The sequence below is a fragment of the Homo sapiens genome, chromosome 2, assembly GCF_000001405.40.
Source record: "Homo sapiens chromosome 2, GRCh38.p14 Primary Assembly".
Lineage (NCBI taxonomy): Eukaryota > Metazoa > Chordata > Mammalia > Primates > Hominidae > Homo > Homo sapiens.
In genome coordinates, this window is record NC_000002.12 from 135,196,412 (window position 1) to 136,349,844 (window position 1,153,433).

Genomic DNA, 1,153,433 nt, shown 5'->3' on the forward strand with positions numbered 1-1,153,433 from the left:
AGAGTCTTGCTCTGTCGCCCAGGCTGGAGTGCAGTGGTGCAATCGCGGCTCACTGCAAGCTCCACCTCCTGGGTTCATGCCATTCTCCTGCCTCAGCCTCCTGAGTAGCTGGGACTACAGGAACCCGCCACCACGCCCGGCTAATTATTTTTTCGTATTTTTAGTAGAGACGGGGTTTCACCATGTTAGCCAGGATGGTCTCGATCTCCTGACCTCATGATCCACCCACCTTGGCCCCCCAAAGTTCTGGGATTACAGGCATGAGCCACCACACCCAGCCTGGATGGGCTCTTTCTTAAACAGACTTTAGCTTCATATAGTTTAGGTGTTTGGCGGCTCTCCAATCTAATGATGACATCTAGTTGCAGGGAAGGCAGATGTGTTAGAGCAGAGAGACCATGAAATATAAACACTTTAGCAAATATGGAATAATTAACAATATTTTTAAGGTGTACCAGAGGCCAGTTTCCAGAAAATAGCTAGAAGCTACTGCTGGAAAGACCCTAGTCAATGATTTGAGGGAGGTAAGAGAGAAACTGCTAGGGCAGAGAGGCAGGTAGTTGGAACACAGAATGTATTTTAATAACAGTGACATTTCTCAATGGTAATTATGAACACAACCAGGGTGGCAAAAACACCCTTAACGATATAAAGCAACTGACAAACTTGAGATGGGATAAACCCTTTCTGGTAGTTGGATATTCAGATAGATTAGTGCAGTGACTAGGAGCCCACAATTTTCCAGTTCAAAAGAACAAATGGTGGAATGAGAGACAGGCTAATAATATGCAACAGAAAATGAGACATTATTTTTATAATTTATTTTTGATGTTTGATATCCATGATTCTGTATCCTATGAGTAAACACAACCTATTTACTGTAAAGAGCTCAAGAGCATTGACTTTTTTGTCTGTCATATAATTTAAAATGCCTCATACTTTTATTTCTAAAGAAACTACATTTTAAATGTTTCACTCAAGAATCTGAAGAAGGGATTTGGTTTATTAGCAAGATGTATGGGCATAAAATCCTTTTCCCATCCAGTTAAGAAAATGTAGAGGGTATTCACTTGTCACAGGAAAATCTCCCCAAGAAATGTACGTTGGGCTGTAATTAACGCCAAGAGTGGGCGTCTTTAAAAATTCCATATGAATTATTCCTCCTGGCTCTGGGGCTACTAAAAGCAACTTTACTAGTCATCAGAATGTGTCTGGGATCAATGTCACCCAGTGACGGGAACAGGAAGGCAGGCCAGCCTGATGCTGGCTGTGCAAGGTTTGAGTGTGTGAGCCCACCATGCTCCGGAAGTCCTCCCCACCCTACCCCTACCCACAGGCATATTTTCATATGGTTCCCTATCGTAAGCGAGTTCCTTCGTCACCTACCACTTCCCAGCTCTGTTCCCTGGACCCAGAGCCTTTTTTCTTTTTTGAGATGGGGCCTTGCTGTGTTACCCAGGCTGGTCATGAACCCCTGGGCTTAAGTGACCCTCCTACCTCAGCCTCCTGTGTAGCTAGGACTACAAGCAAGTGCCATCATACCTGGCCAGAGCCCTTTTTTGTTGTTGTTTTCTTAGCCTAAACTGTATCTTGCAGCTTCTCTGAGTCTTTTCAGAGCCAGGCCTATCCTTTTACACTCATTGTACCCACCTGTGTTTTCACTCCATCTCCATCTCCTGAGTGGCAGCAGCTGTCTTCTTCCTGGGGCATCTGCACTTCCTTCTGCACTCAGGATCTGCCACTTGCTCTGACACTTTCTGTGTCCCTCTGTCATAACCTCCCATTTGCAATACATAGTGGGGAGCTTCTGTTTCAGATTGTGAGGAGGAAAGAACAGTCCTCAAGATGCCCTTTCGGTCTCGGTTATTAGATCAATCTCTATCTTTATTTTCTGTCTCAGAACCCTTCATCTCAATGTGCCCCACAAGTAATGCAGACCAAATTAGGGGAAGGCAGGACACAAAGCTCTGAGACATGTCAGGAAGGGATGGGGACGGGCCAGTCAGTGTCCTGTACAGCAAATGCTCAATGCTCCTTACGGCATTTTTAATTAGTCAGAATTCTGAAACCTGGTATAGACTGAGCCTATCTTCATGGATTGTTTCACCTCAAACCATCACACAGTTCTTACATCTGAGAACTTTCTCCTTAGAATTATCACCTTAGTGTGATCTGAAGAGCAAGTTCCCCTCAAATTTGACCTACTTAGACCTCGCTTGCAAAACCCCATGCTGGAGGAAAGGCAGCGTGCCTGCTTCTTGGCTCTCAACCGTGACAAATCCTAGGTTACCTTGGAAATGAGGCAGAAAACTGCAAAGAGCACCTGACCAACTAAGCAGAAAGGAGGCCAAAGAAAGCCCAACTTCATTTATAAAATAACCAACATGACTTGATCTCATACAATGAAATAGAAACTGAGGAACAACTGTGGTTGTATAATCTTTGATTGTATAATCTTTCTAAAAACAAGTCCTTTATGTTGTAAAACACTAGCTATTAATTAACGTGGGAAAATGCTCAAACTAAAGAGGTATATGTCCTAATAGTATTTACAAACAGCTCCCTTTTGGGAATGTAATTCTTCCTCGGTCCTGTATTTTGTATAGTTCTGACTCTTTGCCCTCATGATTCTGACATATTGCAGGACTAGGCCCTGGGTTTGTTTCATCGTCACTCTTATTTTATGTCAATTACATTTTAATGTTATTATTGTATATTTAAATGCATATAACCATCTGATTATGCCTTATTATAAAGTGTTTTGTCATCATCACTCTTTTTAAAATAAGTACCAGAAACATACCTTTAATAACACAGGGTTTTAAAAACAGAAAATGAGAACCAGAAGACAAAGTGTATTTTGATAGTACGCTTAGTTTTTTTTTTTGTTTGTTTGTTTGTTTGAGACGGAGTCTCGCTCTGTCGCCCAGGCTGGAGTTCAATGGCGTGATCTCGGCTCACTGCAACCTCTGCTTCCCGGGTTCAAGCAATTCTCCTGCCTCAGCCTCCCGAGTATCTGAGATTACACGTGCACAACACCATGCCCGGCTAATTTTTTGTATTTTTAGTAGAGATGGGGTTTCACCGTATTAGCCAGGATGGTCTCGATCTATCTCCTGACCTCATGATCCACCCGCTTTGGCCTCCCAAAGTGCTGGGATTACATGCGTGAGCCACCGCGCCCAGCCAACAGTAAGCCTAGTTTTATTCATTTTTTAAAAAAAGATCTAAAAAATCAAGCTTAAGTGGCATTTTACATTTTATGTTTTCAGTTATTTAATAGTTTTAACAATTACTTTACACAGAACCCCCAAATTGTCCACAAACACCATAGGTACCTCATTTTGAAAAGGATATTTTTGATAAAGATGACTAGCTAAGAAATAAAGCAAGAAAAGCAACACCCAAAATGTGTGCCCCTAGCTCATTCTGGAGGTATTTAGTGGACAGTCTCTCTTGAATCCTAAGCAGGCTGGTCATGCTTGGCCCAGAATTCCCAAATAATGATTTGCGTCTGAAATTTCCCATAAGGTTTTGCAATGTTCCACTCATACCTATGACAGTCCAGAACAATACTAATCCAGAAGCATTTTTAGGTAATTGAGAGTACATTTTTTAAACACAATCTATGCACAATACAGTGATTAGGCATATTAGGGGTAAAGAGCTTTACAAAACATTGCTGAAACATAATTGCGAGTCTGAATCAAATCAAAAAGACCACAGAAATATTCAGTATTGTATCTTAGTTTCTGTTAAGTACTTTCAAAATGTATTTAATACTAAAAGTAATTAGTAGAAGAGAATTTGAATTCTTGATTTTTGTTCTGAAAATTTTTACTCTCGATATATTAAACAAACATGGAAAACTTCTGTATTAAAGTCTTCCACATGTAAACCATTTGTCATTCATTCATATATTTTTCTACTTTACTTCTTTACCAAAAATCGTGTGATGTCTGATCCATGCTTTGATGCTAGAGATTGTCTTCTCACCTGGCTTCTTTCCTTAGCTTGTCTGGCAGTTCTCTAAAAGTTAAAAAATATGCATGTGTACACGTTAGGAAAAAAGCACCGGCTACAAAAGCTCAAAAACTCTTTATATTGTTAGTTTGGAAAATCTACAGTCACTACACCCATTTTCCAGTGGTTGGCTATGGAAGAGTTACCAAACCACAAGGCAGAGTATCTCAGCAGCTCTGAGATCCTGAGGTCCTAGGTTCATAGGACCAACATAGCAGGAGAAAACATACAACTTGGGGGATGTCTTGCTACCCAGCAACAGCATGAATTCCTCATTTGGAGACTAGGAAGGCCCTGATTCTCCCATCCAAGTGGGAGGTTTTTTTTTTTTTTTTTTTTGAGATGGAGTTTTGTTCTTTTGCCGAGGCTGAAGTGAAGTGATGTGATCTCGGCTCACTGCAACCTCCGCCCCACAGGTTCAAGCAATTCTCCAGCCTCAGCCTCCAGAGTAGCTGGAATTATAGGCACCTGCCACCACACCCAGCTAATTTTTGTATTTTTAGTGGAGACGGGGTTTTGCCATGTTGGCCAGGCTGGTCTCGAACTCCTGACCTCAAGTGATCCATCCACCTCAGCCTCCCCAAGTGGGAGTTCTTAAGGCAACTTGGGATTACCCAGCGAAGAAAATCTACCCACTTCCTATTCTCTGATCCCAGAGGCCATTTCCAACTCAACAGATGAGCTGGTGCAGAAAATAAAATGACATAGACCAGAACTGGATTCTTCTGCTAATCCCACAAATAACATTTTTCATGAGAATCTAAAAAAATAATTACAGAAAGGGCTGCATTTTCTTTGGCTATTTCTTAATTCTCTTATAGGTCTTGAATTTGCTAATAACTTGCACATCTGAGAAATCAGATGACTTTTTTTTCCCAATTGAAGTCCATGTGAGGTGTTCCAGGCGGAAACAGTAAGGACAGAAGAGAAGCTTACGGTGGAGGGCGGTGGCTCACACCTGTAATCCCAACGCTTTGAAAGGCCAAGGCAGGTAGATCACCTGAGGTCAGGAGTTTGAGAGCAGCCTGGACAACATGGTGAAACCCCGTCTCTACTAAAAATACAAAAATCAGCCAGGTGTGGTGGCGGGTGCCTGTAATCCTAGCTACTCAGGAGGCTGAGGTAGGAGAATCAGCTTGAACCCGGGAGGCAGAGGTTGCAGTGAGCCGAGATCATGCTGAGATCACACCATCACACTCCAGCCTGGGTGACAGAGCAAGACTCTGTCTCAAAAAAAAAAAAAAAAAGTAGTAAAGAGTTCATACTTTATAAACATTGGCAAAGGATCTGAAATAGTACTCAAAAGTTTAAATATAACTGATTAGCATCTTTTAAAAACATCGATGTCTTTAGCAAACAAAACAATTGCAGGCCATTCTCCCTGCACCACATTGGCACCCACTGACCATACCCAGTGGCAGTTAAATGGGCTTCTGGGGCCATAAATGAGTAAAATTCTTTGGAAAACAGTTTGGTGATAAATTCCTACATTGTCAAAAATATCCAAATACTTGTGACTCCGTGATTTTTACACATGAGAATCTACCTTAAGGAATGACCTCAAAATGTAGAAAACAGGTTTGTTTACAAAAAATGTGCTTGGTGGCATGATATATAAAAGCAAAAAAATTTAGATAAATATTAATCAGTATGGGAATGGTTAAGTAAACTACAGTAGAGATCTGCTCAATAGAATACTGTATTATGCAGTCATTTTAGATGATATAAGTTATGAATGGTTAGAGTACATGAGAAATGCTTAGATCTTGCTGTAAGTGAAAAAAAGTTGAATACAAAGTTGCATATTGAATATTTCTATGATGATCTCAGCAGGTAAATCCCACTACCTTTTACTGGACTGCCTGTAAAAAATTCATCCTGGTAGATAAACAATAGTATGTGTTTTTTCCTCTCATTCTAAGCAACAGGTAACTAACTACCCAAAGATGGGGCAGAGTTAATTGGTTTCATACTTTGGCCAGCAATGAAACCTTTGCATGTTGAACTGAGTTGGTCCTAGAGATAACTTATCAATGTTTTCAGATATTTCAGGATATCCTTAGTTATATGCAAACATGTATCACTGCCCCAATTCACCAAACTTCCAGTTTGAGGATCCGGGTCTCATCAAGACAATATGTAAACTGTATTCATTTCTTTCTTGGTAGTGGTGCAAATGTCTTGGTCCTAGAATGAATGAAAAGGGAAGCAGCTTCTCTTGCATCTGTGACACGGGCCTTGAGAGGAAAGGCAAGTGTTGGGTGATGAAAGGAGTAAAATGTGCCTCGAATCTCAGACCAGAGATAAATTCATCCACATAATCTTCCACAACTGTGTGCACAATTTTCCATTTGACTTCTCAGGATGCAGTCAAAGCTATATGAGAGCTTCACTGACCTCTTTGTGACAGACTGTGCAGAGAGTCTGCAGGTTGTCCAGGGAACACTGTCCTCCTCCCCCATACACTGGCTTGATGTGATCCACCTGCCAGAAATGTCCTTCCCCTGGGTTTCTTATCATTTCATTTAGCTGCAATAAGAATACAAGATCAGCAATTTTCAACATATACTGCAAGAAGTGTTTGTTGGTTTTGCATTGTGCAATCATGTATGTTTATACAGGAAAATCATGGGGAAAAATACATCAGGAGAGCTTTTTATAGCTTTTATTGTGAGTAGAAAAAACCCTCTGTTAGAAGTTTGAAAGCAATAAGATGTGTTTCTGAAAGGTTTTTTTCTCCCTTAACCTAACTCATTTTGAAAAAATTACAAGAAAATATAAAATACCAAGACTCCTGACAGATTGGGAAAAACTGGTTTTTCTACACCTGTAAGTTAGTTTATATATTCACTAAACCAAATCTAAGAAAAGAATAAGAATAGATTAGAAATTTAAAACTTCTCAGCCAGGCACAGTGGCTCATGCCTGTAATCCCAGCACTTTGGGAGGCCAGGGCAGGCGGATCACTAGGTCAGGAGATCGAGACAATCCTGGCTAACACGGTGAAACCCCGTCTCTACTAAAAATACAAAAAATTAGCCAGGCACGGTGGCAGGTGTCTGTAGTCCCAGCTACTGCGGAGGCTGAGGCAGGAGAATGGCGTGAACCCGGGAGGTGGAGCTTGCAGTGAGCAGAGATTGCACCACTGCACTCCAGCCTGGGTGACAGACTCGGTCTCAAAAAAAAAAAAAAAAAAAAAGAAATTTAAAACTTCTCAATACTACTGAGTCAAACAATCTTTAATTGTTGACCTAAATGCTTTTGTCACTATACAATGGCAGTTTAATGTCAATAGCTATTACCTAGAACTTTTATACTATTCACCAGAGAACTTTCCAAGTTATGTGAACTGGAATGAAATTTCTAGAACAAATATCTGTAACTTGCATATTTGGAATAATTAAAGATGACCATTTAAAGTAGCCTTTATTTAGGCCAGTCCATATATACACATTTTATATTTAATCAATGATAACCTACATTAAAATGGGATGTATTTTATCATTTTACCTGAGGTAGTAAAACCAACTCACACCACGGCAATGCAGTTGTCTAAATATCACAAAGATGAGTATGGCACTTGCTTTTATTTCCTTCAACTTCACGGCTGCTGGCCATGGGAACCCATGATTATGTATAAAGCCTGTTTAAGCAAGCCTGTCAGGCACAATGACCTGATCAATAGTGCTGGCCCATGAGGAGTCACAAGAGGCAACAAGTTGGAGCAGTAAACTTTGTCCAGCTGACCTTTGTTACTGCCTGCCTTACCTTCTCTTCTGTGCTGAACTTCCCAACTTCTGTTAGAAGAAATGTATTGATTTTTGTTTTTGAGGTTGGCATTGTTAGAAGCTACTACAAATGGCGGTCTTGTGCATCAAGCAAATGGCATAGTCTTAGGGAAAAAAAAATCCATTTTGGTTTTGCCTTTTTAAACCAATTCCTTCTCTCTGAGCAGCCCCCACTCTGACAGACTCAATAATTCAGAAGATGCTTCTTTAGTTTTTCCAAGCAATTGTAAGGCAAATCACTTGAGGCCACTCTTCAATATCCTAAATTTGCCCACCTCTTGAAGGAATCACTTGATGTGGTAGTGCATGCCTGTAATCCCAGATGTTTGGGAGGCTGAGGCAGGAGGATCACTTGGCCCAGGAGCCAGGAGTTCAAGATCATCCTGGGAAACACAGTGAGATCCCAGACCCAATCTCAAAAAAAAAAAATATATATATATACATATATATATATAAAATATAAAAATATATACAATAATATATATTATATGTTTTATTATATATTATTATAAATATATATTTATATTATATATTTATATATATATTATATATACTTATATATATACATTATATATACATATAAAATCACTCTCTAGTCCTACCCAATTCGAGCCTATTGTGTTCCTTATTCTCAGAGCACTTTTGTTTTAGATGTCTATTATATTACTTCTGCATTCCTGGACAGGTTGCTTTCAATGACCTTGAGTCATTTTGTTGCATGTCTTCTGGAAGCCATCATGCTGAAACAGCAGTAACTGGAGTCTGACTGACATCCCTGGGATGTGTACAATATGTCCCTCGCCAATGAGACCAAAAGATCTTTCAGGAACTCTGGATATCATTAGAGAAATAGTGTATTTCCCTATCTCTCAGAGACATGCTAATTCATCTTTGCAGAAATGCCGATTAATTCATTCTTTCATAATTCAGCAACACTGTCCTAGGTAAATAAAAATATATAATTTGTCAAACTGGCAGGAATTCATCCAATATTTTAGTGGGCACACAGTGGCTGAGGGGTGATTCTTTTTAAATTAAGCACATTACAAAATTACATTTTATTTAGAGATACGGTCTCGCTCTGTTGCCCAGGCTGGAGTGCAGTGGCACCATCACAGCTCACTGCAGCCTTGACCTTCTGGACTCAAGCAATCCTCCTATCTCAGCCAACCAAGTAGCTGGGACTACAGGTGCATGCTACCACACCTGGCTAATTTTTCAGGTTTTTTTTCTTTTGTAGAAATGGGGTTCCACTAGCTGGGACTACAGGTGCATGCTACCATACCCGGCTAATTGTTCTGGTTTTTTTCTTTTGTAGAAATGGGGTTCCACTATATTGCTCAGGCTGGTAACTCTTGGCTCAAGCAATCCTCCCGCCTTGGCCTCTCCAAGTACTGGGATTACAGGTATGAGCCAACGCCTGGCCTAGTTTGAAATTTAGAATTGTTCAGATAGCAAGATTAGAAATCCAGTTGAATTTTGGAAATGAAAGTGAATATTGATGATAGTGTTCTATAAATAATAATTTGTCATAATTTGTTGTATTAAAATTACATTTTTCAATGCAATGAACACATATATGTGTGTGAGTGTATATACACATACATAGCCTCTGATTGTGATGGACTACATTTCTGGGTTATCTGTTTGCCTCTTGTCTTTCAATATTAACATGGAAAGGGGAATCGCCAGACCATAGGTGCCTCTTGATATACTGCACCACCTGTTAAGATCTTTTCCCAAAATAACTGAATGAGAATGAAACTAAGCCTCTAGATCTTACAATTCTTACTGAGAAAATTGGGGGAACAGAAGAACATGTCAAACAATACCTTGCAGATACAGGAAGACAAATCCAGAATGGCAAATGATCCAGTATATTCAACCATTGATAGTATGATAGTATAAAAAAGGAATGGGGTGCTATAATAGATTAAATGAAGCATAAGAGGCATTATAATCAAATATACTATGTGGGTGACATTTTGATTCTAATTTGAACAAAGTAACTATAAAATACTTTTTTTTTTTTTTGGAGACAGAGTCTTGCTCTGTTGCCCAAGCTGGAGTGCAGTGGCATGATCTTGGCTCACTGCAACCTCTGCTTCTCAGGTTCAAGCGATTCTTCTGCCTCAGCTCCCGAGTAGTTGGGATTACAGGTGCTTGCCACCACGCCTGGCTAATTTTTTATACTTTTAGTAGAGATGGGGTTTCTCCATATTGGCCAGGCTGGTCTCGAACTCCTGACCTCAGGTGATACACCTGCCTTGGCCTCCCAAAGTGTTGGGATTACAGGTGTGAGCCACTGAGCCCAGCAAAAGGCATTTTTGAGACAACCTGGGAAACCAAACATAGACTTAGTATAATTAAGGAATTGTAATTGTGTTGGGTGTGATAACTCATACTGGGATTATATTTAAAAGAAAGAGAGGAAAGGAAATGAGGACAAGCAAAGAGGGAAGGAGGAAAGGAGAAAAGGAAGGAAGGGAGGAAGGAAGGGAGAGAGAGAGAAAGGGGAAGAGGGAGGGGGGAACAGGGGAGGGAGAGGAAAAGAAGGATAGAAGGAAGGAAGGAGGTCTTTACCTGTGAGAGATACAGAATGAAAATATTCAAGAGTGAAAAGAAACGTTTGGAATTTTCTTTAAAATAATCTAGGAGATGGCCGGGCATGATGGCTCATGCCTGTAATCCCAGCACTTTGGGAGGCTGAGGCGGGTGGATCACCTGAGGTCAGGGGTTCAAAACCAGCCTGGCCAATATGGTGAAATCCCGTCTCTACTGAAAATACAAAAATTAGCCAGGTGTGGTGGCACATGCCTGTAATTCCAGCTACCCAGGAGGCTGAGGCATGAGTATCGCTTGAACCCAGGTGGCAGAGGTTGCAGTGAGTTGAGATTGCGCCACTGCACTCCAGCCTGGGTGACAAGGGCGAAACTCTGTCTCCAAAATAAATAAATAAATAAATAAATAATAAATAAATAAATAAATAAATAAAATATTCTAGGAGAAACAAACAAGTGAGTCAATGACAGATGAAAATGAATGCCAAAATGCTGTAAACTGTTAAAGCTGGCTGATGGACATATGGGTCCATTATTTTCTTTCCTTTTATATATCTGAATATTCCCATGTTAAAATGTACAAAATAGAGAGTCAATATTCATTACTCAGTACAATGCTGCCTTCTATCTATCACATGATTATAACTTACCTGTTCTAATGGGAGCTTTGAAGTCCAGGTAGCATACAGAAGATTCTTCCTCTGACTTTTAGGGGCATCTCTCAGACGTAAAAAGAGTTCTTGTGCGTTCACATTACAGAGCTGACACACACCATGTTCAGTTTCAAATACTTTGGCTCTCAGGTAACTGTTATTAGATCGAATCCAAAACTCTTCCTGACATTTCAGAGAGCAAAACCGTGAATCCCAAGAGTTCGCTTTACATGCTTGCTTAGTCTGGCAAGTGGGTTGCTGACAGCGAAGGCAAAGTGGATTTCCTTCATTATCCACAGCTTGCAAATAGCCTTTGGATGTAGAGGGCTTCACAGTGAGATCTGCCTGGACTGTGTATGGATTTAGAAATGGGACACAGGCTCCATCTTCAAGAAGTTTTCTACAATTGATAAAAACACTGAATAGGTAACTAATGAATGATTAGGCTAAATAGTAATTGCTTCATATAAAGGTTATCAAAGTTTCAATACGGATAAATAGTAAACACAGATCACAGTGTAGAAATAAAATAGTTACAGTCAGCACTCTATATTCCATGCCAAGTAAAGAAGAATGGTGTGTTACAAAAATTAATTGAATATAAATATGTTGCCTCTCTTGGGAATTAACACAAGGGGATGCCCTTGTGTTAAACGATCTGGAAACATGTGAAACATCTGGAGAAGCTGTTAGAAAATGCTTCTTCAGGCTGGGAAAGGACAGGCTAATGTAAAACCCCAACCAAAGCTTAGTGGCTACCCTGCTCCTTAAATATATGTGGTCACACACCTCATTAGCTCAGAGAGGTAATTACAAACTCTCTCCTCCAGCCTCTGCTAGCTCACAGGAAATAGAGTCACAGCCATAAAGTGACAGAGTGAAATAGCTGACAGTGCTGATAGGAATTAGAACAGAAGACTTGCTCTTATAGGTAAACGCAGAGTGGATGAAATTAAACATGATAGGATACAAAACATGATAGGATATGTGCTCAATTTGTTAGAATAAAAGAAAAGGTACACTACTCAATTTTGTTAGAAAGTCCTACTTGGGAAGTAACAACAGCTGCTTTGTCTGTTTTCCATGGTTGTTTGTTAGAAGAGTTAAAAGAAAGACTTCTAATTATGGAGCTCAAGATTCGGGGACAGAGCCCAGATTTAACCTCAGGTCTCCTGGCCTCTACCCGCAAGCCCTGGGGCAGGTTACTTAGTCCACCTGGTCTCAGTGTCCTTCTTCATCTCTAATGTTTAAAATGAGGACACCAGGTACCTCAACAGGTTGCTAGGACAACTGAAGAGCTACTATCTTGTGAAAGTTCTTTGTAACCTCTAAAGTGGTCATGCAAAGGTGAGATATTATTATGAAAATCAATACATAAATGTAAAGGAGTGGAATTAGTACTACTATATACTAGTAGTAGAAAAACCTTACTTTGTGAAAGGATCCCGTGGCCTGGACTCCTTTGTGATCAGACGGACATGGCCCCCAACATTCTTCACTTTGTCCATTGAGGCTACGGCAACATCTTCTTTGGTTATGTATCTAAAACAATGATATGTTAAATAGATTCCCTCTATCTCATATAAAAATGTCTCTATTGCATGTTTACATTGTTCCTTGCAAAAGCAATAGAAGAAAAAGCAAGCACAATTCTATTAACTGTGCTGAAACTCAAGTTAGAAAATGGAATTTTTACCCTTTATCTTGGTGTCCATTATGTGAGAAATACATCTCTTTGTTCCAAATTAGTTTTCTCAAATTTCTTTTTCTAAGAAATTCAAGAGTCATTCAATATCCTTTGGAGCAATTTTCATTTAGGGGAAAAAGGAGTCGGTGTGAGAATAAGAAATGATCAAATACACGCACAACTGACAGCCTTAAGGAAACTGCTTGGCAAGCTGTGCAGAAAATCTCTAACTGTATTTTACCTCCCTCTTGGCCTTCCCTTCAAGGCTTCTCCAAATCACCTTAGTCAGTTATAATAGTGTATCAGTGTTTGGGTAAACTGAGTTTCTTTTTAGTTAACCAGGTTCAATCACATCTTCTGTAATCTCAAGGTTGTTCCCCTTATTATCAGCCCATACAGGGTTTATGGATTCTTCCACAGAAATAAAGCCACTCTTGATATGGGATTCAGAACCTTATTACCCAACACTAACAATACCACACAATGTTCAGGGACTAGAAGTAAAGAGAAGTTATTCCCATTAAAGGTGATGGGGGAATTTAAGTTGGTAAAATGCAATTACCTGATTAATTCCTTCTTATTAATTGGCCTAGTTTCTCTGGTGGTTTACACCTATTGTAGATTTTTTTGGAAATTAGTTTAAACATGAATTTCTTAATATTATTGAGTGCTTCTTAATTAGGCAGCTTGACAATAAAATTAAAGTTCAATCACAATGGAATTGTGCAATCGTAGGTAAAATTTTAGAAATTTGCTTTATGTTATTAGGATAGATTTAATAATAAACAGGTTTCCTTTTTTAATAAACTATTTTATTAATTTTTGATTAGGTGATATAAGCACATGGTTCTAAATTCAAAAGGCAAACAAGCATGTTTATGGTGATGAGAAATTTTCTCTCTCACTCCCATCTTCCTTTTTCCCCTCCCCAAAAGTTACCTCTGTTGGCAGTTTTGTTTTTATTTTATTTTGACTCAAAATGATCTTGAGTCATTTTATTGCATGTCTTCTGGAAGCCATCACACTGAGACAGCAGTAACTGGAGTCTGACTGACATCCCTGGGATGTGTACAATACGTCCCTCACCAATTAGACCAAAAGATCTTTTAGGAACCCTGGATATCATTAGAGAAATAGTGTATTTCCCTATCTCTCAGAGACATGCTAATTCATCTTTGCAGAAATGCTGATTAATTCATTTTATTTTATTTTATTTTATTTTATTTTTTGAGACAGGGTCTCACTCTGTTGCCCAGGCTGGAGTGCAATGACACTATCTCAGCTCATTGCAACCTCCGCCTTCTGGTTCAAGCTATTCTCATGCCTCAGCCTCCCGTAGCTGGGATTACGAGCACGCACCACCATGCTTGGCCAATTATTGTATTTTTAGTAGAGATGGGAATTTGCCATGTTGGCCAGGCTGGTCTCGAACTGGCCTCAATTGATCCGCCTGTCTCAGCCTCCCCAAGTGCTGGAATTACAGGTGTGAGCCACCGTGTCTGGCTCATTTTAGAAATAGTTTATTTTTGGCCTGGCATGGTGGCTCATATCTGTAATCCCAGCACTTTGGGAGGCCAAGATGGGTGGGTCTCCTGAGGTCAGGAGTTCGAGACCAGCCTGGCCAACATATTAGTCTGCTAATAGTGATAGGTATCTCATCATAGATTTTAAAATTCGCATTCCTATTAAGAGTAAGGGGGAATATCTTTTCACACATTCACATGGTGAAACCCTGTCTCTACTAAAAGTACAAAAATTATCTGGGCATAGTGGTGTGTGTCTGTAATCTCAGCTACTCAGGAGGCTGAGGCAGGAGAACCGCTTGAACCAGGAAGATGGAGGGTGCAGTGAACTGAGATTGCGCCACTGCACTCCAGCCTGGGTGACAGAGAGAGACTCTGTCTCAAAAAAAAGAAAGAAAGAAAAATAAAATAAGAAATAGCTTATTTTTTTCTGAGTATAGGTGTATGCCTTTTATTTACTTACTTTTGCATTTCCATTGACATATCATTCACAGAGCATAAAATTCACCAATTTAAAGTTTACAATTAAGTGCATTAACAGTATATTCACAAGGCTGTACAACCATCATCACTAATTCCAGAATATTTTCATCACTCCAAAAAGAAACCTGAGGCTGGGTGCGGTGGCTCATGCATGTAATCCCGGCACTTTGAGAGGCCAAGGCGGGTGGATCATTTGAGGTCAGAAGTTCGAGACCAGACTGGCCAACATGGTGAAACCCTGTCTCTACTAAAAATATAAAAATTAGCTGGGCGTGGTGGTGCGCACCTGCAGTCCCAGCTACCTGGGAGGCAGGGGCAGGAGAATCACTTGAATCCGGGAGGCAGAGGTTGCAGTGAGCTGAGATCCCGCCACTGCACTGCAACCTGAGCAACAGATTGAGACCCTGTCTCAAACAAAAACAAAACAAAAAGAAACCCGTACCCACTAGCACTCATTTTTCATTATACCTTTTATTTTTAGAAATAAATAATAGCATAGCATATACACTAATCTTCACCTTGCTCTTTTTACCAAAACATGCTTCTCAGAGATCTTTCCTTATTATCATAGTTTCCCTATTCTTTTTAATGGCTCCATGTTATTCCATTATATGGATAAACCATATATTTAACCAGTCTCTCATAAATGGACATTTAGGTTGTTTTCATTCTTTGCTATCACAAACAATGCTGTAATAGATATCGTTATATATGATGTTTTCTACACATTATGTATCTATAGAATAAATCCCCAGAAGTAGAATTCCTTGGTCAAAGGTCTTAGGTGTTTTAAATGTGGGTAGATTTTGACAAATTTCTTTCCTCTAAGGTTATACCAGTGTATGTATCCACCAGCAATGAATAAGAGTATCTGTTTCTTCTCTTTCACTAGCACAATGTCATTTTTAAGAGTCTCTGCTAATAGTGATAGGCATCTCATCATAGATTTTAAAATTTGCATTCCTATTAAGAGTAAGGGGGAATATCTTTTCACATGTTTGCACTCTACTTGCATGTCTTTCTTAGAGCAAAAAGGAAATTAAGCCATCGTGCTCCAGTCTGGGCAGTAGTCGTAGTTAAAGCACAGTAAATTGTTTTAGAGTTCTTTTACTTGCCCTTTTAGTTCCCAAATTTCCTCCTTCTCTGGCCCCACCTCCAACAATTTCTTCAACCATTTTATTCCCTTGAAAAATGCACTTTGGGAAAGTATTTCTGTGAATTCTAAATGAACTCAAAAGCTTCCTAGCTTTGAGGGGCAATGGGATATTAAGCCTTGCCTGAGGTATTATTCAATGTTTAAAAGCTTAAAAACCTAATTCAGTAACTAAAAGATGCTGAGAAATCTAGTCAGAGATTTAGAAACTAAAAATAACCTTTTGCTTTCCTACAAGAGGTTTAAGAATAAATTTTTGGAAACCACAAGAAACAGACGAACAAATTCCAAAAAACGGAGCTGACAACTTTTCAAACGTAGTTGCAAGTTGCCGATACTTAATTTTCTACTGAGGTTTGCTAGGAAGTTCACCAACTCCCAAAAGGATTATGGTAAATCCCAATTTTAGTAAATAGAGAAGGGAGAATGTTGTCTACTAAACAAATTCCTGGATAGGGACGGGAGTGGAAGATGGCAATTTTTGCAAGAAAAGTGTACGTTGCAAAGTGGCCCACATCAATGAACACAATCTTGGGCTCTGGATTTCTGACCTGCTTTTGAGCTCAGCTGTAACCAGAGATTAAACAATTGGCATCCTAAACATGACAGGGCTCCAAGTGAATTAGGCCTGCCTCTGATAAATGGGACTCAGTAACCAAAACAGTGGCTGGTAATCTTGGCTACCATTCAAATGTAAAAGTGAGACATTCAAAAGCTGACTGCAAGCTCTGAGCTTGGATGGGGCCTGCAAACTGTTGGACATCACTGGCGGATAATCTGGTTGGAGACCTTTATCAATGTTTCTGGGGGAGTGCCCAAAGTCAGTTAACTATAGGTCTTTTTTCAGAACCATTCAGTACTTTTAAGAGAGAAATCCTCTAACGTCCTGCTTAGGAAGTAAAATGTCGCTGCTGTCAATCTGAAAGCTGTGCAAAAAAGGGGGTCCGAGGAGTTTCAGTTTTCAATATAATACCTCACTCTTTATCTCTACTGAGCCTGATGTTTCTAAGTCTGGAGACTCTCTGATTCAGTTTCTCTAGAAAGTAAATTGATAGGACAGTGTCTAACTGATCCTTATACAGACTGCCAGTCAATGCTGTTGTTCAACAGCATATTTCACATTTGCTTTCAGAGATACATGGTTATTCCAAATTACTGAGACTTAACTTGGGTTCTGCAGCAAGAATCAGAATGCTTCCCGATAGTATCTCCCTGCTGCAGGTACAGAGGTTTCATTTCATGATGCTGCTAAGTTGGTTTCCCTGGAGGCCTCTCTCTCTCTGCCTCTCTATAATCAGTCACCAAGTCTCTAGATATACCTCCTTAAGAGCTCTCTTCATTCTCTTTCCTGATTCCCATTGTAATAACTTAATACAGATCCTCATCGTTTTTCTCCAGGTATACTAGAATAGTCTTTTAACTTGTGTAGTAGGCAGAATTTTAAGATACCCTCTAGGATTCCTGTCCCTCCGTTATTTAATCAATCACTAATTTAGATAATGCTATAAAAGGACTTTACAGATATAATTAGATTACTAATCAGCTCACTTTAAGATAGGGAGATTACTGAGTGGGCCCAATGTAATCACTTGAGCCCTTAAAAGCAGAAGACGAAGGCAGAGAGATTCCAAGGAGAAAGATGTAGTGGTCCATGTGCTAGGACCACAGAGAGGCCTCTAGGAGCTGATGGTCCAGCCGACAGCCAGCAAAAAACAGGAACCTCAGTCCTACAACTGCAAGGAACTGAGTTCTGCCAACAATGTTAGTGAGCTTGGAGGTGAATTCCTTTCCAAGCTTATCAACTAGAGCCCAGCCAGCCAACACTTTGATTTCTGCCTTGTAAAATCCAGAGCATTACTAGAAAACTAGTAATAGCCAACTTGGACTTCTTACTTATAGAACTGTGAGATAATAAATGTGTGTTGTTTTAAGCTGCTAAATTTGTGGTAATTTGTTATGGCAGCGATAGAAAAATGTAACTTATCTCCCCACTTTGAGTCTTGCCCTTTTTGATCTAATCTCCCAACTGCTGCTAGAGCTAGCTCTTAAAAATACAAATCTGATTAATCTGCTGCTTGTTAACACAAGTTATATCCTTAATATATTATGTATATATAATTTTATAAATAATATTGTGTCTGACTTTGGTTTTATGAATTGACTTTTGCTTTTAAATCTGATCAGTCACCTTTCTCAGTTGGTACTTTAAGTGGTCATCCATGTCCGATGGAGAAGAAATAGTAGGACATGTCCAGAAATAGCTAGAAATTCAGTTATGAAAAGAATTATGATCATGTGAGAAAGAGAAGGTCAACAAAGACTGGTTACAAAAATGAGAAAGATTGAGAGGACTGGAAGTTTTGGGAAAAATAAAATAGGCATTGTGCTTTTTGATATATGTGTGCGTGTGTGCACTTATGTGTAAGTATGTGTATATATGTATATAAATATGTAACACATATATTTTAAATGTATTTTTATAGAAAATGACACACGCCCATGGGAAAAAAATCAACTGTTACAGAAGAGTTCAGGCTAAGAGTCCCAAACTGGCAACTTATGGATAAATTCAATTAGTCAAAGGACTTTACTGTACTCATACAGCATTAATTTACTGTACTCATACAACATTTTACATTTATTTATTCATTTTGAGACAGGGTCTTGCTTGATCACCCAGGCTGGAGTGCAGTGGCACGATCACAGCTTATCGCAGCCTTGACCTCCTGGGCTCAGGTGATCCTCCTGCCTCAGCCTCCCGAATATTTGGGCCTGTGGGCGTGAGCCACCATACCTGGCTATTTTTTTGGGGTTTTGTGGAGATACAGTCTCGCTATGTTGACCAGTCTCGTCTCAAGCTCTTGACCTCAAGTGATCTTTCCACCTTGGCTTTCCAAAGTGCTAGGATTACAGGTGTGAGCCACCATGGCTAGCCAGTATTTTTTTATTTTATTAATTTAATTTTTGTTTTGTTTTATTTTATTTTATTTCTGAGACAAGGTCTCACTCTGTCTCCCAGGCTGAACTGCAGTGGCACAATCATGGGTCACTGCAGCCTCGACCTCCAGGGGCTCAGGTGATCCTCCCACCTCAGTCTCCAAAGTAGCTGGGACTACAGGCACCACCATGCCTGGCTAATTTATCTGTTTTTTGTAGAGATGAGGTTTTGCCATGTTGCCCAGGCTGGTCTTCAGCTCTGGGCTCAAGCAGTCTGTCCTCCTTGGCCTCCCAAAGTTCTGGAATTACAGGCGTGAGCCACCATGTACCAGTATTTTATTTTTAAATCTGAATTTGAATGACTTCAGATGGGTTCCAAATCTGCCAGTTTGACATAGTCTCAGCCCATATCTCATCCTTTTTTAGTTTTATAACTGACCTCATTCATTCATTTGTGATTCTTGTTTTGTTTTTAGTCAAATGAGTTTGTAATCCTGGCATAAAGTGTAAAGTCCCTACTACCTCCAGAAATCCTCAAGTTTTATGCCCTAGAGCAAGATTTCTCAACAGTGGTAATACAGACATTTTGAAATGGATAATTCTGTTTTGGGGGGTGCAATCCTGTTCACTGTAGGATTCTCAGCAGCATCCTGGGCCTCTACCCACTAGATACCCCCTAGTCACATCCCTTACTTGAGACAATTTAAAATGTCTCCAGACACTACCATCCTACGGGACCAAATTGCTCCAAATTGAAAACCACTGTCCAAGAGAAACCCGTGATAAGAATTTCTAAGGTATCCTTCTAGACAATTTCTATGTCAGTAATAGCAAGTTGTGCAAATAGTGAAGTTTGTGTCTCCATCCCTTTTTTTTTTTTTACAATTTATATTTACCCTTAACAATTTATCACAAGTATTATTCCTTGTTCTTACAAACAAATAAATGTACCATATGCCATATGTTGAAACAGTGGAAAAGATTTTCGCTGTATGGAACTATCATAATTTATTTAATCAACCATGTTCTCGGTCCCTTGCTCCCCTCCAACCCCCTGGATTTTTTTCACCTGTGTGCATGGAAAAAGCTAGAGAAAGGAAACCTCTCTGATAAACTGATGAAATATAAGGATGAAGAGAGATTACAGGTGTATGGAGGCAGCAAGAGCTAAAGGGCTTTCTCTGCCAATGCTGCCATTTGGTTTATTGCTTTGCCATCTGTTTTGTTTTGTTTTGTTTCAGACAGGGTCTTACTCTGTTGCCCAGGCTGGAGCACAGTGGTACAATCTCAGTTCACTGCAGCCTCAACCTCCCAGGCTGAAGCGATCCTCCGGCCTCAGCCTCCCAAGTAGCTAGAACTATAGGAGTGTGCCACCTGGCTAATTTTTTTTTTTTTTTTTTATAGAAACAGGGTCTCCCTGTGTTTCCCAGGCTGATCATTGAACTCCTGGGCTCATGCAATCTACCCGCCTTGGCCTCCCAAAGTGTTGGGATTACAGGCATGAGCCACCGCGCGCAGCCTGCAATCTCTTTCAAAAGCAAGGATTGGGCTACAAAACAGCTGATCACTTTTCCTGATAATCCTTGCTTCATGCTAAGAAAAGAGTTTACAAAGAACAGGGATTTGAGATCACACATGGGGAGACTTGAGTGGGATAAAGATGATTGTGATGACAAGGAAGGAAATCAATGTACAGAGATTAGAAAGGAACCTGTAATGATAAGGACAAAACAGTCACAAATATCTGACGGTCAACCTTTCCTTTTATTTCATTTCCAATCATGGACATGATTATAGTTATCTTCCATTACTTGGGTGGTGATGCATTCAAATAGAACCAGCTCCCTTGCTGCACAGCATCATACTCACGCACAGCAGGGCAAAGCAGATGGGGTCCAGAGGCATGCTCTGATGTTCTAAGAGTAAAATGTATTCCTGCTGCTAATAAGTGTCCCAGGCTTGGCAGGTCATAGGTTGCACCATCCTGTGACTCTGGTCTTTTTGTTGATTGATGGGACTCATGGAGAGTAAGATCTGGACAACCTGATCTCTTTTAGCAGATTTTGTCAAATTCACTAGACATATAATTATCTTGTTATGAAACAATATGGCTGTGATTTTATGCATAATTTTCTCATAACTCATCAGGATTTCATTAGTGGTTCCAAAAGATGCCTCAGACCCCCCTGTAGAAAGAACCATGAAAAGTAATATAATACAAAATTTAAAAAAAGACAACTCATACCTTTTGGTGCAATTTTGTTTGGTTTGTTGCTTTGTGATCTCTTCCAAAGCAAGAATTGGGCTACAGAATAGCTGTCCACTTTTCCTGATTATCCTTTGCTTCATGGCAGTTAGACTACTCCATTCTCGAACAAATCTCAAAATCTGGCAGAAAATGAGATAATAAGAGTTAACAGCTCACAGGCAGATATCTTCCTTTGAATGTGAGCCTATTTACAACATCAGAAAACTGCTATTTTGTTATGTCCCCCAAATAGGCTTTTGAGTTCCATAACCTAAGGCTTTCTTCAATTTGATGCAGTTTTCATATCTTTATTGTAAACTACCTACAGCAGTTCTCAAGAGATATCTCTTTTTTTTCTTTTTGATAGGGTCTTGCTCTGTTGTCCAGGCTGGAGTGCAGTGGCATGATCACGGCTTACTGCAGCCTTGACCTCCTGGGCTCCAGCAGTCCTCCTGCTGCCTTAGTCTCCTGAGTAGCTGGGACTACAGGCACATGCCACCATACCTGGCTAGTTTTTCTATTTTCTGTAGTGACAGGGTCTCACTATGTTGCCCAGGCTCGTCTTAAACTCCTGGGCCAAAGTGATCCTCCTGCCTCAGCCCCCAAAGTGTTGGCATTACAGGTGTGAGCCATCTCACCCAGCCAAGAGATCTTTTTCAAGCCAAAGATTCTCTAAAGGCATGTTTCAGGACATGCAGTGTATGCCCTTAACACACATAGATCAACAGTGATAATATGCTCATTGAGACCAAAAAAGGTCTGGAAGTACATACCCTAGCTGGGGTCAAGGCAAAACTGGGTGACAGAATGATAGTGCAACATCTGAGAATTGCTTCGTAAATGATGCCTACGTTTTCACAGGAAAAAAAACATCAATAAATCTGGGACATTTTTAGTAGGGTTACCAGTCAAGTATACACAACTGGCTATTTTCTGGGACTCTGAGAATCAGGGTTAGATGATTCCAAGTAAATAGCTTACTGCTCCCTTTTCATTTAAAACAGGTATAGTTGACCTACGGGCAATGCTTCATTTCCACTCAAATGGTAAAAAAAAAAAAATCACCATTTTCTTGTAAAAATAGCACACAGCATGCTAGGTTAGTCCCTGCGCATGATGACCCTTCTTGGCAGTGAAGGAAAATCAGCCACAGATCAGTGTTAAGACCTCCCTGGCAGGAACTTGGCCTGAAGCTGCATGCTAGTGCTTCTGATAATGAATCAAGAATCACCCAATAAGGTATTATCTCTGCTCTGGGAATTTGTCATTGTTAGAACTTAACCTTAATAGAAAAAATGTGATTCTAGCAGATACAAATATCACAGTTGCTAATAGTGTGAATGAGAAATTAAATAATGTGAGGATGATTCTATCCACAGAAACAGCAACTGTAGGTGTGATCATTTGCCAAGGAAACAGATTTCACATATATTCTTAGCACTGGGTAATTAATAGGCACCACCTAGAATGATGAAAATGCAACCAGTGATTTGACTCTACAACATGCCACAAAGTGCTTTTTTAAAATTAAACTAAAAATGATCATTAAAATTACTAAAACAAGTTTATTTAAAGTAAATAAAGCCATTTTATTTAAAACTATTCTTACCAGTGAGCGATATTGTTTCAGCTGAAAGCTTGCTGGTAAATCTTCCCAAAGGTCTAATTTTATATCCAGAGGAATGAAATTACAGCTCATCTGTTTTCCATCCTGATGATAGATTAGGAAGACACTAATAATCCATTTTTGTATAGGCACTAGTAACTATTTTAAATGAAAATAATTACATTATGACACAATATGCCTAGTCTCCTAAAAGAAAAACTGAGGTGACACATTCTAGACAAGGGTCCACCAAAATGGCTCCTCTGGAGAAACTGTGAGCCAAGAAGAGGAGGCAGGCTCTCTACCGCACTGGATGCCTCCATTGCCCATGCCTAGCCCAAGGCTATTGCCTTCAGCCTGGAATCCTTTGTTTACTGCTGTGTCATACTCTTTTCTATTGACTAATCTTGGAAAGATGTATCAAAACAATAAAATTTGTACACTGCAAATTAATATAGAAGAATATTACATCCTTGAAGTTAACAGTAGCACAACCATTCCAAATTTGCAAATAAACTTCTTTATACTCACTGACAATACAAGTATCACATCAAAGAATGGTATCAAGGAATAGTCTTAATAATCTTCACCAAATGATATGCCTGTCCATTGTTACAGGAACAAGGAAGTAAAGAGAAGGTAGAAAGATCAATTCTAGAGAAATTACTTAAAAATTGGCTCCCCCAAAGCAATGTCACAGTATCAGTCAATGAGGACTGTCTGCCAATGGTACCACCTGGAGAGTAAGTGGAACTGCATTTAGGTCCCATCAATCGGTGCACAACATCCTGAAATCTTTTTTTTCCCTTTTTTTTTGAGACAAGGTATCACTCTGTCACCCAGGCTGGGGTGCGGCAGCATGATCTCAGCTCACTGCAGCCTCAACGTCCTGGGCCCAGGTGATCCTCCCATCTCAGCCTCCCAAGTAGCTGGAATTACAGGCACGTTCCACCACGCCTGGCTAATTTTTTATATTTTTTGTAGAGACAGGTTTTCAACATGTTGCCCAGGCTGGTCTCAAAATCCTGGGCTCAAGTGATCCTACCACCTTGAACTCCTGGGCTCAAGTGATTCTCCCGCCTCCGCCTCCCAAAGTGCTAGGATTATAGGCATGAGCCACCACGCCCAGCCCCTGAAATCTTAAGGGTAGAAAGTAACCACATACAGCGGTGTAGTAGAGCTATTTCCTTTATAAAGGGGAAGAAGAACATCTCATACGAAAATCTATTATATCAACAATAGTTGAACTCATATTCTCTCAGCCAAAAAAAAAAAAAAGTTACAGCTCCCACAATTGCTTTGGAGAAAAACATACAAAAAGTAGGCACTGATTAAAAATTTTGAGGCCAGGCACAGTGGCTCATGCCTGTACTCCCAGCACTTTGGGAGGCCGAGGCAGGAGGACCACGAGGTCATGAGTTCGAGACGAGCCTGACCAACATGGTGAAACCCCGTCTCTACTAAAAATATAAAAATTAGCTGGGCATGGTGGCGTGCACCTGTAATCCCAGCTACTCCGGAGGCTGAGGCAGGAGAATCGCTTGAACCCGGGAGGCAGAGATTACAGTGAGCCTAGATCCCGCCACTGCACTCCAGCCTGGGTGGCAGAGAGAGACTCCATCTCAAAAAAAAAAAAAAAAAAAAATTGATATGTAATTCTAAACCCTGATATAGACTTGGGATTCTAGCTGAAATGAACAGTTCTAATATGACACAGGATGCTAAATGTCTGTTACTACTCTTCCTTTAAAGGGATATCCTTTTAGGCAGTGAACTAGGAATTTATTTTTTTTTTTTTTTTGAGACAGAGTCACACTCTTTTGCCCAGGCTGGAGTGCAGTGGCACGATCTTGGCTCACTGCAACCTGTACCTCCCGGGTTCAAGCGATTCTCCTGCCTCAGCCTCCCAAGTAGCTGGGATTACTGGTGCCTGCCACCATGCCCAGATAATTTTTGTATTTTTAGTAGAGTCGGGGTTTCACCATATTGGCCAGGCTGGTCACGAATTCCTGACCTCAGGTGATCCGCCTGCCTCGGCCTCCCAGAGTGTTGGGATTACAGGTGTGAGCCACTGTGCCCAGCCTTACTTCAGCTCTTTTAAGGTGAAAAGGAAAGCTTTCATCTCAGCTCTACTCTGGTTGTGAAAAGATATGTCAACAACTCATCTGCTTAGTGTCTTGTGTTTGGAAAATTATTTGGGTGATAACATTTTATGGTAAAGGGACATGTAAGTATTTAGAACAGTCATAAAAATATATTTGAGACCATTAACAGAGATGTCAAGAAGAAGCAGGCTACTAGGCTGGTGGCAGAGCCTGAATACGGGTCAGTGAGGTGGTCGCTGTGGTTTGGTTTGGCAGCAGGTGCATTATACCCTCTACCAGGAGCTTGCAGTTCTCTCCGTCTCCACCCCAACGGGGATAAAACATTGATCAGGTAATCCAAGAGGCAGAGCTTTCATTGTATAGAGTAAAAAAAGATTAAAGAATTTAAGGGCTTCTGGATTTCTGTGGTATGCTCTGCCTGGTGTCTGTCCTTTGGTTTCTCTACCCTCTTGGGACCATTTCTCTGTCCCTCTCATGTGATGGTCTGAGAAAGAGGCATGGCCTAAAGATCCCCCAACATGGGGCATGAGGGTGGCTCAGGCACTTAAACCTGCCTCAAGATGAATAAAGGAGTCATTGGTGCTCCCTGCAGCCTGGTTCACCATGTCAGAGGCTCCACTTGGTAGACCAGGCTCCAAACCTATAAGAGGAGCATTGATTACTGCCTGGCTTGGTTCTTGGTGTCTCTCTCTCAGTTATTGTCCATGCTAGAGGCTGCTTGGGGATTCTGGTATTCAAAATCCTAGCCATCTCCTCCTAAAAGAATATTATTACATGGTACACTATCTATCTATATCTATATTCGGTTTAGTAGAAAACCTGTAACTGAAAGTTTGGTCATCTCCAACATATTATCTTTTAAACATCGATATAATGGACCATGAGTTTTAAAAGTTTCAAATACTATCTTATATACTTATAAAGATTAGAAATTTAAAATTTTAGGCTGGGCGTGGTGGCTCACGTTTGTAATCCCAGCACTTTGGGAGGCTGAGGCAGGCAGATCACGAAGTCAGGAGTTCAAGACCAGGCTAGACAACACAGTGGAACCCTGTCTCTACTAAAAATAGAAAAATTAGCTAGGTGTGGTGGTGGGTGCTGCAATCCCAGCTATTCGGGAGGCTGAGGCAGGAGAATCACTTGAACCTGGGAGGCAGAGGTTGCAGTGAACCGAGATCGCACCACTGCACTCCAGCCTGGGTGACAGAGCTAGACTCAGTCTCAAAAAAAAAAAAAAAGAAATTTAAAATTTTAGACCAAATAAAAGTATTCATAATCTATCCAGGCCATAGATTCTCACATGGTTCCTGTGATCCTTTCAGAAAGTCATAAGTGTTTTCATACTAATAGTAAGATACTGTTTGCCTTTTCCACTCTCATTCTTTCACAAATGTATGGTGACTTTTTCCAGTGGCTACATGAAATGCTATCTCAACAAACTGAACGCAGAGATGGATATGGGAATCCCACTGTTTTCCATTAAGACTTTAGAGAAAATTGCTAAACATTTAAAACAATGACATTCTTCTCACTAAATATTTTTTTGACTTGGAAAATATAATTATTTTAAATAAAAAATGTTATTTTTATATATATATAATGGGTTTGTTTCTCTTAAAATATGCATTTACTCACTTAAAAATAATTGTTGGCCAGGCATAGTGGCTCACGCCTATAATCCTAGCACTTTAGGAGGCTGAGGCGGGCGGACTGTTTGAACCCAGGAGTTTGAGACCAGTCTGGGCAACACAGCAAGACCCTCTCTCTCCAAAAACAAACAAACAAACAAAAAACGGCCAGGTGGGTGGCTCACACCTGTAATCCCCGCACTTCGGGAGGCTGAGGTGGGTGGATCACAAGGTCAAGAGGTCGAGACAAGCTTGGCCAATATGGTGAAACATCATCTCTACTAAAAATACAAAAATTAGCCAGGCATGGTGGTGGGCACCTGTAGTCCCAGCTACCTGGAGGCTGAGGCAGGAGAATCGTTTGAACCCAGGAGGCAGAGGTTGCAGTGAGCCGAGATTGCACCACTGCACTCTAGCCTGGGCAACGGAGCGAGACTGTCCTAAAAAAAACAAAAAATACAAAACAGAAATAGAAAAATGTAATTGTTAATTATTCACATTTAAGTGAATAAATGAAAAAAACATTTTTTTTTTTTTGAGACAGAGTCTCATTTTGTCACCCAGGCTGGAGTGCAGTGGCGCGATCTTGGCTCACTGCAACCTCTGCCTCCCAGGTTCAAGCGATTCTCCTGCCTCAGCCTCCTGAGTAGCTACGATTAAAGGCACTTGCTACCACACCCAGCTAATTTTCATATTTTTAGTAGAGGTGGGGGGTTTCACCACGTTGGCCAGGCTGCTCTCAAACTCCTGACCTCAGGTGATCCACCCACCTTGGCCTCTCCAAGTGCTGGGATTACAGGCATGAGCCACCACACCCAGCCATAAATGAGTATTTCTGAGAGGCTCCATTTTAATTTCAAATATAGTAGACATCAATAGATATAACCCATACAAACAAAAGCTCTTTGGGGTTCTCAATAAATTTTAGGAGTGCAAAGGGGTACTGAATCTAAAAAGTTTGGGCACTACTAAGCTAGCCTATGGCAGGAATCAGCAATCATCTGACAAAAAGCTTCCTAACATTTACTCAACACAAATGGGCAGGTCTAGGCTTCTGTAAGGATGCTGCTGCTCCTGCTGCTGCAAGTGATCATTGCAGGAATTAACATTTATGGAGAGTTCATATAGGCCAGGCACTGTGCTAAGTGCTTTACAGGACTCAGCTTGTTTTATCTTTATAACAAATCCTGTCTGCATTTTATTTTTTATTATTTTAACAATTTTTAATTTTTAAGGGTACACAGTAGGTTTATATATTTATGGGATACATGAGATATTTTGATACTGGCATACAATGTGTAATAATCACATCAGGGTAAATGGGGTATACCACATTTTACAGTTGAGGAAATTGATGCACTGAGCAGTTGAGTAATGTGTCCAAGATTACATACTAACAGATTTGAACTGAAGCAGTCTAGCCCTGAAGTCTATGTTCTTAAAGACGTGTGGTTTTACCTCTCATTGTCTGTAGATTTAACACAGAAATTTGAGAATTAGCTTTGAGGAAAATAACTAGATGCTTATCTCAATGTTAATAAAATTAAGTATCTCCACTGAAAAGTGAAAAAAGGAAGTCTTTTTTATGTTTCAAGTTACAGAATCTGCATGACGCTTACCTTAGTATAGATGTGAATCCGGTCAGTATTCCTACTTGCACAGAACATTAAGGTGTCATACACTGGCAAAGTGTCTGAACTCTTCCACTGTTCTATTAAAGAAGACAAAAGAGAACCTGAAGGCTTATCTACCCTCTATCTAAAATAGCTTATTTTAATCGTGTGTAGGTTAGAACGATGAAATAGCTATATCAAAATATCAATATATTTAACAAAAAGTAATTGTCTAGGCTTGAAATAAAACTACCACGGTAGGCCATTGAAGAGCATATTGGCTTATATGGTAACCAATTGTTTTACATTTTTGCTAATGATCTAACAAGAAACAAACAGATTCAGAATTAGCTGAAAAAATACAAGTTGGTAGGCATAAGGAAGAATTTCCACCAATAAGAGCTGCTATTGGTCTTGAAAAAATTTAGACTAATCTATTCCTTTTGCTAGAGTAGATTTGAGACCGAATGAGCATCATTTTGATTATTAGCAGCAACATCGCTATGTTGAGGGCCACTTAAATGCCTGATTCCCTGTAGCCTGGTGCCTGACATTCACAAAAGAAGATAAGCAGACAAGCTTCTTTTCTGATAATCTCTTCTTTTTTAGCCCTTTCTCAGTCCTACTGTCCAATATATTTTGCAGGAGATACAGGATTATCAACGCAGGTCTAAATAACAATTATAGTTAACATTTAGTGAGCACATACAATGTGCCAGGCACTGTTGTAGGTACATACAGTAACACCTTTTAGAAATAAATAGTGCATTTTACATAGGAAGAAACTGAGGCACGTTAACTTACTTATGGTCATATGGCTAGTAAGAGGATGTAAAACCTGCAAGCTGGCTCCAGAGTCTGTGCTCTTACCTTCTCTCACAGTTCCTCAGTGATCTTTTAAAGTACTTTCCCAGACCTAGAAGTCTATGATTTGTTTGCCATTCTACTTGGCAATGTCATCATACTATTATTTTTCTAATCAAGGCATTGCCCACTTTACAAACTTGATTTATGAATTATTCCCTTATTTTGTAAATTCAAAAACGCACTTTAACATCTCTGAAACTGGCATGTCTTACAGCCAATAACAACAATGGCATTTTACAATCATTGCTGGCCATGTGGCAGTTGTAAAATAGTTGTCTTTGCCTTAGTATGGATGAGCTGAGTCATAGCTGTAATACTATTGTCACTTTTACACTACACATGAGGTATATGCATTGTTGCTACTATATGTATTTACTTTATTACCTTTAAAATGTCTTTAAATTTTTTCACTATGATTTGGTATTGAAATGAAAAGTTATCATGTATACCATAAAACTTGGATACAGACCAGGAAAGCATAAACTTGGTATTAAAGAAGCAAATGTGTATCACTGGAGGAATAACCAAAATATCTTATTTTCTTGTAAAGGAATAATGGAGTGCTTCATGGTACTGAAGGAAGCAAGAGCTCTGCAAATAGAGGAAAGTGTCTTACATTGGTTACTGAGATGTTCAAAAGGGTTGCCTATTACATGCCAAAGAAAGCAACTGAAAGCAGGAGAAATTGCCAAATCCCTCAGAATAAATGAAAGAAATGTCCAAGCAACAGAGGATGATGTGGCCTGGCCTGGGCTATCATTAAGGTATTGTGTCATAGCTTAATTGGCAGTTTTCTTTGAAGAACTATGCATTAATGCTTAAAGATCAGAAGCCATTCTTTGATAAAAATAACTGTAACAACAATTCCAAATCAGTTGATATTAATTCTTGATAGCTATCAGCTATATTAGGGAACATATTTCTCTTTTCAGTGTTGCCATGAAGTGTAAATTAATGGTTTGAGACTATAGATGATGCATCTATGGTCATTCTTCCAAACTCCTGGAATTCCAGAGAGAACAAAACTACAGTTCTAGAGTAGTATGTACCACTCTGGTTCTAAAAGAGCATATGTAGGTAGAATAAGCATTTAACATAGTGTGCCTACTTTGTTTTCTGTTTGTTTTTCATGGAAATCCATGTTAGTGGAAAGATGTGAAGCATACCTCTTATGTGGAATTCTCAGCCCAGTGATCTGAAAAGTCAAAAGAGGGAAGCACGACTAGGTAAGGGGTAAATGCTGGCATTGTCTGGAGTGAATGAGGGCAAAGCAAATTTCACTGGCAGAACAAAACTTCAAAGTGATTTTTAAAAAACATTTGTAAGTACAAGCTAACATGTTTTTATCAAGAGATCAATGTACAACTAACAAGCCAATACTTCCCTGCCATAGATGAAGAGACTCATAGCCCAGGTGATGACAATTGCCAGGTGTTGGTTCCTAGTCTCATATTTAGTTCACTGAGCCATATGCTGTCCCATTACCAGAGTTTCATCAGCACTTGAGAGTTTCTCACAGTGAGATCAAGAAAACTAGAGACACAAAAGAGTATAACCCACCTGAGTCTACACTGTCTACTTAAAAGCTGTTAAAATTAACAGATCTAAACAGATCCATTCCAAGACATGCTTTGGGAAGACCTTGAGGAGTTAGAAGGAAGGCTGAGAGAAGAAGAAAGAAGGATGCCTTGAGCTCAGAAATTCTTAAATGAACATTTCATTTTAAAGCTATGAGTCAGACTCTAAATTATATTAGTGTTTAATAGCAACTAACTTAGAAGAAAAGCTTCAACAGTCTCATCCCAACTATTGGGTTTATCTGAATAAGAATATCAATCTGTATGTTACTATGGTCACTAAATGAGTAACAAGGAAAATAACCCAAAAGTACTCAGTCTCTTGCCAGCTAGCCCATAAACGATAGTGAAATATGACATACAGGCTAGTATTTGCTAACCATCACAGCTATAAATAATGAATGGAATCAACCAAAAAGTAAACAAACCCAAAACACTGTATGGTTGGCTACAAATGCAGTCATGATTCATACAGTCTTGACATTATGTTCCCTAAAAACATTTTCTTTAAAATACTTTTTTAAAAATATGCCAATTAAGTATAACTATTTACAAGAATTTTTGTGTAAAGGATTAATGATATGCTAAGTGTTAGTTAATTATCTGTCAGTCTTACTGTTTTGTCCCAAAGCACCTCCCAAATATCAAAACAACACCCTTACTGTGTGAATGAGCTAGGCTTGGTTGAGGCTGGGCAACAGGCCTGGTGGCAGCACATGTAGCTATTTATCGGTTTTGCTCTATGTGTAATGTCTGAATGCCAACAGACACACTCAGCTCTTCTAGACATCTGGTGTTTAAGTATGTGGTTACAAATGGTTGGTATTTTTAATATAAAAGAGAGTAAAAGGAACCTGGAACAAGGTAGTAATTACTAATCTAATAACAGTATTATGTGTGAAAGTATATGGTTATTACTTGGATGCTAGAAATGGAAACAAGACTTACCATTACCTGGCTGGGATGTAAGTCCGTCTTCTTTCTCAATTTTTGGTGTTTCTTCCTTGCTGTCAGCCAACTGGCCAGGTTCTGACTGTGCAAGGGCTTGTTTTTCACAGTCTGAGATAGTTTGAACCTTTTTGGAGGTGTCTTTCTGAGAATCATCCTTCTCGTTTTTATCCTGGATATGGTTGAGGCTATCTATTTGCATAACTATTAAAATAAAAATTATTACAAAAATGTAATAATTTACATTTAAAAGTAAAGTAAAAAGAATGTAACAGTTAGGTCTTATAAAAAGAAAGTGAATAATGTTTATTCATATGTTCAAAACATTTATCAGGAGCATACTATATACCCAGTACTATTCTAGATGCTGAAGAGACAGCAGGAACAGGACAGAGAAATCCCTGCATTCTAGACTCCATTCTAAATGGCAGAGAAAGACAATAAAATTAACAAATAGGTAAATAGTATATTTTCAGATAAAGAGAACACAACTAAGTTTTGTTTTTTTTTTTTTTTCAGTAAGAAGGTTTTGGAGAGCACTACTATAGCAAAAGTCATGAGGACCAAGCTCTGAGAGGAGTCCCATTTGAGCTGAGAGCTGTTCATGGCTCTAGGAAGCTTGGACTCGGGCCTATATTCTTGGTCTAAATATTCTAAATGTAACTGGAAGCCATTAAAGAGTTTTAGGCAAAGAAATAAAGGATCACTTTGGCTGCTGTGCACTGAAGGATCAGATTAATATGGAGGCTATTGAGGTCTGGGAGAAAGATGGTGGCTTTAGAGTAGGATGGTAGCAATAAAGATAAAGTGGTTGGAATCAAGATTTATTTGGAGGTTACTTGATGGGTTGAGTGTGGGAGGCGAGAAAGAGACCAAAGATACAGCCCAAGTTTTTAGCATGATGTAGTAAAGAACAGGGAGGAGAAGATTTGGGTATCAGATGTGGCAGTGGTAGAAATATAAATCTAATAATTATATTTTTTATATATAGTAATATCACTGTTACTTAGACTATGTATTTCTCTCTAATCAGACTTTCTTATTCACAAAAGGTAGTTTTTATTTTTTTAAGTTGCTTGACAGATTCCTTATTGAATCATGGGTCTAGAAATTTTCATTGTTGCTCTTGGTATTGCAAAGGAAAAATCAGAACTATAAAACCCATATTAAATTATGACTTTTGTTGCTAAATCATTCAACTTATACATTTAATGTGAACTAACATTATTTTATAGTCACAATAGAGCTTATTTTTATTGCCTGTAGCAGTTGGGAATTGCATGCAATCATGCTAATTGTGACAGAGATATTACATGGAATAAGCATGTGATTCCAATTTAGTTCACAGACAACAGGTGCCCACATACAAATATAACCACTCAGAGGGCAGACTTGTCAATTTTGGTGGGAGTACCCAGAAGTGAAAGAGGGAAGACTCAGCTCCTCCCTACATTTTCCTTCAAATCAAAATTAAGACAGAGAGAAGAGCAAGGCAAGAGGAAGGAACTGCAATATCAGAATTTATATCTTAGCTGAGTCTTTGTCAATGCCAATATTTTTTTTTTTTTTTTTTTGAGACGGAGTCTCGCTCTGTTGCCCAGCCTGGAGTGCAGTGGCGCGATCTCGGCTCACTGCAAGCTCCGCCTCCCGGGTTCACGCCATTCTCCTGCCTCAGCCTCCCGAGTAGCTGGGACTACAGGCGCCCGCTACCACGCCCGGCTAATTTTTTGTATTTTTAGTAGAGACGGGGTTTCACCGTGTTAGCCAGGATGGTCTCGATCTCCTGACCTCGTGATCCGCCCGCCTCGGCCTCCCAAAGTGCTGGGATTACAGGCGTGAGCCACCGCGCCCGGCCGCCAATATTTTGAAGAGTTAATGTATGATGCAAAATTAGATGTGTACAATTATTACAACTGATAAAATACAATGTGTACTTCCAGTTTCCAAAACTGTCAACTTGGCATTTTTATTACTATAAAAATGCTCTATAGAATTGGAAACAAGAATACGCATGATCTTTTTCTTACGACAACCACGGGTATTAATAATCATTTCAGAAACTAAACATCAGAAAATGGTATCCCATGCTATAAAAACATACTTGAGGTATATTTATGATTTCTGACTTTAAAATAATATGTTTTAAAAAAGAATAAACTCAAAAAAACCAGACATCAAATTGGTTCACAAATGAAGATTGATCCATAGAGGAGTTTTGATGCTTTGACAAGCAAAAACCATGGCACAATGTATACTGACTAGGCAAAGAAGCTACATTAGATTATTTTGCCATTTAAACATAAAAATAATCCACAATTTCCTTAAAAACAAGTATTAGCTACAGAGGAGAGAAAATAGAAGGTCTATGAGTATAAGGCATATTTGCTACCATAGCAACAGAGCTTCTATTCCTGCTCACTGAATTCATATCCTGCTGACATTAATCAGAAATGTCCATTTGTGCCAAATTAATGCCATATCACAGACGTTTGGGGATATACATTCTTGACAGAACTGAGAGCTTTTCACATTCCATAAGGGATAAATTCAGTCTTCACTATAAGAAGCTCTTATTCCAATTTAAAAGCTAAAGTTGTGCTGAGTCACACTAACCCTGGATAACAGCAGTCTCTAAAAGCACAGGTTATCTGAAGACACCACTAACAGCCCTTACCTCCATGGTCACCTTCTATATACTCACCAGCACTGCCTTGAGGAGTCTCACACATTTCACAATAAGGTAACTCTGAATTATTGATATAGGTGCAGAGACTACATTGCCAGCCCTCTACAGGAAAGGCTGGGGTGGTTAACTGGGCCTTGGCCTCCTGTACACTTTCCACGAGTGGAGTTCGGATTTGCTTGGACTGGGATGGTGTCTCTTCCGACGGACTGCAGTGGTCTTCCGAGGCAGCCAATTTCAATCTTTTCGTTTCAGGTTCAACATCACTTTCATAATCGATGATATCTCTTGCAGCTGTTTTTGTAGGGTCTGATGACACTACAGTATTTTCCTCCCGGAATCTCTTTGATTCGTCACAGGAGGTCATCAACTGTCTTTTTTTAGGTTGTGGTACAAAAAATGATCGAATATCATGCTGTTTTTCTTTTTCGAACTAGGAAAAGCAAACAGTAGTTATCAAAGTAAGAAGCAATCTAATATGTTCTTCTTACATAAAAGAGCTTAACAAAATATTTTAATTAACCATATTGCCTTATCCTTTAAATACCTTTTGGAAATGAATTCATTATGCTCTGACTCTTCATATATACATATATAAATATATATATGTAAAACATATCCATGTACTTCCTGTGTCTAACTTTTTTCTCAGCACTTATTGTGTGCCAAGCATTTAACATATATTAACTCATTTAATCCTCACATCAGCTCTATGAAGTCAATACTAGTATTATTATAACATTTCGGAAGAAACTGCAGCTTTAGAGAGGTAAGATAACTTGGTTAGAGCAGTTATATAACAAAAATATACTTAATACATTACCCTAAATATATGTCACGGAAAAAAAGGCAACTGTGTATTCAAATATTTCAGGTCAATCAAGGACCTAAAAAAATGCTTTCACACCTAAAATATAAACACAATGCTCACACATAATGTTATTCATATGAAAATGTTTTCTTGACCAGGAAGCTGTTAATTAGGCTGGGTGCGGTGGCTCATGCCGATAATCCTAGCACTTTGGGAGGCTGATATGGCAGGACTGCCTGAGCCCAGGAGTTCAAGACTAGCTTGGGCAACACGGTGAAACCCCGTCACTACAAAAAAACACAAAAAAACAAAAAACAAACCCCAAAACAAAAATTAGCCAGGAGTGGTGGTGTGCACCTGTAGTCCCAGCTACTCGGGGAGCTGAGGTGGGAAGACTGCTGGAGCCTCGGAGGTTGAGGCTACAGTGAGCTGTGATTGTGCCACTGCACTTCAGCTGAGGCAAAGGAGTGAGACCCTGTCAAAAAAAAAACACACACAAAAAAACGGGGGATGGAGCCAAGATGGCCGAATAGGAACAGCTCCAGTCTACAGCTTCCAGCATGACTGAAGATGGGTGATTTCTGCATTTCCAACTGAGGTACCAGGTTCATCTCACTGGGGAGTGTCAGACAGTGGGTGCAGGACAGTGGGTGCAGCGCACTGAGCATTAGCTGAAGCAGGGCGAGGCATCGACTCACCCGGGAAGCGCAAGGGGTCAGGGAATTCCCTTTCCTAGTCAAAGAAAGAGGTGACAGATGGCACCTGGAAAATCGGGTCACTCCCACCCTAATACTGCGCTTTTCCAACGGTCTTAGCAAATGCCACACCAGGAGATTATATCCCGCGCCTGGCTCAGAGGGTCCTACACCCATGGAGCCTTGCTCATTGCTAGCACAGCAGTCTGAAATCAAACTGCAAGGCTGCAGTGAGGCTGGGGGAGGGGCGCCTGCCATTGCTGAGGCTTGAGTAGGTAAACAAAGTGCCTGGAAGCTCGAACTGGGTGGAGCCCACCACAGCTCAAGGAGGCCTGCCTGCCTCTGTAGACTCCATCCACCTCTGGGGGCAGGGCACAGCCAAACAAAAGGCAGCAGAAACCTCTGCAGACTTAAATGTCCCTGTCTGACAGCTTTGAAGAGAGTAGTGGTTCTCCCAGCATGCAGCTGGAGATCTGAGAATGGACAGACTGCCTCCTTAAGTGGGTCCCTGAACCCCGAGTAGCCTAACTGGGAGGCAGCCCCCAGTAGGGGCAGACTGACACCTCACATGGCCAGGTACTCCTCTGAGACAAAACCTCCAGAGGAATGATCAGGCAGCAACATTTGCTGTTCACCAATATCCGCTGTTCTACAGCCTCTGCTTCTGATACCCAGGCAAACAGGGTCTGGAGTGGACCTCCAGCAAACTCCAACAGACCTGCAGCTGAGGGTCCTGACTGTTAGAAGGAAAACTAACAAACAGAAAGGACATCCACACCAAAACCCCATCTATACATCACCATCATCAAAGACCAAAGGTAGATAAAATCACAAAGATGGGGAAAAAACAGAGCAGAAAAACTGGAAACTCTAAAAATCAGGGTGCCTCTCCTCCTCCAAAGGAACGAGCTCCTCACCAGCAACGGAACAAAGCTGGATGGAGAATGACTTTGACAAGGTGAGAGAAGAAGGCTTCCGACAATCAAACTATTCCGAGCTAAAGGAGGAAGTTTCAGCCAATGGCAAAGAAGTTAAAAACCTTGAAAAAAAATTAGACGAATGGCTAACTAGAATACCCGATGCAGAGAAGTCCTTAAAGGACCTGATGGAGCTGAAAACCATGGCACGAGAGCTATGTGATGAATGCACAAGCCTCAGTAGCCGATTTGATCAACTGGAAGAAAGACTATCAGTGATGGAAGATCAAATGAATGAAATGAAGCGAGCAGAGAAATTTAGAGAAAAAAGAATAAAAAGAAATGAACAAAGCCTCCAAGAAATATGGGACCATGTGAAAAGATCAAATCTACATCTGATTGGTGTACCTGAAACTGATGGGGAGAATGGAACCAAGTTGGAAAACACTCTGCAGGATATTATCCGGGAGAACTTCCCCAATCTGGCAAGGCAGGCCAACATTCAAATTCAGGAAATACAGAGAACGCCACAAAGATACTCCTCGAGAAGAGCAACTCCAAGACATACAATCGTCAGATTCACCAAAGTTGAAATGAAGGAAAAAATGTTAAGGGCAGCCAGAGAGAAAGCTCGGGTTACCCACAAAGGGAAGCCCATCAGACTAACAGCGGATCTCTTGGCAGAAACTCTACAAGCCAGAAGACAGTGGGGGCCAATATTCAACATTCTCAAAGAAAAGAATTTTCAACCTAGAATTTCATATCCAGCCAAACTAAGCTTCATAAGTGAAGGAGAAATAAAATCCTTTACAGACAAGCAAATGCTGAGAGATTTTGTCACCACCAGACCTGCCCTAAAAGAGCTCCTGAAGGAAGCACTAAACATGGAAAGGAACAACCAGTACAAGCCACTGCAAAAACATGCCAAATTGTAAAGACCATCGAGGCTAGGAAGAAACTGCATCAACTAACGAGCAAAATAACCAGCTAACATCATAATGACAGGATCAAATTCACACATAACAGTAATAACCTTAAATGTAAATGGGCTAAATGCTCCAATTAAAAGACACAGACTGGCAAATTGGATAAAGAGTCAAGACCCATCAGTGTGCTGTATTCAGGAAACCCATCTCATGTGCAGAGACACGCATAGGCTCAAAATAAAGGGATGGAGGAAGATCTACCAAGCAAATGGAAAACAAAAAAAGGCAGGCGTTGCAATCCTAGTCTCGGATAAAACAGACTTTAAACCAACAAAGATCAAAAGAGACAAAGAAGGCCATTACATAATGGTAAAGGGATCAATTCAACAAGAAGAGCTAACTATCCTAAATATATACGCACCCAATACAGGAACACTCAGATTCATAAAGCAAGTCCTTAGAGACCTACAAAGAGACTTAGTCTCCCACACAATAATAATCAGAGACTTTAACACCCCACTGTCAACACTAGACAGATCTACGAGACAGAAAGTTAACAAGGATATCCAGGAACTGAACCCAGCTCTGCACCAAGCAGACCTAACAGACATCTATAGAACTCTCCACCCCAAATCAACAGAATATACATTGTTTTCAGCACCACACCTATTCCAAAATTGACCACATAGTTGGAAGTAAAGCACTCCTCAGCAAATGTAAAAGAACAGAAATTATAACAAACTGTCTCTCAGACCACAGTGCAATCAAACTAGAACTCAGGATTAAGAAACTCACTCAAAACCGCATAACTACATGGAAACTGAACAACCTGCTCCTAATGACTACTGGGTACATAATGAAATGAACGCAGAAATAAAGATGTTCTTTGGAATCAATGAGAACGAAGACACAACATACCAGAATCTCTGGGATACATTCAAAGCAGTGTGTAGAGGGAAATTTATACCACTAAATGCCCACAAGAGAAAGCAGGAAAGATCTAAAATTGACACCCTAACATCACAATTAAAAGAACTAGAGAAGCAAGAGCAAACACATTCAAAAGCCAGCAGAAGGCAAGAAATAACTAAGATCAGAGTAGAACTGAAGGAAATAGAGACACAAAAAACCCTTCAAAAATTCAATGAATCCAGGAGCTGGTTTTTTGAAAAGATCAACAAAATTGATAGACCGCTAGCAGGACTAATAAAGAAGAAAAGAGAAGAATCAAATAGACGCAATAAAAAATGATAAAGGGGATATCACCACCGATCCCACAGAAATACAAACTACCATCAGAGAATACTATAAACACCTCTATGCAAATAAACTAGAAAATCTAGAAGAAATGGATAAATTCCTCAACACATACACCCTCCCAAGACTGAACCAGGAAGAAGTTGAATCTCTGAATAGACCAATAACAGGCTCTGAAATTGAGGCAATAATTAATAGCTTACCAACCAAAAAAAGTCCAGGACCAGATGGATTCACAGCCAAATTCTACGAGAGGTACAAGGAAGAGCTGGTACCATTCCTTCTGAAACTATTCCAATCAATAGAAAAAGAGGGAATCCTCCCTAACTCACTTTATGAGGCCAGCATCATCCTGATACCAAAGCCTGGCAGAGACACAACAAAAAAAGAGAATTTTAGACCAATATCCCTGATGAACATTGATGCAAAAATCCTCAATAAAATACTGGCAAACCGAATCCAGCAGCACATCAAAAAGCTTATCCACCATGATCAAGTGGGCTTCATCCCTGGGAAGCAAGGCTGGTTCAACATACGAAAATCAATAAACGTAATCCAGCATATAAACAGAACCAAAGACAAAAACCACATGATTATCTCAATAGATGCAGAAAAGGCCTTTGACAAAATTCAACAACCCTTCATGCTAAACACTCTCAATAAATTAGGTATTGATGGGATTTATCTCAAAATAATAAGAGCTATCTATGACAAACCCACAACCAATATCATACTGAATGGACAAAAACTGGAAGCATTCCCTTTGAAAACTGGCACAAGACAGGGATGCCCTGTCTCACCACTCCTATTCAACATAGTGTTGGAAGTTCTGGCCAGGGCAATGAGGCAGGAGAAGGAAAAAAAGGGCATTCAATTAGGAAAAGAGGAAGTCAAATTGTCCCTGTTTGCAGATGACATGATTATATATCTAGAAAACCCCATCGTCTCAGCCCAAAATCTCCTTAAGCCGATAGGCAACTTCAGCAAAGTCTCAGGATACAAAATCAATGTACAAAAATCACAAGCATTCTTATACACCATCAACAGACAAACAGAGAGCCAAATCATGAGTGAACTCCCATTCACAATTGCTTCAAAGAGAATAAAATACCTAGGAATCCAACTTAGAAAGGAAGTGAAGGACCTCTTCAAGGAGAACTACAAACCACTGCTCAATGAAATAAAAGAGGATACAAACAAATGGAAGAACATTCCATGCTCATGGGTAGGAAGAATCAATGTCATGAAAATGGCGATACTGCCCAAGGTAATTTATAGATTCAATGCCATCCCCATCAAGCTACCAATGACTTTCTTCACAGAATTGGAAAAAACTACTTTAAAGTTCATATGGAACCAAAAAAGAACCCACATTGCCAAGTCAATCCTAAGCCAAAAGAACAAAGCTGGAGGCATCACACTACCTGACTTCAAGCTATACTACAAAGCTACAGTAACCAAAACAGCATGGTACTGGTACCAAAACAGAGATATAGACCAATGGGACAGAACAGAGCCCTCAGAAATAATGCCGCATATCTACAACTATCTGATCTTTGACAAACCTGAGAAAAACAAGCAATGGGGAAAGGATTCCCTATTTAATAAATGGTGCTGGGAAAACTGGCTAGCCATATGTAGAAAGCTGGAAGTGGATCCCTTCCTTACACCTTATACAAAAATTAATTCAAGATGGATTAAAGACTTACCATGTTAGACCTAAAACCATAAAAGCCCTAGAAGAAAACCTAGGCAATACCATTCAGGACACAGGCATGGGCAAGGACTTCATGTCTAAAACACCAAAAGTAATGGCAACAAAAGCCAAAATTGATAAATGGGATCTAATTAAACTAAAGAGCTTCTGCACAGCAAAAGAAACTACCATCAGAGTGAACAGGCAACCTACAGAATGGGAGAAAATTTTTGCAATCTACTCATCTGACAAAGGGCTAATATCCAGAATCTACAATTAACTCAAACAAATTTACAAGAAAAAAACAAACAACCCCATCGACAAGTGGGCGAAGGATATGAACAGACACTTCTCAAAAGAAGACATTTATGCAGCCAAAAGACACATGAAAAAATGCTCATCATCACTGGCCATCAGAGAAATGCAAATCAAAACCACAATGAGATACCATCTCACACCAGTTAGAATGGCAATCATTAAAAAGTCAGGAAACAACAGGTGCTGGAGAGGATGTGGAGAAATAGGAACACTTTTACACTGTTGGTGGGACTGTAAACTAGTTCAACCATTGTGGAAGTCAGTGTGGTGATTCCTCAGGGATGTAGAACTAGAAATACTATTTGACCCAGCCATCCCATTACTGGGTATATACCCAAAGGATTATCAAACATGCTGCTATAAAGACACATGCACACGTATGTTTATTGCGGCATTATTCACAATAGCAAAGACTTGGAACCAACCCAAATGTCCAACAATGATAGACTGGATTAAGAAAATGTGGCACATATACACCATGGAATACTATGCAGCCATAAAAAATGATGAGTTCATGTCCTTTGTAGGGACATGGATGAAGCTGGAAACCATCATTCTCAGCAAACTATCGCAAGGACAAAAAACTAAACACCACATGTCCTCACTCATAGGTGGGAATTGAACAATGAGAACACATGGACACAGGAAGGGGAACATCACACACTGGGGCCTGTTGTGGGGTGGGGGAAGGGGGGAGGGATAGCATTAGGAGATATACCTAATGTTAAATGACGAGTTAATGGGTGCAGCACACCAACATGGCACATGTATACATATGTAACAAATCTGCACGTTGTGCACATGTACCCTAAAAGTATAACTAAAAACAAAAAACAAAAAACAAAAAAACCTGTTAATTAGGACAGCTTCTTTAGTAGACACATTTTAATAATAACCTTGTTTTCAAGAAATGTTATTTCTTTTGTTTAAGAACAGCTACATCATTGCATGTTTTTCATCTTTTCAATGTGTGAATCTCAGTTTCCTAATTAGAGTAAGTAGGATACCTATCTCCATGGTTAATTAGCTACAGTTAGGGCAAATTAAAGGATTTAGTTTCAGAGGTGGAGTTGGGAACTATGTTAGAAACACAGTGTGGCTGAATATATTTTCAATGATGGTCACACCAATTCTTATGTCATTTCACATGCTCTTCATACAATGTGACACTGACATGCCTCCATTGAGAGGTGGGATCTATGTTCTTCTTCCTTGAACGTGAGTAGACCTTTGTAACTGTCTCACCCAACAGAATGCAGTTAAAGTAATGCTGTGTGACTTTTTTTTTTTTTTTTTGAGGCAGAGTTTCACTCTTGTCTCCCAGGCTGGAGTACAATGGCGCAATCTTGGCTCACTGCAACCTCCGCCTCCCGAAAGTAGCTGGGATTACAGGTGTTCACTATCACGCCCAGCTAATTTTTGTATTTTTAGTAGAGATGGGGTTTCACCTGGTTGCCCAGGTGGGTCTTGAACTCCTGACCTGAGGTGATCCACCCGCCCCGGCCCCCACAAAGCGATGGGATTACAGGCGTGAGCCACCGTGCCTGGCCAATGCTGTGTGACTTCTGAGGCTAGGTCATTGAAGGTAATATGGCTTCAACTTGGCTGGCCCTCTGTCTCTCCCTTTCTTTCTCTCTTGGGACACTTGCCTTGGGAACCTAGCCACCATTGGTATGAGGAAACCCAGGCCACATGGAGAAATCCTGCGGTGTTCCAGTTGACAGCCCCAGAAAAGCTCCCAGGTGACAGACAGCACCAATTGCCAGACATGTGAGTGAACAAGCCTTCAGAGAAGTTTTCAGCCCCTGGCATGGGTGTCTTCCATCAAGGGCCACAGTCATCATGGAGGAGACATGTCATTCCTGTTGTACCCTGGTTGAATACTGCACCCATAGAAACTATAAGAAATAATACAAGGCTATTGTTGTCTTAAGACACTAAGTTTTGGAGCAATTTGTTATGCAGTAATAGATAACTAAGACAGACCCTGTAGATAATGATAGCAAAATACCATATATTGTAAATGATATTTTACATAATGAATATTATCTGTACTTCTTAGTGGTACTATATAAGAAAGAATTATAAAATTCATAAAAACAGAAAGATTAGTGGTTACCAGAGGCTGGAGGGGAAGGGGAAATGGAGAGTGATTGCTACATAATTATAGACTCTCTGGGGTAATGGAAAATTTTTGGAAATACTGGTGGTGGGTGCACAACACACTGTGAATGTAATGACACTAACTGTACACTTAAAAATGGTTAAAATGACAAATTTTATTTACCACAGTATAAAAAATCAAAAAAAAAAGGAAGCGAAAAAATAAGGAAGGAAAATTTAGGCTGTTCCCATATTTGTAAAATTAAAACATGTTATCATAGGGAAAAAGCTCTCTCCCCTGCTCCACTACTCCCAATAATGTAGAACTCTTATTTTGCATGGCTGCTAATTTATACGTTCTCAAATACTACAAAAAGTTATCTAATTAGTTGTGAAATATACAGAATTCAGATAAATATAGAGAATGAAATCATTAACCACAAGACACGATTTTTAAAACAATGCGTGAGGGAAATTAAAGAAAGAGCGGGCCAGGCATGGTGGCTCATGCTTGTAATCCCAGCACTTTGGGAAGCTGAGGCGGGTGGATCACGAGGTCAGGAGTTTGAGACCAGCCTGGCCAATATGATGAAACCGTGTCTCTACTAATACAAAAATTAGCTGGGCGTGGTGGCATGCACCTGTAGTCCCAGCTACTTGGGAGACTGAGGCAGAAGAACCGCTCAAACCTGGGAGGTGGAGGTTGCATGATCCAAGACCACACCACTGCACTCCAGCCTGGGCAATGGAGCAAGACTCCATGTCAAAAAAAAAAAAAGGGTGGAGGAAAGCAGAGAGATTAATAGACTGATGAAGTTTGGTGTTTTTTAAAAAAAGGTAACAGGCTGAGTACAGTGGCTCATGCCTGTAGTCCAGTACATTGGGAAGCCAAGACAGGAGGATTGTTTGATGCAAGGAGTTCTAGACCAGCCTAGGCAACATAGCAAGATCCTGTCTCTACAAAAAACAGAAAAATTAGCCAGGCATGGTGGCGTGCGCCTGTAGTCCTAGCTACTTTAGGAGGCTGAGGAAGGAGGATTGCTTGAGTCCAGGAGTCCCACACCAGTCTGGGCAACATGGCAAGACCCTGTCTCTTAAAAACAAAATGGTAACAAAGAAACAAATAGAATTAAACATTTAAAGAAAATATTCTATTCTGCACAATAAAACAGCAAAGAGAGCTTGCAGAATTTTGAAAATACTAGCAAATGTTCAGCAAACATGCACAAATTCTATCAGCTATTTCTAGTTAAACCATACTGTTTTTCTGATAGAGGTAAACTTTCTGTCCTTGCCTGTCTAGAAATGAGTTGATTTTGTCCTCATCTTTATTCAGTAGTTTTGCTGGGCATACGATTCTCCTTGAATCCTTCCTTTTTGAGACAGGGTCTTCCTCTGTCACCCAGGTTGGAGTGTAGTGGTGCAATCACAGCTCATTGGAGTCTTGACCTCCTGGATTCAAGTGATCCTCCCACCTCAGCTTCCCAAGTAGCTGGGACTGCAGGAGCATGCCACCATGCCTGGCTAATTTTTGTATTTTTTTGCAGAGATTGAGTTTCAACATGTTGCCCAGGCTGGTCTTGAACTGTTGAGTTCAAGTAATTCACCTGTCTTGGCCCCCCAAAGTGGTGGAATTACAGGCGTGAGCCACCATGCCTGACCTCTCAAATCCTTAAAGGCATTGTTCTGTTTCTTCCAATATCTGTTGTTGCTGAAAATGTTGTTCCTTGGTAGGCTGCACATTTTTGCTTTCTTTTAGGGCTTTTCAGGAACTTTTATTTTTGGTGTTTTAAAATTTCACAGTGATTTACCTCTATATAGTCTATATTTATATGCCTTTAAAAATTCTGCTCAGGACTTAAGATACCTTATTAATTTTGAATACTATTATCTTTAGCTCTCGAAAATTTCTATTATTCTTTGATAGTTCCTTCCTCTTAATTTTCTCTTTTTCTGGCATTCCTATTAGTAGAATGTTAGACTTACACATTTATGTCTTACCTTTTACTGTAATATTTTCCTTCTTTTTGTCTTTTTACCCTGTAAACTCTTAGTTTTCCTCTACTTATCTTTCAACCCTTCTATAGAATCATTTTAGTTTGGCAGTCATATTTTTAACATCTAAAAGTTCCTTGTTATTCTCTGTTCTTTTTTTTTTTTTTTTACCGTATTCTCATTTTATTTTTATGGGCAATATAATCTCAAATCTGAAACTACTACTTAAGAGTTTTTTTAAAATTATCTTCAGGATCAATTTGTGTATTAGTTTACTTTTGTTTATCTTTTTCATGCTATAGATTTTCTCTTCAAATGTCTAATGACACTTGATCGTCCCTTCCTTGAGGGATGAATGGGGAATGGGAGGGTTTCCTGGGAACTTAGGACACATGGGGCTAGCAGCAAGAAGATCTGATGGGACATGCTGACTGAACATGAGGGGTGAGGAAGATGCAGGGGCCTAGAGTAATCTTCAGACTCCTAGATTTTTGACTTGTAACATGGTAGGGATGATATTTTCAGTTACTGCAATAGAAAATACAGAAAGATAAATAGGTACATTAGAAGACCAAAAAAGAAGAGCTAAGGAAACAAGTTCACTTTTAGAAATGTATGAGAACTAGTGGTACTGGAGTAGAGGATTCCAGGAAGCAGGTTTGGAGTTCATAAGAGAGACAACTGAGGCCAGGCATGGTGGCTCACGCCTGTAATCCCAGAACTTTGGGAAGGTGAGGTGGGCGAATCACTTGAGGTCAGGAGTTCCAGACCAGCCTAGCCAACGTGGTCAAACCCCAGCTCTACAAAAAATACAAAAAGTAGCTGGGCATGGTGCGCACGCCTGTAATTCCAGCTTCTTGGGAGGCTGAGGCACGAGAATCGCTTGAACTCAGGAAGCAGAGGTTGTAGCGAGCCAACTTTTGCCTCTGAACTCCAGCCTGGGTGACAGAGTGAGACTCTGTCTCCAAAAAAAAAAAGAGAGAGACAATTGGATTTAGGTATCAGAGAACAATCATGGACATGCAGGTGGATAAAATCATAAAAGTGGATGTCATGCCACATAGAGGTAGTTCAATAAAGTAAGAAAAGGTAAAAAGGACAGAAAACAAGGGAACAAAATTAATGGCTGAATGAGTAAAAGATATCCAGAAGAAAACTCAAAGCAAAAAATCAGGAGGGTAATGGCTTTAGTGTGTGTTTCGGTTTTCCATTCATTATAGTAGACACTCAGTAGGTACTTTCTTTCTTTTTTTTTTTTTAAAGAGATGGGGTCTCAGTGTTACCCAGGGGGGGCTCAAACTCCTAGGGCACAAGCAATCCTCCTGCTCAGCCTACTAAGTAGCTGGGACCTACAGGCACACCACTGCACCTGGCTTTCGGTAGGTACTTTCAATCAGATCAACTTGTGTCCTTCCGTCCTGGGAAGTTTTCTTAAATTATTTTTTTCTTCCTCTATCTTATCTTTCTAGATCTCCTATTAGGAAAAAAGCTTCTGAACAGATTATTTAATTTTCTTCACTTTTCCTATATCTTTGTTCTACTTCTGGGTAATTTCTTCATTATCCTCCTTTCTTTCCTTATTTAATTATTAATTTCTGGTATTACAGTTTTAAGCTCTAAGAGCTTGTTGTGTTCTCTGATTTTTCCTTTTTCTTATTCATGTTTCATGAGCACACTGTTTTTACTTATCTGTGTCTACTGATGGTAGTTTTTTGTTCTGTTTTTACATTTTCTTCAGCTCATTACATTGTCTCTGTTTCTTTTGTATCTCATTCTTGGCTTACATGTTTGTTTTGGTTTCTGTTTTTCACATGAGAGGTGGCCTTCTGTTATCCACTGATATTTAATAAGATGCTAAAATGCTATCAGGAGTTCCACATGGGAGACTTCACTGTAGGGTCATCACAGACTCTTTTATGATCTCCTTCAGTCTCCACAAGTTTTTGCTTGGTCTAGTCAATTTCTCCACAGATGACACAATGTTAGCTACCACGGAGCTGATCAGAGAAAGGTGCTAAAGAGGCTGGGCGCGGTGGCTCACGCCTGTAATCCCAGCACTTTGGGAGGCCAAGGTGAGTGGATCATGAGGTCAGGATTTCAAGATCAGTCTGGCCAAGATGGTGAAACCCCGTCTCTACTAAAAATACAAAAATTAGCCGTGCGTAGCGTTGGCGCCTGTAATCCCAGCTACTCAGGAGGCTGAGGCAGGGAACCCGGCAGGCAGAGGTTGCAGTGAGCCAAGATCGTGCCACTGCACTCCAGCCTGGGCAAGAGAGTGAGACTCCTTCTAAAAAAAATAATAATTTAAAAAAATTACCATTAATTAAGGAATCTTTCTTAATCTGCTTGTTTTCAATTTAATGCCTTAACCATACCCTCAACCACCTCTCTTCCTGTACTTAAAAAAACTTTTTTTTTCTTTCTGAAGCAGGTTCTTTCTTTGTCACCAAGGCTGGAGTGCAATGGTGTGATCACAGCTCACTGCAGCCTTAGCCTTCTGGGCTCAAGAGATGCTCTTGCCTCAGCCTCCTGAGTAGCTGGGACTACAGGTGCATGCTGCCATGTCTGGTTAATTTTTGTTGTTACTGTTTAGACAAGGGTCTCCCTGTGTTGCCTGGGCTGGTCTTGAACTCCTGGGCTCAAGCGATCCTTCTGCCTTAGCCTCCCAAAGTGCTGGAATTAAAAGCATGAGCCACCATGCCCGGCCTTAAATTTTTTTTTTTTTAAGAAGAGCAAATAAAACAAACTGATGTCAGCATAGCTATATATATAAAATATATAATAGTCCACTATCATCTACACTGAATAATGTTTAAATAATACTTGAATCTTTTGTCCTATTCTATATTTTAAAGAATCTGTTTATTTAATGACTTATGTCTCCATTTCCCCACCAAAAAAAAAAAAAAAAAATTTGCAACATTTGTTAAAACAAAAGGAATCTTCCCAACAACAAAACAGAACAACAAAGAAGGCTGAACGTGGTGGCTCATGCCTGTAATCCCAGTACTTTGGGAGTCCAAGGCAGGCAGATCACTTGATCTGGCCAAACAGATCAAACCACCCTGGACAACATATCAAAACCCCATCTCTACTAAAAACACAAAAATTAGCTAGGCATTGGGGCTCACGCCTGTAATCTCAGCACTTTGGGAGGCCAAGGCGGGCAGATCACTTGAGGTCAGGAGTTCGAAACCAGCCTGGCCAACACGGTGAAACCCTGTCTCTACTGAAAATACAAAAAAATTAGTCGTGCGTGGTGGTGGGTGCCTGTAATCCCAGCTACTCGGGAGGCTGACGCACGAGAATCACTTGAACCCAGGAAGTGGAGGTTGCAGTGAGCTGAGTTCGCACCATTGCACTCCAGCCTGGGTGACAGAGCATACTCCATCTCAAAAATAAATAAATAAATAAATAAATAAATAAACAAACAAAACAACTAAAGAAACCTCCCCACAAAAAAAGAATTCTCAGGGCCTTCAAATACCAGCTTTACAGTTGATCTTCTTAATTAAGCTATTTAATTAAGCTATTTTAAAAATAACTTATTTTACTATTTAAGCAATGACTTATTTTGGGAAAATAGCATTTGAGAATTCTCATTATATGCTGAAGGCAGGTTGAGAGGTAAGGTTAGCAGTGACTGACAGTAATGAGAAACTGATGCTTACTTCTGCCATTATGGTAGTTTATGAACAGTGGCATGGGAGTAATCAGCATAGGTGATGTTCTAAAACAGAACATTCCACTTGGGTAATAAAATTGAGGCTTTAGTACATAAAATCCAGAAAACAAGGGAAAGGATAGAAAGGAAATCATTTTAATAATATTGTGAACCAAAAGGTACTCTTAAGAATACAATATTAGCAAAAGGAGAGAGCAAGATTAGCAATGACTATGGCTAATGTTATGATGGCTAAACTGAACAATGATGAATGCTGTCACAGGAAGTAAACCTTACAAGTTAGGGTCCTGGCCATAGGGCTGCCATAAGCTGGAAGGCCTAAAAGGAGTAAGGATTTCCTATGAGGTAATCAGTGAGAAACCTGATCCATGTCATCAACTGTGCTTTCTGATTGTAGCCTCTGGGCAATCAGCAGGAAGTTGGTTGAGGTCTCTTTGACATTTAGCAGCTATGACTAATAGAAAAACAAGTGAGAAAATCTCTTTGATATATTCTAAAGATAATTATACCTGCTGGATGGAAACAAAGAGGGTCTCCTGGTTTACTGAAAATGATTTTTTGTTTTGTTTTTTGAGGCAGAATCTCACTCTGTTGCCCAGGTTGGAGTGAAGTGGCACAATCTTGGCTCAATGCAACCTCCGCCTCCCTGGTTCAAGTGATTCTTGTGTCTCAGCCTCCCGAGTAGCTGGGACTACAAGCATGTGCCACCATGCCTGGCTAATTTTTTGTATTTTTAATAGAGACAGGGGCTGGGTGCTGTGGCTCACGCCTGTAATCCCAGCACTTCGGGAGGCTGAGGCAGGCAGATCACCTGAGGTTGGGAGTTCGAGAGCAGCCTGACCAACACGGAGAAACCCCATCTCTACTAAAAATACAAAAATAGCCGGGCATGGTGGCACATGCCTGTAATCCCAGCTACTTGGGAGGCTGAGGCAGGAGAATCGCTTGAACCTGGGAGGCAGAGGTTATGGTGAGCCGAGATCGCGTCATTGCACTCCAGCCTGGGCAACGAGATTGAAACTCCGTCTCAAAAAAAAAAAAAAAAAAAAAAGAGACAGGGTTTCACCATGATAAACATCTGAAGGTGGACTTGTGGTTTGAATAGCTCCATTTCTTTTCTTTTCTTTTCTTTTCTTTCTTTCTTTTTTTTTTTTTTTTTGAGACAGAGTCTTGCTCTGTTGCTCAGGCTGGAGTGCAATGGTGTGATCTCGGCTCACCGCAACTTCCGCCTCCCAGGTTCAAGCCATTCTCCTGCCTCAGCCTCCCAAAGTGCTGGGATTACAGGTGTGAGCCACAGTGCCTGGCCATCCTTGATGTTTTGAGACAGAGACATATCACCATCAACTCATGGAGACTCAAGCAGGTATTGGGAACATGTCTGGTTTATAAAAGAAGAAGGTGACCTTAAACAAGATACTAATTTGTAGATACAGATATCAAATAAAAATATGCTTCTAATGACTTTTCTGTTGTCTTTTTTTGTTAATTTTTCATAAAGTGTTCTCTTTTAGTAGAGCTGGCAACATTGCTACAGCTGTTAGTAGATTCACTGATTAAAGCATTTGGGAAAAACATAGTAAGAAATAATTGCAAACAGAATGCTTCCCAAAAAAATGCATATTTTCCAAAAATGTTAGATTCATCAACAACAATGACTCCCTGCTCCTTAAAGAAGGAAGAGTGATCTAAGCCTATAGTAATTTTTATCACAAAGCTTATGAGAAAAATATAATTATAACAACACGCCCATGTCATAAGGAAAGTGGAAGATAGAAGAACATATTCCTCTCTTCAGTTATACAGCTGAAACTCAGTTATTATGTTCCTGTCTTTTGTTCAATATTGTTTTTGAAAAACAAAAGAAAAATACTGCTTTTGGTGAGAAGTGCTGGGAATACAAACTGCAAAATGCTTAAGATGGCAAAATGCATGTTTTTATCTGAAAAGTTCAGAGTCCTAATCTTTTTGCCCTGTTTTTCACCATAGCAAACTACTGGTCTTTACAGACAAATCCCCTGGCTATGATGATAGGATTAAAAGCCAGTTATTAGAACTGAAGGAGAGGGGAAAAAAATCTAGTAAAACTCATAAAAAATAAAGCACTTCAAAGCTTGGTGCCATTCCAGGGAAGCACAGGCTACCAACAAAAGCACTGATGTCAAGTTTAATAGACTTTGATCAAAGGGCAGCTCTGGTAGGAACCATTACTGCCTCGTGTCATTTGGCTCCTGTTCCTAAAAATATTAATAAACCTATTTTACAAATGGGTGATTGGGACATCATGCTGGTCTCTTGAACCACAGAGGATTGATGATTGGAACTGGAACTAAAGAGCCCTCGTGAGCATTTGTAAACAAGCCAACAAGAGTCTGTTTTCAAAGGAGACAGAGTGACACAAGTAGGGTTTTAATCATCTAACTGAAAAAATAGATTTAAATTATTCTAAGAAAGAAATGACTGGTTTTTTTTTCAGATTTTCCAAAATGTTCATTCCCATACAGCTGAATAAAATACTGACAATATCCACTCTTAGGCACAACTACTAGTGTTTCTCTGCAGATAGAGAGAAAACAAAACAAAACACACAAAATAAAACACATTTTGATTTTTTTTAAAACCCAAAGTAGTAAAAAAGAAAACGTTATTACTTATTATTATTTTTTTTTAGAGACATGGTCTTAGCCAGGTGCAGTGTCGCATGAAGTGGGAGGTTAGACTCCTGTACATATCCCTAGGAAAGAGGCTGAATGCAGGTGGATAAGCAGCAACAGCCTGCAGGCCCCATTTCCACGGCAACTCACTTCCATGGCACCTCTAAAATTCCAATCAGCTACCAGAAGTGTCATTGCACCTCCCTAGGAAAGGAGGTCCTGAGGGGAGGGGCTAGTCACCATGTTTGCTGTTTGGGCACCTTAGCTGTTCCAGTCTTCCAGCTTTGGAGAGTCCAAGCGAAAGGGAGTGTGGAGGGTGGAAGGGATCCCCCAGCACAGCACAGCTGATCTACCAAAATGTGGCCAGACTGCTTTTTTTAAGTGAGTCCCCGATCCCATTCCTCCTCACTGGACAGAACCTCCCAACCAGATCACCAGCTACCTCCTTCAGGTGCCTTTGGACCAGCAACAGGCCTGTACCTCCCTGGGATGAAGCTCCTAGAGGGTGGGATAGGCTGCCATCTTTGCTGTTTCACAGACTTCACTGGTGATACCTCTAGGTACTGGAAAATCTGAGGTGACTAGGGACTGGAGGGGCCCTCAGCTACTTTAGTAGCCCTACAGAAAACTGGCCAGACTGTTACATGGGTGCCCATTCCCATATCTGCTCATTGGGTAGGTCCTCCAAGCCTGGGGCTCTAGCCATCCGCCACCAGAGCTATTGAGCCAGTAGCTGCTCGGCAACTCCCTGTACAGAGCCTCCAGGCCCAAAAGTATAAAAGCCCTGGGAGACAACATAGGCAATACCATTCTGGACAAACGAATGAGCAAAGTTCTCATGACAACACCAAAGGCAGTCTTAACAAAAGCAACAGTTGACAAGTGGGATCTAATTAAACTTAAGAGCTTCTGCACAGCAAAATAAACTATCAACAGGGTAAACAGACAACCTACAGAAAGGAATAAAGTATTTGCAAACTATGCATCTGACAAAGGTCTAATATCCAGCATCTATAAGAAACTTAAACAAATTTACAAGAGAAAAACAAAAAATTCCATTAAAAAGTGGGCGAAGGGCCTGGCATGTTGGCTCATGGCTATAATCTCAGCACTATGGGAAGCCGAGATGGGTGGATCACCTGAGGTCAGTAGTTTGAGACTAGCCTGGCCAAAATTGTGAAACCCTATCCTTACAAAAACTACAAAAATTAGCTGAGCATGGTGGCGTGCACCTGTAGTACCAGCTACTCAGGAGGTTGAGGCATGCAACTTGCTTGAACCTGGGAGGCGAAGGCTGCAGTGAGCCAAGATTGCACCATCACATTCCAGCCTGGGTGAGAAAGCAAGACTCTGTCTCAACAACAACAACAACAAAAAAAAGTAGGCAAAGGAAATGAACAGACACTTCTCAAAAGAAGACATATATGCGGCCAACAAGTATATGAAGAAAAGTTCAATATTACTGATCACTAGAGAAATGCAAATCAAAACCACAGTGAGATACGATCTCACACCAGTCAGAATGGCTATTAAAAAGTGAAAAAAATAACAGATGTGGGCAAGGTTGCAGAGAAAAGGGAACACATACACTGTTGGTGGGAGTGTAAATTAGTTCAACTATTGTGGAAAGCAGTATGGCAGTTCTTCAAAGGGCTAAAAGCAGAACTACCATTCGAACCAGCAATCCCATTACTGGGCATATGCCCAGAGGAATAGAAATCATTCTACCATAAAGGCACATGCACAGGAATGTTCACTGTAGCACTATTTGCAATAGCAAAGACATGGAATCAACAGAAATGCATGTCAATGACAGGTTAACTGAAGAAAAAGTGGTACTTATATGCCATTGAATACCATTTAGCCATAAAAAAGAATGATATAACGTCTTTTGTGGGAACATGGATGGAGCTGGAGGCTATTATCCTTAGCAAACTAATGCAAGAACAGAAAACCAAATACCACGTTCTCACTTATAAGTGTGATATGGTTTGGCTGTGTCCCCACCCAAATCTCAACTTGAATTGTATCTCACAGAATTCCCACATGTTGTGGGAGGGACCCAGGGGAAGGTAATTGAATCATGGGGGCCAGTTTTTCCTGCGCTAGTCTAGTGATAGCAAGTAAGTCTCATGAGATCTGATGGGTTTATCACGGGTTTCCGCTTTTGCTTCCTTCTCATTTTCTCTTGCCGCTGCCATATAAAGAAAGTGTCTTTCGCTGCCTGCTGTTGATTCTGAGGCCTCCCCAGCCATGTGGAACTTTAAGTCAAATTAAATCTCTTTTTCTACCCAGTCTCAAGTATGCCTTTATCTGCAGCATGAAAATGGACTAATACAGTAAACTGGTACCAGTAGAGTGGGGCGTTGCTGACAAGATACCTGAAAATGTGGAAGCGACTTTGGAACTGGGTAACAGGCAGAGACTGGAACAGTTTGAAGGGCTTAGAAAAAGACAGGAAAATGTGGGAAAGTTTAGAACTTCCTAGATACTTGTTGAATGGCTGTGCCCAAAATGCTGATAGCAATAGGGACAATAAAATCCAGGCTGAGGTGGTCTCAGATGGGGATGAGGAATTTGCTGGGAACTGGAGCAAAAGTGACTCTTGTTATGTTTCAGCAGAGACTGGAGGCATTTTGCCCCTACCCTAGAGATTTGTGGAACTTTGAACTTGAGAGAGATGATTTAGGGTATCTGACAGAAGAAATTTCTAAGGAGCAAAGCATTTAAGAGGTGACTTGGGTGCTGTTAAAGGCATTCAGTTTTATAAGGGAAGCAGAGCATAGAAGTTTGGAAAATTTGCAGCCTGACTATGTGACAGAAAAGAAAACTTCTCGGGAGAAATTCAAGCCAGCTGCAGAAATTTGCATAAGTAGCAAGGAGCCTAATGTTAATCCCCAAGACCATGGGGAAAATGTCTCTAGGCCATGTCACAGACCTTCATGGTAGGCCCTCCCGTCACAGGCCAGGAGGCCCAGGAGGAAAAAGTGGTTTTGTGGGCCAGGTCCAGGGTCCCTGTGCTGCGTTCAGCCTAGGGACTTGGTTCCCTGCATCCCAGCTGCTCCAGCCATGGCTGAAAGGGGCCGACGTACAGCTTGGGCTGTGGCTTCAGAGGGTGGAAGCCCCAAGCCTTGGCAGCTTCCATGTGGTGTTGAGCCTGTGGGTGCACAGAAGTCAAGAATTGAAGTTTGGGAACCTCCGCCTGGATTTCAGGAGATGTATGGAAATGACTGGATGCCTAGGCAAGTTTGCTGCAGGGTTGGGGCCCTCATGGAGAGCCTCTGCTAGGGCAGTGCAGAAGGGAAATGTGGGGTTGGAGTCCTCACACAGAGTCCCTACTAGGGCACTGCCTAGTGGAGCTGTGAAAAGAGGGCCACCTGTCCTCCAGACCCCAGAATGGTAGATCCACTGACAGCCTGTACCATGCTCCTGGAAAAGCCATAGACACTCAATGCCAGCCTGTGAAAGCAGCCGTGAGGGAGGCTGTACCCTACAATGCCACAGGGGCAGTACTGCCCAAGACCATGGGAACCTACCTTTTGCATCAGTGTTACCTGGATGTAAGACCTGGAGTTGAAGGAGATCATTTTGGAGCTTTAAAATTTGACTGCCTCACTCGATTTCAGACTTGCATGGGCCCTGTATCCCCTTTGTTTTGGCCAATTTCTTCCATTTGGAATAGCTGTATTTAACCTGTACCCCCATTGTATCTAGGAAGTAACTAGCTTGCTTTTGATTTTATAGGCTCATAGGCAGAAGGGACTTGCCTTGTCTCAGATGAGACTTTGGACTGTGGACTTCTGGGTTAATGCTGAAATGAGTTAAGATGTTGGGGGACTTTTGGGAAAGCATAATTGGTTTTGAAATGTAAGGACATGAGATTTGGAGGGGCCAGGGGCGGAATGATATAGTTTGGCTGTGTCCCCACCCAAATCTCAACTTGAATTGTATCTCCCAGAATTCCCATGTGTTGTGGGAGGGACACAAGGGTAGGTAATTGAATTATGGGGGCCAGTCTTTCCTGCGCTATTCTTGTGATAGTGAATAAGTCTCATGAGACCCGATGGTTTTATCAGGGGTTTCCTCTTTTGCTTCCTTCTCATTTTCTCTTGCCGCCAACATGTAAGAAGTGCCTTTCTCCTCCTGCCATGATTCTGAGGCCTTCTCAGCCATGTGGAACTGTGATTCCAATTAAACCTCTTTTTCCGCTGGGCATGGTGGCTCACACCTGTAATCCCAGCACTTTGGGAGGCTGAGGTGGGTGGATCACAAGGTCAGGAGTTTGAGGCCAGCCTGGCCAACATGGTGAAACCTCGTCTCTACTAAAAATACAAAAATTAGCTGGGTGTGGTGGTGTGTGCCTGTAGTCCCAGCTACTCGGGAGGCTGAGGCAGGAGAATTGCTTGAACCCAGGAGGCGGAGGCTGCATTGAGCCTGGATCGTGCCACTGCACTCCAGCCTGGCGACAGAGCAGGATTCCGTCTCAAAAAAACAAAAGAAACAAACAAACAAAAAAACCCTCTTTTTCTTCCCAGTCTCAGGTATGTCTTTATCAGCAGCATAAATGGACTAATACAAAATGGGAGCTAAATAATAAGAACTTATGAACACAAAAAAGGAAACAACAGATACTAGGGTCTACTTGAGAGGGGAGGTTGCATGAGGAAGAAGAGCAAAAAAGATAACTATTGGGTACTGGGCTTAATACCTGGGTGATGAAATAATATGTACAACAAACCCCTGTGACACATGTTTACCTATGTGTCACCTTCCCATGTGCCCCCAAACCTAAAATAAAAGTTAAAAAATATAAAGAAAAGATTAAAAAGATTATTTTGTAGAAAAAAATCCCATGACATCAAAAGTAGTATATGCAAATGCCTTTGGGAATGGCTGTCTCTTCCAATAAGGACAATGAGAATTTATAGCAAAATATCATATAACATATAGATTATTAGAATGTAACTCAGGGGGTTAAATTAATCCACTTATGTCTAGTGTGTACCTATGTACCATTATTTCTCTTTAAGCTCTAGGGCTGAGCTCCAAATGACTCTTGGACAACAGCTGAGGTTCAGAGACACCTCAAACTCAAGATGTCCTGAGTGAACCCTTCACCTCTGTCCTGAAGCCAGCTCCTCTTCTACCACCACAATCTTTTGGCTCTTCACTGCTCATCCAAATTAACTATAAAGTCCTCTGCATGGAAATCTCCAGTTTTAGACTAAATTAGATCTCTTTCTGTTGTTTCAATTTGTCCTCTCCTTATCTACCTGCATGCTGTTGGCTGTGGTGTTTTCCTTAAGTGCCTGCTTCAATCCCTTCTACTCTTTTTGCACTGCTGCTATTAGATAGGATTCCACTCAGGTCTCATTTTATTGATTCTACTGCTGAAATGTCTGGCATTTTTTGCCTCTCTATTGTCACTACCACTATTAGGAATTCAGGGTGGTTATAGTGCCTCAAATCCCCTCTAGGAATCCTTGACAAAGGGGCTTTATACATACCAATAGCCTCATGAATAAAAAGGAACTGGCTTTATTAGTAGACCTGTAAGTGCCTGATAGTACCAAAGTAAAATTCTGGTAAAAGCTATATTGAAGAACCCAGCTAGAACCCAAGGTCAAAAGTAGACTTCCTAACTTGTCAGCACAGATCTAGCGGCAGAGGTGGTGGTAGGGCCTGCCAACGCAGGCTTGTTTGCTGTGCTCACAGTGGAAGCAGAAAGCAAAGGAGAGGCATGCCTCCTGGGGGAACAGTAACTCACCTACCTTGAACTGTGACCCAACCAAGTTCTCAGGCTCTAAAAATCAGGGGGAGAAAGCCTGGACAGGGAGTGGAGAGAGAGAGAGAGATCCCTTCACCATAGGCTGAAACTAGATGGGAGACTATACTATGCTTTGCTTAACAACGGAGATACAGACACACTCCGAGAAATGTATCTTTAGGTGATTTTGCAGTTGTACCAACATCATAGAGTGTACTTCACAAACCTAGATGGTATAGCATACTATACACCTAGACTACCTGGTATAGCCTGTTACTCCTAGACTATAAACCTGTACAGCAGTTACAGTACTGAATACTATAGGTAACTGTATCACATGGTGAGCATTTGTGTATCTAAACATAGAAAGGGTAATACATTGTGCTACCATGTTACTATGGCTACAACCTCACCAGGTGATAGGAACTTTTCAGCTCCATTATAACCTTATGAGACTTCCATTGCATATGTGATCGTAGTTGACCAAAACATTATTATGTGGTGTATGACTGTAATCCATTCCCAAGTAGCACTGCCTCCAAGAACTTCTGTCTCTTCACCCTTCCATTTGTTTTTCACACTACCATTAGGACTATCTTTTGAAGACAGATATCTGATCATGTTATTTATCTGCTTAAAAACATCTCATGACACTACATACTTCCAGAATCAGGTCTCACTTTTTGGCATGGCAAGTGTGAGTTCCTCTCCAACTGGTTACTGCTAAAGTTTTAGGCTTCCTCTCCTTTAACTCACTTCTCATGTGCCCTAAGCTCACATATTTGTGTAGATTTTGCATTCTCAGAACAATTAATATTTGTTCATATCTCTGGGCTTTTAGGCATGCTTTTGGTGTTCCCTCTGCCTGAAATTGGACCTACTGCCTCTGAATTCATCCTTCAAAATCCAGCTCAGATATTTCCTAACAGAAACTTTCTCAAATGCTCCAGGTAGTTATTTATTCTGTCCTGTGTTCCCAGAGCCTGGCTTACATGTCTCTATTTTCATATTTATCGTATTGCATTAAAATGATTTGTTTACAACTGTTTTTTCCTAACTAAAGAGTAAGCCCCAAAAGAAAGTTAGCTATTTTCCTTATCTTCGCATTCTCAAAATTTAGCATATAGTCTTTTAAAAAAAAAACAGCTTTGGCCAGGTGTCGTGGCTCACGCCTATAATCCCAGCTACTTGGGAGGCTGAGGCGGGAGAATCACTTGAACCTGGGAGGCGGAGGTTGCAGTGAGCCAAGATCATACTACTGCACTCCAGACTGAGCAACAGAGTGAGACTCAGTCTTGAAAAAAACAAAACAAAAAACAGCTTTATTGAGATATAATCCATATACCATAAAATTCACCCTTTTATAGTGTCCAATTCAATGATTTTAGTATATTCAGACTTTGGCAACCATCACCCCTGTTTAATTGTAGAACATTTTCTTTTTTTTTTCTTTGAGACAGAGTCTTGCTCTGTCGCCCAGGCTGGAGTACAGTGGCGCGATCTCAGCTCACTGCAACCTCCACCTCCCGGGTTTACACCATTCTCCTGCCTCAGCCTCCCGAGCAGCTGGGACTACAGGCACACACCGCCACACCTAGCTAATTTTTTTGTATTTTTAGTAGAGATGGGAGTTCACCATGTTGGCCAGGCTGGTCTTGAAATCCTGACCTGGTGATCTGCCTGCCTCGGCCTCCCAAAGTGCTGGGATTACAGGTGTGAGCCACCGCATCCGGCCGTAGAACATTTTCATTACCCTCAGAAAGAAACCCTATACTCATTAGGCAATGTTAAATAAAATGTATGTGAAGCCATTGTTTTAGTCTCAGCTCCTACACTAGGACCCAAAAGACCAGACCAAACCAGGATGGAGTAACACATGCTAGGTGCCACTTAATCAAACTGAACTTAAAAACAGGCCAGTTTAGAAAAACAAAACAAAACAACACACACACACACACAGACACACACACACACACACAGCCCCCAGGGATTCATGGCAATCAAAAGGGGCCCAGTCAACCTGAACCAGCATGATGAGGAAGTTCTCTCTGCTTTACCCCTACAAAGAAAATAATTTTGAAACTATTAATCTGCTTTTCCTTCCTTGTTTCTGCTTCCTTTTCTGTTCCTTGTTTCTCCTTTTCTGCCTATAAAACTCACCCACTCTGCTCTGCTCAGCTTAGTGAAGCATCATTCTAGTTCATAAACAGGATGCTGCCCAATTCATGACTTGCTAATAAAAACAAATCAGGGCCAGGTGCAGTGGCTAACGCCTGTAATCCCAACAGTTTGTAAGGTTGAGGCAAGAGGACTGCTTGAGCTGAGGAATTTGAGACCAGCCTGAGCAACATAAGGAGACCCCCATCTCTACAAAAAATAAAAAATTAACCTGGCATGGTGGCATGATGATAGTCCTGGCTACTTGGGAGGCTGAGGCAGGGGGATCACTGGACCAGGATTTCGAGGCTGCAGTGAACTATGACCTCTCCACTGAACAATCCTGGGCAATAGAGTGAGAGTCTGTCTCTTAAAAACAAAAACAACCCTCCTCAAACAAAAAAAACCCAATCAGATATTTAAAGGTCAACTCATTAAAATTTTTTTTTTTTTTTTTTTGAGGCAGGGTCTTACTTTGTCACCCAGGCTGGAGTGCAGTGGAGAAATCACGGCTCACTACAGACTCGACCGCCCTGGGCTCAGGTGATCCTCTCACCTCAGCCTCCTGAGTAGCTGGGACTACAGGCATGTGCCACCATGCCCACCTGATTTTTGTATTTTTTATAAAAACAGGGTTTTGCCATGTTGTCCAGGCTAAATTTTGTTCTTTGACAGCAGTCACTGCCCATCCTCTCCTTGAATCTCTTAGCAAGTACTAGTCTATTTTGTGTCTCTATGGATTTGCCTATTCTGGCTAATCTGAATAAAAAGAGCCATACAAGAAGTGGCCTTTATGTCCTGCTTCTTTCACTTAGCAAATTTTCAGGGTTCATCCATGGTGTAGCATGTATCTTTTTTTTGTTTGTTTGTTTTTGAGACAGAGTCTCACTCTGTTGCCCAGGCTAGAGTGCAGTGGTACAATCTCAGCTCACTGCAACCTCTGCCTCCCGGGTATAGACAATTCTCCTGTCTCAGCCTCCCGAGTAGCTGGGATTATAGGCGCAAGCCACCAGGCCCAGCTAATTTTGTATTTTTAGTAGAGATGGGGTTTCTCCATGTTGGTCAGGCTGGCCTCGAACTCCCAACCTCAGGTGACCCACCCGCCTCAGTCTCCCAAAGTGCTGGGATTATAGGCGTGAGCCACCAGGCCCAGTGCATGTATCCTTTTTAAGGCCAAATAATATTCCACTGCATGTGTCAGAGGCATTTGAACCAGAGCAACTCCATCTTGAACAGGGGCAGGGTAAAATGAGGCCAAGACCTGCTGGGCTGCATTTCAAGGATGTTAGGCATTCTTAGTCATAGGATGAGACAGGAGCTTGGCAGGACTGGTTTCACAACACACAGGTCCCAAAGACCCTACTGATATAACAGCATGCAATAAAGAAGCCAGCCAAGACCCACCAAAACCAAGATGGTAATGAAAGAGACCTCTGGTCATCCTCACAGCTCATTATATGCTAATTATAATGCATTCACATGCTAAAAGATATTCCCACCAGCACCAAAAGAGTTTACAAATGCCATGGAAACATCTGGAAGTTACCCTATATGGTCTAAAAAGGGGAGGAACCTTCAGTTCCAGGAACTTGCAACCCTGGAAAACTCATGACTAATCTACCCCTTGTTTCACATATAATCAAGGAATAACCATAAGCATACTCAGTCAAGCAGCCCATGCCACTGCTCTGCCTATAGAGTAGCCATTCTTTAGTTTCTTTACTTCTCTAATAAATGTCATTTCACTTTACTTTGTAGACTCACCCCAAATTCCTTCTTGCATGAGATCCAATAACCTTCTCTTGAGGTCTGGATCGAGACCCCTTTCTGGTAACATATAGATTAACCACACTTTGTTTACCCATTCATCAATTTATAACTTTTTTTGGTCTAACTTTTTTTGGCTACTATGAATCATGCTGCCATAATGTCCATGTCCAAGTTTTTGTGTGGACAGGTGTTCTCAATTCTCTTGGATGTACGATTGCTGGGTCATATGGTGACTTTATGTCTAACATGTTGAGGAACTCCCAGATGGTTTTACAAAATGGTTGCATCATTTTACATTCCAATCAACAATATATGAGTCTTCTAATTTCTCTACATCATTGCCAATACTTGTCTTTTTTATTTTAGTCATCCTAGTGGGTGTGATGTGATAATCTCATTGTGGTTTTGACTTGTATTTCATATAATCTTAATAGATGTTTATATAATGAATGATCTTTGAATGTCCTGTATGTGGCTCACATCCCAGAAACTTGGCTAAACCAAATTGAAGTTTTTCAATGTTGTATTCATTCCACATACATTTATTGAAGGCCCATGATATGCTAACTCTAATGCACCTAGTATGGATTGGCAAAGTTATGAGAACAGACCTTGAAGCAGAAAGGCCTGGCACTTTCTGCCCCAGCTGTGCCACTTATTGGCTGTATGACCTCGGGCAGATTATGTAACCTTTCTCAGATTTAGTGGGGCAAGTTAATAGTATCTTCCTCATGATGTTGCTCTGAAGGTTAAATAAGATCATGAGCCTGGAGTGGTAGCTCATGCTTGTAATCCCAACACTTTGGGAGGCTGAAGTGGGAGGACTGCTTGAGCCTAGGAGTTCAAGACCAGCCTGGACAACATGGTGAGATCCCATCTTTATTTAAGTAAGTTTTTTTTTTAAAGAAAGATCCTGAATGTTAAGGGCTTAGCACAGTGGCTGCAAGAAATAACAACTCAATAGATGTTAGTCATTATTATTGAGTGTATTAAAAGTCATAAAAGTAAATAAGACAAATGTCTAATAATAACATAATGTTATGTAAGCTATTGAGACAGTGAAGTAAAAAGGGCTCCCTGGAGAATCTCCAACCTGCCTGTGCATTGGGAGGATGTGGTGGAGCCTTGGGGAGTTAGCACCCATTGCAGGAAGGAGGAGCCTGCCCTCTCCTGTTCCTGGGTGGTAAAAGGGGATTCAATCTGTGAAGCGCAAAGCCTGCTAGCAGGACTCTCACCTTTGCTGAGAGTCCCTGTTTCCCTTTTATTTCTTTTCACACAATAAATGCTGCCCTTCTCACCCTACAATGTATCCGCATGCCTAAATTATCTTGGTCGTGTGACAAGAACCCGGGTTTTCCTACAACACTACGACATAGACATTTGTATGTCTCTATCTGTAACAATGAGGCTGCCCTCATGTCCTTATCAATTAGGCTATTATGCAGACTAATTACATAATAATTACAAAGTGCTTTGAATTCCTAAAATATATATTAAATAAATATTCTCATTTAAGATGTGCTGCCCCAAGAAACCAGTTCTTTACCATATTCAGAAAGAAGAGATTTTGGACAAGAGGGATTTAGATTTCACAAGTGCCACAGCTCCTGTGGTCAACTTTCTTTTTGCTGTTACCATGTATTCAACTGGACAATATGCAGGAAAAAAAGTTTATTTTTTGTATATACGAGACATTTTTAACTTGCACTTTTTACCACAACAAAGCAAACATTTCATACAATGTTGGCATTTAATTTAAAAACGTGTTTTCTTTTTGAATTTTGAGAACTTTGTTTCGTTTTTGTTTGTTTTTGAGACAGGGTCTCACTCTGTTGCCCAGGCTGGAGTACAGTGGTGCAATCATCCTCCTGAGCTCAAGCAATCCTCCCACCTCAGACTCCCAAGTGGCTGGGACTACACGTGTGTACCACCATGCCCAGCTAATTTTCTTATTTTTATTTTTTTTTAATGAGACAAGGTCTAGCCATGTTGCCCAGGCAGGTCTCAAACATCTGGGCTCAATGGAGACTCAGCCTCTCAAAGTGCTTGGATTACAGGCAAGAGCCACCGCTCTGGCCTGAGGGCATATTTTAAAATTTCATAATAATGCTAAAGAGCTCTCCTAACTACATACAATCTTTTGCAGCAGACAAGCAACCATTCTACATATTTTTATTTATTTATTTTTTGAGATGGAGTTTCGCTGTTGTTGCCCAGGCTGGAGTGCAAAGATGCAATCAATTTCAGCTCAGCACAACCTCCGCCTCCCGGGTTCAAGCGATTCTCCTGCCTCAGCCTCCTGAGTAGCTGGGATTACAGGCATGTGCCACCACGCCCGGCTAATTTTGTATTTTTAGTAGAGATGGGGTTTCTCCATATTGGTCAGGCTGGTCTTGAACTCTCGACCTCAGCTGATCCGCCCGCCTCGGCCTCTCAAAGTGCTGGGATTACAGGCGTGAGCCACTGCACCCAGCCAGAAAGCAGACATGTCCTAACCACAAGCAGGACTCATTACCCATACTAAATTAGAGTCCTTTTTTTTTTTGGCTCACCTATGAATCATTTATGCACCAAGATTCTCTTAGGATACTTTATAGTTTATATATAATGGATGAAAGGGGGCTTAGACGCCATCTAGTAATCTAGTGACTCAAATGGCTAGATAAATAATGTTGCTGATTATTGGAGAAAGGAGCAAAAGAGGAAAAGAAAAGGCCCTAAAGAGGTTAAGGGAAGGGCCCCAATTTCCCACAGCTAGAGCTAGAGGAAGAGATACTTGTTAGATGAAGGCAGCAAAATGAAAACCAGAGAGAGAAGGAGGCTCCCTATTTGAACACTCCACTCAGCTTGCTTTATTCAGAAACAGCCTTTCGTTGCTTAGAAATAACATACACTAATATTATCTATACCATTCTCCTGCCTGGAGATGACCTACATTATCACTCAATGGAAGCCACTGTAGAGAAATCAAAACACCTCAAAGCCAAAATAGTACTTAGAAGTCAGACACATTCAGATGTAGAAGAAAGGAAGAAGCAGTGGAAATTGGACTGACCACATCTTAGGCAGTGACCCTGGTGATGGACTCCAAGGCAAGACTGCTTACTTATGGGACAGCCAACTGGGCTGTGCAAAAGTATCTTTCCTTGTGGTGGTGGAATTTTTTCTTTTCACTTGAGTTGGACTTCAATTTGAGTTTCATTTGGGTTAATAAATACTGTAATTTCTTAAAAAATGTAAATACATCTAGCATGGGTAAAGAATTGTGACTCATACATTTGTGTGGATTAGTTTCATTTAAGGTATTATTCAAATACTTGAATAATATATATTCAAGTATATATATATTCAAGTATATATAGTATATATGTACTATATATACTATACTATATGTACTATATATGTACTATATATACTTGAATTTATATATACTTGAACATATTTATATATATACTTGAATATATTATTGACTATTATATATTCAAGTATATATATCAAGTATACTTGAATATATATAGTATATACAAACTATATATATTCTATATACTATATATATTCAAGTTTATAGTATATATATACTATATATTCTATATATATACTATATATATTCAAGTATATTTGATATATATAATATATACTATATATACACTTGACATATATATTGTATACTATATATAAAGATTTTGTATTTTTGTATTTTTATTCTATATATACACTTGATATATATATTATATACTATATATGTAGTATATATATACTTGAATATATAATATTCAATAATATACTGAAATATCCACAAGCTGTTAAAAACCATCCAATTAGAACTGATAAAAATTTTTGAGTCAAAGAAGTTTTTGATGTCAAATGGCAAGTTTGGTTAATCTAGGAAAGTTTAATTGAAAGTTGAAAGTTTTCTAAAAATGGAGATGCTGGAAATGTCCTTTAAAAGGCTTTGTAAATGGATAAAAAATAAATCAAATTCATAGGAAAATTCCCGTTGGAAATGCTGAAATTCTGGCAATGTTCAGAAGAAAAATAAGTTAATCAGTAGACTAAATTTCCTTAGTACCTGCCAACAAATTGAACATTTCTTAAACTGCATGAAGCTGGGAGGGTATAGACAGAGTGGTGAGAGGGCACACCCACCTAAAGTCAATCAAAGCACACTTCACTTGTTGGCCATACAATAAATAAGCAAATACCAACAAAGCAAAACTAACCAAAACCAACAAAAGATCCCTACATTCTAAGATTCCAATTTACATCAAACTGCGTCTGTATAAAGACAAGTATTGGAAAATCTATAAGACAACACTAAACTATGAAAGACACATACCTAACTCAAGAAAGTAAAATTTGGTATGGGTGATTTTTTAAAATTGTGTATACAAATATATATTTTTCTTCAGATAAACTTTTGAAAACAATAAACATACACATATGTAGGAAGATTTATTTCAAATTCTTAATATCTAGCTTAGAAATGAACTTGTAAACACAGTTTGATAGGAAATTTTAGAGAAAGAACAGCTACAAATCATAGATTTATTTATATATTTTTAAAATAGCTAGGATTTCTATTGACTTTATTGTAGACCAGAATATAATATAATAAGCATTGTTGAAAGAAACCTTGGCTGGGCACAGTAGCTCATACCTGTAATCCTAGCATTTTGGGAGGCTGAGGTGGGCAGATTGCCTGAGCTCAGGAGCTGGAGACCAGCCTGGGCAACAGGGTGAAACCCCGTCTTTAATAAAATACAAAAAATTAGCCAGGCGTGGTGGCGTGTGCCTGTTGTCTCAGCTACTTGGGAGGCTGAGGCAGGAGCATTGCTTGAACCTAGGAGGTGGAGGTTGCAGTGAGCCAAGATTGTGCCACTGCACTCCAGCCTGGCGACAGAGTGAGACTCCATCTCCAAAAAAAAAAAAAAAAAAAAACAAAGAAAACTCTTTTTTAAATTAAAAGAAAATCTTACAAATAATCTAATTTTTAGCAATATTTGACGGAATTACATTCTAATATTCTAGAAAAAAATTGTACTAGACCTCCAAATAAGATAATTAAAAATTTAATACAATTCTACATAAAATAATGTATTTTTATGCAATTAAACTTCACATTAAATTTTTAATTTTGTATTATCAGAAAAATGTAAATATTAATTTTATTCCTATAATTTCTGATCAGTTCTTTGAAAAATTAAAATTAAACTCTCTATAACTTTGACACCATATTACCTCAAAAAGACTAGAAGGCCAAGAGTGGTGGCGGTTCATGCTTCTAATCTCTGTGCTTTGGGAGGCAGAGGTGGGAGGATTGCTTGAGGCCAGAAGTTTGAGACCAGCCTGAGCCACGTAGTGAGACTCTGTCTCTATGAAACATAAAAAATTAGCCAGAAATGGTAGCACATGCCTGTGGTCCTAGCTACTCAGCAGGCTGAGATGGGAGAATCTCCTGAGTCCAGGACTTTGAAGCTGCAGTGAGCTATAATCATGCCACTGGACTCCAACCTGGGTGATAGGCAGAGAGCCTGTCTTTTAAAAAAATAAGAATTAAAAAAAAAAAAGGCTAGGAAACAGCAGACATTATAAATTACAAATTTCTCTAATATATTATTTCTTATTAAATTTATAAATAATCTGTTATAAGGTGAGACTGGGGGATTTTACATATAGCATTTGTTAGAGGTGAGACTGGGGGATTTTACATATAGAAATGTATAGTGAATATAACAAAAATCTATATATCCACCATTCAAAATTTACAAATATTAATATTGTACTTCTGATCTTTTTATAAAATAAAAGAAATAAAAACATTTTTGCTGAAGTTGCTATCACATTTTTATTCTTCCCCATATCCATTCTTCTCTCCCAGAGGTAACCAATTTTATAAATTTGATATGTATTCTTCCAATGTGTGTTTATGTTTTACTATATATATGTACTCATAAATATAGAATATACTGTGTGTGCTATGTGTTTTTAAAGCAACTTTGTGTTTTCAAGATCTCATCCTGTTGATACATATAAATATAACTCATTCACTTTAACTTCTAAATAGCATTTTATAAGATATGACAATCTACATATCCATTCTTCTATTGATGGGCATTTTGGTTGTTTCCATTTTTTTGCATTCTAAAAAATGACGCAGTAAAGATATTTGTGCATGTATCCTTACATATGTGTGAGAATATATTCTGTATATTGAAAAGAGCCTAGAAGCAACGATAGCCCAGAGGAACAACAACAACAAAAATCCTAATTTCTAAATATCACTCCACAGTAAAGGGAGTAAGTGCTCCTTAAAGAAATGGCCAATTCCAAGTCTGGAGCAAAAAAATTTAGGTGAACCTGTTATATATTGTGTGCCAGAAAGCAAGGAAGCACTCAGAGAATTATAAGGATGTGTTTTTTTAAAAAGGAGCCAGTTTAAAGGAGCTTTCATTAGCCAGATCTAAGTTTAAAAAGAAAAAAAGGTAAAGGATTATAACACATTAAATAATAATAATTGAAACCCCTAAGTTCATAGTAATTTTTTTTTTTTTTAGACAGAGTCTCACTCTGTCACCCAGGCTGGAGTGCAGTGGCGTGATCTCGGCTCACCAAAACTTCCAGTTCCTGGGTTTAAGTGATTCTCCTGCCTCAGCCTCCCAAGTAGCTGGGATTACAGGCATGTGCCATGACGCCCGGCTAATTTTTTTTTTTTTTTGTATTTTTTTAGTAGAAACGGGGTTTCACCGTGTTGGCCAGGCTGATCTCGAACTCCTGACCTCAACTGATCCACCCACCTCAGCTTCCCAAAGTGCTGGATTACAGGTCTGTGAGCCACCACGCCTGGTCCATAGTGGTATTTTTTTAAAGTGGGGAGGTAAATGTCTTCTTTACAGAAAAATGCCAACTAATAAATATAGAAGCAATGATGGAATTAGAAAAACCATTTCAGGCCGGGCGCGGTGGCTCAAGCCTGTAATCCCAGCACTTTGGAAGGCCGAGGTGGGCAGATCACAAGGTCAGGAGTTCGAGACCAGCCTGGCCAACATAGTGAAACCCTGTCTCTACTAAAAATACAAAAAATTAGTCAGGCATGGTGGTGGGCACCTGTAATCTCACCTATTCGGGAGACTGAGGCAGGAGAATCGCTTGAACCCGGGAGACAGAGGTTGCAGCCAGCTGAGATCATGCCATTGCACCCAGCCAGGGCAATAGTGCAAGACTCTGTCTCAAAAAAAAAAAAAAAAAGAAAAGAAAAGAAAAGAAAAACCATTTCAAAGGTGATTCATGCAAATATCATTAATGAACGCTAAAAACACTCAGTAAAAAGTTTTGGGAACGGGGGGTCACATGCTTTGAAAGTGTTATACCGCTACTTACTTACTAATAAATAGTAAAGGGGAAAATTATCTTTACAATTTGCCTTATTTTAGTGAGGTAGAGCTTCTTTTCATGTTTATTGGCTATTCAGGTGTCCTCTGATGCTCATATTCTTTGCCTATTTTTTTTTTTTTTTTCTGAGACAGAGACACAGTCTCACTCTATCGCCCAGCCTGGAGTGCAGCAATGCAATCTCAGCTCACGGGAACCTCTGCCTTCAGGTGGTTCAAGCGATTCTTGTGCCTCAGCCTCTTGAGTAGCTGGGATTACAGGCAGACACCAACACACCCAGCTAATTTTTGTATTTTTAGTAGAGACAGGGTTTCACGATGTTGACTAGGCTGGTCTCAAACTCCTGACCTCAGGTGATCCGCCTGCCTCAGCCCCCCAAAGTGCTGCAATTACAGGTGTGAGCCACCATGCCCAGCTCTTTGCCTATTTTTCTGTTGACTTGTTTATGCTTTACTAATTGAGTTGTATAAATTCTTCATATACTTTGGACATTGTAATGCAAATATCTTTACTGAGTCTGTGATTTATATACAGGACATTTTGTATAACAAAACCTGTGATTTCGATATACTCAAATATCTGAATCTTTTTCTTTACTATTTGCACATTTTAAGGCACATTTAATATACCTTTCCCTATTCTCAGTGTCATAAAGATAGCCTCCTATATTTTCTTTTGAACTCTGAATTTTATTCAGTTTGTTTATCCGAGGAGCTGAACAGTAAGTACTAAAACTGTTGGAAAACAATATTAATTTTTGGCTCTAAGAGGGTTTCCAGCTTTATGTGAAGTCTCCTTTCAACACCATAAATAATTGAGAGTTGCTATTTAAAACCATACATACAAAGTTATAGTTTCAGGATACTAAAAAAAATAGAAAAGAGTAAGGCATATAATCTTACGTGAGTGAACAAAGCTTCCTTCCTTAACTCTTCAGAACTGTCATTTGGAGTCCAAGCTTCAGCAAACTGCAGGAAATCCCATTTTTCCTTATCACCTTCCTCAGCCTGAATTTTTTCTTTCCTACCGTTCAGTGTGCTCCCTGTAACTTGAGCCTACAAGAGGAAAAAGTAAATGAATTTTTGAGCAGTTCACCTCACAGCTGAAATTCACTAAGTAACTTGATTTTGCATTTAAATCATAAGCTACCCACTAAGAAAATCTTACTGTTCCAACATATCATGGGCTTTAGTAATATAATTATCTTTGTAAACCAAAAATAAAATTATAAGCCTCCCAACCAACTTAATGGATTCCTCCTCTTGGCCAAGAGCATTCTAAAGTAAACCTGAAACACGCCAGGTGCAGTGGCTCATGCCTGTAATCCCAGTACTTTGGGAGGCCAAGGGGGGCGATCACCTGAGGTCAGGAGTTTGAGACCAGCCTGCCCAACATGGTGAAATCCCATCTCTACTAAAAATAGAAAAATTAGCCGGGCGTGGTGGCAGGCGCCTGTGATCCCAGCTCCTTGGGAGGGTAAGGCAGAAGAATCCCTTGAACTCAGGAGGCGGAGGTTGCAGTGAGCTGAGATCCTGCCACCGCACTCCTGTGTGACACAGTGAGACTCTGTCTCAAAAAAGCTGACCAGCATTAACATTAAAATAGAGATCTTAAGGCTGACAAAACAGACTCTTTGTAGCAACAAGATGCCAACATGACAGATAGCAGGCCCTAAAACAAATTGAAACCTTTTACTCCCTAACATATTTCTTTTGTATGAAATGGCTCTGCAGAGCTGTCTTTTGTGGGAAAAATTTACATTCTGTAGAGAATCCCCCTTCCATTCCAGGTCTTTATCCTGATCCAGGAAAGAATTAACTAAGGAGTCTGGCACCTTTTAAAGTCTAATAAGAGGCCAGGAGCGGTGGCTCATGCCTGTAATCCCAGCACTTTGGGAGGCTGAGGTGGGCGGATCACAAGGTCAGGAGTTCGAGACCAGCCTGGCCAATAAGGTAAAACCCCATCTCTACTAAAAATACAAAAACCAGCTGGGCGTGGTGGCGGGCGCCTGTAGTCCCAGCTACTCAGGAGGCTGAGGCAGGAGAATCGCTTGAACCCAGGAGGCAGAGATTGCAGTGAGCTGAGATCACGCCACCATACTCCAGCCTGGGCGATAGAGCAAGACTCCATCTCTTAAAAAAAAAAAAAAGAGTCTAATAAGAAACATTTACAATCTATTCTGTCTGAAGCCTGCTACCTGGATGCTTTACCTGCCTAAGAAGAACCTTGGTCTCCACAACTCCTTATCTTAACCCAGGTATTCCAAGTCTTCAGATAAACTCTTTCAACCAACTGCCAATCAGAAAATCTTTGAATCCACCTATGATCTGGAACCAATGCCTCCCTCCACCCCACCTTGCATAAAACCAAGCTGTAGCCCAACCATCTAAGGCACAAGTTCTCAGAATCTCCTGGGGCTGTGTCATGAGCCACTGTCATTCATATTTGGCTCAGAATAAATCTCTTAAAATATTTTACAGTTTGACTCTTCATTGACATCTAGTCTGTTTTCTTTTGCTTATAACAGAATATCTGAAATTGTGTAATGTGTAAAGAAAATGAACTTATTTCTTATGGAAGCTGAGAAGTTAAGGTTGAGGGGCCACATCTGGTGAGGGCTTCTTGCTGGTGGGTACCTGCGGAGTTCTGAGACAGCACAGGTCATCTCATGGGGAAGGGGCTGAGTGGTGCTAGCTTAGGTCTCTCTTCCTCTTCCTATAAAGCCACCAGTCCCACTCCTATGATAACCCATTAATCCCTCAATCCATGAATGGATTAATCCATTCATAAGGGCAGAACCCTCATGACCCAATCATTTTTTTTCTTTTTTTTAGAAGAGGGTGGGAAAGAAGGTCAATCATCTCTCTTAATGGCCCACCTCTCAATACTGCCACAGTGGGGATTAAGTTTCAAAGTAAGTTTTAGAGGGAATGAACATTCAAACCATAGCAATAATTATCCAAAATTATAATCCATTACCCAGTCAATGGTTCCATGCTTAATGAGAAAAGGTTTAACTGGAGAAGTTATACTATTCACTTTCTTCATAAAAACTTTTATTCTAATATTTATATGCTTTGAAACTTAACCAACATATGATCGGCCATTTTAAATATTTATATCCAGTGCTTAAAAAACATTTCATTGAAAAACAGTGCTATGGGCTGAATGTTTGTATCCCCCCCAAATTCAGATGTTAAAATCCTAACTCCCAATGTTGATGGTGTTCGGAGGTGGGGCTTTTGGGAGGTGATTGGGTCATGAGGGTGGAGCCCTCATGAATGGGCTTAGTCCCCTATAAAAGAGACCCCAAAGAGCTTTCTTGCCCTCTTTCCACAATGAGAAAGCAGTAGTCAGCAACTTGGAAGAGGGCCCTCACCAGAACTCAACCATACTGGCATCCTAATCTCAGACTTCTAGCCTCCAGAAGTATGAGAAATAAATTTCTGTTATTTATAAACTACCCAATATAGATTGGTACTTTGTTATGGCTGCCCAAACAAACTAACCCAGAAATAATCTAACCCTTTTTTTTTTCTTTTGAGACAGAGTCTTGCTCTGTCACCCAGGCTGGAGTGCAATTGTTGCAATGGTGCGATCTTAGCTCACTGCAACCTCCACCTCCTAGCTTCAGGCAATTCTCCTGCCTCAGGCTCCCAAGTAGCTGGGATTACAGGCACCTGCTACCATGCCCAGCTAATTTTTTTGTATTTTTAGTAGAGACAGGGGTTCACCATGTTGGCCAGGCTAGTCTCGAACTCCTGACCTCAGGTGATCCACCCATCTCGACCTCCCAAAGTGCTGGGATTAGAGGCATGAGCCACCACGCCCAGCCAGAAATCATCTAATCCTTAGTCAAGTCCTTTCTATAAACATTGTCAAGACTGAGGAAATGAGACAGCTGAGAGGACAGAGCAAGCAATGTCATTCCTACATTTTCTAGAGTCTGGGTACAGGCTACCTTCTGTCCAAAATTAGCTTGGAACTCAAGAATTCTTCTAGAAAAGGTTTATTCTTAGGTTACGCAAAGGACTTGGGGCTTGAAACATTACGTTTCCTTGCTAGCCAACCCCATCATTGTACCTCTAAAGTAGTAGAAGGGCTTGGAAGATAACAGGAGTACGTGGAAGTTCATGCCTCTCTTATTACAGAGGAGAGCAGACAAGGTACTACTACTGAAGCCTTTTCTTAACTTGGTCTCTATTATCATCATTATCTTGATGTGCTTAAGTATCCTTTGCCTGAAAACACTAAAACTCAGCCTCTTAACTCACATTGGCTATGGTTAATAGTAAGTAAGCTGCTAACTTGATTTAAATTCAAGCTTTACCTTGCGATTCAACATTCCCCACATAAGGGTGTCTAGGGTTCCATTTGCAATAAGGTAGTGAATATTCACAGAACTGCACTGGCCAATTCTGTGAGCTCGGTCTTCTGCTTGTTTTATATGTCCAGGGTCCCAGTACAACTCAGCAAATACAACATGACTTGCTGCAGTAAATGTTAATCCCTAAGTGAAATAAAGCAAATAAATTGAGAATGTAACATACAGCCAATATATAATAAAGTATTTCTGAACATGTTAAATGGAGAACACTGAAGGACTTGAAAACAAATTAGTTGTCTATTTTAGGCCAAATTAAGATTTAATTCATGAAAGGCAAATGAAGAATGTTTAATGCAACATAGCTAGGTGAACTACAAAAAACACATTTGAAAGGTATTTCAAAATTTCAAAAGTCAGCTTGATGTAAGTATATAAACTAAATCACTTTATTCTCTGATGATGAACGGATTCACATTACCACTGGAAAATCTAATAAAATACTTTATAAATGAGAATACAATTTCCAACATATGGTATCTATAGCAACCAGGCAGAGAGCATTTACATCCTCTTCATCTAACTCACACTGTCATGTTATAAAGCAAGAAAACAACGTCTCTGGTTATACTACTTTCTTCCTGTGATGTTATATTCCGAAGACCTGAAATTTACTGCCTATGTCTCAATATATACAATGCAATTGCATTTTCTGTACAACTGCATTTTCATGAATTTGAAATAGTGTGACATAAAAATATTAACTAAGTCTTGCTTTATAATCAATATATGAAATAATGCAAAATCCTCAAACTAAAAAATGTGTCAAACTAAAAAATGTGTCCAAAAATGCATGACTTTAATGTTGGTAGGCTGAATGAAATGTGAACCACGCTTATGCTATAGCCATATAGCAGTAAAATGACATTAGGTGGTAAACAGAAATATCTGCCTTTTTTTGAGTATTATTTAATCAATGCTGTTTGTTGTTCATATGCACCAAACTCCTATGAGTGACTTTTGTGACTGCTATGCTATTATTTTGATATGTTATTTTCACTTAAAATATTTTCATGTCACATAACAAAATCATGCTAGCATTAATTAAATGGTGGTACTAGTTCTCAAGCTGAAAAATTTACTGAAAATCAGTCTCTGAAAAAGAAGTTAGAGGTAATAAAAATACAGAGACAAATATATTAAACTGTACTGCTATTTAGGACTGAAAATGCCACAGAATATTAGAAATAATGCTGAAAAAATAAAAAGTAGTATTTAAGGAGAGACATCTTTAATTTTATAAAAAACATCATTTGATTATACAAGCATAAAGGGAAAATATGTTGGCAAGATCAATACCACTCTAAGCAGCTGCTAAACTATAATGTAAGATTCACAGTACCAAGAACAAAGACCTTTCTACTTTCCTTTATTCCTATGGAGATATCAGTCCTCAAGTATATGAGTCTTGATTTATATAAGGTCTTCAGAAGCACAGCCTTGAATAAAATGTAAGTGCCCCATACATTATTAATTTCAAAAGGTCCTAGACTCTCCTGTCTGGCTTTCTCCTACTTAGCACCTCCCCAGCTCTAAGTACTTCATTTCTAATTCTAAGCCCTTTTTGATGATATTCTCTGTGGCTGGAACAGTCTAACAGATAAATAACTCCGATTATTGGAAGTTTAACTGAACATGAGGGAAGCATTGAGACAACCCTCCTTTTGGTTAGAACTCCCAGAGAGTTGTGGAACTGCTTCATCCTCATAAAGTTTCTCTCTGTATATAATTTTATATACTTTAATTAGCCGAGTAAAAGCAGATCTTTGGCATGTACCAGCTTGGCTGAACAGCAGTATGCTCAATTACTTTTCCCTATGTTAAATATCCTAGCTTAGACATTTACAACAAAGTATTTTAGAATGCTGGCAGAAAAACAGTCCAGAAGATCCCCTCTTACCTACTGTGGCAGAGACTGCCATTACTTTCCCTAATATCTATCCTTCTCTTATTCCTTTGTAACATAACACCCAATTTTTAGCAGGGCTACGTGGAATAAAGAATACTCTTCCGAGCTTCCCTTGAAATTAGGTGTGGTTGTGGGACTAACTATAAGAGATGCAGTGTGCTTTTCTCCAGGCAGCTGCTTAGACTGCAGATAAGATGGAGCTCTAGCAGCCCTTTTAGATAAGACATACTTGCTAAGAGTGGTAAAGCAGAAAGCGAGAAGGGGTATAGGTCCTAAGGACTTTGTGCAAACATCAGGCTAGGCCTGGACTGTCTACATAAGAGAATTAAACTTTGTGTATTTAAGTCAGTCTTAATCTGAATTTCTGTTTACTTGCCTTCAAACTTAATCCTAAGGGACAAAACAGAAGCACTCCATAAAAAGTCCTGAGACAAGAGTTCTTTTCCCCCAGGCCACCTTGTCATACAGGTCCTAATGCAACACAATCAAGTAAGTGAAGGGTTGGATATAAGACAGGTATAAGAAAAGCCTATACAAATTCAAAGGAAGGAAAAAAGGTCAGGCAAAAATATTACAATCAAATTAACTATACTCTTCTTACTCTTCTTTGAAAGTATATTCTTTCAAAGACATCCTTTCCTTGAAAATTTAGGAGATCTGTGTCAAAGACATCGAGGCCTCTTTCTATTATACTTTCTGGAACTCTCTGAAGAAGAATTACTATTTATTATACAAGGCATCCAGATACAAAGTTACAAGTTTATAAACCAAAGTTATAGTGAATGGCCTTTTTTCTTATTTCAATGACATTTCATAACCAAATTTAGACTTGAAATTTCTTACCTGGCCAGCAGCCTGAATGCTTAGGATAGCCACGCGAGTGTCAGGATCCTTTTGAAACTGATTAACCAGATGTATTCTTTCTGAAGATGAAACACTTCCATCTATCCTAATGTAACGAGTCTAGCATCAACAAGGAAAACGGCAAAATTAGGACAAGGCCCTATGTACCCATCTCATTTTATATATTTTACAGCTTATTTTTATGGTCACATAACAAAATGGAACTTGGTTAAGGTGACAGATTGGTAAATGTTATACAAGAAGAATCTTAACCAAGATTTTTAATAGCTTCTTATAACAATTTCTTATTTTTTTAATCTTTTAAGCTACTTGAGGGTAGAGTCTATGTCTAATTCATCTTTATCCCATCAATGCCAAGGGCAATGCCTTGTATATAGCAGAAGCTCCACAAATCTTTTATGAATTAAGCTAATGTTGTCTTCAGTAAAATTCTACGTAAATTGACACGCAAACTTTAAACCATGGATCAGACTAACTCTAAAGTTATAAGATCACTAATTCTAAAGTGAAAATACAGCCAGACATGTGAGAAAAGAGAAAGATGATTCTGCCCACAAATCACGGATTCATGAAGAGTAGTACATTTATTTCTGAAATATCCCAAATATTAACTGGGAAAATAGAGCTTTTTTTTTTTTTTTTTTGTGACGGAGTCTTGCTCTGTCACCCAGGCTGGAGTGCAGTGGTGGGATCTCTGCTCACTGCAAGCTCCGCCTCCGGGTTCACGCCATTTTCCTGCCTCAGCCTCCTGAGTAGCTGGGACTATAGGCGCCCGCCACCACGCCCGGCTAATTTTTTGTATTTTTAGTAGAGACAGGGTTTCACAGTGTTAGCCAGGATGGTCTCCATCTCCTGACCTCGTGATTCCCCCGCCTCATCGCTCCCGGCTGGAAAATAGAGCTTTTAATTCTGGTTTTTCACATTATTAAACTTTAAAGAAATATGTGATATGGTCATCTCCAGAGAGGTGGGGCACTGAGGCACCCACACACATTTTTGAAAAGTAGGGAAACATTAAGTGTTAAACCGAACATTGTTGTCTTTAAGAATGATTTGAGTTGAGACAAGGGGGTTATCACTATGTGTTAGAATAGCTAAAAAGAAGTTATTATTGGCCGGGCGCGGTGTCTCACTTCTGCAATCCCAGCACTTTGGGAGGCCGAGGAGGATGGATCACGAGGTCAGGAGATCACGACCATCCTGGCTAACATGGCGAAACCCCATCTCTACTAAAAAAATACAAAAAAATTAGCTGGACGTGGTGGCGGGCGCCTGTAGTCCCAGATACTCGGGAGGCTGAGGCAGAAGAATGGCGTGAACCCGGGAGGCGGAGCTTGCAGCGAGTGGAGATCTAGCCACTGCACTCCAGCCTGGGCGACTGAGCGAGACTGTCTCAAAAAAAAAAAAGAAAAAAAAAAGAAAAAAAGAAATCATTATTCAACTTCTAAAAATGATAACTCCTAAATTTCAAAAAACCTTATTCATGTATGTAGTGCCATAGAAAATATAGCCTTAAATAGTTGGAACATATGAATATTCACTTTTATAAGGGAATATCCAAGTTAATTATTAAAAAGAATGTCCCGTATTAACGTTCTGTCCTCAAAGAGCAAGTATACATTAACCAGTAAACCATTTAATAGCCATTAAGGAAGATTATAAAATTCTCTCAGGGTCTTTCTAAAGAAAATACATTGTCAGGGTAGGAAAAGTTGGGGAAAAATTCACCTCCAACCCCATGAATATCTACATTTTTTTTTTTTTGAGACGAAGTTTTGCTCTTATTGCCTAGGCTGGAGTGCAATGGCGGGATCTCAGCTCACTGCAACCTCTGCCTCCTCCTAGGTTCAAGCGATTCTCCTGCCCCAGCCTCCCGAGTAGCTGGGATTACAGGCATGTGCCACCACGCCCGGCTAATTCTTATTTTTAGTAGAGACAGAGTTTCTCCATGTTGGTCAGGCTGGTCTCGAACTCCCGACCTCAGATGATCTGCCCGCCTCGGCCTCCCAAAGTGCTGGGATTACAGGTGTGAGCCACCGCACCTGGCCTATATCTACATTTTTAACTCTTAGTAAAGCTAAATGGGATTCTAAACATATCAGTAAAATGGATGTAAGAAAAAAAGACTATTATACTTGGAATCGATCCCAGTAGTTTTAAGGTATAATGGAATCAGAATAAGAAAAATATTACGAATCTAATTTCTTGCCCAATCATTTAAAAAATATTTAGGTTAATTAACTCTTAGAGGGTGTTTTTCAGAAACTATATGATAACCAATGAGAAAGTACCTTTTAATGTATAGCACTTTATTATAACTCTTCCTATGAAGGAAACACTAGAAGTATGTCTTTGGTAATATTAATGAACATATTACCTAATGTTTAAACAATGTATACTAAGTTTTTATCTTTGATAGAAACAAAGGAAGATGTTGTCACTCACTGGTGGACTATTGGAAATCAAGGTAGACCTAAGAAGATGCAGTAAAGCCACATGGCTTGATGGAGCTAACCTGATAAATTACTTGGGCCATATGTTTCAAATACATCTACACTAAATTTTAGTAATCATTTTCCATATATTGCCTGGAAGTTTAAATAGTATGACTGCAGTTGGGTACTAACATTGGCCAAGTTCATTCTTTCTTTCCTCTCTATGTCACCCACATTCAAAGGCCACTGTGTAGGTAAATAAAAAGTCTAACGTTTAACTGTCTACACCACTCTAAAACGGTATATCCAGGAACAAAAATAAAATTCACATTATAGCCTATCATGGCAGCATATCTTTTTTTTTAGCAACCTTTTTTTAAATTTTTTTAATTTATTTTTTATTTATTTATTTTTAGTATTTATTGATCATTCTTGGGTGTTTCTCGCAGAGGGGGATTTGGCAGGGTCATAGGACAATAGTGGAGGGAAGGTCAGCAGATGAACAAGTGAACAAGGGTCTCTGGTTTTCCTAGGCAGAGGACCCTGCGGCCTTCCGCAGTGTTTGTGTCCCTGGGTACTTGAGATTAGGGAGTGGTGATGACTCTTAACGAGCATGCTGCCTTCAAGCATCTGTTTAACAAAGCACATCTTGCACCACGCTTAATCCATTTAACCCTGAGTGGACACAGCACATGTTTCAGAGAGCACGGGGTTGGGGGTAAGGTTATAGATTAACAGCATTCCAAGGCAGAAGAATTTTTCTTAGTACAGAACAAAATGGAGTCTCCTATGTCTACTTCTTTCTACACAGACACAGCAACAATCTGATTTCTCTATCTTTTCCCCACATTTCCCCCTTTTCTATTCGACAAAACCGCCATCGTCATCATGGCCCGTTCTCAATGAGCTGTTGGGTACACCTCCCAGACGGGGTGGCGGCTGGGCAGAGGGGCTCCTCACTTCCCAGAAGGGGCGGCCGGGCAGAGGCGCCCCCCACCTCCCGGACGGGGCGGCTGGCCGGGCGGGGGCTGCCCCCCACCTCCCTCCCGGACGGGGCGGCTGGCCGGGCGGGGGCTGCCCCCCACCTCCCTCCCAGATGGGGTGGCTGGCCAGGCGGGGGCTGACCCCCACCTCCCTCCCAGATGGGGCGGCTGGCATGGCAGCATATCTTTAATCAATCCAGATAATTTGGTCAGTGGAAAATTATGAGATCAGTTAAGAAAAGAGAAAATTTAATAGTATATAATCATCATCATATAATATTAATATAATTTTCAAGAAAAATGTGTGATAATTTATATACCATCATCTAAAGAAGACAAAAAACACCTCAACTATGAGACTACAACTGATGTTTAGTATAGTAAAAATATGCATTCTAAAAAGTATTTAGTTAAAAAATGGCAACATACCTTATTTTCGATGACTGCTTCTGTGCAAGCTTGGAGCATGCTTAAATGGTGAGCAAAAACCAGAAATTTAAGCGAATCATTCTGAAGCATCATCTTAATATAATCCTTTACAGCACCTGCCTAAATATTAAAAGGTAAACCTTATTAGTGTCATAAAAATGATTATTTAAAATTTATGTCACTTTTAATAAAGCAAGAAAAATGGCTTGAAAATCAGTAAATATGAACTTTTAGCTGCATTGTTCTCTAGGTAGCCTAAGGAAGTAGAAGCCCACATATAAGGAAAATGTAAAAGAAGAGGGACAAGAAGGGGAAAAACTGAGCAATTAAATGAGAAGAAGACAAGAATTAGAAGAATTAAAAAACAACACAACAATGGGTTTCAATGGAAAGGAGGTAGTCAAGTAGGCTATGGCCAAGAAGGAGTTGGCAGTTTTGTTTAGAAGGTGATTTTCAAAAAAGTTTATATATAAGACCAAGTAGAACAGAGTTAAGGAGAAAACAGAAAGCAAAAAAATCAGATGAAGAGCATTTTTTTTTAAAAGGGAAGATTGAAAACAGTAAGAAATCAGGGACTGAAGCTTAAGGTTTAAGGAAAGTTTTTTTTTTTTTTTTTTTACTTAAGAAACTTAGGTAGACTTACAAATAAGCAGTTCAAGGAGTACACAGATTAAGAGAAATGGAAATGAGGTCATTTAGCTTATCTCTGGGATGGAGAAGGTTCCAGAAGAGGCTGGAGTGATGGGATGAAGACAACGGTAGTGAGGTCTGAGAGAACAGGGGGACATATAGAACAATTATGACACAGAAGGAAGAAAATTTAAAAAGTTCAGATTAACAGGTAACTTGAGGCCAAGTTACTTACTAAGAGTGAAAAATCAATTTGATATGAAGCAAATACGAATTAAAGAGGATAGCATGAATTAAGTTTAAAATCTATGTATCTTTTAACTTTTAAAAACTGGTTATGTAGAAATTGTGGAAAAAGATACCAGGCTGACCACATTTAACTTCTGCTCCTTCTCAATGCTATGTTTAAAAGATAGCAAGTGTAAAGGGACAAAGAGAACTGGAGAAAAGTCAATAGCAACAAAACTTTGGAAGCTAAAAAGCAGATAATGACTGATAACTGATTAACCAATCTCACAGATCCTAAACTGGCTATGGAAAGTGGAGAAGCACTTGATTTACGTTGCAGTCACCTAAAAAGGTTCAGAAAATGACACCTCTGGAATGGGGGGTAGGAGTGTGGTTAGGAGGACCTGCTGAAATAATGTTTAAGTAGTTGATTATGTGCAATACTGCTATTTACCTTCTCTCTACCTATTCCATATAATAGGTAACTACCATAACCATTCTGGTAGAAAACTACAGACTTATTCTCTGGAGTGGATAAAATAGAGGGTATTTGGATGGAGGAATCCTATATTGATGATAGGTATATCCTACAAAACTCATGGGGATTACATGAAAGTTACAAAATAAATGCTGAGATCTGCCCCTCTGTCCCAGCCTTCTTTCCCCTATACTTCCCAAAACAGAAACAGGCTTATGTCCTTCAGGCAAGAGAGCAGAATCATATAAAGTGATTCTTTTCTAAGGAATCTGACCAGCCAAGAGAAAAAACTAAAGATACTGCTATCAGGGGTTTCCCAGGGAGACATCCCATTCAGATCACCATTTATTGAAGGCCACAGTCTATAAATTGTATACATGCGCAGAGCTTCTAGTCAGTGGTTAGTGTCTTTCTTGTAAATATAAGCAACCAACCAAAGATCAATAGATATTTGTAGAAAGCAACATGTATGAACGGATCACATATACAGAGCTAAGAAAACTGGAAGAGATTGCATTTATAAAACAAGATCAGTATGCTACAAAAAAAACAGATATAAAGAAGAAAAACAGTACTATCAGAAATGAAAAATATAATAGCAGAAATGGATAATTCATTGGTTATTAAGCTAAGGAAATCTCCCAGAAAGTAAACAGAAAATATAAAATATAGGCCAGGTGCGGGGGCTCACGCCTGTAATCCAAGCACTTTGGGAAGCCAAGGCGGGCAGATCACTTAAGGTCAGGAGTTCAAGAACAGCCTGGCCAACACGGTGAAACCCCGTCTCTACTAAAAATACAAAAATTAGCTGGGTGTGGTAGCACGTGCCTGTAATCCCAGCTACTTGGGAGGCTGAGGCAGGAGAATCGCTTGAACCTGGGAGGTGGAGGTTGCAGTGAGCCGAGATTACACCACTGCTCTCCAGCCTGGGCAACAGTGAGACTCTGTCTCAAAAAAAAAACAAAAAAAAAAAACAAATATAAAATGTAAAATAATTAGGTAGGGGATCAGGTCATGAGGGCAATATATGAAAATATATGAATAATAAAAGTCTCAGAAAACAAACAGAGAAAACTAACAAAAATCATCAAAGAAATAAAGTTCTACATAACTGAAGGGCATGAGTTTCCAAAATGAAAAATGGAAAAGACCCACTACGTGTCTTTCACATTGAATGAAAATAGACCCAGAACGAGGCTCATTATCAAGAAATTTTAGAACACTGGGACAAAGAAATGATTCTATAAGCTTCCAGAAAAGCGAAGAAAAGATTTCATAGAATCAAAATAGAATAACAATTCTGAATTGTATTGGATTTCTCAATACCAATACCAGAAATGAGAGAAAATGATTTCCCCATTTTTATATCCAGCTAATTAAAAATCAGATAGAATAGTAATATTTTCAAATATGCAAGGAATGCAAATAATTTGCTTCCAATATACCATTTCTTGGGAGGCTACTGGACAAAATGCTCCAACAAAACAAGGAAGTAAACAAAGAAAGAAAATAATATATAAAGGAAAGAGGTAAAAATCTCCAGGATGAGAGCTCTGCAGCAGGCCTAAAGAGTAACAGTTCAGACTGGAGCTAATCAGAAGGAATCAGGTGAAATTTCTTTAAGAAGATGAGATTAATACAATGCTTAATGTTTAAAGATATTGGGAGGAGGTTAAATAACTAGGGGAAACTTTGAGGATGGATTAGTGACAACTACACAGAAAACTAATAAAAGAAGAAAAGAAAAACCTTTATAATTATTAATGCCAAAGAAAATAAAATGAGTTGTGGAAGAAAACGTATCCATAGCATACCATGTTTCACCTGTAAATGTTATAAATATGGTTCTAATAATAAACATGGTGAATACTGATCAAGCCAAAATTGGTAATAAGTTCCTATATAATCAGTAAAACTATGATTATGACTTTCATGGAAGGATGGAAATAACAGGAAGATATGTGTGTGAGAGTGGGGCAATAGGGGACAGGGCTAAAATTTAATCTTCCGTATTAAGAAGCCAATTGATGACAGCTAAAATTACAAAGCAAATAGTAATACAAACAAAGCAGCAATATAAGTATGGTGTTGAGGGATTTGAAGTAAATACTAAAAAAAAAATCAGCTGAAAGAAAAGAAGGTTGTTGCCTTTGAGAAATAAGGTTAGGGGACTGTTATTTTTTGGATCTCTGGTCATTAAACTATGATACTATGTAGCTTTGGCAATAATAAAAAATTAAAAAGGAGGCATTTCAAAACTGAAAAATACCTACTTAAAATTCATACATATGACTATAAAGTCACATGACAGATTCTGCAAACTACATTTTGCATGTCTAAGTTTTCTAAACCACAGAAATTCATCATACAATGAGAGTAGGGGCTGTTAAGAACTTTAGCCTTGGATTTCAGTGCCTTGGAAAGTGGAAGTGAAGTACTGTCAAAATAAGGAGCTATAAATTCTGGATATGTTGTCATGGCAACTGAACCACTTTAATAAAGTGCATATTTGCCTAAAGAGCTATATTTACTGTGATAAGCCTTTCAAAATGTACATGTCAAGATGGAGTACTTTTAAGGTACATTCATTACTATCCAGTCCAGACTTACAAACTATATAATTGCTAAACCTCTAGTCTCGGATGGATTCCCCCTCCTCTTCCCAAGTGAGCAATTTTTCTTAGAGTCTCCTCCACTGATATCACCTGCTTCCATCACAACCAGAGATGCCAATGCCAAAGTTCAAGCCCCCCTTTTCCCACTCCTTTCCACTAGTGCTTCAAAAAGGTTTACGGTTACTAACATTATTATAAAGTTCAATTACATAACTGACTAAATAGGCTCTTAGGACTAACAAAGCAATTTAACCATCATTTGTGATATTGCTTTTTAGGAGAAAATGTGTTGGGAATACCAAAACATCAAAAGTAACAAATGAACTTTTGGGATTCTCTTAGGTTCTTAAGATGGGGATTACATAGATTTTCATTTTAAAATGTACTATGCATGCATTTTAACTATTTTGATTTTATCCTAATAAAAACTATCACTGCATCATCAGATTTTAAATTATCTGAACAGGAATTTGCTTCCAAACGATCTTAAGTACATAGTATGTGGAATAGCAGGTCCTCATAATAATCAGCATCTTGGTAGTGTCGGTTCAGGTTTCACAGAAGTTGCAGAAAATGCATGTATTCAAAACTCTATTTTATTTTACTAGAATTGATCTGTTAGTAATAAGCCTGTTAGTCGAAGATCTAATTTAAGTAATTAATGAAGACTATACATTATATCTTATTTAAAAAAATGCAGGCCAGGCGTGGGGGCTCATGCCTGTAATCCCAGCACTTTGGGAGGCCAAGGTGGGTGGATCACCTGAGGTCAGGAGTTCGAGACCAGCTTGACCAACACGGAGAAACCCCATCTCTACTAAAAATACAAAATTAGCCGGGTGTGATGGCACATGCCTGTGGTCCCAGCTACTCGGGAGGCTGAGGCAGGAGAATCATTTGAGCCCGGGAGGCAGAGGTTGCGGTGAGCTGAGATCACACCATTGCACTCCAGCCTGGGCAACAAGAGTAAAACTATCTCAAAAAATAAATAAATAAATTAAATAAAATACAACAATGAAGAGAATATTCATGATTTTTTTTTCAGTGAAGATGTACACATCTTACTTTCTGAAGTAAAAGTAGTTAAAGAAAAATCTGTATTGCACTAAAGACCTGTTAAAAGTTATTTGATTTCAAATTGTTGGCTTTTAAACAAATAATAAGAAAGAAAAAAAAGAAAGACAAAAACTTCAAACCTGAGCTATGACAAAGACTCTCCTTTGACCTAACTTTAGTTAGGCTCCCCTGAGCCCTCTTTGCAACTAAGCCCTCACCTTGGCCTTCAGTGTCCATCCTGTCCTTGCCAGGCCTGCATAGCCCAGTCTTATAGGAACCCCACTAAGTCATTTCAGTGAAAATCCCCCCACTCTTGATATTGGATCTAGTTCCTTATTCCGTACCTTTGATGTATAAACCCTTGGCCTGTCTTTAGCAAGAATCCCCTTACCCTTGATGTCTCCTCTTAGTAATTTTCCATTCATCAACTCTCTCAACCTACTTGCTGGCTATAAATCTCTACTTGTCCTTGTGTTTGGAATTGAGCTCAACCTCTCTCGTCTATTGCAAAAGAGTTGACCTCTACTGCAATAGTCTTGAGTAGTCTTCCCTACTGTTTTAACAAGTCAGAATAATCTTTTCTTTAACAGCTATAACTTGCAGCTAAGAGAGTGTGAGCACAAAGGAAGCTTCCCTTTAAGTCCTGAAGTCCTCAGAACCCAATCAAATGATAGTTTTGTTCAGGTATCGCATGACCTTTTAAGCTCTTTTTTTTTTTAAAGCTCTTTTAATGTCTTCTTAGTCACAGGTAAATTGTGATTGGTCTAAGCAAACCTAGCATTTTCCTTTCCCCTGCAAATGATTCTGACTAATATGACACCTGAGGAGTCTGCTGGGGGTTTCAAAAAAACATCCTCCCTGACAAAGGCACTCTTAGGAACACTTTTCCTTGCTTTGGACATTATAGGCTGCACTTGATATCTGATATCCCGGAATGCAGCAGTCATCTTGGGGCTATAATAGGAGCTGTTGAGGGCAAGCAGTGAACTGGGTCAGACAACAGAAGACAGAAGAACCTGGGTTCTCTCTCTTTTTTAAAAAATAGCTTCACTGGGATACAATTCACATACCATAAAATTCACTCTTTTAAAGTGTACAATTCAATGGCTTTTAGTACATTTGCAGAATTGTGTATCATCACAAAAATCACAACCTAACAATGTTAGGACCTTTTCATTACCCTAAAAAGGATTCCTTTACCTCTCAGCTGTCACACCCCAGTTGCCCATCATTTCAGCTCTAGGTAAACATTAATTAACTTTCTGTCTCTATGGATTTGACTCTTTTGGACGTTCCATATAAATGGAATCATATAATATGTGTTTTCTGAGACAGCTTCTTTAACTTAGTGTAATGGTTTCCAATCCATGTTGTAGCATACATCAGCACTTCATTTCTTTTTTAATGTCAAATAATATTCCATTGTATGAATATATATGCATTTTATTTACCCATCAGTTGATATACTCTCTTATTTTTATTCATTTATCTAGCTCACCTTATACTGTTCCTTAATAACTTATTTATTTTGTGATAGTTGATTTACTTACTATCCTTTAAAATTATCTTAAATAAGCAGAGCCAAGTACCAAAGTAAAGGAGAATATGCATTGTTTATTTACTCCCCACCTAGCTTCTGCAGCTCACCACAAAAGGAAGGCTAGACATTGTCTTCCGGTATCCCTTCCCCCTTTGCCAATAGTTTTTAATTTAGAAACTTTTTCATTAGCCTGAAAAAACATTTTCAAATCTGTTAGTAAACATTTCCAAATCTGGTAGGAGACAGCCTTCAGGAGAAGACTGGCAGTTTCCATACCATAATGTCAGGGCTTTGAACATTTTTACAGAGCCTCATGCCCAAATTTTCCCAAAGAAACACTAGTTTCACTTCAAAAGATGGTTCCAGTGAACTATCAAAAGTATTATTTTCTTATCTCAAGGAGTATTTTACTTCCTTATAAATATATCTGCAAATACAAATCTAATACCTCTAATACATTTAATCTTTTGACACTGATGGAGTTCCACAAGCAGCATGCTGAAAAGTAGATGGGATACAATACCTTGTGAAGAAGGCAATTCCAATTTAATATCTTAACCAGCATAGTTTTACAAAAAAACCCTGGGATCCTAAATCTTTCCATAAGGTTTTCAGAACAAGTTATAATAAGGCAATCATTATCAATCAATCTATCAATTTGGCAAGGATACATGAGAACATTCCTGTGAATGACCTAATTCCATTTACCCAAAATTTACCCAAATTTTGACAAAGTAAAGCCAATAGTATTATGAGCTTTAAAAAAGTTATTTTCATGGAGGTTTGATCATAAAAGTCACTGATCAAAACAGCTAATCTAGGCCAGACACAGCGACACATGTTTATAATCCCAGCACTTTGGGAGGCTGGGGCAGGAGGACTGCTCAAGCCCAGGAGTTTGAGACAAGACTGGGCAACATAGTGGGTGCCTGTATCTACAAAAAATTTAAAAATTAGCCGGGTGTGGTGGCATGTGCCTATATTCCCAGCTACTTGGGAGGCTGGGGCAGAAGGATTGCTTGAGCCTGGGAGGTTGAGGCTGCAGTGAGCTGTGATTGTGCCACTGCACTCCAGCCTGGGTGACAGAGTGAGACCCTGTCTCAAACAAACAAAACAGCTAATCTAATTCTTTTAAAACTGAATTCAGGCCAGGCACGGTGGCTCACGCCTGTAATCCCAGCACTTTGGGAGGCTGAGGCAGGTGGATCACGAGGTCAGGAGATCGAGACCATCCTGGCTAACATGGTGAAACCCCATCTCTACTAAAATACAAAAAAACTAGCTGGGCGTGGTGATGCACACCTGTAGTCCCAGCTAGTTGGGAGGCTGAGGCAGGGGAATCACTTGAAGCCGGGAGGTAGAGGTTACAGGTTGCAGTGAACCAAGATCATGCCACTGCACTCCAGCCTGGTGACAGAGCGAGACTCTGTCTAAAAAAAAAAAAAAAACTGAATTCAATTTTTAAAAACATTCTTGATTTATTTCTAAACTCCATCCACTAGTCATGACAATAAGATAATCAACTTTGTCCTACTAAAGTACAGAATACACCTTATTTGGGTGTTAAAAATCAAAATACACAGAATGTACAGACTTTAAAGTCTGTATCTTTTCCATGCCTATTTAGGGATGTTGAAAAATCACTAATAGGAAGCCAGGCATGATGGCTCATGCCTGTAGTCCCAGCTAGTCAGGAGGCTGTGGTGGGAGGACTGCTTGAGCCCGGAAGTTAGAGGATGCAGTGAGCCATGATCACACCACTGCACTCCAGCCTGGGCAACAAGAGCGAGACCCTGACCCTTAAAAAAAATCACTAATAGAAAAACAGGTAACACATTAATCCATGGTCACTAACAAATATTATGTCTATTAAGCTATCTTTGTTGAATGATGGCTAAGCACATGGACTGTGGAGCCAGACAGTCTGGGTTTGAATCCTAGCTCCATCACTTACAATGTGAGAGACATTGAGAAAGTCACTTAATCTCTGTGCTTTAATTTTCTCATCTATAAAATAAGATAAAAGTACCTACACCGCATAGGGTTGTGGTGAAAATTAAATAAGTTAGTCCATGAAATATGCTTGGATTAGTGATTGGCACATAGTGAACATTATAAAAGTATTAGCTCTTATTATTAGCATATTTCTCCAGTAAAATGCAAAAACTATTTCAACCTCTTCCACTTCCTTTGAAATCATAACCTATGACTCCTGGCTTTCAAACCACCCCTTGCCCAAAGAAAACAGAATCACATCTGAGAATTCTGTTACCTTTCCTTGTTTGTTTTGTTTGTTTGTTTGCTTTTGAGACGGAGTCTCGCTCTGTCGCCCAGGCTGGAGTGCAGTGGCGCGATCTCAGCTCACTGCAAGCTCCGCCTCCCGGGTTCACGCCATTCTCCTGCCTCAGCCTCCTGAGTAGCTGGGACTACAGGCGCCTGTCACCACGCCCGGCTAATTTTTTGTATTTTTAGTAGAAACGGGGTTTCATCATGTTGGCCAGGATAGTCTCGATCTCTTGACCTCGTGATCCACCCACCGCGGCCTCCCAAAGTGCTGGGATTACAGGCGTGAGCCGCCGCACCCGGCCACCTTTCCTTACTTTACTCATCCTCACTTCCTTTCCTTTTGTAACAAGAGAGGTTATTTCTTCTTTTTTTCTTTTCTTTTCTTTTTTTTTTTGAGACAGAGTTTTGCTCTTGTTGCCTAGGCTGGAGTGCCACGGTGCACTCTTGGCTCGCTGCAATCTCTGCCTCCTGGGTTCAAGCAATTCTCCTGCCTCAGCCACCTGAGCAGCTGGGATTACAGGCATGCAACACCACGCCTGGCTAATTTTGTATTTTTAGTAGAAACGGGGTTTCTCCATGTTGGTCAGGCTGGTCTCGAACTCCCGGCCTCAGGTGATCCACCCGCCTTGGCCTCCCAAAGTGCTGGGATTACAGGCATGAGCCACCGCGCCTGGCAAAGAGGTTATTTCTTCTTTTTCTATGGTAAACTCCTCTATTTGTGATTCCAACCTACCCATTCTTGCCACCTCAAAAACCTTACAACACTCAAGTGGATTATTTCCTTATCTTTAATAAAGCCTTCCTCCATGCCACATCTCCATATAGTTAATATACTCTTTCATCCTCTAAAATGGTAACATTATTATTTTATTTGCACTGTATTGATTATTGCTGACTTTCCTGCTAATGAAGAGGAGGCAGAGTGTCCCCAATTCAGAGCCAGAGATCCTTTCCGAAACTACAGAACTGGCACAAGAAGAAGCACTCTTCAGTCTCATATCTTCCCAGACCCTGTGCAGCAGGGAATATTGCAGTGGCCTCATTATACCTCACTGAATATTATAAATAGGATTCCACCTGTGCTAAGCTGCTGAGGCAATTAAAGAGGAAACACACTTTGTGCATAAGGAAAACGTGTTTAAAGTAATTTGCCTTCTGGAAAGTTGTTAAGGCACGAAGGAATGCTGCCATCCCTCTAGAGATAAGAAATTTTAAATTATGGGTTGGCTTTAATCCTTTTCATAGAAAAATAACTGGCATTTCTCCCAAAATGGTTTCTTCTAAAAATAAGGCATTGTTTTGATGTGCCTGTTGTAATGTACTTGAATTGAGAGATGGCTAGACCATATGTAACACATGTAACTGTTTTTTTTCTAGGAGAATATTATGCTGATCACAAATCTGAAGAATTTGTTTATTTTCATCCATTGTATTCTCAACATACATTACAAAGCAACAAAAATAATGATATAGAAGAAAAGTAATTGTCCTAATTATCAGAGATTCTCCAATAGTTGACTTTGTACTGGTAACATTGATTATTTTTGGTTCATTCCTTTACTATTTATCATCATTATTTTAAAAAATGTTCCATTGTTTTATTATTTATTTTTATTTTATTAGGTTTTTGGGGGAACAGGTGGTGTTTGGTTACATGGATATGTTCTTTAGGTGTGATTTCTGAGATTATGGTGCACCCATCACCTGGGCAGTGTACACTGCATCCAATGTGTAGTCTTTTATCCCTTACACCCCTCTCACCCTTTCCCCAAGTTCCCAAAGTCCCATTGTATCATTCTTACGCCTTTCCATTTTCTTTTTCTTTTTGAGAGGGAGTCTGGCTTTGCCACCCAGGCTGGAGTGCAGTGGTACAATCTCGGCTCACAACAACCTCCACATCCCAGGTTCACGCAATTCTCCTTCCTCAACCTCCCAGGTATCTGGGACTACAGGCACACACCACTACACCCGGCTAATTTTTGTATTTTTGGTAGTGACGGGGTTTCACCATGTTGGCCAGACTGGTCTCAAACTCCTGGCCTCAAGTGATCTGCCTGCCTTGGCCTCCTAAAAGTGTTGGGATTACAGGCGTGAGCCACTGCACTCGGCCTTATTTTTTGATTTTTAAATGATAGCCATTCTTACAGGAATAAGGTGGTATCGCACTGTGGTTTTAATTTGCATTTCCCTGATAATACGTGATGATGAGCATTTTTTCATTTTTTTTGGCCATTTGCATATCTTCTTTTGAGAATTGTCTATTCATGTCCTTAGCCCACTTTTTGATGGGATTATTATTATTATTTTTTTCTTGCTGACTTGTTTGAGTTCCTTGTAGATTCTGGCTATTAGTCCTTTGTTGGAGGCATAGTTTGTGAAGATTTTCTCCCACTCTGTGGGTTGTCTGTTTACTCTGCTGACTGCTCCTTTTGCTGTGCAGAAGCTTTTACATTTATTTAAGTCTCATCTATTTATCTTTGTTTTTGTTGCATTTGCTTTTGGGTTCTTGGTCATGAACTCTTTGCCTAGGCCAATATCTAGAAGGGGTTGTCCAATGTTATCCTCTAGAATTTTTATGGTTTTAGGTCAGATTTAAGTGTTTGATCCATCTTGAGTTGATTTATGCATAAGGTGAGAGATGAGGATCCAGTTTCATTCTTCTACATGTGGCTTGCCAATTATCCCAGCACCATTTATTGAATAGAGTGTTCTTTCCCCACTTTATCTTTCTGTTTGCTTTGTTGAAGATCAGTTGGCTGTAAATATTTGGCTTTATTTCTGGGTTCTCTATTCTGTACCATTAGTCTATGTGCCCATTTTTATACAAGTACCATGCTGTTTTGGTGACTATAACCTTACAGTACAGTTCAAAGTCATGTAATGTGATACCCCTGGATTTGTTCTTTTTTGCTTAGTCTTGCTTTGGCTATGATGAGTCTTTTTTGGTTCCATATGAATTTTAGGATTGTTTTTTCTACTTCTGTGAAGAATGATGATGGTTATTTTGATGGGAATTGCATTGAATTTGTTGATTGCTTTTGGCCATATGGTTATTTTCACAATATTGATTCTACCAATCCATGAGCATGGGATGTGTTGACGTGTTTCCATTTGTTAGTGTCGTCTGTGATTTCCTTCAGCAGTGTTTTGTAGTTTTCCTCGTAGAGGTCTTTCAGGTCCTTGGTTAGGTATATTTCTTTCCTTTTTTTTTTTTTTTTTTGCAGCTATTATAAAAGAGCTTGAGTTCTTGACTTGATTCTTGGCTTGGTCACTGTTAGTGTATAGCAATGTTACTGATTTGTGTACATCGATTTTGTATCCTGAAACTTTACTGAATTCATTTATCAGATCTAGGAGCTCTCTGGATGAGTCTTTAGGGTTTTCTGGGTATACGATCTTATCATTGGCAAACCATGACAGTTTGACTTTCTCTTTGCTGACATGGATGCCCTTTATTTCTTTCTCTTGTCTGACTGCTCTGGCTAGGACTTTCAGTACTATGTTGAATAGAAGTGGTGAAGTGGGCATCCTTGCCTTGTTCCAGTTCTCAGGGGGGAATGCTTTCAACTTTTCCCCATTTGGTATAATGTTCGCTGTGGGTTTGTCATAGATGGCTTTTATTACCTTAAAATATGTCCCCTCTATGATGATTTGCTGAGGGTTTTAATCACAAAAGGATGCTGGATTTTGTCAAATGCCTTTTCTGCATCTATTGAGATGATCATGTAATTTTTGTTTTTAATTCTATTTAGGTGGTGTATCACATTTATTGGCTTGTGTGTGTTAAGCTATCCCAGCATCCCTAATATGAAACCCACTTGATCATGGTGGATTATCTTTTTGATATACTGTTGGATTTGGTTAGCTAGTATTTTGTTGAGGATTTTTGCATCTGTGTTCATTAGAAATATTGGTCTGTAGTTTTCATTTTTTGTTATATCCTTTCCTGGTTTTGGTGTTAGGGTGATACTGCCTTCATATAATGATTTAGGGAGGATTCCCACTTTATCTTTCGGAACAGTTTCAATAGAATTGGTACCAATTCAGTTGTGAATCCATCTGGTCCTGAACTTTCTTTTGTTGGCAATTTTTAAATTACCATTTCAATCTTGCTGCTTGTTATTGGTCTGTTCAGAGTCTCTATTTCTTCCTGGTTTAATCTAGGAGTGTTGTATATTTCCAGGAATTTATCCATGTCTTCTAGGTTTTCTAGTTTGTGCACATAAAGGTGTTAACAGCAGCCTTAAATAATCTTTTGTATTTCTGTGGTATTGGTTGTAGTATCTCCTTTTTCATTTCTAATTGAGCCTACTTGGATCTTCTCTCTTCTTTTCTTGGTTAGCCTCACTAATAGTCTATCAACTTTGTTTATATTTTTAAAGAACTTGTTTCTGCTTCATTTATCGTGTGTGTGTGTGTGTGTGTGTGTGTGTGTGTGTGTTGTTTCAATTTCATTTACTTCTGCTCTGACTTTTGTTATTTCTTTTCTTCTGCTGGGTTTGGGTCTGGTTTGTTCTTGTTTCTCTAGTTTCTTGAGGTATGACCTTAGATTGTCTTATTAGTGCTCTTTCACAGTTTTTGATGCCGGCATTTAATGCTATGATCTTTCCTCTTAGCACTGTTTTTGCTGTATCCTAGAGGTTTTGATGGGCTGTGTCACTATTATCATTCAGTTCAAAGAATCTATAAATTTCAATCTTGATTTTATTGTTGACTCAGTGATCATTCAGGAACAGACTATTTAATTTTCATGTATTTGCATGGTTTTGAGGGTTCTTTTGTAGTTGATTTCTTTTTTTGTTTTTAAGACGGAGTCTCACTCTGTCGCCAAGGCTGGAGTGTAGTGGCGTGATCTCGGCTCACTGCAGCCTCTGCCGCCCAGGTTCAAGTGATTCTCCTGCCTCAGCCTCCCAAGCAGCTGGGATTATAGGTGCCTGCCACTGCGCACGGCTAATTTTTGCAGTTTTAGTAGCGACGGGGTTTCACCATGTTGGCCAGGCCGGTCTTGAACTCCTGAACTTGTGATCTACCCCCCTCAGCCTCCCACAGTGCTGGGATTACTGGCGTGAGCCACTGTGCCCGGCCATGGAGTTGATTTATAATTTCATTCCACTGTGGTCTGAGAGAGTACTTGATACAATGTGATTTTTTTGGCTGGGCTCAGTGGCTCAAGCCTGTAATCCTAGCATTTCGGGAGGCAAAGTCAGGTGGATCACTTGAGGACCAAAGTTCAAGATCAGCCTAGCCAATATAGTGAGACCCCATCTCTACTAAAAATACAAAAATTAGCTGGGAGTGGTGGCGCATGCCTGTAATCTCAGCTACATGGGAGGCTGAGGCAGGAGAATTGCTTGAACCCAGGAGGCAGAGGTTGTGGTGAGTCAAGACTCTGCCACTGCACTCCAGTGTGGGTGACAAAGTGAGACCCTGTCTCAAAAACAAAAACAAAAACATTCGATTTTCTGAAATTTATTAAGGCTTGTTTTGTGGCCCATCATATGGTCTACCTTAGAGAATGTTCCATGTGCTGATGAATATAATGTATATTCTGTAGTTGTTGGGTAGAATGTTCTCTAAATATCTGTTAAGTCCATTTGTTCTAGGGTACAACTGCAGAATGTTATGTACATATCTGTTATGTCCATTTATTCTAGGGTATAGTTTCAGTCCATTGATTCTTTGTTGACTTTCTGTCTTTATGACCTGTCTAGTGCTGTCAGTGGAGTAATGAAGTTCCCCTATATTGTGTTGTGGTCTATCTAACTTCTTAGGTATAGTAGTAATTGTTTCAAAAGTTTGGGAGCTGCAGTGTTAGGTGCATACATATTTAGGATTGTGGTATCTTCCTGTTGGACTAGTCCTTTCATCATTATATAATGTCCCTGTTTGTCTCTTTTAACTGTTGTTGCTTTAAAGTCTGTTTTTTTCTGATACAAGGATAGCTACTCCTGCTCACTTTTGGTGTCCATTTACATGGACTATCTTTTTGCACCGCTTTACCTTAAGTTTATGTGAATCCTTATGTGTTAGGTGAGTCTCCTGAAGACAGCAGATACTTGGTTGATGAATTCTTATTCATTCTGCCAATCTGTAACATTTAAGCGCAGCATTTAGGCCATTTACAGTCAACGTCAGTATTGAGATGTGAGGTACTATTCTATTAATTGTGCTAGTTGTTGCCTGAATACCTTGGGCTCCCCCCCTCCACCCCCACCCCATTGTGTCATTGTTTTACAGGCCCTGTGAGATTTATGCTTTAAGGAGGTTCTGTTTTGGTGTATTTCAAGGATTTGTTTCAAGATCTAGTTTCATGATCTTTTTGCGATGAATTTCCTGGGTGTTCTTTGAGCTTCTTGTATTTGGATGTCTAGATCTCTAGCAAGGCCAGGGATGGTTTCCTTGATTATTCCCCGAAATAAGTTTTCCAAACTTTTAGACTTTTCTTCTTCCTAGGGAACACCAATTATTCTGGCACCCAGGCTGGAGTGCAGTGGTATGTTCTTGGCTCACTGCAACCTCTGCCTCCCAGAGAGGCAAGCCATTCTCATACCTCAGCCTCCTTTTTGTATTTTTACTAGAGATGGGGTTTCACCATGCTGGCCAGGTTGCTCTTGAACTCGTGACCTCAGGTGATCCACCTGTCTCGGCCTCCCAAAGTGCTGGGAATACAGGCGTGAGCCACTGCGCCTGGCCCGGGAACACCAATTATTCTTAATTCTTTTTTTTTTGAGACAGAGTCTCACTCTGTCACCCAGGGTGGAGTGAGTGCAGTGGCATGATCTTGGCTCAAGGCAACCTCTGCCTTCTAGATTCAAGCGATTCTCCAGCCTCAGCATCCCAAGTAGCTAGTATTACTGGCGTGTGCCACCACACCTAGCTAATTTTTGTATTTTTAGTAGATACGGGGTTTCAACATGTTGGCCAGGCTGGTCTTGAACTCCTGACCTCAAGTGATCCAGCCCCCTCGGCCTCCCAAAGTGCTGGGATTATAGGCATGAGTCACAGCACCTGGCCATTCTTAATTATTCTTAGGTTTGGTTGTTTAACGTAATCCCCAACTTCTTGGAGGCTATGTTCATTTTTAAAAATTCTTTTTATTTTTTATTTTTATTTTATTTTATTTTTTTAATTTTATTATTATTATACTTTAAGTTTTAGGGTACATGTGCACAACATACAGGTTTGTTACATATGTACACATGTGCCATGTTGGTGTGCTGCACCCATTAACTCGTCATTTAACATTAGGTGTATCTCCTAATGCTATCCCTCCCCCCTTCCCCCACCCCACAACAGGCCCCAGTGTGTGATGTTCCCCTTCCTGTGTCCATGTGTTCTCATTCTTCAATTCCCACCTATGAGTGAGAACATGCGGTGTTTGGTTTTTTCTCCTTGCGATAGTTTGCTGAGAATGATGGTTTCCAGCTTCATCCATGTCCCTACAAAGGACATGAACTCATCATTTTTTAGGGCTGCATAGTATTCCATGGTGTATATGTGCCACATTTTCTTAATCCAGTCTATCATTGTTGGACATTTGGGTTGGTTCCAAGTCTTTGCTATTGTGAATAGTGCCGAAATAAATGTACGTGTGCATGTGTCTTTATAGCAGCATGTTTGATAATCCTTTGGGTATATACCCAGTAATGGGATGGCTGGGTCAAATGGTATTCCCAGTTCTAGATCCCTGAGGAATCACCACACTGACTTCCACAATGGTTGAACTAGTTTACAGTCCCACCAACAGTGTAAAAGTGTTCCTATTTCTCCACATCCTCTCCAGCACCTGTTGTTTCCTGACATTTTAATGATCGCCATTCTAACTGGTGTGAGATGGTATCTCATTGTGGTTTTGATTTGCATTTCTCTGATGGCCAGTGATGATGAGCATTTTTTCATGTGTCTTTTGGCTGCATAAATGTCTTCTTTTGAGAAGTGTCTGTTCATATCCTTCGCCCACTTTTTGATGGGGTTGTTTGTTTTTTCTTGTAAATTTGTTTGAGTGCATTGTAGATGCTGGATATTAGCCCTTTGTCAGATGAGTAGACTGCAAAAAATTTCTCCCATTCTGTAGGTTGCCTGTTCACTCTGATGGTAGTTTCTTTTGCCGTGCAGAAGCTCTTTAGTTTAATTAGATCCCATTTGACAATTTTGGCTTTTGTTGCCATTGCTTTTGGTGTTTTAGACATGAAGTCCTTGCCCATGCCTATGTCTTAATGGTATTGCCTAGGTTTTCTTCTAGGGGTTTTATGGTTTTAGGTCTAACATTTAAGTCTTTAATCCATCTTGAATTAATTTTTGTATAAGGTGTAAGGAAGGGACCCACTTCCAGCTTTCTACATATGGCTAGCCAGTTTTCCCAGCACCATTTATTAAATAGGGAATCCTTTCCCCATTGCTTGTTTTTCTCAGGTTTGTCAAAGATCAGATAGCTGTAGATATGCGGCATTATTTCTGAGGGCTCTGTTCTGTCCCATTGGTCTATATCTCTGTTTTGGTACCAGTACCATGCTGTTTTGGTTACTGTAGCCTTGTAGTATAGCTTGAAGTCAGGTAGTGTGATGCCTCCAGCTTTGTTCTTTTGGCTTAGGATTGACTTGGCAATGTGGGTTCTTTTTTGGTTCCATATGAACTTTAAAGTAGTTTTTTCCAATTCTGTGAAGAAAGTCATTAGTAGCTTGATGGGGATGGCATTGAATCTATAAATTACCTTGGGCAGTATGGCCATTTTCATGACATTGATTCTTCCTACCCATGAGCATGGAATGTTCTTCCATTTGTTTGTATCCTCTTTTATTTCATTGAGCAGTGGTTTGTAGTTCTCCTTGAAGAGGTCCTTCACTTCCTTTCTAAGTTGGATTCCTAGGTATTTTACTCTCTTTGAAGCAATTGTGAATGGGAGTTCACTCATGATTTGGCTCTCTGTTTGTCTGTTATTGGTGTATAAGAATGCTTGTGATTTTTGCACATTGATTTTGTATCCTGAGACTTTGCTGAAGTTGCCTATCAGCTTAAGGAGATTTTGGGCTGAGACGATGGGGTTTTCTAGATATACAATCATGTCATCTGCAAACAGGGACAATTTGACTTCCTCTTTTCCTAATTGAATGCCCTTTATTTCCTTCTCCTGCCTCATTGCCCTGGCCAGAACTTCCAACACTATGTTGAATAGGAGTGGTGAGACAGGGCATCCCTGTCTTGTGCCAGTTTTCAAAGGGAATGCTTCCAGTTTTTGTCCATTCAGTATGATATTGGTTGTGGGTTTGTCATAGATAGCTCTTATTATTTTGAGATAAATCCCATCAATACCTAATTTATTGAGAGTGTTTAGCATGAAGGGTTGTTGAATTTTGTCAAAGGCCTTTTCTGCATCTATTGAGATAATCATGTGGTTTTTGTCTTTGGTTCTGTTTATATGCTGGATTACGTTTATTGATTTTCGTATGTTGAACCAGCCTTGCTTCCCAGGGATGAAGCCCACTTGATCATGGTGGATAAGCTTTTTGATGTGCTGCTGGATTCGGTTTGCCAGTATTTTATTGAGGATTTTTGCATCAGTGTTCATCAAGCATATTGGTTTAAAATTCTCATTTCTTTTGTGTCTCTGCCAGGCTTTGGTATCAGGATGATGCTGGCCTCATAAGATGAGTTAGGGAGGATTCCCTCTTTTTCTATTGATTGGAATAGTTTCAGAAGGAATGGTACCAGCTCTTCCTTGTACCTCTCATAGAATTTGGATATGAATCCATCTGGTCCTGGACTTTTTTTGGTTGGTAAGCTATTAATTATTGCCTCAATTTCAGAGCCTGTTATTGGTCTATTCAGGGATTCAACTTCTTCCTGGTTTAGTCTTGGGAGGGTGTATGTGTTGAGGAATTTATCCATTTCTTCTAGATTTTCTAGTTTATTTGCATAGAGGTGTTTATAGTATTCTCTGATGGTGGTTTGTATTTCTGTGGGATCGGCGGTGATATCCCCTTTGTCATTTTTTATTGAGTCTATTTGATTCTTCTCTCTTTTCTTCTTTATTAGTCTTGCTAGCAGTCTATCAATTTTTTTGATATTTTCAAAAAACCAGCTCCTGGATTCATTGATTTTTTTGAAGGGTTTTTTGTGTCTCTATTTCCTTCAGTACTACTCTGATCTTAGTTATTTCTTGCCTTCTGCTAGCTTTTGAATGTGTTTGCTCTTGCTTCTCTAGTTCTTTTAATTGTGATGTTAGGGTGTCAATTTTAGATCTTTCCTGCTTTCTCTTGTGGGCATTTAGTGCTATAAATTTCCCTCTACACACTGCTTTGAATGTGTCCCAGAGACTTTGGTATGTTGTGTCTTTGTTCTCGTTGGTTTCAAAGAACACCTTTACTTCTGCCTTCATTTCATTATGTACCCAATACTCATTCAGGAGCAGGTTGTTCAGTTTCCACGTAGTTGAGCAGTTTTGAGTGAGTTTCTTAATCCTGAGTTTTAGTTTGATTGCAGTGTGGTCTGAGAGAGAGTTTGTTATAATTTCTGTTCTTTTACATTTGCTGAGGAGTGCTTTACTTCTAACTATGTGGTTAATTTTGGGATAGGTGTGGTGTGGTGCTGAAAAGAATGTATATTCTGTTGATTTGGGGTGGAGAGTTCTGTAGATGTCTATTAGGTCCACTTGGTGCAGAGCTGGGGTTAACTTTCTGTCGCGTTTATCTGTCTAATGTTGATAGTGGGGTGTTAAAGTCTCCCATTATTATTGTGTGGGAGTCTAAGTCTCTTTGTAGGTCACTAAGGACTTGCTTTATGAATCTGGGTGCTCCTGTATTGGATGCATATATATTTAGGATAGTTAGCTCTTCTTGTTGAATTGATCCCTTTACCATTACATAATGGCCTTCTTTGTCTCTTTTGATCTTTGTTGGTTTAAAGTCTGTTTTATCAGAGACTAGGATTGCAACCCCTGCCTTTTTTTGTTTTCCATTTGCTTGGTAGATCTTCCTCCATCCTTTTATTTTGAGCCTGTGTGTGTCTCTGCACATGAGATGGGTTTCCTGAATACAGCACACTAATGGGTCTTGACTCTTTATCCAATTTGCCAGTCTGTGTCTTTTAATTGGAGCATTTAGCCCATTTACATTTAAGGTTAATATTGTTATGTGTGAATTTGATCCTGTCATTATGATGTTAGCTGGTTATTTTGCTCATTAGTTGATGCAGTTTCTTCCTAGCCTCGATGGTCTTTACAATTTGGCATGTTTTTGCAGTGGCTTGTACTGGTTTTTCCTTTCCATGTTTAGTGCTTCCTTCAGGAGCTCTGGTAGGGCAGGTCTGGTGGTGACAAAATCTCTCAGCATTTGCTTGTCTGTAAAGGATTTTATTTCTCCTTCACTTATGAAGCTCAGTTTGGCTGGATATGAAATTCTGGGTTGAAAATTCTTTTCTTTAAGAATGTTGAATATTGGCCCCCACTCTCTTCTGGCTTGTACAGTTTCTGCTGAAAGATCTGCTGTTAGTCTGATGGGCTTCCCTTTGTGAGTAACCCGACCTTTCTCTCTGGCTGCCCTTAACATTTTTTCCTTCATTTCAACTTTGGTGAATCTGACAATTGTGTATCTTGGAGTTGCTGTTCTCGAGGAGCATCTTTGTGGCGTTCTCTGTATTTCCTGAATTTGAATGTTGGCCTGCCTTGCTAGATTGGGGAAGTTCTCCTGGATAATATCCTGCAGAGTGTTTTCCAACTTGGTTCCATTCTCCCCGTCACTTTCAGGTATACCAATCAGACGTAGATTTGGTCTTTTCACATAGTCCCATATTTGTTGGAGGCTTTGTTCATTTCTTTTTATTCTTTTTTCTCTAAACTTTTCTTCTTGCTTCATTTCATTCATTTGATCTTCCATCGCTGATACACTTTCTTCCAATTGATCGCATCGGCTACTGAGGCTTGTGCCTTCGTCATGCAGCTCTCGTGCCATGGTTTTCAGCTCCATCAGGTCCTTTAAGTACTTTTGTGCATTGGTTATTCTAGTTAGCCATTCGTCTAATTTTTTTTTTCAAGGTTTTTAACTTCTTTGCCATTGGCTCGAACTTCCTCCTTTAGCTCTGAGTAGTTTGATCTTCTGAAGCCTTCTTCTCTCAACTCGTCAAAGTCGTTCTCCATCCAGCTTTGTTCTGTTGCTGGTGAGGAGCTGCGTTCCTTTGGAGGAGGAGAGGCGCTCTGATTTTTAGTGTTTCTGGTTTTTCTGCTGTTTTTCCCCATTTTTGTGGTTTTATCTACCTTTGGTCTTTGATGAAGGTGACATACAGATGGGTTTTTGGTGTGGATGCCCTTTCTGTTTGTTAGTTTTCCTTCTAACAGTCAGGACCGTCAGCTGCAGGTCTGTTGGAGATTGCTGGAGGTCCACTCCAGACCCTGTTTTCCTGGGTATCAGCAGCGGTGGCTGCAGAACAACAGATATTGGTGAACCGCAAATGCTGCTGCCTGATCGTTCCTCTGGAAGTTTTGTCTCAGAGGAGTACCCTGCCATGTGAGGTGTCAGTCCGCCCCTACTGGGGGCTGCCTCCCAGTTAGGCTACTCGGGGGTCAGGGACCCACTTGAGGAGGCAGTCTGCCCATTCTCAGATCTCAAGTTGTGTGCTGGGAGAACCACTACTCTCTTCAAAGCTGTCAGACAGGGACATTTAAGTCTGCAGTGGTTACTGCTGCCTTTTGTTTGTCTTAGCCCTGCCCTCAGAGGTGGAGCCTACAGAGGCAGGCAGGCCTCCTTGAGCTGTGGTGGGCTCCACCGAGTTCGAGCTTCCCGGCCACTTTGTTTACCTACTGAAGCCTTGGCAATGGGGGGCACCCCTCCCCCAGCCTCGCTGCCACCTTGCAGTTTGATCTCAGACTGCTGTGCTAGCAATGAGCAAGGCTCAGTGGGCATATGACCCTCCGAGACAGGTGCGGGATATAATCTCCTAGTGTGCCGTTTGTGAAGCCCATTGGAAAAGCGCAGTATTAGGGTGGGAGTGACCCAATTTTCCAGGTGCCGTCTGTCACCCGTTCCTTTGACTAGGAAAGGGAATTCCCTGACCCCTTGCGCTTCACGGGTGAGGCGATGCCTCGCCCTGCTTTGGCTCATGCACCGTGCGCTGCACCCACTGTCCTGCACCCACTCTCCAGCACTACCCAGTGAGATGAACCCGGTACCTCAGTTGGAAATGCAGAAATCACCCGTCGTCTGCATCGCTCACGCTGGGAGCTGTAGACTGGAGCTGTTCCTATTCAGCCATCCTAAAAATTCTTTTTTCTTTGTCTTTGTCAGATTGCATTAATTTGAAAGCCTTGTCTTCGATCTCTGAAGTTCTTTATTCTACTTGTTCAATTATATTGTTGTAAGTTTACAGTGTATTATATATTTCTCTAAGTGTTTCTTTTATTTCCAGAAGTTATGATTGTCTTTTCTTTACGATATCTATTTCTCTGGAGACTTTTTTGTCCATATCCTGTATTGTTTTTAAAATTTATTGGCTGGGCTTGGTAGCTCACGCCTGTAATCCCAGCCCTTTACAGAGCTGAGGTGGGTGGATAACCTGACGTCAGGAGTTAATATCAGCCTGGCCAACATGGTGAAACCCTATGTCTACTAAAAATACAAAAATTAGCTGGGTGTGGTGGTGCACACCTGTTGTCCTAGCTACTGGGGAGGCTGAGGCATGATAATTGCTTGAACCCGGGAGGCAGAGGGTGCAGTGAGCCAAGATCGTACCACTGCACTCCAGCCTGGGTGACAGAGTGAAACTCTGTCTCAAAAACAACAAAATATTATGTAAGTTGGTTTTTACCTTTCTCTGATGCCTCCTTGAGTAGCTTAATAATTGACCTCTGAATTCTTTTTCTGGCACTTCAGATTTCTTCTTGGTTTTGATCCATTGCTGGTGAGCTAGTGTGATCTTTTGGGGATGTTAAAGAACCTTGCTTTGTCATATTACCAGAATTGTTTTTCTGGTTCCTTCTCATTTGGGTAGACCATGTCAGAGGAAAGATCTGGGGCTCAAGGGTTGCTGTTCAGATTCTTCTGTCTCAGAGGGTGATCCCCTGATGTGGTGCTCGCCCCCTTCCCCTAAAGATGGGCCTTCCTGAGAGCTGGACTGCAGTGATTGTTATTGCTCTTATGGGTCTAGCCACCCCAGTAGAGCTACTGGCCTCTGGGCTGGTACTGGGAAGTGTCTGCAAAGAGTCCTGTGATGTGATCAGTCTTCAGGTCTCTCAGCTGTGCATACTATCACCAGCTCTGCTGAAGATAGTAGGGCAGTGAAATGGACTCTGTGAGGGTCCTTGGTTGTAGTTTTGTTTAGTGCACTGGTTTTCTTGAATGCTGGTTGTGCTAGCAGTGAATTTGTCACATGTACAGACTGAGGATCTCAGGTTAGCCAGGATGTTACAGGCAGTGGGATTACCTGTTGTTTCCTCCTTTTTTGGAGCACGGTTGTTCTGAGTCGCTGTAATGGCTTGAGTTGGCTGGCCTCCAGCCAGGAGGGGGTGCTTTCAAGAGAACATCAGCTGCAGCAGTATAGGGGGCATACAAGCTTGTCTAAAGTCCCTGGACAAGTATTCCACTTTCTCGGGCGATGGACAGGACTATATAGATTCTAAGAGATTATGTCTTTTGTCTTCTCTTACCAGGGAGGGTAGAGAAGACCATCAGGTCGCAGGGTTAGTTGTGTCTGAGCTCAGACTCTCCTTGGGCTGGGACTGCTGCATCCACTGTGGGGGCTTGGAGTGTGGTTCTCAGGCTAATGGACTTATGTTCCTAGGGAGATTATGGTTGCCTCTGCTGTGTCATACAGGTCTCCAGGGAAGTGGGGGAAAGCCTGCAGTGACAGGCCTTATCCAGCTCCCAGGCAGCCAGCAAGGCCAGTCTCACTCCCACTGTGCTCCACGGAAAGCACTGAGTTTACATCCAGGCAGCTCTTGCCCCAGGCTACAAGCCTCCCCTGCTCTGCCTATAGCTTCTTCTGTGCTTGTATCTGCACTTCCCATTCTCCTTGAGCACCATCCCCCTCCCCAGGTTTTTGTCCAGGAAAATTTGCACTAGGTCGAAATTATTAGAGTTCAGCTGGAAGTTTCCTTCTCCTTGTGGCCCTTTCCCAGTTCCACTGGAAGCCCTCCCTATCGTCATTATTTACTATTTATCATTACCATTATTTGTTTTCTTTAAGAACTATCTGAAAAAGAGACCTTGATAATCTAATAACACCACTAAGGAGATAACAAACATACTTAAAATATACTTTGTCCTCCTAAGAAGTACTTCAAAAGGCAGACTAGCATAAATGTTTATATAGCACATAAATAATATATGCCAATACCATAATTCTGTAGCATAGCGTTGTACATATTAAAATTTATTAACAATATGACCTAATTTGCTGACATGACCTAATTTGAAGCCCTGTACTATCCTATTGTCTGCCTAGAACAGTGTGTAAGTTATGAAGCAAAGAAAAGATTACAGCAGAGAAAGAAATCTTTTATCTTGAAGATCTATAAAATTAGGATGGATAGAGACCCATTTGTTTGGAAGGCTTTAGGCATAACTCTGTCTAGAGCAAAGGAAGAGGAAAGATGACTCAATACTCTCTAGGCCCAATGCTCTCTAACCACAATTAGTGAACAGTGTTAAAAAAAAGAATAGAGAAAGTATTCACTTCCTCAGTTTGACAAGAACAAGATTTCATACTGCATACATTTATGTATTTATTATGGAATTATAGCCTTTGAAAAACTAAACACCACAAATAATGAGGAATTCATTTTACTATAAGTAATAATTAAGTATATGCCCTTAAAATAGCATATCCTATAAGTAGCTGCATATTTGCACCCATCTATTTACTTGAAAACTCATTATTCTCTTTAAATTTTTCCTTCTTATTCTTATGAAGATTTTAAAAAAACCATCATCAGGTGGCTTTAAATTATCTTCAAATTCCTCAACATAATTTTTCAAATGATTCATTGAAAACAAAAGTATTTCTAAAATGATGCTACAGAGTACAAAGAAAATTTCTACTATCTAACAGCTTGCACCTTGTTGTGTTTGGCACAGATTATGCTTAATGGGGGTCTGGGCACAAAATATATCTCCTATTTTTTCACAATTTTAATGAATGGCAGAAATATCAACCCAGTTGACCAAGCAAGAAATCTAGATTTGACCTTTTCCCTCCCTTCCACATTCAGTCAATCACCAATGTCTACTGATTGCACTGCCTTAATCTATCATGAATTATTCCTTTCCCAGTTAAGATATGATACAGCCACTACATTGGTTTAGATCACCAGCATTGTTCATCTAGATTATCAGTGAGCATCCTAAGTGGATTCTCTGCCTATTAGTTATTGCTTCCAATACATTCTCCACACAGCTAGTTATTCCTCTAAAGCCCAAATCTGATTATTGTACTCCAATCCACTGTACCTGACTGCTAAGAACCTTTAGAATAAATTACAAACTATGAACTGTGACTTTCATAATGTAGTTATAGCTCTCATTGACCTCCAGCCTAGTCTCAGTCAGAATTCCTCTTCTTTTTGAGAAGAGGAATTCCTCCTCTTCTTCCTCTGTCACCCAGGCTAGAATGCAGTGGCACGATCGTGGCTCACTGCAGCCTTGACCTTCTGGGCTCAAGTGATCCTTCCACCTCAGCCTCTCAAGTAGCTGGGAGTACAGGCACATGCCACCATGCCCAATTAATATGTTTATTTTTTTTTTTTTTTTTGAGACAGAGTTTCACTCTTGTTGCCCAGGTTGGAGTGCAGTGGTACCGTCTCACCCCACCGCAACCTCTGCCTCCTGGGTTCAAGCAATTCTCCTGCCCCAGCTTCCCGAGTAGCTGGGATTATAGGCACGCACCACCATGCCCAGCTAATTTTTGTATTTTTAGTAGAGATGGAGTTTCACCATGTTGGCCAGGTTCATCTAGAACTCCTGACCTCAAGTGATCTGCCCGCTTAGGCCTCCCAAAGTGCTGGGATTACAGGCATGAGCCACCACACCTAGCTATGTTTAATTTTTTGTAGAGGTGTGGTCTCACTATGTTGCCCAGGCTGGAGAATTCCTCCCTAGCACTGTATGCTTCAGGCATGTTGACCTACTTTTGGTTCCCTGAATATGTCTTTCCGGTTATTCTGTGAGTTTCCACAAACTGTTTCAATTGCCTGAAATACATTCCACCAGCTCATCTCCTTTCCATTTTACTCCCTCCCTCTGACAGGGTAAATCTTATTTGTTCATTCCTTGGGATGTCTTTCCTGCACCCTCAAGACTGGGCCAGGTATCTTCTCTCATGTACTTTCATAAGCATCCTGTTTTTGAAGCACTAAATACACACTATTGTAGCTGAATATTTATTTCATGGTCTTCCCCAGTAGATTGCAAGTTCCTTGAGAGGAAGACATTCTGTTCACCATACCTCCCTAGCACCTTGCCACATAGTAGGCAATCAATAAATATGTACTGAATTAATAGGAAAACATTTAATCAAAGAAAAGAAGCACCAACACTGGTATACATACAATATAATAATCAAATTATAATCTATGCTATTTCAAGTTCATTTACAAACTGGTTTGGGAGAACTCTGAAACTCATTTTCTCACAGAATCAACATTAAATGTAGATGATAACTAGCTACCTCCTGAAAAGCCTATTTAATCTATAATGTAGGTAAACTGTATTATTCACAGTTACTATAGACTCTACTAAATATCAGTAATATTTCTGGGGAAAATGTATTAAGAATTCCAATTTGGTCATAGCTTGAATTAATTATTTCTGGCTGTAGCTCAGGAATAGAAATACACAGTTCCAATTTCCATAGGTGGTTGAGGACAGAAGTTCTATTAGAGAGGGAATGAAAAATGACTAAAAACTCTAGGGAACTGGGGAGGCAAGGATTGGCCTTCTGCTGCCATTAATCTTTGGGAACATTACCTAATTTAGGGACAACTACTTTTCATCTCTTTTCTTTTCCTTCAAGAATCCTAGGAATTAGATGCCAGATTCCTATTTATTGTCAACGCTTCTGACTTCAAACCAGGGTTTGTTTTTTTTTTTTTTGAGATGGGAGTCTCGCTCTGTCACCCAGGTTGGAGTGCAGTGGCACCATCTTAGCTCACTACAACCTCCACCTCCTGAGCTCAAGCGATTCTCCTGCCTCAACCTCCCAAGTACCTGGGACTACAGGCACGCACCACCACGCCCGGCTAATTTTTGTATTTTTAGTAGAGACAGGGTTTCACCATGCTGGCCAGGCTGGTCTCGAACTCCTGACCTCGTGATCTGCCCACCTTGGCCTCCCAAAGTGCTGGGATTACAGGCAGGAGCCACTGCGCCCGGCCCCAACTAGGGTTTTTTAACCACAGACAAGAAACGATCTAAAAGGTTCTCATATATGTTCTTTTTCCTTAAGCAAGCATTCTGTATTCAGTATTATATACAAAGAAAGCTAAGTAAGCAAACAAGCAAAAAACAAGAGAGTTATTAACTCTAGGAAAAACAACAGTCAAAGAAAAAAATTTAATTATAGCTCAACAGTGAGATGTTTAACAAAGTTATTATACTGTAAACAATGAACACTGATCTAACAAAAAATTATGATCAAACTGAAAATTAAGACATGGGAAAATGGAACAAGGAGAGTATATTGAAAATATTTTCTTCCAATCTATGTTTTGCATTTTCATTTTCCTAACAGTATTTTTCATACTACGTATATATATATTTTTTACCACCATGTGTTCAAGTTTTTAATCTCAATTTTTTCTTCAAAGTTTGTGCTTTTTGTATCCTGTCTAAAACATTGTCCTACCCAAAAGTTGGGAATATTTTTACATATGTATGCTCCTAAGAATTTTATAATTTTAGCTCTCATATTTAATTCTATGACTCATTTCAAGTTAATTTTTATGTGTGGTGTGAAATAATGTTCAAGACTTCTTTTTTTCCTTATGGATATCCAATTGTCTTAGTACCCGTTACTGAAAACTATAATTTCCCTATTGAGTTACCTTGTCTCCTTTCTTAACAGATCAACTGACAATCTATGTGAGGTTCTATTTCTGGACTCTCTTTTTCTGATTCATTAATTAACTTCTTATTAAGTATTTATATAATGTAGTGTGACTCGTTCAAAATTGTTTTGGCTATAGTAAGTCCTTTGTATTGCCACATAAATTTTATATTTAGTGTGTTAATTTATGCAAAAAAGACTACAAGGATTTTGATTAACAGCATTGAATATAAAAATTTACAGAGAACTGGCATCTTAACAATATTGACTCTTCTGATTCATGAACATAATCTATCTGTTGTTTATTTAAATTTGCTTTACTTATTCTAAACAATGCTTTGTAGTTTTCAGTACATATTTTTTGTTGACTTTATTCTAAATTAGTTCATGATTTTGGATGCTATTTCAAATCGTATTTTTAAAATTTCAGTTTCCAATTTTTATTGCCAGTATACAGAACGAGAAACGATTTTTATATGTTGAACATGAATTCTGGGACCTTGATAAAATCACTCTTCGATTTTCTATGTGGATAATCCTGCCTGTGAATATGGACAATTTTACTTACTGCTTTTTGATATGTACACCTTGTATTTCTTTTTCTAGCCTTAATGCACAGCTAAGACCAGAACCAGAACAATGTTAAAGGGAAGTGATGAGGAAAGGCTCTCTTGTCTTGTTCCTGATCTTAGAGGAAGAGCATCAGTCTTTCTGCATTAAGTATGATGTTAGATGTAAGTTTTCATAAATGCCTTTTATTGTGATAAAGAAGTTCCTTTCTATTCCTGATTTGTTGACAGGTTTTGTCAGGAATGGATATTGAATTTTGTCAAATGCTTACATTGAAATAATCATATGGTTTTCAATTTTTATATTGTTCATGTGATGATTTACAGTGATTAATTCAGTGTTAAACTTTGTATTGCTGGTATACTTTTTTACATACTGGTGGATTCAATTTGCTAATATTTTGTTAAGGACTTTCACATTCATTAAGAACACTGACCTATAGTTTTCTCATTATTTTGTTTGTCTGGTTTTGGTAACAGAGTAATCCTGAAGTTATAAAATTATTTGGGAGGTATTTCTCTTTCATTTCCTAAGAAATTTTTAGAATTGGTTTTACTTTTTATGTTAAATGTTCAATGGAATATAGCAGTGAAACCATTGAGGCCTCAAATTTTCATTATGATTTTTATTATGAATTAAATTTTTCTAGTTGATACAGGGCTATTTAGGTTTTTAATTTCTTTTTGAGTCAGCTGTGATATTTATGGAATCTATATATTCATATAAATTTTGTTGGCTTTCTTGACATAAAGTTGTTAATGATATTCTCTTATTATCTTTTTAATGCCTATAGGGTCTGTAGTGACAGTCTTTTTATTCTATTTTACTGCTGACATGGGTAAATTACTTTCTTCTCTATTTTTGTTTTAAGTTTTACAAGTTTTATTCGTTCAAAACAATCAGTTTCAAGTTTCTTTTTTTTTGTTTTTTGAGATGGGGTCTCACTATGTCGCCCAGGCTGGAATGCAGTGGTGCGATCTCGGCTCACTGAAACCTCCACCTCCCCAGGTTCAAGCAATTCTCCTGGCTCAGCCTCCCAAGTAGCTGTGATTACAGGTGTGTGCCACCGTGCCCGGCTAATGTTTATATTTCTAGTAGAGACGGGGTTTCGCCATGTTTGCCAGGCCTCATATGATCCACCTGCCTTGGCCTCCCAAAGTGCTGGGATTACAGGCGTGAGCCACTGTGCCTGGCCCCTTTTACTATTTGACATAAGGTTTGCTTTTTCTGATAAGTATAGCTATTCCTGCTCACTTTAGGTTTCTCTTTGTGTGGAACATCTTTTTCCATCTCTTTGCTTTCAGTCTATATGTATCTTTACAGATGAAGTGAATTTCTTGTAGGCAGCATATAGTTGGGTGATGTTTTTTGTTTTAAAACAATCCATTCAGCCAGTCTGTATCTTTAAAGTGAATAATTCAATCCATTAACATTTAACGTTATGTTTTACATGTGAGGATTGCCATTTTGTTAATTGTTTTATCGTTGTTTTCTGTATCATTTGTTCCTTTCTTTCTCTCTTATTTTTTATCATTGTGGTTTGGTGGCTTTCTGTAGTAGTAACATTTGAGTCCTTTCTTTTCCTCATTTGTGTATCTGCTCTACCAATGAGTTTTGTACTTTCATGTGTTTTCATGATGGTAGATACAATTATTTTTTTCCAGGTGTAGGGCTCCTTTAAGTTTTTCTTATAGGGCTGTTCTAGTGATGATAAATTCCTTCAGTTTTTCCTTGTCTGGGAAATATTTTATTTCTCCTTTACTTTTGAAGGATAGCTTTGTTGGGTATAGTATTTTTGGCTGAAAGCTTTTTTTTTCTTCCTTTCAGCAAATTGAATATATTATCCTAGTGTCTCCTTGCCTGTAAGGTTTCTTTTGAGAAATCTGCTTTTACTCTGTTGAACATTCCCTTATATGTGATTTGATGTTTTTCTCTTGCTGCTTTTAGAATTCTCCCTTTGTCTTTGACTTCTGACAACAATGTGCCTTGCAGACCTTTTCAGGTTGTATCTATTTGATAAGTCTTTGAGCTTCCTGTATCTGGATGTCTACAGCTCTTGCTAGACTTGGGAAGTTTTAAACTATTACTTAATTAAATATTTTTTCTATGCCTTTGCCCATCTCTTCTCCTTCTGGAATACCCCAAATTTAAATATTTGGACACTTTATGGTATTCCATAGGCTTTCCCCATCCCTTTTTATTCTTTTTTCATCTGACTGATTTTTTTTTTTTTTTTTTTCTGAGGTGGAGTCTCACTCTGTCACCCAGGCTGGAGTGCAGTGGTGCAATCTTGGCTCACTGCAAGCTCCGCCTCCTGGGTTCACGCCATTCTCCTGCCTCAGCCTCCCGAGTAGCTGGGACTACAGGCACCCGCCACCACGCCCGGCTAATTTTTTTTTTTGTATTTTTAGTGGAGACAGGGTTTCACCATGTTAGCCAGGATGGTCTTGATCTTCTGACCTCGTGATCCACCCGTCTCGGCCTCCCAAAGTGCTGGGATTACAGGCATGAGCCACCGCACCCGGCCTTTTTTTTTTTTTTTAAGACAGAGTCTCACTCTGTCGCCCAGGCTGGAATGCAGTGGTGCAATCTTGGCTCACTGCAACATCCGATTCCTGGGTTCAAGCAATTCTCCTGCCTCAGCCTCCCGAATAGCTGGGATTATAAGCAAGCACCACTACACCTGGCTAATTTTTTGTATTTCTGGTAGAGACAGGGTTTTGCCATGTTGGTCAGGCTGGTCTCGAACTCCTGACCTCAAGTGATCCTCCTGCCTCAGCCTCCAAAAGTGCTGGCGTTACAGGCATCAGCCACTGTACCCAGCTTATTTTTGTATTTATTAGTAGAGATGGGGTTTCACCATGTTGGCCAGACTGGTCTCTAACTCCTGGCCTCAAGTAATCCTCCCACCTCAACCTCTCAAACTGCTGGCATTACAGGCATGAGCCACTGTGCCAGTCAAATGTTTTAATTAATGAATTTTATTTTATTTTACTTTATTTATTTTTTAATTTTTGAGACAGGGTCTCACTTACTCTGTTGTCCAGGCTGGAGTGCAGTGGCATGATCATAGCTCATTGCAACTTCTGCCTCCTGGGCTCAAGTGATTATCCCACCTCAACCTCCTGAGTAGTGGGACCACAGACGTGTACCATCACACTGAGCTAATTTTTGCATTTTCAGTAGAGATGGGTTTTTGCCTTGTTGCTCAGGCTGGTCTTGAATTCCTGGGCTCGAGCAATCTGCCTGTCTCAGCATCCTGAAGCACTAGGATTACAGGTGTAAGCCACCACACCCGGCCAGATTTTTTATGATTACATTTTATTTCCACTATTGGCTCATAACTGATACTGTGTTTTCTATTTCTAGCATTTCCATTTTACTGTTTTACAATTTTCATACTATTTCTAAAATTCTCCATCTTTTCTTGCATGTTGTTTATCTTTTCTATTTGATGCTTTAACATATTATTCATAGCTATCTTAAAGCCCTTGTCTAATAGTTCTACAATCTGGGTCATTTCTGCATCTGGCTTTATCAGTTGCTTTATGTCTTGGCAATGGTTGTTTTTTTAAATGTCTTTTTTGTTATTTTGCAATTTCTATTGAATGCTAGGAGTTATGTGTAGAAGGATAGTACAGACTGAGGAAATGATAGTTACATCCAGAATTGAGCATGCTTCTTCCTTTGAGGTGATGATAGTATGGTGGGGGAGGGGACTGAGTGAATGTAGTCAGCGCTGAGTTCTGTTTAGGTTCTCTTGTTACATTTACCTTTGGAGCACCATGAACCTCAAATTCCCCCAGCAATGGGATACTTCTAGCTTGTAATACTGTGTGTCAAGGGTTTTGCTAAGTGTTCCTGCCACATTCTCAGCTTTCAGTAGTCCTGCACGCCTGTAGGATAGTAGGTTGTCTCTCTTTCCCAGTGGTAGATTGATCTTGAAGGTTTCTCAGTGTTAAGTTCATAGTGGGGGTTGGGGGACCTTTTGAGTCTCCTGGTACCAACTCAGCATAAGACAAATTTTTTGCTGCAGCTGAGCCTTGGGGGTGGGACTTTCTTGGTGTTCCTGTCCCCCACCACTAACAAAACTATGTCTTGTAACTGCAGGTGGTGCTAAAGGGGTCTCTGCCTCTACCCTGGCAGTAACAGATCTCTGTCTTATATCAGTGCAGGGTCCTGAGTCCAACAGGGTTTCCTGCCCACTCCCCAGGGGTAGGCAGCATTTGTCCCTATCCCATCACCAGAAGCAGTCCATCATGGACTAGGCTTTGAGGTTGGAGGAGGGGGTACTCTGCCTCTTCCACAATGGCTTAAGGCTTTTGTTTAGTGTAAGAAAGGGGTATTGAAAATAGGCAGAGTTTTGAACTTCTGCTCCACTAATGGATATGCTCTCAGGACTCCCAGCTAGCACCTGCTAGATGCCAGTGGAAATAAAGCCTGTGAGTGAGTATAAACTCCCCTGTGTCAGGACCACTTTTATTGTGATCTTTTTTCTTTCTTTTTTATTTAAATTTTGTTTCTGAAAAAAATTTGTTCTTTTTTGTTTGTTTTGTCTTTTCCTTTGTTTGTTTTTTATAGAATAGAGACGAGGTCTTCCTCTGTTACTCAGCCTGATCTCGAACTCCTAAGCTGAAGGGACTCTCCTACCTCGGCTTCCCAAAGTGCTGGGATTACAGATGTAAGCCACCATGCCTGAGTGAACATTCATAAAAGCCTAATTCCTTCACTTATAGTAGTGCTAGAACATTAGCTATTTTCTTCATATCCACCTTTATAATAACCACCTCTTCTTCCCCTTCTCCGCCAAAGGAAAAAAAGTTCATATGTTCCATTTCTTCTCTAAACAAACTAGTAAAAAAAGGAAGTTTCCTCTACATAAGAAAAGTCATCTAAAAAAACTTAGTAATAACATCATTTTTTTTTTTTTTTTTGAGATGGAGTCTGGCTCTGTTGCCCAGGCTGGAGTGCAGTGGTGCAATCTCGGCTCACTGCAAGCGCTGCCTCCTGGGTTCACGCCATTCTCCTGCCTCAGCCTCCCATGTAGCTGGGACTACAGGCACCCGCCACCATGCCTGGCTAATTTTTTGTATTTTTTAGTAGAGACGGGGTTTCACCGTGTTAGCCAGGATGGTCTTGATCTCCTGACCTCGTGATCTGCCTGCCTCGGCTTCCCAAAGTGCTGGGATTACAGGTGTGAGCCACCGCACCCAGCCGCAATAACATCATATTTAATGGTGAAAGACTAAATGCCTTCCCCCTAAGATTGGCTACAAGGTAAGGCTGTTCAGTCCTATCATTTCTATCCAAAATTGTACTAGTCTTCCTTCAACGTAATAGGCAAAACAAATAAATAAAAGGCATATATATTACAAGGAAGAAATAAAAATGTCTTTATGTGCAGACAAAATGATCCTATATCTTCTAGAATTAACCAAAAATCCACAAGAACTAATAAAAGGAGTTCAGCAAGGTCACAGAATAAAAGGTTAATATAAGAAAATCGATAATAATTCTATACTTAGCAAGGGAAACCTGGAAATTTACATTTTAAAAAATGCCATTTACAGGAGCATAAAAGGACACAAAATACCTATGGATAAATCTAACAAAATGTATTAAAAAAACTAGAGAACATTGTGGGGATAAATTAAAAGTGAACGATACTCTTTTCAGGGACCAGAAGACTAAATATTATTCAGAAGTAAATTCTTCCAAATTAGTCAACAGATCCAACACAATTCCAACAAAATTGTATACACTTAAAATGCTGATTCTAAAATTCATACAGAAAAGCGAAGGACCTACAAAAGACAAAGCAATATTGAAAAGGAATACAGTAGGGTAAACACTATATAATTTCAAGGCTTATTTATTTATTTATTTTTTGGAGACAGAGTCTTGCTCTGTTGCCCAGGTTGGAGTGCAGTGTCATGATCTCGGCTCACTGCAACCTCCACCTCCTGGGTTCAAGTGATTCTCCTGTCTCAGCCTCCCGAGTAGCTGGGATTACAGGTGTGCAACACCACGCCCAGCTAATTTTTGTATTTTTAGTAGAGATGGGGTTTTGCCATGTTGGTCAGGCTGGTCTCAAACTCCTGACCTCAAGTGATCCACCTGCCTCGGCCTCCCAAAGTGCTGGGATTACAGGCATGAGCCACCGTGCCTGGCCTTCAAGACTTATTATAAAGCTACAGTAATCAAGCCATTGTAGTATAAGGCTGATGAATAGACCAATGAATGAGAATAGAGTTCAGAAACAGACCTACACATACATTGCCAATTGGTTTTTGGTGAAGGTGCCAAGGAAATTTAAGGAGGGCAAAATAGTCTTCTGTGTTTTGATGAGTGTTGTAACAACTGAAAATCCATATGTAAAATGACAAACCAAAACAAAAATAAAAAAATCAGAACTGCTACCTTTATTTTGTAGCATATAAAAGAATTATATGCTACAAAAATAATAGTTTATAGACCTACATCTAAGTCATCTATCACTTAGCTATGGGATATGTTCTCAGAAATGCATTGTTAAGGGAATGCTGTCATTGTGAGAACATCACAGAGTGTATTTACACAAACCTATATGTTATATGTATTTTTATTTATATATATATTTTTCATATGAAAAACCAAAGGACCTAGCATCATTACTGAATACCAATTATTTCTCCTACTTGATCTGCAATGCAATGTCAAGTGCCATTTATTATGTTTCTATATATGCTCCATTATAATCTTATGAGACCAGTGTTGTATATGTGCTGCTTTGTTGACTGAAATTTGATTAAGTAGCACATGACTGATAACCTAAAGCTATGGCATTTTTAGAAGAAAATATAAGAGGGTATCTTTGTGAACTTAGATTAGGCAAAAATTTCTTAGGACTCAAAATACAAAAAAAAAAAGGAAGAAAAAAATTGATATACTAGATTGTTTCCAAATTTAAAACTTCTGTTCTCTGAAAGACAATGTTAATAAAATAGAAATCAAATCCATAGACTTGGAGGACATATTTGTAAAAGATATATATATTACAGAACTTGTTTCCAAAATAAAGAGTTCTTATTACCCCATATAAATATGGACTCAATATGAACAGATACTTCACAAAAGAAAATGAATAGACAAAAGGCACCAAAAAACATGCTCAACACCATCAGTCATCGGGAAAAGAAAAATTAAAAGCACGATGAGATGCCACTACATACCGACAATAACGGCTAAAATGAAAAAGATGGCAATACCTAGTGCTCACAAAGATATCAAATGGAACTCTCATACAATGTCAGTAGAAATGCAAAATAATATAGCTACTTTGAAAAACAATTTGGCAGTTTTTTTTATCAAGTTAAATCTATACTTTTATGACTCACCAGTTCTATTTCCAAGTATTTGCTCAAGGAAAATGAAAATATATGACTACACAAAGGCCTGTACATGAATGATTATACCACTTTGACTTACAATAGTCTAAAACAGAAATATTCCAAATGTCCATTAATAGGTGAAAGAATAAAAAAAAAAAAAATTTTAGGGGCCAGATGAGGTAGCTCACACCTATAACCCCAGCGCTTTGGGAGGCTGAGGCAGAAGGATCCCTAGAGCCCAGGTGTTCGAAACTGCAGTGAGCTATGATTGTGGCACTGCACTTTAGCCTGGGTGACAGAGCAAGACTCTGTCTCTCAAAAAAAATTTTTTTAAAGTTTTGTTCCCATACATTGGAGGATGTAAGGAAAGCAATAAAAAGGAAAAGTAATAACATATACAACAACCTGAATCAATCTCAAAACCTTTATGCTAAGTGAAAGCAGCCAGACACAAGGCTACATGCTATTGTTCCATTTTTGTGACATTCTGGAAAGTGTAAAACTATAGTGACAGAAAGCATATCTGTGGTTGCCAAGGTATAGTGATGGGTGGAGGGGAAATGCTACAAAGGCACATGGGGGAACTTTTTGGCATGACAGGAATATCTCTATTTTCATGGTACTGATGTTTATCCAACTATACACATTTGTCAAGCCTCATCCAACCATACATTGTATTTATTTTTTTATTTTATTTTATTATTTTATTTTATTTTATTTTATTTTTATTTTATTTTATTTTATTTTATTTTATTTTTATTTTATTTTATTTTATTTTATTTGAGACAGAGTCTTGCTCTGTTGCCAAAGCTGGAGTGCGGTGGCACAATCATAGCTCACTGTAGCCCAGATCTTCTGAGCTAAGCGATCCTCCCTCCTCAGCCTCCCAAGTAACTAGGATGACATGCACACTACCATGTCTGGACCAACTATACATTTTAAAAGGATAAATTTCACTTTATGTAAATATACCTCAACAATCCTCATCTTAAAAAAGTATGTTACAAAAAAAATCTCAGAATCAAGAGGGGTGACACTCGTCAGTATTTACAGGTTCTACCATGGTGGTAAAAACAACTACCACAAATATATGATAAGTTTACTTGACAGTTACACTAATTTTACTAAATTCTAAAATCCTATATTTTTCACTTTTAGACAAACAGAATGTGAGCAAAATTACCTCTGTAGGGTACTGAACATGGAATATCAAAGGAAGATGACTGACAAATAAAAAAAGATTATTTGCAGTAATAATGTAGTAAAACCATGGGAATACTAATAATAAAGATGAATATAGTTCGGGCACGGTGGCTTACACCTGTAATCCCAGCAGTTTGGAAAGCCAAGGTGGGTGGATCACTTGAGGTCAGGAGTTCAAGACCAGCCTGGCCAACATGATGGACCCTGTCTCTACTAAAAGTATTAAAAAAAAATTTGCCAGGCATGGAGGCACGTGCCTGGAATCCCAGCTACTTGGGAGGCTGAGGAAGGAGAATTGCTTGAACCCAGGAGGTGGAGGTTGCAGTGAGCTGAGATTGAGCCACTGCACACCAGCCTGGGCAAAAGAGTAAGATTCCGTCTTTAAAAAAAAAAAAAACAGAAAAGAAAAAAATGAATATATATATAATTTAAATGAGAAAGTATAACGTATAGTATCCTCCCGCATCAAAATATACCTGTATATTGGAAAAGATAAATATATGGTTGGATACAGCATTACTGTTTACTTTGAGTATGTCTGAATTTTTCCATAAAAAAGAGTTAAACAGGCTGGGCATGTTGGCATGTGCCTGTAGTCCTGGCTACTTGGGAGACTGAGGCAGGAGAATGGCTTGAACCTGGGAGGCGGAGGCTGCAGTGAGCCGAGATCACGCCACTGCATTCCAGCCAGGGTGACAGAGTGAGGCTCCCAACTCAAAAAAAAAAAAAAAAAGAGTTAAACAATAGCAAAGAAATTCTGCAATATATAAATAACTTGCTTAATTAAAAACAGTAAAAGACATTGAATAATTTGTATGAAGACAAATACATGATGGCCCAGCAAAGAGTACCTTGGCAATAGCAGTTTGTTTAAACATGCGAGTTATCAACCCCATGACTGTCTCCATGGCACCTGAATTTGGAGTTCTCATTATTTTTTCCCACTCTTCAAAGCTGGTATTCAATTCCTATGTGGGAAAAAATAACACTGTTTATGAATATAGCATAACGAACAGAACAAATTAATGCAATCATGAATCATGTCCTACTTTTTTTCCTTTTCTCTATAGAAAGATATAAAAAGAAAATCCCCAAAGATTCCAACATGTTCATTTAAAAACATCAATGCAGAGGTAGGTCAGTCACATTTTCAAAATTATAGAAACCAATGATAAGCTGTGGGTGAAAACAAAGCCCTTTGCTAACAGCATAAATCAAACAATTATAATTTCTTCTTTTTTTTTGAGACAGAGTCTCGCTCTTGTTGCCCAGGCTGGAGTGCAATCGTGCAATCTCGGCTCACTGCAACCTCCGCCTCCCGGGTTCAAGCGATTCGCCTGCCTCAGCCTCCCAAGTAGCTTGGATTACAGGCATGCGCCACCACGCCCAGCTAATTTTGTATTTTTAGTAGAGACAGGGTTTCTCCATATTGGTTAGGCTGGTCTCGAACTCCTAACCTCAGGTGATCTGCCCACCTCGACCTCCCAAAGTGCTGGGACTACAGGCGTGAGCCACCGCACCCTGGCCTATAACTTCTTAAGAAGATACATTCTGTAAAATGAACATAAGAAACATAAGAAAGCAGAGTAGTAAAAATGTATAAAGCAGCTAAGTACTTTTGTAAAAAGATGTGGTTTGATTTAAATAAAGATGGGGAATATTAAATAAAATTAATATGAAGTACAAATATAATCATATGTTGATTCCATTTTATTTTTCTTTCTAATACTAATAGATAAGAAAATCAGATTGTTCTTATTTTAGAAGTAACATATTGCTCAATGTTTACAAAATGCTTATAAGCTTTCAAGATAACAATGAAAAACTCTGTTAATAAAGTCATTTTCAGATTTGCAGAAATTTCAGAGAATATATAAGCACTGCAGTCTCCAAAAGTAAACATGGATGAGGATTAGGTAAGGATTAGTAAACTGGTTTTCTGATATACTGAATTTCACGTCTTACAACATGGTCACAGAGTTTTAGAATTTCAAGAATAGGGCTGCATGAAGTTTTTCTAGAAGAGAGTTATTCATACTTTAAAAAGAAATTCTAGAGCAAGGAACACAATTTCCCTTGCTAATTATTGGGTTTCACACCTTCTATTTAGAATTCTTTTTTTTTTTTTTGAGATGGAGTCTCGCTCTGTTGCCCAGGCTGGAGTGCAATGGCGCGATCTCGGCTCACTGCAACCTCTGCCTCCTGGGTTCAAGCTGATTCTCGTGCCTCAGCCTCCCGAGTAGCTGGGATTACGGGCACTCGCCACCACACTCAACTAATTTTTGTATTTTTAGTAGAGACGAGTTTTCACCATGTTGGCCAGCTGGTCTCAAACTCCTGACCTCAGGTGATCTGCCGACCTCAGGTGATCTGCCCACCTCAGCCTCCCAAAGTGCTGGGTTACAGGTATGAGCCACCGTGCCTGGCCGATATTTAGAATTCTTAATACTACATCTCTGTTGCAATTGAAGTTCTTTTTTCAGCAAAAATACTTTTTTTTTAAACCACTAGGTTACCATATCTTTTTATGCATCTGATGAATAAAATTGAATTCTTCCTGCTTTCTTGCTGAAATACAAAACCAATGTATAGGCTCTATTAATTAAACCTATTTTAAGAAAGCAAACCTTTCCTTCTGTGAAATATGAAATACGTATAATCTTTAATAGTGTAATTCAAAATTATTTAAAGTAAGACTTTAAATCAAGCAACGGTTCTCACCTTGGCAGCTGCTGATGGAAGATCAAATGGAATACGCTGTCTGACTTTAGGGGGTAGCTGGGTTAAAACTTCAGTCTTTAATCTTCTAATCATTATGTCACTTAATAGCTGGTGAAGTTCATTAAGATTTGATGCCCCTCTACAATCCCACTGAGGTCTTTTACCAAAATATCTGTTAAAATGAAGACAAAACATGTAGCAAAATTGAATGCTGGAGTTAAGAAAATAATTTATCCAATGTGCTCTTCCTTTTAATGATAAGGAGCCATGACACTGTTTTCATTGATATTTCTGAATGAATATTAGTTTCAAAAAGCTCAGCCTGAAAAACAGTAATGAATAAGATTTGACACTGCTTTAAACTAGAGAAGATGTTAGTGTCTAAGCATACTGTTTACACTGAGTTAATGCAAGGCTGTGATGAACTGATGACTGTGAATTGCACTAGGTCACTGTTTGTAAATGGGGGTGTTATTGGCATTTTGAGTGGGCTCACACATGGTGGTGTTTTAGCAGATCTATCCATAAAGTAGGCATGAACTGCCAGTGCATCAGCCAGTCATTATAATAACCAAAACCACCCAGAACATTTTCTGTGCCCTCTAGGAGGAGATATTATCTCCAATAGGGCTGTTAAAGCATAGCAGATTGATTACATGGTGGTCTCTTCTTCCTTTGAAATACTTCTTCCTTTCTAACCCTTTCCTGGATTGACAGCAAAGGGATAAAATAAAAGAACACAAAATTACTATGAAAGAGAGAATGAGAGGAGACATCAGAGAATAAGTGCTTTGAAGAAATATTTAGAAGGCATAATGCAGATAGAAAAGTGGTAACTGACTTGGCAAAAGAAAGGAAGCGATAACTTAAACTGCTTGCAAAAGACAAGTTATTCTCTAGACCTTTCAGAAAATTAGAAGCTCAAAGCACCAAGTACTGTGAACAAATGTTAACAGAAGGGTTGAAATCTAGTGGATCAATTGAACTTACACATTAGGACAACCGATCCAATAACATATCCCTATCAATGTGACAACCAAAATACCAGCCCATAAAATTCCCAATCATCTCCTAGGGGTCCATACTACCCACTACTGAAAACAGCTGTTAGAGAATAATTAACAAATAAAAAATTCCTGTTAGGTTGGATTATGATTACTAATATTAATAATTTAAGTAACTATCATTTTACTGGATAAAAAATACTGGGTGTATTTTAGCACAAATAGGTGTCAATTTGAGAAATGTGGAACTCGTTAACATTAGCTTTTTAAAAAATAAATATTAAACATAAACAATACACATAATATTAAAAAGATATACTTGTAGCCGGGCACGGTGGCTCACGCCCGTAATCCCAGCACTTTGGGACGCCAAGGCGAGCAGATCACGAGGTGAAGAGATTGAGACCATCCTGGCCAACATAGTGAGACCCTGTCTCTGCTAAAAATACAAAATTTAGCCAGGCATGGTGGTGTGTGCCTGTAGTCCCAGCTACTCAAGAGGCTGAGGCAGGAGAATCGCTTGAACCCGGGAAGCAGAGGTTGCAGTGAGCCGAGATCGTGCCACTGCACTCCAGCCTGGTGACAGAGCGAGATTCCGTCTCGAGAAAAAAAAAAAAAAAAATATATATATATATATATACTTGCATGTAGAGTCAATTACATAAGTATAGTGAATGAATGGAATCTACTGTATGATAAAATTATACACATACCATTTAGTTGTCATCAATAAGAAATTTACTTGTTTAAAAAATCTAAGTGCTGTCACTATATAAAAATTTTTAACGGATTTGCTTATAATTGTTATAAATTGAATTGCTGAAACTTGTTCATTAAAATTTTTTGACTTCCTTTAATGCATCATGTCCCCATATTTATATTAAAAATTCACACACTAATAAAAATGGGAAAATACTTGCCAATACCTGTTCTGCACCTATTTTTCCATTCATACACTTAGGTATACTTTGATCACACGGTCACAAAAAAAATCTAACATTCAGAACTACCAATATTGGGAAGAAGTTGGTAGGTGGTGGTTTTTGTTTTATTTTGTTGAAAATGCAGTGTTTGCCATTAAAATGGATTCTTAAGCACACTCTCCACTTACATGAGACATTGTACAGGTGTGCAGTATGCTAGCTGGAGGCCTTTTGGTATGACTGCTACATGCTGGCAAAGACAACACACAATTGTCTTCAAACAGGCTAACCACATAGGCCACACTTGCCTCCTGCAGAGTACCAACAGTTGTACTCCCAAAATGCAGATCTGTTTTGAAGTCTGAGCAATCTATTTTCAGTGTGTCATAGTGCCAGGACCTGGTCTGTAACAGTGAGGATTTCCTCACTGCTCCAGGGGAGGGTACACTATTGAGAGAAGTTTCAGCTAGTTGCCTCGTGGGTCTTATGCCACTAGTTGATCCTAAGCGCCATATGCCTGGTATGAACCATGGTTCAGAGGAATTATTTCTTGTTACCCACTCTCCCCACCCACATCTCTTTCATCTAGAGCTTCGAATGCTAGTGGTGGCGTTTGTTCTAAAGAGTGGTGACAATAACACATTTGCCAAAACCCCAGCCTCATGTTTGGGGTGCAAAGGGGAAATAAGAGGGATTAGGGAGGACTAGAAGAGGTGCCACCTGTAAACCTTTAGTCTCTTTAAATTTGCTGAATTTGAAGAATTTGCCCAACATCTCATGGATGGTAATAGTGGTGCTGAGATTTGAACTTGGGCAGTCTGACTCCAAAGTCTTGCTTTACTAAAAGCCAACTTTTACCTAATAATATAAAAATTATATTAAATATATTTCTTGGGATTATTTTCCTATGCTATTTACACACTATTTTGTGTGTGTGTGTGTGTGTGTGTGTGTGTGTGTGTGTGTGTGTGTGTATTGGGGGCAGCTACACAAAAGCAGGAGATTCTGAGACTAGGAAACATTCCTAACTTTAGGTTTTGGCCTTTATTTTTCTTAATTCTCAATTCCTACATATATAAAATGGGAAGATCCACTGTTTGGGGGATGGTTGAATAAACTGTGGGGCATGCCAACTATGGATTATTAAGCAACTATTCATAAGAATCACTTAGATCTTTATGTAAGGGGTAAGATGAATGTTGAAGATATATGTTAAATGATAAATGCAAGTCTCAGAGTAATATGTTGGGTATGAAGGATTATGTAGTATGTGTGTAGATGTGTGTATATATGTATGTCTGTATAATAATGGAAACAGTTCCAGAAGAACACACATCAAGATATGATACATTGCTTAACTTCGGGGTCATAGTTAAAGAGACCGAAAAGTTTACGTGAAAAACTGGGGTTTTGTTACCCCATTTTGTTTTCACTTTGTCTATCTGAAAGTTTACAATAAGCAAATAATGCTTTTGTAATTAAAATTCAATGACGTAAAAAGAATCTTAAAAAAAAAATACCTTCAATAGCTCCCACTTCATAGCATTGGTCTCCAAAGTGTGGGGATGGGTAGACTCCAGAGGCGTTCAAGTCAACCCACTGAGGGGCAGAAGGAACTTCCTCTACATATTGTATTCTTATCTCAGCTTTCTAAATTAGCTTCTCTTTCATGTAAGTTTTAAAATATACATAATGCTTAGAATAGTAACATGAATATAATTCATGCATTGGCAGTATGCTAAAAAACAATGCTTTAAAATGGGGTGTATACAGAGTTGAGAAGAGGGGCAAGTGCCTAGCAGGCATGGGCACAACTTGACTGACAGAATTGGCCAGTAAAGATACAATGAGCCCTTTTTAGAGTTAGACACTTTTGTTACTTAAACAGAATTACGAATAAAAAGTGAAGTACAAATATGAGTCTATAATGAAAAAAACACAAGTTACACAAAACAAAAAATTTATAAATGCTTACAGATGTTCCTAAATCCAGAAAAATAACACTTTTTAATTAACCACTTATCACATCTATAATGTTTTTTCAACATTGTCCACTGCTTATGCTTTGACTGCCTCTTCAGGTGACAATAACTTTGTAATATTTGAGAAATAGGATACTTCAGTCTTTACTCAAGCATGGATGATCGAATTTTGTTGTTTATTAATGATAATTTTTTAAAGTTTATTTCAAGTTTATAACTTACTGTCATACTCTGTGTGTGTACATATATTTCTAATTATAATCAAATTTGAAAAAAATCTCTATCAAATTTCTGTCAAATATAAGCTATAAGAATTGAAAGAATTATTCGCAGATTATCCTCTGGCTCTCTACATTTCAACCTTGCTTCTCTTCCAGTACTCACATGTTCCCAGCATCTGGCACCATAAGACACGTTCGCACTGCAATATGTCCACTCACCCATTACCAGGATTATTTCTGGAAGCCATTCCTATACTAGGTTGGCTAGCAATAACCTAACTAAATACATAAATATAACCCACTAAATCCAAACCAAACATACCGCTAATATAATTTCTTCTTAGCCTGATCCCAACAACACTTGGTGATAACTCCATCACAAAACACAAGGAAAAATATGAGAAGAGGAAGATGTGCTGAAAAGAGATCTTTTAATATATTGAAAGTGTCTACTTCTATAAATTTGACAGGGACATATGATCCTGTGAAAAGTGCCAAAACTCCCTCCTAGGGTCTTGAAATGGCCTAAAAAGTGAGTGATTCTTTTTTTTCCCCCCAAGAGATGGGTTCTCACTATGTTGCCCAGGCTAGAATACAGTGGCCATTCACAGGCACAACCATAGTGCACTGCAGCCTCGATCTCCTGGGCTCAAGTGATTATCCTGCTTCAGCGACCTGAGTAGCTGGGACTACAGGCACATGCCACCAGGCCGAGCTAAAAGTGAAAGATTCTGAAGATTAAGGTCCATAGTTGCATGGGAAGGAAAGAAAATTATCAAACAAATTTGTAAATGCATTATCAAAGAGGTAAAGTGCATAGAACAAAGAGAAAAGGTGTAAATGAATAAGAAAAATATGTTTAAGGACAAAGTATAAGCAGTATGCTTTGGGGGTAGGTTTAAAACAAAAGGATACTTAATTCCTAACAAACTAAAATTAGCAACAACCAAAAAATTGTAAATGCCCCTAAAGACATTTATGAAACATGAACTTTCTTTTGAGCTTAGAATAATTATTTTCTCATTCAGTTTTACAGAGTAAGTAAAAATTCATTTATTCTTTTCTAAATTGAAAGAATAAACATACGCCTTTTAATCTCCTTTTGATCATATATAATTTAAAAAAGTCATTTCCCAGTAGCATTTAACATTAGCTTATGATGATGAAACAGGAAGTTTATGGCCAAGAACATATATGCTTATCTGTGTTCATGAACAAACACACATACACATGCAGAGTTAACTTTTGACTTTGGAAATCACCCTCTGGTTTTTTAAAGTTAGGTTCTCTTGTGCCTCTTGTAGCAATCCTTTCCTCTCATCCTTGGCTCCTGGCAACCATTAATCTGTTTTTTGCCTTAGCAGTTCTGCACATTCTGGAATGTTATGTAATATAAATAGAATTATGCAGTAAGTAGCCTTTTAAATCTTATTTCTTTCACTTAGCATATTGCATTTGAAAGTTATATATGTTATTGGGTATATTAATAGTTCATTGCTTTTTATTGTCAAGTAATACATTCCAATGTATGGCTATATCACAATTTCTGCAATCACATTAGTTGAAGGACATCTGGATTATTCCAGTTTTAGGTGATTATAAATAAAGCTACTATAAACAGCTGCATACAGATTTCTGAGTGAACATATGTTTTCATTTATCTTTACTAAATACCCAGCAGTAGGATTTCTGATTTGTATTGTCAGTGTATGCCATAATGTTTCCAAAGTGGTTGAACATTTTGCATTCCCAGCAGCAATGTAAGCAATGTAATTCCCAGCAGAAAGTTCCAGTTGTTCGGTAACCTTGCCACCATTCTAATGCACGTGTACTGGTATTTTAACTCACATTTCTCTAACGACTAAGGTCTTGGGCATTTTTTCATGTGCTTATTTGACTTCTGTATATCGCCTTAGGTCAAGCGCCTTTCTAAATCTTTTAACTGTTTTTAAAATTATTTTGTTTTCTTATTACTGAGTTTTGGGATTTTTTTTTTTTTTTTTGAGACAGAGTCTCATTCTGTCGCCCAAACTGGAGAGCAGTGGCACGATCTCAGTTCACTGCAATCTCCACCTGCCAGGTTCAAGCGATTCTCCTGCCTCAGCCTCCTGAGTAGCTAGGACTACAGGTGTGTACCACCATGCCGGGCTAATTTTTGTATTTTTTTATTTAGTAGAGATGGGGTTTTGCCATGTTGGCCAGGGTGGTCTCGAACTCCTGACCTCAGGTGATCTGCCCACCTTGCCTCCCAAAGTGCTGGGATTACAGGTGTGAGCCACCCTGCCTAGCTGAGAATTTTTAATATATTATTTTAAAAATTCCTTTTGTGTACTTATAAATTTATATATTCCTTTATCAAATATGTAGTTTACAATTTTCTCTCCAAGTTTATGGCTTGTCTATTCACCTCTTAACAGTGTTGGGGAGAGACATTTTAAGTTCTGATGAGGTGAAATTCATCACTTTTGTCTTTTATCGTTCATGAAGTTTGTGCCCCATCTAAAAAAATCCTTACCTAACCCAAAGTCCCAAATATACAATCCATTTATCATTAAATTTTGCATATTGTGTAAGATATGGTTTGGGTTTCTTCTTTTCACATATGGATGTCCAATTGTTCCAAGAGCATGTATTGAAAAGACTAGCTTTTCTCCAGTGAATTGTCTTGCATATTGTCAAAAATCAATTGATCACATATATGGGTCTATTTCTAGATTCTATATGTTCCAGTGATTTACATGTGTCTCCTGATTGACGACTGTAAAGAAAAATAGTGTGAATCTTATTCTTTTCTTCTTTTTCAAAGTTCTTTTAAAAAAGGAACTTTGTCTTTGCATATAAATTTTAGATTTAAAATGTCAATTTCTACAAAATCTTGGGTTTGATTGTTATTGCACAGAATCCACTGAACAATTTGAGGGAAACTGCCATTTAAAAAATATTGAGGCCAGGCACGGTGGCTCATGCCTGTAATCCCAACACTTTGGGAGGTCAAAGTGGGAGAATTGCTGGAGGCCAGGAGTTCGAGACCAGCCTGGGCAACATAGCAAGACCCAATCTCTATAAAAAATGAAAAACAATTAGCTGAGTGTGGTGTTGTGCTCCTGTAGTCCTCCCTACTTGGGAGGCTGAGAGAGGAGGATTGCTTGAGCCCAGGAGGTTGAGGCTACAGTAAGCTATGATTGTGCTACTGCACTTCAGCTTGGGTGACCAAGCAAGATCATGTCTCTTAAAAAAATTTTTGTTGACCAGGCGCAGTGGCTCACGCCTGTAATCTTAGCACTTTGGGAGGCCGAGGCAGGTGGATCACCTGAGGTCAGGAGTGTAAGACCAGCCTGGATAACATGGCAAAACCCCATCTCTACTAAAAATACAAAAATTAGCTATGAGTGGTGGCGGGCACCTGTAATCCCAGCTACTTGGGAGGCTGAGACATGAGAATTGTTTGAACCTGGGAGGCACAGGTTGCAGTGAGCCAAGATCGTGCCACTGCACTCCAGCCTGGGCAACAAACTCTGTCTCAAAAAAAAAAATTTTTTTTTTTTTAGTCTCCCTGTCCACAAACATGGTATACCACTCCATTCATTTAGGTCTTCTTTTATTTTTCATTAGTGTTTTGCAGGTCTTGTAAGTTTAACTTTATAAACAATTATAAACAAATTTTCAAACTGTTTTCCAAAATGGTTGTAGTATTTTGCTTTCCAACCACATAAGTTTAACAATGAAACAGTTTGACACATGATAGAATTGGGGGAAAATTTACAACACTCTGTTCTTATATCAAATAATAGTGCCTTGCAAATGTAACAGAATGTTTAGTTCTGGTTTATCATCCAAGAAGAATATTATAGACTAGACAAGATTTAGAAAGGGGACACAATCTAATTGTTAACATAACAGAGGGAGATAATGGAGTGTGGAAGTTAGAGGAGGATACATTGAAAAACTGAAATTATTCAGAGTGAAATGATGATGACAGATTACAAATAGAATTGACAAAGAACAGCCCAGATAAACAGAACACAAACTTGCTCCCTAAATACTGAACTATCAAAGTGCTCTGAAAGTGGAATAAAGGTATCATCATGAAAAGAGTAGAATGTAAATTACAAAGTAATTGGAGATCATCCCATCGGTCAAAAGAGGGACAATTTGATGATCAATAAGGATTATAAATAAAATTGATTCAAAAAAAACATGAGTTAAAAACTCTCAAATACTCAATAAACTAGAATTAGAAAGGGTCTTTCCTCACCTTGATTTTTTCTCTTTTTTTTTGAGATGGAGTCTTGCTCTCCATCTCAGGAGAGCACTCCATCTCCAGGCTGGAGTGCAGTGGTTCGATCTCGGCTCACTGCAACCTCTGCCTCCTGGGTCCAAGTGATTCTCCTGTCACAGCCTCCTGAGCAGCTGAGATTACAGGCATGCAACAGCCACCTCCAGCTAATTTTTATATTTTTAGTACAGATGGGGTTTCGCCATGTTGGTCAGGCTGGTCTCGAACTCCTGACCTCAGGTGATCCGCCCACCTCGGCCTCCCAAAGTGCTGGGATTATAGGCATGAGCCACTGTGTCTGGCCCTCATCTTGATTTTTTTTTATTATTATTATACTTTAAGTTCTAGGGTACATGTGCACAACGTGGAGGTTTGTTACATATGTATACATGTGCCATGTTGGTGTGCTGCACCCATTAACTCATCATTTAACATTAGGTATATCTCCTAATGCTATCCCTCCCCCCTCCCCTCACCCCACAACAGGCCCCGGTGTGTGATGTCCCCTTTCCTGTGTCCAAGTGTTCTCACTGTTCAATTCCCACCTATGAGTGAGAATATGCGATGTTTGGTTTTTTGTTCTTGTGATACTTTGCTGAGAATGATGGTTTCCAGCTTCATCCATGTCCCAACAAAGGACATGAACTCATCATTTTTTATGGCTGCACAGTATTCCATGGTGTACATGTGCCACATTTTCTTAATCCAGTCTATCATTGTTGGACATTTGGGTTGGCTCCAGGTCTTTGCTATTGTGAATAGTGCCGCAATAAACATACGCGTGCATGTGTCTTTATAGCAGCATTATTTATAATCCTTTGGGTATATACCCAGTAATGGGATGGCTGGGTCAAATGGTATTTCTAGTTCTAGATCCTTGAGGAATCGCCACACTGTCTTCCATAATGGTTGAAACAGTTTACAGTCCCACCAACAGTGTAAAAGTGTTCCTATTTCTCCACATCCTCTCCAGCACCTGTTGTTTCCTGACTTTTTAATGATCGCCATTCTAACTGGTGTGAGATGGTATCTCATTGTGGTTTTGATTTGCATTTCTCTGATGAGCAGTGATGATGAGCATTTTTTCATGTCTGTTGGCTGCATAAATGTCTTCTTTTGAGAAGTGTCTTTTCATATCCTTTGCCCACTTGTTGATGGGGTTGTTTTTTTCTTGTAAATTTGTTTAAAATGTAATACTTATACCCTGAAAGCTACACAACATTGTAGGATTTCTTTTTTAATTAAATAAATGGAAAGACATTACTGTTCATGAATTTGAAAACTTACTATTATAAAGATGCTAAACTCCCAAAGTTAATCTACAGATTCAATGCAATCTGTATCAAAATTCCAGCTGACTTCTTTGCTGAAGTTGACAAGCTGATACAGAAATTTACATAAAAATGCAAGTGACACAGAATAGCCAAAACAACCTTGAAAAAGAACAAAGTTGAAGGACTTAAACTTGCCAACTTTGAAAATAAAAAGCACTGGACACCACTGTAAGTTGCTAACAAAACAACTTATTACATTGAAAATTAATAAATGAGAAGGAAAAAATTTATCCTGCCTTTCTTAAGCAAACTGAACCAGTGAATGTCCACATAATAAATTATGATGAGGTTTTATTTTAAAGAGGCATGCCAACTATTTTTTTTTTTGAGATGGAGTCTCCAGGCTGGAGTGCAGTGGCGTAATCTTGGCTCACTGCAAGCTCCGCCTCCCAGGTTCACGCCATTCTCCTGCCTCAGCCTGTAGCTGCGACTACAGGTGGCTGCCACCATGCCTGGCTAATTTTGTTTTTGTATTTTTAGTAGAGATGGGGTTTCACCATGTTAGCCAGGACGGTCTTGATCTCCTGACCTCATGATTCACCCACCTCAGCCTCCAAAAGTGCTGGGATTATGGGTGTAAGCCACCGCACCCGGCCATGAGGCAGGCCAACTATTAAATGAAGAAAGTGTGTTAGAATATCACCATTCTGCAATGTCCAAAGGCTTAATAATGTACTGAACATTCACAGCTGCTAACATCATAAAAAGAGAGGCTTTAGATATCTCCTAACAGAAGAAAACATCACTACAAAGGAGAATTGTCTCCAAATATTAGAAGTTTCTAGATCTAAATACGAACATGGAAATACAGAGGACAAAGGAACATGTTAAACAACACCATGAGGATGCAGGCAGCAGAATCTAGATTACAAAAACAATTTAGATTCTTCCACAATGGAAAAATAAATAAATAAAACAAGGAAATAAAAGAGAAACCCAAGACTTCAGTGACATCTATCATTTGCTGTATGTGAGCCTTATTTGGGTACTGATCTATACAAACTACAGGGAAAAAACTAAAAAGAACCCCAAAAAACAGTAAAATTATGTATTCACAAAACAACTGGAAATTTCAACCTTTACTTCATTTTTTATAACATAAAAAGTGCATTTTAATTATGTAAAATTAAATATGTTTTATGTGTGTGTGCATGTTTGTGCTTTTCCATAGGTTACTGGGGTACAGGTGGTCTCTGGTTACATGAATAAGTTCTTTAGTGGTGATTTGTGAAATTTTGGCGCACCCATCACCCAACCATTTACTGCATTTTTAATGCAATCAAGGGATTTAATGCAATTAATTTTAATTTTTAAGGTATAATAATGGTATTATAATTAATTACTTTTTAAATGGGGATTAAAATTTATAGTTTTTTTTAAATTTTACTTTTAGTTCCGGGATACATGTGCAGAATGTGCAGGTTTGTTACATAGGTAAACGTGTGCCATGGTGGTTTGCTGCACCTATTAACCCATGACTTAGGTATTAAGTCCCGCATAATTATTTTTAAGAACAGTCCCGGCCAGGCATGGTGGATCATGCCTGTAATCCCAGCACTTTGGGAGGCTGAGGCGGGCAGATCATGAGGTCAGGAGATTGGGACCATCCTGGCCAACACGGTGAAACCCCATCTCTAATAAAATACAAAAAATTAGCCAGGCGTGGTGGTGCACACCTGTAGTCCCAGCTACTCAGGAGGCTGAGGCAGGGGAATTGCTTGAACCTGGGAGGCAGAGGGTGCAGTGAGCAGAGATCACGCCACTGCACTCCAACCTTGCAGCAGAACAAGACTCCATCTCAAAAAAAAAAAAAAAAAAAAAAAAGAACAGTCCTTCCTTACTCTTTAGAGACATATGTGAAACATTTTATAGATAAAATACAATCTCTAGGATTTCCTTCAAAATAATATGGAGTAGAAGAGGTAGATGGGAGCATAGCAAAAATAAAACTGGTCATGAGATAATCATTGTTGAAGCTGGGTAATGAGTACATGGGGGGTTCATTATACTATAGGATGTACTTTTGTATATGTTAATTTTTTCCATAATAAAATATTTAAAATATCAGGGAATAAACTAAGAAATAAAAGTCATGAAATCCAGGAATGTGAGGATCCAACAGAGCAGAATGGCCCAAGGAAATTCAGGGTGACAGCTTTCTGCCATGCCTAAAGAAAAATTGGTTTAGATTGGAGCATAACAGAAGGCTGTGGGAGGAAAATCTCCAGGAAAACGAAAAAAGATTATTTTATGTGCTTATAAGACATGTTGGAAGTTGACAGATTGGTTGGAGTCTTTCAGTGAAAAAGCAGCAATAGCTATATAGAAAACCAAACAGATGGGAAAAAAATGAATTATAAGGTAAACAAAAAGTTGACTAAGAAAGGAACAGTCAACTTCTTGATTTAGTAGAGAATAATATTAATTTATTTAGTCCATTAATTTAATATACTTAGTCAATAATATAAAACTGGACACTGAATTACCAAATAATTCAAATACTGGAAGGAGAACAGAAGAAAACGGGTGTCAAAGGGTGTTTATATTCTTGTTTTTTCACTGTTTAGTTATGTGATTTGACAAGTTACTTAACCGTTCCAAATACAGCTTAACCTTTCCAAATACAGCTTCCTCATCTATAAAATGGACATACTATCATCTGCCTTGTAGGATTGTTAAAGGAATTAAAGATAATACATCTAAAACACATGGCATAGTATCATATATAAAATATAATCATATAGCCAATAAAAATTATGTATTTTAGTTACTGATATCAAAAAATGTCCTAAGATAGTATTGTGATAAAGACATATTACAGAAAAGTGTGTACAATATGATCTTATTTATATAAAATTGCTTATCAATTCATCCTTCTTTATGTACTTAAGTAGAGAAGCTGTCTAGAGGGAAAGTTACGAAAGCACTTCAGTTGACTTTTAATTTTTTTTTTTAGTTAAAGCCAATTTTTATTATTATTATTATACTTTAAGTTCTAGGGTACATGTGCACAACATGCAGGTTTGTTACATAGGTTTACATGTGCCACGTTGGTTTGCTGCACCCATCAACTCGTCATTTACATTAGGTATTTCTCCTAATGCTATCCCTCCCCCAGGCCCCCACCCCCCAACAGGCCCCCATGTGTGATGTTCCCTGCCCTATGTCCAAGCATTCTCACTGTTCAATTCCCACATAAGAGTGAGAACATGTGGTGTTTGGTTTTCTGTCCTTGTGATAGTTTGAGAATGATGGTTTCCAGTTTCATCCACGTCGCTGCAAAGGACATGAACTCATCCTTTTTTATGGCTGCATAGCATTCCATGGTGTATATGTACCACATTTTCTTAATCCAGTCTATCATTGATGGACATTTGGTTTGGTTCCAACTCTTTGCTATTGTGAATAGTGCCACAATAAAGATACGTGTGCATGTGTCTTTATAGCAGCATGACTTATAATCCTTAGAGTATATATCCAGAAATGGGATCACTGGGTCAAATGGTATTTCTAGTTCTAGATCCTTGAGGAATCGCCACACTGTCTTCCACAATGGTTGAACTAGTTTACACTCCCACAAACACTGTAAAAACATTCCTATTTCTCCACGTCTTCTCCAGCATGTGTTGTTTCCTGACTTTTTAATGATTGCCATTCTAACTGGTGTGAGATGGTATCTCATTGTGGTTTTGATTTGCATTCCTCTGATGAGCAGTGATGATGAGCATTTTTTCATGTGTCTGTTGGCTGCGTAAGTGTCTTCTTTTGAGAAGTGTCTGTTCATATCCTTTGCCCACTTTTGGCTGGGGTTGATTTTTTCTTGGAAATTTGTTTAAGTTCTTTGCAGATTCTGGATATTAGCCCTTTTTCAGATGGGTAAATTGCAAAAATTTTCTCCCATTTTGTAGGTTGCCTGTTCACTCTGATGATAGTTTCTTTTGCAGTGCAGAAGCCCTTTAGTTTAATTAGATCCCATTTGTCTATTTTGGCTTTTGTTGCCATTGCTTTTGGTGTTTTAGTCATGAGGCCCTTGCCCATGCCTATATCCTGAATGATATTGCCTAGGTTTTCTTCTAGGGTTTTTATGGGTTTAGGTCTAACATGTAAGTCTTTAATCCATCTTGAATTAATTTTTGTATAAGGTGTAAAGAAGGGGTCCAGTTTCAGCTTTCTACACATGGCTAGCCAGTTTTTCGAGCATCATTTATTAAACAGGTAATCCTTTCCCCATATTTGTTTTTGTTGGGTTTGTCAAAGATCAGATGGTTGTAGATGTGTGGTGTTATTTCTGAGGCCTCTGTTCTGTTCTATTGCTCAATATATCTGTTTTGGTACCAGTACCATGCTGTTTTGGTTACTGTAGCCTTACAGCATAGTTTGAAGCCAGGTGGCATAATGCCTCCAGCTTTGTTCTTTTTGCTTAGGATTGTCTTGGCAATGCAGACTCTTTTTTGGTTCCATATGAACTTTAAAGTAGTTTTTTCCAATTCTGTGAAGAAAGTCATTGGTAGCGTGATGGGGATAGCATTGAATCTATAAACTACCTTGGGCAGTATGGCCATTTTCATGATATTGATTCTTCCTATCCATGAGCATGGAATGTTCTTCCATTTGTTTGTGTCCTCTTTTATTTCACTGAGCAGTGGTTTGTAGCTCTCTTTGAAGAGGTCCTTCACATCCTTTGTAAGTTGGATTCCTTTGTATTCTCTTTGTAACAATTGTGAATGGGAGTTCACTCATGATTTGGCTCTCTGTTTGTCTGTTTTTGGTGTATAGGAAGGCTTGTGATTTTTGCACATTGATTTTATATTGTGAGACTTTGCTGAAGTTGCTTATCAGCTTAAGGAGATTTTGGGCTGAGACAGTGGGGTTTTCTAAATATATAATCATGTCATCTGCAAACAGGGACAATTTGACTTCCTCTTTTCCTAACTGAATACCCTTTATTTCTTTCTCTTGCCTGATAGCCCTGGCCAGAACTTCCAACAATATGTTGAATAGGAGTGGTGAGAGAGTGCATCCTTGTCTTGTGCCAGTTTTCAGAGGTAATGCTTCCAGTTTTTACCCATTCAGTATGATATTGGCTGTGGATTGATCATAAATAGCTCTTATTATTTTGAGATGCATTCCATCAATACCTAGTTTAGTTACAGTTTTTGGCATGAAGGGCTGTTGAATTTTGTAGAAGGCCTTTTTGCATCTGTTGAGATAATCATGTGGCTTTTGTCATTGGTTCCGTTTATGTGATGGATTACATTTATTGATTTGCGTTATGTTGAACCAGGCTTGCATCCCAGGGATGAAGCTGACTTGATCGTGGTGGATAAGCTCTTTGATGTGCTGCTGGATTGTTTGCCAGTATTTTATTAAGGATTTTCGCATCGATGTTCATCAGGGATATTCATCTAAAATTCTGTTTTTTTGTCATGTCTCTGCTAGGCATTGGTATCAGGATGATGCTGGCCTCATAAAATGAGTTAGGGAGGATTCCCTCTTTTTCTATTGATTGGAATAGTTTCAGAAGGAATGGCACGAGCTCCTCTTTGTAATTCTGGTAGAATTCCCTGTGAATCTGTCTGGTCCTGGACTTTTTTTTGGTTAGCAGGCTATTTTTGCCTCAATTTCAGAGCCTGTTATTGGTCTATTCAGAGATTCAACTTCTTCCTGGTTTAGTCTTGGGAGGGTGTATGTGTCCAGGAATTTTTCCATTTCTTCTAGATTTTCTAGTTTATTTGTATAGAGGTGTTTATAGTATTCTCTGACGGTAGTTTGTATTTCCGTGGGATGAGTGATGATATCCCTTTTATCATTTTTTATTGCGTCTATTTGATTCTTCTCTCTTTTCTTCATTAGTCTTGCTAGTAGTCTATCAATTTTGTTGATCTTTTCAAAAAACCAGCTCCTGGATTCATTGATTTTTTGAATCATTGATTTTGGTTTTTTGTGTCTCTATCTCCTTCAGTTCTGCTCTGATATTAGTTAAACTATTTCCTGCCTTCTGCTAGCTTTTGAATGTGTTTGCTCTTGCTTCTCTAGTTCTTTTAACTGTGATATTAGGGTGTCGATTTTAGATCTTTCCTGCTTTCTCTTATGGGCATTTAGTGCTATAAATTTCCCTCTACACACTGCTTTAAATGTGTCCCAGAGATTCTGGTACGTTGTGCCTTTTTTCTCATTGGTTTCAAAGAACACCTTTATTTCTGCCTTCATTTCATTATTTACCCACTAGTCATTCAGGAGAAGACTGTTCAGTTTCCATGTAGTTGTGCAGTTTTGAGTGAGTTTCTTAATCTTGAGTTCTAATTTGATTGGACTGTGGTCTGAGAGACAGTTTGTTGTGATTTCTTTTACATTTGCTGAGGAGTGCTTTACTTCCAATTATGTGGTCAATATTAGAGTAAGTGTGATGTGGTGCTAAAAAGAATGTATATTCTGTTGATTTGGGGTGGAGAGTTCTGTAGATGTCTATTAGGTCTGCACTGTGTTCAAGTCCTGGATATCCTTGTTAATCTTCTGTGTCGCTGATCTGTCTAATATTGACAGTGGGGTGTTAAAAAGTCTCCCATTATTATTGTTTGGGAGTCTAGGTCTCTTTGTAGCTCTCTAAGGACTTGCTTTATGAATCTGGGTGCTCCTGTATTGGGTGCATATATATTTAGGATAGTTAGCTCTTCTTGTTGAATGGATCCCTTTACCATTATAGTAATGGTCTTCTTTGTCTCTTTTGATCTTTGTTGGTTTAAAGTCTGTTTTATCAGACACTAGGAGACTTTTACTTTTTTAAGAAAATGTTTTTTTCTATGTGTGGTTTGTTAAAAATAAGTATGAATAACTTTCCAAAATGAAATAAACTATCTTTAAATCAATAAAAGTAAAGGAAATGAAACAACTTATAAAGACAATGTTAATGCATGGGACAAGGCATTCCTAAGAGAAAATTAGCAGATGATAGCATTCATTACATGTAAGATAGATAAAACTTTGTAAAAATAATTAGATCTATAGACAAGAGTAGAAATAAAAAATGAAAACAGTTTACTTATTAGTATAGTAGAATTATGGTATTTTTCCTTTCCATTTTTATTGTTATAGTGCTTAATACATAAGTACATATATTTTAAAACTTCTTACTCATATTAAGCCAAAATCTACCTCCCTATTAAGTTCCACTGCTTGATACTAGTTTTGCTCTCTGAGGCCACAAAGACAGAAGTCTAATTCTTTTAGAACATGACAGATCTTTAAATATTTAAAAACCTGCTCCCCTTAGGGCTTCTCGTTTTCAAATTCCTGTAGGCTTCATAAGATCAAGTACTATGTCTTATTCATCTTTGTATTGCCGGCAGCTCTGAAATAATGTCTTAAATATAGTAGGCAATCAATAACATTAGACATTTTTGAACTGAATATGAGATTCCTCTCATTATTCTGGTCACCCTTTTCCAGATATGTTTTCATTTGTTAAAATGCTTCTTAAAACATGGCTTCTAGTTCCCTCTTAGTTCCTCACACTCATTGTCTTCAATGACCCTCTAAAACCTACTCCAACTATCCCTATGGTTACAACCAGGTCCTAAGAAACCGTTCTACCTGGTAAATTGAGACATTCTACTCTCTACTTACCCCATCCTTCGAAGGTGCTTGTTCATTCATACTCACTATGTCTTTACTATTGCATCAATACATTTCAGTCAACTGACTCCTCTAATTTCCAAATCCATTATATTTTTTCTGTCTTCACATCTTTCCTCAGCCCTGTTGATTTCTGAGTTCATACATTACCTTTGTTCTTATAAATATAGTTTAAGTTCCCTTGTCCCACAGTCCATGCATCATAAGCTGTTGAAAAAATCCAATCTTGAATGGATCCAACCTCAGGATCAAAAAGGCCTGAAGCCTTTTCCATGCCTGTATCCAGGCTGCTGGGTGTGGCTGGAGAAATTGTACCTTAGAGAAAACTGGTTCCATTACAAATCTGCAGTTGCTGATCTCAAATGATTACTAGAGCTGTTAACAATCCTACCACACTAATCTCATTCTCATTTGGTAAAATTTCAAACCACATCAACTTTCATGAAACCTTTAACCCTCTATTTTTCCATTTCTCTGAACCTATGATTGTCCTTCCCATTCCACAGAGAAAATATAAACTGTACAAGGCAAACTCTCAACTTCCTGCCATCCCCGAAAGTACAGTATATTTCCAATGATACAATGACATGCAACCATAATGTATACCATTTATGTATATGAAAAAAAGACAAAAAGGGAAAGTACAAAACAATGTTTATGCTTATATTACAATCTTTTTAAAACAATGAATTTGCCTGAATATGCACACAGTTTCTGAGGGAAGATTAAAAACTACATACAGTCGCCTATAGGGAGAACTTAGGTAAAAGGGATTTTTCAATGTGTATACTCTTCCATAGGTTAGAATTTTGAACCATGTGAAATATCTTAGATAATAAATCAAATCTATAAATCTAATGATGTTTGTTTCATGCTCTAAGTTTTACATTATAGGGACTAGGGGAGGCGGAAATGGGGTCAATTATTTAATGGGTACAGAGTTTCAATCTGTAATGATGAAAAAGTTCTGATGATGAAAAGTGGTAATGGTTGCACAACAACAGAATGTACTGAAACACATTAGAATGTATTGAAAGTCACTGAATTGCACATTTAAAAATGTTTAAATGGTAAATTTTGTTGTACATATTTTACTGCAATTGAAAAACCTAAAACATATACAGGCAACTGTATCTACTGAACTGTACATTTAAAAATACTTAAATGGTAAATTTTGTTATGCATATTTTACTGCAATTAAAAAACTACAATACTGATAACTAAAAACCAAACTACCCTGCAATGTCTTCTTATTGCCATTATGATGAAGAACAAGACTCTGTATATTATCCCTACCTAACTCCGTCACTATCTTGAAACTCTCTTCTTTTAGTTCTAGAATATTCAACTAGGTTAGTATTTGACTTGAAAACTCAGTGAAGGCTGGACTATGTGGGTCTTGTTCTCTAATGCATATCTGATGGCTACTACATGGCTTAGCATGTAAGAGGCATCCTAAAATACTTTCAGAATGAATGGATAAATTCAAAATTAAACTGTACTCTAAATGCAGTCTAATCAATGAATGGAGTAGAAGCACCCCTTACTCCAATTTAGCCTAAGGTTATTCAAAACCACAAATCTTTTAGAACTGAACTATTGATAAATAGGTGAGGGTTTCTCAAATCCCTTCCACACAAAGCTGACTTTCTAAGTCTCAATGCAGAATACATATTCTATTAATATTTATCTAATTATTTTTCAAACATATCTCTGCCATCCACTATATTAACTATTTCTCTCAGATTCGAACCATTTGCCAATGGAATAGACACAACCTCTATTCAGCCATGGGTGAGAACATTAAATGCAACAATGCTGAGGACAAAGGAGGGACAGTGCAATTCCATGAGAGACATTTTTTTTTAATTTAATTTAATTTAGGCCAGTCGCGGTAGCTCACGTCTATAATCCCAGCACTCTGGGAGGCCGAGGCAGGTGGATCACGAGGTCAGGAGATCGAGACCATCCTGGCTAACATGGTGAAACCCCGTCTCTACTAAAAATACAAAAATTTAGCCAGGCATGGTGGCGCGCGCCTGTAGTCCCAGCTACTTAGGAGGCTGAGGCAAGAGAATCGGTTGAACCTGGGAGGCGGAGGTTGCAGTGTGCTGAGATCGCACCACTGCACTCCAGCCTGGGCGACAGAGCAAGACTCCATCTCAAAAATAAATATATTTTAAAAATAAAAATAAAAATAATTTAATTTAATTTTAAGTTCCAGGATACATATGCAGGATGTGCAGTTTGTTACACAGGTAAATGAGTGCCATGTGGTTTGCTGTACCTATCAACCCATCACCTAGGTATTAAGCCCCGTATGCATTAGCTATTTATCCTGATGCTCTCCCTTGAGACATTTCTTGAAGCTGACAATGACCCATTAATTAACAATCTTTAGGTATGTCTATAAATACTTTTAATTTGTATTATCATGCAGCATTTTTCCTCTCATAAAAATTTAGACAACGAATTCTCCTTAGAGGTGGAAATGGTACAAAATATCAATGACAAATAACATTTTAAAAATTGATGAATTATTGTCAAGATATTCTAGACACTATTCTGGGTGACACAGAATAGTGTCTAGAATATCTTAACAGTAATTCAAACATAACATTACATTAACATAGTAATTCAACAGTAATTCAAACATAACATTAACACACCATTGGAAGAGGCTGGGCGCTGTGCCTCATGCCTGTAAATCCTAGCATTTTGGGAAGCTGAGGTGGGCAGATGGCTTGAGGTCTGGAGTTCGACAACAGCTTGGCCAACATGGTGAAACCCTGTTTCCACTAAAAATACAAAAATTTGCCTGGTGTGGTGACACATGCCTGCAGTCCCACCTATTTGCGAGGCTGAGGCAGGACAATCTCTTGAACCAGGGAAGCGGAGGTTGCAGTGAGCAGAGATTGCACCACTGCACTCCAACCCAGGCAAAAGAGCAAGACTCTGTCTCAAACAAAACAAAACAAAACAAAACAAAACAACAAAAACAAAAACATAATATTAGGGACGACCAATATGTCTTCTCACAGCATACTTTTTGAAGACAGCTGCTGGTAACAGGATGCTTGGCTGGGTTATCTATGTGTTCTCTTTTTCTATGTAAAAGAATATTTATTAAAGTTGCCATTCCCTAAGTTTTCATTACTTCCAGGGGGAAAAAAAAACAACATAAAAGGAAGTGAGATAGAGCAAGCCATTTAAACTCACCAAGTGCTTATAAAATGACAGAGGGGAACTGGGTGATCTCCAAAGTCTTTTAGCTTTAACAATTGATCATTCAATGTGCTAATGGTTGACAACTGAGTATGTTGCCTTCTCCAAATCATATTTGTATTTATAGTTTCTTCTAAATATAACCCTGTGAAGTGAATGATGTAAGGCATTTTGGATAAGAGATGTTCTGGTTGAGTAATACTTCTGCTGTCTGTCTCAAGTCAAACCAGGTAGCTGGTTACCTATACCCTAACTTCTCATCCCTGAACTACATTTGCATTAGTACATTTCTGTTTGTCATTACTTAGGTATTTAATACACTTTATAAAAGCAAAATTATATTTTTGCTGAAGCTTCACTTAACTTATTTTGAATACAGTCATGACATTTCAAATATAAAATATGGGTCTAGAACTGAATAACTAACCAAAATTTGCATTCTGCAAAATTATAGTGTGAAAATGACACCTTCACAGAATCAAAACATTATGGAAAAATATATAGCACTCCACAGACTAACTTAAAATGCCAGGAAGTGACTTGAGCTGAGTTAGAGTCTATGGAACCATAGTGCTTTCAAGGTAAAGAAGTAAAGGAATAACATAAAACTTCTGAAATGGAACCTGAAAGAAAATGCCTTTTGAGAAGCATGATATTAATCTTGAAATGGCTTTCTCCAGAAAACAGAACATGTCCTCCACAATCATAAAGCATTTCACAGAGATGAATTTTTTTATGAAACAGGGTAGGCATTAAGTAAGAAAGAGACAGGTATACTCTCTCTTTCTGTTGTCATATGACAAGTTCTAGTCAGGAAACAAAAAAAGAAATGCTTATTGACCACGTGGGTTGTTCCAGACTCCAAAAGATAAATGCAGGTAAGTATGTTTGTTTTATGTGGGCAAATTTTAGGCATTTACAGTCTGCAACAATTACAATTAAGGGCTTCCCACCAATACCTAGCATCATGAAAAAAAAAGACCTATGATAGGAACAAAATGAATATTTAGAAATGACATGCCAGGAACCATGGTTTTTGGCTATAAGGAACTGAAACTCTGAATCAAGATTGTTTAATAAAAAAAGAAACGTTTTACAACATGAATAAAAGGAATTCAGAGTCCAGGAAGGCTCCTGGATTGGTCAACTCTTGTATTCCTTGCACCTTGTCACTGTGCCATTAAAAAGCTTGCCTAATCTAAACCCGATACCCACCATGGTCAGAAGACAGCTACCAGAAGTAGGTAGGACAACATGCTTCTTTGTTCATATTCAGCTTAAGATGCTTATCTTGTCCTCCATCCTGGAAATAAAGCCTTTCTTCAGCATGCTTGGCACAAGACCAACCCTAGACCGTTAACAGTTGTCTGAAGAATACTATGTGTTAACTGGCTTAGAATGACCAGAATCCATCAGGGAAAAAGGATACAAAGTCAACTTCCCCAGAGTGCTATAGATATGTATATATAACTGAAGTAAATCAGAAACCTGCTTGGAAGGAAGACGGGGTAGACAACTAACAGTGTTAACTACATTTGCTGCTGTTGATTTCCTAGTGGAGGGAAGGGATATTAATTTGTGGCACTGTAGCAAAATCATTATAGTCATTTCCATGCACTGTTAAAAAAAATCACTTGGTAAAGACTAAAGAGTTATTACTTTGGTCAAACTAGCATCTAAATGGATTTATAGTTTAATCAAAACTGATGTTAGCAAATTAATTATGCCCCCAGTTACCAGAAAAACAACTAAGAACTGTGTCACAGAACTCTCTCAGTCCAAGTCACAAAACTATATTAAATTAAAATTCTTAATAGAAAGTAGCCAAATTATACTAGTTTTTCCATTTTTTTCTTTTATACAGAAGTAGTAAAATAAATGTAACAGTGTCAGTTACGTAAGTACTCCTCTTAGTATTTCACTTAATATAAGAAGAATCCCTGTTTTGCTCATGATTTTTAAAGTCAATATGAAGAAACAAAACTTTGAGCTGGGAAAGATTATCCAAATCACTTAGTTCAGCCATTTTATTCCAGAAGCTCCAAATCTAAAGTATAAGAAATGCTTCTCCAAGATGACTGTGCTGCGTATTTTTTAATACTATGTCAATTTTCAGAGCAATTTTAAGTTATATCTGAGTAACCCCATTAGTTTGACAACATCTGTGAATTTAGCAGATGAATGATGTTATTCATGTCAAGAAGTTACATGGATCTAGCATACAAAAAAAACCCAGATCCAGTATTCAATAATTCAATAAACATTGGATATCATGTGCCAGGTGCCGTGTTAGCCATTGGGAATAGAATACTGGAAAAAACAAGTGTTCTGCCCTCAAAGAGCTTCTAGCTAGTAACTCACTCCAATGAGGAATACAATGCAGGTCAAGTTCCCTATCAATCTGATCACTTGCCACTGCAAACTGGTCTCTTCTTATAAATCTCCAGCCAGCTGGGTAATCACACTATGCTGAACAGTTAAACTAACAGCATGCAAAGTGGACACCACAGTGCCGCGTGGCTTCTATAGAGAAGTCTCAGAGACTGTCAGTTGGGTCAGGGGCATCAGAGGCTACCATGTTGACAATTTCAAGACATCCAGGGAAAATCAGTGCGTGTGTTTTACACATATACATTTTAAAAAATACAAAAGATAACACAATTTTCTGTAATTTCCTTTTCTTTCAACACTGTATCTTGGAAATGAGTTGCATCAAGATTACACAGTATTCCACTGTATGGAGGTACAATAATTTACAGTAAGTTCTCTACAACTAGTTGTTATCCAATCATGTATTATTTACTAAACACGCAATTTCAATTTTGCATACATGTGCATATGTGTGTATGTGTATATCTATATGTTGTGTATTTAATAAATATGTGAATAACACATGTATAAGAACACACATGAACAATTACATACAATAGTATATATGAACAAGTGTAAGATAAACTTATATTTTAATTGCTAGAATAAATGTATGGGCTTTTCAATGTTTGGTAGGTATAGTGAAATTTCTATCAATAGATGGTATAGGCCAGGCAGGGTGGCTCATGACTGTAATTCCAGCACTTAAGGATGCTGAAGTGGGAGGATCGCTGAAGCCCAGAGTTCCAGACAAGGCTGGGCAACATACTGACACCCCGTATCTACAAAAAAAAATTTTTTAATTGCCAGGTGTGGTGGCTCATGCCTGTAATCCCAGCACTTTGGGAGGCCAGGGTGGGCGGAACACCTCAGGTCAGGAGTTCGAGAACAGCTTCACCAATGTGGTAAAACCCGTCTCTACTAAAAATACAAAAATTAGCTGGGTGTGGTGGTGCATGCCTGTAATCCCAGCTACTTGGGAGGCTGAGGCAGGAGAATCGCTTGAACCCGGGAGGCAGAGGTTGCAGTGAGCGTGCCACTGCACTCCAGCCTGGGTGACACAGCAAGACTCCATCTGAAAAAAAAAACAACAAAAAAAACAAAGAATTAGCCAGACATGGTAGTGCATCCCTGTAGTCCCAGCTACTAGGGAGACTGAGGTGGGAGGATCACCTGAGCCAAGGCAGTTGAGGCTACACTGAGCCATGATTGTGCCACTGCACTCCAACCTGGGTGACAAAGCAAGACCCTGTCTCAAAAAAAACCCAAAACAGATGGTATAGCCATAACATTCCTTTCAACAATGTAAGACAGTTTGTTTCTTCATATGCTCATGATATACTGTTTTGTTAAATGTTATAATTTTTATAACTGTAATAGGTAAAACTTTGTCTTACTGTAGTTTCAATTTAAATTCCTCTTATCAATTAGATTTATGCAGTTAAAACCTATTTGTATTTCCTTTTCTATCAATTATTTGTTTACATTTTTTGCACATCTTTCTCAGTCGCTGAAATTAGCCTTCTCTTTAATTCGCAACACATAAATAATTTTTCCTTAATTAGAAATTTTTTACTTTATAGATATTTTCTAGAAGGGTGACACCTTTTAAATTCTTACACAATCAAATATATTCCTTTTTATGACTTCCCTAAAACAAAGTTATAAAAGAATTCCTCTATGTTTTATTTAGGGTTTTATTTAATAATGTTTAAATATTTTATTCATCTGGAATTTATTGTTGTGTAAGAAGAAGGGAAAGAATCCCTGTCCCTTTTCTTTTTTTTTTTTTTTTTTAAGACAGAGTCTTGCTCTTGTCGCCCAGGCTGGAGGGCAATGGCGCGATCTCGGCTCACTACAACCTCCGCCTCCTCAGTTCTAGTGATTCTCCTGCCTCAGCCTCCTGAGTAGCTGGGATTACAGGTGCCCGCCACCACGCCCAGCTAATTTTTGTATTTTTATTAGAGATGGGGTTTCACCATGTTGGCCAAACTGGTCTCGAACTCCTGACCTCAGGTGATCTACCTGGCTTGGCCTCTCAAAGTGCTAGGATTACAGGCGTTAGCTACTGCGCCCAACCCCCTTTTTTTAATACTCTAGTTTTTCATAACTTTCTTGGCAATTGTTGCTTATTTATTTTTTCAAATAACATTTAGAATCAATTTTCTGGATCTACAAGAAAAATATTCTTATTTGAATATATTATATCTACCTAAGTTCAGAAAAAAGTAAAATCTTGGCCGGGTGAGGTGGCTCACACCTGTAATCCCAGCAACTTGGGAGGCTAAGGCAGGCAGATCATGAGGTCAGGAGTTCAAGACCAGCCTGGCCAACATGGGGAAACCATGTATTTTTTGTATTTTGTAAAAATACAAAAATTAGCCGGGTGTGGTGGCGGCACGCGCCTGTAATCTCAGCTACTCGGGAGGCTGAGGCAGGAGAATTGCTTGAACCTAGGAGGTGGAGGTTGCAATGAGCCAAGACCGCACCATTGCACCCCAGGCTGGTCAACAGAGTGAGATTCCGTCTCAAAAAAAACAGTAAAATCTTTATAATACCAAGTCTTTTCATCAAACAGGAGTATGTCTTTTTATTTATCTTTTTATATGTCCTTTAGTAATATTCTTGAGTCTTATATCTTTTATCTTCATTGTATTTTAGAAATATTATTTGTGTAGAGAAAGACAACTGACTATTTATTGATTGATTGATTGATTTTGAGATGGAGTCTTGCTCTGCTGCCCAGGCTGGAGTGCAGTGGCGCTATCTCGGCTCACTGAAAGCTCCACCTCCCGGGTTCACGCCACTCTCCTGCCTCAGAGTAGCTGGGACTACAGGTGCCCGCCACCACACCTGGCTAATTTTTTTTCTTGTTGTTTCTTTTAGTAGAGACGGGGTTTCATCATGTTAGCCAGGATGGTCTCGATCTCTGGATCTCGTGATCTGTTGCGGGAAGTCAGGGACCCCAAACAGAGGGACTGGCTGAAGCCACAGCAGAAGAACATAAATTGTGAAGACTTCATGGACATGTATCACTTCCCCAATCAATACTCTTATAATTTCCTATCCTTGTGTTTACTTTAATCTCTTAATCCCATCATCTTTGTAAACTGAGGATGCATGTCACGTCAGGATCCTGTGATGATTGCATTATCTGCACAAATTGTTTGTAGAGCATGTGTGTTTGAACAATATGAAATCTGGGCACCTTGAAAAAAGAACAGGGTAACAGCGATGTTCAGGGAACAAGGGAGATAACCATTAGGTCTGACTGCTTGGGAGCCAGGCAGGACAGAACTGTATTTCTCTTATTGCTGAAAACGGGTAAGAGAAATATCGCTGAATTCTTTCCCCAGTAAGGAATATTAATAATTAACAGCCCTGGGAAAATAATGCATTCCCAGGGCAGGGCGGGGGGCCTCTAAAATGGCCGCTCTGGGAGTGTCTGCCTTATGCAGTTGTAGATAGGGATGAAACACGCCCTGGTCTCCTGCAGCGCCCCCAGGCTTACTAGGATTAGGAGATTCCAGCCTGGCAAATTCTAGTCAGACTGGTTCTCTGCTCTTGAACCCTGTTAAGATGTTTATCAAAGATAATGGGTGCACAGTGGGACATGAACTTAATCAGCAATTCTAGTTTCACCCTGGCCTTATGACCTTGCCCTACCCATTTGCCTTGTGATATTTTATTGCCCTTGAAGCATGTGATCTCTGTGACCCACAGCCTATTCGTACACTCCCTACCTTTTGAAAATCGCTAATAAAAACTTGCTGGTTTTACGGCTCAGGGGGCATCACAGAACCTGCCAACATGTGATGTCTCCCCCGGACACCCAGCTTTAAAATTTCTCTCTTTTGTACTCTTTCCCTTTATTTCTCAGACCAGCCAACACTTAGGGAAAATAGAAAAGAACCTACATTGAAATATTGGGGGCCGGTTCCCCCAATAGTGATCTGCCCACCTCGGCCTCCCAAAGTGCTGGGATTATAGGCGTGAGCCACCACGCCTGGCCGACAACTGACTTTTTAATAGTAACTTTGTGCTAGGATATCTTAATCTATTCTTCTTTTGAACATGTTTCAGCTGATTCTCAGTCTTCCAAATAAATAACATCAGCTGTAAATAATGATAACTTTTTCTTTCTTGAAAATGTTTACCTCTTTTAATAGAGATGGGGTCTTACTATGTTGCCTAGGCTAGTGTCAAACTCCTGGGCTCAAGTGACTGTCCTACCTTGGCCTTCCAAAGTGCTGGGATTACAGGTGTGAGTCACTGTGCCCGTCTTTTTTCTTTTTTTTTAAGTAAAAAAATTTTTTCCTGACAAAATTAGCCTCATATCCTCTTATTGTTCTTTTGAGTAATTGAATTATCAGTTCTCCAGAGTACAGGTAAGCTGTGGTAATAGTGAACATCCTTTTCTGGATTTTAGTGTTTCATGTGGTAGTGCTTTGGGATTGAAAGACACCCATAAACATATATACACTTATATATATGTAAAGACACACATATACATATATACCCTAAATTTATTAAAAACTGTAATCAAGGGTAAATGTTGGCTGGGCATGGTAGCTCACACCTGTAATCCCAGCACTTTGGGAGGCTGAGGCAGGTGGATCACCTGAGGTCAGGAATTCAAGACCAGCCTGGCCAATATGGCGAAACCCTGTCTCTACTAAAAATCCAAAAAAAAAAAAAAAAAAAAAAAAACATTAGCAGGGCATGGCAGCACACGGCTGTAGTCCCAGCTACTTGGAGGCTGAGGCAGGAGAACTGCTTGAACCCGGGAGGCAGAGGTTGCGGTGAGCCGTGACTGTGCCACTGCACTCCAGACTGGGCAACAGAGTGAGACTCTGTCTCCAAAAAAAAAAAAAAAAAAACAGGGAGGGTAAATGCTATATTTTACCTAAGGACTTCCAGCACATATAGAGATGATGAGGTTTCTCTTTGTCATTATTAATATGGTGAATTATATTTATGTCTTTCTTAATATTCAACTTTCCTTGAATTCCTAATGTGAATGCCATTTGCATATAATCAATATATTAGGTTTTTAATGAGTTTCTGGATTTCATTAATCTATTAATATTGAGGATTTCTGCATTTGTAGTCTCGTTTTCATTTTTTGTGCTATCTTGTCTGATTTTGGTATTAAGTGTTAGACTGACTTCATAGAAACAATTTAGAAGAATTCTATCTTTGTACTTTGGAGCCCTTTAAAAAGCATCAGAAAACCATGACCATGTGGTGTTATTTAAAGGAATTATAAAAAAAAAATGCATTGGGAAACAAAACATGAGAGACTCATATCACATATAAAGAGATTATTTTTGTAATATATGAAGATTTTCAGCATATCAAGAAAAAAGCCAATACATTTAGTAGACAGAAGGGCAAACAGCACACATAGACAACTGACAGAAAAAAAGTACAAATTACTCATATGTGTGAAAAAATAATGCTCAAATGCATTTAATGACATAATGGGCAAATGTCACAAGCTACTATCAGTTCACATTGGCAAGAATAAAATAATTCACATTTCACTATGTTTGAAAAGTATGGAAAAAGAAACAATCTGACACTAAGCTGGTGGAAATATAAAAAGCTATACCTTCCGTGGAGTATGATTTGGAAAAATCTAATAATATAAAAATGCACATGCCCTTTAAACTAGCAATTTCACTTCTATAACTTTATCTTAGATTTTTCCCCTATGCATATGGCATGAAATACTAAAATAGCTAACAATTATCAAGTACTCCCTATGTATGGTCACTGTTCAAGCACTTTAGAAATATTAGTTAATATAAGTCTTATAATAACTCTCCAAGGCAGGCATAATAATTTGCCATTTTTTTTGAGCTGAAGAAACTGAGGTATGAGGAGATAAAGTTACTTTTCTAAAATGAAGCGTTCGGCAATAGCAGACGTGAAAATAAAACACAGGTGGTCTAGCTCTAAATTTCCATGCTCTTCAGAACTATAAAATACTACCTCTCAACATGTGCAAAGATATTCATTGCTGCATTGTATGCACAGCTATATACTACAAACGTCCAATAAGAGTAGACTGCATAAATAAATTCTAAACAGTAGAATAGATACAGCATTTAAAATGAATAACAGGCTGGGCGTGGTGGCTCAAGCCTGTAATCCCAGCACTTCGGGAGGTCAAGGCAGGCAAATCACCTGAGGTCAGGAGTTTGAGACCAGCCTGGCCAACATGGTGAAACCCCATCTCTAGTAAAAATAACAAAAATTAGCCGGGCATGGTTGCGCATGCCTGTAATCTCAGCTACTCAGGAGGCTGAGGCAGGAGAATTGCTTGAACATCGGAAGCGGAGGTTGCAGTGAGCCGAGATTGTACCACTGCACTCCATCCAGCCTGGGTAACGGAGCGAGACTCCGTCTGAAAAAAATATGATAAAATAAAATAAAATGAATATCAAAGCTCTTTGAGTAACTGATATGGAAAGATCTACAATACATACTAGACGAAGAAAGCAAACTGCAGAATAATGCACAAATTGTGCTATATATGTTGAAATAAAATGAAATAATATTATACACATGTAATCATACATGCTTGTTCACCCAAAGGGTATCTTCAGAAGGATACACAATAAAGTGCCAACACTGCTTACATGGGAAGGGAAATGGTTTGCTGAGAGACAAGAGTGGAAGAAACACTTAGTTTTTACTTTTGTATAATTTACATGTAAATCTAGCCAATAAAAATAAATAATTTCAAAAATAAAAAGTAGAAAGTAAAAAATAAAAACAAAGGAAAACTTTGCCATTATCTATTACTTTTATTTATTTTACATATAGGTCATCCACCTATATGTATAATAGTCCACCAATTATTTCATAGCTACCACAAATTTGTAAAACACTGGAATAAAGAATGATTAATAACCTGAGGTCAGGAGTTCAAGACCAGCCTGACCAACATGGTGAAACCCCATCTCTATTAAAAATACAAAAAAATTAGCCGGGCATGGTGGCGCATGCCTGTAATCCCAGCTACTCAGGAGGCTAAGGCAGAAGAATCGATTGAACCCAGGAGGCAGAGATTGTAGTGAGCCATGATGGTGCCACTGCAGTCCAGCCTGGGCGATGGGAGTGAGACTCTGTCTCAAAAAAAAAAAGAATGATTAATAAAGCAATGTTCACAGTAAACATGTGAGGAAAAAATTTACGGAAAATAGTTTAACTTACCTGATGTGTGCATTACAGTATCTTTTTGCATAGTCGGTCCATCTTCCAAATTTTTGTGGAAAGAGAGCTTCAATCTGCATAAAAAGCTATAATAATACAAGTGTTTGTAGTATGTTGTAATATTTTCAAGTAAATTATTATTACAATGATAAAACCATTTAACAAAATAGTAGGAAGTATAAAAGAAAATCCAACTGTTTATTCCTCAAATCCCCTCACTACTATTCATCAGGGATAACCGTTATCTGTTGTATAAATATACATTTATACATCTTTCTATGTTGATATAAGCATATGTTTATGCTTTTATTCACATAAGGAGGATCATATCATATATATTGTTACACTAGAATTTTGTCCCATAAAACATGTCTCAGACACTTAAATTACACGTGTCTATTTTTAGTTTTAAAACCTTATATAGACAATAAAATAATAATGCACTGCTTAAAAACTGAATAGCAACCCATTATGATGTAGATGTACTGTAAAAGATTTAAACAGACTCGTGATATTGGACATATAGGCTATTTCTAGCTTTTGTTTTGTTTTGTTTTTTGTTTTTGAGACGGAGTCTCGCTCTGTCGCCCAGGCTGGAGTGCAGTGGCGTGATCTTGGCTCACTGCAAGCTCCGCCTCCAGAGTTCACGCCATTCTCTCGCCTCAGCCTCCCGAGTAGCTTGGAGTACAGACGCCCACCACCATGCCCGGCTAATTTTGTTTTTGTATTTTTAGTAGAGACGGGGTTTCACCTTGTTAGCCAGGATGGTCTCGATCTTCTGACCTCATGATCCACCCGCCTTGGCCTCCCAAAGTGCTGGAATTACAGGCATGAGCCACCACGCCCAGCCTATTTCTAGCTTTTATGAAGTTACTAATATTAACAACTTCATATAACTGTGTGTGTATATATATATGAATATATAGGTATAGTACATATATTTATATCTGTATCTATTAATCATCTATCTATCCATCCATCCATCCATTCATTCATCCATCCATTTGCATTTCTATTAGAGGTGATGTAGGATTATATTTAGAAATGGAATAGCTGATTCTAAGGTACATGCTGTTTTAAAGTTTGATAATGTTACCATGTTGCCCAGTAAGAAGATTATCCCAATTTACACTCCCATCAATAGTATCATGAAATCTTTTCATTTTTACAGCTCTGATAGGCTACACACAGGACTGTCTCACTGTTATTTTAATATATTTTTAAAAACCAACAGCTTTATTGTGACATGTAATTCATATACTATTCAAACTTTGAAAGAACATAATTCAGTGGCTTTCAATAGATTCACATAGTTGTGCATCAATCATGACTAATTCTATAATATTTTTATCACCCCCCAAAAAACCTCCACACCCATTAGTAGTCACTGCCTATTTCTCCTCTCTTCCAATCCTGCCAACTACTAACCCACTTTCTGTTTCTATGAATTTGCCTATTCTGGGCATTTCATATAAATAGAATTATACAATATGTAGCCTTTTGTATCTGGTTTATTTCACCCAGCATAGTGCTTTCAAAGTTAATTCATGTTGTAACACATATAGTATTTTCATTCCTCTTTAGGTCCAAATAATTCCATTGTACGGCTATATCACATTTGTTTATACATTCGTCAACTGATGGGCATTTTACTTGTTTCCACTTTTTGAATATCATGAATAATGCTACTATGTAACTATACACATGAGTATATAATTTTTGGTGAGAATTTGTTTTCAGTTCTCTTTTTTTTTTTTTTTTGAGACGGAGTCTCGCTCTGTCGCCCAGGCTGGAGTGCAGTGGTGCGATCTCGGCTCACTGCAAGCTCCGCCTCCTGGGTTCACACCATTCTCTTGCCTCAGCCTCCCGAGCAGCTGGGACTACAGGCGCCCACCACCGCGCCCGGCTAATTTTTTTGTATTTTTTCGTAGAGACTGGGTTTCACCTTGGTCTTGATCTCCTGACCTCGTGATCTGCCCGCCTCAGCCTCCCAAAGTGCTGGGATCACAGGCGTGAGCCATTGCTCCCGGCCTGTTTTCAGTTCTCTTGGGTATATACCTAAGAATAAAATCGCTGGGTCATACAGTAACATTTTAAGTAACTCCTAAATTTTTCTAAAGTGACTTCAGTGCTTTATATCCATTTAATATGACAACATATTCAGAAATAACCAATGGGCCAAAGAAGAAATCACAAAGGAAATTAGAGAACATTTTGAGATAAAGGAAATTGAGAACACAACATACCAAAACATGAGTTGCAGCAAAAATAGTGCTTAGAGGAAAATTAATAGTTGCATATGACTATGTTAAACAAGAAGAACTCAAATCAATAACCTAATTTTTCACCTTAACACACTGGAAAAGTAAGAGCAAACAACCCACAGCAAATAGAAGGAAGGTCACAATAAAGATAAGAGTGGAAATAGACTGGGTGTGGTGGCTCAAAACTGTAATCCCAGCACTTTAGGAGGCTAAGACGAGCAGATCACTTGAGGCCAGGAGTTTGAGACCAGCCTGGCCAACATGGTAAAATCCCGTCTCTACTCAAAATACAAAAATGTGCCGGGTGTGGTGGCATGCGCCTGCAATCCCAGCTACTCGGGAGGCTGAGGCAGAAGAATTGCTTGAACCTGGGAGGTAGAAGTTGCTGTGAGCCGAGATCATGCCACTGCACTCCAGCCTGGGCAACAGAGTGAGACTCTGTCTCAAAAAAAAAAAAGAAAAGAAAAGAAAGAAAGAAAAAATTAGAGAACTCACACTTCCTAATTTCAAAACTCCAAACTTAGAATTTCTAATTTTATATTCTTTTTCTTAGAAAAAAATCCCAAACACAAATTATACAATCATCAGGACCCACAAAATTGGTATTTACCCTTGCTTTGAATAGTGGCTACCACAGGTGAAGAGTGAAAAGTACTGACATGTCATCAGAGTAGGATGTAAGAGCCACTGTTGTACTGTTAATGTTCTATTTCTTATGCTCGATTATAAGTAGATGAGTATTCATTTTATTATTGTCATTTGAAATGTATGTATCTTTTGTATACTCTCTTTTATTTTTGAGACAGAGTCTCACTCTGTCACCCAGACTGGAGTGCAATGGTGAGATCTCAGCTCACTGCAACCTCTGCCTCCTGGGTTCAAGTGATTTTCCTGCCTCAGCCTCCCGGGTAGCTAAACTACAGGCACAGGCCACCATGCCCAGCTAATTTTTGTGTTTTTAGTAAAGATGGGGTTTCACCATGTTGGCCAGGCTGGTCTTGAACTCCTGGCCTCAAGTGATCCACTCGCCTCGGCTTCCCAAAGTGCTGGGATTACAGGTATGAGCTACTGAGTCCAGCCGACTCTCTGGACTCAGTAGGACTGAGTATCTTGAAGGATACGTTTCATGATTTTTTTTAAGTATATCATCACCCCTATTATTCATTGACATAATTTGTGGACATAATGTCAATTACGTGGAGCTACAGCACTGTCAGTGGGCATCCAAGAGTAAAAACTATAAAAGGTAAAATTAAGCATTTTATCATCACTATCTATGTACTTTTATATGTATCTCACAAGATTTCCAGGATAGAATTGAAAAGCAGAGCTTAGGTAATACTGTTAGACAGGGCAATGACAATAGCTGTCACCCAGGCTTGGCTCAAAAATTAATATAACATTGGCTACCATATGTTGAGTGCTTACTATGTGACAAGGCATAGGGTGAGGAACTTTCAAAGCAGTATTACCTTTAATTCTCCCAGCAACCCTACATGACAGCCCATGTTTTTCTAAGATTCAGTGTTCATTAGTAAACAGAGCCTCCTTAAACAACACTAAACCTTACAGACATTTCTTCCATCATGTCTTCTTCCTAACCCTTTAACCATTCCACGTACTACCCATCTCTTAGAGTAGCAAAAGCTAAATGGGGTATCAAACACATGCCTTATTCTTTCATTCTAAGCAGATACCTTATCTGGTCTGCACGTAAGTTTTAGTTTCTCTTTACTTTTCCAAATGTGACTCTTAAAGTGAAAGAAGAACAGACAGAAGCTCTGAAATGCAGTGTAAAAGAAATAAGGTAGATTCAATCCCAACCCTAAGAAGCTTATAATGTAAAATAGGATAAATGAAGATTAAGACCATAGAAGAACCTCAGGAACACATTATGAAGAATATTATAAAGTTGTACTAAATATGGCAGCCTTATAATAAAGGTAAAAGCTATGTTTTATACATACCTACAAGCTTGGCTAAGGCTTAAATGTAAATATATTAAAATAGCCATGATAAAACATACGTACTATCTAGAAATTCCCAATGTACTCCTCTAGCATTTAAGGCATCTAATTTGAAATTAAAAATTGCAAAACAGGTGGTTGATTCAATACGCCTCCCACCCCCCTTCTCTTCTTTTAAGTTCGAAGTATAAGGATTGTAATACCTCTTCAGGCCTTCCTAAAGCTGGTGTTCCTGTAAGAAGAATGGCTCGTCTGGCTTTCTGTACTATTGGCAATAAAATCCTGCTGCGAGTTGCATTTCTGGATTTCATGTAGTGTGATTCATCCACTATAACTACTTTGAAGTTCTGATTATTCAGTGCATCTATCAAAGTCTTTGCATCTGCGGTTAAGAGACCATAACCCAGAACTGTCACTTTACTGGTCGACATTCTCCTAGAAAAGAAAATCCATGTACTTAAAAAATATCTCAGTAATGACGTTATCATGAACAATACAACTCTCTTGGGAAAAAATACAGAGGAGAAGAAAGAAGAATAGAGGAAAAATAAAAGGAGATGGTACTACTACTGAAACTCTGAAGATTTCACAATCCTCAAATATAATAAACCAGGATCCAAAATTTACAGTTTTGGTTAACCAAAACCAAAATTTTAGTTAAATGATCTTTGAAAGATTTTGACATCCAGCAAGCCACATTAGTTTCTGACAATATTTGCTTCTATGCACCTAGGATCATGCATAAAATGGATACTTAAATATTAGTTGACTCTTCAATGAAACTTTCACACAAATAGGATAGCAGTTTTTCAATCCAGATGCTACTGGTATTTTGAGCAGGACTAAGTGAAGCTCTGCAGTGCACTGAACAGGCCCTCCTGCTCAAAATACCAGTAGCAGAACAGACTTAACAGGGCTGTTCAGTGCACCGCAGAGCTTCATTTCCTGGTCCTACCTATTAAAGGACAGTGGAGTCCGAAGCTTTTGTGACAACAAAAAGCTTCCTGGACCTGAGATGATAAAATGTGAAGTGTGGTTAGAAGAAGCGGGTACCACCTCACATCAAGAACCATTAAGCTAAAATGATCCCTGATCTTTAGATTTCTATAATTCATACATCTGTAATATTCTGTATCTTGCTGTCAATAAATTATTCATTTACATATTTATGTCTCTTACCATATCATGAGATTGGTAAGGGCAGGGAATGTGTCTTATTCATCTTTTAGTAGTATTCATACACAGTGCTATGATCCCAAATAAAGTTTGTAGAATGAAATAATTAGACAAATAAATTCAATAATACTAAGACATATCACTTTTGCATTTTCTATATCACCAGAAAAAAATACAGGACAGAGCCAGTCTTCTTCAATTCTCTATCCTCTAACAGAAAAGGTAGAGCTCCTAAGCAGCCAGAACCACTATGGCTACTGCATTTTAAGCCCTGGATTAATCTACTTAATACAGAGACCTATAATTTTCTTTTTTTTTTTTTTTTTTTTGAGACAGAGTCTCGCTCTGTTGCCCAGGCTGGAGTGCAGTGGCATGATCTTGGCTCACTGCAAGCTCTGCCTCCCAGGTTAATGCCATTCTCCTGTCTCAGCCTCCCGAGTAGCTGGGACTACAGGTGCCCATCACCACACCTGGCTAATTATTTGTATTTTAGCCAGGATGGTCTCGATCTTCTGACCTTGTGATCCGCCCGCCCTGGCCTCCCAAAGTGCTGGGATTACAGGCGTGAGCCACCGTGCCTGGCCGAGACCTATAATTTTCTCACTGTATTCAAACACCAGAAGAGCCTGAAGAAGAAAGTAATAGGTTATTTAATATTACTAACTAACTTAGGTATACTGAGAGCAACATATAGGAGACTGGCTTCAAAGGCCACTGCAGCAATCTGTAGCTTCTATCCTACCATGTCTTGACTTGTAAACAGTCCAGGCATAACTGATATAAGCCAGAAGGAAAGTATATGTATTTGTGGTGGACATATTGGTATACACCTAAACCTGTTTCTTTAAGTACCTGGAAGACATTGGGTAGTTTTTCTGTCCTTAACTAACATCCTCCAGGAAACTTATACTCTGGAGTTGTACTCCTATCTAACATATCCCAAATACTATTCAAATAAAAATATTATCCACCATTTAACTGCAAGAGTGTATTTTCAAAATAATATAAAAACTAGATGCCCTAGTGGCTATAAAAGATGATAGAAGAGTCATTTTAAGAAAATTTAAATGTGAACATTTAAATAAGGTTTATCAGCCAGGTGCAGTGGCTCACGCCTGTAATCCCAGCACTTTGGGAGGCTGAGGTGGGTGGATCACCTGAGATCAGGAGTTTGAGACCAGACTGACCAACATGGTGAAACCCCATCTCTGCTAAAAATAAAAAAAGTCAGCCAGGTGTGGTGGTGGTGCCTGTAATCCCAGCTACTCGGGAGGCTGAGGTAGGAGAATCCCTTGAACCCAGGATGCAGAGGTTGCAGTGAGCCGACATGGTGCCACTGCATTCCAGCCTGGGCGATAGAGTGACACTCCGTCTCCAAAAAAAAAAAAAATTAATTAATTAAATTAAATAAATAAGGTATACCAAACAGATGATGGTTATGGAGGCCTTAAAAAATTCTACATTCTCTAAATTTGTAAGTCTTTTCAATTTCATTCAGTTTTATTGGAGAGGAGATTTATTTATAATAATTAGGATAAGATAGCAGTTTTTCCATTTTAACCATGTAAATAGAGTCCAGATTTTCTTGGGCCCATAAAGATACATGCTACTGAATTAGCATTTCAAGGTTGAAAGTGAAAAGGCCCTCCATACATTTTGTGTTTCCTCCTTCCACATTCGTAAGACAACTTTATTTTTAAATATACCTTTTATGTTAACAGTCTTAGAGAATACAATACAGTACAATAATACCAAAATTTAAAAATCTAAGTATTAACAGATATTTATTTCAGTAGATGTACTGTACTGCTTTTTATTTAAGGTTCAGAAATAGATAACTTTGAACCTCCAGAGACATAATTTGTATGAATCACCTACACATTCCATGTAATAACTCATCAATACTCAAACTGATTGTCTTATTCTAATTGCTAGAAAGCAAAATGAGGAAAAAAATACTAACACTATAACAGATTTTAGAGTGAGAGCTTCAAATAAACACAAAGCAAATATTTTCAAGATATAAAATATTAAAATTATAAATAAGGAAAATCAAACTTACTAATGAGTCACACACAAAACTTGCATATTAATTAACAAATTGGAAAGCAAAATCCACTGAAGTTGCTGATAATAAACGATCACAAAGCTTCAAGTCAATCAATGAAAAGTTGTGAGATTTATTTCTGAACCTTAAGATGGTTTCAAATATGTTTAAGGTATATATAAAGTAGATATACTACATATATCTTTAAAAGTATACGTATTTTACATTTACTTTAAAAATATACCATAAAGGAACTTAGAACTAAAATATACTATTGGGTTTTAGATAAATAATTCATATTTTAAAATGTAAAATAAAATTCTCCATACTACTTACTCCACTTCTAAATTATTATCTATTGGTGATATTGCATTCTAAAACATGAATATATACCAGGTACACACAAGGAAGACTTTTCTCCTTAAATATTAAACAGTTGTTCTTACCTAACATCAGTTTTATTCTGAATAACATTGATTTCTTCTGGACTTAGCTCTGGGATCCATTTTTCAATTTCTTCTGTCCAAGGGTACCTCAGAGACGAAGGGACCACTATTAACAGAGGCCATTCCTCTTTATAGAAGTAAGTAATTCCAATTGCCTGGATTGTCTTTCCTAGACCCATCTAAATTAAAAAATAAATAAATGTTAATAATAGAGCCTAAAATATTTTAAAAGAAAATATTTATCAAACATTTTATTTAAGAGTATTATTAGCTGGGTGTGATGGCTCATGACTGTAATCCCAGCACTTTGGGAGGCTGATGCAGGTGGATCGCTTGAGCCCAGGAGTTCGAGACCAGCCTGGCCAACATGGTGAAACCCTGTCTCTATAAAAAAACGTACAAAAAATTAGCTGGGCGTGGTAGGACACACCTGTAGTTCCAGCTACTTGGAGGCTGAAGTGGGAGGATTGCTTGGACCCAGGAAGTTGACGCTACAGTGAGCCTAGACTGAACCACTACACTCCAGCCTGGGTGACAGAGTAAGGCTGTCTAAAAAAAAATGTATTATCAAAATAATTTTCCAATGTAAAATTAGTTGGATTATACAGTTAATAAAAAGTTTGAGATAATAAGGACCTGTAAAATTCATTAAGCAAATCATATTATGTTCAAACTATTCATGATTGAACTTAAAGAGACAAAATTACTCCTAAGGTTAAATATTATGTTGATTTTATATAATTAGTTTTATAAAATGTATGTAACCATTTATAGTCTCTCCTCTTAGACTATAGTAAATGTCTTAACAGCACAAAACCATGTTATTTCAAAACTAGAGTAAGTCCTGAATGATGCACATTTTACAAAACAAGCAGACATAGAGAAGTTAAATTATTTAAATCACAGCTGGCTGATGCAAAACTCGTATGAGATCCCAGGTCTCAGGTGTCTTCCCACTTGATTTGTATCCACACTGTCACAATGCCTGACTTCTAAGCTGTTCCAATTTAAAAAGTAGTCACTTAGTGAATATTTATAGTGTTTTTGTTCAAAATAGCCAGAAACTGGATATAACTCAAATGTACTTCACCTGTGCATGAATAATCAAATGATGTCATATTCATACAATGGAGTACTATTCGGTAATAAAAAAAGAATGAACTCATGCTCTACACAACATGAATACATCTAAAACGCATTTCGGTAAGTGAAAGAAGCCAGATTCAAAATCTACATACTCTATGATTCTATTTATATGTCTCATTCTGGAAAGTAAAACAAAAGGGAGCCACAGCAGATCCGTGGTTGCCAGGGGCTGGAGGTGGGGGAGGGGAATAGCATGAGGGAACTTTTAGGAATGGAGTCGGTCTATACCTTGATGTTAGTGGCTGTTAACATAACCTATGCATTTTTTAGAACTCAGAATTGTACACTAAAAATGGGTGAATTTACATAAAAGTGTGAATTATACCTCAATAATCCTTACTTTTTTAGTAGTTACTATGGCAAACAATGGGAAAGAGAGACTAAAAGACAGGCCCTGTTTACCAGACTATACAAAGAGAAAAAAGAAAAATGCAGAAACTGAAAACAAAGAGTTTAAAAATGAATTTTAAATGCTGAGCAAAACTAAAGAAATGAGAAAAGAGCAGATTTTGGACTTTAAGCAAGTTTCCATTGAGAAAACTTTATTATTTTGTTTATGTATTTTTCTTTTAACTGCTCCTGTTAACAACAAAAAAGCAATCTTAGAATTCATGCAAAGTTATATTTACACATTCGTTGGATAATAATTAGTATGTTTCCGTGTCTTCAAAGCCCTCCAATTTTCACACCCGAAGCCACTCAAACATCACTGGATTCTGGGAACAACTTGGTTCCAATACAGCAGAACTTTAACAATCACAGATCTTTTTTTTTTTTTTTTTTAAGACGGAGTTTCACTCTTGTTGCCCAGGCTGGAGTGCAATAGCACGATCTCGGCTCACAGCAACCTCCACCTCCCAGGTTCAAGCCATTATCCTGCCTCAGCCTCTGGAGTAGCTGAGGTGGCATGCCCCACCACGCCTGGCTAATTTTATATTTTTAGCAGAGACGGGGTTTCTCCATGTTGGTCAGGCTGGTCTCAAACTCCCGACCTCAGGTGATCCACCCACCTCGGCCTCCCAAAGTGCTGGGATTGCAGGCATGAGCCACCGCGCCCGGCCAACAATTACAGATCTTTACCTGGCTAGAGTTATTCAGTGTGCCACTTCCCCGCCTCAACAACTCTGCCAAAAACAGACTTCCAGGAACTGAGGCTTGGCCCTATTTTTTGTGTGTGGACAATACCACTAACTTTGTGCTATGGTTAGGGGTCTTTGGTTTTGTTTCCTGCCATGGTTTCATAACACATTTTCTTAATTTCAATTTATCTGGAAATAGGATCTGTTTTGCTTCCCTGGTTTTCTGGAAAGCAGAATTCTCTCTCTGCAACCCAGATTCTATCACTAGAACCTCAGCTTCTTGCTGCTAAATTTACTTGGTGCCAGTCACCTGTCTATCTATACATTTTGCACTTCATGTATGACTAACAATGTTCTGTGTTGGCTTGCCAGACAACTCTCTCCCAAAGACCGCCACTCCTCAAAATTTCCTCATCTTGTCTACTGAGATCAGGTATGTAAGCCTTCAATAGGATACGTAGAATTGGGACTTGAAACAATAGGTAGAATTAAAAAAAAAAAAATTTCAGTTAGATAGAAGGAATAAGGTGAAGAGATATATTGTCCAACAGGGTAACTATAGTTAATAACAACATACTACATTCTTAAAAATTGCAAAGAGAGTAGATTTTAAGTGTTCCCATCACAAAAAAGCATGTGAAGTAACGCATATGTTAATTACCTCAATGTAGCCATTCTACAATGTATACATATTTCAAAACAACATAATGTACACCATAAATATATATAATTTTTATTTGTCAAATAAATATTTTTAAAGAAAAAATAAGAAAAAGAAGTTTTAGGTTGACGACAGGCGAAGAAAAGGGAAACTAGCATAAGTATGGGTAAGAATAAGAAGAATCCTGATATGCTGGGAAGTTTATTTGATTAGAAGTTTGAATATTTTTGTCTTCTAGTTCTCTAATTCTGTATTCTTGTATCTAATCTATTAAATCTACTAGAATTAACTCCAGATGTTATTTTTCAGTTCTAAAATGTCCATTAGAATCTGTTTTTGTTGTTGTTTTTGTTCTAACATGTTAAAAATTCTTGGGGTTTTTTTGTGTGTTTGTTTTTTAGATAGGGTCTTGCTGTGGCTGGAGGGCAGTGGCGTAATCGTGGCTCACTGCAGCCTCGATCTGGGCTCAAGCAATCCTCCTAGCTCAGCCCCCTGGGTAGCCAGGACTCCAGGCATGTGCCACCATGCCCAGCTATTTTTTTTGGTACTTTTTGGGCAGGCTGGTCTCGAACTCCTGAGCTCAAGCGATCCACCTACCTTAGCCTTCCAAAGTGCTGGGATTATAGGTGAGGGCCACCATGCCCGGCCTAATAGATTACATTCTATTAATTACATTTTTTACAATCTATTACATTCTTTTTAATAGATTACATTCTCCTTTGAAACGTCTTTTTGTCCACCTTTTTGCTGATTTTCTTGATGATGTTGTTGTTTTATATTTGAGACAGTGTCACTCTGTCACCAAGGGTGAAATGTAGTGGCATGATCTTGGCTCACTGCAACCACCTCTACCTCCTGGGTTCAAGTGATTCTCGTGCCTTAGCCTCCTGAGTACCTGGGGACTACAGGCGAGTGCCACCACGCCTGGCTAATTTTTGTTATTTTTAGTAGAGACAGGGTTTTTGTTTTCTTTTTCTTGAAACGGAGTCTTGTTCTGTCACCCAGGCTGGAGTGCAGTGGCATGATCTCGGCTCATTGCAATGTCTGCCTCCTGGGTTCAAGCGATTCTCCTGCCTCAGCCTCCCGAGTAGCTGGGATTACAGGCGCATGCCACCACTCCCGGCTAACTTTTGTATTTTTAGTAGAGACGGGGTTTCGCCATGTTGGCCAGGCTGGTCTCAAACTCCTGACCTCAGGTGATCCACCCGCCTCGGCCTCCCAAAGTGCTTGGATTACAGGCGTAAGCCACTGCGCCTTGCCAAGACACGGTTTTGCCATGTTGACCAGGTTGTTCTCAAACTCTTGACCTCAAGTGATCTGCCTTCCTCAGCCTCCCAAAGTGCTGGGATTGCAGGTGTGTGCCACCATGCCCAGCCAAAAAAATAAGTTATTTTAAAGTCTCTCTCTGATAACAACATCTGATCTCATGTGGGCTCTATTTCCTTTTCCTTTTGGTACCAGTTTTTCAGGATCCCTCATATTTTCTAATTTAACACCAGATATCTTGAGTAAAAAATTCACAGAAGCTTTGGGTAGTAGTATCTTCTCCCAAGAGGGGTTAGGTTAAGTTTTCTTAGGGAAGGCAAATTGAGTAACGGCAAATACCTCATTCCTTTTAAGACTTGGTTTTACGCTTTTAAAGGGCAAGTTTACTCATTGTTGCCCTTATTCCCAGCGCCTGCTATTTATTATAGAAGATGGCCCTTCTGGGGGTCAACAGAAGCCAACGCAAGATATCTGTAAACAATTTCTTACCTCAACAAGGCTCAACCCCATCTCTGTCTACTTAGTACCACAATACTGCTAAAATCTTGGCTTAGTTTTTATCCTTCCCAACTCTATATTTCTTCTAGGTTTCTTGGGATCTCATTCTGTGCATGTATAGTTTAGGAAATAGCCAAAGACTTAAGGCTAACGTGTATGCAGATTTTCTTTATAATTCTCTCAAGTTTCCTCCTCTCTGAGATTTTTATCTTCGTATCTACATGCACAGTGCATAGTTTGGGAAGTAGACAGAATAGTCTCTGAGAGAAACAAGTAGAAGCAGCCTGTTTGACTTATGTTGCTTAAGGCTTAAGGAAGATAAATTGAATATTCGGTGATGAATTTAGGCAGCTGAAAAGGAAAAAACAAATTATGGGAGCTAATAATGTATTATTTTTGTTAGGTTTTCAAAATTCTGAACATTTTCTTCCTGTTCCCAGCTATCATATCATACTTTCCTAATAACCTAAAAAAATACGACTGCCATTTAAGAAGTATGAAATGTAAAACATTAAGTACCAATTAAGAAATATGAAGTCATTTTAAAAAGAAAAAAAAGTTTCTCAAGTCAAACAGTCTTCAGTATAACTCATGCAAGGATTGGTCTTGCAAAGCTGATGTGCTGAATATAAGAATAAGCAATGGAAGCAAACAGAAGGATAAAATAAAGAGTCTCACTCCATTTTTTGATGTTTACATGCAAGCCCTCTTACCCTTCTGCCCCAATTGTGTACAAGCAGATACGAAAGTGTGGGTGCTATTTCCTTTGGCACTGGTGGGAAATACAAGCTATGCAAGCCCCGGCCCACATGGTAAGAACCCTCACCTTAACCCCACCCCATAAGCCCAATAAGAGACTATGCCTGTCTCTTCTCCTTGTTTTTTTTTCAAGTCATTTTTATATCTACTTGGGAGCCTGCCCTCCTCATCCCAGAAAGACTTGTTATGTCAGTAATAAACCCTTTCATACCCTCTTCATGTCTGGGTAGCATCATCAGCCTCGACATCCAAATGAAATTTTGAGTGGAAAGGTCCATTGCATCTCTTCAGGGTGACCATGATAAAGGGAAAGCCATCTTTCAATATACGTTAATAAACTGGCATTGTGATTTTTATAAAAGAGTTTCCTTGAGCTTTATTAGCTAGAGTAAAACATCTCAGGATTTGATCAACTTGCTGTCACTGAAAATAATAAATTTCTTGGTTGGGTACAGTAGATCACATCTGTAATCCCAACATTTTGGGAGGCCGAGGCAGCAGGACTGCTTGAGGCCAGGAGTTCAAGACCAGTTTGGGCAACAGAGAGAGACTCTGTCTCTATAGAAAAATTTAGTAATCCCCAGGTGTGGTGGCATGTGCCTACAGTCCAACTAATGGGGAAGCTGAGGTGGGAGGACTGCTTGAGTCCAGAAGGTTGAAGCTGTAGTGTGCCATTACCACGTCACTGCACTCCAGCCTGGGTGACAGAATGAGACCCTGAAAAAAAAAAAAAGGAAACAAAGAAAAGAAAAAAGAAAAGAAAAGAAAAGAAAGGAGAAGAAAAGAAGAAAAGAAAATTTCTTAATCTACCCATTTCCTAATCTACTTGAAGATCATACCCTATGGTATTAGGACTGACACTGACACTCAGTTTTTGTCCAGCTATCTTTCCTGGTAAGAACCCCCAACTTCTTATTCAGCATCTCTTTAGTTTAAAGATTATGTAGTGAAATGACTAAAAGTGATTCTCAGAAATTAGAAAGATATTTATCAATACAAAGTGAAACATTTGGGTACTATTTTTCTTAGGTATTTGTTTTTGGTTGTTCATTTTTGGGACATGGTGAGGTAGGAAATAAAGTTTGATGAAACAAACTAGAAAAATACATAGTTCTAAATTAGAAAATAAAAGTATATTGGCATAATCTCATATTCCCATTAAAGAAAGGAATAATACATAGAATGACTCAGTTCTAAATAAAATTTGAAAAGGACTACCTTTTAAAATAAACTTTTAAGGCCAGGAACAGTGGCTCACACCTGTAATCCCAGCACTTTGGGAGGCTGAGGCGGGTGGGTCACCTGAGGTCAGGAGTTCGAGACTAGCCTGGCCAAAATGATGAAACCCCGTCTCTATGAAAAATACAAAAAAATTAGCCCGGCATAGTGGCGCACACCTGTAGTCCCAGCTACTCGGGAGGCTGAGGCAGGAGAATTGCTTGAACAGGGGAGGCGGAGGTTGCAGTGAGCTGAGATCATGCGTTTGTACTCCAGCCTGGGCGACAAGAGTGAAACTCCACCTCAAAAATAAAGAAATGAATAAATAGATAAAACAAAATAAACTTTGGCTGGGCACGGTGGCTCATGCCTGTATCCCAGCACTTTGGGAGGCCAAGGTGGGCGGATCACAAGGTCAGGAGATCGAGACCATCCTGGCTAACACGGTGAAACCCCATCTCCACTAAAAATACAAAAAATTAGCCAAGCGTGGTGGTGAGCACCTGTAGTCCCAGCTACTTGGGAGGCTGAGGCAGGAGAATGGCGTGAACCCGGGAAGCGGAGCTTGCAGTGAGCGGAGATTGTGCCACTGCACTCCTGCCTGGGTGACACAGTGAGACTCCGTCTCAAAAAAATAAAATAAAATAAAATAAAAAATAAACTTTTAAAACATGTACTTAGATTTTCAGTTTTTGTTTTTATTTTGAGACAGGCTCTCACTGTCACCCAGGTTGGAGTGCTGTGGCCTGGCCTGATCACAGCTCACTGCAACCTCAAACTCCTGGGCTCAAGCGGTTCTCCCACCTCAGCCTCCTGAGTAGCTGAGACTACAGGTGCACACCACCATGCCTGTTTTTGGTTTGTTTGTTTGTTTGTTTGTTTGTAGAGATGGGGGGGTCTCACTTTGTTGTCCAGGCTTGTCTTGAACTCCTGGCTCAACCAATCCTCCTGCCTTGGCCTCCCAAAGTGCTGAGATTACAGGCGTGAGCCACCGCACTTGGCCAGATTTCAGTATTTTGAAAAGAATTGAAAACAGCATAGCATTCAATTATAAAAGCAACAACACACTTCAAGTAATTTAGGCATACAGGAATAACTACACTCAACATGTGGTTCAAAGCCCTGGGCTCTAACAACAATAGAATTTGTTAATGTGGAACTCTTCAGTGTTTCATCACCATTAAGGCTAAATCAATGATTAAGAATCAAAGTCTTGAATAAACAATAGTACAAATGTCCAGGTAGCTACATAAGAATTAAATAGAATACATTAACCTCAAGAACACATTTCATCAATGTTTTCAAAATTGTAAATCACCATTTTACTTAGGAGAATAATTTTAGGTTTCCTAAATGTTTTATTCTATGAAATTATTAAGAGCAATTAAATAACAATTATCCTGATACATAAAATTTCAGTTTCACTTTTTTATACTGTGATTACTTTTATAAAGCAATTTTTATTTCTATGCATTAAAAATGCTCATTGACATTTTTCGAAACTAAAAACTTTTCCGGTTTTAATGTTATAAGCAGCTTGTTCCTTTGAAGGCAGATAGGTAGGTTTGTCTTTAAAATAGGTGGCCTGTTTGTTATAAAAGAGATTGCTTTGGAGGACCCTTTTAGGTATGCTTTTAAAATCTTAGTGAGGATTTCAATTAAGAAAGAAAACCCGCATAAAGAAATAGCAGACTGAAATACTATGTTCTGTTACTTATTATTAAGGGGGTATATATTTTAGCAGAACCACTTTCTTGTTCTTGTACATTGTTAGTGCTATTTCCAATAGAGAATTTTAGATGGTACACGTGATTATTTGTTCTTAGAATTGTGTGTGTACGGCCGGGCACAGTGGCTCACGTCTGTAATCCCAGCACTTTGGGAGGCCAAGGCAGGTGGATCATGAGGTCAGAAGATGGAGACCATCTTGACTAACACAGTGAAACCTTATCTCTACTTAAAATACAAACAATTAGCCGGGCATGGTGGCGGACACCTGTAGTCCCAGCTACTCGGGAGGCTGAGGCAGGAGAATGGCATGAACCTGGGAGGCGGAGCTTGCAGTGAGCTGAGATCGCGCCACTGCACTCCAGCCTGGGCAGCAGAGCAAGACTCCGTCTCAAAAAAAAAAAAAAAAAGAATAGAATAGTGTGTGTACATTTCAATTCTGTCTTCTTTTCTCATAAGGGACTAGGAAAAGAGAACAGACCATATGGGTATGCACATAGCCCTGATCTTCTTCTTACTCAAGACAGAAGAGTCTATGCTTTGGGAACTGTGCTATCACTTTCCTGATGGTTGGTTGGTACTTGTGTGCAGGAGCAGGCTTTCTCTTGAAGGGAATGCACTGGGAACAGAGGAAGGCAGAAAGGAGATGGGCCTTAGAGAGCAGCAGGATGAGAGGAAAAAAACTTATTTATCTAAAGGGAGGGCACTGAGTCGGGGATGGTGGCAGAACTTAAGTAGAGTTGTAGTCCAAAGCATGGCTTAGAGATGCCCATATTGGGACTAGAAAAAGAAAATCAGGGAGAAGGCTCTGGAATGGTCTGAGAGGCTGGATATAAGCAAATATATGCCCCTTTTTATTTTTTTTCCTAGACATGGGTCTCTCTATGTTACTCAGGCTGGCCTCAAATTCCTAGGCTCAAGCAATCCTCTGGCCTCAGCCTCCAGAGTACCTAGGATTACAGGTGCACACCACTGTGCCCCACTTGAGCAAACGTGTTTTAAGAATAGACATTTCTAGTGGCAGTTAGATGTTATGCTTTTAATGTGGTATTTTTATCCTCCTCCAGTCTCTAGTAAAGTTTTATTCAAAGTCACAGCTTTACAAATGGAATAAAATGTCATCAACTGATAAATCTGAGTAAAGGGTATATGGATGATCTTTGTATTATTTATGTTCCTGAAACCCTTCTGTAAGTATGAAATGACTTTCAAGTAAAAAGATTAAAAAAAAAGTTACAGCTCTACAACGTAGTAGCAGTCGTGCTTGGTGGAAGGAAAAGAGGGCTGTTCTACACTTCAAAAGTAGTAGACAAAAAGAAGTGATAATCTATATCACACAGTGCCAAAAGAAGCAAAATTTCTAAATTCTTATTCATTTATTTGAGACAGGATCTCGCACTGTTGCCCAGGCTGGAGTGCAGTGGCATGATCATAGTTCATTGTAACCTCAAACTCCTGGCTCAAGTGATCTTCCTGCCTCAGCCTCCCAAGTAGCTGGGACTACAGGCAAGCATCACCTCACCCAGCTCATATTTAATCTTAAAGAGTCACAAGACAGTAAAAAATGAGATACTTAACTATAATGGGAACTGCTCACATGCATATGTATTATTCATTCAACAGTACCATTCCTCAGATAAAATTTGAAGTTCAGAAATAAATTTTCCATAATTTTTGTACGTTTTAAATCTGTTTTGTAAAATTAAAACCAAGTTAACAAACTTAATTAAGATTCTAGTCATTTTTTTCCACTTGCATTGTAGTATAGGAGCCTCAGCAATTTCTTAAAATTGAGAGCCCAACACAGCACAAAGAAAATAACTACAAGTGCTTGGGTAGGGTAGGGAGAAAGAAAAGGAAAGGACAAAAAGAAATGGGGGGAAAAAGTCCAATCTCCCAGTTATGCTCTAAGTTCTTACAATCTATTATACCTAGGCATCATTTAGATACATGTTAAAAATTCAGACTTCAGGACAACACCTCAAATTCTGATTCAATAGAAATGGACTTTTAAAATAAAAATCCCTTTGGGAGGCTGATATGTGAGGATTGTCTGATGCCAGGATTTTTGAGATCAGCCTGGGCAATATAGAGAGACCACATCTCTACAAAAAATACAAAAATTTGCTGATGTGCTGGCATGTGCCTGTAGTCATAACTACTGGGGAGGCTGAGCTAGGAGGATTGTTTGAGGCCAGGACACTGCACTTCAGCCTGAGTGAAACAGCAAGAACTCGTCTCTAAAAATAAAAGAAATGAAGGAAGGAGGGAAGGAGGGCAGGAAGGAAGGAGGGCAGGAGGGAAGGAGGGAAGGAAGAAGGGAAGGAAGGAGGGAGGGAAGGAAGGAAGGAAGGGGCAAGCAAAAATGATTCTTATGTGGATGACTCTCAGGTTGCATTTTGAGAATAACTACTATAATGATTAAACTTTGGGAAAAAAATCTTAGCTTTGCCTAATTTTTGGCCATTTCCTCATCAGGAGAAACAAACAGATAAAAACACGAAAAACACTTCCATGATTTGATTCTTGAACTTTTAAATCATTTCTGGGGTATCTGGTTTCTTGACTGACCTTTAATTACAATTCCAAGGCAGTATAAACATAGTGCTTTCTACCCTGCTATATAGTATGTAGAATAAATTTATCTAAAACAGAATTTGGGGCTGAGCACAGTGGCTCACACCTGTAATCCTAGCACTTTGGGAGGCTGAGGTGGGCGGATAACTTGAGGTCAAGAGTTTAAGACCAGCCTGGCCAACATGGTGAAACCCCACCTTTACTAAAAATACAAAAATTAGGCCAGGTGTGGTGGCTCATGCCTGTAATCCTAGCTACTCAGGGGGGTTGAGGCAGGAGAAATCGCTTGAGCCCTGGGAGGCGAAGGTTGCAGTGAGCTGAGATTGCACCACTGCTCTCCAGCCTAGGCTATGACAGAGAGAGACCCTGTCACAAAAAAATAAATAAGGCCAGGCACGGTGGCTAACGCCTGTAATCCCATCACTTTGGGAGGCCGAGGCGGGCAGATCACGAGGTCAGGAGTTCGAGACCAGCCTGGCCAATATGGTGAAACCCCGTCTCTACTAAAAATACAAAAATTAGCCGGGCGTGGTGGCACACACCTGTAGCCCCAGCTACTCGGGAGGCTGAGGCAGAAGAATCGCTTGAACCTGGAAGGCAGAGGTTGCAGTGAACAGAGATGGTGCCACTGCACTCCAGCCTGGGCAACAGAGACTCTGTCTCAAAAAAAAAAATAAATAAAATGAAATAAAAATAAATAATAAATAAATGAAAAATAAAAATACAAATATAAAAGTTAGCCAGGTGTGGTGGCGGGCAACTATAATTCCAGCTACTTGGGAGGCTGAGGCAGGGGAATTGCTTTAACCCAGGAGGCAGTGGTTGCAGTAAGTCAGGATTGCACCACTGCACTCCAGCCTGGGTGACAGACCAAGATTCTGTCTCAAAAAACAAAACAAAAACGAAATTTGGCTTTTCACTTCACAATCTACTTGAATTAGCTAGCAATTTTATAGAAAAAGACTAATTTCAGAAGTTTAATAAAGGCACTGAAAGGGTATCTAATTTGCACCTTGCTTTGATTATATATCTCAGGTAATCAATTAAAGTGCTATATATAAGGCTCAATGATCAACCTTAACTGTTTAACAAATTGGAAGAACAATAACTTGCATCACTAAAATTTCTATACGTAATGAACACAGTGAAAATATAACATATTCTTAAAAAAAGTGTATGAAAAATACTAAATTTTCTATGTTGTTTACTAACACTGAATTTGTTGATCACAAATGTAAACAAAAGGGTGTTTCAAAACACATGAAGATAAGGATTAGGAAACAAAGAGCAGATAAGAAGCATTTGCACTTGGCAAACTTGATTACTGCCATTAAGGACCATAGATAAGTTCAGTTGGAGATTTTATAAAAGGAAGATGAATAAATCCCTTGCTTAGTATCATAAATAATTACAGCGTGATGCTTTATATCCTTTTTAATGTGGCAACACTATAATTAATTTGAAGACATCATAATTAGAAAATAAAGAACCCTGTATTGAAATTCAGACTAGTATATTAAAATACTATGTTCTGCAGTTACATAATGACACATAAAATTATGGTGGAAGTAAAATAAATAAATAAAGACACCACTTATTTGTAACAAAGGGAAAATTATTTCTGCTTTTAAAATAAGGAATCAAAAGCACATCCATCAACAGCTTGAGACAAAATTTTTGCAGGTTATTAGGATGCTTTCGGTTGAACAAGTACTTGGATTAATCTGTCAATTCATGTGTTGACACATAGCAATCACTTCAGAATAAACCATTAGAAAGAATTCCAAATCTCAACTAGGTAATTTTTGGAAATGTTAATTAAACAATGATGGAGATTCCCTACTCAGATTCAGAACGTACACCCTTTTAAGATGGGTCTCGTATATATTAAAAAGAGGGAGAAAGAAAGGACGCCTTTGTGAAAGTTTTTTTTTTAAGAAAAGTACAAATTAACTTACCTAATGGTTACTAAATCGTTACATAAAATGAAAAAGGAAATAAGCAAGAGGAAAACAAAATGCTGGTTAATCACATCCTCTGCCAGTTGCCAAAATACAACAATTGACTAAAAATTGAGCCCTAATGAGTTGAGTAGTTTCAAAAGTTAAAACATAAAGGAAGGCCACTGAATACTGAGATTAGGCTGGGTATTATGTGCAGAAATGAAAACAAGAATATGAATCAAATGAGACAGCAAAATCAATTTGTTATTCTAAGAAAGACATGGAATGTTACAAGTAAAATTTGCTGTTTAAATTGAGTTAGGCAATAAAAGAAAAAAAAAGGACTACTAAGAAAAAGAAAGAGAAAACTATCAATTCTTGTAAGTATTTATTATTTAAAAATTAATTTTTAGGCCGGGCGTGGTGGCTCACGCCTGTAATCCCAGCACTTTGGGAGACCGAGGTGGGTGGATCACGAGGTCAGGAGATCGAGACCATCCTGTCTAACACAGTGAAACCTCGTCTCTACTAAAAATAAAAAAAAAAATTAGCTGGGCAAGGTGGCAGGCGCCTGTAGTCCCAGCTATTCAGGAGGCTGAGGCAGGAGAATGGCGTCAACCCGGGAGGCAGAGCTTGCAGTGAGCAGAGATCATGCCATTGCACTCCAGCCTGGGCGACAGAGCGAGACTCCATCTCAAAAAATAATAATAATAATTTTTATATATTTAAAGAACGTTGGCACCAATGATTTTTACTCTAAAAACCACTCCAACTCTGCTTTGTAAAAATGGCCGTGCAAATATGTGCTAATTACCTTGATATTTGCAAGTTGGTGCTCAGAATTCATACTTTAGGACAGGAGGCTCTGGAGTGGTGGCCCATAGTGTGATCTCTTGGACCTGTATGGTAAGAACCTCAGTTTATAGTGTTTAAAACTCAGATCTGTGTAAAAATGTGACTCCTGGCTTCTCTCAACAACTCAGGACTGGTGGCAGCCACGTCCCCGTGTAGACAGTGGACTGGAGGCGGGGACTGCTCCTTAGCTGGGGTCCTCTCATCCCAGTGTGCCCATGTCCCTGCGAGGACTTCACTCCCTGGAGGCCCTGTCTGTATCTGCTTTTGGGATGCCTGCCTTAAGGATTGATGTCAAGTCTTTATAAACAATCACTGTGTGTGTGTTTGTGTTTGAGAGTGCGTACATGAACAAGAGAGAGAAAACCAAAAATCACAAATCTGGAAAAGTTAATAAAGATCTAGAACCTAAAAAAAATAAATAAATAAATAAACCACCCCATTGTCAAGGTAGAGTTTCCTGGGTCTAAACCATATGGTTTTCTTCTCTACGGTAGCATCTACATAAATTGTTTCTGCATTAAACATAGTGATAGATAACTTTTCCCTATAATGCAATGTCACCATGATCTCCAGGGTAGTACTATGACAAGGTGAAAAATATTCAGTTTCTGACATTTTTATTGGATAGAGATGTCCCTTGTTTTCCCAATATAACTAAATATATTATTGAATAACTTCTCTTTTACTCAATAGCATGAATTAACTGAGAAGTTATTCAATAATGTTTATTAGTTATAATAACCAATAATAACAGGTTATTATTGAATAACTTCTCTGTTCTTTTGTCTTCTAGTAGAATTAGTAATAGCTCCAAATTTCTTAAATGAATCTATACATAGAATATACTCAAAAGAGCACAGTCTGTCAATTATTACTTAAGGAATTCACTTTTAATCTATAAAAAGAAATGAGATGTCAAAACTGATAATGTCATCACATGCTAGTCACATTCCTAATTTATTAAATATTATTCATGTCAAAATTTTAAAATGACTTTAATTTTGTAGAATCAGTTGATAAGAGAAAATGCAATACATAATGAACTTCAGAAAAGTTAATGAGAAGGTTATCTAAAAATATCTTCCTAAGAAAAAAATTTCAAATTGGGTTAAGAGTCAAAATAAATGTTATTTGCTATGTACTAATAACTACAACAATAAACAATAAATAATGAAAGTTAGTTTTTAGGAGAAAATGAATATGTTAAGACCAAATCTGGGCTTGATTTTATTTTACTGAAATATTAGTGGCATTAAAAGCAGTGAAAATAGTTCATTAAATTCATGGTTAACATCATGTCATAAACTAATAAGTTAAAATAAAATAACAAAATATTATGAAAATGTTGAAATAAAGTAGTAAATGGTAGGAATCAATATTGAAATAAAAAAGTAAGATAGCTGGGTGACTGTAGTTAATAATAATTTAATTGTACATTTGAAAATAACTACGAGTATAATTGGATTGTTGCAACACAAAGGATAAATGCTTGAGGAGATGGATACCCCATTTACCTTAATGTGATTATTACACATTGTATGCCTGTATCAAAATATCTTATATACCCCATAAATATATACATCTACTATGTACCCACAAAAATTAAAAATTAAAAAAAGACAGCTAACTCAATCCATGAATTAATGATCTATTATAAAATAACCTAAAACGTAAATTTCAAATAAAAATGTACTGAAAAATAGCAGAAAATTTCAGCAGACAGCATTTACTCGTCTTTTCTAATATTATTTATCAATAATAGCCTCAATACCAACATTAACAAAAATAGATAAAGAGTCATTTCATTTTGCCTGTAAACTCACTTAGGACAGAGAAGAAAAAGGCTTTGGAGGGGTGAAAATAAAAAATAAGATGCAGACACATAACTTAAAACACTCTATTAGATTAAGTAAAGGGCCTAACTTGTCTCAGTAGTTGATAACTTTGAGTAACAAAAAAGGTTAAATTATGTTCAGAGTACAATGTTTAAAAAAACAGAAATACATAGAAAGTATTTGAAAAAAATGTTTCTTTCAAAACTGTTACGGTAAAAAAAAAAATGGAATGCCTGGCTATCCTAAAAACTCTGACTCTCTAGAAATATCTCATTTCCTATGGGCTTAAATATATAAAATTTCAAAACAGTAAAACATTGCCATCATTACAAATATATTTTATTAATAGTTTGTTTCTAAATTAATGTTTAAAAAATTGAAAGCAGTATGAGAAGATTAGAACCTGCAGAAAATGTCAAAGATTAAATCATTCTACTGAAAACTTCTGAACCACTGATGAGTAAAATTAGATAAAGGTTAAGAGAAAGAGACACACTTTGCCTCACTATAATATATAAGAAGAGGACACGAAGCTAAGAATCAAGAAAAGTCAATCTTACACTTGTTTTTTTAAAGCAATGCAAGTTTTTTACAAATAAAATATTATACAGAAACTCAACATTTGTAAAGCCGAAAAAGTGAGACCACTATAGCCGAAGTAAGGTGGGGACCTCATAGTCCCATACCCTCAGTCTCAACCTCAGTTCTGTGAAAGACAGTTCTGTGAAACAGGGCTTGCAAATCATTGAGGGTTGCTCAGTCAATAAACTCCTCAATTTTCGTTTTTTCAATGCTGGTTTTCTACTTATTTCTTTTACAAGACCCACTTCCAATCTACCTCCTCCACAAACCCTTCCAACTTAATCAATATGAAATTAATGGTTCCTTCCACAATAGTATCATAGACTTTATATTGTAAACTTCACTTCCAATATTTCCAGTACCCTACATTTTACAGATACCACACAGAGCTATACACCCCCACTCATCCTTACTTGATTAGAGGGAGGGCATGTTTCTTTTTTTTTTTTTTTTTTTAATATCCTCGAAGATCTTTATCTATACACATACAGATAAATAGCTATAATTTTGTGTGTTTTGAGGGACGTGGCTTAAACAAAAACAAGCTCATTTTTTACCTATTGTTCTATAATCTTTTTTTTTTTAACTTTTTTATTTCCATAGGTTACTGGAGAACAGGTAGTGTTTGGTTATATGAGTAAGTTCTTTAGTGGTGATTTGTGAGATTTTGGTGCACCCATCACCCAAGCAGTATACTCTGCACCCAGTTTTAGTCTTTTATCCTTCACCCGCTTCCCACCCTTTCCCCGAGTCCCCAAAGTCCATTGTGTCATTCTTATGCCACTGCATCCTCATAGCTTAGCTCTCAGTTATGAGTGAGAACATATGATGTTTGGTTTTCCATTCTTGAGTTACTTCACTCAGAATTAATAGTCTCCAATATCATCCAGGTTGCTGCGAATGAAGGCATGTTTCTTAATCCATAGTTCTAAGAACTTACCAAACAGAAGACTCAATAATATTTATTTGTTGCATACAGGAGTAAAAGTTAGATTAATCAATGGATACAGGAAAAAAATGGCTTTAAAATGTTTCAGTACAAAGAGTTAAGACTTGTATTGATAACCATCCCTAGCTACTCTACATGAAAAGTTGGGAGCCTTTATGTATATTCTCAGTTGTCCAATTCCCAATACAGATGTGGGAAGAGGCCCATTGATGTGATTTGGCTCTGTGTCCCCACCCAAATCTCACCTTGAATTGTAATAATCTGCATGTGCCAAGGGTGGGACCAGGTGGAGGTAACTGGCTCATGGTGGGGGTTTCCCTCATGCTGTTCGCATGATAATGAGTGAATCTCATGAGATCTGATGGTTTTATAAGCATCTGGCATTTCCCCTGCTTGCACTCATTCTCTCTCTCCTGCCACCCTGTGAAGAGGTGCCTTCTGCCATAACCTTAAGCTTCTTGAGGCCTCTCCAGCCATGTGGAACTGTGAGTCAATTAAACCTCTTTTATACATTGCCCAGTCTCAGGTATTTCTTTACAGCAGCATGAGAATGAACTAACACACCAATAAAGTTGTGGCCTCTTTGGATTTTTAAGTTCTGTCAAAATTTAAGCTCATTACTCAAAAAGGAAAAGGAGGTTACAGGGTGGGATTTAATTTTAACCATTCTTCCCATTTTTAAACAACTGCTAGTCATAAAGAACATTTCACTTAATAAAAACTGGTATGGTAGGAATGTTTGCAACATTTTCTTTACGATGCACTTGGAGGTGTTAATGTATTAATATAATAACAATACTTAGGGTGAGATGATGCTATTAGTGCTTTGTGCTTTTCAAATGCTGATGTGAACTTAAACATTAAATTCCAGGAGGATGCTTTGTGTCTGTATCTATCTGGGTATGGTTTAACTCACCATCACTGCCACCTCTGCTTTTCATTTCGAATTTTGTCTAAGACTATTGAGAGAATACCACAATAACCCAGTTGTGCAAAACAGCAGGAGCTCTCAACAAAATTACATCAGCTTCCAAAGAAATCAGGACAGACTTCTTTAAAATTGAAGATGCAATCAATTGCATTTGTACTCTGCTAGTGGTCAAGATAAATTTTTAGGCTGAGAAATGACTTAAACTTATTTAGAAAACCAAGAATACTCTATGCTAGACATTTTAATAAAGTTTTTGAAAAGATTCCTGTCAAGGGCTGAATGTTTTTTCTCCAAAAAATTCATGTTAAAATCTCTAACCCTGAATGTATCAGGAGGTGGAGGTGGAGGCTTTTGGAGGGAAGTCATAAGGGTGGGGCCCTCATGAACCAGATCAGTGTCCTTTTAAAAGAGACTTCAGCCCACGCACGGTGGCTCACACCTGTAATTCTAACACTTTGGGAGGCCAAGGCAGGCAGAACACTTAAGGCCAGGAGTTCAAGACCAACCATGGTGAAACCCCATGTCTACTAAAACTACAAAAATTAGCCAGGTGTGGTGGCAGGTGCCTGTAATCCCAACTACTCGGGAGGCTGAGGCACGAGAATCACCTGAACCTGGGAAGCAGAGACTGCAGTGAGCCAAGATGGTGCCACTGTGCCAGCCTGGGTGACAGAGCAAGACTCTGTCTCAAAAAAAAAAAAAAAAAGAGACACAGAGAAACTTAAGACTTCAGAAAGCAATCTCACCCCTTCTGCCATGTGACACATCAAGAAGATGGATGTCTATAAACCATCAGATACTGAATCCGTTGGCGCCTTGATCTTAGACTTCCCAGCCCCCAGAACTGTGAGAAATACATATTTGTTTTTTAAGCCACCTGTCTATTGTATTTTTGTTATAGGAGTCAGATGGGATCAAGACAATCCCCAAACCCACTTAAAGGAATATCTGCTACTTTATCTCCATGCTTAGGATAACTGGAGGTGGGTGGTAGAAGGCATGGATCTAATTTAAAGCACTGGTTAAAAGGCCAGGTGCTGGCCAGGCGCGGTGGCTCATGCCTGTAATCCCAGCACTTTGGGAGGCGGATCATGAGATCAGGAGATCGAGACCATCCTGGCTAACATGGTGAAACCCGTCTCTACTAAAAATACAAAAAAATTTGTTGGGCGTGGTGGTGGGTGCCTGTAGTCCCAGCTACTCAGGAGGCTGAGGCAGGAGAATGGTGTGAACCCGGGAGGCGGAGCTTGCAGTAAGCCAAGATTGCGCCACTGCACTCCAGCCTGGGCGACAGAGCGAGACTCCATCTCAAAAAAAAAAAAAAAAAAGCCAGGTGCAGTGGATCACACGGATAATCCTAGCACTTTGGGAGGCCAAGGCAGGATTGCTTAGGCTAGGAGTTTGAGACCAGCCTGGGCAACACAGTGGACCCTGTCTCTAAAAAAAAATTAAAAAATTAGCCTGATGTGGTGACATACACCTGTAGTCCTAGCTACTTGGGAGGCTAAGGCAGGAGGATTGCTTGAGCCCAGGAGTTCAAGGCTGTATTCCAGCCTAGGCGACAAAAGCGAGACTCCATCTCGAAAAAAAAAAAAAAAGCACTGGTTACTGATAGACAAGACCTCCATTTGTCTAGGTGATGAGATCTTTTCTTTTTTCTGACTAGTTCAAGTGATCTTAAGTCAACATAAAGAATAAATTAATAAAAATTCATTCATTTGTTCAGGAGACATTAACTAGAAATACATTCTCAGGCACTGTGGTAAGTACATATGGCTCCTAGGAGTTCCAATCTGTGGAGAAAACCAGACAAGTACGGTAGGATATGATTCAAACTACAGCAGAAGTGAGAGCAGACAGGAACCAAAAGGCAACCAGAGATGGCAATATAGAGGTAGTGATATCTGAAGAATGTTTTGAAGGATTACTTTTTAGATAGACTTGAGAAAAATATGAGACACAGAAGAAGGAAAGGAATTAATCAGAGAAAGAACTACACAGAAATAGTAAAGCATAAAAAGTCATGATGGGCTGGGTGCAGTGGCTCACACCTGTAACTGTAGTACTTTGGGAGGCCGAGGCAGGCGGACCACTTGAGGCCAGGAGTTCGAGACAAGCCTGGCCAACATGGCAAAACCCCGTCTCAACTAAAAATACAAAAATTAGCTGGGTGTAATGGTGCATGCCTGTAATCCCAGCTACTCGGGAGGCTGAGGCATAAGAATCGCTTGAACACAGGAGACGGAGGTTGCAGTGAACCGAGACTGCCCCACTGCAATCCAGCCTGGGTAAGACTCTTGTCAAAAAAAAGAAAAGAAAAGAAAGAGGGGAGGGGAGGGGACGGGAGGGGAAAGAGAAAGAAAGAAGGTCATGGTGTTTGAAAACAAAAGAAAAAGAGCAAGAAAACTAACATTTGTTGGGTATATGAGACATATTCTTCCTATGCTTTACATAAGCAATCCAATGGCAAAAGTATTATTATTGCCTACTTTAAACAAGAGATAATTGAAGCTGAGAGATCAATTAACTGGTCCAGTGTGATGTAAACAGTAATTGGTAAAGATTACAACAAATAGATGGAACTGTCTCTAGAATTTCTGCCAGAGAATAGCAGAAGAAAATGGAAGAAACAGGTAGTGGCTAGCTTGTGAAGTGCTTTACTCTATCGGCCTGTAATCTCAGCACTTTGAAAGGCCAAGGTGGGCGGATCACCTGAGGTCAGGATTTTGAGACCACACTAGCGAACATGCGAAATCCCGTCTTTACTAAAAATACAAAAATTAGCTGGGTGTGGTGGCCAGTTCCTGTAATCCCAGCTACTCAGGAGACTGAGGCAGGAGAACTGCTTGAACCCAGGATTGGGAGGCTGCAGTGAGCTGAGATCACGCCACTACACTCCAGCCTGGGCGACAGAGCAAGACTACACTAAACAAACTAAACTAAACTAAACTTCTGCTCTGTGAAAGACAATGTTAAGAGAATGAAAAGACAAGCCACAGACTGGAAGAAAATATTAAAACATATCTTTTTTTTTTTTTTTTTGAGATGGAGTTTCGCTCTTGTTGTCCAGGCTGGAGTGCAATGGCGTAATCATAGCTCACAGCAATCTCTGCTTCCCAGGTTCAAGCAATTCTCCTGCCTCAGCCTCCTGAGTAACTGGGATTAGAGGCACCTCCCACCACACCTGCCTAATTTTTGTATTTTTGGTAGAGATGGGGTTTCACCATGTTGGCCAGGCTGGTCTCAAACTCTTGACCTCAGGTGATCTGGCCGCCTTGGCCTCCCAAAGTGCTGAGATTATAGGAGTGAGCCACCGTGCCCGACCTAAAACATATCTAATAAAGACTTGTACTTAAAATATACAAATAACTCTTAAAACTCAACAACAAAAAAAGAAACGATTTAAACATGGGTATAAGATCTGAACAGAGACCTCACCTAAGAAGATATGCAGATGGCAGATAAGCATATGAAAAGATCCTCAACAACATAGGTGAATAGAGAATTACAAATGAAAATGAGATACTACTACACATACATTAGAATAGCTAAAAGAAAAATGATAATACCAACGGCTAGTGAGGATGCAGAGCAAGCGGAACTCTCTTTCACTGCTAATGGAAATGGAAAATGGTATAGCTAATACAAAAGACACTTCGACAGTTTCTGTTAAAAAAATATGGTCTTGGCCGGGTGCAGTGGCTCACGCTTGCCACATTCTTCAAAACTGAAGAATGTATTGAAGGATTACTTTTTAGGTAGACTTGAGAAAAATATGAGACACAGAAGGAAAGGAATTAATCAGAGAAAGAACGCTTGCAGTCCCAGCACTTTGGGAGGCCAAGGCAGGTGGATCACCTGAGGTCGGGAGTTCGAGACCAGCCTGACCAACATGGGGAAACCCCATCTCTACTAAAAACACAAAGTGGCCGGGCACGGTGGCTCACTCCTGTAATCCCACCACTTTGGGAGGCCAAGGCGGGCAGATCACGAGCTCAGGAGATTAAGACCATCCTGGCTAACATGGTGAAACCCCGTCTCTACTAAAAATACAAAAAACTAGCCGGGCATGGTGGCGGGCACCAGTAGTCCCAGCTACTTGGGAGGCTGAGGCAGGAAAATGGCGTGAACCTGGGAGGCGGAGCTTGCAGTGAGCCGAGATTGTGCCACTGCACTCCAGCCTGGGCGACAGAGCGAGACTCCATCTCAAAAAAAAAAAAACCCACAAAGTTGGCCGGGGTGGTGGAGCATGCCTGTAATCCCAGCTACTTGGGAGTCTGAGGCAGGAGAATCGCTTGAACCCCGGGAGACGGAGGTTGTGGTCAGCCAAGATTATGCCACTGCACGCCAGCCTGGGCAACAAGAGCGAAACTCCATCTCAAAAAAAAAAAAATATTGTCTTACCATATGTTATGGGTTGAATTGGGTAACTCTCTCCCAAAAGATATATTGAAGTTCTAACCTCTAGTATTTCAGGATATGAAATTATTTATTTAAAAATAGGTTTGCTGCAGACATAAATAGCTAAAATGAGGTCATATTAGAGTAACCTTAATTCAATCTGACCAGTGTCCCTATAAGGGAAGAGGCATAGACACTCTGGGAGAATGGCGTGTGAAGACAGAGGCAGACAATACAGTGATGCATCTACAAATCAAGGATTGCTGGCCTTCACTGGCAAGTAGGACAAAGGCATGGAACAGATTATCCCTCGGAAACATCAGAAGAAACCTACCCTGTTGACACCTATTTCAGACTTCTAGCCTCGAGCTATGAGAGTAAAAATTTCAATTATTTTAAGCCCCCCAGTTTGTGGTACTATCTTATGGCAGCCCTAGGAAACTAGCACACTATATGATCTAGCAGTTTCACACTCCTAGATTTGAAAACCTATGTTGACACAAAAACCTACATGTGAATATGTACAGCAGCTTTATTGTCAAAAACTGGAAGCAATCAAGATGTCTCTTCATCTTTGTGAACGAAAAAACGAACTGTGGTACATCCATACAATGCAATATAAATCAGTGATAAAAAGAAAAGGCTATCAAGCTACAAAAAGACACGGATGAATTTTAAATGCATATTGCTAAGTTAATAAAGCTGGTCTGTAAATATCATACATATAGGATTCTAATTATATGATATTCTGGAAAAGGCAAAACTATGAAATTGTTAAAAATATCAGTGGTTACCAGGGGTTCAGCCCTGGGGGAAATTGAATAAATGAGGCACAAGGGATTGTGTAGGGTAGTGAAACTGTCCTGTATGATACTATAATGATGAATACAAGACATTAAGCATTTGTGAAAATCCATTGAACTTTATCGCATAAAGAGTAAACCTGAATGTACGCAAATATTTTAAAAATAACCGAGGAGGGCAAAGATACCAGGATGGAAAACAAAATGTGATAAAAGAATGTATATGTATTACAAATGTCTGAAATATCCTCACTGGAGGATGTGGGGGAATAAGGTGCTGACCTGAGTAACATTGGAAATGAATGGAGTCTATAAGAATAAAGTCAAAAGGAACTGTACATTACACCATGCTCTAGCCAATAAAGTTCTTTCCCATGGAGGTACAGGTTAACAACTGTGAAACTGCTATTCATGTATACTGGAAATCAGCAATTAAGTAAACAGATGGCAGATGGTGGGACCCACTGTTAGGGTTAAAGATTACAGATACTTAATGTGTGTGCATAGCAATGTGTGTGTACAGCATCTGCAAACCAAGGAATGTCAAGGATTCCTGGCCTTCACACCCTGCTATACATGTACATATATATGTATATCTATGTATAAATACACACACAAGTTAGTATATATAATCTCCTTGCTCTATAAGCTGATAGAACCTAGAAGGACACCCCTGGAGAAATGGAGCACCCAGGTCCTCATTCTAGTATCGATCTTCAGTAAAATGAAATTAGTTTTTTTTTGAAAAATGACTGATTCTAGACTGGGACAAGAAATGCATAGATGAGCCTGAAGCATCCTGTAGTACCAGAAAGTAAGAAAATGCTCAAAAACCCAAACCAAAACAAAAAACTTCTAAAATGAAGGGGTTATGTCAAAGGGACACAGGAGTGGGTTCCCAATTGCCAAAGCTGAAACAATTTGAGCAACAAGATAAAGAAAGTAGTAATGAATTTTAACTCAAAGTATACAATTAATATCCATGAGTCCACACTGATACAAATACATGATTAAGTAAATAAATGAATGAATGAATTCCAAATAATTTATGTATTTACTCCAGCTTTGTGATGGTTAATACTCAGTGTCAACTTCATTGGACTGAAGGATACAAAGTATTGATCCTGGGTGTCTCTGTGAAGGTGTTGCCAAAGGATATTAACATTTGAGTTAGCAGGCTGACAAAGGCAGACCTACCCTTAATCTGGTTGGGCACAATATAATCAGCTGCCATGGTGGCTAGAATATAAGCAGGCAGAAAAATGTGAGAAGAGAGACTGGCCTAGCCTCCCAGCCTGTATCTTTCTGCTGTGCTAGATGCTTCCTGCCCTGGAACATTGGACTCCCAAGTTCTTCAGTTGTGGAACTAGAACTGGCTTCCTTGTTCCTCAGCCTGCTGATGGCCCATTGTGGGACCTTGTGATCATGTGAGTTAATACTTAATAAACTCCCCTTTATATATGTATCTATCCTATTAGTTCTGTCCCTCTAGAGAACCCTGACTAACTCAAGTTTAAGAAAGTAAAATACATCCAGGCACAGTGGCTGACACCTGTAATCCCAGCACTTTGGGAGGCTGAAGCAGGCGGATCACTTGAGGTCAGGAGTTCAAGACCAGACTGACCAACATGGCGAAAGCCGGTCTCTACTAAAAATACAAAGATTAGCCAGGTGTAGTGGTGGGTGCCTGTAATCCCAACTACTCAGGAGGCTGAGGCAGGAGAATTGCTTGAACCCGGGAGACAGAGGTTGCAGTGGCCGAGATCACGCCATTGCATTCCATCCTGGGTGACAGAGTGAGACTCCATCTCAAAAAAAAAAACAAAACAAAAACGTAAAACACAACTCTCCATTCCTAAAGTATGGGCTGTGAATAGTTACTTTCTTCCCAAAAATTCAGTATAAAAAAAGGGGGGGAAATGAGTAACTATACAGTAACAAAACCTGGCAAACACTACCTTAAGCCAGGTGATTGGGATTAACATTAACAGTGATAAATCATATTGATAGTATGCATACTTTGTATGATGTGATGACAATAGCACTTCACCTCTATGGTCTTCCCCCAAAAAACATATTCCCCAAGTATAACCACAAGGAAAGTACCAGTTGAATTCCAATTAAGGGACATGCTACAAACTACCTAACCACTAATTTTCAGAACTGTAAAGGTCTTCAAAAACAAACAGTGTGTGAGAAATTGTTACAACCCAGAGAAGCCTAAAGAGACATTGCTAATATGCAGAGTAATGTGTTTCCTGGATGGAATCCTAGTTTTATTTTTATTTATATATTTTTTAAAAGGACATGAGAGAAAAACTGAGAAAACCTGCATAAAGTATGGTCTTCAGTTAATAATAATATATGAATATTGGCTCATTAATTGAGACAAATGTACCATACTAATCTAAGATATCAATAATAGGGGAAACTGGGTGTGGGGTATACAGGAACTCTGTAATATCTTTGTAATAATTCTATAAATCTAAAATTGTATTAAATTAAAAATTTTTTTAAAAGAGCACATTCAAAAATAATAAAGTTGGACTTAGAAACAAGGAAGTAAGCAGGCAGGTGACACTGATTTAAAGGACTACCGTGTAGTCTCACCAACACACACTTTTAATGCTATCACCTTCATTCTAACTTCACTGTCTTATTCCTTTGAGCCCTATGTCTTCCAAATTCTTCTGTCCTCAAGAATACTGTCTCAAAAATAGAAAGTCTGGTACCTGGGGACTGTAATGTAATTGACAGTGAGAGTTGGAGCTGAATCACTCCAATTATTTCACTTGAGGTCAAATATCAGGTCCCGGCATCTTCTAGTTATATGTCCTTGGGCAATTTAATTAACCCAGAATTTCATATCCGGCCAAACTAAGCTTCACAAGTGAAGGAGAAATAAAATCCTTTACAGACAAGCAAATGCTGAGAGATTTTGTCACCACCAGGCCTGCCTTACAACACCTACTGAAGGAAGCACTAAACATGGAAAGAATCAACCGGTACCAGTCACTGCAAAAACACACCAAATTGTAAAGACCATCAATGCTATGAAGAAACTACATCAATTAACAGGCAAAACAACCAGCTAACATCATAATGACAGGATCAAATGCACACATAACAATATTAACCTTAAATGTAAATGGGCGAAATGTACCCATTAAAAGACAGAAACTGGCAAATTGGATAAAGAGTCAAGACCCATCAGTGTGCTGTATTCAAGAGACCCATCTGATGTGCAAAGACACACATAAGCTCCAAATAAAGGGATGGAGGAAGATCTACCAAGCAAATGGAAAGCAAAAAAAAAGCAGGGGTTGCAATCATAGTCTCTGATAAAACAGACTTTAAGCCAACAAAGATCAAAAGAGTCAAAGAAGGCCATTACATAATGGTAAAGGGATCAATTCAACAAGAAGACTTAACTATCCTAAATATACATGCACCCAATATAGGAGCACCCAGATTCACAAAGCAAGTTCTCAGAGACCTACAAAGAGACTTAGACTCCCACAAAATAATAATGGGAGACTTTTAAAACCCCACTCACAATATTAGACAGATCAGCAAGACAGAAGGTTAACAAGGATATCCAGGACTTGAAGACAGCTCTGCACCAAGCGGACCTAATAGACATCTACAGAACTCTCCACCCCAAATCAACAGAATATACATTCTTCTCAGCATCACATCGCACTTATTCTAAAATTGACTACATAATTGGAAGTAAAGCACTCCTCAGCAAATGTAAAAGAACAGAAATCACAATAAACTGTCTCTCAGACCACAGTGCAATCAAATTAGAATTCAGGATTAAGACACTCACTCAAAACTTCACAACTACATGGAAACTGAACAACCTGCTCCTGAATGACTACTGGTTAAATAGTGAAATAAAGGCAGAAATAAAGATGTTATTTGAAACCAATGAGAAAAAAGACACAACGTACCAGAATCTCTGGGACACATTTAAAGCAGTGTGTAGAGGGAAATTTATAGTACTAAATGCCCTTAAGAGAAAGCAGGAAAGATCTAAAATTGACACGCTAACATCACAAGCAAAAGAACCAGAGAAGCAAGAGCAAACAAATTCAAAAGCTAGCAGAAGGCAAGAAATAACTAAGATCAGAGCAGCACTGAAGGAGACAGAAACACAAAACACCCTTCAAAAAATCAGTTAAGGGCGGTTCCAAGATGGCCAAATAGGAACAGCTCCAGTCTACAGCCCCTAGCATGAGCGACGCAGAAGAGGGGTGATTTCTGCATTTCCAACTGAGGTACTGGGTTCATCTCACTGGGGATTGTGGGACAGTGGGTGCAGGACAGAGGATGCAGTGCATTGAGCGTGAGCCTAAGCAGGGTAAGGCATCACCTCACCTGGAAGCGTAAGGGATCAGGGAATTCCCTTTCCTAGCCAAGGGAAGGGGGTACAAATGGCACCTGGAAAATTGGGTCACTCCCACCCTAATACTGTGCTTTTCTGACCGTCATAGCAAACGGCACACCAGGAGATTATATCCCATGCCTGGCTCGCAGGGTCCTACGCCCACGGAGCCTAGCTGATTGCTAGCACAGCAGTCTGAGATCGAACTGTAACACAGCAGCAAGGCTGGGGGAGGAGCGTCCGCCATTGCTGAGGCTTGAGTAGGTAAACAAAGCGGCCTGGAAGCTCGAACAGGGCGGAGCCCACGGCAGTTCAATGAGGTCTGCCTGCCTCTGTAGACTCCACCTCTGTGGGCACTGCATAGCCGAACAAAAGGCAGCAGAAACCTCTGGAGACTTAAATGTCCCTGACAGCTTGGAAGAGAGTAGTGGTTCTCCCAGCACACAGCTGGAGATCTGAGAACGGATAGACTGCCTCTCACGTGGGTCCCTGACCCCTGAGTAGCCTAACTGGGAGGCACCCCTAAGTAGGGGCAGACTGACACCACACATGGCCGGGTATCCCTCAGAGATGAAACTTCCAGAGGAACGATCAGGCAGCAACATTTGCTGTTCACCAATATCCACTGTTCTGCAGACTCCGCTGGTGATACCCAGGAAACCAGTCTGGAGTGGACCTCCAGCAACTTCCAACAGACCTGCAGCTGAGGGTCCTGACTGTTAGAAGGAAAACTAACAAACAGAAAGGACATCCACACCAAAACCCCATCTACATGGCACCATCATCAAATACCAAAGGTAGATAAAACCACAAAGATGGGGAAAAAACAGAGCAGAAAAACTGAAAATTCTAAAAATCAGAGCGCCTCTCCTCCTCCAGAGGAACGCAGCCCCTCACCAGCAACAGAACAAAGCTGGACGGAGAATGACTTTGACGAGTTGAGAGAAGAAGGCTTCAGACGATCAAACTTCTTCGAGCTAAAGGAGGAAGTACGAACCCAATGCAAAGAACTTAAAAACCTTGAAAAAAGATTAGACGAAGGGCTAACTAGAATAACCAATGCAGAGAAGTCCTTAAAGGACCTGATGGAGCTGAAAACCATGGCACGAGAACTACGTGACGAATGCACAAGCTTCATTAGCCGATTCGATCAACTGGAAGAAAGGGTATCAGTGATGGAAGATCAAATGAATGAAATGAAGCGAGAAGAGAAGTTTAGAGAAAAAAGAATAAAAAGAAACGAACAACGCCTCCAAGAAATATGGGACTATGTGAAAAGACCAAATCTATGTCTGATTGGTGTACCTGAAAGTGACGGGGCGAATGGAACCAAGTTGGAAAACACTCTGCAGGATATTATCCAGGAGAACTTCCCCCATCTAGCAAGGCAGGCCAACATTCAAATTCAGGAAATACAGAGAATGCCACAAAGATACTCCTCGAGAAGAGCAACTCCAAGACACATAATTGTCAGATTCACCAAAGTTGAAATGAAGGAAATGTTAAGGGCAGCCAGAGAGAAAGGTGGGGTTACCCACAAAGGGAAGCCCATCAGACTAACGGCGGATCTCTCGGCAGAAACTCTACAAGCCAGAAGAGACTGGGGGCCAATATTCAACATTCCTAAAGAAAAGAATTTTCAACCCAGAATTTCATATGCAGCGAAACTAAGCTTCATAAGTGAAGGAGAAATAAAATCCTTTACAGACAAGCAAATGCTGAGAGATTTTGTCACCACCAGGTCTGCCCTAAAAGAGCTCCTGAAGGAAGCACTAAACATGGAAAGGAAAAACCACTACAAGCCACTGCAAAAACATGCCAAATTCTAAAGACCATCGAGGCTAGGAAGAAAGTGCATCAACTAACGAGCAAAATAATCAGCTAACATCATAATTACAGGATCAAATTCACACATAACAATATTAACTTTAAATGTAAATGGGCTAAATGCTCCAATTAAAAGACACAGACAAACTGGCAAATTGGATAAAGAGACAAGACCCATCAGTGTGCTGTATTCAGGAAGCCCATCTCAGTGCAGAGACTCACATAGGCTCAAAATAAAGGGATGGAGGAAGATCTACCAAGCAAATGGAAAACAAAAAAAAAGGCAGCAGTTGCAATCCTAGTCTCTGATAAAACAGACTTTAAACCAACAAAGATCAAAAGAGACAAAGAAGGTCATTACATAATGGTAAAGGGACAAATTCAACAAGAAGAGCTAACTATCCCAAATATACATGCACCAAATACAGGAGCACACAGATTCATAAAACAAGACCTTAGAGATGTAAAATGAGACTTAGACTCCTATACAATAATAATGAGAGACTTTAACACCCCACTGTCAACATTAGACAGATCAACGAGACAGAAAGTTAACAAGGATATCCAGGAATTGAACTCAGCTCTGCACCAAGCGGACCTAATAGACATCTACAGAACTCTCCACCCCAAATCAACAGAATATACATTCTTCTCAGCACCACACCTCACTTACTCCAAAATTGACCACATAGTTGGAAGTAAAGTACTCCTCAGCAAATGTAAAGGAACAGAAATTATAACAAACTCTCTCTCAGACCACAGTGCAATCAAACTAGAACTCAGGATTAAGAAACTCACTCAAAACCACACGACTACGTGGAAACTGAACAACCTGCTCCTGAATTACTGGGTACATAATGAAATGAAGGCAGAAATAAAGATGTTCTTTGAAACCAACGAGAACAAAGACACAACATACCAGAATCTTTGGGACACATTTAAAGCAGTGTGTAGAGGGAAATTTATACCACTAAATGCCCACAAGGGACAGCAGGAAAGATCTAAAATTGACACCCTGACAACACAATTAAAAGAACTAGAGAAGCAAAAGCGAACACATTCAAAAGCTAGCAGAAGGCAAGAAATAACTAAGATCAGAGCAGAACTGAAGGAGGTAGAGACACAAAAAACCCTTCAAAAAATCAACGAATCCAGGAGCTGGTTTTTTGAAAAGATCAACAAAATTGATAGACCACTGGCAAGACTAATAAAGAAGAAAAGAGAGAAGAATCAAATAGATGCAATAAAAAATGATAAAGGGGATATCACCACCAATTCCACAGAAATGCAAATTACCAACAGAGAATACTATAAACACCTCTACGCAAATAAACTAGGAAATCTAGAAGAAATGGATAAATTCCTTGACACATACACTCTCCCAAGACTAAACCAGGAAGAAGTTGAATCTCTGAATAGACCAATAACAGGCTCTGAAATTGAGGCAATAATTAATAGATTAACAACCAAAAAAAGCCCAGGACCACATGGATTCACAGCCGAATTCTACCAGAGGTACAATGAGGAGCTGGTACCATTCCTTCTGAAACTATTCCAATCAATAGAAAAAGAGAGAATCCTCCCTAACTCATTTTATGAGGCAGCATCATCCTGATACCAAAGCGTGGCAGAGACACAACAAGAAAAGAGAATTCTAGACCAATATCCCTGATGAACATTGATGCAAAAATCCTCAATAAAATACTGGCAAACCGAATCCAGCAGCACATCAAAAAGCTTATCCACCATGATCAAGTCGGCTTCATCCCTGGGATGCAAGGCTGGTTCAACATATGCAAATCAATAAATGTAATCCAGCATATAAACAGAACCAATGACAAAAACCACATGATTATCTCAATAGATGCAGAAAAGGCCTTTGACAAAATTCAACAGCCCTTCATGCTAAAAACTCTCAATAAATTGGGTATTGATGGGATGTATCTCAAAATAATAAGAGCTATTTATGACAAACTCACAGCCAATATCATACTGAATGGGCAAAAACTGGAAGCATTCCCTTTGAAAGCTGGCACAAGACACGGATGCACTTTCTCACCACTCCTATTCAACATAGTGTTGGAAGTTCTGGCCAGGGCAATAAGGCAGGAGAAAGAAATAAAGGGTATTGAAATAGGAAAAGAGGAAGTCAAATTGTCCCTGTTTGCAGATGACATGATTGTATATCTAGAAAACCCCATCGTCTCAGCCCAAAATCTCAAGCTGATAAGCAACTTCAGCAAAGTCTCAGAATACAAAATCAATGTGCAAAAATCACAAGCATTCTTATACACCAATAACAGACAAACAGAGAGCCAAATGGTGAGTGAACTCCCACTCACAATTGCTTCAATGAGAATAAAATACCTAGGAATCCAACTTACAAGGGATGTGAAGGACCTCTTCAAGGAGAACTACAAACCACTGCTCAATGAAATAAAAGAGGATACAAACAAATCGAAGAACATTCCATGCTCATGGGTAGGAAGAATCAATATTGTGAAAATGCCCATACTGCCCAAGGTAATTTATAGATTCAATGCCACCCCCATCAAGCTACCAATGACTTTCTTCACAGAATTGGAAAAAACTAAAGTTCATATGGAACCAAAAAAGAGCCTGTATTGCCAAGACAATCCTACACAAAGAAAAACAAAGTTGGAAGCATCATGCTACCTGGCTTCAAACTATACTATAAGGCTACAGTAACCAAAACAGCATGGTAGTGGTACCAAAACAGATATATTGAGCAATAGATCGGGAACAGAGGTCTCAGAAATAACACCACACATCTGCAACCATCTGGTCTTTGACAAACCTGACAAAAACAAAAAATGGGGAAAGGATTACCTGTTTAATAAATGGTGATCAGAAAACTGGCTAGCCATGTGTAGAAAGCCGAAACTGGATCCCTGCTTTACACCTTATACAAAAATTAACTCAAGATGGATTAAAGACTTGAATGGTTTTAGACCTAAAACCATAAAAACCCTAGAAGAAAACCTAGGCAATACCATTCAGGACAGAGGCATGGGCAAGGACTTCATGACTAAAACACCAAAAGCAATGGCAACAAAAGCCAAAAGAGACAAATGGGGTCTAATTAAAGTAAAGATCCTCTGCAAGGCAAAAGAAACTACCATCAGAGTGAACAGGCAACATACAGAATGGGAGAAAATTCTTGCAATCTACCCATCTGAGAAAGGGCTAATATCCAGAATCTACAGAGAACTCAAACAAATTACAAGAAAAAAACAAACAACTCCATCAAAAAGTGGGCAAAGGATATGAACAGACACTTCTCAAAAGAAGACATTTATGCAGCCAAAAGACACATGAAAAAATGCTCATCATCACTGCTCATCAGAGATATGCAAATCAAAACCATAATGAGATACCATCTCACGCCAGTTAGAATGGAGATCATTAAAAAGTCAGGAAACAACACATGCTGGAGAAAATGTGGAGAAATAGGAATGCTTTAACACTGTTGGTGGGAGTGTAAACTAGTTCAACCATTGTGGAAGACAGTGTGGTGATTCCTCAGGGATCCAGAACCAGAAATACCATTTGACCCAGTGATCCCATTACTGGGTATATACCCAAAGGATTATAAATCATGCTACTATAAAGACACATGCACACATATGTTTACTGGGGCACTATTCACAATAGCAAAGACTTGGAACCAACCCAAATGTCCATCAATGACAGACTGGATTAAGCAAATGTGGCACATATACACCATGGAATGCTATGCAGCCATAAAAAAGGATAAGTTCGTGTCCTTTGCAGAGACATGGATGAAGCTGGAAACCATAATTCTCAGCAAACTATCACAAAGACAGAAAACTAAACACCGCATGTTCTCACTCTTAGGTGGGAACTGAACAATGACAACAATTGGCCACAGGGCAGGGAACATCACACACGGGGGCCTTTCGGGGGTGGGGCCCTGGGGGAGGGATAGCATTAGGAGAAATACCTAATGTAAATGATGAGTTGATGGGTGCAGCAAACCAACATGGCACATGTATACCTATGTAACAAACCTGCACGTTTTGCGCAGGTACCCTAGATCTTAAAGAATTAAAAAAAAAAAAGGAAAAGAAAAAGAAAAAGATAACAGTGAAAAGATACCGAAAGAAGGGGGAATAATACTAGTGAAGGACGTCATTTGTTTCTAAAGCTAGGGAGAAAAGATCACAGCAGACAGCTAAAGTACACAATACTCCAAGTGAGTATTCAAGAGTTTATAAAAAAAAAAGTAGGTTCAATAACACAGATGTAAAATTGCTCTCCCAAGGCTTTTCACTATTTGATGAGTCAACAGTCATCACATGAAAATCTATTTTTAATTTACAAATCAAAAAGTGGTTGACCTTTAAATTATAAATTGTACTTCCTTCTCTGGCTTCACCACTGTTTTATAATAAAAGCAAGAGAAGGAAAACCATATTAGAAAACAGAATGAAGGTAGAGTTCATATAATTTACATATATAGAAGTTCTTTTTACTTCAGCACATTTAATTTATTAACTTTCATCCACACTGGCATGGTAAGATTCCATAAAAATAGCAGTCCAACTCTACCACTAAATAGATTATTAGTGGTTATGAGCTGTGATCTTACGTCTTGTATGTCATTCTGTTTATTTCTATGGCCTGATTCTTGTATTCATGTATAAAGTTGAAGATTTTTTCTTAATCAACATTATAAATAGGATATAACATCATAAACCCTGTCAAGTCAAATAGGTGTAAAATAATGGGTCTTCAAAAATGCTGGTGAAAAGAGAGAAGTAATTAAGTAATTATGATGGACAGGAAGGTGGAAGTTTTTTTTAAGTATTGAGGAAATATTAAACGGATTTTGCAATGTATTTAATTAAAAAGTAAGAATGGTTTTGAAAGATGACAACATGTGAATCAGCCAAATGTGAAAAGTGCTATGTAATTGTAAATCACAAGAAATGGAAAAGTGATTTGTATAACGGGAACACTCTTGCTGGCTAAGGGTTCATGACCTCTGCATACTCGTTAACTGAGGATAAGGGTGTGTTAGAGAATATAAGAGTTAAGAAGGTGTCTTAGTCTGTTCTCACACTGCCAATAAAGACATACCCGAGTCTGGGTAATTTATAAAGGAAAGGGGTTTAATTCACAGTTCCACATGGCTAGGGAGGCTCCACAATCATGGTGGAAGGCGAAAGAGGAGTAAGGTCACATCTTTTACACTGCAGCATGCAAGAGAGCGTGTGCAGGGGAACTCCCATTTATAAAACCATCAGATCTCGTGAGACTTACTGGCTATCATGAGAACAGCATGGGAGAGACCCACCCCCATGATTCAACTATCCCCCACTGGGTCACCCCTCCCATCACATGTGGGAATTATGGTAGCTACGATTCAAGATGAGATTTGGGTGGGGACATAGCCAAACCATATCAGAAGGGTTATGGTGCAGATCAAGTGTTTATCTGAATCCATGGTGAATTCCATAGATTTAAGGTGCATCTAGATTTCTACAACATCAAAATGAGGACCAAAGTACCAATGGTGTACCATAACTGCTAAGATTTTTCACCATGACTTACTTGTGGAAATCATAAAGGATGCTGTTTGTTACCTTTTATAATATATTTTCTGTGGACCTCAGCTGGTCTGTTTGGAAAAGAATTTATACACATGCATATACATATATGACATATATGTTCTATACATGTATATATATAAGAGGAAATAGTTATGGCTAGTCTTGAGGTTTTGGAGAATGAGTTCATATTTCTATTTGTTGAAAACATATTCAAGGACTAAAAACGTAAGCCTCTTTCAGTCATTTGGACTCTCAAATTAATTAATTTATGAAGAGCCATTTAGAGCTCATCCTGTTTTAGGCCGGGCACGATGGTTCACACCTGTAATCCCAGCACTTTGGGAGGCAGAGGCGGACGGATCACCTGAGGTCAGGAGATTGAGACCATTCTGGCTAACACAGTGAAACCCTGTCTTTACTAAAAATACAAAAAATTAGCCGGGTGTGGTGGCAGGTGCCTGTAGTCCCAGCTACTCGGGAGGCTGAGGCAGGAGAATGGCGTGAACCTGGGAGGCGAACCTTGCAGTGAGTCGAGATCGTGCCACTGCACTCCAGTCTGGGCGACAGAGCGAGACTCCTTCTCAAAACAAGAACACAAAAACAAACCAAAACAAGCAAACAAAAAACAACAAAAGAACTCATCTTGTTTCAAAAGAAAAATTTCTGTTTATTGTTTCCCAAATGTCTATGTCTTGTTTCTCCAATTATATCGCTAAAGTTCTTCACTGGCAATGACTCTTTTTCTAATTATAACATCTAGTCTAAATAAACACCTATTGAATGAAAGAAGAGTTCAAACTAAAAAATTAGGTCATTATAAATTAGCATGAACTATGAACCCCTATATCAACATTTCTGTATAGGACTCATGTTATTCCTTAAATAAATCCTTAAATTCTCTATTCATGTTTTCCTTAAAAACAGACTACAGGCCAGGCACTGTGGCTCACGCCTGTAATCCCAGGACTTTGGGAGGCTGAGGCGGGTGGATCACGAGGTCAAGAGACGGAAAACACCTTGGCCAAAATGGTGAAACCCCTTCTCTACTAAAAATACAAAAATTAGCTGGGCGTGGTGGTGCGCGCCTGTAGTCCCACCTACTGGGGAGGCTGAGGCAAGAGAATTGCTTGAATCCGGGAGGCAGAGGTTGCAGTGAGCCGAGATCGTGCCATTGCACTGCAGCCTGGGCGACAGAGCCAGATTCCGTCTCAAAAGAAGAGACTACAGAGATAAGCCATTGGTGGGAGTCTATATGCAAGCAAAACTAAATCATAATTAATTGGGAGAAGTTTTTGATGATTCCACTTTTATTTTTTAACAATTCAGTTTCCATTTCCTTCATTTCTAATATATTTTGAAAAGTGTATGTTTTGCTGTTATTCTTTTTTTTTTTTTTTTTTTTTTGAGACGGAGTCTCACTCTGTCGCCCAAGCTGGAGTGCAGTGGCATGCTTTCGGCTCACTGCAAGCTCTGCCTCCTGGGTTCATGCCATTCTCCTGCCTCAGCCTCCTGAGTAGCTGGGACTACAGATGCCTGCCACCACGCCCGGCTAAATTTTTATATTTTAATAGAGATGGGGTTTCACCGTGTTAGCCAGGATGGTCTCAAACTCCTGGCCTCATGATCCACCTGCCTCGGCCTCCCAAAGTGTTGGGATTACAGGCGTGAGCCACTGCGCCTGGCCGTTTTGCTGTTATTCTTAAAGACATAATGAAAAACAGCAACACATTTCTCAAACGGTTGTTAAAAATTAGAACTTTATTGACTTACATTAGTCTGAGAATGTACACAAAGAATATCATAGTTCATGTAACAAGAGCCTCCATTTCAGAGAGAAAACACGAATAGGGATACATATAAGCACATGCCATTTAAATCTATCAGATTGTTGAGTGATAATAAAATACCATTTCAGAACTATGTTTCAAACTCATAGGAAACAATAAACAATAACCTTTAGAACAGAATCTTTAAAGTTTAGCTTTTAAGCAAGTACTATTATAACAGAAAAGCTTTTTGGGGGGCTGCATTTCAAAACTCATTCATGCATCCTAGGTAACAATTTGGGGTCACTAATGTTAATATTAACATATGTATCAGATGCATGTCTAGAAAACACACACACACACACATTCATTCATTCTCATTCTCTCTCCCCCTCCCTCCTCACCCTCCCATCTTTCTCTCTCTCCCCATCCCCATATACAGACATATAGTCATATGGAGAAAGAGTACATGGAAAATAGCAGACACTAAAAACAAGCTGTGTAATCTTATAAAAGACATAAAAACCATTGAAACACTTACTTCATCAGCCACCATACACCTGGAAAAAAAAAAAAAAAAAAATTAATTATCAGAGTGAACCTTTTTCCTTTTTTTTTTGAGATGGAGTCTCGCTCTGTCACCAGGCTGGAGTGCAGTGGTGCGATCTCAGCTCACTGCAACCTCTGTCTCCCAGGTCCAAGTGATTCTCCTGCCTCAGCCTCCTGAGTAGCTGGAACTACAGATGCGTGTCACCACGCCCATCTAATTTTTGTATTTTTAGTAGAGAAGGGGTTTCACTATGTTGCTTAGGATGGTATCGATCTCTTGACCTCGTGATCTGCTCGCCTCAGCCTCCCAAAGTGCTGAGATTACAGGCGTGAGCAACTGTGCCCGGCCAAAGTGAACCATTTTTAAAGTTCTGATTAAGTAGCTTGCCAGAAAATAGTTCATAAATACTAAAGTAGTAAGCCAGAGAGAGGTGTTTATAAGTATGAGAACATGGGCCAGTGCTGATTTTATATGACTCTCCAGCTGCCAAAGGCATATGGCTACGTGGGAGTGTTAGAGCTTCAGATGTGCTGTTCCCACAGCCCACCCATGAAGATAGTTACAATGACCCTTCAAAAACGTGAGCAAAGTGGTAAGTGATTGTACCAATGACCACCCTCCTCATCCTTAAACCTTAAGATTGGTCTTCCCTATAAAGAGAAGAATGCTGCATTAAAATATAAGAAAATAAGTGTGAATTACATATTAGCATAAGTTAAATACATAACTATATATGCTAAGCCTACCTTTAAGATGAGTTTTTATTTCTTTCTTTTTTTTTTTTTTTGAGACGGAGTCTCGCTCTGTTGCCCAGGCTGGAGTGCAGTGGTGCGATCTCCGCTCACTGCAAGCTCTGCCTCCCAGGTTCATGCTATTCTCCTGCCTCAGCCTCCCGAGTAGCTGGGACTACAAGCACCTGTCACCACGCCAGGCTAATTTTTTGTATTTTTAGTAGAGACGGGGTTTCACCGTGTTAGCTAGGATGGTCTCGATCTCCTGACCTCGTGATCCACCCACCTCGGCCTCCCAAAGTGCTGGGATTACAGGTGTGAGCCACCGCGCCTGGCCGCTGAGTTTTTATTTCTATTACTTTGCTAAACTTTCTTTTCTCAGTTCTTTCTTATTAACCTGTATAAATAAATTCTATGCAATGATAATTGAGGATGGGGGCATAAACTCAAGTATTAAGTAGCAGAAAAACAAGGGGCAAAGGGAAAGAATAGCAGGCATGGTCAGGATCATCGGGTGTTCCTTTGAGACAGCAAACATATGATAAGGGGTAAAACTAATCCCTTAAGTGAGGATATTTCCAGACAACCTAAAAAAATAGCTGGAATATTATAAAAATTGGCAAGAGGCCAGGTACAGTGGCTCATGCCTGTTATCCCAGTGGCTCAGGAGGGTGAGGTAGGAGGATAGATTGAGGCCAGGAATTGGAAGCCACACTGAGCTATGATTGTCCCACTGTACTCCAGCCTGGACAACAAAGGGAGACCCTATCTCTAAAACAAAACAAAACAAAATGAAAATACAAAAAAAAAAAAAGGGGGGGGGGGCAGGAAAAAAACTTTTTCTATTTTATTGTTCCTTTATTCCCAGTTGTCTTGATATCATATAATCTTATAAGATTTATTTCTATATATAAAATACAAATCATGGCCGGGCACGGTGGCTAACGCCTGTAATCCCAGCACTTTGGGAAGCCGAGGTGACTGGATCACCTGAGGTCAGGAGTACGAGACCAGCCTGGCCAACATGGTGAAACCCTGTCTGTACTAAAAGTAAAAAATTAGCCAGGTGTGATGACGCACCCCTGTAGTCCCAGGTACTTGGGAGGCTGAGCAGGAGAAACACTTGAACCCGGGAGGCAGAGGTTGCAGTGAGCCAAGATCATGCCACTGCACTCCAGCTTGGGCAACAGAGTGAGACTCCGTCTCAAAAACCACAACAACAACAACAACAACAAATTAAGCATTTGGAGTAAATAAATTACCAATGAATGCATTACAGTTAAATGAAAATGAAATTTCATTGTTCAAAAAGATGTCAGCTTACCCAATAAATATGTTTTTTGGTTTTTTTTTTTCTGAGACAGTCTCCCTTTGTCACTCAGGCTAGAGGGCAGTGGCACAATCACGGCTCACTGCAGCCTTGACCTCTAATGATCCTACCACCTCAGCCTCCAAAGTAGCTGGGACTACAGGTGTATGCCACCACACCCAGCTATTTTTTTTATTTGTAGAGACAGGGTTTCACTATGTTGTTCAGGTTGGTCTAGAACTCCTGGACTCATGTGATCCACCCACCTAGGCCTCCCAAACTGGTGGGATTATAAGCGTGAGCCACTGCACCTGGCCCCAATAAATATCTTTACAAAAAATAAAATTCAAATACTTTAATTGAAAATTAAAACATATATAAGAGTAAAAAATTTATTACATTCTTTGTAAACAAGCCAACAGATTAGAAAACTAAAAAGCAATACTTGGAAAAACATGATTTTTTTTCCAGGAAGATTCATGTATAGATTTCAAAGCAAAACGAGAACATGAACTTTTTTTTTTTAAGATGATCATTATTGACAGCTAAATAAATAGACTGGAAGATGCAGTACGTGGATTATCTTAAAGCACAGAACAGAAAGCAAAATAAATGGAAATACTGAAGGAATAGAAAGACTTGAAAATAGTCCCAGAAGACCTATTTTACAAAAAATAGGTGTTCAAAAAGAGAAAAAGCACCAGATGGAGGAGAGGCAACAATTAAGTAAATAATAAAGGGAAATTTCTCTGGGCTGGCTTTTGGTGGATAAGTGAAAAGGGAAACCAAGTTTCAGGATGGATTAAAGACAAAAGACAAATATCTATTATACCCTTGTAAAATTCATTAATTTTACAAATAAAGAAAAAATCTTCTAAGTGTCCAGAAAGAAAGAACAATTATCCATAAAGAGAAAACTAGGACTGGTACTGGTCTAATCATCAACTCTAGAAGCTAGAATAAAATGCAACAGGATCTAAACTAACTGAAACGAAAAGCAGCAGAAGTTATTAACCTTTTTTTTTTAGATGGAGTCTCACTCTGTTTTCCTGGCTGGAGTGCAACGGCACGATCTCGGCTCACTGCAACCTCTGCTTTCCAGGCTCAAGCGATTCTCCTGCCTCAGCCTCTCGAGTAGCTGGGTAAACAGGCGCCCGCCACCATGCCCAGCTAATTTTTTTTTTTTTAAGTAGAGACAGGGTTTCACTATGGTGGCCAGGCTGGTCTCAAACTCCTGATCTCATGATCTGCCTGCCTTGGCCTCCCACAGTGCTGGGATTACAGGCATGAGCCACCATGCCCAGCTTAGAAGTTATGAATCTTATACTCAGCCGAGATACCCCCGATTTGTTACGGGATGGCAAAAAGATATTTAAGGCTATTCAAGATTACCAAAATTACACCACTAAAGCAAACCATTTCAGTAAAAATACCTGAGAAAATAACCAAACAATAAAAACACCTTAACATAGATTCAAGATAGGAAAAAAGGAAAAGGGAATCTGGTAAGCAATGAAGCTTGATATGTGATAATTTAATGGACCATATACACTCTAAATAAAGACTAGAAACAGAAGGGACATAATCCAAAAATCTGAATATGCAAAACTGAAGGGAGGTAAGGAGATGGGAAGCTGAAATTAAACTAAAGCAAAACAGATGATATTTTAGTCAAGAGACTAGATGTGATCACCTAGGAAGGAAGAGTATAGAGACAAGGGAGGAGGAAAAGAGGAGATGTTAACTGGGTATAGAGTTTCAGATTTACTAGATGAAAAAGTTGTTACCTATACCTTACATAATAAGATATAGTTAACACTACTACACTGTAAAATTAAAATGGTTAAGGTAGTAAATTTTACATTGTGTTTTTTTACCACAAGGGAAAAAAAGCCTTGGAGCACTACAACAATGAGAAGTCAAGAGAGGGGAAGAATCCAGCAAAAGAGAATGAGAAGGAATGTCTAGTTATGTAAAAGATACTAAGCTGGGTGTAGTGGCTTATGTCCATAATCCCGAAGTGCTTTGGGAGGCTGAGGCAGGATTGCTTGAACGCAGGACTTTGAGATCAGCCTGGACAACATAGCAAGACCTTGTCTCTACAAAAAAAAAAAAAAAAAAAAAAGTACACTCTTCACAGAAACAGAAAAAACAATTCTAAAACTTATATGGGACCACAAAAGACCCAGAATAGTCAAAGCCATCCTGAGCAAAAACAAAACCGGAGGAATCACATTATCTGACTTCAAGTTATACTACAGAGCTATTGTTACCAGCAAGGTACTAGCATAAATACAGACACACAGACCAAAGGAACAGAATAGAGAACCGAGAAACAAATCCATACATCTACAGTGAACTCATTTTGGACAAAGCTGTCAGAAACATACACTGGGAGAAAGGGCAGTCTCTTCAATAAATGGTGCTGGGAAAACTGGATATCTGCATTCAGAAGAATTAAACCATCTCTCACCGTAAACAAAAATCAAATCAAAATGGATTAAAGACTTAAATCTAAGACCTCAAATCATGAAACTACTACAAGGAAACACTGAGGCGATACTCCAGGACACAAGAATGGGCAAAGATTTCTTTTTTTTTTTTTTTTTAATTTTTTTTAGTTTTGAGACACAGTTTCATTCTGTCACCCAGGCTGGAGTGCAGTGGTGCAATCTTGGCTCACTACAACCTCTGCCTCCCACGTTCAAGCGATTCTCATGCCTCAGCCTCCTGAGTAGCTAGGACAACAGGCGCACACCACGACGCCCGGCTAATTTTTGTATTTCTAGTTGAGACGGGGTTTCACCATTTTGGCCAGGCTGGTCTCAAACACCTGACCTCAAATGATCCACCTGCCTCGGCCTCCCAAAGTGCTGGGATTACAGGGGTGAACCACGGTGCCTGGCTGGGCAAAGATTTCTTGAGTAATAACCCACAAACACAGGCAACCAAATAAAATGGACAAATGGGATCACATCAAGTTAAAAAGCTTCTGCACAGAAAAGGAAACAATCCACAAAGTAAAGAGACAACCCACAGAATGGGAGAAAATATTTGCAAACTATCCATCTGACAAGGGATTAATAACCAGAATAAAGAAGAAGCTCAAACAACTCTTCAGGAAAAAAATCTAATAATCCAATTTTTTAAATGGACAAAAGATCTGAATAGATATTTTTCAAAGGAAGACATACAAAGGGCAAACAGTTATATGAAAATGTGCTCGACAGCATTGATCATCAGAGAAATGCAAATCAAAACTATAATGAGATATCATCTCACCCCAGTTAAAATGAAAGACAGGCAACAACAAATGCTGACAAGGATATGGAGAAAAGGGAACACTTGTACACTGCTGGTGGGAATGTAAATTAGTATAGCCACTATGGGGAACAATTTGGAGGTTCCTCACAAAAACTAAAAATAGAGCTTCCATCTGATCCAGCAATCCTACTGCTAGGTATATACCCAAAGGAAAGGAAATTAGTATATCAAAGAGATATCTACACTCCCATGTTTATTGCAGCACTATTCACAATAGCCAAGATTTGGAAACAACCTACATGTCCATCAACAGATGAAGAGATAAAGAAAATGTGGTACATATACACAATGGAGTACTATTCAGCCATAAAAAAGAATGAGATCCTGTCATTTGCAACAACATGGGTGGAACTAGAGGTCATTATGTTAAGTGAAATAAGCCAGGCACAGAAAGACAAACTTTGCACGTTCTCACTTATGTGTGGGAATCCAAAATTAAGACAACTGAACTCATGGAGATAGAGAATAGAATGATGGTTATTAGAGACTGGGAAGGGTAGTGGTGGGGTAGGGGGAAAGTCGGGATGGTTAATGGGTAAATAAAAATAGAATGAATAATATCTAGTATTCAATAGCACAACGGGGTGACTATAGTCAATAATAATTAAATTGTACATTTAAAAATAATTAAAACAATATAATTGGATTGTTTGTAACATAATGAATAAATGCTTGAGGTGATACATCTGCTTATTATGCATTGTATGCCTGTATCAAAATAGCTCATGTACCCCATAAATATATACACTTACTCTGTACCCACAAAAACAAAAAAGAAAAAATTTAAAATAAAATTTAAAAATATTAGCCAGGTGTGTTATCCACGCCTGTAGTCTCAGCTACTAGGGATGCTGAGGCAGGAGGATCCCTTGAGCCCAGGAGATTGAGTCTGTAGTGAGCTATTATTATCATGCTACTGTGCTCCAGCCTGGGCAACAGAGTGAGACTGCATCTAAACAAACAAACAAAAACAAACAAAACCAAGAGACCGGACAAGGTGGCTCATGATTATAACCCCAGCACTTTGGTAAGCTGAGGTGGGAGGATCACTTTAGCGTACCAATCTGAGACCAACGTGGGCAACATAGCGAGACCTCCTCTCCACTAAAACTAAAAATAAAAAACTAGGCAGGTGTGGTGGTGTGTGCCTCTAGCCCCAGCTACTTGGGAGACTGAGGTAGGAGAACTACTTGAGCCCAGGAAGTTTAATCTGCAGTGAGGCATGATCGTACCACTGCACTTCAGCCTGGGCAAGAAAGCCAGACCCTGACTCAAAAAAAAAAAAAAGAAAAGAAAAGAAAAGAAAAACCTTTTATTTTCACTTTAGGATGGGTATATCCTGTTGAAGAAATAAGGAAGATTTCTATTATAGTTAAAGATGGCATTTGAACATGCTCATGTAGCTCCTCTTCTTCTTAAAACTTTTTAACCAGAAATATTGCTTAATTTCTTCAGCCAAGAACCCATTTCTAATTTAAGTTATTTTAGCAGGAGGGCTACTAAAAGTAACCATTGTTTCCATTGGTAACTGTGAATACATGCTAGGGATACAGTGGGCTTCCATGCCTGCTTTCTGCTACACTCTGGAAATGTCCTGCTTGCTGTGCTTTCAATAAGCTACAGTATTCTGCTGCTTTTACAGCCCTAGATCAAGAGGAAAGCTGAAAGTTACCATGTAACCCTTTCCCTTACCTCTCCTCCCCCAAAACATATACAAGGAGGAGACACATACTTAGGGTCATTGTCTGCATATGTAGCAGAAGTGGCTGTTTCTCCATATCTTGCACATTTATGAACTACATATCTTTGGAGAATTGCAGCAATAAGGATCATGTCCATTTGCTCTCCACGTTTTACATACCTGTTCTTTTTCTTTTTGTTTTTCTTATTATTTATTTATTTATTTTTTGAGATGGAGTCTCGCTCTGTCACCCAGGCTGGAGTGCAGTGGCGCCATCTCCGCTCACTGCAAGCTCTGCCTCCCGGGTTCACGCCATTCTCCTGCCTCAGCCTCCCAAGTAGCTGGGACTATAGGTGCCCGCCACCACACCCGGCTAATTGTTTTGTTTTTTTAGTAGAGACGGGGTTTCACCGTGTTAGCCAGGATGGTCTTGATCTCCTGACCTCGTGATCTGCCTGCCTCGGCCTCCCAAAGTGCTGGGATTACAGGTGTGAGTCACTGCACCTGGCCCTACATGCCTGTTCTTAATTTCATCTACTAGCTTCTGACTCCTGACTTCCACTGTTAAAGGTATCAAGTCTTGAGCTGCACATTTCATTGTATCTTTTTGCCCTTACTCTTTTTTTCTACCTCCTTTGAACAAACAAAAACCATTTCTTTTGTCACTTTTTTTTTTTTTTTGAGATGGAGTCTTGCTCTGTCGCCCAGGCTGGAGTGCAGTGGCGCTATCTCGGCTCACTGCAAGCTCCGCCTCCTGGGTTTACGCCATTCTCCTGCCTCAGCCTCCGGAGTAGCTGGCACTATAGGCGCCCGCCACCATGCCCAGCTAATTTTTTTTTTTGTATTTTTAGTAGAGACGGGGTTTCACTGTGTTAGCCAGGATGGTCTCGATCTCCTGACCTCGTGATCCGCCAGCCCCGGCCTCCCAAAGTGCTGGGATTACAGGCGTGAGCCACTGCACCCAGCATTTTGTCACTTTTTTTATTGATCAGTTCTCCTTGGATTTCTGTGTAAACTGGGTTTTCATATACCTATCCAACCAATTAAAGTATTTTCCCTAAGTGATGACAACCACCTAATCACACTGTGTTCAGTACACTTGTTGAATCTTTGGCTTGTCATAGTTGCTTTGGTTGGCTGTTTCACATCCATAGTGTGACTGTGATGATAGTGTGATTTGCAAATGAACTACGCCTAGGTTAGATGATGATTCTGGAGAAGATATGGGTTTTAAAAGATATTTCATTGATTTACTTGAACGGCCATACATGTACATGGACCAACAGTAAAAAGGCACAATAGAATATACAGTGAAATGTTTCTCTTCCCCCTGTCACCTGGTCTCCCAGCTCCCCAGGCCCCTTCCGAGAAGCAACCTCTGGACCTGCTTTCTTATGTATCCTTCTAGAAGTCTATGAATTTATAAGCATATGTGAATTATAGATCAGAAATACAGTGTTTTAAAACTACAACCTCAGATAGTATTAAAGTGTACATTCAATGGGTGGCAACATATTAAGTATGCCATCGACAAAAATTCACAGGTTTTTAAAATATGAACAATGTTATAGGAAATAAGATCACAGGCTAAAGTTTTAGAGTAAGACTGACTAAGCTGCACCCTGGAAGGAATGAGGGTGAACACATATAAACTGGAGGGTTTTTTTTACATTGTCTTTTCATAGGCATGCCACTTATATTCTTAAGAGAAGGGCATACAAGGTTAGACAGAAGATTTTCTTTAGACACTTTAACTCACAACATGATGACAAAAATGAAAAATGTTTAGTATTGTTACTAAAAATATTTAGTATTGCTTAGTATTCTATGTTTTTCACTTATAACTGAGTTGTTGTTTGAGTGCTGTTTGTAAGGAATGCCAATAACATGCTTTTGAATGAGAAAGATCTTGGTACATGGTCACGGGGAAGGGGCAAAACACAAGATTCTATCAATTCGAGACTACCATTTCTGTAACTGGTGATCTCTGTGTCATTGTAGCTCTTTCAGTGTATAAGGCCTAATTTGTTTTTCGAAAAGGTTTTCGTATTTTTCTCAATTCTGAACTTAGGACTTTGAATTTATTCCTATTAAATTACATCCTGGCTGGGTATGGTGGCTCACACCTGTAATCCCAGCAATTTGGAAGGCCAAGGCAGGCGGATTAAGAGGTCAAGAGTTTGAGACCAGCCTGGCCAACATGGTGAAAACCCATCTCTACTGAGAGTACAAAAATTAGCCGAGCGTGGAAGCGGGCTCCTATAATCCCAGCTACTCGGGAGGCTGAGGCAGAAGAATTGCTTGAATCTGGGAGGAAGAAGTTGCCGTGAGCCAAGATTGCACCACTGCACTCCAGCCTGGGCAACAGAGCAAGACTTCATCTCAAAAATAGTAATAATAAAAATAAATAAATAAATAAATAAATAACACCCTATTGGCATGGACTCTGTGTGTTCACTCTTCTGATAAATCCATATTTTGTTTCTTTGTCTAGTCTTTTTTTTTCTCTAAATGGAGACGTGCTCTGTTGCCCAGGCTGGAGTACAATGGCATGATCTCGGTTCACTGCAACCTCCGCCTCCTGGGTTCAAGTGGTTCTCCTGCCTCAGCCTCCCAAGTAGCTGGAAATACAGGCAAGATGGGGTTTCACCATGTTGGCCAGGCTGGTCTCGAACTCCTGACCTCATGATCTGTCCACCTTGGCTTCATCTAGTCTTAATAGAAAGGTCTTATGTATCAAACTAAAGTCATAACTTTTGGCACTGTACCAGAAACTTTCTTTAGGTCACTAATTCTTAAAAGGTTGTTCACCAATATATTCTAAGGCAGGGGTTGGCACATTTTTTTCTAATGGTAAATATTTTAGGCTTTACAGGTCATGCATGCCAATTGTCTGTCACAACTACTCAACTCTGTTCTAACACCGGAAAAGCAGCCAATGACAACAAATAAATGAATGAGCAGGGTTGTGTTCCAAAAAAACTTTATTTATCAACATAATTGGTGGGCCTGGTTTGGCCTACGGACAGTAATTTACAAACTTGTAAGGAACTCAGAATTCTCTTTGTTAACTGTTAAGTCATTTAGATTAAATTCCAAAAAATATTACCATAAGTATATTCTGGGTCATCTGAACAACTACTTTAAAATCAGGCCTATGTATATTTAGTGGTCCCTTTTGCATTTAGGATTATATGAGAAATCCCTTCCCATTTACCTATATTAAACACTTCTTATTGCAGAATGATGAGTAAATACGTTTTTACAATAGTCGGACTTAGGGTAGTGTGGAATTGAGACATCACCAGACACATAGGGGTGCATGCACGGAGAACATCATACTCACGAGGGAACTGATTTCTTTTAGCTTTTAAAATTTAAACTTTAATTATCAGTAATTATGAGAGCAAATATGAAGGATTTTTCTTTCCCGGATTGCAGACATAGTTAGATACCTACTTGAGAGAGATTTCAATAACACCCCAAAGTTGATGTGATCTTTATGTGATGAAGATGGCTATAGTGCTTCCAAATCATCCCTCGATAAAAACGGCCTTAGAAGTTGTGGTAGAGCTTGCTGTTGCTTTTCCAAAATCCCTTCTCCCCTTCCCCCTCACAAACACACCCTGTCGGTGGGGGGCCTGTGGTGAACTAAACCTCTCCTTTTCCAATCTCTTTTTCAACTAGCTGTGGTTATATGACAAAATGTGGCCAATGAGGCCTTAGTCAACATAACTAGGTGGTGATTCTGAGAAAGCTTGTTAAAATAGGGTTGACTCAGTTAGCACATGTCGTTTTGTCTTCTTCCTTTCTTCCTGCATCACGCAATGATGCCAAATCTGGAACCGTAATAGCTGCTTTGTGATCTACTAGGCAGAAAAGGACAAGAAGATTGGAAAGGTGTGGCTCTAAACTCCTGTTAACTGCAGGAGAAAATAGTCCAATATATTTTAGCTATTATTATGTGCAGCTGAACTCAATTCCTCATCATTAAAAAAGGAAGTATAGGATATGAATAAACTTTCAATATTTAAGAGACATGAGGCTATTAGTTTTGGCCATAAAACCTCAATAGCATCAATTTAGCATCTGCCAAATAATACTATCATATTAAATTAATACTGTTAACTGAACTATTTTTATTTTGCCTTATTTGTATTTAATTTTGAAAATTTTTCATATTTTGAAAATATTTCCTAAAAGCTATAAGTATATGAAATTTTTTAACCTAGTTTTGGTGTGTACATATTTAACATAATACAAAAATTTTAAGTAAACAATGAGGCTTTTGGAAAATATTTTTCCTTTGAAATGACTTCAGTGATTAATCACATACGAGGACTGCTCTAGAGTTATTCATTCATCTTGATTTGAGGCAATAATTTAATATTTCAATGTAAACTTTATTGCATATACACGTGTTAGTTCATTCTTTCTCTCTTTTTTTTTTTTTTTTTGAGACGGAGTCTCGCTCTGTTGCCCGGGCTGCAGTGCAGTGGCACGATCTTGGCTCACTGCAACCTCCGGCTCCCAGGTTCAAGTGATTCTCCTGCCTCAGTCTCCCGAGTAGCTGGGACTACAGGAGCCCACCACCACGTCCGGCTAATTTTTTGTATTTTTAGTAGAGATGGGGATTCACCGTGTTAGCCAGAATGGTCTTGATCTCCTGACCTCATGATCCACCCAACTCGGCCTCCCAATGTGCTGGGATTACAGGGCTTAGCCACTGCACCCAGACTTTTTTTTTTTTAAGACAGTTTCGCTCTTGTCACCCAGGCTGGAGTGCAATGGTGCGATCTTAGCTCACTGCAACCTCCACCTCCTGGGTTCAAGCGATTCTCCTGCTCAGCCTCCTGAGTAGCTGGAATTACAGGTGCGGGCCACCACGTCCAGCTAATTTTTGTATTTTTTGTAGAGACGAGGTTGCACCATGTTGGCCAGACTGGTCTGGAACTCCTGACCTCAGGTGATCTACCCACCTCAGCCTACCAAAGTGCGAGGATTACAGGCATGAACCACCGCACCTGGCCAGTCCATTCTTTTTCAATGTAACCTTATTGCATAATACACATGTATTAGGCCATTCTTCCACTGCTATAAACAAATGCCTGAGGGGGTGCAGCCAAGATGGCCAAATAGGAACCGCTCCAATCTACAGCTCCCAGTGTGGGCGACGCAGAAGACGGGTGATTTCTGCATTTCCAACTGAGGTACAAGGCTCATCTCACTGGGGAGTGTCGGAAAGTGGGTGCAGGACAGTAGGTGCAGTGCACCCAGCAGGAGCCGAAGCTGGGTGAGGCATTGCCTCACACGGGAACCGCAAGGAGTCAGGGAATTCCCTTTTCTAGTCAAACAAAGGGGTGACAGATGGCACCTGGAACATCAGGTCCCTCCCACCCTAATACTGTGCTTTTCTAACGGTCTTAGCAAATGGCACACCAGGAGATTATATCCCGCACCTGGCTCGGAGGGTCCTCCGCCCACAGAGCCTCGCTCATTGCTAGCACAGCAGTCTGAGATCCAACTGGAAGGCGGCAGCAAGGCTGGGGGAGAGGCGCCCGCCATTGCGGAGGCTTGAGTAGGTAAACAAACCAGCCTGGAAGCTCCAACTGTGTGGAGCCCACTGCAGCTCAAGGAGGCCTGCCTGCCTTTGTAGACTCCACCTCCGGGGCAGGGCATTGCCAAACAAAAGGCAGCAGAATCCTCTGCAGACTTAAATGTTCTTGTCTGACAGCTTTGAAGAGAGCAGTGGTTATCCCAGCACGCAGCTGGAGATCTGAGAACAGATAGACTGCCTCCTCAAGTGGGTCCCTGACCACCGAGTAGCCTAACTGGGAGGCACCCCCGAGTAGGGGCAGACTGACACCTCACACGGCCGGGTACTCCTCTGAGACAAAACTTCCAGAGGAAGGATCTGGCAGCAACATTTGCTGTTCACCAATATCCGCTGTTCTGCAGCCTCCGCTGCTGATGCCCAGGCAAACAGGGCCTGGAGTGGACCTCCAGCAAACTCCAACAGACCTGCAGCTGAGGGTCCTGACTGTTAGAAGGAAAACTAACAAACAGAAAGGACATCCACAGCAAAATCCCATCGGTACGTCACCATCATCAAAGACCAAAGGTAGATAAAACCACAAAGATGGGGAAAAAACAGAGCAGAAAAACTGGAAACTCTAACAATCAGAGCGCCTCTCCTCCTCCAAAGGAACACAGCTCCTCACCAGCAACGGAACAAAGCTGGATGCAGAACGACTTTGACGAGGTGAGAGAAGAAGGCTTCAGATGATCAAACTACTCTGAGGTAAAGGAGGAAGTTCAAACCCATGGCAAATAAGTCAAAAACCTTGAAAAAAATTAGACGCATGGCTAACTAGAATAACCAATGCAGAGAAGTCCTTAAAGGACCTGATGGTGCTGAAAACCAAGGCACGAGAACTATGTGACAAATGTACAAGTCTCAGTAGCCAATTCTATCAACTGGAAGAAAGGGTATCAGTGATGGAAGATCAAATGAATGAAATGAAGCGAGAAGAGAAGTTTAGAGAAAAAAGAATAAAAAGAAACGAACAAAGCCTCCAAGAAATATGGGACTATGTGAAAAGACCAAATCTACATCTGATTGGTGTACCTCAAAGTGACAGGGAGAATGGAACCAAGTTGGAAAACACTCTGCAGGATATTATCCAGGAGAACTTCCCCAAACTAGCAAGTCAGGCCAACATTCAAATTCAGGAAATACAGAGAATGCTACAAAGATACTCCTCGAGAAGAGCAACTCCAAGACACACAATTCTCAGATTCACCAAAGTTGAAATGAAGGAAAAAATGTTAAGAGCAGCCAGAGACAAAGGTGGGGGTTACCCACAAAGGGAAGCCCATTAGACTAACGGCGGATCTCTCGGCAGAAACTCTACAAGCCAGAAGAGAGTGGGGGCCAATATTCAACATTCTTAAAGAAAAGAATTTTCAACCCAGAATTTCATATCCAGCCAAACTACGCTGCAAAATCATGCCAAAATGTAAAGACCATCGAGGCTAGGAAGAAACTGCATCAACTAATGAGCAAAATAACCAGCTAACATTATAATGACAGGATCAAATTCACACATAACAATATTAACCTTACATGTAAATGGACTAAATGCTCCAATTAAAAGACACAGACTGGCAAATTGGATAAAGAGTCAAGACCCATCAGTGTGCTGTATTCAGGAAACCCATCTTACGTGCAGAGACACACATAGGCTCAAAATAAAGGGATGGAGGAAGATCTACCAAGCAAATGGAAAACAAAAAAAGGCAGGGGTTGCAATCCTAGTCTCTGATAAAGCAGACTTTAAACCAACAAAGATCAAAAGAGACAAAGAAGGCCGTTACATAATGGTAAAGGGATAAGTTCAACAAGAAGAGCTAACTATCCTAAATATACATGCACCCAATACAGGAGCACCCAGATTCATAAAGCAAGTCATGAGTGACATACAAAGAGACTTAGACTCACACACAATAAAAATGGGAGACTTTAACATGCCACTGTCAACATTAGACAGATCAACAAGACAGAAAGTTAACAAGCATATCCAGGAATTAAATACAGCTCTGCACCAAGCGGACCTAATAGACATCTACAGAACTCTCCATCCCAAATGAACAAAATATACATTCTTCTCAGCACCACAGCACACGTATTCCAAAATTGACCACATAGTTGGAAGTAAAGCACTCCTCAACAAATGTAAAAGAACAGAAATTATAACAAACTCTCTCTCAGACCACACTGCAATCAAACTAGAACTCAGGATTAAGAAATTCACTCAAATCCGCTCAACTACATGGAAACTGAACAACCTGCTCCTGAATGACTACTGGGTACATAACAAAATGAAGGCAGAGATCAAGATGTTCTTTGAAACCAACGACAACAAAGACACAACACACCAGAATCTCTGGGACACATTCAAAGCAGTGTGTAGAGGGAAATTTATAGTACTAAATGCCCACAAGAGAAAGCAGGAAAGATCTAAAATTGACACCCTAACATCACAATTAAAAGAAGTAGAGAAGCAAGAGCAAACACATTCCAAATCTAGCAGAAGGCAAGAAATAACTAAGATCAGAGTAGAACTGAAGGACATAGACACACAAAAAACCCTTCAAAAAAATCAGTGAATACAGGAGCTGGTTTTTTGAGAAGAACAACAAAATTGATAGACCGCTAGCAAGACTAATAAAGAAGAAAAGAGAGAAGAATCAAATAGACGCAATAAAAAATGACGAAGGGGATATCACCACCGATCCCACAGAAACACAAACTACCATAGGAGAATACTACAAACACCTCTACACAAATAAACTAGAAAATCTAGAAGAAATGGATAAATTCCTTGACACATACGCCCTCCCAAGACTAAACCAGGAAGAAGTTGAATCTCTGAATAGACCAAAAACAGGCTCTGAAATTGAGGCAATAATTAATAGTTTACCAACCAAAAAAAGCCCAGGACCAGATGGATTCACAGCCGAATTCTACCAGAGGTACAACGAGGAGCTGGTACCATTCCTTCTGAAACTATTCCATCAATAGAAAAAGAGGGGATCCTCCCTAACTCATTTTATGAGGTCAGCATCATTCTGATACCAAAGCCTAGCAGAGACAAAACAAAAAAAGAGAATTTTAGACCAATATCCCTGATGAACATCGATGCAAAAATCCTCAATAAAATACTGGCAAACCGAATCCAGCAGCACATCAAAAAGCTTATCCACCATGATCAAGTGGGCTTCATCCCTGGGATGCAAGGTTGGTTCAACATACGAAAATCAATGAATGTAATCCAGCATATAAACAGAACCAAAGACAAAAACCACATGATTATCTCAATAGATGCAGAAAAGGCCTTTGACAAAATTCAACAACCCTTCATGCTAAACACTCTCAATAAATTAGGTATTGATGGGATGTATCTCAAAATAATAAGAGCTATCTATGACAAACCCACAGCCAATATCATACTGAATGGGCAAAAACTGGAAGCATTCCCTTCAAAACATGGCACAAGACAGGGATGCCCTCTCTCACCACTCCTATTCAACATAGTGTTGGAAGTTCTGGCCAGGGCAATCAGGCAGGAGAAGGAAATAAAGGGTATTCAATTAGGAAAAGAGGAAGTCAAATTGTCCCTGTTTGCAGATGACATGATTATATATCTAGAAAACCCCATCGTCTCAGCCCAAAATCTCCTTAAGCTGATAGGCAACTTCAGCAAAGTCTCAGAATACAAAATCAATGTGCAAAAATCACAAGCATTCTTATACACCAATAACAGACAAACAGAGAGCCAAATCATGAGTGAACTCCCATTCACAATTGCTTCAATAAGAATAAAATACCTAGGAATCCAACTTACAAGGGACATGAAGGACCTCTTCAAGGAGAACTACAAACCACTGCTCAATGAAATAAAAAAGGATACAAACAAATCGAAGAACATTCCATGCTCATGGGTAGGAAGAATCAATATCGTGAAAATGGCCATACTGCCCAAGGTAATTTATAGATTCAATGCCATCCCCATCAAGCTACCAATGACTTTCTTCACAGAATTGGAAAAAACTACTTTAAAGTTCATATGGAACCAAAAAAGAGCCCGCATCGCCAAGTCAATCCTAAGCCAAAAGAACAAAGCTGGAGGCATCACACTACCTGACTTCAAACTATACTACAAGGCTACAGTAACCAAAACAGCATGGTACTAGTACCAAAACAGAGATATAGACCAATGGAACAGAACAGAGACCTCAGAAATAATGCCGAATATCTACAGTCATCTGATCTTTGACAAACCTGACAAAAACAATAAATGGGGAAAGGATTCCCTATTTAATAAATGGTGCTGGGAAAACTGGCTAGCCATATGTAGAAAGCTGAAACTGGATCCCTTCCTTACACCTTATACAAAAATTAATTCAAGATGGATTAAAGACTTACCACGTTAGACCTAAAACCATAAAAACCCTAGAAGAAAACCTAGGCAATACCATTCAGGACATAGGCATGGGCAAGGACTTCATGTCTAAAACACCAAAAGCAATGGCAACAAAAGCCAAAATTGTCAAATGGGATCTAATTAAACTAAAGAGCTTCTGCACAGCAAAAGAAACTACCATCAGAGTGAACAGGCAACCTACAGAATGGGAGAAAATTTTTGCAATCTACCCATCTGACAAAGGGCTAATATCCAGAATCTACAATGAACTCAAACAAATTTACAAGAAAAAAACAAACAACCCCATCAAAAAGTGGGCAAAGGATATGAACAGACACTTCTCAAAAGAAGACGTTTATGCAGCCAAAAGACACATGAAAAAATGCTCATCATCACTGCTCATCAGAGAAATGCAGATCAAAACCACAATGAGATACCATCTCACACCAGTTAGAATGGCGATCATTAAAAAGTCAGGAAACAACAGGTGCTGGAGAGGATGTGGAGAAATAGGAACACTTTTACACTGTTGGTGGGACTGTAAACTAGTTCAGCCATTGTGGAAATCAGCGTGGCGATTCCTAAGGGATCTACAACTAGAAATAACGTTTGACCCAGCCATCCCATTACTGGGTATATACCCAAAGGATTATAAATCATGCTGCTATAAAGACACATGCACACGTATGTTTATTGCGGCACTATTCACAATAGCAAAGACTTGGAACCAACCCAAATGTCCAACAATGATAGACTGGATTAAGAAAATGCGGCACATATACACCATGGAATACTATGCAGCCATAAAAAGTGATGAGTTCATGTCCTTTGTAGGGACATGGATGAAACTGGAAACCATCATTCTCAGCAAACTATCGCAAGGACAAAAAACTGAACACTGCATGTTCTCACTCATAGGTGGGAACTGAACAATGAGAACACATGGAGACAGGAAGGGGAACATCACACACTGGGGCCTGTTGTGGGGTCGGGGGATGGGGGAGGGATAGCATTTGGAGATATATCTAATGTTAAATGACAAATTAGTGGGTGCAGCACGCCAACATGGCACATGTATACATATGTAACTAACCTGCACGTTGGCAGATGTACCCTAGAACTTAGAGTATAAAAAAAAAAGAAAAAGAAATGCCTGAGGCTCAGTAATTTATAAAGAAAAGCAGTTTAGTTGGCTCATGGTTCTGCAGGCAGTACAATAAGTATGTTGTTGGCATCTGCTTCTGGTGAGGGCCACAGGAAACTTACAATCATAGTGGGAGGTGAAGGAGGAGCAGACACATCATATGGCAAATGTAGGAGCAAGAGAGTGAGTGGGGAGGTGTCACACACTTTCAAACAACCAGGTCTCACAAGAACTCACTATTGTGAGGAAAGCACCAAGCTATTCATGAATGATCCACCCTCATGATCCAAACATCTCCCACCAGGCCTTAACTCCAACATTGGGGATTACATTTCAACATGAAATTTGGAGAAGATATCCAAACAATATCACTGCATAAACAGAATTAAAAACAAAAAACACATGATCATCTTCATAGATGCTGAGAAAGCATTTGATAAAATCCAACATCGCTTTATGATAAAAAAAAACTCTCAACAAATTAGGCATCAGGGATATACCTCAAAATAATAAGAGCCATCTATGACAAACCCACAGCCAACATCATACTGAATGGGGAAAAGCTGAAAGTGTTCCACCGAAGAACTGGAACGAGACTAAGATGTCTACTTTCACCACTCCCATTCAACACAGAACTGGAAGTCCCAGCCAGAGGAAGAGAAAGAAATAGAAAGCATCCGAAAAAGAGGAACTCGAATTATCTTTTTGCACTGATGACATGATTTTACACCTTGAAAACCCTAAAGATCCTTCCAAAAGACTCCTAGACCTGATAAACAAGTTCAGTAATGTTTCAGGATACAAAATCAGCATACAAAAATCAGTAGCATTTCTATACACCAATAATGTTCAAGCTGAAAACCAAATAAAGACTTCAGTCCCATTTACAATAGCCACACACACAAAATAAAATACCTAGGAATACATTTAACTAAGGTAGTGAAAGGAAAGATCTCTATAAGGAGAACTTTGTATGAAACACTGATGAAAGAAATCATAGATGACACAAACAAATGGAAAAACATCTCATGCTCATGGACACAAAGAATCAATATCATTAAAATGGCCACAGTGCCTAAAGCAAAGTACAGATTCAATGCTATTCCTATCAAACTACCAATGGCATTCTTCACAGGACTAGAGAAAAGTATTTTAAAATTCATATGAAACAAAAAAGAGCCCCAATAGCCAAGGTAATTCTAAGCAAAAAGAACAAAGCTGGAGGCATCACACTACCCAACTTCAAACTATACAACAGGGCTACAGTAACCAAAACAGCATGATATTGGTACAAAAAGAGACACATAGACCAATGGAACAGGATAGAGAGCCCTGAAATAAGGCCACACAACTACAAGCACCTAATCTTTGACAAAGCTGACAAAAACAAGCAATGGGGAAAGGACTCTATATTCAATAAATGGTACTGGGATAACTGTCTAGCCATATGCAGAAGAATGAAACTGGAACTCTACATATCACCATATATAAAAATTAACTCAAGATGGTTTAAATACTTAAATGTAAGACCTCAAACTACAAAATTCCTAGAAGAAAATCTAGGAAAATCTCTTCTGGACACTGGACTAGGCAAAGAATTTATGATTAAGACCTCAAGAGTAAATGCAACAGAACAAAAAATAGGTATATGGGACTTGCACAGCAAAAGAAACAATCAACAGAGTAAACAGATGACCTACAGAATGGGAGAAAATATTTGCAAACTATGCAACTGAAAAAGGACTAATATCTAGACTCTATAAGGAACTGGAACGAATCAACAAGGAGAAAACAACCCCATTGAAAAGTGGGCAAAGGGCATGAACAGACACTTCTCAAAAGACATACAAGTTGCCAAAAAACATGAAAAAATGCTCAACATCACTATCATTTGACGAATGCAAACTAAAACCACAATAAGATACCATCTCACACCAGTCAGAATGGCTATCATAAAGAAGTCAAAAAATAGGCCAGGTGTGGTGGCTCATGCCTGTAATCCCAGCATTTTGGGAGGCCAATGTGGGCAGACTGCTTGAGTCTAAGAGTTCAAGACCAGCCTAGGTAACATGGTGAAACCCCAACTCTATTAAAATTACAAAAAATTATCTGGGCGTGATGGTGCACACCTGTAGTCACAGCTACTTGGGGGCTGAGGTGGGAAGACTGCTTGAGCCCCAGAGGTTGAGACTGTGGTAAGCCCTATCATGCCACTGCACACCAACCTGGGTGACAGAGTGAGACCCTGTCTCAAAAAAAAGAAAACATATATAACAGATATTGGCAAGAATATGAAGAAAAGAGAACACTTATACACTGCTGAGGGGGGAGGTGAGTGTAAATTAGTTCAACCCCGATGGAAAGCAGTAAGGAGTTTTCTCATAGAACTAAAAATAGAATTACCACTCAAATCAGAAACCCTACTACTGGGTATTTATCCATAGCAAAAGAAATTGTTTTATCAAGAAGACACCTGCACTCATATATTTATCACAGCACTATCTACAATAGCAAAGTCATGGAATCAACCTAAGTGTCCATCAACAGTGGACTGAATAAAGAAAATTTAGTATATATACACCATGGAATATTACCACAAAAAAGAACAAAACGATGTCCTTTGCAACAACATGCCTGCAACTGGAGATCATTATCCTAATAGTTACTGAAATTAAAATAACTCAGAAGCAGAAAATCAAATACCTCATGTTCTCACTTATAAGTGGGAGCTGATCAATGGGTACACATAAAAATGAACAATGGCCACTGGGGACTCCAAAAGGGGGTAGAGGCAAAGGCGGGCAAGGGTTGAAAAACTATTGAGTATGTTCACTATTTGGGTGATGGGTTCACCAGAAGCCCAAACCCTCCCATTACGCAATATACCTATGTACCAAACCCATACATGTACCCCTCTGAATCTATAATTTTTTAAAAAAGAAGTGACTGCACCCTTCTTCTGCCTCTGAATAAACTTATACCATAACATCAGTAACATTTGGTACACTTATTTGTTTATACGGTTATCTCTTACTTAAACTAAGGGCTTAGCACTGTGCTTGATGCTCAAAGGTATGTTTTGTGAATGACTAAATAAATAATAATGTGTATTTGATGGCTACAAAAATTGAAAAAAATTTTTGATATATACTTGCTGTAACCTCTACATGTCCACAATATAGAGACTATAACAGAAATGCTCAGGTTTTTTAGCATATAATTCAATAAATCAAAACAACTAGATTAAATATGGGCTAGACATGGGCTGCTTCACCTACAGCTGATTAGTAGACAAAATGGTGTCACGTTATATTCTGAGAGGCACTCAGTTTGTAACAAAACTATTTCACTTATTCCTCCATCTATCAACATTGAGTTATCAAGTATATCCACATTTTTATTAATGAAGTGATTTTAATATTGTAAGTCATTTTTACTACTTATAAAATAATTATAAACTAGATCAAGTAGACCTGGCTTACTTTTTGTTGCTTTTTTATATAAAATATATTTTCGTTTTTAACTACAAAATATTCTAATGAATATTATTATCTAATTAAGCCCTAAAAATTTTCTACTAGTTCCTGCAGGCATAATCAAGTTTTTTGATCTGCAGTTTTATGAATAAGAATAAATAATTGTGTAAAAGCTAATGTGTGAAATAATGGCTCAGTGGGAATTATTATACATCCTGAAAATAATAAATTCTCTCAAAACAGCTGAGGTATACCTTTTTTAAACCATCTAGTAAGATGCAGAGACTATTTCCTGTTTTGTTCTTCATTAGTGAAAGTTATAGGGCAATTTTCTGCTAATGGAATCAGACTAATGAAGCATATTTTCAAGATATTATCAAGCATTAGACACTAGTTTAATTTTTTTAAAGCTTATGAACAGAAAAGGCAGTTCTTCTTAAAAATTCATTAGGTTTTTGGAATACACAAGGATTTATTTGTATTACTCTGGATCTATTATGTACCTTGAAATTATTACAAGCTTTCATGTCTTTCCTGTATATTACTGATGTTTCATAATAGGTAAAAAGAACTAAAACAAAACAAAACACTGAATGTTATTTTAACTAGTTTTTCAAAGTTATAACATATGTTGCAAATATAGGCTGCTTCACATAAAGCTTTTCTCCTCTTTCTTCCCTATTAAGACACTTTAGGACACTTCGGATATATCCTTCCACGTGCTTCTGAACATTGCTGAGTAAGGATATGATGTCTAGAGCTGCTAAGGATGACAAAGTAGAAAGATGACATGAATAGACTAGTGAATCAACCAATCCTAGATCTATCCCTCTCTTACGTGTTATGTGGTCTCTTTAGTGATTAAGCCATTTTGAGTTGTATTTCTGTTATTGTACAACATCCTAATTCAAAGTATTTACAAAACCAGGTTTTAAGGCCAATCACATTTCCTTCAGTTTATAATGGCTACATTTGAAGCTACCATCCTCTGTAACTTCCTTATATCTGTTGTGAGTATTTATTTACTGACAACAGCAACAAAGGTTTTAAGATACTTTTCCATTTACAAAGTACTATCTCTCCTCATTTGATCACAGCTTGGTTTAATTGGCTTAGTGATTTTCACAAAAACACATGAGACTAGGAAACTGAGTACAGAGATCTAGGGTATTTATAATTATATGCTAGTTAACAAGAGTCTACTTTAAGCTTTTACAGAAATGCAACAGACTAATTTGATACGCAACCAAGATAAACTCAGCCCTCTATTTCCACAGGTTTTGTATCTGTGGATTAAACCAACCAACTCTACAAGCCAGAAGAGAGTGGGGGCCAATATTCAACATTCTTAAAGAAAAGAATTTTCAACCCAGAATTTCATATCCAGCCAAACTAGGCTTCATAAGTGAAGGAGAAATAAAATACTTTACAGACAAGCAAATACTGAGAGATTTTGTCACCACCAGGCCTGCCCTAAAAGAGCTCCTGAAGGAAGCACTAAACATGGAAAGGAACGAGTACCAACCGTGGCAAAATCATGCCAAAATGTAAAGACCATCGAGACTAGGAAGAAACTGCATCAACTAATGAGCAAAATAACCAGCTAACATCATAATGGCAGGATCAAATTCACACATAACAATATTAACCTTACATGTAAATGGACTAAATGCTCCATTTAAAAGACACAGACTGGCAAATTGGATAAAGAGTCAAGACCCATCAGTGTGCTGTATTCAGGAAACCCATCTCACGTGCAGAGACACACATAGGCTCAAAATAAAAGGATGGAGGAAGATCTACCAAGCCAATGGAAAACAAAAAAAGGCAGGGGTTGCAATCCTAGTCTCGGATAAAACAGACTTTAAACCAACAAAGATCAAGAGAGACAAAGAAGGCCATTACATGGTGGTAAAGGGAACAGTTCAACAAGAAGAGCTAACTATCCTAAATATATATGCACCCAATACAGGAGCATCCCGATTCATAAAGCGAGTCCTGAGTGACCTACAAAGAGACTTAGACTCCCACATAATAATAATGGGAGACTTTAACACCCCACTGTCAACACTAGACAGCTCAATGAGACAGAAAGTTAACAAGGATACCCAGGGATTGAACTCAGCTCTGCACCAAGTGGACCTAATAGACAGCTACAGAACTCTCCATCCCAAATCAACAGAATATACATTTTTTTCAGCACCACACCACACCTATTCCAAAATTGACCACATACTTGGAAGTAAAGCTCTCCTCAGCAAATGTAAAAGAACAGAAATTATAACAAACTCTCTCTCAGACCACAGTGCAATCAAACTAGAACTCAGGATTAAGAATCTCACTCAAAACTGCTCAACTACATGGAAACTGAACAACCTGCTCCTGAATGACTACTGGGTATATAACAAAATGAAGGCAGAAATAAAGATGTTCTTTGAAACCAACGGGAACAAAGACACAACATACCAGAATCTCTGGGACACATTCAAAGCAGTGTGTAGAGGGAAATTTATAGCACTAAATGCCCACAAGAGAAAGCAGGAAAGACCCAAAATTGACACCCTAACATCACAATTAAAAGAACTAGAAAAGCAAGAGCAAACACATTCAAAAGCTAGCAGAAGGCAAGAAATAACTAAAATCAGAGCAGAACGGAAGGAAATAGAGACAAAAAAAAAACCCTTCAAAAAATTAATGAATCCAGGAGCTGGTTTTTTGAACGGATCAACAAAATTGATAGACCACTAGCAACTCTAATAAAGAAAAAAAGAGAGAAGAATCAAATAGACGCAATAAAAAATGATAAAGGGGATATCACCACCGATCCCACAGAAATACAAACTACCATCAGAGAATACTACAAACACCTCTACGCAAATAAACTAGAAAATCTAGAAGAAATGGATAAATTCCTTGACACACACACTTTCCCAAGACTAAACCAGGAAGAAGTTGAATCTCTGAACAGACCAATAACAAGACCTGAAATTGTGGCAATAATCAATAGCTTACCAACCAAAAAGAGTCCAGGACCAGATGGATTCACAGCCGAATTCTACCAGAGGTACAAGGAGGAACTGGTACCATGCCTTCTGAAACTATTCCAATCAATAAAAAAAGAGGGAATCCTCCCTAACTCATTTTATGAGGTCAGCATCATCCTGATACCAAAGCTGGGCAGAGACACAGCCAAAAAAGAGAATTTTAGACCAATATCCTTGATGAACATTGATGCAAGAATCCTCAATAAAATACTGGCAAACCGAATCCAGCAGCACATCAAAAAGCTTACCCACCATGATCAAGTGGGCTTCATCCCTGGGATGCAAGGTTGGTTCAATATACACAAATCAATAAATGTAATCCAGCATATAAACAGAACCAAAGACAAAAACCACATGATTATCTTAATAGATGCAGAAAAGGCCTTTGACAAAATTCAACAACCCTTCATGCTAAAAACTCTCAATAAATTAGGTATTGATGGGACGTATCTCAAAATAATAAGAGCTATCTATGACAAACCCACAGCCAATATCATACTGAATGGGCAAAAACTGGAAGCATTCCCTTTGAAAACTGGCACAAGACAGGGATGCCCTCGCTCATCACTCCTATTCAACATAGTGTTGGAAGTTCTGGCCAGGGCAATGAGGCAGGAGAAGGAAATAAAGGGCATTCAATTAGGAAAAGAGGAAGTCAAGTTGTCCCTGTTTGCAGATGACATGATTGTATATCTAGAAAACCCCATCGTCTCAGCCCAAAATCTCCTTAAGCTGATAAGCAACTTCAGCAAAGTCTCAGGATACAAAATCAATGTGCAAAAATCACAAGCATTCTTATACACCATCAACAGACAAACACAGAGCCAAATCATGAGTGAACTCCCATTCACAATTGCTTCAAAGAGAATAAAATACTTAGGAATCCAACTTACAAGGGATGTGAAGGACCTCTTCAAGGAGAACTACAAACCACTGCTCAATGAAATAAAAGAGGATACAAACAAATCGAAGAACATTCCATGCTCATGGGTAGGAAGAATCAATATCGTGAAAATGGCCATACTGCCCAAGGTAATTTATAGATTCAATGCCATCCCCATCAAGCTACCAATGACTTTCTTCACAGAATTGGAAAAAACTACTTTAAAGTTCATATGGAACCAAAAAAGAGCCCGCATCGCCAAGTCAATCCTAAGCCAAAAGAACAAAGCTGGAGGCATCACACTACCTGACTTCAAACTATACTACAAGGCTACAGTAACCAAAACAGCATGGTCCTGGTACCAAAACAGAGATATAGATCAATGGAAGAGAACAGAGCCCTCAGAAATAACGCCACATATCTACAACTATCTGATCTTTGACAAACCTCAGAAAAACAAGCAATGGGGAAAGGATTCCCTATTTAATAAATGGTGCTGGGAAAACTGGCTAGCCATATGTAAAAAGCTGAAACTGGATCCCTTCCTTACACCTTATACAAAAATTAATTCAAGATGGATTAAAGACTTACCACGTTAGACCTAAAACCATAAAAACCCTAGAAGAAAACCTAGGCAATACCATTCAGGACACAGGCATGGGCAAGGACTTCATGACTAAAACACCAAAAGCAATGGCAACAAAAGCCAAAATTGACAAATGGGATCTAATTAAACTAAAGAGCTTTTGCACAGCAAAAGAAACTACCATCAGAGTGAACAGGCAACCTACAGAATGGGAGGAAATTTTTGCAATCTATTCATCTGACAAAGGGCTAATATCCAGAATCTACAATGAACTCAAACAAATTTACAAGAAAAAAACAAACAACCCCATCAAAAAGTGGGCAAAGGATATGAACAGACACTTCTCAAAAGAAGACATTTATGCAGCCAAAAGACACATGAAAAAATGCTCATCATCACTGGCCATCAGAGAAATGCAAATCAAAACCACAATGAGATACCATCTCACACCAGTTAGAATGGCAATCATTAAAAAGTCAGGAAACAACAAGTGCTGGAGAGGATGTGGAGAAATAGGAACACTTTTACACTGTTGGTGGGACTGTAAACTAGTTCAGCCATTGTGGAAATCAGGGTGGCGATTCCTCAGGGATCTACAACTAGAAATACCATTTGACCCAGCCATCCCATTACTGGGCATATACCCAAAGGACTATAAATCATGCTGCTATAAAGACACATGCACACGTATGTTTACTGTGGCATTATTCACAATAACAAAGACTTGGAACCAACCCAAATGTCCAACAATGATAGGCTGGATTAAGAAAATGTGGCACATATACACCATGGAATACTATGCAGCCATAAAAAGTGATGAGTTCATGTCCTTTGTAGGGACTGGATGAAATTGGAAATCATCACTCTCAGTAAACTATCGCAAGGACAAAAAACTGAACACTGCATGTTCTCACTCATAGATGGGAATTGAACAATGAGAACACATGGACACAGGAAGGAGAACATCACACTCCGGGGACTGTTGTGGGGTGGGGGAAGCGGGGAGGGATAGCATTAGGAGATATACCTAATGCTAAATGACGAGTTAATGTGTGCAGCATAGCAGCATGGCACATGTATACATATGTAACTAACTTGCACATTGTCCACATGTACCCTAAAACTTAAAGTATAATAATAATAAAAACAAACAACAAAAAATATAGTAAAAACAATACAAATAAAAAATACAGTATAACAATTATTTACATAGCATTTACATTGTATTAAGCATTATAAGTAATCTAGAGATAATTTAAAGTATATGGGAAGACATATGTAGGTTATGTGCAAATACTATGCCATTTTACATGAAGGACATGAGCATCTGTGGGTTTTCGTATCCACTGGAGTACTAGAACCAATCTCCTGCATATACCAAGGGATGACTATACTATTGTTTTGTAGTTTTTATTTTAAACAAACTTCTGGCCCAAGAATAAGAATCACAGACTCAAATGTTTAATGCATTTAGAGGTTTTTTTTTAAAATCTAGGGCTTAATTAGCTTTAGTTTCAAATATCAACATGCATTGTATGTCATAATAGCCTCAGAATATACAGGAAAAAAGTCCAAAAGGAGCTATTAAGTTTGGATCTGGAGCATATGCTAAGAGCCAAATGTACACATTTAGGACTTATATATGGGTGGTACTTAAAACTATGAGAATGGATGATAGCCTCAGGAATTTAGGTGAAACAAGAACTGAAAATGACGAAAGACTCAACACTGAAGACGGTGGGCAGAGGAGGAGGTACTAGGAAAAGAGGCAGAGATGAGAGCTTAAAGAAGAATCAGAAAAGCTGAGGGGCCCAGAGGAGCTTTTCTAGGAAGCAGTGGTTCCTCCTGAGACACTACAAAGAGGCTGAGATAGATGAGAGTTGACAATGAAGGTTTTCCTAACTATATATACCTGTCACTTGCCAAAGTAATGAAAAATAAGGATTCTCTCTTTTTTTTTTTTTTTTTTTTTTTTTTTTTTGAGACGGAGTCTCGTTCTGTCACCCAGGCTGGAGTGCAGTGGTGCGATCTCGGCTCGCTGCAATCTCTGCCTCCCGGGTTCACGCCATTCTCCTGTCTCAGCCTCCCGAGTAGCTGGGACTACAGGCACCCACCACCACGTCCGGCTAATTTTTTGTATTTTTAGTAGAGATGGGGTTTCACCATGTTAGCCAGGATGTTCTCGATCTCCTGACCTCGTGATCCACCCGCCTCAACCTCCCAAAATGCTGGGATTACAGGCCTGAGCCACCGCACCTAGGCTTTTTTTTTCTTATTTTCAACCAAAGTTTTCCTTTTCTTAGTTTTCATGATGTTACAATACTATTTTGTGTACATTTTGGATTTTACATAAGATTAGGAAAGGTATAAATCAATCGTAGGTTATATGTGACATACACACGTGTGTGTGTGTGTTTATGTGTGTGTGTGTGTGTACAGAGAAAGAGAGAGAGAAAGATAACCTAAATAACAGGAAGACTCTGAGAGAAAATCATGTTTATTTGGAAATAGGCACTGAAATGGGAATATGCATGCCATAGTAAACTGTATGCATCTGTAGGGAGGTAACAGAAAACAAGGGTTTTTAAGGGTAAAATAAGGATTGCACCCATATACAAGTTCTAAACGAGAAATTGTTTTGAGATAACTATCCTTGGCCACGGGAATCAGTAACAAGGATGGCACCAGTCTAAAGATAGTTGCTGGGCACATGTCCTCACAAAGGTTTTTTTTTTTTTTCCTTAAATAAAAAAAATTATACTGCTCCTTGCAGAGCAGGGCTACCCCATAGGCAGTGTACCCAGAATACCCAGAAGTATTATTTTATATAAGGTTGGATGGCCTTTGTGCAAAGTTGTGGTTTTTGCAGTCTTTGGTGGTAGTTGTTGTTATCAGGCATTTGTGTCTAAGAATCCTCCCTTAACAGCCTTCCCTGGCTCTGTTTGTTAGGTTTTGTCTTTGATAGGGTTTTTAACACAATAGAATTTGTTTTGATTTTGGAAACTTTAACTCGCTCTCTCGCCATATACATATATATGTACCTTTAACTCTCCATATATATGTACCTTTTGTGTACATTTTAGATTTTACGTAAGATACATATATATATCTTAGATTTATATATATATATATATATATATATATATATATAACTTATAGAGGATATTTCTAGAAGGCTACACAACAAATTAGTAACTTTCTGCCTCCAGAGTTGCCAGTATCTGGGGCACTCCTGAGGAATAGGGATTAGAGAGAGACTTTCCACTTTTGTATCTCTTTAATGGTATACATGTGGATTTATCATCAATTCAAAAAATTAATAAAATTAAAACTGATAAATAAAGGCCATTTTATCATGTTGCACTTGTTTTACAGTTTAAGGAAAAATATTTTTAGACATCACCGTGGCTGAAAAATATGTTGTGACTTGGTCCACTGAACCCAGGATCTTTGTAACTTAGTCTATGGTGAGGTAGTAGGGGAGTTTATTAAATTAATGTTAATTAAGCTAGTGTTGGTCAAATATACCATATAAAAGAATAGGTTGTGATTCATTCCTAACTAAGGACAGACTACATATGAATGTCCAAATGGGGCTAATTGTCTTTGAGCTAATATCCTACTTCTGAGGCTGAAGTGTGCATGGTAATTGATAAAGTAGATCTGTTTTCATGTCCTGAATCCTGTACTTAGGATTCCAAAGAGAGTAAGAGTGCTCTTCTTATATCTGTGCACCTCATTAAATTCTCGGAATAATCAAAATATTCTTTTGGAGAGTTTTCTTGTTTTCTTTATATCAATATAATTTATTCAAAAGAGATATAAGTACTATAGAAAAAGATGTTTTTATGTAAAGAAATTAAAGGAAAATTTTAGGCTAGATACATATTGTTCAGTTCTATGGGTCTTCAGTAATTTAGCTGGTGTTTAAAATGATTCTCAGGAAAATATAATGCTGTTTACTTTTCTATTTTCTATCTGTATCAGAATTTGGATTAAAAATAGTAAACACCGAGTATGTGCATCCAAAGATATGGCTGCTGGAAACACTGGAGTCTATATGTATTGATATTGTAAGTGGATGATTAATGTAAGGAGCCTCAAGGTTCTGGAAACCACTCTGAAATGAAAAGCTGCTTTTTGAAGTCTGCAGTCAAGCTGGATAAATTACAATTGAAGCAATTAACAATGAATTTGAAACAAAGAATATAATTTACTTCTTGTAACTATGGAAAACTGAACTGCTTGTAAAATTCTGATAGAATTGTGTAGCTGTTGGCACACCAAACCAGATTTGGCAAATACAATGGATTGTCTTTAATGAAGGAAGTTTTCTTTTTAGCTGCAGGTTAAAAACCCTATAACTCAGATCCTATTTGACATTTTCCAATGAAGAAAAAAAGCAATTTTTATTTCCATGGATAACTGTAATTATGGAGAGGCCTCCTTTTACAAAGTAGACTTCATTTGTAGTCAAATATGGTATGAAATTTCTATAAAGTAAAAAGTATTATTAGCCATATTTTCCCCCTTTTATAGTAGCACTTTAAAGCTTCCATTAGTCATCTTTCTTAATTTCTTTCTCACTGTTGACTCCTTCCTCCCTCTTCCAGATTTCCAACATATTCCACAGCTCCTGCCCTATTTTTAAACTTTTCTTTGCTACCAAAATTCCTCTCTGACTACTCTATATCTGTTGCTTCCATTTTTCACTATCTACAATCTCCTTAACCATTTTTTAATGATGTTTACAAGTGACCTGATCATTAGTTAGTACGGTGGCCTTTTAGCCCTCTTCTTTTGCAACATCTTTGTGGTATTTTATATTGTCAACCCATTTACTCTGTGGTTAATGTCTTTCCCTTTGGCTTCTTGTTCTCCTCCTTCTTGAATACTTTTATTTCTTTTTTTTTTCCTTTTTTTTTTTTTTTGCTTTCTAAAAGAATGTTTCCCAAGGTTCTGGCCATGCAAAATTTCCTTCATCTCTCTACAATTTACACATGAGAACCCTATTTATTTCTACATTTATCATTATCTTCATGCATAGCTTCTTATTTTTATTCATTGTCTTGGATTGATTTCTAAATTCCTGAATCACATTTTTATCTGCCTGCAAGGTGTCACATTCGTAGAGTCAATAAAACACTTACTGGGTTGTCTATTCTATTCTATCTTTTTTTAATTCTCTTGACCCCAGTTTTCCTGACAGCTACGTTTTTCTGCTCCCCTTATAAGATAAATTCCTGAGACAGTAATCTATACTCACTGTTTCTCCTTTCCTCTCATCTCTCTTGAACCCACTCAAGTGAGGCTTTATCCCCTACTACTCCATCACAGTTACTCGTCAAAGCCATGAATGATATATCTTGCCAAATCAAATGGTCATTTCTCAGTCCTCATTTTATTAGACTTCTCAGCATCATTTGCTACAGTTGTTCATTGTCTGCTGGTTGAAAATATTTTTACTTGGCTTCTAGAATGCCATATTCTTCTGGTATCTTTCTTTAAAAAAGGCGGGGGGCAGGGGGGCGGCGGGGGCATAAACCCACAGGACAGAAGGAGAAAAAAGCAAGTAAATTCCAGAAGGTGGAAAGGAGATGAACACTTGAAAAGCGCCTTAACAGAAAAGAATGGGGAATTCTACTTCAATAGGGGACAGACCAGAAAAGCAACCTGATTGTCACTGATGAACCCCCAAAGAGCCCAGAAAATGACAGAAAAAGGTATTACTGCAGGAGGAGAGGGTGTGAAGATGTGAAGAAAATAGAATGACTGGTTAAAAGTTTATAAAATCATTAGATTTACAGGTCTCCTACTTGATACAAAGTTTTCTCACATTCTATTAGAAGTCTGACTTTCTTCTCTAGAGAGGCTGAAACAGAGTATTTTAGTTTCCAAGGGCTACTGTAAAAAAGTACCACAAAGTGGGTGGTTTAAAACAAAATAAATTTGTCTTCTCACAGTTCTGGAGGCTAGAAATCTAAAATCAAGATATCAACAGGGTTGGTTCTTTCTGGAGGTTTTGAAGACAATCTGTTCCATGCTTCTCTCCTATCTTCTGGTGGATGCCTGGAATCCTTGGTGTTCCTTGGTTTGTAGGCACATCATTCTAATCTCTGCCATTCTGCTTACACAGCATTATTCCTTGTATTTTTCTGTGTTTAACTATCTCCCCTGGCCAGGCGCACTGGATCATGCCTGTAATCCCAACACTTTGGAAGGCTGAGGCGGGCTGATCACCTGAGGTCAGGAGTTTGAGACCAGCCTGGCCAACATGGTGAAACCCTGTCTTCTACTAAAAATACAAAAATTAGCCGGATGTGCTGGCAGGTGCCTGTAATCCCTGCTACTAGGGAGGCTAACACAGGAGAATTGCTTGAACCCAGGCGGAGGTTGCAGTGAGCCAAGATCGTGCCACTGCACTCTAGCCTGGCGACAAAGTGAGACCCTGTCTCAAAAAAATAAAAAATAAAAAATAAAAAATAAATTTCTCCTTGTAAAACCACCAGTCACTGGATTTAGGGTTCACTCTAATCCAGTATGGTCTCATCTTAAATTGATCACATCTGCAAAGACCTTATTTTCAAAGAAAGTCACATTCCCAGGTACTAGGGATTAAGACTTCAACACATTTTTTCAGGGGACACAATTTCATCTACTACCCAGAGGATTTATAGAGTTGGAACAGTCACAGTGGAGGGTAGGGGGATATGAACTGAAAATAGGAGAAACAGGTGAGGTTTTACAAAATTTGAGGAAAACTTTCAGGCTTCTTTCCTAATTTAAAGAAAACCAACAGCTAGTTTTATATTTTTCAGGTAAAGGTCTGAAAGTATCTTCTCTAGACAATCAGACCAGCCCACAATAAATGATCTGAATATGCTACCATCAAGAGTTCCTCCAAGAGATCAACTCAGCCAAATAATCTACAGCAAAGACTGCAGTCAACAACCCCACAACCTCATTTAGTCAGGGTGCTTCTGACTGCCTTTTTGCTGTCCTGATCTTAAACTGAAGCCGACAGAGATGGATCACTAGACATTTAAGAACAGCTAATAACATGAAAGACAGAATGCAAAACTCTGTTTAAAAAAGCAAGTCGGAGAAAACACTGATGATTTAAAAAGAAAAGAAATTAAGAAAAGTTGTCATTAGTACCTTCAGAGAAGTCTCACTCATGAGGCAAGAAGAGAATACTAGTAAAATAAAATATTCAAAGAACAAAAGAGAGCTGTTTGAATTAAATATAATAGCATTAATATAAAAGTTCAATAGAAGTACTAGAAAATAGATTTGAGGAAAATTTTCACAAAACAGAGCAAAAAGATGAGCTCAAAAAGAGGATAAAGAGATAAGAACATTAAAGGACCAATTCCAAGACATCTAATATCTGAACAATGTAGAAAGAAAGAAAACAAAATAAAAAAGAATAAACATAATATTAATGGTAATAATTCTTTTAAAACCCCCAAACTAGGCTGGGCGCAGTGGCTCACGTCTGTAATCCCAGCACTCTGGGATGCCGAGGTGGGCAGACCACTTGAGGTCAGGCATTCAATACCAGACTGGCCGATATGGTGAAACCCTATCTCTACTAAAAATACAAAAATTAGCCGAGCATGGTGGAAGGCACCTGTAATCCCAGCTCCTGGGGAGGCTGAGGCAAGTGTATCACTTGAAACTGGGATGCAGAGGTTGCAATGAGCCAGTATTGTGCCACTGCACTCCAGCCTGGGTGACAGTGCAAGACTCTATCTCAAAATAAATGAATAAATACATAAAATCCCCAAATGAAAGGAAATTAGTTTCTATATTCAATGGGTCGAACCAGTGCCCAGCACAAAGTCTGAAAATAACTCTAACCCTAAAGCCACTCCTACAAAATTTCAGAACAATGAGGAAAACAGGAGATCCTAAAAGCTTCCAGAAAAAGGTTTCACACAAAAGGTACCAATTATACAAAAGACTGCATACAAATGATGAGGTATCAGAACAAGAAAGCTTAGAAAAATATGGAGCATATAAAGTCAATGGATTTGAAGAGGAATTCCAAAAACTAGACGGCAGAGGGAGCAATGCCTACAAATTCTGAGAAAAAAAAATTTATAGGCCAGGATTATATACCTAGTTGTACTGTTAATCAAATGTTAGAGTGAAATAAAAACATTTTAAGACATGCAAGGCTCTCAAAGCATTTTTCATGCAATATTAGCTCCCTGAAATTCAACACAAGAGTGGTGAATAAAATCTCCAGGATGATGAGGTAAAGAAAAAAACAAAACAATAGCTACGCAGCATACCCAGCAACAAATTGTACTGAAAAGGTCAGAAGTTTCTGGACGAGACATCTAAAAGATAAAAATGATAGAATACTTAATGTGTCTGAAAGTATTGAGAAGAGATTTACCCAAGTAGAAGTTAGTTTGGGTTTAATTAATAATAAAAAACATACAAAGTTAAGCAAGTGAATAAACCAATTACTAACTCCAGAAGATGAAAATATTGTGTAAGAAAAAGAAATGACAGTAGGCTACATGGCTCTGCTGTGAGTAGATTTTTCCATAATCAAAAAACTGTAAATGACAGAAATTAAACAACTTGCTCCCGAATGACTTTTGGGTAAAAAATGAAATTAAAGCAGAAGTCAAGAAAGAAATTCTTTGAAATGAATGAGAACAAAGATACAACATACCAGAATCTCTGGAATCCAGCTAAAGCAGTGTTAAGAGGGAAGTTTACAGTGCTAAACACCCACATCAAAAAGTTATAAAGATCTCAAATAAACAACCTAACATCACACCAAGAGGAAATAGAGAAACAAGAGCAAACCAACCCCAAGGATAGCAGAAGACAAGAAATAACCAAAGTCAGAGCTGAATTGAAGGAAATTGAGATACGAAAAAAAAACCATACAAAAGATCAATGAATCCAGGGATTGGTTTTTTGAAAGAATAAATAGATAGACCACTAGCTAGGCTGATAAAGAAAAAAAGAGAAGATCCAAATAAACACAATCAGAAGTGACAAAGAGGACATTACCATTGACCCCACACATACACAAAAAACCCTCAGAGACTATTACTGACAGCAAACAAACTAGAAAACGTAGAAGAAATAGATAAATTTATGGAAAAATACAACCCTCTCAAGATTAAGCCAGGGAGAAACTGGATCCCTGAAAAGACCAATGATGAGTTCCAAAACTGATTCAGTAATAAAAAGCCTACCAAGCAGAAAAAGCCCTGGACCAGAAGAATTGACAGCCAAATTCTACCACATGTATAAAGAAGAGCTGGCACTATTCCTACTAAAACTATACCAAAAAATTGAGGGGGAGGGACTCCTCCCTAACTCATTCTATGAGGCCAGCATCATCCTAATACCAAAACCTGGCAGAGCCACAACAACAACAACAACAACAAAATATCAGGCCAATATCCTTGATGTGCACAGATGCAAAAATCCTTGACAAAATACTAGCAAACAGAATCCAGCAGCACATCAAAAGCTAATCTACCATGATCAAGTAGGCTTTATCCTTGGGATGCAAGATTGGTTCAATATATGCAAATTGGCCGGGCACGGTGGCTCATGCCTGTAATCCCAGCAGTTTGGGAGGCTGGGGCGGGCGGATCACGAGGTCAGGAGATGGAGAATATCCTGGTTAACATGGTGAAACTCAATCTCTACTAAAAAATACAAAAAAATTCAGCCAGGCTTGGTGGTGAGCGCCAGTAGTCCCAGCTACTTGGGAGGCTGAGGCAGGAGAATGGCATGAACCCAGGAGGCGGAGCTTGCAGCGAGCCAAGATGGTGCCACTGCACTCCAGCCTGCGTGACAGAGAGAGACTCTGTCTCAAAAAAAAAAAAAAAAAAAAAAAAAAAAAAAAATATATATATATATATATATATATATATATATATATATATATATATATGTGCAAATCAATAAATATGATTCACCACATCAACGGAACTAAAAACAAAAACCACATAATGATCTCAATAGATACAGAAAAGGTTTTCAATAAAATTCAACATCACTTCACATTAAAAACTCTCAACAAACTAGGCATCAAAGTAACATACCTCAAAATAATAAGAGCCATCTACAACAAACCCACAGCCAACATCATACTGAATAGGCAAAAGCTGGAAGCATTCCCCTTTAGAACCAGAGCAAGACAAGATGCCCACTCTCACCACTCCTATTCCACATAATACTAGAAGTCCTCGCCAGAGAAATCAAGCAAGAGAAAGAAATAAAAAGCATCCACGTAGGAAGAGAAAGAGTCAAACTATCTCTATTTGCAGATGATATAATTCTATACCTGGAAAACTCGATTGTCTCTCCCAAAAGCTCCTAGATCTGATGAACAACTTAAGCAACGCCACAGGATACAAAATCAATGTACAAAAATCAACAGCATTTCTATACACAAACAATGTCCAAGCTGAGTGCCAAATCAAGAGCCCAATCCATCCACAACAGCCACAAGAAGAATAAAATACCTAGGAATACAGCTAACAAGGGAGGTGAAAGATCTCAACAACAAGAATGACAAAACACTGCTCAAAGAAAACAAGCAAATGGAAAAACGTTCCATGCTCATGAATAGGATGAATCAATATTGTAAAACAGCCATAATGCCTAAAGCAATTTACAGATTCAATACTATTCCTATGAAACTGCCAATGACATTCTTCACAGAATTAGAAAGAGCTATTTTAAAATTCATATGGAACCAAAAAAAAGCTTGAATGCTCAAGGCAATTCAAAGTAAAAAGAACAAAGCTGGAAGCATCATGTTACCTGACATCAAACTATACTAAAAGGCTATAGTAACCAAAACAGCATGGTACTGGCACAAAAACAGACACATAGACCAATGGAACAGAATAGAAAGTCCAGAAATAAGGCCTCACACCTGTAACTATCTGATCTTCAACAAAGTTAACAAAAAAATAAGCAACATGGTAAGGAACACTTATTCAATAAATGGTGCTGGGATAACTGGCTAGCCATATGTAGAAGATTGAAACTGGATACCTTCCTTTGATCATACAAGAAAATCAACTCAAAATGTATTAAAGACTTAAATGTAAAACCTAAAACTATAAAAACCCTAGAAGAAAATCTAGGAAATACAATTCTGGACATAGGCCATGGCAAAGATTTCATGATAAAGCCAGGTGCAGTGGCTCATGCCTGTAATCCTAGCACTTTGCAAGTCAGAGGCAGGTGGATCACCTAAGGTGAGGAGTTCAAGACCAGCCTGGCCAACATGGGGAAACCTCATCTATACTAAAAAATACAAAAATTAGCCGGGCTTGGTAGTGTGCACCTGTAGTCTCAACTACTTGGAGGCTGAGGCAGGAGAATCACTTGAACCTGGGAGCCAAGATCGCGTCATTACACTCCAGCCTGGGTGACAGAGTGAGACTTTGTTTCCAAAAAAAAAAAAAAAAAAAAAAATTCATAATGAAGATTCCAAAAGTAATTGCAACAAAAGCAAAAATTAACAAATGGGACCTAATTAACTAAGGAGATTCTGTACAGCAAAAGAAATAATCAACAGACTAAACAGACAACTTACAGAATTTTGGGAGAAAATATCTGCAAAATATTCATCTGACAAAGGTCTAGTGTTCAGAGTCTGTAAGAAACTTAAACAAGTTAACAAGCAAAAAACAAACAACTGTTTTTAACTTTGCCATTTAACTTTAACTTTGCCATTTAAAGATGGGCAAAGGCCACGAACAGACACTTCTCAAAAGACATACATAAGGCCAATAAGCATATGCAAAAATCCTCAACATCACTAATTATTAAAGAAATGAATATCCAAACCAAGATGACATACTGTCTCACGCCATCCGGAATGGCTATTACTAAAAAGCCAAAGAATAACAGATGCTGGTGGGGTTGAAGAGAAATGGGAGTATTTATACACCGCTTGTGGGAATGTAAATTAGTTCAGCCACTGTGGAAAGCACTTTGGAGATTTCTCAAAGTACTTAAAACAGAATTACCATCTGACCTAGGAATCCCATTACTGGGTATATATCTAAAGGAATACAAATTGTTCTACCATAAAGACACATACACGCATATGTTCATCACAGTGCTACTCACAATAGCAAAGACATGGAATCAATCTAAATGCCCATCAACAACAGACTGGATAAAGAAAATGTGGTACATATACATTATGCAATACTATACAGCCATAAAAAGGAATGAGATCATGTACTCTGCAGCAACATGGATGGACCTAGAGACCGTTATCCTAAGCAAATTAACAAAGGAACAGAAAACCAAGTGCCACATATTCACTTATCAATGGGAGCTTATCAACATGAGTACAGATGAACGCAAAGAAGAAACAACAGACACTGGGGCCTACTTGAGGGTGGAGAGTGGGAGGAGGGAGAGGATCAGGTACTATGCTTATCACTTAGATGTCAAAATAATCTGTACTCCATACCCCCATGGCACACAATTTACCAGTATAAGAAACCTGCACATGTACCCCTGAACCTAAAAGTTTAAAAAAAATAACTTGCAACATCAAATATTTATCTAACCAAAATTATAATACATCTATACCGAGAAGGTAAGAATGAGAAGTAGTGTGTGATGTGGGAAGCAGAGTCAAAGAGAGGCAATTTTTCATCTTCCATATTGGAGAGTTAACAGAGAATGCCTAAAACTGGAAAAACAAAAACTTCAACATACATACATTATTTAGAGATACGGGAAACGGTAGAGAGAAAGATTAAGGGAGCGTAGGAGGCAGCCATTTTAACAATGAAAACTATATAGTTACTGACCCTTTAAACTATATTCATGTAAAACTCTGATAAAAAACAAAAGTAAAGTTGATAATGAAATGAAGAACTTTCCAGTGTATAAAAATCAAACCAGGCTGGGCCTGGTGTCTTATGTCTATAATCCCAGCACTTTGAGAGGCCAAGATGGGAGGATCGCTTGAGCCCAGTAGTTAGGCAACATGGTGAAAACCTGTCTCTACAAAAAATTCTTAAAATTAGCCAGGCCCACGTGGTGTTGCACGCCTGTGGTCCCAGCTACTTGGGCGGCTGGGGTGGGAGGATCACTTGAGCCCAGGAGGCTGAGACTGCACTGAGCCACGATCACACCACTGCGTTCCAGCATGCGTGACAGAGCAAGACTCTGTCTCAAAAAAAAACAAAAACAAAAACAGAAACAAAAAAAACAGGTACAAGTTAAATAAATGCAAGGGTCTGGAAAGATTCATTTCTTGATGAAGAGAGCCATAGTTTTTCTTAATGATATGATCGCAGGAACTATGTTTTCTTCACTACATTCAACATAAGGTACATATGTTAAGGATACTAATGAGGAATTATTCCACAGAGTTTAGTTTTACTTCAATAAATACTGCTTGACTTTCTAATATATTATAAAGTAAGAAGATTAAAAAAAAAAAACCCAAACACATAGTAAGGTGCAGAGTTTTAGAGCATATAGAGGCTTGGTCCAGATTAAAATGTATAAACATTTGTTCAAATAGATGAATTGTCAGATAAAATAGGAAGTAATCTTGTTTTAGAGGACATAAACAGGATTAATAGGTAGAATTTACAGATAGAAATATTTCAGCTCTAAGTAGAGTTTTCTCAATATAAGACTAATCGAATTTCAATACTTACTACAGAACTGCAATAATCTAAACAACATGGTATTTTTATAAGAATAGATATATAGATTAATCAAACAGGATACAGTTGAAAAATCATCCATATATGGTCAAATGATTTTTTACAAATGATTTTTGAGAAAATAATTTGGTGGGGAAACGACAGTCATTTCAACAAACGGTGACAGAATAACTGGATTTCCATACGTAAAAACAAAAACAAACAAAACTCTCAACTGATACCTCATACCATATACAAACTTGAAGTAGAAACACAGATCTATATGTAAAACTATAGCAAAAACGGTACAACTTGTGAAAGAAAACATAGAATATCAGCTTGAATCAACGGCTCATGCCTATAATCCCAGCACTTTGGGAGGCTGAGGCAGGAGGACTGCTGGAGCCCAGGAGCTTGAGGCCAGCCTCAGCAATGATGTGAGACTCTATCCCTAAAAAAAAAAAAAATAAATAAATAAAATAAAAATGAGCTGAGTGTGGTGGCACATACCTATAATCCCAGCTACTCGGGAGGCTCAAGTGGGAGGATCACTTGAGCTCAGAGAGTCGAGGCTGCAGTGATCCATGATCGCACCACTGCATTCCAGACTGAATGATACAGTGAAACCCTGTCTCAATGTGTATATGTAAATATATATGTAAAAAAAAGTAGATGATATATATTGATTATATATTACCAAATATTATACATTATTATATATAATTTATGTATTTACATACATATTTGGATTATATATGTATCTTTGTGATCTTGAGTTAGGCTTTTTCTTAGAGAAGACACAAAAAGTATGAAAAGTAAATTGGACTTCATCAAAATTAATATCTGCTCTTTGAAAGACACTTTAAAGACAAGGCACAGGCTGGGAGAAGATATAATAGCTGATAAAGAACTTATATCCAGAATATATAAACACCTTTTATAATTCAATAATAAGGAGACAGACAATCCAATTTTTAAAATAGGCAAAAGATTTGAGCAAATGCTTGACTAACAAAAATATATAGATAGCCAGTAAGTCAAGACAATGTTGTCATCATCTTTAGTGATCCGAAAACTGCAAATTAAAACCATAGTGAAATACCATTATATACCTACTAGAATGTCTAAAATTAAAAGGACTTATAATACCAAATGCTGGCAAGGATGCAAAGTCACTAGAACCTCATGTATTTGCTGGTGGAAATGAAAAATATATACCAAATTTAAATAGTTGTACGACATTATGAAGGTATATAACACTGAACTGCATACCGTGAGCCGAGGTAAAGGCTTAAAAATTGTTTAAAAAAAAGGCTGGCCGTGGTGGCTCATGCCTGTAATCCCAGCACTTTGGGAGGCTGAGACGGGTGGATCACCTGAGGCTGGGAGTTCGAGACCAACCTGACCAACATGGAGAAACCCTGTCTCTGCTAAAAATACAAAATTAGCCGGGTGTGGTGGTGCATGCCTGTAATCCCAGCTACTCGGGAGTCTGAGGCAGGAGAATCGCTTGAACCCAGGAGGCGGAGGCTGCAGTGAGCTGAGATTGCGCCATTGAACTCCAGCCTGGGCATTAAGAGTGAAAACTCCATCTCAAAATAATAATAATAATCCCAAATGGACCATAGTAAAAAAAATTTTAAAGATTCAAATATTTCTAGAGGAATTTAAAAAAGACATATACATTCACTCAAATATATAAAACATTACATGAAAATGGGAATTTTTAATGCTTTCAATAAGTTATAGAAGTGATACTGCTTTTTGTGTTCTAAAATTTTGAGTCAAGATCAGCAATAAACATAAACCCTAATCTACAGAGTAAAATGCAATTTTATAAGAAAGACTTCCTAATAATAATAACACAAGATGAACATAAAGTTTGGTAAACTTTATGGTTTTAAGAGTTAACCATAGCTGACAAGCTGGACTGTTAACACTTATGAATGCCAGGTATTCATAGATGGTAATACTGGGCACTTAGGTAGAGCTTAACCTTGTAAATCAACTATTCTTCCATTCTTCCCCTCCTCTAGGCTTCAGCTGGCCCAAACAGGAACGTCTGAAATGTAGGACAGTCTTATCTAAAATGTCTCAAAGAAGGCCAGAAAGGAACAACAACAACAAAAAGTTAGGAGTTGGAGTTGAAGGGCTGTCTTAAATAGGAGGCCAATACTCTTCAGAGGCTAGCAGGAACATTCTGTCACTGTTCCAAGTGAACCAGAGGAAAATCTCCCTTACCCCGACTTCAAATAGTCATGGCTATTTGGCATTAGGAGCCTGTGCCTCTGGAAAACAAGGACGAGCTAGACTGAAGTGCTTATTTTTCCCCTGCTCCATGGAGAAGTCATCAGTTTACAGCTGGGGAGATTATCAAAGGTATCCAAGGTGAGTGGCCTAACCTATGTATGCTGGGCTGAAACTCTGGCAGGTCTAGGTAAACTGAGGCAGGTAACAGGGTATTATATGTGGATAAGGAAGAATGAACCCCCTAAGATAGAAGATCTTGACATAAAGAAGAAATCAGAGTTCCCAGCCTGGGCAACATAGTGAAACTCCGTCTCTACAGAAAATACAAAAATTAGCCAGGTGTGGTGACGTGCGCCTGTAATCCCAGCTACTTGGGGTGCTGTGGCAGGTGGATTGCTTGATCCTGGGAGGTTGATGCTGCGGTGAACCGTATTTGCACCAATGCACTCCAGCACGGGCAACAAAGTGAGACCCTGTCTTAAAAAAACAAAACAAAACAAAAAACAGCAAAGAAATCAAAGTTTAAAAAGTAGTTGATCAAAAATAGGACACATAGACTTACTCCTTCCAGGAAGAACCCAAGATAGGCCTACTCTGTGATAGAAGGTAAAAATTCTCAGATTCAAAAACACTAGATGAATTTGACAAATGAAAACAATTTTGGGCTGGGCGCAGTGGCTCACACCTGTAATCTCAGCACTTTGGGAGGCCGAGGCAGGCAGATTACCTGAGGTCAGGAATTCGAGACCAGTCTGGCCAACATGGCAAAACCCCGTCTCTACTAAAAATACAGAAATTAGCCAGGTGTGGCTGGGCACAGTGGCTCACGCCTGTAATACCGGCACTTTGGGAGGCCGAGGCGAGCGGATCACGAGGTCAGGAGATCGAGACCATCTTGGCCAACCTGGTGAAACCCTGTCTCTACTAAAATAAAAAAAAAATTAGCTGGGCATGGTGACGTGTGCCTGTAATCCCAGCTACTTGGGAGGCTGAGGCAGGGGAATTGCTTGAACCTGGGAGGCGGAGGTTGCGGTGAGTTGAGATAGCGCCACTGCACTCCAGCCTGGTGACAGAGCAAGACTCCGTCTCAAAACAAAACAAAAAAATTAGCCAGTTGTGGTGGTAGATGCCTGTAATCCCGGATGCTCGGGAGGCTGAGGCAGGAGAATCGCTTGAACCCAGGAGGCACGGGTTGCAGTGAGCCAAGATCATGCCACTGCACTCCAGCCTGGGCAACAGAGCGAGAGACTCCATCTCAAAAAAAAGAAAAGAAATAAATTGGGGGTGGAAAATTGATCCAGGGCAACCTCAGGCAGGGTTGTCCCTGAGGAAATACGTTAGATGTCCCAAATATTAACAGGCGGATCTGAGTCCCTTGCCTGCTGTTGGTGATACTCTGGCAGAGGAACAAAGTCAAATGGCTGCCCACAAAATGTCAATGGAAAGCTATGAGTAAACAAAGAGAAGACTGAATGATGCAAAGGCTGAAGAAGTAAATTAGGAGAGAACTAGGATTTAAGAATAAAGCCAGTTTTACACTGCATGTTCTGAAACATTGGAGAAGGAAGATAATCTATCAGTTAAAATGGTGATTGATGTGCAACAGCCCTCAAAACACAGGGCTAGAAGTGAGTATTTAAAGGAACATAGTTTCTCTTATAGCCCAGTTATCAGAATCAAAACCTGTTACTCTTTATTTTGTCATTTTTATCCCCTGTGCTGGCACAAAACCTGAGGCAACAGAGGTTAATTTATAAATATCCAGATTTACTATCATGAATCCTGTTTTTCCATTAAATATGAGTGTACTTCACAGGCCAAACTGTTCAGAAGATAAGACTATAAACTAATCTAAGCTGAACAAGAAAGGTGCACATTATATATGCATTCTTAAAACTACACATGGAGTTTTTGTAAATGAAAAGCTAATTTCTTACTTATTTTCATTATCTGATTGTGTTTTCTTTGGCGAAAGATCCTAAACTTAAATTTTAGGCAAATGCAGCAACAGAAAAGATACACAGAAAAGAAAACAGAAAATAATTTTCTTTTCTCTCTTTTTTTTTTAAGAGTTAAACTTTTTTTTTAAATTTGTACTTTAGGTTTGGGGGTACATGTGAAGGTTTGTTACAGAGGTAAACATTCGTCACAGGGGTTTGTTGTACATATTATTTCATAACCCACATATTAAGCCTAGTACTCAATAGTCATCTTTTCTGCTCCTCTCTCTCCTCCCACCCTCCCCCTTCGAGTAGACCCCAGTGTCGATTGTTTCCCCTTCTTTGTGTTTATAAGTTCTTATCATTTCGCTCCCGCTTACAAGTGAGAACATGTGGTATTTGGTTTTTGTGCCTGCGTTAGTTTGCTAAGAAGAATGGCCTCTAGCTCCATACATGTTCCTGCAAAAGACATGATCTTGTTCTTTTTTATGGCTGCATAGTATTCCATGGTGTATATGTATCACATTTTCTTTATTCAGTCTGTCAGTGATGTGCATTTAGGTTGATTCCATGTCTTTGTTACTGTGAATAGTGCTACATTGAACATTCACATGCATGTGTCTTTATAGCAGAATGATTTATATTCTTCTGGGTATATACCCAGTAATGGGATTGCTAAGTCGAATGATAGTTCTGCTTTTAGCTCTTTGAGGAATCACCATACTGCTTTCCACAATGGTTGAACTAATTTACACTTCCACCAACAGTGTATGTGTTTCCTTTTCTCCGTAACCTTGCCCACATCTGTTATTTTTTTGACTTTTCAGTAATAGCCATTCTGACTGGTGTGAGATGGTATCTCACTGTGGCTTTGATTTGCATTTCTCTAATTATCAGTGATACTGAGTTTTTATATGCTTGTTGGCCGTACGTATGTCTTCTTTTGAGAAGTGTCTGTTCATGTCCTTTGCCCACTTTTTAATGGGGTTATTTTTCTCTTGTGAATTTTTTTAAATTTCCTTATACATGATGGATATTAGGCCTTTGTGAGATGCATAGTTTGCAAATATTTTTCTCTCATTCTGTAGATTTTCTCTTTACTCTGTTGACAGTTTTTTGCTGTGTAGGTTGTAAGTTTAATTAGATCCCACTTGTCAACTTCTGTTTTCGTTGCAATTGCTATTGGTATCTTTGTTATGGAATCTTTGTCCACTCCTGTGTCTAGGATTGTACTGCCTAGATTGTCTTCCAGGCTTTTTATAGTTTTGGGTTTTACATTTGAGTCTTTAATCTGCCTTGAGTTGATTTTTGAGTATGGTGTAAGGAACAGGTCCAGTTTCAATCTTCTACATATGTCTAGCCAGTTATCCCAGCACCATTTATTGAACAGGGAGTTTTTCCCCCATCGCTTGATTTTTGTCAGATAGTCATAGATGTACAGCCTTATTTATGAGCTCACTATTCTGTTCCATTGGTCTATGTGCCTGTTTTGTAGCAGCACCATGCTGTTTTGGTTCGTGTAGCCTTGCACACCCAAAAGCTCCTCTATCTGATAAACAACTTCAAATTGGCAGGATACAAAATCAGTGTACAAAAATCACTAGCATTCCCATACACCAACAACAGCCAAACCAAGAGCCAAATCAGAAAGGCAATCCCACTCACAACTACCACAAAAAGAATAAAATACCTAGGAATCTATCTAACCAGGGAGGTGAAAGATCTCTACAATGAGAATTACAAAACACTGCTCAAAGAGATCAGAGAAGATACAAACAAATGGAAGAACATCTCATGCTCATGGATACAAAGAATCAATATCATTAAAATGGCCATACTGCCCAAAACAATGTACAGGTTCAATGTTATTCCTATGAAACTACGAGTGGCATTCTTCATAGAATTTAAAAAAACTATTTTAAAATTGATATGAAACCAAAAAAAAAGCCCCAATAGCCAAGGCAATCTTAAGCAAAAAGAATAAGGCTGGAGGTATCACATTACCTAACTTCAAACTATACTACAAGGCTAGAGAATTTTCATAGCAGTACTATTCATAATAGATTAAAATGGAAACAACACAAATGTTCATCAATACTAGAATGGATAAATTGTGCCATATTCTTTTTTTGAGACGGAGTCTCGCTCTGTTGCCCAGGCTGGAGTGCAGTGGTGCGATCTCGGCTCACTGCAACCTCCACCTCCTGGGTTCAAGCGATTCTCCTGCCTCCGCTTCCTAAGTAGCTGGGATTACAGGTGCCCGCCACCATGCCCAGCTAATTTTTGTACTTTTAGTAGAGATGGGGTTTCTCTATGTTGGTCAGGTTGGTCTCGAACTCCTGAACTCATGATCTACCCACCTCAACCTCCCAAAGTGCTGGGATTACAGGCGTGAGCCACCGGTGGCATATTCTTGATATAGAATTCCATATAGCAATGAGAATGAAGTATTTACAACTACACAACATGACAAGATAAAGTTAATAAACATAATGCTCAGTGAAGAAAGCCAAACACAAATGAGTGTACAACGTGTTATTCTATTTGCATAACGTTCAGAAACAAAGTATCCAATGATGTACAAAGGCAGAACAGTAGTTTGGAGATGAGGGAACAGTGACTGGAAAAAACATACCATAAACGTCCTGGATTTGGGCAATACATATTTCCAGTTTAGATGCTGGTTATACAGGAATGTTCCATTTGTGAGCAATTCACAGAACTGTTCACTTATGATGTGGGCCCTTTCTGCACATATGATATACTTTAGTAAAAAGCTTACTTTAAAAAATCAAGAAGAGACTTTCTAAAGGATTTTAAGTTTAAAATTATTTTTTCATACAAAATAACCACACTCTGAGTTCATAAATTTCAATTCTCATAAAAAACATCCTATTGCTACAAAATATAAGAGAATCTAATATAGTTAATTTGGTGTGTCAACATGACTGGGCTAAAGGATGATGAGATAGCTGGCAAAACATTATTTCTGGGTATGTCTGTGAGGATGTTTCCAGAAAAGATTATCCCTCCAATCAGCAGACTGTGTAAACATCCACTCTCACCAATGTGAGTGGGTACCATCTAATCAGTGGAGAGTGTGAATAGAAAAAAAGGTAGAGGAAGGGTGTATCTGATGTCTGCTTGAGCTGGGAAATACATGTTCTCCTCCTCTGGGACATGTGTGCTCCTGATTCTTGGGCCTTCCGACTTGGACTAAATATCACCACCAATTTTCCTGGGCCTCCAGTTTGCTGTTGGCATATCATAGGACTTCCCAGTCTCCATAATTGCTTGAGCCAATCCCTCACAATGAATCTCTTCCTATATCTCTCTCTATATACTGTTGGTTCTGTTTCTCTGGAAACCCTGACTAACATGGAAAGCAATATTTTCATGTCTATACATTTTTTATTGGGAGGCTGAGGCGGGTGGATCACCTGAGGTCAGGAGTTCGAGACCAGCCTTCCCAACGTGGTGAAACTCCGTATCTACTAAAAATAAAAAAATTAGCCAAGCATGGTGGCGTGCACCTGTAATCCCAGCTACTCAGAAGACTGAGGCAGGAGAATCGCTTGAACCCAGGAGGCAGAGGGTGCAGTGAACCAAGTTTGCACCATTGCACTCTAGCATGGGTGACAAGAGCAAAACCCCGTCTCAAAAAAAAAAAAAAAAAAAATTGTTAATTGTATTTCCTGGCCATAGTTCCTATTTTTAAAAAGACATAGTACGGAAGAGCTTATAGTAAAGGGCAACTGCCTCCATCTTGATCCCTTCTCACCTCAAGTCCCAATCCTACTCCTGAAGACAACCTTGATAATCTTAAATAATGTACTTATTTTACAACTCCATTATGTATTAACTGAAGACATTATCTGTTGACTTCTGTGGAAAGAGAAAATCATAAGTCCATGTTCTTAAATCTCAATCTGACTAAAAAAATATCTCTGAGGCCAGAACACTGGGCTCTAATGAACATCTCTGAGGCCAGACAGAGCACTGGGCTCCTTTAATGTTAATGAAGAACTTTTAAAAAGATGAGACTGATTTTGAAAACTCTGCAGGTGATTCAAATGCACAATCAAGGCTGATACAGGCTGAGTCAGATAAAAAAGGAGAAGGCTGAAATATATTTACCTTACCTTCTAATTACTATAAAATTTAAAGTAAATCCATAATTATTTTGTACGTTATATTATCTGTATTTGCTAATGTATAGCAAATATGGATACTATAAGAAATTTTAAAAGTTGAGCTTCTTCCTAAGTTTTTTGCCAAGAAAAACAAATGACAGGTTCCAAGGACTACTAGCATGTAACTTTGTATCTAAGGTCTGTCAGAGGAAACTACATTTGTTAAAGTATCTTTTATAGAATACTTTGCCTATGCACTAATAAATGTCAACTGTGTTTGCCAAATGAAGTTGATTTTAACATCCAGATAATAATTTATTCATAACGACCTCATTGATCTAGCTCTAATTAACTCAATCTATATAAAAAAAGATGATACAGATTCTCATAAAATTAGGAACATGACTAAAGGGACATTTCCTCTTTGCAAGTAAAATAAAATAACTAACAGATTAACTTTGAAGCAAAATGCAGAATCTTGTTTTGTTACCACATCCCACTATAAGAGATTTGGCTTTCCACTAAAAAAAAATTTTGGTCCACTTCCAGCACCCTTCTACCTCACCTCCCCCTTCATTTTCACAATGATAATAGTTATAAGAATGACTCTACCACTCATCACATTCGTGATTTTAGAAAATATATTTAAGATTCTAGGACTATTTCTGTGAAATTTAGCTTTATGGTTCTCAAATTTGACTACACACTGGAATCACCTGGCAAACTGAAAACAACAAACAGATACCTAGCTTTCCCTGCCAGCAAAGATTTTTATTTAACTGGTATAATGCAGTTTGATGAAGTTTGGGGATCAAGATTTTGAAAGCTTCTCAAGTGATTTTAATGTGCAACGAAGTTTCAGAACCACTACATAGGATGAAGATTTTTAGTAGCAGTGACCATGCCTTTCGCTCACAACTTCTATCACCTGTACCTTTAAAAAACATTTTTCAGGCTGATGCAATTTATGTTATATTCTAGAACCATAATTAAGACTGCCAGACTTTGGATATATAGCTAATTCTAATTAAAAAATCAATACACAATGTAGTCTCAGGATTTATGTATTGTTCAGAGCAGAACCAAGCTGTGCTCTCAGGTTATATTTCTTCCCTACTATCTACATCAAGGCCAGGAGAAGTTTCTTATACTTCAAAAATTCCTCAAAATCATATTACTTTTAATCTACATAATGTTTTTGGACACTAACTTTCTTATCTAGTTATTTTGTTTTCCTGAACTTTCTGACCATCTCTCTTGAGATAAGAAATAAATATGTCTATTTTACCACAGTCCAATATGGTGAAACCCCATCTCTACCAAAAATGAGAATCACTTGAACCCAGGAGGCAGAGGTTGCAGTGAGCTGAGATTGCGCCATTGCACACCAGCCTGGGCGACAGAGCAAGGAAGGCTCTGTCTAAAAAAAAAAAAGCATATACAGATTTTCAACTGCGTGAGGGACCAGCACTCCTAACTCTTACATTGCTCAACAGTCAACTGTGCAAGAAGGATGCTATATGCTATTGCTGGCTTGAAGATGGGGGAGCCTATATGGTAAGAAATGTGGATGGTCCTTGGAATCTGAGATTGAGCCAGGCTGACAGCAAGCAAAGAAACAGGCACCTCACTCCTACAACTGCAAGGAAATAAATTCTGTGAACAAAAAGAAGGAGCTTGGAAACAGATTTTTTCCATGGATCCTCCAGATGAGAACTCAGTCCAGCTAACACTTTGATTCAGCCTTGTGATATTCTGAGCAGGGTATCCAGCCATGCCTTGCCAGACTTCTAACCTACAAACTGTGAGTGACAAATGGGTATCATTTTAAGCTACTAAGTTTGTGGTAATTTGTATGCAGCAAACGGAAACTAACACTGGGATCCCAAACTTATGAGAACAAATAATTAGTGAATTTGATAGAGCAATAGAAATTATCCAATCTGAGGTACACAGAGAATAAAAGGTTTAAGAAAAATGAATGAAGCCTCAGACAGAGACCTTTGGGACAATGCAAAGCATCCCAACATTCATATAATGGAAGGCCCAGAAAAAGAGAGAAAGGGGCAGAAAAAAAAATACGGAAAAATCAGGGTCCGAAACTTCCCAAATCTGAAGAAAAACATTTACTCTCAGACCCAAGAAGCTCAATGAATCCTAAGTCAGATAAACACACAAAAGAAGCCCACATAGATACATCAGGGTCAAACTGTTTAAAGATAGAGACAAAGAAGAAATATTAAAAGCAGAAAGAGAAAAACAATTTATTATGTACTGGAAGCAATGATACTACTAGGGGCTGACTTTTCATCAGACCAACAGAGGCAAGAGGGCAACCGAATGACATTCATGGTGTAGAAAGAAAAAATACTGCCAACCAAGACTCCCACATCCAGCAAAACTGCCCTTCAAAACTGAAGGTGAAACAAAGACATTCTCAGAAAAACAAAAACTGAGAGAATTTGTTGCTGGCAGACCTTTCCTACAGTAGTTTTATATATGTTTCACAACGGTAAATATTTAAGTATATATTAATATAAATATAAATGACTGAATACACACATGCATACACATATTTTTCTTTTTTCTCTTTATTTAAAAAAGATTTAAAATGAATAATTATAACACTATATTCTTACATATAATATATACTTGTATAATACAATACCACAAAGGGAAAGAAATAGAGTGATACTGGAATGAAACGGCTATATTTTACCAGAATTAAGTCAGAATTAAGTCAATGTTAAACTCAAGTAGACTGAGATATGTTAAAAATATGTATTATAATTCCTAGAGCAACAATTAAGAAAAAAAACTTTTTAAAAGGCTAAAAATTTACATTGGTAAGCAAAAGGCATTTGTTTTAACACAAAAGAATGGAGTCAAAGAGAAACAGAGGCATCATCTCTGCAGCAATCTCCCTAAAAGTCCATCATCTCAGTCTAAAGTGAAGGAACATAAGACAAATCCGAAATGAGGGACATTCAACAATGAGGGATATATCGCCATATGTAGAAAGCTGAAACTGGATCCCTTCCTTACACCTTATATAAAAATTAACTCAAGATGGATTAAAGACTTAAATATAAGACCTAAAACCATAAAAACCCCAGAAGAAAACCTAGGCAATACCATTCAGGACACAGGCATGGGCAGAGACTTCAGGACTAAAACACCAAAAGCAATGGCAACAAAAGCCAAAATAGACAAATGGGATCTAATTAAACTAAAGAGCTTCTGCACAGCAAAAGAAACTACCAGCAGAGTGAACAGGCAACCTACAGAATGGGAGCAAATTTTTGCAATCTACCCATCTGAAAAAGGGCTAACATCCAGAATCTACAAAGAACTTAAACAAATTTACAGGAAAAAAACAAATAACCCCATCCAAAAGTGTACAAAGGATATGAACAGACACTTCTCAAAAGAAGACATTTATGCAGCCAACAAACATACAAAAAAATCCTCATCATCACTGGTCATTAGAGAAACGCAAATCAAAACCACAGTGAGATACCATCTCACGCCAGTTAGAATGGCGATCATTAAAAAGTCAGGAAACAACACATGCTGGAGAGGATGTGGAGAAACAGGAACGCTTTTACACTGTTGGTGGGAGTGTAAATTAGTTCAACCATTGTGGAAGACAGTGTGGTGATTCCTCAAGGATCTAGAACTAGAAATACCATTTGACCCAACAATCCTATTACTGGGTATATATCCAAAGGATTATAAATACTACTACTATAAAGACACACGCAAACGTATGTTTACTGTGACACTATTCACAATAGCAAAGTCTTGGAACCAACCCAAATGTCCATCAATAATAGACTGGATAAAGAAAATGTGGGCTGGGCGCAGTGGCTCATGCCTGTAATCCCAGCACTTTGGGAGGCCGAGGTGGGTGGATCACAAGGTCAGGAAGTCGAGACCATCCTAGCTAACATGGTGAAACCCCATCTCTACTAAAAATACAAAAAATTAGCCAGGCATGGTGGCGGGCGCCTGTAGTCCCAGCTACTTGGGAGGCTGAGGCAAAAGAATGGCGTGAATCTGGGAAGTTGAGCTTGCAGTGAGCCAAGATCCCGCCACTGCACTCCAGCCTAGGCTACAGAGGGAGACTCCATCTCAAAAAAAAAAAGAAAGAAAAAGAAAAAAGAAAAGAAAAGAAAATGTGGCACATATACACCATGGAATACTATGCAGCCATAAAAAAGGACGAGTTCATGTCCTTTACAGGGACATGGAAGAAGCTGGAAACCATCATTCTCAAAAAACTATCACAAGGACAGAAAACCAAACACTGCATGTTCTCACTCATAAGTGGCAGTTGAACAATGAGAATACACGGACAATGGGAGTGTCGGGGGGGACACATCACACAGTGGGGCCTGTCAGGGGGTGGGGGGCTGGGGGAGGGATAGCATTAGGAGAAATACCTAATGTAAATGATGAGTTGATGGGTGCAGCAAAACAACATGGCACATATATACCTATGTAACAAACCTGCACGTTGTGCACATGTACCTCAGAACTTAAAGTATTTAAAAAAAGAAAAAAAAAAGTACATTAGTAAGCAAAAGGCATTTGTTTAACACAAAAGAATGGAGTCAAAGAGAAACAGATGCAGCATCTCTGTGGTACTCTCCCCAAAAGTCCATCATCTCAGTCTAAAGTGAAAGAACATCAGACAAATCCGACGTGAGGGACATTCAACAAAATACTGATCAGTACTTTTCAAAAAGTATCAAGGTCATGAAGGATAAGGAAAGATTAAGAAACTACCACAGAATGAAGAGACTAAAAAGACACAATAATTAAATGCAATGTAATATCCTGTATTGGATTAACAAAATAAAGTAACAAGTCACAGACTGGGAGAAAATATTTTCAAATCTTGTATTTGATAAAAGCTATGTAAGAAGAATATATAAAGAATTCTTTAATAAGAAGACAGACAACCCAATTAAAACTTAGGTAAAATATGTGAATAGACAATTCACTAGAGACAATACTTAATGGCAAACAAGCACATGAAAAGCTGTTCAACATCATTACTTACATGGAAATGCAAATTAAAGCCACAATGTAATACACATTATTAGAATGGCTATAATCAAAAAGACAAAAAAAAAAGCGCTGATAAGAATGAGGAGAAACTGGAACCGTCATATGTTGCCATAGGGAATGTAAAATAGTATAGCCACTTTAGAAAACTACTTGGCATTGTCTTAGGAGGTTATATAATATATACAGTTAACATACAACCCAGTAATCCTACTCTTAGTTTTTCATGCCAGAGAAATGAAAACAAATATCCAGAATTGCATGGGAATGTTCATAACAGCTTTATGCATAATAGCCCCAAAGTGGAAAAATACAAATCTCCATCAATTAGTAAATTTATAAACAAAATGTAGTTTACCCATACAACAAAATACTCGGCAATAAGAAGGAACAAACTACTGATTTATACAACAAGGATGAACCTGGAAAGAAAAGCCAGACACAAAAGATTACACAGTTTGCCAGAGAGCTGGTGACTGGAAAAAAATAGGAACCCCCCAAAAAAAGATTAGACAGTATATTACTTCAACTACGTGAAATTTATAGAAAAGGTAAACTGTAAAGAAGGAAAAAAAGCAACATCATTTGTTGACTAGGTCTGGAGGTGGGGACAAGGATTGACTGAGTACAAAGAGGCACAAACTTTTTGGTAAAACGGAAATTCTAAAAGAATTCTAGTGATGCTAAAACTGATCAAACTGTGTATAGTTTATAACACAAATTATACAGTTATGTGTTAATTTTTTATATGTAGATTATACTGCAATAAGCTATTAAAGCGGTAGGCGTGGGCGGGGAGGGTACAATCAAAAAGAAGAAAACATATGTCTCAAATTATGCTAATAGTTTTGATAAAATAAGAAATGAGCAATGATCACTGGATTTAGCTACTCTGGGGAGTATTAGTAGCCTCCGTAAGTGTAATTTTGGTGTTATGGTTAGCATGAAAACCCAACAACAATAGGACCTGAAAAATGGAAGCAACAAATACACATAATTATTACATGGAATTTTGCAGTAAAGAAGTAAAGAAATATAGTGGTAACTGGAGGAGAATATGCAGTCAAGAGTAGGCTGGTTTGGTTGCTTTGTTTTTAAAGGGAAAAATAGGCCGGGCATGGTGGCTCATGCCTGTAATTCCAGCATTTTGGGAGGCTGAGGCAGATGGATCACTTGAGGTGAGGAGTTAGACATCAGCCTGGCCAACATAATGAAACCCCATCTCTACTAAAAATACAAAAATTAGCTGGTCATGTTGGCAAACTCCTGTAGTTCCAGCTAATGGGGAGGCTGAGGCAGGAGAATCGCTTGAACTCGGGAGGTGGAGGTTGCAGTGAGCCAAGATGGCTCACTGCACTCCAGCCTGGGTGACACAGTGAAACTCCATCTAAATAAATAAGTAAATAAAGGGGAAAATAGTGTGCTTTTATGGTAATAAGAACGATCAATAGAGAATGGATTGAGTGGGAGAAAATCTATAGAATTGCCAGAGCAATGTTCTTGAGTACATAATAGGAGGCAATGGTTGAAACTGCATGACAAGGGCCAGGTGCAGTGGCTCACACCTGTAATCCTAGCACTTTGGGAGGCTGAGGCGGGTGGATCACAAGGTCAGGAGTTCGAGACCAGCCTGGCCAAGATGGTGAAACCCTGTCTCTACTAAAAATACAAAAATTAGCCGGGTGCAGTGGCGGGTGCCTGTAATCCCAGCTACACGGGAAGCTGAGGCAGGAAAATTGCTTGAACTCAAGAGGCAGAGGTTGCAGTAAGTCGAGATTGTGCCACTGCACTCTAGCCTGGGTGACAGAGCAAGACTCCATCTCAAAAAAAAAAAAAAAAGAAAAGAAAAACAAAAAAAATTGCATGACACGGCCTGGTGCAGTGACTCACACCTGTAATCCCAGCACTTTGGGAGGCTGAGGCGGGTGGATCACATGAGGTCAGGAGTTCGAGACCAGCCTGGCCAACATGCTGAAAGCCTGTCTCTACTAAAAATACAAAAACTTAGCTGGGCATAGTGGTGAGTGCCTGTAATCCCAGCAACTTGGGAGGCTGAGGCAAGAGAATCGCTTGAACCCAGGAGGCAGAGGTTGCAGTGAGCTGAGATTGCGCCATTGCACTCCAGCCTGGGCAACAAGAGCGAAACTCAATCTCAAAAAAAAAAAAAAAGAAAGAAATTGTATGACAGAATCAACAGACGGATAGTTCATCCAGGGTATTAGGGGAGACGATAAAATACAGGGGTAAAAAAGCAGAGACATGAGTAGATATAGAGAGCTTATAATACTTCTTGTCTGATAGCTTCATTTCCTTGGAAACGGAGGAAGCAGTGTCATCAACTGGGTGTTAAGATGCAGGAGGAGGTGTTAGAAATTTGAGGACATGGGAGAAAGAAAGAAATAGTTGTCATGGAGAATGATAGAGAATGAATAGTGCAGTATAGTATGACTGCCAGCCAGAGCATGGATTTAAAGCTAGAATAATTGGCAGGTTTTTCTCCAACCACCATTAGAAGTACGGGCATACAGGAACAAGCTTGATGAAAAGTCGGATTTAACCAGAACTGTCCTAGCCACATGAGGACAGAAAATAAGAAGGAGCAAGAAATTTGAGAGTGTATTTGAGGAAAGTATTAGAATGATTAACCATGGAATTTAATCTAGGTATGAAGAAAAGAGGCTATCAGGAGAGTGAGAGACTGTGCAAAGGTGTAGCGTTTGGAAGGATCAATAGATTGTAGGTCCTGGTAGTGTTTTGACTAATTGTTGGAACTGGAGTAGAAAAGGTGTGAGCTGGAAAAATAAGACGTGAAAATTTTCCTTATGAAATTTATTTGATAATTCCTTCAATTTAATGTTTAATTTTCCTATTTTATTTTCTCTTTATGAAGTATCTCTTAGCTATGTGTTTAACCTCTTGGGTTGTTCTGTTTAATTTTCTTTCCTCTATTTTTCTGTCTTTTTAGGTTCCTTGTTTCAACCCTTTTTATTTTATTTTATTTATTTTTTGAGAGACTCTCGCTCTGTCTGTCACCCAGGCTGGAGTGCAGTGGCACAATCTCAGCTCACTGCAACCTCCACCTCCCGGGTTCAAATGATTCTCCTGCCTCATCCTCCTAGCTAGGATTACAGGCGCGCCACCAAACCTAGCTAATTTTTGTATTTTTAGTAGAGATGGGGTTTCACCATGTTTGCCAGGCTGGTCTTGAACTCCTGACCTCAGGTGATCTGCCCGCCTTGGCCTCCCAAAGTGTTGGGATTACAGACGTGAGCCACTGTGCCTGGCCAACACTTTATTAAGTTTTAAAATATCAAGAATCATACTTTTGATTTATAAGAGCTCTTTCTTATTCTCAGCCTGTTCATTTTTCATAGCCATTTTTCATTTTATAAATGCTGTGGCTTTTCAGCATTCTCTATGTTTCTCAGAATATTTTTTCTGAAGTATCTTATGTTCCCTGAATAATCTGCTTCTTCTGAGGACAGTCTCCCTCTTTCAAAATGCTCATTTGCTTCCTATGATGGATGATCACTGGTGGTTCAGAATGAAGGGGTGGACTTATAATTCTAGGTAATATGTTGTGTTTTATCCCTTCTGCTGTTGGATATGTAGAAAAATCAGCTGCTAGGTCCACTAAGTTTCCTTCTATTTTGTACTCTGGGCTGGAACTACCTCTTTTTCTATTTCAGCTGTCAGCAATCTTCAGTAAATTTGCTGAACCTTTTCATCTACAAATGACCAGTCTCTCTTCACTATCATGGGTTTATTTTTTATACTTATAATGAGTTTTAATGAGATTTTGAGAGGGAAACAAGGGAAATGACAGTGGTTACTTATTCTACCATTTTGTACCAGAAGCCATATTCTTTTTATTTTACTGAAATGTATTCGACTAGAAAGCCCATTTAGTTAGAGTAATTTTGGAAACTCTAGAGTATTGTACAAAGATGAAGAGTTGCCATAGTTTTGCCTCCTGGACAGAACAGACCCGACTTCCCAAATATGTATGCTAAATTACAAAGGAAAAGGAAATACTTGAGCTCCTTTAATATTTAGTATTTTAGAGTTCTTGTTTTTGGCCAAATCTCCAGGTCTATCGGGCTTAAGCAAGATTAAAAGAAATAGAAAAATACACAAATAGCCTAAGTAGATAAGAACTAGGCATTATGATTCATGATCTTTCCTCTTTTAACAAAGATTTCCTGCGCTCTCAGCTGCACACCAATTTTAATGAAAACCACTCTTGGCAATTAATTGTTGAGTTGACATCAATAAAATGTTGACATTTATCTGAACAGCCGCTATACATTTACTTTGAAAAATCTCAAAGTAATCTTATGATGAAACTTCAATCACATCAATCTGGAATTCAGTCTCTTTGTAAAGTAATAAAAGATATTTCAGTTGAACAACAGTTGGAAAATACTAAGACATTCACTATAACACAAATTATTAGCAATCACATGCAAAACACAAGAAATAGGAGTAAAGACTTTATGCCAATTGCTGATGTCCTCCATAAACACATATGAGTGGGCAAATTATTCATTAATGATAAAAATGAGAAGGAATTAATGTATTAGTCTCAAAAGGCAGACTTCATGCACTCTGATTAAAGACTAATAATGATTTATAAGGCTCAAATGGAAGCCAGAAGAATGCTGGCCACAGGTACTTCAGATATAGACAAAAGAGCTCACAAAAAAACTTTGTAAAGAAGGGGAGAGGACCCAAAATTGTATGTGAAATGTGTGTATACATGTAAACATGCACATGAATAATAGCTAACTGTGGCAGACTGTACTGTCTAAAAATGGCTGCACCAATACTTCCCATCACACAAGTTCTTCTTGCAAGGTGACATTGACCCTCATCCTACTAAGAGAGGAGTCTATGTTTCCTCCTCTGGAGATTATGTGGGCCTATGACTAAAATAGAAATAACCTAGTACATTGTAATACTAGGTGATTACAACTACACTGTAATACTAGGTGATTTCTGAAGCTGTCATAAAAGATAGTCTTCCCACTTGATCCTCTTGGGATGTTTGTTCTTGGAATTCAGTAACCATACTATGAGGAACTAAAGAGATCAAATGAGGGTGTCCATAGCACCAGGTGAGATTCCAGCAAAGAACCTAAATCAACTGACAGACATGTGACTAGGAAAGCCTCAAAGATGACACCATCCAATACAATTGCAATGAGAAATCCCGAGTGAACCCAGCCAAACCCCTGAACCATTACAGATAATAAAACAAGCAATGGTATTTTAAGAGTTGTTTTGGCTGGGCGTGGTGGCTCATGTCTGTAATTCCAGCACTTTGGGAGGCCAAGGTGGGCGGATCACCTGAGGTCAGGAGTTCGAGACCATCCTGGCCAACATGCGGAAACCCCGTCTCTACTAAAAATACAAAAATTAGCCAAGTGTGGTGGTGGGCACCTGTAATCCCAGCTACTCGGGAGGCTGAGGCAGGAGAATCACTTGAATCCGGAAGGCAGAGGTTGCAGTGAGTCGAGATTGCTCCACTACACTCCAGCTTGGGTAACAGAGTGAGATTCCATCTCAAAAAATAAAAAATAAAATAATTGGAACAATAATAATCACTGAGTAACTCATCTGTGCCAGGCACTGTGCCAAGTGCTTTACAAATACCATTTTATTTTATCCATATAACTATTTAATAAGTAGGTTTATTATCATCCCCATTTCTTTCTTTTTTTGAGGCAGGGTCTCTCTCTATCATCCAGGCTACAGTGCAGTGACAAAACCTTGGGTCATCACAGCCTCGAACTCACAGACTCAAGCAATCCTCCTGCTGCAGCCTCCTGAGTACCTGGGACTATAGGCAAAGACAACCATATATGACTAATTTTTGTATATTTTGTAGAGACAGGGTCTCACTGTGTTGTCTAGGCTGGTCTCAAACTCCTGGGCTCTCAGCCACCCAAAGTGCTGGGATTGCAGGCATTAGCCATGGCACCTGGTCCACATTTTGTAATGAGTAAAATGAGATTAACAACGGTTAATTAAGTCCACAATAAGTGGTAGAGCTGATAATGAAACCAACATCTGTCTCCTTCCAAAGGTGGAGTCTCTTGCAATAGAAATTTTATTTTAGAATAACTTGTTTATTCTGGGAGGCAAAGCTTGCAGTAAGCCGAGATGACGCCACTGCACTCCAGCCTGGGTGACAGAGCACTCCGTCTCAAAAAAAATAAACAAATAAAATAAAATAAAATTAAAAAAAAAAAAAAGAATAACTCGCTTATTGAGAGCTTATATAACAGGCAATATTTGAAGCACTTCATATGCATTAACTCTATTAATCCTCAAAAACACCCTATGATACTAAAAAATTTTATGTTTCTATTATAGATTAGGAAACTGAGGCTCAGAGAGGTTAAGTAACGTATCCAAGGTCAAACAGCTAGTAGTAGAAGACCCGGCATTTAAACTGAAGCAATTGAGCTTCAGAGCCTTCTCATACTGCTTTTACGAGACTCTTAAAACTATAGAAAGAGTTCTAGCCAAGAGAGTAACAGACTGGATTTAACCCTCTATCTAAATCTGAAAACAAAGAAACAAAAAAAAATGCAAAATAAACAATGGGTTTTAAGACACTGGACATGAGACAACAAAGGCCAGTGATCCTTGAAAGACAGAAATCAAAAGACGTTAGCCTATGAAAGCCAAAGAGTAAGCCTAGAGAAGAGCTTTCAGGGGGGACCCAGATGGAGCCTCAGAATATCCAGTCTCTGTGAGTTGAAGAGGGGGAGCTGAGCATCTGGGAAGGCCAAGACAATTAAAGTTCACATGAGAGAGATATCCATATCTACTACATCCAAACATCCCTTCAAGTCTTTAGCCTAGTACTCTTCAATGCATGCCAGTGAGCAAACTACCAAAGCACAGGTAAAGAATCACTTGAAAGATTTGAGGGAACAATCTCCAGACCAGGAATTGTTTCTGCTCATAATTCACACAGAATATTGTGTACTCAGAAGAGTTTCTGCCTTCACAGTGGGGCAAAATCATCTTTAAATTAAATACTGCTTTAGTCCTATTTGACGAAAGTTAAAGAGCCAGGCCCTAAAGGATCAAACCGTTTCTAAGTAAACTAGCTATGTCCTAGAATAAAGCTCAACAATATTCCTATGAATATTAAAAATTTCCAACACTAACATGGAAATATATACCATGTCTGGCATCCAGTAAAAAATTACTGGCCGGGTACGGTGGCTCATGCCTGTAATCGCAGCACTTTCAGAGGCCGAGGCAGACAGATCATCTGAGATCAGGAGTTCAAGAGTAGCCTGGCCAACATGGAGAAACCCCGTCTCTACTAAAAATACAAAACTTAGCCAGGCAAAGTGGCACATGCCTGTAATCCCAGCTACTTGGGAGGCTGAAGCATGAGAATCATTTAAACCTGGGAGGCGGAGGTTGCAGTCAGCTGGGATCACACCACTGCACTCCAGCCTGGGCAACAGAGCGAGACTCCATCTCAAAAAAACAAAAAAACAAAAAAAAAACAAACCACTAACACTAAAAACACCTGATGAGCTAATAAAAACAGAAACAAAAAATCACACACACACAGAAATTACCAACCACACAAACTCCAGGAAACTGACCAACAATGAGGAGGAAAACCAATCAACTAAAACCAGTAGTTTAAACCACTAGAAGGATATTAAAACTGTTACTAATTACAGCATTCCATATGTAGAAGAAGCTAGAGAAAATGACTTAGCATGTTTGAGATATGTGACGCACAAAAAATCCAAACTAAACTTCTAGAGGTGAAAACTAGAATGTCTGAAAAAGATAAAAATACATTTGATATGGTTAACAACAGATAAGACATTGTAGAAGAAAAGATTAGTGTACTTGAAGACAGAGCAAAACATCCAAAATGAAACAGAAGGGGGAGAGAAGTCAAAAAATATAGGAAAAATTATAAACATTTGTATTAGTCTGTATTCATGCTGCTGATAAAGATATACCAAAACTGGGAAGAAATAGAGTTTTAATTGGACTTACAGTTCCACATGGCTGGGGAGGCAAAAGGCACTTCTTACATGGCAGAGGCAAAAGGAAAATGAGGAAGCAGCAAAAGCAGAAACCCCTGATGAACCCATCAGATCTTGTGAAACTTTATTCACTATCATGAGAACGGCATGGAAAAGAGGCCCCCATGATTCAATTACCTCCCCCTGGGTCCCTCCCACAACACATGGACATTCTGGGAGATACAATTCAAGTTGAGATTTGAATGGGTACACAGCCAAACCATATCATTCCCCCCATGGCCCCTCCAAATTTCATGTCCTCACATTTCAAAACCAATCATGCCTTCCCAACAGTCCCCCAAAGTCTTAACTAATTTCAGCATTAACCTAAAAGTCCACAATCCAAAGTCTCATCTGAGACAAGGCAAGTCCCTTCCACCTATGAACCTGTAAAATCCAAAGCAAGTTAGTTACGTCCTGGATACAATGGGAGTACAGGTATGGGGTAAATACAGCAGTTCCAAATGGAGGAATTGGCCAAAATAAAGGGGTTGTAGGGCCCATGCAAGTCTGAAATCCAGCAGGGCAGTCAAATTTTAAAGCTCCAAAATTATCTTGTTTGACTCCAGGTCTCACATCCAGGTCATGCTGATACAAGAGGTGGGCTCCCATGGTCTTGGGCAGCTCTGCCCCTGTGGCTTTGCAGGGTAGAGCCTCCCTCCTGGCTGCTTTCATGGACTGGTGTTGAGTGTCTGCAGCTTTTCCAGGCACACAGTGCAGGCTGTCAGTGGATCTACCATTCTGGGTTCTGGAGGACGGTGGCTCTCTTCTCACAGCTCCACTAGGCAGTGCCCCAGTAGGGACACTGTGTGGGGGCTCCGACCCAACATTTCCCTTCCACACTGCCCTAACAGAGGTTCTGCATGGGGGCCCTGCCCTTGCAGCAAACTTTTGCCTGGGCATGCGGGTGTTTCCATACAGCTTCTGAAATCTAGGCAGGGATTCCCAACCTCAATTCTTGATTTCTGTGCACCTGCAGGCTCAATAACAAATGGACACTGCCAAGGCTTGGGGCTTCCACCCTCTGAAGCCATAGCCCAAGCTCTACAGTGGCCCCTTTCAGCCATGGCTGGAGTGGCTGGGACACAAGACACCAAGTCCTTGGGCCTGGCCCACAAAACCATTTTTTCCTCCTGGGCCTCCAGGCCTGTGATGGGAGGGGCTGCTGTGAAGGTCTCTGACATGGCCTGGAGACATTTTCTCCATGGTCTTTTGGATTAACATTAGGCTCCTTGCTACTTATGCAAATTTCTGCAGCCAGCTTGAATTTCTCCTCAAGAAATAGATTTTTCTTTTCTACTGCATCATCAGGCTGCAAATTTTCCAAACTTTTATGCTCTGTTTCCCTTTTAAAACGGAATGCCTTTAACAGTACCCAAGTCACCTCTTGAATCCTTTTCTGCTTAGAAATTTCTTCCGCCAGATACCCTAACTCATCTCTCTCAAGTTCAAAGTTCCACAAATCTCTAGGGCAGGGGCAAAGTGCCGTCAGTCTCTTCGCTAAAACATAACAAGAGTCACCTTTGCTCCAATTCCCAACAAGTTCCTCATCTCCATCTGAGACCACCTCAGCCTGGATCTTATTGTTCATATAACTATCAGCAATTTTGTCACAGCCATTCAACAAATCTCTAGGAGGTTCCAAACTTTCCCACATTTTCCTGTCTTCTTCAGAGCCCTTCAAACTGTTTCAACCTCTGCCTGTTACCCAGTTCCAAAGTCACTTCCACATTTTTGGGTATCTTTTCAGCAACGCCCAACTCTACTGATACCAATTATTGTATTAGTCTGTTTTCATGCTGCTGATAAAGACATACCCGAAACTGGGAACAAAAAGAGGTTTAATTGGACTTACGGTTCCACATGACTGGGGAGGCCTCAGAATTATGACAGGAGGCGAAAGCCACTTCTTACATGGTGGCAGCAAAAGAAAAATCGGGAAGAAGCAAAAGTGCAAACCCCGATAAACCCATCAGATCTCATGAGACTTATTCACTATCACGAGAATAGCATGGGAAAGACTGGCCCCCACGATTCAGTTACCTCCCACTGGGTCCCTTCCAGGAAGAACATGTGTTAATAGGAAATATTGGTGCAGCCATTTTTAGACAGTACAGCCTCCCACAACACATGGGAATTCCAGGAGATACAATTCAAGTTGAGATTTGAATGGGGACACAGTGAAACCATATCAACATTCATATTATATAAAAACATTGTTTCGGAGCCTTTCACAAATAGTGACCAGGCTCTCATTATTAATTTATTGGGTCTCTCACTCTCTCTCTTTTTAAATCTTTAATTTTTTTTTAATTTAATAATCTGAACAGCTTTAGGAATACAAGTGATTTCTGGTTATATAGATTAATTGCAGAGTGGTAAAGCCTGGGCTTTTAGTCTACTATACACCCAAATAGTGTACACTCTACCCAAAAGATGACTTTTCATCCCTCACCCCCTTCCCATCCTCCCCTTTCTGAGTCTCCAAGGTCCATTATACCACTCTGTATGCCTTTGCATACCCATGACTTAACTTCTACTTATAAGTGAGAACATTTGGTATTTAGTTTTCCATTCCTGAGTTACTTCACTTAGGATAATGACCTCTAGTTCCATCCAGGTTGCTGCAAAAGACATTTTTCATTCTTTTTCATGGCTGAGTAGTATTCCATGGTATATACATACCACACTTACTTTATCCACTCATTGGCTGATGGGCACTTATGATACTTCTGTATCTTTGTAATTGTGAATTGTGCTGTGGTCTTGGGTCTCTCTCAATGCGCTACTACAATTTAGAATGGAGAATATTAGGAGAGCAAATTTTCCATTCCCATTCTCCAAATCCAACAGTCTTGCTATTTTTTTATTTCAGCCAACAAAAGAGGCACCAGAAACCACAGAACAATTATATACAAGAGGTATATATAACTTAGGCTGGGTCAAGAAGAATACACAAATGAAAACTATCTTTATGTCAATGACCTGCTCAAACTCTTTCAGTGTGCCTGGCCACTGAATGGGATCACAATGCCTTCTTATACTTTTTTTTTTTTTTTTTTTTTTTTTTTTTTTTTTGAGACGGAGTTTTGCTCTTGTTGCCCAGGTTGGAGTGCAATGGCACGATTTTGGCTCACTGTAACCTCCACCTCCCAGGTTCAAGCGATTCTCCTGCCTCACCCTCCCAAGTGACTGGGATTACAGAAATGTGCCACCACGCCTGGCTAATTTTGTATTTTTACTAGAGACGGGGTTTCGCCACGTTGGCCAGGATGGTTTTGAATCCCTGACTTCATGTGGTCCACCTGCCTCGGCCTCCCAAAGTGGTGGGATTACAGGCGTGAGCCACCATGGCCGGCCGACTTCTTACACTTTCTAACTACAAGAGTTTCTTTTTCAACCTTCTAGTTCACCCTCCAAATGACTCCATACTACTACTGAGGCCAACTATTGATTTTTTTCTTTTTTTTTTTTTTTTTTTTGAGACGGAGTCTCACTCTGTCCCCTAGGCCGGAGTGCAGTGGCGCGATCTCGGCTCACTGCAAGTTCCGCCTCCCAGGTTCACACCATTCTCCTGCCTCAGCCTCCCGAGTAGCTCAGACTATAGGCGCCCACTACCACACCCAGCTAATTTCTTTTTGAATTTTTAGTAGAGACGGGGTTTCACCGTGTTAGCCAGGATGGTCTCGATCTCCTGACCTGGTGATCCACCCACCTCGGCCTCCCAAAGTGCTGGGATTACAGGCATGAGCCACCGCGCCCGGCCCAACTATTGATTTTTTAAAAATTTCAGCTTGCCAGTATCTCTAGTTGATTATTGTTTATGGATAAAATATTCCACATCTCTAAAGGATTAAATTATTCCAAAATCTACTTTGCTTATTTCCTTGAATTAATTTTATTTGTTTAGTTCATTGCCTGTCATGATACTGGCTTTGGAGATTTTTCTTTTTTTGTCATTATTTTTTGTGAGAATTACATTCAGCTGGTATGTTGATTAGGGTAGACTTGGCTATATAGCAAATAGACTCCAAAACATGTAAGAATTCATCTGAAAAAGGAATTTATTTCCTAATCACATAGTAGTAGGAGAAGGTGTTGCTGATTTGCAAGCAGTTCTCCTCCATGTGGTAACAGGAATCCAGGCCCCTTACATCTTGAGGTTTTGCCAACACCTAGGTTCTCCATCTAGCTGGCAAGGGGGAATAGCAAGAAAACACATGTGGGAAGTGTCTTCTGCTAATATTTCATTGGCTAGAACTCAGTCACATGGCCTTACATTACCTGTAAGGAAAGTAGGGAAAAGTAGGCTAGCTATATCCTCAATAAGAGTAAGAAACAAATTTTGGTGAACAGCTAACAGTGTTGTCATAGCCATTCTGTTAAAGCACTATTCATGACAATCTATTTTTAGAGAAGAGATGGGAGGTGCTTTGGAGTAGACTGTATTAATAGTTAATTTTATGGGTAAAGTAGTTCTCATTCATCCCGAGAATGCCAGCCATGGGAAGCTGTGGTGATCTTTCCAAAGGAACCAGAAAGCCACACTTACTGATTCATCTGAAGTTAGATTGTTACATTACTAGATGCCTGCCCAAAGAATTTTTTACGTGGATACAAAGTACAGGATTGGGGAACAGTCTATTCCTAAAGAACCTCAAATTATCACTCTACTGACTGCCTCTGGATCTCATTCTCATTTAAGAATCTACCACCTCTGACAGCAGAACACCTTTCAAATGGTCTCTAAATTCTGAAATAGAGAAGACTGTAGGAGGGGCAGGATTGACAAGGAAATTAGTAAATTCAATATTTTCAATGGAAATATAATTCACTTGCCCTGAAATTCACTCTTTTAAAGCATACAATGCAGATTTTAATGTATTCACAAAGTTGTGCAATCATCTATCTAATTCCAGGACATTTCATAAATACGCCATCATACAATAAGTGGCCTCTTGTGTCTGGCTTCCTTAACTCAGCATGATGTTTTCAAGGTTCATACATGTGATACAGTGTATTAGTATTCCATTTCATGGATACTAGTCCATTTTATGGATTCAGCACATTTGTTTGTCCATGACTATTTGGCTTCATTCTACTTTTAGGATAACATGAAAAATAGTGAAAGACCAAATGTATACATGTTTTTGTCACCATATATTCTCAATTTTCTTGGGTACAATACATCTACAAGTGGAAGGGCTGGATTATGTGGTAACTTTATGCATACCTTTGTGAGGAACTAGCAAACTGTTTTTCAAAGTGGCTGCACTATTTTACATTCCAATTAGGAGTGCATGAGGATTTCAATTAATCCACATCCTTGTCAACACTTACTATTGTCTTTCTTTTTGATTATAGCCATCCTCATGGGTAAGATTAAAGATGTTCAGCATCTTTTCATGAGCTTATTGGCAATTTGTATATCCTCTTTGGATGAATGTCTATTCATATTTTTTGCCCATTTTTTCATTGAGTTATCTTATTATTGCTGAGTTATAAGTTGTTTATATATCCTTGATACAAGTCCCTTATCAGAAACATGATTTTCAAATATTTGTTCCTAGTCTATGGGTTATCTTTACACTTTATTGATGATGCCCGTCTATTCATATCCTTTGCCCATTTTTTAATTGAGTTATCTTTTTATTGCTGAGTTATAAGTTTTTTATATATTCTTGATACAAGTCCCTTATCAGAAACATGATTTGCAAATAATTGTTCCTAGTCTGTGGGTTATCTTTATTAATGATGTCCTTTAAAGCACAGAAGTTTCTTAATTTAATGAAATTCAGTTTATGTACTTTTAATTTGGTTGTATGTTTTTAGGTGTCATATCTATGAAGCCACTGTCTCCTACCAAGTCACAAAAATTTACACTTAGGTTTTCTTTCAAGTTCTAGCTCTTACATCTTTGATCTATTTTGAGTTAATTTTTGTGAATAGTGTAAAGTAGGGGTTTATACTTCGTACTTTTGTATGTGAGTTAACTATTGTTGCGGCACTATTTGTTGAAAATACTGTTCTCTCCCCCAATGAGTAAGCATACTTGTTGAAATCAACTGACCATAAATGTATGCTTTTATTTCTAGTATTCCACTGATCGTGTGTATGTCTCTCTTTATGCCAGTACTTATAGTCTTCATTCATTACTATAGCTATGTAGTAGTTTCAAAATCAGAAGTATGAGACTTTCTCAAAATTGTTTTGGCTATCTTGGATCCTTTGCATTTCATATGAATTTTAGAATCAGCTTGCCAAGGCTGCAAAAAAAAAAGGCAACTGGAATCTTGATAGCTATTACACTGAATGTGTAATATCAGTTGATTTTAGACATGCTGCATATATGTCTACCAGACATGCAAAAAAGATGTTACATTTAGAATTCAGAGAAAAATGATCACATTTATTACATACCACGTTAACCACTTATGAAATTGGTACTTCAGGGACACTGAACTCTACTGATGACAGAGGAAAATCATTCTAGGAATAAAAACTATTTAGAATCAGAAAATTCTTCCAGACAGTCCCTAGATCTAAGTCGGGGGAAGAAAACAACAAAAAAGTTTATGAGGAGACACAGAGATCTATTCTAATCCACCCAGTACTAAATTCAATAGTATCACTAATATTCCTATATTTTTAAATTGAGTTGTAGGGTGATATGTGCTAAATTTATTATTTTGCTATTGTAGAAACAGTACCTTACATACATTACTTTGACTATAATCAAATATTCCCAAATTATAAAAAGGGACAGAAAGAAAAAAATAAAACTCTGATCAAAGCAGGTTAAATCACTGCTCAAGGTCAGACACCTAACTAATATTCAAACTAAAACAAGAACCCAGGTCTCCTAACTCCCAAAGACACTGTGGTTTGTAGATTATAAGCTAACTTTTTTGAACCCTCTCTTCCCGTCATGATACTTCTTATCACCTTCTTTTGGGTAACTGATAAAAACTAAATGAAAGTGATCCTGACTATTTCTTACATATGTGACAGACTCCCAGACTGTCACAGTTCAGACCGGCCTAATACTGTATTAATGGAATTGGTAGCTATGCAGAAAGCATAATCATTCGACTTTGTCAATTCTTTCTGCCTCATTCTTCTCTTAAACATAAGACTACTCCCATATACATGAGATATTTGGGGCTACAAAGTCACCAATAGGCTTCTAAAACTCATCTCTTCATCTCATTTTAATACACTTTCAGCTTACTGAGACAATGTCAGTGCCCAGCTTGCCTAGTAAAATTTGAAGCTCAAATCAAAGCACAAAGGAAGAAGCATACCATGCCCAGAGAAGAAAGAATATTACTATAATTTCCTCTTATTATAAATGTCCTATTACTATTCTGTCAAAGAAAGACCCTAACAGAAGAAATTAGGATTCTTTGCTCCAATGAGGAATTTTATCACTGTCTTTGATTTTTTTAAAGCAATTGTGTATCTCTATCTGCTTTTTAAAATCTGAAAAACATAAAGGTCTAAAAAAGTAAGATATACACAAAGAAAAAAGTTTTCATCCAGTTCCAGAGCTTAACATATCTAGAAATTCTCCTTATGAAACAAATCTTCTAACAACATAGTTAACTTTAGAGGGATCTATTCAGAATGACAACATAAATTTCTGGGGTACCAACTCTGAAAACAACTAAGAAAAAGGAATCTTTGGGTTGATATATTTATATTAATTTGACAGCAGCCAAAAGATTAAAAAAATAAAAATAGAAAAATTTCAAGTAACAAATCTTTCATTGATTCATCCTAAATATTAAAGTCTAAAACTCTGGTTCTGAAGTATTTTTTTCCTGTCAATCTCATTCTCATGGGTACTTCACTATTATCAGTAAGATTTCCCATTATACAAAGTACCTTGAAACAGAAAGAGAAACACATCAGAATATTCAAGGGTGTAAAGGTGGTGAATGGGGCAGGGGTAGGGGGTGTGGAAAGAGGGTCAGGATGTGCGAAATTTTTAAATGTCCCTTCCTGACTTGGCTCAGAATTGCTATTTGACAATGTTTTACACCTGTAGCTGCAAGAAGTCCTTACTCCAATGGTGACTTTTAGTTTAATTTTTCTGTTTACTGCTTAAATATTAGCAAACTTTCAAACAGCTAACTTTTTTTTTTTTTGAGATGGAGTTTCATTCTGTCATCTAGGCTGGAGTGCAGTGACGTGATCTCTCAGCTCACTGCAACCTCTGCCTCCTGGGTTCAAGCGATTCTCCTGCTTCAGTCTCCTGAGTGGCTGGGATTACAGGTGCCCGCCACCACGCCCAGCTAATTTTTAAAAAATATTTTTAGTAGAGATGAGGTTTCACCATGTTGAACAGGCTGGTATCGAACTCTTGACCTCAGGTGATCTGCCTCCTTCAGCCTCCTAAAGTGCTGGGATTGCAGGTGTGAGCCACCGAGCCTGGACGAAACGGCTAACTTTTGAACCTGAAAATTTCCACTCATCCAGAAGCATTATCAATTATGTAATATTTATAACTTGCTGCATGATGAAACTGCATAAAATAAACCAAAGTAAGTTTAGTTCCATGAATCTTTAGTATCTAAGGCAATTTTCGTATTTTCTCAAAGGCAGTAGGCAATGAATTTAACAAATTATGCTTCTTGCCCCAACAAGAATCTCAGAAAAAGAAATTAAATCAAGTATTCTATTTTTGCCTTAAAATAAATATATTTTATAATACATATAAATCATAATACAAACTATAATCTTATAGAGCTGTGCTGTTCAATATGGTAGCCACTAATGACCAATTTTTAATTAATTTAAATTAACTAAAAGGCAATAAAATAAAACATTCAGTCCCTTAGTCATATTAGTAACTTTTTAGTAATCAATAACCATAGTAGCTATCAGGTGCTGTATTACACATCTGTAAATATAAAACATTTCTATCACTGCATAAAGTTCTATTGGATAGCAATAGAGAACAGGCCTGAAAATGACCACTGAAGCTGATATTCCCCTTCCGGGTGGGTGTGAAAACTTTATATAATCACTTTCATCACTCCTGTATAGCTCATGTATACATTATTCACATATTATGCTATAAATAAAAATGGCTGGTATACTTGTTTGACCTTCACAACCAAATAAGTGATAAACAACATGCCTTTAAGATAAATCTGGCCAGGCACGGTGGCTCACGCCTGTAATCCCAGCACTTTCGGAGGCCAAAGGGGGCAGATCACCTGAGGTTGGGAGTTCAAGACCAGCCTGATCAACGTGGAGAAACCCCATCTCTACTAAAAATACAAAAAATTAGCCGGTCTTGGCGATGCATGCCTGTAATCCTAGCTATTTGGGAGGCTGAGGCAGGACAATTGCTTGAACCTGGGAGGCAGAGGCTGCAGTGACCCGAGGTCACGCCACTGCACTCCAGCCTGGTCAACAAGAGCAAAACTCCATCTTAAACAAAACAAAACAGATAAATTTGACAAGTTCACAAAGCAGGTCTTTTGCTATAGATAATTATAATCTATAGCTCAGTACTATGAATCTAAAATCATGAGCTTATAAGCAGAAAACACTGTACCTGGACTAGACAGCTCTACGTAGCATCGTAGGCACTGGAGATGATACTAGTTCTGAAGTCAAAAAAATGATTCAAATATAGGTTCTGCCACTTTGTCTGAGAAACCTTAAATTCATTGAATCTAGTTTCTTCACTAGCAAAATGGAAAATATAGTATACGTCTGAAAAGATCGTTAGCAGGATTAAATAATTTAAAACATATAAATCATTTAGCAGTCTCTAGGCAAAGTAAGATTCAGTAAACACCCCTAGCCTGGAAAAGACTAATTTTAATAATAAGTAAATTTAAAAGTTTTACAGGTGCGGGATAGAGTTGGACTAGTTCTAAAGAATAGCAAAGGAAATTGGATGGGAATTCAAAATAGAAGGCAAATGCAATTTAAAGTAGACTAAAAACATTAATTACCTTATTTGTTCAAGTTTCAGATATACACATTCATACATATATATGAATAAACTGCTGTACCACAAATAAAAACTTTAAGGACCAGGTAAAAACATAAAGGCACTGATGGACACTTTCCACAACAAATCTATCAGCTTAAAAGCCTTTTCTACTTCAGTTGATTGTAAGTACTCCAAGCTCCTCCTTCCCTATAAATGAAACCCTAGGGGTCACTTTGAAAGCTTCTTCCCAGGGGCTGCATCCAGTACAGAAATAATCTTTGGCTACAATTCCACGTAACTAAAAAGAGTAGACATATATAAGCACACACAGTATTTAAAGCCGTGGCAAATGTAGCCTATTCTCAGGCAACTTTCTGTAGCCTCTTCTGAGGCAACTTTCATATTATAATAATTTTTCCTTAACTCTGTCCTTTCTGTAATTTTCTTCCTTTCTTTCCCTTCCTTCCTTTCTTTTCCTTCCTTCCTTCCTTCCTCCCTCCCTCTCTCTCTCTTTTTCTTTTTCTTTTTTTTTTTCAGTCTCCCTCTTTTGCCCAGGCTGGAGTGTAGTGGCACTATCTCGGCTCACTGCAACCTCTGCCTCCCAGGTTCAAGAGATTCTCCTGCCTCAGCATCCCTACCAGCTGGGATTACAGGTGCCCACCATCACACCTGGCTAGTTTTTGTATTTTTAGTAGAGACAGGGTTTCGCCATGTTGGCCAGGCTGGTCTTAAACTCCTGACCTCAGGTGATCCACCTGCCTCAGCTTCCCAAAGGGCTGGGATTACAGGCATGAGCCACCATGTCCAGCCCTAATTATTTTTTATTCTATTATTGTCTTTTCTCTAGCTCATTCACTAATAACTCTTCCCTCCTCAGAGGAAACTAATTGAAATGTCATGTGAACCAAAGTATTTAAGGTTAATTTCATGTAAGTCTGAGATTTGCTTTTAAAAAAATATCCAAGCTGGATGCAATGGCATGAGCCTGAAGTCCCAGCTACTTAGGAGGCTGAAGTGGGAGGACAGCTTGAAGCCAGGAGTTCAAGATTAGCCTGGGGAACACAGTGAGACTCTGACTCTAAAAAAAATTGTTTTAAGTTGCTAAAAATTACATATAAATATATCTCCAGTGGGAGGCACAGGGGTTGGGGGTGTGTATACTTGAGTTGGTAACTGTTGAAGCTTGTGATAGGCACATAAAGATTCATTATATTAATCCTCTTCTGTTTTATATATATAAAACATTTAAAACAATGTTTTGGAAGGATGGCATCAGTAACTAGAAATTTTCATTGGTCACTTACAATATTCCTATCTTTCCATAAGATAGGAATATGTTGTTTTTTTTTTTTGAGACGGAGTTTTACTCTTGATGCCCAGGCTGGAGTGCAGTGGTGTGATTTCGGCTCTCTGCAACCTCCGCCTCCCAGGTTCAAGCAATTCTCCTGCCTCAGCCTCCTGAATAGCTGGGATTCCAGGCACCTGCCACCACGCCCGGCTAATTTTTTGTTTATCGTAGAGTCGGGGTTTCGCCATGTTGGGCAGGCTGATCTCGAACTCCTGACCTCAGGTCATCTGCCCGCCTCAGCCTCCCAAAGTGCTAGGATTACAGGCATGAACCACCACACCCAGTCACCTTTAGGTCTTACTTAACAACTGCCTGTTACCCCTATCTTTCCTTCTATTTTTCCACAAAAGTATACCAGAAAGTTTTTCTTCATTGACAGAAGTGTACCTTAGAACTAGTCACAAAAATTGACTTATTAGCTTGGGAGTTATTAACTTGGGAACCAAGTTTAATTCAGACAATCAAGTACATTGACCCTGAAGGGAAGAGTTCCAAATCCCTTCATCTATAAAACCATGAGCTTCTACATCTTAAAGTCTGTATCGTCTGTGGAAGACACAAATATGTACTACTCTCCTAATTTCAGGGAGTGAAAAGAACAACAACAAAAACAGAAAAACAGGTTGAATAGTAAAATCTCAAGGATCAAGGATGTGCTATGGTCAATTTCAACAGACAGGTAAGGTCAATCTTAAAACAAAATTGAGTTATCATCCATGAAAAGAAAGTGTTTCTCAGAGGAACATAGGCTTTTATTTATTTTTAAATATAAATGCTTTTCCCCTTCAAAGGGGAAAAGTATAGGAGCTGAGGTAACACACAGAACTAAACAAGTTCCTACCTCCTTTTGTTCTTCTTTCTTCCTAACAGCCCCAGAGCCCTCAATGTTTTCAGAGCTGGCTAATACTGGTAGTGGTGGCAGGTGAAGCAATGTGGAGGCACAGGGATCCATGTCACACTGTTCGCCTTAGGGTGGAAGTTGCAAACTCACAGTCTGGTTTACAGAAGGATCTGCTTTGGCCTCAGAGTGCTTGGGAAATTCACATTAGGTGCTAACATTTCAAAATCAGAATAATTCACAAAAAACCTTTAAAAAGTGAGAAATTTGGCAATGTTGGATGGGTACTCTGGCCTGGCAATAATTGGCTAAAGCTGAGAAGCAGCTGTCCCCCTGAGATATGAGGCTAGTCCTGCTTTGCAATCAAGCTGCCACATCGGTATCTGTTACCTGCCTGGTGCCTGCAAGTTGATTTCAAGAGAAACTGACAGGTAGTTCTTAAGATCTACAATAGGAAAGGCAACTAAGCCATGTACGTATTCCACAGCTTGGACATGCCAATCATCTGACTGCTGGGGTATAAGGATCTGTCTTTCATTTAATATTTTAATAGCTAACAAGAGTTGCTGAATGGGACTTTGTTTAGATGTGTTGGGACACTACCTCTGTTTCAAAAGAGAATTACACAAACCACTCGAATGCCATATAGTTAGAAGCTTTGTTAGTCTGGGCAGGCAGGATGAACTAAAAAATAGCCTCAGCCTGGAGGGCATGCTATCACCAAGAGAAACTAAAAATGGGGCGGTAGAAGGCATTTCAGTCTATAGGAGAGCAAATGGAGAACAAAATCGAAGAAGTTGAGAAATGAAATGGTATACTCAGTTCCTCATGTGTGGGAGGTATTTTGTAAACAATTCCTGCATGTATTGATAAACCTCTTCATTCCATCAATGAAGATAATGAATCCAAAGCGGACTTATCAAAGAACACCAAGGTAAAATATCAAAGATTCAGAAACCTTTAGTTCTGGTCCTGTTTTAAAGTTCATGTAAACATTTCCCCCTTAACTCATGGTTACCTAATTTTGTCATTATCTTACCCATTGGTTCCTATGACAACTTATCAAAGAACACCAAGGTAAAATATCAAAGATTCAGAAACCTTTAGTTCTGGTCCTGTTTTAAAGTTCATGTAAACATTTCCCCCTTAACTGATGGTTACCTAATTTTGTCATTATCTTACCCATTGGTTCCTATGATAACGAAATGAAATCTATATCCAAAAGTACAAGTCTAAGTTATTAATCATTTATTTTCAACTTCACATATTCAGTTCATGTTCTGAAAATTGATTCAATCCACAAAAAGAAAACACAGGAATTCAAAAAAAATATGAAATGTCAAAGACTTCATGACTAAAACACCAAAAGCAATGGCAACAGAAGCCAAAATTGACAAATGGGATCTAATTAAACTAAAGAGCTTCTGCACAGCGAAAGAAACTATCAGCAGAGTGAACAGGCAACCTACAGAATGGGAGAAAATTTTCGCAATCTATCCATCTAACAAAGGGCCAATATCCAGAATCTACGAAGAACTTAAACAAATTTACAAGAAAAAAACAAACAACCTCATCAAAAAGTGGGCAAAGAATACGAACAGACACTTGCCAAAAGAAGACATTTATGCGACCAACAAACACATGAAAAAAAGCTCATCATATTTATTGAAACAAAATAACAAAATAAATTTGATGGTTTCACCTAACAGACATTTTGCAGACCAAGTAGCTGATCATTTAAATTAGGTATTTGAAGAGAAATATCAACTAAATGCTAAGGACTCACTAAAATAATACAGAATCTGAAAAACACAATATATGAAGAATGGATGGGCCAGGCGTGGTGGCTCACGCCTATAATCCCAGCACTTTGGGAGGCTGAGGCAGGCAGATCACCTGAGGTCAGGAGTTTGAGACCAGCCTGGCCAACATGGTGAAACATTATCTCTACTAAAAATACAAAAATTAGCTGGGCGTGGTGGTGCATGCCTGTAGTCCCAGCTACTCAGGAGGCTGAGGCAGGAGAATAGCTTGAACCCGGGAGTCGGAGGTTGCAGTGAGCTGAGATCATGCCACTGCACTCCAGCCTGGGCGACAGAGTAAGACTCCGTCACAAAAAAAAAAAAAAAAAAAAAAAAAAAATAGAAGAAGAAGAATAGATGAATAAACTATTATAAGAGAAAAAATGTTTGGAGAGGCGAGGATCATGTTTAAAGGAAGCATGGTGTGGTGGAAAGACAGTAAACTGCAAGTTAAAAACCTGTGGTTTGAGTTCTGAACTTGCCACTAAAAGCTGTTTGGAATCTTGGATTAATCACTCAACTTTGATGGGTCTCAGTTCTCTTTTTTATTAAATGATCCATAATAGTATATAAGGATCCTTCAGCTTTAGAATTCTATGATTTGTGTTGATTTTTTTTTTTTTTGAGACAGGGTTTCACTCTAGTTGCTCAGGCTAGAGTGCGATGGCACAATCTCAGCTCACTACAACCTCCACCTCCCAGGCTCAACCAGTTCTCCTGCCTCAGACTCCTGAGTAGCTGGGAATACAGGCACACACCACTGCACTCAGCTAATTTTTGTATTTTTTGTAGAGATGGGTTTCACCATGTTGCCCAGGCTGCAAGTGATCCACCTCCAATGGCCTCCCATAGTGCTGGGATTACAGGCGTGAGCTACCGCGCCTGGCTTTATGATTTGTGATCTGAAAAGTTATTGCATATAAAAGCACTTAGAAAAAAGGTTAGATTCTTTAAGTGTGATGCTATTCTATTATTTTACATGGTAGGTTTTCATTACCTTTAAGGTAGATGAGCTGTAGGAACTATGTCTCTCTTGGTCCAATTCCTCTTCCGATGGCTTAATGTGTATTTCTCTCCACATCTCCTAGACCCAGGCTTGAGTGGCTTTCATTCTCTGCTCCCATTTAAACAAATGAGCAGAGCATTATCTCACTTTTTCCTTTGTACCAGGGAGTCACAACTTTCTCTCTTAAGACTCCCAAATACCAACCCCTCCTTGTCCATATCTACAGTTAAGACTCCCAGATGAATGCCAAGAGCACTTCTAATCCATATAAGGTTGTTGTTTCAGGTATATCCGGGATACTTAAAGGACAATGTGCACAAGCAAAGCAGCCCAATAGGCCAATACATGAGATAAATTAACCACCTTTAATTTCCCAATACAAACCTTAACTCTTCATCTGTACTATGCCCATCTCTGCCCTCCCAGGGGGTGTTCCTTCTGGCAAACTCTAAATTGGTGTTCTGGGTCCTAATCCCTCTTACATTCTCAGAAACCTTTACTATTGAGGATCCCCCCTTCTTTCATCTGTACTTTCTAATTGTCTCTCTTTGCTGGATAATTTTTATCAGCATTTATACATGCTAAGCATTGCCCATCTTAAAAACAAACAAAAATGCCTCCTTGGTCCTTACTTTGCCTCTCTAGCTTCCAGCCATTCTGTCCCACCTCTTCACGGCCTAGCTTCCAGCCTTACTTTGTGTCTCTCTCTCATTAACAGCACTCCAGACCCTCTGAGCTTTTTTCAAGTTCTTTAAGCACTGGCTTGGAATCAAAATGTAAGCTGCCTTGTCCATTTATACTGGTAAGCTTAGGCAAATTACTTTACCTCTGTGCTTTAGTTTTATGGCTTGTGAAGTGGAGATACCAGCTCAATATACATGTGTTGAATAAATGAGTCTTCTGCAGAATTTATATTTTAGAAAACACATAGTTACCTTTTCTTTATAAAGTTGGTAGATAATCCAGGCATCTTATTCTTCTATTTCCCTTTTATTACCTGCTACTCACTTTATCATTTATTAGTGACACCTTAATGCTTATCAATGATCACAGATGGAAAGAAGCTTGGATCAGTACAAGTACTACTTGATAAATGCTCTAATTACCGCAAAATTTTACTTAAAAAGCAAGAAGAAACATGCTTAAAAACATCTTCTGGAATATATGTGGATTACTCTTCTGTATAATGTTTCCCTAATCATTATGTTCCTTTTACCTGAAATGACCTCATAAAAATTCTCTTCCCATATCCCACCCTATCTAGTTAGTAAATGCATATTTGTCCTTTAAAACCCAGTTTAGACATTAGTCCCCTGAGAAGCATTCCAAGATGAACTTTCCTTTCATGCCATCTTCAACCAGTATACTCTATGTATTTTCAACACACTTCCACTGTGACATCTACACAATGTAACAAAATTTATGTATGCTCTGCAGCTAGGCAATGCATTTCTTAAAGACAAGACAACGTCTTATTCATTTCTGTATCTAAGGGCCTCTCTCTGTGGCCAATATATAGCCACTCAGTGGACATTTATTTGAACTGCCACCAGAAAGCAAAAACAGTATTTAGACCCTAAGTTGTAGAACACTGGTTTAAGAAACAAAGTCCAATCTTACAAAAATGTTAATGCAACAAGAAAGTATTATGAGAAATGAGTTTTTGCCCATAGAACTTATTTTATCATTAAGCTAGAAAGACAAAGTAAAAAATTCTCACAGATCTGACAGACATATTTGCAAACAATGATTCAGTGGAGAGAACTAAGGATCAGTGGTCATAAGTAGCCTGAATTCTATTTCTATCTTTGATATTATCCAACACTGAGAAAATTATCAAGAATTATCTCCTTCAACCTACTATTTGCATACAGTAGGAGTGACAACTACAATGGAACCATACACGTTAAAGTATTAAATTATAAAAAATAAAGATGTCACATAAATCCAAGGAATGATCACTATAGTTACAGTTATGACTGATTACAATTCAAAACTAAACTTCTGAAGATACAATTCAAAACTAAACTTCTGAAGACCCTGCTGATCAAATTAAGTTTCCACTGACTAAGAAAAGGTTCAGAAAGATTTACAAATCAATATTTTTCTAAGTGTTCAACACATCTTAATTAAAATTTAATCTGATACACACACCAACATGCATGCAGACACACACACACACACACACACACATATATGTGATAAACATATACATCCTAGAAATTTGGATTTACTTAAAATTCTTTCATGAGTCCTCTTTACTAAAACAAATAAACAGTTTGTAAAAATAACATTAATTATTTGATCACAGCTTTAGTTACATGATCAAGTATGGAAATTCTAATACAAATAACTATCACAAGGAGGGTTATTTTAATCATTATCAGTTAAGAACATAATTAATAAATTTAAATTCATTTTTTAAATCTGGAAAATATAACCATACTAATGTATAATAGAATTAATTCAGTTTGAATAGCATCCCATTTTGAGAACCGGGACAAACTTCCTTGAAAGTTTGTTAGATTTCTTTTTGTACTGGAGGTGGACAAACAAACGCCAACAAAAAATTCTCCATACAAACAAAATCTAACTTGGGATATTCAACCAAACAATATTTTGGATAATATAATAAATACAGTTAAGGATATTTGGGCCGGGCACGGTGGCTCACGCCTGGATTCCCAGCACTTTGGGAGGCTGAGGCAGGTGGATCATGAGGTCAGGAGATCGAGACCATCCTGGATAACACGGTGAAACCCCATCTCTACTAAAAAATACAAAAAATTAGCGGGCGTGGTGGCGGGCGCCTGTAGTCCCAGCTACTCGGGAGGCTGAGGCAGGGGAATGGCGTGAACCCGGGAGGTGGAGCTTGCAGTGAGCTGAGATCACACCACTGCACTCCAGCCTGGGTGACAGAGCGAGACTCTTACCTCAAAAAAAAAAAAAAAGAAAGAAATATTCTAGGTTGGGCACGGTGATTCACGCCTGTAATCCCAGCACTTTGGGAGACTGAGGCAGGCAGATCACCTGAGGTCAGGAGTTTAAGACCAGCCTCACAAACATGGCGAAACCCCATCTCTACTAAAAATACAAAAATTAGCCAGGCGTGGTGGTGGGCACCTATAATCCCAACTACTCAGAAGGCTGTGGCAGGAGAATCGGTTGAACCCAGGAGACGAAGCTGCAGTGAGCCGAGATTGAGCCACTGCACTCCAACCTGGGTGACAGAGTGAGACTCTGTCTCAAAAAAAAAAAAATTCTAAAATACTCTAAAAGTAGGTATGTTTTATTATTTTGATCTTAACTAATTAAAAAACTGAAGCAGGCCAGGAGCGGTGGCTCACGCCTGTAATCCCAGTACTTTGGGAGGCCGAGGCAGGTGGATCACCTGAAGTCAGGAGTTTGAGATTAGCCTGACCAATATAGTGAAATCCCATCTCTACTAAAAAATACAAAAATTAGCTGGGAGTGGTGGCAGGCGCCTGTAATCCCAGATACTCGGGAGGCTGAGGCAGGAGGATTGCTTGAATTCGGGAGGCGGAGGTTGAAGTGATCCAAGATCACGCCACTGCACTCCAGTCTGGGTGACAGATTGAGACTCCATCTCAAAACAAATCAAAACAGAACAAAAACTGAAGCACGGAGAAGTTAATTACTTCAAATACGGAGTCAAGCTTTTTCATCCTACAGAAAATAATTTTTTTAATGATCACGAAATTTCTTTCTTTTTTTTTTTTTTTGAGATGGAGTCTCACTCTGTCGCCCAGGCTGGAGTGCAGTGGCGCAATCTCGACTCACTGCAAGCTCTGCCTCCTGGGTTCACAGCATTCTCCTACCTCAGCCTCCTGAGTAGCTGGGACTACAGGCGCCCGCCACCACGCCCAGCTAATTTTTTATATTTTTAATAGAGACGGGGTTTCACCGTGTTAGCCAGCATGGTCTCAATCTCTTGACCTTGTGATCCGCCCACCTTGGTCTCCCAAAGTGCTGGGATTACAGGGTTGAGCCACTGCACCCGGCCTCACTTTTTTTTTTTTTTCAACCAGAAAGATATCCACCAAGGCAATGAAAGAAATTACAGAAATTTCTTTAATGAATATAGAGTTCCATTAAGCAGCCTGCTAGAACATAGTGTAAAGAGAAAGTGTACATATTGGCTTTTTCTAGTGTGGGTGTCCTGGTATTCTTGGGATCTTTCACCTACTCATATGAGTCAGTTTTATATAACACTGTAACACATAATTTCCCTCCTACACACAAGCCAACACTTCAGCAATAAGATCTTACCATAAGTTATTTAAGGAATATGGTAACTTGCAACATTTTAGTATTTTATAAAATGTGCAAACAACCAAATTATTACTATGTCAGCAACAAGCTCCTTGGCTTCCAAAGAAGCATTCACTGTGTTTCAGAGTTTTGGGGAGATGTTAAGAAAATATATAAATTGCTTCACTGTAACAAAATATCGTAACTATTTTTAAAAACTTCATATTTTATCAAATATTAGTCATTTTGTATGTAAAGAAAGGTAATTAGGCAGTGATTTTGCAACTATATATTTACTGGGGAATTATTTCCATGGCTACTAAAGATAAGTAACAGGGTTCACGAAATGCAGAATTGATTCAGTTTTCTCGATAGTACATCAAACATTCCATTTCTGAAGGGTAATGGAAAGGGTATACCTAAAATCAAGTTACCACAAATACAAAGGGAATATCTAGATCTTTTTTATGGTATAGGCTAAAGTTATTTTGCCTTTAGCATTACCAAAAATCAGTCATTACATGACTAGTCTTTGGAAATTATTATATTCTGACATTTTCCATTGAATTATTTATCATGAAGAGACAACTTCAGTCTTCTTTCACTGGAAGGATGAAGGCTCCCAAAGGAAGAAAGCAAAATAGAAAGGAAGGAATGCAAAGTGAAACAGCAAATAAATGTAAGAATGAAATTCTTCCCTGAGAGACTTGAGAGGCTCATGGCATTATAAAGAAAAGCACCAACTTTATATCTGATGGGAAACTAATTTAAAACAAAACATACTGTCATAGATAACCTCATAGTATATGAATAATTTCTATCTTATAGTGTATTCAAATTAGATATGACCTGTTTAAAACTCACAGATGTGGCCGGGCACGGTGGCTCATGCCTATAATCCCAGCACTTTGGGAGGCCGAGGCAGGCAGATCACAAGGTCAGGAGATCGAGACCATCCTGGCTAACACGGTGAAACCCTGTCTCTACTAAAAATACAAAAATATAGCTGGGCATGGCGGCATGTGCCTGTAGTCCCAGCTGCTGGGGAGGCTGAGGCAGGAGAATGGCGTGAACCCGGGAGGCGGAGCTTGCAGTGAGCTGAGATCGAGCTACTGCACTCCAGCCTGGGTGACAGCGAGACTCGGTCTCAAAAAAAAAAAAAAAAAAAAAAACTCACAGATGTTCACAAGCTTGGGATTATTTTGGGATGCTTGCATTGTCACTATTTGACTTTTTTCCCCCAGTCTTGCATTATGACATGTCAGAATCTATGGTATAACAGAATGCCATTGTCCATATTTCATCATAACAAGAATCTGCAATATTCTCATGGAAGGCAGAGTGGTGGAACAGAAAGAGTAAAGCAAAAATAGGTTGAAATATCAGCCACCTCTGTTATTGGCTTATAAGTCTTATACCTCAGACAAATTACATTGAGAGTTGAACAAACAGGAGGCTGTTAATAAATTTGTATAAATGAACCACTTTAAGCTCAATGTGGTTCATTTACAGGTAAAGGAGAGCTAGTAGTAAGTTTATACATCGTAGGGTTGTAGCCTTATATATGTAACACTTCTAGCATATAATATGTGCTTTTGAAAATCAAATTCACTTTCATATTCATTCCTATACCCTAAGAAAGTGGACCATTCAATATTACTAGTACAGCTGTACTATAAGCATTTTAAATATACAGTCAAATGGCATTAAGTACATTCACTTTGTTGTGCAACCTTCACAACTATCCATCTCCTGAACTTTATCATCCCAAACTAAAACTCTACCCATTAAATGATAATTCTCATGATGTCCCTTCTCCATAAACTCTGGTAGCCACCTTCCATTTTCTGTTTCTATGAACTTGAATATTCTAGGTACCTCATGTAAATGAAATCATATAATATTTGTCCTTCAGTTATATCTAAAGGATCAAATAATCCAATGGTAACAGCAACTCATCTACCAAAAAGACCTAAAATAAACATATGCAAACATACCAACACCACAAAAATCTATTTTTATGATCAAAGAATTTGAGCTGGGAAAAGGACATTGATATACTAACCAATTTTATGGCATAACTGGAAAACTACTACCATTGCCCACATAATGCTTTATAAGTACTAAGTAGCAGTATACATATGAAAGGACTCAGGTAATGTACATTGCCTTTGTCTCAAGATAGCTAGTAATATGCTAAAAAAAAAAAAAGATGGAAAGGAAAAGAATATGGAAATACACATTCGATTTTAAAATGTGTTTTCATAATAGTGTATCATTCCACATCATTAAGTAAGCCCACAGAATTATTCTGGTGCCTATGAATAGATAATGGTGTCTTCGTATTTGTCTTAAATAGAACCAAGGTCATTGTCAAAGATTTCTGGCTATGACACAATGGCCATCTTTCTTTTAGACCCCCAGGTGGCAGTGTGGCCCAGGGCAGAAGTCACTTTCTCAGCTGCAAAGCTTCCATCCTACCCAATATAAAAATATCACTTTTTATAGAAGAAACTTACCTTGCCTGATAGACACACTTATAAAAACTAATGTAGGACACACACAGAGGCTCATGCTTGTAATTCCAGCACTTTGGGAGGCTGAAGCAGGCAGATCAATTGATCTCAGGAGTTTGAGACCAGCCTGTGCAACACAGTGAAACCCTGTCTCTACCAAAAACAAAAATACGAAAAATAGCAGGGTGTGGTGGCTTGCGTCTCTAGTCTCAGCTACTTGGGAGGCTGAGGCGGGAGGATCACATGAGCCTGGAAACCAGAGGTTGCAGTGAACCATGATAGCACCCCTGCACTCTGGCCTGGGAGACAGATCAGGACCCCATCTCAAAAACAAACAAACTGACAAAAAACCAAAAGACTAATCTAGAATGCTAAAACCAACAATTAGTTCCAGTTCATTTTTAGTAAATAATATAAATTCATTGGATTCTGCCATGTTTGACTCAACCCGACTCTAGCCTTACTTAAATTTCCTCTTTCAAGGGATTGATATAATTTGGATGTTTGTCCCCTCGAAATTTCTTATTAAAATGTGATCCCCAATGGTGGAGGTAGGGTATCGTGGGAGGAATCTGGCTCATGGGGGTGTGGTGCCCTCCCCACAGTTAGAAGTGAGTTCTCACACGTTTAGTTACCATGAAATCTGATCATTCAAAAGAAGCTGGCGCCTCCTCTCTCTCTTGCTCCCTCTCTCACCATATGACATGCCTGCTCCTAACCTTCCACCATGAGTAAAAGCTTTGTGAGGTCTCACCAGTAGCCAAGTAGATGCTGGTATCATGCTAGTACAGCCTGCAGAACCAGAGCCAAATAAACTTATTTTCTTTATAAATTACCCAGCATCAGATATTCATTTATAGCAATACTACAAGGACTAATGCAAGGATGGATAATGAAATATTTTCGAGAATACCTATAGTTCGGTTTAAATATAGTACAGTTACTATGATAAGCTGAAAGTTCAATATCTAGGTGTTCAAAGTTATTTCTTCTAAGGTAGGGGAAAGAAAGGTTTTATACATACCAGTGAGGTATCATAAACCGAGAATTGAGATGCAACTCAAAAGGGCATTACCTTAATCCAAAAACACACCACCCTTGCACTCCCATTCACACACTGACTTTCAGGATGATACTAGCCATCTGCCTCTGCCTTCATGAACTGGTAAGAACCATGGCATGCTTGTTCTGCAGACAAAAGGGCTGTTCTACCTTGCACTTCATTTGTTGGTTTCCTCATTTGTTGATGCCTAACAATGGGATCAACCATTCACTTACCCAGTAGCCAGTTTTATTGTTAGAAATGTAACACATTCTTCTGTATTTTGTAACTATTCCCCAATTTCTAGTTTCTGAATAGAAAAAACCCTTTCTTACACAGTCTGTACTTACACATGAAGCATTCACTTAACATTGGGGTCCCATTTATGTCTTCACTGCTAGAGAGGAACCTCTTCCTGCCCTCCATCCACTTCTCTGTCTGCAGTCATTTTGAAAGCCTCAGTTTGCAGAGATGATTCATCTATTCATAAATATGTAAATAACTAACTCACAATAATTAAATCTAAAGCTTCTTGACTATATCTTTTGAACTGGGCATCATGTTGTCATGCTCAATTTCATAGAGTTTTAAGAGTATACCCATGATCATAATGGTGGCATGGGCATACTCTTGACATGGATGGAATGAACAGAACCTAAAGCCAGCTTTGGCTAAAGCTCATGCTTCTTTTGTGCTATCCCAGTGTTATTAAGTACTTAAAACAATGCTAAGCACTACACAGATACTTTCCAGAAAGGCCAAGTTTTAAAGTTATTTCATTAGGTTATTTTGGGGATTCACAAAAACATACACAGTGCCAAAGGATATTTAAATTAACCAAAGAAAAAATTAAAGTGGCTAATAAGGCAAATAAAAATATTAAAATTTTGGCTGGGTGCAGTGGCTCACACCTGTAATCCCAGCACTTTGGGAGGCTGAGGTGGGAGGATCACCTGAGGTCACAAGTTCAAGACCATCCTGGCCAACATGGTAAAACCCAGTCTCTACTAAAAATACCAAAATTAGCCAGGCATGGTGACAGGTGCCTGTAATCCCACTTACTCGGGAGGCTGAGGCAAGAGAATCGTTTGAACCCGGGAGGCGGAGGTTGCAGTGAGCCAAGATTGCACCACTGTACTCCAGCCTGGACAACAGAACAAGACTCCATCTCAAAAGAAAAAAAAGAAAAAAAATTAAAATGTTTAGTGAGCTTGCTGATCTAATAAAAGTTAAAGAGTCAACTAAACTCAATGTATGGAGCTTATATGGATCTTCATATGAATAAACAAACGGCATGAAAACACTTTTGAAATAAGTGGGGACATTTTAATATGTACCAAATATTAGATATATTCAGCAATTAAATTTTGATAGCTGTGATAAATAACATTGTATGTATGAGAAAGTTTCTTATTTGTTAGAGATTAAAATGACAGAAGTATTTATGGGTAAAATATAATTTCTTAAATTTACTTTTAAACATTCCAGGGAAAGAAAAGTATGTCTGTAGATAAGGGACAGGAAACAGAACAATCAATAACTAGCAAAATGTTCATAATTATTAAAGTTGGGTGATAACCACACAAGGGGTTCTTATACTCTTCTCTGTACTTCTATATACACTTGAAAATTCCTATAATAAAAATGTTTAGATAAAACAAAAGGCAGTACTGTACTTTGTACATTTTCTTAATGGTACTAAACACTAGGTAATTAAGTTACAAACCTCAGTTGAGAGAAAACCAGAAAATCCAACAAATATTGAGCTCTCCATATTTCTTTTCCTTTTTTTTTTTTTTTTTCTTTTCTTTTTTTCACACTGGGTCTCACTCTGTCTCCCAGGCTGGAGGGCAGTGGCATGATCATGGCTCACTACAGCCTTGACCTCCCAGGCTCATGAGATCCTTCCACATCAACCTCTCAAGTAGGTTGGGATTATAGGCATGTGCCACCATGCCTGGCTAATTTTTAATTTTTATTTAAAAGAAATTTTTTATAGACACAGGACCTCACTATGTTGCCCAGACTGGTCTCAAATTCCTGGGCTCAAGCTATCCTCCAACCTTGGCCTCCCAAAGTGCTGGGATTACAGACATAAGCGACCATGCCTACCTTCTCTATATTTCTAATAACATATTTTACTGTTTTAAACTCTTATCATATTTGCTTATACATCATCACTTTTTAATTAGTGATTTTAAATTTAGTGTTTAATTTTCATTTTACTTGCTGTTGAAGTATAGTATGTCTTTTTCTCTGTTATGTGTAAATATACATACACATAACCAGAAAGAGGGAGAAAGAAGGATGGATATGCATATGTAATATGAAAATTACCCAAAATAGAACTTCAAAGGCAAGCGATGATTAGAGGGGAAAACAGTCATAGTCTATACTAATTCTCTGGAGTTTTCCAAAGTCTTAGTTATGCTGATTATTCTCCATTTGCTCTCTCCTACAGAATACTCCCTTGACAACCAGCTTCTAATGGAGTTTGATCAATGGAGGTTATACAACAGGAAGAAGGAATGGTAGAGGAAGGTCTGGTAGTAGCTGGATCCTGCCTGCGGCCCCTCTTCCTTACCTCCAAGGCCCACTGGGCTATACTTGTTCTCTCAGGCCTAGGAATGGTCATGACTGGCTGCTATCTATTGCCGGTTTTTGGTAACTGAAACTAACTGTTGGCTCTCTTAACCTTAGACCTCTGAAACAGCTTTCCACTAAGATCTTTTAAGTTGAATCATCTGAGTAAATTTCTATTTTTTGCTTGAACTGACTAATGAAGTAGCATAAGAAAATACAGTAGGCCAGGTGTGGTGGCTCAGGTAAGTAATCTCAGCCCTTTGGGAGGCCAAGGCTGGAGGACTGCTTAAGCCCAGGAGTTGGAGACCAGCCTGGGCAACACAGTGAGACTCCATGCCTACAAAAAATTATTAGCCAGGTATGATGGTATATGCCTGTGGTTACAACTCAGGAGGCTGAGGTGGAAGGAGGACTGTTTGAGCCCTAGAGGTGAAGGTTGCATTGAGCCATGATCATGCCACCACACTCCAATCTGAGTGACAGAATGAGACCCTGTCTCAAAAAACAAAAAAAGAAAAGAAAAAAGAGTGTTAACAGTTCAGTCTGGAAACACACACACATATACAAACACAAAACAAACACACCCAATTTTTTATTGCTTATTAGAATTTTTCTTTTTGATAAATTACCTAAAATAGAACTATTTCGATAGTGTCTATGCTTAAAAATATATATATACATACACACGTCTATAAATATACATATATACATTGTATGTATATATAATGAAAAGCAAAGTACATGTAATAGTTTTGGTAAACTTGTTACTGAAGTATTAAAAACACAGAAATTATGTAAATCTCAAGTATATGGCTTAAGAAAATTCAAAAATTTTCATAAAAAGAGCATACCAATGTAAATAGCACCAAGTTAAAGAAACAGAATATTATCAGCACCCCCCCGAAGCCTCTCTTGTGGCCCATCCTTTCACAACACCGCCACCTCCACTGAATGCTATGCTGGCCACTGACTGACACTGAACACCATAGATTAATATGTTATTTATATTTCACGTAAGTGGTTATACATAAATTAGTATCTTATATAACTCTTATGTAAATGGACATATACACTTAATGTATGTATGTACAATTAATATATGTCTTTTATGGCTGGTTTCTTTCACTCAACACTATGTTTGAAAAATTCATCCGGTTGTTATGGTAGTGATAAATTTGTTCATTCTCATTGTTTTAAGTTTTCCACTATGTGAATATACCATGATTATCTCCCATTACAGAGTGGATAGACAGCTGAAGTTAACTATTATGAATAAGGCTGCTATTCCTAACTATTATGAATAGGACTGCTATTCTTTTGTTTTATATATATAAACATATATGTGTTATATATGTTTATATGTACTTAATACATGTTTATGTATACCTGTTATATGTATATATGTATATTTTATGTTCTATATGTATATATGTAAACATATGTGTATACATACTTATATATGTTATATATACTGATATACCTACAGGAAGGATTACTAGCTCTCAGAACACACATACGTAGACACTGCCAAACAGTTTTCCAAAGTAGTTGTGCCAATTTCCCCTTCTAACAATAGTATAAGACAGTTAACACTGTTTCACATCCTTGCTGGTATTGTCTTTTTTTTTTTTAATGCAGTCATTCTGGTGGATATGTATGTAGTGGCATTCCAATTTTGTTCTTATATATGCATATCTCCAACAGAAATTAATACATATGTTCACCAACGCAACTTAATTTTATTCCGAAATTCACAGGCTAGAGAATCGTAGAAGGGTACTTTCAGATAAAAAGTCTGATAAAGTAGGTTTATCTACAATGAAAACAGCAGTTAAGTTCACCTATTTAAAAAGTACACCTATTGGCCAGGCACGGTGGCTCATGCCTGTAATCCCAGCACTCTGGGAGGCTGAGGCAGGCAGATTACCTGATGTCAGGAGTTCAAGACCAGCCTGGCCAACATGGTGAAACCCCCATCTCTACAAAAATACAAAAATTAGCCAGACATGATGGCGGGTGCCTGTAACCCCAGCTACTCGGAAGGCTGAGGCGGGAGAATCAAGCTACTTGGAAGGCTGAGGCGAGAGAATCGCTTGAATCCAGGAGGCGGAGGTTGCAGTGAGCCGAGATTGTGCCACTGCACTCCAGCCTGGGTGACAGAGCGAGACTATCTCAAAAAAAAACAAAAAAGGACACCTATTGATACACGCATACATAACACTTTCAGACACGGAGAGCCAAGTCTCTCTATAGACACTCTTATGGGACCCACCCTGCTTGAAGAGGGGACACAACTATGATGCTATTCTACAAATCAAATTAATACTATTCAGAATGCCAAGATACGGTTTCTCATAAATTAGATGAATCAGGCAGTATGCAATTAATTAGCAAATTTTTGTAACTTATCTCTTTTGGTTTTTTATACCTATACTTACGATTAATTCATATTTTCTTTTTTTTTTTGAGACGGATGCTCTGTCACCCAGGCTGGAGTGCAGTGGTGCCATCTCAGCTCACTGCAAGCTCCGCCTCCTGGGTTCACGCCATTCTCCTGGCTCAGCCTCCAAGGTAGCTGGGACTACAGGCGCCCGCCACCATGTCAGGCTAATTTTTTTTTTTTTTTGTATTTTTAGTAGAGATGGGGTTTCACTGTGTTAGCCAGGAAGGTCTCGATCTCCTGACCCTGTGACCTGCCCGCCTCAGCCTCCCAAAGTGCTGGGATTACAGGCGTGAGCCACAGCGCTTGGCCTCATACTTTCACTTAATTACCCTTACCCTGTTAGGCTGAGATGATAAGCATGGAAATTCATGCCCTTGAAATAATTTAACAAAGAATCTTCTTATAGTAAAACCACCAGGTATTTTTTGAAGAAAATGTTTGTTCACTGATGCAAAAATTCAATCTAGTCAGCCAAATAATAAGGATTATAAGACAACAAAAACAGCACACCTAAATGGGTAATGTAACAGAAAACTTTTCAATTTTAGGAGAGAAAACAAAACAATGAAAGAAATTAGGTTGTCATCAAGTGATACTTTTAAAGAATAAAAATTACTATGAAATCTTCTCTTATCCTTTTTGCAAAAGCCTTAAATACTACAAAGGTTTTTTTTAATCTTTTATTATTATTATTATTATACTTTAAGTTTTAGGGTACATGTGCACATTGTGCAGGTTAGTTACATATGTATACATGTGCCATGCTGTTGTGCTGCACCCACTAACTCGTCATCTAGCATTAGGTATATCTCCCAGTGCTATCCCTCCCCCCTCCCCCCACCCGACAACAGTCCCCAGAGTGTGATATTCCCCTTCCTGTGTCCATGTGATCTCATTGTTCAATTCCCACCTATGAGTGAGAATATGCGGTGTTTGGTTTTTTGTTCTTGTGATAGTTTACTGAGAATGATGATTTCCAATTTCATCCATGTCCCTACAAAGGACATGAACTCATCATTTTTTATGGCTGCATAGTATTCCATGGTGTATATGTGCCACATTTTCTTAATCCAGTCTATCATTGTTGGACATTTAGGTTGGTTCCAAGTCTTTGTTATTGTGAATAATGCCGCAATAAACATACGTGAGCATGTGTCTTTATAGCAGCATGATTTATAGTCCTTTGGGTATATACCCAGTAATGGGATGGCTGGGTCAAATGGTATTTCCAGTTCTAGATCCCTGAGGAATCGCCACACTGACTTCCACAATGGATGAACTAGTTTACAGTCCCACCAACAGTGTAAAAGTGTTCCTATTTCTCCACATCCTCTCCAGCACCTGTTGTTTCCTGACTTTTTAATGATTGCCATTCTAACTGGTGTGAGATGGTATCTCATTGTGGTTTTGATTTGCATTTCTCTGATGGCCAGTGATGATGAGCATTTTTTCATGTGTTTTTTGGCTACATAAATGTCTTCTTTTGAGAAGTGTCTGTTCATATCCTTTGCCCACTTTTTGATGGGGCTGTTTGTTTTTTTCTTGTAAATTTGTTTGAGTTCATTGTAGATTCTGTATATTAGCCCTTTGTCACATGAGTAAGTTGCGAAAATTTTCTCCCATTTTGTAGGTTGCCTGTTCACTCTGATGGTAGTTTCTTTTGCTGTGCAGAAGCTCTTTAGTTTAATTAGATCCCATTTGTCAATTTTGGCTTTTGTTGCCATTGCTTTTGGTGTTTTAGACATGAAGTCCTTGCCCATGCCTATGTCCTGAATGGTAATGCCTAGGTTTTCTTCTAGGGTTTTTATGGTTTTAGGTATAACGTTTAAGTCTTTAATCCATCTTGAACTGATTTTTGTATAAGGTGTAAGGAAGGGATCCAGTTTCAGCTTTCTACATATGGCTAGCTAGTTTTCCCAGCACCATTTATTAAATAGGGAATCCTTTCCCCATTGCTTGTTTTTCTCAGGTTTGTCAAAGATCAGATAGTTGTAGATATGCGGCGTTATTTCTGAGGGCTCTGTTCTGTTCCATTGATCTATATCTCTGTTTTGGTACCAGGACCATGCTGTTTTGGTTACTGTAGCCTTGTAGTATAGTTTGAAGTCAGGTCGTGTGATGCCTCCAGCTTTGTTCTTTTGGCTTAGGATTGACTTGGCGATGCGGGCTCTTTTTTGGTTCCATATGAACTTTAAAGTAGTTTTTTCCAATTCTGTGAAGAAAGGCATTGGTAGCTTGATGGGGATGGCATTGAATCTGTAAATTACCTTGGGCAGTATGGCGATTTTCACGATATTGATTCTTCCTACCCATGAGCATGGAATGTTCTTCCATTTGTTTGTATCCTCTTTTATTTCGTTGAGCAGTGGTTTGTAGTTCTCCTTGAAGAGGTCCTTCACATCCCTTGTAAGTTGGATTCCTAGGTATTTTATTCTCTTTGAAGCAATTGTGAATGGGAGTTCACTCATGATTTGGCTCTCTGTTTGTCTGTTGATGGTGTATAAGAATGCTTGTGATTTTTGTACATTGATTTTGTATCCTGAGACTTTGCTGAAGTTGCTTATCAGCTTAAGGAGATTTTGGGCTGAGACAATGGGGTTTTCTAGATATACAATCATGTCATCTGCAAACAGGGACAATTTGACTTCCTCTTTTCCTAATTGAATGCCCTTTATTTCCTTCTCCTGCCTCATTGCCCTGGCCAGAACTTCCAACACTATGTTGAATAGGAATGGTGAGAGAGGGCATCCCTGTCTTGTGCCAGTTTTCAAAGGGAATGCTTCCAGTTTTTGCCCATTCAGTATGATACTGGCAGTGGGTTTGTCATAGATAGCTCTTATTATTTTGAAATACGTTCCATCAGTACCTAATTTATTGAGAGTTTTCAGCATGAAGGGTTGTTGAATTTTGTCAAAGGCTTTTTCTGCATCTATTGAGATAATCATGTGGTTTTTGTCTTTGGCTCTGTTTATATGCTGGATTACATTTATTGATTTGCATATATTGAACCAGCCTTGCATCCCAGGGATGAAGCCCACTTGATCATGGTGGATAAGCTTTTTGATGTGCTGCTGGATTCGGTTTGCCAATATTTTATTGAGGATTTTTGCATCAATGTTCATCAAGGATATTGGTCTAAAATTCTCTTTTTTGGCTGTGTCTCTGCCCAGCTTTGGTATCAGAATGATGCTGGCCTCATAAAATGAGTTAGGGAGGATTCCCTCTTTTTCTATTGATTGGAATAGTTTCAGAAGGAATGGTACCAGCTCCTCCTTGTACCTCTGGTAGAATTCGGCTGTGAATACATCTGGTCCTGGACTCTTTTTGGTTGGTAAGCTATTGATTATTGCCACAATTTCAGATCCTGTTATTAGTCTATTCAGAGATTCAACTTCTTCCTGGTCTAGTCTTGGGAGAGTGTATTTGTCGAGGAATTTATCCATTTCTTCTAGATTTTCTAGTTTATTTGCGTAGAGGTGTTTGTAGTATTCTCTGATGGTAGTTTGTATTTCTGTGGGATCAGTGGTGATATCCCCTTTATCATTTTTTATTGCGTCTATTTGATTCTTCTCTCTTTTTTTATTAGTATTGCTAGTGGTCTATCAATTTTGTTGATCCTTTCAAAAAACCAGCTCCTGGATTCATTAATTTTTTGAAGGGTTTTTGTGTCTCTATTTCCTTCAGTTCTGCTCTGATTTTAATATTTCTTGCCTTCTGCTAGCTTTTGAATGTGTTTGCTCTTGCTTTTCTAGTTCTTTTAATTGTGATGTTAGGGTGTCAATTTTGGATCTTTCCCGCTTTCTCTTGTGGGCATTTAGTGCTATAAATTTCCCTCTACACACTGCTTTGAATGCGTCCCAGAGATTCTGGTGTGTTGTGTCTTTGTTGTCGTTGGTTTCAAAGAATATCTTTATTTCTGCCTTCATTTTGTTATGTACCCAGTAGTCATTCAGGAGCAGGTTGTTCAGTTTCCATGTAGTTGAGCGGTTTTGAGTGAGATTCTTAATCCTGAGTTCTAGTTTGATTGCACTGTGGTCTGAGAGAGAGTTTGTTATAATTTCTGTTCTTTTACATTTGCTGAGAAGAGCTTTACTTCCAAGTATGTGGTCAATTTTGGAATAGGTGTGGTGTGGTGCTGAAAAAAATGTATATTTTGTTGATTTGGGGTGGAGAGCTCTGTAGATGTCTATTAGGTCCGCTTCGTGCAGAGCTGTGTTCAATTCCTGGGTATCCTTGTTGACTTTCTACAAAGTCTTTTCTTCCCCAGACAGACAATTAAAACAAATTACTCTGCCAGGATTTCCAGAAAAAATAAAATTCACTTTATGTCAGAACAATAGCCATACAAAGAGTATGAACTAATGAAAAAGGTAAAAAAGAAAATGTACAATGCTAAGCCTAATAATTTCATTCAATCACAAGCTTCTTACATCTCCTGAATGAATAAGTACATGACAAATAGCAAATGTTCTTGTTCAACTGTATACTATAAATTTCATGTATTATTACATTGTCAATTATTTTTAACCATGTATATTCACAATATACATATCCAGAAATAAATACATGACATAAATATGAATTAATAAAAAATTAGGCAATGTATCTAACACTAAGCTTGATGGAGCAGAGATTCAAAGATTTAATGCATGGTTTTTTAATATCTATGAAAAAATTGGGAGAAATCTAAAAATCTCAAATGGCAAAACAAAAAGATAGGTTACCAAAAGTATTAAATATTTCAAAAACCTGTCTTGGTTTTTAAATATTTAATAAATATTAATAAAATAAAATTAATTAAAATATTTAATAAATATTTTAAATATTACAGTGGCTCACACCTGTAATCCCAGCACTTTGGGAGGCCAAAGTGGGCAGATCACTTGAGGTCAGGAGTTGGAGATCAGCCTGGTCAATACAGTGAAACCCCGCCTCTACTAAAAATACAAAAAAATTAGCCAGGTGAGATGGTGGGCACCTGTAGTCCCAGCTACTCGGGAGGTAGAGGTGGGAGGATCACTTGAACCTGGGAGGCAGAGGTTGCAGTGAGCCAAGAATGCGCCACTGCACTCCAGCCTGGGCAACAGAGTGAGACTGTCTCAAAGAAATATGAATAAATAAAAATAAATATATTTTTAAAACCCCAATAACTGAGGGAGTATACCTAGAAAGAACACTTCAGGCTATACATCTCAGAGAAACAAAACAAAACAAACAAAACAAAACAAAACAAAACAAAACAAAACAAAACAAAACATAACATAACATAACATAACATAACAGCCAAACACAGTTCCAAAGTAGGAGGAATAGCTGTGTTGCAAAGTCAAGAATCCCTTCTTTACAGCAACACACGATGATATGTACACTGTCTATCCCAGGGGCCAGTCTGGGTGCAGGAGAAGAGAAGCAGGCAAGGCTCAACGACAAATGCTGAATGTAGGAAGTAGTCATATTAAGGCAGGGGCATGTATGAGAGACTTTGCCCTGCTAGCCATCTTTCTTTTGATTCAGAAGATACAGGCATACCTCCAAGATTTTGTGAGTTCAGCCCAGAATGAGATAGATTATTACAATAATTATTATAGCAGTCACCATTTACAGTGTCTGCTCCCCTAGAGGCACTGTGCAGGGTGCTGTCATAAACATGGCATTTAATCTTTATAGTTGGTCACAATACTGTCAGAATGATACAGGCATACCTTGGAGATATTGCGGGTTCCGTTCCAGATCACGTCAACAAAGCTAATGTCGTAAAAAGGTGAGTCACACAGACTTGTTTCACAGTGTATATTAAAGCTCTGTTTACACCATAATGTAGCCTATTAAGTATGCAATAGCATTATGTCTAAAACAATGTACATATCCTAGTTGTAAAACATTGCTAAAAAAGGGTAATGAACATGTGATCGTTTAGAGAGTTGTAATCTTTTTGGATTACATTTTCTTCTTATATCTCCTCAGACATGAATAAGTAAATGACAAATAGGAAACATTCTTGTTCAACAGTATACTAAAAATTTCATGTATTAATACATATATCAATTATTATTAACCATGTATATTCACAAATACACATATCCAGACATAAATATGGAGAGTGAAGGGTTTTACCTCGACGATTGTTGATGGCTGCTGACTAATCAAGGTGGTGGTTGCTGAAGGGTGTGACGGCTGTGGCAATTTCTTGAAAATAAGGCAACAATGACTTATGCCACATCAATTGACTCTTTCTTTCATGAAAGATTTCTTGAAGCATACACTGCTGTTTGAAAGCATTTTAGTAACAGTAGAAGTTCTTTCAAAATTGAAATCAATACTCTCCAACCTGCTGATGCTGTATCAACTCAGTATACGTTTTATTCTTAATTTTTTGTTGTCACTTCAACATTGCTCACAGCATCTTCACCAAGAATAGATTCCATCTCAAGAAACTGCTTTCTTTGCTCATCCATAAGAAGCAACTCCTCATCGTTCAAGTTTTAATGCAAGATTGCAACAATTCAGTCACATCTTCAGGCTCTACTTCTAATTCTCTTGCTATTTCCACCACATCTGCAGTTACTTTCTCCACTGAAGTCTTTTTTTTTTTTTTCAATATAAGAGGAGTCTTGCTCTGTTGCATAGGTTGAAGTGCAGTGGTGTGATCTCAGCTCACTGCAACCTCCACTCCCAGGTTCAGGCAATTCTCCTGCCTCAGCCTTCTGAGTAGCTGGGATTACAGGTGGTTGCCAGCATGCCTGGCTAATTTTTGTATTTTCAGTAGAGATGGGATTTTGCCATGTTGACTAGGCTGGTCTCAAACTCCTGACCTCAGGTGATCCACCCGCTTGGCCTCCCAAATTGCTGGGATTACAGGCATGAGCCACTGCACCCGGTCCCCTCTACTGAAGTCTTGAACCCCTGCAAGTAATCCATGAGGACTGGGATCAACTTCTTCCAAATTCCTATTGATTTGACATTTTAACCTCCTCCCATGAATCATGAATGTCCTTAATGGCATCTAGAATAATCCTTTCCAGAAGGTTTAAAATTTAGTCTGCCCAGTTCCATCAGAGGAATCATTATCTTTGGCAACTACAGCCTTACAAAATGTATTTCTTAAATATTAAGACCTGAAAGTCAAAATTACTCCTGGATACATGGGCTACAGAATGGATGCTGTGTTACCAGGCACGAAAACAACATTCATCTTGTATATCTACAATAGAGCTCTTGGGTGACCAGGTCCATTGTCAATGAGCAATAATATTTTGAAAGGAATCTTTTTTCTCAGCAGTAGGTCTCAATGGTAGGCTTAAAATATTCAGTAAACCTTGCTACAAAGAGATGTACTGTCATCCAGGCTTTGTTATTCTACTTATAGAACACAGGCAGAGTAGATTTAGGATAAATCTGAAAGGCTCTAGGATATTCAGATGGTCAATGAGCACTGGCTTCACCTTAAAGTCACCAGCTGCACTAGCCCCTAACAAGAAAACCTATCTTTTGAAGTTTTTAAGCCAGGCATTGACTTCTCTCTAATTATGAAAGTTTTAGATGGTATTTTCATCCAATAGAAGCCTGTTTCATCTACATTCAAAATCTGTTGTTTAGTGTAGTCACTTTTATCAATGATCTTAGCTAGATCTTCTGAGTAACCTGCTGCAGCTTCTACATCAGCACCTGCTGCTTCACCTTGCACATTTATGTTATGACGATGGCGTTTTTCCTTAATCCTCATGAACCAACCTCTTTAGCTTCAAATTTTTCTTCTGCAGGTTTCTCACCTCTCAGCCTTCATAAAACTGAAAAGAATTAGGGCCTTGCTCTGGAATTAGGCTTTGGTATACGGGAATGTTGTGACTGGTTTGATACTCTATCCACACCACTGAAACTTTCTCCACATCTGCAATAAGACTGTTTTGCTTTCTTATCTCTCATTTGTATACTGGAGGAGTACATTTAATTTCCCTCAAGAACTTTTCCTTTGCAATCCACAACTTGGGCTAACTGTCTGGCACAGGAGGCCTAGCTTTTAGCCTATATCCACTTCGACCTGCCTTCCTCACTAAGCATGATCATTTCTAGCTTTTGATTTAAAGTGAGAGATGTATGATCTTTCCTTCTACTTGAACACTTACAGCCCACTGTAGGGTTATTAACTGACCTAATTTCAATATTGTTTTGTCTTAGGGAATACAGAGGCCTGTGGAGAGGGAAAGAGAGGAAGAGCCAGTCGGTGGAGCAGTTAGAACACACATAATATTTATCCATTAGGTTCACCATCTTATATGAATTGGTATCATTCATGGTACCCCAAAACAATTATAATAGTAAACTCAAAGATCACTAATTACTGATCACCATAACGGATAATGAAATAGTTTGAAATATTGAGAATTACTAAAATATGACACAGAGACACAAACTTAACACATACTGTTGGAAAAATGGTTCTAAAAGACATGCTTAATGCAGGAATACCACAAACCTTCAACTTGTAAAAACCACAATATATGCAAAGCACAATAAAGCAAATTATAATAAAACAAAGTATGCTATATAATCAAATATAGCATACTATATTTGATTATACTGTATAGCATATATATTTGATTATACTATATAGCATACTATATTTGAATATACTATATAGCATAATTTGTAAAAACCACAATATATGCAAAGCACAATTTGTAAAAACCACAATTTATGCAAAGCACAATATATGCAAAGCACAATTTGTAAAAACCACATATATGCAAAGCACAATATATACAAAGCACAATTTGTAAACACCACATATATGAAAGGCACAATATATGCAAAGCACAATTTGTAAAAACCACAATATATGCAAAGCACAATAAAGCAAATTATAATAAAACAAACTATGCTATATAATCAAATATAGCATACCATATTTGATTATACTATATAGCATATATGTTTTATTATACTATATAGCATACTATATCTGATTATACTATATAGCATAATAAAACAAAGTATGCTATATAATCAAAAGAAATCAATTACATACAAAAATAGTGTCATATCAAAAGAAATCAATTACACACAAAAACAGTGTCATAAGGAGAATAGGTGTTAGTCTATAACATTGCTCTAGCCCATACTGTTTGCAAGATGACCTTTTGCAAACAGTATGATCAGGAAAAAATGTTTCTCATTGAATGATGAGCAGTCATTCTTAAAAAAGGAATCTACAAATAAAATGAAGGAAAGAAAAAGGAAAATCAAATGGAAACACATAAGAAAAACAGTTATGAAGCAGATGAAAATTATAGTCAAATATGTTCTCACTCATAGGTGGGAACTGAACAATGAGAACACACGGACACAGGAAGGGGAACATCACACTCGGGACTGTTGTGGGGTGGGGGGAGGGGGGAGGGATAGCATTAGGAGATATACCTAATGCTAAATGATGAGTTAATGGGTGCAGCACACCAGCATGGCACATGTATACATATGTAACTAACCTGCACATTGTGCACATGTACCCTAAAACTTAAAGTATAATAATAATAAAATAAAATTAAAAAAAGAAAATTAGTCAAATATGTTGCCACAAATATAAACTTAAAGAAGCAATCACCTCTATAACACAGAAAACATAAAGAGGAGATGCAGGAGCTCAGGGGAGCTATGGTCAAAAAGATGAAGAAATAAAATGTGAACTTACAGGTCAGAGAAATAAAAAAAATACATAAATAAACAAAACTGAAATGAAGGCCAAATGGAAGCAGAAGAGAGAACAGGTACTACTAAAATAGGAAAGTACACACAGGATAGGATTGAAAAGGAAATTTTCAAAAAGAATTTAAACAAAAAAAAGGGTTTTGGAGAAAAAAATAAATTAAGAATGCAAAAGAGAAAAAAACAAGTGATATAAATAGGCCAAGACAAATCAACAAATATAAGCATATTTGATGTCTTCAAAGAAGCAAGCCAAAATGAAAAAAGTAAAAAACTGCTCTCAGTGTAATTCAAGAGAAGTTTCCAGAAGTAGAAGAAAAATGTAAACTAGAAACTAAAAGAATATGGCACGTCCAAGAAAAAGAGAAACACAAAGGTCAATGCCAAGACATATTCTAGTACTGGACTGCAAAAAATGGGTAGTGAGGTAAAAAATTGATCACTTCTAAGTAGAAAAAAATCCAGTGAGTCCTCAGACTAGTCTGTAGCAAACAGTGAGCACTGCCTACAAAATCAGCCAGGAAATAAAGTGGGCCTGAGGAATTTCTTACCCCACAGATGTGTAATTATAAAGTGAGTGAAAGGATATTTTTAGAATACGAGAGAAAATATTTACAAAATGTCTATCTGATGAGAAATTAATAGCCAGAATATATAAGAAAACTCTATAGCAAAAAAAGAGAAATATTCCAATTAAAAAATGGACAAAAGATCTCAACAGACAATTCTCAAGGAAGATATATAAACTGCCAACAGGTATATTAAAAATGCTCCACATCACTAATCATCAGAGAAATGCAAATCAAAACCACAATGAGATATCATCTCACCCCAGTTAAAATTGCTTTTATCAAAAAAAATGGGAATAAGGGATGTTAGTAGAGAAAGAGGAATCCTTGCACACTGTTGGTAGGAATGTAAATCAGTACAGCTGCCATGGAAACCAATATGGAGATTCCTCAAGAAACTAAAAATAGAAATACCAATGATCCAGCAATTCCACTACTGGGTATATATCCAAAAGAAGAGAAATCAAGAGATATCTGCACTCTTATGTTTACTGTAGCAATGTACTCAATAGCCAAAATGTGTAATCAACTTAAATGCCCACGAGTAGATAAATGGAAAAAGAAAATGTGATATATATATACACAATGAATATTATTCAGCCATAAACAAGAATAAAATCCTCTCATCTGCAGCAACATGGATGGAACTGGAGGTCATGATGTTAAGTGAAATAAGCCAAGCACAGAAAGACAAATATCACATGTTCGCACTCATATGTGGGAGCTCAAAAAGTGAATCTCACAAAGGTACAGAGTACCTTAGTGGCTACTAGTGGTTGGGAAGGGTAGTGGGGAGGGGAGGATGAAGAGGTTGATTAATGGGTACAAATATACAGTTAGATAGAAGAAATAATACCTAACGTTTGGTAGATCAGTAGGGTGACTACAGTTAGCGTTAATCTATTGTACATTTCAAAATAACTTCAACCAAAGGACACCGTACAGAAACAAAAGGGACCGAGGGAAGCAATGAAAATACTTCACTATTTAAATAATACTTAACTATTTAAATAATCTGGTTTACAGATGAGAACATAAGTTATAGATAATCACAACACAGAAATTACATACCTAACAGAAGGTAAAAGGGAAACAAAGGCAAAGTTTAAAGTTGGTAAAGAAATAATGTTAAGTATTTTTTTAAATTAATTTATTTTTTTTGAGACAGTCTTGCTCTATCACCCAGGCTGGAATGCAGCGGCACAATCTTGGCTCACTGCAACCTCCACCTCCCGGGTTTATGCGATTCTCCTGCCTCAGCCTCCCGAGTAGCTGGGATTACAGTAATGTGCCACTATGCCTGGCTAATTTTTTGTATTTTTTTTTTTGAGATATAGTCTCACTCTGTTGCCCAGGCTGGAGTGCAGTGGCGCAATCTCAGCTCACTGCAACCTCCACCTCCCTGGTTCAAGCAATTCCCCTGCCTCAGTGTCCCAGGTAGCTGGGATTACAGGTGCATGCCACCAGGCCCAGCTAATTTTTTTTGTATTTTTGGTAGAGATGGGGTTTCACTGTGTTAGCCAGGATGGTCTTGATCTCCTGACCTTGTGATCTGCCCGCCTCAGCCTCACAAAGCGCTGGGATTACAGGTGTGAGCCACCACGCCCAGCCACATGAGTATTTTTATAAATGAAAAGTGTAAGTATTATTAAAGATACAAAGGTGAACATCAAAAAAATAACCAATTGATATCGTGCTCAGAAAGGACAGAGAGGGAGAAAAAGGCAATATACCAATGTCACTGCATATAACTGGGAATAAGAAAACAATACGTAATAAAATAGAGAACAGAGTATATTACACAAAACATTAGTTATAAAGATAACCAGTGGATTCCAAACCAAACCTTTAAATTACTAATGGTTTATACTAAACGAAAACAGGAAAACATGGATTATATAATGACATATTTAGTGGATCATAGAATGATCATATAATAACATATTTTTAGGCAACAGAAACCATAACAAATACTATGATAATTGCATAAAGACTAAATATAACTCTAATATCAATGAATGAAAGTGAGTTTAACACTGTTACTTAAGAGAAAAGACAAACTGAGTAACAAAGTGAAACCTAACCTTGTAACATAAAAATTTATCTAAAGGTTTCAAAAACGTTGAAAATAAAAAGATGGTTAAAGGCATGCTAGGAAAGCATGGACAGAATGAAATAGTTGTTGGGATACTAATTACAGATCACATTCAGAGGACGAAAGGAAAGAACTAAGTGATTTTATAATAAAGAAATTTTATAATGATAAAGAGTATAATCCAGAATGAATGAAGACTTAACTGTAAGGTGTCTGCTCCCAGTACTATGGTGTTTTAGATATTCTAAAAATCCCTCCTTTTGCAAACACCTAGAAATGCTAAATTAGGTAAAACATTATCTTTTAAAATGTAGCACCAGTCTGAAGAAAAAGTAAAGGTAATTTACAATGTTCAATGAAAATTTACAAAGAGAAAGTCAAACATACAGTGATGAGTGATAAAAACACATGCTACACTGAAGGTGTCTACAGAAGCCACCAACAAAGAACCTTAGGACTGAAGAACCATGCAGAGCAACAAGAATAAGGCCCTAGACCTAAAAGAAATAGATAGTGGAAATAAGAGTCCTAAATAAAGCTTCAGCCTAAGAAAGCTGGAGATTAAATGAAAATGGAAGAAGGGTGACAATAGAAAAAGGGATCCAGTGGCAAAAGGAAACAAACAGGAAATAGATTTAGACATATGTGGTCAATCAATTTTTCACTAAAGTGCCAAGGTAATTTATGGGAATGATAGATTTTTCTACAAATGGTGCTGAAATAACTAGATATTGGTATGAAGGAAAACAGAACCTAGAACTCCTACCTCACCCCGTATTTAAAAATTGAGATGATACCAAATATATATATATATATATATATATATATATATATATATATATATATATATATATATATATATATATATATATATAAATAGAAAAAGGAAAACTATAAAGCTTCCCGAAGAAAACAGAAGACGATTTTGTAATCTTCAGGTAGGAAATGACTTGTTCAAATATAAAAAGCACTAACTATAAAAGGAAAACTTGATGAAGTTAATTTTATTAAAGTTAAAATTTTCTGTTCATTAGAATACTATACTACAAGGAAAATCAAAAGGAGGCTACAGACTAGGGAAAATATTCACAAGATACATATCTGGCAAAAGTCTTATATCTAGAATATAAAAAGAACTTCCAATAAATAATAAAAAGGCAACCCAATTAAAACAAGGGCAAAACATTTCAGTACTTTACAATGTATCTATTATATGTTGTATATAACATATATAACTATATAAGGATGATCTGTAAGTTCAGGGAAACATGTTCAATATTATTCAGAAAGTACAAAGTAAAACATAATAAGCTACATCTCGAATAGTCATTCATTTTGAATGCCTAAAATAAAAAAGGCTAACAACATCAAATGTTGACAGAGATGTGGATCATCTAGAACTCTCATATATTGTTGACAGATGGGAAAAAGTTGGACAGTTTTTAAATAAAGTTAAAGCACACTCCACCCAAAGAGCTAACAAGAGAACTGAAAACATGTCCATAGATGGACTCATCTAAGAATGTTAAGACTATCTTTATTCATAAGAGCTCTAAACCAGAGCCAACCCAAATGTCCATCACCAAGTAAATGAACAAAATAATTGTGACATATTCAGAGGTAAAACAACATAGATGAAATTGCTAAAACATTATATTGAGTGAGAGAAGATCCACATAAACTGCATGATTCTGTTTGTAGCATGTTCCAAAACAGAGAAAACTAAGATACCATACAGTAAGAAATTCATGAGTCCATCTGAAGGATGGATGGATGGGAAGATGAATGGATGGATAGAAATAGAAAGGAGGGAGGGAGGGAGGAAGGGAGGGAGAGAGGGAAGGAAGGAAGGAAGGAAGGAAGGAAGGGAGGGAGGGAGGGAGGGAGGGAGGGCGCGGTGGCTCACGCCTGTATCAGGAGAATGGCATGAACCCGAGAGGCGGAGCTTGCAGTGAGCTGAGATCGCGCCACTGCACTCCAGCCTGGGTGACAGAGCAAGACTCCGTCTCAAAAAAAAAAAAAAAAGAAAAGAAAAAAGAAGGAAGGAAGGAAGGAAAATAAAGGAAAGAAAGAAAGGAAGGAAAGGAGAGGAGAGGAAAGGAGCAGAAGGGGGGCTCTTCTTTACAATAAAATGCCAATTAATAAATCATTTTACAGCCATCATGACAAAATTTGATTTGAACAGGAATCATCTATGTATGCTAAATCCAAGAGAGGGAAAATCAGAGAAGGAGCAGCATATTTGCACGGTCATAATATCTCATGTTAATTGTTACATACTAAACAACTGTGAGAAGCAAAAATAGTAACTATACAGTGAAACTGGACCAAACTTTGGCCAGGAACTTGGCCTTGGGGCTAAGAGGCTCAAAATAATACCCTGAGAAGAATATGACCTCAATCTCACTATGTACTGATGCAGGAAAGATTGCATAATCTAAATCTCACTGTGATGAAACATTATAAAAATAAGTTGAGGCCAGTGTCATGAAAGGGTAAGGAAGTGTCCCACATTAAAGGAAACAAAAAGATATCATTAAATGCAGTAAGTGATCCTGGATTAGATTTTCATATTGAACAAAAAACATGCTATAAAAGACAGCATTGGGACAACTGACAAAATATATTAAAGTATTGTATAATAGTTAAATTCCAGCCATGTGCAATGGCTCATGCCTGTAATCCTAGCACTTTGGGAGGCCAAAGCAGGAAGATCATATGGGGCCAGGAGTTCAATAGCAGCCTGTACAACATAGCAGAACTCTGTCTCTATAAAAAAATACACTGGGCACAGTGGTGTGCACCTGTAATACTAGCAACTTGGGAGGGTGAGGTCAGAGGATCACTTAGGGCTGTGAATACGAGGTTACAGTGAGCTATGATTGTGCCATTGCACTCCAGCCTACGTGACAGAGTGAGATCATGTTTCTAAAAAAACAAAACTAAGAATAAAAAAAAATAAAAAGTTAAATTATTAAATTTGGTAACTGTGCTGTGTCTATATAAGAGAATGTCTTTATTTTTAAAAAACACATACTATATTATAGTATTGCATATTATTCTTATTTTTAAAGCAAGTTTATTAGGAAAGTAAAGGAGTAAAAGAATGGCTACTCCATAGGCAGAGCAGCCAGTTTCGCAGATTAAAGGAGCATAATGTATGCAACCTACTCTCAAATGGTTTATAAAAACATGAATGCAAGCATAGGTGTATATATGTGTATGTTGTTTGTGTAGAGAGAGAGAATAATAAAGTAAATGTGGCAAAATGTTAAAAATATGTGACTCTAGGTAAAACATACATAAAAGTTATTCTCTATTTTTGTGACTTTTCTGTACATTTGAAATTACTTCAAAAAGTTGAAAAAAATACAGCACCAAGTAACTATAAAAAATATACTTTAGTGACAGAAGTCAGATCAGTGATTTTAATTTAGGAGGATGGGGTTGTTTAGAAAGAGGCCTACTCTGAGTGATGGTAATGTTTTATATCTTGACTGAGGTTTTTGAAAACACAGGGGTATTCAGTGTATCAGAATCTACAAAACTGTGCACCTCAAATCCATATATTTTATTAAATTAAATTATACTTAATTTTTTAAGCTAACAAGGAAATTTAAAGCTTGGCAGGAGATGAAAATTAATGATCAAAATTCATAATAGTAAGCCTACCTAAAAATGAACTTGAGGTTTGAATTTGTATTACCTGTGTGATCTTGGAAACTGCAAGCCAAGAATCTAATTTTGCAAATCCTCCATTGAAGAATTTACTCATTTACATCTCTCAAAATTTCCACAGACTGGCCAGGCGTGGTGGCTCATGCCTGTAATCCCACCACTTTGGGAGGCCAAGGCGGGTGGATCACCTGAGATCAGGAGTTTGAGACCAGCCTAGCCAACATGGTGAAACTCCATCTCTACTAAAAATACAAAACATTAGCCAGGCGTGGTGGCGTGCGACTGTAATCCCAGCTACTCGGAAGGCTGAGGCAGGACAATCGCTTGAACACAGGAGGCAGAGGTTGCAGTGAGCCAAGATGGCACCACTGTACTCCAGCCTGGGCAACAAGAGCAAAACTCCATCTTAAAAAAAAAAAAAAAAAAAAAAAAAAAACGAAATCCGCAGATTAAGATTATTTATTAAAACAAAATTTAAGACATCTGCAAATACACTGGGAAATAAACCATCACATAAAACAATAAAAGGCAAAATTAACCTCTAAAGGACCTCAAATATGCAAATAAGTATGACTTACATAAATAAGTATGTTCTAAATATTTAAAGAAATACGACACAGAACCAAAACATTGCAAAAAACAAGACACTACCAACATAAGCAGGCAGAGCTGAACTCGATATTCTAGGAGTTAAAAATATACTTTCTGAAATTAAGAACAGAAAGTTAAATGTCCCTGTTCTCCAATTTCAAGAAAGGAAAGGACTAACTGTTCTCTGGTAGTCAGCTAATCCCTAAACTATACACAGAAATTTCAGACAGTCCTTAAACACTCCTGTTTTTGAAAGTCTTCAGGCTTCCAAAGCCCAATGCGATACCAACTCTTCGCTTTGTTTAGAATGTCATGGCTAAGAAGCACAGTTCTCCCTTGCTTATCAAGAAAGAAATTGAGTGGTTTCTCATTTCAAGTATATTGAGTGATGGTCTCATCCTTAAGAGAATCCAATAAATTAATTAACAGCAAAAGATAAAATCAGTAAGCTTGAATATGGCTAAATACAAAATATCAAAACTGCAGCACACACAAAAAAAGATAAGAGATATACAGGACACCGAAAGAGCAATTAAGTAAATGTAAAAATAATTCATATTCATGGAATGAAATACTCTGTATTATAAATATATAAATTCTCCCCAAACTGATCTATAGATGCAGTAAAACTCCATTCACAAATCCAGCACTTTTGTGAAAATTGATAAATGACTTCTACAATTTATATGTAATGCAGAGTCAATAATAGCTGAGACAATTTTGAAAAAGAGTAAGGCTGAAAGATTTATACTGCCTGATACCAGAATATTTATTATAAAGCTACGCTAAGAAGTATGAAGAAGTATGGTACTGACACAAAGATGGCAAACAGAGAAACAAAACAAAGAATCTACAACTGCACTATTCCATATGGTAGGCACTAAACATGTAACTATTTAAATTTGAATTAATTAAAATTAGTAAAATTAAAAATTCAATCATTAGTTGCACTAGCCACACTTCAAGTACTCAATAGCCATCTGCAGTGAATAGCTACTGAATTAAACAGTACACATAAAGAATATTTCCATCACAGCGGAAAGTTCCATTAGACAGCACTTATCTAGAAAGGTATACACATAAAATTACTTGATTTATGACAAAAGTAACATTACAATGCAGTAGGAAAAAGTCTTTTCAATAAATTGTGCTGGATCAAGTAGACATTCATATGTAAAAATAAATTTAAAAATAAGTAAGTGAGGCTGAGCGCGGTGGCTCACACTTATCATCCCAGTACTTTGGGAGGCCAAGGCGGACAGATCAACGGAGGTCAGGAGTTCGAGATGAGCCAGGCCAACATGGTAAAACCTTGTCTCTACTAAAAATACAAAAATTAGCTGGGCATGGTGGTGTGCACCTGTAGTCCCAGCTACTCAGGAGGCTGAGGCAGGAGAATCGCTGGAACCCAGAAGGCAGAGGTTGCAGTGAGCCAAGATGGTGCCACTGTACTCCAGCCTGGGCGACAGCGAGACTCTGTCTCTAAAAAATAATAAATAATAAATAAATAAATAAATAAATAAATAAATAAATAATCCTGATGTCTACTTCATACCATATACACAAAACAATTCCAAGTAGATTGTAAATCGAATTAGTGTAAAAATTAAAACAATAAAGCTTTTAGAGGAAAACACAGGAAATCTCTTCATGACTTTGTAGTATGTTGCGGGAAGTCAGGGATCCCAAATGGAGGGACCGGCTGAAGCCATGGCAGAAGAACATAAATTGTGAAGATTTCATGGACATTTATTAGTTCCCCAAATTAATACTTTTATAATTTCTTATACCTGTCTTTACTGCAATCTCTGAACATAAATTGTGAAGATTTCATGGACACTTATCACTTCCCCAATCAATACTCTTGTGATGCCTGTCTTTAATCTCTTAATCCCATCATCTTCGTAAGCTGAGGATGAATGTCACTTCAGGACCCTGTGATGATTGCGTTAACTGCACAAATTGTTTAAACAATATGAAATGTGGGCACCTTGAAAAAAGAACAGGATAACAGCGATGTTCAGGGAACAAGAGAGATAACCATTAAGTCTGGCTGCCTGAGAGCCGGGGCCATATCTCTCTTCTTTCAAAAGCAAACAGGAGAAATTTCACTGAATTCTTTTTCTCAGCAAGGAACATCCCTGAGAAAGAGAATGTGTTCCCAAGGGAAGGTCTCTAAAATGGCCGCTTTGGGAACATCTATCTTTTTACGGTTGTAGATAAGGGATGAAATAAGCCCCAGTCTCCCATAGCGCTCCCAGGCTTATCAGGACGAGGAAATTCCCACCTAATAAATTTTGGTCAGACTGGTTGTCTTCTCTCAAACCCTGTCTCCTGATAAGATGTTATCAATGACAATGCGTGCCTGAAACTTCATTAGCAATTTTAATTTCTCCCCATTCCTGTGATCTCGCCCTGCCTCCATTTGCCTTATGATATTTTACCTTGTGAAGCATGGGATCTCTGTGACCCACACCCTATTTGTACACTCCCTCCCCTTTTGAAAATCATTAATAAAAACTTGCTGGTTTTGCAGCTTGGGGGGCATCACAGAACCTGGCAACATTTGATGTCTCCCCTGGACATCCAGCTTTAAAATTTCTCTCTTTTGTACTCTTTCCCTTTATTTCTCAGGCCAGCCGACACTTAGGGAAAATAGAAAAGGACCCATGTTGAATACTGGGGGCTGATTTCCCCAAACAGTAGTAGACAAAGATTTTTAAAATTTGATGAAAGAAGTGCCAGCCATAGAATGAATGCGGATAAAGATTATGTAAGATGACATTAAAATTGAGAATCTCTGCTTATCAGAAGACATCATTAAGACAAGGAAAAGGCAAAACACAACCTGAGAAAATTTACTTGCCATAAATATACCTGATAAAAGACTCATATCCAGAGTATACATATGACAAAAGGACTCCTACAAAACAATAAGAAAAAGGCAAATAGACAATCCAGAAGAAAAACAGATAAGAAATGAACAGGCATTTAAAAAAAGATGTCCAAATGGCTAATAAGCGTATGACAAGGTATTAAATTTTACTTATCATCAGAGAAATGTAAATAAAAACCTCAATGTACATCACTATATACCTACCAGAATATCTAAAATGAAAATAAAGATAGGCAAAATGAAGTGTTGATGAGGATGAGATATAAGTGGAACTCTTAAACACTGTTGATACAAGTAAAGATTGGTGAAATTACATTGGAAAATGTTTAGCAGTGGTATGGTTTGTATTATGTATCACCCAAATTCATATGTTGAAGTTCAAACCCCCAGTACCTCAGAATGTGACCTTATTTGGAAATATGGTCACTGCAGACATAATTACTTAAGATGAAGTCATTAGGGTATCACCAATGTAACCAATATGACTAGTGTCCATATAAAAAAGGCAAATTTGGACCCAGAGACATAAACAGAGGGAAGACAATGTGAATAGAAATAGGAAGAAAACAGTAGCCTACAAGTCAAGAAAGAGAGCCCTGGAAAAGACAATTCCTTCACAGCTCTCAAGAGGAACAAACCCTGCCCACACCTTAATTTTGGACTGCTAGCCTCCAAAACTGTGGGAAAATAAATTTCTGTTGTTTAAGCCACCCAGTTGCGGTATGCTTTTATGATAGTCCTAGCAAACTAATATAGGCATTATCTACTAAAGTGGAAAACATGCACAACCTATGACCTAACAATTCTTCTTGGTAGATATACATCAGAAATGTGTATATATATTCACCAAAAGATTTGTATAAGAACATTCATATCATTACTATTCTATGAGCCCCAAACTAGAAATAACCCAAATGCTCCATAGTAGAATGAATAAATTATGGTATATTCACATGATGGGATTTTACATGGCAATGAGAATGAACGAACTACAACCGCATACAAAAACATAGATTGAACTCACAATAATGTTGAGAAAAACAAGATACAAAAGAATATACAATTACAATAATATAGTTGAACAGGCAAAAGCAATCTATAACGTTAGAAGTCAGGATAGTGGTTACTTTTCAAGAAAAAGGAGATAGTAATGATTGGGAAGAGGCAAGAGGGAGGTTTCTGTGATGCTGGCAATGTTCTATTTCTCGATCTTGGTGATGCTATACTGTGAAAATTCTTCAAGCTATACATTCATAATCTATGTACCTTTGTCCATGTAAATTACATATCAGTAAAAAAAAAAAAAAAAAAAAAGTACTTTAAAAAACTGAACAGGTTGGTTAAACAGCAGATTAGACCAGCCGGTTGTGAATTCTATGAGAGAACTTGAAAACAGTCATAATGTAGCACAGACAGAGAAAATATAAGAGACATTAATAGAAGCATAGGATGAAGTAAAAAGGTCAAGTATAAATCTAACTGGAATTGCAGCAGACAAAACAAATGGGGGAGAAGCAATATTTGAAGAGGGAATAGCTGAGAATTTCCTAGAATCAACAGACACAAATCCCAGATTTAAAACGCACAATAATCCTAAACAGGATAAATAAAAAGAAAACCATACTGAATAGAGTATAGTGAAACTACAGAACTCCAAAGACAAAGAGAAAATCTTCAAGTCAGATGATGCACAAAGGAACAAAAATTAGACTGATTTTTTTTTATTTTGAAAAATTTCAAACTCATAGAAAAGCTAAAAAGAATAATTCAATGAGTGTACCCCACAGATTATGCCACTCACCAATGAAGACACCCACCAGAATATACTCCTCACTAAATTCACACTGTTAACATTTTGGCTCATCCACTCAAAATGTTTCTGAACATAAGTCCTTCCCTTTTGGGAAAATGTAGAAAGTATAGCACTAACAATAGCACTATTATTCTTTGTCTGAAAATTCTTTATCATGCATTTATCAGAAACAAGAACATTCTTCTATTCAATGACAACACCATTACCTCATCTAAGATAATCAACATTAATCCAATAACACCATCTAAAGAGAGTCCTGATGAAATTTTCCCAGTGATCTTAAAAGCGTTCCCTAAAGCTTTTCTTTTTGCTGATCCAGGATCTAATCAAGGCTCGTGCATTACTTTCAGATGGTATAGTTATTAGGTCTCTCTCAATTTAGAGACTTTCCTTGATACACTACTTCCTTTGATTTTTGATGACACTGAATCCTTTGAAGAGTCCAGGTCAGTTGTCTTGAAAAAATGTTCTACATTCTGGATTAGTTGGACTGATTCGCCATGATTCCTAGATCAAATGTTTCCAGTAAGAACACCACATAAGGTAATGTTACGTCTCTCCCGTGCACCACATTATGCATGTGGCTGTCCCACTATTAGCAATACCAAGCTCGGCCATTTTGTAATTTTTCCCTTTGTAATAAATAAGTCATCTGTAAGGTGATATTTTGAGACTCAAGGGTATTATCAATGACAATTATGGAAGCCAGAAGACAGGAGGATACCACCTTCAAAGTGCTAAGAAAAAAATAACTATTACAGCAGACCTATATTGCCAATGAAAATATTACTGAAGAATGAACTCAAGATAAAATATATCCTTAAATTATTTTTAAATCCTGAAATTATTATTTCATGGGCAAGTAAACAAAAAACTTGATGGGAAACATTGCCAAGTTTCCATTTGCCAAAAAACATAATAAAAAATTTCCACTACTAACATCATGCTTTCCGAAAAGAAAGGACAATTCTAAGCTTCCAAAAAAGAAGACTTAAGCTCAAAATAAATGAAAGTTCTCTAAAATGAATGAATTTTGCTTTATGAACAGCACACTTTTTATTTTCTCATTTTGCTACATGTATCCATATTTTGTTAGGACTGGTTAACAGTCCAGGGACAAGTGTTTGGAAATTACTAAGTCTAGCTATGAAAAAGGGAAAAGGCATTTTATTTCACCATTATGAAGAACTCGGGCTTCTTTTTTAACCACAGTAATTAGGATTATAAAATCCATTTCATAGTTAACGAATCTGAAGTATGAATTGTTAAAGAAGCATGCACAGCATCACAGAGATAGTAAGTGGCTCAGATTTCAACCAAGTCTAAACCTAAAGCGTACGTTCTTTCTACTCCGCCATAGTGAGAAGCCCAACCACACAAGTATGAAATACCTAAAGGAGTTAAAGGCTGTCAAATGGCAGTTTAAAATATCATTTGTGACTGAATCTTCAGGAATCTGAGGACCGTTAACACTGTGAATATGGAAGAGTACAACTTTTCTAACTCCATAAAAGCAATGGAAATCTACAGAAGTGATGTCTAGGCTGGAAAAACTGAGAAGATGCAGGTGTAAGGTGAAAAACACCAGATATATAACCTTAAGTGTCAACTAACAGCTATAAATACAAATGTGTACAATAGACACAAACTACTAATACATGAATCTCACTCAGTAAGATTACAATAATTTTAAGAAGTTTTTCATAAACAGCACATATTACTGGATTCCATTTATATAAACCATTAAAAACAGGCAAAATACAAAACATCAGATCAATGTGAGAGTGGGGACTGACTGAGAAAGGGAATGAAGTAACTTTCTAGGATGATGGGTTTGGGTTATAAGAGTATATGCATTTGTCAAGGTTTGTACATTTCATTAATTAAATCTCAACAGAAAAAAAAGTCTGTAAACAAATACGAATTCTGGTTAATCATACATATATTTAAGTATATATGGGAAAGTATAATGATGTCTGCAATTTACTTTGAAATGAATGAAAATAATAAAAGGGACTGATGGGACAGAAGGATAGAAGGATGGATTCATAGATAAATACGTGATAGACCAAGCATGGCAAAATGTTAATAATAAACTGTGGGTGTTGCCTCTACCAAGCATTTACTCTAACATTCTTTCAACTTTGTTGTATGTTTTTTAAACTGTTCATAATAAAATGTTGAAGAGAAAGTATATGATATATGTGACTGTGGAACTAAGACAATGTTATCCTTAAAAATATAGAAAACCATATAATGGCCCAATTTGATGGAAGAGATCATATAACTATCACAAAGTTTGAAAAAAGTAAAGAAATACAGACAGTAGTATAAGGTACTCATAAAACACACCCAGAAGTTGCTAAATCTAAGGTGGAAAATAAAAAGAATAAGAATACAATGGATGGGTGCAGTGGCTCATGCCTGTAATCCCAGCACTTTGGGAGGCGGGGCAGAAGGATCACTTGAGCCCAGGAGTTCAAGACCAGCCTGGGCAACATGGTGAAAACCCATCCCTTAAAAAAACACAACAAAAACAAAAATTACCCGGGTGTGGTGGCGTGCACCCTGTAGTCCCAGCTATTCAGGAGGCTGATGTGGCAAGATTGCTTAAAACCAAGAGACAGAGGTTGCAGTGAGCCAAGATCGTACCACTACACTCCAGCCTGGGTGAAAGGGCAGAGTCTATTAAAAAAAAAAATCCTTCTGGTAATAGACAAAAAAACAAAAAACGATGGAAATAAGTTGAATTAGTTTCATGTGAAAGCAATACATTCTAGAAAACTGTCAATATATGAGTTGCTGAGAGTATCTGATAACTGAAATAATTAAGATAACTGAACATACTTTCTCTTAAGAAATCACAATTGGTTCAATATATTTCAACATGAAGTATAAGTCAACCATAGTAAATGGATAAAGCTAACTTGGTCACAATCAATTCTACTAAAGAAAGACTGTGAATACACGAAAAGAAAGTTTGAACAGAACTTTGTTTTTAATACACTTTCCAGGAATTTAACATTTTTAGCATGTCTTCAAAGAACTTTACCTGCCATTTCTTTTGAGGGCAAAAATGATGCCATCTTTCTGGAATGGAAGTAGCTTTGCTCTTAGTCTGTCAGGCAAAAAATCCAGCAGATTATCAGATTCATTTGTCACACAAGAAATGTGAGGTGTAAGAGACTTTTTTATGTTATGAACCCTAGGCATGATGATCCTAAAAACAAAGAAACAACAAAAAAGGGAGGGGTATAAGAAATAGATATTACTAAGTATGTTACAGAATCACATATAAATAATATTAAAGTACTTATAAATAGCTTTGACATACCATTTATATAAACTAAATCATATTCTCACAGTAAGCTACTAAGAAAATTCAAAGCACTGAGTTTGAAAGCAATTACTTAATGCACTCTCTAGGAACTCAGCATGCACTATTTCATTTTGAGCCATAATACCATATACTATACACCAGTTTAACACCACAAATTTATTACTAAAAAATTATAAATAAACTAGATTTTTCACAAATCGAATAATTTTTAAAATAAGGGATGAATCTGCTAGAGAAAGATGAATCCTTTAATAATTCATCCTTTTATGGATCCACATTTTCATATCACACCAGATTTTCTAAGAGTGAGGTAAAGCTACATTTAAAAAAATTATAAAATACAAAGACATTAACTCCAAAATCAAATTTATACTAATTAAATTAATGTAATATTATTAAATTGTTTAAATATTAAAATTAATTCTTTTTAATGAGCTGAATCCACAGTATAGCACTTTGCCTGATTAACACCTTCCTCACCCCCTGGTTTTCCACAGATGTTACTGTAATTTTCTATGACATAAAAATGTCATATATCTGTAAATTCTTATAACTCTGGAAGAAAATGTCCTATTATACAACTACACTATAATGCCTATCAAATAATAATATTTTGTATTTAGATGGTACCCTGCCTTCTGTTTATATATTATCTCATCTTTAAAAAAAAGTTTGCGGGCCAGGCGCGGTGGCTCACGCCTGTAATCCTAGCACTCTGGGAGGCCGAGGTGGGTGGATCATGAGGTCAGGAGTTCAAGACCAGACTGGCCAATATGTTGAAACCCCATATCTATTAAAAATACAAAAATTAGCTGGGCGTGGTGGCGCTCGCCTGTAGTCCCAGCTATTTAGGAGCCTAAGGCAGAAGAATCATTTGAACCCAGGAGGCAGAGGTTGCAGTGAGCCAAGATCATGCCACTGCGCTCCAGCCTGGGCGACAGAGTGAGACTCTGTCTCAAGGAAAAAAAAAAAAAGTTTGCTTTTTTCCTCAATTACATGCAGACTTATATAACTATTGCTCTCTTCCATCCAAAAAAGTAACCAACTTCTGTGTCTACTAAGAAGGTCAAGAACAAAGCAAGTATTTATTTATTAATAACAAATAGGTACTACATGCCACAACCTAGAGAAGCAAGACCCACGCACTCGTAGGGTTTATATTCTTCAGGGGAAAACTAAAAATTAGCAAATAAATAAATATGACGGTTTTTCTTTTTTGTTTTCAGCTACACCTGATCGAATGGGAAGGATGATTAATTATAATATAGCACAAATAGTGTAAGGAATTTAAGAGAGTACTGGTCACTTTAGGTAGGCTGACCAAGAGTGGCCTGTCTTAGGAAGTGCTGTTTGGCTTATGGTCTGAAAGATGTAAAAAGCCACCCAGGATCAAAATTAAGAGAAGAGCAGTCCGAGGAAAGAGCATCACTGCAAAGGACCCAAATTGAGAAAGGGCTTGGTGTTTTCGGAAAACAGAAAGAAGGCTAAGGTGGACCAGACACAGCAGTTCATGCCTATAATCTCAGCACTTTGGGAGGCCAAAGTGGGCGGATCACCTGAGGTCAGGAGTTTGAGACCAGCCTGGTCAACGTGGCGAAACACTGTCCTACTAAAAATACAAAAATTAGCTGGGTGTGGTGGCACAGGCCTGTAATCCCAGCTACTCAGGAGGCTGAGGCACAACAATCACTTGAATTCAGGAGGAGGAATTTGCAGTGAGCTGAGATCGCACCACTGCACTCCAGCTTGGGTAACAGAGCAAAACTTCATCTCAAAAAAAAGAAAAACAAAAGCCAATGTGGCTGATGATCCAAAGGAGGGAACGGTGTAAGATGAAGCTACCGAGATAAACAAGAGCCAAATCATATACAGCCTTGATAATAACTTTGGATTCCTTTTTAAGAAGGAATGCTAATGGAGTTGTGCTGTCGCATACACCATTAACAAAATGTTTAATTAAAATTAAAATTAAAAATTCAGTTATCCAGTTTCACCAGCCATGTTTCACGGGCTCAACAGTAACATGTGTCTGGTAGCTATGATATTTAATAGTAAAGATACAGAACATTTCTCTCTTCACTTAAAGTTCTATTGGACAGTACTCAATGGAAGGTTTAAACAGGGGAATGACACAATCTGACTTACATTTCAAAAAACACCTGAAGGAGACAAAGATATCAATAAGGAGGCAGGAGATAAATGTTCTTATAGGATTTGGCCACTCAACAAAGCCTCCACTGCTTCAGTAGGCAATTGAATTTAGAAATGATTTATGAGTCAGTTCTGTCTGAATAAGGTCCTCATAAACACTCATGAGTGGCCCTCCCTAGGACCCTCTCACCACCACCACCCCCATAACAAAACTTAGCAAGGAATAGAGAATGGAGCAAAAAGGGAAAGCATGAAAGCAGGAAAACTGTTTTCAGGTTGCAACAGACAAGGCAAAAAACCTTTAGCAGTGAAACTGAAAAGATTCACGAAGTATATCAGAGGTAAAGCAAACAGCATCTGCTGATGCGGTACATGTAGAGAATAACAGAAATGTAGAATCAAAATGTGGACCTAGAGTGATGGAGTTAGTGATGCAATTGGCTGGGATGGTAAGGACTACAGAATAAATAAATTGGGTAGAAAAAAAATCCACAGATTTTCTTTGAGATGGCTATAAGATAAGAAGTGGAAATGTTGGGTATGCTTGAAAATATATGAGTCTGAAGTTCCTATAGGGAGAGATAGAGAATGGATACACACAAGAAATATCAGACACTTTCCCAGCCTGCCTTAGAGCTACTAATCAGATATACTATTGTGGACTTTAGAAAGTCAAAACTCAAAGGAGCAGAGATTAAGTAAAATTCCTTCTGGCAAGGCTAACAGCAGCAGAAAACCATGTCCACTTTCCAGAAGTAACAGGAGTTTCAGAAGCACTTTTTAGGGTCAATGGGATAAAGGATGTAATGTTTTAGGGTGGAACACTGGCAAGAAGTTAAGTAAAAAATTTTAAAAAAAAATGTTGCTGTCTATCATCTTTATTCAAGACTCCTTTTTTTTTTTTTCTTTGCTGGGTGCAGTGGCTCATCGCTGTAATCCCAACACTTTGGGAGGTTGAGGCAGAATAGCTTGAGGTCAGGAGCTGAAGATCAGCCAGGGCAAACAGCGAGATCTTGTTGCTTACAAAAGATCATAAAATTAGCTGGTTGTGGGGGTGCATGCCTGTAGTCCCAACTACTTGGGAGGCTTCAGAGGACTGCTTGAGCCCAGGAATTTGAGCTATGATCTTGTCACTGCACTCCAGCATGGATGACAGAGCGAGACTCTATCAAGAAAAGAAAGAAAAGAAAAGAAGGAAAGGGAAAGAAAAGAGAGAGAGAGAATAACAAAACAAAACGACTCCTTTACATTTTACTTAGTAAAAAATTTTAATAGACACTCCAAAAAAATCTGGTAAATTGGGGTCACTTTGCCACTTACATGATTTATTTTTATGAGGACTGACTCAGGCACAATATTTGTTTTTTGTTTTTTGTTTTTTTTCTTTTGAGATGGAGTCTCACTCTGTTGCCCAGGCTGGAGTGCAGTGGCACGATCTCGGCTCACTGCAAGCTCCGCCTCCTGGGTTCACGCCATTCTCCTGCCTCAGCCTCACGAGTAGCTGGGACTACAGGGGCACGCCACCATGTCAGGCTAATTTTTTGTATTTTTAGTAGAGACGGGGTTTCACCATGTTAGCCAAGATGGTCTCAATCTCCTGACCTCGTGATCTGCCCGCCTCTGCCTCCCAAAGTGCTGGGATTACAGGCGTGAGCCACCGCACCTGGCCAAGGCACAATATTTGTAAAAATAAACAATGAAATTAAAGTTATATTAATCAAAAATTTGTTTTAATAGGCACAAATAAGAGAAAAAATTAAATATGAAGATAAAAGAAATCTAAAACATTATGAAAATGTACAGAAAAAAATTTCAGTTGAATTTAAGATTATAGTGTGGTTCATTGATGATTTAAACAGATATTTGGATAAATAAAGAACTTAAAAATATGTAGTGGTACAATGTAATGAATAGAACATGAATGTTTTTGTTAATCCTAAAAATAATTTTTAAAATATTCTTTTCTATTTATAGGATCTAAAGTAAAAAAGGTGTAATAAAGAATATCTCATGTAGGTTCAGCCATATAGGTTTAATTGCTACAAAAAGTCAGTTGTAATCAACATTACATTAATAAAAGAAGATGCACATTTTAACTTCATTCTAGATTACCAAGAAATTAACAGTTACAATAATGTGCATACCTTTTTAATAATGAATACTTTATTCAGTTCAAAGGTTTAACTTAAAAGGTTTTATTCAATATATATATACTAATTTACTTATAGCAAGGCGGGGGGAGCCTATCAAAATGAAACCAGGAATACATAATTTAAAAAAAAATTTTCTTCCAGAAATATTTTAATAAACATTGACCATTTCCAAGAAACACCCACTGCATGCCCACCAATGAAAGAGAATCATAACAAAATAGAAAATTTACCATATGGCTATGATTTAAAGAAAAAAAAATGTGGACAGGAGCACATCAGCAAAGTCCATTATTAAAGTCACATTCCTTCTTATGGGCTATGAATAGGAGTCCGATTAGATACCAGAATAAAACTTACTACAAATGCTGAACCATTTAGGTCAAAGAACCTCTACAGAAGCATCTGTCTTCAAAGGGATTCTAGTTTGAGACTCAATTTTAGAATAAGGTATAACAAATAATGTTAACGGAAGACATACAAGGTGATAAAAGAGGGTTTCTACAATTCCCCACATGAAGTATAAGTCAACCATAGTAAAACCTAATAAAACAAATCTAGATATTAAAAACAATATCTGAACCTAATAAAACAAATCTAGATATATTAAAAAATTATTTTTCTTTAAACAATTGCCAAGACTAAAATCAAAGATAAACAGAAGGCACAACAGTTTTGTTCTGGTTGTTATCTGGGTTTTGGGAATATTTTGTCTTTTGTTTTTTTACAAATACAAATTAAACATGAAAAAACTCTACTTCAAAAAAACTAACAGTTCAAGAAAAGCCCATCCAGTTGCATTCTAGACATTTAAAACCTATACCACAATATAAATTTCAATGGTAAAAACGGTAGGTTTTAGAATTGTTTTGTGATCCTATATCAAAAGAAAAGTTCTATTCCTTTTATTGTTTTTAAACATACCAGCAAGAATCAAAATTGTCAAATTTTCCAAATTTTAAACATACCAGTGAGAATCAAAATTGTCAAATTTTCCAAACCCACTGTAAAAACAGGTTTTAGAAGTGTTTCGTGATCCAATATCAAAAGAAAAATTCTATTCTTTTTATTCAGTTTTTAAACATACCAGCGAGAATCAAAATTGTCAAATTTTCCAATGGCAATTTCTCCACACCAGAAAGTGGTTGTGACTCTCAAAGAAGTAACAATTTGGGGTTTTCCTGCCTTCAAAATGTTATCAAATCCTGTATTTCTCACAGGCTTTTGAAACACACAGAAAGTAAGAAATATTCCAATGAATGAAACGTACCAAATGTCAGTAATACGCAAGACACATTCCTTTGGGGAAATGGCTGTTAGGAAAAAAATCCAGTCTGTACATGCAAAATAAGCAAGGAAATTCAGTCTTTCTTTCTTCTTCTTCTTGAAAAATCCGTTACTCCTAAAATATCATTCCACAAAATTGGAAGTGAAAGACTAAAGGTCAGGAAAGGGAAGAGAGGGAGAAGGAGCACACATCATTAACACACAAAAGAAGTAAAATTATACTAACTTAAGCAGTTTATAACAAACTGGGGTCATACTCCAAGATACCAAAGGCTGGTCAAAGAAATTCACCATTCTGTAGGAGCTAGGGTTTGTATGGCCGCGTGAAGATCCATGAAGATTCACTGCCATGGAGCAAGCCTTCTTCCCACTCCAAATCCTGCTTTCTGCACCATGCCTCCATGAGGAGGGCCTCTCATTCCACCACCCAGCCCACATAGAGGGCCTCCAGGTCCCCTAAGGCGATCATCTCGTCAGTCCCCTTCCCTGGCAGCTCGAGTCTTCTTCTCTTCCACATTCAGACAGACCTCACCTCTGAACATGATGGGCCTGTTGCGAAGGACCTTCTGAACAGGCTCAGAATCATCAAAACAAAACCAAAACTGGGTAATTTCCCACCACTGTTAATGTGCAACTCCACCACGTTCCCATAATTTTGAAAGAAATCTTTAAGCTCTGATTTGTCCACTTCATGAGGCAGGTTGCCAATGAAGAGTTGGTGACTGTCAGGGTGTCTCACCACTCTTTGGGGTTCAATGTCACCTTGCTCACCAGCCTCACAGATCGGTCTGGGTCCCCTTTGGGGAGGAATATTTCTTCGTTGTTCTCACATCCTTTGATCCCTTTGAGGTTTCTGTGGTGGAATCTGAGATTCAGGCTTAGACTCTGTACAGGGCTGTGAAGCTAGTACTTTACCAACATAAGGAGGTATCCCAGTAACTGGAACAGCTCCACTGGGTTGAAGGTTGTTACTGGTCACAGATGCCCAAGAAAATGTCCTCAAGTCTTCCCATACTGTCTGAGATATGTCTGCAGGTGCTGGAGAAGAACTCTTCTGAGCATCCTCAGGAGCAGTTTCTTCTAATACTAGCTCAGACTTTTCCTCTTGGATTTCAGATACACATTCTTGTTCTGGTTCTGGCTCAGGATCAGGCTCCAGTTCAGCAACTGGCTCCTCTAAATGTTCTTCCACGTCATTACTGACAACTGCCTGATCACAGAAAGTTCCAGAATCATCAGGTACCACCTGAGGTGTTTGCTGTCTTTTCTTCACGTTCCTCTACTACTTCTTCAGACTCCTCCTGAGGCTCAGTGACAAACCCACCAAAGACCTCATCTTGCTATCTGAAGATATCATTGTGAACATAGAACTGATTTGCAACAGACCCCTCAGGAGCAAGTACGAACATCTGCATGAATCTCCTCAAAGCCTGGTTGTTGTTAGACAGAAGCCCCAACACCTGGACTACCACACCATCATTTAGTGTGGCATAAGCATCAACATGGAGAATCTTGGTGTGGCAGTTGCTGAAGTTTCGTGACATCACTTTCCTGTGGATTTCTTTCTGTCCATAAACTGCATCTGCTAGCTTTCTATTTGAATCCAATCCCCCATGGACATAAGAAGAGTTCCTTCCATAAAATCTATGCAGCATGTCTGGGGCCTAGTTCAGCAGTGTGTAATGCTGTCTCACAAATTCCCACCCAACCAGCAGGGGACTAGCCTTCTCCATCACCATTGCTTTGGTCAATTCAAACTGAGGGGAAAAAGTCAAATATGTCCAAACCTGTGCGGCTGAGCTGGAGAGGAACTAACTCTGCTACACAGCACTGATGATGGCAGAAACCCCTCATGCAACTGTGTCCGCACCAGCAATACATAATTTTTAATACCATGTTATTAAAATCAAAATGACAATATTGGCTAGGGAAATTTAGTGAAAGCAAAATCTAGTAGAACTTATTTTCTAAGCAATTTGCTTGGTATGGTACGCAACACTTGAAAAAAAGAAAGAAGGAAATACTTTCTATCTTTTTAGGTCAAGATAGTGTTTTTGTACTCAATTGAGAACAAGGCAAATTCAACTGGAATTCACTGACTCATTTAAGTAAATAGTAGAACTGTACTGAGGAGAATCAGATATTGTTAAAATACACTACCTAGAGACTTATTTCAGAAACAACAAGTAAATGGCGGGTCAGGACAACTATATAAACTTTGGGGAGATAATTTTTTTTTTTAATTAAGAATGTATTGGATGAAATTTACTGCAGAATAAAGAATTAGTAAATTAGAAAAGATATTAAATGTAAATGGACTAAAAACAAATGAAAAGATTCCTATATTAAATTAAAATATATATAAATTTACATGTTGCTTTTAAAAGACATACCCTTAAATAGGAGGATTCATAAACACTGAAAGTAAAAGAATTAAAAAAGACATATTATACATGCCAAAGTATAGCTAGTATTGCTTTACATTATAAGATAACATAGGTTTCAGGCAAAAAAAAATTATTAAAATAAAGAAAAGCATTTTATAATGATAAAAGATTTATTAGAAAAATTTAGCCTCAAAATATATCTTAATAAATATACAAGGCAAAAACTGATAAAAATAAAAGGAAAATTTGACACAACCATATCTATCTATAACCACAGTGGAAAAGTTTAACACATGTCTCTCAGTAATTGATTATGCAAGTTGATTAAATTGTAACAGGATAAAGATGATTTCAAGAATACAATAAACAAATCTGACCCATTTGGTGCAAAGACAGGAGTATTATTTTCAAGCTCATTGTGTGAAGCCAGCCTAAACAATCTCACAAGCACATTACAAGAAAAAACATACATAATACAATCTCTCATATTCATAGGTAAACAAAATATTAGCAAACCAAATATAGCAGTAATTAAAAGACTAAGACACCAAGACTAAAATGGGCTTATTTCAGGAATGCACAGCTGATTATACTTTCAAAATTCGATCACTGACAAGCTGATTCTAAAATTCATATGGAAATGCAAGGAACCCAGAATAGCCAAAACAATCTTGAAAATGAACAAAGCTAGAGGACTTCTACTTCCTGGTTGTAAAATTTACTACAAAGTGACAATAATCAAGGCAGTGTAGCACTACTAGCATAATGACAACCAGCTAGGTCAATGGAACAGAACTGAAAGTCCAGAAATAAGCCTTTACATTTACAGTCAATTTTTTGACAAGGGTCCTAAGAGGATTCAATAGGAAAAGAGTAACTTTTTCAACAAATAGTGCTGAGACAACTAGATGTTCATATAAAAGAATGAAATTAAACCCCCACCTCATGCTGCATATGAAAATTAACTTAAAATGGATCAAAGATTAAAACATAACAGTTAAAACTATAAAACTTCAAGGAGAAAACACAAGAGTAAACCTTTGTAATCTTGGGTTATGGTATGGTTTTAGACAACAACACTAAAAGCAAAAACATGAAGTCTTTGAACATGCCTATGTCCTGAATGGTATTGCCTAGGTTTTCTTCTAAGGTTTTTATGGTTTTAGGTCTTATGTTTAAGTCTTTAATCCATCTTGAGTTAATTTTTGGATAAGGTGTAAGGAAGGGGTCCTGTTTCAGTTTTCTGCATATGGCTAGCCAGTTTTCCCAACACCATTCACTAAATAGGGAATCAATAGGAAATCCTTTCCCCATTTCTTGTTTTTGTCAGGTTTGTCAAAGAGCAGATGGTTGTAGATGTGTAGTGTTATTTCTGAGGCCTCTGTTCTGATCCATTGGTTTATATATCTCTTTTGGTAACAGTACCATGCTGCTTTGGTTACTGTAGCCTTGTAGCACAGTTTGAAGTCAAACTAGGTAGCGTGATGCCTCCAGCTTTGTTCTTTTTGCCTAGGATTGTTTTGGCTATACGGGCTCTTTTTTGGTTCCATATGAAATTTAAAGTAGTTTTTTCTAAGTCTGTGAAGAAAGTCAATGGTAGCTTGATGGGGATAGCATTGAATCTGTAAGTTACTTTGGGCAATATGGCCACTTTCACAGTATTGATTCTTCCTATCCATGAGCATGGAATGTTTTTCCATTTGATTGTGCCCTCTCTTATTTCCTTGAGCAGTGGTTTGTAGTTCTCCTTGAAGAGGTCCTTCACCTCCATTGTAAGTTGTATTCCTAGGCATTTCATTCTCTTTGTAGCAATTGTTAATGAGAGTTCATACATGTTTTGGCTCTCTGTTGGTCTATTATTGGTGTATAAAAATGCTTGTGATTTTTGCATACTGATTTTGTATCCTGAGACACTGCTGAAGTTGCTTATCAGCTTAAGAAGATTTTGGGCTGAGATGATGGGGTTTTCTAAATATACAATCATGTCATCTGCAAACAGACAATTTGACTTCCTCTCTTCCTATCCGAATATCTTTTCTTTCTTTCTCTTGCTTGATTGCCCTGGCCAGAACTACCAATACTATGCTGAATAGGAGTGGTGAAAGAAGGCATCCTTGTGTGCCAGCTTTCAAAGAGAATGTTTCCAGCTTTCACCCATTCAGTATGATATTGGCTGTGGGTGTGTCATAAATAGCTCTTATCACTTTTAGATACATTCCATCAATACCTAGTTTATTGACAGTTTTTTTTAGCATGAAGGGGTGTTGAATTTTATGGAAGGCCTTTTCTGCATCTATTGAGATAATCATGTGTTGTTATTGGTTATGTTTATGTGATGGATTACGTTTACTGATTTGCATATGTTGAACCAGCCTTGAATCCCAGGAATGAAGCTGACTTGATCTTGGTGGATAAGCTTTGTGATGTGCTGCTGGATTCAGTTTGCCAGTATTTTATTGAGTATTTTCGTATCGATGTTCATCAGAAATAATGGCCAGAAATCATCTTTTTTTGTTGTGTCTCTGCCAGGTTTTGGTATCAGCATGATGCTAGCCTCATAAAATGAGTTAGGTAGGAGTCCCTCTTTTTCTACTGTTTGGAATAATTTCAGAAGGAATGGTACCAGCTCCTCTTAGTACCTCTGGTACAAATTCGGCCGTGAATCTGTCTGGTCCTGGGCTGTTTTGGTTGGTAGGCTATTAATAGTTCTCTATTTCCTTCAGTTCTGCTCTGATCTTAGTTATTTCTTATCTTCTGCTAGCTTTTGAATTTGTTTGTGATATTAGGGTGTCGATTTTAGATCTTTCCTGCTTTCTCCTGTGGGCATTTAGTGCTACAAATTTCCCTCTACACACTGCTTTAGCTGTGTCCCAGAGATTCTGGTACGTTGTGTCTTTGTTCTCATTGGTTTCAAAGAATTTATTTACTTCCGCCTTCATTTCGTTATTTACCCAGTAGTCATTCAGGAGCAGGTTGTTCAGTTTCCATGTAGTTGTGCGGTTTTGAGTGAGTTTCTTAATCCTGAGTTCTAATTTGCTTGCACTGTGGTCTGAGAGACTGTTTGTTATGATTTCCATTCTTTTGCATTTGCTGAGGAGTGCATTACATCCAATTCTGTGGTCAATTTTAGAATAAGAGTAATGTGGTGCTAAGAATGTATATTCTGTTGATTTGCGGTGGAGAATTCTATAGACGTCTATTAGGTCTGCTTGGTCCTGAGCTGAGTTCAAGTCCTGAATATCCTTGTTAATTTTGTCTCATTAATCTGTCTAATATTGACAGTGGGGCATTAAATCTCCTACTATTATCGTATGGAAGTCTAAGTCTCTTTGTAGGTCTCTAAGAATTTGCTTTATGAATCTAGGTGCTCCTGTATTGGGTGCATATATATTTAAAACAGTTAGCTCTTCTTGTTGTACTGATCCCTTTGCCATTATGTAATGCCCTTATCTCTTTTGATCTTTGTTGGTTTAAAGTCTGTTTTACCAGACACTAGGATTGCAACCCCTGTTTTTTCTTTTTTTTTTGGCTTTCCATTTGCTTGGTAAATATTCTTCCATCCCTTTATTTTGAGCCTATGTGTGTCTTTGCACGTGAGATGGGTCTTCTGAACACGGCACACTGATGGGTCTTGACTCTATCCAGTTTGCCAGTCTGTGTCTTTCAATTGGGGCATTTAAGGTTAATATTGTTATATGTGAATCTGATCCTGTCATTATGATACTAGCTGGTTATTTTGCCCATTAGTTGATGAAATTTCTTCACAGTGTTGATGGTCTTTACAACTTGGTATGTTTTTGCAGTGGCTGGTACCAGTTGTTCCTTTCCATGTTTAGTGCTTCCTTCAGGAGCTCTTGTAAGGCAGGCCTGGTGGTGAGAAAATCTCTCAGCATTTGCTTGTCTGTAAAGGATTTTATTTCACCTTCACTTTTGAAGCTTAGTTTGGCTGGATATGAAATTCTGGGTTGAAAATCCTTTTCCTTAAGAATGACGAATATTGGACCCCACTCTCTTCTGGCTTGTAGGGTTTCTGCTGAGAGATCCACTGTTAGTCTGATGAGCTTCCCTTCGTTACCCAGGTAACCCAGCCTTTCTCTCTGGCTGCCCTTAACATTTTTTCCTTCATTTCAACCTTGGTGAATCTGACAATTATGTGTCTTGTGGTTGCTCTTCTCAAGGAGCATCTTTGTGGTGTTCTCCATATTTCCTGAATTTGAATGTTGGCCTGTCTTGCTAGGTTGGGGAAGTTTTCCTGGATAATATCCTTAAGTGTGTTTTCCAACTTGGTTCTATTCTCCCTGTCACTTTCAGGTACACCAATCAAAAATAGTTTGGTCTTTTCACATAGTCCCATATTTCTTGGAGGCTTTGTTCATTCCCTTTCATTCTTCTTTCTCTAACCTTGTCTTCACACTTTATTTCATTAAGTTGATCTTCAATCTCTGATATCCTTTCTTCTGCTTGGTCAATTTGGCTATTGATATTTGTGTATGATTCACAAAGTTCTCATGCTGTGTTTTTCAGCTCCATCAGGTCATTTATGTTCTTCTCTAAACTGGTTATTGTAGTTAGCAATTCCTCTAACCTTTTTTCGAAGTTCTTAGCTTCCCTGCATTGGGGTAGAACATGCTCTTTAAGCTTGGAGAAGTTTGTTATTACCCACCTTCTGAAGCCTACTTCTGTGAATTCATCAAACTCATTCTCCGTCCACTTTTGTTCCCTTGCTGGCGAGGAGTGATCCTTTGGAGGAGAAGAGGCATTCTGGTTTTGGGAATTTTCAGCCTTTTTGTGCTGTTTTTTCCTCATCTTCGTGGATTTATCTACCTTTGGTCTTTGATGTTGGTGACCTTCAGATGGGATTTTTGTGTGAGCGTCCTTTTTGTTGATACTGATGCTACTCCTTTCTGTATGTTAGTTTTCCTTCTAACAGTCAGGCCCCTCTGCTGCAGGTCTGTTGGAGTTTGCTAGAGGTCCACTCAAGACTCTGTTTGCCTGGGTATCACCAGCAGAAGCTGCAGAACAGCAAAGGTTGCTGCCTGTTCCTTCCTCTGGGAGGAGGCACTGCCAGATGCCAGCTGGGGCTCTCCTGTCTGAGGTGTCTGTTGACCCCTGCTGGGAGGTGTCTCCCAGTCAGGGGGCATGGGGGTCAGGGACCCACTTGAGGAGACAGTCTGTCCCTTAGCAGAGCTTGAGTGCTGTGCTGGGAGATATGCTGCTCTCTTCGGAGCCAACAGGCAGGAACATTTAAGTCTGCTAAAGCTGTGAGCACAGCTGCCCCTTCCCCCAGGTGCTCTGTCCCAGGAAGATGGGAATTTTATCTATAAGCCCCTGACTGGGGCTCCTTTCTTTTGGAGATGCCCTGCTCAGAGAGGAGGAATATAGAGAGGCATTCTGGCTAGAGTGGCTTTGCGTGCTGCGGTGGGTTCCGCACCCAGTTCGAACTTCCCAGCAGCTTTGTTTACACCGTGAGGGGAAAACCGCCTACTCAAGCCTCAGTAATGGCAAATGCCCCTCCCCCTACCAAGCTCGACCGTCCCAGATAGACTTCAGACTGCGTGCTGGAAGTGAGAATTTCAAGCCAGTGGATCTACTTAGCTTGCTGGGCTCCATGGGGTGGGATCTGCTGAGGTAGAACACTTGGCTCCCTAGCTTCAGCCCCCTTTCCAGAGGAGTGAATGATTGTCTCGCTGGTGTTCCAGGAGCCACTGTGGTATGAAAAAAACTCCTGCAGCTAGCTTGGTGTCTGCCCAAAGGGCTGTCTGGTTTTGTGCTTGAAACCCAGGGCCCTGGTGGTGTAGGTACCCTAGGGAATCTCCTGGTCTGTGGGTTACGAAGCCCATGGGAAAAGCATAGTATCTGGGCTGGAATGCACCATTTCTCACGGCATAGTCCCTCACAGCTTCCCTTGGCTAAGGGAGGGAGTTCCCTGACCCCTTGCACTTCCCGGATGAGGAAACGCCCCACCCTGCTTTGGCTTGCCCTCCATGGGCTGCACCCACTATCTAACCAGTCTCAATGAGATGAGCCAAGTACCTCAATTGGAAATGCAGAAATCACTGGTCTTCTGAGTTGATCTCGCTGGGAGCTGCAGATTGGAACTGTTCCTATTCAGCCATCTTGCCAGCCACCATAGTCCTGTAACTTGTAGTTATGGAGCTGGGTCACAAACTCAGGTCATGTGGCTATAGATGTCATATGCCACATTTTCAGCTGCTATTCTATACGCTTCCCCTACTGAGAAGATCTATCTGCTGAGAGGCACTGCAGCATGTTATTTCCTTGTTTGCTTAATCTTGCTTCCTACTTCTGTTTGTTGCTATCAAAAATTCCAAAATAATAGGGTTCAGGAGGGAGAATTTGGAGCTGATTGTTGGACAGGGGAAACTGTTTCTGTCCCTCAGATTAGGTGATTTATCAGGGAGAGCCCATTTATTATTTTTAATTCCATTTATTATTTTATTCCATTTACACGACCTACTTGAAAGGACAAAATTTTAGAAATGGATAATAGATTAGTGGTTAGGTTGGGGTGGGATAGAAGTGGTTGTGGCTATAAGAAGGCAACATGAGGGATCCTCCTGGGATGGAAATGTTCTCTATTTTGACTGTGTCAATATCCTGGTTGTACTGTAGTTTTCTAAGATGTTACCACTGGAGGAAACTAGGGAAAGGTCCACAGTATCTCTCCGCATTATTTCTTACAATTTCCCGTGAATTTACAATGAACTCAAAAAGTATGATCTTTTTTAGATTAAAAAAAACAAAACACCCTGGCTTGGGCATGATGATTACACCTGTAATCCCAGAACTTTGGGAGGCAGCAGCAGAAAGATCACTTGAGCCAGGGAGGTCCAGGCTGCAGTGAGCTAAACAGAGCAAGACTCAGAAAGATAAAACTCCAAGATCATGTAGCTAACAGCAGAAGTAAGACCTATATTTGGGTCTTTCATCCCTTTTTATCACACGAATGCTCCATCTCTACTTCAGGGCTAAATCCCACTGAAAATATCTATTTTAAATATTAATATACTGGTCCTATAAACAGTTATATCCTATGAAAAGTAATCATCCAACTCCCTGAATTTCATTTTTTCATGCATTCAACAAATGTGTATTCGGTTGTTCACATGTAGCAGACATTGTGCTAGGCTCCAGATATATAATAGTAAATATATTATTACATGCAGTTCTGAAGAAAGACTACAGGGGAAGTACTGGGTGTTAAGGGAGCATACACACGGGACTAATTTTTCAGATTAGAGTGTTTGGAAGGCTTCTAAATATACATACATCAAAGTTCATACTTCAACAACATTAACCAGAGAGGAAGGGATCAAAGAGTGTTTTAGGAAGAGGATATGGTATATATAAAGGCTGTGAACCGGAGGTAAAAGGAAGGAAGCAAGCAGTAAGGAATTCTCTGTCTTCATCTTACCGGACCTATCAGTAATCACTCCCTCTTCATTAAATCTTTTTTTTCCACTTAAATTCTTTTTTTTTTTTTTGTTTTGGTCAGGCACGGTGGCTCATGCCTGTAATCCCAGCACTTTGGGAGGCCGAGGCGGGTGGATAATTTGAGGTAAGGAGTTCAAGACCAGCCTGGCAAACATAGCGAAAACCCATCTCTACTAAAAATAAAAATAAAAATAATTAGCCGGGCATGGTGGCAGGTGCCTTGCCTGTAATCACAGCTACTGGAGAGTCTGAGGCAGGAGATCGGTTGAACCCAGGAGACGGAGGTTACAGTGAGCCAAGTTCATGCCACTGCACTCCAGCCTGGGTGACAGAGTAAGACTCCACCTCAAAGAGAAAAAAGGATTTCTTTTTTTTTTTTTTTTTGAGACAAAGTCTTGCTCTGTCACTCTGCCTGGAGTACAGGGGTGCAATATTAGCTCACTGCAACCTCAAACTCCTGGGCTCACACAATCCTCCTGCCTCAGCCTCTCAAACAGCTTGGACTACAGGCATCTGCCACCACACCTGGCTAATTGTTTTTTTGTTTGTTTTTTTTGAGACGGAGTCTTGCTCTGTCACTTAGGCTAGAGTGCAGTGGTGTGCTCTCGGCTCACTGCAACCTCCGGCTCCTGGGTTCAAGCAATTCTCCTGTCTCAGCCTCCCGAGGAGCTGGGCTTACAGGTGCCTGCCACTGCGCCCAGCTAATTTTTGTGTTTTTAGTAGAGACGGGGTTACACCATCTTGGTCAGGCTAATTGTTTTTTTTTTAATTTTTGTTGTGATAGGGTCTCATTACATTGCCAAGGCTGGTCTGGAACTCCTGGCCTTAAGCAATCCTTTCACCTCAGCCTCCAATTACTTTAAAAGCAAGAATATTACAATCTTTCTTTCTACAGGCAACTGTTTTCAGATTAATGATAAAATAATTCCCACTTATTGGGTGACCTCTTTCTGCAAACCACTACACTAGGAAATTTTAGAAGAAGTCTTGAAATTCTCAAAACAACTCATAAGATAAATATAATTATCCTCACGTTAAGGACAAGAAAATTTAAAAGTTCAGAAATGTTATATAACTTACACGAGGTTTAAAAGTTAGCAACTGGTGACATTAGGCCTAGAACTCAGGTTGGTCTAATTTAAAAGTCTGAATTTTTGCCATTATGCAACATTGCCTCTCCAAATCACTCACTCAAGAAATACTTAAGAAGTACCTATTATGGCCGGGCATGATGGCTCATGCCTGTAATCCCAGCACTTTGGGAGGCCGAGGCAGGCAGATCATGAGGTCAGGAGTTCAAGACCAGCCTCATCAACATGGTGAAACCTTGTCTCCACTGAAAGTACAAAAATTAGCCGGGCATGGTGGCAAGCTACTTGGGAGGCTGACAGAGGACAATCGCTTGAACCCGGGAGGCAGACATTACGGTGAGCCAAGATCGTGCCACTGCACTCCAGCCTGGGCAAAAAAGAGCAAACTTCGTCTCAAAAATAAATAAATAAATAAATACCTACTATGCTTCAGACACTACAGAAGGTATTGGGTAAACAATGATGAATTTGTGCCATTGTAGCCTCACATCCAAGCCCAGGGGAAATGACAGCTGTAAACAACACAACACAATGCGATAAGTGCTATGAAAATAGAATATATATAAGGCACTACACATAAGAGGGAACATTGGCTTTATACGGCAGCAAGTAATCAAAAAAGCCTTCACTTGTGAGAAAAAATGCTTGGTATGGTACACCTTACTTAAATACCAGATGCCACTCACGCTAAAACTTGAAGAGTGGAGTCTGCAGACAGAGAATCATGATAAGGATATTCTAGAGAGTGTGGGAAAGACAGTTTCTGGGTGCCAGATGAGTTGGTCTCCCCTGTGTGAGACACCCATGGGGAGCCATGGGCGGCCTCTGAGGAGAAAAGTCTCCTTACTGCCTTCATGTCTTTATGCTCCTAGAGCATAACAGCTCTGCAGCATGCCACAGGTTGCTCAGGGAAATAACACTCCCTTGAAGCAGGGGAGTATAATCAAACAACTTGGATTCTCCTGAAACCCACTCCCACCAATTTCAGTCCCGAAAAGTTAAAGATCTTAAGTAGTTTAGACACACGCCTTTGCTCAAGGAAATTCACAGAAACCGCCACTGCTATAACATCTTATTGAATGACTCACAAGTTCTCCTTCACTGATTAATCCTTTTCCTCTTCCCTTCCTATTCCTCCCATTTGCCCTAAGAACAAAGAGCTTGTAAACCAATAAATTGGGTGGAGGCCAACAGCTTGAGGCTACGAGCAAGCCTCCGATGCTCCAGTCCCCTGGACTCGCCTTTTAAACTCTTATTCTGTCTCTTTCTAATTCCTTTGTTTCTGCTGGACTTGGGGTACCCGCCGGGTGGTGTGGGGCTGGTTTCCCCAACAGGGAGAAAAAAGCCACAGTTGCAAAGGCATAAAGTTTTAGAAAATCTGGCCAGGCAAGGTAGCTCACGCCTGTAATCCCAGCACTTTGGGAGGCCGAGGCAGGCAGATCACCTGAGGTCAGGAGTTCAAGACCAGCCTGGCCAACATAGTGAATCCCTGTCTCTACTAAAAATACAAAAATTAGCCAGGCCGAGATCACACCACTGCACTCCAGCCTGGGTGACAGAGTGAGACTCCATCTCAAAAGAAAAAGAAAAAAAAAGTTTTAGAAAATCCTAAGCAGTTTAGTATAGCTAAAGAATAAGATCCTTGTGACATGTAGTAAAGAAGTAAAAACAGGCCAAGTCAAAGAGGTGCCATGCTAAGAGTTTGGACTTTTTTCTGTAAGGAATTGGAAGCAATTTTTAAAGTGTAATCAGATTGCGATTTTACAAAGATTACCTTGTCAAGTTTAGAAAAATGAATGTGGGGGCAGGAATAACCTTTTAGAAGGCTACCACAAATAGTCCAGGTAATACAATTCATAATCTCTTCATAGACTCCTATATCTAATTACCTACCTGACATTTTGGATATCTCCAATATCCAAACAGACATTTTTAGCTTAAAAGTCCAAAACCAGTCTTGATTTCTCACCAAATTTGTGTGCCCCTGTAGTCTCAGTAAATAGTACAACCATGCAAGTTACTCAAACTGGGTTTCATTCTTGATTTCTCCCTTTCCCTAAACCACCAAGTTGAATCCACTTATTATTCATTATTCCCAAAATATTAATGTATCTCAAGTCTATCCTTTTCCCCCCCAAGTTCCACTGCTATCACCAAATCCAAGCCATCATCACCGCTCAACAGGATTAGCACAACAGCTCCCAACTGGACTCCTCTAAATTTCCCTTAATACCACTTGGTTTCCTTAAAGTACTTATTGTAATTGGCAATTATTCTTCTCTGTTTCCTTAAATTTTGTCTCTCACTTCTGTTAGAATGTCTTCATAAATCAGGAATCATAGACTTTCTTATGGTTTTATTTCAGGACTCTAGCATCTAGCATCAGCCTGATTAACGGAAACAATATTAATAAAAAAGCAACACACACTTATTATGTGTCAGGTACTGTTTTAAGTATTTTATGTATTAAATCATTTGATCCTCACAAAAGCCTCTAAGGTAGGTATTCTCATTATCTCAGTTTTACAAATAAGGAAACTGAGACACAGATGGTCAACTAATCTGCCCAAGGTAACACAAGTAAATGACACAACAAAGAATCAAGCCTAGGCAGACTCCAGCCTATAGTCTTGATTATTCAGTACCTCTTTCAGTAGATGCTCAGTAAATATTCCCTGAGCAAATAAACACATGAGAGAATACAGAGGGTAGAACAGATTTAGGGGTGAAGATTGTGGGCCATGATTTGGGACATGCTGAATTTGAAGTACTTGGAGAAGGCTGTGAAGTACAGTGGGATAAACAGTTTTAAGTTACAGATAAGCATTTAGAAGTTATCAGGTTCTCCTGGAAGCCACCTACAAAATACAAGTATCTATATTTAAAAAGTGATTATATAATTTAAAAAATAAGATGGGCTTTTAAATTGTAACCATTTTGGTCGAATTCTTTTTTCTTTTTTTTTTGAGAAAGAGTTTCGCTCTTGTTGCCCAGGCTGGAGTGCAATGGCACAATCTCGGGTCACTGCAACCTGGGCCTCCCGGGTTCAAGCTCCTGCCTCAGCCTCCTGAGTAGCTGGAACTACAGGCATGCACCACCACAGCTGGCTACTTTTTTGTATTTTAGTAGAGACGGGGTTTCACCATTTTAGTCAGGCTGGTCTCGAACTCCCGACCTCAGGTGATCCACCCGCCTCGGCCTCCCAAAGTGCTGGGATTACAGGCTTAAGCCACCGCGACCATCCTGTAGAATTCTATAATAGAAATATGTTTTAACAAAGCATAGAATGACCCATTGATTCTCGATGACACCCAAGAAAAATTCTGTATTGTTACTATGAAATGAAATACTTGGCTTTAAGAAGTCATATTTGGTATATATATAAATGTCAAACTTGCATTTTGTTAAAATATGAAAGTGCAGAGATTTTTAACTTGACAAAAATCTAACTAATAAATTACAAGAAAAGCTGAGAATAACAAGAAAATGACTGAAAAAGAAGAGCGGGAACACACCTTACCTCTAGACACCAAAACATATTATTACAAAGTTACAGAAATTAAGATAATGGGTATGGTACAAGTCAAAGAAAAGAGAGAACAATGAAAAAGAACAGTGTCCAAAGAGAACCATGTATAAATGAGAATTGTGAATATGATAAAATTATATTTTAAATTAATGGGTATGGAGAGATGAATTATTTAATAAATGGTATTGGGTTTAGCCTAAAAAAGATTAATCTTTATTTTGTTCCTTATACCAAAAAAATTACAGATAAATTATAAAATACAAAAATGTTTTAATTAGATATATAATTTTTTTACTAATCTGGGGTGGGGAAAGCATTTCTAAGCATCACAAATAAATTAGAAGCTATAAAAAAAGATGGATAGATTTGGACACTAAAATAATTTAAACTTCTAGCCATAGGAAGAAAACATTAAAAAGTTAAAAGATATTTCAAAATGGGAGTAAAGATGTGAGAAATATGACAAAGAATTAACAGCCTATGAAGTAATTTTTAAAAAATATTAAGAGACAATGACAGCAACAGGCTACACAAAAGAGACTAAACACCAAAGGATAATAAACATAAAAAAGATGCTCTACATCAATAGAATTCAACTAGATACAAATGAAATATAATGAACCATCACCTTTTAGATCAGATTGAATAGAGTAAAACATGGGAAATGGGTGCTCTCAAACACCATTAGTAGGAAAGAAAATGGGAACATCCTTTCTGAAGAGCAACTTAGAAATCACAGAGTATTTGTGGCTAAAAAACCTACTTCTAAAAGGTTAGATTCAAGGGATAATCAGGGAAGCATACAAAGAGAGTGCACATGACAGCATTACCTATAAAACCTAGTCTATTCAGCAATCGTACTTCTGGGTATATATCCGAAAGAACTGAAAACAGGATTGGGCCGGGCACAATGGCTCACGCCTGTAATCCCAGCACTGTGGGAGGCTGAGGCGGGCGGATCACCTGAGGTCAGGAGCTCCAGACCTGCCTGGCCAACATGGCGAAACCCCGTCTCTATTAAAAATAAAAAAATTAGCCGGTCATGGTGGTGCGTGCCTGTAATCCCAGCTACTCGAGACAGTGAGATAGGAGAATCGCTTGAACCCGGGAGGAGGAGGTTGCAGTGGGCCGAGATCACACCATTGCACTCTGGCCTGGGCAACAAGAGCAAAACTCTGTCTCAAAAAAAAAAAAAAAAAAAGGAAATCCTATCATGCTCTGCACAGATGAACCTTGAAGACATTATAGAAAGTGAAATAAATTAGCCACAAAAAGTGAAATAGTGTACTACATGATTCCACTTACATGAGGTATCTAAAGTATGTAGTCAAATTCAGAAACAGAAAGTGGAATGGTGGCTGTGGTGCAAAGGATACAGGGGAGTTGCAGTTGTTGTTTGATAAGTATAGAATTTCACATCTGCAAGATGAAAAAGTTCTAGATAGCTATTGCACAAGGTACATTTAATTGTACTTGAGGACTAAGCTATGATTTTTTTTTTTTTTTTTTTTTTTTGAGACGGAGTCTCACTCTGTCGCCCAGGCTGGAGTACAATGGCACTATCTCGGCTCACCGCAACCTCCACCTCCCAGGTTCAAGCCATTCTCCTGCCTCAGCCTCCCGAGTAGCTGGGATTACAGGTGCCCGCCACCACACTCAGCTAATTTTTGTATTTTGAGTAGAGACAGGGTTTCACCATGTTGGCCAGGCTGGTCTTGAACTCCTGACCTCAAGTAATCTGCCTGCCTTGGCCTCCCAAAGTGCTGGGATTACAGGCGTGAGCCAATGAGCCCAACCTGATTTTTTTATTTTACCCAAATTCCTAACTAAGGGGTCTAGGGAGTCATGCCCTACAAACCATAAATTCTCATCAGGGGGGTTTTATTTGAAACTATATATTGTGATTTATTTTTCAATCTGACTGTGGCATAACATTATGAGACAAGGAAGAAATATTTAACCCCAAAATATATTTCCTTGCCATACCTTAAAATTGTCCTGCAAAGTCTCTTGTGGTTAAAATCCATATTCTATAGTGAATCCCCTTCCCCCTTTGTTTTCCTACCTTCCTTCCCAAATCCAGCAGATAATCAACTAAGAGCCAGATACCCTTTTAAGTCCGATAAAAAACAATTTACAACCTGCTCTCTCTGAAGTCTGCTATCTAAGAGCTTCCTCTGTACAATAAAACTTGGTCTCCACAATCCTTTATCTTTAACCTGAGCATTCCTTTCTGTCAATCCCAGGTCTTCAAACAACCTCAACCAATTGTCAACCAGAAAATGTTTAAATTTACCTATAGCCTGGAAGTCCCCACTTTGAGTTGTCCCGCCTTTCTAAACCAAACCAATGCATTTCTTAAATGTATTTGATTGATGTCTCATGCCTTCCTAAAATACATAAAACCAAGCTGTACCCCAACCACCTTGGGCACATGTTCTCAGGACCTCCCGAGGGCTGTGTCATGGGCCATGGTCACTCATATTTGGCTCAGCATAAATCTCCTCATATTTTACAGTTTGACTCTTTTTGTCGACAATCATCTGGCACCCACACATGGGGCCTCAGAGAAGACTCAGGGTCACACTATACATTTAAAAATGGTTAAGATGACCAGGCACGGTGGCTCACACCTGTAATCCCAGCACTTTGGGAGGTGAGGTGGGTGGATCACTCGAGGTCAGGAGTTCGAGACCAGCCTGGGCAACATGGTGAAACCCCATCTCTATTAAAAATACAAAAGTTAGCCAGGCATGATGGTGCATGCCTATAATCCCAGCTACTCAGGAGGCTGAGACAGGAGAATCACTTGAACCCAGTTGGCAGAGGTTGCAGTGAGCCACTGTACTCCAGCCTGGAAGACAGAGCAAGACTCTGTCGCAAAATAAAAAAAGAAAAAAAAAGATGGTTAAGATGATATATTGTGTTATGCGTTTTTAACACAATAAAAAATAAATTATTAATTGAAAACAATGCAAATATCCATCAGCAGGGAATTGGTTATGCTAGAGCTATACAATAAAGTAGCTATCACAAATGATAATACTGGTATCTATTCAGCCACAACCATAGCCCACTGTTGCAAGTTTTTTCAATTTAAAAAAAGCAAAGCATTATATCATTAAAACATGTGTCCATACCTGTAACTAAAGACAGAGATATGTGTAAACAGTGGCATCTCTTGGTAATAGAATTGCAGATGACCTTTACTTTCTTTTTTACATTTTCCCGTGTGGACTAAGTATTACGTACATGGCAAAAGATGGCTTACAAGAGGAAGTGACTGCCACCATTGGCTCCAGAATCCTGGGATGGAATTTTGTTTCCCTCATCATTATGTGTCTGGCACACGTTGAAGGATTAATAAAAATTTGAAAGGCAAGATGAATAGTGGTTAAGAGTTCAGGAATTAGACAGGCCTGGATATGAATCTCAACTCAAATTTATTTAATAGGGGCCTCAGACCTTAAAGCTCTTTTTTTTTTTTTTGTGGTTTGTTTGAGACAGAGTCTCCTGTGTTGCCCCAGGCTGGAGTGCAGTGGCTCAATCACAGCTCATTGCAGCTTTGACCTCCTGGGCCCCAGCGATTCCCTCACCTCAGCCTCCTGTGTAGCTGGACCACAGTTGTGCACCACTACGCCCAGCTAATTTTTTTATTTTTTGTAGAGACTGAAATTTCCTATGTTGCCCAGGCTGGTCTAGAACTGCTAGACTCAAGTGATTCTCTTGCCTTGACATCTTAAAGTGCTGGGATTACAGGTATGAGCCACCAGGTCAGACCTCTACAAGTCTTATTTACCTTCATTGAGCCTCACTTTCTTCAAATATAAAAATGTCAAGAAGACTTACAGTTTGTCATAAGGAAAATGTACTTATCACACATAACATCATTTCTGGCTCAGACGAAACTCAATAAAATGATGGCCATCATTACTATTTAGTGACTAGATTTACACTGGAAGAACTCCTGACACAAACAAATAAAAAAAAAAACTAAGCATCTACAGTAGACTGCATTGCTAAATTATCACTGAATATCCTAATTGCATTAAAAAGCAAGAGACAACACTTTGCCTGGTAGATCTACAAAAATGTCTTGCTGCAAGGTATGGTTACATTCCTATATCTAGCAGGATTACACTATAAAATTTACCATCTTACTTTGTATACAAACATCACTCGTTAGTATTGGACACAGATTAGTGCTTTAGTAAAAACAATGCAAAGAGGAAAACGTGCTTATTTTAATCCAAAGGTAGAATGTAAAGAAGGGACCAAATAAACATACAAAATGTGACTAAAGAAGACTTGACTTAGAGATTGAAACAGTAAGTGACATTACAATTTTGTTTAGCCTCTCTCTTCCTCACAACTTTTGGACAAGGAGCCTGTCTTTTTAGGCACTGCTCTACCCAAAGTCTGGTATAGTACCCAATACAGTGTTAAGCGCTCATACCATAAATACAACAGGATTTATAAGAGAAAATCTCAGTAAAATCATGGAGTAAACTGAATTAGAATTTATCTGAGAAAGTCTCAGTCAAAATAATAAAGCAAAGAGTTTAAGAATAAAGGGCACACGCATAGGGAGGGAAAAACCCTTTTCTGTAACTTGTATCTTCTTTATTCAATCAGTTTTCCTGGGTACCTTAAATGGAATGTCCAAAAGTATACATACAGTCGCCCTTGAACTCTGAAGGAGGCATAAATCAGGGCCTTACGTGCTAAGATTATTAGGCTGTGGGCTCCATGTGGCCGATGAATAAAGGCATCTTTTTAGTGATGCCTTTATTCATCGGTGTATTATAGTTGGCACCCTGTAGTCACACGTTTTTTGTTTTTGTTTTTGTTTTGAGACGGAGTCTCGCTCTGTCACCCGAGGCTGGAGTGCAGTGGCGCGATCTCGGGTCACTGTAACCACTTCCGAAGTTGAAGCGATTCTCCTGCCTCAGCCTCCCGTGTAGCTGGGACTACAGATCCTACAGATCTCTGCCACCACGTCCGGCTAATGTGTGTGTGTGAGTTTTTAGCAGACACAAGATTTCACCATGTTGCCCAGGCTGGTCTCGAACTCCTGACCTCAAGTAATCCTCCCGCCTCGGCCTCCCAAAGTGCTAGGATTACAGGTCTGAGCCACCGCGCCTGTCTGCCACTCGTTTAATAAATGGTCGTTACTCAAAGAGTGGTGATGGGGCCACTCTTGATTATCAATCCTTCAAACAGAAAAGCCCTTTTCTGTGACTCTTTTCCTTCCAAGCTGACTTTAGAAGTGTGTTTGTGGCCGGGCGCGGTGGCTCACGCCTGTAATCCCAGCACTTTGGGAGGCCAAGGTGGGCGGATCACGAGGTCAGGAGATCGAGACCATCCTGGCCAACATGGTGAAACCCCGTCTCTACTAAAAATACAAAAAATTAGCTGGGCTGAGTGGCGCGCGCCTGTAATCCCAGCTACTCCGGAGGCTGAGACAGGAGAATGGCGTGAATCAGTGAGCCAAGATCCCACCACTGCACTCCAGCCTGGGGACAGAGCAAGACTCCGTCTCAAAAAAAAAAAAAAAAAGTGTGTCTGTAAATGTAGTTCAGAACTTCGGAGCCCTGTCTTTACAGTTCAAACTGACCACGCGAAGACTAAAGGCAGTAGAGGTACTTTCTACAAATTTAGCCGTGCAATCTAATAGCGAGCAGGCCGAGACGCCCGCGATTGAAGGCCGGGGTGGAGAAAGTAATAAGGGCCCTGGAAATTACCCCCATCCCATGTCACCCACTCTTTCTTAAAATGCCATTAAATTCCGTTCAACTTTTTATCTCCCATGCAAGAAACTAGCGACTTGCCAGCCACGCCACTTCCAGCCAGTCACACCTGGCGTATTCGCCGCAGAATCTCCAACTCCCGCCACAGGTTTGGGACGTGTCCGCCCCTAAGCGGAAGTGACGTTCAACGGGACAACGTGAAAGTAGATGAGTTTAAATACGTACTAATAATTTAAAACCCCTATGGTATTTTGAGGAAACTCTTCCGGCTACCCTTCTTCCATCACTTCTCTCCCGTTAGGGTTGCGAAAAGGGCTCTGTACAGCCTCGCGACAACTCGTTCTCCGCCCTAATTTCAAGTCATTCAAAACTCTGTCCCTTTTCATTGGCTGAAGCGGCGGCATGGGTACCTCTCAGGAACTACAATTCCAGCCAAGCACCGCGACAAGTGAACGGAGGAGAAGTTATGAGTAGGGGAAAAGCATGTTGGGAATCGTAGTCCGCTCCAGGCCGAAAAGAGCAATCACCCCGCCCTCCGCCACTGAAGCTGGAGAAACCAGGTGTTCGTTTCAGAACCCGTTAGCGCTAAGGGGAGGAGCCAACCCCTTAAGCAGCATGCCTCACTTCGCCCCACATGGAGGATAATTTTCCTTTACCCCTAAAAAGCACTATAAATACCCACTGAGGAGATCTGGTTGTCTTTTAAATACCTCGAGTCAGTAAAAACTCACGAAACTCCGCACCTCAGGCTCCAACTCGTGGGAAAAGGTAGCTCTTTTACAAGTGGGCAAAATGGCTGTCCTCCTAGTTTTACCATTGGTTGGCTTTTGCGTCCTTCAAGGGCGGTTACTTACCACGGATTGGTTCTTTTTCTCTTGAGGTTGGAGGAAGATTTGGCACGGCTCTCCGCGGCCTGGGAGGAGGTAAAGGGGTGGAGAGAAGACAGTTTTTTTCAAGCTTGATTGGGCAAAACTCATGTCACTCCGGGGACGTACAACCTATGAATAGTCGGCTGCCGCTCAAAGAGAACGAAGAGGCGGGGCTAGTGCGTGGTGGGAAGGGGCGGGATTCTGCCAGCCGCGGCTGCCGCTGGAGCCGGTGTCCGGGCTGGTGATGGGGTTAATTCCCTTTCGTAAGACTCTTACTTGCACCCACCCAGCCCCGCCGTCGCCCCGCCGCGCCGCGCTCCAACCGCCTCCTCCTCCTCAGTAACGCGGGTAAGAGATGCCCTTCCCTCCCCCGTCCAGCTCCCCGGGAATAACGCGCCTTGCTCCCCTCCCCCGCCCGCCAACCGGTAGCGCTAACGGAGAAGGAGGCAGGCAGGGGAGAGATGTGGTGTGTGGAAAGGTGGCCTTCCCCGCCGGGTCGTCGGCGCTTCAGCCAGGGCCTTCTGACGTCCCGCTGCTGCCAGCCCGCCGTTAGGTCGGGTTCCGAGTGAGCCAGGCTCGCCTGGCCCGCGGCTGCGGCTCCGGCTGCAGCTGCAGCCACTGCCTTGTGCCCACCGCCCCCACCCGGGGGCCATGTGAAAAGCAAACCCCTCGAGGCCTAGCGGAGGAGGCAGGGGAAAGGTTTCCGAGTCCCTGCCATGGCTGCTGCTGCTGCCTCCGCGGCTGCTCTTGCAGCCCCAGGGACTCGGGAGCCAGCCACAGCAGGCCTGCCAAGAGCGTGGTACTGCTCTCTCGTGTGGCTGGCGCCGGTGCCCCGGGCTCCCCCGGCCGCCCCACGGCCGCATCCCCTGGCCTTGCACCAAGAGAATTTTCAGCTTCGACCGGTTGGTAAAATGTAGGTACATTTTCCCTGTGGTACCAGAAAAAGCACAATGGGAATATTAAAAAGAAAGTTGAATGACTGTCAGTGCCACGGTCCCCCGGGATCAGATTTACACACGTTTTGATTCCTGAGCCTTAGGCTGCCAACAAATCTTTGTGGGCTTTGAAGTTTTTTGGTGTTTTGTTTTCTTTTGTTGCTGTGACTAGGTGCAAAGGGTGACTCTGTTGAGCTTGTTTTTATAAAGAAACTTAAATTATTGGGACTATCATGCTCCGTGTGTAATTGTCCTGGGATAGTTAAGTAAAAGGTGAAGAAGAGGTGCTTTCCAAATTAGGATTAGTGAACAGCAAATGGTTTTTCTAATAAAATTTTCTAAATATATATATATATATCTTCATGGTTATAGTTTACCTAATTGTAACTGTAAGAAACCTTTTTTAGCTTAAATATCATTGATGACAAAAACTTTTAAATGAAAAGATGATTAAAGTCAAACTGAAAGTCTACCCATTTATAATATGTGAAACAAGATCTTCTAAGTAATAGGATACCAGTCTGACAGGAATAATTGGACACGTCTCAATTTCTAAAAATTTGGCATATTTGGCTATTTTTAGGGCATTCTGTTATGATTTCTTCATCACATTTTGATGGAGTACGCTCGTCTTTTCAAATACCACTCTGCTTTTATGCCTGGAAGAATATGTCTTTAAATCATGGATTCTATAGTCTGTAGTAGACATAACTGTGATCAGAGATAAAATTCTAGGCCCATTTCTGAGGTTTACTTGTTAGCAGAATAAACTTGGGTTCTGAGGAAACATCTGAGTTTTGATCATTTCTTCAGGGTTTGAGAAGACTATGGTGGCTTAATGATCTTCTGTATTCCATAACTAGTACACCTAGTTACAGAATTGACATAGATACATTCAGGTCCTGGAGGAAATTTGTGGTATCTATTAAAAAAATGAAAATTGCCAGTCATGTAGTAGTCACCTGTAGTCCCTGCTACTCAGGAGTGTGAGGTGAGAGGATCACTTGAGCCCAGGAGTTCAAGGCCAGCCTAGGCAATATAGCAGAACATGGTCTCAAAAAAATAAAGAAATAAATACACAGCCTTGGAAGGCAAGTCCCCTGAGATCCCCACAGAGTTCCTGTAACATATATTGCCAGCTGCCAGCATAGTATTTTCCAGAACTTAAGAGTTAATTGATAAATTATACAATCGATACTTTCAGATCTTGGGTGATTTATATAGAGAAAGAGCTGTTGAAAATTTAGGAGTCTTCTACATTTTCTTCCTGGCTGTTGGATCCCTCCATGAACCTCAGTTCGGTTTCCTCATCTGTAAAATGAGGATGATAATGCTTAACTTAGGGAGTTATGAAAATTAGAGATAAATATATAATAGTGGCCGGGCGCGTTGGCGCACCTGTAATCCCAGCACTTTGGGAGGCTGGGCGGGCGGATCACCTGAGGTCGGGAGTTGGAGACCAGCCTGACCAACATGGAGAAACCCCGTCTCTACTGAAAATACAAAAAATTAGTCGCTCATGGTGGCGGGCACCTGTAATCTCAGCTACTCGGGAGGCTGAGACAGGAGAATCGCTTGAACCTGGGAGGCAGCGGTGAGCCGAGATCAGGCCATTGAACTCCAGTCTGGGCAACAAGAGCGAAACTCCATCTTAAAAAGAAAGAAAACAGAAAATTAGAGGTAAAGTATGTAAATCCCCTAGCATTGTGCCTGACACAGTTTGTGCAATAAATATTAACTGTTATTTTCATGCATATTTAGAGAATGGGTTTGTTGTTCATATGCTGAGGGTGTTGTTGCAGCCTTAGAACACATTCTGTTACTGAAGAGTACCATGGGTGTATTAATTTATATAGTGACTTAAGCACAGTTTGCGACTAGTTATTTTTGATTAGCTTATGGAAGTTTTTTTGACTTTGAATTAAAATGCAAGTGTCTGTGGAATACATTTCAAATGGATTATTGGGAATAAAAATTAGTGTACTCCATGTAGTGGTTAACTATTGTAATATCTTTTAAATTTTATTTAGCTGTTAAATGTTTCAAGCTCTAGTTTATATACTTGCTATCCATATTCATTGTGCTACCAGATGACATTTGAACTGTTTAATACAGAGTTAAGATTAAGCAAATCATTTGAAATTGTTACAACCATATGTGACTACAGTTTTGTTGCTGTTCTTTTTAATTCTCCTTATTTATCAACACTTGAGTGTTTCTTTTCTGTGAAACAACTTGTGAGAGGTGCTATTCCTTTCTCTTCAGAGGCATTTCTGAAAATTTACTGAGTCTTCACATATAATAGTGTTCTTGGAATTTGTATAGTTAAACAAATTTAAGGTTAGCATGAAGACAGTTATATTATGAAGTCTTTCTGACAGGAATGTCCAGTCAGGGTTCAAGACAAGCTGCACCTTATGCAAAATAACGAGGTGAGGTATATATATGGTGGGCCTCCGAAGTCATTGAACCTGGTACAAATGGGTGCTTCTCCAAAGAGGTCTTACATGACAGTAGCAATAGAAAATTATATAAACTTGAAATAAGCTTTGTCAAATATTATGCAGAAGATGTGCATTGCCATGCCTTGCAAGTAATAGGGTTTTTTTTCTTCTTTTTTGAACTGGTACTTTAATATACCTAATTACATCCATTTGAGTTAGTATTAAGTTTTAATTTCTCAGAAATAAAGTAGTGAAAATTGGTAGCAGTTTTGTTTTTCCCATTCTTGAGAATATTACAGTGATAAACAAGGCTTGATAGGTTTGTAAAATACTATTGCTATTTGAATTAAAAAATTTCACTATTGACTTTCCATATTCTATTGTAAATAAGTTGGGGAATTAGTGTGTCAAGGGGGTGTGGTAACAAATGGTAATGTAATTTTCAAATTGCTATTGCAGCACCAAACCACAGAATCAATACTCTGTCTTTATAACCACATTTGCATATAGGGATAATAATTTATTTCTTATAACTTAAGATAACTAAAATGAAGGGCCAGGCGGGGTGGCTCACACCTGTAATCCCAGCACTTTCGGAGACCGAGGCAGGCAGATCACAAGGTCAGCAGTTCGAGACCAGCCTGGCCAGTATGGTGAAACCCTATCTCTACTAAAAATACAAAAATTAGTAGGGCGTGTTGGCGGGTGCCTGTAGTCCCAGCTACTCGGGAGGCTGAGGCAGGACAATCACTTGAACTCAGGAGGTGGAGGTTGCGGTGAGCTGAGATTGCACCACTGCACTCCAGCCTGGCGACAGAGCAAGACTTTGTCTCAAAAATAAATAAATAAATAAATAAATAAATAAATAAATAAATAAATATGAGATGGCTGTTGTGAAGAGAAGGAAGTCAGTTTTTTCTCAGTATAATTGTAAACTTTAAAAAAAATTAAATCATCTTCCACTTAATCCCCGAGACTTCCCATAATGTTTAGTAATACGGACATGTGCAAAGAATTAAATCGTATAATTAAACAAAATTTTGTCAAGTTAACTTTGCTTCTCAAATAAGGAAGTTATATAATTAAACACATTTGCTTGTACCTAATGAGACGTTAGCATCAACATGACTGTATATCATTTCCAGAATTTAATTCAATTAGTTATTGGCTGAGGGATGAAATAGAGATGAAACTAAATCCTGGCCTCAAACTAGTTTTGTACCTTATTTTCCAGCAATTTGGTTTTTTTATATCTAGATTTTATCTTTACTATTTTCCCTCATCTTACCCATTCTTAGTCTCCATACACACCTATTAACTTTAATTTCCTTTTCTGAGAATTTTGAAAGCCCTATAGTTTATGATCTTTTTTCCCTCTTTGCCTTGTGAATTTTATATTTGTGAGTTTTTTCCAAATTTCTACCTGTCAGCTCACTTCTTTAGGCAAGGTGTAAGGTTTTTGAGCCCCCTTATTTCATTTTTTATTTTTTTAAGAGACAGGGATTCACCCTGTCACCCAGACTGGAGTGCAGCGACAGGATCATAGCTCACCACAGCCTTGAACTCTGAGGCTCAAGGGAGCTTCCCATCTTATGCTCCCAAGTAACTACGACTACAAACTTGTCACTAGGACTACAGGCATATGGCTAATTTTTTAATTTAGTAGAGACAGGTTCTTACTGTGTTACCCAGGCTGGTCTCCCACCTCCTGGGCGCAAGCAATCCTCCTGCCTTAGCCTGCCAAAGTGCTGGAATTACAGGCATAAGCCACTGCACCCAGCCTATTTCATAAATAGTGGATTGCACAGCATGTTTAAATCATGTTTGCTTTACTAAAGTTTTTATCTACAACTCCCTATAACAACTTCATCTGCAAAAGAAATTAGGTAGAGAAAATAAACTACATTTGTTTTTATTCTTGACCATTCTCGAGAGGGAATAACTTGATATTGTCTGATCTAAGCGTTTAAAATAGTGAATTTGACTTGTCACAACATTAGTTTGATGAAAGACAAATATAAATTACTTTTGTGGGTTAGTTGTACAATTAACTTTGCTAACCTGTCCTATAAGGCAGAGGTCCCCAACCCTTAGGAGCTGGGCCACACAGCAGGAGGTGTGCAGTGGACCGGTGAACATCACCACCTGAGCTCTGCCTCCTGTCAGATCAGCGGTGGCATTAGATTCTCATAGGATTGCAAACCTTACTGTGAACTGCGCATGCAAGGGATCTGGGTTGCGTGCTTCTTATGAGAATCTAATGCCTGATGATCTGAGGTAGAACAGTTTCATCCCATAACCATCCTCCTCACCGCCTGCACCATCTGGGGAAAAATTATTTTCCACCAAACAGGTCCCTGGTGCCAAAAAGGTTGGGGACTGCTGCTCTTAGGACAGAAAGAAAGAAGTTCCATAACTAGAGTAAAATATCACCTTACAGTATGAGGTAGCTTAACTGTGGATTTACTTTGTTACCTTGCCCCTCAGTGGGGAGAGAAGCTCTGGAATTTAAAAAAAAAAAAAAAAAAAGTCTTACTGTTGTGAAGTCAAAATTCTTTGTACGTGTATGCAACATGTATACAAAACAATAGCTAAAGTGAGCATTAGTCTGTCTTTTTTTTTTTTTTTTTTTTTTTTTTGAGATGAAGTCTTGCTCTGTCACCCAGGCTGGAGTGCAGTGGCGCAATCTCGGCCTACTGCAACCTCCACCTCCCAGGTTCAAGTGATTCTCCTTCCTCAGCCCCCCCAAGTAGCTGGGACTATAGTCACGAGCCATCATGCCAGCTAATTTTTGTATTTTTAGTAGAGACAGGATTTTGCCATATTGGCCAGGGTGGTCTTGAACTCCCAACCTCAAGTGATCTGCCCACCTCAGCCTCCCAAAGTGCTGGGATTACAGGCGTGAGCCACCATGCCCAGCCTAGGCCTTCATTTTAGTGAGCCCTTATTTTATTTTATTTTATTTTATTTTATTTTATTTTATTTTATTTTATTTTATTTTATTTTATTTTACTTAGAGTCTCACTCTGTCGCCCAGGGTGGAGTGCAGTGGTGCAGTCTCGGCTCACTGCAACCTCCGCCTTCTGAGCTCAAGCAATTCTCCTGCCTTAGCCTCCCTAGTAGCTAGGATTACAGGCATGAGCCACCGCACCCAGTGGGTTCTCATTTTAAAAACGTTCTTGGGAAAGATGCTTCCTTCATACAGAACTACTGAGTATCTGTTTGTTTTTTACTGGGAACAACCCAAATGTCCTTCGCTGCGTGAATTATTGAACTGTGATACATCCATACCATGGAATACTATGCTGCCTTAAAAAAGGAACAAACTGCAGTCACACCTTGTTTAACATTAGGGATAAATTCTGAGAAATGTGTCATTAGAGAGTTTTGTTGTGCCAACATCATGGAGTGTGCTTACACAAAACTACATGGTATATAGCCTTATAGATATCTAAGTTATATGATATGTATGGCCTGTTGCTCCTGGGCTACAAACCTATACAGTATGCTACTATACTAAATACTATAGACAATTCTAACACCATGGTTAAGTATCTGTATATGTAAATAAAGACAAGGTATGGTAAAAATAAGGTGTAAAATATTTTTAAATGGTATACCTAAGGCACTTACCATGAATGTGGCTTGCAGCACTGGAAATTATGGTAGGTGAGCCAGTGAGTGAATGCAAAGGCCTCAGACATAATTGTACACCATTGTAAACTTTATAAATGCTGTATACTTGGGTTCCACTAAATTTATAAAATATTTTTCTATCTAAAAAATTAACTTGTTTGCAGTAACTTTTTACTTTATGAATTTTAAAAAATTTTTAAAGTTTTGACCCTTTTTTAGTAACAGCTTAAAATAGACATATTATAGCTGTACAAAAATATTTTTTCTTTATATCCTTGCCCTATAAGCATTTTTCTATTTTAAAAGGTTTTGGAGTTTGTTTTTGAGACGGAGTTTTGCTCTCGTCACCATCACCCAGACTGGAGTGCAGTGGCACGATCTTGGCTCACTGCAACCTCCGCCTCCTGGATTCAAGCGATTCTTCTGCCTCAGCCTCCCAAGTAGCTGGGTCTACAGGTGCCCACCACCATGCCCGGCTAATTTTTGTATTTTTGGTAGAGACGGGGTTTCACCATGTTGGCCAGGCTGGTCTTGAACTCCTGACCTCAGGTGATCCACCCACCTCAGCCTCCCAATGTGCTTGGATTACAGACGTGAGCCACCACGCCTGGCTTAAAAGTTTTTGTTGTTGTTGTTGTTGTTGTTGTTTTTCCTTTAAAATTTTTTGTTAAAAACCAAGATGTAAACACATGCATTAGCATAGGCCTGCACAGGGTCAGTATCATCAGTATCATTGTCTTCCATCTTTGTATCTTGTCCCACCGGAAGGTCTTCAGAGACAATTACACACATGACTCTGTCATCTTGATGTTAATGTCTTTTTCTGGAATACCTCTTCAAGGACCTCCCTGAGCTGTTTGACAGTTAACTTCTGATTTTTTTTTTAAATAAGTAGAAGGAATACACTCTAAAATAATGATAAGAAGTGTAGTAAATGCATAAATCAGTATCATAGTCATTTATTACCATTATCAAGTATTACGTGCTGTACATATGTATGTGCTATACTTTCATATAGTCATATGCATATAGCAGTGCAGTAGGTTTACACCAGCATCACCATAAACACGTGAGTAATGTGTTGTGTTATGAAGGCTGTGATAATCCTTAGGTGCTAGGAATTTTTCACCAACATAGTCTTATGGGACCACTATCATTTATGCAGTCCATTGTTGACTGAAATGTCATTATGCAGTGCGTGATTGTATTGATACAGCAACTAGAATGGATCCCAAAAGAATTGCAGGCACACCTAGGAGATACTGCGAGTTCAGTTCCAGACAACCATGAAAAAGCGAGTCATATACATTTTTGGGTACCCTGGTGCATTTAAAAGTTAGGTTTACTACTGATGTTATCATTTGAAAAAAAAAAGAGTTTTATACAATTCTGTAGTCTATTTAAAGTGTGAAGAGCATTATGTCTAAAAAATGCACATATCTTAATTTTTAAATATTGCTAAAAAATTTTAATCATCTGAGCCTTCAGCAGGTTGTAATCTTTTTGCTGGTGGAGAGTCTTGCTTCAGTGTTGGTGGCTGCTGACCCATCAAGATGGTGGTTGCTGAAGGTTGGAGTGGCTGTGGCAATATCTGAAAATAAGACAACAATGAAAACAATGTCCACGTTGATGGACACTTCCTTTCATGGAAGATTTCTCGATAGCATGTGCTGCTATTTGAAAGCATTTTACCCCCAGTAGAACTTCTTTCAAAATTGTAGTGAATCCTCTCCAATTTTCCTACTAATTTACAACTAAGTTTGTGTAATATTCTAAATCCTTTGTTGCTATTTCAACAATGCTAACAGAAATAGACTTACCAGGAGTAGAGTCCATCTCAAGAAACCACATTCTTTGCTCATCCGTAATCATGAACAAATAATGATATCATGAGCAGCAATTCAAGCACATCTTCAGGCCCCATTTCTGAATCTAGTTCTCTTACTGTTTCCACCACATCTGTAGTTACTTTATCCAGGGTAGTCTTGAACCCCTCCAAGTCATCCATAAAGGTTGAAATCGATTTCTTCCACACTCTTGTTGATATTTTGTAACTTCACAGATGCGTAGGTGGTCAAAAAATAAAAATCTTTAAAAGTTGATATTTTGACCTCCTCCCATGAATCACAAATATTCTTTTAAGACATGGAGGTGTTGCTCTGTTGCCCAGGTTGGAGTGTAGTGCTGCTGTCATAGCTTATTGTAACCTTGAACTTTGGGGCTCAAGCAGTTCTCCCACCTCAGTGCTGGTGCATGCCACCACATCCGTCTATTTTTATTTATTTATTTATTTATTTTTGTAGGGACAGGGTCTTGCTCGTAGCCCAGGCTGGTCTCAAACTCCTGGCCTCAAGCAGTCCTTCTGCCTCAGCCTCCCAGAGTGTTGGGATTATAGGCATGAGCCACCATGCCCACAAATGTTGTTAATGGCATCTAGCGTGATGAATCCTTTCCAGAAGGTTTTCAGCTTACTTTACCCAGTTGCATCAGAGGAATTACTATCTTTGGCGGCCATGTAGCCTTACAAAGTGTATTTCATAAATATGAGACTTAAAAATAGAAATTAATCCTTGATACATGGGCTGAAAAATACATGTGTTAGCAGTCAAAGGAACATTCATTCTTTTTACATCTCCATCAGAGCTCTTGGGTGACAAGGTAAATTATCAACGAACAGTAAGTTTTTTAAAAGGAGTCTTTTTTTTCTGAGCAGTAGGTGTCAACAGAGGGTTTTAAGTATTCGTAAATAGCATATCTGTTGTAAACAGATGTGCTGTCATCCAGGCTTTGTTTCATTTATAGAGCACAGGCAGAGTACTTTTAGCATAGTTCTTAATGGCCCTAGGATTTTCAGAAGGTTAAATGAGCGCTGTCTTCAACTTAAAGTTAAGTATCTGCATTAGCTTCTTTTTTTTTTGGAGACAGAGTCTTGCTCTGTCACCCAGGCTGGAGTGCAGTAGCGCAATCTCGGCTCACTGCAAGCTCCGCCTCCCGCCTCCTGGGTTCACATCATTCTCCTGCCTCAGCCTCCTGAGTAGCTGGGACTACAGGCGCCCGCCACCATGCCCGGCTAATTTTTTTTTATTTTTAGTAGAGACGAGGTTTCACCTTGTTAGCCAGGATGGTCTTGATCTCCTGACCTCGTGATCAGCCTGCCTCTGCCTCCCAAAGTGCTGGGATTACAGGCGTGAGCCACCGTGCCCAGCCAGTTGACCTAATTTCAATGTTGTTTTGTCTCAGTGAATAGGGAGGACCAAAGAGAGGGAGAAGAGATGGGGTATCAGCCAGTTGGTGGTGCAATCAGAACACCTACAGCATTTATCAACTAAGTTCACTGTCTTATATGGGTGTGATTTGTGGTCCCCTAAAACAATTACAGTGGTAAAGATCACTGATTGCAGATCACCATCACCAGACATAATAATGAAAGAGTTTGAAATATTGCAAGAATTACCAAACTATTACACAGAGACATGAAGTGAGCACATGTTGGGAAAATGGTACTGATCGATATGCTTGACTCAAGAGTTGCCACAAACCTTCAATTTGTTAAAAAAAAAAAAAAAAAAAAGAAAGAAAGAAAGAGAAAAGCAATGTCTCTGAAGTGCATATAGGTTGAGTATTTTTTACCCAAAATGTGTGAGACCAGAAGTGTATTGGATTTTTTCAGATTTTGGAATATTGAAATATCTTTGGGATGAGACCCAAATTTAAACAGGAAATTTATTTGTTTCATGTGTACCTTATACTCATAGCCTAAAGGGAATTTTATACACTATTTTAAATAATTGTTTGCATAAAACAAAGTTTTGACTGCAACTCATCATGTAAGTTCAGGTGTGGAATTTTCTACTTGTATTGTTAAGTTGGTGCTCAAAACTGTTGGATTTTGAAGCATTTTGGATTTCACATTTTCAGATTAGGTATACACAACCTGTGTGTGTTCCTGTATAGTACTAAGGGGGAAAAGTACCTATTTTTAAATGAATATCCTCTGCAAAATAACATTCATATATTTAACATAGTTCAATTGTGTTATTTTTACTAAGCCATGTTCACATGTATAGAGCACAATAGAAATACCTCTAACACTGAACAAATCCAAGTTACAGTTTTTGTTTTCACTTTGTATACCTTGTTTTTTTCTAAATGTCAGTTCTTTTCTCATTCTCCTTTTGTTAGGTCTTGCTGTCCTTTCATTTTTTAACTCCTCGTCATTTAAACTAAAAAGAATCTGTTATCTGTATTTTTCATTGTCCAGTTGCTATAATATGGTTTTGTCAAGAGGCATTATTCAACCAGATATTTATATTATAAGCATATTATCTGTAAGATGAAATAAAAGATTTCATCCCCTATAATGACATACCAAGCATCAAACTGGCAGATGATAACTAATTTGAGGGAAGAGGGTAATGTAAATGCTTAAGTTACACTATGGTTACTATATGACCATGAGACGGCGTCTCACTCTGTAGCCCAGGCTAGAGTGCAGTGCTGCAGTCTTGGCTCACCACAACCTCCACCTCCCAGGTTCAAGCAATTCTTTTGCCTCAGCCTCCCGAGTAGCTGGGATTACAAGTGTGTGCCACCATGCTGCTAGTATTTATATTTCTAGTAGAGATGGGGTTTCACCATGTTGGCTAGGCTGGTCTCAAGCTCCTGACCTCAAGTGATCTGCCTGCCTCAGGCCTCCCAAAGTGCTGGGATTACAGGTGTGAGCCACTGTCCCTGGTCTAAATGTTTTAAAGCAATGGGAATGGAATGTGAGGAGATCAAAAGTAAAAGACCACCAACTTGGGGAGGATACAGTCTCTGTAATATGTAAAATGGATGATTAATTTTTGTGTATGGTGTGAGATAGGGGTTCAGATTTATTTTTATACGTGAATATCTAGTTTTCTGCACCATTAGTTGAAAAGACTGTTCTTTCCCCCATTGAATTGTCTTGGCACTGTAGTTGAAAATCGATTGATCAAAAAATGTGGTTATTTCTGGACTTTCAATTCTATTTCGTTGATTTATATGTGTGTCTTTATGCCAGTGCCACACTGTTTGATTATGTACCTTTGTAGCAAGTTTTGAAATGAGAGCTCCAATTCTGTTCTTCTTTTTCGAGTTTTTTTTTTTTTCTTTTTGCCTTTGGCTATTCCAGATCCCATTTATTATTCTATATAGTTTAGGGTCAGGTTGCCAGTTTCTGCAAAGAAGCCAGCTTGGATTTTAATTGGGATTGTGTCAAATATGTAAGTCAATGTGGATAGTATTGCCATTTAAAAAATATTAAATGAGAAATTTTAAAAAATATTTAATGATTAATAAGAATGATAAACATTGCAAGTTTACATGATACCATATTTTGTACAAAATAACTTAAAAAAGAAGAATCCCATTGTTTTAACATTTTTGCAAATTTCCTTAATGTCTGGCTTAACCGAAGAAGATGGCTGGGTTCACATACCTGCTTTTGCATTCACTCTGATATATGTGGTTTGGGTTGAAATATAAGAAGACAATTTTGGCCAAACATAGATACAAAGATAAAAAGGGGAGGACCTCATGAACTTTTTGAAAGGATCTTGGTGACCCTGCAGTGGTCCTCAGACCACACTTAGAGAACCACATGTTGAATGGAAACAAGTATGTGTTTGGAAACTCAGAGACCTAATTGAAATTCACAGCTCTGCCTCTTAACAACTGAACAAGTTAAGTTACTTAGCCTCTCAGTCTGTTTCTTCATTTATAAAATGAAGATAATGACATCTCCTTTTAGGGATTTTGTAAGGAGGAAACAAGATAATGCCTGTAAATGTTTTGGTATGTGGAAACCGCTAAAGAAATTATGCTGTTTTCATTCATTTATATTTGTCGACCTCTCGCTATAGGATTAGCTAATTTTTTTCCAGTGAAAGGTACAAATAGTTGGGAAATGAGAGAGGTTGGAATTTTAAATATACTTATGTAGTAAAAACACATCATATAGACATTCAGCTGTCAATTGTTGACTCCCAAAAAAGGACACCAGAAAAAATGTGTTGATCAAAGTTGTATTTATTAGATTTACTGGAATAGGGGCAAACACAACTTGACAAAGTCTTAGTAGTCTCAACATGAAAACTTTAGTTTTTTATAGTGGTATTTACAGTGAGCTGAGCTGTATTCATATAGTTTCCTATTATCCGGCCTTTTAACTACAAATGTTATTGAACAAGTAAAGGAAAGGGAAGGGCTAACAAAAAAAGGTAAAAATTTCCAGAAATGGAGGAATAAAATTAGTAGCACCTTTAAAACCATTTGCCACTCACCCTAATCCCACTATCAACTGTTGAAGAATGAAAGAAACTGCAAAAATTCTCCATTAAATTAGAGCACAGGGCCAGGCATGGTGGCTCACTCACGCCTGTAATCCCAGCAGTTTGGGAGGCTGAGGCGGGCAGAATACTTGAGGCCAGGAGCTTGAGACCAGCTTGGGCAACCTGGCGAAACCCTCATCTCTACTAAAAATACAAAGAAATTAGCTAGGCATGGTGGTGCACTCCTGTTAATCCCAGCTACTGGGGAGGCTGAGGCGTGAGATTCGTTTCAACCCCAGAGGCAGAGATTGCAGTGAGCTGAGATCGTGCCACTGCACTCCAGCCTGGGTGATAGAGTAAAACTCTGTCTAAAAAAAAAGAGCATAGTGCTTTAGCATGTATTTTCCCTGTTAAAATTAATAAAATGTAAATAACCCCACCTCCTTAATGATTCCATAAATACTGACCCAAATCATATACAAAGTTCTAAAAAATAAATTCCTGTGGTTAAAACTCTGTATTATTCCAATGGTAATTTTAATTTTGAATGTATCTGCAAAACTAAAGTGATAGGATTGTTGCCCACCCAGGACGTTATGGATTCACTCAGCATTCATTCATGAAATATTCGTTGATAATTTACTATGTGCCGTGTACTGCCTATATAAAGCAGAGAGTACTTGCCCTTATGGATTTTATTTTCTAGTGAGTGAGACAAAGAATGAAATATTTAAGTATAATATAGTGTCAGATAGAAACTATTGCAATGATTTTAAAAAAGGAGGTTGAGGTTAGAACATGATGGAATGGAGCGTAGGGCCTGTTTTACACAAGGTAGTCAGAGCAACATCTCTTGACATTCAAGCAAACACTTGAATGAAATGAAGGAAAAAGCCATGAGATATATCAGGGAAGAATATTTTGGATGGAAGGAACAGAAAGTACGAAGGCCATGAAAGAAGTACACACTTGGATGAAGTTGCAGGTACACTTGTTTACTGAAGTTCAGCAGTGTTTTCCTGTAGACAATTGGGAATTAAAATAAAAAGTACATAAAGAATACTGGAGGTGTGGTTCTGGGCTGTCAGCTAGGTGTATTCATTAGTTACGTGAATCATTCCCACAGTAGTCTCTTCATCCCAAATGTAGTGGATTTGGGGGGACACTTGTGACGTCTAAACACCAATCTTTAATCTCCATATATCAAGGATTTCCTGTCTTCTTAGTGTTTAAACAAAAGATGCCATAGTTTTTCTTAAACAAAAGTACCTGTGTTTAGACAGACTGATAAATCTTAGCTATTAGAATGTGAGAAGTCATCCGATCCAACCTCAGTGGTGTGGGACGCATCCAGGGGCAATCACCTGGGCAGCTTTTCCTAAAATTGTGTGCTTTTCCTTGTCTGTCTTCTTCCAGGGGATATCAGAATAGGGGAAGAGGAGATGCCTGGCTCATGCCTTTCGAGCAAGTGCCTGTGGGTATCTGAAATCAGGCAGATAATGTTTTTATTCTTTGCTTGAACTATTCTAGTGACAAGAGCGCATTCCTAAGAGAATGTTTGTCTCCACATTGTATTTCTTTGTTTCAGGGTCTGAAGATTACCAGATAAATTTTTGTTCTGTTCTCTTTTTTGTTCTTTTTTTGGATATAGGGAGGAAGGCGATAGGCAGGGGAGAGGAAATCGACCTGGTCCCAGACACAAGTGAGATGTTATCCTAAAAGTGCATCAGTGTCAATGTCACCTGTGCCCTCTTCCCTTCCCTTCCTCTCCACCCTGAAGAGAATAGAATAGATGGGATGGGAATAGGGATGGGAGACTTTGTTTGCACTCAAGACCCTCCAGCCTGGCTCAGTTGTGCTAAAAAGAGGAAATGGTGGACAATAATTCTATAAATGTCCTCAGTAAGTAATTATCTCCCCTTTATATTCCCCTTGGCTGTTTGGCACCCTTCTTAGGCTTATCAGGTTGTATTACATATTGTTGCTGACTAAGATGCTAGAACCAGTACCCAAAGCACATGAGATGTTATCACAGAGCCAGGCAACCAGACCATGATGTTATCTGTGTGATTTTAGTTTTTGTCTTACTCAGGATGGTTTGACCACAGAAAAGAAATGGTTACGCTGGAGTGCAGTGTCACTATCTTGGCTCACTGCAACCTCCACCTCCCGGATTCAGGACATTCTCCTGCCTCAGCCTCCTGAGTAGCCAGGATTACAGGCGTGTGCTACCATGCCTGGCTAATTTTTGTATTTTTAGTAGAGATGGAGTTTCACCATGTTGGTCAGGCTGGTCTCGAACTCCTGACATCAAGTGATCTGCCTGCCTTAGCCTCCCAAAATGTTGGGATTACAGCCATGAGCCACCGCGCCCAGCCAAGAAATGTTTTGAAGGACATTATAAAAACCTTTTTTTAAGATCATTTTAATAAGTTGATTTGAGAAAGAAGATGGTCAGATTGGTTTTGTCTCGAGTAATTTTGATAACTCCTCCATCTTTTGAACTCAGACACCTATCATATTGTTCAGTATGCTTGACAAATTATAAACATTTTGGTGGAAGGCATGGGATAGAAAACTGAGCCTGTGTAGAACTTAACTACATTTCTAAAATTAAATTAATTTTTTAGAACTTTTTTTAAGTAGCATTTTTAAAAATCAAAACAGTACATGCACATAGAAATCAGTATGGTGGGTCTGCATTTGACTATCATTCTCATCCTCTGTTTTATCATCAGGATTCATGAGTTACTTGAAGAGAATGTTTCTAGCACCAAAAATCAAATGAATTTTTTTAATGCTTCCATCAGTTTATCAGAATTATGTCACATTGTTACTTCTTATGACTGTCTTCGATTTTTTTTTCTGGAGTTTCTAATTGTCTTTTTTTTTTTTTTCTGGTTGACAAGCAATAGTGCACCATCAGCATATCCTCAAGATTATCCAGTCTGTGTTTCCATGAGATTTTTCTCCTGGAATCTTATGTCCCGCTCACAGGTCTCATTCCTTCACTGCCCTACTAGGTTGAATCAACTGTTTGCTGAATCTTATGGCTCCTTCTCTTGTTTTTTACATTAATTTGTCTAGGTAATAGTCTGAGATATTTTCCCGAGGAAGGTTGCTTAGGAAATAAACCTTCTGAGAACTTATATGTCTGTAGTCTTTTTTCTTTTCTTTTTTTTTTTTTTTTTTTTTCTTGAGACAGAGTCTTGCTCTGTCGCCCAGGCTAGAGTGCAGTGGCACGATCTCGGCTCACTGCAATCTCCACTTCCCAGGTTCAAGTGATTCTCCTGCCTCAGCCTCCCGAGTAGCTGGGACTACAGGCGCGTGCCACCACACCCAGCTAATTTTTGTATTTTTAGTAGAGACAGGGTTTCACCATGTTGGACAGGATGGTCTCGATCTCCTGACCTCGTGATCCACCCGCCTTAGCCTCCTAAAGTGCTAGGATTACAGGTGTGAGCCACTGCCCCAGCCTGAAGTCTTTTTTCTGACATCAGACTTGATTGATGCATAGAATGCTAAGTACAGAATCATATTCCTTTTGTACTTAGACATATTTCTAGTGTCTTCTAACATCTAGATTGCTGTTAAGAGACCTGTTGCCAATCTGATATTTCATTTTATTTTGAAATTTTCCAAACGTACACAAAATTTGATAAATTACTCAATTTTACAGTTAACCTTTTGCTCTTTTTGCTTTCTGCCATATTAATCCATGTTTTATGCATTTTAAATTAAGTTGCAGGTATTATAATAGTATACATCACCCCTAAACACTTGGACATGCATATGATTAACTAGAGTTGAATGTTTGATTGCTTTTTAAAGGCACATATGCATTTAGAAAAATGCACAAATCATAAATATGTCATTCAATTAGTTTTTGACAAATTGTATACATGTCTACAACCCATACATCCATTGAGATATAGAACATTGCTGTCACCCAAGAAAGTTCCCTCATTCTCTTTCCCAGTCATCGCCCCCCCACCCCATACCCCAAGAGGCAACAACCAAAATTTCCGATTCTTTTCCATCATATATTTGGCTGTCTAGGATTTACATAAATGAAATGATACAGTATATACTCTGTGTAGGGCTTCTTCCATTCAACATGTTTTTCAGATTTATCCATTTTTGCACATATGAATATCCTTTTTATTACAGAATCGTATTTTATTATATAAATACACAGTTAATTTTTCCTTTCTGTTGATGGCTTCCAGTATTGTTTCTATTTAGTAATTTAAGAATGTTTTAAATCTTCGAATAAGAAATACCTGCTAACATGCAGTGCACAAAAATCTACTTCTTAGTCCTACATTTCTTTATTCCTAGTTTTTGAAATTTTGTTAATACAAAATTCAGTCAATTTAATACTGTCAAACGTTTTATGATTTCTTGTTCTCAGTAATAAGAGCAGGAAGAAGATTATTTAAAGTCATCCCCTTTTTAAAAAAGTTTTGAACATTTGTATTGAAACTAGAATTAACCTTTCTAACTCTTAATTGACTTTAGGTAAATAGGTGTTTATATTAATTAGGTGTAATTAAGTATGTATCTTTCCTAGAATGCATTTATATGCATATGCAGCATATGAAGTCATTTAATTTTAAAGAACACATATTGTATGGTTTGGTTTTGTTTTGGTTTGTTTTTTAAAAAAATGGGGTCTTGGCCAGGCACGGTGGCTCACACCTATAATCCCAGCACTTTGGGAGGCAGAGGCAGGTGGATCACCTGAAGTCAGGAGTTCTAGACCAGCCTGGTCAACATGATGAAACCCTGTCTCTACTAAAAATACAAAAATTAGCTGGGCGTGATGGTGGGTGCCTGTAATCCCAGCTACTCGGGAGACGGAGGTTGAGGCAGGAGAATCCCTTGAACTCGGGAGGCGGATATTGCAGTAAGCCGACATTGCGCCATTGCACTCCAGCCTGGGTGACAAGAGCGAAACTCTGCCTCAAAAAAAAAAAAAAAAAAAACAAAAACAAAATGGGGTCTTGCTATATTGCTGAGGCTGAACTGAAACTCCTGGGCTCAAGGGATACCCAGCTTATATAGTTCCTTTTATATGATATATTCACAGTGGGCAAATCCAGAGACAGAAAACAGGTTAGAGTTTACCAGGAGTTGGGGGAAGGAAAAAAATAGTTATTCCTTAAATGGAATGGGTGTTTTACGGGGTAATGAAAAAGTTTTGAAACTAGAGATAGCTGGTAGAGACAAACATTGTGAATAGACTAAATACTACTGAATTGTACCTTTAAAAATGGTCAATTGTGTTTGATTTTCACCTCATTTAAATAAGAATACATTACATATGTATTTCCCTTGACACAAAGATGTGTAACTTTTGTATTATAAATTTTCCTTTGTTCTTTGGTAAAGATTATTGTCAGTTCTACTTTTCATAGCTTTTGGAATGGCAGTTTATATTCATAAGACCCAAGTTTAAAATCTTTTCATGATCTGGAATGTCTTTTCCAGCTGAAGTTTTGTTAAGTCCATATGATAAATTACAAATGAAATATTTTGGTTGTCATTCTATGTTACACGAACTATTTTTTTACACACTCCACAGCTTTTTGTGAGTGTTGATTTTCTTTTTTAATGAATGCTGATTTTGAAAATTAAAGCAAAGAAAGGGTAAAGGGTGTTTTTAGTCTAGCATTTAAGTTTTATTTGTGATATATGGAAATTTCTTTATGCCTTTTCTTAGGCAAGCAGCTTTCATACAGCTACTCTACCATGTTTTTGTTGCATTTACCTTGCTACTGAAATGGAGAACCCAATGGTAAAATAGGTGGCAGTTTAAGAGAATTGACTTAAATGTTAAGTTTGTATCACTTGTACTTCATTAGCATTTAACACCTATACTGTAATTTTAGAAAGGGCTTATCTTTTCTCATGTCATTTTTTTCTTGGCTTATGTGGCATTTGTGAAAATGCTTACAGAAATACTGGTCCTACGATAAGGGGTAATTGGTGTTCTTGTTTGTGAAAGTCACACCAAGGTCACAGAAATGGCTACTGATTAAATTGTTTCCATCATCAAAGATATACCTCTGCTCATGACTTAGTGGAGATCTATTTGAGTCAAAATTTCAATATAAAATATTGTGCCTTCTTTCTTTTTTCTCCTCTTTCTACTTGTCCTCCTCTTATAAAAGTTCAACTTTATGCTTGTATCAAGTATAAATCATTTTAGGAATCAAGTCAATTAATGTGCCTTTATCCCCAAAATTTAATGGGTTTATTAGGGAAATTTTCAAAATGGATAGCTTGTCAGGCATACTACAATTATACTTCGTATTTTGTTCAGACTTTGTAATGTTCTTAGAATTGTTAGTTGCTTACAGCAAATTACATATGCACTTAGAAGACCTTCTGTCTTGACTCAAGTCATGAAGGTTAAGAAAAAAATAAATCCATCCACCAGTGGACAAGGGACCTATACCATGTAATCCAAATTTGTAAGTTATATATAGACAGGTGGCTGAGGAAATCTATAATTTCCTCATTGATAATAGTTTTAAGATCATAGGCACAGAGTAGTGATTCCCTGCCATTCTATCGTTAACACTTTTATCTAGCCAATGCATGGCAGTAGGTTAGTAGGAGATGCAGGCAAACTGACAAGTTTGTTTTTCCTCATAGAAAATTAGAAACAAAATTAGAAGTGGGAGAGGCTGCCCGCTGTAGCTGCACTAGCAGCAGGAACTGATAACTAAAATCAAAGAAGGAAAGAGAATTATAAAAGGTATTAAGTAGTTTAAAACTATTCGGGACCATTTAGCACAGAATAAATTGTCCATGTACCTAGTAGAATGAAAAACTGCCAAGGTTATTCTATTGCACTCTGGTATTTTGTTTTTAAAACAATAATGAAAAAAAAACAGTGCAACAGTCATCTAGAAAATATACTTATTCTTTGACTATGCCAAGTAATTAAGATATTACGAAATAATTGAGTGTACATTAAAAGTTAAATCACGTTGAATTGCATAGGAACACTGATAGTTATTTCAAACTCACATTAGTGAAGTAGTATATAATTTATAGTTTTGTCGTTTTACATTGTGGGGTATTAGGAGAATCTTTTCAAATGGAATTCCTAGAGTGATTGCTGTTTGAGATCGGGGGGTGTATCTTTCTGGTTTCTTTCTAGTTCTATAGCTTTTTAAATTTTTTGAGTGAAATGTCAAAAATTATTGTAAACTGATTTGAGAGTTGTTTTCATTATCTGATTCATTAAGCTTCAGATTTTAACTCAGTATTACCTTGAAGGCAAATGTTTATTTTAATATGAAAATGATAGTTCATTTGTTGATGCTAGTATTTATGACTGTATCATAAATTAACATGAGCTGCTTAGAGTCTAATTGCAAAATTGAAAAGTTAGCATAAATTATCCATCATATAAATGAAAAATAATTTCAGTTTATTTAGTAAAGAAGTTTTTGTGTCTAATGTGCAAGGGATTTTGCTTTCAGCATTGTAAGATTTAATAGTAAAATATATGCTGTAATAATTATGAAAGCATACCTACATCTCTTTTAACTTATGGCATGACCTAATCCAGAATTTTTTTTTCTTTTTTGGGGGGTGCGGGGAGGGACAGGGTCTTGCTCTCTCACCCAGGCTGGAGTGCAATGGCATGATCTTGGCTCATTGCAACCTCTGCCTCCCGAGTTCAAGCAATTCTCCCCCCTCAGCCTCCCAAATAGCTGGGATTATAGGCACACACCACCACACCTGGCTCATTTTTGTCTTTTTAGTAGAGACGGGGTTTCGCCATGTTGGACAGGCTGGTCTCGAACTCCTGACCTCAAGTGATCCACCCGCCTCAGCCTCCCAAAGTGCTGAGATTACAGGCATGAGCCACCACACGCGGCCTAATCCAGAATTTAAATTCTTCACAGTATAGACTAAGTCAACAACCAGTGATAGCTTCACAATTTCTAATGAGTGACTTGAGAGTGACAATCTGATAGTTGACCCTAGGTACTTTTTTCACAGCAAAAATACTATATTTATTTAGATTGTATATTAATTAAGGGAGGCTTTAGAGGAAGTTGATAGAGATATTGGTTCTTAAAAAGCCCAGGTCATCATTGGCACTCCAGTTTAAGTTAGCTTTCTTCACTGTAATGACTTGAAAAAGTAGAGTTGTTAGAAATTTGTAATTTCTTACTCATTGTGCAAACCAGGACATATTTTTAAATGAAGTAAATTTTGTGAAGTGGAACAGTTTGATAGGTAGTTTGTTGTTAACATTGCTTTTTTTTTTCCTCAGAGACAGGCCCTCACTCTGTTGCCCAGGCTGAAGAGTGCAGTGGCATGATCATAGCTCACTGCAGCCTCACCCTCTTGGGCTCAAGCGATCCACCTACCTCAGCCTCCTTAATAGCCGGGACCACAGACATGTGCCACCGCATCCAGTTAATTTTTGTAGAGACAGGGTCTCACTGTGTTGCCCAGGGTGGTCCTGAGCTCCTTAACTCAACTGATCTACCTGCCTTGGCCTCCCAAAGCACTGGGATTACAGGCATGAGGCACCGTGCCTGGCTCTAACATTGCTTGGCATCCATTCTATGAATAGATTTCTTGGCTATCTAGATTATGTTTGCTTAGATATTTGAAAGAGTCTTTCTGAACTAAAGTTCAGGCAAATGGGAGGAAATTCAGTATTTCATACTGAAATGAAGTACAACCCTCTGTTCCTTTTTTATAAAGTGGCATTTGTGCTTTTTAGGATCACAATATGTTGTGGCAAAAGGCAAACAGCAGTGATTTGTACAAAATTTCAGCAGATCCAGATTAGCAATAATAATGTTTCCAAGTCATCACCATGGAAAGAGGAGTAGGAAGGAATTGAGATGTGTAGCAGTTGCAGAAATCAGGGATTCAGGAGCATCAAAATATTTGAATGTCGGTCAAGCTGATGCCCGATCAAGCACTGTTATAAGAAGGTTTCAAAATGTGATGTTTTTACAAGTTTGTATATAACCTGACTTATATGAATCATGTTGAAAGTGGCCGATGTTAATATTCTGCTATTCTGCTGAGGTTTTTGTATGTGTTTTTTGTTTGTTTGTTTGTTTGTTTTTGAGACGGAGTCTCACTCTGTCGCCCAGGCTGGAGTGCAGTGGAGCCATCTCAGCTCACTGCAACCTCTGCCTCCCGGGTCAAGCTATTCTCCTGCCTCAGCCTCCCAAGTAGCTGGGATTACAGGCGTGAGCCACCACACCCGGCTAATTTTGTATTTTTAGTAGAGACAGGGTTTCGCCATGTTGGCAAGGCTGGTCTCGAACTTCTGACCTCAGCTGATCCGCCCACCTTGCCTTCTCAAAGTGCTGGGATTACAGGCATGAGCCACGACGCTCAGCCTCTGCTGGTTTTTTAAACAAGTTTATTGAGATATAATTCGTGTACTGTAAAATTAACCCTATTAAAGTGTACAGTTCATTCAGTTTTTATATATTCACAAAGTTATGCAACTATCACCATATCTAATTATAGAACATTTTCATCTCTCCAAAAAGAAACCCCATACCCATTAGCAGTCCCTTCCACATTCTCCCTCTTCCCCAGTCCTCAGCAACCACTACTTTTCTGTCTCTATAGATTTGCCTATTCTGGACATTTCATATATGTGTAATCATATAGTATGTGGTCTTTTGCAACTGGATGCTTTATTTAGCATAATGTTTTTGGGGTTCATCCATGTTGTAGCATGAATCAGTACTTCATTCCTTTTCATTTCTGAATAATATGCGTTTGAATGGATATATGACGTTTTATTCATCAGTTGGTGGATATTTGGGTTGTTTCTGTTTTTTGGTTATTGTGAGCATCACTCTGTAAACATTCTTGGACAAGTTTTTATGTAGATGTATGTTTTCATATCTCTTGGTTATATGTCTAGGAGCAGAATTGCTGGGTCATATTGGTAACTATGTTTAACCTTTTGAGAAACTGCCAAACAGTTTTCTAAGGTGGCTATACCATTTTGCATTCTCATCAAGCTGTGGATTAGGGGTGGGCCCCTATTTCAATATATTAATAACTGGTGTCTATAAAAAGGGGAAATTTGGAGACCGTTATTCATACAGGAAAAATGCCACATGAACATGAAAATGGCCATTTACAAGCCAAGGATAGAGGCCTGGAACAGATCCTACTTGACCATTTTAAGGAACCAACCCTGCCAACACCTTGATTTTACCCTCAGAACTGTGCAAAGTTAAATTTTTGTTGTTTAAGCTACCCAGTTTGTCATACTTTGTCACAGAAGCCCTCGCAAACTACTACATAAGTGGTCCATGTCCATTCTGTCCTAGCAAATAGGCAAACTTCTTTTGTTTTGATGACACACACTCCTGCTGTGACATACAGTAGTAAACTTAAAAGTAAAATAAGTCGGGCGTGGTGGTTCACGTCTGTAATCCCAGCACTTTGGGAGGCCAAGGTGGGCGGATCACGAGGTCAAGAGATGGAGACTTTCCTGGCCAACATGGTGAAACTCTGTCTCTACTAAAAATACAAAAATTAGCCAGGCATGGTGGTGCGTGCCTGTAGTCCTAGCTACTCGGGAGGCTGAGGCAGAATTGCTTGAACCCAGGAGGTGGAGATTGTAGTGAGCCGAGATCGAGCCACTGCACTCCAGCCTGGTGACAGAGCAAGACTCTTGTCTCAAAAAAAAAAAAAAAAAGTAAAATAGATGTCATCTGTCCTGACGGAAATACAAATCAAAGCCATAGTGAGATACCTTTGTGTCTATAATTACAAAAATCAGATAATAACAACAGTTGAAAAGGATGTAGACAAATTGGAATCCTCATATACTGCCAGTAGGAGTGTAAAGGGTGTGGTCATTTTGGTGAGTCTGGAAGTTCCTCAATTTGTTAAACACTTAAATAAGTAAACATGAGTTACCCTGTGACCCAGGAATTCCACTCCTAGGTATATAACCAAGGGAAATGAAAATATGACCAAACAAAACTGTACACCAACGTTTATAGCAGCACTATTTATCGTAGTGAAAAAGTAGAAACAACCCAAATGTCCGTCAACTGATGAATGGATAAGCAAAATGTAATATCCATGCAGTAGAACATTGTATGACAATACGAAGCAATGAAGGGCCAGGCGAGTGGCTCATATCTGTAATCCTAGCACTTTGAGATGCCAAGGCGGGAGGATCCCTTGTGTCCAGGAATTTGAGATCAGCTGGGGCAACATAATTTCTACAGAAATTAAAAAAATTAGCTGGGCATGGTGGCATACATTTGTGGTCCCAGCTACGTGGGAAGCTGAGGCAGGAAGATCACTTTAGCCCAGGAGGTTGAGGCTGCAGTGAGCCATGATCTTGCCACTGTACTCCAACCTGTGCAGTGGAACAAGACCCTGTCCCAAGTGGGGGGATGGGGGGAGGGAAGGGAAGGAATGAAGTGTTGACACATGTTCCAATGTGAATGAACCTTGAAAACATGCTAAGTAAAAGAAGACAGTTACAAAGGACCATGTACTGTATGATTCCAGGCATACAAAATGTCCAGAATAGGCAAATCTATAGAGACACAAAGTAAATTAGTGGTTGCCTTGGGCTGGGAGAATGGAGGGGATTAGCAGGTGATGACTAAGAGCAGTGGGGTTGTTTTTTGTGGTAATAAAAATGTTCTAAAATTGATTGTAGTGAGGGTCACACTACTCCGAATATACAAAAGCCATTTAATGGCTTTTATACCATTCGGTAGTAATATGCCATTGTATGGTATGTGAATAATATCTCAGTAGAGTGGTTTTTTGAAAACACTAGAACATATATGATCAAAAAATGAAAAAATCAACTAGACCTGGTAATCTGTGTTTAAGAGTAGCAGTTGATTGATCATTTATTATGCATGTGCTATGTCAGACTTTTTTTTTTTTTTTGAGATGGAGTCTCGCTCTGTCCCCCAGGCTGGAGTGCAGTGGCGCAATCTTGGCTCACTACAAGCCCTGACTCCCGGGTTCACGCCATTCTCCTGCCTCAGCCTCACGAGTAGCTGGGACTACAAGCACCCACCACCACACCCGGCTAATTTTTTGTATTTTTAGTAGAGACAGGGTTTCACCGTGTTAGCCAGGATGGTCTCAATCTCCTGACCTCTTGATCTGCCCGCCTCGGCCTCCCAAAGTGCTGGGATTACAGGCATGAGCCACCGGGCCTAGCCCAAAACTGTCATTTTGAAGCAACACTTACTAGAATTCATATAGAAAAAAAAAACTATTAAAATTCCTCTGCTTAGATTCTCTAGGTCTTACAACTTTATCAGCTACCTGTTTACCTAGATCATATTGCTCTAGCATCCTTTTTTTTTAAACCCAAAGAATTCTTCACTGATCTTGCTTATTTTAGAAATATTTTTAGCTTTACTTGTAAGAAAGGTACTGCTCTTTAAAGATTGAAGAGCATAAGATGAAGACTGAAATGTGGGATCTTACTGCCTTTTTTCTTTCTTAATCAGTGACTTTTAAACCTCTATGAAGATCCAGATCTAGAATTCTAGGACAAGTGCCCTTGTGGTTCTACTTACTCTACGGTGGTAATTAGCAATTTAGTAACCTTAAGGAAGTATTTTGTTGTTAGTTTATTGCTCTTTTTTTCCTCTACTAATTTTACTTTTTTTTTCCTTTTTACTGTCCATATTTAACGTAAGTATATCCTTTGTATCTTTTTCTTCCCATACTATAACAAGGGTCTTGAAACTCTTTATCTCTGATTATTCTACTCCTGCACTTTAAATTGTAAGTGATACAAATCCAAAGCATACAAACTCAACAAAACAGGAGTCAGAGAATTTACTAAACTCATCGAATGCCAGGTCCAGAAGTTAAGAGGCAGCCAGGTTCAGGTCTCAGATGGTGTAATCCGAGTCTTATTTCTTCTCCACAGGTATTCTGTAGACAGCTTCTTTCATGTTGCCAGGAAAAATTGGTTACTATAAATCCTGACTTACTTGGTCCTTATGGCTCTTGATCCCGATAGCAGTGAGCCAGTGGCAAGGATGATCATATGGCATATTCTGAATGACCCAGCTTAAGTCACATGTTCAACATTGAACTGTGGCCAGGGACTGGAGTATAGTTCATGTCTAGGTCATGTTCTCACTCCTGGGGCTGGAAGTGGAACTTAACTGCCAGGCAAGGCTGCTGACATTGAGTGATATTATTACCAGGAGAGGTGGAGGAACAAGGTATTCAAGAGACAAAAATAATAGAGGCTAGTAAGTGTAGTTAGTATACATTGAACAAAAAACATGGGCCCATGTACAAAGGAATGACATCAGATCTTAGAATACATTAAAACTATGTAATTCTTTGAGTTGCATGGAGCCCACAGTGCTAGAGAAGTACGTATTTTAAGAGATACAGTGGATAATGATAAATGATAATGGGGCTAAAAGTAATAAAACATTAGAAATATCGAGTTATAGATTAATTGGTTCAAGTGTAATGCCAATTCTTTAAGCACACATCATAAGCAGCTGATACGAAAACATCAGTTTTCACACATTGGTACCATCCAATAGAGTTGTATACAGTGATGGAATTGTTTCGTATCTGCACTGCTCAACATGGTGGCCACTAGCCATATATGCCTGCTGAGCAGTTGAAATGTGTCTAGTGTAACTAAAGAACTGAATTTTTAATTATATTTAGTACTGAACAGCTGTATGTGGCTGGTAGCTACCTTATTAGACAGCACAACTATCTAAATTTGGAACAACTTGATCAATATCCTGCCTCCTATATTTAATTTAAGATATTGGGGAGTTTTACAAACCTTGCTTGCTGTTGTTTTCCCATTTGTAAAATGAGAGTAAATATCTTATAATAAATAACCTTAGTGGGTTATTTTAAGGATTAATTGACTTAATCCATGTAAATGTGCCTGGCACTCACCTAGCATTTAGCATTTAAGTGTTAGTCTTTATTGTCATTGTTATATCACTACCTTAGAATGGGAGCTAAAGAAATGAGTAGCCAGTAATCCAACAGTTAAAAATTTTATTGAACATCTTTGGAGCTGTAGCAGTTGAACAGTTTATTAATGTGTATATTATTATGGACTGAGTACAGAATATGTAGTTTGGGGAGATTTAGGGATGAACATTTCAGTACTGTCTTGGCAATTTAAAATTTTTATCAAACAAAGGTTTCTGTACATATTTCATGGTGATTTGGTCAGTATTTTGTTTCTAAGGTGGTTAAATGTGTTTTTAAACTTTTAAAATGATAATCATCTTCCTTTTAGGATTCCTTAAGGGTTTTCTTCTCTGAAAGTCAAAATGTAATTTAAAAAGTTTAAAGGGTTACTACTTTTTAGCCTGTCTTAACTTTAAAATTGTTTTACAAAAACTTAAAACTAAAATACCTTATCAGTGGTATTTATGATTCCACAAAGTGTGTGTGTGTGTGTGTGTGTGTGTGTGTGTGTGTGTGTGTGCATGCGTGTGTGTGTGTGGTTTTGTTGTTGTTGTCGGAGACAGGGCCTCGCTTGGTCTCCCAGGCTAGAGTGCAGTGGCATGATCACGACTCACTGCAGTCTCGACCTTCTGGGCTCAAGTGATCCTCCTGTGTCAGCCTCCCACACAGCTGGGACTACAGGCACATGCCACCACATCCAGCTAATTTAAAAAACATTTTTTTTGTAGAAATAGGGTCTTACCATGTTGCCCAGGCTAGTCTCAAATTCCGGGGCTCAAGCAATCCTCCCACCTCACCTTCCCAAAGTGCTGGGATTACAGGCATGAGTCACCATACTTGGCCCACAAAATATATTACCTTCTTGCATTCCTTGCTAGATTGTTATTTTGTCCCCTGAGATATTTTGGGATGGTAGAAAATCACCAGGTCCATCCTGCATTTCTTCTAATTTATACTATTTTTGTGCCTTTTAAAATATCAACCCTTGGCTAGAAGTATATTTATATGCCTTAATCTCTGTATTATCAATTATTAGATACTTGGGCTGAGCCCCTTGGACCATCTCATTTCCCTCCTTCCTGCAGTAGGATCCAACTATTTACTACTGTCTGTAATTCAGTATTTTAGACACTTGTTTAGTAGTTGGTTGTCTCTTATCACTAGTTGATTGAAGGAACTGTCTATCTCCATGAATGTTTGAAGTATGCCCTGGCAGAGCTCTTTATGTTTTTGGAATGTGGAGCTGACTATAGCTTTCTCTCAGTAATAAATTCATCTAAGTAATGAAACATTCACTTACTAAATAAAAGGAAAAAGAGATACACTCTTAATTTATGCTATGCGCAGTAGATAGAGTTGAACAAAAGTTTTAAATATTTCACTATCATCATGTATAATTCAGTTCGCATCTGTTCCATAACTTACTAAATCAATTCAGTGAGAGGGCTGAGATTTTGAAATGACCAAATGACAAATTTTCCCTGCAGTGATGGCATGGAAATCACTTGGTCTTTGTTTACAAAGTTGGCGCATGTATATATTATTCTGCAGGACCTATTGATTTTTCCACTCTAAACCACTTAATGTTTAAAATTTCAAGTTCTTAGGATTTATTAGTAACATTGTGAGCATACTAAAAATTGAAGGCTGTGTAAACCAAAGAATTTAAACATGCTGCAGGTGATACTTAGATTCCCTTTGTCTCAGTTCTAACTCAAACATGAAGCATTTTTACTTTACCACAATCTATGATATTTTGACACATTTCTTTCTGAATCTTTTTTCAGGCTGGAGTGCAGTGGCGCTGTCTCGGCTCACTGCAAACGGCCTCCCAGGTTCAAGTGATTCTCCCACCTCAGCCTCGCGAGTAGCTGGGACTACAGGCATGCACCACCACATCCGGCTAATTTTTGTATTTTTAGTAGAGACGGGGTTTCACCACGTTGACCAGGATGGTCTCAATCTCCTGACCTCGTGATCCGCCCACCTCAGCTTCCCAAAGTGCTGGGATTACAGGCTCTTTCTGAATCTTTCATTTAAACCATTTCACTAAAAATGAAAATTATAGTTGAAATATTTAGAATCATAGAATCTTTGGATAAGAATAAAAAATATACAAGTTGTGGTAGAGACTTGAGGTGCTTATCTGTACTCAGTTATGCTTTCTGGGCATCTGGAACAGTACACTTCCCAGTCCCGTTGCACTTAGGTGGTACCAGGTGACTCATTCTGGAGTGTGAGGAGAGACTGTCGTGGAGGCTGTATGTTAAGATGGCAGAGCCACTTACAGAAAGAAGCCAGGAACCCCAAACTTAAAGCATCCTGAGTCTCTGAGTATGACATGGAAGGCAGATAATAAATATAAATATAAAAGTTGTTCTTAGTGCAAGGGACATACAGAAACAGGCCACAGGCCCTAGTTTACTAACTTCTGTGCTTGTCACCTGAGTGGTAACAAATGTATGGTACAACCAAGACAAAAGTCTTTCTGTTAATCCAGTAAGTTTTAAGGGTTAATTATCACAGCATTACTTGACTTACTAGATCACAGGTGATCTCATCTAACTGTCTGACTCCGTCAGATTTCTAAAGAATGCTTCTGATACCAGGAATCTCTGCACTGTACATTCTGTGAGATGACCTGTTCCATTGATGGACAACTTTGTAACAAATTTTTCTCTTTTTAGTGAGCCAAAGTCCTGATTACATTTTATCTGTTGGTTCCAATTTTGCCTTCGGATAAGTTTTATATTTTGTGGCAGCTTTTCATTATCCAAAGATAGTTTTCAGGTCTCCCTGGTCTGTTAACGTGGAGAAAACAGAATAAAATAGCAAATGACATTTTAAAAAATGTTAAGCTTGGTGGGACGTGGTGGCTCACACTTGAAATCCCAGCGCTTTGGTAGGCCAAGGCAGGCGGATCACTTGAGCACAGGAGTTCATGACCAGTCTGGGCAACATGGCAAAAACCCGTCTCCACTAAAAATATAAAAAATTAGCTGGTTGTGGTTGCATGTGCCTGTGGTCCCAGCTTCTCAGGAGGCTCAGTTGGAAGCATCACCTGAGCCCAAGATGTCGAGGCTGTAGCGAGCCACCATAGAACCACTGCACTCCAGCTTAGGTGACAAAAGTGAGGTCCTGTCTCAAAAACAAAAAAAAAACCAAGCTTAAAATAAAAGTTGTATTAACTAGAATATAATAAACTACATTTAACTTTAGAAAAATTAACTACACAAGCGGTAAGAAGATTTGACCCAGTTCTGAGAAAAAAACTGTCAGCTTAGTATAAAACAATAAAATGACCGTTAAAGAATTAACTGAATTATAGGCTTGGCGTTTTGTTTATGGCAAATATTTCTCTCCTGTACTGTGAATGAGTCCAGCCATCTATTACATTAAAGGCCACCAAGTTTTAAAGGAAAAATTGACAAAGTTAGTCTAGAGGAATGGTCACCAGAATGTCTCAACAAAAGTCTAGATACCGTTAACACAGTGAATGGCTAAAGGAATTAGAGATACTTAAAGAGAAACAGCCCATTGCACAATATCTCATAATCTCAGATAGTTACAATGAAATCTGTCTTTTATAAATTTTCTTTCTCTATCTTCACAGCGGTGACTAATAGCTGTTCGTAGGAATGAGGCGTATGGGCATCCAGGCTTTACATTTGATCTTTCTAGCCAACATCTTTCAGTTATGTGTTTGACCATCATCCCCAAAGCTTCTATAGGATATTTGGTCAAGAACTTTTCTGAAATCATACAGCATATAGTCTGTAGTATATTAACAACATACTAATTCTATCAAAAAAGAATTTAAAGTTGAGTATTAGATGATATGACTTATTCTGTCAATGCCAATTCTTAATTATTTGGTCGCTTATTATTTTTTTCTAGTTGCATTTCTTCTAGTAATCTAGATTATAATTTTGGTAGGATTTGGCATCAGATATACTAAGCCATAAGTCTTAAACTTACACCATTTGTTGCAAATTGAGAGTTCACTTACCAATATCTAGACTTGAAAAATCTTATCTCCTTAATTGAATAAAACTTTCCTTCTCAAATTTATTTACACCTTCAGGTTCATGAAGACCTGCACAGTTGAACTTATTTTAAGTGGCCAGGTGCTTTCATCTTTACATTCCTACTTTAGTCCCATACTTTATCAGGTATCTTTTTAAAGCCAACTATGCTAAGTCAACTAACCTTATCTGGTTGGGATAAATTCATCTTTAGCAAAGGAAAACGTCCTGTTTCAACCTCAGTAAATGTTAACTGTTCCTTTTATTTCATTTCTTATGAAAATAAATGGACCATTTTATCCTTTTACTTTGTGCCTTTACTGTTTGCTGTCAGGTTGATAACTAGGGCGACCACATTACCTGTTGCCCAGCAAAAATAATAGTATCCCCTTTCATTATGAAAAGTATTCCAGTTTGGATAAGTTATTTGGTCATCCTCACTGTTGTTTACCATTTTTGGCAATGATTGGCAGAAATGTCTTATGTGAGTGTTTCGTTTCATTTGGCTGATAACCTAATTTTTTCATTTACCCCTTGCAACTAACAAGTAGTCTATGAGATCATACTCAGGCACTCTGAAATCCTTAGCATGGGGAATAAATGCGTGCATGTGTGTCACTCTTGTGCTGGGGCCATATAATATAATTTTTGCTTATGCACTGCCAAAGCAAACTTAAGAATTGCCTTTTAATTTAAAGCAAGAAAAATCTTCTTTTTTCTAAAAACTTTGGTGCATTTCCTGATTTGCTGAGAATGAGAACTGTGTACATATCTTGTTCCATTTTGCTCTTGCTGCCACGACTCCTAGGTCCAGATTTGATCCACTGTCAATTCTGCATCAGCGTTTTTGGTTAGCATATGTCTTCCTTTCGGTAAGGGTGATTTATTTGATTTTATTGTATACTTTTTGGCTCTTTAGTAGCCATTTAAAATTTTTGGCAAGGTATTTGGTATAAAATCATAACAACTATCTTTGTAGGACTCCATAATGATAGCCATTACTATTTAAATAAGTTGGGACCAGGGTGCGGTAAATACCCAAAGCCCAGTGGAATACGTTTATAATCCTGTTATGGGAGGAAAAGACCAACCACTAAAAATAAGCTAGCTATACAACACCAGCCTTAATTTTTTTGTGGTTACAGTTTAGCTCTTATGTATTATTCTATATGTGTTAGTCCATTTTTGCATTGCTATAAAGGAATACCTGAGCATGGGTAACTTATAAAGAAAAGTGGTTTGTTTAGGCTCAGTGTTCTGCAGGCTGTACAGGAAGCGTGGTGCCAGCATCTGCTCCTGGCGAGGGCTTCAAGGAGCTTACAATCATAGGGAGGGTAAAGGGAAAGCAGGCACATCACATGGTGAGAGCAGGAGCAAGAGAGAGTGGGGAGGCGCCGCATGAATCACATCCTCTATGATCTCAGAGCAAAAACTCATTCATCATCACAAGGACAGCACCAAGCCATTCATGAGGGATCTGCCCCCATGACCCAAACACCACCCACCAGGTCTCACCTCCAACATTGGGGATTACATTCCAACATGAAATTTGAATGAGACAAACATCCAAACTATATTACTGTATATTTTGTACCTCTACCTAGACAGTAAGTTATATGCAGCTTCTTTCTTACCATGTGTAATATTGTACTTAGAAATGAGATAAATGAAATGTGCATTCTGCAAATGGTGAATTTAAATGTTGCAGAAAAATTTCCTTTTTTTGTTTTGTTTTGTTTTTAAGACAGTCTCACTCTGTTGCCCAGGCGGGAGTGCAGTGGCACCATCTTGGCTCACTGCAACCTCCGCCTCCCAGGTTCAAGCGATTCTCCTGCCTCAGCCTCCCAAGTATCTGGGATTATAGGTGTGCACCACCATGCCCAGCTAATTTTTTTATTTTTGGTAGAGATGGGGTTTCAGCATTTGACCAAGCTGGTCTTAAACTCCTGACCTCAGGTGATCCACCCGGCCTCTGCCTCCCAAAGTGCTGAGATTACAGGCGTGAGCCACCAGGCCCAGCCTAAATGTTGCAGAAAAATTTCTATAGTGCAGAGTAGAGTGAGATTGGTCTCAAAGTGTCACATTTCCCATATGTGTAGGTCCTAGCACATAGATTTTCTTTATATTTTTATAAATAAATATGTAATACACATTCATAGAGGACAAAATACAGATAAGCAAAAATATGAAAACTAGCCACCAATAAATTACTATTTACTGTTAATATTTGGTGTATAACCTTCCAAACTTTTAAAAGTATATTTTCTACATTGCCTGGCAAGTAGTTATCACAAAATGGATAAAGTATTCCTTTTTCTTATTTTAACTAAAAATCAGATCATACTGTACATACCATTTTATGGTCTGCTTTTTTGTTTCACCTAAAATGTCATCATCCTCTTCTGCTGCCAGTAAGTACATTTCTGATTTTATTGAATGTACTGTATTTCCATTTAACACAGCCAGTTCTAGTGTGTACAGTTTTTCAGTCTTTTAAAACAACACTTGGATGTATGCTGTAATTTTTTCTTTAGGATAAACTTTCTGTAAGTGGTCTTCCTGGTCTTCCTGGATCAAAGATATATTCAGTATAAGGCTTTCATACTGGTAAACTGACCTCCAAAGAGTTTGGACCATTTTTCACAACAGTTTATGAGAGTGTACATTTGCTGAGCCCTCCTTGCACTTGGCAAAATTCTCTTCTGTCCTTGCCAATGAAAAAAAATTATTATTATTATTATTATTATTATTATTATTATTATTATTTTTAAATTTAAGAGACAAGATCTCATTATGTTGCCTGGACTGGACTTAAACTTCTGGGCTCAAGGAATCCTTCTGCCTTAGCCTCCTAAGTAACTGGGATGATAGGCACGTGCCATTGCATCTAGTTCAAAAATGCTGTTTTAAAAATTGCTTTTCTTTAATCAAAAATCGCTTTTCTTTAATCAAAAATCTTTCGTTTCTTTGCGTTGGACTACCTCTTCATTTCTTTGGCTGTTTCAGGTATGTTCATCTTTTTCTTCTTTACTTGCAAAATTAAAAATATAACTTGATAGTAATTATTAAATCTTAATTAGTAGAAATTACTGCTCAGAGCCAGACTTGATTTTCTTTTTTTTTTCTTGTTTTTTGCAGTTTCAACAGTAAGAAACTAAATCACTGCCTTGTACAATAAAAAGCTCTATGTTGGGGTGATCAGACCCAACACCAGGTCATGGGGGCGATGAGTCCGGTGGAGTCAAAGGAATGAGAAAAAGACAGTTTGAGAGAGAAAGTGGGACCGGGGAGCCTACGCTATTTATTGGTGATCAAACAAAGAAACAGGTGGTGAGGATGTGGGGATTGAAAGAAACTGGTGTATCAAGTGAATGAGAAACCTATGGCTACTTGAGATAATGGGAGTGCTAGAAGCAAGGAGCTAGCAAGTCTAGCCGACATGCAAGCCCTGCCTCAGCTTCTCTCCCAACACTCAGCTTTTCTCCCAACAGATATATTTGAAACTTAACTTCAGATATACATATAGTAAAATTGAAAACTTATTAAAATAACTTATGATTCATATATTATGTTTGCATCTTATTTTATCTGATTGTCTACCCTGAACAACTTCTACCTGCCCTGAGCTAGACACACCCTTTTGAAGCAGATAGAAGGCTAGGGGTTTTGAGGGGGGAAGCAAGGGAGTTTTTTGCTTTAAAAAAACTTGGCAATTGTTTTGTAATACTAATCTAGAATATATGTAAAACTCTTTGTACTATCTTACATAGCGTCTTTATGTGAAAAGGGATAAGTTAGGGAGTAAGAGTGATACTGCCCAGAGATCTCACAAGGCATCGTTTACATTATTGAAATACAGTGCTTGTGGCCTCAACTTTGAGAACTCGGAAATTTTGTTTTTGTAGATTCACATAAAATAAGCTCAGGTTATATATGCTAATGATGTTTGCAGAGATTGAATAAATCTGAATGCCAGATTATTAATTTACTGTGAAAGTTGAGTAGTGCTTCTGTCAGCATTACCAGTATATTTTCTTCTTCAGGTTAATCTGCATGAAAATCCAAACTATTAATTAGAAGGCTGTTTGGTGAGCAAGAGGTTCAGATTAAGGTTTGTTAGTCGTTTGGATGGTTCTAGGGAAGGAAATGATCAAAACTGTAAGCCCAGCGCGGTGGCTCACGCCTGTAATCATGGTGAAACCCCGTCTCTACAAAAATACGAAAATTAGCCAGCATGATGGCGGGTACCTGTAATCCCAGCTACTTGGCAGGCTGGGGCAGAAGAATCACTTGAACTTGGGAGGCAGAGGTTGCACTGAGCCGAGTACTGCCATTGCACTTCAGCCTGGGCAACACAGCGGGACTCCGTCTCAGAAAAAAAAAAAAAAAAAAGTAGACCCCAGCGAGATGCTTTCTACCTTGCTGTTATTGGCACTACTGGCTCTACCACACGTCTTTGTGGTCAAGTTCTCAGTGTTTTCAAGTGTGAAAGAATTTGTTTTTAATTTAAAAAGTGTCTGTAATAGTGCTTGGGATACAGATGAGTGTATGAATTTTTTGCAGTAACTGAGCAGTATCCTACCAATCTGCAGCCCGTAGACAGGTAGTCCCTGCTATCTCCTAACAATCCTGCTTCTCTTTATACATTTGGTCCAGTTAGAGCCCAATATAATTAATTGGTACTTATTCCTTGGAATTATACACCCAGGTACTTTGGGTGCTGTTAATTTCTTGAGTCATATATAGACAGTAACTTCATTTTTCCCAAAGATGAATGAGTACATTGTGTATATGCATACACGTACACTCAATAAGCTTTACTTTTCACTCCCAAAGTGTGACCTTTTACCAGTGTGGGGAAGGGGTCTAGGGGCTTACTGCTTGACCAATGTTCTGGTGAGAATGGTAAAGCTGAGTATTTCACCTGTTCGCCTCTAGAGCTTAGTATCCTAGAGTATATCAAGTTGCATCTATTTTATCTTCCCTTTAAAAAAGTAAAGTAAAATTTTAAAATCTTTAATTAAATATTTAAACTATGGGTTTTCTTTATTGAAAGGGTAAACCATGCCCAAGTCATTTACTGTTCTCATTTCAGGATTTTCCTGTAGGTATTTTTTCTATTTTTACCTTTGTTGTTTTTTTATTTTTGATTTTTTTTAGAGATAACGTCTCACTCTGTTGCCCAGGCTGGAGTGCAGAGGCACAGTCATAGCTCACTGCAGCCTCAAATTCCTGGGCTCAGGTAATTCTCGCACCTCACACTCCCAAGTAGCTGGGACTGCAGGCGTGCATCACCACACCTGGCTTTTTTTTTTTTTTTTTTTTTTTTGCAGGGGAGAGATAGGATCTTACTCTTTTGACCAGCCTGGTCTCGAACTCCTGGCCTAAAGGGATCCTCCTGCCTTGGCCTCCCAAAGTGCTGGGATTACAGGCCTGAGCCACCATGCCTGGCCACATTTTTGTGTTTTTTTGTTTGAGACAGGGTCTTACTCTGTCACCCAGGCTGAAGTGCAGTGGTTCAATCACGCCTCACTGCAGCCTCAACTTCCCCAGACTCAGGTGATTCTCCCACCTCAGCCTCACAGGTAGCTGGGACTATAGGCACATGCCACCATGTCCACTAATTTTTTGTAGATATGGAATTTCACCATGTTGCCCAGGCTGGTCTCAAACTTCTGGGCTTAAGTGATCCGCCCACCTTGGCCTCCCAAAGTGCTGGGATTATAGGAGTAAGCCACTGCACCTGGCCACAGTTTTTTTGTTTGTTTGAGGCGGAGTTTTGCCCTTGTTGCCCAGGCTGGAGTGCAGTTGTGTAATCTCCGCTCACTGCATCCTCCACCTCGCAGGTTCGAGTGATTCTCCTGCCTCAGCCTCCCGAGTAGCTGGGATTACAGTGTCCGTCACTACACCCGGCTAATTTTTTGTATTTTTAGTAGAGACATGGTTTCACCATGTTGGCCAGGCTGGTCTCGAACTCCTGACCTCAGGTGATCTACCCGCCTTGGCCTCCCAAAGTGCTGGAATTACAGGCGTGAGCCACTTGTGCCCGGCCTGGCCACAGTTTTTTTAACCTTTGAAATAGAGTTAGTATTCATACAAGTTTAACAATACTTTTTTAAAAGAAACAGTTTTTCATTTAAAAAACACTTCTATTCATAGGGCGTATTGGTGACCTCTCGGAAGAAAGGGATAAGGAGTCGTCACTTGGCCGGTAAGGGAAATAGACTCAAGTGGATGAGGTCCAACGATTCAGTCTTGAGATTTCACTGCCCTAAAAGTCAAATAATGTGTAAGAGGACAGCGAAGGGAAGACTTCCTCCTCCCCCACCCCCACCTCAGGAAATCCTGATCTTAATTCTCACTCTGTATACCCAGTCACTCAAACCAGAAACTTGGGCATCATATCTCCTCTGTCTCCTCCAGTCCAGTCACTTACTAAGTCCTGCAGTTTTTACTGTGGCCTATTTAAGTTTCAGTGGTTTAATATTCTGGAATACATAGGCTAGATTTGCCCTACTCTGTAGGAATAAATCAGAGTAGATGGTGATGTTTGTCAGTTAAAACTATTAAGAATGTAGAAGATTTTTTTTAATTTCGCAATTACTGCCAGGCACGGCAGCTCATGCCTGTAATCCCAGCACTTTGGGAGGCCGAGGCGGGTGGATCACAAGGTCAGGAGTTCGAGACCAGCCTGGACAACATAGTGAAACCCCATCTCTACTAAAAATAGAAAAATTAGCCAGGCATGGTGGCGCACGCCTGTAGTACCAGCTACCTGGGAGGCTGAGGCAGGAGAATTGCTTGAACCCGGGAGGCAGAGGTTGCAGTGAGCCAAGATTGAGCCACTGCACTCCAGCCTGGGCAACAAAATGAGACTCCATCTAAAAAAAAAAAAATTCATAATCACAGAGAAATAGGTAGTATATCAAAGTAGTTAAGCACATGGATTATAGAGCCAGACCACTCACTTCAGATACTAGACTCTACCGCTCACTGGTTGTGTGACCTTAAACAAGTTAGTTAACCTATCTGTCTCAGTTTTCCCAGCTCAGAGATTAGGATGTTAGTACAACTTGCCTCATAGGGAATGCTTAGAACATACCTTTCATATAGTAAGCTCTTTTTTTTTTGTTGTTGTTTTTTTTGGAGAGGGAGTCTCGCTCTGTCACTCAGGCTGGAGTTCAGTGGCACAGTCTCGGCTCACTGCAAGCTCCGCCTCCTGGGTTCACGCCATTCTCCTGCCTCAGCCTCCCGAGTAGCTGGGACTACAGGTGCCCACCAACATGCCTGGCTAATTTTTTGTATTTTTAGTAGAGACTGGGTTTCAACATGTTAGCCAGGATGGTCTCGATCTCTTGACCTCGTGATCTGTCCGCCTCGGCCTCCCAAAGTGCTGGGATTACAGGCGTGAGCCACCATGCCCGGCCAGTAAGCTCTTTTTAAGTGTTAACTCTTGATCCATTTGTTGTTTTCATTCAAGAATTAGAAAAATCGATTTCCTCAGCTGATGATTTTGAATTAACTATTGATTGTAAACATCTCTTTTATTTACTAGGATATTTGAGATGAGGAATTTTAAACAACTAAATTATTCTTATTTTCTGCCACTTAAGCTTGTGTTCCACCAACTGCATCTAGAATAATTCTCTGACCTTTCATTTGCTACACAAGTTCAGTTATCTCAGTATTAAATGTCATGTAGGGTAGTAAAGTATCTTCCATGTGTAATGATGTGTCTGTATGCTGTAGGAATACATAAGCAAATATTGCCTTCTACTTTGTGGCCCATGTACTTGCAAACAAAAAATCTTTCATTTGATTTCTGTTAGTGATTAGATGACTGTGTTACAGTTACCTTCAGCCTCTCAAGAATCTATTTTGTATAACTTAATTAGCAGCTGAAAAGAGGAGAGAAAACTTGTTTATATACTCAAAGGGAAAGAAGAACTTTTTTGGAAAAACAAATTATGGATTGCATTGTGCATCCCACACCTAATGCTAGAATCAGTTCCCCTTTACAACTGTCTGAGGACCTAGGATAAAAATTAGTTCTCCCAAAGTTGTAGAAATGAGCACAAGAAGATAGAAATTAAGTAATTCACAGACTTCGTTGTAGAGATTATGTGTAATAAAGCTTCTTGCCAGTATTGACAAAGTCCTTGTTGCTCTTACATGCCATCAAATGTACAATTTTATTGTTCCAGGTCCTTTGCTCTTTTATTTAGCTTTGTTGTCTTAATTTTAAAACTATTTTCGTTTTTAAAAAATCATCTAGCCTGAAGTGTCACAAAAGTATTTTCAACGTGTGTGTTGTAGCCTAATGGTGGGAAGACTCATTTAGGCAATGACTTGATCAAAAATTGCATTTTGACCCCTCAGAAAAGTCAATATACTTATTAGCATTTTTTATTTACTTTTCTTGAGGCCAAAAATAACTATACATTGTTTTTTAAAACATGCCTATACTGCCAGAAATTCCTGGAGTTGCGACATATTTTTTTAGTTAATGAGGAATATAAAATGTTTGTTGAAAAATGTTTTTCAAGTATGTCAGATTCAGATAAATTGGGTTTCATCAAATTAAAAAGTTTTATATTTTATAGGATGCCATCAAGAAAGTGAAATATTTTCACAGATGGAAAAAAATATTCACAAACCATGTATCTGATAAAAGATTTACAGGATGTTTACTAGCAAAATTTTATTTTATTATTTTTTTTTAATTATTCATTTATTTATTTTTTAGAGCTGGAGTCTTGCTGTGTTGTCCAGGCTGGAGTGCAGTGGCACAATCTCGGCTCATTGCAACCTCCACCTCCCCGGTTCAAGCAATTCTTCTGCCTCAGCCTCCCGAGTAGCTGGGACTACATGCGCACACCACCACACCCGGCTTATTTTTTGTATTTTAGTAGAGACCAGGTTTCACCACGTTGCCCAGACTGGTCTCGAACTCCTGAGCTCAGGCAGTTCGCCCGCCTCAGCCTCCCAAAGTGCTAGGATTACAGACGTGAGCCACTGCACCCGGCCTAATTTTATTTACTTTTTTAAGACAGGGTCTCACTCTCTTGCCCAGGCCAGAGTGCAGTGGCACAATCACAGCTCACTGCAGCCTCTACCCCTGGGGCTCTAGCGATCCTTTCACCTCAACCCCCAACGGAGCTGGGACTACAGGCACACTCTACCATACTGGCTAATTTTTGTATGTTTTGTAGAGACGGGGTTTCACCATGCTGCCTAGGCTAGTCTCGAACTCCTGGACTCAAGCGATCTACCCGCCTTGGCTTCCCAGAATGCTAGAATTATAGGTGTGAGCCACTACATGTGGCCTGCAGAATTTTATTTTGTTTTATTTTATTTTATTTCGAGACAGTGTCTCACTTCGTCATCCAGGCACCACGTCATCCAGGAGTGCAGTGGTGCCATCTCGGCTCACTGCAACCTCCACCTCCCGGGTTCAAGCAATTCTCCTGCCTTGGCTTCTCCCAGGTGGCTGGGATTACAGGCACACACCACCACGCCCAGCTAATTTTTTTGGTTTTTGTAGAGACAGAGTTTCACCGTGTTAGCCAGGCTGGTCTTAAACTCCTGACCTCAAGTGACCCAACCTTGGCCTCCCAAAGTGATGGGATTACAGGCATGAGCCACTGCACCTGGCCCCAGCCTGCAAAATTTTAAAAAATGATAAAGGACGTGTATACAGAATACATAAGGAGCTCTTATGACTCAATAGTAAAGACACATAACCCAATTTAAAAGGGGCAAATGATCTGAATAGATATTTTTCCAGAGAAGATACACATAAGGCCAATAAGCACATAGAAGGATACTCAACATTTTAGCCATCAAGGAAATGTAAATCAAAACCAAAATTGAAATCAAAACCACAATGAGATACAACTTCATGCCCACTAGGATGACTATAATAAAACAACACACACAAGAATTGGTAAGGATGTGGAGAAATTGGAACCGTCCTACATTGCTCTTGGGAATGTTAAATTGTACACAAATTGCTGGGGAAACAGGGTTGTCATTTTACCCAACAAGTCAACCCAGATATATAGGCAAGAGAAATGAAAACGTGTTCTCACAAAAATTTGCATAATACATGAATGTTCATAGCAGCATATTTATAATAATCAATAGATGGAAACAAGACAAATGTTATCAGCTGACAAATGGATAAACAAAATGTGTATCCATGAAATGGAATATTATTTTCACTGTAAAGGATGAATTGCTGATAAATCCTACAGCTTGGATGACTCTTGATATCACTGTGCTAAGTGAAGGAAATCAGCCACAAAAGACCATATATTGTATGATACCATTTATATAAAATGCCTAGAATAGGTAAATCTATAGAGACAGTAGATTAGTGGTTGTCTCGGGCTGGATGGGGAATGGAGGAATTAGGAGGCAATAGCTAAAGAGGGCAGTTGCTCTATGGGATGATGAAAATATTCTAAAATTGATTGTGATTGTTACATAACTATGAATATACTAAAAAGTATTGAATTATACACTTTAAATGGGCAATTATATGACATGTCGTTTGTATGTCGATAAGCTGTTACCAAAAGAAAATTTTCAAGGAGGACTTCCAAATAGCTAAAGACAGTAGTGGTCATCGATCTACTGCCTCCCAATTTTCCTTCAAATAAATATAGAATAAGAAGGACAAAAATCTATACAGAATTTGAAGACATAGCATAACTTGAAGAGAATTTAAGACTTCAGTATAACTGTAACTAAAAAGAGAGCACTCACCAGATCCTGGCATGTGATCTCTTCATACTCCCATTCAGCTCCTGCCTGCCGCAAGACTTTGTGGCAAGCACAGGCAAAGAAAAATGAACACAAAATGGAGAGGGAATCTTAACGTTATCTAAATGTTCAGCCAGAAGAAGTCCATCCTAAGTCTGAAAATTCTTTTTTTTTTTTTTAAGGTTTCCAAATAGAATAAGAGTAGGGATTATAAGGGAGGGACTTAAAAATACATACAATCTGAAGAGGCAGTCTTCAAAGTGCGTAGCTTATAGGGGAGAAAAAGAAGGTACATAAGAAGAGGAGAAGCACCCTTTGGCAGTTGAGTGGTGAAAAGGTAATAAAGCAAAGGAGGAAATTCAGAATGCAGCAAAACAAAGAGAACCACAAAGTTACAGGATTCATAGCCAACTGTTCCCCCCACAACAAAACAAATAATTGGCAGGACTTTGCTATACTAACAGAAGAGGGCACTGTTAAAATAGGAATCTTGTAAAACATCCCAGTAATATGGTGCTTTAATAAAAAAATTTATAGCAGTAAACACATTTATCTGAAAAAATGAACATAAATGAATTAAATTTCCAGCTCAAAACAAAATTTAGGAAAACAAAGTAAACCTAAAGAGCATACCCAGAAGGAAATAATAAGGATAAAAGCAGAAATTAATGAGGTAGGGAATAGAAAAACAAGACCTAACAAATCTGTATTCTGAAAATTTAAAATTATAAAATAGACAAACGGTTAGCTAACTTAATCATGTAAAGGAAAGGAGTAAAACATAGATATGCAAAATAAGATAAAGCGGTAAATAACCACTAAAAATAATTTTTAAAAAATTTTAAAATCACAAGAGACTACTTAGCAGACCTCACTGCAGTTATTTGAAAACCTAGATGAAATGAGTAATTTTCTAGGGAAATGCATATTACCAACATGGAGTTAGAGAAGTTGAAGAGACTAATTTCCATAAAAGAAATAATTCTTCTAAACTATCCCACCAAAAGGCATTAGACCTGAATGGTTTCACAGAGCAATTCTATCAGACCTTCAAAGACCAGATAGTTCCACTGCTGCATAAATTGTTCCAGAGCATTGGAATGTTGGAAAGCTTCTGAATTTCTGTGAAACAAATATAGTATTGATACTTAAACCTGGTAAGAACAGTATTGAAAAAAGAAAGCTATAAATCAGCATCCCATAAGAATATTGATGCAGAAGTGCTAAATTAAATATTATCATTGTGAAGTGATATACCATGACCATGTGAGATTTATTTCAGGGATGCAGGGCTGGCTTAATGTTAGGATACTCATTAACATACTCCCTATTGATAGATTTGTGAGGAAAACTCAGTGTCTCCATAGGTGCTGAAGGAGCCTTCAACAAGACCACCCATTTTGTGATATTTCTCTCCCGCTCTCTCAAATAGGGATTGTGGGATACATTTTTGAAATGATAAAATTTATATATCTTAGTCCTAAAGCCAGGAATCTTATATATAATGGGAAATACTAGAAGTATTTCCACAGTATACAGAAACAAGGCAAATGTGCACTATCTTCACTGCTGTTCAACATTATAATGGAGGTATTAACCAATATAGTTAGATACATCGATTTAAGGCATAAGAATGGGTAAAGAAGAAAGACTATCTCTGCAGATTATATGATAACGGGTTGAGCATCCCTAATCTGAAAGGCTCCAAAATTCAAAACTTTTTAAGCAGTCACACGATGCACAAAGTAAATGCTTATTGAAGCACTTCAGATTTTGGATTAAGGGTGCAATGAAAATAATGAAGAAATTCCAAAATGCAAAAAAATTCAAAATACCTCGACCCAAACTGTTTTTTGGTTTTGGCCAGAGTGCAATGGCACAATCTTGGCTCACTGCAACCTTGACCTCCCAGGTTCAAGCAATTCTTCTGCCTCAGCCTCCAAAATAGCTGGGATTACAGGCACCTGTCCCCACACCTGGATATTTTTGTATTTTCAGTAGAGACAGGGTTTCACCATGTTGGCCAGGCTGGTCTCGAACTCCTGACCTCAGGTGATCCACCCGCCTGGCCTCCCAAAGTGCTAGGATTTACAGGCGTGAGCCAACATGCCCGGCCCAACCCAAACATTTTTGATAAGGGATAGTCAACCTGTAATATGGCTGGAAAACTACAGGGGATCACTGGTAAAATTAATCCAAATGATAATAGAATTCAATAAAATAGCAGGATATAAAATTAACTTAAAAAATCAATAGACTCATATACAGACAGTAGCCAGTTAGCAGTCAGTCACAATGGTAGAGAAAACTCCACTTACAATAGCAACAAAGATTAAATACTTATTAAACATAAAAATGTACAAAACCTACAGGAAGAAACTTTTTCAATACTTAAGTCATAAAATTAGATTTGAATAGGATGGCTCATCATTATAAAGATGTCAGTTCTCCTTAATTTCTGAAATTAATGCATTCACAGTAAAAACACCAAGAAGCCTTTTTTACTTTTTAAGTTAGACAAGTTGATACTAAGTCTTATGGGAAAACAAACATACAAGAATAGCCAGGAAGAAACTGGAAAAGAAAAACTGCTGGTGGGACTAGCTCTACCAGACATTAAAACATATACTATAAAGCTTCTATAATTGAATCTGTGTGCTACTGTCACATGAATAAATAAATAGAGAAGTGGAATAGAAAGCCCAGAAACAGACACAGGTACAAGTGGAAATAATAAAAATGGTATCTTGGGCTGGGCTCAGTGGCTCACATCTGTAATCCTAGCACAATGGGAGGGCAAGGCAGGGGAATGACTTGAGCCCAGCAGTTTGAGACCACCCTGGATAACATGGCGAAACCCTGACTAAAAAATTAGCAGGCATGGTGGCTTCTCAGGAGGCTGAGAGATGGGACAATTGCTTGAACCCGGGACATCCAAGACAGCAGTGTGCCATGATAGTGCCACTGCACTCCAGCCTGGGTGAAGGAGTGAGACCCTGTCGCAAAAAAAAAATAAAAAAAAGTGTTAAATCACTGAGGTAGAAATTGGCTTTTTAATAAATGGTACCGATATATCTGAATGTCCCAGATAATAAATGATACCACTGAATAAATAGTACTGAGATATTTAGAAAGAGATAAAATTAGATACACATCTTGTACCATGTATAAGAATAAATACAACATGTACACAGGTTTTCATAGCATTATTCATAACAGCCAAAAAATTCAAACTTATATGTCCATTGACTGATAATTGGATAAGCAGAGTGTGGTATGTCCATACAATGAAACATATTTCAGCAATAAAAAGAAAAGCAGTGATACATGCTACAATGTGGGTGAAACTTGAAAACATTATACTAAGTGAAATAAAGCAGTCACAAAAGGCCACAGGTTGTATGATTTCATTTATATGAAATTTCAATGATAGGCAAGTCAATAAAGTGTGAAAGTAGATTAGTGGTTGCCGGGGGCTAAGGGAGTTTGGTCTAAAGAGGGGTGACTGATGAAAGGTACAGTAGTTTCTTGTTGGAATAATGAAAATGTTCTAAAATTTATTGTGATGGCTACACAACTGTATGAATATACTAAAAGCCACTGAACAAGACACTGAATGAATTTAAATGGATGAATGTATGCTATATAAATTATATCCAATAATTAGCTGTTACAAAAGAAAAAAAAAAAACCTCCAAACAGGTTAAGAATCTAAATGTTTAAAGAGAGAGAAAAAAAGACCATATAAGAAAACCCATGTTTTCTTATTTAACCTTTGTGTATGAAAAAGGCTTTTGGGCTATGACTCAAAATGCAGAGACAACCAAAGATTGACAAATACGTCTATATAAAAATAAGAAAATTTTACATGGCAAAAACCGACATGAAAAAAAGTCAAAAACACAAGCTGACAAACTGGAAGAAAATTTTTTCAACATATACCTTAGCCAAAAGGCCTATAGCACTAATGTATACTACACTTGATTTTAGCCAAAAGGCTAAGAAGCCATATCCCTAATATATAAAGAACTCTTAATAATTAAATGACCAAAAAAAAAAAAAAAAAAAAAAAAAAGCCTTGAGCACCAAAGGACCAAAGACCTGATAGAAAAAATGGGGAAAAGACATAAATGGACAACTCACAAACAATGAAAATTGGGCCTTAAGCACATAAAAAGTTTTAAGTTCATACAGAGAAATAAGCTCACGCCTGTAATCCCAACACTTTGGGAGGCCAAGGTGGGTGGATCACCTGAGGTTTCTCAACCTCGAGACCAGCCTGACCAACATGGAGAAACCCCGTCTTTACTAAAAATACAAAAATTAGCCAGGCGTGGTGGTGGGCGCCTGTAATCCCAGCTACTTGGGAGGCTGAGGCAGGAGAATCGCTTGAACTCGGGAGGCAGAGGTTACGACGAGCCAAGATCGCGCCATTGCACTCCAGCCTGGGCAACAAGAATGAAACTTCATCTCAAAAAAAAAAAAAAAAAAAAAGTGAAACAGCACTTAGACGCCATTTCTCATCTACCAGATTAGTGAAAACTAAAAAGAATGACAGCTAATTCTGTGCAAGGCACCTTCAGATACTGCTGGTAAAAATACACACTAGCATAGCTCTTCTTCTGAAGAGCAGTGCCTAATAAATTGACATATGCACTTATCTTTTGACCCAACAATCCCACTTCTAGGAATCTTCTCTAAAGAAGTTTATCCATTTTAGGAGTGTTTGTAATTGCAAAATATTGCAAGTAGCCTAAATACCCATGCAGGAGAATGATGAATAGATGATGGTACAGCCACACAATGGAGCAGTACTGTGTCACTGTAAGAAAGAATGAGGAAAATCGCTGAACTACTTGCAGTGCAATTAAGGGAATTAAGTATGAAGAGTATCTATAATATGCTACTCTTTATGAAGCAGGGAAATACAGGCACAGATGTCAACTTAATGTGTGAAAGAAATACCAGAATGATAAACTAGAAACTATTGAAACTGGTTTCTTACAGGGAATACATGAGAATGGGGTAGAAAGATTGGGAGTAATGGGAATAAGATAGTAGGGATAGGGAGCAGCACTTCTCTGACTATAGTTTTTTATATGACTTTGACTCTCAGAACCCTGGTAATTTTTTACGTAGTCTCCAGAAATAACATAAAATAACTTAGATGTTGGCAAGTGTGGAGAAAGGAGCCCAAAATGTAATGCAAGCACTAACAGATGAACAATATTAACTTGATTTATGAAGTCAATGAATAACACTGACTTGAGTGGGGAAGAAAAGAACTAAGTAACTTTGGAAAACAGTATTTTGATTAGGCATTCTAAAGCTAAACACAAGACAAAAAACAAATATTGTAAGTAGTAAATGTGTTTCTCACAGAGGTATCGCTTAGGAATTCTGAAACTGCCTTTTGTGTAAAGTTTTAAAAATAAGTGAATATATTGTAGATAATGAAAGTCAGACTTCTCATTGTTGTATAAAGAAGTTACAGATTAAGATAGTAGGCTAGAATTAACCCTGTGTTCATTGACTGGAGTTTGAGGTATCCATATGAAGTCGTGGTTTTTAATATATATGTATATATGATGTATGAATACAAAAATACATAATACAGATGTGTGAATATGTGTATACTGTACATACACATATTCCCGAGCTCTGTCCTGAGAGAGCCAGAGGAATGATATCCTAGTAAGCACATTAGTGTTCGGATCTTCTTTAAATGCCATTCTCCAGTAAAGGGAACCATGGGTCCTTCGAAAAATGGTTGAGTCTGGCGCAAGAATAATACAAGATGTGCCTGGAACATCACGTGGCGCCAGAAAGTAATTCAAAAAATGATTAGGGCATGTTGAAAGGACAACAGGAACCAATCTGTTGGAACTCCCAATGGCCCAAAGTGGGATAATTTGAGAAACAAAATAATGAGAATATTAGATTGTAACCCACAAAATAAAACACATGTACAGGCATTTAGGTAGATAAGATAGATGGGAGGGATAGGAAGGACAGCTCTTCCTTACATGGAATTCCAATTAGCATAGATGAAAAGAGAGAAATAAAAACCATCATTAGGCAGACAACACTATGATAAATATTGCATGCAAGAACTATCAGCAGATACTCAATGGAGAAGTTGTGATGAAAAGCAGGATATTTTCAAGGTCACAAAATATCTCCCCACAAGATATGAATTACAAAGAGAAAAATGGTAACTATGGGGTGGCGGGGGGGGGTGGAAATGGCAGATACCACCTTAACCAGGTAAAGTAGAAGTCACTAGTAATCTGAGACACGCCAGCGTCATGTGTTCCCTGATGCACTGAAAGGGCACAATTTCACTTCCGCGGTATCCCTACCAAAAATGCCTAAGTTCAGTCTAATCATGAAACTGGTGGTGTTTGCTTAAGGAATCTAAATAAGGTCTGTAGATTAGTTAATAGTGTTACATCAATGTTAATTTTCTGATATCAGTAATTGTACTATAATTTTGTAACACATTATAAGGGGAAGTTGGATGAGGTATATACAGGAAGTCTGTGCTATTTTTGCAACTTTTCTCCGAGTCTAAAATTATTTCCAATAAAACATCTTTAAAAATAGGGGCCGGGCATAGTGGCTTGTGCAGCACTGTAATCCCAGAACTTTGAGAGGCCGAGACAGGCGGATCACTTGAGCCCAGGAGTTCAAGACCAGCCTGGGCAATATGGCAAAAACCTGTCTCTACAAAAACTAGCCGGGCATGGTGGCATGCACCCTTTAGTCCTAGCTACTCGGGAGGTTTATGTGGGAGGATGGCTTGAGCCCAGGAGGTGGAGGTTGCAGTGAGCTGAGATCGCACCACTGCACTCCAACTTGGGCAAGAGGGACACCCTGTCTCTAAATAAATGAATGAATAAATGATAAAGGTTTGAGGTACCAGGTATCTATTGTTACCTAAACTCTTGTTATCTGAGCTCAGAAGCCAGAAAAATTTTCATGACATAGTAAGCTTTGCTATCAGGGCTCTCACTATTTGAACTAAGACTGAATAGAGTCACAAGAGATACTTGTATTTATTATTGGTTTTTTTTGCAATATTATTGGAATTTGTTCTAAATAGAATTTATTCTTATTCTCCTGGAGTCAACCATTGATTTCTTTGCTTGTTCTCTTAATATACTCTCCCTTAGAGGACTCATCCATTTGATTGGCATCAGCTGTCACCCTTTAAGTGAAAAATCTGTACATGTCACTCTCCTAATTGTCTTCATTATCTCCCTAATGAGTTTCAGGAAAAGTCCCAGCTCTTAAACTTCACTCACAAGGCCTTGCCTGTCTGCTCCTACTTACATCTTCAGCTTTATTGTTTTAAAACAACAAACTCTTAGCTTTCCTTGAACTTGCAGCTCTTGCCTTGCTGAGCTACTCTGAAATTCACTCATTCCTTGAACTTGAAGCTGTTGCCTTGCTGAGTTACTTTCAGATCCACTCTTCCTAATGCTTTTTGGATCTTGTTCATATTGTTCTTTCTTCTTCTAATTCTTTGTCTTATTTCTTTCCCTGGCTAATTCTTTCAAATGATAGCTTAAGTATTAGTTCCTCCACAAAACATTCTTTGACCTTCAAAGACTGGCTTTCAGTGTCCCCCTCAGATACTTCCATGGCATCCTTTAGTTCCCCTGTCCTGGCACTTACTACTCTATTATAATGCTTATATCTTATACTAGACCATCTATGGTATGAAGAATAAATTAGAAGGCAGCAGAACCATTTTAAAGGCTGGAGACCAGTAAGAAGCCTCTTGGGGAAATCTAAGCAGGAACTAATAATGGTTGCCTATATTAAGGTAGTAGTGAGGATGGAGCCCAGAGATACTGTATGAAGAAAGTGGGGTATAAGATCCTTGAGAGCATTGTCTGTCCTGTTTCCCTGTAGATCCACAGTAGGGGAACTCTCATGCGTCCTTCCTTATACTCATAATTCCAATTCCATTTCCCACCTGTGGAACATTTCACTTTACCTTTAACGGTCTTGGTGCCTTATTTCTATAATTATCTGTGTAGTCTTTGAGGCTGGAACTTTGGATACCTCATTTCACCATTGGTTGTGGACTGTTGATTGACCTCACCTGACTGACTAATACCACAATCTTTCCTCACCACTTATTAATAGTATCTCCTCTCTATGACATGTTAAGTTGAAGAGGATGATTTAGGATTGTTTATTTGCTTAATGCTTGTTTACTTGCTTTTGGTGAGTGGTGAACAAGAGTAGAAATTAGTATTTTTGCCCCTATCCCAGTTGACCATGCCGAATTTCCTACTTCTAGTGGCATCAACATTCTTTTATTTATCCAGGTTTTCAAGTTTCTGAATTTTTATTAGCCTTCTAAGTTTTACTTTGAAGTATCTCTCCACTGTCTTCATTTTTCTTTCCCAGTTAACTCTCTGACCTTAACTCATGGTACCTTATGTCTAAATTATTGTAAAATCTCTCAGTTTATGTTCTTAATTTCTTTGCATCATTATCCTCAACTTAGATTCATAAGAAGTATATTGACTCTAAGCCTTGACATCAAATTATCTTGGTGAATTGATTTTTCCTCAGAATTTTAAGGACTAAATGAGATAATAGATGAGTGCTTTGTAACTGTATATCCCATATCTCTTGATTTATTCCCTCCTTTTAAAAATCCTTCCATCTTGCTGGGCTCACACCTGTAATCCTAGCACTTTGGGAAGCCCAAGTGGGCGGATCACCTGAGGTCAGGAATTCGTTACCAGCCTGGCTAACATGGTGAAACCCCGTTTCTACTAAAAATACAAAAAAATTAGCCAGGCATGGTGGCGCACACCTGTAATCCCAGCTACTTAGGGAGGCTGAGCCAGGAGAATCACTTGAACCCGGGAGGCGGAGGTTGCAGTGAGCCGAGATTGCACCATTGCACTCCAGCCTGGGCAACAGAGCAAGACTGTCTCAAATAAATAAATAAATACAAATTATTTAGTCAATGGTTTTAATTTTAATGAAAATTAAAAATGGATCATAGGAAGTGAATTTCTTACCTCCTTTTAGGTTATTACAATTTTATGTTCAGTAAAAGCAGAATCTTAAGGGAATGAGGAAGCTTCCAGAGTTGAAATGCCTTGGTCGTTTTGTGTCCCTGGGCTGTTGGCAGTGTGACTCTGCTACAGAATACCACTTGGGGAGATCAGCTTACTCAGTACAGGGTGCAGGGAATGGGGGAAGTCTGGAGGGCCAGAAACCCACACTGCGTGGTATGGAGTAGTGGAAAAGAACCCTCCCTTAGGAGGATAACATCCTCTGCAGTCTATTTTTATATTTCAAAGTGAGGTATTTTTACTTCAAATTACAGTACTGTATATAGTTAATAGGAGAATGTTGTATATTTGCTAATAGAGGATTATTGCTATATAATGGTCTCCTTCTGCCCCTGTAACATTGTAAAGAAAAAATAATCCTAACCAGTTTTTAAAATGTTTTAAATTCTTAATAAATAAAAAATGCTGCAGTAAATATAGATCTTTACTTCAAAAAGAAAAGGAAAGGAGGCCTACTGGAAAGGGTTACACAGAAAAGTTTAAAGTTATAAAATAGACACACAGATAGCCTTCTGTCTTCACCAGTTCTTAACATTTCGGCACATTTGCTTTCTCTCTCTGTGTGTGTCTCTGTTTCTCTGGCTAATGTATTTTTATCACACCCAAGAAATTTAACGTTTATAAGATGTAATCATTTAATATACCAACCATGTGTATACTGCTTCAGTTGCTCCTCAGATTCCTGAATCTAATCAGATATAACACTTTGCATTTTGTTTACCGGTCTCTCTAGTCTTCTGTAATTTTCCCAGTTTTTTCCCATAATACTGATTTTTTTTTCAGCATTAAAGCTAGCTCTCTTGTAGAGTAGTCCACAGTCTGAATTTATCTGATTGTTTCATGATTAGATTCAGATTAAATATTTTTGGAGAAATACAGCATAGGTGATTTTTTTTCCCTGTTGCATTATATCAGGAGGCATGAAAGGTTAGCCTGCATGATTATTGGTGATGTTAAATTTGATCACTTGATTAAGGTAGAGTCTGCTGGTAGAAAACATACCTTTGAAATTAAAAGTTATCAGTAACCAAAGATTATCTTGTTCAATGACCATCTCTCATCTAATAGGTTTTGTCATTTATTTATGATCCTTGCCAGAATCAGTGATTACCTTAGTGGTTGCAAAATATTGATTTTCTACTTCAAGAGATGTGTTAAATTTCTTTTAAAAATTGTTACCCTAAGATGGCCCTTGGCTATAGTAATCATTTGCTCTTTTTATTTAGAATGTATTAGGAAGTATGTGAGAGGATTAGGTTCAAATGTTGTCTTTACCTGTAAAGGTTGAGATCTTTAAAAAGTTCCGCAAGAGCTAAGCCACCAGAAAAATAAAGAAGAAAGTTTATCAGCCATGTTAGTAATTCGATTTAGATAATTAAATTTCTGATGTTAGTCCCATAGTTGCCCCAGTTCCTATCATTCAGATGGGTATTATCTTTTTACCTTATAACCACAGTTAAACCCTGTAGAGTCAATATACTTCTATTTTTGCAGAAGTTGCTGGACATTCCAAAATGGATAGCACAAAATTTAAGGTGCAAGCAAAAAGTTAAATTTTATTAACTCAAATTTCAGCTGGGCATGGTGGCTCACACCTGTAATCCCAGCACTTTGGGAGGCCAAAGCAGGTGGATCACTTGAGGTCAGAAGTTCAAGACCAGCCTGGCCAACATGGTGAAACACCATCTCTAATAAAAATATAAATATTAACCAGTTGTGGTGGCAGTTTCCTGTAATCCCAGCTACTCGGGAGGCTGAAGCAGGAGGATCGCTTGAACCTGGGAGGCAGAGGTTGCTGTGAGCCGAGATTGTGCCACTGCTCTCCAGCCTGGGTGACAGAACGAGATTCCGTCTAAAATAAATAAATAAATATTAACTCAAATTTCTGTTATTGAGGATTTATTTGAAAGTTTTCATTACCTGACCTCGGTAGCATGTTTAAGCACAGTTCCACAACATCATTAGAAACCTAAACCTGTTTCATATTTGTGTTTTAACATTTGTAAGGTAGAGACACAGCCAACTCATACAATTACCAGTGTAGCATCCAAAAAGAATATTAAAAGATAAGATTCTGTCTTACTAACAAGTTGTAGATTATTCCTAAATTAACGGTTTATTATCACTAAAGCTCACTATTAACAGCGAAGTTACTTCCCTTCATAATTAGAGGAAGGCCTCTACTTGACAGCAATAAAACTGTATTTTAAGATATTTTTAATTATGACTTTTCACTAATTCACAATTACTTGAGTTTATAAGGCCTACCTAACAATTTCCAAAGCTTGGAGAGAGAGAGAATCTTTTGAAATGTAGTAGAAAATATTCATTTGTTTTTGCTACAGTGTAAGTGGGTTGCTTCATTATTCTGCATTTTAGCTTGTCCATCTGTTTCATAACAAGAGTTTCTGTTACAGTTTTTAAGAAAAGCTGCCTTGAAATATGTTTCTCATAAGTAACAAAGATTTTATCTGAGAAAAAAATCATTTATACCCTTTGGCAAAAGCAGTAGCTCTTTATGGAAAAAAGTTAGGAGCTTGGATATTTGTTTCTTGGGTACCTAGGCTGGCACTTGATTTTTACCAGAAAGTTCAGGGTGCAGTAAAAGATTGTACACTGGAGAAATTTTAGGTAAATCAGCGGGAAGCTTCTCAGATAAGTCTCAGTGTTGTTAGCTGCCTCATCACCTTTGTTGTTTGAAGATTTAGGAAGATTTTGTGGATTTCTATGTATTTTTAACAATCTACTTCTAGGGCCGAGTCTATTTTTGGAAAGGTGTTAATATTTTTTCACATTATACTATAAAGCTGGTATCTTTTAGTGTTTGTCAAGTTGGTATAAAGAAACTGCTGGTTTATTAATCCGTAAGGTTGTGTAAACTCTACATGACTTAACATTTTAGTGACATAGAAAAGTGGGATTTCTGGTTGGTGTACAGATCTTTCTTCACATCGTGCAGGTAACGTATGAGCATTGTCTGATGGATCCTTACAACATTCCTGTATGCTTTTGGAAAGTATGATCTTTGTTTAACAAAATGGGAAACAGAGGCACATGCTATACCCAGCTATCACAGAAAACAATAGTTAGAATCCAGAAAACATACTCATCTGGTTTAGTGTGTTGCCCAATAGATGCAATTAGTATTCTGTTTTATCTTATTTGTTTGCCTTATAATTATTAAACATTGTTTTTTAAATTTGGTTTTGGTTGATTCCTTTTCTTCTAAGTCCGCCACTTGAGCTAATATAGCCAACAAGCATCTGACATGAGGCAGAATTGTCCTCGGATCACAGTTCTATTGCTATCTCCATCTGTTGGTATGAAGAAGTAATGCTCTTGCCAGAATAAGCAAGCTTCTTTTAATTTTAGCAAAAACAGATTAAGAAATAAGGAATTGTGCTGTTAATTCATTTTCTTTGTGACAGGTAAAGTCAGTTGGAAGATGCAAAACTGTCACAGGAAGTTAGCTATTACAGACAAATTGCCTTTTTTTAAGGCTTTTTGTTAGTAATACTAAAAGTGTCAAAGAGAGTAATTTAAAAATGATATATTAACCATACCTAAATTATTTATGGCTTGTTCTTTAAGGAATTATAGAAAAATATGGTTGTCTCAACTTTTTTTCTTCAACCTGGGATCAGGCATTGTTGTGCAACAATATTTTAATAGCGAGAAATCTCAAAAATCCTGACAGTCTTTGCATATTCACAGTTTCATGGGCTTTTGCATCATTGCTTCTGAATTGCTAATGAAGAGCTCAATATAGCTTCTGATGCATTTCAGATATTCTGGGTGGTGACTGGCTAGAGTGTTACTGACATCACAACATACAGCTGTTGACTTTCTATTGTCTGAGTCCTCCTCGGCAAGTGCTTTAGACTGCTCTAGCAGGCACTCCCAATGCCAGACTAATCAGCTGGATGTGTGCAGTGAGCTCTATAGAGGAGCAATGCAGAGCATCAGTTTACAGGTACTATGGAAAGAACATCTCCTTAACTCTGTATGATGAAGCAAATACCAATACAATGAAGGTATGTGACTCAATTCTTTTGCTAAATTTGTATAGAATGTAATCTGATACATGAAGTATTCATGTTCACTTAGTACCATAATTTTTGTTAGAGGATGTGTGATAAAATTCTACTATATTGAAAGTGAGAGCATTTTAAAATTGTCTTTGTTTATTTTTGCAAAAATATATTTGTTTAGGTTGGTGGAGTGAAAAGTAGAGTCATTTACTTCTCAGCTGTAGCACCAATTTCTTCTCCCCACCCCTCACATGTTTGATATTTCTTGTAACTTACTGATAGAATGGTTTACCTGTGTGCTAATTGGTATTTGTGTATAGCACAGCAAATTGTCAGCTGGAAAAATGACTTCTCTTTCAAGTTCATCTTAAAATAGACATACTATATGGCTTGTTGAATTTTAAAAATTTTATTGTGGAACAAATACAATGTGAATGAGACTTTTGGAAATTAAGAAGCTAAGAATCTTAACTTTCAAAACTCATGGTAACGGTTTTCTACCCTTTTGGGGGAAGAGGTAGAATAATTTTTAAAGTGCTTGTAACAGCAAAACCTAGATCTGTCATTGCTATGATTAACATAATCAGATATCACATTGCAAAAGAGAGCAAATGCTAATCAAACTATGTAATTTTTGAGGAGTATCTTATTCCTAATTATACAGTCTGAAAACTTTGACATTTACCTTGATACTTTGATTCCTCAAAAGTGAAATCTCATCATGTAGGTGATACTGAATGACTAACACATGTCCATTAGTGTAAAATTGAATTGTTTAGAAGGTTTTTGAGAGTTTTGCTTGCTTTTTATCTGGAATTAGCTGAAATTTTAACAGCATTTGGAATTGTTATGATATGAATTCCTTCCCCCTCCATTTACAAAACAATTATTTTGTTCTTAAGAAATAATTCATCTCTTTTCTAGAGGAAATAGGAAGAAAATCACTAAATGGCCTTTTATCAACGCTGAATGTCATTGCTCTTTCTTTTGTCTATTTCTGATTCCCAACTGTGTAAGTAATTAGGGTCATGAAAATATTAATAGCTATTATTAAAATTAGGGTCTTCTATCAGATGCATTGCTTCACCCTAATGCCAAGAGAATTTCATTATTTTTAAGCCTCAGATTTTAAGTTTTTTCTTGAGAACTATAAAAGAAAAAATTAAAATAAGCAACACATACTCTCAGTTCTTACTTACAACTGCTTTTATCCATCCTTTGTCATATTCTGCTTTGCTTTTTCATACTTTTGCTCATTTTCATTTCTTCTTTTTCCTTTAGGATTCTGTTTGTCTGTGCGTCTCTATCTTGCCCTCCCTCTCTTTTTCTGTTTGACTTTCTGAATATTTGTCTCTCCCTCTTGATTTATCTCATCTCTCCCTCCATCTTCCATTCTCCCTATCCCCACCCATTTTTCTCCCCCTCTCCCTCTACATTTGTCTTTCCTACTTTGTCTCAGTCTGTCTCCCTTTTTTGTTCATCTACCTGGTGTTTCAGGGTGTCTCTCCCTTTCTGACTAAATCTATCTTAATCTCTCTCTCTCTCTCTTTTATCTTTCTACCTCCCTCCTTCCTCTTTTCTTTCTCTTTCTGTCTTTCCTTTTCTGCCCCTCTGACTCTCTCTCCCTGTCTGTTTCAGTATTTCCCATTCTCTGTCTCTTGCTTTCCCACTGTGTCTTGGTCTCTTCCTGTCCCTATCTGTTAGTCTCTGTCCATCATTCCCTCTTCCTTTGTCTGTTTCTCTATGTGCCCTTCTTTCTTCTCCCTCTCTCATCCTTTTGCTCTTTCTCTCTACCTTTCTGTCTCTGTGTGTCTCCCTGGCTACACCTCTTTCAGTCTCTCTGCCTCCGTCCTTCCCTCTCTTGGCACTCTGCTCCCTTTCCCACCCTACTCCCAGATCTTTCTCTTTTCTGTCTAAGCTTCAGTCACACACATTCACTCTGCAAATTTTCATTCTCATACAGGTTTTCAGTTCATTGGAGCCAGATCTGCACTTAAATTTAAATTTTTTGGTGAATTAATAAACCATTAGATAAAGAAATTAAATACTATATTTTAAATAAACATGATTTACTGTTTGCTCAGTTTTTTAATTTTGAGAAACTTATGCTTGAGGTCTTATAAGTGGATTGAAGTCATTATTTAAAAATTTTTTGTCTTCTAAAGATATATGTGTTAGGCTACTATTAAAGGGAATTATTTTTCTCTTAAAGGATTTTTCCATTAATTTTTAAGATTTATAGAAAGCAATTTAAAATTTTTTCCTTTTAAGGATACATAAGATAATACCCCACTTCATAGTTATATTTCAGATTATGGGTAAACTTGTATTTAAAACTTGTATTGACTTTTTTATACCATCTGTATTTTTCAAATGTGTTAACAGCAGATATATGCTAGTATTTTCTTCTTTTGTTTTTAACCTCTTGTTTTGAAATAATTATAGATTTATAGAAAGTTGCGAAAACAGTACAGAGAGTATTTTTTAATGTTTTCCTCAAGATTTTGTATTTTGTATCTGAGTATTTAAAATAGAAGAACAGACGCTCATTTAGCATTTACGTGTTTAGATAATCACAAACCTAGCAACTGTCATTATATTGTTTTCATTTTGTAAAGCAGATTAAAATACCATTTGATTCAAGCATAGTATATATTAATAGCAGTATGGCTTTGTCATAACTAGCATAAAGCTATCAGGAAAGAAAATTAGATTTACAAGTAACAAGTTATATATATAAAGTATTCAAGAAGCAAAGAAAGATGTATAAGATGAAAATCTTCTCAGAGCTGAGTTAAATGTCATTTTCACATACAGCTCTTCCTCCTCTGAAATTATGTAGCATTCCTTGTTTCTGCATTCTTTTGATGTCTCTCCTGCTTTGTATAGTTTTCATCTCTGCTCTGTGATCCCCCTCTGGTTGTAGGGGACAAAAGGTGGAAATGAAACAGAACCAACAAAATCATCATCTCTAAATCTTGCCATACTTGCACAGCTGACCAACCCTCCTTCTGATTAATAACTGAGATCTTTAATACAGTTAATATAATTTATTTTTTCCAAACCGAGTTCCTCTAAGCCCCAGGGTACCACAAAAGTACTTCAGGAAATAGAGAAAAGCCTGAAGCCCAGTTAACACTGCTCTACTCATCCCCACCTTCTCACTTGAACAGAGCAAGTTTATATAATAAATATATGTTTCCACAGTTTTAGTTCTCCAGAAGCCTATATATGAATCCTACTTAACCCTTATTTTATATTTTATATATGTATGTTATAAAGTGACTTGGATAATATATCTGTCACATTATATAATATATATTATGCAAATCTGTTACATTATATAATATATATGATGCAAATCTGTCATCTTATAAATATGCATGTCATTTTATTATAATATACATAGATATAAAAAGGGGGTTGTTAGCTAGGATTCATGTATAGGCTTCTAGAGAACCAAGCAGTCCCTAAAAGCATGTGTAAACTGTGAACATACACGTGTGAGTAAGCACATGTGATTGCTGCATTTCTGAGGAGAGGATCCTTGGGTTTAATAAGATTTTCAAGAGGGATCCTTTCATGGCCCAAAAATAAGTAAGAGTCACTGCTTTATAGTGTTTATAAATCATTGCTCAATATGCTTTGTTAATTTTAAATTTTCTCTCTTTTCATTTTCAAATGCTTAGAAAGTTATGTAGTACCTCTACAATAGCAGACACATCAACAGAGATCACATACAGTTTTTGGAAGTAGTTTGAAAATATACAGTGACTGATTACTAGGCACATCAGATGTCAGACTTCAGCTTGGGGTCACTAGAGAGAGAGAGCAGAACATTTTTTTATTCCAGTACTTTCAGAATGCTGGCTAAACCACAGCTTTCCTTAACAGGTAGAAAATGAATGACAAAAAAACTGTATGCCCCCTTGAGCTCCAATGAGACAATTGTAAAGAAACCCATGGGTTAAATATGAATAACTACTAAAACAATTTGATGTGGTAGACATAGCTAGGAAATAAAGCCACAAAAAAATAAAATCTGAAATGCATTAAACCCATTGAATTTTTGTGTTTTGTGCAAAGCCATAGGAAGTTGAGCCAATTAAATTGGACAGGTACTTTAAAGAGAAATTATATCTGCTAGCTCTACATGTATAGTATGTAGTGTGAACTATGAGAGATTGTGAGCTTTTTAGCAGTGTTCACCCATGCCCAGCAGCAGCACCTTCAAGCTGTAAAATTGTTTGCACTTTGTTGTACACATCCTTTTATAGAGTATGAAGGCAGATGATGGCAACTGAAAGACAGCACCTGTTCTGCCTCAAGCTGTTTTTAAGCTATTTTTACTGGCCACAAAATGCTCTTTGACAGAAAGAAGAAATCAAACGTTTTCTAGCCTTTTCCTTCTAACATAATCCTTAGGTGCTTTCTTGAGAGAGGGCTGTGATCCTTTGTTAGAAAAAAATGTAGTTGGCAATTCAAGAAATAAAGGGTGGCACATTAGTAGTTATGAAACTGAATGTCTACCAATTGTAACCTAAATTAAAATCCTATAAAGGAAACAGATTTTTTGGTGTAGGAAGGAAATGGGTCATGTTAGATCTACCAATTCAACTGCTAGAGAATGTGAAGTTTCACATTTTAAGCCATCAAAGAACCATTGGGTGGGTTAATGTGCCAGGAGCCCAGCGTGAATTTTGCTAAGATTCTTTGATAATAAGCTTTGTACCTTTAAGACCTGTAAAGGATTTTCATTGTGACCCTATAATAAAAATGAAATGTTGGTCATGGGTAAAAAGTATATAGAGATACATTCATTTAGTTATATATTAGTAGGGTAGAGAAAAATATATCAAGCGAAATCGAATTTTGAAAGCATGAAGAAAATACCACATCAAAGTCTAGCTAAAATACGATAAGACTGAGGGTTTCTTATAAATAGTCCAACACTTGCCAAAGTCTGTGTAAAGCAAATGCCTACTCATTGATGGCATTCTGAATGGCTAAATTTTAGAAACCAAGATTATGCTCATAATGATGTTCACCTTATGAACTGCCAACATTATCATGCTATGAACAAAGCACAAAACACATTAAAGAATATAACTTAATGAGACTAAGTTATGCACCCACAATGACTTTTGACACTAATGTGCAGTTAGGCCAGACAAGTCCTACACAAGACTGCCCTCACTTCAGCCACTGGGCCACCCTGCTGATCAGCTGGCTACAAATTTGGAGGTTCCCTCAGACTTAATTGACTAGAATAACTCAAATTACACTCAGCATTAGAGCTTTATTGTACCAAAAGAATACAAACCAGAACTAGCCAAAAGGAAAGACACACAGGGTAAGGTCTAGGTGAGTCCCAAATGCAAAGCTTTTGTTCTCTCCCCATGAGGTCAAGATGTATTGTCTTTCCTGCACATTGGCGTTTGTTAATTTGCAGACAATCAGGGAGGCTCACCCAAGCTTCAGTGTTCAGAGTTTTTATTGGGATCTCATTACATTGGCATGATTAATTGAATCATTGGCCATGCAATTGAATTCAATATCCAGCCTCACTTCCTTCCTTGGAAGTCAGACAGTTTATCACATTCCTCAAAGCCCCAACTTTCTAATTAACATGTTTAGTCTTTCCAGCCAGTCCCCATCTGGAATCACCATCTTAACATAAACTATATCATAGTAACCTCATTAGCATACATTATCAGGACCCACCATGAATGACAAAGACATTTCCATCAGTCCAGAAATTCCAAGAATTTAGAAGCTGCCTACTAAGGACAAAGGTCAGCCAAATTTTCCATTACACAATATCTTATTTTCCAATTATTGATAATGTCTTTGGTGTACCCTATGTGGGAAGTAATTTACTTTTATGGTAATTATATGTGAGATAACTCCGAGGTCAAGACTGAGTGAGTGATCTTTCTCCTTCTGACCACTTCCCTTTAGCTGATTTTGTACCTTAAAAGCATCTCTAAACAGATCACTTTTGAAAGAATGAATGATTTTTTGAAAAATGAATTGTAAACAATCCAGTATGGAAACAAACAAAAAAAACTATGTTTTCTCTTACATGCCTGTTATCTTAAGCTCTCCTCTCACATCCTTATTATCCATAGCTCAGTTTCCAGGAATCCAAACCTTTTGAATGTTCTTTGCTGTTTATTTCTCAAAGCATGACTAGATGGTAATACCAGTTTGGGTTTTTTTTTTCCTCCATGTAGTTTTTTATTATTTTTTTTTATTTTTATTTTTTAAGAGGCAGGGTCTTGCTGTGTCATCCAGACTGGAATGCAGTGGCGCTATCGTAGTGTACTGCACCCTCAAACTCCTGAGCCCAAGGGATCCTTTCTTGTGGTAGATGGGACTGCGGGCATGTGCCACCATACTCTACCTCCGTGTAGTCTTTTTTTTTTCTTTTTGAGATGGAGTCTCACTTTTTCGCCCAGGCTGGGGTGCAGTGGTGCCATCTCGGCTCACTGCAACCTGTGCCTCCTGGATTGAAGCGATTCTCCTGCCTCAGCCTTCCAAATAGCTGGGATTACAGGCGCCTGCTACCACACCTGGCTAATTTTTGTATTTTTAGTAGAGTTGAGGTTTCACCATGTTGGCCAGGCTAGTCTCGAACTCCTGACCTCAAGTGATCCACCCACCTCAGCCTCCCAAAGTGCTGGGATTACAGGCACGAGCCACCACTCCTAGCCCTGTGTGTAGTCTTTAAAAGAGATTTTACCTCATGCCAATCAGATCATATTACACCCTGAGTTATTTATTTCAGTCCTGCATTTAGCACATACATGGGGAGCTCTCAGTATAACCCTGGACTATGGTAGGTTCAGAATTAAGGCAAAATACATTTTACCCTCACTAGCACTATATTAGGAGGTCATTAACTTCAGGTTTAGAGTTACATTAATGGCCCTGACTTTCTTGCATTGTCTCTTACCTATATCTGCCAATATCTAAACCCCTTTAGAATCTCACCAGGTTATCCCCAGGATTATCCAGGATCTCCTCATGAGCTCAAGAACAGCCGTTTCATGATCTTCCAGTTTTGTCTTTCTCTGGCCCACTGCCCACTACCATTTTGCTAGTGTTTGCCACGAATTAGCTCATGTCCATGCCAAAGGTTGTATCTCTTAGTGTTCCCAACATGTTTAGTCTTCAGGGTACCATATTCTCTAGAATTTTCTTTTTTATTTTATTATTTTATTTATTTTTTTGAGACGGAGTCTGACTCTATCACCCAGGCTGGAGTACACTGGCACAGTCTCGGCTCACTGCAGTCTCCACCTCCCAGGTTCAAGCGATTCTCATGCGTCAGCCTCCCAAGTAGTGGGATTACAGGCGCGCACCACCACACCCAGCTAATTTTTGTATTTTTAGTAGAGATGAGGTTTTGCCATGTTGGCCAGGCTGGTCTCAATCTTCTGACCTCAGGTGATCCGCCCGCCTCAGCCTCCCAAAGTCCTGGGATTACAGGCATGAGCCACTGCGCCTGGCCTTCTCTAGAATTTTCTATGTACCAGCACCATGCCATCCTCAGAGAAGTTAGGCAAGCCATTCACCCGCTTCTGTGGTGGGCTTGGTCACCTGGGCACCAGGAGCTGCTTGTCTCCCACATCTCCCCTGCTTTGGTTCTCCAGTGAAAACACTTCCTTTAGCTTTTGCTTTCATTTAAACTAGGATCACTGCTACATTAAGATATATGTATAGTTCTTTTAGTACTCTAGCATTCCTAATTTCCAGCTTTTTATGTATTGATTTGGCATTTTAAATTACGTTTCTTAAGCTACTATACCATACAGTGATAAAAAGTCAGATCTGGAAATGGCTGTGAAAAAAACATTTAGCCTATTATATAGCCAAGTAGCATCTGAGCTTTCTCATTTGCATCACTCTCACTCATTACAATGCCCTCAGTCAAAGAATTAGAGATACCCCCAGTCTTGTAGTTTACAGACTTCTCCTTAGAAGGACTGTGCCAAAACAGTCCTGAATGTTCGTGTTGGCCTTAATGAACCACCCCTTAGTGACTCAGTCACCATTCTCCACAAGCCCTACAGCCATCCCGGCTCCCTCTCTTCTAGCAAATAGGTTCGGGGTAAAAAAGAAGAAATTTATTAGGTATGAATTCCCTCCTTTTCCTGCCACATTCCCTTCAGTATCTTAGGATAATGTATACATTTCAGGCTTATTCACCAGTTTGTACTTCTGATTACATTTTCTCATTTCATCCACTTTCAGATTTTCCTTCTTATTACCTTTCTTCCCTCCTAAACCTCTAGCCTCTCCCCATCTTTCCTTACTGGCTTCTGTGGCCTACACACTTTTTCATTCTGACAACCTTCCTCTAACTTCGCATCTCCTGGTAACTTTATTACCAAATCATGTATACTCATTGTGATCTTCCACTTTCCTCCTCAATCCTTAAGGGTTCAGTGTTCCCTAGGGATTCTACACCCCCCCCCCTTTTCAATGAAGGCTTGTGGGCAACTTCATTAACATTGATAACTCAAAACTTCAATCTATATAGTGATTCTCCACCAAATAAATAACATTAGCTGACTTCTTTCCTGAGCTCCAAGTCTATATATCCAATTTTCTGTTAGATTTCTCCACCTGAATGTCCTGAAGATACCTTAAAATTAACTGTAGGCAAAACTGAAATCATCGTTCTGCCATCAAATCCATTTTCCTCCCAGATATATTTCCTATATTTAGTGGTAGCAAGCACTACCTGCACCTTCAGTGTGTCCTCTCATAACTCTTCCAGCTCTCACAGCCCTTACCTTTTCCCTGACCACTCATGTATTGAATTGGCTTCCCCCAGTTAGTTACTTGCTATTATATTAATCTATTCATTTCTACATGGAGTACAGGTAGTGGCTGATACCAAGGGCTCTGGAGCCAACACTACCTGAGTTCATATCTTAACTCTACCCCTTACTAGTCTTGCTACTTTGAAAAAGCTGCTTAATCTTCCTCTGCCTCAGCTGCAAACTATGTAATACTGCTTTTATGGGGATTAAATGAATTAATACACTTAAAGCATTGGGAGTAGTGCTTAGTAAATAATAAATAACTCTTTAAGGGTTTGCTGTTAATATTACCAGTTTCACAGCACATATTGCAATCAGTTATTATCTTGTATATTTTGTCTCTGCACTAGAATGTAAGCATTTTAGGTTCTAGGATCCCATCTGCTTGGTTCACTCATGTATCCCTATTACCTAGAACAGTGCTCTGTACATAGTATCCAGTCTGGAGATTGAGTGAATGGAATATCTTTTCTCCTTTTCAGCTTTCACCTTTTGATTCTTTGTCTAAACCCTAGTCACTTTCCATCAAAACTTTCATTTTGTTTGCTAGAACAGGGTTAATCTATATTGTAGCTAAAATCATTCTCCCTGGCTTCTCTTAAAATGTGTTCCTCTATTACTCAAGCTTCCTGTTGCTCCTGGGATCAGTACTAAGTTTCTTCTTTTTCTTTTTCTTTTTGAGAGGGAGTCTCGTTCTGTCGCCCAGGCTGGAGTGCAGTGGTGCGATCTCAGCTCACTGCAACCTCCGCCTCCCAGGCTCCAGCGATTCTCCTGCCTCAGCCTTCTGAGTAGCTGGGATTACAGGTGTGCACCACCACGCCCAGCTAATTTTTGTATTTTAGTAGAGACAGGGTTTCACCATGTTGGCCAGGCTGGTCTCAAACTCCTGACCTCAAGTGATCCACCCACCTCAGCCTCCCAAAGTGCTGGGATTACAGGCATGAGCCACCGCGCCCAGCCTAATACTAAGCTTCTAATCTTAATTTCAAATATATCCACATTTTTTGTTATTCTCATTTATTTTCAGGACATTTTTAATGAAAAATGTCATAAACAAAAAAAGGAGCATTATAACACTCAGTACTGACCACTCAGAATTAACAGTTGCTAACCTTTTTTATATTGGCTGGAGATCTTTTTTTAAAATAAAATAATACAGATGTGATTTGAAGTCCCTTCTCCGTCTTACCCAATCCCTTTCATTTCCCTCTCCAGAGGTAATTACTAACATGAAATAGGTATATACTCTTCCCATCCATGCTTGTGTGGTTTTTAAATTTTTATATACGTTACATTTTATGGTAGAGTTCATTCTGCTTTTTGACTAAACATTCTGACATTCTTCTTTGGACTTATATTTGTACCTATAGTTTTAGTTCATTTCATTTTAATCGTTTCATGGTATCGTGCAACATGAATATGCCACAGTTGTTTTTACTTTAAAAAGAAAAAAACAGTTTTCCTATTAATACAACATTTGGTCTTTCCCATTCTTTGCTTTTAAATAAAACAGTGCAGTGAATATTTTTGTACATGTCCCTTTGTATAAGGCGTTTCCTTAGGGTGTATCTACACCAGAAGTGGAAATGTGGAGTCATAGGATATGTGGGATTTAAAATTCATTTGATAGCACAAATTGTTTTCTAAAGTGGATCACAATGTATGAGAGGCCCATTGTCTTCCCCATTTCTCCACTCAGAATGCAGCACATTCGTGTAACACCTTGCCTCTCCATATAACTTTTTCCCTAAAAGTAATTTGTTTCATATAGTCTTACAAGACTCCACTAATTATTCTCTCTCATTCTTCAACTACCAAAAGTCTTTCCTTCTTGCTTATAATGTCCTCCTAAAATTATTATTTATATTTGTTGGTAAGTGTCATCATTAACCTCTTCATGGTTTAACGAACTCTTTTAGGTCAAGGGAGTTCATTCTCTTTACTCTTTTTAAATGTAACTGATATTCATTAAAGCTATAGTGCCTTCTGTGGTTATTTGGTAAATTTTTGTTAAATGACAGTAACTGTTTACAAATCACATGCACATTTAACATTTTGAAATGTCAGTGCTTATATTCTTGTTCAAGTGACTGACAAAGTGACTGCAAATGTGAATTTCCACTATTTCTAAATAGAGCATAAACAGTGCTCTTCGCCTTTCTTTCTAGAGGCATTTGAACAATTTGGTTGTGCCAATTTATAACCTCAGGGAGAACTTGATATGGGTTGCTTTTGTGCATTTGATTTTCTTTATAGATGTGCCTGCTTGGTTATATTTCTGTCTCTAAGAGAAAAAACATAACATCTTATCTAATGAAACGGGATTGGATAACTAGATAGTGATAAGGAAGCAACAACCCTTTTTTTTGGGCTTTGCCAAATTCTGTTCAGATAACATCAATAATGTAACTCTTTTTCCCCTAAATATTTTTGTGAAGAATATTTTTACCTATAGGAGCGAGATTTCTTTCCCACATATAAATTAACTTAAATGATTTTTAAATATTTTGTTAACCTAGAGTAAATTGACTTTTGTTGTGTGAAATTTGAGTATTTATTGTTGGGGCTACCGAAGTTTCCAGTTCTTTTGTGTTGTGAAACCAAAACTTAGACCCCAAGTATAATAAGTGATATTTTGAATTGTCAGTGTCAGTATTGCATTTTTGTTGTTAATACTTCTAACTAAAATTTTCACTAGAGAAACTACTTGTCTTTAGACTTCATATATACTAGTTTGCCTTTGAAAGTGTTGATCCTAATTCTGCCTTGCTTTGTTTCATAGAGGAAGGTACTTAACCATGCATATTTATCATTTGTAAGCTACTGCCTTCTCATTGTTCCTTAGCCACAAACTCTGAATCCTTATTGCCACCCAAGTTTGCATAGTTGGTACTCATCATCACAGGCGATAGGAGGATTGAGAGAAAGAAACAAAATGGTTATATAATTCCTGGCAGTTCTGATAGTTTGGTAGTGATTACTCCTGGTGACCATTAATACAAAGTTAATAGTACTATCTTCTTGTACACACACAAAAAATACATAGCTCCTCTTCATGTGAAAAGAATAAGTTTACTTTGTCTTAAGTCCAGTACAAAGGAGTTACCATGTCATAATTACTCTTGAAATGAAAGTGCTCCGTAAACACAAATTGCCCCTCTTCTTGGTACCTACAGATGATGATACAGTATTGCGGGTAAGAGCCTGAAATGGAGCACTAGTCTGTCCAGTTCAAATCCTGTTTTCCATACTTACTGGCTGTGTGATGTTGGACAAATTACTTGATTTTTCTATCTGCCTTAGTTTCCTAATCTGTTGTAGGACAGAGTGATAATAGGACATACTTCTTAGAACTGTTGTGTGAGTTTTAAATGAATTCATTATGAAAAATATTACCACAGGGCCAGGCACATGGTAAATATATGTATTAGTATTTGGTTTTGATGGTAGTTGTTTGTATTCTTTTTTAGCTTACCTGTTCCTGTCATTCCCCCATCCTTTTCTTTCCTTTGATTTATAAGACCTTCTTTGCTTTCAACATTTTGACCCTTTCATGTTGGAAATAGTTCATATGTATCATCTGCCTTTTGTTTATGTTCTATTTTATTATACAGGAATTTTAAAACTTTGTTCTAAGTTTTATAACTATTTACCTTTAATGGCTTCTAGATTTTGGTGTCACACTTGGGAAGGACTTTCCCACCCAAAAATTATAAAAAGATTTCCTATATATCCTTGTGCATTCATAGTTTTACTTTTTTAAGGTTATGACCTTTAATTTTACCTGTAATTTCCTTTCATTTATGGTTTCAGGTAAGTGCCATCCTTTTTGTGCATATGTAAACATACATGTGGCGTTTCTCTGGTTATCTACCTGGTAGCACAGGAATTATATATAAGCACATCTCTGACTTGTCCCTAATAAATAGCATGTTGACAATTAGAATTTTTTTTTTGAAGTTGAATATGAATTTTGAGCTCATATATCCATCTCTCTTAGGTTGACAAAGATTCTGAAAAATTCAGTTTTTAAATTTCAGTAATAGTAGGAACTGAGATATATACTTGAATGTCTATATTTTGTTCATTTTTTTCTCTAAGTTGTCTTCCTAAATTTTGTAAGTTCCTAAGTATCTTTCACTTACTGTACAACTATTTATTATATTAAGACAGTACATTTAATGGACTTCTAAATGTTGTGTTAGAGACATGATGTGCCATGTCTATCTTGTAGCTTTCTATACTTGACACCCACGTGCCCACACAACCTTTGGCAAACTGAGAAGTGTAGGCTTCATGGGTTTACCAAAAAGGGGTTTGTTTTTGTTTTTCCAGTGAGTACCAAAAGCTGAAACATCCCTTTTACTTGAAGATTTGGAGAGGGAAAACATTTTTATATCAAACAAGTTCATTAGCTGGGCAAAGTGGCTCACACCTGTAATCCCGGCACTTTGGGAGGTTGGGACGGGGGATTACTTGAGCGCAGGAATTTGAGACCAGCCTGTGCAAAATAGCAAGACCCCGTCTCTACAAAAACAATTTAAAAATTAGCTGGGCATAGTGGTGGGCACCTATAGTCGCAGTTACTCAGGAGGCCGGAGTGGAAGGATAGCTTGAGCCTCAAAGGTCAAGGCTGCAGTGAGTCAGGATTGTGCCACTGAACTCCAACCTGGGTTACAGAGTGAGACCTTGTCTCTAAAAAAAAAAAAAATTAAAAATTAAACTAGTGCATTAATATTTTGGAGAAGAATACAAAGTTCGTATGATTTTTTTTTTTTTTTTTTTTTTTTTGTAGAGATAGGGTTTGCTATGTTGCCTAGGCTTGTCTTGAACTCCTGGTCTCAGTGATCCTTCTGCCTCCACCTCCCAAAGTCCTGAGATTACAGGCCTGAGCCACTATACCCAACAGTTTGTATGAATTTTTAATATTCAATTAGAAGCCTTCAAATGAGAGCCATACACAAAAATGCTAAGCCGCTTGTACACAGTGTTAGGCCTCCTGTCAGTCTACTGCTGTGTAGTGGTAGGGGTCAGGACACAGCAAATTTAGGCTCAGCCAACTGCTGATCTAAAGGGATTCTGACCAGAGAAGACAGCTAACATTTTTGGAGGGCCTGCCCTGGGAGAGAGGCTGTGGTCCGTGCTCTACATTTAAATCAGTCAGTCCTCACAACAAACCTAGAAGCTAGATATTCTTTTTTCCACTTTGCAGATCAGAAAACTGCAGCTCAGAGAGATTAAGTTATTTACCGAAAATATAACTGGCAGAGCTGGGATTTAAATTATCGTCTAATGCTAGTGCACTTCCCTTTCTATTGCCATTTCTATATGCCATTGACTCCTTCCCAGGCAATAACTGGTCATTTTCATTCTGAATCATTCATTATTTAGTCTGTTATCAAATGGTGTGGCATATTACCAAGTTTTGGTCACACATACTGGTTGTGTGACTTTGAAGAAGTCATTTGACTTCTAGGCAATAATAACTTGAATGCTGAATTACAATATTGGACTAGGTGGTCTCTCAGGTTCTTTGGGGTTTCATGGAACCTTGGGATCCTAAGAGGATCTTCTAAGGTGTTCACCTCTTCGGTTTTGCCCCTTCCTCACTCTCCCCTGCAGCTATTGCCTTATCTAGTACCTTATTTATTTCTTAAATGGATTAAAAACCTTGCTTTTATGGAATTACAAAATTAAGAGATTCATGATAAAATTGTAAAGTCACTTTACAAAGAACACAAATAATTTGGTTGCTTAGAGAATGCTGCCATCTTGTGTCTACCATTTTATGAGATAAAAAGCTAAAATGGAGAAAAAATACTTGAAGGATTTTTGTTTTGTTTTGTTTTTGGTGGAACTTAATCATTTGATGTAGTGGCTGGAGAATCTTGGTCAGATTGAGATGACACGGTATCAATTAAAAGTTTTTTGATATTTGTTTTTGATACCCCCTTTTCTATTATCCTTGTGTCAAACATTGTGAAATCAAAATGTGAAAAGTAATGTAAGGATATATCGGGTTCCAAGTGATTGTATTTCAAAATGGTTTTTGAAGAGTTAGTATAAAATGTGAGTTACTCTATAATGCATGCTTGGCTGTCTTGGTATTAGGTCTCTTGGTGCTTAGATCTCATTATATGCATATATGTATGCTTAGCTATTTCACCTTAAAATGTACTATTCTGTTTATTGACAGCAAAATTGTCAAAGGACAATGGAAGAGGTAAATAATCTTTTTAGAGTTGTTTACTTGCTAGGCTATATTCATTCATACCGAATAAATATAAAATAAAACCGACTTCAAAAATATAACATGGAGAAAATTTTGTATTTGGGGATTTTTGTTTTGTTTTGTTTTGTTTTTGCTCTGCCATCCAGACTGGAGTGCAGTAGCATGATCATAGCTAACTGTAACCCCCAACTAAAGCTATTCTCCCACCTCAACCTCGCAAGTAACTAGGACTGCAGGTGCACACCCCTACACCCAGCTAATTTTTTAATTTTTGTAGAGATGGGGTCTCACTGTGTTGCCCATGCTAGTCTTGAGCCCCTGGCCTCAAGTGATCCTCCTGCCTTGGCTTCCCAAAGTGCTGGGATTATAGGCACAAGCCACTGCACCCAGCCAACTTTTTTTTTTTTTTTTTTTTTTAGAACAGACAATGTGGGTTTCATTAAAAATGTTAAATGGCTTGTTATTTTTGTTTTATTTTTTCTTTTGTATTTTTAAAAATCTAGAATGTTATTACGGTTCAAAATTACAGTCTTAAGTCCATAGAGTTACACAGCTCTAGAAGAGAACTCTAAAAATGATGGTTCTTGGAGTTAAAGTGTTTCTGATTATGATCTTTTTTCTCTCTCTTTATCTATAGATACTATCTCAATTATAACCCTGACTGCATTGTAGCTTCTCAGTACATATCATTTTCTTTCCTCTTCTCTCTTCTGCTTTTAACTAATCAATCCTCTCGGCCTCAGTGACTTATTCAGGTTCACAAAGCTAATATATGTTAGAATTCATTGTTACTCAGTGTTCTGACTTTCGTTTAGGAAAATAATGTAATAAAACAACTGACAGTAATATTTTTAATTTCTCAGTTTCATGTGGAGTGTTCCATTTCCCTTGGCCATTTTGTTAAAATGGTTTCTTTTGTTTTCATTTTAGGCCACGGAAAGGTATGATATATTTGATCCAAGACAGTCCATTCCAGTCCGGGAATCTACAGTGGTGACAAGGACATGGGACTCCTCCTGCCAGATTACAGATGGTTCACTACAGTTGACATCCTGGCTGACAACTGTGAAAAAGAACCTTGGATTATTTTATTTTATTTTTGTGGGACACCACAATCCCAAATCCAAAGGACGCATCAGGTAATGCTTCCCTGTCATTCAGAAAAACATATTTTTCTTACAAAATCTCACCTATAAAAAGCAAGAAGCCAGTGTCTTAAGTAACTTCACCACCCTCTCCCTACTTTGCAGCTGTTTGTTTTCGGAATGAACCAATTAACTTTTGTATGGGTTATAATTAAGGAAGACATGGTTTTCTTTTTTTAATTCAGTTCAGTCTGTCTGTGACTTTAAGACCTACTTCTCTTTGGCTTTTTTAACTTTTGAGCTGTATTTATCAATTCCTAAAATCCATTTATTTATGTATTTATTGAGATGGAGTCTCACTCTGTCACCCAGACTGGAGTGCAGTGGCGCGATCTTGGCTCACTGCAACCTCCGCCTCCCAGGTCCAAGCAATTCTCCTGCCTCAGCCTCCCAAGTAGCTGGGACTACAGGCTTGCAGGCACGTGCTACCATGCCCAGCTAATTTTTGTATTTTTAATAGAGATGGGGTTTCGCCATGTTGGCCAAGCTGGTCTCAAACTCTTGGCCTCAAGTGATACACCTGCCTCAGCCTCCTAATGCACTGGGATTACAGGTGTAAACCACTGCACCTGGCCCTAAAATCCATTTAGATTGCAAAACATTCTTTCAGGAAATGAACTTTTGAATTTTTCAAATTGATATAGAGAAAATAAGTTTCACTGGTTTCCCCCCCGCCACAAGATTTTATTACGAAAATTTTCAGAAATATAGAAAAGTTGAAAGAATTTTACAGTGAACATCCCTATAACCACCCCTTGATTTCACCAGTAACATTTTAGCATACTTGCTATAACCTATATCTGTCTATCCCTCTATATATCAATCTGTTCATTTTTTTTAAAGATGCATTTCAGAATAAGTTGTTTATATAAAGTTCTGCCATTATTGGGTTTTTTTGTTTGTTTTGTTTTGTGACAGAGCCTCACTCTGTCACCCAAGGTGGAGTCTAGTGGCGTGATCACAGCTCACTGGAACACACGCCTTTTGGCTTCAAGCAATTCTTGTGCCTCAGCCTCTTGAGTAGCTGTATTATAGGCATGCACCACCATGCCTGGCTAATTTTTGTATTTTTAGTAGAGTCTGGGTTTTGTCACGTTGCCCAGGCTTGTTTTGAACTCCTGAGCTCAAGCAATCCGCCCACCTTGGCCTCCCAAAGTGCTGGGATTACAGTCGTGACCCACCGCAGCCGGCCAAGTTCTGCTGTTTTTATTACATTTTTTGCAGCTTAAAATGAGTGCTATCTTTAGCTTAATCTCTGATACATTAATCCAGTGCAAAACCAGTGATTTTCTTAAACTCACTAATGACATGAAAATATATTGGAATCTTATGTATTTGATTTCCTGTGGATTCCATATTCTAGAGTGCCTGGATAATGTGTTGTTTGGCATTGAATCACTTAATTCAGGAGAGTTTTCAATGCTTTCTTCATATTGCTGAACATATTTGTTAATCCAGATTTACAAGTGTATTTTGTAATAGAATGTTACTGTTTATTTTTAAATTATTTCCTTTTGGAAATATTTCAGGGTAATTTAAGAAATTTGGAATTTTAGGAATCCAGATGAAAAAGCTATTATAGGTATCCCTTTGGAGAAAAAGATTTCTAATGTCTTCTAAATACACATATATTATTCTCCAGCCATTACCTTCTACCTTGATCTGGCTCGGTCCTTAATGTTTCTTAAGAATTGCCACAAGTATATGTGCATCAAAATCACTCCATATTCTTTTTTTAAATGTAAAAAAAACACACTTATGTGTTAGCAATAGGGTCTTGCTATGTTGCCCTGGTTGGCCTCTGCCTCCTGGACTCAAGCAGTCATCCTGCCTGACTCCCAAGTAGCTGGGACTACAGCTGGGTACCACTGTGCCTGGCTCACATACTTTCTATAGCTCTTTTCTCACTGTATTGTGATCTTTTTTTTAATTTGGATGTATCTAGCACAAAATTATATACTCCTTGAAATCAAGAATTTTGTTCCTGTCTATATTCAACATTATTTCTGGAACATAACAGACAGTAGGTCAGTATCATGCAGTAACTGAATGTAAAAAAGTTTCAAACTGTATTAATTTTTTTTTCTTAAGGCTTCAAGCTCCCTGTAGAATTCGAAAATAACCTTTTCTAATGAGGATGTCTGATACTGTTACTGTAAAAGATGAAACTGCAACAATGAAGGATTTGGAGGCAGAAGTGAAAGATACAACCAGAGTTGAAAATCTTATCAAATCAGAAAACTATGGGAAGATTTTGGTAGAGAAGAATGAACATTGTATTGAGAACAATATAGATTTGCAGGTAAACAGGAATTTTTCTCTGGCTACAAATACTAAATATTCAGTATATATTTATGTTTATTTTCATACAAAACTCACTTCTCAAAATTCTAAAAGGGTAAGTTGACCCTTCGTGACATGCTTACTAGCTGGTTTTGGAGCCAGTTGGATTAGCTTGCTGTGAGTCTTAACTTGGCTTGTATCATGTAATATACTTCTTTTTATTTGTATGTGGCTAGTGCATTTTTATTGGCTTTCTACTTTCTCATTCCACCCTTTTCCTAATTACCAGTGCTGTGAGAGTTTTGAACTCTCACAGTTAAATTTTGAGTTTAACCTAAGAGCTCTTAAAGGAAAGACAAATAGAATACAATAAAACTGCAGACGAACTATTGGCAAAAACAGCCCTCAGGGGGTTCCTCAGTCACTCAACCTGACTGACAAAAAAGATTTGTGGGCCCGGGGGAAGTTAATGCTTTTAATGCTGTGCATATATAATGACTTAGAGCTAGCCACTGAGAAGGCTTCTAATTCCAGGCATAAATGGAAATTGAGTTGATTAACAAATTGAAGATAGGTAAAAATGGTCCCAAGTAATAGCATTTCTAGTACTATTCATTTCTTTGGTAAGGTTTTCCAGTTATCTATTTTCTCAGAATGAAGGGCTAACACTTTTAAACAATTTATTTTATTTTATTTTATTTTTTTGAGATGGAGTCTCTCTCTGTCGCCCAGGCTGGAGTGCAGTGGTGTGATCTCGGCTCACTGCAGCCTCCCTCTCCTGGGTTCAAGCAATTCTCCTGCCTCAGCCTCCCGAGTAGCTAGGACTACAGGCATGCACCCCCACACCCGGCTAATTTTTCTATTTTAGTAGAGATGGAGTTTCACTGTGTTGCCTAGGCTGTTCTAGAACTCCTGAGCTCCGGCGATCCGCCCACCTCGGCTTCCCATAATGCTAGGATTACAGGCGCAAGCCATCGCACCTGGCCCACAATTTTTTTTTTAATATCTCATCATTTATCAGTCAGGAAACGAAGCAAGGCTTGGGCTGAGTGAATTTTCTATTCTACAGGGTATCCAAAGAGGTCCTTTGTTGGCATTTAACAGGCCGGTGGACTTGGTCTGGAGCATCCCGGATTGCTTCTCGCACCTGTCTGGCACCTAGGTAGGCAAGGCTGCAGTGCTGGGCTCAGGTAGAACTAGAAGCACCTATTTATGGCTCCTCCAACAAGGTGGGTCCAAAGTAGTCAGACTTCTTATGTGGCAGCTCAGGGGTCCCAGAGAGAATGTTCCAAGAAAGCCAAGCAAAGCTGCAAGGTTTCTTTTGACATAGGCCCAGAAGTTCCAGAACGTTACTTCAGCTATCTTCTTTTGATGACATAAGTCAATAAAGCCAGGCCAGAGGATGGGGAATTAGACCCTACCTCTCAGTAGGAAAGAATTTGTAGCCACCTTTAAGCTACCACAAAAAGTTATTCAAAAAAAAATTGTTTAGGCCGGGAGCGATGGCTGTAATCCCAGCACTTTGGGAGACCGAGGTGAGTGGATCACAAGGTCAGGAGATCGAGACCATCCTGACCAACATGGTGAAACCCTGTCTCTAGTAAAAATACAAAAAATTAGCCAGGCATGGTTGCGCGCACCTATAGTCCCAGCTATCCTGAGGCAGGGGAATCACTCGAACCCGGGAGGCAGAGGTTACAGTGAGCCAAGATCGCACCACTGCACTCCAGCCTAGTGACAGAGCAAGACTCCATCTCAAAAAAAAAAAAAAAAAAGAATTAAAAAAAAAAGTTTAACAATGTTTTAATTTTTGCTTTGCAATTAAAGAATTCTATTTTTGGAGAAAATATTCTATCATTCTATATGCTAAAGACTTTGAAGGCTATAAGCCAAAAAGTATAGCTTCATTTTTTTTTTCTTTTGTGTTTTCTTTTTTAGCTTCACTTTTTTAAAGTAAAGAAACCTGGTTTTTTTGGGTGGGGGGGCGGGGTTTTTTTGTTTTTTGTTTTTAAGACAGAGTCTCGCTCTGTCACCAGGCTGGAGTGTAGTGGCGCAACCTTGGCTTACTGCAGCCTCCACCTCCCGGGTTCAAGCAATTCTCCTGCCTCAGCCTCCCAAGTAGCTGGGACTACAGGCGTGCGCCACCATGCTCAGCTAATTTTTGTATTTTTTGTAGAAACAGGGTTTCACCATGTTGGCCAGGATGGTCTCGATCTCTTGACCTCATGATCCACCTGCCTCAGCCTCCCAAACTGCTGAGATTACAGGCGTGAGCCACCGCTGCTGGCCAAGAAACCTGTTTTTAAAGGTTTTCTCATTCTTTTGTTCAGTCAAAAACTGTCTTTTTTTCCTATTATGTACCAGACACCAGGTTAGACAATGATAGCAATTCCTCCAGCTATAAAAAAAGCATTTAGGCCCCACTTATAGTCAAGTGGTAATCATCTAAGAAATTGGGAGAAATAACATTTTTTTCCCAGTCATTTTTACTAATAGCACTTTCTAGAACAACAAAAAATTGCCATACCTGTAATCAGTACACTCAGTGATGACAGCATGCCAGTGTCCTGATTGCATCAGAGAAAATCTGCTAAAATTCTAGTGCATTTGTGATTGAAATAATAAAATACTTCATTTTAGCCTCTTTTCTACACCTAATATTTCTTTTCCTAGATCATGCTTATCAACAAGTCATTAATTTGGGTTATTGCATTTCCTACCATGTCTATTGTGTTGCCCTTGGCAGTAAGCCACAAGAACATTCTGATGACCACTTTTGCATCATGGCCCAGTTGTTTGTAGTATAAGAAAATTTCCCACATTACCCAAACCATTTATTGAAAAATCTCTTCTTTACCAAGGGAATACCATAGTAAACAAACATGGGTATGGTCTTTGACCTCTTGTTTCCTATAGCATAGCGACTGTAACGATTTGGAAGGAGGGAAAAAGAGAATGTGAGAATTTATTTTATGTTAATCTGGTGAATGCCATATTCATTGTTTATTGAAGTATTTATTAATAATTTACTATATGGGCCGGGCGCAGTGGCTCACATCTGTAATCCCAGCACTTTGGGAGGCCAAGGTGGGCGGGTCACAAGGTCAGGAGTTCGAGACCAGCCTGACCAACATGGTGAAACCCTGTCACTACTAAAAATACAAAAAAATTAGCTGGGCATGGTGGCGCACGCCTGTAATCCCAGCTACTTGGGAGGCTGAGACAGGAGAATCACTTGAACCCAGGAGGCGGAGGTTGCAGTGAACCGAGATCACGCCACTGCACCCCAGCCTAGGTGACACAGCGAGACTCCATCTCAAAATAATAATAATAATAATAATAATAATTTACTATATGTAAGAATATTGACCCTGCTTTGAGCTTTTGAGGCCCAAAATGCTTTCATCCAAGGTGCCTGGCAAGGGGTGTACAGTTGAGATACCTTGTATAGAACAGATTTAATTAATGGAAATTGGGAATTGGAAGTAGATAAAACTGGAAAATTGGTTTCTTCTGTGTTTTCATTTAAAATATTGTAAAACAAAGTTAACTGTTTTAAGCATCAACAGGGAATAAGTGTTTTGTTTTAAAAAGTCTGGTTAATACAGAGTTACTTTTAACTTAATGTGGAGTTAACTATTCTAACATACTACCAGATATTTCATCTTCCTTTGGTACCTCTAAGGTACTGCCTAAAGGTTGTCATCTTAAATAGCAACTGCTGTTTTTCACTCATAAGTTTGGATGTATGTAGCAAATAATGTAGGTTTTCTATTGAGATTTTTGGATAAACTATTATTTTTTCTAATAGAGTGATAAGATATTCTCTACTTTGCTCTCATTCTGAAAATCAGCTACCATGAATATTATAACTTACATCTGTTATCTTGCTTCAGCATAGTAATATTTAAAGTGATTAAAGGAAACAAATGTTTACCTTCCAAAAGATGCATTCATTTTATTCATTTATATAAAAAAACTGCACGTTTAATATATACATTTTGAGTGAAGTCATTGTTAATTAAGGGATGTTACAGCCCCTTTTGTACTATGAAGAGACTTTATGATTTTCTTTCTGTTAAGGGTAGTATTTACATAAAAAATAATTTCATCAAACCAGAGAGAGGCCAACAGACATTACATGTCATCTCAGGTGGTTCCAAGCAGAGATTATCTCAGAGAGCTCTTTGACCATTTAATTTATAAATAATTCTACTTGTGTTTTCTTTCTACTTTCACTAGTTTTCTCTTTCCACTTTTAAAAAATGTTGTGTTTCTTATTCAGGGTTTTGTTTTGGACTGTAATATTTTATAGAAATTTTAGGATTACTTTCATAAAAATTTCTTAATACTTCAGAGCTAATTCAAGAAACCTGTGTGCATTAACGTCAGGAAGTTAACTGTCCCACATAATTGCCTTGGAGTTGTTCTGAATTGTTGATTATGGTCTCAAATAATTATCTGACAGGTTTTTGGTTAGGAATTTTTCTGCTGCCACACACTGTTCCTGTTGAGAATGTAGAGGTACATTTCGGACTTTATATTTTTATGAAACATTTGGAAGGTTGGGGTGGTGGATGCCAGGTTTCTAAATCCAGAAAAATGTATTTTGTTAGACTATGAGTATCCCTAATCTTTAACATGGGTTAATTGGATGGTGGGGAGTATTTGCTTTGATTTCCTGTGTATAACTCACCGATGGGTTTCCATTGTTTGATTTTCTTCGCGGATAGGTTTTTCAGATTACAATTAGTCTAAATTAGCCTGGTGCGGTGGCACATGACTGTAATCCCAGCACTTTGAGGAAGGCTAAGGCAAGCGGATCGCTTGAGCTCGAATTCAAGACCAGCCTGGGCAACATGGCGAAACCCTGTCTCTACCAAAAAAAATAAAAAAATTAGCTGGATGTGGTGGCATGCACTTGTAGTCCCAGCTACTCAAGAGGCTGAGGTGGGAGAATTGCTTGAGCCAGGGAGATCGAGGTTGCAGTGAGCTGAAACCGTGCCACTCTACTCCAGCCTGGGTGACAGAGTGAGACCCTGTCTTAAAAAAAAAAAATTTAAAAAACTTAGAGTAAATTATTTGTGTTGATTTTTACAGTCATTTATTTTAAATATAAAATTCAGAACTCTGTGCTCTGCTTATTAAAGGTTCAAACTCAACTTTCCCATTCTTTTACAGTTGTATCTTTGTACTTAACAAATAGTTTGTCCAGGGATGTTCATCTGTATACATGTGTATATGCACACAATTCAAAACATATCTGGGAACAGTTCAAACAATGCCTCTCCCTCACATTATTATTAACAATAGGATAGGGAGTCCACATTGTGTTGGTAACCCTTGTCATGGAGAAAATAAGAGAGCTGATTTCTGTTAAAAACTAGGCCTTGTGTGCCAGAGTCAATGAATAGCTCTGACATACGTGAGTCAATTTTCCATACACAGAGTTGGCTAAAGTACATGTTTTGTATATTCTGTTTCAGTAGTAAGCCCTTCGATAATCAAGATGAGACTCTTATGTCTTGTATCCCTCAAGTTAATTCCAGTGCATTTCTTTAAAAGAGGTTTGGGCAAGAAAGCAATGAATCTAATAAGGCTATCAGAAAAGTTCAGAACACAATGCCACGCTTCTTCGACAATGAAGGCAGTACATAACAAATTCCCTCATTTGCTTGGAAAGTATTGATGAAACAATTAACTTATTTCATTAATCTGTTAAGAAATGAAGTATTTTTTTAAAGGACTGAATAAAAGTCTCTTTATATAAAATCATTCAAATAATAATCTTAGCTATTTCCTGTTTGTCAAACAAAGATTAAAAGCATGTATGTGGCAAAGCGTGGTGGCTCCTGCCAGCACTTTGGGATGCCGAGGCAGGAGGTTTACCTGAGCCCAGGACTTTGAGACCAGCCTGGACAACACACGAAGACTTTGTCTCTACAAAAATAAAAATAAAAAAATTATTCATGCGTCACGGTACATACCTGTAGTCACAGTTGTTTGGGAGGCTGAGGTGGGAGGATGACTTGAGAGTTCAAGGCTGCAGTGAGTTAGGATTGCACCAGTGCACTCCAGCCTGGGCAACAGAGTAAGACCTGTCCCTTAAAAAAAAATAAAATTTAAAAAAAAAAAAAAGGATGGCTGCGCACGGTGGTTCACGCCTGTAATCCCAGCACGTTGGGAGGCCGAGGCAAGCAGAATGCTTGAGTCCAGGAGTGTGAGACCAGTTGGGGCAACATGGCAAATCCCCATCTCTACAAAAAAACACAAACAATTAGGCATGGCGGCTACTCTGGAGGCTGAGGTGGGAGGATCATCTGAGCCCAGGAGGTCAAGGCTATAGTGAGCTGTGATTGCACCACTGGACTCCAGCCTGAGTGACAGAGTCAGACCCTGTCTCAGAGAAAAAAAGATATATGTAATGTACCTAGTACATAGAGCCTAGCAAATGGTAGGTGCTATTAACAATGTTATAATTGTTACTATTAGCAATAACACGATTCTATGGCTTCTCAAAAATTTGTGGCTTTATTGTCATGCAAGATTTTTTCTTTAGTAATAAAACAGAGTAAAACTTAATTTTAACATAACCTCCCCACATTTTCAGTACAGTAGTTTTAATTCTATTAAGTTCTGTATCTGTATGCTGTATTTTTATTGTTTTTTATTAATATTGAATGAGTTCAACTTTTTAAAACTTATGATACATTTTCCATAGTATATTTTTATAATTATTTCTAGGATTTGGTACTCTTTCTACTGAACTTGGGTCATATGCACATATGGTAGTTCTTTTAAGCACATTTACTTTTCACGGTGCTTTCTTGTGCTGCGTAAAGATGTTGGCTACATCTTGTAGATGTAGAAATGCTTTTGCATACTTACCGTTTGTACTTCTTTGGATAATTTTCATGTACATCACCAGTGGGATGGGATGATCCTGTATCTTCATTTATTATAAGGAATAACTATAAACCAGATAGTTTGTGACTTTCTCCACATACTTTTCGTTAGAATCTAAGAGTTAGGCCTTTGAGTATTTAACTCTGTGCTTTATGGCTCGAAAGATTAAATGTTAAAAACAAATTAGTGATTGTGTTTAGTTTATTGATTTTTAAAATAGCTCTCCCACCTCAGAGAACTTTGTATTTTTCATTTATTCCAGTAGAAATTAGCATCCTGGCATCCATTATTTTTACTGCCCTGACCTTAACTAGACATGGAACATTTTAATTCATTATCTTCCTTACAATTGCCACTAATCTTTACTATTACCTAGAAAAGTACTGAGAATTCGTAACCTCTTCAAGGTGTTTTGAGTCTGGTTGAAAGGGTGTAACCATTATAATTTTTCTTCATAACAATTATTAATTACAAAGAGAAAATTATTCCTATTTTTTAAATGTCAGATTTTCTTAGTTGAGTGATATTTAATTGGTTATTTTTGTGCTAATACATATATAACTCATAAGGATTGCTCTGTTTTTTTCAGTTCTCCAAATTCTAGTAGCTGGTAACTCTGACAACGTATTAGTATCAATTTCAAACTGAAATTCTATTAAGGATGTTTCATATTCTGCACCCATTTTTTCGCCTAGTTCCTGTCTTATACTTCAGTATAAAACAATGTAAATTATAAATTGGGGACTTTGTCCCTAAGCCTTCTAAATTCTAATATAAATAGCATTTCTCTGGACTAATACAGGTCTATTAAACAAGCTGCTAAATTTTTGCTGTGACAGTGAAATTCTGCTAAGGGTGAAAAGTGTGCTCTAAATAATAAAATCCACTTTTAAAATAATTACATATCAAATAGAGGGAATTGCTACTTAAAGCCAAATCTGGCTGCCAAGTAGATTACAAAAATATGAAATAAAATGTTTACTTTAATAAACAACTTGTTTTCTCTGCTTTGTTATGTATGTATGGCATATTTTCTAGTACATATAATTTCTATTTGCTGTTTGAAAGGAAATCGAAATAAATTATGTTATTGAACAATGCCACTTTAGCAATTTATGGTTTACTTATATAGTAGTGTATTAGTTTTCTATTGCTGCATAAAAATTACCACAAACATAGAGGCTTAAAAGACAACACCCATTATCAGCTCACAGTGGGCCCAACTGTGTTGTCCGCTTAGGGTTCTATGAGGCCAAAGTCAGCCAGGCTGGGCCCTTTTCTGAACGCTTTGGGAAAGAATTTGCTTCAAGGCTTATTCCAGTTGTTGACAAACCTTAGTTTGTTGAAGCTGTAGGTCTGAGGTCCTGTTTTTTGGCTGGTTGTCAGTAAAGGCCACTCTGTTCTGAGAGGCTGCTCATAGTCCTCCTTACATGGCCCCTCTATCTTCAAAGCCATCAACGATATGTCGAGTCCTTCTCACGCTTTAAATCTCTCTGACTTGCCCCCGTGCTCCCACCAGAGAAATGTTTGAGCTTTTATAGGGCTCACTTGATTGAATCAGACTCACCTGAATCTTAAATTGTATCTTAAGGTCACTTGGCTTGGAGCTTAGTTAACAAATGCATAAATCCAGCAGGGTATGGTAGTTCACACCTGTAATTCCAGCACTTTAGGAGGCCAAGGCGGACTGCTCAGTTGAGGTCAGGAGGTTGAGACCATCCTGGCCACCCAGTGAAACCCTGTCTCTACTAAAAATACAAAAATTAGCTGGGCATGGTGGCAAACGCCTGTAATCCCAGCTACTTGGGAGGCTGAGGCAGGAGAATTACTTGAACCTGGGAGGCGGAAGTTGCAGTGATCCAATATCACGCCACTGCACTCCAGCCTGGGCGACAGAGTGAGACTCAGTCTCAAAAAACAAAAAAGCAAAATCCTTTCTTAGCAGTACCTTGATTTGTGTTTGATTAAATAACCAGTGGATGGGAATCTTGGGTGCCATCTTTAGAATTCTGTCTACCTCAGGTAGAATTTAATCCACAATAAAGTTTTTTAAAATATATTAATTGCACTGGACTAAGATTCTGAAGATATGGGGTTCTGTTTGACTTTAGTAACTAATTCTGGACTGTGAGGTCTTTAAGACCAGGAACTATGTCTTATTCATCTTCATAGCTCTAGTGCCTAGCACAGTACCTGGTGTACAGCAGGAACCTAAAACATGTTTGTTAAATGAAGTCAAATTAAGATAATTTTACTTCTCTGTATCTTCCTTTATCTTTTCCTCATTTTCATCAAAGCCTCCTCGTAGATTAAAAGTGAGATAAATACATGTGTAAGTCTATGAATATTCTCAAGCATTACGATAGGAACAATATACAGCACCCCCATTTTATAGACTTTTTTTTAAATTAGCATTTGTTAGATTAAGTAATTTTTCTTAATCTCATTGCTAATAAGCAGAGGCAGCACATTGGTTTTCTGACATGGTCAGTTCCTAACCTTTAATAATCGATTACATTTATGACACACTTTAGAGTTTTCAAAGCCCCTTTGTTAGCTACGCTTTCACTGAATCCTTTCAAGAATCCTGTGAATTAGTGCAAGTAGTATGAACTTTTAGACAGATAAAAGTAAACTGAAGTAATTTGACCATGGTTACCCACTAATAAGAAGCAAATTCAAAAATTTAAGTCCAGCTTTTCTGCATATGAATACAGGATTTACATTGACAGTTAATGACCCCTTTCCTTTTAGAATTTTTAATAGAAGATTTTATACCAGTGATACTTAAAATTACAAGAGATTAAAGCAGAGGACTGGGAGTAAGTCACAAATTATTTTCCCTTCTGCTTCTTCAGAACTCATTTAGGTATGTGCATTTTCATAGTATTCACCTGTTGCTTTTCTCTCTCTTTTTTTTTTCCTGTAATCCCTAGATGGTGGCATCTACCACCTAGACTAGATGGTAGTACAATTTATTTTACTTTTATTGTTAGATGTGAGTTACAGTTAATTAGAAATCCTCTTGAACAAGTTAGAGAGTAGGTAAAAACAGAAGACAATACCAACATGCAGAAGACCTCTTAGGTGGCACTGCCATATTCATGTGTGCGCACACATGCTATTTTCTTCTGTATAAGAAACAAAGTCATTTTTCTTTTATTTTTTCTATTTTCCTTTTGTTGTTCTGTAGTTTGTATAATCTAGGGTTAAAATCCCAAGAATACAGTGCTTTTTAATTTTGAAGAACTTTTGGCTCAAAATGGGAGCAGGACATACTGGTACTGTAGACTCTTGTTTCTGTTGACTCTACAAGGAAGGCCTTTTTGAAATAAAATGATGGGTTTTTTTTTTTAATGTAAAGCATACTAGTCTGGATATTAAGGATTTTGTATCTGTTTTATGTTTGTTACCAGACTGGCTCCCTCATGTTAAGAAGTAAAAATGATAGATACTTTTGCCGTGTACTATTTGGTGTTGGGTTTGGGGAGGAAAATTGGAAGAAAGGAGTGTTTAAAACCTATCTGGCTCTGGTTCACAGGTGCTTCAGCTGGTTTCCCAAACCAAAGCTTGTATCACAAACTTGAGTTAGTTTGCCTTACCGCATTCTCCAATCATGTGACTGATGGTCGGCCTGTCAGTCATGCTGGACATCCGTATTGGAAGTCTGCCCTTTTTTCTTCCTTTCTGCTTCATTGCCTCACCTCAGACCTGATGAATAGGTTTCTATCACTAATAAACTGGTGGTGTACTTTATACAGTGTTGAAACACCTCAGTAGATTTGTGGTTGGACTCTGACTTACTGTGCATTTGAAACATTAAGTTTGGAACTTTTCTGAGTTTATCCACCTTTAACTGCTGGTTTTTGTGTGTGTTCTTTTTCCTTAACCTTGGCTAAACTATAATATGTTGTAAAATAATGAAGTATATTTTATTTCACTACCAAGAAGTCACCATATAAGTTCCATTGTACTCAATTAACACAGAAATTGTGGCCATTTGCTGATTTAAAGAAAAATGCCTAAGAAAGAAAAATAATAAAAATGCCAACCTATCAGGATTTTAAAGAAACTTCTGCAAGTGTGCTTCTGGGAGGAATCAGTACTCCTTTACTGAAACCAACTTTGATTTCCTCACTTTTCATACTTTATGCACAGTTAGTTTTTCTGTGGTTTAGGACTATGAATTAAGAAGCAAATTTTCTGTTTCAGTATGAAATTTAATACAAATCTTTCTTGTATATTCAGCGGCCATTGCAGTCATTTGGACAGACAGGAAAAAGGTCTAAGGTATAGTAAATATTTTGGTGTGCTGGCATGCCAAGGGCCTTCCTTCATGCTTGATGAATCCTTGTTTTCATATAGCACTACATTCAGTTTAGTTCTTCCATATTTTATGGGGGGCAGAAAGCTTATTTTGTTTTATTTGGGATTTTTGTCTTGCCTAGTCGCTTTTGTGCATTGCTTTTTTTATCTTGATGGTTCTTTATCTGTAGAGAAAATCGCTTTCTCACCATTTTTGGGGATATGAAGTTGGAATTATTCCCATTCTTTCTATTGCTATAATTTTCAAAACTGCAAATGTTTGTGTTCCTTCTTAACAAAGGCCTTCAGTAGTGTTTAATGATATATTTAACTTGCACATTTCATCTACTGTTATACATGGCAGAAACTATAAAGAAACTTAGAAACTCTTTCTAGGGGGCTTTTGGATATGCCCTAGATTTCTGAAATGTAGTGTTAATTATAAATACTTCTCTTTAGTCAAGCTCAAAGTTAAAGCTAGTTCGGAGCCTTGCAGTGTGTGAAGAATCTCCACCACCCCCTGCACCAGAGATATCACAGGAGAACCAGGTAAAAAAGCAAAACAAATGTTATTTCAAGACATGGTGGAACTGGAGAATTTTTGTATATGATTTAAGTTGTGTTTGTTATATTTGTTTTATTTTGACTAAATGAAACTTATTCAATAATACTTGGCACCCAAGAGATATATGAAAAGTTAGAAAACCTCTTTGCTTCAATCTAAGGCTTAGAGCAATTATTACTCTTCTGGAAGAACTTAGGAATCATGTAATTAATTAGGAATGTGGCTTTAAGAAAGTTATAAATTAATTTTTATAAAGTTAAAAAATGTTGGTCGGGTGCAGTGGCTCACGCCTGTAATCCCAGCACTTTGGGAAGCCGAGGTGGGCACATCACGAGGTCAGGAGATCGAGACCATCCTGGCTAACACGGTGAAACCCCATCTCTACTAAAAAAAATACAAAAAAATTAGCCGGGCATGGTGGTGGGCGCCTGTAGTCCCAGCTACTCGGGAGGCTGAGGCAGGAAAATGGTGTGAACCCAGGAGGCGGAGCTTGCAGTGAGCCCAGATCGCACCACTGCACTCCAACCTGGGCGACAGAGCGAGACTCCATCTCAAAAAAAAATATATATATATATTAAGGTAGCATTTCCAGTGAATATAATTGTGGTGAAATTTGCCCTTTTAGTTTTACCTTTTAGAAATTTCTCAGATACTTAATGCTTGTTTGTAAAGAGACCAGCCAAGACTTCTTCTTGATAGGTTATTTAACGTAACCTGAATGCATGGTGAAACCAATTTTCATATTAGCTTGGCTCTTTAATAGTTATCTAGTATTTCTAATTTCTCACATATCTATTCTTGTAAAATTTAGAACAGTGAGGTTTAGGCAAACCATTTAGTTTGCATTCTTTTTAATGCTATGACTACTTTTCTGTTAATCTCAGCTATGGGTTGATCTCTGTCTCATGTTACATCTGTATATTTATGCATAAATATTTTTGGATCCTTTACCAATGTTTATCTTGTGATAACTTTGCCTAGTGGCTAGTTGTACTTAATAAGAGTTTGAGCAACTTAAAATGCTCCTTTATCCCAAAAAACAGTTTCCAAGGAATTTGGGCAATTTTGTGGTTATTTAAGAAGCCATGACTGATCCATGACATGTACATCTTTTTTATAAAGTAAATATCATTATACATTTGGTGATTCAAACTAAAATTGTTAAACTTTCCCTTGATTTACATGATACCCTCAAAAGCCTATTACAGATATTTAGGATAGTTGTCACATATTTAGAATATGCACTGTTTTTGAAAAGCACTACATTTTATTGCTTGAAAATGCAAGGAAAATGTTTTGAAATAGATTGTTGTCAATGAAATGTACTTAAAAATCTGTTTGCTTTGACATTTCTTTGCATCAGAAACATAGGGCTGAAAATTAATTTATGATTTTTTTTTTTTTTTTGAGACGGAGTTTCACTCTTGTTGACCGGGCTGGAGTGCAATGGTGTGATCTCAGCCCACTGCAACCTCCGCCTCCCAGGTTCAAGCCATTCTGCCTCAGCCTGCCGAGTAGCTGGAATTATAGGCACCCGCCACCACGCCTGGCTAATTTTTTGTATTTTTAGTAGGGACGAGGTTTCACCATGTTGGCCAGGCTGGTTGCGAACTCCTGACCTCAGGTGATCCACCTGCCTCTGCCTCCCAAAGTGCTAGGATTACAAGTGTGAGCCACCGCGCCCGGCTGATTTTTTTTTTTTTTTTTTTTTGATGTATCTACATAGGAGATAGCTGTATGCATTTATTTGATATAATAGATGCATTTTAGCAATGAAATAGACTTTCTAGCAAAAAGCAGAAATACAGTCAAAGTATTTACTAAATCCTTGCTTGGAGAATATTTTCAAATATTAACCTTTGGCTTTTGCATGATTGTAATAAAGCTGAAGAGCTATATAATACAGTCTGAAAAAAAACCAATAAAATTGTTTTTTGAAACAGCACTTTTAAAAAGTTCTTTTGGCCAGGGACAGTGGCTCGCGCCTGTAATCCCAGCACTTTTGGGAGGCCAAGGCAGGTGGATCATTTAAGGTCAGGAGTTCAAGACCAGCCTGGCCAACATGGTGAAAACCCATCTCTACTAAAAATACAAAAATTAGGCAGGTGTGGTGGCACACGCCTGTAATCCCAGCTACTTCGGAGGCTGGGGCAGGAGAATCGCTTGAACCCAGGAGGCAGAGGTTTCAGGGAGCCGAGATTGCGCTATTGCGCTCCAGCCTGGGTGACAAGAGCGAAACTCTTATCTCAAAAAAAAAAAAAAAAAAAGTTATTTTGTACAAGTCAGAGTAAAGAATACGCCTGTTTGGGATGGAGTAGTAGGCAGTGTAATGTTTTTGAAAATTCATTTCTTTGTTCTGTTGACCAAAAAACAGATGTTACACCATCTTAGCTTCATGACAGTCTAAAGAGATTGAGGAAAGAAGGGTCAGGCATTCATAAATCTGTTAATACAGAGGAAGCGTATACTTTTTGAAAAAACAAAAGCTGTACCATGACCCTTGTTTTTTGTAGTGCATTTTACCTGTTTGAAAAATCTTGAGGGAGAGCCTGTTATGGTACTAAATTTGGCTAGTGAAAATTTATATGAAGAAAAAATAACAGGAATATATGTTGTGTATTGATATATACATTATTGATCATAGATAATTTTTTGTGTTGACAGTTCAAAAAGATGAGTTATGGCATGTGGATAATGACTAAAGAAGTTATATCAAAAGTCAATTATTTCCCTTAATATATTCTTTCTCAGTTTCTCTTAGATACAATAAGCTTTTTCTTTTTGGATAATTGCCTATGAATACAATCCTCTGAATAAAAGATACTTCTTCTAGTAGGAAGTCTTTTTCCAAGCCTTGAGATAAATAAATTGCACCTGAGTGGAAATTGGAAAATAAATTATTTCTCATGAAAGGTACTAGTATCTAATCCTTGATGGTAGACACAGTTTCCAACTAATTTGCTTGATTCAGAATGTGATTTTTGAGGAATTAATCTGGAATAAAACTCATTATTCAAAAAGTTGAGAGGCAATTAAGAGAGAGATGTCACTTGTATCTGATGAGAGCTTGTGAGAGGGAAGTGACCTCAATAACAGATGTTATTGACAGAGTGAAGAGTAAAGGAATTGCAGTTTCCTATGGAGAGGTAGCTATTATTCCAGTTATTTATAGTCTGAAGATTTTGTGTATAAGAACTTCAGTGTTTAAAATATATCTTGTTTATTTGCTACTGAAAACTAGGCCAACTGAAGACAGGCCTCAGTACATTAAGCTTACAAGATTTTAAAAATATAGTTCATCTTGATAAAATAGTTTAGTATCTGTAATTAAAATATATGGCTTTTTGAGGAGAGCTTAGAAATGAAATCTGCTAGTTACTGGAAGTGCCTTTTAGTGAAGATCTAAGAGGAGGTAGTGTGAAATCTTTTCTCCCAGCCTGGATTTCACTGGGTTCCTCTTGAGTAACCAGAATAGTAGTTACAAGTCAAGAAAACTTCTAAATATTATACTTCTGAAAAATAGTTCTGGGATTCATTTCTAGATACCTGTTTTACAGTTATGAAAAGCGTAAAGAAAGTGGGTTGGAAAATGAATCACAATAAGAAAAATTACTTACTGGTTGATGAGTGTAAGGAAGTTGCCAGTGTCTTTGGTAAACAAGACAGAGAGTGCAAAAAGCAAGTGTTTGTCATCCTAGTAAAAACTGCCAGTGTGCATCATTTACCCTATATTATGAACACAAATTTTAACTGGTATGATGAATTAAGAAGAAGAAAAGAGATGAAAATAGCAGGTAGCAGTCCTATTGGGGTAAAAAGTCTACGTGTCTGATTGATGGTTTTCTTGACTATAGAACAACAGTATAATTTAGTCTAAAAATAGGCTACACTTTTATCTTTAGTAAAACTGGTGTAGAATTTATTATAGCTTTCTTTATAACTTTACCTAAGTAAACAGAGCTACATGATTTTTGCCTTTTCTGTGTGGATTAATTTCTAGTAATCCCTTTGGGTTCTGGAATTACATGTAATGGCATTGTTTTTAAAATAAAACATGAATTCTCCTTTCAGTCTTACAGAATGTGGTTACTTTACAATTAAACATTACGTATCTGTAAGGATACAATTTTGTTTGAAATCTTTCTAAAAAACTGTGGTGATTGAAGGATTGACAGTGATATATAAATCTCAAAAAGGAAATAAAGCTGTGTGCCGTTGATTTTGGAAATGTTTGTACTTAACATTTTTATATGGTAGGAGAATGAAGGAATGTGTGATTATAATGGATACTCAGAAACCTGATTTTTATTAATCATTGACTTGACACTTATACATTCGTATTGTCATGATTGATGATAATTATGCTCTTGCTTGGCATCTTCCTTGCAAAAATAAGTTAAGAAGACCTGAGTTCTCATCCTCCGGGGATTTTACAAGTTGATGCACTTAAACTATAATAGAAAACATTTATTTTCTCTATAATGTTGAGGATTTGTTTTAATTGATATATTCAACTCAGAACGTTAGTTTTACATTTTATATAAAGTATTTGATAAAAGTAGTAAAGTATTATTAAGTTGTTTTTTAGTTTGAAGAATCCAGTTGGGTAAAATAATCTTTTTCCTCTGTACAATTCTGTGTTACTCAAAAAATATAAATGTGTGGTATTAAATGAATTGTATTGTATTTTCATTGAATAATTGACTTTGCCTTCCAACAGGAGAAAATTCAGATCCAGTTAACACAATCATTTGAGAAAGAAGAGAAGCCCTCAAAAGATGAAGCAGAAAAAGAAAAGGCCAGTGATAAGTTGCCCAGAAAAATGTTATCAAGAGGTTTGCAGTTCTTTTGTTTTTTTTTAAAAAAAAATTTTGCTATCAGTAATTCCATCCTTTTCCCCTTGAATAATTATATATAGTATATCTTTATGTAAAATGACACAGAACAGACTGGAAGGATGATACAGTACTTAACTCATCTGGGCAAAATGGTTTAACACAGTTCCATATATCAGTAAGACGTTTCAGCCAAAAATGCAACACATAACAGACGTTGAGGACATCTTAATCTCTTACTGGTCCCTCACTCATAGTAAAATACTAAAGTCATTATAATTTTTATATTGATTCATCTAAGGATACTATCACTCTTGAATTCCTTATGGTACAAAGAGCTGATGTCATAATATTGAGTATCCAGTAAGAATATTCTTGGAAACAGAGTGTTTATTTTTTATAAGTTTGGAGGGTCTTCACTATTACCTAGCATTGCAGATCAATAGAAATGCTTTTTAAATTTAAAAACCCAGTTATGTTGACCAGTATTATAAATAGTATAAAGATACTACATTTAAGGCGAAGATAGCATGAATATTTGAAAAGTATTTTGAAAGCAAGCCTGTAGTAATAGACCTGACAAAAATCAAATTCTTTCACAACTAAAATTTCTATCTACCTCCAAATTATTGCCTCCATTATATTCATATCTGAACTAAGCTGTCTTAATTTGCTACAAATGTAGTTAATTATGTAAATCATTTAAATTTTTCACCCACGGAGGCATTTTGAACATGAGGTTGTGGTGAGTATATAAAAGGATCTTTAAAGAATTTAGAGGAAATTAAACAGACACATGTGAGAGGTTAATTTTTTTTTAAGAATGTGCGTGGATATGCAGTTATATAAACTCATGTCATGCACATTATATGGGAATAGAAACATCGTGGTCACCTGATTTCATTGTAACTTTTCCTACTTTGTCGAATTTTTTTCAATGTGGGGCATCTTGTTTTATTTAAGATATATATACATCATGTGTAAAAGGGAATGGGACTTGTTTTCAAACAACTTTATACTGGGTTTTTGTGTTGTTGTTTTTTAGATTCCAGTCAAGAATACACTGATTCAACTGGCATAGATCTACATGAATTTTTAGTAAATACATTAAAAAACAATCCCAGGTAAAAATTAAATTTATAAGGTTTCCATTGCTTCTAGAGTACCATAATTTTGCTATATATGTTTTCATTATTGAGTTAGAGTAATAGAATAAGATTGCAGATATTTGAAGTACACCAGAAACATTTTAGTTTTTTAGGGCAAAGATGTTGTTGGTCTAGTATATGCAAATATATAAATATCTTTTTGCATTATGCATGTCACCATGATGTATGAATTTTGGGAAATATAGAATCACTAAGATATTTAGGCTCTTGATTGAGTTAGACATATACCATTAATCATGAGAAAAAAGAAAAATAGGTATCTCACCATAGTGCACTCAACCAAATAAGAACTTAGTGTATTCACTTATGAGTTTTTGAAGTTTTTAAATGCAAAGTTTTTGTTCCTTCTTGCTGAGTTTATAAATCATCAACCCAAAGATTTTTGAGGTGTTTATTTGAGTCAGTACTTTAATTGTGAAATCTTTCATTTTGTCAGATTACTAAATGAATAATTTTTAACTTTTTGGCAACTCATAAGCACTTTGAGACATTCTCCCTGCAAAAATGGCTACCCACAAATTATCTGACCAACACTTTCATGGAGTGAAAGATGCCAAGGTGAAGAAATCTTCCTCTAGATGTTAGCTTTCCAGAGTAGTAGCTTTCCAGAGTTGACATACGTTGAAATAAAAATGATGTCACTAGATATGGGCACACGGAAGATAAGAGAGTTGTTTATCTCTTACACAGTCTTGCTTCAAGATAACTTGTTTTTATTCAGGATGTATTGTATTCAGTACTATCTTGATTTTCTGTTTCGTATTTAATATCAACCCCAAAGAGAATTACCAAAATGAAGTGGTCTCTATAATAGGAGCTGAAGGATTATAGGTAAGGATTTAGAGAGAAGGTAGGCAACTCTCCTTGACTTTTTTTCCTCCAGTTCAAGTTTATTCCTCAGTAGTCCCAACAGAAAGATAAATTTATGAGTCTATTGAACAGCTCTAACTATGTGCCAAGCATTGTGCTAAACATTGTAGATATGAAAAGGTATTACATAGAAGCTCTGACCCTACAGTATTCACTGTCTCTGTACTAGAAAAAGACACCTGATAATTAAAATAAAACAAATGTAAAAGAGGTTTACAGGTGCTGTAATAGCCAGAGAAGGGCCACAACCTCTGAAAGGATTTTGGAATATGTCACTGAAAAGGTAGTGCCTAACCTGAATCTTGAATTAAGAGTGTTTTATATTGGAGCTGTCTATACAGAGAGACATGGGAAGGGCATTTGAGATAGAGACTAGAGGATTGCCAAGGCATAGTTATGTGAGAGGAAGTGTTATATTCAAGGAAAGATAGGCATGTGGCAAGTTATTCTAGAAAGTGATGGTAAAGGTCGGGCGCAGTGGCTCACGCTTGTAATCCCAGCACTTTGGGAGGCCGAGGCGGGTGGATCACGAGGTCAGGAGATCGAGACCATCCTGGCTAACACAGTGAAACCCTGTCTCTACTAAAAATATAAAAAATTAGCTGGGTGTGGTGGCGGGTGCCTGTAGTCCCAGCTGCGTGGGAGGCTGAGGCAGGGGAATGGTGTAAACCCGGGAGGCAGAGCTTGCAGTGAGTAGAGATGCGCCACTGCACTCCAGCCTGGGCGACAGGGCGAGACTCCGTCTCAAAAAAAAAAAAAAAAAAGGAAAGTGACAGTAAAGGTACTGGTGAGATATGAAGCATAGGCCATATCCAACTATCGTCAGCAAGGGATAATACCAACACCCTATGGCAGTGAGGAAATGTGAGGGGACCTTTTGATTGTCCCAGTGAGTGCAGAGTGCTGCTGGGAAGCCAGGGATGCCAAAAAGACCTATAAAACGGTGATGAACCACGAAAAATTGTCTTGAAATGCCAGTAGTGCATCAGTCGAGAAATACTGACTATGGCATGCCAAGTTAAGGAGTAATTAAACTGGATTTTAAATAGGGCCATACCATAATGAGATTTGTGTTTTGGAAAGATTACTTTGGTGTTTTAGAAAGATTATTTTGGCAGAGATAACTGTAAAGAAAAAGAGTGGCTAGGAGACCATAGAAAAGAATGGAGAGGAAAAGACACATTTGAAAGATATTTAGGAAGTATCATGGCAGGACTTGATGATCATTTTTATATGGAAAGGCAATGGGGACAGTAGAGTAGAACAGAAAGGCCAAGTACTAAAGATAGCAAAAACAGGGCCTGGTGGCATGTGCTTGTAGTCCCACCTACTCAGGAGGCTGAGGTGGGAAGATTACTGGAGTCCTGGAGGTTGAGGCTGCACTGAGCTATGATCTCGCCACTGCCCTCCAGCCTGGACTCCATCTCTAAAGAGAGAGAGAGAGCAGAGGAATCCTGAGAACATTTGTCCTGGAACTCAACCAAAAGGGAACAGTTACACTGAAAATAAAATAACAGAGGGGCCCTGCACAATGATTCATGCCGGTAATCCCAGTACTTTAGCAGGCTGAGGACAGTGGATCACCTGAGGTCAGGAGTTCGACACCAGCCTGACTAACATGGTGAAACCCCGTCTCTACTAAAAATACAAAAATTAGCTGGGCGGTTCATGCCTGTAATCCTAGCTACTTGGGAGGCTGAAGCAGGAGAACTGCTTGAATCTGGAAGGCAGAGGTTGCAGTGAGCCGAGATCACGCCATTGCACTCCAGCCTGGGCAATAAGAGCAAAACTCCATCTCAAAATAAATGAATGAATTAATTAAAATAAAATAACAGAGGGATATGAAAATATAAGTATTGTAAGATTGCGAAATATATATATTTGGTCTGCCTCCGTTTCCTAGCTTACAACTAAAATACCTGTAATCTCCAAAGAGCTATCTTTTTGTATGCTAATGTTGACTGATAGCTTCAAGATATCAGATTAGGCGGGTCACTGGAAGGACAAAGGCATGTTCAGAGGGTTGGGACTTCAGCCCCTGCTCCCAATCTCCTGGATGAGGAGATTGGTGAAGGTCAGTCTCCTCAACAATCATACCTACATAATGAAGACTTCATAAAAACCCAAAAGGACAGATTCAGAGGGCTTCCCGATAGCTGAACACATGGAGGTTCCTGGAGGATGTCAGGCCCCAGGAAAAGAATGCAAGCTCCATCCCTCTTCCCCCATACTTCGTTGTATGCATCTCTTCATCTGTATCCTTTATAATAAACCAACAAATATGAGTAAGTGTTTCCCTGAGTTCTGTGATCTGCTCCAGCAAACTAGTTGAATCCAAAGCAGGGGTCATGGGAACCCCAACTTGAAGCTGGTAGTCAGAAGTTCCAGAGGCCTAGACTTGGAACTGGTGTCTGAAGTGGGGCAGTCTTGGGGACTGAGCCCCAAACTGTGGGATCTGACACTATCTCCAGGTATAGAGTGTCAGAATTGAATTGGAGGACACCCAGCTGTTGTCCACTGTAGAACTGCTTGCTTGCGTGCGTGCGTGCGTGCGTGCGTGCGTGCTTGCTTGCTTGCTTGCTTGCTTGCTTGCTTGCTTGCTGGTGGAGAGAAATCTCCACATATTTTGGGTCACAGAAGTCTTCTCTGTTGATTGTTGTTGTGTTGGTGTGAGAACAGAGGGAAAACATGATTAAAGAGGTTTTCCAAAACAAGTACCAAAAATAATTTGTTAGATTCAGAAGTTAGAAATTGTTGGCTATTTTAACAAGTCATTTCATTTGGGATAGGGTGGTGGGAACCAGAACTCAGTGGGTTGAGTAATAAGTGGGAAGGTAGGAATTCATAACTAGTATGAGTAAAATAAGATTCTAGACAGGCAGAATTTTTCTTCTCTCTCTAAACCTGTGGGAAAGACATCAGCAAGGAACAAAGATTATAAATCCATTTTTATGTCTTCCAAATTATGTTTTGATTGTGTAGTTATTTTTCCTCTATAGATGCAAACGTTTTTAAGTTATCCACATAGACATTTTTTAACTGTACGGTTTAATGGTTTTTAGTATATTCAATATACAGATAGGAGCACTATCACCACAGTTATAGAACTTTTTCATTGCCCCAAAAGAAACCCCATACATTGTAGCTATTCCTATGCTAATAATAATAGTAATACTGATATTGGATGATCCCAACCCTAATCTGTTTTCTGTTTCTGTAGATTTCCCTGTTCTGGACATCTCATATGAATGAAATTATATAATGTATGGTCGTTCATGACTGGCTTTTATTCACTTAGCATAATGTTTTTAAGGTTCATCCATATTGTAGCATGTACCTTTTTTTATTCCTTCTGTGTATGCATTTTTATTTGAGCAAATATACAAGTGAATAATTCGTGTAATGGCTAATGTATAAGTTACTATTAGTGTCATTGTGGTTTTAGGAAGTTGAAGCTAATGTTAAATTTTGTGAGAAATAAGGTTTGCTTAATAATTGATTCAGTATTCTCTCTCAGTGAAGCATACAGCTAATTGCCAGCTATACCTGGTACACAATTAGTTAGAAGTATGGCAAATTCCCCCTGAAGCATTCAGGGTTGAATATTGCCTGGAGAATTCTACTAGATGTTAAGCAGATTTATTTTTAGTGATACTAAAATTTAGTCAGCCTTTCCTTTTTGGATATCTTTAATTTCAAGATTTTTGTTCACATCATTAAATCTTCATTATCTTGTCATAGCCCAATAAATAAACTAAATTTCAGGGGTTAAATAATAAGTTATCTGGAATTTCTGGGTGTCTGCAATATTTTCAGAGACTACCCTATTAAATACAGTCATTAATAAATTAGAACCTAGGAACCTGAAGGTGTTACTGATAAAGATTACACTCACTGACATAATTTTATATGTATTTTTGTGTTGCTTTTAGCCATATTGTATAAATTTTATATGGAGAAATATGGATGGTACAGATAACTTATATTATGTAATAGGAAAACAATACCATGGATTAACCTGAAGGTGGATTTTTTTAAGTAATTTGTTTTGCTCTAGGGAACGTCACGTATTTGTTCTCTGAAATATCTTCTAAAAGTCATTTTTATTGGAGGTAATATTTAAGTCATTTTATTTCTTATCTGTTGCAGACATTTAACCAAGAGCATATGAAACATTGGGTGGAGGGTGGTCAAACAGAAGCATTACTATTTTCTTCTTTTTTTATTTGCCACTGGTATAACATCGGTTCCCTCTTTCTCTAAAATTACTTCTGGAATAATGACTAGAACAATAGTAACTAAAAGATTGTTAGCCCTTCATTTTAGCTTTTAGTTTATTAGCTTGTTTTTATTACTTCTTTAATAATTAACAGCATGTATCAGTTCATTTTAAAGGTTACACGATAGAAGTTTTAGTTTGTGCCTACTTTTAGATGGTTTTGGCTCACCTGCTAAAAGATCAATATACCTTGAGAAAAGTAGTTTACCTGTTAGTTTGAGTCTCATATGTAGGGCCCCTATAAAGGATTAGTAACCTTTAACTTATGACCATTATAAAAATATCTAACCTCAATTACAGATTTGAAAATTTGAAAGCTTGGATAAGCTACAATGTGGAATAAAAGGCAGAAGGTATAAATCTTAAGACCTTAGGAAAGTTGTCATTCTTGTTTTTTTAACAAGTGCTACTAAAAGCAGGGTATCTTTTTTAAAATAAGTGACCCAGATAATCTAAAAATCCTCTGCAATCTATAGATGTACGTCTTAAGGGGAGAGAAAGCCTAAATTTCTATCAATTGCTAGTAAAATTGTTAGATTCTGTTATTTCATGCAGATAGTGGAAATTTCAGTGGCAGTGCATTTCACTGAAGAACAATTGAAATATTCTTATACCTGCTCTTTAGCTCAAACACAGAAAATCAATTTAAATGTACTGTTTTATGAACTCCAAATAAGTTGCCTCCTTTCTTGTTTGTTTGTTTGTTTGTTTGTTTTTGAGACGGAGTTTCACTCTTGTTGCCCAGGCTGGAGTGCAATGGCACAATCTCGGCTCACAGCAACCTCCGCCTCCCGGGTTCAAGCAATTCTCCTACCTCAGCCTCCAAGTAGCTGGGATTACAGGCATGCGCCACCACGCCCGGCTATTTTTGTATTTTTAGTAGAGATGGGGGTTTCTCCGTGTTGGTCAGGCTGCTCTTGAACTCCCTACCTCAGGTGACCTGCCCACCTCAACCTCCCAAAGTACTGGGATTACAGGCGTGAGCCACCGCGCCCAGCTAGTTGCCTGCTTTTGATTCTCGTCTTTATTTTTTTTACAGTAAGGCAATATGTAAATTATAAAAGTTACTGAAAATACTGTCTCACAATAACCCCAAAAGCTTGGATGAGGCTGGGCACAGTGGCTCACGCCTGTAATCCCAGCACTTTAGGAGGCCGAGGCGGGTGGATCACCTTAGGTCGGGAGTTCGAGACCAGCCTGGACAATGTGGTGAAACCCTGTGACTACTAAAAATACAAAAATTTGCCGGGTGTGGTGGCACACACCTGTAACCCCAGCTACCGGGAAGCTGAGGCAGGAGAATCGCTTGAACCCGGGAGGCAGAGGTTGCAGGGAGCCGAGATTGTGCCACTGCACTCCAGCCTGGGGGACAGAGCGAGACTGTCTCAAAAACAAACAAACAAACAAACAAAACTTGGGTGAAAGAGGGTCTTATAATTTAGTAAATAAATTCTTTGTTGGGAAAACTTTAGGAAGTAAAAATTCTTCACCCTCCCCTAAAATTTAAGAAAAACAAAAAGAATACTAAAAGACCTTCTGGATGAAGTAATTTTACTAATTTATTCCATGCAAAATATTTTTGTTGAACCTTTCTATATACAAATAGTTCAAATAACTATATATGACAATAATTGTGATAAATGCTATTAAAGAAAAATATGAAAGAAACAATTCTAAGAAAGAATATAAGAATATTTCAGCAAAGGGGAACAGCATGTTCAAAGTACCTGAGAAAGACAGGAGCTTGGCAAATACAGAAATAAACCAGGATGATAACAGTTTTGTGAGTTCAGGTCAGGAGATGAGGCTGGAGCTGGATGAAGACCAGCTCATGCCTGCCTTGTACATATGTTTAGTTCTAAGAACAGTAAGAAACCCATGACAGATTTAACAAAGGGAGTGATGTGTGATCACATATGTGTTCTTAAAAGATTGTTATGCATGTTTCATGTAGAATAGATTAGGGAAGATCAGGGAAGATACAGGGAGACAATATACTCCTGCTGTAGTAGTCAAGCCAGAAATCCTGTTGCCTGGATCCAGGGTTGTGGCAGTAGAAAAATAGATCAAAAGTAGATAAAATTTGCAGTAGTAATTAACTGTATTGGAGCATTTGAAAAAGGATGATTTAAAAAAAAAAAAAACCTTCGAGACCAGCCTGACCAACATGGAGAAACCCCGACTCTACTAAAAATAGAAAATTAGTCTGGCGTGGTGGTGCATGCCTGTAGTCCCAGCTAATCGGGAGGCTGAGGCAGGAGAATTGCTTGAACCTGAGAGGCGGAGGTAGTAGTGAGCCGAGATTGTGCCATTGCACTCCAGCCTGGGCAACAAGAGCGAAACTCCTTCTCAACCAAAAAAAAAAAAAAAAAAAAAAAAAAACAAAAAAAAAACGAGATTCTCATACTTCTACTATCATATACTGAGTAGAAGGTGGTGCCAGTTACTGAGATGGGATATACTAAGGAGAAGCAGGTTTGGAAACCAAACTGAATATTGCTATAAATTTTGTTAAAATGTAATTCTGTGTTCAGCTTTGGATTTGAAATCACCAAGTAGACATGTTTTTCTGTTGATTTTTTTTAAACAAATATAAAAATGTAAGTTAAATATTTAATGAATGATGGGGGAAATGTTATTACTTAGTTTTATGAAACTTTTGCAGTGTAGGAGGAGAATCAAATGCAGGTCTGATGTGTAGACTTTCAGGTGACCAAAGCAGGGGCTACCAGTTCTTCTATTGAAATTGAGAATAATCTGCATAGTGTTTATTTTAGGGAATCATTAACCTCTTGGCCTCGTTTTCTTGATCTGTAAACTTTGGAAGACAAAACTGAATGATTTGTAAAGCTGCTTTTAGCTTTAAGTTTCTGTAAGTTACATTTTTTTTTTCACATGTATATGAAATTTCCAATTAGCACAGGAAAATTCTAGAGCCATGTTATGGGTGTGTGAGCAGGGAGGTCCTTTGGGGAGTGATACCATTAATTTGTTGCAGCTAAGAGAACTAAATAAGACCCTAGTGATCTAAAGGAGCACATACAGGTACTCCCTAGAGTCCTTATTTATTTTATATGTTGGAGGTTTTTGGTTCACTTAGATTTTTATGGGAAAATTTAAAAATATATAATGGCAGTTTATAGAATGGGTTGAAATATCCTCTTCTTCTAAATTAGCGATATAATTAATACTTCTCTGCCATAGTCCCATCTACATACTAGTATTAGATTCCCATAGAAGTATTCCTGTTGTTACTGGCATTGCATGTTCTTTAGAATACTGTTTCTATGGAGTTCAGCATGATAACAAAGTCCTGAGCCTAACTAAAGATGTCTGTTCTTCTGCTTCCTCTCCACTTTATTGAATGAGGAAATAAAAACTAAAATGCTTTTATTATCCACACATTCACAGAGCAAACTCTAATATAGTAATACTAAGCAGATCAAAATACATTTAAGTTCCTTCGTTGTGTGTAAGCAAAAAAAAAAAAAATGCATTTAAGAATAGCCACATGTTGATTATTGTTAAAGTTGGGTGATGGGTACATCAAAATTCATTACACTATTCTCTACATTAGTGTATGTGTGAAAACTTCTGTAATAAAAAGTTAAACTACAAAAATCATCTTTTGTTTTAAAACATTAATAAATATTCTAGCATCAAGATTGGGGTAATACTGAATGTATAGTTTTTAGGGGGTGAAATTTAGCTGTATAAATCATAGGCTGTTGACATTTGTGATTACTTCATTGCTAAGTTTTACATATAAGAGTCTTCATACTTTGTTTCAGGGACAGAATGATGCTGCTGAAATTGGAACAAGAAATTTTAGATTTCATTGGTAATAATGAGTAAGTCCTGACATTCAACAAGAAAAGAAATTGTCATCACCATTCTCCTTGACTTACTAAGTTGGTTTTTCTTGTGCTTCTAGGTCTCCACGTAAAAAATTCCCCCCAATGACATCTTACCATAGGATGCTATTACACAGAGTAGCCGCTTACTTTGGATTAGACCACAATGTTGATCAGAGTGGGAAGTCTGTCATAGTAAACAAAACTAGCAATACAAGAATGTAAGTGTCAAGAGATGTAACTACATATTATATATCTAAATAATAATACTTTATCTTTCTATATTACCTTTCATCTGAGGTTTTCCACATGTTTTAACAGTCTAATTAAGTTTTATGATAACCTTATGTGATAGGACTGAAAAACACATTTAGTTTACTGGGAACAAAATGCAACAGCCTGGACTCAAATATGGCATATGAATGAGGACTGGGGCATATGGTAAAAAAATAAAAATCCAGAGGACATAGTATCAGTGATGTTTGACAACCACTCTTAGGGATTTTTAAAATTAATTTAGACAGCTGTAGCCAGCCTTAGTCAAATTTAAAAAAAAAAAAAAAAACACAAGAGAGAGAGCAGACTTTGTCCGTGACACCCTCACATTTAGTTAATCTTCTGTCAGTTTACCGTTCTTTCCAAAAGCCTCTGAATTTACTCCTTTTCTCTCACAATTCTTAAGAAAGTGGGACTGTTGGTTAATGCAATATCATTAGTGCTGTCTTCTTCCTGGGCTATGTATGATTCTCCGGAGGAGCTTTTTGTTTTAAGAATTGATTGCTTTATAGTGTTACGGAAGTAGATCATCATTGCTGTTACTTGGGAACAGAAGACCCAATGCAGAGGCACCCAAGTTATAAAACATACACAGCACATCCGTTACATCTTCTGCCTATTTTTAAGGCTAATCCTAAAACAACTAGCTGAGTTCAGCTGAAATTTATATTTTGATGGTGATTTGCCTATCGAAAGGAATTTCAGTTTGATATGAGGCAGCAACAAGTCTGTGGTAATGAGTAGCAGTCAACTTCAGATGGCATAAATAATCCTTTTTGGTCCATTATTTTTCTTTCTTTCCTGAAGCCAGATTTCTCCCAGGTTCTTATCTATGAATGATTTAATTTGCATGGTTATATTTAATTCATCTATGCCTTTTCTGATTTATGGTCTTTTGTCCTTATAGCTGCCATATCACTTGCTGGAACTATTGGTTTTCTCCCATTTTAAATAGTCTTTTTGTAAACTAAGTAAATACTTTAGTATTTTTAAATGATCGTTCCTATAATTAAAAGTAAATTAGTGAAAATAGATGTGTTTAGAAAGGGATCTTTTCTTCTTATAGGGATTAAATGTTACTAAAATGTGAGTCTGATTTAGTTTTCATTAAAATTTAAATTTTCATATCCCTTCGTCTTTAATATTCTTTTCAGTTAGTCTTTTTCCAGTCAGTTATATCATGACTAAAGTAGGATAGTAACCATTAAGCTATGAGCTGAGCTAGAGGTGAATAGAACTGTTAATTCATTTAACCAGTACCTCTCAACATTACTCAGAGCTGCTGGATACACAAGCACATATACATTAGCAGGCATTTTGACTAACATTTTGACTGGTGACTCTCTAAGGTTTTCAATACAGTGTAACCTCAGTTATTTGAATTATATGAATGATGTCAAAAAGCTTTAGAGCTGTCTTTATCAAGATAATCAAAAGCTAGGCTCAGCAGAGATGCTTATAATATACTTAAAGAAGTATGGGTCAATAATATAATTATAATCAGACAGTTCAAATCATTCAAGTTACACTGTACTTTTTATATATATATATCTTCTGGGATATGAAGAAGGTTGTAAATCAGAAAACCTTAGAGATCTGCTCCATATTGAATAAAAACAAACTTACCTTTTCCTCATAGGGAGATTACCCGCTCCAGCCTTGAATCAGTGGTGTTATGGATGTCAACAACCCAGTGTCCACTGGGGTGTCTCAATGGAGCGGGAAGTTGGCGATTACAGGGCAGTAAATTCAGGCATCTATAAAAGAATGAGGTAAGACAGTCTTAAGGTTAGCTGAAATGCCTGCCAGTGCTGTTGGTGTGGGAATCCAGCTGCTCTTAGAAAAGTTGCCAGGCCCTTGGTTAAACCTTATAGTTCACTTTGGAATAGCAGTCTCTCGTTCAAATATAAACTCCATGAATAAGAAAATGTGACTTTGAACAGTTACAAAGATAGATGACATAAGTCAATGGGGCAATCATGTGACAAAAATAACATACTGCCATGGTCAGAACTAAATAAAAATCTTTCAAACCCTTGAAGAAAATACTCTTTTTCTTATTATTTTGATCACAAAGCTGTTTTTCGTCTTCCTATTTTTCTTTTACTTCTTACATATATTTATGTACAAATCTGTTCTCTATTTCACCCATCTAAGTATTTTACAATAGAAATTTCATTAACTTGCTTAGATAATTCTCACTTTTAATCTCCTTTTGCATAATTTGACAGGAGGCTTTTACGTACTTTATTAGAAATTCATAGGTTAAAATAAATGTTCAAAAGTATTACTTCGGTTCTAGGGCCAGGCGCAATGTCTCACGCCTGTAATCCCAGCACTTTGGGAGACTGAGGCAGGTGGATCACTTGAGGTCGGGAGTGTGCAACCAGCCTGGCCAATATGATGAAACCCCATCTCTACTAAAAATACAAAAAAAATTAGCTGGGCATGGTGGCACCCTCCTGTAATTCCACCTACTCAGAAGGCTGAGACAGGAGAATCGCTTGAACACAGGTGGCAGAGGTTGCAGTGAGCCAAGATCGTGCCATGGCACTCCAGCCTGGGTGACAGAGTGAGACTCTGTCTCTAAAAAATTTTTTTAAAAAGAAGTGTTACTTAGGTTCTAGATATAAGGAAGTTTGCTGAAAATATCATTACTCAGATTTATTTGGATTAGAAATTTACTTAGGTTATTCACATATATCATTTGATATTTGAACTATAAAAACTACCTAGGAGTTCAATGAGATTTTCTCTAAAGCCATTTAATATATTGTTATATTTCATATTTCAAAAGAATAATTCCAGTTTTATAATAGAATGATAGTCACAGGAGTATTGATTCAATTAATTTGTTGAAGCTGAGAATGTATTTTGGGAGGTGAAATTTTATATAATTGTAATTTTCCAAGGGCCACAACCTTGTGTTTGTCCTCTAGATCACAGTGGAACTTGCAACATTTCTGTGGAAGAAAGATGAGTCCACTATAAAATGTATTGCTAAGATTTCATAATCGTTACTTTAGGTCACAACTTTGACTTCTATAAAAGAACATCTCTTTTCTAACCTGTTCCAGTTAATGTTAGCAAACCTGTGCCCTACTGTAATTTAAAATTAATGGATGCACTTTGAAGTAGTCTGTAAGTTTTTAGCTAATTGAATGACAAAATATTTTATTACTTTCAGGTATAACACCAAACTAGGTACCATAGGAGTAGCATAAGATACGGCACTGCACTTTCCTTGTCCCAGCATTTTTTCGTAGGTTTAGACGAGGCAGTACAGGCTTTGGGTCTAACTGACCTGAGCTCCAACTATGGCTTAATCATATGCCTGCCTTTGACCTTGCATATTTGCTTAAGCCATTTGAACCTCGGTTTGTTCAATAATATTTATATCAGTAACTAACTTCTGAGTGTTTACTGTTTTATGTGTTACTGACATTTTCATTTCATCTTCAGAACAACCCTAAGAAGTAGGTACACTATATAATTCCCATTTTACAAATAAAGAAACCGGGAAAGAGAAAGGTTAAGTAACTTGTGCAAGTCATAAAGCAGCTAAAGTGCTAAAGCTCAACCTTTGAATCCAAGCGGACTGACTCCAGAGCCAACATTGTATTTGATATGGCCTCTCAACCATAACATGGAATAGTTAGTATTTTCTCATGAGATTATTGTGAGGACTAAATGAGACTGCATAAGCATCTATGGATGGCACTAAAAAGTGGTAACTTATTTTATTTCTTTTCATAAAATGTTATGTTTAACTTCTTTGCTAATATTGTTCATTATCTTTTCCTGTTCCTTTGTTTTTGTTTTTGTTTTTTAAGACCTGATCAGAAATTTAATGAACATATTAAGGATGATAAAGGTGAAGACTTTCAGAAACGTTATATCCTCAAGAGAGATAACTCTAGCTTTGACAAAGATGATAACCAGGTAATCTAGAACAATTGTAGGATTTGTATAGGTGCAAGACATACTATACCAGTAGTTCATTTGCCTAAAAATTATCCTCTTTTCTGTAGATGAGAATACGTTTGAAAGATGACAGAAGAAGCAAATCTATAGAAGAAAGAGAAGAAGAGTACCAGAGAGCCAGAGACCGAATATTTTCCCAAGATGTACGTACTAACTTACTTAGGTCTTCATGTTAGAGTATATTCTAATTACGTTGTAGGGTCTCAGTCTCCCTTTTATCTATTGATCACATTTATTTTTAATCACATTTGTTGCACATAAGGTCATCTTTTAGAAATATTGAGATCAGTTTTGCTTGTGTTATTAATAGTTTATAAAATACTACATTGCAGTAGTTATATAAAATTTTACAAAAGTTGGAAGCAGGTAGACTACAGGAGTCATTAAAAGAATGTTCTCCAGTCTATATAGTTTGTGTGATTTTTTTTCCCCAGACTTGTGACAGACTTGAGATTTTTATTAATAGAAATTGCTCCACTGTCTACAAAATCATATACTCTAGATGCTACTTGTTAGTTGACTTTCTTTGACAAATAATTTATTTCTTCTTTTGAAATAAAGCTAATTGATTTTGTAGGTTAATATCTGTTTTCTTCTTCATAAGTGATTATATAAGATAGGCTTTCTAAATGGCTAATTATTTTATGCATATATGCCAGAAGAGAATCAATTTGTTTTTTGTCAACATCTACTAAGCATCTGTCCTGTAATATGTGTTAATCAGCTACAGATAGAAATTTCCTCTGTGTTAAAAAAAAAAAAAAAAGAAGATTAAATAACACTAAAATCCAGATTGTAAGTGAAGAACTTATTCATTCAACAAATTTTATTGAGCACCTGTAGTAAGTGCTATCCTAGGCACTGGAGAACATATTCATGGACAGTTAAAATAATTTATCCCCAAAACAACCCTATATGGTAGATACTATCATTGTTTTTATTTTACAGATAAGGAACCTGAGATTCCAGGAGGCTAAAATAGAGATCACACAGCTAGAAAATGGCAGAGTTGGGATTTCAACCCAGGTCTGCTGAACTCCAAGCCTATACTAAATGTCCTTCTCTCTAGTTTATAAGATAGATGAGGTATCTGCCCTTGATGAATAGCCAAGTAATGACAACAGGGTATGTGGTTTATATAGAGACATGAAGGTGTAATAGATGACACAGCAGATAAGCACCAAAACCAGAACTGGGGAAGGGATGGGAGAGTTAGCTTCCAAGAAGTAACCTTACAGGAGTGAAGAGTTCCAAGTCGAGAGTCAGTATGTACAGAGGCCCAGAGGTAAGGGAGAACTTGACACACTTTAGGAATTAAAAGATTTAAGAGGAGGCCAGGCACAGTGACTCACACCTGTAATCCCACCACTATGGGAGCACTGAGGTGGGTGGATCACTTGAGCTCAGGAGTTCAAGACCAGCCTGAGCAACATGGCAAAACCCCATCTCTACAAAAAATTAGCCAGGCATGATGGTGCACGTCTGTAGTCCCAGCTACTCAGGAGGCTGAGACAGGAGGATCTCCTGAACTCAGGAAGTACAGGTTGCAGTGACCCAAGATGGCACTACTGCACTCCAGCCTGGGTGACAGAGTGACTCTGTCTCAAAAGATTCAGAGTAGCCAGATTCTAGCCTGAGTGATATAGGAAGTGAGGAAAGTTTAGGTTGGAAAAATAATCAGAAATGAGATGACTTGGTCCTGAAGGTTTAAGATGATTGGACTTCTGGGGTTTTTGGTGGTGTTTTTTTGTTTCGTTTTTTACTTTTGGCTTTTTTCTTTTTTGGTCAGCAGACTTTTTCTGTAAAGGTCAGATAATAGCTGTTTTAGGCATTGTGAGCCACATAGTCTTCATTGCAGATACTCAAATCTGACTTTTTGCTACTCAAACGTGACAGCAGCCACAGACAATACATAAGTGAATGGTCATGGCTGTGTTCCAGTAAAACTTTGTTTGCAGAAACAGGTGTCTCGCTATAGTTTGCTGACACTGGTGCTAAAACATCAGGGAGCCATTCAAGTGGGAAGAGTTATGATCAAATTGACATCTTAGAGAGATTGCTCCTGTTATATAAAATGGGCAAAAAATGGTAACTGGAAAACTAGTTAGAAGACTGTTGTAATCATACAAACAAAAATGGTCATTCCTAACCCAGATTAACAGTGCTGAAGGACTTTAAGCACCATTAAGGCATAGCTACTTGTTCACTGCTCTAGCCACAGATAAAGCACAGGTGATCAAATATTTGTTAAGTGAATGAAGTGGAATATGTATCCTATATATACCTTGAATATATAATGAAAATGGGTTCACTTATTTGGAAGATAATATTTGAATTTCAAATTAATTTGAGCCACAAAATGAATAGTTTCAAGATATGTATATTATATATTTGTTAAAAGTAAGCATAGGATCTCCAAACCAGAAAAAAAATTCCATTATTATTTATTTGTGTACCCTTATCACCATTTTTAACTTACATTATTACACATGATTTTTGTTGTCATCATTGGTTTACAGATGGCATTACGTTATATTTGACAAAAGCTCAACTTTTTGTATCTATTCTTTTTTCTAGTCCCTGTGTTCCCAAGAGAATTACATTATTGACAAAAGGTGAGGGAATTTTTAACATCTGTTTTGGTAATTGTCTGACTGATGCTAATAAAAATTAAAATGTCCTATTAAAATGCCAACAGACTCCAAGACGAGGATGCCAGTAGTACCCAGCAGAGGCGCCAGATATTTAGGTATTGGAAGCATGTTTTCAATACAGTATTGAAAAATTAAAGCATTTTTTTCTTTACTTTTTGTTCCCCTGCATTAGCTTTTCAAGGTTTTATTTCTAAATTACAGAGTTAATAAAGATGCTTCAGGGAGATCTACAAATAGCCATCAAAGCAGCACTGAGAATGAGTTGAAGTACTCGGAACCACGACCCTGGAGCAGCACAGATTCAGACAGCTCTCTTCGAAACCTGAAACCTGCTGTAACCAAAGCCAGCAGCTTCAGTGGAATCTCAGTCCTGACAAGAGGTGATAGTTCTGGAAGCAGCAAAAGCATAGGCAGGCTTTCAAAAACAGGTATAAATATCTACACAAAACTGTGCAGTCAAGTCATTAGTTTTCCTAATGTTGTCTCAGGTCCTTATTTATCAGATGGCTTCTAATTATCCTAAAATATAAAATCACTATCAATAGTACCTTGACCACCTCCGGAGCACTTAAGGGGTAATATGTTTCTTGACATGAGGATTCACTCTCTGTCCTGGACACAGATTTACAACCATCAATTACCATAAAAATTCTTCTCTATTGTGACATAAACTTAATTAGGTAGGTTCAATGAAACATTATCTCTTGATTGAATGCCCATAGGTAATTGGAAATTCTTTATTACTTATTCGTAGTTGGTAGAAGGCATGGTTTCTCACCTAGGATTATTTAACACTGATTGCATTTTCAGCTAATACTATCAATTATTGATTGCATTTTTTATGATAAAGTCCTTCATTTTCCATTAAAAAAATTAAATTGCTGAGGAGATTTTGAGGAATTTAAAAAACAAAAACAAGTAACTTACAAATGACTGAAAATTTCAATAATCTCCTCATTCTACTACCTGCTTCCTTGGAGTTCATTGGCTCATAACATTTCTTCTTTTCATTTCCTCTAACTGGCTTCAATACTAAAGAAGCTCATATGTTTTTAGGATCCTTGAAGATCTTTATTTTTATCCCAAAATAAGCGTGAAAGTCAAAAATGGGTGTTTCCCTGTCCGGGCGCAGTGGCTCATGCCTGTAATCCCAACACTTTGGGATGCCGAGGCAGGCAGATCACCTGAGGTCAGGAGTTCAAGACCACCCTGGCCAACATGGCAAAACCCCATCTCTACTAAAAATATTTAAAAATCAGCTGGGCGTAATAGCACGTGTCTGTAGTCCCAGCTGTTTGGGAGGCTGAGGCAGGAGAATCGCTTGAACCCAGGAGGCAGAGGCTGCAGTGAGCCGAGATCATACCACTGCACTCCAGCCTGGGCAACAGAGCGAGACTCCGTCTCAAAAAAAAAAAAAAAAGGAAAAGAAATGACTGTTTCTCCCTAACCTATTTGGGTGAGCCTAAACATAAGGTATTGTACACGTAAGAATTGAAGGACATATTTGAACTGAAGGGCTGTAATCAGTGCTTTAAATTATTAAGGCTTATGAATTGCAGTTGTCATCTTTTTAATGTATAATATGGTTGTATTGAAAATATCTTAGTATCTATGTTAGGATTTTGCTAAAAATAGGTAAATTTTATCAGTATAAGAAGTCTACTTGTGTACCAAATATGCATTATTTGGAAAATGGCCACTTGGTCATCATAACAGAAAAAGCTATTTATGTATCATGAGAAAATTATGTAGACACACTGCCAAATTAAAACATTTTAAGAATGTGTACTATATGTATTCTGTATTCTCTTCAGAGATGAAAAGAAATATTAATTGGCCCTTTTAATAGGCAAAAAATGATTTTTGTTTTTAATTCTTAGGGTAAATTGATACAGTTTTTATGAAGAGTCATTTTGGCATAACTTAAAATAGAAGCTGTCCTTCAGAAGGCAATCTGTATAGTGTATCATAGTTGTTTCATTCATTAAAGATTAATTATCCATCCCAGAGTCAATTCTCTTATTCAAAACCTAATTAACTATATACATAAGATGCAAATCATTTTCTTTCTTTGTCTCGGCCACCTTTTTTAGCCATTATGCTAAAAATCAGTGACATTTTCAGTCCCTGTATAATAGAAAATGGAATAAATTGCAGGGATGAAGGCATTTAAAAATCAGTTATCAAATTAGTTCAGTAAGAAATAAATTTTAAGTTAACACCAGTATAAGTACTTGGAATATATTTCATGGTATCTCTGTCCCTTGATTAGATAAAATATTCAAAGTTGATTTTACATTTTGGGAAAATGCTATGCTAGTAAAATGAGAAATTAGATTCTGCAATTAAATTTGACAGTTATTTGTCTTAATACAGAATTTATCATTTATTTCTTACACTGAATCTTTCTGTGTTCTTATAGATAAGGGGTTTCTGGTATTAAAGATTTTGGGCATTTTGCTGTACTAAATTCTTTTTCCTGGGGGAAAATTATCTATATATTCCTAGGTGTTAATCTAAAAGGTAAAATGTACATAACTTTGTCCTTTTGGGAATGTGGGTAATGTGCTTTTTGTGGCTGTCTGTGGCTGGTGTTGTTATAAATGTGCTTAAATTGCATGCTTTGGCAGTGATTTCTCTGACAACTTACGTAATCAGTTTGCTGTATTAAACTTGTTCGTTATGGGGAGGGTAAGCAAACGTGGACAGTAAATTAAAAAGAGCCAATGCTTTTATGTAGTAACTGCATGTTATGCAATGTAAATTTTATTGTTGTTTTAAAAACCTGTGTTTTTTATATGAGGTTTAAAAAATCCATATTTTTCATTACTCCTCTTCTAGGTTCTGAGTCTTCTGGTAGTGTAGGGTCATCTACAGGCTCTCTTTCTCACATCCAGCAGCCTCTTCCAGGTACAGCTCTCAGCCAGTCTTCTCATGGCGCACCTGTCGTCTATCCAACTGTCAGCACTCATAGTTCTCTTTCCTTTGATGGTGGCCTAAATGGGCAAGTCGCATCTCCTAGCACTAGCTTCTTTTTGCTTCCCTTGGAAGCGGCAGGCATACCACCTGGCAGTATTCTGATCAACCCACAAACAGGTTGGTATCCAGAAAAAGGTGTTTCAGGAATTATCTGAAAATTTAAGGATACTTATTAAATGTATTTTCTGAATATGTGTAGTCAGCTTTTTATTATTCATGAATAATTAACATTTTCCAAGAACTTTATAACAAAAACACTTAATGCTAGGGAAGTTTCAAAGACATTTATATCAGAAAGCATTTTTTTCCCCTTGTACATCTGTGATATCATCTATGCCAAATACTAGCCCAATTATAATTTTTAAAAAAGTTTATTTCCTAGAAATGAGACAACTACCCACGAAAGAGCTTTGTTTGATATAACAATTTTTTTTAACCAACATTGATTTTTTTGGATGATACAACAATTTTATACTTGGGAAAATCGGATACATTTTATGAAAAAGGACTGAATAAGCAGCTTTTTTTCATTATATAATGGAGGGGGGAAAAATAATTATCTTTCAGAATGTGTTGATTTTCTACTGAGGAAAAGGTAAAGGACATCTTATTGGTAGTAAAAAAAAAATTGGGGGGAGTCATGTATTAATATTGACAATACATATTCTTTGCAATTAGCTAATAGTAATTTACATTTTGGAGCATTTACTTTTACCATATGCTCTGTTAGGTGCTTTAAATATAACCTTGTTAGGTAGGTGAAATCCTCATTTACAGATAAAGAAACTGAACCTCAGAGAGGTGAAGAAACTGCAGTTATAGTACATTTCACTATGTAAATTGGTAAAAATGATTTATATAGAAAAAATGATCTTGTAAAAGATCACAAGAAGTCTTGATCTCTTCAAGATAGCATAGCCCAGTCATTTGGCAAGGTAATGAAAACTCTCCTTGATCTTTTGATAACTTTAAATCTCATAGATTTAGCTGATGTGGTCTCATCATAATGGCAGTAGTTTACAGGCAGATACGGGTGGGAGTATAAGGTCTCTAAGTGTTCCTGGCCCTTTCCTTTCATTTGTAGTAGAAAAATCATGGCTTGGGACTCATTACTTTCAGGTTTTATTCACATCTCTTTTTAAGACGAAGTATGCAAACATTTGTTTCTCTTATAAGTATTAAATTAGCATAAATAACTGATTTTTCAGAAATTCAATTTTTGCTTAGTAATTACCTTCTTATTCTTCAGGTTATTATGTTACTAACATTCCTGTTTTTATCCAGCAAGATGTAAGATGATTTAATATTTTACTTTTTCCTATTATTTTTCATTCAAAACATAATATGGTTTTGGTAACATGAAAGATTCATTTGCTTAGGAAGGGATAGAGTGAGAAACTGATTGGTCTGAAATTGAATTGTACTATTAATTTAAATGAATCAAAAAGTGATCTCTGGTTTTTGACAACAGTATTACAATACATTTAACTTTTTTAAGATGACCCTTAAATTACATTTGACCGCCTTCACCCAAATCTGCTCCACCAATTTTTTCTCCAAATTATTTAGCAGTCAACAAATACCCAGGACAACTTGTTTTTAGTTATCTATAACTGTCACACAAATTATCAGTATACTAATTGATTAAAATAATTTTACTTTAGAGTACTTTTTCTGCTTGATAGCTATAGACTAGTATAGTCTTCTCTCCCAAATATTATGTTTTGATATCATAAGTTTCCTCAAAAAAAAAAAATGGAAAGGGATTTACTATGGAAGAACAGATGTTTTTAAGACAATTTAAGAAACTGTTTTTCAGTCAAATTTTTCTGTTTGTGTATTTTTCTCACTCGTAATCATTGCACAGTTACTTTTTATGTAGTCCCTTCTTGTTTCTTTTTTTAACAATCCAATTTTAGTAAAGAAAAATACTAATCTTTTAATCTACTTATTGAAAAAATGTCTGGAAGACAGTATCTGAAATGTTAACGATATGATTATGGGGAATTCCACAATAGCAAAGACATGGAATCAACCTAAATGCCCATCAGTGATAGACTGGATAAAGAAAATGTGGTACATATACACCATTAAATACTATGAAGCCATAAAAAAGAATAAGATCATGTCCTTCACAGGAACACAGATGGAATTGGAGACCATTATCCTTAGCAAACTAACGCAGGAACAGAAAACCAAATATCACACGTTCTCACTTGTAAGTGGGAGCTAAATGCTGAGAACATGTGAACACATAAGAGGGAAACAATACACACTGGGGCTTATTGGAAGGTGGAGGGTGGGAGGAAGGAGAGGATCAGGAAAAATAACTAATGGGTGACAAAATAATTTATATAATAAACCACCATAACACAAGTTTACCTGTATAACAAGCCTGCACATGTGCCCCTGAACTTAAAAGTGAAATCACACACACACAGAGATTATGGTGAATTTATTTTCTTTTTTGTCTCTATTTGTTATTTTCTTAAAACAAATGTTACTTTTTGTAATAAGAAAAAGTTGTTTAGAATGTACGTGTAGAGAAGCCAGGTGCAGTGGCTCACACCAGTAATCCCAGCACTTTAGGAGACCAAGGCGGGTGGATCACGTGAGGTCAGGAGTTCGAGACCAGCCTGGCCAACATGGTGAAACCCCATCTCTACTAAAAATGTAAAAATTAGCCGGGCGTGGTGGCAGGTGCCTATAATCCCAGCCAGTCTGGAGGCTGAGGCAGGAGAATTGCTTGAACCCGGGGGAGGCTGAGGTTGCAGTCAGCTGAGATCGCACCACTGCACTCCAGCCTGGGCCGGGCAACAGAGTGAGACTGTCTCAAAAAAACAGAAAAGAGGTTGTAAAATAAGGACAGTACCATCAAGTTTACAATTTGAAACATGAGCTATTAATTATTTTAGTTTTTCATCCAGTTCTAATTTTATTAGTGAAATATATGTAATGTGGCCTAAAAATTAGATATTTCCTACCTCCTAATAAAAACTAATGAATAACTTTCCAATATCCTGAAGTCAAGCATTTTCTCTTTGAACTGAAATATAGCCTTATAGGACCCCAATCCTGTAACTGAATTTCTTAGGCTAAATGTGTTTCGCAATTCAGAGTTTTTCAGGAAACACTACATATTATGAAATAAGGCTAGGATTACTTTGGGAGGTCAAGGCGGACGGATCACCTGAGGTCAGGAGTTCAAGACCAGCCTGGCCAAAGTAGGGAAACCCCATCTCTACGAAAAATACAAATATTAGCCATGTGTAATGTCACATGCCTGTAATCCCAGCTACTCGGGAGGCTGAGGCAGGAGAATCATTTGAACCCAGGAGACAGAGGTTGCACTGAGGTGAGATTGTGCCACTGTACTCCAGCCTGAGCAACAGAGTGAGACTCCGTCTAAGAAAATAATAATTAATTAATTAATTAAATTAAGCTCACTAGCGGTCTGGGCCAGTACCCCATAATAAGAAATGCAGTAAAACATTTGAATATTTAAGTGAGGGAAATAAAGACTATTAATAGCCTCATGTCAGAGCAGGCATTTCCCAACCTAAGGAAATCTTTGTTTTCAAATATTAGGGTTTTTTTTTAATTGTGGTTAAAGGATTTTGGACATGCTTTGTAAATTGTTAGTAAAAGGACCTATTTTCCACCTGTATTCTAAGTTATTTTTTTCCCTCTTTTTGAATTTTTCAGGTCAGCCCTTCATAAACCCAGATGGGAGTCCAGTTGTGTATAATCCTCCTATGACTCAACAACCAGTTAGATCCCAAGTGCCTGGACCTCCACAGCCACCTCTGCCAGCCCCACCTCAACAACCAGCAGCTAATCACATTTTCTCACAGGTGCACATATCCATGATTACATAATGCTAAGTTGACTTGCCTTTACATATTTGGGACTAAATTCGCTAATTATAATTGAGATAGCCTAAGTATCTCTTAGAACTTTAATATTCTGCCACTAGTGATATTCCACTCACTACTCATAGGAAAAGAGATAACTTCAAAGGTTTTTCCCCTGATAAATACTGAAAATATGTTGGAAAGAAGGGAATTGTTTTAATCATATGAGCCTGTCTGGTGAGTATTTTATCCCTATTTCACAACAGCAAGAAATGGACAACAGGAGAAATAAAAACAAAACTGTGATTGTTCATTGGCCCAATGAGCAAAGTGAGTTGTTTTAAGATTCCACAGATTAAGCAGTTAGAAGAAACTGAGATAGGCTGCTCAGGTTCTGCAAGGTACTCTTCATCCATTCTACCTACCCTATGAAAGACAAAGCAGTTCTGAGTTAGAATTCCCAAAAGTACTCTCAGTAATATTTTGAGTTTGTAAAAATGTTTAGAATTTACACATTCATTTTCACATTCAGTCTTTTTCCCCTACAGTTGTATTATCCATCTTTGGGGAACTTGACTATACCAGTATGAACTCCTATTTTTATTCTAACTTTTTTTTTTTTTTTTGAGATGGAGTCTTGCTCTGTCACCCCGGCTGGAGTGCAGTGAAGTGATCTTGGCTTACTGCAAGCTCCGCCTCCTGGGTTCACACCATTCTCCTGCCTCAGCCTCCCAAGTAGCTGGGACTACAGGCAGCCGCCACCACGCCCGGCAAATTTTTTGTATTTTTAGTAGAGACTGGGTTTCACCATGTTAGTCAGGATGGTCTCGATCTCCTGACCTCGTGATCCACCCGCCTCGGCCTCCCAAAGTGCTGGGATTACAGGCATGAGCCACCGCGCCCGGCCTATTCTAACTTGTAAAGATTGTTTAACATTATCAAAGTTCCTGTAGTTAGTTATACCTCTTTTTCCCTGCAAGACTCAGTATTCCATTGGTGAAAACATGCAGAGTGATTTTGTATGAAAGAAGTATGATGGGCCTGGCGCGTTGGCTCACACCTGTAATCCCAGCACTTTAGGAGGCCGAGGCAGGCAGATCACCTGAGGTCAGGAGTTCGAGCCCAGCCTGGCCCAAATGGTGAAACCCCCGTCTCTACTAAAAATACAAAAATTAGTCGGGTGTGGTGGTATGCACCTATAGTCTCAGCTACTCAGGAGGCTGAGGCAGGAGAATCACTTGAACCCGGGAGGTTGCAGTGAGCCGAGATCAGGCCACTCCACTCCAGCCTGGGTAACAGAGTGAGACTCCATCTCAAAAAAAAAAAAAATTAAATAAATAAGTGAGTATCCCTTAAAAAAAAAAAAAGAAGAAGTATGATGATAAACTTGAACTGGAGAAATTTCATTAATTTTGCTCACAAATGATATCATTTGTATTGCAGGGTTGAAGAACATACAAGTTTAATTACATTATTTAATGGTGTGAAAGTCATAAAAAATAATTGTACTTCTGGCAATTAAGACTCCTAATACTGGGCAAGGCAGTTTTTTAAAAAGAAGAACTTACAAGTTATGGATATACTTCTAAGACCATAGAAATCAGTTAATGTATGTAGAAGAGATTGCCTAAAACTATTTCCACAGACTCCCATATTCCCTTCCCAATCCCATTTGGTTACATACAATGAGCTCGCATAAAACTTCTTCCCTGGCTTTCTCTGCCTTGGCTTCAGTCAGCTTGGTCCCAAAGAGTTTCCTCTTTATTATGCTGTCATGTAGTTGTCTTTGCAGTGCCATGTATTTTACCAGGAGCTTTAAAACACTAATTTTCATTTGGTTTCATTTTTATTTAAATTTCAGTGGAAATAATGTTAATCTGGCAACTTTTAAAAACTCTGGGATTTATCTGTGATTATATATTTCAGATTATTATCTCTTAGAACTTTGTCTGATTTAGTGATAAGAGACAGTTCTAAATGAAGATGTAGGCCACCTAGTTTAGAAACAGATGCTTTAATGAGCTATAATTGGAATTCTTGGGATATTCATCAAATTTCATAACTTATTTTTCTAGCATTGCTCCAAGTTCAGGTAATGCATCATCAGATCCAGAAACAGAGACTCAAAAGTGATTCTCAATGAATACCTTTTGCACAATCTGAAATAATTTATCAATGAGATTGCAAATAACCAAACAAAATAATGCTATGATTTCCAAAGCCTTCAGAAGGGCTACTTTTCTTAGACCTAACGTAAAACCAATTACTTTAGGTGGATGTTGTTTTGCAGCCAGTTGCAATTCAAGTAGGAAAAGGATGTGCTAAGGCTCTTTCTTCCCTAAATGGTGTCAGAATTTCACTTTCATCAATCAATCTTCTAGCCCACAGTTTTTTTCATTACTCTCTGAAATTCGGGAAGACATTAATTCATACCCTTGGTGCTCATAGTACTTTCCTTAATCCCCCAGCTGACTAAAACTTTTGTTTCATCTGACACATAGGAGATCAAGTCATCTGAAAGTTATGTCTTAATGGTTATCTGACTTAATAACACATCAAGTAGCTTGTTCTTGAGAGTTCTAAAGCTATGGCACCTCATGTAGTATAATATGTACTATCATCTGTTAGGAAGCTCACTTATTTCTAGCCATGAGTTTTGTGAGGAACCAGAGGCTACTTCATAGATCTTTCAGCTTTTACTGAAAGATTTTTTTAATGCTTTAATTATAGATTTTTTTGCTTTCTTTTAAGCTTATCTAAGCTTTTGTTTTTTAGAAACCGTTGTGTTGATTTTGTGGTAAAAGTGCAACTCAAATCATTATTATCTATCTATGATGTCATAGACAAACAATGTCTATCTTAGTTGACATAGAAGTTCTCTATTTAAATTATTGCCTGAACAATCTTAATTCCATTAGTTTATCTAACATTTTTAAAGTATTGTCTCTGAAGACAACATGCAGAGATATTGTTCAGAAGGAGATGCATGAATATACATTTTAACTAAGAGTTTTCATCAAGTGAGATTCCCTGGGTTCCTCATCTACTTGCTTATGTGGCTGTCTACAAGTCACTTAATTTACCTTAGTCTAACTGCCTTCTGTAAAGTGGGTTGCTATAGTCTTTAAGCCAATATGTATATTACCGTTTTTGTAATAAACAGTATAAATATGAGAAAATTAAACAGATGCAATTTTAGTTTGTGGATGACCAGCTGTATTCCCAAGATTGAAAAGTGATTACAACTTTAAAAAAAAAAAAAAAAACACCTGTGTTTGAGTGCCCCTGGGAAACATAAAACCCTTTTTTTTCCTGAAACTCAGGAGTATTTCATTAATGGCCAGAGATTTTAAGTAACTAGTTTCTCAGCTCCTAACATGTACTATCTTAATAGAAATGTGTTAATTACAAAGAAAGTGTTTATCTTCCTTATATAAAAGAGGTGTTTGTGTGTGTGTGCATGTGTCTGTATGTATATATGTGTTTGTTGTTCCTTAGGCTATTATTCTTAATAGTTCCCACCATATATATATATTTGGGTTTTTTTTTTTTTTTTTAGACGGAGTCTCCCTCTGGCGCCCAGGCTGGAGTGCAGTGGCGCGACCTCGGCTCACTGCAAGCTCCGCCTCTTGGATTCACGCCATTCTCCTGTCTCAGCCTCCCGAGTAGCTGGGCTACAGGCGCCCGCCACCATGCCCGGCTAATTTTTTGTATTTTTTAGTAGAGACGGGGTTTCACCATGTTAGCCAGGATGGTCTCAATCTCCTGACCTCGTGATCCGCCCGCCTCGGCCTCCCAAAGTGCTGGGATATATTTTTTTACCCAGAGCTTTTTTCTTATAAAATTGCTAAAAGTTAGGGGCTTTGGTCCCAAAAGACTGCTTAATTTCACCTTATCAGTAGGGTAATTGGAATAGTTATTGTGTAAGTTATTACTGTCTGATAGTAAGAATGAAGTTTTTCATTTATAATTTAGTGTTATACTGCAAAATAGGGCAACCCTTTCATAAAACCAGGAAATAATGAGAAGTAGTTTTGCTTTTACTGACTTAACCCGGGGGTCTTTGTTAAATAATAGGATTCAAAATGCCTAAGTCACCTGTTCCCGTTAATCTATAATAAAGAAATATTTTATTGCAAAAAATTATTCTCCTAATTATGTAATAAATTCAGGCGTACATGTTTTTGAAAGTTTTACTGTATTAGAGTTGCTTCACTTTGTATTGTTTTTGTTGTTTCCTATGTTGTTATATTTTAAATGACTTTATAAATGTAGTTAAAGCTATTGCCAAAAAAGTGTAAATTTCCGTTTTATGCAATTCTTCTAACGTTTTATTCTGACATTAACATTGTTTGCCAACCTGTTATTCTTTAGCCTGTTCATCCTCTGCAGTCCTCTTCACAGCCTGTTCAGTACTCTACAGCCCCTTACCCATCCCCGTTCCTGCCAGTCTCACCCACCCAGCAATACTCTGTGGTACTATATCTCTATTCACCTCCTGCGTTGTTTCTGTGGGTGGATGTGTGATGAATGCTCAAGAGTGTCATTAATGTAATATGATCTTTTGTGATTTTTTTTGGGTCAGGTTTACATATGTATCTAAACAAAGTATTTCTAATTCATACTAGAAATAATTTATTCCATAAAATATTGGTTATAGTGGCTTATTATGGTGATTGTTTAACCTTTTCCTGCTTTTTCATAACGAAAGAATTTTCAGGTTGATTATTCTAGTCCTAAGATGTTTTAGCAACTTTCTCATTGAGGCCACTGCAGGATCTGTGCTGCCCTGGGATGGCAGCTTTCATCTGGGTTTAGGCATTCTATTTTCTCCCCAACACTGTAGCTCCAGTAGACCCAGTACCAGTTCTTAGGGTGAGTTGTAGCTTACAGCTACAGAGGACTTCTAAGTATATTTTCTAAGAAGATTTCTGGATATTTAATCTGTGACTGTAAAGTAATGATACTTTCTTCTATCCAAAGTATGCCCCAATTTTTATTGGAATAAGAAAATGACTTTTTTCCAAGGTGACTCTGAGAGTGGTATACAATTATGGTACTTCTGTTAACAATATTTGATCATATAACATTGAAATTACAGTTCATAGGTACATTTTTTTTCCTTTTGACACCATTCACTGAATTAGGCTAATAGTGTTAAAGTGTCAAAGTGACAGTTGGGGAAGAGAAAAACCATATATTTTCAATCATTAAATCAGGCATCTCCTTTCAGTCCTTTATCTTCTCCATAGCCGTAATTTACTTTGGAAAATCCAGCAGATCTAGAAACTGCAGACATGTCAACTTTGATATGATGACTCAATTGCCACAATTTTGTAAGTCATTTTTTTCAGTGTTGACCTTTTAACAAAATGTGGTATATTTTATTGCCAGTCTGTGGTTTCTTGGGAACAGGGAGCATTTTAACCCTATATAATCATTTCAGTGATATTTTTCTGGAACAATAAGAGCTGGTCCTTATCCTGTTGAATTAGAGAAATGTTTGTCAGATAGCACATAAATCATAACCCTTGTCTTGGTAGGGCACCATTTAGTAAAAGCATAGGAAACTGTCATTTGAATTACATTTGTCAAATTATCTGACTTCCAGAACAGATTGAAAAACACAAGGGAAGAATGGAATGTATGGCCAAATTATTTTTGAAAGATTAGAGAAAGGACTGTAGTGGATTTTATGTATTTAATTTCTGCAAATAATTTTCGTGGTTAGGGATACAAAAATGCATAGAATTTGCATTTTGCCTTCTAGGAAGAGGGGAGATAGTTTAAAGCAAATACTAATTAGTACCTTGCTCATTGCTTGGTCTTTGAAGTCCTTTCAGAAAATATTAATTGTATAATATGAACTTGGCCAATTTCACTTCTACATTCTAATGTTGCTTTCATCTTCATTTAAATAAATGTCTTCATTTTTTAATGTGAAATGTTGTACCCTACTCTTTTCTGCATGCTGTGCATTCCCACTAGATATATTTTTTAAATAATTTATAATTTATAATATTCAACAATAGAGTTGTCATTTTTTTGAAGCTTTACCCTATTACATAATTGCTGTTGTTGATATATATAATTTCCATAATGTGTACTATTGCATCTTATTTAAAAATAGGAAGTATTTTTCTTTGATAAGTTTGGCCTATGTGTAGAAGGCTTACTAATTTTTGACTTCTTCCTTTTTTAGCAGGATAACCTAGGGTCTCAGTTTAGCCACATGAGTCTTGCTCGCCAGCCATCTGCTGATGGTTCTGACCCTCATGCCGCCATGTTCCAGTCCACTGTGGTTCTTCAGTCTCCACAGCAGTCTGGTTATATCATGACAGCAGCCCCTCCACCACATCCTCCTCCACCGCCACCACCACCACCTCCTCCTCCTCCCCTACCACCTGGGCAGCCAGTCCCTACTGCTGGATATCCTGCCTCTGGTCATCCTGTCAGCCAGCCTGTGCTCCAGCAGCAGGGATATATTCAGCAGCCATCACCACAGGTATATTGCTTTTTAACCTTTTCTTTCTTGTGGAAACCTCTCACTTAAGATCAGTTTTAACTTCAAAGAACTTATTTTTAAATTCTCATGAAGAGAATTTGTGAGAGTATATAAACAAAGCATATACTCATCTTTCCGCCTCTGGAGATTTTCACGCACATGCTAAGCAACCATATGACAGGTAAATGCTCCAGTTGGTTGGTAAAGTATGTGAGCTTTGAGGGGTTTTTTTTCTGAGAGGTATGGGTTTCTAAAAAACTAACCTAAGGGAAACACAATAAAGTGTAAATCCACTGTAAAAGTAAAATGGTAAGACTGGGCACAGTGGCTCACGCCTGTAATCCCAGCACTTTGTGAGGCTGAGGCTGACTCACAAGGCTGGGCTTGAGCCTAGGAGTTGGAGACCAGCCTGGGCAATGTAGCGAAACTTTTGAATATTTAACTAACTTTTAATTTCTGAAACAGACCCCACTTGGTTATGATGTAGTATCCTTCTTATATATTGTGGGATTCAGTTTGCTAATATTTGTTAAAGATTTTTGCATCTATGTTCATGAAGGATATTGGTCTGCAGTTTGCTTGTAATATTTTTGGTTGTACTATCCGGATGGTAGTAGCCTTAAAATGAGTTGGGCATTGTTCCCTCCTCCTTTATTTTCTGATGGTGTTTATGTAGGATTGATGTTATTTCTTCTCGCATGTTTGCCAGAATTCACCAATGAATTCATCTAAAGCTGTAGATTTTTTGCAGGGAAGGTTTTTAAATTACAAATTTAATTTCTTAGTAGATATAAAATGATTCCAGTTCTCTTTTTCTCTTTGGACTAAATTTCATACTTTGTTTCCGTTTCATGTTTCAAATTTGTTGTCATAAAATTGTTCTTAATATCCCCTTATGCTTTTAATGTTTTTAGGATCTTAGTGGTATCCCCTTTTTATTTCTTGGTATTGGTAATTTTGCTCTCTCTTTTTTGTTTTTTATTAATTTAGCCAGTTGATTTATCAAGTCTTTTGATGTTCTTAAAAAAAAAAAAAAACACGGGCCAAACATGGTGGCTTACACTTGCATTCCCAGCCCTTTGGGAGGCTGAGGCAGGCGAATCACTTGAGGTCAGGAGTTCGTGACCAGCCTGGCCAACATGATGAAACCCCTTCTCTACTGAAAATACAAAAATTAGCTGGGCGTGGTGGTGCACGCCTGTAATCCCAACTACTGGAGAGGCTGAGGCAGGAGAATCACTTGAACCTGGCACATGCAGCTTGCAGTGAGCTGAGATTGAGCCACTGCACTCCAGTCTGGGCAACAGAGCAAGACTCCATCTCAAAAAAGAACAAAGGTTTCATTAATTTTTATGATTTTATTTTCAGTGATTTTAGATTTTTCTTCTAATAGAAGTTTTTAATGCTATAAATTTCTTTTTTTCTTTTTTTTTAATGCTGCAAATTTCTAAGCACCATTTTGGTGCTATCCACAAATTTGGATATGTAGTATGTTAGTTATTATTTAGTTTAAAATGTTTTCTCTTTTGAGAGGATTTTTTATGACCCATGACTTACTTAGAAGTATGTTATTTAATTTCCAAATACGTAGGGGCTTTCTAAATACCTTTTGTTATTGATTTCTGTTTTAATTACATGTGGTCAGAGAGCTTACTCTTTTAAGATTTCAGTGTTTTGGGCCGGACACAGTGGCTTATGCCTGTAATCCCAAATGGTGAAACCCCATCTCTAATAAAAATACAAAAATTAGCTGGGTGTGGTGGTGCGCACATGTAATCCTAGCTACTCGGTAGCGTGAGGCAGGAGAATTATTTGAACCCAGTAGGCGGAGGTTGCAGTGAGCCGAGAATTTGTGTTCTAATATTTTAGCGTTATGTGGTTTTTTGTTCAGGGTTCTTTTGTGGGGCAGGGCATTTTGATTTTTTTATTGAAATTCACATAATATAAAATTAATCATTTAACCATTTTTATGTGAACATTTTAGTTGCATTTAGTACATATTCACAGTGTTGTACAACCACCACTTCTGTTTGGTTCCAAAACATTTTCATCACTCTAAAAGGAAACCCCATATCTGTTAGGCAGTTGCTACTTGTTCCTCCATTTCCCAGCCCCTGGCAACCACCAATCTGCTTCTGTCTCCTATGGTTTTACCTATTCTGAATACTTCATATTAATGGAATCAGGCAACATGTTACCTTTTGTGTCTGACTTCATTCATTTAACATAATATTTTCAAAGTTGATCCACATCGTAGCATAGGCACACACACACACAAACACACACACACAGTGGCACACTATTCATACTTAAAATGTATTCACACTTAAAAATCTGTTCACACTATTCATTCTTTCCCTTTTTATCCATTAATTGAAATTTGGAATGTTTTCTTTTGTTGTTGTTGTTGTTGTTGTTGTTGTTGTTGTTGTTGTTGAGACAGAGTCTCTTTGTTGCCCAGGCTGGAATGCAGTGGTGCAATCTCAGCTCACTGCAACCTCCGCCTGCCATGTTCAAGCAATTCTCCTGCCTCAGCCCCCCGAGTAGCTGGGATTACAGGCGTGAGCCACCATGCCCAACTAATTTTTGTATTTTTAGTAGAGACGGGGTTTCACCATGTTGGCCAGGCTGGTCTCAAACTCCTGACCGCAAGTGATCCTCCCGCCTCGGCCTCCCAAAGTGCTGGGATTACAGGCATGAGCCACCGCACCTGGCCAAAATTTGGAATGTTTTCATCTTTTGTTTCTGTAAATAGTGCTGTTTTGAATATGTAGGTACATGTATTTTTTTAATATCTCTTTTCAGTTTTTTGGAGTATGTGTGTATATAAAGTGTGTGTGTGTGTGTGTGTGTGTGTGTGTGTGTGTGTGTTTGTCTTTTTGTTATTGAGCTAAGAGTTCTTTATGTATTCTGGATACTAGACCCTTGTCAGATAAGTGATATGCAATTATTTTCACTCATTCTGTAAAATTGTCTTTTTAGTTTCTTAATAATGTTCTTTGATGGACAAAAGTTTTTTAATTTTGGTAAAGTTCACTTTATCCATTTTTTCTTTTATTGCTTGTGCTTTTGGTGTCATATCTAAGAATTGGTTGTCCTGTCTTTTAAGTGCTTTATGTTTTTAGCTCCTAGGTCATTTATCCATTTTGAGTTAATTTTTGAATATTGGCGTGAGGCAAGAGTTCATCTTCATTCTTTTTCAAGTATATATCTAGTAATTCTAGCATTATTTGTTGAAGATACTTTTCTTTCCCCATTAAATAACCTTGGAATCCTTGTCGAATATCCTTTGACCATAAATGTAAGGGTTTTTTCCTGGGCTCTCACCTTACCCCATTATGTATTTCTGTCCTTTTGCCAGTACTACATTGTTTTGATTGCTGTGGCTTTGTAGTAACTTTTAAAAATGGGAAGAGTGAGTACTCCTACTCTGTTCTTTTTCTTTTTCTTTTTTTTGTTTTTGTTGTTGTTGTTGTTGTTGTTGTTGTTTTTGAGATGGAGTCTTGCTCTGTCACCCAGGCTGGAGTGCAGTGGCGCGATCTCGGCTCACTGCAAGCTCCGCCTCCCAGGTTCACGCCATTCTCCTGCCTCAGCCTCCCGAGTAGCTGGGACTACAGGTGCCCGCCACCACGCCCGGCTAATTTTTTGTATTTTTAGTAGAGACGGGGTTTCACGGTAGTCTCGATCTCCTGACCTCGTGATCCGCCCGCCTCGGCCTCCCAAAGTGCTGGGATTACAGATGTGAGCCACCGCACCTGGCCTACTCTGTTCTTTTTCAAAATTGTTTTTAGTATTTAGGCTCCTTGCAATTCCATATGATTTGAGAATGGGCTTTTCTGTTTCTGCAAAAAAAGACCTTTGGAGTGTTGATAGGTATTGCGTGGAATATGTAGGTCTCTTTGATATTATTGCCATGTTAACAATACTAAGTTTTCCAGTCTTAAATGAGCATGGGATGTTTTTTCGTTTACTCTGGTCATCATTGATTTCATATTCTATTGTTTTGGGATTTGTCCATCTCCCTTTTAAGTTCTATCAGTTTTTTATAGTATTTGAAGCTATATTAAACAATTTATATTTATCATGTCTTCCTGATATATTGACTCATACATACATTTTTCTCTGTCTCTAATAGTATTTCTTGAAACCTATTTTATCTGACATTATAGTGTCATTCTTTTGAGTAACATTTAAATGGTAGATCTTTTTCTATCTTACTTGCAACCCCTATATTTAAAGTGTCTTTCATTTATGGTTATTAGTTGGGTTCTGCCTCTTTATACAGTGATTGGAGTGTCATTAGACCCTTTAAATTTAATATATTTTTGACATGGTATGCCATGTCATACCAGATTCAGGTATGCCACATTGCTATTTTTTTATTTGCCCTATCTGTATTTTATTCTACTTTCCTGCATTTTATATTATTTGAACTTTTTTTTTTTATAATATTGAATGCTTTACGAATTTCCGTGTCATCCTTGTGCAGGGGCCATGCTAATCTTCTCTGTATTGTTCCAATTTTGTCTTTTTAGGTACATCCCCTTGAATTTTCTGAATATGTGTGTTTTTCTAGGGAATGTGTTACGTACCTTTACCTTATCAAAATCTACTTCAAGTTAATATTGAAATTTCAAGTAAAATGTAGCAGCCTTATAACAGTATAATTCCATTTACATTCTCTCCGTCCTTTTGCTGTTGTTGCCATATACATTGCATCTCTATATATTATATACCAAAAATAGTGTTAATAATTTTTGCCTTAAAAGAGATATTGGCAGCCGGGCACAGTGGCTCACGCCTGTAATCCCAGCACTTTGGGAGGCCGAGGCACGCAGATCACTTGAGGTCAGGAGTTCAAGACCAGCCTGGCCAACGTGGCGAAACCCCATCTCTACTAAAAATACAAAAAAAAAATTAGCCGGACCTGGTGGTGGGTGCCTATAATCCCAGCTGCCTTGGGAGGCTGAGGCACAAGAATTGCTTGAACCCGGGCAGCAGAGGTTGCAGTGAGCTGAGATCGTGCCACTGCACTTCTGGGCCACAGAGCAAGATTCCATCTCAATTAAAAAAAGAGAGAGAGATATTGGCTAGGCACAGTGGCTCAAGCTTGTAATCCTAGCACTTTGGGAGGCTGAGATGTACGGATCACTTGAGGTCAGGAGTTCGAAACCAGCCTGGCCAACATGGTGAAATCCCATCTCTACTAAAAATACCAAAAAAAAAAAATTAGCCAGGTGTGGTGGCGGGCACCTGTAATCCCAGCTACTCGGGAGACTGAGGCAGGATAATTGCTTGAACCTGGAAGGTGGAGGTTGCAGTAAGCTGAGATTGCGCCACTTCACTCCAGCCTGGGAGACAGAGCAATACTCTGTCTCAAAAAAAAAAAAAAAAGATACGTTTTTTAATTAAAGGAAAATACCTAAACTCAGGATTTAGATTACTTTCTGATACCTCCAGGAACAGTTAAGGGATCCCATATGTATTGTGTCTATGTTAATGCTTCAAAGACAGGAGATCTACGGTAAACTTGAGTGATTCTTGGCTAAAAACTAACCTAGGAATATTATGCCTGGCTGGTTTTCAGATGAGATGAGCACTCTTTAAAATCTCCACAGATCTCTGTTCTTTTTACAGATAACCCAATCAGAAGAGCAGAATGTGAGTGAGCCCATGACACTGTTAAAGTTAACTTACCCACATACTTCTGTAATACTGGATTAGGTATTTATTCTTCACCCCAAACTAGGTCAGATTAAGAGAACTTCATTACTAATACTAATAGCTCTGGAAGGAAAAATAAATCAAGATGGTCTTGATGGCATTTTAATTTGCATTAGAAATATGGTCATGCATCATTTAATGATAGAGATACATTCTGAGAAATTTATCTCTAGTGGGTTTTGTCATTGTGTGAATGTCACAAAGTGTATTTACACACACCTTGATGGTGTAGCCCTCTACACACCTAGGTTATATGGTATAGCCTACAAGCTACAAACCTATGCAACATGTTACTGTACTAAATACTGTAGGCAATTATATCACAATGGTAAGTATTTGTGCATCTAAATATATGTAAACATAGAAAAGGTACAGTAAAAATATGATATAAAAGTTTTGTGGTTTTTTGTTTTGTTTTTTTCTTTTTTGAGACGGAGTCTCGCTCTGCCGCCAGGCTGGAGTTCAGTGGTATGATCTCAGCTCACCACAACTTCCGCCTCCCTGGTTCAAGTGATTCTTCTGCCTCAGCCCCCCGAGTACCTGAGACTACAAGGCGCGTGCCACCATGCCCGGCTAATTTTTTGTATCTTTAGTAGAGACAGGGTTTCACTTTGCTGGCCAGGCTGATCTCAAACTCCTGACCTCGTGATCTGCCCGCCTCAGCCTTCAGAAGTGCTGGAATTAACAGGTGTGAGCAACTGTGCCCGGCCAAAAGATTTTTTTAAATGGAACACCGATATAGTGCACTTAACCATGTATGCAGCTTGCAGGACTGTAAGTTGTTCTAGGTGAATCAGTGAATGTGAAGGCCTGGGACATTTTACTACTGTAGACTTCATAAACACTCTTAAATTAGGCTACACCTAATTTATTTCATACATTTTTCTTTCTTCAGTAATTAACCTTAGCTTACAGTAACTTTATAAACTTTTTAATTCTTTTCACTTTTTTATTCTTATGTAATAAAACAGCTTAAAACACAAATACACCATACAGCTCTACAAAAATATTTTCTTTATATCCTTATTCTAAAGTCTTCTTTTATGAATTTTTAAATTTTCTTTCTTTTTAATTTTTTTTAATTAAAAACTAAGGTGCAAACATGCATATTAGCCTAGGCCTACGCATTTCAGGATCATCAGCATCATTGTCTTCCACCTCCACATCTTGTCCCTCTAGAAGGTCTTCAGAGGCAGTAACACACGTGGAGCTGTCGTCTCCTATGTGGAGCTGTCATCTCCTATGATAACAATGCCTTCTTCTGAAATACCTCCTGAAAGACCTACCTGAGTCTGTGTGTGTGTGTGTGTGTGTGTGTGTGTGTGTGTGTGTTTGGTTTGGAGTTGTTCTTTGTTTTTTGAGACAGAGTCTCACTTTGTCACCCAGGCTGGAATGCAATGGCACGATCTTGGCTCACTGAAGCCTCGACCTCCCAGATTCAAGCAATTCTCCCACCTCAGCCCCCCAAGTAGCTGGGACTACAGACACGCACATCACACCTGGCTAATTTTTGTATTTTTTGTAGAGATAGGGTTTCACCATGTCGCCCAGGCTGGTCTTGAACTCCTGAGCTCAAGTGATCCACCCACCTGAGCCTCCCCAGAGTGCTAGGATCACAGGTGTGAGCCCCTGCCCCTGGCCCTGAATCTGTTTTGCAGTTTTTAATAAGTAGCAGGACTACATTCTTTTTTTTTTTTTAAGACAGGCTCTTGCCTCTGTCACTCAGGCTGGAGTGCAGTGGTGCAATCACTGCTCACTGCAGCTGTGACCTCCTGGGTTCAAGTAATCCCCAATCTCAGCCCCTGAGTATACAGGACTACAGGCGTGTGCACCTCCACACCTAGCTAATTTTTTAATTTTCAGTAGTGATAGGGTCTCACTATGTGGCCCAGTCAGATCTCAAACTCCTGGGCTCAAGCGATCCTCCCGCCTCAGCCTCCCAAAGTGCTGGGAGTACAGGCGTCAGCTGCCATACCCAGCCCAGAAGGACTACATTCTGAAATAATAGTTAAAAATATTGTAAATACATAAACCAATAACAGCCATTTATTATCATTACCAAGTCTTATTTATATACTGTCTGCTATACTTTTAAACAACTGCTAGCACAGTAGGACTACAGACATGTGAGTGATGTATTGTGCTATGACATCACTGGGTGATAGGAATTTTTCAACTCCTTTATAATCTTAGGGGGCCACCATCATATATGCAATCTATCATTGACCAAAATGTCACTTTGTGATACATGACTGTATGAGAAAAATTAAAGAATGGAACCAGTATAACTGTGCATTAATGTGGGAGTGGATAAAGTAGTTTATACAATGAATGTTGTTTAGCAGTTAAATTGAATGAGCTAGCTGTATATGTTTCAATAAAGAAAGATGTCTCAAAAACAACATGAATTGCAAAATGAATTTCATGAAGTTATATGTAGTTGAGTTTCCCGTATTTGAAAAGCCTGGGACCAGAAGTTTCAGTTTTTTGGTTTTTTTTGGGGGGGATTTTGGAATATTTGCATATATACAATGAGATATCTTGGGATAGGGCCCAAAGTCTAAAACCAAGTTCACTTCTGTTTCATATACATCTTATACACATAGCCTTAAGGTAATATAAGCCATATTTTAAATAATTTCATGCATGATGTAAAGTTTTGACTGTAACCTGTCACATGAGGTCAGGTGTGGAGTTTCTTTTTGAGTACTGACATGACATGATGCTTTTGGCATCATGTTGGTACTCAGAAAGTTAAAGATTTTGGAGCATTTCAGATTTTGGACATTTGGATTTTTAAAATACTCGCCCAGGCTCAGTGGCTCATGCCTGTAATCCCAGCACTTTGGGAGGCTGAAGTGGGCGGATCAGTTGAGGTCAGGAGTTTGAGACCAGCCTGGCCAACGTGGTGAAACCCCATCTCTACTGAAAATACAAAAATTAGCTGGGCATGGTGGCACATGCCTGTAATCTCAGCTACTTGGGAGGCTGAGGCAGGAGAATCATTTGAACCTGGGAGGCAGAGGTTGCAGTGAGCCAAGATGGCAGCACTACACTCCAACCTGGGCGACAGAATGAGACTCCACCTCAAAAAAAAAAAAAACCTAAAAATAAATAAAATAATACATGTATGGATAATAGATATATAGTAAATAGATATATACTGTATAGTAAAATCACCAACTACAGAATAATGGCTTCTATGGAAGTTAGAGTAAAGGAAATAGGGTGAGTCTTTAGCTAATTCAGTAGTGTTTGGTTTTGTAAGAGAGAGAGCTGAAGCAAATATGGCAAAAAAATTAAAATCTAAATATGATTGATGACACATTAGTTATATTTTTATGCATACTTTGTTTGAATTTTTTTTAAATTTCAGTTAAATTTAAGAAAAATCAGTTTTCCAATGATTAGTGCTAAAAAGAATTATTACTCATTAAACTCTGATCTTCCTCACAGAAAAACATATGTAATGCAAGTAAAATTGATTTTTTCCCGCAATATTTATGATCCTAGATGCCAGCCTGTTATTGCGCTCCAGGCCACTATCACTCCAGCCAACCTCAGTATCGCCCAGTCCCTTCTGTTCATTACAATTCACATCTAAACCAACCACTGCCACAACCTGCGCAGCAGACAGGTGAGTTGTGTTTCTTATGTCATAACTTCTGAGCCACACTTTTTTCCATCTTCTATTTCAGTGTTGCTCTTAAGATAGTACCTACTCAGTCTCTCAGGATCTCGAATATGTTCATACATATGAGTTTGCAAACCAATGAGATTAAAAGAGTGAGCAAATCTTAGCATCCTCTGGAAAATACCACAGTGTCACGTCTACATGCTAAAGGGTTGGGAGCTGTACTGGGAATATCTTAAGCAGTTTGTTAAGTGGCTGCCATCTCTTACTGCCATTGAGATTGAAACTGTCTTTGCAGCCTGATAAATCACCTATGGTAACAGCAAAAGAGAGGCAAGGCGAGGCAAGGTGACTTATGAATGGCTAACCAGAAGCAAAGATCAAAACCACCTAACTTGGATTGAGAACCCTAGTCTAGGGATGATATTTTGATCTCTTAGTAGGCATGCCTTTAAAAGAAATGATGTACTTAGCATATTTTCTGTGTTTTGCTTTTCAGTTTATTGATTGATAGTGAAAAGTATTTTTAAACCAAATACAATCTAAGGCCACTTAAATGAAATTTATTAAAACTCAGCATTGTTTTTGTTTTAGCACTTTGCAGATTTTCTTCAAGCATTCAGTGAAAACAATTTTGATCTCAGTGTATAAAACTATCTTATTGATTTTTTAATGAACTCATTTCTCTGTATGCTTCTCACCTAGATGTGTACTTCCCAGATGTTTAATAAGGTATTTATTCAGCCTTTTATAACTCTAGGAGTTGAAGTGGAATTTTATCATTGGTTTCTTTAGAGCTTTCTTAACTGCTTATCACTATTGGAGGCTCCCTGACTATGTGAGTGTGACTCACTGAGGAACCCATAACCTCCACCTCCACTGAGGCTGTTTACTGCTCTTGATATTGTGTGAAACTCGTCAGGGTTACCACCAGTTTAGGAGAAGCATCTCTGCACTGGCCCATCTGATGAATAGTAGTCATACTTCTCTTTATTGTTGCAGTCTTCAGTGATCATGATTCACTAACTTTCTGTGCTAGATATAGTTCATGCTTAGCATAGCCATGCAGGATAACTTCCAGGTCCTTAATCTGTTACCCTTAGGAGTTGTCTCGTTGTTAGTTTACAGGTTCTCCCCTTTTTAGTATGTTACTAGCCTTGTATTGTACATGTGACAAATGTTCTTCCAAAGAACATTGAATACAAACATTGGTCATTTTAGCCAAGTTAGAATTTTAGTTCCAAGCTACCTAAAATTTAATAACACAGTCCACGTCAAATAATGTAAACTAGTATATGATATAATTTCAAAAGGTATCAAAAGTTATTCTCTATTCGTGGGAACATTGGTTGTGGTACTGCTCATTAGCTTTATATACACTGGTGTTTTATTCAGAAACAATTTTCTGAATTTTTCTGGACCTCAAGTAATAGAATTTTCATATTGTTTTTTCTTGATTTTTTTCTTCCAAAATTATAACACAGACTGTAGCTGATGCCATAATAAAGAAATGTACCTTCATGCTACTCATTTAAATATCCTTGCGTGTGACTAATTAACTTAATTCATTAGTACACTCTATTAATAAGGCAAGCAAAAATCCTTTGTTCTGTGTTTGTGTTAGCTTACTAATTTTGTTCTTCAACATGGCAAAATTTTTATCCCTGTCCATGGTCAAACTGCCTATAAAATCACTTTCAATCACAGGTTGGGACTAGTGTGCTAGTATATATGCCTCTCTGCCAAAAAAAAAAAAAAAAAAAAATATGACACTTAATAGAATTCAACTAAATATGCCTGATTGGAGGTGAAAACATCTATGTGACAGATAGCATGTGTTTATCATTGGTCATATTTTTAACTATGGGGTTTTCTCTGATGCTAGTTATGATGAGAAGGAGGAAACAATAAATCAGGTTGCATCTGGATAGTGCTACAGGCACAAAAAAGAGAATCATGTCTTTGAAAAATGTTTGACATTGTGTTTGACTCTTATGAGTCAGTCATAATATAACACTTTATAAAAGCTAGACTTGTCCTTTCAGCTGTTTTATATAGTATCCTCTTAACTTACAGCTTAAGTTAGTTGACTCATTCAGTTTGAAGAATAAAAGGAATAAATCCTCAAAGCATTCTTATCTAAAAGAGAAAGGAATTTTGTTATGCTAATAAGTATCATAGAAAATTTTCCTTTAAAGAAAAGTTCAGCAGGGCCAGTGCCAACTGTTGTGTTGGTAATTGTATTGAACCTTTTCATAGAATTAGTGGGGATTTGAACTCTTTTTTAAAAGTTATAATCTAAAGACTTTTTTATAGTTAGCTCATCATTAATTTTTATGTCAAAACTTGCAGAAGGCCAGGCACGGTGGCTCACACCTGTAATCCCACCACTCTGGGAGGCCAAGGCGGGTGGATCACCTGAGGTCAGGAATTTCAGACCAGCCTGGCCAACATTGTGAAACCCTGTGTCTACTTTAAAAATACACAAAAAAAATTAGCCGGGCATGGTGGCGCACACCTGTAATACCAGCTACTCGGGAGGCTGAGGCAGGAGAATCGTTTGAACCTAGGAGGCGGAGGTTCCAGTGAGCTGAGATGGCGCCACTGCACTCCAGCCTGGGCAACAGAGTGAGACTGTCTCAAAAAAAAAAAAAAAAAACTTAACAGAAAAGTGTGCATTTATGTTTGTATGTGCCCTAGTGTAGAAAAGTAAAATGTACTGGGAAATTAACATGATAGTTTATTGTTTTTGAGTTTTTTTACAGGTATATAGCAATTACTGTCTCATAATTTACATTTTTATATGGAAACATACTTCTGGGTTTCCTTTTGGTTTTTATTTTCTTACCTCTCTACATTCTACTATCCCAATCTGATTAAAAATGAGAAATACTTTTTCATATCTCTTATATTTGTATTTCTTGTCAAACAACACTTGCTTACCCCACAGTGTCAAGAAGCATGTTTTTTTTTAATTACATAAAAGGGTGAAACTAATTATTCAACCAAATAATGAAAACACTAGTAGACTTGGAGCAATTTTTTTTCACTGTGGCACAAGTAATGTTTAAAAGTTTGTATTTGAACTTAAAGAAATTTTGCCCTAAATTAACAAGCCCAACTGAGCAAAGTATTTTTAGACCAGATAGGGTATGGGCAGTAGAAATACAGGATCTTTCATTATTTTTCCTTTGGTGGATAGGGAGGAGGATGGGGAAATATCTCAAGGATAAAATGCTCTAGGTCTTTTATCCATGTGTCCCAGTGGACCACAACTGAAATCAGGACTAACATTACTGCTGGGGAAATGAATGTACTAGTCTTTTGTTATGAATGTGAAACTACTGAACTGTTCATTCAAAACAAGGTTGAGTAAACCCCTGTCAACAGAAACAGAAGAAACCCTGGCTACACACATAAGACTTTCTGAACAATGCACTGTATAATGGGAAAGAACAACAAAATAAAAGTCAGAATCCTGATGGCCCTTAGTCATTTGTAACTGGTGTTAGGCATATCACTTAAAGCCACTGAGTTTCAGTTGGACTCATTTGCAAAGTATGGAATTTTTACTGTGTTGTCTGTTGAAGCCTCTGTGTACTGTAAAACTCCATAATTCTTTGTGTCTCATGTGAGTCATTTCTAGTTCTAAAAGGTAGAATAATAGAGAATTGGTTTGTAACAGCTTGGCAACCAACTGTCAATAACTGGAGTCAATGAAAGCAACTATTTCAAAAGATCAGATTACTTACCAGTTTCACTAATAAAGATTTATTACTTTAAACCTTTATCATAAAATGTATGCTTTGAATACTGTGAAGTACACTGCATATAAGGAGTGTGGTATAGTATAAAGAAACTTTCTGCAGGTAGTAATTATAGTGAAGATTTTAGGTTTACAAAGCCCTAGCTGTTTTCTGTGTAGCTTTTATTATTCTTATGACTCTTGACAAGTTTGTAGCTTCACCATATACATTTAATATTTTGCAATAATTGGCCTTGTTCCTGAGCTGTTGGATTCGGGGCCGTAGCACTGTCTGAGAGGTTTACATTTCTCACAGTGAACCGGTCTCTTTTTCAGCTGCTTCCTGGCTTCTTTTTACTCAGGTTTCCACTGCTTTTTTGCTTTTTTTAATGCTGTATGAAGGTGTTAACATTTGTTTATATTTTTCATTAATTGTAATACCTTTAAATCATGCATCATACTCAGAAATAGGGATTAGAATTTAAGTGACATCTTTGGCCTAATATAATTTACCTGTTAAAAATTTGTGAAAGCTATTGCTTATTTCTTTTCCAAAGTAGATTTGGATGACAAATTCAGTTTGGTTTTGAGCTTATCTAAAAAGCTTAATGTTTTAAGCATACCAAACTCATTAGCAGAAGTCAAATATGTCTCTCCCTATTGCTACACAACTTTTTAGGGATATTGTTATATATGAAAGCATGACATCAAACGGACCTAATACACCTAAATGCATTTGAAGCTACTTGGTCTCGGTTCTTACCAACGATATAATTTAATTTTTTTTTCCAAACGATGATGTTGTTGCATACCTGTGGAAAGCAAAATGATTCTGTGAAACTATACTTTTAGTTTTGCAACCATTTGATAACTTCAAAGATTATCAATGTATTATATCTTTAGTCTTAGCTTTCCAGATAACCCAGAATCATATGGTTCCAAGTTGATTAAGCTTTGTTACCAGCAGACTATGGTAGGATCCTGATGAACGACACTATGGAAGAAACTTGTTAGGATAAACAGTCTTCAATGTGTGCATATTGTTGACAGAATTTGAAGGCACAAATTTAAGAGTAACTAGGGTGTAAAAGGCGAGCAAAGAAAAGTCAGCACTACTGGGTAAGCAGGTGAGGGGGCTTATTGATAGGAGAGTCGGCTATGTCAAATAGGGACTCAAGGCACAAAGTCAATTTCTTTACTGACAACTTTCAATCCAAGTAATAGGAATTTTGTATTTGTAAATTACTAGGTAGTGGCTCTGGCTATTCTTGTTTTTTCATTGATTTCTGTGAGCATTTCTTAGTATGTATTGTGTGATTCAGCATAGATTCAGACATTGTATAATACCTACAAATCCACCTATTTCCCTTTTCCCTTCTCCATTAACCTGCCGCCACTGAAATCTGGAGCCAAATATATCTGGTAAGTACCCACAGATTTCCTTGAGTTGTATAGACTCTTCCATGGAATAGTTCTTTAAATAGCTGTGAGCAATAAACTCTGTGTGACTGTTTTTGTTAGAATTGGTTTTTGTATATGTATATGTTTATTTCAGGCACAGGAGTGAGAGAAGAGGGGATGAGAGATGAGAAGGGATAATCAAGTGTGATGGCAATTGCATCTCCTTCCAAATACACCCATGGGGCTGGCTTTAGTTGAACTTGCCCACCTACTAAAATAGTGCCACAGACAGAAGCCCAAGATTATAAGCTTGAGGTTTTAACAATTTGGTCTTGTAGATGCCTAGTTACAAATAAATTTGGCTTTAGTAAAATGGCTCATCTTTAAAAAAAAAAAAAAAGAAAACTACCTTCACAGTGCTTCTATTGTACAAGCACAGTCTGGAAAAAAAATTAATAGGTACTATTAAGTGAAATAACCTTAGATTCATGGGTATTCTAAGCATTTCTTTAATACTTTTTGTAATTTTTCTGATTATTTCTGTGTTATTAAGAATGCTTTCCTTTAGAACAAATGCTAGTTCAGATCACCTATATAAAATAAAATCAGCCTGTTAATGCCTGTTCAATACTTTTGTGCTGAGCACTGCATTTCCTTCCTGCTCTCTTCTTGGTTAAAGTGAGAGTTAAAAATAGAACATTCTGTGGAGCCCTCCAGGGAAGTTCCTGAACCATCAGTTTATATTGTCCTAGTTCTCTTAGCTTGCAGAATTGATTGTGCTTTCCTCTGAAAGTGCTGAAAGAAATGGGATAATATTGCAACAGTGCAGTCCTTTAACAAAACAGAATGGTAGTGTTTTAAAAAAAAAAATCTATGTTGAGATCTGGATATTTATTTTGTTGTTTGGTATCACTTACTATTGGCATTTCTTACTTTACAAAATAGAGGCTTTCCCACAATATTGACGTAAATTCCTATAAAAGATATAGTGTTTTCCTCTACTTTCCAGATTAAATTCAGATGTATCACAGGAAGAATTTTTTTTAATTCTAATATACTAAAATATACTTTTTAGTGAAGAAAGAATAATTTATGTGGTAGCCAAGTTGGAGTCGGGATACTGGAAATACTCTTCTTGTAGCATTTTTGAAACCTGTTGATACTTTTCATTCTCTAGAAATCTACTTCTCCTTCCTAATCCTCAGCCTTCTCCCTCTTTTCCAGATCATTGGATTTTTCTTTCTCAAACTTGGCAGTCTTCAAACTATACTTTTGACACTATGAGAACTCTGTACCCACTCTTGCTTTTGTCTGAATAATTAGACAAGGAACCTAACCTACAATGCCACTTCTCTAGGTGTCACTCTGTAACGGTTCATGCCCAGCAGTCTGAAATTTCTTTGTTTAAACAAAAGTTCAGAGGAATTCATGAGCAACTTGAACAGTTCAAGATGTAAATTTTATTAAGCAAATGTACATAATGTGAGGCATACCTGTAATTAAATGATCCTTTATTTTATGTTAACAATTATTTTATTAATGATTTTGTCTTACATAGGCAAGAGTAAGGTTCTTATCTTTGATTGGATTAGGAGAATGATGTGGGCTTTTTTGTTTTTAGTGCTTTCCAGCTGAGTATTTCTAGTTTTGCTTGTGATTATAGTAATTTTAACCAACATAGATCCCAGTTTTATTTTCTTTTTCATTGGAACAAATGTTAGCCTGTTAATGCCTGTTGAGTACTTTTCTGCTAAGCACTGCATTAGAAAAAGACCAATAATCTTTTAGTAATCTTTAATGTTCTGCTCTTTAGAGAATATAATTCAAAATTATATACTTTTTAGCCAGTTGCTGTGTTGTATGTTATAATTATTAGAATGAGTGATAAAACATTTCATCATGATTTCTGGAAAAAACATTCATATTCCTGTCCTAATGCCAGTCGAATTTCCCTTCTGGGGTACCGATCATTCTGAGCATCAAATGTTAAATGACAATTTTAGTTGTGTTAGTTTAGAACAGTTCTTCAGACCCTGATGGCTTTCTACCCAGTGTAGTTTAAACCTGGTGAATTTTCCTGCCTTGGATGTAAAAATGAATGAAATGCTACTCAGTGGATGGAAAAAAGTCATTGCTTCACAGAACTTCAAGACTTCGCCCATAAAACGTAGCAGCTCTCCTTGCACAAAATGTGTCCAGGTTAAAGCTGGCACTGCCCTGCTGAGTAAAGTCTGACTTCTTGGCAAAGCAGCCTGACTTTGTGGAGAAGACAGCCAGTATCTATGAAAACTCTGCTAGACTAATCTTGTATAGACTCATCTGGAATGTGGCAACAGACTTTTTGAGCAAAAGCAGCCTCCGAGGCAAAACAGCAAAACTAAAGCCCAAAGGGAACATTGGAGATTCACTTGGAAATACTCAGGCTGAGAGACAGAACTGTGGGATGTGGAACCTGAAATAGTGTCACTATTTGAGCCAGTTCTTCTCCTTCCCAATTGTCTTTTGTTATGTTTTAATATTTTTAGAGATGGAGTCTCACTGTTTTGCCTAGACTGGAGTGCAGTGGCCCTTCCTAATTGTTTAATACAATTTATGCGTATAATCTAATTATAGTAAGGCAAGGAAGTGTAACTTTGAAATACATCAGTAGTAAACCACGCATCTTGCGGGTAGTGGACAAACCAAGGGAAGGACTGTTCCTCCCACAGAGAGGACATTGTGGGCTAATCATATGCTTATTTACACCTGCTCTTTTTTAAAGCCCCCAAGTTCATGTGGCTACCATCTGAACTAACTACCCAAAAATTTTCACTCTGATTCCTATTTTGAATAACATGCTTATACTCACCAATAAATCTTTAGTTCAAATGAACGAAAAGTTTCCTTGTTGATTGACATTATTTCCAGTAATTATCTGTTTTCCTGTAATTAAGTTTATCTTGAGACTTAGGTATGTTAAGCTACAGTAAAGTCTTCATTAACCAAAATTATCAGAAAATGAAGCAAGGCCAGGTTCTGCTTATTTGAACAATATTACTGTAATACTTTTTCTTCTTCAACATGTGTTCCTCAAAAAAGTAAATTTTAGAATCAGACAGCTGTGTGCAGCTCTCAGCTACACATTTGATAGCTGTTGATCATAGAGAAGGTATGAACCTCTCTGTGCCTTTTGTTTCCTCAGCTGAAAAACAGGGATAATAATTGTATCTATTTCATAAGATTGTGAACACTAAATGAGTTAACATATGTAAAGTACTCAGAACAGTGCCTGAAACTTAATAAATATCATTTGAGGCTTAGGTATTAAGATTAGCTTGTGTGACTGGGCGCAGTGGCTCACCCCTGTAATCCCAGCACTTCGGGAGACTGAGGTGGTCCAATCACCTGGTGTCAGGAGTTCAAGACCAGCCTGGCCAACATGGTGAAACCCCATCTCTATTAAATATACAAATATTAGCTGGGTATGCTGGCACGCACCTGTAATCCCAGCTCCTTGGGCAAGAGAAGCACTTGAACCCAGGGGGTTGAGGTGGCCATAAGCCGAGATTGCACCGCTGCACTCCAGCCTGGGCGACAGAGCAGACAGAGCAAGACTCAGTCTCAAAAAAAAAAAAAAAAAAAACCAACAAAAAAGATTAGCTTGTGGTATCATTGAAGCAAAGATAATTATATTTTAAATGAAAATTTAAATTTAAAATGAAAATATAATTTTAAATTATATTTTAAGTGAAAAGACAGGGATTTGGGGCCAAATTCTAGAGCAGACACAGGAAGCTGACAGAGTTTGCTCTAAAATGTTTATATTTTTTGTCCTTTTAGCTACTCAACACATGCCTTCATCCTGAAAGTACAGTAAAGATCAGTTGAGTTGTTTGATGTTAAACTTGAGGTCTAAATATGTTTTGAAGAAAATTACTTAAATACTTTCTTCCCATACATTGTACAATTTCTATTGATAAGATGTGGAAGCATTATATGAAAAAAGATTTTGAAATAGTCTGTGTCATATAACCCCATTTCTATAAATAATGAAAATGAATATATATGTTGCCCTCTGCATGGAAAATTAGGCTAGCCACATATAAAAATGTAAATGGGGAGTATCTATAAGTGATTATTTTCCCATATAGACTTTTTCTATGTTTGTATTTTTTTCCAAATTTTCTACTATAAAAGTCTTTTTTATGCTCTATAAGGTTTTTATAAAAGATATTAAGTCTACATTTTTAAAAATATTCAGGCCAGGTGCCGTGGCACACCCCTATAATCTCAGCACTTTGGGAGGCCAACAGGGGCGGTTCACTCTGAGCTCAGGAGTTCAAGACCAGCCTGGGCAACATGGCGAAACCCTGAATCTACTAAAAATACAAAAATTAGCTAGGTGAGGTGGCGCGCACCTGCAATTCCAGTTACTCAGGAGGCTAAAACAGGAGAGTCGTTTGACCCAGGAGGCAGAGTTTGCAGTGAGGTGAGATTGCGCCACTGCATTCTGTCCTGGGCGATAGGGTAGGACTCTGTCTCAAAAAATAATAGTAAGTAAATAAATTAAAAGTAAAAATATTCAAATAATACCTTCATTACAAACTTTACATACTAGATATAAAGTTAAACAGTTTGTATTCTTTCTTTGAGTTCTTCCTAAGCACTTTGAGGCTAACTATATGGAATCTGTGATTTAGCTGCTGTACAGTTTTCTAGGAGAGACTTAATGAGTGATCTAGAAATTCCAGTCTGATGTGATTTGTATTCGTGGGAGTGTCATTTTAATGAAAAGGTGATTAAATGTGTTTAATCTTGTAAACCAGTGTTACGTTAAAATTTATTTTTTTAATTTTAATTTTAATTTTTTTAAGATGGAGTTTCGCTCTTGTCGCCCAGGCTGGAGTGCAATGGCGCGATCTCAGCTCACTGCAACCTCTGCCTCCTAGGTTCAAGTGATTCTCCTGCCTCAGCCTCCCAAGTAGCTGGGATTACAGGTATGCGCCACCACGCCTGGCTAATTTTGTATTTGTAGTGGAGATGGGGTTTCACTATGTTGGTCAGGCTGGTCTTGAACTCCTGACGTCAGGTGATCTACCCACCTCGGCCTCCCAAAGTGCTGGGATTACAGGTGTGAACCACCGCGCTGGCCCAATGTTACCTAAAAATTTAAATTCAGGTTGGGCGCCATGGCTCATGCCTATAATCGCAGCACTTTAGGAGGCCGAGGCGGGCAGATCACCTGAAGTCAGGAGTTTGAGACCAGCCTGGCCAACATGGTGAAACCCTGTCTATACTAAAAATACAAAAATTAGCCAGGCATGGTGGCACACGCCTGTAATTCCAGCTACTCGGCAGGCTGAGGTATGAGAATTACTTAAACCCAGGAGGTGGAGGTTGCGGTGAGCCAAGATGGTGCCACTGCACTCCAACCTGGCCGATAGAGTGAGACTCTGTCTCAAAAAAAAAAAAGGCATACGCAAACCATGAGAGAACAACTAACCAGAAATGTTTATGTTACCTGTAGAGTTTTATGAGATGTGGCATAAGAGAATGGACAAAATCGTAAAGGGATTAATAATTAAGATAGATTCTTAGCGAAGGCATTTTTTTAAGTGCTTGGCATCATTATTTTTAATAGCTCCACTGTGTTCAAAAACTCAATCCTAGCTTATTTATGCTACTTCTGAATGAAGTCCTAAGATATTAGTGTTTTTTCTCCTTTCACAGTCTTTAAAATCTAGAACTTCCTGGTAGTTCTTATCACTCTTCTATGTGTAAAACCTTTGCTTCTTCACCAGTATTCTGTTGTACCTTCATCTTCCACTTATCACTTCACATACCATATTCATTCATTCATGACTATTCCCCATTAAAACATATTAACTGTCTTACTTTTTCCAAACCTTTTATTTTTGCTGGAATGAGCTTTTCCTTTAAGTCCAAGCCCAAATGTCACTACCTTTATAAATATCAGTCAGGACTAATTTCTTCCTCTTTTTTTCATAAGACTCTATTTATACTGCTATCCTCATACGGTATGGTGGCTAAAACTGCCTAATTTCAAAGATAGGGACCATGTCATATCTATCTTTATCTAACCCAGATGGTGTCCTTTTTACTACTATTTGTAACAAATGACTAGATGCTGAGATCAACTGTTTTATATTTCATGTCAAATTTTCAAAATGTACGTGGTGTTTGTAAGAGAGTGCGTGTGTTTGTGTGTGTGCTTGTGTGTGTGTGTGTGGCAATTAGTGGGCATGGATATTAATGGAGATTAGGCTGCTTTAAAGAATAAGATACCAGGCCAGCCACGGTAGCTCTCGCCTGTAATCCCAGCACTTTGGGAGGCTGAGGTGGGCGGATCACCTGAAGTCTGGAGTTCAGGACCAGCCTGTCCAACATGGTGAAACCCCCATCTCTACTAAAAATACAAAAATTAGCCAGACATGGCAGTGCGCGCCTGTAGCCCCAGCTACTGGGGAGGCTGAGGCAAGAGAATCGCTTGAACCCAGTAGGTGGTGGTTGCAGTGAGCCAAGATTGCACCACTGCACTCCAGCCTGAGCGATAGAGACTGCATCTGAAAACAAACAAACAAAAAGAATAAGATACCATTGGAAATTTACTCATGCAGCTTTCATGATGTAACCAGGCATGGTGGTGCACACCCGTAGTCCTAGCTCCTCAGGAGGCTAAGGTGGGGAGGATTCATTGAGATGAGGAGCTCGAGGGTACAGTGAAACAAAAATTCTGCCAAGTCTGTCATAAGAAGTTATTATTCCAGTCTATACAGAACCCAAATTCTGATGCTGCAATAGACGTGTATGTGTTGAGGTGGCATTTCCAACACAAAAAAAGGTCTCATGTTCACATTTCATTTCCATTCCTGTGTTATTTTTTAAGGGTGGAAATTTGTCATTGTATGTTTTAATGGTGTTTGGAATTTGGGGTATAAATTTGAAATACTTGTCATTTGATGAACTGAAAATAGTGTTAAATGTTAATTGTTAGATTAAAAAGGAAGAAGTTTATTCTGTTCTCTGCCTTTACCTGCCTGTAAGTTTAAGTAGTATAGGAAATTCACAAGGAATAAAGGTTTAGAAAACAGCATATTATCAATCACTTTATTACAGATGAGAACTAGAATACACAGTATTCTGTTTTTACAAAGTTAGACTGGTGAGAAGGAAGTCATTGGAAACATGGCCATAAAGTAGTTTTGCCATAGAAATAACATCATTTTACAAAAACCCTTCACTGTTAAGGGATTCACTATAACTGAATTTTTACTTTGGTTTTGGTTTTTTTCTGTGTTTTTGGTTTTTTGTTTGGTTGGTTGGTTGGTTTTGTTTGTTTGTTTTTTGAGACAAGGGTCTTGCGCTGTCGCTTAGGCTGGAGTGCAGTGGCACTATCTTGTATTTTTTTGTGGAGACAAGATTTGGCCATGTTGCCCAGGCTGGTCTCAAACTCCTGAGCTTACCCACTTCCATCCACCCAATCCATCCATCTCCCAAAGTGCTGGGATCATAGGTGTAAGCCACCACACCTGGCCAAGATTTTTAGTTTCTTAATTTTAATGTGTTGCTTTGTTACTGGATATACCTTGTGGTTATATTTTTAAAGAAGATAGATGCTAGATTTTATTCAATTATTTAGTCCCTGAGCAGAATTATTAAGGCTACCAGACAACTACAGTGATGCTGCTGTCTATAATCAATACTTGAAATTGCCATGTCTGTTGCTTTAGGAATTAGTGAGGATATAAATGAAAACTGATAACAAAATGTATTTATGGTATTATCAGGGAAACAATTTCATTGCCCTTTAGCTGTTAAAGTCTGTATAGGTGGTATTCTAGTTCAGTTCATCTTTGTAAAAACTTTTCAGTACTCTGAAGCTAGATGATTATTTTTATCTAGTTCTTTAAAAAATAAAAAACTTTGTGGGTAGCATCTAGTAATTTACATGAGTCTTTAGCTAATTAGTATACCTAAAAGAATCCTCTTAGGATCAGGAGACAAAATACAATTCGTATTCTCTACTTAGAGCTTATCATTGTAGATTCTTGTTAAGTAAATAAGTTTACTTGATAAAAGTAAATTTGTGCACTTAACTTACCACTTAAATTACCAACATTCAGTTTAGGTGTTTGCTTTGTGACCTTGAGCAGATTACTTGAGTTGTTTAATGATTTGTCAAGTGACCTTAATCATACAATGAAGAAATAATCTAAAAAATTACAGTATAACTCCATTTGCCTGTGTCTTTGACACATTCAAAAGTGGCTCTCTCCCCTGCCTTTTTTTTTTAATCCCCAGCAGGGACAGTTTCATGGGAATGGAACCTCTGCAGATGCATAGAGCCCCATGCTTGTGTTAATATTCTGTTGTTACCAACTTGAAATTCTTAATAGTTGTTGTTTTTTTTTTTTTTTAACAAAGGGCCCTACATATTTTCCATTTACTCTGGGCTCATGTTATGTAGCAACTCCTGGTCCTGAGAAACTAGTTATCATAATCGATTGTAATATGCCCTGAATAGTAATTGTCCTATGTTATCTAAGTGTGTGACCCTATAATCTTTGCAATTGTAGAAGAAATCTTTGTAGGCAGATTTTATTTCAATATATTTTAGTGAGGGAATGTAGGTAACTTGGGCTAAAATGTTATTTCATAATAGATGGTTTTAGGGGCTTACCATTTAATCAAAATTTTATCATTTTAGAGCATAAAAGTACTCGCTTAAATTTTTTTTTAAATCTTACTAGATGAAATGAATTCAGAGCAGGATTTAACTCATTGTACCATTACAGGTTATCAAGTTATACCCAACCAGCAGCAAAACTACCAAGGAATAGTTGGAGTTCAGCAACCCCAGAGTCAGAGCCTAGTCAGTGGCCAACCCAACAGCATTGGAAATCAGATTCAAGGAGTGGTCATCCCCTATACTTCAGTGCCAACATATCAGGTATATTGTCTCTTTTATGTACTTTGGGTAGAGATGATTTCGAATAAATTAAGTGCACAACTACAATACATCTTCTATGCTCTCCTTTTAATACAGGAAAAACATTTCTGTAATATACAACCTTTTAATACAGGAAAAACACTTCTGTAATATACAACTTTATAGTCAAGAGTTTTATTAGTCGTAGAAGCTTGGTTTTATCCTCATTTTATTGCATTATTCATTTATTAATGTTTAGGATCTGAAACACATTGATATTGGCAAGTTAATATTGTCTAGCATTGTCTTATGTTTCCAGCAATATAGGTAGATGAGCAAATGTCTTATTCTATTCCTCAGCTCTTTAGAAAGTCCTCATTGCTGGGAGAGAGGAATAGGAGGGAAAATAGAGGTTAGTGGTAGATATTTGAAATAGTGAGATACAGTATAGACCATGAATCCGTAGTTGTAGAATAGGGAAGTATGTGCAGTTTCCTGTGCTGTGACTGATTTTTTTCCTTCCTCTCCATCCCAAAAAGCGATGATATGTCTCATATTTTAAATTGTTGTAGATATTAGGCCAGGCACAGTGGCTCACACCTGTAATGTCAGCATTTCAAGAGGCCTAGGCAGGCAGATTACTTGAGATCAAGAGTTCCAGGTCAGCCTGGCCAACATTGTGAAACCCTGTTTCTACTAAAAACACAAAAAATAGCTAGGCAAGGTGGCGGGGCCTATAATTCCAGCTACTCGGGAAGCTGAGGCAGGAGAATTGCTTAAACCCAGGAAGTGGAAGTTGCAGTGAGTCACCACTGCACTCCAGCCTGGGCAACAGGCAGACTCCATCTCAAAAATAAAAACAAAATGTTACAGATTTTAATTTATAGTTCTAAAGCAGAAATACCTATTATTTGATGAATAAGCACGTGTCTTCAATATAATATGACACATTTTTCAAAAATTTGTTTTACCTTTATATTTATGGAGTAACTTGCAAGAGGGTTTATTTTATTAGCCTCATTGTTTTTCATAGCTGAGTCTGATTTTAAGAACTCCAGGCCAGGGCCAGGTGCAGTGGCTCGTGCCTGTAATCCTAACACTTTGAGAGGCCAAGGTGGGTGGATCACTTGAGGTCAAGAGTTCGAGACCATCCTGGCCAACATAGTGAAACCCCATTTCTTTGAAAAATACAAAAATTAGCCAGGCATGTTGGAAGGCACCTGTAATGTCAGCTACTCAGAAGGCTGAGGCAGGAGAATCACTTGAACCCGGGAGGCGAAGGTTGCAGTGAGCTGAGATTACGCCACTGCATTCCGGGCTAGGTGACAAAGAGAGACTCAGTCACAAAAAAAGAGAGAACTCCAAAGACCACTTTCATTCATCTCAACAAGGAGAGAATAGCCTAGTTGGGAAGATAGGGAATAGCCTAGTTGGGAAGATAAAATACACGTATTTTGTGTATTTTATCTGAACACATGTAAACAAATTGGTGATAGTGTACAGACTAGTAACTGAGAGGATCATGAAATACAGCAATGAACAGGTTAAGGACTTGATTTGAAGCCTTCTGGGAAGTTAGAAACCTTTAGCTCTTCAAAGAAAATGATGGGCGTAAATTGGTTAAGATGACATTCTGAGAATGAAGAAGGATATAAGCAAAGGTGCAAGCATATTCCATATAATTTCAGAAAATTGAAATTAAAGTGTGAAATGTGAGGTTGTCAAATGTTGTTGAGCACCAAGTGTATGTCCACTTTTGAGAACCCTTTACCATAGAACACATCTACAAAAGAAAGAAAAGATACTTCATGAAAACTGGGCTTTCCATCTTCATTTTCTCTCACATCCCCCATGCTTCTGACCCCTTCTCCTCCATCCTTGAGCCTAGGCACATGAGCCTGCCCTTCGTCTGTTTCCCCATAGTTAAGCATTAAACAGGATTGACACCAAGCCTGAAGCCTTCCTTTCTCAAAGACTCTGGTTCTACTATCTAATCCAATACAGAGTTCAGCATGTAAGATCTGCCCTTAATCTTTGGGGGCTTACATCTAGTAAGAGAAATGTCATTTTTAAACAAATTACAGCCTAATTAGTATAGTTTTTTTTTAATTAGCTGGATATTGAAAATATTCCAGAGCTAAGGTAGTGGTCATAATTTTTACACCATACATTTTTACATTTTAACATTATTTTCTCATTGTATTTAATGTAATTCTCACATTGGCTGAATATTGTAGGAAGTATTGCTCTGGCCAGCAATCAATAATAGTCATCTGCTTTAAAGTGTGGCTCCTACTACATTTGATAAACAAGCTAGGTAGTGATAAACTGTTATCTAAAAAATAAGCCAGAAAAGTCATCTGTCCTACACCTCCTGAGTCAGAGGGCATGGGTTTGAATTCTGACTTTCCCTCCAGTGTATTCTATGCCTGTACACTCTCTAGTAGTGGTCGGTCGCTTGCTCTCTCTCGCTCGCTCTCTCTCCCCCTCCCTCCCTCCTTCCTTCTCTTTGTTTTTGAGACAGAGTCTTGCTCTGTCACCCAAGCCGGAGTGCAGTGGTGTGATCTTGGCTCACTACAACCTCTGCATCCCAGGCTCAAGTGATTCTCATGCTTCAGCCTCCCTAGTAGCTGGGATTACAGGCGCATGCCACCACGCCTGGCTAATTTTTGTATTTTTAGTAGAGACGGTGTTTCACCATGTTGGCCAGGCTGGCTGGAACTCCTGACCTCAAGTGATCTACCCTCCTTGGCCTCCCAAAGTGCTGGGATTACAGGCATGAGCCACTGCACCCAGTCAGTCATTACCTTTTAAATCATAGAGCCAGGTATAGAGAACAGTGAAGTGATTCTAGAACTGAGTTTCTGGAGCCACAGGGTTTGAATTCTGACTTTCCTACTTACTAATCTAAGGTCTTATAGCTAGTAAGTGGGAAAGTCAGAATTCAAATTCCTGCCCTGTATTTACCCATCTATAAAATAGATGATAAAAGTACCTTCAGGCCTGGCGCAGTGGCTCATGCCTGTAACCCCAGCACTGTAGGAGGCCAAGGTAGGTGGATCACCTGAGGTCAGAAGTTTGAGACCAGCCTGGCCAACATGGTGAAACCCCATCTCTCCTGAAAAATACCTTCTTAGGTTGTTCAGAAGCCTTAATGAGATAATACACATAAAGCACTTAGAACAGAACTTAAAACATGGCAATAAGTACCCAATAATGTTAACCCTCCCTATCATTACTATTATTAACGTCATCATCATCATCAGTGGTTATAGTGGTTATACTGGCTTGCTTTTTTTTTTTTTTTTTTTTGGAGACAGAGTCTCACTCTGTCACCCAGGCTAGAGTGCAGTGGCTCATTCTCAACTCACTGCAACCTCCACCTTCTGGTTCAAGCAATTCTTGTGCCTCAGCCTCCTGAGTAACTGGGACTACAGGCACGCGCCACTACTCCCGGCTAATTTCTGTATTTTAGCAGAGACGGGGTTTCACCATGTTGTCCAGGCTGGTCTCGAACTCCAGAGCTCAGGCAATCTGCCCACCTCAGCCTCCCAAAGTGCTGGGATTATAGGTGTGAGCCACTGTGCCCAGCCCGGCTTTCTTTTTTTTTTTTTTTTTTTTTTTTTTTTTAAATAAAGATCCTTCAGGCCATTGAATATACATTGGCTTTATTTAACAAAATCACTGTAATCCAACTCTAATATTGAGGTACATTTGTAAATTAAGAACCCTTTATGCCTGTGTTGTTTCTATCTTAGAAACTGTAGAGTGGTAGTACAGAATTGTGTTCGTGTGATTTCATTTAGATGATATAGAAAACAGAACTGAAAGATACACTGTTTACTGAATGCCTACTATAACTAGATACTTTAGTTGTGCTATCTCATAATGGAAATAATACCTCCTTTGTAATGGAGGTGGTGTTTCCATTTCTTCTGATAAGAAGCTAAGGAGCCTCAGAATAGTCACTTGCCCAATATCACTTAGATAGATGGCTGATATCACATGTAGGTATTTTAAGCTCCAAAGCTCTCACTTTTTATGACCCACTGCGTCTCACTGCCATCCTGCCTGATTTTTACTTAGTTCTACCTGAGGTAAACTGTGTTACTCTTTCTATATCAAATGGCCATCCTTATGTGGAAAGTTTCTTTTTCATAATTTAACCTTTTCATAATTTAATGCATCAGCCTACAGTACATACATTTACAAATGCTAGCCAGAAGCAATAGCTGACATAGAAATAAAGTGGTAGTGCTGTGGCTAACAGGAAAGCCTGTTGGCAGTGTTAGCTTATTTCTGACTGCTCATGCTTTAAAAGTTTATGGTGGCTGCTGGGTATGGTGGCTCACTCCTGTAATCCCAGCACTTTGGGAAGCCAAGGTGGGCGGATCACTTGAGGTCAGGAGTTTGAGATCAGCCTGACCAACATGGTGAAACCCCATCTCTACTAAAAATACAAAAATTAGCCAGGCATGGTAGCGCATGCCTGTAGTCCCAGCTACTCAGGAGGCTGAGGCAGGAGAATTGCTTCAACCCAGGAGGCAGGGGTTGCAGTGAGCCAAGATTGCACCACTACACTCCAGCCTGGGCAACAGAGCAAGAATTCATCTCGAAAAAAATAAAGTTTATGGAGGTTGAAAACATAAACATTTACAAGGCCTTGAAAAAAACCTTTTTCTCTTGAAATTGTCTTTCAAATTTTAGGTTTCACTGCCTCAAGGTTCTCAAGGAATTCCCCATCAGACTTATCAACAGCCTGTTATGTTCCCTAATCAGTCTAATCAAGGATCTATGCCCACAACAGGAATGCCTGTTTACTATAGTGTCATTCCACCTGGTCAACAAAACAATTTAAGGTGAGTATGACTGAGTAACCTAATCTTCCAGCTTCTCATTGTTTACCAGGATTATGGTCTGTTGCTAGTTTTAAAGTTGACTAAGGGGCATTACTTGAGAACATTCTCTAATGTAGAATAGAAAAAAACTATAATACAGTATACTTTTTAACATATTTCTTTCGGCTAGGTACGGTGGCTCACGCCTATAATCCCAGCACTTTGGGAGGCCAAGGCTGGTGGATCACCTGAGGTCAGGCATTCAAAACCAGCCTGGCCAACATGGTGAAACCCCGTCTCTACTAATAATACAGAAGTTAGCTGGGCAAGGTGGCGTACGCCTGTGATCGCAACTGCTCGGGAGGCTGAGGCAGCAGAATCTTTTGAACCCGGGAGGCAGAGGTTGTAGTGAACCAAGATTGCGCCGTTGCACTCCAGCCTGGGCAACAAGAGTGAACTTCTGTCTCCAAAAAAATATATATGTATATTTCTTTCAGTAAAATCAGTACAAGGAAAGCAGTCCATATAAAAGCTAAAGGCAAGTCAGATCTCTCTTGTGCCTAAAAATTAGGCCAATCTTCTGTTACTCACACAAATGGAGTAACAGTTGGAGTGTAATATTTAAGGTTTTTATAGGGGTCTGGAAAAATTGTATTTCCTGTGTATAACTTTAGCAGTGAAATATCTTGCTGGAATATTTCAGGCTTTGGGAAGCTCATTTTTCATCAGTAAGGGAGGGAAGGCATGTAAGAGAAGTAAATGATAGTAGTTCTACATTAAAGCAAGTCATGAAGTATTCCATCAACAGAAATGTCTCTGACAAGCCATGTGTTGAAAATACTAATCTTTCATTGAATTGGGTCCCTTTAGTTCATTGTTCAGAATGTATTACCAAACCATTCATTTATTCTCATGGCATCCCTGTGTTACCAAGCAAGTCCATTCTGCCTGCGTATAGCAAGCCAATCACTGTGACAACGGGTTTTGCAAAAGAGAAAATATTTTATTCACAAGGCTGCTTGTGAAAGGAGATGGGAAAACAAATCTCAAATCCGCCTCTGAAAATAGGGCTTGTGGGTACTTAATTTTAACATTATTTTCTCATTGTATTTAATGTAATTCTCACATTGGCTGAATGATTGTAGGAAGTATTTATCTGGCCAGCAATCAATAATAGTCATCTGCTTTAAAGTATTTAAAGTAGGGTGGTCTAAAGCGTGAGAAAATGTGATTGATGGGTGGGAAAGTTGATTGGCAGGTTGGAAAAATGAGGTAATTGGGGTTTCTGCACAAGCATAATCAAGCTACATGGTTCTTCATAGGACGTGTGTGCAGAAAATGGCGTTAGCATGATCTGAAGATGGAGTAGTTTTAGGCCCTCTGACGCCAAAAGGTCACTCTCTGGGCACCTGTGCAGGCCTAGTTAAAGGGTTCATGATCTCAACCAGCTTGGACTGGACATGAGCTGCCCCCTGGATCCTGAAAAACAGCTTTAAATACCTGTTATATAGTTACCCACAGTCAGAAATGTTATCTATAAGGAAAACAGTGGGAGTTTAGTTATATACTTCTTGGCCACATGACTTGCTAGTGGGAGTTTTAAGATTAGCTAATCCCAGCCCCTTTGATGCAAAACTGCTACAAAATGAAAATAGAAATATGTACTTGGTTAAATTTCGCATTTGTTGTGTGAGTTTAAATTTTATAAATAAGGAAAAAATACTCCGAATCTGAGTTTTTTACCCTGATAAATCTAAGTTTGGGATCTAGAATGCCAGTTCAGTTTCCAAACTGTCAGTTAGAGGCAGAAATCTGTGCTAAAGTAGGGTGAAATGAGGAGTGAGAAAATTGATGATTTATCTACTTTTTGAACCAAAGTTTAATTTTTTATTTACCAGAGAATATTGCCAAAGTCATCATTTCTATGTGGGGCAGAGGCTGAGAGATGGGTATTAAGTTACCTTTGTAGGCCTGCCTACTGGGAAGAGGGGCTTTCATAAGGGAAGGATATCAAGCCTATAAGAACCTATGTAAGATGGCTTAGGCTTTCACAATTTTTCACGTTTGTTGTACTTGTCAGTCCCTTGAAACAAAAAAGATTTTGTGTGCTTGACTTGTGAGAGAGCTTGCCATAAGAGTGTGGATACAGGTGAGAGAGCATAATTATGTTCCTGCCCCTATAGTGAGCCTTATTTTAAGCATAAGAGCAGAATCCAAAAGCTGTCAAGCGAGTGCTGATGACTACACTTTGGAAAGATCCTTGGTTTTAGTCCCTGGGCATGCTTCACAAAGAAAATAAAAAATTTTTAAGAGCTAGCTTTGGCCTGAGGGATAGCCTGCAGCACAGAAATTAAAAGATAGATGAGATTCTCCAACAACCTCCAATGTGAATCTTGATTAAAAGTTTTTGGTGTTGGGCATGGTGGCTCACGCCTGTAATCCCAGCACTTTGGGAAGCTGAGGCGGGTGGATCACTTGAGGTCAGGAGTTCAAGACCAGCCTGGCCAACATGGTGAAACCTCAACTCTACTAAAAATACAAAAATTAGCCAGGCGTGGTGGCGAGCACCTGTAATCCCAGCTACTCGGGAGGCTGAGGCAGGATAATTGCTTGAACCTGGGAGGCAGAGGTTGCAGTGAGCTCAGATTGCACCACAGCACTTCAGCCTGGGCAACAGAGGGAGACTCTGCCTCAAAAAAATAAAATAAAAAAAGTCTTTGGAATTACCCGCAGCTTGGACCCAAATGAGGCAGATAAACTTGAAATAAGGTAGATGTAAGCTGACAGTAGTGATTGGTCACCATGTGACAAACTAGCATTGATCTGTTCCAAGTATAGAGTACCAATGTGAGAAATTGAATGAGTTGTACGTGAAGCAGGGAATGTGTATTCTGTCAGACTCATCTTGGTACATTTTGGACTAGTTACTTGGTAGGAAGTCAAGTCATGTACAGAATTAAAGTTCTCTGACTGGCTGCAGTGGCTCACGCCTGTAATCCCAGCACTTTGGGAGGCCAAGGCAGGCAGATCACTTGAGGTCAGGAGTTTGAGACCAGCCTAGCCAACATGTTGAAACCCTGTCTCCACTAAAAATACAAAAATTAGCCGGGCGCGGTGGTGGGTGCCTGTAATCCCAGCTACTCGGGAGGCTGAGGCAGGAGAATCGCTTGAACCTGGGAGGTTGGGGTTGTAGTGAGCCGAGATCATGCCACTGCACTCCAGCCTGGGCAGCAGAGTAAGAACCTATCTCAAAAAAAAAAAAAAAAAAATTCATTAAAGATCTCTTTGGGTGAAAAAAAATTCATAATTAACTGATTAATTTTTTAAAACATAGCAGCATTCTTTACAGAAAATGTCATTTCTGCTTCTGGGCAATATTTAGTAGACAAATCACCATAATATTTCAAGTTTACTTGGAACCATCACTTAAGAAGTCAACTATTGGTAATTTTTATTAATCAGATAGTTGAATTACCATCTAAGGGCTAATGAATAGAGGCAATTCAGAAATCTAGACTTAGTGGCTTATATAAATTATATTTTATCCTACATATTTCAGTATATTTACATGAAAAGCAGGGGTTGATCTAATTACTGAAGCACCAGCTGGGCATGGTGGCCAGGTAACAGAGTGATACTCTGTCTCATAAATACATACATACATACATACATACATACATACATACATACATACATACTCAAGCACCTGGAACAGGGCCTAGCATAGAGTCAGAGCTTGGTAAATCTATACTGAATGAACATATTTCTTTTGTTTTGTTTTGTTTTGTTTTTGTTTTTTGTTGTTGAGACAGAGTCTCACTCTGTCGCCCAGGCTGGAGTGCAGTGGCACGAACTCAGCTCACTGCAAGCTTCACCTCCCAGGTTCACGCCATTCTCCTGTCTCAGCCTCCCGAGTAGCTGGGACTATAGGCGCCCGCCACTACGCCCGGCTAATTTTTGTATTTTTAGTAGAGATGAGGTTTCACCATGTTAGCCAGGATGGTCTCAATCTCCTGACCTCGTGATCCGCCCACCGTGGCCTCCCAAAGTGCTGGGATTACAGGCGTGAGCCACCGCTCCCAGCCGAACATATTTCTTAAATGTCAAAGGCCAGCTTGCACATGTGTATATGTACATAGACATCATTAACTGTTGGACTCAATTTTATTTTGTTTCTATAACCTCTCTATGCTTTTTAAATTTTTCATCAATTTTTAAAATTACAAAACAAATAATGCTGTTAATATAAGTGAAGCAATACAGAGATGTGTAAAGGGAAAGGTAATCATCATGCCCTGCTCCACCCCCCATCCCCAGGTAACCAGCATTCACAGGCTAGGGTGTGTTCTGTCACATTGGCCTCCTGGCTACACAAACAATACACGCATAAATACTCATATGAGGAATTGGGTGGTGAGTTTTAGTGAAATACACATTCTCTTGCGTTTTTTTTTTCTTTTCCATTTTATTCTTTGTTTTTGAGGTGTCTCACTCTGTTACCCAGGCTGGAGGGCAGTGGCATGATCATGGCTTACTGCAACCTTCTCCTACCAGGCTCAAGCAATCCTTCCACTTCAGCCTCCTAAGTAGCTGGGACCACAGGCACGCACCACCACACTCAGCTAATTGTTTATATTTTTGGTAGAGATGGGGTCTCACTATGTTGCCCAAGCTGGTCTCGAACTCCAAGGCTCAAGCAGTCCTCTCACCTCTACCCCCAAAGTGCTAGGGTAACAAGCATGAGCAACTGCTCCCAGCCTGCATTTTTTTCATAATAATGTATCATGAACATCAGATTAGTAAATACTAGTATAAAACATCCTGTTTTGTTTTTCTAATTTCTTGACAAACATAATTTTATATAAGTAATATTATGTCATCCTGGCAGTTTTTTATTGTCCTAACCTTCTCTCTCCCTACCCTACCACTGGACCATTTCCCACACACACACATGCTAGTTAACCCGTGTTTCTCTCCTGGTTTCTGTCCTTCCTTCCTCACTTTCCTTCTTGTGCTTATTCATATACTAACACAGATATGGTACGGCAACATGAACAAAATAGCACACATACACACACTCAAATTGAGTTTATAAATAGTTTTGAATATAAAATGTCTACAACTTGGTTTTGGTTTCTTGTAGGAGCATATCATGTCTGACATGTGATGGGAGAATCCATTCACATTTAATATTACAACTGATATACCGAACTTTTTTCCACCAGCCTGTATTTGTTTGTGTATTTCACCACACTGTACTTGTAACTGATGACTAATTGGTTAGTCTTCTGCTGTTTTCTCAGATATTTATCTGAGAAATTTCTCTAAATACATGCTATATTCATTGAGACTCTTCATCATGGAATCCCACTGATCTGATACCAGGGAATATGCTGGTCCAATAAGCTAATTTTTCAGATAACTAAAACTCATGCCTTTAAATATTAGTTATTAGGTGGCATGATATGGTTAGAAAAATGGGCTTTGGAATCATAAAAACCTGTCTTCAAGCCAGTGTGACCTTGGACAAGTTATTTATTTGTACTTTTGTTTTCTCATTTGTAAGACAGAAATACCTTCCAGGACTGGTGGAAGGAATTACATGTCTAGAACTTTGTATATGGAAACTGCAAATTTGCCAGCTGTATATCTGATATCCAAAATATTAAGGAAATCCTGTAATTCAGAAAAAAAAAGGGTTAAAGAGTTGAATAGAAATTTATCCAGAGAAGACATACAAATGGCAAACAGGCCAGAGAAAGGATGCTTGATATCACTAATCATTAGAGGAATGCAAATCACAACCGTAATGAGATATCACCTCACACCTGTTAAAATGGCTGTTATCAAAAAAATCAAAAGCTATTAAGTATTGATAAGGATGTGGAAAAAAGGGAACCCTTGTAACACTGTTGTTGGGAATGTAAAATGGTGTAGCTGCTATAGAAAACAGTACAGAAGTTCCTAAAAAAAATAAAAATAGAACTATCATTTGATCCAGCAATTCCAAATACTTCTAGATATTTATGCAGAAGAATTGAAATCAGTATCTCGAAGAGAGATTTACATCTCCATATTCATTGCAGCATTATTCACAATAGCCAAGATGTGGAAACAACCTAAATGTCAATTGGTGGATGAGTGGATAAAGAAAATGTGGTATGGCTCATTCCTGTGATCCCAACACTTTTTGAGGCCAAGGCATGAGGATGGCTCGAGCCCAGGAGTTTGAGACCAGCCTGAGCAACACAGGGAGACCCCATTTCTACAAAAAATTTAAAAAGTAGCTGGGTATAGTGACAAATACCTGTGAAGCTAGTCTACTCAGGAAACTGAGTTGTGGGAAGATAACTTGAACCTGGGAGGTCAAGGCTATAGTGAGCCATGATTACGCCACTGTATTCCAGCTTAGGCGACAGAGCCAGACCCTCTCTGAAAGAAAAAAAGGTTATATATGTACTGTAATGGAACATTATTTAGCCTTTAAAGATGGAAATCCTGCCATATGTAACAATGTTGATGAACCTTGAGGACATTATGTTGAGTAAAATAAGCCAGTCACAGGACAAATACTGCCTTATTCCACAGTATGACCTCTAAAATAGTCAAACTTGGCTGGGCGCAGTGGCTCATACCTGTAATCCCAGCACTTTGGGAGGCCAAGGCAGGTGGATCACCTGAGGTCAGGAGTGTACACCAGCCTGGCCAACATGGTGAAACTTCATCTCTACTGAAAATACAAAAAACTAGCCGGGCATGGTGGTGCCGGTAGTCTCAGCTACTCAGGAGGCTGAGGCACAAGAAGCACTTGAACCTGGGAGGCAGAGGTTGCAGTGAGCCGAGATAGTGCCACTGCATTCTAGCCTAGGCAACAGGGCAAAATTCTGTCTCAAAAATACAGAAAATAAAATAGTCAAACTTGTAGAAGCAGAGAGTAGAATGGTCATTGCCAGGGGCTGCAGGGAGGGGGAAGTGGAGAGTTACTCTTCAGTGGATATAACATTTCTTTTATGCAAGATGAATGAACTCTGGAAATCTGCTATACTACATTTTGCCTATAGTCATATTGTGTTGTACACTTGAAATTTTATTAAAAGGGTAGCTCTCGTGTTTAAAACAAACAAAAAAAGAAAAACAGTTATGGTGTCTTTGAAGGATTTGTGACATCCATTTTAATAGTTCACATGTCTTTAGCACTTAACCTGTTTCTGAGCTCTGTTCCAGATCATTGTAATGAGTGAATACTTCTCCAAAAAGCAAGTATGAAAGCTTGAAGAAATCATAGAGAATCATTAGTTTATCCTTAAAGCAACAAATATTTTTATTTTGGCTCTTACTCCCAATTAGACTAAATGTAGTAAGATGTGAATTTTTTTAGTGTGACTTTTTTCCTGATTAATATGTTTTCTGTGTAACATGAATCTACGTCATTGTTCTTTTCTGGCTCGTCAAACCAATACCTTTTCAATGACACTACCTTTTTGGGTTTAAGAAAAGTTATCTTTTTGTTTACCTCACTGAATTTGAAGTCTACATTTTTACAAGAACACTCAGCTGAGAAATGAAAAATAAATCACATTAATTTTCAGAGTTACATAAAGAAAAATATGTGTAGCAGATTCTCAGTATTTGTAGACTTTGTATTTGCAAATCTGCCTATTTGCTGAAATTATTTGTAACCCCTAAATTGATACTTATTGTACTTTCTTTTTCATTCGTGGACACGTTCAGTGTGGCAAAAAAGTTTGAATCATCAGGCAAGCACATTCCCATCTGAGGTCAAACAAGGCACATGCTGCCTCCCTGTTTCAGTTCTTCTATTATAAACAATTGTCCTTTTCAGTCTATTTAGTGCCACGTTGTTCACACTTTTTGGGTTTTTGTTTGAAATGGCTCCCAAACAATGCTGATTTTCTGTCTTGTGTTACTAAGCACAAGAAAGCTCTGCTGTGTGTTCAAGCATGAGTTGGTACTGGCCATCAGTTCAGTGTTAACGAATCAACAATACAGTACATCCAGAAAAAGAGGAAATTCACAGATGTGTATGTGAGGCCACTCTAGAAAGTCCTAAAATAACATCCGAAATAGATGACAAAGTTATGAAAAAGATGGAAAGGCAGCTGGATTGGTGGATTCATAAGATGATGAATGAGTTTATCTTCCTGTTTTGGGGGATTTTTTTTTTCCTTTCTCTTGGCTTCTCAATATGATAACCAAGTTTTTAAAAAACCATAGTGGACAGCATTGTTGTGAAACTGAAAGCCAAAGAAATTCATGATCATGTTACCCAGGGTCAGGAAAATGGTAAACACTCCTCAAATAGTGTTTTGTTATCAAGAAATACTGCGAAGGGCCAAGGACGGTGGCTCATGGCTGTGATCCCAGCACTTTGGGAGGCCGAGGCGGGTGATCACTTGAGACCAAGAGTTGGGGACCAGCCTGGCCAACATGGTGAAACACCATCTCTACTAAAAATACAAAAATTAGCCAGGTGTGGTGGCGGGCACCTGTAATCCCAGCTACTCAAGAGGCTGAGGTAGGAGAAACACTTGAACCCAGGAGGCAGAGGTTGCTGTGAGCCGAGATGGCACCACTGCGCTCCATCCTGGATGACAGAGCGAGACTCCTTCTCAAAAAGAAATACTGCAGAGTTTTTACATTTCTAGAATCTCATTTGTCTTCACAGTGTCCTTCTAAAAAGGATAAGAATATGTATTTGTTTTTATTTTACATGTAGACACTATGAAATTTCAACCCTATATATCTTCATTTAATTGGTCTGGCCCTGATCTTAAGCCTGAGCAACATTATTTTTTGATGCCCTCCAGGTGATTCTAGTGGGAGCCAAGAATTGAAACCCTCTGGCCTACACTAACCAGCCCTTTAGTCTGGTTTTTATTCATGCCTTCAGCTGTCCACAAGTAGCTATAGCCCAGTAAAACTTTACACATTAGCAGAGAAGTCATGATGTCTATCACTGTTTATTAGTAGATTTTCATCTGAAATCCAGTATCCTGACATAAAACTATAAATTACTACATATCAACAAGTTTATAAATTTCTAGATCTTAGATGGAAAGTGTATCTTAAACTCTAGGTTACAGGGTCTTGATCCATACAGTCTTACTATGTTTTAGATGCTAAATGGACTCTAGTAGCCTTCATTTTATTACAAGATTATAAGGAATAAGATTCCTATAAGAACACAAAGTGAGTCTTTGTTTTGAAAAATGTCTTACTTAGCTTGGGTTGCTTAGCAAAATTGTTTTCTTACAGAGGTTCCTTGTGTAGAAAGGTAGAATTTGAATTATTATGTCTACTTTCAGCTCATCCTTTCAGTTCACTGAGGCAACTTTGTGTTTGGATTGGATTGTGTTGTTACTTATCATTATGAAGATTGAGCACAGCCTGATACAAGTCAACATATACTGTCACTTTAAGCGAGCAAAGTACTAGTCAGGGACACTAATTTTACAACAACTCATGAGATTTTTCTCAGTCCTTAGTGTGGAGAGAAAATTAGTTTGATACCAGCAGCCTTCAAAAGTGGGCAAGTGAGTTGGATATCTTCAAAATGCTCTCATTTTTACCGGTTCTTCTCCTATTTTCCCTTTCATTTTCACTATTTTTATCTTGAAATTCAAAACGATAATACCTTTGTCTTTGATCTATATTCTCAAAGGGGTAGCATACAGACAGGAACTTGAAAAGACTATAGCCTTTTTTTAAGAACCTTTAAAAAATGTTTCACAGAATCTTTATGAAATTATGAAAAAGAAAACCTACTTTTAAGTCTTTTTCCCTTTTTTCTGTCCACAGTCTGTTTTTCCTCATTTTTGTATCCTAGTATTTCTCTAGTGTCCCTTTTGTCCTACTTGTGATACCTCTCTTGTATTCATTTTATTTCTCCTAAGCTTCTAGTTTGACATTTTCAGTTTTTTGTTTGCCTCAGCTATCCTTTGAAATAATTGTTGATAATAAGTCTGTCGATCTGAACTATATCTTTTGGTAAAGTTTTACTTCTCTCGTTATTAAAAATGAAGTTACTAACAGCTTAGAGAAATAAAATGTAATAAATAAAATTTTGATTTTGCAAGATAAGTTCAAGAGATGTGCTGTACAAGACTTTGTCTACAGATAAATATTGTATTATACACTTAAAACTCTGTGAGGATAGATCTTGTGTTAAGTGTTTTTACACCAATAAGAATATGTTTTAAACTGAGCAAACCAATATACCCTACAGCATATCTGCACTGATAACCTATGTATGATTTTGTAGCACTAACAGAATAGATGAAGAAAGATACTGTTGAAGGAATAAAATGTAAAAGAAAAAAAGTTACTTTCACTGCTAAAACATTGCCTTTTCAGAACATTCATTTCTTCTTTAGTGGATATAAAAGAGGTTTTTTTTGTTTGTTTGTTTCTTTTTTTCTTTTTTACCATTTTTGTGGGCATGTGTTTATTAGCAAAATTTATTAGTAAATTGTTTTATTCACCAAAAAATGTTAAAGGAGAAGGGAAGAGGGTGCTTTAGCTATTTCATTTTTGTGAACTCACCAAAATGAGTGATAATGGTAATACTTTGGATTTAAATTATTTAGGTACCTTTAAGGAATAGGAGAGGCAACATTTCATGAAAAAACCTCTTTATCCATAATTGATCACACCGAGTATTTGTGGTGCTTCCTCAGCCTCTCAATGAGTTTCTGTTTTTGAAAAATACTTCTCTTATATCTGTATTTTGTCTATTAAAACAGTCTTTCCTCTATGTACCTTGTTTAGGTCTTTCTGGTTAAACATACATAGTCATTGTAGAAAATTTGAAAATATTTGAAATTTCAAGTGTTTGATGACAAATCAACCACAGCCTTAGCACCCAGAAATAATCACTGATAAATTTTGATGTACCTCACCAAAGTCATTTTTCAGTGTGCATACATATATATGAACTATGTTAGCAATCAAATTTTTTAACATTTTATTTTATACTTTGTAAAAACTCCATTATTAATTTTTCTTTTAGGCTGGGCATGGTGGCTCATGCCTGTAATCCCAGCACTTTGGGAGGCCAAGGTGAGTGGATCGCTTGAGCTCAGGAGTTCAAGACCAGCCTGGGCAACATAGCAAAACCCCATCTCTGCAAAAAATACAAAAATTAGCTGGGCGTGGTAGCTCATACCTGTGGTCACAGCTATTCAGGAGGCTGAGGTGGGATGAGCCCAGGAAGTTGAGGCTGCAGTGAGCTGAGATCAAACCACTTCACTCCAACAGAGAGAACCCCTGTCTCCAAAAAAAAAACAGAAGTAAAGAGATTTTCTTTTTAAATTAAATATATAAGCTGGATTTGGTGGTGGGCCCCTGTAATTCTAGCTACGTGGGAGGCTAAAGCAGGAGAATAGCTTGAACCTGGGAGGCAGAGGCTGCAATGAGTCGAGATTGTGCCACTGCACTCCAGCCTGGGCAACAAAACAAGACTCTGTCTCAAAAATAAATAAATAAAACATATATAAATATCTGGAGTTAAATAGTAAAATTCTACCTCCATTGCCCTTTCTGGAAAGCAGTCACTATACACCAATATAATCACTAGAGTTTTTGTTTGTTTCTTTTTTTTTTATTTTGAGATAGAGTCTCACTCTAGCCCAGGCTGGAGGGCAGTGGTGAGATCTCAGCTCACTGAGCAACCTCTGCCCTCCAGGTTCAAGCAATTCTCCTGCCTCAGACTCCCAAGTAGCTGAGATTACAGGCTGCCGCCACCACACCTGGCTAATTTTTGTGTTTTTAGTGTAGGCGGGGTTCACCATGTTGTCCAGGCAGGTCTCGAACTGAACCTCAAGTGATCCGCCCACCTCAGCCTCCCAAAGTGCTGGGATTACCGGCAAGAGCCACCACGCCCAGCCATTTTTTTTTTTCTAAGGTGAAGATCAGTGTTGTTTTTGTTTGTGTCATGTGGAGTCTTTATGAATCTTTTATTCTGCAATTCGCTTGTCTTATTAAACATTATGCTTGGCCGGGCACAGTGGCTCACGTCTGTAATCCCAGCACTTTGGGAGGCCAAGGCGGGTGGATCACCTGAGGTCAGGAGTTCTAGACCACCCTGGCCAACAGGGCAAAACCCTAAAAAATACAAACATTAGCTGGGCGTGGTGGCACATGCCTGTATTCTCAGCTACTCAGGAGGCTGAAGCAGGAGAATCGCTTGAACCCAGGAGGCAGAGGTTGCAGTGAGCCAAGATCACGCCATTGCACTCCAGCCTGGGCCAAAGAGCAAGACTCGGTCTCAAAAAAAATAAATAAACATTATGCTTAAACTTTTTTCCATAGAGCATCTGAATTTTAGGTTAGGATAGAAAAAAATTAGTTTGAGACTCTTTAAAAAAAAAGGCCAAAAATTAGTCCAGTAGCGGTCTTTGAAGTGAACTTGAAGTGGGAAGAACCCCCAGGCAGAAGGATATCGTATTATGTGCATCAGGTGGTGGCACCCTCAGCTGTGGTAGTGGCAGTAGGAGGGGGATTAATCTGGGGTGCACTTTGAAAGAAGAAACAAATATTTTATGTTAAGTGAGGATTAAGGAAAGATTTGAGATATCTTAATGGGTAATGCCCCACTAGCAGCAATACATGTTGGGATTGAAAATCAGTGTAACTGTTATTTGGGTATCATTTACTTTAACATACCTACTAGATCTAAGGTCGGCAGACTTTTTCTGAAACACGCCAAATAGGAAATATTTGAGGCTTTGTAAGCCAAAATACAGAATTGTGGATTCTATTTAGGTATTTATATAACAAGGGGAAAAATAAGTTTCCATAAATTTTTATTGCTAAAATTCAAAATATAATAATGAGCACAATGGATTTATTTTGGGTGGCAGATAACATTTTACTTAATTGGGGTTCAAAGTTAGTGTTCTTTGTCATCAAGTTGATTTCAGATGTTCATCTGTAAAAACCATTCTTAGCTTGGAGGCAATACAGAAGCAAGCAGTGGTCTGGGTTTTGCCTATAGGCCATAGTTTGCCAACTCCTGTACTAGATGGTTGATAGCCAGCAAAAAAAAAAGACAAAGAGGCAGTGGTCACAAATGAAGACCAACAACTTAGGAAAAAGGAGTGTGGAAGCCAACATACAAGGAGATTTCAAAGATTAATAGTCAGATGTTGTAGGGGGTGAGGAAGGAAGAGAGTTGAAGACCATTAAAGGGAATAAAAAACACTGGCTGTGACCAGAAGAGGTCATTTGTAACCTTGAGATAGTATGTGGTAAAGTAAAAAGGACTCTTAAGAAAAAAATAACAAGTTCAGATGGTTCATGAAGTATTATGGACAAAAGGTCATAGTATTTATTCAAAAAGAGGAAAGATGTAACTACTTTGAAAACTAGAAGAGAAAGAACTAAAGGAGAAAAGAATTCTTAGGCCAGGTGCAGTGACTGACACCTGTAATCCCAGCACTCTGGGAGGCTGAGGCATGTGGATCATCTGAGGTCAGGAGTTCAAGACCAGCCTGGCCAACATAGCAAAACCACATCTCCTAAAAATACAGAATTAGCCGGGCTTGGTGGCACCCGCCTGTGATCCCAGCCACTTGGGAGGCTGAGACAGGAGAATAGCTTGAACCCGGAGGCAGAGGTTGCAGTGAGCCAAGATCACGCCATTGCACTCCAGCCTGGGGAACAAGAGCGAAACTGCCTCAAAAAAAAAAGAAAATAATTAATTTAACATGAGACAAAAAGGAATGATTCTCTAAATCTTCCCTACCTACTTTTGAATTATTCTTCAGTTTAGATTTTTACAGCTTTTATTCCTCAAGTAACTTCTAAACTTTTCCCAATTGTTTTTAAAAATCCACAGTGACTATTTTTACTGCCTAAGGTTTTGAATGGCTATTGCCAAACTTGCTGTTTTAGATATTTCTTGAGGCCACAAGCAACCTATATAACAAGCAGTCCCCTGAGATAGGCCAACCCAGTTTACAAGGTAGAAGAGGTATGTGTTGGAAGTGTCCCTCTAGCATATCCTGTGTATTTTATTTTTTGAATAATTTCCAGGTCTTGGGAGTGTGCTGACTTTGGCATCTTACGTGGTATCAGGGACAATATGAGGGATATTGAAGAAAGGATCTTTAAAACTTGCATCCTCCTGACTTCTGTTTTTAGCCAAAATGGAGTAATATAGACTGGATTTAACTCCTACCTTAACCAAAAAGCCAGAAATTATGTGAAACAGTAGTTTCTAGATATTGGACATGGGACATTGAAGAACAGTAAACCCTGAGAGGGAGAAACAAAAGAAGTGAGTCTTAGGATTGCCCCAGCTTAGTGCCACAAGAATGTTTCCCAGACACAGCTCAGGGAGGGGGAACCCAACCAGAGTCTCTGAGTTAGGAGATGGAGTTGGGACTTAAGGAAGCCAAGGTAGCTAGAGTTTACAGGGCAGAATACTGAAGAGAAGAGAGCTCTAGAGATCTCTGGAGGGACCTCCTTGAGTCTTAGTTGAAGAGATTGGTGCATATGTTTGCAAACACTACTTGAGGCCAGGAAAAGAACCACTCAAAAGGAGCAGACACAAACAATCCCTGGAACTCACCCAAGGACAGTAATCATTTGTAGTCCTACCAGCCACTGGCAAAACTTCATAATACAGGAAGCAACAAGTAGAGGACTTAAAAGGACACTATCTCAATATGGAGGAAAATTGGTCCTAGATTAAAGGCTGCTCTGTTTGGCTCTAAGCTTCCTGTTGCCCGCCCCCCAAAAGCATTTAAAAACAAAAGGCTGCTGTCGTCCTGCCTGAAAAATCATAAAAGCAAAACCCAAAAGAATTAAATTATTTCCAGACAAGTTAACTATGGTCCAGAACAAAGCTCAAAAATACTGTTACAAATTACAAGAGTATCCAACACCCAACAAGGTTAAATTCACAATTTAGTCTTGACTCCAATCAGAAATTACCTGTCTCCAATCAAAAATTACTGAGAATGCAGAGAATCAGGAAACTAAGGCTAATAATGAGGAGAAAAATCACTGAGTTGAAACTGACTGTGAAACAATGCCAGTATAAAAATCAGAGAGGGAAAATGATTAACAAAGCATCATTGCTCTTAAGGGGCTAATTCATGTGTAACAGGCATCCTCAAAAGAGAGAAAAGGGAAAAAAAATATTTGAGTAAGTGATGGTTGAAGTTTTTCAAAATTTGATGAAAATTATAAACCCACAGATCCAACAAGCTCAGCAAATCCAAGCAAAAGAAATGTGAAGAAAACATCTTAAAAAGTTATAGAGAAAATCTTAAAAGCAGCCAGAGGGGGAAAAGAGCCATTGCATACAGAGGAACACAGTTAAGAATGTCAGCCGACTTAGAAGCAATACAAGCCAGAAGACAGTGGAGCAACATCTTTATTTGAAGAAGTGAAAGAAAGAAAACTTGCATTCTATACCTGTAAAAATATTTTTCAGAAACAGAGATTTCAAACACACAAAAGCTGAATTAATTGCCAGCCACCTCGCACTGTGAGAACTGTTAAAGGAAGTTTTTCAGACAGAAGGAAAATGATACCAATGGAAATTGGTGGTACACAAAAGAATACAAATAAAAGGTAAGCAATATACAGGCTTAAAAAACAAATATATTTTTGTCCTTCTGACAAGGGCTCGTGTGTATAATAAATCAAGAATTCTCAAACCAACCACCTGGGGAAACAGTTTGTTTTAAACGTTAAACCCAATTATTCCACTTCCAAGTATTTAAGAAAAATGAATACTAGAAGAAACCCAAATGTCCACCCACAGGTGAATGGATACAATCCATGGTATATTCATCAGTGGAATATTACTTAGCAATAAAAAAAGATCTGTTGATAACAGCAACATGGATGAATCTCATAATTATCCTGAGCGAAAAAAGAAAAAGGCCAAAAAATATATATAAACCACATTATTCCATTGATATTATAGAAAATAACAACCTAATCTCTGTTGACAGCAGACAGATCAGTGGTTGCCTGGAGCCAGGAGGCTGGGAAGAGTTTATGGGGAAGAAGGGAAGGTGGGACTACAAAGGGGCACAAGGCAACTTTGGTGAGGCTTTATGGTGTGCATATACATAAAACTCTTTAAATTATATACTTTATGTGTGGTTTATTTTCTATAAATTATACCTCAGTAAAACTATAAAATAATCTGAGTCTTAAATTTTTTCTTAGAGACTGGTTCTTGCTGTCATTTAGGCTGGAATGCAGTGGTGTGATCCTGACTCACTGAGGCCTCAACCTCCTGGGCTCAAGCAATCCTCCTGCGTCAGCCTCCCAAGTAGCTGGGACTACAGGTGCACGCCACCACACCTGGCTAATTTTTTAATTTTTTTTAAAGATAGGATCTCACTGTATTACCCTGCTGGTGTCGAACTTTTGGGCTCAAGCAATCCTCCCACCTCAGTCTCCCAAACTGCTGGGTTTACAGATGTGAGCCACCTTGCCTAGCCTTCTTTTCTAATAGTTTAAACAAAGACTAGTTTTGGATAAAGTGAAAAGAAATACTGTAAAACTAACAAATTATTAAAAACAAGAGTAAGAATTTGTGAGGTTAAGATAGGCCACAGGGCATTTAATGGAGGAATAAAGGTAGACTTGAACTAACTGTAAAACCTGTTACAGAGTCATATTGAAATGTTAAAATTTAATCAAAAGTGTTTTTTTCAAAAAGCAAATGACTAAAAACTCCTTTCAGCCAGAGGTGAGAGATCGGGGGGAAACAAAAAAACAATAAAAAGAAAGTCCAAATACCTATGTTGCACCAGCCTGACCAACATAGTGAAGCCCCACCTTTACTAAAAATACAAGAAATTAGCTGGAAGTGGTGGCATACTCCTGTAATCCCAACAAAATACATGTAAAACCTTTATGCCCAAAACCATCTTGTGATGTGGAAGATTTGTACTCCCTATGGTTTATATCTTAGAACAGATGTCAGAAAACTACAGCCCACAATCAAAGAATGGTTTTTAAATTTGTAAAGGATTATTATTTTTTAACTCCTAAGTGACCATGTGTTACTCAGAGTTAAAATATATACTAGCTGGCTCTTGCAGAAAAAGTTTACCAGCATCTGCCTTAAAAAAACCTTGGCAGATAGGTATCAGAGACATGTTTATGAATGTTTGTAGCAACAATGTTTAGCCTAATACTGGAAGTAATCCAAATAAAATGGAATAGAATGTGTAAGTATATTTTGATGTATTCATTTCAGACACTACTATACAACAAAGAAAATTACTAAAGTACAACTACTTGTATCCAATTGGTTGAGTCTCACAGATATGATACTGAGTAATTAAGAAACAGTCATAAAATAATCTATTATTCCATTTATTTAGGATCAAAAACAGTCAAAACTCAACTATGTTCTTTTGGGATACATATATATGTGGTAAAATTATACAAGAAATAAAAAGCAAGTAAGTACTGGTTGGACAAAGTGGGTCACGCCTGTAATCCCAGCACTTTAGGAGGCCAAGGCAGGCAGATCAGTTGAAGCCAGGAGTTTGAGACCAGCCTGACCAATATAGTGAAACCCCATCTCTACCAAAAACAAAAAATTAACCAGGCATGGTGGTGCATGCCTATAATCCCAGCTACTCAGGAGGCTGACGCATAAGAATCACTTAAACCTGGGAGGCGGAGGTTGTAATGAGCCGAGATGGTGCCACTGCACTCCAGCCTGTGTGACAGAGCAAAACTCTGTCTCAAAAAAAAAAAAAAAAAAAGTAAGTGCTCTTCACAAAACTGGTAGGAGGGGGTTTTGATGTTAGAGGTGCATGAGACGGGAAGGCAGGGATACTTCTTTTTTTTCTTCTCCCTTTTTTTTTTTTTGAGACGGAGTCTCACTCTGTCACCCAGGCTGGAGTGCAGTGGTGCGATGTCGGCTCAGTACAAGCTCCGCCTCCCGGGTTCACGCCTTTCTCCTGCCTCAGCCTCCCGACTAGCTGGGACTACAGGCACCCACCACCACGCCCAGCTAATTTTTTGTATTTTTAGTAGAGACGGGGTTTCACCATATTAGCCAGGATGGTCTCAATCTCCTGACCTCGTGATCCGCCCTCCTCAGCCTCCCAAAGTGCTGGGATTACAGGCATGAGCCACCGCACCCAGCCAAGGCAGGGATGCTTCTAAGATACTAGCAATGTTCTGTTTCCCAATCTGAATGAAGTTACATAGATAATTATTTTGTTATTATACTTAATTTAAACTGTAATATATTTCTAAGCACTCTATATTCGTCTGTTCTCGCATTGCTATAAAGAAATGCCTGAGACTGAGTAATCTATAAAGAAAAGAGGTTTAATTGGCTCACAGCTCCGCAGGCTGCATAGGAAGCATAGTGGCTTCTAGGGAGGCCTCGGGAAACTTCAATTATGGCAGAAGGCAAGAGGGAAGCAGGCACGTCTTACATGGCTGGAGCCCGAGGAAGAGAAGAGTGGGGGGAGCACCACACACTTTTTAAAGAACCAGATCTCATGAGAACTCACTGTACAGTACCAAGGGGGAATGGTGCTAAACCATTAGAAACCACCTCCATGATCCAGTCACCTCCCAGCAGGCCCCACCTCCAGCGTTGGGGATTACATTGTGAATGAGATTTAGGTGGAGACACACATCCAAACAATATTACACTCAGATAGATAGATAGATAGATAGATAGATAGATAGATAGATAGATAGATAGATAGATAGATAGATAAGATAGATAAGATAGATTGATTAGATAGATTAGATAGATAGATAGATAGATAGATAGATTAGATATTCCAAACCCCAAAAAATAGCAAAATCATTCGAAGAGAGGCCTAAATATATAGAAGACTTTAGGAGAAAAAAAGCTAACAGAATGGGAGGAGAGGAATTGAAGACAATAAATAGAGACAGCCTTTGAAGAGAATTGCTTTCATAAGGATAAGCGTTGAATTGGATTCGTATATGGAGAGGATGAAGTCAAGACAGAGGATCCTTTTTTGATTGAAAGATAGATGCATGTGTTTGTATGCTGAAGGGAAAGGCTTAGTAGATACAGAAGATTTGCCTCTGCAAGGGACAAGAGAGAGAGTTGTAAGGTCCCCAGGGAGGGTGAGAGCCACCACAAAAATGGAAGCGGGTTAGCCTTAGATAACAGTGCAGAGGATTTCATGGGCAGTAAACGAGGACAAGGAGAGTATAAGGATACAGATATGGGTAGATGGATAGATATGGCAGCAAGAGAAATTCTCTTCTGATTGCTTTGCTTTTCTCAGTGAATTAGTCAAGATATCAAGTACATTATCAGAGTAGAAGAATGTTCTAAAGTTTTGTAAATGTAGAAATCCATTACAGCTATATTAAGACTAATATTCAAAGGAAAGAAGCAAGATACAGGGGAAATGTGACAAGTATGCCTAATAAAAGCTTATTATATAGAACATTTTTATCACTTCTCTATGTTCTAAGATGGTAACAGTGAGACTACAAGTAAATAATCCATAGAGATAAATTGTTACTCGAAGAAAACTGATAGTAAGTTTTCACATGGGAAAATGTTGTCTTACCAGCAATCCAAAAAATGAGAATTAAGGCAACTTGAACACAAAAAGTAGGCTAAAACATATAGTTAGCAATACTGTGCATAGAGACGTTTAAACATTACTGGTTGCTAGGCATATCAAGCCCATTTTTCTATAAATCAGTCGGGATATTTAACAAAATGCAAAATTGCTGTACTTTTAAATTCTACCTCTAAAATTTTATCACAAAGATAATCCACCCCAGAATTTAAATTGTGGCTAAACAAATTATAACAGTGCTATTATTAACATAAGAATCCAAATAAAAAGATGCAAAAAAAAAAACATGGAGTAACCTGGTAACCTTTGAATAGTTTAAATTTTCTTCTCCATTTATTTTTCTGCTAGGCTGATTAAGTTTAGCTTAAGTCATAGTGAGATTTACTTAGTTGTCACAGACCGTTTCTCAGATAGTGGGACCAGTGAGTTTTAAAGGTGTTTGTTCTGTGTTAATTGCTCCAGTATCTTCAATTCAGAAGAATAAATGTTTGATATTCAGGCTGCTATAGTTCACAAATGGATTTTATTGATGACTTACAGCATTTTAAGTGAATAGAGCACATGTCTATTAAGTAATATTATTAAGTTCAGGAAGCTTGCTTAACTGCCATTGACAATAAGATGTAGGGTGGTTTAAAAAGGCAGAAAACCAAATGACTTAACACACCTTGACAACTGTTCATAAATTTTCAAAGACATCGCTTCTAGTAGTCACTAAAAGCTGTAGTAGATGTATGACTTGCTTTTCAAATGAATCAATTATTGCTTGAGAAGAATACACTTGTTCCTATTCTCCCATCTAAAAAATAATTTGAAATAGCAGCCATGAAATATTTACAAAAACATAAAGAGAAAAGACACATGATGGCAGTTTATTTTCATGTGGAATTTCCCATGCTATTAATTTTCCTAAGTCTCGACCTTTTGTGGGTGATTTCATACAACAGGATTTTGTAAATACTTTTCATGTACAGTAGTCCCCCTTATCCAGAGGGTATATGTTCCAGGATCTCCCAGTGAATGCCTGAAACCATGGAATTGAACCCTGTATGTACTATGTTTTTTCCTATACATACATGCCTCCGATAAAGTTTTAATTTATAAATTAGGCACAGTGATAGATTAATAACTAATGATAGAACAATGATAACAATATACTGTAAGAAAAGTTACAGGAATGTGGTCTCTCAAAATATTGTACATTGGCCTGGCACAGTGGCTCACGCCTGTGATCCCAACACTTTGGGACACAGAGATGGGAGAATCGCTTGAGGCCAGTAGTTTGAGAGCAGCCTTGGGCAACATAACAAGACCTCATCTCTACCAAAAAAAAAAAAAAAAAAAAACTATAAAAATTAGCCAGGTGCAGTGGTGCACACCTGTAGTCCTAGCTACTTGGGAGACTGACCTGATAGGATCACTTGCACCCCGGAGTTCAAGGTTACAGTGAGCTACAATCTTAACACTGCACTCCTGGGTCACAGAGCAAGACCCTATCTCCAAAAAATAATAATAAAGTAAATATATACACATGCATACATATAAATGTACTCATCCTTGTGGTGATGTGAGATGATGAAATGCATATGTGATGAGATGAAGTGAGGTGAGGTGAATGATTGTAGGCGTTGTGACATAATGTTTGGCTACTGTTGACTCTCCAACAGGATGTCAGGAGGAGGATCATTTGATTCAGGTGATCTAGATCATCAAGTCGTGACAGTGTTGATAGCTAAATGTCAGGAGCAAAGAGTGTCCATGACTAACAGGCAGCATGGATATGCTGGGCAAAGGGATGATTCACATCTTGGGCAGCACACCATGAGATTTCTTCATGCTACTCATAATGACATGCAATTTAAAACTTATAAAGTGTTTATTTCTGGCATTTTTAATACTTTTGGACCATGGTTGACTGAGGGTAACTGAAACCAAGGAAAGCAAAACCACAGATAAGGGGTGACTACTGTGTGCACCATTTTTATTCATTCTGCCATGTGCTTATTTATCTTGTTTTTAAACAGCTCTATTGAGATATAATTTATATACTATACAATTCACTTAACATGTACATTTCAGTAGCTTTTAGTGTATTTCCAAATGTGTGCAACCATCACCGTGGTCAATTTTAAAACATTTTCATCACCCTCAGAAAGAAACCCTGAGGTGGAAGCAACTCAAGTGTCTATCAACAGGTGGATAAAGAAAATGTGGTATGTACATACAGTGGCTTGAGCCAGGAGTTTGAGATTGCAGTGAGCTATGATTGCACCACTGCACTCCACCCTGGGCGACAGAGCAAGACGTTGTCTCAGGGGGAAAAAAAAAAAAAAAAAAAAAAAGGCTGGGCGCAGTGGCTCATGCTGGTAATCCCAGCATTTTTGGAGGCCAAGGTGGTTAGATGACCTGAGGTCAGGAGTTTTGAGACCAGCCTGGCCAACATGGCAAAACCCCGTCTGTACTAAAAAATACAAAAAAATGGCCGGGTGTGGTGGCTCACACCTGTAATCCCAGCACTTTGGAAGGCCAAGGCTGGCGGATCACAAGGTCAGGAGATCGAGACCATCCTGGCTAACACGATGAAACCCCATCTCTACTAAAAATACAAAAAAATTAGCCGGGCATGGTGGCAGGCACCTGTAGTCCCAGCTACAGCAGGAAAATGGCGTGAACCCAGGAGGGCAGAGCTTGCAGTAAGCCGAGGTCATGACACTGCACTCCAGCCTGGGCGACAGAGCAAGACTCCGTCTCAAAAAAAAAAAAAAAAAAAATATCAGGCATGGTGATGTGTGCCTGTAATCCCAGCTACTCGGGAGGCTGAGGAAAGAGAATCACTTGAACTTGGGAGGTGGAGGTTGCAGCGAGCCGAGATCGCACTCCAGCCTAGGTGACAGAGCAGGACTCCTGACTCAAAAAAAAGAAAAACATATAGAGTAAAGAGATCTCAGTCTAGGAACAGACTTAAGAGGTGGCAAAAGAGAGCAGCATAGAATCAACTATACTAAAACTGAAATTATTGTTTAGCAGGTGTTTTCTATCACTTCATTGACCCACTAAAGTGCTGTCTCTAACAGATCTGCTAATACGCTGCTTGATGATGGCTGGTTCATCCTAATGCGCTGGTCAGAATATGCCCCATCTCAAGATCAGTCATTCTCCAGGAGCATCAGAGACATCTTTGTGGTGAATTGTGTTTATGATACCTACCCTCCAATTTCTCAAGCCGAAGGCATCTTTTCCATTAAATATATAATGTAGACTCTTTTTTAGGTTTCATGCAAATACTTGTTTAAGTACTTAAAAAGTTCAGAGCTCCTTTTTAAGGAATATATTAGCCCTTCTTGCAGGTACTTCTGCATCCTACCTATTTATTAAATGGGAAATAATCCTCTTTGGGCAAGATTTCCAGCCCAGCTTCTAAGTTTCCTAGTAAAACATGAAGTATGTTTTATATGTGATACTGGAAGGCTGGATTTCTCTATAATTAACTGCATGCTGTAAATTTATTTTAGAATACAATTATGATATTCTGCAATCCAGCACCTGCCAGTGGCCTAACTGCTTGCTTTCCTTATCATCCTGGCAGTTATATAATCCCTGGGCTCACCATTTTATCTTAGCTGCCAAGAAACACAAAGCTACATTCAATGCTCTATGAAAGCAACAATCTTAGGGCAGGCGTCCCCACTCCCTTTTTTTAATACTTCATTTTTTAGTCAAATTCAGTTTTTTTTTAATGGCTCACATTAGGGAATAGATGAGCTATAAATTAATGCTTTTATAAATATGAGCATTTAACCAGAAAGCCCAGATAAATCAGCTATTAGCATTTAAAGGAAAACCCAAAAAATGACACATTAAAGATTTTGACATTTATTTTCATTAATTGAGCATATAGTCAAATTCTGATTAATTGAAAGTTTATATTATACTAGGTATATATACCCTCACCACAAAAAATATATATAAAATGGAAATTACTATGACTTTGAGAAAGCTTATGAGGCAGAAAGTTGGTGTTTTCTTCCAGAGACTACAAGCCTAGTTGAGCATCTGACCTGCAAATGAATTGGTTATTTATTCATTTATTTATTTATTTAGAGACAGAGTCTTGCTCTGTTGCCCAGGCTGGAGTGCAGTGGTGTGATCTCAGCTCACTGCAACCTCCGCCTCCTAGGCTCAAGCAGTTCTCCTGCCTCAGCCTCCTGAATAACTGGGATTACAGGCACCCACCACCACGCCCAGCTAATTTTTGTATTTTTAGTAGAAATGGGTTTCACCATGCTGACCAGGCTGGTCTCGAACTCTTGACCTCAAGTGATCCGCCTGCCTCAGCCTCCCAGAGTGCTGGGATTACAGGCATGAGCCGCCACACCCGGCTGAACTGAAGGTTTATATTGCAGAATATCAGCATAAACATCTTCAAATGGCCATACTCTGACATCTGCTGAAGTTTTCTGAAGCAGATTCAAATTGTTTCATTGAAATTAACTTTCTACTATAACATTTAAAAGCTAAACTTTTCAGTTTTCAAAAAGCATTTTAAAGTATTGTTTATAATTACAAAATGCATGCATGCTTTTTTTTTTTTTTTGAGACAGAGTCTCTTTCGCCCAGGCCAGACTGCAGTGGTGCCATCTCGGCTCACTGCAACCTCTGCCTCCCGGGTTCAAGTGATTCTTCTGCCTCAGCCTCCCAAGTAGCTGGGATTACAGTCATGCACCACCACACCCAGCTAGTTTTTGTATTTTTAGCAGAGATAGGGTTTCAGGCTAGTCTCAAACTCCTGACCTCAAGTGAGCCGTCCTCCCCGGCCTCCCCAGATGCTAGGATTACAGGCATGAGCCACCACACCCAGCCTCTTACAGAGTTTTAATGTAGCTGAAATCTTACTGTATATATTTCACTTATTGGTCATAGTAAAAATTTTTTCATCCTATTAAAAATTCATTAATATAATTTAATGATCATACTCTTACATTTTATGAATATACAATAATATATTTACCCTATTGCAGAACATTTAGGTCGTATCTTTTTACTTTATTGAACCATCTTGTAAGCAATTTTAATTACTCCCTTGGCATGAGTCCTTAGAAGGGAATTAGTAGGTTAAAGGATGTGACTGTTATTAAGGTCCATGGTACATTTTGCCAAAATCTTTGATTCACAGTCCCAATATGTACTGACTCCGCTTTACTGTTTTCACATTTCATAAATGGCAACATGTATTAATTTGGCTCTGTGATTATTAATGAAGTTGTACATTTTTATGTTTGGCTGTTTACACTTTGAATTATTTGGCCAAATCTTTCATCATAGTTTGGTAAGGCAAGTGCTAATTGCATGTTTAAGTGCTAATGGCATGTTTGTTGATGAAAGAGCTGAAGTTCAAATAACATGTTCAGACTCATATAACGAATAACAAGTAGAGTTGGAACACAGCCCTGTGCTCCCTTCTGACACCCAAATACATGGTGCTTTGCCCTAGGTCAGGTATTAAATGTCAAAGGCATTAAAATAGCAATGTACTGTCACTTGAATTTGCAAGATCTAGTGAATATATCTTAATATCAAGCATTGATATTGCTTGATATTAAGCAGTGGTGGGCGCTTGTAGTTAGCTACTCGGGAGGCTGAGGCAGGAGGATCACTTGAGCCCAAGTGTTCAGTGCTTCAGTAACCTATGATAACACCACTGCATTCCAGCCTGAGGAATAGAGTGAGACCTTGTCTGTTTAAAATAAATAAATAAATAAAATCACACTTTGATAAAGTAAGTTTCTAACTTTAAAAATACATTATATTTGTCATTTTTTTTATCATGGCTTCAATTCCAAAACATGGTAAGAATGAATAACTAATTAACTGGAGAGAAGGGGAATTTCTCTGAATTACCCTATAATGTTAAAGGAATAAGATGAGCACTGTAAAAAAACTCAGAAGAAGGACCGGGCACAGTGGCTCACGCCTGCAATCCCAGCACTTTGGGAGGCCAAGGCTGGCGGATCACGAGGTCAGGAGATCGAGACCATCCTGGCTAACATGGTGAAACCCCGTCTCTACTAAAAATACAAAAAATTAGCCGGGCGTGGTGGCGGGCACCTGTAGTCCCAGCTACTCGAGAGGCTGAGGCAGGAGAATGGTATGAACCCGGGAGGCGGAGCTTGCAGTGAGCCAAGATTGCGCCACTGCACTCCAGCCTGGGTGACAAAGGGAGACTCCATCTCGAAAAAAAAAAAAAAAAACTCAGAAGAAACCTGTGGGATATCCTATAATGTCTTTCATCAATCTCCAGTGATCTTGTAGAAGCATTTCACAGCAGTTTGTCTGGCTCTACCTTACGTAGAGAAGAGGCAGCTCCTAAACAGGAAAAAAATATTGGTAATAATTTTTATTGCAGTGGCCTTAATACAGTTGAAAGTGGATATTTTGATTTTTTTTTTTAGTTTACATATCCATAGTTTTGTTTTTGTTTTTGTTTTTGTTTTTGTTTTTTTTGAACATTCTTGGGTGTTTCTCGCAGAGGGGGATTTGGCAGGGTCATAGGACAGTAGTGGAGGGAAGGTCAGCAGATAAACAAGTGAACAAAGGTCTCTGGTTTTCCTAGGCAGAGGACCCTGCGGCCTTACGCAGTGTTTGTGTCCCTGGGTACTTGAGATTAGGGAGTGGTGATGACTCTTAACGAGCCTGCTGCCTTCAAGCATCTGTTTAGCAAAGCACATCTTGCACCGCCCTTAATCCATTTAACCCTGAGTGGACACAGCACATGTTTCAGAGAGCACAGGGTTGGGGGTAAGGTCATAGATCAACAGGATCCCAAGGCAGAAGAATTTTTCTTAGTATAGAACAAAATGAAAAGTCTCCCATGTCTACCTCTTTCTACACAGACACAGCAACCATCCGATTTCTCAATCTATTCCCCACCTTTCCCCCTTTTCTATTCCACAAAACCGCCATTGTCATCATGGCCCGTTCTCAATGAGCTGTTGGGTACACCTCCCAGACGGGGTGGTGGCCGGGCAGAGGGGCTCCTCACTTCCCAGTAGGGGCGGCCGGGCAGAGGCGCCCCTCACCTCCCGGACGGGGCGGCTGGCCGGGCGGGGGGCTGACCCCCCCACCTCCCTCCTGGACGGGGCGGCTGGCTGGGCGGGGGGCTGGCCCATTCATAGTTTTATGTCAGGACTTTTCAGGAAGTTTGGGGATAAATGGGATTATTTGAGATTGATGTTTCATTTTTCTGTTAAAGGGTAGGATATCAACTTTGAATGACTAGGCCTGGTGCTTTACTTTAAAAGTCCTTCTTTCCCTCCTGTCTTCCAAAGGAGGAGAAACTTGTGAAATTACTATAGAACTGATTCATCTCTGGTATAATATATTTGTATTTTTAAAGAGAGAGTGTAAATACTGACTTCTGTGCTTTCTTTTTTCTAAAGTGTTTAAGTGATTTAAGAGGGTGTCTCATTGCCTAGTCTATGTCCCTTGAATTATCTATACGTCTCTCAGAAGATAAGTAGAGGCCTGGAACTCATTTACATAATTCTAAAACTTGATTCTTACTCATTTACCTAACGGGTAATCTAGTGCTAGAAACCCACTAGAGTGGTAAAATGAAATCGCAGTTTGTAATTTAGTAGAGTATGGGCTATATTGCTTACTTCAGTGACCGACCTGAGTATTCCCTTCCCTTTGCAGGATGGCTTGCTTTCACCCACATGTCTCAGACCTTAGCAAACAAGATCAGAGTGAGGGGCATGGCTCAGGAGAGCTGTTCACATGGGTTAGAACAGAGCCTAAAAAACCTTCCACCTCTGGGGACCTTTCTGTTTTCCTCAATTTCGGCACATTTACAGACTTAAGCTGTATTATTTCCACAGGTAGCTAATACTTATATTACACATTACAACCATAATTAACATAAATTTCAGAAAGTACTGTTTTCACTTATGATCCAAAATCACTTTCTATTAAATCCTCCCTTTATATCTCTTTTTCCCTTTTATTGAACCGCTCTGAGTTACTGCCCCTAAAAAGGCATAAAGCTTTACTAATTCTTATTAACTGTCAGCCTGAAAGACAGAATTAACTTTTTATTATGGAAATCTGTAAACATATATAAATATAAACAGAAGTATACTGAACCCATATATGCCCATCACCAATTATGTAATTACTAATCTGTTTTCATATAAATCTCTGCCTCTTCTCCCTCCAATATTAGTTTGAAATAAATCCCAGGCATCATAGTATTTCATATCCATGAGTATTTCAGCATATGTATCCCTGAAGGATTTTTTAAATCCCACATAATATCATTTTATATCTTAAAATATTGAGGTTAATTCATTAATTACATCAAATATCCAGTTAATATTTGTATTTCCTTCTGCCCCGCAAATATTGCTTATGTTTTTACACATTTGTCTTAGAGTTTCCCATATTCTGGATTTTACCGATTGCGTCATCATACTGTCATTTAACATGTCTTCCTGTATTCTCTGTAATTCAGTAGTTTTGTATAAAGTTTAATGCAATTATACGAGACACAGGTGCAAAAAGTTATTCCAACTAAATTAAGAAATACTGTTTTTGTAAGACAGCTTTTTAAAATGACAAAGACAATAGAGTTTTAGATATAAATTATGGCTCTCAGTTACTCATGAATTCTCAGAATAGTATCATTCTGTGGTTTTTAACTATTATAAAAAAATTCTAGAAAAAACTTCAGAGATAATGTTATGACAAACCCCATATTAATTTGAGTCTGAAAGACTGCTCAGGCCAGGTGCAGTGGCTCACACCTGTAATTCCAGCATGTGGGGAAGCTGAGACAGGAGGATCACTTGAGGTCACGAGTTCAAGACCAGCCTGGCCAAAATGGCAAAACCCCATTCTACTAAAAATGCAAAAAGTAGCCGGGTGTGGTGGCAGACACCTGTAATCTCAGCTACTTGGGAGGCTGAGGCAGGAGAATTGCTTGAAGCCTGGAGGCAGAGGTTGCAGTGAACTGAGATCGTACCACTGCTCTCCAGCCTGGGTGACAGGGCAGAACTCTGTCTCAAAAAAAAAAAAAAAAAAAACTAACTGTTCAAAAATACAGCAGTAACTTAATGGTTTCACACTAATAGCCTTTAATTTTTGTCAATATTTTGTTAACTATGTCAGAACATGTTCTGTTGTTTCCTCTATTCTTAGTAATTAGTCTCGCTCTGTCGCACAGGCTGGAGTGCAGTGGCGCAATCTCGGCTCACTGCAAGCTCTGCCTCCTGGGTTTACACCATTCTCCTGCCTCAGCCTCCTGAATAGCTGGGACTACAGGCACCTGCCACCACGCCCGGCTAATTTCTTGTATTTTTAGTAGACATGGGGTTTCACCGTATTAGCCAGGATGTTCTCGATCTCCTGACCTCGTGATCCGCCCGCCTTGGCCTCCCAAAGTGCTGGGATTACAGGCGTGAGCACCGCGCCCAGCCCATTCAAGAATGTTTATAGTCATCCTCCTCTCATTATGCTGTTTTTTTGTTTTTTCCATAGCTCTTCAGTAGGTTACCTGCAACATCCAGGATCAGAACAAGTACAATTTCCTCGAACCACTTCACCATGCAGTTCCCAGCAGCTTCAAGGCCACCAATGTACAGGTATAAAGAAATCAGTGAAAATAAGATGATTGGTTCATATGAGAAATAGTTCGATTACTTTCCTTAGGCATTTCTACAAAAAGCTTCTCAATTTGTGATGTGCTGAAATACACCCACAATATTGAGGGTGCTGTACTGAATCATAGTTAACATGTGCAGTCCACTTCTTCCTTTCCTTCTACTGCTGCTATCACAGTACTATCCTGATTCTCCTTTCTCAGAAGTATTGATACTCTCTAGGGTTATTTCCTATGCCTTCTGTCATTACTCTTCCAGCTGTTCCTGTTTACTCCAAATTACCTTTATGATAAGTGAGATGTTTAGGCCTACAGAGTCCATCTTAATGCCTGTTTAAACACACAATACTTGTAGTGTGATGCACTAGGGCTTCAACCTGGTTTTCTTAGTTAATAGTAAAATTTTATTCAGAAATGTAAAATTACTACTGTTATCCTAGTGTTCAGAAACACCAACTAGTTGCTAAAATATTCTGACTATAGCATCCTAAATTCTGATTTTCAGCTGGACCACCACCGCCACCTGGTGGGGGGATGGTGATGATGCAGCTCAGTGTACCAAACAATCCACAATCTTGTGCCCACTCACCCCCGCAGTGGAAACAAAACAAATATTACTGTGATCACCAGAGAGGACAGAAGTGTGTAGAATTTAGCAGTGTAGACAATATTGTCCAGGTAAGATGGTTTTGTTCATTATCATTTTGAAACGTTACATTTTTGTTACCTAAGATTGACTTATAAGGCTTGAATTTGAAATCCCGTCAGCCAGATTAATAAAAGAATTTGGGCCAGGCGCGGTGGCTCTCCCCTGTAATCCCAGCACTTTTTGGGAGGCTGAGGCACGGGGATCACCCAGTTTCAGACCAGCCTGACCAACATGGTGAAATCCCATCTCTACTAAAAATACAAAATCAGCTGGGTGTAGTGGCACATGCAAAAATACAAAATCAGCCGGGTATGGTGGTAGCATGCATCCCAGCTACTCAGGAGGCTGAGGCAGGAGAATCGCCTGAACCCAGGTGAGTGGAGGTTGTAGTGAGCCAAGATCGTGCCATTGCACTCCAGCCTGGGCAACAAGAGTGTAACTCTGTCTCAAAAAAAAAAGACGGAGGAAAAAAAGAATCAGTGTTTAAATATTATTTGCTAACTTCTGCGTATTCAAAAAAGTGTTTTCTAACTTAAAAAGATAAACTAGATCTAAAATTTGGTGAAGAAAAATAAGCATTTATCCTACCTTTCCCATATGACTATATATTAATGTAACCAAATAGTTGATAAGGGAATGTTCTCTGTAGAATAATCCAGTTAATAAATGCAGAAGCAATGGTAGAATTAGAAAATTGCCAGAAAATCATCAGCAGATCCTAAAAATATTAGATTAAAAAGTTTTGGTTGAGAAACTGCTCACTTTAAAAAAAAATTTTGAGAGGTATTTTAAATGGATGAATTAGAGAGACAGCCCTGAATCCACTGATCAGTTGTAACATCACTAAAAGTGGGCCAGCCAAACATTATTTACCTCTTCATGTGGTATAGAAGGAAGTACACAGCATTACTTATGATATACTCTTACCGAAATTTGAATCTATTCAAGCCTCTAACCCTAGCTACTAGTTTATGGGAAATATAAGAAGAAACAAAAACAAATTACCTGATACCTGATACCAGTGGGACATTTTACTTGACAAATTGGCCCTGTTACTTGAATAGATGGCATTTTGAAATAGGAGCTTGGTCTGTTATACATTAAAAGAGACTCAAGAGGTATAATATCAGATATAATGTATGGATCTTATTTGGATATTGAATGATCAAAAGACATTTTTTAAGGCCAGGCGCAGTGGCTCATGCCTGTAATCCCAGCACTTTGGGAAGCTAAGGCAGACCTGGAACGCAGGAGTTCGAGACCAGCCTGGGTAACATGGTGAAACCCTGTCTCTATAAAAAATACAAAAAATTATTCGGCCATGGCAGTGTGCACCTGTAGTCCCAGCCACTCAGGAGGCTGAGGCAAGATTGCTTTATCCCAGGAGTTCAAGGCTGCAGTGAGCTATGATCATGCCACTGCGCTGCCCCCTAGCAACAGAGGGAGACCCCAACTCTTTGAAAAAAAAAAAAAAACCCAGGCACAGTGGCTCATGCCTATAATCCCAGCACTTTGGGAGGCCAAAGCGGGCAGATCACCTGAGGTCAGGAGTTTGAGACCAGCCTGGCCAACATGGAGAAACCCCGTCTCTACTAAAAATACAAAACTTAGCTGGACGTGGTGGCGGGCACCTGTAATCTCAGCTACTCAGGAAGCTGAGGCAGTAGAATTGCTTGAACCCAGGAGGCAGAGGTTGCAGTGATCTGAGATCGTGCCCTTGCACTCCAGCCTGGGTGACAGAGCGAGACTCTGTCTAAAATTAAAAAAAAAAAAAAAAAAAAAAAAAGAGTTGTCCGTTAGATATAAATGTTTGTATACTGAAATATTTACAAGTAAAATGCTGAGATTTGCTTTAAATACTTCAGGAAAAACAAAGCCAGGGCGATCACAGTTGAACCTGGATGATGGGTACATGGAATTTCATTATGCTTTTCTATCTATACTTTTATATACTTGAAATTTTATAGAATTAAAAGGTTTTATCTTTTGTTGAGAAAAGGTTACCCTCTGACACCAGGCTGGACTGCATTTGCACAGTCACAGCTTACTGCAGCCTCAACCTCCTGGGCTCATCATTTAGAGACAGGGTCTGGCTCTGTTACCTAGGCTGGAGTGCAGTGGCATGTTCTGGGCCTACTGCAGCTTCCATCTCCTGGGCTCAAGCCATCCTCCCACCTCAGCCACTTGAGTAGCTGAGACCGCATGCACACCACCATGCCCAACTAATTTTTTTTTTTTTTTTTTTTTTTTATAGAGATGGGGTATTGCCGTGTTGCCCAGGCTAGTCTCAAATTCCTGAGCTCAAGCGGTCCACCTGGCTCAGCCTCCCAAAGTGCTGGGATCATAGGCTTGAGCCGCTTTACCCAGCCAGGTTTTAACTTTTTTTAAAAGATACAGGTTGGGCATGGTGGCTTACGACTGTAATCCCAGCACTTCCGGCCGGGCACGATGGCTCACGCCTGTAATCCTAGCACTTTGGGAGGCCGAGGTGGGAGGATTACGAGATCAGGAGATCGAGACCATCCTGGTTAACATGGTGAAACCCCGTCTCTACTAAAAATACAAAAAATTAGCTGGGCGTGGTGGTGGGCGCCTGTAGTCCCAGCTACTTGGGAGGCTGAGGCAGGAGAATGGCGTGAACCTGGGAGGCGGAGCTTGCAGTGAGCCAAGATCGCCCCACTGCACTCCAGCCTGGGCAACAGAGCAAGACTCCGTCTCAAAAAAAATAAATAAAAATAAAAAAAATCCCAGCACTTTGGGAGGCCAAGGAGAAAGGATCACTTGAGTCCAGGAGTTCAAGAGCAGCCTAGACAACATAATGAGATTCCATCTCTATAAAAAAATTAAAAATTAGCCAGGTGTGGTGGTATACACCTGTAGCGCTAGTTACTTGGGAGGCTGAACCAGGAGGATTGCTTGACCCTGAGTGGTAGAGGCTGCAGTGAGCTGTGATCACACTACTGTACTCCAGCCTAGGTAACAGAGTGAGACCCTGTCTCAAAAAAAACAAAAGGAGGGGGAACAAAGGTTATTACAGATCAGCTCACAAACTACCAATGGCCATTAAACAGATGAAAATATAAAACTACTTTTCATCTATATAATTGGGAAAATTCAGGAAGACCAATAATCTGCCGTAGTAATAGTTTGGCAAAGATCAAGTTATAAGCTCTGGGACTCTCTTTGTGGTAGTGTAAATTGGTACAGCTCTTTGGAATGCACTTTGGAGACATTTTTCAAAATGTAGAATTTGATCCACAGATATGCTTCTGGAACTTTACCCAGTAAAAATTAAATAATAAGTGCAAAAATATGTGTACAATATTTCTTTTTTCCTGTTGTAATATTGAAAAACTGTGAACAGTCTTGACATTCACCAGTGGGTAACTGATTATTACTGTGCCATTTAGGAAAATGCCCTTAAGTGTGTAATACTGAAAAGAATAAGATAAACCTACTATTGAAATGGTAGTTTGTAAATAACCAGTCTCCATTAAAAGGAACTAGGGCTCCTTAGAAAAATAACTGTTGCCAGAGTTGGTGCAGGGAAAGTACCAGATGGGTGTAGGCCATCTTGGCTATGCCAGAAAGTAAGGAAGGGATGGAAGAAAAATAGGGACGTCTTGAAGAATACAGGATCAGGAGTGGAGGTTTGGGGCATAAAACAATGATAGAAATGAATGATCATCCATAGAATAAAATAAGAATTCATGAGTCCATACTGATAAAAATCAATAAATGGAAAATGAAACTGTCTTACCTTAGTGTAATATAAAGTGATAAATGTAGAATCGTGAAATTAAAAGATCACCACCAAGAAAACCATCAGGCAAGAGTCACCACTAGAGGCTACAAAACTAGTGGGTGAAATTCTGAGGAAAAGCATAATTTTTTTTTAAAGTATCTCCCTACAAGATACTTAAAACTACAAAGGAAAAAAATTGTAATTTACAGTGGAGAAACCTGATAGGCACCATGTTAACAAAGCAGTCGAAGTAAATATCACCAATACTGTGATGAGAGATAGACGTCAGGTTCCTTCTGATGTGATCCATTGAGAAGGACACATTACTTCTCTGGTGTTCCTTTCCCAAATATATAACATGAACTTTTTAATGAGGAGACAGCAGACAAACCCAAATTGAGGGACAGTCTACAAAATAACTGATCTTCCAAAACAAATCTTCAGAAATGTCAAAGTCATGAAAGAAAGAAGAGACTGTGCTGTTCTGCTTCAGATTAAAGAAGATTAAAGAGCCATGACAACAAAATGCAGCCCTTGATTCTAGTCTGGATTCTGGACTTGAAGGGAAACATTTTTCTTATCTTTTGCTATAAGGGACATTAGTGGGACACTTGGCAAAATTTAAATTAACTGTAGATTAGATAATACTATTGTATTGTTAATTTTCTGGCTTTTATTCTACTTTGATTATATTATAAAAGTCCTTGTTGTTAGGAAATAGACACTAATTATTTTGGGTTAAAGGAATATCATGTGAAATTCACTTTCAAACAGTTCCAAAAAACACAGTGATATATATGTATATATATGGGTGTATACACACACACACACACACACACACACAGAGAAAGCAGTGTAATAAAAGTTAAGATCATTTGGGAAATCTGGGAATTCTTTTACAATCTTAGGAACTATTCTCTAATGAAATTATTTAAATATGAAATGTTACAGTATTTAATATGAAAAAAGAGTGAGTTCGCTGTATGTATTCTCTCATGCAAAAGTATCGGCAATATTATTGCCAAGGTACAAAAGCAAGTTTTGAAAGTAGGATGTATAGTCTGTTCCCATTTTTGTGAAAAATGGATGTATGAATGCATGTGCATAGAAACAATCTGTTGGCCAGGTGCGATGGCTCACGCCTGTAATTCCAGCACTTAGGGAGGCTGAGCCAGGCGGATCACAAGGTCAGGAGATCGAGAACATCCTGGCTAACACAGGGAAACCTCATCTCTACTAAAAATACAAAAAATTAGCTGGGCATGGTGGCGGGTGCCTGTAGTCCCAGCTACAGGCTGGGACTGAGGCAGGAGGCTCAGGAGGCTGAGGCGGGAGAATGGCGTGAACCTGGGAGGCAGAGCTTGCAGTGAGCTGTGATTGCGCCACTGCACTCCAGCCTGGGCAACAGAGTGAGACTCCGTCTCAAAAAAAAAGAAAAAAAAGAAACCATCTGTTACCAGTGTTTATTTTGGGGAGTTGCAGATCACATGCTTCTATAATGTTTGAATTATTTTCTAACAAGTACGTATATGTAATCAGGAAGAATAAAAAATAAGCCTGCCCAAAATGCTGACCCATTTTCTTGACGTATTGTAATTGCAGCACAGCCCTCAACTCAGTAGCCCCATTATTTCACCAGCTCAGTCGCCAGCACCAGCTCAGCTGTCCACCCTGAAAACTGTACGTCCCTCTGGACCACCACTTTCCATCATGCCCCAATTTTCTAGACCTTTTGTCCCCGGGCAAGGTAAGTGCACATGAAACTAGTCACAACTTCAGAGAATTTAAGACATCCATTCCCAGTCACTTGGTAATTTATCTTGGTAATATTGCCTTTCTATTTTCCATAGAGCTGCATCTTCACCTACACTCAGGCATGTCTATTTGTGACCATATACCCTCCTAACCTTAATGTATCATTGCTAATTAATAATTATTAATTCAGTAATTACTTCTGTTTAGTAATTACATGATCACATTAAAATCACTTTAACTTATTCTTAGAATCCATTCCTCTATAGTAATAATACACAGTTTTCTACATTTTTTCGGTATTTTAATTTCTACTTAGAGTAATATATATCAAAAGTTTATCCAGGCCGGGCGCAGTGGCTTACGCCTGCAATCCCAGCACTTTGGGAGGCCAATGCGGAAGGATCACTTGAGGCCACTCAAGACCCTGTCTCTAGAGAAACTACAAAAATCAGCCAGAAGTGGTGGCACATGACTGTAGTCACAGCTACTCAGGAGGCTGAAGCGGGAGGATCACTTCAGCCCAGGAATTTAAGACTGCAGTGAGCTCTGATTATGCCACTGCATTCCAGCATGGACAGCAGAGCAAGACTCTTGTCTCAAAAATAAAACAGAAAAAAGAGATTATCCAAAAATTTATTCAGCAATCATTTATTAAGGAAATGGCTATGCCCTTGGTGTATAAAGATGAATAAGGAGAAGTCCTCACCCTCACTAACCCTTAGTCTACTTTGGGGAGCAGATATGCAAGCAGATGATTATAAACTAATATGGAAACCATTTTATTTCCTAGAATTTATCCTAAGGATAATGCACACAAAGATTTATATACAGAAGAGTTTATCCTATAGCAAAAAAAATTTACAAACAACCTAACTCTGTACATCAATGAGGAATACTTAAATTATGGTATATTCATACAAGGAATATTATGTAGCTATCTAAAGAATCACTAAAAGGGGGCAATATTCAGGCTAGGTGCGGTGGCTCACACCTGTAATCCCAGCACTTTGGGAGGCCCAGGCAGGTGGATCACAAGGTTAGGAGTTCAAGACCAGCCTGGCCAAGACAGTGAAACCCTGTCTCTACTAAAACTACAAAAACAAGCTGGGCGTGGTGGCAGGCACCTATAATCCCAGCTACTCGGGAGGCTGAAGCAGGAGAATCACTTGAACCTGGGCGGCAGAGGCTGCAGTGAGCCAAGATCGTGCCACTGCACTCCAGCCTGGGCGACAGAGAGAGGCTCCGTCTCAAAACAAAAAACAAACAAAAAAACAAACAAACACGGGGAGCAGTATTCACAATATGGTAAGTGATTTTGAAAAACAAGTTACACAGACATTTTGAAGTAGTATGCAGATGTCTAATAAGCCCTTGAAAAGATATTTAACATCAGTCATTATAGAAATGAATATCAAGCCAGAATACCACTTCACACCCATTAGAATGGCTATAATCAAAAAGACGGACAACACCAAATGTTAGTAAAGAATGTTCTCACTTGCCAGGCATGGTGGCTCACGCCTGTAATCTCAGCACTTCGGGAGGCTGAGGTGGGTAGATCACTTGAGGTCAGGAGTTCGAGACCAACCTGGCCAACATAGTGAAACCCCATCTCTACTAAAAATACAAAAATTAGCCGGGCACAGTGGCACATGCCTATAATCACAGCTACTTGGGAGGCTAAGGCAGGAGAATTGCTTGAACTCGGGAGGCAGAGGTTGCAGTGAGCCAAGATCGCACCACTGCACTCCAGCCTGGGCAACAAGATTGACACTGCATCTCAAAAAAAAAAAGAAGAATGTTCTCCCTTGAAAGTGGGAGCTAAACATTGATGAACACAAAGAAGGGAACAATAGACACTTGGGTCTACTTGAGGGGAAAGGGTGAGGATTGAAAAATACCTATTGGGTACTATGCTTATTACCTGGGTGATAAAATAATAAGTACACCAAACCCCCACAACATGCAAAATCCACATGTGAGTATTTAAAAAATAATGTTGGTAAAGATACAGAGCTACTAAAATTCTCACACATTGGCGGTAAGAGTGTACAGTGATGAAACCGCTTTAGGAAAAGGTATGGCAGTTTCCTAAGACTTTAATCATTTACCACATAACCCAGCAATTCCACTCCTGGGGGAAAGAGAATTGAAAACATGTTCACATAGTCTTGTGTACGAACATCTATAGCAACCTTATTTTATAATAGCTCAAACTGGACATGACCAACATGTCCATCAACAGGAGACTGGATACCCAAACAAGTTGTGCTATATCCTTAAAAGGGTACTACGCAACAATAAAAGTGAACAAAGCAAGCTACTGACACACAACAACATGATGACTCTCCGGGTCACGACGTTAACCAAAAAATAAGACAAAAAGAGAATATATTCTATATGATTCTAATTATATGAAATCCAGCTGCAGACAAACTAATCTGTTATGTTAAAAATCAGATAGTAGTAGAGATGGGGTGTGGAACTGACTGGGAAGGGACTGGAGGGAACTCTTCCAGGGATGGAAATGTTCTTTAAGGGGGTGGGGGAACAGGGTATGGTTACACGGACTTTTACAGTTGTTAGAATTCATCAGATTCAACACTTAGAATGTTTATTTTATTGATTGTATTGTATGTTAATTATATCTCAATTTCCTTAAAAACTTACACACACACATATGCATGAGTCAGCCCACACATGTAGAAGACTGAAAAGATAGACACCAAAATGTTAGAAGTGATGGAATTACCAGAGTGGGTTTTGTTGATGTTGGTTTGTTTGTTGTTGTTTGTTTTGAGACACTGTCTTATTCCATCGCCCAGGCTGCAGTGCAGTGGTGCACTTGTGGCTCGCTACAGCCTTAACCTCCCCGGGCTCAGATGATCCTCCCACCTCAACCTCCTGAGTAACTGGGCTTACAGGCACACCACCACACCTGGCTAATTTTTGTATTTTCGGTAGAGACAGGGTTTCACCATGTTGCCCAGGCTAGTCTCGAACTCCTTGGCTCAAGCAGTCTCCCCACCTTGGCCTCCCAAAGTGCTGCGATTACAAATGTCAGCCACTACACCCAGCACCAGGGTGGTTTTTATTTTCTCCTTCGTAATTCTCTATCTCCAAATTTTCTACAAAACAAATTCCTTATTAAATTTAGAAAAAAGGCTATGCGCAGTGGCTCACACCTGTAATCCCAGCCCTTTGGGAGGCTGAGGTGGGTGGATCAGGAGGTCACGAGTTTGAGACCAGCCTGAAACATGGTGAAACCCCGTCTCCATTAAAAATACAAAAAAAAATTAGCCGGGCATGGTGGCGCACGCCTGTAATCTCAGCTACTCAGGAGGCTGAGGCAGGAGAATCGCTTGAACCCGAGAGGCAAAGGTTGCAGTGAGCCAAGATTGTGCCACTGCACTCCAGCCTGGGCGACAGAGCAAGACTCCATCGCTAAATAAATAATTTAATTAATTAATTAATTAATTTAGAAATTGCATATTTTAAAAAAATAAATTGAAACAGTATGCGTCATACAGTCTGGTATGAATGCCGCAGGAGGAACACCTAGCCCAGCCTATTAGGAGGGGTCTTTGTACTGCTGACTATAATCTTATCTCCATATTTGAAAAAAATTAGCTGGACATGGTGGTGGGCACCTGTAATCCCAGCTACTTAGGAAGCTGAGGCAAGAGAATCGCTTGAACCTGGGAGGCAGAGGTTGCAGTGAGCAGAGATGGTGCCACTGCACTCCAGCCTGTGTGACAGAGCAAGACTCTGTCTCAAAAATTAAAAAAAAAAAAGGAGTTATCCATTAGATATAAATGTTTGTATACTGAAATATTTACAAGTAAAATGCTGAGATTTGCTTTAAATACTTCAGGAAAAACAAAGCAGGGGTGATCACAGTTGAACCTGGATGATAGGTACATTATGCGTTTCTATCTATACTTTTATATACTTGAAATTTTGTAGAATTAAAAGGTTTTATCTTTTGTTGAAAAATCTTAGGTGTCTTTATCTAGGGGATTCCAGAATTTTTAAGCAATGTTCTCTGTATTCTGTTAATGCTAAGTTTTTGAGCCTCATTAAATTTTTAAAATTTCATTATTGTAGCACTTAACTCTGACTTCTTTACAACTATTTTCTTTTCTTTTTTTTTTTTGTTTCGAGACGGAGTCTCGCCCTGTTGCCCAGGCTGGAGTGCAATGGCATGATCTTGGCTCACTGCAACCTCCACCTCCAGAGTTCAAGCTATTCTCCTGCCTCAGCCTCCCAAGTAGCTGGGATTACAGGCATGTGCCATACGCCTGGCTAATTTTTTGTGTTTTTAGGAGAGACGGGGTTTCACCATGTTGGCCAGGCTGATCTCGAACTCTGACCTCATGATCCGCCCGTCTCGGCCTCCCAAAGTGCTGGAATTACAGGCGTGAGCCACCGCGCCCGGCCTTCACAACTATTTTTTATACACCTTCACACTTCACTTTGCATCTCTGATCTCAGTGCTAAACCCCCATGTCATATCTGCCCTTCCATCTATAGGTTGGGAAAGAGTATGTCATGCATATGTCCTGCCAGGGAGCTGCCCAGGCATCTTCACTGTGTTCACCCGGAAGGAGCCTTGTGGAATGGCAAGAAGTCCACACCTTGCTGCTTTCTGTTATGAAGCTCTCAGGAGAAGGGGTGTACAGTTTCCTGAGGATGCTTTCCTAGCACCTACTGATAACCCTCCTCCAAACACAAAATGTACTAAATTTGAGAACTTAAAATAAATGAAAATGTAACACAAAAACCTTATTATCCAAGACAAAGTTTTTGCAGTCAGCATTTATTAAGCCTTTGCCGTGTGATGACTTCAGGCTTTCCTGAGTGATAGAAAGCAATTGGAAGATCTCCATCCTCATTAACCCACATTTACTGATTTAGGAAGGGAATACTTACGAATAATGACACTTAAGAACTACACAACTTTTTCTGAACAGGTTCAAATTATAAATGCAAATTTCACTTAAAGATTAAGAAGAGCAGACTTAAGACCTAGGATGTACAACTACCCATTGGTTAAAACTATTAAAGTGTGTTTGAGTATATGTAAATGTGTACATGCATATATTATATGCATAAATTTTTAGCAATTAATAGTGAATTGGGGAGATAAAAACTTAATGTTTATCCAGAGTTTCTTCCTTCCTCTGAAAGGTAAGATTTTAATCATAATAGAGTGATATGGATTTCAGCACCTCAAATGATTGGCATGTGTATTGTAGTTATTTTGGTGTATTTCATACGGGATGTTAGGATTTAGTGTCATAGTTTTCTTAGATTCTTCCTCTTCCATATCTTCAAAGTATCCAGAGAAGTTTCTCTCCATCCTGTCTCTATTCATGTAGTTCCTACCATGCACCCTCCTTCCTAACCACTGTTATTAGTCCTTAATCTTTTCAGAATTTTGCCTGGGCTCTTAAAAGGATATGTGGAAATTTTTAATTCTTGTTTAAAATGTCATTTAGCCAAGCATGGTGGCTTGTACCTGTAATCCCAGCAACTCATGAGGTGGAAGGATTGCTGGAGGCCAGGAGTTTGAGACCAGCCTGGTCAACATAGTGAGACTCTATCTCTACTAAAATAAAATTAGCCAGGCATGGTAGTTTGTGCTTGTAGTCCCAGCTACTTGTGAGGCTGAGGCAGGAAGATCACTTGAACCCAGGAGTTCAAGGCTGCAGTGAGCTATGATTGCACCACTGCACTCCAGCCTGGGTTGTCAACAGAGCAGTACCCTGTCTCCAAAAGAAAAATGTCAGTTATCTATACTTTTTTTATGCCACCATACTTGTTTCCCCTGTTCATCTTATTTTGAACAATTAGAAAACTCTGGCAAGTACTTTTTGTTTTATTTTATTTTTTATTTTTTTGAGACAGTCTCTCACTCCGTCACCCAGTCTGGAATATAGTGGCGCCATCTCAGCTCACTGCAACCTCTACCTCCCAAGTTCAAGCAGTTCTCATGCCTCAGCCTCCTGAGTAGCTAGAATTACAGGCGCCCACCACCAGGCCTGGCTAATTTTTATATTTTTATTAGAGATGGGGTTTCACCATGTTGGCCAGGCTGGTCTCGAACTCCTGGCCTTAAGTAATCCGCCTGCCTCAGCCTCCCAAATTGCTAGGATTACAGGCATGAACCACCGTGCCCGGCCTCTGGCAATAAAATAAAATATTTTATTGACTTTCAGGAGATTCCAGGTATCCATTACTTGGCCAGCCACTGCAGTACAATCCTCCTGCTGTTCTGCACGGACACATTCCAAACCAACAGGTAGGAAAGACAACTAACCTCCTAGGCTTTGTTGCAGAACATCATAGCTCCCTCAGAGTGTAAGGGGCAACCCTGAGCCCACCTGTTGGCACTGCCCAAGAAGAGCTCTGTGCCTCAGCCAGTTGGTTTACACAGATTATCACTGGCTCCATCAGGAGCAGAGCAAAGGAGAAGATGGTGTGCTGCTTGGCAGAGCAGTAATTCTCTAGTGCCACCCAAAGACAAGGCAGTGGCTAGGGATTGGGGCACTCTTGCTAATGAAGGACCGTCAGCAAGTGATCGGTCATAATGAAGGACAGGAATGCCACTGCCACAGGCAGAATCCAGAAGGCCTGGGACTGATTTTCTTCTGCCAGAGTGCAAAACCCAAACTAAAGGTGTTTTGGTGTTAATTTGTTAAACATCCAAAGTGTGTTTTTCAGCATTATTAACGTTGTTTCTCAACTATTTGTGGGTTTTCAGGGTCAGCCTGGCAGCAGGCATGGAAACCGAGGAAGGAGACAAGCTAAAAAAGCTGCATCCACAGACCTTGGAGCAGGAGAAACAGGTATGTCTCTGAGGGGCAACTAGATGTGGGTCTGCAAACTGGTGACAGTCTAAAAATACACCACAGCACAGAAATGGGTTTTCCTCTTCCTAGAATCCTGCAAAAAGTCATAATTTTTGCCATCTCTGATTTAGGGTTCTTGGATATGTTCCTATGACCTTGTGTCATTTGAGATGTGAGAGTATATATGGTAAGATGCAGGTAGGTTTAGGAGGGACAGAGGGGCCACAGGGAAATGTGTGAGAGGAACAAGTAGAGTGAAACTCTTAGCCTCTTAGTTCTTTGAGAAAGGGTTTGTCCTTACATCCATGTGGGAGAAAGTCTGAGTGAACAAATATGTTGCCTCTCTGTGGTAAAGTACCTTCAAGTTTATATTTTAACTTTCTACTCAGCAGCCTTGTGGTGTGGTTAGGGCAAGTGCTTTTATTTTATTTTACAATGGAAATGTGAAGTTCAGAAAAATGTTTGAGATCACCTAATTTAGAGAAGCCACTGTACAATGCCTCTTTTTATTTGTGCAACTACCAGTAAAGACTATGACATCAGTAGCTTAATTTTATTTTTTTTATTTATTTATTTATTTTTGAGATGGAGTTTCATTCTTGTTGCCCATGCTGGAGTGCAGTGGTGTAGTCTCAGCTCACTGCAACCTCCACCTCCCAGGTTCAAGCAGTTCTCCTGCCTCAGCCTCCCGAGTAGCTGGGATTACAGTCGCCCACCAGCACGCCCAGCTAATTTTTTGTGTTTTTAGTAGAGACGGGGTTTCACCATGTTGGTCAGGCTGGTCTCGAACTCCAGACCTCAGGTGATCCACCCACCTCAGCCTCCCAAAGTACTAGGATTACAGGTGCGCCCGGCTCAGTAGCTTTAACACTATTAGCCCTCTATTCCTTGCCTATCGGGTAAGTAGGAATGATTTAAAAGATGGATGTCCCTGGCCGGATGCAGTGCCTCATGCCTGTAATCCTCTCACTTTGGGAGGCTGAGGCAGGTGGATTGCCTGAACTCAGGAGTTCGAGACCAGCCTGGCCAATATGGTGAAACTCCATCCGTCTCTACTGAAAACACAAAAAATTAGCTGGGCATGGTGGCGGGCGCTTGTAATCCCAGCTACTTGGGAAGCTGAGGCAGGAGAATCGCTTGAACCTGGGAGGTGGAGGTTGCAGTGAGCCGAGATCACACCGCTGCACTCCAGCCTGGGAGACAGAGTCAGACTCCATCTCCCAAAAAAAAAAAAAAAAAAAAAAAAAAAGATGGCCCTAACAGTTTTAATTTTGTGTATTCGAATGGTCATTTCCCATGTCATATTTGGGTCTGCAGTGCTTTTTTACCCAACTTTTTTGGTAACAGGAATGTATTGATTCTGTACCTTTTCTATTCTAGTTGTTGGGAAGGTCTTGGAAATTACTGAACTACCAGATGGAATAACTCGCATGGAAGCTGAAAAGCTTTTTGGGGAACTCTTTAAAATTGGCGCCAAGATCCGGTGGCTCCGGGACCCCCAGTCCCAACCACGTCGTCACCCCCTCTGCTGTGGCAGTGGGGACAACACTGCCAACCCTGAACGCTCTAAACCCAGTGACTTGGCCTCCACCTACACCGTCTTAGCCACATTCCCCTCCATTTCAGCTGCACAGAATGCACTGAAGAAACAAATTAACTCAGTTAACAAGTTTAAGCTGAGAACAAGCAAGAAGCACTATGACTTTCACATTTTGGAAAGGGCAAGTTCTCAGTAACAGCCACCTTTGGACCCTTCGCCTTTATGGTTCCCCTGCCCTCTCCCATCTTTGATTGGCTTGGTATTTGGAGCTTCTGTTAACATTATAGAGACTCCTAGGATGTGTGTTCATGGCATTATAGCTTTTGAAGAAAGGCCAGTGATCCAGCAAAGGGGGAAAAATATGCATTTCACCCCACATGACTAGGAATCCACATCAGAATGATACAGAGTTAGCAGGTTTTTCTAAGGAAATGCCATTCAAATGCCTCCTAACTTTTATAGTTATTTTGTTTTATATTTCTAAATTCTTGTATCAGATCCAAAGCTCTATTGTACAGCAAATTATTCTTCAAAATGATTATAACCAGTTGCACCCTGTATTTCTTTTTGCAGCCAGCACAATGTGACCCAACTTAAAATTTGGGGGAAAAAGAATGCAGGAGTGAAATAACCAAGTCAAAACCATGTACTATCTCCTTGGGGGTTAGGGATGCTAAGAAGAGCCCACAAATAGAGGATTACTCTTCCCCTGAATCTCTAAACTCAGAAACAATTACCAAAAAATACATAACTCTTCCTTGTAGGGCCCTTTCCTTATTCATTTAGGTAGTGTGAACATTAAGTATAAAATAAATTATGTTCTTAATGCCTCTTAAACCACTTACATTCAAAGGGGAACAGAAATCATTCTAAGCAGGAAAATACTTCCACTTTTTTTTTTTCAAGTATCTCTCTAATAACTAAATGCCACTTATTTGCATTCTCCTTGTGGATTTTTTGTCACCTAAGGAAATGCATTTGATGAGTGCTGGAAACTTCTTAAGTGCTTTACAGTTTGTTTTCATTGTTTGCAGCGGATCACTGGACATCAAAGATTCATTGCACTTATGAACAAGGAACCTTCTTTTCAATTTCTGTGTAATTTGCAAGGCTGTACAATGTGTGCTGATGCAAGCCTTTTTCAGTTCAAGAGAATAAATGTTTACAAATATAGGCTCACTTTGTCTTTTTTTTAATTAAAAACACCTTTTAAATGAGTCAGTTTTGAAGACAATAACCTTTTTGGAAGATTTAAGTCAATTTCAGACTTACAGAAGATGAAAAACAGTAAACCACCTCATTTTACAAATGTCCTAAACATCCCTTTCTCTGTGGCAGTGATTCCTGGTGGACATGATTCGTGTTACTGTGTTGTCTATCATAAAGTTATTACCAACTGTAGAAATTTGGAGTATGAACATACTTATTGTCAGGCAACTAAAAATAGAAGGTTATGTTTGGTGAGATAAATTTGTTTTTAGCTTATGTATTGCACACCCAATTGTCCACTTAGGCTCAAACGCTTTATAGACATCTTTTCCCTTTGGTTAGCCAAGCAAAGTCACCCCGTTGGGAAATCTAAAAGGTAGGGGTCTGCCAACTGCAGCTTTCCTGGAGTCTGGTTATCTTCCAGCCCAGACTAGGGCTTCTACTATGAAATTGAAGAGCACTAGGTGTTACCAGACTCTGGTGCAGATGTGCACTCACTTTAGCACATTTGCAAGGTCCCACTGGTCCCAGAGAATGCCATGCCTCCCCACCAACTAGCACATCCCAATTGTGAATATTGTACTCCTGGGATCAAAAGTTGAAGCTGTCTTAGAACCATTTTAGATTAAGGAGCCATAGCCAGGGAAAAGAGTAAGAGTGTGAGGTCTGTGAAAATCTCTTGCTTCCAAGGCTTGTTGAATTTTAATTATTTTTGACATGCAGAGAGTCAAAGATGGAGAGGACACGTAAGTAAGGCTAGCATTTCAGCAACAATTCTTCAATCATACATGGGGATGGAGACCAAAAAAGTCACAACCTCCCATCCTGGCCAACATGGTGAAACATTGTCTCTACTAAAATACAAAAAAATTAGCTGGACATGGTGGTGCGCACCTGTAATCGCAGCTACTTGGGAGGCTGAGGCGGGGGATTTGCTTGAACCCAGGAGGCAGAGGTTGCAGTGAGCCAAGATCGTGCCACTGCACTCCAGCCTGGTGACAGAGCAAGACTCGGTCTCAAAAAAAAAAAAAAGTCACAACCTCATGGTTTCTGGCAATTATTTTTTTTTTTTCTTTTGAGACCAGAGTCACTGTATCAACCAGGCTAGAGTGCAGTGGCACGATCTCAGTTCACTGCAACCTTAGACTCCTGGGCTCAAGCAATTCTTCCTCAGCCTCTCGAGTAGCTGGGATTACAGGCACCTGCCACCATGCCCCACTAATTTTTGTATTTTTAGCAGAAACAGGGTTTCGCCATATTGGCCAGGCTGATCTCGAACTCCTGACCTGAGGTGATCCACCCGCCTCGGCCTCCCAAAGTGCTGGAATTACAGGCATGAGCCACTACACCTGGCCTGCAATTAGTTTCTCTTGAATATTCCCTTTAGACCAGGCACGGTGGCTCATGCCTATAATCCCAGCACTGGGAGGCCGAGGCGGACGGATCATTTGAGGTCAGGAGTTCGAGACCAGCCTTGCCAACATGGCAAAACCCCATCTCTACTAAAAACACAAAAATTAGCCGGGTGTGGTGGTGGGGTGCCTATATAATCCCAGCTACTTGGGAGGCTGAGGCAGAAGAATCACTTGAACCTGGGGGGCAGAGGTTGCAGTGAGCCGAGGTTGCGCCACTTCACTCTAGCCTGGGCGGAAGAGCGAAACTCCGTCTCAAAAAAAAAAAAATTATCTTTAACTCCTGCAGTAGGAATTCTGGTAAACCAGTTTTTGCTTTAAACTCTTAGTTTACCTTGTAGGAATTGAATACTGTGCAAAGTAAATAGGTAAGACACTAGAGCTAAAAAAAGATCAGAGGCTATTGTAGAGTTAACTCCTAGCCACCACCACCACATTCCCTGACAATCACATGGAAATAACAATGAAATTGGCCAATCCCACCACCATTACAAAAATATGCACACGTTCCCTAATCTACATTCCCCCCTTTTTTTTTTAATCTAAAGTCTGATTTCCCCTGTATAAAAATGGTGGGAGGTAGAAGCACACACAGGAGGCATTTAAGATGTGATTTGGTCTAGACTGGTAATCTCAAAGACAGCTTTCGATGTCCCATAGCCCTGGCAATAATCCTTATCATGGGTTTTTCCAGACCCCTGACCATTTTTAGGGGTAGATATTGCTTTTTTTTTTTTTTTTTTTTTTTTTTTTTTTTTTTTTTTGAGATGGAGTCTTGCTCTGTCGCCCAGGCTGGAGTGCAGTGGCGCGATCTCTGCTCCCCGCAAGCTCCACCTCCCAGGTTCACGCCATTCTCCTGCCTCAGCCTCCCGAGTAGCTGGGATTACAGGCGCCCGCCACCATGCCTGGCTAATTTTTTGTATTTTTAGTAGAGATGGGGTTTCATCGTGTTAGCCAGGATGGTCTCGATCTCCTGACCTTGTGATCCGCCCGCCTCGGCCTCCCAAAGTGCTAGGATTACAGGTGTGAGCCACCCCGCCCGGCCAGATACTACTTTTACCAATAAAGTGTTATTCTTTCTTGTGCCAATATTAGCAGCTCCAGCAGTCCTTTCTTTGGGAATGATAGAGGTCAGTCCATAACATTCTGTCTGTTTATGCTACTTAATATTAGAAAACTGAGAATGACTTATGGTTTGAAGCTCTTGGTTTGCAAAGAACATGGATATATTGGGTACGTGTTTGTGATCTAGAGTACAAGGTGTGTTTGCCATGGTGCCACAGGTAATTAAAAATTATTAGGTTGGCATCAGAGCTGGCAACAAAATAGGGATGTGAGCCTTTCCCAAGCTAGGAAAATGTTTTCCTGACCCCACTAGGTAGGGCCTTATGGCCTGTGAATAGTGTGGCAACACAGGCCTCTGAGTAGAACCCACAGTTCCAGATTAGCTTGGGCAGAGTAAAGTCAGCATATCTGCAGCTACCTCAGGAAACAGCTGAGTTGGATTCTCTACCTGTTACCAACAACAGAAAACATGCAAACTTAAGACTTCAGCAGAGGCAAGACCCCCTAATCCCAGACCACTGCCTGCCCAACAGATAATATGTTATCTATAGTCTCCAAAGGCTAAGGGCATGAGTTCCGTCTTCTAGGGCCCAGTGAAGTGCTAGCACAAAGGCATTATATACATGCTGGTGGGATTCAAAGCTGGCCCCTGGTTGCTTGGGATTCTAGAAGACCTTTAACAGCTGGTGCTAAAAGAACCTGAGTCTCTTGCACACACATTCAGCCCATGACCTTCACCGGCTTGAAAAACAGATACAGCTGCCCTTGAATCCACCCCCACATCCACATATGCTCAGGCTACACAGTGCATATTTGTTCATTATTTTTCCCCTCAATGTCTCTACTTGTATTCATTTTGGTTTGATTTCACCCACATAAGAATACTGGAGGGCTGTAAAGAAAAGGCAGTGGGAACTTCTGAATCAGAAAGAAAAATGATAAAAGTTTGTTCTTTGGGGGTTGAGGAAGAGGAAGCATTGAAATAGATACATTAAATAGTTTTTTAATTAATTATTTATTTATTTTTTGAGACAGAGTCTTGCTCTGTTGCCCAAGCTAGAATGCAATGGTGCAATCTCGGCTCACTGCAACTTCTGCCTCCCAGGTTCAAGCGATTCTCTTGCCTCAGCCTCCCGATTAACTGAGACTACAAGCACACGCCACCACACCCGGCTAATTTTTTGTATTTTTAGTAGAGATGGGGTTTTACCACGTTGGCCAGGCTGGTCTCAAACTCCTAACTTCAGGTGATCTGCCAGACTGGCTCATTTCTGCAAGTAATAAACTCTAATAATATCCTGTACTTCCTCTTCAAAGCATTTAGCACAATGGTAATTACATGAGTAATTGGCCAATTAGTTGCTTACTGTTTTTCTATCCATCAGAATGTAATCTTTAGGACAGGGAAAATGTCTGTTGCTTCTGTTTACTAATATATCCCTGGCACCACGAGTGCCTTTCCCAGTAAACATTTGTCCAGTGATTAAATGAACAAATGATTTGGCAGAGTCAAATGCTTTGAATGTTTTTTCTTTTTCTTTCTTTTTTTTTTTTTTTTTTTTTTGAGAGTTTTGCTCTGTCACCCAAGCTGGGAGTGCAGTGGCATGATCATAGCTCACTGCAGCCTCAACCACCAGTGCTCAAGCAATCCTCCCATCTCAGCCTTCCAAGCAGCTGGGATTACAGGTGTGAGCCACTGCACTGGCTAATTTCTTAAATTTTTTTGTTTTTCTTGTTTGTTTTGTTTTGTTTTTGAGACAGAGTCTCACTCTGTCACCCAGGCTAGAGTGCAGTGGCACAATCTCGGCTCACTGCAACCTCTGCCTCACGGATTCAAGCAATTCGCTTGCCTCAGCCTTCCGAGTAGCTGGGACTAAAGGCGAGTGCCACCACGCCCGGCTAATTTTTTGTATTTTTTAGTGGAGATGGGGTTTCACTGCGTTAGCCAGGCTGGTCTCAATCTCCTGACCTCGTGATCCGCCCGCCTCGGCCTCCCAAAGTGCCTGGATTACAGGCATGAGCTGCTGTGCCCGGCCAATTTTTTAAAATTTTTTGTAGAGACAGGGTCTCACTGTGTTGCCCAGGCTGATCTCAAACTCCTGAACTCAAGTGATCACCTCGGCCTCCCAAAATTCTGAGATTATAGGCTTGAGCCACTGTGCGCAGCTGCTTTAAATCTTGAAAGGCATATATATGTATATGTATATACATACATTTTAACTGCTTTACATATGTTAGTTATTAGTTATTTCTGACAGCCTGCCAAAATCTTGCATATATATATACATATATACATTATATATATACATACATACATATGTATATATGTGTATATATAATGTATATATGTGTGTATATATGTATATATACACGTATCTATATATACACATATATATTATACATATGTATATATATGTGTATATATGCAAGATTTTGGCAGGCTGTCAGAAATAACTAACATATGGAAAGCAGTTAAATACTATGTGCCAAGCACTTGCTAAGCACTTACAATGGTCTCTATGTGATTGATCATCACAATAGCCCTAAAGGATAAATTATATTATTACCCTAGTTTACTAATGAGGCAACTGAAATGTCAGAGAGGTGAGGAAATTTGCCTAACGTCTCAGCTAATAAGTGATGGTGGTATTCATAAACCAGGCAGGCTGACTCCAGAGGTCATGGGCTAAACTATTTATATTACTGCTTCAAGCCTTGCTAACGCAGTAGTTGCCATTTTTGATTTGGCTTATTCACCTGGATCTCTATGAGAAGCCAGAGAGGAGTACCATCCTATCTTACATGTGAAAATTTGATTGTTGTGAGTGAAGCTTGGAACTTATTTATTTATTTATTTAGAGACAGAGTCTTGCTCTTGTCGCCCAGGCTGGAGTGCAATGGCACGATCTCGGATCACTGCAACCTCCGCCTCCTGGGTTCAAGTGATTCTCCTGCCTCAGCCTCCCAAGTAGCTGGGATTACAGGCGCCTGCCACCATGCCCGGCTAATTTTTGTATTTTTAGTAGAGACAGGGTTTCTCCATGTTGGCCAGGCTGGTCTCAAACTCCTGACCTTGTGATCCGCCCACCTCGGCCTCCCAGAGTACTGGGATTACAGGCGTGACCCACTGCGTCCGGCCCTGGAACCTATTTAAATGCTGCTTCTCTTCTTTTTTTATTTTATGCACACCCATGAACCTTATGTGGTAATTAAACTATTCTCCTACTGGTCTACAGGTGAGTGATGATGATGCTCTGTATAATCTATCATATTAAGCTTTTTTTTTTTTTTTTTTTTTTGAGAGAGTTTCGCTCTGTCACCCAGGCTGGAGTGCAGTGGTGCGATTTCAGCTCACTGCAACCTCCACCTCCTGGGTTCCAGTGATTCTCCTGCTACAGCCTCCTAAGTAGCTGGGATTACAGGTGCCTGCCACCATGTCTAGCTAATTTTTTGTATTTTTAGTAGAGATGGGGTTTCACCATGTTGGCCAGGCTGGTCTCAAACTGCTGACCTCAGATGATCCACCCACCTTGGCCTCCCAAAGTGCCAGGATTACAGGTGTGAGCCACTGCGCCCGGCCATATTTAGCATTTTTTATACTTCTCACTTTCACTCAAGAAAAAACAAGAACAGACAATAATATTTTTCCTTTACATGGTTTTTATACAACCAGCTTTGCAACATGTAAGTTATAAAGCCTTCTCTGGTGGTAAGCAGGTACAGGCTTCTGTGGGACAGAAAATGTTTTTTTTTTTAAAGCATGATGTGAGACTTTATATTTCAAGGTGATGTTACCAATCCAGTTTCAGTAAGAAATGCCCTTTGATTTCTTTTGAATGACTACAGTTAAGAATTCAGTTTGTGGTAGGTTTTTCTCTGTGCAAATTAAAATAGAACCTTAGTAGTGGGAAACCTTTGGCCTCAATGACACTAGTAACTCATTCATTTGGCAAAAAATACAAGACACTGAAAATAGAAAAAAGACTGAGGCAGGTCGCGGTGGCTCACGCCTGTAATCCCAGCACCTTGGGAGGCCAAGGCAGGTGGATCAACTGAGGTCAGGAGTTTGAGACCAGCCTGGCCAACATGGTGAAACCTTGTCTCTACTAAAAAAAAAAAAAATACAAAAACGTCCTTGTCATCGTGGTGCGCGCCTGTAATCCCAGCTACTCGGGAGGCTGAGGCAGGAGAATGGCTTGAACCTGGGAGGCAGAGGTTGCAGTGAACCGAGATCGCGCCATTGTACTCCAGCCTGGGCAACAAGAGTGAAACTCCATCTCAAATAAATAAATAAATAAAAGAAGATTGAGTAAAGCTATTGTTTCTTTTTTTTCTTTTTCTTTTTTTTTTTTTTTTTTTTTTGAGACGGAGTCTTACTCTTGTCACCCAGGCTGGAGTGCAATGGTGTGATCTGGGCTCACTGCAAACTCTGCTTCCTGGGTTCAAGTGGTTCTCCTGCCTCAGCCTCCGGAGTAGCTAGGATCACAGGCACCCGCCACCACACCTGGCAAATTTTTTGTATTTTTAGTAGAGACAGGGTTTCACCATGTTGGCCAGGCTGGTCTCGAACTGACCTCAGGTGATCCACATGCCTTGGCCTCCCAAAGTGCTGGAATTACAGGCATGAGCCACCGCGCCCAGCCAAAGCTATTGTTTCCAAACTCTCTTCCTGGGGAAGAGAGAAGATATAAACCCAGAACTTTAAGTAACTATATAAAATAAAATGTTCACAGGATGTAAATGACCGTGAGAAACTGCGCTCTTCCCCAGGATGTGATGGAAGCCAGTACCCAACAGGTATGTGAAACACTGGCCAATGCTGTGAGTACACTGATGCCTGTCCGATGCCAGCTTCACATGTACAGCAGCGACCGCAAACTCAAAATACTCGCTATAGCCTGAGTGTAAGTAAATGGGTGAAGCTTAGTAGTGGGAGGGGCTGTGGCAAAGTAGAATGCACATGACCTTTCTACAACCTTTTGCAGACCCAGTAAGAACATCAGGAGACCAGACACAGTTCATAGATCTCACACTGCCAAGACATGAAGAGAGTTAGAAGGGCCCTGTGTGAGGTAAACTGCTGCAGGGCCTCCACGGAGCAAACCAGAAACAGCACACAGTGATTGGTCACAGAGGAAAACAGGGAGATTTCAAAGGTGGAAGGCCAGGGGCTCTATGGCAGGCCACATGGGATGGTTCCCCATCTTGCCCTGGGACCACCATGAACAACCTCTCTGGCTTGGAAGACAAAAAGCAGGACTTTGAGAATGCACATTGGGGTCAAGCTGATGTGGTGAGGGTTCTTCCAATGGTCACAGAGACACCAACTGAAACCTGATCTTCCTCTTCAGCAGCTCTAGACCTGGTAACCAGCCTAAGCCCCAAGACCCCTCAGAGAAGAGCTCATTGCAATGAAACCACTCATTGTGTATCAAAGAAGCCCACAAAACCTTGGGTCTTAGCTCACGGGAAGTCTTTTATCTCTAGAATTAAGGGTTTGCACTGGGAAGGAAAATAACAGTACAAACCATGCCATATTTTTACTGCTACACAGCAGTGAACAAACTTCTGTGGTAAGGGCCTGAGTGTAAAAAGTTGCTGTAGTTTGTGATTCAGGTCTGTTTGAAAATTGGCGTTGATGCCACTTCCCTCAACAGGCCACCACTCACCTCTCCTTTCCCTCTACAATAACCAGTACATGGCTCTTTCATTTTATCCAAGCCAAAGAATTATGGTCACCTATTCATGTATCAATCTCTCTCACTGACTAGACTACAGGCTTTTTGAGGACAAAAATAGTATTATTGTCAATGAATTAACCAATAGTTCAATCTCAGCACCTAATCTATAGCCTGTCCTGAAACAGGCATTCAAAGTTTTAATAAGTGAAGGGAGAGGCCGGTCACGGTGGCTCACACCTGTAATCCCAGCACTTTGGGAGGGGATTACAGGAGGATCACTTGAGATCAGGAGTTCGAGACCAGCCTGGCCAACATAGTGAAACCCAATCTCTACTAAAAATACAAAATTAGACAGGCATGGTGGCACACACCTGTAATTCCAGCTACTTGGGAGGCTGAGGCAGGAGAATTGCTTGAACCTGGGAGGCAGAGCTTGCCGTGAGCCAAGATTGTGCCACGGTACTCCAGCCTGGGCAACAGAGCGAGACGCCGTCTGGAAAACAAAATAATAATAAGTGAAGGGAGACAATTCCATGCAAGAGTGAACCACGCAAGAGGCAGCATGGTGTGAACAAAAACAGAGTTGGCAAAGAGTATGCCCTGGTAGGTGAATAATAGTATTGTCGGTTTAGAGGACCCAAGTGGGCAAAGAGAAGAAATGAATGTTGGAAAAGCAGGTTGGAGCCAGACTGCAGAGGATTTTGAATGGCTACAAACTTTGTTTTTGGAGGCACTACAGATGCACTGAAGTTTTGTTTTGTTTTGTTTTGTTTTGTTTGAGACACAGTCTCACTCTGTCGCCTAGGCTGGAGTGCAGTGGCATAATCTTGGCTCACTGCAACCTCCGCCTCCTGGGTTCAAGCGGTTCTCCTACCTCAGCCTCCTGAGTAGCGTGATTACAGGTGCACACCACCATGCCCGGCTAATTTTTGTATTTTTAGTAGAGACGGGGTTTCACCATGTTGGTTAGGCTGGTCTCGAACTCCTGATCTCGTGATCCACCGCCCCCCCTCCCTGACCTCCCAAAGTGCTGGGATTACAGGCATGAGCCACCATGCCCGGCCGGCACTGAAGATTTTTAAGCAGAAACATGCTAAAAATCAGGGAAGATGGATATGACATAATTGTGTGAGATAGACTGGAGAGAAGACAGAGTAGTTACGAAAGCTGTATGAATCTTTCAGGCATCAGGTGATTAGGTATGTCTCTCAGCTGGGTTCACAGAAACAGACTGAGAAGATCTGCTTGCAGGAGGTTGATAGGGAGTGAGCTACATGGGAAATAACATTGGTGAGATGCACCCAAAGAGAGACGGAGATGGGAAGCCCCTCAGAAGACAAAATGAGGCAAGGGGCCCAGGCCTTTGTGTCCTCAGTGAAGCACCACTCCTGGAAAGGACACACTTTGGATATTCTCAACTGCTGGGGAGAGAGAGTGCCAGGGTCCTGAAGATGGGGCACTATGGTATCCATTACAGTAGAAATTAAAAGGATTTAAGATTAACACAAAACAATTGGAAGGCTGCTGTGACTGGTTTCATACAAGTAAAGGGAAGACTCTGGCTTCACTCTATGTGACAGAAGACACAAGGGTGTGTTGATTTGAGAAGGGATAGGGATATGTTCTTTTTTTTTTTTTTTTTTTGAGACAGTCTCTGTAGCCCAAGCTGAAGTGCAGTGGCACGATCTTGGCTCACTGCAACCTCTGCCTCCCTGGCTCAAGAGATTCTTGTGCTTCAGCCTCCCGAGTAGCTGGGACTACAGGCGCCTGCCACCATGCCTGACTAATTTTTTGTATTTTAGTAGGCATGAGGTTTCACCATGTTGCCCAGGATGGTCTTGAATTCCTGAGCTCAGGCAATCCGTTCCCCTTGGCCTCCCAAAGTGCCGAGATTATAGGCGTGAGCCACCATGCCCGGCCGAGAGGGGTTATGTTCTAATTGAATTTTATAATATCAGATTTCAGGACTCAAGAATCTTTTCCATAATCTCTGACTGCTTTCCCTCCCAGAAAGCATAACGTTTTGTTATTTTATTTTATTTTATTTTTTGAGACAGAGTCTCGCTCTGTCGCCCAGGCTGGAGTGCAGTGGCGGGATCTCAGCCCACTATAGCCTCCTCCTCCTGAGTTCAAGCGATTCTCTTCCCTCAGTCTCCCGAGTAGCTGGGATTACAGACGTGTGCCACCATGCCTGGCTAATTTTTGTAATTTTAGTAGAGATGGGGTTTCACAATGTTGGCCAGGCTGTTCTCGAACTCCTGACCTCAAGTGATCTGCCAGCCTCGGCCTCCCAAAGCGCTGGGATTACAGTTGTGAGCCACCGTGTCTGGCCACGTTTTATTTATATTTATTTATTTGTTTATTTATTATTTATTTTGAGACGGAGTTTCGCTCTTGTCACCCAGGCTGGAGTGCAATAATGCGATCTCAGCTCACTGCAACCTCCTCCTCCCGGGTTCAAGTGATTCTCCTGCCTCAGCCTCCTGAGTAGTTGGAACTGTAGGCGCCCATCAACACGCCTAGCTAATTTTTGTATTTTTAGTAGAGACAGGGTTTTGCCATGTTGGCCAGGCTGGTCTTGAACTCCTACCTCAGGTGATCCACCTGCCTCGGCCTCCCAAAGTGCTGGGATTACAGGCATAAGCCACCACGCCCAGCCAGCATTTTAAAACTCCATATTGCTGACCTGTTTCCTGCCCACTCTGAGCCCTCCAGGCCATTGCCTCCCCTGTACCATTTTATTTGTTTGTTTTTTTCTCCTTTCTGCATTTCTTTCCCTCCCCAACTTATTTATTTATTTATTTATTTATTTATTTATTTATTTATTTATTTATTTATTTTTGAGACCAAGTCTCACTCTGTTGCCTAGGCTGGAGTGCGGGGTGTGATCTCAGCTCACTGTAACCTCCGCCTCCTGGACTCAAGTGATTCTCATGCTTCAGCCTCCCGAGTAGCTGGGACTATAGGCATGAGCCACCACGCCTGGCTAATTTCTATATTTTTTGTAGAAACGGGGTTTCATCATGTTTGCCAGGCTGGCCTTCAACTCCTGACCTCAGGTGATCCACCTGTCTCAGCCTCCCAAAGTGAGCCACGGCGCCCATCCCCCAACCAATTTAGATTCCATGTTCCATCACATTGTTTGTTCCATTGCTAATCTCCTAAACTTCTTTTTCATTTGTTCTTTCTCCCACTGCCTAGCACCTAAAACCCTGGATAAATCCAAGTCTCCACTTTCTCCACGCCTGCCCTCAGGGATTAAGTGACCGCTGAAGAAAATTACACAATTGGGCAAATTCAAGACCACCAATTTCACAGTCCCTTCTGCACTGTCTGGCACACTGTGTTTCCCTAGTCCACTTGCCCTCCAACACTCAACACTACTTCAAACCTTGTTTCCTTGTACTCAAGGCGTCAATTTCCTTACTTCCCCCCTTACTCTCAGCAAATAACCTCTCCTTCAAGGAAAAAAAAGCTAAAGCTTTCACGTAAAATCTTCCTCAAATTATTGTTTTGAAATGTATAAACATATTTATGTCTGTTTTTTTAAATAAACTTATTTATATCTGAAGTTATTTTTTCAGCCAGGTGTGGTGACTCACGCCAGTAATCCCAGCACTTTGGGAGGCTGAAGTGGGTGGAATGCTTGAGCTCAAGAGTTTGAGACCAGCCTGGGCAACATGGTGAGACCCTGTCTCTACTAAAAATACAAAACAAAACAAAACAACAACAACAACAACAAAAATACATAAGTTATTTTTTCTTTCCTCTGTCTGTTAAAATGGGAAGGGTATCTCTTCTATCTGCCTGTATTCTAGATCCCACCCCAGATTGTTTAGAATGGTGGTAATTACAAGAAGCAAGATCCAACTTCCAGTAGCCTAACTAGTGAGGACAGTTACTATCTCACAAAACAAGACATATGGAGGCTGAGTAGTCCCAGGGTTGGTTCAGGAGCTCTGTGAGGTCATCATAGACACAAGTGCTTTCTAGATTCCCTTCTGCCATTCTTAGAGCATAAGCAATGTCTTTCCTCATGGCCACAAGATGGCTGCAGCAGTACCTGGCATCATTTGCATATAACCACATCCAGCAAAGGAAGATTGTGCCTTCTTTTTTTCCTTTTTCTTTGAGACGGAGTCTCACTCTGTCGCTCAGGCTGGAGTGCCATGGTGTGAGCATGGCTCATTGCAACTTCAACCTCCTGGGCTCAAGCAATCCTTCCACCTTAGCCTCCTGAGGACTACAGGCACACACCACCACACCCGGCTAATTTTTTCTTTTTTTATTTTTGTTTTTGTTTTTTGTTTTTTGTAGAGGCACTCTTACTATGTTGCCCAGGCTGGTCTAGAACTCTTGGCCTCAAGCAATCCTTTCATCTCAGCCTCCCAACATGTTGGGATTATAGGCATGAGCCACTGCGCCCAATCTGTGCTTTCTTCTATGTGTCTTTTATTAAGAAAGCTTTTCCTGGAAGTAGCCCCTCCCACCCCCCTACCCTTCCTACAAGGTTTTACTGGCTTCAAGGGGAGGTTGAAAAGCCCAGTATCTGGCAGGTTGCTTTGTTGTTGTTGTTGTTTGAGACAGGGCCTCACTCTGTAGCCCAGGCTGGAGTGCAGTGACGCAATCTCTGCTCACTGCAACCTCCGCCTCCCGGGTTCAAGCGATTCTCATGCCTCAGCCTCCCAAGTAGCTGGGATTACAGGTGCATGCCACCATGGCTGGCTAATTTTTGTATTTTTAGTAGAGATGGGGTTTCACCATGTTGGCCAGGCTGGTCTCAAACTCCTGACCTCAAGTGATCTGTCTGCCTCAGTCTCCCAATGTGCTGGGATTACAGGAGTGAGCTACTGCACCCAGCAGTTTTGCCTCTCAGTAGAAAGTGAATTCTGTCAGGAAGGAATAATAGAAGGCATGGTAGAAGAATGACTGCTGGATCGGCCATCAACAGAATGTGCTGTATACCCCATTTTCCCTCCCATCTCCAGAGGGGCCTTCCATTTTCCCATTTGTTCAATCTAAGACCAGTTCCTTTCCACTAGCATTTAATTTTATGCAAATCTCTCCCATCTTTAAAAAGGCTGTCTTTTCAAATCCAAATTCCTGTCCAGCTAATGTTCCTTTCTTCCTTCTCACCTTCACACTCACTGACTCTTTACCTCCCCTTACTTTTCAACCTTTTGCCATCTGGCTTCTGTACACAAGAACCATGAGAATTGCTCTTGCTAAGCTTAAAATGACCTCTGTGTTACTAAAAACAATGGACATTTTTTAGTCTCTCATCTTAATTGACCCAACAGCAGCATTCCACACCACTGCTTCTCCTTTCTTAAAATTCTCTCTACCCTTGGCTTCTTTGATATCACACACTCTCCCATTTTCTTCCACCACCCCACACTCTGCCTTTCCTGCTGAGTCTCTTTTACTGGTTTATACTTTTTAATACAACCCTATAAACGTTGGAGGCCCTAAGACCTCAATCATGCTCGTGTCTCACCTCACTTTGCACCATCTCCCTAAGTGATGGTATCGTTATCTTCCAGTGCCTCATTGATCCCCTGTATGTAGATAAATCTCACTTTCCTATCTCTAGTTAAGAACTGTTATCTGAGCTCCAAGACTAATAGCTATCTGCCTACTTAACACTGCATGTGAATATCTCTCTAGTACTCCAAACACATGTTTAATATTGAACTCACACCTTCATGAACAACCTCCCCACCATCCTTCACTTCTTTCAGTGTTGCCTATCTCAGTACCATCTTCTTTACGATTTTGCAAGGCAGATACCCCAAATCTCTCTCTCTCTCTTTTTTTTTAGAGACAGGGTCTTGCTCTGTCGCCCAAGCTGGAGTGCAGTGGTGCAGTCATGGCTCGGTGCAGTCATGGCTCACTGCAGCCTCAAACTCCTGGGTTCAAGTGATCCTCCTGCCTTGGCCTCCCAAAGTGCTTGGATTACAGGCATGAGCTAACACACCTGGCCACAAAATCCCTTCTTGAGTCCTTCTTCCTCAACCTCCACATGTAATCAACAAAATATATTGGGTCTGTCTCCAGAATATCAAAAGCATCCACTTCACTATCTCCCTTATGTTAATACATGAATAAGTACCTCTTACCTGGTCTATTCACATTCAGCCATTCCACTTCAAATCCAATCTATTCAATTGCTATCATACAATTTAAAAATGGAAGTCTTATATGTATCTGTTTATTTATTTATTTTTTGAGATATAGTCTTGCTCTTTCGCCCAGGCTGGTGGGCAGTGGTGCCATCTTGGCTCACTACAACCTCCACCTCCTAGGTTCAAGCGATTCTCCTGCCTCAGCCTCCTGAGTAGCTGGGATTACAGGCATGTGCAATCACGCCCAGCTAATTTTTGTATTTTTAGTAGAGATGGGGTTTCACCACGTTGGTCAGGCTGGTCTTGAACTGCTGACCTCATGATCTGCCCGCCTCGGCCTCCCAAAGTGCTGGGATTACAGGCATGAGCCATTGTGCCTGGCCAACTCTTCTGTTTAAAATTTTTCAATGGCTCCCTGTAATCCTTAGAAAAATGTCTTAAAATTTTTAACATGATTTTCAAGACTCTGTATCATCTGATCCTTGCCTAGCTTTCCAGCCTCACTTGTACCACACTCCTCTTTCTATGTTATAGCCACACTGGGCATTTTTTAGTTCTGCAAGTGCACTGTGTTTGCTTGCTTCAGAGCCTCATGTGGAATAGCCTTCTCCTTCACCTACCTAGAGTTCCCCGACACGTCATTTCCTCATGAAGGCCCTTTCTGACTCCACTAGCCCATGTTCGGTCCCATCCTCATACACTTCTGTAGCACTCTGAATTACCCTTCTGTGACATTTATCATCACTCATAATTACTTATTCAATGTCTGTCTTCCTGACTAGACTGTACAGTCACAAAGACAGGGCCTTCTTCTGACTGCCTCACCTCCTTATCAGTGCCAGGCACAATGCCTAGCTCATAAAAGATGAGTGATAAACACTTGACAAATGAATATAAAACTATGAAGGATTCTTATTTAATTCTAAAATTAGAGATAATTAAAGACATAGCTCTATTGGAATAATTTCTAGATTGATCAAATTTCCAGAAGTCCATTAAAGTTGATGTTAAAGGTCAATTCTAATTTTTCTGTAGGATTGTTGTCCTATAGAAGCAACTGTCCCTAATCAGCATTATGTCTCAGTTTATAATAACACTATATACGAGAGGCCTGATTGGGAAAAAAAGTACAAAAATCGGAGTGCAAATAATTAGCTATTTTTAGGGAAAATATCTGTAGGAAAGGTGGTATATTCAGATGTATCACTTCCTTTATCTTGCAAAGATTGTCAGATAGATGTACTGCTGGAGGATAAATTTAATTGATGTAGAATTTAACATAATAGTATATGCAACTTTAAATAAACCATGCAAGCCTTTAGCTAATAGTTATTACAGACCATGTGATTTCATGAAAGTATTAAATATGGATCAGTTTTCATTTAATGGCAGCCAATCACAAAGCGCCACATCTTGATTATAGGACATTCTCCCAGAAAATTGGAAAATAAATCACTATCTAGTCTCTTTTGTATTACCATGGAAAGTAGCTGGAAAAGAAATAATCTATTCTCTGCTTTGTGTTACTTTAAAAAGTAGCTGTGGCAATAGCCTAACGCGTTTTGAAGTTTTGAAATGATCTCTATCCAGTGTCTAGGAAATTGCTGAAGGCCTGCGTTCTACCAATTCCTCCGCTTAGGCACATGGACTACAGGTTATTAAAGAAGGTGACTTGCGGTTTTTATCCCGTTTTTCTGCAAGGTTGGGCTACGTTCAGAAGAAATCAAAGCCTCGGAGTTAATCCCGACAAAGCCCATTTAGTTCCATGCGAGGACTATTTCCTCCACACTGAGAGTCTCAACGAGGCCGAGAATAGCATATGCCAGTTGGAGTGACACTTATTTCTCCCTCTCCCCTTTATAGAATGTGTAGTGGCCCTCACTACTGCCCCCTTTAGCTGTGCCTCAGAACCCACAGTTACATGCTCCACAATATGGAGGCGAATAAGCCTAAGTGGACTACAATTCCCATCATGCCTCACTGCAGGCGCCGCCGACGTGTCTTAGCGGTTAGTCATCCCTCTTACCGCTTTCCTCCACTTCCTGGACTGCGCGACCGGAGGCCTAGCGGGCGCGCGCCCGCACCATCGACTCGCCAACGAGAGAAGGTCCTGGGGCACGGACACCGACGGGTTGCGACTGTGACGTGAGGTGTTCTCGCGCGCGCTAGCGCGCGTCTCCGGGTGCCGCTGACGGGCGTGCGCGCTTGTGCGGAGCCGGAGGTGGGGGCCGAACCAGCCAAGGTTGCGGGGGCCGCAGAGCCGGACGAAGACGGAGGGCGGAGCCGGCTTCGGGACTGCGGAGACTACACACCGAGCGAGCGCCTGGGCCCGAAGGGAGCGATGCTGTGGTTCCAGGGCGCCATTCCGGCCGCCATCGCGACGGCCAAAAGGAGCGGCGCGGTCTTCGTGGTGTTCGTGGCAGGTGAAGGAGGCAGGGGTTCGAGAGGCGGCCGGGACACCCCTCCGGCCTACCTTCATCCTCTTGTATACCTCAGCCGCCGGCCCGCCCTCCCCGAGACGCGGGCTCCTGTCGGCTCGCACAATTGCCACTACTACCCCGCGCCCCAGGGACGGCTGCGACTCCGCCGCCAGATCCCCCAGAGGGGCCATGCAGACCCTCAGCGCCCTGCTCCTTCAGGCCCCGGGCGCCCCCAGCCTTTCCTCAGTGTCTGCGAGGCCCGGGCTGCCGGCCCGTGGCTGTTCAGCGCCTCCCCGGTTCGTTTGAGATACAGTGGGCCTGGCCCCACCGCTGCGTCTCCCGGCAGCCGGGCCGGAGGCACCGTCTGGCCCTGGTCTCCAAAGCGCCCCGAGGCCCGCCGAAATCTCCCCGCTCGGGGCGACGGACGCGGCCAGCAGGCCCCAGCCGCCCAGCCCCGCTCGTCGCCCCGAGCCTCTCCCCTGCGCAGCCAGACCCCCGCGACCCTCTCCCTGACGTCCCTCTCTGTCACCAAGGACCCTCTTTGTGCTGCTTGAACGCCCGTTTCGTTACTGCTGTTTAGATGGAGGTAGGAACGGGCCATTAGGCAAGCAGTTGGGTTGTAATTAGTTGTGGACTGTCGGGAAGAAAGCTGTGTCATCGATAAGCAACAAAGAGAAACCACCTGATGTTCACGGTTACTGGTGTTAGTACGTTCCTGAAACGTAAACTTTTGAGCTGAATAGAGGTTTAATTTTTCTTTATGGCAGTCTTGGTAGGGGATCTAGTGTGAAATAATGTAAGTTTAAAAAAAATCCATTAGTTTCAAAGAAAATAGACGTTCAGTCCTTGGTTTCTTCCCTTTGTTGTCTTCTTAGGCTAAAATCTACACGACTTTGAGAACGTTTATTAACTCATATATTCTCTGTTGCTCTAGGCTATTTTGCTCCATATTCTCCTGTTTTATTACTGAAATCTTGTAGATTTACAGTGAACTCCCTGCCTCTACGGTTCTGCTCATACTCATTACATGGACCAAATCAATGTTTGTGGCTGTTGTTAATTTGAGGTGTATTTCTTCAACTATTTGTGTTTAATAACGGTTTATTCATAATTAACTCGTCTTTTAATAGCTCTATAACTTTATGCACTGCAGTGAAGAACGAATTACTGAAATGTGAATGTCATTTAGCATTAAATTTGGAATTTATAATTGTTTTGTTACGCCAAGTTTTTAGCTCAATGCTGTTTATTAGAAGAGCTTGAATAGTTTAGATTCTGTGATGCTGTCTGGGGGTTATATTATACTTTACATAAATTAATTCTGTAATCCCGTAAGGAAAAAAATGGATTGAAAATGAAAGGAAAAGTAAATGACACTATGCTTATTGTGTACATTAGTAGGTTTTTGACATTTTAAATTGTTTTTCTCCTAATATCTCAGTTGATCCTTGCAGTAAATAGAACAGGTTTAATTATCCCCATTTTATAGATGAGGCACTTAGGTCAGCAGTCATAAAGTGACTTGCACTAGGGCCACAAAAAGGATTTACATGTCTTAACAGTCAAATTTTTTAGTAGCTTCAAAAAAACTGGCTTTTTTGTTTCTTAAGGAAAAAACTGAACAATTTGTAAATTGGTGATTTAAATTGGTATAGAAATCAGAAATTTGGATTATGGTAGTCATGTTTTTGAACAAATGTCCAAACATTCCTAGAAGGCACTCTTGAGGTAAATCAGTTAATTTAAAAAAAGAAACGAGAGATTTTTATTAACAAATATTAATATTTGGAAACTCTAGTACAAATTATTGGAATAGTTAAATAAAGTTATAGGTCTTGCCTTTCGGGGTTTTGTGTATATATATATACTTTCTTCAATTAAGTTTTTACTGATGAGCATGTATTACATGTATTTAGAATATAATGACTCTTGAATGTTTGCAGGAAGACTGTTAGCAATCTCACAAAGGAGTCTCTGTCTGTCCCTTGACCTGTTCCAAAATCCAGCTAGCTTTTTTAGAGCTTTAGCCAGTTAATCCCCAAGACTAAGTAGGATTAGTGTCACTCTAGGAGTATGTAGATACTGGACTCATGAAACCAAAACACTTACAGATTGCTTAGAGCTTTCTTCATAACTCTGAAGTCAGAACTTGTGATTTTCTTAGGTCTAAGATCTCAGTAATAATATACCAACTTAATGGAAAATTTGAAAGATGTCTTTATAGTTGGAAGACGTGATCTCAAGAGTACACTTTGGTTCATAGAACTGTTCAAGTGGGAAACGTTTTAGGCAAGTGGTCTTTAGTTAGTGACATTTTCATGGATGAATTAAAGAATATTGTAGAGTTGATGTTAGGAGACGAGAGATTACTACTACTTCAGCTAACAAATTAATATGATTTTCAAAGTATTGTGGCTGTGTAAAGTAAGTGAAACAAAACGATATTCATTTAATACTTGGGAAGGTAGAATAATCTGACGAGACTGAAGTAAAGGTATCTGTTCACTGGCTAATGTTGCTAGGTAGGTAGGCCAAACTTTGTTAATGATAGACGCCATTTTCTGCCTTTTTTGGTGAATGTAGACCACAGAAGCCTTTAGGTTTTGAGCAGTTGAGATTTATTTTACATCGGAAAGACTGGCTGTATGAGGGTCTGCAACTCTTTGCTTCTGAGTTCGTGTTGCTCTCTTTAAGTGCCTTCGCTTAGGATACTGCCGATACAAAGGATATGCTGTTTTCTCCTAAAATCTTAGGCCCACCTAACTTTATAGTTGATAATTTGATTAAAAATAAGAAATGAAAGATACCAGAGTTAGCAATCAGTCATCCCACTCAGTAGTATTAGGAAAGTTGTCATTAAGCATTGAGTAATTCCATTCAGCTTTCCACCACTGCTGTTCAAGCAGCTGCTGCCACCACTAGGCTGAGTCTAGGACAGACACTGCCAGTAGGGTTGAGACATCTGGGACCCTAATCACATGGTACAGTATAGGTGAGGGAGTGATGCACCAGCCTCACAAGAAGCAAGATTTATACTTTCAGCTACTTACGTGATATCACTGTTTAGATCCTCCCAGGATTCTCAAGCCTAAACGTGTAAGTGCTGCCTAAACCTGTGTTTCTCCCAGTGTTCTGCATCTGATTGGCACTACCATACATCTGGTTGGATAAACCATAAATATGAGAGTCATCTTTGACTCTTAACTCTTCAGTCTCTTCTTGAGCTCCGGATTGTTCACAACATTCCAAATCACATAGGCCTTTCCCTACACACGTATTCCTTCTGCGTGGTGAACTCTTCTGGCTGTTGGCATGGCTGAGCTCTCTTATCCTTTAGATTTTAGCTTAACTGTCACCTCAGAGAGGGCTTCTCTGACCATTATAAAGAGTTCTCTTGTTATTTTCTCTCATAGATTTCTTTTTAGTAGCATTTATTACTGTAATTACGTATAGTGTCTATTTGTTTAAAAATTTTGTATACCATTAGATTTTAAGCTCTGTTGAAGGCAGACAATGTCTCATTTGGTTTATATTTAGTATACAGTTCAATGCCTAGAACAAAATAAATGCAATAAAATAGTGAACATATAAAAGAATGAATGGAAAGGATTTCTCATTCTTCACAGCCTTCTCTGAGAAGGGTTCGTAGTAAGAATATTCTCATATACTTATTTTTCTTTGGTAGGTGAGTCATTTATTTGGAATCTTAATCTCTCCTCATCAGATGGTTTCTGAAGATGCATTTAGAGTGATCTCACTTGCAAATAGTAACTTCTCGTTATTTTGCATCTTCAACATCTAGGAGTCTGCTAATGGAGCATTCTTAATGGAGCATTTGGTCTGTGGATGCATTCTAGTCCCGTTTACTTTTTTTTTTTTTTTTTTTTTGAGATGGAGTCTCACTCTGCCGCCAGGCTGGAGTACAGTGGTGCAATCTCGGCTCACTACAACCTCCACTTCCCTGGTTCAAGCGATTCTCCTGCCTCAGCCTCCTGAGTAGCTGGGACTACAGGTGTGTGTCACCACGCACAGCTAATTTTTGTATTTTTAGTAGAGACGGGGTTTCACCGTGTTGGCCGGGATGATCTAGATCTCTTGACCTCGTGATCCGTCCGCCTAAGCCTCACAAAGTGAGCCACCGTGCCCGACCCCGTTTACTTTTCCATGGTCAAATTTCTCAAACTCCTATTTCTGGTATTCCTGAATCTCATCTCACAAAATATATGCAAATAAACAGCATTAGAGTCAATTATTATAGGCATGCCATCATACTTACTATATTAGGCATTTAGCTATTCCACAGAGTACTTATTGGGTGCCTACTATGTTTTGTAGAGATTTTAGTCTTGTCAGTAAATAAAATGGAACCAATCCTTGCCTTCATGGAACCTTCATTCTAGTTAGGGGAGACAGATACTAGTAAACATAATTAAAAATGCATAGTATATTGGAAGGTGAAAGTAATACAGAAAAACAACAGGAGATAAGGGAGCTTTGGGAATGTCTCAAGAGTGTAATTTTAAAGTAAGTGAGTAGGAGAGTTGTAATATTAAAGTGGGTGATTAAGTATCAGCTTTATTGAGCTGATATTTGAGCAAAGTTTTAAGGGAGTTGGAAGTTAACCATGTAGTTATCTGGGGGAAGAACATTCCAGGCAGAGGAAACAACTAGTACAAAGACCTTATGGCTGAAGTGTCTTTCATATTTGAGGAATAGAAGGAAAAAGAATAGCAAGAAAGGAAAAAGGAATGAGGTCACAGAGGTAGTTGGAGTCCTGATGTATGGGGCCTTCAAGCGCCCTGTAAGGACTTTGGCTTTTACTTTGAGGAAAATGGGGAGCCATTGTGTGATCTAAGCAGAGGGTTGATGTGATCTTTTTTTTTTTAGAGAAAGTTGCTGTGTTAAGAATAGACTTAGCAGGAAGACCAATTTGGAGGCTTTTACTAGGCTTCCAGGTGAGATGTGATAGCTTGGATCAGGGTAGTTAGTAGTGGAAGTGGTAAGAAAGTTACATTCTTGATTTATTTTGGAGCTGGAGTCAGTTACAATCAAGGAAAACTAGTTTTTTGGCCTGAGAACTGGAAGGATGGAGTTACCATAAACGAATAACTGCAATGAGGAAGGCCAAAGTGGATTAAATTGTCCTGGCCAACATAGTGAAACCCCATCTCTACTAAAAATACAAAAAAATTAGCTGGGCGTGGTGGCGGGCACCTGTAATTCCAGCTGCTCAGGAGGCTGAGGCAGGAGAATCGCTTGAACCCGGGAGGCAGAGATTGCAATGAGCCAAGATTGCACCATTGCACTACAACCTGAGCGACAAGAGTGAAACTCCATCTCAAAAAAAAAAAAAAAAAAAAAAAAGATACAGAACGTTTTCAGCATTCCAGAAGGCTCCTTCATGCTCTATCAAGGTAGCCACTATACTGAATTCTATCACCATAGATTAGTTATAGGTTAGCATACCTTTTATAATTAGCATACCTACAATAAAAGGCAAGTCTAAAATTGCAAACAGAATTGTACCTGCCTCTGTCTACCTTGGATTAATTTTGGAGTATAAATGCTGTGGAGTGGAGATGTTGAACTCAACAGAAAGGTGCCACATAAAGGACAGATATCAAACTTTTTATTTTTCTCTCTCTCTAGACGGTCTCACTGTGTCACCCAGGCTGGAGTGCAGTGGTGCAATCTCCGCTCACTGCAACTTCCACCTTCCGAGTGCAAGCAATTCTCCTGCCTCAGCCTCCTATGTAGGTGGGATTACAGGCATGCGCCACCACACCTGGCTAAGTAGAGATGGGGTTTTACCGTGTTGGCCAGTCTGGTCTCGAATTCCTGGCCTCAGGTGATCTACCCGCCTCAGCCTCCCAAAGTGCTGAGATTATAGGCGTGAGCCACCGAGCCCAGCCCACAACTTTTATTTTAATAAAATCTTATGTACAAAAGCCCAAATAGGCACTGCACCGATGACTGCTTATTATTGTGGTACTTTGCGCATCATAATTTAGATGGCTTCTTTTATGAAATATTTTGTATCATTTAAATAGTCCAGTGTAGTTTGTTTTCATTGCTCTTCATGATGTGAACTGTGTATGCAGTCACACTTTTCATTTAGTGGAAAATTCAGTTTTCAAATTTGGCAGAAAGTGGTATAGGTGGGATTATATTTTATTTGAGGTTTCCGTTTTCCAGGGGAAAAGAGTTTGCAATCAGCAGATCCCAGCCTGGTATAAGAATTTTTGAAATGTTTTACAGGTGATGATGAACAGTCTACACAGATGGCTGCAAGTTGGGAAGATGATAAAGTTACAGAAGCATCTTCAAACAGTTTTGTTGCTATTAAAATCGATACCAAAAGGTTTGTTTATGTTTTAATATTTTATTAATTTTAAAATTTATAAGTATTGTCTTTGATTTATAGTGATACTCTTGGACTAGAAGAATGTTGATGTTGGGCTGGGCACTCCCAGCACTTTGGGAGACTGAGGTGGGAGGATCGCTTGAGCCCAGGAGTTAGAGGCTAGCCTGGGCAACATAGTGAGACCCTGTCTCTATAAAAAATAATAATAAAATTAGGAGTGTGGTGTGTGCCTTTGGTCCTGCTACTTGGGAGGCTGAGGGGAGGATCACTTGATCCCTGAAGACTGGGGCTACAGTGAGCTGTGATCATGCCACTGCACTCCAGCCTGGGTGACAGAGTCAAACTCTGTCTCAAAAAAAAAAAAAAAAGAATATAGGCCAGGCACAGTGGCTCATGCCTGTAATCCCAGAACTTTGGGAGGCCAAGACAGGCGGATCACTTGAGGTCAGGAGTTTGAGACCAGTCTGGGCAACACAGTGAGACCTTGTCTCTACTAAAAAAAAAAATACAAAAATTAGCCGGGTGTGGTGGCACACGCCTGTAATCCCAGCTACTCGGGGGGCTGAGGTAAGAGGATCACTTGAGCCCAGGAGGTTGAAGTTGAGGCTGCAGTTAGCAGTGACTGCACCACTGCACTATAGCCTGGGCGAGAGAGCAAGACTATCTCAAAAAAAAAAAAAGAATGTTTATGCTATGTTTTTGGGTATCTAAGGCATATTAGGAACTTAAATTCTGACTGCCGTTTGCTAAATTCATCATGAATCCTGCTGAAAAAACTTTAAGCTTTCCTACTCTACCAAGCAGCCATCTAACATGTACCAGGAATGCAAAAAGAACAGTCATCTCCAGCTTCTAAAAACTTGGAAGTAATGGTAAATCATACATTGAATATCTCTGAGAGGTTGATCACTTACTGTCTTGAATCCTATTTTTGGGAATGGAGTCATTTAATCAGTGGAAATAAGGACATTTATAGGTTCCTCAAAGTACCTGATGTCCACAAGTCTATTTTGTTTCTCCGTTCCTCCTCCCCATCTTTTAAAAAAATTTTTGTTATAGGAAGTTTCAAACATATATGAAAGTAATGTAACAGTGTAATGTACCCCATGTACTTGTCTACTAGCTTTGGTAATTAACTCATGGTCAGTCTTGTTTCATCTATACCTCCACCCATTTCCACTCAATCCAAATAATTTTGAAACAAATCACAGTCACTGTATCACTTCATCTATAAATATTTTAGTATGTCTCTGAAGTATAAGTATTGTTAATTTTTTAAGCATAACTATAATATTAATACTTCACAAACTAATAATAATTCTTTAATATCAAATAACCAGCCAGTGTTCGACTTTTCAGTTGTCTCATCAAAGTCATAGTTTTATTACTTTATTGCAGTTTTTTAGTTCAAAATTATTCAAGGGCCACACATTAGGAAGCATTGATTTCTCTCAGTATGTAGGCTTCTCCTCCAACTCCCCTGCTCCTTGGAATTTATATTTTAAAGACACCAGGTCATTTGTTCTATACATTTGTTCTGTGGTTTCCTACAGTATGGATTTTGTTGACTGCAATGTGTTAGTGTCAAGTTGGTTCTTTCCTGTTTTCTGTATTGATAGGTAGATTCAGGTTTGTTTCCCCTCCCCTCATCCTGTCCTAAGACTACTTCATAGGTAGTGATGTGTCTTCCATCAGAAGACAGATAATACCCTGTTTTCTCTCTTTATGATGTTAGCAGCTATCAGTGATCATTACCTAAAAACATTATTATTTATTTTTTTCTTTGAAGCAGGATTTCACTATGTTGCCCAGGCTGGTCTTAAAATATTGGACTGAAGAGATCCTCCCATGTCAGCCTCCCAAATAGCTGTAGTTACAGGCATGCTTCACTGTGCCTGGTGCTGAAAACATTAATTCATTAGCACTTACAAAGTGGTATTCCTGTCTTTTTGATATTGATACTATCAGAATGAATAATGTGTTTGAAAATCACTGTCAAGATTAAAGCATTCAGAAATTTCTACTCGGGAGGCTGAGGCAGGAGAATGCTGTGAACCCGGGAGGCAGAGCTTGCAGTGAGCCGAGATTGCACCACTGCACTCCAGCCTGGGCAACAGAGCAAGACTCCGTCTCAAAAAAAATAAAAATAAAAATAAAAAAATAAATTCAGAAATTTGCCTATAAGTTTGTAAACTTTATGTAAAAATTTTCTGTGTTTACAAAAACATCAAGTCGTAGTATAGCCTGTCTCACAACAGTTACTGAACTATGTATTTACTGAGTAGTTTTTAAAAAACAGAATCTGTCAATTTAAGTATATCTTTTTTTTTTTATTGTTCATCACCTTCCTGAAGCACCTTTGAGAGTTGGCAGTGGCAAGAAGAATATAGGGATTTATAGGGAATGTGCAATACATGAGAATTCCAGAATTCTTGAGATTGTATACAGACTGATGTGTCTGGCTTTTTTTTTTTTTTTTTTTTTTTTTTTTTTTTTTTTTTGAGACGGAGTCTTGCTCTGTCGCCCAGGCTGGAGTGCAGTGGCGTGATCTCGGCTCACTGCAAGCTCCGCCTCCCGGGTTCACGCCATTCTCCTGCCTCAGCCTCCCGAGTAGCTGGGACTGCAGGTGCCCGCCACCATGCCCGGCTAATTTTTTTTTTTTTTTTGTATTTTTAGTAGAGACGGGGTTTCACCATGGTCTCGATCTCCTGACCTCGTGATCCGCCCGCCTCAGCCTCCCAAAGTGCTGGGATTACAGGTATGAGCCACTGTGCCCGGCCGTGTCTGGCATTTTTAAAAATAAATTACTTTTTTTTATTTTTTATTTTTTTTGAGACGGAGTCTCGCTCTGTAGCCCAGGCTGGAGTGCAGTAACGTGATCTTGGCTCACTGCAAGCTCCGCCTCCCGGGCTCACGGCATTCTCCTGCCTCAGCCTCCCAAGTAGCTGGGACTATAGGCGCCCACCACCATGCCTGGCTAATTTTTAAAATAGTTTTAGTAGAGATGGGGTTTCACAGTGTTAGCCAGGATGGTCTCGATCTCCTGACCTCGTGATCCACCTGCCCCGGCCTCCCAAAGTGCTGGGATTACAGGTGTGAGCCATCGTGCCTGGCCTTAAAAACAAATTTCTATTAGCAGATGCAGGGATACCTGCATATAGTGATGGTTCATGTTTGTTTCACTGTAGACTGCATGCTGATAGAATCTAGTGTGCCTTTAAATTATGGAAAATAAATTTTCTTCATTTCATAATAACTAAGTCACCCAATGTTTTGGGATCATTTTAGTGTGTATGTATTTTTGGAGATAGCGTGCATTGAAAATAGATTAGTAGGAAATGCGTAAAAAGTTTACAATTATTTCTGAAATGGTAGGATTTTGGGTAATTTTTTTTCTTGATTTTTTACTATGTTTTTAAATGTTTTTATGATAATAATGCTTTATATTTGAGGGAAAAAAGCAAATTCTAGTTCTTAGAAGCATTTGTTTGATTATTGGAAGCATCTACATTGATGAGTATCTCTTACTAATCTTATAAATTCTCTCTCCCATCCCTGACCACTCAGCTCCCTTCTCTGGAGGGAACCAAATCAAGAAAATATATTTATGTTTGTTTTCCTTCCATGTTTTACAAAAATAGTATTAATAGCATTTTGACATACTTTTCTATACCTTTTTCTTTTCTTTTTTTTGAGACAGAGTCTCACATTGTACCCTGAGCTGGAGTGCAATGGCATGATCTCGGCTCACTGCAACCTCCGCCTCCTGGGTTCATGCAGTTCTCCTGTGTCAGCCTCCCGAGTAGCTGGGATTACAGGTGCACACCACCACACCCAGCTAATTTTTTGTATTTTCAGTAGAGAGGGAGTTTCACTATGTTGGCCAGACTGGACTCGAACTCCTGACCTCATAATCCACTTGCCTCGGCCTCCCAAAGTGCTGGGATTACAGGCGTGAGCCACCACGCCAGGCCAATTTTTGTATTTTTAGTAGAGACAGGGTTTCGCCATGTTGGCCAGGCTGGTCACGAACTCCTGACCTCGTGTCCACCTGCCTTGACCTCCCAAATTGCTGGGATTACAGATGTGATCCACAGTGCTGGCCTGCCTTTTTTTGTGATTGCATAATTATTCAGTTTTTATTGGTATATAGATTGCTTTTAATCCTTTGTTATTATAGAGTATTACATTATCACATGCCTAAGTAAGTCGTAGGCCTTATGTCTTCGTGTTCCAGGTTAAGATATTGTATTCAGGTATACTTGTCTGCTGAGGAAGCAGCATGGCAGATACCAAATTAATTTTTTAGCTACCAGATGCAGCCACTAGCTTGTGGGTTGTAAGAGCAAATAGTTCTTTCTCTTTTGAGATGAAGTCTCACTCTGTTGCCCAGGCTGGAGTGCAGTGGCGCGATCTTGGCTCACTGCAACCTCTGCCTACCAGGTTCAAGCGATTCTCTTGCCTCAGCCTCCTGAGTAGCCGGGATTACAGGTGTGTGCCACCACGCCGAGCTAATTTTTGCATTTTTAGTAGAGACCAGATTTCACCATGTTGGCCAGGCTGGTCTCAACTACTGACTTTGTGATTCACCCGCCTTGGCCTCCCAAAGTGCTTGGATTATACCTGTGAGCTACCACGCCCGGCCTTTTTTTTTTTTTTTTTTTTTTTGAGACAGAGTTTTGCTCTTGTTGCCCAGGCTGGAGTGCAATGGTGCAATCTTGGCTCACTGAAACTTCCACCTCCTGGGTTCAAGCGATTCTCCTGCCTCAGCCTCCCAAGTAGCTGGGATTACAGGCACTTGCCACAATGCCCAGCTAATTTTTGTATTTTTAGTAGAGACGGGGTTTCGCCATGTTGGCCAGGCTGGTCTCGAACTCTTGATCTCAAGTGATCTGCCTGCCTCGGCCTCCCAAAATGCTGGGATTACAGGCATGAGCCACCATGCCAAGCCACAAATAATTCTTTCATTTGAAAATTATAAAACAAACCAGAAAAAGTCTTAATGAAATAAGAATTATATTTTTCTCCTTCAACCTGATTGCTGTGAAAGAAACTGGTAGTTGCAGGAAAATACTTGTGATTGGTACAGTAAATTTTATTAAAACAACTCAGTATTTAGAAAATACTTGCATTCATCTAGTGATTTTGTTTGATTTTGTTTTACAGTGAAGCCTGCCTACAGTTTTCACAAATCTGTATCCTTTCAGTAAAGAATGGCTTATATATATACATTTATTTACCTTCCTTTTGGTTAATTTATGAAATTTAGAAATTATTCATTTTTATTTAGGAAATCATACATTCTTTTTTATGGAAACTTTATTACTAAGTGTCCTCATTTAAAAAAAATGTTATTATAGGAAATTTCAAACATATATAAAAGTAACTCAATGGTGTAGTGCACCCCATACATTGAGATAATATATTGCAGCTAAAGATAGGATAGGGAGTTTTTAAAATGTGAATATCTGAAAAACAATATAGATCAGTTGGGTTGGAATGTTACAAGTAGCTTGCAAGAGGCAGCTGGCAGCAAGATGGATAGAAAAGGAAGTTATGATAGAGGAGAATGTAGTAGATTCTTCACTAGAATATACCTCATAAATTAACATGTCACATGTATTAATACTACAGGTATAATGATGCAGTACTTGAAATTATTTAATAAATGTTAGATTATATTGTGAAAATCACAAAGATCATTTGTTTTCCTTTGTTACCAATAGTGTTTCGTAAAACTATCCTTTCGTTTCACATGAATTGTTAGACTTCATTAAACTGTACAGATCCTGTAGTGTGTGTTCCATCCAGTTTCTTTATTGGAGACAGTGGAATTCCCTTGGAAGTAATAGCAGGAAGTGTTTCTGCAGATGAACTTGTTACAAGAATTCACAAGGTCCGACAGGTAAGAAGGAACAGAACTGTTGTTTCCGTAAATGGTACGTCAGGAATTGGATTTTTTTTTTTGAGATGGAGTCTCGTTCTGTCGCCCAGGCTGGAGTGCAGTGGTGTGATCTCAGCTCAAGTGCAGCCTCCGCCTCCCAGGTTCAAGTGATTCTCCTGCCCCAGCCTCCCAAGTAGCTGGGATTACAGGCACCTGCCACCACACTGAGCTGATTTTTGTATTTTTAGTAGAGACAGGGTTTCACCATGTTGGCCAGGCTGGTCTCAAACTCCTGACCTCAGGTGATCTGCCCGCCTCGGCCTCCCAAAGTGCTGAGATTACAGGTGTGAGCCACCGCACCCTTCCTAACATTGGAATATTTTTGGAGCCCCTCTGTATATTCAGGAAACTGCCATGCCAAAAATCTTAAAAGGTAGTAAGTACTGTCTTTGTCACCTGTTTTTGTAAATAGCATGAAGTTACAGGTGCCAGTAGCCAGTACCTAATACTTGACTGACTTCTTTACCTTTCTTTATTTTTTTATTTTTTTGAGATGGAGTCTCTGTTGCCCAGGCTGGAGTGCAGTGGACTGATCTCAGCTCACTGCAATCTCTACCTCCCGGGTTCGAGCGATTTTTCTGCCTCAGCCTCCCCAGTGGTGGGATTACAGGCGCATGCCACCATGCCCAGCTAATTTTTGCATTTTTAGTAGAGACGGAATTTTGCCATGTTGGCCAGGCTGGTCTTGAACTCCTGACCTCAAGTGATCTGCCCGCCTTGACCTCCCAAAGTGCTGGGATTACAGGCATGAGCCACCACACCTAGCCATCTTTTACCCCAGTCTCAACACATAATGAATATCACCATAACTTTGTTGAAAGAGAAAGTTGCTGTCATATTAAGGCTCTAACTATATATTGCTTAATATATTTTAAGGACGTTATACTCAATAATTAATCATTTCTGTCTACTTTGGACAAATGGCTGGTAGAAGTTTGTAACTTTTTTCTTTGAATTCTAATTTGAGGGAAAATCAATAGTGTGCTTTAACAAATGTTTTTATGGTCTTGCCAGCTTGCAGGTAAATTCCATAATGTGATTATATCATACTTAGGATTATACATTTTGGATTCATCTATTTATGAGCATTTCGTATTTCTCTTTTTATAGAGTATAAATCAACCTGTATTTTGGTCTCTACTGCCATGGTAAGTTTAGATTCTTATCTATTAATTAAAATCCAATTTATTTTCTGCCTAGATGCATTTGCTAAAAAGTGAAACATCAGTAGCAAATGGCAGTCAGTCAGAAAGTTCAGTGTCTACTCCATCTGCGTCATTTGAACCTAACAACACTTGTGAAAACTCTCAGTCCAGAAATGCAGAGCTTTGTGAGATACCACCCACTTCTGATACAAAGTCAGATACTGCAACAGGTAACTTTTAATGTACCTTTTTGAGTGCAATAGAAGCTCCTTCACTACATTTTAATATTTAAATATTAATATTTTAAAAATATATTGTATGTATTTTTCTTCACATTTATTTAACTTAAAATTTAAGAGTCATATTAAATACACATGTGTCATTTAGTGGCAGAAGACAATAAAGTCAGTGAATGTCAGCTCAACTCCCAAATAGTCAACAATCCAGAGCAATTGATTTATAATTTCTGCTATTGCGCTGCATGCTTCAAGGAATGTCATGACACTGAGCAGTTTTATAAATCTCTTACTAGCCTAGAGAATTTGGAAAGTTTCAAATGAACTAAAGTATTATATTTGGAATTGTTTCTATAACATGTAAAAAGCTATATAAATTTAAGAGAATAGTGTTATATATATTTTTTTTGATTAGAGGTAAAAGATAATTATGAAATAGAGCTTGTAGAAGTAAGAGGTGTGACTGTAAACTCATTGATAGAAAAGGCAAAAGAGAAATTTTTGGGATTGTGGTTGGAGTTGTTTGGTGTAATATAGCTTTGTATTAGGCAACCGAGGGGTAAATAAATCAAGATGTTAGGATATTAGTGTCCTAAAAGATGAATCTACTCCAGCATCCCACACAAATAATCATCAAGCTTCTATTTGAATGCATTCAATGATGGGAAGCTCATTACCTTGCTAGGAAGCCTGTTCTGTTGTTGAACAGCTCTAGTTTTTAGAAAGAGTCTTCCTTATATTGAGCTGAAATTTGATGCCCCATAACTTCCTGTTAACATTAATGCTGCCTTGTGGAGTTACACATGACAGGTTTTGAATATTTGAAATACAGCTATTTGTCTCATTTTGAGGTTTTACATCGGATGGATCATTCAACTTCTGGATGTGTACGGAACGGGGGGACTCTATTATGGATGTTCATTTAGGTCTACGACAGAATAATTACTTTAATTGTATTTACCTGGATATATATCATTTCCAAAATTCTTCATTCCATTTTGAAGATAGACACATGTTTCCCTCTGGTATAATATTCTTTCAGCCTGAAAATTTTCCTTTAGCATTACTTATTGTACAGGTCTGGAGTTTTCTTTATGTGAAATGACTTTGTTTTATCTTCATTCTGGAAGGATATTTTTGCTGGATATAAAAATTTTTGTTTACAGTTACAGGTATTGTCCACCGTCTTCTGGTCTTCATAGTGTTCTAATGAGAAGTCTCCACAAATTCTGATTGTTCCCCCCTGTAAGGAGTATGTTGCTTTTCTCTGGCTGCTTTCAGGATTTCTTTCTTTCTTTGGTTTTTAGCAATTTGACTGTGATATGCCTAAGTGTATTTTTCTTTGTATTTATCCTGTGTTTGGTTTGCCTAGTTTCTTACATCTGTAAATGTGTGACTTTCACCAAGTTTGGGAATTTTGGTCCATATATCTTGCTGGAATGAATTACATGTATATTAGGCTTCATGGTATTGTCCCACAGGTTTATTTTTTCACACTTATTTTTTCTTCTTTGGATTGGATAATTCTGTTGATCTGCAAGTTCACTGACTCTTTATCATCTCCATTCTGATGTTAAGCCCATCCAGTGAATTTTTTATTTTAGATAAAATTATGTTATACATTTTTTAGTTGTAGGATTTCTATTTCTTTCTCTCTTATTATAACTTTTTATTTTGAAATAGTTTGACTCATAAGTTACAGAAGTTGTGCAGAATGAGTACTCTTCATCTACGTTTTATTCTTTTAATTCATTTCAAGTGTATTTCCCTTTTCCTCATTTGAGTTATAATGGCTGCTTTAAAGTCTTTGTCTGACAGTTTCAATATCTAGCTCATCTGAGGATTGGCTTGTGTTGATCACCTTTACCCTTTAGAATGGGTCACATTTTCTTGTTTGTTCATATGTCAAAAAATGCTGGATTGTATCTTGTACATTGTTGTAGACACTCTGGATTTCATTATATTCCTGCAAAGAGTGTTGTTTTTGTTTTAGTAGACAATTAACTTGGCTAGACTAAAACTGCAAGCTCTGGCTTACCTGAGGTGAGTAGCAGCTCTAATCTCAGTTTTTTTTTAGCTTAAAAAAAATTTTTTTTTTTTTTTGGTCAGGTGTGGTTGTTCACACCTATAATCCCAGCACTTTGAGAGGCCAAGGTGGGCAGATTGCTTAAGCCCAGGAGTTTGAGACCCGCCTGGACAACACGGCAAAACTCTGTCTCTACAAAAATGTGTCTGCAGGGTCTGGCTCTGTCACCCAGGCTGGAGTGCAGTGGCACAAACATAGCTCACTATAATCTCCAACTCCTGGCCCACGTGATCTCCTGCTTCAGCCACCTGAGTAGCTAGGACTACAGGTGTGCACCACCACACCTGGCTAATTTTTTTTTTTTTTTTGAGATGGAATTTTGGTCTTGTTGCCCAAGCTGGAGTGCAATGGCACAATCTTGGCTCACCACAACCTCCATCTCCTAGGTTCAAGCGATTCTCCTGCCTCAGCCTGCTGAGTAGCTGGGATTACAGGCATGCGCCACCATGCCTGGCTAATTTTGTATTTTTAGTAGGGACGGGGTTTCTCCATGTTGATCAGGCTGGTCTCAATCTCCTGACCTCAGGTGATCTGCTTGCCTTGGCCTCCCAAAGTGCTGGGATTATAGGTATGAGCCACCACGCCCAGCCTAATTTTTTAATTATATTCTTTGCAGAGATGGGGTCTCACTATGTTGCTTAGGCTGTCTCAAACTCCTGTCCTCCAGTAATCCTCCTGCCTTGCCCTCTGAAAGTGCTGGGATTACAGGCATGAGTCATTGGATCCAGGCCTGTAGCTTTTTAAAACTATTTATTATGGAAAATTTCAAACATACATAGAAGTAGAAAAAAATAGTATAAGAAAACCCCATTAATCCATTGCCTAGCTTCATGGCCAATATTCTCATCTGTGCCCTCCACTCCTCTTCTTTTTCAACTTATTTAGAACAAATCTCAGGTAAAATATTTCAATATGTATCTCTAAAATATAAGAAAGGAATATAAATCTTTTAAGATTATATATAGTTGCCTTTTAAAATAATTTTTTTTTTTTGAGACAGAGTCTCACTTTGTTGGCCAGGCTGCAGTGCAGTGGCGTGATCTCGGCTCACTGCAACCTCCACTTCCCAGGTTCAAGTGATTCTCCTGTCTCAGCCTCCCGAGTAGCTGGGACTACAGGCGTGCACCACCATGCCCGGCTAATTTTTGTATTTTTAGTAGAGACGGGGTTTCACCATGTTGGCCAGGCTGGCCTCGAACTCCTGACCTCAGGTGATACGCCTGCCTCAGCTCCCAAAGTGCTGGGATTGTAGGCGTAAGCCACTGCGCCCAGCCAAAATAAATTTTAATTATGGAAATTTGCAAGCATATTCTAAAGTAGAGAGAACAGAATAACGAACTCGAGGTACTCATCATCCTGCGTCAGTGATTCCCATTATTTGCTCGGTTTTTGTTATCTGTCTCCCTATATGACCACCCTTCCAGGTTATTTTGAAGCAAATCTCAGGCATTTGTATGATTTCATCTTTTAAAATATCAATATCTAAAAGATAAGAAATTTTTAAAAATAACAACAATACTATTATCAAAGCCAGAAAGCTTAATAGTAATCCTTTTTGTCATCAATTATCTAGGCAATATTTATATTATACTTTTTTTCAGTTTGAGTTACAGTTCGATATATTGCTATTGGTTGATGTGTTTTTAAATTTAATATATAGATTTCTGCTCTCCCTGGTAGTTTTTCCTATAGTTTTCCACAGTCTGGATTTTACTGCATCCCCATGGAATTGTGTAAGATGTTCCTCTATCCCCTTTATTCCTCTAAATTGGTAAAGCTACAGACTTGATCAAGTCAGCTTCATTATTCTTTTTGACAAGACTACTTTGTAGATGATGATGTATATTTCTCTCAGGAGATACATTATGCCTGTTATTCCAGTTGGCTTTTTAAGCCTAAAGGCGGAACTTCTCAATACATTTTTATTATATTTGGATTTTTATCAGTTGTTTTAGCTTATTGAGGTGTTTTTTCAATCCAGAATTTTTTTTTTTTTTTTTTTTTTGAGACAGTCTCGCTCTGTCTCCCAGGCTGGAGTGCAGTGGCGCTATCTTGGCTCACTGCAGCCTCCACCTCCCAAATTCAAGTGATTCTTCTACCTCAGCCTTCCAAGTAGCCGGGATTATAGGCACCCGCAACCATGCCCAGCTGATTTTGTATTTTTAGTAGTGATGAGGTTTCACCATGTTGGCCAGACTGGTCTCAAACTCCTGACCTCAAATGATCCACCTGCCTCGGCCTCCCAAAGTGCTGGGACTACAGGTGTGAGCCACCATACCCGACCTAGAATTTTTCATTTAGGAATTAGCAGTTAAATATGAGTGTTAATAAGCTATTTCACACAATTTTGGGTCACCCATAAAGTTACACATGGGCCAGGTACAATGGCTCATGCCTGTGATCCCAGTACTTTAGGAGGCCAAGATCAGTTGAGCTCAGGAGTTCGAGACCAGCCTCGGCAGTGTGACAAAACCCAGTCTCCATACAAAATACAAAAATTAGCCAGGCATGGTAGCGTGCACTGGTGGCCCCAGCTACTAGGGAGGGTGAAGTAGGAAGATGGCTTGATCCCAGGAGGCGGAGGTTGCAGTGAGCCAAGATCATGCCACTGCTCTCCAGCCTGGGCAACAAAGCTAGACCATGTCTCAAAAAAAAAAAGTTACAAATTTATATTTTACATCTTCAAGTCATTTATGAAATACCAAAGGCAGAGAACTCTGTGACATACAATTGGAAATCTTCCTCTATATGACATCTTTCCATTTCTCTTTAATTATGAGTCATAGATTCACCTAACTGTACTCTTATTCAACACTTTTCCCCCAGCTTGTCCACAGGTTATCTTCATAAGATGTTAAATTTTTGCTGATAATAAGACATGTCCTCAGCATTTATTTTATTTGCTAAAGAAAGGTGGTTAATTTCCTATTGAGCCTCTACTGGCTGCTAGTGGTTACCACTTCTTATCCAAGAGTTGCATTCAGTGATACACTGGTAAACATTTATCAGAAGGATCTGTGGAAGCAAAGGCCCATATTTGTAGTATTTGCTAATTTCCCAGGTGTAAATACTCCCACTTTGTTGATTTCAAGCTACCTAGGTTATGCCCCTGAATGGGGAGGGAGAAGAGATATGCACCATCGTCTCTACTTAGTCATACTAATTATTTTTACTACTACTGTAGTAACGAAAATGCTTACCATGTGCCAGTCTCAGTTAAGTTCTAAGCATTTTACTTGTATTAACACGTATTTCTTATAACAACCGTGTGAGGTTACTATCCCCATTTTACTGATGAGATACAGAGGTATTAAGGAACTTACTGAAATGACTGTGTGGCTCCAGAGTCCTTGTTCGCCAAAGACTGTAAAGAAGAATCAGGTTGGTGGCAAGTTGTAAGGAAGGGAATGACAGAGGTCTTGTAGAATAGGCTAGGACAAAAGTCTATCTTTCAGGAAATCCTTCAAAGAAAACTAGCATAAAGAGGCTCTCTAAGGAACCACTCTGGTCAGCAGAAGCAGATTCCTTGGACCAGTGTAAGTCCAGAGCCATACCCAGGATCAAACCTGGCCTGTATTGCTCACTGCTCAATAGCCACAGCCACATTTTAATTAAAATTAATTACAACTAAAATTTGTCCCTCACTTGGCAGTAACCTCATTTTAGATGTTCAACAGCCGCTTGTCTAGTGGCTGCTGTGTTAGACAGTATAGATATTGGAGGGCACTGCTCTAGAGTGAAGGCTACCCATAGCCAGGCATGCCTCCTGCCAGATTGTTATTCATGTTTTACATCTGACCTTTACCTTGGTGATTTTAACTCGGTAACTGCTTTATTTCTATTTGTGAACAATTTTATCCACGTCTAAACTTTAGGATTAGTAATAGCATATTTAGCTCCTTCTCCATTTTTAGGGAAAATATATAATGCTTAAGATATAAAATTATTAACAGATGCTATAATCTGAAAGATTTATTCCTTTAAAAAGTTGCATTAAATGCAGTATTCTTATTTCTTTTTATTTAATAATTAAGGAGGAGAAAGTGCAGGCCATGCCACTTCCTCTCAGGAGCCTAGTGGATGCTCAGATCAGAGACCTGCAGAGGACCTCAACATCCGAGTGGAAAGGTTTGCTCTTCTTTTTGCAAATAGCATTTTGTTTAAAAAGACAGTGGTTTTCAGTTATTTCATTAATTTGAATTAAAGCTAAAGTTATACAAATGAAGTTTTAGAATTCTGAGTTGAAATTTTTGATCACCTAACTAATTTGTATCCATAAACATTACACTCTAAGTGTAAAGTTTTCATGTATGTCTGAAGTCACCAGTCAGCTTTTGGTCTGATCATTCTAAGAATCCCCTTTTTAATGGTATTTTGGTACATGGGTGTTTCCATCTGTCACTTCTGCTTTTATCTCTATGCCATAAGGATAATAAGCTCCAGATGGGCAAGAACTTCAGCTTATTTCATGACTATGTACTGAGCTTAAGTTCTGCATAAGTGGGTGTCTACTAAGTGGCATTTTTCATTAGTTGGTCTAATAATCAGATACAAATTTCTGGCTCTTTGTAGTTTCTAGTATTTTTAATGATACAGTAATTGTCAAATCATAGTCTTTTATGCTGTGATTCCTACATGAGTTAATAATTAGTGGTTAAGCGGGAATATTTTAAACCCTGATTTAAACCCCTTTAGCGTTAGTTATATGGAAGTTTAAAAAAATTCCTTAGCATTTAAAAATTTTTTTAAAAAAACCTTCCTTAGAGAGACTTGATATTTTCTTGTTCACATAGATGCTTCGGGGAAACAGGGTTCAAAGTGATTGCTGATATTGTCTTTGAGTTTGCTTGTGACTCAGTAAAGATCAGCTTCTTTTCAGCAAAACCTAGATTCTGATTGTTCTTTGTAGGGGAAGGGGCAGTGCCCAGACCTTGAGGTGAAAAGCAGGCTGGACCTCACAGTGGTGAGGAAAGTGGTATAAGCCTAGAAGAATAGCAGCAGGAAACTTAAGTTCCCAAGGGTTCATCCTGTTTTGCTTCTTTCTGATTTGCTAACACCAGGCCCACTACTCTGTACCTTTATTTGCACCACTCTGGGCTGAAGTGAAAATAAAAAATCTGGAAAAGGGTTTGGAGACTTGGGGCAAAAACCTGAATTACATCAGGTAGCCCTTTATTTTGAGGTGGGGTCAGGCGCTATTTAGTTATACTGGAAAAAGTTTTTAATAGCCTCCATTCTTATGTAGGGGAATGTCAGCTAGTGTCTGCCTGTGTCATAGTACTAATTAATTCACAAGCTGAGATCCTGCATTTTATTCATCTGCGTTCATGCCAAATTAGGAATCTTGTTCCTTTTGTGGAATCTGATTCATTGACAATGACAATAACTAATAACACCAGCGTATGTAATATTCCCATTCCAAATGTCCACTTAGCTCATTATTTATACCCTAAGAGTTGCCATCGTTCTCACCATCCCCTGCCATAGACTGTGAAGCTCTTGTGCCCTCAACTAACTCATCCCCTGCCATCTTTTGCAGGGTATTGAACTGTGAAACTACTAGTTTCCCTGTCTCTCTGAACTGAAGTGCTTTTTCTCAGCCTGGTTAAGTTGGACCCATCAGTCCCTGTTGTGTAATCTGATATTTTAGAATTATATGAAGTTCTATAAAGCAAAATTCATGCATTTTTCTCTGACCTTGATGGTATTTTAAAATCTATTTCATACAAATTAAAAATTCAGAGTTAAAATTTGGCAGGGGCTGTGAGTGGTGGCTCACGCCTGTAATCCCAGCACTTTGGGAGGCTGAGACAGGTGGTTTGCTTGAGCCCAGAAAATAGAGACCAGCCTGGGCAACATGGCAAAACCCCATCTCTACAAAAAAATACAAAAATTAATTGGGTGAGGTGGTGCACACCTGTAGTCCCAGCTACTCAGGAGGCTGAGGTGGGAGGATCACCTGAGCCCAGGAGGTCAAGGCTGCAGTGAGCCATGATCACACCACTGTACTCCAGCCTGAGTGACAGAGCAAGACTCTGTCTCAAAAAGTAAATAAATAAGACCAGGCATGGTGGATCACGCCTGTAGTCCCAGCACTTTGAGAGGCTGAGATGGGTGGATCATTTGAGGCCGGGAGTTCAAGACCAGCCTGGCCAACGTGGCGAAACCCTGTCTCTACTAGAAAAATACAAAAATTAGCTGGGCATGGCACGCATCTGTAGTCCCAGCTACTCAGGAGGTTGAGGCAGGAAAATTGCTTGAACCCGGGATGCAGAGGTTGCAGTGAGCCAAGGTCATGCCACTACACTCCAGCCTGGGTGACAGAGTGCTACTCCGTCTCAAAATAAATAAAATAAAATAAAATAAAAAATAAAGCAGGATGGATTAGCAAATGTAAGATTCTTACTTTCCTCTCAGGCTACAGTTGAAACTGAGATCTATTTCCAAAGACCATGTTTTTGGAAAACTAATTACTGTAGTTGACTTTAAGTCTTAGGCTTTTTTCTCATCTAGCTTCAAAGAAAACTAATTTTGTTAAGGGAAAGGGTGACTAAATCAAATTGACATTAGTGAGAAATTCATCCTATCTTGTACATAAGAACATAGTCCTTCAATCTTGAGCTGCATTTTGTCAAGTAAACATAATTAAAAAAAAACGGATTGGTGATTTGAAATTGTGAGATCTAAGTTTTTATTTTTAATATTAATGGATATACAATGGTTATTTATTTATTTATGAGGCAGAGTCTTGCCCTGTTGCCCAGGCTGGAGTGCAGTGGCATGATCTTGGCTCACTGTAGCCTCTGACTCCCGGGTTCCAGCGATTCTCCTGCCTCAGCCTCCCAAGTAGCTGGGATTACAGGCATGCACCACCACACCCGGCTAATTTTTAAAATATTTTTAGTAGCAACAGGGTTTCGCCATGTTGGCTGGGCTGGTCTTGAACTTCTGACTTCAGGTCATCTGCTCACCTTGGCCTCCCAAAGTGCTGGGATTACAGGTGTGAGCCACAGCACCTCGCCTGTGATGGTTTTTTGTTTGTTTGTTTTTGAGATGAAGTCTGGCTCTGTTGCCAGGCTGGAGTGCAGTGACATGATCTCGGCTCACTGCAACCTCCTCCACCCAGTTCAAGTGGTCCTCGTACCTCAGCTTCCTGAGTATCTGGGATTACAGGTATGCGCCACCATGACTGGCTAATTTTTGTATTTTTAGTAGAGACAGGGGTTTGCCATGTTGGCCAGGCTGGTCTCGAACTCCTGGCCTCAAATAATCCACCCGCCTTGGCTTCTTCAAGTGCTGAGATTACAGGCTTGAGCCACCACGTCTGGCCAGGATATACAATGTTTCACTAAAGTAACAGATGTGAAATAGGAATCTTTTAGCGAATCTTTAGTTAAAATGCATTATTTTGTTTATTTCATTATGTTTTTTTTTTTTTTCCCTGAGATGGAGTTTTGCTCTTGTCGCCCAAGCTGGGGTGCAATGGCACAATCTCGGCTCACTGCAACCTCCACCTCCCAGATTCAAGCGATTCTCCTGCCTCAGCCTCCCGAGTAGCTGGGATTACAGGTGCCCACCACCACACCCGGCTAATTTTTATATTTTTAGTAGAGGCAGGGGTTTCACCATGTTGGTCAAGCTGGTCTCGAACTCCTGACCTCAGGTGATCTGCCCGCCTCGGCCTCCCAAAGTGCTGGAATTACGGGCATGAGCCACCACACCCAGCCATGTCATTATGTTTAAAATGGGCAGAATTATCTGGCAAAGATAATATATACTACCATGAATTCTAGTCTTTTTATTTGAATAAGTTTCAAACCTCAACGTTGAAAAAATAGTGTAATGGCCATCTTTTAATTTTTTTCTTTTTTTTTTTCTTCTGATTCATTTGAAAGTTGCAGACATAATTTCACTTCATGCCTAGATACCTCAGCATGCAGCTCCTAGGAAGACATTGGCTGAGGGTCTGTGGGCTTTGAGCAGGGACTCCATCCTAGGCCAGGATCTGGGGATCTGTGCTCACAGACCCATGTCCTGCCCCCTTCTGGCACCCAAGCAGGCATAGTGACCATTAAGAAGTAGATGCCAGCCCGGCACAGTGGCTCATGCCTGTAATCCCAGCACTTTGGGAGGCCGAGGTAGGTGGATCAACTGAGGTCAGGAGTTCGAGACCAGCCTGAGCAACATGGTGAAACCCTGTCTCTACTAAAAATACAAAAATTACCCGGACGTAGTGGTGGGTACCTGTAATCTCAGCTATTTGGGAGGCTGAGGCAGGAAAATTGCTTGAACCCAGGACGTAGAGATTGCAGTGAGCTGAGATTATGCCATTGCACTCCAGCGTGGGCAATAAGAGAGAAAAGCCATCTCAAAAAAAAAAAAAAGTCGAAGCCCAAATGTAGAAGTTATGGAACAGTCAATTTGTTATTAAATTAGATGCAGTGTAGCTTTTCACCCAAATTAAAACAAACTTGCGTTTGTATTTCTCAGAAGAAAATTCTACAGATGGTCTATAAATACGTTTATACACCATTTTCAGATGGTGTATATTTTCAGATACAAGCACGATACCATTATCATACTCAAGAAATTCTCAATTGATACAGTAAGATTATCTAATTTGTCCGTATTCAGATTTCCCAGTTGCTCCAATAATGGCCCTTTTAACTTTTCTTCCCTTGATTCAAGATCCAGTCAAGGATTGTTCATTGCATTTAGTTTAGGCTCTGAATCCAAGACACTTCTTGTTTGCATTTTTCATGATTTAGACATTTTGAAGAGTCTAGGTTAGTTGTTTCTACAATGTCCTTTGATCTGCTCCCTGTTCTATCATTAGATTCAGGTTAAACTCTGATAAGAACATTACCAAGATAATGTTTTGTCCTTTCCATTACTCATATCAGGAGACAAGTAATATGAGATGTATGCATTATTGGAGCTGTAAAGTTTAATTATTTGGTTAGGATGTTGTCTGTTGGGTACCCTTTTCATTTTCTAATATATAAGTTGTCTATGGGGTGATTCAAATGGTAAATATCCTACTGCTTAAAAACTTCACCCGGTGGTTTCAGCATTCATTGATTTTTGCTGTAATCACCTATTTCATTGATGTTTAAAAATTGTGGTATTTTTCTCATTCTGTTTTTTTCTACATTTATCAGCTAGCATTCTTCTGTAGAGAAATGCTTTGATCTACCCCCTCTACTTTCCATCTGCCCACCCCCGCCCCCTTTTTCCAGTAAACTACTTATTGGACACCAGCACCCAGATGAAGGAATAGAAAATTACCAGTGCTAGTCTGGCATGGTGGCTCACGCCTGTAATCCCAGCACTTTGGGAGGCCAAGGTGGGCGGGTCACCTGAGGTCAGGAGTTCAAGACCAGCCTTGCCAACACAGTGCAACCTTGTCTCTATTAAAAATACAAAAATTAGCTGGGCGTGGGGGTGTGCATCTGTAGTCCCAGCCACTGAGGAGCCTGAGGTAGAAGAATCACTTGAACCCGGGAGGCAGAGGTTGCAGTGAGCCGAGATCGTGCCACTGCACTCCAGCCTGGGCGACAAAGTGAGACCTTGTCTCGGAAAAAAAAAATGAAAGAAAGAAAATTAACAGTGCCTAATAAGCTTTCCTAATGCCCCTTCCCAATTATGGATTCCCTCCATAAGATGATCACTATCCTGAATCGAACACTGTAGGTTAGTTGTCTGTTTGTGAACTTTGTGATGGAATCATGCAACGTGTATTTTTGTGTTTGATCTCCTTTGTTCAGCTTTGTATTTTGAGGCTTATCCGTGTTGCATGTCACAGTAATTGGTGCACTCTCATTGCTTTATAGTATTCTGTTTGACTCTACCTTGATTTATTAATCCATTCTACTGTTGGTGGACATTAGGATTGTTTTCAGTTTGGGGCTATTTGAATAGAACTGCTATGAGGAATATTCTTGTATATGTCTTGGTGAACATGTGTACACATTTCTTTTGGGCATATATATGAAGAAGCGGGAATTTCTGGGTTATACATAGTGATCAAACAGCTTTCCAAAGTGGTTAGGCCAATTTACAGTTCCCCTTAGCAGTTAAGACATGTCACAGATGCTTTTTTTTCTCTCATGTGTTACTATCCATTTCTCTATTCTTTTTGGTGCACAAATTGCCCCAAATTTGACTTGTTGGAATCCCCTTCATATTGGGTCTTCTGGCTTTTTGACAGTACTCACTCCCTTGATTGCTGGCACACATTGTTCAGTTTGGTATACACCAAACACTTTTAGAGAAAATACCATTTTCATTTAAAAAAATGAAATATAATTCACTACCATGAAATTGAAAGTGTACAATTCAGTGAGTTTTAGTATATTCACAAGGTTGTGCATCCACTACCACTGTCTAATTTCAGAATCATTATTTTATTTTTTAAATTTTTTTATTTTTTTGAGATGGAGTCTCACTTTGTTTCCCAGGCTGGAGTGCAGTTTCACCATCTCGGCTCACTGCAACCTCCGCCCCCCAGGTTCAAGCGATTCTCCTGGCTCAGCCTCCTGAGTAGCTGGGATTACAGGCGCATGCCACCACACCTGGCTAATTTTTGTATTTTTAGTGGAAACAGGGTTTCACCATGTTGGTCAGGCTGGTCTCAAACTCCTGACCTCGTGATCTGCCCACCTCGGCCTCCCAAAGTGGTGGGATTACAGGCATGAGCCACCGTGCCTGGCCGATTTTATTAGTTTTTGAGATGGGGTTTCATTACGTTGCATTACACTACCATGCTCAGCTGATTTTATATTATTATTTTTTTTTCCTGAGGCGGAGTCTCACTCTCGCCCAGGCTGGAGTACGGTGACATGATCTCGGCTCACTGCAACTTCCGCCTCCCAGGTTCAAGCGATTCTCCTGTCTCAGCCTCCCGAGTAGCTGGGTTTACAGGCGCTCACCACCACGCCCAGATGTTTTTCTATTTTTAGTAGAGACAGCGTTTCGCCGTGTTGGCCAGGCTAGTCTCAAACTCCTGACCTCAATTGATCCGCCTGCCTCGGCCTCCCAAAGTGCTGGGATTGATTACAGGTTTGAGCCACCGTGCCCAGCCTGATTTTTTATTTTTTGTAAAGATGGGGTCTCAAGTTGTTACCCAGACTGGTTTCGAACTCCAGGGCTTAGGCTATCCTCCTGCCTCAGCCTCCTGCAGTGCTGAGATTACACATGTGAGCCACCACACCCAGCCTCCATTTGTTTGTTTATTTCAGACAGGGTCTCCCTTTGTCACCCAGGCTGGAATGCAGTAACGCGAACGTGACTCGCTGCAGCCTCGACCTCCCGGCTCAAGCAATTCTGTTACCTTAGCCCCTAAAGTAGCTGGAACTACAGGCACACGCCACCATGCCTGGCTAATTTTTGTGTTTTCTGTAGAGACAGAGTTTTGCCATGTTGCTCAAGCTGGTCTTTAGCTCAAGAGATCCACCAACCTCAGCCCTCCCAAAGTGCTGGGATTACAGGCATGAGCCACTGTGCCCAGCCTCCATTCATTTTTAACTGATGAACTTCTTACAGTTGAGAATCAAGTTGGTGTTAGTAATTTGGTATTAATAATTTGCTGGCCTTAAGTTTTTATTTTTACAGGTTTTTTTTTTTTTTACCATAGTGCTGTTTAGTTTTATATAAGGAGTAGAGCATTTATAAGTCACTGATTTATGTATTTGTTTGAAAATGTATTTGTAGATTTTAAAGTCAATATCAGGTAAATCAGAAAAAAAGGGAAACTAATCATAAGTGGGAAGTGAGGCATTTAGAATGAAGCTAGGCTTCTGATGGGCTCTCGTTGACTCCAGGATTTCTGTAGGGGCCTGAAGCCAGGCAGATAAATAGTTGCTTGCTTTTTGTTTGTTTGTTTCTTTATTTCTCCAATTGTTTTAGCTAAATCCATCTCCTAAATGTGTTTTATATTAATATGATGTGTCTCAATTAGTGGTGGTTTTTTTTTTTTTAATACAGACTAACAAAAAAACTTGAAGAAAGGAGAGAAGAGAAAAGAAAAGAGGAAGAACAGGTAAAGTTCATGCAGTTAGCATTGTTTTGTCCTCTCATTAACTGAGGTTGTGATTGATTATTCTATTCAGTGTGGCAGGCCTAGGGTGACTTCATAGTTTTAGTTCAGTGTTGCAGCACTATGAAGATAATTCCTGTTTTCTCTAGTAGAGTCATAGTATATACATTTTTTGTGTTCTTTTCGTAAATTACTATGAATAAATTAGACCATGCTTTTTCCCTCTGCAATGATTTTTTTTTACACTAAGAATAAAGGGACTTGAGCTAAAATGTTTGGCTTGAGGTTGAACAAAGTTTTAGTTCATTTTTGTGAAAAAATGTATAGACATTTTGCTGAATTTTTCCTCTCCTGTTAAGCATTCTAGCACATGGTTCATTTTTCTCACCATGTATACCTAACTGTGTAGCATGTCTTTGGAGTTCTAATATAGGAAGGTTACCATTTCATTCAAGCCAAATACGTGACTGCCATGTTGTCCCTGAAGGGTAATATATTTACCCTCATGACTAAAGACCTGTAATTATGCTTGCCTTCAAATTACACTGACTACATTATTATCTTAACAGACCATTGGCAATGATTTATAGATTGATAGACATTTGACCATTAACCATGCCATTAATAAACTCGTCTAGACTTACATTTTATGAAGTTTTATTCTTTTAACTGCAGTTTTCGTTGCATTCAAAATAATATCTGGGGCAGATTATCAAGTTTTTGGATCATAAAACTTTTTCTTTAATTCAGAGAGAAATTAAGAAGGAAATTGAGAGGAGAAAAACTGGAAAAGAAATGTTGGATTATAAAAGAAAACAAGAAGAAGAATTAACAAAAAGAATGCTGGAGGAAAGAAACAGAGAGAAAGCAGAAGATAGGGCAGCTCGAGAACGTATAAAACAGCAGATTGCATTGGTAAGTCTTAAGTTTCCAGACATTCGTGAAACTGTTTTTCTGTGCACAGTAGCTTTAGATTACTACCAGACTGTGCACACAAAAATAGATTTTAGTGACTCATAGACTACCAATCCTGAGCTTCCTTTTATTAGAAATTGTAAATGAATTAAAATAGTTAAGATTAAAATTGAGTTGATTTTTTTGAAGTGATTTTTATTCATATTTTGTTAATTTATGACTTTTATCAGCATTCAAAAAGCAGCTTTTAAAGATTCCCTAGAAAATAAGCTAAGTACTAGTACCTACTACTAGTACTAAGTACCTACTAGTAGTAACTACTAGTACTAAGTACCTAGTAGTTCTTCTGTAGTCACAGGCACACTTTTTTGCAACATTGAAAGGATTTAGGCACATCATAAAGCTTAGTTTGCAACAATTGCTTTTATAATTCATCAGCTGCAATACATATTAAAACCATCCCGCCAGGTGTGGCTCACGCCTGTAATCCCAGCACTTTGGGAGGCTAAGGAGGGCGGATCACCTCAGGTCGGGAGTTCAAGACTTGCCTGGCCGACATGGTGAAACGCCATCTCTACTAAAAATACAAAAATTAATCGGGTGTGGTGGTGGGCGCCTATAATCCTGCTACTTGGGAGGCTGAGGCAGGAGAATCACTTGAACCTAGGAGGTGGAAGTTGCAGTAGGCTGACATGGTGCCATTGCACTCCAGCCTGGGCGACAAAAAGCGAAACTCCATCTCAAAAAAAAGAAAGAAAGAAAAAAAGCCATCCCTACCTTAATATTTTTGTTCATTTGGTCAGTCAACAAGTATTTGTTGAGCATTTATTATTTATTTATTTTTGAGATGGAGTTTTAGTCTTGTTGCTCAGGCTAGAGTGCAGTGGCGCAATCTTGGCTCACTGCAACTTCCACCTCCCGAGTTCAAGCAATTCTCCTGTCCCAGGCTGCCAAGTAGCTGAGGTTACAGGTGCATGCCAACATGCCCAGCTAATTTTTGTATTTTTAGTAGAGACGGGATTTCATCACATTGGTCAGGCTGGTCTGGAACTCCTGACCTCAGGTGATCCACCCACCTCGGCCTCCCAAAGTGCTGGGACTACAGGCGTGAGCCACCACACCCAGGCTTGTTGAGCATTTATTATGTACCAGACCTTGTTCCAGGCTTTGGAGATACAGTAGTGAGCAAATTCATTTCCTTGTTTCCTTAATAATAATTCTGGTCTCCGACAGTTGATAAAACTAAAAAATAACAGTTCCAGAATGTTAAAGTTCACATATGGTGTTAGACAATTTCAGGCAGCAAAGGCACAGTGGCTCACAACTGTAATCCCAGAATTTTGGGAGGCTGAGGTGGGAGGATTGCTTGAAGCCAGGAGTATAAGATCAGCCTGGGCAACAAAGTGAGACCCCACCTCTACAAGAAAAGAAAAAAAATTAGCTGGGCATGGTGGCACACACCTGTAGTCCCAGCTACTCTGGAAGCTGAGGTGGGAGGATTGCTTGAGCCCAGGTGTTCAGAGGCTGCAGTGAGCTATGATTGTGCCACTGCACTCCAGCCTTGATGACACAGCAAGACCCTGTCTCTTAATAAAAAAAAAAAATTCCATGCATATTTGTTTGGAATTGTGTGAATTAACCATTCTGGCAGTAAAGGTAATTGGTATTTAATGATGTTTTAAAGGACCGTGCAGAGAGAGCTGCTCGTTTTGCAAAGACAAAGGAAGAAGTAGAGGCTGCCAAAGCTGCTGCCTTGCTAGCAAAACAGGCAGAAATGGAAGTCAAGAGGGAATCTTATGCAAGAGAAAGAAGGTACTATATTTCATGCTGAAACATCTCTGTGCACATAGGGGCTGAGGAGAATGATTATAAGCTGGTTTTTAACACTGATGTATACTGTGGTTATAAGCAGTCCATTCCAGAGGGACATATTAATTTGACAGCTCCCAATGGTATCTCTCATTTCGTGTGAGTGTACACTAAAAAAGTACTACATAAATAACTTTAAAAGAGGGCCCAATAGCCGGGCGCGGTGGCTCACGCCTGTAATCCCAGCACTTTGGGAGGCCGAGACGGGCGGATCACGAGGTCAGGAGATCGAGACCATCCTGGCTAACATGGTGAAACCCCGTCTCTACTAAAAATACAAAAATTAGCTGGGCATGGTGGCGGGCGCCTGTAGTCCCAGCTACGCGGGAGGCTGAGGCAGGAGAATGGCGTGAACCCGGGAGGCGGAGCTTGCAGTGAGCCGAGATTGCGCCACTGCACTCCAGCCTGGGCGACAGAGCGAGACTCCGTCCCCAAAAAAAAAAAAAAAAAAAAAGAGGGCCCAATAAATACCTGTTTTCCAAAGACAGAAATGATTTGTAACCAAATGAATATAATGTTTATCTCATACGTATTAGGATTCTTTATTTTTCAGAATCCCCTATCCGATAGGATTAAGCAAAAGAGGAAATACATTGGCTCTGCAGTTCAGAAATCCAAGGGTGAATTTGGTTAGGCATAGCTGTGTCCAGCAATCTAAAGGATACCATTACAATTTCTCTCTCTCTTTTTAATTCTTGGTTTCTTCTGTTTTAGCTTCATTCTTAGAGAAACTCTCCAAATGGTGTCAGGAGAGCCCAGCACCTCCTGGCACTTTCAGGACCTTGAATTCACGATCCCAGACAGAAGAGATTAACCTTTTCTCTCTCATGCCTGTATCAGTCACTGAGAATTCTGACTGCCCCTGTTTGGATCATGTGGCCACCTTCAGAGTAGTCAGTGTCCACATGTGTGGGCCCTCTGGTTGGAGGAGGTGACATGCCCAATCTTGTGGTGAAGGAGGTGGGGGAAATGTTATTGATAATTATACCAGAACGAATGACACATAGCAGGGTAAGAAGGCAGTTCCCAAAACAAAAATATGTTGAAAAGACAAAAAAAGTTTAGATTTCTAGTACACCTTGCTAATTGGATTATGGTTAATACTTATTGTCTTCTCTGTGCCTTTTCATATTTCCATATTGGACAGTTAACAAGTAGTATTTTGTAATCAGAAAAATTTTTAAAAATAATTTTCCAAAAATAATGAAGTAATAAATTTAACAAAAATGTAAGATTTGTGTGCTAAAAATGACAAAACATTGTTGAAAGATTTAAGACCTAAATACCTGGAAAGTATCCTATGTTCATGGATAAGAATACTTAACATTGTTAAGATGATAATCCTCCCTAAACTGATCTAACTGATCTATAGATTCAACACTCCTATCAAAATTCCAGCTGGCTTTTTTCCATAAATTATAAACCTAAAATTCATATGGAAATGCAAGAAACACAATAGTTAAAACAAACTGGAAAATGAAGATAGATGACTCATACTTCCTGATTTTCAAACTTACTGCAAAGCTATACAGTGATGTAATGGTATAAGATGAACATACAGGTCATTGTAATAGAATGGAGTCTCTAGAAATAAACCCTTACATTTATGAACTGTTTATTTTTGAAAAGGGTACCAAGACTATTCAGTGGGAAAGAAGAATCTTTTCAACAAAAGGTGCTTGGACAACTGAATATCTACATGCAAAATAATGAATTTGGACCTTTACCTCACACCATGTACAAAATTAACTTAATGGATCATCTACCAAAAAGTAAAACTATAAAATATATATTCTTAGAGGAAAAAAGAGGAATATATTTTTGTGATCTAGGAGTAGCCAATGGATTGTTAGACATGGCACTAAAAGCACAGGAACAAAATTTAAAAATAGGTAAATCGCACTTCCAAAATTTAAAACTTTCGTGCTTTGAAGGATATCATCAAGAAAGTGCAAAGAAGCTGGGCATGGTAGCTCACACCTATAATCCCAGCACTTTGGAAGACTGAGGCAGGCGGATCACTTACGGCCAGGAGTTCAAAACCAGCCTCGCCAACGTGGCAAAAAACCGTCCCTACTAAAAATACAAAAATTAACTAGGCATGGTGGTGCACACCAGTAATCCCAGCTACTCAGGAGGCTGAAGCATGAGAATCGCTTGAACCAGGGAGGCGGAGGTTGTAGTGAACCGAGATTGCGCCACTGCACTCCAGCCTGGGCGACAGAGTGGGACTCTGTCTCAAAAAAAAAAAAAAATGCAAAGAACAACCCATAGAATTGGAGAAAATATTTGCAAATCATATATTTGATGAGAGACTTGTGTCTAGAATATAAAAAGAACCTGTGACTCAATTATAAAGACACCCAGTTCAAATATGTGGAAAGGATTTGAATAGACATTTCTCCAAAGAAGATAAACAAATGGCCAGTAAGCACATGAAAAGATGTTCAACATCATTAGTCATTAGGGAAATCAAGTCAGAACCACAATGAGATACCATTTCACACCCACTAAGTATGCCTAAATGTAAAGAGAAAGTAATAAGTGTTTGTGAGGATGTGGAGAATTTGGAACCTTTCTGTGTTACTGGTGGGATTGTAAAATGATGTAGCCACCTTGGAAAACAGTTTGCCAGTAACGCAAAATGTTAAACATAGTGTTATCATAGGACCCAGGAGTTCTACAGCAGCAGTTTATACAGCAGTTTATATCCAAGAGAATTGAAAACGTCAACACAAAAACCTGTACATGAGTATAGCAGCATTAGTCAAAATAGCTAAAATGTGGTAATAACCCAAATGTCCAGCAACTGAAGAATGTGTAAACTGTATCTCATACAACAATGTTTTTCAGCAATAGGAATAAGAACTGATACCTGCAACAACATGGATGAACCTTGAAAATACAATTTCCATGAAAAAAGCAAGTTACAAAGGTCACATACTGTATGATTCTATTACACAACATGCCCAAAATAGACAAATCCGTAGAGATAGTAGATTAGTGGTTGCCAGGGTCTGGAGGAGGGAGGGATGGGGAGTGACTGCTGATGGGGTTGGAGTTCCTTTTTGGCATGATGAAAATGTTCTGGAATTAGATAATGTTGATAGTTGCACAATTCTGAATATATTTAAAAATCACTGAACTGTACACTTTAAAAGGCTTAATTTTTGTTTGTTTGAGATGGAGTCTCGCTCTATTGCCTAGGCTGGAGTGCGGTGGCATGATCTCGGCTTACTGCAACCTACACCTCCCGGGTTCAAGCCATTCTCCCTGCCTTAGCTTCCTGAGTAGCTGGGATTACAGGCATACACCACCATGCCCAGCTAATTTTTGTATTTTTTAGTAGAGACAGGGTTTCACCACGTTGGCCCGGCTGGTCTTGAACTCCTGACCTCAGGTGATCCGCCCGCCTTGGCCTCCCAAAGTGCTGGGATTACAGGCGTGAGCCACCACACCCAGCCTAAAAGAGTTAATTTTTTATATGAATCTCAGTAAAGCAGTTATTAACAAACAAAAAGATCTGATATGGTAGAAAAAACTATTGTCATTGCACATTTCCACTTCCATTTTCTCTAACTTAATGATATTGTTAGAGAATATATAGAGGTGAAGATTGTGACTTTAATTTTCTTTTTTCATAGCACTGTTGCAAGAATTCAATTCCGTCTTCCTGATGGTTCTTCCTTTACAAATCAGTTCCCTTCTGATGCTCCTCTAGAAGAGGCAAGGCAGTTTGCTGCACAGGTAAATTTATGTCTTGAGTTGTAGTAAAAATAGATGTGTAGGTTACTAAATTATAGGAAGGGAAAATTTCAAAGCAGAAGTTGAATGTGAGTGAATTGTGACCTCTCCAGGAGGGAGGCACAAGACGCCTCTGAGATATTGTGGAAATTCTGTCGGGTGTTAGTGCATATGGGAGTAACATATCTGCTTTGTGTGCAGAAGTAGGAATTTGCTGATATTGTATAATAGGTCCTGGGAACTTTTCTTTTTTAAAATTTTTTGAGACAGGATCTCACTGTGTCGCCTAGGCTGGAGTGCAGTGGTGCGATCACAGCTCCCTGCAGCCTCGACCTCCTGGGCTCAAGCGACCCTCCCACCTCAGCCTCCTAAGTAGCTGGAACTTACAGGCATGTACTGCCATGCCCGGCTAATTTTTGTACTTTTTGTAGAGACAGGGTTTCACCATGTAGCCGGGCTGGTCTTGAACTCCTGGGCTCAAGCATTCCTCCCACCTCAGCCTCGCAGTGCGTTGGGATTACAGGCGTGAGCCACCCAGCCCAGCCACTGGGAACTTTTTTCACTGATTAGTAGACTCATTGAAGGAGTGACAGGCAAGTGATTTCCCGAAGGTCTGATGTGAGGGAATTGTCCCACTCCCCTGAAATGGAAGCAGTTTTTCTCACTCCTCTCTCCATTTCCTACAGATTGCTTAGGGGCTGGTCATTTTCCTACGATTTACCTTTTGGCTAAGGAAAAAGAGGCAGTAAACTTTATTTGACAATAGTATCTTCTTCAGGAATTTACTTCCAAAAGGTGGCCTTACTCAGAATCTGAATGGAGTATATATCTTGAGATATGAGTAGTTTTCAATTTATTTTTATTCCCTGATTGATTCCTTATTCAAAACGGATTCTGAGCATCAGATGTCCTTTGGGTTCTAGGCTCATTATATGTATCAGTATTTTTTTCATATATATAATTTCAAGGTTAAAATTAGGGATTTGGGTTCAGATCTTTCCGCCAGACCTTTTCTCCACATTTGGTCGTCTTCTTGCACTCGTGAACTAGGCTGGACAATGTAAACGTTTATTTTAAAAACTGTTTCCCCCTAAGCTTTATAGTAGAAACAGTCCCAAATAGGTGCTTTCATTCTTCTTTTGTCTTGGAGCCTCCCACAATGTGTCCCCTGTCCTGAGTTTCACTGCTTTTGCCACAGGTAAATGGAGAAGGGACTACATCTTTGATTGCATGTGTCCTATTAAAACTCCACCTCAGGCCAGGCATGGTGGCTCACGCCTGTAATCCCAGCATTTTGGGAGGCCGAGGTGGGTGGATCACAAGGTCAGGAGTTTGAGACCAGGCTGACCAACATGGTGACCCCATCTATTCTAAAAATACAAAAATTAGCCGGGCGTGGTGGTGGGCGCCTGTAATCCCAGCTTCTCGGGAGGCTGAGGCAGGAGAATCGCTTGAACCCAGGAGGCAGAGGTTGCAGTGAGCTGAGATTGCGCCACTGTACTCCAGTCTGTGCAACAGAGCAAGACTCCATCTCAAAAAAAACAACAGGCTGGGCGCAGTGGCTCACGCCTGTAATCCCAGCACTTTGGGAGGCTGAGGTGGGTGGATCACGAGGTCAGGAGATTGAGACCATCCTGGCTAACACGGTGAAACCCCGTCTCTACTAAAAATACAAAAAATTAGCCAGGCGTGGTGGCGGGCGTCTGTAGTCCCAGCTACTCGAGAGGCTGAGGCAGGAGAATGGTGTGAACCCGGGAGGTGGAGCTTGCAGTGAGCCAAGATCGCGCCACTGCACTCCAGCCTGGGCGACAGAGCAAGACTGTCTCAAAAAAAAAAAAAACAAAAAAAAACCCAAAAAACAAAAATTCCACCTCAGTACAGTTATCAAGTTTTGTATTTTGTGTATCTTTAGAACAGTGAGGGGTATGTGTGATCTACAGTAAAAAAAAAAAAATACGAAAAACAAGTTAGTCTCCTTCTTTGGAATCTTCTAGGGAAAGATACACAGATGTCTAAGATTTTACAAGTGATTTTTGTATATAGAGGACTTAAAATTGTGAGGGTGACTTACAGTGCTGTCCATTGTACGTTCCTGGATCTGGTATTGTGTGTATCATGTAGGTTGATTATGGACCATTTATGCCTTGAGACAAGGAGGAGGCTACACTTCCTGAAGGTATATATGAGGGAAATACTGGTCTAGTCCAAATTCTTAATAGGGATTACCTGTAATCCAAATGTGTGTTCATGAGACATTAAGTTTGCCAAAGGATAGTGAAAACCTAATGATGAACTGCAACAGTACTTAAAGGAGATACACAATTGTCCATTTTTACTCAATTTATTTGTGTGTTTTTAGGAACTATATTTTGCTATTTTGTGGTCATCTTTGAGTTACAGAAGCTTTTAAAAACTATTTGGATTTGATAGCTTTTCAGCTGCTTAGGGGCTGGAAGCACAATTTTATACCTTTTTTTGAGTTTACATGTAATGAACTTTTAAAATTAAGGCAATGTTAATTAAAGCATCATTTTGGATTCATCTGAGTAATATCTTACTTTTAAAGGCACTCTTTAAGTTTTTAAAACTTATTTTACAGACTGTTGGCAACACTTACGGTAATTTTTCGTTAGCAACCATGTTTCCCAGGAGGGAATTTACCAAAGAAGATTATAAAAAGAAGTTACTGGATTTGGAACTTGCCCCAAGCGCTTCGGTGGTACTGTTGCCAGTATGTATATACAGATGCATTTTTTTCTCTTCTTATTGTTTTCTGTTTATCATACTCTTCATTTCTTATAATTAGGGGAAAGGAAGTGCACAGATATACTGAAGGTAATTAAAATTCAAGTGATCCAATAATTAGATGAATTTATAATTCCATTATCCTGTGCTTTATTTGTATTGCTGATATTACTTGTGAGACATGAAACAGTTTAATTTTTAACTTTTTTCTTCACATATTTTTGTGTACAAAAAAAATGACCAATAGGAGAAGACAGTAAGAAATGCAGATTATCTGTCTAATCCACACACTTAGTGTCTTTTATTTATATATGCTCTACTGTTTGCCAAAAATAACATGAATATTCAAACAGATTATCCCATTTGATCTGCACAACAATATTTTAATCTCTGGTGAAGAAAAGAAGCTCAGACAGCTTAAATGACTGCTGCCGTAACTGGGATGAGAGCCTGGGTCTTCTGTGTCCTGGTTAACATAGTTTTCCTTGCTCTATACTAGACGTGCCCTCCACCCCAAAACAGTTAGCTCTCCAGTAATCAGGATTTCATTGTTTGAACCTTTTTTTTTAAATCAGCAAGAAAGACTCTTCTTATAAAAGTTTAATATTCTTAAAAAATAGTTGGCTCATTTCACTGAGAACTACTTTCTAGTTTGTATATTACAATTTCTCTTAAACACAGCTCCAAATATTATAACATAAAATTACAATTGTATATATAATATACAATATTATACAATTATATACAATTATTATATAAAATAATTATATAAAATAATTTTATAATTATAATATATTATATAAAATATAATATATATAATATATAAAATAATTGTATACTATACAATTATACAGTTATTATACAATTATATACAATTGTATAATATTGTATATTTATCTTTAAAAACTTCTGGGAGTCTTCAGAAGTTTATATATACGTGAAAAACAGCAAAAGATATCATTTTACCCTCTTGAAGTAAACTAAAATTGGTAGGACCTCCTTTTCCAGATAAAAGTTTCATCTGGAACCTTGGGCGTGATGTGATTGTGCTAACGTAGTCTTTATCTAGGTTTGTTTATTAATTTCTAGGCAGGAAGACCAACTGCATCCATTGTACACTCTTCCAGCGGAGACATTTGGACCTTGTTGGGAACAGTGCTTTATCCATTCCTTGCCATCTGGAGATTAATTAGCAATTTCTTGTTTAGTAATCCGCCTCCCACACAGACTTCAGTGAGAGTAACATCGTCAGAACCCCCAAACCCTGCATCATCTAGCAAATCAGAAAAAAGGTATCTGTGTGTGTTTTCCCCATTTATAAAATATGTAAGTCATGCCCAGTATCTTTTTTAAGTAAAAAGTTGAGTACTTTGCCTTTCTGTATATGTCCTCTCCAGTTCCCACGGTGGAGGAGAAAAACTCCGATGCTCTGAAACTTTATTACATCATCTCTACTGCAGAGCTCACTACCTGCGTTTTCTCAGCCAGCTTTATAAAACCAATTTTTTGGAAAGCAGCTTCACCTCTACTGGTTTATTGTTTCATTCATTGAAGTTTCTTTACCCCATAACTATCAAGGCAGATTTTTTTTTCTAGTAACCTCTTTCTTGCTAACCATGTTTGCTTGACAAGATAGTTCATTGCATTAATCGTTCAGGGTCATCTTGCATAATTACTGTAGGTGAACTACTCTGTTTTGATCATTTTAACCCTGTTGGTTCTTTTATCTACCGGCTGACAGCCTTGTCTGGATCATTCAGAGAAGGACCAAATTGTGGAAACAGGTTATTGCTTTGAAAATTCTCTCTCAGAGAATTATTTTGGACTAATCCCTTAACCAAGAGACCAGGGCCTGATGCAGTGGCTCACGCCTGTAATCCCAGCACTTTGGGAGGCTGAGGCGAGAGAATTACTTGAGCTTATGCATTCAAGACTAGCCTGGGCAATATAGTGAGACCTTGTCTGTACAAAAACAATTTAAAAATTTGCCAGGCACATGTCTGTGGTCCCAGCTACTTGGGAGGCTGAGATGGGAAGATCACTTGAGCCCGGGAGATTGAGGCTGCAGTGAGCCAAGATTGTGCCATTGCACTCCAGCCTGGGTGACAGAGTAAGAGTGAGATCCTGTCTCAAAACAAAAACAAAACAACTTTTATAGCAGATAGCATGCAATGGTTAGCATAGTAATACAACACTGACAATTTTAACTCCTATCTTTGTTAAGATTTTATATACTTGAAACAGGTTAATGGGAAGTATTTTCCTAGAAAGTAAGTTTATGCCCCTTTCTAATAATTACATAATAATGTAACTTACTGAAATGGACACCGCTGTTAAGCACTCTATGAGGCCTTTTATAGGCATTATAACAAATCTTCATGCCAGTCCTATGTGATAAGTAATAGAAATTCTTTTTTCTCTGCCCTCAGTATGGAGAAGCCCTAGTCATGTGTTTATGGATTCCATAGGTAATGACATATAAGTATTGTGATTGGGCTGCTTTGTCCTTTATCTTATTTCATAACTGTTAGGCAGGAAGACCAGTTACCTACTAAGTACGTTACTGTAGTGAGGACAGAGGGAAGCTCAAACAAGGCTGAATCTTAAAACTCTTACTGAGCAATGGGTGGGAGCATTTAATACTGAATTACTGTAATATAGGAGAGCTCGTTGTATGGATTTTTAAAACTTTTTTCAGGCTGGGTGTGGTACCTCATACTTGTAATCCCAGCTCTTTGGGAAGCTGAGGTGCAAGGATCACTTGAGGCCAGAAGTTTGAGACCAGCCTGGGCAACATAGTGAGGCTCCATCTCTACAAAAAAAACTTTTAGTGAGCTGTGTGTGATAGCGTGTGCCTATAGTTTCAGCTGCCTGGGAAGCTGGGGCAGGAGGATTGTGTGAGCTCCAGAGTTTTGAGGCTGTAGTGAACCGTGATCGTGCCACTGCACTCTAGCCTGGGCAACAGAGGGGACACCCTGTCTCAAAAAAGAACAAAAAACAACACTTTTTTCAAATAAGAGAAAGGTCTTAGATTAGAGCAAAGGATGGAATAAAAGGTGTGTCAAAGAGAGGGTGAAGCTTTGTGTTCCACCATTATTTTTCCTTTTTTCTCTCCCCTCTAGAGTTATAAAAGTCTGTTGGCTTAAATTTTATCCTTATACCTTTGTATTTTCAGAATAGGAAGTCCTCTTCATTCTTAATTGTTTATAAATAAGTCATTCTTGAAGATTTTGCGAAGGATTTAAAATTGACCCTTTCTGTCAAGCTGACTGGAGCTTTGGATAGTCTCTAGGGTGCTAAGTTACAAATGTTTTAGTAGATAATGTCGGCTTGCATAAATAACAAAGGAAAGATTAGTTGGCAAATGGTCACACTCCTCTAATGCTTATTAAGTCACTAAGAAACACAATGGAAATGGAATATATGATTTGGCTGGCTGGCTTGACTTAGAGATCAGATGAAGCTAAACTACCAAAGACTGCTAAAGTCTAGTACTGTGTTAGTAGATATAATGGTCTCCCATGGACTTTCCTTACTTTAGATGGCATTAAAAGTAAAACTTAGTTGCCTGTACTGATGGAAGTTGGAAACAGCTTGTATTACTATTGTTTTTATTTTATGACATCTTCCCCTTGCTCCCTCTTTTTCGTATCAGGGAACCAGTGAGAAAAAGAGTGCTGGAAAAACGTGGAGACGACTTTAAAAAGGAGGGGAAAATTTATAGATTAAGGACTCAAGATGATGGTGAAGATGAAAACAACACTTGGAATGGAAATTCCACTCAACAGATGTAGTGTGACAAGTATAATATGTGCAATAATCATTGTTTCTCTTATGATTTAATTCAACTAAAATTCTACTGGAGAAGTGGGACTGCTTTATATTTTCCAACTGGTCTATAAAATGTCTCTTTATTCCTGCTTAGTGGGTGTGGGTTGAAGGTGTTTAACTCAGAAAAGTAAAGACAGGAAATAACTCTCTGCTAGGTCCTTGCTTATATGGCAACCACTGCTAGAACCCTAAAAGAACCAAAAATCTGCCACAGCCTGCCTCCATCAGCTTCTTATTTAGTATTTCATATGCCCATTAGCCCTATGCTTCAGATGACACGTTTTGTTTAGAGCTACTTTGCTCCAAGACTCTTAAGCCCAAAGTAACTGGTATGTCACTGAGTAACTTGACTCGGTGTCAGAGCATTTTAACTAGCCACTCAGATGAGAATTTATGTTTAACTTCTCTTTTTACTCATCAGCTGCAAGCAAAATCTTGTAGTTTTTAATCTTAAACACTGAATAAAAAAACTTTCCCCTAAATTGGAATGATCTTAGTTTTGCTTTGAGTTTTGTTATCTAGCATCTTTTTGTTGCACAGGGCTCTATTGAGGTCCTATGTCTCTGATTTTTTTTTTTCCCCAGTATTGCCCTGGAGCTGTCTCTGGAAAGTAGCTGGCGAGGTTACCTTAACTATCACTGAAGAAAGAAATTTTCTGACACACTGATGGCATGTGACTTGTCTCCTAAGTCAGTGAGGCATCACTTTGTTTGCATAAAGTATACGGTTTGTTAAGGCCTTTGTTCTTGTGAGATGCAAAACAGCTGCTAGTCTGCAACCTAGTTTTCCCTCTCACCTTTAACTGACGTTTTGTCCTCAATAATTACACAAGGACCTAGAGTACCTATAGGACAAAAAGTATAGAATAAAAATATGCCTTTAGTCATTTGGTTTTTCTTAAAAAGTTGAGATTCTTAATCTGACTTACATGTTACTTTATCCGTATGTCTTTGTTAGTGGAGACCGCTAAACTAATGATGTTTGAAAACAGTTCCTCTGTTTTAGATTGGAAGATAGCACTCTAGAGTGGACATACGGAAAGACTGTGACTTTATTTTGTAATGGGAGGAAGAAATTTTCTCAGAGCAAACTTTCTATTTTTTACCTGTGAAATAACAGTGACTTTTTAAAATGGTGACAGTGTTGGCAAGGAAACAGCAACACAGGCTGCGCTGTTGGTAGGAGTGAAAACCAGTATAATTCTTCTGAAAAACATTTATCAGAAACTTAAAATATTTCATACCGTTTGATCCAGTAGCTTCTTCTAAATCATAAATGCAGACAATGTTTAGGTAAAGACATACTCATTAAGTGTTATTTATTTTACTCAAGAACTGGAAACCAACTAAATGCCTTCTATAGAAGTAATTTTTGATGAGGAGAAATGGTACAATACTAATTAACAACTTGGTTTAACATGTTTACTGAGCATCTGTTAAGTGTTGGGGGAAAAAGCAGCAGGATCCAGAGCTATAGGTACAGTGTGATCTCAGCTTTGCAAACACATTTTCTACATAGATAGTACTAGGTATTAATAGATATGTAAAGAAAGAAATCACACCATTAATAATGGTAAGATTGGTTTATGTGATTTTAGTGGTATTTTTGGCACCCTTATATATGTTTTCCAAACTTTCAGCAGTGATATTATTTCCATAACTTAAAAAGTGAGTTTGAAAAAGAAAATCTCCAGCAAGCATCTCATTTAAATAAAGGTTTGTCATCTTTAAAAATACAGCAATATGTGACTTTTTAAAAAAGCTGTCAAATAGGTGTGACCCTACTAATAATTATTAGAAATACATTTAAAAACATCGAGTACCTCAAGTCAGTTTGCCTTGAAAAATATCAAATATAACTCTTAGAGAAATGTACATAAAAGAATGCTTCGTAATTTTGGAGTAGGAGGTTCCCTCCTCAATTTTGTATTTTTAAAAGTACATGGTAAAAAAAAAAATTCACAACAGTATATAAGGCTGTAAAATGAGAATTCTGCCCCCTCACCTCTTACCCCAGTACTATTCTCCAGAGGTAATCTATTAACAATTTCTTATGTAATTTTCAGAAAATTTGTATGCGTATATAAGCAAATATGTAATCTTTATTTTTTAAATAAATGGGATCATATTATATATTCTACCTTGCATCTTGCTTTTTTGCTTACATAGTCTTGAGATCTTTTCCTGTCGACACTGAGCTACCTCATTTTTAATGGTTGCATAGCATTCTGCTTGATGAATGTACTGCATTCAGCTTACTGTCCATGCTCTGGTGGCAGTCAGTGGTTATTACACAATTTTGTTTTTCTATTACAAACATTGCCATCGTAAGCAACCTTCAGTGGGAGGTATAGTCTTACTGTGAAAATATACCTGTAGAATATGTTTGTATAACTTGCTAAGTGAAAGAAGAGTGTTTGCAGTTTGGATTGTGAAAGATGCTGTTGCATTGCCTCCTCTACAAGCTGTGTGAATTTGAACCCCTACCAACAGTCATGAGAATGTCCATTTTCCCACACCCTTGCCAACACTGTATTATCATACTTTCTTAGCTTTGTCAAAATGATGGATGAAAAATGATACAATCTCGTATGCATTGTATTTATCATGAATGAAGTGAGCATCTTGATGTTATTGATCAGTTTGGCTTATCGTGAGAGCTCCGTGTATTCCTTGCCAATTTTTGTTTTCATATTTTTCTTACTGATTTATAAGACTACTGTGTACATTACAGCCATTTGCTAGCATATGCAGTGAATATTTTCTCTTTTTTTTTTTTTTTTTTTTTTTTTTTTTTTTGAGACGGAGTCTCCCGCTTGCCCAGGCTGGAGTGCAGTGGTGCAATCTCGGCTCACTACAAGCTCTGCCTCCTGGGTTCACACCATTCTCCTGCCTCAGCCTCCCGAGTAGCTGGGACTACAGGTGCCCACCACCACAGCTGGCTAATTTTTGTATTTTGTTTAGCAGAGACAGGGTTTCACCGTGTTAGCCAGGATGGTCTTGATCTCCTGACCTCGTGATCCGCCTGCCTCGGCCTCCCAAAGTGTTGGGATTACAGGCGTGAGCCACCGCGCCTGGCTTCTCCCTCCCTTTTGTTGAGTATATTTGGTAATTTTTTCCACAGTATTATCTGTGTTTTCCTTTATGACCTCCAGGTCTTGAGTCTTGCTTATAAATACCTTTCCCACTTCAAAAATTAATTTTTTTATATCCTAGGATTCTTATGGTTTCCTTTTTGTATGTTTAAATCTGGTATCCAAGGAAAGGACCTGGCTCCTTCCCATGCCCGTGGCTAACATCCCCAGGAGCCTGTTCCCTCACTGCCTTCATGGGCCCTCTGCCCCGAGTAGGCGCACTGCCTGCGAGGTGGGCATCTGTTCCATGTGCAGATGCTTCTGTGTCTAGGCTTTCTCTTCCTTTATTGATCTGTTTGCTCTCTGCTATACCAAACTAAGCTAGCTTTATAATGTGTTTTAATCTTCTTCCCCCAGATTTATCCTGGCTCTTCTTACAAGTTTATTTCATATATGAAACTTCTTTATATTATTTTGTTAGTGTTGTCCCAAAAAAGTGATGTTGAGTTTTGAGATTATTTAGGTATAATTGGCACCTTATGATACTGAGTTTCTCCCCAAAGAATGTCTTTTTTTTTTTTTTTTTTGAGACAGTCTCACTCAGTCGCCCAGGCTGGAGTGCAGTGGTGCGATCTCAGCTCACTGCAAGCTCCGCCTCCCAGGTTCACACCATTCTCCTGCCTCAGCCTCCTGAGTAGCTGGGACTACAGGCACCCGCCACCACGCCTGGCTAATTTTTTGTATTTTTAGTAGAGATGGGGTTTCACCATGTTAGCCAGGATGGTCTCGATCTCCTGACCTCGTGATCTGCCCACCTCAGCCTCCCAAAGTGCTGGGATTACAGGTGTGCGCCACCGTGCCCGGCCAACAAATGTCTTTAATATCAATTTTAGAACCACCCCCACCCCCATCTGACAAACTTTTCCAGTCGATTGATGGAGAAAAATGCTTGTGCACCACAAGCTCCTGACTGCCAGGTTGGGACTCATGGCGTTGGAATGTTTTGATAGGGAAAGGAATGCTTACAAGAAGCAAATTTCAAGTGTGATCATCCTTTTAAGACCAGCCCAAAATTACTCTGTTGTTACAAAACATTTTCCCAGCTATCTAGATGTAATATATGGGCCAATCAAGTGTTTAGGTGTTTCACACTGAGATTGTCTCTCAGCACATTTGAGGGGATTATAAAGAACATATCTCTGCTCCCACCACTGCCCTGGAAATGCTATGTGAATGGGTGAACACACGAAAGGAGCATTTGTGCTTTTCATTGCTCTCTCCAAGTTGTGCTTGCCAGAGACAATGAGACATGGTCCTTGGCCTTAAGAAGCTGATGATAGAGAAATACGCAATTCCAGTATAGAAACTGGATGGTCAAGTTGTAATAGGGGATATTTACAAGCAAAGCAGACGAAGGAGAATCTGCCTGGGGATTTCAGGGAAGCCATTCAGAGGAGGAAGTACATTATTTCAGCTGAGACTTAAAGGCATTTTCAGAAGAAAGGGCATCCTAGGTGGAAGGAGTAGCATTTGGGAAGACACAAAGGAATATGGATAGTTGTCCTATGTGCCGTTTAGAACTACCACAAATTGGGAAAGGAGGAAGGAAACAGACTAAATGAACCAAGGTCAGATGGGAGAGCTGGGGATGGCATAAAAAGTGGCAGTGGGGGTGTTCGAGGGGTGGGAAAAGGCCACTTTCTGCATGTTGTGGTATTTGCCCCAAGGAATATAATGTCAACAGAAAGACTTGGTCTGGTGAGAAAGCTTAATCGGAGCTCCAGATGGCTTGTGTGACTTCATAACTTCTCTTGAACCTACTTTCTCAAGGAGGGGCAACCATAGGAGAAAGGACAGTCTGCTGTTTTTATTTTCTGGAAAACACAAGATGTGAAGCTAGGGAGAGCTTGCAGAAGGGCAGGAGATGATATTGCAGTCTATGCAATGGAGTTGATTTCTTCTTATAGGAAGGATTTTTACGGTTTTTGCTCCCTTAACAACCCTTAACAACTCTGAAACTTAAAACAGCCCTGTTAAGTTCAATTAAGTGGTTCACAGACCCACTAGACCAGTATCTACACGTTTCCGCAAGAGCTACTTGCTTCTCAAATGCCCAAATGAACTCTGATACTGGAGCAAGATGGAGATATTTCCATTTTACTCAGCAAGTCGAAATCATTCAAGATTAAAGTCATCTCTAACGGTGCAGCAGGACTTTATGGAGAAGTCCAGTATCAGCAGAGTCTAAGACCCTAAGGTGTTTGGTGGCCGGTAAACATAGATGAAGAAACTAGGCCTGCTTCATAGAACTTGAGGTGGTAACTCATCAGAATGAAGACACCGGGCTCAATTCCTGTTGGCTTCGTTGTGTTTTCCCTTGCTTAGAGCGCTTGCAGTACTTGTATGACAGAAATGCCAAGCCACAGACTCCAAGAAGCACAAGAGAAAAGAGAACGTACAAAGCTGTCTGTGCTTCTGTGGTGCCGAGCATTAGCCCCAGGAACTGCACCTCCTCCTGTCTCACGGGGCTGATGGTGGGTCCAGCATCTAGGAGAGTGTGACACAGGGTGGTTGGTGCTCTGGCGCTGATTTGAGTTCTCAGATCTCTGAGACCCCAGCAGAGGCTGCACGGTACCCCAAATCCGCACAGCCATTGACGGGATGCCGAGGTGGAGGTACCCATCCCCTTTCACTGTGTGTCAGGAGCCTCTGAGTGAAGTTAAGCAGTTGTATTTTTTAAACATCTCTATCAGCAATTAGAATACGGTTGAATATCCCTTATCTGACATGCTTGCTTGGGATCAGAAGTGTTTCAGATTTGGGATTTTTTAAGATTTTGGAATATTTGCATATACATAATGAGATATTTTGGGGATGGGACCCAGGTCTAAATATGAAATTCATATATGTTTTATATGCAACTTATCCACGTGGTGTGAAGGTAATTCTATACAATATGTTAAATAATTGTGTGCATGAAACAAAGCTTTAACTGTGTTTTGACTGCGACCTGTCACATGGGGTCAGGTGTTGAATTTTCCATTTGTGTTGTCATGCCAGTCATGCTCAAAAAGTTTCAGATTTTGGAGTATTTTGGATTTTGAATTTTCAGATGAAGGATTCTCAGCCTGTATAATTGAAACTGGATAATTGTCATTTACATTTGTGTAGTGATTTATACTCTTACATTTAACAAATACGGGGCACCCACATGGTGCAGGCATTGTACTTTCATGGTCCCTTTATTTGATCCTTATAACTGCCCTGAAGCATGTGCCTGGTTTCTTATCTATGAGTGCACAGCAAGTTAGTGGTAGGGCTGGAAGAAGAGTCTAGACCTGCTTATTCCCAGGTCAGGGCTCTGGTTTCTAGGTGTAACATTGACCCTAAGTGTCCTTTGTTCCACCCCAGGAAATGTCTGGAGCATTCAAAGAAAATAAACATTTGTTGAATGAATGAAGGAGATGGGGCAGCAGAGAGGAGGGTAATAAACTAGAAGAAAACAGACTGAGAGAGGCCCTTCCACCTGCCCTTCACCCTTAGGCTTTATTCCCTCCCAGAGCCACATCTCACCTGGCTGGTGGAGACAAGCGTGAGGCCCTGTAGCGGGGTCAGGGAAGCCATTGCATCGGACCACAGAGGCGTAGAACTTCGCTGATGCTTTGGGGATCCTTGGCAGAGAAGGGTCACTGTAGTTCACAAAATGCAGACCAAATCTCTCTGAAAAGCCTGTGGCCCACTCAAAATTGTCCATCGCACTCCAAACTGTGTATCCTCGAAGGTCCACCTTGTCCTGCACAGCTGCTCAAACACAGAGGACTAGGCATAAGTTTCCTATCTCATAAGGCAGCTTCCTGCCAGGCCTTCGGAAGCCAGGTCTGCCTACTGCTCTCCCCACCGCCTTCACAGATGGCGGTAAGCTTTGGCTTTAGCTCTGTGAGAAAGCTGCCCCTTTCTTTGCATGCAGTGACTGTTAGCGGGTCCTCTGTGGATGGAGATGTAGAGCCACCAGCATCTTTAGAAAGGCTCAGCCCTGAATGGGAGTCGGGAACATGGGTGGACTAATTTCCCTGGGTCACCTACACTTCTATCCATGATCTTGGTCAGTGCCTTAGAATGTTAATGCTTCTCCCTGTAGAAAATAGCCCTTAGATAGAATATATTTCAGCTGGGTAGGATTTTTCTAATCATTTCCTTTGCTGGTGCATTGCTTGCTCTTTTACTCAGCATTTGTTCCATTCTCTTATCCTCATGGTCCCATCTCAAGTTGTTAGGGCTGAGCCAAGAGCCTCAAACTTTTGCTCGGAGACTAAGAGACCCTACAGGCAACCACACAGCCTACTCCTCCTGGGCCCTACCCAGACCATTCTCAGGAGGGCACTGCTGTTCCGACATCAGGGAGGATCAAGGGGAGCAAGTGACTCAGGCCAGGAACTAGGGTTTGGTGGCATCAGGCCACTGGGCTTGCTTGCTGAGCTTAGACATAGGAAGGAAAAAAACTCAGAGTGCGGCCCTAAAGCAAAGCTTAACCCCCACAGGAGCAAGAAGGCTTATCGTTCTCTTCTTACTGTGGCCCAAGGACGCTGTATCACACTCCTGCAAATAGCAGATGTTTCCAACAGGGGAAGGTGCACGCTGGGGAAGGGCGGGCCCGTCGTACCTTTGAGGGCCTCATTGATGTAAGTCCGAAGGTAGTAGATCCTTGCAGTGTCATTGAGGTCTGTTTCTTCCCGCTGGGACACTCCATTCTCTGTGACATAAATTGGAGGGTCATTGTATTCCTCCTTTAACCAGTTCAGGATCCTCCTGAAGCCAAAAGGCGTCATCTTCAGCCAGAAGGAGCCAGAGTCTGGCCACGAGCGATCTGCGATGGAAGCAACTCCTCTACAAGTTCAAAAACTAAAGATGAGGTCTTGTTTTGTAAATCTCAAGAGGCCCTTTACACGAAACACAAAACAGGACTTAGACCAGGAAAAGCCTTAGGTTTTGTCTAGCCTTAAGAATCATACTAAACCCAGAAGAATCAAATTGCCTCAAATTCTCCTCCTTTCGCTGGTTCTAGCTGCCTGCACTCTGTGCTTGTATAGCATTGGACAAGCCACTCAGCTCTCCGTCCTTCAATTTCTCTGCCTGTGCAGAGAATGGTCTTGCTCATGGAGCCCAGCCCTCCACTACTCTGAATAGATGGCTCCTTACACCAGCTATGAAAGGCTATGGGTCCCCAGCTCCAGGCTTCCAATGGACGCCAGTGCTGTGTCTTCAGAGAATGGGCTCCCCCAAGTCACCCATGTCTAGTCAATGCCACTTGCAGACCACGGGTGAGGCCACAGGCACGAATATTTGTAGGGGCCCTGCTTTGTGTGAAGACAGGCAGCAGACAGGCTGGCACCTCCTTCAAGTGTCCAAGAGCCTGGCCTCTCTCTTCAGTGATGGACGAGGAGGTGGACAGCTCCTGCCACAGGGGTGCCTGCTGGGGGAGGCCACAGAAGCCTGATCACCTGTAGTCACATATGTCAAATAAGAACCAAGAATTTAGACACTTCCTACACTCAGATCTTTCAGGGAAAAAAAAAATGTTGGTTTTATCAGCACCTGGATTTATCTGACTCAGCTGAATTGAATGTGGGCCATTTCATAAGCACTAGTGGAGGTCTTCCCAGGGACAGCCCCAGGGCTCATAAGAGGGAGGGAGAATCAGAAGGAGTAGAGGGGTGTTCTGGAGTCTCCTCAGCCCCCTTGGTGAGCCTGACTCTGGGGGTTTCAGGATACAGTGGGAGTGGAGGGGCTGGTTTTCAAAGAAAGAACCTGGACACAGTCAGAGCTACTGGTGTGGAAAGATGCTTGATGGAAAAGGAACAAAATGAGATTTTCTGAAAATGGCAGATAAGAGACAGGACTTAGGTACAGCTCCCACTTGGATGGACAGAACAGTGTGTGGAGACTCACATTGTTAACTGTTGCTCCAAGAACTACTGCTGGAACATACCAGAAAAACCAAAAGAATTCACAGACCTTTGAAAGAAGCAGAATGCTACTGCAAACTCCATGAGACAGCTGCAAAACTGTGAGTTCCCAAAGTGTGAGAAGGGGAAAGTCTGCCTCTGAACACACATCCTCTCTGGGGACCTGAACATCCAGATCATAGGAGAAGGATTTAACCTTACCTAGAGCGCAAGTGGATTTAGGGAGCCAAGTGAAATGTAAAAGTAGAAGAAGCAGTGGGAAGAGCCCTGTAGCCACTCCCTGTCCCCAGCTTGAGCCCAGGGAAGCCATTCCTGACTTTATCCTACAGGGGTCCTTGTAGAAGGAAGCCAGTGGAATTAGGGAGGGGCAGGATTAAGGAAGCTTCTAGCTCAACTTATTAATTTCAACTAGAAGCATGAATTTTCCTGAGCAGAATCTTGGGGGCAAACAAGAAGTGCAGATAAAAGCACAGAAGCCACAGCCAACAGTGTGGGCAGGTGGGGAGGGGCAAGGCCTGAAAGCCCTGTTTGCTTTCTCAGAGAGAAGGCTTGTGGCCTGGGGTGAGATCTCTGCCCTGCGCACTGTTGGCAGGGCACAGCAGGAGTGAGACTGGCCTTGCTGGCTGCATGGGAGCTAGGTGAGGCTTGTGACTGCCAGCTTTCCCAACTTCCCTAGCAACCTGTATGACACAGCAGAGGAAGCCATAATACCCCTGGGAACAGAACTCCACTGGCCTGAGAACCAGCCCCCTATTCCCCCACAGTGGCCACAGCAAGCCTCACCCGAGGAGAGTCTGAGCTCAGATATGCCTAATGCTGCCCCAACCTGATGGTCTTTCTCTACCTTTGCTGGTAGCTGAAGACAAAAGACATAAACTCTTGGGAGCTCTATGGCCCCGCCCATAACCTGAGAAACCCAAATACCCTGGCCAACGTAGGGCAACCTTGTAATCCCCCTTCTACTACCGCAGCTGGTGGCAGTGGAAGGGGAAAGCACCTCAAAAGTGCCACCTCCTCTCTTGAAAGTGCCACCTCCTGGCTGGAGACCAACCAACTCACGCCATTATAGCAACTCATAACAGAAGAACCCTGCTCCAAAGAAAGAGAAAACAACAACTAATTCCACTGCCTGCAACATCCTGGCTAACCAGAGGTCCTGAGTCTGTCCACATGACAACTTCACTGCTCGCATAACCAGCGTTTGAGAAAACCAGTGCACGAAAGAAAACTACAACCAAGGACCCTCACAGAATCCACTTAAGTCCCCTGCCACCTGCACTGGAGCAGGTGCTGGTATCCATGGCTGGGAGACCTGAAGACAGATCACATCACAGGACTCTTTGCAGACATTCCTCAGCACCAGTTCAGATCCCAGTAATTCTGCTGGGTGGATAGACCCAGAAGGGCAATGGCAATCACTGCAGTCTGGCTCTCAGGAAGCCCCATCCTTAGGGAAAGGGGGTGAGCACCACATCAAGGGATCACCCTGTGGGACAAAAGGATCTGAGGGGCAGCCCTTGAGTTCTAGATCTTTCCACTGAAACAGTCTACCTGAATGAGAAGGAACCAGAAATGTTAATTCTGGTAATATGACAAAACAAGGTTCTATAAGACCCCCAAAAGGTCGCACTAACTCTCCAGCTATGGATCCAAACCAAGAAGAAATCTCTGAATTGCCAGATAAAGAATTCAGAAGGTTGATTATTAAACTACTCAAGGAGGTACTAGAGAAAGGTGAAAATTAACTTAGAGAAATTTAAAAAACAATACAGGATATGGATGAAAAAGTCTCTAGATAAATAGATATCATAAAGAAAAAGACAATCGGCTGGGCGCAGTGGCTCACACCTGTAATCCCAGCACTTTGGGAGGCCAAGGCAAGGGGATCATCTGAGGTCAGGAGATAGAGACCAGCCTGACCAACATGGAGAAACCCTGTCTCTACTAAAAACACAAAATTAGCCGAGACCATTCTGGCCAACATGATGAAACCCCGTCTCTGCTAAAATACAAAAAAAAAAAAAAAAAAATTAGCCAGGCGTGGAGGTACGCGCCTGTAATCCCAGCTACTTGGAGGCTGAGGCAGGGGAATCACTGGAACCCGGGTGGTGGAGGTTGCAGTGAGCCAAGATTGTGCCACTGCACTCCAGCCTGGTGACAGAGCGAGACTCTGTCTCAAAAAAAATAAATAAAATAAAAACTGTTACTTAAAAGGTGAACCAAAATCTTTTACTATCTCTACTTCATAAAAGCATTGTTTAAAAAGAGAAAATAAAATTTTACTCTTGTATTATTGTAATATTTATTAATATTAAAGCGAATTTTGATAAAACCTAAACAATTTTTTTCTTGAAAATCCTTTTTAACAACCAAGCATTTTTAGAGTTAAGCAGCCTGTGAAAAAGAACGCAAAATAAATAAATTTTAAAAATGAAATAAAAAAACAAAAAGCCAAGCACATGTGCCCTAATGGGAGGTGCCCTGGAGACCCCGGCCTTCTCTCCCTCTTGCTTGCTGGAGATTTCCTTGGGATCTGTGGGGTGGCGAGCATCTTGCAAACCCCGGCACATTCGGCGTTGGAGGCCCTGTTTTGAGGCTGGGCAGGCCTCAGAGAGCACAGCCAAGGGCACCTTTCTGCCTTTTCCAGAGATGGCTCCGGGCTCCCTGTTGGTGGACTTACCTGTCTGCATCAAAAGAAGAGATGGCAGTGGCATAGTTGAGGTTGTAGGCGAGGACAGTGGTGTAGTGATTGAACCCAAAAAAGTCATAGGTGCCGTTGATCCTCCTCTTCTCACTCTCTGTAAATTCTGGCAGCCTGGGTGGAAGAAGCCATTGAGGGCAGGGCTTCAGGGAGAGCCATGCTTTGAGAAGAGAACGTCATAGGGCTGGGGCGGGGGAGCTCTCCGAACCCCAGGCACTTGGCAGTGAGTAGGGGAAACTGGCAGGGAAGGAGAAGAGGTCCTTCAGGCGGTGCAGGAAGCACTGCGGCTCCTCCAGCCAGACCATAAACCTGGCTTCCCTAGGTCTCTACAAGAGCCTCTGAAACCTGAAGGACCACACACACACGCACCCACGCGCGCGCGCGCACACACACACACACACACACACATGCATAAACAGTTTTTAATTTCCTTCAAACAACATATGCAAATTCTGATATTTAGCATCTATGACAGATTTCAAAATCAAGAGCATGCCTGAGGTACATATCTGAGACTCTTCCCCTATGTTTGTAAAGTTAGATCTTGTATAATTTTTTTTTTTTGTGGCTGAGTCTGGCTCTGTCACCTAGGCTGGAGTGCAGTGGCGCGATCTCAGCTCACTGCAACCTCCGCCTCCTGGGTTCAAGTGATTCTCCTGCCTCAGCCTCCCAAGTAGCTGGGACTACAAGCGCCTGCCACAACTCCTGGCTGATTTTTTATATTTTTGGTAGAGATGGGGTTTCACCATGTTGGCCAGGCTGGTCTTGAACTCCTGACCTCAAGTGATCCGCCCACCTCAGCCTCCTAAAGTGTTGGGATTACAGGCATGAGCCACCACACCCGGCCCTGTATCTTGTGTAATTTGTATTTCCGTTTTCTGCCCTTTCCAAGTTTCTCTGCTCCTCTTGGGGTTTGTTTAGGCATGCCTCTTTTCTCCAACTCTAATAATAATAATAATAATAATAATAATAATAATAGCTTCAAGATCTTCAAAGTAGCAGGGGAAATAATTTGCAAATTGAGTATTTGAGTTTGAATTTCTCAGTTCTCACGATTTCACTGAACTTTGTTTTCTTTCTTCCTTTTTTTTTTCCCAGACAGGGTCTCGCCCTGTCCTCCTGAGGACACTGCACGCCCCCTGAGGCTGGAGTGCAGTGGTGCAATCATAGCTCACTGCAACCTCAGTCTCCTGGGCTCAAGCAATCCTCTCACCTCAGCCTCCCAAGTAGTTGGGAATATAGGTGTGCGTCACCATGCCTAGATAATTTTTAAATTTTTTGTAAAGACAAAGTCTCACTATATTGCCCAGGCTGGTCTTGAACTCCTGGTCTCAAGCAATCCTCCTGCCTCAGCCTCCCAAAGTGCTGAGATTACTTGTGAGCCTGGGAACTTTGGCTTCTTAACCTGTAGATGGAGCATTTTCCAGGCACTCTGAGTGAAAAGCCTCTCCTGTAGAACCTGACTAATACACTTGTGTGCAGCATGTACAGGTGATCCTGAATGCATGCGCATGCCCACAGGGAGACCTGGGGCTTCTGGTTTAGGTGTGGCCCAGAGATGCCCTGCTGAGGCCTCTGACACTTTCATCTTGACCTTTCTGCTACCATTAACCTGAGGGATCAAGAACCTTCCTTCCCTGGGGTTTCTGAGATGATGGGAGAAAACCAAAGCACAGCCTCCTCCTGTCCCTGACGCTTCTGCTCAGAAGCCAGCAATGGCCTGTGGCACCAAAGCCAAGGCCCTGTGCTTGGCTTCCAGGCCCTCCACCATGTGGCCTCAGCCCCTTCACTGCTGCTGGGCTGGTCTCCCCACTCTCAGCTCTGGCACCCCCACTCATTCTTACCTCTAGGCCTGTCTTCACAACTCTGCCCCGTGGAAAGAATGACCTGCAATCCCCCACATTCTATCCCCTGTCAAGGCCCAGCTCAGCTGATGTCCTGCCTTGTCCATGAAATCTCCTGGGTCTACCCAGCCTACCCTGATCTCATCTTCTGAGTTTTCTTTGTACTGAAGAGCCTGGGGAATGGGATGGAGAACTGTCTTTCCAGCTGATCTGTCAGCAGCTTGAGGAGCCGAATGGAATCCTCTCCTTCCATGGACCCCTCCCCCTGGCCCTGGCTCGGGCAAATGGTAGGTGCTCGGCAAAGTTGTGCAGATGGGCCGGGCGCTCATCGGTTTTGCTGGAGATCACAGTTCGCAGATCAGACCTTTAGGCACAGCCTGCTCTGGGGAACTTACCCTAACTAGGCCAGGGTGTGCATTGTGAGGTGGGAGCTGGATTTTTTTTTTTTTTTTTTTTTTGAGACAAAGAGTCTTGCTCCATCGTCCAGGCTGGAGTGCAGTGGCATGATCTCGGCTCACTGCAACCTCTGCCTCCCGAGCTCAAGCAATTCTCTGGCCTCAGCCTCCCAAGTAGCTGGGATTACAGGCCCCCGCCACCGCACCCAGCTAATTTTTGTATTTTTAGTAGAGACAGGGTTTCGCCATGTTGGCCAGCCTGGTCTTGAACTCATGACTTCAAGTGATCCGCCCACCTTGGCCTCCCAAAGTGCTGGGATTACAGGTGTGAGCCACCGCACCCGGCCTGGGAGCTGGATTTTTAATCCTCAGCTGGACTATATGGGGGCGTCTAGGGGCAGGACTCAAAGACTATGTTGGGAATTCACACTTGATTCCCGCCAGCCTTGGAGCGGTGGGCATGTTCCCGTGGGCAGTGACTGCCGCTTCCTGCGCTTCCTCACACCACACCTCTCACCCCACCTGCATGATTCTCAAGCCCCCAGCATGCGCCCTGGGGGCCGACAGCTTGGCTGCAAATCTCAGCTCTATCTCTTAATAGCTGGGTGATCTTGCCCTAATCTTTGCGCCTCACTTTACTCGTATTTAAATAGAAATAAAGATACCAACAGAAGATGGGTAAACGTTGGCTGCTAATGTTGCTACTCCTTCCTTGACAAGAAGGGGCGGGCGGGTAAGGAAGGACGCTTTGGTGCAGACCATCGCCACCTGCTGGCCAAGTGATGCAAAGCACACGCCTGACTGTCAGCCACTGCCACCCACATTCACACGTGCGGTGATGAAATAGGATAGGATGAGCTGGGATTTGTCTGTGGAGTGGCATAGTGGGGTTGCTCAGAGGTGGATAGCCTTGGAACAGATTTCCTGGCTGTTCCACAATATAATAACCATAATAGCAAACCCCTCTGTCAAGCATATAGCAGTGCCAGGTGCTGGGCTAAGCTTTACATATATGATCACATGTAACTTCCCAGCAAGCAAAGAAGCTCAGTCATGGTAACTTGCCCGAGACATGCCTCTGTGACCCCGACGCCCATGCCCTCACCACTGCGGGCACCAGGCCCTTACCGAGACTTGTTGAGGCCTGCAGCCAAGCTCCTGTCACGGATCCGCGTCTTCATCACCTCATTGTAATCTCCATTCTTGAAAATAGGATGTGCAAACCAGCCTCCCATGAACTGCGGGTAGGGTGGGGGAGACAGCCCAGGCGTTACAGGTGGGCACAGCAAGAGACAGCATCGTCCCCGCTCAGAAGTGCCTGGCCTCACAACCTCCCTCCTTTTCCTGGACCCCCAGGTTAAGCTCTCTTCCCTGTGGCTCCTGCCTGTTGCAGCTTCAGTGTCCACAGGTCTCCCAGCTGGGTCTGTGCTTGCTCAGTTGCTGTTGCACTGAGGACAGGGCCACCTCTTCATAGTTGTAGCTTGAGGTGACAGTAACTGACCTGGGCACTGGCCCTGGTGCTCAACAAATGCTTCCTGGCTGCCCTTGGATGGGTCCTGCAGAGGAGAAGGGAGAACCCACAAGCCTCCAGGCTCCCGGTTCTCTTTCTCACCACTGAGCGGCTGCACTTCCTCATCAAAGTGCCCAAGGAGCAAACAGAACTTTCTGGGGAGGGCTGAAATGCAAGGCTTTCCTGACTTTCCGGGCAAAGTATAACTCTTAATGGGCTTTCACAGCCCCAGAGTGGGGAACCGTTTGACCTATTTTCTCTAATGAGGCCTAGGCCATCCTTATCATGTGCGGGGATACGTGGCACCCAAACACTATGATGCTGGGGGTTTGAGAGCCTTCTGTAGTCTCTCCAAATCCTCTCCTCACCCACTGGCTGCTGCTGGGAATGTGGGGTGAGGGCAGCTTCCACTCATGGTCAGAGATGAGGCATGGAACACACATGCCCTGGTAAAGAGGCTTAAATGCACCCACTCCAAGGTAACACACTAGATATTTTCGTGGAAGCTGATTCTAATAAGAGATGCATCTGTCATAGTCCATGGCTGCAGTATCACAGTTCACCAGTAAGTGGCTCAATCTAATGATATGACAGCCTAACGTTTCCTGACGTTTGAAGTTTTGATTTCAGGAAAAAAGGAAATGTTGTTCTAAATCACCAGTTCTGTGAGTCTGAAATGAGGGATACATTAATTTTGTTTCAAAACTGTTTCCCCAGCTGGCTAGCAGACCAGAAAATTAAGCCCTTCGTTGCATTTATTAATTTGACTATCTTTGTCAAGTTCTCTTGTGAAGAGTTTGGCAAACCAAGGCCCATGGTGTTTCCCCCGAGAGAGTTATAGTGCCACAGTTGGCAGACTCTTCCACGGAGCCCAAAGTGGGAACCAATCCAGAGAGAAACCCTTGCCTTTCCTTCCTGATGCAAAATGTAGGAGAGAGCACCTTCTATCCCTTTCTAGGAGGAGCCAGAGGAGCTGTGCCGTGAACGAGGATCATTCTTTTCCTTCTCTCCTCTTGTCAGTCAGGGGTTCAGGTGGAAATAAAGGTAGGCCATGCTGGCACCTGCTTCCTTTTTTTTTTTTTTTGGAGATGGAGTCTCTCTCCATTGCTCAGGCTGTAGTGCAATGGTGATCTCAGCTTCTGGGTTCTCCTGCCTTAGCCTCCAGAGTAGTTGGAACTACAGGCATGTGCCACCACACCTCGGTAATTTTTATATTTTTAGTAGAGATGGGGTCTCACCATGTTGGCCAGGCTGGTCTAGAACTCCTGACCTCAGGTTATCAGCCTGCCTTAGCCTCCCAAAGTGCTGGGATTACAGGCGTGAGCCACCTTGCCCAGTCGGCTTCCTAGTAATGTCTCTACTTCCTTGGGTGAAATTCCATGACTGAAAGATGCTGTTCTTAAACTCATTGAGTTGGCAAATTAGGGGCACTAATGAGTTTCACAGAATCTAAAGCCCCCAATTTAAGAAATGCCTAGGCTGGAGCAAATCAAATTAGATGGTGACACCTAAAGGTGACGTGTGACACTGCAGCCCAGCTCTGTTAGCTACTATAGTCAAACCAGAGAGACTGAAGAAATGGAAATTTCTCTCTAGGAGTTAACTTCAAACCAATGTTACAGAAAGAATTACCTGTACAAATGATTTTTAAAAACTTAAAGACAACTTAACCCCACAGACTTTATCACTTTCATCACAGCAAACTTTTGAGGTGGGCAGGACATCTCCAGTTTGAAGTTGAGGAAACTAAGGTACGAAAAAGTTAGATGATTTTCCCAAGCTCACAAAATCAGGCAATAGCAAAACTAGGCTTAGATCCTAATAATTCTTCTTTTTGGGGGTTGGGGGTGGTCTCCCTCTGTCACCTGGAGTTTAATGGTGCCGAAATCATGGCTCACTGCAACCTTGACCTCCTGGACTCAAGCTCCCACCTTAGCCTCCTGAGCAGCTGGGACTATAGGTGTGTGTCACCATGCCCTAATAATTTTTTTTTCTTCACAGACAAGGTCTTTCTATGTTGCCCAGGCTAGTCTCAAACTCCTAGCCTCAAGAAATCCTCCTGCCTCAGACTTCCAAAGTGCTGGGATTATAGACATGAGCCACCACACCCTAAATCTTTGATTCACAATCTGTTTCCATTAGGCTGGAAGGAAAGATGGACAAGAGTAAGAACAAGCGCCCAGAGGAAAAACAGACCTGAACATATCTCCTGGCTGCCTCCACATCCTCCTGGTTAGAGGGATCTCTGGGTTCAGCCCAGTCACTGCTGATGGTGATGGAAATCACGCCACCTTGACTGGCGCGGTACACATCGTTGTACAGATGCCAGGCCTCAGCATGAGCCTTTATTAGATTGTGGCCAACAATGTAGGGGGCAGTGCCAGGCCTATTGGAGACTCCTGGAAACATACACATGGATGTCAACAGAGAATGGATAGAATGGATGTGACTGAGATTGTTAGTCCCTGCCTGCAGATGTCCCCTCTGTGTTTGGGAGAAGGGGTGTAGATTCTGACACTAGGAAAACTGGAATTCAAACCCTGGCTCTCCCTCTTATTACCTGGCTGTGTAACTTTGGGTGAGTAATTCAGCCTTTCAGTTTCCTCCTTGGTGAAATGGGCAGCAGAGAGTGCTTGTGAGAGGGAAATGAAACAGTGTATGAAACCCGCCCACAGCAGCACTGTGTCTGGAAGAGGGAAGGCCACTTGATAAATGTTGGCTTCTGTTCCCCTCCTCCAGAAGAGTGGCTCGTACGTCTCAGGCAAAATACCCATAATAGAGATACCTATCGCAGAATCTAAAGCCCCCAATTTAAGAAATGCTTAGGCTGGAGCAAATCAAATCAGATGGTGGCACCTAAAGGTGAAGTGTGACATTGCAGCCCAGCTCTGTTAGCTACTATAGTCAAACTAGAGAGACTAAAGAGATGGAATTTCTTTCTATTGAGTTAGCTTCAAACCAATGTTATATTCAGAAAGGACTATATGTACAAATGATTTTTTAAAACTTAAAAGACAACCCAGGCCAGGCAGGGTGGCTCACACCCATAATCCCAGCACTTTGGGAGGCTGAGGCAGGTGGATCACCTGAGGTCAGGAGTTTGAGACCAACTTGCCCAATATGGTGAAACCTGTCTCTACTAAAAATACAAAAAATTAGCCAGCTGTGGTGGCAGGCGCCTGTAATCCCAGCTACTCAGGAGGCTGAGGCAGGAGAATCACTCGAATCCAGGAGGTGGAGACTGCAGTGAGCCGAGGGGTTCAAACAATTCTCCTGTCTCAGCCTCCTGAGTAGCTGGGACTGCAGGCGCATGCCACCACATCTGGTTAATTTTTGTATTTTTAGTAGAGGTGGAGTTTCACCATATTGATCAGGCTGGTCTTGAACTCCTGACCTCAGGTGATCCACCTGTCTTGGCCTCCCAAAGTGCTGGGATTACAGGCGTGAGATACCATACTCGGCCTATGATTATTTTTGAGACAGGGTCATGCACTGTCATCCAGGCTGGAGTGCAGTGGTGCCATGAGCATGGCTCACGGCAGCCTTGAACTCCTGGGCTCAAATGAATTGACAGGAGTTGATAATCTGGAGCTCCTTGGGGACCCATTGTGATCATTTGGGTTGGAGAATGTAGCTAATGCAACCAGCTGACACGGAGATACCCTGATAGTGAATGCTGCAAGAGAGGCGCCTCTCATGTGTTGAAGGAGTGTAAACCAAAGGGGCGAACTAGGACCAATGGAGATGCCTCTGATAACGATTTGAGGCACATCTCCTGGTGGCTCTTTCCAGCTGTTACACAGTGTTCTGAGGAATCACATGAATGAACACAAATTTATTCTTATTAACTCAGAACTAGATAAAAGGGAAACTGGATGGTTCTCAAGGCACAAAAATAGGTCCACAATTTCTTATTCAAAACCCTAAGGGATCCCGCAATCTTACTTTTGGGTATTTATCCAAAGGAAAGTAAGTCAGAATACCAAATCAATACCTTGACCTCTGTGTTTATTGCATCACTGTTACAATGGCCAAGATATGGAATCAACCTAAGTGTCCATCAACAGATGAATGGATAAAGAAAATGTGGCATCTATATATGATGGAATACTATACAGCCATAAAGAAGGATGAATCTTGTCATTCGTGACAACATCGCTGGAACTGGAGGTCATTATGTAAAGTGAAATAAGTCAGGCACAGAAAGGCAAATACTGCATGTTCTTACTCACATGTGGGAGCTAAAAAGATGAGCTCCTAGCAGCAGAGAATAGAATTGTGATTATTAGAGGATGGGAAGGGTAGTAGGGAGGGAGGACAGGGAGAGGTTGGTTAACGGATACAAAGTTAAGCTAGATAAGAAGATGAAGTTCTAGTGATGTGTGGCACTGTAGAGTGAATGTAGTTAACAATAATTTAGGCTGGGTGCAGTGGCTCACATCTGTAATCCCAGCACTTTGGGAGGCTGAGGCGGGCGGATTACCTGAGGTCACGAGTTCGAGACCAGCCTGGCCAACATGATGAAACCCCATTTCTACTAAAAATACAAAAATTAGCTGGGCATGGTGACACATGCCTGTAATCCCAGCTACTTGGGAGGCTGAGGCAGGAGAATTGCTTGAGCCCAGGAGGTGGAGGTTGCAGTGAGCTGGTATCATACCACTGCACTCCAGCGTGGCCAACAGAGCTAGACTCTGTCTCAAAAAAATAAAAAATGAATAAAAAATAATGATACAAAAGAATTTAGTGTATATTTGCAAAAAGCTAGAAAAGAGGACTCCGAATTTTCCCAACACAAAGAAATGATGAATGTTTGAGGTGATGAATATACTAATTATTCTGATTTCATCATCACACATTGTATACATGTATCAAAATATATTTTGTACTCCATACATATGTACAATTATTGCATGTCAACCAAAGTTAAAAGAAAAAAAATCTTTTAGGGTCAGATGTGTTTTGGAATTAAATGTTTCCTTTGAGAAAAGTACCTATCAGCCCCATGGGCCGCAGACAGCTAGCTCTCCATAGTCAAGCACACTGATATCTCTGCAGCAGAACTTAGGAATGTTTGCTCAGTGCGATAAAGACCATGAGCAGCCTCCTGTTGGTTTGAGTCAGGTTTCACTACTATTAAATGAGCTCAGGTCAGCCAAACCAATTGTCAGAAACTTTGGGGTTTGGGAATTGTGGAAATAGACTGTAGACCTGTACAGCCTGACAAACTGTCCTTCCCCACATCAATTTGCCCACATCTCTGATCTCAGAGAGCTTCCCACCTGAGGCCGATCAGAGTCACAGAGCAAAGAAATGAACCCACCTTGAGGAATTGAGATGTGAAATTCATGTTTAACAATGCAATGCCAGGAGGGAAACCTCTACAGCCCTGAGCAAGAGGCAGGGTTTCTGCCATGGGGCTTTCTTGGTTGCCTCGTCCTGTGCCATCTGGATTTCAACTCTTGATGTGCTAAGAATGCCATGATTCAAAGAGCCTATGAGCCAGGGCTGGGACTTACCTGGAGCTGCTGTTCCGTAGCCATAGCCCTGGTAAGCAATGACAAAGGGCTCATTCAGCGTGATCCAAAACTTCACCTTGTCTCCCAGCCTCTGGAAGAGCACATCTGCATACTCCTTAAACCGCTGCACGATGGTCTCATTCTCCCAGCCTCCTACATCTTGGAGCGTCTGTGGTAGGTCCCAGTGGTAAATGGTCACCTGGGAAGAAGCCAGATCAGCTGTTGCATCAGTCATGCTTTCCATGGGAAGCCCTAGGTTAGATGTGCCAGCATCAACGTCTGCTGCAAATCCTGAGAGTGACTTATGAGACAAAAAGGCTCAAAGATTTTTTTCTTTTTCTTTTGGGAAAAGGGTAAATTGCTTTCAGGGAGAACTAGATGGCTGAGGTCAAGGTTGGGAAGGAAACTCTTTTATGCTTTTCAAATTCTGCATCATATGAATTCACTGACAATTAAAAAGTTAAATTTGAGGTCGAGCACGGTGGCTCATACCTATAATCTCAGCACTTTGGGAGGCCGAGGCGGGTGGATCACTTGAGGCCAGGAGTTTGAGACCAGCCTGGCCAACACAGTGAAACCCCGTCTCTACTAAAAATACAAAAATTAGCTGGGCATGGTGATGCGTGCCTATAAGCCCAGCTACTCTGGAGGCTGAGAAACGAGATCCGCCACTGCACTCCAGCCTGGGTGACAGAGCGAGACTACGTCTCAAAAACAACAATAACAACAAAAGCTAAATTTGAAACCAGCATTTTGTTTACATGATAAATGTGCTCCCCCAGCCCTGCTGGTTCCTGCATGTGGACTTTCCCAAGGCCTTGCCAGGACCCACCATACCTGGGGCTGGATGCTGGCGGCCAGCAGTGTATCGATGAGCCTCACGTAGTAGTTCAGGCCCGCTTCATTGATGTACCTGGTGGTTCCATCAGGGAGGATGCGAGACCAGGAGATGGAAAAACGGTAGTGGGACACGCCCAGGTTCTGCAGGGTGACCAGATCCTCAGCAATCTTGTGATAACTGTCACAGGCCACGTCTCCAATGGCATCGTTCTCAACCCTCAGTGGTGTGTGAGAAAACGTGTCCCAAATGCTGAGTCCTTTGCCATCTGCTCTCCACGCACCTTCAATCTCAAGATGACAAGACATGGTCTTATTAAGTCATTCAGTCAAGCACTCACAGCCTCCTTTCTTTCACTGGGTGAGTCTCAAGTCAGGACGTTTACTCTTTTGTGATAACGCTTAGCTTAAAACAAGCACATTGGTCCATGTGTGGTGGCTCACGCCGGCAACCCCAGCGCTATGGGAGGATCGCTTGAGCCCAGGAGTTCAAAACCAGCCTGGGCAACATGGCAAAACCCCATCTCTATAAAAAAAATCAAAAAAATTAGCCAAGTGTGGTTACCTCCTCTGGGAGCCTGCTCTGGCCCCTGCTCAGTCTCGGAACTCCCCTGGCTTTCTCTACGCATGTGGCAGGCCCACTCTTGCACAGAGACAGACGCAGACAGAAGATGGAAAGCAGGAACCACCACTAACTGCCAGGCAAGTCACTCTTGCCTTTTCCATTTTTCTTGCACAAAATAAAACCATCCTATTTTCTGTATGAGTAAGCCTCATTTTGGCATGAATACAGTAGTGGTGTGATGTTTTTAGGACATCAGAATAAGCTCAGGCCCATGCTGAGAGCCAATGTGAGCAAACTGCCTGCTTGGAAGGATCTAGCTGGGGAATAAAGGGGTCCAACAGGGACTGGTCATAGTCATGGGCTGTAGAACAGTGTTTTGGTCAATGACGGACCTGATATATGATGGTGGTCCCATAAGATTATAATGGAGCTGAAACATTCCTATTGCCTAGTGCTTTGCAGCCATCATAACGTTGTAGAGCACTGCATTATTCATGCTTGTGGCAGTGCTCATGTCAATAAATCTACCGTATGGCCAGCAGTATAAAAGTATAGCACATGCAGGCCGGGTGCTGTGGCTCAGACCTGTAATTCCAGCACTTTGGGAGGCTGAGGGAGGAGGATCACTTGAGGCCAGGAGTTCAGACTAGCCCTAGCAACATAGCAAGACCCCCATCTCTACAAAAAAATTAAAAATAAAAAATTCATTGGGTGTGGTGGCATATGCATGTAATCCCAGCTAATGGGGAGGCTGAGTGATCCTCCTGCCTCAGCCTCCCGAGTAGCTGGGACTACAGGAGCACACCACCACACTTGGCTAATTTTTTTGATTTTTTTATAGAGATAGGGTTTTGCCATGTCTTGCCCAGGCTGGTTTTGAACTCCTCGTCTCGAGCGATCCTCCCATAGCACTGGGATTGCAGGCATGAGCCACCACACCTGGACCAATGTGCTTGTTTTAAGCTAAGCATTATCACAAAAGAGTAAAAAAGTTTAAAGAATTAAAAAGTTAATAAAGTAAAAATGTTACAGTAAGCTAAGGTTAATGTGTTATTGAAGAAAGAAAAACATTTAAAAAATAAACTTAGTGTAGCTTAAGTGTGCAGTGTTCATAAAGTCCACAGTAGTGTACAGTAATGCCTAGGCCTTCCCATTCACTCACCCCTCACCCACTGACTCACCCAAAGCAACTCCCAGTCCAGCAGGCTCCATTCATGGTGAGTACCCTGTCCAGCTTTTATGCCATATTTTCACTGTGCCTTTCTACATTTAGATACATTTAGATACACAAATACCACTGTGTTACAACTGCCTACAGCATTCAGTACAGTAACAGGCTGTACAGGTTTGTAGCCTAGGAGCACTAGGCTATACCATGTAGCCTAGGTGTGTAGTAAGCTACACTATCTAGGTGTGTGTAAGTGCACTCTGTGTGATGTTCACACAACTATGAACTCACCTAACATCACATCTCTCAGAGTAAATCCCTGTTGTGAGCAATGCGTGACTGTATTTGTGTGTCTTTGCCCAAGTACTTCTGCCCAGGCTCCCCCTGCTCCATCTGGCCCTGCAAGCACCCATCTCAGGACAGCGAGCCTCACCATGCTGGTCTGGGTAAATTTGGGGGTGTGAAGAAGCCAGGCTGTCTGGAAGAGGACCTCCCAGACCCCATGCTGCCCCTCCATGGGTCTGCTGGAATCTCCTGTTCATGCATCTGCCCTTCCCAGCACTGAGCCCAGAGCCTGGCACAGGGCAGGTGTGCAGTCACTGGTGTCCCACCATCCTGAACTCCTCACCTGATATGCAGCAGAAGCTGCACTCCAGATGAAGCCCTCAGGAAACCGTCCGTACAGAAACTCATCCTCCCTGGCCAGTGGCATGCCGTTGTTGGTAATGACCTCTGTGTAGTACCTGGCGGAGGCTCTTGCTGTGCGAGGCCTGTTCGTGTTGTTGAAATCAACATGGTACAGTCCAAACTTGACCGTGTAGCCATTTAGCCACTCAAAGTTGTCCATCAGAGACCAGGCGACATACCCTCGAAGGTCTATACCATCGAGCCTGTAGGCTGGGAACATCCCAAAGGGAGCAGAGGAGAGCTTGACACCAGGAGTCAGGACCTCCATGCACCCAACCCACTGCCAGCTCCTCAATTCAAGGTTGTGGTCCTAAAAGTGACATACACCCTGAGAGACCAACAGATCATCTGTTGATCTTACTTTTCTGCCAGTACCTATGACCCCACAGCAAGCATTAATGACTGATCATCTCCAAATCAAATTCTTCTCTTGGGGTAAAGAAACATGCCCCAAATTCAAGATCTTCAGCCCACTTAGGAAGTTAAGCCCAATGCATCTGTAGTCCTAGCTACTGGGGAGGCTGAGGCAATAGAATTGCTTGAACTCGGGAGATGGAGGTTGCAGTGAGCCGAGATCACACCATTGCACTCCAGCCTGGGCAACAGAGTGAGACTGTCTCAAAAAAAAAAAAATCAATGAAACAAAAAGTTGATTTTTAGGCTGGGCACAGTGGCTCATGCCTGTAATCCTAACACTTTGGGAGGCAAAGGCAGGTGGATCACTTGAGGTCAGGAGTTTGAAACCAGCCTGGCCAACATGGTGAAACCCCATCTCTACCAAAAATACAAAAAAATTAGCCGGGCACGGTGGCCACTGCACTCCAGCCTGGGTAACAGAGCAAGACTCCATCTCAAAAAAAAAAAAGGAAGTTTGAATTAACACAACTTTCTTGTTCTGGGGTGCATGGGATAAGCTCTACGAAGGCAGAAATTTGTGTTTTGTTCATTGCTGTATTCCCAGCACCTAAAATAGAACTTGCTCAGTAATGAATGAATGGACCCATGACAATATGAATATTCTGCTAGGGACCCTGTGTGTGTAGTGTTTGTATTTTTCCTCTGCAGAGACAACCATAGCCTTTTTTCCCCCAGCTTCTCAAGGAACATATAACCCCCAAACAGATAAAGAATTATGGAGTTGGGACCTAAGAGAGAGATCTATTGATGGTTCATAAATCATCCCGGCAAAACATTTCAGGCATATGACCCAGGGAATGTTGGAAGATTTCTTTAAGGGGAACTGAACCCTCACACACCTTTCAAAGCCTCATTGATGTAGGTTTTGTGGTAAAATATCCTATCAGTATCCTCCGTGTTCGGATTGGTCAGCCCCACTCCGTTTTCGGTGATGTAAATGGGGATGTCACCATACTCTTCCTTGATCCAGTTCAGCAGCCTTCGCGTCCCCCAGGGCGCAGCTCTGTTCATTGCCGTGGAAGGCCACGAAGGGTCCTCCTCCTCAGCCATCTCCTGGTCGTCTTCGTAGGAGGGTGGGTTTAGCCTGGGTGTTTTGTGCTGCACGATTCTGGAGTAGTACGTGTTGAGGCAGAAGACGTCGGCCGTCGCCCTGATGAACCTCTTCTCTTCCTCAGTGAAGCTTGGCAGGCGGGAGGTGGCTAAGTGCTGCAGTTCACTCCTGTTCCCCACTTTCCACTTCATGGTGTCAGGATAGTCTCCGTTTCTAAAAATGGGGTGAGCAAACCAGCCCAGGGAGAACTGCAGCATTCGGTCAGCGGCTTCCACATCTCTGGGGACCCCTGGTGACTTGGGCTCTGCCCAGTGTGTACTGAGGCTCAGCGAGATGACCCCCTTCTGCTCCTGCCTGTATTTCTCATCGTACGTGTGATAGACTCTGGCATGGGCTTTGATGACGGCGTGGGCTATCCTATATGGTGCCCAGCCTGGGTCCTTCACCCCTGGGGGAAATTCCCCTGAGCCATAACCTAGCCATGCCAGGTACATGGGCTCATTAAAAGTCATCCAAAACTTGACTCTATCACCAAAGGTCTGGAAACAAAAGTCTGCGTAGCTGTCAAACAAGTCAATCAAGGCAGGATTCTCCCAGCCTCCGATATCCTGGAGGGCCTGGGGCAGGTCCCAATGGAACAATGTCACCATGGGAAAGATGTTGCTTGCCACCAAGCCATTGATCAGCCTGTTGTAATAATCAACCCCATGACTGTTGATAGAGCTGTTTCTCCCAGTTGGGAAAATCCGAGACCAGGAGATAGAGAAGCGGTAGGCCTTCACCTTCAAAGCTCGGAGCATATTCAGATCGGCATCCAGCTGGTGATAGCTGTCACAGGCGATGTCTCCAGTGGCATTGTCTTTCACATTGCTCCCTGGTGTGTGGGTAAAGTTATCCCAGATGCTGGGGCCTTTGCCATCGGCATCCCACGCGCCTTCAATCTGATAAGCGGAAGAGGACACGCCCCACAGAAAGTCATCCCGAAACGTCCCGTGGTAGAACAAATCTCTTTCGAACTTGGGTTGGCTGGAGAACTTTTCCCAAACGACTTTAGCCTTGGAGGGCACCTCAGATGGAAAAGTGAAGGCTCTGACTTTGGAGGGGAGGTTTACTGTATTAGGTGGTAGCAGTCTTTTTGCCCCCTTGGTGAGGAAACCGTTCTTTTCTATGATGCTAGTGAAAAAGTAGGCAGATTTCCTGGGAGTCCTTGACTTGCTGCTGTCGCTGAAGTTGACGTGGTGCAGGCCAAACCGCTGGCTGTAACCAGAAGGGCCTTCGAAGCCATCAATGAGGGAACGAGCAATGTAGGAACGAACATCCACAGAGTCTTCCTTGATAGCTGTGAAGAAAAATAAAAATTAGATTTATTTATTTATGGATTTATTTAATTGAGATGGGGTCTCACTGTATTGCCCAGGCTGGTCTCAAACTCCTGGACTCAAGTGATCCTCCCAAGTAGCTGGGACTGACTACAGGAGTGAGCTAGTGCACCATTATTTTATTTATTTATCTTTTAAAGACTAGTCAGTGCAGTAGTGAGAAGGGGGAGAAGGGTATTAGAAGCTGTTTGATCTGTAACTGGTTGTGAACAGTCAACTGAGATAAGTTATTACCTCGGACCAGCGAGGACTGTTTTTCAATAAAATAGTTTTTATTGAAAAATTAGAAGTATAGTCTCTGTTACTAATGTTGCTTTTAAAAAGTGTTCCTTTTGACATGAAAGTTTTGGGGGTGACTTGGGTTACCCCCCAAATGTTCATCCTTTTTCCTCCTCAGAATGGATAAAAGGAAAATCCACAAGATCCTCACAAAACATCAGGCCACTTTTGTGGCCATAAATCTCAAACCAAAGGAGCATCCCCATCTTCAAATAAATAGTGGAGGGGATGTGTCCCATGTGTTACCACCAGGGTGTCTTGGTTTTATATAAAATACATAAATCAATCTTTTAACAATATGCTTTTGCTTTTCCTTGTTTATGTTTAGTAATATTGACATTAAGTGACAACATATTTCATATTTTAAAAAAGAAATAAAGCAGCCTGGGCAACATGGCCAGACTCTGTCTCTATTGAAAAAAAAAAAAATGTGGCCAGGCGTGGTGGCTCACGCCTGTAATCCCAGTACTTTGGGAGGCTGAGGCAGGCGGATCATGAGGTCAGGAGATTGAGATCATCCTGGCTAACATGGTGAAAACCTGTCTCTACTAAAAATACAAAAAAATTAGCCGGGCGTGGTGACGGGAGCCTGTAGTCCCAGCTACTCAGGAGGCTGAGGCAGGAGAATGGTGTGAACCCAGGAGGCGGAGCTTGCAGTGAGCTGAGATCGCGCCACTGCACTCCAGCCTCGGCGACAGAGCCAGACTCCGTCTCAAAAAAAAAAAAAGAAAAAAGAAAAGAAAATTAGCCTGGTGTGGTGGTGTGCACCTGTAGTCCCAGCCACTTGGGAGGCTGAGGTGGGAGAATCGCTTGAGCCCAGGAGGTCAAGGCTGCAGTGAGCTCAGATCAGGTCAGTGTACTCCTCAGAGCAAGACCCTGTCTAAAAAAATTAAAATTAAAATAAATAAATAAATAAAGCCTAAAACATATATTCCCTGATACAGTGCATTGAATGGTGACCCCCGAAAGATATGTCTAAATTCTAACCCGTGGTGCCAGTGAATATAACCTTATTTGGAAAAAGGATCTTTGCAGATGTAATTAAGTTAATGAGCTCAAGATAAGAACATCCTGGGTTAACTGAGGACTGACCTGTGAGATGAAATCTATTTGCCATACCTTTCCAATTGGAATAAAAAGACATATGAAATAGTATGTCAGGTAAGAATGAGACCGTAGATGTGGATCAATTGGATCAAAATCAATGACATAGAATGTAGATTTTATAGCCAATTAAAGGAAATGAAGACCAGTGTGGCTGGAGCAATGAGGGAAGAGTTAATGGGTTGGAGTCCGGAGGATCACTAGAGCCTAGGAGTTTGAGGCTGAAGTGAGCTATGAACATGCCACTCTATTCCAGTCTATGTGACAAAGCAAGACCCTGATTCTAAAAAAAAAAAAAAAAAAAGATAATGAGGCTTGATGACTGCATAGGACTCAGATGGGCAGAATGTAGAGGGAGGTATTCTAGGCAATAAGGACACTGGGTCAGGCATGGTGGCTCATGCCTGTAGTCCCAACACTTTGGGAGGATTGAAGTGAGAAGACTGTTTGAGCCCAGGAGTTTGAGACCAGCCTGGGCAATGTGAAGAGACCCCATGTCTAAAAAAAAAAAAAATAAGCCACGCATAGTGGTTTGCACTGTGGTCCCAGCTACTCAAGAGGCTGAGGTGGGAGGTTGGCTTGAGCTTAGGACTTTGAGGCTGCAGTGAGCGATGTTTATGCCACCGCACTCCAGCTCTCCAGCGGGCAACACAGCAAGACCCTGTCTCAAAAACAAAACAAAATAAAACAAAAAAACCACAGGAGCAAAGACGTGAATGACATGAATGAACCTTGGGAAAGAGAGTTAGGGAGCTGACGTGAAGGACTCCCCACTATTATGCTTTCTTTGGCTCCATTTCTCTAGGAGACTTTCTTTGTCTTATTAAACGAAACTTTGAAGACTTGGAGAAGTACCACCCACCTTCCAATCACTGGCACATCCATTGTTCTTACCCTTGAGCACCTCATTGATATATTGATTGAAGTAGTCTACTCTTAAGGAATCATCAAAGAGATTTTCACTTTCCCCTATGGGCATGCCATTCCCGGCAAGGTATATTGGAACTTTTCCTCTTGTGTATTCCAGGGATACAAACTGCAACAGCCTCCTTATCCCCCAGGGCACCACACGAATCCAAGAGGATGAGGTCTGGGGCCACACATGGTTCACGTGTTGGGAGAAGCCTCCAATGGTATCATAGCTAGGGATGCAGGTGTTTTGTGGGGCGTTGCTGATGAGGCGGGAGGTGTAATGCGACAGACCCAGAAAATCAGCAGAGCCTTTCAGGAGCTGCTTCTCTGCCTCTGTGAACTCGGGGAGTTGAGCCACAGGATGGGAGCACTGTCTGTTCATCTGTTGGATCTGGGTCCTCAGGGTGGCTGGGTAGTCTCCATCCACAAAGACGGGGTGTGCAAACCAGCCCAGCATGAAGTGCAAGAAGCGCTCAGAGGCTCTCAGGTCCTCAGGCCTCTCTGGAGACAGGGGTTCTGCCCAGTCTGAGTTCAGCACAATGCCCACGTGCCCCTGCTGCTGTGGGCGATGATGGCTGTTGTAGTGGTGCCAAGTTCTGGCATGAGCCTTGAGGACCAAGTGAGCCACCTTGTGAAAAAGTAAGAAGGAAATACAGTGATTAGTAATAATAACAATGACAACAACAGGACTAATGAACCAATAACAAGTCAACAACAATGTCAACAAGTCAATAAAGACAACAACAACATTGACATTGTCAATATTGACAACATCAGCACTAATGTTAACATCAAGTCATCAACAAATAACAATGTTGACACTAACATCAATGATGTTAACAAGTCAATAATAAAGTTAACAAGTTAACAACATAAACAACAAGTTAAGACTGATACTAACAATGTCAACAAGTCAACAATGTCAAGAAATCCAAACCAATGTCAACAAGTCAATAATATCAACGATGTTGATGTCAACAACATCAATACCAACATGAACGGCATCAACAAGTGAACACCAATGTGAAAAGGTCAACAATATCAAGTCAACAATGTCAACAAGTCAACACCAATATCATCAACAAAGTCAACAAGTCAACAGCAATTCTTCAAAATTGTCAACAAAATAACAGCATCAACAACCACATTAACAATAACAACTAACATATATTGGGCACCTACTACTTAATGAATTCTCTCATGTAATCCTCACCACAACCTCATATGGCAGGTACAATTATTATCACCACTATAGAGATGGTGAAAACAAGATCCAGAGCTGTGTAGTAACTTCACAAGGCCAAGAGTCAGGAGTAAAGTGAGAACAAGCCCCTGGCAGTCTGATTCCAAGCCTGTTACTGTTACCCACACTGCTATTCTGCCTCTGTCCTTAATAAGTGCTTTTTGAGAAATTAGTCCATGGGGAGGATTATTTTAATTAGCACACAAGGGAGAGGAGGGCTCTTTCTTGCTTATTTGTTCTTCTTTCTATTTAATGGAATCTCGGAAGAAAAACCAAACTAGGAGTTTCTTTGTAGACTTAACTCATGCTCTTACAAACAGCAACAGCTTTTTGTGGGAAGTAGGGGCAAAAGGAGGGTGTCTGAAATATAACAAGCCTAGATTTAAATCTTGACTCTGTTACTAACTTGTTAACTTGGACAATTTATTCTCTCAACTTCAGCTTACTTGTTGGCAAGAAGTGGGTAATTATGGATCCATCTGGGATGATTAAATACGTGTATATAAAGCATTGAGCAGAAACTCAGAGAGCAGGAGTGAGCTTGCTAAATCTTAGCTTGCTTTCCTTTTTCCTTTTTATCATCTGAAGAGGATGACACTTACCTCTGAAGAATTTCATGTCAAAATATGCCATAATCACTAAAACGCCTGGCTGCTTCTCACATCCCAAATATTCGTCTTTAGTTGAGTTCTAAACTCGAATGGCAAACTGTGCTCCTTTCCCAAAAGCAAGGATGTCTTTCTTCTAAATTAGCCAGTGTCAGGAAGGGAGCTCAGTGGAATATTAGACAACCATCAAAAACAGTCATCACAACTGCTTAATAATAGGGAAAAGTGCTAATGACATGATATCAAGTAAACAGTGAGCAACAATCTGAGGTGCCCTGTGACAACATCATAAATGCAAAGAAGCCAAGACTGGAAGGAAATACTCTAAAATAATAAAATACCTTTTTTTTTTTTTTGAGATGGAGTCTCGCTCTGTCACCAGGCTGGAGTGCAGTGGCGCAATCTCGGCTCACCACAACCTCTACCTCCTAGGTTCAAGCGATTTTCCTGCCTCATCCTCCAGAGTAGCTGGGACTACAGGTGCCCGCCACCATGCCTGGCTAATTTTTGTATTTTTAGTAGAGACAGGGTTTCACTATGTTGGCCAGGCTGGTCTCGAACCCCTGATCTCGTGATCCGCCCGCCTCGGCCTCCCAAAGTGCTGAGATTACAGGTGTGAGCCACCGCGCCTGGCCCAAGACATTTTTTTCTTTAAATTTTTTCCTTAATAGTTGCTATGAACTGAATTAGTTCCCCCATCAAAATTCATATGTTGAAGCCCTAATCCCCAATGTGATGGTATTTGGAGATAGGGCCTTTGAGGGGTGATTAGATTTAGAGGAGGTCGTGAGGGTGGGACTCTCATGGTGGTGGTATTAGTGTCCTTATAAGAAAAGATACCAGTGAGTTCTTCCAACCACCCCTATATGAGGACAGCAAGAAGGTGGCTGCCTGCAGGCCAGGAAGAGAGCCCTCACCAGAACCCAAACATGCTGGTCCCTTGATCTTGGACTTCCCCAGCTCCAGAATGCTGGGAAATAAATATCTGTTGTTTAAACCACCAGTCTATGGTGTTTTGTTATTGCAGCTCAAGCTCACTAAGACAATGGCATTCTAACATTGAACTAATAAATAAAGGGAAGAATTGAAGGAGAAGAGTGAAGGGGACTTTCTCATCAAAGTCTCTGTAAAGATATCTCAAGAGCCACAGTTCAAAGGGGAAGAAAAGCCTAAGAAGAAAAGGTTTAGATAAGTTTTACAACAAGGAGTGAAACAGAAGATTTCAAACCTTCCATTTTCAGAAGGTGGGTGGTGGAATGGCTCCATATGTGCAGTCACTTGCTGCTCAAGAGCTGAATGGAAACTCTGACTTACGTGCTACAATGTTTGACATTTCATTGAGTTATTTATTCATGATGTTCCAGCTCACCCTAGTAATGGTCTTTTTGAAGAGTTCTGTAATTTTGCTACGTGTGTTAGTGTCATCTTCCCCAAAAGGTTATAACATGTCCAGGGCATGGCTGTGACCCCTCTTTAACACCTAGCACGGGACACAGGAAATAGTATTATTATTATTATTATTATTTTTGAGATGAAAGTCTCGCTTTGTCACCCAGGCTGCCCAGGCTGGAGTGCAGTGGCATAATCTCGGCTCACTACAACCTCCGCCTCCCAGGATGAAGTGATTCTCTTGCCTCAGCCTCCCAAGTAGATGGGATTACAGGCACCCACCAACATATCTGGCTAATTTTTGTATTTTAGTAGAGACAGGATTTCACCATGTTGGCCAGGCTGGTCTTGAACTCCTGACCTCCCAGGTGATCTGCCTGCCTTGGCCTCCCAAAGTGCTGGGATTACAGGCGTGAGCCACCATGCCCGGCCGGAAATACTCATCTTTAAGAATGGAACCCAAACAGTGACAGGGAAAAGGCAGACTAACATGTCCATCCTGAAGAACGCTGCCAAAGAAAGCTGGTGGGTTTTCTGGGAGATTCCGAAGAAAAAGGGAAATAATGGAAAAGACCTATAGCCATTTAAAATTTTGTGCCAAGTGTATACATCCCCTTCTTGTTGAAACGATGCCCTGACTGGCGTCTGGAAAGCCAATGCCTCCTTGCCTCTTCCCTCTCTGCCTCCTCAGCTCTCAGTGAGCGTATTGAGGAGTAAAGCATGGGTCCTTGGCCCACACCAGTCAGTTGTCACAGCCTCCTGGCCAGGACCCAGCAATGAGTTCAGGGTGGGTATGCGACCCACTGAGAGACCATGAGACACAGGGACACTTCTGTTGGGAAGGACAGAAAAGAGCCGAGCTTTTTTCCCTACTGGTCATGAAATAACAGAAACAGGGCTGCTGCCATCTGGCTGCAAAGTAGCCCAAGAATAAAGCCAACGAGGGGAACAGGAGAGGAACTGGGTCCTGGTGGCATCGCTTGTGCTCTGATCAAATTCCACCCTGATCAGGCTAAATGAAGAATTTTCAACCTCCTGAATGTGTAAATTCTCTCCTTGCTTAAGTCACTTTGGGTTGAGCTTTCTGTCACTTGTCACTGACATGAGGAACTTGATTTGGAGTCAAGAAGACTCGGACTCAAATCCTGACTTCCACCTGGCTACTCACTAGCAATGTCATCATGACCACATTGTTTATCCTGTCTGAGCCTCACTCATCCATCAGTGCTATTCTGAGTATGTAATAACTATTATATTTTAAAAGTACCAGTAGAGGGTCTGGACAAAATAAGGTGATTAACAATTTTTTTTTTTTTTTGAGACAGGGTCTTGCTCTGTTGACCAGGCTGGAGTGCAGTGGCAAAATCTTGGCTCACTGCAGCCTCTGCATACCAGGCTCAAGCGATCCTCCCACCTCAGTCTCCTGGGTAGGTGGGATCACAGGCGTGCAACACTATGCCCAGCTAATTTTTGTATTTTTTTTGCAGAGACAAGATTTCGCCATGTTGCCCAGTCTGGTCTCGAACTCCTGGACTCAAGAAATCTGCCTGCCTTGGCCTCCCACAGTGAAGAGATTACTGGCATGAGCCACTGCACCTGGCCAGGTGATTAACAATTTAATTAACAATTTATGGTTCCTTCCCTCCCCGATTTCCTTTAAAGAAAGAACAAAAAGTAAAGGCTTGCTGATGGAAGAAAACAGAGAAAATGACTTTCTTCCAGCCAATGTCCTTTCTCCTCCAATTAGTAGGAGCTGCAGGGTTGGGAAGTACCTTAAAAGAGGCCACTCCTGGGTCAGAGATGCCGGGAGGGTGCTGGCCGGTGCCATAGCCTGCGTAGCTCATCACCCACGGCTCATGGAAGGTCACCCACAGCTTCACACGGTCCCCAAATGTGGAGAAGCAGAAGGCCGCATAGTCCAGGAAGGCATCCACCACGCTCTCATTCTGCCATCCACCATGATCCTGCAGGGCCTGAGGCAGGTCCCAGTGGAACAGCGTGGCCATGGGCTCGATGCCCGCATCCTGTAGCCTGTCAATCAGCTTGTTGTAGTAGGCAACGCCTGGGAGGCTGGGGCTGCTCCCGTGCCCCATGGGGAAGATCCGGGACCAGGAGATGGAGAACTTGTACACCTGAGCCCGGAGGCCGCAAAGCAGGGCGACGTCAGAGGCTACCTTGTGGTAACTGTCGCTGGCCACCTCCAGCGTCGCTTGGCCCTCAGTGGTGTTCAGGGGCCTGCGTGGATCCCAGATGCTCACCCCTCTCCCACCCTCGGCCCAGCCTCCTTCCACGTTAAAGGCTCCTGTGGAGGCACCCCAGAGGAAGCCTTCAGGGAAAGTATCCTGCAGGAAGGCATCCCTTTCCGCCCTGGACTGATTGGCAAATGCTTCCCAGATTCTCTGATAGGCAGAGGCAGGAGAGGAGTCCGTGGTCTCGTGGTCCTGCTGCTGGTCAGGCTGAAGGGCCAGGCTGCCAGTCAGAGAACAAGACATGCTGCAGGATTGAAGGGACAAAAAGGGACATAATAATGAATGACGCTGGCAGTTACAAATGCCCCCTACGGATGACTACTGTGTTTAATCAGAAAAGATTCCAGAAACACTGAGTCAAAAGTCATATCTGCAAAGCCATGGGCAGGAAGTAACTGGCAGATGGGAAAATTATTATTATTACCCCTTCTGAGGTGAGTGATTCTTGCTCTTTCATGGTTAAAACAGGAACAATGCTACTGTTCTCTGTATTAGATTGCCCTTGAATATTGTCTTCAGTGTTAGTACCATACTTTATTCTTCTTATAATTCATTATTTGTAAAACATAGCTAATAATAACAATGACTCCAATTTATTGAGCCTTGATTCTGCGCTGGCCACTGTAATAAGAATGGATGTGTATTATCTCATTTAATTTTCCCAACAAATTTATGAGATGGGTACTACAATGATTTATCCTCATCCTACACAGGAGGAAACTGAGACTAAAAGAAACGGGGGCTGGGTGTGGTGGCTCATGCCTGTAATCCCAGCACTTTGGGAGGCCGAGGCAGGTGGATCACGAGGTCAGAAGTTCGAGACCAGACTGACCAACATGGGGAAACCCCGTCTCTACTAAAAATACAAAATTAGCCAGGCGTGGTGGTGGGGGCCTGTAATCCCAGCTACTCAGGAGGCTGAAGCAGGAGAATCACTTGAACCCGGGAGGCAGAGGTTGTGGTGAGCTGAGATCACGCCATTGCACTCCAGCCTGGGCAACAAGAGTGAAACTCCGTCTAAAAAAAGAAAAAGAAATGGAAAACTTCCTGATTTCAGGGAGCCAGCAGCTATTTATCAGCTGGTACAGAAGTACACTGATGTGGACCAGTTGAATATCAGTCCTGGCTACTGCTTCCTTTCTTCATGCTGCTTGGATTTCTGACATAATGGCAGGAGCTCAAGCATCCATCCTGAACCATGAGGTAGAAACCTTGTTAAAGGTGACAAAGCAACAACAAAGGAGCCTGGATTCCTGGTGATTATGAGTAACTTCTCCTTGCACACAGCTTGCAGGTGGTGGAGCAGATTCTGTGCTTTTAACCTCATACACATACATGTTTATGTGCATGTATATGCATGTACATATGTATATGCATATGAAATAAAACATCACATAAAAGTGCATGCTGCATTTATACAAAATGTGGTCTGATTTTTCTATTTTATTCTAGTCCATTTTCCTCCCTCCCACTCTCCTTTCCTCTTTTTTCTTTCTTTTTTTTCAATTGTGATTGCCAACTTCTAAATTGAGTCATGTCATGCAGGCAGGAAAGCATGCATGCTGCAAATTACAGCCAGCAGAGGTCGGCCTTGAGGAGTGTGGCACATGCCTGGGGAAAAGGACGTGGAGTACAAGAGCATCTCCCTGTCACACAGCCATCGTGTGGAGAGCCGATGGCACCTATACCAGGCTGGCCCACAGCGCAGAACTGGGAGAAGTGACAGGAACACTGCACAGGGATCTTCCTCTCAAAAAGCGAAGCCTGGGGCCGGGTCACCCAGCAGGAGGCGTCTTCCGAACCTAAGAGCCTTCTGTTTCACTCAGCATCAACTCCCTGACATTTGCTAGATTAGGGGGAAAGGGAAATGATCCTTTCCTTCGTAGATGATCCCAAAACATATGCGACTGTGGATCGCAGCTGGGGATGTGTCGCGTCCCCTCGGTGCTCAGCCTCTGCGTATCCACGGTGCCCATAAACACAGCGTCCGCTGCTCCGAACCTCGCTCTTACCCAGCCCTCCTGGCCCTGACTGTCCTCCTGGATTGCATGAAGAGTTTTAAGGAAACAAATAAACTGCCCTGGGATGAAACAGAACTTGCTGTACAGGCTTGGAGCTGGGAACCCTGGGTTTGCCGGCCATGGAGAGGGATTTAGCACATGACGGCACCTCAGGCTCCACACCCAGGGCTCCTAAGTTCTCCCTTTTTTAGGGTGCAGTGCTGTGTGTCTCCTGCCACATTCTCATGTGAGAGTTGTTCAGGGGCCGCTCTGTCTCCCCTATAAGGTCTAGAATTCTGAAGGAGAAAACTACGTTAGTCATTTCTGAATCACTCCCCACCCACCGCCCCTGCATTCAGCGGGTTCTCCAACCACATCCTCCTGAGTAGGGGCCCCTGGCTGTCCGTTTAATGTAAGCCTGTGTTGGCCCTCCCCTTCAGGCAAAGCACCACCAAGCGCTGAGAGAATCTCCGAGCTGGTGTCACTTGTAATCACTGGCTTTTCAGGGAACCCATTTTATTACGGCTTCTTGAGTTTTCTTTTGTGAAGCCACAGCCAGTCCTTCTTGGCTGACTCCAAGTGTGGTCAGGAAGCAGTGGTAACCCATGTCTGTCTATTGCAAGTCTACACTGCCACACAAAGCCTGAGGTACAGCTGCTGCTGCGGGTCTGTTGATCTGAACTGCTGATTTGAAGTGGATTGAGAGGATGGAACAATAGAAGGAGGATATGGCTCAGGACAGTCAAGTACTGGAAGAGGAAAGGTACAAAGAGGTGTTGGCACTGAATGACCCTGAACAGGGCTGCACTGGAAATATCAGAGGTGAGTGACAAAGAGAACTCTAGTTGAAGGTCTGGAAGTCAATTATTGTCTCCAGCTTTTGTCCCACCCTAAGGGATGGTGCATGAACTTCATGCATGTAACATCCCTCCAGGAGCGCTGAGGTTCTGGGCAATTCCCAGTGCTGGCTACCATGCCATTCTTTTCTCATTCACTCAAGAGCGTATTGGGATATGCGTGCATGAAAGCAATGTAATTATGGGCACAACCTCAAAACCTGCTCTAATTTTTTTTTTTTTTGGAGATGGAGTCTCGCTCCATCACCCAGGCTGGAGTGCAATGGCGCGATCTCAGCTCACTGCAAGCTCTGCCTCCAGGGTTCACACCATTCTCCTGCCTCAGCCTCCCGAGTAGCTGGGAATACAGGCGCCCGCCACCATGCCCGGCTAATTTTTTTGTATTTTTAGTAGAGACGGGGTTTCACTGTGTTAGCCAGGATGGTCTCGATCTCCTGACCTCGTGATCCACCCGCCTCAGCCTCCCAAAGTTCTGGGATTACAGGCGTGAGCCACCGTGCCCGGCAATCTGCTCTAATTTTTTAAAGCATATCATTTGCAAACTTTGGCACTTGAGTCACTCAGTAAGATATTATTTACAACCCCACCATAGATTCAAACCTCTGTCCCTAGAATGTTGTCAAGTTAGGCATCTGGCTTGCAGCAACAGCTGGCTTTCCTGTCTATGCTGTCTCCTTCCAGGGAGGATGTTTCACCCTTCATATTGAGGAAATGGGCACAGAGAACCCATTTCTCTTACTCATCATGTAACTTCAGTGGGATGGTCAGATCTATCTTTAACCTGGCCACTCTTCCACAAGCTCACACTGTCTCCAGCAAGATCTTAAACTAGAAGGCAGGAGTTCAAATCCTAGCTGGTGCAGTGGCACAATCTCGGCTCACAGCACCTTCTGCCTCCTGGGCTCAAGCGATCCTCTGACCTCAGTCTCCCAAGTAGCTGGGACCATAGGCATGCACCACTATGCCTGGCTAATTTTTGTATTTTTGTAATTTTTTGTAGAGACAGAGTTTCACCATGTTGCCCAGCCCAGTCTTGAACTCCTGGACTCAAGCAATCTTCCCACCTTTGCCTACCAGAGTGCTGGGATTACAGGTGTGAGCCATCATGCTAGTTGCGCACAGTTGGGCGAACTGACAGATGAGAAAGCAGAACCTCGTGAGTCCCACTCAGTAAGAGACTCCCTACTTTCTTTCTGAGTCTTTGTTTCTCATCAATTGAATGGCAATAAACAACTTGGTGGCCCAAGAGTTGATGACAACAGTCCTATAAGATTATACATGTAAAAGAAACAGAGTATTCTACAAATATCAGTTATTGATAGTTCAATAGGCAACCTGACATTACCTTTTCTTGGAACTTGATGAACAACTCAGAAACTCATTAATATCAAACCCAATGGTGAGCACTTGGTCTTTATTTATGGCTGTAAGAGAAGAAATTGAATTAACTCTATGTAAATGCCAACTAAGAACATGCAAGTCTGAAATCAACAGTTTTCCTCGCTCATACGACACACCCAAACTCCAAGCAGTGGTTCCAAGCCCCTTTGGAAAATACCATGGGCTAACGACTTTAAAAGCTTAGAAGTGAATTCTACTTACTTATTACTTAAAAGTGGTTCTCAAACTTCAAGGTGAATCAAAATCATCTGTAGAGCTTGTTAAAACACAGGTTGCTGGTCCCACCCCAAGAGTGTCTGATGCAGTAGGTCTCAAGTAGGGCTCAAGAATATGCATTTCTAATGAGCTCCCAGGTGATGCTAATGTTGATGCTGCTGGTCTGGGGACCACAACTTTGGGAACAATTGATTTAGAAGAACTCAAAGATCAGAAAGGGGTGGAATATTTTTAAAATTGTGGTAAAATACGCATAAACAGAAAAGGTACAATTTTAACCACTTAGAGAGAGGTGGGATCTAAGAACAGAAATTGTTATGCCATCAAAGGTGAGTTCAGATAAGCATTATTAAATGGTATCTATGGATAAACTTCAGGGGCCCTGTGGAGCCAACCCATTGCTGGGATGGGGTCCAGGTGTGCTATGGTTTGGATGTGGTTTGTCCCTACAAAAACTCATGTTGAAATTTAATTGCCAGTGTAACATTATTGAGAGGTTATGGACTTTTAAGAGGCATTTGGGTCATGAGGGATCCGCCTTCAGGGATTAGTGCAGTCTCCAGGGAGTGAGTGAGTTCCCATTCTAGTGGGACTGGATTAGTTACCATACAGTGGTTGTTATAAAGTGAGGCTGCTTCTGGTGTTTTATCTGTTTGCAGGCACTTCCTTCCCCTTCCACTTCTCTGCCAGGTTAGGATGCAGCATGAGGCCCTCACCAGAAGCTGACCAGATGTGGCTGCCTGATCTTGAACTTCCCAGTCCCCAGAACCATGAGCTAAATAAACCTTTTTTCTCTATAAATTACGCAGTCTAGAGTATTCTATTATAGCAACACAAGACAGACTAAGACACAGTGGTAGAAAGAACACTACTGACTTCTCCCATACTCTGGCCTATGGACAAGAGTGACAGACAGACAAGAGTGAATATCAGGGCCCTCAGGCACATTCCTCTCTGCCCCTTCCTCCCTTCTTGCAGAGTCTCCAGTGACTGCCAGCCTCAATGCTATCATAGACCCCACCTTTCCCCTGACTTGATTGGACCAGAAGCAGCCTCCTGATCCATGGCCAACAATCAGATTCACTTTCAAGAATTTGAACTAAGAGACACTAGGAAGATGGCCCTTGAGCTGTGAGTCCTACACTTGAAAGTTCTTAGCATCTTGGTCAGGTACCCACCAGGGCCATGTGCAAACTGAGATAATGGGGACATGGAACAAGGGTAAGTGGAGAGGGCTGGCTGGAGAGAGACGGGCAGAGGAAAGCCCTGCCAAGAGGAGCAGAGATGAGAGACCTTGGAGGGAGAGGTAATAAAAGGAGGCAAAGATGATTTTCCATGCTTACAACTCACAGCTGAGGCCTAACTATCTTTATGTCCATAAGAGGCATCCTTGTGTCGAACCTCTCCTCTTTCTTGGGTCAATGGGGGATGGTTGCAAGGGACCATCAGTAGGAAGGCATAGTACACTAACCCAGTCTGGGGTGGGCTTTTATACTAGTCTTCCTCCCATGCTCCTCCTCCCATTGGAACCCCGGACTTTCAAGACTGCTACCTAGCACACCAGTGCACCAGATGTCACTCAAAACCTCTTCAGCAATGGCCCACTCACCTTCAAAAAGGCTGAAGAGCAGACTGGCTGGGTTCTTCATGGTGGAGGGGCAGTCTGGGAGTTTTAGGTTGAAGATGAAAACTTTCACTTTTGGCTCAATGGTCTGAAAAAGAGAAGGACCAGCAAGTGAACTGAAGCCTCCTGGAAAGCATCTTGATAACAGGGACAGAGTTTCAAGATGAGAAGCTGTGGCACTTACTCTGGCTTTGGAAATGACCTCTAAGTATCTCAGTTAATTAAAGGAGTCAACTCTAGACTCTGAAGGAGAAAGATCTACAATTTTCAATAACATAGTCTACCCTCCCCACCAACCCCCACCTTCACCTCTTCTTTCATCACAGGCTTACAGGGCACCTCTTAGAGCCAGGCACGGTGTTAGGATCAGGAACAAGGCCACTGCTCACATCCAGAGCCTGTGCTACTTAAGAAGCTTAGTTAAGAGGCCACCATCTATGGATGTCTGGGATTTGCTTCAAAATAATCCAGTTTGGTTAGCTGGGTGTGGTGGTGCATGCCTGTAGTTCCAGCTACTTGGGAGGCTGAGCCAGGAGGATCGCTTGAGCCCAGGAGTTTAAGGCTGCAGTGAGCTATGATTGCACCACTGCACTCCAGCCTGGGTGACAGAGCAAGATCCTGTCTCTAAAAAAAATTTTTTTTAATTAAAAATCTAGTTTGGGAGATAGAAGTTATAGGTTAGGTGAAAGAAGATTAGCTATGAGCCAATAATAGCTCTTGCAGCTGGAGATGGCTTCGTAGGGGTTCATCATTCTTTTTACTTTTGGATGTTAGAAATTTTCCAAAACAAAAAGTTACAGCAGCCCAGCGGGTGTGGTGGCTCACGCCTATAATCCCAGCACTTTGGGAAGTTGAGGCGGGCGGATCACCTGAGGTCAGGAGTTTGAGACCAGCCTGATCAACATGGTGAAACCCTGTCTTTATCAAAAATACAAAAATTAGCTGGGCTTGGTGGTGCACGCCTGTAATATCAGCTACTTGGGAGGCTGAGACAGGAGAATCGCTCGAACTCAAGAGGCAGAGGTTGCAGTGAACCGCTGCACTTCAGTCTGGGCAACAAGAGCCAGGCTCCATCTCAAAAAAAAAAAAAAAAAGAAAAAGAAAAGTTATATTAGCTGTTATCATTAAAATGGAAGCAAATGTAATTTCCTCTTCTTATTTCTAGCCATTTCAGTATCAAGGAAAACGTCTCAGGGCTGACATGCTGTTTGACTTCACTTTAAATTACCTTTTTTGCGGGGCTTGGAGTTTGGTCATTTTACTCACAGTAACTTTTTCCTCCTCTGAGCAACTAAAAGCTACCAAAAGATACCAATAGTAACCACTTTAAAAGGAGCCAGGCATAGTCTTTACTTTCTCATAGCCACCTGTGACTTTCTTTACAGATGGGGAGTCAGAAGCTCGAGAGGCCGAGCGGGTTGCCCATGACTGCGCAGTTAGTGGAGCTGTGACTCCACACAGTCCTCATCCCTCCCTGTGCTGGGTCAATGCAGTGGGGACAAATGACCCAGGGTGGCGTGCTTAGGGAAGCAAGGGTTTTCTCCTTCCTGAAAGACGGATATGCCATGAGGCAGCCGGTGATGTCCCAGGGCTGGAGAGCTAGAGGAGCCTCGGAGGCCCCCAGCCTGTCTTCTGCCAAGCGGAGAACTCCCTGGGAGCACAGCTTTTTCTGATAAGTGGATGGGGGACCTCCTCGTGTGCCTCCTGCAGAACCGAGAACCCTGGAGTGTGCCGCAGCTCTTCATTTCTGGGCTTGAGGCTGTTCTCAGGCCCTCAGACAGCTGTGTGCCGTTGGGGAGTGGCCGCTGAGGGCCCCTGAGGCTCAGAGAGGGCTGTGCAGGTGCTCCGGGGAGAGGGTGGGAATGGGGGCAGGTGCCTGCTCCTCCCTGCCCTGCTTTCGCCCTCTTCCCTCGCAGCCCACAGGAAGAGGCCCCTTCAAGGGGAGGGTGGGGTTCCAGGACAGGGAGGGAGGGGACACTGGGAAGGTGGGCAGCACGATTCAGGCTCCTGTGGACACAACTCAGCCCCTGTTCTCAGGGCAGGCTCAGCTGTTCTCCCTGTCCTGGGTGTGGTAACTGTGCATGGGAAATGCTACCAGGCATGAGACCACAATCCCAGGAAGGAACAGTGTGCTCTCCAGCTCAGGGGTTGTCAGCTGTCATTTCCGAATCTTTGAGGCTGCCTCTGAGGGGCCAACCCTACCCAAGGAAGTAAAAGGAATAGATAACCATTGCAGAACATTTATAAATGGCTGCTAAGTTTGTCCAGGGAGAGTTTTACTATTTGGCTGGCCAGCTACAGACTGAAGTTTCAGTGCTTTACCCAGACACTGGTAGAAGTGTCTTGAAAATGTGGTAGCCAGGTGCAGTGGCTCATGCCTGTAATCTCAGCACTTTAGGAGGTCGAGGGGGGTGGTGGATCACTTGAGGCCAGGAGTTCGAGACCAGCCTAGCCAACATGGTGAAACACTGTATCTGCTACAAATACAAAAAAAAAAAAAAAAAGCTAGGCATGGTGGCGGGCACCTGTAGTCCCAGCTACTTGGGAGGCTGAGGCAGGAGAATCGCTTGAACCCCAGAGGTGCAGGTTGCAGTGAGCCGAGATCATGCCACGGGGCACTCCAGCCTGGGTGACAGAGCGAGACTCCATCTTAAAAAAAAAATGTTGTGATGGAAAAAGGGAAGAGACTGAAAATCACATCCTCAAGTACCAGCCATGCAGTGCCTCTGCTGCCTGTCAGAGGCACGCCACCTCCGCACAACAGAGATGGTTTTAAAATGGCAGCTTTGTCTGAACCCATTAGCCTAGCAACAAGCTCTGGTTTAATTCCATGAGGAGGACAAAAGGCAGCTTTAGTCATCACAGGCACAAGCAGACCTCGAAGACCCTAGAGTGTTACGTAAGGCCCAGAAACCTTGTCAGCCAGCCCGCAAGCACAGGCCCTGGGCAGCAAGCAAGTTTAGGTTCAGGTGAGGCATTCACAAAAACAACTGAAACTGATCATATGTGATTTAAAAAATACCACCCTCATTATCATGTTCCAAACCCTTGGACTTCTTTTTCTTTTTCTTTATTTTTTTTTGAGACAAGTCTCTCTCTGTCCCCTGGGCTGGAGTGCAGTGGCGCCATCTCGGCTCACTGCAACCTCCACCTCCCGGGTTCAAGCGATTGTTGTGCCTCAGCCTCCCAAGGAGCTGGGATTACAGGTTCGTGCCACTATACTTGGTTAATTTTTGTATTTTTAGTAGAGACGGGGTTTCGCCATGTTGGGCAGGCTGGTCTTGAACTCCTGGCCTCAAGTGATCCGCCTGCCTCAACCTCCCAAAGTGCTGGGATTACAGATGTGAGACTTATTTTTCTTTTGAAAAGACAGTGTGGTGTCTTAGAATGAGAAAGCCCTAGTTCAAATCCCAACCCTGGAGCTCACCACCTTGGTTAAATTGTTTAAACCTTAGGGTGTGTTTTGAGAGGTTGAGATGATGTGAGAATGAAGTGCCTCCCAGGTGTCTGGGATAAGCAAGCACTAAAATAGCTGTTACTCAGATGTCTTTGTGGCTGCATCTGTCACCTTTGATTAGATCAGTGGTCCCCAACATTCTTGGCACCAGGGACCGGTTTCGTGGAAGACAATTTTTCCACAGACTTGGGGGAGGTAGGGGGGATGATGGGGATGATTTGGGGATGAAATTGTTCCACCTCAGATTATCAGGCATTTGATTCTCATAAGGAGCACGCAACCTGGATCCCTCGCATGCGCAGTTCACAATAGGGTTTGTGCTCCTATCTAATATGGTCGCTGATCTGACAGGAGGTGGAACTCAGGTGGTAATGCTTGCTCGCCTGCCACTCACCTCCTGCTGTGCAGCCAGGTTCCTAACAGGCCATGGACCAGTACTGGTGCTCCGCCTGGGGGCTGGGGACCCCTAAATTAGATCATCTTATTATTTGTAGATAACAAAAGCAGCAGTGTCTACTACACAGACAGCTAGAAACACACAGACATTGGGATAGGACTGGTGCTAATTTGTCCATTTCAAGCACTCTGCCTCAGGTAAAATGGAGGGTCCATGTAGCTGAAGCTCAGTTTGACATTCCTGAGCTTGGCCTTTTATTTTTATTTTTATTTTTGAGATGGAGTCTCGCTCTGTCACCAGGCTGGAGTGCAGTGGCGAAATCTTGGCTCGCTGCAACCTCCGCCTCCCAGGTTCAAGTGATTCTCCTGCCTCCACCTCCCAAGTAGCTGAGACTACAGGTGCGTGCCACCACACCCATCTAATTTTTGTATTTTTAGTAGAGATGGGTTTTTGCCATGTTGGCCAGGATGGTCTTAATCTCTTGATCTCATGATCCACCCACCTCGGCCTCCCAAAGTGCTGGGATTACAGGCATGAGCCACTGTGCCTAGCCAAACTTGGCCTTTAAAGGGATAATTCCTCAGGTAAACCATCCTCCTTGGTGACGGAGATGGTGGGATTCAAAACCACAGGTGAGTGTAGGGGGCTGCTCTGCCTCCCTCATGGGAGGCACAGGCTGAAAGCAGCGGGGAGTGGTTTTGTGCCCAAACCTGAAGAGGCAGGGGGTCCAATGTGGGTGCATACCAGTGGCCAGACATCCTTGGAAAGGCCCACAGGAAGGCAGCTCTCCAGGGTTATAGGAATACTGCCAGCACTCGGAAGGTGCAGGAGAAAACGTGGGCACCATCAGATAGACCTTGTCACAGGAGAATAGTTGGGACTCCAGGGAATGAAGCAAGTAAGTCACACAGCAGTGACCAAGCCTAAGAGAGAAACCTGGTAGTTGGATAGGAGGCTCCTAACACACTTTCTCTAATGAGCCCGCATCATTAGACTTGAGAAAAGCAGTACTGGGTACAGGAGGGAGTACTGAGCTTACTGGAAGGTCCAGACAGCTGGGATCTGATTTAGTAGACCTGGGTGTGAAATGTTTGTTTTTTTAAAAATGTGGTAAAATAGACATAAAGAAGAAATTTACAGGCCAGGTGTGGTGGCTCACGCCTGTAATCCCAACACTTTGGGAGGCCAAGGTGGGCGGATCACTTTAGGTCAGGAGTTTGAGACCAACGTGACCAACATGGTGAATCCTTGCCTCTACCAAAAATACAAAAATTAGCCAGGCGTGTTTGTGTGTTCCTGTCATCTCAGCTACTGGAGAGGCTGAGGCAGGAGAATCGCTTGAACCCGGGAGGTGGAGGCTGCAGTGAGCCAAGATCACGCCACTGCACCCCAGCCTGGGCAACCGAGGAAGACTCCATCTCAAAAAAAAAAATTACCATCATAACCATTAAATGTATAGTTCAGTGGTGTTAAGTGGACGCTTATCGTTATGGAACCATCACCCCCATTGATGAGTTGCCTTTTTAAAACTCAGAATGAACCCCAGAATCTCAATTCTCGGCAGATTTCTACACAAGCAAGCAGAGGATCTATGTAAATATTCACCTTAACAAGCTAACCCTTGTATCCCTTCTAGGAAAGACTGCCTAACATCCGATGTTCTCTAGGGATGCTTGCAATGGAAATCTCCCCAGACACAACTCAGCCGGTCTCTGCTGTTGATGGAAGTTCAGTTTATGCAGTAGCCAAAGCATTAAATGTCTAATCTGCTCTCTGAAACCTTCGCTGCATTCATCATTAATGTGGAAAAGGGCTCAAATTACCTGCAATTTACTCAGCTTCTGCCGCAGACTTGCCTCATTTTGGCATTCATAAGACAAATCAAGAGAGAGGAAATCGACCGTGTCCTGAAAATAGTAGTTAAATAGGGTCATTAGAACCTAAGCACTGTCAAGACTAACAGCCTCTCAGAAGTACGCTTTTTTGTTTCTCCCCTTATCACTAAACCAAATATTCCAAAGCAGGATTTTCCAAAGGAAAAGATGGAGATGGAATGAGAAAGTGTGTGTGTGTGTGTGTGTGTGTGTAGGGGGCGGGGGGTGCCTGTGCCTGTATGTTGTTGGGAATGCATCACCTATGTGCTCATCCATGCGCCTCTGTGCTCAGCACACAGAAAGCACGCAGTGTTGATGGCTAAATGAATGCGTGAAGGAGTGTGTATGCCAGAAATGGGAGGCAGTTAGAGGCCAGTGCTGCCCCTGGTGCTTCCTCCATAGACCCTCACATTTGGCCAGGATGGGGGTGGTGGAGCCTTCAGCCACGCATGGCTCCACAGTCATCCCTGTGAATCCTACCGGGTGTTTGGTTTTGGTTTAAATTTCAGGCCACCGTTTGAAGTCCACCCCCAGTTATCCCTAGCCAGGCCAAGAGCTAGGGCCTGTGGAGTACGCACTGGGGACTTCCTCTTTAGCAGAGACAACCCTCATGGTCCTGGTCGTCGACACCCCCATCCACACTTCTGATGAGGATGTCCCCTCTGCCCTGTCTCTGGCCTGCATGTGCTCAAAGAACTTCAGATTCACAGAGTCTACACAGGACCATGCCAACACCCCCAGTGCTGCGCTCCCCTCCACGAGCCTGGCTGGCCGTACCTGTCTACCCTTGGCCTGATTAGATCATTACCTGTCTTATCCCTCCCACTGATCATCTGCTTCTTCAAGACAAGGACTAATGGTTACTGTCACCTGGTCAGAACCAAGTGCTCTGTGAATGCCTAGTGTTCCATTATGGGAATGCTAAGCCTGTGGAAGTTACTTATATCCTACTGCTCAAGGTCTTCGCTAAGGTCTGATTGCAAAAGTTCAAAAAATTGCAGCCTCAGGCATAAATGGGTTAATAAGTGGTTCACTACTGGCTCCCTGTTTCTTTCTCAGTCAAGTTGTCATCAGTGTTCACTAAAGACCACACTGGCAGGTATCACTCCAGCATTCCCTGCCCACTCTCGCAGCTCTTCCTTATGTCTGTCAGTTCTGCACAACACATCGTCACTGAGTTCCTACCTCTGAAAGTCACACTGTGTGGGGATGGTGGGTAGGGATTCACATTTAGAGATAAATAATATCCACAGAGGTTTACACCTTTAATAGGGAGGGTTAGCAAATGCACCAATCACACGAGGAGAAGACAGAAATTTAGAAGTGCTGTAAGAAGCCCACACCAGTGGTTCTCATGCCTTGCTGGGGATTAGACTCACCTGGGGACTTCGGATGCCTGTGCAGGCCCAGGTGGGTCCCACCACATTAAGTCTTGGTCTCCGTGCTCTCTCCTAGCTCTCTAGGTGGTTCTGATGCCCACTCAAGCTTGGGAACCACTGGTCTAAAGCAATGGCTAAGGGTCCGGGTGGGGACAGAGTGCATCAGGGTGAGTGAGGGAGTGTTACTGAGCGAGGCCTCAGCTGGAGAGCACAGTTACGTGTACATTAACAATGGAGAAAATTTTGCTGGAAGGAGATTTGAGGAAGGCAGGAAGACAGGAAGGACGTCCAGTAGGGGATGCAGGAGGGTAGGAAGCAAGCATAGCACTCACATGGACAAAATAGGAGGTGAGGCCAGAGAGAGACAGAGAGAGAGGCCCACACGTTCATGCACTGGAGGGTCCTGTGGGATTCGTCCCACTCGGAAGTGTGGCTTCCCAGCAGGTAACTGGTCAGAACTGTGCTTTTGGGAGATGACCCAGAAGCATTTCACAGCATGGACTGGGGCAGATAGACCAGTACAAAGGCTATTTCTCGACAAGCATTTTTCTGATCAGCACTTTGGTCTCCTGCGTTCATAACTGATAGCAGTTATCGCCCTCTGTAAACTAATTTAGGTGCCATTCTGGCCGTGCAATCAGCCTGGGAGTTGTCCCTCCAGAACCTTATCAGTCTTGGTTCCATCGTGTTTGAAATGGAAAATCTGAAGACCAGACCCTGACTCCTGGGGCCCCCATCAACGCACAGACGCCAATGAGCAGCACAACATCTCTACAGCACCAGGGCGATGCTGCAGAACTACGGAGACCGGCGGTGGTTCCCATGGCTTCCAGACTGCCCAGCTGCCCAAGGGGGCCCAAAGCTGTTCACTTCCCAGATTATTTTAATTTTTCTTTTAAAAATTATAGTTAAAGGCTGGCGTGGTGGCTCAAGCCTGTAATTCCAGCACTTTGGGAGGCCGAGGCAGGTGGATTACCTGAGGTCAGGAGTTTGAGACAAGCCTGACCAACATGGTGAAACCCCATCTCTACTAAAAATACAAAATTAGCCGGGCGTGGTGGTGCACACCTGTAATCCCAGCTACTTGGGAGGCTGAGGCAGGAGAATCACTTGAATCCAGGGTGTAGAGGTTGCAGTGAGCCGAGATCGTGCCACTGCACTCCAGCCTGGGCAACAAGAATGAAACTCCATCTCAAAAAAAAAATAAAATAAAAAATATAAATTATAGTTAAAAAGTGATAGTTGGCTGGGTGTGGTGGCTCATGCCTGTAATCCTGACACTTTGGGAGGCTGAGGTGGGAGGATTGCTCAAGGCCAGGAGTTGGAAGTAGAGGCTGCAGTGAGCTGTGATCATGCCACTGCACTCTGGCCTGGGTGACAGAGCAAGGCCACAAGACCCTGTCTGTAAAAAAATAAATAAATAAAAATAAAAAATAAAAAGTGATAGAGGATATACGTACATTTTTAATTTTTTTTTTTCAAGACAGGGTCTTGCTGTGTCACCCAGGCTGGAGTGCAGTGACATGATCACAGTTCACTGCAGCCTTGACCTCCAGGGCTCAAGCAATCCTCCCACCTCATCCTCCCGAGCAGCTGGAACTACAGGCATGCATCACCATGCCTTGCTAATTTTTGTATTTTTAGCAAAGAAGGAGTTTTGCCATGTTGCCCAGGCTGGTCTCAAACTCCTGGCTCAAACAACCCTCCCATCTCCGCCTCCCAAAGTGCTGGGATTACAGAAGTGAGCCACCGTGTTTGGCCAGGTGCACATTTTTGAAAAACCCCTTTACCCTAGTACCTGTTTTGCCATAATCTCATCTCTTATCCTATAAGCTATTTTGGACTCAAAAATCAGAGCCAGCAGAGGCAAGTGGCTTCTTCCTGCAGGGAAGCTGACACTTGACCAAGCAGGAGCTGCAGCTTCAAGATTTTGTTTTTAAGGTAATTATGAACCTGGAGAACATACACCACTCATTCTGAGGCATTTACAGAAATGTCAAACCAATAGACCAAAACTTCTCTTGTTTTTAAAAAATTAAAATCAAACTCTCCTCAGATGTTACAGGTATATTTTTGGGCTGCTGTCACCTGGGCAAGCGCAGATATGGGTGGTTCTAGCAGGAGCTCCGGGATATCTTCAGCTCGCAGGACAACAGAGAGTTTTCCGCCTGAAACCAACCAGAGACACGAACAGCAGGTGAGCGAGGGCAGGAGGCTCTGACTGTGGAAACCACTGGGGGATTCATTTCCTATGGACCTGAAGAAATCATCCAAATGACTTTACTCTAGCTGAAAGATTTTAGAAGACAAGGTGGCTTAAAAAAATAATGTTCCTTTAGAGAGTGTTTTGTGAAAATCAGGACTATGAAATGCAGAGCAGTTGGAGAGTTGGCAAGGAGAGAACTCCTTCCTAAACTTCTTTTTTTTTTTTTTTTTTTTTTTGAGACGGAGTCTCGCTCCGTCGCCCAGGCTGGAGTGCAGTCGTGCCATCTCGGCTCACTGAAAGCTCCGCCTCCCGCGTTCACGCCATTCTCCTGCCTCAGCCTCCCGAGTAGCTGGGACTACAGGGGCCCGCCACCACGCCCGGCTAATTTTTTGCATTTTTGGTAGAGACGGAGTTGCACCGGGTTAGCCAGGATGGTCTCGATCTCCTGACCTCATGATCTGCCCGCCTTGGCCTCCCAAAGTGTTGGGATTACAGGCGTGAGCCACCGCGCCCGGCCATCTTAACTATTTTTAAGTGCACAGTTCAGTATTATTAAGTATATTCACATTGTTGTGCAACCAATCTCCAGAACTTTTTCATTTTTCTGAACAGAAATTCTACTCCCATTAAAGAGCTCTCCATTTCTCCCCTACCCCAGCCCCTGGCCTCTGCCATTCTCCTTCCTCTCTCCATGAATTCGACTGCTCTAGTTTCCTCCTATACATGGAATCATACAGCGTTTGTCTTTTTGTGTCTGGCTTATTTCACATAGCATAATGTCCTCAAGGTTCATCCATGTTGTAGCATGTGATGATTTCTTCCCTTTTTAATAAATGTGGAGTAATATTCCATTTTATGTCTATGCCACGTCTCGTTTATCCATTCATCCATCAGTGGATATCTGGGTTGCTTCCACCTTTTGGCTATTGTGAATAAGGCAGCTATGATGTCCTAGTTTATTTTTCATTTATTTTTGAGACAGAGTCTCGCTCTGTCGCCCAGGCTGGAGTGCAATGGCGCAGTCTCGGCTCACTGCAACCTCCGCCTCCCAGGTTCAAGCGATTCTCCTGCCTCAGCCTCCTGAGTAGCTGGGACTACAGACACGTGCTACCACGCCTCGCTAATTTTTTGTATTTTTAGTAGAGATGGGGTTTCACCGTGTTAGCCAGGATGGTCTCGATCTTCTGACCTTGTGACCCGCCTGCCTCAGCCTCCCAAAGTGCTGGGATTACAAGCGTGAACCACCACGCCTGGCCTTATTTTATTTTTTTGTTTAAGGCCGGGCGTGGTGGCTCACGCCTGTAATCCCAGCATTTTGGGAGTCCGAGGCGGGCGGATCACCTGAGATCAGAAGTTTGAGTCCAGCCTGGCCAACACGGTGAAACCCCATCTCTACTAAAAATACAAAAATTAGCCAGATGTGGTGGTGCGTGCCTGTAATCCCAGCTACTGGGAAGGCTGAGGCAGGAGAATTGCTTGAACTCGGGAGGCAGAGGTTGCAGTGAGCCGAGATCACACCACTGCACTCCAGCCTGGACAAAAGAGTGAGACTCCATCTCAAAAAAAAAAAAAAAAAAAAAAAGAAGAAGAAAAAAATGTTTAACGTCTCTATAATCAAATACATGCAAATTAACAAGACATGAAAATAAGCTGTTTTCAGCTGTCAAATTAGTAATAAAATATAGCATTTGAAACTGACAGAATGGGGTCAGAGAGTAATTTTATAACTGTTCGTATAAATGATTACAACTTTTCTGGAAAATAATTTAGTACCATGCTTTAAAATCTTAAAGAATGCAGATCTTTTCACCTAGTAGTTTCAATTCTAAGATTCTGTCAGAAAGAATTTATCAGAAGGTGGGAAATAGTTTATAGATAGGAATGTCATTGCAACATAACTTGTAACTAGTGAAAATTAGAATAAACATACAAAAATAAGGAAAATACCTTAAACTTTATGCTCCATTTATACAATGGGAACCTAAAAGACCATTGAAAGTTATGCTTTCAAGTTTTTCTTTTGTTTTAAGCAATACTATTCCAGCACTGGAGTAAATTATTATATTATTTTAGAGATAGTGGCTCTCTATGTTGCCCAGGCTGGTCTCCAACTCCTGGCCTCAAGCAATCCCCCTGCCTTGGCCTCCTAACGTGCTGGGATTATAGGCATGAGCCACCATGCCTGGCTCAAGTTTTTAATAAAATGAGAATATAGTCATAAACTATGTTAAAATGAAAAAGTAGAACATAGAAGTATATATATATATATATATATATATATATATATATATATATATATATATCAGGTACTATATATACAAATATGTATGTATATGGTATATAATAAAAACAAGAAAGCATATATAATCCAAAATTGATTCTCAAAATTGGTGTACCTAACATACACTTAGGGAATTGATTATAATCACAAATGTCCTGGTTCAGCCTAGGCCTACAGATCAGAACTTCAAGTCCCCTAGGAGGCAGGAATGTGAACAGTTACAGTTGTGCTCTCCTCATCCTGTGATATATAATTGTTTCATCTTGTATTTGTCTGTCTCCCAAGCTGCAATGTAAGCTCCAACTAAGACATGTAAGTATAGGGGAGCCGAGGGGGAAGGACAGGAAACCACGAAACTTTGCCTCCAAGTCAGGGTAGCAGGACATAGACGGAAAGGAAGACAGAAAGACAATCAGTGCTTGCACAACTCAAGACTGGGCAAGGGGTATTTCAAAAATACATGTGTGTATATATATATATATATATATATATATATATATATATATGTATACATATTTTTTTTTTTTGAGATTGTGTCTTGCTCTGTCGCACAGGCTGTAGTACAGTGGCATGATTTCGGCTCACTGCAACATCTGCCTCCTGGGTTCAAGCAATTCTCCTGCCTAAGCCTCCCGAGTAGCTGGGATCACAGGCGCCTGCTACCATCCCTGGCTAATTTTGGTATTTTTAGTAGAGACGGGGTTTTGCCATATTGGCCAGGCTGGTCTCGAACTCCTGACTTCAAGTGATCCGCCCACCTCGGCCTCCCAAAGTGCTAGGATTACAGGCGTGAGCCTCAAAGATATTTTTCAAAGGAAATGCTGAGTGTTTTGCCATGTTAGCTACCCCTTCCTATCGCCAGTGGGAAATCAATTTACAATATTAATTTCTCCCTATGCACAGACATAAGAGGACTGCTGAAGGTGAGTTGGGAGAAATGTCGAATCTGCTCTAAGGAGGATGGGGAAGGTGTGTGATGAAGGTTGCCGAGGGGTCACCATCAGGTCAATGTGTACTCACCCTGAAAAGCATAGCTTTCGTGGTAAATCTCATAGGCTTTTCTGTGGGCATCACTGAGGGTCTGGAGTTGTGACGCTCTTGATTCCTGGTGGGGAAGCTCCTTGATCACTTCCTCCAAGTCACTGAAGGTGAACCAGATCCCAACTAGGTCCCCGAAGGAGTGGAAGGCGAATGTGGCATAGTCGGCGAAGAGGTCAGCAAAGGCTTCGGTTCTCCGGAGGGTGCTGGCAGGGAGGGTCTGGTGGTGCAGGATGACCATGGGCTGAAGCCGTGCAGTCTTGAGGGCCTTGAGGAGTCGCCGGTAGCACTGCACTGTTTTCTCGTCTGGATTCTGGGTGCTTCCTGCTGGGAGGAGCTGTGCCCATGACAGAAATACCTTATAATGGGTGATCTGACTGGCATGGAGACTGCTGAAGTATTCTGGCAGGAAAGTGGGCAGTGGCTGGTGACAAACATACATGTCTTTGTCCCCTGCTACAAAGTTAGAACTCTGGTCTCCCAGGAGACCACTCAGGTTGTGCAGCAAGTCATTGGTTAGAGGACCAGCGGTGGAAATGAAATTTCTATCAGACTCCCAGTCTGACCCCCAGCATGAAAAACTTAGCAGGGCAATAAAGACTACATGCCAAGACAGCTCCATTTTCTAGGAACTGTTAGGAGGTATGTGGAACCCTTACTTTATAACTGCAACTGAGGTTGTAAAATACTAAGTGATAATTAAGACTTAATATTTAACTGGGTTATCTATGATCACAAAATCAGTACACGGTTCACTAATGCAATATTTAAAAATGTAAAGATCAGGGCCGGGCGTGGTGGCTCACACCTGTAATTCCAGCACTTTGGGAGGCCGAGGTGGGCGGATCACGAGGTCAGGAGATCGAGACCGTCCTAGCTAACATGGTGAAACCCCATCTCTACTAAAAATACAAAAAATTAGCCAGGCATCGTGGCATGCGCCTGTAGTCCCGGCTACTCAGGAGGCTGAGGCAGGAGAATCACTTGAACCCAGGAGGCGGAGGTTGCAGGAGCCAAGATCATGCCACTGCACTCCAGCCTGGGCAACAGAATGAGACTCCATCTTAAAAAAAAAAAAAAAAAAAAAAGGTAAAGACCAACACAAAAACCTCAGACTTCCTATACAAGTTAAGCAGAGGAACCCGGAAAATGTCTGAAGAAAACGATTACCAATTTTTTTTGTTTTTTTTGTTTTTTGGTGACCGGGTCTCACTCTGTTGCCCAGGTGGGAGTGCAGTGGTGCGATCACAGCTTCCTGCAGCCTTGACTTCCTGGGCTCAAGTGATCCTCCCATCTCAGCATCCTGGGTAGGTGGGACCATAGGTGTGCGCCACCACGACTGGCTAATTTTTTGTATTTTTAGTAGAGATGGAGTTTTGCCATGTCACCCAGGCTGGTCTTGAACTCCTGGGCTCAAGCAATCCTCTTGCCTCAGCCTCCTAAAGTGTTGGGATTACAGGTGTGAGCCAGCGCACCCAGCCACACATTATTTTAAAATTTGTTTACATAATACAAAAATAAGTATTTTGCCCCAAATTTTCTCTTTAAAAATATGCTGAACATATTTTGTAAGAGATTCAAACAATATGGAAACATCTATGAAAAACTTGCAAATTCCTTCACCCTCCCCCCTCCTCTTCCTATAATAAGTATCTTCAGCAATATGTATCTTTCCAGTTTTCTTTCTCTGCATATCTTAATGGTTATACAGGAGTCAGAATGCCTGGGTTTAAATCTCACCTGACAAAAATTACTTAACTTTGTGCCTCTATTTTGTCACCTGTAGAATGTGGATAATTCATCATAGGCTGTGGGGATTAAATGGGTCTTTCTTGTAGCATGTATACAACAGTACAGCTCAGGGATCATTATTATTACGTAAATACAAATGGAAACGTGTATAACATTTAAAATATAGAACAATTTAACATATATGGAATTATGCCATATGTATTTTCAGCCTTTTCTTCACTTAATAGCTCTTAGAGTTCTGCCTGTATCAGAACATATAGACCCACCTCTAACAGATGCATAGCTTTCCACAGCAAGAATGTACCATAAATTAACATCTTGCATATTAAACACCGGTTGGTTTTACATTTTTGTGTTGCAAACAATGCTGCAAATGAATATCCTTATATACAGGCTGGGCATGGTCAATCACGCCTGTTTTGCCAGTACTTTTGGAGGCTCAGACTGTAGGACTGCTCAAGCCCAGGAGCTTGAGGCCAGTCTGGGCAACACAGGGAGATCATCTCAAAAAAAAAAATGGTTTTTGATTGATTGAAATGCAAATTGTCTTCCAAGTTAAATCCTACATAGAGTTAGATGTGTGCCTGTATCCGTCTGCCTTGCTAATGCCTATTATAAAACTTTTACATTTTTGATACTTTGACGTAAATATTATGTGCTTTTCTTTTTCTGATTATTTAAGAGGTGAAGCTCTTCTTGTTAATTGGGCATTTTTCTTCTGAGTTTTATCTTATTACTGATATAAAAATTCTTAATGGGAGTTTGGATATCACATATTAAAACGTGATAGAAAAATTTTCCCATCTTTTAATTTGGTTTATAGTGTCTGTTTTTTTTTAATAGACTCCCATGACTTTCCATAGACTGTAGAGGGTGAAGCCTGGGAATCTTTTTTTGTTGTTGTTGTTGCCGCCCAAGCTGGAGGGCAGTGGCATGATCTCAGCTCACTGCAACTTCCACCTCTTGGGTTCAAGCAATTCTCCTGCCTCAACCTCCTGAGTAGCTGGGATTACAGGTGCCCACCACCATGCCTGGCTAATTTTTGTACTTTTAGTAGAGACAGGTTTTCTCCACGTTGGCCAGGCTTGTCTCGAACTCCTGACCTCAGGTGATCTACTCACCTTGGCCTCCCAAAGTGCTGGGATTACAGGCGTGAGCCACCGTGCCTAGCCTTTTTTTTTCTTAAGTGAAAGCAAGGCTATTAGGAAAGTAAAGGAATAAAAAATGGTTACTACGTCAGCAGAGCAGCCTAGTCTTTAAAGATACATTACCTGATACCAGTCTTCTTATAAAAATCCCATGACAAATCTACTTGAGTATTCACTCTTGTTTTTAATGTTTGCCATTTATTTTTAAAATACTTAATTGTACATACTTGTGGAGTACATTTTGACAAGGTTTCATACAAGTTGATTCCAGGGAAAGAGATAATTATTGGGAGAAACATATTTAAATCATTGTTTTAACCTATATTAATCTGTCTTGCTTTCTACTAATAGATTTCTGGCTGCTCAAATTCACATTGCACTGGAAAGCTCAGACATCAAGGCAAGTTGAGTACTCATGGGTATTAGACTGTCCCACGTGGGCCTTAGCCTCAGACAGTTATTTTGCTTTTGTGACCTTTAACATACTTTGTGATTTAATGAATGCCATCTGTTGTTAAAAGCTGCAACACAGGAACTGCTCCACCTCATGAACATACTGATCATAGCTAAGTCTCAGGAACTGTTAGTATCATAAACGGTAATAACTTTTCCTGGAAGACCATAAAATTTGGGGATTGCTTGTAATATAGCAAATGACCTATTTCCCCTAAAAAAGCAATTTGAAAACAATCCTGAGAAATTACCCTTAGGACACAGAAGTAAAATAAATTACTAAAGAGTAATTTTAAAAAAGTATAATAAACTTTTATAAACTTAAAAAAAAAAAAAAACAACTGGAATTAACCTTGGAAAGTCATCTCTAAGGCCTCTAGCTTTCATATGAGTTCTCTAATGACTCCTTCTCATAGAAACCTCATCCATAATACCACAGTTCTACCTCTTCACTCCAGGTTAAGCAAAAAGGGAAAGTCTCACATTCAGAAGTAGATGGAAGTAATAATCAGGGTACAGTAGAAAGAAATCCAATAGACAACTTCAGAACAAGTTATTTTATTTTGATGAATAAAAGCAGTAGCTGGCAATTGAAAAAAAGTTATTTGCTCAATAGGACAGCACATACCTTAAAAGTAATGGGCCTTTTCTTACACATGAAAACAAAGGTATTGGTTATAGAGACTACACATTATTTGGTTCCAACTTCACTGGGACAGGAAACACACCAAAGGAAGTGCTGAAGCCTGTGTTGGTATGAAACCTGTGATGAATGTGACACATAGGACCATCAACTCAATTCTTGTTTCTGAAAACAAATCCTGGAAGCATCACTTCCAGAAACACTTCTGTCCCTAGCAGAGCTCCAGCCAGGCTCCAGGCCACGAGGTGCTGTGCCACAGTTCCTCAGCTCTGGTCAGTTACTTTCACTATCTCAATCTTCGAGCAAGTAGTTAGGGTTAACTACCAAGTAGGGATCTTCTTCATAGCTCTCACTTCCCTCTGTGGAGCCTTTCAATCCAGCCTGGGTGAGCTCAATTAGAACATGATCCTGTGAAACACAAATATTTGTCCTCAGGTTTCAAGCAGTATTATACCAATGTCCAGATATACAAGACTTGACCCTTCTTCCGAGTGTTTGCTATCAACATTTTCTTTCATTTCCCAACTAGAAACTCCTAGGAAAAGGACCACACTTTAAAAATCACTATCAGTGCTCTGCTAAACCCTGTTCCTAGTAGGATGCTGACCTTTTCATACCATAAACCCCTTGTGGAAAATTAAGAAATACTTAAATATATTACATCAAATGCTTGTAAATACAACTTCAAAAAAGGAAGTAATGCTTGAATTTTAAGGTTAAACAACTCTGCAAAATCTTCTAATTAATTGGAAGTCTGTTTCATACTTAATATCATTCAGCAATTTTTAATTATGACCACTGAACTTTTTCATATACCACCATTTCATAGAGTTAGGAGAAGAATCTATGAAAATTCATCTGAAAAATTTTTCACTCTGAGCTAATAAAAAAAAAGGTAGAACATGCCATCTGGCTTAAAATCTTGATGACAGATTTTAAGCCCACGATATAATTACAGGTTAGTCAAAACTGTCCACAAATGAGAAGAGCTCCTAGCCAAGCCCATAGAAAGGAACTCAGGAAACTGTGATTTGATCCTAAGAAGTCTGGCAAGGCTCCACAGTATAAACACTGAAGCCACTAAGGGGGACTGGACACTTTTTAAAAAATTGCCCTTTCAAATCTACCCCTGAAGTTAGATTGGACACTTTCAAGCACTCACTCTATGTGTTAACATACCTTCATAGGAAGCATCATATCTCATCAGCACAGTATAAGCTCTCTAGTTTTCTGTAGCAAATTAGTTCAGGTGGTAAGCCAAATTTTAAAAGGTAATCCAGGCTGAGCGCAGTAGCTCATGCCTGTAATCCCAGCACTTTGGGAGGCTGAGGTGGGTGGATCACCTGAGGTCAGGAGTTTGAGACCAGCCTGGCCAACATGGTGAAACACCATCTCTACTAAAAATACAAAAATTAGCTGGGAGTGGTGGCGGGCACCTGTAATCCCAGCTACTCTGGAGGCTGAGATAAGAGAATCATTTAAACCCAGAAGGCGGAAGTTGCGGCGAGCTGAGATCATGCTACTGCACTCCAGTCTGGGCAACAGAGCAAGACTCTCTCAAAAGATAAATAAATAAATAAATAAATAAATAGGTAATTCAAGTTTAGATCAGTTAGCTTCACAGTGTGTTCCAAAGTCCTGAAGCAGATTCCTTGCCTGGGTCGTTTTACTTTACACTGATCCCAAGGAGCACACAGACATGTCCCACCACTAGAAAAGCAACTCTGGACCCTGATCTGAGTAGCTGTTCTTACACCTCCCTACCCCTCAATAATCACAGACTGATCTACCTTCACAGGAAAACGGTTTTTGAGAAGACACAACCCCAATACATGACCTCTGTAATATTTATATAGTGAGCCCTGTGAATTGGCACGACAGTTAAATCTCTGCCACATAATAGGAAAATTTAACCATTCAACATATATTTGATCCTGCTATGTGCCAGGTACCACTGTAGCTCCGGGGCAAAGTCTCTACCCTCACAGAGCTTATATTCCATAAGAGAGACAAACTAACCACTTAAATAAAGAATATACTGCTGGGCCATGTTAAACATTACGAAGAAATACAAGGCAGGGTGACAGCAAGAGCAGAAGGCTACTATTTTGGCAGGCTAGCAAGAAAGGTTTCTTTGAAGAGGTAACATTTGAGCAGACATTGGAGAGGAGGAGGATATCTAGGGAAATGGACAAAGGGTGAGTGCAAAGGCCCTCATATTTGGTGTGCCTAGGGATCAAGGCCAGTGTCACTGGGGTGAAATGGGTATGGGGAAGACTGCTGTGAAATTAGGTGAATGAGGGGACAGGGGTTACACTGTATAATAGTTCTGCAGGCCATGACAAGGAGGCTGAATTTCCTTCTAATGTGAGAGAAGCACTGGAAGGGAGGGTAGTAAAATAATCTGATTTATATTTTAAAAAGACTTATCTGGCTGCTGAGCAAGAAGCCAATACAAAAAAAGGACAATTTTATGAGGCTTCTGCAACAGTCCATGCCTGGTGGCTTGGGTGGGCTGGTGAAGGCGGTAAAAAGAGAAAAGAAAATATACACACACTGAAGCTGGGGGTCAGAGGATTTGCTGCTGAAGAGGAGCTGTGAGGGGAGAGTGGAATCAAGGAGTCAAAGACAATTCCAAGGCATTTGGCCTATAGCAATTGAGTAAGAACAACTCAACTGCAAACAGGGAAGAACAACTCTGTTTTTGAACACATTAAGCACGAGATGCCTGTTAAACGCTCATCAGTAGGCAACCAGCTCTATACATCTGGAGTTTACAGGAGTGGTGAGAGCTGGTGACATAAATGTGGAAGTCATCAGTAGATGGATAAATTCATAAAACCAAATGAGATCACTTAGGTAATGAATGTAAACTATCTGAGAGTAAAGTAAGAAGAGAAAGATTCAGGCCAGGCACGGTGGCTCACGCCTGTAATCCCAGCAGTTTGGGAGGCCAAAGTGAGCGTATCGCCTGAGGTTAGGAGTTCTAGATCAGCCTGGCCAACATGGCAAAACCCCATCTCTACTAAAAAAAAAAAATTAAAAAATTAGCCGGGCGTGGTGGCCGGCGCCTGTAATCCTACTTGGGAGGCTGAGACAGGAGAATCGCTTGAACCCAGGAGGTGGAAGCTGCAGTGAGCTATGCCACTGCACTCCAGCATGGGCAACAAGAGCGAAACTCTGTCTCAAAAAAAAAAAAAAAAAACAAAACCATTCAGGGAAAGAGACTAAGAGGGAATAACCAGTGAGAAAGAAGCCCCAGGAGGATACAGTGACTCAGAACCAAGTGAGGAAGACACTATTTGTAGGAGTGATCAACTGTGACAAAGCTGTGGACAGGCTGAGTACTGAGAATGGCCAGCTGACAGGAGTGGAGAGAAGGTATGTGATGGGCCTGTGAGAGAGTGAGGCAAAGAACTGACCCGGGAAAAGGAATTGCACTGGGCAGTGCTGTCATGAGGTTGATGAGACAGTAAGAACTGTCCACTTGAGATTTCTGGTCATCGATTTAAATAAGACTGGGCTCATAATTATATGCTTTTCTCCAGATACTTTCAGCTGCTTAGATAAGGATACAAAAAAAAAAAAAAGTTATATTTAACCAAGTTTGGGGTTTCGCCAAGCAAGTAAGATGGAAGATTGACTATTGGGTTGGGTAAGGTGGGAACTAAGAATGTGAGGAAAATGAAACATAGAAAGTAGGTGACAGCAGTACGACCAAGGGCAAATATGAGGATGGGAAACAGAAGCTTAAAACACCTAACTAGTAAGACTTCAATCCCACCTTCTGAGATTTAACCTAAATTCTGCTTGTTTCAGCAGAGGAAATAAGTCATTTACCTGCTGTTCATTCTCTCTTATTTTACAACTCATACTTCTGACTACACTCCAATGATTCAAAACAAACAAAGGTCAAAAAAAATTTCACTAGTGAACCTGCAGATACAGGGCATGAACTCCCTCCCTCCCTGATACCAGAGCACGCGCACTTCTGCACCTACATAGTGTGTGAGTCGATGAATAACTTTCTCTATGATTCTTTTTTTATTTATAAGTTCTTCTTCAGAGTCTATCTCTGATTCGATTTCCTTCAAGTACCAGTTAACAAGCTCGCTCCTCTTTAATGCTGACTCGTCCTCTTCTGCAACAAAAAAACACATTCAAATTATCCTAGCAACTCGTACTGTCAGTCCTTGGGTAAATCTCTGCCACATATACAACGAGATAATGTACAGATTAGATAAATGTCAAGCCGTCCGAAAGTACATCTGGTGACGTAAGGTCCGCAATGTTCTAGCATAAGCCTGAAATAACAAGTCATATCACTTGTATTAAAGCATGCCTTATTTTATCCATAAGGAGAGAAACCTAATAAAATAGATTATAAGAAATATGTTTCTTAAAGCTATTAAGATTTCAAAGTATGAAGGTCTTTTCTTCATCTTCTTATGCTTCACCACCTCTGAGAATGCTTGCCAACAGAAACTAAAAGCATAAATTAGGAATGAAGCAACAGCAAGCAAAAATTCTGAAATATAACAACTTTTCCTCTGTAGAAAGGGGAAGGCTTTATGGAACTGGAGTTTACTAAGAAGTAAAATTCATGAGTATTCACTCAAAATAAAAAATTACCTGTTTATTTTAGCAAGGTTCATCTTACTAAGTGAACTGCCTGCTGCTTTTAACAAGTCCAAGGTCTACCAGACTTTTAGAAAGTCCTGGTAAGAACCCTCAACACATAGGAAATGTTTGGACCTGGATAACATAACTATCATAAAACTCAACTTCTGCTGTGTTTAAAACTTACTTGTATGAGGGAGAAAGAGAATAATGACATATAACATGAATCAAGAACACCTTGAGTTCCCAAATCATTTTGTGTGAGACGCGAATGAGGACAAAAGCTGAGGCGTCCTAGTGGCCACTTTGTTGCCTTCTCTCCTACTGGTCTAAAGTTCCCAGGGGAACAAGGGCAGAAACTACAATCTCTTGTTCTCTTCTTTCATAGCAGAGCAAATACTGTGATGACAAAATATTCCAGAAAGCCAGCACAAGCCATCCTTGGGGCTTTTAATCAAGAATTATCTGATGCTTAACTATCAAGTAGAAGTTTAGGTTCAACATCTTGAATTCATCATTTTTCCTTCTGCTTTGTAGTTAACTATAGGGTGATAAAACTTTGAATAGCATGGTAAAGCAGTTAAGGGTAGGAAGCGTACTAGTGTCCAGACGCCACACTTTACCAATAACTACATGAGGATTTTACTCCATTTCTAGTCTGCAATGGCCTTTTGATAGTATAGATTTCTAGGCTCAATTAATTACTGTTAAAATATACCCTAGGGGTCCAGCTGTTTTAAACAGAACCATTGTAAGGGAATAGTAATTTTGCATTTGTAAAAACATTTGTATGTGCTGCTTCATATGTTATCAGGTCCCAAAATTATTAAAATAGGCCCAGAATGTTAAAAAGAAGGACCTACAAAGCTTTGCCTGACAATAAGCTTGTGAAGAAATGTTCAGGCTGGCAGGTATGCTGATACTCCACAAATTTACTTTGCTAAAGTGAGTTTATCTAACAACTTATCCTCTCTTCCGACAGAACAACACGAAGTTTGGCAATCACAAGTGGCCTATGTGAACAGAGCTTACAGAAGTGACCGAGCATGTAAGCAGTACCAGGTAAGCCTCACCTTCTTCCACCTTTCTGAGGTGAAGCACAATAAGGTTAGAGATTCGGCAGTACTCAGAGAAGCCCAGCCTTAAGGAGGCTTTGGGAGCAGACTCTTGATTTATGTCTTCATTGTAGCCATTGATCCCGTTCACAGGAGCAGGGCTGTCAGCATGACCTAAGTGAAAAATTGACCACCTGAATCTTATTTTTGTGCCCTTAACATCCCCTTGTCAAGCATTTACAAATACACTACTTACATTTAATACTGATTTTTTTCACTTTTAAAAATTATTATTATTATTTGTTTTAGAGACAGGGTCTTGCTATGCTGCCCAGGCTGGTCTCGAACTACCGGACTCAACTGATCCTCCTGTCTTGGTCTCCCAAGTGCTGGGATTACAGGTGTGGGCCACCACATCCAGCCTTAACACTAATTTTAAAACAAGCATACATTCCCACATGATCTCCTCTGCCAAAAAATAAAAATGAAAAACAAAATAAACCGGCTAGGTGCAGTGGCTCACACCTGTAATCCCAGCACTTTGCAAGGCCAAGGGAAGCACATCACCTGAGGTCAGGAGTTTGAGACCAGCCTGGCCAACATGGTGAAATCCTGTCTATACTAAAAATACAAAAATTAGCTGGGTGTGGTGGTGGGTGCCTGTAATCCCAGCTACTCGGAAGCCTGAGGCAGGAGAATTGCTTGAACCCGGGAGGCAAAGGTTGCAGTGAGATGAGATTGCACCATTGTACTCCAGCCTGGGCAACAAAAGCAAAACTCCATCTCAAAAATAAAAAAAAACAAAAAACAAACAAAAAAAAACATGCATACAGTTATACATAGCATATAAGAATTTTCAAATAAATTAGAAGCAAATGTATAAACTCTACTAGTAAAGACAAAAACTAACTTGGGAGGAACGTGAGGGATCAGAGATATAAAGATTTCACAATCTGAAAGTCCACTTGCAGTATTATATACAAAATAAAAAATTCTACCAGTCTGGGCAATATGGCGAGATCCTGTCTCTAGAAAAAATTCTCAAAAAATTAGCCAGGAGTGGTGGCGTGGGCATATGTCCCAGCTATTAGAGAGGATAGGGAGAAGGACTGCTTGAGCCCAGGAAGTTAAGGCTGCAGTGCCATGAGTGTACCAAGGCATTCAAGCCTGGGTGACAGAATGAGACCCCATCTCAAAATAAATAAAATTTCTAGTATTTTTCTGTTCTAATGTGCTTGAAAAAATGTTTTCAATTCAGAAGCAAAACAACAATACAAATAAGGGTAAAACCCAGGGGATTTATGTCTATTATCACCATTTTGCTGCCTTTTCTTTTAGTCTTTCAAATATCTATGTATTTTTTGAGACAGAGTCTCGCTCTGTCACCCAGGCTGGAGTGCAGTGGCACAATCTCAGCTCACTGCAACCTCCGCCTCCCGGGTTCAAGTGATTCTCCTGCCTCAGCCTCCCAGGTAGCTGGGGCTACAGGCAGCCGCCACCACGCCTGGCTAATTTTTGCATTTTTAGTAGAGAAGGGGTTTCACCATATTGGCCAGGGTGGTCTCAAACTCCTGACCTTGTGATCCACCTATCTCAGCCTCCCAAAGTGCTGGAATTATAGGCGAGAGCCACCGTGCCCAGCCAAGTATATATATTTTATATCAACTATTTAATTTCATTTTAACTTGTAAACAGTGAATAGAATTCAGTATCTGCTTTTTCCGTTTTGCTACCATAGACTATTAGCCAACAGCAGGTGTACTTCTACCACATGACATCTCAGAAAATGTTTTGGTCCCTAACTCCAAAACAGTCACATGAACAAGTATCTCACCATTGATGCCACCAGCACCCTCATCTACCTCCATCTGGATCTCTTCCTCTTGATCTAGATTGACATCAGGTGTTTCCACACGGATGATTGATTTATTCAGTAACCGGAAAGCTTCCTTCACATGTTTAGGTTGGACCTAAACCAATAATGATGAAGTAATTAAGCTACTTTTTTTGATATACCAAACAGATTTTCTCCCAATGAAATCACAGTAGTATGTATTTTGGTTTTCTCACAAACACACACACTCTCACAGTGTTGCTTTGGTTTTCTCACAAACACCCTCTCTCATTCTCTCTCTTACACACACAGAAATAGCACTATAAATTCACCAGAATGGCTAAAATGACTGACAATATCAAGTGTTGTCAAGAAGGTAGAACAACTCTCATTCACAGCGGTGAAAACAGAAATTGACACAACTGTTTGGCAGAAAAACATGCATTAACCTATGACCCAACAATTCCACTCCTAGGTATGTACTTGTAGAAATATAAACATATATACATATCATATGAATCCAAAGACATATACATCCCATAAGAACTAGGCCAGGCACGGTGGCTCATGTCTATAATCCCAGCACTTTGGAAGGCAGAGGCAGGCGGATCACCTGAGATTGGGAGTTTGAGACCAGCCTGACCAACATGGAGAAACCCCATCTCTACTAAAAATATAAAAAATTAGCTGGGCATGGTGGCACATGCCTGTAATCCCAGCTACTCAGGAGGCTGAGAAAGAAGAATCGCTTGAACCTGGGAGGCAGAGGTTGCAGTGAGCCGAGATTGTGACACTGCACTCCAGCCTGGGCGACAGAGTGAGACTCCATCTCAAAAACAAAACAAAACAAAAAAACAACCAGCAATGAAACCAGCCAGAAAATGAAATGGAAAAAAAGGCTACTCCCAGTACGAACAAACATGATAAAATATCAAGAAATTCAACAAGAAACACTGAAAAACATATGAAGAAAAGTTTAAAGCACTACTGAGTGAAACAGAAGACTTAAGTGGAAAGATAACGGTATTTGTGGTACTCAGAACTGTTCACAAATGTTTGCTCTTCTAATTCTGGGCACCTGGTAGGAAGGCATTTCTCTATCCATTTGAACTTAGGAGGGGCCATGTTAATTTCTCTGGCGAATGAAATGTGAGTATGTGTCATTTCTGGATAGAAGGGGGAGAAAGCACATGGCTCACCACCTTCTCTTCCCTGCTTTCTGTCATCATGAAAGCGTATGTCAAGATCAAACCTTTATATCAGCCTGAATCTCTGAGTAACTTGACAAGGTGAGTCCCTTGATGACCTAATGGATGTGTAGCACAAGCAAAAAAAAATTGTTTTATGCAGCTGAGATTTTATAGTAGTACAACCTAACCTATTCTAAGTGATACGTTACTGAATAGGAAAAATCATAGATGTTTTCAATTCTTCAAGTTAATATAAATAGAATGTTATACTGATAAAAAAATACCAGGTTTTTCTTTAAAACAGAGCAAGCTGATTTCTAAGTTCCTAACAGCTGATAGAGAACAATGCGCTGGAACTAGCCCTACATTTAAACTACAAAGCCCCATAGATTAAAACATCATGGTACCAATGTAAGAGGAGCTGATAAGACTCAATGAACAGAATGGAAAGTCCAAAAGGAGATCCTAACACACACAAGAATATATAATTAAGGCATGCCAAACCAGTGTCAAAAAGATGGATTGTTCAATAAATGGTTTTGGAACAACTAGAAAACTAGCTAGGTAAATAATGGGAGAATTTTTTATAATCTTAGAGTGAGAAAGGCCTAACAAAAGTTTTTTTAATGGATGAAGATTATGAACATATGAGACAGAAATAGCTCTTAAATATATGCAGATACTAAATTTCATTCAGAAAATATATTTGTGTATATAATTTATGTGCATATATTTTAATATCATGTGAATCTGCTATTTGAAGACTAATTTTTAAAAATAGAACAAAATAAAAATCAATTAGAGACTGCCCTAAGACATGTACCAGTTTTATGCAACTCATTTCAGGAACTATCACAATGAAAAAAAAAGTACAAATGTTAGCATGGTTTTAGAATGACCTTGTCCCAGGGTATCTTGCCTATCCAAATTCTGCACACCCTTCAGTGACTGGGTTTAAACGTCGGCACCTCCCTGAGTCCTCCTCCTTCTTTGGTAATAAAGTAATTCATCTCAGCACTCTGGTTGTGATGCTCTATTCTCCCTCTCGTTTTTTTTTAATTTCCAACTTATATTTTAGGTTCGGGGGTACACATGCAGGTTTGTTACATAGGTAAACTGTGTGTCATGGGGATTTAGTATATAGATTATTTCATCACCCACTCTATTTTTTACATGCTTAATTAAATACATGTCTCGTTCCCACCAGATTAGCAGCAATGGAAGGCAGGGGCTCTCATTCATTTTTTGTCCCCTACAGGTGTTCCCTAAATATTGGGTGAATCAAAGAATATTAAATAACCTAGTGTGAAAGTACTTCGTCAATAGTAAAGTACCATATCAAAGAATTTGAAAATTTAGTGGAAAAAAGCCAAAAAATTAACCTGTGGGATAAAAGTAGTGATTGAAGTCGGAACAGTGGTTACTTCAGGGGAAGAGGGCTAAGACTGAAAAGAGGCAGGGGTTTGGAACTTTCTGAAATTATGGAAATGTTTTGGATCTTGAGCTGGGTATTCACAAGGATGTATGTGAAAAAACTCACCATGCCATACATTTCCCTTTTTATAAATTATACCTCAGTCACACTGTAAAAAAAAGCCAAACCCCCTTTTCAAAGACGACCTTACATCAAACCTATTAATAAAACTAGGAAAACGCAGGGCTGCTTTGGTTGAAGCGAAGATGGGACGCTTGAATGCCCTTTCGTACTACTCCCCTTTTACCTCGTTAATACCCACTGACCTATCCTCGTGGAATGCAGGGCTCAAAGAACAATCTAAAAATCAAACATTATACAAATGCAACCTAAGGAGGAGAGTTCCTTTGAGGCCAGGGGCTACATTATCTTATCTGTATTGCCAGCGCAGAGGCCTACTAGTACATTGTAGGGTCTAAGTACATTTTTCCTGAATGAAAGGTATTAAATGGTAACTTACGTCTTTATGCACTCTATAAACTATGACGTGATCGTCTCCGTCTAACAACTACACTCAAATGCTTACCAAGCTCTTTAAAGGGAAGAATTCCATGGTCGTATGAGCATTCAACAGTTACATAAAAATGTATTTGCAGTGAATTCTAGTATGTCCCATACCAAAGATTAAAAACATGCAACAAATCTGTTTATCTCTGCTCTCATCATATCAAAGTGACTCTGATACCTCATCACAGCAGTGCATCCGAGCCATAGCTTCAGAGAGACGAATCATGCTCTCAAGCTGTCGCACTGTAATCCTCCATGAAGACTTGGTCACTCCAGAACCATCTCTCTGGCGGAGATGTTTATATTGCTCCACAATGAAGTCCTCTGACTCTTTGGAAATCTGTTTCAGATCATCACTCAAGTTAGAGAAACATTTCTATTTGATGAGAGCTACGGTAAACCTAAGTTTAAGAGCCTTCCAGGTGGAAACATTTAGGGAACCTGAGAGGGTTGAAACTTTGAGAAGCCAGTGACAATAAATTACTATTGTAATGTCTTTCAAAAGAAACTAATATTAAGGAGGCTTGTGAATTCCATGTTACTAATTTTATGAACCTGAAAAAAGGCTTAGTATTTAAGCAAATGACCATTTCTAAAAGCTGCTTAACAAGCTGAAGCAATGGAACAAGATGTAATGTCTTTTACACCTCAGGATGTCAGTGCTCATTAAATAAATTAATGCTCAGTATTTGAGGCTCAATTAATTAACTCACACTCTTTGCAGGGAAAAAAAAGCTGTTTCAATAAACTTTATATCTAAAGGATCCTCAGCTTTTCAGAGCAAGGAATTCACCATATTAAGGAAGCATGCCAAGGTTACAGAGGGATCAGTATATCAGTATGCAGTAATGGAGAACAGATGCTCTTTTTTACACAAGAATCACCCATAATCCTTAGTTTTAAATGATTAAATTTCTTTGGGACAGTGAGAGCCAACTGCAATCTCATGAATAATCAAGTGAAGATGATAAATGATCAATACCTAGTAACACCTTCCAGAAGTCAAGTTAGCCAACAGTGTGAAAATCTCAACCAGAATGAGTATTTTTTTTCCTTTTCATACCCTATTTTGGGAAAATGCCAAGCATTTGGGGGTTTATGTCCAGGTAAGAATCCTGGGTCCAGAACAGAGTTAGTCCAATACAATGCATCAATCACTGTAAAACAGTAATTTATATTTATCATAATGGCCTAGATGAATCCAATGTTTCCTTCAAAGAAAGATTCAACTATTGATTTAGGCGCATAAACAATTTTAACGTTCTTAGTAATGTTTGAAATAAAAGAATGTTCTAGATTATCCAGTTATCCAAAACTCTTCTCCCATACAAATCTTTTTATTACCACCAAACAAATAATGGAATTATTCAGAATTTTTTTTACAGTTCCCTTTCTCAGCCCTCTCTGAAAAAACAAATTGCTGTTCCAGAAAAAAAAAAAAAGTTGTAAAATTTAGGAACTAAGGTAGATGACAGGTTCAGTTAATTTCCATATAACACACTTACTTAAATTCCACTTTAATATACCCATTATACCTTATCCCAGTACAAAAGGGTAGGTTACCTTGGGTTTAAACTGTCTTGCAAAGAGAAGATATCTTCTGATATCATCGAGGGAATAGACACGATCAATTGATTCCTCAATTCTTGAATGCAAATCTACTATGCGCCTGGCAATGGCATAATCTGTAACCTAATTCAAAACAAAAAAATCACTTTGATAGTCACAGCAATATCTTCTCCAGACTATCCCAGGCAATAAGAAATGATTTATCGCCAAAAACAAGCTCTAATATACCACTTAAAGAAGTATTAATGGGTACCAAGTTTCTGATGAAAGTTTGGGAACAGGTGGATTTAAAATCAAACGTTTAAATGTATACCATTGCCCCACTCTAAAACTATACCTGAAGGAATTGATTGGCTTTAAAAACAATAGTAGGGTAAAGTGCAGTGGCTCACACTTGTAATCCCAACACTTTGGGAGACTGATGTGAGAGAAGAGCTTGAGGTCAAGAGTTTGAGACCAGTCAGGGCGACAAACTGAGACCCTCCCTGTCTCTACAAAAAAACTAGCTGGGCATGGTGGTGCACATGTGTAATCCCAGCTACTCAGGTGGCTGAGGCAGGAGGATCACTTGAGCCCAGGAGGTTGAAGGGGCAGTGAAGCCATGATTGCACCACTGCACTCCAGCCTGGGCAACAGAGTAAGCCTTATCTCAAAAACAAAACAACAAAAATAGCAGAACTAACATTTATAGGGCCCTCAGTGTATGAGACACTGTTCTCTTAGGCAGGTCTTAGAAGAATTAACTTATGCAATCCTCACAAAAATTTTATTAGGTAAATGATATTATCCCCATTTTATACATGGGCAAATTGAGGCCTAGGAAGGTTAAGTAATTTATCCAAGGTCACAGTTAAGTAGTGGAGCCAGGATTTGAATAGTCTAGCTTCAGAGACTGTGCTCTTAGCCACTAAATTTTGAAGATATTCATCCCAGAATACTGGAAAAAAAAAAAAGACCCCAAAATATGCAACTTGCTCTCAAATGGTTCAGGAAAAAAGTGTGCAGATATATACAGACAGTAAGCAATAAAGCAAACAGGGTAAAATGTTATTATGTGAATCACGTAAAGGGTATATGGGTGTTCTATGCACTATTCCATTTCTTGCAACTTTTCTGTAAGCTTGAAATTATTTCTAATTAAGAAGTTGTCTGGGCGGAACACAGTGGCTCATGCCTGTAATCCTAGCACTTTGAGAGGCCAAGGCTGGTGGATAGCTTGAGCTCAGGAGTTCAAGACCAGTCCAGGCAACACGGCAAAACTCGGTCTCTACAAAAAATACAAAAGTTAGCTGGGCATGGGGGCCTGCACCTGTAGTTCCAGCTGCTCAGGAGGCTGAGGTGGGAGGCTGGCTTGAGCCCAGGAGGCAGAGGTTGCAGTGAACTGAGATCATGCCACTGCACTCCAGCCTGGGCAATACAGCCAGACCCTGTCTCAAAATAAATAACTAAAATAAAACAGGCTGGGCCCGGTGGCTCACGCCTGTAACCTCAGCACGTTGGGAGGCCAAGACGGGATCACCTGAGGTCAGGAGTTTGAGACCAGCCTGGCCAATAAAGTGAAACCCCGTCTCTACTAAAAATACAAAAATTAGCCGGGCATGGTGGCACACGCCTGTGATCCCAGCTACTCAGGAGGCTGAGGCAGGAGAATTACTTGAACCTGAGAGGCGGAGGTTGCAGTGAGGTGAGACGGCAGCACTGCACTCCAGCCTGGGTAACAGAGCGAGACTCCATCTCAAAAAAAAAAAAAAAAAAAAAAGAGAAAAAGAAAAAGAAAAAGAAAAAGAAAAGGCTTTTTGGCCAGGTATGGTGGCACATGCCTATAATCCCAACACTTTGGGAAGCTGAGGTGGGCAGACTGGTTGAGCTCAGGAGTTTGCAGCCAGCCTGGGCAACATGGCAAAATCCTGTTTCTACAAAAAACTCAAAAGTCAGCCAGACACAATGGTGTACATGTGTGGTCCCAGCTACTCGGGAGGCTGAGGTGGGAGGATTGTGTTAGCCCAGGAGGCTGAGGCTGCAGTGAGCCATGATCACGCCACTGCAGGAAAGAGTGGGACCCTGTCTCAAAAACAAAACAAGCCGGGCGCGGTGGCTCACACCTGTAATCCCAACACTTTGGGAGGCTGAGGTCGGTGGATCAACTGAGGTCAGGTGTTTGAGACCAGCCTGGCCAACATGGTGAAACCCTGTCTCTAGTAAAAATACACAAAATTAGCCAGGCGTGGTGGCACACGCCTATAATCCCAGCTACTCAGGAGGCTGAGGCAGAAGAATCACTTGAACCTAGGAGGCGGAGGTTGCAGTGAGCCAAGATTGTGCCACTGCAGTCCAGTCTGGGCAACAGAGTGAGACTCCGTCACAAAACAAAACAAAACTAAAGAAAACAGTTTTAAAAAAATCTTGAATGTTTTAAAGGTTTATAAATTGATCTTTTAAAGGTTTATAACTTGATCTGCTACTAAAGCTACTTTAATGAATCATGAACAAACATAAATGTATGAAAATCAGACAACTCAATTATCTGGTAATTAAATATGTCTCTCTTGTGAAGGGAAAAAAAGTGAACCAAACCAAACCAAACCAAACCAAACCAGGTGTGATGGTGCAGGCCTACAATCTTAGCTATTCAGGAGGCTGAGGTGGTAAGGTGGTTTGAGGCCAAGAGTTCAAGACCAACACGGGTCTTGAACTTGTTGCCGTTGCTACAAAAGGATGAAAAAATTAACCAGGCATGGTGGTACAGAGCTGTAGTCTCAGCTACTTGGGAGGCTGAGGCAGGAGGATCACTGGAACCCAGGAGATTGAGGCTGCAGTGAGCTATGACTGTGGCACTGCCTGGGTGACAGAGTAAGACTTTGTCTTTAAAAAATAAATAAATAAAAATCCAAGCCCTCCAAACACTCACAAAATGGAAGGCTACTTTTATTTAGATAATATTTAAAGTTCCACTGTAACAAAGAGCTGTGCACTGTACCCAATAAAATGTAGAACCTCAATGCTGAATGATTTAAAAAGTACAGCCTAAAATATTAGTTCCTACAAACTGTCATTTTATAGTTCTGTGGGCATCTGAAGTGCATTATTAAATATTTAAGTACACATAACTCTAATAATTAAACTAACATATCAGAATCCAAGTAAATCTACATTTTTTCACTCAATCTTAAAAGTGAGAAAAAAAGGTAAAATACATTCAGCAACTTGATAGGAAAAAATACAAAGATAAATGACTCATGATTAAAAAAAAGAAGAAGAAAAGAAATTTCTTTGGCATCCCAGTTTTTTTCAAGGTGACTGAAAAATAAAATAAAAGCCCAATCAACAAAACAAAAAATTGTATAAAAATCTTAAGAGTGTGGTTGGGGCCAGGTACAGTGGCTCACACCTATAGTCCCAACATTTTGGGAGGCTGAGGTGGGTGTGCATCACTGGAGGCCAGGAGTTCAAGACCAGCCTGACCAACATGGTGAGACCCTGTCTGTACTAAAAATATAAAAATTAGCCACGCATGGTGTTACATGCCTGTAATCCCAGCTACTTGGGAGGCTCAGACTCAAGAATCGCTTGAACCTTGGAAGTGGAGGTTGCAGTAGGCCAAGACTGTGCCACTGCACTCCAGCCCAGTCTCCAGTGAGAGGCTGTTTAAAAAAATAAAAAGTGTGGTTGGAAGTTAACTGTAACTTGTTTCCTTTTGAGAAATAAATAGTAACAAAACCTGAAAACTTAATTCTTGAACACAATTAAGTGGAAGAGGCAATTCAAATGACTTTATTTTGAGTTGCTTACTAAACCCTTTGTCCGATCCTGTGCCACCCTGAGGGAAATCAAAGGCTGGTGCACATACATGCACCAGCTGTTGAGCAGTGTATCTTCCAGCCTTGTCTCACTCGATTACTCCAACTGGAAATAAAAAAGGAAGCTCATGGGGTTACCTCATTACATTCATCCACAAGGATAAAGAAGAGATCGAATCGGGACATGATGGGAGCTGACAAATTTATATTCTGTTTCAATGATTTTGATCTGTCATAGTGTCCACTGATTGGGTTTGCTGCTGCCAAAATGGACGTCCGGGCGTTCAGAGTAGCCTGACCACAAAAGAAAGAATCTTAACAGATTTAAATAGACATCAGCCAATAAATATATAACAACATGTTCAATCTCACCCATAATTAACTAAACACAAACCAAAATAATGACATACCCTTTTTCACATAAACAGGAACTCCTATGTGATTTTGGTGGTATGATGTGCACACCATTGAAGACATCAATTTGTTAGAAATTTCTCTTATAGCCAAATATAAAAGGATGTTGCGTTCAAGGATGCTTACTACAATTTTGTTTGTAATACAAAACACTGAAAATGAACCAAATGTCACTCAACAGGAGTCTAAAGAATCAAGCTGTGGTATACACAATTGAATATGGGAAATTAATAAAAAACCAAAGTTGATCTAATATGTGCTGGTAAAAGATTGCCAAAATAAAATTATGAAGTTAAACCAGCAGGAATGAAATTGTCAGTATTATGCTTATGTACAAAATATTCCTAAAAGGGGCACAAACTCAATAGATGCCTTATTTTCCTCCTCCTAAAATTCCTTTTTATCCATTAGATACCTCTAAGTATCTACTGTTGCTGGGAGTTGCAGGGAAAGAGTTGTCTTTTCAATTTACAATTGTGTACTGCTTAAAAGCTACTTGAATCTGTAGCTTTTAAAGTTTAGATTCTCCCTAGTGTTGGTTATACTGTCATACTTATTTTCATTTAAATACTCTGTTAATATAAATAAATATATACATATATAATCAATCTGTTGATCTTTGGTTATTTTTGTTATAATTGGAGCATGCTTTATCAAAGAAAATAAAAGCTTTGTTCATGGACATTTTCCTCTATTATCATGGCAATACATTTACACAGTACTCTAAACAACATTTATAGTTTCAATAAATAATTCTCAGGGCTGTATTTTCCATTTTAATGAACAGCATTACACACTGAAGTAATGAATTTTATCCAGGTGAACTTCTCTAGTACTACATTAATCAACAAGGCTATGGACGATGCAGCAGAACAGAAGTAGATAACACATACCTTCACTCCTGCTTTAGTGATGGATATGGTCTGCTGTTCCATAGCTTCATGAATAGCAACTTGATCCCGCACGTCCATCTTATCAAATTCATCAATACAACACACACCCTGTAACCAAACAAATCAAGCCTAAGAAGCTGTCTTTCAAGCTGGATGCATGGCTCACACTTGTAATCCCAGCACTTTGGGAGGCCAAGGCAGGAAGAACGCTTCACTAAGGCCGGGCATTTGAGGTTACAGTGAGCCATGATTGCCACTGTACTCCAGGTTAGGTGACAGAGTGAGACCCTGTCTCTTAAAAAACAACAACGGCCGAGTGTGGGGGCTCACACCTGTAATCCCAGCACTTTGGAAGGCTGAGGTGGGCTGATCATGAGGTCAAGAGTTCGAGACCAGCCTGGCCAACATGGTGAAACCCCGTCTCTACTGAAAATACAAAAATTAGCCAGGTGTGGTGGTGTGCACCTGTAATCCCAGATACTCGGGAGGCTGAGGCAGGAGAATTGCTTGAACCCGGGAGGCAGAGGTTGCAGTGAGCCAAGGTTGCACCACTGCACTCCAGCCTGGGCGACAGAGCAAGACTTCATCACGAAAAACAAGAACAGTCTTTCAGATGGAAAATTACAAGTAAACTCACAAAGTCTGCTACCACAGGGACTCTTCTATTCTCCAAACAAGTAGAAGATAGGTAAGTGAAGATTCTTAACTCCCTTTTCTAAGGAAGATAATTCAACAGATCCTAAAGCTAGAAAGAACCACACAATTGACTTAAAACTAAGAGCATAACTAAAAATATACACTTACTGTACTTGTACTCAACATCAAAACCTTGTGTCAACTCAGGATTGATTTTATACCTATAACTTATATACACATCTACCGATCTAAACTAGTAACAGCAAACACACGTGCTCAGGACATGCTGATCAACTATCACAATTTTAAATTCTAGATGAAGAAAACTATGAATTATTTACTAAAGAATGCTGGGTTTTTTTTGTTTTGGTTTTTTTGAGACAGAGTCTCGCTCTGTCACCCAGGCTGGAGTGCAGTGGCACAATCTTGGCTCAATGCAGCCTCCACCTCCTGGGCTCAGTGATCCTCCCACCTCAGCCTCTTGAGTAGCTGGGACCACAAGCACCCGCCACCATGCCCGGCTAATTTTTGTATTTTTAGTAGAGAAAATGGGTTTTCGCCATGTTGGCCAGGCTGGTCTCGAACTCCTGACCTCAGGTGATCCACCCACCTCGGCTTCCCAAAGTACTGGGACAAAGGTGTGAGCCACCGCGCCCAGCTGAGAATGCTGTTTTTAAGGACATCTTTTTAATGGTAACTTATAGGCCTTTACTGATAGGGTAGGGGTATTCTGACTTCTTTATACTGAAGAGTGTAAAATGTTCTTACATTATCAGCCAACATCAAAGCTCCAGCCTCAATGACAAACTCATGAGATTCTTCATCTCTCACAACAGCTGCTGTTAAGCCAGCAGCACTGGACGCTTTACCACTGGTGTAGACAGCTCTGGGGCTGAACTCCTCCACGTGCCTGTTCAAGGTTATCACATAAAGACTCATTAATATGTGATTATACAGCACCCTTCCCAGGAAAACCAGCAGAAGAGTTTAAATTACTGAAAGAACATTTGAGAGCTTAAGCAATTCATGAAGACACATGCCACAGACTAAATGGGAAGGTTTCTCTCCCTCGGCTTTTCTTTTTTTTTTTTGAGAGGGTCTCGCTCTGTCACCAGACTGGAGTGCAGTGTCACAATCTCAGCTCACTGCAACCTCCACCTCCTAGGTTCAGGCGATTCTCGTGCCTCAGCCTCCCGAGTAGCTAGGATTACAGGTGTGGGCCATCACGCCTGGCTAATTTTTGTATTTTCAGAGTTAATACCTGATAAAAATATCAATTTTTTTTAATTGAGACACAGTCTTGCTCTGTCGCCCAGGCTGGAGTACAGTGGTGTGATCTCAGCTCACAGCAACCTTTGCCACATGGGTTCAAGCGATTCTCCTGCCTCAGCCTCCCGAGTTGCTGGGATTACAGGTGTGCGCCACTATGCCCGGCTAATTTTTGTATTTTTAGTAGAGATGGGGTTTCACCATGTTGGCCAGGCTGGTCTCGAACTCCTGACCTCAGGTGATCCACCTACTTTGGCCTCCCAAAGTGCTGGGATTACAGGCGTGAGCCACCACACCTAGCCTAAAACATCAATTTTATTTATTTTTTAATTTAATTAATTTATTTATTTAGACAGAGTCTTGCTCTGTCACCCAGGCTGGAGTGCAGTGGCTTGATCTTGGCTCACTCCAAGCTCTGCCTACTGGGTTCATGCCATTCTCCTGCTTCAGCCTCTCGAGTAGCTGGGACTACAGGCGCTCGCCACCACACCCGGCTAATTTTTTTTGTATTTTTAGTAGAGATGGGGTTTCACTGTGTTAGCCAGGACGGTCTCGATCTCCTGACCTCATGATCCACCCACCTCAGCCTCCCAAAGTGCTGGGATTACAGGCGTGAGCCACCGCGCCCAGCTAAAACATCAATTTTAAAAGAAGTCTTTAATAGTAATAAACAGCAACAATCATCTATCAGAAGGTCTTGCAATTAAAAATAAAACAAAACAAAACTAGATATGGGGCTTATTCCAGAAATGCAAGATTGGTTTAACATCTGAAAATCAATCAATATGCTAAATTAATAAAAGAACTACATGACCACCTAAACAGATGTAGAAAAAGCATTTGACAAAATCCAACACCTTTTCATTACAAAAACCAAACAAACCAGGAATAGAGGAGGTTTTCCTAAGTCTAATAAAGGGTTTTTTCTTTAACCTGACAAAGGGCATCTATGAAAACCCACAGATAACATCAAACTTAAAGGTGAAAGGCTGAATGTTTTGCCCCTAAGATCAGGAATAAGACATGGATGTCTGCTCTTGCCACTTCTATTCAACATTATACTGATGGCTCTAATCAAGGACAATTAGGCAAGAAAAAAAGGCAGCCAGATGGGATACTCCGACTATCATTATATACAGATTTTATACATAGAAAATGCTATGGAATCCACTAAGACTGTCACATACCACATGACACTGTTACCAGAGGCAACATTGTAGTACATCTTTCTTTTTGAGGGGGGAGAAAGAATGACAAGAAAAAAAAAAGAATCCTTTGTAACACAGGACTACTATCTTAAAATCTAAAACTCAGTCTGTGATATGTTCAAAAGAAATATTTAATCATAAAACTCCAAACCAACTAAAAATGTTCAATATTCTAAAATGGTACTATGCTACAAATTTCCAAAACAAAGAAAAGGCAGCTTGATGTAGTATGAAGTACACATGTTTTGCAGGCAACTGTATCTGAATTTTAATATTCATGGCTCGGTGTCACCTTTCACCTACAAGAAAGTGGGCAAATTTCTTGTAGGCTTGGAGAGGTTGTGACTCTCTGAAAAAAAAAGGGAATAATACACATGCCTGTCTGGGTGCTGCTAGAGTAAGACATAACACATATACAGCACTGAGAACATGGCAGGTGCTCAGAAACTTGTTGCTTTTATTTTGGGCCCTAAGTTTCTTAAAAGTTTGAAAGTAATCAAATATTTATTATAGCTTCTAAAAACAGTCAAAAATTGTGTTCACACTGACAAAGTTAACATAAAATATCTCATAGCAGCATTCCCTTTGGAAAGTACATCCTATTTTATTTTTATTTTTTTTGAGACGGAGTCTTGCTCTGTTGCCCAGGATGGAGTGCAGTGGCGCAATCTCGGCTCACTGCAAGCTCCGCCTCCTGGGTTCACGCCATTCTCCTGCCTCAGCCTCCCAAGTAGCTGGGACTGTATACAGGCGCCCGCCACCACACCTGGCTAATTTTTTGTATTTTTAGTAGAGACGGGGTTTCACCGTGTTAGCCAGGATGGTCTCCATCTCCTGACCTCATGATCCGCCCGCCTTGATTTCCCAAAGTGCTGGGATTACAGGCGTGAGCCATGGCACCCGGCCAGTACATCCTATTTTAAAACCTTACAAATGTTTGTATTCTTAGTCTCAACAATCCTGTATCTAGCAATTTACCCAGAGGAAACAAACAAAAAATGTATATAACATTATGATGTTCACTGCATCTATATCGGTAATTATTATAATAAACTATCCTGTTAAATTTAACAGGGCTAAGAAAATGATTTTGTAAGCTATAGTATACCAACAAAAAAAGACAATTGTGAAAATGACAAACTCATGAGATTTTTCCATGCGAAAAGAAACATGGAAAAAATGTTTATAGAAAATTGAAATTACAAGTATGTATAATATGATTTACAATAATGAAAATACATAATTCATATTTTTATACAAATAATAAAATTTGTATAAAATTTTATACAAATAATAAAATTTGTATAAAATTTTATACAAATAATAAAATTTGTATAAAATTTTATACAAATATATTTTACAAAGATATTATACAAAGACTAAACAGTTCAATGTGAGATTGGTATTACAGGCAATTTTTCCCTATTCTAAAAAATTGTACAATGTTGCCATAACTTTAATCTATGAGAATTATATATTCAACATAGTCATAATTTACACTCCTAGTAAGGCCATACTGACTGCATTCTTGGTAGCACAGCCAGCCTGGGAACTATGTACACTTTTTCCTGCAACACTGTATCAGGCAAACGCTTACTTGAGAAATTGGCTCTTAGCTGTACTTGGGTCACCAACAATGCAAACATTTATGTCCCCTCGAAGAGAGGTCCCTTCTCCTGTTGTCTTTGGAACGCCACCAAAGAGCATCAGCAGGACACCCCGTTTTACTTCATCATTGCCTGAAATGAAAAGAAGCTACAGATGAAAAACTAATTTTTCAACATGAAGTTAAACACTTTCAGAAGAAACAGTAAAGGCATGTTTACCAACCGAAAGGCAGAGTCAGCTAAAGCAAAGCATAAAACTGGAGTAATAACACCTGGCTTCCGATCTTGGTTCTTGTTCTGTGGACTTAGTCACCTAAACCACTGTTCCAATGTTTTCTCCTACACCACAGATGTCACCGTGCCAGTGCTCACCATCCTAAGAGCCTTTACTTGTCCATGAGTCCTACTTCCTACACAAAACCTTACCCAATGCCTTAGCCCTCAAAGATCTCTCCTGATAAATGAACTATGTCCACCAAGGCCTACCACATTTGCTAGTCCTTTTTAATGCCAGTTCTTATAGTTCTGTGAAGAGTTTGAGGAAATGGTTCATAACACTTTTCTATCACCTACAGTGACCAGCACTGAATAAATATATGTTAACTGAATTCATGTGGATTAAATAAGATGCTGAATGCAATTTACAGCTGCTTAGTTCATAAATCCAATAAGAAGGAAAAACAATTTTCTTAAAAAAGAACACTGTGCTATTAAAAGAAACATTTTTCTGTGGAACTGTCGACTCTCTGAACTCCATCAACAAAGTGCTATGCAAAGTTACACAAGGCATTCCTTAAAGCAGAAAATTAGGCTGGGTGTGGTGGCTTATGCCTGTAATCTGATCACTCTGGAAGATCCGAGCACTTTGGAAGGCCAAGGCGGGAGGATTGCTTGAGCCCAGAGGTTTGAGACCAGCCCAGGCAACACGGTAAAACCCCATCTCTAAAAAAAAAAATTTTTTTTAATTAGCTGGGCATGGTGGCAGGCGCCTGTAGTCCCAGCTAATTTCGGGGCTGTGGTGGGGAATCGTTTAAGCCCAGGAGGTTGAGGCTGTAGTAGGCAATGTATGCTGTCACTGCACTCCAGCCTGGGCAAGAGTAAGACCCTAACAAAACAAAACAAAACAAAACAAAACAAAACAAAACAGGTAGAAAACTAAAAATCCCTTCCACAAACAAAACTTCTCTGACTTATATTTAGATAGAAAAAAAGGGCCGGATGCAGTGGCTCATGCCTGTAATCTCAGCACTTTGGGAGGCCAAGGCGGATGGATCACTTGAGGTCAGGAGTTCAAGACCAGCCTGGCCAACATGGCGAAACACCATCTCTACTAAAAATACAAAAATTAGCTGAGTGTTGTGGGGCAATCCTGCAATCCCAGCTACTCGTGAGGCTGAGGCAGGAGAATCGCTTGAACCCGGGAGGCAGAGGTTGCAGTGAGCTGAGATCACGCCACTGCACTCCAGCCTGGGCGACAGAGTGAGACTCTGTCTCAAAATAAAATAGAATAAAAAAAGATAAAAAAAGGTTGAGTTCTTACCATAATCCTAATTGAGTATGGAAGACAAGGATGGAAGAGTTCAAAGATAAAGCATCAGGCCTAAAATTTTAGTCATAGCCTTCAAAACACAGCTTGCAACCAAGAGTCAGGAAAATGTGAAACTGCCAAAGGTATAGACAGAACAAGTAACCAATCATAAACACTCCATTTTGGTAAATAAAAAGAGAAACAAGAGCCAATGTGGTGACCTACACCTGTAATCCCAGCTACTGGGGAGGCTGGAGGTAGGGTTGCTTTAGCCCAGGAGGGAGTGCTTCAGCCTAGACAACATAGCAAAACCCCGTCTCTCTAAAACACATACACACACACCAACAAGGCCAGGAGACTACAACCACAAAAAGGCCAGGAGACTAGTCTCGCATATGGAAACACACTTAAGTGCAGCTCTGTCATAAGGCCAGGAAATAAGATGACAAAATAACTTTTCCTTAAAAAAATAAAATTGTGATAAAAATACATAATAAAACTTATCATTTTAACCATTTTTCAGTGTATAAGTTCAGTGGCAGTAAGTACATTATGTTGTATAACTGTCACCACTATCCCTTTCCAGAACTTTGTCATCATCCCAAATAGCAACTTTATCCATTAAATAACTCATTTCTCCCATTCCCCCAGCCACTGATAACCTCTATCCTACCGTGTCTCTATGAATTTGCACATTACAGGTACCTCGTATAAGTGAAATCATGTACCTGTCCTTTTGTAAATGACCTCTTTCAGACCCACTAAAAACTTTCACAGTCTGATTTATGTGCTTTCAGAAATCACCTGTGGCTGTTTATAATCATTATTTTGATTTCAAGTTTATGGTACAAATGGATGGAATTCTTACCATGTATAGTAGGGAACAGGCTGGTACAAAGATTGTGGTATAGATTTTTATCTTGACTCATCTCAAACACTTTCTCCCATTCTTTCACAGTCATTTGGTTCTTAATGCTCTCAGCTGTCTGTTCCTCATCTCTGAGCTCTTTCCCCCCAAACTAATGGTAGAGAACAAAGGAAGAATCATTAGTATAGAAGCAGTCAAAAGAGCATAAAGGAGAAGAAACTTCATTACAAACACAACATAGCATGGGAAGTCAACCTCACAATTTATTGACTGTAAAGGTTTAAAAAAAAACAACTCCCCAAACTAGTAAGCCCTCAGTTAACAAAGACACTTAAGGGTATGTCATTTGTCCAGTGAGTTAAATAGAAAAAAAGCTACCTGAATGCTCAAGAGATAAGCGATAGCAGAATGTTAATCACTGACATAAAGATGCAAATAAAATAAGAGAATATTATGTTCACTCCCTTTTTCCAATACTGAACTATTTTCCAAACTCCCATTTATGACACAGAATCAAGTTAACTGAATGATACTGCCAGGGGTTCATCATTCTCAGAAGTTTACTTCCCAGATTACTAAATCTTTTTATTTGTATTTCCTCCAGAAGAATAACAGAGGAACTATGAAACTTTAAAACAAAAAACAGCGTGGATAATTTGTACCACTGCACTTAAAAGCATTGAGCTTTTATGTAAGACATCAAATAAGACTTTTTTTCAAGATCAGAAAGGCATACGTCAAAAGATTTGGTTTTAAAACTCATCAAATCTTAACCCCATCCCGTGCTCTCAACATTGATGAGACAGCCCAGATGTTTCAGAATCCTATCATTTCGTGGCAGCTCAGGGTAGGTGTTTCTTAAGCTGTCACTCTACTAAGACTCACTGTTGGCCTGCCTGGCCAACAGAGCAAGACCTCATCTCTAAAAAAGTTTTTTTAATTAGCTGGGTGCAGTGATTCACACCTATAATCCCAGCTACTCAGGAGGTTGAGATGGTAGGATCACTTGAGCCCAGAAAGTGGAGGCTACAGTGAGCCATGACTTTGCCATTGCACTCCAGCCTGGGTGACAGAGAGAGACTGTTTCAAAAACAAACAAAAACCCCCAAAACGACTGACCCTTGGGTTGGTTGGCGCAACACAGCAGGCAAGAAAGACCAGCCTATAAGAAAGGTCCCTAACACCAAGGGCCCGGAGTCCTCGAATGCCTTCTGTCTCATATCCATCAACACCACTGACACGGGAATTAGTTTCTGCACGTGCTCCTGAAACAGAATGATAGGTTGTTTCACAACTTAAATATTAAAGGTGCTGAACATCAAAATTGCTCAAATAAATGAAAGCTATAAATCCAAAGACTTCACTTAAGCCTTGAATACTTTCAGAATAGCACCATTTGTGGCAAAACCAATTTGTTTTTATTCTCATCACACTTCGTTCCTCAGCTTCTGATTGGTAGCCAAAAAGAAGACAATGAAGATGTGGGAAGCTAGATACTGTGCAGTTTAGGTAACTGAGAATTTGTTAAATTTGAGCCACAGATTACTGACCTGGTGTGCTAAGCTTGGAGACGTCAGGCACAACAATCAGTGTCCCTGTAAAGTCACACTTGTCACCAGCTTGAGCTGATTCCACAGCTTCAGCCCTTAAAATTACTTCTAAACTGCGGGGGATACTCCCTCGAGGAAGCTCAGCTTGGGTCTCTTGAATACGAACCTGTAATACAGACAAACAACCAACCAAGAATGAGAAGCAATACCTTTCAGATGCCATATAATCTAAATTAAATACCACAAATACGGACGTATTCTAAACTATCTGACCCATTAGCAGACTTTTCACATGTACCAACATTTATCCTAAAAATTATCTACTCTAAAACTCCTTTTAGTCAAATAGTTCAATTTGGCAAGAGATTACATCTATTTAAAAACTCCATGATGATTCAAGCAGCAGAGAAAAAAAAAACTTCACTTTTACTCATTAAAAAATAATTTTTTTCTTTGTTCAAAATGACTCCAAATATCTGTTCCATGCTCCATCTTCTCCTAAGCTTTAAGATAATTTTACAGAAAATTTCAAATACACCTTTTATACCCTCCACTTCAACACAACTGCTAACATTATTTACAGATACATGTTTTTTTACTATGTATTTGAACACAGTTGTGAACATCAAGAAACTTCATACCTAAATATTTTAGCATTCATCTCTAAGAATAAAGACAATCCTGTTACAATATCATTATCACAACCAAGATAATTAAACAATATTTAATTTCATAAAATTACATATCTTCTATTATCTAGTCCATCTTCAAATGTCTTGTCAAGAGTGTCCTTTATACAGTTGTGTTCCCCCCCCCAAACTAAGACCCAATCTAGATTCATACTTTATAAGATAAGACATCTCCTACCCAAAGCTGTTGGTAAAATATGTGCATCTTATAAGCTACCAGGTTAATGTAAGAAAGCCAAATAAGGAGAATGATTATCAGAGCAATATAAATAATATTAAATTCATCTGATAATAATTATTCCATACTTGAGCTGCTTCAGCTTTTCTTTCCATTTTGTATGTCCCATAAAATTAAGTCCTGCTGAAATCTGAGGGTCCCCTTCATTCTTACTACTGCCATCCATCACCTCTTGCCCAGGTAACTGAAATTGCCTATTACCCTCTGTTAAACCCATCACGGACTTATTCAGTTTGCTTTTAAAAAAAAACACACAGGCTGGGTGCAGTGGCTCACGCCTGTATCCCAGCACTTTGGGAGGCAGAGGCAGGCGGATCACGAAGTCAGGAGATCGAGACCATCCTGGTTTAACACGATGAAACCCTGTCTCTACTAAAAATACAAAAAATTAGCCGGGTGTGGTGGTGGGCACCTGTAGTCCCAGCTACTCGGGAGGCTGAGGCAGGAGAATGGCGTGAACCCAGGAGGCGGAGCTTGCAGTGAGCCGAGATCGCGCCACTGCACTCCAGCCTGGGTGACAGAGAGAGACTGTCTCAAAAAAAAACAAAAAACAAAACAAAACAAACACACACCCACACACACAAACTACCTTCCCACTATATTCCCACTGCTTATTAAGATAGGCTCAAACTCCTCAGCCTAAGATTTAGGGATCCAAGTACCTCCAGGTCTCACATCAAATCATCTCTCAGATGATCTCCAATTTGGCTCCTTTACTTCAATCATGATAATCCTCATTGCTTCCAAGCTAGCCTGTCCTATTCATGCTTTCCTTTCTATGCAGCAAATGGAAATCTTACACTAACAAGTTGCTATTTCTTTAAGTTTTCTTAACTCCAGTTCATAATGACAACCACCACCACCTAGTTACCATTTATTCTTTGACAAATACATCTTGTCAGTCTTAAGGAACTTCCAAGTTACTGAAAGTTAAAACAAATGTATATACTAACAATTATAATTTACATGAACAGTTTTGGGCTTAACTTTGTAGTCATTTTGATGATGCTTAACTTACATAAAAATTGAGTTGAACATTATCTAAATAAGCTATTGCAAGGGCCTAGAAGTGAATTATTATCATAGATGGACTCTGATCTAAACAGATGTTAAATAAATACCTTTTGAAAATCAACAAATCTTGATTTATTTGTATCCAGTAAGAATCTCCTCCTGTTGGCACAAACTGGATTTCGGCAGATGTTTGGCTGTGTGTATTTGAACTGCTGTTCTACATCCCTGATCACTGTCTGACAGTCCAAGCACAGAAAAGTTCCGCTCACAAGCTCTGGGTGAACTGGGTGAGTCCGCACCACCTGCCCACTGATGCGAGTGAGCAAACCAATTCTGGATGAGGTGAGCTCTCGAATCCTGTTTAAAGACAAATGTCCCATTAGTAAACATTCATCTCTTAACTAAGAATCTTTCCATTTTAGTGAGAGGGTATTCAAAGATAATTTATGTTTAAAAAAAAAATTCAAGAGACAAGGTATTCTTTGGACTCTCCTATAAGAATAATTTAGTCAACGTGCCCAATCCTAAATTATATGACGTATATGTATCCAGAACAAAATATATAAATGAACTAAAGGATGCCAAAAAAATGAAAATTAAAATTATAAAACAGAACGGGCTGGGCGCAGTGACTCACACCTGTAATCCCAGCACTTTGGGAGACCAAGGTGGGCGGATCATGAGGTCAAGAGATCAAGACCATCCTGGCCAACATGGCGAAACCCCACCTCTACTAAAAATACAAAAACTAGCCAGTCGTGGTGGCGGGCGCCTGTAATCCCAGCTACTCGGGGAGCCGAGGCAGGAGAATTGTTTGAACCCGGGAGGTGGAGGGTGCAGTGAGCCAAGATCGTGCCACTGCACTCTGGCCTGGGTGACAGAGCAAGACTCTGTCTCAGAAAAAAAAAAAAACAAAAACAGAATGATCCTGTTTTTGTTTTATATGCAAATACTTTTTTGCTTACCCGCAATTTCTAAAAAAAAAAGCATGTGTTACATAATAATCCTATCATGAGAAAAAATTTTGTACTCAAAGTTCAGAAACACTTCCTTTACAAACCCATTTTATGTGAAGTAATTTGGTAATTTTATAATTTCAGTAGTTTAACTTTTCAAAATATCACTTCAATTTTATCCAGTAAATTTATTCTTAAAATAACTGCCAAAGGGGTGTTTGAAAATTATGCATTTAAACCAACAAAAATTTCCAGAGATTCAGGAATTTCTAGAATTTCATATTTTCTCCCTTGATCAATTTTCTCCCAAATTTCCCTAAAAGGCGCCCTAAAATGTGATAATCCTAAAAATTTGCTTCACTCCCTTTACATCTAATCCCATCTCCATAGGAAAATACATTTCTCCAACACTAAACTTTCTGGATAAGTGGGTATAACTCCTACAAAAGTCAACCTTCTACAAAATCTGAATGCAAACCACTATTTTTTCCTCCTGGTATTTTACAGCATCAATTTTATAAGTACTTGTTTTATAATTATTGTGATTATCAATTATGAAAAAGTAATTTTACAGCAACAAACCTATTTTTTGCATGATTTAGGTAGAAAACCTAAGCCAAAAGACTTCACAGACAAGGAAACTGAGGCTCAGGGAGGTAAAAGTGATTTGTATAATGTTAAATAGCCAGCTAATAGCAGATCAAGGCAACCTCTCAAGTTTTCTGACTGTCAGCTAAGTGGTACTTATACCATTTGGTGAATTCCTTTTTTTCCAGAGAAGGGTTTCTTACTTGTGTCTGGTAGGCAGGTCTTGGAATGCAACATAAAAATCCTTGGCAAGAGGGATCTCTTTACGGTCTTTGACGAATGTTTTCAAGGCCCGACACAGGTAAGGGTAAACTCTGAAAAACAAAAAAGTCAGCTGATACCTTAGAGGTTTACCAAGGCCTCCTTCCCTTTACATACCTACCAACAGCCGAGATTAAGGAATTTCATCTGGTTACAACTAAACCTTAGAACTTAACTGTGTAGGACACTTCTATTATCTACTCTAGGTTTAGGACCCTCTTTCAGTTCTCTCCTATCCCACCGGAACACTAAATATAAAATGTCATACCATACCTGATTATCATATAGCACATAAATAATCATACAGCACCCACACTGTTGGCCATTCCTCTGTCCAAGATGACTAGCTGAACAATCATCTTGTCAATATTATGCTCAATACTGTGAATTTTCTGTGGGCTGTTTATGACTTAGTAAGTCATGTGTCAAGTCAGTCAATTTCTTTGGTTTCATTCTGAGACAAGGTCTCACTCTGTCACCCAGACTGGAGTGCAGTGGCACGATCACAGCTCACTGCAGCCTCAATCTACCTAGGCTCAGGTGATCCTCCCATCTCAGCTTGCTGAGTAGCTGGCACTACAGGCATGCACCACCATGCCCAGCTAATTTTTGTGGGGTTTTTTTTGTAGAAATGGGATTTCACCATGTTGTCCAGGCTGGTCTCAAACTCCTGGGCTCAAGTGATCTATCCACCTCAGCCTCCCAAAGTGTTAGGATTACAGGTGTGAGCCACCACATCTGGCTGGTTTGATAAGAAATGGATGAGGACAGGAGAAGTATTTGTGCACTAATGTGAGAACAAATTGGCAAAAATGCTCCATTTGACTGGTGAGAGTGAAGTATGCATGTCCTTTTGATATGTTTCTAATACCTACTCCAGCTTAGTTTGTTTAAGAAGTGGGGTCTGAAACCCTCTAAAAAAGGCGCTACTCTCAGGAAAGAGAACTGCTGCCTGGCTTGTGCATGAGGCATGGCACAGCTGCTTCTACCACCAGGCTTGATTGTCTACCTCTCCCTTATTTGTCAGTGCTATAACTTCTACTGCTGCATGCTTTCACAATAAATCCTGTTGCTTACTTACCCCCTCCAATTATTCTTGATCATCAGCTATGACCAGAAACACAGACAAATCCTCCATCTCCTAATCTACTAAGAAATGAACGAGACTGTGCCTCCTTATCCCTGGGTTTTCATTTATCTTTCACAACTGTCCACAATTTATTTTAACCTGATTCTATTTCTATAGACTGTCACATTTATTTAATCCTAATACAAAGTCTTGTGTGCAAAGATGTTTCTTGCTATATATAACAAGTCAAAACAAAATAAAAGCCTTCTATTAAATATAATGTCTAACCATAGTATTTCTACCAAAAAACCACAATTGGAGCTATTAGTATGAGTTTAAGAAATTTTATATGAATTTGAGTAATTTCATACACAGCATACACACAAAGACATCAAAATGTGACAGAAGATCCTTACAAAACTCTGCACTTGCAGACTTGGAAGGCTCCTGGAACTCTGTTGTAGCAGATCTGCTAATGACGGTGGTGGATTACAAGTGTATAAGCAATTTAATTCTCCTTACTCTTCTCCATTTTCTACAATATATACCTATTACTTTTATAAGCGAAAACAAAATTAAACTTTAAGGGAACAAGAAGTACAACAACGTCAATGCTGTAAAGATATCCCCAGTACAAGAAAAGGACCCACACAAACACCTATTCCTGTGGGGAAAAAGGATCAATGGAATGACACAAAAGTAAGTAAGTACAGTTTTCCTCTTGGGAAAACTATATAGAAAGCAAAGATTTTCAACATTTGTATTTGAAAAAAAAAGTTCAGCTCTGGCCGGGCACGGTGGCTCACGCCTGTAATCCCAGCATTTTGGGAGGCCGAGGCGGGCGGATCACCTGAGATCAGGAGTTCGAGACCAGCCTGACCAACATGGTGACACCCCGTCTCTATTAAAAAATGTAAATAATTAGCCGGGCGTGATGGTGGGCGCCTGTAATCCCAGCTATTCGGGAGGCTGACGCAGAAGAATCGCTTGAACCCGGGAGGCAGAGGTTGCAGTGAGCCAAGATCGCGCCACTGCATTTCGGCCTAGGTGTGACAGAGCAAGACTCCGTCTCAAAAAACAAACAAACAAACAAACAAACAAAACACAACAACAAAAAAACGTTCGGCTCTACAAAGGCCTACATGAAGTTCAGAGCAGTACTAAAACGACCACTGGCAGTATCAAAGCGCCTCTTCTCAGTGGGAAATAACTGTGAAAGCTGACCTTCTGCTACACAAGTGAACACTTACAGTCCAAGAAGAGCTGGCTTCCCGGATTTCAACCCCTATTCAAAGTAAAGAAGATTAATATGCCCATACCTATAGAACTCCTCTTGAATGGTGGTGGAAAGTTGCTGGTTAAATTGTTCCAGGTCCACAAAACTCACAACCAATGTGTTTCTCTCAGGACGAATCAGTTCCTCTGCTAATTGCAAGTATTTAATTTCTCCATCGCTGCTCTGAAACCTGCAGGTACATTCGAGTCAACTAGATTAAGGACACAGGCAGTACAAAGAACCTGAATGATAATTCAGAACATTGGTTAAAGTCCAACAACTAGGCTCAGACAGGCCCATGTTTGGCAGTTCTGTAACTTGGGGCAAGTTACTCCTCCCTTCTGATATGGTTTGGCTGTGTCCCCACCCAAATCTCGACTTGAATTTCCACATGTTGTGGGAGGCACCTGGTGGGAGTTAATTGAAGCATGGGGACAAGTCTTTCCCCTGCTGTTCTCTGATAGTAAGTCTCACGAGATCTGATGGTTTTAAAAAGAGGAGTTCCTCTGCACAAGCTCTCTTTGCCTGATGCCATCCACGTAAGACATCAGTGACTTGCTCCTCCTTGCCTTCCACCATGATTGTGAGGTTTAACTGCTAACTAACAAAAAAACCCAACAACTAACTCTTCTTTTACTACTGTCATGTATAATTAAGATTGGAAAATGTTAAATCAAGAAATTCAGTCTCAAACCCAATGATTCCATTTCTGTAGGGAATTTGCAAACTAACAAATTAGTCAGGGATTTAAGAAGCAGAACAGAAATAAGAATACATGGAAATGAGGTGTTTCACAGCCCAAGACTTCGGGAAAATTGAAACAGGCACACTAAATAAAGCTGCTGGTATTTTTGCTTCTAAAGCCCAAGCAGGATATCATACAAATTTATTTCTGTTCTTTCAAACATAATATGCAGATTCGCCTTAAGAAAAAATCAATTTCTCCTCCATATACAGCATGTTCTGACTCCTTAAAATATTTGTTAAACAACTACGTGCAAAGCCCTATAACAGAGGTACCTGAGGCTGAAAATGGCAGTGTTGTTCCTGCCCTAGGGTTAACTAACACTTTGTCTGCGTCTAGGGAGTTAGACATGTAAGCAATGAAGACAGACAAGAAAGATGTTCCTGTTAATGAGAAGAACAAGAAATGTGCTAGGGGAATAGAAACTAATTCTGCCTAAAAAAACAACTACAAGTTATACATATAAAAGGTGGCGTTGGAATTCAGCTTCTGAAAGAGTTAAAAATTTCAAATAAAAACAGGTGGTGAAGTGACTGACTAGATGATTCCAAGAATGTGATTAAGTCAGAGAAGGTAGGGGAGAAGTGTGGATGATGACTGGGGTGTTTTTGTAAGACAAACAGGAAAGAGGAGTGATGAAGAATTTGAACTTTATTCCACAAGCAATGGTGAATTAAAGTTTATTTTGTGACAGGGAGTTGGCATTTCTTTAAACAAAGCACAGAGATTATTTGTCTCATCATTATCATCTAGCTGCAAAGTCAAGGCACTTAGATTATTTGTTGAAATGAAACGTTTATTGAAAAACCTTTGTAATGTGATGTGGTGGGTAGGTGGGGTTGAGGATGGAATTTGAATTCCAGACTAAGTAGCTAGGAGGTAAATGTGTTACACTGCCAGAGATAATGAAAAACAAACAGCACCCTGGGAGCCTAAGGAAGAAAGGATTAGTGCCTCTCAAAAAGGTGTACAAGGTTTCACAAAGGTGTGAGTTTTTAGCTGGGCTTTGAAGGAGGAACTATCAGGCAGACAATAACATTGCCATAGGTAGTGAAATGGAAATTAAATTATGGTTTTAAGTATACCAAAATTTCCTAAGAAGGCAGCATTATTCACAATAGCCAAAAGGTGGAATGAACCTCATTATTCACAATAGACAAAAGGTGGAATGAACCTGTGTCCACTGAATGGATAAGCAAAATGCAGTATATATACAGGTTGAGCAGCCCTCATCTGAAAATTTAAAATATGAAATGGTCCAAAATCTGAAACTTTTTGAGTGCTGACATGATTTTCACTGGAGCATTTCAAATTAGGGATGCAATTGGTTAAGTATAATGTAAACATTCCAAATCTGAAAAAAAAATCCAAGATCCCAAACTCTTCTGGTCCCAAGCGTTTCAGAAAAGGGATACTCAATGTGTACAGACAATGTTATTTAGCCTTAAAAAGTAAGGAAATTCTGACACATGCTACCTCGCAGAGGAACCTTGTAGACATTATGTTACACAAGCCAGACACAAAAGGACAAATACTACACGCTTCCACTTATATGAGGTACCTAGAGTGGTCAAACTCATAATGAAAGGAAGCAGAGTGGTGGGTGACGGTGGCTGAGGGAGAGGGTAACGGAGGAGAGTTCGTGTTTAATGGGCACAGAATGTCAGTTTGGAAGATGAAAAGAGTTTGGAGCCGGACACGGTGGCTCACGCCTGTAATCACTTTGGGAAGCCCAGGCGGGGGGATCACCTGAGGTCGGGAGTTCAAGACCAGCCTGACCAACATGGAGAAACCCCATCTCTACTAAAATACCAAATTAGCCGGGCGTGGTGGCGCATGCCTGTAATTCCAGCTAGTAGGGAGGCTGAGGCAGGAGAATAGCTTGAACCCGGGAGACGGAGGTTGCGGTGAGCTGAGATGGTGACACTGCACTCCGGCCTGGGCAACAAGGGCTAAATTACGCCTCAAAAAAAAAAAAGTTTGGAGATGGGAGAGTGGTGACGGCTGCACAACGAGGTGAATGCACTTAGTGCCACTGGACTCTACACTTAAAAATGGCTAAAATGGTCAACTTTGTTATGTATATTTTACTAAAAAAGAACTTCAAAAGCCATTCCAAACTGCTGACCCTTCATCCTGGAGGCCGTGGTGTATCTGCTCCAGGAAAAATAACCGGTGGGTGAGGCAAGCCAGGGAGGAGGTTGGGGTTATGAAGCTAGGAGCCCAGAGGCACAGAAAAAAAGAAGAGTAGAGAAAGGAAAGGAAGGCCAGAGGGAAAGGGGAGCAAGGGACCCAGAAGAAGGGATATGGTGAGCTACTCTCTGCAGGGCAGGGCTCCGCCCCCCAGCAGCTTTCAAACCACAGTTGACGCAGAAACTTTCATCAGCACAAGAGGCGAGGGTGGCCCGTGCCCTGCGAACCCCCAGCACCATGCTCCCGGCTGCGTGGCCCAGCAGGGCACCGACGAGATTCAATGGCACTTCGGCCTCCCACTCGACCTGGCCGCACCCAGCGGCCCAGTTACTATACTCAGCGAGCCCAGGTTTCCGCGCCGGTCACCGAGGGCTGTGCAAATACCAGGCTCGCGGGGTGGTGAGCATCAAGTGACAGAAGCAAAGCGCTGAGCACTGGGCACGAGCGTCTTAGGGCTCGAGATGGGTTTTACTCCAGAAAAACCCAGCCTGTCCCAGGCTCCTCGCGGCCGCCGGGCTCGGAGCCTAAAGTTGGGGGGCGGGCGGGGAGGCGCTTCCCGGACGCGCGACCCCCAGGTTCCGGAACACCCGCCGCCCACACGGCACCGCCTGGCCCAGACGCCGCAGGCTCCGGAGGCGGGCGAGGCCCGGGGCGCTCGCCGACTTACTCCTCCAAGAAGTCCAGGAACAGTTTCTGGCACTTCTCGGCCACCTCGTCGCGGACCTCCAGGTGCTGGCTGCCGGCGCCCGGCTCCGCTGCCGCCGCGAGGTCCATATTTGCTTAGTGCCGAGGATTCGCCTGCGCCACGCTCGACCGCCACAAGTCGCTTTTTTCCAGACGCTGCAGCTTTGCGCGCGCCGCCGCCGCTTCCGCCCCGCCCCCTCTTCCGACCTGCACGGCCGGAACCAATCGTGACACAGGAGCTGGAGATTTCGCGCCAAACCTGACCAATGAACGGCGCCTCTCCAAGAGCCCCAGCCCACGGAAAGGGATTTCGCGCCAAATGCAAAGCCCTTCTGGAGAAAGCCCATCTGCCTTTGCGCCTGCGCAGTGTAGCCGTGGCCCGCGGGTATTTTTGGCTGCTGGAACAAGTTCGAATCTGAGGGTTTTGTCCGAGTGGTTTTTCAAATGTTCTTTAAATCATTCCACTGATATTAATTGAACGATCGGAGTAAGACTCTATGGAAGAGAAAAATGAGTAAGCCGCTTCTGCTGTCTAGTTAGAGGAAATAATGGAAACCACAGTATAAAACCCTGTAAAAGAGTCAAAGAGATGTCTAAACCTTGCATGGGTAAGGTGGCACAATTATTGTGGTGGTGCTGACCGAGGAAAATCAGCGAAATATTTGACATTGGCCGGGCGCGGTGGCTCACAACCTGTAATCCTAGCACTTTGGGAGGCCGAGGCGTGTGGATCACCTGAGGTCAGGAGTTCGAGACCACCCTGGCCAACATGCAGAAACCCCATCTCCCCTAAAAATACAAAAATTAGTCGGGCGTGGTGGTGCACGCCTGTAATCCCAGCTACTCGGGTGGCCGAGGCAGGAGAATCGCTTGAACCTGGGAGGAGGAGGTTGCAGTGGGCCGAGATCGTGTCACTGCACTCCAGCCTGGGCAACACAGTGTGACTCCGTCTCAAAAAAAAAAAAAAAAAAAAGAAAGAAAAAGAAAAAGAAAGAAATATTTGACACTTTGATTAATCTTTTTTTCTTTTTCTTTTCTTTTTTTTTTCAGATGAAGTCTCACCCAGTCGCTCAGGCTCGAGAGCAGTGGCGCGATCTCGGGTCACTGCAACCTCCAGCTCCCGGGTCCAGGGGATTCTCCTGCCTCAGCCTCCTGAATAGCTGGGATTGTAGGCGCCCGCTACCATGCCCAGCCAATTTTTGTATTTTTAGTAGAGACAGGGTTTTCGCCATGTTGGCCAGGCTGCTCTCAAACTCCTGACCTCAGGTGATCCGTCTGCCTCGACCTCCCAAAGCGCTGGGATTACGGCCGTGAGCCACAGCGCCCGGCCTTAATACCCTTCTTAAAATGCACTATTGGCTTGAGTTATCCTTATGTTTTTTTCCCCCATCTTTCCCTAACCATTTCACTTGGTTTTTCTGCCATCTCTTTGGCCATTCCTGATTAGCATCCTTTGTAGGCGCCTCTCCTTCAGTGAGTCTTTTAAATGTTCTGGTTCCAGAGCCTTCTTTTCCCGTAAAGTCGCTCTCTTGGGCGACCCTTTACACTCCCTTGGCGTTAATTAACATCTGGGTACTGATGATATCTATATGTGTATTTCACCAACCAGTACCTTTTTTTGGCCTCCAAGACATTAAGAGAAACGGGGACCACTTCCATTTTTTGAGGCTTGTTGCATATTAAAAATATTTTTTCTTTCTTTTCTTTTTTTGAGACGAGGTCTTACTATGTTGTGCAGGCTGACCTTGAACACCTGGTCTCCAGCAATCTGCCTGCATCCGCCTCCCGAGTAGCTGGGATTTCCTGCCACCACCAAATCCAACTTATTGAAAAATTTTTTCTTTTTCTTTTTTTTCTTTCTTTTCTTTCTTTCTTTCTTTCTTTTTTTTTTGGAGACAGAGTCTCGCTCTGTCATTAGGCTGGAGTGCAGTGGCAGGATCTCGGATCACTGCAGCCTCTGCCTCCCAGGTTCAAGCAATTCTTCTGCCTCAGCCTCCTGAGTAGCTGGGACTACAGGCGCACACCGCCACGCCCGGCTGATTTTTTTTGTTTTTGTTTTTTTGTTTTTGTATGTTAGTATAGACGGGGTTTCACCATGTTGCCCAGGCTGGTCTCAAACTCCTGAGCTCAGGCAATTCGCCCACCTCGGCCTCCCAAAGTGCTAGGATTACAGGCGTGAGCTACCGCGCCCGGCCTGAAAAGATTTTAAAATGCCAAACAGAGTGGACAGAAGCTCAAGTAATTATTTTAACATACGTACAAATACACTATTCACAAGATATTTACAGAGTTTAACAAAAAAGCTCAATGCTGGCGTGTTGCAGTGTATCTGTAATCGTATGTATTACCTCATTTGAAAATGAACACTCGGCCGGGCACGGTGGCTCACGCCTGTAATCCCAGCACCTTGGGAGGCCGAGATGAGCGGATCACGAGGTCAGGAGATCAAGACCATCCTGGTTAACACGGCGAAACCCCATCTCTACTAAAAATACAAAAAAATTAGCCAGGCATGGTGGGGGGCGCCTGTAGTCCCAGCTACTCGGAAAGCTGAGGCAGGAGAATGGCCTGAACTTGGGAGGCGGAGCTTGTAGTGAGCCGAGATCGTGCCACTGCACTCCAGCCTGGGCGACAGAGTGAGACTCCTTCTCAAAAAAAAAAAAAAAAAAAAAAAAAAAACCCGAAAATGAACACTCAGCCGGGCGCGGTGGCTCATGCCTGTAATCCTAGAACTTTGGGAGGCCAAGGTGGGTGGATCACTTGAGGTCAGGAGCTCCAGACCAGCCTGGCCAATATGGTGAAACCCCATCTCTACTAAAAATACAGAAATTAGCCGGGCGTGGTGGTCGGTGCCTGTAGTCCCAGCTACTCAGGAGGCTGAGGCAGAGAATTGCTTGAACCCAGGAGGCAGAGGTTGCAGTGAGCCGAGATCGCACCACTGCACTCCAACCTTGGCGACAGAGCAAGACTCTGTCTCAAAAAAAGTAGAAAAGAAAAGAAAATGAACACTTGAGGCTCTGTGTCCTACAGCCCTTTACCAGCTCTAGAGTCTGCCTGCCTACCGGACATCACCACTTGTACATATTTTAGGAAGCTTGAACTCAACAGTGCTTCCTGGATATTCACAACCCGATTGAGCTAACCTGATTCTATTCCATCCTCTCAAAAGGCCTCACTCTTTTCTTTCTCATTTTTCTTCTTCTCCCTTCTCTTCCTCTTCTATCCTCAGGATAGATTTCTCAGAACTAAAGTCCCATGTACAGAAGGAAAAAAACAAAAATGATAGTGCAGAGCTCCGGGCTGATTTTCAGCTATGCTCATTGAGAAACTCAAGGCTTCCTCTTCTCAGCTCTCCATATCTCACAGGTGTTCCCTTCCTCCTTCAGACATGTATCTCTGAATCAGAATAGTAGATGATGTCTGTAAGTGAGGTTTGTAGGGATAACTTCCACAACAGGAGGAGGGTATGAATTATGAAATATCTCTGTCACACCCCAGAAAGTTGTATGCTATGTGTGTGCACTGGTGCCCAGGCCTGCTTGCTATCCTTAGAAAGTCCTGTTCACAAGATTGGCCTTTGGCTGGCATTGGGAACTTGACTGGTAAATAATTCTCTACATCGATATAACACTATCCCTTGATAATGATGGCTCATTGTACCTAAACTGTACAATGTGATTTATGCTGAATACCTGGAAGTCTAAAATTTTTTTTTTTTTTTTTTTAAAGACAGGGTCTTGCTGTGTCACTCAGGCGGGAGTGCAGTGACACAATCACGGCTCATTGCAGCCTCGACTTCTTGGGATCAAGCGATCCTCCTGCCTCAGCCTTCCAAGTAGGTACATGCCACCACGCCTGGCTAATTTTTGTATTTTTTGTAGAGACGAGGTTTGGCTGTGTTGCCCAGGCTGGCCTCGAACTCCTGGGCTCAAGCGATCCTCTTGCCTTGGCCTCCCAAAGTGCTGGGATCACAGGTGTGAGCCACCACACTGGGGCCTTTTTTTTTTTTTTTTTTGAGACAGGGTCTTGCTGTGTCACCCAGGCTGGAGTGCAGTGACACAATCATGGCTCACTGCAGCCATGACCTCCTGGGCTCAAGTGATCCTCCCACGTCAGCCTCCCACGATGTGCACCACCATGCCTGGCTAATTTTTATATTTTTTGAAGAGACAAGATTTCCTCATGTCACCCAGGTCAGTCTTGAACTCCTGGGTTTGGGCAATCCTCCCAAAGTACTGGGATTACAGGTGTGAGACACCATGCCCAGCCATCCATGATTCTTTTTAAAAAATTATTTTAGAATAGCTTTGGATTTACCAAAAGTTGCAAAAGATAGTACAGAATTTTCAAATACACCTTGCCTATTTTCCTTTACTGTGAATATCTTACACTCTTATAATACATTTATTACAACTCAGGAACCAACTTTAGTATGTTAGTATTAACTAATATTGCACAATTTATTCAGATTTCACCAGTTTTTCCCTACTGTTCTTTTTCTCTTCCCAGATCTCATCCTGATGCCACATTACACTTAGTGGTCATGTCTTCTTAGACTCTTCTGGTTTGTAACAGCTTCTCAGACTTTCCATAGTTTTAATGCCAATGTCTCTCAGTTGGGATTTGTCTAACGTTTTTCTCATGATTAGACAGTGATTATGGGTTAGGGAAGGATGATCACAGAGGTAAAGTATACGGTTTCTTACCATTACCTTATGATTTTGAAGCAAAACATTGTATCTTTTCATTTGTAGATATTTCAGAATGATTTTCTAAAACATAAGGGTTCTTTTTCCTGAGACATGTTTTTAGCTGGGAAGGAAACATCCTTCAAACAGCTGTAGCAGTGCAGGTTAGTGATGCTTATTATTTTAAATATAACTGTAATATTTTCCAGAATCACTGACACTTCAACTTACACTAAATAAAACCAGCAGATTAAAAAGTTACATGATTTGTTGTGGGTGGTGTGCAATATTCAATAAGATATTTCTCATATTATGAAATATTTTCTTTCAATGCAGTCAACCCTCATCTTATAAAATATTTGGTATATTTTACTTCTTTTTTATTTATTTATTTAATTTTTTGAGACAGCATCTCACTCTGTCACCCAGGCTGGAGTGCAGTGGCACAATCACAGCTCACTGCAGCCTTAACCTCCTGGGCTCAGGTGATCCTCCCACCTCAGCCTCACAAGTAGCTGGGACTACAGGTGTGCACCACCATACTCAGCTAATTTTTGTATTTTTTGCAGAGATGGGGTTTCACCATGTTGCCCAGACTGGTCTCAAACTCCTGGGCTCAAGCTATACTCTTGCCTCAGCCTCCCAAAGTGCTGGGATTATAGGCATGAGCCATTGTGCCCAGCCCGTTCTACTTCTTATTAACAACAACAACAACAAATGTATGCTAGCTGCTAACCAGTTTTTAGCAGTATGACTTTCTTCCTAATTACTTAAATAAGCAAAGTTTGATCTTGATATCTAACAAAATAAGTTCAACTATGATGTCTAACAAAATAAGTTCAAATAATGGCAATTTTTAGTTATTTTTATATGATTCTTAGTTTTTCCAAAAGCTGAACACCAGAATTCCATACACACACACACACACACACACACACACACACACACACACACACAGAGTTAATTTTATGTGCCAACTTGAGTGGGTCATGGGCTGCCCAGATTAAATATTATTTCTGCTTGTGTCTTTGAGGGGTTTCTGGAGGAGATTAGCATTTGAATAGACAGAATCTGTATAATAGATTGGCCTGCCCAGTGTGGGTGGGCACCATCCAGTCAGTTAAGGGCCTGAATGGAACAAAAGACAGAGGAAAGAGGAGTTTGCCCTCTTTTCCCTGCCTTACTGCCTGAACTGGGACATCTTGTCTCATCGTATGCCTTCAGATAAGATTTACACCGTTGTCTCCCCTGGTTTTCAGCCCTTCAGGTTGAGACTGAACTACCTACCAGCTTTCCTGGGTTTCCAGCTTGCAGATGCCAGCTCATAGGATTTCCCAGTCTCCTAATTGCATGAGCCAGTTCCTCATAATAAATCTGCCCCCCCCCCCCTCCTATTAGTTCTGCTCTCTGGAGAACCTGGCTAATACACTCACTTTTAACTTTCATATACTCCTCAATTCATAATAACCTATCATTTTAAATATACTTTACATTATATTATAAATTAAGAAATATGAAGCTGCATACAAATTTACTCTTGTTTTATAGCTACCATAAAATGCTTTTATGTCCCCCTTAAGATCCTCCCAGGTTCACTTGTCTGTCATTCAGCTCCATATGGGCTCTGAGTCGCTCATTGATGACTCTTGCCCTCTGTGGCTCTCAGGCTTCTCCGTCGTCCCCACTGAGTAACAGGCTCATGCCTCTCAGAAGCACCTTGAAGGAGAGAGGGGTTAAGGCCCTGGAGAATCCTTGACATTGGTCAAAGACATGAGTCAGTGATTAAATTTCTTCTCTTTAACCAATCCTCTGCAGATGGATATTTAGGTTAGGTTAGGTTAGGTTAGGTTAGGTTATTTGCTCTCTGCTCCTCCGTTAGAAATAACAGTACAATTAGCATCTTTGCATGCATGTATTTCTGGAGGTTAAGTTTCTGGAAGAGCTAGTCCTGGGTGAAAGGGTATGAACATTTTATGTTTTCATAAACTGCCCAATTGCTTTTCAATAAGGTCGTATCAATTTGTTCTCTTATCAATGCACATGGCATTTTCATTTTAAGTAAAATAAGAACCTTAAGGCAAATGGATTAAGTTCTGATCTTAGAATTACAGGCTTCAATCTGTCAGTGGGAAAGGATTATTTGGGGATTAGAAGCTTCCTGATGTCTCTAAAATCTCAGCCATCCCCACACTGCTCCATTCATTCATGTATTCAATCATTCTGTGTCAGGTACTGTGATAGGTACTAGTGATATTGTAGTGAACAAAACAGACACAAGTCCCTGCTTCTCATGAAGCTTACATTCTAGGGGGCGAGGTGCACTGGAGCACACTGAAGAGTTTGATACAATTCATTCCTTCTTGATTTTGAGCCTCAACAAGAAAATTGCTTCTGTTACTATATTACAGAGCCCAAGAATCACCCAGTATTTCAGAGAGATTTAAAACCCATCTCCATGGCTTGAGATTGAAAAAGAAAATTTCACATGCCACTCTTCTAGACATAAAAGAGATCTGTACTCCTCATGTGCAGCTGTAGGAGGCTGCACAGGCAGCATGGGTTGACCTTCACTTTCATTAGCCCCAGGAGATATCCTAGAAATAGCAGACCATTAAGTCTCACGTATGGTCCATGAAAAAAAAAAAATAACAGACCACTGGGTTGACAGGGAGCTCAGAAAAAGGTGCACTTTCAAGCAATTCAGGTGGAACCAAATGAAACATTTTTTCTGATCTGAATGCAAGTTATTCTGAAGTAATTAAAACAAAACATGAAACAAAAAAACCAAAATGAGCCCATGGTGCTCTCAGCAGTTGCAGAGAGGATTGTATGAGTGGTGGCAGCTTTGTAGAAAGCATTTAGTTGCACAGTATGTGGCAGGCATCAAGGATGGCTAGTTTGATTCCTAGTGTGACTTCAACTAAAATGTCCAAGGGCATGGTATGTGGGGGTTTTGTTGTTAGGTTCCTAATTAACAAGAATGAAGGGCTGACGTGTTCTATGATATGATTCGTCTCAGTGTGTGCATTCTGTCCTTCAGTCTTCTGCTGTCCTTCAGTCCATCCTACTGTCTGGGTATCCTGCAGTGGGCAGCCATGTTTGTGGATAGGGCTCCTGGAAACTTACAACCTAATGGTGGAGGCAGGATATGAACACAACTACAATTTGCAGAGTGATATGCAACTGTACCAAAAAACATAAAGTGTAAAGTGAAATCAAAGTACAAGGTTACAGTAGAAATAAAGGATCCTAATTAGGATATTTACTGTAAAAAGAGATAATCTACTGGGAGGCCAAAAAAATCACTGATTTCTTATTTTATAGCAAATTATAATTTAAAATTGCAAAAAATATACATTCATTGAAGGAAAGCAGAAATACAGAAAAGCAAAAAGAATAAAAACCACCCCAAATTGTACCACACAGAAATATTATTTAATATTTTGATGAATTTCATCCTTTCATATGAATTTCATTATTGTATAAGCTCCTTTTAAAATAAATTCAGGCTAGGTGCAGTGGCTCACGTCTGTAATTTCAGCACTTTGGGAGGCCAAGGCGGGTGGATCACTTGAGGTTAGGAGTTCGAAAGCAGCATGGCCAACATGGTGAAACCCTGTCTCTACTAAAAATACAAAAATTAGCTAGGTGTGGTGGTGCACCTGTAATCCCAGCTACTTGGGAGGCTGAGGCAGGAGAATCCCTTGAACCTGAGAGGCAGAGGTTGCAGTGAGCTGAGAAGTCACCACTGCACTCCAGCCTGGGTGACAGAGTGAGACCCCATCTCAAAAAATAAATAAATAAATAATAAAAGAAATTCAACAGTATATCATAAACATCTTTTCAGTTGATAAATATATTTCTGTATTATTTTAATGGCTACGTCTATTACTATAAAGACCATCCATGTAGTATATTTTTACAAATTTAAATCTTTAGATAATTTTGATGAGAAATTAATGAGTCAAAGGGGAGTCACATTTTTTTTTTTTTTTTTTGAGACGGAATCTCGCTCTGTCGCCCAGGCTGGAGTGCAGTGGCATGATCTGGGCTCACTGCAAGCTCCGCCTCCTGGGTTCATGCCATTCTCCTGCCTCAGCCTCCGGAGTAGCTGGGACTACAGGCACCCACCACCACGCCTGGCTAATTTTATTTTTTTATTTTTAGTAGAGACAGGGTTTCACTGTGTTAGCCAGGATGGTCTCGATCTCCTGACCTCGTGATCCGCCTGCCTCAGCCTCCCAAAGTGCTGGGATTGCAGGTGTGAGCCACCGCGCCCAGCCTGGGAATCACATTTTAATACTCTTAACACATCTGCCAAAGTATCCTCCAGAAAACTTGCACATCCTCACCGGCATATGATAGTGCTGTTACAATTATTTTTCTCCTTGTCAAATTAAAAGGGGAAAAATGAGACCATGTTTACTTCTTACATATATTTTAATAATTTCCTAGGGCACCTCACCAGCTTTCAATCAGTCCAGTTCAGTGGATTGCACTCAACCAGGATTTCTTGGATTGTTCCATTGTATCTTGTACAAGGGTGTTCTCTCCTCTTGCATTTCACACAAAGGGTGCTCACTCTGAGAGTACATCTTCCTCATTGTCTTAGTCCTCAGAAATGGATATCGGTGTGCAGCAGGTTTACTGGGGAGTGCTGTGGGGATCAATAGCTAGTGGGGACAGGGAGAGCATGAATGGGCAGAGGTAGAAGTCAAACTGCTGTGCAGTTGCAACAAAGACCTCGGTGGAGCCCACAGGGAGCTCCGCAGCTCAGATAGCCCTTCAGAGTGGCTCCAAATCAGGCAAGGGGGCTGGGCCTTTTACCCAGCATCAACCAGTCATGGGATGCAGGCTGCCCTTGGGGAAGTAGTGTAAATGTGGGTGAACCAGCTTATTTTAGTCAAGGGTAATTCCTAGGGAGAGAGGAGAGAGGTTAGCTATGAGCTGTCAATAGTCAACGAGGTACTAAAGTAGGTTTCTGGGCTGCACATCATGGCATCCACTAGAGCCCACCCTAGCACCTGCTCTGTATAGTAACAAGACTGCATTTCAGAACAGCACCTACAAGATCCTGGTTGGCCTCTTTTCCTAAGGAAACTTACAAGAGGAAGGCTAATAGGACGAAATTCAGCTGTTGCAGCTGGAGCTGAACTTGAGCCTAAAATTGATACTGATCATGATTCCCTCCTCTACAACCCATTCCTAGATTCCCCTCTTAGCTAGCACCTTTTCTAGTCTAGGTGGTTTACCTGGCGGAGTGACACAGACCTTCATTCCTGAAGGACCTAAGTCTTTGGTCACCATACTTTTTTAGGCCACGGCTGGTATACTTGTCCTTTACTGTCAAAACTGGTTAGTGGTTGTATGAGAAGTGCTGGATTACCTGGGTGTCAAACCTTTATCCTGCTCCCACTGTATAACAGATACCTGACCTCTTCTTGCTGCTCAGGTCAGTTAAACCCACTAATATTATGACTGTTTGGCTTGCCGGCAGGCATGTGGAGCCTGAAATGGCAGAGCAGCAGTGACAGTTTCAAGTTTCAAGGAGCTCTTCTTGTGTCTCCTAGTGCAAGTGTTAGACCTGTGGGAACTAGGATATATAGAACCACAGAGTCTGCAGCTGTGGGGAAGGAAGCACCAATTTCCCAAGTGGATCACCGGAAGAGATGGTGTGCAGGGCCACTCCTTCCACCTCTTGTATCCTGGACCCTTGTATTCTACCTCATGGGGACTATGCCTCTTTTTTTTTTTGAGATGGAGTTTCACTCTCGTCACCCAGGCTGGAGTGCAATGTGTGATCTTGGCTCACTGCAACCTGCACCTCCCGTGTTCAAGCGATTCTCCTGTCTCAGCCTCCCGAGAAGCTGGGATTACAGGTGTGCACTACCACACCCAGCTGATTTTTTTTTTTTTTTGAGATGGAGTCTCCCTCTGTCGCCAGGCTGGAGTGCAGTGGTGCAATCTCGGCTCACTGCAACCTCCGTCTCCTGGGTTCAAGTGATTCGCCTGCCTCAATCTCCACGCCCACCACCTAATTTTTTTTTTTTTTTTTTGTATTTTAGTAGAGACGGGGTTTCAACATGTTGGCCAGGCTGGTCTCAAACTCCTGACCTCAGGTGATCCGCCCGCCTTGGCCTCCCGAAGTGCTGGGATTACAGGCGTGAGCCACTGTGCTCAGCTGGACACATCTTAAAACAGTTGCTGAATTAAGGCAGAGACCATATTTGGAGGTGGTGCCCCTGCCTTGCACAATAACATCTCCAAGCCAGCACCTTGGTTGAGCCTCCAAAAGGCCCTTCTATCACCCTATAAGTCATGAAGCTTCTGGGCAGTTCAGTGAGTAACAGGATCAGTGTCAGGAACTCAGTGGAGCTGGGAGAGTGAGCTGTCAGAGTAGCTGATTAAAGCAATAAGCCAAAAATTAAAGTGAAGCCTTTAAGCACTTACTGCGATGGTAAAAGCGAGTTTAAAGCTGGAGAAAGCTCTTACTCCTGCTTCATTTCCCCTATGAAATGATGCAGTGAATGAGGGTCAGGGGGATCAGCACAGACATGGCGGTCTCTTGGGCAAAAGGCTCCAGAAGTTTTATGGACCCTGAAGTGGAGAGGGTTTGGGGTAGAAAAGTCCTGGGTGCTCAGTCAGATTGGGGAAAAAGTGTCTTCAAGGTTCTTCCTCCTCCCCCTATAAGGAGACCTCAGCAGAGGAGGCCAAGGAGGACCTCTGCCCAAGGTCTCAGACGGTGACCCAGAGATAAAGGCACCAGGCTAGGAATGTAAATGCATGAAGAGCATGGCTGGCCAGGGGAGCCTGAGTCCTTGACTACAACTTCCTTTAGAAACCAGGATGCACCGGCTGTGCACGATGAATGGCGTGGAGAGGGCAGCTTTCCCTGTGAGGCCTGCCAGGTAGTCTTTGTAATTGCTTATGGTCAGGCCTGAAAAATCACAGATAGGTATTTAACCAAGGGCCAGACTCCTCAACCCGTAGATCTCATGGTATCGCGCCTATTGCTTTGCTGTAAGGTGGGACTCTGAGTCTGAGCTGTGGGGGATTCCATGTTGGTGCATCAAACTTTGTAAATGCCGGGACACTGCTACTAGATGAGACCTCAAAGGCAGAAAATGAAAACCCATACTGTTGGGGTGATCAGACCCAACACCAGGCCATGGGGGCTACGAAGTCCAGCAGAGTCAAAGGAATGAGAAGAGACAAGTTAAGAAAGAAAATGGGACCAGGGGGCCAACGCTAGTTTGGAGGCTGCGAAGGCCCCAAGCTCTGGGAGCCCATGCTATTTATTGGTGATCAAAGAAACAGGTGGTGAGGATGTGGGGGTTGAAAGGAAGCGGTGTATCAAGCAAATGAGGTACAGCTATGATGGTTTAGCATTTTCTTTGAAACATATGGCTACTTGAGATAATGGAAGTGCTAGAAGCAAGGAGCCAGCAAATCTAGACACATTCCAGAGGCCACGAGGGGTTTTAGACCCTGGACCCCAGACATGTTCCAAGCCCTGCCTCAGTTTCTCTCCCAACACTCAGCTTTTCTCCCAACACATACCTAGAACATGTGCTGAGTCCAGTAAAGTTGAATTGCTGCTGGAGGTTGGAAGGGTCCAATGTTATCAACTTGCTAAGAAGTGAGTGGTTGGTTTCCTCCAGGGATGGTGCCACACTGAGGGCTTGGCGTTGAGTTCTGTTGCTGGCAGACAGTGAGAGGTGAAGCCAGTGGGACTTCCTGGGTCAAGTGGGGACTTGGAGAACTTTTCTATCTAGCTGGAGGATTGTAAATGCACCAATCAGCACTCTGTAAAATGGACCAATCAGTGCTCTGTAAAATGGACCAATCAGCAGGACGTGGGCGGGGCCAAATAAGGGAATAAAAGCTGGCCATCTGAGCCAGTGGCAACTGTTCAGGTCGCCTTCCATGCTGTGGAAGCTTTGTTCTTTCTCTCTTCACAATAAATCTTCCTGCTGCTCACTCTTTGGGTCCGCACCACCTTTAAGAGCTGTGACACTCACCATGAAGGTCTGCAGCTTCATTCTTGAAGTCAGCGAGACTACAAACCCACTGTAAGGAAGAAACTCGGGGCACATCTGAAGGAACAAACTCCGGACACACCATCTTTAAGAGCTGTAACACTCACCGCAAAGGTCCACGGCTTCATTCTTGAAGTCAGTGAGACCGAGAACCCACCAAAAGGAATAAATTCCGGACACAATAGGACATTTGGCAGTGAGAGAAACTAGATCAGTCTCAGTGAGTGGGAACCCACGTTGGGTCCATAGCCTCCATCCCTGCCACCTGCCTACTTTCATTAGACTGTTGTACTAGACTTGCAGTGACTGATGACAGAGGCAGGTTGACGTCAAATGGTCAAGTCATTCTGTCCACCAGAATTCCATGGTGGATATTCTCTGGTGAGTGTTAACATATGATACTAAGATCTTTACATTTTGTTCCTATTTCTGTAGTTCCACCCATATGATTTTTGGTCAAGCCTCCTTGCCCCTAAACTTCCAATCTTTCTCTTTCCAGGCCCCTGACTAATCAGCCTAGCCATTCACTAATGTCCACAAATGTATGTGTGTTGTTCTTACCTTGGGCCACTTCCCATTCCATACAAAATATATAACCAGAGGCACTGCCCATTGGAAAGATTTTATGTCTTTCAAGGCCACCCTTAAGTGGTTGTAGTATAATAGTAGCAGCCTCTTACCAAGTCAGCCCAACCGTGAAACAAACATGGCTCTTTTCATCCTCTGCCAGCTGGTCTCAAGGGAGGTTCCCTTTTCCCCTCTTCCTCCAACTCCAAACATGACCATAAGTTTGAGCTGAGGAAGAGAACAGACCCAACAGTGGTGATGACATGAAACTCTGAGAGTCCTGATTATTATCCAACTTACTTGGGTCCTTCTACTCGTGCCCAATCCCAAGTGTCCAACTACTACACATGTGTGTGTGTGTGTGCGTATATTTTTTTTGTGTGTGAGAGTCTTGCTCTGTCACCCAGGCTGGAGTGCAGTGGTGAGATCTCTGCTCACTGTAACATCCACTTCCCAGGTTCAATTGATTCTCATGCCTCCGTTTCCGAAGTAGCTGGGACCACAGGCGTGTGCCACCATGCCCAGCTAATTGTTTTGTATTTTTAGTAGAAACAGGGTTTCGCCATGTTGGCCAGGCTGATCTCGAACTCCTGACTTCAAGTGATCCGTCCACCTCAGCCTCCCAAATTGCTGGGATTACAGGCGTGAGCTGCTGTGCCCAGCCGGCAACTATTATCCTAGGATGCTTTTAGCCCTTGTAACTTGGTGAATCTGAAAGAATCCAGCACACAATGGGAAGATCTGGCTGCACAGTCACTTGATGTCCTATAATTAGGTACTCTATCTCCACCAGGGCCCTGTAGCCAGCCAGGGTCTCTTTTCTGAATGGTGTATAGTTCTCTGCTGCAGATGGCATAGTCTTACTCCAGAACCTAGGAGGTCTATGTTGTGATTCTCCTACTGGGGCCTCCTATAAACTCTACATGGCATCATTTCCTACCACAGATACCTTTAGTAGCATAGGATTTGCTGCTTGAACCATAGCCTGGAACTGCTTTAGAGCCCTCTCCTGTGCTAGGCACAGCTCAAAACTGACAGCACTCCATGTAGATGGGTCAGAGCAGTGTTGTTTGAAGGTTCTGTTCGATAGTTAGTTATTAGTTCCATGTATTCCAGACTTGGGAAGTGCAAAGAAACCAAGAAGTTATTATTATTATAACACTTTTTGAATGTCTTATAAAAAGTGAGGCACCGTAAAAATGTTATTTATCGAATAAATCTCTCTTCAGTCATGATATGGCTTGGGTATTTGTCCCCTTCAAATCTCATGTTGAGACGTAATTCCTAGTGTGGGAGGTGGGGCCTGGTGGAAGGTGTTTGGATCATGGAAGCAGATCCCTCATGAATGGTTTAGCACCATCGCCTTGCTGATGAGTGAGTTCTCACTCTGAGTTCATGTGAGATCTGGTTAAGTGTGTGGCATCTCTGTCCTCTCTTCCTCCCATGTCATGTGCCTGCTTCCCCTTTGCCTTCCACCGTGATTGTCAGTTTCCTGAGGCCCTCACCAGAAGCAGATGCTGGCAACATGCTTCCTTACAGCCTTCATTACAACCATGAACCAATTAGTTCTCTTTTCTTTATAAATCACCCAGTCTCGGGTATTCCTTTATAGCAACGCAAAAATGGCCTAGTACAATTCACAAACGTGAAACCAGTGGAGTGCATTCTACAGCTATCGCTGTAGAAATGGTAGACTTTTAAAGGCAAAGGCAAGGAATTCCAGTAAACAAATCTTCCTTTAGGGTGCTCTTTTATGATAGGTTTCTTCAAAAACATCCAAGAAATGTTTTACTTTCCTATCACCTTAAAATAAAAATAAAAATAAAAAAAAAAACACCCCAGAACCTTTAGCATTTCAAATGATAAATCTACATAGGCATTTTCAAAAGCCATTTTGTATATGTGTTTAGCCCCACCATGTTTGCTTGCCTCGTTGAATATTCTGGTGACAATACTAAGAACACAAAGGAATTTCAGAATTAGCATTTTAATGCTTCTCATAAGTAAAAAAATCAACTGAGTCTCATTCTGAAGCAAATGTTAAGTTTGCTATGTGGAGGCTGTGGCCAATAACCAGTCAGCAGCACTAAAGCTGAGTGTGGATGTTGGCTGTTTTCTTGCAAAGTGGAAATGTTAGCTCTCCCAAATTGGACCCAGTGACAGTCCAGATGTGGGAGTCTGTTACAAAAGAAAGCAGGTTCTGAGTTACGCTAAGAAAGAAGACAACAGCTAATCTTATTTACTTCCAGAAACTTGTCTCTGATCAGCAATTTCTTTCTCTTTTTCATTTTTTAAGAGACAAGGTCTTGCTCTGTTGCCCCAGCTGGAGTCAGCTTACTGCTGCCTTGAACTCCTGGGATCAAGCAATCCTCCTGCCTCAGCCTCCTGAGTAGCTGGGACTACAAGCATGTGCCACCATGCCCAGCTAAATTTTTTTTATTTTTGGTAGAGACAGGGTCTTGCTACATTGCCCAGGCTAGTCTTGAGCTCCTGACCTCAAGCGATCCTCCTGCTTCGGCCTCTCAAAGTGTTGGGATTATAGGCGTGAGCCACCGCGCCTGGCTAGCAATTTTTAAATATGAATTGCTGCATGATCTGCTCTTCTTTGTTAGAACAGACTTACAAGAACACTCATTCAAATATAGATCTGACTGAATATGTTAAAAAGTAGAATAGTTGGCTGGAGGCTGAGGTGGGCAGATCACCTGAGGTTGGGAGTTCGAGATGAGCCTGACCAACATGGAGAAACTCTGTTTCTACTAGAAATACAAAATTAGCCAGGCATGGTGGCACATGCCTGTAATCCCAACTACTTGGGAGGCTGAGGCAGGAGAATCACTTGAACCCGGAAGGTGGAGGTTGCAGTGAGCCGAGATTGCACCATTGCACTCCAGCCTGGGCAACAAGAGTGAAGCTCCGTCTCAAAAAAAAAAAAGGTAGAATAGTTAATTTGGAAATTTCTATAATAGATTTGACTAAATTAGAAAAATGAATAACTATTTTGAAGCCCAAATAATCCATCAATATATGTAATCTACTTTTACAAACAGATGGGAAAAAGCAAATTGGTTAAAAATGTTACTGCTTGCATCCTTTCAGACTCCGAATGCATATACTATTTGGATATGTGCATATAAATTTCCCTGAGCAGTATGATATGTTATCTAGGTCAGGGTCGGTCAGAAACATATGGCACACTCAAACAAAATATGCTTGAAAAGTTATGTAAAGAAGCCATAAAGATTTGGGAAGCTTTAAAGGAAACAGAAAGGATTGGTGAAGTACCCTAGAGCCAGCAACCACAGGAAGCTACTACCACCTTTAGGTCTGAAGGAGCAGAGAGGGAGCAGCTAGTGGGGTCTAAGAAGCAGGGGTACTGGTAGAGTGGAGGCTGTGGCCTTCAGGAGAGGAAAGTAGCTGTGGCTAGAATGTGGTCCAGCAAAGAAAGAAAATAAATATCCTGACCTTTCTCTTCTCCCTCCATTTGATCTGTTGGTGTTTTCCAATGACCAAAGCCAATTAGAAGCCATTAAGGAAGGTGCTTGGTTAATGCAGTCCATAGAGGTTGGCCTCCCAGGACACACAGCAGAGTGGAAAATGGCAGTAAGTGGAGAAAGCAAGGGCAAACAGAGAAAGTCCAGCTCACAGGAAGAGCTTTCAATGACAATGAACACACATATAGGTAGTCCTTGCTTTGGGTGGTTCTGATATATATTATTTTCAGTTACCACTGTCAAGTTAAATTACATCAGTCCCTCAACATGGTTCAAATTTCAGTTACTGTGGTATATTAATTGTGAGTAATTGCATAAAATACACTGTCACCTCTTCAGGTCAGAAATTACTCCATAAATAACAGATGTGTGTCATAATCAGTGATCAGCTGTGTCATTTCTTTCAAAATCTATTGGTGATCAGTCACTGTACATGTTATTCAGTTCATGCACAGACAGCAAAGTGTGTAGTTGTGTTGCCTCCATGACTCTCACTGATGAATCCATGTGATATTTTTAAAAATAGATATTCAAAAGAGGGCATTAGTCAACAAAGATGACAGTGCAGCAAAGGAACAAAATATGTTAACTCCGGAAGTGAAATTTGCATCAAACATAAATGACATTGCAGAAGAAAGAGCTGACCATGGGAGTGTCGACACTGCCACCTTTGAGAAACTCCAGGTATATACCATAAATGAGGAAAGAGGTTGTGATGGAAAGGATGAAGATTTCCTAGAGGAAGTGACAATAGCAAAAAAACTTCACATTAAAATATTTTGAAGAGATTTCATGGTTTTGAAAGCACAACAGATAAAATATTGGAAGCTGATCTGAATGTAGGATGGAGTATGACGATTCACCAAAGCATAGAAGAAATGGTCACCCCAAGCTGGGTGCAGCAGTGCGTGCCTGTAGTTGCAGCTATTCGGGAGGCCGAGGGAGAAGGATTGGTTGAGCTCTGGAGTTCAAGACCAGCCTGAGCAACATAGGGAGACTCTGTCTCTTAAAAAAACAGTCATTCTATAGTGAAAGTTACACCACAAGAAGCGAAGCATTGTTCAAACTACTCTTCATAATTTTTTTTTACAAAGGCATAAACCATTTTAATTTTCAATGTTTCTAATGTTTTAAATTATAGTACACTAAATAAATATTAGTTTCACTATTTTTTCTTTTTTTCTTTTTTATTGAGACGGAGTCTCGCTCTGTCACCCAGGCTGGAGTGCAGTGGCATGATCTAGGCTCACTGCAAGCTCTGCTTCCCGGGTGCATACCATTCTCCTGCCTCAGCCTCCCAAGTAGCTGGGACTACAGGTGCCCACCACCACGCCCGGCTAATTTTTTTGTATTTTTTAGTAGAGACGGGGTTTCACCGTGTTAGCCAGGATGGTCTTGATCTCCTGACCTCGTGATCTGCCCGCCTTGGCCTCCCGAAGTGCTGGGATTACAGGCGTGAGCCACCGTGCCTGGCCACTATTTTTTTCATTTCTCTATATTCTTATAACCAACAGTAAGGGAATTTTTAACATTTGACAAAAATTTTTAAAGATCATAGGACAATCATATTTTACCCTTTGAATATTAACGTTGCTTTGCATGGTCATTTTTAGAGTCCCACATAATTATGCAAAGTGAGGACTTCTTGTACTGTGCTTTTCAATGGCTGATTAACATTCTACAATATGGATATAGCATTATTTAATCCTCTACTAATGGACATTTAGGTTGTTTGCATTTCTTTCTCTGGTATAAACAATGCTACAATAGATATCTTTAAACACATCTTGTTTTGTGCACCTGTATTCTTAGGATACGTTTTTTTTTTTTATTTTATTTTTTAAGAGATGGGGTCTCGCTGTGTCACTGAGACACTGAGGCTGGAATGCAGTGGTGCACTCATAGCTCACTGCAGCCTTTAATTTTAACTCCTGGGCTCAAGCGATCCTCTTGCCTCAGTCCTCCATAGTAGCTGGGATCACAGGTGCCAGACACCCCACCCAGTTAGGGCTAAATTCTAAGAGAGAGGCATTACTGGGTTAAAGGATATGCATATTCACATTTTGATACACACAGCTAAACTGCCTGCCTGAAATTATGTATGTTTATACTCCACCAACAGCACCTCAAAGCTCCCAATTCTCCACCCTGTGGTGAACAATAAGCATATTTTATTTTCATTGCCAGTTTGTCACCTCACTGTTGTTTCAATTCATGATCACCAGGGAAGCTGAATATTTTTAAAGAATAAGGTTTTAAAAAGGTATTTGAAGAGTTCCTAGCCGGGCGCAATGGCTCACGCCTGTAATCCCAGCATTTTGGGAAGCTGAGGTTTGCGGATCACTTAAGGTCAGGAGTTCGAGACCAGCCTGGCCAACATGGTGAAACCCCATCTCTATTAAAAATACAAAAATCAGTTGGGCGTGGTAGTGGGCACCTGTAATCCCAGCTACTCGGGAGGCTGAGGCAGGAGAATCGCTTGAACCTGGGAGGCGGAGGTTGCAGTGAGCCAAGATCCTGTCACTGCACTCCAGCCTGGGCAACCGAGTGAGACTCCACCTCAAAAAAAAAAAAAAAAAAAAAAAAAAGAGTTCCTTCAATATTACTGACATTGAAAGCAGAGAATTTTCTTGCTCTAGGAGTATGATATCTTTATCCATGAGAAATAGTGGCAGCTACCAGTTTAACATTCTGGGTAGCAATTATGAGTCTGCCAGCTCATTTTAATTAAGCTAATGCATAATGATTTGAAGAAAGACTATAGAGAAAAAGTGGTAAGATTTTGCAAAGTGTCTTAGCTCATTTTTAAGAAAGGCCTATGGGTCATATTTTCATCTCTCAACTAAATATATTCACACACACTATCAGACATAAATGTACATAATAAACTGTCAGATGTGCATGTAAAAATAAAACTTCTAGTATAAATACATTTTACGTTTGGTTTATTATTACCAGCTTTATCTCTGAACTCCCAAAACCAAGCAATCAATTTGTAATATCAGGCACATGCCATATACTCATCATTATGCTATGAATATGGGACTACAAAAAGTTTAAATGTGGTCAGGACACGGTGGCTCACACCTGTAATTCCAGCACTTTGAGAGGCTGAGGCAGGTAGATTGCTTGAGCTCAGGAGTTTGAGACCAGCCTGGGCAACATAGTGAAACTCCCTCTCTACAACAAATAAAAAATTAGCTGGGTGTGATAGCGTGTGCCTGTAGTCCTAGCTCCTTGGGAGCTGAGGTGGGAAGATCACTTGAGCCCAGGAGGTCGAGCTGCAGTGAGACATGATTGCCACTGCCCTCCAGCCTGGGTGACAGAGAGAGACCCTGTATGAAAAATAAAAAAAAAAAAGTTTAAAATGTGGTCCCTACCCGTAGCATTAACAACAATACCTGTTTAGTGAATATATTTTATATGTCAGGAGCTGTAGAAGAGTCTTCACTTATGGGTCTCATTTAATCCTCATGATCTTTCAAGGTAAGCATCGTTAACTCCACTCTACAGATGTGAATTCTGTGCTCAGAATTACACACCTAGTGTCAGGTCAGAATTTGAACCTGAAGTTTTCTGATTCCACGCTGCTACACCAAATTGTTTAAAACCTAGTAAAAGAGGCCGGGCACGGGGGCTCCACACCTGTAATCCCAGCACTTTGGAAGGCCAAGGCGGGTGGATCACTTGAGGTCAGGAGTTCGAGACCAGCCTGGCCAACATGGTGAAACCCCATCTCTACTAAAAACACAAAAATTAGCTGGGGATGGTGGTGCACACTTGTAATCCCAGCTACTCAGGTGGCTGAGGCGAGAGAATTGCTTGAACCCAGGAGGCAGAGGCTGCAGTAAGCCAAGATGGCACCACTGTACTCTAGCCTGAGCAACAGAGTGAGATGCTGTCTCAAAAAAGACCCCAAAAAACAAAACAAAACAAAAAAACCTAGTTAAAGAGACAAAGTAACAAATTTTAGAGAAAAATTAGGTGTGAAACCATGTGTGTGTGTGTGTGTGTGTGTGTGTGTTTTTCGAAATTACCGGTTCATATTTAATTACCACAAATCACAGGAGCACTGGACGTGGCTTTAGTGAGTGGGCCTCATTCAGTTCAGGCAGCTAAAGGGAGGGGGGGTGTCCTCCTAGTCCTCTCCCTGGAGCTAAATATGCACCTGGGAAAAAGTAGGCTCTGGAGCACAGAGGCTTGGGTTTGGTTTTTTTTTTGAGACAGAATCTTGCTCTTGTCGCCCAATCTGGAGTGCAATGGCATGATCTTGGCTCACTGCAACCTCTGCCTCCCAGGTTCAAGCTATTCTCCTGCCTCAGCCTCCTGAGTAGCTGGGATTACAGGTGCTTGCCACCATGCCTGGCTAATTTTTGTATTTTTAGTAGAGACGGGGTTTCGCCATGTTGGCCAGGCTGGTCTCAAACTCCTGATCCACCCACCTCAGCCTCCCAAAGTGCTGGGATTACAGGTGTGAGCCACTGCGCCCAGCCACTTAGAGGTGTTTTTTGGAGCAAAAAGAACTGAACTCCTAGCACCAGGCAAAACTGCAAAAAGAAAAACACCTGTGCCCAGGCACTAGCTACAAGGCTGCACCGGATAAGGAAAGCTTGGGTCCTGTAAGCTTCAGGACAGGGACTGCTCCTTGGTCAAGCTTTCCCTGGCACCTGGCACATAGGAAGTTGCTTGAGGAGCAAGTGTTCAACGAACCTGAGAGTGCTCAGGATGATTTCCAGATAATTGGGTTATCTGAGGGCCCACCCAGAAGCACTCAGCTGCCAACATGGGAAGGAGTGAGTGCCTCCAACCTCAGCTGAGCCCCATGTGGTGACTTCTTCCGGAGAGACAAGGGCATTAGCACGTCACACCCCTGTTTACAGGCCCCTCACCTGAGCCACTGCACCTTCTCTTTGATGAAGTGCTCGCCCAGCAGCGGGTCAGCTCCAAGTACAGGCTGTGCTGAGGAGGCAGGTAGTCCAAATACAGGCGGGGGTGTCTTCTTGGGAGTGGTCTTCTCCATCTGGGTGCCCTCGGGCCACTCATTGAAGGAGGTGATGGAGCTGATCTTGGGCGTCACCATCGCGGCCGCCTGCAAGGCCCTGTCATAGTCCTTGCCATTGACCCTCTTCTCCCTATTGTGGTCGTTCCAGGGCCGGATGCTAGTGTCTATGCAGCCAGGCCCCATGCTGGGAATGAACATGAGGTTGTTGGCATCATAAAAGTTCTTCACAGCTTTCCACTTCTGATGGGAGGAGCCCCAGGAGAATCCATTGGAGACAAAGTAGGTGGACATGCCTTCAAACCCTGCGGCCAGGACATCGTAGGTGTGGCCCTCTTCCACCAATAGTGCTATGAAGACCCCATAGTGGGGGCTGTTTGGTGTCAGGAGGTGGGTCCAGGCCTCAAGGGATGTCAGGTATGAGTCATAGATATAAAAGAGTGGGGTGCTCTTGCCCATGCTGTTCTTATACAGGGATAAAATGCACCATGGGAGCCATTCACGTCAATGATATACTTGATGTTGTCATGTACAGTGATGTCATCCTGACCTTGTGGGGTTGGATGTGGAAGTGGGGTTAGATGTGGATCCAGTCATCTGGATCTGCACTGATGGGTGGTGTCCAGAATGGCAGGCACCAGGTCATCTGAGGGTTCCCTGTGACCATCAGCCATGCCAGGTGTATACCAGGAAGGGACCAGGACATTGGGGTCCCAGGAGCCATAGGGCCCCAGCTCTGTGTAGAAGCTGGAGCCCAAGTCGTCTGGGGGGCTGTGGTGGCTGTAGGGGTAGCTGGCTGAGATCTTGGGGTCCGAGTGAATGCAGTGGCCCTCACGCTGAAGCTCTGGTACCACGAGTGGTAGAAGGTGTGCAGGTCCAAGTGGATGCGCAGGCTCTGCCCCGAGCCAGGAGTGGCTGCCCTCCCACCCACCTCCCACGGCGCTAAAACCACGTGGTTTTGATAGTAAGATGGTCACGTTTTTCACTGGTTTAATAACCTGCAATATAGTGAATGGACAGGTGAGTATTTGGAAGATCCTGAGCAGTTTTAGGAGAAGACTCATTCCTGTAAGTGTTGGGAGAGAGAAGCAGGCCTGGGGAAAGGAGGGTTGAAGGTTTGCCCGGGTCTGATAAGATAAAAGGACAACGTTTTACGGCTGAGCAAGGGGAAGAAATGGCAGATGTAGCCCATCTGGAGAGAGAGCATCAGGGGCTGGTGGTGTGGGTTCTGCTGTACTGATGAGGAAATCTAAGACACTGTGAAAGAAAAATACAATCTTGGGAACCCAAACTCGCTAAGCCAAAGGAAAAGTTAAACTTGGGAACTGAGTCACACACAAAAAACCTTTTTTTGTTCCCAGATGGCTGTAACTTCACATGCTTATTTTATCTTATGCAAAATACAGATTTACTGAGCTGAGACAAATGCATAATTGACTTTCCCCCTACTCCTTTATTTTCACATGTAAAATGCAGATTCACTGAGCCCTAATCAAAGCCTCACAAGAACGTATCCACTTGCCTCACTGCCTACCCTCCCTCCTTTTTTTACCTTCCCCTCCTGCTTGCTTTTTCCCCTTTAAATACTGAAGTTCCCCAAACCTTCTCTGTAGAAAGCATGGGTCACAGATCCAACTGTAACTTGTGTTTTGTTTCCCAGGCGCATCCTCAACCTTGGCAAAATAAACCTCTAATCAGCTGAGATCTGCCTCAGTCACTTTTTGATTTACAACACCATGTGGTGAACAAAGGACTACTTTGACTAGTGAGTTAGCCAATCATTTGTGCAGATGTTGACATTTGGCAGAAGGTGGAAAAATAAAACTGTTTGTATTAATCTGAGTCTACCCGACTTTTGAGAAACTGACGCAGCAGGTAGCAAATACAACTCAAAATCTAGAAAAACCCTCAAGTGCCAGCCAACTGAACTGAAACAGAAATTAGGAGAATGTTGTATTTTCTTTATGGTTAGACATTGCCAAAGGCAGTATCACTTAGAAGTCTCTAACCGTAGCCCAGAAACAAAAAACAACAACAAAACCCAGGCTATTTTAATGGTCTAAATACTTCCAGATCCTAATATATACAGTGAAGAAAAAAAGAAAAAAAAAAACTTCCAGGGATCACAGGAGCCTATGTTAAAAAACATATTCTTATCTAACCCATCTGTATAGTAATGTATTATATATACATTCACTTAAAAATATCAGTTAGGGCCAGGCACGATGGCTCACGCTTGTAATCCCAGCACTTTGGGAGGCTGAGGCGGGCAGATCACTTGAGGTCAGGAGTTTGAGACCAGCCTGGCCAACGTGGTGAAACCCCATCTATACTAAAAATACAAACAAAACAAAACAAAACAAAAAAAAACAACAACAGGCAAAAGACATGAACAGACGCTTCTCAAAAGAAGACACACAGCCAACAAGCATATGAAGAAATGCTCAATATCAATCATTAGAGAAATGCAAATAAAAACCACAGTGAGGTACCATCTCACACCAGTGAGGATAGCTATTATTAAGAAGCCAAAAAATAGCAGATGCTGGTGAGGTTGTGGAGAAAGGAAGTGTTTAAACACTGCTGGTGGGAATGTAAATTAGTTCAGCTACTATGGAAAGCAATTTGGAAATTTCTCAAAAAAACGTAAAACAGAACTACCCATTCAACCTAACAATCCCATTACTGGGTATATACCCAAGGAATATAATCATTCTACCCGAAAGACATATGCATGTATGTTCATCACAGCACTATTCACAATAGTAAAGACATGGAATCAACCTAAATGGCCATCAACAGTGGACTGGATAAAGAAAATGTGGTACACTTATAGCACGGAATACTATGTAACCATAGAAAAGAGTGAGATAATGTCCTTTGCAGCAACATGATGGAGCTGGAGGCCATTATCCTAAGCAAATTAATGCAGGAACAGAAAACCAAATACTGCATGTTCTTACTTACAAGTGGGTGCTAAACATTTAGTACACATGAACATAAGAAGGAGGAATAGACACCGGGGCCTACTTGAGGGTCAAGGGGGGGAGGAGGGTGAGGATTGAAAAACTACCTGTAATTTTCTTACAAACACCTACTCCAGAAAAAGAGACAAAAACAAAACAAAACAAAAAACTACCTATGTTTATTACCTGGGTGGTGAAATAATCTTTACTCCAAAACCTCCTCAACATGCAATTTACCCGTGTAGCAAACTGGCATATGTACCCCCTGAACCTAAAATAAAAGTTGGAAAAAACAAAATTCATGTTGAAACTTAATCCCCATTGTGGTGGTATTGAGGTGGGGCCTTTTGGGAAGTGATTAAGTCATGAGGCTGTGCCCTCACGAATGGATTATCCACCTTATTAAGGGGCTGGAGAGTAGTTTAGACCCTTTCTTGACCTTCTGTTCCTTCTGCCATGTGAGGATACAGCATTTATTCCCTCCAGAGGATGCAGCAACAAGGCACCATCTTCGAAGAAGGGACTGGGTCCCTCACCAGTCACTGCTGGCACCCTGATCTTGGACTTCTCAGCCTCCAGAACTATGAGAAATAAATTTCTGTTTTTTAAAATTACCCAATCTATGGTATTTTGTTATAGTAGTACAGACCAAGACAGTACACTTACATAATCCAGAAAATATACTCTTAGGTATCTATCCAAAAGAAATAGAAACATGTCTATATAAAGACTTGCAAATGATTGCTCACAGCAGCATTATTCATTATAGATTAAAAACTGGAAGCTACCTAGATATCCATTAACTGGTGAATGGATAAACAAATTATGGTATATCTATTCTACGGAATACTACTCAATAAAAAGAAACACATTATTAATATATGCAACAACATGGATCTCAAAAAATTATGCTTAATGGAAGAAGTTAAATACAAAAGACTGCATACTGTATTGTTCTGTTTATATGAAATTCTAGAAAAGGCAAAAACAGACCTTGAGTTGCTAGCAATGGGGACTGACTATAAAGATACACTATGAAACTTTCTGGGGCAGTGGAAATGTTCTGTAGCTTGAGTATGGTGAAGGTTAATTGACTCTATACAATTACCAAAATTCATAAAACTGTACACTTAAAATTAATTTTGTTGTGTATACCTGAACAAAATGAAAAAAATTTAAATAAAATTATCAAATTGAATTCAGTATATATACAAAATTTATTTTAAAAATGTTTATTTTTAGAGACAGGTTTTCACTGTGTCACCCAGGCTAGGGTATGGTGATACAATCATAGCTCACAGTACCTTGAATGCCTGAGCTCTAGTCATCCTCCTGCCTCAGCCTCCCAAGTAGTTAGGACTATAAGCATGTGCCGCCATACTGGCTAATTTTATTTTTTGTACAGATGAGGTCTTGCTATGTTGCCCATGCCCAGCTGCATACACAAAATAATATGTAGTGATCAAACAGTATTTATTCCAGAAAAACAGTATCAGGGATTTCTGTTATTATAGCCCACTGTATCCAAACAACATGAAAAAATCACAGCAAATACTGATAAAGTATTTGACAAATTCAAAATTTATTCATAATAGAAAATGAACTAATAAAATCTCCATTAACCTGATAAAAGACATTTATTAAAAATCTAAAGGCCAGGCGAAGTGATTCATGCCTGTATATCCCAGCATTTTGGGAGGCTGAGGCAGGTGGATCTCTTGAGTCCAGGAATTCGAGACCAGACTGAGCAACATACATTTTTTTGTCTCTACAAAAAAATACAAAAAATTAGCTGGGTGTGGTGACATGCACGTGTAGTCCCAGTTACTTGGGAGGCTGAGGTGGGAGGATTGCTTGAGCCTGGGTGGTCGAGACTGCAGTGAGCTGAGATTGCACCACTGCACTCTAGCCTGGGTAAGAGAGCAAGGCCCTGTCTCAAAAACAAAACAAAACAAAAAAAAAAACACACAACGAAAACAAAAACCACCTACAGAAATTATCACACTTAATCTCAAGACTTTAGTATTTAAATAAAAACAATACAAGCATGCCTCCATCACTGCTTTTATTCAACACTCTACTGAAGAACTAATCTAATGCAATCGGCAAATATAAGAATGAGACAGGAAGACTAAACTCTTATTTTGCCCCACACTATTCTGTGTTCTACACTTTTTAATTCCCATAATAGTCTCATGATGTAGGATTATGCAAATGAGGAAAGCTGAGGATAAGCAAGTTATCCAAGGTTATACATTAATGTAAGAGCAAAACCAGAATCTGAACCCAGGCAGTGTGGCTAACAGAATCCATACTTTTTACTGTTATGCTATCCCTTCTCACACCTCTCCATCTACCTTGAAAATACAAGATATTCAATACAAACTATTAGAAAGAGTAAGAGATCAAGAATACTGCTGCATAAAATGGCAACATATAAAAATTGATAACTGAGGCCAGGCGCGGTGGCTCACGTCTGTAATCCCAGCACTTTGGGAGGCCGAGGCGGGCGGATCACGAGGTCAGGAGATCGAGACCATCCTGGCTAACACGGTGAAACCCTGTCTCTACTAAAAATACAAAAAAATTAGCCATCTAAGAAAAAAAAATTGATAACTGATAGTGTTCTTTACCCTTGTAACAATTTAAAAATGTCACGGAAAAGATCCCAATCCTGCTACCAAGCAGAAGGGGCTCACTGCCCAATGCTCTAAGCCAATAAAATGACACTGGGTTTTTGAGAAAAGCTTTCTATTTCAAGTGACTTACAAGGAGACAGGAGTGCAGCTCAAATTGCTCTCTCTGTGCTGGTGTTAAGGCAGTGATTTTATCCTTCAGGGGGCGGATTCTGGGATTAGTAGGTGATTGGTGGAAGAGGTCTGGAAAGTTCTTCGGCATGTGTAGTTACCTCTTTATGGGTCCCATGTGCCAATTTGGAGGTAGTTAGTATAAAATATGTGGTGAAACTTTAGGCTGTAACATTAGCAAGCTTGCTGTGTAAACTCTAGTTAGCAATATTGCTTTTAACTGATTTTAGACAGTTTTGTTATAAGGGAGGGGAGTGTTAGTAAGTTGTTTTTTCTTATCTGTTTATCCTCCACACCCAAGAATTTGTTACTCAACTTTTTTTTTTTTTTTAACTCCTTGGGGCATGGTTTCATTCCCAATAGAAAAAACAAAACAAAACACTGTAAGGTGTTCTAACATAAACTGGAAAATTAAAAGCAGTTTTAATATGCTAATGTTAAGTAAAACTACAGTGAACAAAGTACTGTCTATATTATGATTGAATTCATGGGAAACATTTATTTCCGGGCTGAAGCCGAAAAAATACACAAGCTGGGCGTGGTGGCTCATGCCTGTAATCCCAGCACTCTAGGGGGCCAAGGCAGGTGGATTGCTTGAGCCCAGGAGTTCAAGACCAGCCTGGGCAACATGACAACTACTACATGTCTTTACTAAACATACAAAAGTTAGCTGGGTGTGGTGGTGTGCGCCTGCAGTCCCAGCTACCTTAGGAGGCTGAGGTAGACTGCTTGAGCCCAGGAGGTGGAGGATACAGTGAGTTGAGATCCTGCCCCTGCACTCCAGCCTGGGCAACAGGGTGAGATCTTTCAAATTTTGTTACACTGAATATTTTGTTTTCAAGAGTACTCATTAAATCCTGCCCACAAAAAAACACTAAGCTACCTCACCAGTTTCTCCCTTCATCACATGATTAGCAGATCCTTGGCAAGGCTGTTCTGACTCAGCTGAAATATCTTCAGATCTGCAAAGCACAAGGATATAGAGCTAAAATGGAAAGATATTTGCTTCCAGCATTAACAGTACTAAATTCTTTGATAATCTTGAGAATAAAATGCTGATAGGATAAATAATAACATCACACAAAAAGCAAAACACTTTTAAAGTATAAAATAAAAATGTTTTACTACAATTAAAAAAATCAATAAATGAAGAGATATACCATGTTCATCCACTGGAAGACTAAAGAGAGGGAAATTCCAAGTCTTTTCAAATTATTCTATAAATTTAAGGTAGTTCCAATGAAAATCTCAGGATTTACATATCAAATAAATCTGCAAAACAATATTAGACATTTATAGAAACATAAATATTTAGTGAAAATATAAAAACAAAAGAATAAAAGTTTGAATTCATATAATAGTTTCCTATAAGAGGGTACCTTAACTGCCCACAATTTCTTTTTTTTTTGATTTCTTTTCTCTTTAAAAAATAAAGTAAGGGCCAGGCACAGTGGCTCACACCTGTAATCCCAGCACTTTGGGATGCCCAGGCAGGCGGATCACCCCTGAGGTCAGGAGTTTGAGATCAGCCTGGCCAACATGGAGAAATCCCGTCTCTACTAAAAATACAAAAATTGGCTGGGCATGGTGGTGGGAGCCTGTAATCCCACCTACTTGGGAGGCTGAGGAGAATCGCTTGAACCGGGGAGGTGGAGGTTGCAGTGAGCTGAGATCATGCCACTGCACTCCAGCCTAGGCCACAGAGCAAGACTTGTCTCAAAAAAATAAATAAATAAGAGGTCAGGTGCAGCGGCTCACACCTGTAATCCCAGCACTTTAGGAGGTGAAGGCAGGTGGATCGCTTGAGGCCAGAAGTTCAAGACCAGACTGGGCAACATGGAGAAATCTTACCTCTACCAAAATACAAAAATTAGCCAGTCTCATAACCTGGTCTCAAAACAAATACATAAAAATAAAAAAAAATATTTGAAGCAAATATGATAAAGATTTGATAAGACTGGATAATAGGTACAAGTGTATTTTATCATGTTCTAATTTGGTCAGCATGTTTGAAAACCTTCACAATAAAAAAGATTACATCATTCTAAGACTTTACAAACTTTATTTTGAAACAAGCTATAATTACATGAAATTAAGAACAGCTCTAGGGCCAATATTATTGTACTATTTTAGGGTCTAGCAATTACACACTATAGAAGATGGATATTTTATTCTTGCTGTGGATTAAATTATGAAATACTTTTGGGGTGCCTTCTATATTTAAGGTATTCTGGTAGGATATGAAAGAAAAAAATAAGAACTGAATCTAAACTTTCAAAGACTGTACAATATAGATGGTAAACACCCCCTTTAACTTTCAAACATAATGGGCAGATGTTCGTGGTCCAGGGGTAACTTCCTAACTTTTTGACCCTCATATTTTTCTGCATGTAATTTTTTCTTCCTGTACAAAAATATGTTATGTTTTGTTCCTCCCCAATATTTGTGGTCATGTAAAATTAACATTAGCATCAACATTTGTAATAATCTAGAGGGAAAGTGTTTCTAACTAATTCTTACACAAAAATTTCTTTTTGACGGATAAGATGGGACTGGATTTTACTGACATTCACTAAGTATCAGTACCATTCCAGTTAAAAATCAAACAAAATTCTGCAATATATTTTAACCCATGTGAAATGAACTCTGTCAACCGACCCAAGCTGTCAACTTTAAGAGCTCTATCCCTACGCCCATCTAAACTAATATCCTGAAATGAATACATGTTGACAACATATTAGTCTTTATTTATATAAACTAGTTGTGTATTTTTTCTTTTACCAAATTATGAATGCCTAGCACCACTTACAAAATCAGTTGGCCACAAAGTTACACAAAAACTACAATTAGCTTTAAAATTTTATTGAAATTCAAGTTTAGAATTTAACAAATTAATACAATATTACACTGAATACTTTCTAACCAGTAGTTTAGCTTTACATAATTTCTAGGCATAACTTTTAAGAACTGATACTTTCTGGTTAATTTTCCATGATATGCCAATTATACATTCATTAAAATTTCAGATGCTACCTGAATTATTCTTATCTCAATGACAGAATTTAAAAAAATAAGTTCAAATACTGAAAATCTAAGACATTAACACTGGGGCCCTTGTAATATAGAAAAGAAGAAAAATTGTACAATCTTAACTGTTTAAAACTCTTAACGTTTACTGTAGTAACAGAATATGAATTTGTAACATAACCATATGAATTTCTCAAGTTATTTCCTACTGATGCATGTCTGAAGTTATAAAAATCTCTTTTAAACGAACCTATACTGAATTACTCCAAAAATAACAGTGATATTTTAGGGCCTTGCAAATTTATTCTAGTGCATATTTTAAGTACCTAAAGTACAGCCTGTGCACTAGCAGGTTACTGAAAAGAATAAGTGTGGCTTTCTTTTTTTTTTTTTTTTTTTGAGGCAGGGTCTCGCTCTGTCATCCACACTGGAGTTAAGTGGCAAAGTGTGAATTTAAGGAGTGAGTCGTTTGGGATCACGAGGGAACATGGAGGTCTGACGAACATTATGCAATCCCAGAAACAGCATAGTAACTCGTTCCAATCCTGGGGAAGACAAAAATAATCATTAATTCCTTTTTGAAAATCTCTCAGGGTCTTACTTAGAACTACAAACATAAATGTAATCGTTAAACTAAATACTTTTCCTTGTTAGGAAAGAAAATGACTCTTATTATTTTGGGTTTATTTAAAACTGTTTTGAGTATTGATTCAGAAATAAAGATGCTGCTATAAATGAAAAGGACTAAGTAATATATCCTTGAGTGGTATGGAGTCTAAAATGTGAACCACAAAAATCTATACGAATGAACAAAATCTATGATGTAACAATAAGAAAAACAAAACAAAAGACTTTATAAGCTTGAACGTTTCAAATGATACCACACTCTGATTATACAGTCCAGGCAATGAGGATGAGAGCCATAAACTTGCTTAAGCAATAATAGAAGTATGAGAAAATTTACTGTTAATTTTATAGACATTTAACATGGTGGACCCTACGATAAAAAGCTCTGGAGTACATTATTATACTAAGTGTTTTGACTGTAAAGAAGAAACTGATTTTTGGAAGGTGGTTAACAAGATTATGGTCTCTCCTTTCAATTGATTCTATGTAGAGATGTAAAAAGAATGAAAAAGCTCTTCAGGTATTGATAGGAAACAAGTTACAAGATACATTAAAGTATTTCTTCTCCATCCGGACTCATATTAAAAAAATGATACATTAAGTAAAAAATGCAAAGTACTAAATGGTTTATATATAATAGTATGCTACAATTTGTGTAAAAATATTTAAAGAAATGTGTGTGTCTTTTCGTATATGAAAAGGTATCTTTGCAAAGGTTAAGCTGAAAACTAGAAACAATGCTTTCCTGTAGGGAGGCGAATACGCACTATTCTTTTTCCTCCTCCAATTTAAAAAACAGCGTTAAAATACATAAAAAATCTACCATCTGAACCATTTTTAAGTGTCCAGTTTAGTAGTGCCAAATACACTCACAGCATTGTGCAATCATCACTGCCATTCATCTCTATAACTCTTAAAAAAAATCATGTTTATATCCAAAGGAATGGGACTGCGGGGTCAAATGGTATTTCTGGTTCTCAATCTGTGAGGAATCGCCATACTGTCTTCCACAATGGTTGAATTAATTTAAAATTCCCACCAACAGTGTAAAAGCATTCCTATTTCTCTGCAACCTTGTCAGCATCTGTTGTTTCTCGACTTTTTAACAATTGCCATTCTGACTGGCGTGAGATGGTATCTCATTGTGGTTTTGATTTGCATTTCTCTAATGATCAGTGATGTTGAGCTTTTCTTCATATATTTGTTGGCTCATAAATGTCTTCTTTTGAGAAGTGTCTGTTCATGTCCTTTGCCCACTTTTTAATGGGGTTGTTTGTTTTGCTTTTTTCTTGTAAATTTGTTTAAGTTCCTTGTGGATTCTGAGTAATAAAGATACATGCACGTGTATGTTCATTGCAGCACTATTCACAATAGCAAAGACATGGGATCAACCCAAATGCCCATCAATGATAGACTGGATAAAGTAAACGTAGTACATATATACCACGGAATACTATGCAGCCATAAAAAGGAGTGAGATCATGTCCTTTGCAGGGACATGGATGAAGCTGGAAGCCATTATCCTCAGCAAACTAATGCAGGAACAGAAAACCAAACACCACATGTTCTCACTTATAAGTGGGAGCTGAACAATGAGAACACATGGACACAGGGAGGGGAACAATACACACTGGGGCCTGTCGGGAGGGTGGGGTGGGGGACAGCATTAGGAAAAAGAGCAATGCATGCAGGGCTTCATACCTAGGTGATGGGTTGACAGATGCAGCAAGCCCCCATGGCACATGTTTACCTATGTAACAAACCTGCACATCCTGCACATGTATCCCAGAACTTAAAAAAACAAAAAATAAAAAACCATATGTAACGACCTTAACTGGTGCTATTTATTTTTAAAATTTTGCCCAGCTTTATTGAGTTATAATTGACAAAAATTGTATGTATTTACAGTGTATGATGTGACACTCTGATACACTGTGAAATGATTAAATCAAGCTAATTAACATATCTATCATCTTGCATACCTATATTTTTTGTGGAAAGAACATTTAAAATCTACTCTTTTAGCAATTTTCAATGTGGAACAATGGATCTCCAGAACTTAATCATCCTAAGTCAATCTTTATACCCTTTGACCATCTTCTCCCCATTCCAACAACCATTCTACTCTTTGTCTATGGGTTCAACTTTTAAAAGGTACCATATATATGTGAGATCACACAGTATTTGTCTTTCTGTGCCTGATGTGCTAATTTGTTTAGCATGATGTCCTCTATGTTCATCTACATTGCTACAAATGACAGGATTTCCTTCTTTTGTAAGGCAGAGTGTTATTTCATTGTATAGATAAAATAGGTTTGAGTATTCCTAATATGAAAATCCAAAATGCTCCAAAATCTGAGACTTTTTGAGTGCCAACATGATACTCAAAAACATAAACAAAAAAACCAAAAAATGCTCATTGGAGCACTTCAGATTTCTAGATTTGGCATGTTCAACCAGTAAGCACAATGCAAATATGATAACAAATGAAAAAAATCCAAAATCAGACACACTTCTGGTCCCAAGCATTTTGGATAAGGGATACTCAATCTATACTTTCTTTATCCATTCATCCACTGATGGACACTAAGGTCATTTCTATATCTTGGCTATTGTAAATAATGCTGCATTGAACATCAGAGTGCACAAATCTCTTCAACATGCTGATTTCATTTCCCTTGGTATGTAAGACCAGAAATGGAATTTCTGAATCATATGGTAATTCTCTTTGTAATGTTTAGAAGAATCTCCATCCTGTTTTTCATAATGGCTGTACCAATTTTACATTCCCATCAACTATTTACAAACAAGGATTCCCTTTTCTCCACATCCTTACCAACAATTATCCATTACCTTTTTACTAACAGCCAGAGGTGTGAGATGGTTATCTCATTGAGGTTTTAATTTATATTTCCCTAATGTTTAGTGATGTTGAGCATTTTTTCATATACCTATTGGCCATTTATATGTAGGTTTTACATTTAGGCCTTTGATCCATTTTGAGTTAATTTTTGTATATGATGTTAGGTAAGGGTCTAATTTCAATCTTCTGCAAATGGACATTAGTTTTTTCTGTACCATCTGTTGAAAAAACTGTCTCTCGACCAATTTTAATTTGAAAATTTTGTAAGTACATTTTGTATTTTCCAAAAAACCCCAAAACAAACAACAAATAAAAACTTCAATGAAACTATACATTCAAAAAATTTTTTAAGAGTGTTTGATATGGACATCCAAAGATGAGTTAAATATTTGCTCATTTTAAATTGCAGAGCAGTCCCTTACATATACTGTAGAAGTGATCTTAAAGTGAATCAAGTGCTGCATCTCAATAAAAACACTTAGCAGCTCTTTGAGCTATTTTAAGGTAGAGCTTTAATTTGTGCTAATGCGAATGAACTCACAGCAGCAGAGAGAAAACAGGATACTCCACTTACAAGACATTTGGCTTCTAAATTCTTAAGAGAAAAAAAATGGCTAGAACTTTATGACAATAATATTTTATAACACACAAGTTAGCTGTTTATTTTGTTTCTTGGAAATCAAATTTTCACTTATGTCGTAATTCACTTTTAAAAATTCTTGTAATTCAAATTTGTATTATACTTAGAACTTATGAACTTATTTGTAAGCAATAACAGAATATTACCAATGCCTCCACCAGCATGAGGAGGGGCTCCAAAGCGGAAGGAATCAATGTAAGCCTTAATTTTCTCCAAATCTGCAAAAAGACACAAAACAAAATATAATTTATCATCTTATTTATCTTAAAAGGTCACAAAAGCAATTACTGTTCAATGGAGATTTTTAAAAAGACTGAGAAGTCTTTTAAATGTTTACAATGTATTATTTTCAGAATATACACTCCCCTAAATTATTTTAAGTTGTTTACCAATTCCATGATGTAAAGCTCTCTCTGTTAGCAGTTGAGGATCATGTATTCTTTGAGCTCCTGACAATATTTCTTCTCCTCTCATGAACATATCGTAAGAGTTGGACTGTTTCTGCAAGAGAAAAAACACCAGTCCTCAAGTGACTACCATCCTATTTCTATTACATATATACGGAAAAAAATCTCTGCTGCATGAAGAGCAAGTTCATTTTTTCCTACAATTAACAATGCAATCTTGTTCTCTAAAGTAGAATTAAACTACTGAGGGCTGAATAACTTTTTCTTTGTTTATATCAGATTCTGTGCTCTCCTCCCACACCCCCCAATAACAAATCAGAGCATCACATCTAATTTTTAAGAAGCAGTGCTGATCCTTATTTCACTTTATCATCTGAGATGTTTTTAAGAATGATATTATTTTGGGGTGACTTTTGGAACTCCAAGTTATTAACAGGTGTGAGTCTTTAAATTATTATTATTTTTACTTTAATCCCCTGTCTTTCAATAAACCAGTGGTTCCCAAAGTGTGATTCCTGGACCAGTAGCTTCAGTATTACCAGAAATTTTTTACTTGGTCTGGAGTGGGGCCTGCAAATTATCAGGCTCCCATTCCACAGCAACTAATGAGAAATTCTGCCTCAGCAACTGGTGTTTTAAAAAGCCCTCCAGGTGATTCTGATGCATGGTAAAGTTTAGAAACCACTGCAATGGAAAAACGGTAAAAGACCGTAAGACATTATTTAGATTATTAACTCCCAGGATACAATGTGAATTCCCAGTTTAAGGTCAATGACAGGATGATTTACTAAAGTATGCAAATCTAGTAGTACTATTTATAATTTACATAGTCTTTCTCTCTCATAAATCTTCAGAAAAATGACCAAGTAAAATGATTTTAACATAGGTTTTTAAAACTAATTTTCTAGAATATTCAAATTTTACAATATCATTTTGACCAGTGGTGACAGACATCAATGGTAATACGTATGTCTATCAAAACTGCAAATTATTAATGAAAACCATTATTCCTATTATACAATCTGACAGTGACAATAAAATTTCCCTTCTGCCTCAAAATGGGTTACTTAAAACCAAATTACTTACGGGATTTCTTGGGTCAGGCATGGTATAGAAAGGTCTTACAGCCAATGGATATTTATCAAGAATATAAAAATCTGTATCATACTATAAAAAGAATAAATGCAATTAAAATACATTTTTAAAAAGTAAAATGGCTAACATTTTGGTAATTAACTTTATACAAAAATTTTGGTTCTTCGTAATTACTCTAATTATATTGTATATACAATGAATATCTTGCTTTTTTCAGTAACATTTTTATCCTACAGCATTTTGCCATGGTGTCATAAATTCTTGCAATACCTAATTTTTAGGCATTACTTATTATCCATAGTTTTTAAATTTTTTTTTTTTAAGAGATGGGGTCTTGCTCTGTTGCTTAGGCTCGAGTGCATGATGAGATCATGGCTTAAGCAGGAGCCTGGCTAATTTTTAAAATTTTTTGTAGAGATGGAATCTCGCTATGTTTGCCCAGGCTGGTCTTGAACTCCTGGCCTCAAATGATCCTCCTACCTTGGCCTCCCAAAGTGCCAGAATTACAAGCATGAGCCACAGTGCCAGGCCTACGGTTTAAATATTCATTTTTTTCCTTTTTTTTTTTTTGAACATGTAAGCCCTTTCTAATTTCTCCCCCATTCTAAATTACACTTTGATAAACATCTTTGATTTTTACTTTTTTCTTTGTTATTCTAGTTCATCTAGTCATTCTGATGCATTTTATAATGAAAAAAATTATCTCAAATCCTTTTGATTGTTATAGAAACTATATTAAGTCCATGAATTATTTTGGGAAATTTGATGTATTTTACAATATCCATCATTGAAAAACATGGATTATCTTCCCAAGAATTTAAATTTTTATCTAGATATATACATGAGATTTTGGTAGTTTTCTTCAAATGAATGCTACAACTGAAAGAAATAAATGACATTAACTTGAAATTATGACTTTTTTTAGAGAATGCTTACTATGTGACCTAGATTTAATTAAAAATAAATAAATTACATTTGAGGGCCCGGCGCGGTGGCTCATGCCTGTAATCCCAGCACTTTGGGAGGCCAAGGTAGGTGAATCACCTGAGGTCAGGAGTTCGAGACCAGCCTGGCCTACATGGTGAAACCCTATCTCTACTAAAAACACAAAAAATTAGTTGGGTGTGGTGGTGGGCGCCTGTAATCCCAGCTACTCGGGAGGCTGAGGCAGGAGAATCGCTTGAACCCAGGGGGTGGAGGTTGTAGTCAGCCAAGATAGTGCCATTGCACTCCAGCCTGGGCAACAAGAGCGAAACTCCGTCTCAAAAAAAAAAAAAATTACATTCCAACAGTTTTTGACTTTCAACATTTTTGATAAAACTTGAGATGAGGATGTTAATAGCTGACAAACTGAAACTGGCTCTGCTGAAACAGCATTTTAAAGGTATAAACTGAATATTGTATGACTTCAGAAATATCAGTTCTCTAGTCTAACAGTTTCAACTGCCACCAGTAGGAGGAGCTCAAGGACTAATTTTCCTTTTCATTATATCATTATCTTAAAAATTTTAAAAAGATCATACTAAGTTTAGCTTTTATCCTCTTTGGAGTCTTGGTTTTAGAAAATGAGATTGGAAAGTAGCTATTACATAAGAGGGAGAGAGGAACCTCATTCATCTTGAAGTCTCATGAGACAGCAGGGGTACACAGGGAAGACCATTTCTAAATAATTTTCAAATAACTTGGAGGTCATTTCCAACTAATCCGACATAGGTATCACTTTTAGAGACACCTCAGAACAACTTCGTAAAAATATTAAATACTGAGTTAATCAGATCATCTGGGAGAAAGGCAGGCTGTCTGAATATTTCTCAATTTTCTAAGAAAAAAATTTTTTTAATGTTGTCCTTCTTCGGTTTTTATTTATTCCAGAATCATACCATTCTAGGAAGCTCAGACCCCTCTGCAATTGTTTTTAGTCCCAAGAGACATTTCAGAATTAGAAAAAGAAATCCAGCATATAAAGAGTCCTACCTTTTCCTTTACCAAATGACCCAACAGCTTTTCATTTGGTGTGCTGAAAAAGAAACGTGAAATCAGTGTTTGAAGATCAAATGGCAACTTAAAAACATTAATAAGGAACTTCTTCTATTTGAGTTTCTCAAGGGATTACAAAATTTGGCCAGAACACGCAGTTGTCTATTCTGCTCTTTTCTTAAAAGGCAAGTACTACTGAAAATCACTTATGAGTATACCTTGGTACAGTGACTCAGTGCTTAGTAGATGCTGCTCAAATATTTAATTAAAGCAATAAACAGAATATAGCAATTCATTGATTCAGAAATATCATGGATGAAGTAATTTCCTACAATTACACATAATAAAAGTTCGCTATACTAATATGGGCTAGTCTTGCCATGAAATAATCTTCCCTTTTTGGTACTCTTTATCAATGGTTTATGAAATAAAAATTAGTATTATCCAAGGTTTTAAAAGTGTTTATATAAACACGTTACATTTCTATGGCCAAGAGGTAGCTACTTCAGCTTCTATCTTATGTAAAAACAATTTCTAAAATACTTAAAAAAATACTACCTAAGCTTATAGGATTTTCATCTTGCCTTAAAATGTCATCTAGCAATGTAGGCAATATTTAAAGCCATATATATATATTTTTTTTTGTTAAACAAAAATAAAGGGTTTTGGGTGAATTGTTTTTTGAGAAACCCTAAAAAGTGACAATAATCATTTCCTTTCCCTCCTAAATACACATGTATTGTGATGGTTTAAAGGAATCATTCAAGGAAGTCTTGAATAAAATATAAGTAGATAGAAATTACCTTTACATGTTTTGTTTATTTATTTTTTACAGACAGGCTTTCACTCTGTCACCCAGGCTGGAGTACAGTGGCATGATCATGGGTTACTACAGCCTTGATACTCCTGGGCACAAGTGATCCAATTGCCTCAGCCTCTGGAGTAGTTGGGACTACAGGTGTGTGCCACCATGTTCAGCTAAATTTTAAATTTTTTTGTACAGACAGCATCTCTCTGTGTTGTCCAGGCTGGTCCCGAAATCCTGGCTCATATGATCCTCCTACCTTGGCTTCTCAAAGTACTGGGATTACAGGCATGAGCCACCATGCCCAGCCTCAATCTTTATTAAACTACATAATTTGTTTCAAAATTATAAGTCGTATGATCTAAATTTAGATAATACTATACTAAATACTATATATAATATAGTATGTATGACACTATATAAACAATATTGACTTTTATAACTTTTGGATGTTAACAGTTTATACCCCGATCCTGTGTGGGGATGGATTTAGACTGCTGTCTACCTTCTCTAATACCACTAATCTGGAAAGAGAAGTAACATATTAGAAGATAAAATCACAGGCAAAACTCTCTATACTCTTTAAAGAGTTACAAACATGAGGGGAAAATAATGGAAAATGGTGTTTATAAACAAAATTATGAAAACTTAGGCAAACTATAGTAAACACTTTTATTTCAGATCACACATTATATAAAAGAGCATCATACTGTATACCAAAGTTAATAAAATGTAAGTGTATCAGGTGAAAAAAATCATTTATTAATATTTTCATTTTTTCTTATCTTAAACCAAATTACCAAGGTTTTAAAAATCACAAAGACAACTTGGAGGACGGGTCAATAGGTGCAGCAAACCACCATGGCACATGTATACCTATGTAACAAACCTGCACGTTCTGCACATGGATCCTGGAACTTAAAGTAAAAAAAAAGCCACAAAGACAAACCTCAGATCGTCTTCATCTCCCATTTCGACTCCAGCTTCCCTAAGCATAGCCAATGCTTCACAATATTCTAGTCTTAGAGTTGGCTCCAAAAATTTGAATGGCTCACATGGGAACTGTTTATTCACTGTTTGAATTTCAGTCTGAAACCTATTTGCAGAATGATTTAGTTAATAAAATGTATGAGATAAATGTTTCCCCCACAAGAGGTCACTGTGGCAATATACAAAAATCAATCTTTGAATCAGTATATACACCAGGAAAAGCATTATCAAATTATTAAAGAATGAAATTTAAATACTTAAAATATTTAACACCATTTTTCAATCTCGTTTTTGTAACCACAGTAACATCAAAGGATTAAAAATTTTCTTTATAATTCATATCAGTTAATATGGTTAGAAATATAAAATGCCCATTTTATGAAGCATTACAAAAATCTGACTTTTTAATCCTTTAACAATTCTTGTTATCACTGAGGAAGACCAAATTAATGAGTATTTGTCTTATCTTCCCCCATCAGTATTACACTGTATGTTCAGGGGAGTGCCAGTTTCTTTCCCATTTTGATAATCTCTATAGTACAATGCCTACCCTATATATATAGAAGGTACAGGACAATGTTTACTGCACTGAGCTGAATTTCTGCTATGGAAGATGATATTTTATTGAGATTTAAAAGGTCTATTTTTGACCGGGTGCAGTGGCTCACACCTGTAATCCCAGCACTTTGGGAGGAGGATCACTTGAGGTCGGGAGTTTAAGACCAGTCTGGCCAACATGGTGAAACCCCATCTCTACTAAAACTACAAAAATTATTTGGGTGTGGTCGGGAGGCTGAGGCAGGAGAATTGTTTGGGCCTGAGAGGTGAAGGCTGCAGCGAGCCAAGATCGGCCATTGCCCTCCAGCCTGGGCGACAGAGCAAGACTCGTCTCAAAAAAAAGAAAAAGAAAAAGAAAAAAATGTCTATTTTTGCTGGAGTATTTATGTATTAAATGATGGCTGGGATTTGCTTCAAAATAATAGTGAATGAGGGAAATGGGTAAACACAATTGGCCACAGGTTGACAAGGACTGAAACTGGTTGATGAGTTCATGGGGGCTCATTAGACTATTGCACATCCTTTTGTATGTGTTTGAAATTTTTCCATAATTAACAGACTTGAAAAAAGTATGTTTATATTCTATATACAGAAAAAAGTATGTTTGTATTTTATATATAGAATTCTTTACCTAGAATTTACATTCTATTTTTATTTTTTTTAATTTCTGAGACAGGGTCCCACTCTGTTGCTCAGGCTGGAGCGCAGTGGTGCAATCTTGGCTCACCACAACCTCGGCCTTCTGGGCTTAATCGATCCTCCCACCTGAAGCCTCCTGAGTAGCTGGGACTACAGGTATGTGCCACTATGACCGGCTAATTTTTTGTTACTTTTTGCAGAGATGGGATTTCACCATGTTGCCCAGGCTGGTCTTGAACTCCTAGGCTCAAGCAATCTGCCCGTCTCGGCCTCCCAAAGTGTTAGGATTACAGATGTGCACCATGCCCGGCCTAGAATTTATATTCTCGAAATTAAAACACTATCATTTCTTGATTGGTCTTACAGGCTTTCGTGGGAATAATAAAGCTTAGCCATTGATTTATTAAAATCTTGATGTAAGAAGGGTTAAAAAGACCCCATAATTGATTTTTTTAAATTTGTTTTTTATTTTTTTAGACGGAGTCTTGCTCTGTTGCCCAGGCTGGAGTGCAGTGGAGCTGTCTCGGCTCTCTGCAACCTCTGCCTGCTGGGTTCAAGCAATTCTCCTGCCTCAGCCTCCCAAGTAGCTGGGACTACAAGCGTGTGCCACCATGCCTGGCTAATTTTTTGTACTTTTAGTAGAGATGGGGTTTCACCATGCTGGCCAGTCTGGTCTCAAACTCCTGATCTCCTGATCTGCCCACCTCAGCCTCCCAAAGTGCTGGGATTACAGGCATGAGCCACTGAGCCCAGCTCCCAAATGATTTTTAAATAGCTTTTCTTTGCTTTATATATCAACTCCCATTCATCATGTCTATCAATGGTAGTACAAAAATATGACTATCAATACTTTAAAATACATTTATATATGTATTTTATACACATATATATTTGGATATATATACAATACATATACATACAATAGAATACAAATACATTTGTATATGTATTTTTCTATGAGAGGTAAATACTAATGATAAACACGAGAGGAACATGACACAGGTCAGATAACCCAATAAACAAGCCCTGACACCAAAACTTAAAATTCCTAAATGACTTGAAGAACATACAAAGAAGGTTTTTATTTTCAAATTGCCACCTTAACTCTACTGAAAAAGTTCAGCAGTAATGGCGTTTGAGTCTAATTTGTAAGTAGAGATTTGATTAATCCCAAGGACTCAAATTCATGCTTGGTCTGTTGTTATAAAAATCAAAGTGGAAATGTCAAACTCTATTATTTAATGGAGAAGCTATCAGTATTTTTAAAAAATGAGTTTCTGAAACTTTCTTGGATTATAAATGCGAACAGAAAATGAGAAAAGCTGTGTGTGCTCCTTCATTGTAGTTCTAAAGTATATTTTGTCTTATAAGGAAAATGTTATCAGTTGTTCCATGAACCATTGAAAACTGATTAAAATAAACTGCATCAAAATGTTTTAGAGAACAAAGATATAAAAAGAAAAAGGCTGTCTGCAATTAACTAGCTATCAAAGGTACAAAGCTGCAGAGAATGCCTGGAAATACTGGCACTTATGCTACAGTATTCTTAAGATCAGTGATTGATTTCTACATTCTATTTTTTCTTTGAGACAGAGTCTTGCTCTGTTGCCCAGGCTGGAGTGCAGTGGCGTGATCCAGCTCACTGCAACCTCCGCCTCCTAGGTTCAAGTGATTCCCCTGCCTCAGCCTCCCAAGTAGCTGGGATTACAGGAGCGTGCCACCATGCCCAGCTAATTTTTGTATTTTTAGTAGAGATGGGGTTTTGCTAAGTTGGCCGGGTCGGTCTTGAACTTCTGACCTCAAGTGATCCGCCTGCCTCAGCCTCCCAAAGTGCTGGGATTACAGGCGTGAGCCACCTTGCCAGGCCAATTTCTACATTCTTAAACATACTCATTAGCCCTGCAATGCAGTAAATAAAATTCGTATTTTTGAACTCTTTTAAAATACCAATGAAACATATCAAATACATCAACAAGGAATAGTTGAATTGCTGGTCTTCAAATAAAAATTTTAAATATGATCTTCTGTCACTTATTAAAATGCTAGCTTAGACTATTATAGCTTACCTAATACTTGAAATATAGTCACAAATACAGAAAGAGGGAAAAATAGAGACTTTCTTAATCAACTTGACTCGGTTCTATTTTCTTTTCCTATTTTCTCTATGTTAAACATCATCATAAATAAACAACTTTCAATGACCTGTAAAGGGAAGAGCTCTTTGCCAGTTTAGAGGGTGTAGGTGAAGTGCACATTCTACATGATTCAATTTTCTGAACATCTAGAACACATCTAATATTTCTATAAATGTTAATTCATCAGATCCAAATAGATTTAAATATCCGTTCAGTCTACTAGTTTCTAATCTTTACTGAGCACTTAATGTAAATATAAATTGATTTAAGAATTAACCATATTTGACCAGGCTTAATTTACATGTCGACAGATTCAGTTGACTGAAGGAACTTTTTGCCTCTGAGGTGGGTAATAATGCTATTTCCACTTAATGGCTGAGGAAACTGAGGCACAGAATTAAATAACCTGCACAAGGCCCACACAGAGAAGGAGCAGAGCTGGGATTTGAACTCAGGCTATCTGGATGTTGCTGAATCCAACCTCTTACACACTACCCTCATACTGTTTCCCAAATAAACTGTTAAAAGAAACACATGCTGTATTTCTTGAGACATTCGGGATGTCAGTATAAAGGAAACAAAAACAACAACAAAATACAGTTGGACTGTTCACAATGTGGTAAATTTACTAGCACAATAGAGGTTAATTAGTTGAGCCCCCAAATGATTTGGATCCAGAAGCAGTATTCTGAGTGTAGATTTTTCCAACCAATTAAATGGATCATCTAACTGGTAAATCTTTATATATATGTTCATAGAAACTTAAGTTTGTATGTTTAAATTGAAGAATTTTTTTTTTAAAGGGCCCAAACATTTGAAATTAAGTCCATCTAGGTGCATAAAATACTTTTTACCTTTCTTGAAGTCCTTTGAATATTTGTACCATGGTGTCAGCAATTTCTTCCATAACTTCGTGGTAATGGTAATTAAAAGCCATTTCAATGTCCAAACCAACAAACTCAGTTAGATGTCTATGGGTATTAGAGTCTTCCGCTCTGAATACTGTGAAGTTAATAAAAGAAATAGAGAGCAAACACTGATTTCAATTTTGGATAAATAGGGATTTAAATACAAACTTTTATTTAGTTGGATTCCAGTGGTATTATTTTCATATTACAGGGCTGGAAGGACCTCTGATGAACCATCTGTTTGAGCATTATCTTGGACAGCAAGTTCATTATAAACTCCTACGGTCGTGCAATAAAAGCCGTACCAAATGTAAATTAATAAGAGAGGTTCATGAGAACCCTGGGGGAATGCAAGATCCTGAGGTGTCTTCTCAATATTTAAAAATATATTCAATTATGACCAAGATAGTGAGTTCTTCTCAATTTTATTAAAACCTGACTCAAACTAAGTGAAACTCTACCAATAAAGTAACATACGTATTCCATTTGACTACAGTAGTCATTTATAGGAATATTTGTGATGTGAAAGATGAGTCGAGCTAGAGTCAGGAAGACTGGACAGGAGGAAAAGGCACTGAGGATATTAAGAGCCATTAGCTCAGTCCAGCTAATATCCAGTCCAGCCTTAATATCCTCAGTGCCTTTTCCTCCTGTCCAGTCTTTTTGACTCTAGTTCGACTCATCTTTCACATCACTAATATTCCTATAATACATCCTTGCTCAGAAACTTACAATGGTTCCCAAATGACTACTGTAGTAAGACATAAAATGACCAAAAAAACCCTAAAACCTTTATGCTTTCGTAAGTTAATCCTAACCTATATTTCTCACTTCTTAATACTAACTTGTCTTATTTTTGTTTTCTTGTGTAGTTCTTGCTCTTTACTTACTCTGCTTCCTGTCTAGAACTCCATCTCTGTTGTCTATATATCCTACTTTGTCCTTAAAGTACATCTCAGTTTGAATTTTCTTTTATGGTGACTCTAGCAAACTCCATTTTCTCTCTTTTTACAGTTACTATTTATACTACATAATTAACACCCATTTGCTGATGGTATAGGACAATCTGATCATTCATTGTGAAAATTATTTGATTATTCCCTATGACTGTGATATGTATGTATGTCTTAGTCTTGGGAGCAGGCACAATATTGATTCCCTTATCACTCAAAGCATGATCTGGAAATGAGCAGCATCAACAATACCCAGGACTTGTGAGAACTGCAGAATCTCAGACCTCTCCCCAGATTTACTGATCAGAATCTGTATTTTAACAAGATCTCCAGGTAATCTGTGTGCATATTAACATTTGAGAAGTGCTGGCTGGTTCTTCTTTTATGTACATGGTACCTAGCACAAGGTTATATAAGCAGCAGGTGTTCAACAAATAACTAGTTAATAAATTCAGAAAATTAAGACCCTTAATGATCTTGCCAGTTTCTCTATTAGCAAGTATTTAATTTTTATTAAGGTATCAAAAAACATATATAAAATAACTTGGTAAGTGTTAAATAAAGTAACGCTGGCTTTTCACTTACAATTAGCTTCAAAAAAGAATTTGCCACATGATTATGTGCCTGTGCTTGACTTTTAGCAAACATTTCTTAAAAACCATATTAATATAATTTATTAAATATAACATATTTGTTAGTAGTTTCTAATGGACATCAGCACATTACCAATAGTAAGGACAATACAAACAAAATAGTGAAACAGAACAGCTCTGGAATAAAATTGATAGCAAATTAGACAGAGGTACACTGTAAACTTACAGGAGTAAGAAATTATAAAGGACAAAAACATATATTTCTTTGACCACTGCAACTACCTGCTCTTCAGTGCTGATAGGGAGCTGAAAAGAGTCCAAATGGGAGCTAATTCTGTTCTAACTGCACTGAGGTATATTAAAATATATACTTAGGTATATTTCAGATGGTGTATATTTTCAAGAAACGCATTTTTAAAATGACATATTCTCAAGATAAAAATTTTCTTCAGCATTCCTCTGTAAGAATACATATGTTTATAATTGTATTCACATGGAATGATGCTCAACTGTTTAAAGTACTATTGACCATATTATTATTACTATTACTTTTAAGAAAATGTCTACCCAAATATATTATCTCTAACTCAAAGTCTAGCATTTGTGTAGTCAGCAGATAAAATAATTTAAGCTTTCAAAGTGTCTGTACATTATATAAGTAAAATGTTTCTAAAATTATAACTGCTGTATAATTAATTAACTTGGATAAAACATAACTGCCAAAATCTTACCTGGTCCAATAGAGAAAACCTTCTCAAAATCAGCACAAATGCACATTTGCTTATATAGCTGTGGGGACTGAGCCAGGTATGCATTATTTTTAAAATATGACACAGTAAAAACATTGGCTCCTCCTTCACTGGCAGCTGAAAGGTAAACATTTATATTTATATTATTATAATCAATTGTAAACTTATCAATGCAAACCTCTAGTTAAAAAGTTTATACTCAGGTAACTCACTTTAACAAAAACTGGAAAATGAAGAATTGTGGCTAAATCACAGTCTATATACATCATCTTCTATGTGATTCTAAATAGTTTATATTTAAACCAGATTTACTTCTTTGGCTATGCTTTTATTTCACTTCTGTGGATATATATGCTCCCTTTCTGCATCAATTTCAAAACTATTAAAGCCCCTTTGGAGTTGTTAAAATTTTTTTTTTAAAATGAAAAAATATATTCTTCATCATTTTTCCTCTTTTAAAAAAATTTCCCCAGGAGCTGGAATAATCATTCTTCTTTTCTTTTTTTGAGATGGAGTCTTGCTCTGTCACCCAGGCTAGAATGCCGTGGCACGATCTCGGCTCACTGCAACCTCCGCCTCCCAGGTTCAAGCGATTCTCCTGCCTCAGCCTCCCAAGTAGCTGGGACTACAGGCGTCAACCACCGCGCCCGGCTAGTTTTTGTATTTTTAGTACAGACGGGGTTTCATCATTTTGGCCAGGCTGGTCTCGAACTCCTGACCTCGTGATCCACCCACCTCGGCTTCCCAAACTCCTGGGATTACAGGCATGAGCCACTGCGCCCAGCCTGGAATAATCATTTTTCTAATTATTAAGAATGCAATGTTCAATTGTGAATTTGTAACAAAATGCCATTTGTAACACACTTTCTAGTGTTAAACAAATCTAAAAAGGGTAAAATGATTAAGACAAGATTCTCATACAAGAATAAGAATTAGCCAGGCGTGGTGGCTCACATCTGTAATCCCAGCACTCTGGCAGGCCGAGGCAGATGGATTACCTCAGGTTGGGAGTTCGAGACCAGCCTGACCAACATGGAGAAACCCTGTATCTACTAAACATACAAAATTGGCTCGGCGTGGTGGTGCATGCTTGTAATCCCAGCTACTCGGGAGGCTGAGGCAGGAGAATCGCTTGAACCTGGGAGGTGGAGGTTCGGTGAGCCGAATTCACAACACTGCACTCCAGCCTGGGCAACAAGAATTAAGGAAATTTTCCCATCATTAGTATTTACTGATTTTACAATGCAGTTTATACAAAACAAAACTGCAATACTAATTTCAAAAGAAATCTATATAATGAAAGTAGTTCCTGGTGTAAGTTCTGTAACAAGAATCTTGCTTTGTGTGTTACTGCCTCACATTACAATCATTATCACAAAAGGACTCCTGGAATAAGAAAATGTACTTATTAAGGTTGGTGATATATGATTGTTGCTATATAAGATGGTCTTCAAAATAGTAGTCTCATGGCAATAAACCTTAATGGACACTTGGGATTCTCAAGTTAAAAATTTTATTAATATAAAGCAACTCTGGGGAGAGCAAATTTATTTTTAAAAATTAAGAGAAATATTTTGAAGCATACCTGAAATAATTTTAGGAGTTTGGATTTCCACAAAACCTTTGTTAATTAAAGTTTCTCGGAAGAGATGGCAGATGCCAGACTGGAGACGGAAGACTGCCTGACTAGTTGATGTCTAGAAGACAGTAATAAAATCTAATTAAATCAACGTACTTAATTACTAAGCACTAACTCTGTGGGCTAGGCACTGTGGAAACCTAACAATTCTTGCTTTCAACATTTTTAAATTCTAATAATTGGAGAGAAGACGAAAGGACACGAATAAATACAAGGCAAAAAGGCATGCTGGAATACAATGACTATATATGATCATATAAAGGAATTTCACCGGAAATCCTTAGTGAGCAGATGTTTTAATTTGTAGGAATTCCATAAAAGAAAAATGTTTCTTAACAATTAGTGAAACAACTTACTTGTGAATGGTCTGTTTTTTTTAAAGGCAACCAACCCATAAAGTGAGACATAGCAATGTTTGTGCAGCATACTAATGTTCTAAGTAAGATTTTGGTATTTGACAATAAATGAATAAAAACCATGTATTTTTATTTTAACCATTACAACAATACAATTGCAGATACTTGTGTATTTGTTCAATTAGATTAAGAAATTAAAAAGAAAAAAATACAATAAAAGGGGTAGGCATCCCATGACACTGATTTCCAATGTGGTACATAAAACAATAGTAGCGCTCCAACTGTGCAGCACAGTTGCCTGTTCTTTCTATTCTCTCTCTTTCCCTCCTTTCTTTCTCAGTTTCTCTGGTCCTCCTATTTACTTTTAGCCTCAATCAGTTGTGATGGTGACCAGAAAGCTCTAGAGGTAATTATCTCTACTTTAGACTAACTTTTGTCCACTTCTCTGGTCAAAAGAAGTGACTTCTTATCTTTAGGTCCTGGCTTATTATATTTTTAAAAAATAGCTATCCTATGACTAGGTAGGTGTTTAGTAAAACATGTGACCTCAAACCACTAAGTTAGCTGTGAATAACTGAGTTAGGTGAAGAAGGTGTCTTCTTAGTCTCATTACGAGAATTTCAATTACTTCTCCCATATCAAAGGGCTCACCCCTTCTGCATTTACACAGTAGTACCCTGTGAAAACACTGTTAATGGAATGATTACATTTCTTTCACTCTAAAGAATGATATTTAAATAATCTTGAATTTCTGCAGATCAGATAAAAACATTCATGTAAACTGGTCATATTTAAGTAACATTATTTTATAACTTACATTCAAAGTTACAAATCAATAGTTTCTCATAAAACAATAAAACCATTTCAAAGGTCTTTATAATTTATTAGATTACTTACTCATTTTCAAGATGTCTACATTTAAACTATAGAAAAAGACTTGCATTTTTTTCACATTATGTGGTTTAGTGAAACGTCTGGTTCATCCAATCAAAACAAATGGCATAATCTTCTGCTTTCAAAAGCCTAGTGACCTATTTAGCAAAAAGCTGTTTCACTGTTACTGACAAATGTACAGAGATGTATTTCACTTAGAATATATTCTATAAGAGGGTCACTGAATACATTTTATTGCCGCTTGCCTCTTAGCTAGTTCAACTAAACCTGGCTCACTGCAACCTCCACCTCCTGGGTTCAAGTGATTCTCCTGCCTCAGCTTCCTGAGTAGCTAGGATTATAGGTGCCCGTCACCATGCCCAGCTAATTTTTGTATTTTTAGTAGAGACCGGGTTTCACCATGTTGGCCAGGCTGGTCTTGAACCCCTGACCCCAGGCGATCTGCTCATCACGGCCTCCCAAAGTGCTGGGATTACAGGTGTGAGCCACGACGCCTGGCCTAAACTCACTTCAACATCTTGCTAAATGGAAATTAAACTTATGAACTGGTTGTCATAGATTATTTAATATGAATAGAAATTTCACCATTATGTTTTTAAAAAACTGTACTTCTTCACTTCCTGATTGTACAAACAACTATGTTAATGTGTAACATTTATGGGGAAAACGGATCTGTCATATATAAGAAAAATGATTTTTTTCTCATTAGTTTCTTCAAGGCACTTGCTAATAGGAAGACGGCACCTACTTGATTAGACAGTGAACAGTTATTCACATGACAATTCTAATACATCCTAATTTCCACCTAGGATTTACATACTGGAGAATATTTTCTAGAAGATTCTAGCTTTTAAATGGTTTAATTTGAAAACCACCAATCACAGGGGTAGATGGGAAAAGAATTAAACAAAAAGGAATTACTAAATATAAGATGTTCTTTAAAAGTAAATAACAAGAAAGAAAAACAAATATTTCAAAATACATCTTCAACTATTTTGATTATGTATCTTACTAGCAAGAATACCCATTACTGCAAACAATCACATTGTGCGAGCGAATTCAGACTAGCTATCTCTGCTGGTTGGAACAAGACAAACGGGTAAGATTAGTATCCTGTAAACTCTCTGACTTTGCTCAGAGGAAAATAATGTCCTCAGGCCCAGGTTAGTCAGTTAATTTAGCAGAGGAAGAGTACTAAGCAGACTGCATCAGAGTCTGAGAAACTTTTTGTACCTACTGCTGGGTTGTCTTTCTACATTTCTTCCTCCTTCAAAAAGCATTATCATTACATGAGAGAACAACACAATATAGTTAAAATAAGAAATGGTAATGGTATTTTTTCTTCTCCTGATCAAAACAAGACACTCTTGCGTAGAACACATCTAAAGAGAAACAAAATCGGTTTTTTATAGACTCATTTTAAAACTGTTTCCCCATTACATATTGATTACTACAACTGACTTCTACACGTGTGTAAGAATTTGACGGTTAAGGTAAAAATCAACAATGATCCAACTTATCAGTAAGATTACAGAATGTATATAACAAAAGAAAAGTATGTTTAATAGGGTAATTATATATTAAATCTATCTCAAATTAAATGCTTCTAAACTATAGTACATAAAATGAATGCAACATATGTTAATTTCAATGCAAATATATAACAACCTTATTTTCAACTGACAAGGAATGTACAAATACCTTATATATTTAATTTATCATTACTATACTTACCCTTACCTTAAGATACCTAAATGAACAGGAAAAAGGCCTTCTTTATCATTTAAGTTATAAACCATACTAATAATATTAGTTTCCTTAATGTTTAAATCTAAAAATTGTTTTGGGTCAGACAAATATTTTAATGATTCCATAATATGTAAAAAAAATAATACTTCCTCCTCACTCATTAAACAAATATTTATTATATGCCTCCTAGTACTGGGCTAGGTGTTAGATGATAACGGCGATTACAGAGGGCATGAGGTAGAAGATAAACTAAACAGAAAGCAGAAAACTAATTTTTCTACACTTAAAAAAATTAATTTTAGAAAAGCAAAACGAAAAACCCAGTCCTTGAACTTTAGTTCTAAAAAAGCTTGACATTCCTTATATTAAAATAGTACTTTTAAATTCTATAGCAAACTTCCCAAAAGTATGGTTATTAAAATTAAAACACTGCTATTCTGTATTATGTGAAAGATCTGAAATAAAGGGAAAAACAATATTCTGCATTTATAGAATTCCTTTCCCTGAGGTCCTCATAGCACTAAAAAGCAAAATTATATCTTTTGTGGAGAAGAGAGGCAGGTACATGGAGAGAAGTAAGGGTGTTGAGAGAAAGAATTTCGATAGGAGACAAAAATTCAAACAAACCCAAACTTTATACAGCAATCTTTAATAGTACTTAGCGCCTTACAATCCTCACAACAAATTACTTCCATGTTGTATTAGACTTGTAGCTTTTAAAAATACCTATTTAAGTTATCATCTTAGTTAAGATACCCACTATATCTTTTGCTTTTAATGGCTGTAGAGAATTCCTGTTCATTTATGGTTTATCAGGTTACAGAGATACTACTGTGAAGCTGGACTAGGGGTCAGGAGAGATAGTAGAAAAGGCAGTGGGAAAGACATTTCTAAAATGATACCTGATTTAATTCCAAAGGGAACTATTATTTTAAAAAATCAGATTTATGTAGAACTTTTTTTTTTTGTTTTTTGAGATGGAGGACTCTGTTGCCCAGGCTGGAGTGCAGTGGTGTGATTTCAGCCTCCTGAGTAGCTGGGACTACAGGCACATGCCACCAAGCCTGGCTAATTTTTTTTGTATTTTTAGTAGAGACGGGGTTTCGCCATGTTGGCCAGGCTGGTCTTGAACTCCTGACCTCAAGTGATCCACCCGCCTCAGCCTCCCAAAGTGCTGGGATTACAGGCATGAGCCACCATGCCTGGCCAGATTTACGCAGAATTTCTTTTTCCTTTTTTTTTTTTTTTGAGATGGAATTTCTTTCTTGTCGCCCAGGCTAGAGTGCAATGGCGTGATCTTGGATCACTGCAACCTCTGCCTCCCGAGTAGCTGGGATTACAGGTGCCCGCCACCACGCCTGGCTAATTTTTGTATTTTAAGTAAAGACGGGGTTTCACCATGTTGGCCAGGCTGGTCTTGAATTCCTGACCTCAAGTGATCCACTGTGCTCGGCCAGAATTATGTAGAATTTCTAATTGAACAAAAGGAATATCTGTGAGAAAGAATCCAAGCTGTCTGCAATTGCTATTATATTACATATAATAACAACTGCAACAGGGGGATTCCAGCTGTATGTGTTCAGGTTAACTGTGTCAAGACATTCCAACACATATTCATTCATTCTAACGTATGACAAAAACGCTAGCAGATCAAGTATGTATGTCCTATGGAGGGACCCTGTGATACATAGCAGTGCTGAGCATCCTTAAAATGTTTTTCTAACTGATGCATTGGTCTTGAGGTCAACAGTTATGACATCCCTGAGGACACCTCCCCTTGACTATTTCAAAATGTCCAGATCTACTTTCAAAGAACTCCTATAGCTGTGGTGATCAAACACCTATCATTCTCATGGCAGCCCCGAGTCCCCAATTTTCTGCCCACTGCTGACACAAACCAGCATTTCTTAAACTTGTCTTTTGCCTTCTACTATCATTTCTGTCATACTGGGTATCTCTTGTACTAGTACTTAATATTTTCCTTTAAATCACATTTTAAAACTTAACTAACTCTAAGCAATAATATCCATGAAAACATGGATTTTATTTGCTGGTTATATTGTATAGCTATTAAAATAAAAAATGTTCATCTGTTTAACACCCAGAAATCACTGTGTACCTTCAGTGGTAAAGGTACCATACTTGGGAAAACACTGCAAAACCACTGAAATGTCATGTAAGTTTCAATATATTGGCATTAAAACTATATTGCCAGGATAATCTCTTATACTACAAAATTACGAAACTTCTCTTAAAGAGTTGAGATTTTAATTTTTAGTTTGGAAAATATGTATTGAAAGTAATGAGCTAGGCAATGTGTTAGAAGATGGGCTATTGATATTATCTAATTTTTCTTTGTTTAAGCGTTTTGTGGCTTTGTTAATAGAAAGTTTCAGGGAGATATGGCAAATAGGCTTATTTCCAATCAGTTAGTGGAGGCTGCCCTGAGTGCTGTGTGGCTACTTTAAGCTCATCAAGAATATTATGTATATGGTATGTTGTGCCTGACTGGGGGCATTTGCCATGAATGTAATTCTTTTCTCTTGGACAGACTGGTAACTTAAGTCAAGGCAAGTACATGAGTTAAGGGGCTAACAGTCTGTCCAAGAGAAAAGAATGGTGAAGACAAAGGTGACAAATTTCAAAACAAAAATATGTAATTGATAAGATGAAACCACACCATAATAGCAGATACTTTTCATTCATTAACCCACAGGGTCAAAGTAGGGTTCATTAGTGAACTATAAAATATATGCTCAGATAGCTATTTTCTTAATCCCTGCATGCCAAAATAGACCTAAACATTCAGGAAAAAAAGTTACAGAATTACATAGTAGGGGCTATTTGATAGTGTGATTTCAGAGGTAGCATTGAGGATAATGTGGTGTATTAGCAAACAAAGAGAACTTTAGGAATGCCATGGGGTCTCAAGGGTTAGGATGCCCATGAGTCCTGAATTGTCTATCCCCTTGGCATGTGAAACCAAGTGGCAAAAAAGAGCTGATGATTCACCTTTAAAGATGGCTCAGTTTCTATGCTTACCTGGCAACCCAAGGGAGGGCATCCCTATTAAGGAGACCTCACACTACTAGTCTTATCTCCCCAACAAAATGATGTGTTCTTTGAAGATGACCAATACATATTCCACAGTATAAGAAACCTGTAATACGAACATAATAAATATTTTGTAGACTAGCTATAGTACAGGGGGTCTAGATAAAGAAATAAAAGAAATAGACTAATTTTGAACCAACGAATCCATTTGTATTTGGGAAAAGTACTTAAACAATGATTCTCAAGAGGGAAGACTAACATTTACTCCTAGGACAACCTTCACCTGTACCTAAGAGTGAGGTGAAATAAAGGGGACAATTCTGATCTAAAGGGAACTCTCCTGAATAGATTCTGAGAAAACCCTCCTAACAACCTGCTAACCTATGAGGATGAAGCTAATTTGCCGTGCCAATCTGGAATATGAGTTATGTGAGTGCTATGTATGAAAAGGGTGCCAAAGACATTTTAATTCACTTTTCTAGGAATGAAAATTGCTTTAACCTTCTTGGGGGCTGGAAGGTGAAGTATTTTTAATCAGGGCACCTGCCTGTAAAGTTCAGAGAGAAAACCATTCATATACGAGAAAAAAGTCAGGCTACACTAGAACCTGACGGAGGATATATCTTAGAACGTTTGTATTATAGAAGAAGAATGGCAATTTTGCCTTTTATTTCCAAATTCTTTAGCCCTTGACTTTGCTGAGAGTCTATGAAAGAGCTAGTTGGGGACTAAATTAGATAGTAGTTTATTTTTTATTTGTTGAGACAGGATCTTGCTCTGTTGCCCAGACTGGAGTGCAGTGGTACAAACATAGCTCACTGCAGACTCAACCTCCTGGGCTCAAGCAATCCTCCTGCTTCAGCCTCCTGAGTAGCTGGGACCACAGATGCATGCCATCATACTTGGCTAATTTTTAAATTTTTTAAGGAGACAGGGGTCTTGCCATGTTGCCCAGGCTGGTTTTAAACTCGTGTGCTCAAGCATTCTTCCCACCTCAGGCTCCCAAAGTGTTGGGATTACAGGTGTGAGACACTGCACCAAACCAAGACAGTAGTTTAGAAGGAAACGAAGGTGCTTAAAAACTTAAAGTTACTAATGTACACAACATCTCCCAAAATGTAAAGTCAAAGTAAGAGTTAAGCATGTGAACGCTTGCAAGGGCCAAATAACATGAATGAATGAAATGAATGATATTTGCTGGGTGGTGCAGGGCAAAGCAAAAGACAGTGTAAGAATCCTGTATATGTCCTATCTAGCATGCTAGCTCATGTTCCAGATTCTCCTCTTTTTAAGAAGTGCCATCCAGATTTTAATGTGAAAACCCATTTTTCAATGGTGGCAATGAATTTAAACAAAACAATACAACCCAAAACCCAAAAACTCCTCAGGTCAAATTCTAGAGGCACAAACCAATAATAACTTGTGTGAACAACTAGCAAGGGCAAATAAATAAAGAATGATGTCTCACTCCTGTGGCCAACATACATGAAAAACCTGAGGTTTCTAGGTAGTATCAAGAGGACTTTGGATTACTGCTTGCTTTTCATATACAAATTAAAATGGAAAAGGTAGAAGACAAAAAGCAAATAATTAGGAATAACATGAGTATATAATAAGGGTAGACTCACATGATGGTAGAATAGCCAAGAAGAACTCTTAAGGTGACAAAAAATTTGAGCTTGAGTAGAATATTTAAGTAAAAAAGGAAGATGTGGTCAAAATATTAAGAAAGATGCAATGGTTTTACTACAACAATGATGAAACCACTAAACTCTCTTTCACTTGCAACCAAACCAGAAAGGGAAACAGAAGACCCATGAGACTACTGCATAAACCACCAGAGCCAACTGCTTCTATATTTTTAATTTGGTGCTCCAATCAAATTCAAAGGATTGAAGCATTAATTACTCATCTCCACCTGGTTGATCTCAAATGTGCATGTAATTTTTTTCATAACTTTGTAGTGATATTAAAGGTTATGTTTCTACTTGCTGAATAACTTGTCTAAAAAAGATATCACCTGGAAGCAAGATCATTTACTGGCTTCAAATTCATTTGTCATTTTAAAACAAAGAAAGTCAATATCCTGTTAACTAGTATTTAACCGCTCCTGTTGCCTGCAATTCTTTTTAGGGGAAGGGTCAGTCAGAAAAGGAAATTGTTTCCTGTATTATCATACTTACAGTCAGGCAAATACCATTTAGCTTTATAAGCCTGAGACAGGTATGGTATCCCTGCCCCTCTCTAATGCGGCATAATTGCTTCACTTAATAAATAAATGAGGCATACCCTAAGATCAATGACTCTGTTGTCTAATCTTGTATCCTGGTTAACAGTAGCTCTTCCTTCCTAAAAAAAAAAAAAAAGAAAAGAAAAAAATAAATTTTACTAATATTTTGAAGAGCACAAAAAATACTTTTAGAAGCCATGTTTACTTTTAATTGAGTAGGATGTGTGTACGTTAATATTATGCCCGAAAATCAGATAATGGTAGAAACACAAAGTGCGGCCAGAGAGAAGTTAGCGTTAAAAGAGAGATGGAAAGAAGACAAAGAATGAACAGATATTAATGGTTCTTTCCCTCCTCCACCCCTCAAAGCCTTGCCTCATTATTGGGATATAAGAAAAATTAACCACCCACTTCTTCATTGATTCCTGGATTTAACCTGCTAGCCCAAGGTTGAAGGAACAGATAAAAGCTGACATAGAGTAGTGGTTCTGAAAATGTGGTCTGGGGAGCAGTGAAGGTCCCTGAGACTTTCCAGAAGTTGATGAAGTCAAACTTACTTTTTCATAATAATACTTTTTGTTTTTCACTCTTCATGAGTATACTGAGCAGTCTGCTAAAGATTCTATGATGTGTATTATCACAATAGAATGAATGCAGAGGCAATATGAGAATCTAGTTGTCTATTAAGCCAGAAATCACAAAGAATTGTGGTTATATAAACAGAATGTCATCCGAAGGATGAGGGAGCTGAGTGGTTAAGGCAATGGACTGCTAAATACAATGTCACTCTTAACAATAATTATTTTTTGCTTTGGACAACTGTAATTTTTTCATAAAATGTTATTAGCTTCATTATTTACATAATACTACATATGCAAACATGTATGCAATGTATATATAATTTTTAATAAAGTAATAAATATTTAAAAATGTTTTAATTCCCAATACTGTAAATATTGATATATATACCAATAAAAACAAAAGCTTGTAGGGTTCTTAATTATTTTTAATAATGTAAAAGGCAACTCGATACCAAAAGGTTTGAGAATTGCTGATTTTAAGAGTAAGTTTAAATAACAATGGAGCTCAAAATCAATTCACAGACACCCTTAGTACATCAGGTTTTCAATGTTTTGCAAACTAAATATACAGCGGAAGCATAATATTTCATAAGTATAATTTTTACCTCTTCTCCTTCTGCCTCAGGCCGAACAGCATCATCCAGCTGCAGGGGCAGACGGGGTTCAGCCAAACTGATCACATAAATCTGTAAGTGAGAGATTACCAAAAATAGTAGAAAGCACACAAAATCTGCATCTTTTTCTTAAAAAACAATCTACAGTTGACTTAAGCATGAAGCAATGTTTGCATACATCTTTAATTGAAACTACTTGCTGAAATCAAACAAGATGATACAGGTTTTTTCACCTTGATGATTTGTTTAAAATGGGGATAATAATATTTTTTGCCTACCTCTATGGTTGTTAGAACAGTCAAATAAGGTAACATATATAAAAATTATTTGTAAATTTTAAGATGCCTACCAATGTAATAAGTAATGACTGGGGTGTAGGCACTGGCTTACGGTCTAGCTATGTCAAAAAAGCTATGGTTAGGGGTTGGTGCTGTGGCTGACACCTATAATCTCAGCACTTAGGGAGGCTGTGGTGGGTTAATCACTTGAACCCAGGAGTTCGAGACCAGGCTAAGCAACATGGTGAAACCCCGTCTCTACAAAAAACACAAAAATTAGCCAGGCATGGTGGCACGTGCCTAAAATCCCAGCTACTTGGGTGGCTGAGGCACAAGGATCACTTGAACCTGGGAGGCAGAGGTTGCAGTGAGCCAAGATCGCACCACTGCACTCCAGCCTGGGTGACAGTGAGACCCTGTCTCAAAAAAACAAAAACAGAAACAAAAACAAACATAAACACAAAAAAGCTATTGTTAGGGAAATCACTTAATCTCAGAGCTTCAATTAAAATAAAGCCTGCTATAAGAATCAAACAGAATAATAAATGTGAAAACACTTTACTCATGTGAAGGAGCAATTAACATATGACTTGCTATCATTTTTTTTTTTTTTTTTGAGACGGAGTCCCACTCTGTCACCCAGGCTGGAGTGCAATGGTGTGGTCTTGGCTCACTGCAACCTCTGTCTCCCGGGTTCAAGCGATTCTCCCACCTCAGCCTCCTGAGTAGCTGGGACTACAGGCACGTGCCACACCAGCTAATTTTTGTATTTTTCGTAGAGACAGCATTTCGCTATGTTGGCCAGGCTGGTCTCAAACTCGTGACCTCGTGATCTGCCTGCAATGGCCTCCCAAAGTTCTGGGATTACAGGCATGAGCCACCACGCCCGGCCATCTTGTTATTTTTAACAGCATTTGGCCAGCGCCACTGCCACTGCCACCACTAGGACCAAATTCAGTCCAGCTCTGCTGCACTTCTTTTCTCATTCTTTCTCCTTTCAAGTACCCCTTCATTGCTCTCTCTCATTAAACATGTTACAAACATCTCATTTCCTGCCAGTCTCCTGGTTAGGAAATGCCCTAGAGGATGTTCCTTTATGTTGTCAAAATCCCTCAATAGGCCAGGCGCGGTGGCTCACGCCTGTAATCCCAGCACTTTGGGAGGCCGAGGCAGGCGGATCACGAGGTCAGGAGATCGAGACCATCTTGGCTAACAGAGTGAAACCCCATCTCTACTAAAAAAAAATACAAAAAATTAGTGGGGCGTGGTGGCAGGTGCCTACAATCCCAGCTACTCGGGAGGCTGAGGCAGGAGAATGGCGTGAACCTGGGAGGTGGAGGTTGCAATGAGCCGAGATCCCGCCGCTGCACTCCAGCCTGGGTGACACAGCGAGACTCTGTCTCGAAAAAATAAATAAATAAATAAATAAAAATTCCATCAATATTCACTCACACTAATTTCACATTTTAGTGATAAAAAGCAACTGGGTCATAAAGACTGAACTAGAGTTTTTTGCTTTTTGTTTTTCTGGCTACCTTTAAAAACCATTTTATCATATTAGTTAACCCAAACTATGTCTGGAAAACCTGCTAAAGCACAAACGGGAAAAATACCTTATTTAGTTACTTCAGGAAAGGGAATTATACTCTTCTAGTTGGCAGATCAATATTGGCATTCAGCTTAGATACTCCAAGAAATAGTGTAGGATACTCTAGTATTCCTTATTATAAAATAGAACTATTTGTCACCACTCCCTAAACCCAAATTCTAGGATTCCCTTTGACAAGTTAACAGAAACTTCATCTCCAATCCAAACTGGAGAGCTGAAGAGCTGCTACTTCTACTTTTATAACTAGTGGGAATTCATCATCCTCTTTACTAGACCATGAGTACTCTGACCCCAGAGTCTTCACATAGTGCTTGGCACAAAGCACCTATCAACAGTAACTGCTGGCTGAATAAATAAATAAGTGATAAAGCAAAGTCACTACTTATATAAGATTCTACTTAGTAGGTAATACTTCATGCTTTGTGAAATACTTTATTTTTATTATGGCAAATTCTGTAAGCTCTTCTGGCTTAAAATTTATTACTAATATTTATTAATGTTGCATTGCACACATCTAGACAATAAGAATATCTTAAAACTACATTTGCTTCTAGTAAAAAAACAGAAATATATATATACACACACATACACTTTTTTTTTTTAGTTTTGAGACAGGGTCTTGCTCTGTCACCCAGGCTAGAGCGCAGTGGTGTGATCACAGCTCACTGTAACCTCCAACTCCTGGGGTCAAGTGATCCTCCCACCCTGGCCTCCCAAAGCACTGGGATTGCAGGTGTGAGCCACCACATCTGGCCAAATTTTCTTTATTCAAGTACTGAAAAAGATGTGTTACTTGGAAGATGTGGGAGTTATCTTTCTTGGTCAACATAAATGGGTTTATTCATTTATCTTTATTCTTACTCTTTGGTCAGTTTGTCTTTACTAGGTTACAAACTTCCTGGTGGGGTTGTTTCAAGATGAGACTTACACAAAGACAACAAAGTCATTTGTCAAATTAGGTCAGTAAAAATTACAAGGTTTTGTAAGTCTTGAAGAGTTCCAAGAAAACAGATTCCAGCTAAATACAATGTTACTCTTAAATCAGTAAGTACATATAGGCCTATCTCTGAATCTGTCTGCCTGTTGGTCTGCCTGACTCTTACATATGGTCATGCATGTGCACACGGATCAGGGCGGGAAGAGGCCATGCTGTCTTAAAGACTACTCCTTAAGAGAAATTTAGTGATGTATATTGTAGATACAATCTAGACCTAAATCTGAGCACTGTAGGTTCAAACTGGCAGGGTTATTTCAATAGTACTAAATATGTGTGAATTCACTTATGGTTTTTTTTTGTTGTTGAGATGGGGTCTCACTTAGTCACGCAGGTTGGAGTGCAGTGGTGCGATCTTGGCTCACTGCAACCTCTGTCTCCTGGGTTCAAGCAATTCTCTTGCCTCAGCCTCCTGAGTAGCTGGGATTGCATGCACCTGCCACCACGCCTGGCTAATTTTTGTATTTTTAGTAGAAACAAGGTTTCGCCATGTTGATCAGGCTGGTTTTGAACTCCTGACCTCAAGTGACACTTATGGTATTTTAAGTCAATGATAATGAGCTCTTTCAGTTTTTAATCCTGAGAAAAAAACAGATCAGAGATAAGTCTTCTTTAAAAAAAAAGGAAGCTACTGTTGGAATATAAGACCAATAAGGTACTATTTATTTTGACTTCTCTATGTTGTAAAAAATATCAGAAAAGTAATTATTATAAGACTAAGAATTAGTTAATTAATCATTCTTTAAAAGTACATCATCGTTAGTTGATGCAGTTTCTTCCTAGCATCGACGGTCTTTACAATTTGGCATGTTTTTGCAGTGGCTGGTACTGGTTGTTCCTTTCCATGTTTAGTGCCTCCTTCAGGAGCTCTTATAAGGCAGGCCTGGTGGTGACAAAATCTCTCAGCATTTGCTTGTCTGTAAAGGATTTTATTTCTCCTTCACTTATGAAGCTTAGTTTGGCTGGATATGAAACTCTGGGTTGAAATTTCTTTTCTTTAAGAATGATGAATATTGGCCCCCACTCTCTTCTGGCTTGTAAAGTTTCTGCCGAGATATCAGCTGTTAGTCTGATGGGCTTCCCTTTGCGGGTAACCCGAGCTTTCTCTCTGGCTGCCCTTAACATTTTTTCCTTCATTTCAACTTTGGTGAATCTGACAATTGTGTGTCTTGGAGTTGCTCTTCTCGAGTATCTTTGTGGCGTTCTCTGTATTTCCTGAATTTGAATGTTGGCCTGCCTTGCTAGGTTGGGGAAATTCTCCTGGATAATATCCTGAAGAGTGTTTTCCAACTTGGTTCCATTCTCCCTGTCACTTTCAGGTACACCAATCAGACGTAGATTTGGTCTTTTCACATAGTCCCATGTTTCTTGGAGGCTTTGTTCGTTTCTTTTTACTCTTTTTTCTCTAAACTTCTCTTCTTGCTTCATTTCATTCATTTGATCTTCAATCACAGATACTCTTTCTTCCACTTGATCAAATTGGCTACTGAAGCTTGTGCATGCATCACGTAGTTCCTGTGCCATGGTTTTCAGCTCCATCAGGTCATTTAAGTTCTTCTCTATGCTGTTTATTCTAGTTAGCCATTCATCTAATCTTTTTTTCAAGGTTTTTAGCTTCTTTGCGATGTATTCAAACATCCTCCTTTAGCTCAGAGAAGTTTATTATCTACCGTCTGAAGCCTTCTTCTCTCAATTTGTCAAAGTCATTCTCTGTCCAGCTTTGTTGCGTTGCTGGCGAGGAGCTGCGTTCCTTTGGAGGATAAGAGGCACTCTGATTTTTAGAATTTTCAGCTTTTCTGCATCAACTAACAAGCAAAATAACCAGCTAACGTCATGACAGGATCAAATTCACACATAACAATATTAACCTTAAATGTAAATGGGCTAATTGCTCCAATTAAAAGACACAGACTGGCAAATTGGATAAAGAGTCAAGACCCATCAGTGTGCTGTATTCAGCAGACCCATCTCACATGCAGAGACACACATTGGCTCAAAATAAAGGGATGGAGGAAGATCTACCAAGCAAATGGAAAACCAAAAAAAACAGGGGTTGCAACCCTAGTCTCTGATAAAACAGACTTTAAGCCAACAAAGATCAAAAGAGACAAAGAAGGCCATTAAATAATGGTAAAGGGATCAATTCAACAAGAAGAGCTAACTATCCTAAATATATATGCACCCAATACAGGAGCACCCAGATTCATAAAGCAAGTCCTTAGAGACCTACAGAGACTTAGACTTCCTCACAATAATAATGGGAGACTTTAACACCCCACTGTCAACATTAGGCAGATCAATGAGACAGAAAGATAACAAGGATATCCAGGAATTGAACTCAGCTCTGCACCAAGCGGACCTAATAGACATCTGCAGAACTCTCCACCCCAAATCAACAGAATATACATTCTTCTCAGCACCACATTGCACTTATTCCAAAATTGACCACATAGCTGGAAGCAAAACACTCCTCAGCAAATGTAAAAGAACAGAAATTATAACAAACTGTCTCTCAGACCACACTGCAATCAAACTAGAACTCAGGATTAAGAAACTCACTCAAAACTACTCAACTACATGGAAACTGAACAACCTGCTCCTGAATGACTACTGAGTACATAATGAAATGAAGGCGGAAATAAAGATGTTCTTTGAAATCAATGAGAACAAAGACACAACATACCAGAATCTCTGGGACACATTTAAAGCAGTGTGTAGAGGGAAATTTATAGCACTAAATGCCCACAAGAGAAAGCAAGAAAGATCTAAAATTGACACCCTAACATCACAATTAAAAGAACTAGAGAAGCAAGAGCAAACACATTCAAAAGCTAGCAGAAGGCAAGAATAACTAAGATCAGAGCAGAATTGAAGGAGACAGAGACACAAAAACCCTTCAAAAAATCAATGAATCCAGGAGCTGGTTTTTTGAAAAGATCAACAAAACTGACAGACCGCTAGCAAGACTAATAAAGAAGAAAAGAGAGAAGAATCAAATAGATGCAATAAAAAATGATAAAGGGGATATCACCACCGATCCCACAGAAATACAAACTACCATCAGAGAATACTATAAACACCTCTATGCAAATAAACTAGAAAGTCTAGAAGAAATGGATAAATTCCTGGACACATACACCCTCCCAAGACTAAACCAGGAAGAAGCTGAATCCCTCAATAGACCAATAACAGGCTCTGAAATTGAGGCAATAATCAATAGCCTACCAACCAAAAAAAGTCCAGGACCAGACGGATTCACAACTGAATTCTACCAGAGATACAAAGAGGAGCTGGTACCATTCCTTCTGAAACTATTCCAATCAACAGAAAAAGAGGGAATCCTCCCTAACTCATTTTATGAGGTCAGCATCATCCTGATACCAAAGCCTGGCAGAGACATAACAAAAAAAAGAGAATTTTAGACCAATATCCCTGATGAACATCGATGCAAAAATCCTCAATAAAATACTGGCAAAACAAATCCAGCAGCACATCAAAAAGCTTATCCACTACCATTAAGCTGGCTTTATCCCTGGGATGTAAGGCTGGTTTAACATATGCAAATCAATAAACGTAATCCAGCATATAAACAGAACCAAAGACAAAAACCACATGATTATCTCAATAGATGCAGAGAAGGCCTTTGACAAAATTCAACAGCCCTTCATGCTAAAAACTCTTAATAAACTAGGTATAGATGAGACGTATCTCAAAATAATAAGAGCTATCTATGACAAACCCACAGCCAATATCATACTGAATGGTCAAAAACTGGAAGTATTCCCTTTGAAAACTGGCACAAGACAGGTATGTCCTCTCTCACCACTCCTATTCAACACAGTGTTGGAAGTTCTGGCCAGGGCAATCAGGCACGAGAAAGGAATAAAGGGTATTCAATTAGGAAAAGAGCAAGTCAAATTGTCCCTGTTTGCAGATGACATGATTGTATATTTAGAAAACCCCATCGTCTCAGGCCAAAACCTCCTTAAGCTGATACGCAACTTCAGCAAAGTCTCAGGATACAAAATCAATGTACAAAAATCACAAGCCTTCCTATACACCAATAACAAACAAACAGAGAGCCAAATCATGAGTGAACTCCCATTCACAATTGCTTCAAAGAGAATAAAATACCTAGGAATCCAACTTACAAGGGATGTGAAGGACCTCTTCAAGGAGAACTACAAACCACTGCTCAACAAAATAAAAGAGGACACAAACAAATGGAAGAACATTGCATGCACATGGATAGGAAGAATCAATATTGTGAAAATGGCCATACTGCCCAAGGTAATTTATAGATTCAATGCCATCCCCATCAAGCTACCAAGGACTTTCTTCACAGAATTGGAAAAAACTACTTTAAAGTTCATATGGAACCAAAAAAGAGCCTGCATTGCGAAGACAATCCTAAGCCAAAAGAACAAAACTGGAGGCACCACGCTACCTGACTTCAAACTATACTACAAGGCTACAGTAACCAAAACAGCATGGTACTGGTACCAAAACAGATATAGATCAATGGAACAGAACAGAGCCCTCAGAAATAACACCGCATATCTACAACTATCTCATATTTGACAAACCTGAGAAAAACAAGCAATGGGGAAAGGATTCCCTATTTAATAAATGGTGCTGGGAAAACTGGCTAGCCATATGTAGAAAGCTGAAACTGGATCCCTTCCTTACACCTTATACAAGAATTAATTCAAGATGGATTAAAGACTTAAACGTTAGACCTAAAACCATAAAAACCCTAGAAGAAAACCTAGGCATTACCATTCAGGACATAGGCATGGGCAAGGACTTCATGTCTAAAACACCAAAAGCAATGGCAACAAAAGCCAAAATTGACAAATGGGATCTAATTAAACTAAAGAGCTTCTGCACAGCAAAAGAAACTACCATCAGAGTGAACAGGCAACCTACAAAATGGGAGAAAATTTTCACAACCTACTCATCTGACAAAGGGCTAATATTCAGAATCTACAATGAACTCCAACAAATTTACAAGAAAAAAACAACCCCATCAAAAAGTGGGCAAAGGATATGAACAGACACTTCTCAAAAGAAGACATTTATGCAGCCAAAAGACACATGAAAAAATGCTCATCATCACTGGCCATCAGAGAAATGCAAATCAAAACCAATGAGATACCATCTCACACCAGTTAGAATGGCGATCATTAAAAAGTCAGGAAACAACAGGTGCTGGAGAGGATGTGGAGAAATAGGAACACTTTTACACTGTTGGTGGGACTGTAAACGAGTTCAACCATTGTGGAAGTCAGTGTGGTGATTCCTCAGGGATCTAGAACTAGAAATACCATTTGACCCAGCCATCCCATTACTGGGTATATACCCAAAGGATTATAAATCATGCTGCTATAAAGACACATGCACACGTACGTTTATTGCGGCACTATTCGCAATAGCAAAAACTTGATACCAACCCAAATGTCCATCAATGATAGACTGGATTAAGAAAATGTGGCACATATACACCATGGAATACTATGCAGCCATAAAAAAGGATGAGTTCATGTCCTTTGTAGGGACGTGGATGAAGCTGGAAACCATCATTCTCAGCAAACTATCACAAGGGCAGAAAACCAAACACCGCATGTTCTCACTCATAGGTGGGAATTGAACAATGAGATCACTTGGACACAGGAAGGGGAACATCACACATCAGGGCCTGTAGTGGGGTGGGGGGAGGGGGGAGGGACAGCATCAGGAGATATACCTAATGTAAATGACGAGTTAATGGGTGCAGCACACCAACATGGCGCATGTATACATATGTAGCAAACCTGCACGTTGTGCACATGTATCCTAGAACTTAAAGTATAAAAATAAAGGAAAAGTAAAAATGGAAACTGAAAAATAAAATAAAATAAAAGTACATCATCAAAAAACTTATAGCAAGATAGGTCCATTATTATTCACTTATATTGGTGAGTAGTTTTTCAGATGTGTTTTGTATTTTTCCCTATGTGGCTGTGGTAGACTGTTTGCAAAAATGGCTGCAATACTTCCTCTTGCTCCTGCATGTATATTCCCCTGCAATCATGTTGCTTTTCCTCCCATCAAGGGCTAGAATCTATTTCTCTACCCCTTAAATCTAAGTTTTGCTGTGTGACTTTGACGAGTGGAATATTTAGCAGATGTGACACAAGTAGAAGCTTGAAAAGTGTCTGTTCTTAGGGTTTCGCACTCTTGCCTTTGGGAACCCTCCTGGTACCTGAATATCAACATATCTGGGCTAGCCTGCTGGATGAGAGGAAGCCACAGAAAGAGATGTGCCAGATTTATCAGTGAGCCCAGCCAATGTTGCATGGAGCAGATGAGCCATCTCAGTTGGGTGCATCACAGAATTGTAAGCAAATAAATGTTTGTTGTTTCAAGTCACTAAGTACTGGGGTGATTTGTTATATAACAAAAGCTAATTGATTCAGTAACTAATTTATAAACCTCAGTATTTTACATTAATTAGTAAGAACATATAAATTTGACATGAAAACTATTAGAACCCAAATCTATTTCTATATGCGATTTTATATTTTGAAAAAACTTACCTTCTGAACATGTAACTCAACGTCTTGCTGTGTACAGCTTCCAATTTTCTGATTCACTTTTCTCACAACACCTTCTACATCCACAATGCTCTCTTTGTTGATGCTGTCAAGAGAAAAAATTCCCAACTTGAATCATCTCATCAGAGGTGTCAGAACTCCTCTGGTGTTTCAGCAGTAAAGCTGAATATGTTAAACTCTTTTTTAATACAGTAAGCCACTTGAGATAAAGCCAGTCTATTTAACCTACTTAGAATAAGCTATTACGTAGCATACCTTGTGAGATTCCTTGAAGAGATGATTTTTTAGATGCCATAATTTAGTTACCACTTATAAAATACTCTGGACATAAAAGGTAATAAAACCAGTACCGAATTGGGAAAAGTAGTAAAAAGTCTTTTAATTATTTATTAAAGAACATTTCCCTCCCTATTTTTGAGAATCACTAAGATCAGCATTTCCTATAATGAGAAATACTGGCTTCAATAAATGCAATTACTGGTATGTGATGGAATTAAATAATAGAAGACGGTCAACTGAAAAGATTTTAAGGTAATAAGAGGACATTAGCGTGCTGTTTTGCAATTAAATCCTCACTACCTTTAGCTTCTGAGTATACTCCGTCATCAGATTTATGATTATTGGATTGTGTACTCCCATTTAAAAGGGTGCCTATATGAAGTTTAATATATGATGAGTGTAAAATAAATGCATCTCCTGGACAGCTTATTTTTATAATAACTTGAATTCTGAACACCAGACACTGAAATTCTAAAATACAAAATTTATAAAGTAGCTTATTAAACACAATGATTATTTTTTTAATCACTAGTACATAACCAAGGAAGAAAATGTATACTCCAAAATGGTGATTCCCATACAAAATGTACCAGTTTTACTTTTGTGTATATTCTTGTACTGACAAAGTATATCACAATATAGTTGATGAAAAGGATAAGATTTAATTTTCATGGAAAAATTCTATTCATTCTGATGAGGATTTGGGTCTTTAGTAGTTGTGGTGCAATTAGACATTCCAGAAACCAGACAGTACTTACTTTAAACAAGAGAACACCAGAATCCATTTCAATGAAAAAGGATCAAAATGAGGATAATAGGTGAAGAGTAGTTAAGAAAGAAAATTGTTTATGTCACTTGGCTACACTGCCTAGAAATCTTTATGTCTGTTACCAACTAACTTAAAAAAAAAAAATCAACAGCATGCATATCTCTTGTACTCTCGTAAGTCTCCTGCACTGGGGCTATCACCTAATACCTAGCTAAAATCTTGACTACTGAAGAAACTCAGAATTTATTATGGCAAAAGAAGTAGTTGGTGAACTAAGATAAGGCTCTTCTGAGGCTTGAAGGGATCAAGAGGCTCCAGTGGACTGTTACAAAGTTTTCTAATACTTGCAATCTAGTGTCACTGAACTGAATCTATCTTCAATTTGACTGCCACCTACCAGTAAATGTGATAACTGAGTGTATATTCAGGCCTGGTGAGAATTCTATTGCTTATCTCACACATCTTCACAAGGAAGGTTTTCTCCTCTGTATCGATCAATGTACTGCTTCATCAAGCAACCTGACCTGTCCCAAGTAGAGGTCCACTCTGCTACCTTTCTTCTATATCCCTGACCCCTTGGTCCCCTCGTCTCACAAACTTTGACTCCTATTAGAAGGCATTTGCTGGCCCTCTGCACCTTCCATTATCAGACAGTCTTCTTCAGGCCAACTCAAGTCAAACACATCTACTTTTTTTTTTTTGAGACAGGGTCTTGTCTCTGTCACCTAGGCTGGAGTGCAGTGGCTCCATCTTGACTCATTGCAACCTCCGCCTCCCGGGTTCAAGTGATTCTCCTGTCTCAGCCTCCTGAGTAGCTGGGATTACAGGCATGTGCCACCATGCCTGGCTAATTTTTGTATGTTTAGCAGAGACAGGGTTTCACCATGTTGGCCAGGGTGGTCTTGAACTCCTGACCTCAGGTGATCCACCCGTCTTGGCCTCCCAAACTGCTGGGATTACAGGCATGAGCCATCGCGCCCGGCCCAAACACATCTGCTTTTAAGGACTGAGCGTCATGCTAGTATCCTTCTAGAAAGAAGGTGGAATGTAGTCAAAGATACTCTGCCCAGGGCTGGCTGTAGGTCCAATTAAAGCAAAAAAAAATTCCCTCTTCTTTCTCATTCAAAAGTACCAGATGACTCTTTTAACCCAGGACCTGAAACATGGAACTATATCTACCTTTAGTACTTTAATTTCGTAGTACTGAGTGCTAAAATATTAGATCAGCTAGTCTAGAAAACAACTACCACTTAGAACATTGTTTCCAGGACGAAACAACTTACAAATTAACTTCTGAAACCACAAACTATTTCTTAAGCTAGGGCCAAAGCTATTATAAATTTCTGCAATTACAAATTGTTCTACTGAATCAACGGGAAAGAAGGCAGGATTAATCAGACATAGAGAACAGTTAATTTTTTTTAACCCTTCCAATCTCAGTATTTCCCCTTATTATATGCAGCTGTTAAAAATCATAACCTATTTAGACATTAGTAAAACTATTCCATGATTTTGGACAATTTAGCCCTATTATCTCTATACAGCTACATCTGTATCTACATCCATTTTTGTCTTACTGTAGACATGAGTGAATTCAGAAGAAAAAACATTAAAATCAAAAAGGTTCCATTTGTGAAAAAGGGTCAGACTATCCGAGGGTTTTATGTGTGTATATATAAAATAGAGTCAAAACAAGAGAGACAGGAATACTTGCGTACATTACTGCAGTAGAAGAATAAAATTCTACTGACTGTAGAAAGAGTCTGATTATATGGTTTTAACTGACATTGTATATGAAGATGGCATAATATCTACAGGAGAGGAAAGGAGGGGAGGGGAAGAAAGAAGGGAGGAGAGAGGAGAATGAGGGTACCACTGCTAGCTTCTTTTCATTACTGGAATCCCACAATCTTCCTTCAGAAACCTCACATGCTATAGGTGATATGTAACCTTCTGAGAAGCAATCCAAGTTATGGGTCCAGTGTTTATGTATAAATTAACTATTGGAAAAACTCAAATTCATTCTCATCCTTTTAGATAAAAGAAAAAAGCAGGGAAGAAAGGGTAGGCGGAATGAAGGAAGTTGAATTATTTTCTTTCCCTCAATGGGTAATCTTGAGCATATCACACTTTGGAGAGCACTGGGGTAGAGAACAAGAATCATAAACCCTGAGAAATGGCTACCGTAGATGATCTGAAAATCAAGGGTGAAGGTATAATTTCTGTATAGGAGACACGTGAAAAAATATTTAACAGCACACAACTCCAGTCAAAGAGGTCACCATCTTGCAAATAAATGGAGACATAAATCGGGGGAAAAAGCAGTTTATCTCTTGCTGCTGGGTCCCAGTATCAGGTTTTGACTCTGACGAGTCCTCCTGAGCATATAGAGAAGAATCACTGGGATCAACTCACTGCAAACTCATCTCCTAGGTTCAAGTGACCCTCCCACTTCAGACTCCTGAGTAGCTGGGACTACAGGCAGGCACCACCACGCCCGGCTAATTTCTGTATTTTATGTAGAGACAGGGTTTCATCATGTTGCCCAGGATGGTCTCGAACTCCTGGGCTCAAGTGATCCACCTGCCTCTGCTTCCCAAAGTGGTGGGATTACAGGCGTGAGCCACCATGCCTGGCAAACACACTTTTATTTTTATAGCTCAAATGAAAGTGATTTTAGCCCAGGCACGGTGGCTCATGCCTGTAATCCCAGCACTTCTGGGAGGTCGGGGTGGGTGGATGACCTGAGGTCAGGAGTTTAAGACCAGCGTGGCCAACATGGTGAAACCCAGTCTCTACTAAAAATACAAAAAAATTAGCTGGGTGTGGTGGCGTGGCCCTGTAGCCCCAGCTACTCTGGAGGCTGAGGCAGAAGAATTGCTTGAACCCAGGAGACAGAGGTTACAGTGAGCAGAGATCGTGCCACTGCACTCCTGCCTGGGTGACAGAACGAGACTCCATCTCAGAAAAAAAAAAAAAAGAAAGAAAGAAAAAAGAGAAAAAAGAAAAGAGATTTAACAACTAAATCCCTAAAGTATTATTTCTATTATTTCTTTAGCAATTCCCTTTTATGTTCCAGGTTCTGTGTGAAGTGCTTTAGGTAGACACTATCTCATTTGCGCTTCACAAAGGCCTACACGGTAGGTATTATCAACATTTTACAGATGAGAAAACTGAGACTCTACAAGGTTAAGTAATTAGACTACCATCACATAGCTAATAAGATCATTTAATGATTATTGCACTAGACAGTTCTGTTACAGACTGACAAATTAGAACTAAATTTAAATATCTCAGAATGCATCATCAGCTCACTATGAAATAATACATTTTCATTCTTAGAAGCTCATGAGCTGCTAGATTGCTTTATAGTTTCTGTGAAAAAAAAAAAAACAAAAAAACAACAACAACTGAAAATAATAGGCCCTTTAGTAATAGTTTCCCAAATGTCCAGGAATCATACTACCTTCCCCAGTAACACTGATGTATCTTGATGTTTTGCTGTTGTTGCCAACCTTAGTAGAAATTCAGCAAAATCTTTAAATAATAATTTCATATTGTTTTATACAAAGTTATATTTAGCCCAGGAGAATTAATCCCACAAACGATCTGAAAATTTCTGACAGCAGATTTTAGACCCGTTTTTTTTCTTAGCACACCTTTAGCATTATCCAAATTTTCAATACAGATGTTGCAGTGGACAGGACTGAAAATAGAAGCTGTTTTTCCTCTAACAGATAAATACCCTGTTCCAACAAAGAGGTATAAAATGTAGGTGCAACTGTTCAAGGAGTTGCAATACACAACAGTATAATGGCCTTGCCTACATTCACCAACTTATCCATATGGATGCTCAAGGGGTATCCACATGCACACCTCTCTTTGGGCCTCAACTACAGACAATATACACTCCTATCACAGCACCTGTATACCCTGCCTCTGCATGCAGTTGTTTATCTCCCTTGCCCTCTCCCAAAATTAAGCTTCTCCTAAGATATATATGACACACATAAATCTTTGCATACTCAAGCCCAGCAGAGTACCTGGACCAGAGCACGTGCTAAATACAAGTTTGTAAAAATCAATGAGACTTCTTCTGAGTATTATTTTGGTATTTTCCAGATCTAATAGTTAATGTAGGCTGGGTACAGTGGCTCATGCCTGTAATCTCAGCACTTTGGGAGGCCAGGGCGGGTGGATCACTTGAGGTCAGGAGTTTGAGAGCAGCCTGGCCAACATGGTGAAACCCCGTCTCCACTAAAAGTACACAAAAAAAATTTAGCTGGGCGTGGTAGCGTGTGCCTGTAGTCCTAGATACTCGGGAGGCTGAGGTAGAGAATCGCTTTAACCTGGGAGGCAGAGGCTGCAGAGAGTCAAGATTGTGCCACTGCATTCCAGCCTAGGTGACAAAGCGAGACTCCGTCTCCCGTCTCCAAAAAAAAAAAAAAAGTTAATGTAGCAAACTGAAATTTTAACCTACCAACTAGTAAAACACCTATTTTAGGTGAAAGATCTAGAAAGGAAAGAAAATAAACAAACTTGTAGGTAGCTAGGTGACTCATTAGAGAATGAGAAACATACTTGTGACTCATCAGCTACCAATAAATCATTTAACCACAATGACTAATATAAAGAAAAATAAAATAAAATATATATGTATACACATAATGGTACTAAAAAAGGCTTATTTTCAGAATCAGAATACCTCTATGTTTGGGGAGAGTGGGAAGTATTATATAAGCACAAACAGCGATATATAAATTTTAACTTTAAAACTACTTTTCACATTAATTGTAGTCCTTTATAGTGGGCACTGTAACTTTAAACTTTAAAAACTTGTGTTTACACTCACTGTCCTCTCTAACAGTCAATACAAAAAGGCCTCCAGGACTTCCTTTAAAAAAAAACTGGCTTTATAACACTTAACCAAAACTAACACAAACTACTCTGTTAATTACTTTAAAATGGCACACATACAAAAAAATTTTTTTTAAAAGAATAAAGGGATAATATCTCAACTTCAGGATCAACTATTAAATATTAGATAAGATGGGGATCCAGAAATACAGGCCTGGATAGATGGGTATTGCATCTTCCTGCTTCTAGACAAATTTCATTTAAAAACCTCAAACCATTTCAGATATATAATTAAGAACCTGTTCCTAGAACCTCTAGGGAATTAGATGTGCCAACCTTCCTATGTAACTCATTCAATTGCTTCATTTTTATATGCATTCATCCATGAGAAAATTGATCTTTCCAACAAATTGATTAAAATAATGTGTGAAGAGTCCTGTGGCACTTAAATCCAATTAGTGAATCAACTTTTTAGATTACTCTATTGATGAATTGGATATTCCTAAGACAGACAATTTGAGGCAAAATAGTTGGCTCCGTATTAAATTCCAATGTTTCTTTTAAGGAAAATACTCCAAAGCTAGAAACTGCTAGTAGTATTGTCTAGCCAGTAAGGCAAAAGATAAGCACTTCAGATTTAATATCTAAAGTAAATGCTAAGATCGTTATCTACTTAAGATATTAAAAGTGACCTCATATTTTGCCTTTTAAATGATTAAGAAACCCCAGCTGGAACTATCTGATTTGATATTTTTAATAGCACAGTCCTTGCTTTTTTCCACCTGGTATATGGCCAGAGGGAATAGAGTTAAATATAGGGCTTCATGGAATTAACATATAAACACCATTGTTTCTCCCACTTTGTTGTGTATGAGTTCACATGCTTTAATGTCCAGTCTCTTTGGGCAGTAACATTCAAAATGGAAACGAAACATCTTGAAAATAAACAAATAGTCCTAAGGCACTCCTCTAGCTCCAAGCATTTTATATATAACAACTGATCTAAGACAGAATTAAAATTAAATGGAGATTAGAAATGGCCTTTTCCTCACAGACATATTTCTCTCCATACTATTTTCCAAACCAGATTCTGGCAGAATAGTTAGCTCGTTCACTAACTGAGCTGCTAGCTTCCCAAAGAGAATGTGTTACTAACTAAATATTCTTCTGAATTATCTCATGCTTCATTGATCCTCAAGTTTCTAAGTAAAGATTTTTGTTTTATTTAAGCAACAGAACTCACTAGAATTGGTTTAGATGTTGGTGATGTACTGTTTTTAATAATAACAGAAGGGTGGTAGAATACTAAGCAATGGAACTCAGTGCTTTCCAAATTTTGCCTTTCCAATTATACTTAGAAACTAAGAGATAAAGAGGAATGAGATCCTGAAGAGGTCAGTGAAACAACGAAAACACAGGCACAGCCCATAAACCTCTATTTTCATTATAAAGTAGAATATACACTAGTGGGCCCAGCTGAGGAATAGGAATCAGTTGTCATGCCATGAACACACAGGATACTCTAGCCTGGTGTTAGATGATGGAATCAGGAGTCTTTGGGACAGGGGAGTTTGTAGGGTGTTTGTGGGGCAAGAGAAACAAAGGGGCGGGGAACAGTGGATAAAGGTGCAGAGCGTAGTTTCAGGAATGGAGCATGGGGCCACATGAGGTCAGGAAGAGGCTGAAAAGACTGGGAGAGAATGTGGAGATGGATAAAAAGACTAGAAGTCTTGATGAGGTCCAACGGAAAATGAGGCAGCCTGGGGGAGGCAGATTGGTGGAAATTATAATCAGAGGATTATTGGGTAAAACAACCTGTTGGGCTTTTTCTAAACTCAAAAGCCTGGAACTTCTCTTCAATTAACTCGATATAGTTAAGCTTAGGAAACACTACTGGCTGCCTGCCCAATGGACTTGCCTTCTTCTTTGCTAAAGGGGCTAGCTTCACTCCTCTTTGGTGTCTACTCTATATTTGGCCAAGTGCCATATGGGAAGATGAGCCCATCTCAGTTCCAAAGAGTGGGTCATGTGTACTCTCAGTCCATGTTGGCAATTTATTCCAGATTAATGGTGTCACTTCCACTTAGTTTCTCAAACCAGTAATTTTCTAATTCATTATTTTCCTTACCCCCACACATAAGTTGTAAGCAAACAGATAAGATTCATGTTTTATCCATTCACTAGCAAACCCTGTTGTCACTTTCAAGAGTACAGTTTTGCTATAAAGCTTGTTTTGAAAATGTGAATTTGTTTCAACATCGTTGACACATTAGGGAACAATTTGAGTATAATGAGAATTTTGCTTTTGCCTATGCCAGATTTCATCAGTGAGAACACTCGGTCAATGCAGACAACAACACTTGGGTGCACTCGGCCATGCAGGAATATACAAAATGCACACACCTTAAACATCTACTTGTAACTCATGTTATGAGCCATACCCATCCACATCTGGTGTTACAACTTTCCCTCTGATTTCAGACACTGTTCCTTCCATCACTTCAAAATAACTTACAAACTGCCTTTCTTTTGATACCCACTTCCACAAGCAAACTGCACATTTTTTTCAAGGTAAAATGCTATATTTATTGTAGTATTTATGTATTTCTTAACCATTCAACGAGTATAAAACTGTTACCTTTAAGAAGTTAGGTTACTGGCCGGGCTTGGTGGCTCATGCCTGTAGTCCCTGCACTTTGGGAGGCTGAGGCGGGTGGATCACCTGAGGTGAGGAGTTCAAGACCAGGCTGGCCAACATGATGAAACCCTGTCTCTACTAAAAATACAAAAATTAGCTGGGCGTGGTGGTGGGCGCCTGTAATTTACCCAGCTACCCAGGAGGCTGACGCAGGAGAATCGCTTGAACCTGGGAGGCAGAGGTTGCAGTAAGCCGAGATTGCACCACTGCACTCCAGCCTTGGCAACAAGAGTGAGACTCCGTCTCATCTTTTCAAAAAGTATGCCATTAATGAAGTTTTTTTTTTTAAATTGACACATAATTGTACATATTTATGAGGTACAGTGTGATGTCTCCATATATGTACACATCGTGTAAAAATCAAATCAGAGCATTTGGCATATCTATCACCTCAAACATTTATCACTTCCTTGTGGTGAGAACTTCCCAAATTCTCTCTTCCAGCTGTTTTGAAATATGCAATATTGTTAACCATAGTTACCCTACTGTGCAAGAGAACACCAGAACTTACTCTTCTTCCTATCTGTAATTTTGAACAGACTGACCAATCTCTCCCTCATCCCCCTCTGCCCCCCACCAACTATTCTCTCTACATCTATGTGATCAACATCTTTAGCACATGAGATCATCCAGTATTTCTCTGTGTCCAGCTTATTCCACTCAACATAATGCTCTGCAGGTTCATCTATGTTGCCACAAATGACAAGATTTCACTTTTTATGGCTGAATAGTATTCCAGAGTGTATATATCCCACACTTTATCCATTCATCTGTTGAAGGAAACTTAGGTTGAATCCATATCTTGGCTATGGTGAATGGTGCTGCAATAAATATTGGAGTGCAAATATGTATCTCTCTTTGACATAATCATTTCATTTCCTTTGAATAATTACCCCATAATGGGATTACTGGATCATATGGTAGTTCTATTTTTAATTTCTCATGAGCCGCCATACCGTTTTCCATAGAGGCTATACTAATTTACATTCCCACCAATAGTGTATGAGGGGTTTCCCTTTCTCCACATCAAGTTTTTGAGTGTTATGCCATTAATCTCATTTTCTCCATAAACACTGTGGTTTTTATTGCACAATTTTGCATAGGACGGTTAGTTTTAGGAATGCGTATGTCACATAGCAGAACTGACAGTACATTAGCACACTCTACAAAAAGCTAATCTAAAAGGACACCCATACCTAAATGTTCCAAGATCTCTTCTCCCTTGCTGTTGATGGAGCAATTCTAGGAAAGGACTTTAGTTGGTACAAGTGTCTAACAAAGCGCCTGCAATTAGATGTGTTAAGGAACAGTATTAGTTATCCAGCCAAATCCTTTCTATTCTTTCCTGCATCCACAATCTTAGTAAAAGATAAATTCTTATTTTAAATTCTGAGTCTGTGGTTTTATTTTCAACATCAGTGGCATACACCACACAGCTGCTTTTTTGAGTGACTTTGTGCCTTACTTCTCAAGAGAGTGATACAAAGGTGCAAAACGTATTGTGTTGTGTTAATGGCAGTGCTGATAAGAAAAAAAAGCCCAAAGCCTAAGCAAAAGTAGATGCAATTGATTATTAGATTTGCCTCTAGTGGTGTTAGGTTTCATGTTTTTAACTATCAAAATTTTTCTTATTGAGATTATTCAGGAAGAATAACTGTCACTGAAAACATGAAACTCTCTAGGTTCCAACTCCCTGTCCCTCCCCCTTATTTTTAGAGCATGCTTTTTAACAATAGGGTGATTCCTTAGAAGGCAGCTACTGCTTTATAGTGGAAGAGACAAACTCATTAGTGTTACTAATGGTTAAAAATAAATTCCTCCTTTGGAATTTTTAGCAGGAATTTATCACTCAAACATAAAAATATTTTTTATTACTTTATAATCAGATCCACTTTTTATTTATTTTTAATTTTTATTTATTTATTTAATTTTTTTTTTTGTAGCGACAGGGTTTTGCCATGTTGACCAGGTTGGTCTTGAACTCTTGGGCTCAAGTGATCCTCCTACCTCAGTGTCCTAAAGTGCTGGGATTACAGGCATGAGTCACCACGCCTGGCCCAGTTCTATTTTTTAAACTAAACTTTTTTCCCTTTAGTTTTGACTCGTAATACCTTGGGAGCAGTGTCTAGCTAACAAACTGTATTCTAAATGGAGCTATAATGTGGAGGGTTTTGATCTAACACCATTACACACTATTTCAGAGAGGCAGGATGACACAGAGACTAGAGTGTGAATCCAGAATCTAAGAGACCTTAGTCAAGACACTTAATATTTCACATCTCGATTTCCTCACCTGAAAACAAAAACAAAACCAAAAAAACAAAACCAAAAAAAAAAAAAAAAAAAAGAGAGAGAGAACAGAACCAACCTCCTCTCCGCCCCAAAACAAAAAAAGACAAAAACAGTATTTACACCTCATGGGGCTGTTGTGTGGATCAAGTGAGAAAAAAATCTGGCACTTTGTGGCTCCACGCTTAGTATAGAATAAGAGTCAGTTATTATAAGGGAACCTGTTATTTCCCCTGTACATCAACTGGGGAAGATGCTGGTGACCACTGTACTGTAACTTTTGGGTCTGGTACAGGGACTAACAGAGAAGAGGCATCCAAATAAGCATAAAAATCCATGCTAGACACTGGAAAGGTGGCAAAATAAAGCAAGTGTAGTTACTATACTGAGTTTTAATTTCAGATTAAGCTTCTTAAATATTAAAAATAATATTTCACATGCAACGAGTCTGGTATGTGGTAGGGGATGGGTTTTCCATGACCTTTCATCTAAAAAATACATGACACCTGCTACAGAGGTCGAGGAAGAGTAGCCCATCATTATTCACATAATCTATCAATAAACCCAAGATGACAGAAGATGGGCAGCATAACCTTTACACTAATAGTGTTACCTTTTATTTCTCATCATTCTAGGTACCACAGATTTAAGCACCTTGAAGTATTTCATTATACTAGATAGTCTCAATAAAGGCCTAAAATATAACAGAAATCCTATATATTGATGTATTCTGATTGTCTTGTTAACAGTAGGGATAAACTTGGCAGTTGGTAGAGACTGGGGGATGACCAAATTTTATTTTTGGGTAGTCATCGGCTCATATTTTTCTAAACTATTTCCATTTATTACCACCACCAAAAAAAAAAAAAAAAGTCAATAATGGTGAAAGAGACACTATGTACATTAAGTTTTTCCATTTGCGTATTTATATATCCTTATATCAACAAAAACTACTAAAATTTTTAACACAGAAACTTGACTATTAAAGATTTTCAGCAAAACCGATACATTTTTTAGCTTTCTGGTTGTCAGAAATAATGTGTTAAATCTTACTATATACTCAATGATAAATATACTTACAGATCTACATAACCACCCACATTCAAATGAGTAATTTTTAAATCTTTGCAAGGGGGGTGAAAAAAGATTAGTTAGAAAAGAGGCATGCCATAAAGTTGTCACACACCAGTTCTTCAAATAATGCACCAACATAAAATGCTTCAATGTTATAAATTAAATGTACAATTCACTGAGGCAAAGAAGTACAAAATGCCCAAACACAAGAAACCACGTATTTGCTAATTAAAACAGCATCAAAAGAACAAAAATAAATTAGGTAAGTACTTCAAAAAATAATAAAACCACCACCTTTTGAAAATAAAAATCTTTTTTTTTTTTTTTTTTTTTTTTTTTTTTTTAGACAGGGTCTCGCTCTGTCACACAAGCTGGAGTGCTGTGGCACAATCTCAGCTCACTGCAACCTTCGCCTCCCAGGTAGCTGGGGACTACAGGCTCACACCACCATGCCTGGCTAATTATTCTGACTTTTTTGGTAGAGATGATGTTTCACCATATTGCCCAGGCTGGTTTTGAACTTCTGGGCTCAAGTGATCTGCCTGCTTTGGCTTCCCAAAGTGCTGGGATTATAAGTGTGAGCCACCACGCCCAGCCATATGTTTCAATTCTAAGGTAAGCATAAGCTTCATTTATAGGTCAAGCACTTCTTTCAATTATAGTGAATTAGTACCACACTAGACCTCAGACTTTTATATTTCTCACGCAAGTAGAAATAAGTGTTTGAATCAGCATCTTAGCTTTGAAGAATGAGTTAAGATAAGCAAACAGTAAACAATGTAAGAAGTCACATGGTTGTGTCAGGGAAAACCAGAGATGGACAATACTTAAAGTGGTAAAAACAAATTTTATTCAAGATTATTGCAATAGGGGAAAAGAGATCTGAGTATAGAACTAGGCTTAACTTTGAATACACGATTGGCAAGTGGAAACTTAGACCCAAAGATGGGAATATAGAGTCAGTGGATGGAAAATTACTAAGAGGAGCCATCAGGAGAAACAGAAGATTCTGGCTAAAATGACCTAACAGGATTCTTGTTGAAGGCAGGCGAGGGTGATCAGACATCACCTGAGGGATGGTGGAGGAGAAGGAACCCAATTAGCTATGGCGGGTGATCAGATACTGAGGGGGGATGACAGGGGTTATAGTTAAAGCAACTCAGCAGGATTCTTACTAAAACTGAACAATGCAGGCATAAACATGAAGTAAAAAAGTCGAGGCTTACCGGAGCAGAAAGTTCTTTCAAAGGAATCTGAGGAGAGTTTGGTCAATGAGGGACTCTTTGTCACTAGTCAGTAGGGAACTAAATCCTTGCGTTCTCTCTACCTCTATTACACCCATCTGTCCACTGATGCTTTGCAAAAATTAAAGATTTAAATCATTCTTTAAACCATGATAACTTATTTATTTATTTTTTTTGAGATGGAGTCCTACTCTGTCGCCCAGTCTGGAATGCAATGGTGTGATCTCGGCTCACTGCAACCTCCATCCCCCAGATTCCAGCAATTCTCCTGCCTCAGCTTCCCGAGTAGCTGGGATTAGAGGCGCCTACCACCACACCTGGCTATTTTTTTTTATTTTTAGTAGAGACGGGGTTTCACCATGTTGGCCAGGTTGGTCTTGAACTCCTGACCTCAGATGATACACCCACCTTGGCCTTCCATAGTGCTGGGATTACAGGTGTGACCAACCGCGCCCGGCCTGTGATAACTTATTTTTTAAGCCAGAGTCTTGCTCTGTTGCCCAAGCTGGACTGCGGTGGCACAATCACAGCTCACTGCAGCCTGGATCTCCTGGGCTCAGGTGATTCTCCCACCTCAGCCTCCAGAGTAGATGCGACTACAGGTGCATGCAGCCATATCCTACTAATTTTTTTTTTTTTTGAGACGGAGTCTCGCTCTGTCGCCCAGGCTGGAGTGCAGTGGCACAATCTTGGCTCACTGCAACCTTCGCCTCCTGGGTTCAACCGATTCTCCTGCCTCAGCCTCCCGAGTAGCTGGGACTACATGTGCCCGCCACCATGCCTGGCTAATTTTTTGTATTTTTAGTAGAGACGGGTGTTAGCCAGGATGGTCTTGATCTCCTGACCTCGTGATCTGCCCGCCTCGGCCTCCCAAAGTACTGGGATTACAGGTATGAGCCACCACGCTCGGCCGACTAATTTAAAAAAAATTTTTTTGGTAGAGATGGGGTTTCGCCATGTTGGCCAGGCTGGTCTCAAACTTCTGGGTTCAAGTGAACGGCCCATTTTGGCCTCCCAAATTGCTGGGATTACAGGCATGAGCCACCATGCCCAGCTGATCCAAAATAAGCGTGGTGAGAAGTATGCACTACTCAACAAGGCACAGACCAGCAGTTCTAAAACTACTCTATAGGTTCTCTTTAGTGGAATAAAAAATGTCAGCAAACCCCATTAATCACTTAAATAAGTTCTGTCATGTTACTTAAAGACCTACAAATACCAAACTACTGTAAATGCTTATGCTTATAGCCCTTAACTTTAAAATAGAAATAAATTTTTAAATAAAAACAAAATTCAAATTAATAAGTAATATTAATTTTTAATTTCACTAAAACTAAATTGCTGACATTTGGTTTACTCTATAAAGCTTGTAGCCTTAGAGCCAGTTCCATAATTAATTTGTTTCTGTATTCTGACTTCAATACTAGTAATGGGAAGAATACCTGTTCAGTTACCTAAAACATTAACTTTGAGGTAGAGTCAGGATATTTCAGCTTCACAATTAACCAAAATTCTGCAAAGAGTAATCTAAGAATGACAATTTAAATAAAGTATCAGTCAATCATTTTATAAAACTGTCTTACTTATGTGAAAGTTAATGTGGCATTGTTAGTTAAAATTTGTATCAAATGAATTATCAAGTATCTGAACTTAACTGGAACTAGAAATAGAAACATTTTTCCTTGCATCCAACTGTTATACTACTAGTGATCTGCTGCCTAAACAAGTGACCTCAAAGATAAATGTATGAAAGCTACCTTAATTTTTGCTTTCACAATTTTAGCGCATACCCATTTTATGCGCTAAAACACAGTTAACAATTTTTAGGAAAAGGATTTTAAAAGACAAAGAAAAACCCCATATATCTTTTCCCTAAAAAAGTTCTAAAAAGTTCTTGCCGAAGTCTAAAAGTAGACTTCTCCTACCAAGAAGGATCAGGATTTCTGAACTATCTTAGAAGTATAGGTTACATCACACAGAAAGGACAAACTGACTGACCCATCTGGAACATAAAATCATGTTCCTAAGAAAATTATCTTAACCAACTACAAAACCTAAAAACTCATCATTTTTTGCCAACGAGTCTTAGCCATAAGAATTTTCCTTTTTCGCAAGATAGCAAAAGCCATTAACCCACCTACTGGTAATTATTCAGGCTCGATTCCTTAACATGCTAGTGCCAAAAGTTTAATAATAGTTATCTATGTACCACATGTTGAACCTATTGTATAAAATTGGCTCCATTCACTTACATATAACCAGTGACAAGGTTTATAATTTGGAACAGCTCAACCTTTTCCTACACATTGCTACTTTATATAAAGTCCATTTTTTAAAGGGACTAAAAATAGCTGCATGTCCTTTGCTTAAAAAAAAAAAAATCAAGTCACAATTTAGTTAAGCCTGAACTGCATCTAGATCCTTATGGAGTTCCACTTCAGGAATTAAAAAATCTAGGCTAAATTACCTATATTCTTCCCTTGTCTAAAAGAAAGATCACCCATGGCCGGCTGCGGTGGCTCATGCCTGTAATCCCAGCACTTTGAACAGCTGAGGCGGGCGGATCACCTGAGGTTGGGAGTTCAAGACCAGCCTGACCAACATGGAGAAACCTCGTCTCTACTAAAAATACAAAAGTAGCTGGGCATGGTGGTGGCATATGCCTGTAATCCCAGCTACTGGGGAGGCTGAGGCAGGAGAATTGCTTGAACCGGGTAGGAGGTTGCGATGAGCGGAGACCACGCCATTGCACTCCAGCCTGGGCAACAAGAGTGAAACTCCGTCTCAAAAAAAAAAAAAAAAAAAAAAAAAAAAAAAAAAAAAAAAAGATCGCCCGTATATCATCCCATTTGGATGAAAGCCTTTAATAAAATAATGATAAAAAGATGTTCTTTAATTTTATGAGGGCATTAGTGAACTAAGTTCTGTTTGGGAGACCATTTGAAAGTAGCTCTTTTAGCTATTAAGCTATGGTTGACATCTGATATAGTCAATCGCTGTTATTTAGTCAAGTCCCAGGAGTTTCTGAGAAGATCCAAAATAATAGGAATAACTTATTTGCGGAGTACTTTAACGTGTCTGCTTCTAAACACATCACATGGATTAACCGTCCACTTGTCAGTAGAATGCCTCTCACTGAATATTATGGGTAACTGGGATTTTCAAAAGGCTTTTCCACTGGAAGCTTTAGGAATGTAACGCCGAGGTTATAATGCAGTTTAATGGAAAAATATATTCTCTATGTAACTGTCGGCTTCATGTATTAGTTTTCAAAACCAAATTATTATACAAAAGTTGTTTGTTGATTTGAGGTTGACTTTTTTCCAGTATTTTTCAGTATATTTAATAGAATTTAGCATCTATGTCTGCGGTTTCCAGGACCATCTTTTTTTCTTTTATAGAAGGTTCTCTGTGCAGATAAAATTTCTAGGGACCAAGCTCATTTATGTTTGACTTCATAGGATACACACTAACCTTAAAAGGTTGGAAGACAAATGCACCCCACAAGCACACACTCTAACCAGGAGACGAAACAAGCAAACCTAATTACCAGAAGACACACGTAGAAGAAAAGTGGTCATCTCTGGGCAGCACTGGGAGATAGGGAGAGGTGGGGCTACTGTATTAGTAGTATTAAAATACTACTGATCTCATCAATGAATCGATACAATTCATGGCACTTAAGTTCTTAAATCCGAGTGCAGGTATTACTATGACGTAATTTGATAAATATCTAAACCAAAACCAGCTGCTGAGCATCCTTTATATGTATAACATTGTGCTAGAGGGTCAGGGAGGGCTGAAAGCTAAATTACGATATTGAATTAGATAATTTTTAAGTTTCTTTCCAATTCTAAAATTCATAATTCCATCTGTATTAACTCATTCTTAGAAAGCATGCATCTAAAAAGCAAACATTTAAAAAAATCAATAGAAAAAATATATCATTTACTCTGATTGAATTCTTTCTTTTAAAAAACACTTACACACTATGAAATTACTTTATTACTTAAAACACAAAGACCATCCATTTTCTCATGTTTTCTGAGATCATTATCATGGAAATAAAATTCTGATGAAATTGAAAAAAAACATGAAACAAAATTAGCCACATCACCACTACCAAGTAAAACAGCTCTCATCACCTTAGAGCCACTGCACACACAACCACACTTCTATCTCTATATCTGCCTCCTGCAAGCTGAACAAAACAATGTGCTGCTTCTACGGGAACTCTGAGCCAGACAGCCCAGACTTTTACAGGAGGAAAAAGCAAGTTTTACCTTTTTTCTCCTAAACCCTTTTGGTGTCAAAGCTAAAAGTTGTAAAACATTTGTTTTACTTCCTTCTGGAGGCAATCATTTGCCAAACTACATTCTTTTATTTTATATACTTTTATTTTTTGGTTAGAAAACTTGTTGCTCAACATGCAAATCTCAAACTGGGGGAGGGAGGGAAGGAGGGAGGAAATGAAGCTCAACAAACACAACAAAATAAAGTTGCTCTGCTATGTTGAGGCTGCCAGGCTTTTTGTTACTCTACTTGAAAGTAAATGTGACTTGTCTGTAGAGAGTGCTGCTTCAGCAGTTCCAAATGAATTTCAAGCCTGTGCTCCATATTTTCTCTTTTGTAAGTTTAATGTATTCAGCAACACTGAACTGACAATTTAAATAACTACATTTTTAAACAAACGAAGCATTGATGTTAATGTATGAAAATGGTCCAAACCCCTGGGAGTCTTGGTTCCCACCATTGTTTATTCTGACAACAGGATATAATTGCTTACTTACTTGGCAGCAAATTTAACCATCTGCTTGCTTGCATGGTCTCCCACCGCCACAAGAGCCTGGACATTAAACTGCTGCTGACGTAGGACTAAGAAGCACTGTTTCCCTGAAAAAGACAGAAAGAACACAAATGTATTAAGGACACGCAACTTCAGGTTTTACAAAGAAGGAAAATGCTCTCTACTTTAAAAGTGGGCCAAAATTTACTATACTCATCAGGCACGCATGCATGTGTATACTATCCATTTGGCTTCCACAGACAAAATACTCACACTCAACTGACAACCCTTAAAGAAACTCAAGTTCCTATGATGAGTAACAAGAAATGCTTTCAACTTGTTATAAGAACACAGGCAAATCACCAATTTCAAAAAAACTTCTAAATCAAGAAAATTATTTTGTCATTGCATTGATTTATTAAACAAATTTCAAGTAACTTGAGATCACTTTCAACATTCATTCAATAGTTAGTATATTCCACATGCAAAGGCACTGTACTACTATGGAAGTTTCAATACTGCAACCACAAAAGTGCTAACACAGTGCTTAAAAACAAGGACACAAACACTATGGGGTGGTCCATCTACAGAGTTTCTTCCTACCAAAGTACATTTTAAAGAGCATTTAAATTGACAGGCTAGTGCCTTTCATGTTCTACGTTCTTCATTTTTCCTTTATCACCTTCCTAGTCCTTCATATTTTATGAGTCTCGCATTTTTTTTTACTCCAAATAACTTATATTGTCTATTAAAGATCATTTTCTTCAAGCCCTATAACCAGTTTTATTTTTACATATCCTGGGCCTCTTTATTCCTTCTTCTTTGATAAAGAACTGTTACTCCTTATTCTTAACCTTCTGAAAAACATTATTCATAATATATTTCGTTATTATGTATCCTTGTGACATCCCTTTTTCCTCCAAAGCAGATCCTTCTTAAGTCTCTGATCAAATTCTGGGAAATTACTTCTTCATAAAAAATGGGTTAATCTCTCCAAGACCACTTTACACATCAGATTGTTTTGTAAAACATCACAAGATTTTGTTTTTTAAACTGAGCATTATATTTTACATTTAGAATGGGCCTTAACCAAAAGAAGAAAGAAAAAGGAAAGCAAAAATGCAAGCAGACTTACAGTTACTACTTTCAACATACAGTATTTTGAAATGCAAATCAGATAGCAATCACAAGTTAAAAAAGACAGGTTGCAAACAAAGTGTCAACACAGACATAATCTATTGACTTTAGAGTCATATATGATTGGCAGGTTTTTAACCACTAAAAAACACTCTTAATTTTCCCTTTTGCTTTGGAGGATGATCCAGTCACAAAGTAAAATCCTAAAAAACGAAGTTGTATTAATACAGGAAACAAATTCAAAGGAGTTTTAAAATATTGGAAGGACAAAGGTTATTACCACAGAGAAACTTGCAGATGAATAAAAATAACATTTTCCTAGGAACTACTACTGAAACCACAGCCACGTTACCCCACTTAGAAAAGTATGTTACTGTGAAATGGAAGGTAATGTGCACACGACAGTGCTAGGCTAAGCCATAATGTAGTCAGAGTGTATTAGCTACTCTAATAGTCCAGACAGAAGCAGCACCAACCTAGCTGCCTCACAAAGCTGTCCAGTGATAATTTCAGTGCTACACAAAGACCCTGGAGAAAGAATGGAGAACTCTAAAGGACTTACAAAGGGTGAGCACAGGATAAGTCTATGGGTCGGCACTAGGGGGTAACAATTAGTGTGTCTGGTAGAAAAAAAAGTAAAAGCTTTGAAATCAAAAGGCCTGGTATCATATCCTATCACTTCCTATGAAGGGGCCTGTGGGAAAATTATTAAACCACTTTATATCTCAGTTCTTCATCTGGAAAATGGAGACGGTAAGAGTCATGAGGTTTTCTTTCATAATCATAAGGATTTTATAATATGTTTAAAGTTGAGACGGAGCCCAATTAATGTTAACTATTAATGACTTTTTTTTTTTTTTGAGATGGAGTTTTGCTCTTGTTGCCCAGGCTGGAGTCCAATGGCGCTACCTCAGCTCACTGCAACCTCCGCCCCCCGGGTTCAAGCGATTCTCCTGCCTCAGCCTCTTGTGTAGCTGGGATTACAGGCACGTGCCACCAGGCCTAGCTAATTTTTGTATTTTTAGCAGAGATGGGGTTTCACCATGTTGGCCAGGCTGGTCTCGAACTCCTGACCTCAGGTGATCCACCCACCTCAGCCTCCCAAAGTGCTGGGATTACAGGTGTGAGCCATCGCGCCTGGCCTATTAATGACTTCTTTTTTTTTTTTTGAGATGGCATCTCGCTCTGTTGCCCAGGCTGGAATGCAATGGCATAATCTCGGCTCACTGCAACCTCCACCTTCTGGGTTCAAGCAATTCTCCTGTCTCAGCCTCCTGAGTAGCTGGGACTACAAGTGCCTACCACCACACCTGGCTAATTTTTGTATTTGTAGTAGAGACGGGGGCTTCACCATATTGGTCAGGCTGGTCTCGAACTCGTGACCCCAGGTGATCCACCCGCCTTGGCCTCCCAAAGTGCCGGGATTACAGGCGTGAGCCACTGCGCCTGGCCTTAATGACTATTATTAGTAACACCACTACCACTGACTACTTATTTGATGATTAATTATCATTCCTTTTTCACAGCTGGATGACTATATACAAAAAGTATGCAGGGCGCTGGGAACACGAACGTAAGTATTTGTTAGAAAATCATGATAGACTCTTACATGAGGAAAAAGTGATAAAACCATATGTAACGTGTAATCCCAATTTTGTTTGTGTAAGAAGTATATTAAGATTGATCATATGGGGAAAAAAACCACCAAAATGTGGCTACCAATGAATGGTGAAATTATAGGAAATTGTTCTGTCCCTGTATTTTTCTGTATTTTCTGAACTTTCTACAATAAATATGCACTACTTTTCTAATCAGAATAAAAATTTTTTAAGAGAACTATACACTCACAGGTAGGTACAGAAGAAAGGTAAGGGCTGAAAGGAAATTTTGGCCAAGTTCAAAATTAAACACAAGCAGTAAGTAGAACCCGGGAAGTTTTAGACAGCTAAACATAGGAGCAAATGTACCTCCTAAGATTTGCATGCCTGCTAGAGAAAAGAAAGAAAATCAACGGTTATAAGTGAAGTGAAGGCCAGTCATGTTGGCTCACGCCTGTAATCCCAGCACTCTGGGAGGCCGAGGTGGGCGGATCACTTGAGGTCAGGAGTTCGAGACTAGGTTGGCCAACGTGGTGAAACCCCATCTCTACTAAAAATGCAAATATTAGCCGGGCGTGGTGGCAGGTGCCTGTAATACCAACTACTTGGGAGGTTGAGGCAGGAGAATTGCTTGAACCCAGCAGGCGGAGGTTGCAATGAGCTGAGATCGTGTCACTGCACTCCAGCCTGGGTAACAGAGCAAGACTCCACCTCAAAAAAAAAAAAAAAAAAAAAAAGAAGTGAAGAATGTTCACTATACCCTTTAAATGTTTACTGTGCTTATTAGATTTAATTCTAAAAAATTTTTCTTATTAAAAAAAGGCAACAGATGGGGGAGGAAGGGAATGAAGTAGTGAGAACAGTCTATGAGCATATTGTTTTACAAAAACCTATATAGTATGTAAAAGTGTGCCAGTACAAAAATAACCAGATCAATAGAACATAAGAAAAAATTGATAATAGACCGTATTAGATAAAGGAGATCCTAATTCTAAACAGAATTCAGGACATTACGAAATTTAAACAAACACCCCAACGAATACAGAGTAAAAAATGGAACTGAATATTAAACTATATCACGGAGGAAGGGAAAACTTTCTAAGTTTAAGAATGAAAGAACATCTATATACAAAATAAATCAAAGGAACAATAACACTGAGAAAAAATAAGTGCTGAACAGCATATAACCTATATAAATTAATCTTTTTAATACATAAGGATCTTAAAGATTTATGAGAAAAGAACACTGAGATCCCAATAGATAAACAGGCAATAGACCAAAACAGATAATCTGAAGGAACAAGAAAAAAACCATAGTAAGTAAATACCGTATAAGGAAAAAAATGTTACTGGTAATGCAAGTAATGCAAGTTGAAGCAAACAACGACAGATTATTTACCTCTCAAATGAGCAAAGATTTAAAAAATACAAAATATAAAATCGAATTATTACTCAATGCTTGGGAGAATTAAAATCGTAAAACCGTTCCTTTATAACTTGCTGAAGGCAGGGTAAATTTGTGTAATGCTTCTGGAGAACAATTTGGCAATAAGCATTAAAAGGCTTAAAAACGTTATCTTTGACTCAATAAATACATTTTTTAGAATATATGTTAAGGAAATTGAAACAGAACTACTTGTGACTAATGCTATGGTCCTCAAGCTTTCTACGTTCAAAGCACTTTAAAATACAAGAACCTTGATGGTCCACTTAAAATGATTTTTAAAGGACTCAAACAAACAAACAAACCATCAGTACTGGCTCCCTGGTAAATAGAACTGTCCACTCAGACTACTTCTCTATGAAGCACTTTTGAGACCAAGCTCTTGTCATGTATTAGGAAACAAAATTGTTCTTTCTTTGGCTCTGGTTGGTGACACACCTTACTGCATGATTAGCTTAGTTCCATGTTTTACAAGGCACTACCTTCCACATGCTGAGAGATAAACAGGAGCAGTGTGTACATGATCCTTTTTGTGCAAATTTAAAAAACAAAAAATATGGTCATGTCTGTATGTATATTTTGTCTGTCTGTAAATGTATTTTTTTTTTTTTTTCTGCAAGAACACACAAGAAAGAACAGTGGCTATTTTGCAGGGAAGAGACTGTGGTGAGATGGAGGAGAATCGTGAGACCTCTATTTCCATATCTTTTTCTACTACTGGAATTTTTATTTTTACCATACCCATAAATTACTTTCTATTTTAAGAAGCAAATATATAATTCCTCAGTTTAGTAAAAAGTTCTCACTTGAAAAGCTGGTATATGAACTTTAGAGGGCAGATTAATCAACTGCTAAATATTATTAATCTTTCTTCTTGGAACTTTCCAACACAAAAGACAGTTTATAGAAAACAAAGTCAGTGTTCAAAACAGCTGAATGAACTATCTTTTGATATTTTATTTGTTTTTGTTTTGTTTTGTTTTGTTGAGACAGAGTCTTGCTCTGTTGTCCAGGCTGGAGAGTAATGGCACGATGACTGCAACCTCTGCCTCCTGGGTTCAAGTGATTCTCCTGCCTCAGTCTCTCGAGTAGCTGGGATTACAAGCGTGTAATCCCATGCCTAACTAATTTTTGTATTTTTTTAGTAGAGATGGAGTTTCACCATGTTGGTCAGGCTGGTCTCGAACTCCTGACTTCAAGTGATCCACCTGCCTCAGCCTCCCAAAGTGTTGAGATTACAAGCCTGGTCTATCTTTTGATATTTTAAATTTAAATTCTTAACACTTAAAACTTTGTGCTGCATTTTGATTAAGTTTTCAGAAGAAGCAGTTTATTTCTTAAGTTTATATGGATGTAGTGTTTTAGAAAAATGTAAAGTCAGAAATTTTTTATCGTGAAGTCTTTATTTCTGAGCTGAAGAACAAACATGGTAGGTAGTTAGGACAAAAAGTTTCTTCTCAGCTCCATTATGGTGATGGCTCAGCAATGAAATAGGCCTTCATGGGAGAACCAGAGTATCAAAGATGTGAGGCAATCCTATGTTTTCATCTCTTCCTGCTGACTTTTAGCTTGCTAAGCCCCCTGGATTCATTATTTAGATAATGTACCTTAACTTCCTAATATCCAACCTTAATATTTTCCTTCATGATTTGTATTAATCAATTAGGGATTAAAACAACAAAGATCTCAACGTTCTGAAGTATTTTCCACTTATTGCTTCCCCTGAAATGTTCCTGCATAGATTTAAGTTGAAGTTATTTTGGAAGTGTAAGTAAGTTTTTAGGAAGAATAGTGCTGAAATAATTATTTTGTGCCAGTGCCTTCCACATGGTACGTATAAAATTTGAAAGGAATGACAGACATTCCAATTACTCTTTCAATATGCAGACTTATGCTCATATGTTTCACGCTTGAAAGAAACTAATTTTAAGCATATCATTAAGGTAAGAAATTTCTCCTTGCTCCTATTTAAAACACTTCACTTTAGGGATGTTATATATAAACCTACCATAAGAAATCTGATTTTCATTTTAAAAAATGTCTGAAACACTGCCCTTAAGGAAAAAATATACAGGCTTTTCTTGTTTTGTTTTTTTATACGAAGAGACTCTTATTTTTGCATTATAGGATTCTAAATGTCATACTTTTGACACTAGGATTTTGACACTTCCATTTCCTTATTCACAGTTTCTCAGGGCTTTGCTCTACTAGAAACTGCCACCATGAGTTGTTTCTTGAAGCCCAGCTTTAATATATTACTCCTGGGGTTAAAGCACACAAACGATCCCAAGTAAGTCATATTTATTGATATGATTTTTCGTACATAAGATATAGGAAGAAGAGGGTACTAGCAATCAGGGTTTTTGCAAATTCAGAGCACAAGATTTTATTCTTAAACACAATCTACGGCCGGGGGCAGTGGCTCACATCTGTAATCCCAGCACTTTGGGAGGCCAAGGTGGGCAGATCACCTGAGGTCAGGAGTTTGAGACTAGCCTGGCCAAAATGGTGAAACCCCGACTCTACTAAAAATATAAAAATTAGCTGGATATGGTGGTGCATGCCTGTAGTCCCAGCCAGCTACTTGGGAGGCTAAGGCAGGAGAATCACTTGAACCCGGCAGGTGGAGGTTGCAGTGAGTTGAGATCATATCACTGCACTCCAGCCTGGGCAACAGAGCAAGACTCTGTTTCAAAAAATAAATAAAGATAATCTACATTGGCAGAAATAAAAAACACTGACAATCACTGCTGACAAGTGTCTCAGTACGTTTTCTGTTGCTTGTAACAGAGTATCTGAAATTGGGTAATTTATATGGAAACAAACTTATTTTTTTAAAGTTCTGGAGGCTGGGAAGTCCAAAGTTGAAGGGACACAACTTGTAAGTGCCTTCTTGCTGGTGGGGACTCTGCAGAGCCCTAAGGTGGCAGAGGGCATCAAGGTGAAAAGCTGAGTGTGCTAGTTTAGGTCTCCTTATAAAGTCACTAATGCCACTCCTGTGATAATCCATTCAAGGGGGTAGAGCCCTCATGACCCAATCACCTCTTAAAGGCCTCACCTTTCAACAATGCCACACTGGGGATTCAGCTTTTTTTTTTTTTTTTTTTTTGAGACAGAGTCTCACTCTGTCACCCAGGCTGGAGTGTAGTGGTGCGATCTCAGCTCACTGCAACCTCCGCCTCCTGGGTTCAAGTGATTCTCATGCCTCAGACTCCCAGGTAGCTGGGATTACAGGCGTGTGCCATGATGCCCGGCTATTTTTTGTATTTTTAGTAGAGATGGGGTTTTACCATGTTGGCCAGGCTGGTCTTGAACTCCTGGATTCAAGTGATCCACCCTGCCTAAGCCCCTGAAGGTGCTGGGATTACACATGTGAGCCACCGTGCCTGACCAGGATTAAGTTTCAATATAGCATGGGAAAAATAACGAAACCATGGCAGCAAGGATGTGGAGAAAGTGGTACTGTGACATACCTGTGGGAATATATTTGAATACAACCTCTTGGGAGGATGATCTAGTATTAGAAATTTTAAAAATGCATATGCATGCCCTTTAACCCAGCAATTTCATTTCTATACACCCATCTTGGAGAAATACTACCTCGTGTAGATCTGTAACTAGTTATCATGGAAGGGTTTCCAAGAAACACTGTTAATTATTTTAAAAAGTTGAAAAATAATATGTAAAGTATAACAAGACATATTAAACATACACACATCCAAAATAAAACAAACTGTGTGTGTGGGTGTGTATGTGCACATACGTGCATTATAAAGATTTGGAAAGACACAGAACAAATTAAGAATGAATAATAAAAAAAAGAATGAATAGAAAAGGTTGGGGCAGAGGATAGGTAGTATAGAAGAAAAAAGGGAGTATCATTATTTCTGTATTCTTTTAAAGATTCGTGTGCAAGTATTAATGTATTATTTGAGTAACTTACATTAAGTATTATAACTTAGAATAGAATTTTCCAGTTAAAAATGATGAAGACCAGATTATAAATGCAAAATTCCACAAAAAGTAAGTTAAACAAGCACTATACTAAAAAAAAAAAAGCCACCCGCACCTTTGCCAAATTGAGTTTATTCAAAGAATCTAAAAATGGTTCAATGTTATAAAATACATTATTGTCACTCACTGCAATTACATAAAGTTGATTCTTGTTATTTATAGAAGTTATGCTCTGTAAAGCTGCCACAATACTGAATTAGGGCATACTGAATCATTGCTCCTGAGGGAAGTTTAGGGTTAGGTTTCTTCACGCTTATGGTCACAATATTTTTGCCAACTGATTAATACATAACCTTCTTTTGTGTGTGTTTCTGTTTAAAGATACCTTAATATATATTGGTGAGCCATTAACACTTAACTCATGGCCAAGGGCACTGTAACTCATGCCTAAACAAAGCATATCTAAACACAGGTATTTTCTTCTTAAGGGAACAGCACAGTCTTCTTGTGCTTCCGAACTTTAGAAACATTTGAGAACCATACTTGGGGCCATTTTAAAAGGCAAAAGCAAGCTGGGCACAGTGGTGCATAACTACAGTCGCAGCTACTTGGGAGGGTGAGGCAGGAGGATTGTATGAGGCCAAGAGTTGGAGGCTGCAGTGCGCTGCAATCATACCTGTGAATAACCACTGTACTCTAGCCTGGGCAACATAGTGAGACCCTGTCTCAAAAAAAAAAAAAAAAAAAAAAAAGAGCCCATTAAGCATCTTCTTGGACCACAACAGAATAACACTACAAATCAATAATGAGAAATTCTGGAAACTATATAAACACATGGAAATTAAACAATATGCTCTGGGATGACCAGTGGGTCAATGAAGAAATTAAGGAAATCAAAAAATTTCTTGAAACAAATGATAATGGAAACAACATGCCAAAACATATGGGATACAGTGAAAGCTGTACTAAGAGGAAAATTATAAGTATCTACCTAAAAAAAGAACTTCAAATAACCTAACAATGCATCTTAAAGAACTAGAAAAGTATAAACTGAACCCAAAATCAGAAGAACTAATAAAGATCAGAGCAGAAATAAATGAATTTGAAATAAAGGAAACAATATAAAAGATCAATGAAACAAAAAGTTGGTTTTTTGAAAAGATAAACAAAAATGACAAGCTTTTAGCCAGACTAAGGAAAAAAGAGAAAAGACCTAAATAAATAAAATTAGAGATGAAAAAGGAGACATTACAACTGATACCATAGAAATTCAAAAGATTAGTGGCTACTATAAGCAATATATGCCAATAAGTTGGAAAATCTAGAAGAAATGGACATTTCTAGACACATACAACCTACCAAGATTGAACCATGAAGAAATCCAAAATCTGAGCAGACCAGTAACAAACAACAAGATTAAAGCCGTAATAAAAAGTCTCCCAATAAAGAAAAGCCCAGGACCTGATGGCTTTACTGCTGAATTCTACTAAACATTTAAAGGACTCACACCAATCCTACTCAAACTGTTCCAAAAAACAGAGGAAGAGAAAATACTTCCAAACTCATTCTAAGAGGCCAGTATTACCCTGGCACCAAAACCAAAGATAGATCAGAAAAAGAAAACTACAGACCACTATCTCTGATAAATACTGATGCAAAAATCCTCAACAAAATACTAGCAAACCAAATTCAACAATACGGTAAAAAGATCATTCATCGTGACCAAGTGGGATTTATCTCAGGGATGCAAGGAGGTTCAAAATATACAAATCAATCAATGTAATACATTGTATCAACAGGATGAAGGACAAAAGCGATATGATCATTTCCAACTGATGCTAAAAAAGCAGCTGATAAAGTTCAAATCCCTTCATGATAAAAACCCCCCAAAAACTGGGCATAGAAGGAACATACCTTAACATAATAAAAGCCATATACGACAGACACACAGCTAGTATTGTACTGAATGAGGAAAAACTGAAATCCTTTTCTCTTAGATCTGGAACACGACAAGGATGCTCATTTTCACCACTGTTATTCAACATAGGACTAGAAATCTTAGCTAGAGCAATCAGATAAGAGAAAAAAATAAAGGGCATCCAAATTGGAAAGGAAGAAGTAAAATTATCCTTTTTTGTGGATGCTATGATCTTATATTTGGAAAAACCTAAAGACTCCAGCAAAACCTATCAGAACGGATAAATTCAGTAATCAGTAAAGTTGAAGGATACAAAATCAACATATAAATGTCAGTAGCATTTTTCTATATGCCAATAGTGAACAATGTGAAAAAGAAATAAAAAAAAGTAATCCCACATACAATAACCACAAATAAAATTAAACACCTAGGAATTAACCAAAGAAGTGAAAGATCTCTAAAAACTATAGAACACTATTGAAAGAAATTGAAGAGGAAACACAAAAAATGGAAAGATATTCCATGTTCATGGATGGGAAGAATCAATATTGTTAAATACTACTCAAAGTAATCTACATATTCAGTGCAATCCCTATCAAAATGCCAATGACATTCTCCACAGAAATAGAAAAAAAAATCCTAAAATTTACATGAAATCACAAAAGACCTAGAATAGCCAAAGCTATGCTGAGCAAAAATAATAAAACTGGAGGAATCACACTACTTACCTTCAAATTATACTACGGAGCTATAGTAACCAAAAACAACTTGGTACTGGCATAAAAACAGACACACAGACCAGTGGAACAGAAGAGAGAATCCAGAAGCAGATCCACACATCTACAGTAAACTCATTTTTGACAAAGGTGCCAATAACATACATGGGGGAAAATAGTCTTTTCAATAAACGGTGCTGGGAAAACTGGATATCCATATGCAAAAGACTAAAACTTGATCCCATCTCTTACCTTATATAAAAATCAATCACAATGAATTGAAGACTTAAATCTAAGACTTTGAACTATAATACTACAAGAAAACATTGGGGAAACCCTCTAGGACACTGGTCTGGGCAAAAATTTCTTGAGTAATACTCCACAAGCACAGGCAACTGAAGTAGAAATGGACAAATGGGATCACATCAAGTTAAAAAGCTTCTGCACAGTAAAGGTAACAATCAACAAAGTGAAGAGACAACCCACAGAATGGGACAAAGTATTTACAAACTACCCATCTGACGAGGAATTACTAACCAGAATACATAAGGAGCTCAAGCAACTCTACAGGAAAAAAATCTAATACAATTTTAAAATGGGCAAAAGATTTAAATAGACATTTCTCAAAAGAAGACATACAAATGGCAAAAAGGCATATGAAAAAGTGCTCATCATCACTGATCTTCAGAGGAATGCAAATCAAAACTACAATGAGGTATCATCTCCTTTCAGTTAAAAAGGCTTATATCAAAAAGTCAAATAACAAATGCTGGTGAGGATGTGGAGGAAGGGGAACCCTGGTACACTGCTGGTGGGAATGTAAATTAGTACAATCACTATGTAGAACAGTTTGGAGGTTCCTCAAAAAACTAAAAATAGAGTTACCACATGATCCAGCAATCCCACTGTTGGGTATATACCCAAAAGAAAGGAAATCAGTGTATCGAAGAGATATCTGCACTCTCATGTTTACTGCAGCAGCATTCACAACAGCCAATATTTGGAAGCAACCTAAGTATCCATCAACAGATGAATGGATAAAGAAAATGTGCTACATATACACAATGGAGTACTATCCAGCCATAAAAAAGAATGAGATCCTATCATCTGCAACAACATAGATGGAACTGGAGGTCATTTTAAGTGAAATAAGCCAGGCACAGAAAGACAAACATCGCATATTCTCACTTACTTGTGGGATCTTAAAATCAAAACAATTGAACTCATGGATATAGAGAATAGAAAGATAGTTAACAGAGGCTGGGAAGGGTAATAGGGGTTGAAGGTGGGGGGCCCTGGGAAAATTAATGGGTACCAAAAAAAAAAAGAATGAGTAAGACCTAGTATTTGATAGCAGAACAGGGGGACTACAGCCAATAATAATTGTACATTTAAAAATAACTAAAAGAATGACTGGGTGTCGTGGTGGCTCACACCTGTAATCCAAGCACTTTGGGAGGCTGAGGTGGATAGATAGCTTGAGCTCATGAGTTTCAGACCAGCCTGGGCAACATGGCAAAACCCCATCTTTACAAAAAAAATGAAAAAATAAAAAATAAAAATTAGCTGGGCGTGGTGACATGTGCCTGTAGTCCCAGCTACTCAGGAGGCTGTGGGAGGATGGCTTGAGCCTAGGAGCCACAGGTGCAGTGAGTTGAGATCACACGGCTGCACGCCAGCCTGGGCCATACTTGTCTCAAAAAATAAATAAAATTTAAAAAATAAAAATAATTAAAAGAATATAACTGGATTGTATGTAACACAAAGAATAAATGCTTGAGGGGATGCATACCCAATCTTCTATGATGTGATTATTACACACTGCATGCCTGTTTCAAAATATTTCAAGTACCTCATAAATATATACACCTATTATGTACCCCAAAAATATATACACCTACTATGTACCCACACAAAAGTTTTTAAAAGTCCTTTTTTAAAAGGCATAAATGTGGCATTAAAGAGACTGTGAAAGGGACGCTTATTTACAGTATGAGAGCTGAAACAAGAAGGCAGAACATTACTGTGTTTGACTTTAATTGGGAATGTGTGTACTGGATGACGCAAATACTCTGCCACTCTGCACATGTACAGGTCTGGCATGACTGAGAATGACCACAAAAGTGCTGCAAGTGTTCTGGGGTTATAAATACATTTTAGCCAGTAGGTGAATTTGCGAATATGCAGTCCACGAATAATGAGGATCAACTACGTTAAAATTTATTTTATTACACAGAAAATTTCCAACAAACACAAAAGCAGAGTGAATAGTATAATGAACCTCTCTACATATACATCACATAACACAATTATATTTTGAAGGGAAGAAATGCTAGAAAAAGGTCTGATAAAATTCAACATCTCCTCCTGACAAACAGAAAACTTGGCTGGGAAACTACTTTTAATCTACTTTTTAAAACTTTGCCATTTATTTTCTAATGACATTTTATGTAGAACCTTAAACTCAAAATCATTCATTTAGAACTGGAATTTCTGCTCTTTCAAAAATTCTTCATTGTGTGAATCCCTGAAGTACTAGAGAACCTACTAGTATTGCAAAGAGAAACAAGAAATGAGATACAAACATTTGAAAGAAAAGGACATAATGATCATCATTTGTAATGCCTCTCTTCGCCTCAAAAAACTGAAATGCAAACAGACTTGGAGAAAATTATTTGTTCTTTTTTAATAAAATAGGAACAGGGCAAGAACAAACAATATATAAAAGAAGTTCAAAATAGTTAACATATCAGGAAAAGAAGTTTAATCTAACCAATGACTGAAACACAAATTAAAGCAACAATGGATAAATCTGAACTTTATACAAATGAGAAAAATAAAATATATGTAAAAAAATATAGCCATACTATGAAATACTATGAAACCATTAAAAAACAATGATGCGGCCGGGCATAGTGGCTCACGCCTGTAATCCCAGCACTTTGGGAGGCTGAGGTGGGTGGATCACAAGGTCAGGAGATCGAGACCATTCTGGCTAACATAGTGAAACCCCGTCTCTACTAAAAATACAAAAAAATTAGCCGGGCGTGGTGGCAGGTGTCTGTAGTCCCAGCTACTTGGGAGGCTGAGGCAGGAGAATGATGTGAACCTGGGAGGCGGAGTTTGCAGTGAGCGGAGACTGTGCCACTGCACTCCAGCCTGGGCGACAGAGCGAGACTCTGTCTCAAAAAACAAACAAACAAAAAAAACCTATACGCACAGACATGAAAAGATATCCAAAAGATAAAGAAAAGTGCAAGTTATAAAATAATACAGAGTATTATAAAAATTTTAGCTCAAACACACATATACACTCACATTGACCCTCAACTTCCTCATAAAAACAAATCTGAGGCTGGGTACAGTGGCTGAAGCCTGTAATCCCAGCACTTTGGGAGGTCGAGGTAGGCAGATCACCTGAGGTCAGGAGTTTGAGACCACCCTGGCCAACATGGTGAGACCCTTGTCTCTACTAAAAATACAAAAATCAGCTGGGCATGGTGGCGCATGCCTGTAGTCCTAGCTAAGGAGGCTGCAGTGAACCGAGACCACACCACTGCACTCCAGCCTGTGTGACAGGGCAAGACCCTGACTCAAAAAAAAAAAAAAAAAAGCCCTCATCTCTACTAGAAATACAAAAATTAGCTGGATGTGGTGGCAGGTACCTGTAATCCCAGCTACTTGGGAGGCTGAGGCACGAGAATTGCTTCAACCCAGGAGGCAGAGGTTGCAATGAGCTGAGATTGCCTCACTGCACTCCAGCCTGAGTGACAGGGCAAGACTCCACCTCAAACAAACCAACCAAAAAAACCCACAAATCTGTAAAGAAGGATTACAGTCAGTTTTCCACTTTATACCTGATTTAATTCTATAATGCTTGAGTATTTAACAAAAAATGGTTATTACTTTTATAATCTAGAATAAATTTTTCAATTTTGCAAATTAAAAATATTGTAAATGATCATGTAGAGCTACATAAAACACTGATACAGCATATGAACTCACTTTTGTAAAAGAAAAAGTATCAATTTTTGTTTAAAGCAATTTCTATCATTTCAAACTTTCACAGTGTTTTTATTCTCTTGGGAGCAGAACAAGTGAATTACACTTTCTGCTTTATTCTTTAGTTTTTGTGCTGTTTGAGTTTTAAAATAGTGCAATTAGCATTTAGCCCCTCCAAAATTCCCCAATACCCATAAATAATTTATTTTTTTGAGATAGAATAACAGTTAATATACTAATAAAAAGTGCTATGAAATTCCTCAATTAAAAACTCTTAAGAAAGTTTTAAACCGTTCAGTCTGTTCATAACATTGACACTCATAAATTCTCCCTATCCACCCACCATGATTAGCTCATATCATCAATAAAGTCCTTACACCTTGCAATTTGTTTCATGTTTTGAGGCAGGAGGCACTATCAATTAAGAGACTAAAATAATTTGTCACAAATGGAAAAAAAAACACTAGCAGATGGTACAGGAAGAACATTCTCAAATCCGAAAATGTGCAATGTTTCAAAATCCAAAAACTTTTTGAGTGCCGACATGACTCTCAAAAAACATGCTCATTGGAGCATTTTGGATTTCAGATTTGGGATGCTCAGCCAGTAATGCAAATATTCCAAAAAAAAAAAAAAAAAAAATCCAAAATCCAAAACACTTCCAGTCCCAAGCATTCTGGATAAGGGATACTCAACCTGTATATTTTTTCACTTACGTGATGCTTCATACTTACATGCTGATCTCAATTAGAGTGAGCTACTGGACAGCAAGAACAAGACCCAGAAGACAATGCTCTATTATATGTGTATAAAACACCTGTTTTATTCATCTATTATTCGGTAGGGTTCTTATTATGTGTTGTGTACCAAACAAAGCAAGAAAATAAGCAGTAGCACCTTCCAAGAGCTGACAACAGGAAATAAGACCCACAAAAAACTACGATGGAAGGCAAGTAAGTAACTGTCATGCTCATTAACATGACTCAATTATCGAAGGCTTACACTGCACCAAGCATAGAGCTAAATACTTTATAAATATTACTACATAACATCTTATAAGCTAGGTATTAATATATACTTGTTTTAAGAGAAGACACTGAGGATTGGAAAGGTTATGCAATTTGCGTAGAGTAAACAGATTGTAAGCACAAATCCAGGATTCAAACACACATCTGTCTCACTGAAAAGGTCTTATTCATAACCACTGGGAAGTATCACTCATGAGTTTTAACTGTTAAGAAGAAACAGACATGGCAGTCGTAAAATAAAGGGATGGGTGTGAAGGGAAATATTCTTGGTTCAGGCTTACTTGTAGCATGCATTCTATCTTTTAATTTGCTAAATTACTATGTTTAGGAAAAAGTGCCCCATTTGGACAGAACAAAGGCTCTCAGTATAACGGGAGAGAGACGAGTAAATGAAGGATTATAATACAATGTGACTGACTATTGGCAGAATAAATGGCCCAACCTTTCAGGAAGGCAAATCAACATTATTTGAAAATTTAAAACTCCACCAGTACTCTTCTCAAAGTCTGTCAGTATTCATCAGGGGAGGATACTGAAAGAATAGACAAACTCTTAACAATGGTGGCCCTAAGAGTGAAATGTATGTATAAAGTGCTGGAATTTTAAAAATAATGGGCATGTATTAATTCTACAATAAAAAAATTATAAAACACAATTAAGAAATGCTCTATCGGCTGGGTGCAGTGACTTATGCCTGTAATCCCAGCACTTTGGGAGGCCAAGGCGAGAGGATCACCTGAGGTCGGGAGTTCAAGACCAGCCTGGCCAACATGGTGAAACTCTGTCTCTACTAAAAATGCAAAACTTTGCCAGGCATGGTGGCGCATGCCTGTAATCCCAGCTACTTGGGAGGCTGAGACAGGAGAATCACTTGAACCCTGGAGGCAGAGATTGCAGTGAGCCGAGATCGCAACACAGCACTCCAGCCTGGGTGACAGAGCAAGACTCTGTCTCAAAAAAAAAAAAAAAAAAAAAAAGAAAAAAAGAAAAAAGGAAAGAAATGCTATATATCATGGGACATATTAAATACTATAGAAGCAAAGTAGAATTTTTAAAATAATGGGCATGTATTAATTCTACAATAAAAATATTATAAAACACAATTAAAAAATGCTATTATCATGGGACATATTAAATACTACAGAAGCAAAGAACTCTGCTAAAGAGACGGAGATGTCTTAGAAAGCTTCTAGCTTCTGTTTATACTCCACCAATTACTATGAGACTTTGGGCAAGTAGCTTCATTCTGAACGTGTTTCCTCATTTATAAAGTGGAATAGGAATGCTTGTTCTGCCTACTTCACAAACTTGCAGGGATGATCAAATGTGAAAAAGTATGAAAAGTATAAAGTTATAAACTAGTGTGTCAATTGATATTTTTAGACAATTCTGAACACTACAGTAGGCCAATTTTCTATAAGAACAGGGTCTGTCTAAATGATCCTAACGTTTCTTCTCTGTTGTTGAGGCTAAATTTTTAGCACTGTCTGAAAGAACTTTCTATGATGAGAATATTCTGTATTTGTGCTGTCTGTCCAAAATGGGAGCCGTTAGCCACATGTGGTCATTAAGCTCTTGAAATACAGCTAGTGTGACGGAATTACTGAATTTAAATGTAAATAGCTGCATGTGGTCAGTGGTTACTGTATTGAATTGCCCAGTCTTATCTTTTGTTCACTTCTCTCCTCATCTAGATAATTACAAATATAAAAATATTAACAAACGGGAAGTTTCTCAAAAACACTCTTCACTTAAATAATTAAAGTTTACTCTTTTTTTTCAATTTTTTTTTTTTTTTAGCTACTCCTTCTCCAGCTGAAAATAATTAAACTTTAGAGCGATGCTAGAAAAGTAGCTTGAAGTCTTAGATTTCATCAGTCTTTAGGGTCAAATTATTTGTAAGGATGTTTTACAGGAATCTAAAATTGATTAACCATGGGTTAATACTTTACAGTGACTTTTAAGAAAGAAAAGTTACATGTTTTTGTTTTGTTTTTAAAGATTTACTTTGGTCTGTGAGGAATATGTAAGACAAAAAATTCGGAGTCCTTACCGAAAGAGCTTTAATAATGAAACCAATCCTACCTTTAGCTCTGCTTGTATGAACTCTTGCACGTACCCAAACAACTTCATCAGCTTTTTGTATTGTCAAGTCTCTAACCCGAACCAAAACTCGATCTGTAATAACAGTAAACGATTTTTATATAGTAAAATAATTTTTAAATTCAGAATTTACAAAGAGATCATAATTATTTTTGACAGCTAGCATAAGTACTTGGAACCATCCTGAATAATTCTCAATCTTTGACAACACTGTCTTCTCTATCATGTTCCATGTGCAATTTGCCTCAAGTTTTGTGAACTGTGCTTTCTAAACATATTTTTAAAATCCGTCTATTTCTCTACCATCTTCACTGCCGCCATACTAAACCAAGCTATTGTCTCCCACCTGAACTACAGCAATAGCTTCCTAACTGCAATCCCTGTGTCCCCTTCTAATTCAGTCTCCTTTGAAGTCAGACAGTTTCAAAATGCAAATCTGAACACTTCAATGACTTGTAAGGCCAAACACAGCCTATCCTGCCTAGGACATGGAACTTTTGCCTGCCTGCCACAGTACCTAAGTCAGCTAGTCTCTACCAAGTCTGAACAGTCGCAGTATCCTATTCCCCAGGATGCAGTGACTCTAACTGAGCTAATGCAAGTCTTTCTCTGGGACTAAATATACAGATGCTGGGAATGAAGCTCTCTTTCCTGGGATTGCTGCGCTGACATGGTGCAGGCCCAGGGCTGCAGCTTTCACCTTTCCTGCTATGTTTGCAGGATTCGAGAAGGAGGCCAATATCCTAAAGGAAACAGAGCCAAAAGCTGGAGAGAGAAAGGCCTGTAGATGCTTCCTGAGCCCCAAGATCCAATCATGCTTGATGTCATCTCATACATTTCCCTATCGAGCCTTTTGGCTGTAAGTGAGCCCCAACTATTATGCTCCTAATACTAAACAAAATACTACATTCATCTAGAGTTCCTAAACAGGAAAACAGCTACAAAACAACTGTTATGTAAAGATGTGTATACAACGCAACATTCAACAATCATTTTTGCTACTCTTCTAAATGCAATCATTTGATTAGAGAAAAACATTTAAGTATTAGTTAAATTAAACATAGCAATAGACATGACATTACAATATCGAGAATACCTTTTGAGACATAAAGTCAAATTATAAATACTGTATGTCTTACCGAATTTTTCTAAATGTATTTATAATTTGCCTATTGAAGAAAAGATGCAGCTGCAGAGAGAATCTGATTTACAGGAGAATAAATAACACGGTTCTCATAGCCAAAAGCAAAGAGAATGAAAGAGGAATTTTAAAGCCACTGGCATCACAAGAGGATTTCTGCAAAACACTGCCAACAGACTTTATGAGTTAAGCCAACTTCCAAGTCTGCTGTGTAAACTCAGGCAAAAGAAAGCGTGAAAGAGAAAAGACAGACACATCAGCAGAAGATTTTAAAAGGCAGATTTGAAAATGCCAAGACTGAAAAAGCAATGGCTAACCAAGCAATCACAACTCAAAACCACACAAAACAGAAAAGCAGAAGTCTAAGAGATATGCGATAATTAGGATAATTTTACTAGCACTTTGGAGAAGAAAAAGGGTAATGGCTCTTCTTTCTTGTGGCATGGCAATTAACTAGCATAGGGGTTCTCAACCTTTAATACACCCGAACATACCCGAAGCCCATGCCATACTCACATCACTATGACTGGCTAACCAGTAACAACCAAGGTAGTAGGATTTCAGTTTGAAAACTGCACTTTTAAGAGTCATGGGCATCAGAGTGATTAATGCAGAGAAATGGAAGCAGATGAGAAAGGAAACCACCTTGAGCAAAGAATTGGCATTTTTGCAGAGGTAAAACCAAAGGCCGAATTTTACATACATAGGTTATCTTTCTCTCTAAGTGGAAGAACGCAACTGTCTGTGGATTTGCCAGCAAAAGAACAACAGCAATTATGTTAATGGCTGCTTTGGGCCTATGTTAAAGACCTAAACTCCAGTGAGCTTCTTTGTGTTACAGCTCAAGGAAGTACAGTTGAGAAAGACACCTAACCTGAAAACAAAGTCTCAAGTGTCTCCTCCTGCTTGCCCTGGCAGAGGAATATCATCCCCTATACTCTATTGCTCATAGTCTATTTTACATAGGTTGAGCATTCCTAACCCGAAAACCCGGAATGCTCCCAAATCCAAAACTTTTTGAGTGCTGACATGATGGTCAAAGGAGATGCTCATCGGAGGATTTTGGATTTTCAGATTAGGGATGCTCAAGTGGTAAATATAATGCAAATATTCCAAAGTCCAAAAAAATAAAGTCCAAAACACTTTTGTGGTCTCAAGCATTTTGGCTAAGGGATACTCAACCTGTACTCAATTACTTTATTTCATCTTTATGTTTTGGAAATGATTTTCAGAAATTTTGGCTTTTTTTTTTTTTTGACAGGGTCTCACTCTGTTGCCCAGGCTGAAGTCCAGTGGTGTGATCGTGGCTCACCGCAGCCTTGACCTCACAGGCTCAAGTGATCCTCCCATCAGCCTCCTGAGTAGCTGGGATAAAAGGTGTATGCCACCACGCCTAGCTAATTTTTTTACTTTCTGTAGAGATGGGGTCTCACTATGTTTCCCAGGCTAGTTTCAAATTCCTGGGCTCAAGTGATCCTCCCAACTCAGTCTCTGAATTTTGGTCTTTTATTGTATTCTTTCCCAACAAGCCTGGGAAAGAAAAGTGATTTTGTGATCATGTGGCAAATCAAATATAACAATAAAATTAACCTAGAGGTGTTTTATTTCCAAAGCATAATATTCATAGGCAGCCCTCTAAACTGGAAGCAGTGCTTCCAATGGGCAAGAATGTAAACGTCTACAATTACTGCACCAAAGAGTGAGAGACGTAATTTGAAGTGTCTACCAAAAGAAAAATTACTGTCAAATAGTTAAGTAAGACAAATCTGTTGAAATTACATATATAGAATAGAAGTAAAAGAAAGGCAAACATTTATAAATAAAAAATCTACAGGTCTGAGAGAAACAACATGAGTCAGGTCAATTTCAAAGAAATATAAGGCCGGGTGCGGTGGCTCACACCTGTAATCCTAGCACTTTGGGAGGCCGAGGTGGGTGGATTGCCTTGAGTTCAGGAGTTCGAGATCAGCCTGGGCAACACAGTGAAACCCCATCTCTACTAAAATACAAAAAAAAAGTGAGGCGTGGCGGTGTGCGCCTGTAGTCCCAGCTGCTCAGGAGGCTGAGGCAGGAGAATTGTAGGAACTTGGGAGGCGGAAGTTGAAGTGAGCCGAGATCATGCCACTGCACTCCAGCCTGGGCGACAGAGCGAGCCTCTGTCTCCCAAAAAAAAAAAAAAGAAATATAAAGATGCCAACATACACTAACAAAAAAGAGCGGTTATAAGAAAAGATAGACTGGGGTCTAAGAATAATTCATTTCATTCCCAGACACTAAAGCTACGAGTAAACAAAATGGAGTGGGGGTGGAGGCTTTAAAACTCAAATCATAGTACTGCCAAAGAAGCCAGAGAAGATGTAAGATGGAAGGACCCATGGACTCTAGGGTCAGATGGCCTTTGGTTCTAATCCCAAGTCTGGCAGACTCTGTGTAAGTCAAGTTTCTTATCTTTCAACTTTGGTTCCTTAGTTTTCAAGGATGCTGTAGAGAATAAGTGAAAATATAAATGTTTGGGAAGAGTCAAGCAAAATAGGAATAAATAATAGCTAAAAACAGTCAGAGAAGTAAAGTTGTGGGGGTTGGGGGAAGTAAAAGAGGTAGCTTTATTAAAGCATGCAAAAAGGCTACATGTGATGAAGGCAGTTATTAGCCACTCTCCTATCTCCTAGACAACGGTTGAATCTTACCTAATAATTTAGGAATATTTAAAAAATATAATCTACCATTTAAAACATACCATTTAACCTACAATACCTAATAACATTTTTTTTCCTTTTCTAGAGTTGGAACCCTAAACTGACAATGTTTACACAGGGTTATGACATCTACTTGGATTATTAATGTCATTTAAGCTTTTCAGAATTATACCTTCAGATTTATGCCAACCTTACTTAAAATTTCATTTAGAGCTTTCCTGGAATTAGAAAGCAAAAAAGCTTTATTTACTGTCACATAGCTACTAACCTGGTTTTTCTTGTGATTGTATCATTGAAGATATTCCATATCTCTCTTTAGCATAATCCTACAAAAAAAGTTTTTTGCATCGTGACTTTTTATGTAAACACTAAGAGCACAGTAAACACATAAATACTAATAATAGAATATAAAAATGAATTTAACTTTCAGGATCATTTTATTAATTCAGAAAGTCAGTAGTTTCATAATGTGGAAATCTCTCATTCATTTACATATGTACTCTACAGAAAACAGAAAAGTACTGTTTCTGGTTAGTTTGTTTTGAAGATCACCACTCCTAGATGGATTTACCATACTTAATAACATTCTCAGATAAAATTTACACATATGTACAACACATCTTAACTACCTTCTTCAAAAAGATGAAACTACTTCAAAGCAGGGACATAAATTTCCTCTGTGAAGGGAGTAGGATGAAGTACCACAGTTTTATTAACTTCCTATTACAGGAAGAAATGTTCAAAGAGAACCAACGTTTTGGGTAAGCTTTCTGAGCACCAGATGTCCACAGTTTTTAGAAACTGGAGATGCTGGGTATAAGCTAACTACAACTTTCCTTTTGTAAAACATCATCAAAAAATTCACCAGCTTCCTGTTTCTAAAAACCAGATTCAGGATACCAGGTTACAGGAGTTTGACACTGACAATATAATAATATCAAATTTCTTGTTACAGATTAGAGTTAGGAACAGGAAACAGAAGACCTAGGGTCCAATCTGTTAACAAAATATACTTATTAAATAGATAAGTGGCCTTTATTTCAATCTTACTTTACCTCTAAAATGATCTAAGATTCTTCTAGCTATAAAATGGCATAACTCTGCCACAATGTCTACCTTGTATCTAGACCTATACTATCTGTAAGGGTACACTGATAGTTTATGTAATTAAGCAGATTAAGAGTACACAAAAATAATTGCCCTAGTTTTTACAAGGTAACTTAAGATCTGTATGAAACAATTAAGTTTCTGTCACTTTACAGCTACCTGTTGGAATCCTCTCCTTTAGAGCAGGAGGGTGCTGGATTTTGTGTTTACACCAAAATAAAACCAGACATGTTTAAGGCGCTTACTGAACAATTTAAAGAAAAAGATAACCCTGGCCAGAGTAGAGAGATACAGTCACACAATGAAGCCTGAGGGCAACAGAAGGAGATTAAATTGTGTGAAGGACAAAAAAGTTGCATTCATAATTAGTACTATTAATATTTCAGTGACTCTTCCTCATTTAGTATTCTAAGATGACCTTACTTCTCATGTTGCTTACCACAAACTCAGAACTCCTTATAGAAAAATTAGGGAGCCAGACGGAAATTAAGGCTTAACAGTACTACAGCACACATAACTTGTAGGATGGTTTCAAACTTTGATTTCTGAAAAGCACCGAAGGATCACTGGGTGTTATGAATTATCCACGTGATTTGGGGTCACTTCACCTCAAATGCATTCTCGGTAACTCCTATTACCTACCTTACCGGGTCACTGAGAGGGAGAAAGTAAATAAAAATGACATGTGTTCTTTAAAGCTGTCACATGGGAAATGGTCATTAAACATATTGGCAGATGGTTTTGCTAAGTACTGTCATTACTTGCTAAAGCATTAGGAACACGAGGGCTGAGTACATATCGATTACTAGTGCTTATTAAAATTTTCCCAGGGATTGTGCATTACGTGCAGGACGTGCCTAACCCAGAGAGACTCAAGTGTGACGCCGCGCTCCTACTTCCGGGGCGGCTGGTTCTTCCCGTCCTCCCCACCCCGGGGACACGCTTCTAGTAGGCCAAACTCCCAGGTGACCCCCGCAAGAAACGCGGTCCGGAGAGGGTCTGGCCCCACTGCTGGGGCAAGGGCTCTAGGCGCCCGGACCCCACGCCCGCAGCCTGCGGAGAACGTGCCGACAAGGACCTGTAGGGCCCCACTCCCCCTCCTCCCTCCCTCGGCGCAGCCCGGCCCAGGGGTCTGTCCTCCCAGGCCCAGGAAAGGAGGAAACCCACTTCCGCCGCGTCCATGATCTCCCGCGGCTTCTCCTGACTCTTGCGGCTGGCGCTGGCGCTGGGCATCGGGACACGGAACTGGGCAGTGGACACCACCCTCCCTCGCAGGCTTCCGTAAGGCAGGCCAAAGGGGCTTCTCCCTCCCTCCCAGTCTCCGCCCTCCCGACCCTGGGGTCTCAGCACACGCGCTCGGACTCCGCGTGGAGGTGCGGCTCCAGAAAGATCGCGAGAGCTGCGGCTATCTCGAGATCCCGGAGCGCTGGCGGCCGCGCGCAGGGTCTCCTCCCACTCTTGCCCCGCCCCTCCGGGAGTTTTCCCGGAGTTGGAGGGAATTCCCGGGAATTCGCGGTAGTTTCGCTGGATTGGCTCTGGGGGCGGGGGCAGGGGTTACCAGGTGGCTGGCTGTAGACCTGGGCGAATGCCAGCTCTCTTCAGCTTCGTCCCAACTGCGACTTCTGCTCCATTCTTCTAACAGCCCTTTCAACTCCGCTCGGCTGTAACCGCAGACTCGTCACTAAAACACCCACCTAAGCGCGGGCCTTGGTTTCTCCTCTCTTGGACTTTCCCGCCTTCTCTCTTCCCCTGGGCGACGTAGCTGCTTGGGGACGGAGGAGGCCTCTTCGCAATCCATTGCCCTGCTTGTTGGGACAGAGGAGTGCAGTTGGCTTGCCAAGGCAGCATGGGTTACCAGTCCCTGTGTAAGTGAGGTGTAAATACAGTGGCAACGACAACAAGAAACGCATACAATTGCATTGATTGCCTGGATCTGTTGCAGTGTTAGGGACAGTGCATAGTGTTGGTTGCCCAATGGGCGAATATCCCCAAGTTAGGCTTTTTTAAAAAACTGATTTTTTAAAAAAGCTATCATTCATGAGTTTTGAATCGAAATTGAAAATAATTTGGAGATTTGGTTTAATACTGTTTCCCCTGCCAGAGTTTGCACTCCGTCGTTTCAACTGACTTGGTAGTGTCTTAGTCTGGCACAAAGTGTTAAGGGGTGCACATAGATCCCAGCGCAAGTGAAAGGCTCTCTCTGGAGGCTCCCCCATGGAGTAGTGAGAAGACAGCCATGGTCCTTGCTTGCCTGTAGCTTTCCTTCTAATTGCAGGTGGTATGAAATTTTATTCCCTATTTAATTGATCAAAGATTATTTACAAACATCTACTTTGTGCCAGGCATTCTATCAGGTGCTGGCAATAAAAAGATAAGTCCTAGTTCCTGTTCTTAATATTACACAGGTACCTAGGCTGATAGATGCGCCATCTTGATACATGCTTCCATTATTACAGAGTCAGGAAGAGAATTTAGCTCTTAAAATGGCTGCCTGGAAGTGACACATTTCACATTCTCCTAGTTTATTGGCGAGAACAAGTCACATCGTCATTCCTGAGTTCATGGGGGCAGGAGAATTTACTCATTCCTTGGGGAGCAACACTGAATATTCATGATCAGTATCACATTCCGTTAAAAAAGGCATCCCATTATACTCATGGGATTCGAATACAGAAGGGGGTCTGTGAAGTTGCTTCATCTTGGAATTTTTTTTAAAACTTGGATTGCCTCAATCAGGTATAGTCCTAATGTATGGACTGGTTATCAGAAATCTGAATACAAATCCCATCTATTATCCCTTTGCTAGGGTAGCGATCTTACCTTTCCATCTGTCCATGAGGCCTGTCCATGTACTTCTTTCTTACTTTGGCCCCGTTGCCTTGATAAAAGTATTCTTATTTAGTCCTGGAATAAGACTGTAAATATATATTCTTGTTTCTGGCCTCCTTTCCTGATAGTGATAGAAAAGAAGCATTTGCCAGATCAGTGGCCACATGTCATATGCCTGAGGTCTTAAGAATCTGCTGTAGTAAAGATACCACAGCTGCAACTGAGGCTGTGACTTGGTTGAACTTGCAGTAGTCTACTGTCAAGTTCCTGAATTTGTCTGGTTTTTGCTGGAGCCACACCGGTGACAATAGGAATGTGATGGAGACTACCAACCATTACGTCTTTAAGGGTTGCACTGATCTCCACTATTCCCCTTGGGGACATGTTATTGTTTATGATTTCCTATCCTAGTTGGGGGCTGGGAAAGTGACTTTTAGAGATTTCCTCTTAGCTTTATCCGGTATGGTAGCCTATTCCACAGACCAAAGAATAGGGGAACAGCTCTGCTATGGTGCTCTGGCTGCTTTGCAGGATCCACATAAGCCATGTAGGCAAGGGCGGGAACTGCAGCTAACCTGAATCTTGGAAAAACATCTTGTGATCCTGCTGGAACATGAGAGGGTGGAAGGCCATCTCCCACTCACTTCCCTGTCTCCCTGAGAGGCTGTTATGGGATGGTTTCTTACTACCTCCTAGATTCTGATGAGGTGTGGGACTTCTTGCCCCCTTCCCTCAAGGGAAATGCAGAATACAAAAATGTATATAATATCTTACTGCTTAACTGGAGTCTAGAAGTGGCTGTTAAGCAACAGAGTGTCCCACTACTCATGTTGCAGTCATTTGGTGCCTTTTGTTTCAGTGATGTCCTTAATGGGACAAGAATCACAGGGAGCTGGCAACTTTGGCTTATTCTTCTTTCTCTCTCTCTTTTTTTTAATTTAATTTTTTTTTTTTTTGAGACAGAGTGTCCCTTTGTCTCCCAGGCTGGTGTGAAGTGTCATGATCTTGGCTCACTGCAACCTCCACCTCCCAAGTTCAAGTGATTCTCCTGCCTCAGCCTCCCGAGTAGCTGGGATTACAGGTGCCCGCCACCATGCCTGGCTAATTTTTGTATTTTTAGTAGGCATGGTTTCACCATGTTGGCCAGGCTGGTCTCAAACTCCTGACCTCAGGTGATCCGCCTGCCTTAGCCTCTCAAAGTGCTGGGATTACAGTAGTGAACCACCGCACCTGGCCTTTTTTTTTTTTTTTTTTTGAGGCAGGGTCCCACTCCGTTGCCCAGGTTGGAATGCAGTGGTGCGATCAAGGCTCATTGCAGCCCCGACCTCCCGGGCTCAAGGGGTCCTCCCACCTCAGCCTTTGGAGTAGCTGAGACTACGGGTGTGCACCACCATGCTCAGCTAATTTTTGTATTTTTTGTAGAGATGGGGATTCACCATGTTGTCCAGGCTGGGGGCTTATTCTTGTTTTCACTGTCTATGTAAGTAATAAACCATCTAAATCTAAAAGCAGCATGTTACAGCTTTACTGATGGAATCATTCAGGCCTTGACATTTCCTTACTTGTCCTGTGTGTTCCTGTCTTGACAGGAATCAGCGTCGGACTCTGCCAATTTCCAATACAATATCCATCCCAAACTATACATTTAGGGAGCTGGAAAATGACTTTTGGGTAGGTCCATGGACCTAGTTGTTGCTGTTAAGAGGGTTGAAGTGCCATTGTGGTTCTTTTATTTCTTTATTTTTTTCAAGACTGGGTTATGAGACTAGCTAATTTTTTTGTTTTTTAGTAGACATGGGGTTTCCCATGTTGCCCAGGCTGATCTCGAACTCTGGGTCTCAAGTGATCCATCCGCCTAGGCTTCCCAAAATGCTGGGATTACAGGTGTGAGCCATTGCGCCCAGCCACCACTTTGATTCTTGGTCCTTTGTATGTGGTTCTTTTCCCCCTGGAAAAGAAAGAAGCTCACAGGACATCTGCTAAGTAGACTACATGGGTCCTTCTTTGTTCCTAATGCTCAGGAATTTCATAATATTTATCAGCCTGGGGGTTTAAATTTATCATTGTGCTGGACATTGGGCCATTCCATCTGGAAGCTCGTTAGTTCTGGGGCATTTTCTTGAAAAAAGTCTTTGATGATTCTCTACCTTCCATTTCTTCTCTTCTCTGTTTCCTGAATTCTTATTAAGTATTGGACTTCCTGAGCTGGTCTAATTTCCTTATAATTTCTCTCCATTTTTCCATCTTACTGCATTTTGATATGCTTTTGGGAGATTTTTTCAACTTTATCATATAGTCTTTCAATTGCGTTTTTCCCATTATTGCCATCATTTAATAATTTCCTAAAGCACTCTTTTTGTTATTTGAATGGTCCTTTAAAAGAATAGAATCCTGATCTTTTAAAATGTATATAATATCTTCTCATCTTACTGAGCATATTAATAAAGTGATTTTTTGGGGAATTTTTAAAAGCGTTCTCTCTACATAACCCCTTTCTTACAAGTTGCTTTTCTATTTGTTTATTTTTGGCCTCTGTCTTCCATGTTAGAGACCTACCTCAGGTGTTCAGTGAATCCTTGATTGTCTGCTTATGTTAAAAGTGGGGACTAGGCCCGGTGCGGTGGCTCACGCCTGTAATCCCAGCACTTTGGGAGGCCGAGACGGGCAGATTATGAGGTCAAGAGATCGAGACCATCCTGACTAACACTGTGAAACCCCGTCTCTACTAAAAATACAAAAAATTAGCCAGGCGTGGTGGCAGGCGCCTGTAGTCCCAGCTACTTGGGAGGCTGAGACAGGAGAATGGCGTGAACCCGGGAGGTGGAGCTTGCAGTGAGCCGAGATTGCGCCACTGCACTCCAACCTGGGTGACAGAGCGAGACTCTGTCTCAAAAAAAAAAAAAAAAAAAGGGGAGACTAAAAAGCTGATTAGAAGCTCTCTGAGCACTTCCATGGGGTTTGTCCATTGTGGATTTTACTGCATGATGGTCTGGGTGGGCCATTTGATGGGTGTCAGTATTTTTAGATCTTTCCCTTTGGCTAGTCAGATTGTTCAGGGAGAAAGCTCTTCTGATCTGCTGCATGAAGAATAAAGGTCTCACTGCTAGTGTTCTGGGAATATCTGGCATCCCACATGTATTTGGTCACCGAATTCCCCTAGTTGGGTACAGTACCCAGTTCCTGAAGTCAAAGACCCACCTTTTACCTTCTCTACAGAATCCATCATGTCAGGGTAGGAGAGGACTCTTGCCAAAAGAGTAGAGTATGGAGGGCTGCAGGAATCAGACTTCTCTTGTAACTTTCCCCAAATTGTCATTATCATTCCCACTCCCCATCTCCGTTTCCAGAGGTATTTGGTGCTGCTTGTCTTGAGTCTTTTGTGATTTCTGTGGTATGAGTGAGGTCACTTCTCAGCTTTCTTGACTGCTCCCTTAGGATTCAGCTTTTCATATCTGCTAAGTAGGTTACCACTGGCCCACCTGCTGCTTTTTGGCTTCCTGCATTTTTGGGGGGATTGTCTCCTCTCCTGTTCTCCCATCCTCTCGATTATAGTTTTTGTGGCATTAAGGGCAGGAGCAAGATTAGATCTGCCATCTTAGTGCAGAAGTCACTTTTCATGTTTTATAACCTCAGTGTATACAAAGTTTCTGGTTGATGACTGTAGTTACCAAAATTTATACCAATGCTTATACTTTTTTTTTTCTTTTTCTTTTTTTTGAGACAGAGTCTCACTGTGTCTCAGCTGGAGTGGAGTGCAGTGGCACGATCTTGGCTCACTGCAGCCTCCGTCTCCTGGGTTCAAGAGATTCTCCTGCCTCAGCCTCCCAAGTAGCTGGGATTATAGATGAGCACCAGTATGCCCAGCTAAGTTTTGTATTTTTAGTAGAGATGGGATCTCACCATGTTGGCCAGGCTGGTCTTGAACTCCTGACCTCAAATGATCCGCCTGCCTCAGCTGCCCAGAGTGCTGGGATTACAGGTGTGAACCACCACACCTGGTCCCAGTGCTCATACATTCTTTCGGCAAGTATTTATTGAGAGTCGACTATGTGTCAGGCATTAGTCTAGACATTTGGGATACATCAGAGAATAAAGTAGATAAAGGTCCCTGTTCCTGTGGATCTTATGTTTTAGAGGATGGAGGCAGATAATAAATAACAAAATAAGTAACATAATAAGTAAATTATGTAACGTGAGAAAATGAAAAAAAAATTGAGCAAGTTAAGAGAAACAGGAGTTCTGGGGAGGTGTGGTTGCAGTTTTAAATATGGTGGTCAGGGTAGGCTTCAGTGAGAAAGTGACATTCGAAGATTTGAAGGCACTGAGAGATGTGCCTGTGTACATATTTGGGGAAAGAGCATTCCAGGGAAGAGGACAACCAGTGTAAGGGCTTTAAGATGGGAGGAGCAAGGAGGCCAATGTTCTATACCTAGGGTAACATCTTTAAGCCCTCTGAAGTGTGTAGGATTCTTTATCCTGAATGACTCTAGTTTGCCAATCTTTTTAAAAAATTGTGACAAAACACATAAAAATTATCTTTCTAACCTTTTAAAAGTATACAGTTCAGTAATGTTAACTATATTCACATTGTGTAATAAATCTCTAGAAATTGTTCATCTTGCAAAACTGAAATCCTGCACCCATGGAGTAACAGTTTGGCATTTCCCCTCCCCCAAGTCCTGGGCAACCAATATTTCACTTTCTAATATCATGATTTTTGACTATTTTAGATATCTCAGATAAGTGGAATCATATAGTATTTGTCCTGTTGTATATTGCCAAGCTTTTTGAGTTCTTGTATTGCAAATTCATTCTGGCTCCAGCCTTGCTGTCATGTTGAATTTAGCTATTACTTCTCTCACGCCTGGATGTAATTCAAATCTTAACACCCCTGTTTACCAGCTGAATCAGGTGGGATGCCTTTGGCTGCAAATAAGAGAAACCCTGACTCAGACTGTTTCAAACAGTAATGTATTGCTCATCCAGTAGGAAGTTGGGGAAAGAGGAGAGTCCAGGTTTGGTTGATCCATGCATTCAGCAATGTCATCAAGGACCGAGCAGTTCTTTCCTTCTCGCTGCTCTGGAGACTTCACCCTGAGGTTGGTAGCAAGACAACTGCAGCAAGTTCAGGCATCACATTCAGTTGTGACAACATCAGGGAAGGAGACAGACCTCGTACTTTCCCATGCCTCTCCCTCAAATGTAGAAACCGTTCCTTAAAATTTCTGCAGCCAGCTTTCCTTCACACCTGATTGGCCAGAATTGGATCAACATGCTTGTGTTCAAACCAGTTACTGGTAAGGGAAATGGGATCAATAGGCAATCAGGCCTACCTCAGAATTTTGGGGGTGGGTTGGGAGTGTTGCCTCCACTGGAGCACATGTATACCTGGGAGAGGGGTGGACATCTAAATAAAACCAGATTCTGTTAGGATGGAGGAAGGATAAGAATGGATGCTGAGTAGATAGCCAGCTGTGTCCATTACATTAGCTGTGTGATCTGAAGAGAGTCATTTGACGTCTTGGATCCTCAGTTTTGTCAAGAAAATAAGAGTCATGGTGTTTTCTCATGTAAGGATTAAAGTTCATGTCCTTTGTAGGGACATGGATGAAGCTGGAAACCATCATTCTCAGCAAACTATCGCAAGGACAAAAAACCAAACACCGCATGTTCTCACTCATAGGTGGGAATTGAACAATGAGAACACATGGACACAGGAAGGGGAACATCACACACCAGGGCCTGTTGTGGGGTGGGGGGAGGGGGGAGGGATAACATTAGGAGATATACCTAATGTTAAATGACGAGTTAATGGGTGCAGCACACCAACATGGCACATGTATACATATGTAACAAATCTGCATGTTGTGCACATGTACCCTAGAACTTAAAGTATAATAAAAATAAATAAATAAAAATAAAAGCAAAAAAAAAAATAATTGAAAGAGAAAACAGTCCATGACACCTACTTTTGCTGATTTCAGTGGTTTTCAAATTGTGGTCCCTGGACCAGCATGTCAACATCAGCATCACCTGGTGTTATGGGCTGAAGGTGTAGTCCCACCTCTACCTCCCCAGTTCATATGTTGGAGTCCCCCAATATCTCAGAAGGTGACTGTGTTTGGAGATAGGGTCTTAAAAGAGGTAATTAAATTAGAATGAGGTAATTGGGGTAAGCCCTAATCCAGTATGACTGGTGTCTGTAGAAGAGGGAAATAGGACGCAGACACACACAGACAAGAGGGAAGGCTATGTGAAGACACAGGGAGAAGAGGGCCATTTACAAGCCAAGAAGAGAGGCCTCGGAAAAAAAATCAACCCTGCCAACATCTTGATCTCAGACTTTTAGCCTCCGGAACTGTGAGAAAATAAATTTTGTTATTTAAAACCACCCAGTATACAGTACTTTGTTATGGCAGTCCAAGCAAATGAATATACCTGGGAACTTGTTAGAAATGTAAAGTCTCTGGCCCCATCCCAGACATACTGAATCAGAAACTCTCAGGGTGAAGCCCAGCAAACTGTTTTAAAAGCCCAACAGGTGATTATTATGGGCAGGGCTGGCCTAGTTGTTAAGGTTATAGGAACCTGTCTAGCCTGGCTCTACCACTTACTAGCTATCACATCCTGACTCTACCACTTACTAGCTATGTGATTGGTGGGTAGTTTTAAAAACTTTTCTGTGTTTCAGCTTCCTCATCTGTAAAATGGGGATAATTCTAGTCCCTACCTCTTAGGTTGCTATGGTAATAAATAGGTCCATCTAGATAGAATTTAGAACAGTACCTGATGCGTAGTTAATGCTCAACAAGGGTGAGCTACTGTCGAGATACATAACATGTAAATGTTGAATCTGCATCTCACTTGAAATGGTTGGGTTTGGAGAAACGGATAGTCAAGCTTATTGGAATTATTGTTAAAGTGAGGACCTGAGAACTCCCTTAACTCCCTTGAGTGAAGTTGAATACTCCACCTGTTTTGGCGGCTTGACACTCTTTTTTCTTACTTCCTGGTTTATGATTGTGATGTGGGAAATATAAATTGTGCCAAGTTCTTTGGAGTTTATGCAAATAATACATGGCACACATTGTTATGTTGCTCTTCATTCCCTGTGAAGGCCTTTTGTCATCAACTTTATATCCTGTTCCCATGAGAACTTTACCTTTTTCTCCTCTTTGCATTCTGTTCTTGATGGATTGTCTAGTTTATCACTTGGACAACTTATCCTCTTTCTCTGACAGCCTATTTAAAACCACCTACTATTAAAAACAGTTTTCCATCAAGGCATCTAGATAGTCATTTCCCTTGTTTTTCATCTGCCTTTTATCTGAGGCGATGCCAATGGTTTTACAGTACGCAGCTGCCACTAGATACTAATGACATTTTCACTGGGCAAGTTGCATTTCCCAGCCTTGTTTCTGTATATTTGATTGTCTTTAGTATTTTATGTGAGTTGTAAACACACTGGGTAGAAACAACTCAATAAATGACAAACAGTAAAATGAATACTAAAAAGTTATAGTCTCATAAAATGAGAACGAGTGGGGCCCCTCTCCCAAATAGAAGTAAGCCAGGGACATCAGGATGTTATGAAAATGCTAAATGGCTGCTACTTTCCCTTAATATAGTCTTTCAGTCCCAAACTTGTTGTTTTTTGTAATTCTGCCCTGCAATATGCAATTCTCTTTCCTTCTACTCACCTTCTCAATCACTCTAGCAAACATAACCATTCATTTATCACCGAGGCCCAAAATCTTGGTGCCATTTCTTGTTGCTTTCTCTTCTCCCCACCATTCAAAAATCTATCAAAGTCTTTCTGCCTTTTCCTTTTTTAACATTATCCATCTCTAATGAATCTTAAAGACCATACTTTTTGTAATTGTGAACTGGAACATTCAAGGTAAATCATAATTCATTTGGTGAGATTATCTCCAGTCTTATTTTGTAAATCCATGTATGACTGCAGCCATATCCAGAAATTTTATAAAGGGTGTTAACCCCCAACCCCAATAAATTATAATGTAAAATACAAATATAAAGTATATCACACTTTAAAAAGAATTCTACATGTGCGAGGAGGTAGGGAAAAATCAAAATCTCAGCAATAGCAATTTCAGGACTCTCCTGGGGCTCTTGTCTGACTCTTCCTATTCATCACTCAGCCTCCTTTTTATGGTTTTCTGCTTTGCTCACTTTAACACAGTGCCCTTCAGTGTTCACTACAAGCTCACCATTGTCACTATCAGGGAGTATGTGGTTTTATCATCTACCTTTTAAGGAAAAGTTTTTACTTTTAGAAAGGCACCTTACTGATAATTATTTTCTCCAACCTAATGTCTTTTTTTCTATTTTCATTTATGGTTCTGGTTTTATGTATGTATGTATGTATGCATGTATGTATGTATGTTGAGAAGGAGTTTCACTCTGTCTTGCCCAGGCTGGAGTGCAGTGGCATGATCTAGGCTCACTGCAGCCTCTGCCTCCTGGGTTCAAGTGATTCTCCTGTTTTAGCCTCCTGAGTAGCTGGGACTACAGGTGTGTGCCCCTACTCCCGGCTAATTTTGTGTTTTTGGTAGAGATGGGGTGTCACCATGTTGGCCAGGCTGGTCTCAAACTCCTGACATCAAGTGATCCACCCGCCTTGGCCTCCCAAAGTGCTGGGATTACAGGCGTGAGCCACCACGCTCGACCTCTCCATGTGATTTTTGACCTAAAGGAACTATTTTTAATATTCTGAAGAATAATCCTATTTAAGTCACATATAAACAAGTTGTGCTAAATTAAAAACATTTAGTTCCATTTACTTCTTCATTTTAGTAGGTAACTTTGTGATGCAAACTCGGATTGGTCTTCCTATTTGAGTCACTCAATCCAAACCTTGGTAGGAAAATCTGGTTCCTCTCTCTTCCCGTAGCTGTGGTGGATCGTGTTTCCAAAGATGTCTGCCACAATATCGCTCATCCCATATGTTCTTTTGCAATGTGACTGTGTCACTCCCTCATCAAGAAGTAGAGTCTAGATTCACTCCCTTTGAATCTAGACTGGCCTATGACCTATTTTGACCAATATAATATAATCTCCAAGGCTGGGCCTTAAGAAGTCTTCAGCTTCTGTCTTCATGTCTTAGAGTGTTCTTTCTTGGAACCATCTGCCAAGCTGTGAGGAAGCTCCAGAGCCATATGACAAGACCTGATGGAGGATAACTGAGGACTTTGGCCAACAACCCCAGCTGAGCTCCAGTTGGAATGTGAATGAGGCCATTTTGAGTGTTCCAGCCTATTGGAGCCCTAGCCAACACTCTACAAACTAGAACTGCCTGATTGACCCGCAGAATCATAAGAAATGTAAACTGCTGTTTTAAGCCAGTACATTGGGAGGTGGTTTGTTATGCAGCAATACCTGACTGAAACACTGGGGCTCCTTTGCTCAGCTTGGTTTTGAGGCCTTGCACCACGTTCACCTGCTCACCTCATCACCCTCAAACCTCTGCAGGGAAATACAACTTACTTTCTGGGTTTTCACAGTCATTTTAGCTCATGGACAAAGTGGTTCACTCATCAGTGACTATGAAAGTGGCCAAATGATGATCACAATACTAATTAAGACTTTTTGAATGCTTATGATGTGCCAGGCACTGTTTTAAGTGTAATATATTTATTCATACATTTAATTTTTAGAACAACTTTTTGGCTGAGAAAGACAGGATTCACTTCCAGTGCTTTCCAAAGCAGCATTCTCTTTGTCTTAAGTCAGGGAAGGCCTTCAAATTACTTTCATTAGAAGAAGATTTAAAGGAATGTTTCTGTTTAGGGTTTTTCAGTCTAAACAATTTTTAGAACAATTTTTTGAGCTAGGCACTATTATTATTTCCATTTTATGATAAAACAACTAAGGCACAGAGAGGCAAAATAACTTGTAAAACAGTAAGTGGGTCAAATCACCATCAGAACCCAAGCATCGGCCCCCAGAGCCACATGCTTAGCTACTGTGATGTCCTGCCTCCCATAAATAATATCTCAAGCTTATTTTTATTTTTTTAAAAAACGTTTTTGAGTCAGGATCTTGCTTTGTCACACAAGCTGGAGTGCAGTGGTATGATCATGGATCTCTGTAAACTTGAACTCCTGGGCTCAAAAGATCCTCCTCCCTTGGCCTCCCAAAGTGCTGGGATTATACAGGTGAGCCACCATGCCTGGCCCTACTTGAGTTAAGAAAATCCTCTAAGGCTTTGATTGCCTCGTTCATTTATTCTAGGTTCCAGGCTGTGTCCCATGCTGGCAGTTACATTTAGAAAACTCTAATGTTAGAGAAGTCTGAATTAACTATTCCTACATTCACAGTTCAGGGTAGGATAGAGTGTTTGCTTGGTTTTCCCAGGTTTCTCATCCCTGTGTGGCCACCGCAGAGGGCAGCAGAGTGACAGGCTGAGGGTGCAGAGGGGGCAGAGAAGCAGAACTGATGGAGGGCCCAGGCAGGGCAGGGGTGGGCGGAGCTATTTGCACATCTCAGGAGTGAGAGCTAGGCGGGAGCTCAGCCCTAACTCTCACCAACCACCCACTGATGGAGAGGGCAGCTTCTTCCAATAGCAAGGGCTGTGGCTGCCAAAACTGTGCCATTTGACTTGAAGCGGAGGAAAGTCTCCTTGCTTGCTATGCAATTGCAATTGCAGCCTTAAGGCAAGCTCCCCACGGCCTTCAGATCCCTCCCAGGCAGACATCCTGGAGCTGTCACTGCAAAGCTTGTGATTTTGCTTCAAGCAGCCCTTGAAGTTCTCCTGCTTCCTATTTGCCTGATAACTGCCCCAAGGACTCTGAAGGAACATTTTAAAAGCTAATTATAAAATTTAGTAGGCCTGCATTCTTACATTGTATTAAGAGTGAGGCCTTTGGAGACAGCCCTGGGTCAGAGTTCCATCTCTGCTGCTTAATTGCTGTGTGGCTTTGGGAAAGCTGTTTTCTTCTCAGATTCTCAATGTTCTTGGCTGTAGAATGGGTTAGTGATATTTACCCTGTGTGCTTGTTGTGAGCAATAAGTAATCCTATAGTCAAAGCCCTTGGCCTCATATATACCAGGCAACCATCAGGGTAGCTATTAATTACAAACATAGAATATATTGTGGATCTATGAGACCATTAACATACCATGCAGTCTTAGCATGTAAGCAGCAAAGGGTAAAGCTGGTGTTTCATGCTCTGCTGTACAATGTTTGCAGAGGAAAAAAGACAATCACCCTGATCTATTTTAGAAAAATGCTATATTTTAATCGCTTCTCTTTTTACTTTCTTATTTTAGTTTTGTCCTTTAAATGCTTTGGAGCATTTAATAGCTCTTCTGCTTTCAACTTCTATAAATTCACAACTTCTATAAATTTAAAAAGTGTCTAAATCTTGATTAAATGCTCTTAATCTGAGGCTTATGGGTTTCCAGGGGTCTGTGAACTTTTTGAAATTGCATGCAACATTGTTTGTGTCTACACATATGTGCATTTTTGAGGGGAAATGATTCATAATTGTCAACAGACTCTCAAAGGATTCTGTAGTTGGACAAAAGATATAGAAGAGTCCTTGGACAAAAGACTGAAAAACCCTAAACAGAAACATTCTTTTAAATCTTCTTCTACAGAAAGTAATTTGAAGGCCTTCCCTGACTTAAAGTGGATGCTGCTTTGGAAAGCACTGGAAAAATGGATCCTGTCTTTCTTAGCCAAGGACTGGTCTCTTTTCTCCAATGTGTCCCTAACAGAGTGGTGAGGCTGGCTCTTCCCACCAGTACAGGTAATGTGGTAAAGATAGGACCACGTGGACGAAGAGGTATTACCTTCTCTAATTACAGCTAACAAAGACCTAGGCCTAACCTCAACTGCACCTTCTGTCTCTGGGAAGTCACTTATAGAGTAGACCTATAATTAGGATTTGGTACCGGAAACATAATTCTCAGGATGGTGAATCTCTAAATTATGTCCCCAGAGACATACCTGAGACAAAACCCTAAGGGCTGTTGGCCGTAAGAGGGTGTGTGTGGTATTCTACATTCAGTAGGGATTTATAAATGAGGATGATATCACTCAGAAGGGGCAGGTGTCCAAGAGGCCCTTTTGACTTCTGCAATGGGGCCTGACAGCCCCGTGAACTGAGCTCCATAATTTATGCCTCCGGCATAGAATCTGTGCAAAGCAGGAATGGCCGTATCAGCATTTGGGGATTTAAAGCAGCTTTTTTTTTTTTTTTTTTGAGATGAAGTTTTGCTCTTGTTGCCCAGGCTGGAGTGCAATGACACAATCTCAGCTCACTACTACCTCCACCTCCCGGGTTCAAGCGATTCTCCTGCCTCAGCCTCCTGAGTAGCTGGGATTACAGGCATGCGCCACCACGCCCAGCTAATTTTGTATTTTTAGTGGAGGCTGGTTTCTCCATGTTGGTCAGGCTGGTCTCAAACTCCCAACTTCAGGTGATCCACCCTCTTCGGCCTCCCAAAGTGCTGGGATTACAGGCGTGAGCCACCATGCCTGGCTAAAGCAGCTTTTTTTATCCACAGACCTCTTTCCCAAATTGTAAGGAGGATTCAGCTCATTGATTTCACTTTATTTTAAAAGAAAATAATTATTGATGTGTAAAGTAAATGAAAACACAGTCAAGTGGGAGTGTAATTGAAAGTAATTTAAGAGTTCAATGGTTGATGACTTTTTTCAATTATGATATCTCTTTATTAATAGGAAATTCATAAATTAAGGAGTATGCAATATAATCATTGTGGAATATATTAGGGAAACATTTTTGATCCATGCAAGTAAATTGAGATAGACTGGGTGCACCTGTTCCTAGTCATGCCCAGGGAATATGTGAAACTCTGGCTCAGGATGAACGTCTGTTGGTGTCAGCACAACAATAATGAAACAAAGTTGGCAGTAGGGTGGGGAAGTGTTTGGTGGGTGGGAGCCACCATCTGCAGCCAGCTCCCAGCACGGCTGTGTGTTCGGATACCCATCAACCAGGAAAGGGAGTCTAAGGCCTCCAGATGATTTTCCCCTTTCACAAAACTGTTGTAAAATGAAATACAAATCCTTCCTGAATGTTCCTAGCTTTTCTTCCTTTCGGAAGTTTTCAGTCAATGGGAAACAAAGCCTTATTCAAAGGATTAAAGCCATAGTCATTCTATTGTTTGGGGCTTCAATAATGTGGCTTTCCTTCCACAGACAGAATTTTCAATTCACAAATCATCTGAAAAACAGGAAATTTTGGAGAAACATGCTTATGATAACAAACAAGGGATCTATCGTGTGGTATAGAAGTTTACACAAAGAGGCATCTGATTTTAAGTTTTTGTTTTTTTTTTTTTTTTTTTTTTTACCGTTCTGGGCTTCTGGCTGCATTCTAGGAAGATCATTCCTTAAAAGAAATAGCCATATGGCTTATAAGGTAAGACTACTCAGTTCCCATCCCAACCCCCAGAAGAGAATGGAGGAAGGGAAGCAGACTCTGGCTATATTTTTATGGCTGCACTCCAGGCAGTACTGCAGAGGCAACAGGCAGGCTCTGAAATGCCTTCTTCCCCCTGCTATCCTCAGGCCTGTGTTTCTCTCTTACTCCACCCAAGTCCTGGGCCCTTACATGGCAGAGGGAGGGAGAAGGGCCAGCAACATTGGTTAACAGGAATAGAGAATGTTCGAGGAAGGCAGTGGCAGGCAATAGCCATAGAGAGTCACAGAAGGTTAAAGAGGTTGTGGAAACAGTCATTTGTTTTTCAAGCAGTTCCGGTGGGGTTTGAGAAAGCAGCAGCACTCAACTGTGAGCAGACAAACTCACTTTGGAAACCTATGCAGCCACTTCTAAGTAAACTACCAAGAGAATTATTATTTTATTTAGGTTCCTCATTTCAGTGACAATCTTTTAATCCTTTGAACTGTATGCTGAAAAGGACATTATAGATCCTCCTGAAAGATAATTTTTAGTGTCCACGGTTCCCTCAATATGATGATTTTTTTCCTTGGTCCCTATCTTTCACCATTCCCTTTACCTTTTATCCATGCTTTTCCCTGATTGAAGGAAGACAGAGTCTATTTGCTTCCTAGCATCTTCTTCTATGGCTCTTGCTACTGAAAGTGTGATCTAGATTCCAGCAGCAGAACAGCAGCATTTTGCTTCTGAGAAGTGCAGAATCTCAGGCACCATCCTATGACTACTGAATCAGAATCAGCATTTTAACAAGATCCTTGGTGATTTGCATGCATGTTAGTTTGGGAAGGGCTGATCTGTACAGATCTGCCCTATAGGCCTGACTCATAACCCACACTCCCCAAAACCTGCAAGATCCTACATTTCTGGCCCTGTATACTTCTCTAGTCTCATCCCATGTCACTCTACCTCTCATTCACTAGTTCCAGCCCCACTAGTCTTTCTCGTTCTGGCCTCCAAGCCTTTGTACTTGCTGTTCTCTCTGCCTGGAGTGCTCTTGTCCCATCTAGTATGGCTGACTCTTTTATTTCAGCTTAACTGTTACTTCTGGCTGTGAGCGGTGGCTCACACTTGCAATCCCAGCACTTTGGGAGGCCGAGGTGGGCAGATCACTTGAGCCCAGGAGTTTGAGACCAGCCTGGGCAACATGGCAAAACCCCATCTCTACAGAAAATACAAAAATTAGTCAGGTGTGGTGGCACACACCTGTGGTCCCAGCTGCTCAGGAGGCTTGAGCCTGGAAGGCTGAGGTTGCAGTGAGCCAAAATTACACCACTGTACTCCAGCCTGGGCAACAGAGCAAGACCCTGTCTCAAAAAAAAAAAAAAATTTACTTCCTTTGAGGATGCTTTCCTGACCCCTCTATATGAAGAACTACCTCCAACCCAGCTACTCTCTATTCCATTACCCTGTTTTATATTTTTATGGCACTTACTGTTATCTGAAGTAATTTTATTCATTCATTTTTGGGTCTATTTTATTCAGGATTGTGTGTCCAGTGTTCAGAAGAGTGCCTGGCACATCAAAAGTGCTGAGTTAATGTTTATTGGGTAAATGAATACAGTTTTGGGAATCATGAACATTGAGAACCTAGGCCCAGACAATTCTAAGGTAAAATATGTCACCCTCTGAACCAACCCGACAGCTTTCAGCTGATTGACCTAAGACCAGTGCTTTTGGGTGCCCGGATGAGCATATCAAAGCCTGGTCCCCTGAGCAGTTGCATCAATATCTCCTAGGAACTTGATAGAAAGGCAAATTCTTGGGCCTTACCACAGACCTACTGAATCAGAAATCTTGGCAATAGGGTTCACCATTCTATGTTTTAAGGAGCCTGCCAGGTAATTCTGATGCACTGCCCCACACAATACCAACATCTTACCAGTGTGGAGAACCCACAGTGTTCAAAGCTCTCTTACATATATCGCTGTTGTTCTGGACTTCATAAAAGCCCTGAGAATAGGCATGGCAGGTGTCATTATTTCCCCTTTACAGATGAAGAAATTGAGCCCTAGGAAATTATTCCATTTGTGTTGGTAATACTTGCTTTATCAGAATCACTTGGAACGCTTGTTAAAATTGCAGATACCTGGGCTCTACCCTAGACCTACTGAATCAGAATCATTGGGGCTGGGGCTCTGGAATCTAGATGAAAAAAAAAAGAAGCTCCTAGGACATTCTAAAGCTAAAAGTTTGAGAACCAATTGCAACAGGAAACAGTGGAATAGATATCAGAGCTTATAGCCCCTCATTCCTAAGGCATGCTCTTAGAGAGTCTTGAGAAGAGTAAGTAATGATAAAGAATGATATTGATCTTTAGTATCTTTTAGTGAAAATAGTTAAAACAAACTGGCAGTAATTCTTTCACCTTTATTAGACCCTAACCCTACTTGCTACTGTTGTAAACCAGGGAGAATCAAACTCCATGACAATGGACTGTTTCTTTGTATATAATTTAGTTGTGTATAGAACCAACTAACTGGACATCAACTAAGGGGTGGCAGGTTTTCCTGATTAGTTTGTGATACAGGAATTTTTATTTATTATTAAAAAAAATTTTTTTTTGAGACAGAGCCTCACTCTGTTGCCCAGGCTGGAGTGCGATGGCACCATCTTGGCTCACTGCATCCTCACCCACTGGGGGCGATCTTCCCACCTCAGCCTCCTGAGTAGCTAGAACTACAGGAGTGCACCACCACACCCGGCTAATTTTTTTTTTTTTTTTTGAGATGGAGTCTCACTCTTGTCACCCAGGCTGCAGTGCAATGGTGCGATCTCGGCTCACTGCGACCTCTGCCTCCCGGGTTCAAGTGATTCTTCTGCCTCAGCCTCCCAAGTAGCTGGGATTACAGGTACGTGCCACCATGCCAGGCTAATTTTTGTATTTTTAGTAGAGATGGGATTTCACCATGTTGGCCAGGCTTGTCTCAAACTCCTGACCTCAGGTGATCCACCTGCCTCAGCCTCCCAAAGTGCTGGGATTATGGGTGCGAGCCACCATGCCCAGTCCTGGCTAATTTTTAAAAAACATTTTTTTGTAGAGACTGAGTCTTGCTACGTTGCCCAGGCTGGTCTCAAACTCCTGGGCTCAAGGGGTCCACTTGCCTTGGCCTCCCAAAGTGCTGGAATTACAGGCATGAGCCACTGTGCCCGGCCTAAAAACAGTAACTTTTAAAAATACTTCTCCAAATGGGCAAGTAACTCCCAAATCTCTTCTCCTGCCCCAGCTTCCCTGGCTCCAGGCCCATACATTGAACTGCATATGGAACAGTTCTCTTCTAGATGACCTGCGGGCATCTTCATCTTAGTATGTCCAAATTCATTACTTTCTTTCCCACCCCATCCATTCTTCTTCCTGGCTACACTCTATCAGCGAATGACTACATATATCACCCACTGTGTCATCTTAGCCAGGAATCCAGGCAGTTTCTGGATTCCTTCCATCCTGTCTCTGGATAGCTAACCAGTCATTTCATTGTACTCCTTAGATTGCTCTCAAATCACCACCCCTTCCTTCATCTCTACTCAACTCCAGTTCAAGCCCTCATCATCTCTTGCTTGGGTTGTCATGATGGCTTCCAAAATGGTCCCTTTGTCGGTGCTTCTAGTTGACCTCATTTCTCCTCTTCCTTCCTTTTGGCTCTATGCTTCAGTGCTGTCAAATTGCTTTCACTTTTTTAAAAAAGAGTTTTCCATTTTAATTTCTGAGACACATGACACATCTTTGTCAATGTTAGGTCTGGGAAAGTTTCTATTAACTTCACAAGACAGAAAGGACCCTTCTCTCCAGCAGTGAAAAATTCAAAAGAAGAGAGCTTCAGGGAGTTCAGTTGCTACCCAGCAGAAGCTTCAATTTCTAACAAAACTGTGAAGTTTCAAATAATGAAGGGGAACTTCACCCCAAGATGGTACTCACTTAGGAACATTATTTTCCTTCAGCTTTCCCTTGAAATATTCAACAGCTTTTTTTTTTTTCGAGACAGGGTCTTGCTCTGTTGCCCAGGCTGGAGGGCAGTGGCATGATCTTGGCTCACTGCAACCTCTGCCTCCCAGGTTCAAGCGATTCTCCTGCCTCAGCCTCCCTAGTAGCTGGGACTACAGGCATGCACCACCACGCATGGCTAATTTTTGTATTTTTAGTAGAGACAGAGTTTCACCATGTTAGCCAGGCTGGTCTCGAACTCCTGACCTCAGGTGATCTGCCTGTCTGGGCCTCTCAAAGTGCTGGGATTACAGGTGTGAGCCACCGCGCCTGGCCTCAACAACTTTCTTCTCCCCATTAGGATTACCTCCATTGTGGGCTCTTTTCGAGGGAGGAGGCACTGCATTCTCACTCCCAGTCTAAAGCTGCTTTCCCTTCTCGGTGATGTTTTCTGCTTCCATGCCTTTGTACATGCTGTGTCTGTTCTATTGATTTTCCTTTTCCCATCTCCTGTGTATGGCAAACTCCCACTTGTTTTTCATGATTCTGCTCAAGTGTTCTTTCCTGTATGAAGCCCAAGCTGTCCACTTGGAGAGACATCTGGCCAGCCCCCCGTTGTTCCAGCCATCCCCAGTTCAGGCATCAGACATGTGGTGAAGAAGCCATCCTAGATGCCCAGCCCCAGCTACCATCTGATGCAACCACACTGCTCACCCCGAGCAAGAACTGCCTGCAGGAGCCTAGTATTATCCTCTCTCACAGAACCATGGCAGGGAATAATAAATTGTTGTTTGAAGCCACTCTGTTTTGTGGTGGTTTGTTAGGCGGCAATAGGAAACTAGAACACCATAGCTTTTTTTTTTTTTTTTTTTTTTAGAAAATAACTTGATATTCATAAGCACAGCTTTTTAAGCTGCTTTTATTATTTTTCCCTTTATACGAGTGCATTCTGCAACATAAGGAGATTTCTATCTCAGCCCTGAACAAGATTTATGATCTTGATCAAGTCTCTTTATAATAATGTCACAGAACTTTACTTGCTTCAATTCTAATATGAAGGATTGAACTAGTTAATCACTAAGGTCCACTCTAGTTCCAAAATTGTGGCATTCTCTTCTAACTATCAGGGAAAAATTGACTTATTCTTTGTTAAGTTGTAGCTTGCAGTAAAGTTTTTTGGGCATGAGAATTTTCAGCAAGGTGGTGAGTGCCAGGAAAGTGCTGACTCAGCACAATGCTGTCTGTTAGCCAGGAACAAAAATGAGGAGCAACCATAAATTTAATCCTTTAGCTCCTTCTCCCTGCAAAATTCAGAAGATGTTTTATCTGTAACAAAAGACTTGAAAGAGGATTCTCACTTTTTCCCTTAAAAGTTGTTACTCAAGTCTGTAGGTAACTTCAGGATTTTTGACAGAAGATTCAGATTTGCATAGTTGACTCAGTCTCCGGAAGATCCCTACACTCAAATTCTAAGTTTAGGGCAAGTGAACTGAGTGATTCCTAGAGGAAATAAACTCTCGCCTGAGAACAACAGCTGAAATAAAATCCCATAAGCCAGGAAAACAGCCACACAATTACAGTAACAGGTGGTCAGTTTCAAAACAAATTTCAAGGTCTGACTCGCCTGGCACCTGCTCTAGAACCACAGACAGCAGTTTGACACTGTCTGGGTCCAAGTTAGGTCATCCCTGCCACACCATAAGGAAGATTAACTACCTTTATTAGCAGAGCTAAGTCATGGTAGGTTAGAGGACTGCTTCTCTGTGGTAGTAACCCCTGTGTTCCCTGTCTGAGAAGAGGGAATAAGAGAGAATTTGGGAACTGGACAGGACCTTGCAGATTAACCATTAGGTTGGTGCAGAAGTAATTGCAGTTTTTGTCCTTAAAAGTAATGGCAAAGTGAAGCCGAGGGGAGCTAAGCAGAGATTTGCTCAGAATCACATGACCTGTAGAAGCAGAACATCCCCACCCCCATTTTATTGTGAAAAAATTCAAACACACAGCAAAGTTGAAAGGATTTTTACAAGACACAGCTGTATATGCATTTCCTGGATTCTACTGTTAATATTTTATTAAACTTGTTTATTTTCTAACTATCCCTCTATCCATCCTTCTATCACCTTATTTCCTGGATGCCTTTCGAAGTGAATTGCAGACATCTGTACTCCTTCCCCTAAAGCAGCATAGTGTTTTATCATCATTTAATAATTTAATACCTCAATTTTGTATACATTATGGAACCAGGAAACATTATAAGAAATCACTGGACCCCAAAAATGTTAATTAGCCTTGGCTAGCCTGAAAGAGAACACAATTTCCTAAGGTCCTAACTTTAAGGCACTTGAGGATTCTTACTAAGGGCAAATTCCTGAGATGACAGAAATACTAGTCAACACACATCAATGCCTATGTTTTTCCCTCCTCCTGGAATCCTGTGCTTTCCCCTTCCTGCTCCACCTGTTGAAATCCTCTCTTCATTCGTCCAAGAATGATCTCAGATGTCTGCAAGGAACATAAACCACTGTTACACACGTATTGTTTTAAGGAAAAAAGTTACTGAAGAAGTCTGAACTGTCACCTCCTTCCCAATCCCTTTCCTAAACCCCGAGTTTTAACTTTTCTCATTTTAATGCCCATAAACTTTCATTGCTATTTTTCCTCCCTCATTCTACCTTGTTGCAGTTTAGTGTTTATTTGTTTGTTTATCACGACTACTGCTCCTCCTCCTAATAATACTTATGGTTAATTTCTTTTTAAGGGACTATATCTTAAGACTATGTGTCTTCTGCAGTTCTTTGCATAGAGTCAACGTTGAAGGACAAGCAACTTCAAATTTCCAAGCAACAAAATTATGTTCGGGTGGTTTTCTGAAAGCGAGATCTTAAGAACCACCTGTATCAGAATCCCATGAAGAGCTTGTTTAGTGTGCAAATTTACAGATTGTCCCCCCTCAGAAATGCTCATTTAGGAGTTCCTGTCCTTTGCGGGGACATGGATGAAGCTGGAAACCATCATTCTCAGCAAACTAACACAGGAACAGAAAACCAAACACTGCATGTTCTCACTCAAAAGTGGGAGTTGAACAATGAGAACACATGGACACAGGGAGGGGAACGTCACACACCAGGGCCTGTCGGGGGTGGGAGGTAAGGGGAGGGAGAGGATTAGGACAAATACCTAATGCATGTGGGGCTTAAAACCTAGATGATGGGTTGATAGGTGCAGCAAACCACCATGGACATGTATACCTATGTAACAAACTTGCATGTTCAGTACATGTATCCCAGAACTTAAAGTAAAATATAAAACAATAATAAAAAGGAAATGCTCATTCAGGAGTTTTGGGGTGGGGGTTCAGGAGGCTGCAGCCTTAACAATTACCTCTGGTGATTTTGACACAGGTAGCACAGCAGCCAAACTTGGAGAGATTTGTTCACAGCACTGCATCACCAACCTTACTTTCTGTTAGGCCTTTAATCACTTTTTTTTTTTTTTTTTTTTTTTTTTTCTGAGACAGGGTCTTGCTCTATCACCCAGGCTGGAGTACAGTGGCACGATCTTGGCTCACTGCAATCTCTGTATCCTGGGTTCAAGCAATCCTCTCTGCCTTGGCCTCCTGAGTAGCTGGGACCACAGACATGCTCCATTATGCCCAACTAATTAAAAACATTTTTTTTAGAGGCAGGCTGGTCTCGAACTCCTGAGCTCAAGCAATCTGCCTGCCTCGGCCTCCCAAAGTGCTGGGATTACAGGTGTGAGCCACTGCGCCCGGCCTTTTAATCACTTTTAAACCAGCAACCCTAATCTGCCTGTCCCTTGAATGGATCCGGATAAAGGTGTGGCAAACAAGCCTCCTGTCACAGTGGGGTGTGACAGTCACGGCATCACCCCTTCACCACATCATGTGCTGCCAGTCATCACTTCTGCTGTTGCCACCAACCCTTGCGTTTCCCTTTGTCACTTCCCCCTTGCCACCACCAACGGCCACTGTCCCTCTGCTCCTCACCCTCCATAGCTGAGTCAGATCCAGCATTGGGCACTTGAGGAAGAAGCCACTGTGGAAGGCGGGATGAGGGTGTTCCCATTCTACATTCACAAGCCCACAGCTTGGAGAAGAAGCACACCTAATTCTGACCCTGGCTTCTGAAGAAGCTCTGCAAACCTGGCTAGAAAGTTGGGCCTGTGGTTTGAGGTTCCTGCTGCCTTTGATTTTACAATGAGTGGAAATTGAGGTTGAGTAACAGGTCTCTTGCCCAAGTATTAAGGGCCACCACGAAGCATACAGCAATGAAGGCAGGAGCTGATGACATGTGGTTGGTTCCCCCCTCTAGGCCAAGTATCTTTGTATAGGGAAGGCCGACATGGCCATCTTCACGGTTTGGTATTAGTGGAGTGTCTTATACATACTGAAATTTGTTTTTGTTTTCAGGTGCTAAAAGGATAATACCAAGGAAAACTATGGGTGGGGGCAGTGAATGGCCAGCATGCCTATAATCCCAGCACTTGAAGCCAGGAGTTCGAGACCAGCCTGGGAAACAAAGCAAGACCCTGTGTCTAAAAAAATTTTTTTAAAAATAAGCTGGGCATGGTGGCACGTGCCTATAGTCCCAGCTACTCAGCTACTCGGGAGACCAAGGTGGGTGGATAGCTTGAGCCTAGGAATTTGGGGCTGCAGTGAGCTATGATTGCACCACTGCGCTCCAGCGTGAGTGACAGAGTGAGATCCTGTCTCTTTAAAAGAAAAAACTATGATTCAAAGTGTTGTTTTATGAAGCATAACCTGCTTTATGTTTTGAGTTTAATATAACTTGAAATCAGTTTCTCTAAGACAGTGCCAGCCTTGCCATTTTTCAGTTCAACATAGATTTCTCTATTACAGTGGTTCCCAAACTTTAGGAGGCATCAAAGTCATCTGGAGGGCACAAAAACACAAATTTATGGATGTCACCCACAGTTCCTAATTCTCTCTCTCTCTCTCTTTTTTTTTTGAGATGGAGTCTTGCTCTGTTGCCCAGGCTGGAGCACAGTGGTGTGATTTCGGCTCACTTCAACCTCCGCCTCCTGGGTTCAAGTGCTTCTCCTGCCTCAGCCTCCCGAGTAGCTGGGATTACAGGCTTGCGCCACCACACCAGGCTAATTTTTGTATTTTAGTAGATATGGGGTTTCATCATGTTGTTCAGGTTGGTCTTGAACCCCTGACCTCAAGTGATCCACCCACCTCGGCCTCCCAAAGCCCTGGGATTACAGGCGTGAGCCACCATGCCTGGCCTGTTTCTGATTCTCTAGGTCTGGAAAGGGGCCCAATAATTTTCACTTCTAACAAGTGGCAGGATGCTGCTGCTGCTGCTGGTCCAGGGACCACACTTTGAGAAGTATGGTACTGTGTGGTACTTACCGGACCATTTACCATACTTCCTGCCTGCCTAATTGTGTCACAATATAGCCGTGCTTCTCAGGCCTAGCAATTCATTAGAATTACCTGTGAAGCTTTTAAAATGTAAGGTTTGGATGGAATGCTCAGACCCTACCTTAGACCCAATTAAGCCCACAGCTTTGAGGGTGAGGCTTGGGTATTGTTCAGAAAGATCCCCAGGTGATTCTAATGGATACCGAGGGTTGAGAACCACAGGCATATAGCAAACTCTGGCCCTATTCTACCTTAACATATGATTCTCATTTGACAAATACATATTGACCACCTAATATATGTCTTGAAAATGATAAAGTATGTAAGAAATGGTCCCTGACCTCAAGCAGAGATACATCATATGCCCAAATATTTAAACAAAAAGCTGGTGTGTGGGGTTTGTGCCAATTAGAGGACTAAACCATTACTGAAAACAGAAGGCTGGATGATTCAGGGTAAATCAATGCTGCACTTGATCCTCACATTGTTTGAGATAAGTTATGTATGCCTCTGCTGCACATGAAACGTATCCCTTTGGTGGGGGAAATTGCTCATTTATTGGTTCGTTGAGGATGTTCCAACTGATTCACCATGGTAGGTGTGATTGAACCATGGAAATGATGGAACATTAAATCAATAGCTAGTCAGCTGGTGACTATTCCTTGGCTAAGTATGCTATTAAGGTTCTGTTTCAGAAGTCCCTGTGCTCAATGGAGGTGAACCTTTCCAGTGGAGAAATACAACATGAATTATGTTTAGAAAATGCTTCAATCTGGGGTTTTAAATAAACAGTCCTTAAATATGTATAAAAATCTGAAATTATTTTAGAATCGAAGGGAAAAAACAACCGGGTCCAAAAACCAAACCATATTTAGCTTAAAAACACGTTCTTATTTGCATCCACTAGAATACAATATAATTTAATGATTCAATGACAGCTGGCCCATGAAGGGCAGAGTTTCTAGAAAGGAGGAAATACCCTCTTTGGGTGTTACTTAGGTATTAAGTGTATTATTTAATTCATTGTTTTATTTAATTTGGTTATATCTTTTTTTTTTGAGATTTTGTTTTCATGTTGGGTGGGTAGTTTTTCTAAGAATAAGAAATCCCAATGACAACAAAATGTCATTGTTTTTAAGAGAAGGAGATAAATACATTTTAAACTGTTATATTTATTTATTTTCAAAAAATGCTGGAGGCATCATGTTAGCAATTGCAGGGGATAACATGAATATGACAAAGCTGCTCTCAAAAAACTTACCACTTTGTAGAAGGGAAAGCTAAGTGCCTATTCCAAGCAAAATATGATATGATACATGCCTTTAGAGAGGAGTAAATTTTAATGAGGCTTCAAAGAGCTGGAAGAAGAGGTCAAGGTTCAAAGAGCCTAAGATAAGGCACAGAACTGGGGTTCTGGTACAATGCATTACAGCATGGCCAATTTTCAAAGGCCAGCTGTTCCCAGTCAAACGAAGATGAAGCTGAGGGCAGGTGCAATCAATGGGAAAATCAGGCCACCCTCTCCTATTTTCCCATAGATGCAGTTTCATGATCAATAGTTTTATAATCTCATTTTGGGTAGCAAAATGAAAATGAATCTGAAGCATTCTTTCTAGTTTATTTCACACTAATAAAATCCAACCTGAAGGATTTTATATGTTGGCTCTATGGCCGTTAGTATTTGATTAAGGTGTTTAGCCTCATTAGTAATCAAAGGAATGAAAACTAGAATAAAAATTCAGTCATTGTTTTTGGTTTATCAAATTGATAAAGACTTAAAATGGCCACCAAGCATTGGGGAGGTTAGGAGTGATAGGCTCTCTCCTTCTATCTATGGAATATTCCTTGGCTCACCATGGCTGGAGAACAATCCACATCCAATAGCTCATCAAGTCTACTTCCAGGAATGTATTCCAGAGGAATAGTATGGACCTATGCAAAAACTTGTGTACAAAATTATTCCTCAGAGCTTTGCTTATTATTGGGAAGAATGAGTAAAGAAATAAATGCCCGGCCAGGCGCGGTGGCTCATGCCTGTAATCTCAGCACTTTGGGAGCCAAGGCGGGTAGATCACCTGAAGTCAGGAGTTCGAGACCAGACTGGCCAACATGGTGAAACCCCTTCTCTACTAAAAATACAAAAATTAGCTGGGCGTGGTGGCAGGAATCTGTAATCCCAGCTACTCAGGAGGCTGAGGCAGGAGAATCTCTTGAACCTGGGAGGTGGAAGTTGCAGTGGGCCGAGATTGTGTCATTGCACTGCAGCCTGGGTGACAAGAGCGAAACTTCGTCTAAAAAAAAAAGAAAAAAAAAAAAGAAAGAAAGAAATGCCCCGAAACAGGTTAATAAATTTAAAAGTATTATGCCAGGAAGGGAACAGTAGCAGTCCACTATGCCTAGAAACTAAGCCTAGTAACTTAGAAAAAAAAATCTTCCAAGTGTTTTAGGTAAGTTAGTATTAATAATTCTACCCAAGGTCAATCCCCTCCCCTCCATTTCCTCCTCTTCAGATATTCTGTGCTTCTGCCAAATAGGACAACTTGCTATTTGTGTCCTGAACTGACCTTATACACTTTCTTGCCTCTCTGCCTTTGCTCGTGCTTTCCCACTGTCTCAATGGCTTTCCTTAATCTCTGAGGTCTCACCTCTTCAAGACCCAATTGTGTAAGCCACCTTACATAATGTTATTATGATGTCCCCCTTCCTCATCCAGCCAGAAGGATTTACTTCCTTCTCTGTATGCTCATAGCAATTTGTTCATTTTCTATTCTTCTCACCCTTGTCCTGTGTTAGAGTTACCGAAATATATGTATATGTGTGTGTATATATTTTTTGTCTTGTTTTGTTCCTGTTAGATTTTGAACAACTTGAGGGCAGGGGCCAATCTTGTTCAGATTTATACCCCCCAGAGTTATAAAGCATGCTGTGAAAATGATTGTTGACTGAATAAGCGAGTGAGTGAATGCAAAAGTACACTTGGAGCCAAATGCTTATATTCTCTGCAGACATGGAATAAACTTGACAAGTGCTAAAGATGCTCTTTGATTTTTGTGTGGCATGAGACCTCAGGCTGAAACTTCTCATCTGAGCCATTGAAGGGAGCCTCTCATCTCTCCACCGAGAGGGGAGACCAGAATGGTAAGCCAAACTGCAGTCTTTCCCACTCTCAACCCCTGTCACCCCAATACTTAGTGGAAGAGGGATAAATTAGAGTTTTTACCAAGGGAGAACTGATGAAGACATTGCAACGAGGTAAGCGCTTATGGTCAAGTTATCAGCTCTTTTACTGCCTCAACGACACACATTTGTCCACAAAATGAAGAGATGAGGACTATCCATATAGTTGAGGGGCAAAATAAAAATAGAAACAAAGTGTTCTCAGTGGAGAAAAAGGAATTTGAAAGCATTTTAATGACGCACATTGATTTCTACCCTCCCAGATTCAATATACAGCAAAAACTCCATTTATGTTGATGGTGCAAATGCCTTGAGACTGTCAATGAGGAAGTTAAGCTGAACAGCCAAACTACTGTTCAGAATAGTCAAGCCTAAGTGTTGCTAAGGAATTTTCTGTCCCCACTGAGTACAACTCATACCTACATGTCCTATTATACTTCACAATACACCTGCTGGCTTTCTCGGCCCTTCAGGAAATACCTTTGCTTCCTGAAGAATGCAACAAACAACCCAAAACACCACCACAGCCAGCCAGCTGACACCAAACTGTGAACTGTTGTCCCCTCTCTGACAGGGTTAGATACTTGAGTGATTAATATTTGCAGATAGTGCTAAGGCCAAGTTCAAAAAAGAAAGTCATATATATATATATATATATATATATATATATATATATATATACACACACACACACACACATATATATACACATATATATATGTAGAGTCTATGTAGTATGGATTCTTCACTGTATGTATGTATAAATTCTTATATGCATGTATTATATTGGCAAAAAGGAGATCATTACTTTTTTTTTTAAAGTTCCCTAGTGGGATAAAATTAAACCTCACTGATATGAATACTTTTTGCAGTAAACAACAACAAAAACTTCTTTTTACCAAGGTTCCTCTCCTGCCAAGTAGCAGTGATTTACAGACCCAACATGTGAGTGAATGGGAAATACTATATTTCCAGACTTGGGTAATGAATAACCTCTGAGGGCTTGAACTTTTCTCCGTTCCCACAGACTGTATCCACAGAGCGGTGCTCTTGCCTTGAAAGGAAGGATTTGCCCCGGTTTGGAAGGAAGTGGAATAAATAGAACTGGAAATGGCAAGGTCACCTTTAATATCATATGAACTGCCTATTAACAAGCTTCACAATTGCTTTGTTTCTTCCTCCTCCCGTGCTATAAACAGGCTCAGGCAGAGCAAACTCTTGGAGCACACACAGTGTGGGGAGGAAGCTCTCAGAGCAGCAAGGAAGGAGAGGCTGCAGGCTCAACAGGGCCCATCAAGCATACCAGGGTTACAATTGTGTTATGGTGTGGTGGCCAGGAGGGAAAAATGCTTGTTTTTCAAGGAAGGAACTATATTGTCCCAAATTCCTGTGTATAAAATATAGGACAAACAAGTTACAGTGGGAATATTTAATTGGAGCATGTGGAATAGATGGAATAATTGCCTTTCACTTGGCTTTTCCCTGCTCTAAGTAGTATCACATGGTGGTTACATAAAGACAAAAAAGTTATTTTAAGAACCCTTCTCCTTAGGACCCTGTTTAGTTGGTATTCCAAACACACAGAGCAAGCTCTTCACTGGCATTCTGCTTGACAGATTTTTCTTTCTTTCCAGGCTCCTTCAGGCACATTCTGTTGGGCTTCCCTCTACCTCCCCACTCTGCTGCTTCCCCGCTCTTTTTGAATTTCTCCCTGTTGAGGAGAGGGAAGACCAGCTAGGAGGTATGGAAAAGGCACTCACGAGGTTTGGAGGACAAAGGGTTAGGCAACAGGCAGGTCTGGAATTTCAGTGCCCTGGCTTTCAGGAATTCTTAGATAGTCCAATATATAAATCATCTTGGAAGATCTTTTGGGAGCAGCACTGTCATTAAAAAACAAACAAATAAAAAACACCAGGCTGGGCCTGGTGGCTCACACCTGTAACCTCAGCACTTTGGGAGGCCAAGGTGGGAGGATTGTGAGAGCCCCAGAGTTGGAGACCAGTCTAGGCAATAAGGCAAGACCCGTCTCTACAAAAAATAAAAATTAGCTTGGCATGGTGGCACATACCTGTGGTCCCAGCTACTCAGGAGGTGGAGGCAGGAGGATTGCTTGAGCCCAGGAGGTTGAGGCTGCAGTGAGCCATGTTCACACCACTGCACTCCAGCCTGGGTGACAGAGCAAGAGCCTGACTCAAAAAAAAAAAGAAAAAGCTCCGTCTCTACTAAAAACACAAAAAGTAACTGGGCTTGGTGGTACACACCTGTAATCCCAGCTACTCAGAAGGCTGAGGCATGAGAATCACTTGAGCCTGGGAGGCGGAGGTTGCAGTGAGCCAAGATTGCACCACTGCACGCCAGCCTGGCCAACACAATGACTCTGTCTCAAAAAAAAAAAAAAAAAAGCATCACTAAGCTTCGAGTCAAAGAGAAATAATCTCATATGGCTTAAGTGCGGATAATCAAAGGTAACATAAACCAAACAAAACTGAGTTGGTATTTGTGAATTGTTATTTATCCTTCTCTATGGATTCTGCACATTCAGTCAAGGTGTTTAGGAAAACCTCCTCCCTACCATTTTGAAAGTGTCATAGAGCTATGAACTGTTGTAATTTCAAAAGTGCAATTAAAAAGGTGTAAGAAAGATACAGTGAGTCTCTAAGGGGTAGAAAGAAAACCCTAAAGGGTAGTTTCTATCAAATATAAATTTTGGCTACTTCTTTACAATTCTAGGATGATGTGAGTTCTCATCATTGCAGATAATGGGTCAGAGCTGAGCTGTTGTGGGAACTGCTAGATGGAGCTAGAGTTGTCATGTGGCCAACTATTTTGATCTGTGGCTAACATGTAATATCAGGAGATTCTGATCTCTGTCTGGTAGATGTGTTAAATTAAGTGTCTGGGGAGTAGACATTGAGGCATCAGTCTAGAAATTCAAACAGATGTGCTCTACTAAAATGCTATGCTAGAATGAACCTGACCAAGCTAATCATCCTCTAAAGTGCACTACAATAGACAGAAGACATTTTCTCCTGGACTGTACAAGGGATAGGGTCGGGGAGGATGAGCTCTTTCCTTTGTCCTCTGACCACCTAGAACAGCATAGCTAATTTGCTTTGTCTAGCAATAAGAAATCTCACAATATATTTAGCAGCAAGGTTGAGTACACACATGTGCACACATACATGCACTCACATTCATTTCATACCTTAACATTTTTTTTCACCTTTTAAAAAATATGAAAGCAGAGGATCTGGATTGAGAAACTTGCCATGCTTTTCTCTCAGATGTTCTCTTTTCTCTGAAGACAGCAGGACCTCATCCAAAGGTATCAGCTATGCAGTTGTGCTGTTATTTCTTTTCAGGTGACAAAATAGCAAAATGTTCTCCCATGATGATGAAACTCAGCTTTATTTTATTTTTTTCTTTTCCCTTGTAGCTCTGTTTCTGGCAGGAATCTGACACCACTTACTCCTTGGGTAGAAACTCCCCCAAGTCTGAACTATGTGATTGCCTGAGCCCTGCTTCTTGTTCATTAAGACTGCTCCTCTGAAACGGAATTGATGAATTTTTAGTGGCTATTAGAAGCATTTGGGATCCATAGGCATCAGGGTTTGATGCATGGCCCTCATCTCTGTGGGCTCCTGTGCAATGATTCTCATCTGTCTTAGTTAGAAAGTGAATTAATCTTGACCTTGGCCTCAGGGGTGTGGTTCTCTGCCCTCTTACACATCTTCAATTCGCTTCTTTATCAGAAGCACTTGTTTTAGGCCCAGGCTCCCCCAATTTTAATGACATTTAGACATTTGTCTTTAAGTTACATTGCTTTGATTTTAATCAAAATCTATATTTCTAGTATTATATGTTTCCAGAAAGTTCTCATTCTGGATTGTAATTTAATTACATGGATCATTAAAGCTTTGAAGGATGCTAATGGGCAGAAAAAAGAGACTTAACAAAACGAAAGTTATTATTAGGAATTACAAATCACTTAACATTTCAACATCACTCGTCGGATGTGGGCATTTTGTTGAAAGAGACCTTGTTTTGAACAGTGACAGTGCAGAAGACCTATGGAAGAAACAAGCTTCCAACTTGATTTCTATTGTTATGCATGCATAGCAAATTATTAATTCTATTCTAATAGGGTAATAGATTTAGAAATACTATTAGCAGAAAACTTGATGTATTAGGCAATACTACATACCACATTAGTCTAACCGCTCAACTGTAATTTTTCATCCATACTTTCTTGGGATGTAAATAAAATTGATATTATACAATGAAAATAAAATTGCCCACTAGTCTTGCTTATTCTCTTGGTGGGCTGAAGAGTTAAACTGTGGTGAATGCTGTTAGATAGGAAGGTAATGAAAACTTCAGTTAGCTTAGGATTATTCTTACCAGCAAGCATTAGTTAAAAGTTAAATTTAGCAAGTGGTTACCCAAATGTTAAAGGCATTTAAACTGGCTGGGCACAGTGAGTGGCTCACGCCTGTAATCCTAGCACTTTGGGAGGCCGAGGCGGGTGGATCATATGAAGTCGGGAGTTCAAGACCAGCCTGGACAACATGGTGAAACCCCGTCTCTACTAAAAATACAAAAAATTAGCTAGGCGTGGTGGCAGGCGCCTGTAATCCAGCTACTTGGGAGGCTGAGGCAGGAGAATCACTTGAACCTGGGAGGCAGAGGTTGCGGTGAGTCGAGATTGTGCCACTGCACTCCAGCCTGGGCAACAGAGTGAGACTCCCTCTCAAAAAAAAAAGTATTTGAACCATTCTTTCTGTGCTGCATAAGGTATTAATAATAAAACATTACATGACTGCATGTATAATTCTACCTAATTGAATTGAGTTTTCAAATTATTTTTTGTGTGTGTCTTAGACAGTGGCGCATTGAAAGTACTGCCTGTCCAAAATCAGGAACAGAAAAGTATTTCAATTACTCAGAAAGTAGACATGGCTGGAAAATCATAAGTAAGTGGTTATTAATGTCAAGTTTAAAGCTCTCAGGCTCTTCTGTCAGGCCACGCAGGGCAAATGAGATCAACAGGATGGTTTCTTGTTTTTTTTTGAGACGGAGTCTTGCTCATTGCCCAGGCTGGAGTGAGAGCAGCGGCACGGTCTCGGCTCACTGAAACCTCCTCCGCCTCCTGGGTTCAAGCAATTCTCCTGCCTCAGCCTCCTAAGCAGCTGGGATTATAGGCAAGAGCCACCACGCCCGACTAATTTTTATATTTTTAGTAGAGATGGGGTTTCACCATGTTGGCCAGGCTGGTCTTGAACTCCTGGTCTAAAGTGATCCACCCTTCTTGGCCTCTCAAAGTGCTGAGGTTATAGGCGTGAGTCACTGTGCCTGGCCCAACAGAATGGTTTCTAATAAAAATATTTATTACCATTGCATCCTACCCCATTCCCACTCAGTGTGCCCCTTACTTAAATGGCCGCCTTCACCCAGGCCACTACAGGGAGGGCACTGACTTGGAAGGACAGAACACTCACCACTACCTAGCCTTCACCCTGGTCATCAGTTGCACTTGATATGGCTATAGCTGGTATATTTCTATAATGATGGGAATCATAGAAATTGTTAGTATTGAGTTGCAAGTCATTGGTAATGTTTTCCAAGGAATGACCAAGTTCTGTGATAATATATGCACAGACAGGAAAAAATACAAATAAATTTAACAGCACATATAAAAATACTATCACCTTATACTGTTCATTTTGTGCCATCCAGGCATGTAAGGGAGAGAGAAATAAGATAAATTTGCTGGTGGGAGAAGCAAGCAAATAGAGAGAAGTTTAGAGGCAAAGAATTTGGGAGGGGCTGGTGAAAAAGAAGGGGAAGGAGGAAGTACAACCAAACTCCAAAGGGTAAGTGGAATTGCTGTAAGAGAGATTTTCTTTTGAATAAAAAATGCAGGTACCTTTTAAGTACAAAAGGAATAGGAAAAGAAACAAAACACATTGAAAGGTACAATTAACCAAAAAAGGAGGCAGAAGGTAAAAAAGACATAAAATGGACCAAGACTATATCAAGTAACTTTAAAAATGTTTCTTTAAAATTTTGTTTTGGTAGAGATGGGGTCTCACTATGTTGCCCAGGCTGGTCTCAAGCTCGTGGGCTCAAGTGATCCTCCTGCCTTGGCCTCCTAAAGTCCTGAGATTGCAAATGTGAGCCACTGTGCCTGGACTTAAGTAAGTTTTAATTTAGTGAAAGATTTCTGTTATTTTACTTCTTATAACTTATTCCTTAGAAAAAGGTCCCAGAGTTATGGATTCAGTGACCAAGGAGCTACTCAAAAATAGTTGCCTTCGAGAAGACTTGAATTCATGACATCTTCCTTTTTCAACTTAACTGGTTTAAGCAAGTTATTTAAAAATTGCGCCACAGTGTATAATTTCCCCCAAATTTCAAATTCTGTTAAACTACTTCGAGGAACTGAGAGTATATTTTTATGTCATCTGCACACCAGAGTAATTTGTGAAGCCCTGGAAGGGAAATGTGATTTCTGATGGTATCTCAGCTTGAAACACATGAAGCGGAACCAGAGGTCACGCTCATAACCTATCAGGAATTAAAGGAAGTGATTCTACTTGAAAGACCCTAATGTATGTTAAGACTGAAGGAGACAGGTCCCTCCCTGGCTGGGGGAGAAAGGAAGAATAAAGGTAGAGAGATGGCCAAGAGGGAAAACAGTTGTACGCGTTGTGCCTGGGTATGTGATTATCCTCTTGTGCCCTAAGTTGTGAATCTGGATGTCATTGATATCCTGTTCCAGCTTCCTCTGAATCCACTAAACTGTTGAAGCCAGGGCTTGCTTCCTGCCTCAAACTCACAGTGTAGGTTAATACACGTTTTTATTGGACTGGGATCTCTCTTGCTACCAAGGCTGAAAAGAGCAAGCTGAGGAAAGATGAAATTGACCCTCCGGCAGGCTGACTCCAACCCCAAGGAACACCATGCTGCGCATTGCAGCCACCACACAGACCGTGCCAGGGAATTCTTCCTTGGCAGCAAGTGCTCGCTTTTGATTATTTGTTTGAAGAGCATAGGCTGGGTTTGGAACTAGTTGTCCCTTCTGTGCTTCGTTAGATCCTGTGTCTATTTCTTTGACCGCTTCTCATAATATCCAGTCGCTGCTGGCTTATTGGAAGGCAAGTAACCAATGTGCCTTATTAAGAGTATGGCTTCTGGAGCCAGCCAGCCTGCATTCACATACAGGTACTAGAGGTGTGGCCTTGGGCAAGTTACTTAACCTTTCTGTGGCCCAGACTACAGAATGGAGATAATGTCTCCTAGAGCTGCTGTTGGGATCAAGGTTAATATGTGTAACGTGCCTGAAGCAGTGACTACAATATTAGCTGTTAATATTATTATAAATCTATCTTTTCCACAGGAATGTGGAAAAAAGGAAGGCAAATTTGTATATCCAATCCCTATCATAATAGAATATTCAATGCTTCTTGAATGTTAGAGGATAGTTTTGGTAGATTTGGTTTTAGAGCTCTGACCCACTATTCACTCATTTATTCATTTAGTCCATTACTCAGCAAATGTTTCTTGAACTCCTACTGGGCACTGGAGATCTTGGTAAGTGCTGGGTATAGATGGCCAACCAGAGGAAGAAGATTTCTGCCTTTAGGGGTTTTAGTGGTAGAGACTATCATAAATGAATAAAGACAAGAATAAATTTATAATTACAATTTAATTACTTTGAAGGAAAAGAGTAGAGAGCTATGAAAGAAAAGAACCTTTTGTTGTCTTCAAGTCCTGCTGTACAATGGTGAAAAATGCAGGAAGATAGAAAAGAAATCGCATATGTGCTCCTCATATCATTTTAATAAGTATAGGTGATCAAGGTAGAAATGTCTTTATGACTGATCTTTTACTGGTCCTTCTTATGCTTCGGCTCAATCAACACATAATGCTCTCTGATGTCCATGGCTGGTTAGCTCATTTGGTTAGCTAATGAGGTCAAGGTCAGAGGTCAGCATGGGTCAGCAAGCTTTTCTCCTTTCTGTGGCCAGATTGCACTCTTAACCTCAGCCATCTTGCAAAAGTGAACATTTGGTCATAGGAAGCCTGGGTCAAGAGAATGTGGATGGAGGAGTCCCAAAATTACCACAAATGCAAGCCTCATTGATCACAGGTGTCTGTTGGCATTTTCTTACACTAATGATAGCATGCTACATTTCATTGTTCTCTGTCACTGGAGTACTAGTGCCATTTTTGACCGATGTAGCCAATGATTTCTATAGTTTTTTCCCCAGAAAGGAAAATGCCATTTCAAAATAATCAAACCACTTTTGAACATTATCTCTGATAGAGGGGGTGTTGTAGAGTAGAGCAGTCTATTTCTGGTAATAATGTAAAAATCACTTGGGGGTCTTTTTACAAGGCAGATTCTGCTGCAATAGGCCTGGGTAGGGCTAGAGATTCTGTGTTTCAACCAACTCCCAGATGATGCTGTTGCTGCTGATCCACGGACCACAATCAGAAGAACATGCAACTAAACAGACAATAGTAAATCAAAGCTAAGTCAAGATTTTAGTACAACATATACCAAACCAAGGCATAGTGAATGTGACCACGGGTACCACTTGGTGGAACTGTTTATTGTTGAGGACAACTCATTGTTTATAGATAAGCTCTCCCCAAACAATGTTTCTTTTCAGTCTTTTTTTTTTTTTAAGTGGCATCCTGTTTTCCTGGGAGGGGAAGCATAAGGAAGAATTCAATATACTTGCATTTCAGAATATATTAGCTCCAGCTCTTTGAGCATTATACACACACGCACACACATATATATATATAATGCTCATATATGAGCATTATATATATATATGTAATGCTCATATATATATGTAATGCTCAAAGAGCTAGAGTTAATTCCATGTTATGCAACATAAAATGTCTTTGAAACACACACAAAGCCTTTGTTTTATGGAGATTATTTTAGCTTTATCTTCCGCTTATTTCACTGTATGTGACAAGTGTGGTAAAAATCTTTTGTGTCTTGTGTATTTATTTTTTTGGTAACAAAAGGAGACAGCGCCTTTTCCCACTGCTCAGAAGAGGCCTATTCTCCTGCTGACATGTCTGCGTCACTCCTATTGATGCTATGATGATCATGAGCATGAAGTTGCCAAAGAAACTGCTTCTCTGAGGAAATTTCCATGAGTGTGAAATCATGGGAATCAAAATTGATGGGAAAGTCCCTCCGAGAGTGTGAAAATTGCCAGGATTCTTATAGGAAAAGAGCTTATGATCATCTCCTTCACCATTTAGTCAGATGCATTTCTATTGCCTTTGGAGAAAATTGCCAAGCTCTGTTCAGTGCAAAATGCTTCATTTTTCTTCAAGTACTTTGGGTGGATATATGTTTGTAAAATTCGGATTTTCATAGTTTATTTAGTCCAGCCCCAGCATTCGACAGGCAAGGACACCCAAGAACAGAGGAATGAAATGACCTTAAGGTGTGACCTACAAGTTACAGCCAGAACCAGGATACAAACCAAAGTCTTCTGCTTCTTTCTATTGTACCTCCATGCCTTGCACCCAGGGCAGAAGCTGAAAGCACATCAATTTGAAGAAAAGTTTAGGATTGGCACATATCTTTGTTCCTCAATTTATTTAAGCAATTAATAAATACTCAATTAGCTACTATTGTGTGCCTAGCACTGTTTTGCATAACATAAAGTAATTTAATATTTATTCATTAGTTCAGTTTTTCTGCTGGTAAGCTACTCAGAGATGAGTTAGGCGCTTTAGCTGTTTATTATAACAAACTTCTGCATGTTTAAAACCTCCACCACTTTTACTCTTCTGTCTCATCCCCCTCACAAATCAGTGGCTAAGATTCTTTCCCAAGTGCCTCTTACATCACTTCTTTCCTTTCTTCATCTGCTTGTCTTGAAGGAAGGCCTTATTACCCAACTGCCACTCTGTGGTTGAGGCTTGGAGTCCCTCCTCCCAGGGATCCCCTATAGCCCTGACATTCTTTTCTCTTTTCCCTCAAAGCATTCTGTTTTTGCTGCCCTGAGTTTGCTAGATAACTGAAACTAGTTTACTATGATTCCCTTAGTTTCCTTCCTATACTTTTTGATCTAGACTCTTCCAATCATCTCCTAATTAGTGCTCTTGATCACAGCTTTTCTTCCTCCTATTTGTCCTACACATACCTGCTAAATCTATGTTTCTACAATGTGGTCATTTGCAGACATGGCCCATCTTGCCTGGAACTGCACCTGAAACACCACAGCGGTTAATAAGTGTCTTCCTCTTCTTTTTCCTTCTATCCTACATATACCAAAGCTGGGGGAAGAAGTCTGTAGTGATTCAGTTTCCATATACGTAAATTGGGGGTAATAATAATACTAATAATTTCTTAGGGTTGTTGTGAAAGTTTAGCTATTATTATTAATGAGAAAATGCCAAGCTATGAAGTAAATTTTATTTTCTTCTAATATTTGGTATCATTTCATGTATGCTAGTTTTAGTTATTTTTTAACCAAAAGGTAAATATCTTGAGGAGAAGACAATGTGTTGCCTGTTGGGCTTCCCTTTGAAGCCCAGCAATTGCCTAGTATGGGGCTGTGATCTCAGTGGGTATCAGGAGTGTTGTTCATCTGGGTTGTGCTCATGCTGGCTACCAGCCAGGGTCCAGGCCCCTCCGTAAGGCATCTGTTCTGATAGGTCAGTGCTTGTGCCACGTTGGTTGACAAATACTTGCACATCACCCCTGCTTGACTGAATTTATGGTAACTGGAGTTTAGCCTTGACCAACTGAAAAAGTTAAAATAGAGGAAACGTATACAGGCTTTGACTTTCTCCCTGCCACCCTCATAATATGAATTGTGTATTAAGAATAAGTTACAATGTATGGTTTGAATCCCTCTCATGGCCTACCTTACTTCATTGTGACTAGGTGTTTTTTTTTTTTTACAGTCTTGCTCTGTTACCCAGGCTGGAGTGCAGTGGCATGATCTCGGTTCACTGCAACCTCTGCCTCCCGGGTTCAAGCAATTCTCCCACCTCCGCCTCCAAGTAGCTGGGATTACAGCCGCCCACCATCACGCCTGGCTAATTTTTGTATTTTTAGTAGTGACAGGGTTTTGCCATGTTGGCCAGATTGATCTCGAACTCCTGACTTTAGGTGATCCACCTGCCTCAGCCTCCCAAAGTGCTGGAATTACAGGTGTGAGCCACCATGCCCAGCCTTATGCCTAGGTTTTAACAGAATATTACACAGAGGGTAGAGGGAATAATCGGAGAAACACAAAGAGATGGCAGAAGGCTGCAGGAGCAAGGTAGACCTGGATTCCCACACTGGTTGTAGCCAGCATGCACTCCTGCTCCGGCCTGCGGATGGCGCTGTGAGTGGAGCCCACACTTGGGGACCCCAGCTGAGGAGGCATTTCACAATGGTAATAGTATTTATTTATTTTTTTAGAGAAGGTCTTATTCTGTCACCTAGGCTAGAGTGCATGATCACGGCTCACTGCAGAGATCAAGGCTCACTGCAGCCTCAAACTCCTGGGCTCAAGCCATCCTCCCGCCTCAGCCTCTATAGTGGCTGGGACTACAGGCTCAGGCCACCATAACTGGCTAATTTTATTTTTATTTTTTGTAGACACAGGGGTCTCACTTTGTTGCCCAGGCTGGTCTCGAACTCCTAGACTCAAGCAATCTTCCCACCTGGGCCTCTCAAAGTGCTGGGATTACAGGCATGAGCCACCATGTAAAGCCTGGTATTGGTATTTAAAAAGCCAGATAGCATATTGTTATCGTCACGCATTCCTCCCTCATTAAGTAAGGATTTCTATCAAATAGCTGATGTAAGAACACTCTTTGTCCATGTTACACTGTTGAAGAAAAATAAACTCATACCTTGGGATGTTTTTCCTTTGAGAGGAGACCCCTTCCAGCTTTTACATTAGGAGAAATTGCTTCTTAGTGTGATTTGAAATCTCTTTTCCCACTTCACCACTGAATTTCCCGGAATCCAAACATGATGCTGAACACAAGGATATGGGGTAGAGGGTGGTGAGTTACATGTAACTCTCTTCAGCGTTTGGGGAATCCCAAAGACTTTGTGCTGCCTCCGCCCTCTGAGTTTTGGGAGTTTGGCAGACACCTTAGAAAACCTCCCTTCAGCCCTCAGGTTTGAGTTCCCTAGCAACGGCAGCCTTAGAAACTTGAGAGAGAGGGATGGGTGTTGGGGGGATGGTTGAGAAAGAGATAAGAAGAGATGACTGAATAGGCCTGGGATTTTACGCGCAGTGCTTAATTGAGAGTGAGGGGAGCGGGTGGGAAGGACTGCTCAAGCCCGCCGCCAGTGATCTCATACCAACCAAAAGGCAAGCGAGGGCCTGGCTGCCAGCTGAAAGGAACAAAGGCGGTAGGTGGGTGGAAGTGGCGGAGGGAGGCAGACAACTCGTAAAGGCTGGCGAGGCCCAGAGTTCTGGCCCTGGGAGGAAACGCATCCCAGCCTACAAAGGCTCCGGCCCGAAGAATGGCCTGGCGTGTAATTCAATGCAGGCCCAGTGACCACACTGGAGTTGTAGCCTTTTGTATTAGCGACAACAATGGAGGGGGAGAAATCAGGCCACAGGCTCGCGGTGCAGACTGGCTGGTGCGGATGTCTTGGCCCTGGCGGCAACGTGAGCTGCCTGTCAGGCCGTTGCCCGGCAACTGGACGCCGCCCGATCGCGCCTGCAGAGCGCACTGAAAGCCGCCGCAGCCGGGTTGAAAGGCATAGCCGCGTGGTTCACAGGCCGGTCCCGGGGAACAGGAAACAAAGGACAGGGAGCTGAGGCAGGGATTGCGTGGGATCAGGAGAAGGCCTCACACCGTGCGAGGGGGGACATTGGGAACCCCCTTTTCTCAAGGCCCTGAATTGGTGCTCTATCTTAGCCCAGCGCGTGAACTGCTTGAACAAATACAGCTCTTCCTCCATCTTCAAGTTCGCACAGCATTCCTAGCCCAGATGTTGTATTCCATTGTCTGCCTATTGTGTGAAAGACATAAATAACCCCAGACAAACAACAAAAACAAACCTTGTTTAAGTGTCCAGCTGAAATTCATTTGTGAGTCAGGAAAATTTTCCAAAGTAGAACCTACCATGCACCTGGTGGATAAATAGATGGAGGCTCACCATACGAAAATACATTTGTTAAATGTAGTGTGGTTCCTGGATTGCATCGTGAAATTGGAAACATTGGTGCTATAAAGCCTGTCCTTTGGTTAATAGTAATGTAACAACATTAATTTCTTAGTTTAGACCCCGAGTCAGCAAGCTTTTTCTGTAAAGGAGCAGAGGAGATACTCTGGGGCTTGTGGTCCAGATGGTCTGTGTGCCACTACTCAACTCGGTCACTGTAGAGCTAAAGCAACCAGACAAATATATAAAGGAATGAGCATGGCTCTATTTTAGTAAAAGTTTATTTTTAAATTTATCATTATTATTTTTTTGAGACAGAGTCTTGCTCTGTTGCCCAGCCTGTTGCCCAGGCTGGAGTGCAATGGCAGAGCTCACTGCAGTCTTGAACTCCTGGGTGCCAGCAATCCTCCTGCCTCAGCCTCCAAAATAGGTAGGACTACAGGCACACTTCACTGCCTGGCTAATTAAAAAAATTTTTTTTTTGGTAAAGATAGAGTCTCACTATGTTGCCCAGGCTGGTCTCAAACTCCTGGCCTCAAGTGATCCTCCTGCCTCAGCCTCCCAAAGTGATGGGATTACAGGTGTGAACCAACTTGTTTGGCTAAAATTTTATTTATGAGCACTGAAATTTCAGTTTCATATAAATTTTACATGCCATGAAGTATTAGTCTTCTTTTGATTGTTTAACCATTAAACATTTAATACTCTTTGCTCTCAGGCCCTACAAAAACAGACAGTGGGCTGGATTTGGCCTACAGGCTGCTACAGTTTGTTATTCCCTGGTTTGAACAAATGAACCAAAGTTATGTTAAATGTTAACATTAGGAGAAATTGATGAAGGGTATACAAAAACTCTCTGTACTCTCCTTGCAACTTCCTGTTCATCTAAGGTTATTCCAAAATAAAAAGCTGGTTTTAAAAAAGTATTTAATTGGAAAGCTTTTTAGATGGAATGTTTAGAAAGAGATTTGTTGTTGGGGGAGTAAATCAGGATTTGGGGTGTGTGTGTGTGTGTGTGTGTGTTTTGGAGACATGAAGGAATGTTTTTCTTGTTATTTGTTGACATATGGTACTAAGACCTCCCAAAATGAAACTCCTTGCTACACCACTGTATTGGTAATCAAGCCATTAACATCAAACAGCCTGAAAACAAAATAGCATTCCAATTACACAGAACTCTTTGACCCTGAGGGTTAGGCGAACAGTTTCAGCTCACAATGAACCAGGATGGGAACACTGGAACAAAGAATTAAACTTTTTGCTCCAATAGGAAACTAGAAAATTGTCGGCCAGCTTATTTTTAACTGCACGTGCGCGCGCGCACACACACACACACACAGACACACACAAACACACACAAACACACACACACACACACACACACTTCCGGCTAACATCTATGCCAAACAGCATACACAAGACTTTGATTTACAAACCAGGATCTATATTCTTTTCCAGATTTTACTAGTTGTGTGAATACAAACTTTCCTTTATGTTTGTCCAAAAATAGTATGATATGAGACCTACTCCTTGCTTTCCTTCAAATTGAGCTCTTAAACATTATATCTTAGGCTGGGCACTACCAGTTATTAAGAACGGATGATGATTAAGATCTAGAGACCTGCTATACAATTTAGTAACTATAGCTAACAACACTATATTGTGCACTTTAAAATATGTTAATAGGACAGATCTCATTGCAAGTGTTCTTACAAAATAATAATAATAACAAATAAACACAAGGAAATTTTTGGAGATGATGGAAATATTACATGCTTTGGTTTTGATGATAATATCATGGGTATACGCATATGTCCAAACTCATCAAGATGTATACATTCAATGTGTGCACACTTCGGTGTATCAATTATACTTCAATAAAGCTAAAACAAAAAAAGGATGCTGAGACAGTACACGGGGGCGCTTAAAGCGCTCCTACTTCCCGACTGCAGTACTAGGAGGGTGTGGGCTACGGTAGAAAGATGGTATAAAATCTCACGGGTAGCTAACTGTTGTAACCGTGGGCATGGTGGGCCGAGGGAAGCTCAGTAGTGGGTTGATGCTGAAAGTGAAGGAGGGACTGGTGCAGTGTTCCTTGACAAAATGTGAAGCAAATGGAAATTTGATTTTAGGAATTTTCCATCACCCCTGCTTTCTAGTTTCCTTCCTATTCTCACACTCTCAGCAACTCCACATTTAAGACTTTGACATCTCAATCAACATTTTTTTTTTTTTTTGGAGACAAGGTCTCAGTCTGTCGCCTGGGCTGGAGTGCAGTGGTGCAATCATGGCTTACTTCAGTCTTGACCTCCTGGGGTCAAGCAGTCCTCCCACCCCAGCCTCCCAAGTAGCTGGGACCACAGGCGCATGCCACTACACCTGGCTAATTTTTTTTTCAGACAGAGTCTCACTGTGTCACCAGGCTGGAGTGCAGTGGCGCCATCTTGGCTCACCGCAACTTTCACCTCCCGGGTTTAAGCGATTCTCCTGCCTCAGCTTCCTGAGTAGCTGGGATTACAGGTGTGCACCACCATACCCAGCTGATTTTTGTATTTTTAGTAGAGACGGGGTTTCACCATGTTGATCAGGATGGTCTTGATCTCTTGACCTCGTGATCCACCCGCCTCAGCCTCCCAAAGTGCTGGGATTACAGGTGTGAGCCACTGAGCCCAACCCACCTGGCTAATTTTTAAAAAATATTTAATAGAGAAGAGGGGAGTCTCACTATGTTGCTCAGATTGGTCTTAAACTCCTGAGCTTAAGCAATCTTCCCACCTCAGCCTCCCAAAGTGCTGGGATTACAGGCGTGGGCCACCATGCCTGGCCTTAATTGGCCTTTTCAGTTGGAGATGTTTCAGGACTCATTCCTTCAACAGTTATTATCAAGCATGGACTTTCCTTGTGTCAGGTCCTGGGTCAGCACCAGGGATATGAAGATAAATTAAACATGGCTTGTAGCCTTGAGGGTCAAGGGGCTTGGAGTGTAGACAAGGTCAGGTTCTTCAGTGTGGTTGACGAACACCAGCACCAGAATCACCAGGGATCACAGAAAGACAAATAGTGCATGATGGCACTTACATGTGAAATCTAAAAAGTTGAACTGAGAGAAACGGAGAAATAGCGGTTGCCAGGGGGTGGGGGAAATGGGAAGATGTTGGTCAAAAGGCACGAGCTTTCAGTTATAAGATGAATAAGTTCTGAAGACCTAATGTACAGCATGGTAACTCTAGTTAATAATCATGTATTAGATACTGGAAGTTTGCTAAGGGAGTAGACCTCAAGTGTTCTCACCATACACACAAAAGTAGCTTGATTGTGGAAATCGTTATAAAGGTATGCTTATGTCAAAACACTACCTCGAATGCCTTAAATATATGCATTTTTAAAATGTGTTATTATACTTCAATAAAGATTAACAAATCATTTTAAAAAAAGGAATCGCTGGGGAATGTTTTATTTACAAATGTTGCCTGCTGGGCCCACCCCACAATTGCTAAATCAAAATCTGCACAGGGCAAGGGAATCTGTATTTTAACAACTCCCTCAAGTGAATATTTTGCTCACTAAACAATTGAGATCCACTGGAATTTGTGAATGGATGTGAAATATCTTAGGTATAATGATGATGTTATGAACTGATTATTACAGAAGCATAGAAGGGGGTGGTGGGGTAGGATCAAAAGGGAAGTTACCTAAAAATGATACCTGGGGCCGGGCGCGGTGGCTCACACCTGTAATCCCAACACTTTGGGAGGCTGAGGTGGGCGGATCACGAGGTCAGGAGATCAGGACCATACTGGCTAACACGGTGAAACCTCGTTTCTACTAAAAATACGAAAAAATTAGCCAGGAGTGGTGGCGGGCGCCTGTAGTCCCAGCTACTCAGGATGCTGAGGCAGGAGAATGACGTGAGCCCGGGAGGCAGAGCTTGCAGTGAGCCGAAATCGCGCCACTGCACTCCAGCCTGGGTGACCGAGCGAGACTCGTCTCAAAAAAAAAAAAAAGAAGAATCAAAATGACACCTAAGCCTATTTTAATGAAAGAGAAGACAAGGGTGGGGATGAGGGTGAGGGACAGAGTGATAAAGGGAATGGGGGCAGGACACAGAATCCCGAAGTGTCTTTCTGTAGCTGGAGTGTAAGGAGAAACCCACATTTCCTTCTGTAGCTGGAGCGTAAGGAGAAAGGAGGAATGAATCACTGATGGTGACTTTCAAGCACTGTGATAGACAGTGGAAAACTCATTCTGAGCAAGGGATATTTCTTTCTGTCGCTCTTGCCTCATTATAAGTTCAAGTTCTCTCTCCGATAAGGGGCTCTGGTTTTTGGCAAGGACTTGGCCTTTTCCTTCACATCATAGTTTCTATAATCCATGCACATGGAATAAAAATGTGCTCCATGTCAAAAGATGATACCAGATAAGGGCTTATCAGGTCATGCAGACCACTCTGCTTTTCAGACTCAAACATCTCAGGAAATAGAGATATCTGCTTTTATCGGAGTAGGGCTGTAAACTCTGTGATGTGCAATCAAGGGAGGATGTATATTATCCTTTGGCACTTTTAAAAGAAGGCAGGCAATGCCTAGATTTTGGGGCATGGTTCTGAGGTAGTTCTGGTAAAAGAATGTGGCCCTCTCTGTCCCCCAACCTCTATTTATGCTTTGCCCTGTCATTGCATCCTCATGGGCATTTTTGTCTTCTTCCAATGTTTCTTTTCCTGGACTTCAACAGGTGGCCTTGGCATTGCAAGCCTTTGATTCTTCTGAAAACAGATGATTACGTGGTGTGGTCAGCCTTATCTTCTTTCCCATGGTTTTATGTTTCCTTCCAGGTTGATCTGGTTTCTTTGACTACCCTATTTTAGGAAGGAGACATTTTGCTTGGTAAAGCACATGAATTGATGTAGCCAGGACAGCTAATCTAGACAAAACACACACACACACACACACACACACACACAGACACACACAGACACACACACAGAGAGAGAGAGAGAGAGAGAGAGAGAGAGAGAGAGACAGGCCTCCCAACAGCTGCAGAGACTATTATCTATGTTGTTTTTCATCACTGGCTAGAGAAGAAGCTCAATTCATCATCAAAATAGTTGAAGTCACTTGAAAAGTTAGCATTTACCATTTGGCTCCTAGAAGAGAGAAACATTTGTTTTGTGCTAAAAGTGACTCTTTGTGTCTTTCAGTAGGAAGCCATGGCTTTAGGTGAAAGCAGAATGGTGACCACTTATATAAAGGTAGACAGTAGGGTGTTGATGGGTGGAGAAATACCAGAGTGAATAAATATACTCTTATTTCATTCCTACACATCCACCTACATAATCATTTCCACGGAGCAGTGGTACAAAAAATTAAAATAAAAAACTCCAGCTCAGCATATCTCAACCTTGCCACTATTGACACGTCAGGCAAAATAATTCTTTGCTGTGGGGGCTCTTCTATGAGTTGTAGGATGTTTAGCAATATCTCTGGCCTCTATCCACAGGATGCCGGTAGCAGCCCCAAACACCTTCTGGTTGTGACTATCAAAAATGTTTCCAAACATTGCCAAATGTCCTCCGAAGGGCAAATTGCCCCGTGTTGAGAACGACTGTTCTAGTAGAATCACTTACCACGTTAATAAATCAAGCAGTATCCAAAGTATTTACGGTAGCGATGGGAGGGCAGGATGTTCCAGTGGCTGCATTTTTGTGTTTGGTAACTTTCATGGACAGATCAGGCTTAAGTGGATGTGGAGCATAGTTTCACCCCAAGAATGTGACAGTCACAGCTGCAAGCTGACAGTGGAAAGGAGCAAATCCTTTTGGATAGGATATCCTGTGAGCATAATATGTGACATTCATCGGTTTTCAGAAGTGGCTTTAAAGTTTTTTCTTCTTCTGAAGCTTTGTGTGGTTGCTGTCTTCAAGCATAGAATTTTAATTTTTCACAGTTCATAGGAGATGCAGGAGAAATCTTCCTTTCTCCCTGTATGTAGTCTGTGGTTCTCCTCGACAATATGCTGGTATCCATAAAAAAGAAAAATTCAACTTCTAATTTGTGGTATTTGATTTTACCCAGAGTCAGAGAATGTTCCATAGTCCAAGTCCCATTAATCTTATGGTGAAAATTATGTTATAGTCTGGTACATCCTTCAGTAGGAAATTCCCATGGTTCCAGGCCCCCAGGGCGGGTCCCTGTGCTGATTTTGGAGGAAATCCACACTGCTTTCTCCAAACTGTGTTAAGCCTTTCCTTTGCTCTTATCAGGCTCGCTCTGCCCTTTATACAATAAGGCCCAAACAATGAAAAAGCCATGGTGAGATTTAGATGAAAAAAATCACAAAGGAAGGAAATTTGAATTACTGCTTTCACTCAAGCTCTCATTCAACGGGTCCTAGCATTATCAAAAGATCAGGGAATCATGTTATATATATATAATTATCTATAAATATGCTATTATAGGCTTATGTTCTTAAAATATCTCAATCTCTGAACTGCCAAGTAAAAAGTTCCAGAGTACTAGTCAGAATGTCTCGGGGATCTTGGAAATAAATTATGGGTACGCTCATAATTAAACTTAACAGAAGGAAGTTAAGATTGATAGTGACAATATCTTTGTTCTTTGATCAAATTTAATTTTGTCTAGACATTAACACCATGCTTAGATATCCTGACATCTTTCCATTTTTATATTGTCATTATAGTGGGATACGCATGGACATATTGACATTAATATGTAGAGATCAAGTTGCTTTCATCTTTGCAGTACTGTCATTAGTTAAGTTTCCTTTAAAGCAGCAGTTAGTCTGTGTGAATTTTTTCTTTTTTATAAGTCTGTGGTAAGTTGGTGATTGTAGTTTCACTCTATTCTCATGAGTGTAACTTAACACTATTGGGTTTACCCTGGCATGTGAGATAGTCATAATAACATTAACTTCAAAATCTGTAGGATGAAATCTAGGGTTTGAGTTTCCCTAATCCTTTGCAGAGCTGTAACTTAGCTGGAAAATTACATTTCCATTGAACATTCTATAATGCTCAGAGGCACTGCAATCAATGAGCGTGAAAATGCCAAGCACATCCCATCCTGACACTTCTTATTAAGCATAGAACATTCTTGAGTGAAAGTAATATCACAGAGTAATTTGGCTATTAAGGCAATAATAGCATATCTTGTCCTGGTGATAAATTTACCTTTTGTTAACAGTTTTTCTCCCCCATTTTAATAGCTGCATTAAGAACGGTGCATAGGAAGTTTCTTGGAACATACTGCCTGTTCCATATTGGTTTTTTTCTATCTGATTCTAACATTATGTCAAAGGCTGGATGACATAGTTCTATTCTTAGAGCTAGCAAATCCAAAGATTTCAAATCAGTATTAAAAAGAAAAACCTAAAGACTTCTTCAGTAAGACCTATTGATATAGTCCAAGTGTTATTCCATAGGTGGTAGGATTACAGGTGATTTTAAAAACTATTTTTCTTTGTACTTATCTGTTTTCAAATTTTTCTGTAATTGATATATATTGTTGTGTATTTCAAAAGCTTTATTGTAAGAGGGTTTGTGGATTCAGCTTCACAGCTATTTCAAACTACTCAATTACAGAAATATAGTATACTTTTTTATCCCTTTTTTTCAAAATATATTTTATTTTAGTTCCTTGTTTAAAACTGCAAAAGGCAATATTTTTACTCCTAAAGCTTATGTAGCAAAGAAAGGAGCAAGTCGTTCTTAGCTTTTGGTTTAGGATATTCCTAGGGAGATGTGAGTGTATTATGTATTCATTTAAGCATCCCAAGTTGATCAAATTGAAACAAATGAAAAAGTATATTATGCATTCAGCGGACTTGCTTTTTTAGGATAGATATGCTTGGAATATATTCAGATACATTCCTGATAAGTGTTTTTAGTTTGATTAAATATGATCACATCTACACAAAAGCAGCCCTATATTGTACAGCTATGAGAAAATCAGCACAACTACCTGCCACTCAATTGGCTCTGAACTTTGATGTTCTTTCACTGCATCTATTATTACCCAGTTTAAAAACTAAGAAAAGGACAGGAGAGAAAAAACGAAAAAAACATAGGTAGGAAGCAAAAATGCATATTAATAGTCAATTAGTTAACAATTTCTGTTTGACTTATTTATAGTCAAACAATGTACGTCATTTGCCTGAGTGATGAATTTCCTACCAACACAGTATCTGACATACAGCAGGTACTTAATAAATATTTGTTTTGAATGAATGCATACATTCATAGAAGTAAAATCATCATAATGAATTAAAAAATGTAGAACTTCAGAGAAGGGAACTTTGACTGTGGCTTGGAAAATTTTTACCAAGGAGATAGAAATTAAGCTTGGAATTGTAATATGGACATTTCTCAGGTGGAGAAGGCAGGGAATAGATGTCTCAGCTGTAAGCCCTAGACTCATATAGGTTAGATTTTTCCTGAGCAGGAGAAGAGGTCATATGTAAGAAGAGGGAGAGAAAGTGGTTAGATTGGGGAGGTGCTGTTCAGTCACAGAGACGAACCTAGACTTGTTCATTCTACCTTTGTGCTAGGGAGAGCCCAAATTCTGCCTTGAGGGGACTCTTGGGCCAGTCTTCAGGGAGTTTGTTGAGATCTCTGGTCTCACGTTCAGTTTCTGATTTTGGTTTAGCTCTTCAGCTCTTCACAAATGTGACTCACTTTTGCCCCACTTGGGCTGATGGTTTAGGACACATGACATCTACCTGGCTACAGAGTTCTTCTCACAGGTATGACCTCAGACTCGCTGTTGCTTGGAGTTCAGAGAAGCAGCCCAATGGGAGGGTTATCTGAAGAATTCCTCTAGCTAGTGGTTTTCATGGGAAAAAAATACATGAGATTTCTCATATATATATATTTATATGACATCATGAGATTATAGATCTAATATATAATTTTATTATATAATGTTATATATTATATTTATTATATATAATAATATATATTTATAATATATAATCTCATGATGTCATGTATATCTGATAATCACTATGTGATATATGTGCTCACACATACAAACACATTTTTTTATGTTGTTATATGTATTTCATATTATAATATGTATGTATTCACAAAATTTACCCAAAAGTGTATTTTCCCTAGTTCCATATCTTTATAACTTGGGTGCATTCTGATGTACTCTAGTCTATACTTTTTTGTATTTCATTTCAAAAAATGCTTGTTATAACTGAATGCATTGATTTTATATGCTATAATGGGTCTACCCATAGACTGAAAAATTTGGCTCTAGTTGAAGTTTCTCAAAAATCAGTGTGTATTAGAAATACTTGGGAAGCTTTTTACAAAGCTAGGTTCCTGAGGCCCCTCCCTCTAAGATTCTGACTTGTTGCATCATAGAAAAGGCCCAGGAACCTACATTTTTTGGCTCAATATATGGAAAATAAAAACAACAGTGCTCAGTAGACGGTGCTAAGGTCCATATGAGAAGTTCACACAGTGTGTTAAATCCATGTTCAGAGTGAAGAGTGTTTGCTGTCCTGAACAGAGTCTGCACTCCTCCAACTGCACCTCTCAATGGGTGATTATTTCAAAGATGTCAAGAAAGAAAAGCCAACTCATAAAAGAGGGAAACAAAGAAGCCGGTTCATTGGAGAAAAGTTATTTATGTGACCTGTTAAAATGGAAACCTTTGGAAGCATTGCTTTGTTTAATATATTCACCTAACTTGGGCTTTATAAAACATTAATCTTCCTCTCTTCCTTTCAATGTAGTGAAATAAGCTTAAAATGTGATTAAGCTAATGATATCTAGAGGTGACAGGCTGAGGCACGTTAATTCCTGAGTAAAGTACCCTTTGGTTGAGAAACTCATAACTAAACTGGCCATCAACAGATCGCCAGGGAAAGCCTGCAAAGGTGAGAGTACTTAAGGCTTCTAAGAAAGTAAATAAAGGTCCACATGCCCAGAATCTAAAACGTAGTCACGCAAAATGAACCTCATGATATTCAGATGGTGTATAAAAGAATGGGTTCTGTTTGCTCGTTTGCCTTTTTTAGAGCCCTAAAAGTCCACACTTGTTTTAAGCAGCTGCAAAATAAGTAAATAGATTTTTGAGAGCAAAATTAAGATTTGGTTGAAACATCTTTCTCATCAAATAGCATGTTTAGGCCCCAGATGCTCTATGAAGCACTCATAAATAATGTGATTTCTGTCTCTAGAAGCTGACATTTGCAAGAAGATGCCTGGTAAAAGTGTAGATATAAAATACGTATTTGTAGAAATACAATATGCTGTCTTTTGTATAAGAAGATAATGTTAAATGACCTATCATCATTTATTTTGAGCCTCTTTTCTGTCTACATACTCTTACCCAGCTACCCTCATAACAAAACACACATTTACCAAAGGAATAATTCATGGAACAAAACAAAATGAGATAAGGTGCTGAGTTAGTTTTTCACTATACTTTTAGCATTTCGGTGGTCTGTGATAAACAATGGAACTAACCAGTAAAATAAGCTTAGATTGAAAAATGCCTTAATCTGCCTCCATGCAAAAGAAATATTCGTATTATATAAAATTCAATTTTCTTGAATATTTGCATTATATGTATTTTAAAATTGCTTTCTTGAAGTATAAATGACATGCAATAAAGTGCATATATTTAGGTGTACAATTTGATAAATTTCAACACATGTATACACCCATGAAACCACTGCTGCAATCAAGATAAAGGACATATGCATTACAGCCCTGCACTGTCTTGTTCCCCTTTCTAATCCCTGCCTCCTACCCTACGCATCCCCTCCTCCTCCCAACAATCTCTAGGCATTCACTGTTGATTAGTTTGCATTCCCTAGAATTTTATATGAAAGTAACCATACAACATGCATTCTTGTTTTGTCTGGCTTTTTTTTCACTCAGGAATTATTTTGAGACACGCCCAGATTGTAGCATTCGTTAACAGTTCATTCCTCATTATTGCTGAGTAGTATTCCATTGTATGGACATATCACAATTGTTTGTCCGTATACCCATTGAAGGACATTTGGTTGTTTCCAGTTTTTGGCTATTATAATAAAACTGCATGACCATTTACGGCTAAGTCTTTATATAGATATATGCTTTTATTTCTCCAGGTAAATACATAGGATTAGAATGGCTAGATCACGGGGTAGGTTTATGTCTAACTTTTTTTTTCTTTTTTCTTTTTTTTTTTTGAGACACAGTCTCTCTCTGTTACCCAGGCTGGAGTACAGTGGTGCAATCTTGGTTTACTGCAACCTCTGTCTTCAGGGTTCAAGGGACTCTTGTGCCTCAGTCTCCTGAGTAGCTGGGATTACAGGTGTATGATACCACACCCAGCTCATTTTTGTATTTTTAGTAGAGTTGGGGCTTCTCCATGTTGGCCAGGCTGGTCTTGAACTCCTGGCCTCAAATGATTCAAGTGTCTTGGCCTCCCAAAGTGCTGGTATTACAGGCATGAGCCACCGCGCCTGGCATGTCTAACTTTTTAAGATACCATGAAACGGTTTTCCAAGCTGGTTGTACTATTTTACATTCTCATTAGCAGGGTATCAGAGGTCCGGTTTTAAGCATCTTTACTAATATTTGGTATGATTTGTCTTTTTATTTTTATTTTTTGTGAGTTATTGGTATAATTTTTTTTTCTTTTTCAACTTTTATTTTAGATTTAGGTAGTATACATGCACGTTTGTTACCTGGGTATATTGCATGATGCTGAGGTTTGGAGTCTGAATGATCCCGTCACTCAGACACTGAGCATGGTACCCAACATTTAGTTTTTCAACCCTTGCCCCTCTCTCTCCTGGCTCTGGTAGTCCCCAGTGTCTATTGTTGTCATCTTCGTGTTCATGAGTACTTGATGTTTGGCTCTCACTTATAAGCGAACGTGTGGTATTTGGTTTTCTGTTTCTGTGTTAATTTGCTTAGGATAAGGGCCTCCAATTGCATCCATCTTGTTGCGAAGGACATGATCTCATTCTTTTCAATTTGTCTTTTTAGAAGTGTGTTGTTTAATCTCCAAATATTTTGGGATTTTCAACCATCTTTCTATTATGGATTTCTAGTTTAATTCCATTGTGGTCTGAGAACATACTTTGTATGATTTCTATTCTTTTAAATTTGCTTAGGCACATCTTATGGCCCAGAATGTGGTCTGTATTGAATGTTCCATGTGAATTTGGGAAGAATGAGTACTCTGCTGTTGTTGGATGCAGTACTCTGTAAGTGTTAATTAGATACAGTTGATTGATGGTACTATTCAGTTCAACTACAATATGTCCTTACTGGTTTTTCTGCCTGCTGGATCTATCAATTACTGAAAGAAGGGTGTTAAAGTTTCCAATTATAATATTTGTCTATTTCTCCTTGCAGTGCTATCAGTTTTTACCTCATGTATTTTGATGCTGTGTTGTTAGGTATATACCTTTAAGCATTGTTACATCTTCTTGGAGAATTAGCCCCTTTATCATTACACAGTGTCCTTCTTCGTTGCTGAAAACTTTCCTTGTTCTAAATTCTGGCTTGTCTGAAATTAGTACAGTTACTCCAGCTTTATTTTGGTTTGTGTTAGCATGGTATATCTTTTTCCATCCCATTTATCTTCCCTTCCCTTTCTGCTTTCTCTGTTATTAATTGATCATCTTATATGATTCCATCCTCTCTTCTCTCTAAACATGTCAATATACTTTCTTTAAAAGGGCCCTGGGCACTGCCTGGGTCCCTCTCTATGTGCTGCAGCATGGAAATTCTCTCCAAGTGGTAAGCTGAGGTTGTTGTCAGACTCACCTTGGCACTATTGATATTTGGGGACAGATAATTCTTTGTTATAGGGGGCTGAAGTGCATTGTAGGGTGCTTAGCACCATCCTTGGTCTCTACCCACTAATAGTAGCATCCTCAGTTGTGACAATCGAGAATATCCCCAGATGTTGTGAAGTATTCTCTGGGGGCCAAAATTATGCCCAGTTGAGAACTACTGATTTCGAGATTTGAACACAGACTCTTCAACCTGACACGCCTCCCTAATATGTTCCTGTCTAACCTTTCCCAGTCTCATCACCTAGACTTTTGCTCATTCCATTCTCTAGCCAAAAAACTACTTGCTGTTCTCCTATCATGCCTTAAACACCAGTGTCCCTGTGCCCCTTTTGTGCTGTTCTCTCTGCCCAAAATGTCCTCTCCCATCTCTCTGTCAAAATTCTCCCCACTTTAAAGACCCACCAAAAATACCAAATTTTCTACAAAGCCCTTTTGATTTTCTAAGCTGATATGATTTTCCTCTACTAGTTTATTTGTCTCACACCCCTATCCACCTTAGTAATGGTAAGCTTCTTAATGCATATTTTCCCTTCTGCACACGTATTGTGGCTTTTGCACACATGGTACTGCCCTTCACTGCACATAACAGGTGCTCAATATATATTAACTGAATTTTTAGTTTTTACATATTGAGGTTCCTTTTAAAATATAAATCTGCTACCATTCAATAATAAAAGACAACCCAATTTAAAATGGGCAAAGGATCTGAATAGATATTTCTCCAAAGAAGATCTACAAATAGTCAATAAGCACATAAAAAAGATGTTCAACATAATTAGTTATTAGGGAAATGCAAATCAAAACCACCATGAGATACCACTGCACATCCACTAGGATGGCTATAATAAAAAAGACAGTTAATATCAAGTGTTGGCAAGTATGTGGAGAAATTAGAATTCTCATACACTTCTGGCAGGAACATAAATGCTTTGGTAAATTCTTTGGTAGACAGTCTGGCAGTTTCTCAAATGGTGAAATATAGTTACTATATGTTGTAGCAATTCCACTCCTAACTATAGACAGACCCAAGAGAAATGAAATTTGTGTCCACACAAAAACTTGCATACAAATATTCATAGCAGCATTATTCATAATATTCACAAAATGAAAACAATGCAAATCCATCAACTGATTAAGGAATACATAAAAGGTGATATATTCATACAATGGCATGTTATTAGCCAACAAAAAGAAATAGGTACTGATATCTGCTACAATGTGAATGAACCTTGAAAGTATTATGCTAAGTGAGTGGAACCAGTCACAAAGGGTCACAAATTGTAGAATTTCATTTTATTGAAATGCCTAGAGTAGGCAAATCTATAGACATGGAAATCAGATTTGTGGTTGCCTAAAACTTGAAGGATGGGAAGACTATGGGAGGGTGGCTGTGGGGTATGGTATTTCTTTTTGGGAGTAATGAGTGTTCTAAAACTGATCATGGTGATGGATGCACAATTCTGTGAATATACTAAAAGCCATTGAATTGTCTACTTTAAATGGGTGAGTTGTGTGGCATGTGAATAATATCTCAATAAAGCTCTTTTTACAAGGCATATCTTTTAATTAAGATTCCAAAGAGAAATATGTAATATTTAACATATGATCAATATATAAAAAAAGTTGATAAAAAACAAAAATCCCTTTCTATGAGAAAACAATTGGACAGCAAAGCCAGTTCTCTTGGCAAGAAGAAAATTGCTGAAGCTTTCACAAATCTGCCTGTAGAGTAACAGATGAATTCTACTAGGATGGGTTTTTGCTATTTTTGCTAAGACAACCTTTTTGGCACATCGTTATTAAGCTTTGACTCATTACCATTTGTGACAACACTGATAAAGGTCCCACCTAAGAACACTCCTTTACTCTATTTCATACTGTGTTATTAGAATATGTATCCAAGCCTTGTCTTTGCAAATAGCCAGAATAGCCATTACTTCCTGCATTCATAACGTGATCATCCTGAGCTAAATAAGGTGGATTCTCACACAGAGAACAAGTACTTGAGGCAAACTAATTAAAAGACAGACTTGAAGATCAGACCTGATATAGTCCCCTCTGTTTTCCAGACAGGCACTCCTGAATATAAATACATACCCCTTCCGATACATTGTTATCTGTTAGATGTCTTTGTGCAAACTAGAGTAGATTTATGTTTTGTTTCATGGGTGGAGACACTCAGAGAAATAGGAACAATGTTTTGGGGAATTCTAAACCGATTTTTAAAATCATGCCTGTTACCTGCTGAAAAAAACTTTATATTCACAAAAAAGGTAGAGTCAATTGGTTATTTAATATATTGTAAATCTACTTGTGATATTATTGTGATCTAGATTAGTGCAAACTACTAGGCATTTAACATCTTTTCTCCTCCTGTTATAATCAGTAGCGTAAAAAAAAAATCAGCTATTTTTAACTCTTGCCACTGGCAATAAATTATGAATTGTGATTTTTTTCAGATACAAAAATAAATGTTATCTTATCCATATTCATTTTTTTTTTTTTGAGACGGAGTCTTGCTCTGTCCCCCAGGCTGGAGTGCAATGGCACGATCTTGGCTCACTGCAACCTCCGCCTCCTGGGTTCAAGCCATTCTCCTGCTTCAGCCTCCCCAGTAGCTGGGATTACAGGCATGCACCACCACGCCCAGCTAATTTTTGTATTTTTAGTAGAGATGGGGTTTCACCATGTTGGCCAGGCTGGTCTCGAGCTCCTGACATCATGATCCACCTGCCTCGGCCTCCCAAAGTGCTGGGATTACAGGCGTGAGCCACCATGCCTGGCCGTTATTGTATCCATATTCATTTTTAAGACAAGCATATTAAAGAGCACATATTAATAAACCAATGAAATAGAATAATTCTAAGAATTTTTCAGGAAAAAATGCACCTTGCTGGAAATCCATCCTGTGTGTGTGTGTGTGTGTGTGTGTGTGTGTGTATTTGTGTGTTTCAGTGCAAGATGTAGAAGGGGTAATTGTACCCCATTGATGGTCAATTAGTTTTAAGTAATCTGTTTCACCGGAAGAGACAAAAATATAAATGAGAAGTGTTTTTGAATTTTGTTTTTTAACTAGCTTCATCTTAGTGTATAGGTATGAAAGCAAGTCAAAGGGCTACTTGGCTGGGAACCTCTTGGTAAAGTAATCGGCTTTGATGTTAGCCTTTTGATAACCCCCACGGGTGTGCATAGAGGAAAGGACAGTTCTTCAGGATTTGCTTCCTTTGACTGAGGCTTGATAAACTTACAAATTCTAACTTTATGTAGCAGCACCTGGAATACTGGGGTTTTCCTGTGAGGAGGCAAATAATAAATGATAGGGAAAAAACACAAGACCCAGTGGGAAATATAAACACAAGAAAAGAAACAAAAAGTATAACCCGTAGGAATAGAACACATTTGAGTTTTGAGCTGGTGAAGAGTTCAGAGATAATCACATTCAATATTTTAATTTTGGTCATGAATGAATATGGGTCCCAAAGAGGTTAAAGGAAATATCCAAGATCACTAGGGAGTTAAGGCTGGAACCAGAATTAAACCCAACTCCTTGCAGTGTTTTTTAAAATACTATAACAATGTAGGATAAAACAATATGGAGGGAATGTCACGTAGTCATTCCTTAATTCCACAAATATTTATTGAGTGCATATGATGTTCCAGGTTCTGGGGTAGGCACTGGGTTTGCAATAGTGAATGGAATGGAAAATGTTTCCACCCTCGTGGGTCTTACAGTTAGGTGGTAGAGACTGAGTGATAGTCTCTTTGGGCAAACACACACAGACACAATTATGAACTCTGGAAGACAGAGACCGGGTGCTACAAGAACACATAATAAGGAGGCCTAGTGGGACAGTCAGGGTTGGGTCCGTACATATAAATTCACATCCTAACTTTCTTGTCTCCCATCTTTCTTCCTGTTGTGACTTCCAGGCCTAGTTGTGTCCATGTTCACATTATCTCTGCCTGAAACACACTCTTTTTCCTTCTAACGTGGGAAACATCCTCTTGTCCTTTGGGGCCCAACTTCAATGTCATTTCCACAGAGAGGCTTTCCTTGACCTCCAGCCTAGGTTGCACACACCCATCATTCATTCTCACAGCACCATATATTTTTCCATAGTCAGACTTTTCACAATTGATTGTGTAGTTTAAGATCTGGTCACCTCACTAGACTGAGGACAGGGATCATGCCTTGCCTTGTCCTGTGAACAGTCCTGCTATGTGTTAGACATTCAATAAATGTTTATTGAATGACTGAATGAATGACTCTGTCTGGACTGTCATTAGTAATGATGACCATCCTTTCCTTGAAACCTCAGAAGTCCATGAGGTCAAAAGCAGCTTAGTTCATGTAAAAAATACCTTCCTTGTTGCCTTGACCTCTTTTCTTGATCTCTCTATTCTGAATTTCTCTAATTGTTGACATAGAATAATCCATTCTTGGCTGGGTGCAGTGGCTCACGCCTGTAATCCCAGCACTTTGGGAGGCCAAGACAGGCAGATCACTTGAGGTCAGAAGTTCAAGACCCTGTCTCTACTAAAAATACAAAAATTAGCCAGATGTGGTGGCACATGCCTGTAGTCCCAGCTACTCTGGAGGCTGAGGCAGGAGAGTCACTTGAACCTGGGAGGCAGAGGTTGCAGTGAGCCAAGATTGTGCCACTGCACTTCAGCCTGGGCAACAGAGAGAGACTCCAACTCAAAAAAAAAAAAAAGTGTAATCCCAGCACTCTGGGAGGCTGAGGCGGGCGGATCATGAGGTCAGGAGATCAAGACCATCCTGGCTAACACGGTGAAACCCTGTCTCTACTAAAAAATACAAAAAATTAGCCAGGCATGGTGGCGGGCGCCTGTAGTCCCAGCTACTCAGGAGGCTGAGGCAGGAGAATGGCGTGAACCCTGGAGGCAGAGCTTGCAATGAGCCGAGAGTGGGCCACTGCACTCCAACCTGGGTGAGAGAGAGACTCTGTCTCAAAAAAAAAAAAAAAAAAAAAACAAAGAAAAGAGAAAGAAATACAAATACTGCATGTTTTCACTTGTAAGTGGAAGCTAAACACTGCGTACTCATGACCACAAAGATGGGAACAATAGATGCTGGGGACTACCACAGAGTAGGGAGGGAGTGAAGGGGGCAAGGGCTGAAACACTACCTATTGGGTACTATACTCACTACCTGGGTGAAGGGATCATTTGTATCCCAAACCTCAGCATCACACAACATACCTTTGTAACAGACATGCACATGTTTCTCCTGGATCTAAAATAAAAGTTGAGAAAAAGAGAACCCTCTAGCTGAAAGTGTGGTGAACATTCCTGCAAAACGTACATTTCCTTGAAAAGTCTGGATGTGGGCGTGTTCTGATGATAAGGAAGTTCTGTCAGCCATATATTGGTCCATGCTTTCCTGAAGTAGCCCAACTCCCTAGCACAGATAGACACACAGAGGAAGAGTGCCTCAGAACAAAAATAAGTTTTCAAAACAAAAAATATCAAGAATTACAGAAGTCTGGAGGGGAAACTCATGGTCAAAGCAACGTGTTGATATAGAAAATAACGAAAGATACAAAGAAACCTCACAAACTAATTTTTGCAGGCTATTTAGTCTTTACTGTTGGCTCTGCTTCTGGAAGGAGAACACAGTCATGCATCTTGCTTTGTCCTTCTTCAACAGTTCAATATAGTAATGAACGTGTTGAATATCTACTCTGTGCATATCTAGCATGACTAAGGAAATGAATATGACCACGACTCTCTTCAGAATAACAAACTAGTAGGAGATAGAAATATGTATATGACTGCAAAGACAGGTAAAAATAATGTGCTCCCAGCAGGAGCTATAAACAAAACGTCATAGGAGCCCAGAGAGTGCGTGGTAATTGTAGACTAAGAAGAATCACTGATGTTCTTCATGGAGGCTTTTGCATTTAATTAGGCTTAAAAAAGTGGGCTTCAACAGTCAGATATGGCAGGGCAGGAAGGACTGGTGGGAGGAAGAATGGGGTTTATGAGGAATGAAGGAGGGGAGGATATTTCGGGGGGAGAGAATGGCTTGACTGAATCCACAGAGTGACAGTACATTAGAAAACAGTTGAGCTGACCCTAGAGGGTATGGCGTGGGGCTGGAGATGTCTGGTTGGGGATAGAGTGCAAAAGTACTTTCTGAGCTCAAATTGTAGAAGGTCTTCAATTCCATTTAAGGCGATTGGATTGGTTTCAAGTAGGCTGGTCCGTGGGGTGGGAGGTGGGAGTTGAAAGTCCATGAAACTCAAAATGCTTCATCATCCTCAAAACTCATAATCTTTTTGAATATTTAATTTATTTTTAGTCTATCCTTCTTAGGTTCATTTTACAGAGTAGTTTTGGTAGATGTTTGTCTTTTTTTCATTTCTGTATTTGTAGCCTTTAGCACACAGCCTACCACATACAGACATTCAACAAATTTGTTGAGTGTTGTTCACTTCCTCTCAGGCCTTGTCTATACATAAATGGAAAATGTCTATCAGCACACATTAACTCAACTTCACACAAGTGATCAATCTGGACCATTCAGGCTAAACGACCTTTCTCACCAGCCTGTATTCTAACCCATCTGCATAATCAAGCCACACTTCTAATTTGTCTTGCTTTTAGGGTTGTAGCCAATTTAAGTTTCTTTTGGATTTTCTGCTGGATTGCCAACATTCTATTTGGTAAGAAGATAGCCAAGTTAGATAATTGGAAACAAAGAAGAAAAAAATGTTTTCCACTATGAGCAGTCCTTCGGTTCCTCTTAATTTTCCTGATAATTGCTTTAACCCTACACTTCAAGTTGCCTAACTGTTTAGTTTCCACATTTTAGGGTCCAATGCACAATTCCTTGAAATTCAATTGACATGTTAACTTTGAACCTTCAAAGAAGAAAAGCTTTCACTCCCACATGGTCACATATGCCTGAACTGCTTGCCTCTTTACATACAGAACAGGCTTGGTTGCCTTTGCAGAAAATTAAATAACTCATCTTTTTTACGCAAATGCCAAACATCAAAAGGGCCAACTACCTACTGAGAGTAGTGTTCAAAGACCAGCTTAAAAAATCAAGAGATGAATGAAAGCCAAGGTTTTTGCACAGCAAATACTTGCAAGAAACTTCTGGTAGTCATGGAGTAAAATCCCATTTTCATAGTTTCACTGTGCTTTTAGATATGTTGGGCTGGGTTTTCCCATTGCTTGTCATATTCTCAGGGATAAATTGGATGCTTATGCTGTTTTGGAAATGGTATTAATTTAAGCCTCTCTGATGAGATATGCAGTAAAAATGTATCATAGTGCTGATGTCAGGGGAAGGGAGATGACACTCCTGTGGGAAGATTTGTATGACCCAGGGTATGGCTAAGTCCATAAAATGCTTTCCATGGAGCAGGATTGTACTGCAGGAGCCTGTGGGATTAGTCTAGTTTATGTCATCAATTAAAACCTCCATCTTCCATGAAACCTTCTCTGTTTCCCATTGGTTCTGGGCTGAGTTGGGAGCTGACTTGGACCTCACTCCTCCATGGCTTTGCATTCTGTCTTCCTTTCTGGCTAAAGTGCCAAGTCTCTGCCATCAACACCTGTTTGTGCCAGTGAAATACAATACTCTCTTGCTCTGTTTTTCTTGCTTCCTTCCTCTTTTCCCTTCCTTCCTTATTTCCTTCCTTCCTTCCTCCCTCACTCCCTCTCTCTGTTTCTCTCTTTCTTTTTCTTTCTTTCTTTCTTTCTTTCTTTCTTTCTTTCTTTCTTTCTTTCTTTCTTTTTCTTTCTTTCTTTCTTCTCTCTCTCTCTCTTTCTGTCTTTCTCTTTTTCTTTCCTACTAGTAGTAACCAAAGATGCATTTGGAAACATCTTTTATTTGTGTGAGACATAAATGTTGCCAGTAATAAAACTCAAAATGGACAAAAAGTATTAGAACCAGACTAATTTGGTGAAGGAGGGGGGCAGAAATGAGGATAAGAGTGCAAGGCATTGATAGCTTCACCTTTCTGCTCCTGACTGTGCTGTGCTAGAGTCTGTGTGTCCCTCTGCCAGACCAAGCCTCTGTCCCATATATAGTCTTGTTGAAGGGGCAGGTTTTATCCTTGTGACCTTGTTCCTCCAAGCATAGCTGTATGTATGGCCAGGTTTTATCCTTGTGACCTTGTCCCTCCAAGCATAACTGATTGGACTAAGATAGGATACTTGTGTCAAAAATAGACAAGCTATAGGCTGGCCAGTGTCCTGTGGTATGGCCTAGCAGAAAAAGATGAGCTGGGTCAGCTACCGTCTTCCCCTGAGGGATTTCAACAGGGACATATCGAGAATTTCTAGTGGGAGCTGGAACTAAAAGTTCAGTAGATTAAGAGAGACTTGAGATATCTTAAGGGAGTCACATTGATGAGGAAGCAGAGACTATGAGGCAGATAAAAGATTGTAAAAAGTTGAGCACTGGAGTAAGGATCTTTAAAACTGTTAATGAGGGTCTTTACAGCTTCCCTGGATTTAGAACTACTGTTCAGAACTACCTTCTGTGCAGTCTGACCCTGTTCTTAAAATTTTATGAGATTCTAACTTCCTTCTAGCCATGTGAATCCTTACAGTAAATCCTTTCCTTATGCTAGTCTGTGAGTGCATATTAGAAATGCTTTCAGCTGCAAGTAACAGAAAATTTAACTGGCAGTGTCTTAAACACAGGGGCATTTATTATTTACTTAAGAATTCCAGTTACAGTGTTGGTTCTGCAGCTCAATGATGTCATGAGATACCCAGGAGCCTTGGCCCATTCTGCTTTGCTTTAATGCCTGATGTTGTGTAGTTTTAGGTGTCACATGGCAGTGACTAAAGCAGATGGAGAAAGAGGTGGGACAAACAAACTTTCTCCTTGAATCCTTATGATAATTTTCTTAAAAAAATCAAGGAGGAAAATCTTCTTAGAAAGACCCTGGCAGATAGCCCCTGGTGTCTATCAGGACTGGGTGGTCACCCTGGGTCAGTCACTAGCAAACAAGATTGCAATGGACATATTGCATTAGACCCATTGTGATTCATGTCCTGGGGCTGGGCTCATTGCTGCCCATCAGAAATTGGCATGCTGTTAGCAAGAAGGGAGAATGGCTATTGGGTAGTGAACCAGCTGATGTGGCTTGGGTTCTCTGGAAGCAGATTCACAGATGGAATTTGGGATGCAAGGTGTTTACTTGGTTTGAAACCTGTAAAAGGAGAGAAGCTTAAAGACACATAACAACAAAATGTAATGTGGCATCCTGGATGTGATCCTGGAAGCATCAAAGGACATTCAGTAAACACTAAGGAGAACTAAATAAACTACCAACTCTAGTTAATAGTAATGTATCAGTATTGCTTCATTAATTGTAACAAATGTATTATACTAATGTGAGGTGTTACTAATAGGGAAAACTGAATGAGGGCATATGGAAACTCTGTGCTATAGTCTCAGTTTTTCTGTATATCAGAAACTATTCTTTTTTTTTTTTTTTTTTTTGAGACGGAGTCTTGCTCTGCCACCCAGGCTGGAGTGCAATGGTGCAATCTCAGCTCACCACAACCTCTAGCTCCCAGGTTCAAGCGATTTTTCTGCCTCAGCCTCCCGAGTAGCTGGGAGTACAGGCGTGTGCCACCGTGCCTGGCTAATTTTTGTGTTTTTAGTAGAGATGAGGTTTCACCATGTTGGCCAGGCCGGTCTTGAACTCCCAACCCCATGATCTGCCCGCCTTGGCCTCCCAAAGTGCTGGGGTTACAGGCGTGAGCCACCACACCCGGCCTCAGAAAGTATTCTTAAAAGCAGTCTATTATAAACAAACCAAAACCTGTCAAAAGAAGGGAGAGGTAACAGGATTGGGCAGAAGAAAAAGCTGAATCACAATGCAGGACCATGGAAATCTCAGCTAACCCCTGGGGAGCTCTGGAGAGACTATCGTCCGACTGTGTTTCCCACATTGAACGGAGCTGTCTGGGCCTTTATCCTGCTGCCTCACTCCATCACTAGGTGTGGACTATGCCAGGAAGGCACAGTCTTGGGCAAAGTGGCTCTTTCTAGCTGAGGCTGACATTGAAGAAACTGACAGCTGAAGGCCATCTGTTGGTCACACTCCTTGCAGCTGGGCAGCAAGCCCCTCCTTGACAGAGAATCTGGGTGGCACATGTCTGTGTCCACTACATCAGCAGTGTCTACCTCGGTGAATCTCTGTAGTAGACATGGAGATGTGCCACAGATGATCTTCAGCAAGGACTTCCTGTTTCAGCTGCTGGGAGGGCAGCCATTCTGATACTGGGAAGGAAGGGCCTAGGCAGGAGAGACACCAGTGAAGATGCTAGGAATTTCCTATCAACCATTGCAGCCATCTCACAGTCACGGGGTATCTGTGACCATGGAAACAATGCAAGAATTTCCAAGAACTATGCTATGGGGTCATAGTCTCAGGCTATTTATGAAATGCATTTATTCTGAAATTGCATGTGCAAGTTGGTTGTTTGGAACCCTAAGTACATTTTTTTTTTCATAGAAATAGTAAGTAATAGGTTTCCTTGTAAGCCCACAAAAGACCACAATGTACCTGAAGTATAGCATGATTTCAGTTTTACCAATTGTTATTTGTAAAACTGTGTCTTCACAGAAAGGTACATTCCAGGAAGGGACACGCCTTCCACTATAGGTGGTCATGGATAGATCCACACAGAAGGCAGCACTTTATCTCTGCATTGCAAAAGATAATCAAGTAAGTTAGGAGCTCTGGATTATGGTTCTGGTTTGGCTGCTTTCTTAACACTGTTAGAGTGTCTTTTTCTGTTCTGTCAAAGGATGGGGCCTAAGTAGATCATTTCTAGAGCCCCTTCTGTCTCTAGCATTCTGTATCTCTCTAGAGCAGTCATATAGATAATCGGAATTCAGAAATAAAAAAACATTTGCATATAATAGGGCAAGAACATGGCTAAACATTCATATTTGTCTGGGTCTTCTTCATAGCACAGTATTGCATAGTGACATAATTAGTAAAACTGGGCCTCTGTGCTAAATTGAATGTGGATTCCCCTGCATAGGACAAAAGGACTCTGTGTTTCTCCAAACGACTGGGCTTTGTTAGATCAGAACAATGTCTTAGGGAATTGGGTGAAGAATGAAACTTCCCCTCCCTCCAGGCCCTGCTCAAGCTTCCCCTACAGTAGAAGGCCACTCCTCAATGCTATAGGAAATAAAGTTCCTTGTAGTCACACAAGGCAATTGGGAGCTGCATGGGATCTGGGCAGACCCACTCATTTGCCCTGCCCCAGCCTGGTGACACCATCACCACTCTTCCCTTGGGGTATCTAAGGGAGGACCTGCATCAATGCCCTCAATGTATAGGTTTATTGTGACCATTTGCTCAGGACAAAGGTGTGTTGGTAATTTGTGGTTGTTAATATTCACAGTAGAGTATAATTTTGAAACTCTCATTTCCACATATAAGCTACAAATTAAACAATTTACCACAGTTGTTAGAAGTTTCCATATAACGTTATTTGTAGGACAATAATGAATAGACCATAGCTACAGTTATCTAGGTCACAGTCTCAACTTTGGAATGAAATCCAAGGGTAATTCAGGTTGGTATCTTGGACTTTGCCTGAGTTGTCTAGGGAATCAGACAGAGCTGACATGCTTCAGAAACATGTAACATATACTCTGCTTAAATGTATGGCTTAAACTCTACTGCCTGAGATCACATGAAAATTTCATTAATCACTGACCTGTGCCATGTCATCGAGTCTCCTTGAGCTTAATGTGAGTCATTGAACCTTGTTTAGCTTCAGTTCTTCATTATGAAATCAGGGATGATAGAAAGGTTCCAAAACAGTGGGGTGCTTTTATATTTTTATCTTTTAGTCTTTTGGATGGTAGAGTCTTGGTTCCTTATGGATACCTTGCTACAGAATAAATCTATAACTAATTCTCCCAAATCTTACTATAGCCAGAAGTTTCAAAATGTTCTCCCTGGTGCATCTTTTTAATCAATGCTATATCTAATAGAAAAGTGTTTATGTCTCTGTTACTCAAGAAGAATCAAACCATCTTCCTTCTCCTTTTTAAAGTCATTTCATCTGTCTGATGCAAATATCAGTGTGCATCCTTCTCTCTTCTACTCCTAGACAGACCGCAGTGTGGCCTAACACACATGCATAGAGATGGGGTCAGGCCCCCCCTGCTTTTAGCTTTGGTTTTGTCACCAACTAACTTTTGGGTCCAGCAAACAGTGGGTGCCCAACACATGTGAAATGTGAGTTTTAAAAATTCTCTTGGCCTCGATTTTCTTTGTTGTCAAATAAGACAGTTTTCCACTGTGGCAGGTACTGTTGATTAACTCTATAGTCATTTCAAACACCCTTTTCCTGTCTACTTCTCAGTATAGAATAGAGGCTGGTAAATGACATATGACTTCTCTCAGCCTGTCTTGCAATTAGGTGGCTCATGTGACCTAAGGGGCTGTTTGCTGGAGGGTTTCTGGGAAGAGTTATTTTCCTAAATAAAGTGATAGAGACATGGGAAAACAGCCTGTTCCCTGCCTTCACCTTCCTGCCTTGAAAGCAACTGTGGGGGAAAGATGCTTGGAACTGGGATGACCACTTTATCTTGTGTAAACACATGTGAGGATGAAAAGTCAACTCTCTGAGGATGGGGAGCCTTGAGACAGCAAGAGCCTGGGCCCTTGAGCACCATTGCTGGGCCATTGCACCAATCTCAGAATTGCTTACCCATGCCCTTCTTATTACATGAAGTGATTCCATGTCTCTAGCTCTTAAACAGAGTCAGGTTTTCTCTTTCTTGCAGCCAAAGTCACATCTTAAGTGATTGTAACCACTACAAAGTGATACTCTCTAAAGTCACTTTGTTCTAAGACTCTCACAGTATGTACTGAACCAATTTTTTTTCCTGGTATTATATCATTATAGGTGAGTTTCATTTCCTTTCCTGTGTTCTCTAGTAGAGGTGGTAATGAGCAGTGAAATAACAAAGAAGTTGAGAATAGGAGAAAAAAAAAGTAAGGAATGAAGACTTCAAAATAACTCCCATTTAGGTACTTAGAAGTTAATCATGAGTGGAATACACAGAGGGAGCTGGGCTTGGCTTGACGGGGTGATCTCCACTTTCCTTCTCTATTCCCAGAAGACTTAGGAGGCTCCGTGAGAGGGAGAATGAGATAAGAATTTTAGCAACTTACTCTCTCCACCCTGTGAAAGAACTTCTGCCTTGGCAACACCCCTCCCCAAATAATTTTCACATAGTCCAGATGAGTGCCTTCCCATACACAGGATGAAAGATCCAGGGAAAAAAGTCATATCGGGACAATGGAGAAAAAAAATTGGCTTTGCCTCTGCATTGTGTGTCTAATCCTGGTTCTGATAGCCCTTTACAAAGTTCCAAAAAGTGAAAAGCAACCGTGGAAACACCTGTTGGAAACCGTTTTTGAGCTGTCCACGTTGGTACTGGCTGGTTTCCTCTGGGAGGCTGAGTGCTCAAAGCATCAAGAAGGCCAGAACAGAGAACAGAATTTGTACTCCATCATCTGTGAAGGCTTTACTCTATTTCAGTAGCTGTGAATAAAGGGGCTTTCCGTAAACATACGTTATGACCATAGATATCAGGTTGACTAATACAATTCATGGCTCTGGCGCTCTTCCTATAATCCACCTGACTCGAATACTCAGGGTGTGCCTTTTGGTGAGTTCATATGTTTGAGCAGTCAAAGCTTTATAGTCCTCACCAAAAAATATGTTTTTGACTTAATAGTTTTTAGATAAAAAATTTTCACAATGGATGAAGTAGTCTAAGACATTGATAAAACAAAATTATGTTAAAAAGTTCTCGACCTTCCTGCTCTTTTATGTTTTTCTCGCTAATCTCACACCTTGCTAATCTCTCACACCTCCTTTACAGAGGTGTAAATTATCTTCTTTTGGGTGCATGTACATCAATTGACACATTTATTTAAATTTAAACTCAGAGAAAAAATGCACTAGCTTTTGAGTTTAGAGTCAATGTGAGACCTCAGGTCCAGAGAGGTGAGCGGCAGTGGAAGAGGTGATAAAAGACTGATTCTGTGCTACTTTTATCACCTCTCTGGGCTTGAGCTCCTAATCTGTGAAGGGAGGCAACTATCCTAAAATTATCTTTAGGATGATTCATTACAGCTGTAACATGCAATGATTCTATTAAGAGTCTACTGAATAAGGCTAAAGCTATTCATTATTTTTTTTCTAAGAAGTTTTTTAAACTCTTAAAATGATTTCAAAGGAACAAATCCCTTGTAACTTGTAACTTCAAAAAGATTTTGAGTAATTGCTTTTTCATCACAATGTTTTCTTTAGGCAATGTACTTCTTGAACAACCTCTTGCTATATTCCTTTGGTGCTTGGTTTCTCTTTTAAAATAGTGATGCCTGCGACTGCCTATAATAGAGCAGCCATTTTTAGTTACTACTGAGGCCAAGCCTTTCTTTGTTGAAAATAGTTTTATTTTTTATTTTTATTTTTTGAAACGGAGTCTCACTCTGTCGCCCAGGCTGGAGTACAGTGTCGAGATCTCAGCTCATTGCAAACTCTGCCTCCCGGGTTCAAGCAATTCTCCTGCCTTGGCCTCCTGAGTAGCTGGGATTACAGGCACATACCATCATGCCTGGCTAATTTTTGTACAGTTAGTAGAGACAGAGTTTGGCCATGTTGCCAGGCTGGTCTCAAACTCCTGACTTCAGGTGATCCACCCACCTTGGCTTCCCAAAGTGCTGGGATTATAGGCATGAGCCACTGTGCCCAGCCCCCTGAAAATGGTTTTAAATGCATATTTCAGTGTGTAGATTATAGTGAAGCCTGAGGATTTGTTTAAAATATAAACATGATGCAAAAATTGATTTTAGATTTCGCCAGCATATTGTTGTTAATTGGTAGAAGCATTAGAATTGTATGATAATATGTTTACAAAGTTCATGTCAACTTTTATGGGAAAGCTGTGCATTCTTTTGTAGAAGACCTTATGAACCTCAAGCTTGTAAGTAATAGCTATCTTTTGTAAATAAGTTCTAGCTGTGTGCTAAGTACTTTATGACACCTGAGAGAAACTCAACTCATGATGATGACAGGGATGGTGAAAGTTGCTACATTAATTGAGTGCCTACTGTGTGCCAACAAGTGATTATATCCAGCATTATTTCTAACTGTTTCAATGTTAATATGAAGAAAGCATTATTAGCTTCATTTAACAGATAAAGAAATTGAGACTACTGAGACTCAGCAACGCTGGGGAGTAACACTGGCATTTGAACTCAGGTCTGCCAGACCTCTTCCACCATGCTAGGCTGAAAGGCTTTTCTGCTGATGGCTTTTGCAAAAATCATTCATGTACACTAGGAGGCCTAGGTGTGCAAAGCTATAAGATAAGCCATCTGAATGAAAGCTCCATTTTAGTAAAAAAGAAAACACTAGAAGAAGGGGGACATGAATAATAATAGCAAACACTTGTAAAGTCCCCCTTTGTATGAGATACTGCTCTAAGTGCTTTGTGACTACGAACACATTTAAAGTTGATGACAACTTTATGGGATAGGTGCTTTCATGGTTACCCTGGGCTTCCAGATTAAGAAACAGAGACAAAGAGAGGTTATGCAGCTTGCTCAAGGTCACCCAGCTAGTAAGTGGTAGAGCTGGGATTTGATCTCAGTAAATTTGGCTCCAGAGTCCATGTTATTAACCCCCTCACTCTGCTACCTTTGTCTTATGCTTAATTCCTATTATCAGGTAGGAATCTAATGGCAGGTCCTGCTGAGCCACCTGTAAACCAGCACAAGAAGGCATTTGAAGATCCCTTACATGTCCATATTATTTCTTGCTTGGAGTGGAAGGAAGGAGTATTGCCCCGCCTGTGGCTGGAAGAAGGCTGAGTAGCCATACAGTTCCAAAGCAACACCGTCTTCCTCTTCTGGGTGGGTTGGGTAGGGCACCATGATGATAACCTCTCTTTCTACATCCAGTCCCCTCCACATGCTCCCCTCCATAGCCTTAAAACAGGAAATAACCAGCACCCCAGTGATTTTTGTGGTGGTGGTTACTAGGTATACATAAGTATAAGATATTATCTCTAACCTTTAGGCGTTCATTGGCCAGTCACTGAAAGAAAGGAAAAAAAGAAAAAGAAAAAAGGAAAGAAAGGAAGAGAAAAATAGAAGGAAAGAAAGAAAGGAGAGAAGGAAAGAAGAAAGGAAGAAAGGGAGAAAAGAAGAAAAGAAGAAAGAAAGGCCAGGCACAGTGGTTCATGCCTATAATCTCAACACTTTGGGAGGCTGAAGTGGGAAGATCACTTGAGTCCAGGAGTTCGAGACCAGCTGAGGCAACATAGGAAGATCACAGAGTCTCTATAAAAAATATTTAAAAATTAGCTGGGTATGGTGGCACACATAGTAGTCCCAGCTACTTGGGAGGCTGAGGCAAGAGGATTGCTTAAGCCTAGGAGGTCAAGGCTGCAGTAAGCCATGATTGTACCACTGCATTCCAGCCTGAGTGACAGAGTACAACCCCATCTCAAAAAAAAAAAAAAAAGAAAAAAAAAAAATAGAAGAAGAAGGAAGGAAATGAAATAATTACACAGCATTAAGGCCAATGTGATGAAGAACCAATGTGGGCTATAATTGCCCAGGAGGGCTTCCCTGGAGATGTGGGGTTAATCTGAGCCATGAAGAATGATTATGGGTTGGCCAGGCCAGTTGGGGAGGGAAGGATGGCCAGAGGTAGAATGAAAGGGAGAGGACAGAGAGGCGCCATGGCTGAAGGGACACCATCCTTCCTTCCTCTCCCGCTGCATCCATATGACTTGTGTCCTGCTGCTGCTGAGTGCCAGTGGGTAAATACCTTCTCTAGAGCCCCAGCCCCTCCTTCGGCTCAAAAAGGTGAGTAACTAACATACTTCTTTGTGAAAAATGGGCGATCTAGACCTTATGAAACATTAATTTTCTAGTGTGTTCTCTATGAAGAAATGAAAACTCTGTATTTGAAGAAAGTCAAGGAAGTAGCTACAATACAGCCAAGCATTAACACAATGCCTGGATGGTTAGAAGTCTCAGGCTATTTAAAGACCCAGTAATTAACATAGTGCAATAACATAAAATAGGAAGGGCTACAGTTTACTCTGCACACAAGAACTCTTGGCAGCCACATGATTCCTTCACAAAAATACAATGACCAGTAAGTTCTGCAGATGAGTTTTCTCATCTATAAAATGGGTATAGTAACTGTATCCACCTCACTAGGTTGTTGTAAAGATTAAATGAGTTAATATACACAAAGTGCTTAGACCAACCCCTGCTGACTTATACACTGAGAAATGTTCTTAGGACAAGATGCTAGTTAGCTACAGAAGTGACACAGACCACATGTGAAGTGTGTGTTGTAAGTGGTAAATTTCAGAAATGGGTCCCAGAGGGGCAGATTCTTTTCCGAGGCATAACGGGTGATATGTAGGAGAAGACATGCTAAAGCTCCATTTCTTTTCGGTTGTAAAATGAGTCACCTTTTCTAAGAAGTGTTACATAAACCAGGTTTGGTTCATTTGAGCACGGTGTGGTATATAAGAAATAGAATTTGCTTTATTTTAAACCGTTTTTTTTTAACCAATTGGTAGTTGTTTAACAAAGCTTTTTAATATTTGATGTGAAGCAAAAACCAATGAAAGTCTATAAAAAATAATCCCAATATGATGACTCAGTAGCTCTCATTCTATTTGAAAGTGATCTGCACTTGGCAGGGGGTGGTGGGGGGAATGAAATCAGAAGGATTACAAGGGAGCTTCAATTAGATCTGTAACATCTTATTTTTTAAAATAAAAGAGAGCAAAAAGGCATAATACTAACATTTATTTAATCTGGGCACTATTAGATTATTTCCTTTGCTATTCTGCATGTTTGAAAAATTTTATTTTTCATCTAAAGAAATGTAGCCTTCAGCTCATTTTCCTCTCACCATATAGCTAACTTTACACTATATTCCTGCTCCCTACCCCCACTTTGGTTCCACAGATCTCTTCATCCCTTCTAGAAACAGTAGAATGTTTTGCATCTGTCTCTTTGGGGATTTCCACTTCAGCCTGACCAGTTTCGGTAAATGCTAACTCCATTTTTCCTTTCATCTCAGCCAGCACACTTTGTAGCGACTATTCACAGGTCTTCTGAGGGTGATATATCTGCGCCCCAGTGTCACAGCAGACACAAAATCTAGTAAAAATGAAATTTCAAGGGTGGCCTTGATCAGTATGAGTGTCAACACTAGGGACAGCAGTGGATAAGTGTGGGTAGAAGCATTGAGGGAGTGAGACAAAGGTGGAGATGAGGAAAATGTCACAAAAGGGCAGAGGCTGACAGTGGGGGCACTTGGCAGCCAGTTTCAGGTCTACCCCTGTTGCCTCGGAGATGGGAAGGCAAGTAGGAGGCAATGTGTTGATTGTATAAGAGCTTGTCAGATGACTTGTTAGCCCAGCTGGCCATCTACCTGATGCTGACTTGGGTCAACATGCAACTAGAACTTGGTTTCTGTAGAGGAATAAGGTCCCCTGAGTTGCAAGACTGTAGGAATAGCTCTACCGTGCTGGCAAATCTGTAACTAGCAATGAGTCCAGTGGGTCCTACCAAATGCTTATCGACTAATTAGATGACTGATTTAGTCTGTTTTGTACAGCTACAAAAGAAATACCACAGATTGGGTGATTCATAATGAATAGATATTTATTGGCTTTTGGTTCTAGGGGCTGAAAATTCCATTATTGAGGGGCTGGCATCCGGTAAGGGCCTTCTTGCTGCATTATCCATGGTGAAAGGGCAAAGAGAGGGAGGCAGTGAGGGAGGGAAGGATAGAGAGAGAAAGAAAGAGGAAGATGTGCAAAATAGAGCTGAACTTCTCCTTTTATAAGGAACCTACTCCCATGACAATGGCACTAATTCATTCAGGAGGGCAGAGCCCTCATGGCCTAATCCCCTCTTAAAGCACCCACCTCTTAATACTGTTACAATTGCAATTAAATTTTAACATGAGTTTTGGAGGGGACAAATGTTCAAACTATAGCAATGACCATTGTCAGTGCTGATGCCACCCATAAATACTAAAATTGATAGTAGCATTTTAGTATATATAGACTTATTTATGTCCCTGTTTCCCCTGTTGCACAGACTGACTAGGGGCTGTGCTCCCTGGCTGAAATGTTAGGACCTGTGGAAGCATGCTTTAAAGCTTGTCTTTCCCCCTTCACCAGATCAGTTTTCCATTGAGTTCTCATGGTGAATCCTTTTTAAAATGTAAGGTCCTGAAAGAAAGAATCCATGTGTTCTCAAGTTCTTGTATGCCCTGCCAGGACCTGTGGGCTTTCAACAAAAGTCATTTGAGGAGTTCCATTAGGTTGGCAGATACAAAAAACAGCTGTGCTTTCCAGAGAGAGAAATCTATGACTGCTGAAATCTGCTATCTTTGACTCTGCCTTTGCCTTTTATCTTTTCCTTTAGATAACAGGCTTTACTGTTTTGCATTTTACAGTCATATAAACTAATTCAGGATCACCCTTTGGCTGTTTTGCCATCTCAATGCACTCAATTTGAGTTGCTCCCTTAAAATAGCTGGCTTCCAATTCTTTAATCATGAATTCCAAATGACATCTTAAACTTGCTTGAGAAAAAGTTGAAAAGGACATTTTTGGAAATGTACAAATTGTTACTTATTGATTTACTTTTATTCAATAAAAATATGAGAGGCCGTGCCTTGGCTGATCCTGATCAGTTGCTTACCCATCTCTCTCTCTTCCTCAGTTTCTTTCTATGCAAAATAGAGCCAGTAATGGTACTTATAGCTTGCCATAGAGATTAAAGGTTTAACATAAAACACTTTCCCTTAAGAATATGACCATCTAGTTGGGGAGATGTTGACTATAAATAGATGTTAAATAAGGAAACAAAGCTGAGTTGCTAAGTGAGTATATGGATGGCAAATGCTCTGGAGCAGTTAGCCCTTCTCTCTAGCTGAGTAATGATTTCTCCATGAAGTCCTGTCCTTGTTCTACTGTCAGACTAGGTGGAGCCTCCTGCAGAGCTTCCACTGGCTGGCTGGACTCCCAGCTCATCCAAAGACCCCACCTGTTCCCAGTTCTGCCTAAGCAGCAGCATTCCTGGCCAAGCCCTGAGCTTCAAGGCTGATGGTGTCCACTTCCCCTTCAACCAGCACAGCTCTCTCCTTCTCTAAGAAAAGTGCACCTTCCTCTCATTCTTACATAAGGCTTGTCTAGTGAGAAAGTCCCTCTCTGGGTTGCCAGAGGCAAAAGTCTTGGTTGTTCTTTACTAAAAACTTGTAACCAGCTGCAACCATTAACAGATGTCAGACTGAGAACACCCATTAGAGAGTGCAGAGCTAGCGAAGGGTGAAGGGTTTTTTTTTTTTTGCCCCACTCCTGGAAAAGGACAATCAGCTTTTGACATTAGTCAGGAACTAAGCCCCTCTATAGTCTAAATTTATTTAACCTAAATTTATTTTAGTTCTTTCTCTTACTCTTGTCTTTGAGGTTGCCAATTTTAGATATACCTACAGTTTGCCCTTTAAGCCCCAATTGTATGTACTTTTATTTTCTTTGCTTAGCTAGTCATTTTATTCTCTATGATATTTCTTTTTCCCTTTTTTCTTTTTTGAGATGGAGTTTCACTCTTGTTGCCCAGGCTGGAGTGCATTGGCGTGATCTTGGCCCACTGCAACCTCCACCTCCCTGGTTCAAGTGATTCTCTTCCTCAGCCTCCAGCGTAGCTGGGACTACAGGTTCATGCCACCACGCCTGGCTAATTTTCATATTTTTGGTAGAGACAGGGTTTCACCATGTTGGCCAGAATGGTCTTGATCTCCTGATCTTGTGATCCGCCTGCCTTGGCCTCCCAAAGTGCTGGGATTACAGGCATGAGCCACCATGCCAAGCTCCCTGTGATATTTCTAAACATATTCTCAGTAATCTCTAATGCTCACTGCAGGACAGTCTGTGCCTATATTGTTATTGCTTGCTATAATGCAGTTTCTGCCATCTTCTTAAGGTTACAGAATGAACCAGCCTTGTTTAGGATATTTGGAATGACAGATATTAGGTGAGTTTCTTATCACCGCGAGGCATTGGAAAGGTAAGGTGAATGACAGGTACAATCTGAAAATTAAACAGTTTGTAGCACTTGTTTTTTAATCAGAGTTCAGCAAGAGTACATGATGTTTCCCATGGAGCCTCAGCATCAGGCGAAGGCATAGAGCTGTCACTCAACCACACGATGGCTATGAAACAAAAGACTCTTCCAGTTTATTAATTTAAATAGGCAAAACGAGCCAATTCCTGGCCCCGTTGTAATACAGAGTAGAGATAATGTACACATCCCAGACTCCCAGGAACTGGAAGGAGGCCATCCTGGGAGAGTGGGACTGTATCTCACCATTAATGCCCCACCCCCCAACTCCCAAATATGGGCAAACTCTGGTTAAAACAAACATCAAGGACAAAGATGTCTCAGAAAGGAAATGAACTGAGAAGCCCGGGCAAAGCCTCCTCCATCCAGCTGCCTGGGAGGGAGAGAGGTGGTGGTGGCCAACATGTGAGTAGTTCTTTCTCTCTTCCCTTCAGAGCCTCCATGGGAGGTCTGGATTCAGGGTATTCAGTTTCTACATATTTTGACAGGGTGTGTCAGTTCAAAGGCATAGAGCAGAGCTTTAGCACGGGGGAAATTGAGGTCATTAACGTATTCCAGCTCACACATTGGAAAGCCCACAAGATGATTTGCATGCCTAATGACTGTGCTCAAGTCCCACTGCCCCGGTAGACGTTTCCCCTGATGCCTCCAAGCCTTATCTGATCTCTTCCATTCCTGATCCCCTCTATTATCTGATGGGAATCATATACCCCATGCTCTAGTTATTCACAGTTCCATCCCTGGAAGTGCTCATGGTCAAGTTGGCTTAGCTATTGTACATAGGCCGCTCGCTTGTGTACAAATCACTGCTCCCCAGCCAGATTATGAATTCATTGAATGCAGGCAGGATCCCTATTAGTCTTTGTATTCCTGAAGCACCTAACACAATGCCTAGGGGAGTGAGGCAGAATTACAACATTAATCCCTGTCTCCCAAATAAGACACCTTGAATGAGAGACGGAGGAATAGAGAAGGCTCTGTTGTTCTCGGGACAGTCTTCCCAGTGCCACCTTGCCTGAAATGCAATCCTTCTAGAGTCATGGTGCCGGGAAAATGCCCTCTATATGTGCAGAGATGATTATTAAGGGATGAGTGTTTCCCAAGGGCCAGGGCATACTAAAGATGGGATACAGAAATGTATGTGAGGGTTGGCCAGACCAGAAGGATATATGGTCAGGGAAAAGTCACTGGTCAGTGTGACCACAAACCTCAAGGGGACTCTCAGTGCTGCCCAATGATCCATTTCCATTCAACTCACACTCTCAGTCTCTTAAGTATACATTTTACACCATTTCTCCTTAAACCATCAACTCCTCCTCCTCCCTTACTCTCAGCTGATGACCTTGCTTCTTATTTCTTGCTAAGGAAATAGAAGCAATTAGAAGAGGACTTCCATAAGCTCTCACCACCTGATATATTGTAGATCTGTGTTCCTGACCAAACTGCATACTGAATTGTAGTCCCCAGTGTTTGAGATAGGGCCTGGTGGGAGGTGTTTGGATCATGGGGGCAGATTTCTCGTGAATGGTTTACCACCATCCCCCTTGGTACAGTCCTTGAGATGCTGAGTTCTCGTGAGATCTGGTCATTTGAAAGGATGTACTGCCTCTTCCTTCACTGTCTTGCTCCTGCTATGGCCATGTGACATGCCTGCTCTTGCTTTGCCTTCCACCATGATTTTAAGTTTCCTGAGACCTCCACAGAAGCTGAGCAGAAGTTAGCACCATGTTTCCTGTACAGCCTGCAGAACCATGAACCACTTAAACCTCTTTTCTTCATAAATTACCCAGCCTCAGGTATTTCTTTATAGGAATGCGAGAATGGACTAATACACCACCTTAATTACCCACCCACCTTCACCTGCATCCATTTTCCCTGTCTTCCTTCTGTAACTGTGGATGAACCGACTGTGTCCTGTCTAAGGCCAACCCCTCTTTCCTACAGGCTAGGCCTTTTTCTCTTTCCCACATCATTATTTTTTCCCTCTCTACTGGATCATTCCCATCAGCCTGTAAATCAAAACAAAACAAGGCCTTCCTTGACCCCATGTCCCCTTGCAGCTATATCCTCAGTTTGCTCCTTCTTTTTATAGCAGAACATTCAAAAGAGATATATTTCCTCCTTGACTCCATTTCCTTTCCTCCCATTCTCACTCTTTAATCTTTTTAAACTAGGCTTCATCTACACCACTCTTCTAAAACAGCTCCTTCAAGGTCACCAATGAGTTCTGTATTGCTAAATGCAGTGATCAACTCTCAGTCCTATCTGATGCCCGCACAGTGTTCCCTTTGTATTTGTAAAACACTTCTTTCACCTAGCCTTTGGGACCTCTCTGAATCTCCTCCTACCTCACTCAGTCTTGTTTGCTGGAGCCTCTGAACCCTAGATGACAGTAGGCCCCACACTCAGCCTTGGCCCTTTTCATCTCCATAGATACTCACTCGCAAGATGATCTCATTCAGTGCCATGACTTCAAATGCCATTTATAGACTGAATATTCCCTAATTTATAGCTCCCTCTCTTCCAGACTCCAAAGCTAGAAATCCATTGCCTGCTTGTCATCTCCACTTGGATACGGAATAAGCATCTCAAAGGAATATTTATAAAAACAAACTGCATTTCGCTGCCTTCATCCTTCAGTCCAAGCCTCTACCTTCTCTTGCCTGGACAACTAGAATTGCCCATTAATGGTTTTCCCTGCTTCCACTTTTGCTCCTCTACAGTGGATTCTCTGTATAGCAATCAGATTAATCCTTTTTATGTATTTACTTTCATTATTATTATTATTATTTTAGAGACAGGGACTTGCTCTGTCACCCAGGCTGGAGTGCAGTGGTGCAATCATAGCTTACCGCAACCTTGAACTCCTATGCTTGAGTGATCCCCCCACCTCAGCCTCCTGAGTAGTTGGGACTACAGGTATGCCACCATGCCTGGGTAATTTTTTTTTTATTTTTAGTAGAGATGAGTTCTCACTATGTTGCCCAGGCTGGTCTCAAACTCCTGAGCTCAAGTGATCCTTCCAGCTCGGCCTCCCAAAATGTTGGGGTTACAGGTGTGACCCAGCATGGCTGGCCCAGAGTGATCTTTTTAATAAAATCAGGGAGCTAGGCACAGGGACAAGTGCCCATAGTCCCAGCTACTCAGGAGGCTGAGGCGGGAGGATGGCTTGAGCCCAGGAGTTTGAGGCCTGCCTGAGCAACATAAAGAGACCTAGTCTCTAAAAAAATAAAAAATAAAGTCAGATCATGCTAGTCCTCTGCCCAAACTCTCCAACTGCTTTCCCTTTCTTTCAGAATAAACTCTGAAGTCCTTACCATGGTCTACACTGCCTTACTTGTTCTGGCCTTCTACCACCCCTCTGATCTCATTTCCTAGCCATGCCCTGTTCTCACTCCACTCCAGGCACCCTAGACTTCTTGTAGCCCTTTAAATGCTCCAAGAAAATTCTCATTGCAAGACCTTTAAATGTGCTGTTCCCTCTGCCAGGCATGCTCTTCCCTGATATTTGCAGGACTTACTCCCAATTTCCTTTGTGTTTTTTTCTGATGTCTTCCCTGACTATCATCCACATGATACTAATTAGCCCTTCTCCCCTCATTACCTCTTACTCCTATCCCTTCTCCTGCTCTGTGTGTGTGTGTGTGTGTGTGTGTGTGTGTGTGTGTGTGTATTCCTTATCATTTGACATTTATATGGAACAGGATCCTGGTAGGAAACAGATGGCACATTCATTGGGGTAATTTAACAAAGACACTATTTTCAAGGATGTAGGCAAGGTTAAGAGAACCAACCAGGGATGGTGAAGCACACAGTCTGGCAATAGTCAGAAGCTATTTTAAAGAAAGTGAGGTGGTCCTGAAGGGACGAGGGAAGGGTGTTGATACTGGAACCCAGAGAGAGCTCTAGCCATGGTAGAGAGGACTTCCATCAGGAGATGTGGCCTTAGAAGAATGTGGCCACTGCCTAATGACCACCCGGTAGAAGGAGTGCCAAGGGAATAAATACCCTCATCTTCCTCCTTCTGACCTCCTGTCTCCTACAGGTGTCCCCTGTTGGCCAAACCCAGCCAGAAGCCAGAGGTCAAGGAAGCCCAAGTGATACGACAGAGATCAGCCTCCAGGGGCACGAAGCAGCATGGAAAAGGGTGGGAGTGGATCTGCGGTAGCAAAGAGGGACTGTCCAGCACACATTATCTATGTTTTTATTTCTTGATGATCTTTTTTCCTCACTAGGTTGTAAGCCCCATGGAAGCAGAAACTAAAGCAGTGCCAGGCACAAAAAGGGTGGTCCGCAAAGATTTTTAAAGTGAACAAACATGTGATATGTGGGCATGTGGTGAGGTGGGCTGTGAGGTAAGAAGAGATGAGATCTGTGAGGTCATGACCCTGAGACCATGTGGCTGAGGGCAGGGAGTCACTTGGAGACCTGGGAAATCTGATGGCCATCTTTAAGGCAAATGATAAAAAATGGACACAAAGCACAGCCTAGAGAAGCATCACAAAGGAAACAGCCACGCACGGCATATTCTGTGGGACACAAATGTGCTGAGGCTAGAAGAAGCCTCCAGCTGCAGCAGCAACAGCGGTGATAGCAGAGAATATTTGCTGGCAAAAGGAGAATGTTCTTGCATTATAATCACTAGAAATAATAATAATAATAAAAAAAGCAGAGACCCTGACAGCCCTGCAGTCATCCAAGAAGATTAGCATAAAAAGCAAGAGGCAGATAAACTGGATTCTGATTGTGGCACGCCCATGGTGGGGGTGTTCAGGGCCCCCGTCATTTCCATAGGCTTGGAGCTACAGCAGCTGGTAGGCAGACCCTTACCATTTCTGCACTAGAAAATCTAATCATATTCATGTTTTGTAATTTTTTAAAAAGATTCTGTGGAAGATTTCATTGGGAAAACAGAAGAAGTAATTTATATTGCCTACTACATACCAAACGACTACAGATATGGTTTGCCCAAATCCTATACACCTTCTCTACCTGTTCCACCTTTTCCATTAGGCATTTTAGTTCCCAACTTGAATACCTACTCAGTCTGAAAAACAAAGGCCCTCTTTGGAGGGGAGTTTAGGTAATATGTATTATTGCTGGAGAAGGCCCCTTAGGAGTCCCACTTTGAAACTCAAAGGAGGAAATAAAATACCTCTTCCAACTACTCACATACTCTTTCTGATAAGAGGACCATCAGTGGAATTCTCCCTAACTAATGAACGTATGACAAAGTTATGTAGGCTAATAGGTTATCAAACAGCCTATGCATGAGTCATTCTTCCTCTTCCTGTGGTCTTTTTCATCTCATTCCTGTTGCTTCTTAAATCCCAATTTAAAGAAGCCCCTCAGATAGTGTCAACCAGACGTTCCAAAGTGGGTAGACTCAACTCAGCACCCAGCACTGATGTATGTGCCCAGACAGAACAGCTCTGTTTGAGGCTGCTGTGCTGCCTGTTCCACAGATGCTAGGGACAGCTCAGGCACCAGCTGTGTTATGCTGGAACCAGCTGGGGGGAATAAAGAGAGCAGGAGGCACTGCCCTGTAAGAGCCTTCAGCCTCTCTTGAATACCAGTGTGGAAGCAAAAGATTAAGTGTCAAAATGCATGGTGGAGACAGGGAGGTAATGCTGGGGAAGGGAGATGGCATGGGTATAAGAAGAGCCAGGTCGGAAGAGCCTCCTGGAGTGTGTGGGTACCCAGGGGTACAAGATGCAGTTTCCATGAGAGGCTGTGGTGCAAAACGGAGGTGCACATAGCCTGTTGTGGAGACAACTAAAGCCCCCAAGTTACAGAAGAGTTTGTTGTGTTCACCGGGCAGAGAGAAACATTCAAGATCTCTTTCAAGTAATTCAGGGTAAATGAGTAACCAAGCAGAGGGAAGGCCAGTCTGGCTGAAACTGTGAGCAGAGGAGTCTAGCCAAAGGGCAGCTGTTGGGGCAAAAGCGGGTGATGAGGGGGCTAAGGAGGCACACTGGCTGGAAAGAAAGACATTGTCATCCTGCCCTGTCCTTGTGCAGCCTGGGCAGTGGTGTCTCATCTGACCTGAGGGCTGCCATCCTGAGGGGCAGCATTAACACAAATTTGGGTAAAGCCATTCTTTCTCTAAAAATGTCCCAATTATTCCCCTAAAACTCTAATCATTCCCCTAAAACTCTAATCATTCTTAAGTCCTATGATCTTTTAAAAAAGACTTTACTGTAGAGTTCATGCTTTTACTTATGCCCTTTGATATGCATGCAACTCCTTTCAACAAATTCACCACTATGGCCACTTTCCCTTACAGGGGTAAAATAGATGTGCTGTATTTTCTGTGCTCCAGAGTGTATGGCCAATCTTCAAAATCTCTATATCTGACTTGCCCTTTGGGTCCGCGTTGAATCAAAATGATCCTAGAGTTGAATGGATGAGGGTGAGGTGGATGGAGGACATGGCTGGGTATAAACTTCCAGGGGAGCCTGCAGGTGTTGATCTCTTCTGGTCAGCTGGTGTTCCCAAGCACTGAGTCCATTCTCAAGATTCACAGATGGAGGATGGAGGAGGGTCTCAGGGAGTTAGCCCGTGGAGGGAAGCAAAAGAATCAGTCTACATTGGAGTGGACCTCCCTTAAACAGAGGCTGCTTTAATCTAAATGTTTATGGCTCTTTCAAATTCGTATCTTGAAATCCTCACCCCTAAAAAGTGATGGTATTAGGAGGTGGGACCTTTGGGAGGCAAATAGATCAAGGGGACAGAGCCCTTATGAATGGGACTAGTGCCCTTATAAAAGAGGCCTGAGAGAGACCCCTCATCACCCTTTCTACCATGTGAGGTTGGAGTGAGGTTACTGTCTATGAGCCAGGAAGTGGGCCCTCACCAGACACCAAATCTGCCAGCACCTTGATCTTGGACCTCCCAGCCTCTGGAACAGTGAGATAGGAATTTCTGTTTTTTATAAGCTACCTGATCTGTGGCATTTTGTTACAGCAGCCCAAACAGACTAAGACAGAGATATAATCTAGATTCACAAGGGCCATGCAGTGAAATGTCAGGGCGGCATACAAAACGGTGCATACCGTGGATGGGTGAATTCATGGGCACTAAATTCCATTAAGATGCAACACTTCATACTTCTAAAAGCACTGGATAACCTGGATTTTGGCCTGGGAGACAGGCTCTCACTGACTGAGTTTCAGCGAACTCCTTTGAACTGTTGGGATTTTAGAGGCAGTAAGTGTGGGGCGGCTGGGTGGGCACTCAGGAGACGGAGTTGATCGTGGGAAGCTTCCAAACTCTGCCCTGCACGACTGCTCGGCCCAGCACAGTGGCTGGGAAAGGAAAAAAAAATAATTAGACACCACAAGGGCCCCTTATGGCTTGAGATTCTCTTCGCCTCCTGGTCTGACACAGCCCCCACTGGTATGTAGTGCTTTGGGGCATGGTTCTTTGAGCTTACGACTTATTCAAGATGCCTTTGAAGCTAGACTCAGCGTAAGCCAGGCCGGGATGTGGGCAGGTTGGCGCTTGATCTCCATTCATATTTACAAAGGCTGCTTCAAAAAGGAAAGCTAATTGTGATGTATCAATGCCCAGGTGACCTGAATGCTGCTACAAATTGCCTCCTCGGGCATAGAGGTACTGGGTAGTCTTCTGTTCTTTATCTTTGTTACACCTGGCCAATTCCTTTAGGCTGGCTTCCTTCCTCCCTCCCTTCCTTCTATCCTTCCTTCCTTTCTTTTTTCTTTTCCCTGTCCACATATTTTACATCAGGCCTGATCCTGTCACTACCCCAGGTTTGATTAACTTAGGCAAACCCTTCATCATACCCAGCTGCTGATTTCAGATGCAGAGTGGGGAGATAAAAAACTGTCAAGAGGGGAAAATGGATGAGCAGCAGATAAATGGTGGCAGGGGGGCCGGGGGGTGGTGCAATTTTCTCAGGCACGGCCTGCCACTTTCCTGGCTTATAATTAGAGACATAAGAAATATGTTTTTCTTCCCAGATTCGGACTCTGTTTTTCGTTTTCAAAAAGCCATCTGAATCCCATCTTTAGCGTGATCTTCTGCTATTTTGCTGGCGGTTCCACAATAGCCACCAACTTAGGGACTGCCGAGAGGAGCCAGATATCCCTGCCAGAGAAAATGCATCCCTGAACCTGACATCTGGGTCTTGCAGCTGGAGGGAAGGAGGAGACAAAAAAGATGCAGTCCTGAGTGTCATCAAAGGCAGTTGATGGTGCCAAGCGAGTATGGAAATTACATACAGTGCAGATGCCATTTTCAACATCAGACGAATAATGCAGCTATTTAAGAAAAACAAAGATGTGCTTAGAAATTGATCATCCGTGTACGTGCAGTGAAAATGTTCATGGCTTCCAGGGTGTGACAGGGATGGGCAGCATGCTCATTTCCAAACCATTCACATTCTTTTCTCACTGTGATTCTGAAAGAGTAACTGAAGAAGTCAGATTATTTTCCCCCTCTTATGAAACACAAGGGGGAAGAAGTTACTTGAAATTGAGCTTTAGAACACACTCTACATGGGCATTTAAGGTTTTCAGGTTTATGCCAGCTTTTTTTTTCTTCTTCTAAGCAGCATTTTAGATTGCTCTGCGAGACAGACAAGGGAATATGAAAGCCAGAAAGTACACTCAGTTATCTACAGGCCACGATCAATCACAAAGAATTAGTTCATTGTGCCATGATTTGAGGGAGGAGAAGCGGACAGAGAGGAAATTGCAAATGCTGATGAGCATGAAAGCACCTTGCCCCTCTTTCTTTCTTTCCTCTTCTGAGTTAGATCTGTTCAAGATTAGAGGATGCACAGTGCCACGAATGTTCAGGTTAGAGGCACTGTGCAGATTCACTTTTGGTTTATGCAAGGTGAACACAGAGGTAGTAGGGGCAAATACCAGCTCCAGGCCCAGGAACAAATATTTCAGAAAAAGGCTCTATTACCTTTTGTTACTAGCAAAACACACATTGTCAGGAGAGAGGCCTCCTCTCTGTAAAAGTATCTTTACCAAGGGGAAGGCTGGGAGGAGATAGGATTTTTGTAATCTAAAAGATGACTTAAAACTGGGAATTTCATGTTTTCACTGGAACAGCCAGTGGGTTTAAGTGGTTTTTGTTATCAATTACCCCTTAAAAAAAAAACTTTATTTTTGTCGTTATTTAAAGGAAAACATTGTTTGAACTTGGCAGTCAAAATAATGTTCCAGAACTTCTGGGGTACTGAGCTCTGGGCATCCTCGTGGTGACTTCAGAATTTATGTCTAGGAGGGCTTAGGGGTGGAGATCTGTTGGAGTAACACCAGCTGGGGGTCTTGGCTTGAACTATGTTTATATGGCAAGCACACTATTGTCACTTAGACTGTACAATTATTTGTAGAGGCTTGGAGAACTGTTAGCCTAAAGCCCCCTAAATCTCCCCCTTGACATCACCTCTGTTCTTGTCCTGAGCCTGCTTTTCTCCACGTGGGCACTACTGCATTTTCGAATGGGCCATTCTTCTTTATGCGGGGCTATCCTGTACTGCTGGACTTTCAACATCCCTGGCCCTGCTCACTAATTGCCAGAAAACTGGAGGTGGCCACTGTGACAACCAAAAAAATCACCCCACACTTCCTGATGCCTTGCTGAGAATCATTAGGTTTATTTCAGTCCTCACATACATACTTTTTTGAGCGCATTTGGGTGAAAAATCAATAAGCATATACATAAACAAAGCGGAGTCACTGGGGAGACAGTGCTGTCTGGAACAGTGGCTCTGTATTTTGTCTCCTCATTTCTATACCAGTCATGTGCACAATACGTGCCTGTCAGTAATAGCTCTCATTAAAATAAATTATTTTCAATTTATTTAGGACAAAGGTGGGAGTGCAGATTGAAAAATTTTTTCCTTAGATTCAGCACCTATGAAGGGTCTCATACTTACCCCATATCTCTGATTGAGTGTCCCTGGTGAATTGAATTGAAAGTGCACTGAACTACAAAGACAATTTGCCATAAGATAGCTGTTATATGGCTGGGTGCGGTGGCTCATGCCTGTAATCTCAGCACTTTGGGAGGCTGAGGTGGGCAGATCACGAGGTCAGGAGTTTGAGACTAGCCTGACCAACATGGTGAAACCCCATCTCTACTAAAAATACAAAAATTAGCCGGGCATGGTGGCACGTGCTTGTAATCCCTGCTATTTAGGAGGCTGCAGCAAGAGAATCACTTGAACCCAGGAGGCAGAGGTTGCGGTGAGCCAAGATTGTGCCACTGTACTCCATCCTGGGCAACAGAAGAAGACTCCATCTCAAAAAAAAAAATAGCTGTTATGTTATGCAAGCTGTTTGACACCTTTATGCCTCAACTACTTCATCCGCAAGATGGGGATAATAATGTGTGCTCTACTTACCTCGTAAGGTTGTGAGGACAAAACTAAAACTGTAAGATTGCTTTGAGGAGCTAAATGCATCATGGATAAGTGGTGCAATTCCTATGCAGACAGTATGATGGTTCCTCACAGGACCCAGCAATCCTATGAGGAACCATCAGCAATCCAGCAATCCGGCTTCTGGATTTATATCCAAAATAATCAAAATCAGAGTCTCAAAGAGATATTTGCATACCAACATTCATAGCAGCATTATTCACAATAGCCAAGAGGTGGGAGCAACCCAAGTTACCATCCACAAATGAATGGATAAACAAAATGTGATATACACATACAATGGAATATTATTCAGTCTTGAAGAGGAAGGAGACCCTGTCGCATGCTACAACTTGCGTGAACCTTAAGGACATTATTCTAAGTGAAATAAGCCAGGAACAAAAAGGCAACTACCATATGATTCCACTTATATGAGGTACCTAGAGTAGTCAAACTCAGAAACAGAAAGTAGAAAGGTGGTTACTGGGGACTGGAGGAGGGGAAAGGAGAGTTATTGTTTTAATGAGTATAGGGTTTCAGAAGACAAAAAAGTTCTAGAGATTTGTTTCACAACAATGTGAATATACTTGACGCTGCTGAACTTTACGCCCACCTAAAAAAGGTTAAGATGATAAATTTTATGTTAAATATTTTTTGTTTGTTTGTTTTACCACAATGAGAAAGAAAGCACGGTAGAAACAGAAGGTATCATTATCAAGTATAACCCAGAGGTTGGGAGAACAACAGGTGCATCTGTACATTTTCCAAGGTAGGCAAATTATATCAGTGGGTCCACTGTCCTGGGTTCCCCAAGGACACTTTTACTGAGGAACACATAAAGGAATAAAGCAGGGAAGTATTTAGAAAAGTATTTCTTAAAGTGGGAAATATACTAGCATTCCCTAAGGAATTAAAAAAAAACACAGGTCAGTGTTCTTGGCTGCAAATAACAGAAGCTACTCTGGTTAGCCATATTAGTCAGGATTCTCTAGAAAAACAGAACCAGTGGGATATATCTACATGTAGAAAGATATTTATTTGAAGGAATTGGCTCATAGGATTATGGAGGCTGACAAGATCAAAATCTGCAGAGTGGGCCTGTAGGCTGGAGACCCAGGGAAGAGTCAATGTGGAGGTTCAAGTCCAACAGCCATCAAGCTGAAGAACCAGGAAAGAGCTAATGCATTGTAACCTGCACAGACCTAGATGGACTGAACAAAGAGGGGCAAACATGGGAATAAAAGATAAGAGACAAAAGAGTATATTTGGAAGAGGGGTCAGGGGGCACCTTGCCTCTAGTGGACAAGGGCCCCGAGCTTTACACAGCCCTCCGTATTTATTAGGCAAAAGAGATAGTGAGAAGGAGAATGGAAGAAGGGGTCAGCTGCTCAATCCAGAGTAGGCTTGCAAGATTGTATTCCTCAAACAACAGGCTCTAGATATCACAGTAGATAGCCTCGGTGCCAGGGAGTGATTGCCTCCAGCAAAACTTCTGTTGGCTTCTGTTGGCAGGAGCAGTTGTGAGTTTGCTCACATCCTGCATTCATGATAAACAGTTTGCTGTTTGATCATATAGCCTCCAGTAGAATGCCAAGTTGGTCACGTCCCATGGGCCTTTGGCTCCCTGCATATCTCCCTTCCTGTTAATGAATTAATTGAAAGAATGTAAGGCCAGGCTGGGCAGCTCTCATTCTCCAATTGGCAGTCCATCCTCTTTTACCGACTATAAACAGAAGACAGAGACAAAACAACATTATTCCAAGAACCATACAAAAGATGTAAATGTGGTGCCTTAGATAGGTCCAAGGGTTGAGGCTCTCCAGGCCTTGCTGGAATTTGGTGCAGTCTTCTAAAGAAGGCTGAAACTCTTGAGTTGGGTTATTTAAATAAAGAATTTTGTTTTGTAATTCACCAATATCAAAGGTGATGTTGGATGTGAAAGTTCCCTGCAAATGGGCTTTCACAAGGTCCCACAGATACTCACTTTGGTTATATTCCAAGTTGGTTACACAAATATGAGTGTGATTAAAATGACAATGCAATTGCTGCTGCAATTGCAAGCTTTGTACTTGTTCCCCTAACCATAGAACTGTGGATTTTAACATTGCCACTTCAGTTTGTAACTCAGTGTTAATTTTACTCTGAAGTAGCCATGCTTGGTCGGCTGTGCATGTCCAGTTCTCCATGTACTGAGCTGTTTGAACAGAACTATGCAAAGCTGCAGAAGATATCACAACAGAAGTTATTAGTGTGATCAAGGAAACAATAGCAAAAATTATCATGCCTAAGGCTCTATGGACACAATGAGTAAGCTCAGTTAGAAGAAGTTTTGCAAAAGGCAAAGCAGGTGTAGCAGCCCAAGGCTCAGACGGATGAATAGGGATGCGACCTAAAATCATCAAAGGAGAGATGTTATGTGTTTGCAATGTGCTAAGATTAATGCAGTGATAGAACTGGCAAGACTTACAGATCAATTGGGTATTGTTTACCTGGAGCTGGTCCTTCTTAGCTGCTAGAAAGACATGAGGATTAAAAACACAAACTGTAAATTGAGTGGTGATATTCTTTACAAATGTAACATTGGAACTGTGTTGTGTCTTTGGTCGGCCTTCTCTCTGTCTTTGCACTCAAGCTCAGCTGACTCATGGCTCATACCAGAGGGACCAAGCCCATGGTTGGCCACCCTGGGTTCCTCCAGTCTCCCGTTCCATGCTGGCATGCACCTTGAGGGCACCCACACGGTTTATCCATCTCCTGTAAAAACACAAGCATATCCTCTTCCCCGTGTCAGTAAATCCACTGGACCTTTCCATTGTCCTTCTTGTGGGGATTTCCACAACACTTTTGGATTAACTTTCCTCTTTTCCTCTAACACTTGCCAATGTCTTTCTGCTGGAGTCTTACCATCCGTACCAGGAGTCCAAAAATTTAAAGTAAATAAGGCTAAATGTAGTTTTCATTGAGGTGGTAGTTGGCCTCCTATACCCCCTTTTTGTTTTTTCAACATGCATTGTAATGTTTGATGTGCCCGTTCTACAATGCCTCGTCCTCTAGGATTACAAGGAATTCCTGTTTTATGGGTTATAGCCCAAAGTTGTAAGAAATGTTGAAAAGCATGACTAGTATAAGTGGGTCCCCTGTCAGTTTTTAATTGTTTAGGTATTCCCATATAAGCAAATAATGACAGACAATGTCACCCTACGTGACCAGCTGTCTCACCACTTTGGCATGTAGCATGCAGCATATGAGAATAAGTGAAACAAATTAAGCAGTTCTGGGTCTAGTGTACTTTTAACTGCAGCAGTTTCTATGCAACTGGCTACATTTACAACATAAGCTGAATCACAGACAATGTTGATAGGATCTGAAGCTGTGAGCTGTAAAACCTGAATGCCAGCAGTTAGCTCTGAGCATTGAGTTGAAGCACCAGAGGTATCTAACTTCTCCTGTGTTAGAGGCCATTGATCCACCTGCACAGGTTTGTCACTAAACCATTCTAATAGTAAGGCAGTGGGTGGAGGAGAAATATCAATGACCCCCATCAGAAATCCTGACGTCCTAGCCCTTTTCTATCTGTTTTTCCAGTTACTGATATTGAGTTAGGATTTCTCTGAAGAAATTTTCCTAAACCTTTTCCCTTCTGATATCCCATGTTCTTCAACATTTTCAACCCTAGGTTGTCAAAGTTTTCATTTGTTAAGTCTCATATCCCATGCTGGAGGTAAGTCTCAACCCCATAAGTTGATGGCTATACTTGCAACATAAGGCTGAAAAATACATGACTGTCCATCCGGACCAAGACAAGATAAAATCTCAGTGCTCTGTTGAACACTTTGAGCTGTTCCTACTCCCACTAGGGATGTAGAAGCTAATTGCAAGGGCCAGGATGGGGGCCAATTATCTTTAGATATTACTGATACATCAGCTCCTGTATCCATAAGCCCATAAAATTTCTTTCCTTTAATTTGTACTACACAAGTTGGTGTATTAGAGGCTATGGGTTGGGATAGATAGATTTCCCTTGTAGTTGTGCTCCCAAGCCCTTTATTTCCTAATTTCTCCTTTCATGGAGAAGGGTGTAATTTGCAGGGAATAAGCAATAATTAAGCAATATATTCTCCCGGTTCAAAAACCCAAAGATCTTGTGACATTAAAACTATTTGAATTTATCCTTCATAATTGGAGTCATTCACTCCTGGGACTACAGTAGTGCCTTGCAAGTTAAGGCGGCTTTTGCCTAAAATTAGTCCCATATATCCTGCTTGTAAAGGTCCCCAAATGCCAGTGGGAAATTTGATAGGTTTGTCTCCACCAACTAACGTGATTCTTTCTCTGGCGGGTAGATCTAATCCTGCACTTCCTGGTGTTCCTGGGGTGAGGGAATCAATGTGCCTCCAGGAACCCATCCCCAAAACGGGGTTGAGGTCTGGACTGGGAATGCCTTCATTGTCTGTGGGGCCCGGGTCCAGGCCCCCGTCTCATTTCCTGGCACGGGGGTGCCATTCTGATGAATTTTGAGTGGCACTGATTAGCTCAGTGATTTCCTTTGTTATAGTGGGGACAAAGTCCTGGCGTTTTTTTCTGCTGGGGGGGGCACCGCATTGTAAGGTCCTTTCTGTCCTGAGATCTGGTGGCATTCCTTTTTAAAATGTCCAGTTTTTCCACAATCATAACATTTTCCCATTTTAGGATTTGACCCTTGGCTCCTTTTAGATTTGTCAACTGCTAAATTAGCCATTCCTTACACTAACATTGCAGAGCGATGAAGCTCATTTCCCACATCCTGACGAGCTCTGAGAAAATTTCCTAAGTTTTTTGTACACCTCACAGGTGCCAGTGCACATTTACAGTCCGCATTTGCATTCTCAAAAGCTAGAGTTAAGGTTAGCATTTCTGCAGCCGTGGTATGAGGAATCTGACGCTTCACTGCCTCTTGTAATCCTGCAAGAAATTGCTTATAGGGTTCCTGCAACCCTCGTATGATATGTAAAATGGATTGTACTGGAACTCCCTCTTCAGGAATTGTGACCCAGGTGCGTTTAGCGGCCTGTGCACACTGCTGATAAACAGCGTCTGGGAGTGCCATTTGATGTTCCAGGTCTGAATAAGGGCCATTACCTAACAGCATATCCTCTGTAGTGTCTGCGTGTCCAGCAACACGGTTCTGTTTAGCCAGGCCTGCACACATTTCTTGCCAATTTAAATTCCATGTCGGATATGCACTAGCGGACAAGCAAGTTCGTGCCAAGTGTTTCACATCAAAGGGTAAAAGACGCATAGCACCAAACACAGATTCTAGCAATCCTAAGGTGAATGGGTTCTGTATGCCATCATTTACCACACTCGTTTTTAATTCCTTTAACAACTTAAACTCTAGTGGAGTGTGTTCATGAATAACCTGCTGTGGATTGTTTGGATCAGGCCTTACAGAAATAGGAAAAGCGCAAGGTCCTAAGGGCTCTCCAGCTATGGCAGCAGAGCATAAATTTCTTTGTATTGGGGTCTCTATTTCTGCCACCAAAGGAAGTGGCACTGATGTTTCTGCAACTGGAGGAGGTGGTATAGGCCAATTTTTATCCTCCATCTCCTGTTTTTTATTTTTAATTGGAGCTGTGGATGGGACAGCAGATTCTTTCCAATTTTTAGATTCACCCGGCTGTCCCGCAGATTAATAAGGAGATAATGGCAGAAGTACAGTACGAACTAAACTCCAAGTGAAGACAACAGAAGAATCAACTTTAAGACCTTTTTGATGAGCCTGTTTTAATCCTTCTCCTGCTCTATCCCAATTTTCCACATCAAGAGTGCCTGCCTGTGGAAACCATGGGTTATGCATAATAACCTTCTGTGGCTTCTGCAGGAGGTTTGTTAGTGTCTGTGAATTAATCTGCACTCCACACTGTCTCAACAGAACTTTAAGCAACTGCACATAATGTTTTTCTTCAATAGACAAATTCTTCCCCTTGTTACCCTGATTCAGAAACTTCCTGTTCCCAGCACTTCTTTAAAGCACTGCTCCCAGTACCTCTTTAGGGCACTGACCTTTTATCCGCTGCTGGCAGACTCATCCCGGGGTCCCCGTTCGCTTGTCAATTTCAGTTCCTCTGCTCCAGCAGACCTTCGTTCAAGTCCTCGTAGTCCTGTGTTCAGACGCCACTTGATGGGCGTCGTTGGAGTCCCTGTTCTGGGTCGCCACTTGTAACTGGCACGGACCTACATGGACTGAACAAAGAGGAGCAAACACGGGAATAAAAGACAGGAGACAAAAGAGTATATTTGGAAGAAGGGGTCAGGGGGCACCTTGCCTCTAGTGGACAAGGGCCCCGAGCTTTACACAGCCCTCCATATTTATTAGGCAAAAGAGATAATGAGAAGGAGGGTGGAAGAAGGGGTCAGCTGCTCAGTCCAGAGTAGGCTTGCAAGACTGCATTCTCGAACAACAGGCTCTAGATATCACAGTAGATAGCCTCGGTGCCAGGGAGTGATTGCCTCCAGCAAACCTTCTGTTGGCAGGAGCAGTCTTGAGTTTGCTCACATTCTGCATTCATGATAAACAGTTTGCTGTTTGATCATATAGCCTCCAGTAGAATGCCGAGTTGGTCACGTCCCACGAGCCTTTGGCTCCCTGCAACACATCAATTCAAGTCCAAAGGTTTCTGCTATAAAACTTCCTCTTGCCTGCGAGAAGCCAGACTTCTCTTCTCTTCATGCCTTCAACTGACTGGAGGAGGCCCACCACATTATGGAAAGCAATCTGCTTTACTCAAAGTTCACCAATTTAAATGTAAACCTCATCCAAAACCCTCACAGAAACATCCAGAGTCATGTTTGACCAAATATCTAGGCGCTGTGGTTCAGCCAAGTTGACCCATAAAATTAAACTTCACATTAGCTTAAGCAGAAAAGAAATTCACTGGAAGTGTATTAGGGACCTCCCCTGATCCCTAGGAAGACTGAAAAACCTGGTTGGAGATTGAATGGGAACTGACATAGCCTAGGGAGTCAGTACCCCCAACTCACACCTAACTAGCAAGACTACTACTGCCACAGCCACAGCACCTGCTGCACTGCCAATGTCACCAATGTTGCTGAATCCTGAACCCTCTCTGTGTCATTTGCTTCAAATCCAAAGTCCTGGATAGGAGCATCCAGTTGGCTGAGCCTAGTCCATGTACTGCAGCTACTAGGGGACAAGATGGTGAGTGTGTGACATTTTCAGCATTGTGGTTGGAGGCAGGCCCTACTTCCCACCAAGACACACAATGGGGAGATTCCCAAGCAGAGGAAGGAGACTCAGCTATTGGACAGTCAAAGAAATCATGAAGGTCTACTATATGTATTTCCACTCCTGACCTAACTGAATGTAAGTGTTGGAAGGCAGATATGTAATTTCAAAAATCTCCCCCAGATGATTCTAAATCACTTCCCTTCCATCTCCGCTCCCATCATTGTATGTCTTGCTGTTTTAGAAATGATGATTTTTAACAATTGTTCTCTTCCATTTTCTTATGTCTAGATAACTGTAAAACCATCATCAGGGGATCTGGCTAACAGTGTGAGAAGCTGCCTAATTCTGACTACACCTTCTGACCTCACTCTGGTGTGGACTTGAAGAGGGTGCTCTTGGATCCAAGAACTTGAGACCAACTCTAACTATCTTAATCTATTTATTGAGAGTGTATCAGAGCTTGCAGAACCAACCCAATGTGTGGGTTTGGGTGTGGAGAGCAAACACAGTAGTCCTGAAGGCTGGAAAGCTGGTCTTTCACCTGGAATGGGTGGGCTTGGACATCACCTCTGCATTGCTGGACTGTGGTATGGTCTCACACCACAAGAAGATTTAAGCAACCTTATTAACTTAATAAAGATTTAAAGACGTTGAGCCTGTCCATGTCACTTGCCTGTGCCTTAATTCCTTTGGGTGGCAAGAGAAGACATTTGGCCTCAGGCTCTTCCCCTAAGTTTACGCCAAGGGAGAAATCTCCCCAAATAGGAAGGGAAGCCAGATGCTGTACAATAAAAACCAAACACAAACAAAATAACATAAGACACACGCACGCATACACACAAACATCCATGACCTCTCCTCCAGTAAACAAAATAATGAGTGATACTGTTTCTGTTTTGCATGGGCAGCCCCTACATTGAGCTGTTTCACCACCTGTCTCTGAAATGTAGAGTCTAAACCATCTGACTCTGTCTCTCCTACTGGTTCCTGTTCTTCCTCATCTCCTGTGGTTATCATTAATGCTGTTTACCAAATATCTCCATTTCTACCCCTGTGTGGGTGTGTGATTGGATTATACCTTCTCATCCCCTGGAGGCTGAGTGTGGACGTATGTTTTACATTGGCCAATAAAAGGTGAATGGAAGTGGCTTCTCTGTGTGGAAGCTTCAAGAACCTGTGCCTGATTTGCCACACTCATTTCTCCCTGACAATCATCACTGTAATCTCGGGAGCACACTTCGAGTTGAAGCCTCTGTCAGCCTGGAGCCCGGAGGGATTATGGTCAGCGAAGGCATCAGCCAACATTCGTACACGTGAACCGGGACAAGAAATAAACCTTTATGTCTTTTAGGGCTTTTTGTTACTGCAACAAAGATTAGATGACTCTAACTGATCGAGCTGATCTGTCCCCTTCCTACTGCCTCCCCTGGACTTTCTCAAGATCTTCCATCTCTGCCCCTCAAACTGCTATCCTTCTTACAGCTTCAGCTTTTACCTCCACACACTAGAGTTCAGCTGCGTGTCCTGCCTCAGACTCCCATTTCTAATATCCATTTGGATACCACTATATTTTCAAAATGTACAGAATGGAACCCCTCCCAGAGTTAATTCTTTGTGCAACTTCTCTCTCTTTTTACAATGTCACTATCAATTTTCCAGCCCCTGAATTCTGAATCTGAGAGATCTTTGACTCACTCTCTGCCTTCACTACCCCACCCCCCAATCAATTACCAAATCCTCTTTTATATTATTTTTGAGGTCTCTTGAATTTGTTCTTAGCGCTACCAGTGCTCTTACCTCCCAGGCTCCTTACAGCTAAGGAAAAGGCACAGGCCTCAATCCACTGTATTTGTTTATTACAGGGCATTCCACAACCAGATACTACAGACTGGCTGGCTTATACAACAGGAATCTATTTTCTCACAGTTCTGGAGGCTGAAAGTCCAAGATCAGTGTGCCAGCAGAGCTGATTTCTCTGAGGCCTCTCTGCTTGGCTTGCAACGGCCACCTTCCTGCTGTGTCTTCACATGGCCTTTTCTCTGTGCACACTCACCCCTTATATCTCTTCCTCTTCTTAGGACACCAGTCATATTGGATTAGGGCCCCACCCTTATGGCCCTATTTAACTTTAATTATCTCTTTAAAGGCCCTATGTCCAAATACAGTTCACATTGGTGGTTAAGGCTTCAACATGTGAATTTTGGGAGGACAAAATTCAGTCCATAACATGGTACCAATCAGCCATGCTGGGGCCAGGTTTAGACTCAGGAGCTGGTGAGGAAAGGATACCATACCAGCAACAATGGCAGAGGCCAACGTCACATTGCTCCTGAGTTTGGAAGTCACAACGTGGTTGGCAGCAGTGGAGACTGGTGTAAATTTGCATTCCAGGCTCAAAAGTTACTCAGAAGTGATGCATAAATGGCAGTGCAAGCTGACATGCCTGGTGGTAGTAGTTGTGATGATCTTATCAGACCAGTTCTGCAAGGAAGTGGGCACTATTTCTAGAAGTTTGGCTTTAAGGGTATTCTCCAGGCTTCTTAACAATTTTATTTGGCCCTATATCATGTGATGTTTATGATACATGAGAAAAATAATATGGTTCTTGTAGCTTATTTGGTATTAATAATTAGTTATTCAATATGACTCATGTCATGAATATGCCTATAGCACATTTTTAAATAAATGTATTTTTATATCTGTTGAAATCATAGCAGTTCAGATACTTTCGAGAACAAGAAAATACGTTTGTGAGTGGGGTCATCTAAATGTTAGAAATGACTTGAGCAAGTTGTAGAACCTGGGTCTCCCATATCCTTTAAACAAACTCCCTTTCTACCTAATCATTTAGAGTTGAGTTTGCTTAAAATGAAAAAGACTGATGACTAAATTATGGCAACAGGGTCCCAACCTGGTGCCTATACTGCAATTTATCTTAAAAACCATTGTCAAGCACATATTCCTTAATCATGTCCATCTCTTTCCACAAATTCTGAAGGAAACTTGGATTTTTTTTTTTTTAAGGCAAAGTTTCACTCTTGTTGCCCAGGCTGGAGTGCAATGGTGCTGTCTTGGCTCACTGCAACCTCCACCTTCAGGGTTCAAGCGATTCTCCTGCCACAGCCTCCCAAGTAGCTGGGATTACAGGCGTGTGCCAGTATGCCCGGCTAATTTTTGTATTTTTAGTAGAGACGGGGTTTCGCCATGTTAGCCAGGCTGGTCTCGAACTCCTGACCTCAGGTGATCTGCCCACCTCGGCCTCCCAAAGTGCTGTGATTTACAGACATGAGCAACCGCACCTGGCCTTGGATATTATTCTTTCAGCTTTATGACCCCTCAGTTGCAAGTGTCAGAATACCGATTCAAAATAGCCTAAGCAAAAAAAGATTACTTATTAAGCAGACATAGCTATGAAGTCCAAAGGAATAGATAAAACTCCAGCCTTTCAGGTGTGGCTGTATTCAGGGGCTCAGATTATGTCCTTAGGGCTGTGTCTGTCTTCATCTCCTAACTCCCTTCGTGTGTCAGCAAAGAGAGACTCTGGCTACTTGAACTTTGAAGGAGAAAGATGGAGGTATATCCCTCTCAACCTCTCTCTCTCTCCAACAAAACTCTGCATTCTGATTGGTCCTGGGCGAATTTTGTGTTATTCACTGGAACAGTGTCCACAAGGATGAGATTCTAATGAGCTGGGCTGGACTATGTAACAGGTGCCAAGGTAGGAGAAGTGGGCACGGTCCCACGAGGTCAAGGACAGCCAATTTCCCAAAGGAAAAAAAAGTCTCAACAGAATAATTTCCAAAACATACCAGCTTTGGGCACCAGTATATGCTCCACCCCTTGAAATCACACTGGCTAGTTCCCTGTTCTGCCAGTGGGAGGTGGGCTCTGGTGTTTGGACAGGAAAGATGACCCTGGCCTTTCCCAGGAAGAGGCTGCTCTGTGTCTGAGGGAGGCAAGCTTCCTCTGGAGGGATTGTGAGGCTTGTCCTACTGGACCCAAGGCCTGTGTGCTGTAGCTCTGCTTTCCCCTCTAGGTCACTGCTTTTGAAGCTGGATGAGTTCACTTTTCACTAGTGCTGGGAGCATCACCAACCCTTGTTGTCTCTCATGGCCCTGCAGGAAGCCCTATGTGGTCTTTTGACAGCTCACTCCCTGCATCCAGGGAGAATCGAGCCCATTGTTTCAGGGGGTTTCCTTTAGGCTAATCTGAGGAGTGTGAAAGAACCCATTTAGAGAGGCCTGATGAATAAGGACAAAATAAAGATCAAACTCAGGCAAAATCAAAAGCTATTTGTTAACAGGCAAGATGTTCTTCAAAGTCTTTATCAGGAGCAAGGAAGACTTGCAGCACTATGTGGAGAAAGTAGGGTCTGGTGGGTGGGGGGCATTCATTTGAAGTTCCAAACAGATGACTCCTGGCCCAGCCGCTGGGCTCAGCATTATCAGTAAGTCTCTTGGGTTAAGTGGGCAGTGCTGGTGGATAAGGGTCTGGGAAAAATAATAAGTCATCCAGTAGCAGGTAATGTTTATTGGAGAAACTCTCCAAGCCCTCCTGTCCTTGCACTCACCCTCAGGAAGGAACCCCATGCTGCAAATTAGAGAAACTTTCCTAATCCAGGGTTCCTGGTGTAGGAAATCGAGCTATCCTGGTGTCATGTAAACCATGCAATTACTTTTCAGATGATAAACAAATACACGGAGGCATCAGCTTCCTTAAACCAACACTAGAATGAGAGCATGATGGTGCTTCCAGAGTTGGTCTCCTGAATGTCGGCTTAAATGCCTACCATACGCCAGGTAGGCATTGTGCCCACATGATCTCATTTGATTCTCAACACACCCTAGACTCTTATTTTCTCCACTTTACAGATGTAGGAACTGAGAGAAGTGCATGCAGTTCACTTAAGTTTTCACAGCTAATACATAGAAGAAGTGGGAGTTGAACCCCTGTGATTTGCTCTATCCAAAGCCTGTGTTCCTAATCACTTACCATACTGCCATTCTCACTAGACCCAACAGGGACATCATCTCCTTTTTCCTTGGAAAATGGAATGGAGGTAGTCTCATGCCAAACATTGGTCCTAGATGGAAAGACTGAGGCACACAGAGATTAAAGTGATCCACCTGGGACTATCACCGTTCACGAAATTGACCATAAAGAATGGATTTTGCTTTCTTACTGTAAAACACAACAAGCTATGTGTCAAACACCAACAGATGTAAGGATGTTGGGGTGGTGGTGGCCGAAAGAGTCACCCAGAAGCCAGAGTTACTCAGGCCCATCAAGTTAATGCATGTAATGATTACTATCAGGATACAGGTGTGTCTTAATATCATTCCTTAAAAGAATGACAACTACTGCTGGGAGCGGTGGCTCACACCTGTAATTCTAGCACTTTGGGAGGCCGAAGCGGGCAGATCACGAGATCAGGAGTTCAAGACCAGCCTGGCCAACATGACAAAACCCTGTCTCTACTAAAAATACAAAAATTATCCGGGCGTGGTGGCACATGTCTACAATCCCAGCTACTGGGAGGCTGAGGCATGAGGATTGCTTGAACCTGGGAGGTGGAGGTTGCAGTGAGCCGAGATTGTGTCATTGCACTCCAGGCTGGGCAACAAGAGCAAGACTCCATCTCAAAAAAAAAAAAAAAAAAGAATGACAACTACAAACTGTGTTGCACAAAACAGTAGCTATAATCCTTGTTACATGTAGCTATTTAAATTTAAATTTGAATTAATTGAAATGAAATGAAATTTAAACTTCAGGTTCTCAGTGCTACCAGCCCCCTTCCGAGTGTCCAATAGCAGATACAGAGCATTCGCATCATTACAGAAGGTGCTATTGGATGGCGCTGCTACAAAACCTCCCTTGACCACACTCCATGTTAGTGACAGCCCCATTTCTGTTGTTGTTCACAGCAAAACTCTTTGAAAGAGTCGGCTGTACTTGTTATCTCCACTTACTCACCTCCTTTTCTCTCCTCAGCCCACTCCATTCAGGCTTTCCACATACATCACTTGTCTGAACTCTCTTTGTTCAAAGTCGTTAATGATCTTCATTTTGCCAAAGCCCAAAGTTAAATGTCCTGATCTAGTTCACCCTTTCAGCTGTGTTGGATGCTGTTGGTCACATCCTCCTTCTTCAAACACTTTCTTCCCTGAGCTTCCCAAAGACCCCAGTGTCTTGGTTCTCCTCCTCCCTAGATGAGACACATGGCAGTCTCCTTTATTGTCTTCTGCCTATAAGGCCTATCAATTCTGGGTTCTCCAGGGCTTCATCCTCAGACCGTCTTCCTCAGGTATCCATGTTCTCTCCATGGGTGAACCCAACAGCCAGAAGGTGGAAAGCACAGCACTCAGCTCCCAGGCTTACAGGCCTCCCATTGCTTCTCACGGTAACCCGAGTAAAACCCACTGTGGCCCCCAAGGGCCTGCCTGAGTTCGCCTCTGCCTACCTCTCCCTTGCCTCTGTCTCTGCTTGTTTTCCTCTGTTCTTTGGACAGGCCATTTGTTTCTGCTGAGTCTTTGGATTAGAACACTTCCCCCAGATTTTTCAATGGCTGTTCCTTGTCGTCATTTGGATCTTTTTTTTTTTGAGATGGAGTCTCACTCTGTCACTGGACTGGAGTGCAGTGGCACGATCTCAGCTCACTGCAACCTCCGCCTCCCAGGTTCAAGTGATTCTCCTGCCTCAGCCTCCCAAGTAGCTGGGACTACAGGAATGTGCCACCATGCCCAGCTAATTTTTGTATTTTTAGTAGAGATGGGGTTTCACCATGTTGGCCAGAATGGTCTCAATCTCTTGACCTCATGATCCACCCGCCTTGGCCTCCTAAAGTGCTGGGATTACAGGTGTGAGCAACTGTGCCCAGCTGTCATTTAGGTCTTAACTCAAACATTACCTTCTCAGAAAAGTCATGCTTGACCACTCTAGATACAGCCGCTCTCCCCATTATGGCAAATATATCTTGTCTAATTTTATTTAGTTATAGCATTGGTCACTAATTGAACTTACCTTATTTACATTTTGTGGTCGGTTTTCTAACATTAGCATAAAAGCCCTTTGGGGCAGAGCCTCTGTCTCTCTTGCTCACCATTCTGTCCTCAATACCTATCACAAGGTTTGGCACCTAGTAGGTGCTCAATTAAACCTTCCTGATCTAAGATATTTGCGGACTGATAATCTGGCCAGGAGTCAAGGTGGGGATATGACTGTAGCTGACTCCCTTGAGAGTCAGTCAGAGACAGACGAGGACCCAAGTTATTGGGAAGAGGAGGACTGTACAGTTAGAAACAGAGAGCTTCATTGAATGTGCTTTTTGCCCTTGGCCAGATGAGCATGGCCCGTGTTTTAAACTAATTTCTCTGGTATTTTGTGACTCTACTTATATCTTAAGAATGTCAATTCCTCTTAATCTTTTTTTATTTCTTCTTAAATATGTTAACCCAATGTCAGTGTGACTTTTTCCAAACCATTCTTGGGCCTTAGTTTCCCCATCCATAAAGTGATTTGGTTTTTGGTAGATAATTCTTAAACTTCCTCTCAGTATTATATTCCTAATCGCCTGTCATTAAAAAAAAAAAAATTCAGACTATATTCTTTCAGGAAAGCAATTTAACAATAATGTGTAAAAGACTCAAAATAATTTCACTTGTAGAACTTTATCCTACAGAAATAGTCAGAAATTTGAACAGAGATTCATCCACAACTATGTTAGTCTTAGATTTATAAATGATAAGTCAGAAACAACAGTAAGAAAGGCTGAATAAATTAGGATACTTACACATGTTTGAATATTATAATGTTGGAATGTATTTGAATATTGAAATACAAATTCCCAGTATCATTGGAAATGAGGATTTAAAAAAAAAATGATGAGGAAAGATGTTTAGAGTCCAATGTTAAATCATTTATAATCTCAGTCTATAGAACATATATTCATGGGAGAAAAGCTGGAGGAAATATCTCAAAATGTAGCTTGTAATTATCTCTGCATCATGAGATTTGCCTCTTTACATTTTTAAAATATTTGTCATTGTTTTCTAAGTAATCTTCAGTAAATATAGAATACTTCTTGCAGCCAGTGACTTGGCTGAAACAGATTCCAGTACTATGAGTTTAGAGTCAGAAGTCTCGGGTTTAGTTCAATTTATTCAACAAATATTTATTGAACACCTTGTATGAGTCAGACACTGTGCCATGAGCTGGGGATCACAGGATAATGCAGGGTCTGGCCTAAGAGACCGACTGAAGGCTGAAAATCTGCCATGGGGGTGCTTGCAGCACGGTAGGGGAGCGCAGGAAGTGGAAGGGGGTGTCTGGGGAGAGAAATTCACAGGACACAGGGTTTCAGAGACAGCATCCTGAGGGTACACCAGATCCCACTTACTTGCTTGTGATCTTGGATCAGACATTTAACCTCTCAGCTCCCCATCTGTAAAATAAAAACACCACTGGTTGCCTCTACTAAAGCAGATGGTGATTGTTGAGAAAATCACATATTGAGAAGGCATATAGAAGGCTGTTGGGCTGTTGGCACCTGAGAAATGCTATCAGAGGCCTATGGACTTAACCTACAGATGGCAGGAAGGGGTTGTGGAGGGGCCTTGATTTAACGATTAGCAGAGCAGCGAGGCCTGGAGCCAGTTAGATGACAATCCTCTTGTGTCTTCAGTGTGACTGCCACTTCTCCCTTCTCTTAGCTATTCTGAGGTGTGTTATGGCTCAAGGGAAGGGCAAAAAAGCTGATGCTGGAATAAAATGGGGCTCTGTGGGAGATTCTCAGCTTCCACATTGCAGTGTCCCCTCCTACCCTCTTCCTGCTTCAGCTCTGAGAGTGACCTGAAATTGTCACGTTTGATCACCCAGAGGAAACTGTGCTCCCACTGAGGACTTGCTATGTTAAAATGAGCAAGCCCCTGTACTGTCTGGAGTTAGACTGGGGCACTTGTGGGGCTGGTAGTGTTGATGTTCAGTTTGCAGCTGTCCCTGGTAGATTCTTGTGTCAGTGGCATCCCTCACTGGTTGCAGATCCTGGGTCACTACACATTTCAGAACTAAGGGGAAAGGCTGCAGCTTCTCCTTGAGTGGCTGGATTTGAAACCTGGTTAGATCTGTGCGCTCAGAAAGGCATGGAAACCAGAGATGGAGCCGGCTGGTTTCCTAAAAACAGGCAGATCGGGTGCTTCTCCTGACCATTCTTTCAGGGTGGCTCTGGCTCTCTTCTAGGGTTCCTATAGAGAATATTTGGTTCATTCTCACTCACTTTCTCTTCCCCTCTGTTCTTTCCTCCTCTCTTCCATCTCTTTCATTTATTCATTTTCAACAAATATGTACTGAGACCTGTTGTGCATCTGGCACTGTGGGGAAAAAACAAAGTGAAATTGTGTCCATAATTGGTGGGCGCTTGGTCTCACTGACTTCAAGAATAAAGCCACTGACCCTCGCGGTGAGTGTTACACTTCTTAAAGGCAGTGTGTCCAGGGTTTGTTCCTTCTGATGTTCGGATGTGTTTGAAGTTTCTTCCTTGTGGTGGGTTCGTGATCTCCCGGCTTTAGAAGTGAAGCTACACACCTTCCCGGTGAGTATTACAGCTCTTAAGGCGGTGCGTCTGGAGTTGTTCGTTCTTCCCAGTGGGTTCGTGGTCTCGCTGGCCGCAAGAGAGAAGCTGCAAACTCTCGTGGTGTTACAGCTCATAAAGGCAGCACGGACCCAAAGAGCAAAATAACAAAGCTCCCAGAGATTAGAAGGAGACCCCAGCGGGTTATCACTGAGGGCGCGGGGCAGTCTGCTTTTATTCTCTTATCTGGCCCCACCCACATCCTGCTGATTGGTCCATTTTATAGAGAGCCGATTGGTCTGTTTTACAGAGAGCTGATTGGCCCGTTTTGACAGGGTGCTGATTGGTGCATTTATAATCCCTGAGCTAGACACAAAAGTTCTTCACATCCCCACTAGATTAGCTAGATACAGAGTGCTGATTGGTGCATTCACAAACCCTGAGCTAGACACAGGGTGCTGATTGGTGTGTTTACAAACCTTGAGCTAGATACAGAGTGCTGATTGCTGTATTTACAATCCCTTGGCTAGACATAAAGGTTCTCCAAGTCCCCGCCAGACTCAGGAGCCCAGCTGGCTTCACCCAGTGGATCCCCCACGGGGGACTGTAGGTGGAGCTGCCTGCCAGTCCTGCGCCGTGCGCCCACACTCCTCAGCCCTTGGGAGGTCGATGGGACTGGGCACCCGTGGAGCAGGGGGCGGTGCTCGTCGGGGAGGCTCCGCCCCGCAGGAGCCCACGCGGCCGGGAGGCTCAGGCACGGTGGGCGGCAGGTCCCAAGCCCTGCCTCGCTGGAAGGCAGCTAAGGCCCCGCGAGAAGTCTAGCACAGCAGCTGCTGGCCCAGGTGCTAAGCCCCTCACTTCCCGGGCCGGCAGGGCCGGCTGGCCGCTCGGGGTGCGGAGCCCGCCGAGCTCACGCCCACCTGGAACTCGCGCTGGCGCGCAAGCGCCGCGCACAACCCCTGCTCCCGCCCGCGCCTCTCCCTCCACACCTCCCCGCAGGCTGAGGGAGCCGGCTCCGGCCTCGGCCAGCCCAGGAAGGGGCTCCCACAGTGCAGCGGCGGGCTAAAGGTCTCCTACAGCGCCGCCAAAATGTGAGCCCAGGCAGAGGAGGCGCCGAGAGTGAGCAAGGGCTGCCAGGGCTGTCAGCATGCTGTCACCTCTCAAAATGGTACCAGAAATTTGAGATGCATACTATGGAACTTCTGGAGAGTGATGACTGCCAGGGAAAATGGCCAGCTTAGGCTTCGTGAGGATCTTTCAGGTAAGGCTTCATGGAAAAGGGTTCTGTTCAGCTCAGTTTTTTTTTTTTTTTTTTTTTTTTTTTTATGAGACGGAGTCTCACTCTGTTGCCCAGGCTGAAGTACAGTGGCGCCATCTCAGTTCACTGCAACCTTGGTCTCCCACGTTCAAGGCATTCTCCTGTCTCAGCCACCTGAATAGCTGGGATTACAGGCACGCGCCACCACATCCAGCTAGTTTTTTTTTTTTTTGAGACAGAGTCTCGCTCTGTCGCCCAGGCTGGAGTGCAGTGGCGCGATCTCGGATTGCTGAAAGCTCCGCCTCCCGGGTTCACGCCATTCTCCTGCCTCAGCCTCCCGAGTAGCTGGGACTACAGGCACTCGCCACCACACCCGGCTGTTTTTTTTTTTTTTTTTTTTTTTTGTATTTTTAGTAGAGACTGGGTTTCACCGTGTTCGCCAGGATGGTCTCGATCTCCTGACCTCGCAATCCACCCGCCTCGGCCTCCCAAAGTGTTGGGATTACAGGCGTGAGCCTCAGCTCAGTTTTATAGTAGAGTTAGAATCTGGCTATGCAGAAAGAAAGTCCATTCCAGGTGGAGGGAACAGCACAAACAAGGGTGTGGAGGTGGGGACCATGGGATGTGTTTCGAGTAGGGTGCAAGGGGAGGAGCCAGGACAGACAACAGCCTGCCTACCTTCGTTTCTTCTGTTTCTCTCACGGGATGGATAAAACCTTACTCAGCCATGGGAATTCCATTTCCTCACACAAAACCTTCCTTTCCTCCAGTTTTGAAGGAGTAATATCTGTATAGTGAAGCTCTTCCAAAGCTTTTAACCTGCTGGGTGGAGAATTTTGGCATAAAAGAATGACAAAGGCAACACTAACTCCTTCAGTTCAGAGAGGATCTTTCCTTCTAAGTTACAGAAAGCATTAACATCATCGTTAGCAACATCTAGCCTTTTTTTTTTTAGAGCCTGCTCTTTCTGTGTGACACTCATAAAACCATTTTCTAATGGCAGTCCCAGACCTTAAGAAGCTCCATTGTACACACCTGCAGGCCAACAGGTGCCTTGAGAACAGGGCCTGGTATTCTTATAAGTCTTCTGTGGTGCATCATGACAGTTGACCGATAGCACCAATGAGGACAGATGTGTAGGGACATTTGTTCTGCATAATCTGGGAATAAGAAAAAAGTGGTAACAACCCATTTTCCAGGAAGACAAATTGAGACAAAGCACATGAAAAGCTTCACTCAGGGTTTCTGCCAGAATTTGGCAAGTTTCTCTTCCAAGTTTTGGCCCATGGCAAGCTCTGCATGGCCTTGGCAGGGTGGGGGTCTGTCATGTCTACCACATGGCTGCTCTCCTGCAGTGCTGGAGGATGAGGCCATTTGGAGACAATCACCTTCTGTCTCTGGGCTCTGACATCTGGGAGGTGGACGACCAACAGGCCTTGGCCGGGCCTCCTGGCCCTTCGGCGTGCCGCATGTTTGTTGGAAGCCGTTTTTCCGGAGAAAGCCACAGCAGTGAAGGTCACCTTCTGGACAAATAATTCCGGTCCAGGGGTACCAGATGCAATTGGGAATCTGAGGCAATGAACAAATGCACAAATGACTTTGTCTTCAAAGAAAATAGGATTCGACAGAACTGTGGCTGTCCCTTGCTCAATAGGATTGGCACACTGCAGAGAAGCCACTGAGGGTGGCTTGGTTAGAATCCAATTTTAGTAATTAGTTCTATTCACAATAAGGCGTGTTAATAGGTCCCATGTTGAGCAGGCAGAATCCCCTGTCTCAGGTGCCAAGTGCCAATTAATGAAATCAACATTTATGTCCCACAGGTAAACAACTGTTCTGCATTCATTCTCTTGGAGCTGCAGGCAGGCATTTCCCCCAGTAGGTGCTCTGTCAGATAATAGACCGTAAGCTTCAAGAAGACAGGGGTCATGTCTGTTTTGCTCACCACTATATTCTCAGTGCCTGCCTTACCTTTAGACACCTATTTAGATTGCAAAAGCCCCAAGAATTCTTTCCCTCCGTCTGTGCTCCCCCTTTGCAATACGACTTTCAGCTCCTGCCCCTGTGATTTGCTTTGGCCATACTATATGGCAGAAGCTACACAGCATCAGTTCTGGGCCTAGATTTCAAGAGGCCTTGAACACTTCTGCTCTCCTACTTGGACCTCGTGGAGGCTCCATGGGAACAAGCTTGGGTTGGTTTGATGAAGGGTGGGAGACACAAGGGCCTAGTGACCCTCATTGTCCTAACTGACAGTCAGCCAATCTGCAAAAGAGTAGCTGCTTAGATGACCAGTAGCTGACCACAGATGCATCAGTGTAGCTGAATCCAGAAGAACTGTCCAGCTGGGCCCAACCCAAAAGGCCATTCAAAGAATTACAAAGAAAAGAAATTATTGTTGTAAGCCACTAAGTTTGGGGTAGTTTGTTGTGCTATTATTTAAGCCACTAAGTTTGGGATGGGCGTAGTGGCTTATGCCTGTAGTCCCAGCACTTTGGGAGACTGAGGCATGAGGATTACTTAAGGCCAGGAGTTCAAGACCAGCCTGGACAACATAGCCAGACTCTGTCTCTACTAAAAAAATTAGCGGGGTGTGGTGGCACATGCCTGTAGTCCCAGCTACTTGGGAGGCTGAAGTGAGAGAATCACTTGAGCCCAGGAGATTGAGGCTGCAGTGAGCTATGATTGTACCACTGCACTCCAGCCTGAGTGACAGAGCAAGACCCTGTCTCTAAAAACAAAACCAAAAACAAAACAAACCCAAAAAAACCAGTTAAGCACTGAATATGTATTTGCTGAAAGATGGATGAATTATTGATTACATATCATCCAACTGTAAACAGCTTGCCCAGTCACTGTCATTTATAGTATTGTTCTATGTTTTTCCTAACACAGAAATTGTCTTTTTTGGCTTCTTGGTGTATTTCCTATCTCTCTTTTCAGTATGTAAGTTTTATGAGGATAGGAGGAGATCTTGCCTGTCTGACTCACCTTTAAATTCCTACAGGCTAGAATGGTTCTTGCCACATAGTGGGGTCTCAAAAAAATATTTCTTGAATGAAACAGTGAATGGATTTCATTAATTTTACTTACAGTGAGACTAGCTAAGCAAAGAGCTTGAGAAGAAGCTATCACATATATTGATTGGCTAAGGTGCCCTTTGCTGTTTGTATACTTTCCTTAATTCCTTTCATTATAAATTAGCACTTACTGAAGCCTGGCATGTGAAAATAAAGGACTTTACATTTGTGGAGATATTGTTATATTTCCTGTCTTCTACCTCAATTCTTAGTCTCCTCTTTCCCCCACTCCAATGCCTTTTCATCATGTGCAGTTATGCAAGGGAAACCTTTGGTTTGCTTGGATTTTCTGCATCAAAAACACCACCACCACCACCACCAACGTCAGTATCATCATCAACAACAACAGCAACAGCAAAGCTTTATTTCTAAGATTTCCTTTCTCTTCCTTCCCCTGCTCTTACCTCAGATATTTATCTTGGCTTCTCAGTATTTACCTTTAATGTTTCCTTTATTTATTCATGTTTGCTTCTTAATCTTAGATCCAAATGGGCAGAAAAATTACACAGAAAATGATGGAGGCAAGATTTGCACTTGAAAATCAGAATTCTATTTATTCACTCGTTAATAATAAAAGTGAAAAATACTCTTTTCTAATCAGATGTACACCTAATGAAATCTTTCTCTTATTTCTCACCAGCCATCATTAGTGAGCTAATCTCTAGGTTTTGTAAGGAACAATATACAAAATCAATGTTTTCTTAACACAGCTTCATTTAAAAAAAAAGTACAGCATGAGAAATGAGTGTATTTGGACTCAGGTTGGAGTTTTGTCATAAAATGGCCAAACACAGGATAGGTTTCCTTTTGCCTTTATGGTCAGGGACCACAGCATCTAAACATCAGTTGGAATCAAGAGATGGACCTTGATTTTCCCAGAAGGCTTTTGTATTATTCATATCTGTTGCTCTTCACGTCTAAGGCTGAGAAAAAAAATTAAGTCAGAGGGATGAATGACTTTCTAGCACAGACATTTCAGACAGTTTTGGTGTTGTAACAGAGTGCTGTAGTCATTTTTACTTTAGGAGGAAGATGAGGAGGTAGAGAGAACCTTCCCTTTCACTCCTCAGATTACCCCTCCTGGACAACTGCCGACCTGGCTTCTCCTCCAGCCTGGCTCTGACCATGAGCCCCACATGTCATATGTGACATGAAATATGTGGATGGCAGGGTGCCCATTTCTCAAAAAACCTCATATGGAGGGCTTCAGCTGGGTCCGTTAAATCCCTCAGTTTTTAAAAGACTATGTGTGCTGGCTCTGTTGGAAATTTATGACTTGCTAGGATCTTTCTTTTCTCTTCTTTCCGCATGGGACTTGTGCATCAAGTTTGTCTTCCTTGGTTTTGTCTTTAGCGTTGTGTTTCAAATCAGCCCATGAGGGCACTGATTTCAGTGGGTGAGTGAAAAGAAAGGAATCCAGCTCAAGGCCACCTGCACCTCTTCCTGTCACTGACATCGTCAAAAGGGATTTATTAAGCACTGTCTTGTGCCTGATCTCCTCTGGAGTCTAATTTTATTGTTGAGAACTCTCAGACCTTAATGGGTATCCAAGTGTTTTGGATTCATTTGCAGATGAGGCTTAACAGCGTTTCAAATATTTGAAGACCATGTTCCACATATACTTCTCATGCTTTTATTCAATTACTACCTGTTATTATAGGTTTATAAATTGAGTGCATTAGACTTGCACTTGCTGAGCCAATTTTTATAAAGATCTCATCCAGAGAGTCGATACAGGGAGCGTTTTGAAGTGAACTCTTTTCCTCTGGACTGTACCCCCAGCCATTTGTCCATGTCACGTTTGTCCATGTCACGTTTGTCCATGTCAGTGCCCTGACCCTTGTCTGCAGGTAGCCAGGATATCGGATCCTGGAAAACCCAAGGACAGGGATCAAAACGTGGATGACAGGAAGCTCAGCAGGAGGATATTAACACTAATTAGAATACTTTTTCCTGAACACAGATAATGATGGCTTTCTTTGTTCAGCATCCTGGTAAATCCCCTCACTACAGATTTCCATACTCTGAACCAAATCTGAGCATCTGGAGGGAACTGCTGTTATGGCTGAATTAGCCATTCCAATTAGAGAAAGGAGGGAGTCGCCTCTGTGTCTCCATTTCCCAATCATCTGCAATAACTGGATTTCAGGGGGGTTATACAAGCATTCCTGCAAGGAAGAAGCATTAACTATGACATGACCTATTCAACATATGCAGAAGTTATGTGCTGAGGAAAGGTAGGGATATGCAGAATTATTTTGAATTGACACTTAATTTCTGCCCCCCTACTCACTGCACTAGCTCTGTGCTAAATTAATGCCACTTATATCTTGCTTTTAAATAAAAATTTATGGATGACAGCTGAGGTCCTTCTTAGGGTGTTTATGATTTGGGATTAAGATCCTTAAGTGCTGGGGCAACTCATTAGCTTGTGCACACTACCCACTTTTATGTAGTCAGGAAAGGAAAGGAAAGGAAAGAAGGAAGAAGTATGTAGTGGGGGACGGGAAAGAACAAAGGGAAAATAGGCCACCATTTTCAGATAATAATAACATAATTATTACGATTATGAAATTATTATTATTATTATTTTGCTGGAGCAATTAAAGGGCTTCCTTTAAGAGTTAGAAGATCAAATGCTACCCTAAGTATAAAAGAATAGGCATCTTGGCCAAAATTTAAATTCACTTTGAAGTAGAGTTTTAGACACAATTTAAATTCTAAACCTTGTATTTGTAAAAAATTTTAAGAAAACAATGAAACCTACAAGAAACATTCTACCATGCAAAACCCATTCCTGCAAGTTGGACTTGGGCTTATTGGGCAGGGATAGGCAGATATGAAGGCCAGTGTGTAACCTTGAGCCCTAACCAAAACCCACATCCCAAATGCTTCCGTGGCAGACAGACTCCTTTCCACGTCCACTGATGAAGAGGTGGCAAAGCAGATGGGTCTCCAGTTGCCCTTTCCTGAGCAGACTCCCTGCCATGACTGTCCCCTGCTGGGGCAACCCCTAGGAGACTCTGTCATGGAGAGTCATGTAGCCGTGGGGCATAAGGTGTTCTCAGAATGCAGTTCCTTGTACTAGGACTTGAACTGTCTTACCCCTCACCTTTCGGCAAAAGTGCAAAGGGAGGCTATAGCCCACTCTTTTCTTTCTGCTTCCAGCTCCATTCCACATTTCAGGGGGGTTCTTCTTCCTTAGACCTGGGGACACTCCAGCTGGCACATTCAAGTTCCATTTTTCTCCCCATCCCAAATAGCTGTGCCTTGGCTGTCGTTGGGCCTAAGAATGTGCATCTGAACTATGAGATGTCAACAGAAGGGATGCAGACCACTTTCAGATTGTGGCCCTAAAATTGTCCTTTCCCTCCTGGCTGGGACACAGTTGTAAGGGCTGAATGTGCATCCATGTGATATGTACTGCCCTCAGGAAGGTGACCCAGGGAAGAGGCCTCTGAGGCCCAGACCATGGGTTTAGGGCTGTTAGGGCATGGATTCATGAGGTCCTGGGTACTGAGAGCACAGTCTAGAGTACCTGAGGCACAGGTTCTGTGTGAGCATTTTCTTGTGATCTCACAGACTCCTCACCAGTGAGGCTACTCTGCAGAGCAGAGGGTCCCAAAAGTCCAGATGTAAGGGGGTTTGAGAGTTTGCACTCTGTTAGCCCCGTATTTCCTGTGAACTGCACAGCTGGGTCAGTGTAAGCTGGTATCTTACAGTTGTTAAACAGCTTCTTAAAGTGTTCATAAGGATTATCATGAAAGGAGATTTCTTGATCCTTCCTTGGTACCTTTCTAGAGTTTAATAAGTTCTCTTTCCTCTCTGTGTTGCACACAAGAGCAATGGTTCTTCCACAGTGCTGAAAACAAATACTGAGAGGATTAAAACCTGATTAAGACCATCCCTGGTTCATAGCAAACATTTGCTTATAAGTCATCATATGGCTTATAAGATGATTGATCTATCTCAATAGGATTCATAAAGGGGCATTTAAATTACAGAAGAGCTGAATGACTCCAAAGAGTTAAATATTTTTATTTACTCAATAAGGTTTACACTAAATTTAGCATACTTTTCAGCATATGAGTTGAGGGGTTGTGGTGAGGCAGGTAAAAGTCAGTTCATGCAGGTGAAATTGTTTTTATTAACTAAGTCAAGATGGGGCTTTATTTTATTTCTGTGCATATAATTTAGGGTTCCATGGGAAAGTGGCACATAGCTAGATACCTGGAAGGGGGAAATCAATGCAGACTCCAGCTTTGGTATATATAGAGATTCCAAGGGCAGGACTTCACCTTGTTCATAATCAGAGTCTGACATGTAGCAGGTGCCTAATGGGGAACTATAGAAGGAACTGAAGCAAAGGGATGTTGAGTGAAAAGTGAAGTTAGTGGAGCACAGTGTTTCAGTGGCACTCATTGATGAGGATGGTGATTGAATATTAACTTGCAGTCTGTTTTAAATACAGAGAAAACATTTTCTTGTTTCTTTGACTTTAGACTTTTCATGGATATGTTGGAGATTTGAATCACATAATCTCAAAGGTCCATCTACACCTAAAATGCTAAGCATCTATTCCCAATTATTGTATCTAGAAAGTATTCTGTTTGCACCTTAGCTGGTAAATACTGGGTACCCTTTAACTTGGGTACCTGGCTAACTCTATTAGCTTATTGGGAACATGGAATATATGTCATGTGGTCTCCACCCTTAGGAGTTAGAGAGTAAGAATAATACATAAAATGCAGCGAGAAAGCAATTTAGCATTCAACTCTGGGCTGTAAGGGTCAAAGATGACTTCATGAGTGAGGAGCTTTGAAGAATGGAGAAAACTTGGGTAACTAGATAATGGGGAGAAATATCAATTCAGGTTGAAGGAAGAGTCTGATGAAAGATGGGAACCAGTTGATATGTTTAGGGACTGAGAATGTGGATATGTTTTTAGAATGGGAAGTAGAGAGAAAAATGTTTGCATAGACAGGCTAAAAACAGATTCCAAAGACTTTGATGGAGCTGGGCACAGTGGCTCACCCCTGTAATTCCAGCTACTTGGGAGGCTCAGGTGGGAGGATCACTTGAGCCAGGAGGTCGAGGCTGCAGTGAGCTATGATGGCACCACTGCACTCCAGGCTGGGCAACAGAGTGACAGTCTGTTTATTTAATTTAATTTAATTTATTATTATTTTTTGAGACAAAGTCTCTCTCTGTCTCCCAGGCTGGAGTGCACTGGTACAATCTCGGCTCACTGCAACCTGTGCCACCTGGGTTCAAGCGGTTCTCCTGCCTCAGCCTCCGGAGTAGCTGGGACTGCGGATGTGCAGCACCACGCCTGGCTAATTTTTGTATTTTTAGTAGAGATGGGGTTTCACCATATTGGCTAGGCTGGTCTTGAACTCCTGACCTCGTGATCTGCCTACCTCGGCCTCCCAAAGTGCTGGGATTACAGACATGAGCCACTGAGTTTGGTCGAGTCTGTGTCTTTCTCTCTCTCTTTTTTTTTTTTCAAAAGACTTTGATGTAAAGTAGAAAAAGACAGGCAATGGAGACACATTATCAGTGTCTGATCCTTGTCTTAGTGTCTCAGCATATTATAATATTGTATACAATGAGCCATCCTTCTGGAAATGCTGTCTGCTCTTGGCTTCCATAGACCCTACATTTTTGGATTTTCTTGAGCTTCACTGTCTTCTCAGTCCCCTTTGCAAGTTCATCCTCCTCCACTCAGCCTCTAAGAGTTAGAAGCACTCAGGGTTCAGTCCTTGGCCCTGTTCTCTATCTACTGTACTTGATTTAATCTCGATCCCTTTAAATGTCATCTGCATGGTGATAACTCTCAAACAACTATCTCTGGCCTCATCCTACCCCTGGAGCTCCTTAGACTCACATTTTCATCTGCCTACTTCACATCTTCACTAAGATATCCCCAGGAACCTCCCACTCACATGTTTATTATTCCCACTTACATAATGACCCCACTCTAGTTAGGCTGAGGCTGCCGGTTGCCCACCAACATCCTTTCTACGTTTCTTCCTTTAGTAAAAGGACTCCTCAATTTTAGTTTGGTGTATAGCTGCTCAACCAGAGGCTTCACTTCATGCCTCCATTTCAGTTAGGTGTGATCTTGTGGCTAGGCTCTGAACGATGAGATGTCAACAGAAGGGATGCAGGCCACTTTCAGATTGTGGCCCTAAAATTGTCCTTTCCCTCCTGGCTGGGACACAGTTGTAAGGGCTGAAGCCTAACACAGCTAACTTAGATCTAAAGACAGAAACCTTGCACTTATGATGCCAGAGCTGCCTTCCCAGCCCTGGACTCTCTACCTGTGGCTGATTATGTGAGAGAGAAATGTTTCCATCTTCTTTGAGCCACTATGCTTTGGGACCGTTCTGAACAGGAGCTTAGGCTATGCCCCTAACTATCATACCCAGTCTTCCCCACCTCATAAATTTCATCTCCATCCACCTAATTTCTCAAGCCAGAAAGCAGTGAATACCCACCCTATTCTTCTTCAGATCCAGTGTATCAGCATGTCCTACTAGTATTACCTAAAAAGTATAATTGAGATCCATCCACAATCCAAATTTGTGTGCAGCTACTACATTACCTCCTAACTGGTCACCTCATTTTATTTTTGTCCCCATATGACCCTTCAACTAAGTGCAGCCAAAGACAACTTTAAAACTTAAATGCATCATGTTGTGTTCCTGTTGGAAACCTCTCAATGCCTTCTCATTTCATTAAGACAAAGTCCCAAGTGTCCTGAACTTGATCCTCTATGATCTGGCCTTTGCTTTCTTCCCCAGCCTTACTGTGTGTCACTTTCCCCTTGCTCACCAGGCCTCAGCCACAATGGCCTTCTTTCCATTTTAGTTCCTCAAACGGGCCAGGCCCTTTCCCACCCCAGGCCTCTGCTCACGTGCTGTTTCTGCGTCTCCATGTCTATTCCCTCATGCTTTGTCAGTTCAGCTCCTATTTCTCTTTCAGGCATCAGCCTAACTCCCTCTTCCTCAGGTCTCCAATTGTGTTTCATAACAACCTATTCTTTTCATTTATAATACACCGCAATTTATAATTCAATGTTAAATGGAGGCTCTGTTTATGTGTTTGTGTGTGTGTGTGTGTGTGTGTGTGTTTTGTTGTTGTTGTTTTTTTTTGTTTTTGTTTTTTTGTTTTTTAGGCAGGGGTCTTACTCTGTCTCCCAGGCTGGAATGCAGTGGTGCAATCATGGCTCATTGCTGCCTTGACCTCCTGGACTCAAGCAATTCTCCCACCTCAGCCTCCTGAGTAGCTGGGACTACAGGCATGAGCCACCATGCCCAGATAATTTTTTCAGAGATGGGGTCTCATTATGTTACCAGGCTGGTCTTGGACCCAGGATCTCAAGCAGTCCTCCTGCCTCAACCTCCCAAAGTGTTGAGATTACAGGCATGAGCCACTGAGCCCGGCCTGTGTTCGTTTAATACCTGTCTTCCCTCCTAGACTGGAAGCTGTTAGGAAAGTGGGGCCATGTTGCTGTTGTTCACCTTCATACACCCAGCTTCAATAGGGTGCCTACCACATAGTAGTTGCTCAATAAAACTAGTACTTCCTGAAATGAAATAAGTCGTAGAAGAACAAGATGAGAGCAGAGGTTAAGAAAAATAAATCTGGGAGAAATGTGTAGAATGGATTTTAGTTGGATGGATAAATTTCCTACGACTGCCATAGAAAATTCCCATAAACTAGAGACCTTAAAACAACAGAAATTTATTCTCCCACAGTTCTGGGAGTCACAAGTCTGAAATAGAAGTGTCAGCAGGGCCGTGCTCCCTCTGAGGTCTCTAGGGGGATTCTTCCTTACCTCTTTTAGCTCCTGGTGCTTGTTGGCAATCCCTGGGGTTCCATGGCCGTGGCAGCATGACTCCCATCTCTGCCTGCTGTCACATGGTGTTCCCCTATGTGTCCCTTCTTTCTCTGGGTCTCCTCTTCTTAAAAGGATACCTGTCATATTGGATTTATGACCTGCATTACTCAGGTATGACCTCATCTTAACTAATTACATTTTCAAAGACCCTATTTCTAAATAAGTTCAGGCTAAGGTTCTGGGTGGACACGGGTTTTTGGGGAGACACTATTCCACGTAGAGTACTTGGGGTATAAGGAAACCAATTTGCAATCTTGCAGGCTGGAGGTGAAAAAGACCTGAACTGTGTTGTAGTGAGAATTTAGAGGAAAGGATGAAACCAAGTGACATTTAAGAAATTAAAGACCATAGAATGTTAGGGCTGGAAGAGATCCTAGAGGCTTCCATGTCTAGTGATTCTCAGGTTAGGCTTCTTATGTCCTTCAGATGGGGTGCCTCAGAGGTGGCCAGGAAGTAGAGGGCACAGGAGAGATTTTCCGGGTCTGCTACTCCTTGTTTAATTAGAACAATTATTATTTTATATTTTCCATGTTAGGTATCCACATAAGATACTGTTTGAAGATCAGTTGTGCTACATATCTCTTATTTCACCATTTAGGAAATTGTAGCCAATTAAAGAGTAAGACAGTGGTTCAGAAAAAATTGCCTAGTATGGACTACTGGTTTTAAGAATTTGGGGAGAAGGTGGCCAGAGTAGTATAGGAAACTTTCATAAAAGGGACAAGGTTTAAACCCAGTGGCTGCACTTGTGAAATACAGTGAGTAAACAAGGTTCAATTGTCTTTGTTCCTGTAAGCTACAGTTCTTCTGGATGGAGATGTGGGTGTGGCCCGGTCCCTATAGCAGGGGTGCAGGATGAGGTGGAAGGTGACGGGGACCTGCCAGCAAGTTCTTCCTGCCAGGGTCACTCAGCAACACGCTGAACACAGGGATGAAGGAGAAGGAAGTGCCTCAGGTGACATCCAGATCCCACAAGTAAAATATGAGGAGACAAGATGGTGTGGTGGGTGGGAGAAAGTGGTTTGGACCCAGATTTGGTTTATGGGGACCCCTTTTGTTTTGGACATTGGGTTTGAGGTGACATTGGAACAGTAAAACTTTGGTAAGTAAACTTGGATGAATTAAGTCATTTTATGTGTCTGTTTTGTAACCTCCATGACCTTTTAATTTCAATGACAGGGTAGTATCTCCCAGGCCATGGTGTCCTCCCCAGAGTGCCCATTTTGGAACATGCATTGTGGAAGTTAAGGAAACATCAGTCTGTGATGGGGACTGTCATCTCCACCTGAATCACACACTGTCTTACTCGGTGGCCTTTCCAGATCCACTCAGGGCCCTTCTAATTTTTGGTTTATACTACAGTCAAAGTTATCATTTCAAAACACCAAAACACAAACAGATTGTGTTAGCCACCCCTGCTTAAAACACTTCCCATTGCTCTTAGAGCAAGGATCAAAGTCCTTGAGGTACATTAGCAGATTCAGGCTAGAGGTGACTGTGTCTTGATTCTCTGGCCTTCCCTGGCACCACTTCTCCTCTGATCTTAGAGATCTGGCCACAGAGTCTCAGTTTCGCTGACTTCTTCCTGCCCCAGGGCCTTTGCACATGTCCTTCATGCTGTCATTTCCTGCACCCCTTACCCTCTCCAAACACGCACTCATTCCTCAGATGCCAGCACAGTTAACATTTCCTTGACCCCTGGCCCACCCCAGTCTAAATCAGTTCAGATCAGTTTCTCTTTTCTTTCAGAGCCCTATGCTCAGTTTATAAATGTGTGTTTATTCCCCAGGTTATTTAACATTTATTTCTCCTCTTCTAAGTTTCATATGAGCAGGGGCTATGTATGTTTTGCTGTGTTAAGCACCTAGCATAGCACTTGAAATGTAGTAACGGAATGAATGAATGAGTAAAAGCTCAAACTCCCAATATTTGACTTCTTTAGTTTCCAAACCCTAAAGTTGCATTGAAAAGCACAATTTTATTTTTTGGGCAAACACTACTTTTGCCTATAGAGACATATCACACTTTAACAAAAATGTACACTATAAATTTTATTTCTGCTATATAAATATTTGGCAAGTTAAAGTTATATCAGGTGTTAAAAATACATTTCTTTAGAGACCTTGATTTTGGCTGTTAAAGCACTTGCTGGGAGATGTTCCTATGTTTTAAGTGTAAAGGAATAGATTGTACTGACTTGGAAAAAAATCTCTAGAAAACCAGGTCCTTATATCACCTTTTGGAGGCTGTGACCATTGAGGAGGTGCTGCTCAGATCTCCCATTAAGAAAGAACTTTCCATGGGCCCAATTAGTCAACAATCTCTAGCTGGGAGCACCTCTTTCTGGCAGAGGCATCTGTACTTGCTCTTCCCAAGCAGCCCCCAGCCAATGATGGAACATGGTTGAAATCCCAGGGCCATTTCTGCCCAACACAGGACTTCTCTAACAGGTACCCTTTCCTTGGGAGCTCTCAGTTGGGTTGGCCAAGACTTTGTTGGATCTTCAATGTGGTCTGAGGCTTTCTCTTCCCAATCCTGCTTTCTCCCCAAGATCACAGTCTGAAGCCTTTCTCTTCCTAGTCTGCTTTCTTTCCCTTTCCATCTTCATACCCGATACCCTCTCATAAACCTCTTGTACTCCTAACTCTGTCTCAGCATCTGCTTCCCAAAAGATACAATGGATGCAGAGGGCTTCCAGCAATATACTCATGTGACATTAAAATGTTAGAAATTTAATTATTTTGTTTTATTGTCAATTTTCCTTTCCCAGTTCATTCCCTATGAAGATTTAGTTTATAGGCCAATTTATAAGGCCTATTTCTGAAATAAAGAATAATTCTAGAAAAAGAGTAATTCCTTTGTGACTAGCCTATAAGCTCATGGGGCCTGACACTGTGTTTGTTACTGTCCTATCCCAACACTTGACACATAGTTGATGCTCAATAAATATTTGTTGAATGAATGAATGAATGTATATCTTAACAACAAGGTTTGTTTGTTTTTTTTTTCCTGCTTATATTGAACAGAAGAGGCAAGAACAAGACATACTACAACAGCATTTTAGATGGAGGCTGTATTAGTTTGCTCAGGCTGCCATAACGAAATACCACAGACGGGGGGGTTTAAACAACAGAAGTTCATTGTATCATAGTTTTAGAGCATAGAAGTCCAAGATCAAGGTGTCAGCAGAGTTGATTTCTTCTGAGGCCATTCTCCTTGGCTTATAGATGGCCATGTTCCCCTCATGTCTTCACATGGTCTCCCTCTGTGTGTGTCTGTGCCCTAATTTTCTCTTGTTATAAGAACACCAGGCCGGGCACGGTGGCTCATGCCTGTAATCCCAGCACTTTGGGAGGCTGAGGAAGGCGGATCGTGAGGTCAGGAGACCGAGACCATCCTGGCTAACATGGTGAAACCCCGTCTCTACTAAAAATACAAAAAAATTAGCTGGGCATGGTGGCGGGCGCCGGTAGTCCCAGCTACTTGGGAGGCTGAGGCAGGAGAATGGTGTGAACCCAGGAGGCGGAGCTTGCAGTGAGCCGAGATCTCGCCACTGCACTCCAGCCTGGGCGACAGAGCGAGACTCCGTCTCAAAAAAAAAAAAAAAAAAAAAAAAAAGAACACCAGTTATGTCAGATTAGGGCTCATTCCAGTGATTTCATTTCACGTTACTTATCTCTTTAAAAACACTATTTCCTAATACAGTCACATTCTGAGGTACTGGGGGGTTAGGGCTTCAACAAATGAATTTTACAGGGCGGACATGGTGGGGGCCAAGTCAGCCCATAACAGAACTGCCAGTAAACAACTCTTTTGTGTAAAGATTTTTTTCTGAGATGCGGTCTTGCTGTGTTGCCCAGGCTGGTCTCAAACTCCTGGGCTCAAGCAGTCCTCTTGCCTCAGCCTCTTGAGTAGCTGGGACTACAGGCATGCACCACTGTGCCCAGCTTAAAGTGTTTTAACTTGTGTTGGATGCTAATGGAAATAGAAATAAAATACAATAAAACAAAAAATAAAAATTACATGAAATAAAGCAAATAATTAATATCCTTCCTTTAATGTTTAATTTATAGCCAAAGAGTTATATAAGTGTATCTATAAGTATAATGAAGTATAAGACCAAAATCTCTTGATAATTCCAGGTAGACTTGTGATGCTTGACCAGGTAAGTCATACATTGTAACAAAGACACAAATTTCAACTCATAAAAGACCATACACTTGAAACTATGAATAGAAAGGTCTTTACCATGTGGATTTAAAATCTCAATCAAAATAGGTAATACCTTTATCATTAAAACATATACTTTTTAGAAGAATTTATAGTCACATTTGGACAATTTGTTTTTGAGGATAATAATACAAATTGTTAACTTTTTACTTATTAATATATTAATTTTATTTATTTATTTATTTGAACTGGAGTCTCTGTCACCCAGGCTTGAGTGCAGTGGTGCAGTGGTGCAGTCAGCTCACTGTAACCTGTGCCTCCCGGGTTCCAGCAATTCTCCTGCCTCAGCCTCCCAAGTAGCTGGGATGGCAGGTGCATGCAAGCATGCCTGGTAATTTTTGTATTTTTAGTAGACACAGGGTTTCGCCATGTTGGCCAGGCTGGTCTCGAACTCCTGACCTCAGGTGATCCACCCACCTCGGCCTCTCGAAGTATTGGGATTACAGGCGTGAGCCACTGCACCTGGCCAATATATTAATTTCATTTTAACTATAGGCAAAATGTTAGCTTTTCCTTTCTAGTCCCTGTTTTCGATCTGATTCCTGAGCCTATCTCAAGTAATAAAAGTAACAGACTTGCAGAATCCTCTCCACAAAGTGAGCATTGGTCTTTTTCGCTGGCTTTTCCCACCTTGGAACCTTGCATATGTGACATGCTGCAAACCACCATTGTTGTGTGCGGCTATATTCTGAGGACTTATTCGAATGAAGGAAGTTCTTCCCCAACATGACATTTCCTTTCTAATACAATACAAAAATGGAATATTTAGGGTTGACCACTTACACATTGTTCCCATTTCAGGCCCCCACACTATTGCCGTCATGTGTGAATGCCTAACCCTTTCAGAGATTTCCGTTAGGGCTTTCTAGTATATTTACTTTCCTGTGGATTTTGAAAGACTTGACCTCTCTGGGAGAAGTGCTTTGAGAAACCCCAGATCTGTATTGCTTCTACTAAAGCCTTAACGGGCTGGTCTTGTGAAGATGGTGCCATGAGTATGTATTGATTTGAAATATGCTCACTTGCCATAAGTTCAGTCTGGCCTGTGGCTGCTCACACACAGCCCTGAATTGCATTCTCCTATACTTTGGGAATTCTCTAGAATGCTTCCTTGAGATCATGACCTTCAGTTCAGAAATGCTAGACTGCATCAAAGGCACTACTGGGAATATAATATAGTTAGGATTTCTGCTACTAGTAAACCCTACTATAGTCATGTATTGTTCAGTGACCAGGACGTGTTCTGGAAAATGTGTGGTGAGGCGATTTCGTCATTGTGCAAACATCACAGAGTGTGCTTACACAAAGCCAGATGGTGCAGCCTACTACACACCTAGGCTGTACAGCCTATTGCTCCTGGGGTATAAAGCTTACAGTGTGGTACTGTACTGAATACCATAGGCAACTGTAGCACAAGGGTATTTTTGTATCTTAACCCATATAAACATAGAAAAGGTACAGTAAATGCATGGTATTATAATTTTATGGGACCACTATCATATATGCGGCCTGTCTTTGATCAAAACATTGTTATGCAGTACATGGACTCTACTATATTCTAAGTACCTTGAGGGTGATATGTATGTCTGATTTTTTCTTTAGATATCCTACAAATGCCTATTTCAGTTCAACTCAACATTTATCTAGTGCCTAGTTGGGTCCTGAGTTGATTAAAAGAGGAAAAGGAAGAGACGAGGGTTCTTTCTTGGAGTACTTATAGCCTAGGAAGGAGCATGGGGATTGTAGACTTCTTTCCTCCCTTCCCTACACCTTTTAAAACAACTCAATCAGTTCACGCCTGTAATCCCAGCACTTTGGGAGCCCAAGGCGGGTGGATCATTTGAAGGTCAGGAGTTCAAGATCAGCCTGACCAACATGGTGAAACCCCATCTCTACTAAAAAAAAAAAAAAAAAAAAAAATAGCTGGGCATGGTGGTGCATGCCTGTAATCCCAGCTACTTGGGAAGCTGAGGCATGATAATTGCTTGAACCCAGGAGGCAGAGGTTGCAGTGAGCTGAGATGGTGCCACTGCCCTCCAGCCTGGGCAACAGAGCGAGACTCTGTCTCAAAAAACAAACAAACAACAACAAACCCAAGCCAATTATCTTTTCACTATTCATTATAGTAAGTTTGGAAAATAGGGAGAAATCAAAAGAAAAAAATATTTTACAATTGCCCCAAAGCTTATTACTTAACTACTGCTGACAACATTTTATCTTTTTAAAAAAATACGCAGACTATTGAACCTCTTTCATTTTACACATCGTAAACATTTTCTAACAAACTTTCCTCCCTTCTGTATACCTTTTAAAACAAGCCAATCGGCCGTGCATGGTGGCTTGTTTTCAAAGGTGTAGGAAAGGGAGGAATGTTTAAAAACATTTTCTTTTTAAACATTGATTAAGAAGCTGGATAATATTTCATTCTGTAGATTCACCATAGTTTGTTTCATTCTCATTTTGCTGTCAGATGTTTAGGCAAATGCCAGTTTTTTTTTTTTTTTGTTATTACAAATGTAATACTCAACTTTGTACACAGAGTATTTTTAAGATTTAGGATCAGTTTCCTGAAATTAGGTGTCTAGAAATGGTCTCTCTGTATCAAAGGGGATGAGCGTAGCGGCTCTGGAGACGTTTGCCCTTGGCTTTGGAAAGGTCTGGCCAGCTTATGTCTGACCAGCAGGGCTCAGAGGTGCTTGGCTCTCTCTACTCTGGCCCTTGGGACGTTATTATTTTAAAAATGTGTGCTAATTTGATAAGTAAGAAACAGTGTGTTGTTATTTTGATTTTCATTTATTTGGTTGCTAGTGAGGATGAACATTTCCTCATATTTTTGTTTATCAGTTTTATTTCCTCTTTTGCGAAGGGGTACTTTGAGTCCTTTCTGATTTTATTTACTATTTCCACACATCTTTCTTCTTTTCCACTCCATACGCATGGGGTTTCCATCTGGCTAGGGATTTTTTTCCAGGGCCACCTTAGCCTGGACGCCTTGTCCTCCTTTACTCTGGACCATGGGAACTGAGCAGCCGCTTTTGTGCTGTCATCCAGATATAGCAGAAAACTCACATTTACACAGAAAGCACTTGGCAGTTTCCTCAGCGTCTTCTCACATTCTTTTCATCTGAAACAGAAGCTGGGCCTCTCACCTTGGGAAGAGTGTTCTATAAAGTAATGAATTTGCTTGGAGATGTTTCTAGTAAGAGACAGAACAGAGCAGCCCCTTGGAGATTAGTTTTGATATTCCCACGAGGCACCTGAAGGCTAAAAGGAAATAGAATTATCCTCCTTCCCCCAAGAGCTGGGGTCAGGTCCAAAAACGCTTTCTGCACCATTGATTTTTCTTAGGCTTTTGTGGCTCAGCTTGTGGCCATGAAACACTATTCATTGCCATGGATTATGGCTTTTTCTTTTGTCCTATTTACGGACTGTCTGTGTAGTCACTGCCAAAAGTTGTGATTGGTGATTATCACTTTGGAGGAGCAAAGCTGATGTTGCTCACACCAGACAAAGGTTAGTCAGCGCACCTCAACAACTTTCATTAGTGAGACATCACTGCTGTAGCTTCAGGGAGTTATAAGAGAAGGAGATGCCACCTTTATCAGCACTCTGGGAGATGAAAGTGACACAGCTGCACAAAGGTGGATTAAAAAAAAGCAACTCTCTTACCCCAGATTGTTCTTTCTAAAATAAAAGACCCAGTAAAGAAGCAAGATTTTGCCAAGCAATATGGCAAACCAGTACCCAGACCCACATTGAGGGTTACCTGTGAAAGCATTTTGTCAATAGTAAAGGTGCCTTATAAGTGGTAGGTATCACATTTATGTGAATAAAGTCACTAGTTCTCTGGGGCTTTCAGTGCCTGAAGCTTAAAGAGTAAACTTTCTTATATTTCGAGTTTCACTTGTTCATTTTTATAAAATTTCTACTATCGCTTAAGCATATTCTAGACCAGGGGTTGGTAAACCACAGCCTGCAGGTCAGATCTGGCCTGCCACCTGTTTTTGTTTTTAATAGCAGAGAAGCAAAGAATGGTTTTTACATGTTTTAGTGATTGAAAAAAAATCAAAAGGAGAATATCTCATGACACATGAAAATTTCATGAAATTTAAATTTCAATGTCCACAGATACAATTTTATTGGGACACAACAGCCACACTCACTTTTTTATGCATTTTCTTGTTACCATGGCAGAGTTGAGTGGTTGTGCTGGAAACTACATGGCCCTCTAGGTAGCCTAAAGTATTTGCTACCTGGCCCTTTACAGAAAAAGCTTGGGACCAATGTTCTAGACACTGGAAATACAGCTATGAACAAAACAGACCTACATAGTCTTTACATTCACAGAGCTTACATTCAGGTATAGCTTACTTTAAAAATGGCCCAGGGGGACTGGCACCCTTGATTTTGGCTTTGGAAACCTCAAGTCCTAAACAACTGAGCTAACCTTATATAATTTTAGCCAACATTGGCACAGCCTTATGGAATCTGATTGTTTTTTAATCAAATGAAGTATCTATTAATTAACTATGTTAGACTGCAAAGGTCTTGGTGCTTAAGACATTGAATTTGTTGAGAAAACAATGTTTACAAATTTAAAAAGAAGATAATGCCATTTACAATAGCTTCTTTTAACTTTTCAAAAGCCTTTTATGTGTGGGATCTTCCCATGTCTCAGACTTCATGTGCTAAGAATTTAGGATGGAAAAGCTCACTTGGACTGATAGAAACAGAGTAGGCTTGCCAAAGGAAGTGGGATGTGGTCCAAGATGATGGTCTTGATTTCCTTCTTCAATCCCAGGAGCCTAACAAGTTGTCTTCTGTGAACAGAAGGCCAAAAAACTACCACCAGGGCTTTTTCCCATATCCTACGGCTTGGCAGGACTTTTGCTCTTATCTTCATGACGTGAACAGCTTCCTTTGGGCTGGTAAAGCAGGAAGGACGATCAGGATTGGGGGCCTGACACCCAGCTCGTGAGGTGGGCTGGGATATGATACCCCTTAAATGGGGAATGAGTGGGAGCAAGACTGAGGGAAAATTGGGTGGGTGGGTGGAATCTTGGATTTCTTAAAATGTTGGACATTGGAAAGTCTGCGAGGTCTTTAGCTAATTTTCCAGCATGTCTAGAACATCAAAGGACTACATCTTCCACTCTACCGTGAGCAGCTTTCATACTTGCCTGGTCCAGAGTGGTGTTCAGTAAATGATTCAGTAAGTGAATGACTGTGAAAGAATGAAGGAACGAAGGAAGGAAGTCAAGTCATACACAGGAACATTAATCAGAATACTTAGGGCCGGGTGTGGTGGCTCATGGCTGTAATTCCAGCGTTTTGGGAGGCTGAGGTGGGAGGATCACTTGAGTATAGGAGTTTGAGACCAGTCTGGGTAAGATGCTGAGACTCCCGTCTCTACAAAACAAAACAAAACAAATAACCCGAGCCTGGTGGTGCACACCTGTGGTCCCAAATACACCAGAGGCTGAAGTGGGAGAATTGCTTGAGCCCAGGAGGTCGAGGCTGCAGTGAGCCATGTTTGCGCCACTGCACTCCAGCCTAACTGTCAGAGTTGAGACCCTGTCTCAAAAAACAACGACAACAACAACAAAAAAACTTAGAGAATTTTGTGTGCTCCCAGGAATAGGAATTTATGGGTGTTGATTCATTTGCTTATTCCACAAAATATGAAGCTCCTACTATACGCCAGGCACAGTGTATCAAGTTAACTTGAAACCCATTTTATTTCAACCACAAATAGTGCAAATCTTTCTAGAATGTCAGTGTCTGCTTTGTCACTTACAAAAGGACAATCAGGTGAGTGTCCGGTCTTCAACCCTGAAGAGTACTGAAGAGCATGAAGGATGTTTTTGACTTCATAGTTATTTTCCTGAATATTGGCTAACATTAAGGCAAATAATAAAGTTCCTGTAGTGCTTAGGAAGGCACACTCTGGTGTCAGATGACCTGGGTTCAAACCCAGGCTTTATCACTTATAAAACATGTGACATTGGGCCAATTTTAAGCTTTGTTCTATGCTTCAGTTTCCCCATCTGTAAAATAGGCAAATAATAATACTTACTGTGTAGGGCTGTTACGAAGATTAAATAGTCAAAGCCCCTTGGTGTGTAGTAAACCCTCAAGGTCAATGTTAACTGTTATTGCTATCACATAGGACTTGACCTAGAAATAGAAAAGATAGGGAAGTTTGGACTGAATATGTTGAGAATGTGAGGACATCTCCTAGAAATTGGTTGTCCTGTTTTCACATTTATAGTGTGTGTAGTAGAAAGAACATTAACCCCTTTATTTGTAGTTAAACTTTGCCTGTGCCCTCGCCTGAAAATGGAGCTAGCAATATTGCTGGGACTCTTGCATCTTACATATGAGAGTGCCTGGAATTTCAATATACATTACTTTTCTTCAGACAGAGTCAAATACGAGGAAGTAATTCCCTTTAATTAAGAGTGTTGATGAGTTGGGTTCTGGTTAATTGAACTGTAATATGTAAATCAACTTAATAGTGGACTGGCTCTGCCAGATAAACACACAGCACCTGGTGTAGTTTGGTTGAGCACCTTTATTTGTTTGATTTTGAAAAACTCTGTCCCTTCTGTGACTTCTTCACATTGGGGATCCCTCAACTCAGCCTGCAGCCAGCTGGAATTTTCAGTTGAAAGAAGGATTTTCAGAAGGTTTTAGAAGATTTTAATTGTTGGACTTGATAAAATTGATTTAAATTAATCCAAGCCAGTTTCAGACAGTGGAACAATAGGCTGGTACCTCATCACTCATTTTTTAAATAAAAGGAGAAAAATGGGAAGTGTTCCAAATTGAGTCACAGGCAGTGGTGAGGATTAAATGAGTAAACATCGTTGGCTTTAGAGAGACAGATATTTGATGATAATTAGAATCCCCAGCATTTTACCATTTATTTTTCTTTGTAGGATGGCTTCCTAGCACAGCCTGTGGCAGCTCATCAGGGAACAAAGAAGAAATGACAGTGTCCCTGCCCTTGAGAAGCTGATACTCCAGTGAGAGAAGAAAACAGGCAAAGAGAAAGATGTCACGATGACAAAGTAACATTGAAATGAATGTAGAAGATAATTGTGGGGGTTCGGTAAGGTGGGAATGAGTAGAGTGCATTGAAGTGAGACTCACCCTGGAACCCTGTCCAGTGATACTGTCTTAGTCGGTTCTGGCTACTATAATGAAATACCATAGACTGGCTGGCATGTAAATAACATAAACTTATGTCTCACAGTTCTGAAGGCTTGGAAGTCCAAGATCAAGACACCAGCAAATTTTGTGTCTGGTGAAGGCCCACTTTCTGGTTCATAGATGGCACCTTCTAGCTGTTTCCTTATACGACAGAAGGGGCTAGCTAGATTTCTGGGATCTCTTTTATAAAGGCATTACAAATTGTGAGGGCTGCATGCTTATGACCTAATCATCTCCCGAAGACCCTATCTCTTAATACCATCACCTTGAGGGTTAGGATTTCAACATGAGAATTTTGAGAGGACACATTCAGACCATAGCAAATACCAAGCTTTTTATGGATTCATACTATTTCAGAGAATTATACTGGTTGGCTATATCCTTATTTCGATTATTACTATCACCTTAAAAAAGGGATTCTCAACTTTGAGCATTACTGACATTTTGGGCCAGATCATTTTGTTGTGGGGGCTGTCCTGTGTATTGTAGGATGTCTAGCAATATCCCTGGCCCCTCCCCACTAGATGCCACTAGCACCTTGTCTACTACTCCTCCCCGCGCCCCCTACTTCCTCAGTATGATGACCCCAAATGTTTCCAGACCTTACCAAATGTTCCCTGTTGGGCCAGTTGCCCCCGGTTGATGACCATTGTGTTTAAAGAATTCATTTCAACTATTTTATCGGCCCCTAAGGCACCAGCCTCCCTCTGAGGCTGTGTCCATGGGAATGCTATCTGTGGCTGCTTGCGGATCTCTCCAGCACTGACTGGCTAAGTCACACTGGCAGCCATGGGTGAGACTTCCTCAACGTGGGTGGAGCAAATTCCTACGATGCCAGGCTGCAAGGTTGCATTTCTGCATTTCTAGGTGTCGGGGATGCCTTGATTATTTTCCAAAGTAATCTAAATTTTGTCTCCAGGGATCCTTGCCCCTCCTAAATGGGTATTATCTGGGAATAAGACAGCTCAATTGTTTATGGAGCCTTTATTTAATATTTGACAATATCTAGGAGAAAGTCACAAACACTTAGTTCAATTATTAAAATAAAGCCTGTAGGGTATCTCCCCAAAAGAGTATCCCAGAATCATTATTTTAATTTAAGCATAATTATAAAAGGGGGCTGGGAAGCCTGCAGTAGGGGGAGATAAATTTTCAAGTGTCATTTTAGGAAAACAAAGGCTTTGCAAGAGAAAACATCCACTTTCCCCCCTAGTTGCAGGCTTAATGTTATTAATAAGTTAGATGTCAGATGTATGCTGTTATTGGCAGCATGCATACAATTTAAATATTTTAGCTTTCATTATACAACTGAATCTACATGACTGAACTTCAAGGGCCCCATTCATAAGGGATGAGGAGAGGGAACAATCAGCTACTTCATGCAAGGGCTGGCCAGCAGACTGGGTTTCCCCACATTGTCAGACAAACCACGACACAGGGAAGGCTTTGGAGACGCTCTAACATGGCAGGGTTGGGACAGAGAATGATGGGGGTGGGGGGCACCCTTTTGGGGCAGGGAGAGAGCCAAGGCTTGTTTTTCTTTTGGAAAAAAAGCTATTCCATCTTTGTTCCAAGGGAGAATGAAATATCCATTAAGACTGGTGACACTGGGAATTTTGTTTTGGCTCAGTTCCTTTTGTTGTGACTCCACGGTAAAGGAGAGGAATCTGGGGTAAGGAGGTTTCAAGCCAAGATGAGAAAGAAAAAGCATGCCTTCCAAGGATTTCTTCTATTGTCTCCCGGAGAATAAATATTTATAGAGAGGGTTCAAGTGAAGTCTGTCTCAATGGTTGTGGCTTTAAGACTAAGCCTTTGAGAGAGTGCATGTAAAACTATGCTTAAATGAAGGGTGATCCAATTAGGCTTCTCAGGGAAAACCAAGAAACCTCAAGATAATTTCCTATCTGAAATCTAATTGTGTCCTCAAGTAGAATATGAATACCACTTTGAATTACCCCAGATCCATAGACGGCAGCAAAAATGTACAGCCAAATTGGATTCTATTTTAAGTAATTAAGTTATTTCCCTTCACAGGATCTATAATTTGCCTTGAACAAATGTGATTTGCCTCAGAAAGATAAGGCATTGCAATTTTTCCTCCAAAATGGATTTTCTGTGCCAGAAACAATTACTAAAAGTAGACCAAATATTGTCGTAATTATATCCTACTTATTATCTGAGTGCATGCCTGGAGTGTACCCTGTTTGTGTTCCAATGTGAGGTAGGTATGGCTAGAGTTTAGAAATTATCTTTAAATAGAAACCAAAGCTGAAATTTACTCAAGAGCCTGGGGCTTGCACAATGGTCGTGTTAATAGCAACGGGTGGTTACATAAGTCTCCAAAATCTTGTGCAAAATGTGAGCAACAGGGAGCTTGCTTCAGTGGACCTTCCTTCTGACTCTAACAAATATCAGTATTAACTTGTAGCTGCTTGGCTGAGTCCTTGAGGAGGTGCTAGGTGTTGCGATAGTTTAAGAATAAAAGTGTTGAGATTTGCATAGAAGATATTACAAGAGGAGTATTTTGGTCATGGTTAATTTTATGAAGAAAACATTCACTTTTGGCTTTCTTTATTAGCAGTTCAGTTGACTTATGCCCAGGTGTTCTGAAGGGCAATAGTAGGTAAGAGTTAAGAGCAAGAGCTGGAACAATAAACAGAATTAGTTCTTGGCTTTGCCCCCTTGAAAGTGCAATGTATGGAAAGTCTCTGAATCTCAGTTCTCTTGTCTGTGAAAAGGGAGTGATGGTTATCTACACTGAGGATACTGGATGAGGAAAGCACACACCGTCTGGCATTGCACAGACCTGGGTTTCACAAGTGGATGGTGGAGTAAAATCCAAACACGACTGCATACCTTTTCTTCTTTATACATGCTTATCCTCTGAAAGATGACCTTTCATACAAATAGGTGCTGGCTGGCCATTTCTAAACTTCCATTTGAATTTAAAGTGGTGAAGGCTTCAGATTCGTTAAGTCATGTTACCTGGTTTAAAATACAGGATTTGATACTTACTACATGCCTTTAACCAAGTTACTTAGGCTTTCTGTGCCTCCGTTTCCTCTTCTATAAAATGTAATTAGTAACAGAAGCAGAATCTATCAGAGTTGTGATAAGGGGTAAGTAAAATATTACAATGAAATACCTAGGATAGTGCTTTGCATACCATAAATGTATTACTTTTGTCTTCTACTAGCCAAAAGAATGTCAACAGAAATCAGAACATAACACTAAGTAAGTTTAACATGTACTTTTATTAACAACTTAATACAAGACTGTACACTGTAGGTGCTGAAATCAACCCACTCCTGAAAACTGAAAAACCAGCATTTCTATACCACTTTGGGCTTTGGTTATAAGTGCCATCTTCTACAGCAAAATCACGTCTTAAGAACAGGAAAAACGTTCCACGGGAATGGAGAGATTATCTATGCATAAACAGCTGGGGATCATTTCTAGCTTTACGTGATTCACTACACGCTCTGGAATGTTCAGTTCCCTTTTCTACAGTCCTACCACGAGACATACAGCAACTAAGAACTTGGCCACAGGTCCTGCCTAGACACACATCAATATGAAACAAAAAAAATTTATATAAATAAGTCAATTAAACTTCACAAAAACTAAAGAAACACAAGACAAAAATCCAACAAGCAATAAAAACTGTACAATATTGGTCAGTCTTTTATATCTGAAAAATGTGTAACTTAAAAAAAAGTTATTTATCGTATAAAAAAAAGTCTTTTACATCTGTGTTAGCTGGAGTGAAAACTTGAAGACTCAGACTCAGTGGAAACAGATGAATGTCCACCTCGCTTTCCTTTGGAGAGGATCTTGAGGCTGGACCCTCTGCTCACAGAGGTGAGTGCGTGCTGGGCAGAGGTTTTAAATTTGGCTCCAAGGAAAGCATAGAGGATGGGGTTCAGACAACAGTGGAAGAAAGCTAGGGCCTCGGTGATGGAAATCCACTTGTGCACAGTGTTCTCAAACTCACACCCTTGCTTGATGATTTCCAGGAGGATGAAGGAGTCGATGCTGATCCCAATGTAGTAAGGCAGCCAACAGGCGAAGAAAGCCAGGATGAGGATGACTGTGGTCTTGAGGGCCTTGCGCTTCTGGTGGCCCTTGGAGTGTGACAGCTTGGAGATGATAATGCAATAGCAGGACAGGATGACAATACCAGGCAGGATAAGGCCAACCATGATGTGCTGAAACTGGAACACAACCACCCACAAGTCATTGGGGTAGAAGCGGTCACAGATATATCTGTCATCTGCCTCACTGACGTTGGCAAAGATGAAGTCGGGAATAGTCAGCAGGAGGGCAGGGATCCAGACGCCAACATAGACCACCTTTTCAGCCAACAGCTTCCTTGGCCTCTGACTGTTGGTGGCGTGGACGATGGCCAGGTAGCGGTCCAGACTGATGAAGGCCAGGATGAGGACACTGCTGTAGAGGTTGACTGTGTAGATGACATGGACTGCCTTGCATAGGAAGTTCCCAAAGTACCAGTTTGCCACGGCATCAACTGCCCAGAAGGGAAGCGTGATGACAAAGAGGAGGTCGGCCACTGACAGGTGCAGCCTGTACTTGTCCGTCATGCTTCTCAGTTTCTTCTGGTAACCCATGACCAGGATGACCAATCCATTGCCCACAATGCCAGTTAAGAAGATGATGGAGTAGATGGTGGGCAGGAAGATTTTATTGAAATTAGCATTTTCTTCACGGAAACAGGGTTCCTTCATGGAGTCATAGTCCCCTGAGCCCATTTCCTCGGTGTAGTTATCTGAAGTGTATATCTGCAAAAGAGGCAAAGGAATGGACATTCACTTCCAATTCAGCAAGCATTAACCCAGTTAAAAAAAATTTTTAAAGCAATTTAAAAAACCAATTCAGGCTTGCTTTCTTCAGGAAATTCTGAAGTAGTGGGCTAAGGGCACAAGAGAATTAATGTAGAATCCTACAACTCTCCTCCCCATCTTTTCCCATAGTGACTTCATTATATCCTTCTTTGGTAGAACCAATTACAAAATTCTTTGTTTAGAACAAAAGGGCACTGAGACGCTGAGGGTTTCAAAGTCACATCTTGGCTAACTCCTCTGCCCCGCCCACTAGAGGGAAGAAAAAAAACCTTCCTTAGGAGGAAAAAAAAAATACACACAAAGAGGCCACTCCCAGGCGGCGTGGGGGGTGGGGTGGGTGCTGCTAGGAGGGGCAGTGATTAACTTTTTGTAAGAAGTTTTTCGCCCAGGGAGGGAAGAGGGGAGAAGGGAGGATCACGGGGGGAGGGCGGGGGCGTTGCAAAGACTCATTCTCCTAAAGCGCAAAAACTTAATTTTCCCACGCCTGCCTAAATACAAACCATTCTGGGCTTCAAGCAACTTGTAGTGGGTAAAGAGAATGCGGTCTTAAAACGAAGGCCCTTCGGTGCTTGGGGTATATTGGGCGGGAGTGTCAGAAAATGAACAAACGGCACCTCCTCCCCCAAGCGGGCGCTCCTCCGGTGTGTGGGTCTCTTGCCATCCTCGTGTTTATCACTTGGCGCGTTTGGGACGTTAGGGAGCGGGGCATTTTCCTGGGTGGAGAAGGTAACGGGGTCTGCACCCGTGGTCCTCGCCCCAAGTTTCATTTCCTCACTCTCCCGGGTGGCTTCCCATTACCCCGCCACTGATCCAGTTAACCCGGCCGGAGGTGGGCAGCTGGAAGCCTCCAGGCGGTGGGCACGCGGGGGGCCGGGTCGTCCAGCCCCGGGCCGCCGCGGCTGCCCACTACACCCACGCCAACCGCCCGCAAGCAGCGCTGCAGGGGCTCCGCTGGGCGACACGCCAGGCTCTGTCCCACAGGGTGCTGGGGAGCGACTGGGCGGCTCCGCCGCGAGCGTCTTTGAATTGCGCGCCGCTGCAGGAAACCAAAAACTCCCTAGCAAGAGGGTTTCAAAAGGTTTCTGGAAACCACCGACGGTTAAACATCACAACTGGACTCGGAGAGAGCCAAACGGTTTCCCCACTTGCACCTGCCAGTCTTCGCGGCGGCGACCTGGCAGCCCAGGTGCGGTCTTAACCGCCCCCGCCCCTCACCCCGTACCCGCTCCTATCCCCGGAGCGCAAATCTCAGGGCTGGCAGCTGCGCGGTGTCAAAGGGGAGGTCAAACCACTCCGCTGACCTCTGCACGACCCCAAACTCTCGAACTGCAGGACCCACTCGCGGCCGTGGGGAAGAGGCGCGCTTCGGACGGCGGGAAGGTTTTCCCCCTCAAACCCAAAGCGCGCGGGCGGATCAACTCCTAGCTGCTGCCACCACTCGATCCCCTCAGAGGATCGGCGCGGTGGGTCCACCCGCCTCTCCCGCCCTCTGCCTACTGTGCTGGGAGACTGGCACAGCTCCGTCGGCCGCACAGAGTTTAACAAACACGCACCCAGTGTCAAGAACAGTCACCAGGCGCTTAACCCCGAAGTTAAAGCGGGCGCAATCTCCTCCTGGGAACTCAGCCCAGGCACGCCGCCCTCCGCCTCTAAATTCAGACAATGTAACTCGCTCCAAGACATCCCCGCTTCCCCAAGGAAGAGACCGGTGGTCTGAGTCCCGAGGCAGCGCGCACGCCTTCTCTGCACTTGTGCACAGAATGTTCTTACGTTTGCAAACAGCGTGCAAGCCGCCGCGCGCGGCGGGACTCAAGGGGGAGACACATGCAGCCACTGGAACGCTCTTTCCAGTCGTTTCTCCTCGACTCACAGAGAAAAAGATTCCAATCCTGCTCCCCCCCCACCCACCCGCACTATATAGGCATGGTCAAGAAAACTCCTTTCGGTGACCCTTTTTTGGAGTACGGGTACCTCCAATGTCCTGGCCGCTTCTGCCCGCTCGGAGAGGGGCTGCGCTCTAAGTTCAAACGTTTGTACATTTATGACAAAGCAGGTTGAAACTGGACTTACACTGATCCCCTCCATGGTAACCGCTGGTTCTCCAGATGCGGTGGCTACTGGAGCACTCAGGCCCTCGGCGTCACTTTGCTACCTGCTGCCGCAGCCAACAAACTGAAGTTTCTGGCCGCGGCCGGACTTTTATAAAAACACGCTCCGAGCGCGGCGCATGCGCCGCTGGGGCGGGGAGGGAGAAGGCGGGGTGGGGGAGAGGGGCAGACGCGAGGAAGGAGGGCGCAGGGGCGGGGCGGAGAGGTGCGCGGCTTGGGAAGCCCAGGGGACCCTGCTGTTTGCGGGTGGTCGGTAGTGAGTCCGGAGCCGGACAGGACCTCCCAGAGGCATTTCCTAAGTTTGAGGGAAGCGGGATGCGCCTGAAGACAGGTGGGAAGCGCGGGCTAGGAACGCGTCTCTCTGTGGCGCGTCCATCCTTGCTAAAGTGGATGGAATTCCAGACCTGGGAATGCTACAGTAGAGACACTGAGGCCCAGGGAAGGGGAGTGACTTGCTGGAGTAACCCAACCAGTAGGCGGCAATGCTGGAAGTAGGGCCAAGCTTCCAACGCCATTCCCCGCGCTTTCAGCAGACGCAGCCCATTCAGGAGGTAAAAGGAGTAAAGATCCTTCCTTCGGAGGATGTAGCTATACTTGCACATTCACAGCATCACTAGGGTCAGGTGCAGATAATTAGGAGATACTTTCAGAAGAAGGTAGGATTTGGCATAATTCTGGAGACTGATCAGATGTAGATATGTATTGCTCAGTAATTTCATAATAGCGGTAACCAATTCGCGAATAGTGCTTTATTATCCTAAAAGTATGCTTTATTATAAGAGTAATTTAGCGACCAGTACTTTTTGTAACAGATCACTAGGAACTTGCACAGAATCACTCATTCATTCTCACAACACCGTGTGGGTATTACCATCACAGAGATGCATTTAGTCCGATATTTATAGAAGGACGAACTGCGTGCCACGCACTGTTCTAGGCGTTGGGGATCCAGCGTGAACCAGACAAGGCCCGCATTCGGAGAAACCAGCAAATAAGCCCGGAGAGATGAAATGCCAGGGATGGGCAGGGATTCCAAGCCGGGCTTGAACCCAGGTCTTCGGTCCCCATACTCGGCGTCTTCCACGATTTTGAGCAGAGGACAAGCTTTGGCACGAATCAGAAATTAGGTTGAAGAACTGGGCGGGGCGGAGTGGGGGTGGGGGTCAGACGTTTAAAGCGATCTCAGACTGGCTGAGGTTTGCAGTGGGCGCGCAGACAGTGCTTTCCCCCTCGCGCCACTTCCCTCCGGCGCGGAGACTGGGTGGGGCGGGGGAGCGAGTGTGGGGCGGGGCCGAGAAACTGCGTCCGCAGGCGGGGTGGCCGCTGCGGAGATAGCTGGGACCGAGGCGCGTGCGTCGCGACACGGACCCCAGAGGCCCCCACCCCGAAATGGTCCCGAGGAGAGGGATTGCCCAGACTGCACTCTACACACGATCCCTCTTTTCTATATCAAAAGAGGAAACATTTCAGTCTGGAGTGTTCCAGAGGTAGTTCGGAGGCAGGGAACCTTTTCTCTACAGAGCATGACTTTCCCCCTTTGTCTGGGACCCCTCCCTAATGTTGGTGGTTAAAGGTTCTCATCTACTCTGCACTTTCACTGACACAGGAAAGATGATATCCGGGCCGGGAGATGGGACTCTCAGAAACGAACGAGTTAGGACACACACTAATGGCCAGATAAAATCAATTCTAATATTACATTTGTAGAATTAAAAAAAAAAAAAGAAACTCCAGGTTCTTGGAGGGTGGTGGCTGGAAGAGGTTTCGGAAGCTCCACGCCCCTTCTCACAGGCCTTGCATTACGTATCTCTTCATCTGTATCCTTTATAATATCCTTTATAATAAACGATAACGGTAAGAAATAAAAATGAAAATAAAACCGTAAAAACACTTTTACTTTTTTCGAATCTTTAATAAAACTTAAGGATCTTCATATTTTTATAGACACGGTAGATCCTATCTACTGAAGGTCTAGAATTTCAGAGCGTTTTCATGACTTGCTTTTCACAAAGCCTGGTAGTGGCAGAATCAGTATGTTTTATCCTGGACCGTAAGCTGCACCCTACCTCAAAACTCCTCCCTGCACGATGTCTAAAACCTGAAAGGTGAGATCTCCCAAATCTGTCCAAAAAGGGAAAGAGGAGAAAACTCGGAGCAAAATGGTTTGCATAATAAATATTTGTTGATTGTAGACAGACAAAAGAAAGCTCCTTCCTTTATCTGAAGACTCCTTTCAGATCTTTTTAGGGATCTCTACTAAAAGGAAGCAGATAATTAAAAGAACAATGAGATGCTATTTGGTGACTACCAAATTAGGCAAAAATCCATTTTTTTTCAAAGATAATATTTGGTCTCCGGATTTGAAAAGACCAGCTGTCTCTCGCTTGTCACTGATGGGAATGTGGCTTGGGACAGCCTCACTGGAAAGCATTTTCTATTCAGCAGGAACTTCAGAACAGTAACTCCACTCATAAAAACTTATGCCACAAAGGTATTTGTGGAAACATTTTTTTTTAAATAGTGAAATGTCTGAACATCCCTAAATAACCACTGTTAGTGGAATAGTTGACAAGATTTTGGTTCATCCACATCTGAAATTCCATATGGACATCGCGAATGTTATTTGTGAAGAATTTTTAGTGACATGGGGAAATACTTATGAAACATTAAGTGCAAAAGGCAGGATTCAGAATTGTGTATATAGTGTGATCTCAGTTATGTTAAAATATGCATTTGGAAAATATAGGGAGGAAAACCAAAATGTTTATAGGCGTTTTCCTTGGTGCAGAATTATATTTGATTTTTGCTTTCTTCCTGGGGTTTTTCTATGCTTTCCAGATTTTCTGTAATAGACATGAATCATTTTCATATTCATAAAAAAGCCAACAAATTGTATGACAAAAAGGGAATCAGAAGGCCTCCTTCATGTATGTTTCCACTTCTAAAGTATCTACTAAGATGTCAGACTTTTTTCACAATAGTCCTTTCCCCTTTCAAGGAAGGCTTGTTTTCCAATGGGCTAATCTTAAACTTCTATTTCCACTGGGCTACCTAAACCTTATTCTCAACTATTCTATGATGTTCTTTAAAAAACAAACAAAACTCAAGCATTTACTGAGCGCTTGTTATGTGCAACTGACCTCATATAATCCCCTCAATAACTCTACAAGGCAGGTGCCATTACTTTTATTACATGGTAAAGAAATTAGGGTCTGGAAAGATGAGGAACTGGCCTGTGACCCCGGAATGAGGATCTGCACCCAGTCTGTCTGGCTCTGAAGCCCAGGTCATTTGGCATTTACGTACATACTGCTTTGAGTGGCATCCCTTGTGATGTTACTCAACTTTTAAATGAGTATATGTCATACTCCTATCCCTCCAATATTTTAGGTTCCTTAAAGTGAATGCCCAGATATCCTCTATCCAGCTAGCCCATTGCTGAACAAATACTGGGCTCCTTAATCTTTTACTGAACCTTTCTTAAAAGAATGAATGACTTTCCTGTGTGGCTCTGGCAACAGAGTCAGGCTTAGGGGCTGTCAGGGATTTGGCAGGGTCCCCAACTTCTCAGGTTGGCTTTAGCCCAGGGAATAACTAGCCTTGGCCACAGTTTGGAGGGGATGCTTACAAATCCAGTGACACAGTGGCAAGCATCCTGCCACCTCCTGTTGCTCGCTCTGCAGCTGGTTGATTTGTGTGTGAGTGTGTGTATCTGTGTGTGTGTGATGAAAAGCTGTACTCTGTCCCTAAATTGGCTTCATGTTAGCTAGGCAGAAAGCTTAGGAACAGACCTTTTCCCAGTGGTGGATGGCAGGAGGTTAGAGAAAGGAGGAGGTGCCAGGAGGAGGTGGATGGCAGGAGGCATTAAAGGCCTTCAGAATACACAGGGTCTTCTGGTTCCTTCGCTGGCCCCTCTCCTGTCTCTAAAAAAATTGATCGCTTTTGTTTCTGAAAGAGGAAAAAAGTGCAAACTTCCTTGACAGTAGTAAGGGATACTTAGAGAAAGTTAATGTTTTCCTAAGTGATTAAAAAAAAAAAACAAAAACGGAGACTATTTCTCAAGGCGCAAGTAATTCTAACACAGGGTTACAAATCTCAAAGAGACAATGGTATCAAATGTCAACTATTTCCAAGCTGGTGTTAGGTGGAACAAATTGTCCCTTGCCTAACCACACCCCGCCCTCTCCTCCTTCCCTAAATCCTTCTGTCTCCAACACCTACAGATGAAAAGTGACTTTGAAAACAAACCCAAACCTTCCATCCTACAGTTCTTTACCAATTTAGGAAATTATTACTGTTTTTTGGGGGAGAGCCATTTTTACTCTAGATTTAAGTTGTATCTTGAATGTTGAAAAGGTCTGCCTTCACTAAAATGGGATGATTAGTGATTTCCATCAATGCTTTATAGCAGTCAAGACTAGTCAACAAATTTCCTATACAAAGAGAATAAACTAGACTAGTAAACAAATATAGGCAATTTAGAGCCATCCTGGTAAGTCATTTAAACAAAACAGCCACTTAATTAACAGTGCAATGATCATTACTCTACTAGTTCCACTGCCAGGAGGATGACTGTTCACAAAGTTTGCTGTGCTCCTGTGGCAGGTGCTTGTGTGGCTTTATGGGTGTAAAGAACAGCAGCAAACAGGCTCGGTGCTATTGCCTCAAAAATCATGGTGTCAAACTGGGAAGGAGGGTACTGCTTTAGGAAATAATTGAGTGAGTGAACCCTGTCCTCCATGGAATAGGCTTGTCATTGTTTTCCTTAAACCAGTAATTTATTGGTGGTGACCTCAGACAGCTATATAAAAAGAGGAAGCGCCTAGAGCCCTGTGGACTGTCAAGTTTTATAAAGAGAACTGGGCATCCCATGGCAGAGCCTTGGTGCTCCCAGAAATGTGGTGATCTGATCGCCCATACAGATGGGCTTTGAGATATTTCTGAGGTCATTCTTCCAAGAATATTATATTAGCAAAAGAACAGGGTGGGAATTACTTGTGTGTGTGTGTGTGCGTGTGTGTGTATGTGTGTGTGTAGGGGAATCCATACAATGTTTTGCTTGAGTTTTCTAAATCTAAAGCTATCTGTCAGCTATCAAAGCTGTGTCTTTGAGATTTGTAACCTTCTGTTAGAATTACATGCCCCTTGAGAAATAGTCTCCTTAAAAAAAAATAACTTGGGAATGATCTTAGAGCTACTTGTAGGTCTAAGACACCAGTGACAACATCTAAAAACCTGCAGGTATTGTAAATGAGTGAGGCAATAGGGACTGGTGGGGACTGTGGAGAACCAAAGGGTGCATGCCCTGTCCTAAAGCAGCAACCACTACCCTCCATTGCCCTTTGAGGGAATTTGGGCCATATTATTCACTTTTTTTGTTTTTTTTTTTTTTTGAGACGGAGTCTTGCTCTGTTGCCCAGGCTGGAGTGCAGTGGCACAATCTCGGCTCATTGCAAGCTCCGCCTCCTGGGTCCACCCCATTCTCCTGCCTCAGCCTCCTGTGTAGCTGGGACTACAGGCACCCACCACCACGCCCAGCTAATTCTTTTTGTATTTTTAGTAGAGACGGGGTTTCACTGTGTTAGCCAGGATGGTCTCGATCTCCTGACCTTGTAATCCGCCCATCTCGACCTCCCAAAGTGCTGGGATTACAGGTGTGAGCCACTGCGCCCAGCCTATTCAACTTTTTTTAAAGAGAAAGTGAAAGTCCTGATTTTTTAATAAGAAATCTCTCAACTTAAAAATGTTGGTTCAAAACAAACAAACACAAAAACTCTACTAGCTTCCAGTCTTCCAGTTTACACTGACCTAAGGTGTTGATGATAGCCATCAAAAGAAAGTATGAGACTAGGTATTGTGGTTCACACCTGTAATCCCAGCACTTTGGGAGGCTGAGGAAGGCCAATCAGATCACTTGAGCTCAGGAGTTTGAGACCAGCATGGGCAACATGGTGAAACCCTGTCTCTACCAAAAAAGTACAAAAAAATTAGCCAAGTGTGGTGGCTGTAGTCCCAGCTACTCAGGAGGCTGAGGCAAGGAGATCACTTGAGGTTGGGAGGCAGAGGCTGCAGTGAGTCGAGATCGCATCTCTGCACTGCAGCCTGCATGCCAGAGTGTCACTCTGTTTCAACAAAGAAAAAAAGAAAAAAAAGAAAGGATAGGGTTAGGCAGTCAGGAGACTTGGGAGGATGGAACAGACACACATGGACAAAAACTGGCTGCAGAATCCTTTTGGGGTGGTCTCTATGTCATAATTTGTCTCTCTGAGACTGAAATTAGTTACTTGGGATTTCCAGGTCAGTCCTCCCTTGCGGCACCTAACCGCACTCAGGTTAATGTCAGGGACCCTGAAGAGAATTGACAAGCTTTGTGTGATCCTTACATTCCTCAACCCTTTTCCCATCCCCAGGCCCTATGCCTTCTTCACTGTCTTGATGCATGAGCACTGGGCCTGTCTTTTCTTTCAGTTATTATAGGACAACGTCCTTCAGGGAGAAGAACATTCTTCCTTCTGCTCTTTAAACAGTGGGAACAACAGCAGAAAGGAGGATTGCAAGCCAGACAGAGTAGCTTTGTGGTTCAGAGCACAGCACTGGAGTCTGCTCACACAGTGGCCTTTGTTGTAATATCATTTGTTTTAATATCCGGCTAACAATAACATTCTACTTTTTGGATTATTGGGAAGATTAATATGATATCTATGTAAAGACTTTAGTACAGTGTGGGGCACTTAGTAAGTGCTTAATAAACATAACCTATTACTAATATAGGTTCCTATCTCTGCTGCTGAAATGTCTTTCTTGTTGGTCAAGGGCTTTGCTTAACCAGACAAATGGCTTTCTCCACCATTACCCACTGAAATGAGGTAAAGGGAAGTGGAGTCTTAAATAAAGTGTGAAGTGTTCTTACTTTTAATTGTGGTCAGAAGAGAGATCTATGCAATGAGGGAAGGAAAGAGAAGACATAAAGAATTTCTCATACGTGCCTTGAAAGCCCTTCCTGTCTTTGCAGTCTCAGATTCGGGGTTGAAAGGGGTCCTTAATGCCATTTGGTCTCATTATGTTCCATGCATTGGAAGGAGCTCCTTTTCAGCAGGTGGTCCTGTCTCTGGACACTCCTGGGATGGGCAGCCCACCCTTTGGAAAGGAGCAGATCCCACTGCCGGGCAAACCTGATCACTAGACGGTCCTTTTTTTTTCTTCCTTTTTTTTTTTTTTGGCTAGGCACCTGTCTCTCCTGTTTTCTAGCCTCTAAGTGTAACTTAGCTAGAGCTTGACTGGAGGAGACGCCATGAGAGGAAGCCAAGGACCGCGGCAGCCAAAACCATCCTGAGGCTAAAGCAAAAGCTGTGCTTTCCGAGACACTTATTTCTGCAGCCACAGGGATGAGTCTAATGAGAGGCTTCTTTGTTCCATTAGCAAGTCTGAGAAGGGTATCTGGCCAGGTTAGAGTTTCTTTTCATAAAGGAAATTATCTCCAAACATAGAAGAGCTGGGGATTAAGTGACTCAGAAGATTTAGTGCTGGACTTTTTTAAGGCCTCCTGAGACTTCCAGATATACTTGCCTTGGTGAGAAAATGTGGGGTAACAGCAGCTCTGGAAGCAGGTTAATAAAGAAGGCAATTAACCACATCTTTGCTTGGTTTTATGTTAGGCAAAAGCAGGTTAAAATGAATACTTGGAAATGTGTCTGAAGATGTGTGTCTGAATGGGCTTCTTTTTAACAGGTGCCAGTGGCTGCCTGGAGAAAGCATTTCCATGTAGTCTGTTCACCCCCGTAACCCCCTCCAATCACAAGCTCAGGCTGTTTCCTGGAATCTTTGTAAATTGGGGATGTTCTGTGTCTCAGCAGCTTCTTTTTAAATGGAAGCCATGAAATTGCTTTCAGTGTCATTTAAAAATACTGAAGTGGAGTGCTTTGGGTTTCTCCCTACTTTGTCCGCTTGTTTATCCTTGTGGTTAACCAGCTGCAGCATAATCTCCTGGCTGTGTTTACTCCTGTCCTATGTGCCCAGGGCTGCCCTCCGTGACCTGCTTGCTATTTTGAGCCCAGGTGGGGCAGCCCCTTGCGGGGAGTGGGCATCAAAAGTCCGCTTCTGCCCACATTGTCTCTTTTTGGTTGGGAAATTGGCTCACGTGTGGATAATTTATTGCTTGTTTGGGGCAGACGAGACAGAACGAACTCCACAGAGACACTTTGAACAACGCGGAACAATTTGGATTAATCCTTTCCGCAAACAGGGTTCCATTTGCATGAGGGGATTGCTGAGAGTTTTATCTTGGGTGATAAATGGCAGGCATTCTAGCTCCACTGGCGAGCATCGCCCCCATGCAGGTTTAGATTAGGCTTCTCCAGACTGAAGAGGATTTTTGTTCTTGGCCAGGTAGATTTTCACTTCAGGGTTAGGGTTCAGGCAGCTGGTTACCTTTCTGAGGGGGCTTTTTTTTTCCTATTGCCTTTCGCCCATCTGGGCTGTGCTAAGGTTTTTGTCCCAGTGTGGCAATTTTCCAGGCTAAAAAAAGAACCACCCTCCCTCCTTCAACCAAAGCCTCCTCTGCCAACTTTTCTCACACACGTGTGCACACAAGAGCACGCACACATGAGATCACAACCAACCACCCTAGAAAGCCCAGTTCTCTTGCGCTGCTGAATTTTTTGTTTTGCCTTCTCTCTCCTCTGTCATTTGCCTGCTGCTGTTCTGCACCCTCAATTCTAGAAAGAGGAAATTCTACTCAGGCACTGCCATGGATTTCTCTTTAGGTTTCTACCTAGGAGTTCAGGTGCTGCGGGTCACCCAACTGGCCCCGAAAGTGAGAGGGGCTCCCTGGTCCCAGAAGACAAAGACCTCCTGTGCCTGTTTATGCTAAACCTAAACATTTAATTGATCCTGCTTTCTAGCAGGTCCCAGGAGACTTCATCAGACTCTTTCTAGGAAGCACAAATATACAGAAGATATTTCTTCTGACCATTCTCCAACAATCAAGAGATGTTTATTGAACTCTACTTACTTTCAATAGTTTGTATTGTGAAAACATGAAGTTGTTTTCCAAAGGTGAAAAAGTATGTTATTTGATCTGTATTTTTCAAACTGTATGCTTCATTTTCTTCTTGAAAATCTGTTTTATCCCCACCTTCAGTCAGAGAGAATCTTAGAATGCTGTGGTTTTCTGACCTGTTGTCTGCAGTCTCTGGGCCCATACCTTTGTGCCCCCTGTGAACAGAACAGGCTGTCTTGAATTAATTCTGCAGAAGAAAGAACTGAAAATGGGGGAGTGTGAAGCATCCCTAAGAATCAGAAATAAGAAAAACTCAGCCAGTACAAGGTCTGAAGTTTCTCTCCCACCCTCCTGCTGTCCCACTTTGTTGTAAGTATAAACAGCTCTCCTCTGCTTCTCCTAGCGAGCAAGCTAACGAGGGAAGTGGGTTTTACTGTGCAAGCTCTCCCTTCTGTGTGTTGCTGGGGTGGGGTGCGCTGGGGGCAGATGCGTCTGTTTTTTCACCGGCCCGAGGCAGTAGCACAGGCCCTGTAATCTCCCTGGTCCCCCTGTGTCATCTTCCAGAATTTCCATAGAAGCTGAGGCAGCCCCAGCATGCCAGGCTTAGGCTGCCTGGTGATGGACCCCCCCCCACCACCCAGGGGAGTACCCCAAAGAGTCCCTTGGGTGGTGCTACTCTGGTTCTCTCCCCAGAAAACCTGGCTTCTGGAGGTGAAGAGGTTGAAGGACTCGAAAAAAAAATTCTACCCAGGGAACCATCTGGGCAAAGACTTGGACGTGTAAAGCAGCAGGCTGTACTCTGGAAACTGGAGTAGATGGGTCTCTCTGAGCGCGACTTGGTGTTAAGGGAGTAATGGAGATGTCAGTGAGCAGCAAATGAGACAGCAGTGTAAGACGAGGAGCTCACCACACGCTCTGAGGCAGCTATCAGGGAATCCCATTAACTATGTATGTAGCAGGAATGCTGTGAGAACTGTCTAGGGTAATCTATAAGGCTATTTTGTAAACTAGAATGACATTAATTAAAAGTTGGGCTGGGCACAGTGGCTCACACCTGTAATCCCAGCACTTTGAGAGGCCAAGGCAGGCAGATCACTTGAGGTCAGGAGTTTGAGACCAGCCTGGCCAACATGGGGAAACCCCATCTCTACCAAAAATACAAAAATTAGACAGGCATGGTGGCATGCACCTGTAATTCCAGCTACTCTGGAGGCTGAAGCACAAGAATTGCTTGAACTCAGTAGGCAGAGGTTGCAGTGAGCCGAGATTGTAACACTGCACTCCAGCCTGGGTAATGGAATGAGCAGAATGAGACTCTGTCTTAAAAAAAAGAGAGTTAGTTATCATAAAGATAAAATGTTTTAATTAAATCTAGATTAAGTAAAAGATGAAGTTGAGCATCTACCCATTCTGGTTTCATAAAGCACAGGAACCAATTTTCAGCCTAAAGACCCCAGCTCTGCTGTGAAAGGTGGGGGAGATAAGGTGACTGAGTCTGCCACTGAAGAAAACCAAGGCTAGTGTTGAGTGTTCTCATGATGCCAGGAAGTTTCCTCAGTTCTTCTCCCTTGCAAATCTGGTACTCATACTCTCACATGGCCCGGGATCTATCCCATAGCATTTTATTTTTTTCCGTGTATCTTCATGACCTGCTTTCTTCTACAGTGGCTTCTCTTCCTACTCCCTCTTGCCCCTTTTGATTTCCTTCTCTTTTATTTCTGAGGTCTCTTCATTCTCCCCCTTCCTTCCATCCTCCTATCTTTCCTCCTCTTCCTCCCTTCCTTCTTTCCACAAACTATTTTGAGTGCCTACAATGTGCAGAGCTCTGCTAGGTGCTGGGAGAGACACTAGATGAATAGCATACAGTCCTTAGCCTCAAGACACCTAAGTCCAGTATGGGAGATAAAATAGGGACATAAAAAACTGTGATAAAAGCCAGAGCAGGATGGGCAGTGCAAGTGAAGTACAAACAAGGCCCAGCAGGGAAAGAGGAGGCCTTTCACATAGGAAAGGCATGTGAAGAATGGGTAGGTATTGATTGGAAGGTATTCAGCAGGAAGGAGGAAAGCCTGACTCAAGTGAGAAGGCATGAATGAAACGTTGGAGCTGCAAACAGGGATCAGCTAGTTTGACTGGAATATAGGCTGGAGTTCTGTCTGCAGGGGTACATTAGGCCAGAGCATAGATGGTTTTATAGACAAGGCTAAGAGGTCTGGACTTTATTCTATCAAGTAACAGCAAAACTATGAAGATTTGGGGTTGGAGAATAATATGCTCAGAGCTTGGCTTTAGAATAATTAATCTATAAATGTAGTGTCAAATGAATTGGAACGAGAAAGCTAAGGTGGACAGACCAGACAGAAATCTATCTGGATAGCTCAGGTGGAAGGTTGTAAAGGTCTGGGCTAGCCACACATGGTGGCAATTGCAAGGCTGCTAATGGGTGGAAGAGATCTTGGAGAACCAGCATCTGGTGACTTATTGATGTGGGGCTGAGAAAGAAGGGAGAGATGAAGGGAGACTGGAATTTCAGCTAAGATGTGAAGAATGGAGGTCAAGGGGAGAGACTATTTCGGAGGGGAGGGGATGCTGTTTAGAGAAAGTCTGAAGGCTTACCCTTGTATTTTTCAAAGTTTGTATGTTGGTTTCTCAGTCACCACCTGCATCTGACTTGTGGGCTTTTGTGTAGCACAATGATATCCTGTTACTTATGTCATCGAAGTGACTTCATCTCCTGTCACATCTCAAACAACAACGATCGGAGGTGGCAAAACTTGGCAGACAAAAAAAAATGCAGGCTTTGAGATCCTTTCCTTACATTTCTAAGGTTACTACCTGGGTAAGGCCAAATCTGGATTTTAGGGGGAAGGACATTTGTTAGATCAAAGAAATCAGTATGTGGGTATCAGTTAGTGCTGGGGACTTTTTTCTATGGGAAGAAAGGCAGAAGGAAAGAAGCAAGTGTCACAAGAAGCTTAAATACGAGTTCAAATCAACATCTGTGATGTAATAATAGTTCCAATACAATCATGTGTAACTTTTATGGTTAAAGATGAATTACACAGAAAATAAGGAGTTGATAGTGTCCCCCATCAGACCAATAGTATCAGAATGAGCAGGGTTGGGGCTCAGTAGTTCAGATGAGAAACAAGTTGTTCCAACCCAATGTGCCCTGGGAAAGTTTTGCAGGAGAGATGGACTCTGAAGCTGAGCTTTACGGCAGTCCACATTACCACTACAGCACCCACTTCCTGGTTGGGCACATTGTTGGAATGTCATACCAAGGCACCCGAAGTTTAAATAATTTCAGGACTCCTTAACTGCAAATATAATTTTTAGCAGAACATTGAAAATAACTTGCTCTAGACTTATGCCTTTATCTGTAAATTTTATCACAGTCGTTCTTAAGGAAAATAGGCACCCTTTGCTTCCAGACCTTTGGTCCCTTATAACTGTTGCTTTGCCAAGTGTCCTGGTCTACTTTTGAGTGTCCAACTTTGGTTCTTAGAGTGCAGTTCCAAGCTGGCCCTAAATATAACTTGTTATTATATGTAGGTTCTCAGAGTGTGGCTCCATTCTTCACATCTTAGCTGAAATTCCAGGCTTCCTTCACCTCCTCCTTCTTTCTCACATCAGTGAGTCATCATATGCTGGTTCTCCAAGATCTCTTCTATCCATTAGCAGCCTTGCAATTCCCACCACTGTGTGGCTAGCCCAGACTTTTAAAACTTTCCACCTGAGCTATCCAAATAGATTTCCGCCTGGTCTTTACACCTCAGCTTTCTCCTTCTCATCCATTTGTTTGTTTTCAGACCCATTTTCTCTTTCCTTCTTGGCCTCAGATTATGTTTCTGGCCCTTCGGTTACTTACCAGTGGCTCATCTCAAACATGCTCTTCCACAGTTGGGTTTTTGGGTGATTTACTGGAAAGGGGAATGTGGGGGGTAAGGTGAGCTCATCACTGACCTTTGACTCTGTCAGGTGGTGCAGGCTGGTTCTCAATCTGTGAGCAGTGGACCCCAAGGGAAGTTATTGTGAAGGGTCTAAATACCCCCAAGTGCCAAATCTTCCTGTAGATTGAATATATAATGTGCTACAATTTTTGAAATGCATGTGGATGCTATTGTGATTCATAAAATATGGAATTGGTTTGGAAGTGTCTTGAATTCATAGGAGTTTTGTGTGTGTGTGTGTGTGTGTGTGTGTGTGTGTGTGTGTGTGTGTGTTTAAGAATGTTGTTTGGGCCGGGCACGGTGGCTCATGCTTGTAATCCCAGCACTCTGGGGGGCTGAGGTGGGTGGATCACCTGAGGTCAGGAGTTTGAGACCAGCCTGGCCAACATGGTGAAACGCCATCTCTACTAAAAATACAAAAAATAGCTGGGTGTGGTGGCAGGCGCCTGTAATCCCAGTTACCCAGTAGGCCGAGGCACGAGATTCGCTTGAACCTGGGACACGGAGGTTGCAGTGAATCAAGATTGCACTACTGCATTCCAGCCTGGGTGAGAGAGTAAGACCCTGTCTCAAAAAAAAAAAAAAGAAAAAAAAAAGCCAAAAACGAATGTTGTTCGTCAACAGACATTACCACACTACCAGCACGATTGGCTTTCATCTGGTGGTTCATGAAACTTTGTGGTTGTTAAAAGTGATCTTCATGTTCCGCAGAGGAAAGGCAGCCCTAAAGGGAATACAGTTTTTGTCTGGTGCCCAGAGCCTATCTACCCCTACTTGGGCTGCCAGAGAGTGGAGCTTGGGACACGACCAGTGTGGAATAGGATGGAAAAAATATTTCTCTGTACACTGATCACCACACTGCTTGCAGCAGGGAGCTATCAACCGAGAACCAACTACATAAGGGGGTTGTTATTTGTGGAGGAGCTTTCAGGTCCTCTAAACCTACCTCCCACTCTCGGCAGGAATCCCTTATAGAACCTCCCTGTGGGATGAACGTTAGCTTGGCCCTGATCCCTGCATTAACAGGTAGCGCTGTTTACTATAAAGTAAATTCAGATTCCAGGACCTCCACCTTGGTTGTTTCTGATTTGGCAGGGTTGGGGCGGGGCTTTGAGCATTCGCCTTTTCAAATAATGCTCGAGGTGATTCTGATGTCAGCCAGAGTTGAGAGAGAAGATTGTTATGAAAGGACACAAATACCTCATCACGGTGCTTTTTGTTTGTGAAGTGCTCACTAAGGCGTGAACAGCGTCATGGTGGGGCTCCTGCAGGCTTTATATTTATACCCCGTTTCTTATTTCTCACACCCACTCTGGTAGATAGATCCCTATTTCAAAAATGAGTGAATTAGGGTTCAGGGAAGTGAAACCTGTGTGCCGGCTGGGGACTGACAGTTGGAACCCCAATGTACAAATGAAACCAGGGAACAGTGGGTGTGACGAGCACTTGAGGAGCGACAGAGAGTTATGACCTCGAACCCACAAGTGAGACTGCAAACACAAGTAGGTGGGAGCCCAGCGGCAGGAGACTGACACTGCTGGAATCAGGGAGGGGGCAGTGCTGTTTAAGAGCTTCTGACACACTCAGTTCCTCCCTTCATCCTAAGAGACCTGGGCTCACTAGCAGAGGGGCTTTGGCAAGTTACTTGATGGATTAGGGCCTCAGTTTCTTCATCTGTGAAGTGGAGATAATAATAGTGCCTGCCTCCTGCTGCAAGTCTAGTCATCAGTATCATCAACATTGGTGGTACACCTGCTGGGTACCAGTCCTGGGGTGGGCGTGCTCCTCTCTAGAAGATAAAAGCCCATATAGAGACTATGGTGGAAGGAGCAGGACAAGAGAATCAGAAGCTCACCTCATTCTTAATGTGAAGAGACATTAAGATCAGGAAAGCCAGATGCTTGATGTTCTCTCTCATACCCATAGCAGATGGGTGCCTCACTGGGTTCCCCCAGAAGCTGATGGTGAGCAGGGGGGTGGCAGCCACTTTTATTTTCTCTTTTCTTTTCTTGTCTTCTTTTCTTTTCTTGGATCTTACTCTGTCACCCAGGCTAGAGTGCAGTAGTGTGAGTATGGCTTATTGCAGCCTTTAACTCCTGGGCTCAAGCAACCCTCCTGTCTCATCCTCCTAAGTAGGTGGGACTACAGGTGTGTGCCACCATGCCCAGCTAATTTTTGTTGTAGAGATGGGGTCTCACTCTATTGCCCAGGCTGGTCTTGAACTCCTGGCCTCAAGCAATCCTCCTGCCTCAGTCTCCCAAAGTGCTGTGATTGCAGGTGTGAGCCACTGCACTCAGCCAGCAGCCACCCATTTCTTACAGCTGCTCCAGTGTGAGGGGGTAACAAAAGGCTGCTTTCAAGGCAGCAGCCCAGCCCCCATGTTTCCTGCCTGGTCCCTGAGGAGTGCACAAGTGATCAGGAGAGATTCTTCTTTTGGTCACAGGGATCTTAATGATCACTGGGACTTGGGCTGTTTAAGATGTCACTTAGAAGTTCAAATCTACTTCCAGATGGCTTCCAAGCGAGGGATGGCCTCTACAGTGAGGCCAATCATGTGGTATATTCTTACCTAAGTGGGCCTTGCTGCCCTGCACAATGGCATCTCGGCCCATGGGCCAGCCTCGTAAGGTCTTTAAACCTATGACCACCAGGTGATCTTCTCTGGGGAGCAGCAGAACTTCCATGAGTCTGTCCAGGGATCTTATTTAGAGATGAGTCATACTTTTCTACGCTGTCAGCTCTAGGTTGAAGTAGAATGTACCAGCAACAGACTAGGATGACCTCGCAGCTAGCTGTCCATAGGAATACACCTCTTCTTTCTTCCAACCTCTCAGTTTCCTGGCGTTTCCTCTAAGTTAATGTCTTGCTAGAATGGTTTGAGTTGACATTAACTGTCTGCTATGTTTTATGCAGCACATGGCCACCTACCAAGTGGCACTTTCCATTTTGGGTATGGGGAGCAGGGTATATTTTATACCTCCAATCCCATTGTTCTTTATGAATCTTTGTTCCTTCACCCCTCACTTCCCAAATCGATCACTTTGCTTCTTGATTATGATATCCCTGTGGGTGAACCCGTAGATAGCAGAAACTGAGCTGTCTCTGCTGTTGATAATTTTAGCTCTTCTTGGAACTCCTTTCTTTTTGCAAATGCCAACCAGGTGTCCCCAAGTAAGAGATGATACTTGTTTGTTTGGTAAAGGCACCCAGATAAGAAGAGTCAGAATGAACAGCTCCAAAAGAGAAGTGGTTTCCTCGGTCACCGACTCACCACATTAAACATTCACCCTGGCTCACTGTCTGAAATGAGTCAGTGGTCCTTTCAGAATTCCCTTTACAACAGTGTTTCAAAGAAATCTGTGACTGAGGTTGCAAATCATTTTTTCTTCACTGCAGCTGACTATTTTGCATTTTCCCAAGGTGAAACTCAGCCTGTCTTTTCAGGTGTTGAGAAAGAGAGTCAAAACTTCAAAGTTGAGGGGGTGGGGGTGCGGGGTGGGGGACCCAGCTACCAAAGGGAAGCCCGAAAGCACTCTTTTCAAGGATAGGAAAACACTCACCAACGTCAGATTCTAACACTGAGCTGAGTGGTTTGCTATGTGCAGCTTTCTAGTGGCTTGGATTTTTCTTTCCTAATTTTTTTTTAAACCATCATCCTCTGGTTGCCATCATCCTCTTAGCATTCCTGACCTCCCAGAGTTTGGCCTCACTTGATTTACCGAATATTACCTTCCGGCTCCTTTTTATCAAAGGCCATTGCTATATCCATGGTGGTCTCCTCCCTGACCTCACTTCACACAGATTGCAGCAGTGATTTTTCTTTCCTTTCTTTTCTTTTTTGAGACAGTGTGTTGCTCTGTTGTCTAGGCTGGAATGCAGAGGCATAATCATGGCTCACTGCAGCCTCTGCCTCCTGAGTCAAGTGATCCTCCCACCTTAGTCTCTCGAGTAGTTAGGACTACAGACACAGGCCACCATGCCCGTCTAACTTTTATTTTTTTGGAGACAAGATCTCGAGATGTTGCCCAGGGTGTCTCGAACTCCTGGGCTCAAGCCATCCTCCCACCTTGGCGGCCTCCCAAAGTGCTGGGATTTCAGGCGTGAGCCTCCACGCCTGGGCCAGGAGTGATTTTTCTATGGGAGTTATTATCCACTCATTTCTGCACCACCTTCTGCATTGATAGAAATCCTTTTCATCTTAGAGCCCATTTTCCATCCCATGTCCTGGGTAAAAGCTTCCTGATGGATATTCAGTTCCTTACTTCCCCAAATGCTTGCTGAGCACTCTGTCCCAGGCACCAGACATAGGGATAAAGGCAGTGCACAAGGCCGACCAGGAACCTGTCCTCATGGAGCTCACAAGGATCCAGACAAGTGCACCTGCACTTATAGTTCAACCTAAACCAAACGTGGAAGGCTTTCCAAAAGAGATGACCTCAAAACTAAGACAAAACAAGTAAATGGGAGTTAATGAGGTGAAGGGGGTAAAGTGAGGTGTTTTGCTTTTCCTTGCACTCATGGTATGAAGCATCTTCTGGCACTCTGTTTTGCATCAGCTTGTGTTGTTTCTATGCTCAATGTAGGCATGCTGTTTGTTACCTTTAAGGTGCTATAACTCTTTGAGAGCCAGAGAGTGTGGTACTTTTCCACTTATCCTTCTCAAGTTTTAGCACAGTATGGTATAGTTTGCAAGGAAGGAAAGTAGCATTTAAGGAGGGCCCATTGTGTGTCTGTCACTTTGTGTGCAAGAGGTAAAAGCTACTGTGTTACTGAAAGGAATGGGAAGCCATACAGTTAGGGCAGTGCCACAGGCTGGAAATCAGGATAGTGGTTGTATTTTTGTCTCCACTGCTGAGTGGGTGTGTGATTTTGGGTGAATCTCTAAACTTCCTCTGGGCCTGACCTGATTTCCTCATCAGTGGAATGAAGGTATTCCACTCCAGCATCTTCCAGCTCTGTCATCTACTTTTTCCTGTGGCCTTGCAGGCCATCTGGTTGTTGTTGAACTGGTGGGAAGACAACTGCAGAAGTTAGTTCAGGGGTTAAATCTGGAAACCCAATGTGGAAATGAAACCGCAGCCCTGAATACATTAAGTGCTGGGTTAGTTGGAGACTAAGGAAAGAAAGTCCCTGAGGAATGAGCCCATGTGAGCTTTAGCGCCTCTGTGCCCACTACCAGGAGCCCCCAGTGCAAGCTATCAGCCAGGGAGGAACAGTGTTTGCTCGGGCTTTGCTCTGTGGGCATGCAGAGCTTCCACCCGGCAGCATCTACACCTGCGGTCTTGTAACCTAGCTACAGAAATAGCAAGTATGTGCGCAGAAGGCAAGTTGATGAGCTAGACAGTGGGTACAGACACTTACAGCAGAACTTTGGTGCTGAAAACACCTAGTTCAGGACATCATGTACTAACTCAAGGGTGCCTCCCCCTTTTTGTCTCTCTTAAATTTTTCAAAACAGGAAGAAACTTTTCTTCAACTGCAGGCACCAATAACCTATGACCTTCTAGAGAGATCATTTTGGAAACCATCTAAGAAAGCTACCCTCACTGAGGGGATGCTAGTCACTCTTTTCCCCTCTCCCCACAACTCCCCACCCTCCTTTTTTTTTTGTAACTCTGGGCTTCTGGCAACAGTTTGGAAGGTTGGCACAAGGCCATCTGAAACCACAGTGGGGTGTTAGGTAATCTGTTCTCATTAAAATGCTGTTCTGTGGTTTAATTTTCAACGGTTTCTTTGCAGCTTGAAAACACACATACTATATTTTTTGAGGTAAGGAGAGATGGCTGTTACAGAGGCAAAAAGGCGGGAAGATGGGGTACCCCTAAGACACTTCCTGGTATGTTTCCAGAAAAGAAACAGCTGCTTTCATTCTAGAGGGGGCAAATTGAGCCTAAGGCAGCATTTAGGGAGCTTCCTGGACATAACTGACTCTAGGGACAAATGCTTCAAACACATCTGAAAACTCTCCAGATTGAAAGGATCAAATCATATGACCATTCCCCCACTTAGTCATTGAATTGAGCACTTTTATTGACTGTCTACCAAGTGCCAGGCACTGGGAGACATTTCAAATCACACCTGAGGACAGAGAGACAGAAACCACTGCCCAGCAGGAGATCACCACCAGGTGGTTGATGACAAATAGGGCGGTGCAGTACAGTGGGGTAAGCAAGCTGCTTGTTTCTTCTCATCCTCACCTTCATGGAATTCCCACCTTTTGAAGTGTATCAGTGAAGATAGCAAACTAAAGCCCAGGGTTATCATTTCTTTCTAAAAAAGAGAATTGCAACACATTCAAATGCTCTCATTGCCACAAAAAGGCCTTAAGGTTGCCAAGTTTTGAGTTCAAGCTTTAGATGAGTTGCATTCTGTCATGAGCAGCATAACCTCTGTAGGGGTGGTAGGGTGTAACCCCTTTCCTACCCATCATAAGGGTTACAGCCAATACTGCTATAACAAAAGACAGGTTAACAAGAGAAAAACATAGCAAATGTATTAATCAAAGTTTATATGACATAAAAGCCTTCAGAAATGAAGACTCAAAGACCCAGAGAAAGCTGTTTTTATGCTTAGGTTTAATGAAGAATGGACAGCGGGTAGAAATGTGATTGGAGAAAGGGTATGGTGTAATGGTGATAGACTGAGGGGGATATCCAGGGAGGCTGTCTGTTCAAATTCTTCTTGGCCTCTCTGTGCAGCATTCCCTCCTCCCAGGTATGGGGGCAGGACCCTCCGGAATGAAGGTCTTCAAAGGAGAAGGGAGAGAGTGACCTTTCTGGTTTTATGGCTTGCTTTAAGGGAGAGGGGTTCTATTTTCTATGATCTGCCGTGGGGAAGGAGAATTCTAGTTTGTATGGCTCACTTTGGGGGAGAAATGAAGAGAGGTGGAAGACAGGAGGGGAGAAGAAGGTCAGAAAGACTTTGCTTCTGAGGTCTTCCAATCTCCTTTAGTTCAAAGTACTCAGCGTGCCCAAGTGCCATGCTCTGGGTTGCTGCATTCTAAGTCCCAGCACCACTCACCAGCAAGACTAGGGTGCCATCCTCATGCTGATAACAGTGGGTAGTTCAGACAGTCTTCTAGGAACTGTCTCACCTCCCCCACAGCTTCCCCCTTCTTTGTCCCAACCTTCTTGACTGACTCATTCCCACCTCACACAGCTCTGGCTCTGTGACCATGACCTTCGTCCTTAACTTGGCCATTCCCAGCATCTTGGCTTTCTTCCTAGTTCTTCTCTTTGGCTCTAAGCAATGCTGAGGCTCAAGGAACCTAGGCTAACCCCTATCTCTCAGGGTGACAGAAAAGCTCCAAAGGATGATGTCCAGGTGCGACGAAGATGGCCCCCCAGTAAACTGAACTAACCAAATTCAGCCCCAGGCAAGTTGGACAGGGCAATTTTGACCCAGGTCTGATTTGAACATTACTAACCAGATGAGCATTTTAAGTCATACTGATTCCAGTAACAGGTGAAAATTCTACCTGTTCCAATAAAGGACTAAAAGAAACCTATCCTTGGAACTTTTAACCCCTCCAGCATTTTTCTTTCTTTCTTTCTTTCTTTTTTTTTTGAGACAGGGTCTTGCTCTGTTGCCCAGGCTGGAGTGCCATGGCATAATCATAGCTCATTGCAGCCTCAACCTCCTGGGCCAAGCGATCCTTCCACCTCAGCCTTCCAAGTAGCTGGCACCACAGGTGCACACCACCACACCTAGCTAATTAAAAAAAAATTTTTCTTTTAGAGATGGTATCTCCCAGTGCTGCCCAGGCTTTTCCAACATTTTTCTTCCCTCCTGTCTGTCCTTACTCTTTGGGCCAGTTTCTCTCTATTTTTTTGACAATGTTATTGTATGTGTACTAATGGAGAAATGTGCATAGTTACTTTGGGTCTTTGTTTTGAGGGACTCAGGGCATTTAAGTTTTCAGAAAGCATCCACAATAGGTTAATATTGACAAGTGCCTCATTTTCCCTCTCCTAATCATTAACTATTTGGCTCAATTGAGACATTCGGTCAGGGTTCCTTAAAAACATTTTTAGATAAGCATGAAGGCTTTTGATTTTATTTAAAATCTTCTCATTGGTGGACATTTTTTGAGACAAGTCAAATTTGGTGACACTTAATGGAAGTATTTTATATATAGATGCTCCTTGACTTACAAGGGGGTTACATCCTGATGAAAACCCTAGTATGCTGAAAATAATGGAAGTCAAAAATACATTTAAAGGATAAAATGGTTGATGGCCACTCCTGGCTTGCTGCCTTCATGCTGGGAAATTCTCTTGAGTTTCATCTCAAGACTAATTGCCTTCCTCCTCTTCTCACTGGAAGCAGGAGACACAGATGGACTTTTTGTAGACATGATGGTATTTGAAACACAAAACACAATATCCAAAAAAAACACTGACCACTTGGTCCACTGTAGAGCATTGGTCACTGGCCCTGCTGACTGCTTGGCTGACTGGGAGCTGTGGCTCACTGCTGGTGCCCAGCATCATGAAAGAGTCTCTTATTGCATATTGCCAGCCCAGGAAAAGATCAAAATTCAAAATTCAAAGTATGGTTTCTACTGAATGCATATTGCCTTTTCATTATCACAAAGTCATAAGTCAAGCCATCCTAAGTCGGAGACAGTCTGCCCCAAAAGGTGAGTGAGGAGTGAGCTGGTCTGATTTATTGTTAGAATTTGTCAAAATATTGACATTAAAGCAGGTAAAAATCAGTGTGGTTTTCTTCGTGGAGGGTTTCACTTTGACTTTCAATACTGTATCTGAGGGTTTGATGAACCCAGAAATGCAAAGTGAAACTTGGGAGTATCAGCGCATTTCAAGCCAAACAGACCTCTATGAATGAAAGTTGAGTTCCAGTTGAGCTTCTTATCAGCATAGACCATTTGTTAGATGTCACCCTCTTCTCTTCATAAAAAAATATGGTCCCTTGTCTCAAAGGAACTTGTTTTTAAAATAAGATATATTGTCAGCCACCAAATAGCATGGCATTTTCTAACTCTTCTCCTCAAAGTTCCGTGCTCTTCTGGACTACTTTATTTTTATTTATTTATTTAGACAGGGTTTCACTCTGTCACCCAGGCTGGAGTGCAGTGGCATGATCTTGGCTCACTGCAACCTCCACCTCCTGGGCTCAAGCGATCTTCCCACCTCAGCCCCCCAAGTGGTTGGGACTACAGGTGCAAGCCACCGCGCCTGGTTAATTTTTGTATTTTTTGTAGAGACAGGGTTTCACCATGTTGGCCAGGCTGGTCTCAAACTCCTGAGGTCAAGCAATCATACACTCACCTCGGCCTTCCAGAGTGCTAGGATTACAGATGTGAACCATAGCACCCGGCCTGGACTACTTTATTTAAACTAAAGGTGCCATCTTTTTTTTTTTTTTCTGTTTTATTATTTTGAGGTTCTACCTTTGGAGGGTGGGTTGTAAGATCTTTCTGCCCCATCTTCTGGAAGACTGGAGGAAGGGGAATAATGAAGGCAAGGCTGGCGGAGCCCTTTCCCCCAACATTATCTCTTATATGGGTGGGGGCACATGGTAAGGGTGCCCCCTGCCTCCTCCCTTGGCTCTGACGGCTCTGGGAAGCAATGTAAAGGCTAGATGGTGTGAAGAAAGGGAGGTCTTGAGCCACCAAAAACGCATTCTTCTATCTTGACACTTTTGATATGCTAGGTTTGAGTAGATCAGTAAAATAGTGTGATGGAAAGTCACCAGTGTATTTCTCTTGGTGCACATTCAACATAGCAAATGCTTCATTCACTCAGGCTCCGGGAGGTTTTGTGTAAAAGTAGAAAAGGTACAGAAGAACCTTTTGTTTTCATAATACTTTAAACAGACTTAGTGTTCAAGGTGAAATTCGGGGTGTATGTCTGTGCAATGAATGTGACCCTTAGATCTGTAAATCCCTGGAGTCTGGGTACCTGAGTCTGAAAAGGGTCTTTCAACACCGCCTCCCACCCCGCTTCCATTGCTTGCTTACAGTTGTTAAAGTTTAGCTGAGGCAGGATCAAAATCAGTGATTGAATGGCAAGGTGCTATTGTCCTGGCTCCGCCAGAGAGTTTACACATACTCAGAATATTAGACGTGATTGACAGAGGGGTGTGTGTGTGTGTGAATCAAACCCCTTGTTCTGTTTTGCAGTCACAGAGAATCCTTTCCTTTTGAAATCCAAGAAGGTCCCCTTCTCTCAGCTTGTGGAGGGAATTAGGCAGCAAATAACCTGAACATTTTTTTTTATAATCAGCTAAAACTTTAATTGATGTAGAGTTTATGAAGTGAGTAGGAATTTCAGGATGGCTTTTTTTTGCCTGTCTTTCAAATGCAGCCACCTGTAGAGGGGCATTAGTTCTGATAGGTGTACAGTCTTCCCTAAATCCTCGGATCTGACCTTGGTTATTGTTCAAACTTTACATTTAAATAAACCAGAAATTTATTTTGTATAACTAGATGATATTAAAAGAAAACTGGCCAAATGATCAAAGCCGTTCTGTCTGTCTTTTAAAAAATAGTTCAGAACAGAATCCTGCATACAGGTTAGGATTCTATGAAACAAAGACTTTGTATGTGACTTGCAGAAATGATTGTGCACATAGTCTGAAAGCCTTTTAATGGCCTCGAATTGAGGAGTCTACAATCAGGAAGGGCCAGGTGGACCTGAGCTGGGATGAGTGCTTTCTTGGCAGGGAGCCCATTCTCATGATGAAAGCTGGGAAAATTTGCTGGAGGAGAGTAATCCAATGATACGAAAGGATTAGGCAGGCTTACATTTAGCAAACTGTAAACCATGAATGTGAATGCTGCACCTCTTCCCTACTCAGACAGCTGCCTTGCTTATAAAATAGAGCAACCATAATTAAATAAGAGGAGAAACTAAAGAGAGAGGGTGGGAGGAAGGAAGCGCCGGGTGTTTCAAAATGATATCGTGTGCATACAAACCAAGTTTGACAGCATTAAGTAATTCCTGGTCAGTGCTAATGAAACACTCCCCAGCATCACTCCAAAGACAGGTAGAAACTTTGAACCTGCACAGACTCCAAGTTCACCTGCCAATCTTTGCTCATATTGGTCCAGCCACTTTTTTTCGCTTCTGATTACTTAGCTATTAATGCCATTAATTAAAACCTGCCTTGCTTTCAGATGTATTATGAAGCTGTTTGTAAAATGCTGTGAAGGCAACTTGTTCCAAGAGCCATTAATTCTGGTAAGGGCCATGTCAGCTTCAGTTATGTGCTCATAAATGCAAACCCAACCCGGTCAATAATCTCCAGGGATGGTCTAAATTGCACAGCTGGCTTTTTAGAAAATGTGTGTGGAGGAACATGAAAAGATTGTTGAAAACACCCGAGTAAGGTTAGATAATAAATGGAACTATACTGAGTAGGGGGAGGGCAGAACAAAGAAGTTATTATTGAGCATGAGGTATGTACTGTATTCTACAAAGGGGTGATTTAGGCTGGGTTAACAAGGTATTTGGGAGGAGGTATTAAAATAGGAAGGCAGCATAAAGCATAATAGGTTTGACCAAATAAGTTCCCAGCAATGCCTGCTTCAGGTCCTCTTTCTTTCTTTTGCTGGCTGTCCTACTGTCATCACTACTTGGGAGGATCGGGGAAATGGAGGTGGAAGGTGACTCCTTGAGTTACCAGTTTGTTGGGCCTATGGACTTTCACGTTAGGACTTTTTTAGAATATTATTTCACACACTGTATTTATTTAATCTGTAAACCATATTCAGATAATAAAACTAAGTAGATAATAAAATGAACTCACTAGTATGCAGGCTTTCTCATATGATGGATGAGTAGGTACACGATGGATAAATAAATAGATGGGTAGATGGATAAGTAAAGGCTTCATTCATCCACTTATTTAACAAATATTTAGTTAATAAGAACCATGTGCCTAACATTGTTCTAGGTGATGGAAATGTGGTGATAAAGAGACATGGTTCTTGTACTCAAAGAGCTTTATCTTTTAGTGGGGGAGGCATGCAATAAACAAGTAAATATGTGGACGTGAAAGTGACAATAAAGAGCTACAGAGACAATAATACAGGATAATGTGATAGAAATGGACAGAATAATTAGATAAATTTATAGCCTAACAATAGAGCTCCAAGTAATTTAGTGTTGTGGTCTTCAATCTTGATTTTAACAACAGAACCTACGTATTTTTTCAGTTGAAAATACATATCCTATAGGGAAACCTCAATAGAGACTAGAGGTAAAAGCATATTTGCCCTAGTTGTTGTGTAGAGGGGTGTGTGTGTGCAAGTGTGTGGGTGTGTTTGTGTGTGTATGCTGGTGCCAGAGCCCTCTCCACCAGTTTAGGTACATTATAACAAATTGATTACAAGTTGTATCTGTCGTAAGAGAAAAATAAGTTAAAAATTAAGTGGTAATTGTTCCGTTGCAATGGGGTGGACAATATTGCTGGCAGTCTCTCATGAAGACATCCATAATCTGTTTGTGTCATTCACTTGACTCATTGATCAGGGTCTGCACTAGGTCAGTTTTTATACTTATTGTTTCTTTTCATTTTTAAATATTTTAATTTCTTTTCCTATTTTTATTAAATTAGAAAATCGTATCTTGCAGTTATGAAGGTTTGAGGAAAGGCACATATATTTGGTTCTGGATAGTTTAGTCTCTGGATTTCACAGATCCAGAAATTATGGCAAGGGCTCTCTCTAAAGACCACGTTCAGTGCTTTGTCAGGTGCTCAGAGGATGAGCTTATCACATCAAATGGGGGATGACTGGATGCTGCACATCAGGAGATAACAGCAAATGGATTCCTAATCTATTCTTGGGTTCCATTTGGCTCTGAACGTATTTATTTATGTTTTATTGCCACATTTAGGTGTGTTTTTAAATACATAAAATAATACATAATAGGTTTTCCTCTCCAACAAGTGTGAAAAACCATTAAATGCTGGGAACAAATCAATTTTTTATTTTGTATTTTTGAGCTGTTTACACGGTAGTTCAGCCTTTAAAAAATCCCTTTATCTTATCCTTTTCATGGCCATGCAGGTTCAGTGTGTACAAGATACTGACTATATCAGTGAGATATGCCCTTATAGCAAGTCACGTGAAACCATAGAAATGACCATGAAGAAATTATTTTTTATCTCATCTCTCATTTCAAAACCTCCTTCCTTGCGAATAGCCAAAATATGTCACTATCTATCAGTGACTGCAATTTCCTCATGTTCCTAGCTGTCACCATTTCCTTTGTGGTGGTGGGTGCTGTGATGTCCACTGCCCTGATCCCCCTCCAGTAATTAAAAATGCATTCTCCCCCATCCCCAAGTTGCTGGACATGCTTCTGGAAGACAGCTCTCAGCTGTCAGTGCTCTCTGGGGATGCCTGGGCTGAAGAAAAGTGCCTCAGCCAAGGTCACACCTCCTTCCAGGGGCTGACTGATCATTGTGCAGCAGAGAGGCCCAGCCCCCTCAGCCCAACTCAGAGCACATCCGAAGGGTCATCCCCACTCAGGAACTCCTCCCCACAGGGCTAGCTTAGGACCTGATCACAGCTCAAATTTTCCCTCTGACAAATCTTGCTTCCTTTCCCTCCTTTCCATAGGTGTTAATCCAAGAAGAAGCCCTAAAACACATCCTGCATGTTGGGGAACCCAACCTGTGATAGCTGGCCCCAGAAAAGATAGGATCAAGCACTCACTGGAATGGGATTTTAGGTCTAGGTCATGAGCTGTCTGGTGGTAATGAGGCTCCCATCATTGGTGGTAGGTGAAGCACAGAGAGCTCAATGTGGCAGTATAGCTACTAAAACTTTTGCCGGCCAGGCGTGGTGGCTCATGCCTGTAATCCCAGCACTTTTGGAGGCTGAGGCGGGAGGAACACTTGAGCCCCAGGGTTCCAGACCTGGGCAACATGGAAAGACTCTGTCTCTACAAAAAACACACAAATTAGCCAGGCATGGTGGCACATGCCTGTAGTCCCAGCTACTCGGGGCACTGAGGCAGAAGGATCACTTTAGCTTGGGAGGTCAAGGCTGCAGTGAGCAGTGACCGTGCCACTGCACTCCAGCCTGGGCAACAGAGTGAGATCCTGTCTCAAGAAATCCCACAAAAACACACAAAAAAACTTTTGACGGTAGTGAACTTGGATGGCACAAACCTGGACAAGAATGTGATAGCTCATGCAATGTTTAGGCTTTTGAGAAATATGGTGGAAATGGGAACTTTAAGGAGAGTGGAATTTGGTGGCTGTAACTAAACTTTGCTCTGGAAAAAGATTATGAAAAGCTGAGCATGACTAACTGGCAATTAAAATCTAAGTTTAAAATCCAGACAGTCTCTTTGGTAGCGTATGAAGAGGCTTTTATCTCCTTCAGCGGGAGAAAGAGCCAAGGATCAGGCTCAGGATTTAAGTAGAAGAGTTGCCGAGCTCTAAGGAAGGCTAAAGTCTCAACTGAGGCTGGTCTACTATTACAAAGTTATGGCCTTAGTTGGGAAAGAATAGCCTTTTAGATACAGGATAGGGACATCTGGGTTAATGCATCCAAAAATCTTGAATCCTGAGATTCACCTGAACCTTCTGAACCTGAAGAAGTGGCCTATATCTCCCTATCAAGAATGGTGTTCCCTTTTAGCTTAAAGATGATATCGAGGTTTCTCCCTGCAGGACATGTGCTCCTTCCTGGTAGGATCTCCCCTCTCCTTTCTTTTGTCCACTAGGTCAATGATTAGGGCTAAATCATAACATAAGCTGAGGACATGCTGGTCCTTCCCAGAGAGGGAAGGGGCTATGCTCCCCAAAGAACTGCAGGACCAGCAAGACCCAGGAGAGGACTGGATTCTGAGGATGTGGGACTGACGAGGGCAGATCATACATTTGATAAAAGAGAGGTTATTGATATGGGAGTTCTCTCCTGGAATATAGGGTTTAACACTCTGGGAAGAACTCCCAGGGAATGGTACAAACACATTGGTAGGATGGCTCCTGGAAGCATGAAAATGTGGTGGTCAATACTAATTGAGGCCAAATGACAAAATTTTTGTGGCAGATGGTGGAAGAAGGAATTAAGAGGCTTGGTGAAGTAAGCACATGAGAGAGGATATACTACATAAGGGTGAAAAACCTTCAAGATGACTATGTTCTACAGAAGGGCCAGGAAGACGCATCACTGACCACTCCAATAAGGAATGTGCTGGAGAGGGGTGCACCAGCATTGCTAAGAAGCTCATTGGTGTGGCTCCCCTGTATCCCCGGCCTGACAATAGGGAGATGCTGTTACAGAACTGAGTTCACAGATAACAATGGGGATCATAGGAACCCAAAACCATAAGAGGCCAGGTGGCAGCATTACCTGTCAGAAGCCAGGTAGGTACAACTATTGTAATGAGCAACGAGGTCAAATGGCATCCAAGAGGGCCTGACCTGTAGATGGTTATGAAGATAGTTAATAGAACTCAGTGTCCCTAAGGGCAATATAGGTGGCCAGCCAATGAAAGTACTGCTCAAGAGAAATCATGGGTGGATGACCAGGAGACTGAGTGATGTTGCCACAATAAAATTCATGATCCCTTGCCCAGTTTCTGGACCTGAGTTAGTCTTTGGACCAGGAACCCTTTGACTGAAGTAGAGTTCATGTCCCCAGGAGGAAGTATCCTGAGACACTATTGTAAGTCTGTTTATAAATGAGTCTCCCAGTCCTTCCCCCAAAGGAATATATGACTGTATATTCTGATACTTTATGTTGTGGGAAGGGGAAGACCCAAACATTTTTGAGAACTGCTGGACTCAGTGTGAGAGACTTTAGGACACTGAAGACTTAAACCATCATCATAGGCCCCCTCTTAGAGTGGGGGTGTAGGGAGGTAAGGTAATGAATAAAGTCCTGGCTCAGTTCTGGTTCACAGTGGGTTCATTGGATCTGTGGACCCACCTGGTGGTCATTTCCCTGGTTCCTGGAAGTATAACTGGAGTAAATATACTTGGTAGTTGGTACAACCCCCACAATGGGGAAATTGGCCCGTGGGGTAAGAGGTCAAGCGAAAGTAGTGGGCAAGGTCAAGTGGAAGCCATCAAAGTGGCTTCTTTCCATCCTGCCCACTGGCAAGATAGCAAATCAAAAATAATATTGCACTCTAGGGCTGGGGGAATGGCAGATATTAGTACCACTCTTAAAGATGCAGGGTAGGAGTCTCCATCATAACTACATTATTTTTGAGATGGAGTCTCGCTCTGTCACCCAGGCTGGAGTGCAGTGGCACGGTCTCGGCTCACTGCCAGCTCCACCTCCCAGGTTCATGCCATTCTCCTGCCTCAGCCTCCTGAGTAGCTGGGACTACAGGTGCCTGCCACCACGCCCGGCTAATTTTTTGTATTTTTAGTAGAGACGGGGTTTCACCGTGTTAGTCAGGATGGTCTCAATCTCTTGACCTCATGATCTGCCTGTCTCGGCCTCCCAAAGTGCTGGGATTACAGGCGTGAGCCACCACGCCCGGCTCATAACTACATTTAATACACTAATCTGACACCTGAAGACAGCAGATGGATCCTGAAAGATGATAGCAGACCACTGCAAACTCAACTAAATAGTAGCCCCAATTGCAACTTCTTTTTTTAGCAGAATAACATGGCCTTAGATATCTGATATGTGGTCACTGGTCTGGCTAGTGCTTTCCTTTCCAACCCTATTGGAAAAAAGGATCCAACCCTATTGGAAAAGAGTGCTCTGACTTGGAAAGGAAAAGAGTATCCATTTTCAGTTTTGTCCCAGGGCTATGTTAATTCCCCTGTCCTCTGTCATATGATAGTCTGAACTAACTGGCCATCCCAAGGAATATCACTTTGGTCCATTATATCAATGAAATCATGTTAATCAGATTCGATGAGCAAAAAGTGTTCAGTACTGTGGATACCTTGGTAAGACACATATACTCCAGAGGGTGGAAGATAAACCCTACAAAATCCAGGGATCTATCACATCCGTAACATATTTAGGGGCTACTGTTCTGGGACCTGCCAGGATATTCCCTCAAAAGTAAAAGGACAAATGAGTGCGTCATGTACCTCCACCACAAAGAATGAAGCACAATACACAACCCTTGGTAGGCTACTTCTGGTTGTGGAAGCAGCATATTCGGTATCTGGGAGTGCTGATCTAGTCCATGTAGCTGGTAACATGGAAGGATGCCAGTTTTGACTGTTGCCCAGAGCAGAAAAGGGCTCTGCAGCAGGTACAGGTTTGGGTTATACTGTATGACCAGGAAGACTCTACAGTATTGGAGGTATCAGTTGTAGGAAAAGATGCCTTGTAGAGTTTATGGCGGACCCAATAGGAGAATTATAGTATAGACCAATAGGTTTCTAGAGCAAGGAAATGCCATCTGTAGTGAAAATTATATCCCTTTTGAAAAATAGCTTGTGGGCTCTACTAGAGACTGTGTGCTTAATACATGGCACACCAAGAATTGCCCCAAATGGGCTGAATTCTGCCAGGTTCATATGGTTGGGAAGGCCCAATAACAGTATATAATAACATGAAAGTGGTTCATCCAGGGCTAAGCATGAATAGGACCAGGGGGCACAAAACAGCTATAGAGTCAGGGCACCCAGAGCCCCACGTCACCCACTATGACTGCATCAGTGTCCCTCCCTCAGCTCACTTCTGTGATTGCAAATGGATCCTTTATGACCATCTGATGGAAGAGGAAAAAACCCTGAGCTTCGTTTGTGAATGGCTTGACTTGGTATGTGTGTTTAAGCTGAAAATCATGGTGGTTGCACAACAGCCCTTCTTGGGGCAGCCTTGAAGGATGTAATGAAGGAATATGCTCCCAGTGAGCAGGGCTTTGAGTGGTACACCTTTGTGTGGAAGAAGAGGTGGTTCAGAGGTTAGAATATATACTAGCTCAACATCAGTGGCGAATGGCTTGGCTGGCTGTTCAGGGACCTGGGAGGAGAAAGACTGGAATATCAGGATCAAGAAAGGCTGGGGTAGACACATGTAGATGGACATTATGGGAGTAAGAAAGAAGGGGGAATATTTTTGGTTTTCATGTTAAAGCCTACTAGAGAGCATCCACCATGGCAGAGGCACTAAACAACCACGTAGACAAAATGACTTGGCCAGTTAATATCAGCCAGCCTCTGTCATCAGCTGCCCCAGTGCTGCTCCAGTGGGTCATGAATAAAGCAGCCATTGTGGTAGGGATGGAGGCTGGGAGGGAGACAGGGGTTGTGCATGGGCACAATAGCATATAAATTTGTGCTTCTCATTCCCAGAACTCTGGGACTTATGATTGAGAGATCTTGGCTCCCAAAGGGGATCATGAATACTTCTGCCAGGGTATGAAGCAAGAGTCCCATTGTACTATAAGCTATGACTGCTGCCTTCACACTGCAGGGTTCCTTGAGCCAAGAAATCAGCAGACGAGAAGAGAAGTCACCATCTTGGCACAGGTAGTTGACTCTGATCATCAGAGAGAGGTAGGGCTACTTCTACCTACTTCTATACAATGAGGGCAAGGAGGAATGTGGCACCCAGGCGATCCACTTGGATAACTCTTTGAACCCCCTTGCCCAACTCAGACAGTAGATGGACAAGTCCAGCTACTCTGGCCTGAGAAGGGCATGGTGATCAGGGACTCAGACTGCTATGAGGGTCTGGGTCATGCCACCAGGTAAGCCAGTGTGAACAACTGGCTGAGGGTGGGGGGAATCTAGAAGGGGTTGTAACAGGTGGGAAATGATGAATATTAGTTGCAGCCTGGAGATAAGCTATAGTGACAGGGACTAACCCATCTCATTAACCTTCCTTTCCTAAGTTTTCTCTGGGAATCCTCCTAGAGGAGTGGAATATGAGCAATGCAAGGGGCAGACTGGACTGGATATGTGATGCACTTTCAGATCTTCCATTAGGACTGAAGGACAAATTCCTCTTGCTGCTGGGAATGCTGCTGGAAAGATGGCTCTCAGTCCTTTTAGGGGATTGCCTTGACTGATAAACTTCCTTGACCAAGGGAAAATCTACATCCAATAGCTGACCAATGATGGGGCATATAGGTTTGGTCCCCTCACCTCTATTCAGTTAAACTTTGAGGAGCTTTTCCTTAGATCCATAGCTCCCTGGAAGATTGGCTGAGGACTTTGTTGGGATGTACCGCAGCTCGCCTTCTCTCAATCTTGCATCTCCCCTGCCCAATCTTGCTTCCTTTCTCTCCCTTTAACAAGTATTGATCCTGAGCCTATTCTCTAATACACATCTTATATACTAATCTCCACCTCAGAGACTGCTTCCTAAGGAATGCCTTCAAAATGGAATCAAACCAAAAGGCATGTTTTCGACAGCCAAGTGATTTCTTTGAGGGAAGCAGTGAATCTATTGGTGTTCAGATATGCCCTCTTCAATTCACAGGGAATGACTTCCTTAATGCACACAGAGTTGGAACTTCACCAAAACTGATGCCAATGTACTTTCCGAATTTACATCATGGCTCACGAGATAAGTGTTGACCCGACGAAAATCATCTCTTAGAGCATAGATTTTCAGTGATAAATAATGAGGTAAATAATATCTTAGAAACTAAAGAGTCTTGCAGAAGATAGTGGTGATGGTTGCATAACATTGGAAATATAATGAATGCCACTGAATTGTATGCTTAAAATGGTTAAAATGGAAAATTATGTTATTTATATTTTATATTTTACCACAATTTAAAAAAATCAATAATGTAATATACCAAAAACATTGACTTGTGTACTTTAAGTGGATGAATTGTATGGTTTATATCATTCAATTATATCTCAATGAAACTTTTTTTATATAAAAAAAGAGTCTTAAGGGGGAAAATCATCAACTGTTTCTCTTTCGTATATGTGCTCCACCAGAACTGAATTTTGTCCACATATAAAGGGTAATCTCTGCACAGACACAATACTACCTTTCTCCCACATTGCATACCATTGATATTATGCAACATCTACCAATGTTCTTTGATAAAGAAATTTTGTTGGTAGTTCTGATTCTTCTCCATAGTATTTATCATTACCTTTGTAGCTGGTTTCACAAGCTCTTTGGCAATAGCATGGCATATACTTACTTTACGATGTCTCTGTAGTGTTGTGTTTTCCATTACTTCTAGCAACAAAATTCTTCAATTTTGTATTGGGAAGCGCTTGTAATGCTTGCACTTGTTCTGGCAAAACTTTATTGTTCCATCAGAGAAGTCACCATAGAAGTCACTATACTTTGTTGGAAAATGACACTGAAACTTTTGTGGCTTCCTGCTGTTATTGAAAAACATTTTTATAACATATGCCACCCTGGAGGTCTAGGGGCAAACATATTACCATCTGATACAACCCAATTTTCAGAGTTTTCTGGTCATACTTCCTATTCTTGACTCACAGTCTTACATTTTTGTTAGCTTGTATAAGATCATCACAGTCATGTTCTTACTTCTCCCTGCAAATACTGCTTCACTGCTCTTTGTTGGTCCTTGAACCTGTTCTCTTTTTACAGTAAGATGTTATCATCTTGAGTTATAATATTTACGTTACGCTTTTCATCATCATCACTTTTGATCCACTGATACATTTTTGTAAATTAGAGATAATCACAACATTAACAACTAAAGATACAAATTCAGTAAATGAAAAGTGACATATGTTATCTGAGACAAAATACACACCATGTAAATGAATGTCAGCCTAGATGAACTGACGCATTGCTGGGGGTAACCTAAGCATTCAAGGATCTCATTTTGAGCAATCACACCCTGGTCTTTTCCACTTCCCCTTCTTCCTTTTTTCCCTTTGTTGGTCCTACCTGGACTCCTTACCTACTTCTTTCCCTCCTCGTTCTTCTGTTTCCTTTTTGAGAGTTAAGGAACATTAAAATAGAAAGAGACCTCGGAGATTTTAAAATCTAATGATCTCATTTTACAGATGAGGAAACTGAAGTCCAGAGAGATAACAATGAACTTCGCCAAGTCAGAGGGACGAGATCTGCCCTCCTGGCTTCTCTGACTCATGGGCCAATGCTTTTCCATTTTGCCACGACTCCAGTAAACTTTCTACTTCAGATTATCTTTCTGGTCCTCTTGTCGCTGACAGTGGTTGAATCCATAGTGGTTAAGAGTGAAGGAGACAGGCGTTTAAGGGAGTCATAACTTCCTCCTTTCCCTCCCTCTCCTTCCTTCCCTCCCTCCTTCCTTCCCTCTCTCCTTCCTTCCTTCCCATTTCTCCTTCTTTCCCTCCCTCCCACTACTGCCAGAATGGCCTGATAATGTCACTCTCTTCTCTACTCTTTGGTGACTCTTAAATCCCTATAGGATAAAGTTCAGTCTTCTACCTGGACATGTGACAGTCAAGTCATTTTTGTGTTCTGACTCCTGCCCTCCTGTCTGGTCCTATCTTCATCACTCTGTATATTAGCCAGGCTGGTTTATGATAATATTAACAAACAGGTCCAAAATCTCAGTGCCCTAACACAACAAAGATTTATTTCATATTTATAAAAAGTCCACTGCAAGTCTGGCTGACTTTCCAGAGGAACTATTCTTTATGTAGTGACTCAGAGATCCAGGCTGCTTTGGCCACACGATTTTTCCATTTTCACTAGATTTCCTCCTTGCCATGGAGGAGGAAGAGACAAGAAGATAGCGCTCAAGTAGGGAATGAACTCTTCTGTGCTTATCCTGAAAAGAATTTTATCAGCCAGAGTTTACCATCTAACTGCAAGAGGGCTGGGAAGTGCCAGAGAATGCTTGGTGAGGACTATGTTTCTGCCATGGTCCTTCCTTCCAACTGCAGTTCTGGAAATATCTGACTACTTGTCCCCTGAGCACAAACTCTTTTAAGCCTCTATGTCTTTCTACTGAGGCATTCCACCCTGCCAAGCATATACTCTTCTTGCTGACCTGATAGACTCTTACAAACCCAAGTCTCTATTTCTTTTTCTTTCTTTCTTTCTGTTTGAGAAGGGGTCTCGCTCTGATGCCCAGGCTGGAGTGCAGCGGCGCAATCTTGGCTCACTGCAACCTCCACCTCCCAGGTTCAGGTGGTTCTCCTGCTTCAGCCTCCCCCGTAGAAGGGATTACATGCTCTTGCCACGACACCAGGCTAATTTTTGTATTTTTAGTAGAGACGGGGTTTCACCATGTTGGCCAGGCTGGTCTTCAATTCCTGACCTCAAGTGATCCGCCCGCCTCGACCTCCCAAACTGCTGGGATTACAGGTGTGAGCCACCGTGCCTGGCCCCAAGTCTCTATTTGTAAGAAGCCATAGCTGATTTTCCCAGGCCAACATAGTGGTTCATTCTCCACGTCCCTACTGCATCTTGTCGTTATTTCCATCACAGCACTTCTTGTTTTGTTATATTTTTTTGCCTGGCACTTTTCCTCTAAAGAGAAATCTCCCTGTGGATAGGGAAAGTGTACTTTCATCTTTAGGTTCTCAGTTTTGTATGATGGTACCTAAAGTCTTCATACCTGTGGCTGAATAAATGAAAGAACAAATAAATGGCCACAAAACTCTCCAGCTTCTTGTTATGTTCTGTTTCACTACCCCTACCGTAGCTCAATCAACTTTCTTCTTCTCTTGTCTGGATAACCACAGAGCCCCCTTTGTGTTATCCCTCTTCCATTCTTACCTCTATCCAATCCATTCTCCACTCAGCAACCACATCATTCTGAAACACGAACCTGAGTGGGGCTTCCTATTTCCTTAGAATAAAATCCAAACATCCAAATTCCTTCCCATGACCCACAAGGCATGCGTTGGCCCCTGCCTGCCAATCTGGCCACAGCTCTCTCTCGCTTGCTGTGGTTCCCACACAGGGGCCTCTTCTTAGTTCCCTGACACACTAGGATTTTTCTCCCCGCAGGCTTTTCTCAGGGCTGGTTCCTGCGCCTGGAATACTCCTACTTCCTCTTCTGTCCTGGTTAGCGCTTTCTCAGTCTTTAGCTTAAATGCCATTCCTGGCCGGGCACAGTGGCTCACGCCTGTAATCCCAGCACTTTGGGAGGCCAAGGCTGGCGGATCACGAGGTCAGGATATCGAGACCATCTGGCTAACACGGTGAAACCTTGCCTCTACTAAAAATACAAAAAATTAGCCGGGTTTAGTGGCGGGCGCCTGTAGTCCCAGCTACTCGGGAGGCTGAGGCAGGAGAATGGCATGAACCTGGGGGGCGGAGCTTGCAGAGAGTGGAGATCGCGCCACTGCACCGCAGCCAGGGCAACAGAGCGAGACTCCGTCTAAAAAAAAAAAAAAGCCATTCCTCTGGCGGTTGCAATGATTTTGTTTTGATGGCAAATGAGAAACTCCCACTTGAAATACCCTAAATAATAAAGGAAATCTACCGACTCATATATCTAACAAATCCTGAAATAGTGCTGGCCTCAAGACAGGCTTCATTTATGCCTTGAAGGACCTCATAATCTCCAGAGAAAAAGAGAGACCCTTCTGGTAGTTCCTGCTGAAGTCCAGGGATTCATTCTAGCTCATTGGCCTAAACTGTATCACATGCCACAGCTAAACCAGTCCCTTTAGGAGCGGGACACTCCAGGGGGAGGCACTAAATTTGCTTAAGCCAATCAGGACACTCCCCCCGCCCCGAGAGCTGATGATGGAATTGTGCATGACCAAACAACATGGGGGCTTTGGGGAGGGTTTAACTCCCAGAGGATAGACAGTACTTTCGGCAGAAGAAGTGGGAAATAAATATTGGGAATGCATCCAAAAAGATATATTTATCATATTTTCTCAGAGGAGCCATCACTGCCCACCCCCATCTAAAGAATCCCCTCCGTTATTTTCTGTTACTGAATCCTACTTCCTTCCCTCATAGCACCTGCTACTGTTTGTAAATATTTATTTTGTTTGTTTTCTGATTTATGGTCTGAATCTCCCACTAGGCTCTGTCATTGGAAAAGATTTGATTTGCACACCTACTGCTGGAACATACGAGAAAATTCAATAAATATTTTCTTAATGAAAGAAAAAAGTGAACAATTTTCTTCTTTTCCATTTTAGCCCTGGTTTTTACTAACAGGCATGGAAGGATAAGGGTGAATGTGAGCACTATATTAATTTGGCTTTTCTTTGTCTGGAAGCTTAGTTCTCTTTCCCTTCCAGTAATCCCTCAAATTCCCTTTTCCCAGATCTCGTCTTATTACCCCACCTGCTCCAGGCACTCCGGTAATTTGGTTGTCCTTTTCATTTTTTTTTTCTTCACCTAGCTTGATTTAGAGCCTTCAATAGAAATCTTGATTTTTTTTCTTTAATTGTAGTCAAAATTATTTATTTAGATAAAATCTTCTGATTTCATAACAAAAGTAGTGGGATGATACAAACTGCATAACCAAAGAGAAATCTTGATTTTTATAAAAGAGTTAAGTTATATTTTTCCAGAGGATCTAGGGACCAAGTCTCCTCTTTTTGTGTTCCCCTAGCGCCTACAAATGTAAGGGTGTGCTTTACTGGGTGAAAAATCAACCACCCTCATGGAAAACAAGACTGAAGACAATGCCAGGTAGCAGAAAGAGAGAGGAAAAGTTAAGAGCAGGCCAAGAAAAAGAAAAAGCTGCCAGGAAAAAATAAAGGTTGGAAAACAGTGAAGTGGGAGGTCTTTTGGGTGAAAGGGACATAGCTCAAAAGAAAAAAAGTCATAATGAACTTGGAAAATGAAGATGAAATAAATCACATAATAAAAGTAGACTGGAGGAAATTTCTTTCCTTCTGATATTTATTCATTTATTTTTCAACAACTACTGAGCTCTACTGTGTGCCGGGAGCACTCTTCTAGGTGCTGAGGATATGGAGGTGACCAAAACATACAAGTCTCTGCCTTCCTGGAGCTCATATTCTAGAAGGGCAAGACAGACATTAAGTAGACATAGAATATGGACTGCTGGACACAGATGTCAGAGTGAAAACACACATCTGCTTTTGCTCCTACTTGACACATCATAGAATGCCATTAAAGGTACTTTTTGAAGGCAATACTCATGGATAAGGAAAAGGGGAGAGAAGTCAACAGTAACAAAGTTGGGAGCAGGAAGGCAAACTTGAGAAAACTACATCTTAAGTGGGCAGAAGAGAAAGGTGATTAGTGTAAACCAGGTTGACACTAATCACATTCCAAAGTACAGGAACTGGTGGCATCAGGTGAATCTGGAGTGGAGTGTGTGTGTGTGTGTGTGTGTGTATGTGTGAAGGGAGCAGGAAATAAAGACGATCAGTTGAGAATTTGTCGAAGAAGCAGTCAGCTCTCCAGACAGTCTCTTATTTCCTTGCACCCCTGCAGAGACTGGAGCTTTATTCTTTGGAGATGGCATCAGGCCCAGCTGAGAATGGAGGACTGAACACAAACAAGGGGATTAAGTGAGTGTATGCAGACTGGATGCCCCAAGAAAGATGGCATCCAGGCCTGGAACCTTCAGCAGGAGACTGGAGAAGTCTCTCTGAAGAGTCTGACCATCTCAAGAGAGAAATATCCAAAGATAAGAATATTGGGGTTTTCCAACCAAGTGGGGCAGTGTGACCACCATGTCATATAGTGAAACTCTTCACTCAAGAAGTCCCACCTGGGTATTCAGAGCTACCAGTCACCAATCAGCATTTTAGTTCCCTGTTCCTCAGATGAGCAGATGGCCAAGGATTACTAGACATCTGCACAAAGGTTCTAACAGGAAAGACAAAACGAAAACCAAATATACAGAAAAAAAAAGCAACTTGGAAGAAACAGATTATGTAAAGAGAAGAAAATTTAAAGAGGGAGAGAGAAAATTATCATTAAATGTCCAGAGAGATAAAAAAAGAGATATTGCAACAATGAAATAAGTACTGGATGCTAAAAAAATAATACTCAGAGAACTAAAAGGAGCAGTTGGAAATTAAAAATATAACAGCAAAAGTGAAAAACTCAGTAAAGGAATTGGAAAGTTGAAGAAGCTTTCCCCAACGTAGAGTGAAAAAGACAAAGAGATGGAAACGTAGGAGAGAAAAGATGAGAAAATGAGAGGAACAGTCCAGGAGGTCTAAATAATAAGGATTTCAGAAAGAGAAAAGAGAACAAAAGAGAAGGGGACAGTCAAATAAAGAATTCAAGAAAAATTCCCAGAAAGGAAAAATATGAGTTTCCAGACTGAAAAGCAGGCACCATGTACTCATCATAATTACACAATGGGTGAAAATAGTCCTATGTTCATATCATAATGTACTTTCAGAACATGGAACTAAAGAAAGAGCTTAAAACCTTGCAGAGGGCAGAAATATGCCACTTACAAAGGATCATTAATTAGAATGGTTTCAGTTCTCAATAGAAGCTTTGGGAGCAGAAATTCAATGGAGTAATGCCTTTGAAACTCTGAAGGAAAACGTTTTCAGGCCTAAGATTCTCCTTCCAGCCAAATTATAAATCAGCTGTGAGCATAGAAGAAAAGTATTTTCAGATGTGCAATGTCTCAAAAAATGTGTCTTCCATGCAGCCTTTCTCAGGAAGCTATTGGAGCTTATGCTTGGAGTAAACCAAGAACAATAAATATACTAGAGTCAGGAAACAGAATAGCCTTAGGATGATGGTGAAGAGAGATTCCAGAGTGTCATCAATGTACCAGACATATTGGGTGAACATTCTCGATTGCACCATGTCAGAAGGTGTAGTTTGGAGAGCACGGCAAGAAATTGAAATGATGGGGGATATAATAAGTATGGTATCTATTGAGAAGATTTGGGGAAATGGTGAAATTTGGGTTTCATTACTGATACGAACATTTAACTCTGAGCAAATAGGAAACAGTAAAATGAGTAACTCCAGCAAAACAGAAATAATTGGAAAGGAAAAGTAATAATGGAATTCTATATGGTTCATTGATTGCATTTGCATAGGCATAATTATGTTACACTGAATGTTAACTTATTCAAAAATACTATATATGAGGAGGACAGAGGAATGGAAAGTGTGTGCATGTGTGATGGGGCAGAAAGAAGAAAGAATCAAAACCCTTAGTTTCCATACTGAGAAATCAGTAGATAATTCCTAAACATTATTGCTTTTTTTCTCTTGTTTAGAGACTTGGAGGCAATAATAACAAGAATATCAGTTAAAGTCATTGAATGTAATGGCAAACAGGCATATGAAAATGTGCTCAACATCATTGATCATCAGAGAAATGCAAATCAAAACTATAACGAGATGTTATCTCACCCCAGTTAAAATGGCTTTTATCCAAAGGCCGGGCACGGTGGCTCACGCCTGTAATCCCAGCACTTTGGGAGGCTGAGGTGGGCAGATCACAAGGTTAGGAGATCGAGACCATCCTGGCTAACACGGTGAAACCCCGTCTCTACTAAAAATACAAAAAATTAGATAGGCGTGGTGGTGGGCGCCTGTAGTCCCAGCTACTCGGGAGGCTGAGGCAGGAGAATGGCGTGAACCCGGGAGGTGGAGCTTGCAGCCAGACGAGATTGCGCCACTGCACTCCGGCCTGGGCAACAGAGCGAGACCCCGTCTCAAAAAAAAAAAAATGGCTTTTATCCAAAAGACAGGCAATAACAAATGCTGGTGAGGATGTGAAGAAAAGGGAACCCTTGTCCAGTGTTGGTGGGAATGTAAATTACAACCACCATGGAGAACAGATTGGAGGTTCCTCAAAAAACTAAAAATAGGTTGGACGTGGTGGCTCACACTTATAATCCCAGCACTTTGGGAGGCCGAGGTGGCCAGATCAGCTGAGTCCAGGAGTTCAAGATGAACCTGGACAACATGGAGAAACCTCTGTCTCTACAAAAAATACAAAAAATTAGCTGGGCATGATGGCATGCATCTGTAAGTCCCAGCTGTTCAAGAGGCTGAAGTGGGAGGATCCCTTGAGCCTGGGAAGTGGTGGTTACAGTGAGCCGAGATCATGCCATTGCACTCCAGCCTGGGCAACAGAGCAAGACCCTGTCTCAAAAACAAACAAACAAACAAAAAACAGAAACAAAAACCCAAACCAAACCAAAACAAAACTAAAACTAAAAATAGAGCTACCATATGAGCCAGTAATCCCACTGCTGGGTATATTCCCAAGACAAAGAAAATCAGTGTATCCAGGAGATATCCACACACCTATGTTTACTGGAGCACTGTTCACAATTGCCAAGATTTGGAAGCAACCTAAGTGTCCATCAACAGATGAATGAATGAAGAAAATGTGGTACACATACACAACAGAGTACTATTCAGCCATAAAAGGAATGAAACCCTGTCTTTTCAGCAACACGGATAGAACTGGAGGTCATTAAGCTAAGTGAAATAAGCCAGGCACAGACAAACATCACATGTTCTCACTTACTTGTGGGATCTAAAAATCAAAACAATTGAACTCATGGATAGAGCGTAGAAGGATGGTTACCAGAGGCTGAGAAGGGCAGTAGGGGGATAGGGAGGAGGTGGGGATAGTTAATGGGTAAAAAATGAAAAAGAAAGAATGAATAAGACCTCATATATGATAGCACAACAGGGGGGACTATAGTCAATATTAATGTAATTGTACATTTTAAAATAACTAAAAGAGTATAATTGTTTATAACACAAAAGATAAATACCTGAGGGGATGGATACCCCATTTTCCATGATGAGATTATTATGCATTGTGTGCCTGTTATCAAAACATCTTAGGTACCCCATAGAGATATACCTACCATGTACCTATGAAAATTAAAAAAAAAAATAGTCATTGAATATAATTGGCTCTGGATAGGAAAAATGGAAGGGGTAGGAGATGGCTGCCACTCATAATGAACTTTGTAGATATAGTTGATTGTGTAAACTCTGCATGATTAACATTTAAAAAGAATAAGACCAAAATCAAGAGAAAGGAAAACACCAGAAAGAAATATAGGTTGGGTGCAGTGACTCATGCCTGTAATTCCAGCACTTTGGGAGGCCGAGGCAGGGGAATTGCTGAGCCCAGAAATTGGAGACCAGCCTGGGCAGCATAGCAAGACCCTGTCTCTACAAAATAAAAATTTTATTAAAAAATAATAAAAAAGAAAGAAATATAGCAAAATGTTAGTCATTTATCTCTGGGTTTGGGGTAATAGATTATTTTCATTTTTAAATTTTAATTTCTAAAATTGTCTACATTTCCTAAAATGAACACAGCTTACTTTCTAAAAAGCACCATATCGTCATTTATTTTAATAATATATTTTCCTATTTGGAACATTGCTCTTTTTCCTTCTATTTTTTAGTTGACATGTAATAATTGTATATATTTGTGGGATACAGAGTGATATTTCAATACATGTATATAATGTGTAATGATCAAATCAAGGTAAATAGCATATCTATCACCTGGAACATTGATCATTTCTTTGTGCTGTGAACATTTAAAATCCTCTCTTCTAGTTATTTGAAAATGTACACTAGACTGTCGTTAGTCATGGTCATCCTGCAGTGTATAGAATGCTAGAACTCATTCCTGCAATCTGGCTGTAATTTTGTATCCCTCAACCAGCCTCTTCCTATCTTCTCTCCCCTCTACCCTTCCCAGCCTCTAATAATCACAATTATTAGAGCTCTATTTCTATGAGCTCATTTTTCAAAAGCTCCCGCATATGAGTGAGAACATGCAGTATTTATCTTTCTGTGCCTGAACATTTCACTTAATGTAAATTCAGGTTCATCCATGTTGAATATGGCTTAGTTTTTAAAGCTTGAAACACCCATATTTTAGGTTAAGGGGGAGAGAGTTATAGAGAAAGATATTAGTTTTCTTTCTTTTTCTTTTTTTTTTTTTTCTTTTAAGAGACGGGGTCTCACTCTGTCACCCAGGCTGGAGTGCAGTGGCGTGATCATAGCTCACTGAAGCCCCTACCTTCTGGGCTCAAGCGAGAAAGATACTAGTTTTGATAGGAGGATTTTGGTGGGGGGTGGGGGGATTGCTAATGGTGACATTTGGCTAGATCTTTGAGGGAGCAAACCATGTGGACACTCAGAGGAATGGGTGAGAATGTGCTTGAGCCTGTGAGGAACAACAGAGGTCAGCTGTGATTGGCGTGGAGGGAAGATGGAGGTCAGACAGAGAGACCATGAGGTTAGACAGGGGCCGGGGACCAGGCCCTGTAGAACTTTATAGGACATGTTAAAGACTTCAGATTTCATTCTGACTGCTACAGAAAGCTGTTGAAGAGTGCGGAGGAGGAAAGTGCCATGATCTGATTTGCATTTTAACGCTGTGACTGCTGTGTGTCCGGGGATGGGAGCCACAGAGGGCAAGGTGGGAAGAAGCAGGCAGGACCCGAAGCTGGGAGAGCCGTCAGGAGGCTTTCGCTGTCTTCCAGATGCACGATTCTTCAGGATTAGTCACTGGTGTTCAGAAAGTTTTTATTTTAGCAACAGGAACCTTTTTTCAAAGGAAATCTTACCTTGATTTCTCATCTATAAAACATTAAAGTGAAGCACACAAGTGAAGTGGCTTTAGTTGAAGTAGGAGGTGGGGGGTCCAGAGCCTCCTGCCCCCTCCCCTCATCCCTGCTCTCTCTACCTGGTGATCCCTGGAGGTGAGCCTTTGAACCTAGAGTTCTGCTGATCACCATCTGGACACTGGTTCCACCTAGTCCCCTCCTTTCATGGAGGAGGCCAGCCATGAGAAGTGGGACTTGAGTAGGAGGGTGCTCTGTGGTAGGCAGGCCTATGAAACCTACCCCTAAAGTCTGAGGAAGCTGAGAGGCTGAAGAAAGAGGCAGACAAATGCAGTTTCTCAGAAAGACACATTTAATAGGGACTTAGGAACAGAAGCCATGTGTTGTCTCTGGTGGCGGTGCCAAGACAAGATAGTGGATCTCTGTGCCATTACCCCCTAGACCCAAGGCTCAAATATCATAGGGAAAGAATGCGTAGGACAACTTCTTAAAGGATAGGTTTATGGTGCGTACCATAACATCAAGTTTGTTTTGACCTAGGGGTAGGACTTATGGGAAGTACCGCTCCTACACAAGGAACAATAGATAAACTGGAAATCTTAGAGGCCTTCCCCAAATTGGGGTTAATCAGAAGTTAACATGGCGGATTAGCATCCAAGATGGAGTTGCTTTGGCCTCCACAGAGGGCTTCCTAGGGTTTATGTTGAGGGAAAGGAAAAAAAAATCATGCTCCATGTCCCTGTGGGGAGACAGCCTCTGTGGAGAAGGCAGAGCAATACCCTGGGATTTTCGTGCCAGCTCAGGGCAGTTCCCACTGCACCATTCTGCTTCTGGCAGCTTTTAGGTCAAGTGTAGTATGTCAGGTTTTCACTTTGTCTAGCCACCCACTTTCTCCCAAAAAGGAGACACGCTTTGACCCAACCTGAATCCAAAAGACAAGCTGGGGGGATGCAGTGGCCCAAATGAGGACAGTGGTGGGCCTCTTCTGTTGGGAGGACCTAGGCTCTAACTTTCCCCACTGGTGGCATGCTAGTAAATGTTTGATGACTGGTAGAAAGAAGGAAGGAAGGAAGGAAGGAAGGAAGGAAGGGAGGGAGGGAGGGAGGGAGGGAGGGAGAGGGGCAGGGAGGGAGGGGCCCTCTAGCACTTGCAGATTTCTGCAGTGTGAATGGTCCTGTCATGATGGATTTATTGTCACCAACATGAGGTCACTGAACTCGAAGCTGGGAAGAGATATGCACTTGCATGTCCTTATATAGTACTTCCCCCATACACACAGCAGATCAAATAACCTCACAAGTTTAGACAATAGCAAAATGCAGTAACAATGAGCAAGTGAGGACTTTTGAGTATTTATGGCCTTTTATTTAATTTATTAATGGCTGTGTTTAATAACCAGCTGTGTTTAAAAACCAGCTGGCACAATTTCTGAAACTTTAACAATCACCTCTCTCAAGCCAGTTTGAGCCATCTCTGGCTCCCCAGTGCTCCATCTCTGAAAAAAAAAATCCCTCTGAACTTCAAATGAAGAAATCCATCATGACAGGACTATTTACACCACAGAAATTGGCAAGTGCTAGAGGGCACCTCCCTCCCTTCCTTCCTTCCTTCCTTCCTTCCTTTACAAATGATACATCTATACAGAACAATAACACTCGGCAATAAACAGGGGTAATGGATATACGCAACACCTCAAATGAAGCTAAGACATTGTGCCAAATGAAGGAAGCGCATCTTAAAAGGTTTGCATAAGGTTTGACTCCATTTTTAGGACAGGCTTGCAAGATGAAACTCTCATGATGGAGAACAGATCAGTGGTTGCCAGGGGTTAGGGATGGCAGGAAGGAGTGACTCTAAAGGGGCAGCTAGGGACAGCCTTTTTGGTGTTGGATGTTCTGTGTCCTGATTGTGGTGATGACTGCCTGAATCTATATATGTTTTAAAATTTGTAGAACTATATACCCACCCAAGTCAATTTTATTGTATGATAATTTATTCTATAATAATTTTCAAAAAGAAGAAAATTAGCATATTATGAAGCCCCTTTCCCCTAAACCAAAAACAACAAACAGATAGAATATCATTATGAATAGGGCAAGTCTTTCTACCCCTTTGGACCTTTTTTGATTCCTCTGTGAAATGAAAGGCCTGGACAGTCAGGAGTTGCAGATGCTAATGCCTGTGAGGAGGCAGTGGGTAATGTAAGTGGAAGACAACAGGGAGTGGTGGGGACTGTGGAGAACTGGTGAGTTTACACCTGCCTAAGGGGAACAACCTCGGCTTCAGCCTCAGCTCAGAGTTGCTATGCTGGACTGCAGCCCTGGATGGGTAGATGTTTTGCATTTCAAAATAAGTGAGAACTCTGGATTCTTTAAAGATGAAATTTCCTTATTTGTAAGCACTACCAGAACCCAACCATGTATGTCTGTGAATTGTATTCAACTAGGAGACCACCAGTTTGCAGCCCCTGGATGGCATGTACTATACCAAACTTTTGAGCATTTTAGGTCATGACTGTAAACTCTGATAAGCAATGTACCAGGTTCTTTATCAGAGATTTGGAAGTAGTTTTGGAGGGTCTCACATCACTGAATGTAAAATCGAGACCTCTTTGTCCGACTTAAAATTTGTGCAGTTGAGGTGCTCAGTGTTATTGTGGTTGTCAGAATCCACGTGTGGGGAAGAGGACCCAGTGCTGACCTGGATTCAATGGCTCTGCCCATCCCCCCACCCTGTCCACCCTGCAGGAGCACCTGGAAATGCGTCATTTAGTCTGTTACAGATCATAGCCTCTCATAAATGGACCTGACTTCTCCGCACACATTACCAATTTCATGATGATGAGTGAGGATTGAGTCCATCTCTCATTTCCACTATGGAACCATGATTGATGAACTTAGCATACTTAGATTTACACTAAGCATGTGACAGGGAAAGGCCTGTTATAAACAGCTGAAAAATGGCATCTGAGTAGGAAGCCACACACATCCAGTGCGAGAATAGGGGGGATGGAGCGCCCGTGTGAGGGAGAGAGATGAGTCCATGGGTTGGAGGGCATGGCCTCAGGCTGGAAGGATGGGTCCCCCTCTCCTGCTGCACAATTGCATGACACGCCACATTGCACACCAATGGAAGAGCTCATCCTCATCTGTGGGGGTGGGCCTGGGGATGGGCGGGGACTACAATGGAACTTGCAGGAAGGAAAGTGCTTTACTCCTTAGGGTTGCATCCCAGAGCCCCAGCACTGGCTGAAGGAGAAAAAGACTAGGGGGAAGGAATCTGCAGGCTTGGAAGTTTCAGCCCTGGAGCCTCAGAACTCATGAGGGAAAGTGAAGCCTTTACTTGCCAGGGAATTGTGGTAGCTAGAGCTTTTGCCCAACACAGTTTCCCTTCCCCACTTCATCTAATAACCAAATCTGCTTTTTTGAGAGGGAGCCCATTCCGTGTAGTTTCATGTAGTTTGGGAAGAAATGTGACTGACCTCCTTTCCAAAGAAAGGCAAATAGCCTCTAATTAGAGCACTATTCCCCTAGCCTCAGCGATTAGTTCAGGGATGAACATGTGACTCTAGCTGGTATAATCTGAGTTCTTCCTGGGAGCTGCGCAAGAACTAAACAGAAAGAGGCACTCTCTTTTCTCTATATTAGCTGTAAGGATGATAACCTATAGCATCTTGCAACTACCTAAGAGTCCATGAAAGAAAAGTTGAGGGCCGGGTGCGGTGGCTGATGCCTGTAATCCCAGCACTTTGGGAGGTTGAGGCGGGCAGATCACGAGGTCAGGAGATCGAGACTAGCCTGGCCAATATGGTGAAACCCTGTCTCTACTAAAAAAAATACAAAAATTAGCAGGGCCTGGTGGTGTGCCTGTAGTCCCAGCTACTCAGGAGGCTGAGACAGAAGAATCCCTTGAACCCAGGAGGCGGAGGTTGCAGCGAGCTGAGATTGTGAAACTGCACTCCAGCCTGGGCTACAGAGTGACACTCTGTCTCAAAAAAAAAAAAAAAAAAAAAAAAAGAAAAAGAAAAGTTGAACTTAAAACTTCATTTAAATGGTCTTGATTTTGATGTTATTGGTGGAGCCCTGGGATACAGCCCTACTTGAAGTCTACCTCTGGACTGTCTAGTTATGTGCGCCAATTTCTTCCTTCTTTCCTTCTTTCATCCTTTGTTTCTTTTATCTTGAGCTAGTTTAAGCTTAATTTCTGTCATTTGCAACCCAGAGTCCTGAGTAATATATCAGCTTATACGTATACCTAATACTAAGCAGGTTAACACCACATAGTAAATATATTAATAGTGAATTAAATACTATGCAAATATATTTATATATATTATATATATATAAGTTTATTCAACTAATGTATACTATGTGCCAAAACTATGCTAGATACTAGGGGTGAAATTATGAACAAGATTCATTATGGTTGACCTATCCCACTTTGGCCTTATTGATATTAAATTAGATATAATGTGACTATAACATACAAATGATTTGCCGAATTATTGCCTACTACATGCCAGGGCAAGGCAACAATAAAACAGCGAACAAGACAGATATGGTTCCTTGCCTCGTGAAATGTAACTCTGACTTAGTTTTCTTATCAGTAAGGTGGGTATAATATGAGTACATTCTTCCCAAGGTGGTTGTGACTAAATGAGATCTATGAAGTGTTTACAATAATTTGTAATAATAACGGGCATGGTAGGTGCCCAATAAATAGTAGATTATAGTTTTTATGTTTTTTAGAGACAGAATCTTTCTCCATCACACAGGCTAGAGTGCAGTGGTGTGATCATAGTTCACTGCAACCTTGACCTCCTGGGCTCAAGCAATTCTCCTGTATCAGCTTCCCAACATGCTGGGATTATAGGTGTGAGCCACCATGCCCAACCTAGACTGCAGTTTACTTTTTGGCTATCCAAGACTCCTTTTTTTTTTTTTTTTTTTTTTAAGTTTGACTGTGTGTGTGTGTGTGTGTGTGTGTGTGTGTGTGTGTGTGTGTGTGTTTTTTTTCCTACTGCAACAAAAAGTAGTTTTGGGGGTCAGATAGAAATGGTTCATATTCTGCTTCTTCCACTTACTAACTAAAGACTTTGGGGGAAATTGCTTAACTTTTCTTGGGTCTTAATTTACTCATCTATAAAATGTAAAATGGAATAATAATCCCTTCCTTGAAAAGGTACATAGTGGGTGCCTAATTATTATTATTAATTCATCCCCCAAAATGTGATAATAACATTGCTTGAGAAAAATCACCTCAGAGGAAATAGTAATAACAGTTATTATCTTAGTAAATAGCATGGAGAATCAGTGCCTAGCCCAGTACTCACACTTTTCATCAACGTACTTCTGGGAACAAAAGAGGGAAACTCATCTCGAAGGTGGGAGTTGCGGGGGAGAGTAATGACCTAGTGTGGCCTTCTACAAATGAAAAGTCTGTGTAAACTTACACAAATTTTTGCATTCCAGTCTATGGTAAATTCAGACCTATTTTAATACAAAGATGTTTTTATTTTATTTATTTTTTGAGACAGGGTCTTGCTCTGTCACGCAGGCTGGAGTGCATGGCTCACTGCAACCTCTGTCTCCCAGGCTCAAGCAATCTTCCCACCCCAGCCGCCCCAGTAGCTGGGACTACAGGTGTGTACCACCATGCCTGGTTAATATTTTCATTTTTTACTTTTTATTTTTAGCAGAGATGAGGTCTCGCTATGTTGCTTAGGCTATTCTCAAATCCCTGGGCTAAAAGGATCCTCCTGCCTTGGTCTCCCAAAGTGCTAGGATCACAGGTGTGAGCCACTGCACCTGACCATGAAGATTTTTTTGTTTTGTTTTTGTTTTCCTTTGAGACGGAGTTTTGCTCTTGTTGCGCAGGCTGTAGTGCAACGGGGCTATCTTGGCTCACTGCAACCTCAGCTTCCCGAGTTCAAGCGATTCTCCTGCCTCAGCCTCCCGAGTAGCTGAGATTACAGGCATGTGCCACCACGTCCTGCTAATTTTGTATTTTTAGTAGAGATGGGGTTTCACCATGTTGGTCAGGCTGGTCTCAAACTCCTGACCTCAGTTGATCCGCCTGCCTTGGCTTCCCAAAGTGCTGGGATTACAGGCGTGAGCCACCGTGCCTGGCCGAAGATGTTTTAATTTACCTACTGGTTACATTTCTTTCATTCCTCTTCTTCCAACTGACACTTCCTAGGAAGTGGCTGGTTTATCCTGTGGCTTCATGCACCTCCCGATCCCTCCTGCCTCTCGCTGCTGCTGACTGAGGATCTGTAACCCCAGTTTGAGAAGCACAGCTTCAGAACCCTCGAAGTAGCAGCGGGCTGGGAAGCAATGTCCTAGTCAAAGTTGTGTCACAAAAGGGTGGCCCTGAGACCCCCACAGTGAAAGAGTGGGAATGGGGGCTAAGTAAACTGGGCCAGGCTCTCCCTGCCCAATTTGGTAAATGTGTGCTAGAGGAAACATATGCTGTGTCATTCCTGTCACCAAGATGAGGAGAAGGCAAGATAAAGACGTGGAGAAGTACCTCAGTCAGGGCAATAAATCCCAAAGGAATATTCCCTGCAGCAGGCTGTGCCTGAAAGATGCTGGGCAGAGGGAGAACCAGATAGGGCAAGCCAAGCGCTGAGAAGAGGGGACAATAGAGATGACAACTTAGCAAGAAAGGGAGGAAGCTTGGTCACTGAGAGTCAACTGCATGCACATGGGGTGTGGGGGGCTGAAAAACTTTAGTATTGGGCACTCCCCCACAATCTTTTGATGTGATCAGGGTGAGATGTATGAACATCGTATTTGCTGGGTTTGACCTACAGTCAGTTGCATGGGCCATATGGTTTCCCTGACCCATAAAAGCCACTAAGTGAGGAAGTAATTTATTGCTAGAGATCACTGTCCGCCCCAGAATATCCTGGTGTATTTGCCTCATTGTTTCCTTAATAAGGGGTTAGAGAAGAGCAGGATTGTGGAAGCGGGGGAAGGGGGTGGTGCAGGATGGGCCATTCTTAATTCTAACAGTGAGACCCCGTTTGTTTGGGAGGGGAAGATAGGCATGCCTGGATCCTCCCGCACAGCGCTTCACAGGGGTTTTTTCCTGCCCTACAGCTCAGCAAATTGTGGGAGAGGGAGAGCTGGGAACATAAAGGGGTCATGAACTTCAAATGTATAACTTAGTATTTGCACAGATTGTATGAAGAGAGGACATTTCATAAATGGCAAATTATTCTGGATCCTGGGGAAAGAGGCCAATATGTTTTAATGAATTGGTGCCATAAAGGAGAGGACCATTTCCTCCCCTAAACAGTGCAAATTGAGAAACATTAAAACAATAGCTGCTGATAACCCTTTCACTGGAGGCTGGAATTCCGACAGTGGTTCCTTTGCTGGAGTAGCTGCCCTGTTTAACAGTGAGCTCCACACAAAGCTCATTGTGCAATGAGCTCTGAATCTGCACACTGGAAGACCCTGCAGCAGGCGAGCCTTGAAGGTTTGCTGGTACAGCCGAGAGTCTTTTCTTCCTTCTTCTTTTCTTAATAGCCCCGGAGCTTTGTAGCAACAATTATTTCAGTGATTGCGTCCTGGGTTTCTTAGTGTTATCTGAAGATGTTATCTGTAAAGACTTGCAATAGGAGCATTGCTCCAACACCTTGTCTGATCTGCTTCTGCTTTTAGTATGAAAACATATGTACTGATGCTAAGAACATTTTTGACTTTCTGTGTTTTGCAGGTTCTGTAAAGGCAAGTTCTGCTAAATTGCTACCTGGTCATTAAAAAAAAGGTCCCTCAGTGCATTTTGGACTAGTGCCAGATAATCCTAATCAGCACAGGGGCTAAATGAACCCTGGGGTCCCTTGTCAGCCCTTGGACAGGTAGGATTTTTAAGAAGCTAGGTCCATGTTAAAATATGTCCTAATAATATCTCAGAACAAACATTTCACATGGGTCTTTATGGCCTGCACAACCTGTAAGGCCTCTGTCTTCTCCCAGATTGATTCATACTAACCATGGACTTCTCGGGCCACTACTCCTGGGTCTTTCCATCTTCTGGTAATTAAAGGTTGAGGTACTACCTGGAAGAGTTTGTATCTGGGAATGAGATGGAAATCTAAGGAGACCATGAGCTCCACCATGCCCTTTAATGTCAGCCATTTGTCTTCTGAGGGTAGTGTGGGGAGGCAGGGGGCTAGCGGTTACTTGTAGAACTCAGAAGCAGTGAGTGTGGGTTTTAGTACTTTGTCTTGTGGGTCTGGTTTAGCACTTACAGTCATAGGACCTTGAACTTCCCAATGACATTGTGTCACTTTATGAAAAGATTGGGCCTGTAGAATCAGGCGACTTGTTTAAATCGCAGTTTATGTTACTACTTCGCTGTGTGACTCTGGGCAAGATTCTTAATCTCTCCGGACCTTAGTTTCCTAAACTGCAAGGCAGGGCCCATAATACCTGCCTCAAATGGGTTGTGAGGATCAACATCTGCAGCATGTCTGGGAAGAAATTGGAATGAGTCCTTTGTGTGTGAGATCCAGCCGGGGATCCCCTACTTTCTCCATAATACGAGAGAAGTGAAGGCCCCATCCATTTAGTCTGTTACCACCCAACTCAAATTCATTGTTTCTGAACTTTTCTTCTCCTAAACTTGTTCTTTCTGTAGGTAAAGTTCCAAAGGCTTTCATAGAACAAATGTAGTTTTTAGAAGGGATATCATCCATTCACACCTTAGCTTGAATCTGTTTAGGGACTACCTAGTAGATGATGACGAAAGCAGAGGAAACATAAGTGGGTAGTAGAGAGAAGAATGTGAAGGTTTTCCAGCACAGGGATCTCGGTTCTTGACCGTGGGTGGAGCGAAAACAGTCAGTGGAAAGGGATTCAGGGAAGTGTTGAGTAGAGAGGTAGAAATGGAAGAATCAAGAACCAAGAGAACATGGGAGGGGAAAACAGATGAAGCAATGATGGGCATAGTGTGGCTGTTAGCCCCAGGAAGAAGTCAATTTTCCTCTGAGATACAGGGGAAGGCAGAAAGAATGGGGGTGGGGGGCAGAGATAGAGAGTCCAGAAAGGGGAGAAGGAGATTGGCCAAGCCAGTTCAGCAGGTAAGAAGGAAAAGGTGAGGCTTTGGCACCAGTGACCATTGATGTACTCCTTGCCTCAGACACTTCCACTTGATGGTGAGCAATTAACGTATTTCCAATGACTGTCAGTTTCCACATCTATACACGGGGATGATAATGTCTTATTTGAAGAGCCGATTAAATGGGACACTGCAGAGCGCTCAGGACATGCAGGCTGTGAGTAGGCAATCCTCTGCACATCATTTGCATCTTCAGCCTCATTGTTCACTGACAGTGGCAGACTCTGGGTGGCCTGGGGATTAGGAGAGGATCCAATATTTGGAGGAGCCACTGTGGGATGGTAGTAGTAGCAAGAGGTGGCAAGGGCTCAGTGGAAGTGAGAAGCCATGAATTAATAGTGGGCCAAGTCCACAGTGCCAGTGATGTTCAACAATGTCTCCAGTCCAGGATCAGGACCAGACAGTACAGAGCCAGGCAAGGGGGTCCAGGACTAGGGCCTGGACTTTAAACCAGGAGGGTAGTTACAGGAGTACAGAGAACAGAGTGCTCCTGCTGTCTGCATTGCCAATAGCTGCACACGGGGAAGGCAGAGGGGTCAAGTCTAGAGAGGTCTTGGTGATGGTGAAGAGCTGTCACCATGGTGACAAAGTGGAAAGATGCTATTAGGAAGGACAGGCTGGGTGGCTGCTTAGCAGGAAAGCAGACCAGAAATACTAATGTGAAATGAGGCCATGATCCAGGGACTATAGGGTCAAGAGGCCTGATGTGATGTCAATAAGGATGTCAAAGTCTTGAGAGTCCTTAGGTGGCCAGAAATAATAATATGGACTAAAATTATCCCAGGATGAAGAACAAGGTCATGGTGTGGGACAGTCATCAGGAAAAGCCATGACATTAAGAGATGGCCCTGCTAGACCTAGCAAGTCCACTAGGGAGAGGCATATGCTTTGATGGGGACATAGTGGGGGATATTTTGAAGCAGAGAGGTGCATATTGTATTTGACTTACACATTAAAAAAAACTGAGCCAACATTTGAAATTTTTTTTGAAAAAAATAATCGAGATTTCTAACTTCTGTAGAAAAATAGGATTATCCGGCCAGGCACGGTGCCTCACGCCTGTAATCCCAGCACTTTGGAAGGCTGAAGCTGGTGGATCACCTGAGGTCAGGAGTTTGAAACCAGCCTGGCCAACATGGTGAAACCCCGTCTCTACTAAAAATAAAAAAATTAGTCAAACCTGGTGGCACATGCCTGTAATTCCAGCTACTTGGGAGACTGAGCAGGAGAATCACTTGAACCCTGGAGGTGGAGTTTGCAATGAGCAGAGATCACACCATGGCACTCCAGCCTGGGCGACAAGAGCGAAACTCCATCTCAAAAAAAAAAAACAAAAGAAAAAAGAAAAATAGGATTATCTGGCATTCCTGTGTCTGAATTTCTAGAGGGCAACTTCACTCTCCCTATTGGAAGGCAGAGTGACTTTTCAGTTTGCTACATTCCCTGTCAGTCCCCAACACTGAGGTTAAGTGTCATTTGTTGTTTATTTTTGAATCCTGTTTTGGTCTCTCCATGGAAGGAAAATATTTCTAAGTGTGCACAGAAATATGCACCTGGAGGCATCTGAGTTGGTGACCTTGATGTGAAGCAAGGGCTGTGCCATTGAAGCTGGGCCCTGATCCAATGGTAGAAGAGGGGATCCTAGTTGTTCCAGGAGTACCTCATGGTCCTAGTGCCAGGTAGAGAACAGAGATGGGGAGACAGAAGTAGTGTGCAGGAAAGGACTGAAAGAGGGAGACAGGAAATGGGGAGGTGCAAGTCAAAGGATGTAAAGTAGCAGATACGTAGTAGAGATAGTAGTGAGCTAATGTTAATAAAATTGTATTGTGTTAGGGAAATTTTTTTTTTTTTTTTTTAGATGGAGATTTGCTGGATGCAGTGGCACCATCTCGGCTCACTGCAAACTCCACCTCCCGGGTTCAAGTGAGTCTCCTGTCTCAGCCTCCCAAGTAGCACAGCACCATGCTTGGCTAATTTTTTATTTTTAGGAGAGACGGGGGTTTCACCATGTTGGCCAGGCTGGTCTTGAGTTCCTGACCTCAGGTGATCCACCCACCTCAGCCTCCCAAAGTGCTGGGATTACAGGTGTGAGTCACCGCGCCTGGCCTGTGTTAGGAATTTTTATTAAATAGGTAGGTTTTGGCTGCTCTTGTCACAAAAAAAGTAACAAGTAAAATGTCTTCACTGTAGCAGCCATTTTACTGTCTATATGTGTCCCATAACATCATGCTATAACCTCGAATATACACAATAGCATTTGTTTAAAACAACAAAAAAGAGAAGAGACGGAAAAAGAGGGTGAAGAATTTTACAAAAATAAGCCACTGTTCCTAGGGCTACTTGCTTGGGTCCCTTGAGAGTCTTGCTCATTCGAAGTGGTTGTATCTAGCTCTCCCTCCTCCCTGTCACAAGGACTGAGCCTATGGGACAGAGGGGCTTTGTGGAAGATCCTTTTGGTCTTCTGCCTAGCAGCAGGCTGTGAGGTCCCCATCCCATCTACTTCTTGGTGGCAGAGTTCACCTCTTACTTTAGAAGTTAGAAGTATCAGATTTTCCATTTTTCTAGCCTCCCTTGCAACCAAGGCATGGTATATGATCCAGTTCTGGCCAGTGGATTTTAAGGGAGTTTCCCTGGGGGCTTTGGGAAAGGTTTTCTTCCCCCTTTGAAGTGTGGTTCATGAAAGGAAGCATCCAATTTCTTCCACCAGATGTTATTGCATTGATACAGAATGCCTAAACCACGGTGACCATCTTGTTCCTGTGGGAGGATGCATGGCACAAGGAGGTTGGCAGAATGGAAAGCTGCCAAGTGCCTGGTCCTTGGCATCATTTTTGACACACTGAAAAACCTTGTACCACTCATCTCCAGAATTTTTGATGTGCAGCAACACATTTTCTTCACTGTTTAGGTTAATGTAAATGAGATATTCTGTTACTTGCAGCTGAAAGCATTCAGAAGGACAGAGACTTCATCCAGAGCTGGGCTTCTTCATGGGAGACATGGGCCAGTGCGCTGAGGGATACATTCAGTGACTACATAAGTGCAGTGTATTTTCCTAGTGTGTCCGTTTGACTCGATGGTAGCTGAAAACAGTGCTTTCATGTGAAAACAGACATGGATATTGGTATAGGGAATAAAATTCACAATATAAAACAGGAGTCTTGAGATTTCTTCCAGGAAAGCATCCCAGAACCTTGGGAAATTTTATGATGCAAGTAAATAGTGTTTCTCTTTCTATTGTGCACAGATATGAGAAACTCAAATTAAACTGCAATTGGAGAGATTAAGCCAGACACAGGAAGGATTGTGTCTATTGTGATTATTAAAGAGGTTCTGAATTGGAATGGAGACAGGACAATGGAATGTCAGAGCTTTGGGAGTTTTAAAGAGAGGAGTATTGTGATTTCAAATGCAGTTTTGCCTGGACTAGTTTTCTCAGCTTTCTAGGTCCCTGTCAATATCTTACCATTGTTTTGTATTTGTGAAGAATAATGATTTTTTTTTTCTTAGATGATGATTGCATTCCAGACCCTTCAATGTTTCTTTGGTAATTTATCCTTTGTTTTAATTCAATGTGCTACTCAAAATGCTGCCCTGGAGTTTTCCTTTAAATAGTTAATGTGAATGAAAGCAGAAAATTGCCAGGAGTCAGCCAAATGTTGAGACAGATTGTAAATACCTGTAGGGAAAGTATTTAAGCATTTCCGATAAGAAGGATACTGTAAATTTTACATGCAAGGGCTCTGCATCAAAGCCCAGATCCCAGCTTTTCTTCCCACTTTGAGACTTCTTAGACAAGGTCATCACAATGGATCTACTGTTTCCACTGGCATTTACATCACCACTTTATCTTGTTATTCCTGATTTCTTGCCAATCATATTGAGAATTTCTCAAGGGGAGTAAAAAAGAATAATCAAACCAGCTTTGCCTCCTTGACAGTGAAGAATAAGAAGAAAAGATTCTCTCTCTCAGAGACAGGCTTTCTGTTTTTTTTTTTTTATTTTTGCAGTATGTTTTAATTTGACACTCCACCTTTGACAACCCCAGGAGTCTAAGCCGATGAAAAGCTGAGTTAGTTTTCTCTTCCCCAGCTCAACCTCACATTAAGCCTTTTTTTTTTTTTTAAACCAGGAATTTTGGAAAGGTGTTGGTTTAGGGGATAGCCTCATGAGACTTTACTAGGTTACAAACCCATACTCCAGGCCACTAGACTGAGGACATGGCTGCAGTCTTTGGTTTTGTCAGCAATGGAGGCACAAAGGGTGACAATAGGAGGAAGGAAGGAAGGATGGGAATGCTTTGGATTCTGTCTGTTCCAGGAGCATCTGCCCCCATTTTGAAGAATGTTTATCGTGTGCTAGCTTGTTCTTCCAGGCTAGATCTGACTTCCCATAGCAGTACTCTGTTCAGCCTCCAGCTTCTTAGCAAGGCAGAGTGTGTCCCTTCTGCCTTCATCTACTCATTCACTCTTTCAACAGATTCATTAGGTGCTTAATCATTGTTGCAACAGTTAACATTCTGTGAGGGATTCGTCAGGAGGAGGTGTGGGTTGCAATGGTTAAAAGCATGGAGTCTGATGCCTGATTGCTTGGGATTTCCTGTCTTAGACCATTTTGTGTTGCCACAGAATACCCGAGACTGGTAATTTATAAAGAAAAGAAGTTTATTTGGCTCATGATTCTAGAGGCTGGGATGTTCAAGACTGGGCAGTCCATTTGGTGAAGGTCTTGTGTTCCTCATGGGTAAAAAGTGGAAAGGAAAATGGGTGTATGCAAAGAGACCAAACAGGAGAGTAGCCTTGCTTTATATCAACCTGCTTGTGTGGTAACAAATCTATTCCTGAGAGAGCAAGAACCCGCTCATTCCCCCACTCCTTGAGACTGCATTAATTCCTTCATTAGGGCAGATCCCTCATGACCCAAATGCCTTTGAAAGGTCCCACCATCTGTCAACACTGTCACATTGGCAAATACATTTCAACATGAGTTTTGCCGGGGACAAACCACATCCAAACCATAGCACTTGGGATTGAATCCTGGTTAGCTAAATGACCTGGTTTCTAAACTTCAGTAGGCCCTGGGGCAGTAGCATTCCACCAGCTTGTTGTGAGGACTGAATGAAGCATTGCATACACAGAGCTCAGCCCAGCTCCTGGGGGAACATAAAAAGCTGGTAGACGGCCGTCTTTGGAACGATTGTTATCATTGCCATTAGCGTTTGGGAGCTCACAAACATGGCAGCCCATTCTCACTCTGGGTTTTTTTTTTTTTTTTTTTTTTACCTTTTCTTCCTCCTGAGACCACTTCTGCTCACCTCAGTAATTCACCAGGTGGACATTCAACATCTGCTCCAGGTGCATTGCACTGTGCTCAGTGCTGTGGGGTGACAAAATGATGGGGTATCATTGGGCCTTCTAGAGGGCCTGCTGTCTGAAAGGAGTTAAATGCTGATGGACCCAACACCAGGCAGGACCTGATGCATGCTGATTTGTGTGCTAACACATGGGAGGGAGCCAGGGGTGTTGGCATGCCAGGAAGTGGGTGGAGAAGGACTGATTTGCAACAGAACCTTGGGTAAGTCACTGCCTCTCTTGGGGCTTGACTTTTCCCATCTGGAAGACCAGGGAGGTAGGATTTTCAAACTTTTTGGACCAGGACCCATAGTAAGAAGTGCCCACAATTTTATGTTGCCACTCTCAGAACCATATACATAATTGAAACATGTTTCATGAAGCCATACTCACTTGTACTACATGAAATTCTCTGTGTTGTCTTTTTTTAAAAAATGCTGGTTATAACTCATTATATTGACTTTCTGACCCCTTAATGGTTCAATTCAAAAACACTGTACTAGATGATCCCTAAGAAGCCTATCAGCTTGAACTTTCTGTAATTTTCGGTCTACATGGGTTGTATGGGTTTAAAAGAAGAAGGAAGGAATGATTAATCTCCTAGTTTTAATGACTGGCCAGAGCCCAGCTAGATTAATTAAAAAAAATATATATATATGGTTGGCTCCCATAGCAGCTTTCTGGAGTTCAAGGACATGGTCTGATGGAAATGAAGAGGCTAATTGTTGGGGTTCATTTGCTGGATCATGATGAGGCTGCAAACAGAAAAAGTGCATTACTCATGACAATTGGGTCGTTTGTGGAAAGGGAAGAAAGGACCCTGTCATTAAAGTTTGTTTCTCTCCTGCTTTCTAGATATGGGAATTCTGGAAAGAATCCACTCTCCTCAGAAAAAAAAAAGTCAGCTTGTTTTAATTCCTAAATGGATATGGTCCTGTGAACTAGGGGACTTGGGAGAAACGACTTCCCTGACTATGTAAATGTTTGTTTTTGCCTTAATGTGTTTGTCCATTTGCTTGACTGCTCAGAAGATAGTCATCTGAAAACACAAGCTTCAGGAGAAACTTTAAAAAACCCAACAACTAGTGCAAAAAAACCTACCACCCAACCCCTAAAACGAGAATACCAAACTGTGACCTCTCTCTCCACCTTCTTAGCCTGTACTTTAGTGCACTTTTCATAGAGAAGCCTCCACTTCCCAGTGGCCCCTTTGGGACAATGCCTTTGGCTGGGGCTTCTGAACACCCAGGTGGTTTCATGAAGTACCTCCATGTTATCCAGAACCAAGAGAAGACTTTTTCTTTCATTCCTTCCTCCCTTCCTCTCTCCTTCCCTCCGTCCCTTTCTCCTTTCCTTTTTCCTTTCCCCTTTCCATTTTCCCCTTTCCTGTTCCCTCTCCTCCCCTCCCCTTCCCTCCTTTTTCCTCCCCTCCCCTCCCTTTCCCTTTCCTCTTTCTTTTTTGGCAGCTCTTTGCACCCTAAGGAAATTTCTGGAATTCTGGTGACTTTCTGAGATCAAATGGCCTTTTTAACATCTCAAGTCTTTCAAAGTCCTTTGTTCCAGACTTTCACCCTTCAGTCTGAAGCAAAGGACTGATCAACACCAGCTGGACAGGCCCTTTGGGAAAACATCAGCAGGAGGGTTCACGGATATAGTCATGGGCTTAAAAAAGCCAAGACTGCTCTCTGGCCCTTCCTATCTGTTGTCTGCCTTCAATTTTGATGAAAAACACAGGGTTTAAAGTTGGTATGTTACTGGACTTCCTATGCCTCTGTAAAAATGTGGTTAATAATATTAGGTTGGAGCAAAAGTAGTTGTGGTCTTTGCTATTACTTTTAAATATCAAAAACTGCAATTACTTTTGCACCAACCTAATAGTAAGAAATTTATAGGATTAAATTATATATAGGTTGGGCGCGGTGGCTCACGCCTGTAATCCCAGCACTTTGGGAGGCCAAGGTGGGGGGATCACGAGGTCAGGAGTTTGAGACCAGCCTGGCCAATATGGTGAACTGCCATCTCTACTGAAAATACAAAAATTAGCTGGGTGTGGTGGCACACACCTGTAGTCCCAGCTGCTCGGGAGGCTGAGGCGGGAGAATCGCTTGAATCTGGGAGGCGGAGGTTGCAGTGAGCCAAGATTGTGCCACTGCACTCCAGCCTGGGTGACAGAGCAAGACTCCATCTCAAAAAAAAAAAAAGAAAGAAAAAATATAAATACATACAAAGGGTTTAGAACCATGTGGGAAGTTACTCAGTGAAATGCAGCCAGCATTGTTACTGTTGACCAGTTTATCATCCCAGAAAGAAGGTGGCAAATACAAAGACAGACATGGAGAGAATGAAGCTAAAGGAGGAACCCTGAGCCTAAGGTCATGCTGCAAAGCGTAGGGGGGAAAGGTATGATCTCTCACCCATCTTAAGGGTCACCACCATAACAAAAGCTAGGCTAACAAAGAAAAGCATAACAAATGTATTTAATCACGTGTTATGTGACATGGGAGCCTTCAGAAATGCAGACCCCAAAATCTAGGGAAATCTCTGTTTTTATGTTTAGGTTTCATGAAAAATGGACAGCTGTATAGAAATGTGATTGAACAAAAGGGTGTGATCTAATGGTCATGAAGCCGGAGACCCAGCAGGGCCTGTCCAGATTCTTCTTGGATTTTCTCTGTAACAGTCCCTCCCCTGGGGTATAAGTCAGGAACCTCTGAAATTAAGGTCTTCAAGGGAGAAGGGAGAGGGTGGCCTTTCTAGGTTTTTATGGCTTGCTTTTGGGGAAAGTGGTTCTAGTTTCTATGAGCCACCTTAGGGAAGAGGAATTCTGATTTCTATGACTTGCTTTGGCAGGGAAAATAAAGAGGGGTAAGAGATAGGAGAGCAGGAGAAGGTCAGAGAGTCCTTGCTTCTGAAGCTTTCCAATTTCCTTCAGTTCAAAGTACTTAGCATGCTCAAGCGCCATACTTCGGGGTATCATTTTCTGAGCCCCAGTGCAAGTCAAGGCAATTGAACCAAGATGGTGTCAGATCGTTTGATCTGGTCCATCCATTGGGCATGGGAGGGAGGCAGCCACAAAGTCTTGGTGAAAATGGGGTGAGAGATGGGCCTTTGTGAAATAGGGATAGAGATCTGAACCCTGCAGGGTTCCTAAATGGATGAGCAAACCAACTGGAACTTGTCACTAGTTGGCTCTGGCTAAAGGTGACTATAATAATAACCTTCTTTTACGATAGCTGGGTCCTCTCCTCAGAGCTTCAGGCTTTCTGAATTCAGAGCCTTCCTTAAGGTAAGGAAATGGCAGTTTGCTTGAATACAATGGTCTTTTTAAGGCAGCTCAGATGTTTATCTTATCCCAATATTTACCCTATTGAATAGGATTTGGGTGGCTTATTTTTCTAATTCTCTGGGGAGTGAGATTTCGTTGTGTTAAGTTGAATATCAACTTTTAAATGAAAAAATGGATCAAACTGAGAGAAAATCCTGTTCTGACCCAGGAGAGAAAAAGGCTCTGGTAAAATCTGGCCTGGATTTTTCTCTACCCATAACCTTGAGGGTAAGGAGCCCAGGGGAATGGCTGAAACAACTGCAAAAAACAACTACAGGACCCGAGTCCAGGCCTGCAGCAGGGAGCACCCAGGATGTTCTAGAATCTGAGTGCCTAGAACAGCTATTGACTGAGCCAGAGCTCCCACCCCCTTGACTCCCCAGGTGGCCCTGGGTCTGGCCAGCCTTCCTGTTTGAGCCTGGGTTAAATCCTAACATCATTTATTTTTTCCCAGTTGGTCTGAAATAAGCCTCAGGAAATAGGATCTAGGACAACAACCTCTTCAAGTAAAAAGGACAATGGCCAAATTAGCCCTCAGGGTATAGGTATGTGTTCAGCTACCATATCTCTTTTTAGAATGGAAGATTTAATTTACAGTATCCTCTTGCACCACCACTGAAAGCTTCCCTTCAGATCAGACTCAAGACAACAAGTGTGTATTCAGATTATCTGAAAGTCTCAAGGGTTTTTTTCTTAGCCAGGACCATAAGAACTAGACATGTATTTACTTAGTTAATCCTCTCAACCATCCTCTAAAATAGGGTTTATAGATGAAGAAACCAAGGCACAGTGAAGCCAGGTTACGTCAGGATTAAATAGCTCTAGAGCAGCTGAGCCAGGGTGTGAAAGTGTGTCTGCATAACTCCGAATGCTGTGCTCTTAGCGCTATACCCTTGGAGCAGTCCTTGGAAACTAAGCATGGTGTGGGTGTGTAAAGGTAGTGGGCTTTATTTCCCTTAGTAAGCTTCCAGTCAGGTTAGAAAAACAGGACTGGCCAGAGGAGGGGAAAGAATAAAGCGATTGCTTGTAAGTTTAGAATTCAGGTCGCAGTGTGTGTTGTTTGTGTGGTTTCAACCAAATTCTTTAGGTTTCTGAGATCGTGGCAGGAAGGGAGGACATGCTGCCACTTCCAAGACACCTGAGCAATTTCATTTGTGCTCCTTAGTGGCTGAAGGACCCATGGGTAAGTAGTTCAGCAAGAAAAGACTGCAGTTGTGCCAGACAGTGGGCATCTTTTTGCTCTGCACCTTTCCTGGAGGCTGAGACTTTGTGAAAAGAGGAGGTAGACAGCAGCTGCCCATGAGCTCATGAGAATAAAAATCTCAAAGCAGCCTTAAGTATTGTACCAGCAAGGTCTTTCTCATCCAGACTTTCACCTCCAAACATGAGAATTTCCCTAGTGATATTTACACATCTCCCATCAGGGAAGCAGGATATTTCCCTGACCCCTTCATGGGCAGGAACTGGAGTGCATGGGTGTTAGAACAAGCTGGCTGCTTTGGTGCCAGAAGAAGTAGACTCCACTATCTTGGTCCCACTGTGTTTCACCCCTTTTAGCAGGAGCAGCACAGGTGAGTGGGTGCAGGAGTCTGGGCGAGTGCTTTTGGGAGCCAGTAGGAGCAAAACTCCGTGTGGGCCCTGCAGCAGCATCTAGGATGGGTGCCCGTGACCCCTGAAGCCCCAGAAGGAGTGTTACAATGCCCTTTTAGCTCTGCCATCCACAGATGGCTTAAGTGTTAACAGCTCAGTGGAGGGTCAGTGTGACAGCCTTTTGCACCCACACTCACGACACCCGAGTTCTTGTTTGGTATCCAGGAGGAATGAGGTTGCACGAACGAATAAGAGATGGTAAATGCAGGGGATTTTATTGCTGATGAAAGTGGCTCTCAGTGGAAAGGGGAGCTGAAAAGGGAACAAAGTGGGAAGGTAATCTTCCCTTGGAGTCTGGCCATCCCCAGCCGGACTTGTCTTCAAAGCTACACCATCAAGCTGTCTCTCTAAAGTCAAGCTGCCTCTCTCTGACGTCCAACCATAGTTTCCAACATCCAGCTGCTTCTCCTCTCTGCTGGCTGAGCCTGGGGTTTTTATGGGCACAGGATGAGGGGCGAGGTGGGCCATGGGTTTTGGAAAAGGCAACATTCAAGTGGGAAAATAGGGATGTATGTTCTCACTTTGGGCCCTGGTATTAGGCTTTTTGGCTTGAAGGTGGGGCCCTCGCCAGAAAACCACTCTCTTTTGCCCAGAATTTCCCTGTCTCCTGTCCCTGTCATCAGCACAGATTTGCTTATTCATTTATTTCAATCCACAAGTGTCTACTGAGAATGTTCTATATGCCAAACACTGTTCTGGAAGGTTGGAGCACACGAATGGAGCACATGAATGGTCTGTAGCATTAACAACAACAATGAAAACAACAACAATGTTTGTTGGTATAGTGAAAGGTGGTACAAGCAACATTAAAAATTAATCAGGCCAGGCGCAGTGGCTCATGCCTGTAATCCCAGCACTTTCAGAGGCCGAGGTGGGCAGATCACAAGGTCAGGAGATTGAGACCATCCTGGCCAACATGGTGAAACCTGGGCATGGTGGTGCATGCCTGTAGTCCCAGCAACTCGGGAGGTTGAGGCAGGAGAACCACTTGAACCCAGGAGGTGGAGGTTGCAGTGGGCTGAGATCGTGACACTGTACTCTAGCCTGGTGACAGAGCGAGACTCCGTCTCAAAAAAAAAAAAATACAGTAGGAGAAAATAATTGTACCATGTATGCCAATTAACTGGCCAATATGCATGATATGTAAAAAGCACCTATAAACCAATAAGAAAAAGACATCCCATATAAAAATAGGCAGATAAGAGGACCAGATTATTCCCAGAAAAAAAATTGGCTCTTGGCTTGCATTCAGAATTTAGCAATGTGGGAAAACCCATTCACGAGTGGTAAATGCTGCAAACAGAAATAGGTATGAAGGTGTTACATCACTTGTATGTTAGTTTCTTTAGTTTGGTGGTAGACAACTGAGCCAAAATTACCCTTAATAGATATCTTAAGTCCCCTCAGTAAATTGTACATGATTTTGCATGTACAAGCCTTTGCCCTAATTTTTAAGAAGCACTGGCACAGACTAAATGAAGGAACAGAAGGAATGCCTACCTGACAAAGTCTTGAGATTCACTCCATTCTGCCTTTAAAGATAATGGAGGGATATAGGTCAGTTTGGGTCTGTTGGGTTTAAGGTGCCCTGGGGTCCTCTGGCTGGAGCTGTCCAGCAAAGAGTGGTGAACACAGACCCAGGCTTACCTCATAGCTGGGGAGAGAGAGGCTGGACTTTGCACTGAGAATCAGCTACTTCTGTGGGTAGATGGGCTGGACTGGGAGTGAGGAGATGACTCCTCCTTGCTCAGTTAAAGTACTCAGAAGGAGTCCTAATGTTTTGGGGTAGATGAGCCTATCAACATCCTCCTGCCTCTGAGGGTAGGGCTCTGGAGACCCCTTGGGTGTCAGGCCCAAAGCAGGAGGCTCTGAAAGGGGCAAGAGGTGATCTTGGAAGAGACCACATGCATCTGTTTTCCCTAAAATGATTCTACCTCTAAACAGGAACTGGAGACCTCGGATGGCTGGAGAGAAGGGTTGGGGGAAAGAGGAGGGAGATGTACCACAGCTTGCTCTGGCTGGCTGTGTGGTGTGGCCTTCTTCAGGGTCCTCAGGAACTAGAGTGGGCTACTCAAACTTTAGTGTCCTTAAAAATCAACTGGAGAGTTTATTAACCTGCATATTCATGGACACTACCCTTAAAGATTTTGAATCTACATTTAGTTTATCATAAGGTCCTGAAATTTGCATTTTCATAAGCATACTCAGCGCTACTAATACAGCATTCAAACTGGCTGAAAAGATACATACAATACAGACATGTATTTAAAAATACAGGGAAGATAAAGGTGAAAAGATCCTTCGGGGCACTGGCTTGAAAGACAATCCAAAGGAACTATGCCACAGTATGTGGATGTTTGATAATGGGCATGTCTGTTGTGAACGGTGCTTTGGCATTCTGCCTTCAGCCTGCACTGAGAGATGTGGGTGAGACTGGCTATTGTGTTTGCTGAAGGATGTTGGGAAGATCCAGCCCCACACATAATAGAGCTTCCTCTTTAGAGATTCATAGAACGGGGTCCTTTGTATCCCACTTCTGGGAGACCTGTGCTTCTCCTCACTAACTGGTTTGCTCTTATCTTGTGGAAAATGGGGGTCTCCTAACTGATTGGATTTCTTGGTCTGCTCTCTCTTCTGGGAATCATGGCTGAATCAGTGCAGCCCACTCCTTATAACTGTGGTTTGCACTTGTGTAATAATCACTACTCCCCCCTCTACCAGGCTTCATATTAATGTCTTGCCTTTTGTTTCTCTGTCATGCCTGATGACTATTAAAAATTATTTTGGGGGTAAAATTCATATAGCATTAAATTCACCATTTAAACCATTTTAAAGGGTACAATTCAGTGGCTTTTAGTACATTCACAATGTTGTGCAAGTGCCACTAGTATCTGATTCTAGAACATTTTTGTCACCCCAAAAAGAAACCTTTTAAAAATTAAACAGTCATTCCCCATTTCCCCTCCCAACCAAGTCCTCAGCAACCAGTAACAGCTATTTATCCCTATGGATTTGCCAATTCTGGACTTTTACTTTATTTACTTTAAGTTCTGGGATACATGTGCAGAATGTGCAGGTTTGTTACATAGATATGCATATGTGCCATGATGGTTTGCTGCACCCATCAACCATCTGGGTTTTAAGCCCCACGTGCATTAGATGTTTGTTCTAATGCTCTCCCTCCCCTTGCGTTCCACCCCCTGACAGGTTTTGGTGTGTGATGTTCCCTTCCCTGTGTCCATGTGTTCTCATTGTTCAACTCCCACTATGAGTGAGAACATGTGGTGTTTGGTTTTCCGTTCCTGTGTTAGTTTGCTGAGGATGATGGTTTCCAGCTTCATCCATGTCCCTGCAAAGGACATGAACTCATTCTTTTTTATGGCTGCATAGTATTCCATGGTGTATATATGACACATTTTCTTTATCCAGTCTATTATTGATGGACATTTGGGTTGGTTCCAAGTCTTTGCTATTGTAAATAGTGCTGCAATAAACATCATGTGCATGTGTCTTTATAGTAGAATGATTTCTAATCCTTTGTGTATATACCCAGTAATGAGATTGCTGGGTCAAATGGTATTTCTGGTTCTAGATCCTTGAGGAATTGCCATACTGTCTTCCACAGTGGTTGAACTAATTTAAACTCCCACCAATAGTGTAAAAGTGTTCCTATTTCTCCACAGCCTCACCAGCATCTGTTGTTTCCAGACTTATTAATGATCGCCATTCTAACTGGCATGAGATGGTATCTCACTGTGGTTTTGATTTACATTTCTCTAATGCCCAGTGATGATGAGCTGTTTTTCATATATTTGTTGGCCACATAAATGTCTTCTTTGAGAAATGTCTGTTCATATCCTTTGCCCACTTTTTGATGGGATTGTTTGTTTTTTTCTTGTAATTTGTTTAAGTTCCTTGTAGATTCTGGATATTAGCCCTTTGTCAGGTGGTAGATTGCAAAAATTTTCTCCCATTCTGTAGTTGCTTGTTCACTCTGATGTTAGTTTCTTTTGCTGTGCAGAAGCTCTTTAGTTTAATTAGATCCCATTAGTCAATTATAAACAGAATCATACACATATTTGTGTCTGGCTTCTTTCATTTAGTACAATGCTTTCAAGGTTCATCCATGTTGTAACATGTATCAGTACTATACAGATTTTTATGGCTGAATAATATTCCACTTTGATGGCTATATCCATTTAGCAGTGGATAGACATTTGAATTGTTTCATTACTCTTTTAAAAAATATAATTTCGAAAATAAATTGTTCAACCAAAGACACATCTTGTATGTTCATTGCAGCACTATTCACAGTAGCAAAGACATGGAATCAACCTAGGTGCTCATCAGCAGTGGGCTGGATAAAGAAACTCTTATACATATACACCATGGAATACTATACAGCCATAAAAAGGAATGAAGTCATGTCATTTGCAGGAATATGGATGCAGCTGGAGGCCATTATCCTAAGCAAATTATCAGAGGAACAGAAATCCAAATAAGCATGTTCTCACTTATAAGTGGGAGCTAAACATTGAGTACTCATGGACATAAAGATGGCAACAATAGACACTAGGGACTACTAGAGGTGGGAAGGAGGGATCAGGAGAAGGGTTAAAAAACTCACTCTTGGGTACTATGGTCATTATCTGGGTGACAGGATCAATCATACCCCAAACTTTAGCATCATGCAACATACCCAGTTAATAAACATGCACATATACCCCTGAATCTAAGATAAAAGTTGAAAGTAGTAAAAAATAAAAATAAAAAATAAAAATAAATAAAAATATACTTTTGTCTTGTATATAGCTTTCAGCCATTTCAAATCTTTTTGTAAATAGGCAGAACACAGGCAATTAAAATTCATCTATATGTTTATGTATGTATAGCTGCATGTACAATTCTATATAACAGTCAACAAAAATAAAATATTACCATTATGTTTGAGCTCAGATACTAAAGTTTGTTTTCTAATTACTTGGCAAAGTATCAATTCATCAATATACCCAGTCCTGAGTCTCTCCTGGGTTTCATTTCAGCTAGAGGTTATGGCAGTCTGGGGATGACAGCCGCTTGTCTTGGGGGCTAACTGCTAACTAATCCACTGTGGCTCCCCTGCATCAATAACTCTTTCTGGTCAGAGACAGGAGCAAGAAAGGAGAATGGTATTGGGCTGCTCTTCCCAAGTCCATTTTCATTCATTGCAGCAATGGATGGGTTTCAATTAAAATGAGGTCATGGGCTATTAAGATGACTGCGGAGTCTGTGGGGGAGGGTGAGTCACTTGTGTGCATGTGAAATGCCCATGGCTGTTTTGTAGAACTTGGGCTCCAGTCTCTGTTTTCTTCTGGGAGTGGGTTTAAGAGTGGGCAGCAGAGGCGTCACTGGAAATGAATGTTCTCCGTGTGGGATCCAAGATCACTCCCCCTGCCTCTACCCTCCCCCTTGTCTGGGTTCAAGAACAAAACTGTGTGAAAACAATAGAGGAAAAAGTAGCCAAACTTCAGTTGGTAACATTCTTGGAGATCTCAATAATGTGCAGTGCCCTGAACTAGACCATGTGGTTGGGAAATAAGGACAAAATCAAGACATGGATGGGCAGTGGGTGTCTTAAGGGCATGCCCAGCACAGCCACACTCTGCCTGGTCAGTAGTTCTGGTGGCAGCTGCAGCCAGGGAGGTTGGGAGGGATTGTGCCAGGCTGTTCTTGGCTGCTGTGGATGGCTGCCACACTGTCTGTAGAACATGCCAAGGGAAAGTCAGGGTGCCAAGCTGGTCTCTGACAAAAAACAAAAACTCCCAGTGTCTGAAATAAGCTCAAGACATTCAAGGATGGGTCAATTCCTTATGGCTTTTTTTTTTGAGATGGAGTCTTGCTCTGTCGCCCAGGCTGGAGTGCAGTGGTGCAATCTTGGTTCACTGCAACCTCCACCTCCTGGGGTTCAAGCGATTCTCCTGCCTCAGCCTCCAGAGTAGCTGGGACTACAGGCATGCACAACCATGCCTGGCTAATTTTTGTATTTTTAGTAGAGACGGGGTTTCACCATGTTGGTCAGGCTGGTCTCAAAATCCTGACCTCATGATTTGCCCACCTTGGCCTCCCAAAGTGCCGGGATTACAGGTGTGAGCCACCGCACCCAGCCTTTATGGCTTCTTTTAAGGGGTGAAGTGAGGCAGTGACTGTGTATTCCTGTGACGAGATCACTCAGAGCCACCCTGTAGATGTGGAATTCCAGGCTAACTGAATGGAGCAACTGGCTCAAGTAGGTACGTTTTATGCTCTGATGTCCTTTGGGGCTGTGCTGCCTAATCAATTCACCCTGTCCTCCTGCTTTGGGAACGAGGTGGTGGTGGAAGAAGAGGGGCTGCCCCATACTGGGCTGGTTGGGTTGGTTGGGTTGGATCTCTGATTAAATGGGAGGTGTCAGAATTTGGATTCCTCAGAGGTCTGAGCTAGAGCATGGATGTTGCAGATTCAGGTTGCAGATCTCATGAGAAGTAAAGCAAGTTATGTTAAAGACCAATAGAGTCAGCTCATGTTCAAAGTTGGATCCAAGAGTAAATGCCAAATGCACAGCACCAGAAGTAGGCCTGAGAGTTGAAGTTCAGTGTCACAAAGCCAAGACTTGGAGGATTAGCAATCAGGCAGGGAACAAAGTAAGAGAGAGCAAGAGAGACAGAATGAGAATGTGTGTGTATGTGTGCATGTGCGTGCACACGTAATATTCATGTGTGTGTGTGTTAGCACATGTTTAGTTAGGTCAATCATGGTGCATATATGTGTATGTAGGGTTTGTGTGTATAGAGCATGCCAGGTGTGTGTATGTGTTTGAGGCCAGTGTGTAGAGTATGAATTTATGTGGTGGGCCCCTAAGCATTTGTCTGGACTTTGGTGTGTGAATTTAGAGGCTGGCAGCTGTGTGATGATGTTTGGGTTTTGGGTTGGGCTGACGGTGAACATGTACCTCACATATGGTCGAAGCCAACTGTAGATAAGTACCTTGCCTTCTCAGGGTTGCTGTTCCTTAAAGGGCTACTTGGAATTGAGATCCAGGGTTGCATTTAGACCTTTCAAAAGTACTAAAATTAATGGAGCAGTGAAATATATTGAGAGAGGTAAAGAGAATTACTGGGACCTTAATAATAAATTCAGGCTGACCATTCTCAGGGAAAATTTCTCCCTCAAACCTCTGACTTTCTAGTTTCTAATTCTAGCTTCTGAGTTCAGATGGCTTCAAGAGACTAAATTCAAAGGCAACTCAGAGGTTTGCACTGCATCTTCAACTGTCAGCAGCTCTGGAATGCACTTGGAAGGGAGGGTGGAGAATCAGGGTCACCTTACAGTTTTGAGGGCCCTGTGAAGCTAAAGGTGAGGTCTGGGCTGGGGGTGAGGGTCACTGAGCTCTGGAGTGGGCTCTGCTGGGTGACCGTGGACAGGTAGGTGTTGCCGGTCTTCAGCATCTCATCCACAAACCAGAGTGTTGTTGGGGTGGGTTCCCCAAGACCCTTTTAGGGTGGCAGTGTTGGGATTGCGGGCTGGCAGCTGCCTGTGGTTTCAGACAAGAGGGAGAATTCCCAGAAGCATTTGTGCTCCTTTTCTACCACTTTGAAAAGTTTTGAAATGTGGTTTCTGGAAAAATGACCAAGTGCTCCTAATGGACAAGGTCCTATACTTTTTAGGCAACTGATACATGTTCACAAAATTAATAATTTTCCATAAAGGTATGTGTTTTCAGGTGTTTGGGGCTGGGTTAAAAGACATCATAAAATTCACTGGCTTCTTCCAGACACTTCTCAACCCTGCATTGAAAGCTACTCGCAACATCCCATGAGGCAGGTACTATTAATGTTATCCTTCCTTTCCCAAATGAGACAGAGGCACTGCAAGGTTAAGCTATGGAGGCCTACCTGCTTCACCCAGTGCTAGTTTCTCTTCTCTTGGATTCCCAAGGTCTTGGTTACAGAAGATCTCTTTCTTAATCTAAGGATATGCTGATGTGAAAATACATTGTTTTTTGAGGGAGAAGCAAATTCTCAACAGATTCCAGGTAATGACAAAATCCTGTCCCTCCACCCTGCAGGAAAAGCCCTAGGGATGAAGTGGCTCTGACATCCAAACTGTGGAGCCAGCTTCCTGGTGGCAGGGAGAGCTTGGATGTGGGGCAAGCCCAGTGAAACTTTGATTCAGTGAAACCTTTGGTTTCAGGGCTTTCTAGTGATATTAGCACAGTGGTCTCAGGTTCCAATGATAGGTGGAGGGATTTCATCTCTCCATGGAAGACCCTTTCACACATTTATTCATATGTTATTAAGCATAATGTTTGGAGACATTTTCTGTTAAAAAATAATCCTCAAATCCATGGAAAGGAAAAGAATCAGCACCCCTCCTAACCCCCTTTCAAAATCTTCCTCCCCTGCAGCCTAGCTATAGTTTTGTGCTCAGAGACTGACAGAGGTGTCTTGCTCCAACCGCTGCTCTTTGTTTTTCCCTCCACACAAGTTAATTTTCCCAGGGTCAGGCAGTGACAGTTCACTATGGACACAGCATTTTCCTGCAAGATATTTTCTGAAACCACCAACAGCCTTTTGGTTTTCAGGATTCTTATTTAAAGAAATTTGCATTAATAGCTCGTTGGGCCCCCTCATTTACATACATGTTTGAAAGGGCAGGAGCTTGGGGAATGCAATGAAAAAAACAAAACATGAATGCCCAGGCATTGCACGCTCCACAGAGATGCCCAAGACTATTAAAAAGTAGAAATTTAACTTCCAGTTACCTCAATGTGTTCATGTGGAGTTACAGAGGACGGGGAAAGAATAAACACTGTTAATTTTTTCTTACCTTTGCAACTATGATAGAGAACGTTAGCATTTGGCTTCCCAAAAGAGAATAAAGTTTTTTGGGTGATGTTTTTGTTCTGGGGGTGGGGAAAACTTTGGGCATTAATGAAGATGCATTAAAGAATGAAATAAAATGTGTTCTAAGTAGCCAAAAATGTTTTGCAGCTAGTGCTGGATCTGATTTGGCCAGCACCCTGCAGGCAAGATTTCTGAGTTTACGATTCTGAAAAGATAGGCCTGTGAGTCAAAATGCAACTTCTTTTTAGCCAATGATGTTTTATATTATTTAGGAAGCAAGCTGGATTGACGACATTAGGAAGTCCTGTTGAGACAGGAATATGAGTGTGTTTTGTCTTCCATGTAGTGGATCCTGGGGTAATTACTGAATAAGAATAACTCATTCCAAGTTTTAAAATAAAAAAAAAGAGCAAAGAATCATGTAGCCATATTTTTAAAAGAATATGAGAAATAAGATGGAAATATAAATTTTAGTGTCCTGAAGATTTCTTTAGATTTGTTGAATCTGACTTAACTGATGTCCATGGACCCTCTGTCCCCCAAGGAGTACATGTTGAGAATTCAAAGGGCACATGAACTTGAATAGGAAAAAATAATTACATCTCTAACTGAAAATTGGCATGTCCTTTAATTATGAAGTTAGATGACAAGCCACAGTAACATTAGCAAACCCATAATGTTGCCACCAACAAAAACCACAGCTATTTCCATAGCACATTGAAATTATTACAGATATCTCAAACTATTATTGACTTCAGTACTTCAAAGTTCTGACACTTACTGGGCCAGCCCCTAGGTCTTGTTATAAGTACTTTAATATATAGTGATATCTGTCATTGCTACACATCCTTATATCAAAACTTTGTTTTCTAATACTATTTTGATAACTGTCTTTCAGTGTAGTTGGTTTCCTTTATAATCCTGGGTATTTTATTTCAAGCATTGAAAAGCATTACCATGAGAAGTTCAGAGATTCCAGAATGCCAGAGGACATAAAACATGGAAAAATCTAAAGCTTAATCCCTTCTCTAAAGTCAGTGAGACTGGTAGGGCAGTAGGGGTGAGGGGACCTGTGGGGGAAAGGATAGAGGTGGAGGGAGGAGTGGGGAGGAGGGAGGAGGGACATAGGAGACAACCCAACCTGACCCACACATTGCCTCACTGAGTGATCTGGGACAACTGGGTCTCTCTGAGGCTGCATGTGCTGATGTTGACTGTGACAATAATCTCGTTATTTCTAGGAGGCTCAACTACATTCTACCTATGTACATTTCTCAAAATATCAAATTATTTTTCTTGCTAAGCTGAAGGCTGTTGGAAATGTACAGTAACTCCTAACTATATGTCCAGTCTAATAAAAAATAAAATTACCTTAGAGCAGGGGTCCCCAACCCCTGAGCTATGGACGGGTAATGGCCTGTTAGGAACTGGGCCACACAGCAGGAGGTGAGTGGCAGGTGAGCGAGCAAAGCTTCATCTGTATTTACAGCTGTTCCCCGTGGCTCACATTACTGCCTGAGGCCGGCCCCCTGTCAAATCAGTGGCAGCATCAGATTCTCATAGGAGCACAAACCTTGTTGTGAACTGTGCATGTGAGGGTTCCAGGTTGTGCACTCCTTATGAGAATCTAATGCCTGATGATCTGTCACTGTCTCCCATTACCCCCAGATGGGACTGTCTAGTTGCAGGAAAACAAGCTCAGGGCTTCCACTGATTCTACATTATGGTGAGTTGTATAATTATTTCATTATACATTATAATATAATGGCAATAGAAATCAAGTGCACAATAAATGTAATGCACTTGAGAATCATCTCCAAACCAACCCCCCTCCCCAGGTCCAAGGAAAAATTGTCTTCCATGAAACCAGTCCCTGGTGCCAAAAAGGTTGGGGACTGCTGCCTTAGAGGCCTGTGAATTATTAAGACATGAACTGAAAACTACTGTATTAATTGTGTGTTGAGAAGGAACAGAAGCTGTCTTCCTTCCTTGAATCTATATTTGGACTCCCTGCACTCACTCGCCTACTGGAATCCTCCTCCTTTGTTGCTGGTAACTTGAACCATCCAGGTCAGTGGTTCTCAAAGTGCAATCTGTGGACCAGCACATAAGCATCACCTGGGAGCTTGTCATAAATGCACATTCTCCAGCCCAGCCTCAGGCATACTAGGAATCAGAAGCAATGGGGGTGGGCCTTTTTGATAATTATCTACTTTCTCTGGGTGACCCCTGATAATCATAGGTTTTGACCCACATGGTCCTTAGTTTGGCTTCTGTACCATCCAACTTTTTGGAATCTATCTTCAGGACTGAAAAGTCTCACTTGTCAGTGTTCTTTATCACAGCTACAGGTAAAAGTGACTCTTAGCTGGATTACAAGAGTGGAAGGGGAAGCCTGGGGGTAGGGGTGATGTGCTTAGTGAGCAACTCGTTCCCAGTTCCTTCAGCTTCCCTTTGCCTTGGGGCTCCTTTGCTCTTGGTGTTCGCCACCCCTGCCCTGCTCCAGCCCATCTCCAAGAGGCCTCCTGTTTAACACATGAAATTGGTCACAGTGGAAGTATTTATACCATGGAAATAGCAAATGTTATACATTAAGATGTTTTTTGTTTGTTTCTAGAGAATCAGTTTATGAGCCCACTTCTGAATGAATATATTTAAAACAACATTGGCACTTGCTAGTTTCTACGAACTAAGGAATGTCACTTCACCTCTTAGGTATCAAAAATTCAGAAAAGATAGAAAGTCTAGGTAAGAGAATGGAAGTCATCCATAATTCTACCACTCAAAGATAACTTTGATTAATGTTTTGATGAATTTCTCATCTTCCATGCTGTATTAGTCAGAGTTCTTCAAAGAGACAAAATGAATGGGATAGATATCTATATATTGATATAAATATAAATTAGATAGAAATATAAATATATGAGAGAGGATTTATTAGAAGAATTGGCCCGCAAGATTATGGAGGCTGAGACGTCCCACAACAGGCTGTCTGCAATTTGGAGACCTGGCTCACGGTTCAGTTTGAATCTGAAAGCCTCAGAACCAGGGAAGCTGATGGTGTGACTCGCAGTCGGAGGACAAAGGCCTGGCAACCTGGAAGGCCACTGGTATAAGTCCTGGAGTCCAAAGGCTGGAGAACTTGAAGTTCTGATGTCTTGAGGGCAGGTAAAAAAAGAGCATCCCCGCTCCAGGAGAGAGAGGAAAGACCCTTTCTCTGCCTTTTATGTTCTCTCTAGGTTCCCAGGTGATTAGATGGGGCCCACCCACATTGAGGGCAGATCTTCCCCGTGCAGTCCAACTCACAGGCCAATCCCCTCTTGAAAGACCCCCCACAGATACACCCAGAAGGCATGCTTTACCACTTCTCTAGGCATTCCTTCATTCAGTCAAGTAGACACTTAAAGTTAACCATCACATATGCCAATACTGGGGCTCATAAAACAATACCCCAAAATGAAGGCCTCAGAAAGAGCCTCAGAAGCAAAAGTTCTTCTTTACCTTCTCCTGCCTTCCTGTCCCTCAGTCCTACTCTCTCCCAAGGCTAGCCATAGGAACTAGAATCCCTCTGCCCCAACATGGGTCATAGAAACCAGAACCCCTTTTCCTCAAAGCCAGACATAAAACTTAAAAATATTACTCTAACTTTCCCCACTTCTTTCTGTGTAAAAACTCGCCATAAATAAATTATCTGACCTACCTTGTTTGGTGGAGGTCATAAGACCCCATTCCAGAGAGGGTCCTGCCCCACACCCAGAAGGAAGGCATACTGCTCAGTGAGGCCAAGAGGAATCTAGACACACAGGCCTTGCTGGGTTTCCTGGCTCAGTCTATTAGTGTTAGCTCGTACCCTTTTTGTTCAATCAATCATATTTCTACAAGGCTGCCCATACTTTGTTGAACCTAAGCATGAAAATGGACAATTTCTCTTGTATTTATGCTTCTTCATTCTGAAGGTTCCTGTGTCTATACATTAAATAAACTCGTAGGCCTTTTCTCCAATTAATCTGCCTTTTGTAGGTTGATTTTTCAGTGAAACTTTGGAGGGCCAAGGGGAAAGTTCCACTATGCACTTACTCTATGCATTTTGTTTAAATATTTGAGATTATACAATTGGGTATCCTTTTTTCATAACAATCGTATCATAACCATTTTGCTGTGTCATTAAAATTATTTGAAAACATATTTTTTGATGGCTGTGTAATATCCCATCCTTGGGATTAAACACTTCACCTGATCGATCTGCATTATAAATAATGCTGCAATGTCTTTTTTCTTCTGCATTTCAATAGTTTTCTTGGATTATGTTCCCAGAAGAGGAATCTCTGAGTCAGTTTTTGAGGCTTAAATACATATTTACAAATCGTTTCCCAAAATGTTTGTCCTAGTTTATATTCACGCTGATGGAGAGGGAGTACTCCTTTTGATCTTAGCCATGATGTTAGCCACATTAAGAGCTACAGTTTAACTTAGACACCAGCATTTTGATACACATGACACACGTTGCATTTGGATGTCTATTTGTTGTCTGACAGCTTTAGAAGGGGATGGCCAAATTTGGAGTGTTACTAAAAAAAATGTGGTATCAAGACAACTGAAGGTCTTCTGGTAGAGGCTGGCCAACTTGAATAAAAATGATAGTTACATTCTTCCAATGTGTCAGTCTTTTGTAATTTAAATGCTTGCAATGAAATTTGAAATGCAGGTAGACATTTCGTATATTACTATATTGAGTAAGGGTAACTGCGATACACAATTTATCCTGCAGCAGGAGTGGCTGGGATAATTAACTGTTATACCTTATTTATCTTTTACTGGAGACATGTAGCCCTTCTCTTCTATCCTTAGTGGTGACAGGATGGGACTGAGAAGCAGGAATGAGGATGAGGGGATGCACCTAAGATCGTACCTTTCATTTTATTAATTAAAAATGTATGGCTGGGTGTAGTGGCTCATGCCTGCAACCCTAACACTTTGGGATGCTGAGGTTGGAGGATCACGTGAGACCAGGTGTCTGAGACCAGTCTGGGCAACAGGGAGACTCCTCTCTCAAAAAAAAAAAAAAAAAAAAAGTCAGGTATGATGGTACCTGCCTGTAGAGGCTGAGGTGGGAGGATTGTTTTGAGCCCAGAAGGTTGAAGCTGCCGTGAGCCATGATCATGTCACTGTACTCCAGCCTGGGCGGCATAGTGAGACCCTGTCTAAAAATAAAATAAAATAAAATAAAAACAGCAGCACCTTTATGGTTTTATCCTTATTATGAAAGGAATATATGCTCATTGTAGGTGATTTTAAAAATATAGACAATTTAAAATAAATATTACTTATTAGTTGTTTTCTTCCAGTCTTTTTTCTATGCACATGTATATGTATATAGTTTTAATATTTTGCATATATTATTTTAAACCAAAAAGGCATGCTGTGTATGCTGTTGTACACTCTCCTGTTTTGATTCTCCCCTTTTACTTCCCTTAAACTAAATAGACTTTAAATGCCTTTCTATGTTATTTAATAGCCCTCTAAACATCCTTTTAAATGTCTTCCAGGATTCTATATTTGGATATACTATTTTTATTTAAGCCATCCCTTATGGTGGGACACTTTTGCATCATGTGTTTTACATTATTGTCAATAATACTTGTTATCCCTGAACTCTGAGTTTTATAGCTAGCAGACTTGTTTGGGAACAGTTCAGAAAGAAGCTGACTCAGTCTTAGAAGGTCTCGGCTGACCAGCTCTAGTATGGATTATTGCTCCTGTCTGTCCTATTTCTTCTTTCCTCTCTGATTGTTCTCTTTTCCTTTCATAGGCCTGTGACAGAGGGAAGTCTAGAGCTCTCCATCTTCCCCCAGCTCACTTTGTCTTGCTCTTCATCTCAGGAGGCCACAAGGCCTGAAACTGAGATCATTGATGTCATGCTGGCTCCTCTCCTTGCTTGTTAAAAATAATCAGGGACACAGTTAAAGAATAAGATAGTACAGATGCTCCTCAACTTATGATGGGGTTATGTCCTGAATGTCCTGATAAACCCATCATAAGTGAAAATATTGTGTCAAAAATACATTTAATAAACCTAACCTACCGAACATCACAGTTTAGCCCAGCCTAATTTAAACGTGCTCAGAACGCTTATATTAGCCTGCCGTTGGACAAAATAATCTAACACAAAGCTTATTTTATAATAAAGCATCAAATATCTCATATAATTTATTGAATACTCTACTGAAAATGTAAAATAGAATGATCGTATAGGTACTCAAAATATGTTTTATACTGAACAAGTATCAATTTTGCACCATCATGAAGCTGAAACATCATAAGTGGAACCACAATAAGTCAGGGACCGCCTGTACTGTGAGGATTAGAACAAGGGGTTACTCACCTTACCCTTGCCAACTTCCCAATTCTCTATAATTTCCCAGAGGTGCATTGTAATTTCTACAATTAATTTTAATTTTTGTGGATGCATAGTAGGTGTATGTATGGGGTACATGAGATGTTGTGATACAGGCCTGCAATGAGTAATAATCACATCATGGAAAACGGGGTATCCATCCCTTCAAGTATTTATTCTTTGTATTACAAACAATCCAATTATACTTTTTAAGTTATTTTTAAATGTACAATTAAATTATTATTGGCTATAGTTGCCCTGTTGTGCTAGCAAACTCTAGGCCTTATTCATTCTTTCTATTTTTTTGGTACCCATTAACCATCCCCACCTTCCCCTCTCCTTCCTACCTTCCCTCTGGTAACCCTTCTTCTGCTCTCTAGCTCCATGAGTTCAATTGTTTTGATTTTTAGATTCCCCCAAATAAGTGAGAACATGTGATGTTTGTCTTTCTGTGCCTGGCTTATTCCACTTAATGTAATGAACTCCAGTTCCATCCATGTTGTTGCAAATGACAGGATCTCATTCATTTTTTGTGGCTGAATAGTACTCCGTTGTGTATAAGTACCACATTTTCTGTATTCATTGCATTAGTTTGCTCTCACACTGCTAATAAAGACATACCCAGGACTGGGTAAGTTATAAAAGAAAGAGGTTTAATTAACTCATAGTTCCATATGGCTGGAGAGGCCTCAAAGTCATGGCAGAAAGTGAAGGGGAAGCAAAACACATCTTACATGGCAGCAGGCAAAAGAGAGCTTGTGCAGGGTAACTCCCATTTAGAAAACCATCGGTTCTCATGAGACTTATTTACTACCACAAGAACAGTATGGGAGAAACGGCCCCCATAATTCGCTTATCTCCACCTGGCCCCACCCTTGACACATGGGGATTATTAAAATTCAAGGTGAGATTTGGGTGGGGACACAGCCAAACCATATCATCCATTTATCTGTTGACAGACACTTAGGTTGCTTCCAAATCTTGGCTATTGTAAACAGTGCTCAAACAAACTTGGGAGTGCAGATATCTCTTTGATATACTGATTTCCTTTTTGGGGGTATATATTCAACAGTGGGATTGCTGGATCATATGGTAGCTTATTTTTAGTTTTTTGAGGAACCTCCAAACTGTTTTTCATGGTGGTTGTACTAATTTACATTCCCACCAACAGTGTAAGAAGGTTTCCTTTTCTCCATATCCTCACCAGCATTTGTTATTGCCTGTCTTCTGGATAAAAGCCATTTTAACTGGAGTGAGATGATATCTCATTGTAGATTTGATTTGTGTTTCTCTGATGATGAGTGATGTTGCATACCTTTTCTTATGCCTGTTTGCTATTTGTATGTCTTCTTTTGAGAAATGTCTATTTAAATCTTTTGTCCATTTTTAAATCAGATTATTAGATTATTTCCTATAGAGTTGTTTGAGTGCCTTATATATTCTGGTTTTTAATCCCTTGTCAGATGGGTAGTTTGCAAATATTTTCTCCCATTCTGTGGGTTGTCTCTTCACTTTGTTGATTGTTTCCTTTGCTGTGCAGAAGCTTTTTAACTTGATATCATCCCATTTGTCCATTTTTGGTTTGGTTGCCTCTGCTTATAGGGTCTTACTCAAGAATTTTTTGCCCAGACCAATGTCCTGGAGATTTTCCCCAATGTTTTCTTCTAGTAGTTTCATAGTTTGAGGTCTTAGTTTTAAGTCTTTTATCCATTTTGATTTGATGTTTGTATTTGGCAAGAGATAGGGGTATAGCTCCATTCATCTGCATATGGATATCCAGTTTTTCCAGCACCATTTATCAATGATACTGTCTTTTCCCCAATGTCTGTTCTTGGCACCTTTCTTGAAAATGAGTTCACTGTAGGTGCATGGGTTTGTTTCTGGGTTGTCTATTCTGTTCCATTGGTCTATGTGTTTTTATACTAGTACCACGCTGTTTTGGTTACTATAGCTCTGTGGTATAATTTGAAGTCAGGTGATATGATTCCTTCAGTTTTCTTCTTTTTGCTTAAGATAGCTTTGGGTATTTTGGTTTTTTTGTGGTTCCATATAAATTTTAGGATTATTTTTTCTATTTCTGTGAAGAATGTCATTGGTATTTTGATAGGAATAGCATTGAATCTATAGATTGCTTTGGGTAGTATAGACATTTTAACAGTATTGATTTTTCCAGTCCATAAACATGAAATAGATTTCTATTTTGTAAATGTTGTCTTCCATTTCTTTCATCAGTGTTTTACAGTTTTCCTTATAAAGATCTTTCCCTTCTTTGGTTAATACTTAGGTATTTAATTTTATTTATGGCTATTGCAAATGAGATTACTAATTTACATTCCCAACAACAGTGTAAGAAGGTTCCCTTTCCCCACATCCTCACCAGCATTTGTTATTGCCTGTCTTTTGGATAAAAGCTATTTTAACTGGAGTGAGATGATATCTCATTGTAGTTTTGATTTGCATTTCTGTGATGATCAGTGATGTTGCATACCTTTTCTTATGCCTGTTTGCCATTTGTATGTCTTCTTTTTTGGGGTTAATTAAATATTTTAAAAATCATAAAATGTTTCTTACAAAAGAGCATTACATTCTGCACACTGCTCTGAACAGATGCCAGGGACATGTGGACTATTGTTACTTTTCCTCCCTGTCCCACCCCCCAAATGTTACAGTGACCACAAAGCAAGGTGTTCATAATAATTACATGGGGGGAATTTCTTCAAACCACCAACAATAACAAAAAATAAAATTGGCTCACTCTGCTGCTGTTTCAAAATATCAATGTTAGTTTTTTTTTGCATGCCCTTCCCCCCTCCAACCTTGTTTGTAAGGATCTAAAACATTACATCTGGTGAACAGCAAAGATTTCACTACACCTTAAATGCAGAACACCTATGAAGCAGAGGAATGTTAGCTTTTTAAACAGAAGCAGATTGAAAAAAAAAAAAGATGCAGGACTCCTTCAGTTCTTCACTAGTCTTAGAAAAACTTTCCAGAATACTGCTTCACACTATTCTGCGGCAAATACTGTGCATTCTGTATCTGGTCCTGTGTTCCTGTAATGGTAATGATCCGATCTTCGGATCCTTCTAAAGGCTCATCAATTTTGATCAAAGCTCCCTACTCATGACAGATTTGTTTAGTCCACTGACCACCTTTGCCAATAATAGATCCAGCCAAATCTCTGGGAATAGTTACTTGTGTAGTAATAATAGGTCCACCAAGATCACCATATGAGCCATGACACCCTGCATAGGAATAATCATATCTGGAGCCACCCTGTGGTTCATAAGCCATCTGCCATTCTGATGCGTTCCATGTATCTATTGCAGAGCCCCAAGTTTCATCAGCACTGAAATCAACCACGCCGTCGTAACGGTTTCCAGGTCTCCCTTTTCTGTTATAGGTCATGAGGTCTCCCCCCTAGGTGGTGGTTGGTGGAGGAAGAGGAACATTCCGAGCTCTGCTACCACTCTGGCCACCTCATCCGGGAGGAGGGGGAGGTGGTCCTCGACGAGGGCTCATATAAACATAATCTCTTCTAGATGGAGGCATGGGACGCCCACCCCGACCAGGAGACATTTTGTCAAAACCACCTCTTCCCTGCATCAGAAATCTCACTGGGCGTCCACGGTCGTCAGCAAACACCATTGTAAAACCACCATAATCATAGGTTTCATCGTAAAAATTGGGATCATAAGGCTGTGCATGTCCTTTGATGGGAGACTCAGAAATAAGATCAAGGATGATCTTTATGCACTCTACAACCCTATTGGGTTTTCCTCCAATAAGAACAACTCTATCAGTGAAATGAGGACAACATTCCTGGAAAAGCGTGATGGTTGTTTGTGTGTTTTCTCAGTTCTTTGATTTTAGCACCTTTGACCCCAATAATTCCTCCTGCTAGACTCTGATGAATCAACAGCCTCAACTCGCAGTCAAAGTCCCTTCCTTTATATTGTTGGTAATTTAAGTATTCCACAGCATCAGATTCGAGCGGGAGCTGGCTGGTTGCAGTGGGTGATGGCAACTGCGGGCCCTCTTCCAAGGTAGTGATGATTTTCTTCAGAATTTCTCCAATTGTTTCGATATCAGCACTGATATGCAATATATGCTGGGGGCCACTGCTGTCTAGAACTGAAATGCTGGCGTTGTAGTCTGTATGGAGAGCCTTAATATTCTTGCCTCCTTTTCCAGTCACTGCTCCAGCATTCTTGCTCTGAAGCAGAATGGGTAATTCAACCATCTCATCAGTGTTTCTAGATCTTTTAAATGCTTGTTCCTCTTCCATATCTTCTGCAGGGCGTTTACCAAATTCACCACTGGTTTCAGTGTTAGGGAAGGTTTCTTCTGGCTGTTCAGTTTCCATATTCTTGTATTAAATGGACACACCAATCAGTTGTTATATATCCTTGCAGAGCAGAACTGAAGTGTTCTTGGTCGGATCAACAACTGACACCCCAGTGCTGCAGTAGCTGCTTGAGGCCACCATCCCTCTGACGCCGTGCTTGTGTGTCTTTTCTTGAGAAATTTCTAATTAAATTTTTCCTCCACTTTTAAATCAGATTATTAGATTATTTCCTATAGAGTTGTTTGATTACTTTTTAATTTCTTTTTCAAATTGTTCACTATTGGTATATAGAAATGTTACTGATTTTCATATGCTGATATTGTATCCTGCAACTTTACTGAATTTATCAGTTCTAATAGTTTTTTGGTGGATTCTTTAGGTTTTTCCAAACATAAGCTCAAATCATTTGGAAACAAAGATAATTTGACTCCTTCCTTTCCAATTTGGATGCCTTTTCTTGCTTTCTCTTATCTGATTTCTCTAGCTAGGACTTTCAGTATTATGTCGAATAATAGTGGTGAAAGTGGGCATCTCTGTTATCTTCCAGAGCTTAGAGGAAAGGCTTTCAGTTTTTCCCTATTCAGTATGATACTAGCTGGTGGTCTGTCATATATGGCTTTTATTATGATGAGGCATGCTCCTTCTATACCCAGTTTTTAGAGGGTTTTTATTATGAAGAGAGTTGAGCTTTATTAAATGCTTTTTAAGCATCAATTGAAATGACTATATGGTTTTTGTCCTTCATTCTGATGATATGATGTATCATGTTGATTGATTTGTGGATGTTGAACCATTTTTGCATCCCAGGGATGAATCCCATTTGGTAATAATGAATGAACTTTTTAATATGTTGTTGAATTCAGTTTGCTAGTATTTTGTTGAGAATATTTGCACCAATATTCATCAGAGATATTGGCCTGTAGTTTTTTTTGTTTTGTTTTTTTTTTTAATGTATCTTTGTCTGGTTTTGGTATTAGGGTATTACTGGCCTCATAGAATGAGTTTGAAGGTAGTCCCTCTTCCTCTATTTTTCAGAATAGTTTGAGTAGGATTGGTATAAGTTCTTCTTTAAATATTTGGTAGAATTCAGCAGTGAAGCCATCTGGTCCAAGGCTTCTCTTTACTGGGTGACTTTTTAGTACAGCTTCAATCTCATTACTTGTTATTCATCTGTTCAAGTTTTGGATTTCTTTCTGGTTCAATCTTGGTGGGTTGTACGTTTTAGGAATTTGTCCATTTCTTCTAGATTTTCTGATTTATTGGGATATAGTTGATCCTTTAAATTTCTGCAGTATCAGTTGTATATCTCCTTTTTTATTTCTGATTTTATTTGGATCTTCTCTCTTTTTTTCTTCATTAGCCTGGCTAAAGGTTTGTCAGCGGTTTTTTGTTTTTTTTTTCGCAGTTGCAAGATTTAATAGAGTGAAATAGAGTGAAAACAGCTCCCATACAAAGGGAGGGGACTCAAAGAGGGTAGCCATTGCCGGCTCGAATGCCTGGGTTTATATCCCAATCATTGTCCCTCCCGCTGTGCTCTCAGGCAATAGATGATTGGCTATTTCTTTACTTCCTCCTTTTGCCTAATTAGCATTTTAGTGAGCTCTCTGATTGGTTGGGTGTGAGCTAAATTGCAAGCCCCATGTTTAAAGGTGGATGTGGTCACCTTCCCAGCTAGGCTTAGGGATTCTTAGTCAGCCTAGGAAATCCAGCTAGTCCTGCCTCTTAGTACCCCCTCTCAACAGGAAAACCTAAGTGCTATTGGGGAGGTTGGCCGATGACCACTCTAACTGCTTCCTGCTAAATTGGGGCATAGTAGGGGCTGTGCAGTTGAGATTTCCTCGGGAGGGGTGCCTTCGATGTCTTTAACATCAAAGCATGGGCTAGCAGGCTGGTCCAGGGGTCTGCAGTAGATCTTAGTCATGGACTGCATCTGGGGCTCCATTTGAAGAATCATTTGTAGTTTTACAGCTTCGATTCTGGAAGAGACAAACTTAACAAGGAGGTTAAAGATACAGGGTCCAAAGAGGAGTAGCAATATTATAGCTGCTAGAGGTCCTAAGAAGGGGAGAATCCAGGGCATCCATTGGCTGAGGAGGCCCCAGGGTCCCGTGTTTTGAAGCTCCTCTGCTCTACGTTGTATTCTATCTCGAATTTCTTTAACTTTCTCGGTGATGATTCCAGATTGATTAACATAATAACAGCATTCTTCCCCTAAAAATAAACAGGTTCCCCCTCTTTTGGCGGTTAGCAAGTCTAAAGCTCTTCGATTTTGAAGGACTACTGCTGCTAGGGAGTTAAGTTGATCTTGCAAGGTGACCAGGGATTCGGTGACCCGTTCCATGTCACCATTTAGTTCTTGAGATAGTTTGTAGTAGAACTGAGTAGAGGTTGTGATACTGCCAATTAGTCCACCTAGTACTCCTGCTCCGATAACAAAAGGAAGAATGGGTACTCTTTTGTTGCGGGGCTTAGGTATGACATGATTGTATAAATCTTGTTCAGTGTAGATGGTCATAGGGGACAGTAAGAATGAGAGGAAACACACAGATTCTGAAGAGCCATTCAAACAACGATAAGCTGAGGTACCACAGACAAAAAATATTCCTAAGGGTAGGCAGACTATTCGTGTGGGAGGAGTTACCCACCTGATGGATTGGGAGTTGGTTGTGTCTATAGTATTGCTAAATTTTACACAGGTGAGGTCAGGATCAGTCAAAGGAACCTCTAAAAGATCCCCTTGAGTGGCATAGGTTTTAGCAATTACTTATTGGCAGTTATGTTTTATCTTTTCTTCACTGTCTGGAAGAAATGTGGCTGGGTTAAGAGTTGCACAAGTGCACAGTTGCAGCACTGGCCCTTCAACAGAGCCTGATATTTGTCAGTTTTAACTTTCAAAAAACAAACTCTTTGTTTCATTGATATTTTATATCATTTTCTTTATTTCATTCATTCTGCTCTGATCTTTTTTTTTTTTTTTTTTTTTGAGACAGTGTCATGCTTTGTCACCCAGGCTGGAGCGCAGTGGTGTGATCTCAGCTCACTGCAGCATTGACCTCCTAGACTCAGGTGATCCTCCTGCCTCAGCCCCCCAAGTAGCTGGGACTGCAGGCATAGGCCGCCATGCCTGGATATATATATATACTTTTTTTGAATTTTTTGTAGAGACAGTGTTTCGCCATGTTGTCCAGGCTGGACTTGAACTCCTGAGCTCAAGTGATCTGCTGTCTCAGCCTCCCAAAGTGCTAGGATTACAGGCATGAACCACCATGCCCAGCCTTTTCTTAATTCTATATAACATGCTTATGCTACAAATTTTTTATATTATATTTTATTTATTGTTTTCCTAGATTTAGAAAGTATTCTACTACTTTTAATGTCTCCCAGTTTCCCTCATTGCATTATTTTGATAGTTATATTGTAGTGTTAGTCACATCAATATTAATATTCCTTTCACTGTGATTATATCAACATTATTTATAGCAGAGCCAAATAATGTACTACAGTTACAATTCCTTCTGTTTTGTGAATGTTGTATTTCCCCTGTAGTTAATAATTACCCTTTTTTTTCTTGGTATTGATATCTGTGACTAATATGTCCCTAAAGTCTTTACCAGAGTTTTAAAAGATCTCTCAACATTGTTGAAACTCTCAGATAATTTATCAGTCTTAGCTTCTTTTTGAAAGACATTTTTTTCTGGAACCTTATTTCTTTTATTTTTAATTTTTTAATTTTTTGAGACAGAGTCTTGCTCTGTTACCCAGGCTGGAGTGCAATGGCGCAATCTCAGCTCACTGCAACCTCTGCTTCCTGGGTTCAAGCGATTCTCTTGCCTCAGCCTCCCGAGTAGCTGGGATTACAGGCGCGTGCCACCATGCCCAGCTATTTTTTTTTTGTATTTTTAGTAGAGACGGGGTTTGGCCATGTTGGCCAGGCTGGTCTGTAACTCCTGGCCTCAAGTAACCCACGCACCTCGGTCTCCCAAAGTGCTGGAATTATAGGCATGAGCCACCATGCCTGGCCCTGGAACCTTATTTCTATCTGATTTCTTCTCAGGTATATTGAGATTTCTCTTCATCATTATGTTTGGAATTCACTGGGCTTTTTCTCCTAAAGGTCTTGTGTTAGTTCAGGCTGCTGTAACAAAGTACTTTCGACTGGGTAATTTATAAGCAATAGGAATTTATTGCTCACAGTTCTGCGGGCTGGGAAGTTCAAGATCAAGGCACAAACAGATTTGGTGTCTAATGGGGGCCCATTCCTCATGGATGGCACCTTCTATGTGTTCTCACATGGCAGAAGGGCAAAAGAGGCAAAAAACCTTCCTCAGGCCTCTTTTATAAGGACACTAATCCCATTTATGAGGGCTCCACCTCTTAATAACAACACACTGGGGGACTGGGTTTCAGCATACGAATTTTGGAGAAACACAAACATTCAGACCATAGCAGATCCTTTATCTTTCTCTTTCTTGGTTTATCCCAGTGGTGTGCTGGTACATGTAACAACCACCTGGGGGTCAGGGAGGGTTGAGGGGGATGGGAAGCCCTAGTTCGTAGTGTTTGCTGATTTCTGTGGTATCAATAGTCCCATCATGGCTGGTTTTAAGTGACCAATGTGATGTCACTAAACTCAGAGTTGAAAAGAGATAATCTTGGGTGCTGGCCTGAGCCAGCTACAGCACACCACTGGGTTACTCCCTTATTTTGATGGAACACATCTACTACTTCCTGAAAAAGGGTACATGGGAAGTAAATGTTTTGAAAACTTCACTTTTTTTTTGGAAAATGACTTTTTAAACTTTCACACTCAATTGACTTTGTCTTGATATTAAAATCTAGCTGGGGAATAGTTTTCACTCAGAACTTTGGGAGTGTTGCTCCATTTTCTTCGAGTTTCCAGTGTTGCTGGTGAGAACTCTGGTGCCATCCTGGCCTCATCCTTTTTATCTTATTTTCCTTCTCTGGAAGCCTTTAGAATCTTCTCTTCATCCCTGATTATATACAATTTCATGATGACGGATTCCCTGCCACTTACAGTTCTATATCCTTAGCAGATCCTTTTCATTCAGGAAGCTCATGTCCTTCAGGTCTGAGGAACTTTATTCAATTTCTTTAATGGTTTCCTCTCTTTCATTCTCTCTCTTTTTTGCTAGAATTCCTGTTTGTTGGATATTGGATCTCTTGCTTTGATCATCTAATTTTCTCTTTCTCTCTCAATTGCTGAGAGGTTTTCTCAACTGTATTCCGGAACTTCTGTGTAATATTAGGCACTCCTGTCAGAGTGCTGACACTTGGGTTTGGGGCTGTGTCATACATCTGTGTTTCCTCCAGAGTGTCTGCCTGGCACAGTGCTTGACTGGATGGAGAGGCAGAATCAGCAAAGGATTTTTGATCCAGATGAACCTGGTCTTGAATCGCAGATCAGCAAAAAATCATTTCACTTCCCGGTTCTTCAGTTTTCTTGCTTGGAGCTGAGCAAGGGGGCAAGTCATTCCATGGGGAGGGAGACTAGAAAGCTTGAGGGGTGGTCTACCAGACCTGGTTAAAGGAGAAGACCTTCTTCCCATTCTTCTACCCTTTCCCCAGACTGCATTCTAAGTAGTGCATTTTAATCTTCAAACTCTAAAATTTCATGAGAGATTACTTTGCAGTTTATAGTACCCAGTGTCACAGTTAAACAATTCCATCTTGCTTACAAGGAACATTTTGATACTTAAATAAGATTACTGCGTTTCAACGATGAACTTAAATTGTCTTTTTCCAGGTGCTTTCTACATCTGACCTCTCTCAACCAAATTAATGACAAAATAATGACTAAGATTTCGTGAGCATTTTCCACATCCCAGGCCTGTTCTAAGTGTTTAACATGTATTAATTAATTTAATCCTCAGCAGCCCAACCATGTAGGCAATATTATTATCCTCATTTACAATTGAGGAAACAGGCTCCAAAAGCCGTTGGGTTACACAGCTAGTCAATGTAACGTTGGGACTTAAACCCTGACATTAACTATGGATTGTCTGCTACTATGAAATCTTCATGAAGGAGGTTCTGAATTTGGACTGAGGTCCAGGGAGGTTTCCCTAGTGGAGGAGCTGAGCATGGTAGGACTCACTCTGATGCTGAGTAGGAATGAAGAACAGGCCTTAGCAGATGCTCCAGCCCACGAGGGAGGAGGCTCCTTAGGGTCGCACACCCTTTGCAGCTGTCCCAGGAGCTACCAGAAAGGCTTGGTCAACAGAGGGGACTCTTCTGTGCGAACAGCCTCAACCACTAACACACTGTTTCACCTCAGCAGCCCTGCTCAACTCCCAGCAGGCCTTGTTTAAACAGGCAGCTTGTAGCAGCTGGGGTTGGCTCAGTGGAACGTGTGGGCAGCCAAGGATGCCCCGAGTGCAGGTGCCTGTCTCTGAATGTGCAATCATGCAAATCCGAGGACCCAGACTGATGTGAATTGAAAGCCTGGTGTTCACTTCCAATAAACTCAACTGTCTATCGCCAGAGCAACACAGGCTTCCAGTCTTCAAGTCATCAATACAAATGAGCATTTCTGGTGTTAGAGGAAAAAAGTGTGGGGTGAATCCCAATCAGAGCTTGCTCCCTTTCAGGCAAGCAGCATCTGGAAAAGGCTTTGGAGGGGCAAATACCTTTCCTAGAAGTAATTTTCACAGGAACTGTTCAGGACACAGGAGGCATTGCAGGAGGAAGGAGCAAGGGAAATCACACCATGTAGTCATAGGGTCTTGAAAATCACCTTATCCTCTCTGCTTGTTTTACAGAGGAGTTAAGAGAAAGTCAGAGAAGTTAAGGGACTTGCCCAAGGGCACCTAGCTCATCAGTGGGCTGCTCCTCCTTATCTTGAGTCCCGATTTCCTTTTAGACACTCCACCCACCAGGCTGTTTCTCTAGTTCACTGCTTTGAGCACCAGGTCACAAGTGAGCACACATACCAACAGCTCTCCTCCTGAAACCATCGAGGGAGGCGAGTGATAGCAAACTTTGTTTAGTGCAAAGAATGGAAAAGGCTGCTTGAAGCACAGAAAAAGGGAAGTCAGAGCAGGCTGTGGCGCAGATGTCTGGGCATTGCTGTGGGGACAGAGTAGTTCACAAGACACAAGGCTTGTCAGCCTCTCTTCTGAACCTCTGCGCCCAAGGATTCTCAAGGAGCATTCAGATTAGATTTTAACTATGGATGCTGTGGTTGCCGGTAATAGAACAGCTAATAAAAAGCAAAGCTGGGGTGTCATCACCCTATCAGCAGATCAACAGTCTCTTCTTTGGTCCATAGGGCTGACCATGCAGCCTTATAGCCCAGAGGCCCTGTTACATAATCTTTCCACAACTCCCCTCTGTTCCTCACTGCACTGCCCTGGCCTTCAAAGTCCATATAAGTGCTGTAGAGATAAGCCTCATTAGCCTCACAACTTGCAGTAAGTGCCAAGATCATGTTATTCAGATGCCACTGAGGCCAGTGCAAAGGGAGCTAATTAAATGGTACGGGCTTTCTAGCTCTGAATCATCAGTTCAGGTGGTTACCTTTAATGCTATCTTCAAGCTCACCTTCTAGGCTGGTCTATGTGCCTAAGCTCCCACACCATGCCTCCAAGCCAGGAAAACCAGCAAGGAAGCTCTTCTGGTACCAAATGGGGGTTACACAACTGGTATTTTTTCACCCCCATTCCTACCTTGAGGAGAAATGGTAAGTTCTGTTGGGCAGATACACGTAGGCAATTGAGGTTCTGTGAGAATGAACACCTCACATTTTAAAGTTCAAAGACTAGAAAGAATGAATGGAAAGTGAGTATGCATTTTCCATTTTAACCCAGAGCAGCCCACAAACACATTAGGATTTCAGTTTTAGGGGGAAATTGACCTGCCAACCCCAGTTCCTGAGGGAGGCAATCTGATTGGCTGTCCGTGGGTCAGGTGTCCATAGTTGGTCTAACCACCAGAAGGGCTATTGGAAGCCCAACCATGTGAACTGTGTTGGGAAGAAAAGGGGGTTGTGGCGAGCTCAGCAGACACCGGAGAGATGTCTACTCCCAATGTCTAATTAAATATTCAGGCTAAATGGCCTTTCTGTCACCAGTTAGTCTATTTGAGTTTGGGCCAGTTTTCCCAAGGCAGAACCACCATTTCATTCCAGAGTGGAATCCAGGCTCTTTGGAATAGACAGAGGGAACAGGGTACTTAAAACCATCTCCTTACAACTCAGGCTTGTAGGCTTTGATCAAATCCTTTTGTTTCACAGATGAGGAAACAGGTTCAGAGAAAAGACATGAACCTGCTCAAGGTCAGCCTACCCACCTGTAAAAGGCACTTTGTAAAGTGAAGGGACTTGGAGGGCCACCTTGTTAAATCCTTCACCAGCCATCAGCTCGCTATGGAAATGCTGACTGGATAAATAGTGTACCTCTATGGCAAGATTTGTGGCTCTCAGAGGCCTTCCCGTAACAATGCTTAAGAAGGTTTTAATGATCTGCCTACTGGGCATTTCTGAAGCATTCATTTTAGGGAAAGCCAAGGTGCTCAGACTATAATTCTGAGGCTAATTTCTCCCTGGACCCTCCTGACCTGGCAGCAAGAGGGAGTGAACAAGGAGAATGACTAGGATTGCACCAGCCCCTTGATTCTTATCCTTTTGACCTTGTGCTTCGAAGGGAGACGGGTTTGGTGTGACTTTTTACACCTGCTTCAAATGTTGTTACAGAGCGGATGAGGGAGCTTGCCATAGCCCAGTACCTTTGCCTGCAAAATATCTTGCTGTAGTTCTTATGCTCTTGACCCTGAGATCAGACTAATGCTCGGAACCAGTGGGGCGTAGATCAAGCTGGGGGTGGATATGGGAGCTGGCCGATATAAAGAAAGGGCATTGTTAGAGCTTCTTTGAGCTTTCTGTATCCCAGATCATGAGGAAGCTGAAGGATTAGGGAGGAGAAGATGAAAGGCAAGCCAGGGAAAACAGGCAAAGGAAGTAGTTATTAAAATAAAAGGTGAAATTCATGGGAAGTAAATCCAATGTTTTGTCCATACTCAACTGGATTAGGAACATGTAATGAAAGCAAATAGATTTAATGGGGTGGGGATGATTAACGTTGTCTTGCAATACATTAGGAAATGACTTTGTTCAGGAGGAGTGGAGGGCTATGAGAGGAAATTAAACTTAATTCTTATCTCCTTATGATGTTTTAGTTGCTTAACTTCTTACAACACACTTGTAAAACCAGAAAGAGAGAGAGGCCTGAGGTTTAATATGTTGTTTGCAAAGTAACTGGAGATATGAATGTCTTGAGTGTGTGCTTCAGTCTTATCAAGGATCCAGTGTTTTTTTTTCTAACAATTTGTTGTAATAAGTAGATGTCCTTAGTGGTATTGGGGACTCTGGTTAAAAATTACCTTTCAAAGAAATGAAAGTTTAGTGATTATTGGCTTCCCAGGACCCAGGTGAAATTTTATCCCCATCATAAACCTCACAACAAATCCTCTCTCCTTGGGGCCCTTATATTAATACCATGTCATTTGTACTACTCATCCTTCTATTGCATCATTTATAGTTGTGTATTGCTGGTACATTACAGTGAGATTTGAATTTTCAGACTGTTCTAATTTTGGCAGAGAATAATAATTGTGCCTTCTTTATTTTTAATAAGACATTTCTCTTCCCCACTTGCAGAAGGCACACGGCTACCCAGCTAGAATCTGTATTTCTCAGCCTCTCTTGCAGCTAGATGTGGCTGATGATAGAAGAATGTGAATTGACATCCTGTGAAGAGAAGTCCACAATTGTTCCTTATTAAAAGAATGTTTTCGGCCTTCCCCTTTTTGCCCTCTTCCCTTTATTACTGGCTAGAATATAGGCTGGCACATGCCAGTAGGATAATGGAAGAAAAGAAGGGACTTGAGTCCTGGGTTGGCTTTAGGGAATCAAGTTGTCTACCTGCTCTAGACTGCCTATCTGCCTCCTGATATTAAGTATAAGAGAGAAATTTAGGTCTTGTTTTAGACTCTGCAATTTTGGTCTTCTTGTAGCCACTTATTCTATACTTAAACTAATATAGAAGTGAAATGCTTTGTGTTTCTTCCCTTTCCTTGCTGGGCAGGCACAGATGTTTCCCCTAACCTCCAGGGAGGGTGTGAGGCTTCTGTTCTTCCTGCTTCTCAGAAGGTGGGAACTGATTTTTACTTTACTTGAGCTCTCGGTCAGATGGGTCATCGTGTTTATGTTGAGGGAATAAGAGGAGAAGAGGGTTTGAGGAGGAGGTAGAGGGAAGGAAGTGCCTTGGTAGAAAGAAGGATTTATTCAGTGCCAGTAAGAATGTGGGCAAGGGGAGTGCAGAGAGGGAGAAGGAGGGAAGCACAGGGTGGCCTCAAGAGCTGGAACCAAGCCTGGGAAGTTACTAAGGAGAGGGTGGGTCTGCTGTATGGGTAAAGCTGGGAGAATGGAGCTGACAAAAGACCAGCAAGAGAAGTGTTGTTCAGGCACAACAATGAAACTGATAATGGCACTTGAGAGGAGCCCAGGTTTCTGCCAGCAGAGCTTGCAGTAGGTGTCTGGTGATGCTTTCCTTTCATCAACAGTTGGCACCTTGGCCCATCATTGCCTGACCAGAGTGACATCCATTCATGCTCCAAGGTTTTGCTCAGTCCCCACTGATTACCTATGTACTTCTTCTGTGTCTTTTACCCTAGGATACTGCTGAACTCAAGATAAGGCCAGTGGTTGCACAATTCCCTCAACATCTTGACTTGGGGGTAGACCTGCCAGATTTAGGATAAAAAATACAGGATTCCCAGTTAAATTTGAATTTGGAATAAATAATGCATTTTTTTTGTATGAGTATGCCCCATGCAACAGTGCATGCATTCTACGTGGCAACCCTACTTGGGGATAGAGGGAAAGGTTGCTAGAAATCTCTTGAGCTAGGCCAATGGTAATAATACCCCAACTGCATTACTCTTTCATGAGTATAGATAGGCTTTCTTAGTCAGCTTGGCTGCTATGACAAAATAGCTTAGACTAGGTGGCTTATAAATAGAAGAAGTTTATTTCTTACAGTTCTGGAGGCTGGAAAGTTCAAGATCAAAGTGCCAGCAGATTTGGTGTGTGGTGAGGGTGGCTTTTTGGTTCTTAGATGGTACCTTTTTGCTGTGCCTTCACATGGTAGAAGGAGCAAGGCAGCTCTCTGGGGCCTCTTTTAAAAGGGCGCTAATTCCATTATCTGATCTAATCACCTCCTAACAGCCCCATCTCCTAATACCATCACATGGATGATTAGTTTTTGACAGATGAGTTTTGGTTGTGAGGGAGGATCACAAATATTCAGACATAACAATGGTACAAATCTAAAGCAGGAAGATTGATTTCTAGTACCACCCACAGCATGAGGAAGTCAGGGTTCCCTTGCCTTATCTCCCCAACCTGACTGTAAGATTCTTGGGTGTGGGTTGGGGGACAGGCACTAAGTCCTACACATCTGTGTGTTTCACTCAGCACAGCACAGGGCTGAGCACATGGTGGGCATTCAGTGAAGACTTACTCCCAAGTGGAATCCAAAGGCTGTTTGCTGAGTTGGAGGGAGAACTGGACCAAGAGTCAGAAGATGAGGTCCTGTCCCTGGTATTGTCTTTAGCTTGGCATGTGCTTTTGAATGATCTTCTCTATGTCTCCGGGCTCTGGTTCTTTTAGGCATAAAACAAGGAATTTAGATTAGAATTTATGATTTTCAACTTGAGCCCTTTAGGAAAGCGGGAGAAGTAAGAAGAGATAGAGTCCAAATAGGTAGGACCCCAGATGTATGTCACCTACTTGAAAGAGATCACATGCAGCAGCTTTCTCTCTCTGTATCTTAATAGTCAATTAACATGATTCTGACCCCATGTATCTCTGACCCCTCATTGAATGGAGAAGTCCATTTTCCTATGGCTATTCTTCTCCCAGGATGTTCTTGGGGACTCCTAGGCTTGCTACTCTGACCCAGGACATCAGCCTGGTTACTGTGGTCAGAAAGTCTGGTCAATCTGGCTGCAGATCTGCTGTCCCCTGCCATCAGGGTTGTCATGATGCCACTGCTGAAAGCCAGACTGTCTGACTCAGCCACAAGCTCTTCTGCTCATTGCCATCCCTGCCCTGGCCCCATATCTCAAGGAAAAACCACTCCTTGCACATTTTCTCCAAGCCCAGATACAGTCCTCTCCCTCCCCTAAAGAAGTCTAACTAAGGGTGGGCTCCATGACCCAGCCTAGTGGTCCTCAGCGCATTCCCCAGAGTCCCAGGTATTCACTTTTATTAACTCCATTGGGGGTAATGTTTTAGTTTGTTCGAGCTGCTGTTACTAAAATACCGTAGACTGGGTGGCTTAAACAATAAGCATTTATTTCTCACAGTTCTGGAGGCTAGGAAGTCCAAAATCAAGGTGTTGGCAGATTCGGTGTCAGGTGAGGGCCCACATCCTGCTTCATAGATAACTGTTATCTCTCTGTGTTCTCACTTGGTAGAAGGGGTGAGAGAGAGCTCTCTGGGGCTTTTTTCAAGGGTACTAATCTTAGTCACAAGGGCTCCACTCTTATGACTTAATCACCCCCACAAACTTTCTAATATCATCGAATCAGTGGTTAGAATGTCAACCTGTGAATCTTGAGAGGACACAGATATTCAGTCCATGACAGGTAGGGAATGGGGAGAGCTAACAGTCCAGTATGCATTTCTCTCTAGGAAAAACCATTTTTCTTCTGCTTTCAAGTGTACATTCTGGCTTGGAAGCTCACTTTACATGTCTCTCTTTGGCACATACATGCAAATATAAGAAGACCTCACAGTTTCCTCCAGGGACAATGAGTGGGGACTTATCTTCCTTTGATGGAACTGAAAGGCCTATGAGCTTCCCCAAATAAAGAGGGGAGAGGCTCCAAAGCAAATGGCAGCCTCTGCTTCTAGAAAGCAAAACTAAAAGTCACCCCCAAAGTTAACAATTCCATTACTGAAATTTAAAACAAACAAAACCCCTCTTTACCAGATATTCTACTGTATCCGATGTCCTGTGTTAGGTGTTTTTTTTTTTTGAACAAAGTTTTTAAAAAGTTTGGAAGACATCAGAGGTTTAAAGTCTAGTAGAGGAAGAAAGAGTAATAAGGAAACAAAACTAGAGGGCATAGGATAGAGCTCCCTTGTGTGGTATCAGAAGGCAGCCCTGGGAAATGGAAGGAAAGAGAGATTGGGTGAGGGAAGATTGGGTTTGGGTACCCTAGAGGCTTCTTGGAAAAAATGAAATTTGAACCAGACCTGAAAGGATGAATCTGCTTTGGAAAAGCAGAAGGGAGAACATTCAAGTACAGTGTCTTGACCTGCAATGGCTAGGAGGTGTGGATGAACATGTGTTTGTGAGAAGGTGAGGGGACCCAGAGGGCAGCACCAGGTGTCTTCACTCCCTTTCACTAGCTGGGATAGAAGAGGCTTCATCTCCTGTGGCAACTCTGGTCAATTGCAGTGGCTGCCTGGAGTGCTGGGCTGAGAACAGTGTTAAGGACACACAGTGCTCAGCAGCGAAGAGTGCTGTCATTGATTAGTGATGTCTGCTGCAGGTGTGGGAGGGGAGAGGAGTAACATGTGTTTCAAGAACATGCCAGTTTTTCCCTAGACACTGTTTGGTGCATATTCCAAAGGACCTCCGGTGTGGGGAGAGTTTTATTCCTTTTTCCTCTCTTGAATTACAATCAATAAATGCTGAGAGCAACATCTGTGACTTTAAACGCTATCTTATCACCTCTCTGCCAATTTCTCAACTCCAAGTGTGCCAATTCCCCTTTGTCACTTTTCAGGCTGCTCAGAGAAGTCAGGGTCTTTGTCTCTGCTGCCTAGGTGCAGGAGAGAGCAGTCTTTCAACTAGGCACAAATAACAACATTGACTCAAGAGAAGGCTTTGAAGGCACTGAAGAGGGGAAGAGAACAGGGGAAATTCCAGGCACGGACATTTGCTAATACTCATGTGAGTATGTTATTACATAATGTGTGGCACTGGTCTTGCATTGCCTCATGTCCCCAAGTCTTATCTCTCTATCAAGGTTGTAAGTCCCTTGAGGTCAGAGACTGTGCTGTGTTTATCTTAGGGAGTTGGAGGGACAGGAACTGAGTTCGTGCTATTTGTGTCTCTACAATTCTTTGCAGATAGTGGACGCTGTATCCTTCACAGTGATAGATGCTTATAAGATGACTTTTAAATTGCTTTGAAAAATAGAGAGAGGAGTGGAAGGGGAATATTATGAAATTAACCTGTGGTCCTTGAGTCAGAGCAACTGGCAGAATAGAACAATGTGCCATTCACATCACCCCCTTTCTGGGCTTTTTCTTAGGGCCTGAGCCTCCTCTCAATTCATAGGACCTTCTCTTGAGGGTGGAGGAGGATTGTGGGCAGACAAAGAGAGAACTGACTGGATAGGGCACCTTCACAAATGTTTTTCCTGAAGCCTACAGAATGGCATTTTTCTGTTTGTGTTGAAGTTGTCCAACCGGTATTTTCAAATGATGGATTTCTGGAAAATTGGAGCCTGGAGGGTGACTTTTCATAAGATAGGCTCTGATCTTTGATCCATTTAAAAAACTGCATACTGGTAGGAAGACTGCATCGCTGCAGCAAGAAAGTAACCTGGCACACATGGTAAGAAGTTGCTGGGGTGAGTCCATATTGTGGCATTAATGATGAAGTTATATGGTACAATTGTGGAAGGAGCAAGGGTGCTGAGGGCTACATCAGGTCACAGAGAGCAAATGAATTAGACACGTAGAGTATAAAGTGGAAGGCCAGGTTAGTCCAAGTGCAAATGCTTTCTAAAATTAGGAAATAATCTTGAAAGTACAGTACACCTTGACATTAGATGGGAGGTGACATCCACAGAATATTTACAGATATCATTATGTGGGTCTTTGACTTTGCAACTTCTTAAATGATCAATATTTAAATATTTGGTGAACAAACATTATAGCAAATAAGACTGGAAAAATTCTCTTTACTTTCAGATTTTGCATTATAGCTATTTTCCCAGGAGGATTGAGAGATGAATAGAGAGCTTAAGCAAGTCATCCAGCATCGGAATTTAGAGCTTAAAGGGAACACTAGTGTATGAGCTAATCCTACCCCCTTTGGATCGTAGTTGAGAACAATGAGACTCAAATGGCTAAATGGCTTGAGTTAGTGGCCACACTTGGCTCAGGACTCAGCATTCCTGACTCCAGGTCTAGGCACTGTCCACCTCACCTCCCTGACCTCTGGGTGAATAGGAGCTCAGCTGGTTTTGGTTCCTCTGAAGCCTTTAATGGAGCCCTGGCTATTGCTCTGCTCTGAAATGTAATCTCACTGAATTCCAGTTCCCACACTGTCTATACAATGATGACAGCATTAAGCGACTTGCTTACCTTGAAGGAGAGTTAAGCATGGAAAAAGAGAACATGTCTAAAATCACAGTGAGAGGCTCACTGCAGGAAGGGCGACAGGCAATGTGGAGCTATACTAGTTTTAGTGGTGTGTGGAGATTAAATGTATAGCCTCTGGGCAGGTCACTTCACCTGTTGGTGCCCCAGTTTCCTCATCAGTGAAATGGTGCTAATAATAGAACCTACCTTATTGGGTTCTTATAAGGATCAAATGAATTAAAACACACACACACACACACACACGCACGCACACACACACACCCCTTAGAAGAGTGCCAAGTATATAATAAGCACACAAAAGAACTCTTGCTAGTACTGATGTGAGTGTGTTATTACATAATGTGTGACGCCAGTCTTGTATTGCTTCATGTCCCCAAGCCTTATCTCCCTATCAAGGTTATAAGTTCCTTGAGGTCAAGGACTGTGCTTCTCCTTATCTCAGGGAGTTGGAGATACAGGAACTAGGTTAGCTTTTATCATAGAAGTCATAAGATGTCTTTTCAAATGAGGTTGGTTGTTGTAGCTATGATTATAACAGCAATAGACTATTGGGCGACTCTCCTCTTGTATACACTATCTCATTTCATGTCTCCAATGTCCATATGAACTAGGTATTCTAACTACCCGCAGTTGTGGATGCTGCTAGTGCTCCACACCTCATCTCCTCAGCCTGGGTGATCAGTTTTTCCCCTCATGAAGGGTTCCCACCTCAAGTGCTTGCTGAGTCTCCCAGCTCTCCTTTAGGGTTTTCTCCTAAGCTGTGGAAGTCTGTTCAGCCAGGAAATGCAAGAGAGCAAATGGTTCCTCTACTGATGAGTGACAAGAGCCTTCTGCCTTTCCAACATCCAGCACTGAGGTGCATTCTATACCAGGACATCTCAAACTTGAATGTGCACAGGATCTCCTCGTGCAAATTATCGTTCAGGAAGTCTGGGATGGGGACTAGATTCTGCTTTTCTAACATGCTGCCAGCTAATGCTGAGGCTGGCCCATGGCCCACATTTTCAGTAGGAAGGTTCTATGGAATTTTCTTTGAAGGTCCCTCAGGGGTTTGAATCAGAATTGCCCACAGTGAGACCCAGCTCAATAGCACACTCTTTATTGATCTTCCCTCCTTCCTTGTCCACTACCTTTCTCTGGCTTCATAGGATCACCTTTCAAATAAATCACCTGCTGCCACCTAAGTCCTTGTTCAGACTTGGCTTTTAGGAGCACCCACAGTAAGACACTCCCCTTTACAGAGGAAGTTCATTGATTCAGGTCACACAGCTCCTAAAGAACTAGGGCTCCAGTATGAGTCTGACCTCCTAGCTCTTTGTACTGTACCTCATTGCTCTTTAGTAGTCTATGACTGCTTTGAGTTTTGAGTCCAGTTTTGGGAATGAAAACCCAAATAACAATGGCTTAAACACAGTAAGAATTCATCTTTATCATATAAGAAGAAATCCTTAGGTATTCAGTTTGTGATACTGATTTGGTAACTCAGGGATTTTAAGATGAGAGTTCTATGAGTCTCTTGACATTTTCCTTGTGGCTGTGAAAGGGCTGCCATGCCTCCAGCCACTATCTCTGGATTTCATGAAGGAGGATAATGGAAGACTGAAAGGCAAAAGGGTGCATGACAGCTGAGAATGCCTTCTCCTCCCTTTTAGAAACTTTCTTTGCAGCCCTGCCTAAAACCTTCCACATATGTTTTAAAGGTTAGAACTGTCATGTGGCTATTGCAATCTATAAACAGCTTTGGGAAAAGGTAGTTCTGAATGACTGTTATGTTGCTACCTCAACACAATCACCCTAAGGTCACTCCCTTAGGACATTAATGGAGGGTTTAAGGAGTTCTTTTTGAAGGGTTTTATGTGATTTTTCCAAAGCTTTCTTTGTTCAAGTGTGGCATGAGATGGAAGTGGTGGTGGCAGACTGGGTGGGGCACTGTATCCCCTTTCTGGGCACCTCACTCCCTGGTACCATTTAGGGGTGAGATCTGGCCTAGAGGATTTTTTTGGGGTGGGGTGGAACACACAGTGGGGCTTTAACTCCAGGCTGGGTTGGCTTTCTCCCAAAGTATAAGAACTCAAAGACAGTTTATGACCTCTGGGACTAATTTCCTTCTAAAGACCCCCATCTGGTCATCAGGAGAAATTAATATTCTTTCTATTAACATAACCTTAACCCTGTTTATAGCAGACTAATAACACTGGCCTTATTATGCCAAGAGGGCATCAGTCCCTTCCTGCCTGGTTATGCTTCAAAGCTTTCTAACATTGACTCACAGCGAAGGACACGCAGCTCAAGAGGTTTCTCCCTGATCTGCAGTTTCTCATCCCCCCAGCACATCCTTCTATTGTAGTCATATATCAACCAGACAGATATTAGGTTTTTAAGCAGGTACCTTTCCACTGGCTTGTGAGCATCTGCAGTATCATGACTTAATTCTTATCCTTCCAAATGCCTGCAATTAATCGACTGTGGATATAGCAGTGATACAACCCAGTTCCCTTATCTCCTAGAACTTGGAATCTTTTACCCAAAGCGGGTACTTAAAAATTCCAAGTTCTCCTGGAACTTGGACTCTTTTACTTAAAGTAGGTTCTATGTGTTGAATTGAATTAGTCATTCAAAGAATGATAAAAATTTAAATGTAGAAAGGTCCTTGAAGATGTTTTTCCTCCAGATTTTAAGATCAGCCAGCTTGGGTCTGTCACTGAAATTCATTGTGTGAATATAAACACACTGACTCGTCTCTTTGTCTTCAGTTTCCACACTTATAAAATGGAGTTGATAATCCTGCAAGAGTGTTGAGTACTTACTATGTGCCAGGCACTGTTCTAATTATACGTGTATTAACTAATTTCTTATCATTGAGTTCTTACCAAATGGAAGTGAATTAATACATGAAAAATGCTTAGCATGGTATCTGGCACATGACAAGCCTTCATATATTAGCAGCTGTTATTATAATCAGTTCTCAATTCTTGCCCAAGGTTAATGTTTGTTTTGAGGTCTGTTTGCAGCATCTATTTTCTTCTTCTTTTAAAATTTAGGGGAGTGTTTGTTCATGTTCCAGGCTTTCAGCACCTCTGCCCACCCATATCTATATTCCTGGGCTATCTGCTTTAAATTGTCCTCTCATTCTGTATCCTCCTCCCCGTGTGAAAATATTTCCTTTTCTTGGTGGTGCTGGCAGTGGCAAAAGGAGTAGTCCAGGTTTTGCAATGCCCTTAAAATTTCAAAGTCTATCTTTATAGCCTTACTGATATTTTCTTTTCTTCCATAACACCACCAAAAGAAAAAAAAAAGAAAAAAAGAAAAACCTGTAAGTTGTAAGAACTGGGTAGAAGGAGGTCATTGTCACAATACACTACATTTATAAAGTGCTTTGGAGCTTACAAAGACCGTTCACCTATCTCTTCTCACTTAAGCCTCTCGGCAGCCCCGGGTGGTCCTCATCGGAATCCTCGCGATAGAATTGGCCAGTAAGTTTTAAAGTCACTTTCAAAGAGTAGGACAACTGTCATAGACAGTCATCTGGTGGATTCTTAGTTTAGATCCTGTAGCAAGCTTGAAAATTGTCACTGTGGGTAACTGAAGGTAGACTGAGTCCTGGACAATGAGCTTCCTGAGGAGAGGAATGACGTCACTCATGGAACATCCCCAGGGCCTGGATCAATAAACTCGTGCTCAATGAGTCAGTGAATAAGTGGTGAGAAAAAAACATTAACATTTTATTATTTGAATAGCCACAACTGAAATTATTCAAATTTTGAAAGTTCAAACTTTTCAGTTCTCAGTGAATTGTCCATTGGAGTAATAACCAGTCACAAACTTGGAAGCTGTTAAGCCTCCTTCTTCAGGGGATTGAGGTGTTTATGTGGGGTGGGAAGAGAGGGTTTTAGTTGAGGGAGATCCTTGGCTGGGGTCTTTGAAAATCGGAGTGCATTTTTCAAACTGTACCTACAAAGGTTTGGCCAAGAAAGAGTACAAGACATTCAATGGGAGCCAATACATGAGCTCAATGAAGCCACAGAGCCAAAGATCCCCACACACTTGTGTTTGAAGGCAGACGGCAGACTTCCTGGGTGTCCGACTTTGGAATTCTTTCATTGTGCGATGTTTTACATTTGACCCAGTTTCCTGGGCAGTCTCTTAATGGTTCTTTGGGATAGAGAGGGAAGGAAGGTTCTGGGAGAATTTTGAGAGTCTGATGACAGCTCTGCACTCACTCTAGAAAAATGCACATATACACATATGGACAGCTCTGCTCCTCCAGATCAGAGGACCTAGTAAAATACCTCCTGTCTCTCCCCATGCTTCCCCCGAAAGAGAGTTGAATTGTCTGTGTTTCTAAATGTTTTTTAATGTGTTCCATTTTCCCCAGCTTTGTCCTCTTTCTGAGAACAATGGTCACTCCACTGTCCAAATTACTCTTTGTGCTATCTTGGGCTGTCTTCAGTTCAGCACTTTGGTAGTGAATTCTGACAGCTGCTGGAGAACGGGGGGGCTCACCCTTGCTCCAGTCACTCCATTAGCTGGGAACCACCTATTGATCATCTGCTCTCCACAGAACAGGACATATTCCTTAGCTTTGGCTACATCCCTGAAGGCATAAAAAAAGAGGTGAGGTTGATGCTGGGAGAGTTTGCTGAGAGGATTTAAAAAGTCAGTTGTGATATTTTTGGGGAGGATGGGGCCAGGAAAGAGGAGAAAGAGAGGTGAATTACAGGCATACCTTGTTTTATGGCACTTTGCTTTATTGCCCTTTGAAGCAATTGCGTTTTTTACAAATTGAAGGCCTGTGCAGTCCTGCATCAAACAAGTCTGTTGGTGTGATTTTCCCAGCAACAAGTGCTCACTGCAGTCTCTGTGTCACAGTTTGGTAATCTTCACAGTATTTCAAACTGTTTCATTATTATTATATCTGTTATGATGATCTGTGGTCAGTGATCTTTGATGTTACCATTGGAATTGTCTTGAACTGTGCCTGCATAAGCTGACGAACTTAATCAGTAAATGTATGTGTTCTGACTGCTCCACCAACCAGCCATTCCTTCATCTCTCTCCCTCTACTTGGACCTTCCTATTACCTGAAAAACAACAATATTGAAATTAGGCCAATTAATAATTCTACAATATCCTTTAGGTATTCAAGTGAAAGAAAGGCAAAGTCACTTGATGCTCACTTTAAATCAAAAGTTATAAATAATTAATATTAGGGAGGAAGGCATGCAGAAAGCCGAAATAGGCTGAAAGTTAGGCTTTTGCACTAAACAATTAGAGAAGTTGTGAATGCAAAGGAGAAGTTCTTGAAGGAAATTAACAGTGCTACTCCAGTGAACACATGAATGATATGAAAGCGAAACGGCCCCATTGCTGATGTGAAGAAAGTTTGGGTGGTCTGGATAGAAGGTCAAACCAGCCACAACATTCCCTTAAGCCAAAGCTTAATCCAAAAGAAGGCCCTAACTCTCTCCAATTTTATCAAAGCTGAGAGAGGTGAGGAAGCTACAGAAAAAAAAAGTTTGAAGATAGCAGAGGTTTGTCCATTGATGTTTATGGAAAGAAACCATTTCTATGACATGAAAATGCAAGGTGAAGCAGCAGTGTTGATGGAGAAGCTGCAGAAAGTTATCTAGAAGACCTAACTAAGACAAATGATGAAGGTGGCTAGCTAAACAATAGAATTTCAATGTAGATGAAACAGCCTTGTTTGTATTGGGAGAAGATGACATGTAGGACTTTCTAAGCTAGAAAGAAGTCGATGCCTGGCTTCAAAGCTTCAAAGGACAGGTTGACTATCTTGTTAGGGGCTAATATAGCTGGTGACTTTAAATTTAAGCCAATGCTTATTTATAATTTCAAAATCCTGAGGTTTTTTGAGAATTATGCTAAATCTACTCTGCTTGTACTCTATAAATGGAAAAACAAAGCTTGGATGACAACACACCTGTTTACAGCAGGGTTTACTAAATATTTTAAACCCACTGTTGAGACTGACTGCTCAGAAAAAAATATTCCTTTCAAAATATTCATCGACAATACACCTGGTCACCCAAGAGCTCTAATGGAGATGTACAAGGAGGCTAATGTTGTTTTCATTCCTGCTAACACCACATCCATTCTGCAACTCAGGGTTCAAGGCATAACTCTGATGTTCAAGTCTTATTATTTAAGAAACACATTTGTAAGGCTAGAGCTGCCATAGATAGTGATTCTTCTGATGGATATGGTCTAAGTAAAATTCTTTCTGGAAAGGATTCAACATTCTAGATGCTACTAAACACATTTATGATTCATGGGAGGAGGTCAAAATATCAACATGAACAAGAATTTGAAAGAAATTGATTGCAACTCTCATGGTTGACTTTGAAGGGCTCAAGACTTTAGTGGAGGAAGTAGCCACAGGTTAGGTGGAAATAGCAAGAGAACTAGAATGACAAGTGGAGCCAGAAGATGTGACTGCATTCCTGCAATCTCATGATAAAACTTGAACAGACGAGGAGTTGCTTCTTATGGTTGAGCATGGAAAGTGGTTTCTTGAGATGGAATCTATTCCTGCTGAATATGCTGTGAATACTGTTGATCTGACAACAAAAAATTTAAAATATTATATAAACTTAGCTGATAAGGCAGTGGAAGGGTTTGAGAGGATTGACTCCAATTTTGAAAGAAGTTCTATTGTAGTAAAATGCTATCAAACAGGAATGCATGCTACAAGGAAAACTTTCATGAAAGAAAGAGTCCATTAATGTGGCAAACTTTACCGTTGTTTTATTTTAAGAAATCACCACAGCCCTCCCAACCTTTAGCAACCACCGCCCTGATTAGTCGGCAGCCAGAAACACTGAGGCAAGACCTTCCACCAGCAAAAGGATTGTGACTTGCTGAAAGCCCAGATGATTGTCAGAATTTTTTTAGCAGTGAAGTATTTTTAAATTAAGATATGTACCATTTTTAGATATAATGCTATCGAATACCTAACAGACTACAGTATAGTGTAAACATAACTTTTATATGCACAAGGAAACAAAAAATTCATATGGCTTGCTTTAGCATCATTTGCTTTATTGAAGTGGCCTGGAACCAAAAATAAATGATTGATGGTTAATGATGTCACTGTGTTTTCTCTCAGATTGTCCTTGCAGGAGATGAGTAATCAAAGGTTCTTGATTTCCATCAAACTGTTCCCTTTCCTGATCCTTATCTTAATTCTTCTATAGTAATCTACCAGGTTTTTTTGCTTATACGTATTCCCAAATTTGTGTATTTTTGGCCAGTAGGGACACGGCATGAGGCGTACTCTGATTACCGCCCTTCTGCTGGGTCAGTTATATGAGTTTTCCCAGATGGGCTTTTTCCACTCTGAGCTATTGATTGGTTGCCTTTGCTATAGGCTCAGTGATCAAATTTCCTGCTGCTGAGAGAGGGACAGAAAGGAAGAAGAGTAGTTGGTTGAGGCCTTGAGACACGTGGGGCCATCCCCTTAGTTCATTTGCCTTTATAAAAATAATGTGAAGGCCTATAGGCCACATCAATAGATGCACCAACATTTGCAATGCAAACATAATTCTAGTGAAAATAATCACACTACAATATTCATTTAAGCAATGCTTACTAGGATCCACCTTTATTTAGCAAGGCGCCGTGCTTAGCAGAAGAAAGCAAGCTGTTGAAAATATTCACTGGCCGGGTGCGGTGGCTAACGCCTGTAATCCCAGCACTTTGAGAGGCCAAGGCGGGCAGATCACCTGAAGTCAGGAGTTTGAGACCAGCCTGGCCAACATGGTGAATCCCCGTCTCTACTAAAATACAAAAATTAGCTGGGTGTGGTGGCACACACCTGTAGTCCCAGGTACTCGGGAGGCTGAGGCAGGAGAATCACTTGAACCCAGGAGGTAGAGGTTGCAGTGAGCCGAGATAGTGCCACTGCACTCCAGTCTGGGTGACAGAGCGAGACTCTGTCTCAAAAAAAAAAAAGAAAACGTTCACTGTTAGCTTCTGTGTTATTGCTCCATGGAGAGACCTGCAAATACTCTCAGGCTTCCTTCTTCCTTCCAGAGGACTGAGGCTCCCTTTCGATTTATATCCAACCTCTACACTTGAACTGCCTCCTTGTGTTGGAGGATCAATTTAGAATACTCTTCAAGTGTTTTCTTTTCCCAGCATGTTTTTCAGTTCTCTTGCTTGACTCCATGACAGCCATTCGTCAGCCATTTCCAATTTTACTTTGCTTTCACACCGTAGTAGAAATGCCACACTTCTAGTTATTTTTACAAGTATCACCTTAATACTCAAAATGCCCTCTAAAGTTTATTGAGGCCCTCAGGTTCAGAAATATGAGCTCGAGTTTTTGTTGGGCTTGACCTATTGACCCACGAGAGCATCTGGTGTGGTTCCTACAGCTGCCCTCCGCTTGTGGAGCCTTTTACCCACAGGAGCTGCCTTTGATGGACTTTTCTGGGAGGAGGGTTATTCCCGAATGGATTTCTCTCTGAAGACCCCACCAGGTCTGGCAGAGAAAACAATGATAAGGAGAAGGCAAACAGGGAGCTGAAGGATTGCTTCACAAGAACAGCAAGAACAACTACAATGAGGAAAATCGCTTTGAAGTGAAGCGAACCCCTGAACTTTCTCAGTTATTCTAACAATCAGAGGGAAGGGTGGAGGACCACAGCGGCAGAAGAGACGGCAGTGCATTTGGGCAGCACTGAATGTGGGCCTTTGCTAGTTGCACAGTGAGTGCCAGGTGTCCTGCAGCTCAGAATCCTCTCCTCCATCCTCTGAGTTCTATTCAAATGTCCACTAAAGCACTTATTGGCTGATCCCATTAGGCTGAGTTAATTTACTTCCCCTGGCTAGAGGGATCCTCAAAGATAAGGACCTCCTCCTATTTGTCCCTGAATCCCCAGGGCCTGGCCTAATGTGGGACCCAATAAACATCGGTAAATGCTGCTGTGGCATCCTGCACCCACTACCATCTCAGTACTCTCATGCCGTGTTGTGAATTCTCTTTACTTCTCTGCCCCCCCACCATGCTCTGTGAGAACTCAGGCAGCTGGGGTCCATTTCTTTCTTTCTTTCTTTTTTTTTTTTTTGAGATGGAGTCTCGCCTGTTGCCCAGGCTGGAGTGCAGTGACTTAATCTCAGCTCACTGCAACCTCCACCTTCCGGGTTCAAGTGATTCTTCTGCCTCAGCCTCCCGAGTAGCTGGGACTACAGGTGTGTGCCACCATTCCTGGCTAATTTTTGTATTTTTAGTAGCGATGGGGTTTCACCACATTGGCCAGGCTGGTCTCGAAGTCCTGACCTTGTGATCCGCCCGCCTTGGCTTCCCAAAATGCTGGGATTATAGACGTGAGCCATTGCGCCTGGCCTGGGGTCCATTTCTTAACACCTTTGCATTCCCAGAACCTTGAGGAGTGCCCAGGGCATGGGAGGCTGTCATCTGTGTGTGCAAAGTATACAGGAAGCCTCAGCTGAATAAGACAGTCATCCAGGCTCTTTCTCCCACCTTGCTGACATCTGAAGGGAGTCACCATTCCTTTGGCCTGTAAAGTCACCTTTACTGCTACGAAACCGCCTATAAAAAGTTGGAACCAGGCAGCTATTTTAGATGCCTCTGGTGAGGTGAACTGAAGAAATAGTTAAACGTTAGAAGGCCTGAGTTCTAGTTCTCCACTAGTTAACTATGTGATCTTGGGTACAGGAGTTACTCATAGAATGTGGTGACAATAATACCCATGATATCTACTTCATTGAATTTTTATTTTTTATATTTTTAGTGGCTTTTAAAGAAATAGAAAAGTAATGCATGTTTATGGTAAGAAGTCATACATTGTATATCATGGGTTTTCTTATTATAATGTTTTGCTGGGGCCATGTCCTCTGCTCCTTAGATTTCCTATTAGATATAAAAGTGAGACTGCAGACCTGACTGATTCTTTGTGGAGGAAACTTTGGATCTTGTGCCTGCTCTCTATCCAGCTCCCTGCTATTCAAACTGCTTCTTGAAGTCTTGACTTCCTCAGCTGTAGTTTAAAGAAAGTTCTTTCCCTTCCAGACTAGCTGTAGGGGAGCACAGCTTTTGCATAGAATTCAAGGTGGGGGCTTCAGAGAGATGGCAAGGGAGGGCAGCTCTGTGCCCCCTCAGCACTCCCTGGCAGGAGGCCTGTGATGTGACATCCCAGGGACCCTGGGTGTGCGTTTGTTTGGTCTTGGTTTCTAGGCTTCAGTGAGGGTTATTATCTTATTGTTTCCTGTTCCCTTGGCCTCACGTCAATTCTGTCTGATGCCTACACCTTCGAGGTCTCTGTTTTGACACGCGGTTTGTGGCTGGGAACCCCACAGTGTCCCGAAAACATTTGCTTGACCTGTTGGGGACATCCTTCCCCTTTTTAGTGAAACAATGCCTTCCAGAGCACAAGGGCTTGAGGGCTTTGGACCTTTCCAGCAGTGTCAAATTTAGATTCCAAATGTCAATCTTGCCGTGGCTTCATCCTTGACTTCTCTTTCTTGAGAATCTATGCTCTTTGGCTAACAGCTAAGGGCCAGTTAGCTGCCTGCTTTCACAGTTGTTGTCTGTGGAAATTTGATATCAGCTGTGAAGTGTGTGCCTGGTAATGAACACAGTACAGCTCTGCAAGCACTGTAGCTCATGGTGAAGTACTGCAGGCAGATTGGACAGGGATTCAGGAGAATCCTGAATTTAACTTGGAGAGGGGTCTGTTTAGGATGTTAATCTGCATTTCCTGTCCTGGAAGACAAAGCACAGAAGGTTTGGAATATAGCCTGTGTTTGGCTTTGAATGCCAAACAGGTGCTGACACTGAGCCTTTTCCACAGCTGCCCTGGGATGACACCTAAAAAATTGGTCATTAAAAGGAATCCCTGAGATGATGCTTCCCATCTTCTGGGGGGTCCTAGCTCCTCTTTGGGAAATAGGTGAAAGCTGTGTTCCCAGGAACATGCATCAACATGCTTACTGTTTTGCACTAGGGTCTTATTTTCATCTCAGGGAGACCCACTGGACCAAAGTCTCTAGCATCGTCGTAGCTTGCACACAAAATGGATCACACTGGTCATTTCCCCACCTTTGACACAGTGTCCACTCTCCTGTGGGCTGTGTTTGTGTACTTTGAGCAGTCTTGGTTACATCTTAAAGCCAAATGCTCATCAGATGCAGGAAGCACCCAGTCACTCTGCAATGAGGAAAACTTAATATAGCTGTAAACATTTTATATGGGTCTTTACTACTGTTATTTAACTAAGTCTCACATTACTGTGCACCTGGGGAGCTGTACTGTGCAGCTGGGTGACAGATGGATGGGTCAGGAACAGGAAGGGACCATTAGGAGTTCAGTGTGTTTGGAAGCATCCTAGCTTCGAAATCAGACAGACTCGGGCTTGACTCTTGGCTCTGTCCTGTAAATCATCTGACCTCTTGGAAACCTTACCTCATCTGCAGAATGGGATCAACACAATATGAACGTCAGCAAGATGAAGATTCATTAAACAATGTGTGCAAAAACCTTCCTAGAGTGTCCCATCAGTGTTTATGTAGGAGTGCCCCACTTGTGCAGGGCCTGTGGCTGGTCAGACATGGACTGCCCTGGCTCTGGTGTCAGCCCTGGTGCCAGTGCTTCATGCAGCTCATGTGCAGGTTTTTTCTTCCTTACTTGGGTTTCCTAATTTCATGCTCAAGGTTTGGCCATCCTGAGAAATTCTGATCTCCTTATATGGAGAGGATTTTGTGGCTCTGCTTGGGGCATGGGGGTTGCTATATAGCAGATGTGGGTGTGCAGACATCCCCCCAACCTTTTTTTTCCTGGAGGTTGCTGTGGCCAGGCCTCTCCTGTTCAGGGGAGGCAGCTGGCTGCACAGAAAGGTTTGGTATGGCAAGAGCTGGTGAAACCACCAGATCCATGTAGGGATTAGGCCCTAGACTTGCTATTTTCATGTGTTCCTCAAATGAGCTCAGGGCATAAAGGCACAATTTAGGAAACCTCATTTCTAAATACTTCCATCTGTGCTGTATATTGAGATGCAAAGGTTAAAGGAAACTCTAAGGGAAAATTAAATTCATGAAACAGATAAATCAAGTGTTTTGATTTTCTACCTACCTACCTACTTACCTACCTACCTACCTACTATAGATAGTAATAGAGGCTCTCCATATCCAGAAGGATGTTTGTTTATATACATCCATTATTATGGAGAGAAAAAACACTCTTCATCTCCCCAATCTGTCCATTTGTCCATCCATCCATCCTTCCATTTATCCATCCATCCATCCCTCCATCCACTCATCCGTCACACCTACTATATTCAAGGTACTGCGAGGACTAAAAGATTTTAAGTATCATGGTTGTCTTTTGTGTGGACCCAGGTTAGGGTAGTGCTTGAGTCCTTAGATTTTGGAGTCCAACAGACAACCTTGGGTTCATAGTTCTGCTCTTCATTCACTGAGGAAACTTCCGTAGATTATTTACTGGTTGAAACTACAGTTTCCTCATGAAAAAAAGGAGGAGGCGTGAGGAGCAAATGAAATAATACATATGAAGCAATTTGCCTCAGTTTGGGTGTGTATTAAATCCTCATAAAAGTAACTGGCACAATGTGAGACTATAATGAAGGCTCACTAAATAGAATATAATTGCATAATTGGTCTAGTGGCAAAGACAAAGCACCTCTGAAATGTTTCCATACTATTTCACTTGTAAACATTTAAAGTACTTGCAAGTTTCAGGCATACACTGTGTGCATGCATATGTGCATTCATGCTTTGTGAGCATATGTGTATGTGTGTGTGTGCATGTGTAAATCAAGGAATATGTACTCAATGGGGAAGACTTGCCCTACATGCTTTTGGTGACAAATTCTCAATTTAGATTTCCAAGTGGCAATTTTAGAAGGTATTGTCTTCCTTCCCAACACCAGTTTTATAATATATAAGTCCACTGGGGATGTATATTTCAGTTGTGTTCTTCATGTATTCTTTGTTATTAGTAGTTCCTTTTGTTGTCTTGGTTGATACCATTTTTTGGTAAAGAATCTTGTCTTTTCATTGGTGTAGGTAAGGACTTCGTGACCAAAAACTCAAAAGCAAATGCAACAAAAACAAAGATAAATAGATGGGACTTAATTAAACTAAAAAGCTTCTGCACAGCAAAAGAAATAATCAGCAGAGTAAACAGGCAACCATGGAGTGGGATAAATCTTCACAACCTAGACATCTGACAAAAGACTAATATCCAGAATCTACAAGGAACTCAAACAAATCAGCAAGAAGAAAACCAAACAATCCCATCAAAAAGTGGGCTAATGACATGAATAGACAATTCTCAAAAGAAGATACACAAATGTCCAACAAACATGAAAAAATGCTCATCATTACTAATGATCAGGGAAATGCAAATCAAAACCAAAATTCCGTACCACCTTACTCCTGCAAGAATGGCCATAATCAAAAAAGCAAAAAAATAATAGATGTTGGTATAGATGTGGTGAAAAGAGAACACTTTTACACTGCTGATCAGAATGTAAACTAGCACAACCACTATGCAAACAGTGTGGAGATTCCTTAAAGAACTAAAAGGAGAACTACCATTTGATCCAGCAATCCCACTATTGGGTGCCTATCCAGAGAAAAAGAAGTCATCATATGAAAAAGATACTTGCACATACATGTTTATAGCAGCACAATTTACAATTGCAAAAATATGAAACCAGCCAAATGCCCATCAATCAACGAGTGGTTAAAGAAATTGTGGTATATATATACCATGGAGTACTACTCAGCCATAAAAAGGAATGAAATAATGGCATTTGCAACAACCCACACAGAATTGGAGACCATTATTCTAAGTGAAGTAACTCAGGAATGGAAAACCAAACATCTTATGTTCTCACTCATAAATGGGAGCTATGAGGATGCAAAGGCATAAGAATGATACAATGGACTTTGGGGACTCAGGGAAATGGTGGGAGGGGGTGAGAGATAAAAGACTACACACTGGGTACAGTGTACACTGCTCAGGTGATGGGTTCACCAAAATCTCAGAAATCACCACTAAGGAACTTATCCGTGTAACTAAATACAACTTGTTCCCCCAAAACCTATTGAAATTAAAAAAAAATCATTCCATTAAAAAAAAACAGTTCTCTTTTGTGCCTGGATTGCCAATGATTATGGCTATTAACAGTTTATTGCACTTCGCTATTAGTCAAGTATTCCTTCTCAATATTCTGATTTCTCAAATATCCTTATTTCTATCATCGTTTTATTCAGACTCTTCACATGTATCCTTCTTGTAAAGTCATTAAGAAAACAGTATTCAAGCAAATGATAAAAAGGAGATTTGACTTCTAGGCACTAGGAGGAAGATTTTAATGTCTTGATAAAGGATACTGTGGAAGAGACTCTGTCTTCAGTCGGAAACTGTCCTGTCTTGGAATAATCACTGCTGGAGGGAAGGTCCCAACTCTCATACCAAATATTTCCCATTTATTCTTACCAGGTTGGTTCTGACAGATACTTTATCTCAAGTGTCTTTGCAGCAAATCCTAAAGGCATATCTAGAAGATTATTTAATAACATCTGGAAGCACAGACAAGAGAGATGGTAAAGGAAATAAAGCAATCCAAATGAACTGAGCAAATCTGGGACATGACATCCTAGACCTTGCTAGGAGCGGATAATGGTGCTTTCAGCCAACTGCGGGGAAAGGGATTAGGAAAAATAAGCTAGGAAACAGACCACCCAGGCTGAGATGCTCATTCTTGTTTTACAATTTAAAGTGTAAAGGAAATCCAAATTAATTTCTCAGGATAGCATCACCTGCTTTGTGTCAGGGAACAAACAGTGAGTCAGAAGTGTCATATAAAACCCAATAGCAACGAGTTGATTCTGCACCGAGGTTTGCAGAATGGGAATGCGACTTCCCTGGCTCCATGACTTGATTCTGCACTGACGTTCACAGAATGGGAATGCAACTTCCCTGGCTCCATGGCATGTTGACGAGAGTCAGAGCTGAAGACCAGGGAGCCTGGGGGTGGTATCTATTGGAATTTTTCAGCCTCACTGATCAAAGTAGCTTGGATGAGATGGAAAAGGGCCAGAGTTCAGGCGGGGGGAAATATAGCTGGGTCAGAAGGAGTTTCATTGACAACTTAAGGAATAGCAACTCCTCTGGTATTCAATATGTAGGTGAAGCTAAAGAGGATATTGGGAATGTGTGCAGGAAGCCTCATGCAAGAATTTTCACAGTGGCACTGCTTGTAATAACAAAAACATTGGAATTAACTCAAATGTCCATCAAGCAGAGACTGGATAAATGTACGGGGGTGAACTTGCTTAATGGAATAATAGACAGTAATGAGAGTGGAATAAACAAGAGCTACATGTATTAACATGGATGGCTTTTCAACTGCACAATGCTGAGCAAAAGAGCAAACAGAAGAAAGAAAATGTGTGTATAAAGAAAAACCATGCATGTCAAGTTTAAGAAAACGTGAAACCATACTATATATTGTGTATCCAATTGTGACTGGATATAGACATACTGAGTACAAATGTTTTAAAATGCATGGGAATAATAAAAACCAAATTCACTTTAGTGGTTATATTTGGGCAGATGGAGAGGAGACGTGACCAGGGAGGGGGTACACAAGAGATGCCAATTGTATTAATGTTTTATCCTTTAACGTGGGCTGTAGGTACATAGATGTTTTGTTATATTACTCTGTAGTTTTTTTGTAAGTCTGAAATATTTCACAAGAACTTATCATCCCCCTCCTATCCACACAGAATTTTTAAAGAATCTAGAAGATAGCGTTTCTGAGGAAGGAAAATGGGTATGTTGGAGTGTTACAAAGAGAAATAAAGTGATGTAGTGTCTTGCAAGAGTAGGTGCTTAATATATGTATTTGCTGAAATTAACAAAGTTTGGGAAGGAAAGTAAACAGACCCAGAGAGTAATAGAAAAGGCGAATGAAATGAAAGGGCTCTGGGGAGAAGAAAGTTTGGATCCAGTGATGTGTGGAAGATAGCAGCACACACAATGAAGCAAAACGGGAGGATCGGTGAGTTGGATGGATGCTGAAAACCAGCCAAACTCCCCACTTCCTCAGCCTCAGAGCTTGGAAGGAGCTTCTGCTGTGTTGGGAATTCCTGTTGCCAGAACGTCATCTTCTAGGTGCAGCTCATCAGGATGTTGTAAATGGTTTCTTAACAAAATTATTCTTGCTAAGAGAAAGGGAGAAAGAAAATGCTTTTGAGTTTATCCATGCAAGAAGGTCATCAAAAAATGGCGATCAGCCTGAACTTTTTTGCTGAACTAAGAGAGTTCCTTTAGTCGTTTTTCATGAAGTTCACAGTGTGATTTTTATTCTATTTTGTAGATCATGTTTTCCTGTGATCTACAAGGTGACATACAGCTTTGATAAGGATGTGATCAGCATTCTGGTTTAATAATTGGCATACAATGGGTTTTTTGGAATTGCATCATATGTCTTCAGTATTATTATTTCTTTGCTTGGGTGATTTATTCTCCTGGATTCTGAGAACACAAATTGGGCTTTTAGAGTTAGCAAGCTGAAAAATGTTCGTTTTTAAACCTGTTACTCCATAAAGTCGGCTGTGCCCTGAGCTCCTTTGATGTTGCTCAGTAGACACTGAGAACGTTTCAGACAAATTCATTTTTAACTGCTCACGGAGGGCTTTGGATTATCATCTAGTCATTGTTCTAACCATTGGGACAGACCTTTGCTGAACAATGTTGGATTAATCAGGCAGAACAGAGCTCGAATCTCCTCATTCCTTTTGTCTGTATGAACTGAGCCCTGGACTCACAGCACGTAGAATTCTGGGGCTTAGGGAGCTTCTGCCTGTGCTTTATTTTGTTGTTTTATTCAATTAAAAATTAATTTTAGTTTGTTCTCTTTCTCCTCCATGGCTCAAACTATTAAAGATAGTTCTGAGGAAGGAAATGCAAAATAGCAAGAAATTGTTCTGCTTGCCAATGGCCCAGGGCCTCTTGCTTTCTAGGTTAAAAGGACTGTTTGGGGGAAATGAAGTTCTGTCTCTCTAACGACACTGTTTAGTTTTGCATCCTATTTTAGTTGGAGGGTGAAATGAACCAGATCTGTTTCTAGCCAGTCTGACTCTTTGATTCCAGATTGGGGCATCTTCAACAGGGTTTTATATCCTGTTGGAATGCAAGGCTATTTTAAGAAATCCCTATTGGATTGAGAAAAAGCACATAGTATAATTATGGTGACCAAACCATGTGTCCCAGATTTTCCAGGATGTTCCCCAAATTCATGTAGTTTCAATCTTTTCAATAAAGTAAGTGCATTTTGTATGCATCAACATGGAGCCTGATAAAGGGTATCTTTGTGTATGTGAGTGTGTAAAATAAAAATAAATATATATAAGTATATATATTTTATATAAATAAAAGTGTATATACCCACTTTTTTGCTGTGTGTATTCATTTAAATGAAATCTTCTTTAGGATCTTGTGGTTTCAGAATAGATGATCAGTAAGTATTGCAAAAATAACTGTCAAGGTCCTAACTAGCTGAGTGACCTTGAACAAGTCAGTTCCTGTCTCTGGATCTCATCAGTTCCTCACCATTCTGGCACATAGCAGGATCTCAGTAACTGTGCTGTTGAAAACCAAATGCCAAGCCCTTTCAGAATTCTCAGTCTTTGTCTTTACTTCTCCCTCTGTGTGTTCCATACTCCATGGCCTAGTCCATTGTACTTGCCTCAGTCTTCATATTGTATGATCTTTTACTGTTGTCTTGTAAGCTTCACTCCTAGGCTGCAAGAGGCTTGAGGGCTGGGATGGGTCTTCACATTTAAAAAATCTCCATGGTTTAGCACAGTGCCAGGCAGATATAAAAAAACAAACTGAAGGAAATACACCAAAAAGATGAGATAATAGATGACAATAAAAATGTATTCTTCATACTTTTTCATATTTTCCGTTATTATTATTATTATTATTATTTGAGACAGAGTCTCACTCTTGTCACTGAGGCTAGAGTGCAGTGGCACAATCTTGGCTCACTGCAACCCCTGCCTCCCAGGTTCGAGCAATTCTCCCGCCTCAGCCTCCCGAGTAGCTGGGATTACAGGCACCCACTATCATGCCCAGCTAATTTTTGTATTTTTGTAGAGATGAGGTGTCACCATGTTGGCCAGGCTGGTCCTGAACTCCTGACCTCAGGTGATCCACCCGCCTTGGCCTCCCAAAGTGCTGGGATTACAGGTGTGAGCCACTGCACTTGGCCCATTATTTTATTTTATTTTTAATCATAAATAGTATTACTTAGAGAATGATAAAAACAAAAACAGTAAGTGGTATTTTTTTCGAACACTCAGGATCGGAGAGGATCTGAGAAGCATGCTGTACATGTTTCCACCCCAAGGCCAATGTAGCATCCTTGCCTTAGCTTCCAATGTGCAAGAACAGCTGGCTATTCCTAGGGCTTTCCCACAAGCCCCAGACACACTGTTGTGAGGGGCGGCCACGTGGGTGTCACAGCTGGGAACTGGTTCTACTGTGGCCTGTCCCTTTTCAGGGATTGATTTGGGCTGTGTTACGGTAATCAAGCACAAACCAACAGTTATGTGGGATGTCTTATATATACCAAATACCCCTGCAGCTGGAACGCACTCAATTATCTTGACTGCCTTGGGGCTGAGCTGAGTGATGCAGCCAGGCCCTGTGCTAGGTGCGAAAGTGACTCAAAGGAGCCAGGCTGTGTGTTTCATGCTGTTTAGCAGTTTGCAAGCTAGTTGGGCTAATAATATGTGTGCATTCAAAGCTAACCAATATCAGAAGGCAGTATTTAAGCTTCAAATGAGTTTCTAGGAGGTAGAGAGGGTAGGAGGGCTGTGTAAGAAGGTGGTGTTTTGAGATGGGACTTGACCCAGGGTCTCCAATGGTGGCGAAGAGGAGGCAGGCCTTCCAGGGAAGGAAACAGCTTGCAGAAAAGCCTAGCAGTGGGAGTAAGTTTGGCTTGTGTATTTCATTTAGGGGTGGTGGGGAACTGAGTGATGGATGGGGACAGAGAAGAAAATGTGCAGCCGCGAATGGGAAAGTGATGGAGACGTGGGTATAGGCCAGGTCTGGGAAGGTTGTGAGAGCAGGACAAAGGTGGAGCCATGAACTGGAAGGTGGTATGGGCCCTTGTGTGGCTCTCAGGGGAGGAGGTGCTCTAATGTAACCACTCTGGGCCACAGATTCTTCCCATATGTGGAAATGTGGTATGAACCCTGTTAAGAACATGGGCCATGGGTGAGATGCTTGTGTTTGATTCCTGGCTCCACATCGTATCACCTGTTTGAGACTCAATTTCCTTATCTGCAAAATGGTGATAATGAAGCCCCTTCTCATAAAATTGTTCTGAGGATAAAGGAGATAATCCATATAAAGTGTTTAGCATAATGTCTGGCACATTGCATGTGTCTAATAAATCGCTGTTTTATGCAAATGAATATTAGTACTTATTTCATCAGTATGGTAAAAATGGTAGTAAATCTAGAAAAACCAAATATCAAAATAACTGGAAATTATTCTATTAAGAGAATGAACTTGAGAATGCTTCAGGGAGATCTTTGTTGGAAAGTCCCACTCCAATTCTACAATTTGGCTCCATTTACTGTGGCTTAGCTTTTGTGAAATATTTATGTTGGCAGGTTACTCAACTATAATTTTTGTTCGTTATCCCTCTAAGCTTGGTGAGGAAGATTAGTCTGTTTATCTTATATTGCAGAAGACACATGTAGATATAAATGCACTGCCATTTAGTTACAACATCTCTTCCATTAGCATTTACCGTGGTTGTCAGCCAAACTTCTATGGGGTGGAGGGGAAGAGAAGGGGACAAAGGGGTCCGTGAGTGACGGTGGTTGGGCAATTTTATACTGTGAAGAAGAAGGTGGTGGAAAATTTGGAGGCACCAGGGTGGTTTCTGCTTTGCCAGACTTAAGACTCAGCCTTGGAAGTCCTTGCAGAAGATTAGGAATGACCAAAATTGCTAAAACAAGACTGGCAAAGCAAACCAAATACCTCATACTCTTTAAAATATTAGTCATTCCTTCGGATGCTATAGTTTAAATTCTCCCTAATTAAAATTAACAACCTTTGGGGGACATTTGAGTGCCATTATCAGTGGACTTCTTAGTGGAGAATTATTTTCCAAGCCAAAGGACAACACCCCCAAACTTGGCTGCTACTTGACATTCCTGTGTGCCGGACTTACGTGAGTCTTTTTAACTAATGACAATGGTGAGCTGAGAAGGTCCTCCAGGGGATATGACTCACAGTGACTCAGGTGCACCAGAGCCTTGATCTAGCCCTATTGTTTTTCGTCAATAGGCCTTTGCCATGATCCAGCTGGAATATCAGTGGAATTGAGCTGGTCATGATAGAAAGAGAGGCCATTCAATGCCAATGCTCTTGTGAGATGCCTGGTAGTGCCGGTTACCTCTGCAGTGGCTGGCCCTGGTCTATGTGTGCTGTCTAACCACATAGATGATGGTGGCAGTGCCTAATGGTCCAGGCAGATGGGGGCCTGAATGAGCAGAGGGAAGGCATCAAACACATCTCAGGGCACAGCCTTGACAACATCAGATGCCTCCTAGGTTCTTCTCATACATAATAATGAAACTTTTCCACAGCCCTGCAAAGCACTGGTTGCTGTTTCACATGGGACAAATGCCTGTGTTGACCCTCAATTCCAGCCCACGGAGCTGACCTCCTGTGTCTTCTTCACTACCCCTCTATAGGGCTTTTTACTCCCATTTGAGAAAAGAATGATGCCTCCATTTAGAAGGAAACATACTGCACCCCAGGCTGGGCCTTTTGTATTTGGCTCAAGAGCTGTGCAGTGTTTGTTTTTTCCCTGCCACACATCCATTTCCCCTTCCTTTAGAAGCAGCATTCTAGTTTTCCTTGGGGTCAGCATCCCTTCCTCAGCCTTAGCCAATGTGTGGGCCAGATAGAGCTGACCCCACCCTCTGGAGTACTGGCATATGTGTGTGACCTAGGTCCGGCCAGTTGGCATCATAGTGCTTGTTTCAGAGATGGACACATATAAGTCAAGCTGGACCGATGGGTATTAGCTCTGGGGTTTTTTATGTAACTATTGACAAAGAGGTGCTTGCTTTCCTCTGGGGCTGCTAACTTGGTAGGGTATAAAGTTGGAGCTGCTGGTAGATTATCTACATGAATAAATAAGAAGAGCTTGCCCAGAGAATAAAGTAAAACCAAGAGGCAGAGGGAGAGAGACATGTTCCTGAAGACAGTGTTTGAGCACCTGGGTACCTGAATGTGGATCGTTTAAAAAATTACACAAGCCAAATTAATAAGCTTTTTTGTCTGAACCATTTTGAGCTGGTGTTTTTGTCACTTACAGCCTAAATAATTTTGGATAATAAAAAGTTCATCAAAAAGGTGTACAATTAAATTTAGGAACTTTGAGGTTGCAGTGCTGTGATCCCACCACTGCACTCCAGCCTGGGTGACAGAGCAAGACACAGTCTCAAAAAAATTTTTTTAAAGGAACTTGTATTTTCCTGAGGACTGTGCCTTCACATATTGTCTGTGGTACTAGCAGTCTACCACCTACCCAGGGACCACAGAAATCTTGGGTGGCAGAAACGGGCAGTACTTTTACATCTCCGATACCTGTGGCTTTTGGCCACCTCGATTTTAGAGAAGAGAGTCATAGGTAATGTTTAGTTGAAGAACTTTCCTCAACCAATATTTTCCAGATAACTTATATTTTTCTTACTTGTTTTCTGTAATATTGAAAAAGTGTCCAGGCAAATACTGACCCTCTGGGCTATATAGAAAAGGTATAGAAATCATTCACTGGAATGTAAAGTTGAGTGTATTCTGAGCTTTAATGGATCTGAAACATTTCAGGAGAATATCACGAAGTTCTGGAATCATCATTTCAGCATAGGACCTTAGAGTCCTGTTCTGGTTGAACCTCTTTATCCCAGAGGAGAAAAGATTCAGAGAGACAAAGAAGTTTCGCTTAAGGCTCATGGTGAATATAGTTGCAGACAATCAGTACAAATGAAGAGGAGAGAGGGTCCTGCTGAATACCTCATAAAGACCAGAAACTAGACCCTTTGCTTACTGTATTATAACTCTTTGAACAGATTCCCAGCTGAAACCATCAGAAGAGATGATTGGACTCACTGCTGAAACATCCAGCAGTGTGGCCTAGCTTCAGGTAAAGATGGATCCAGGAGTTTGGAATCAAATCCTAAAGACAAAGTCTCTTTTTTTTCTCTGTGTTAATTGTGCTGCTTTCCTTTGTGTTGGTTTTAATTCCCCAGCAGGTTCTGTCCACATGGTAGCTTCTGGCAGCTGTTAAGATTTTGTGCTACCAGATTAGTAATTCCAGTTGATGAACAGCTTATATTTCCCAATAGTTCCAGCAGAATCTCAGGAGTCATGTTTGTGGGCTCCAAAAGGGTAACTCCTGAATCAGTCAGTATGACCAGGGGTTTGCTGTCAGCATCATGGGCCAACTCAAATCAGCTGAGTGGAGACTGAGAGTAGGGGAGGGGTGGGCAAGGTGAACATGCTGTTACCTGGAGGAGGAATCATTGCCAGAAACACTAGAGGGCCACTACTCTTACGATGGGCAAGGAGGAGGTGGGGTGGGGGAGGGCCAGAGATTTTCTTTCAGGAGCTAAATCCCAGGGCTTAGTAATGGTATTTGGCCTTAAGCCTGCAAATGGCACTTTCATCCAGCAATATAAGCCCTGAAGTTTTTCTCAGCTGCAGAGAAGAGGTTTCCAGGAGGGTGTCAGTTTGGCCCTTGCTGGTGGCCTGGCCTCTGCTAAACATCTCGGCCGTGCTCCTCCATTTTCTGGCCGTGATAAGGCACCCCGCCAAGCATATCTCAGACAAATATCTGTATTGTTTGTGGTGTGATTGTGACTTCCTGTCTTCCAATTTAGTTTTCTGCCTTACTTTTCACTGTCTGGGTCATTTGATACTACATCTGGCACTTCCTGTTTTTTAAGACTCTGACTCTAGTCATCTGACTGTAGAAAACAGAGGTCAACTTCTTCATAAGTGATGCCAGCTTTAGTCACTTGTTTTGGTATACTAGTTGAGATTTGCGTAAGGAAAATTGTCAGGTGTCTGCTGGTTTTCTTAGCCTCAGACACTTCCCTATTTATAAGTTTTTGTTTTTCAGACATTGGGACTTTCTCCCCCTTGTGTGGATGTGGTGGGAGTGGGTGATCTCTGCCCTGTCCCTACAAATAATTCAACGGTGGTTCTCTCTCTCTTAAGGAGAACTACCAGTCCCGTAGATGCAGCTCTAGAATGAGGGTGCTTTGGGCATAACAGGCTCAGCCATCCTTCTGGTGTCTCGCCCTGTCTCCTTTCCCATCCTTGGGTTCACTTCTCTCCCTTTTTCTCTTCACTTCAAAAGTGGTTAGCTCCAGTTAAATACCTGGAGTTGGGACAGCAGAAAAGCTGCTAAATGCAGATTTGCTTTTTCTCACTAAAGAAAGAGGAACATTTTAGTCACTAATTTTCACTTCATTTAACCTTTCTTTCCACAGAATGGCCTGACTTTTGCTGGAAGGGGACAAAGCCCTAAGACATTTATATCCATGAGTAGAACATTTATGATATCACTTACACAGCTTCCTGGCCTGAGCTTTTCCAGACTTAGCTTATATTTTAGTCAAAGTAGAGGGATGGATTTAAGGAATTGTCTAAGATAAGTGAGAAGAGAGGACATTTGTCCTACCTAAAGGCAATGGCAGCTTGTGGGTGTGGCGGGGGGAATCTATAAAAAACATCGAAACAGGCTGGGCATGGTAGCTCACGCCTGTAATCTGAGCACTTTGGGAGGCCAAGGTGGGCGGATCACCTGAGGTCAGGATTTTAAGACCAGCTTGGCCAACATGGTGAAACCCCATCTCTACTATACAAAAATTGGCCAGGCATGGTGGTGGGTGCCTGTAATCCCAGCTACTCGGGAGGCTGAGACAGGAGAATGGCGTGAACCCCGGAGGCAGAGGTTGCAGTGAGCTGAGATCGCTCCACTGCACTCCAGCCTGGGCGACAGAGCGAGACTCTGTCTCAAAAAAAAAAAAAAAGAAACAAACACTTGAGGCTTGACATTCTGCTCCTTCTCCATGTGAGGTCTTCACTGAGCAAAAGCAATGGTTAGCTGTGGCAGCTGTGAAGAATCAGAGCATGGCTGTGGGTATGTTCCACCAGCATCTCCAAGGCTGTAGCTGGACTTCACAAAGGCTCAGTTTCCAGATGAGCTGCCTCTGACTGCCCTACTTCCCAGGGGCATGGGAGGTGAAGGCCAAATCTCCTCTCCTCTTCTCTCCTACTTTCACCTCAAGCAGTGGGACCACTGGAGCTGTGGAAATGTCTAGGCCTCCAGTGTTTCTGCCAATAGGGTCACAAGAGCAAGGAAAATCTCTTGTCTCTGAATTCTCCCTTCACTTGTCTTACCTGGGTGATGATGGAGGGGCATGTTGGAAGTCTGTCTGGCTAATTGTGTAAGAGTGTGTGTGTGTGTGCACGTGCACACACATACATGTGAGACACACATGCTCAGCAACATCCCAGCTCAGGCCTTCATATTCCTCAGTTAGAACTACAGAATTAAGTGCTTACCTTACCCATTGAAAGAGAGGCAATACTGCTCAGTGTCATGACTTAAAACAAGGGAAAAACCAACCAAATCCCAAACCAAACAAAAACTCCCTTGTTTTGTTGTAATGCTTTAAATGACCTCATTTCTTCTCCAAAGCCACCTCATGAGGTTGGAAGGACAGGCATCATGGATGGATGGGAGGTTTTAGATGGGGAGAGGGAAGGAACCCACCTGTCAGTGGGCTTCCACATCCAGCGTCAGTTTAGAAGGCCTGCATTTCATTTTTAGTTGACAAAAGAAACCAAACTGGCCAGGCGCGGTGGCTCACACCTGTAATCCCAGCACTTTGGGAGGCTGAGGTGGGTGGATCATGAGGTCAGGAGATTGAGACCATCCTGGCTAACACGGTAAAACCCTGTCTCTACTAAAAATACAAAAAAAAAAAAAATTAGTCAGGCTTGGTGGCGGGCACCTGTAGTCCCAGCTACTCAGGAGGCTGAGGCAGGAGAATCGTGTGAACCTGGGATGTGGAGCTTGCAGTGAGCTGAGATCATGCTACTGCACTCCACTCCAGCCTGGGCGACAGAGCAAGACTCCATCTCAAAAAAGAAACCAAACCAGCCAACCAGCAAACAACAACAAATGGCCTTTCACCCATACAGACAAAAGAAATCTGACGTGCCTGGAGTTTATGGAGAAGCCATCCAAAGCAGATGGGGCCATCACAAAGTTATCAATGCCACCAGAAAGGGATGGACACCTGCGGTGAAATGAGATTTCTAGAGTCCCTCTAATTGCTGCTTCCATGTAGGAAGGTGTCTTCCTACACCCTGTCCCTGAAGCTCTAACAGAGGTCAATCAGGGCAGCAGGAGTTTCTTGGTGGCCTGTAGAAAGGACAGCGGCTCACCCTGGGGTTGGACTCTGTCTCTGTTCCCTTTCTTTTTCTTCCTTCTCACCTCCACCAAGTCTGATACCAGTCCCAGTGAGGATATCATCTGGGAAATACCTCATGTGTCCCAGGAGTCTTACCTTTTGCATGTTCTGCTCTGTGATCTCTGGTGGGAATCTGCAGTACAGCAGGACTGGACTGGAACAAGGCAACAAGGACTAGGAGCCTTCCGTCCAAATCTTGGCTTAGCCATTTTCACTTACCGAATGCCCTTAGGGAGGCACTTAATCTTTTCAAGTCCCTCTTGGTATATCTATAAAATAATAAACCAAGGTGTTTTGTGTGGTGTTCTAACAGTGCTTGGTACAGTGCCTTGCACCCAGTAAGTCCTCAATACAAGGAAGAGATTAGTAGTATCCTCTGGATACAGACCAATTTTTCTAATCCTGAATGAAATTCCAATAAGCTGCTACTTTTGATTATCATGATAATCAGAGATACTATGATTTTTGAACATCCTCTCTTTCAAAAATATATTTGCTTATGGCTTAGTATTACAGTGAAGCCTCCGGCATGCGACAGACCTGGGTTCATGTTCTGGCTTCACCATTTATCTCCTTCTCTTCTCTGTTTCCTTATCTGAAAGCTGGGGCTAAGGACAGACAGTTCCTTCAGGTTGTGTTATACATATGAGAAGTGTATGAAAAGGGCTCAGTGAGTGGTTGTTGTTGTTCCATTTTATTGAGTACGTATTGTGTGCTCATGTTCTCACACCTGATTTCTTGTGTTGTCAACACAATAATCTTGAGAGGTAGGAATTATTATCATTCTTATTTTATGGGATAGGAAACTGCGGCTCTGGGAGGTCAAGTCTGAGGTCACATAGCTAGGAAGTGGTTGAAACTGCACTGAAATCTCAGTGTGGGAATCCTTCCACATCACTCTCCAACTGAACCCTATACATTTTTACCCCAGCCCTAGGGTTCCTACCTTCTCTTTAGCTTTCGGCATTTCCACGATTCACTCTCCTCTGGGTGTGCCACCCTGTCCTCAGCCAGGATGCCCAGAGGCTTCCTGTCCTGGCCTCTGCCATCTCTGTCTCTCTCCATGCTTGTCTCCCCCACCAGACTTCGGCATCCTTGAGGCCTGTGGCTAGGCCAGTCCCTACTTACCCAGCGCTGGTGGCCAGCCTGGCCCACAGCAGACCTCTCCCCAGTGTGTGTAAAATTAGAAACTGACAATGCAAGGTAGTGCCTGGGAGTTTCAGGGTGCAGGGCCATCCCACACTGTCTGTCCACCTCCATCTCTGGGTGACCTGGCACAGATGGGCTGTGGGACGTTCTGAGATGTTCCGAGATGGCTGTGGACTGTGAACTCCACTTTCCTCTGAGTCATCAGCACTCCACATACACTGAGCTCATCTGACTCTACTGGCAAGATGGCCCAGGCCTGCTGGCTTCGGGACCCACATCCTGCCCCCATCCTGTGTACCCATCGTGTGGTATTAGTAAGCCCAGCAACTCTGGGCCACACTGCTTTACCAGTCCTCTAAGCCTCTACTGCTGACCACAGCCACATGCAAGCTTCCAAACATGCCTCAAACATGTATTTGTCTGTTCATTCATTCATTCATTCATTCCCACACTGATCTAGGTCCTACAGATACCTAGACAAATAAGGAACTCGGGCCAGGCGCGGTGGCTCACGCCTGTAATCCCAGCTTTTAGAAAGGCAGAGGTGGGAGAATAGCTTGAGCCCAAGAGTTTGAGACCTGCCTGGGCAATGTCGCAAGACCCCGTTCTCCACAAAAAGGAAAAAAAAAGACAAAAAAAAAGTGTAACAAATAAGGAACTCAGAGCTAAGTGTAAGGGTTTCCCACACCTGCATATGTCTCAGAGTCACCTAGGAAAGTTTTTACAAATACAGTTTCCTGGACTCCACTGGAGACCTACAGAAGAAGGATCTCTAGGAGTAGGTTTATAGGAATCTGTATATTTAAGATACTCACAGCCAGACTCTGAACACAACTGGTTTGGAGAACCTGTAGTCAGGGAATTCGCTGAGTAGCAAATACCTTGAGAAGGCAAGAAAGCAAGACAGAGGCTGCGAGTGGGGAGTGCTGCCCTGCCACAGCCTTATCCTTTGCATTTGGGATCATGGCCTCTAAAAATCCTGTAGCATTTTCTTCTTCCCAGGAGCTCCCGCATGCAAAACTGCTACCAGATAGTCAGCTCCCTGAGGACAGGGACACATCTATTTCCATCCCTGTTATGTCCCCTGTGCCCACAGCAGGGCCTGGTATCTAGAAGGTGCCAGGCAAAAATTTGTTGAATAAATGAATCAGTGAATGAATGAATTCATTCCCTGATTCCCTTTAGGTGCGGCATGCATACCATCTTGTCGTTTTGTGACAGTGTGTGTGTGTCTGTGTCTATAGGAGGTGGACAAGGAATGGCACAATAGGATGAGAGGTTACCTCGGCTTTGCATCCAGCGGGTTCCCTTCAGGCCCTGGGCTGTGAGGAGAAATGGGGTTTGGAAGTGGGGTCTATGGCCTGTCCCTGCAGAGAGAAAGGGGAGCATCGGGGCAGGAGTGTGCCCAGCCCTCTGGGGCGTGTGGAGCTTGCCAAAGACAGACCTTGGCCTGTGCTGAGGAAGAGAGAGGCGGCTGGCACAGAGCAGTCATTCAGACAGCAGTTGACCTCCTGCCAGCTCCAGCGAGGCCCTGAGGACCTCGGTCCTCCCCAGCCGGCCCACTGAGGCCTCAGAGAGAGGCCCATCCATCACGGGGGGCCCCCAGGGAGGGCCGGGGGTGGCTTTCTGTGTCAGTTAAGGGGCTTCATTTTCAGCACAGATCTTGTCAAATTCAAGCTGTCAACCGCACAGACCCTGAAAGCCTGTCACAGACCCCTGGGGACAGGCGTGTGGTGCATGACCTTGAGGGGACTCTGCTGAGTGTGGGACTGTGGTGATAAGAGGGACAAATGAGAGGAAGCCACCTGGGCCAATTGCATTATGCTTGTCCACACCACCCCTTTGTGCTTGTCCTTGAGGGACGTTGGGGCAGCTGCACTGAATATATTTCCTCCTTCCCTCTCCTTGGTTCCCCCTCTCCCTTTCTGCCATCTCTTACAAGGCACAGGGAAGGAGGCAGTGCACTCAGGTTAAGGACAGACTGGCTCTGCTGCCTAGAAGCTGTGTGACCTTGGGCAAGTGACTTAACCTCTCTGAATCTTTTCCCTCAGGTTGTGATGAAGATTGTATGAGGTGATACATTGCTAAGAACAGGCGGCATATTGTAACTGCTCCAGGGTTATTCACTATTGTTATCATTTTCATGGAGGTAAGGCACAAACAGTTTGGATTCCTTGCTGGTGTTCCCTCATCTCCTTAGCATTTCAAGCTGCACACTTCAACTCTACGTGACCTCACAACATCCCAGTGCCCATTTAAAGGTGAATAAATGGGCAGGCATGGTGGCTCATGCCTGTAATCCCAGCACTTTGGGAGGCCAAGGTGGGTGAATCACTTGAGGTCAGGAGTTCGAGACCAGCCTGGCCAACATGGCGAAACCCCATCTCTACTAACAATACAAAAATTAGCTGGGTGTGGCAGCACATGCCTGTAGTCCCAGCTACTCAGGAGGCTGAGGCAGGAGAATCACTTGAACCTGGGAGGCGGAGGTTGCAGTGAGTCCGGATGGGGCCACTACACTCCAGCCTGGGTGACAGAGTGAGATGTCTGTCTCAAAAAAACAAAAACAAACAAACAAAAAAACAAACAAAAAAATATTAAAGATGAGTAAATAGAGGCCGAGCTGGGATTGAAGGCCAGGACTCCCACTAAATTCCCATTTTGGTCTTCAGATGGGTTCCTGAGGAACTAGATAGCCCTGCCAGCCCTGTGTGTGGGTGCAGCCATTCAAGTTCTCTTCTGAGGGGACAGGCCGGGCTCTGGGCAGGGCATTCTTCTGTCATGTCAGGGAGGCGGGAGCTGCTCTGACTGGTGGGCTTCCCGCCGTCCGCTCTGGGGCAGGGAATATCTCAGCTGGGGCTGTGAGGAGCTTATATCTGGTTATTGGGTGAAGGTTGAAATCACGTTAGCTGAAAGTGGCCATCGGGGCAGGCCTGAGACATGAAGAAGACTGAGAGCAGACGGGAGCTCTGAGGAATGAGAACGCCAGGGAGGCTGGGGAAGCAACAGCAAGACTGACAAAACGGGGAGCTGCCCAGGACCACTGCTGGGCGTGCCCTGATGTCTGTGAGGAGACTGTTTTGGACCTCCTGCGGGGGCCAGTTTAAAGGGCCCAAAATGTTCTAGAAGGCTCCTCTGAGGAAAGCCAGAGTTCTCTCACTTTGCACCTGTGTTGAGTCCTGGCTGCTGGGACTGGCCCCAAGCCTCCTCCTCCTCCTCCTCAGGAGGAAACATTGCTGGTTGGAGGGGAGATCTAGGCAGAAACAGTAGGAACCTACTGCCACCCCCCCCACCCCCCCCCGCTACCACCCCGGCCCTGGCTGGCTCCTCACTTGCACTGATCAAGCACCTGCTGGGTTAGGGGGTTACAAAAAGTTGTGGGACAGGGCTGTTGGTTTGGCCTCTCATCTTCGTGGGAGGATCCTTACCCCTGGCCAAGGCAAGGGGCTCACACAGCCTCTCAGGAGGACTGTGGCCAAAGGACAAAACCAAACTCCTCCCCCGATATCAGGCTGTGAGCCAAAGGAGCCTTGAACTGTGGCAATGGCAACTACCACCCAGAAGCAGTGCTGGTGGGGGGTGGGGGAGGGAGAGGCAGAGGGAAGCCGGTGGTGGTCTGACAGGCAGCGGGGCAGACAGGGGTTATTGAAGGGCATGGCCTGCCTCCACGATTACTCAAAAGCAAGCTGCACTTCTTACTGGCCCTTTAAGAACGGCGCCTACGTGATGAAATGCCAGGGCTGAGTGGAAGCCCAGAGAGTGTGACCAGAAGCCACTCCCTCTGTGCTGAGAGTCACGCAATCTATGGTCCATGCCCGCGAGTGACTGGGAGCTTGTTTGTGTGGGGGGCTGTTCCCGCAGCTGGAAGCCCCAGGTAATCCCAACCCCCTGCAACTCACAGATGATACTAAACTAAACAGCCCTGGCTGCCTCTGCCTCGGACCCCATGTTCTCTTTCCCTCTTCCTAGGTGTCAAAGGGCTTAGACTAGACGCGTGTTTCCCCAAATGCGCTTTTGGGTACCACTGGCAAAACACAAACCAAATTTAGGTAGTGGATGGACAGGCTATTTTATATATTTATTTTAATGCTTATTAGAAAAAATTTAACTGGCACATCAAACTTATGATTTCATGGTTATTGGTACCTGGGATAAGACTAAGTTTAGTTAGGTAAAAAAGGTAAGTCAAATTTAAAGAAAAAACAATCAGGTAAATATTAGTATGGTCAACACTGTCCACTAGAAATACAATGGGAGACAAAATGGGAGCCACATACATGATTTAAAATTTTCTGTGAGTCACAGGGAATAAAAAATAAGTAGCTGAAAGTGATTTTAATAACAGATGTTTTATTTAACTTAGTATATCAAAAATGCCATTTCTACATGTAATCACTAGAAAAATTATTGAGAGATTTTATTGATTGACTTTTTTTTTTTTTCTGAGGGCCCACTGCAACCTCCGCCTCCCGGGTTCAAGTGATTCTCCTGCCTCAGCCTCCTGAATAGCTGGGATTACAGGCAGGCGCCATCATGCTCGGCTAATTTTTGTGTTTGTAGTAGAGATGGGGTTTCACCATGTTGGCCAGGCTGGTCTTGAACTCCTGAACCACCCACTTTGGCCTCCCAAAGTGCTGAGATTACAGGCATGAGCCACTGCGCCCAGCCCTAATTGACTTTTTCTGGTAATAACTCATCAAAAGCTGGTGTGTGTTTTATGTCACATCTTGATATGGCCCAGGCATATTTCAAGGGCTCATGGCCACGTGTGGCTTGTGGCCACTGTGCTGGAAGTGTGGAGACCTAGGCAGGCAGGGCAACACTGTGAAGGCAGAATATAAATTTAGGCAGCCCAGAGTCTTCCAGCTCTAACATCTGTGCTTCTGCCATATGCTCACTCTCTGCCTCACCCAGAATTGCTCCCTCACTCTCCAAATGGAGACCCAGTTTGCTGCCTACACTCTATGCTTTCTTCACTTACCAAGCAACACACTTCATCAGTTGTCCACGAGAAATTTTATTATGTGGAAAGTTCGTATTGAATGTGTCTGCCAAATCTTTTGCAAGAAATAAGTCAGAGAGAAGCTCCTTTTGAAAGCCAGAGAGAAATATCCCTTGGCTCATCCCTGCTGCTGCCTTAGTCATCAGCCAGTGGCAACGTGCGTGGGTGTGTTCACCAGTGACAGATCGCCTTTCTCTAATTCATCTGGCAGGTGCACTGAGGGGATGGGACAGCTCTTCTTTAAGTCCCTTAGCATCATTTGTTATCAGTCTTTAATATTCATGAGGATCATCTGGGGAGCTTCTTAAAAATGCAAGGGCAATTATAAAATCATTGGATGGGGCATATGATTGTGATTCTGGGAATGTGATTCTGATGTGAATGAAAATTTGAGAACCACTGCCTGAAATGTTTTCCTAAAGTATGAAGGCTGGCGATGGCTTGTTGGAGAACTCCAAATTGGAATTTCATAGGCTTCATCATTTCAGATCTAATCATTAGAAGAGGAAGCCCGGACTGGTTCCACCCCATGGTCATGACTGAACTAATTGGAAACTCTCTTGAATTTGCCACAAAGAACTGAGCACCAATTAAAAATTGCCTTGGAAGAAATACCTACTAAATTCTAGCCAAGCCAGGCATCAGCTCCCTGGGCCCTTAGTGACTATTATTTCCAAAAAGTGTTCTCACTCTGATCCATTTGTTCTCCCTGCCGTTTTATCCCCTGTAATATTCTCTGGAGACCAGTTGCTATTATCTGAATGGAAGCATGAGTCATAAGTGGGAATGAGCTTGTCCTGGATCAGGTTTCCATGTGTGTGCTCAAGTGTGTGTGTGTGTGTGTGCATGTGTGTTACATCACAAGGAAAATCGCTGGTACCTAGAATCATTGAGAAACCCATCCTCCCATTACAGTCTAAGAATGAAGCCCTTGGGACTTAAGGATTCAAGATGGTTGGGTAAAGTGAACTCAACTCATGTTAAGGAGGAGAACAGGAGGAGGATTCTGAGACCCAAAGGCAAGTCCAGGACCCGAGAGAAAACAATGGAAACCTTAAAGTAAAAGGGGAGAGAATTTAGATTTATTAAAGACATACTCTGGACCAGGCATTTAAAATTTGTTACTTTTTAATAACCCTGTAGACTAGATATTTTTGTCCTCTTTAACAGACTAAGATATTGAGGCCCAGAGTGGTAACTTGCCCGATATCAGCCAGATGTAGGTAGGAGAGCTGGGGAAGGCTGATCCCAAAGCTGGTGTTTTTCTCTGAATGCCAAATACTCTCTCAAGATAGTGATTACTCAGCCTATTTCTGGGTTTGCCACTCCTTTTGTGAAAAAAGAATGCAAGATGAAGTATGCTGTGTCTTTGCTGAAGGCAGATCTTGTCACTATGTCCCTGGAGGAAACAGAATCATACTTGCTAGCATCAGTTCCCACGGTGCACTTGTGAATGTGGGGCTCTAGTAGGGATCTTCAGCGTCATTAACCTGGTTTATGTACATTGTACCAGCCAGGGAACCACCAGAGGCAGATGACACACTGAAAGGGATAATGGAGGAGAGGTTTAATGAAAAGACAATCTACAGAGGTGTGGGTAGGGTTTGGGAACCAACAAGGGATGGAGAAACCTGCAAGAGAAGCTGTTATCATCCCAGATCTGAAGGGGCAAGCAGAAGGAGTGCTTTCTCAAAACTCAGGGAGAAGTGTAGCCCTGGGAGAGGGGCCCTTAGCTGGGGAGCTGTGGGCACAGGGAGAGGCAGGCAGCCACTGCCAACACAGCCAGAGGAGCAGAAGAGTCAGTACCCCACCTCCCCATTTCACCCTCTGATCTCGTGCCTCAGCAAGTGGGGAACAACCAACACATACCCCAAACCTGTGGAACAGTGCCTCTACTTGGTAAGGGCTAAGTGCTGGCCATTATTCCCATCATTATTCCCACAAAGTAACTGCCTGGTGCCTATCCGAGGCCATTTCTCCAGAAAATGAACAGAGAGCCCCCTCCTGTCTGCTGAAAACCAGAAGCAAATTGGTCTGGAGAAATGGAATTTGCTGCTTGAGCCTAGTATGGGTCCTCACCTGCCTAATTGGATATGACCTTATTCAAGTTATAAGGGAAACTCTTGTTTGATTGACTCTTTTTGTTTGTTTGTTTTTTTGTTTTTGAGACAGTCTTGCTCTGTCGCCTGGGCTGGAACTCAATGGCGCAATCTTGGCTCACTGCAACCTCCGCCTCCCGGGTTCAAACAATTCTCCCTGCCTCAGCCTCCGGAGTAGCTGGGATTACAGGCACCCACCACCATGTCCGGCTAATTTTTGTATTTTTTAGTAGAGATGGGGTTTCACCATGTTGGCCAGGCTGGTCTTGAACTCCTGACCTCGGGTGATCTGCCCACCTTGGCCTCCCAAAGAGCTGGGATTACAGGCGTGCCCGGCCTGATTAACTCCTGAATTAAATGACTCTGAATTAGACTATCTTTCCCCTAAGAAATGTGGAGACTGACCATGGATCAGGAGGATTTATGAGCTAATTGATCAAGAGATCAAGAAAGGATTTGTGCTGAGTTTGCTGTGTGTGCCTTGTGACCGAGGGATGCAGCTGATTCAAACGGGAAGCACAGTGGGATGGGAAATGAGCCACCCTGCTAGTCATTAGGCACCCCCAGTGCCTTCCAGCTCCTGATCTATTCTTTCTCTTCCCCACCCTGCTCTGTGGCCAGTGGGGGCTGACACCTAAGGATTGCATCACTCAGCCATCCTTGCCAGCTGGCTTCCAGTTGGGTTTAACAAATGGGGGAACCCAGCAGGAGATCTGAGGGTGGGAGGAAAGAGACATTGGCATATTTCTCTGTTCTGGGTCTCTGACATTAGCTGCGCCCCTCCATCACCTCAATTCCCACTGGCAGCCATCCTTCAGGACTCCAGCTTCAACTGGGCTCCAGTAACACTATTTCCTCCTGGTGTCCCTTCAGCCTTGGTGTGGCTGTCACTTCCCACTGGTGGTTGGTCCCCGGGTGCCTCACCATTCTTGTTCTGTTCCCTCAACCTGGCCCACAACTCTATGAGGGATCCATTCATTAAAGGTTCTTCATTTGAACCATCTGTGATGCTTTGTGAGCTGCACCCTTCTGACCCTGACCTACTTGTAGCCTCTTCTAATCAACTCATAGCAGATGCTCGACTGAGAATCTTGAATGAAATGGCTCTGTGGCATTTGGGTATCCCAGAGGACATGACCGATATTCTTATATAAACACGATGTTATTGTGTGTGTTGGGGGGTTGGGCAAATGCATGAATAAACTGGCTCTAAAACTTACTTTAAAGATAAAGGTATTCAATGATAGATTCCAATGCCAAGAGGAATTAGAAATGACCAATACTGTCATGCGTGACCTTGTTATTCAAGAGTCATCAGAAATGTAGTATATCTTTGTCACATTTTATCTTAAAAAGGTCAGAATAGTGAGAAATGACCCTCACACAGCTTGGGTTTGCAGAATAATTCCAGACACTTGTTTATGTTTCTAGAGTTTTATTAAATACAGTCTATTCTGAACTGACGGCTTCATCCTATTTTATACTTGCATGGTGTCAGATCAGGGAAAGGAGATCTCAGGGTCTTGGTTTCTTAGTCCCTCAAGATGCCATAACACACTTTTATGCTTGTCTCTCTAGACACTTCCTTGACTATTGTCCTTAGAAAAGGGAGCCAAAGGGAAAGTTGGCTTTGAAACTGTGGACCCATTGAGGTTAGAGTGGTTTCCTGTCCCCGTTAAGAAGACCATATCTGTCACACACATTGATAGATGCCTCTGCTTCTCAGAGTTTTTCCTGGTAAAAGGGCATGGAGATGTATGGGATTCCCACACCTCTGGTGTCCCCCGAGGAAATGAGTTAGTCCCAGAAAGCTCCAATATCTTTAATACGGGAGGCATATTTTAGCACACATGACTTGAAGTCAGTCGGTCAATTTGGCTTTGTTTAACTTCCCTGAGAAGCAGTGCTATGGGAAAGACTGTTAAATGTTTCCAAAACATGTTTTGAAAAGAAGCCACCAGAAGGAGAAACAGTTTGCCAAAAATAAGTCATTTACCCACTGCAGTGCTTTGGTTGTTGTTTGCTCTTAAGAAATGAAAACCCCAAACTCTCAGACCAAAGTGTGGCCCATATTTGTTGGCCTGTTGACCTGAGGGGCTTTGTTTAGCAGAACCTATGGAGAGTTACTTAGGGCACTCAGGATCCACAGTGGAGAGTAATGGCGGGCCAGGGAATGACAGTGGCAGGCTGGGCTTCTGGGACATTGGCACTTGTTATTCTCCCTTCCTTTGGGCTCAGCTGCCCCAACCTCAATCTTGTTCTCTCCAGCTGCCAGCTGCAAACAACTGCCTTTGTTATTTAGGAAATAACTTGGACCATTTCCCGTTGACTCCAGTGTGTTTTGCTCTTGTCTACCTCTGCGATTTCAGGGTTCTGCCTCTATCCAAGCTGCTATTACTCCTGGTCTTGGCCACTTCTCATTGGCAACTCCTTGGTCTGTCCTTTTGGAAGTCAGCCTTCTGTTCTGACTTTAATCTGTGCTTGACCCCGAGGTGCAAAATCCTTGCTCCAGCCCTGGGTCTCTGGAACCTCACTATCTGGGCTCATTCCCACCCCCATGCATCCTTCTGCCTCCACTGAGTGTGTGTGTGTGTGGGCTGGGGAGGGATTAGACTCTGTTTTTGGCTCAAAACTATAACTGCTTCACCATGATAAGGGATATGCAAATTGAAACAATGAAATACCATTCACATCTACCAGATTAGTAAAAATTAATTAAGTGTGATGACAACAGGGATGGTGAGATGTGGCCGTAAGGGAAGTCCCTGGTGGGAGTGTAAATTGGTACAGTCACTTTGGAGAACAATTTGGCAGTATCTATTGAAGTCAAAGATGCATTTCTGCTATGAAATAGCAATTCTTCTCCTGGATAAACAGCCTGGAGAAACCATCATACAGGTATACAGATTTGTGTTTGTATGTACACATATAGATACACATATATACACACATGTATATGTATATGTGTACACACAACATATGTACACACATGAAAGAGTGCTGATTACATAGCCCACAAGCTGTGGTTTATGGAATGTGGTAATGGAATTGAATAATAGACTTCGTAGCAGTTAATAGAAACGTACTAGACCCAATTTCTATCAACATGTATAAACTTTAAAACAATGCTGAATGAAAAAGTTGGCTGTAAAAGGACAGGTATGTGTTACATATACGTATATACATATATAGATGCAATTCAAATTAAAATGTAAACAATATAATTTTTATTAATACATTTATATTTATTAAAAAATAAAAACACACATGGGAATGATACAAGCCAACTTCAGGTTAATAGTAACCTTTGGAGAAGGAGGGAAAGGATGAAGAAATAGAGCTTTAGTTGTATCTGGATACTTTTCTTTGAAGGTGGGGGTGGATAGAAAGAAAGAGAGAGAGAGATCAATCTAAGAGAGAGAGAGAGAGAGGGAGATCAATCTAAGGCCAATATGGCAAAACATGTTTCATTCTGGTGATGGGCTTCTACAGATCTAGTATATTATTTTCTCTACATGTCAGTATGATTGAAATGTTTCATATTTACAAGTTTGAAACAGTAAGAAAATGATTTCTTACTCCTATTTCTGTCTTGGGGAATTGATGCTAACTTGAAGATTCATAGACATGTACTTTCTGGTGGGGACAGGATCTTTGAGAACAACTGGTCAAACTTCATCTGGTTTCAGAATCTCTTCTATGGCCCTGTGTAAACACCTGCCCTGATGTGGATCTCTAACTACTGAGACTGCCCCCAGATGGGACTCTTGGGAAGTTATTGTTTACTTGAGTTGAAATCAGCCTCCTGCTGGCTTCAGGCCATTGGTCCCAGTTCTGTTCTGCCATACTTCAGATTCTCACCATCTTGGAGCTGCTGGGAACCAGGGGCCCTGGGGTCATCCTTGCAAGGGAACTAGGGAAGAAAGAGGAAGCTGAGGGGCTGGAGCCAACCGTAAGGCGTTCCTCTTTGGGAAGGCTGGCTTGTGATGGGACTTGCCAGGACCAGCATGCTGAGAGGAGGAAGCCAGCTCTCAGGTCAAGATTCCGTTGATGTGGAACAAACTATAACCCTGCGCCGTTGCTTTCCCAGGCCTCACTTCCCCAAACAGGGGCACGTGAACAGCTGCAGTGGCCTGGTGGCAGCATGCTGGGATCCTTCAGGCCAGGCCAGCAAAAGGGTAAAATCTGGGCCAGTGGGTACCCTCATAGGGACTCTCCAGGCTGCCTTCCTCTTCCAGGTCTTCTGTGAAATTAGCTGGAAAAGGAGATCACATGCCTGATTCCCCTTTATCCCAGCAAGCCTGGAAAACAAAGTCCAGCCCCAGTCAAAAGCTTCCTCTGATTCTCTTGTGTCTTGTTAAAATGCAGCCAAACTCAAGGCCTCACTAACAGGTAGGAAAAAAAAAATTATAGGAATAAATAAGAACACATTACTCCATATTGCAAATAAAACAATGACTCCCTTGATTTCCAGGACAGTCATCTCTGTACTTTTGGTGAACTGGGTTTTTTTCTTCCAAGCTACTCTTCTTGTAGGAGAAAATGGGAAAAGATTTGACATGCCCTCCACCTCCCTCCCCCCACTCCAAAATCACCTACCAGGTAAGGTCTGGAGTTAGTTCAATTTTAGGCTAATCTCTCTGTCTCTTTCTTTTTTTTCTTTGAGACAGGGTCTCGCTCTGTCACACAGGCTAGAACATAGTGGCATGACCATAGCTCCATGTAACCTTGAACTCCTGGACTCAAGTCGTCCTCCCACTTCAGCCTGCTGAGTAGCTGGGACTACAGGCATGCACCACCATGCTCAGCTAATTTTTACATTTTTTAGTAGAGACAGGGTGTCATCACGTTGCTCAGGCTGGTCTCAAACTCCTGACCTCAAGAGATCCTCCTGCCTTGGCTTCCCAAAGTGCTGAGATTACAGACATGAGCTGCTGTGCCTGGCCTCTTTTATCTGAAATATTTTGGAAAGAGAAGACTCGAGATCTCTGGGACAGGGGAAGAACCTGCAGCTACAGGTTCTTTCTCAGTGTGATCTTAATGAGGTAGGGAGATGGAGTGATGTTGCGGTGACTGTAAGCTTGAATGCTTGATGGTCCTTGTCTTGCCTGTTCTCTGGTTATAGGTTCAGTTTTGTAGATCACTGGTTCTCAAACTTTACTGCATACAAGGTCCCCTGGGAGCTTTATACAATGGGGGAAAGTCCCAAGTACACCTTAAACTAATTGAGCCAGAATCTTCAGGAGTGTATCCTTGGCACCTGCACTTTTTAAAACTCCCCAGGTGATTCGAAACAAGCCAAGTTTGAGAACCAGTGCTATGCCTTGAAACATCAGGGAGGTGTTCTTAGGGCCTTGTGAAAAAGCAAACACCAAAGGTTTCATTATGTTAATATAACTTAAGAACTTAAAAAACTCAAGGGCTTGCTATTGGCCAAACACTGTGCCAAATGTTTTCTGTGGATTATCTAATGAAAACAACAAGTTGAGGTAGGTTATTTATTTCATAGAAGAGGAAACTGACCTTCAAATAAGTTAAGGAACTTGCTCAAGGTGATGCAGCAGAAATGTGATTTGACAGGGCCCTCACTTCAGAGGCTGCATCTGACATTGATGATATTTACTACGGTGGAAAATTACTTTTTCTGTTTGACACACACGTGCACACACACACACGTGTACACACACACAACTTAGGAATGTTTGTAATAATGTATTTCTAAAAAAGATCTTGCCCACCCATTTTTTTTTCAGTAGATTACCAGAAATGTGAATTATCAGGGCACTACAATTCTTGAGTTTGCTAATTATTAGCTTTTCACTGAGTATCATATTGAAGCAAGTGCAGCATCAGCATCTCCTGTTTGGATACAAAGGGTCAGTGATGAGAGCACTCACTAATTTTAAGAGACTTGGAAAGTTGATGAAATTTCTGATTTTTAAAGACAGTGTAATGATGTAATGGAAAGGATGGATGAGATCAGGTTTTCTTAGTTCTTCCACTTATGAGCTAGATAATTTTGAGCAAGTCACTTCCCCTTTCTGGGCTTCAGTTTCCTCATCTGAAAAATAAGGAAACCGAATCAAGGGTTTGTTAAAAGGCCTTTCACTCTAGATATGATCCAAAAGATAAATATTATCATGGCAGCCTTAGTATATCTGACTCTGAAGTCTCAGCACCTGTTGTCATTGACCCGTTTATTCGTGCCTGAGTAGCATATTTATAGGACTGACTTCCTCAAGCTTATGGTTAGTGATGTAACAGGGAACCAGTCTCCATTACACGATGGGCAAATCACTCAAGTAGCAACAGACGGTCCAGGAATGATTGGAAAAGGCACACTTTATTTTGTGATGAAAAATTTGTAGGTGGATTTTTAATTTCATATGGATGAAAGTGGAAATTCACAAAGTATATCCAAAGAAAGTCAACCTCGTGGCAGATTTCTGGATCCAGACTGGCAGTGTGGGGCCTGTCACTGCCACAGCGTGGAGAGGCTTGCAGCCAGGTGGAGCTCGTGGGTGAGGCCAGCTGTCTGTCAGAGGCTGGCTTTCACCCTCACGCATCTCAAGACCTGACTCAGGAGCTCTGCCTTGAGGTAAACATGGTCCTAGCTGATTGACAATCCTGCTAACTTACAGTGAGGGATCTTCCTTCTTTTGGAAAGGAAGGTTTACAACTGCTGTCAGGGAAGAAGCCTCTGCCCCAGTGCAGGGACGGTGGATTGGAAGTGAAAAGGTGGCCAGGTGAGCACAGGGTCAGGACAAAGGCCAGAGAACAACCCTGGAGTTCCTCAGACTGTGTTGTGGATATTGACTGCCCAGTGACTTTTCCCACTGAGCACCCCAGTTCCCTTTTAGGGATCTTTCTCTCTCCCATCATGTTCAGGCTTTGGGAGATTGGTTGGTGCAATATGTACCCTCCTCTGTTAAAGGTTGAAGGCTCCTCCTAACAGAGCCTTCCTCTGAGAAGTAGGCATGTGACCTCAGCTTAACCCATCATACTCTCTCCCAGAACTTTGTGTCTTGAATGCTGGAAGTATGGTTGGAGTTTATTTATGCTGGGGAGAGCACCCAGGTGAAGCTGAGCAATAGCTTCTGTGACAAAGACCTTCAGGTTTTCATCTATTCTGAACCTGGTTTCCAGTCCCTGTATTGATCCTCTGTGGTTTTCCATACTACTCCATCCAACAGAGCATCCCCCTACCCGCTATTCCCAACTGTTTTCTTGAAATAGTCCAGAGTCAGTTGCTGAGTTTGCAGCCATAAACCTTGGCAGATGCAGGTCTCGGTTAGACCCTCACAGAGGGTACGCTCCCCTACTGCTGTGGCTTCTGTCCACCCAGTTGTCTCTCTTTCCCCTGGAAGTCATGGGTAAACACAGCCAACCTCTGATCCTGCGTTTTCACTTTTTCTGTGTGCTCACTCTCTGTTTCTACAGAACTTCTCCAGGCCGTATACAAAACAGCTGATTTGTTCTCCATTGGTTAAATCCAATTTCATTTCAATCCTGTCACCTTGAAACGAATCTGAGTTGTTCCCAAATTCTTTGGGCACACACTCACAGAAACTCTTTTAGGCTATGGTTTTCTTTCATTTAGTATAATAGCTAACTTCAGCCATTGTGCATGAGTTTTGCCAACCTAAATCTTCAAGAGCAACTAACTGCATTTCCAAGTTCTTGGAAGTCACCTCACTTCTATTCCTCATGTACCACTTAGATGTTTAAATCAATCTTGAAACGATTAATAGCCCTTTGGAAATTCTGTCTTCTATGATTCCCAACTGTGGGTAGCCTCCTTTCCTCAAGCTTGTGTTTTAACTCTTTATTATACTCTATCACCAGAATGACAAGGTGCTCTAGGGGATGCGAAAACATAAGAGGCAGGTTTCTTGCCTTTAAGAGTTGTAAATCTATTGGAGAGTTGAGATTTGTTCACATAAAATAATTATAGAAAACCTATGTCTTTGCCTTTGAGAAGCTCAATGGCTTATGACAATGGTTTTCAAACTGTTTCAAAGTCCTAGTTGTGTGACACCCACAAGGGGATATCTAGGAGGTGGGGAGGTGAGGAGGGAACCCACCTGCTGTTCTTCTGCAGAATTTCCTTGAAACACAGCTCCAGGACTAATAAGGGTTTGAGAACCACAGGATCCAATCTTTTGCTGGTGTACAAGCTCTTTCCTGACCTCCCCTCTGACTACAGATCCAGACCCATGTCCTGCTGCCTGAAGCTCCAGGGGCCTCCTGGCTGTACTGGGGCCTCCATGCTCCCCTGCCCTTCTACATGCAGCTGTCTCTGCTTTGTGTGCATCACATACCAACCATACCAAACCATGACTATAAACTCCTCGAAGGCACATATTGATTGAATTAAGGGCTGAATTTTGCAGTGCCATCTGTAAGAGTTATCAGAACTTAGAGATGAGGAAGATAATTACTGACTGGGGTGGTCTGGAAAGACTTCCTAAAAAAAGTCAGACTGTATTAGGCCTTTGGGAAATGTGGCATTCAGATTCATAGAAAGGAAGAAGGAAAATGTCTCAGGCATGGAAAGCATTGCTGAGCAAAGGCTCAGAGCAGGGTTTATGAGTATCCCATAGAGCAGTAAAGAGAACCAGGAAATAATTGGCAAGGGAGTTTTTAAAATATACCCTTGCCTTGACCCGCTGCAGACCTAATTAAAGAATCTCTGGAACGAGCTTGGGCCTCAGCATTTTTAGAGCTTCCCTGATGAGTCTAACGTGCAGCGAAGGCTGAGGACAGTCTTCAGACTGTCAAGGTGTATTTGGAGGGGTTTAAGGAAAGGCTGGCTTTGGGGAATGGAGGCTCCTGATGAAACTTCTTGCATTTTTGAAGGTTTCTGACTTGAACCAATGCATATTGGGGTGCTTTCACCGTACAGTGCTTTTCATGTTTGCAAACTAGATTTTATGACAGGTTAATCTGGTTCAGATTCAAGTTGTGGGAAGGGGTGGGAAGCTTGGAAAGTGAGCAAGAAGGATGGCACAGAGGTCCATGAGACAAGCCTGCTCTCAGAGAGTATGGCAGAAAAGGGAAGGTAAATCCAAGGGATACTGAACAGGAAGAATTAATAGAGTTTGGTAGGATGAAAAATGAGGAGATGTTTTCTAATTAGGTACAGCAGCAATGACAGAAATTTCTCTTTACACAAACAGTCCCAAAGTCATGCAGGTGAAGAAGTTGAGAATGGTACTCAACCTCTACATTGCCTTCTCTCCTGGATATTAAGAGCTCATTCCTTCTTTTGATCTTCCTATCTCCTAAACTATCATTGCATTTGATTTCCTTTATTCCTTCCTGGGGAAGCTTTCTGAATGGGGATTCTACACTGATGTCCTTACTGCCTCACTGCCCACATTCTCTCTAACCTACATCTCTGTCACCTACCCTCCATCTCTTTTGATGGTTTCCAGTGGCCTCCCAATTTCCAAAATCCAGTGACTCTTTTCTGGGCCTCCTTCTCTTCCACCCTCTGGCTGCATTTGACTCTTTTTTGCTTGACACTGTTGGCTTTGGGGCTAGTAAATACTCCTGGTTCTCCTTTTGATTTGTTTTTCCTTCCAGTTATCCTGAGTTCACCCAGCATCCATCCTGAGGCCCTTTTAAAATTTTGACTCTCTCATGAACTACTAACGTTTCCCTAGGTTTTTTATTTTCAGCAGGCAGCTGGGTATTCTTCACTTGATTGTCATATCTCTGCCTCATGCTCACTGACATTACAATCATAGCTGTTTGCAAAGTCTTGTATTGCTAGAAAGTGCTTTACTTACAGTGTTTCACTTGAGTTTCACCTTCTCTCCCAGCCCTGCTTCTTTCCTTCGGCTCTTCCCTGAATTTGAATCTTGGCTCTGTTGATTACTAACTGAAGCCTCAATTCCCCAATCTTTAAAATAGGGATAATAATACCCGTATCATAGGAGTGTTATGTTAAACAAGAAAATCTATGTGAGAATGTCACTGTCTGCTTGCTGTGTGACTCACTGTCACAATTTCTACTCACTGTCTGTCACACCCTTCTTCTCCTTCCTTGAAGGCAGGAGCTGTTTTTAAAATTCATTTTTTAACTATACTTTAAATTCTGGGATACATGGGCAGAACATACAGGTTTGTTACATAGGTATACACGTGCCATGGTGGTTTGCTGCACCCATCAATCCATCATCTACATTAGGTATTTCCTTTTTTTTTGAGACAGTCTCGCTCTGTCACCAGGCTGGAAGTGCAGTGGCATGATCTCGGCTCACTGTAACCTCTGTCTCCCGGGTTCAAGCGATTCTCCTGCCTCAGCCTCCCGAGTAGCTTGCAATTCAGGCACGTGCCACCACGCCTGGCTAATTTTTGTATTTTTAGTACAGACAGGGTTTCACCATGTTGGCCAGGATGGTCTCGTACTCTTGACCTTGTGATCTGCTTGCCTCAGACTCCCAAAGTGCTAGAATTACAGGCATGAGTCACTGTACCTGGCCAGGTATTTCTCTTAATGCTATCCCTCCCCTAGGCCCCCACCCCACGACAGGCCCCAGTGTGTGATGTTTCCTCCCTGTGTCCATGTGTTCTCATTGTTCAACTCCTACTTATGAGTGAGAACATGTGGTGTTTGGTTTTCTGTTTTTGTGTTAGTTTGCTGAGAATGATGGTTTCCAGCTTCATCCAGGTCCCTGCAAAGGACATGAACTCATCCTTTTTTATGGTTGCATAGTATCGCATGGTGTATGTGTGCCACGTTTTCTTTATCCATTCTATCATTGATGGGCATTTGGGTTGGTTCCAAGTCTTTGCTATTGTGAATAGTACTGCAATAAACATACGTGTGCATGTGTCTTTATGGTATAATGATTTATGATCCTTTGGGTATATACCCAGTAATGGGATGGCTGGGTCAAATGGTATTTCTAGTTCTAGATCCTTAAGGAATCGCTACGCTGTCTTCCACAATGTTTGAACTAATTTACACTGCCATCAACAGTGTGAAAATGTTTCTATTTCTCCACATCCTCTCCAGAACGTATTGTTTCCTGGATTTTTCTTTTTTGAGATGGAATCTTGCTCAGTCGCCCAGGCTAGAGTGCAATGGCGTGATCTTGGCTCACTGCAAGCTCCACCTCCCGGGTTCACGCCATTCTCCTGCCTCAGCCTCCCGAGTACCTGGGACTACAGGCGCCCCCAACCACGCCCGGCTAAACTTTTTTGTATTTTTAGTAGAGACGGGGTTTCACTGTGTTAGCCAGGATGGTCTCAATCTCCTGACCTCGTGATCCGCCCATCTTGGCCTCCCAAAGTGATGGGATTAGTGGCGTGAGCCTCCGTGCCTGGCCTCTTTCCTGGCTTTTTTAATGATCGCCATTCTAACTGGCGTGAGATGGTATCTCATTGTGGTTTTGGTTTGCATTTCTCTAATGACCAGTGATGATGGCTTTTTTTCATGTTTGTTTGCCACATAAATGTCTTCTTTTGAGAAGTGTCTGTTCATATCCTTTGCCCAATTTTTGATGGGGTTGTTTGTTTTTTCTTGTAAATTTGTTTAAGTTCCTGGTAGATTCTGGATATTAGCCCTTTGTCAGATGGATAGATTGCGAATTTTTTTTTCCCATTCTGTAGGTTGCGTGTTCACTCTGATGATAGTTTCTTTTGCTGTGCAGAAGCTCTTTAGTTTAATTAGATCCCATTTGTCAATTTTGGCTTTTGTTGCCATTGTTTTTAGTGTTTTAGTCTTGAAGTCTTTGCCCATGCCTATGTCCTGAATGGTATTGCCTAGGTTTTCTTCTAGGGTTTCTATGGTTTAAGGTCTTACATTTAAGTATTTAGTCCATCTTAAGTTAGTTTTTGTATAAGGTGTAAGGAAGGAGTCCAGTTTCAGTTTTCTGCACGTGGCTAACCAGTTTTCCCAGCACCATTTATTAAATAGGGAATCCTTTCCCCATTGCTTGTTTTTGTCAGGTTTGCCGGAGATCAAATGGTTGTAGATGTGTGGTGTTATTTCTGAGGCCTCTGTTCTGTTCCATCAGTCTGTATATCTGTTTTGGTACCAGTATCATGCTGTTTTGGTTACTGTGGCCTTGTAGTGTAGTTTCAAGTCAGGTAGCGTGATGCCTCCAGCTTTGTTCTTTTTGCTAGGATTGTCTTGGCTATACGGGCTCTTTTTTGGTTCCACATGAAATTTAAAGTAGTTTTTTCTAATTCTGCGAAGAAAGTCAATGGTAGCTTGATGGGAATAGCATGGAATCTATAAATTACTTTGGGTGGTATGGCCATTTTCATGATATTAATTCTTCCTATTCATGAGCATGGAATGTTTTTCCATTTGTTTGTGTCCTTTCTTATTTCCTTGAGCAGTGGTTTGTAGTTCTCCTTGAAGAGGTCCTTTACATCCCTTGTAAGTCGGATTCCTAGGTATTTTATTCTCTTTGTAGCAATTGTGAATGGGAGTTCAGTCATGATTTGGCTCTCTGTTTGTCTGTTATTGGTGTATAGGAATGCTTGTGATTTTTGCACATTGATTTTGTATCCTGAGACTTTGCTGAAGTTGCTTATCAGCTTAAGGAGATTTGGGGATGAGATGATGGGGTTTTCTAAATATACAATTATGTCATCTGCAAACAGAGATAATTTGACTTCCTCTCTTCCTATCTGAATACCCTTTTGTTTCTTTTTCTTGCCTGATTGCCCTGGCCAGAACTTCCAATACTATGTTGAATAGGAGTGGTGAAAGAGGGCATCCTTTTCTTGTGCTGGTTTTCAAAGGGAATGCTTTCAGCTTTTGCCCATTTAGTATGATATTGGCTGTAAGTTTGTCATAAATAGCACTTATTATTTTGAGATACATTCCATCAATACCTAGTTTATTGAGTGTTTTTAGCCTGAAGGTGTGTTGAATTGTATTGAAGGCCTTTTCTGCATCTATTGAGATAATCATGTGGTTTTTGTCATTGGTTCTGTTTATGTGATGGATTACGTTTATTGATTTTCATATATTGAACCAGCCTTGCATCCCAGGTATGAAGCTGACTTGATCGTGGTGGGTAAGCTTTTTGATGTGCTGCTGGATTCAGTTTGCCAGTATTTTATTGAGGATTTTCGCATCGATGTTCGTCAGGGTTATTGGCCTGAAATTTTATTTTTGTGCTGTGTCTCTGCCACGTTTTGGTATCAGGATGATGCTGGCCTCATAAAATGAATTAGGGAGGAGTCCTTCTTTTTCTGTTGTTTGGAATAGTTTCAGAAGGAATGGTACCAGCTCCTGTTTGTACCTCTGGTAGAATTCGGCTGTGAATCTGTCTGGTCCTGGGCTTTTTTTCGTTGGTAGACTATTAATTACTGCCTCAATTTCAGAAATTATTATTGGTCTATTCAGGGATTTGACTTCTTCCTGGTTTAGTCTTGGTAGGGTGTATGTGTCCAGGAATTTATCCATTTCTTCTAGATTTTCCATTTTATTTGCATAGAGGTGTTTATAATATTCTCTGGTGGTAGTTTTTACTTCTGTGGGACCAGTGGTGATCTCCCCTGTATCATTTTTTATTGTGTCTATTTGATTCTTCTCTGTTTTCTTCTTTATTAGTCTGGCTAGCAGTCTATGTATTTTGTTAATCTTTTAAAAACAGTCAGCTGCTGGATTCATTGATTTTTTTGAAGGGTTTTTCATGTCTCTGTCTCCTTCAGTTCTGCTCTGATCTTAGTTATTTCTTGTCTTCTGCTAGCTTTTGAATTTGTTTGCTCTTGCTTCTTTAGTTCTTTTAATTGTGACGTTAGCATGTTGATTTTAGGTCTTTCCTGCTTTCTCCTGCGGGCAGTTAGTACTATAAATTTCCCTCTAAACACTGCTTTAGCTGTGTCCCAGAGATTCTGGTACATTGTATCTTTGTTCTCATTGGTTCCAAAGAACTTTCATTATTTACCCAGTGGTCATTCAGCAGGTTGTTCAGTTGCTATGTAGTTGTGCAGTTTTGGGTGAGTTTCTTTTTTTTCTTCTTTTTCTCTTTCTTTTTTTTTTTTTTTTTTGAGACTGAGTTTGCTCTGTTGCCCAGGCTGGAGTGCAGTGGCATGATCTCGGGTCACTGCAAACTCTGCCTCCCGGGTTCAAGTGAGTCTTCTGCCTCAGCCTTCTGAGTAGCTGGGATTACAGGCATGCACCACCATGCCCAACTAATTTTTGTATTTTTAGTAGAGATGGGGTTTCACCATGTTGGTCAGGCTGGTCTCGAACTCCTGACCTCATGATTTGCCCACCTCAGCCTCCCAAAGTGCTGAGATTATAGGCGTGAGCCACCATGCCTGGCTGAGCGAGTTTCTGAATCCTGAGTTCTAATTTGATTGCACTGTGGTCTGAGAGACTGTTTGTTATGATTTCCATTCTTTTGCATTTGCTGAGGAGTGTTTTTCTTCCAATTATGTGGTCAGTTTAAGAATATGTGTGATGTGGTGCTGAGAAGAATGTATATTCTGTTGATTTGGGGTGGAGAGTTCTGTAGATGTCTATTAGTTCTGCTTGGTCCAGAGCTGAGTTCAAGTCCTGAATATCTTTGTTAATTTTCTGTCTCATTAATCTGTCTAATAGTGACAGTGGGGTCTTAAAGTCTCCCACTATTATTGTGTGGGAGTGTAAGTCTCTTTGTAGGTCTCTAAGAACTTGCTTTATGAATCTGGGTGCTCCTGTATTGGGTGCATATATATTTAGGATAGTTAGCTCTTCTTCTTTCATTGATCCCTTTACCATTATGTAATGCCCTTCTTTGTCTTTTTTTTTTTTTTAATCTTTGTTGGTTTAAAGTGTGTTTATCAGAGACTAGGATTGCAACCCCTGCTTTTTTTGTTTCTTTCCAATTGCTTGGCAAGTATTCCTCCATCCCTTTATTTTGAGCCTATGTGTGCCTTTGCACGTGAGATGGGTCTCCTGAATACAGCACACTGATGGGTCTTGACTCTTTATCCAATTTGCCAGTCTGTGTCTTTTAATTGGGGCATTTAGCCCATTTACACTTAAGGTTAATAGTGTTATGTGTGAATTTGATCCTGTCATTATGATGCTAGCTGGTTATTTTACATGTTAGTCGATGCAGTTTCTTCATAGTGTCTATGGTCTTTAGAATTTGGTATGTTTTTGCAGTGACTGGTACTAGCTTTTCCTTTCCATATTTAGTGCTTCCTTCAGGAGCTCTTGTAAGGCAGACCTGGTGGTGACAAAATCCCTCAGCATTTGCTTGTCTGTAAAGGATTTTATTTCTCCTTCACTTATGAAGCATAGTTTGGCTGGATATGAAATTCTGGATTGAAAATTCTTTTCTTTAAGAATGTTGAGTATTGGCCCCCACTCTCTTCTGGCTTGTAGGGTTTCTGCAGAGAGATCCACTGCTAGTCTGATGGGCTTCCCTTTGTGGATAACCCGACTTTCCTCTCTAACTTCCCTTAACATTCTGTCCTTCATTTCAACCTTGGTGAATCTGACAATATGTGTCTTGGGGTTGCCCTTCTTGAGGAGCATCTCTGTGGTGCTCTCTGTATTTCCTGAATTTGAATGTTGGTCTGTCTTGCTAGGTTGGGGAAATTCTCCTGGATAATATCCTGAAGAGTGTTTTCCAACTTGCTTCCATTCTCCCCAGGACTTTCAGGTGCACCAATAAAACATAGGTTTGGTCTTTTCACATAGTCCCATATTTCTTGGAGGCTTTGTTCATTCCTTTTCATTCTTTTTTCTCTAATCTTGTCTTCATGCTTTATTTCATTAGGTTGATCTTCAATCTCTAATATCCTTTCTTCTGCTTGATCAATTTAGCTTTTGATACTTGTGTATGTTCACAAAGTTCTTGTGCTGTGTTTTTCAGCTCCATCAGATCATTTATGTTCTTCTCTAAACTGTTTATTCTAGTTAGCAATTCCTCTAACCTTTTTTCAAAGTTCTTAGCTTCCCTGCATTGGGTTAGAACATTGCCCTTTAGCTCAGAGGAGTTTGTTATTACCCACCTTTTGAAGCCTACTTCTGTCAATTCATCAAACTCATTCTCCATCCAGTTTTGTTCCCTTTCTGGCGAGGAGTTGTGATCCTTTGGAGGAGGATCTGGTTTTTGGATTTTTCAGCCTTTTTGTGCTGGTTTTTCCTCATCTTCGTGGATTTATCTACCTTTTGTCTTTGATGTTGGTGACCTTCGAATGGGGTTTTGGTGTGGTCATCCTTTTTGTTGATGTTGATGCTATTCCTTTCTTTTTGTTAGTTTTCCTTCTAATAGTCAGGCCCCTCTTCTGCAGGTCTGCTGGAGTTTACTGGAGGTCCACTCCAGACCCTGTTTGCCTGGGTATCACCAGCAGAGGCTGCAGAACAGCAAAGATTGCTTTCTGTTTCTTCCTCTGGAAGCTTCACCCCAGAGGGGCACCTGCCAGATGCCAGCTGGAGCTCTCCTGTATGAGGTGTCTGTCGATCCCTGCTGGGAGGTGTCTCCCAGTCAGGAGGCACAGTGGTCAGGGACCCACTTGAGGAGGCAGTCTATCCCTTAGCAGAGCTTGAGCGCTGTGCTGGGAGATCCACTGCTCTCTTCAGAGCCAGCAGGCAGGTACATTTAAGTTGGCTGAAGCTGTGTCCACAGCCACCCCTTCCCCTAGGTGCTCTGTTTCAGGGAGATGGGAGTTTTATATAAAAGCCCCTGATTGGGGCTGCTGCCTTTCTTTCAGAGATGCCCTTCCTTTCAGAGAGGAGGAATCTAGAGATGCAGTCTGGCTGCAGCGGCTTTGCCCAGCTGCGGTGGGCTCCACCCAGTCTGAACTTCCCAGGGGCTTTGTTTACACTGTGAGGGGAAAACTGCCTACTCAAGCCTCAGTAATGGTGGACACCCCTCCCCCAACCAAGCTTGAGTGTCCCAGGTCGACTTCAGACTGCTGTGCTGGCAGTGAGAATTTCAAGCTAGTTGATCTTAGCTTGCTGGGCTCTGTGCGGGTGGGATCCACTTGGCTCCCTGACTTCAGCCCCCTTCTCAGGGGAGTGAATGGTTCTGTCTCGCTGGCATTCCAGGCACCACTGGTGTATGAAAAAAAATTCCTGCAGCAAGCTGGGTGTCTGCTCAAACGGCTGCCCAGTTTTGTGCTTGAAACCCAGGGCCCTTGTGGTATAGGTACCCGAGGGAATCTCCTGGTCTGTGGGTTGCAAAGACCATGGGAAAAGTGTAGTATCTGGTCCAGAATGCACTGTTTCTCATGGCACAGTCCCTCACTACTTCCCTTGGCTAGGGGAAGGAGTTCCCTGACCCCTTGCACTTTCCAGGTTAGGTGACCCCCCACCCTGCTCCTGCTCACCCTCCATTGGCTGCACCCACTGTTTAACCAGTCCCAGTGAGATGAACCGGGTACCTTAGTTGGAAATGCAGAAATTTCCCACCTTCTGCATTGGTCTCACTGGGAGCTGCAGACTGGAGCTGTTCCTATTTGCCCATCTTGCCTGTCACCCTTAAAATTCATTTTAACCCCCAAAGGAAGTGCTCCTCAAACAATGAAATGAACACATTCTGAATACTAGAAAGAGAAGTCATCTGAGTGGTGATTTGAGTGGATTTTGAGGGAGTGGTAAATTTCATCTGAACTGCATCTGAGCTCCTTTTTCCTTCTGAGTACCTTCTCAAGGGGCTGAGGAATCTGCAGGTGTTTTGGGCATGATTTCCCTGGAAGGGTCTGATGTTTTTTTCCAGGGTTGGCTCAGTATGATATGAAAAGATGATAATGTGAGTGCCTTTGCTACCCATTGCCTTGTGTGTCAGGGCGAGGTTCTATCTTATCAAGGAGCATCAGGTGTCTGTCAGCCTCTGAGTTGGAAGATTTGATGGCAAATTTTTTTACTGTATAAGCAACTTGGCTAATTACCTGTCAATTTTGATTTATGTGTTGTTTCAGATCTCTGTACTGCTGAACAACCTGATCTATGACTTACTACTTGGATTACTGCTTTCAAATATCTGGGTGACTGTAAAGTGATAAGGTCTTAGGGAATGTGGTCAATAATCAGACAGTCTCCATGACAGGGCTGCAGGCGACTTACTTGTAATGTGATGTTCCAGCATAACTGTGAAAAATTACGTGGCCTTCCTACCTGAAACACATTTAAGATTGTTCAGGAACTATGACTACCAGCTGGCCTTTCTTTAATGCATCATTCTTAGCTTACCTTTTTCAACTGCCAACAGTAGTTTGGAATATTGTAGTCAAAGCTTTTTGGACTTTGCTTTCAGAGTTGCAAAGTGCCTTAGTGTTTTGTCTGAAATGCTTTGGTAGACATCGTGATGGTACTGAATGAGATGTGGTATAAGTGAAGAAATGGACTGTATTTTTATTTCTTTACTTCATGTGTGGGAAAGCCAGTTTTCCAAAAACGTCTTTACTATGCTTAATCACATTCTGCGATTGTAGTTAGAACATCTTGTTTTCACTGTGAGGGCAGATTTTCAATAAGTAGTTGATACTGGTGACCAATGGGCTGTGGAGATAAGTGAGAATATAATGTCAGCATAAGCTGCAAACAATTTACGTTCAGTTTCAGTGATCTTTGCTATTCCTTGCATCAAGAGGTAATATCTATTATATCATCCTACGCCTTGAGTCTGTATGGTCCTATGATTTGCTTTTACCCATAGAATTCAGTGGAAGTTGTACAACTTTGGAGCCCAATTCTTGAGAGACTTTATAGATTCCCCTGTTGCCTTCTTAAAATGCTGCTATGTGAAGTCCACAGTCTGCTATGTAACAAAGCCTAATCTAGCTTATTAAATGGAATAAGGCCACATGGAGCAAAGATGAGCCACCCAGCTAAGGACCCCTGGACCCACCAGCTGACAGCCACTATCAGCCTGTAGACATGGGAGTCATGCATCTTGGGCCATATTAGGTTTTCCAGTCCTAGTCAAGCTTGCAGATGACTGCAGCTGTATGAATGACCCCAGGTGGGACTAGAAGAGAAACTGCCCCAGAGCCCAGCCCAGATTTCTAGCCCCCAAAATCATAAAGGAATAGGAAAAAATGTAAAGGTTGTTTTAAGCCAGCACATTTTGGGATTGTTTTTTATGTAGTAATAGATAACTGATACAGAGGGAAAAACTGAGAAATCAAGCAAATTCTATTACTATCAAATGTTAGCTTTTCTTAAAATTTATTTTTAATAGAAATGGGGTCTCAATATGTTGACCAGGTTGGACTTGAACTCCTGGCCTCAAGCGATCCTCCCATCTCGGCCTCTCAAAGTGCTAGGCATGAGCCACCATGCCTGCCCAAATGTTAGCTTTTATAATTTTATTGAGAAATAAGACTTAAAGAAATTGGACTATAACTTGTTAGATCCTGGAAGTTTAGTGCAAGAAGGGATTTTAGAGGTTATTCCTCTAATTCTTTCAATTGCTGACATTATTTTCTTTTTTATTTCAGAAAAAAATTATCTATTTATTTATTTGTTTTATTTATTAATTTTTTATTATACTTTAAGTTCTGGGATACATGTGCAGACTGTTATGTGTGAATTTGAATCTGTCATTATGATGCTAGCTGATTATTTTGCCCATTAGTCGATGCAGTTTCTTCCTACTGTTGATGGTCTTTACATTTTGGTTTGTCTTTTCAGTGGCTGGTACTGGTTTTTCCTTTCCATATTTAGTGCTTCCTTCAGGAGCTTTTGTAAGGCAGGCCTGGTGGTGACAAAATCCCTCAGCATTTGCTTGTCTGGAAAGGATTTTATTTCTCCTTCGCTTATGAAGCTTAGTTTGGCTGGATATAAAATTCTGGGTTGAAGATTCTTTTCTTTAGGAATGCTGAGTATTGGCTCCCACTCTCTTCTGACTTGTAGGGTTTCTGCAGAGAGATCTACTGTTAGTCTGATGGGCTTCCCTTCATGAGTAACCTGACCGTTCTCTCTGTCTGCTCTTAACATTTTTTCTTTCTGTAAAGCTATAGGGGTGGAGCGGCCCAAGACCACAGGAACCCACCTCTTACATCAGCATGATCTGGATGTAAGACATGGAGTCAAAGGAGATCATTTTGGGGCTTTAAGATTTGACTGCTCCCCTGGATTTTGGACTTGCATGTGGTCTGTAGCCCCTTTGTTTTTGCCATTTCTCCCATTTGAATCAGCTGTATTTACCCAATGCCACTGATACACTGCTGGTGGGAATGTAAATTGATTCTGCCATTGTGGAAAGCAGTGTGGAGATTTCTCAAAGAACTTAAAACAGAACTACCTTCAACCCAGCAATCCCATGGTTGGGTATATAACTAAAGAAATATAAATTGTTCTACCATAAAGATACATGCTGTGTGTATTCATCACAGCACTATTCACAATAGCAAAGACATGGAATCAACCTAAAGGCCCATCAATGGCAGACTGCATAAAGAAACTGTGGTACATATACACCATGGAATACTATGCAGCCATAAAAAATGAGGTCATGTCCTTTGCAGTAATATGGGTGGAGCAAGAGGCGATTATCCTAAGTGAACTAACACAGGAACAGAAAACAAAATACTGCATGTTCTCACTTATAAGTGGGAACTAAACATTAAGTACACATGGACACAAAGAAAGAAACAATAGACACCAGAGCCTACATGTGGCTGGAGGGCAGGAGGAGGGAGGGGATAAAAAAACCTGCCTATTGGGTACTATGCTTATTACCTAGGTGCAAATTAATCTGTATACCAAACTCCTATGACATGCAATTTACCTATGTAACAAACCTGCACATATACCCCTGAACCTAAAATAAAAGTTGAAAAAATATCTATACTGTTATGACAATAAGGTATTTTATGTAAGCCTCATGGTAATCACAAAGCAAAAACCTGTCATACATATGCAAAAGATAAAGAGAAAGGAATCAAAACATGCCACTATTTAAAAAAATAATCAAACTACAGAACAAAACAGCAAGAGTGGAAGAAAGGCATAATAGAACTACAAAACAGAAAATAATTAACAAAATTGCAGTAGTAAGTCCTTACCTATCAATAATTACTTTAAATCCAATGGATTAAATTTTCCAATCAAAAGAGGTAGAGTGACTGAATTGACTATAAAACAAGATCCAACTAAATGTTGCCTAGGAGAGACTCACTTTAGCTTTAAGGATACATAGGCTGAAAGTGGAGGGATGGAAAAATATATTTCCTTCAAATCATAACCAAAAGAGAGCAAGCCTGGCTATACTTCTATCAGACAAAATAGACTTTGAGTAAAAAAGTTGTCACAAGAGACAGATAAGGTCATTACATTATAATAAAGGGGCCAATTCTTCGAGAGGTTATAATATTTGTAAATATATATGCACCTAACAACAGAGCGCCTAAATATTTAAAGCAAATATTAACAAAACAGAAGAGAGAACTAGGCAGCAATACAATAATGGTAAGGAACTTCGATACCCACTTCTAACAATGGGTAGATTTTTTCAGACAGAAAATCAATAATGAAATAGCAGAATTGAACAATATTATAGGCCAAATGAATCTGATAGACATATATAGAGTATTCCACCCAACAGTAGCAGAAGACACAGTCTTCTCAAGAACACATGGAGCATTTTCTAGGACATATTATATGTTTGGCTACAAAACAAGTCTTTAAAAATTTAAGAATATTGAAATATATTAAATATCTTTTCTGATTACAATGTTATAAAAGTAGAAATCAATAACAGGAGGAAAGCTGAAAATGTTACAGATATCAAGACACATACTCATGAACAACCAATGGGTCCAAGAAGAAGTCAAAATAAAAATAAGAAAATATCTAGGGACAAATGAAACACCACACTCCAAAACTTATTGGATGCCACAAAAGCAGTTCTAAGAGGAAAGCTTATGGCAATAAACACCTACACTAAGAAAAATGGAAGATTTCAAATGAACAACATAACTTTACACCTCAAGAACTGGAAAAAGAAGAACAAACTAAGTCTAAAATTAGCAGAAGACAGTACATAATAAAGATCAGAGCAGAAATAAATAAAAGAGACTAGAAAAAATAGACGAGATCAATAAAATTGATTGTTTTTGTTTTTAAGATAAACAAAATTGATAAACCGTTAATGAGGCTAAGTGAAAAAAGAGGGAGGACTCAAATCAAATTATAAATGGAAAAGAGGGTATTACAACTGATATCACAGAAATACCAAGGATTATAAGAAACTACTGTGAACAATAATATGCCCATAAATTGCATAACCTAGAAGAAATAGATAAATTTCCATGAACACATAAGCTTTTAGCATCATGTTGGCACTCAAAAAGTTTCAGGTTTTGGATCATTTTGGATTTTGACTTTTCAGATTTTAAATGTTCAAATTGTACTATAATGGTAGCGCATAAATCATTTTTTTTGTACTATAGAAATATATAACATGCCAAGACTAAATCATGAAAAACAGGAAAACCTGGACAGACCAGTAGTGAGTAAGGAGATTGAATCTGTAATTAAAAATATCCCAAAAAGGCCAGGAGCAGTGGGTCATGACTGTAATCCCAGCATTTTGGGAGGCCGAGGCAAGTGGATCACCTGAGGTCGGGAGTTTGAGACCAGCCTGGCCAACATAGTGAAACCCCGTTTCTAGTAAAAATACAAAAATTAGCCGGGCGTGGTGGCATGAGCCTGTAATCCCAGCTACTCAGGAGGCTGAGGCAGGAGAATTACTTGAACCTGGGAGGTGGAGGTTGCAGTGAGCTGAGATTGTGCCACTGCACTCCAGCCTGGGTGACAGAGTGAGACACTGTCTCAAAAAATAAAATAAAATAAAATAAAATAAAGTCCCAGCAAAGAAAAACCCAGGATCAGATAGCTTCACTGGTAAGTTCTACCAAACATTTAAAGAAGGGTTAATGCCAATTCTTCTCCAACTCTTACACAAAAATTGAAGAGGAAGGAGAACTTCCAAACGCATTCTGAGGTATACCTAAGCCAGACAAGGACAAAACAAGAAAAAAAAATTATAGGCCAACATCCCTGATGAACATAGATGTTAAAATCCTCAGCAAAATACTAGCAAACTGAATTCAGTAGCATATTAAAAGGACCATACTTTGTGATCAAGTGGGATTTATCCCTGGGAGGCAAGGATGGCTCAACATATACAAATCAATAAATATAATCCAACATATTAACAGAATGAAGAATAAAAATCATGATCACCTTCATAGATGCAGAAAAAGCATTTTGCAAGATTCAACATTCCTTTATTCAACATTCCTCAACAAATTGAGTATAGGAAAAATATACCTCAACATAAAAAAGGCCATACATGCTGGGCGATGTAGCTCACACCTGTAGTCCCAGCACTTTGAGAGGCAGAGGTGGGCAGATTACCTGAGGTCGGGAGTTTGAGACCAACCTGACCAACTTGGAGAAATCCCATCTCTACTAAAAATACAAAAAATTAGCTGGGCGTAGTGGCGCATGCCTGTAATCCCAGCTACCTGGGAGGCTGAGGCAGGAGAATCGCTTGAACCCAGGAGGCAGAGGTTGCAATGAGCCGAGATTGTGCCATTGCACTCCAGCCTGGGCAGCAAGAGCAAAACTCCATCTCAAAATAAATAAATAATAAAGGCCATACATGATGAGCCCACAGCTAATATCATAGTCAAAGGTGAAAAGCTGAAAGATTTTTCCCTAAGATTAGCAATAAGACAAAGATGCCCACTCTTAGCATTTCTATTCAGTAGAGTAGTGGAAGTCCTAGCCAGAGCAATCAGGCAAGAAAAAGAAATAACGCCACCTAAATCGGCAAGGAAGAAGTTAAATTGTCCTGTTTGTAGATGACATCATTTTATCCATAGAAAACTCTACAATTCCACTTGAAAACTGTTAGAACTAATACGTGAATTCAGTAAAGTTGTAGAATACAAAATCAACATGCAAAAATCAGTTGTGTTTCTATGTACTAACAATAAACTATCTGAAAAAAAATTTAGAATGCAATTCCATTGACAATAGTATCAAAAAGATAAAATACCTAAGCATAAATTTAACCAAGGAAGCAAAAGATCTTTACCCTGAAAATTATACAACATTGATAAAAGAAATTAGACACAAATAAATGAAAACATATTCTATGTTCATGGATTGGAAGAATTAATATTGCTAAAATGTTCATACTACCCGAAGCAATCTATAGATTCATTGCAATCTCTATAAAACTTCCAGTGACATTTTCATGGAAATAGAAAAAGCAATCTTAAAATTCATATGGAACTATGACCCTGAAAGCAATCTTGAAAGAAAAAAAGCTAAAAGAAGTATCTTTCCTGATTTCAAATTATATTACAAAATTATAGGAATCAAAGCAGTATGATATTGGCATAAAAACAGACACATAAACTAATGAAATAGAATGAAGAGCCCAGAAATAAACCCACACATATATGGTCACCTAATTTTCTATAAGGGTGCCAAGAATACACAGTGGAGAAAGGATAGTCTCTTCAACAAATGGTGTTGGGAAAACTGGATATCCACATGCAAATAAAGGAAGTTGGGTCGTTATCTTGCACCCTACACAAAAATCAACCCAGAATTTATTAAAGACTTAAATATAAGACCTGAAACTGTAAAACTCCCAGAAGAACTCATAGGAAAAAGCTCTTTGACATTATCCTTGGCAATGATTTTTTGGCTTTGATACCAAAAACACAGACAACAAAAGCAAAAATGAACAAGTGGTACTACATCAAACTAAAAAACTTCTGTGCAGCCAAAGAAACAATTAACAAAATTAAGAAATGAGAGAAAATATTTGCAAACCATATATCTGATAAGGGATTTTATCCAAAATATAGAAGGCATTTATGCAACTGAATAGCAAAAACATAACAAAAACCAAATAATTAAATTAAAAATGGGCAAATGTTCTGAAAGACATTTCTCCAAGGAAGACAAAAGGCCAACAGGTATATGACAATGTGCTCACCATCATTAATTATCAGGGAAATGAATGTCACAACCACAATGAACCATTGCCTCGTATCTTAGAATGGCTGTTATTAAAACAACAAGAGGTATATATAAAAAAAATTAAAATCAGGATCTAGAAGAGATTTTGGCATTCCTGTGGTCACTACAGCATTATTCATAATAGCCAAGATCTGGAAGCAACTTAATTGTCTGTTGATGGGTGAATGGGATAAAGAAATTGTGGTATGTACATACAATGGAATATTGCTCAGCCTTATAAAAGAAGGAAATCCCATCATTTGTAACAAAATGGATAGACTTGGAGAGTATTATGTTCAGTGAAATAAACCAGAAACAGAAAGACAAATACTGTATGATCTCACTAAATGTAGAATCTAAAACACTCAAACTCACAGAAGCAGAGAATAGCATGTTGGTCAGAGGTGATGGTTAAAGGGTATTATGTTTCAGTTATGCAAGATAAATAAGTTCTGCTTATACTGAATCTACAGCGTAGTGCTTATAGCTAACAATACTGTACTATATACTTAAAATTTTTTGAAAAAGTAGATCTTATGTTAAATGTTCTTACCAGAAAACAAACAAAAAAACCCACAAATAAATACCGCCTTCCAAACCCAAGGACAAAAATAAAAGGGATTGGAGGAGACTTTGGGAGATGGATATGTTCATGATGGATATGTTCATGGCCTTGATGGTTTCATGGGTATGTGTTTATCCCCAAACTCATTGAATTGTATGCATTAAATATATATAGTTTTTAATATGTCAGTCATACCTCAATAAAGTGGTATAAAACATAAAAGAGTATAACTGTTCTTCACAGACTCTTCTGAAGTGCTCATAACTTTCCTAAGAACATTCCCAGCATCTGATCATCACTGCAGAAATGGTGAAAACAAGAGGTCACCTCCTATATTTTCAAGACAAGAAAACAGAGAAGCAAGTGTCAGTCCTGGGATTCATCCCCAGGCCTCCTGGCCATCTGTTCAGGTTTCCTTCCTGCAGACCAGGCCATCTCAATGACCTTCAGAAGGTGGCCAAGGACCCTGTGATTCTGTGACATGGCTGGCCAGTCATGTTATACTGTGTCTGTGTATTTATGTGTACCTATGGTAGACATGAGATGCTCTGTCCAGGTGTCCAGATCTTCCTTCAAGAAAGAAGGATCAAACAGCCTCCAGCATCAGGAGCTTCAGGGTTGGCCTCAGCTGCTGAGAACTGCCTCACTTGCGGTCAAATCTTTCCAGGACAACCTGTGTCAGATGACTGAGCAAGACGGGTCATAAAAGTCCGGCCACTTTGGCCTCACTTGGGACAGCTCTGACAGGCAATATTTGATCTGAAACTTCCTGCCAGATTGGCAGGAGCTTTGTCAGGCCTGCATCAACATTTGCCTTCTCCCTCTGCCCGATCCTGCATCTGCCCGCTTCTTTCCACAGGTATGGATACATAGTAAACATTCTTACCTCATATTCTGTCCCAGCATCTGCTTCCAGACAACCCAGCCTGTGACAGTCCCCTGTCTTTTCTCTCCCATTTGACAAAGAACACTGTCAGAGATTAGAGAGACAAGACAGGCTGTAGATGAATGGCCCACTGGCATATTTTGATTGGCCTGTACAGTTGTATTAGTCTGTTTTCATGCTGCTAATAAAGACATACCTGAGACTGGGTAATTTATAAAGGAAAAGAGGTTTAATGGACTCATAGTTCCACGTGGCTGAGGAGGCCTCATAATCATGGTGGAAGGCAAAAGGCATGTCTTACATGGCAGCAGCCAAGACAGAAATGAGAGCCAAGTGAAAGGGATTTCCCTTTATAAAACCATCAGATCCTGTGAGACTTATTCCCTACCAGGAGAACAGTATGGGGGAAACTGCCCCTGTGATTCAATTATCTCCCACGAGGTCCCACAACACTTGGGAATTATGGGAGCTATAATTCAAAATGAGATTTGGGTGGGAACACAGCCAAACCATATCTGCAGTGTGGTTTGTATACAGATGAGTCAGTATAGAAAAATTGGAATATTACCCATAAAATCTAAATTTCTATATTCTATTTAAAAATTAGATGATCAGGCAACATTGGCCCTTTATTCTTGAATAAGAGACTATTGGTTGGGGCTGAAGAGTGGCTTCCTCCTTTAGAGAGACGAGTTCTCCAGCTTGTCAAAGTCCCCAGAACTTTCTACAGACTTGTACCTGTTCACCTCCCTCCCTTGTGTTATCTCCCTGACTCCTATGAACATCTGAGCTTTTCTTTTGACAAATATAGATGGTTCAACAGATGGAAAGCAGAATCTTTCCTGTGCTACCATATCTTTTTGATTCGATATGGATCTTTAAGAATTGGATTTCTCTCGGTTTAAGGCCACGAGAGCCTTTTGCTGGGTCCTTGGTTTAGCTAAGCACTCAGGGCCACTATCGCTGCCCTCTGTCACTCACCACCCCCAGAAAAAGGTGTTCTCCATGGACACATGGCAGGGAACAACACATACTGGGGCCTGTCGGGGGATAGGGGGTGGGAGGAGGGAAAGCATCAGGAAGAATAGCTAATGGATGCCAGGCTTAGTACTTAGGTGATGGGATGATCTATGCAGCTAATCGCCATCCGTGGCACACGTTTAACTATGTAACAAACCTGCACATCGTGCAAATGTACCCCTGAACTTAAAGTAAAAGTTGGAAATAAAAAAATAGAAAAGAAAAAGGTGTTCTCTTCAGTGAGGTTCATGTCAGACACCGCCTACATCGAGAAACCATATTTATTTCTTTTTACAAAGAGTATCATATTTTTTCACTATAAAACTCATTTTTATTATTGAATATTTGTTACCCTCAAAGGCTAACATTTTTCCAAAAATGAATATATCTCTCAATGTGCTTAGGTTGATAGTGGAGCCCTCCAGCCAAAGAAGCAGAATAACCAGAAACTCCTCAAACAGGGCCATGCCACCTCCCTTCTTGTCACCAATATTGCCTGTGGCCAGGTGTCCAGAGCTATATGGAAAGCCTCTTTGCCAGCCAAGTCTAATGCCTCTTCCCCCCGAATAAATTGCTTCTGCTTCTTCAGGGGGTCGTAATTATGTAAGACTCAATAATTATATAACAAATTGCTTTGAAGTGATTATTTAAATTATGCATTGGCAGGAATCGGGTATTCAACTATAATGAGCTTCATTGGTTATGAAAATGTCTTCTCTGAGCTGATACAATAACTGCTTCTGTCTGTTGCTGTTTGAAATATGGGCCAGCTGGAAGACTTCAAAAACTTAGATTGAATCACATTCAGAATATAAAAGACATTGTAAAGGGGTTGGCTCCCTTTGTATCTTCTGTTCCTGGGCAATAAGGGTCCTTAGCCTTGGCCACAAAATGGGGCTCTGATGGGGCTTCCTGCTAGGACAGGTGGAGCTGGTGCCCAAAGAACCAGATCAGTACAAGGCTAGGGGGACTGTAGCTTTCCAGCAGGAGTTCCCTTGGCATGAAGAGCTTGAGGGGGACCTAGACCTCCAGGCATCTGGTCCCCTTTCTCCTCCCTACCTGCTCAGCCCACTTGGAGAAGGAGATGTGTGTTTAGTGGGCTCTGTGCTGTGCTAACCCTCCCACAGCTTCCCTGAAGGCTGCCGCTTAGGGATGGCGGATGCTGGGAGTGTGTTGGAATGCCTGTTCCCAGGTGAATCATTACTATGTGGAGCCCCAGCAGGCTGGAACAGGCTGGCATGGTCCAACGCAGAGGAGTAGGAGGAGCCCAAACCCCTCAGCCCATGAACTTGCCTCTCTCACACCCAGAGCACCTGGACCAACCAGGAGAAGACCTTCGAGATGAACCTCTAGCAGCCAAAGGCATTCAGGTTTTACCAGAAGGGCCTCCAGGAAATCTTGACAAATAAGGGCTATGTTTCTGGCCATCGTGGCCTCCCTAGGCCAAGCATTGGCAAACTTTTTCTGTAAAAGACCAGATGGTAAATATTTTAGGCTTTCCAGGGCCCGGACTTCTCCCTCTCATATTCTTTGTGTTGTTGTTTAAACAACCCAGTAGAAATGTAAAAACAATTTGTAGCTACTGGGCTGTAGAAAAATAGTCTTCAGGCTGGATTTGGCCCCAAGGCCAGAATTGCTATATCCCTGCCTGGTGCAGTGGATTCCGTGATAAACCACTGGATTTTTCTGCTGTCCATGCTGAAGCCATGGAGATCTGATGGTGGGAAGCCAGCTTTGAATTTCAGATCTGATAGCTCTTCTGGAAAAAATGGAAAAGGATCGAACAGCCACATGCCCATCTCAGATCCTCTGATCCTGCAGCTGGGGTAACTCCATTCTCTTAATGCCCGCAGCTCCTGTAGAGCCTTCTTGGCAGTCAGTATTTACTGCCTGGCATTTGTAAGGATCTTTTCAGGTATACTAGAGCTGTATACATCTGCCTACACCCACCCACCCACTCCAAGAGTCCCTTGAGGGCAGAAGTGGCAAGCTTTCAACCACTTCATCTCTGGCCAGCACCGAGAACAGTGCCTGGGACCCTTGCAGTAGATATTGTGCTGACTGAGTGGTGTCTGATGCCCCCTGTGTGTTCCTCTTTTCCCCTTTCCTGCAGTGAACCCCAGGAAGTACAGAAGGTTAAGATATTTTGTGCATTGTGGGGTGTTTGGCAAGGTGTGGCCATGCAGGTGTTTGCTTAGACCTCTCTCTTGGTTCTCTGTGTGTTTCTCTAGCAAAACACATAGCAGCCTTTGTGATCTGCTCACCAAGAGTGGAATGTGGCTGCCCCTCAGTTTGGAGGAAACCAGAACCCCTGGGCCAGGCTGTGGCTCCAGTCTGAACACAGGTTCCTCAGATCTGCTGCTCCTCAGCTTTCTGGGATCACTGGTTGAGAAGCCGGGATTGCTTTGAAATCAGAAGCCTGACTGCTCCTTCCCAAGACTGCATTCACCTGTTTGGACCCAAGTGTATTGCGATTGGCTTCACCCTGTGCTTGTGGAAATGTCTGTATTTGAGCCTTAGCCTAGGGGTTCTCATTCAACTCAGGATATTTTGTTCTCTCTTGGAGTAATTTAAGGATTATTTCCTCTCTGAGATTATCTTTTTAGATGGCAAGATTTTCAGAATCCTTTCGGTTGCTAGCAATGGAAATCACTGACTTAACTGGCTTGAAGGGCAAGCAGCATTATCTCACATAGCAAGAAATCCAGAGGCGGAGTGCTGCAGGTGTGGTTAGTTCAGTGGTTCCATCTTGCCATTAAGGAAGAAGCTCTTTCTTCTCTTTGCTGCCATACTTAGTGTGTTGGTTTAGGCTTTGCATGAGCTTTCCTCATGGGTGAAAAATGCCTGTCACAGCTCCAGGTGGTGCATCATCATGATCACATCCAAGGGGAGAAAAGGGACTGTTTGCTCTCGTGCATCTTTGGTCCACAAGAAAAATTCTTTCCAGAAGTCTCTTACCGACTTTCTGTCATTAGCCATAAGCATGTCCTAGGTCTATGCCTAAATTAATCCCTGATATGATGTGTGAATCACCACAATGGTTTTAGATCAACCATGTCTCATCCTCTGGAACTGGGGCCAGGGTTCCTGGGAGCACAAGGCCCTACTGAGGAGTGTAGCCACCTGCATGACATTGGGGTTTTGTTGGGAGAAAAAAGAAAGGGAGCACCCAGCACCCATCAAAGTGTCTAGTACAGCAAACATTCCCCAGAATCTTTCCTCCTTGAGATGCTGAGGGACACAGAGCCTTCTGAAGTTCTATTAATAAAAGAGAAGTTTTAGAGAAGGCTGCTTGGAAAACTCCTATGGGAATACTGTGAGCTACTCCTTCTTGCCCCATCCTGCTTTTAGACAAGAACCATGGGTCTGTCTAATCCCACCTTAGTATATTGGCTTTGAAGACAGCTATGACAGCCATTGTTTATTGAGCATCTACTCTGTGCCAGGCATTGTGGGAGGGGCTTTGCACATATGGCTTCTAATCATGCAGCTACACTGGCAGGGCTGCGTTATTGTCCTTATTTTACAGATTAGGGAACTGGAATCTAGAGACGTCGAGTAGCTTGCCTCTGGCTGCACGGTCTGTATAGGGCTGAGCCAGGAGTCGGCAAGCACTTTTAAAGCATCTGCTTTGATCTAGGCACTGTACTAGGTGATGAGAATGCAAAAAAGAATCAAATATGGTTCCCACCATCAGGGAGCACATAGACATAGCCTGTCCCTTCTGGAAGGTCACCCAGTATAACTAAATATGTGTCGCTTGTCCAGGCTGGAAAACATCTTTGGAAGTGTGAGGAAATTAGGCAGTGTCTTGTGCCTTCTACCTAAAGACCTCCTGCCTCCTGTCAGGAAGCCTAAAGCTTTGCTGAATAGCTTGGTAAAGGAATTAGGAGCATGGGCTTTGGTGCCAGAGTGTGTGAGTTCAAATCCCATCTCTACCACTTTCTGGCTGGATGATTATAAGCAAGATACCTTGTGGGCTGCTACGAGGTAAAATGAAAGAGACCTTGTGAAAACACAGGAGAAGAGCTTGGTAACAGTTAGCAGCTGTTATTACCAATTTACGTTGCTCTTCAATGCACTTTCTTATCAGGTAAGATATCAGAGGCCCAACCTCCTAATCCCCTTAGTCTCTTAGCATTTTGCACCCTCCCCCAGGTTTGGGCATTGATGTCATAGGCTGCAGCTTGTAGATTGCTCCAGGTGGTGCCCGGCACATTGAGCTGCTTGATGCTAGCTCTTTAGTGTGAATGACAAGCTTGTCAGCCAGCTCTTACTGCAAGTGTGATTTCCTCCTGTGTGATGGCTGCACAGGGAGGCGATGGAACAGAAAATGAGCACCTCTCTTCCTCTCTCAGGGCACTCTTTGGCTTCCCCATGCTGGGTATAAATGAAGCTGCCTATGCTGAGAGGCCTGGGAAAGCCTACTGCTCCCTTCTAATGGGGAGATGGGACCCAGTGGGCAAGAAGGCAGGCAGGGGAATCCTCACGCCTGGCTCTTGTCTCTTGTCACAGACTTGAGCTGTGGCACCAGGAAGTCCCCTTGCCTAGGTTTCCTCTCCTGTGAACTGGGAGGGCCTTATCAGCCTGTAATCTCACTGAAAAATCCCCTTTGGGGGGCGGAAATGGAGATGGGTATCTGAGAAATAGGGCAGCCCAGACCTGCCTCCAAGGCAGCTGGCCCGAGATACCCGCCCGAGGAACCCGCAGGCCGCAGGCTCTGCTGGGCGTGCTGGACCTTGTCTGCATCCCTGTCTGCTCTGCAGCTTTCGACGCAGCTCATCCATCTGGAAAACTGCCGTGGGATGCTGCTGCCCAGGGGGCTGAGGGGTCTCATCGATCTTGGGGAAATAATTAAGGCCCGCAAAGCCTTGCCGGGCTCTATCGGTGCAAGGTGCTATTAAGAACAAGATAAAAGCTTTGAGCCTTGATTGAATCTGGAAAACAAGGCCCATGCAGGCATTTTTCTTTGTCATGGTGTCAAAGGAGAAGGGAGAGTCCCAGGGAAGAAGGAGGAAGATGAAGGAGCAAAGGAGAAAAGACAGTTTTTGAGACAGTAGACAAGAGCCTTGGGAAAAAAAAAAAAGCAAAACCCACTAAAATTGCCTGTGCTTTTTGCTTTCTTTCTTAAGGGGACACTGTGAAAGAGGAGTGGCGGCTTTGAAGGTGACACCACACGCCACCTTCTCCTGTTTGTCCCCAGTGTCTCAGGTGAGCAATTATCACCATCATTCCTGCAGAGGGAGTTTGCTCCTCCAGCGGGAAGTCCGACTGTGTTCCTTGTGGTGGTGGCCTCCTTGCCCCTGGCTCAGGGTCTTTGTTGCTTTCTTTCTTTCCTCTTGTGCATTGCTTTGCTCAAATGTTTGCAGGAGGAGGGTCTGCTCGGAGGCCAGGCCAGTGCTGGGCGGCCCCCTCCTTCCTTAGAACTTTATTGTGCTTTTGCTCTCTTTTTACTGCTTGGCTGCAACAAAGCCAGCTCTCAGGGCTGAAATCCAGCTGAGGAGATCTGATTTCTCAAAAGCCATTTTGATCTTTTCACTTCAAAGGTAGGTTTTTTCACGCCCGAGCCCCAGTTTGGTGGCCCCAGACCTGCCCTTTTGGGCTGTGGGTCTGGAGGGACCTGTGGTCTCTTCTTTACATGCTGTTGGGAGAGCCTGGGGTCCTGGCACTGGGGCTGCCCAGTGCCAGCCCGGGCAAGCCTCCGATGTAGGGAGATTTGTCCTTGATGTCCCTGGTCTCCAGCACCCCTGATGCCCTGCCTTTTCCTTCTGTCTGGCTCAGCCCTATACATCTCCCAATTGCCAAAGCCCTTCTGCTCCCCAATCCCCAGTCATCTTATGAACATTGGCTCTCAGGAATGAAACTGACCTTCGGGGTCTTCTTCGGAGGACTTCCTTGAGAGCTCCCACCTCCCAGCCACCCTCCCCCACCCAAGGTGCCTTTCCTCAGGGGCCCTACTATATTCTGTAATGCTCGGTAAGTTCCCTTATTCAGTTCCCACCACATTTTGCTTAATTATCCTTTTTCCTCCCACGACCCTCAGGAGATCATGAGGGCCTTGAATAAAGGAGCTGTTATTCCCCCATATGCAGTCCCAGTGTCTAGCACAATGTCAAGCACATAGTAGGTTCTCAATGCATGTCCAGTGCATTAGTGAGTTCCTTCCTACAGCTCTCTCAAGCTGTCCTAGGGGTTGCTGAGGCAGCTCAGGGGCAAGCCAGCTTGGTGGAAGGAGAAATGGGCAGGCAGGTGGGGGGAGAGAGACAACATTTATTCTGGATCGCCTCCAGCCCATCAGGTAATTTCCAGACCCAGCCCCTGCTTTGTCCACAGCAAGTTTACTTTCATTGATTTTATAGTTCTATGTGCATATAACATTATAAATATTATGTCTATCACATGTGATAGGCAATAATATAGTGTATATGTAATATTCATATATGTATAATATAACATGTCATACATATGATATAGTATGACGTGTACAAACATACATATACAGATTTTTTTGTGAAAAGGGTTCTGTTTAAAAATTAGTTTAAACATCGAGGTCTTGAGCTTTTCATCTAAGGTCTTCTCTCTCCCGGGGGCATTTGCTTTTGAAGTTGTTACTCATTACCGCTTGGACAGTGGAAAGCTTTGTTCTGATTGAAGATGTTTTAGGCTTTTACCTAGTTGATGAAAGCATTGCTTTTCGGATGGTGACTTCTTTCCATTGTACCTACCACCCATCTCCCCCATACATCAGCAATCCTGGCTGGTATTGAGGAATGAAGAAGGGCATTGGATTCTCTGAGGTCACGAAACTATTAATGTTATTTATCTCAGATGATTTTTGTTGTTGTTGTTTGGTTTAGAATCTGGCCAGATGGGAGGCCAGGGTTGACTGGGTTGCTGTAAGGAGGCATTGGAGTTCTGGCCTCTCTCACTGGCCTGCTAGGGGGCAGCTGGCTTTTTCAGCTCTCCACCCACTTTCCTCTGAGCTGCCCCGCTCCCATTTAGCACCCCAGTGACAAGCACCTCCATTACTGTGCTTCCTAGATGCTGGGCCTCCTTCCATGAGGGGTTCCCCTGGGCCTGCCCTTCCCAGCACAGGAGTCCAAGTGCCCACCTTTGGTTCCTGATCAAACCCCACTGGTCTCTGTTCCAAGGTGGGATAGTGGCAGAACACTGAATTAGGAGCTAAGAACCAGGTACTGAGTCTTGAATTACTCACCATCTGTGGGACCTAGGGTTCATCACTCATTCTGGAGTCTCAGTTTGCTAGCAGGTTAACAGCCATAATCACCCAGCCTTCCTACCACAAGGAGAGGCTCATCTGAAACCCTAGATTGGTTTTTCTTAGGTTTCCTGCAATTAAAATCTTCTGGGAAGCTTTTAACATCCCAATTCCCAGACCACGCTCCCAAACCAATTAAATCAGATTTTCTGGAGATGAGATCCAGACGTCAGTATTTTTTTAAAGCTCCCCAGGTAATTTGAATGTGAAGCCAAGGTTGAAAACCACTGTTTAAGGTCAAAGTATTTATGGATATTGAAAATGAAAACAGATTCTGAACTTCCCTCCATTTTCTGCTAACTAATCTGCAGTAGTTCTTAGTTTTAATTTGGTTCAGAATCTGTTTAAGAATCTCTTGAAAGTTATGTGTGTATTTTCTCATGAAGTGACATATATGCAAAATTTTACATGTAATTTCAGCCTATAATGTCCCCTTGTTAGTGAGGCCCTCTCTGGCTACCCTATCCAAAATGGCAACGGTGCCCCTCCTCACTACAATTTCCTTCCTCCTTGCCTACTTTAAGCTTTCTCCATAGCCTTTATCACTATCTGTGTGAACATCCACAAGTCCCTCAGGAGGGTAGAGTTTCTCAACCTGTAGTTCCTGGACCACATTTACTTAATCAAGATAACCGGGGTGGGACTCAGGATCTGCATTTTCAGAAACTCCCTGAGTTTCTTTTGAACACTGAAGTTTTCCAGCCAGTGAGCTGGGTCCCTGGATTCTTGATTTACAGTTGCAGGGTCAAGTCTGTTGCTGTCTTTCTTAGAGCACCTCCTTGCTCTTCCAGATCCTGCCCTTTAGACAGGAATCTGTCTCCCTCAGCCTACCAGAAGTCTCAGGTAAACTCTCTAATGTTCCAGAGAAACCCCAGGTATTTTCCAAGTTACCTCAGGGGTATGTGGGAATGTGGCTATCTCAATTGTGTGGGTTGGGGGGCTTGGACTAAGGCCTCTGATCTAATGAAAATTATCTCCTTTCCCTCCCCTCTAGTGGTACTTGGAATTCTGTCACTGTCCAGTCATTCTTAAACTCTTTGGCGCCCACCTCTATCATGACAAATAACAAAGACCGTGAACAGCGGGCATATTTGATTCCATCTCTCTGCTCGAAGTTTTCCATTGGCTTCCAGTGGCCTACAGGGGGATGTATATCCCTATTTTTAAAGTTACCAGAAGGCACTTTGAGATGTGGCTGCCATTCACCTTCCAGCCTTGGTCCTAGTGTCTTTACTAAACTCTCCTGCAGGACTAAACTGCGTGTATTTCCTGGAGCTGCCACTTCCTTTCTTGGATATCCTGGATTGTTTCTTTCATCTCTTTACACAAGCCACTCCTTTCCCAAAACTCTCCAATGACTCTCTAGCTGACTCAGAGTACAAGCCAAGACATCACGTGGCTGAACGCGGTGGCTCACACCTGTAATCCCAATAGTTTGGGAGGCCAGGGCAGGAGGATTGCTTGAGCTCCAGAGTTCAAGACCAGGCTGGGCAACATGGCAAAACCCCATCTTTACAAAAAATACAAAAATTAGGTTGAGGTTGCAGTGAGCTGAGATTGTGCCACTGCACTGCAGCCTGAGCAACCCTAGTGAGACCCTGTCTAAAAAAAAAAAAAAAAAAAAAATTAGCCAGGTGTGGTAGCATGTGCCCGTAGTCCCATAGGTACCAGCTACTTGGGAGTCTGAGGTGAGAGAATAGCTTGAGCCCAGGAGGTAGAGGATGCAGTGAGCTGAGATTGTACCATTGCACTCCAGCTTGGGTGACAGAGCAAGACCCTGTCTCAAAACAAAACAAAACAAAAAACAAAAAATCAAACATTAAAGGCGTCATGTTACCTATAGGCTCTACTCGATCTGTCCATCACCCTCCTTGGCTTTGTGCCCTCATCTTCTGCTATTTCCCTGTTTTGTTTTCTGGGGCTGCTGTAACAAAGCACCACAGACTAGGTTGTTTAAACAACAGAAAGTCATTGTCCTGCAGTTCTAGGGGCTAGAAATGTGAAATCAAGGTGTCAGCAGGGCCATGCTCCCTCTGAAACTTGAAGGGAAACATCCTTCCTAGCCTCTTTCTCACTTCTGGTGTTTGCCGGCTCTCTTTCCCTTCCTAGGCTTGTAGCTGAGTCATTCCAGTCCCCTTGGCCTTCTCCCCATGCACCTGCACATGGTCATCTTCATATGAGGACACGAGTCATCCTGGATTAGGGGCCCACCTTACTCCAGTATGACCACGACTACTTACATTTGCAATGAGCTATTTCCAAAAAGGTCACCTCCTGGGGTAGTGGGGATTAGGATGTCAAAATATCTTCTTTTGGGGGATAACATCCCTCCTCTTTCATTCTGCTTCAGTCACACTGACCTAGATAGAGTTGTCAGATTTAGCCAAATAAAAAAAATAAGATGCACAGTGAAATTTGAATTTCAGATAAATAATGAATACTTTTTAGTATAAATGTGTCTCAAATGTTTCATGGAGTTTTTTTTTTTTTTTTTTTTTTTTGCCGAAGTATGTGACCATGCACTATTCGGGATGTACTTATACTAAAAAAGTTATTTATTGTTCATCTGAAATTCATATGTCACTGGGTATCCAGTGTTATGTCTGGCAACTTTTACTTTTTATTCCTTGAACACACCAAGCATGCTCCCACCCGAGGCCTTGGCATTTGCTATCCCATCAGCCTTGAATGCTCTTTCCTGAGATGTCTGGGATGCTCATTCTCTGATGAACTTCAGCAGGGCCTTTCTGGATCCCCTACTCCCTATACACATACCTCCTCTCCTCCTTTTTTGCTTTAATTTTTTTCCCTTATCCCTATAGGGCCATCAATTTCCATTATATGTATATTTCCCCCTTTATCCCTTATCACTAACAGGCTATATATTTTACCTACGGATCATGTTTATTGTCTGTCACCCCCAGGAGAATTTAAGCTTGAAATACTTATTCATTGCTGTCTCTCCAGGGCCTAGAACAATGCCTGGTGCACAGTTGATGTTCAGTAAATCTTCAGTGAATGAATAAAGAGATAAATAAACCCTTTCATTGTCACTCAAGTACTGGAAAGTGGGCATCTGTGGGTTTACCTAGGAGCCACTCCCACTTCTGGCAAGCAGTGCCCCTCTCCGACTCTCCATAGAACTAGCTTGGGGAGGTCCTGCCCAAACCCCAGATCCAGACATGTAGACACAATCCAGGTCAATCCATTAATTCTGTCCACTTGGCCACAGTGATTGGTTCAGGGACGGGTTCAAGACCCAAGTCAGTCTGACTGGAGTGAGTCTCAGAATTTCTGCTGGAACTATTAAGATGGAACACTCCCTTCCTACTGGTGTTTCTGAGAAGAATAAGATGTAAGCCTGGAGCCACTGATAGCCATCTCACCACCATAAAAGATGAGAGGGGACTCGGCTCCTGGCCAAAAACCTGCTTATGATCTTTCAGGCCTGACTGTAGGTGAATTCAAAGGCTTTACCTGGCAGGCTTCACAGAAAAAGCTGCCATCCCTGGCCACACTTGGTGCACAGCCAGGACCCGGGGGTCTCTGAAGCAGGTTGCACTCAAGGGCTTCCATCAACGACCATGCTGTAACGTGTATCTGTATTCCTAGCCCCAGCATCTCCATTTGGCTTGGGGTCTTCCCAGGTGTGGCACCTGAGTCCTGCTCATTGGGAGAAGGGGGAATCTTGAAGACACTTTTCTCCCCTTGAACTCAGCGCCCAGCACTTTTCCACACCTGAACCTCAGCCCAGATCCGTGAAAGGGCAGGAGCCTATTGCTCCAGTGAGACAAGTCCCCTGTCTTTGTGGATCCACCTGACCCTCGCCAGGTGCTGCTCCAGGGGTATGGACCTGTGGGGGAGCCGGTGCTTCCTCCTGTCTAGCCTCTTGCTCAGACCATCATGGTAAGTAAATAAAGACTTAGCCATTACTTTCCTTTTCGCTTGTCTTAATTGACTACTCGGACACCTGGCAGCTCAGCTCAGCTCAGCTCTTGACTACCGTCTGCCTGAGAGTGGAGCCAACCCAAGAGAACAGAGCTGAGGAACAGAGAGAACTAGAGTCTCTCTAATGTCCTTGACTCTCCTAATCTTGCTATGTTGGAAGCCAGTGTTGCCCTGGACCTTTGTGCTGAGCTCAAGCCGATTAGATGTGTTTTTTCTGTCACTGAGTCTTGAGCCCAATGCACACTCTCAGTGACCCCCTGGGGGGCCTCAGGAACTCCTCCACCTGTGTTCCCATTCTCCCTGTCCTTGCCATCATTGTGGTCTGGTTTATCCCACACTATCCAGCTTCATGTGCCTCCCCAAGGGACATCTGCTCTTAGAAACCAGGGGATGTGACTTTCTGTCTCTCTTTTTCTTTTTATTTATTTATTTTTTTGAGACAGGGTCTCTCTCTGTCACTCAGGCTGGAGTGCAGTGGTGTGATCATGGTTCACTGCAGCCTTCAACTCCTGGACTCAAGTGATCCTTCCACCTCAGTCTCCTGAGTAGCTGGGACTGCAGGTATCTGCCACTACACCTGGAAACTTTTTTTATTTTTATTTTTTATAGAGATGAGGGTCTTGCTGTGTTGCCCAAGCTGGTCTTGAATTCCTGGCCTCAAGCAGTCCTGCTTTGGCCTCCCAAAGTGGTGGGCTTACAGACATGAGGCACTGCACCTGACCCTCTATCTCTCTCTCTCTTTTTTTTTAAATCTCCACACCCCATATATGCCCATTTTAGTCTGTTCAGACTTCTGTAACAAAACTCTATAGACTGGGTGGCTTATAAACAACAGATATTTATTTCTTTCAGTTTGCAGGGCTGAGAAGTCCAAGATGAAGGTGCCCCCAAATATCGTGTCTGGTGGGGGCCCACTTCCACACTGACAGCCATCTTCTCCCTCTGACCTCACATGGTGGAAAGAATGAGGGGTCTCTCTGGATCCTCTTTTATAAGGATGCTAATTCAATTCATGAAGGCTCCAGCCCTATGACCCAAACAACTCCTAAAGGCCCTACCTCTTAATACCATCTTTTAGGGGAGTGGATTTCAACATATAAATTTTGAGGTGACATAAACATTCAGATCATAGAGATACTCTTGCACAAAATCAGACAAAAATTTCTGCAGATGACTTAATTGATGAAATTGCAATGGGCTCTTTACAATGTAAATCACTCATTTGGTAATTATAAATAGGATGAAAACTTCTTAATATTTAAAAAATCTACATTAAAACTTTTATTATTCCCTTAGGAAATCAAATCTGGATTAGGGGATAAAATCTGTATTAGTTATCTTCTGCTGCATAATAAAACTCCCCCAAAGCTCATTAATTTAGAATGACAAGCATTTATTATCTCAGTTTCTTGGAGTCTGAAATCTAAGTACAACTTAGACAGGTCCCCTGGTTCCGGGGACTCTCATAAGTCTGCAGATGTCACCAGAACTGTGGTCATCTCGAGGCTCAACTGCGAAAGAATCCCCTGTAAGCTCACTCATGGGCTGTTTGCAAGCTTCAGGGTCCTCACTGGTTACCAGCTAGAGACATCAGTTCCTTGCCACATGGGTCTCTCCATAGGGCTGCTCAGAATATGGTTGCTGGCTTTCCTTAGAGTGAATGAGTGGAGATTCAAGATGGAAGTCACAGTCTTTTTATAACCTAGTCTTGGAAGTGACATCCCAACACTCTCACCATGTTCTGTTTATTAGAAACTAGTCACTGGGTCCAACCCACACTCAAGGGAAGGTTATTACACAATATATTTATGGTATTTGTTAGGTATTTATTAGAGCAACATCCCACTTTCAGATAACAAAGTCTGTATTTATCCCTTTTCTCATCTTACCTCCAGAGGCAACTGTTTTCATGTGTTTAAAGAATATCATTTTTTTGTGAAGTCTTATTACAAAATTACACCCTTATTTTATGAGCAAACATTTTTTATTTTCCTAAATAGCATTGCCTTTTATATCTCTCATTCTCTTTCTCACTCTTTGACCTGAACATCAGTGGGCAGGGATCATTAGGAGCTATCTAAGAGGCTGCCTACCACAGTCCACCCTCTGGCCCCAGTGATTTACAACTCCCCTGCGTGTGCATCTAGTTACAACAACAGCTCAAACTGCAGAACTGCATCTAAATCAGGTTCATGTAGGGATGAGTCTCCACAAATATAGTACCTTAAATACATATCCTCTTGATCTTCAGACCTGTGGAACTCAAGATAGAAGTTATCTGGCTGCCCTCCCCACCCCAGATTACCTAACATACAACTGGGGGCCAGGAAGGCATTACTGTTCAACAAGGGAGAAAATTGGAGGCACAAGGGTGTCACTGGCCCATAGACATTCTGAAATCCCAGCAAGCAAATGTTAGGAGTTCCTTGATTAGATCTTAAGGCCTGAGAATAATTCCCCATGGCTCTTGGCTCCACTCTTCGGGGCATTGTTTCTGCTCTCTTGGTCATTTTTCTTTCTCATGGAAGGTACTGCATATTCAGCCTGCCTCCTGCCAGTAGAATTCTGGGGGTTCAAAGGCCTCTCTTCATTTTGTCCCTCTTAATCCAGGTTGGCAATATTTCTCCAAACATAAGTCTTTAGAAAAAAAAAACAAAACATTTTTGGACCATGTTTGTGTATTTAGACAATGTTTTCCTAGCAGTGCCCTCAATTTGATATTTGCTTGGAAGCCATTTCTTAATTTTAGCATTGTTTGCTGTCTGGAAAGGCTGAAGAATTTCAAAACTTGGCTTTGGCTTTTCTTTTTGGTATGACAGTCTTTCAATCTATTTCTCTTCTCATGCATCTTACTGCATGTAGGAAAAAGAGGCCCACTGGCACGTTCAACATTTTAGAAACCCTCCATAACTAGACCACTCAGTTCATGAGGCATATTTTCTACTTTCCACATAACTGCAGGTAACAGTGTTGCTAAACTTTCTGCTACTACATTATAACTTTCTTTCTTCACTTGAAGAGCATGAATAGCATGCTCTTCACTTTCTTTCAGCCCTCACCAGCAGGGATCTCAAAGTCAAGATTTCTACTAAGTCTGTTCAAGATAATTAAGCATTCTCTAACATGCTTCTCTAATTTCTCCCAATTTCTGCCTACTGCTAGGTTCCAAGGCTAGTCCCACATGTTTAGATATTTGTTACAGCAACATCCCACTTTTAGATACCAAAGTCTGTATTTATCCCTTTTCTCATCTTACCTCCAGAGACAACTGTTTTCATGTGTTTAAATAATATCATTTTTTGTGAAGTCTTATTACAAAATTATGCCCTTATTTTATGAGCAAACATTTTTATTTTCCTAAATAGCATTGTCTTTTTTATCTCTCATTCTCTTTCTCACTCTTTTCAGCTATTGCTATGCTTTCAGTATCCTTCCATGTTATTATGTGGACATCTAGTCTGTGGCTTCCAATGTGGTAGTACACCATGGCTTGTACTCCTTCTTCCCATATTTTCTCTGTCCAATCCCCAAGAGATGAGTACCCAGATTACCTCCAATGTCATGCCATCATTACAAATAGTGTTGCAATGGATGTCCTCATTCATGGCCCTTTATGAATGAATCTGTGTGAAGGTTTCTTTGGGATATGTGCATAACCGGAACTGGAATTGATGATGCACAGGTTACATATAAACCTAGTTTGACTAGGATGTGCCAAATTACTCACAGTAAGGCTACACTACTTTTCATTCCCACCTGCCATGCGTAAAGGATCCTGTATCCCACGTCTGAACCAACACTCACTATTTCGTCCAGTTTTAAAATATTTCTCCATTATTTGGTTTGAAGTAATGTTTAATATTTTGATTTACATTTTCCCTGATAATTGATGAGTTTGAGCATCTCTTCATATACTTTTGACTTCCCTGTTCCACAAACTGCCTGCTTATATCTTTTATATATTCTTTAGGATCAGAGACCACTTATCATTTCTTCTGCATTCTCCTCTCCTCCCAGAACACTGCTGGATATTAACTGTTGATTGATGAGAAGGTCAATGTGAGCTTCTCTATTTTGAGGCCTACATTTTCCTCTACACACCCTGAGGTGTTTGCCTGCATTCATTTTAAATACATTTATCAAACGACTACCCACGTGCCAAGACTTCCTGTGTGACTCTTCCTTCTGGCAAAGCCCAAATTACCTATCAGTCACTTTATCAATTGAACAGAAGAATGAAACTGGTCAAACTCATCATCTGGCATCAAACAGACTCTAGTATTTTAAATGCCCTTTTATAGTCTCTAACATTCTATGATCTGATTCTATCTTATTGACTAATTGATTTTTTCTTTTGTTGTTTTTAACTGCCGCATGCCTAAAGCAAGGCAAGAAGTAGGGAATATTGGCACATCGAGAGGAGGCTCAACAGCCCTTTGTTAAGTTTCTCTGTTTGTGAAGAGCAAACTCACATTATAGTGAATGATAATTGCTGATAAATATCACGGATTTAATGGTCAAAAAGTAAACTCCTCTCCTCATTGTACCCCATAAGGGTCACCAGTTTCAGTGTGACAGCATTTATCTACATTTCCAGAGAGAAAAAGGATTCTCAGCCCTGACTTAAGTACTCCCACACCCACTCCAGGGCAGGGTTAGATGCTCAACTCTAGAAATCTTGACTGAAACACAATCACCCTGTATGGTAATTGTCTGTTTATTTGCTCTCCTTCTAGATTTGGAACATGCTGAGCATACAGATTGTGTCTCATTCATTGCTTTATTTTATTATTTTATTGTACTTAGCAAAGCACTTGTCATATAGTAGGTGTTCAATAAACATTTATTGATTGAATCTGAATAGACACATGGAAAAACATTTATGCTTTTTTTTTTTTTTTTTTTTTTTTGAGACGGAGTCTTACTCCATCACCAGGCTGGAGTGCAGTGGCATGATCTTGGCTCACTACAACTTCCGCTTCCCGAGTTCAAGCAATTCTCCTGCCTCAGTCTCCCAAGTAGCTGGGACTACAGATGCGCACCACCACACCCAGCTAATTTTTGTATTTTTAGTGGAGATGGGTTTCACCATGTTGGCCAGGATGGTCTTGATCTCATGACCTCATGATCCACCCACCTCGACCTCCCAAAGTGCTGGGGTTACAGGCTTGAGCCACCATGCCCGGCCAGGAAAAACATTTATTGAACACCTACTTGCCATATACTATGTCAGATGCTGGGAATGCATGGATGAATAAGACACAATTTAAGTACAAAATAGTGTGCAACATGTACAGAGAAGGGGCATTGTATTCTAAAGGAGATGAGCTTTAAATCAAGAGACGACGCCATTTGTAGCAGTCTTCTTTTTCTTATTTGAGAGATTCCTTCTGCCCTTGAATTCCAGATGTGACTTGTACTTTAATTGCAAGAAATAGGCTATCTCTGTGTACCTATGGATAGGGAAGTGTATGCTGCCTGACTGTGTCTGCCCCACTCTAGCCTGGGGTTGGTATAGGGAGGTTGAAGGTTATTTGCCCACCACCCATAAGGCTTGGTCATGATGGCTGGGCCATCTATGCAGCCATCCAGACTGCAGTGCAAACTAACAAGTTAGCCTCCCAATATTAGGCACTCAACTCCTTTGGTGTATGACCCAATAACTGAGAAAATCTGAGTCAGCCCAGGAGTGATCTTTCCTGGCTTCACTCCAAATACATGTCAATTTTCAATTCCTTGGTCAAGTCAAAGGAACCTGGGTCAAATTCTGCCCTGGGTTGGAGTTTGAGGGAGTCTTAGACATGTACGTTTGCCGTAAAGTCCAGTTATGCATCTCTTAGAAAACATACCAGTCAGAGTCCTGCCAGGGCCTTATCTCACTTCATGTCAGACTCAGTGAGAAGGTTTAAACAGTGACTTCTAAAATGGCCCGCAGGCATGGGGCAGAGTCGGGAAGTATGCTGGATTTCACATTACATAGTCCGTAGAGAAACAAATACCCATTTCTTTGTTCTCATTTTTCAATGTACTCCTTATAAAAAAGTTTTCTTTGTGAAGAATCAATTAATAGTTGGTATTTGATCAAGTGAAGCAAATCTGGGTTCTCTTGAGCAAATCCCTAAAGGGATTTCCTTCATTTTCATATCTATGGACTTTGGATAGTGGAGCCTGATGTGCAACAATTTTCAATAAGATTTTTTCATCTATATTCCACAGAGCAGAGTTCTTTTATCTTTATTTTCTCCATACAACTCCTGACTTGTCATTTTTAAATAAAAATTACTGGACTAATTTCCTTGTATGTAATTGTTAACTCTTAGCCACTTATAACCAGGATCTAGTGGCCATGAGTTTCTTTTTTTTTTTTTTTTTTTGAGACGGAGTCTCGCTCTGTCGCCCAGGCTGGAGTGCAGTGGCGGGATCTCGGCTCACTGCAAGCTCCGCCTCCCGGGTTCACGCCATTCTCCTGCCTCAGCCTCCCAAGTAGCTGGGACTACAGGCGCCCGCCACTACGCCCGGCTAATTTTTTGTATTTTTAGTAGAGACGGGGTTTCACCGTTATAGCCGGGATGGTCTCGATCTCCTGACCTCGTGATCCGCCCGCCTCGGCCTCCCAAAGTGCTGGGATTACAGGCGTGAGCCACCGCGCCCGGCCGAGTTTCTTATATATGTATATTTTTGGTTGGATTTTGTGAGCTTTTCCATCATAGACCAAAAGAGCCAGTAACAGGCCAACTGGTGAATGCTACCACTAACAATAATTGGGTGATGTGAGGACAACCAAAAGAGCAGGGGTCACATGTATACGTTTTTGGTAAATGGCCAGATAGTGCATATTTTAGGCTTTATGGATCATATGTTCTCTGTGGTAATTAGAACCACAAAGGCAGGTAAACTCTACCTTTGTAGTGTCAGTACAGCAACAGACAATACACACATGGGCATGGCTGTGTTCCAATAAAACTTTATTAACAAAAACAGGTAATAGGCCAGATTGAGCCTGTGGACCTGAGTTTGCTGACCCTTAATCTAGAGAAAATGATAGAAAGAAATAGATTTGCTGTGAAAAATATCTAGCCTGCCCCATTTGCCTTTGAAACCCTCATTTTCAGTTGTCTCTTAGCACATAGCACCTGTTGTTCAGTTTTGTTTCTTGAGCTTTAGGTTTATAGGTAAAATGAGGGGTTAATGTCAGTATTCACAGAGTTTCCAATGACCAGACACCTGCCCTCTCATTAAAAAATTAATCTTATTGTGTATATTTAATGTATATAACATGATATTATAGGATATACATATATAGACAGTGAAATGGTTACTATAGTTAGGAAATTAGAATATCCATCATCTTACATAGTTATCCATTTTTGTTTTTGATTTTCTGTGACAAGAGCAGCTAAAATTTACTCATTCAGCAGGAACCCCAAATACAGTACAATTTTATTACCTACAATACTCATGTTGTACATTAAATCCCTAGTCTTACTGATCCTACGTGTTTGCTATTTTGTATCCTCTGACCATCATCTCCCACTTCTTCTTCCCTTCCACCCCTTAACCACTTTTTAAAATATTTTTATTTATTTGTTTATTTATTTTGAGATAGAGCTTTGCTCTTGTCACCCAGGCTGGAGTGCAATGGCATGATCTCGGCTCACTGAAACCTCCACCTCCCAGGTTTAAGCTATTCTCTTGCTTCAGCCTCCTGAGTAGCTGGGATTACAGGCACCCGACATCACGCCCAGCTAATTTTTGTACTTTTAGTAGAGGCAGGGTTTCACCATATTGGCCAGTCTGGTCTGAAACTCCTGAAGATTTCATATATATGTGAGATTATGCAATGTTTTTTTTCTGTGTCTGGCTTATTTCACTTAGCATAACATCCTCCAGATTCATCCATGTTGTGGCAACTGACAGAATCTCCTTTTAAAGACCAAATAATATTCCGTTGCATATATATCACATTTGCTTTGTCCATTCATCTGTTGATGGACACTTCAGTTTTTTCCATATCTTGGTTATTGTGAATCATGGTGCAATGAACATGGGAGTGCAGATATCTTTATGAGGTGGTGATTTCATTTCCTTCACATCTGTACCTGGTAGTGGTATTGCTGGATCATAGGGTAGTTCTATTTTTAATTTCTTTAGTAATCTCCATACTGTTTTCCATTATGGCTGCACCAATATACAATCTCATCAACAATGTACAGAGGTTCCATTTTCTGTACATCTTTGCCAATATTTGTTATTTATTAACTTTTTTATCATAAGCATCCTAACGGGTGTGAGGTGATATTTCATAGTGGTTTTAATTTGCATTTTTCTTTTCTTTTTTTTTTTTTTTGAGATGGAGTCTTGCTCTGTTGCCCAGGCTGGAGTGCAGTGGTGCAATCTCGGCTCACCATAAGCTCTGCCTCCTGGTTTCAAGTTATTCTCCTGCCTCAGGAAAATAACTCCTGCCTCCCGAGTAGCTGGGATTACAGGCGTGCAACACCATGCCCAGCTAATTTTTGTATTTTTAGTAGAGATGGGTTTTCACCACGTTGGCCAGGCTGGTCTCGAACTCCTGACCTCAGGTGATCTGCCTGCCTCAGCCTCCCAAAGTGCTGGGATTACAGGTATGAGCCACCACACCAGGACTGATTTGCATTTTTTTGGCACCTTTTCACATACCTGTTGGCCATTTTTATGTCTTCTTTGGGGAAATGTTCTATTCAGGTCCTTTGCCCATTTTAAAAATCAGGTTATTTGTTTCTCTACTATCGAGTTGTATTAGTTCTTTATAAAATTTTAATATTAACCCCTTATGAGATATATGGATTATAGAAATATTTGTCCTATATTCGTAGGCTGTTGTTTCCTTTTGTTGATTGTTTCCTTTTGCTAAAAAGCAGACTTTTTTAGTTCGATGTAGTTCCATTTATTTGTTTTCGCATTTGTCACCTGAGCCTTTGGTGTGATGCACTCTCATTTTTAAGGTGAAGTGTCTTTTCCTTATCTTAGCTGGGCCACGATAATGGGCTGAAACAGAGAAGGGTCTGGAATGGAAACCAGGCACTTCATGGAGCATCTGTGTCTCCCAGGGGAGTTGAGGTTTGGTGCTTGGGAGGAAAGAAGGGCCATACTTCTGGGAGTAAGCTAGGAGTTTTATTCTCTAGCCACTCAGAAATGAACAAGAGATCAGTTTCCCTAAATTCCCCTGGGTGCAAGGTTGGTTCTGGTTTTGAAGAGTCATGGCACCCAGGAAAAGAGTCCCAGATTTAAGCTGGTGATTTGTATGTTGTTGTGTCAGTCCTAGTGCTCTCTTTGCAGCTGTTGGCAGATGTAAACAGTCCATTGCCATATGGACTCCTTATACCATTTCAGCATTTGCCAAGGCAACAATTTCATTGTCTGTGTGTGATTTCAGAGGAAAGCGAGTAAGACTTAAAAGAAAGGCAAGAAACTGTAGCCCAGGTATCCTTCACCTGGAAGAGGGCCAGCGGATACGTTAATGAATAGGGTAGATTGTGGCAGCCAAGACCGAATTCTAAGACTGTGGATAATTTTCTTTCTGCCTAGGGTAGATCTGTAATCTCGTTCTTTTCTGTATCATTTTTTCACAAGTCTGAGCAAACATAAGCTAACATTGAGCTTCTGGTTCTAGTCATGGATAGGTTTCTGAGTGTGCAGCATCTGTTGGATGGATAAGTTGTTTGTGCCCAACGTGTTCATAGAGGGGTGATCCAACACTGGTGTCAGGGCCATCAATTAGACAGTGGGAGAGAGGAAGTGAAGAGGCAGCGATGAGGGTGGTAATTACACACTACAGTACAGTTGACCCCCAAGAGCAGGTGGCGGGAGCAAGTGAAATTCTGGGCTCTGTCACTCAGGATTCATTTTCGCTGTTGTGTTTAGGCCTGAGGGGATGCTCATTGATCTGGAAGAGACTGTCTACACTGTTTTATTAATATTAATACTAAGGATAACAAGAAAATAATGTATTTACTGTAGAAGGGTATTTTCCTTTCCTTTTAGTTGCTTTAAAGTCACTGTTATCATTAAAACCCATCCCTCTATTTTTAGTGATGTACCTGAGTCATATTCTTTCTCTCTGTAAAGTGTATATACACACATATATCCATATATATGTGCAACAGTGAGAAGATCAAGGTCTAGATCTCTAGTATGAGTCCAATCTTTACTGCTTCCAGAGAACTGACCCTTGGTTAAGCCCTTTGCAGCTCTAATATTCCCATTCTTCAAAATTACCTTCCACAGAGGTACCATTATTGCTGTTTCACAGCTTTGGAGATAAAGGCCCAGAAAAACGAAATGACACCCAAGACCTAGAAGCAGATTTCTACAGCCTTCCCAGTTCTGCTGGCAGTTTTCAGCTTCATTCTGAGCTGTGGTTCACTTCTGTCCCCTTTGTCTCTGGAATCTGTCTTTCCCAGTGACTCAGCTTTGCTTTTGGTCCTCAGCAGAGTGAGAAGACCTCGGAGTTGTGCTGGGTTCCTCAGTTCAGCCCGGAGTGGGGCGGAGACGAGTGGGGAGCAGATAGCAGCACAAAGGGCCCAATCAGACATTTCTTACCATGATAGATCCTGATGTGCAGTTGATGCCCAGGACAGACAGAGGTCTTGGGAGAAGCTGAGGTTGCTTTCTAATTTCTTTCTCTTTCTTTCTTTCTCTCTCTTTCTCTCTCTCTCTCTCTCTCTTTCTTTTCTTTCTTTCTTTCTCTTTCTTTCTTTCTTTCTTTCTTTCTTTCTTTCTTTCTTTATTTCTTTTCTTTCCTTCTTTCCTTCTTTCTTTCTTTCTTCCTTTTTGACGGAGTCTCGCTCTGTCACCCAGGTTGGAGTCCAGCGGCATGATCTCAGCTCACTGCAATCTCTGCCTCCCAGTTTCAAGCAACTCTCCTGCCTCAGCCTCCCGAGTAGCTGGGATTACAGGCATGTGCCACCACGCCCAGCTAAGTTTATTATTATTATTATTATTTAATAGAGATGAGGTTTCACTATGTTGCCCAGGCTGGTCTTGAACTCCTGACCTTGTGATCTGCCTGCCTTGGCTTCCCAAAGTGCTGGGATTACAAGCATGAGCCACCACGCCTGGCCTGCCTTATAATTTCACTGAGGTTATAAAACAACATTGCTGAACTTTAAATCCTAGCATTCATGACCCTGAGCATTTTCTTCTTCCTTTTTTGTCATTCTCTTCTTTGAAGACCAAGTCACCTGTTCCTTCAGCTTGAGATGTTTCAGGTGATAAGAAAAGACAAAATATCAGAAACGCCAAAGCTGTCATCCTCTATCCCTTCATGCAGGCAACTTGTATTTCTTATTACTGGTGTGGAGAAAAGTAACTACTCCTTTTTTCAACATGCTGTGGAGGCCTTTGTCTGTGCCAACATCACAAGATCAGACTTCTTAATGAGCAAGAGTCAAAAAAGAAAAAAAAAAAGTAAATTGACTTTTTACAGGGAAACAGGCCATTCCTCAAAAGCCATTAAAGATTCTGTCATCCAAAATATCCCTATCCTATTGACCTTATTTACAGATTTCATGAAAAATACATCATAGTAACATTGATGTATGGACCCTGTACCATTCAATTTCTTGAAAGCATCTGTACCTGATGGGGATGCTGGTCAGGCATTCATAAACATGGGGGCAATATAAATAAGACGATGCCCTGTGGAATATAATGCACACAGATGCTTTTTGAAAAGCTCAGATCCTTTGGAAATAGGGCAATTTGGCACTCTAACTTGGCTCTGAATGAAATAATGTTTTGGGTGGGGGAGGCAGGTAATGAAAGCGACAATTGTGAAGTGTTACTGGCAGTTTTCTTATTTTTACTGCAAGCTGGGAGTACATTTGTCTTCATTGTCAAAATGCCTGTGTTGTTTACAAGGAAGACAAGGAAGCAGGAAAGCTTATTCAGTTCTCTTGGCTGAGGAAACACCATTTCCTCATCACGAACCCAAAATCACATCTTGCACAGGAATTAGGCGGCACTCGTTGCTTTAGATTTGGACACATTTGGAAGGTTACTTTAGTACTTTCCCCACCTGGTTGGCAAGGTGGAAGTACCTGGTGAGAGCCCACTTGAGTGTGATGTCATCACATACCCAGCCATGTTCCCAGCATGAGGGTTCAGTTGGCTGGATCTTGAGAATTGCTGTGGGGTCCTGCCTTTGACAGTTTGGAAAACATTTATCAATTTTTCTCTTCCTTCAGGGGAAACAAATAGTGGTTGCAGGAATCATGGAGGCTAAGTGATAGTTGTTTAACTCCTCTACTGTGAACAGTAATGCAGATAGAAAAGCATGATTCTGTATCCAGGCCTTCGTCTATCCATTAATCAATCTTGATTGGCAGGGCAAAGCACAAAACCGGGAGGTACGGTGCTAACAGAGTGCCTCTCACATGTATTGGATGAGGAACCAGATGGAACTTGTAATCTTTCTTTGTGCTTCAGAGAAAAACCAGCCCAGCCCTTTCAATTGGAGGTGTTTATTGGGGGAATGCAGCTGGAAGGAAAATGCACACACACACAAACAAATCTAAATCTAAAATGCAAGGGACTTCAGAGGTGGAGACGACAGAAATCCCAGCTCGGAGCTTGCAAATCCTCAGCAACCAAAGAGCAACCTTCTGTGCATCTCGTCCTCATTTATGAACAATCAACAAAGCAACTGCAGGTGATCTTGGCTGATGCCGCAGAGGCCTCTCAGATGGCCGGGCCCCTGAAAACTTATTCACCACCTCATTAAAGCAATTTCAAAATCAATTCCGGATTTGACAAGCCGTCAGTACATTGTTGCTTCTCCGTGATAGGAGTGACATGTTAACAGCAATTAGACTTTTGCACACACACGTCGGAGCCTGTTCAGCATATTCTTTATTAGAAAAGCCTAAAAAGCGTTATTATAATCATCTAACCTGGGGTCATGGACACATGCTCTATGATCTCTGCCTCTGTTGGCAGTTGCCTCAGTGAAATTTTGCCTATTGTCTATAGAGATTAAAAGGAAGTGCTTACCCCAGATGCGATATTGAAAAATCAAAGGTCAGAGCAAAGCTTGTGGTGACCTCCATGTTTTTTAATACAAGTGATAGGAGCAATCAGATTAGCATGAACAAATATTACTCCTTCTGACAGATGGAGCAGGATTCTTATGCAAATGAGGGAGGACAGGCTAAGATAATTTGGTGGCAATATTCTGGGAGCAGGAGTGGATGGCAAAGACTGGACTCCAGTTAAGCAGAGGTATATCAGTCATTCATCTCATAGAAAACCACTTCCTTCTCTCGTACAATCAGTTTCTCCTGTTTGGAATGGTCTCCTTTGTAGCCAGCTCTATTGGGCAGTGGAGGTCTTCAGAGGGAGCTGACTTCTCTGTTTCACAAGCCCTGCAGAATCTACTGAAAAAGTATAGAGCTGGGCACGGTGGCTCACGCTGGTAATCTCAGCGATTTGGGGAGGCTGAGGAAGGAAGATTACTTGAGCCTAGGAGTTTGAGACCATCCTGGACCACATAGCAAAAACCCATCTCTAAAAAAAAAAAAAAAAAAAAAAAAAAAATTAGACAGGTCTGGTGGTGCACACCTGTAGTCCCAGCTACTCAGGAGGCTGAAGCAGAAGGATTGCTTAAGTCCAGGAGGTCGAGGCTGCAGTGAGCTATGACAGACACCACTGTACTCTAGCCTGGGTGACTAAGTGAGATCATCACTGAAAATAAAAATTAAAAAAAGAAAAAGCGTAGAATAATCTGATTTTCCCAAGACTCAACCAGCCAAATGAGATAAAATAAGTCTCAAATCTTACTGGATCCCATTTATGTCTGGGGGGTCCTCTTAAAAAGTCTCCCTGTGCCCGCAAACAGTTCCTTTCTGGTCTTCTCTTCTGATTGCTGCTTTGACGGCTACTGTTTGAGGATGGTTTTATGCACAGTGTCCAATATGAGGAAAGCTTGTATCTTACAATAACCTTTCAAATAAGGACTTTTATTATTCTCACTTTGAAAATGGGGAAACAGAGGAATGGAAAGGTTCAGTCAGTTATCCGGGATCTCCTAGCTAGAAGGTAGGATGCAAACGCAGGTAGTCTGGTTCAGATTTTCAATGGCAAACCATCACCCTATGCTGTCTTTTTTTTGTTGTTATTTTGTTTGTTTGTTTGTTTTTTGAGATGGAGTCTCCCTCTGTCACCCAGGCTGGAGTGCAGTGGCGCAATCTCGGCTCATGTAACCTCCACCTCCTGGGTTTGAGCGATTCTCCTGCCTCAGCCTCCTGAGTAGCTGGGATTACAGGTGCGTGCCACCATGTCCGGCTAATTTTTGTATTTTTAGTAGAGACGGGGTTTCACCATGTTGGTCAGGCTGGTCTCAAACTCCTGACCTTGTGATCTACCTGCCTCAGCCTCCCAAAGTGCTGGGATTACAGGTGTGAGCCACCATGCCTGGCCTGCCGTCTCTTTAATAAAAGCTGATCTCAACCCAGCGGGGCTGCCTCCCCAAGCTCTTAAGTTTGTAATGGCTTCAACCTTCCAAGTAAGTGTTTGCTAACTCACTGATTAACTTGACTAACTGAAAGAATGAATACTGATTGACTTTAGGATGGCCAAATTCAAGCAAAGCTATATAATATTTCAAATTCCCAGGCATATGGGTTTGCCTACACCGATCAGCTTATTTAAAAGTACAAACAACGCTCAACCCTGCAGTCAATTGCTCTTCTCTGCTTTATGTTTCTCTATAACTCTTGTAACCACTGATACATGATGTATTTTATTTGTCTAACTCTCCTACTAGAATATAACTTTCATGAGGGCAAGAATTTTTCAATATTTTGTTCACTGCTGTATCCTCAGTGTTAGAACAGTACCTGCCACAAACTGTGGTCTTGATAATTATTGAATAAATGAAAGAATTATTAGGTATTTCAGGCATAAATGGGATAAGAAATGTACTCTATCTTTGGTTCAGAAATATATCCTTAGACCTATGTGCATTAATGATAAGAAATATAGCATTAAAAAGCTGGAAGGAACTTAAATGCTCATCTTGTGCTCTTTGTCATTTTCAGAATAAGTCACTTGCTTTTGGTGACACCAAGCTGGTGGCAGAACTACAATGAAAACCCTTTAACTGGAGTCTTCCCAACCCGTAGCCCACCTATGTAGTGTGAACAGATCTAGGGATTTCTTTTTCCACTTAGCTTTTTGTTAAACGCTGTCTTAGAAAACCCCCAATTGGCCTGATGTTGCCCCCTGCCCCCAGTTTAGGCTGCTTCCCGATTGGCTGACTCTCGGGACTTTAGAGGGTCTCTGTGGTTTTGTTGGATCAGGGGGTTGCTAGCTGTTGCTTTTGAAGCAGTCCTGTTCATTGCTGATTTCCTTTAGGCATTTGTTTTTGAAGCCAAGGCTTCAAAGGCAAGCAACATTTGAAATTCCTCAGCTATTCATCCAGCTGGAGAAGCTAGATGCAAACCCTCAAGAAGCCATTTGTTACTTTCATTGGGTTCAGAATAGATAAGCTAGAAGCCACCATTTGGGAGGATGGGCTGACACCCTGCTTTGAGGAGTGGTGTTTCTGCAGAGGGTTGCTCAGGGTTAATATTTTGATTTGCAGTTTCCCAGAGAGGGGCTGTAGTAAAATAGAGCGTGGAAATTGCCATGTGTGTTTGTATGTGTGTGTATGTGTGCTATTTTGTTCTTTTTTTTTTTTTTTTTGATGGTGGGTAGGCAGAAGGTTTGAGAAGAAATGTTAACATTTCCAATAAGAATTAACAGAGCAGCAGTTTTCAAAGTGTGGTCCAGAGACCCCTGGGGATTCAAGAAACCCTCTAAGGGGGTCTGTAAGGTCAAAACTATTTTCATAATAATACTAAGACATTAGCTCTTTTCTCTCTCATTCTCTCACCAGCATACTGAGGAGTTTCCAGTGGCTATGTAGCATGTGATATTGTGAAAGAATGGGTGCAGAAGTGGATATGAGAAATGAGCTGTTTTCTATTAAGCCCCACATTAAAGAGATTTGCAAAAAGGCAAAACAATGCCCTTCCTCTCACTCTTTTTTTAAACAGTAGCTATTTATCATAAAATTATATTTTATGTTAATATGTAATAGGCTTATTTTTAAATAAACGAATATAAATACATATATTTAAATTTCTGTTAGTTTTCTTTCTTTTTTTTTTTTTGAGACAGTTTTTTTGCTCTTGTTGCCCAGGCTGGAATGCAATGGCGCCATCTCTGCTCACCCTAACCTCTGCCTCCCTGGTTCAAGCAATTCTCCTGCCTCAGCCTCCCGAGTAGCTGGGATGACAGGCATGCGCCACTACGTCCAGCTAATTTTGTATTTTTAGTAGAGACAGGGTTTCTCCGTGTTGGTCAGGCTGGTCTCGAACTCCTGATCTCAGGTGACCCACCCACCTTGGCCTCCCAAAGTGCAGGGATTACAGGCATGAGCCACCGTGCCCGGCCAATTTCTGTTTTAGTTTTTAATACAGAAAAATACTGATATATATGTGTAATACAGAAAATACTGATATATATGTGTATATATGGATATAAAACTCACTTTATAAATGAAAGCTCTTTCGGATCTTCAGAATTTCTAGAAGAGTAAAGAGGTCCTGAGACCAAAAAGCTGGAAAACCACAGTGATAGAGCTGTCAATACTCAGCCTGAATAAGGTCACAGAGAGCTGTGCCTTTCAGAACAAGAAGAATCCTTGAAAGATGACCTGGCCTTGTTTACCAAGGCAGACTAAGTGTTATCCCTTTTTACAGATGGGACAACTGAGACTCCTATCACAGACTTTACAGATGCTATACAGCTATTGAGGGAGGAGTTAGGGAGCAGAGTGGGGGTGAGACAGGACCCAGGTCTTATTCCTTCTGATGCAGACAGAGCTTCACTCACTAACCTACGCTGTCAGAGAAATGAGTGGTCCCTATTAAGAAAACAAAAACAACAAACAGACAAACCTATCTCCTTCCTTTTCTGTTTTCCTTTATTAAATTTATCTTCAGCGATTTTGCTGATGAAGGTTCTGAAAGTGCTGGAAAAACCCTTTATTCGCTCAGCTTCTTAGCATTTAAAACTTTGGGCTGAGGTTGGTGCTGTCAATAATGCTGGCGGCAATCCTCTCAAGGCTTGACTTGGGGAGCATCTGCTTCCAAGCCCCCTGGAGTGACTGTTGGCAAATCTCAGGCTTTTGCTGGCTGTTCACCAGAGAGCTCAGTTCCCTGCCATGTGGGCCTCTGCACAGGGCCGCTCACAACATGGCAGGTGGCTCTCCTCAGAGTGAGCAAGTGTGTGTGAGTCAGACTGCACAAGGTGAAAACCACGATCTTCTCGCAACCTAACCTCAGTAGACATAGCCTATCACTTTTGCTGTATTCAAATTTTAAATTCACCAGGTCTAGTGCACACTAAAGGGGAGGAGACTACACAAGGGCATAAATACCAGGAGGTGGGGATCCTTGGGGACCATCTTAACGGCTGCCTACCACAGCCCCTAAATCCAACATCTGACCCTCTCACTCCTCCAGTGAATCCACATCATCTCACAGTGCCTTCCAAGTGTAAATAGCTTGTGCCCTCTCTCTACAGGCACAAGCTAGTGTAGCGGTTAAGAGCATGGACTCTGAAGCCTGTCTTCCTGGGTTTGAATCCCTGTTCTACCACCTGTTAGCTGTTGGCCTCAGGCAAGTTATTTAACCTCTCTGTGCCTCAGTTTCCTACCCACGAAATGGGGATGATAATTGTTGCTCTTTGATGGAGGCTGTTGTGAAGATTGACATAATACACACCACAGAGTGCTTAAAACAATGACTGGCATGGATTAAGCACCATATAGATACTTACAGTCATTATTACTATGTACCAGAGGCATTATATAAATGGTCTTATTGCTAACAATGTTCATACAAAGTAGGTATTTTCATACCGTCTGACAGGTGAAAAACTAAGGCTTAGACAGTGTAAGCATCTTGCCCAAGGTAGCACCACTTGTAAGTAATATGATGGTTATTCTTTCCTAGGTTTGCATGTCCCAAAGCTGGCCTTCTTCCATTCACTACATCTTTAAGAAATGCACCATGGAAAGAAAATGGTCATGTGAGAGTTCAGGGAGAACAAGATAAGGATATATGTAACATACTGCTGATGTAATTATGAATTAAAAAGGAGACACTTCTTGAGCATTCCTGTATATACCAATGAGAGATTTTCTAGGACTAAATTTTTACTTAGAAAATAAATGACTGGTAGCCAGGCAGACTACAAAATAACCAGTACTTAGGCTATAATTGTTTACCATGTGATTTTCCCATGCTTTTCTATGGTATTTACCTTGCAATTAAATGATCAATAGTTATCCTATAAGTAATAAGTATACCCATGAAATTTGTGACCTGGAAAATCAACCATTACAAGAGTGGAAGTGTTAAACCGCCTGGAAATGATCAGAGACATCAAATCCACACCACTGGGCAGGTAAGGCTGCTTCCTCCCTTTGACACATCCATCTAGGCACTAAATTCAGGGATAGCTGAATAAATTCCCAGGCTGTGACTTGGCACCATCTGCAGGTCTTCCCACGTGGGAGCTGGAGCTGCCTGTGGCAGTGTCTCCTTCCAGGCTGGGAGGGAGGTGCAGCTCTCTAGGTTCCATTCCATGAAATTCCATAATGCATTTCCAGGGTGAGTGACTAGGTGTGTCCAGTTGTGTTCCAGTGGCAGGTTGCATTGGCTGCTCTTGTGGTGCATGTTTCCTTGTGATCTCCTTGCAGAGAGAGAAACTTCAGAGAAGGCCAGTGTCTGCTGATAGGCCTTGGGGAATTGGGGAGTGCCCACTCCTTCTAACATGAGTGCAGGCAGACCGTGCTGGGGAGAACGCAGCCATTGCCGGTCTCCATATCCTCTCCAAAAAGAGAGAACTGATTCCATAATTGCTTATTCTGGGGCATGATCTGTTCCTCTTCTTTAAGAACTTGCATTTTTATTGGGGATTCATGATGGATTCACATGATCCAGTAAAGATTTTGTAGGGCAGTGGGACTCTGTCAACAGTATTTGGGAATACAGAGGGCCTGGAACATTCAGGAAAGGCCTAGTGAGAAGGGTAGGGTTTGAACCAGTCCTAGAAGAATTTAACTAGGCAAGGAGGAAGGAAGAATCCAAGTTCTTTAGCTTTCTAGCATGTGGCCATAATCGGCCTTTTCCAGCCTCAGATCCAGGAAAGCAGCTTAGTGTAGAGAAAGTGAACAGACTTTGGAGTTGGGAAGACTAGGCGAAAAGTCCTGGACCTGCCACATCCTAGCCTTTGGGACCCAAAACAAGTCACTCAATCTCTTTAAAGCTCTGTTTTTCTGCCTACAAATAGGAATAATTCAACCTATTGAGGGTAATGGTAAAGATATCTGAAAATATATGTGCTTACACATAGTAGGTGCTCAACAAAGGTTGGTTTCCTTCCTTGTCACTGTCCTTTCAGATCCCTTGTCAGACCAATCAGGCCTGCGGGCGCAGTCAGGCCAGTTGTTCTCTCATCCTCTTCTCATGCCCATCCTAGTCTCTTGAAACCCTCCTTCAAGACACCATTGCTGCCTCCTCCAGGAAGCTTCTCACTCCCTCCAGCCATAGGAATCTCTTCTTTCTTCACACTCTCTCAGCCACTCCATCAGGCACTCATCCCACTGTAATCACTAGATATTTACTGCTGGAATTCCATCTGCCTTACTGGGGACCAAGCGCCTTGGGAGTATTGATCATGTCATGTTTATCTTTCTAGATCCATAATGCCTAGCCCAGTGCTGAACCCCAAAATGTGTTCAAGAAATCTTTGTTGTATGCCAATCAAAGGGCTGGAAGGAGGAGAGAAGGCAGTTCTGGAAGGGAAGGCACAGCAAGAGCAAAGGCATGGGGACGGGCACACCAGTGTGTCCAGGGAAACAAGGTCAACTTGTAGGAGGGACAGTTTGTGTTAGGACAGTGCCCAACTCGGCAGCTTGGGAGCATCAGGGCCTTTGTCCCTTCTCTACTTGACCACCTCCACCCGCTTCCCTGCTTTTGGGGTTGACTGGATAAACATCTGAGTTTGGTTCACTTAAATTTACTTAACACTCAAGCTGGAAAATCTCTTTCCCACAGAGCTAGTTACATCAGCTCTCTGGAGTCGAGGTGATGATATCTGGGGCACGGTTTTAATGGGGAGGGTCTAGTCTAACAGAAATGCTCTAAAAGAGAGGTTGGCTGTGTCTATCTCTGCCAAGAAGGAAGGAGATTCTGGCTGTCTGAAGTCATACACATCGTGTTTGTTAAGCCCCCAGCAGTGTTCATATTGTAGGCCACTCAATCCTCACTTGTTCATGGAATTAAAACTCAAGAGCAAGGAGCAGAGCTGCCTGAACCTCAGCCAAAGAGTCACATTTCCTCTCCAGAGCCAGGATGCTTTGCAGGGAAAATTCTAAAGTAGCTCTGAGACTACCAGAGTGGGAAAGGGGGAAGAAATGTGGGATGGCAACACTATTTAAATTGAAGCTAAAAGAACTAACTCCAGATGATTAGGTACAGAGGATACTGTTGAGTTGAGCACCACCTTAGCCATACAGAAAGTACTTGGTGATTTTTAATTTCTGTTTGACTTTTTTTTTTTTTCTTGAGACAGAGTCCTGCTCTGTCACCAGGCTGCAGTGCAGTGGCGCAATCTCGGCTCACTGCAACCTCTACCTCCCGGGTTCAAGAGATTCTCCTGCCTCAGCCTCCCGAGTAGCTGGGATTGCAGGCATGCACCACCACGCTCGGCTAATTTTTTATTTTTAGTAGAGATGGGGTTTCACCATGTTGGCTAGGCTGGTCTCGAACTCCTGACCTCAAGTGATCCATTCATCTCGGCCTCCCAAAGTGCTGGGATTACAGGTGTGAGCCACCGTGTCTTTTGTTTGACTTTTCACAGGATCGTGGAATTTTTGGAAGGGACTTTGACAATTATATTCACTGTCCATTCGAGCACACAACTAGTTGGTGTCAGAACTGAACCTTGTGATGACCTTTTCCACTTGCTTTATGCTTTTTACATTTTTAGAGTCTTTTTACTAATATTTGTACTTCTTGCAACCAGTGATATAGGTTGCTATCCCATTTTAAAGATGAGGCCATTGAGGTTCAGAGTCAGAGTCAGCTAAATGGTAAACCTTCTATTGAGAGCTGCTTTCCCTTTTCTTCTTCCCCTCTTGTTTCAACTTATTGCAGGGAATAAAAATGAAATGAGGCTGGGCGCGGTGGCTCACGCCTGTAATCCCAGCACTTTGGGAGGCCGAGGCGGGCGGATCACGAGGTCAGGAGATCGAGACCATCCCGGCTAAAACGGTGAAACCCCGTCTCTACTAAAAATACAAAAAATTAGCCGGGCGTAGTGGCGGGCGCCTGTAGTCCCAGCTACTTGGGAGGCTGAGGCAGGAGAATGGCGTGAACCCGGGAGGCGGAGCTTGCAGTGAGCCGAGATCCCGCCACTGCACTCCAGCCTGGGCGACAGAGTGAGACTCCATCTCAAAAAAAAAAAAAAAAAAAAAAAAAAAAAAAAAAAAAATGAAATGAAATGAGTGCTAGAACTAAGGACAGGTGTCCGCACAGTTGCAGCTTTGGGGCTCTGCTTACGTGACAGAAGGAGAACACTTAGGAGTCCCTGACAACCTTGGTGGGGAGGAATGTCGCCAAGAGCATCACTGATTCATCACCCCACCCTGGAAATCCCCAAGGCTCTGCAGCCCAGGGGACTGCTGTGCATTCCCCAAGAAGTTCCGACTGCAGTTCTCCCGGCAGGGTATGAAAAACCTCAGGCACACTTTTTCAGGCAACCGTTACCAGGCCACAGAAGTTCCCTAAGACACTTGGTTAACCTTCGTCAAATCTGTTCTGACTGTGTGGGTGGCTGGGTTTCATCAAGAGAGTGCTGAAAGCAGCAACCTGGAAGGTCGGAATCTGGACCCAGGAGATCCTCGGGTCTCTGCCCCCTCTCCTCCTTTCTTTGCGACTCCCCCTTTCTGAAATGTAAACCCTGACAAAATACTTACATATTACACATGCTCCTTTATTTGCAAGCTTTGCCAGGATTTATGAGATATTTTCTCTAAATGTGTGTTAAGCTCTAGGTTCTAAAATCCAGCAGAGTTATATGTGAGGGGAAATCCACTGTGGGATCTTTCAGTTCTTAAAACACACACTAAGAGATGCCGTGCTCACTGGGCATTGCCAATGGGTTCAGTCACATTTTGGAATGATTTCTGCAATTAGTACTAAAATGAAGGAGGACAGATTCTAGTTTTGAAAATTAAGGCAGGAGAAGCTTGGATAAGAAATCTTTACTTGCTTTTATTTCTCATTTATCATCAAGTCCCAGCTTTCCCAGGAAGTTATTGAACCTTGCTGGTTTCACTAACTTAAAAAAAAAAAAGCTGCTCTTCTTTTGCCCACAGAGTGAGCTGCTGGTAGCTGAGATCGGGGTCGCCAGCATGGTGACTTTCAGAGACTAGCCAGATTGGTTCATAAACAGATTCCCTGAGTGGCGAGGGCAGAGGTGAGGACAGACAATGAAGATGGGGAGTGTAAGCGCGAAGCCGGAACATCTCTTGGAGACAGCAATGGGTAACAGGGAAGCAACACATCTGACTTGGTGTTTAAGAAAGGTTAAGCAATGATGCTACTCGTATCAGACTATTAGTCCCTAGAGAAGACCTCAAGAGATGCACGTTTAAAGTTTCCATAAACCCCAGATGATAAATCTTCTTGTCTTTCTTCCCAACTTTCAAAAATGGCGCTTATTACTCAAGAAAAACCACAACGCTTTGAGCTGGCACTAGTTAGCTCAATTGAAGGTCAGATTTTGCATAGAAGATTCAGAGACAGGAAATTTATTGGCGTAAAAGCCATCAAGAGGGTATTGAAACAATACCATCCTTTCCACAATCTTCACACCAAGATGTGCTGTGTCATCTGTGGGTGTCTTTCTGGATGATTTGCTTGTAAAAATGACTACAGCACCTCTGCATTGCCAGGGAGACTCTGTTGTGAAATTCCATGGAATGAAAGAAAAGGGGAAATTTTGCTGTGTAGCCTGGAGTCCATTCTCAGTTAGGAAGGAGGAGGAGGAAGCTGCTGGTCTGATGGATGAGTCTGTACTGTGACCTCCACAGTTAAACAAAATAAAGTACTGGTTTCTTCTCTCATTAGGAGTGGTGTCAAAGCTGTCCGAAAGAAAACACTGCTATCCTTCCACGCACTTTAGTAAACAGATCTTTGGGACAACATCTTCACAATGTGCTTTTTACAATTTATGCCCTTAAAGCATCATTCATTTCTGACAAGTCAGCCAGGTTGGCCTGTTACATTTTAAACTTTTAGATTTTCATAATACTTTTATAAATGAATATACTCCCAACTGGCTATTACTCCTGGGAAAACTAGGAAGTGATCTGAAAAAGATGATAATTTATGATAATATAAGGCAAGACCAATTGTTCCTCTTTGGATTAATAGTTCACAGTTGAACTGAAGTCCAGGGACTTGAATTTCTAATCAGTATTATCCCCCTGCAATGTTAAAACTTCCTGGGCCAATTTTGCCATTGATAGAACTTTCATTTAATAAATATTAGACTGCATTTCCTAAGAAAGATTAACTGAAATATATTATTCAACCATTTTACATAAGAATATAACAAACTTAAATTCTTATTTCAGTTTTTTTGGTTTTTAATTATCATGGATACATAATAATTATACTTATGTATGAAGTCGTGTGATATTTTGATCTGCGTAAGGCTTCTTATACTGATGCACCATATTGGCAGGAGTGATTATCATGAAGAACTAGAATTGCTGACACACAGCAAGGATAGGAAGGAGAATGTCTTGAACCAAAACATATGATCTGTAATGACCAAATCAGGGTAATTGGGATATCCATCACTTCAAACATTTATTATTTCTTTGTGTTAGGAGCATTCTAACTCCCCTCTTTTGGCTATTTTGAAACATGCAACAAATTATTGCTAACTATAGTCACTCTATGGTACTACTAAACACCTTCTTCCTTCTATCTAAAACTTAAATTTTAATAATATGTATTAACAGCTATGTTCTCATTTTATATTGATGAGCGTAAGATGCTTTCAAATATATTTTTATATTAAGTCAACATATGTATAAATTAGAACTAATGACATCTTCTTTCTATCAAAAACTTAAATTCTAGTAGTATGTATTAACAGGTATGTTCTGATTTTATATTGAGGGGTCTAACACACTTTCAAAGATATTTTTATATTAAGTCAACATATGTATAAATTAGAATTAATGACATCATTACAAAAATGGTAAGATCAAGGTTTATATAAACAAGACTTATTTAAGAATTTTATGGGCTGGGCATGGTGGCTCAGGCCTGGAATCCCAGCACTTTGGGAGGCCGAGGTGAGTGGATCACCTGAGGTCAGGAGTTTGACACCAGCCTGGCCAACATGGTGAAACCCTGTCTCCACTAAAAATACAAAAATTAGCCAGGTTTGGTGGCACACGCCTGTAATCCCAGCTACTCAGGAGGCTGAGGCAGGAGAATCAGTTGAACCTGGGAGGCAGAGGTTGCAGTGAGCCCAGATTGCACCATTGTACTCCAGCCTGGGCAACAAGAGCTAAACTCTGTCTCAAATTAAAAAAAAAAAAAGAAAAAAAAAAATAGAATTTTATCAATCAAACTGCTACCCCCAGAAATACTACCACTCTGAATTGTACATATTACAAGTTACCCACATTTCATGTTAAACACGCACACACACAACTTTATGAATTTTTGTAATTGGATTTTAAAATTATAACTTATTTTGTTACCTGTAACTTATTTATTTGTAATTGGCTGTAAGTGCATGGCCATAATTCATGTATAATTTAGAAATTCTTTTGGAGAGAAAAATCTAACCTACAAATTGTTTTCAAATGCAGTTACATTTTTCTAAATATTAAATTTAACAATTAGTGTCATGTCACTTTTTATATTTGTAGACATTGAATTAAACATTTGTTTTGATTTTGTGATTTTATTTTTGTGTTATGGAATCAATACGATTTTTTCCAGTGGTCTCTAGCATTTCTGCAGAGTCTTGAGAAGCACTGTTCATAGTGCCTGATGTTTATAATGGCCCTATTTATAAAATTCTTTAAGGTCATAAAATATGATTTAAATGCATAGGACATTGAACAAGTGGTAATGTTGTATTATTGTTGTGTTCTGTCTCTTGTTCCTATAAGCTAGACTACGCAGGTCTGGGAACCAAGAGTTAGAAGTTGTATTGGTTCTCCAATGTACACTCCTAGTGACCTGCTTGTAAAATTCTTACTCCTTGTCCTTTAACTCTTAAGCTCTGCTGGATTGGAAGCCCTGGTTCTTGTGAGAGGGACTGAAGAACTTCCTGCAGGGGATGCAGTAAAGGTACTAGTAATCTATATTTCTATAAATCTGAAGCTGTGACCGCTACCCAATCAGTTTAGGCATCTTATGCTGATGGACCATATTGGCAAGGGTGATGATCATGAAGAACTAGAATTGCTGCCACATAGCAAGGATAGGAAGGAATATATCTTGAACTAAAGGAATTCCTTGGGTGTCTCTAGGAGCTTCCAAAGCCTGGTATTAACTGTTAATGGACAAGGTCAAGAAGCACAGCCCCAAATCAGTAAAGAAACTGAAGGTTCAGATTCTTTGAGCATGATGGCCTGGGTTCACTATAGTGTTAGCTGAGGGGGAGGGAAAGCTAAAACATGTGATTCAGAAAGAAGATGAAAAATATCAGATATGGCTTTAGGATCAGCTGCATCAGCAGGAACTAGGATCTCTACCACAGAAGCTTGGGTTTGAAGGTTTTGATAGAGGTTTCAGCTGGCCACCACCTTGAAGATTCTGTGATAGTTTGGACTTAACATAGGGTTGAGCAAAGCTGGGCAGTGTGAGGGGTGGACTGCACTGGGCAGCTTATGTGCCCTGCTTCATATCATGTTGGACCACCTTTTCTCTCCTTTCCCTTCCCCTTCCTTCCCTTTCCCTTTCCCTTCCCCTTCCCCTTCCTTCCCTTTCCCTTCTCTTCTTTCTCTTTTCTTTTCTTTTGTTTTTTTTCTTCCCCCTCCCCTCCCCTCCTCTCCCCTTCCCTTCCCTCCCCTCCTCTCCCCTTCCCTCCCCTCCTCTCCCCTTCCCTCCCCTCCTCTCCCCTTCCCTCCCCTCCTCTCCCCTTCCCTCCCCTCCTCTCCCCTTCCCTCCCCTCCCCTCCTCTCCCCTTCCCTCCCCTCCTCTCCCCTTCCCTCCCCTCCCCTCCGGTCCCCTCCCCTCCTCTCCTCTCCTCTCTCCTCTTTCCTCTCCTTTCCTTTCCAGAAGGCGTCTCACTCTGTTGCCCAGGCTGGAGTGCAGTGGCACAATAATGGTTCACTGCAACCTCCACCTCCCAGACTCAAGCAATCCTCCCACCTCAGCCTCTGGAGTAGCTGGAACCACAGGTGTGTACCACAATGCCCGGCTAAATTTTGTATTTTTTTTTTTTCATAGAGACGGGATTGTGCCATGTTGTCCAGGCTGTTCTCAAACTCCTGGGCTCAAGCGACACACCTGCCTCGGCCTCCCAAAGTGCCAGGACTATAGGTGTGAGCTACCGCACCCAGTCTTGGCCCACCTTTTTAATTTCAACATTGCTATAGCAACCAGCTCATGCAGGTATATTCTGAGAACACCTTTCTTCAAACATTCCTCACTTCTCTTGCTTTCTGCCATGGGACTTCTCGGCTACTGTGATGGGAGATGTCCAGCCATTCTGATACATTAAAAAACCTGGACAGCAGTGGCTCACGCCTATAATCCCAGCACTTTGGGAGGCCGAGGTGGGTGGATGACCTGAGGTCAGGAGTTGAAGACCAGCCTGACCAACATGGAGAAACCCTGTCTCTACTAAAAATACAAAATTAGCCGGGTGTGGTGGCACATGCCTGTAATCCCAGCTACTCAGGAGGCCGAGGCAGGAGAATCGCTTGAACCCAGGAGGCGGAGGTTGCGGTGAGCCAAGATCATGCCATTGCACTCCAGCCTGGGCAACAAGAGCAAAACTTCATCTCAAAACAAAAACAAAAACACCTGGACATTTGAAGGTATTACTACCCTTCGGGGCAACCCTAGACCAGGGATGACAGAACCCTGTGGATAAATGCCCCTATATTCTTTTCTTCAGATGGACATATCCAAGGTAGATTTTATACAGATCCTCAGAGAATCCCCAGTGGGACTGGTCCTCAGGAATTCATAGAGATGATCAGCTTGAAAATGAATGCCAGTATAGGCTTTCCCTTTCCCTCTGCTCTGTTCTTCCTAGTCAATCATGCCTGTTTCCTGGGATCACTTCCTAACATAAACTACCTGTGTGCAAGTCCCTGTCTCAGGCTCTGAATTTGGTGAAACTCAGACAGAGAGAGATAAAAACTGTTCTAATTCCCTATCCTGAATATATTGGCTTTTCCCTCCTGCAAATTGTGTGTGCGTGTAACATAAATTTATAACAATAATTAATAGATTTATAAAATTAATCAGCTTTACAGTCAAGGATTGAGAGGCTTGGTTCTGAAATCTGTGTGATCATTGAAATTGCTTGGAGACGCCCTCAAACCTACCATGGCAGAATCTCCGGGGTTTTGGTCCAGAACCTTACATTTTCTTAAAATTCTATGATTCATTCTATACCAGCTGTATTCCAGAACTACTGATTGGGATGCTCTAAGTCTGTTCCAGTGACAGAGGATTAAGAACTCATGAACTCCCAGACATTGTCAAGCAAGAGGATGATGTATAGGACCCTAAACTTTCTTTAGGCAGAGAGAGTCAGAGGAAAGGCAGGTGCACATGAGATTTTCAAAAGGCTGTGTGCTCTGTCAGATGCCTCACAACATTTCCTGGTGTTACATGGGGTGGCTGATATTTTGGTTTGGCTTGATAAAATACTTTGTGAAGTTGCTGGCTTGTTCCAGTTTTGAAATTGTCATGGCATTCATTGCTTCAAAAGCTTCTTCTCTTTTCTCTGTAGATGACTATGCTCTCTTCTGCATCTGAGAGCCCTCTATTTAGTTCTAAAGGCATTCAAGTTTACAACACACGGAGAAAACAACAATCATGCTACATTTTCACTTGTTGAAAGTTCTGAGAATATAAGTTTTTAATGTGTAAATTCTATGACATTTGAAAATTCTTTTTTTTTTAAAGATATTAGCTTAAGAATCACAAGAGATGGTCTCCCTTGATCCTGCCTTAAAGAGGCCTTCAGAGCATTTTATAGACAAGGCCATCTTCCCACTAGGCTATGGCTACAGTGCCAAGGGCCCTCAGGCTTTACAAGGTCTGTGAAAACGGTGCAGGCTGGTGCCCCCTCACTTAGTGCCTTTGTGAAAGGTATGCCCTCTAGGCCCTTTGGGGTAACACAGTCCTGTGGTGGGTTCTCCCATTTTACATAACAAATCCACTTTGAAAATTTCCACTTTTCTGAGCCTTCCATTGCTCTCCTTCTTATTCTGCAAGACAGTTTGGTGCATCTCTTTGCATTTTAGTCTCATCATTGTGCCCAAACTTCAAGGAGCCATCCCAGCAGTGTATTAGGACTGGTTCCAGGTGACTGCATCAGGGTGTCAAATTGGATCCATGGGACATTGCTCTGATGTCAGTAGAATCCCTCCTTATTCAGTCTTACATTCAACTTCCAAGATCCACTCCCATGTGCTCCCTCAGACCCCGCCAGCACACATGGGGAGCTCTTGTAGTGTGAGGTTGTGTATGTTGTTTCCTCCCATGGCAGGGACAATATTTCCTCACTTGAGTTGTGCTTAAACTGACTCTAGTTTTTGGTTTGGAGTGAAGGGAGAGGCAAGGTGTTCTGGAGGAAGATAAGCATCATGGTACAAAGTACCTGCCTCAGGTGAGGTCTTATCCTTGTTTCCAGGTGAGAGGAGGCTGGTTTTTTTCCAGCCAGGGAAAGGGAATGTCTTATTAGTTTAAAGGTTAAAAGGATTCAGAGTGTTCCAAGTTCTCAGGCTCATCTACCCAAACATCCTCATCCTGGGTCTCTAGATCCCATTCTTTCTGTATTAGAACTCTAACTGCAGCACAGGAAAACATTGAAGCTGTGCATTCAGTCTGTGTGACTCTGCTACCCTTCTTTTCAAATTCAGGGTCTGGATTTCAGCACAGCCTGCTCTCTGGCTATAGGAGACAAGTATTATCTCCCAGCTTCAACACTGCGAAGGAGCCATTTTTACTTTCATAGGATGTCTCGAAGTTGTTAGTTGGATAACTTGAGCCTCTTTTTTCTCTTTTTTTCAAAGGGTCTAAAGCCCTTAACAAAAGCTGGATAACTCCATAATTCTTAAAATTACCATTGCCTGGCTGGGCTCGGTGGCTCACACCTGTAATCCCAGCACTTTGGAAGGCTGAGGAGGGTGGACCACCTGAGGTCAGGAGTTCAAGACCAGCCTGGCCAACAGGGTGAAAACCCGTCTCTACTAAAATTACAAAAAATTACAGGTGGCAGGCGCCTGTAATCCCAGCTACTTTGGGAGGCTGACGCAGGAGAATCTCTTGAACCTGGGAGGCAGAGGTTGCAGTGAGCCGAGATCGTGCCATTGCACTCCAGCCTGAGCAACAAGTGTGAAACTCTGTCTCAAAAAAAAAAAAAAAAAAAAATTACCATTGCCCCTACCACTGAAGGGCTCCCACTGCCACATAAGCCAATGCTTCCCATACCACCCATGCTTCATCCAAGTTCCACCTGTGAGAGTTTTAGTAATCATGATGCAATTGCATGCCAGAGTTAATTACCACCTTACTATTAGCAGTGGAGTCTTTACTGCCCTCTGATCCAATTCCAAAATCCCATCTCAAGGGTCTGCTTTTGAGGCCCACTTCTGGTATTCTTTGTCTTAACCTGGGTTTTCCCCAAAAGTGTGAGCCTGAGAGAAGGGCCTGCATTCAGGTAGTTAATTTTAGTAAGTGACTCCAAAGAACAGGTGCCAAGGACTGAGGGGAGAGAGGATAATAGGCAAGGAGTGGGAGTTAATCCAAGAGGGCAGTCATTAAGTTCATGAGCCCATCATCCCTTTGGGAGACTGGAGCTTGATCCCAATGGGGTCCGTCTGAAAAGCTGTGCAGCCTGTGCCTCAGGATGGTCTGCTTGGGAGACACAAGAGAGGGGTGTTTACCCAAGTATCCACTTTCTTCCTTTCTCTATTAGTCAAGGGTTGCTCCATGGTGTGCTAATTCCTCATGCTTCCAAGCTTGTGCATGTTTTAAAAATGCATGGCGTCCCATATGGCGGAATAGAGATATCTGGTACAGCTGCAGCAAGACGTTTTCAGGTTATTCCTGCACTTAACTGTTCCTCGACATCGGCTGGGGTGAAAAGGTGGGCCATGATCACCTGAGGCAGGGCACGGGAGGTATCCTGTCGGGACCCAGCCAAGAACTCATCTGTTAAGTTGAAACCAGGATAGAAAATTAAAAACAAAACACACACACACACCCCACTAATGTGCATCTTATGGGTTGTATGTTACTCTCAATTTAAAAAAAAGTATGCGTGGAAAAAATCTCGTTTCATTTTCTCTCCTTTTATTTTTCTCTAAATGTTTAAACCATGGAGAAAATAAAATACCCCTAGGAGAAAGTCGCTTGTGTTTTCCAAAGGAAAAAAAAAATAGAGTAAAAAATGAAGAAAGGGAAACAAGTGAAAAGCCAGCTGCCCAAAGGACTCAATGGAAGAAAAATCTAACCCCAAATGATGCCTGATTTGTCTTGAAGAAGATACCACATCCCTCTGCTCCATGCCAACGGCTCCTCAGCCCCAGCACCTTTTCAGCCCCAGTGCCTCCTCAGCCTTCAAGTCCCAGTTGATTTCTCTGTGGTTTCCAGCTCCTTCCCCCTTCCTCCACTCCGCAGGGCTGGCCCTCCCACAGAGTTACTGGCTCTGTCATCTGTGCCCCTGAAGCCTTTGACACAAACCTCTGTTCTAGCATCTATCAGCACAGCAGCTCTCTGTTTAACCTTCCTAATAGATCAGGGCCTCCCTATTTTTTTTTTTTTTTAACCATGGGTGCCTTTTCCAGTCCTTTGTATGAGCTCAATTTCTGAGTTTCACTCATTTAGTTATTTAGCAAATGACCTTTCCGGGTCTGCTGTGTGCTGGGCACAGCGAGAGTGTGACACTATTTTATAAGACCCAGGTCCTTGCCTCCGCAGGAGGCAAAGAAATCCACTGGGCAGGTCGGAGAGGTAGCTGATTAAAAGTCCCAGCTCCATTATAAAGCCGGAAATCCTAATTTCAGGTGTTAGACGAATGGTCTTGAGCTGGCAAAACCCATGGGGTGAGCTGTGGAGATAATGATTCCATCAGAGGTGAAGACACAGGGTAGCCTGTGGAGGAGGTGGGTGACCCTCAGCTAGGGACCTGAGCATACACTTCCCACCTCACACAGGCGCGTGCGCGGAGGAAACAGAGCAGCTGTGACCAACCAAGGCCAGCTTGGGCGGGGAAGAGTGGGAAAGGGGGATGGGCTGTCAGATCGCTAAATCCAGTTGCATCCAGAAAGGACGAACTTGCTGGGTGCCCTATTAGGACAATAGTTCTGAGGACCAGAAGCAATTTAAGCAAAGTCTGCATTACCTGGCCCAACCCGTGTTTCCCCCACAGACTTTACTCCCTCCCCACCTGTTGTCCATCTTGGATCAAACTGACCCCTAGAATAAAAGTCAGCATGTGGATGTAACGGGCTGGGGCTGCCCACAAACCGGCCCTGTGAGTGCTTTGGAAAAAAACGCCTTGCCAGGAAAGAATGATTCAGAGACATCAGGGCTTCCACTCTCAATCTCAGGTCTCAGGGCAGTTTCAGGTCTAGGTCAAGAGTTGAAACAGCCCAGACAAACCATCCTCAGCTCCCTCAAAGTGAGGCTGCTCTGAACCTGTCTGAGGTTTCTGGTCAGGCCTGTTCAGAAGCTTGACTAGGCCTCACTTTTCCATTGGCGGCATGTTCTGTTAATTTGGAAATTTTCATGAATTATTTTGAAAGCATCCATGACTGGGGGGAAAGAAGTGGATGCCTGATTTGTCACTTTTATTTTTTCATTATTATTGTTATTTTTTGAGACAGTGTCTAGCTCTGAAGCCGAGTCACTGTCTGGGGTAAATGACCGAGATTCGTTGTCTCACGGCCATGGAAAACTAGGACGCAGACATACAAAGAGTGAGGTTCAGAGCGGAAGTTTAATAGGCAAAAACCCCGTTTTCTTTCTTTCTTTCTTTCTTTTTTTTTTTTTTGAGATGGAGTCTCGCTCTGTCGCCCAGGCTGGAGTGCAGTGGCGTGATCTCGGCTCACTGCAAGCTCCGCCTCCCGGGTTCACGCCATTCTCCTGCCTCAGCCTCCCGAGTAGCTGGGAGTGCAGTGGCGTGATCTCGGCTCACTGCAAGCTCCGCCTCCCCGGTTCATGCCATTCTCCTGCCTCAGCCTCCCGAGTAGCTGGGACTACAGGCGCCCGCCACCACGCCCAGCTAATTTTTTTCGTATTTTTAGTAGAGACGGGGTTTCACTGTATTAGCCAGGATGGTCTCGATCTCCTGACCTCGTGATCCGCCCGGCTTGGCCTCCCAAAATGGTGGGATTACAGGCGTGAGCCACCGTGCCCAGCAGAAAAAAAACAAAAACAAAAACCCGTTTTCATGGTAAAGGTTAAACTTTACCATGTTACCCAGGCTGGTCTCGAACTCCTGTGCCCAAGTGATCCACTTGCCTCGGCCTCTCAAAGCACTGGAGTTACAGACATGAGCCACTGCCCCCAGCCATCACTTGAATTTTTTGTTTAACTGAGGTCAATTTACATGACACACAACTAAGCATTTTTTTTTTTTTTTTTTTGAGACGCGTCTCACTCTGTCGCCTTGCTGGAGTGCAGTGGTGCTATCTCGGCTCACTGCAACCTCCGCTTCCTGAGTTCAAGCGATTCTCCTGCCTCAGCCTCCCAAGTAGCTGGGAATACAGGCACATGCCACCATGCCCAGCTAATTTTTGTATTTTTAGTAGAGATGGGGTTTCACCATGTTGGCCAGGATAGTCTCAATCTTTTGACCTTGTGATCTGCCCACCTTGGCCTCCCAAAGTGCTGGATTACAGGCATGAACCACTGCACCTGGCCCAAAACTAAGCCTTCTTTTTTTTTTTTTTTTGAGATGGCGCATCCTTAAGTGTACAAGGCAGTGACATTTAGTACATTCATAGTGTTGGGCAATCTGTATCTGGGTCCAAAACATTTTTGTCACCCCAAAAAGTTATCCCATATCCATCAAGCAGTCCCTCCCATTTCTCCCTCCTACAGCCGCTGGAATCACCAATCCACTTTCCATCTCTACAGATTTAACGATTCTGGATACATCACGTAAACACATTATACAACAAATGGCCTTATGTGTCTAGTTTCTTTCACTTTGTGTAATATTTTCATGGTTTATCCATATCGTAGCATGGATCAGAACTTTATTCCTTTTTTTTTTTTTTTTTTTTTTTTGCGATGGAGTTTTGCTCTGTCGCCCAGGCTGGAGTGCAGTGATGCTGTATTCATCCATCACTTTTATTTTTTGCCACCTCTTAATATCTTGGATGTTGAGGCATCTGAAGATGAAACTGGGTCACAGAGTCCCTCCTGTGTTCTTCGAAAAGGAAGCAACTTGTAAAGGAAGTGAGGACAACCCAAAGTGCAACTCCCTAAATTCGGTACCTTTAGGTTAAACACACATTTAGCTGGTTAGGAAAGTCTCCTTCTGACTCTGCTGTGAAGGAGACAAGAGAGATCTTTGATGTATTTATTTACTTTCTTGCTTAAAATAAAGCACTGAGCTTGAATTCCCTAAATGGGTCTCTCTTCTCTGATTAGACAGTTTTCTTAATGCTATAAAGTGGACTTTTTGGGCAGGATAGAAATACGATGGGTGAGTTCAGTTCTCCAAATCTTGAAGTATAAATACAGCAGGGCTTGAACAATGAGATGAGAGACAGACATCTGCTGTGGGGCTTGGTGTTTGGGTTTGGCTTGTCTCCACCCTTGGGGTTCAGCCTCCACCTTATCACCAGCCCACCATTTGTGCTCACAGACCTGGGGTCCAATCAAGACAAGAGAGCTCCTTTTTCTCTGATCTCTTTCCTTACCCAGCCACAAATTACAACAGAGGAGAAGAGATAAAGAAGAGGAACCTAACAGTGTGTTTGCCACCCAGTGACAAGAAAGCGGCATGAGAAGGGCAAATTGATGTACAGTTAGACCTGGCTGGGAGCAGAGAAAGCTCTCTTTCCTTGTGGGGGACTCACAGTGTGAACCTGCTAATGCTGAGGGACCAGCCAGGGCAAGCGCCCCTTTGACTTTATTCCCAGAGGATGGACTCCCGGATATCCAGGCTGAATTTCACTAGCAGATTTTTCTAGAATTTTCCCCAGAGTCCATTTACTTGAATTAGAGTACTTACAGTGAAGCTGGGGTCTGAACCTGTTAATTAAATGCGATTGGTGGAAACAACAGCTTTATGGGGCTACGGCAGAATTGGTGGATGGATTTCTCCACTCTGAATATAACTCTGGTTTTATTCTAGTATTCCTGTCACTCTTAGCTTTGAGATCCTGTTGGGGTCTTAGCCTTTTTCTGGGACAGCCTATAAGCTTCCAGCATTGCTTTATCCCCAACCTCATACTGAAGTGGTAGAAAAAAGGGAAAACAAGAAGCAGGAAACTCGAATTTTAGATCCAGTTCCTGCCATGGGCAAGTCATTACCATCTCAGTGTTGTGATCTCTAAAATGAAACAGGGAGGGGAGACGTTTGCCCAGGTGTGTTCTGTATATACCACTTCTGTGTGTCATTGTTTGAAGGATGACCTGGGGGAGGCTTTGGTCCCCACCCCTTTCCAGCCTGCTGATTACTTGGATAGAGGAAGACCTCAGGCAAAGAAATGCAGATAAGTCAGGAAGTGTAAGGCCTGAGGGCATGGCTTACACACATGGCATGAATTTCCCTAGTGTTCTGCATTTAGGATGCTATCAATTTTCACGTTAAAAATCACAGTAAAATGGAACAAAATGTTAATTTTTGTGGTTATTGTTGTTTTTTGAGACGGAGTGTCGCTTTATCACCCAGGCTGGAGTGCAGTGGTGCAATCTTGGCTCACCGTTCATGGCAACCTCCGCCTCCCGGGTTCAAGCGATTCTCCTGCCTCAGCCTCCCGAGTAGCTGGGACTACAGATGCCCGCTACCATGCCTGGCTAATTTTTTGTATTTTTAGGAGAGACGGGGTTTCACCATGTTAGCCAGATGGTCTCCATCTCCTGACCTCGTGATCCACCCACCTCGGCCTCCCAAAGTGCTGGGATTACAGGCGTGAGCCACTGCACCCGGCCCAAAAAGTTAATTTTTGCTCTTTGTTGTTTTTGTTGTTAGTTATGGTTAGTTGTTAGTTAGTTGTGCTTCCCCACTCCTCCACCCCCACCCTTGGCAAATAGTATAATGACTTAACAAAGAAGGAAGTTCACTTTTATTTCACACAACAGACCAAAGTGGTCCAGGGCCCGAGGGTTGACTCTGCCATTGTCCGCACCCAGCTTCCACCTTCGGTCTAGGATGGCTGCTTTAGGTCTCGTCAAGACCCAGGCAACAAGGAAGGAAAACGGCTCAGAAGAATAGGGTCTGGAGGCAGGGAGCATAAGGCCGATTCATGTTGCAGTTCTAGAAATAAATCAAACGGAAACACCTCAGCTATGACAGGAAATATCCTCTCCATTTACATAGGGTGTACACTGAGTAAAGGAGTTTGTAACTTTACTTCATCCACTTCATTTACAAAGGGCATACACCAAGTAACCAATGAAAACCTCTAGAGGGTATTTAAACCCCAGAGAATTCTGTAATTCCAGAGAATTCCAGAGAATCTCTGAATTCCAGAGAATTCAGCCCCTAATGATCAGACCACTCCCACCCTGTGGAGTGTACTTTCGTTTTCAATAAATCTGCTTTTGTTGCTTCATTCTTTCTTGCTTTGTGCATTTTGTCCAATTCTTTGTTCAAGATGCCAAGAACTTGGACACCTTCAACTGGTAACAAAATGGCAAGAGGACACTCACACCTTCCTTAGTAGGATATGATCTGGAAGTGGCACATATTCTACTCGTTTCATTACAAGATTTAGTCACATGGCAACATATTAAGCTGCAGAAAGGCTATAAAATGTTGTCTGTAGCTTGGCTATGTGCCTAATTAAGATTCAGGGCTTTGTTTTAGAGATGGGGAGAATGACTATTGGTGGACCATGCTATTCTCTGCCAGTAGGCTCATTATTTTCCAAAATGACTTGTGTCGAAGTTTAGTGCCACTAAAATTGCATGGTCATGCCAGTTTAACAAGTGTTTATTAGGGATCTTTTATTGTGTAAAACCTCCAGACACCATGGGAATGTTGATATGGAATATGCAGGCAACGGTTAGCACACAAGAAACAACTATAGACAGGGACTAACTTAAATGCTGACTTTCATAGTTCATACCCCACATATTTTGGAAAGGATCAGCAAAATCTGGAGTATGCAGGAATTTCCCTGGAGGAGGTGACTCCAGGTGGAATCTGCAGGATGGTGTTTCTCACCAACTCCTGTATCTGCTCATAGGGTCAGGGGTCACTAAAGGAAGTCCTCACTTGACCCTCAATGCCATTCTAACCAACTTGTTAACCTTTTCACTGTATCTTTCCACTGTCAACATTGCAAAATGATAGGGTTTTGAAACGTACTTCCTCTTTCTTTTCACTTCATCTTTACGGACATATTAATGAGTGGAGTAAAGCACTCAGAAGAACAGCAGGAAAAGAGGATTCATGTATGTCAGAGGAGCTGAAGGCTCTCAATAGGTTCAGAGAATTCAGGTCTTCCAGCTGCTGAGGGTGTATGCTTCCACTATGCCTCATAGCAACCCCTGAACAAAGTGGGGTCTCTAAAGTTCTATTAACAGGCTCAATTACTAAACACCTTTAACCAGAAAATATTCCCTCTGGGTCCTTTTCCTTTACATTCCATGAGTTGGAGAAGGGAAGGAATTAGTGTAGTAGTTGAATGAATGGCTGAATGAAATGATACAGTTGATAGTGTAAGACTCTACAAGCAGCAAAAGTCTTGACTATAAAAGATACTTCCTTAAAACTGAGAAGAAGATATTCATTTTTGTCCCCCACTCCCCGGATTTTCATCTCTTAGCCATTCTCCGCATTCCTCCAAAATGTGTCCTGTTTGGCAGGATCTCATGCTCTACTTTCTTGTTCTACATTTTCTGGAGTCTAAGCCTACCTTCTCTTCTCTCATTCTTCATTCCTCTATCCACCCATCTATCCTGTCATCTACCCATCCAACCGTCCATTTGTGAGAAATAAAATTTAAAAGCTGTTGGAACCCAAAAAACACTTTGAGAGATGTGAGTGTGATTTGAGTCACATAGAGTTGCTATTTTTGTTTCTCAGATTATAGATTAACTATTTTTCTTATTTTTCTTGTTCTCTATCATGGCTAGAGGCAATTAAATGACCTCAAGGACAAAAACCTCCTGCCTTCTAAATTAATGACCATTGTTACAGACTAACTTCCCCTGTGTTGTGTTGCTTTGCTTAGACCAGATGACAGACAGCCCATGACTATTACACCCTCTGTAAAAGGTGACAAATGCACCCTTTACAAAAAGAAACTGCCTATAACCAATCAAGTTGCTGTAACTATGTGACAACTTTATGAAAAATGCTGTAATCCTGCTAAAAACTCCTCTGTCTCTGTCTATATAAATGAAACCTTAACTTCTGTATTTTAAACTCTGACTCCATTTCTTTGGAATTGGTGTTTCCGGGTAGGCCATCCTCAAACTGCACTTGAATAAACTCTTTGAAAGTTGGGGTTCCGGCTGGGCATGGTGGCTCAAGCCTGTAATCCCAGCATTTTGGGAGGCTCAGGCAGGTGGATCACCTGAGGTCAGCCTGACCAACATAGCGAATCTCCGTTTCTACTAAAAATACAAAAAATTAGCCAGGCGTGGTGGCAGGTGCCTATGATCCCAGCTACTCGGGAGGCTGAGGCAGGAGAATCACCTGAACCTGGGAAGCGGAGGTTGCAGTGAGCCGAGATCAAGCCATTGCACTCCATCCTGGGTGACAAGAGCGAAACTCCTTCTCAAAAACAAACAAACAAACAAACAAACAAACAAACAAAAAACAGAGAAAGTTTGGATTCCAACAGCTTTTAAATTTTGTTTTTCACAAATGGGTGGTTCTGACTCTTTAGATTATTTTATAATATTTTATTATAGGTTGACACATCCATCCATCCTCCCATCCATCTATCCATCCATCCATCCAACCAAACATTCAGGTAAACTAATGTAAACCAGAGTGTTATTGGCTTTAAAAATCATAACATTACATTGTTCCCAGTTGAGAGAATTTCTGGCATAATAACAGACTAAAGGGGTAGATATTGAGGGAGAACACAGAGTGGGTTTAACTATCTTATGTTCTCTACTTAATCAATAGCTGGTTAACTTAAATCTGTTATGCCAGGATAAAAACAAATTTGAAGATGGTTCTGCTCAGTCCACAGTCACTTCTGCCTAGTTGCTATCATTATAGAATGTGAAATAAACTGCAGCTGTGGCCACAAAGTCCCTTTTGCTGAGGCTGGGAGGGCCCAGGTTGCAGCAGATGCGGAGGCCTCTGCCAGGCACCTGCCCTGGTCTTGCTGCTGACCTCCTTGCAGGGTTTCGGTGGTGGGGCTCCTCCTGTGGTCAGGTCACTGGGATTTCGAATACGATCTGTCCTGTCATCACTTTCACTTTGATTAGCTTCATTCTGAAGAACTTTCGACAGCATTCGCAAACATGGGTCGGCATGAGAAAACCAGTTCCTCTGTATAGGACTGATTTAATCTCTTTGTATAGAGGCTGATCTTGGGAAAAAATACACTCCTGTTTACGTCAAACATACAGGACGCGTCAGCCCACAGCCACTCTCAATGCTTCCTGGGTTTTCTTGGTGGGGGCCCCTCTGCATCGCTGGGACAGTGAGTGAAGAGATTGGCCCTGATGTGTCAGTCCCTGCTGGGCTTGGTGCTGTTGTCTCTGGGTGTAATCAAACAATCTGTATCTTAGTGGGACATCCTGCTTGCTCTGTGTGACTCAGAGCTCTCAGGCAGCTGGTTGAAGCTTTGTTTATAGTAGTGCCACCCACTCACTCCACACCCCCGACTCCCTATAAACTACTCCACAGGTGGCCAGACTTTTGGTGCAAATAAAAGTTTGTCAACTGTTGCACCCTTTCTCCTGTCTTTTTTTTTTTTTAACTTATCTAAACAAAATTAAGCTGTGGGGAGTTCATTAATAAAAGGTTTCTTTTACAACATTATTGGCACTCTGCAAGGCGCTTTGGAGGAGAGTGGGAAGATCAATATTACCTAGAGTAAAATAGCAGGGCAGATATTACTCAAGGGAAATCGGTTCTTAATAAGAGAGAGAATATGGATTTCTATCCGGGCAGTCAGTTTGAATATGATGAAACAGTGTGTTAGAGTCGGCGGTCTAGTAATTATCTGAGAAGTCTTAGAGACTATAAATGTGTGTGTGTGTTATAAAAGAACAAACCAAAAAACCTCTCAGCCAAAGCTTTTCAGAAATAAAAAGCAAGTATTTCCACAGATGACCAGACACCAAAAAATTAGAACAATGTGAATCCATTAAATGACAAAAGTGCAGAGCATCACACAGAAATGGTGTGATGACTTCCTGCGTTTGCCTCTGGGAGGGAGGCAGAGAACAGGGAGAAAATGCAGGCTTCTAGATGGGACCGCTAATGAGAAGCCATTCCTCTTCTTTAAGCCTGGGTCTTTTACTTGTCTCTTGGACGCTTCGTGAACATGTGAAAACGGGCAGAAAGCGCAGTGGAATGGTACTGAGAGCACACCAATTTAATGGGGTGCAGGTTACTCTCCATCCTTGTCATGTGAGCCAATTAACCTTCCGGCTGTTGAAATGCAACTGGCAGTTAATTGGGCCATTGTTGAGAACAGTGCAGAGGCCTTAGTACCATTTGCAAATTGCTGAGATAGGAATCTCTGGATGGCTCCTGGGATGAGGGCAAACCAGTTCAGCTGCAGCTATGGTGGAACCTTGGCTCTTAGGCCCAAGGAGTTTCCAGGTGACCCCTGGAAGTCCCAGTGCATTGCAGTCTTAGCACATTGCTCGAGAAGGTGAGGGAGAAGAAGAGAGAAATGAAAGAAAATTTCCAGATGAAGAAAAGACAGGAAAGACAGAGGAAGAAAGGAGGGAGGGAGATTGAATAAAAGAAAGAGGGAGAAGGTGAAGAAGGAAAGAGAGAGAGAGAATATATATAACGCTTTTAGGTGTTACCTTTGATCAGGGCGATTGACCAAGGTCAGCTTTCTTCAACGTGTATTCAGAGGAGGGCTCATGTCCTATAAGGTATTCATTGGTGTTTTACGGGGGAAATTTTTAAAAAGTGGGGCAGGGAAATCCACTGGTCCCACCCATTTGGGAAGTGTTTGGTTCAGCAGGTTTCTCTGGTGTAGCTCCTCTCAGAGCCTTTCGTAAACTGGAGTGCATTATGGAGCTCCAAGATGGGGCCATAGTATACAATTTCTCCTTACATTATTTTATTGAGATATTGTTTATTCAAGGACAAGCAGTCTGAGAAATGGAGTTTTTGAAATAATGATCCAGGCCTTTCCTGCAACACTGAGCTGTTTCTTTCCTTTTCTTTTTTAACCATGCAACAAAACCTTTATTAGCATTTTGAACAGGTTCAGCTATTACTGAAACTTGTAATTTCTAAACTTAAGTTGGGGCAAATGGCTATACGGCAGAGTAATGCCATCACTGGGCACTGCGAATGCAAGACTGGAGAATTAACAGCCACCCCTCAGGTGCAGGACCAGGTGCAGGGTTGACTCTTTCTGGATGTTGTAGTCAGAAAGAGTGCGGCCATCTTCCAGCTGCTTGCCTGCAAAGATGAGCCTCTGCTGGTCGGGGCTGGGGGTGGGGGGGTGCCTTCTTTATCCTGGATCTTGGCCTTCACATTTTCCATGGTGTCACTGGGCTCCACTTCCAGGGTGATGGTCTTGCCAGTCAGGGTCTTCACGAAGATCTGCATACCACCTCTCAGACACAGGACCAGGTGCAGGGTCTACTCTTTCTGGATGTTATAGTCAGAATGAGTGCAGTCATCTTCCACCTGCTTGACTGCAAAGATGAGCCTCTGCTGGTCCGGGGTAATGCCTTCCTTATCCTGGATCTTGGCCTTCACATTTTCGATGGTGTCCCTGGGCTCCACTTCAAGGGCAATGGTCTTGCTGGTAAGGGTCTTCACGAAGATCTGCATTTTGACCTGTTAGCGGATATGACGAGGCTCCGAAACACCAGTCATGTCCAGCCACAGGGACACCACCACATACTCACCCAACAAAGCCAGTCATCCCTACCACTGAGCTATTTCTATGCGAGTTCTTCCCTTGGCCCTTAAGCTGGGATAAATCCCTGTCTTCATGCAAAGTTAGAGACATGATTAGATACAAGATCTACAATATTTGTGGATAAAAACCAAACAGTTCCTTAAGAAAACTACAACTATTTTTTTTGGCTGACACCAGAGTGAAATTTCCCCCATTTATCCCCCATCAGCCTTTGGTAGGAGCACAAAAGCTACGTGGCAGGGCACATTCCAGCACCATGCCCATGACACCAACTCTCGTTCATTCATTCCTTGACGTATTTACATTCAAACTCCGTCCTCGTTTGCTGCTGTGCTGCTGGTTCTGGCTCCAAGCACTTCTTTCCTTCTTTTTTTTTTGAGACAAAGTCTCGCTGTCACCCAGGCTGGAGTGCAGTGGCGTGATCTCAGTTCACTGCAACCTCCGCCTCCTGGGTTCAAGCGATTCTCCTGTCTCAGCTTCCCGAATAGCTGGGAGTGGGCCACCACACCTGGCTAATTTTTGTATTTTTAGTAGAGAGGGAGCCATGTTAGCCAGGCTGGTCTTGAACTCCTAACCTCAGGTGATCCACCCGCCTTGGCCTCCCAAAGTGCTGGGATTACAGGCTTGAGTCATCACACCTGGCCTCCAAGCACTTCTTACTCTGTCCTCAGACTTACGTGCTCATGCCTGACTCCCATATCTTCAAAGTTGAAAATGTTCTGATTTGTTTTCTCGTGTTTTGACAATCAGTACTCTCGCTTTTTTTTTTTTTTTTTTTCGAGACGGAGTCTTGCTCTGTCACCCAGACTGGAGTGCAGTGGCGCGATTTCGGCTCACTGCAAGCTCCGCCTCCCAGGTTCACGCCATTCTCCTGCCTCAGCCTCCTGAGTAGCTGGGAATTTGAGACGGAGTTTTGCTCTTGTCACACAGGCTGGAGTGCAATGGCGTGATCTCGGCTCATTGCAACCTCCGCCTCCTGGGTTCAAGCAATTCTCCTGCCTCAGCCTCCCGAGTAGCTGGTATTATAGGTGCCTTCCACCATGCCTGGCTAATTTTTGTATTTTTAGTAGAGATAGGGTTTCACCATGTTGGCCAGGCTGGTCTCAAACACCTGACCTCGTGATCCACCCGCCTTGGCCTCCCAAGCTCTTGCAGTTTTTGATACATTCTTTGGCTTTGCCTTCTCCTCTGAACTCAGGGTTTCTAATGTCTTTACAGTCAACCAGTCTCCAGTGCAGCCCCTCACCTTGGATAACCCCACCTGTCACTCAGGTGGCTCATCTGTGGCTCAGTTCCCTCAGTCAGAATAAGCAACAAGTCTCATCTCCACCTCCTCCTGGGATTCACGTACCACCTATCCTCTAAGCCTCTTCGAGTGTCTCAACTGTGCCAGGGTCAGGAAGATTTTTCTTGTAGTGACCTAAATGTTTCTGCCAATGGATGAGTCAGTTACTTCCTCCTGTTTCTTCACAAGGGCAATGCAGAATGTAGAACGCTGCAAAGGGGTATACTGGGCATTGGCGTGTTGGTGCTGAGGTGGGCAGGTCCCTCTCTGTTGCTTGGCAACTCTGCGTTCTTCTTCCTGAAAAGGAACAGCTCCCACACTAGTGTAGCCCTCCAGATGCCCTCTGAGGACCTCCATGGTGTGGAAGGTGCTGGCACAGTTGCCTTAGGTCTGGTTTTCACTGCCAACCCCCTCATGTCATTGAAATGGTGACAACCCCCAGAACCCCCATCCCTGAAAGAACTCCCTCTAGAGACACAGTTTCAAGGGCGTGTGTCCAAACTCTGGGTAGGATTGCCCAGTGGATACAATCCTCTGGGCAGGCTTATGAGATGCTGCCCCAAATGTCCTCCTTCTGTGCAGATTCACTGCTTCCTCTGCAGACTCACGGCGTTCACTGCTCCCCACTGCAGGCATTTACTCCATTTATCTCTCATTTATGAGAGATATATAAATATACAGCAGGAAAATTACCCTTACCCAGAAGCTTAGGGGGAATGAATAAAGGAATCGAAGTACTTAGGCTTCCCATGAGCTCTGGGAGGGATTAGAAAGAATAATTAACTACTCTTAGAAGCCTCTTAGATCTACTTTCTTCCACTTTCTACAAATGAGGTTCCAACAAGTTGGGCCAAGCAGGAGCCTACAATATGGGGAAACTTAGGCTTCACTCTGTCTCCAAAATTAACAGGAAAAATAGTAGTGGGAAAGGTGCATGTGGAAGGAGTTATGTTTTTAGAAGGTCCAGTTATTTTTCAACAAATACAATTATGGTCTGCTCATTATAGACATTTTGGAAAATGCAGAAAAGTAGAAAGAATAAAAATATGTCTATGAAGATAAATGTGGGAGGTTTCACTCTGGTGTCAGCAAAAGAAGTAGTTGTATTTTTCTTTAGCAACTGTTTGGTTTTTATCCACATTGTAGATCTTGTATCTCATCATGTCTTTAACTTTGCACAAGTTGCTAGAAAACTCTGGAATGTTCATTTGTGAAATAACTAATTATTTTTGAACAATGTTTATTAAGTGCCCACCATGTGCCAGGAACTCTGCTAGGCTCTGAGGATGTTTGACTGAGCCAAACAGATGTGTGGTTGCCCATGCATACACACCATTCATAGGCGGTGTGACCTGATGGATGTTGACAGGTGTTAATAGGACTCATGGAGTGTGTAGCTAGCACTGTGTGAGCACTTTGCATCTGTGTCAGGAAAATTTAATTTCTTCATTGTATAAATATTCTTCCAGAATTTTTCCCTTCTCCTCACTCCAAGGGGGCTAGCCCACACGATTGTGCTTTCTCCTATGGGTGAGGTTGACAGAGGACAGCTCTGCCCTCAGCTTTTGTGGAAGTCTCTTGGCATAATGTCTTGGGCAAGATTGTGGCTGGGGTCCAGGAGGAAGAGGGGAGAGAGGAGCGTAGGATGGGGGAGGAGGGTGGAATCTGAGAGACAACAGCTTCTAGAGACCTGAAAGGCAACAGAGGGGGCTGGCTGAAAGCAGTATGGACCTGTGAGTTTCTCCCTGGGGAGACTCAGAGGGGAAAGGCTGGTAGCAAACCAGGGAGGAAGACTCCAGGCACCTGTGTTCCCAGCAATAGCAAAGGCCATCAGACTCCCACTTGGGAAGAGAGTAACCCAGCCACCTGACTCAAGGGACCATGGAGACCTTGACAGTGGGCATCTGCTTGCTCACCAGGGTGAGTGATGACAGGGTGTCCCAGTGTTCCAGGATTCTTGAGACCCTTGGGCATTTGTAGAACTCATCTAAGCTGCTTGGGTCACACACTTAATCCATTTTGTGTTGCTATAACAGAATACCTGAGACTGGGTAATTTATAAAGAACAGAAATTTCTCGCAGTTCTGGAGGCTGGGAAGTCCAAGACCAAGGCACTGGCAGGTTCATTGTCTGATGAGGGTCTGGCCTCTGCTCCACACTGACACCTTGAATGCCGCATCCTCCAGAGGGGTGTGCTGTGTCTTCACCTGGCAGAGGAAGAAGGGCAAAGAGGAGCAAACTCTGTCAAGTCCTTTTATAAGGGCACCTAATTCCATTCACGAGGGAAGAGCTATAATTAGTTACTTTCCAAAGGCTTTTCCTCCCAATATTGTTGCCCTGGGGTCACCTGAATTTTGGAGGGGACACATTCAAACCATAGCACACACCAGTCTTAAGTTCTCTTTGCAAAGTAACAGTAGCCAACATTAGCTCACTCCCATCAAATGCTGTCCCACAGCACTGAACTAGCATGTTTTAGCAAGCAGAAAACACACTCTTCCTGCTACTGGCTCTTATATACTCAGAGTTCCAGCTCTCTGTCCTCCTAGGTGTTTGGAACACTACCTGCTATGCAAGATTCACTCAATACGGATTTAATATTATACCATAGGCAGGATTTTTGTCCATTTATAGGGACAAAAGCAACTGGATTTTTCCAGACCAATAGTTCAAGCAACTGGAATTTTCCAGACCAATAGCTCAGCAAGGGATTGTTGGTAGATTAAGTCTCTGTGCTGTACCTACATGTCCAAGCTGAAGGTCTTTGCTAGATTCTTATACTCAGTGTATGCAAAGATGATGAGTATCTCTCAATTATTTCAATTAGTCTTCATAGTTGACCAGTGAGGGCCTATTTCTAGCATCTTCAGGTGGACTAACATACCATTACTATTATCAATTATATTAGTTTCCTGTGACTGACATAAGAAATTTCTGTAAACTTGGTGGCTTAAAACAGCAGAAATGTATCCTCTTTCAGCTCTGGAGGCCACAAGTCCAAGATTAAAGTATCAGCAGAGATGTGTTCCCTCCAGAGGCTCTAGGGAAGAATTTGTTCCCTGACTCTTCTAGCTTCTGGTGGCTCCAGGCATTCCTTGGCTTGCAGTGGCATTGCTCTAACCTCTGCCTGTCTTGACATTACCTCTTCCTCTTCGGTAGGTGTAATCTGCCACTGCCTCTTTCTCATAAGGACATTTATCATTAGACTTAGGGTCTACCTGGCTAATCTAGGATAATCTCTTTATCTGAAGATCCTTCATTACATCTGCAAAGAGTCTTTTTCCAAATAAGGTAACACTCATATTCATATTGATGAATAAGGCCCCCTAAAATGATGTATCAACATCCTAATCCCTGGAATCTTATTTATCACTGTGAATACGAGTGTTGCCCATATCTGTTTACATAGCATCTGTGTGTGTATTAGTATGTCCTTGCACTGCTGTAAAGAAATACCTGAGACTGGGTAATTTATAACAAAAAGAGGTTTGATTGGCGCACAGTTCTGCGGGCTGTGCAGGAAACATGGTGGCATCTGCTTGGCTTTTGGGGAGGCCTCTGGAAACTTACAATCATGGCAAAGGCAAAGGGGGAGCAAGGCATCTCACATGGTGGGAGCAGGAGCAAGAGAGAGGTGGGGAAAGTGCTATACACTTTTAAACAACCAGATCTTGTGATAACTCACTCACTATCATGAGAACAGCAGCAAAGGGATGTTGCTAACCCATTCATGAAGGACCACCCTCATGATCTGGCCACCTCCCACCAGGCTCCACCTTCAACATTGGGGATTACAATTCGACATATCAGTGTGGTAGAGTGCCTTGTCCTCAATTCTTCACCCCTCCCTGTTTCCCATTGACATGTGGGTTTGCAGTTCCTCCTCCTAGAGGCAGAATATTGCCTCATCCCACTGAGATTGGACTTGGCCACATAACTTGCTTTGACCAATTGGATGTTATTAGATATGATGTGAGCAAAAGCTTTACATGTGCTTCAGAATTGAGCCTGTGCTCTTGTGCTTCAGCTATTGCCATGAAAAGAACACAATCCAGCTAGTCCACAGCTCCAAAGTGGTTTAGAGAGACATGGAGATGGCATGGGTTCAGCCTGCAGTTTGAAATCTGGCCTAGCTAAGCCTAACCTAGATCAGCCAATTGATGGGTAACCTACTGGTACCTAGGTAAGACTCATTGGTTGTTGTTTTAGTCCACGCCACTCTATTTTGGAATGGCATATTGCAGCGATGGCTGACTGATACATTCTGCCTCTGTACTTGTCATAGACACCTCCCCTCATCCACATCCCCACTGTTACTGCTACATTACTTTTCAGCGGTACCAGCAGCACTAGCAGGACTTACAGCCCTAGGTGCTAAGGTCACTCCTTGCCATAGGGCTGGGTTCCTGAGGGGCATGCCCAGGCCTTGGGAGAGAGGAAGATGGGTCCTTTTCCTATCTTGCACCATGCTGCAACTGCCCCCTCTCGCAATCTTCCCAGGAGAGACCTAGCATCTGCATATAGCCAGTTTTCTGAAGATGAGCCTGCAGATATAGCCACCCCCTCACCCCGTCTGTAGGTGTGGCATCTCCCTAGCTGGTTATAGACATGGATATTTGCAACTTGAATTGAACCAGCCAATTTAAATTGACTTCCATCCTTTCTACCTCTCTAACTGCCCACACCCAGGCCTTTGCTTCTAGCAATATTGAGGGGAATGGCATTATGGCAGAGAAGCTTTTTGGAGACACAAAAGGGGACAGCCAATCTAAATTCCTGTGACTTCGGTAATTAGCAGCCAGCCAGGGTGGCCACCAGTGGTTTTCTCTGAGTGGTAGAATTATGGAGGTTTTAAAAACAGTTCTTTGTTCTGCGGATTTTCTAAGTCCTCCAAATTGGATATTTTTCTTGAATCTGAGAAACAATAAATGTTAATAAAAACCAATGAAACAGCCCCACTGCTTTGAGTGAAGCCCTGAGGGCTGGGACGAGTTGGGAGGCAGGCAGGGTGGCTGAGACAGTAGATGAAACCATAGCCAGGGGAGTCAGCACCCAGCGCCTCTTGCAGCAGCAGCCCACCACTGTGGAGTTCACCTCGTCACTTGGTGCTGGCCTCCCCTGAGGGTCAAGGCTTCTAACCTTAGCTGGGCAGCTTGCAAAGAAGGTATGGGGGATACCTGAGGACCAGTGAGGGAGTAGGACCAAATCAAACTAAATGCATCAGCACTGTAGGGGTTCCTTGCTTTGTGTGGTAAATGGATTTCTGAAAAATCATGCGAGTTACAATTCTAAATCTAAAACCATTTTACATGTGCCTGGGGAGTTTCCTGAATAAAAGGATCCTATTGTGAAGCCTTGAGTTAAGTGAATAGTCCTTCTCCATTTTGTCTTTGGCATAAATCTGGATTTTCACTTAGAGTTTTTTGGGTTTCCATGAAAAGGCAGATGATAGGAGTTCTGGAAAAGCATATCGTGGAACTTCTGCTTAGGGTTTATGGCCAGTGGCATCATCTCTAATTGGATTATGGCTCCTGTTTAAGTCCCAGTCCTGGACCTAACATGCTATGTCCTTTGCATGTCCTGCCTGGAATGCTCTCCACCTAGATATGCCTATGGCTCCCTCCCTCTCATCCTTAAGGCTTGTGCTCAGATGCCACTCATCTTCTTAGTGAAACCTTGCACATCATCCTATTTAAAATTGTAATTCTCCAGTACCCTCTTGCCCTTTTGCCTGCTTAGTTTTCCCTATGGTACTTATTACTACTCGTTGTACTGTAGGCACACCTGGTTTTATTGTGATTCATTTTATTGCACTTCACAGATATTGTGTTTATTACAAACTGAAGGTTTGTGGCAACTCTGAGTGGAGCAAGTCTATCAGCATCATTTTTCCAACAGCATGTGCTCACGCTGTGGCTCTGTATCATATTTTGGTAATTCTCACATTTCAAACTTTATCATTATTATTATATCTGTTGTGGTGATCTGTGATCAGTGATCTTTGATGTTACTGTTGTAATTGTTTTGGGACACCATGAACTGTGCTCATATAAGATGATGAACTTAACCCATAAGTGTCATGTGTGTTCTGACTGCTCCACTGATTGTCCATTCTCTCATCTCTCTCTCTCTCTCCTTGGGCCTTCCTATTTCCTCAGAAACAACAATATTAAAATTGGCCAATCAATAATTCTACAATATTCTCTAAGTGTCCAGGTGACAGGCAGAGTCACACAACTTTCACTATAAATCAGAAGCTAGAAATGATTAGTTTTAGGGATGAAGGCATGTAGAAAGCCAAGACTGGCCGAAAGCTAGGCATTTTGTGCCCCTTAGCCAAGTTGTGAATGCAAAGGAAAAGTTCTTGAAGGAAATTAAAAGTGCCACTCCAATGAACACATGAACGATAAGAAAGCAAAACAGCTCCATTGGTGATATGGAGAAAGTTTGAGTGGTCTGGTTAGAAGATCAAACCAGCCACAACATTCTCTTAAGCCAAAGCCTAATCCAGAGCAAGACCATAACTCTCCCCAATTCTATCAAGGCTGAGAGAGGTTAGGAAGCTGCATAAGAAAAGTCTGAAGATAACAGAGGTTGGTTCATGAAGTTTAAGGAAAGAAACCATCTCCATAACATAAAAGTGCAAGGTGAAGCAGCAAGTGCAGATGGAGAAGCTGCAGCAAGTTATCTAGAAGACCTAAGACAAATAATGAAGGTGGCTACACTAAAAAGATTTTCAATGTAGTCAAAACAGCCTTGTGTTGGGAGAAGATGCCATCTAGGACTTACATAACTAGAAAGGAGAAGTCAATGTCTGGCTTCAAAGCTTCAAAGGACAGGCCCACTCTCTTTTTAGGGGTTAATGCAGCTGGTGACTTAAAGTTGAATCTAGTGCTGATTTACCATTCCAAAAATCCTAGGGCTTTTAAGAATTATGCTAAATCTTTGACTCATCTTGAGTTAATTTTTGTGTAAGGTGAGAGATGAGGATCCAGTTTCATTCTTCTGCTTGTGGCTTGCCAATTGTCCTAGCACCATTTGTTGAATAGGGTGTCCTTTTCCCACTTTTAAGTTTTTGTTTGCTTTGTCGAAGATCAGTTGACTGTAAGTACTTGGCTTTATTTCTGGGTTCTCTATTCTCTTCCATTGGTCTATGGGCCTGTTTTTATACCAGTACCATGCTGTTTTGGTGACTATGGGCTTTTAGTATAGTTTGAAGTTGGGTAATGTAATGCCTCCAGACTTGTTCTTTTTCCTTAGTCTTGCTTTGGCTATGCCGGCTGTTTTTTGATTCCATATAAATTTTAAGATTGTTTTTTCTAGTTCTGTGAAGAATGGTGCTGGTATTTTGATAGGGATTGCATTGAATTTGTAGATTGCTTTTGGCAGTATGGTCATTTTCACAATATTGATTCCACTCATCCATGGGCATGGGATGTTTCCATTTGTTTGTGTCATCTGTGATTTCTTTCAGCAGTGTTTTGTAGTTTTCTCTGTAGAGGTCTTTCACCTCCTTTGTTAGGTATATTCCTAAGTTTTTTTTTTTTCTTTTTTTTTGCAGCTATTGTAAGAGGGGTTGAGTTCTTGATTTGATTCTCAGCTTGGTCGCTGTTTGTGTATAGCAGGGCTACTGATTTGTGTACATTAATCTTGTATCCTGAAACTTTGCTAAATTCATTTACCAGTTCTGGGAGCTTTCTGGATGAGTCTCTAGAGTTTTCTAGGTATATGATCATATATCACCAGCAAACAGCAACAGTAAAGACCTTTACCGATGTGGATGCCCTTGGTTTATTTCTCTTGTTTGATTGCTCTTCCAGTATTATGTTGAATAGAAGTGGTGAAAGTGGGCATCCTTGTCTTGTTCCAGTTCTCAGGGGGAATGCTTTCAACTTTTTTCTGTTCAGTATAATGTTGGCTGTGGGTTTGTCATAGATGGCTTTTCATCACCTTGAGATATGTCCCTTCTATGCCGATTTTGCTGAGGGTTTTAATCATAAAGGAATGTGGGATTTTGTCACACACACACACAAGAATTATGTTAAATATACTCTGCCTATGCTCTATAAAGGGAACAACAAAACCTGGATGACAGCACATCTGTTTACAGCATGGTTTAGTAAATATTTTAAGCCCACTGTTGAGACCTACTGTTCAGAAAAAGAGTCCTTTCAAAATATTACTGCTCATTGACAATGCATCTAGTCATCCAAGAGCTCTGATGAAGATGTACGCGGAGATTAATGTCATTTTCATGCCTATTAACACAATATCCATTCTGCAGCCCATGGGTCAAGGAATAATTTTGACTTTCAAGTCTTATTATTTAAGAAATACAATTCATAAGGGTATAGCGGCCATAGATAATGATTCTTCTGATGGATCTGGGTGAAGTATATTAAAAACCTTCTGGAAAGGATTCACCATTCTAGATGCCATTAAGAATATTCATGATTCATGGGAAGAGGTCAAAATATCAACATTAACAGGAATTTGGAAGATGTTCATTCCAACCTTCATGGATGACTTTGAGGGGCTCACGACTTCAGTGCAAGAAGTAACTGAAGATGTGGTGGAAACAGCAAGAGATTTAGCATTAGAAGTGGAATCTAAAGATGTGACTAACTTGTTGCATTCTCATGATAAAACTCTAACAGATGACGAGTTGCAAAAGCAAAGAAGGTGATTTCTTGAGATGGAATCCACTTCTGGTGATGATTCTATGAATATTGTTGAAATGAATACAAAGGATTTAGAATGTTAAATATTCTAATTGATATACTTAGTTGATAAAGCAGTAACAGGATTTGAGAGGACTGACTCCAATTTTGAAAGAAGTTCTACTATGAGTAAAATGCTATCAAACAGCATTGCATGCTACAGAGAAATCTTTTGTGAGAGGCAGAGTCAATCGATGTGGCAAACTTTGTTGTATTATTTTCAGAAATTGCCACAGTCACCCCTGCCTTCAGCAACCACCACCCTGATCAGTCAAGGTCCTCCACCATCGAAAGGATTGCAACTCACTGGAGGCTCAGGTGATTGTTAACATTTTTAGCAATAAAGTATTTTTTGGTCAGGCATTGTGGGAGCACTTTGGGAGGCTGAGGCAGGCAGATTGCTTGAGGCCAGGAGTTCAAGACCAGCCTGGCCAACATGGCTAAACCCTTGTCTCTACTAAAAATACTTAAAAATTAGCTGAGCATGGTGGTGGGTGCCTATAATCCCAGCTACTCAAGAGGCTGAGGCAAAAGAATGGCTTGAACCTGGTAGGTGGAGGTTACAGTGAGCCAAGATTGTGCCACTGCACTCCAGCCTGGGTGACAGAGCAAGACTCTATCTCAAAATAAATAAATAAATAAAATAAATACATTTTAAATTAAGGTATGCACATTGTATTTTTATACATAATACTATTGCATACTTAATAGACTACAGGATAGTGTAAACATAACTTCTATATGCACTGGGAAACCAAAAAATTTCTGGGACTTGCTTTATTATGATATTTGCTTTATTGCAGTAGTCTAGAACTGAACCTGCAATATCTGTGAGGTAGGCCTGTATAGGTTTTCCTGATTTTTCTTACAGTCTGTGTCTCTCACTGGACTGAAGACTCCATGGGGTCAGGATTTTGGTTTATTTTGATCACTGCTATATCCCTGGTGTCTTCAATAATGTCTGGCACAGAGTCTATGCCCCATTAAATATCTGCTGACTGAATTAAATGTATGACGTTAGGTATGTGAATTTTTTTATGTGTGCGTAAAATATAAATGAGTGAAATGGGCAACTGCCCCCTGGGCTGAGTGTTGCGGGGACGGTAGGTGTTGGTGGAGCTGGGACAACCTGCAGAGAGAAGCTCTTCTTTGTCTGATGGGGCAGAACTCCTCAGCACTGGCCAACTCTTGTCACAGGGAATCTGGGCTGTATTGTCAGATTGTAAAGTATGTTTTTAAAGAAAAGCTAGAAAATAAAATTTAAATAAAGTAAAATCACCTGATTTTGTTTTGTTTTGTTTCATTTTGTTTTTTTTTGGAAATGGAGTTTCACTCTTGTTGCCCAGGCTGGAGTGCAGTGGCACAATCTCGGCTCACTGTAACCTCCACCTCTTGGGTTCAAGTGATTCTCCTGTCTCAGCCTCCCAAGTAGCTGGGATTACAGGTGCCCGCCACCATGCCCAGCTAATTTTTTGTATTTTTAGTAGAGATGTGGTTTTACCATGTTGGCCAGGCTGGTCTTGAACTTCTGACCTTAGGTGATCCATCTGCCTTGGCCTCCCAAAGTGCTGGAATTACAGGCCTTAGCCATGGCACCTGGCCAAATCACCCGATTTTTAAATATTAGTAACCAAGTCATATTTTCACCAAGACCTTGTGTAGGTCAGACAAAAATATCTGTGAGTCAGATGACAGGTGGGTACCCAGGATGAGACCTCTGCAGTAGATATTCCACCTTGAAAATTCTCTTCTGTCCTATTCTAGCCTATTCTAAAATTCTGTACTTCCATTAAATTGTTTCCATATGACCCACTGTAGTGGGAAGCATATTGACTAATCAAACATAAATCAAATTATGCCTTAAATGGTAAAGACGGGGCCAACTTATTTGTCTCCCCAAACTGACAGGGGTAAATTTGCTCCCTAGAAAACCCAGCCGCCTCTTTAATAGCACAGAGAAAACCGACGTGCAACGTGGACAGATTGGTTCAAGGAGCGAGGTGATGGGACTCCTGTCACATTATTTATCAGGTTTATAGAATGTAGAAGATTTCCTCCATACAAGATAGCGACCCCACTGGGCCCTAGCTCTGTGCTTATTGGGTGGCTTGCAGAAAAATAATCCCTTCTTTTCCACTCGGTCACTCCAAATTTCATTTTGTACATTGCATTTTATTCTCACATCATGGTTTCTGCTGCTTGGCTGCTATTAACAATCCTTAATGCATGTATTTGATAACTTGTGAAATGTCCCAGCAGGTCCACTGGGACCTGTAAAGGACTGTGATGAAACCATGGCTGAAACAAACAGGAAAATGTCCAACAAATGGAATTGCTCTGATGACCTCCAATCCCAAGGCCACCGTGATGAATGACGCTCTTTTGCCAATTACATGGGCTGTAATTGGACCCCTTCCTGCTGCAGAACAAGTTATTTTATGACTGTAATATGGTGTATGATATGGAAATATGGGCCTTGGGACGCATCGGGAACTGTAAGTTCCTGGACAGGGTCAGACAATAAGAGAGGAGCCAGGACATGCTGGTATGCACTAATGCAGAGGTAAAAAGAGTGCTGGGGAAAAGAGAGCTAAGAGGCAAGAAAGAGCAGTCATCATGGCCAGTGGCAAGAATCGCTCCAGAGGAGCACAAAGAACTCTGGCTGGAGGCTCACAAGACCTCAGTTGAAATATCAGCTCAATTTTTTTTTTTTTTTTTTAATCAGCTGTGTGTGACTATGGGCAAGTTCCTAAATCTGAGACTCAGTTCCATCATCTGTAACATGGAACTAGTAGAGCCTTCCCTCCCAGGGTTGACATGAAAAGCAAATGAACCAATGCATGTGTGATGCCAGGTGCAGCCTAGAGATCTCAACAGCTCCCCCTCCACCCCAGATCCTGGGCCTCACAATCTTCAGGTATAAAATGGTAACTGGGATTGAGCCAGACCACAGGTGTAAACTCAAATGCTGACAGGCTTGAGACAGACAACCTTAAGGAGCCAGAGAGAAAACTGCTGCACGCTGCTGACCGCTTCAGGCTGACTGGAGACTGTTAGCCCTGCTGCGTGCTCTGAGTTCTTCAGCACTTACAAGAGAAGCCTCAACCCTGATCTCAAGGTAAGACCTCCTGACTTATAAATGTGGGCACCTAACTCCCCACTCCCTGTTAAAAATGCATTGCCTGGGCCACCAGTGTGTAACAGGCCAAACAAAACTCAGATCTTTCCAGCCCGTGCACCACCATTTTGCAGCCTCTAAACAGAGGATTTAGAAGGATTGTAGAAGGATTGTTTATCAGGGCCTGGGTAAATAACTCTGGGTTTAGATGACCATAGGGAATGTAATTTTGACTCAGAACCCAAGCTGTGCTTGGAACTCAACAGAAAAGTCAGAAAACTTTGGTGACCCAAATCTAGGATTCAGAGAGGGTCCATTCTTTGTAGAATATGGGGAGAACCAAAAAAGCCAGACATACATCAAATAAGTGGTTTTTATACCCCCAACCAATTGCACCAGAATCTCTTGTGGTGATGCTGGGGTATTGGTATTTTTAAAGGCTCCCCAGGCCGGGCGTGGTGGCTCATGCCTGTAATCCCAGCACTTTGAGAGGCCGAGGCAGGTGGATTACCTGAGGTCAGGAGATTGAGACCAGCCTGGCCAACATGGTAAAGCCCTGTCTCTACTAAAAAACTACAACAAAAAAAAAAATTAGTTGGGCATGGTGGTGGGCACCTGTAATCCCAGCTACTCAGGAAGCTGAGGCAGGAGAATCGCTTGAACCCAGGAGGCGGAGGTTGCAGTGAGCCGAGATTGTGCCATCGCACTCCAGCCTGGGTGACAGAGTGAGACTCCATCTCAAAAAATAAAAGGCTCCCCAAAAGTTCCTTGGGAGACTGAATGATGCAGCCATGATTGTGACAACCACTATAACATTTTGAAAAGGTAATCTGGGCTTACATGGAATCATAATTCTAATTTATCTTGAAATACATATTCTGTGAAATAAACAAGGAAATTTGTTTTCCAAGAACTTTTTATTTTGTTCTGTAGTCTCATCCCTCAAATTGCAGAATAATAAAAATACTTGCCCTCTTCACCTAACTCATCAACATCTTCACCTGCATAAATAAATTAACATACGTGTACCTATAAGATCAGTATGTACAATAGAAAGTTTTGTTGCTGTTGCTGCTAGAGAATTGCATTTACGTTGGCTATCAATTTTTAACTATGGAGAGTTGCAAGTACATTGAGTGGTAAATTAAACCTGGCCACACGTTATTTGAAGCTCCTTTCCTGAAGGGCTGGAGGCTGTTTCCACACTCATGGAAGTTGGGCTAGGCTTGTGACTTGCTTTGACCAATAGAGTGTGATGAAAGTGATGTGTGACTTCAGAGCTCAGGCTTCAAGGGACTTTGCAGCCTCCATTCTCACGTTCTTGAAACCCAGCTGCCATGGGTGGAAGCTGTGCTATCCTGCTGGAGTGGCCAGAGAGGAGATGCAAGTTGCTCTCATGGACAGCCCAGCTGTCAGACTCATGAGCAAGGCTGTCTGGGACCATCCAGCCACCAGCTGACTTGCCAACTGAGATCTGCCAACAGATTGCAAATGTAAAGTCGGCCTGACTGACACCATATGAAGAAGAGATGGGCTGTCTCAGCTGAGCCCAGTCCAAATTATTGACCCCCAAAATTGCGAGCAAATAAATAATGGTCATTTTAAACCACTCCATTTCAAGGGTGGTTTATCACACAGCAAAAGATCACTGATACACCTTGCCTATCTTTTAGGCATTTCTTTAATCATAGGGAAACTCTTAGAAAGTTGAGCAAATACTCATTCATTAATATCTGGGAGGCCCAGAAGTTAGCGCAATATTTCAAAAGGAATACTTACTGTTTGGATCTATTTATGCTTTGAATAATGGATAGGCATCTGAAGGAGGGAAGGGAGGTGCTGAGGTCTGGGGAGGATTTAGGAATCTCTGGATAGAATTGGATAGTGCTGGCTGGGTGTGGTGGCTTATGCCTGTAATCCCAGCACCTTGGGAGGCCGAGGTGGGGGGGTCCTTTGAGGCCAGGAGTTTAAGACCAGCCTGGGCAACATAGTGAGACCCTATCTCTATAAAAATTAAAATAAAAATTGCCGGGTGTGGTGGCACACGCCTGTAGTTCCAGTGACTTGGGAGGCTGAGGTGGGAAGATTGCTTGAGCCCAGGAGTTCAAACTGCAGTGAGCCATGATCGCACCATTGCATTCCAGTCTGGGTGATACAGAGAGACCCTGTCTTTTTTTTTTCTTTTAAAGGAAGAATTAGATAGTGCCCTTTATTCCATTTGGATGACTATAACAAAATACCATCGGCTGAGTGGCTTATAAACAACAAAAATTTATCTCTGATAGTTCTGGAGGCTGGAATGTGCAATATCAAGACACCAGTGGATTCTATATCTGGTGAGGGTCAACTTTACGGTTCATAGACGGTGTCTTCTCACTGCATCCTCACATGGCAGAAGGAGCAAGGGACCTTGCTAAGGCCTCTTACAAGGGCACTAATCCCATTCATGAAGACTCTTTATGGCCTAATCACCTCCTAAAGTTCCCATTTACTATTACCATCAATTTCGGGGTCAGGATTTCAATATATATTGAAATATATATTTCTATGTATATAAAATATATATAAAAATATATTTCATATATATAAAATATATATAAAATATATATTCTATATATAGAAAATATATATTCTATATATATAGAATATATATAGAATATATATTCTATATATATTCTATATATATAGAATATATATATAAAACATATATTCTATATATAAAATATATATTCTATATATATAAAATATATATTCTATATATATAGAATGTATATAAAATATATATTCTATATATATAGAATGTATATAAAATATATATTCTATATATATAGAATGTATATAAAATATATATTCTATATATATAGAATGTATATAAAATATATATTCTATATATATAGAATATATATAACATATATATGAAATATATATAAAATATATATAAATACATATTTCTATATATAAATATATATAAATACATATTTCTATATATAAATATATATCAATACATATTTCTATATATAAATATATATAAATATATATTCATATATATAAAAATATATAAATATATATTCATATATATAAAATATATATGAATATATATTCTCTATATATAAAATATATATAATATATATTATATATATAAAATATATATAATATATATTATATATATAAAATATATATAATATATATTCATATATATAAATTATATATAAATATATATTCATATATATAATATATATAAATATTTATTTCATATATAAAATATATTTAAATATATATTTCTATATAGAATATATATTCTATATATAAAATATATATATAAATATATTTTCTATATAGAAATATATATGAAATATATAGAATATATATAAATATATATTATATATACTATATATACAATATATATTATATATAAAATATATATACAATATATATTCTATATATTAATATATAGAATATATATTAACATATATTTCAATATATTAATATATGAAATATATATAAATATTTCATATATAAAATATATATTTCATATATATAAAATATATAAAATATATATTTCATATATAAAATATATCAAATATATATTTCATATATTTCATATATAAAATATATATTTCATATATGAAATATATAAAATATATATTTCATATATAAAATATATAAAATATGTATTTCATATATAAAATATATAAAATATGTATTTCATATATAAGATATATAAAATATATATTATATATAAAAAATATATAAAATATATATTATATATAAAATATATAAAATATATATTATATATATGAAATATATAAAATATATATTTCATATATAAAATATATAAAATATATATTTCACATATATAAAATATACTATATATATAAAATATAGATTTTATATATATAAAAGATATATAAAATATAGATTTTATATATATAAAAGATATATAAAATATAGATTTTATATATATAAAAGATATATAAAATATAGATTTCTATATACATAAAAATATATGAAATATATATTTCATATATAATATATATATAAAATATATATTTCATATACATAATATATATAATATAAATAAAATATATATTTCATATATATAATATATATAATATATATAAAACATATATTTCATATATAATATATATAAACTATATATTTCATATATAATATATATAAACTATATATTTCATATACATAATATATATAATATATATTTCATTTATATTATATATATAATATATATTTCATATATATAATATATAAAATAGATATAAATATATATAAATATATATTTCATATATAATATATATAAAATATATATTAATATATATTTTATATATAATATATATATTTCATATATAAATATAAAAAAATATATATTTCATATATAATACATATGAAATATATATTTCATATATATAATTCATATATATTTCATATATATTTCATGTATAAAATATACATTTCATATATGAAACGTATATAAAATATATGTTTCATATATGAAATGTATATAAAATATATGTTTCATATATGAAATGTATATAAAATATATATAAAATATATATGAAATGTATATATGAAATATATATAAAATATATATTTCATATATATATATGAAATATATATATCTATATATTATATATAAAATATATATATGAAATATATATATCTATATATTATATATAAAATATATATTTCACATATATGAAATATATATTTCTATATATTATATATAAAAATATATATAATAGATATAAAATATATATATAATATATAAAAAATATGTATATTATATATATATAAAATATATGTATTTCAATATTTGGGTTCCCCGAATGGGAAGGTGGTGGGAAAGAAGGTTCTACTTTCATGTGGCTCTATTTATAAGAGAAGAAAATTTTTCCTAGGAGTTTCTTCGTAAACTTTTTCTTATGTGTCATTGACTAAAGTGAGATTACTTGGCCACCCTACTGCACAGGAGGCTGGGAAAGTAGCCATGTGTTGTTTCCAGTCCCTGTTGTGAGAGGGGGGCTCTGCCTTAAGAAAAAAAGGGTAAAGATGGCTGTTAAAAAGCAACACACAGAGGCGGAGCTGGCCTTTGCCCTCTTCCAGAGGACAAGTGCAGAAAGGAATGAGTGCCTTAGGATTCCAAGGTTGTGTGGTCAAGCCAGGGGTCTATTTGGGTTGCATAACAAACATAATATACAGAATACATAAATATGTCCCCAAATTATCCAAGATCTTAGATCTGTGAAAAGTGACTTAAAAAGGAGAAATATTTCAATGTTCTGACAAGACATCAAGACAGATATTCCATAGCTATTTGCCTTTTGTATGAAGTGCTTATTGTGAATTTACTCTAACCATAACACAGAAACTTTTTGCTGTTATAGTGAACAGACATTGGGCATTTGCAGAACTGGCTGACTACATTAGCAGAATGGAAGGTGGTTGTGATGGTCTGAGTGGAAAATTCCCGTTAATCCATTGTGTCTTGGTGGCAGGAAGTCCGAGACAAAGGAGCTTTCTCTGTGGATGCTTTGGGAGGTTGGGTCAAAACCAAGATGGTGCCCAAAGTAATCTCTACACCTTAAACTGTTAGAGAGGAACATCATTCTCTGCATCTTTCAAAATAATGCCTGCTTCATGTTACCTGTTAGCAGAGTTGAGAGCGGATTTGGAGCCTGAGGGAGGCAGGTAATTGTTGCATTCCTCATTTCTATCAGACTCACTTTAGGCTACCAAGGTGGTAGTGGTTTCCAAGGCTGGCTTGAGACTTGACCTTTTCAAACCAACTCTTCTAATTTGCTTCAGACTATTTCTCTGTTCTTTTAAAAAGCAAGTTGGTAAAGCTTCACAAATCACCTATTAAATTTGAGTTTTGTTTTGTTTTTTTACCTATGGTAATTTGTTGACTTTTTTCTTTCCTTCCCCTTTTTTTGGGGGTTGGGGAGGTGCGGGGATGGAGTTTCACTCTGTAGCCCAAGCTGGAGTGCAGTGGTGTGATCTTGGCTCACTGCAACCTCTGCCTCCCACATTCAAGTGATTCTTGTGCCTCATCCTCCTGAGTAGCTGGGATTACAGACACTAATCTTCTGGATTTACTTGACTCTTTGGACTCTTCTTGACTGCTTTGTATGTGACACTCAGTATCTGGAGTTGTTCTAACGGTTTCCCCAGATAGCATGTAGCTAAGGATCCAAATGTCCAGTCCTGTGGGACATTAGCAGCTCCCTGAAGTCTGACTGGGAGCTGCAACCTTAACTACTTTGACCATGCAGTGGCCAATTCAATAGTTTGCTTTAAAAAAATTCTTTCTTCTTAAAATTTAAGAGATATGGACTAGTAAGAAAGTAAAATATAAATAATTTATAATTGTTATCAGAGATAACTCTCCTTTCCATGAATATCCTATTCTTTTTGGGGAAATAGTATATGTATATACTATACATATATATGCATAAATATTATATATGTATAATTTCCCCTCAAAAAGATATATATGGGAATTTATTATATATACAGTATTTACAAAATGGAATCACATTGAACATTCTGTTCTATAATTATTTTTTTATTTCATTTTTCATTTAACAGTATCTCATGAACATTTCCCATGAGCATTTTTTCTCATGAATGTTTAACTATTCTCTAACAAGATTTTTAAAGTTATTATGCCATCATGTATTTAATCTTTCATTTTTAGATATT

At 40.4% G+C, this 1,153,433-nt stretch overlaps 7 protein-coding genes, 6 long non-coding RNA genes, 1 other non-coding gene and 5 pseudogenes across 31 annotated transcripts, besides 43 other annotated features; 7 read left to right on the forward strand and 12 right to left on the reverse strand.

Moving 5' to 3' along the window:
• Positions 1 to 557: 557 nt before the first annotated feature.
• On the reverse strand, positions 558 to 334,807 carry ZRANB3 (zinc finger RANBP2-type containing 3). 3 transcript variants are annotated; one of them, NM_001286569.1, is made up of 22 exons: positions 334,087 to 334,319; positions 307,918 to 308,085; positions 194,391 to 194,409; positions 157,039 to 157,217; positions 153,573 to 153,804; positions 149,139 to 149,224; positions 118,948 to 119,119; positions 117,078 to 117,194; positions 79,225 to 79,344; positions 75,357 to 75,476; positions 74,890 to 74,984; positions 72,551 to 72,730; positions 69,123 to 69,275; positions 34,102 to 34,516; positions 31,401 to 31,604; positions 28,015 to 28,106; positions 22,666 to 22,767; positions 21,054 to 21,196; positions 12,457 to 12,567; positions 11,023 to 11,425; positions 6,421 to 6,552; positions 558 to 4,029 (listed from the first exon to the last, which is right to left on the reverse strand). In NM_001286569.1, the coding sequence occupies exons 12-22, from the start codon at positions 72,572 to 72,574 to the stop codon at positions 3,931 to 3,933; spliced, it is 1,878 nt and encodes a 625-aa protein (NP_001273498.1). In that variant the 5' UTR covers positions 72,575 to 72,730; positions 74,890 to 74,984; positions 75,357 to 75,476; positions 79,225 to 79,344; positions 117,078 to 117,194; positions 118,948 to 119,119; positions 149,139 to 149,224; positions 153,573 to 153,804; positions 157,039 to 157,217; positions 194,391 to 194,409; positions 307,918 to 308,085; positions 334,087 to 334,319; the 3' UTR covers positions 558 to 3,930. The 3 variants fall into 3 exon arrangements, with proteins under 3 accessions (NP_001273498.1, NP_115519.2, NP_001273497.1); NM_032143.4 differs by lacking the exons at positions 74,890 to 74,984; positions 334,087 to 334,319 and adding an exon at positions 334,716 to 334,807; NM_001286568.2 differs by lacking the exon at positions 74,890 to 74,984 and having other exon boundaries at positions 31,407 to 31,604; positions 334,115 to 334,174.
• Positions 16,293 to 16,817: an enhancer, noted in NCBI's record as "OCT4-NANOG hESC enhancer chr2:135970274-135970798 (GRCh37/hg19 assembly coordinates)". NCBI's record gives its function as "activates a minimal SCP1, AML or CMV promoter by ChIP-STARR-seq in naive H9 embryonic stem cells {active_cell/tissue: H9 hESC(naive)}" and the evidence as "EXISTENCE:reporter gene assay evidence [ECO:0000049][PMID:30033119]".
• Positions 16,368 to 16,662: a silencer, noted in NCBI's record as "tiled region #426; HepG2 Repressive non-DNase unmatched - State 16:ElonW". NCBI's record gives its function as "represses a minimal TATA promoter and a strong SV40 promoter by Sharpr-MPRA in HepG2 cells {active_cell/tissue: HepG2}" and the evidence as "EXISTENCE:reporter gene assay evidence [ECO:0000049][PMID:27701403]".
• Positions 26,930 to 27,094: a silencer, noted in NCBI's record as "fragment chr2:135980911-135981075 (GRCh37/hg19 assembly coordinates)". NCBI's record gives its function as "represses an EF-1alpha promoter that drives an FKBP-Casp9 reporter gene in an ReSE screen in K562 erythroleukemia cells {active_cell/tissue: K562}" and the evidence as "EXISTENCE:reporter gene assay evidence [ECO:0000049][PMID:32094911]".
• On the forward strand, positions 29,305 to 32,096 carry LOC124906077 (uncharacterized). Of its 2 annotated transcripts, XR_007087244.1 has the most exons (3): positions 29,305 to 29,639; positions 30,022 to 30,101; positions 31,920 to 32,096. It is a non-coding gene; the product is annotated as an uncharacterized LOC124906077 (long non-coding RNA). The 2 variants fall into 2 exon arrangements; XR_007087243.1 differs by having other exon boundaries at positions 30,022 to 32,096.
• Positions 140,795 to 140,995: a silencer, noted in NCBI's record as "peak3875 fragment used in MPRA reporter construct". NCBI's record gives its function as "represses an SCP1 promoter by STARR-seq MPRAs in K562 erythroleukemia cells {active_cell/tissue: K562}" and the evidence as "EXISTENCE:reporter gene assay evidence [ECO:0000049][PMID:32103011]".
• On the reverse strand, positions 313,938 to 315,663 carry G3BP1P1 (G3BP1 pseudogene 1; annotated as a pseudogene).
• Positions 334,120 to 334,199: an enhancer, noted in NCBI's record as "active region_16571". NCBI's record gives its function as "activates an Ori minimal core promoter by ATAC-STARR-seq in GM12878 lymphoblastoid cells {active_cell/tissue: GM12878}" and the evidence as "EXISTENCE:reporter gene assay evidence [ECO:0000049][PMID:35858748]".
• Positions 334,550 to 334,819: an enhancer, noted in NCBI's record as "active region_16572". NCBI's record gives its function as "activates an Ori minimal core promoter by ATAC-STARR-seq in GM12878 lymphoblastoid cells {active_cell/tissue: GM12878}" and the evidence as "EXISTENCE:reporter gene assay evidence [ECO:0000049][PMID:35858748]".
• Positions 334,788 to 335,082: an enhancer, noted in NCBI's record as "tiled region #5980; HepG2 Activating DNase unmatched - State 1:Tss, and K562 Activating DNase unmatched - State 1:Tss". NCBI's record gives its function as "activates a minimal TATA promoter and a strong SV40 promoter by Sharpr-MPRA in HepG2 and K562 cells {active_cell/tissue: HepG2 | K562}" and the evidence as "EXISTENCE:reporter gene assay evidence [ECO:0000049][PMID:27701403]".
• Positions 335,050 to 335,239: a silencer, noted in NCBI's record as "silent region_11981". NCBI's record gives its function as "represses an Ori minimal core promoter by ATAC-STARR-seq in GM12878 lymphoblastoid cells {active_cell/tissue: GM12878}" and the evidence as "EXISTENCE:reporter gene assay evidence [ECO:0000049][PMID:35858748]".
• R3HDM1 (R3H domain containing 1) lies at positions 335,073 to 528,858 on the forward strand. Of its 7 annotated transcripts, NM_001378107.1 has the most exons (27): positions 335,073 to 335,222; positions 406,089 to 406,297; positions 408,395 to 408,605; positions 419,741 to 419,782; positions 420,257 to 420,346; positions 425,083 to 425,197; positions 426,243 to 426,321; positions 435,307 to 435,366; positions 435,450 to 435,590; positions 439,479 to 439,587; positions 439,677 to 439,772; positions 442,207 to 442,244; positions 442,328 to 442,378; positions 442,485 to 442,711; positions 445,125 to 445,379; positions 448,968 to 449,116; positions 453,491 to 453,592; positions 455,319 to 455,621; positions 464,859 to 464,982; positions 478,921 to 479,075; positions 483,762 to 483,913; positions 513,022 to 513,125; positions 513,648 to 513,820; positions 519,139 to 519,283; positions 525,513 to 525,595; positions 526,058 to 526,142; positions 527,526 to 528,858. In NM_001378107.1, the coding sequence occupies exons 3-27, from the start codon at positions 408,435 to 408,437 to the stop codon at positions 527,879 to 527,881; spliced, it is 3,405 nt and encodes a 1,134-aa protein (NP_001365036.1). In that variant the 5' UTR covers positions 335,073 to 335,222; positions 406,089 to 406,297; positions 408,395 to 408,434; the 3' UTR covers positions 527,882 to 528,858. The 7 variants fall into 7 exon arrangements, with proteins under 7 accessions (NP_001365036.1, NP_001341129.1, NP_056176.2 ...); NM_001354200.2 differs by lacking the exon at positions 453,491 to 453,592; NM_015361.4 differs by lacking the exon at positions 453,491 to 453,592 and having other exon boundaries at positions 455,322 to 455,621.
• Positions 460,069 to 460,146, reverse strand: RNU6-512P (RNA, U6 small nuclear 512, pseudogene; annotated as a pseudogene).
• Positions 461,778 to 461,847: an enhancer, noted in NCBI's record as "active region_16573". NCBI's record gives its function as "activates an Ori minimal core promoter by ATAC-STARR-seq in GM12878 lymphoblastoid cells {active_cell/tissue: GM12878}" and the evidence as "EXISTENCE:reporter gene assay evidence [ECO:0000049][PMID:35858748]".
• Positions 461,948 to 462,007: an enhancer, noted in NCBI's record as "active region_16574". NCBI's record gives its function as "activates an Ori minimal core promoter by ATAC-STARR-seq in GM12878 lymphoblastoid cells {active_cell/tissue: GM12878}" and the evidence as "EXISTENCE:reporter gene assay evidence [ECO:0000049][PMID:35858748]".
• LOC124907893 (uncharacterized) lies at positions 464,988 to 472,997 on the forward strand. The gene is made up of 2 exons (XR_007087245.1): positions 464,988 to 470,146; positions 471,350 to 472,997. It is a non-coding gene; the product is annotated as an uncharacterized LOC124907893 (long non-coding RNA).
• Positions 468,304 to 468,403: an enhancer, noted in NCBI's record as "active region_16575". NCBI's record gives its function as "activates an Ori minimal core promoter by ATAC-STARR-seq in GM12878 lymphoblastoid cells {active_cell/tissue: GM12878}" and the evidence as "EXISTENCE:reporter gene assay evidence [ECO:0000049][PMID:35858748]".
• MIR128-1 (microRNA 128-1) lies at positions 468,986 to 469,067 on the forward strand. The gene has a single exon (NR_029672.1). It is a non-coding gene; the product is annotated as a microRNA 128-1 (primary transcript).
• A 15,559-nt stretch (positions 528,859 to 544,417) lies between the features above and the next one.
• On the reverse strand, positions 544,418 to 546,233 carry LOC107985946 (uncharacterized). The gene has a single exon (NR_163478.1). It is a non-coding gene; the product is annotated as an uncharacterized LOC107985946 (long non-coding RNA).
• Positions 545,062 to 545,191: an enhancer, noted in NCBI's record as "active region_16576". NCBI's record gives its function as "activates an Ori minimal core promoter by ATAC-STARR-seq in GM12878 lymphoblastoid cells {active_cell/tissue: GM12878}" and the evidence as "EXISTENCE:reporter gene assay evidence [ECO:0000049][PMID:35858748]".
• Positions 545,444 to 588,645, forward strand: UBXN4 (UBX domain protein 4). Its single transcript, NM_014607.4, has 13 exons — positions 545,444 to 545,600; positions 551,856 to 551,958; positions 557,128 to 557,156; positions 557,748 to 557,866; positions 559,106 to 559,280; positions 565,407 to 565,500; positions 573,358 to 573,412; positions 574,160 to 574,324; positions 576,009 to 576,136; positions 579,838 to 579,940; positions 582,537 to 582,668; positions 583,772 to 583,974; positions 586,338 to 588,645. The coding sequence occupies exons 1-13, from the start codon at positions 545,519 to 545,521 to the stop codon at positions 586,474 to 586,476; spliced, it is 1,527 nt and encodes a 508-aa protein (NP_055422.1). The 5' UTR covers positions 545,444 to 545,518; the 3' UTR covers positions 586,477 to 588,645.
• Positions 545,522 to 545,581: an enhancer, noted in NCBI's record as "active region_16577". NCBI's record gives its function as "activates an Ori minimal core promoter by ATAC-STARR-seq in GM12878 lymphoblastoid cells {active_cell/tissue: GM12878}" and the evidence as "EXISTENCE:reporter gene assay evidence [ECO:0000049][PMID:35858748]".
• Positions 545,910 to 546,685: an enhancer, noted in NCBI's record as "NANOG-H3K27ac-H3K4me1 hESC enhancer chr2:136499891-136500666 (GRCh37/hg19 assembly coordinates)". NCBI's record gives its function as "activates a minimal SCP1, AML or CMV promoter by ChIP-STARR-seq in naive H9 embryonic stem cells {active_cell/tissue: H9 hESC(naive)}" and the evidence as "EXISTENCE:reporter gene assay evidence [ECO:0000049][PMID:30033119]".
• Positions 545,982 to 546,031: a silencer, noted in NCBI's record as "silent region_11982". NCBI's record gives its function as "represses an Ori minimal core promoter by ATAC-STARR-seq in GM12878 lymphoblastoid cells {active_cell/tissue: GM12878}" and the evidence as "EXISTENCE:reporter gene assay evidence [ECO:0000049][PMID:35858748]".
• Positions 591,439 to 640,773, reverse strand: LCT (lactase). 2 transcript variants are annotated; one of them, NM_002299.4, is made up of 17 exons: positions 640,119 to 640,773; positions 636,700 to 636,779; positions 633,182 to 633,265; positions 627,490 to 627,592; positions 625,609 to 625,687; positions 620,930 to 621,650; positions 615,900 to 616,545; positions 612,032 to 613,582; positions 610,717 to 610,985; positions 608,356 to 608,646; positions 607,519 to 607,717; positions 604,196 to 604,398; positions 601,618 to 601,727; positions 598,230 to 598,364; positions 594,247 to 594,470; positions 593,160 to 593,387; positions 591,439 to 592,133 (listed from the first exon to the last, which is right to left on the reverse strand). In NM_002299.4, the coding sequence occupies exons 1-17, from the start codon at positions 640,756 to 640,758 to the stop codon at positions 591,913 to 591,915; spliced, it is 5,784 nt and encodes a 1,927-aa protein (NP_002290.2). In that variant the 5' UTR covers positions 640,759 to 640,773; the 3' UTR covers positions 591,439 to 591,912. The 2 variants fall into 2 exon arrangements, with proteins under 2 accessions (NP_002290.2, XP_016859577.1); XM_017004088.3 differs by lacking the exons at positions 591,439 to 592,133; positions 593,160 to 593,387 and having other exon boundaries at positions 594,247 to 594,523.
• Positions 600,998 to 601,519: an enhancer, noted in NCBI's record as "H3K4me1 hESC enhancer chr2:136554979-136555500 (GRCh37/hg19 assembly coordinates)". NCBI's record gives its function as "activates a minimal SCP1, AML or CMV promoter by ChIP-STARR-seq in primed H9 embryonic stem cells {active_cell/tissue: H9 hESC(primed)}" and the evidence as "EXISTENCE:reporter gene assay evidence [ECO:0000049][PMID:30033119]".
• Positions 601,520 to 602,043: an enhancer, noted in NCBI's record as "H3K27ac-H3K4me1 hESC enhancer chr2:136555501-136556024 (GRCh37/hg19 assembly coordinates)". NCBI's record gives its function as "activates a minimal SCP1, AML or CMV promoter by ChIP-STARR-seq in primed H9 embryonic stem cells {active_cell/tissue: H9 hESC(primed)}" and the evidence as "EXISTENCE:reporter gene assay evidence [ECO:0000049][PMID:30033119]".
• Positions 620,979 to 622,178: an enhancer, noted in NCBI's record as "BRD4-independent group 4 enhancer chr2:136574960-136576159 (GRCh37/hg19 assembly coordinates)". NCBI's record gives its function as "activates an origin of replication core promoter dependent on BRD2, P300/CBP, MED14 and CDK7 cofactors, and independent of BRD4, by STARR-seq in HCT116 cells {active_cell/tissue: HCT116}" and the evidence as "EXISTENCE:reporter gene assay evidence [ECO:0000049][PMID:35650434]".
• Positions 623,780 to 626,676, forward strand: LCT-AS1 (LCT antisense RNA 1). The gene is made up of 2 exons (NR_045486.1): positions 623,780 to 624,228; positions 625,264 to 626,676. It is a non-coding gene; the product is annotated as an LCT antisense RNA 1 (long non-coding RNA).
• Positions 643,215 to 680,032, reverse strand: MCM6 (minichromosome maintenance complex component 6). Its single transcript, NM_005915.6, has 17 exons — positions 679,848 to 680,032; positions 676,286 to 676,432; positions 673,840 to 673,950; positions 672,200 to 672,449; positions 670,152 to 670,317; positions 669,721 to 669,866; positions 668,602 to 668,752; positions 666,196 to 666,337; positions 662,890 to 663,031; positions 661,486 to 661,593; positions 660,317 to 660,472; positions 656,376 to 656,504; positions 654,991 to 655,152; positions 651,642 to 651,777; positions 649,826 to 649,981; positions 648,134 to 648,273; positions 643,215 to 644,540 (listed from the first exon to the last, which is right to left on the reverse strand). Exons 1-17 carry the CDS (start codon positions 679,952 to 679,954, stop codon positions 644,424 to 644,426), a joined length of 2,466 nt encoding a protein of 821 aa, NP_005906.2. The 5' UTR covers positions 679,955 to 680,032; the 3' UTR covers positions 643,215 to 644,423.
• Positions 679,122 to 679,657: an enhancer, noted in NCBI's record as "H3K27ac hESC enhancer chr2:136633103-136633638 (GRCh37/hg19 assembly coordinates)". NCBI's record gives its function as "activates a minimal SCP1, AML or CMV promoter by ChIP-STARR-seq in primed H9 embryonic stem cells {active_cell/tissue: H9 hESC(primed)}" and the evidence as "EXISTENCE:reporter gene assay evidence [ECO:0000049][PMID:30033119]".
• Positions 679,427 to 679,556: an enhancer, noted in NCBI's record as "active region_16578". NCBI's record gives its function as "activates an Ori minimal core promoter by ATAC-STARR-seq in GM12878 lymphoblastoid cells {active_cell/tissue: GM12878}" and the evidence as "EXISTENCE:reporter gene assay evidence [ECO:0000049][PMID:35858748]".
• Positions 679,627 to 679,786: a silencer, noted in NCBI's record as "silent region_11983". NCBI's record gives its function as "represses an Ori minimal core promoter by ATAC-STARR-seq in GM12878 lymphoblastoid cells {active_cell/tissue: GM12878}" and the evidence as "EXISTENCE:reporter gene assay evidence [ECO:0000049][PMID:35858748]".
• Positions 680,247 to 680,306: an enhancer, noted in NCBI's record as "active region_16579". NCBI's record gives its function as "activates an Ori minimal core promoter by ATAC-STARR-seq in GM12878 lymphoblastoid cells {active_cell/tissue: GM12878}" and the evidence as "EXISTENCE:reporter gene assay evidence [ECO:0000049][PMID:35858748]".
• MANEALP1 (MANEAL pseudogene 1) lies at positions 701,402 to 702,561 on the reverse strand (annotated as a pseudogene).
• Positions 702,486 to 702,985: an enhancer, noted in NCBI's record as "H3K4me1 hESC enhancer chr2:136656467-136656966 (GRCh37/hg19 assembly coordinates)". NCBI's record gives its function as "activates a minimal SCP1, AML or CMV promoter by ChIP-STARR-seq in naive H9 embryonic stem cells {active_cell/tissue: H9 hESC(naive)}" and the evidence as "EXISTENCE:reporter gene assay evidence [ECO:0000049][PMID:30033119]".
• Positions 709,470 to 789,273, reverse strand: DARS1 (aspartyl-tRNA synthetase 1). Of its 2 annotated transcripts, NM_001349.4 has the most exons (16): positions 788,992 to 789,215; positions 786,986 to 787,043; positions 782,863 to 782,955; positions 764,985 to 765,087; positions 746,967 to 747,069; positions 737,499 to 737,579; positions 736,372 to 736,431; positions 727,976 to 728,087; positions 726,373 to 726,507; positions 724,042 to 724,189; positions 719,815 to 719,961; positions 718,058 to 718,100; positions 716,075 to 716,155; positions 714,971 to 715,082; positions 714,728 to 714,799; positions 709,470 to 710,996 (listed from the first exon to the last, which is right to left on the reverse strand). In NM_001349.4, the coding sequence occupies exons 1-16, from the start codon at positions 789,055 to 789,057 to the stop codon at positions 710,905 to 710,907; spliced, it is 1,506 nt and encodes a 501-aa protein (NP_001340.2). In that variant the 5' UTR covers positions 789,058 to 789,215; the 3' UTR covers positions 709,470 to 710,904. The 2 variants fall into 2 exon arrangements, with proteins under 2 accessions (NP_001340.2, NP_001280241.1); NM_001293312.1 differs by lacking the exon at positions 786,986 to 787,043 and having other exon boundaries at positions 788,992 to 789,273.
• LOC124906078 (uncharacterized) lies at positions 728,702 to 736,367 on the reverse strand. The gene is made up of 2 exons (XR_007087246.1): positions 734,071 to 736,367; positions 728,702 to 729,416 (listed from the first exon to the last, which is right to left on the reverse strand). It is a non-coding gene; the product is annotated as an uncharacterized LOC124906078 (long non-coding RNA).
• Positions 764,314 to 764,514: a silencer, noted in NCBI's record as "peak3879 fragment used in MPRA reporter construct". NCBI's record gives its function as "represses an SCP1 promoter by STARR-seq MPRAs in K562 erythroleukemia cells {active_cell/tissue: K562}" and the evidence as "EXISTENCE:reporter gene assay evidence [ECO:0000049][PMID:32103011]".
• Positions 764,550 to 765,051: an enhancer, noted in NCBI's record as "NANOG hESC enhancer chr2:136718531-136719032 (GRCh37/hg19 assembly coordinates)". NCBI's record gives its function as "activates a minimal SCP1, AML or CMV promoter by ChIP-STARR-seq in naive H9 embryonic stem cells {active_cell/tissue: H9 hESC(naive)}" and the evidence as "EXISTENCE:reporter gene assay evidence [ECO:0000049][PMID:30033119]".
• DARS1-AS1 (DARS1 antisense RNA 1) lies at positions 788,765 to 811,131 on the forward strand. Of its 2 annotated transcripts, none has more exons than NR_110199.1 (4): positions 788,765 to 789,105; positions 802,276 to 802,427; positions 804,028 to 804,068; positions 810,785 to 811,131. It is a non-coding gene; the product is annotated as a DARS1 antisense RNA 1 (long non-coding RNA). The 2 variants fall into 2 exon arrangements; NR_110200.1 differs by lacking the exon at positions 810,785 to 811,131 and adding an exon at positions 808,582 to 808,826.
• Positions 788,852 to 788,911: a silencer, noted in NCBI's record as "silent region_11984". NCBI's record gives its function as "represses an Ori minimal core promoter by ATAC-STARR-seq in GM12878 lymphoblastoid cells {active_cell/tissue: GM12878}" and the evidence as "EXISTENCE:reporter gene assay evidence [ECO:0000049][PMID:35858748]".
• Positions 788,962 to 789,061: an enhancer, noted in NCBI's record as "active region_16580". NCBI's record gives its function as "activates an Ori minimal core promoter by ATAC-STARR-seq in GM12878 lymphoblastoid cells {active_cell/tissue: GM12878}" and the evidence as "EXISTENCE:reporter gene assay evidence [ECO:0000049][PMID:35858748]".
• Positions 823,303 to 823,422: an enhancer, noted in NCBI's record as "active region_16581". NCBI's record gives its function as "activates an Ori minimal core promoter by ATAC-STARR-seq in GM12878 lymphoblastoid cells {active_cell/tissue: GM12878}" and the evidence as "EXISTENCE:reporter gene assay evidence [ECO:0000049][PMID:35858748]".
• Positions 854,644 to 854,693: an enhancer, noted in NCBI's record as "active region_16582". NCBI's record gives its function as "activates an Ori minimal core promoter by ATAC-STARR-seq in GM12878 lymphoblastoid cells {active_cell/tissue: GM12878}" and the evidence as "EXISTENCE:reporter gene assay evidence [ECO:0000049][PMID:35858748]".
• Positions 854,714 to 854,833: an enhancer, noted in NCBI's record as "active region_16583". NCBI's record gives its function as "activates an Ori minimal core promoter by ATAC-STARR-seq in GM12878 lymphoblastoid cells {active_cell/tissue: GM12878}" and the evidence as "EXISTENCE:reporter gene assay evidence [ECO:0000049][PMID:35858748]".
• Positions 892,477 to 892,678: a silencer, noted in NCBI's record as "fragment chr2:136846458-136846659 (GRCh37/hg19 assembly coordinates)". NCBI's record gives its function as "represses an EF-1alpha promoter that drives an FKBP-Casp9 reporter gene in an ReSE screen in K562 erythroleukemia cells {active_cell/tissue: K562}" and the evidence as "EXISTENCE:reporter gene assay evidence [ECO:0000049][PMID:32094911]".
• Positions 896,727 to 897,586: an enhancer, noted in NCBI's record as "NANOG hESC enhancer chr2:136850708-136851567 (GRCh37/hg19 assembly coordinates)". NCBI's record gives its function as "activates a minimal SCP1, AML or CMV promoter by ChIP-STARR-seq in primed H9 embryonic stem cells {active_cell/tissue: H9 hESC(primed)}" and the evidence as "EXISTENCE:reporter gene assay evidence [ECO:0000049][PMID:30033119]".
• Positions 917,938 to 921,738, reverse strand: CXCR4 (C-X-C motif chemokine receptor 4). Of its 6 annotated transcripts, none has more exons than NM_001348059.2 (3): positions 921,635 to 921,738; positions 920,179 to 920,277; positions 917,938 to 919,501 (listed from the first exon to the last, which is right to left on the reverse strand). In NM_001348059.2, exons 1-3 carry the CDS (start codon positions 921,647 to 921,649, stop codon positions 918,458 to 918,460), a joined length of 1,158 nt encoding a protein of 385 aa, NP_001334988.1. In that variant the 5' UTR covers positions 921,650 to 921,738; the 3' UTR covers positions 917,938 to 918,457. The 6 variants fall into 6 exon arrangements, with proteins under 6 accessions (NP_001334988.1, NP_001334985.1, NP_003458.1 ...); NM_001348056.2 differs by having other exon boundaries at positions 920,065 to 920,277; NM_003467.3 differs by lacking the exon at positions 920,179 to 920,277.
• Positions 920,360 to 920,529: a silencer, noted in NCBI's record as "silent region_11985". NCBI's record gives its function as "represses an Ori minimal core promoter by ATAC-STARR-seq in GM12878 lymphoblastoid cells {active_cell/tissue: GM12878}" and the evidence as "EXISTENCE:reporter gene assay evidence [ECO:0000049][PMID:35858748]".
• Positions 920,660 to 920,729: an enhancer, noted in NCBI's record as "active region_16584". NCBI's record gives its function as "activates an Ori minimal core promoter by ATAC-STARR-seq in GM12878 lymphoblastoid cells {active_cell/tissue: GM12878}" and the evidence as "EXISTENCE:reporter gene assay evidence [ECO:0000049][PMID:35858748]".
• Positions 940,217 to 940,266: an enhancer, noted in NCBI's record as "active region_16585". NCBI's record gives its function as "activates an Ori minimal core promoter by ATAC-STARR-seq in GM12878 lymphoblastoid cells {active_cell/tissue: GM12878}" and the evidence as "EXISTENCE:reporter gene assay evidence [ECO:0000049][PMID:35858748]".
• Positions 1,002,506 to 1,004,231, reverse strand: HNRNPKP2 (heterogeneous nuclear ribonucleoprotein K pseudogene 2; annotated as a pseudogene).
• Positions 1,039,329 to 1,040,528: an enhancer, noted in NCBI's record as "CDK7 strongly-dependent group 2 enhancer chr2:136993310-136994509 (GRCh37/hg19 assembly coordinates)". NCBI's record gives its function as "activates an origin of replication core promoter dependent on BRD2, BRD4, P300/CBP, MED14 and CDK7 cofactors, with strong dependence on CDK7, by STARR-seq in HCT116 cells {active_cell/tissue: HCT116}" and the evidence as "EXISTENCE:reporter gene assay evidence [ECO:0000049][PMID:35650434]".
• Positions 1,039,625 to 1,040,125: an enhancer, noted in NCBI's record as "H3K27ac hESC enhancer chr2:136993606-136994106 (GRCh37/hg19 assembly coordinates)". NCBI's record gives its function as "activates a minimal SCP1, AML or CMV promoter by ChIP-STARR-seq in primed H9 embryonic stem cells {active_cell/tissue: H9 hESC(primed)}" and the evidence as "EXISTENCE:reporter gene assay evidence [ECO:0000049][PMID:30033119]".
• Positions 1,042,758 to 1,042,827: an enhancer, noted in NCBI's record as "active region_16586". NCBI's record gives its function as "activates an Ori minimal core promoter by ATAC-STARR-seq in GM12878 lymphoblastoid cells {active_cell/tissue: GM12878}" and the evidence as "EXISTENCE:reporter gene assay evidence [ECO:0000049][PMID:35858748]".
• Positions 1,045,748 to 1,046,042: a silencer, noted in NCBI's record as "tiled region #14513; HepG2 Repressive non-DNase unmatched - State 23:Low". NCBI's record gives its function as "represses a minimal TATA promoter and a strong SV40 promoter by Sharpr-MPRA in HepG2 cells {active_cell/tissue: HepG2}" and the evidence as "EXISTENCE:reporter gene assay evidence [ECO:0000049][PMID:27701403]".
• Positions 1,047,265 to 1,047,765: an enhancer, noted in NCBI's record as "H3K4me1 hESC enhancer chr2:137001246-137001746 (GRCh37/hg19 assembly coordinates)". NCBI's record gives its function as "activates a minimal SCP1, AML or CMV promoter by ChIP-STARR-seq in primed H9 embryonic stem cells {active_cell/tissue: H9 hESC(primed)}" and the evidence as "EXISTENCE:reporter gene assay evidence [ECO:0000049][PMID:30033119]".
• Positions 1,047,766 to 1,048,266: an enhancer, noted in NCBI's record as "H3K4me1 hESC enhancer chr2:137001747-137002247 (GRCh37/hg19 assembly coordinates)". NCBI's record gives its function as "activates a minimal SCP1, AML or CMV promoter by ChIP-STARR-seq in primed H9 embryonic stem cells {active_cell/tissue: H9 hESC(primed)}" and the evidence as "EXISTENCE:reporter gene assay evidence [ECO:0000049][PMID:30033119]".
• Positions 1,085,856 to 1,086,357: an enhancer, noted in NCBI's record as "H3K4me1 hESC enhancer chr2:137039837-137040338 (GRCh37/hg19 assembly coordinates)". NCBI's record gives its function as "activates a minimal SCP1, AML or CMV promoter by ChIP-STARR-seq in primed H9 embryonic stem cells {active_cell/tissue: H9 hESC(primed)}" and the evidence as "EXISTENCE:reporter gene assay evidence [ECO:0000049][PMID:30033119]".
• Positions 1,130,907 to 1,131,036: an enhancer, noted in NCBI's record as "active region_16587". NCBI's record gives its function as "activates an Ori minimal core promoter by ATAC-STARR-seq in GM12878 lymphoblastoid cells {active_cell/tissue: GM12878}" and the evidence as "EXISTENCE:reporter gene assay evidence [ECO:0000049][PMID:35858748]".
• Positions 1,132,889 to 1,133,601, reverse strand: UBBP1 (ubiquitin B pseudogene 1; annotated as a pseudogene).

What these genes read in the sequence shown, in the direction of transcription:
- ZRANB3 (NM_032143.4), bottom strand. Translation starts at nt 308,078, where the DNA reads ATGCCTAGGGTTCATAACATAAAAAAGTCTCTTACACCTCACATTTCT. An exon ending in TACATCCCAGCCAGGTAATG is followed by an intron (nt 28,107 to 31,400) that starts GTAAGTCTTGTT and finishes CTTCTTTAATAG; the next exon opens with AACAGTGGAAGAGTTCAGAC. An exon ending in AAACAAAATTGCACCAAAAG is followed by an intron (nt 12,568 to 21,053) that starts GTATGAGTTGTC and finishes TCATTGTTTTAG; the next exon opens with ATACATAACCAAAGAAGATG.
- R3HDM1 (NM_001378107.1), top strand. Translation starts at nt 408,435, where the DNA reads ATGAGGATGTCTGATACTGTTACTGTAAAAGATGAAACTGCAACAATG. An exon ending in AGACAGGAAAAAGGTCTAAG is followed by an intron (nt 419,783 to 420,256) that starts GTATAGTAAATA and finishes ACTTCTCTTTAG; the next exon opens with TCAAGCTCAAAGTTAAAGCT. An exon ending in AGGCAGGCTTTCAAAAACAG is followed by an intron (nt 442,712 to 445,124) that starts GTATAAATATCT and finishes CTCCTCTTCTAG; the next exon opens with GTTCTGAGTCTTCTGGTAGT.
- UBXN4 (NM_014607.4), top strand. Translation starts at nt 545,519, where the DNA reads ATGCTGTGGTTCCAGGGCGCCATTCCGGCCGCCATCGCGACGGCCAAA. An exon ending in ATTAAAATCGATACCAAAAG is followed by an intron (nt 551,959 to 557,127) that starts GTTTGTTTATGT and finishes TTTGTTTTACAG; the next exon opens with TGAAGCCTGCCTACAGTTTT. An exon ending in AAAGTCAGATACTGCAACAG is followed by an intron (nt 559,281 to 565,406) that starts GTAACTTTTAAT and finishes TTAATAATTAAG; the next exon opens with GAGGAGAAAGTGCAGGCCAT.
- LCT (NM_002299.4), bottom strand. Translation starts at nt 640,758, where the DNA reads ATGGAGCTGTCTTGGCATGTAGTCTTTATTGCCCTGCTAAGTTTTTCA. An exon ending in CCATATCTGCGCTTGCCCAG is followed by an intron (nt 633,266 to 636,699) that starts GTGACAGCAGCC and finishes TACTATTTTCAG; the next exon opens with GACACGGTCGATTTCCTCTC. An exon ending in GCAGGCCTCAACAAGTCTCG is followed by an intron (nt 598,365 to 601,617) that starts GTAAGGGCCTGG and finishes TCTTCCACCCAG; the next exon opens with GCTGCCAGAATTTACAGAGA.
- MCM6 (NM_005915.6), bottom strand. Translation starts at nt 679,954, where the DNA reads ATGGACCTCGCGGCGGCAGCGGAGCCGGGCGCCGGCAGCCAGCACCTG. An exon ending in GGGTGCTGGTGGCATCAATG is followed by an intron (nt 649,982 to 651,641) that starts GTGAGATACTTG and finishes TTTTTCACTTAG; the next exon opens with GTCATGCTGACAGCCCTGCT. An exon ending in CCTCAGAAAGGTGGAAGAAG is followed by an intron (nt 648,274 to 649,825) that starts GTGAGGCTTACC and finishes TTTTTGTTGCAG; the next exon opens with AAGAGGACGAGTCAGCATTA.
- DARS1 (NM_001349.4), bottom strand. Translation starts at nt 789,057, where the DNA reads ATGCCCAGCGCCAGCGCCAGCCGCAAGAGTCAGGAGAAGCCGCGGGAG. An exon ending in TCATACAAGCAGAGCTAAAG is followed by an intron (nt 765,088 to 782,862) that starts GTAGGATTGGTT and finishes TGTCTTTTTCAG; the next exon opens with GGAAACAGTGCTTCTTAGTC. An exon ending in TCATGCTGGTGGAGGCATTG is followed by an intron (nt 710,997 to 714,727) that starts GTAATATTCTGT and finishes TGTCTTCCCCAG; the next exon opens with GATTGGAACGAGTTACTATG.
- CXCR4 (XM_047445802.1), bottom strand. Translation starts at nt 920,331, where the DNA reads ATGAAACTTGGGGCGAGGACCACGGGTGCAGACCCCGTTACCTTCTCC. An exon ending in GTTGCTTGAAGCCCAGAATG is followed by an intron (nt 919,502 to 920,064) that starts GTTTGTATTTAG and finishes CCTCTTTTGCAG; the next exon opens with ATATACACTTCAGATAACTA.